The sequence below is a fragment of the Lissotriton vulgaris genome, chromosome 1_1 (assembly GCF_964263255.1).
Source record: "Lissotriton vulgaris chromosome 1_1, aLisVul1.2, whole genome shotgun sequence".
NCBI classification, from domain to species: domain Eukaryota; kingdom Metazoa; phylum Chordata; class Amphibia; order Caudata; family Salamandridae; genus Lissotriton; species Lissotriton vulgaris.
The window spans coordinates 2,065,310,568-2,066,286,803 of NC_141685.1; the positions used below are offsets into that span (position 1 = coordinate 2,065,310,568).

Genomic DNA, 976,236 nt, shown 5'->3' on the forward strand with positions numbered 1-976,236 from the left:
GGACTCGACATGGTTGATTGGAGGAGGCACTGGTAGTCGGTAGAGAGAGAGGGTCTCCAGCTACCAGGGCGGGATGGAGCTCGAGCGGCAGAATAGGTTGCTTGACAGTCATAGAGGGATGGGTCAGGATTGGCTTTAGTAGAAGGTCAGTCAAATGTATTGTAGGCAAGGGGGGGCGTTGTTCATAGTGACAATTGCATCAACCCTAGTTTGCCCACTGTGACCTGTTCCAGGTGAGTTTTCTGTGCTTTAATACACGTTGCTTCCTGATTAGGGTTAGTTAAGCATACTTTTTGAATGCACTGCTGCACAAGCATCGTCTTGTGGTTTACTTTTTAAATGCACAGCTGCATTAGCATCATTTTGTGGCACATCACTCCATTCAAAGATGGCCGAAGTTGTTTTTGTCCCCTTCTTTCTTTCTGTTTTTTGTTGAGTCCACTTTTAGTGTCAGTTCCTGCAGGGTCTTTTCACTTTTTTTATTTTCTGTGTTTGTTTAGTTAGTTTCATTTGCATAGTCCGAGGCCTCATCATTGTAGACAGGTGTTTCTTGACGAGCTGGTGAGATTTGAGTTTCAAGAGGCACAAGTTCCATGGCTTTGTTGCATAGTCCTTTTTTATGCACTGCAGGTTTATCAAATGTGATTAGTCTCTCAGTTTGACCCTCTTGGATTGTAGCAAATGTAGGTATTCTGCTATTTCTTGGCAGTCCACTGGGCCTACTACTTATTATTGGCCACATGATTGTGGTTTTACCAGGTCGATGGATACAACTCGGTTCTCCTTTTTACCAGCAAGTGGTGGTAGTACAACTGATCTTGTTCCGTTGATAGCTAAGACAGGTACTGCTTTTCTGTAAGAAGGCCCAAATTCCGTCTTTACTGCGATCTTTTCGCTGACCAGATCCCCAATCTTTGGAATCCAGACAGGTCTTTCTGGGACAGGTGGTTTTTCTTCAGTGGCTGTCGGCTGTAGTTTCAACTTTATGTTACTCAGGTTTTTTCTTGTTTCATTTAAATCCTGTAAAACAGCCAAACGATCTTTGATATCAAATGATTTTTCTTCTACCACTGAAGTGTGACTATCAAAATCCTGAATAAGCATTCTAGTTCCGAACAATAGTTCGTATGGAGTGAGACCTTTTAGAGAGTTTCTTGGCAGATTGTTAAGACTATGTTTGACACTTGTTAAATGTTTGACCCACCCATCACCCGAACCTAATACACTCGCCTTTATAGATTGCTTTATGTCCCGTTTTTTTCTTTCCACAACCGCATTTCCCTCAGGATGGAAGGGAGAAGAGTACCGCAATGCGATGCCCATGCTGTTTATGGCCTCTTTGTAAGCTTGAGAGCTAAACGCAGGACCCTGATCAGAATGTAGCATGCCAATTGCGTATGTGCCGATAAAGACTTGCAAATCTTTTATAACAGTTCTGGTGTCAGCCAAGTGCTGGGGTCTACATTTTTAAGTGAATTGAGTCTTAATTATTATGGGGACGCATTTCTCCGACTGGATTTCTGCGCTATAGATAGCCTGATGCTATCAAATAGTGGTATCTGGGCTACAGGCTGGTCCGGTTCACAACTGCGATCTCTGTTGCAGTCCTTGCAATTTTTTGCAAAATAGTAGATATCTACGGTCATTCCCGGCCATCATTACTCCGATTGTAGTTCCATCAGAGATTTCAGGATCTCTTGGTTCCTCAGACCCAACCCCATATATGCTTCTTGTAGTAAGAAGATTCTCCGGTTCGTGTTTTTAATTACCCTATCCCCCACTCCAGGGATTCGAGCAAACGGAACGGAGTTTGCATCAATTATGTATGTATTACTGAGTGGATAGTTGAGAGGTAATGCTGCATAATCGTCTTTTAATGAGGCTTTTACCGCCAGCATGGTTTCCCAATCTATGTGTTTTTCTGAACGCTTTTCAGTGGCTACAGAAGCCGGTTGAATCGCTTCCGCTGCCGCTGTGTTAGCCAATTAATTCCCTGCAACGTGAACGCCATCAAGTCGACGACTCAATGCGTGTATCACGTGAGTCCTTCATAGTTCTTTCTGTAAAAGAGCCACCTGTTCCCAAAGCCTTTTATGCTTTATTGTACCACCTGTGTCATCTTTGTAACCGTTTTTGATCCATGTCTGCAAGTCACTGTTGTAGGATTTGACGCAGAAATACGAATCGCACACTATTAATGTGGGGAATTCGCGATCGGCATTTTCAAGCGCCATCTTTAAAGTTCCTATTTCAGCTCGCTGAGCTGAACATTTCCTGAGTGATTCAGTTTTGGTGATCATTGGTTTGAATTTACCATCGCGCCGGCGACCTTTAACAATCGCGCATGCTGCATCATAGGATTTATTTTCGACATCATAGTGTTGTGCGAATCTGTCCATATAGATTACGCAGGTATATTGTTCTAGAGGCAGAATTTCAGCTGGCAGAGGATATTCTCGTTCATATACTAGATCATCTAGTTTTTTTTCAGTTTAGGGTCAAAATAGTATTTCACGTCTTCTGTAGCAAAGGAATTTTCCCATTCTATCCATTTTGGATCTAAGGCCACTTTAATCAGATTGCGTGGACTTGTTTATGCCTCAAGGGCTGATTCTGCTGAAAAAACAGATATGCTCCTGCCTTGGGCTAGGGCTCTTTCTTTTTTCTGCAGAGCTGAATTTCATTTCAGCTTGAGTGTACAAATGAGATTTGTAAGCTATAGGTACTGTTTCTCCCTCATTAGAGGTCAGGTATATGAATCCGCATCTTCCTGGTATGACTCGGATTACAAGATTGCGTGTATTTTCATGTGGTTGCAATTTTGTTTTAGTTAACATGTCTGTTTGCAATGATCTCAAAATCTTTGTGTGTTTCTGAGTCCAATTTGTTTGTTTGAAATCTGATCTTATTAATTCATAGAGAGGTTTAACCCTCTCGGCATAATTTAGAATGTATGTTCTTCCGAAATTCAGGAAACCTAGTATTGATTGTAAATTCTTCAGCGTTTTTGGTGCTTGGAGTACAGCACATTTCTCTAAGAAATTGTCTGCCAGGCTTTTGCCTTCACTTGATAATTCATATCCTAAAAATAGGACAGTTAGATGGGCAATTCGTGACTTTTTAAAGTTGAATTTGTGACCCTCTGAAGCGAACCCAAGTATTACGGTGTTCCCCCTTTTTAAGTGAGTCTCCAGGTCATCCTCTGTGAGATAGATGTCATCGACATATGATAATGCTTCATCATCATATATTTGTAGTAACTCTGTTACCCCTGCTGAGAATAATCGTGGGCTATTCTTGAATCCCTGTAGGAGTCGACAGAAGTGTTTTTGTGACCCCATTATTGAGAAAGCGGTCAAATACCTGCTTTCAGGTGCAATGTTTTGACAAAAGAATCCATTAGAGATGTCAAATGTCGTTTTATATTTTTTGCGCACAATGTTATTCATTAGTGCTGCACTATGTGAGGTTTGTATTGCAAATGTTTTACAACAGGAGTTAAGGTGTCTGTAGTCCAAAACTAGATGATATGAATCATCTGGCTTGGATACAGGAAACAAAGGATTGTTCATTTGAGAGGTGCATGTTTTGATCACCCCTTGATATTCAAGTTGATCTAAGATCTCCCTGACCTGTTTTTTAGCTTCTTGCTTAACTGGATACTACCTTTGTGTAGTGGGCTGATTTTTTACCTTGATCTTGTGGTTAGGTTAGTCCTCATCCCATCCTACATGATTTTTATATAAAGCAGGAGCTTGGGCTAATGCCCATTTTCTTGCCAATGTGTATTTTTTATGAATCGGGATGTGATTCGAGAAGGCAGGCATAATCATTTCTTCGCCATGAGGGCACTCCCTGACAAACTCTGGTGGCCAGTCTTTCTCAGCTAACAGAATCTCATAGCCTTTTGAAAGTTTTTCCCAAAAGAGACCTTTTATTTTCCTAGTTTTATCTCCCTTTATACGTAATGTTATTTCATAGAGTTTATGGGGCACACTAACCTGTGTGTCTGCAGTTTCCACCTGAATGTACTCATCGTGTCCACTGTCTCCAGAAGATTCATCAGGGTCTTGCGAGCTATGGTCACTTCTGCTGCGCTGTCTAACATTGTCTGGGCCCACTCTCCGTTTTTCAGCTGTGTCCTCAGAATTCTCGGCATGTTTAATCTTAATACTTGCTACCTTCTTTCTGGGAAATTGTAATTTTTTACTTTGATGAGCAGGTTCCTTCTCTTTGGATTTGACGTGCTCTTCTCTATGTTCTGACCGTCCTCTTCTTTCCGATTTCTGTGAGGAAGATCATGAAAGATTGAGTGAGAAGGATTGAGAGGGATGTGTATCAACATTTTGATATCTGTCAGGTTTTCTTATTTTATTCCTATCTCTAAGGTTGTATCTTTTTTCAGAGGGCTCCCTTTGGGGAGACTTGTCTTCTCGGCCTGGAGATCTCTCTCTATGCTGAGGAGACCTTCCTCTGGACTGGAAATGCTTTTCCCTGGGAGTGATTGCCTATTACCATCTCAGCTTTTTTCTGGAGTTTTTAAATTATTTTTAATAAATGTTTTTTCAGGATTATCAGTTAGTTGGGGTTTTACCGGTTTCCCACCCAAGCTATCTCTTCCTAGTTCTTCCTAGGATTTTTCTATGATTCTTGCAAGTTCAAATGGTTGTTCTGCTATATATGTCTCCTTCAATTTCTGGAGGTTCTTTATATCATCCCTTGCCAATTAAACGAATTCTCTAAATGCCTTTGTTAATTCTTTTCGTTTAACTAGGAGTTCTTCGATTGGCAATATTTCGTAGTCTGGGTGTGTTGCATAGTTGCATAGGACCAGTCCTGTTGCTTCTGGTCTACCTGGTGGACCGAGCCTGGTGATGTGATTATTATGTTTTAGGGCGCCATTAAACCAGAGCAGGTGCTCTTGGTAATTTAGTGGGATTTCAACGTCCTCGAAAGGAGTGTATTCATCCGGAGGTTCCTCAATTTTGTACTAGTGGAAGTCTTTTGTCGCAGCGTGTGCTGCTGGAAAATGTATCCATGAATAGAATACCTCTGTCTGCCGATATTTATGTGCCTCTACCACAAATATGACTGTACCACCTCGTGGTGTCAGTCCGTTTTCTATAAGTTTAAGAGTTATAGTTCTTCTTACGTTGACCGGAATGATTATAACACTCTGGTCATTTTCTTGGAGACTTGTGTCTTCCTCTAACAGTCGAGCTGCTATTCTTGCTCGCTCCCTCTCTTCGTCACTTTCTGCCATTTAACTGACTGAAAGTTTTCTGTTGCAGATCGAGTTTCAAGGAAACAAAGATTAGGTGCAAAATATTTTGGAACACTGTATCCTTCAACGTTGATCATACCAAAAACTAATACATAGGATTCTCATCCTACTAAGTTCCGGCGGATATTAACCTTTCACCCACTCGAGACGTCTATTGGAGTTTTTATGGGGAAAGGGTTCTCTGTGAGAAAGCACGACTGAGTTACTCTATTGTCTTGCGTTAGATTATTGCCTTACCAAACGTTGGGCGCCATGTAGTGTAGTTCCTATTTTCCCAATAGGCTCTGCGCATTGGAATAACATAAACAGCAGTGTAGACGTAGGACCGAGGTCATCTAGGTCTCTACTGACTATGTTAAACTTAATTTAGGTTTGGGCCAGCTAGCTCAGAGGTCACTGGAAACTTTCTTGAATGAATAGGGAGGGACAAGCTCCCCTGGCTCAGACAAGAAGGGATTCAGTTTCCGACAACTGCATAAACATGACAACTTTGCTCCCTCAGAATAAGAGTATATCTCTAGAGTCGTGTGAAAACAATAGACAGCTATTTCACTCAGTCAGCAGTGCATACTTAGTTTCACCAGAGTGCAGAGAAATAGAGAGACGGGCGTTTTCAATAAAAATGTGTTATTTATTGAGCAGTCTTCTTTCTCATGCAAGAGAAATGAATTACCACAATTGCAATACTTAAAGTTAAGTAAAGTGCATACAGTAAAAGTAGTATTATGAAATAATACTGTAAAAGCATTGATAGGTTTTCTTAGCCATATGATACTTTAAAATGGATAGAATATATACACACATAAATACATTGACTAATGTACTCAACTGGTGCTTCTAACTAAGCCTACCCCGGTGTACCTGACCTAAGCCTAATACGTGGGAAGGGATAAGTAAGTAGCAGTTTAAGTTAAGTTGGTTGAGATTATTTTGCCAAGAATCTGCATCAAGAATTCTCTTAAGGGTTTAGTCAGCTCCGTACCTTGATAATAGAATGTGGGAGGTCTAGTATCTCTTTCCTCAGGACTCGATATCCCAGCAACCTGCAAGGGTAGGCTGGAAACACCGGAGCTGGATTTTCTCGGCTGGAGAAAAAGACAGCGTCTCTCTCAGTGCGTCAATCGGGAGGGGCGGCTTCCGTGGGCTCTCGCATCAGCTGGGCTCTCGGGCAAGTAGATGGCCGCTCTGCTCCAAACCACCGTGTGTTTGCTTAAGGCATCTGTTGGTATATTTATACCTGAAAGGTGCCGGGTTTGTTGTAAGGTTGGACATAAGATGTCACTAAGAACTAACAGTTCTTTATGTACTTCAGGAGTTCTTGTTCAAATCAAAACAAAAGCAGGGGGGATTTCCCGGGCTGCTGGAGGCTTGGTTTGTTTAAAGAACGCGTTGTGCTTTCTAAGAGTCGATGGGATTAGACGTGCTGTGCTTGGACTGCATGGGCTATTACTGAATATGGATCTGATTCTTATGCCTTTATCAGGATAATATTGATTATAACCTCACAAGGGCATAAATCGAGAATATCGAATTAGGGTCCTAGATATAAACACAACAGCAGCATGATCAAACCCGCTGTACAAACGAGCAACTGATCGTCAACCTGAGTGAACATATACTTACGGATAAAAAAACATTGGTCCTAGCGAAAGTACTGTGGTTCATGCCTACCTACAAAGGCGATGTTTTTGAAATTAGACAAGAATTGACTGTTTTTTCCGCAAAATATGCCTGCACCCTTTCTTTGAAGACAAACCTATGTGCGAATCCAGGGAAGAGATGAAGAAAACGGGCCTGAGGCAATGTTCTACCTTCAATCCCACTGCTCATCTTATCCCTGCACAGATTGTAACATTTGAGAAGCTGTTCTGCATTATGTGAACAATTTGTTTGAACAAAACACCAGACAGTACCAGAATTTACCCAACTCTGAGCGGGTAGCACTCCAGCAATTATCTCAAGATGACTCGATCGTCATAAAACCTGCATACAAGGGAGGTGCCATAGTGATTATGGACACTACCACGTATAGAGCTGAATGTCTGCATCAACTTGAAGACAGAAGATTATATAGACCGCTAAAGATGGACCATATCAAACGACTTTCCGTAGAGGTCAAGAAGATGTAGATGAGCCTAAAGAAGAAGGCTGGATCACTGACCATGAAGCATCTTATCCCATTACAACATATTTCTATGTATTGCCTAAAATATATAAGGAACAGAGACCACCACCAGGGGGGCATTTTATCTTAGGCTTAGGATCTATTGTTGAGCCCTTGTCAACTTTCGTTGACTATTTTCTACGCCCGTTGGCACTCAAAATGGCCACCTTTTTACAGGACATGAAAGATCTGTAACCTTTATTGACAGAAACTACGTTCAACTTGGAAAAAGATTATTTAGTCTCGCTTGACGTAGTCTTTGTATACATGTGTACATGTAATTTGAAGATGACCTGTACTTGCAAACGTCAGGTACATCCATGGTCAGCTTTTTTGCCCCCAGCGTGCCTAACCTTTATATGCACCATTTTGAGCAGACCGTGGTTTTACAGGAACACAATCCCTTTGAGAAAGACATTAGTGTTTGGAAACGTTATATTGATGACGTTTTTGTAATATGGAAAGGGACTCCTGACATCATTGAGTCTTTCCATCATTGGCTAAATACCAGAAAATATTTTCTTAGATTCACATTTGAATTCTCCAAGAATAGTTTACCATTTCTTGACATTCAGAACTTTCCTGAAGGGGATGGCCTTGGTAAAGAGCTTTTTAAAAAGCTGATGGCTCGCAACTCATTGTTATCATACCAGAGTTACCATCCTAAAGCTCTCTGTGAGAATCTGCCTCTCTGGGCAATTTCTCAGGATTAGGAGGAATTGCTCCTCTATGGAAAAATACAAAGAGCATGCAAGCACTCTGACCAACAATCTGAAAGAGAAGAAATATCCGCTCAATACCATATTTAAATCCAGGAAAAGAGTGGCCAACAACAGAGAGGCTCTAATTGAAATTTCACCTCCAAAAGAAGCAAACTCAAGGTTGACATTGCGTGAACATGTTTTGTGGTTACTCTAATCGGATCAAAATAAGCATTCTGAGTCATTGGAAAATATTGACCATTGGGAAGGAGACATTGCCCCACCCCTTGTTTGCCTTTAAGAGGAGCACCAATATCAAAGACGAACTGGTACATACTCAGCCAAGCCACAAGAAGACCTCTGGACAGGAATCTTTGTGGGGCTTTCCAACTGTCAAAGGTCATTTTCCATGTGGGATGTGTGCCGCTTGTCCACAAACCAAACAAACAACAGAAATAGACATAGGCACGGACAGGCTTTGGATCTTAACTGTCCAAGTCGTTTAAGTTTAATTGTAAACAGATGACGCACGGCAGCCATGAGACTTCGTGATACGAGTTAACAGCGTTCACGATTACCTAAACCCTTTCTTTGTTTCCTTCACAACAAGGTAGGTTGCCATGGTTACCGCGCACCGGCAGTGACGGGCAGCTACCTTGACGACTAAACCCTGCGCTTGGGCTTCGGCAGGAAGCTCTTTTCCGAGTGAATGCGCTGGTGTATTAAGACCCAGTTTACAAATTAGCTACCGTACGATGGCAGGAAACTCTCTCCGAAGTTATAGCGCTGGCGAACAGACACCCAGCTTGTTAACAGCTACTTTATGAGCAGCCGCACCGATGGTAGGATTAAACCGTAGCGTGCAGATTTGACCGGTAAGACAACTTTGAGCAGTCTCGGGGGCCATAAATTACCACCTCTGACTAGAGCGTTTTTAAAAACTAATAGCACACTTGGCGTTCTATACATGAGGGACCATGCAATGAAATGATTCTGGTTCCTTTAATATTAATGTAAACTGAAAGCTCCCCATTGAATGTGACTCATTTTAGAGGGCACATTTGGATTATAATGTGCAGTATATATCATTTAAATGACAGATCAGTCTAAATATTGATACAATTCCATTCCTCTTTTTACAGACTAGAGGATTTTAATTCACCACGAATCCAGGTGACATCTGTGTACTTGACACAGAGGGTGAGTACCTTTGACTGCCCTAGACTATAATTAAACTCTTACCAAAAACACCCCCTTGACACCACTCTCATCTTGACTTATTTGCAAATTGTCGTGCATTTTTCGTCTTGAGAAAGACCCGCCGCGACCAACAAGTTGGCGCTCAACAGGGTCGAAATGTCGATATTTTCCTACTGGCCCCATAACTCCAGAACTCCATCGAATTAAAAGAAATTTAGAAGGGTTCAGGAAGTTTATGTTAGTGGTTTGGCCTTTGCGAGACAAGAATTTTTAGTTTTATGTATATATGTACAGATTGTTTTTGAATGTATTAACCTTGTATATATCATCTTCGTCACATGACCACTATTCACTGTTTTCACTGTGTTTGCACTGTATTGTAGATATTGACAGTCACGTGTATACAAACGCATTTTCTTGCAAAAGTGTGACTTGTCTGAATATAAAAGAGAATATTGAGTCACACACAAGCTTTCTTGTCATTGATTGTAAGAAGCTATTTGTTTTCTTTTCAGAGGAGGTCTGAATCGTGTGTTTTTTGGTTTTGGTTTGTAAATCATAGAAGAAGAAATATTCTTAGAAAAGTAATTGTTGTTCGTACCCAACAGAACCAATTCATTTTGAACTTGGATCTTAACGAAGCACACAAACTGTAACAGTGAGAAACTAATCTACTTGATCTGTTGCCCATGTGGCCTATACTACGTGGGGATGACCACTCGTAAGATCAAGACAAGGATATTTGAACACCAAAGATCCATTCGGTGTAAAAAAAGATCAACCAAAATGACCTATCACTTTTTGGACATGAATCATTCTGCTGATGAATTGTACTGCTACAAAAAACAAGGGAACCCTCTAGGTAGGCAAGGACCTGGGGTATCAACTTTTACAAAAAACAACAGCCCTTGACAAAAAAATTGGGACTTGTAATAATTATAGGCCACGATGTGCGCTATAACAGCAAAAAAGTCCAGCCGGACTTGCAAATTTATTCAATAATTCAATAGTCAGTTTGAAGAACAATAAAACAGTGGGACACAGTCCTGTATCCGCAACGCTTACATAAACTTGGAGACAATACAAACACATGGGATATATCAGGCAAGTAACCAAAAATGGAGCAAGAAAGGAAACTCTACAATGTGCTTGCTTCACATACTACCATTGTTTGCCTAAATGAAAGCCTGCAAAAACGTAAACAAGGGGAACATTCAACAAAGAATTAGACTTCATAACTTCTCACAGGTATGATGTAGTAACACCTTAAGAGCATGGTATGAGTTCTAACTCTAGAAACAATTCAAGTGATACACAGAAGTCTAATTCTTTGTTATATGTTCCCCTTGTTTACGTTTTTGCAGGCTTTCATTCAGGCAAACAATGGTAGTCCTGATGATGATCCACCATTCTTGAATGGATCGAAACGCTGTCGACATGATATGTGGGCTTAACACTAGTTCACTATTATGTGCATAATCTGTTTTGTTCCCCACATATGTGAAGCAAGCACATTGTAGAGTTTCCTTTCTTGCTCCATTTTTGGTTACTTGCCTGATATATCCCATGTGTTTGTATTGTCTCCAAGTTTATGTAAGCGTTGCGGATACAGGACTGTGTCCCACTGTTTTATTGTTCTTCAAACTGACTATTGAATTATTGAATACATTTGCAAGTCCGGCTGGACTTTTTTGCTGTTATAGCGCACATCGTGGCCTATAATTATTACAAGTCCCAATTTTTGTGTCAAGGGCCGATGAATTGTACTGGACAGTCTTGGAGCAACCATGGATTCCGGCGCATATCACAGACATATCTAAGTTTTTGTTTAGATGTGAACAACGTTGGGTATATATAACCAAAAGTGATACCACAGGACTCAAGGGCGAGATTCCATGGTTGTCTCTATAGAAACCTACAGCATATACTTCTGTTCCATACTCAGTACACCACCAAGCGCTGGTCATTTCTTAAGCCCACATACACAATCAAGTGTAGGTCATTTTTAGTGCCCACATACTTAGCGGTTTTCATGTTACGCCAAGGCACCTCTGAGTAACATTCTATTACATATCACAATTTATGCTATGTGATAATCTGGATACACCATCTAACGCCCCACATATCCAACTGTAATATACTGGGGTTCAGTTGTCAGCAGGGTGCTAATTAAATGCACATCGTACTGCCAATGAATTCTAAGATGTGCATATTAGCAGAATTGATGCCATGCATATACCCTACCTGGAATACCTATGATCAGTTATCTTCAGTGTGCTTATAGTATGCACAATATGCTGTATATGTATCCTAAGGGGACCTTGTAACACCTCAATTTGCAATTACAAATAATCAAAGCACTATAACATATGTGGTTCTGTGAAACAGAGATTTTTTATGATTTGCAATTAATACACCTTTTTGGCTGCTACTATTGTGATTCATTATATTTAGGCGTGTAATATTTTTGAAAATGCGCAAGTGTTTGTGGCTTGTGTGACACACACGCAATACGTAAATCAAATTTGCAATGGTAATGGTATAGCGTACCATCTGCACACATGCGCACTAAGTTCGCTACGCATGCGCCTTGTCAACATTGACTACAGAACCCTGGCATTGCTATAAGACAGCTATGGGTCCTGACATCGAGACACGGGGGAGAGACCCGCTAGAGGACTACTATTTAAATGGTTGTCCTGCCTTCCGGTCAGTACCTCTGGTTGCAGCTTGTGTACCACAAAGGGGTACTGACGGAGAGGTAAGTGTGGTGTACGGTTTTTGGGGCTCTGCCTTCTTGTCTGTACCTATAGAATGAGTGGATTAGTCATTTTAATTGCATGGGGACTTTCTGTTAACAATAGGAATCCATTGAATCGAAACTAGCCATTGCAGAGATATCAGCGCCGCAGTACACTGGCGGTCCATTTATATCTTTTGGATACCTTTTAATCACGGATGTACACTGGTGGTCCGTTCAAATAATCACGGCTGTTTTTGGAACTGCCACATGTTAAACTATACTGCCACTTTTAAACGTAATCCTCTGCCTTTGATGCATTTATCTCTGTACCGCCATCTCTGCAAGCATCCATTAGCGGCAATAGTTCTGTCCGCGGTCCCTGCCCAATATCGTGATGAGAATGGAATGCCCTTTGGTTAGATAATGCTCTTATGGGATAAATGACCAATACTGGCATGATCCTTGATACAAGATCGTAGTGATAGATGCAGTTACAGCATCGCCTAAACCTGGGTTCGGGCAGACAGTGGTCTTTTGGGATTTCCAGGATCTTGGTCCATTGGTATTCTTGGTATTGTAAAACAGCCATGTGCAACGTTTTAAAGTGATATGTATGCTGAGTTCCATTATTTCCCTACACTGTCTCATCCAGAGCGGTTTGCTTTCCTCACACACATTCACTTATAGATCAGTGCCACATTTGTAATTGCAATGTGTGACACTAGATCTTGTTTCTTGTAGAGCGGGCCCCCTTCCCTGAGCTTTTGGCAGGTAGAGGTGTCACTACTTATCCAAAACCTTTGGGTAAGTGTATTTTCTCTTAAAGTGTGTGAGAAACTGCTAATGAGGATATGGCTAATCCTTATAGAGTAATATGTTCCACATTATAATCGAAGGATTGTTGTTTGACTTGTCACACTTTTGTCAAACCCTTATAGATAGCTCCAGTAATACCCATCAGCAACATATAGGATTACTGGTTCTGTATCGTTTTTTTTCTTTCACACATTTTGCAATAACAGCAGCATTTTTTGATTCATCTTAGTCCTGAAAAAGATAGTTATTGATCGCTAAGGCTGAAACATGTCGACCATTTATGTTATATAGTAGTTTTAAATCAATACTACTCACTGCACTGCTTTTTAATCCTACCAGTGCGAGCAAGTGAATAAAGAGTTTTTTTGCCCTCACTAGGTAGTTTTAATCTCATCACAGCAAATTCACCCAATCACGCTCTATTGCGCTGCGCTCTCACCACACCTGTCATTCACATATGGGATTTTAGCATCCTAGAGAGGTCTATACCATCTAAAAACATCCCAGAGCTCCTACCTCACAGTGAGGGAGTGGTAGCCCTCAGTGGGACCAGGTCTCCCACTGGGAGGAGAAACCCATATGATGAAGCAATTTCACCTATGGTGGTTGAGGGTTTCGATCCTGAAAGGGATTTTCCCCCTGTTTATACGGGAGATTTCTTCGGACTCTAATCCTTCATTTTATTGAGGCATATTTGCGTGCTAGCATAGACCCGAGAATTGTTTGTGTTACAATTGTATTTCAGTAGGGAATACTCTCCTCGCTGGTCTTTAAATCATCTTCTTTGGACCCTCTCCTCCTTTTTTGGTGTGTCAGTACACGTATTGGAATATCACTGGAAAATATCTAGCCACCTCCTATTTCATTGTTTGGACAATAAAGCACACATAGCAAGAGGGGTATGCCCATTCTCAAAACACCAGAAAGTCAGATGCCACACGACGTTAGGAACGCACAGCCAACCAGTACACACAGAGTCCACACAGTGATCACAAACCCCTTATGTCGAACATCTGAGCACATTATTAGTGGCCCTAATTGTGTCCACGCAAGATCGAGGCCCACCTGTATTTGTAATCAGGGGCCTTTTTTATGACTCCAAAGACAAGGGCTGCATTCTTAACCTAAAAAGGATCAAATGAGACATTTTATGATACCCAAAAAAATATATAATAACTTTCTCAGACCAATTTTACTTTCAGATAGTCCTCAGACCCGCTTCAGTAACTGTACTCCAGCCCAAAGCATTTAATTAAACCAACTGTTACTGTTTTGCCAAACGCCTCTTGTCTTTTTTTTTTCAAGGAAAATTCATATTCAAGCATCATGTGTATGTCACTTTACTACTAGCTAAGAGTCCCAAAGTGATTTCAGAAAATGACGTATAATAGATAATAACATGACAGTACAGAGTCCATGTTTATGAATTATTTTGACATACAACTTGTTGGTCCGCACTGTATACTTAACACAAGTTTCCCTTGCAAAACAATTTAAAGTTAATTACATTTTTGTTGTATTGTAGGGTGTGGAACGGATACCTACAGCACCAAGTCGTATGACCGACAAAAAAGGATTCCAAAGTATCTACGAAGCTCTCGTAAACAGAAAAGAATTTCAGGACATATTTAAGCTACATTCAAAGGACGGTGAACATTTGTCACCATCAGAACTGCTTCAATTTCTCCAAAAGGAACAATTTGAGGATAATGCTCACATTGAAACTGCTCATGCCCTCATAAAAAAATATCAGACAGTCAAAAAAGGTATGGTCACAGCACAAGGAATTTAAAGTATACTAAATATTTTATTTATTTGGCCAGGGGTGCTAGCAGAAGAAGGAAGGTAGATATTTGGGGCCGTATTTACAATGAAAGAACGCAGAGCATCGCTGCAAGTAATTTGGCTGCACCGTGCTACGGTACTTTTGAATCAAAGGGATACGTCATATTTACAACACTATGACATATCCCTGAGCTCTCTCCTGTGCTGGCACACAATTAGCTGCCATACCCCCACGCAGGCACCCTTGCACCATGGTGCAAGGGTGCCTGCATTGTGGGATGCTTGTTTTTGTGCAGGAAGGGATTCCTTCCTGCACAAAAACAATCACAAGATGTGTTTTCCTCTTTCTATGTGTGCTGCGGAATGCAGCACGCATAGAAGGAGGAAACAATGAGGAGAAATAAAATTATTTCTCCTCGTTGCGCCTCCTTATGCCTGCCCATATTTTTGACGCATTCCCAGGTTTACGAAACATTGCAAATCTGGGAATACATCCGAATCCATGGGTGTTGATGTGGGTGTTCCCACAAAACACCCATGGATTCTGAATGCCCCTTTCACACTATTGTTGCGTGAAAAGGGGCTGTATTTATAATGACATGACATGACAAGCCACGCAGTGTGGCTTTACGTGTCCTTGTAAATATGGAGCACCATACTGTGCCGCTGGTGTGTCACAAACAGTGTCAATATGCCCCTTCATTTAGAATGTACTCAATTTTTTCATTGACGTAATAGATACATTTGGACGCTAAGAAGTGGAACTGCAGGAGAGTGTGGGAAAGGAAATTGATTACTTTTCTTGACCATATATGCTTTTTGCTCGTGTCAGAGAGCATATATGAAGCAGTTAATCACAATGAACTCTTAACATGACAAGTAATAAAGAGACCATGGTGTATTGATGAAGTATAGTGTGGTGTTGTGTGATGTCTTGTGCTATGGGTTATGTGTTGCTGATGGTAGTCATTTGTGTAGTGTGCTGTGGTGCTTAGTGGTGAAATGTAATTTGCTGCAATGTTCAATGGTGCTCTGGTATAGCAAGTCGCTGCATGACATTATACTGTGTTGGAAATGTAATGCAATCTACAATAGTTGAGAGTGGAATAGTGTGCATTTGGGTTGTGGAATATATTATGGTATAATTAGAGATACTAATTTGTGATTTGTTTCAACGGGGTGCAATGTTATGTGAGATGGAGTGTTGTAGATTGTGGTATTGTGCAAGATGTACAGTTCTATTGAACAGTGTGATGTGGTGCTTTACAATGTAATAGTGTTGTGGTGTTGTATAGTGTAATTGGGGTGATGTGTTGCATTGGGTTTGTAAGTGGTTTTGAAAGTAGTGGCATCTTGTAGTAAGGCATGATAGCTTTTAGTATGAGGTGCATCTAGACTGGAAGAATGTAGTTTGGGGCACTATGTCCTTTTTGTTACAGTATCAAGTGGTGTGCTATATAGCATGTTGTCTGCTGCAGTGGTATATGTTGTGGCAAAATGTGGTGTACTGTGATGTGTTATTTTGATATTGTGATGATGTAACATAGTATCGGGTGATGTGATGGGGGACATGAAGGTGTGATACTGCATGGTATTGTGTGATAATGTATGATTCCACATTGTGTTATATTATCATGTCTGTAATGTTGTGGAGTCAGGCACTGTAATATAGGCCGCTTTTGATATTACTTCAAATGGTGTACTATGATCTGGTAGGACGTGTTAAGATGTGGTATGTTGCCATGTCCAATGAAGTCATATGATCCAGATTATGTGATGTGTTTTCGGATTTTGTAGTGTTCTATTTTGTGTTGTTACATGGTGAAGTTCGAAATGGAGTGCTGCGTGGTACAGTGGGGAGTGTTCTACAGGTGTGGCATTTTATGTGTTATCATAATAATAGTCCTTTGTCTTATGCGGTGGTATTGCCTAGTGTGCATTTGGTGTTAAGCGGAGGATTGTAGAATAGCCTTATGGTCTTAGATATGTTTTTGTTCAGAATGAGAATGATGTGGTTTAGGCTTGAGGTTATATGATGAGTTGTGTGAGGCACATTAGTGTAGTGTTGTGTTGCACATCTAGCTAAAGTGAGGTGATATAAATTGTGCAATACAGTGATGTGTGGGATTATAAACCTAACAAGGTCCAGCCGAGACAAATACACTCCATCCTTTCCAACCCAAACAGAGATCCTCCTCGCAATACTAGAGGCAGCAACTCCGACAACCTCACCCGTATGAACATCTCCCAGACTTCTTCGCCCCTTATCCACTACGACTTAAAAGTGTACTACTTAATTGTAGATCAGCCAGGGATCACGCCTCCTATATCTTTGACCTCATCCAACACAATGAGTTAGACTTTATCATACTTACTAAAACTTGGTGAAATCCAGCTTCCAGCCCTATTTTAGACCTCCCAGTACCTCCCAATAATTTTTCTTGAAAACATAGTTTATTGGATTTTGTACACAAAACATAATTAAGAAATACAAGACTTACAGTGCTCTCATCTCGTAAAGACGCTTTCCAGAATACCACAGTTCTTAGAATCAACATGCCATATAAACAGGATTTCAATTATTTCCTCCCAACATACTTCTATCTAACCCCTGACTCTCATCCCCTCTCCCCCAACCCGTCACTGACGACCGCTTCCAAAGTGTGCCTCCTATTTAGCTGTGCCCAGGGAAATGCGTGAGTCCTCACAATTGATGCCCTGGGATGGCCTAGGGTTGTACCTCTGCTGGTACCAAATCTGCATCTTCAACCTGCGCCTCATAGTCCTGTAAATCCTGTAATAGCATTTCCAACGCTGTTGCTGCTTCTAGCATTTTATCATTCTGTAGCCTGCGCGCCTGCAGATATTTTAGTGTGCTTCGCTACTGGCCCATTTGGTCAGTTCGTTCTGCCACCTACAACTGTTAGGGCTCCCAGTCGCTTTCCAGTGTTGTGTAATCTCGTGCTTTGCTAATATGAGTCCCATGTCAATGAATTTGCTAGTGTTCTTGTTCTTAGGAGTATGAGGGAACCAATGTAGAATACTGGTAGCCATATCAAACTCAATCTGCCTCTCTGTTACCATATTTAGTGTGTCCCCCACCATTTTCCAGTAGTGGTTCACTGTGGGGCATGACCAGAGCATATGCATCAGTTCTACCGCTGCTCTCCTACATCTGGGGCATGCCGCATCCTCCACTTTAAAAACTTTCCGCACCCTCCCTGGAGTTAAGTATGCATGGTGTAGGATATAAAAGTGCACCAGCTGCAGCCTAGCGTTCTTTGTGCTCTTCCAGGCCTCCTCACCAACTGTCCCGTTCTGCAAGTCTTCCTCCCACTTCCCCTTCAAAGTAGCTAATGGCTGTATCGTCTCAGTGAGCATTCTAGAATACAAGCACCTAACCGCCTTGAAGGTGCAAATGTATATAGTACTTTCGTCCATCGCAGGTACCCATCACCCAGACCGAAACGTCCTAGCACTTTGTACAGATACTCCCATTCCAAGCTGTCAAAGGCCTTTTCAATATCCACCGACAATATCATCGGCTGCCGCGCCATCGGGCAGTCTTCCCCCAGTAGGCATACCAACTGCCTGACGTTCGCAGTTGTATTTCGAGTCGGTTTGAAACCTGCCTGGTCTTCGTGCACTAGTGTGGTCATATGCTGTAGCAATGGGGTCGCTAGAATGCTACTCAAGATTTTATAATCAGTAGTTAACATCGATAAGGGTCTGTAAGAGGCTGTGTCCTTGCCTTCCCTCCCTGGTTTCAGCAGCGGTATTACTAACACTTCCCGCATCGAATGCGGCAATCGCCCTACTGTTTTCGCCTCCTTGTAAACTTCGTGAAGTCTGGGTGCAAGTAGGTCAACATATTTCGCGTAAAACTCTATGGGTAGGCCGTCCAGCCCCGGAGTTTTGTTGCGGGCCATGTTTTTGATGGCGCTCCGTATCTCTCCTATATCTATATCCTTCCCCAGCTCCTCTGCCTGCTCCTGTTCTAACTCTGACAGTTGGAGGTCACTGAGAAATACATCCACGGCCGGGTCCCCAATCTCTAATCTACGCTTGTAAAGATCTCCGTAGCAGTGCTCTAAGCACTGCAATATCTCGTTTTGAGTGTACACCTCCTGTCCTCTCGCCGTTTTCATAGCTACAATAGGGGAGTTCCTTTTCATGGGGTCTGCCAGCCAAGCCAGCAGTGTCCCTGCCTTATCACCCTCCGCGTGGGCCCTCATTGTGTATGCTTTGTAGTCAAAGCTACCTAAGCTTTACACTTCTGCTGCTACTGCTTCCTTAGCTGCTCCAACTTGCTCTTGTAGCTCTGGACGGCCCGGTCATAAAAGCTCTAACTCCCGAAGCGCTCCATCAGCTCTGTTCAAGTCCCCCAGCAGCTTCTTCCGCACTCCCGCATACTTCCCTATGCAGAGCACCCAGACAACTACCTTGAAGGCATCCCACTCTAGCGCCCTTGTCGTAGCCGTCCCGGAGTTCTCTATAAAATACCGAGCAATCCCTTCCTCTAATGCGGCCTGAAAGAGTGGGTCCTCTAGTGTCTCAGGGCGTAATCTCCAGGTGCGAACACATGTAATTCCCGGCACCCACTGCATTGTGATCAATAAAGGATTACGATCCGATATTGTTCTGGTGAGGTATTCGGAGTGGGCGACAGTCGATAGCACTCCTGGAGAGCACAGGATTGCGTCCAGGCACACGTGAAGTTCATGCATGCCCGAAAAATAAGAGTAATCTCGGTCCAGTGGGTGCTGCGCACGCCAGGCATCAAACAGGCCCCACCACGTCTGCCAGTCCAGTCTCAATTTCATTAGTCTGTATACCGGGGAATCAGCCAAGGGTGGGTGCGATCTATCTAGTAAGGTGTCCATTACAGAGTTAAAGTCGCAACCCATCACCAGCGGACCTGCTAAGTAGTGTGCCAGTGCCATAAAGCTCAATTGATCAGTGTTGGGTGCATATAGGCTACAAAAAGCATCCTCTCTACCCCGCAACCTGCCCTCAATAGCCACAAACCTGCCCTCTGGGTCTATCATCTGCTTAAGTAGCTGGAAAGGGACACCAGCCCTGATCCATATCAGTGTCCCCCTAGCATAAGCCGAGTACGTGGTATTATAGACGGCCTCTCCATCTGCGCTGCAGCGCAATCCCCTTCGACTTCGTTAAGTGTGTTTCCTGTAGCAATGCAATGTGTACTTCCCTTCTAAGTAAGCGTGGACTTTGTGTCTTCTTATCATGGTATGGAGACCCCGCACATTCCAGGTAATGCATCTCATGTTGGTAAAATCATCCATAGTCCCACAGTGTCCCTCGCAGCTCTCCTAGCAACATTCCACCTCTCTTCGGTACATTAGTGCCAGTCCCTCCCGTTCCCTTGTTCAAACATCCCTGAACCCCCCCCCCCAGAACAGGACCTAGCTTCAGAACTCTAGTTCCCCTCCAAACAAATACAACATTCAAACATATCTCTAAGCCCAACAGTGGTAACCGCAGGCATGCCTTAAGGGCAATGAGGGGGAGCCCACAGCCAACCAGTGGTCCTATACTGCAATGAGTCTTGCCTATCCATGAGCCCTAGCAATTAGAGGAAGGAACTCCCCCACGTCCACACCCGCCTCCCCCCCACCAAGCATCGCACAACCAACCTCCCTTGTTAAGTCCTCTGTGGAAGCCCTTTCAATTGTAGGTGCGAATCTTGGTAGCTGCGCGCCTCCGTCTATTCTGCATCCAGCATACCATCTGCGGTCGCAGGTGTTCAGGTGTTACCGTCGGTAGCTGCACTCCGTCCTCCTCTGAGTGATCCGAGTTAGTTCCAGCGTTGTCTCTCTCCAATCCCGTACCTTCTACAGAAGGGTCCCCCAATGCAGCCGATAGTGTGGACACTGCCGCCAGAGCACCTTTTCGCTCCGCCGCTGTTTGAGATGGGGATGGTCTCCTTAATCCCTGCTGACGATTCCAGAGCCGTCTCGACTTCCGCCGTGGCAAGCCCTCAGTGACAATCTGCAGTTCTCGTTTGCCACCGTCTCATCCAGCCTTGTACGTTTCCATCCAGTTACAGGCGTCATCCGGGGTGTCGAAACACCAGGTCTTGCCATCAACTACAACCCTCAGCCTGGCCGGAAATAGAAGTGAATACTGCAGCCCCTCATTGCACAGTTCCCTTTTAACTGCCAAGAAGGGAGTTCTGCGGCGCTGGGTTTCATACGTGTAGTCAGGAAAAATGTTAACTTTACAATTGTCAACCTGAAAGGGACCACTCACTCTTGCCTTCTGGAGGATCAAGTCCCGGTCTCGGATATGCAGCAATCGCGCCACCACTGGTCTTGGTGGACGGTCTTGCTGAGGTGGTCGAGCCGGTACCCTGTGTGCTCGCTCCTGCCTGTAGAAAGCCAACAGGCCCTCTGGCACTACTACTGTCTTAAGCCAAGTTTCCAAATACAACACCATGTCTGATCCCTCAATTTTCTCCGGCAGGCCTACTAACCGTATGTTTTTCTGTCTATTCCGGCCTTTGGCTTCTTCCGCTCTCCTTTCGATCAAGGACGTCATCCAGGGTAGTTCTAAGGGTCTGTTGTGCCGGTGCAATTGTTTGGAGCATGCCTTCCACATCTGCGACCCTGTCGGAAAGTTTCCTGTGATCAGCTCGGAGCAACCCCAGACCCGTGGCCACTTGCGCTAAATCCTGCTGGAGCGCCGTGCGTGAGTCTGATATAGCTGATAGGATCTTATCTAGATGTTGCTGCAGGTTGGGCTCTCGCACTGCCTTGTCCTCCCTCTGGTCCTTTCGTTCAGGCATATACCCTTCCTCCGGTTGATGCGTCCCACTATTGGGTCCTTTCAAATTACCCATCTCTAGGTGGTCTTGTGGTGACTTGGGTCAACCTCGTCCCTGTGTCTACCCCAGTCGCTCCCTCCGCGGGTTTCCTTTCCAGTGCTCCTTCGTCCGTGATACGTCTTCAATCAGTCATCGGAGCCCACTCATCTCTATTTAGTTCGGCCCAGACACAATTCCGCTCTTCGGCCAGCTGCGTCGCAACTGGTCCACAGCAGTCGTCGCAATTCACTCCTGCGGCTATGACCAGTTAGCCCGACTTCATGTGAGTGTTTCCGGGGGGTCCTAAAGGTCGTGTATCATAGGGCAGAGTGCCCATCAACACATAGTACCATAAGAGGCGAGGCGTCACTCTTACCCCAGAGGCCGAAAAGGCGTTGGCATCGATACCTCCAACAGGCGGTGCCCGCTACCACAGTTGTCGCAGGCGACGCCAGCAGGATCCACCCCGTGGTCAGGGTGGTTGAGGTGTCCTTCCCCTCTGTGCCGCTTCTTAGGCCTTCTCCGCAGCTCTATCAGGAGGTGGTGTTCTTAAGGCAGCTGGGTGCCTAACTATACCAACCGGCTCTCTCAGCGTGGCGGGTACCAACCCCTCGAGGTCACGGGTGCTCACAGGCCTTTTGATCACCCTGCTTTGGGGTCTGTCGCGGTGCGATGACTCTTCCGCGCTCCCCACTCCTCTATGTCTTATGGGGTGTAATCAGTGATCCTTCAAGTCTGCTGCTGATAGTCAATCCACAGAGGGGCAAGAGGAACGATCGGACAGCCCCCTGTCCAACCCGTACATGATCTGCACAATGGGGGAGATCTCGGCTAGGTGCTGCTCCTCCGTATGTATTGCCTGCAGGAGTTCGCTTTGTCTGCCCTAACTGCCGCCTCAGCATCGTTGCGCAGTACGGCCAGGCAGTCCGGGCTCAGGTGTTAAGCATCGCCCGATGCTTCCGCTGTGTCCCGCTTGCAATCATAAGCCACCGAGAGCCGCGCAGCCGCGTACAGCCTTCTGCCACTCCTCCAGGGTAGCGCCGATCTCCTTTGCTGCGTTCAACACTCCTGTCTCCCCCCGCCTCTTGCCGCTACTCCGACTGCGTCATTGTCCTTTGTGTTCATCGGCCGCCATGCCCTGTGTGCACCCGCTGCCCGGACCTTTCCGATGCTGCCGTCTTTCTGCTTGTCGCCACTTAAAGCAACGGGGTGATCTCCAATAGCAACCGAGTCGTGCCTCAGGTTGTTTTAGAGCCACTGCTCGCGGTTCAGGGATCCTCAAGTCCGCGATGCGGCCACCATCTTCCTTTATATGTCGCACCCCCCCGGCTCACCGTCGCCTGACGGATTAGCGGGTTCCCAGCCTTTCACGATTCCCAATTTTCGGAACCAGGGGGGGATCACCCCTTCCCTCACCTCGGTAGCAAGTGGGGAGTTCCGAGCCTCAATAATCAGGATAAGTGTTGGCTCGGAGTCAGCCCTGCTTTTAAGCATCCACCATCGTTGGCTGCTAGCCACGCCCCTGAGTACATCCCACTCATGACATAATTAGGCTAGACAGAGTTCTGAAGTTGGGCGGTGGCCTTGCCTGTATCCACAGGAACACACTCTCAATTTCTCTCTTGGAGTCCTCCGCGCCTTCCTCCAGTGAATACCTGTGTCTCAGCATCTCTAGTATGAACCTACTGGTTTGCAAACTTCATACCTTTTACCACCCTCCGGGTGACTATCTCGCCTTCATTGAAGCATCTAATGGAAATCATCACTAGCAATGTCGACTCGGTGGCGATGAGCGGTGGCCCAAATCTTCTTTGGAGATTTCAACCTTCACTGGTCTAACCCCAATGACTTTGTTGTATTTTGCTTGAAATCATTCTTAATTGATCAAGATCTGACTCAGCACTGCGACCAACCAACTCACACTAAAGGAGAAACTCTATACCTCATCATCTCTAAAGAGCAGACCATCACCCTAGATTCCATTTCCGCTTGTGACTGGTCCGACCACCATAGCATCCTCTTTTACATTAACAGGGAGGTATGGATGACGAAGGCTCAACCTTTGAAATCACAGATACGGAAAAGAGACCTCAGATCAATAAACTCTGACGATCTAGCAACCCAATGCAAATCTGCCCTCTCCGCCCAAGCTGATTTGGTTGAGGTGCAAGGATTGGATGTAACGAGCCAGTGGGATTCCAGCCACTCGCCCGACTCGCGCTGTGATACGCGCCTGCCGTGCATCTTTTAAAACATTTTAAAACATTTTACTTACTTTGTGTATGTTTAACCCTCTTTTGTTATGCAGGGCTTACCTTGACTGCGCGCTGAGCAGTCCCTTTCGCGCTCTTGTTGCTCGCCGCCTCATGACCACAGGCGCCCACGCAGGAGATCAATTCCTGCCGGGACGCGCTGGTGGCCGCCATCTTGGGTGAGGAGGGTGTGTGGGTGAGCGGTGCAGCGCTCGGACCAGCACCGCCCCAGCCCTATAAAAACTATTGTATTGGGACACGCAATTGATTGGATGTAACGAGCCAGTGGGATTCCAGCCACTCGCCCGACTCGCGCTGTGACACGCGCCTGCCGCGCATCTTTTAAAACATTTTAAAACATTTTACTTACTTTGTGCATGTTTAACCCTCTTTTGTTATGCAGGGCTTACCTTGACTGCGCGCTGAGCAGTCCCTTTCGCGCTCTTGTTGCTCGCCGCCTCATGACCACGGGCGCCCACGCAGGAGATCAATTCCTGCTGGGACGCGCTGGTGGCCGCCATCTTGGGTGAGGAGGGTGTGTGGGTGAGCGGTGCAGCGCTCGGACCAGCACCGCCCCAGCCCTATAAAATGGCGCCCCCTTACAGGGAGCACAGCGGACGGGCGCAGCGGGCACGCCGTCAGCGCGCCGAAGTCGCGCCTAAGTCCAGCCCGTCTGCGCCCGTCCGCGGCCGGACGGGCCCAGGGGCTAGGAACGCTGCCACTGTCATTTCTTACACCTCTTCTGCCCTCTTGCTCCTTCAATCCGCTGCTAGCCCCCTACCGCAGGACACCTGGACGCGGATCACTTCACTGGAAATCTCTGGCAACCTCCCCCCCTACTTGGCCTTGGATATTCCTCTCACCTCACTTACCACTCCTGAGTCACAGATCCGTTTACTCTATCTAAACACTCGTTCTTTAGTCAGACACCAAACTGACATTTTTCATCTGCTTATGACTGAGAGCCCAGACGTCCTTTTACTTTCTGAGACCTGGCTAACCGACAACTCCCTCCCGGACATCTTGGCAGCGTTACCCCCAGATTATTATATGCTAAATACCAACCGCCCAGGGGGCCGCTCCGGGGGGGGGGTCGCAGCGGTAATCCGTAAGAACCTCAAGGTCATCGCTTCCACTTCTATGATCCTTCCTGAAGTGGATAATCTGGTTCTCAGCCTTGGGACTGAGGTAGGTGCAGTTACCCTTATGGTACTCTATCGCCCCCCTCAGCCTATGCCTTCTTTTCCCGCATCCTTCACTGAACAGATTGCTAATCTCGCCATTTCCTCCCCCCGTATAGCCATTGTTGGGGACTTTAATTACTGGTTCCAGCATAAGGACGCTGGTCCTCACGCCACTGAATTGTTCGAAGCTCTTTTGAGCCTGAACTTTAGTCAACTAGTCAAGTCTCCCACCCACAGTGGCGGTCACATTCTCGACCACTTTTGGGTTCATGGGGTCAAGTCCTCCTGCCCACTTACCACACCTTGTGTCTGGTCTGATCACCTCTTAATTGACATTACCATCTCGGTGGCCGGTCAGATCAGGATCCCCCGCGGGAGGGTGGCACCGCTCGCAAGTGGAAGGCTGTTGACTCCTCTAAATTAATACCCCATCTGTCTCACACACGCCCCCTTATCCCTAACAATACTGGCATCAATGAGCTAGATGGCCACATTTCTGACTGGCTCACGTCAGCCAGCGACATCTTTGCCCCCTTAATCAAATTCCCCCGGTCCCAGCACAGTAACTTTCACAAATGGTATACCTCCCAACTTAAAGCTTTACAGCTGGAACTCTGCCAATTAGAACGCAAGTGGAGAAGAGACTACTGCTTGTCAAGCAGAGATACTTATGTAGCAGCCCGCAACAAGTACAAATCAGCCATCTCTGCAGCCAAAAAAGCCTATGCCTCAAAGAAAATTCTTTTAGCTCCTTGTAAGTCGAAGGAAATCTTCAAAGTCCTCGACGAATTCACCTCTGACCCCAGGACACTCCCGGTCCAGGTCCCCACACAGGAATCCTGTAATGCACTTGGCACTTTCTTTATTCAAAAAATTGTTATGATTAAGGATACCATTCCGGTCACCCTTCCTGGCGCTGACTCTGTCACTCCTCCTCACAACACTCTTTCTTTCACTCAATTTCCTCTTTTAGACCCCACATCCCTAAGCACTCTAGCCGTCCGCATTAAGTCTGGTTCTCCTGACGATCGCTGTCCGCCTTCCATACTCAGGGACATCTGCCACTCTTTACCTGACTGTATCCTTCCTTTGCTGAACTCCTCTCTCTCTTCCAGGACGGTACCCAGATCCTTCAAGGAGGCCGTCCTGGTGCCTCTGTTGAAGAAGCCGGGAGCAGATCCTGCCGTCCCGGCGAACTATCGTCCTATTTCTCTCCTGCCTTTTTTCTCTAAAATTTTGGAAGCCCATGTCACCGCCTGTCTCTCAAGGTTCATCGAGAGCTCCAACTTCCTTGAGGCTAACCAGGCCGGCTTCCGTCCCGGCCACTCTACGGAGACTGTGATCCTGGCCATCCTGGATGCCTTGAGAGACGGAGCTGACAAGGGTACCCCCCAGGCCTTGGTATTATTAGATCTGTCGGCCGCCTTCGACACGGTGGATCACAACATCCTTCTCCGCCGTGTCGAGCAGGCCGGCATCCAGGGCCTGGCACTGGCATGGGTCAAATCCTTTCTTACCGGGAGATCCCAGACCCTCAGCCTAGGCACTTTCAGGGCTCCTAGGGAGGGGTCCCCCAGGGCTCCTCTCTATCCCCTCTTCTTTTCAATCTCTATCTTCGCCCCCTTCTTCTTTCTCTGAGGCAGTGGGACGTCACCGTTTTTAATTACGCGGACGACCTGCAACTCATCTTTCCTCTAAACTCTCCCTCTGCTATCTCTAACTTCCAGGCAGTCATGTCCCATATCCTTCAGTGGATGTGTCAGAACCAACTAAAACTGAACCCAGGAAAGACGGAGCTCCTCCTTCCTGGTAGGAGCTCTGCCCACTGGGGTTCGCATTTGTGCAGGATCAGGAATGTGGCTTACCTTCTCACCCCAGATGCCCTGCTGCAAGTCATCATGGCCCTCGTCCTCTCCCGCTTGGATTTCTCAAATTCCATCTACTACGGTTTGCCTAAATCTTCCATCCATAGGCTGCAAATCATTCAAAACCAGGCGGCGAGACTGGCCCTCGGGATAACGAAATGGCAGTCTGCCAAACCCCTCCTTATCAAGTTGCACTGGCTCCCTGTCAGGCTGAGGGAAGCCTTTAAGCTTGGCTGTCTTATTTTCAAATCTCTTTCCGGTTCTTGTCCTGCTTTCTTGAAATCTCTCATCCGGCCCTACTGTCCCCCTCGCAATCTCAGATCATCACACCTACACCTCCTGGCTGTCCCCCCCATCAAACTTTGTAGATCTGGTGGTCGGAGATTTGCATACCTTGGCCCCAAACTCTGGAACTCTTTCCCTTCCCCAGTCAAGACTTCCAATACTCTCATCCAATTCCGTAAATCATTAAAAACCTGGCTTTTCCCTCAATCTAGCTAAAATCCCTCTGTTCCCTCAGCATCCAATCAGCGCCAGGAAACCCACGGTGTCAGCGCGCTTTACAAGCACCCCCTTAACATAACATAACATAACATAATTACTCACCGACACCTACAATTCAACAATTTCCAGCATAATGGATGACATTGCTCCACTCCAACACTAAAATGTCTCAACTAAGATATCCCAACCATGGTATATTGACAACTTAACACTGAACGACGCATCCTCAGGTCAGTTGAACGGTCCTGATGATCCAATCCTTCCTCGGACCAAGTAAAACTCCTTGGAGATGTCAGGAGCATCTACAAAAAAACAAATCAAGAGTGCCAAGACTGAATACTTCAGACACCAACTGGATCAAGTGGCAAACTGTCGCAAGAAACTGTTCGAATTGGTCAAATAGCAATCAGTTGTTTGTCCAAACCACTCTGAACTTGATGTCTGCCCACCCTCATGTGACGATCTTGCCGCTTTCTTCTTGGATAAATCAAGACTCATCTCTTCTGACCTCGCCTCTAAGAAAACTCTAATGCCTTCTTCAGGTGCTGCCTCCCACCTTGGCCCCTGTGATAAGGACAAATCGACCACCAAGAACAATGCGTTGTGGGGTACCTTTACCACTCACATAGAGAACAATCAACTTTTAGACCAAAATCAATCTGGTTTCAGGAAGGGACACAGCACCGAATCGGCTCTCACCCACGTTATTTATGACATTTTAAAAATGCTTGACAAAAACTACTACTGCCTTTTGATTGTCATTGACATTTCCTCTGCTTTCGACAAGGTTAATCATGACAACCTCCTATCCATCCTGCTAAATAGAATGGGTTTTGCTGAACAGGTGTTCCAATGGTTCATCACAGATCACAAAGATTTAAGGCACTCCCTCTCCCAGCCCTCCCCTGTACACATGTGGGTCCCTCAAGGGTCCGCCCTATCTCCCATCCTCTTCAACCTTTTCCTGGAACCTCTTGCTAACTGATTAAACTCCATGAACATTCTCTTCCACATGTATGCGAAAGACAACTCTATTTGAAAATCGCATCCTTGGATAACATCATCTCCCTCAACACTACTTTAACGTCTACTCAAAACTGATTAATGGAGAACCATCTCCTGCTTAACACTTGCAAAACAGAATTCCTGCTCATCTCCCCTCCAAACCACATCTCCAAGATAGACCTATGGCTGATTCTCCTCACTGGTTTCAATTGCATTCCTCTCATCATAGACTGAGCCAAATCCCTCGGAGTCACCATGGACAAGCACCTGAATATGAAAAATAATATCAGCAATGTATGTAAGGGAGCAAAGAATTTGCTGACGTCACTCTGAAATATCAAACTTTTCCTTCCACTAAATGATTTCACGCAGGTGGTCTAAGCGCTTGTCTTGCCGAGGCTTGACTATGGCAGCGAACCCTCTGTGGCCTTCCAAAATATGCCCTGGCTCCACTAAGGTCAACTCTGAACGCGGCGGCTAGACCGGTCACAGGCACCAAATGTTATGATCATATACATCTCCAGTCCTAAAATCTCTCAATTGACTACCCTACGAAGCTCGAATTCAGTTAAAGATTGTTGTTCTGGCTCACAAAGCCCTTCACTTCAATACTCCAGGTACCTTGCACAAAACTTGAACTATCCTGTGGTTTTAGAGCCTCAAGAAGTGCCACTACCTTCCTCCTGAAAGCACTCATCCTGAACAAAAAAAAGAACTTGTCACCAAGCCTTCTCCGGTGCCGCACCAATGATGTGAAACTCTCTTCCACAGGAAAATAGCAGAATCTCTTCAACTAAGGCTTTCAAGTTGGCAGCTAAATGATTCCTTATGAACAAATTCTTACCCTAAGAGGGATGCGCTCACTTGCTCAGATGTTGATACTGTATTTATGTAATTCCTCCCATTCATATTGTGAAGTGTTCTGTTATCCTTCGGGATCTTGTTCACGCTATATAAAATTTTATAAATAAATAGTGTAGCATGGGGTATGTGGGCTCAAGTGGTATGGCGTTGGGTTGTCTAAAGCATATCACAATGGCTGTAGAGTGTGAAGGGCATGATGGGCAGGCTTTGTTTGAAAGGATCAGACCAGATGTTTCACAGAGTTGAAAGCACCAATATCTAGCCTGGTCCCGGATCTCTGGCTGTAGTACAGATGTTCAACATAGGTGAGGGCAGAAGTACTACACTCTGTTTTGAGGTGTGCACACTTTTACTTGGACCTGAAGTGGTCCTATTCTTCAGTTCATCATTGTTCAATAAAAATCCATGAAAAAACGTTTTTTCTGAGGCATCTTCCAATGCAATATCTTATTTAATGTTTTTTCTCATTAAACTCATATTTTCAAATATTTGCAGATTTCATTATTTACAGCATTTCACATCAACCCAATGCATTTCGGGTACAAACGGACCCTTCCTCGGGGGTCTCTATGGAAAAACAAAAAAACAATTTTGAGCCCAAAGCTGTGTTCTCAAATGTATTTAAACTAAATAATTGCATGGTGCCACACGCTACACAATTTTAACTCAACATTTTAAAGATTTCTGTAGCATACAAATATATGCAAAACAAACATGGTTACCCATCAGTGATTTTAAGACTCTCGGTTGTGGATTAGTGCATATTGCGTACAATCGGTAAGAAAATATTTATAGTCTTGCGCTAGCAGTAAATGATAACGATCCCAGCCTGCCTCGATCATTCTCGCAAACGAAATACATTTCAATAGTCTAAAGAAACTGTCTATCAAACATTTTCAGGTTTTTCATGCATTTTCAGGTCGGAACGACTCACGTTCCGTGTCAGTTACTTACAGAAATGCTCGCTCGCGTACCGCTTCTCTTTTCCACCAATGCCGGTCTAGCTGAGATAGCAAGACTGATTCTTAGCTCTTATTTACATGCTCATTGGCTGGTTATGCGGTCACATGACCGCAATGGTTCAAAATATATGAAAATAATGCGAGCAGAGTAGTAATATTCCCGTATCACGCAAATGAAAAAACATTAAACCATTATAAAAATAGCTTGAAATACCTTAAAGAAAATGGTATATATAAACATTGTGTGACAAGTAACTATTATCACGGTAATGACGTGTCGGCCATATTGGAATGGGATGTAACCAAGGTACACAATACATATTACCATGATGGTTAACATGTTGATCATTTAGTAATCAGATGTAGCCACGGATCAACACTGTCAACTGAGGTCAATACAGGACAAGCAAAATGACTTCCTGTTGATTTATAAAAAACATGCTAATTCCAGTCTGTCATTGAGCCCATACGGTTGGAGGCTCCCCATCTTTTTTATCCAAAAATATTCTGCTCTTAGTCTCATTTTATGTGTGTCCATGTCTGGGCGTGTTTCAATCACCTCAAGTATGGTAAAGCGTAACTGAGAGATGTTATGTCCTGTTTCTGCCCAGTGTGCTGCCACTGTGGATTTCAAATTTTTTAGCCGAATGTTGCTCTTATGTTCTGTTATTCTTATCTTAATTTTTCGTTCTGTTTGCCCAACGTATAGTTTACCACAAGGGCATTTAATGCCATAAATCACACCTTTAGTGTTGCAAGTGCTTGAATGTTTTAATGGAATTATTTGCCCAGTTCTAGGATGTGTGAAGGAAGACCCTGTTATTACATTGTTACAATGTGTACAGTTCTCACACTTTCGCATTCCTTTGTGGATTGTCTTGCTTTGATTAATTTCTTTCTTCTTCAGCAATTCTTTTAAATTTTTAGATCTGTTGTAGGCAAATGTTATGCGTTCTGCGAACAAAGGTTGAAGATCAGGTTCTTGAATAATGATAGGCCAATGTTTTCTCATGATATTAGTGATTTGCAGTGACTGCATACAATGTTTTAGAACACACACTGTAAGTTTTTGGTTCGATTTGTCCTTTTTTGTCAGTAAAGACTCTCTCGTCATGGCCATGACTTTGGTTTTTGACTCTTGTAGTAATTTATTTGGATATCCTCGTTTTCAAATTTTTTGATCTGTCTGTCGATAGTGTCTGAAACCTCATTGGAATCCGATGTGATCCTTTTATAGCGGATAAACTGGGATATTGGTAAATGACTCTTGAGAGCATGATGATGAAAGCTCGAATAGTGTAATCCGCTGTTGCGGTCAGTTTCTTTCATATGTACATTCGTGCATATTTGACCCTGTTTTATGGAAACTTTTACATCCAAAAAAGATAGTTGATGCTGATCAATCTCATGTGTAAACTTAATTCTTTCATGTTTCAAATTCAATGTCTCAATGTTTGCTTCCAGTTCTTCCTTTTTGCCTCTCCACATGATGAAAATATCATCTATATAGCGTTTATAGACCAGTAGTCCTGTTTTACAATCTGGGTTGTCAAGTATATGATCGCTCTCAAATTTGGACATAAAAATGTTCGCGTACGACGGTGCTCCAGCAAAGCCCATGCTGGTCCCACTGCATTGTGCATAGTACTCTTGTTCCCATTCCAAGTAGCTGTGAAAAAGCGCAAAATGTAAGATTTCCATCAAAAAAAAAATTCTGGTCCCTCAATATCATTCTGTAGCAGACACCACTCCATTGCTTCTAATCCTTCGTTGTGAGGGATCGAGGTGTACAATGCAGTTACTTCAATTGAACTGAGCCATATCTCTTCATTTTTTGGAATCTCAACATTCTGTAAAATGTTTAGGAATGCGGTAGTATCTTTTATGTGGGTGCACCAATTCTGGACTAATGGTTGTAGAAACCATTCCAAATATTGTCCGAGTGGTTCAGAGAGAGAACCGCAGGCTGATACAATGGGCCTAAATGGTGGTCGTGTTGGATGCTTGTGCATCTTGGGCAACAAGTAGATCTGTGGCCTCCTTGGATATTTTATATTAAGGAATTGATGAGTTTTATTGGTAATCCATTTCATCTCCAGAGCTTTATCTAGTATCTCCTTGAGTGTGGCTGCAAAAATTTCTGTGGGGTCTTGTTCAAGTTTGTGGTAGATATTTGTATCCTGCAGATGCTGGTTGACACTTTCCTTATAAAAAGTCGAATTCATTACCACTAGGGCTCCCCCTTTATCTGCTTTCTGAATAGTTATTTCAGTCATTTCTTTCAAAGATTTAAGTGTGTTCCATTCTTTCTTTGAAAAATTGCTTTCGGTGCCGCTCTTGTAGTTGATATTCTTGATTTCTGTAGTGATCACTAGTTCATAAGCATCACTTGTTTTATGTGATGTAGGGGCACAAAATGTGCTCTTAACTCTGAATTCTTTGCTTGTACTGTCCACTTTTTCTGTAGGTGGAAGAGTATTAAAGAAGTTTTTTAGCCTCAATGTGCGTAGAAATTTAAATATGGCTATTTCAGTCTCTTCAGGATTAGATTTGTATACAGGGACAAATGTGATGCCTTTGTTTAATAAGTTCATCCGGGCTTTAGACAGAGATATATCTGAGATGTTAATTACAAGTTTGTTTTCCTTTTCTTGGATCTCAGTTCCCGTTCCGCTTCTGACTCCTTTGCTTTTTCTCTTTCCCCTCCTGGTTTTGGAGGTTCGGCAATTACGGATGTTGTTGGAACATTGTTGGCCGCAGGGCTTATCTCTAAAAAAGCTTTGTCTGCTTGGGCTTTCTGTCCTGCTTGTGCATTTTTAACTATTGTTACAGATGTGTAACAATAGTCCAGTGAGACTAATTAATGTTTAGCTTCAGTCTTACTTTCCAAGCAATGAGGGTAAAGAGTAATAAATTGATAAAAAAGAGTTTCAGACAACTTATTTGCATACAAATAAATATGTTGTCCAAGGACAATGGATAATTTATAGCAGATAAACATACAAAAAAGTACAGACGACAGAGTGTTCAGGTGAAAACAAGAGTTGTATGCAATACCATACACTACAAAACAAGGCATTAAAGATTCCTGGATTCCTCTGGTTTTGGAAAAGTTAGGATACTATGGGGCATATGTATGAACAAGCCCTTTTGCGATACCTTAATAGCGATTTTTAGCAAATTGCTATTAAGGAATCGCAAAAGGCTATGTATGTAGGAATCGCAATAATAATTGTGATTCCTTAATATTCTTTAATTGCGAATCGCAAATCGCGATTCGCTATTAAGGAATTCCTTCCCATTCATTCCTATGGGCTAGGAGGCCCATAGGAATGAATGTGAAGACATTCTCAATTTGCGATTTGCAATTAGAGAATCGCAAATTGAGAATGCAATTTCAAAGGTGCCAGGGTGTCAAAAGGACACCCTGTTGCACCCCTGAAATATGTATGTGTACACATGTGGCGCACATACATGCCCATGGCAGTTTGAAAAATGCAAATACGTGCATTTTTCAAATAAATTGCAAATTACCACCAACTTGTTGGTGGTAATTTGCGATTTCTTAAGGCCAATTTGCACTTTTTCTGTGCTTCATACATTTCATTTAAGGAATCAAAGGCACTCACAAAATAGAGAATCACAAATTTTGCGATTCTCTAATTTGCAATGCCATTTTGGGATGATAAATCCCAAAAGGCCTTTTCCCGTTTGCAAACGGGGCGATTCTGAGAATCGGCCCGCTTGCGAACGGGAAAAGGGCCTAATACATATACCCCTATGTGCTTATCTGGAATCTCTTTGCATATTTAAAAAACACTATAAAATGAAAAACCTAGGTAATTGATGTTGACATTTCTAACAGAAAGCTATTTATTGGGTGCCATCAGGACAAGTGCCATCTGACTAATGTTCCACCAGTGGTATAGAGCAAAAAACAAATAAATTCCATCACTCGATGGTCATGGATCAAGAGGCGACATACATGCAATGCCCTCTATTATGGAACACATCAGTTACATCATGACAACAGCAATCTGAAGCTTTGGTAGAAAAATCTTTCAAGAAAACTGGGCTGCTAAACTGACCCATGTCATGGCACAGAACTAGTGAGGACAGAAGGGGGAGCCTTGATAAGCTTGAGGTGCACAGAGGGACTAGCTAACCAGATTAGCTGCCTGGTTTCTATGAGCTGGTTACTGAAATGGATTGTCCATTCTGAGATATCTTGTACAAAGTTTATGGCCCTGAGCAGACATAGGTTGTAGGGAGACATGGATCAGAGAGCTGATGAGATGGACTGTGTTACTATCATTCCATATATGATGTCTATTTTGATATGTCAAAAGCAGTCATATTATGTAGCTATTTGGAACCCGCAGTGCTGGACTAAATTAAAATCGCCATTGGCCAGTGGCATGTGTCAGACCTCTTTTGTTTTTTCATGACTGTTCAGGTGGTTTAATTCTGTGGACTGATACAGTATTGGTGATGGACATGACCCAGAGCAGTTTTGTTTTATGCCAGTGTGAGTGTCAAGTAGTATAAGGAAATTATTATTCAGTTTGTATGTACTAAAATTGACTGCCCAACCTCTGAGTATTATGGAATAAATGTTTTTAAGAGGCAGTCGGGTTACATTTTGTATTGTACTGTACCTGCATTATTATAGGATTTCCTGCCCCTGAGGTTTAAGAGCACTTTAACCCAGGCAGCACCCTGCTCCGTAACCCAGCGTTAGTATTTTGTTCAGTACTTTTAGTTGTTGGGATTAGTAATGCACTCTTAAAAAACATGCCATGTATGTATTTCACTTTCCCTACAGTAGACAAAATTAAGAGGATTTATGTGTGATTCTTACTGGGAGAGGGGTAATTTATGCATTGGTTTGAGATATGGCTAGATGTGCTACACAAGATTAGTTATTGATATTTTGCAAGGTTTCTACTTTTAAAGAAGTTGTGGGTGATTTGCAAGGATACAATAAGGAGGATTTAAGCAAACATGTAAGTGACTTAGAGTAGGGTTGTGCTCAGGGATTCTCTTTTCTTCCTTCACTCTTCTCACTCCAGGTTAGAGGTGACAGACAAAAGGCTTGATTTTATGTCTATCACTACTTGCTGTGACATACTTTTTCCAACTCTGTCAATCAATCAATCAATCAATCATATCATTTGTAAAGCGCACTACATACCCGTGAGGGTCTCAAGGCACTGCGCGAGGGGAATGCTGCTACTACTCGAAAAGCAAGGTCTTGTGGAGTTTTCTGAAGGTCAGCAGGTCTTGGGTCTGCCGAAGGTGGATGGGGAGGGTGTTCCAGGTCTTGGCGGTGAGGTGGGAGAATGATCTGCCGTCGGAGGTTGCTCTTCAGATGCAGGAAACTGTGGCGAGGGTGAGGTCGGCGGAGCGGAGCTGGCGGGTGGGGTTATAGAAGCGGAGTCGCCTGTTGAGATACGCTGGTCCAGTGTTGTGGAGTGCCTTGTATACTTGGGTGAGGAGCTTGGAGGTTATCCACTTGTAGACAGGGAGCCAGTGCAGGTCTCTCAGGTGGGGTGTGATGTGGCTGTGGCAAGGGATGTCGAGGATCAGGCACGCATAGGCATTCTGGATGCGTTGGAGCCATTTCAGGAGTTTGGCCGAGGCGCCTGCGTAGGGGGCGTTCCGTAGTCCAACCGGCTGCTGATGAGGGCCTGGGTGACCGTTCTTCTCATTTTGGTGGGGATCTACTTGTAGATCTTGCGGAGCATGCGGAGGGTGTTGAAGCAGGATGACGAGACAGCGTTGACCTGCTTAGTCATGGAGAGGGTGGAGTCCAGGATAACCCCTAGGCTGCGTGCATGGTTAGTGGGTGTTGGAGCTGTTCCCAGTGCGGTCAGCCACCAGGAGTCGTCCCAGGCCGAAGGGGTGGATCGGGATCCGAGGATGAGGACCTCCGTCTTGTCCGAGTTCAGCTTCAGTCAGCAGTTCCTCATCCATTCGGCGACAGCTTTCATTCCTTCGAGGAGGTTGGTTTTGGAGGTATGGAGGTCCTTGGTGAGGGAGAGGATAAGCTGGGTGTCATCGGTGTAGGAGATAATGTTGAGGTTGTGCAGTCAGGCGACTTGGACGAGCGGTGCCATGTTGACGTTAAACAGCGTTGGGCTGCGGGATGAGCCCTGGGGTATGCCGCAGATGATCTTTGTGGCTTTGCAGTAGAAGAGGGAGGAGGATGCTCTGTGTTCTGCCGGAAATGAAGGAGGTGGTCCAGTCCAGGGCCTTCTCTTGGATCCCGGCATCTTGGAGTCGTGTTCGTAGTGTACGCTGGCAGAACGTGTCGAAGGCGGTTGACAGGTCCAGGAGGATGAGGGCTGCGGGTTCTCCATTGTCTAGCAGGGTCCTGATGTCATAGGTGGCGGCGATGAGGGCAGTGTCGGTGCTGTGGTTGCTGCAGAACCCAGAATAGGATGGGTCCAGGATGCTCTTCTCCTCGAGGTAGCAGGACAGTTGTTTGTTGACGGTCTTCCCGATGACCTTCGCCGGGAACAGGAGTAGGGAGATGGGTCGGACGTTCTTGAGGTCCTTGGGGGTCCACCTTTGGTTTCTTCAGTAAGGTGTTGATCTCTGCTTGCTTCCAGCTCTCCGGGAAGGTTGCTGTCTCAAGGGAGATGTTGATGGCTTTCCGGAGATGAGGTACGATGGTGGAGCTGGCTTTGTTGAAGATGTGGTGTGGGAATGGGTCTGATGGAGATCTGGAGTGGATGGTGTTCATGAGTGTTGTCGTCGGTGATGTTGGTCCAGGAGAGCAGGCGGTTGGTGCGGATGGTGGTCGTGAGGGAGGAGGTCTCAGTGGTTGTCGGGTTGGTTGTGGCATTAAAGCTGTTGTGGATGTCTGCGATCTTGCGGTGGAAGAAGGTGGCCAGCTAGTTGCACAGGTCTTGCGATGGTGGGATGTCGATGGTGTTGGAGCTGGGGTTGGAGAGTTCCTTCACAATGCTGAAGAGCACTTTGCTGTTGTGTGTGTTGTTATCTAGGCGGTCTTTAAAGGAGGCCCTTTTTGGTGGATCTGATGAGGTGGTGGTGTATGAGGGAGGCGTTCTTGTGGGCTGAGTAGCTGTCCATTTTTCTTTAATGGAGCCAGTTCTTCTCCAGCTTTCGGCAGGTTTGTTTGGAGGTCTGGAGGTCTTCGATGAACCAGCTGGCTTTCTTGTTGGTGTGACTGTTGTAGGGTTTCTTGAATGGTGTGAGGGCATTGGGGCAGTCATCGATCCAATGTCTGAAGTTGCAGGTGGCAGGGTCGGGGTCAGTGGGGTCGGCGGGTGGGCACTGGACCAGGGTGGTGGTTAGCTGTTCTTCGGTGCCTTTGCTCTAGCAGCGGCGAGGCATCTGTTGGCTGTGGTGGTGCGTGGTGGGTTTCTGGAAGGTGAAGTGGATGCAACAATAGTCGGTCCATTGGAGTTCGGTGGAGTGGTTGAAGGAGATGTGAGGGCTTGCGGAGAAGATAGGGTCAAGCGTGTAACTGGCAGAGTGGGTGGGTGTTGTGACGAGTTGTCTGAGTCCAAGGTTGGTGAGGTTGGCAATCAGGGTGGTGGAGTTGGTGTCGTTGTTGTTCTCTAGGTGGATGTTCAGGTCCCTGAGGAGGATGTAGTTCGTGGAGGTGAGAGAGTGTGTGCTGATGAAATCAGCGATGGAGTCACTGAACGGTGGTCAGAGTCTGGGGGAGGTCTGTAGATGAGGGTTCCTCTGAGGGTGGTGTTGGGGTCGGTGTGGATCTGGAAGTGCAGGTGTTCCGCAGTACTGAGGCTGTGGTCGGTGTTGGTCGAGATTCTAAGAGTGTTCCTGTGGACGTTGGCAGTTCCTCCTCCTACTCCGATGGTGCAGTCCCTTCGGGTGATCTTGTAGCCTTCCAGGATGGCTATGGTGATGTTGGGTGCCGTGGAGATGTTAAGCCAGGTCTCCATCAGGAAGGCGACGTCTGGGGAGGTTTAGTCAAGTAGGCCCAAGAGTTCAATGGCATGTTTGCGGGCAGAACGGGTGTTGAGAAGAATGAATCTGAGGTGGTTGTGTTCTTTCCAGGTCGGTGGGTTGGTGAGCCGGATGCTGGTGAAGCTGCAGTTCTGGCAGGAGAAGAGTCCTTGGGTGCGCTTCGGGCGGCCAGGAATCAGGTGTGTTATCATCCGGTGTTGAGTGCGAGGAGGGTGCTAGCATCATAGTGGTGTCGGGCGTCGTGCTGTCCGTGAGAGCCAGGCTTTCTGGCCCTATGCGCGGACAGGTGCAGACGGGCTTGCCATCGGCGCGCCTGCGGCACGGCCGCCAAATATGGGAGGTAGGAGCAACTGGGAGGCAGGAGCGGGGTGGCGAATGGTCGAGCTGGGGAGGTGGGGCCACAGGGGAGTAGCGGCGGGAACGGGGTACAGAAGGCAAAAGAGGAGTGAAACAAAAGGCAAAAGGTTACATAAATAGAGAAAGGCAGGACAAAAAGAAAAATGCAGTTTAACACAACTACAGAATACAGTTAGCAGAAGCAACAAGAACGGGTGCAGGCAAAATGGAGGGGTAATCAGAGGGGGAGCGGCAAACTCGAAAGTTTTTTTTTTTAATTAGTCCCTGTTCAACAAGGGGACAGGGACTCTTTAACAAAGCACTGCCTGTATGGCAAGCACATTCGGCAGAGCAGGCAGTGTGGTCCCTAGGACCACTGTTTGCTCCCCCGGATATCCACCCCCCAGTCGCCCCACACAATTCCCAGAAGTCCCTTAAACACAATTCCCATAGTATGTATGTATGTATGTATAGGCATTTATATAGCGCACTACTTACCCGGAGGGTCCCAAGGCGCTTCGACCGCTGCGAAACCCTTCCTGGCTTCCCTGAGAGATGGTCCCTTAATGGGTATCTCCAGGGTGAGACCAGGCATCCCCGGCGGTCTGGTGGGGCCGTTAGTGAAGATGAGGCAAGCTAATGCCCAGAGTTGCCGAGTGTGATCGCTGATCAGAGTGGGCACCGAGGCGAGAGAATTATCGAGTCCGCTGACCCTGGTCCAGAAACCTGCCGTGCCAGGAATCGAACCCTGGTCCCGGGCCGTCCTCTGCTCTCGGGTCTGCCGCCTCTAACCAGTGAGCCACACTACTTCATAGGAGAAGCTGTACTGTGGGAAAAGGTTTAAGTGAGTGCTATTCAAATTCACCAAGTATATCCAGAAAATCTGGCCCTCCTCGAACTACCTTAGGCACTGTGCCATAGATTATGGCTTGCTACAAATTGTGGTAGTGCAAACTAACCTTTACAATCTTTTGAATTTGCACATGAATTAGAAAGTGTTTTCTAAAGTGTGTTATAAAAAATAATGAAATATTTATATGAAATCATTCGCTCAAAAACGGAAAATGCTTCCTACTCAGATAATAAAAAATATTTGAATTCATATTTGATCAATACAATTGAATAGAGAGTAATTTTCCAAAAATGTTTTACACATAGTGAGTGCTGGCCTTCTGGAAAAAATGTGCACATCTGAAGTTACTGGCCTTTATTTGTTTCATGAAAAAGTAACAACCTTTTCGTAGTACCAAACATGTAAAAAGCTATGTGAAGCAATCTACTTTTATATCTGAAATCTGACAAGAATAAATGTTATCGCTTTTCAGGTTCGAAAGAGGGCCATCTGAGTTTGGAAGGCTTTGCAAGATTGATGACTTCTCCAGAAATGCAAATTTTTAAGCAAATAGAAACCGAGGTCAATGAGAATATGAACTTGCCATTGAACAATTATTTCATTTCATCCTCACATAACACCTATTTAACAGGTGACCAGCTCATTGGCAAGAGTCAACTTAACACCTACGCAAGGTATGAGTCTGTATTTTCGTATTTTAAAGGAATTATGCTTAACCTATGTGGAAGAGTTTCTTGCCTGTAATGCTAGTTCTTCGTAATTTTTCAGAATTTTCTAAACAGAATAAAACCCCTACACAATCGTGAAATCTTTTTCAGTGTATTTTTATATTTTGACATTGAATTTAAAGGATGAAAACAGCCCAATTATATTTTTGGCAAAAACACCAATCTGTAAACATTATTGAAAACTGAATATTTGTCAATAGTGAATATTGACCCTGCTCCTTTCAGAATGCTTGGTTAAAGGTCAGAGAACCAGATTCAGACAAAAGATAAGAAAATAAACCAATTACTTAATTCCTTTTACCTAATAATTCTACTTCAAATGACTCTAATTTGGAAGAGATTTACCAAATGACCCAGGATGTAGAAAAGATGCACTGGACCGTTTCACCATTATCCCATGAATAGGCAAACGAGGAACCAGACCTATGTTGAAATGGCAGCTTACTGACACGCCTTCTTGCTAGTCTTGGGTTCATTTGTAGAAAGCACAATCCTAGGACCCTCATATGCATGTGACAATGCAGAATCCCTGTGGGAGCTCTAGGTGCCCTCACAAACAGGGAGACCGTGAAAAAAAAACTTCTCGGGACAAGATTCACAAAGGTTTGGAGTTGGGTTAGCGTTACTTTTAAACGCTAAACTGATGCAAAACTTTTGGGGGGAATAACAAACCAACACAAATTGAATGTGTGTTGGTTTGTACGGAAAAGTGACACAAAGCAGCGCGAAACACTGCTTTGCACAATTTTGGGCGTTACATGGGCATTTGCATGCGACCACCCATGCTTTTGACGCTAAACCCTATCTACTAACATTAGTAGACAGGTTTTAGTGCCCAAAAATGTACCCCCCTGAAAAGCAGGTGCTAAAAGGATAAATGTTTTGATTTCTCCTTGCTTTTCCAAATGTCCCTGTGTGCTACATGTTATAGCACACAAACAAAGTAGGAAAATGTTTTAAACTTGTCTAGCCACAGTATTTAGTACAGGAAGGGTACCCTTCCTATACAAAACCTTTGGAAGACCCAGGCATGCACCCTATCACTATGGCGTGTGCCTGGCGCACAGCAGCAGAAATCAGCGCCGGCGCTAGGGAGAGGGGTGGAGAGAGCCATTTCTGTAGATCTCCTGAACCCTCCCCTGTCACACAATGCAGTGCAGCGCAGCCTATTTGTGTGCTATGCTGTGTTGCATGACAACTGTCTTGATTGTGCGGTGGATAAACAAACTACCAAAATGGCTGCCAGTCTAGAATGCGCATGCGCGAGGACAGGTCAGGGACTTAAAGCTCGGCCTTCCTCAACACGCAGCGCTACGCGTTCTGTTGTTTCCGGTAGCTCTCGGTCATCGTACCTGATTTTCTTACGGGTCATCGCGCTCCTTGTGTTGGACTCGGCGGGGACACGGCATTCCCACTCTTGAGTTCTTTTCTCCTGGCATACCCTGTTGTTGGGTGTTTCAATTTGGACCCGGCATGGAAAGTGGCTTTCCTTCACTTGGGTTCTCTTCGCTTAGCATACTTGTGGACTTTGTTCCAGTTTCCCCGCGTTCCAGTTTCCGGCAATTAGAGAAATAGAAAAGAAGACAAAGACGAGGCAGCATATCAGTTTATGCATTAACAGCGCTCTTGCACTGACATATTATTTTATGAATAAGTGGTTGCGTAACTTACCATCCATCTATCCCTTTGGCACCTCCTTAGCGTTTTTATGGAGATAATACTAAGTTTGCTGCCTTTATTAGTCAGTGCCAGCTTCATTTCATGTGTGAGGCCTCCTGTTTTCCTACAGGTCAGGCTAAGGTGGCGTTTGTTATTTCTTATCTAGGGGGGTCTGCAGCCAACTGGACCATTCCTCTGATAGAAAGAAATTATCCATTGTTACAAGAGTATAGTGCCTTCAAGAGACAACTCAGAAAACTGTTTGATAGACATACCTTCACACACATGTAATTCATGTAAGTAGAGTACTAGAACGATTGTGAGACAATCATTTGTATTGTAAGCTAGAGAAATGTCCCTTCCATACCCAGCGAGGAGGCTTTCTGGGGTTCATAATCTCACCACAGGGACTTTGTATGGATCGACAGAAGGTAGATGCCATCCATTGTTGGCAAGCACCTCAAAATGTCAAAGAGATACAGAATTTTCTTTGCTATGCCAATTTTTACGTACACTTTATAAGTGTTTTTTCTGATTTAACTTCCCCAATAACTATACTGTTGAAAAAATGAATAAAATTTCAATGGACTTCCGAGGCAGAGGCAGACTTTTGCAAACTAAAAGAAGCCTTTACACAAGCACCCATATTAAGGCATCCAGATCCTTCACGTCCCTTAGTGGTTGAGGCTGATGCTTCACAGGTGGCAGTTGGAGTGGTACTTTCTCAGAGGGATCGTAGCACAGGACTTCTTCATCCAGTGGCTTATTATTCACGTAAATTGGCTCCACCTGAAATAAACTACTCTATAGGAGACAAGGAGTTATTGGTAAAAAGAGTTTTTGAGGAATGGAGGCAGTATTTATTGGGGGCCAATCATACAATAACAGTCCTAACAGGCCACCGTATTTTACAATTCTTAAAATCCGCAAGGGCTCTATCCATGCGACAACTACGTTGGACTCAGCTTTGTAGTGATTTTGATTTTGTTATACAGTTCCAAGCGGGAAAAAAAGAACGGGTAAGCATATCCCTAGTCCCGCTTAGGTTACGAACCCATCGAACCACACCGTGAACCCCCCTATAATAGCCAGGGAGCGAATAATTGATGTTATGTGTTCTGAGAAGGCTTCCTGAATTCAGTTAAGGAAGCACAAAAATCCACAGACATGGAAGAAATAACGGGTGCACAGGAAGTCACTGTAGAACAAGAACTGTCCTATGTTCATGGAGGGTTGGTACTTCCTGCTCAAGAGCTAAGCTTACAGGGCTTCGAATGGTGTCACACTCACCCCCTTGCAGGGCATCCAAGATACAAGAAAACACTTGACTTATTACAGAGGCACTTTTGGTGACCTACTATGGGAATGGACACAAAACGCTATATTCAGACATGTTATGTGGGTGCCCAGGGGAAGGCCTCTAACCAGAACCCTGCAGGGTTGTTACAGCCTTTACCTACACCAGCTAGTCCTTGGCACACAGTTTCCTTGGACTTTATAGTAGACTTACCGAGAACTGCAAGAATGAACACTACCCTCCTTGTTGTAGTAGATTTATTGACCAAGATGGCCTATTTCATCCCAATGACAAGCATCCCTACATCTCGAGTAATAGCCTCTGTATTTGTGCAGCAAGTGGTATTCTTACATGGCCTCCCCTCTGTGTTGGTATCGTATAGTGGAGAGGGATAGGAAACTTATTGCAGAGAGACAAATGGTCGTCCTCCAGTCACCACCCTCAGATAGATGGTCAAACTGAGAGAGTAAACCAATGTTTTGAGCAATACATCAGGTGCCAGGTTTTACACACTCTTGCAGATTGGGATGAGATGGTATGGATAGCTGAGTTTTCTTATAATAACAGTTGCCACTCTTCCACTGCTCACTCCCCTTTCTATTGCATTTACGGATTTCATCCCTGAACTATGCTATCGCCATTTTCCTCCTCTTGCTCTACTGCTGCCACAGACTTTGGAAAGGAATTAGAAGAGGTACGCAAGACTATGCGGTTGAACCTGGAAAGGGTCATGGCTGCGTATAAAAGGGGGCGCGGGGCAGATGTTCACAGATGCACAAAGCCTGGATACAAACAGGGTGACGAGGTCTGGTTATCCTCTAAAAATTTGACTTTGAGAGGATCTTGCAAATTTAAACCCAAACGCATAGGCCCTTACAAGATATGTAAGGTGGTGAACCCTGTCGATATGAAGCTGGACCTTCCCGCCTCAATGAAAATTCATCTGGTATTTCATGTCTCTCTCTTGAAACCAGTGGAACCGGGCATGCATCTCCCTAACGTCCTTAGGCCTGTAAATGTGGATGATAAACAAGAATATGAAGTCGAGAAGATCATAGATTCACCCAGGGTGAGAGGCAAACTCAAGGCTCTGATAACACTGGAAGGGTTACCGGGTTGAGGAAAGTACTTGGGAGCCGGCCAGTCATGTACATGCCCCTCGGTTGTTGCATATATTCCACAGAAGAAATCCTGATAAACCCAAGCCAGTAGGGGGCTATGTGGGGGGGTTTACTGTCACGATTGCGCGGTGGATAAACAAAGTACCAAAATGGCCACCAGTATAGAACGCGCATGCGCGTGGACAGGTCAGGCGAGTTAAAGCTCGGCCTTCCTCAACCCGCAGCGCTTCGTGTTCTAGTGTTTCCGGAAGCTCTCGGTCATCGTACCTGATTTTCTTCTGGGTCGTCCTATTCCTCGCGTTGGACTCGGCGGGGACACGGCATTCCTGGCATACCCTGTCGTCGTGTGTTTCGAGTTGGACCTGGCGTGGATGCGGCTTTCCTCCTCTCAGGTTCTCTTCGCTTGGCATACATACTTGTCGACTTTGTTCCAGTTTGTTGCATTCCAGTTTCCAGCAATTAAAGAAATAGAAAAGAAAACAAAGACAAAGCAGAATATCAGTTCATGCAGTAAAAGCGCTCTTGTGCTGACTTATTATTTTATGACTAAGTGGTTGTGTAACTTACCGGATCCTGTGTTTTCTGCGCTGTGATAATCCGCCCCTCCAATGGCATCTAAAAAGAATATGAAGAAAAGTTATGTTACCTGAGCAAAAGGATTATTTACTTTCAGATATTTAGGTTCTTTACAGATAGCTAACTGGGGCTTGTCCAAGAGCCAACACAGGGTGAAGAGGTAGGCACACATATAGACTCTTGCATATAGTGTTCTCTCATTCTCAAAGGGTCCTTTCATTACATTACTTCATTATCTTTTTTAGTGCCAGACACAAGCCCTAATCACAGTTACATTACTATCCAGTCACAGAAGAAGGGAGATCATAAGGTAGGATGTAAAGAAATAACAAGAAATACAGACAACCTAATATAGTTTCTGTTCTTTTATTTATGCATTGACTCTTTTCCAGCCCACAGCCTCTCTTGACTTGTCAAGGCGAAGCCTGTGGTTGTTTGAGTTACGACGTGGAGTTTCATCCCGTTTTCCTTGTTTTGTTTTTCTTCTTCCCCGGGTTACCATTGTTACCTTGATAGTGTCAGGTGCAATAGGTGACTAAATTGGAGAAGTAGTGGATCCTACTACAATTACATGACGTTTGTGCGGAAAAATTGGTAAGATTCTTTGTGAATCTGGGCCTTGGAGTTACGCTGATATTTTTGCAAGGTGGGGAGATAATTTCCTAGAGAAGAGTCATTATTCATTTGGTAACATCCAAGTCTTCTATAAGCCTACATTAAAAAAAACTAGGAAAGTGAAACATTTGCACATTTAGCTCAACTTTCACAATGTATGAAGCTAAAAAAAAACCTAACCTAACTGTGGATTAAGCGCATTGTACTAAGCCCTTCCATGTAATCTATTGAGCTACATACCACAGTTTACCAATCATGGCTGCATTGTGCCTCAGTATTCACTTATGTCCCCTCGGCTCCTCCATAGGCACACCTACTGCACTCCTTTATTAAAAGCATCAGACAGAATCTCCAGTACATTCTTGCGATTGTGTTTCCTTATAGCTGCCGTTTCCAAACAATCCGTCACATAATCTACCTACATGCGCTTAGTTTTCAGCAAATTACAAACAAGTGAAACCCAAGGAGTTGTCTAATTGTCTTTCCAAAAAAGGGTAAAGTCAGAAAGGGAGTATAATTGTGAGTGAAGTGCCACTAATATCCCAGTCAAACATATCCCAGTGACGGTCTGAAAATTAACTATATTCTAACTGGGGAGAGGAGTTGGCCTAACGGCTAGGGCGGTCGTCCTCGAATCTAGAGAACTGGATTCTGTGGTGAGGGTGTGTGGGTAGGCCTACGCGACCAGCATGGCCAGGTGCGCAGGGGTCGAAGCGCGGAGCATCAGCCAGTAAACCACACACTCGTCTCATTCGGAAGTGACGTGCCCGAGCGCGCGTCCTTCTTTTATTGGACCCCGCAGGCCACGCCTGGCCTGCGGATGCGTGGATGCGTACGTACGTCTGCTAGAGTGCTAACCGCACTACATCTCTATCCAACTTTCACCAATTTCAAAATGTTCAATAAACTGTTCATGAAATGAAACATACAATGATGACAGGTACTTGCGTGCTCCTCGGCTGCAGAGTTCAGGAGCTCAGGTAGCAGACATAGTCATTGAGTTTCTGGTTGGGGCGGGGGTTGGGCCTCAGACTGTAACGAGGCGTGCGGCCTGAGCCTCGATCCCTGTGGTGGGCCTGGCTCCGGACGGGGGTGGAGGGTATTGGCACTTCAGGTTCTGGTGTGAGGCCCCCGCCGTCTGCTGCAGAGCCACTCACCACTTCGGGTGCTGCCGCTCCGGGCGTTTCGGGGGTGTCCTCCTGTGTTTCAGCACTTGCACTGCCGGCTGGAGTGATTATCTTGAACCATGATGAGTTCCTTGATACTTCTTCTCCCTCCTTGTTGGCGGTCACCATGGTGCCCTTCGTGTTGGTGACCGTCCACGGTCCTGGTTCATAGAAAGTCCGAAACTTTCCCCCGGGTCGTCGATTCTTGATGATGACCCTGTCCCCTCGATGTAGCTGCCTTGGGTTAGCCCTGCGGCGGCTGCTCGCCCGCATGTTGTTCCTGCGTCGGCGTCTTTGTGCGAGTTCCTGCATCTCATCCGGTTCCTTATCTTCCCGCCTTGGCCCCGGCGGCACAGGGAGGAGGTCCCTACGTTGGCCTTGAAACATCAGCGACCACGGGCTTCTCAGCGTGGTGCAGTGGGGCGTTCCACGGTACTCCCTCAGGAATTCGTGCAGTCTCTGCTCGGGGTCGGACTCTTCGACCACTGCGATCCTGAACATTTTGTTAAGTGTACGCATAAACCGCTCTACCTCCCCATTGGCTTGTGGCCACTGGGGAGTGATGCGCCGGTGGGTGATGCCTCGCGTCGCCATGAAGGTGGCAAACTCCGCCCCCTGGAAGGGAGGGCCGTTGTCGCTTTTAAGTTCACCGGGCAGGCCGAATAGGGAGAACATCTTCTCAAGTGCTGGCCCCACATGGACAAAAGCCGTGGATGGCACTTTCTCTACAAGGGGGTATTTGGAATAAGAGTCTATGACCACTAGAGTGTGTCCCTCACCGGGGAAGCTTCCAAAATCCACACTGACCTTTTCCCATGGAGCGGTGCAGGCATCCTCCGTGATGACGGGGACTGGTCGCTCCGGATCGCTGGTTAACTGGCAGGGCATGCAGTTCTTGACATATTCGTCCACGGTGCTTTCTAGTGCGGGGAACCACACCTTCTCGCGCATGCGCGCCTTCATCTTGGTGACCCCTTGGTGGCCTCCGTGTGCCAGTTGGGTGGCCCGATGTCTGAGTTGCCTTGGTATTACGAGGCGCGTCCCCCTAAGTAGTGTGCCTTCCTCTGTGGCACTGAGTTCATGGCGGATCTGCCAATACTTGGTGAGGGTTTCCTTGTCTGCCGCCGACCAGCTCGGGGGAGGCCGGAGATAATCCGTCCAGGACCCCTCTTGCACCGCCTGGAGTGACCGCATGTAGGGGAGGTCTTCTGTGGCTGCCTCCTTGATTTCATCTAGAGTCATACACTGGGGGCATGATGTGAGAGCCACCCACTGAACATAGCCATCACACTCCTCATCAGTGGCTGCCAGTTCTCGTGGCAGTGGGTGCCGTGACAAGTAGTCGGCTGGATTTTTGGCTCCGGGCCTGTAGATGACCTCCATGTCGTAGGTCTGGAGCTGTATCACCCATCTCTCGATTCGTGGCGGTGGATGGGGAGCAGTGCCTTTGAAGAGTGGCACCAAAGGTTGATGATCTGTGACCATGACGAATGCTTGTCCGTGTAGGTAAAGGTGGAAGTGTCCACAGGCCCACTTGATAGCTAGCGCTTCGCGCTCAATCTGGGCATATCGGGCCTCGGTGGGTGTTAGGGCTTTGCTTGCGAATGCTAGGGCGGTCCATTTTCCTGGTTCATGTTCTTGTGTCAGGACTGCCCCAAGCCCCACGGGGCTGGCATCCACGATTACCTCAGTCCGCTTGGTCGGGTCGAAGTATGAGAGGGTGGCGTTCTCTAGAAGCGCTTCTTTTATGCTCCGGAAGGCTTCTTGTTCTTTGGGGCCCCAGGTCCAGGCGGCATCTGCCTTCGTCAACGCTCGGAGAGGCTCACTGCGGGTGGCCAGTCCTGGGATAAAACGGCCGCAATATGTGGCCATTCCGAGGAAGCTCCTCACTTCTGTGGGCGACTGGGGTGCTGGGGCGTCCTTGATGGACTTTGACTTTCGCGGGTCAATCTGGACTCCCTCCTGGTTGAACACGTAGCCAAAGAACTCGATCGAGGGCTGGAAGAATTGGCATTTCTCCTTGTGGAGTGTCGCTCCATGTGTGCTGAGTCTCTTCAACACATCCCGCAAGTGTTTGTAATGTTCGGAGGCCGTGGCTGAGTGTCGTCGCTCACATTGATGACTCCTGGCAGTCCTGAGAGCAGCTCCCTGATGGTGTTTTGAAACACCTCGGCGGCCGAGGATATTCCGAAGTTGAGTCGCTTGTACCTCCGGAGGCCCAGGTGGGTGCTGAATGTGGTTATGAAACGGCACTCTTCAGCGAGTGGCAGTTGATGGTATCCTGCATTAAGGTCGATTTTGGAAAACCACTTCGAGCCATTCACGTCGGCTATGATGTCATCCATCGTCGGGGTCAGGTGTCTTTCCCGCTTGATTGCCGCGTTCGGTAGTCTCATATCTATGCATAGCCGGACCTCGCCCGGCTGCTTGGGTTTTTCGACGATGACCATGGGCGACACCCACGGGGTGGGCCCGGTTACCTTTTCGATGACCCCCAATTTCTCGAGTTTCACCAGTTCTTTCTCCACCAATGGCCGCAGGTGGAATGGGATTCTCCGATGGCGGAGAGCGGTGGGGGTGACGGTCTTGTCGATGTGCAACTTGATCGGTGCACATTTGATGCACCCAAGGCCTTTGAACAGCTCGGGGAAGCGTTCCAGAAGTTCTTCTACCTGGTGGTTCCGTATGTGGTTGGCAAAAGCAATGAGCTTTAGGTCCTCCGCCGTGTGGCTACTTATTAGGGTGTCGGCCTCTCGATCAATGATGTGGATCGTTGCGGTTACTTCCACGTCGTCAGCCCGTATTGGTGTGATAATTTTCCCTTTTAGGGGAAGTGGGGTGTCGGCGCCATACGCAAATATCTTGGTCTTGGAGTTTAAGACTTCCGGGCGAGGGCGCAGCGTATTGAATTCTTGTAGTCCCATGACATTGACGGTGGCCCCTGTATCAATGACGGCCTTCACTTCGCTCTCACCCACGTGGATCACACATGTTGGCTGCGGCCTTCGTCTGATTTTTAGTTCCCTGGCGAAAGAGACCACATACGCCTCCTCCTCGTCCTCGGAGTCTGATTCAGCCTGCGACGTTGGTAGGAATTTGTCTGTCCTCCCCGGGGGTGATTCTGCTATAGATAGTTGGCGGACCGCTTTGGCGGTTGTCCATGATTTCTGTGAGTTTGGAGGTTTGTTCCTCCGGCGGCAAACCGCTGCGAAATGATTTGGGATTCCGCAGTTCCCGCAGACTTGGCCTTGGGCAGGACAGTCTCTGGCCGCATGGGGTTCGTGTCCACAGTATCCGCACCGGCCCTGTGGTGCATCCCGCCGGGCTCCTTTTCTTCCTGGGCCACGTGGTCGTGCCCGTACTGCGTCAGCCCGCTCACTCTTGGTCGTTTCCGGTTTGGCGGGAACTTTATGCAGCGCTTGTTCCATGGCCGTGGCCCTGGCATCTGACAGTTCATGGGCTCTGACCAAGACAAGGATGTCCTCGAGCGAGATCCCGGGCTTTCTTAGGATGTGGCCCCTTAGCGTTTTGTCCCGACACCCTTGTATTAGTTGGCGCCTGATGGCCTTGGGTTGGTCTTCGTCCGTGGAACTGGCCAGTTCCCGGACCCGAGTGTGGAATTGATCCATCGATTCACCTTCTCGTTGGCGGGCTTGTCCCAGTTTAAAGACTTCGAAGTCTACGTTCAGTTGTGGGTCAAAGTGGTTGTTCAGTGCGGTGACCGCAGCAGCATACGTGGTTACTCCTGCCGAATTGGGTAGGTGTTTGAAGAGTCGGAACACCTCGTCCCCCGCGTAGTGAAGGAGCAGCGATCGTTTCACCGCGTCGTCCATTTCTCTGGTGACCACGAAGTAATTTTCGAGTCTCTCTAGCCACACCTTCCACCGGGGTGATGCTGTGGATGGGTCACTCGCTTCGCTGAACGGCGGCAGCACTCCAGCAGCAGCATGCTGGAACGGGATGTTGATGACTGGTGCCGCTGCCTCGTCCACCATGGCGGTTGTGCTCGAATGTTAGTGGGTCGACAAAACCTGTGGTGTTGCCTCGGCGTGAGTCAGGCAATCTCGGGTCACTGGGGCGGACCCGCCAGAATGAGGGCACGTTGGTCTCCTCGCGGTAGGCACCGCGGGTTGGTGTCGATGGTACCACCCGATGAAGGGAGCGAGGGTTGGTATCCCGCTCTCGTCGCCAATGTGGTGAGGGTGTGTGGGTAGGCCTACGCGACCAGCATGGCCACGTGCGCAGGGGTGGAAGCGTGGAGCATCAGCCAGTAAACCACACACTCGTCTCATTCGGAAGTGACGTGCCCGAGCGCGCGTCCTTCTTTTATTGGACCCCGCAGGCCACGCCTGGCCTGCGGATGCGTGGATGCGTACGTGCGTCTGCTAGAGTGCTAACCGCACTACAGATTCGAGTCTCGGCAACAACACTGACCATCCTGTGATTCTGGGCAAATCACTTTATCTCCCCGTACCTAACAAAAAAACGAAAGAATGTGTCCTCATGTAACACAACTGGTGCTACGTAAAGCGCGCTGATACCCAATTCGGGTCAAGTCTGCGCTATAAAAAAACTCCTTCAAATAAAAAATAAAGTGGGACAGTGTCAGACAATTGAAATAGTGCACTAGAATGGGCTGTTTAACTAAAGAGAAGGTCAGTTCCAGATGTTAATTCCTGATTTAATTCCCACATACTGCATCCTGTGCAACCATAAGCCTAAATAGTTGATCTTATAAGACTTACAGTTTGAACAGTAAGTGACAAGCCCCTCACTGTGACTGAACACTACACCACCTGTTATCCAGCGACTATTAGTATAAAGGTTTGCTTGCCTGATAAGCATCAAAAATATATTTAGACCACTTGTTGGATTAATCAGAAACTATTTTTAAAATACAAAATCTACCCTACTCTAGATTTCCTTTTATATTTTGAGTTGAGTTGATTAGTAATATACAACTGACAGCTCAACTATGTATAAAGAGCCAATGCTTTCATTAGCTGGTTGTCACAGAAAGTTGTTGTGGTCACCGTTAACCAACGTAAAACATGTGGCACCTTTCTGAAACAAATAGGATCGCAGGAGGGCAGAGTGAGCCTTCCCTGACCTTATGACCTTTGTGGGAGGTCGCACAGAGAACTTACCTGGACTTCAGGCATCCTCATGGAGGTCTCAGGATCCATCACTTCTCAAAATAAGACCTATGTTGGCCACGCCTGAGTCCAACACCCATTGTGCACTTCTAAACAACGCGCCCAGGATGAGTCAGGCACGTGCAGGGTTTTGGATAGAAGTGCAGGGCCTAGCGATGACTAGGCCAAGCAGCCAATCAGCTATGTACAGGCGTACATGGCTGAAGACTGTGTGCAGATGAGGTTGAGTACATGGGACAGTTGGATGGATGCAAAGTCTAAAACTAGTCTCTTCAACCACCCCAGCCCTGCACAGCTGAAGTCCATGCTCAGTGGAGTAATACATTGGCTGAGTTTCAGCCTGCAAGGGGTTAGGTTCAATATACACAGAGTGGATCAGGCCCACACAGGTGTTGGTGCACATCTTGGCTGAAGGCAAGGCCCTGTACCCAATCTCACTGCACAAAGCTGAATCTCTTACACAGTTGGTGTTGGGCACAATATTAATGTATGCAGTGGGTCATCTAAAAAGCCCAAAATTCCCTGTAAAAACAGCTCAGTTTCCTACAAGTATTTGTATGGCACGAACAAATCACCCATAAGGGTTTGAAGGCGCTGGGAGCCATTGGGGCGATCAAGTGAGCTATTGCCCAGAGTCACATGATGCTGAGCTGCCGCCTGCGATCGAATGGTGAGCCTTGTGCTCTGGAGCCAGCCGCTCTGGCCACTGCACCACATCTCTGTCTATCAAACGCATATTCTTCATTTTTGAAACATGCATTTTATTTTCAACACAGGTCTTCAGGGAAAACAGTCACAGTTGTAAAGCACCGGACTTTCTTTCTAGTGAATTCATTTTTATTGTACAAACACCATTTTCATCAAGTGCTCATGTGCTACTGCCGCACATGGATAGATCCAGTCTTGCATGTCCACACATAACCATTCCAAACCACAATTGTTCAAAATATGCATGGAATCACCACCATTAAGAAAGTACCAGCATTATACAACTGGTCCACATGTATATCCGTGCCCTCACACATACACATGTACATGCAAACATATCAGGACTCACATGCACAAAACACAGTTAGTTACATGCAAACAGCATGCACACAAACTGAAAGCAGCAACATTGAAAACTTTTTGAAAACTTACCTCATGATCACTGGCTGCACTTATCTTGATCAGACTGCCCAGCCTCCTCCTCCTGTGTAGCAGACCCTATTTCACACTAGCAGAGTCATCAGTCACCACAAATCTTGTGTCGCATAGTTAATGGCAGTAGTTCAAGTCAAGCACTGTAAAACTTTCAGGCAGTGTGGCATGAGACTCTGGTATAGAGCACTGGGTGGGAGAGGTGTGGGCAGCATATCTATGCTCCCACGTTTCTAAAAGGGTTCTGTACGTCAGCACTCTAAACAAAATATTCTTGCCCCACAGACACATGCAATATGAAGTTTCCCCCCCTGCTATTACTTGGAGTATTGTGGCAGGAAAAACACAGCACACCTTCAAACCCATAAAAGTGACGGGGTACCGGACGGGCACCAGCAACCCATTCCGACCGGCATTAGGGCGAAGAGATACATTCATGTTTATGAATGCATGACAATGCTAATTTGAAAAACAGAAGCGTCCTCGATGCTTATGAAGAAGTGTCAATGAACGTATTTCAGGTATTCAGAGTTTGCGCATAGCACACACAAGGTCCTTGGCGCAGGGATTTGCAATAGTCGTTAGACATCACATCCTGCATAGCAACTATAAAGGAACAAACAAAAGGATATATTAGTATACACATGCAATGGAACGTCTCTGGTTTCCCAAGGTCTCTATCAAGGCATAATAAATATAGCCATCTAGAAAACAAAATGTATTGTCCATGTGTATTAGAAAACTGTGCACTTGGTAGGGCGTATCACGGAACAGCCCGAAAGAGACAGTTGAGGTAAGGAACTAAATTGTGAGGCAAGAATTAGGGCAAATACTAGCGATTAAAGACTTGGTGCTTCACTTCCTTTCGAAGGAGGAAAATCATTCAGTAGGTTTGCAGTGAAGAGTTGAATTTCACAGTAACCAGTAATTAATTGAGTAATTAATTAGAGGATTACTGGTTCAGGGTATGTTTCTTATTACTATATCAGGGCTTTTGATCACAATGTAGGAGTTTATATATTAAAAACACTAGTTTGTGGATGGAATCACCCTCAATAGAAAGCCATCACAATGGCATTGATTTAGAGATAATGTGGTTGCCATAGAAATGTCTGGATAGACCCATCGATCAAACCACTTATTTGAGGTACTGTTCTTGGCTATAAGGTTTCATCCCACCAATAATTCTGAGCTTAGAGTTGGCATTTTTAGCCATGTGATCTCTGTGTTTCTGGATGTTGATCTGAAAATAAAACTAAGAGCGTTAACGCATATAATATTGGTTGGTTTACACTATAAAATGTTTGTGGGATCCCGCCAGTTTCAAGCTGTGATAGATAAGTGGTAAGGTGAGATCAGTAGAAACTCAGTTTTGTTGCAACTGCATTTAAGGCGATAGGATGTCACTCAACTCTGGATATTGTCTCGAATGTTAGCAAGGTGGGAGATATTTTCTGGGGAAAGTACCTTAAAGGACATTTGTGTGTTACTTGTTTATCACTGGTGGCATTAAAAATAAAATGTCTTCCAGAGGTTCAACATATGTTTTAGAAAGCTAAGGTGCTCAGAAATGGATTTTGAGAACCTCCCTGTAAGAAAGGAAACGGGTTAAAAAAGGTGGAACCTACTTTCATCTGCTATGAATAATTAGGGAGTCAGGATTCAAACCAGTTCGGAATTTTGGGCCCGATTTTGAAGTAAACTGTCTGTCAGAGTGCCAGAGAATATTACCTCTGGCATCTTATCAGACTTCAGCCCATCAGACACAAAGCTGATCACTGGTCCAGAGGTTATCGATGTACGTTGAAAGGAGCCACGGACTCAGCGGTTACATACAATGTAGTTTGATGGACAATCACCCATAAAACATTTCAAAACTTTTGTTTCAGGAGAACAGTTAACTAATCACCCCCACACCATGGGAGTTATCTTCTTCGGCCGGGTGGGGGAGTCATTCTACTGCCGGGATTTTCCTGGTAATGGACCTTAAGTAGGGGGTGTGGTGTGGTGGTGCAGTGTCCTACTTCTGATGGCCCCTGGTCTTGTTGGGGCATTGGAGGATGATTTTCATCAACAGAGCCAACAGGGCTCTGATGATGGAAAACATAATGCCCGCCTGTCTGTTAGAGAGCAGGGAAGGCTGAGGGTTTGGTAGACAGGGTACTTCATTATGTTTACGAAGGAGTTACCTGTCCTCCAAGCTCTAAATTGGGTCCTTTAGCTTCAATTCACATTCGATTTCTAAAAGTTTTTTATTAGGATGTTGTGGTTATGGTGTCGAATAACTCCAATAGATAGAGTAGAATCAGCCAGTATCTTTCAGCAACTCAGCATTTGAAGCATGCGTAAGCCATCACCAATTCTAAAATCAGCTCGCAATCTAGATTGAATATCGCCCATATCATTGCCAATTTCTAAGCCTTGTCCACTGGACATCATGATCAAAACATCTCTTTTTCATTCTAAATATGTAAATTCTGTAAAAGGGCTAGTCAGCAATCAGAAATTAGTTTTAAGCTCAATAGGCCATATTGGCTGAGTTTCCATCTCTGCCAGCCTCCGCTTCCCTAGCGCTTATGGGCAATTTAAAATCTGGGTCTCCGCTTGACCCCTGCCCTGCTAAGCTCCTGGGTAAATTGGCGGAGGTGGTTAATCCACTGGCGCACCCTCTTCTCAACCTTTCGTTGAGTCTGGGAGTGGTGCCGCCAGTGTGGAAGCAGGCAATGGTCATCCCGTTACTTAAAAAGCCGGGACTTGACCCGAAAGCTCCAGCCAATTATAGGCCAATCTCGCTGCGGCCGGCCCTTGCAAAAATCCTGGAGAAGCACGTTCAGTCGGTGCTCTCCAATTTTCTGGAGTCCCATGAGATCTTACATGACTCCCAGTCGGGCTTCCGTTCAAATCGTAGCACCGAGACCGCGCTCCTTGAGGTTTCTGAAACCATTAAAGGGGTGTTGGATACCGGCTGCAAAGTCATGCTGGAGTTGTTGGATTTGTCGGCGGCTTTTGACACCGTCCCCCATGAGGGCCTGCTCGCAAGACTCTTTGAGATTGGTCTGCGGGGGACGGTGCTCAGATGGTTTTCATCTTTTTTAGCCGGCCGCCGGCAAACGATCTGGACATCATCTGACACCGCTGTAATGCCGCCTTTGGGAGTCGGGGTCCCTCAGGGCTCTATACTGAGCCCGACCCTTTTTAACATCTTTATGACCCCTTTGGCGGCGGTGGCGGAGTCATTTGGTGCCCGGATCGTGTCGTATGCCGACGACACCCAGCTCCTCTTCTCTTGCGAGAGAGGGGCTGACTTTGACGGGGAGAGTATCCAGAATTGCCTTGGGGCTGTGTTCTCATGGTTCCAACTGAACAGCCTCAAGTGCAATTCCGACAAATCTGAGGTACTCTTCTTCGGGTGCGATACGGAGCCTAGCTGGCAGGCTTGGTGGCCCATCGACATGTTCCCTCCGTCCGGCTCTTCTCCCATGGCTAAAAACTTGGGGGTTAAGATGGACAAGGGGCTGACGATGAAAGCCCAGATCCTGGGGGTGACCGGCACCTGCTTCGGCCTTTTAAAAATGTTGCGGAGGTTTCTGCCTCTCTTGTCCGAGGAGCACAGGAGGCTGACTGTGCAGGCTCTGATAGGCTCCAGGTTGGATTATGCCAACATTCTTTACCTGGGCCTGCCAGAGTACCTGCTGCAGAGGCTTCAAGTTGCACAGAACGCGGCGGCCAGGGCCATCTTTGGCCTAAGTAGACGCACCAGCGTCTCTGGGTTGTTGGTGACGCTACACTGGCTACCCATCCGCAAACGGATCGCCTTTAAGGCTCTGACTTTGGCCTACAAAGCGCTCCATGCTGTGGGAGCAAAACATCTCCAAAAGAGACTGACCTTTTACCACCCGGCTCGCTCGCTGAGGTCGGAATCTCTACTTTTGGCGGCTGTTCCGCGTGTGAAGAGGGCTCGCCTTGGGGGCCGCTCTTTCAGTCTGTTGGCCCCACAGATGTGGAATTCATTACCGCTCCCATTGCGGGGGGCGACTACTCTCCTTGATTTTAGAAGAGGTCTCAAAACCTGGCTGTTTTCCCAATAGGTTTGCTAGTAGTTCCTCTTTTTTGTTCTGTTTGCCTTTTAACCTCTTTTAACTGTGTTGTGTTATTCTGAAATCTGTTCTCCTTACCTAAAGCGCCGGGACACTCTTTTTGAGTAACCGTTACGCTATACAAAAGAATAAATAACATAACATAACATAACATAGTCATTCACAAATCCTGACCCATCATCAGGGTTCTGTGAGTGCAGGTCAGGGATCGCTCTCATCCTCCTGTCCCTCGGCAGTATCCATGAGCAAGCCCATGTCTGCCCTGTCAAAATAAGGTTTCAATCTGTTGACATGAAGCACCCTATGTGGGCTTCTGGGAGTTCCTAGGTCCACCAGATAGGTAACCTCTCCCTTCTGTTCAACAATAGTGTGGGGTTCACTTCACTTGTCCTGGAGAGTTGTTGGGACCACAGGCTCCAACACCCACACTTTCTGTCCTGGCTGGTAAACAGTCAGAGTTGGACCCGGCCCTTTGGGCAGGTTCACCCGAGACTTATTTGCTTTTTCCTAGCCTGTTTCTGGAACCTGGTGGTGGTGATTTTAGGCCTCTGCACACTTTTTCACTGTGGTACAGTGTAAAGTGCTTGAGCTCTCTGTGTATGTGTGGTGAGTGACCTGCCCTCCCATAGGAATGAATGGGGAATATGTATGCCCATGGCAGTTCCTGATGTGTGGGGAGTGCAGGGGCGAGTTTGGTATGAGAAAACTTGTGAGACTGAATGCTGCAAAATGGTATATGCGGCATGATTGTGTCTAGTCTAGAAGTGCCACTTTTAGAAGTTGGCATATTTGTGTAATTTTTGTCTGGCGTGTGATTGGCTGGTGAGCCTGGGTCAGGAGTGCCTGGGCCTGCTTGTGGATTGACTGTCTGGTTTGAGGATTTCAGGGGCTGGAGAGCCCAGGAGGTTGTCTGAGTCAGCCCATGGATGAAAGGCAGCATCTGCTGCCAGGGAAGTGGGAGGAGATGGCACCTGATAGTGAAGGGCTGTGCCTGCCTGACCACAATGCTGGCTCCACCCCCCCGCTGGGCGACTGTCACCTCTGTCCCTGATACTGACAGGACTTCCCTATAACCAGTTCTAGCTGGTTCTCACACTGCCTGCACAAAGACTTCAAAGACTTTTCCCTGTATAAGAAGGGGCTGTGTCCCCTTCCAAAATGTTCTTGTTTCTGACTTGAATCTACCAGGGGCGGGTGCTGCCCAGCCCCTGGATGCCTGGAGGACTTTCCTGGTCCTGGACTGCTGAAGGACTTTGCTTTACTCTAGGGCCCCTCTGCTTTGCCTGGGGAGCTTGAAGGACTTTTTCTTTGTGGATGGCGCCCTGGGAGTGCTTTCCTTTTTATTGCAGGACTCCTGGGTACATCCAGCGCTGGGAGCGCTGTATTCGCCCATAGCGCTTGAGAGCGCTTTTATGCCCGTTTATTTACTCAATTTACGGGTGTCACCCTGTTTTTATTGAATTATCTGAGGCCGGTGCCCACCCGGCATTGCCCCGTGTTTGATTCACCGCCGCCGGCCGGGAGATCGTGTGAGGAGGTGCTGAGCCCGCCTCCCTGCCCAGGGCCACGCTGCCATTGGCGGCCCTGCGAGACAGGAAGCCAGGCAGATCCTTTGGTGACGTGAGCGGGGCCTGTTTGAGGCAACTTCCACTTCCCCCTGCCCGGGTAAATCTTTCGTTTTCGTTGCCGGTCTCCCATGCTATGGAGGGAGACCGGAGATGTGCCTGAGGATAGAGGAGGCCGCGGCACGAGGGAAGAAGGCTGGTGGTGCTGACGGGGCACCCGTGTGCTGAGGGAGCCCCGGGAACAAAGGAGAGCGTGACCAGCGAAGACCCGGTCCCGAGATGGGGGACCGGGTGAACAGAGGAGCATGGCCGGCTGCTAGGGCTCCCATGTGCTGAGGGAGCCCCAGGGAGAGAGAGGAGATCAGCCGCCAGACCCGGTGAGTGTGTGGCAGCCGAGGAGAAGCGAGGGGCGCTGGGACGCATTGTCGGTGTCCGCCCCCCCAGGTAGCGCGATCTCGCGCTTGTTGTTGAGAAGGCGTGAGGGCTTCAACGGCGGCCCCGGTTGGCAGTGGGTCGCCCCAATGGGTTTTGAGAGCCACGTGGGGCACAGTGTTGGTGGTGCAAGAAGGGCAGCCCCGGTTGGCAGCGGGTCGCCCCAGCATTGTTCAGAGCACCGAGAGGCTCCGTAGGGGCGCAGGTCGGTGCCTGAGTAGGCACAGCGTCCAGGGGCATTTGTGTATTTCGAGTCCCCCAGAGAGGGACTCCAACCATGGGGCATGTTTTGTTTGAGCCTGCGTGGCTCTACTCTGGACATTCGTTTTAAAAGTCCAACGGAGGACTTGGGGGCATGTGTATTTCTAGAGCCAGATGGCTCCAACACCCCACAATTGTTTTAGAGCCTGAGTGGCTCCAACGTGCGCAGTGTCTGGTTGCAGAGCCTGTGTGGCTCCAGCAGTGGCGCAGTTTGCGCCTAGGGGTCAGTGAGGGCCCTGGCGCAGTTTTGAAGTTCCCCAGCTGCCCAGCAATTAGTGGGCAGCTGCACCGTTTAGGTTTTGTGATTGTTCCCAGGTGCCCAGCAAGTAGTGGGCACCTGCTACATTTAGGTCTTGCGCCAGTGGCGCACCCCTGACGGGCGCTGCATGGCAGCGCGCCCTGACATTCTGGACACAGGGCTCTTTTAGTCCCTTTATTAGATGGGGGCTGGTATGTGATTTCTATGTTTTTAATAGTAATTACTAATGTGAGTTTTGCGCAATGTGGTTACCTGCTATGTCTAGGGTGGTAATTGCCTACTGTGTGTTTTTGCGCTTTTGGATTGTTCTGGCACCTCTGAATGTTTTTAGGCATCATGTGTCTTCCTTTTCCCTGCGCTGCACCTCTGAATGTTTTAGGCATCATCGGAGTTCATTGTTAACTTCAGTTTTCTACATCTAAAAAATCTTTTTCTTGTCATGTCTTACTTATTTTAATCATTTTAATCTTTCAGTTTACTTATAACCAGTTTCCAACATGTTATATTTTAAATATCAAGTTCTTTGAGCAATGGAAACTTGAAGCTACTAACTTGACAAGAGGTAATTGGTGGTCGCTGACTAGTAGCATCTTAAATCTACTATTCTTCTTCTGTCATGATGAACTTTACTGGAGTTTTTTAACTGAGTTTTGTGTCCATACATTGGCTTTTATCATGTATTTTTTGTATTATTGTTTGTATTGTTCCTTTTTTAAGCTCTTACAGACTGAAATAAAGTTTGTTGGAATGGAATGGTAATTCCTATAATGGACAAACTGGCATTGGGATTGAATTCCTTAGGATATGAGGGCTATTTTTTAGCAGCCTCTATCTTGAAGATGAAAGATGGACAGCTTGATTAGCAGTACATGTTCATCCAGCACAGATTTCCTTGATAGGAACAGATTCATCCATATCATTTTGTATAAGTGTGGCCATCATATGTTTCAAATTCTGTGTAGGGTAAACATGTAGAATTACCTAAGAATTGCACGAGATTATGTTTGAATTACGCAAGAAGAGTAAAAGCGCTATTTCTTGGTGCAAAAATGACCGTTCATGTCCCAAATGGATGCGAGGATGTATTTTACACTAGGAAATAACGTTAAATGCAACAGAACATGAATAGGAAGCACGATCAGGCTCTTGCAATCGATAAATGTGCTCTTGGGGTAGGGTTTTCCCCTAACCTAATACCAGCATTTAGCGCTTTTTTCTTAACAAAAACTTCACCCTTGCATCCAAAATGGACGCAAGAATGCATTTTGCACTAAGAAACAACACTAAATGCAATAGTAATCGCATAATTATTGGTTGTTCTGCACCAAAGAGAAATGCAGAATTAGCTGAATTAGTTCAATTACTCCAGTGTAATCAAATTTTGCCCCGGCCTAGACAACAAAAGTGTGTTGAAGCGTTTTTTGTAAGTGCAGTAAACATGATTAAAGATTGATGAAATTTTATATTGTACCTGGACAGTGCTTTTATTTATTTGTTTATTTATTTATTTGGAATTTTGTATAGGGCGTATTTACCCTCAGGCATCCCAGCGCTTGTCCATGCAGAAACAATAACCACAGAGCCAGATCAGTCACATCACATAGGAAATAGATGTGTTTTCAGAAGCTTCCGAAAACGAAGAGTGCAAGTCTCTAAGCGCATCCTCCACGGAAGCGCGTTCCAGAGAGTGGCTGTGTGAACCTAAAATCTTCTACCACCAGTACGGGTCTTATTAACCCTAGGAACCTGAAGCAGATGTTTCTGGTTGGAGCGCAAAGCTCTGTTAGCTTTATAGGCCACCACTAAATTCCTTAGGATGGAAGGTCCCTTCCCCTGGAGGATTCTATGTTATATATGTTTATTAAAAATAAGAATTTCAATTTTCTTAATGTACTTATCAGGGAGTAGAAATGTGTATGATTACAGTTAATTTGAAAAGGTTACCTAGGGCAATACAAATATTATTTTATTTAATAATCTTGCCATTCCATCCAAAATAAATTAATTCTTAATCATCAAAAGTACTGTAAATATGAGGGGGGAATTAAAAAACAAAAAAGGAAATCTTAAGCTAGCAGTGTGCAAAATTCTAATTATTTTTTACCAGATTATGAAGATGAGAAAATTCTCTCCTCCATGTAGGGGAGACTTGTCAACATGTTACTTTTTGAAGCAGATTTTCCAGTGGGAGAATTCTTCGTCAAAATGTAACTCTCACTGATACTCATCTTTTAAAAAATGCATTCTAGTGTCCCTGACCAATCAAAAAACGTTTCTGTATCTTGCATTAGAATGTATCCTGGAAATATTCACAGCAACTGCCACTTTTGATGGGCGATTGTGCTCTTTTTGACTCTATTCAAAGGCATGTGGCTCTTTATTCGTTCATTCATTAAGAAAACTTAATTTCGGTTCGATTAAACCATAAAAGTACATGTAAGTTTCACAATTTACAGTTTCAAAATATTGCAATATGAGCAGAAATATACACTCATCTCATTGTCATGGAATTCATCATTTTTAAAATTCCTCGTCATGGGAAAAAAATTATAAAAATAGGTACTGTTTAAAAATGGAAATTAAATATAAGATTTAAAACAGTAAAATTCCCCTTAGTCTACATATCTCATAAAGATGGCGCAACCCAACACCACTAGAAGTAACAAAGGTCAACAGCTTGAGCTTAACTTAATAATACTGGAGCTCTAAACTTTAGGGAGCAGCTTCCTACGAATATTCCACATTGAAAACAAAAACTTGGCTACAGCAGTCACAATAACTGGGTCAGTATCTGACCTTAAGATCCTATAAAAGACAAGATAATTCCTAATGCCCATATTGTTACACAATTGGATAATCCAATTCTTCCTGATTACCTTATACGCCACACAGAAGAGAATAACATGAGTAGCAGTTTCCTCTTCCTTTAGGCATCCAGGGCAAGGGCGAGTAGGACCTCTTGCCCACTTATTTGTGATTGCATTGAGCGGTAGAGTTCCATACCTAAATTGGAGGTACAATTTCTTGGCCAATGTAGGTTGGATAAGATCTATCACCTCTTCAAACCTAAATGATGACTTAATATCCAAAAAAGGCATACGATAGGCTTGAAGTCTTTAGAGACCGGAACAATTTCATTAAATTATGCCCCTTTATCATATAATGACCAAGGTTTTCTTAGGGATAGCTTGGCAAGATTCCTCTGGATTGGACCATAGGCTATCCATACCCACCAGGCTAAAGGAGTGTCTTATATAGGATAGCCAAGGAATTCTACATGCCCCTAGAGTTGCCATAACCACCTTTAGTTCATCCCGATAGTTAGTCAGCTCGGGAGTGCTCCATAGCCTCGGCCAATAAACTGAAATATAGTCAATAACTGATGCGTGACCTAGACCTCTATAAGTTGTGTGACCTGGGTTGTCACCCTGAAACCTCCCATTACATGCCCTTAAAGGGAACAGGTGAGTAAGGGAAATCATTTGTAGTACCAGTGGGGACCAGCCCTTAACTGGGTACATATTTGGGGCTGGAACAGACCAGGTTTCGTCTTCTTCGGTAGTGATGGATGGCAAGCCATTAAGTGGCTCATAATGGCAATTAACATCTCTACCGATCATGAATAAAACGTCACCCGGGAGAGAATTCAGAAGGGTTGTCAGAGAATCCAGGGTTTGGGAGGTACCAGCATACCGAGTTGACCGAGAATAGATGTTGATAAGAGCTAATTTTTGAAAATTATTATGGGTCAACATGATACATGTTATATCGGGGGAATTAGTAACAACTCTTTTTGCCGGGAATCCTAGGTGTATTCCTACCCAGATACACAGCCCCCGATGGTCTACCTTTTGGGCCCTTAGTTGCTGGCTCATGGATGGTTAGATACCCCGTTCTATGGATAGGAGTAACAGCCCAGGTCTCCTGGAATGAACAAATCCCATGGAGATCAACAAAGGCGTCCCACTCTGGTGAATCTAACTTTGCTGGCAATCCAGCAATATTCCAGGATAACACTTTAAGTCCTCCTATTGCCCCCACCGGCCCAATCCCCTTGGTTGCCTGGATGCCCTGTCTCTCTGATCTACCCTTTATATTATTTAGCGTACATGTAGGAGGTGGTAGTTCAGGGTTTGCTCCAGTAGTAGTGGATACTAGGGTTTTATCCACCGAAATCACTTGGCCATCATAATCAGCATCTGTGTCGCTCGCACCCTTCTCGCCATCCTCCTTAGTCATTGGGAAGTTTTTAGATCCAACAATCCCGCCTCTATTTCTAATCCTCACTGTCTCCTGAATAGGGTGTACAGGTTTCGATGGAAACGGTGATGGTCAGTCTACCTGATCTAGTACACTAAACCTATTACTTACGGGGAACCCCAGCTTGTACTCATTATCCCACATCCTCCCAAATTCTCCTGCTTTATTCCTATTTCCAAGCTGAATTTGCCAATCGCTAAAATTATCAGGGCGGGGAGGAATGGGGTAAAGAGTTGGGCGAGGGTAGAAGTAACTTAACCCCAATGTTAGGATTGTCGTATCTGAGCTCCTGAAAGAACCCCTACAAACATAGTCAACTGCCCTACGGTCATTAAAATTAATCACAATGCAATCCCCATCCACATCTTTAGGTCTGCATCTCACCCAACTGACTCTTCTAGCAAACAGAATCTGGCTTCGTACATTTCTTGGCGTAGGCCTATTTAAGTTCAACCAATGGATTACTTTGTTTTTTAGTTCCATATAAGTTTCACTTCTGTTTGTACCCAGTTTGAGGACCCCTGCTAGTACAATAACATAGGGTGCACTTTCAGGCGGTAGATCTATCCGTGGCAAATCTGAATTAGAATTGCCTTCCTTTGGTTGGCTTAGGGGGATTTTAGCTGGAGTTTTCAATTTTGAAACTCCTGCATATCGTGATTCATTAACACTGTTGTTGCTGTTTTTGTGAGATCCTTCCAGTCTCGATGATTGTATTGGACTTGCCACAGGGTATGAGGGACAGTTTGTTGGATGCGTAAGGCTAGTAGTGACTACTGCAGTTGTTACTTGGGGTTATACCGTTTTAGTCATTGCATTTTTCATGCTGACCATATTCTTTTTTGCCAGCTCCTCTATATTTGCAAGCCTTTGTTCGATCAGGAACAGTCTTACTTCTAGGGGTTGAATAGTAGAGACTATTAGGATACTCAGTTTTTCCAGGAGCATTTCTTCATTGAGGGGAATTATGGGTCTAGTTCTAGCAACTACAGAGGGATCGCTTGGAGGGTGTTGGTCATTTCCTATTAGCTCTAGAGTGGAAGACCTTCGAGAAATGTTGGGTTTACACTGCTTCGGTCTTCTACCCCGTAGTGGGGCCCCCGTCCGCCTTCTTTTTGGGATGGCTCCTTCTTTATGAGCATTAGACTCAGAAATGGTACTTGAATCTTCCCCAACAGTTATTGCCTTCTCAGGTGCCACACTATTCGTTAAACAATCATTCCCCCCTTCCATGTTTGTCAGGTTCCCAATCAACGTTTTTACCGCTCCTGGTTGCCCTGCCTTATCCCAAATTTGTGGAACAGGATCCAGAGAATGGGCTTGAGCTAAAGGACCCAGCGAAGCTCTCTTAGAGACAACCGGATCCAGAGAGAGACGGCGTTCTGTGATAGCTATTTCTTTTTCCGAAACTGAAGATGCCCGCAAGATAAATTGGTCCAAAGTCCCGGCTACATGCCCACCCGATGTTGGTTTCATTCCTCAAACGACTCGCCATTACCCTCAATGGTACAATAATAGTTCTTCAAATACTTACACCTCCGAGAGTAGGCATTAGAGGGTAGGCCCGGTCCGGTCTCCTCCGGGCTACAACGGGCTTAAACGGGCCCGCCCTTGGCCTGTGCTTCGCCCGGTGCGCACCCACACGCCTCCCGCGCGGCGGGGGCTGTGGGGTGAATTTATGCGTCACCACGTCAGACGGCGCAGGTGAGTGAGGGCGGGTGCTGTGGCTGTCCACTCCACATCCCAGCAAGGAAAACACAACTCTGTTGCCTGACGCTGCGGCGAGGTGGTTTTGTGCGTCAGCAGGCACAGGTGAGTGAGGGCGGGTGCTGTGGCTGCCTCCTGGGACTATGAGTCCCTTACATGGCTCCACTCCACTTTCCAGCAAGGAAAACACAACTCTGTTGCCTGACGCTGCGGCTCCCGTGAAGCAGGAGCGGCGAGGTAGTTTTGTGCATCAGAAGGCACAGGTGAGTGAGGGCGGGAGCTGCGGCTTCCTCCTGGGACTACGAGTCCCTTACTCGTGATCCACTCCACTTCCCAGCAAGGAAAACACAACTCTGTTGCCTGATGCTGCGGCTCCTGTGAAGTGGGAGTGGCGAGGTGGTTTTGTGCATCAGCAGGTGCAGGTGAGTGAGGGCGGATGCTGCGGCTGCCTCCTGGGACTGCGAGTCCCTTACTCGTGCTCCACTCCACTTCCAAGCAAGGAAAACACAACTCTGCTGCCTGGCGCTGCAACTCCCGCAAAGCGGGAGCGGCGAGGTGGCTTTGTGTGTCAGCAGGCGCAGGTGAGTGAAGAGGTGCTGCAGCTGCCTCCTGGGACTACGAGTCCCTCACTCATGCTCCACTCCACTTCCCAGAAAGGAAAACACAACTCTGTTGCCTGACGCTGCGGCTCCTGAGAAGCGGGAGCGGCGAGGTGTTTTTGTGCGTCAGCAGTCGCAGGTGAGTGAGGGCGGGTGCTGCGGCTGCCTCCTGAGATTACGAGTCCCTTTCTCGTGCTCCACTCCACTTCCCAGAAAGGAAAACACAACTCTGTTGCCTGACGCTGCAGCTCCCACGAAGCGGGAGCGGCGAGGTGGCTTTGTGCATCAGCAGGCGCAGGTGAGTGAGGGCGGGTGCTGCAGCTGCCTCCTGGGACTACGAGTCCCTTACTCGTGCTCCACTCCACTTCCCAGCAAGGAAAACACAACTCTGTTGCTTGACGCTGAGGCTCTTTATTCACTACTTAATTTAACCCAATTTATGCTATTTGAACATCTTGCAATGTCAGATGTTAATGCCTACATATTGTTGCGGGGATCCTGCACATACACAGAACTATGCACTGCCTCAGTTAATAGGTGGTGTACCAACCTACCACATCCATACCCAAAAACCCTTACCGACTAGCTATAGTCTCTCATTCATTCTCCGTCTACAGCGAAGCTACCAATGGTTAAACAACCATGAACACTTAACTCTATCTTGGTAATCGCGGAAGCCAGACACTCTTTAGCTTAGCCACTCATACTTGTCCACAATGAGAGTAATCAGAGACGCCGTATAGTTTGAAATGTTTATTTCAACAAACGCGCTCTATGGTGCAGTACACAAGCCAATACTAGCAGCAGCATTCATAAACACAATATTGTCAGCATTGTTACAATTCCATAGAATACATACGTGGATGTCATGTTATAAAAAAACAATGGAAAAGGACGGAACGACCTAACCACCCTCTCCATGACAAGAGATAGTTTATTATAAAACAGAAGACCTCTAGGCTTTGTCAGCAGACACCCATACCTCAAAGTCTAGATGCAATGTTCACATCACAGGACAAACCGGTGTCTTCTCTCTGGAAAGGTGTCTCTCTGTGTGTGCAAAAACAGGTTGTGGTTGCAATATTAAAGTACACAATTTCCAGAGGTGCAGCTGTGTGTAGCCTGTTATGTCTAGGTGTGAGGGACAGATCAGAACAGAATAACAAGGGGCATTGTTGTTTAACCTTGAACATCGTGTGCAGACTAAACCTGAGAGCACAGTAAAGAACCTGCAAGGCACACAGTTTTCATGTATAAAGGGGCACAAATAAAGTCTTGCGAAAAAGATGCTTGCAGTGTCGGGCGCAAATGCAGCCTCATGGCAGCGAAGCTCAGGCTAATTTAGCAATTGTCGACAATGGACCTATAAGCCTTACAAAATATGCTCCTCTGTAATTTTAGTCCATACCCCAACACATAATGTTCTAGTAAAACCATATCTAATTTTTTATCTTCCACATATCATCCTCTTTAAAAGCTTCAGAAAAGAACCCTAACCTACTTGATTTTGTTTGTGATTTGCTCTCTGGTCCTAAATCTTATTAAATCTGATTTGCCCCCAGCCAACCTTTAAAGCAAATAATCACTCAATGTTCTTGCTCAGTTCTTCGAATATGATTAGCTTTTTCCATAATGAGGGAGATGAGGAAGAAAGACCGAGACCGAGAATAGATATCGCGACACTGAAAAAGACAACGAGGTGCCATCAGTGTAAGAGACACTCTTACAATGTAGAGTTCCAAACGTATATGGACCCACTGTGTACCATATACGTTTGGAACTCTCAATGTATAATTATGTAATGGTACCCACAAGTAATTCTCTGTTCAAAATTGGAATTTCACAGAGACTGTTGGTTTTGCCTTGCAAGCCCTTTGTGTATGTTGTTGTCTATGTATGTTCGTGGTTGGGTACAGGCTTGTGCCCCACCTACGTGATTTGTTGAAGGTGTTTATATGTTTGACATTTTTCTTGACTGAAATATAAACTTTGAAAACCTCTGCCCGGCTGGGTATGTTTTCACCAATATAGTACTGATTGAGTCTATATTCATTGGCACTTATTTATTTTCTTGCCAGGGACTATTGTTGTGTTTATATGATAAGCTCCCCGAGGTCCCTCGCTGATACTAATTGGGGTCCCCTTGTTGTTTAAAATAGGGAAAGAGATTAATAACACAACAAGGAAAATACCAATAACAATCACTACTCAAGGTATGCCTGTGTGAAAAGCAGGGTTTTGTAGGCCCATCGGAAAGTAAGGAGGTCCCTACTCTGTCTAAGAGTCAGAGGCAAAGAATTCCACAAGGAGGCTGCCAAGAAGTGGAAACAACTGCCTCCCTGTCGCTTTCTCCTAAACCGGGGTACCTCCAGTAAATCTTTATGGCCTGATCGCAAACTATGCGAGGGGGTGTATCTCCCTATCAGCTGCCTTATAAACAGTGGGCCCTTGCCTTGTAAGGCCTTGAAAATAATGCACCCTGCTTTAAAAGCCGCTCTCTGGGCCACAGGTAGCCAGTGTAGTTTCTCAAGTCCTTTCTGTGTTTGAGATTCAGAAAGGGGGAATTGATAGCAGATATTTTTGCATCAAATGTCACAAGGCAGCATCAAAGATTTTACAGTTGGAGTCAGGATACATAAACTGAGGCAAAGGATGCTTAGTTGCAGGAGGGGCTGGTAATATGATCATACACTTTCCCTCCTTTTTCAATGATCCCAAGAGTTTTGCTACAGATGAAGAGAACACAAAAACGTCTTATGTTGAGTACTCTAAAGTGGCCAGTTAAAACATGGTTGTCGCTGGCATCCGCAATGAGTGTTAAAGTTCAGAGTTAATCTTTCTAGTGTTTCCAGCTTGCTTTGGAACGTGCAAGTGGAGTTTCATGAGATGGTTCAGGCAGGTCAATTACAGTTGGTGGAATGGACACAAGTAATATGGAATTAGTATACTGAATGGAAATGTTATCCTGTAGGAACTACTGTAGCACAAGCAGCACATTTTCTAGTGGAAATTCTTAGCAAGGATCAGTGTTATCAAACAATGAATTCCTACAGCCAGATATTCAAAATATGTGAACAGTAGGGATCAGTTTCCTCAGACATTAATTGTTTTTACATTCTTTCTTATTTCTATTCATGTTGGAAAACCTAATAACCTCACTGGGTTTTACCATTTGATGGTTTGGCTCTACAACCCAAAAATTACCATTGAAAATATAGAAAGCGGTATGTTAGAAATGGGGGTCTCTAGTTGGCAGAGGTAAGTACTTTTATCCGAGTCCCTATAGTTAGGGTAAGGGAGATACAATCCTAAAATAACCCCTGCCCACCCCCCTTGGTAGCTTGCCACGATCAGACAAGCTTATCTCAGAGGCAGTGTGTAAAGCATTTGTGAACATATACAGTACTACAGTGAAAACACTCCAAATGGACACCACACCAGTTTAGAAAAATAGGTAATCTTTATCTAAACCGAAACAAGACCAAACAACAAAAATCCACAATACAGTAATAAAATTATGACTTTTAGATGGTAAAAATAGTTCAGTTCAACCAAATTGCAGATGCAACACTTTTCTCAGAAAGTACCTGGGATGGGTCATGCAAACGAACCGGCTGCTGGGAAGGTAATGCATCGGTTCCTTACACTCAGGGGAGGTGATGCATTGGTTCCTTGCTTCGGGGGAGGTGCTTCATTGGTACCTTACTGCAGTGCAGGGGAGGTGATGCGTCGGTTCCTTACTGGAGAGGAGGTGATGCGTCTGTTTCTTACTGCTTGGGGAGGTGATGCATCAGTTTCTTACTGTGTCCCCCAATGATGAGACAGCCTTGGCCCTGCTATGTAATGATCCGGTGACAATGCGTGAACTCGTGCAGCCATACAGCAGACATTGCGTCAAACTCGTTGCGATGATCTTGGACTTTGGGGATCGGTTCACTCAAAGCGGCATGCTGTGAAATCTATAACCGCAGCAGGTGCTGCGATGGTTATCTTGGTGATGCGTCGGAAACAGGCGCGGATGGCAGTATATACAGGGTCACAGGGTGATTTTGTGCATGGTTTTTGGCATGTCATTCATTAGTTTTGTCGCACTTTTCACTTGGCAATGTATGATGGGATTCAGCACTGTACATTTGAATCTTTCGTATTTTAACTTTTGTGTGGGTTGACAAGTATGTTTGCAAAGAATGATACTGCACTTTGTAACATTGAGCGAGAGTCGTACGACTTGTAACATACATTGTCTTTTGTGTTCCGGCAGGGGGCCATTGAGCATTTGCTTTTACTGATGATATTTATTCCCCTGAAGAAGGAATCAAGTAACCTTAAATGCATTGGGGCTGATTTTTTTAAGAACATCTCAAATTTTACATAATTGTTCAATTTGAAACGAATCTACAATGATGTATTGATTTTTTTGCAATATCGAATTGTAAATGTACTTAAATGTGAACTTCACGTCTGTTTTGAGTTGTATATTTAAATGTTGAACTTTGGCTAAGCGAGCAATTTTTGTGTTGAACCCCTAGGGGTAATTACATAGTGCGCTTCAATGGTGTACAGAGTTTTCTTCGCACCGAGTTTAGGTCTAACAGGGAGCCGTAAGGGTTAGCTCAATGAAGAATAGTCAGAAAAAAGACATTAGTGTCCATGCTCTCGCCTTTACTTGAGTGTGGAAAATGAGTGGAAGCGATAGTGAGGGTGAACGCAAGTTTGCCAGAGGGGAACGTGGTTAGCAGAGTGGTGGATGCGCTGACTGATGGTCATTGGAGGCGCTGGTCCTTCTTTATCAGAAACAAAATACTACATTTTAACTTAACTCTGTTGTCTTGTGTGAGTATCAAGCAGTGATAAAGAATTGACGAACCAATGAGTGCCGGGCCTGTGGCTGCTTTACTGCTGCTGTGCTCCTGCATCTAGACAGGTGGTTAAGAAAATGGATGTCAAGAAAAGTTATTGGAGGGGGCCTGAGAACAGAGGCCATAAGGATGGAAAAGGTGGCCAGGACAATTCAAGGATTTGTTGGAGGTGTGGCATGAAAGGTCATGTGGTCTGTCTGTGACAAGACTTACCCAGCAGTGGTACAAATATGCAGAAGGTGCAGGCAAAGAGGTCATTATGCATACACGGTTAGAGGAGCTTCCAAACACAATGTTGAGCATCCAAATCAAGATTCAATAAAAGCTGAGGATTTGAGTGAAAATGAAGTGCATATTGTGCAGTTGTGTGATGTACAGGGTGAACAAGAAGGTCCACTTCGTGTGGTAGGAATTAATGGCACACATTTAACGATGATGGCAGATTCAGATGCTAGATAAAGGCTGGTGGTAAAAGTAAGGGATGTTAACTATTTCTAGGATACCATCCTAGCTTATGGGAACACTTGCATTTTAAATGGGACACTTTGAGAGAGGCATTTGAAATACTGAAAGAAAATGGCCTTACTATCAAAGCCAGCAAATGTCACATTGGTATTGCTTGGTTGGTTATTTAGGTCACCACATTAACTGTTGTGGCATAAAACTGGATGCCAGTTAAATGAAGGCGTAACAAAATGCACCGAGCCCCAAGGACAAGGAACTCATTCAGTCTTTCCTGGGAATGGCTGAATATCATATCAAGTATATTGCTAAATTTTCTGATATAATTAGCATCACGAAGAAGCTTTTGAAAAACAATGTTAAGTATGAGTAGTGTGTGAAAACGAATTCAAAATGTTGAAGTGTGTAATTGTTAGTAGTTGTATTGTCTTCTGCATTCTGTTGTGAATTTCTTTTACTCGTCATTTCTGTACGTATTTCTGATTTGGGGATGTGCTATTATTGCATTGATAATGGTACAATATTGCTATGCCAATATGGTTTAGTGTAGTTTGTTTAATGTAAAGGGGTAAAGATACGCAGTATCCACGCTCTTGCCTCTACTCGAGTATGGAACATGAGAGGAGGCGAGAGCGTGAGAGAGCACTCGGGATCTGGAGGTAAATGCTGTGAGCGGAGCACCAGTTGGGCTGACCGGTGGTGATTGGAGGCACTGGCCTCCTTAATGAAAAATAAAAAAACAATGGGGCGTATTGTCAAGCCTATTATCGCTGCTTTAGGGTCTGTTTTTGACCGAAAAACCGCAATAATGGCATTGCAGTATTAGCAAGAACACGCTAGCGCATGTTTCCTTGTCTTAGCACCGGTTTTCCTTACGCCTTGCATCGCATCTCTAATGAGATGCAAAGTAGGTGTACCCTAGCAAAACAACATAAAAAAATTTGCTATCTGTCCCTCGTGGTATTTACAAACCCGCCCAGGACACATATAGCGATATTAAAAACTGCGCTAACCACGGTTATCGCCGGTATTTTACGTCTGTGAAAATCCTGACTTGACTATCTTTTACATGGGAGGTGGCTTGTACGGCTACATCCACATCTCCCTGTCAACAAGGATTCCCCTACCAATGCAGGTTTATCGCTGGATTCACAGAGATAAATCTGCATTTCGCCTCTATTGCTGGATTTTTGGTCACCCTGGAGATAAGCGTTGTAAATAACGCGCTATCACGGAGATTAAATCTGGCGATAGCCGGCGTTAAACAAAATCGAGCTAATCGCGCTCTGCAATATTAATTGCTGATCGTTGATGATATGCCCCAATATTTTCTGTTGTCTTGTGTGAGGGCACTGCAAATGCCTGGGTGATATTCCTTACTGCGGGCAGGCCATAAAGACTGTATCCAGGGTGTTCAATCAGGTAAACTTCACCCACTAAACCGATCTTTTTTCTGGAAACTGTGCTTTTCCTTATCACTGATGAAGTAGCTAATCTCGGTGCTTGATTGCAGTCAATCTCGGACATTTGAATATCATTATCTGGCATAATAATATTCTGGAATTAGGGTTTAAATGTTGCATGCGATTGGGTGTTTTTCAGCAAAATTTCTTTAGAAGACATGCTGTAGTAAAACAGTACCTTTGCATGTTGTTTTTCTGGAAAACCTTTCCTCTTGAAAACAATGCATGTAGATAGAACTGTTAGTCACGTGGCAATAGAATGATGATATATGGAAGGCTTCCCAAGTATTCTCTCTGATGAGCTAACAATTGGACTCAGGGACAGATGGCAAGGAAGGCTTATTCTGTGACCACATGTTTCAGGCAGGGTAAAATGCCTCTAACTAACATTTTGACCATACGACCTATCAGGATCATCTTTGACTTACCTGTGTCCCCTTCTGTTTGCTATTTGTCCACTATAAACGTTTCACTCATCCCTAATTTTAACTTTAAATTTTAGTTTTCACAGAATGAATAGCCTGATAGACTACACATTCAAAAGTTGTTTTCTCCCACTGCAAACGTCCCCTTTAATCTTGGATATGTATCAAATAATATAACACACTTTGAAACTCTAGAATGGCTTAAAGAATGGTTTTGAAATGTAAGAGAAAAAGGAGAATTCATATTTAGGGCTCAAGTGGGTGGACGTTGCATTCTTCCCCGGAAACTAAATATTTGGCCACATCAACGTCATACTATTTCAGTCATAATTTACTAATATATCAAATTGAGCATATTTTGGGGACTTGACCCAAACAATAGGCGTTAATTCTACTTTCCAATGTAGTTTTTTATTTGTCCATATTTGATTTGTTTTTAATGTTTTTGACGAAACGATTGATGATAGTTTCCTAGAGAAGCAATATGGAAATGGTCTCAGTAGAAGGCCATGTTTTTCAAAGGACTACCTAGAGGAGCAGTAACCTTCACAATAGAAACAAAATAAACAAAGGGCAGTGGGGGAGGGGATTACAGGTTCCAGAGATAGATCTTTGACTAGGAACTAACATTCCGGAAACAGGCCAGCCGCTAACACATAGACGAGTTTAGTTAGAATTTCTTAGCTGTTGAAATAAGGTATACACATATAAGCTCCTAAATGATCATTATAAAAAATGTAGACTGCCATGATGTTAATGCACACATATTGCCACTACTGGTAAGCAGTATACAAAGTCTGTGGCATGGCACTGCCACAGTCTGTTGTGCCCTCATGGAAAAGATGTGAAGGAAAAGATAGGCACACGTCCTATTTTCATGTCTATACCTACATTATACTGCACTTGTGGATATTGCTGCATGCTACATTTTTAATAGGGCTAGGAGAATTTGCAGTCAGGATTGTTTAATAGTTTCATTATAATATTTATTAAATGTTGGTTATCAAAATTCTCTCTCCTTGCATTAATATCTACGTTTCACTCCAGTATTATTGTGTCGAAAACATGAATTGTCACTGTTTTTTAAAGAACAAAGAAAACTCATATACATGTACTAAATAAGGTTTACTTTATTTCTTCCAATGAAAGTGTGCTGCTTGCAGGCTGTCGCTGTGTCGAGATTGATACCTGGGATGGGCCTGGCAATGACCCAGTTGTTACTCATGGTGGCACTTTGACAAGCAAGATCTCATTTAAGGATGTCCTGCACATGGTAAAAACATGTGCATTTGTGGTATGTATTGTAGCATTATTACGGCAAATGCTTCATCTTGATCTTGTTGATGCTTTTCTCAATGTTTCCCAATAAGAAGTCAAAGGATTCAAGATGCAAGTTGAATTGTACTATTTATTTGCATTATTTCAGTATTTTTATGAGCTTAAGATAAATAATATAGCAAAATGTGATTGAGTTAAAGAACCAAATAAATTACATTACCAATACCTATTTCACCTTTTTTAATTTATATTATGTCCCACTGACCTTTGTTGGACGTACCCCTGTTCCGATCTTTTCAGTGTGGAGACTATGGACCAGAAGTACAGAGAATGGAGTCAAATAACAAATCAAATATATCTTTATTCGGCCCTTGAAAAGGTACCATAAAAGCACATAAGATCAGTTAAAAGTACAGTTAAAAATACATAAAAAATAAACAATTCATTTCATCCTAACATTCCAATTCATTTTGTCCAGAGTCTCTATATAAAGGTATTATATTCCGCTCATCTCTCTTAAATTCCTTAGCCTCACTGCCATCTTAATAAAGCTCAAAATACAGGTCAGAGTATATGCATCATTAGCCTTCTGTAAAAGTATTAGTGGTACCTTGGCATGTTTAAACTTTAGTTGTTTCAGTAATCCCACCAGGAACTTTCGCCTTGGTAGTGAATAAAATGAGCATAACAAAACAAAATGAAGGGTATCCTGCGGAGACCTATTGTCGCAGCCGCAGGTACACTTCTGCTCAACCGTTAAGGTAAAACCAGGGGGATCGGACAACAGGTGGTGCAACAGGTTAAATCTAAATTGTGTCATATAAAATCTATCCTGTGCATTATGGATCAGTGAAAGATAAGGTTCCCTTCCACTCTCTGTTTTCAATAATCCATAAGCCGCGACTGTGGGTTTACACTCTTCAGTGGCCGCCCTACTTGCAGTTGTCCATTCCCCAAACATTTTTTTAACAATCATTTGAATCTGGGCAGTAAGTGCTTCAGGCTCAGTAAAAAACTTCTTACAACCAATGGGCTCTAGAGTGCACTTTACATACTGAAGCCAGGGGATAGAACTCCCTTTGTCTCGTTTTAAACAGTCTAAGATAATTTGTCTACTGGGACCTGCCTCGGGTTGGACCAGATTTTCACCCAGGCCAAAAGTGGCCTGATCTTAATCTGATCTTCAATATAAGGTTCTCCCAGTTCCTCATGTAAAATATAGGCAGATGTTATATGTGAAACTTTCAATATCCTTCTGAAGAATTTGTTTTCCTCTACCTGGACCTGGTGTATTTTCAAAAAACCCCAGACTTCCGCCCCATAAGCTGCCTTAGCGCAGCATATTGATCTGTACAAATTCAGCACCTGCTCGGGAGACCATCTTCCCAGCCTTCTCCCATAACCCATTATAGTCCCGGATGAGGCCACCAGTTTTGCAGAGTGTTTGTCCACTAAAGATCTGAACTTTAAGAGCCCGTCAAATAGTACACCTAGATAGGAAAAAGACTGGACCAGACTAATTTTTTAGGTTCCTATCTTATACGAAAATTTCTTATCTGGTCTGGCCCCCGTGAGCATGACATATGATTTGTCGGGATTTGCTGACAAATCGAGAGTGGACATTAAACTCACAAATCCATCAATAAGCCTTTGTAACCCCTGCTGTGTCCGGGCTAACAACACTGCGTCGTCCGCGTAAAGCAGGACGGGGACTGGGTGGGTACCTACTTGAGGGGAATCCACTCCAAGTTTACATAATTCCCTGTCTAAATTACTAATATAAAGTGGAAACAAAAAAGGAGCTAAAATACAGCCCTGCCACACTCCACTAGTACATGGGAATGATGAAGTCTTGCATCCTTCTTGGTTAAAACGGACAGACGCAGTTATGTTCCAGTACAGGGCCTTAAGGATATTAACTAAATCCTGGTTCACCTCTAGGCCTATCATCAAGGCCCATAACTTCTCCCTATTCACGTGATCAAATGCCGCGGAGAGATCCATGAAACCCAGGTAGACTGCCCCATTGCTGGCTATGGTCTACTTAGCGACCAACAGATAGAGGTTCAGGCATTGGTCCGTGGTTGACCTTCCCTCCCTAAACCCATATTGCGTGTCCGTTATTACCTGGTGGGTGTCTGCCCATTCAGTCAGGCTATTTAAACCACTCGACCCAGGACCTTCGCTGTAACATCAATCAAGGATATCGTGCGGTAACAATCAGGGTCATCCCGATTTCCTTTTTTAAATATTGGAACAATGGTGGCCGAGGACCAAGAGCGCGGCAGACTTGCCTCCATTGCCGCTTTCAGGACCCTCGTGAGTATAGGTGCCCACAGCTCCACTTTACTAAGGTATAGGTCGGGCGAATGCCATCCGGGCCAGGCGCCTTGTTTTTGGTTAACCCCAGGGTTGCCCTTTCCACTTCGGCCAGGGTAATCTCTGGCAATACAGTCAATTTTATACTCTGATCTTCATCGTTGTTCATTTCACCCGTGTGGTTATATAGATTTTTAAAGTGGGAGTGCCACTGCTCCAGTAAAATGGTATTTAAAATTTGTGGGGCATATGAGTCCTGGAAACAAGGTTTATTTATAATTTTCTAGAACTCTGTCAGGTCTCTTCTTTCCGCCGCCTTCATTAGGTCCGCCCAGGCTTGCATTTGTAAGCTCGTTTTACGGGCTTTTAATGCCTTCTTATATGTAAGCCTACATTGGGCTACGTAAATATTATTTCTTGGCAGTGATTTTAAACTAGATTTAAGGTCCTTGTGTGCCTTTGAGCATTCTTTGTCGAACCATCTAGGTGTGGAGGTCGATGATATCCTGGTCTTATTGGTCTTTAAAAGTCCATCAATGAGGTGCGCCATCTTTTCAAATGCCTCTACTACAGCAGCCCCCTCAATATTGGGGTTAAGACAAACGTTTAGTGCGTCTGCCCCTTTGATTATTAAACTTTTGTAAAAACTATCCCCATCTATTTTTGGCCATCTCAGTCATCTCCCTTGGTCTGATATTGTCTCCACCATTCCTACCCCACATGATGCATTTTTGATAATTGTGCCTTTTAGCTCTATCACCAGGGGGTTGTGGTAGCTAAATATGCTAATTTCTATTTCCGCCCAACTAACCCAGGCCTTGATAGATGAGACCATAATATAGTCAATATACGACCAACATCCTCTCCCCTTGAAGGTGGGATTGAGCTCCCCGCCGCTGCCCATTTCTACCAGGTCCATTTTGTGGACCAAATTGTGGCCTTTCAGCACCTTATCTAGCTCCAACCCTTCCGAAGAATGCAAGAAGTGTGGCCCTTTCTCCACAGTGCACCGTGACCAATCCTTGTTAAATGGTCTTAGATTTGCACACAGGTGAAAAAAAAAATCCCCTACCAGGACTACAGATGGAGCTACTGCCGACTTTGTCATTGGCCCCATCGTTAACTGGGCGTTTAGGCGGGAGTCCAGTTATTTTATCGTATTTCCCTTACCATTTGCTCCTACCGCGCTGTACCAATTGACCAAGGTGATGTTTAACCCTTTTGAGCGGAAACCCACCGCCTGCAAGTTCTGTGCTGCCCAGTTGAAGTTGGACCAGGCCCCTTGTATACGAAGGTCTACATATATGATCGGCCCTCCCATAGCTCTTCCTGAGGCTGACCTTTGGGCGGGGACTGAGAAACACCTAAACCCTTCATGGGAGAAATGGTTACAATCAATCATCCAGGTCTCCTGAAGACGTATAACATGAAACCCAGTAATGTATTGCCTCCATTCCTGTTCCTCCTATTTGGCGGCAAGTCCTGATTCTGAGAATCTGGCCCTTTGCGAGTGCGATTTTTGCATTTGGGATTCATCATCCCAAATGTAAAAATCGGTAATAGCGATTTTGCCATTTTGCGAGGAATTACATTTAAGGAATCTCTATTTGAGAATCCTTAAATGCAATTCATCATCCATTTTAAAATTGCGAATTCGCAATTTCGGCCTGCTATTTACCGCGAGGTCAAACCACGTGGTAAATAGCGAAAACTTAGAAAAATGCTTTAAAAAGCATTTTTCTAAGTTGCATGTTGCACACACACATGTCCTTTGGACATGTGTGTGCGCAACACCTGTTCAAATTTGCATTTAAGGGGTGCTACAGGGTGTCTTTTGGACACCCCTGGCACCCTTTAAATCGCTATCTTATTTGCGATTAGCTAATTGCTAATCGCAAATAAGGAATACTCCCCATTCATTCCTATGGGTCTTTTGGCCCATAGGAATGAATGGGGAGTTATTCCTTATTTGCGATTAGCAATTTGCTAATCGCAAATAAGGAATATGTAGGAATCGCATTTTAATTTGCGATTCCTACATGAATCCCATTTTGCTAGTCTGTAATAGCGATTCCTTATGAATCGCTATTAAAGACTCGCAAAACTGGTCTTTGATGAATCAGGCTGTATGTGTGTTAATTGGGTACCTAAATCAGTGATGTCTGGCCCGTTAGCTCGATCTCCTCTACAGTACATGGTTGGGAGCTCTCCACCCTATTTACCCCCTTGTCTTACCCTCCCTGTAGTAGATCACATTGAGGTGTTTTAATCAGGGGTGGCTTAATCTGTTCGTGGTTCTTATCCCTCGCTTGTATATGTCTAGGGTTTATATCTATCCCTAGTCAGTCCACTCCTTCTAGGGTCGACAGAGGGTCAAATCTATTCTGGAGGTCAATCCCACCCTGATTCCTCATGGATACATAGTGAGATCTGTGGCTATACCCAACTAAGTTCCACTCCCTGCCCTTCGAGCCAGCCATGGCACTCCCCTGGCTATAGATCCCCATAGGATAAAAGAAACTAAGGGGCATAGACCTGATGTTGCTAGCCTCCGTAATTGGGCTCCAACTTAATATCTGGTCCACCACCTGCGTGTTTCTAAAGTTCACCACCACACAATCCCCGGTGTCATCCTTGGGCCTGGTTCCCACTAGTTCACCCCCCGAACCATGAATATTTCCCCCTGTTCTGTGCCTACAGATGGCCTACACTTTTTTAGCCAGAACATGGTTTTGTTTTTAAGTTTGCCATGAGACTCCACCTGTTCTGGTCTCAACTCTGGAACTCCTGTAAGGATAATTACATAGGGTGCTGCGTCAGGAGGTAGATTGAGGGTTACTGACGTTACTGACGTATTGGAGTGCCCCTTACAAGCGGTATTCTCTGGTAGGCTCTGGTTTACGGGGGAAGGGCTTGTCTTTGAACCATTACTCGATGTGTGCCTTTTGGCACCTCCTGGGGGACTTCCCTACTGGTGGCGGGCAAGCTGGTGGGAGCCTGTATCAAGCCTACTGGTTGTGTATTCAGGGGTGTCAAGGAATGTGTGATGGTGTTACTAGTCATTTCGGGGCCCCTTTATAGGTGATATTTCTGACCTATTACTAGTGTCCGCCCCCATTGGCTTATTACCTGAGGGGGCAGGATTTCTGCCACCGGATGGCCCTTTTGTTTTAACCAAGGTTATTACTTTATCCAGCCTTCTAAGGATAAATTTGGTCTGGTTGGCGATAAGTTGTTCTAAATGATTCTGTAGATTGGATATTATTTGGGCTACCCACACTGGGGGCACTTTTGTGTTTAAGTTGGCCCCCCCAGGAGACCTTATTTCTATGGTGGAGCTATCTAACGAGGCCTTATTCGGGGTGACTCTCTTACACCTGGACTTTTTTCCTGTTAGTTTTCCTATTAGTTTTCCTGACCTCACCCCTTTGTGGGGTTTCCTCCCTCAAAGTTGTCTGCTGTACCACTAAGGTTCCATCTTGAGCGCAAGGGATGTCAAATATCCCGAGGTCAGGGGAAGCCAGTAGGGATGTTTGGACTTCAGAATCCTGCTCCAGGGTTAGGAAGGCAGGTTGGGGGGTTAATGAGAGACTTCTCTCTGTTCGCTCGATCTCAGATGCTACTTTCCCTAGTGCTTGTCGTAGCATTCTATCAATGGCAGTTGGTTTATCCATGATGCGGAGAAAGCTACCGGTGTTTAAGCGTCTCCGGGCGCGCTCTGGCAGAAGTGGGCGGTGGTGTTCCCGTGGCAGGCTGGGAGCTGTAGTCTCCTCTGTCGGTGGGCGACCGATGGAACCAGCATGGCGGCGGAGGAAACTGACAGCGTTAGGGCCCCAGCGATGTCTGAAACTGGAGAGCTGAGGTGAGGCTTGTGTCTGCCCCTTGCAGGTTTCAGAGATGCCCCCGCTCCTCTGTGGGAGCTACCGGTGTTTAAGCGCCTCCACGCGCGCTCTGGTGGAAGTGGGCTGTGGTGTTCCCGTGGCAGGCTGGGAGCTGTAGTCTCCCCCCTCGGCGGCCGAGCAATGAAACCAGCACGGCGGCGGGGGAAACTGACAGCGTTAGGGCCCCAGCGATGTCTGGAACTGGAGAGCTGAGGTGAGGCTTGTGTCTGCCCCTTGCAGGTTTCAGGGATGCCCCCCAATGATGATGCCCAGTCAATGAGTCATTGCAAATTGTACAACGGCTTTTATTGAATCCATTCTGTTTTTGCAAACTGACCTACATACTATTAGGTTGGTTTGCAAAAACCTGATCAATAGTGGATCAAAATTTGACCTACCAATGATCATTAATGAGGTAGGTTTCAAATTGTGACCCAATATGAATCACTGCCATCACAGGGATGGCGGACTGATAAGCTCAGCAGACTCCCATGTCTGGGATTGTTTTTAAATTACTGGCTTTTAAAAAAAAATCCTGCCCATTTTCGTTAGAGGAAAATGGTTTCAAAAAAATGTAAAGTTTGACTAACATTTTGAAGGGTCCGCTATAAACCTCCTTGGGGTCCCCTTACTGCTTGTGAATGCCTTAACATCATCTTTCAGTAGTCAATAAAACATTAATACATCCCCCTGTGATTTGGTATTTGAAAGGAATGCCCTACACACGCCCCTTCAAAATACCAAATCAGTATGTGATCAGAAATCCAAATTGTGATTCAGGAACATGCTACCCAATTGCAATTTGGGTTTCTTACATACCAAAATGCCTTTATGGAGTCACAAATTGCTCAATTCTGTCAAATCATGCTGTTGCGAATGCAAAAAGGCTTAGAGCATCTGTCCCAAAATCACTACTTTGTGTATGCTTTGTACAGGAAGAAATTATTGGGAGAATTGATTTAATATAAAGATATTTTGCACTATAATATTTCTAATTTTATACATACCTACTTATCAACACACTTACCCCCTACCCACTGATACCCTGCTGCGCCCCTCCATGCTCTTAATTCTAGCCCGTGCTTGCCCCACTACTGCCACACTGCACCACACAACATGGAAAGTTCTTATGCACTCTCCCACACCCTACACTCACTGCTGCCACACCAACAGCACCCAGTATTTCACTCCCTCACAATCACTGTACCTGTGAAGTTTTCAGATTGCTTATGTGTGACATTTACATGGTTTTAGTGTACTTATGAGTGACATTATACTGCCAAATGAAAATGTGTGACACTTCACGTGACAATTTCTCACAAATTAAATCAAGTATTGAAGTCATAGTAAAGTGGTTAATCATTTAGCTACCAGTCCTCTTCAAACAATACAAAAGCCTCACAGTCACTCTAACAGTCTGTAAATGCTTTTACAGGAAACTAAAAATGCTGTAGTTCTGTGATGAAAAGGAATCACCCACCCACTGATGGACTGATCTGTTCTAGCTTCAGTAAGAGATTTGTCGAACCTGAGACAGCCTTTCCATGCTGCTATCTTTGGTTTACCGCATCTTTGGTTGCCAGGTGCTAATAGTATTGTGTTTTTGCAGTTGTAACTCAGGACTGGCCTCTGATCATTTAGGGATGCAGTGCTGCAGCAGCAGTCATTGCTCTCAACTCTGTATTGCTTTTTCTGCAGTTCTCTAATAGCACTCACTGCAAGTTTTCAGAGGCAAGTCTGCTGGTGCTTTTTAACTCAACAGATAGGTGAGCAGATGATGAGTTTATTATTTCCTCATTCTTGGCTGATCTTTTAGCTTGGCAGGCCCTCAGCACTGCAAGCTGTGAGGTAAACGACATCCTGCCAATCCTAACTTCTCCATAATAGAATGCTGAGAGGGGTCATGCAGGAACAGGTGCCTGAGAGACTGGTCTGTAGCACTGCAAGTGTGGTATGTAAAAAAGAAAACTGCTGCCTGCCTATGTTTGCACCAGTTACTGGGGGGTAGTGCATTTGGAAGTAAAATACAAGGTAAGAAGGAAGGTAAGACGCTGCCAAGAATTATCCACTAGGTGCTGCAGCAGAGACTCGGGTATCTATGATACAGACTGACCATGCTGCAGTTAGTTTCAACATACCCATCACAGACGTAGTGAAGTAGTGTGGCTCACTGGTTAGAGGCGGCAGACCCGAGAGCAGAGGACGGCCCGGACCAGGGTTCGATTCCCGGCGCGGCAGGTTTCTGGACCAGGGTCAGCGGACTCGATAATTCTCTCGCCTCGGTGCCCACTCTGATCAGCGATCACACTCGGCAACTCTGGGCATTAGCTTGCCTCATCTTCATTAACGGCCCCACCAGACCGCCGGGGATGCCTGGTCTCACCCTGGAGATACCCATTAAGGGACCATCTCTCAGGGAAGCCAGGAAGGGTTTCGCAGTGGTCGAAGAGCCTTGGGACCCTACGGGTAAGTAGTGCGCTATATAAATGCCAATACATTACATTACATTACACCTACCACATCGGAACTGCCCACTTCTGCTGGCAAAGCTTGTAAGAAGTGTGGGGGGGGGAGGGTTCTATCCTCTCTGAAGCACTGGTCTGGACACACTAGCGGCTTGCTGAAAGCCATCAGAAACCTCAACAGATGGATCACTGCATGTGCCAGCATCCTTGCTCTCCCAAACGCAACCCAGTCGCAAGAACCGAACTGGAGGACAGCTGGTACATAGAGGAACTCAGGCTGACAAAACGCCACTGCATTCACCTGAATCTCAAATGAGAAACAAGTAAAGACACAGCAGATAAAGATATCTTCAAATCAGCCCTAAGACACTATCACCAGCAGACACAGAACACCATAGGCCTCATTTATGGGGACTTGGCGTAGGGCAGTCTAACAACTCACCTTACTGCACTGCCCTACATCAAAGTGAAAGGGCAAGAATGTACCATATTTATAAATAGGGTGCAATCCTGTCTGATCCCCCAGTGCAGTTTTGGCAGCCTTGAACCAACGCAGGCACACTGGTATCGTGATGCAAGGGGCCCTCTGTTGGCAGCAGGATTGTTTTTGTGCAGGAATTGGCCCCTTCCCGCACTAAAACAAACTTGGATGGCTTTCTCCTCTTTCCATGTGTGCTACAGTATTCAGCATACATGGAAAGAGGAAAAACTAGGAGAAATAACGTTACTTATTCTTGATGCACCTCTCCTGAGGACACATAAGGTTTTGGTCCATCCCCAAGTTTACATGGTTATGTAAATTGGGGGAAACATCTTAATCCATGCATTTTGTATAGGAACACCCACTGCAATGCCCATGTATAACCTCCCTAATGCAGAGCAAGGTAAAACAGAGATTTGCACTCTCTTGCCTTATTCCATATCTATGAGGCCATTCAAAGCCACACAAAGTGGCTTTGTGCAGCCTCATAAATATGATTTTGTGAGCATCACAAAAGTGATCATAAATATGCATCCAAGTGCACATTTCTTGCAGATCGCACAAATGCTAGCACTAACAGCAGGAAGTAAATCTTTCTCATCAAAGATTTCCCCATTCCTCCCGATGCCTCCAACAACCTCACCCACTCCTCACAAGACCTTTGCAACAAGCTCTCGGAACTCTTTCTTAACAAAATCACATCCATATACAGCAACTTGGACCCTCAATCAGACTCCATCACCATTGCAACTCACCTTCCTATCATGACAGATAAACAAACCCAGACCTTGTAGCCTGCAATCCCCACAGTCAAAAGCACTGCTACCATGAACACCCTCCACTCATGGACTCCATCTGACCCTTGCCCCCACCTCTCCTTCACCAAAGGGTTCCTACTAAACAGTGTAACACCCATCCACAACACCTTCCCAGACATCTGGAAACATGCCACAGATGTGCTCATTCACAACAAACAATCCTCTGACCCAGCAACACTTTCCAACAACATATCCGTCTTTCTCCTGCCATACCGGTCAAAGGTCTTAAAGAAACGAATCAACTCATGCCTCACCGACCACCTCAGCAACCACAAGCTCCCTGACACCAAGCAGTCCAGATTCAGGCCCAACCACAGCTCATGCACAGCACTCATCGTCATCACAGACAGTATTCGCATGATCCTTGACAGAGGAACAATGGCAGCCCTCATTCACCTGGACCTCTGAAACATTTGGCATAAACTCACACTCCATCCTCATAAGGTGCCTCTCATGATTGGCATCAAAGGACCCACACTCCACTGGATCAGCTCCTTCTTAATGGATGGAACACAAACTGTCAGCCTGGCACCTCACTCCTCGAAAGCCTACAAACTCCTCTGAGGAGTGCCTCAAGATTCATCACTCAACACCAACATCCTCTCCTACTCAGAGAACTCATAACTCAAACTCTCCTTCTCAGACAAGATCCCTAACTCAAGAAAAAAGTTCACTGTCTGCATGAGCAACATTGTTAACTAGATGAAAACCAACTGTAAAAAAAAGGGGAGGCCCTGAGAGTAATGTAAAGAACCAACAACAACTCAAATCGTTTAGTTCACATACATGTTAATAAAAAAGAAATTACTTAAAATTAGGGAGTTAAGGAAAACCACATAAAGGTTGTATCATGAACATATTTTTTATTATTGAGGTATAAAATATTGTTGTAAAGTGTAATAAAAATATAAATAAGAAACACTTTAGAGCCAATGGATTCTTCATAAAACCAAATAAATTTACAACACAGATCTACTGATTTTACCTCATCTTTACACCTGAAAAAGCAGAGTACAGATGATACATACAACATTGTAATTATCATAGGAACAATAAAGATTGATTTTAGAATGAGTAGACAATACAATTCTTATTTCGTTCTTTTGAATGGATTTCTCTTAAATAAAACTTTGTGTGGCTTTTGTTCAATTGTCTACATTTGTTTTGTGACAACACCTTCTTCAGGAAGCCATGTGCTAATGAGACTCAAATGTATCTGCGGATATATGACACAAAAAAATGATTAAAGTCCACTCCAATAGCAACAGAATAAAATACCATAGATTTGTTTAGGAAATACAATGCTTTGTAACCAGGAACCATGGACCAGCACCATGGGTAGGGACACTTGTGTAGAAAGCTAAATGTCGAAAAAACTTTTTGACCACATTAAGTGTCGTACACCAGTCAGAACCCATAAAGAGAGATGAAGAAAACCATAATGTTCTTTACAATAGTCACCAACAGCTTGTCTGGACACTAGAGATATCTTTAACACAGTTGAAGTTCTACACTTCAGTTCCCTTAGAGAGACACTAATTACACTGGATATCGTACTGGACAGTAAAATTCATGAAAATTATGTGGTTCATTGCATATAGGGTCCCAGAACCTTCATTCTTGAATATCTACTCATGATTTTAGAGGAAAAAACCTTCGAATTCAAGGGGCAACAATGCCAACAAGTCAAATGAGTCAGCATGGAGGAGATTTGTGCCCTCACAAAGGCGAATATCTATATGGCAAAATTTGAGCATAGATTCATCCACAAAGAGGTTGCCACAAATTTGTCACAAGAGGCTACCCTAGAAGGTTAGTCCATGATGCATGTAATAGGGCTCAATATTATTACGTGGACTATCTGCTATAGAATTAACATAATCCCATTGAATCGAATCTAGTGTGCATCACACACATTCAGTTTTAAATGACAAAGTATGTCAGATTATTTGTGCAAACTGGTACATTCTGAATGTTGAGAGTGAACAAAATATAAAAATTCAATAGCCAATGTTTGCACATTGGCCGAATAAAAACTTTAAAGATCATATATTCAGATAGCCCCTTCAGAAGAAGAGTAGGAAGACTACTGATGGGAGCCTTTCCGTAGTAGTGAACCACATATGCATCGAGTGCAAGACCTGTTTTCGCAATTTAGAATGCAACTTTTGTCTTCAATAAACATACAGTGAATCTGAAAATGTGTGAATGCCTTAATTATAGGATTCCCTTGGGAATAGGCAATTGGATTCAACTCCAACTGATCTATGTATTACACTGTCAAGTCCCCTATACTCTTTTGGAAATGTAACTCCTTTCAGTCCATTATGTGTCAGGAAAGATATTTTGAAAGAGATAGTGGCTCAATTACCCATTCTCTGTAATATGCTTGATTCTGTTCTCTCTCTCTAGGCGCTTGTTTGACAAAAGCCTGGTTTTAATTTATGTTTTTGCCCCCTTCTAGCCTGGCCCCTTCAAAATGCACTCATTGCTTTTTCAAATTTTGATGCACTTTTATACTCTATAGTCAGGGTCAGTTGCTCCATAACCATCTTTTTGAGCCTACTAAGTTTTTTATAATAATTGATTTCTTGTTCAATCCAAGACGACACAAGCCTGTTGAACTGACCATTATAGGGCTCTAGTATTGCACTTCCTTCAAATAGAGCTCGGCTTTCGCATGTCCTTTTGTGGCAAAATCTGTGCTGTCTATCCATTCCGGTATCCCAGTATGAAAATCTGACAGGCAAGGTGAGTCTCTTAGTCAAGGGCCCCCCAAGACCATGTGATCAGTGAGTACACACCACTCTCTCTCAATCCCCACATTTGCAGGCAGTTTGTTACCACTTTCTGATTATGATGTGGTTCTTGTGTGTTCTTTGCCTGTTCATCAGTGACTGTGTCTACTGATTTATCAAACTAAATCGGTGACCCACGGATTGCAGCAGACTCTATCTTAAAGCTTCCTCTTGCGAGTCTACTGCATGCTTTCTAGCAATCTCTGTTGGCACACCGCAACATCTAATAATTCTGCGTCATTTTTATTTACAGCTGTGTTTGAAGTACTGCTTAGATACCCTGATTTCATCAGGCATGTTTGATAGGACTTCTCAATTATAATGTGGGACCTCTGTGTTAGTGTCTACTGATTTAGTAAACTAAATCGGTGACCCGCAGACTGCAGCGGAAACTATCTTAATGCTATATCTGGTGATTCTCCCTCGTGCTTTTTACAACTCTTTATTTTGTCAGCACACTGCACCATTTACTAATTCCATGCCATTTTACTAACAGCCGCCCTAGAAGTTCTAATTTGCTCCATTCACGCACTGGGTGGCATTTGGAATCCATCTTAGTATCCACCTTAAAGCGTAGTTACTGCGACCAACTTAATTAGACTAGCACTTGTTCCTATCTTCTCGACTGATAGTTGATGTTTTGTTACCCTCTGTTGCTTTAATCTTCCAGCTTCTTGTGCGAAATACATCCCTTTTCTCCAGACTAGTCTCAGCGCCTTCCATATAAAAAATGTGTATAAATGCCCGTTGGTGGGATTTGACATAAATTCATTCTGTGTCAACCAGGGTAGTTTGTTTCATTCCATCCTTAATTTGTGTTATTTTGGCACTTTTATAAACCATCCTGCTTAATGGAAAGGGGAGACCACTCGGTCACCCCGAACGTATGGCTGGGTGCCCCGATCCCCCGGGAAACATTTGCGGGCGGGGCGCGTGTCCCGGCCGGTATGCCCATAGTGGCGTGGTTGGAGCACGCCCCCGCCCCCTAAAAGGGTTGTCCTAACACTCGCCCGGAAGCCCGTGCAATTCTGGGCGGGATGGGGATGCTGCCCCGCCTTCCCGCTGCAAGATAAAAGGCGCGGGAATCCAGGCAGGCGTCCTCTTGTTCCTGCGCTCTGAAGGCTGCACCACTCGTCGCTCGTGAGCCCTCAAGGGAACAAGCTGCAGTTTTTGACCAGCCCCCGTGGCAGAAGTTTGGGAGTAAACAAAATTCGAATTTGTGATTGATTGCAATAAATAAAGCGTCTTGTTGGAATCGTTTCTCTCATCTTCAATGGATGCCAAGAATGTGCATGCAACGGAATACTTCCCTATAGGCCTTTTTTCCTTTGTAGAAATGTAATGAACTATATGCAATAAAAGCGTTCTCTGTTATAGGACCTTTTTTCCTTTGTAGCAATGTTATAGTTTATTGGATATATCTAGCTGTAATTTGAGATTAAGCATAGGTTTTTTCCCCCTAGTAAGTAACTAACTGTTGTATTTATTTAGTCTTCGGTCGGGCGGTAAGGTCATGATCGGTGAGCAGTGATTTCAAGGTCCCTAGTGAGGGCGCCCCCCATTATGTATGGGAGTGCCCGGGGGGAGGCGGCCATTGGCCCCTCCCACGGGGGGGCGGCACCCATTACGGATGGGTCGCCCAGGGGGAGACAGCCATAGGCCCCTCCCAGGGGGAGACGGCTATATGCCCCTCCCACGAATTTCCTGGGGGCCGGATATCCGCTCTGGCGGAAGAGAGTGCGGGGAAAGGGAGGGAGTCCACGCTGTCCTTCTTACGGATACCCCGCATGGGAACTCGGACGACCTTAAGATGGCGTAGAGTGAAAGGGGGCCCCCATGACAAGGGAAGTTACAGTTGGCTACGAGGGTAAAGCCCTCTGCGCATGCGCCACTCACACGTGAGGGCGGGAATTTGGTGATAGGGATCTGACACCGGTTAAGACCTTGCCGTTGGCCCCTAACGATAGGATGTACAAAATTCGTATACAATGCATTATGTCATGACGTTAGACTCGGTTAGGAAAATCTTTGTATTAGAGATTTGTTAAGGTTAGCCTGGATACCTGTCTTCATCAAGTGTAATGAAAGTTGAATTTTGTACATGATACATGAAACGTTTTAATTTTAAGTTTTACATTTTGTTTCATATTTTAATACATACTGCAGGGGGGGTCGTGAGGCCCCCCTGCCTTACAAAAGTTCAAACTGTGTCTGTCTCCTACCCATTGGGATTGGTGGTGGAAGAGGTGGTGGGCATCCCTGACCATATCATCTGGGCACATTATGGCTTCCTTCGCCTCTCTTTATTAATTCAGTCTAATTTTACAACAGTTAATCTGGTGAAAGTTTTTTTCCAAAATTTTGTTTCTACTCAATGTCTATCCCCTTTGTGCTGGGCCATGGTTCTTGGTTACAAACTGCTGTATTTCCTAAATAATCATTGGTATTTTATTCCGTTGTAATTGTAGATGGCTTTATTCATTTTTTGTGGGATATTTGTGCAGGTACTTTTAAGTGTCATTGCTTCCTAATGAAGGCATTTTGTTGAAACGCGTGTAGATAATTGAACAAAAGCCACATAAAGATGTATTTAAAAGAAATACAGATTGTATTGTCGGCTAATTATAAAATCAAGCTTCATGGTTCTTATGACAATTCCATTGTTGTATATACCATATGTACTCTGCTTTTTCAGGTGGGGGTGTTTTTTGAATGAGAAGCAGTAGATGTGTGTTGTAAAGGTCTTTGGTTTCATTAAGAATACATTGGCTCCAAAGTGTATCTTATTTATATTTTCCGTACACTTTATAATAATGTATAACTAAATAATAAGAAATATGTATCTTTCTTTGAGCCACTTCTTCTTAATTACTTTTTAATTGAAATGTATGTGAACTTAACGATTTGAGTTGAGTTAGCTTCTTGTACATTTAAAACCAACTGCCTCAAGCTCAACACTGAGAAGGCAGAAGTAATGATCTATAGCAAGAACATCTCACCATGGAACTCCAACGGGTGGCCTGACAATCTCAGACCCACACTCAGAACGCATGCCAGGAACCTTGGAATAATAATCAACAATATGACAACACAGGTCAACATCATCAATGCATTCTGGTTTCACATTCAGATGATGCTGAGGAAAATCTTCAAATGCTCCTAAGCATCACTAGAAAAAATGTCACTCACACCCTAGTCTCCAGCATATTGGATTATAGAAACACCTTCTTTGTCTACCCGCACACATCCCAATTATACACAGAAACAGCTCAGGAGGGCAGGGGTTCTATAACATCACTCTTAAAGCATGGAATGAACTCCCACTCCACATCTGAGCCGCCTCCTCTATGCTTAAATTAAAAGCGACTGAGGGCCTGGCTTTCCAATTACCCAACGTTCATAGGCAGGGCTAGGCATGCATGCTCAGCACCAGGATATCCTTGTGAGTGATAGTGCACTTTATAAATACAGTTAACGTATTTGACATACTTCTAGAAACAGCTGGTTGAATTGAATTCACATGTCCTTACTGATTCTCCAGAAGCACGATGGTTGAAAGCTCTGGTAGTGACCTGCCACATACCCAGTTTTTCCAGAGACACTAGAGAGGCATGGAAAGTTGAATGTGGGTCCTTCAATGTGCTCTAACATTTCAACAACAATCCTCCAATTTTCAATGGGTACAGTCATGGCCAGGGAGGAGGAAGGAAGGCAAAGAAGGTGGCAACGGACAATGCCAGGTGCCAAGCATTGCTGTTCTTTGGAGTGACAGCACAGCATGGCTGGAAGCAAAATATTGATTTTGTGGGGAGTATGATGCCAGGCATTAATTATTGGGGTCTGCGGGATGTCAAGGTGACAAGTACATTTTATTAGGCGAGAACCAGAAAGACGTACAGAGGAATATTTCCATTTGGCTGTCCCATGATTCATCTTGAATGACCAGCTAATACACCAGAGAGCAGGGATTTATGTATTTTTCCTCTGCCTCACCTAAGATTGAAGGGGGGTAAACTATTGTCTTGTCCCAGGGAGGGTATGTGTGCTACTCTGATATTTTTTCACAGTTGTCTTGCCTAAGTTCTGTGGTGTCCTTTATCAATGCAGACTTCCAAGGGGCTGCTCTGACAGGTAACCTTGTGTATTTCCTCGGGCAGCATGCAAGACCAAGGAACAGCAGAAGTTCCTATCCATACTTTTCACAAGAGTAATTCTTAATAATATTTGTTTTGGGAAACTGAGACATGAAGTCAGTTTTACCCTATGTCTATAATGAATCATGTAGACCAACAATATGATGTCAAAGCAAGAGATACTACTTCAAAGATAATTATGTCTGAGATGCTTAGATGCATACGGTTTTATTAGGATAACCATGACATTTATAAATGAGGGCCCAAACCTCCAAGATAATGGTCCACCCACCAAATTTAGATATGGGGGACCTTAGGATTAATCATGATGGAGACTTCTCTGTGTGTTCTTCAAATTCCACCAACCTAATTTAGATGGTTGGAATTGTAGGTCCGTTTTTACTTCCCGTAACTGCCGGGAAAATCCTGGCAGTAAGGGGCAATAAAAAACTGCTAAATTGTCCCTGCGCCATGTGACTCTCCTGGCAAGGAAAGTATTTTCTTTTTTATTTTCAATAAGATAATTACACTTCAGAATTTTCATTTTGGAAATAAACAAGTAAACAGTTTAGTACAAGGCTCTGTTGTGTTGAGAGAGCCCTGCAACAAACAATAAACAGTGTTAACAGGAACTGCTTGATGGCAATTTATGCCAATGCTTTAGAAATAACAGCTGGCTCTGACATTGGCGGGTCGGTGAGCCTAATGAACGTTAAGTTCTACACCAGGCCAACAGAGATTACTCTATTCCCCAACAATGAATATGGACCCAAGTTCCATTTACATTTATTGTATGTATATTTATCTGAGGTTGAAAGCCTGAACTTCTAGCAATAATCCATCCATTTGGGCTATGTTTGCAACACATGCCGTAGGTCCTAATTGCCATTAGGACAATCGTATGAGGCTGGGTAAACTATTCCCTCAATATTGTAGTTTGTACATTATCTCTCCAGAAAAAATTGTGAAATGTGGCTATCAATGTGGATATCAATGTGGATGTGCTATCACTATAGCCTGCTGATGAGGATGATATTGTTCATTTAATTCTCCCATATGCATTACATGCCTGAGCCTCATCCAGGTATTGATGCTGGCTGGCAGTAGAGTGAGCTGTGTAGAAAGGAGTAAAAGAACACGTTTTGGAGAAAAGTCCTTGGTGGGTGAAAAGCTGAAAAATGATATATGATAATGCAGAAATAGGAAATATTTACATACTGATACTTATCAATCAATCAATCAATCAGTCAGGGGTGTATAAAGCGCACTACTCAACCAAGGCGCTGGGTGGGGGGAGGGGGTTGCAGCTACTCTTCAGTTTAAGAGCCAAGTCTTGAGGTTCCTCCTGAAGATGAGTGCGTGGGTGATGGTCCTTCTGCATTCAGGGGGTATCCATTTGAAGGTCTTGCGGAGGATGCAAAGGCAGTTGAATCTGATGGAGGCGACAGAGTTGATCTGGCCGGTCATGGAGAGGGAGGAGTCCACGATGATGCCCAGGTTTTGTGCGTGGTCTGTAGGTGTGGATGGGCTGCCGAGGGTGGAGGGCCACCTGGTAATGTCCCAGGTGTAGGTGGAGGGTCCGTCTTCTCAGAGTTGAGCTTCAGGCAGCTATCTTTCATCCATGCTGTGACTTCCTTCATTCCTTCCTGGAAGCAGCATCTGGTGTCTACGGGGTTCTTTGTGAGGGAGAGGATGAGCTGGGTGTCGTCGGTGTAAGATACTATGCTGAGCCCATGCTGTCTGACTATGACAGTGAGGAGGGCCACGTAGATGTTGAAGAGCGTGGGGCTGAGTGATAATTCTTGGGGTATTCCGCAGTGGATCTATGTGGATTTGGAGAAGAAGGGAGGAAGTCTGATCCTCTGGGTTCTGCTGGGGAGAAAGGATTGGATCCAGTTTAGGGTGGTTTCTCGTATCCTAGTTTCGTGAAACCTGGCTATGAGAGTGTCGTGAGAGACGGTGTAGAGGGCTGTGGACAGGTCTAGTAGGATGAGGGCTGCAGTGCATCACTGGTCTAGTAGCATGCGGATGTCCTCCATGGCGGCGAGGGTGGCCACCTCGCTGCAGTGTTTGCTGCAGAATCCAGTTGGGGAGGAGTCTAGGATGAAGTTCTCTTTGATGAAGGCGGTCAGCTGGGCGTTTATGAGTCTCTCAATGACTTTGGTAGCAAAGGGACTGGGAGAAATGGACCGGTAGTTTTTCAGGTCCGTCATGTCGGCCCCGGGTTTCTTGAGGAGGTGTTTGACCTCAGCCTGCTTCCAGTCATCTGGGAAGATGCCAGATTTGAAGGAGGTGTTGTCGGTATGTCCTAGTTGGGAGCAATGGCGGCAGCGGCCCTGTGGTAGATGTGAGGTGGGCTGGAGTCTTTGGGGGCTCCTGAGTGGGTGTTCATCATGGTCACGGTGATGTGTTCAACAGTGGCGGGGTTCCAGGTCGTAACAGTTGGTTTGTTGTCTTCAGTGCGGAGGGGGTGGTGTCAGGCGTCTGTTTGCTGAAATTGTCGTAGAGGGCCTTGATTTTCAGATGGAATAGGACCTGAGCTTGTTGCAGAGTTCATGAGATGGTGTGATGTCTGTGGCTTCACTGGGCGGTTTGGTGAATTGCTGTACGACTTTGAAAAGTCGTTTGGCGTTGGTAGTGTTGGCTTGGATTCTGTCCTTGATGGAAGTCCGCTTGGTGTCTCTGTGCGCTGTGGTATTCCTTCAAGGTGATCCTGTGGTTGTTCATATCTTCTGTAGTTTGACTGTTTTGCCAGGTTTTCTTGAGGCGTCTGCACGGGTCGCCTTGCTTCTCGCAGTTCGGTGGTGAACCAGGCGGCCTTCGGGGGGCTATGGTTAGCGGGGTGACAGGGGGGGTGAGAGCTTGTCAGTGCAGCTGGAGGTCCAGCGGTGAAGTTCTGTTGCTGTGGAGTTGGCGTCGGTCGTGGCGCAGGGGGGGTCTAGGAGGAGGTTGGTATTAAGGTGTTTCTCTGTCTCTGTGATCTTGCTCCAGTTCCTTCGTGGCGGGCACTGAGACGGCTTGGGTGCAGTGGTGATGTTGAAGGTGAAGTGTACGCAGTAGTGGTCCGTCCAGCAGGGCTGCGTGATGTGGCTGAAGCGGATGTTTGCTCCTCCTGTGAAGATGGGGTTGAGGGTGTGTCCTGCTCTGCGAATGGGGGTGTTGACAGGTTGTCAAGGAGGATGGTAGAGTCGGGTTGCTGCGGTTGTCGAGGTAGAAGTTCAAGTCTCCAAGTAGGATGTAGTCCGTCAATTTGATGGCATGGTGTGAGACGAGGTCGGCTATGGAAGTTGTGGACTCAGTGCGAGGTCCCGGGGGTGTGTAGGCAAGGGTGCCGTATAGTGTGGTCCTGGGGCTGGTATGTATCTGGAAGTGGAGGTGTTCTGTGTTGGAGTGGGGGTCGCTCTTGTTGGAGGTGGAGAGTCAGAGGGATTGATGTGTTTTATCAATATTGTGACCTTATGCCCCTATACGGCTATAATCAATAAATATCCCTATAATGGCTTAATATTCAGAGCCATATTTTCAGTACATCGCCGCTGCAGTCCATGACACAGCAGAAGCTACTTCCTTAGATTCCTAGAGAGCACACCGAGTTCTTTGGACACACCGAACCCCCAGCAACCTGGGAAAGCCCCGCTTGCTTTGTTTTGATTAGTAATAGAACTCCTGCGAGCGCTCTAAGAACGACCAGTTCTTAGTGACATCTTCATTGACATCTTATGTCCAAAACGTACGTCAAACTCGGCACCTTTCAGGTATAAATATACCATTGTTGCCTTAAGCAAACACACAGTGGTGGTGAATACTGGAGCAGAACAGCTGTCCCCTTGCAGAAAGCCCAGCAGACGCGAGAAGCCCACGGACGCTGCCCCTCCTCTTTGACGCGTTGAGAAAGACGCTGTCTTTTCTCCTGCCGAGAAAATCCAGCTTCGGCGTTTCCAGCCTACCCTTGCGGATGACTGGGATATCGGGTCCTGAGAGGGAGATACCAGACCTCCTACATTCTATTCCAAAGGTACGGAGCTGACTAAACCATTAGAGAGGGTTCTTGAATCAAACTCTCGGCAAAACCAACTTAACTTAAACTGCTACTTACTTACTCCCTCCCACGTATTAGGCTTAGGTACACCGGGGTAGGCGTAGTTAAAAGCACCAGTTGAGGTCGTTAGCCAATGTATATATGAATGTATATATTGTATATATTTTACTCATTTTAACCATCTTATGGCTAAGAAACCATATCAATGCTTTTACAGTATTATTTCATAATACTCCTTTTACTGTACGGACTTTACTTTATATTAAGTATTGCAATTGTGCCAATCCATTTCTCTTGCATGAGAAGGAAGACTGTTCAATAAATCATACCCTTTATTGTAAACGCCCGTCTCTCTCTTCTCTGCACTCTGGTGAAACTAAGAATGCACGACTGACTGAGTGAAATAATTTTCTATTGTTTTCACACGACTCTAGAGATTGACTCTTATTCTGGGGAGCAAAGTTGTCATGTTTATGCGGTTGTCGGAAGCTGAATCCCTTCTTGTCTGAGCTACGGAAGCTGATCACTTCCTATTCAGTCAAGAAAGTTTCCAGTGACCTGTGAGCTAGCTGGCGCAAACCTAAATTAAGTCTAACATAGTCAGTAGAGACCTAAAAGGCCTCAGTCCTACGTCTACACTGCTGTTTATGTTATTCCAATGCGCAGGGCCTATGGGGAAAATAGGAACTACACTACAGGATATCTTGTGTGCGATGGCGAGGCCTCCTACTGGGCGGTGGGGGCGGTCCTTCCTCTGGAACATGTATCAGTCGGGGATGCAGTGGTGATGTCAGGGATCGGAGGAGGCATTGGTCCCAGATCTCCATGGCGTGTCTATGTAGGGAGCGTATGTTGAGGATGACGAATGTCAGGGCCTTGGTGGTGAGTGCTTCCAGAGCACATCTGGCGGTCAATGGGGCACTGTTGATGGTGAAAGATTGTTGGCAGTGTCTGCAGGAGAACTGTCCGTGGGTAGTGTAGGAGAGTAGGATCAGCTTACAATAGTTACCCCCACTTTTTGCTGATGTTACACTGTTTTTTGGCTTTAGTCTTGCTGGGGCCCTGCTAACCAGAACCCCAGCCTAGCTGCTTCCTCTCTAAATTGGTTGCATGTACATTAGGTGTACTCCAGATTGGTTACTGAGTTACCCTTATGGGTCCCTAGTATATGGTACACCAGGTACTCAGGGCATAGATCCCTCAGATGCCTACCACGGGCTGAAGCATGTATTATGCCACCCCTGGGAAGCCTTCAAAAATGGCACCACAGGTTTGCTACGGGTGACCTATATCTACCTTTAATCACTGAGACATATAAGTCTATCAGTCACTCCTATGGCAGGCCTTATCAATCCTGAAGTCAGAGTGCTTGGTGTTGTGTGAGAAGGTGCCCATGCATTAGCTGGACCCCTCTGCAGCTTTCATAGCCTATTCGCTCAGGCTGTTCTGTGGTGCAGCCAGACAATATACTATTATAACCTCGCGGTAAATGCTAACTTTGGAATGGCTGCATGGAAACATGTCGTCTTTGGTGTCAAACACTTTGGAATCTTACCCCCCACCAGTCCTGGCAGCGGGGGTAGAATTCCACCCTTCTAGAGGGAGAGACATGTACACACTGGTCTGCCCCGTAAAAGTTTAAAAGAGCCCTGGCATCACAAAATGGATGCTGCAGCCACAGACACGAGTCTGGTCTCCTGCTGCTGACCGAAACTCCATCAGGGGAGGCCTGGACAATAGGTTTCTTGTCACAGGGAGGTGTAACCACCTCCCAGACAGACTTTTGGGTATTGGGTATGGGTGGGTGCACTCTGAGAGTGCTTTGAAGTAGGCACTGGGGGCACATTTGGTGTCCCTGTGCATAGTCCAGTTCAAACCAGTTGCAGGGGCTTCCCTGGCAACAGGACTTTAGATTGCACCTGTACGAATCTCTGAAACTGAATCCTGAAATTTTGACGCTCTACTAACGATTAGAGGACAGAAGAATCTCCTTTGGGGTCAAGGAGTGACTCCCAAGATCTACGTGGCTCATCTACTGTGAGCTGCGATTGGACCAAGGGGGGCCTGAGCTGCTGTTATATATTGGAGGGATGAGAGCTGTGGACATATCCCTTTCCACCCACTTGGGAGAGACATTTTTGCTACATAAGGACTCAAGCATCCACTGTGATTCGCGCCTGTGGTCCGAAAGGTACTTCAAAGACCATAATCCCTTGCCAGCGCCCATGAGGGCGGACTTCTATGCTCCAATAAAAATCAGGTGCACAACTTTACCTTGTTTCCTGTCCTTCGGTAGTGCAGCCAGTGATCAAGCCAAAGGAATGGGGTGTGACAGGTTTTCATTCCACCACCGGCAGCATTTATGCGGTAACCTCCTTGGGTGTGGCCTCTCCACATTGGGCAACCTTCGTTTGAAATATATATATATATATATATATATACTAGCAGCTTTGCCCGGGGCAGAAGGGGAATGGGGCAGCATTTTAAGCCTCTGTGCACCCCCCCGACATTGCCCAGTCCGCATCCCTCCCGCCTCCCGCCCCGACATTGTCCATACCGCCTCCCGCCTCCTACCTTGAGCCTTGTGCCTTGCGCCTCCCGCCCGCCGACCCCCGCCCCGACATTGGGCATAGCACCTACAGCCTCCCGCCTCCCGCCTCGCACCTTGCGCCTTGAGCCTCCCGCCCGCCTCCCGCCTCCCGCTCCCCACCCCGGCTTTGTAACCCCTCCCCCCCCAGGTCCCGACTTACCTCATCCGCCGCTCCTCCCTACGCTGGAGTGTTTACCTCTCCACTGCTTGACTGCTTGTCAGCTACCTCATCCGCAGCTCCTCCCCGCGCTGCCACAGCTCCTCCGCTTCTCGCCGCTCCGCAGCTCCTCCCGGCGCTCATGTTCTCCCCTCTTCCTGTTGCTGGTGAACTCCGCTCCTCCCCTCACGCAGACGCTCCTCCCGGCGCTCATGTCCTCACTCTTCCTGTTGCTCGTGAACAGCGCTACTCCCCTCACGCATACGTCGCGGCCGGCGCTACTTGCAAGGGAATACTTTATTTTTATTTCGAAATATTTTAAACAACGTTTATTTTTTATTTTTATGTAGCCTATGTCCTTCTGCTTGCCCTGAGGTTTTCTAAGATGTCTTGGGTGTTCAGATTGGTGGTGTAGTTTTCGAGTTTACCTGGCTCAAAGGTGCAAGTTCTCTCTTTATAATAGTAGTATAGATATAATTATAAAAAGATATTTTTCACAGCTGTTTGTTGGGATCGATATTAATGTTTTCATTAGTTAAGTATAGGAAAGTGATATTTTTGTGAAACATTTTTATTTTCCAATATTTTTGTGAATCTATAATATTAGCATCAATATTATGTCAAGGATCCCTCATTGGCACCTGTTCTCTTGATGGTTGAGATCTAGACCCTAAAAAATACAGGTAATATATTTGCATATTCAAATAGATGTGGTAAGAATGGACTTTTGGCATTTCAGTTCTGGGGCATTATGAAAGCATTCTTTGGCTGCAGTGTTGTCTGAGGAAGCTATTTGCAAAGATTGACATGATCCACCATTCAACATTGATTCAACACTGGCCATCCACTATGATATAGCAACCAAACTAGCAGCTCATTTGACTTGTGAGACCACTAGCTGGTCATGGACCTGCAGACCCTGATCTTTGTTTTTGGTTTTGCCTAAAAATGTGGCTGGGGCCTTATTTCCGGGATAAGGTCAACATGTAAGCCACAGTGCATGCCAATATTGTGCAATATTCAAAAGGCAACATAGTCTTGCACGCTACTTTATGGAAAATACTGAAACAGTCCAAGTATACGATCAAGACATCAGAAGGGTGGCTTGCATATAGTACAAGTGTTCAAATACATATATGAGGTTCATTGCACCTCTGTTGAGGCTGTGTGGTTGGATGTCAAAACGGGTTGATGAGATGGTGAGAAAGAGCACACTTAGCATCATACAACAAAGTATAGTAACCTTGAGATTGTACCACACCTTCTATTGATGCATGCATTACATTTTTGCCTGATGACGGTATATTGTAATTCTGTGACATTATCAGTGACTATGTTTGTGATGTCATTATCTACCTATTGATGGAGTGCCAACATGAGTTAAATTTATTTAGTAACTACTCATCACTCAAATACCAGGAAACCAATGTGTGTTCAAGAGGTGACTTTTATATCAGCTATTTTGCATGCACTCTGTATAGACAGCATACACATTAGTGCAGCATCCCCTTGCGTTACAGAGACTTTGCATGATGATAAAGGCCAGTGGGATAACATTCCCTTACCATCCATTGCCTTTCTACTTGTGACTGTTGAATGGTGTTAACCTGATACATTCGGCTAGTGATGCTCAGTTAATAGCTGGGCAAGCAGCATGATTGGCTTGTCAATGAGATGCCTACAGTAACCCAACTGACCCTCAGGAAAGATCCAGTAGCCAGGACATGAAGTGCAGACAGTATTTACAAGTTCATGGACGGCCTTAGAATGGGTTGTAGGTGAAGTGAGAGCCTGCTCCCAGTCTGCACCATGTCAAATATCATATCTGTAGAGAAACAGTATTTAGTAATGCCTGCTTCCCTGGCAATCCAAATAAGTTTTGCCTCTTGCTATAAATCCTTTCACTCTTCCTGAAATAATTGTTCCTCAAAATGAGAACAAAGGCAGCAGAGATATTCACCAATGTGGTGAAAAATGTTTTTGGTCTGTGACTTGCTCTCTTGTCTTACCACATCCATCCAGAGGAAACCCTGCTTTTCGTCTGAAAGGGCTTTCATGCCGGCTCAATTCTGTTCATAAATGCCTGTAAATACAGGAGTCTCACAAGTGCCTTACATGCAGAGTGAATAACTCTTATAGAGGGTCTCTAACCAGCACCAGGAAATCTGTTACCAGACACGATGAGCACAGAAGAATTATCAGCATCTTACTGGTCCAGATTTGATTAACTGAAATGGAAATATATGGTTTTAGAACATTAATGGATGTGACAATATAAAACAATGCATGTCCAGTGGTGAATGGGTTTTTTGAACACTTCACATTCTTACCTCATGCTGTGAGAAAAAGCACATCAATACTTTATGATGAGAGATTGCCATCTGGAAAGTACAAACAAAAAGAGTTTATATCATCAAGTGTATACAAACATAGGACTCTAAAGTGGTGTAGTTTCTCTGCGTTTACTCTGATCAGAATTATGATATTAAGGTGTACCTTGGACAACGACCTAACAAAGACACCCATTGCATTGAATTTCACACAATGATTGTGCATTAAGAGAATTGGTATTTCATACATGTATATATAATGTGGTGCAATTATTTAATACATTTCTCAATGAATAGACCATTTTCATCCATGGTCCTGATGATTAATCCCAATTTTAAAGCAATGCCCTAAATAAATACTTAGGGCCCCATTAGGATTGCCCCCGCCAGGCCGGCTGTAATCACTGCTGGCCGGCGGGGCAATCCGTCCGCCATCCGTGTACAAAAGACCCACCGCCATATTATTATGGCTCGAGGGTCTGCGGTGGACGGAAAGACCGTCCGCCACTTTCCCGCCTGTTCGACATGTCGACCGGGCGGAAAAGGGTTCTATATGGTGGCGGTGTTTTATAGACAACGCCAGCCATATTAGAATGTATCATTACAGAAGCCTTTCCGCTGCGTCATTTCCTTCCCTGCACTTCCATGCACAACTTGTCAGGCACTGCACGGTGCCTGCCATGTTGTGCATGGAAGTGCACAACATGCCTCCCAGGCATTGTGGCGGGCAGTGCTGAGTGCACCGCCCGCCACAATGTCAGCGATGCAGGAAGCACTGCCGCCACTGTGGCGGGCGCATCCTAATGGCGGGTGGTTCCATGTTACAACAGGATGGCAGGCCCCCATCATCCTAATGTGCCCCTTAGTTGGTTGATCTCAAACAGTGATTGATTCTGCTATTATATTTATCTTAATAATATATGTATATCATTTATCCCTATAGAGAGCCCCTTCATAAAAAGTCCTTATAAGCCAGGTTCACACGGGATAATTTGTGTATTCCCAGACTACCCTTACTTTACTTTACCATGTGGGCAGGCTGTGTATGATTTGGTTGTGTAGAATGTGAATGAACCCTTGTTACAATATGTGCCCTTTAATAATCGTAAATATATTTAATTATGTTTGTTTTTTTAAGGAATACTTTCAATTGGAATATATTTTTATTTTCCATTAAACATATTTTCCTTTACTGTTCTTGTTTTTCCTGAGTGGTAGTAATGTTATTTTGTCCTCTGCTGGTGCCTTACAGTACCACTAATTGGCCTTTTGAGGTGTGGAACATGCTCCACTTGTTGGCATGAGTAGATTTAGGTTTCTTTTGCACTAGTGCTATGGAGTAGATGCAGATGTAATTTTAATGAATCAAGTGCTTTACTCTTTTGTGGATGTGTTTTAGTATATGTATGTGCATCCCTTACACCTTTCCTTGAATTTCCATTTATTCCATCTATTTTTGAGTAGATTTTCCGATCACGTCCTCTTGACCCTCAAACATGTCCTTCCAACATCGGTCAGGAATTTGTACCGAACAACCTCTTGCCATCGGTTCCAGACATGCAAGTAAGATGCGATGAAACCTGTTTGCTCTCAATCCTATACTTAACAATGGGAGCATGAACTCTGAATGGAATGTATGCTCGCATTGTTAAGTGCAGAGGTGCAGTTCATCCTTCCAACCTGTGGCAGGCACCCTATGATGCCTGTCACTGGGTGCAGGGATCAACAGGGAGTCACAGTAGGTGCCCCCTAGGCCACCATTTGCTGGCTTCACACCAAAGGGGGCCCTGCGGGCACCCCCAAAGGCAGTTTCCCACTGACGTACTGTGTCAGAAAGGCTGGTACAGACAGGCAGTGAAAAACTGCCATCGTACTCCCTCGGCCGGAAAGAGCCAGCAGGGGGAATATGAAGGGTTTCCAGGTGGCAGACGGGCTCTCCGAACCCGTCGAAAGCCATCCAGAAAACCAAATTGGATTCCTTTCTGACCGAGCCCGTCAGAATGGCTTGGTCGGAAAGGAATCCATTAGGGCAGGTCCGATGCGGTTAGGATTGCTCCGACCATGGGTCAGAGTCATTCCTAACCGCATCAGAGTTGGGCCCTTAGTCTAAAACAGAGACCACCTCATGTGAAATTGTATGCATTAATCACAGAGATTTCCACATGCAAAAGATAAGGCAGGCAAAGGCAGCGATCTCTGGCCAGAATTTTATGAACAGAATTTGTGAGTATGCAAAGTGTTCGTAAGTGCTTAAGTGCACTGCTGGAGTACAGTTGTACCTAAACAAACACACTTTTGTGACTTGGTCCTAGGAATATATACACAAAATCTGTTTGTACAGAAAAAGCAAATGTCTCAACGACAATAGTGAAATCAATTATCTGAATATGTATAGTGAATATAAGGTATTTTAGGTTAAGTGATGTCATGACTCCATGGTTTTCTTTGAATGTAGTGTCATTGACTTTACAGAAATCTCAATACCCCGTCATACTTTCTTTGGACAATCACTGCAGCAATATTCAGAAAGATGTGATGGCAAATGATCTCAAAGAGATTATTGGTGACCTTCTACTTACTGCCCCTCTTCATGAAGATGAAGAATCATTACCATCCCCTGAGGTAAGTATTGATTGTAGTCTGACCCATCACTTCTGAAACCTGTTATAGTGCTTGCAAAAGGGATAATACAAATACATGTTTTATTTATTGCTACACCTTATTGTAAGTCTTTTAAGAATTAATACCTTTAACACTATCATATGATGTCTAATAAATGTCAATGACTTTGAACTTTAGGCCCTGTTAAACAATTTGTACCAACCTATTCTAAGCATTTGTTTGTTCACTAATTTGTTGTCATATTTTGTAAGGGTGATGCAGCAAGTGTGGAAAGATCGAAGGCCCTGATAAGATGCTTTTCTAGCAACCCCTTTTGTATCGCTTTGTTCGCCCTAAATTGGCAGGGTATGCTCAGACGTGAGTCCCTTGCTCACTTGCCCACTGGATTCAAGATAGCCTGGCTGATGAGGATTATGAATCCGAAACCGGTCCCAGTATGCTTGTTTACGGTCCAGGGAAAACATGGCTTGGTAGTTCGGGCTGGACTGTTCCCATGAGGCACAGGGACAGACTGATTTGCATATGGCCATGTCTGAACTGGGGTGGCTGAGTGAGCTAAATAACGGTGATGGATTAAACCCAGATCAGTTGACTGGGGGTGAGTGTTTGATTTGCTCAAACGCTCCGTCCATCATCCCCTTTTGTATCGCTTTCTAGCAATACAGCACAAATGCACCCCTTGGGACTCATTGAAACCACACACTTAAAAAAAAGATACAGGTAGTCTCTTTGGTTGGTATTTCACACATTGTTTTAATGGCATATCTCATTGAGAAGTTTTGAGAATTCAATCTAAAAAGTGGATTTTACTGAGCATGTATCCATTTAGATATGCAAATTAATTCCACCGATAATAAAAATGAAATTGTTGATTATATCTCAAAAGCAGTTCTGGCACGTTTGGAGAGCATGTGTGTGATCTGTGATATCCCTCATTAAGGTAATCCAAAATATTAGAATCGATTTCAATCTTAATATTTTTGGAAGAAGTTGGAACTTCTATCCAAAATAGTATTTTCAATCTTTCTGTTCTACTGTCTGATGTGAAAGTATGTATGGAAATGCCAGATTATTCTGCAGGAACATATCCTTTGAGCAATTTATAATCAACTAGTCACCAGAAAAAAGTTCCTGAATTCATGCAGAAATCAATAAACCAACATTGGTATCCACTCAATGAGCCCATTCAGAAAATGTCTCTAGGGATTAAGGAATTATCCCGAGAAAAATCCACAGGTTTTAATGATATGCCAGTATCAGTAATATTATGTGTCATGACTACATTTCATGAAATATTGGTATTTAATAACTCACAATGAGGGCCTATGTTTTACACAATGTTATGATGTTGGCACCATTGTCACACAGAACACGTACAACAAGCAATGGCAATAGCCCTGGATTAAAAGTGGCAATGTGGGAGGATATTTACTTATATTTGACAATGGTGCACAGTAACCAATTGCGTTGCTTGCACCATGCACACACCACCCTTACACCATAGTGCAAAGGTGTGAGGTGTCTGGCATAGGAACTGGTACTGGAAGAGTACACTTCATTAAAAAATATTATTCTTTTGGCATAGTTTAATATCTTTTCAAGGGTCCCTTCTGGATACTCCTGAACTATAGATCAGTATGAGAAGATTTCTTTGTGTCATGGTATTTTTCAGAGTTTACAGCGCAAAACACCTTTCTTTTGCATGTGTCACATATATAGAAGCAGTTCTTAATGACATTTTGACAGAATTCACAATACAAAATCACTTCATACATTTTTCGTCTGAGAATTCAAAATGTAGATTCTTGTCCTACTGTATTTAACGTATAGTGCAGTATGCACAACCCTCTATATAGCATTACATGTGAGGTCTGTATTAACAATGTATTTATTTGCTATGAGAAATTAAACTTCTTCAAAAGAGGGTTAACACAACTGCTATCCGTGAAAGACAAACATGAGCAAGAGGGCAAGGCCAAAGTCTGTATGTCTACCTCATCATTGGACACAAATGGAGCAACAACTACTCATGCCTACACTTAACCAGCAGGGTTGTGAGCCAGAGCACTCCCAGGCCTACTAAGAGAGGTGGTGTGGGCTAGAAACCCAGAACTCCAGGAAACACAAAATACCACATAATAGCTCAATGTCTAACCAGTGCTTTTACTTTAAAAATATAAAATAGGCTTTTATCCACACACAACTAAATATGCAGCACACACCTACAAATGTATACAATAAAAACTAGACCCTGTATCCCCTCCTAAATTTGGAATCTATGTAAGAAGGACTGTCAGTGTTAAACAAAGTAAGTACCTTGCATACACTATATATCTTGGAGTTCAGTTTGAAACATACTCCCTCCATATCGCATTTTTTTACTGTGTCTGCAATGTGAACAATGTTCCTATTTAATTTGCAAGACAGTTCCGATGTAATACCCCTTTCTATTACATTTGTCATTGAGTCCACAATATGAACCCCTTCCCAAAACATACAAAAAGTGCATTGCTGTTGTGTTTGACAAAGGGGTGTTGTGTTTGACAAAGGTCTCTTCATTAACAATATCTCTATTATTTATGAGCAATGGAACTTCTTCCAATATAATGCCTATAGAGAAGATCAACATATAGATGGATTCAAAGTCACTCTCAATGCGAATTTTATTGCTATTTTTGGGAGAACATGGGCTCAGAGAGAAGTAGACCTAAAATGAATTGTTATCTCTGCACAATTCATTCCCACAATGCAAATGCAGAATAAGCAGATCTATTGAATAACTGTCCGCCTTGGTAAATGTTAGAATCAAAGTGTACCTTTTTAAAACAGCTTCATTTGGTAATTGATGAATTATCCCTTTCTAACACCTGGAGAAATAATGAAAAGGGAGCAGGCAAGACTCATCCCAATGCCCATGGATCCTCTTAGATTAATTCTTACACTTGATTCCAATAGCTTCCTCTCTTCTTTGCCATAACTTCATCATGCATTTACAGGTTGTCCTAATATTGAAAAATAAGAAGGTAAATAAAAATAACTGTTTAAATTGTCTTGCATAAGGAATTCAACCTACATCAGGCATGACAAACATATAAACTCGTCCAAGTACCAGTAGTAGATGAATTCTTAATAGTGTGGATATTTTAGAATAAGCCACACTCAGAGCTCATTGTGTAGATGACGTGGCAGCCCTGTTTTACTCTTCGGCATAAGTGGTGGTAAGGACCACCACCTTGCACCTAGAACTGAGAGGAGCAGCTACATACTTCACATACTAATGATCCAGCGAGATTACTAAATTGAGTTACTCATAAACTACCATACTTATCTGGGCCCATAAAACATTCATACATAAGCTGATAATCACTGCTGCAATCAAGATTTTATATTTTCCTTTGTGATGAATTTACTTTTACGCCAATTCTTACCAACCCTATCCCCTTTGATACTAATTTCCTCAGGTCAATAGATCAGGTTGTTAGCAGAATAGGTAGAAATGATATTTAACCTTTATTCTTCAAATGACCACAGACTCCAGAGAGTTTTAAAAGTTTTATCTAAACAATTATTTTGTGAGTCAGATACTAGTACATGTCATACACCAATTTCTTTAAGGAAATATTCAAGAGTAAGACAAAAATGACTTAGGTAAATCTCATGACGATTGTACCTGAAAAGGGTGGAATCAGAGAACAGTACAAGAACATACTACATGGACTTATATTTACCTAGAATGGTGTGAGGATTACCCCCTGGCCAATGGAGCTGGACATGGAATGGAGTAGTCAGGAGCCGACATTTCAGGACAGGTTCAGGACAGGATAAGTGACCACTTCTAAGTGCAACATCAGTGTCGCACCCCTCTCTGGTACTCCTCTCTTCGATTCTTCCCCCTTCTGGATGGACATATTCTTCTTCTTTAGCAATATCTCTGACTCTTCTCTTTCTCCATCTCTTCACTCTAAATTCTTCTATCAGAGGGCTCGAACAGCGTCTCTGACCTACATCCGCCGTCATCTGCATCGGTGATGGGTCTGTGGCATCTAACTGACTAAACTGACCTTAGTACTCTATTCTAAGTGTATGTACCACCCCCAATGTTTCAATATTTGTGAAAACCCCTACTTCTGATTGGACAAGGAGATGGGGAGAGGCCATCACACCATACTAATAAAATACTTTTTTTTTAATACATTGTTAAATAATCCCACCCCTTAATTTTACTTTCCCAAGCTTTATTCCCATCCACATTTTACATTAGGAACTAATACAATGTGTATGATTTTTGACTTCTACTCCTTACCTTCTTCGAGAGGTGAGGTTCCCACTTCAGTTCTAGACCAACCTTGGCTCAGTTTCTAATAACACATCATGGATCCAGACGGGTTTGGGTGCGCTTGCACACAAATTAGGTGGGATAGGGATTTCAGTCACCCTTCAGGCCCAATTACGAACTAATAATAAAGTTAGAGAAAAACATGTTAGAATACGGGAATAACTGAATGCACTGTATACTACTTATTCCTATTCTAATCCCTTTCATTTATTTAACTTGTGCATCAGCAGTTTTAAAAAACGTGCTGGATTTCGTCTAATCATAGCATGTGCATTAACATGTGAGTTTCAAGCAGCCATTGTAAAAGCTATTGCGCAGCTGCAAAGTTTTCCAACCAAAGCAAAAGATGCCACACTACATAGATGCAGTAGATGCATGCACAGAAAGTTCCCGCATTTTCTGCAGCCATTTTTAGACACTCGAGTTACTTATTAGTAAAACACATAGGCAAGCTTCCCTTAGATTCAATGTAAAATGTGTAATGCAATTATAGTATTTATGAACAGGTTGATTACAATATTACACATTATTTGAGAGGATTGCATCTAAGCAAGTCTCTTTTATGAAACCTTGCTCCATCACCATCAAATGAGCAACAGGTAAAATTGATTTGTGGAGATTTCACATGTAAAATACCAACACACCCTTGACACTGGTACTTGTCCTGAAGTGATTGTAGTTTTTTTTTCTTTTTTTTCACAGGGACTACCCCTGTTCTTCTCCCCACCCTGCCCACAGGCAAAATGGCCTGGCCTGGCTGATACCCATTTTGCTGATGGCAAAGTGGCCATCAGCAAAATAAAGGTGGTATAAAGTCCGCATAGCATGAATTTGATGTGGAATACAATACACCTCAAACCTATGCCAATAAAACAGGAGGTCAGATTGTATTGATACCCCTGACTTTGAGAACTCAACAGATACCCTCCAATTCAAACCCTTACTCTAATCAATAGACATCTTATCTTGTAGGACTTAAAAATGAAGTGTTTGAATGCAAGAGTTGCAATTTGTGCTTTTCAGAGATTGAAAATGCCATGAATATCCAACATTATAATATTAATTTTTTACTGATCGATAATGTACCTATAGAAAAATACTGTTAACAGCTTAATAGTGCTGATTTTACTAACCCGTAAAGTGTGAAAACTTGATCAGTTTAGGAGGGATTTCCTCCTGTAACAGTAGCTAATTAGAGAACTCTACATCAAAGGCAGCAAAAACCATTTTAGATATAAAATCAAGCATGGTTCAACAGGTAACAATTTAACAATTTAACAATTTAACTTGCTTTTCAGAATTTCAATTTTTGACATAAGTCTCCTAATGAATCCGCCTTTTACCGCTTTTCTCAGTCATCACTACTGGGGGACTCCATCTGCCAGGAGACTGTGGGAGATTGCTGTAAATGCATTTGAAGTCTGCCCATCATTGGCAGGAGGAGGCTGGGCCACCCCCATTTTGTCATCCTAATTTGTGCCTCTTTGAGTGATTTATTTGCTGTTTCCATTTGACCTGGGTAAGAGAAAAATCACAAGCAGTTCTGCCTCGGGAGCTATCGTTACCACCATTGACTCCTTTCTGGAGTGAGCAGATGGGGTGATCTTCAAGGAAATCACCTTAACAGAAAGAAGACTCTGTCTGGAAGGAGAAGGATTGTCTGTCTGTACACAGCGTGATGGATTGCAGCGCTTTCATGTTTCTTCTATCACATATATTGTTTGCTCACTTGAATATTTGAAGAGATCGGATAATGCTTTTTTAGACCCTAATGATACTTCTTTGCTTAACAAACCCCCTGTTAAAAAGAAAAAGAAGGTGACACTGTTAGGGGAAGAGGGTTAACAAGGTCCGAAGTTGGTAATCCAAAAGGTGACACTGGTGATGCTTGAATTGACCAGAACCATTCTGAGAAATATGTATTAAATTTTAGACTATCTTAAAAGTGCAAATTAAGCCTCTCCTAGACCCCCTATTTAGGGGGTCTAGGGGAATCTAGTTTGGCTAATTTGATCCAATTTAAGGAAATTAGTACTACAGTTTTGGCATTCTCAGTACCTTCAGTTGTCCCTCATTATATCTGTAATGTTCATGACAATGTATCCACTAATGCATCCAACTCAAGCAATGACTAATGGTAATTCTACTTTCCCAGTTCCATCTGGTCAGCTTTTACCCGCTCCCATCTGCTTTCCAGTTCCTCCACCCCTCAGCCAAATATGTGCAGGCAATCTGATTTGATTATTCCAAATGAGTGTGTTACCTGTGCATAGAAGGAAACATCTGGCAAGCATTTTGTTTAAAATTAGGTCATATTGAACTTACTTCCTACAGTTTGTCCTTATGTTTGAATATTGGCCAATGTTCCCAGACTCAAATTGGTTTAGAAAGAGTCAATGGATCAGCTGTTTCCCAGTCTTACATTCGTTAAACAAGCATTTCTAAATCAGTCCCTCATTATCAGTCCCTATAATTATGGCCAGGAGGGTTGACTGGATTGGACCTTCTCCCTAAGTATTATGCAGAAACAGAATAGTTGTGAATTTCAGAGACCCTAAAATTGTATGCAGTCATTTAGCCCAGTCCAATTTCTCCATCTTTGGGCATTCACAAATGTTTCTTCTTCCATTAGGTTATTTTTACAAACCGTCTATTTTTGGGACACCTTCTGCCTCTGGACCAACCTATACTCCTATTTCTTGACTGAACCTGTTCCATAATTATTTTGAGTTTGCAGTCTCTGAGGAAATGTGGGGATGTGTTTGACTCACAGACATACCAGGGGAAAGGGGCCAGTGCTACGTGTGTATAGTGGGGATGGTCAGCACACTTGTGATATAGAGATCAGTACAGGGATTTCTTGCTTTACAGCCAGTGGAGATGTTCTATATAATTCCACCTCACTTAACCTCATTACAGTCAGAAAGGAGACGACCCCAGCTGTGCTGAGAATTGCCCCATTAATAATTATAGTGATTTAACAGGTTTTAGTCTTTTCTTGTGGAATTTAGCAACAATTTACACAATAAACTGGCCCTGAAAGTTGTCCCTTTGTACCGTGTTATTATGCAGGAAATGTGGGCTACTACCCAATGGATCATAATGGTTATTCATATTCATGTTACTCTATTCCTGAAATTCCTTCCCCATCTTCAGAACTTTCAATGTGGATTGAATTAGGAGTAACAGTAAAAGCAGATTTTAGTGATTCTGTGGCTCTGGTATTAGAGTTGGTTGGCTCTCATTGTTTTAAGTCAAGACGAAGGTCCTCATCCTCACATTCACCTCCTCAGCCTGGGACGACTCCTGTTGGCTGGGAACAGCTCCAAAACCCACCAACCACGCACGCAACCTAGGGGTCATCCTCAACTCCACCCTCTCCATGACTAAGCAGGTCAATGCCCTTTCAAATCCTGCTTCAACACCCTCTGCATGCTCCGTAATATCTACAAGTGGATCCCCACTGAAACGAGAAGAACTGGCACCCAATCCCTTGTCAGCAGCAGGCTGGACTACGGAAACGCCCTCTATGCTGGAGCCTCAGCCAAACTCCTGAAAGGGCTTCAACGCATCCAGAACGCCTCTGCACACCTGATCCTCGACATCCCTTGCCGCAGCCACATCACACCCCACCTGAGAGACCTGCACTGGCTCCCCGTCAACAAGAGGATAACCTTCAAGCTCCTCACCCATTCACACAGGGCACCACACAACAACCGACCAGCGTACCTCAACAGATGACTCAGCTTCTACACCCCCACCCGCCAGCTCCGCTCTGCCAACCTCGCTCTCGCCACAGTCCCCCACATCTGAAGAGCAACCTCTGGTGGCAGATCATTGTCCCACCTCAACGCCAAGACCTGGAACGGATCTATGACAGAATTTCGACAGACAGAATTTCGACCTACACAAATATCGGCGTAATTATATCGATAGCAAAAATATCGACGCCCTATGTACAACATGGTAAGTACCAAAATATCGAAAAAATAATATCGATGTTAAAAATATCGTTGTTAAATATATCGATTTTTTTAATTTAAAATAACATAAAAAATACTGTAAATAATACTTATTATTACTTAAACATATTTAAATATATGTAATAATGGTAAAAAAATTAATAATACATATTTAATTTAAAAAATAATAATTAAAAATAATATATAATATATACTTACTTAACAATAATTACTATTCCCACTCCAGTGGGTGCAACAGTAGGGAAAACTGACCCTGAACCCTAAAAATACCCCTTTACCCAAAAACCTAAAACTGACCCTGAACCCTAAAAATACCCCTTTACCCAAAAACCTAAAACTGACCCTGAACCCTAAAAATACCCCTTTACCCAAAAACTGAAAACTGACCCTGAACCCAAAAAATACCCCTTTACCCAAAAACTGAAAACTGACCCTGAACCCTAAAAATACCCCTTTACCCAAAATCTAAAAACTGACCCTGAACCCTAAAAATACCCCTTTACCCAAAAACTAAAAACTGACCCTGAACCCTAAAAATACCCCTTTACCCAAAAACTGAAAACTGACCCTGAACCCCAAAAATACCCTTTTACCCAAAAACTGAAAACTGACCCTGAACCCTAAAAATACCCCTTTACCCAAAAACTGAAAACTGACCCTTAACCCTAAAAATACCCCTTTACCCAAAAACTGAAAACTGACCCTGAACCCTAAAAATACCCCTTTACCCAAAAACCAAAACTGACCCAGAACACTAAAAATACCCCTTTACCCAAAAACCCAACCTGACCCTGAACACTAAAAATACTCCTTTACCCAAAATTAATTAATATTACAATTAAATTACTTCCCACCCTATTCCCCTATAAACCCACAACCCGCTCCGGTAGTAAAACATATAATTTAGTTTAAAATAAACATAAATTATCAATTAATTATTCTATTAATCAATTAAAATAATTCATTGCCAATTAATATTTAATAGCAAAATAAATTAATCATTAAAAAATAATTATTTAATTACAAATAAATTACTTCCCACCCTATTCCCCTATAAACCTACAACCCGCTCCAGTAGTAAAACATATAATTTAATTTAAAAAATACATAAATTATCAATTAATTAATCAATTAATCAATTAAAATAATTCATTGCCAATTAATATTGAATTGAAAAATAAATTAATAATTGAAAAATAATTATTTAATTACAAATACATTACTTCCCACCCTATTCCCCTACAAACCCACAACCGCTCCAGTAGTAAAACATATAATTTACTTAAAAATATACATAAATTATCAATTAATTAATCAATTAATCAATTAAAATAATTCATTGCCAATTAATATTTAATTGCAAAAAAAATTAATCATTAAAAAATAATTATTTAATTACAAATAAATTACTTCCCACCCTATTCCACTAAAAACCCACAACCCGCTCTGGTAGTAAAACATATTATTTACTTTTATATATTTTTTATTTATAAAAGCATATTAAACACATATTATAACAAATAATTTAAATACTTAACTAAAATTTCTAACACATTAGTAAATCGAAATTACTTACATCGATATATATGCTATCGATATAAGTAATTTCGATATTACTTACCTTAGGGTCGATATTCTGGCCATCGATATTCTGGACATCGATTTTCTGTCCCATCGATATTAGCAACTCGATATTACTGTAAGTCGAAATTAAAAAATCGATATTTTGACTGTTTACCACCTGGAACACCCTCCCATCCACCTACGTGCCGACCAAGACCGGCTGACGTTCAGGGTCAGACTGATTTGCATATAGCCATGTCTGAACTGGGGTGGCAGAGTGGGCTAAAGAACGGTGATGGATTAAACCCAGATCCTTTGACTGGGTGTGAGTGTTTAATTGATTCAGATGCTCCTTCCATCACCGCCCCCTTTTGTACCACTACATGACCACAGCGCTAGGGGTGGGTGGAGTTTGGTGAGTTGCATAAAAACTCTGTAGAAGTCCGTGGAGTGTCGCTTTGCCCTATTCATATCTGGAATGACAGTCCTCGAAGAGGATATGCTTTACCTGTGCCACTACAGTACTAGAGCAGCAGCCGGTACTACAAAGTACCTTCAAGATAGAACAGACTGGATATAACCAGTTTGCTGGTAAAATCACTGTGTCAATGGCGGAAATGCAATACACCAATTCACAATTACCTATCTGTCCTTCAGATGCCAGTACATACCGCTCTACCTTAGCTGTGGCCTCTGTACGTAAGAGTGGTGAGGCCGCGTGGGGGGATTTTGACAGATGACGAGAAGGGAAAAGTAATTATTCATTTAACTCTCCCTCATCATCGTCCATCGAAATCCCGCCCCGACCCGTCCCCACTGCTCTTACCTGCATGGGCCATGGCTGCTCTAGCAGTACTGGAAATGGAAAATAATCACATACCGAGTTAGATTTATTAATAATGGATTTATGCCCAGATCTCTGTACTGGAGAAACTATTTGACATTGTTTAACATTGTGTTCATCACTTGGCATTTGTGTCCCCGTGTGGGATGGGTATGCCCAGAAGTAGGTCCAGTGCTCTCCATGCCACTGGAGTCAAGCTGGCCTGGCTGATGAGGGTTGAATCGCCAAAACTGGCCCCAAATGGCTTGCTTCTGGTCCAGGGAGGACCTGGCCTGGTAGTTCGTGCTGGACTGCTCTTATGGGAGCAGGGTCAAGACTGATTTGCATATGGCTGGGTTTGACCTGGAAAGGCATGGGGAGCCAAACAACTATGGATTTAAGCCCAGATGATTGTACTGGGGTGAATGTTTGGCATTGTTCAACATTCTGTGCATCATTAGTTCTATTTACAGTTGTCACCCCGAGTGGGACAGGTATGCCCAGACGTGGGTTTCGTGTTCAACATGCCACAGTAGTCACGCTAGATTGGTGGATCAGGGGTGAAACCCCAAAACCGGTCACTGGATGCTTGTTTCCAGTCCGGGGAGAACCTGGCCTGGCTGTTCGGGCTGGACTGTTCCCATGGGGAGCAGGGTCACAACTGTTTTGCATATGGCTGGGTTTGACCTGGAATGGCATGGGGAGCAAAAAAACTATGGATTTTTGCCCAGATCTCTGCACTGGGGTGAATTTTTGACATTGTTCAACATTCTGTTCATCAATAATTCTTTTTTCATTTGTTACCCTGAGTCGGACATGAATGCCTAGACTTGGGTCTTGTGCTCTCTAAGCCACTCTAGTCAAGCTAGCCTGGCTGATGAAGGGTGAAATTCCAAAACAGGTCACAGGATGCGTGTTTCAGTCCAGGGAGGACCTGGCCTGCAGTTTGGGCTGGACTGTTCCCATCAGGAATAGGGCAGGACTGATTTGCATTTGGCTGGTTTTAAACTTGAATGGCATGGGGAACAACACAACTACGGATTTAGGCCTAGATCTCTGCACTGGGGTGAATGTTTGATATCATTCAATATTTCGTCCATCAATAATTCTTTTTGCCTTTGTCACCCTGAGTGGGACGGGTATATCCAGGCATGAGTCTCATGCTATCCATGCCATTGGAGTCATGCTAGCTTGGCTGATGAGGGGTGAAACCCCGAAACCTGTTACAGGATGTGTGTTTCCAGTCCAAGGAGGACCTGGCCTGGCAGTTCAGGCTGGACTATTCCCTGGGGAGCACAGCAAGACTGATTTGCATATGGCTGGATTTAATCTGGAATGGCATAGGGAGAAAAAAAACAATAGATTTAGTGCTAGATCTCTGTACTGGAGTGAATATTTTACATTATTTAACATTCTACCCATCAATTGTTCTTTTTACATATGTCACCCCGAGTGGGACGGGTATGCCCAGGTGTGAGTTCATGCTCGTCTTCCGCCGGATTGAAGCTAGCCTGGCTGATGAGGGGTGAAACCCCAAAACCGGACCCAGGATGCTTCCTTCTGGTACAGGGAAGACACTTTGAAAACGTTCTTTAAAGTAAGAGGTTTAGTAATACAGTAATAAAAGTAGCAGATTTATAGTGCAAACTCATTTTAAAGTTCATTTAAATGCATTTTGCGGGGTCGGGAAGGCACCACGACGTAAGCGCTAACGAGTTGTGCATCCCATGTGACACAGAGATAAATTAAATTGATTGGGTAAACACCTTTGCATGAAAAATAGAGAAAGCCTCACCCATTCTCTTTATCATTTTGGGATTGTGTATGTGCTTTTAACACCTCCCTTTTAATTTCTCAATTCTATTTTTTGGTGTTTCCTTATTTACAAAGATAGCATCTGCCACACTACCAGCTAGAGAGAATGACAGGAGCAATCACTATCCAAAAAGCAGAGGGTCATGTGGGAATTCTTTTGCATCTCTGCTCGAAAAAATAGGTGAATGCCCAAAAGGTAACTTGCATGCTGTGCAACAAAGTGCTCCTCCATGGGCCTCCATGGTGCAAGGTATAGCTCCTCTCAGCTGGTGCAGCCCAATGTGGCTGGGGTAGTCAAGTGTGAGGTTCTAGCTTCTGGGTGTTGCTGGATGCCACGCTGCAGTCTGGGTCACCTCGCAATGCCAGGGGACTCGTCGTGGTACTTGTGCAGCTGGGTGTGTCTGGGCTTTTGGGTGAATGAGTGGCTGTGTGAGTGGCTGCCTAGGGTATGGGCAAGTGAGTGAGTGGCTATATAGATATATAAATGGATGTATGCGTTACCGTATGGATAAGTTAGGATCAGTTGTCAGAGCTCAGCAAAGTGACAATCAATTGCATGAAAGTTTTCTAGCACCACCTTCTCTCCTATTGAAAAGAACTGGTGAGAAAGGATATCAAGTGCTCTTTATACACAAAGAGCGTTATCGCAAGTATGTCGAAGAAATATTTCTGAGGTAATAGATGTATTTCGATACATCTAAACATGCATCACTCCAAAACCTGTTGTAAAAGAAAATGAATAGAAATATAGGTTAGTATTTTATTTACTAAATTCGAGAAACATAATAGGACACATTGCTCATGCTGTAACAGTATATCACAATATAGTAAAGCATTGTTTTTTCCCTTTTTACTGTTCTCAGCTTTCAGGCTTTTACACCATAAACAATGTACTATATGAAGCTTCATCCTTGAACAGTGGGGGAAAAACAGTCATATTAATATATTGTAGGAAAAAAACATGACTGACAGTATGTCACTGTAAATAAGTGACACTATACATTGTGTCCTTCCAGTTTTAGTATTTAATTAGTGAGTGTAGTATCCACGTGCTATATTAGCTTCTTTATGGAAGAAAAATGGACTGTTGAATTTTGGAGAAATATTTCAAGACATCACCCCTGATAGGCCGAATGATGTCCATAACATTGACAATGCATGTAAAAGAAACACTGTACAGTACCTTTCCCCCAAAACACTCCTTAGAACTTGGTTGAAAAAAACAAGAGGTAGTTTAAATTTGGTAGTATGAAAGGCAGTTGTGGTTTAAATATAAAGCTGCTGTCATTGCATTCAGTCTATCCAGTTTCACTCTTTAAATAAACAATGTGTTGTCCAGATATTATTTTGACTCCTTCATGAAAAACAATAGCTATAGTTCTAAGAAAGTACTAAGAAAGAAAATTAACCTCTAAATCCTTTATTACTTATACATTCGACACTTCCTTCAACTAGACTGTTATACTCCGCTCTATCAAGGAAGGAAAATTGTTATGAACAAATCCCTTTATTGCAGTACTAACACCAACATTTTTATTAACGACTAAACCAGGAGAGAAAAGATGTTTATCAAAGCAAAACATTTTATTGCAGTACTAACTTTGCCATAAGGGGCTGGTGGGTGGGTTCAAAATTGCTCCTTGTTCCGTCGAGGGCTCACGTGCAACGAGGGGTGCAGCTTCCTAGCACAGGAACAAGAGGATGCTTCTTCGGATTGCTGCTCCTTTTATTCCTCTTCGGGAAGGCGTGTACCCTCCTCCGGTACGCCTACGGGGCGTGGTCAACAGTGTAGGTGTCTAGGACAACCCCTCTTGGGCGGGAAAAGGCGCGCCCTGGCTACGCCGCTTCGGGCATACCAGCCGTGACACGCCCCCCCGCACAAAATGGTTTCCCGGGAGGATCCGGGCCCCCGACCATACGTTCAGGGGGACCGAGTGGTCGCCCCTTTCCATATGGCCGGGATGCCTGTCACCCCCTCCCAACACAATCCCCAAGGATGGGAAGACGGACGCAGTTCTGAACTTTTGGAAGGCGGGAGGGAGTTACCCTCCCGGCCGTATTTATTAAAATATGAAACAAAATTAAAACATTAAAATAATAGTTTCATATCATGTACAATTTTCATTTATTACATTATGATGAAGACACGTTGATTGGCTAACCTTAACAAATCTCTAGTACAAAGGTTTTCCTAGCCGAGTCTAACATCCTGCCAATGCATACTTTTCTAAATTAAAATTGTACATCCTAGCATTACGGGCCAACGGCAGGGTCGCAACCGGTGTCAGATCCCAACTACCAGAACTCCCCCCTCACGGTCTGAGGGCGGGCGCACAGAGGACTGTACCTCTGTGCCAACTCCAATTTCCCTTGTCTTCGCGGGGGCCCTCTATTTAACTCGACGCCATCTTAATGGTCGTCCGAGGACTCGTGTGAGGTGTCTAGAAGGTAGCGTGGACCCCCCTCCCACTCCACACTGCTTCTCATATCAGCCGTCGCGGATATCCTGGCCCCGGGAAATTCGTAGGAGGGGCATCGAGCCACCTCCTCCCCTGGAAGGGGCCTATGAACACCTTCCCTTAGGCGACCCCATACTTAGTGGGTGCCGCCTCCCCGTTTGAGGGGCCAATGGCCGCCTCCCCCCGGGCGCTCCCATCCATAATGGGTGGCGCCCCCCCTCTAGGGATCTTGAAATTACTGCTCACCGATCATGACCTTACCGCCACAGGCCGGATAGTTGACCGGCTATCCGGCCCCCCCACAAACTCCTACTAAAGGTATTGTTTTTTCAAACCCCTTAACCACGCTATGAAATCTCCTATGAGTAAGACATTCCCCTCCCGGGATAAATGGACCCCATCCTCGATATACATGTGATTCCCCCGAATACATCCATGCGGAATACAGTGCAACTGTGCCGAGCGAAACAACCTACTAAGTTTGTTATTGACCTTTTTTACTGAATTGTTCAGCGCTGACACAGAGAGGCCCCCCCGCCACACCTTCCTGGGAATCATGTGTGACCATGCTATCGTGCACCCCGGGATCCTTCTCGCCAGCCAGCTAACAGTAGATAGAACCCCCTCGAGTAGTACTCGCCGACCAAGTGTCACTAAGTCATTGCCTCCCAGGTGTACTATGATTACGGACGGCGGTGACCTTGTCCGCCCTAACAGTCCCTCAATAAAACATTGAAACTGGTCAATACAGAGCCCGCCCCTTCCGTGGAAGGTCACCCTGTACCCGTATTCCCCAGCCGCGTGAATCACGTCACCTGCTTTGAATACGTCCCCGGCCCGCCTCACGTATGAGTGGCCCACGACCCACACCACTTTTTCCTCAGCCGGTGATCTCTGACCGCTGGTCCCCAGGTGCCGAGTCGACGGCACAGTCCGCCCCGCATCGCATGCTCGCGAAACTGTAAACCAAACAGAAGACAAGAGGCGTGAGTGCATGACAGTGGCTTCATAACATGTGCAACCGCACATACCTCTTATAGCAGTTCGAGGACCATCGCCCCAGTTGTTTTACCTTCTCAACACTCTGACCCCTGGCTGTAGCTTCTGTAGCAGCCCCTATCCTAAAGGAATGGGTCCCGAAATCGCCCGGGTCTAAGCCCGCCGCTGCGATTGCCATCGTTAGCACCCGCTGGAACTGAAACCTTGTCAGTGGGGTGGCGTCGATGTGTCTCAGCAAGCTTCCCCCCCATGCATCCGCCCTTCGCGCCAAATATTCCTCAACGCACTTTACCGGGCACATGGGGGACCCTCGCATGCGCTGGACAACAATACTGTCTCCCATAGCACCCTGATCGGTCTTGGACCTGGCTATCGTGATCACCATTGTATCACCCTTGATCAGAATGTGATCCTGACACAACCCTCCCTCTACATCTTTCTTATTTCTTGCTACCAGCTCGCTCACCCGCATGGCCCCATGGAACGCTAATGCGAAAGCGGCCTCGAACAGTACTGCTTCAAACTGAGAGGAACATGTCGTGGGGAGTATCGACATCAGCAGGGACAACCTTTCTAACCCAATCGGGCGCCTTTCGTCTACTTTCCGACCCTCAAGGCGTTGCCAACCCCGAAGGGCCTTCTTTACCAAAAAGGAAGATGTGGGGTCCTTGATGCCATGAGCTTGCGCCATGAATGAAATGGTGGCTCGGTGCCTATTGGCTGTTGCCGCTGATCGGCCTGCCCTGTGTAGTGCTACCAGAAAATTCAAGACACACTCCTCCTGACCCCACTTGACCTCCCCTGCCGGACCCAAAAATGCACAATAGGAACGAAACAGTCCTTCGTATGCCTTCCATGTCCTGGGGGCTAAGCTTGCTGCCACGAGGTCTTGTAATCCGGGGCACCAAGTAGCCAGAGTGCTTCGGGAAATGGTGCCGCCGCTAGGTCCGCGGAAGGTAGATAACCCCTGAAAGCCTGCATGTGTGAACGAGAGAGTGCATCAGCCACCTGGTTCAGTACACCTGGCACATGCTTCGCCCTGAATTGTACGTTCAATCTCATGCAAAGGAGTACAATTTCCTTCAGTAATCTCAGTATCCACTTGCAGCGTGCTGCCTGACTATTTATACATTCAACAACAGTCATATTGTCGGACCAGAACACCACAGAGCGATCTCTAAACTCATCTGGCCATGCCATCAGAGCCACAAGAATAGGGAACAACTCGAGAAACCCAATGTTACCTGTGAGACCGCTGGTGTGCCACCACGTCGGCCATGTTTGCGCCGACCATCGACTACCAAAGATGGCGCCAAATCCCACGCTAACTGCCGAGTCGGTCCACAAACCCAGCTCGTCCGAGGACGCTGGTGGTTTGTTCCACACCACTCGACCGTTGAAATCCGCCAGAAATGCCAACCATATGCGCATGTCCTGGCGAACTTCTGCAGACAGTCTCGTGCGATGGTGTCCTTCCTTGAGACCGACCATGGCTTGTGCAATAGAGCGGGAAAAGGGGCGGGCCATTGGTATCACTCGGAGGGCAAAGTTAAGCTGGCCCACTGCTTGTTGTAGCTGATGGAGCGTGACTTTTTCTTTGCTGATGCACAATTCCAAGGAAGCCCTGAACTTCGCTACCTTCCCCACCGGCAAACGGAAATATCCTTCCACAGAATCGAGCTCAATGCCTAGAAACTCGAGTGAAGTCGATGGTCCAACCGTCTTACCTGGTGCCAATGGCACCCCGAATCGCTCTATGAGAGTGCAAAAATCTCGTAACGCCTGCGCACACTGAGTGTCGCCGGCTGCCCCCAAGAACAAGAAATCGTCTAGGTAATGCATAACCTGGGTATGGCCAGTGGCCTTGGTGAACGCCCATTGCAGAAAAGAACTGAACTTCTCAAAATAAGCACAAGAAATGGAGCAACCCATTGGCATACATCTATCCATGTAGTAACGTCCTTGAAAAACAAAGCCTAACAGACGCTGATCCTGTGGGTGTACGGGGAGCAACCGGAACGCTGACTCGATATCTGACTTTGCCATCAGCGCTCCGGGCCCCAGGCGATTCAACATGGTGATGGCATCGTCGAAGGATGCGTACCGCACCGAACAAACTCCTGGGTCAATTGCATCATTCACTGAAAGACCCCTCGGAGCTGACAAGTTATGGATCAGCCTAAATTCCCCCGGGTCTTTCTTGGGGACTACTCCCAATGGGGAACAGATAAAATTAGGTACTGGCGGGTGCCTGAATGGGCCAGCAACTCGTCCCAGGGCAAACTCCTTTGCAATCTTCTTTTCTACCACCACAGGATTATGCAGAGCCGACAGTTGGTTCCTACACAGTGACTTCCCACGAAAATCCCCCGCCGGGATGTGGAAACCATACAAGAAGCCGTTCCTCAACACCCCAGCGGAGACATGATCAGGGTATTCATTTAGCCAGGGGATCATTGCCGTGATATCAATGGGGGAAGGTGGCGGTACGCCATGGTCCCCATCAGACCTGCTTGGCCCCCCCTCTACCACCTGTATCACCATTCTTGGCTCTGCACGAACTCTCGGGGTGCGAAGAATTTCCGCAACCTGCACACTCATGCCTGAACTTACATGTCCCCTGAGGTCTCGTGCACTTGCCCCTGTTAAAATTCCAACAGACCCCTTTCCTACCCCCATTCCCTCCATTCCTTGGTTGGTGGTCACCATTGGGGCTCGCTCGAAAGGGCGCCGCTGGCTGACGGCGGGAAGGCCCGGACCCATTCCCGCCAAGCGACGACGACTTCGTCGCACCCGGCAGGAGCTGTTTCTGCCAAGATATCGAGTCGAGACAATCCCACGTCAGAGATGAATCGAACTCCTTGGCTTTACGAAACTTCATATCATAACCTATCCATTCATCACCTTCATGTGTCTCATAAAAATCCATTATTCGTGCCTGGTAGGAGGACAATTCAGTCAAAACCTCGGGCTTACGCTCTCCAATAATTGCAGTAAACATCGCAAAGGCCCTGGCCCAATTAGAGATTGTCTCATCAACCCTGAAACCCGCCATCTTTGCTCGCCATACACTCGGGTGCCACAAGTCTTTTTGTGTCTTAACATATTCCATCTCGCGGTGGTCGGTCAACAGGGAAAACATATTAACGTACTTATCAGCCCAGATCATCTCTTTTGTGGCCAGCGGTATATGCTGGACCACCTTTTCCCGTCTTGAGGGCAAAGACCCCTCCCTTGCCATTGGCAATGCATGCTTACCCGGCTCCATTGCTGTTCCCGCCGTTTTTTCCACACCAACTGCCGGTCCTCCTGGGGTCACCTGTGGGGGGACACAAGGGAGATTCGCCTTCGCGGCATCTCGCGACTGCCGCAACTGCTCTATTAGTAACTTGGCCTCCCCGGCCGTGTCTGTCGGTGCCGTAGCACCCCCTGATTTTTTACCAAGCCATGCCGCCAACTGGGCGGCCAACTCGGGAGGCATGTCTTCCTCGCTGGCGGGCGTAACAACAACCGGAATCGGTTGACCTGCGTCTGGGACCAGTACCGGGGCCTCGACTGGAGTGACCGGGCTTGCCGGGGGTACCTCGGGAATCGGGACTTCACCCCCTGCTGCCCTATTTCTGACCCTTCTACCTCGCCCTGCAGGGACAACGCCCGGCAATGCAGGGCCTATAACTTTCTTCGGTCTACCCGAATTATTCATCGCTGCCATCTGCTTCTTCATACTTGCCATGTCCTTTATCAGCATTCGAAGCATCTGGTCAGTCCCAGACTTCTTTCCGACCTCCTTGCCAGGCATCGTTCAACGGATATCGGATCCTTGTTTGCTCAACACGGTCCTGGACCCTAAGGCCGAAGTTCTGAAAGAGAAACGCAAAAGATTACAAGTTCTCAAAATTGCTCCTTGTTCCGTCGAGGGCTCACGTGCAACGAGGGGTGCAGCTTCCTAGCACAGGAACAAGAGGATGCTTCTTCGGATTGCTGCTCCTTTTATTTCTAATCGGGAGGGCGTGTACCCTCCTCCGGTACGCCTACGGGGTGTGGTCAATGGTGTAGGTGTCTAGGACAACCCCTCTTGGGCGGGAAAAGGCGCGCCCCGGCTACGCCGCTTCGGGCATACCAGCCGTGACACGCCCCCTGCACAAAATGGTTTCCCGGGAGGATCCGGGCCCCCGACCATACGTTCGGGGGGACCGAGTGGTCACCCCTTTCCATTCTGTGAATCGGGCCCTTAGTGTGTAGAGTAAATACTAGTACACTTTGACTTCACTTCATGCACAACACCAATCACTCAGAGTCGGTGTCCAATGCATGCCATTCATTGCCTGTTCCTTCTCATCTTAAGTGAAGGGGCCGTCCTTCTTGCCATCATCATCAAGGTGTTGTTGTCCTATTCAGTGTGCAGTGTACAGATTGGGCCCGATTCACAGAATGAACTTAAGACTCAATCCAAAACTTACTACTATTTTGGTATTAACAGAATGCCCTTACTACTTTTGGCATTCACAGAATGCACTTACTACTTTTGGTATTCACAGAAGTTAGGATTGTGTCTTAAGTCTGTCTTAGGTCTGTCTTAAGTCTGTCTTAAGTTTGTCTTATGACAAACTTAAGACAAAATCCTAACTTCTGCGAATACCAAAAGTAGTAAGTTCATTCTGTGAATGCCAAAAGTAGTAAGTGCATTCTGTGAATACCAAAATAGTAGTAAGTTTAGGATTGAGTCTTAAGTTCAGTCTGTGAATCGGGCCCATTGAGTCCCCTTCCTATTTTCAAAAGCAATGTATCGGGCTGCAGTAGAAGTACACATTTCTTATTAAAAATAGTTACAAGAAGAGAAAAACTGCCTTGAGTTACTTTTAGTGTGTAGATTATTATATATAGTACACAATGGAATAACTTCATTCACAACAAACAACAACAAAATTAATCAACGTCCAATGCATGGCATCATTCATTAACTGTTCTTTCTCATCTTCAGTTAATGAGCAGTCTCTCTCGTATCATAAAGGAAGATAGCTATAGTAGTCATCATCATGTTCCACTTCCTTTGGAGGGACTAGGAAGAATTTTTTTTTCTTCTTCTATTTTGCATCATCCAATCATCATCTGTCTTGAAGGCAATGGATTTAGTGAGATTCAGTAGGATGGAGGAGCAGGATTTGGAGAAGTGTACTGTGAAATGCAGACAGCTGAAATTCGTATATTGCAATAAAAAGAGTAGAAGACGGTGGTGATGAACTTGTTGTGATACAAAGTTTCTAACCAGAAAGACAGACACACAAAGAAAGGAAAATAAGGGAGGAAGACAGTAAGAAGTGTAAGCCTAATTGTCAGGGAAGTATAGCTCATCCTCAAACTCTGGCGGTTCAACCAGAAGTAGGTAATCATCATCTAACACACTACTTCTGTCACCTGAGCCGCTGTCCTCCCTTGATTCATGTATTGTGTAATTCGGTGGTATAAAGTGCTGATTCATTTTGATCATGGTTTACCTCTCCACATTTTTGGGCAAGAGACTGGTCCGTCTTACTGTTACAATGGAACCAACAGCACTGAAAACAGATTCAGAAGAGACACTTGCGACAGGGCAAGCCAGATAGTTTATCGCCAGCCTGCTGAGCAGTGGCTATTGGGCCCTTTTCCCATACTAATTCCGCAATTTATTTTGATCAATGTACATCTCTGTTGGGTCGTCCTGATAGGCTTGGACCACCCACTCAATGTTCAGGGGTGCTAAACTTTTTTCAGGCTCTTTTCTCTTTGCATCAGCACTGGACTTACCAATGCCTAAATGTAAATACCAATCGTTCAACGATTTTACTGGGCCAAATGATCCAGTTCTTGCTGTTGTTGATAGTGCTGGTAAGTGTTCTGAGCCAAACGCACTGCCCTCAGATTCCAAAGTTGAACTTGACACTGGATGCCCTGCTTCAGTACTTGTTGTGGGTTGATCTAGCTAGCTTTTAATTAGCAGCTGTTCATTTTCCAACTTACTCGCTGACTCAGCTATCCAAGTTTTGTAGTGGGCAACATCCATTTCTGAAAAAGGAATTAATGTCTTCTGTGCCCATTTTGCCCGTGGATCGAGAATTGTGGCACAAATGTAATGTTCTGTGACATAATATTATTTTGCACCCTTGTTTGTATTGTCAGCTAAGCGACGGGCTAAGCTCTGCACCGACTCATATGCTTTTTTTTTCTCTACACCTTTGTACGCTTCAGACACCTACTTCAGCTGATGCTCTAGAATTTGCAATAATGGGATAGCTAGGCCCATAGACAATCCTCCTTGCTGACTTGACGTGTGAAGACCTCGAAAGGAAGAAGCATCTCAGTCAGGCATGTAACTAGGCACCATTGGTCCATCTGAAGGGTCCTGCCTTTCACAGTAGCATCCCCTCTTCGCATGACATATTCATTGATTGGCCTGTACTACTCCAACAGACGGTCAAGCATGTACTAAGTTGAGTTCCAACGTGTTTTCCACCTGAAACTGACTGGCATTCTATAGTCACTTTGAATGATCCTCAGCTGCTTCAGAGCTTTAGAGAATGGCTGCAATGAGTGCATATTCTTTGGCAGATGGTTAATAAGTTGCTGAGTATGGCTTCTGTTTTCAGAAAGTCTTGAACTATAATTTTAATGCAGTGCACCAAACACAGAACCCTTAAGGACATTACTGACCTTATCTGTGGAAACAAAACCAACGTTAAGCCCTCTTGGGCGCAGGCATTCAAAAACCTTGCTGTGAAACTCTTCCAATACATTTACAGCAGTATGAGATTTCTCCATGGCGAACATGGCTATATTTGCATGTTTCTGAGTAGCTTTAAAATCTCAGCTGTGTCAACAGCACCTACTTCAGATAGCTTATCTCTAACCCCCACAAGAGAGACCCAGTGTGCAGTGATGCACATGTAATCAGTGGCTTGGCAACTGGTCCACATGTCTGTTGTCAGGGGTATATTGTAAAGATCACTCTGCTGCAAAGCTTATCCAACCAATTCCAGCACTTCATGATGTAGTGCTGGAACATCAAATCTTGCAAAATGTGACCGGCTGAGAACCTACCATTTAGGGCAGATGGCTGACACAAATTCAAGGAAACCCACCCCTTCCACAAATGAAAAAGGGAGAAGGTCCAGCGCTTACATTTTAGCCAGCTTCGCATTGTACAACCGTGCTGTTGGGTGGTTGCATTGGTACTGCCCCTCCAACCTAAGCATGCTCTCAATGGTAGGCTGGATTACTATCCTTTGTGATGCTGTTGTTTTCTTTAACCCAGTTAAGTTCAACAATGCACTTTGTTTCATTGCAGTACTCGGTCACCTTGGGGTCTCAGCCAGACTCTGAGTATGGCTCTTACTGCGGTGCCACTGAGATGTTGCTGAGGATGTGGGTAGTACCACTACACTACTGGGGACAGGGCTAGAAATGTCTCCCTCTTGTTCACCTTCCACCGTGATAATATCGTCCCCTGATTCTTCATGCCCAACAACAATGGGTGGAGTTTTACTTTGTTCTAAGTGAAGTAGGTTAGCCTCCCATATGATAGTGTGGTGTATTTGCCTAACAGCATGTCGACAAATTGAGCATATAGGAATGTTCTCCTCTTTGCTGCTAACCGAAAAGAAGTCCGAAACTGGGGAGGAGAACTTTCTGGCACTGCTGGATGTGCCACTTTCAATACCAGATGAACTGAAGGGTGTGCTTTGAATGTGACTCTGTGCAGCTACACTGTTACTTCTACCACTACCTACTGAGATGGTGGTTGAGCTGGAGGTAGGTCCCTGCCAGTCCTTCAAAAATGCAAATATGGAAGCTGGAGGTCATGGTGGTGTTACCTGTGTTGGTGGTATCTGTGCTCCATCCCTCGCAACCATTTTGGATAGGGTAATAATGTTGGTCTTCATTCCCTTTGGGCTGGGAGTGATGTTCGTGATGATTGGCTCGTCATCATCATCATCCCCCTCTTGTACATCTATCTCCATTACTCTAAGGCTTTCTGGAACCTTCCTTTTCACTAGCCTTGTCTTGTGGCGCGCATCACTCTCAGACTGAGCTGGTGGCTTCCAAGTTGCATCTCGATCATTCGAAGCCGGGCTTGAAGATGAAGATGATGGACTAACCCTCCTTTTCCTTGCTTGGGGTCTGGATTGATATTCTAAAACAGTGGTTTGCTCCACTTTGTCTGCAGGAGCGCAATTTCCTGAAATGCCCCTACATCAGGAGGAACAACTACTATTGTGGGCTGTTGTTGTGGCTGTTCCTACGGCTGCTGCTGTTCTTGCGGCTGCTGCTATTCTTGTGTCTGCACCTGCTACTGCTCATTTATCTGCTGAGTTTTCGCCTGTGTTGATTGTGTGCTACTTTGCGGTAATGACATTTCAGCATCGCTGCTTGTTAGTAGACTGGCTACCTCTGCGACACTCATGGCTTGGGCCTAGGTTGGTGGAGCTGGCCCACTGGTGTGGAGGTGCTGCTCCCAGCTTGGTTCCAGGACAACGCTGCTGCAGGCATCATTTTTTTGGCCCCAAAAAAGACATTGGTAGGCACACCAGTCATGGTTACTGCCACTTCCTTTTTCTGTTCCTTCTTCTTCTCACCTGCAACTTTCTCCGTACTCTAGGACCTAGTACTTTTCTTTGGGGCCATCTTCTTCAGATGTCAGGCAGGATGCAGGTGAACAAGTTGCAGAGATTTCTGTGGTCACCCGTGGACATGATGTAGTGCGCAGCAGGACTTTAGCCTGGTAGTACAACTGGTGATGATGACCACACTGCGGTACAAAAGTGGGTGGTGATGGATGGAGCATCTGAACCAATCAAACACTCACACCCAGTCAACAGATCTGGGTTTAATCCATCACCATTCTTTAGCCCACTCTGCCACCCCAGTTCAGACATGGCCATATGCAAATCATTCTGACCCTGTGCCTCATGGGAACAGTCCAGCCTGAACTGCCATGCCATGACTTCCCTGGACCGGAAACAAGCTTCTGAGGACCGGTTTCTGGCATTCCAGCCGTCTTCAGCCCAGCTTGCTTAAATCCAGTGGCAAAGTGAGCAAGGGACTCACGTCTGAGCATACCCTGCCACCCTATGGTGAACAAAGCGGTACAAAAGGGGGTGGTGATGGACGGAGCATCTGAACCAATCAAACACTCACACCCAGTCAACAGATCTGGGTTTAATCCATCACCATTCTTTAGCCCACTCTGCCACCCCAGTTCAGACATGGCCATATGCAAATCAGTCTGACCCTGTGCCTCATGGGAACAGTCCAGCCCGAACTGCCAAGCCATGCCTTCCCTGGACCGGCAAAAAGCTTCCGAAGACCGGTTTCTGGCATTCCAGCCGTCTTCAGCCCGGCTTGCTTGAATCCAGTGGCAAAGTGAGCAAGGGACTCACGTCTGAGCATACCCTGCCAACTTAAGGCGAACAAAGCGGTACAAAAGGGGGTGGTGATGGACGGAGCATCTGAAAATCCACAGTGCAAAACAAGGTCTGCAGGGTGCACACCAACATACCAGGCACACACAATGTCAATGGTATTTATAAAGCGCAAACAATCATCCCAAATGGGATATCCCGGCGCTGTCCTGACAGTAGTGAGTGGTTGACAGATAACAGAGTCAAGATTGTATTTAGTCAGATTTGGGGAAAAGAAATGTTTTTAATTGCTTCCGAAAGGAAAATTAACTGTCTGTTAGTTTGAGTTCCTGCGGCAGCTTATTCCAGTTATTTGGCGCCATGTGGGAGAACGCCCGTCCACTCATCCTAGCTGTTTTCACACGAGTGTTACTTGCTCTAGCAGCCGTACGGGAACGCAGGTTCCTCATAGGAGCATAGAATCTGATTTTATTTTTTAGGATACGAGGGCCCGTATTGTGCAATGCTCTATGCGTTATGCACATTAGCTTGAAGATGGCTCTCTGTCTCATTAGTTGCCAGTGAAGCTCACGCAGACAGCTTTTGGCTGGGTCGTACTTTCTTTTATTGCAAATTGCCTTCGCTGCAGCGTTCTGTACGACTTGTAGTTTCGCGAACAGATAGTCCACCATTCCCACGAACAGGGAATTTCCATAATCCAGCCTACTCATTAATAAGGACTGGACCAGTATTTTCCTACACTCAATGGGGATCCATGGGAAAACTCACCAGAGCATCTTGGGTAGAGCAAAGCCTTTGCCACAGATTGTAGATACATGGGTTTTCATGCTCAAGGTATTGTCTAGAATCACACCTAAGTTCTTGGCCGTTGATGCTGGGCTGGGAGCGGTGCCCAGAGTGGTGGGCCACCAGCTGCTGTCCCATAGATGTGTATGTCTACCAAACAGCAATATCTCAGATTTGTCTGCATTTAGTTTGAGACAATGGTTGTGCATCCAATTGGCTAGTTCAGTCAGACAGTTCAGTAGCCTATCCTTAGGGTCATCTTCTTCATCTAATGAAATCATTAGTTGAGTGTTGTCAGCGTAAGAGCAGATCCCGACACCCCACTTTCTTCTTTTTTCGGCTAGTGATCAGACAAACACGTTAAATAGGGTTGGACTCAATGAGGCCCCTTGTCGGACCTCATACTTGATGTTCCGGGGAGGGGAAACAAAATCACCCATCCGTACTGACTGTGTTCTATCTTGCATGAAAGACTGCAGCCACCCTAATGCCTTTTTCCGGATACCCTTGGCTGCAAGGATTTCCAGGAGTCGGTGGTGTGGGACAGTATCAAATGCCGCCGAGAGGTCTAATAAAATCAAGGCGACTGTCTTTCCCTGATCTACCTTAGTTCTGATATTGTCCGACACTGCCAAGAGTTTTGTCTCAGTGCAGTTATTGGCAAGGAACCCTGTTTGAGAACTATCTAATAAGTCGTTGGTCTCTAAGAAATTGGAAAGCTGCTTGTTGACCAATTTCTCCATCACCTTTGACAAATAAGGAAGTTGGGAAATAGGCCGATAATTTGCCGCGTTGTGAATATCAGACCCTGCTTTTTTTAGCAAGGGAGTGACTATGGCGCTTTTCCAAGACTTCGGGAATTCAGCAGAATTCAATGAATAATTAAAAACTTTGGTTATAGCTGGGCAAATTATTGGTGTTAAGTGTGAGAAGATATGATGCGGGCATGGGTCCAGTGGGGAGCCTGATTTTACTTCCAACATAGCGTTACCCACTTCCTCCTCTGAGAAAAGGCCGAATCTAGGGCAGCTAGCCAGAACTGGGGATGTTACACAGGGTTGTAGTTGCTTCGATTCGGTGTTGGAAAAGGAGGCATAGATTGTATCAATCTTATCGCAGAAGTATTCATTAATTTTGTTACAGCCTTCTTGCGAGGGAGTAAGATCCAGTGAGAGATTAGCCGGGCTGCATAGCTCTTTGACTATTTTAAATAGTTCTTTCGATTCATTTTTGCTTTCTGTTATCCTCCTTGAGAAATAATCTTTCTTAGCTTTCCTAATAGCTTTATTATAAAGCGCAAGTTCCCTTTTGTATATGGCTCTCGTTTCTGGGGTTTTATTGAGTCTCCATTTGTGTTCACAAGATGTACATTTCCTTTTTAAAGATTTTAATTCAGGTCCATACCACTTCTCTGAGACTGTGCCTCTCTGTTTGTGTTTAGAAAGTGGAGCTGAGCAGTGTTCCAGCGCACTCCTGATATTATTCTGGAGCTCTTCTATTTCATCATTAATATTGGTGTTTCCTATGGATACATGTGTAAAATAATGCTGGAATTTTTATACAGAAACATTTTTCCAGCTCCTAGTTGATGCTGCTGCTGGGGGCAGGGATTTAGAATGTTTGGTAGGTACTTTAATAGTGAACGCAATAATAGAATGGTCAGTCCATATCATTGGTTTAATCGCATTAATGTCAATGGCTCCTATATTGGAAAAAATGAGATCTAAAATATGTCCTGCCCTATGCGTTGGCGGATTGATTCTTTGTGTCAGCTGAAGAATTTCCATGTCCTCCACTAGCTGTTTAGTTAATGGGTTTTGCTGCTATCAAAATGTACGTTAAAATCCCCTATCACTAAAACATTCTTGTTCTTAAGACAGACCGGCAAAATTTGGGTAAAGAGTTGGGCACTGAAGTCTAATGTGCTGGCAGGGGGGTTATAAACTATCAATCCCCCAAATAGAATGTTGGTGTTTATAGATACTGAGAATGCCATTGCTTCATGGCTGTTGGACTGTGTGATCGCTTCTTGTCTACAGATGAGGGATTCCCTAAATAGCAGGGCTACCCCTCCGCCTCTTTTCTTCACTCTATTCAGATTAAGTATTTTATATTCCGCTGAAAGGGCTGTCGCGATGTCTGGGGTGCTATGGGTATCGAGCCAGGTCTCAGTTACAAAAACCAAATCTGGTTTGGATTCGGTCAATAGGTCCCACAGCTCCGTCGCATGCTTGGGTAGGGATTTGGCATTGAGGTAAATGCATTTAAGGGCCAGAATTGGGGTGTCTGTTAAGCAGACTTCTGTCCCTATGTCACTTCCCCATCAGCAGTTCCGACAACAGAAAGGGCCCATGGTATCATGTGGTCCCAATCGAGCACAATGTGTGGTCTTTCTTACCCCTAAGTTGTTAAGACTCCTAAGCTCACTGCTGGAGTACGAGGTAGTGCGGCTATTATCTTCTGTGGGTAATTGGACATCGGGTGTGGCCCCTGGTTCCGGGCCTGTCGCAGACGGGCGCAGGCGAGCTTGCCTTTGGCGCGCCTTTGGCGCGCCGCCGGCCTCCCCGCTGCACCCGTCCGCTGCGCCTCCTGTATGAGGGTGCCATTTTATCTTGCTAAGGGCGGGGGGGGGTTGGAGCTGGTATGCTAGTACACAACAAGAAAGGCATTTCTTTAACACACACCCAAAAACAGAAATACCCCCCAAAAGAAGATTTTCCAACTCAATCCAATGCCATCTATGCCCTAAATGATGTTTGAAATACATTCAACATCCACCAAAGGAACAGTTGCTTCATCATGCACCCAACCATGACTAGCTCTGGGCCTACTGGCTACCCACGACAATTAAAAAAGAATGATACGTACCAACATTGTAATTGCAGCAACTGCAACACCCCCAATCAAACAGACACAACACCAACTTACTTATCAAATTCAAATGTCCTCAAATCCAATGATAATCATGCAGCAGACACAAAGAGTGATCCTTCCAGCTCAAAATCCAAAGGCAGAATGAACAGAAGATGGACAAAGCACTGGGAGGGGACTGCTGGACAGGAACAGGAAGTTGGAGACTCTGAGGCACTTCCTCGCTCTCCCCCCAAAATACTTTTTTGTAAAATGGACTCCTTGCATGAAAAAGGACAGCCAAATGTCAATCTGAGTTGTTTTTTTCATCCATATCATCATTTACAGAAGGTTTTATGCTGCTAGAGATAATATTCTTATCCAGATGAAAAATGTTGCGTGTTCGAGATCGCAAGCTTCACCACCCGGATGTCGATGGCGCGTCCAAAATGACGTGTTCGCAATCTCACACTCTCTGTCGTGGTGGAGATTGACGAGTTTGCTCTCCCTCACGTTGGAGAATGACGATCTCAGACTCTCATGGTTTCTGATGGTGAGGCAAATGATGTGATCGCGATCGTGAACACTCGGGAGATAGCGCGACCGCCTCCCAACATCTTGTGGAGCAGGCGAACGGATCAGAAAACTCATCGGCGAATGCAAGGATCTCGGTAAGGCGATCACGCGTGCGAGAACGCATTTTCAAAGCGCAAACTTGAAAAAAATGACCACTGCGCTGCAAATCGCATTAATTCTGTCATTTTCGTGCTCTCCGCGGAACGCGAAAAGGTCAAAATATTGCAATTTCAGCAAGCGGAATGGAATTTGACTCCCACCCCTATTCTGAATGAGTGTCTCAGTCGTTATGTGGATGTGTCATTGGATATGTAGATAAGTATAGTGGTATATGTCTAATTCCCTTAGATGCTCTATGGGCATCTAAATGTGTATGTAAGGCGCTTCTTGGATTGCTTACTGGCTGTCTCAGTGAGGATTGAAGTATTTAACTGTGTGTGCAACTTTCTCTATTACTACTGGATACATAAGAGCTGCATGTGTGTGTGAGTGAATGTTTAAGTGTCTCTGTCTGACAGGATGTATTAGTGGCTCTATGCTTTTGTACATCAGTATGTGAGTTCCAGTATGGGTGGGTGACTGGATGTATAACTGGGCATATGGGTCTGTAAGTGCACATGAAACTTAATGGAACTTCAAAGAACATGTCTTATCTTTTAAGCTCATAGCTCCCTGCCCTATGGACCCCCTACTGTCTACCCTAGGGGTGACTTATACGTAGAAGATGATGAGTATAATGCTTAGCAATGTCTTTTGAATGTCAACTCCACCTAGCAAGAAAAAATGTATGCACATGACCTACAGTAGTAGCCTCCAGCCATGTTTAAGAGCTACTCGTGTGCATGGCTGACTTGTTAGTGTCATTTCTGCAGTACATCTCTGAATGTGTGCCTCAGTCCTTATTTAGGCATGTCATTGTATATGTAGGTATGTTGGTATATGGCTGGTTCTTTTGGTTTTTCACTGGGTCTGTCAATGTGTTTGCTAAGGGCTGCATGGATTGCTTCTGGCTTTGTTAGTGAGTTTTCTGATATGGAACGGTGTATGCAAGTGCCTCCTTTAATGCTAGTTACATAGGAGCTGTAGCTGTTTGTGAGTGAATGTTTAACTGCCTCTGTCACTGTCTGACTTTGTGAATTAGTGGCTCTATTCTTTTATACAAAGATATGTAAGGTTTTGTATGAGTGGGAGACCTGGTGTATACCTGGACATGTAGGTTCTAAGTGTGGATGTAATGCCATGAGATATTAAAGAATATGTCTTATCTTTAAAGGTCAAATCTCCCTCCCTATCTCCTACTTACACTCTAATATAAAGGTGACTTATATGTGGTAGAAGAATAGTTTAAGGATCAGCAACGTGTTTTGAATGTCAAGTCAGCCTAGTAGGAAAACTGCTTATTCAGGCTCTACAGTAGCAGGCTGGAGACATGTTTAAAGTACTACTAGTGTGGATGGATGACTTGTTAGTCTCAGACTTTCAGTACATATCTGAATGGATGTCTCAATCTCTATGCAGGTGTGTCATTGGACATATAAGTAGGTATATTGATATATGTCTTAGGTGGCTTAGCTACTCTATGGATCTCTCAATGTATATGTAAGGAGCTGCATGAATTGGTCTCTGGCTGTGTTACTTACTATTTGGGGTATGTAACAATGTGTGAAACTGCTGCCATCACTTCTGGATACATAACAACTCTGTGTGTGAGAGTGATTTTTTAAGTGCCTCTGACTCTGTGTAACTAGGTACATTAGTGGGTCTATCCTTTTATTCATGGGTATGTGAGTTCCAGTATGTGTATGAGACTGGATCTATAACTAGGTCTATAAAATGCTAATAACATAATGTTATTACCATTTTATTTTGACCTTCTGCTGCGGCAGCGTGCAAGAGGTGGCAGGGTTTAGCTCCAGAGCTGGAGAGGATGGGTACAACTCTTCTAAGGGGCCCATTATGATGTCGGGCGAATTGCCCCGCCAGGCTGGCAGTAGCAAACCGCCGGCCTGGCGGGGGCAATCCGCCCGACATCATCACCAGAATTCCCCCGCCATATTAGGATGGCGGGGGGACCGCGGCAGACAGAAAGACTGTCTGCCGCTTTTCCGCTCTGGTCTCCTTGTGGCCGGGGTGGAAAAGGAATAATATGGTGGCGGTGTCTAATAGACACCGCCATACATATTATGATGGGCCAAAGGTGATGCCTTTCCGTGGTGGCGATGCCGCCACGGAAAGGCATGCGGTCTTCACTCTGGGGGACCCCTGCGGGACCCCAGAGTGAAGGTGAGTAGGGAGGTGCATACAAGAAGCAGCAGGCACTGCGCGGTGCCTGCCGCTTCTTGTATGCAAATGCATACATTCATTTTTTACATTGTGGCGGGCAGTGCAGAGAGCACCGCCTGCCACAATGTTAAAACTGAGGGATGCACCCGCCACTGTGGTGAGCGCATCCTAATTCCACCATCGGGAACCCCGCCCTTATGGCGGGCGGTCCCTAGTCCCGATAGGATGGCAGGCGGACTAAGTCCGCTCGTCATCCTAATGACCCCCTAAGTGCGCAATGACTGTTTGATCCTCCCTCTCAGGCAACTCAAAACAGTCATGCACACTTTCCCTGTTCTCCATGCCGGCTGCATTACAGCCTGCATGGAGTATATGCCTAGCACTCCATCTCCTGGCTTAGTGCCGTGTTACAGCACTCAGACAAATCACAATGCTGCATTGCAGCGTTGTGATTGGTTGCAGGGAGCTTGGGAACCATGGTGCTTCCTGTTTTTCACAAGAAGCCAGGAAGAGGATGGGACAGGACATAGGAGAGGCAGTGGTGGACAGCGAGCTGGCCAGCTGGAAGGTACGTGATTTCTTTATTTTTAGCCGGTTTTGCTCTGCCTCTTCACCCCCACCGCCCCACTGCTGCTTCTAGGTAGCAGCCGCAACTGCATGTATCTCAACCAAACTTGATACAACATGTGTTATTTTTTAGGCTGATAACTCCCTGCCCTATGGCCTACCTATAGGCTAAATGAAGAGGGACTTATATGTAGTAGAAGAGGCTTAGCAACATGTTTTGAATGTCAACTCTGCCTAGCAGAAAAGCTGCATATTCACAAGCTCTACAGTAACAAGTCCGTTCAACATATCATCTGCTTTTTCCAGTGGGGAAGAGATGTGGAAAACTACGATCTTCTAAACTTTTTTCCCCTACACCCATGGGAGTTCCCTTCGCTTTCTTCTTTTGGAATAGTTTAAGTATTTACTATCACTTCTTTTGAATGTAGATGCATACTATAATGTTCAGAAATTTCTTCACTCCTCGACTTGTCCACTTTTTCAATCTAGACAGTTGAAATTTTTCTTTCATCTTCCAAAGATATTTTTTCTTCTTCCACATATATGTATTTATTTATTCAGTGGTTTGTATAGCGCAAACTAGACCCTGTAGGGTATCAGAGCTCTTCACGGTACAGGACATGATAACTTTTTCAGTGCAATATTTTGTGTAGCAATTGACATATTAAAGTACAATTCAAAACTGTCATAGCCACTTCTCTTGATAAATACTATAACGCATTCACGGTAAGTAACACTATAGGAACCATGTTGTCAGGGTAAACAATATTCTGAATAGTGATTGACATATTACGATACAATTCAAAGTTGTCACAGCCCCTTTTTATGATAAATATTTTAGCTTATTTTCAGAGTGTGAGACTCGAGGAACCCTATCATATCATCAGTGGAAACAAGAACCTGTTATGAACAAATTAAATTAGTTCTGCACAGACAACGATAGTGACTGTAATCCGTTTTCCGCGGCGAACATTCCGCCGTAGTGCGGGCGTTCTAAAGGGTGGGCGGGCTGCATCGGCCAACAGTCGTGCGCAGCAACAGGGGGGAGTGCTTGCGTCAGCCATTGGCCTACGTGAGCATGGAACGGGTTAAGCTAGCAGATTTAGGCGAGTCTTATGTGGTAGTTCTGTTACGGTTATGGTAGGTATTTGTTCATTAGAAAAATCTTGGTTTCTTTCTTGAATCTTACGCGGTTTGGTAACCTTCTGATGTCTAGAGGTAGCGAATTCCATATTCTTGTTGCAGCACCCAAGAATACTCTGTTGTAAGTTTTTTTATTTTGCCGAAAATTGGTGGCTTCAGCACTACTCTGGCGCTCCTGGGTTGTCTTCTCCCCCAACAATCTCCAGATTCTGAGCTAGATATCTTGGTGACTGGAATTGTAGAGCTGTGTGTGATATACACGCCAGTTTGAGCTGAATTCTGGCTTCATAACGTAGCCAATTTAGCGCTTTCAAGTGAGGAGAGATATGGTTGAATTTTTTTCACACTGTTATGAGCCTTGTTGCTGCATTGAGGCATGCTTTTAGAGGTGCTGTTGCAATTTTGGGGAGCCCAGAAAGTGTTGTGCATCCGTATTCGATCCTCAAGATTACTAATGCCTGAACTGCCATTTTGAGGTCTGCCGCTTCGATGAACTGTTTCAGTTTCTTAATATAGCTCAGGTGAAATCTAGAGTTTTTAGCCAACGTGTTGGTGTGTAATTGCATTTTCAGGCTTTGGTCTAGAGTGATTTCTAGAGATTTTCGTTGAATCTACGATGATCGGGGTGCAGTTCAGTGCGGTGATTAAACTGGTCCATTCTTTTATAATGGGCAGGCTTTTTGCGGGGGCAATTAGGAGGAATTCTGTTTTTTTGCATTTAATAAAAGCTGATTGCTTTTTAACCATTGCATCGTTGCCTTTAAAGCCTTGTTCATCATTCTGATCTCCTCCAAAAAGGAAATCTTAATGTACATCTGAGTGTCGTCAGCCTACATGTGGAAAAGGATGTTGGCACGGTGAAGTATATCCATTGGTGGTTACACATATAAGTTGAAAAGTCAAGGGGAGAGGGTTGATTCTTCTGGGACCCCTATCTGAATTGGGGAGGATGTTGACAGGTTATTATTCACCAGAAATCTTTGTGATCTGTTCTTCAAGTAGGGCTTGAACCATTCAAGAACATACCTAGAAAGACCCATCCTGTTCTCCAAACGTTCTAGTAACATTTTGTGGTTAACTGTGTTAAACACAGATGAGAAATCAAGAAGGATTAAAAGACATGCTTTGTTCTCGTCCAAGGCGAGAAGTGGGCCGTCAACTATGTGAAGAATTGACGTTTCCATACTATGATTTGGTATAAATCCTTATTAAAAAAAATAAAAAATACTTACATTACAAAAACCATCAGCAATAAAAAAAAAGGAAGGATTATAAATATATATAGCAGCATAGATGATGGTGATATTCGGTTTAAACTATGTTACAAAGTACAGTTAAAAAATGTTAAAAAGAAGGGAGTGTCCGTCCCCCATTGGGTGCTCGTGTCTTTCTTCGGAGAGGGTTTCTTTTGTCTGTCCTGGTCCTCATTCCCATTCAAAGGTAGGTATTACAGTACCTATTCCTTTTTGGAAGGCTGGCTAATTTTTGCCCTGAGTGTCTTATAGCTTTTGGTGATAGTATGTCAATCTTTTGATTCAATTTGGGGCTCTGAGCAGTCTTGGTGTTTTGGCACTCATAGTATTGAGGGTGTGCTGTCCATGTCTGTTTGTTCTTTTCTTATATTGGTTCTGATTTCTGCAGCTCCCAGGTATTTTACCAGTCGGCAAGCCGTTTGAACTTTGTCGCCTCTAAAGCAAGCCAAAGTTGCTTGTCTGCACATCCTGATTCCTTTTTTTATGAATAGGGGTCTCAGTAGATTCCTGCGGTCTTGCTGCAGCTCTTTACAGATGGTAATGAGATGTACAGTGTTTTCCTCATGAGTTCCACACAGACGGCAATTTGCTGGTTTTGGGGGCCGCAGCCAAATGGCCATATGGTCCGCTGAGGGTAATACTCCTAATCTTAATTTTAGGAATGATTCTTTTGTGTCTTTGGTGAAGCTGGTCAAAAGGTATGCCTATGGTGTAAGTTTATTGTAAGTTTGTACTGTCAGCCAGCCATGTGCTCGCTCTGTTAGTGAGGCGTTTTCTTGTAGGAGGGATTCTTTCCTAACAATATTGTTTACAGCATTTTTAAAACCTGCCAGGCTCCCTTGTAGATCCCATAGTTGACTTGCCCCCAGTTGTTTTATTGAATCCTCCAGAAAGAGTCTTGCTGGGCAGTTGTCTTTGCTTTGTAGATGTGTCCATAGGAGTGCGTTAAGGGTCTTTGCTTCCCCTCTGCTTATTTTTTACCAGGTCTTAAGGTATGCTACCTTGCGAGCGAAGCTCTTCCTTAACCTGCCCAAATTTGAGTTGGATCTGCGCCGGAGATGACAGCTGTAAATCTAAGGAACTTGAAAAACAAGATCATCGGCCCAAGCTTCACGCCTCTCCTAAAACTGATCCAAGCCAAACTTATACCATCCATCACATGGAGAGGCAGGGATACCGGAACATTAGAAGGAGTAGTCACAAGAGCAATGCGAATGATGTTTGGCCTCTTGTTTTTCAAGTTCCTTAGAGATACAGCTGTCATTAAGCCTCTCTTTTTTATCTCCTCACATTGCGGTTTGAAGCTCCCCCTGTGGTCAATGGTCACTCCCAAGTAACAATATTTATTTGTGACTTCCAATTTATTTTTATCCAAGTTCCAACTGAATGTTGGTTTCTTCTTGCGATAGTTGAGGCGCATGACTTTTCTTTAACTGTAATTAATGCTGAGTTTGTTTGTTTTGGAGTATTGCCCGGTGATATCGAGGAGCCGCTGTAGGCCGAACAGAGTCCGGCTGATTAGCACCAAATCGTCAGCATAAAATAGGTTAGACAGTTGAGTGCCCCCTAGTTTTGGCGCGTGTGAATTGTTTTCGTTTAGTGTGGTAGATAGTTCGGCCATAAAAAGATTAAATAAAGTTGGCGCTAACACACATCCTTGCTTTACTCCTGTGCTAGTTGGAATTTTCTTGGTTAAAAAGTCTCCGGTACCTAGTTTATCTGGACCCACGTATCGCTGTGCAGGAGGATTAGTTGGTTCAATAGTGTTGCTGGAATTTTCATTCTCTTCAGTTTTTGACACAGCAGATTTCTGTTTACACGGTCAAAGGCGGAGCTGTAGTCAATAAAACACAGGTATAAGGGTTGTTTTTCTTCTAGAGCTGAGTCGATCAGGAGTGACAAGGCTAGGATGTTTGTGGTCGTCCCCATGTTTTTCCTGAAGCCTGTTTGAGTAAGTGGGATTGCTGATGTTTCTTCCGCCCACGATGTCAATTCCTGAAGTAAGAGGCCCGCGTAGTATTTTGCTTCATTGTCTAATAAGGCAATTAATCGATAGCTTCTTGGATCTTCTCTGTCACCTTTTTTGTATATCGGTGAGATTATTGCCCCCCTCCATGACCGTGGAATTGTCGCAGTCTGCCATATTTTTTCAAACATTGGTTTTAGAGTAGTTGCCCAGTATTCTGGTTCCTGCTTGAATATTATTGGGGGTATGCCATTAGGGCCAGGAGCTCCCTCTGTTCTCCCTTTGGAGATCCTGTTAATTATTTGTGAGATCGTAATTGATAGTACTTCGTTGGTTGTTGAGGATTATTTATGTGGAGACAAGTGTTCTTTGCTGCTGGTATTGGCGTTGCCAGTTTCTTTCCATGTTTTGTTGGTGTCGCTGATGTGTGCTAATATGGGTTGTCCAGGCATCTTCTGTCACATGGGATTCAATCACCTGGCTTTGCTCATTGATCAGGCCATTGATTTTTTGCCAGAACTGTACGCTGTTGTTTGCCTTGGCATCGTATAGGAGTTTTCCCCAAAAGGCATCTTCTGCGTAATTTTTTAGGTGCCATATTAATTTCCTTTGGTCGCCTTTTAACTGCTTCAGCGCCTGGTAGGCGGAAGGGTCTATTTTTGCTCTTCTCAGAGTGTGGTTAATTTGCGTCTTCAGTTTTTTTAGCCTGGTATCATTTCGGAAATTATGATGGCTCTTGTTTGTCACGTTGCTGGTCTTTCTTACTTGCTTTATGTGCACTTTTCTTTCAGCTGTGTCTCTCATTTTTTTTGTGAATACCTCCCAACATATTATCTGGTTTGATGATGCGGACTGCGCTTCAGCAAGAGCGTGTTTCACTTGTTCTAAGAGATTTTGTGGATTGGTGACTTTGCATTTTACCCGTCTTCCGTTTGTTGTGAAGTCCGTACCTAGGTTGTTGGCGCCTGGCAGGCTTGGTATTGTCGGTATGTTTATCATTGTTTCCTGAGGCAGGTGGTCGCTGTGATCCATTGGGCAGATGTGAAAATCTCTTACTCTGTAATACAGGCTGCGGGAGAAGAATGTAAAGTCGATTGTAGAACTTGCCTGTGTACTGTGGAATGTTGCAGACTGTGGTCGGTCCCCTGAGAATCTGCCATTGAGTGCCCTGAGGCCCAGCTCTTCTAGTTTGGCCAGCAGGCTCCTTGATGTTTTTGTGCTCTGCCTCCCGAGGTACAGTATTGATGGTTATACTCCCAGGCAAACGGGTCCTCATCGTCTTTGGTTTCAGGGTCCGAGGTGCTAAGCATATTTAGGTTAAAGTCCCCTGTGATTATTAGGTTATTCGTGTTCTCGATTTTCACTAGTTTTACGAGTTCTTCCTTCAAATGTTGTGCCCCCTTCTTTTTCTCCCTGGGGTGCAAGTAGAGGTTTATTAAAATGATATCCTCTTTTGTATCTTGCGCGAGGAATGACAAACGTAATGTTTGCATTGCATTTGGGGCGGCTATGTTGTAATCTAATGGGGCTGCCTTCGCTATCACTGAGACCGCGCTGTATATGGCAAGACCACCTTTCTTGTGGCTGAACAGTGAGCTCTGAGTGGGCGGTTGAATGTTCAGATTGTATCCTGACAGCGCTGGAGGAGAGTCGGACCAGGTTTCTTGCAGAGAGATGATAGCACATTTTTTCAGGTAGGAATTTAAGTCCGTGTCTGAGAGCTTATCGCTTAGGTCGTTGATATTCCATGAACATAAGCTTAAGGTACTGATGGTATTCCTTGATGATTTTGTGTTGTTTTGTCATTGATTTGTCTCTTTCACGTTTATAGTCCTTGCGAGCCATCTCCAGGTAGGTGAGGGCCGGCTGTCATTGGCCAATGCTCTAACTTCGGACTGGTCTAAATGCACTTGGTTCTCTGGCGTTTTGCTTCGGGCTCATCTTAGGACAGTTATTTTGATAGATAGCTCTTTTGTTTCCTTTTGTTGACTGTCGTTTAGTAAAGGGTCTGGATATCTTGATTGAGAGGAAAGTTGTAATTTTATTCCCCAAGAGTCAAACTTTACTTTTTCTTTTAGTATTCTCTTTGGGAGTTCTCCTGTGACCCATACTGTTTTTGTTGATTCTACTCTGATGATATAGTTTTGAGGCTATCTATGGTTTTCAGTAGCCGCAGTATATTTCCCCTGTTTAGGATTTCCATTGGGCCTCTTGATTGGTACTCAGGGTGGAATATTACTGTGGTGGTGCCGCCTTGACCTCTATCGTGTTGCTGAGTGTTTTCAGTGCAGTTGATTGGGGTTTCACCTTGATTGGAAGGTTCCTTGGATCCTGCTGCGTTTTATCATTCATTTTGTTGGTTTCCTGCAGTTCTTGTGTTGGAGTGTTTTCCCTCGTTGTTGCAATCTGCTTGGGAATTGCTTGAGGTTGTTTTTCGTCTCTTATCCTCGGGGGATTTTTGATGTGGTTTTGAATACTCTATTGGATTCTGTCTAGATTTTCTCTATCAGGTGAATCTGTGGCTGTTCTACGCTCCCAAACGCCACCTCCGATCAGCCAGTCATGCCCTCGCCGCCGTCCCCCGCATCCGAAGAACGACAACAGGAGGAAGGTCCTTCTCCTACCTGGCCGCCAAGACCTGGAACTCCCTCCCGACCGACCTGCGCCTGACCCAAGACCACCTCTCCTTCAGGAAGAAGCTCAAGACCTGGCTGTTCGAGCAGTAGCAGCACCCCCTCCCCTCCCCCCCCAAGCGCCTTGAGACCCTCCGGGTAAGTAGTGCGCTCTATGAATGTCATGGATTGATTGATTGATTGTAGATTGTGCCTCTTTTCGATCTTATCTTTGCCAGTCTTCTTGGCTACTTGTGGCGGGCTCAAGGTATCTTTCATGCTTTTGGTCGAGGTGCTGTTGATCGAAGGTTCTCTGCAGTTTTGTCCCTGGTCCTTTCGGTTCCGTGGTGGTGTGCTCGCGAACTGGTGCATCACTCTTCTCTGTCTGCCTGGCTTGTGGTAAGTTTGGTGCTGGTGGATCACTGTTCCGGCCCTTGCACCATGCTATGACCCCTGCCAGTTTTCTTTGGTTTCTTCCCTTCCTTTTCTGTTTTCTTCCCACTTTTCCTTGTTGAGGAGGGGTTAGTGCTCCGTATTTTTGGTTAGTTTTATCGGGATGCGCCTTACTCTCTGTGGCGGGAATTTGAGCTTCTTCAAGTTGTTGTTTGTTTGTGAGCGCTATATTCTTATTGTTTAATTGTTCCCTGAGCGGGAATGGGTCTAAGGATGTCTTTGAATTCTGCCGTCCTTATGTCATAGAGGAGATTGTCCAGTGCTGTTGGTAGCGTTACCAGTTTGTCCACTATGGTAATACAAGAGCAGTTTGATGCTATTAATTAAGTCTCAGCTTGCGCCCTTTTTATCATGCCGTTCAGCTCTTCTAGCTTGCAGTCAATATTGGAGACAAATATTGCCAGGGAGTTGAGGACAGAGAGCTGCAAGTCCATTTTGTTAGATTGGTATTGAATGGCATTTACTGATAGTTGCATTGTCTGCAGGAGGGATGCCCAAATATCTACCTTGGGTTTAGATCTTTCTTTTCCTGGATTTTCGCAGATGCTCTCTCCTGGCAGTTCTCGCTCCGATTCCACTGGGTAGGATGCAACCAGTTCTTCCCACTCTTCCAGAGTGAGGTACGAGGTTTCAAGATCGTTTAGCCTGGGTATTGTAAATCCTATGCTGGGTAGTGTGTCATAAGCGGCTGAATGGCTCTGGACATTTGTACCGGTAAGTATTGGGGCGAGACTTTGATCGGCTCCGTCCTTTTGTGGGTCAGTTTTATCGCATTTCTCATGTGCTTGGTCGTTGATTTGAGGTGAGTGCTGGCCAAGTCCCGTTGTGTCCTGTTTTGTTGTGTTGGTTGATTGCCCAGCCTCATCGAGATCCGCCTATGCGGGAGGTTCATTCATGTCCCTGGAGGCAACCATTATTTGTCTATCCACTGTCATTTTCCTTATGTATTTGCAGGGTGTTGTTTCCTTTTGTGTTGTTCGATATATATTCGGTGAAAGTTTACTCACGGTCGACCTGGGGGTCTGGTCCTGGAGCCCCCATTTTGTTACCAGATCTGGTCCACCGTGACCCTCAGTGGTTCCAGGTGGATCTTGGGATCTCTTCTGGGGTGCTCGGTATTCGTGGCTATCCTCTTCTTTGCCGTTGTATGTTTCATTTTGTCTTGTTGGGCTTATGGGGGTTGTATGATGCCTCCCCGTAATCGCTTTTGATGAGTGGTTAGCGGTTGGATTCAACCTTAGGTCCGCCATTGTTATTTAGTTTGAGTGACCTTGCGCGATGCCATTTGCTGTTGTTCCTGCGTTTGAGTTGGCACCCCCTTGTCTTTGTCCGTCAACCAGTGCTGATTGCACCCCCGGGGGTCCTATGCTCGCTTCGTCGTTGATTGCAGGTGGGGCCTTGTGCTCTAAGATAGGGTCCCTCTTTTGGGAATTAGCTTGGTTCCTTTCCTCCATCCCCGCTCGTTCTGATTCCTGCTCTGCTGGGGTTATTCCGTGTGCTTTGGTTAGGTTGAGTGGTGTTGGTAGGTCAGTTGTGTTGGCATTATTTAGATAGAGGACTGTGCTAGGGCCTTTGATGAATGTGAATATTGTGTAGATTTTTGGTTGAAAACAATTTTTGTTGCTGGTGGAACTGTATGGGTGTTCATAAGCTTTAGAATCTCCAGGACTGGTAAGCAAAGGGGAAACCAAGGGGGATCCTTCCTCTCCTTCGTTCTTTCCCCCGTCACTTCCACTTCCATCGCCTTCATAGCTCACGTCTGTTAAGTCCTTCTTGAGCTTCTTCTTTGTTTTCCTTAACCTTTTTGGGGGGTTTGTGGGTGGCATGTTGTCCCTTTGGTTCCCAGACCTCATTTCTGGTGTTTCTGGTGTTTCCCTTTGTCCTTTATCGTGTCCTTTCCCTTTCTGTCCTGGGGTTTCCTTGTATCTTTCTTATTCCTCTTTGCCGCTTTGTGTCTCCCTTTTCTCCCTTTTCCTCTGCCACTATGGATTAGTGTGGAGTTAGTAGCGGCAGGTTGGTGTTGATGTTGATGTTGATGAGATTTTATTAGATTCGGCAAGAGTAGGTGGGGGTTGGTGGGGAGGGAGGTCAGCTGCCCGCAGGCTGATTCTGCCTCCTCTCCAAGGTTCCGCCCGGCTTCTGACTCGAGCTCTAAGCCTCTTGCACCTCTGATCCTCGAGCCCCTGTAGCTTCTCTGGCTCTGACTCTATTTTTGTAATGTTTTTTTTGGGCTTCGGTGCCGATGCTGAAGCGCAAGGGTAGGTAGGGTAGGTAGGTTTGAGGGACTTGAATTAGGTGGAAGCTTAAGGAGGAAACTTGAGGTGGGCAGGTTTTCAGGTTGGGTTTCCTTTGACCCTTTGGTGCCCCCTTTATTGTCCTTGCCTTTGGTGCATGCAGTGTCAGTGGCAGTGGTAATGCTGCTCTCTTAAGCTCCCATTCCAAAGACGTGGCCTTGGATGTCAAGTAGTTTGCAAATTCTTCACAGCTAATCTGAGATTTTGTTGATTCCAGTACTCATTAGGAAGTTTTGTTTGACTGCTGTTTAGCCAAATCAAAGAGTTTCCGAGGTCTGTTTATCACGTTCTCCAAATAATTTCTAAAGAATTCTCTTTGGACTTCAGAATATTTTTATTGTATGCATTTCTGTTTTTTCTTAGCCGTTTTAGTTGTAGGAATGATCGTAGTTGTCTCTATTTCCATTCTGCAAGTCTCAATTTACATCTTTCTTACTTTAGTGTTCCACTGAACCAGGGACTTTTATCTATGTATGACATTTGTTTTAATTTTTTATGGTGCTACATTGTCCATTATCCCTGATATCTTTGCATTTTAGTGCTCTGTGAGTTTGCTTGCGTTTGTCAAATTTCTGGGAGGGTGTTAGATCCCTCGTGCACAACTAGGCAAGCTTCTCATTGTCCACGTTCTTTGTGGTCTTACCCAATTTGGGTTTGATTGGTTGAGTAGGTTTCTTCTTTAACCCTTTCGCTGCGGCGGCTATTTCGCCGCAGCGCTAACGGGGCGGGCCGCATGCTGGTGACAGAACCGCTCCGTCACCAGCCACGGTTGAGCTGTGCTGGTGACAGAGCGGTTCCGTCATGACCCGCCCCGCTCAATAGAACGGCCGCACAGGCGCGAAATCTGCGCCGCCCTGGCGCGGCGGCCGGGCCATGACGGACCCGCTCCGTCATCAGCACAGCCAAACCGTAGCTGATGACGGAGCGGTTCCGTCATCAGCAGGGGAGGGGTTAATACTCTAGAAATTTGGAAGGTAATTATGTGATGGTCTGACCAGTCAAAAGGCATTATTGAGGTTAAGATCGCAGCTTTATCTTTGGATATGATCCAATCTAGCATGGAGTTTTTCACATGTGTTAGAAGCCTGCAGGCTTGTACTAGGTGTTGATCTGCTATGAAGTCTTTGATGATGTTTACCTGCTTGTCATTAAGATTGTTCCAGTGTAAGTTGAAGTCTCCTAGGAATATATCATTGGAGTGTGTGGAGGTGTTGTTGTGATACTCTCCATTGCCTGGTAGGTGTTAGAATGCATGGATCTTGCATTGCTGTTTCTCTGTATTAACTACGGAGAGTGCAAGGTATTCACATGAGCTGAGTGGGTCGACGGGCAGTGGAGTAACCAAGAACTCTGAGCGGTGAATGACTACAATACCCCCGCCTATTCTTTTTAGTCTGTCTTGCCTCACAATAAAATAGTTGGCAATAGGTCCAAACATGGCGAGGAAGATTCATTGAGCCATGTTTCGGTTAGGATTGTAACGTCGATCTCCTGACTCAGCGATGTCTGATGCGTGTTTCACTGCTGAGCGGCAGTTGATTAGTAGTCCAGTGATCTGTTAATGGAATCCTGGGTGGTGTCTTAATTCAAGTTGGTTAGCGTTATACACTTCAGGTTATTCATATTTAATTTTCTGTCGCTGGGCCTGACTTCTCTGAAGAAGTTGATTTGGGACTGAGCTGATTGCATTTTCAATGATCTTTTTACATGGGTTAGATGTTGTCCGAACCGGCTTGTAGGATTGCAGCAATTCTTGTGTTTCCACGTCCGTTAGGTACCTAGAGAGTTTGCTAGGTGGATGAATTCTGTTTGATAGAGGCACTGGTGTAGTTTTTGTGTTGTTATGTAGTGAGAGTACTGCCTCATGAATGTACTTGAATTGGAGATTGCGTTTTCTGTGAGGTGTGCAATGTTCTTCAGATCCAGTAAAGCTTTGGAAATGGTTGGTAGAAGGTTACTGGAGTTTAGATTCTGAGTATCTGGGTTCCTTACGGGCACAGGGGGGCTAAAGGATGAGCTCAGGAGACTCGACAATTGAATGTTTAGTAATTCATCATCTACGGAGACCTTTATCTTAGGTACTGCATTGATTTTACTTCTAGTTTTTCTTCTAACCCAAGGGGAGATACGTGGGCTTTTTAATAGATTAGTAGGTGGGCTCTTACTGTCTGGCAAGGTCAATGTTCGTGGAGCGCTGAGTGGTGGATGGGTGGTTGCTGTAGAATAATCCTCTTGTTTGGTGGCATAGCAGGCTTTTTCAACTTCCTTCCAACTATTTCTTGGAGACTGTGGTGATTAGCTCCTAGCATAGAAGCTGACGTGTTCGTTCATGTGGGAATTTGACTTTCGTTGTGGGCTGGTGTTAAAGAATTAGTTGTGATTGTAGGTGAGAAGACAGTTATTTCTGCAGAGCCTCAGTTTGACTCTGTTGCATTTGTTGGGGAAGGATTTGACTTCTGTGTACCAATTGTCTTCTCTTGCTTCGCTCTCGGTGTTACTTTTTTGTATTCAATAGCTTTGTTATGGTTAAGCACCATTTTTCCGGCTTTCTTGTGAAGAATATAAGGTCATTTACCAAGATGCCCTTTTCTTATGTTGAAGTATGGGTCTGAGATCAGTGTATCTGTGTTTTTTTTTCATTAAGCTGTGCGTGAACACCTCCGCTGCATTCCTGGAGATGTTAGGGAGGGGTAAAATATTTTGTAAGAATTTTTTTCCTGCTGCTTTTGGGTTCCCTGCCATTTTTTTCTTGTTCTTAATCTGTTTCTTTCTCTTGCCTATATTTCTCTCTTATTGCACTTCCTTCTTAGAATTCTTATTCTGTTTCTTCAACTATCCCTTTTATTGAACTGGTCAAATACCTCATGCGTTGACTCTGTAGGATCGAGTGGTCAGACCAGCTTGCCAGTTCAAATATGGCTGTTTATTTGCTTACTGAGGGAATTTAACTATGGTAGTCCTAGTTTTGTTCTATGCACCGATGTAGTAGATCCTCTTTCCTTTTCTATGTATTATCAGCCATTTTGGATGAAATGTAGCTCTATCGACTAGCCAGTCTGCAAGGGGCCAAGGATTGTCCACTTTCCCTTTCTCTGAATCTTTTAGACCTTCGTTTCCAGTTCTTTAGAAATTAAGTTCTTTAAAATGTCAAAATTATTTTTCTCTTTAATTAAATCTTATCCTTATAAACCTCTATTCCTCAGTGACCCGGGAGTGTTGGGGTGGGTCGGACCCGCTCTCCTGCTCCATGTATCACCACCTGCTAAACATCTTCCATCCGTGGCTCGCTCGGCTTCCCATCTTCTTCCGCTTCTTATCACTTGCAAGGAGAGGAGCCCAGAACTTCACCACAGCTGCGGGAGTCCAGCGAGCTACTCGGAGCCTCCCTCTTTGCTCTTGCCGTGCCGCTCAGCTTCCTCTCAGAGCCTTCCTCAATGCTCCAGTCATGCCGCTCAGCTTCCTCTGACTCTGTGTCTCACATTGACATGCGGAGCAATTCACTGTAGTTGCTGGGAACTTAAGGGACTGGTTGCCGAACCGGAGCCACTCTCTGCCCTCTTCGTGTCTGATGATCAATCTCCTTCCCACCGTTGTGTGTTAATCAGCTACCATTCGCCCCCTGTGCTCGCCGTGATCTTCAACTGCTCAGGCCGGAAAGCAGTTCTCGTCCGATTTGTTTCCCTCTAATTTTCTTCCTTTCGCATGGCTACTTGGGGACTACTGCATTAAATTGCTATCCATAGCCCTAGAGCTCCTGGATAGACCCCGCACCAGTCGGCCATTTTTTTTCTCCTTCATTTTTATACTAAATATTGTTCTGTACAAGGTATAATGTAGCCATTTGAAGTTTGGTGACCTCTACTAACTCTGGCCATATTTTCCGACTCTTTGTGGGTACACTATTAACTAGAATAACTACAGGTTCCCTTTCCCCTCTCTCTACACTAATAGTTTTAATATTTTTCTTCACATCTGAAAGTAAATATACAATTCTTCCTTTTAAACTTCTTGTAAATCTGTTGGAGGCAGCTTAACTGTTTTAGGGTCCATACAAACTATAGCCTGCAATGGGTGCACAGATTGAATAAGAATGGACTCATACGTATTTAAATCTACCAGTTCCAGAGGAATAGCTACCAACTCTAAGTTATTATGCACACCTCTAGCTGGCATTTTGTTCTCTTCTAATTTGTTGTAACAATTTTTACAAATATGTTGATCACTACCTAACTCAAAACGACCTTCCACCAACAATCATTCGTGATTCTGATTGTTATTCACTGTTATGTTCTCCGTTTATAGGCTTCACAGGAATTGTGTATCCTTCGACTGATTTGGTAACAGTTGTGCCTTTTTTATAGTCCATTAAATTTGGCTTTTGGAAAAGATCCCCAGTTTTCTATAAGTATTGTGATTTGAAGTTTGGGAATATAAACTAGGGCAGGTCTTAAAATATCCCTTGGACCCTATTTTCTCAGTGATGTTATGATATCCAATACTGAACCATGCAAAAGAGCTGTGTTTATTTCACTTAAAGAAAATGCAGGACTTTTTACATAGAAAAATCTTCTTACTAACTTTTCCTTCCTGCATTTCCGAATGATGTACTGCTAAGATTCTTGAATTATGAAAAGCACTTCTACACACTTTTCTAGATAGACAAGCCTGAGAATGTCCCTGCAAGTTAGTAGATTTTCTCACTTTACAAGGATCTAGGGTCATATGTTTCAAGCAAATTCGCATTCGCAAAGGCCGAAATTCACAGAATTTCAGCCTTTGCAAATGCAAATTTGCTAAATGGTATGTATTAATCAAAATGTGGTGCACAACAAGGAATCGTAAAATTTGCGATTTCTTATTTTGCAATTGCATTTAAGGAATCGCACATTTTGCGATTCCATAAATGCAATGTATGAAGCAAAAATAATTTGCAAAATGTCCTTAAGGAATCGTAAATTACCACCAACTTCTAGTTGGTGGTAAGTTGCAAATTCCTTGAAAAATGCACTTTTTTGCATTTTTCAAAGTGCCATGTGACGCACATACATGCCCTTAGGGCATGTATGTGTGACACATGTGCACCCATGCATATTTCAGGGGTGCAACAGGGTGTCCTTTGGACACTCCTGCACCCTTTAAATTATTCTCAATTTGCGATTCGCAAAATGCAAATCGCAAATTGAGAATAACTTCCCATTCATTCCTATGGGCCTTCCTGCCCATAGAAATGAATGGGAAAGTATTCCTTAATTGCAATTCGCAATTTGCTAATCGCAATTAAGGAATTTTAAGAAATCGCAAAAAAAATGTGATTTTGTACATACATACCTATTACTCAAATAGCGATTTCTTAAAAATCGCTATTTGGGAATCGCAAATCAGGTTGATGATACATATGGCCCTTAGTCCTTGCAATATCTTACTCTTCTGTTTAACACTTTTATTACCATAATCTTGTAAGTCATTTCGTAAAATATCATTAGATTCCTGTTGTATACTACAAATACTACTACAATCCCACTTATGCAAGGGCGTCTGTGTACGTCTCCCTTGAACTTCTTCAGATATTACTTGTTCCACATTTCTTGGAACCATCTTTTCTTTTTCAATTGGACAACCGTTTTTAACCTCACAACAATGACCAGTGGTATCAACTGCAAGAACTAATGTATTTTATTGAAAATAACTTTCTTAATAAAAAAACACTCATTACTAGAAGTGTGCTTCCATTCACCCAAATATTTATTGCAAAAGTTAGTTCTATTAACCAGTCTTTTTCTGTTACTTTTCTTCTTCATAAAGTGCATCGTTTTATTCAATGTTTTCATTCTCTTCAATACTAATATAAACAATCTTCTTTTCAATTCAAAAGCCATTTTGACTACACTTTCAATCTGTTCTTTTTTATTGAAAAATGCTGATCTTCGTTTATATTTTTTGCAATCTTTCAATAAATGTCGTAGTACTCTAATTTTATACACTCTCTGTCTTTATATTCTTTCATCCTTCTTTCAACATAGATTGTTTTCCCATAACCTGATTTTCCATAAATGTGCCTTTTTTTCGTTTCCTTCTGATTGTACAACATTTCTTTCTCTTTTCCAAATTTTGAATATTCATTACATTCTTTAAAAGTCTTTTAGCAAATTCTTTAGTTCTCTTACCAGAAGACTTTTTATTCAACGTCATATGTTGTACTTCATCTTATTTCTTCTTTTCTTTCCCCTTCAAATAGAACTGTTTTTCTTTTGTCTTCTCTTTTGCGTTTTTTTTTGTCATACTGAATCTTAATAATTTTGGAGAATATCTGAAAAAAATAAAAGCTTAAAAACTTTCAAAAAATTATTTTATAATATTAAAATAATTATATACAAATATTCCCATCTATAATTAAAAAAATACATTCCATTACCATTACCAATATTCTTTATTTTGGTTGTTAACCATAACAGAATAAAGACAAATATATACAAACAGATTAAAACAGTTAAAAAAAAGTCAAAAGAGATAAAACAGCTCATCTGGGAAGTTACTTTTAGATTGGAAAGATGATGAGAGAGTCAGTCACAACCCAGTCCTTGGTTTTATACTTTGAAAAAGTTCCTCCTGGCTCACCACATAGAATGTTAAAAATGTGAGACCTCATAAACTATATGGGAATCAGTATTATACAGACCCTCCAGGATTTCGCGATTTCGCGGTTTGCCGTGAAATTGGCACTTTTGTGAAAATGCCGGGATTTTTGCAAAACTGCCAGCAAAATCGGCACTTTTGTAAAAATGCTGGGATTTTTACAAAAGTGTCCGCAAAATCTAGACATCCAGACCCTTTTCAAGGGGGCGGGCCGGCAGCGGAGGGGTGGGGGCCCGGGGGGGGTGGAAAGAGCCATCTGGTCAATCTCAGGCCTCTGGAGGCAGTGGCAGCCTCCGCTCCCTCCGTGGGAAGCCTGGGGAGGGGCCGCTCTGTGGGACCCTCCAGGGGTGCTCTCTGCTCATCCCATGATCGAGGGGAGAGAGGGCCGCGTTGTAACTTGGGGGCTCCAAGGAGAGCATCCGACCTGTGCGGGGGGGAAATGGTTGTGACGCACATGTTGCAGGCTGGGTAGCCACTTGGATTTCCACCCCGCCATTTTGGGCGTAAGAGCCCGCAAGGGGAGACAGCTGTGCCAAAACTGCACATAGCGTTTCCTGCCTAATGCTGGGTGGAGTTCGTCAAGGCATGCCTCCAATTTGCATGTGTCTTTTACGTCCAGGAAAATGTGATGTATTGAGCTGTGGGCGGGTTCTGCATGGAGTTTTGCTGTTATTCCGCCGCAATAACTAGAACTTAGAAGTTTGCGTGATGTTCTGAGACAAGCCATGTCAGGGTTGTCCCATAGATATTTTGTTCTATTGCATAAAGGCCTTCCCATTAAATGGAAGCAATGGCAGCTGTCCTGAGCCGGGGAGTCTCAGGATTTCCATTAGCTCTGATCTGTACTCCGCCAATTCCGGTGTTAACCAGAGGCACCTCCAAAAGAGTAGTGGCCTGCAATCAATTTCTTCGGCAATGGATCTCACCCCTAGGTCCATACGCAGTGGAACCAAAGGGGAACTTGTCGGTAACCAAGTAATTGTGTGAGGAATTTGTTATCAGTAATAACCATAAGCCTATGGTTAAAGTGCCTCCATAATTCAGCTCCGTATAGGGCAGCACTCCTAGCCTGGGTTTTATAATTCTCCATATCTGGACTCACTAGTTTGTGAAATGACTTTCTGAAGAACTTAGCCAAGCCGCCTGTAGTTTGCGTCAGTTTGAGATTGGACTTGCTGATTTGTACCCAAGGTCATGTTTTCGGTAAGAGTGAGACTCAAATAATCAAGTGCAGAGACCTGCTCCAGAGGAGTACCATTCATGCAATGTTGGAAATGGCCTCTTTTGCTGGGTTATCCCCAAACTTTTTGCTTCTTCCTCCCTTGTTTTTCTGACCTGTAGTTGTTAGCTATAAGACTCTTGGCACTTTACCACTGCGGATCAGTGCTAAAGTGCATAGGCTCTCCCTGTAAATTGTTAATGTGATTGGTTATCCATGATTGGCATATTTGTTTTACCAGTAGGTCCCTACTAAAGTGCACTGAGTGTGCCAGGGCTGGTAATTCAAATGCTACTAGTATATTGTAATTTGGCAGCGATCAGGTTAGCATTTGCGGGTGCCATCCTGCATTTAGAGACTATCTTGTCCGTTTTGTAGAATCCATTTTGTATTTCTGACAGCCATTTTATTTGCCATGTGCTACCAAGTGCTCTGTCCTTCCTTCCTGTTAACTGCTCTTGAAATCTGCCTAGAGACGAGATATATTTAGCCTTTTCTGCTCCGCACATGCTCAGTTAAGCTTGCAGCTGTCCTTGTAGCTGCCCCCAGTTTGTAACTGTCAGGATGTGTTCACCAGAATTAACAAATGTTAGCTCCTCCCACTTGTTGACTGTGCATTTTCTGTATGACCTTATATGTACCTAAAACCAGCATTTTGTACCTGAACCGCCTTCATTTGAGCCCCTGTGTGGGTATAAAAGGAACAAGCTCCTTCCATTCAGTGTGCTACGTCATACATTACCGAAGGGTGTTGTTTGAATGTAGTTCCACCTCATGGGGTTTAATAAACTCTGTATTTTCTATTCCAGTTTCTGTGCCAACTTCTTCCTATTGGTCTGAGGACTCTGTACAGAGAAGAGCGAATCTCTTGCACTGGTAGGCCTTGCTGAGGCTCACCACCACAAGTGGGCTGGCAGCACTGATTGTGCCACCCACAGGAGTGGCCCTAAAATGGTGTCTCAGGCATGCCACCACAGTGCCTGTGGGCAGTTGCTAACTGCCATATTGTCCTGGACAGTGTACACACTTGCCAAGTCTGACCATCCCCTTTTCTTACATATTAAACACCAATATGGTAGGCCCAAGGTACCCCCCTGGGCAGTATACAGTGTATGTAATGTAATGCGTTTTTATATAGCGCTGCTATCGCCCTACGGGCATCCTGGCCCTCAGACAAAGATGGAAGAGCTATAACTGCGGCTCAAGGTTGATAACAGATAGGCTAGCTCCTAGGAAACAGTAAGGTCTTCAAGCCATTTCTGAAGTCCAGCAGGCAGTCGACTACCCTAAGATTCTGTGGCAGCCTGTTTCATAGTTTTCCAGCTGCCACACTACAGGCCTTGCCACCCATTCTGGACCGTTTAAATCTGGGTCCCAAAATTAGGCCGGTGTTTGCGGACCGTAGATGTCTAGGGGACTCATACCAATTAAACTTATTCTGCAGAGGTAGTGGTCCATGTCCATGAACCGCCCTAAAAACGATGCATAGTGACTTAAAGCTAATTTGTTCTTTTATTGGTAACCAATGGAGATCCCTCAGTGCCAAAGTTTTGGAGGAGCTCCATGGCCTATTCAAAGCCACCTTAGCTGCTGCCGACTGCACCCTTTGCAGCCCTTGAAGTGCCCCCAAAGACAAGGAATTGCAGTAATCCAACCTGCTTAACACTATACTGATCCCTACCATGGCTCGAGAGTCATCTGGTAGTAACGGGAGGGTCTTTCGCAGCATACGGATTAGCGCAAAGCCGACTTGAATGGTTTTATTAGCCTGCGACACCATTTGAAGATTGGCGTCCATTTCCACTCAGAAGTTTCGTACGGTATTAGCCGGGCTTAGAGGTTCTTCCTCTGAAGTGAGCCTGAACTCAGTTGTAGGGTACTTTGTAATTTTTTCAGCTGAGCAGTACATCAAGTCCGTTTTCCCCCCATTCAGTTGAAGTGAGATAGCCCAAAGCCAGCCGGCCGTTTTCCTCATACACTCCTGGAAATCCTTTAGCGATGTCTCCTGCTTGCCCTCTAGAGAAAAAAATCATTTGAGTATCATCCGCGTAATTTATAATGCTGATACCAAAAGACTTAATGATGAACAGCAAGGTTTTCAAATACATGTTAAATAAAATGGGACTAACTAATGATCCCTGTGGGACTCCATGATGGACGGGGGAAACTTCTGATGTAAACTGTCCTGGAGTCACCGTCTGTTGGTGATCCAGGAGGCAGGATTGCAACCATTCAAAAGCTCTTCCTCTCACTCCGTTGTTCCACAGTCTTTGCAGCAACACGTTATGACTAACAGTATCGAAAGCTGCAAACATGTCTAAAAGGACGAGAATCGACGCTTCCCCTCTGTCGGCGCGCAGTCGAAGATTTTCCATCACTGTGGTCAATGATGTTTCAGTACCATGCGCTGGTCAAAAACCAAACTGGAACGTGTCCAACAGCTGGTTATCCTCAAGATGTTTTGATAGGGTTCTGATAACTGTCTTTTCCAGAATCTTTATTGGAAAGGGGAGGAGAGAAATTGGCCTAAAACTGGCTGGTAGTGTGGAGTCCAGCGATGTTTTTTTTTAGCAGTGGAAAAACCGTTGCTTGCTTCAATACAGCTGGAACCACACCTTCTTCCAGAGACTGATTGCAAATTTTATGCAGCTGTGGAAACAGAATTTTACCAAATTGTTTCCAAATTCTGTGGGGAACAGGGTCTAACGGGAAGCCTGAGGTAATGCTATGAGCCATGCTTGCAAAAGAATCCTACTTAAATAATTGAAACGAAGTTAGCAAAGAGTTGTCGCTTAGCTCAATTCTTGGCTTACCCCATTCAGTATCTATGGGCTGGAGACAAAGTTCCCAACAATATTATTAATCTTCTCCTGAAAATAACATGCAATATCATCACAAAGCTGTTGTGAGGCGGTTATCTTATTACATTGACTAGGGGGCAGAGTGATATCCTTAAAAATCTTTAAAAGAGTTTTTGTGCTATTCGTAGAGTCCAGGATTGTAGTAGCATAGAAGTTGGCTTTTGCTTTACCAATGGCTGTTTTATAATTAATTTGGACTAACTTAAAGTGTTTTTTGTCTGAATCTTCATACTGTCTTCTTCAATTCCTTTCTGCCCTTCTGCAAGGAGACAGAGTTCCTTTAGGTCCGCATTAAACCAGGGGGCTGAGAGCTTTTCCTTATTTTTTATTTTATCCTTTGGTAGTAGGCGGTCTAGATTCCTAACCATGGTGCTACAGTACTTTTGATAGCTCTCCTCCACCGACTCAGTGGAGGTCGAATGATCATGCTCTTCGACCAGGGCTTGCGCCATATTATTGTCCAATCTGGCCCACTTCCTATCTAGTCTATATGTGTTCGCAGCCCTTTCTCCTTCCTGTTGAGCACCTACACTAGTAGTAAAAAGGACCAGATAATGATCAGTCCATATTTGGGGTAAGATGTCTTGTATTGATGTTCCAGCCTCATTGGCAAATACTAAGTCTAATATATACCCCCCTTGATGAGTGCTCTGATGTACCAACTGTTGCATATTCAAATTCGCACAGGCCTGTTGTAAGTCTCTCCGGTGTTTCCCCAAAATCACATTCTCCCAGAGACTAAGGTCCCCCAGTATAATTAATCTAGCATGAGTCAGGGCAAGATTCGTAATAGTCTCATAAAAATTCTGATAGTGTGTAGCTACTCCTGAGAATACATTTCCCTTAGTTTCCTGTATAGCGAATCTCAAAAGTTTGATTCCTCTAATTTCATCTAGAGCTAATTTCACCTCCACCTCTGCCCGTCACTCTAGGGTTATGCAATGATTTATAACGAGGTGGACACGCCAGGCCTAGTTCAAATGAGGAATTATCATTGGTCCAAGTTTCTGTTAAAAACATCATGTCGAGATCTAAATCTTCTACCACACAAGATATCTCAGAGTAGTGTTAATAAGTGACCTGCAGTTAATTAGGCCACAGCTTAAATGCTTGACTGTTAACATATTCGGCGGCTTAATCTCTCAGTTGTCTATGGCCAGCAGCTCTTCCCGAGAGTAGGGGATCCGCTGTTGGTGCGATGTAGTCCCCCAAGTACAGGAATTTTGGGCAGCGTAATCGGCCGTAGGCGCGGTTGGGTCGCAGACGGGCGCAGACGGGCTTGCCTCTGGCGCACGTACGCTGCGCGCTTGCATTGGCTGTTTTAAATAGGCCGTCTAGTGCAGCTCGTCAGCAACTAAACTGTCAACCAAGTTGGCTGCCATATGTGACAGGTAGGACATGTTCTATTGTGGGTAGCATGTCCTGATAGTGAAATACTGCCAATTTTTTCACTATTGAAAGGCTATCGTGCCCATAGGATAGAATGGGGAATGCTGTGTAACATATTTCCCTGCATATCGTCCCATAGCAGCAATATGGAATCTGGTATCCCTGAACTCAGAATTTAATAACACATCTTTTAGTGAAGATGCTTTTTAAATTCTAAGTTTGGAAAGAGCACTTTTAGATAGTGGCTACTTTCTTGTTCAGCCTTTCTGTGTGCCTCTGCCTGCTTGTGGATTGACCGTCCGGTTTTTGAGTGATAGGGGCTGGGGGTGGCTCCAGGAGACTGGGTGAGTCAGCAGTTGGCTGAATAGACCCATCTGCATGTAGAGTGGTCGGGAGTAGTAGCACCTGGGTCTGAAAAGGGCTGTGCCTGCCTGCCACAATACTGGCTCCACCTCCTTTGGTGCATCAGATGGCCCTGTCCTACACTCACAAAAGGAAGATGTGCCCTGGCAGAATGCACCCAGAACTGGTTTGGACTGGGTCCAGGACTCCTCACACAGGAAGAACAAAGACTTTTGGGATATAAAAGTAGAGCTGTAGACCCCTGTAAAATTAGATTAGGAAAACATTGTGCCCAAGAAGAACAGTCAGGAAGGCTGAGGAAAAGTGCAGCCATTGCTGAGTGTCTGGGAGCTGGCCTACAGTTGCTGTGATTGCTGAGAAAGGGGATCAAGGGACTGTCTGATGTGTGCTGTGTCCCCATTGCTTAAAGAGGAGCTGTTCTGTGTGCTTTGCCCCTCTGAAGAATACCTTTCTCCAAGGGCCTTGGAAGAGCTGGCCTCCTGTTGCAAGCAACTCAGGGACATAAAAGTGTCCAACGACCTCTACAAAACTCGCCCTACATTCTACATTGTGCTCTGCTGTCTATGCTTTCTCGGGGGCTGACTGTGTGTCCCAAGGACATCCTTTGTGCTGGCCAACTTGCTGGCACACGTGGCTGCTCTCTACCCGTGCTGAGAGCGCAACGTGCCTCACCGTCGCCAGCCCGAGATCAAGATAGGCGCTGAGGGCCGGTATATCTTCACCATCAGCCCCCGATTGCCAGAGTTGTTGTTGGGTGCTTACATTTATCGCCGCACCTCAAGCTGTGGGCGGGTCAGCGAAAGAGCAAGAACCGTGAAAATATCCTGCCAATATTCACCACCACTGGTCAGGAGTCTGTGCCGCGCCACTGCCAAAACACGTGTGGATTGGTCCCAGCATCGAGGGTTGCTTTGGTAACTAGGATGCTCGTCCCGGCCCAGCGGCATCCAGTGAAGTGCAGTGCGAAGCGTCCCCTAACAACAGGGGTTTCCTCACGCTCTACAATCAAGGGCGGATCTGAACCGGAAGCCAGCGAGCACCACCAAGGAGAGGTTGCCCCCGCCAGAGATCTGCCCTGTCTGCAGAGTTCCTCTTCACATTCCACAGGTAACCGGCTCCGATCTGGGACTAAAGCCGATGCTAGGAAAAAATTGTGTCTTCTGAAGCGCTGTTGCCGGCCGTGCATTTAGAAAGGGGCATTTAAGAGATGGGCACACTTTGGAGTCAAATTGCAGTGAGGGCCATTTAAAAGGACAGCATCCTTTTTGGTGATCTGAATACAGCGATCTTTTGGTGAGTGGCGCGCACGTGTGCATTTGCGGGGAGGGTGATTTCCTGCATTAGGACTGAGCAGATAAGTGTAGAACATTCTGTGCTATGGCTGGGGCATTTATCGCTGAGGGCACTAGTTTTAGAGTGACTTTTACATGCTAGCATCCAAATTGAGCCTATAAATGCCTCCATTGTTGCTAGACTAGTGAACCTTTTACAATAGAACATTGTTAAACTGATTCATTTAACTAGATGAACCATTACTGGAAGAAAGTCTATTTTTTTGTATGTTGGATTTATGATATTTTGGTCTGCCTACATCTGTATAAAGTAATTTCTATTTTTATGAATAATTTATGTAGTGTCCTTTTGTAGGGTTTTATTAAATTACTGTGAGTGTTAGTACAAATACTTTACACATTGCCCTGGGGATAGGCCTGTCTGCTTGTGCCAAGCCACCAAAGGGGTGAGCCGGGGTTATCAACAGGGTCTATCCCCCTGACCCTGACTAGAAGCAAGGGTCCCTATTTGGGCAAAGGTACTTACCTCTGCCAACTAGAGACCCCCTTTTCTAACATGCGCGGGTTGGGACGTGTAGATTTACTAGGGTTAAAGACCATACATTTTATTTTTGGGGAATTGATCTCTAATCCCCATGTCCAACAAAACCCATCTAAGATTCTTTGGATTCCCATTGGAGACTTAGGGCCCATTAGGACGGCGGGCAATCTGCCCGCCATCCTTGCTGCAAAGACCCCCCGCCATATTACCATGGCTGGTTGGTCCGCGGCGGACGGAAAGACCATCCGCCACTTTTCCGCCTGGTCGACAAGTTGAGCAGATGGAAAAGGGATCAATATGGTGGCGGTGTCTGTTAGACACTGCCAGCCATATTAGGATGTCGGCGGGAACATGCCTTTCCATGGCGGTATTGCCGCCTCAGAAAGGCAAGTGGGGATTTCTTGAGGGGGCCCATGCGGGCCCCCAGGTACTCTGGGGGGTGCGGGTGCACATGGGGGGTACCTATGGTACCCCTCTGCATTTCAATGTACAACGTGGCAGGCACCGCGCGGTGCCTGTCACGTTGTGCATTGAAAAGCACAACATGCATTTTTGGCATTGGGGCGGGCGATGCTTTCAGCACTGCCTGCCGCAATGTTAAAAATGCAGGATGCGCCCGCCAGGGTGGTAGGCGCATCCTAATGGGATGTGGGGGACCGCCGCACCCTTAGCGGTCGGTCCCATTTCCCACTAGGATCTGCCCGCCATAATAATGTGCCCCTTAGAGAGGAGAAGGGTATTGTCTGCAAACATCATGGCAGGAATTTGCTTTTGCATGATTTTAGGAGCGTATGTATCCTTACAAACTCTCAGAGCATCTATCAGACCATTGATGTAAATGCAGAACAGGATAGGGGCAAGCACAAATCCCTGTCTAACTCCCCTGTTTACAGGGATGGGCTGCATCAGTTCCCCATTCTTCCCATATCTAATGTGGGCATAATGTTTGTTGTATAGCCTTCGCAATATGCCTAGAAGATAAGGGGGATGTCCCAGCTCACTCAGAACCTTCCATAAAGTGTCTCTGGGTACCAGGTTGAATTCACTCTTCAGATCAACAAAGACCAAGTACAAGCTACCCCGTTCCAGATGGACTATTTTCCAATAGAGAAGCTGGAGCCTGAAAATCTGGTCTATTGTTGATGTTCTCTCTCTGAAACCAGCCTACATAGGGGTCAGGATATTTTGTTCCTCCAGCCAGGATTGCAGATGATCTCGAAGAATCCTGGCAAAAGCTTTCTGTGAAACATGGATCAAACTGATTGGTCTGTAATTTGCCGGTGATAATGGAGATCCCTTCTTGTATACCGGGATCATCTTGGCACCTAACCAGGTTTCTGGAAAAGCCATTCCCTGCAGGATGGCATTGAAGATCACCCAAAAATAAGGTCTTCAGATCTTAGGTTCAGCCCGATACAGATCCCCGGGAATCTTATCCAGGACGGCAGCCTTGCCAGGTACTATTTTATTTAAGTCTTAACAGACTTCTGTCAGTGCTATCTCAGGAATGACTATTTCAGACGCCAAGGGAATCAGAGTTACTAGGGTGTGGCTTTTCTCTGGGTCAACTTGTGAGGCACAGAGGGCTAAGAAATGCTCTCCCCAACAATTAACTGTGATATTTGGCTCAAGGGTTGCTTGGCCATTGTTACTGCCGGTAGTTACAATGCTCCAGAATGATTTCATATCTTTGGATTCCAGAGCCAATTTCAAGCTGTCCCATTGTCCTATTTCCCATATAGATTTAGCAGATGCCATAGTGGATTTATATTGATACCTGGCTGCTTTTACTGTAGTATTGCACTTTGTTTTTATGGCCTCAATCAGTGCCATTTTGGCCGCCCAGCATTCCTCGTTAAACCAAGATTGCCTTGTGTCCTCCCACGGCCCCTGGTTCACGTTGTCCAAAACGTCTCCTCCAGCTTAGTGGTTGTGGATATATTGATCGTTGCAACCTTCTCAAGAGAGGCGGCGAGGTCTCTGATAGGGCCTCAATGTTTGGAAAAATGGCATCAAATAGGAGTGCCAGTTTTCCGTGCGATTTTTTACACCCAGGCTCACCTAACTTTCTGCCTATTGTTTGTTAGGGTCAGCAGCAGATAATTCTGCAGGTTGTTCACCATTGGATGGGAGATTAAGTGCAAGTATTAAGGCCTTGTGGTCGCTATCATGCCACAGGCAGACAGTAAAATCTTTAGCCAGAGCCCTAAGACTTGTTTCTAAAAAGATATAATCCACAATAGAGTAGTGTCCAACTCTGGTAAACAATGTCTTGACAGGTAATAGTATGTAGGCAATTAACTATGCATGCATACAGCATTACTTTCAAGGAAAGAAGGAGAATACTCATTAATTTGAAAAAAGATAGTTATTCATCTTGTATTGTCACAAAAGTTCATGGTCGGAATTATACAGTTAGTGCATAAAATGAATTATTGACAACCATATAATACTTGGTGCGTAAAAAGTGTCTGTGGTGAAGGTGGCGACGCAAGCGAAGAAAGTGAACAGCATAAACGGCGCACTGTGAATAATAGTGCAAGTAATTTACAGTGAGTGGCTCAAAAACTTGTGACAACGTGACATCACAGTTTACAAAGGTTTTTTCAATTTTGATGTTGGGCCACAAAGAAGGAGTATGCCTTTTAATGAGCTGTTAAGTCGACGGCGTTTAGATCCGTGTTAGTGTGGATCGTCATCAGGACTTGGTTGTCAGGGTTTTTGGCGTGCTGAGTTATAATCCGAGATGCTTAGGAAATTATGCTGGATGGGTCACGATTGGCCTGAAGTGAGTTACAATCTTCGTTGAATCAAGTTGGAGGGGGTCTGAATGGTGTGGGCGGCCGTGAAGATCAGCCTGTTAATGGACACAGTTCCTTGGTTAATCGGCTTGTCCAGCCGGAATGAATCCAGGGGATTTTAATACCTGCCACATTCCAGAATACAATCTTGAGATCTTTCGCTGCACTACAAGTGACTATGGGGTCACTGATCCCCTGATCTTGATTCTTTGAATGAACTGCAGTGTCTAGTGTAGCTTCGGAGTCTATGGTCGCTACTTGGAGCTCATTCAAGTCGTCAGAACCTGGCCTGGTGTCTATCCCCCTGTCTATATTGCCAGATTTATTCCTGTTTTCACGAGGGTGGTTCGTGGCATATGGATGTATGGCAGTAACAGATTGTGTATCCTTAGTAGTGATGGAAAGTTTAAGACCGGCAGTGGCGGTTGGGTCTTTGGGGAGCTCAAGTGGGCAATTAACCCAGTGTGAACATTTGCAGTGGCCATATTGGAGTCATTTTCTAGGCGGGTAGGTGGCTTCTTACTAGGGTCCAAGGCCTTTTCCACTATGTGGTCCCTCACATAAGATGACCGAGATGGCCAGTCAGCCAAATTTCAATCAACCTCTTCTAAGTCCCCAACTCTGTTTGCCAGGGGCAATTTGAAGATATGGGGTTGCATTTGAGGGGGAGCCTGGCCTATCGTTATCCGTGTCTGACGCCAGGAGTCTTGTCTCTATCTAGGATTATCCCTATTATCATAGATGGATGTTGGGGCATAGAAGTGGGTGAGCGGGGAGAGTCTAATAGCAGAACCTATAGATGGAAAACCATGGCTCAAATGTAATACATTTTGGAGAGTATCCGGGATTGCCTTGGGGCTGTTTTCCAATGGTTCCAACTGAACAGCCTCAAGTGCAATTCCGATAAGTCCGAGGTACTTTTCTTTGGGTGCGACACAGAGCCAGACTGGCAGGCCTGGTGGCCGATTAATATGTTCCCTCCGTCTTGTTCTTCCCAGGTTGCCAAGAATCTGGGGGTCAAGATGGATAATGGGCTAACATTGAAATCCCAGATCCTCGGGGTGTCGGGCACTTGCTTCGGCATCCTTAAGATGCTGCGGAGGTTTCTTCCCCTGCTGTCCGAGGAGCACAGGAAACTGACAGTGCAGGCTCTGATTGGGTCCAGGTTGGATTATTCCAACAGTCTTTACCTGGGCCTTCCAGAGTACTTGCTGCAGCGGCTTCAAGTGGTGCAGAACGCCGCTGCGAGAGCAATCTATGGTTTAAATAGACGGTCCAGTGCATCGGGCCTGTTGAAAACCTTGCATTGGCTTCCTATCCGGAGACGGATCGCCTTCAAGGCTCTGACTCTGGCCTACAAAGCTCTCCATGCGGGGGGAGCAAAGTACCTTCAAAAGAGACTGGTCTTTTATCAACCGACCAGGTCTTTGAGGTCGGAATCCCTGTACTTGGCAGTTGTTCCGCGCGTAAAGAGAGCGCGCCTTGGAGGCCGCTCTTTTGGATTGCTGGCGCCACAGTTGTGGAACTCCCTGCCGCTTGCTCTGCGGGGAGCTACTAGCCTGCTGGCTTTTAGAAAAGGCCTTAAAACCTGGTTGTTTACTCAGTAGTCTGTTTTTTTTGTATGTACTTGTTTGGCACTCTGTTTTTTCTTTTATCGGTGTTATGTTATTATGTTGCAGCCTTCCTTTTCCAGTAAAGCGCCGGGACACTCTTTTTGAGTAGCCGTGCGCTATACAAAATAATAAATAACATAACATAACATAACAATACTGGGGTTCATAAAGTTCACTATAACACAGTCACCCCTCATCACATCTTTAGGTCTGTTTCCCGCCCAACCCAATCTGCGTAACAAGAGTATTTCACCAGAATTTGCATAATTAAATTGGCAATGTCTAGCAAACAGGTGTAAACTTTTCTTTAACTCAAGATAGGTTTCCTTCTGGCCGCCTTTAAGAGATGGAACTCCAGTGACAATGATGACATATGGGCTTGAGGCTGGTGGGAGGTTTATTGTTGGCAGGCCCATCCCTGCCCTGCCTCTCAGTCTCATCATCCCCCTTTATCAGAAGTAGCCCCAGAGGTACCCTCTTTTACAGGTGCACTTACCCTAGCTTTGTGACCCCCTCTCACACTGTGTGCTTTGTACCTCCGGGATGGCATTTGGAGCCCCGCATGGTGAGCTGGACTTCACTGTGCTCTCATTTATTCCAGGTTCTGTGCTATCTACAGTCACCTTGTTAATCTCGCTTGCCATTGTAGAGGGCTTAGGTGTTGTCCCAGCAGTACAGGTGCATGTGATAGAGATTTGGTCCAGGTGGGCAGATACCTGGGCAAGTTCCTCTCTTACAATGACTTGAATTTGACCTCATAATGATTCCAGCATGGGAGCTACCCAAACAGGTGTTATCAAATCCGTGTGCTAATGTGGCTCCTCGGGTGCAGTCAGGTCTGACCCTTCTCCAGAGTAAACCAGAGATCCATCATTGTTTTTCTTCCGCTTGATCCCAGCCTTAGTTGTCTTAGTGGGCTGCTTTGAATTAGTGGGCTTAACTGTGCCCTTGGTGGCTCCCCTCTTTTTAGTGACCACTTTGGGAATAGAGCCAGTGTCCAACCCTAGTGTCGAAGTCAGTTTAGTGGTTTTGGATGATCGATCTAGGACATTTTACATGATAGGGGAGACCGTGATAGTGGTGATCTGGGGGAGGTCTGGGGTCAGTGACAGTCTGCATTCAGTGAGTTCGATCTCAGTGGCCGCAATGCCTATTGCCCTTTGGAGCATTCTGTCAATGGATGTCTGCTGTAGAGAGGGGGTTACGAGCCACGGAGGTGCATGACATATAGCAGTTGCTGTCTTCTTCCCCATTTGCAGCTGACTTTGTTGTGTACACTGAGGGGAACCCTAGAACCCCAGATCACTCTAAATGCAGGTCGAATGGACAGATAAGTGCCCCACCAAACTTATGTGCCAGGGTAGTGCAGGAGGAGAATCAGACAGGCATGGGTGAAAAGCAGATGCGGCTAAAAGCAAAGAGACTGGAATCACTTAGGATTTGGTCCTGGGGGTGCCCTCACTATGGCCGAAGGGAGCCCATCCTTGATTTTTTCTGTGCCTTGGCAAGATGTGGCCACGTTGGAACAGACGATCCAAGGAGCTTTGAAGTGAAAGTCAAATAAAACAAAACCAAGAGAGGGGGCCCAGGCCAGCCTCGTCCGGCCACGGACAGGCGCTGAAGGTGCCTGCCGTACCTCTCAATGCGTCTCCCGGTGTAGAATCTAAGCATCAGGGACGGTGTTAGCGCAGGGGTGCCTGGGGTTGGTAGTTTCACTGTTCAGCTGTTCCCCTCACGGCGTTAAGATCAAGTATGCCTATTGCTGCTTGGTGGCTGTTTCCCTCACGGCGTCAGAATCATAATATGTTCAATTTAAAAGGTGCAGACATATGCATATATCATTTTCAAAATATAGTGAGACTTACAGCTGACACATGTCATAGGTTCTTGATTTATATTTGCCTAGGCCCAACACCATGAGCTAGGATGGTGAAACAGCAACACTAAAGTGAGGTTTAAAACATGTTAGGAGTTGGATTAGTAATCACACAACTTTGTATGAGTCTGTACAAAAGTTCACTTGAAGTATGCACATAAATATAGGTGTATGTTTGGAATGTAAGTACTTTTCTAAACCTCTCTTGCTTCTTTCATGCACACCTCTTGCTTCTTTATTCAATCCTCATGCCTCTTTCACACCACTCTTCCCTCTTTCTGCACCCCTCTTCCCTCTTTCTGCACCTCTCTGGTTTCTTTCTGTATCCCTCTTGCCTCATCTTCCACCCCACTTCCCCCTTAATATTTCTCTGTTGCTTCTTTCTGTACTTCTTTAATTTCTTTCTATACCTCTCTTGCTTCTGTCTGCATCCCTCTTGCCTCTTTCTCCACCCCTTCTCCTCCTTTCTGCATCTATGTTTATACTTTGTGTACTTCTCTTGCCTCAATCTCCACCTCTGTCCCTTCTTTCTCTAACCCCTATGTCTCTCTCTTCATCCCTCTTACCTCTTTCTTCCCCCTCTTGCTTCTTTCTGCACCACTGTTGCTTCTTTCTAAAGTGAAGTTCTTTCTAAACCACTCATGCTTTTTTTGGACCCATGTTGTTTTTTTCTGCACCCCTCCAATCACTTAGCTAGTATCCATGCTCTTATGCAATTAGTCAGGCACTACCCTACCACTCCTCCAAACACCCAGCCACGACCCTAATACTCCTCCAATCACTTAGATAAGAAGTGAAGCTTTTTTAGTTTTAATATGTGCAGAAAGAAGGAACAGAGGTGCAGAAAGAGGCAAGAGGGGTGCAGACAGAGGGAAGAGGGTGTGAAGGAGGCACAAGGGGCACTTCTCATTTCAAGTAGAGATCTAAAAGCATGTGTTGTATTTCATGCTAACCTTTCACAGAAAAATATAAAGCAGCAACCTATCACATATGTATGCTGTAAGTGTCACTATCTTCCTGAAAGCATCCATGCATATGTTTTTACGCCACATAAATGTAGGTGTGTATGAACGTATGTCTCTACTTACTCATATACTTTGATATGCGTTTCCGTCTGAGGAAGCTACATGTGTAAAACACAAGTGAACATCTATTTCTATTCTTCTTTTATATATCGTACAATACCAAAAAGTATAGATATATGTATGCACAGACTGAGGAAGAAGATAAGACTAACAGCAGAGACACATCAAAGATTTCTGCTTTCCCCCTAGCTATGCTCAATACCTAACTAGTAGTGGACTAGTGAAGCAGTATCAGTAGAAAAGTTATGTTTAAGATAAGTTTGGTGACTACGTACTGATTATGGTACTTTGTATGAATCTGTGGGAACGTTCACTTGAAGTATGCTGCAAATGTGTAACCCTTTATAGTCTTGTAACTAAAGGATATCTCTACTTACATATCGATTTTGATACATATCATACATGTGAAGTTGATAGAGATAAAACACAGGTATACATCCATGTATATATTATTTTTATATGTGAATTTGCTAGGAAAAGGTACAGACATATTTATACAACATTTCGCAAAAATAGTGAAACCTACAACTGAGACATGTAATAAATCTGTCTGAGTGATTACATAGCTCCATTCGTAGTACTTTGGTGATTGTATGAGTTCAAGGGTAGTCCCTGGGTAATTGGATGAAAGGATGGATACTGACTGGCTAATTGTAGGAGTGCACACATAGAGGTAGTGTGCATGAATAAGTGTATAAATACTTTCTGAAGGCATAGATGACTCATTGAGTAGTGGCTAGGGGAATAGATGAGTGCAACAGTAGGGCCTGGGTGATTCTACAACTACAAGGGTTATGTGTGGGTTAGTATATGAGTGTATAGGTAGAGGCTGCATGGTTATACAACTGTAAAGGTAGTACATAAATAATGTATGGGTGATTTTATAAGTGTTTGGGTACTGAGTGGATAATTGCATGCATAAAAGAATGGCGCCTCAGTGATTAGAGAATTGCAAGGGTAGTGCCTAAGTCATTATATAAGTGTATGGGTAATGGCTTGATGATTAAATAAGTGTTTGGGTAATGACGAGGTGATTGCATGAGTGCAGAGGTAATGTGTGAGTCATTAGAGGAGTGCATGAGTAATGTCTGAGTGATTGCATGATTGCAGGGCTAATTCCTTGGTGATGATATAACTTCCACAGGCAGTACCTAGGTAATTGCATTACTGCAAGGGTAGTGCCTGGGTGAATGTAAGAGAACAAGGGAAGTGCCTGGATGATTGGAGGAGTGCTAGGGCTGACTTGTTCCCTAAGAACATGGGTATTAACTTAGTGATTGGAGGAGTGCAAAGATCCCCACAGGGTGATTGGACGAGTGCAAGGGTATTTCCTCAACGATTGAAACAGTGTATAGCCAATGTATTAGTGATTGCATGAGTCCAGGGGTAACGTCTAGGGGATTAAAGGAGTACATAATGTCATGCCTGAGCGATTGCAGGACTACAGGGATAACATCTGGGAGATTGCAGGAGTCCATAGGAAGTGACTGGGTGATTTCATAAGTGCATGGGTACTGTCTGTGTGATTGCAGGAGTAATGAGGTAGTGCCTGAGTGATTTGAGGAGTGTAAAGGTAGGACCTGGGTGCATGAGTACTGGCTGAGTGATTACATAAGTACAAGGGCAGTGCCTGCATGTTTGAAAGAGTGCAAGGGTAATGCCTGGGTGATTGAAGCAGTGTATACCTAATGCCTTGGTGATTGCATGAGTATAGGGGTAACGTCTGGGGGATTAAGGGAATACATAGGTAATGCCTGGATATAGGAAGTGACTGGATGATTTTATAAGTGCATGGGTACTGCCTGGGTGATTTTATGAGTGTATGAATACTGGCTGAGTGACTACATAAGCACAAGGGTAGTGCCTGCATGATTGAAAGAGTGCAAGGGTAGTGCCTGGGTGATTGAAGCAGTGTATGTTTCCTTGATATATAATGCTACTAACAAAAGGTACAGACATATGCATGCATGCTTTTAACAAGATGGTGAGATTACGCCAGAGACATATGAAAGATGGCTGCTATATATTTGAATAGTCCCAACATCCTAAGTAGTCATAGAATGATGAAGGAGCAGCACAAAAGTGATGTTTAAGGCATATTAAGAGAAAAATTAGTTATATAACTACTTTGCATGAGTCCGTGGAAAGCTACACTTCAAGTATACGACATAATTTTCATTTTCTGCTTCAAATGTGAGGAGCAATTTGTCAAGTTTTAAATTCTGCATGGTGTTCTAACTAAGATATATCTCTACTTGCACATGTATTCTGATACATATTATGAAAAAACTCAAATATATATCTATTTCTATATTACATTATAATATGATATTGCTATCAAAGTGTACAGAAATATATATAAATGGTTTCCGCAATATGTTAAGACTTACAGCTAAGATATATAATGAGTGTGTCTCAGTGAATCCTTGAGTTCATGGGTAGTACCTGGGTGATTGTATGAGTGCAAGGGAAATCCGTGTATACAAATCAGAAATAAAAACTACTCAAGCCTCCTACTATGAGGGACAGATCTTATGGACTGGTAACTCCCACAGAGAAATCTTCCACATTGCTACAAAGCTAATGAAAGCCCCCATCCTGGCGGCCCTACCGGACACCTCAAGTCTCTGCTGCACTGAACTGGTCCTGAAAATTCTTAGTCACCTCCCCTAAGAAGACAGGAACATTCCAATCATGCACAAGAATGATGCTGGCAGTCAAAAAAAACAGTAACTGATGACCTTCCCTATGGTAACTCAAGATTTTTTTTTTGCCATATTGTCATCTGTAAAAAGTGGATCCCCATTAGACCCCACACCTCCAAATATCCTGTCTCCGCTCGGATCAACCATTGGCGCCATGGCCACATGTCAGATCAATGCTTCATTTGATTTGGGCATGGTAGTCTCTGAGTGGAAAAGGGCAATGGTGCGCATACTGTTAAAAAAGTCCAACCTGGATCCAACTGATCTAGGTAACTATCGCCTCATCTCGGTCCTGCCTGGAATCAGCAAGATAGCGGAGAAACATGCAAATTGCACTCTATGTTCTCCACCCCTCCCAAACCAGCTTCCACCCCGATCAAGGGACGGAAACCGCTATACTATCAGTGGTGGAAGAAATGAGAAAAATACTGGTCGCAGGAGGAGCAGCAGCAATAATCCTGCTCGACCTGGGCGCAGTTTTTGACATGGTTAACCACTGTGTCTTGATTCCCCGCCTCAAGAGAGTAGGAGTGGCAGGAACAGCCTTATTATGGCTGCAGTCCTTCCTAGAGGGGAGATCTTTTCAGGTATTCGAGGGCAATACCAATTCACGGCCCATGCCCTTAAAGCGCAGAGTCCCACAGGGCTCCTCACTGAGTCCCACCCTTTTTAATGCCTACATGGCCCCATTGGCAGAAGTGGTGTCCACATGGTGTCATACGCTGACGACACACAGTTGGCTGTATCACTGAGACATCCTAGCCAACAGGCCAAGGGTCTCCTATCCTGCCTGGTAGAAGTCGCACATTGGATGAGTCTTTCCCACTTCAAACTCAACGGTGAGAAGACAGAGCTCATGATCCTTGGCAACTCATTAAGTTCCTTTCCAAAAACTTTGTGACCTTCCTTCATTGGCCCGGTGCCAACCCCCAAAACAGAACCTCGCCTTAAAAGCACATGCTGTGGCCTACTGAGAATTATTTGTAAAATCCTCCCTCTCCTACCCCTGCCAGCAAAAAGACTAGTGACCCAGGCCCTGATTTTGACCAGATTGTATTATGGAAATGCTCTTTATTTAGGTGCCCCAAAGGAGGTGAATTTAAAATTGCAGGCCATACAGAATTGTGCGGTGAGGCTGCTCACTGACACCCCCAACCGCTGCTCAGCAATATCTGCACTACACTCTCTCCACTGGCTTCCCGTACAGGAAAGAATAAACTTCAAGGCTCTCTGCATAGCCCACAAGGCGCTGAATGAAAGCGGACCTGTAATTAAAAATTCTATGATTCGCCCCTACAGGGCAAACAGGAAACTTCAAACAAATGAACTCCATCTTGCTGCAGTCCCCAGGATCAAGAAGGCCAGAAGTGGCGGAAGACTTTTCTGGATCACTGAAACAATATCGACGGACCGAATATCGAGTACAAAAATTATCAACGTCATTATATTGAATACAAAAATATCGACTCCCAATACTTAAACATAAAAATACACAAATATCGACTAAAAAATATTGCAAATAAAAAACATCGAAAACATATCGCAAACAAAATATATCGACTTTCGACACACATAAAGACAAAATCAAAAATATCGAAAACCAAAATATAGACGACTAAAATATCGCTAAATCAAATTATCGACTTCACTATACATAATAAATAAACGAATATATCTAAGAAAAAACACAGTAAATTGTAACATAAATTAGTATACTTATATAAAATATACCATACTACAAACAAACAATAAATAAACAACAACATTTATAACATTTAAAACATTTTTACAATACAATAGGTTCACATAACATAATCATAAAAAACATTATACAGCTCACATTACAAAACAATATTAAATAAAAAGAATGAAAAATAAATGCATCACAATATAAAACCATTACCGAGCATGTACAAAACGAATCACATAACTATCAAAAAATTCAAAATATCTCTAACAACCAATAAAAAACACCAAACAATTCTATTGTCCAATCAAATCAACCAACACATAATTCAAACACTATATAGAGAAAGAAAACGCACAATTAAATACCACTTGGTGCTACAAAACGTGAAGAAGGGGAAACTCTGCAAAATTTTCACCAGAACAGAATGCTGCTACCATCAAACAAAGGATAAAGAAAACAAAAGTAAGTACCTAACATTAACTACTAGGCTTAGCACTACAAGCTACAAATAATAAATTAAACCAAAAACTAATCATTTTCTTTCAATGTTACCATTTTTTGCAGAAATACCACATTTAAAGAAAATAAAAAGCCAACATTTACAAACCTATCAACTCTAAACACAAAGTAAGTATACAAACTAAACTACCAGACACAACTTATAAAACAAAACTTAGAAAGAAAACTTACAAATGAAAAGGAATCCAAGAATTGTAAACAAAACATATACAATAAATGATTTTTCTTTTACCAACAGAGCTATCAACAAAAGAAACAAAGAAGAAAACCATCAAACAACAAAGCACAGCCCTCCAAACAACAGAAAAACTGGTAAATATACAGTGAAACTCTGATAAATGTAATGATAAACGTTAAACAAATCTAAATTTCTCTATGTAACATTTATTTACTGGAGAAAGAAACGAGAACAATGACAGAAGAGGCTAAATGTGGAACTTCACAGAAAGGCAAAATGCTTCTTTGTTATATGGGCTATACATATGCCCTAGAAAAACAACATCAATTGAAAGTGTTTTGGAAATGCAGCAAATATTACAGTAATAAATGTTATGGTCGTGCTATAACTCATGAAACAACTGTAACTAACACAACTGAACATAACCCCACCCTCCCAACGTGACAGAAATAGAAATTAGACAAATGCTTGACTCACTAAAAGAAGCAAGCACTAACACAGACCGCCCATCTACAACTATTCTTAAAGACCATCTAAGAACTCTCCCCCAACATGCAGCTAGCCAACTCCCTTCTATAGATTCTCTAAAAAGGGCAATAGCTAGGCAAAAAAGAACAACTACAGCTACACCACCTGCCCCAAAAACATTTGAGGAAGTCCAAATTCCCCCGGAACTAACAATAACCCATAATAACGAACCTTTCATCATATATGGTAGTGCATCTAAAGAAAAAAGAATTATGTTTGCTACAGCAAACAATATGCTGAAATTACACCAATGTTAGAGGCGGCAGACCCGAGAGCAGAGGACGGCCCGGGACCAGGGTTCGATTCCCGGCGCGGCAGGTTTCTGGACCAGGGTCAGCGGACTCGATAATTCTCTCGCCTCGGTGCCCACTCTGATCAGCGATCACACTCGGCAACTCTGGGCATTAGCTTGCCTCATCTTCACTAACGGCCCCACCAGACCGCCGGGGATGCCTGGTCTCACCCTGTAGATACCCATTAAGGGACCATCTCTCAGGGAAGCCAGGAAGGGTTTCGCAGCGGTCGAAGCGCCTTGGGACCCTCCGGGTAAGTAGTGCGCTATATAAATGCCTATACATTTACATGGATGATGGACGGCACATTCTCACTGTGCCCAAAACCATTCTACCAATTATACACCATCCATGGACACTGTCAAAACTGCAATATCCCCTTCATATATGCCCTACTACCCAACAAACAGCAAACAACCTATACTGAGGTACTAAATAAAATAAAAGACCTAACAAATAATTACTTTCCCCAAAAAATTATAATTGACTTTGAGAAAGCAATGATAAATACAATTCTAAAGATCTACCCTCAGACAGCAACCCAAGGTTGCTACTACCACTTTAACAAATGTATATGGAAACATATACAAAAATCTGCCCTAAGCACCCAATACTGCACTAACAGTACTTTTGCCTACCAGGTAAATAAATTAATTGCACTGGCCTACGTTCCAGTTACAGACGTAGCAGAACATTACAACCTACTAATAGACAGCCCCTATTATAAAAAAAATGAAACAAAACTAAACCCTCTCTTAGATTATTTCAAAGATGCATGGGTAGGGAGACTACACAAATCAGGACACAGAAGGCAACCTGAATTCCAAATCCCCTGGTGGAACGTCTACCTAAGTACACTAAATAAACACGCTAAAAGCAACAATGCTGTCGAAGGATGGCACAATGCTTTCCAAGCAGGTACAGGCAGACGTTCCCTAACCCTACATAAACTCCTTCAAGCATTACAAAAGGAGCAAAGCTACCAAGGACTCCGAATGGAGAAATCTATAACACAAATAGGCCCTAAACTAACTAAAGAAAAATAAAATGTACAACACCTTACAAAGCCAAGTAACCCTATACCCAACTACCAGATTTAAAAATGATTTAAATTGTGTGCACCTCACTTCTGGGCTGAGTTAAAGCTCGGGGGTCACTCAGCTTCGTTACTCCCGCCCCGGTCCGCCGCGTCCATTCTGGGCGTTTGTTGCGGAGGGCGAGGAGGAGCCCTGCACTTCCGGGTTCTGTGGGGTCAGGTCAGCGCTCTAGCTGCGCTGTACACGATCCAGATAAAAGCTTCACCATTCTGTAACTGCTCAGGATATTGGGCCTACCCAAATATAAAGCATCAAACATGACTCTGTTATAAATCTCACCATATTCCTGAAAGCATGTATGCATGTGTCTGTACCTTTTACTAGTACTACAATAGATAATAGAAGCATACATATAGAGATATATGTCTCTTTTATAAATGTTGCATCTTCAGATGCATAACATGTATGAGACTACATATGCAACTAGACAATACATCAATCAAACAACCATGCAGACCTTAAAACTTGACATACTACACTTAACATTTCAAACAGACACCTAAATGTATGTGAAATACTTTAAGTTAAGTTTTACATAGATTCTTCTAGTCCTACTCAGATGTACAGCCTACCAAAATACAAAGCAACAACTCTTCACACATCCCTGTTGTAAGTCTCCCCATATTTCAAAAAGCATAGATACAAGAATCTGTACCTTTCCCTAGTGCCATCATATATAAAAGAACCATACAAATAGATATATACCAGTATTTTCTACAGTTAGCATCTTTAAATACATAAGACATATGAAATTACATCAGCAAGTACAGACATACTTCAGTCTCAAGATGATGCATACCTTAAAACTTAAGAAACTGCACTTTTCATTTCAAGTGGAAACCTAAAATCATATGGTATATTTCAAGCATACCTTTCCATAGATGATTGATGGACTGATAATGCCTTAGTGACTGCATTAGCACAGAGGTAATGTCTGGGTGATTGAATAAGTGGATGGGTACTGCCTGAGTGATTGAAGAAGAACATGGATAATACTTGAGTAATTGTATGAATACAGAGGTAGTGCCTGGGTGATTGAAAAAGTGCACAGGTAGTACCCGAGTGAGTGCATGACTGCATGAGTAATGTTTGGGTGATTAGAGGAGTGCATGTGTAGTGCCTGGATTTCTGCATAAGTGAATAGATAGTGTCTGGGTAATTGCATGCATGCAGAGGTAGTGATTGGGTGATTCCAGGAGTGCATAGGTAGTGATAGGAGAATTCAATGAGTGCATAGATAGTGCTGGGTAATTTTATAACTGTATGGATACTGTATGGGTGATCGGGGGAGTGCATGAGTAATGCCTGGGTGATTGCATTGGTGCAGGTGTAGTTTCTGGGTGATTAGAGGAGTATATAGGTAGAGCCTGGATGATTTTATAAGTGCATGAGTACTGCCTGAGTGACTGAAGGAGTGCATGGCTAATGCTTGGGTGATTGCATGAATGCAGGGATAGTACCTGGGTGATTGGAGGACTGCATAGGTAGTGCCTGGGTAATTTTGTACGTGCATGGTTATTGACTGGGTGATTGAAGAAGTGCACAGGTACTGCCTAATGCTTAGAGGAGTACGACAGTACTGCCTGGGTTATTGCATGACTGCATAGTTAGTGCCGGGGTGACTGCATGAGTGCAGGGGTAGTGCCTGAGTGATTGGAGGAGTGCATAGGTAGTGGCTGGGAGATTTTATAACTTCATGGATAGTGCCTGCGTTATTGATGAACAGCATACGTACAGCATGAGTGATTGCACTAGTGCAAGGGTAGTGCCTGTCTGATTGAAGGGCTCAATACATAGTGCCTCAGTGCATGGATGAGTGCATCACTAGTGACTATGTGATTTCAGACTTACGGGTGAGAAATGATGGATTGCTGCTTTATATTTCACTACGCCCAACATCTTGAGTAGTAGCAGAATACTGAAATTGCAAATTGCAACACAAAAGTGAGGTTTATGAAATGGTGTACACTTTTGTACCGCAGCTTCACCATTCAGTAACTACTCAAGTGTTGGGACTACCGAAATATTATATATCAAACCTACACATGAGTCTGTTATAAATCTCAACATATTCCTGAAAGCATGTATGCATGCATATGTGTGTACCTTTTGAAATCATCATCATATATAAAAGAAATAAACAAGTAGACTACATATTTCGGCAGTGTATTTCAAGTGTACCTTTTCCCAGACTCATAGAAAGTAGCCTAATCAGTAATCCCTCAGCCAAGATGTTTTAAAACTCAGCATGTTGTGCAGCTTCACCATCCTACGAATATTGGGCCTAGCCAAACATAAAGCAGCAACCTATCACATGGAAAGGGGCGACCACTCGGTCCCCCCGAACGTATGGTCGGGGGCCCGGATCCTCCCGGGAAACCATTTTGTGCGGGGGGCGTGTCACGGCTGGTATGCCCGAAGCGGCGTAGCCGGGGCGCGCCTTTTCCCGCCCAAGAGGGGTTGTCCTAGACACCTACACCGTTGGCCATGCCCCGTAGGCGTACCAGAGGAGGGTACACGCCCTCCCGAAGAGGAATAAAAGGAGCAACAATCCGAAGAAGCATCCTCTTGTTCCTGTGCTAGGAAGCTGCACCCCTCGTTGCACGTGAGCCCTCGACGGAACAAAGAGCAATTTTTGAGAACTTGTAATTTTTGTGTTTCTCTTCCAGTGACTTCGAGCCTTCGGATCCAGGACCGTGTTGAGTGACAAGGGTCGAACATCCGACAACAATGCCTGGCAGGAAGGCCGGAACGAAGCCAGGGACTGACCAGATGCTTCGCATGCTGATGAAAGATATGGCGAGTATGAAGAAGCAGATGGCAGCAATGAACAATACGGGCAGACCGAAGAAGGTCATAGGACCGGCGTTGCCCGGAGTCGTCCCCGCTGGGAGAGGTAAAAGGATCAGGGATAGGGCAGCAGGGGGGAGGTCCCGATTCCCGAGTTACCCCCGGCAAGCCCGGTCATTCTAGTTGAGGCCCCGGTACCGATACCGGATGCGGGCCAACCGATTCCGGTCGTTGTTACGCCCGCCAGCGAGGAGGATATGCCTCCAGAGTTAGCCGCCCAGTTAGCTGCATGGCTCGGCAGGAACACAGGGGGTGCTACGGCACCTGAAGGACTGGGTTCTTTTGGACCCAGCGGTGCCAGGGCACAACACCTGAAACCTTCGTGGGTAACCTGCTCCGGCGTACAAGTCACAGAGACACGGGACACTTCCTCTGACGTCAAAGATTCAAGGTTTATTTGCTGCAGGGAAAACAGAAGTCACAGGAAGTACATCGAGTGTAGTTCGGGGAGACTGCTTCAAATTGGTTCTGTGGATCGCTCCTTTTATACAGTTTTTACCCATAGGATAACATGGTACACAAAGGTTTACAACCCGGTTCCCATCATCATCCCCCAGAGGGGTCGCTTTGGTTGTTTTCAAACACATGAGGTCCGGATCATAAGTGCGGAAACATTTGGCGGTTCCCAACTGTAAAAACCCATCTTCCCACCATTAGCAAATTCCAATCAGCAGTAAAGTAGATCGGGAATAGGAACAAAGACAGGTGCAGAGGAAGACGGAGACAGTGGGGAGATCGGAAAGGGTGTAAAAGGGGAGGTGTCGGAAAGCACGAGATACAGGCATCAAAGGGACGTGCCTAATGAGATGCACGGCTAAGACAATAAGCTCGTGCGGCAAGATGAGCCTCGAGCGGCGCCACCTGCCTTACAGTAGCATCCCCCTCGTCATAAAGACACTCACAAAGAACATGTGTCTTCCGCCAATATCTAGGGAGTCCCAGGGTCGCGAAGCGGACAGCGTCCGTTCGCTGACTACTTGAGGGCAAGAGACAAAATGGATGCCGTATCTAAGATGGAACCCGTGGGTACAGATGAAAAACCCACATAACAAACGAACGGTTTAAGTTAGCACAGCGAAACTGCGCACACTTACTAAACTCATCATTTGCGGTTCATAGATACCAGACTCGACCACATTCGTGCGAGTCAAAAACACCGCTTACAATTGTCACGGAACCTCAGACGCTCCTTTTGCCCTCATGTAGGCAAGCACTAGTCGGAATCATATTCGATATTCATCAGACCATCGAGATGTTGTTGTAGCATAGCTCTGTCCAATCGAGTCCCCTTGGTAACAGATGGGTGTCTCATACACGTTGTAGCACAGAGGCCACATAAGGCAGGACCACACTGTACACAAAGGCAACACGTGAACAGGAACACTACCATAACTCCGATGATCATCAGAATCTTCCAACCCCAAGTCGACATCAGGCCCCAAAACCATCCAAGTAGCGTCCAATCCCCTACATCCACGTGTATGGATTCAGAGATCTTATGCAACTTCGAGATGGCTTGATAGACAGTAGGAGCATTATCTGGGATGAAAATGCAGCAGCTCGAATGGATCACCTTACATACCCCACCGCGATCTGCTAAGACGACATCTAAAACCATACGGTTTTGTAGCGTCATAAGTCTCTCCGCCTGAAGTTCCGTGGTGATATTACCAAGGGCACTGGCAGTAACATTAGCTGTCGATTCCACCACTCGAGTCAACTGTCTCAGGTTCCTACTATTAACCATAGGTCCCCAAAACGGGAGGAAACCCTTGAAAAAGTCTCCTGCCTCTTGACCGGCAGTATCTTCTTCGCTAATTATGCCTCGTACAACTCTAGTCTTATGATAATCGGCATCTACAGTGAACGTCGGAGGCAACAAATTTGCAATGAAACATGTACCCGTAAAGTCTGCGGGCAACCATGTGTATGCACGATCATTACAGATAAAGTAAGTACCCTTGGCAGCCAGAAACACAGGGGACGGGGTCATTGGCACAACGTAGGTTTCAGTGCAAGCACTGTCTCCAAATCGGGCTTGCGGACTTTGGCCACGACCCATGAGACACAAATTACCAGTGTGGGGTACGACCCATATTGGAGGCGAGCTTTTAAGCTGCTTTTCACTAGTGAACATACTGTATTCCCCTCTACTTAGGACCCTATAAGCTCGTACCTCTTCTTCAGGGATAAGAAAAGGATCATGGATCTCATCTTCCATATCCTCTATTGCCATTGATAGCAGCTTCAGATACGAGGTAGGACCAGAGTTGGGGGAACGCGGTTCTCGATTGGGGTGGAAACCCAGTGCGCTTCGAAACATAGTTTGGAATGCTCGAGCTGACCCTTGGGAACTATATGGTAACACCAAATACGGAATTCCCTTACCAGTAGTATGTGGCATCAACCCACACACCCAACAGTTAGTAGTGTTAACCACTAACTGATGCTGATGGAGGAGCTGAATAAAGGAATTGTTGCGGAATTCTACACGTCTAGCCTGCTCGTGTTCCGGTAACATGTGAAAGGAATGAGGAGAAGCAGTAGTGGTAAGATTAGGGTGCGGAGTAGGAGTAGGGGTAGCAGGTAAGAAGTATGACATAGTGTAATACACCCCACCCGTCAAAAATGCAGAAGCAGTCAAAAATAACATAAACAATTGAAATATAAAACATTTGGTACGACTGAGTTGCTGCAGCTTGAATCTGTATGCCTGAGCTCCTTCCAAATCATTTAGCTTCGAAAATGCCATTCCCTACGACCGTCCGCAACGTTTCTTGACGCACTTCGTTCTGTGCAGCAATAGTCAATCCCCAGGAGTTCCTAGGAACCGACGGCCTTTAACCTAGCGTCAAGACCTACTGTCCAGAAGGAAGTACGCGCGCGGCCCTACGGCCCTCAATACACAATATGTATATATATTAGCACAATATTTCTCAGCTGTGGAAGGAAAAAGATACAAGGAAAAAAACTCGACATATGTACAAAAATTTCAATGATATGAATGTTCAAAATTGATCATGGGAAACGAGGATATTGCAGTTGTCAATTACAGCAAAGCAAAAAAATTTATTTGTCCTTAGTGTGAGATCGCAAAGAATATCGATGTTTCCCAGGACGTGTCTGCTCGTCGAACAAAGGATCTGTTGGAGAGACAGCGTCCTGCTGATCAGTTCGTTGTTCTGGTCTTGAGTTTTTCTCCGACAAATGTTCAACAGTGGCTTTCTGCTGCGCTGAGTGTTCTCCAACAAGCTGTGCGTCGCTAAAAGGTACAAACGCCGGCAATGTTTCTGTTTCTGCTGATGCAATGCCTGTCCTTACCCACGGGTCTGCCGGCAAAGGAATAGGGACTCGTTTACAATGGGTAGCATGTACCCAATTCTTCCGCCCCTCAAGACGAACGGCAGTCCTCGTGGCCAGGAGCACCTGGTAAGGTCCAACAAAACGGGGGTCCAGATTCTTCTTGCGTGAGAAGTTACGGGTAACTACCCAATCACCGGGCTGGAGCTGGTGGCCTGGACCCTCCGTCTGCGTCGGCAGGGCGTCGTAAACCTGTTGGTGAATTAACCTCAGTTTAGCAGTCAAGTCATGTAAGTAGTCAATCAACATCGGATACTCAAGATCAGAGAATATTCCTGGCCTAGGAACCCCCCACACATTCGCAGGACGGCCGAACACTATCTCATAGGGACTAAGCCCTATTCGGGAGTGTACAGTCGCCCTAGTTGACAGTAATGCTAGAGGCAAAGCGTCAGGCCACGAAAGTCCAGTCGTAGCCTGAATCTTCGCTAGCTTTAGCTTAAGGGTACCATTGTAACCCTCAACCAATCCAGCTGACTGGGGATGATTGGCGCTATGGAATTTCTGATTAATTCCAAGGCCCTTACACACGCTCTTCATCACACTTCCAACGAACTCACTTCCGTTATCTGACCACACGACTCTAGGCATTCCATACCGAGGAAAGTATTCCTTCAGTAGGATTTTCGCAGTAGACAAAGCAGTATTATCTTTGAGGGGATAGGCCTCGATCCATCGGGAGAATGCGCACACCACAACCAAAACATATTTCAGGTTATTGCATCGCTCCATATGGATGAAGTCCAATTGGATCGCCTCAAAGGGATACGAAGGAGGAGCAAAACTGCCAGGGGGAGTTGGGGTTCCTTTGCCAGGATTGTACATTAGACACACCATACAATTCTTCACCAGACGTTCAGCACATTTCGTAATGCCATCATTCTTCCACACAGGCGACAACAACTTACAGATACCTTTCGCGCTAATATGTGCTAACCCATGTGCCATTGTCACAACGGCCAGCACATACGCATCAGGCAACATCCATCTTTTCTGATCTGACAAATCAATCCAACAACCATTCGCATCCAACTTTCCCGTACTTTCTTTCCACTTCATCTTTTCAGTCTCAGTGGCCTCATTCTGAATTGCTTTCACACTCTCAAAAGTATCTACACACATACTTGATTCTGTAGGCCACCTAACCGAACTCGTCACATACATTCGAGTACTAAGATTCCGGGCAGTCTCCTTAGCAATCTCATCTGCAAACGCATTACCACGACCAACATCATCCGTCACTTTACGATGCGCACTACACTTAACAATCGCAACTTGTGCAGGCAACGTCAACGCATCCAAAAGGTCGTTCACAAGCTGGCCATGCTGTATTTTCGTGCCATGCGACGTCAAGAAACCACGCTCTCGCCACAATCGTCCAAAACTATGCGCTACACCGAAAGCATACTGGCTATCGGTGTACACATTCACACGTTTCCCTTTTGCTAACACGCATGCTCTAGTAAGAGCAATCAGCTCTGCAGCTTGGGCAGAATTCTGATTCAATCTTGCAGTTTCAACAACAGTATTCAATGTTACCACAGCATAAGCAGTAGTCACATCGCCATTCGGCAACTTAAAACATGACCCATCCACATACAAAGTGCCGTCCGGATTTTCCAATGGGGTGTTTTTAAGGTCCACTCGACCCTTTGTTTCCTCTTCCGTCCGCAAGTAACAGTCATGTTCTGTTACTTCATCTGACTCTGCACTAATTGGTAACAAAGTTGCCGGATTTAGGACATTACAACGTTTTATCTGAATGTGGCTTGCCAGAAGCGTCAATTCGTACCCAGATAACCTCGCACTCGTCAAGTGCTGAGTTTTCGTACGATTCAACAGAGTATCGACTGCATGCGGAACCATCACCGTAAGCATATTATCCATGACCAATCCTGCTGATTGTCGGATAGAGACCGCAGCTGCCGCAGTTGCTCTCAAACAACTCGGTAATGCTCTAGCTACTGGGTCTAAGGTCGAGGAAAAATATGCACATGGACGTTGCTTACCACCAAAAGGTTGCGTTAAGACACTCAAAGCACAACCTTCCCTCTCGTGAACATATAATGTGAACGGTTTACTGTAATCAGGGGTACCTAACACAGGGGCCGAACACAATGAATCACGTAATTCAGAAAAACTTTTCTGACATTCTTCCGTCCATGGTAAAGGAGTTGAAACATCCTTGCACGTAAGAGCCACCAATGGTTTCGCTAGCAATGAAAAATTAGGAATCCATTGCCTGCAGTACGATGTGATACCTAGAAAGGCACGCACATCTCTTTGGGTTTGTGGCACAGCCATTCGCGCAATCGCTGCAATTCTCTCTGGGGTCAATCTCCTTCCCTCCTTTGACAATAAGTGACCTAGATAGGTTACTTCTTGACAACAATATTGGAGTTTAGAAGGTGACACCTTATGATTTAACTCACAGAGATGTTGCAGCAACGACACCGTAGCAATTTTGCAAATGTCCTGAGTATCAGCAGCCACCAATAAGTCATCGACGTATTGGATTAAGGCCGCACCAACCGGCAACCGAAACGCATCCAGTTGACCCTTCAAGGCTTGACTGTAAATAGACGGACTTTCACAGTAGCCCTGAGGAGCGCGTTTGAACCGGAAGCTACGCCCACCGAGAGAGAAACCGAAAAGGTCCCTGCTCTCTTCGGCAATCGGGATGCTGAAAAACGCATTTTTCAAATCAATCACCGAAAACCATGATGCAGTAGCTGGAATCAGAGTCAGTAGCGCCGTAATGTCAGGCACAACAGGAAATTGAGGAACCACAATTTTATTTACCTCCCGTAAATCGATAACAAAACGATAAACAGGCGGTTTTGTAGGATCAGTACGTTTAAGAATGGGTAGTACAGGGCTGTTGCACACGTTTCCCCGAGTCTCCTCAATAACATCTTTCTCGATCAAATCATAAATGATCGCTAACAGTGCTCGTTCACCATCAAGGGAGATACGATATTGGGGAATACGTGGCAGCCGCACATTAGCTTTCAACTGAACAACATAAGGGGAGATATCAAGTAGGCCCACATCATTTGGACCCGTCGCCCACAAAGACACAGGAAGAGAATTCAATTCCGGTGGGAGCTTGTCGAGAGACAAGTACATGGGAGAGACAACCCTCTCTCCTAACGTAAGCTTTACACCCGCAGGAGAACAATACAATGTTGCATACAAACGTTTAAGCAAATCCAGACCTAAAAGATTTTCGCCACAACCAGTGGTCAAAATCAACGGAGCTTCGAGCTCACGTGGCCCAATTTTAAGGGGCAAAGGGCGCGAAACTGGATTGCTAACGGGGGCGCCAGAGAATCCAACGGAAACATTTGTTAAGCCAGACAAAGGTGCGCCAGGGAGTTTCGAATGCATGATAGAACTTTTCGCTGCACCAGTGTCCAACAGAAAAGGCTCAACGACGCCCGATGTAGCAACTGCGACGTAAGGCCCTCTCTGATCAACCGGAACTGATACCACTCCCTCCATTTGTCTTTGGCTGTCCTAGTAATTACTGTCGTCAGTTCCCTGATCGACGTAATAATCATCTACATTGTACTGCGCAGATCGTCCTTGCGATGATCCACGTTGATCGAAACAATTATTAGAACTAGATGAATTGTCAGAGCGATCATTTTGAGCACCACGACCTCTACCGCGTGATGCCTGCTGTGCACCACCACGGCCTCCTTTGGATGAGTTACCACCATTACGTTCGTTTAAAGCAGGACAATTGAATTTGATGTGTCCCTCTTGTCTACAGTAAGCACATTGATTATACCCTAACGATGATCTTTGGAAAGAGGAATCATTACGCGACTGCGATCGATTTGATTGCGACTGCGATCGATTCTGCTGGGACGCATTCTGATTAGAACGCGGCGGATACGCTTGTTGCAACAACACTTTAGTTTTCAGCTCTTTTGTCTTTTTGTCAGCACGGTCATTCTCTTCTTTCTCTCTATTTTCGTAATATTGTGCCGTAGCCAATATCTGAGCTGAAGTAGAAACAGCCCATGCACTTTCCGAATTCTTTAATTTATAGCTCAAATCGGGCAACAAGTTCGACACAAATTTATCCACGAACAACCTCTGTCCACCCTCAGTACCCACGTCCTGTCCGCTATGATCAATGAATGCTTCTTCAAACCTCGTAAAGAAGTCGGAAACACTCTCATCTTTCTTTTGTTTACAAGCTGACAACTTGTCCCAATTTACCCTCGTGGCTGGCATAAGCGTTTTCATTAACGTAATAATTCTTTGAGGAAGAGCTTCAATCAATTGGTCGGGTTTAGTAGCAGCCGCTTGTCCAGCGTCTGCCGCTGTAATGGCATTCCAATCACCACCTAATTCATTTGCATGATCTTGGTGACGAATCTTAGCCCATACCACTTGCGGTACGACGTTGCCAAACAACATGTCGATATCGGCAAGATTCATTACCGTAGCATCTACGAGCTGCGATAATTCCTTATAATACCCAGCAGGATTTTTGCGAGGATCGGGCAAAGATTGTTTCACCTGAAGCACTTCCGATCATTTCCATGGGAGGTGTATCCATATTCTCCGGAAATGTGCCGCCACTGGAGCATTAGCATTAGTATTATCAGCGGGTACCCAAACCGGCGGAACTTCACGCATAGGATATTGGCCAGACTCGGCTTGCTGGCGTTCAAGATCCTCAACAAACAGTGCGTGAGGAATAGGAGCGAGACGAAAGGATAACAACTGCTCAATAGCACGTCGGACATTAGTATCGACTATCAGTCCAGTTGCGAACTGAAGCCGAAGATTAGACAGGGCGGTCAGCACCTCTTCAGGCGCAACGGCCGCTATCTGATCATGTAGGAGTTTACACATTTCGTCAAACACATATCTCTGAGTCGGTATGTTGAATTGACTAAATGTTTCAAGAACAACTCGGGGTGGATTTCTCTGCGGATTGTCCATCCAACCCATCGCCATATTATATAGCGCAGCACGTTCCCTGTTACCAGGAAGCTGGCTACGTCTCTGAGGACCATCAGAACCAGCAGACCCAAAAACAGGTCCAAGCGACTGGAAAAAACTTGGTGCAATAGGAGAATTACGACTACGAGTAGAGGGAGAGAGATAAGACACAGGACTAACAAGAGAAGGAGTGGAAACAGTAGCAACAACGGGTGTTAACAACACAGGAGCAGTAGCGGGAGCAGGAGTATGTGGAAGCGGAGGAGCAGTAGGAATAGAAACAGACAAAGGAGCAGAAACAGTCGGAGGAACGGGTGCAAGTTGAGGAACTGGTAGAGGAACAATAGGTGGAAGAACAGGTACGGCAGGGACCACAGGAGCTGCGGTACCCTGAACGTACGGAGGTGGCGACTTCATAAGATAGGACATTAAAGGATCCTCAACTGCCTCTTCCTTCTTATCCGACTCCGTAGGTAAAGCAGGATAACATTTATCTATGGTCATACGCTGTAATCTCTCAAACACTTCCTTATCCTTATCCTCCTTATCACGCTGAAACTGCTCAGCTTTCTTTACAATGGTAGCAACATTATCTCGCTCACTACGTTTATTTTGTCTGATTTCTTTCTGTCGGGCTTCTTTGCGCCACAACCGAAAGGCATCAAACATGGCCGGCCTTGATTTACGTTCGAACAACTTTATCTCTAGGTTATCTAAGATCGACGCCTCGAAGCTACCGTGAGGTGGCCAACGAAGATCGCCGTCTTTCTTTGTATATTTAATCCAATAATCATTAAAAGCAATCGGGCCTAGCCCATGTTTGCTATATAAGTCATAAGTAGGAGTTCCAACTGGAGGTATCGGACACGAGTCCTCCAGCAGGGAATCCGCACCACAAGGTCTGAAACAACTAAACAAAGTACTGCGACCAGGCATCTTGCACACTAGCCGAGTTTCACAAACTTCAAGGGTTACGGGATTTACCAAGTCCCAGCAAAGAACAAAACCCTCGGTTTTTGGCGGCTGCAGTCGTCAAACAAATACAACAACAAAGTACGCTAGCAAAGTGTCACCGACAAAAACACTAACACAGCGTGCACAACAAAGACACTCGCTAAAGTGTCAACAACCAAGGACTATGGGAGCGACCCACAAATACTTAACTCAAAGATCGATGGCGTCACCAGGAAGGCCCGTCTATCGTCTCGCTATACCAAGGTCTACGCCAGGCGCCAAAACAGGTCTACAGTCAGGGCAGCAGTCCGTCACAGCCGTCAGGAGGCGGGAATCTTCGCGGGAAAAGTCTTCGGGCCACTTATTTCGACAACAGGATCGATGAAGCGGGGTGCACCTTCCCTCGGAGATTTCACACGAAGTTCCTCACGATCGTCGGGCTTGGACCGGTACCACTGATGCAGCCCCACGTTGGGCGCCAACTGAAGGACTGGGTTCTTTTGGACCCAGCGGTGCCAGGGCACAACACCTGAAACCTTCGTGGGTAACCTGCTCCGGCGTACAAGTCACAGAGACACGGGACACTTCCTCTGACGTCAAAGATTCAAGGTTTATTTGCTGCAGGGAAAACAGAAGTCACAGGAAGTACATCGAGTGTAGTTCGGGGAGACTGCTTCAAATTGGTTCTGTGGATCGCTCCTTTTATACAGTTTTTACCCATAGGATAACATGGTACACAAAGGTTTACAACCCGGTTCCCATCATCATCCCCCAGAGGGGTCGCTTTGGTTGTTTTCAAACACATGAGGTCCGGATCATAAGTGCGGAAACATTTGGCGGTTCCCAACTGTAAAAACCCATCTTCCCACCATTAGCAAATTCCAATCAGCAGTAAAGTAGATCGGGAATAGGAACAAAGACAGGTGCAGAGGAAGACGGAGACAGTGGGGAGATCGGAAAGGGTGTAAAAGGGGAGGTGTCGGAAAGCACGAGATACAGGCATCAAAGGGACGTGCCTAATGAGATGCACGGCTAAGACAATAAGCTCGTGCGGCAAGATGAGCCTCGAGCGGCGCCACCTGCCTTACAGTAGCATCCCCCTCGTCATAAAGACACTCACAAAGAACATGTGTCTTCCGCCAATATCTAGGGAGTCCCAGGGTCGCGAAGCGGACAGCGTCCGTTCGCTGACTACTTGAGGGCAAGAGACAAAATGGATGCCGTATCTAAGATGGAACCCGTGGGTACAGATGAAAAACCCACATAACAAACGAACGGTTTAAGTTAGCACAGCGAAACTGCGCACACTTACTAAACTCGTCATTTGCGGTTCATAGATACCAGACTCGACCACATTCGTGCGAGTCAAAAACACCGCTTACAATTGTCACGGAACCTCAGACCGGGAGACATGGCCGAAGAGCCCAAACAACTAATGCAGCAGTTGCAGCAGTCACGAGATGCCGCGAAGGCGAATCTCCCTCTTGTTCCCCCAACAGGTGACCTCGGAAGGACCAGCAGCCGGCGTCGACAAAGCAGCGGGACCTGCAATGAAGCTGGGTAAGCAGGCATTGCCAATGGCAAGGGAGGGGTCTTTGCCCTCAAGAAGGGAAAAGGTGGTCCAACATATACCGCTGGCCACAAAAGAGATGATTTGGGCTGATAAATATGTGAATATGTTTTCTCTCCTGACCGACCATCACGAGATGGAGTATGTTAAGACTCAGAAGGATTTGTGGCATCCGAGTGTGTGGCGAGCAAAAATGGCGGGATTCAGGGTTGACGAAACGATCTCAAATTGGGCCAAGGCCTTTGCAATGTTTACGGCAATTATTGGGGAACGTCAGCCCGAGGTTTTGACTGAATTGGCCTGTTATCAGGCACGTATAATGGATTTTTATGAATCTTATGAGGGAGATGAATGGATGGGCTATGATATGAAGTTTCGCAAGGCCAAGGAGCACGATTCATCTCTGACGTGGGATTGTCTCGACTCCATCTCTTGGCAGAAGCAGCTCCTGCCGGGCGCGTTGAAGTCGTCCTCGCTTGGCGGGAATGGGTCGGGCCGTCCCGCCACCGGCCGGCGGCGCCCTTTTGAGCGGGCCCCGCAGGTGACCACCAGCCTAAGAGTGGTGGGAACGGGGGTAGAAAAGGGGTCTGTTGGAATTTTAACCGGGGCAAGTGCACTAGGCCACAAGGGACGTGTAAGTTCAGACATGAGTGTGCAAGTTGCGGAAATTCTTCTCACCCCGAGAGTGCGTGCAGAGCCAAGAATGGTGATACGGGGGGTAGAGGAGGGGCCAAACAGGTCTGAGGTGGACCAAGGAGTTCCGCTACCAACCCCTGTAGATATCATGGCAATGATCCCCAGGCTAAATGAATACCCTGATCATGTCTCCGCTGGGGTGTTGAGGAAAGGCTTCTCGTACGGTTTGCGCATCCCGGCGGGGGATTTTCGGGGGGAATCATTGTGTAGAAACCAACTGTCGGCACAGCATAATCCAGCAGTGGTGGAAAGAAAGATTGCAAAAGAGGTTGCCCTTGGTCGAGTCACTGGGCCATATAGGCACCCGCCAGTCACTAATTTCATCTGTTCTCCGTTGGTAGTAGTCCCCAAGAGGGACCCGGGTGAGTTTAGGTTGATCCACAACTTGTCAGCTCCTAGGGGTCTTTCGGTGAACAATGCGATTGACCCGGGAGTTTGTTCGGTGCGGTACGCATCCTTCGATGATGCCGTCGCCATGTTGAATCGCCTGGGGCCCGGAGCGCTGATGGCGAAGTCAGATATCGAGTCAGCGTTCCGGTTGCTCCCGGTACACCCACAGGATCAGCGTCTGTTAGGCTTTGTTTTTCAAGGACGTTACTACATGGATAGATGTATGCCAATGGGTTGCTCAATTTCTTGTGCTTATTTTGAAATGTTCAGTTCTTTTCTGCAATGGGCGTTTACCAGGGCCACGGGCCATACTCAGGTTATGCATTACCTAGACAATTTCTTTTTCTCGGGGGCAGCCGGCGACACTCAGTGTGCGCAGGCGTTACGAGAATTTTTGCACTCTCATGGAGCAATTCGGGGTGCCATTGGCACCAGGTAAGACGGTTGGACCATCGACTTCACTCGAGTTTCTAGGCATTGAGCTCGATTCTGTGGAGGGATGTTTCCGTTTGCCGGTGGGGAAGGTAGCGAAGTTCAGGGCTTCCTTGGAATTGTGCATCAGCAAAGAAAAAGTCACGCTTCATCAGCTACAACAAGCGTTGGGCCAGCTTAACTTTGCCCTCCGAGTGATACCAATGGCCCGCCCCTTTTCCCGCTCTATTGCGCAAACCATGGTCGGTCTCAAGGAAGGACACCATCGCACGAGACTGTCTGCAGAAGTTCGCCAGGACATGCGCATATGGTTGGCATTCCTGGCGGATTTCAACGGTCGAGTGGTGTGGAGCAAACCACCAGCGTCCTCGGACGAGCTGGGTTTGTGGACCGACTCGGCGGGGAGCGTGGGTTTTGGCGCCATCTTTGGTAATCGCTGGTCGGCGCAAACATGGCCGAATTGGTGGCACACCAGCGGTCTCACAGGTAACATCGGGTTTCTCGAGTTGTTCCCCATTTTGGTGGCTCTGATGGCATGGCCGGATGAGTTCAGAGATCGCTCTGTGGTATTTTGGTCCGACAATATGACTGTTGTTGAATGTATAAATAGTCAGGCAGCGCGCTGCAAGTGGATATTGAGATTACTGAAGGAAATTGTACTAATTTGCATTAGACTGAACGTACAATTCAGGGCGAAGCATGTGCCAGGGGTACTGAACCAGGCGGCTGATGCACTCTCTCGTTCACACATGCAGGCTTTCAGGGGTTATCTACCTTCCGCGGACCTAGCGGCGGCCCCATTTCCCGAAGCACTCTGGTTACTCAGTGCCCCGGATTACAAGACCTCGTGGCAGCAAGCCTAACCCCCAGGACATGGAAGGCATACGAAGGAGCGTTTCGTTCCTATTGTGCATTTTTGGGTCCGGCAGGGGGGGGTCAATTGGGGTCAGGAGGAGTATGTCCTGAAGTTTCTTGTAGCACTACACAGTGCAGGCCGATCAGCGGCAACGGCCAATGGGCACCGGGCCGCCATTTCATTCATGGGGCAGGCGCATGGCATCGAGGACCCCACATCGTCCTTTTTGGTAAAGAAGGCCCTTCGTGGTTGGCAACGCCTTGAGGGTCGTAGAGTAGATGAAAGGCGCCCGATTGGGTTAGAGAGGTTGTCCCTGCTGATGTCGATACTCCCCACGACATGTTCCTCCCAGTTCGAGGCAGTGCTGTTCCGGGCTGCTTTCGCATTAGCGTTCTATGGGGCTATGCGGGTGAGCGAGCTGGTAGCAAGAAATAAGAAAGATGTAGAGGGAGGCCTGTGTCGGGATCACATTCTGATCAAGGGTGATTCAATGGTGATCACAATAGCCAGGTCCAAGACCGACCAGGGTGCTATGGGAGACAGTATTATCGTCCAGCGCATGCGAGGGTCCCCCATGTGCCCGGTGAAGAGCGTTGAGGAATATTTGGCGCGAAGGGCGGATGCATGGGGGGGAAGCTTGCTGAGACACATCAACGCCACCCCACTGACGAGGTTCCAGTTTCAGCGGGTGCTAACGATGGCAATCGCAGCAGCGGCTTGGACCCGGGCGATTTCGGGACCCATTCCTTTAGAATAGGGGCTGCTACAGAGGCTACAGCCAGGGGTCAGAGTGTTGAGAAGGTGAAACAACTGGGACAATGGTCCTCGAACTGTTATAAAAGGTATGTGTGGTTGCACATGTTGTGAAGCCAATGTCATGCACTCACGCTTCTTGTTTTCTGTTTGGTTTACAGTTTCGCGAGCATACGATGCAGGGCGGACTGTGCAGTCTACCCGGCACCTGGGGACCAGCGGTCAGAGATCACCGGCTGAGGAAAGAGTGGTGTGGGTCGTGGGCCACTCATACGTGAGGCGGGCCTGGGACGTATTCAAAGCAGGTGACGTGATTCACGCAGCTGGGGAATACGGGTACAGGGTGACCTTCCACGGAAGGGGCGGGCTCTGTATTGACCGGTTTCAATGTTTTATTGAGGAACTGTTAGGGCGGACAAGGTCACCGCCGTCTGTAATCATAGTTCATCTGGGAGGCAATGACTTAGTGACACTCAGTCGGCGAGTACTACTCGAGCGAGTCCTATCTACTGTTAGCTGGCTGGCGAGAAGGATCCCTGGGTGCACGATAGCATGGTCCCACTTGATTCCCAGGAAGGTGTGGCGGGGGGGCCCCTCTGTGTCAGCACTGAACCATTCAGTGAAGAAGGTCAATAACAAACTTGGTAGGTTGTTTCGCTCGGCGCAGTTGCACTGTATTCCGCATGGATGTATTCGGGGGGGATCACATGTATCTCAAGGATGGGGTCCATTTGTCCCAGGAGGGGAATGTCTTACTCATAGGAGACTTCGTAGCTTGGTTAATGGGTTTGTAAAAGCATGACCTTTAGTAGGAGTCTTTGGGGGGGCCGGATAGCCGGTCAACTATCCGGCCTGTGGCGGTAAGGTCATGATCGGTGAGCAGTAATTTCAAGATCCCTAGAGGGGGGGCACCACCCATTATGGATGGGAGCGCCCGGGGGGAGGCGGCCATTGGCCCCTCAAACGGGGAGGCGGCACCCACTAAGTATGGGGTCACCTAAGGGAAGGTGGTCATAGGCCCCTTCCAGGGGAGGAGGTGGCTCGATGCCCCTCCTATGAATTTCCCGGGGCCAGGATATCCGCGACGGCGGATATGAGAAGCAGTGTGGGGTGGGAGGGGAGGTCCACGCTACCTTCTAGACACCTCACACGAGTCCTCGGACGGCCATTAAGATGGCGTCGAGTTAAATAGAGGGCCCCCGCGAAGACAAGGGAAATTGGAGTTGGCACAGAGGTACAGTCCTCTGTGCGCCCGCCCCTCACACCGTGATGGGGGAGTTCTGGTAGTTGGGATCTGACACCGGTTGCGACCTTGCCGTTGGCCCGTAATGCTAGGATGTACAATTTTAATTTAGAAAAGTATGCATTGGCAGGATGTTAGACTCGGCTAGGAAAACCTTTGTACTAGAGATTTGTTAAGGTTAGCCAATCAACGTGTCTTCATCATAATGTAATAAATGAAAATTGTACATGATATGAAACTGTTATTTTAATGTTTTAATTTTGTTTCATATTTTAATAAATACGGCCGGGAGGGTAACTCCCTCCCGCCTTCCAAACATTCAGAACTGCGTCCGTCTTCCCATCCTTGGGGATTGTGTTGGGAGGGGGTGACAGGCATCCCGGCCATATGGAAAGGGGCGACCACTCGGTCCCCCCGAACGTATGGTCGGGGGCCCGGATCCTCCCGGGAAACCATTTTGTGCAGGGGGGCGATTCACGGCTGGTATGCCCGAAGCGGCGTAGCCGGGGCACGCCTTTTCCCGCCCAAGAGGGGTTGTCCTGGACACCTACACCGTTGGCCACGCCCGTAGGCGTACCGGAGGAGGGTACACGCCCTCCCGAAGAGGAATAAAAGGAGCAACAATCCGAAGAAGCATCCTCTTGTTCCTGTGCTAGGAAGCTGCACCCCTCGTTGCATGTGAGCCCTCAACGGAACAAAGAGCAATTCTTGAGACCCACCCACCAGCCCCTTATGGCAAAGTTAGTACTGCAATAAAATGTTGTGCTTTATAAGCATCTCTTTTCTCCTGGTTTAGTCGTTAATAAAAATGTCGATGTTGGTACTGCAATAAGTGATTTGTTCGTAACAATTTTTTCTTCCTTGGTAGAACGGAGTATAACAGTCTAGTTGAAGGAAGTGTCGAATGTATGAGTAATAAAGGATTGCAGTTAGAGGTTAATTTTTCTTTCTTAGTAGGTAAACAAACGTCGTATTTATTTTGGTCGGGCGGTAAGGTCATGATCGGTGAGCAGTAATTTCAAGATCCCTAGAGGGGGGGCGCCACCCATTGTGGATGGGAGCGCCCGGGGGGAGGCAGCCATTGGCCCCTCAAACGGGGAGGCGGCACCCACTAAGTATGGAGTCGCCTAAGGGAAGGTGGTCATAGGCCCCTTCCAGGGGAGGAGGTGGCTCGATGCCCCTCCTATGAATTTCCCGGGGCCAGGATATCCGCGACGGCGGATATGAGAAGCAGTGTGGGGTGGGAGGGGGGTCCACGCTACCTTCTAGACACCTCACACGAGTCCTCGGACGACCATTAAGATAGCGTCGAGTTAAATAGAGGGCCCCCGCGAAGACAAGGGAAATTGGAGTTGGCACAGAGGTACAGTCCTCTGTGCGCCCGCCCCTCACACCGTGAGGGGGGAGTTCTGGTAGTTGGGATCTGACACCGGTTGCGACCTTGCCGTTGGCCCGTAATGCTAGGATGTACAATTTTAATTTAGAAAAGTATGCATTGGCAGGATGTTAGACTCGGCTAGGAAAACCTTTGTACTAGAGATTTGTTAAGGTTAGCCAATCAACGTGTCTTCATCATAATGTAATAAATGAAGATTGTACATGATATGAAACTGTTATTTTAATGTTTTAATTTTGTTTCATATTTTAATAAATACGGCCGGGAGGGTAACTCCCTCCCGCCTTCCAAAAGTTCAGAACTGCGTCCGTCTTCCCATCCTTGGGGATTGTGTTGGGAGGGGGTGACAGGCATCCCGGCCATATGTCTCTACCATAACTCTAACCATATTCCTAAAAGCATGCATGCATGTGTCATGCAAAAGCATAACACATATCAGAATACATTTGCAAGTAGAAACAAAACCACACTCTCAAGACCATAAAGGCCTTAAAACTTGACAGAGTACACCGAACATTTCATAGACACACCTAGATTTATGCAGCATATTTCAAGTGAACTTTTACACAGACTCTTAGAAAGTACCATAATAAATAACTCCTCTCCCAAAATATCATAAAACATCACTTTTCTACTACTGCTGCTTCAATATTCTACTACTAATCAGGTATTGAGCAAAGCTAACAGCAAAGCAACCCTTTGCTTATCTTTGTTGAAAGTCTCCCCATATATCTAACACAATGTAAGCATATATATATACCTTTTCCTAGTATCATCATATTTAAAGGAAACATACAAATAGATTTATAAATCTAGCATCTGCTGATGCTTAAGACATTTGAAAATACATCTGCAAGTACAGACATACCACATTCACAAAACTATGCAGATCTTAACACTTAAAAAGCTGCACTTCTCATCTCAAATACACGCCTAAAATATTGTAATATATTTCAACCATACCTTTGAACAGACTCATACAAAATACCCTAATCACTAATTAATCTGCCAACATGTTTTAAACCACAGTTTTAGGCTGCAGCTTTACCATTTCGCAACTACTTATGCTATTGGACCTACACAAATATCAACCAAAAACCCTTCACAAGTATCACCATATTCCTAAAAGAATGCATGCATACGTCTGTACCTTTTGCTAGCAGCATCATATATAAAAGTGTTATTCAGATAGATGTACCCCTTGTGTTTTATGCATCTATCATCTTCAGCCGCATAACATTTACCATAATACATGTTCAGGTAGAGACATGCCTCAGTCACAATACCATCCACAGCTTAAAACTTCACAGACTACACTTCAAATTTCAAACAGACACTGAAAAGGAAACATTTAATTTGAAATGTAGCTTTCTATACACTCATACAAATTACCATCATCATCATCAACTCAACTTTATTCTGCAGTAAAATGTTGGTAAAGCATATTATAATAAAAACTTAAATCACACATTTCATAAAAATTGATTAATACATTAAAGGATGTTGTATAAAGATGAGTTAAAACATTAAAAACTTGCACATAAATTGTTAAAAGAGATGAATGCTGTGGGGCGTTAAACAATTTACAAATTCTAACCAGGATATCAATGGCCAACATGGTCTGTTTTAATGCTAGAAGTTTAATTCTGATTGACGATATCTGTTCTAAAAACGTTGGTGTTTGGATCGCATACAATACAGAGGGGTCTGTGCACAGTATGCGCAGTACTACGCTCAACTAGAGTGTGCCCATGTTCCTTCAGATCCGTGCCAGCCAAGCTTTACGTGGAGCGGCATATGCGAGGCAGATGACTGGCACGTGTGCATACGTTTCTTCCTCATTAGTGCAAGTCAGACACTTGTCATTAGCTGCGTTGGACCATCAGCTGCGGTGGGCTGTAGAGGTCTTAACAGGTAGACATCCTGCTCTAAGCTAGAAATACAGTTTACAATCCAATGGCTTAGTAAATATGTCCCAATAGTTCTCAACATAAGGCATTTGGTTTTATTTGCAAGAACTTTCCTGACAATGTGGCAGCATCACTTACTCTGTTGGTTTTCAGCATGATCCGTTCCCAATATCTTTGTTTAATCACGTTTTCAGATGGAAATCCTGTTCTTCTAGGATCAGTCCACAATGATACACATGCCCATACAAATTTTCTCTAATAAATAATATCTCTACAAAACACAAACATATCTCAAACCACACTTTGTGCTGCTGCTTTACCATTCTACAACTACTTATAATGTTACACCTAGCCACATACAAAGCAGGAACCCTTTGCATGTCTCTGCTAAAAGTCTCACCATATTCCTAAAACATTGCATGCATATGTCTGAACCACAACACTATCCACACCTCTAAAATTCACAGAATAAACTTCCAATTTCAAACAAACTCCAACACCAACAATTATGTGGCATATTTCAACTGTACTTCTCTAGCGACTGATAAAAAGTAGCCTTAACACTAATACCTAATGTCAACCTTTTTTAAACCACACGTTTCTGCTGCATCTTCACCATTCTACTACTTACAGTCTTGAGCCTACCACATAAAAAGCAACAACACATCTTTGCTATACATCTTACACCTTCAAATGTATAAGACATATGAAAAAATACATATACAAGTAGAGACATGCTTCAGGCACAAGTCCATGTACACCTTAAAACTTGACAGACTGTATAATTAGTTCAACTAAACATAACTTGTACGCCCGCAATGCACTGCTGATGACATCACATATTATCAATTAATCAATGGAGGAAGGATCACTTGTCCTGCATAACATTGGGTATATGTAAATGGTTCTGTCAACTCCCAATAAAAAACCCTCATGCACGTGTTGGTTGGTGGTAACGTTTAGCGGTATATCTTTGTTCTCCGCTTTCCCTCACACGTGTCTGCATAATCATAGGGCTTAGTGGTTATGCCACCTACACCAGGAGGTGATACCCTTTGTTAACACAGTAGTGACCAGAAAAGGTGCTCGTGATTCAGTGGGGTGTGTTAAAAGTCTCTAGGTTCCAGACACGAATCCTTTATTCATTCTGGTTTCAAAGAGGCGATAAAATCAATATAGGTGATTTAGAGTTATTATGACTCTTTTACCCTAGAATAGTGAAGTAGGTCGACATGTTTCAGCCCTCAGTCGCCAGTAGGTTGGTCGGGCTTTCTTCAGGACCAGGGGGTGGTGTGCAAAATGGTGAATATTACTCCTAAGTACTACTTAGTGTAAACATTTGGCGGAACTTAAAATCTAGTTCCTAAGGCCTATAGTACCTGTGAAAGATAGAAAATTTAAAATTTAGAACTTAACAAAGGGAAGGGGTTCTTTAAGTGTTGGGACAGGTATAGAGGATACCAAGAACCGAATAAAAAATGCTCAAAAAATGTAGCGACTCATTGAGTGATTATACTCTAGATCTAACTCCCTGTATCATGGACAAGGTCAACTCTCTCATTTGTGGCAAACATTGTATTTATCGATTTCGATAGGTATAAAGGTATTTTTAGGCTTTGAGTCGCGCTGTTATGTCGATAAGTGACACTTAAAAGAAGGCGTTTTGCATGAACCTTCAGATGTAATTACAGCACTCGCGTTTAGTAGTTCATTTGTTCTCAATATACAACACTCATGCATATGAAGGCGTATTTCATGTACCTTCAGAGGCGTTTCCCATGCACACACTCACGTTTGCGACTGTTTTGTTCTTATCTGGGTTAAGAAGGCATATTTCATGTACCTTCTGAGGGTGGTGTTCAAGACACACTCACAAATCATTACATCCATACTTGGGTTTCTTCAAACAGACCATATACGAGAAAATGAAGGCGTATTTCATGTACCTTCAGGGGCTCGCCTACTGTGTACGGCTAGATTAGATTAAACTAGGATCTGTTCATGCACATTCGACATACCTTATTTCCGGTTTTATTCGAACCTCATTGGGATCCGCGTGGGTCAGCGCTGCCTACTATATTAACAGGTTTGTTTCAGTTAGATAATCACAGTATAATACATTACGTGTTTGTCGCAGTTGGGTCTCCTGCTACCTGCGGTCACTCCATAACGCCACTGGTTCTGACTCTGCCACTGCGGTCCCGGAAACATTACTACTTCCGGGTTCTGGTGTTTAAATCGGAAAGGCTAGGTAGACAGATCGTCGTCTATTCATAGTCTTTTTTCTGTTTTTAGCTCAATTTTTATGGCTCTTTTTTTGTATGGGTAACTGTTGGAGAATATCATAAAGGAGGTTATTTATAGATATTTCCCCATGGAATATTATAGTTGAGTCCCTCTCGATCTGTACCTAGTCTGTGGACCCATCTTTGTTCCTTTTTTGAAAAGGATACTTTCTGCGTTGTCGTCTTTCAGAGTCAAGGATTCCAGAACAACCCATTCCAGGTCGTTGACAGTGTGTCCTGCCTCCAAATAGTGTATGGACATTTTGGTCGTGATCTTTTTACATTTTATATTGCTTTGGTGTTCACATAGGCGTTGTTTCACCTTTCTACATGTCATGCCAATATAAAGTTTTTTGCACGGACACGTGATCATGTATATCACATGACTTGTGGTGCAATTGGTGTGGTTTCATAATTTCCATTTGAAATCTGGCAAAAGCTGTATTTCCTTTGTGACTTTCGTTAAGGGACAGACCGAACAAGAGCCACATGGATAGTGTCCAGCCACTGGGCGGGTGTCCCATTGTGACATTGTGACTGTTAAAGGTTTTTTCAGAGGAGGTCTCGTATTTACCAGTATATCCTTTAAGTTTCTCGTTCTTTTGTTGGCAAACCTTGGTTTGGGACAATCTATGTTTGCTGACGTCAGGATCCTCCAGTTTTTGTTGACACTTTTCTTCAGTTTATTGCTTGCTGGGCCGTAGGTCATTCCACAAGTTAAGATATCTGGTTCTGGTTCTCGAGTTGTTGGTTCAAGGAGCCATTCTATATTGTGATTGCGTGCTTTTTTTTGCATTTCTCAACGATCTTTTTAGGGTAGTCCCTATCTCCAAGTTTTCATCCAAGGTCATTTGCTTGCTGTTTATATTCGACAATGTTACTGCAATTCCTGCCTAACCTCAGGAATTGACTGTAAGGCAGATTTTCCCTTAGTGGTCTGGGATGGTAACTTTGGTAAGAGAGGAAACTGTTTTTGGAAGTAGGTTTGTGAAAAGTCTTGGTCTGCAGCATAAGGCCTTCTGCATAAATTGTGATGTCCAAAAAATCCAACTGTTTTTTATTGGCTGTGTATGTGAACTTGAGCCACTCGTCACATGTGTTGATCCAATTATGGAAGTCTATTAGACTTTGCAGGTTGCCTTCCCAGATCAGAATGACGTCGTCAATATAACAGTGCCAAAATAGTATCTGATTGTGAAAAGGATTATTGTGGTTGTTGATGTACTTTATTTCGAAGTTGCTCACGTAGATGCCTGCTACACTAGGAGCAAACGTACTCCCCATGGAAGTACCATGGCATTGTTGGTAGATTGTTTTGTTGTACATGAAAAAATTCTCTGTGAGAGCCATCTTGCAGCACTCTAAAACAAAGTGCCTGGGTGTTTTGTAGTCCCAATTTAGATACAAGAGAATGAAATCTTTTAGGAGGTTGAGTAGGTCTCTAGTGTCTTTTAGAGACAAAGGTTCTAGTACCGAACCGATTCCAGAAACAATGGGCCTTCCTGGAGGGGGCACATGTTCTTTAAGTGTTTTTGGTAAGGAATAGAAGTAGGGGATCTGAGGGTTTGTAATTTCAAGGAACTCTGCCTCCTTTTTGGAGATCCAATCATTCATTTCTGCTTCATTCACCATTAGTTTGATGGTCCTTGGCAGTCTCGATGTGGGATCAATGTTGATCTCTTTATAAAATTTCTGATCAGATAATAGATCCAAACACTGACGATTGTAGCCGTCTTTTGAGAGGAGTACTATCCCTCCCCTTTGTCAGCTTGTTTAATGAGGATGTTCCCATCTTTTTTTAGTTCGTTTAATGCCTGTTGTTCGGCTCTTGAAAGATTTTGGAAAGGTTTGTTCACGGTATCTTTCAGGTCATCTATATCCTTCATTACTGCCTGTTCGAAGGCTAGTACTTCGATGGGTACCTGAGAGTTGAGAGGACAGAAGGTAGATTTCTTGCGTAGGGCAGTGTCACCATCCGGTGTTTGGGAAGGTTGGTTACTGAAAAAGGATTTTAACTTTAGTTTCCGACAGAATTCTACGGCTTCAACATTTCATTTTGAAGATATCCAGGTTAGGTATTGGGACATATCCAAGCCCTTTGTTGAGGACATTTTCTTGATCTTTTGTTAAGACCTTGTCTGAGAGCTTTACTACGAGGCTGTTGTGCTCGTTCCTGCTTTCCCTCTGTTCACACTCCTTGTTTGTACCTGTCGAGCTTGATCCTGCCAAGTTACACCTTTTTGTCTTGGTCCACGATTATTCTGGCCTCTCCCTATAAAAGGACGTCCTTGATGAAAATGTGGTTGTTGCATCTGTTGGTTCATAGAAGGGGGACCTTGAAAGTATGGATCTACCCAGCCTTAAAATTGAGGGTTGAAAGGTAGAAAAGGGATCATTGGTGGGTGGATTGGGTATTGTGGTGTACGCCAGTAGTTCCAGCCTTGTCGATTGCCTCTCCTTGTTACGGTTTCTTCCTCTTGGGTTGGTAGTCAGATCATCACCACTCCAGTCTGAACCATCCGTAGAGGATCCACTATTCGATCCATAATTCGATGAGTTGTCATTTGGGTCGTAGTCCTTACTCCTGTATGGATGGATCTTTTCCAGAGAGAATTTTTTCAGTTCTTTTCCTAGTTTCTGTAGTTTCTGTTGAGTCAGGTACTCTTGGGTCTGATTCATTTCTTTATTTATTTCTTCCAGCCATTCCTTATACACTGTTATGTGCACCATGTTATTTAATTTCGTCTCTATGATTTGGAATTTTGATTGTCAATTCATCTGTGATTTTTGTGGCTGTCTTAATAATTATTACCAGGTAATCCCTGGTACACTTCCAGGATATTGCTGGCCAGTCCTTGCGGAAGGCCGGGTTTTTCAGAAAAATCTGCGGAGTGTTTGTTACCCAAAGGCCTTTGGGTGCGGCATTCACCCTTAAGTACTCTGTCATAATTATCCCATGAACCGCCGTTCTCACTTGTTCTTTTTTAAGTTCCGAGAGTTCATCCCATTCATTGTTGTTTGCCAGTGTTTGAGAGAGGTCCCTATCCAGTAACAGTGGAGGTCGAGCGAGTATCTCAACTATTCTGTTGAGTAACTCAATCCAAGGTTGTCTACCATTTTACTTACACCTCTTTGTTAGGGAGGCAAGATTGGTTGCAACCGATTTCTCCCACAGCTGTGCGCTGCTCAGTGTTTCAAATCAATTCGGGGGAGGAAGGGAATTTTGTGATCCGTCCAGTTCCCTGGAATCTAATATCAATTAATCAATGGAGGAAGGATCACTTGTCCTGCATAACATTGGGTATATGTAAATGGTTCTCTCAACTCCCAATAAAAAACCCTCATGCACGTGTTGGTTGGTGGTAACGTTTAGCGGTATATCTTTGTTCTCCGCTTTCCCTCACACGTGTCTGCATAATCATAGGGCTTAGTGGTTATGCCACCTACACCAGGAGGTGATACCCTTTGTTAACACAGTAGTGACCAGAAAGGGTGCTCGTGATTCAGTGGGGTGTGTTAAAAGTCTCTAGGTTCCAGACACAAATCCTTTATTCATTCTGGTTTCAAAGAGGCGATAAAATCAATATAGGTGATTTAGAGTTATTATGACTCTTTTACCCTAGAATAATGATGTAGGTCGACATGTTTCAGCCCTCAGTCGCCAGTAGGTCAGTCGGGCTTTCTTCAGGACCAGGGGGTGGTGTGCAAAATGGTGAATATTACTCACATATTATATCACACATGACATGGTCAGTGACATCAATCATGATGTCATGAGTGATGTCACTGACCATGTCATGAGTGATGTAATATGTGACATCATCAGCAGTGCATTGCGGGTGCGCAAGTTATAGTTAGCTGAACTAACTATAACGGGGGAATTGCAATGGTTTTGTACGAGTGAAATGTCCAACTAACTATAACGCTCCTGAAACCTATTGTTTTTTCAGTGAATGTATATATATATATATATATATATATATATATATATATATATATATATATATATATATATATATATATAAAACCAAGGTTCCACCTCTAAGAAGAATGACACAGGCTGCCTTTGGATGCTTCAAGTGGATTTATTTAGGGCACAGAATCGGCAGCTCCCTACCGACGCGTTTCGCCACTAAGGCTTGGTCACGGTTAGCGTGTACAGCTTCAAAGTGCTATTTACATGGTGAAAAATCAAGTGCATAGAGGTAGGACTACAGTACATCTATTCAGCCAGTTTGGTCGCCATCTTTGACTGGTGTAATGCCACAACAATTGACCAATTGTTATCTAATACATTTTTACACAAAACGAGGCAAAATAATATACATCTGGCCATCCAAAGTTCATAGTCAATTACTATTAAAGTAAATTTCCAAGGATTTCCGCCGGTTGGCGAAATATTTATCCATTTGGGTGCCGTTTTTGAAGCAACCACTTCAAATGTTTACAAAATTATAAATGCCTCCATTTAACAAAATAAATCTTGCCCCAGTGGGCTAATCGAATGTTCCATGATTATACTGTAGTTGTGTAGGTGATGCCCCAGTGGGCTAAACAATTGTGACAATTCCATTTTGGCTATGAAATCAGTTCTTGCTTGTAGTCAAATTCCCCTGAATAAAAGAAAATTGGTGATTTAAAACCATTGTATCAAAGTATTTACAAAATTAAAAGTAAGCGCAAAGAAATGTCAAGACATATGTTCAATGATTTAGAGGTGGACTGCTAGTTCCTCACTGCTGTTCATCCCTACAGGATGTAATGTCTCAAAATCGATGATATATTTTGATTCCAAGATTCTTAATTGTTGCAGCCTGTCACCACCTCTTACATTTTCCTTAACTGCATCTAGTACTGTGTATTTCAACAGATTATCATTTCGGTTGTGGTGTGTGTTGAAATGGCGGGCAACAGGGTACTGTTCATTAATGTTCCTTATGGCTCGCTTGTGTTCTAATATCCTAATCTTTGCTTTGTGTTTTGTACTACCAATGTAGAATTTTCCACAAGGACAGATTAGGCAGTACACACAGTATTCGGTATTGCAGTCAAAAGGACCCTTGATGTTAAAAACTCTGGTACTGTTAGGCACTGTGATTTTGTTGCAATTGTTGCTACCTTTACAGGCTTTACACTTCATACAACATTCAAAGCCAACAGGGTTTTTATTATATACTGTTTTCTTGTGTGTGACCATGTTTTTACTTAACTCATCTTTTAAGGACTTTCCTTTTCTATAAGTAATCTGTGGATGTTCTTTCAGGTAATTACTTAGAAATTTGTCTGATGTTAAGATTGGCCAGTTTTTTGACAGTATATTTCTTACCTTGTAGGCTTGCCCTGAATATGTCGTAATGAACCTGACTTGTTCCTCATCCTCATTTGAAGATCTTTGTTTGGGGACTAACAAATCTGTTCTGGCTACTCCATCTACCCTCGTAACCGCTTGGCGGATAGTTTTTTCGGAATAGCCCCTTTCTTTGAAACGGTCAATCATGACCCTTTTCTCTGTCTCAAAGTCACAGTTGTTGCTGTTGTTCCTTTTAGCCCTTAACAACTCCCCGTAGGGGATACTCTGAATGAGAGTGTATGGATGTGCACTTGAGGCAAACAGTAGGCTATTCCCTGCAGTCTCTTTCCTATGAAGACTGGTGACAAGCTTGTTGTTTCTGACCTCGACCTGTGTGTCCAGGAAGATGACTTTCTCTTTGCTAATCTGTGATGTCAATTTAATATTAACATCGTTGTTATTTAGGTTGGCAATGTATTCTTTAGCACTTGCTTCATCTCCTTTCCAAATGCAAAAGATGTCATCTATGAAACGGGTCCATAGTACCACCCTTTCACCCTGGTCACTGTGGCTGCTGGACACTTGCTCCTCCCACCAGCCCATGAATAAATTCGCGTAGCTGGGGGCAAAGCAAGTGCCCATCGCCGTCCCCTGTCTCTGCCTGTACAGCTGGTCATCAAAATAGAAAAAGTTATTCAGAAAGCAGTAGAGTGTCATTTCCGCTAACATCTCTGTATGTGCAGCATTGTTAATTGATCTTGCTCTTAGAAAGTGCCTAATTGCTTGGATGCCTGTTTCATGCTTGATAGAAGTGTATAAGCTTGTCACATCCATCGTAATTAACAGATAGTCTGGCTCCCAGGACAAATCATGAATTAGATTTAAGAAGTGCATGGTGTCCCTAAGGTAGGCTGGCAAGGACATAACAAAGGCTCGCCGTAACCAGAGACGAGGAATAGCCGGGAGCGGTGTTGGAATATATATATATATATATATATATATATATATATATATATGTATATATATATATATATATATATATATATATATATGTATTCCAACACACTCGTTCACCCTTTTGCAAAAGGACGATGTCCAGGCCAACAGCTCGGTTCACACAACTGGTGTTTTATTCACAGCCCACTCAACGTGTTTCGAGAGCAACTTCCCTTGCTCACGAGTAAATCTGTCTGTTTACAATCCAGTTTTAAAAGCATGTCATGCGATCGTGGTTGCAACAAACATAATCAACAGTCTACCAATGCATCGCTCATTTGGAGCTGTGAAGACCGATTCATTTCGTCTGGTTAGCAATTCGTGGCTTAAATCAATACAGGTTTTCTAAATGTGATATTGGTATGCCACCATATTACTTCAAAAAAGTGCATTAAATCATATTAATATGAAACAATACAGTTAATGTAAACTAACATTCACGTGAGGAAAAAGCGGGACTGGTAGCCTCGAACTCTTGTCCCCACAACAAAACATGTAGCATTTCTCCAAGTTTAAGTGCTTGCGCCACCAAGGCAATTCACCTGTTGGTGCGTCCCGGTGGGTTAAGCGGAAAGTGACTTCCGAAGTTGGGCCGTATTGCGCCTCATATTGGTATACTTATGACAGTTACATGATCGTAGTCCTTCTGACCATTCCTTAAAGGTAGTGCATTAAATCTCATGCCCAAAATAATTGTTCAGGAACTGTACCAATAAATTAAATTAAATTAAATTAAATATGAGGTTATCGATATGCAGTCTTGGTGCTTGATTCGTTCTGCCTGAACAGTTTGGCCCAAGTGGGCTCAAGCCAGTAGGTATGTTTTCAATCGCATTGCCTCATGCACCTTAGTTCATACGTATGACCGCTTGCCCGTCTTCTCGTTATTTCAAAGAATCTACCTTGAATCATTGTTTGATGGACACACCGTTAATTTCATTAAATAATCAGACACTTGATTCGACTTGCCACAAACTTTCTTTCTTGACTGTGCTGTGTCTCACATTCTCCCAAAATTAATGACATCGGTACCTGTAGTGAAAAAATAAATTTAACAGTAATTATCTATCATACAACTGTGAAAATTACACATTCATACCATTAAAAACAGAAAATTCTGAAGCAGCTATATTTAGTAGGCAAATGTTCTCTACAGTCTGTTTACCCCAGATGCACTCCTAGTGCCTCATCACAATTGTGTCCTTGTGGTTGCATGGTGTGATATTTAATGATGAACCTAGACTCCAGGCATCTAAGCTCTTGTAATCTGTTACCACCTCTCTCTCTCAGGGGTACCTGGTCTAGTACCACGAATGAGAGGAGGCTGTTGTTGCCTTGGTGGTGTGTGGCAAAGTGCCTTGCCACTTGGTACTGTTTATCGTGATTTTTTATGGCCCTTAGATGTTATAAAACTCTATCCTTGGCCGGTTTGATGGTGCTACCCACATAAAATTTGTTACAGGGGCAACTCAGAGCATAAACTGCGTATTCTGGGTGACATGAGACATGTTTCAGGATTTTAAAGGGCTCACAGGATGCTGACAACTTGATTTATTTTGTGTTGTGGCTGAATTTACACGCTTTACAGCGGCCACATACAAAGAATCCCTGAACAGGGTTATCTCTTCTTTTGTTGGCTACCAGTGTTTGGCACACCCTGTCCCTAAGGGACCTCGGTCTCCTGTAAGTAATTTGTGGGTACTCCTGGATACCTTGTTTGATATCTTTGTCCGTTCTAAGGGCGCTCCAGTATTTGTTAATTGCTCCCCTGACCTCTTTAGATTGGGAGTTATAGTCCGTTATGAACCTCAACCCTTCCAGGTTTTCACCCCTGACCTCTTTTTCTACTGGTATTTCTGTTGTCTCTTTGTCTTTCACTTTTTGTACAGCAGTCGCAATGCATTTTTTACTATACCCTTTGGCTCTGAATCTTTCACACATATTCACACTTTCTTTTTCATAATCCTCGGGTTTAGTACAATTTCTTTTTGCCCTGAGAAGCTCACCAAAAGGGATGGAGTTTATTAGAATTCGGGGGTGACAGCTTTGTGCGTGGAGAAGGCTGTTTCCAGCTGTCTCTTTCCTGTACAAAACTGTCATGAGGCTATTGTTTTCTATTGTGACTCTAAGATCTAAGAAGTCTACTATTGTATTGCTTATGTGGCTGGTAAAGTAGAGGTTGAAATCATTTACGTTAAGGATTTTAACAAAATCTTCAGCTTCCCTCTCAGTGCCATCCCATATGATGAAGATATCATCAATGTACCGGAGCCATGTCCGAACTCCGGTACGATATTGGTCCAACTGTCTGACTACTTGCTCCTCCCACCAGCCGAGGTATAATCCTGCAAAACTGGGGGTGAAGCAAGTGCCCATCGAAGTACCAAGCAGCTGGTGATAGAGGGTGCCATTAAATAGAAAATAATTTTGGGTGAGACATGTGTGAATCATATCTAACACCATTTCGGTATGGAATAGATACAACACTGATCTACTGTTAAGGAAATGTCTGCAAGCTTCAATTGCGTGTATCAAGAGGGAGAGAGAGGACCAGATAGCTAGTCCAGATCCCCGGTTTATATGTAGATTAATCAAAAAGAGACTAGCTATGGGTTGGGATGGTATGATGTTTACATTATAAAGATCATGGTGACTCAGGTAAGTTTTGTCGGTCAGGGGTGGCACCCGTTGGGTGTCTTTAGAAAGCCCTCACCCACCAACCTAGTTGGTGGCATGCTTCATCATCGGGCCCACCCAGTAGGTGTCACTGGGTGGGCCCGATGATGAAGCATGCCACCAACTTACCTGAGTCACCATGATCTTTATAATGTAAACATCATACCATCCCAACCCATAGCTAGTCTCTTTTTGATTAATCTGCAAGCTTCAATTCCCATCTCATGTGGGATGTTAGTATACAGGCTGTTTACGTCAAGGGTCATCAGTAGAAAACCTGTATTCAACGTGACATTGGTGATCTTGTCTAAGAAATCTTCTGAATCTCTCAGGTATGACGGAAGGCCCTGCACTAGTGGTTGCAGAGAGTAATCCACGTATCTGGACATGTTCTCTAGGTAGCTATTCCTGGAAGACACAATCGGCCTTCCTGGGGGATTTGTGGGGTTTTTGTGCAGTTTAGGCAGTAGGTAAAGTGCTGGTAGTTTAGGAAATTTGCACTTTAAAAAATTGAACTCATCTGTCTCAATGAAACCCTGGTGTTTCCATGCATTCAGCTTCTCATGGTATACTTGGTTCTTAGTATCGTAAGTTTTTCTGTTACTCTTTTCGTATTTTTCAACATCATTAAGTTGGTTCATACCTTCATCTATATATTGGTGGCGCAAGCGATTAAACCTGGAGAAATGCTACATGTTTTGTTGTGGGGACCAGAGTTCGAGGCTACCAGTCCCGCTTTTTCCTCACGTGAATGTTAGTTAACATTAACTGTATTGTTTCATATTGATATGATTTAATGCACTTTTTTGAAGTAATATGGTGGCATACCAATATCACATTTAGAAAACCCGTATTGATTTAAGCCACAAATTGCTAACCAGACGAAATGAATCTGTCTTCACAGCTCCAAATGAGTGATGCATTGGTAGTTTGTTGATTATGTTTGTTGTAACCACGATCACATGACATGCTTTTAAAACTGGATTGTAAACAGACACATTTACTCTTGAGCAAGGGAAGTTGTTCCCGAAACGCGTTGAGTGGGCTGTGAATAAAACACCAGTTGTGTGAACCGAGCTGTTGGCCTGGACATCGTTCTTTTGCATAAGGGTGAACAAGTGTGTTGGAATATTTGGGAGTGGCGATCCCGTCCTGGCCCACCGCTGCAAGTGGCCATCAACGCTTCATTGCCGACCTTTTCGTTGGATATATATATATATATATATATATATATATATATATATATTCACTGAAAAAACCATAGGTTTCACACCAGTTATAGTGTAGTGTAGTTCCTAGTTTCCCACTAGGCCCTGCGCATTGGAATAACATAAACAGTAGTATCGACGTGGAACTGCGGATATTCCAGGCCTCCACTGACTATGCTAAACTTAATTGGGTGTGTTACCAACTAGCTCAGAGGTCACTGGAAACTTTCTTCTCTGCATGGGAAGTGATCAGCTTCCCTGGCACAGATAAGAAGGGATTCAGTTTTCCAACAACCGTGCAACATGACAACTTTGCTCCTCAGATCAAGAGTCAATCTCTAGGGTCGTGTGAAACAATAGACATGTATTTCACTCAGTCAGTTTAGTGCAGTTTACTTTCACGAGATGTAGAGAATAGAGAGACGGGCGTTTGTCAATAAAGGGTTAACATTTATTGAACAGTCTTTCTTCTCGTACAAGAGAAATGTATTGCCACAATTGCAAGACTTGTTATGATAAAAAGTACGTACAGTAAGATAAGGATTGCGAAATAGAACTGTAAAAGCATTGATATGGTTTCTTAGCCATACAATGGTTTAAAAGTAATAAAACATATATACAGTCATATATACATTAGGCTAAAATACTCAACTGGTGCTTCTAACTAAGCCTACCCCAGTGTGCCTGACCTAAGCCTAACACGTGGAAGGGGAGTAAGTAAGTAGCTTTAAGTTAAGTTGGTTTTGCCAAGGTTTGCTTCAAGAATTCTCATCTAAGGGTTTAGTCAACACCATACCTCTGAATAGAATGATGGAAGTCTGGTATTTCCTTCAGGGGGCACTAAATATCCCAGTGACCCGCGAGGGCAGACCGGAAACGCTGGAGCTGGATTTCTCTGCAGGAGAAAGGCAGCGGCTCTTCTTCAGCGCGTCGGGAGGAGGAGGCGGGGGACAGCGTCCGCGGCAGCTGGAATCTGCTAGGCTCTTCGCAGAGGGGCGGCTGTTCGGCTCCTAAGCGTACTGCACCATCGGTCGCGCTTTAGCAGCGATAATGGTATCAGTAGCTTCACCACCAAGGGACAACAGCAGCAGTGTACTGCCTGCAGCAGCAATGGGATGCACAACAGGGTGCACGGCAGCTTACGACAGCACGACAGCTCTCAGCTCACATTGCTTAAGGCAACGTTGGTAATATTTATACCTGACAGGTGCCGGGTTTGACGCAAGTTTGCTGGACATAAGACGTCAATTAAAGATGTCACTAGGAAGTGATAGTTATCAGTTGCTCATTAGAGTTCCATTACTAATCAAAACACAGCAAGCGGGGATTTCCAGGTTTGCTGAGTTTTTATCTTGTTGAAGAACTCGGAGTGTTAATCTAGGAATATCAGATAGTGACTTCTGCTCTGTCATTGCACTAATTGGTTGCAAAGGAAGTGGCAGAGAACTATGCTGGAATGTGGCTCTGTTCGTGTGAGGCCAGAGATGACTTTTCTGAAAATCGCACTTGAACGGTTATGCCAATATAGGGAATAAATGGATTTATAGCCGAATAGGGGCATAAGGTCGCAGTATCGATCAGGAACCTAGATAAACACGCAACATCCACTCCACGTTTTCATGTCCATCAAATTACTAAAACTAGAGCAATTAGATGCATGTGTAACATTGCCCACCCCAAAATACATAAATGCATTCGAAATAGGCGTATATTGTAATACGTGAAATTTAGGTACTGTACGTTTTTGAAGCATAGAAATCATTCAAAAATTATTGCATATGAAATCAATGAACGATTATGCAAAAGGAATTACACATGAAGTATCTCTGACAGAAGAAGGGCGAGATAAATCATCACATAAAAATGCATTGTAATAACATGTGCTAGAGGCTGATGTAATGTTGTTATGTCTCTAGATGTATTTAGAAATAGAAGTTTGAAGCTTCTGTTCTCTAAGAATAGTTTTTACCTTAAGCAAAGAATTGTTCGTGCCAAAAAAAAGTGAATATTAAAAATGTCCAATTCAAAAGAATTATTGCTTGACCGGGGAAATAGAGTTCCAACGCTTTTAGCAGTTTTTGTTGATCAAAACTGAAGGCCGAATTCAGAGTTCATGGGAACGCTGTGTGTCGGAAAGCTTCTCCAAAGTTATTGTTTCTGTACGGGTGAGAACATCGTATCAGACAGGCTCTCAAAGAATTGGTCTACAAAATCAGGTGACACTTCAACCAAATTATATAGCGCTGTAACTTGGCAGGTGTGAGAATGATTGCTGTCATCATAGTCGGGAGCAGCAATGCTCACAGAAGGTCGTACCTGGGTGATGTTGCTTTTGTCACTCACTCCACTGATACCACCTAGTCGTAGTACAGGTGTCTCAACGAATGCCGTCATCAGGATTGGTAGCCGCTGGGGACAACACAATGCGTGAGCCGTTATTGGACTGAGCAAAGTATCGACGTCCATTGGTACTGCTGATGGAAGTGAAAGACAGATGTCCAACACGCATTCATCGCCGCAAAGCATACATCTTAGTACCGGTAAGATACAGTTCTGCCATATAGGTCTGAATGAAAGGAACCAGGTCATGTTTAGATCTCTCAGCCTGGCCAATCCAAGGACGTTAGTTATCCTGTCCCGGTAGCGCATTGCTAGGATTGTCTCTTCCATTCCCATGGGAGCTATGTCTGAGCCGAGGCTTGCCATAACAAAGCAGGAGGGTCAAAAATAAAATCCCTGCGACGAGTCCCAAAAATAATGGTATGCCACCAAAAACAGAGTGTACAAAATTAGGAACGATTCCCAAAATTGCCTGAAAAGGTGTTAGCAGTCCCGTAAAGACTGTCTTAAATATGCCTGGGATGCTTGTTGCACTAGACATGTTAAGGAGTTGGCTCAACATTTCTATGAAATGCACGGGGCAATTTGTTGATAAAAGGTCATGAACTTCAGTAGCTGTCCTTGCAACTAGAAGATCATACGTCTCTTTTGATGACGTTATAGGCACTGTTGTCTGTAAAAGTACAGATTTCATTTTGCTTAATGTATCAATTCGTATAGAATAGAGATTCAGACGAGGCCAGATGGGAGTCACTGTGTCTGCAGGCCCACTCGGGAACAATGCTTGCATACAGCATTTGACCATGGATGTTACTCTTACTAGATAACTTTTCCCTGGCACAAGGCCACAACATCTGTGATCCGTTCTAAGAATGTAACTCCCGTTTGCGAGTTGCATAAAGAAGGGCTCTATCTGAGTTGCAGGTGTGACTAGCTGGTGGCATGAAAGGTTGTTAGAATTTCCATCACATGCTCCTTGTAAATTAATACCCTGACACAAAAGTATACCGCTTAGTGAATGTTTACAATTTTCACCACTAAGAAATACATTTTTGTCGCTGTCACTATAGCAAGAATGTGTGTATGGTAATTTCCATTCAGATTTTACATATCCTTTACCCAATTGTTCATACTGGCCAGCAGGTATGTACTCAAGGCACTTTTTAAATCGGAAAGTTGTTATCGGAATTGTGATAATTCCGTGTATTATCCATTCAATGACAGGACTCTCTGACATTGTCAATGGTAATCTCTCAAGTTTTTTGATGCTCAGGATTGTATAGTCTGCTCCTTTCTGTGCCAAACTGATCTGTTTATCAGTAAGGTTAAAAATGGAAAATAATGACGTTGTGTTGATTAAACGCCAAGGCACATGGCCTGAACGAAGATTTTGCAGCGTAATTGCGACTGGCCATGTTGTAACATTAGCAAGTCTCTATCTATCACATCAAAGGCAGAGGATACAATATCGTCCAACGAATATATTCTGGAAGACAGAGTCATTAACCCATTGTCCACTACAGAAAGTGATTTTTCCAAATTAATACGATCAATTTCTCGTATTTTTTCAGCTGTTTCAATTTGTGTGACTTTCCAAGCCTCGTTGTACGCAGCATAGATACTGGTCGCTATGAAACGCTTTTGGCGCTGTTTGCGTGGTCCAAGAATGAAATCGCGCAAATCAGCACCATCTTTTAGTAAAGACAAGTGTTGCTTAATTTCAGCCAGTGTGGATGATGTTAGCCATTCAAGGCAGAGTTTCCCTACACTGTATGTTGTTGTTATCCCTGGATGTTGTCTCTGGGAGTATCTCGGGTCTAGTCTGGTCATTTTTAACCCCTGTGTTTTATTCAGGAATCTATCTTGACAGCTGTTTGTGTCAGTAGGCCAGATTAACCACTTTTTCCAATCAGGATGTGTTCTGTTAAAATGTAAAATTTGTGACACGTCTAACTCAATATCTGTAGTTCTATTCTCAGGTATTGGCTTTGGTATACAAGGTGTTTTAAGGTCTTTGATCTTAGCCAGGCCAAGACAGGATGTTTGGTGTATTGTGTCATTTAAAAATAACATTTGTTCTGGTATCATGCAGGTTCTGAATAGTGCTTCAAGGCCTTGTACCTGCCAATCTTTTGTACCCCAAATTGTTTTTGTTTCAATATTATTTTTCCAATAATCAAAACCAAATGTCATCATTTTGTCATAAAATGCTTCTGAATATATCAATTTAGAATTTGTCAGCATTGTTTTCATTCCTGTTTTATCTAACAGTTTGTAATAAAACGTTTCTGCATCACTGGTGTTAAACCCTGAGAAGTATTTGAATTTCTCAAAAAATGCTTTAGAACTGCTTTTAGGTGGTGTAGCACAATGTTCCCATTGATTATACATAAAAACATTTCTAGGCTGTGCAGATTTATGCAGGTAATGATCCCCATAATGGGTGTAACAGAATAACTGCTCATAACTAGATGAACCTTGTAAATAATCATGATCTGTGAATCTAGCTGACATTACTAAATCAGACATCATGTCATTAATACTGTTAAAGTCCCAATCATCAGAGAATGTACTGTGTTTTACAAAGTCACTTAAGGAAACCTTTAGTTGATGAGGATACTTCAGGATTTCGACCGGACAATATATCTCATAGTCTGTTTTCTCCCATACTACCCCACCAGGTATTGGAATTGCTGTGACATTTACTGTTGACAGTTCTCTTTTCTTTACGTGGGATGATCTGTGTGGTTTCAGGACTAGGTTGATGTTCTGACTTGCTGTGTCCATTCAATTGTGATAAACTTCCCTAAAATTAAAACTAAAATTAGGCATAGTAGGAGTATGAATACCCCTGAGATAATCCAATGCTCAATCAACGGTGAATCCAGATATAATTCTTTGATTTGTTGAAGGAGTCCTGTATTATTTTCTTTCGAATACTTTTTTGTTTCTGGCATCACTTCGGGGTCGTTTTGATCTTCAGAGAAGTTGTCAAAGTTGATGAAATAACCAGAGGCAGTTCTGTCAATTGTCGGGATTGTTCTTTCAATCTGTCTCTCGGTAGCACTTTCTGATGCCACATCATTGTAGACTGGTGTTGTTTCTTGATGAACTGTTTCAATCTGTGTTCCAAGAGGCACGAATTCCATGGCATTATTGCATAGTCCTTCATTGTGCACTGCAGGCTGATCGAATGTGATTAGTCTTTCAGTTTGAACCTCTTGGATTGTTGCAAGTATGGGTATTCTGTTGTTTCTTGGGAGTCCACTGGGCCTACTGTTGATTATAGGCCACATGCTTGTGGTTTTACCAGGTCGATGGACACAACTCTGTTCTCCTTTTTACCAGCAAGGGGCGGTAGTACAACTGATCTTGTTCCGGTGACTGCCAAGACAGGTACTGCTTTTCTGTAAGAAGGCCCAAATTCCTTCTTAACCGCGATCTTTTCTCTGACTAGATCCCCAATCTTTGGAATCCAGACAGGCCTTGCTGGGGCTGTTGCTGGTGGTGCCTCGTCAGTGGTAGTTGGCTGTTGCTTTAACTTTATGTTGCTTAAGGATTTTCTTGTTTCATTCAGTTCCTGTAAAACAGCCAACGATCCTTTACATCAAAGTGCGTTGTTTCTTCTTGTACCACTGACATCTGACTATCGAGGTCCTGAATACGCATTCTAATTCCGAACAATAGTTCGTATGGGCTGAAACCTTTTAGAGAATTTCTTGGCATGTTGTTAAGACTAGTTTGGACACTTATTAAATGTTTGACCCACCCAGCGCCTGAACCTAATACCTTCGCTGTTATAGATTGCTTTATGTCACGGTTTTTTCTTTCTACCACACTGTTCCCTTCGGGGTGCGATGGACAAGAATACCGCAACCCAATTCCCATGCTGGCCATGGCGTCCTTATAAGCTCGAGAGCTAAAGGCAGGACCCTGGTCAGAATGGAACGTGGTAATTGCGTATGTGCTGATATGGACTCGCAAATCTTTTATAACAGTTCTAGGCGTCAGCCGAGTGCTGGAGGCCTCATTTTTTAAGTGTGTTTAGCCTTAACTGTGTACAATGGGACGCGCTTCTCTTCTTTGATTGCGCAGATAGACCGCCTTATGCTGTCTAGCAAGGATCCTGAAACTACACTGGCCTGTTCATTACTGCGATCTCTGTTGCAGTTTTCACAATTTTGTGCAAAACATTGAATGTCTATACTCATTCCTGGACACCAGTACTCTGATTGTAATTCTTTCAGAGAAACCTTGATTGTTTGGTGTCTCAGACCCAACCCCATGTGTGCTTCCAGTAAGAGGAAGTCCCTCCTGCTCCTGTTTGGAATTACTCTGTCCCCCACTCCAGGGATTCGAGCAAAAGGAACGGAGTTTGCATCGATTATGTATGCATAATTGAGTGGATAGTTTACGGGTAGCGCTGCACAGTCACCTTTTACGGTCGTTTTTACTGCCAGCATGGTTTCCCCGTCTATGTATTTATCTGTACGTTTTTTTGTGGCTACGGAAGCCGGTTCAGTTGCTTCCGTTGTGGCTGTATTAGCCAATGAATTCCCTGCAACGTGAACGCCATCACGTTGAAGACTCTGTGCGTGAATGAGTCTTTTGTAGTTCTTTGTGTAAAAGAGCTACCTGTTTCCATAGCGATTTATGCTTTATTGTGGCACCTGTGTCATCTTTGTAGTCGTTTTCGATCCAACTCTGCAGTTTATTGTTGTAAGAGTTGACGCAAAAATGAGAATCGCACACGATAAGTGTCGGGAATTCACGTTCTGCATTTTCGAGCGCCATCTTTAAAGATCTGATTTCAGTTCTCTGAACCGAACAGTTTCTTACAGATTCAGTTTTTGTTACTTTCGGTCTGAATTTACCGCACAGCCAACGACCTTTAATAATCGCAAAGCTATCTGTAAAGATTATACAGGCGTATTGTGGGAGAGGCAGAATTTCGATTGGCAGAGGATATTCTTCTTCATATTCTAAATCATTCAGTTCTTCAAATTGCGGGGCGCAATAGTATTTCACATCTTCCGCTCCTAGAGAATCTATGCACTGTATCCATTTCGGATCTAGTGACACTGTAGGCAGGTTTACTGGGCTGAATAGCGCCTCGAAGGCGGATTCCGCTGTAAGGATATTAATCCGTTTGCCGTGTGCTAGTTCTCTTTCATTTGCTAATGCGATTTGCACTGCTTTCACAGTTCTTTCTGTGTGACTGAATGTTTCTTCTGCTTGTGTGTACAAGTGAGATTTAATTGAAATTGGCACCTTTTCTCCCTCATTAGAGGTCAGGTACGTGAATCCGCATCTTCCTGGGATGACTCGGATTACAAGATCACGTGTGTTGTCACGTGTATCTAATTTTGTTTTTGCTAACATGTCTGTTTGCAGTGTCCAATTGATTTGTTTAAAATCAGGTTTAATTAGTTCGTAGAGTGGTTTAACCCTCTCTGCGTAATTTAGAATGTATGTTCTTCCGAAATTCAGAAAACCTAGTATGGATTGTAAATTCTTCAGCGTTTTTGGAGCTTGGAGTACAGCGCACTTCTCTAAGAAGTTGTCCGCTAGGCTTTTCCCTTCACTTGATAATTCGTACCCTAAGAACAGTACTGTCAGATGGGCAATTCGAGACTTTTTAAAGTTGAATTTGTAACCCTCTGCTGCGAACCCAAGTATAATGGTGTTCACTCTTTTCAAGTGAGTATCCAAGTCGTCGTCTGTGAGATAAATATCATCTACGTAAGATAATGCTTCATCATCATAGATTTGTAGTAACTCTGTTACCCTAGTTGAGAATAGTCCTGGGCTGTTCTTGAACCCCTGTGGGAGTCGAGAGAATTTTTTCTGTGACCCAAATGCAGAGAAAGCGGTCAAATATCTGCTTTCTGGTGCAATGTTTTGACAAAAGAAACCATTAGATATGTCTAATGTCGTTTTATATTTTTTCCTAACTATGTTATTCATTAGGGCTGCACTATGCGAGTTTTGTACTGCAAAAGTTTTGCAACATGTATTAAGATGTCTGTAGTCCAAAACTAGACGATATGAATTGTCTGGCTTGGAGACAGGAAACAAAGGATTGTTCATTTGAGAGGTGCATGTTTCAATCACCCCCTGGTACTCAAGTTGATCTAAGATCTCCCTGACTTGTTTTTTAGCTTCTTGCTTTATGGGATACTGCCGTTGGGCAGTTGGTTCACTTTTTAATTGGATTTTGTGAGGAGGTGAGTCCTCATCCCATCCTACATGATTTTTATATAATGCAGGTGCCTGGGCCACTGCCCATTTCCTTGCATATGTATATTTTTTGTGAATCGGAATGTGATTCGAGAAGGCAGGCATAATCACTTCTTCCCCACGAGGGCACTCCCTGACAAACTCCGGGGGCCAATCTTTTTCAGCTAACAGAATATCATAGCCTTTTGAGAGCTTATCCCAAAATAGACCTCTTATTTTCCTAGTCTTATCACCCTCTATACGCAATGTTATTTTGTATATTTTATGGGGCTCGCTAAGTCTGGTGTCGGCAGTTTCAACCTGAATGTATTCATTCGTGTCCACTGTCTCCAGATGACTCATCAAGATCTTGCGCGCTATACTGATTTCTGCTGCACTGTCCAACATTGTCAATGCCCACTCCCCGTTTTTCAACTGTGTCCTCAGTATTCTCGGCATGGTTGATTACTCTAATACTGGCTACCTTCTTTTTCTGAAATTGAGATTTCTTATTTTGAGCAGGTTCCTTGTCTTTGGACTTGGTGTGCTCTCCTGGGTCCGACCGTCCTCTTCTTTCCGAATTCTGTGGAAAAGATCGAGAGGGACGTGTATCAATACTTTGATATCTATCAGGTTTTTTCAGATTATCCCTATTTCTAAGGTTATATCTTTTCTCAGAGGGCTCCCTCTGGGGAGACTGGCGTTCTCGAGTCGGAGTTCTTTCCCTCCGTCGAGGAGGCCTTCCTCTGGACTGAAAAACTTTTTCCTTGGGAGTGGATTGTTTATTTCCATCCCAGCTCTTTTTAGGAGTGTTTGAATTATTTTTAATAAATAATTTTTCTGGATTTTCGAGCAGTTGGGGCTTTACCGGTTTCCCACCCAAGCTGTCTCTACCTAATTCTTCATAGCATTTCTCTATGATTTTTGCAAGCTCAACAGGATCTTCTATAACTGTTTCCTTCAACTTCTGGCGAATCGCCACAGATGCTGCTTCTCCCTTTATATTGGCTAATAATATAGCCGAGACCTGCTTGAAGTCTTTCAGTAATTTCATACCTAGATTTAAAGCGGGCTTTGGACCGAATTCATTTCGAATTTGTTTTAGCACTCCTGGTAGTACCGCCATAGACGGAACACCGTGTGTTTTTGTGTAAATGGAAGCAAAGACTGTACCCCAAGTGTCGCAGTCCTCCACGTGTGGTGCGATTCCCATAGGAAGGCAGATTGCCAAGATTCTGTGTTTCTCTATAGGGGTAGTATCAGGAAATACTGCCTCTATTTGAGTGATTTTCTGTGCTAACCAGAAAGGAATTTGTTCCCGTTTTACGGGTGTTTTACCAAGACATGACTGTATGTTCTGTGGTGTAATTTTATTAGTGTTCCCCTGATGAGGGGTCAGCTGTGGTATATTAACAGCTGGCTGGACTGTCGCAGTCCGCATTACATATTGGACTAATTGCCTATGTATTTTTTATAAGTGTTTTTAGCTGTACTAACAGCTCTTCTTTAGACATTTTTGCAATGTCCGGATGTGGTGTGTAGCTGGCTAGAACCGGCCACGTTGCTCCTGGTCTACCTAGTGGACCGAGCCTGGTAATGTGATCATTGTGTTTTAGGGCGCCATTAAACCAGAGCAGGTGCTCTTGAAATTTAAGTGGAATTTCAATCTCCTCGAAAGGAGCGTACTCTTCCGGGGGTTTCTCTATTTTGTAATAGTGAAACCCTTTTGTTATAGCGTTTACCGCTGGAAAGTTTATCCATGAATAGAATACCTCTGTCTGCCGATATTCGTGAGCCTCTATCACGAATATTACTGTACCACCTTGAGGTGTCAGTCCGTTTTCTATAAGTTTTAATGTTATAGATCTTCTTAAATGTGCCGGGATGATTACTGCACCCGGTACCATATCGTCGGAATCCTGCTGAGTTGCATTTACTGCGGCCCCAGTGGTTCCGTTATTTTCTCCTGGCATTATTAAAATGCAAGGTTTGCAGAGTAGGTCTCCAAGGAGACAAAGATTAGGTGCACAATATTTTGGAACACTGTATCCTTCAACGTTGAATAAACCAGAGCTTTACATAGGAATCTCTTCCTACTGAGTTCGGGCGGATTTTAACCTTTCACCAACTCCAGACGTCTATTGGAGTATTTACGGGAGAAAGGGGTCTGTGTGAAATATGCACGACTGAGTTACTCTACCGTCGTGCGTTAGTTTATCGCCTTACCAAACGTTTGGGCGCCATGTAGTGTAGTTCCTAGTTTCCCACTAGGCCCTGCGCATTGGAATAACATAAACAGTAGTATCGACGTGGAACTGCGGATATTCCAGGCCTCCACTGACTATGCTAAACTTAATTGGGTGTGTTACCAACTAGCTCAGAGGTCACTGGAAACTTTCTTCTCTGCATGGGAAGTGATCAGCTTCGCTGGCACAGATAAGAAGGGATTCAGTTTTCCAACAACCGTGCAACATGACAACTTTGCTCCTCAGATCAAGAGCCAATCTCTAGGGTCGTGTGAAACAATAGACATGTATTTCACTCAGTCAGTTTAGTGCAGTTTACTTTCACGAGATGTAGAGAATAGAGAGACGGGCGTTTGTCAATAAAGGGTTAACATTTATTGAACAGTCTTTCTTCTCGTACAAGAGAAATGTATTGCCACAATTGCAAGACTTGTTATGATAAAAAGTACGTACAGTAAGATAAGGATTGCGAAATAGAACTGTAAAAGCATTGATATGGTTTCTTAGCCATACAATGGTTTAAAAGTAATAAAACATATATACAGTCATATATACATTAGGCTAAAATACTCAACTGGTGCTTCTAACTAAGCCTACCCCAGTGTGCCTGACCTAAGCCTAACACGTGGAAGGGGAGTAAGTAAGTAGCTTTAAGTTAAGTTGGTTTTGCCAAGGTTTGACTCAAGAATTCTCATCTAAGGGTTTAGTCAACACCATACCTCTGAATAGAATGATGGAAGTCTGGTATTTCCTTCAGGGGGCACTAAATATCCCAGTCACCCGCGAGGGCAGACCGGAAACGCTGGAGCTGGATTTCTCTGCAGGAGAAAGGCAGCGGCTCTTCTTCAGCGCGTCGGGAGGAGGAGGCGGGGGACAGCGTCCGCGGCAGCTGGAATCTGCTAGGCTCTTCGCAGAGGGACGGCTGTTCGGCTCCTAAGCGTACTGCACCATCGGTCGCGCTTTAGCAGCGATAATGGTATCAGTAGCTTCACCACCAAGGGACAACAGCAGCAGCGTACTGCCTGCAGCAGCAATGGGATGCATAACAGGGTGCACGGCAGCTTACGACAGCACAACAGCTCTCAGCTCACATTGCTTAAGGCAACGTTGGTAATATTTATACCTGACAGGTGCCGGGTTTGACGCAAGTTTGCTGGACATAAGACGTCAATTAAAGATGTCACTAGGAAGTGATAGTTATCAGTTGCTCATTAGAGTTCCATTACTAATCAAAACACAGCAAGCGGGGATTTCCAGGTTTGCTGAGTATATCTTGTTGAAGAACTCGGATTGTTAATCTAGGAATATCAGATAGTGACTTCTGCTCTGTCATTGCACTAATTGGTTGCAAAGGAAGTGGCAGAGAACTATGCTGGAATGTGGCTCTGTTCGTGTGAGGCCAGAGATGACTTTTCTGAAAATCGCACTTGAACGGTTATGCCAATATAGGGAATAAATGGATTTATAGCCGAATAGGGGCATAAGGTCGCAGTATCGATCAGGAACCTAGATAAACACGCAACAATAGTTATCTAAAAATTTTACTGACATAAAACCATTGAAATTCTACGTTACCGTTAGTTGGACTCACTATAACTTGCACGTGTAATGCACTGCTGATGACGTCACATGTTACATCACTCATGACATGGTCAGTGACATCACTCATGACTTCACTGATGACACCATCCAGTGAATGTGTGTCTTTCTGAAAAATAAATATGTTTTCTATATGTATATGAAAAAGGTCGATGGAAGAATAAATGTTTAAATAAGTATCTAAATGGATGTTTTAAAAAAAATATGGATTGGTTAACTGGCTTATTAAGTGTATGTTAGTGAATACATATATTAGCGAGTAATGTTTAAATATTTAAATATATGTATCAGTGTTTCACTTTGTGTATAAGTGGCTGCATAGGTTGGTGAGTACCTACATGTGTGTGTATATGGGTTATTAGATGTTTATTTTAGTATCAGTATGAATGTCTGTATGATTTGGTGGGGGTATTACACATAGATGCATCAATGACTGATTCACTGTTTGTATGTGTTTTGAAGACAGCATATGTGTAGGATTGTAAGGGTGGATGAGTGTCTATGTGTGTGTTAGTGAGTAAATGACTGTCTCACTAGTGTCTTTATCAGTAACGACATATGTTTTAATCTAGTATATGTGAGTATTGATGTTTATAAGTGAGTTTATGTCAGAGTGAGAGATTGTAAGAGTTCCTGTTTAAATAAGTATGTGTTTCTATAAGTGTTTGTTTAAGAGAGTAACTATGTGTAAGTTTCCTTAGAAGTAAGGTGGTAGTGTGTGTATAGTTGTATATGCAAATAAATGGATGTTCAATAGTTTATTTGCATGTGTGAGTATGTGTGTGAGTAACTTTTGGATGACTGTCGATGTGTTACAGGATGTATAGGTGTATCACTACATATGATGAGTGAGTATATGTATGAGTGACTACATAGAACTGTTGGTGAATTAGTGGATGTGTATATAAATGGTGGAATTTCTGAATTGGTTGTTGTAACTGGTATTGGTTTTTTTGAAAATTTTTAGTTTCTATTTTTGAATATATGTTTCAAGGGTTACAGTGAAAGGAGGTCTGTCACTCTGTCACAATATGGTGTCATCAGTGATGTCATGAGTGATGTAATATGTGACGTCATCAGTAGTACATTACACGCTCAAGTTATAGTGAGTCCAACTAACTATAACGTGGAATTTCAATGGTTTTCTGTCAGTAAAATTTTCAGCTAACTATAACTGTTATGAAACCTATGGTTTTAGTTTGTAGTCCAGTCTGCTGCTGACAAGGGCCTGGGTGACCCTCCTTCTCGTCTTAGTGGGATCCACTAATAGATCCTGCGAAGCATGTGGAGGGTGTTGAAGCAGGAGGAAGAGACGGCGTTGACCTGTTTCATCATGGAGAGTGTGGAGTCGAGGATGACCCCTAGGTTGCGTACGTGGACGGTGGGCGTTGGAGCTGTTCGTAGTGTGGTCGGCCACCAGGAGTCGTCCCAGGCCAAGGAGATGGATCCGAGATAAGGACCTCCATCTTGTCCGAGTCCAGCTTCAGTCAGCTGTTTCTCATCCAGTCGGCGACGGCCTTCATTCCCTTGTGGAGGTTGGTTTTTGCGGTGAGGGGTTCTTTGTTGAGGGAGAGGAACAGCTGGGTGTCATCGGCATAAGAGATGATGCTTAGGTCATGCAGTTGGGCTACATGAGCGAGCAGTGCCATGTAGATGTTGAACAGATTTGGGCTGAGCCCTGCAGTACGCCGCAGATGGTCTTGATGGCTTTGGAGCAGAAGGGGTGGGTGCCGACTCTCTGAGTTCTGCTGGAGAGGAAGGAGGTGGTCCAGTCCAGGGCCTTCTCTTGAATCCTGGCGTCATGGAGGCGTGTTTGTACTGTGTACTGGCAGACCATGTCGAAGGCGGCTGACAGGTCCAGGAGGATGAGGGCCGCGGTTTCTCCATTGTCTAGCAGGGTCCTGATGTCGTTGGTGGCTGTGGTCGCCGCAGAATCTGGACTGGGATGGGTCCAGGATGCTGTTCTCCTTGAAGAATCTGGTCAGTTCTTTGTTGACAGCCTTCTCTGTGACCTTCGCCGGGAAGAGGAGCAGGGAGATGGGTCGGAAGTTCTTGAGGTCCTTGAGGTCCGCCTTGGGTTTTTTGAGAAAGGCGTTGATCTCTACTTGCTTCCAGCTCTCCGGGAAGGTTGGTGTCTCAAAGGAGATGTTGATGGCTTTCTGGAGATGGGGTGCGATGGTGGTGCTGGCTTTGTTCAAGATGTTCTGTGGGCATGGGTCTGACGGGGATCCGGAGTGGACCGAGTTCATGATCTTGATGGTGTCATCGTCATTGATGTTGGTCCAGGAGTTCAGGCAGTTGGTGCTGGTGGTGGAGGTCTAGGTGGTTGACGGGGCTGTTGTGGTGTTGAAGCTGTCATGGATGTCTGCGATCTTGCGGTGGAAGAAGGTGGCCAGCGAGTCGCACAGGTTTTGCGAAGGTAGGATGTCATTGGTGTTGGAGAGTTTCCTTCACAATGTTAAAGAGTTCTTTGCTGTTGTGTGCGTTATTGTCTAGGCGGTCTTTGAAGGAGGCTCTTTTGGCATATTTGATGAGGTGGTGGTGTCTGCTGGTGGCGTTCTTGTGGGCTGCATAGCATTCCGGTGTTCGTTCAAAGATCCAGTTCCTCTCTAGCTTTCAGCAGGTTTGCTTGGAGGCCTGGAGGTCTTCGGAGAACCAGCTCGCTTTCTTTCTGGTGTGGCTGTTGGGGGGTTTCTTCAGCGGGGCAAGGGTGTTGGCGCAGTCGTCGATCCACTGTCTGAGGTTGTGGGCTGCGGCGTCAGGGTCAGTCGGGTCTGCGGATGGGCTTCTGGCGAGGGTGGTGGTGGTAGTTAGCTGGTCTTCAGTAACTTTGCTCCAGCAGAGGCGAGGCATCTGCTGGGTGCGGTGTTGTGTGGTGGGTTTCTGAAAGGTGAAGTGGATGCAACTGTGGTCGGTCCAGTGGAGTTAGGTGGTGTGGTTGAAGAAGACGTGGGAGCTTGCTGAGAAGATGAGGTCAAGGGTGTGGCCGGCAGAGTAGGTGGGTGTTGTGATGAGTTGTCTGAGTCCGAGGTTGGGGCATTGGGGTCGTTGTTGTTCTGGAGGTGGAAGTTTAAGTCCCCGAGGATGATGTAGTCCGTGGGGGTGAGGGCATGTGTGCTGACGAAGTCAGCGATGGAGTCGCTGAACCGTGGTGGGGTCCGGGGAGTCTGTAGATGAGGGTTCCTCTAAGGTTGATGTTGGGGGCGGTATGTATCTGAAAGTGCAGGTGTTCAGCAGTGCTGAGCATGTCATTGGTGTTGGTCGAGATTTCAAGAGTGTTCCTGTGGATGATGGCAAATCCTCCTCCTACTCCGTTGGTGCGGTCCTTGCGGGTGATCTTGTAGCTTTCAGGGATGGTTAAGGCGACGCCTGGGGTATTGGTGTCGAGTAGGTCCCAGAGTTCAACGGCGTGTTTGCAGGCGGAGTGGGTGTAGAGAAGGATGCATCAGAGGTGGTTGGGTTCTTTGGTAGGAGGGTTGGCAGACGGGATGCTTGTGAAGTTGCAGTGCCGGCAGGAGAAGGGTCCTTGGGTGCGCTTCAGGGCGGCCAGGCTGCAGGTGTGTGATCGTCCGGCGTTAAGTGCATGGAGGGTGCTGACATCGTAGCGGTGACGGGCGTTTTGGTGGTAGCGGGGACCGAGGGCTCTGATGCTGGGAGCGGTCCAGGCGCGTACAGGTGCAGATGGGCTTGCCTTAGGCGCACCTTTGGCACGCAAGCGGCGCAGCCTCCATATGAGGGGAGGTGGGGGAGGAGTAGCTGGGAGGCGGGAGCGGGATGGCGAATGGCAAATGGGAGTGCGGAGGGGGGGCGGGCCACAGGGAAGCAGCGGCAGGAAAGCGGGTAAGGGATGGTGGGGGGAGCGAGGGAGAGACCAGGCACAGAAGAAGGCAAAAGTTTAGGCACACAGGGAGAGAATCAAAGTTAGCCACACAGGGAGAGAAGCAACGGTAGTCACACGAGAGAGTCTGGTGAAAGAACAAACTACAGTACAGGCAGCAATCACAGTCTGGCAGAGCCATTACTGGTATGAGTGGTGCTATATAACAAATTCAATGTATCTGAGAGAGAGTGGGGATGGATACTTGATCACTATTAAAGGGTGGCAGTGAGTGAATCCGTGGTAGAGGTGGTCATTGGGGGCCTCAACTAACATTGTCGCAGTGGGCGCCGTTAGCTCTAAAGCCGGCCCTGCAAGTGCCTGGTATTGAAAAGCCTACTCAACTTGGATTTCCATTGGTACCCACCCTCTGTGTCGAGGTTCTTTTCAGACTCCGGTTGTCAGTCCCCACTCCCCCGTCTCCCACCCAGTGGATATGGAGGCATTAGCAGCACTCGGAGCCTCATAAACACAAAGCGAGTGCTGTGAACCCGTCGCATGCCCCTCACCTGATCCTTACATGCTGCTTGTGAATTAGGGAGGGTTCTGGATTAGGGGCTGAGTTGGGCAACTCGATAAAATATTATGAGAACTTGTCATGTATGAACTGTTAACCAGAAGCGTTTAGTACAGAGGGTCTTTGATCATGTTCACAGTGTCTAATGCAGCGTTAAACTCCCTCCGAACAGCCAAGGGCGTGACTCGCTTGTCCATTGAAAGAGGTCTATTTCAAAAGCTGTGCTAACTAAAATTGTTTCATATTGCAATTGTTATATCTCTTTTTGTGTTTTTGGAGCGTATGAGTGCATTTAACACTAACCACTTCATTACAAATTGCCTAACATACAACAAAGTCATTGCTCATGAATGTGTACACTCTTCAGCTGCATTCTAATCCTTAATACTTGTGTAGAAAGGTGTGGTATTAAGACTGACACTTAAAGGCAGTTTGATTCCTTTAAGAGTTATCCGGTACTGTCTTTTGTCTTTTACCACAGGTGAGCGTTGACTTTCTCTCCCACCCCCCTCCTTTCCGTTTGCAGCTTAACCCTCAGACAGTTTCTAGCTCTTTTCCTTTGCTAACCTTCTTGGGAATCATAACCCAGCCTGGTCACTGGAAGGCAAATTAGGGCTGCAATCTTGAATCAGGGGTCTACTGTTCCATTTTATACGAACTGAAACGGCTGCCAAAACAGGGCAATATATACTAGATATCTCCCTGTTTTTCAAGGTGCAGGGTAGACCTTCTTATGGAAGGGGAGAGCTCTACTTCGGTCTCAAAGAGCATACTAGTAGCTGAACTAAGTCGCCATGTGACACTTTCAAAAAGACACCCGTGCATTTCAAAACGTCGATTAAAAAATATATCCATACATATATACCGCAGGGTGATGGCACTGCTTGATCTGTGGCATGCAGGAAACTGATGCAAGTATACATGTAATCCTAATTTAGGCTTCTGCAGAAATACTGTGAAGTTTCTTACACATGGTTAAGGAGCAAAACGGTGGTCTCGTTTTTAAAAGCAAACACACACCATACGGATATTTCAATACATTTACTGAATTATATTGTGCCGAAAAAAACGCAGCGTTAACGTGAACACACCATTCCAGTACACACCACATACATACATCCACTCCACTTCAAAACACATAAGTAAAAAGCATTTTCATTTACAAATCCAGTATCTCTAACTCTCGCAAATGCAAGACCAATTGCATAGCAAATGCTTGCGTTTCTATCTCACTTTGTATTTTGCCGGCATAACGAGCACCGGTGGTCAGATATGAGTGAGGTGGTGCCCACAAGCCACCCCCGGTACAAATTAAATACTACATACAGCTTTATAGGTGTGTTTAAAATTCACTTCACTAAAACGTGCATCCTAACCCAAAAATATATTATCACAGTCCGTAATGTACTTGTCCATTGATAACATCTTACACAAATGAGAAGAGATCCAATTGCATTCTTAAAATGGTTGGAGAAGGCATAGCTCAGAAGCGAAGAGCAGTGTTTATTGCTCCTTGTTTTCAAGCCCTGCTTCTGTAGGTCGTGCCCTACCTGGAGAATGCCAGTTTATGTGTATGCGTTTTAGAATGCTCAATATATTAAAACAGGTTTGCAGCTCTGCACTGTCCCACCACGCACGTTTATGATGGGGCCCTGGTTCAGAAAAATCTTTATGTTATCCCTATGAGAGGTGGGAAAAAAACCATGCATAAATACTGTGTGGGTTCGTGACTCGTATAAAGTTTGCTATAAGCCGCAAGGAATGCCTTTCAGATCCAAAGGATATTTTGTTTTAAGAGAAATATTGTCGATTTAAAAATCCATGCTGTGAGCATATCTTATTCCTCCAGAATGTTTGGAAAAGGCTCAAGGGACACACGTGTTTAAAATAAAGCACGACAATAGGTAGATAATAGTAGGTTTGACAAACAAACTCTTAATACTATGAAAATGAGGATCTGAGCAGTGAACAGACACCAATCTTGGAGAAATATTGAATTGATTTATGTTGTGTGGGTGTGAGTGGTGCAGCCTTTAGAAGCAGATACAATCCAGAGGCAGGGGGATTAGTCAATAACATCGCGCTTTATGAAGTTAGGAAGGTGACCAGCAACTTACTCAACCTGGATTCTACTTATTCGTGCATGACTGGTAGTTTTGCAACTGGTGCAATTAACGTTGTGTATCCATTAGGTGTATTAAATGGGACGGTTTCAAGACAAACAATAAAAGATTTCACATGCAAACATAAGTATACACACTACCATTAACTCAGCATTATTTGGCGGTGATGATTTCTGGAGGAGTGCAATCTTGGGGAATATATCAGATGAAATATGCCATGCAGTGGTTTCAGGTAAATGCAGTGGCAATGAAAAGAACCGCCAAAGCAACCGGAATATAGAAAGATAAACTATGAGCAGGGGTTATGGATCTACACTTTAGTTTTCCTAGTGTCCATGTTGTGATTCCACAGATATGGAATGTTCTTTTTGTTGATAATACATATACAAAGATTGAGGAGCAGCAAGCACAAGTACATACGGGGAAATAGCGTTTACAATGCATCATTTACCACACCAAGCCTTTACCATGCAAGGCTTACCACGTAAATGCCTTCACAATGCATGTGGTAATGGTGCTTTTAGGGTTTAGGTATTGAGTTGTAAGGGTATTTTTAAGTTTTTGCGGTGAGAGTAAGGGTTGTGGATGGTAAAGGTGTTTTCAGAATTATGGGGTAGGTAGTAGTTCAAGGTGGTATTGTTGTATAGCGTTTTAGGACCCTAGTGTAATTTTCCTGATTCATGCCTTTATATAGGTATAATTCACATTCCCCTTATATAGGCATAGGAATCATACCCATATTTAGACATAGCCCATGCAGTCCTCATACAGGCATGGCTAATTCCACTAGTTCCAAAAAGCCACAACGATTTCTTGAAAAACTCTGCTTCAGCAGTCAGGGACATCCCTTTCTTGAATATTGATTTGTCCTAGAAATCATGGCGTTTTCAAAGAACTACCATTCTTTGGTGACGTTATTATGCCCGACCTTACGTCAATCCAGGCACCTTCAAGGCTTAAATATGCCTACACTTGCCCTAGCAAACACACAGTGGTTTGGAGCAGTTCAACTATCTACTTGCCCGACGCATCTCGCTACAGCAAGTGCCGAAGGCAGCCGACCCTCCAGCTGACGCACTGACAGAGAGGCTGCCTTTCTCTCGCTGAGAATCCAGCTTCAGTGTTTCTCAGCTCCCCTTGCGGGGTGTTGGGAAAATGAGTCCGGAGACAGGAATACCAGACCTCCTTCATTCTAAACCAAGGTACGGAGCTGATTAGACCCTAAGAGAAATCTTGGATAGATTCTTGTCAAATAAACTAAACCTATGCTACACCTCCCTTACTTCTTTCCTCGTACTAGACTTAGGTTAGGTACATCGGGGTAGGCGTATTTTAGAAGCAACAGTTGAGTACTTTTAGTCTTTGTTATTTAGGTATGTATTTTATGGCTTAGAAACCATACCATGCTTTTACAGTATTATTTCATAATACTCTTCTTGTTGTACGCATTATACTTTACAGCCAGTATTACGATTGTAGCAGTTAATTTCTTTTGCATGAGAAAGAAGACTGTTCAATAAATACTTTTATTGAAAACGCCCGTCTCTCTATTTCTCTGCACCTCTGGTGAAACGAAGCATGCACAATTGACTGAGTGAAATATCTATCTATTGTTTCCACGACTCTGAAGATCAGTTTTATTCTTGGGGAAACAATGTTGTCATGTTTATGCGGTTGTCAGAAACTAATCCCTTCTTGTGTATTCAAGAACGTTTCTAGTGACCTCTGAGCTAGCTGGCACTCACAATTAAGTCTGATATATTCGATAGAGACCTAGTCGACATAGGTCCTACGTCAAATCTATAGGATATATTATTCCAATGCGCAGAGCCTATTGGGAATATAGGAACTACACTACATTATGGAAAGGGGCGACCAATCGGTCCCCCCGAACGTATGGTGGAGTACCACGATCCCCCCGGGAAGCCATCTTGGGCGGGAGGCGGGTCTCGGCTGGTATGCCCAAAGCGGCGTAGCCGGGGCGCGCCTTTTTCCCGCCCTAGAGTGGGCTGGCCTAGACACCAACGCGGCCGGCCACGCCCTCGGAGGCAGGCGGGGGCGGGTTCACGCCCACCCTGAAGACGGATAAAAGGAAGCGGAAGCCAAGAAAGCATCCTCTTGTTCCTGTGCTCTGAAGCTGCACCTCCCCGCTGCACGTGAGCTCGAGACGGAACGAAGAGCAATTTTGAGCGTTGTAATCTCTCTTTTTGTTTTATAGATATCCCGTCTGAGAATGCCCAAGAAAGTCGGAAAGCGGGTCGGTACCGAGGAGATGCTCCGCATACTCATGAAGGAGATAGCCGATCTGAAGAGAAAGGTGGAGGCTAAGGACGGGGAGGGAGGACCGAAACGGCCTTTACAGGGAACAATCCCCGGTGGAAAGAGCAAGAGGCCCAGAAGGGGAGCACTTGGGGGGGAGACCCCGGTTCCCGAAGCGCCACGAGAGGAGTCAACCCCGGCGCCAAAGGAGGGGAATCCAATCCCTGTGGTAGTCACCCCTGCGAACAGGGAGGATATGCCCCCCGAGTTAGCGGCGCAATTGGCAGCGTGGTTGGGAAACGATAGCGAGGGCGCCACGGCTGATGACGCCCGGGCAGTGATGAGGCAACTGCGGGAATCTAGGGAGGCTGTGAGGACTCCATCTCCTGTCCCCCCGCAGGTCCCAGCGGTGGGGAGTACAGTGGGCCCAAGTTCTGCGACAAGCGGGGGGTCTACTTCAGGTAAGCAGCCATTGCCGATTGCGGGGGGGGACTCTGCACCTTCTCGAAAGGAGAAGATTGCCCAGCACGTTCCACTAGAAGTCAAGGAATTGATTTGGGCGGATAAATATGTTAACATGTTTTCATTGCTTACCGACCATTACGAGATCGAGCATGTAAGGAGTCAAAAGGAGCTCATGCATCCGAGTGTTTGGCGCGCAAAAATGGCCGCCTTTAAGGTGGACGAGACCATTGGTACTTGGGGCAGAGCATGGGGAATTTTTACTTCCATCATGGGGGAGCGCAGACCTGAGTTGTTGACCGAGTTACCCATTTATCAGTCACGTATTATGGAGTATTCTGTGGCATATGGGGGCAATCAGTGGTTCTGCTATGATAATCTGTTTAGAAAAGCTAAAGAACACAACCCGTTGTTGTCTTGGGATTGTTACGACTCTGTGTCTTGGCAAAAAATGGAGAGTACAGGGATGTTGAAGGTACCATTAGTGGGGAGTAACGGGGGGGAATCCTCCCGCCAAAACTCTGGGACGCCCTTTCGGACGGGTACAGGTAACGAGTTCCACACGAAGCCGAATGGCAACACAGGTAAAAGGGGGATCTGTTGGAATTTTAACAGGGGCAAATGTACCAGGCCCCAGGGGTCATGCAAATTTAGACATGAGTGTGGGGGGTGCGGGCAGCCATCCCATCCTGAGTCCATGTGCAGAGCCAAAACGGGTGATAACGGTGGTAAGGGAGGCGCCAAACAGGTCTAATATAGTCCGAGGGGCGCCTTTACCGACTCCGATTGATACCATGGCGATGATTCCTTGGCTCAGCGAATACCCAGATCATGCCTCCGCTGGGGTGTTACGGAACGGGTTTTCATATGGTTTCCGCATCCCAGTGGGGGATTTTCAGGGGGTACCGGACTGTAAGAATCAATTGTCGGTCTTACAGCACACGGCAGTGGTGCAGGTAAAGATTGGGAAAGAGGTGGCTCGAGGTCGTGTCGCCGGTCCATTCGATTTGCCACCAGTTCCTAATTTCGTGTGTTCTCCTCTAGGGGTGGTTCCCAAGAAGGACCCGGGTGAGTTTCGGCTGATACACAATTTGTCAGCCCCACATGGTCTTTCCGTGAATGATGCGATAGACCCGGAAGTATGTTCGGTGCGGTACGCATCTTTCGATGAGGCCGTAGCCATGTTGAATCGCCTGGGGCCCGGGACGCTGATGGCCAAATCGGACATCGAGTCAGCATTCCGGTTGCTCCCGGTACACCCAGACGATCAGCGTCTCCTTGGTTTTCAGTTTCAGGGTCACTTTTACATGGATAAATGTATGCCAATGGGATGCTCGATTTCATGTGCTTATTTCGAGAAATTCAGTTGTTTTCTGCAGTGGGTTTTCACAAGAAAGACAGGTTTTCAACATGTTATGCACTACCTCGATGACTTTTTGTTCTTGGGGGCAGCCGGGGATTCTGAGTGTGGACAGGCCTTATATGAATTTTGTGTCCTAATGAATCAATTCGGTGTGCCATTGGCGCCAGGTAAGACGGTGGGTCCCTCGACCTTGATTGAGTTTCTGGGGATCGAGCTCGACTCGGTGGAGGGTTGTTTTCGTTTACCTAAAGAAAAAGTGTTAAAATTCAGGTTATCCCTTGAGACATGTATTCGTGCAACGAAAGTGAACTTGCATCAATTGCAACAGGTGGTTGGTCAGTTGAATTTTGCCCTAAGAGTAATGCCGATGGCACGCCCCTTTTCCCGCTCGATTGCACAGTCCATGGTCGGCTTGAGGGAAGGACATCACCGTACGAGACTCTCGGCAGAGGTTCGCCAGGACATGCGCATTTGGATTGCATTCCTGGCGGATTTCAATGGTCGAATTGTCTGGAATAAACCGGCAGTGTCTTCCGAGGAGCTGGGGCTGTGGACAGACTTGGCGGGGAGCGTGGGTTTTGGCGCCATATTGGGTACACAATGGTCGGCTCAAAGATGGCCGTCATGGTGGCATGAGTGCGGGTTGACGAGTAACATCGCTTTTCTCGAACTATTCCCTATTCTGGTAGCCTTGAAAACATGGCCAGAAAGGTTTAGGGATCACTCTGTGGTGTTCTGGTCGGATAACATGACCGTGGTTGAGTGTATCAATAGTCAGGCAGCACGTTGCAAATTGATTCTGAGGCTGCTCAAAGAAATTGTGTTGCTGTGCATGCAACTGAATGTACTGTTTAGGGCGCGACACGTGCCGGGGGTAATGAACCAAGCGGCTGATGCGCTCTCTCGTTTCCGTATGCAGGCCTTCTGGGGTTTTCTGCCCACAGCGGACCCGGTGGCGGCACCCTTTCCCGAAGCTCTCTGGTCTCTCGGTGCCCCGAACTACAAGACCTCGTGGGAGAGAGTTTAGCACCCCGGACGAGGAAGGCATATGAAGGGGCGTTCTGTTCCTATTGGGCCTTTTTGGGTATTGCCGGGAGGGAGTTTTGGGGTCTGGAAGAATGTGTAGTAAGATTCCTGCTCTCTTTACGTCACGCAGGCAAGTCAGTAGCTACGGCCCAGAGGCATCGGGCCGCCATTTCCTTCATGGCAAGGGCTCATGGGATCCAGGACCCGACAGCGTCTTTCGTTGTGCAAAAAGCGCTACGCGGGTGGCAACGCCTTGAGGGTCGCAGAGTAGACGATAGGCACCCGATAGGTCTGGATAGGTTGGCCCTGTTATTATCCGTGCTACCGGTAACATGTTCGTCCCAGTACGAAGCGGTGTTGTTCCGAGCCGCATTTGCATTAGCATTCCATGGGGCTATGTGGGTAAGCGAATTAGTGGCAAGGAACAAGCAGGATACGATGGGGGGACTGTGCCGGGAACACATTCAGGTCAGGGAGGAGACAGTGACGGTCTCGTTTGTCAGGTCCAAATCCGATCAGGATGCGATCGGGGACTGCGTAATCATCCAGAGGATCCCCGGGTCTGCCATGTGCCCTGTGGGGTGCGTAGAGGAATATTTAGCACAGAGGGTGGCAGCATGGGGGGGGACCTTGTTAAGACATGCTGACGCCACCCCACTGACGAGGTTTCAGTTTCAGCGGGTGCTTGCGATGTCGATTTCTGCCGCGGGCTTGAACCCCGGCGACTTTGGGACCCATTCCTTTCGGATAGGGGCTGCCACAGAAGCGACAGCCAGGGGTCTGAACGTTGAACAAGTAAAACGTGTGGGGCGTTGGTCCTCGAACTGTTATAAGAGGTATGTGCGGTTGCACATGTTGTGAAGCTGTTATGATGTACTCACGCTTCTTGTTTTTGTTTGGTTTTCAGTTGCGCAAGCCTACGAGGCGGGGCGGACTGTCCAGTCGACCCGACACCAGGGGGCCAGCGGTCAGTCATTGCCGGCTGTGAAAAAGGAGGTGTGGGTCGTGGGCCACTCATACGTGAGGCGTGCCGCGGACGTATTCAAAGCAGGTGACATGATTCACGTGGCTGGGGAATACGGGTACAGTGTGTCCTTCTACGGAAGGGGTGGGCTCTGTATTGACCAGTTTCGCTAATTTTTCGAGGGTTTGTTAGGGCGGACAAGGTCACCGCCGTCTGTAGTCATAGTACATCTTGGGGGCAATGATTTGGTGACCACTGGTAGACGACTTCTTCTTGAGGCGATGCTTTCCACGGTAAGTTGGTTGGCGAGAAGAGTTCCAGGGTGCACAATTGCATGGTCCCATATGATCCCACGGAAAGTGTGGCGGGGGGCTATTTATGTTTCTGCGCTGAATCATTCAGTAAGGAAAATTAATAATAAAATGAGTAGATTGTTTTGTTCAAGTACACTGCATTCTGTTTCGCATGGTTGTATTAAAGGGGACAGTATGTATCTGGGGGACGGGGTTCATTTGTCCCGGGTGGGGAACGAATTACTCATAGGAGACTTCATAGCATGGTTAAGGAGTTTACAGCATGACCTTTAGGTAGGAGTGTTGTGGGAGGTCCGGATAGCCGGTCAACTATCCGGCCTGTGGCGGTAAGGTCATGATCGGTGAGCAGTAATTGGAAGATCCCTATGAGGGGGCGTCACCCATTACGGATGGGAGCGCGCGGGGGAGGTGGCCAATTGGCCCCTCAATGGGGAGGCGGTCCTGTCTAAGGAGAGGCCGCGGGAAGGAAAGGAAAGGTGGTCAAGGCCCCTTCCTGGATAGGAGGGGCTACGGCCCCTCCTGGGGAATTTCCCGGGGCCAGGACATCTGCGACGGCAGATGGGTAAGTTGTGTGGGGTGCGGGAGGGGGTTTACGCTACCTTTTAGACACCTCACACGAGCCCTCGAACGACCGTTAAATGGCGTCGAGTTTATTGGGGCCCCCGTCAAGTACAAAGGGAAATTGGTAGATGCACTTGAGGTACGTCCCGGTGCGGTCGCCCCTCTCACAAGTGAGGGGGGTATTTCTGGTTTAGGGATCTGACACCGGTTACGACCTTGCCGTTGGCCCTTAACGTTAGGATGTACAATTTCAAGTCAAATGTTTTGTAGGATGTTAGATCGGCTAGGAGAACCTTTTTATTAGAGATCTGTTAAGGTTAGCCAACATCGTAATGTGGAAATGAAATTGTACATTATATGAAACTGTTATTTTAATATTTTCTTTTGTTTCATATTTTAATAAATACGGCCGGGAAGGGTGACTCCCTTCCCGCCTTCCAAAAGTTCAAGAACTGTTTCCGGTTTCCCAATTCTTGGGGATTGTGTTGAGAGGGGGTGGCGGGTATCTCGGCCATATGTGTGTTTTAGGGTTTAAGAGCAGGTAAGGGCATTGGGAGGGAAGGGTGTTTTTAGGGTTTAGGGTGGGTAAGGGTATTGGATGGTAAGGTGTTTTTAGGGTTTAGGGGCGGGTAAGGAAAATTGGAGGTAAGGGTCTTTTTATGGTTTAGGGGTGGATAAGGGTATCAGGTGGTAAGGGTGTTTTTAAGGCTTAAAGGTGGGTAGGAATTAGGTGGTAAAGGTGTTCTTAGAGTGTAGGGGTGGGTAATGGTATTGGGTTATTGGAGGCGCACTATTACTGTTTAAGAAGTTCCTATTTAGGTAGGTGATTGTTAGACTTGGCTGTCTCTAGTTGGCAGAGGTATACACTTCCGACAAATAGGGACTCACCTCCTATAGTCAGGGCAAGGGGATCATACACTTAGATAACCCCTGCTCACCCCCTTGGTAGCTTGGCAAAACAGACAGGCTTATCTCAGAGGCAGTGCGTTAAGCATTTATGACCACATACAGTAATAAAGTGAACATACTACAAATGGACACTAGACAGTAGTATTATAAAAATAAGGATGTTTATATAAGGCTTAGCACAACACCAAATAACAACAAAAATATACCAAAATCTTATAAATACTCTTGGAAGGAAAAATAATAGTTCAAGTGTAGTTTCTTCTTAGCACAAAGTCTTAAGTAACAAAAGCAACTCTTCTTCTTTAAATCACAGTTCTTGGCAACAATGTAACCCCCACAGGAGTCACACGACGTCGAGGCAAAGTTAATCCAAAGGTTCGTCGTCGACCGCGAGGAGCGCTACGTCGAGCCCGGAGTTGAAACAGACCCCCACAACACAGTACCTTGGAAAAGCGAAGCACACGATGATCAGCGGCGTCGAGATGTCCGGCGTCGCTTCTTCGGCGTCGATCGGGCCTCGGAGTCGCGGCGATCTGCAGCGGCGTTGACAGATGTCAGGCAGGAGCAGCGCTCAGGAGGTGAAGCAGGATACGGCGTCGATGTCGATGATGATGTTGCAAGAGTGAGCAGCTCTCACGGCGTCGAGAGGGCTCGGGGTCGATGCGATCCGCGGCGGCGCCGACACGGGGTCACGTGGAGCTGGAGCCGAACTTGCTACTCACTGGCGTCGCTACTAGCATCCATCGGGCCCGGCGGCCGGCGTCGAGGAAGCGGGACACTGGAGCCGTTACTCACGATGTCGAGCTGGATTCGGTAGCGTCCGTCGGCGTCGAGATTGCTGGATTCTTCAGAGGTGCTGGACTTTCAGGTTCCAGCAACAAGCACTTTTAGCAAATAAATGAAGTCTTTTGACCCTGTGACTTCAACAGGAGGCTGGCACTCTTCCAACCCTTGGAGATTTCCTTTAGCAAAGATTGGGAGTAAACACACAGTTCCTCTCTCCTGGTTCCTTGACAAAAGTAAAGAAGTGACTGCAGGATTCCTACCAGCAAACAGCACACTGGCAGAAGGGGTAGGCACATCCTTGGAACAGCAGGATTCTTGTCCTTGGTTCAGGTTTCCTTGTCAGAAGTGATCTAAATTCTTAGTTCAGGGGGCCTTCTCTTATACCCCTTTTTGGCTTTGATCCCTTTGTCCATGCAGGGGAATTCCCCTCATCCTGGGTTTGTTGTGGGTGTAGCCAGGCAGAGGCACCTGGCCTATTCACTGTGCAGGGCAGGGTCCTCAGACGCCCAGCAGGAGGTGGAGCCAGCATTGTCACTGGCAGGAGCAGAGCCATCAGTCGCCTGGCAGGAGGTCGAGCCAGCATTGTGTCAGGCAGGGCAGGCTATCAGGAGCTACTCTTCCCCTACTCTCAATGTAAATGCCTCACTCACCCCACACTGACTCATTCAGACCTCTGGGGCCACCCAGCTCTTGTCACACACACACCAAACTAGCAGAAACCGGTAATAGTTAGACAAGAAAATAGCCACTTTCTAAAAGTGCTATTTTCAAACCCAGAGTCCAAAAACCATCCACACAAACGGATGCGTTATTAAACACTGAGTTCAGAGATACCAAACTCGACATTGTACCATGCTTTCCGAGCCAGCTAGGATTATAGCGTTTAATAACCTTGGCAGCCCATTCTAACTTATGGAGAGCAGGTAACCTTACAAAAGTGAAAAACGAATATGGCTGTAATTCACTATTAGGACAGGCCAACCTGGTCAGGCTTGTCCTACCTTATGCTTACAATGCACCCTGCCCTCAGGCCTACCATAGGGGTGACTAACATGAAGTTAAGGGAAGGTTTAGGGACTGGCAAGTAGGTGTACTTGCGCAGTCTGCGTGACAGTACCAGACTGCACGTAGGTCTAGCAATGGCAGACCTTTAGACATACTTTTACTAGGCCGCTCTTGTGGGTGGCACAACATGTGCTGCAAGCCCATGAGCAGCATTTGTATTTACGAGCCCTAACACTCCTGGTGCACTAGACTAGGAACTGACAGTAAACCAAATAAGCCAAACATGGAATTCAATCAATACAGTAATTTCACATAGGGAGCACTTGCACTGTGGAACTGATCAGCAGTGGCATAGTGCCCAAAGCAATATACCAGCAAAAACATCGTAAACAGAGGAGGCGAACAGAATAAAATGGAGGAGAGACTCAGGCCAATGATGTCAGGCCTAACAGTGATATTCTAAGTGTTTTAATTGTATATGCACAGACAAATTCAGAGAGGAGAAGCCAACTCCTTGCTGGACGAAAATCATTGAACACCCGAACCTACAAGACTGGGTCAAAGAAAATAAACCAGAGACAGTAGGAAATGTTACCATTGACAATCTGAATTATGACAAATGGATGAGAACCATAGGTGAGAAATTAACGTCAGGAAGAAACAATAAAAAATCCACATCCAAACAGGGAAAAACATCTGCTCCCTGGTTCACAGAAGAACTAAAAGACACACAACGCACAGTTCGTAGACTCGAACGCAAATGGCGCAAAAAATATGACGGGGAAGATCAGGTCAACTTTAAAACTGCTAGGCAGAACTACCACGCACTTATAAAAAAAACTAAAACTACCTATTTTACCAACAAAATAGAAACTTCACAGAATGACCAAAAAGAAATTTTTCGTATAGTCACAAGTTTCAGAAACCCAAAAATACTATCTCACGAGATACCACCATCACAAAGTTTCTGTAATGACATTGCAGATTACTTTGAACAAAAAATTGTAAATATCACCAAAAATTTCCCTGCAATTATGGATAACAAAGAACATAATCCGCAAGAAAGTAATCATGGGATAATAGCTACATGGAATACTTTTGACCCGATTGAGAAAGCAGACACTTTGAAAGTTCTATCAAAAATCAAATCTGGATCGCCACTTGACCCCTGCCCTCCCTCACTAATCCAGGCTATTAAAGAGGACGTAAGCCCCATGATAAATGACATCATCAATGCCTCACTTCAATTTGGAGAAGTCCCCAATGCGTGGAAAACAGCCATTGTAAAGCCATTACAAAAAAAGACCTTACATGACCCTTCTGTCCTAACTAATCTACGACCGATCTCCCAACTCCCTGCATTGTGCAAATGCACTGAAACCCTGGTCAACAGACAGCTAACAACGTTCCTGGAAACAAATAACATTCTACATCCAAACCAGGCTGGTTTCAGAGCTAAACATTCTACTGAATCAGCTCTGTTATTTACAACTGAAACCATAAAAACTGCACTAGACCAGGGGGGCAGGGCTGTTCTCGTCCTCCTTGACCTGTCGGCAGCATTCGACACGGTGTCCCATACCATACTATTACATCGCCTAGTAGAGGCAGGTATAGGGGGCACCGTGTTGAACTGGTTTACACATTTTTGTTAAACAGAAAACAAATCGTCAAGTTAGGACAAATCTACTCAAAGGAGAAGGAGATTGGCTCAGGGGTACCGCAGGGCTCCAGTCTGAGCCCTACCTTATTTAATTTGTATATGGCTCCTCTGATCAGTCTTATCACATCCTTCAATGTGAATACGGTGGCATACGCCGACGACACCCAATTGGTCCTGATTCTGGACAAAGACATAGCTAAAGCAGAACGAGACCTAAAAGAGTGTCTGACGGCAACCTTTAAATGGATGCACGAAAACCATCTGAAATGCAACTCTGCAAAGACAGAGATCATACCTTTTGGGAAAAATAACTTATTTTCCCCACTCACCTGTTGGCCACCCGATGCGGAAGCTCCCCCAGATACCATCAATGCCACTCGAAATCTGGGCATAAAATTTGACAATTTACTTTCTTTCAAGCAACAATCCAAAGAAATAGCAGCTGCCTGCTTTAACATCATGAAAGGGCTACGCAAATTTTTTGACTATCTACCATTGCCCGCCCGCCGAACAGTAGCAGTTGCCTTAATAACATCTAAAATTGACTACTGCAATAGTCTGTATGCTGGAGTAACAAAATCTACCTTATATAAACTACAGACTATCCAGAATGCGGCAGCGAGATTGGTCCTGAGGTTGCCCAGAAGATCATCAGCATCAGCTGCCCTGAACAAGCTGCATTGGCTTCCTATTCAGAAGCGGATCTTATTTAAAATCATTGTGATCACATTTAGGTGTTTTCATAAACGGGGCCCAAAATACCTAAATGACAGATTCCACAGGTATCACCCCTTGAGAGAACTTAGATCAGCCACAGCCAATTTGATTACTGTCCCCAAGTTTAAACTCACCACCAAGGGAGGAAAATCATTGGCAGTTCTTGGGGCCAAGGCCTGGAACACACTCCCCACAGACCTTCGTCTAATATCTTCAGAACAGACTTTCAAGAAATCTTTAAAAACTTGGATATACGGACTCCCAGAATCCAAATGCAAAACTTTGGTCTGATTATACTCAAACGTTCCAAACACAGCTGAAACATCATACTGCTGGTCAGCAATGAAGATAAAAGCGCCAGGATGCTCCCTGGAGTGACAGAGCGCTATATAAAAACCACAAAACATCAAACATCAAACGTTTGGATGCCTCAGTAGTTCAAAAGACATATTACGTGGCTGGTTCAGCATTAGGCTATAATTTCATAGGTTGGACTGTGCAATTAGATGATGTACCAGCCAAGTCGTCTAGGTTCAAGGATGAATTACTTTTAAATACTATAATGGATTTAGATCTGTGCATTTCAAAAACGCTTTAGTATTGTCCATGCATGCGTTTAATTGGAAGGGCTATTTATACTCTTGGGATCGAGGGTGACTTAAGAAAATAGAGAGTGTTGTATCCCAAACAGCCTCGTGTATGTGCCTTCTTCCATGGAAGCAGGATTGTTTATTCATGTGTGTATATATATACGGGATGAGATTATTGAATACTTCTGGTGGCACAGGATACGCTTAATTATTCTTATATCAACAATAATGTCCGCTGACACGCTAAAAGACCGAGAGGCTGCAGCCTCTAAATTGTTCGACAATGAACCCCCTACGAGTAATCGGTTACAACAACCATGGGCTAATGTCGTTAAAGCTAATGAAGATTTGAAAAGCAAAATGAAAGCGCTGGACAATTTGATGCACGGAGAGCAAGGAAAATGGTGGGAACATAAATCACTCCAACACTACTTGGATGCGGGGAGAATTCCGAGAGGTTTGCACATATTAACTGCTACAAGTTATGAGCAGCCAAATCCACAAATGATGAAAGAATGGGCCAAATGCAATCTAGACTCATCTAGAAGATTAGTTGACATTTTTGTTAAGTATGCTGAAATCGATAGGTTTGAATTACAATGCCGGAATGGAAACAGGAAATGACAGTCCGTTTGCGAAAAGAGGAGGCTAAAATCAAAGAACGAAAAGCATTCAAATTCCACCGGGATCGAGTGGATTACGAGTGCAGTCATATCTTCACCTTTTCACTCAAATATGAGGCAGTGAAGTCTTCAAAATATGCTGCTTCCATTACGCAAGCACCGGGGAACTTCTGCCAATAGACAACTTGTGGCTGACTCTTCCTATTCAGATTTCAGCTCAGCAGTCAAGAGCAAAACAGAGGGGGATGTAAGTAAAGCATTGCCCGGTAAGTCTCGGGTTACACCCTCGCCTGTTGAAGAATTGAGGGGCATATTACCATATTACCAACAACTAGCGATAATTATCGCTATGTTGGCTTAGCGGCAATATTTTTATCGCCGAGCTGCGGGGATTTTTATTGCTTAGGAACCTTGCTATTATCAAGGTTTATCTCCTAAGCGATAAAAATTGGCCGAAATGCATGAATATCGCTGAAAAGTCAGTGATATTCATGCATTACCAAGCTAATGCTCTTAGCCATGTTATCCACCTACCATTAGATAACATGGCTAAGAACTGCTCAGGGGCAGGTGTTAGCTTTTGGAGATAATCGCGCTTAGCGCGAATATCTCCAAAAGTTAGTAATAGGAGATAGCGATGTTAGCGACTGTTTCCAGTCGCTAACATCTTGGCACGCCAACTTTGCATGTCATTAGTGATAAATTTCACTGACATGCAAAGCGGGGCCCAAGATGGTCGCTATCTCCTACTAGCTGTCGCTAACTGGTGTTAGCGACATCTAGGTAATAGGGAGATAATTTTATCTCCGCTTTCTTGGCTTTTAAAGCCAAAAAAGCGGAGATAAACCCCCTTGTTAAAAAGCCCCTGAATTTTTTAGCAGAGCAGAGGAACGCAGAGCCACCCTCCGACCGAGACTCCAGTTAAAACCTGCAGGCGAGGAGAAACTGCAGGCTGCGGCAGAGGCGCAAAGCCAGAAAACGAGCAAACAGTGCGTGGCAACAACAAAAAACGCAGGAGCGGCCGGTGGAATCGCCAATAAACATTCAGGAAGAAAATGAAAACACAGTGATCAATCTCTCTGACGCTGTCCTCAGCAAAGGGGAAATACAAATTGTAGCTCTTGCTTTGTCCTTTTGCAACAAATCCAATTTTGACTACTTTACAAATTTGTGGGAAAATTAAAACTCCAGAAATTTCATGCTATGAAAGAATCCAAAAATGAAACCAACAGCATTATTTTTAACTCTCAAGGAAAAGATGAACATATGCAAACTATGACATCAACAGAGCAATCTTTCCTTACAGTTCTGACTGAACTACATTAGGAAAATGTTTATGTGGAGCTTTGTCTCCTATGTGAACTATGAATATCTTGACCAACAAAGACATTACAAGTAGAAATACCCCCTTTAAAAAGAAATCAAAGTTCACTCCTATACTAATAAGGGATGGTATTGACATCTTCAGTGAGAACGTGACTAGTGAAATTAAATTGTTAAACCTCAAAATTACTAACTCAAAGAAGAAAATGACCAACAAAAACAGACAATACTATCAATTGATTAACAAGTTACAAAACAACAGCAATGTAATGGTGAGAAACTCCGATAAAGGGGGCGATGTTGTTCTATGGGCAAAGAAAGACTACATATCTGAAGCATTATCGCAGCTCAATGATAGAACTTGCTATCGGCTTAGCAATTCAGCTGCCTTTAGGGAAACTGCCAACGTGTTTTATGCTAAACTGGTAGCTTGGAAGAGCGCAGGGTTGATATCTATGGACAAATATCAATTTATCAGGAATGACCATCCTGTTGTCCCCAACATCTACCTCAACCCGAAAGTGCACAAAAATGTCTCCAAGCCCCCTGGCAGGCCGATCATATCTGCAAGAGCGAGCTTATTAGAAAATGTTTCTAAACACGTAGATTACTTTCTTCAAGAGTGGGTCCAAGAACTGCCGTCCTACATAAGAGACACCAGTGATTGTGTATCTAAAATGAAAAGTTTTGAATGGGACCAAAGGTTTTATTTTTTAACTTGGATGTGTCCTTCTTGTACACGTGAATAAACCATAAAGATGGTCTTCGTGCAGTGGAAGTTTATTTTAAAAAGAACAAAATTACTTTACCCCAACATGATGTTATGCTCTTAAATATGATTAGCTTTTGTTTGAATATCAATATGTTTGTGTTTGATCAAACATTTAATCAGCAAATGAGGGGCATTGCGATGGGAGCCAGCTTCTCCCCCAGCTATGCCTGTTTATTTATGGGCTGGTGGGAGGAGCTGGTTCTCAGGGGCAATCACAAACAACTATTTGATGACCATGTGAAACTGTATTAAAATCTGTTAATAAGAAGATAGACCTAATATTAGCTAATACCGCAGGTTTGCCAGAAGGTTTTTTTCATTAACGGGTTTGATCTTGGTCTGTTTCCAGAGTGATGGTAGTCAAGGAGTTATTAAACGGCACATTGACCATATAGTCAACACTCTTTGGAGGACATAGATCCACTGGGTATCTGGCCTTAAAGTCTATAATCACCTTTTTAGTTTCCAATAAGCTGACTTCCTTAAAAGTGGATAACGTTGTGATGTTTTTTGACATAATTTTTGATGGAAGACACCACTCCTTATATTCTTGATTTTTCAAGTCAAAACCAGATTGCATATTCCTAACTTTACCATCAAAGACGTGTGACAAATTAATACAAGGCTCTAATGAAGGTTAAACCTCTGTTTTATAAGCCTTTGGCTGAAAAAAGATATTTGCATCTCAAAAGAGTTATTAATCTCCAGGATGAAGAAGTTCTTGTATGATTTAAGAGCAACTGTTTATGTACTTTTCATTCTACCCTTTAATTTCATTTCCATTTCTGTATATTTCTCCATCTTTTCTTTTCAAGACATTACTGTGTACAAAATCAGGTAGCTGTATTTCTTTTTCTATGAGTCGTCCGATGTACAGGAGAGGCTAATTTACTCATGGAATTATCCAACCATGAGAAAATGTCCTGTGCATCAACACCCACGTTACTCGTTAAGATAGGTAGAGTGTTTTGTAGATTTTGACATAAATACAGGTAATTTTTTTTGATTCTGCTTCTATATATGTTTGTATGCCGTGTCCAGTGTAAATGTTTTCATCCCAACTAAAATGTATTAAACAATGGTCTGTCCAGGACAATTCAACTAATTCTTCTATTCTTAGAGTATGTTGATTGGTGGAAATCAGATCCAATATGTTTCCTGCTGAATGTGTAGGTGCTTAGAATAACTGATTTAAATTTATAAGCCAAAAACGTATCCAAGAGGGAATGTCCAGCTACACGTCAGTAATCAAATGAATAATATCATAGTCATGTTCGACCATAGATTGTATATTCAAAAGACACTCTTGAAATTCAAACGTGTTTGCTTTTACGCAATCAAACACCCAGTGACTCCCTTTGAGGACCTACTCTTCTCTTCTCAATCAAAATAAGTCTATGACAATCGCCAGAGCAAAAATGCCCTAGAATGGATCGTACATTTAACTGCTACCAGCACCTTATTATCTGTTCCAACTCCTTAAGGTTCTCGGAGGAATAGGTTATCACATGCTTTTTATTTTTTTAATATGGTTTAGTTTAATAGCCTTGTTTCAAAACACGTCCCCTCTGCTTGGGTGGAGATATTTTGCACATACAGAGGAATACAGTGGCGGAAGCTGAATTTTGAAGATTTTCTGGAAGAAAATGGAAAACATTGCACAATCTCAACCTTTTCACAAGGTCTTTAGGTAATACAGCCTGGTGCAGTCTAGTTGAGCTAACTGAACCATACCTATGTTAAGCATTTTTATTAACTTATCTTTATTGAAACTTCTGCACAATCCAGCATTACAAATAACAAATAATAGGCAAGATCTTTTCTGACAGTTACAAGGGAGGTATATATATACTTCAGACATGACTCTGTTTATTTCAGACCAGAATTGTTTAATGCCGAGATAATATGAAAGGAAGTGCCCATCTCCCCACATCCCCTGATGCACAGGCCTGTATAGCATCTACCCAGCTTATATTGGAGCGTCCTAGGCGCATACGCTCTATGCAGCACTCAGATCTTGATTAACCTGGACCTCATGCGTATTGCCACCTCCCAGGGACACTGGATCGCCTCTTGCCAGTCATCATCCTCCAGGAGTCCCAAATCAGTGTTCCATGCCTCTCTCAGTGGACCTAAGGGATCCGGAAGATTGTTCATTATTTTTTTTCCGGTATGTAAGGGAGATTGCCTTATCCGTCATAGGATCTACCAGTAGCCAGTCTTCCATGGGGGAATATTCAGGCAGAATATCACCCTTGGACACATGACAATGCACGGCATGCTTTAATTGTAGGTAGTGGAATCATTCCCCTTCTGCCATATGATACTCAGTCTGGATGTCACTAAAGGTTAAAAAAACATTTTTTGCAGAGTTTTGTATAGCGCGAACTAGACCCAAACCGAGTCGGGTATCAGAGCTCTTTACATAGCACCAGTTACGTTACATGAGGACACACATTCATTTTAGGCACAGGGAGATTAAGTGATTTGCCCAGAATAACAGGAGGTTTTGGCATCGTTACAGAGGCTTTCTATGCCGATAAGACTCCCACTTCGCTCAGGGCGGGGTTCGCTGTGTCAGTCGTTATTCCCAACCCAACACCTTTGTGACAGAGTGCCATGTCCGCACCACGGTCTGCGTATGTATCAGTAGCGACTTCATACTTTTTTTTTATGCAGGAGTGAGGCATATCTTCCAATCCCCATTGCACGTCGGTCCGCCCTGTAGGTGGGTTCAGAGTGAAGTGCAAACAACCAACCATTAATATTGAATAGTTGGGCCACTTTATAGTAATTCCAAATATCCGGGATGGCCAGGCCTCCCTCGTATATCCCCGTTGCAACTTACGCAATGCAATGCGCAGTGTACCTCCTTCCCACAGTAGGTGGCGATGCTCCCCTTCTATGGTTGAAAGAATTTCTATGGAATCCTGTAGGGGCGGTTTATCGCATGCTTTTTTGATGCCAAATGGACAGCATGCCTGGCCATAGGATGGATGTGGACAGGAACAGATGGACCATCTAATGAAGCAAACATCATGCATAATGCTGTTTGAAAATGTGATAATAATACACATCACCAGCATTAAGGGAATGGTTTCAATTACCATCTGCAAGAAAGGGCTTGAAGAAATAGCAACAAATAAAGGAACATAACATGTATTGATTATTTCTGTCATGAAACAATTGTTCATGTGAAAGATGCTTACTACTGACATTGAAACTTTTTATCAGCCAAAAAGGAATGGATAATGCAAAAACCAATATCACACAACATAAATTAAACTGGAAAAAACGGTGATGCGGAAACAGTAAAGAGACGAGGAAACATCATAAGTTTTTTGAAGTGTTTAAAGTACTGCAAACATGTCAAATTTGTTCATTTACAAGCCCATTGTGCCACCTGTGGGTCTCTCTTTTTTTTGATGTACCAGCTTTGCAAAGGGCTTGTCCATAATTACCCTGCATGACTTTTCATGGCCTTGTAAATATAGGCCCCTTTCACGCATTACTTTGCGAGGAAAGCATATTCAATGGGTGTTGCTATCGGTGCTCCCTCGCAATATTCATGGAACCTGACACATTCCTAGATTTACAAAGTGTGGTAAACCTAAGAATGCGTCAGAATCCTATGCCTCTCCTGGGGAGGTGTAGGAGTGCCGCAGTTACGAGAAATACTTTTATTTCCCCTCATTTTTTCCTCTTTCTATGTGTGCTGCATTCTGCAGCATGCGTCGAAAAAGGAAAATACCATCTATTATTGTTTTTGTGCAGGAAGGTATTCCTTCCTGCACAAAAACAATCATATGTTTAAAGGGAGAAACCACCAGCTGTCAGCCCCCTTCTTGACATTTCTAAATGTTACCTAAGCCCTCCAGGAGGCTGCGGAGCCGACAGTACAGTCGGTCCTTCAACGACTTACGGGAAAGTAGTGGGGGAGCTTTTATAGTGCCTCCTAGTAACCTAGAAATCGGCTTGCCATTTAGATCTTAGGCTATGGGTTTTAGATGGGCACTCACCGCATTTGATAAAGTAGTTCGGGGGTTGCTAACCGGCAACATAAAGCACCTTAGTTAACATGCAGTTTTTGCAGAGGTTTAGCGGGCTGCCCAGATAGCGGTGCACATTTGAGCATTAGCTCAACAAGAAACATTTTAAAATACTTACCACGTAGAGTATTCGTTGTCCTGCCTCTGCAGTGGTGCCCCTTTGAGCATTAGCTGCAGCTAATATAGCCATCCCCAGGGGATGATCCCCTGATGAATGGTGAATAAAACTGTTCTTGACGCTACAAGAATACCCGGTGTTACAAAAGCATTTGAAAATGTACACTAGTAGTCCGGCCATTCTTCCAACTTTGCATGAGTGCCTCAGCCGGGCATGCACAGCACTTAATAATGCTGCACGACGAGGCACTCTACCTTGCACATTAAAGAGCACTTTCATTTTGAGGCAATTCAATAAGGACCCCCAGGAAGGTTACCTGCTGGTTCACCTGTGTGCCAGTGGTCACCCAGTCTCCGCTTCAGCTAGTAAATCAATTCTTAGTTTTAATGGAGGACCCATATGTTCTGTGCACCCAGCCGTGTAAATCCTGCATTCCAAGCAAAACGCTAACTGGGGAGCATACGAGCCCCCTCCCACCCCATTCTAAATTACTATTAACAAAACTATATCTCCTGACGGCGGAGCCTTAGGGGGGTCCTAATTTCGTAACCCAAATATCCGCTAGGGACAGTCTGTCTACATTTCAGTCGCACATATGTTACTGATTCTTTTTTCAAGTGATAATGTATGTTTGCAGGTACAGAATCAGAATTACGAGGGTACATTGCTAACTTTTACAGTGGTCCCGGCTCGCACTGCTTGTGCAGGGACGCGGCGGTTGGCGCCCCAGCCCGGTCAGGAGGCACGCTGCTTTCCCGGGCGTGGACTCTCCACGCTTTGGGCAGGGCCCGGTCAGTAATGGAGGGAGAGCGGTGGCCACATTGACCCAATGTGCATCGCACTGCCATAGGGAATGAGAGCGTCTCTGCGAGGGGAAGACACGGAGGCTGCACCCGGTTGGGCATCGCACTGCCATAGGGAATGAGAGTGTCTCTGCGAGGGGAAGATATGGTTGCTGCACCCCTGGATGTGTGTCTGTGCAGAGGAAGTAGGAGCCAGTCAGCCCTCCTCCAAAACAACCAGATTATCCTCTTTGTTGCTTCTCTTTACCCCCAACGCGCTGTACCAGTTTCTCTTTCAACAAGCATTTGAAAAAAAAGCAAGGCACATTAAAAAAAGAGATCCTCCAAAAAAAAAGGACCCCAAAAAAAGGAGGGACTTCGAACACGATTAGCCAATAGCAAGTAATACATTTTGAAAGGCACACTCAATAACAAATAGAAAAACGGAGGCATTGACTCACATAGTAAAGCATCTACTGCATGTCTCAACGAGACAGCGCATGCGCTGCCTAGGCGAGACCTAAAAAACAGCATTTATAATTATATGCTTTCAGGGGTAGCTTTGTGTTAAGTTGAATGTGAGCAGGAAGGCATTTTCCTGTTCCAGAAACCAAAACCAGTGCTCACCACCTAATAAATGTGTCTTCGTTTGGCAGAGCCTTGGCTTCCAACTTAAGTATCTGATGTTTTTTTTTAACATTAAAGGCTAGAGGTTCAAACATTAACACCTAAAGTGCTGGGAGGGGAGGGTGTGGGTATTTTTTTGTTGTGGGTTTGTTTTATGTTTTGTTTTTTATGAGGTAAAAAACTGCGTACATCATTATATGCTTATTGTATGTCTCAGTTCCTGGGGCTATGTGTATTATTGCTGCAAGCTACTTAATAAAAATATTTTTTTTAAAAAAGGGTGCCGTGCTGAAACAAAGCACAGTGCCCATGTACATAAAACCTATGTGCATGGTGACCCTTGAGTGGGCCCCGTGGTAAAAAATAAGTAGTCCCTAAGCAAAACCCATCAACACCTACAGTGTAATGAAACTGCAGTTGATCGGAGCTGCTGGGCTAAAACCGGAAATGACGTTTCACCAGCACCAACCAAAAATGAGCCAGGATATAGGGTGTAATCCCGCCAGCTGTTTGGCATTGGTGCACTACCAATGCCAAACAGCTGGCGGGATTACACTGTGTATTGTCAATACTTCAAGTCTTGCAGACAGTGCATGTGCTGCCTAGGCTCGACCTAAAAAATCAGGTAATTGGTTTTAGACTTCAAAGCACTTAAGAGTGCCAAGATTAGATTTAAAACCACTTTTCACACAACTACAGTGGCACCAACTATAAAACTATGTCAGAAAGCCAACTTGATTTGATTTATGTCTTCATGCTGTGCAAGAATATACACATTAATGTTTTGGAATGTAATTCTAAGTTTCTATTCTATCACTAACCCAATATTTCGTTTAAAAACTAGAACGCATGTTTGTATAAGCCTGTGCTGATTCATACTCTCTGCTTCCAGCAACTGAAGGGCATGATCGTAATAAAAGATCGAATATACTACAAAGACGGTGGCGGTGTAGACAGTGGTTCATCTCCCAGTGAAGATAGTGAGGACGAGGATAACTGTGATGAAGACGCGGACAGCATAAGTGACAAGCAGTGCGCTGTAAAGAAAAGAAAACTTGTAAAGCAGAAACCAAAGAAATTTACGAAGATGATGACTTTAGTAACTAAAAAGTCGAAGGTAAGAAAAAATATTTTATTAGAGATGACAAATTCACTAGACTCATTGTGAGAAAGTGCTAATAGTATCAGGAGAAAATTGATTTCCGGGATGTATTGACACAGAATTCAGTGTCAAGGCAGGCATTGAAGAACACTATTCTAAATCTAAAGCAGCACAATATTAGGGCAGGAATACACCAAACAACCAGAACATGGCTATTGTCACAGCAATTAGGTTTCTTATGCTTTTTATGCATGAAATGTGAAGGACAGATTTGCATTTTGCATAATGATGCACAATGTAATGTAATTTTATTGAAATTGCATGTAATGATTTGAAAACAAATTGCACAATTTTAACACATGCCAGTCCAAACATCTACAAGGGCTTTGTTGTTCACATTCTATTTGCCCATTACACGCCCTACATTCTCCCAAACAGATCAAGTTTAGTAAAGATAAAATCAGCACATCATTCTCATTAGATGACCGTCTTAAGATGTAAGGAATATGGCCAGACCCGCCAATGTTTTTGTTCTGAGCTTTAGTGACATTTACACCTGGAAAACGTTATGGCTTATGCATGCCCAGTCAATGCCTCATCACCAATTGTGATAGAGGCACACAACTAGGGCATCAATCCAGTCATTGCAGCAGTGTCAAAATGAAGGCAGTTGGTTGGAGGCCCGGGTAACCACAGCACAGGTTGCAGTCGGATTATGACGCTCTTGACTGATCTCTTGCCCCTCAAACTACAGCTGTGGCTAAACAAAGCCCCAGACTCAATGAAGTGGAACATTGACTGGGGAATGTTGGAGAGGATAAGAGGTTCTAAGGGCCGAGTCTGATTCAGTAGGAGCCTCCATTCTTTCTGCCCCCTGGCTATCAATATTGGTGTGATTGTGTTTTCCAGAGCTGATGCTGGCAATCCAACATGTGGAACATACTTGTAGTCAGAGGTAGTAGCAGTTAGGGGCACCACCATCCAGAGTGATACTGAGTGAGGTAGTTGGAAGTGGCACAAACACAGAGTACTATTGCTTAAGTATGGTCACCGCAGGGTTGAATAGGTTAAAAAGCGTGCAAGAAGGGGTTCTTGGTTGACTTCCAAAAAGTGACCTGCACCCCACAGACATCGGATGGCATGGAAAGCCATATAGTACTACTCAGTTTGGTTTACTTTTGCAATCTCTGCACTCTGCTGTGGTCATGCACTAGAAAATATGCAATGTGATTGATGCACTCAGGTAGCCATATTTGAGCTCTGCTTGTGCTGCTGTCCGTCGCCTATTTCTTAGCAACAGGGGAAGAAAAACTTGTCGCTTAGAGGTTCAAAAACGTGTAGCAAAATGTGATGGCTGATAGAACAAAAAACAAAAGGGGAGGTTTCCTGGCGTGCAGCACTGGTTTTAGAATACCCCAAAAATGTCTGCAGAAGACTAATCTGAGGATGCATGGTTTGTGAGAGCAGAAACGACCCTGCAGTCAACATGTTATTTGCTGATGTGGCAGTGAATATGATGAACATTCAAATGAAGGTTAAGACAGTACAGCAGAAACTAAAGGTCTCATCAGCACGATGCAAAAGGAGAAATTGTTACCTTCCAGGACTATCCAAGGGGAAGCATTTTGAAGTTGAAAGCTAAGATTGAGCTACTCGAGAATTTGAGGGAACACAGCTTCTTGTGCTTGCTGTTTCCTCATTGGTCGGAGCTCAGTCTCTAGTGAAGGAAATTAACTAATTCTTATGGTACCAGAATCTGAACTAGTACAAACATTCTTTCTAGTTGTACTGAGATAGTGTCCCGGTAGACCGATTACTTGAAAATTTTAATATTGTATGCAGAAATCTGAAGGTAAATTGTAGTGTGGGCAGAAAATGTCACATTTATTTCTCGGATTTGGGCCGTGATACAATAACTAAAAAATGTGTTTACGTTTTAGTTTTCAGACTTATATAGCACAGCTTATCACCCGTGAGGGTATCCAGGCGCTGCCCATGGGCACATGGAGATTCAGTGATTTGACCAGAATCACAGGATGTTGCGCCGACAGCAAGACTTGATCCCGGATCCCCAGCTTCTGATTCAGCTGTTCTGGTCCCTGTGCCACATGCTCTTCCCTAAAAAAAATTTAACTGCTGTGAAGCGAGAGCTGCTGGTCAGAGGCTGGTTGCTTTGTTGGTATCTCCTGTAGGCTAGGAGTGCTACATTAGAAAATCTTGCAGAATCATGCTCTATTTGTATTGTACAATGATTAATTACACATTAAAAACCCAGAAATAAATCTTGATAATACCCCCTGCCCTTTAATCTATCACTATGGAGTACCAATATTTGCAGAACTTATAAGAAATGAGGGTCAGATGTACGAAACTTAATGATTCAGAGTTTGCAACTGCAAAAGCATTTCTTGCTATGTACAAAACCAATTTTATAAGTTGTTTAAGTTTAAAAGCGATTCCTAAATTGGATCTGAAACTGGATACCGGATCAGTATTTGGAACGGGCTTGTTTTGGCTGTTTCTTCCAGATACCAAATCCATGTCAGATGTAGCTATCTACCATAACTCCAGTTGCAAGCTATTGAAAAATATCTGACACCATACTTGGTGTGGTAATTCATTTGCATGAAGGAACGCGTCCCCTCTGGCCTATTTCACCTTGGTGAATTGTGGAATATTTCTTGGGATGTAAGCTAAATGTCAGAGAAATGTTTCAAAAGGGATTTGTTGGAAATGGCCCTTTTTGCAGGGTTATCCCCAAACTTTTTGCTTCTTCCACCCTTATTTTTCCTGACCTGTGGTTGTTGGCAATGGGACTCTGGGCACTTTACCACTGCTGATCAGTGCTAAAGTGCATATTCTCTCTGTGTAAATTGTTATTGTAATTGGTTATCCATGATTGGCATATTTGTATTACCAAGAAGTCCTTAGTAAAGTGCACTGAGTGTGCCAGGGCTGGTGATAACAAATGCTACTAGTGGGCCTGCAGCACTGATTGTGCCACCCACATGAGTAGCCCTAAAATGGTGTCTCAGGCCTGCCACCGCAGTGCCTGTGTGCAGTCTGAAAACTGCCATGTCCTCCTGGTCAGTGTCCCCACTGGCCAGGCCCAACCCTTTTCTTTCTGTACACATTGGTCAACCCCTTGGCAGGGTACTGTGTATGTGAAAGGTAGAGCGTGTACTAGTGCAGGTGACATGCTCTGGTATTGAATAACAGCCATTTTCGTTTTTCACTGTTGTAAGGCTACCTTGCCCATAGGCTGTCATGGGGAATGCTGGCTACAGTAGCTACCAGCATATCTTCCCATAGGAGCAAGGTAGGACATAAAGGTCTGGTATCCCTGAACTCAGAATTTCATAACACATCTTTTAGGAAAGGTTGTTTTTAAATCCTGTGTTTGAGAACAGCACTTTTAGAAAGTTGCTGTTCTCTTGTCTGAAGTTTCTGTGTGCCTTGGCCTGTTTGTGAATTGACTGTCTGGTTTGAGAGTGACAGGGCTGGTGAGCCCCCAGGAGGCTGGCTGAATCAGCCCTAGGCTGAATGACTGCATCTGCATCTTGAGTGGTGGGAGAGGATAGCACCAGAACCTGAATAGGACTGTGCGTGCCCCCCACAGTGCTGGCTCCACCCCCTGTGGTGCGTCTGATGGCTCTGCCCTGCACTGTGAAAGGAGAGAAGGAATCATGTCAACAAAGTGCTCAAGGGCTGTGCTCTCCCTCCACAATGCTGGCTCCACCTCCTACTGGGCGACTGACGACCCTGCCCCTCTCTCTGAAAGGAAAGCAGAAGCAAGGAAAACAAAGTGCTCAAGGAACACCCAGAACTGATTCAGACCGGGTCAGAGCCCTCCTGCACAAAGGGAACAAATACTTTTAGGGGTATAAGTACAGGACCCCTGACTACAGAAAATTAGATCATCCTGGAATCACGAAGGAACCTCTGCCAAGGAGAAAGCTGAAACTGGAAGAAGGAAGACTGTCCTGCTGTTGCTCTGCTGCACTGACCTGCTGTTGCTTTGCTGCCAAGGAGAGGGGAAGAAATTTGCTTTGTGCTGTATCCCCTGTCTTGAAGGAATCTCCAAGGGCCTGAGAAGACCTGGCTCCCTGTTTTTGAAGTCCCAGGAACAAAAGGACTTCACCCCCAGCTTCCCTGAACTCTGCTGAGAGAGTTCTGTCCTTAGAGTGCTTGGGCCAGTTGTGGTGCCCCTGGAAGTTGTATCTGTGTTGGGAAGCTGGAAACCAAGCATTTAAAGACTTTCTCCAAGTGTTGTCGCATCGCTCGCTTGCGGAGCGCATTTTCGACAGTGCGAGGACATTCCCTCCACTATGAAGGTCGAGATCGTCGCAGTGCCTGTTGCCGCTGCCAGAGCCATTGCATCCTTCATTTGCGGGACGTACCAGACCGATGCGGGAAGATTACCATCGCTCTGAGTGCCGTCGCAGAAGCCATTGCATCGAGGAACTGCAAGAGGAAGATCACCGCTGGTCCACGCATCGTCGCCCCCGGAGATCGTCGCAGCCCCAAAGATCATCGCATCTTGCCTTTGCGAGAGAAAACTTCCTACGGAACCTACCCACCGGACAAGTCATACAAGTCATCACCTTCCTCCCCATAGAGACCGGATTCATCGCAACACGCCCACTGCTGCAGTGGGGCTGTCGCCAACGCCTCCCCATGGTCTCAGGAGCAACGCATCGCTTGTTTTCCACCACACCAGCCTCTGCTTTGGAACTTTGTCGCATTTAAAAGGTACTGTTGGCAAAAAGTGACGCAACTGTGAACTTTTCACGCAACTCTGGATTATTTTTATCGCAACTTTCTGAACTCTTTCTCAACCATATTCTTGAACCGTGTATGTTGGATTTTTATTGTTTTGGTCTTGTGTAGTTTAGATTAAATACCTTTATTTTTCTAAACTGTTGTGGAGTCAGTTTGTGGTGTTTTCACTGTGTTACTGTGAGTGTTGGTACAAATACTTTACATATTGCCTTTGATAAGCCTGACTGCTTGTACCAAGCTACCAAGGGGGTGAGCAGAGGTTATCTAAAGAGTGTTTACTCCTTACCCTGACTAGAAGAAAGGGTCCCTATTTGGACAGTGGTACCTACCTCTGCCAACTAGAGACCCCCAGTTCTAGCAGGATTTAGGGTGTTTTCAGAATAGGTTCTTTCTTTAAATGCAATTACAAACATTGTGGTGTGCTCTCCCTTGCAGGACACCATCTCTGTAACTGCATCCAATTTAAGTGAGTTGCAATTTGCAACCTATCTAATGAATGTTAATTAGGTAGGTTGGATTTTGACCCACTCTGATTCAGAATTTTGCACACCTACTTCGAAATCGATTAGTCGGTTCACAAATTCCAATAATGATCGCAAAAATACAAGTTGCAAACAGTGACTAGTATAATACTAGTTACTAGTATAATGATACATCTGGCCCTAACTCCCAAACATATTCCGAAATGTAATAAAGAATAAGAAGATAGACATTACTATGTGCGGTACTTTCTAATAATGTTCTTCCGACACACTGTTTCTTGTATTTTAGGTTCCCTATGTTGATGCTCTAATTAACCAATTAAGAGGGTCAAGCCACAGGGTAGGACTATCGGAGTCTTCTTAAGACCTTGTGAGTCTTTATAAGACTTGGTCCTTGGCTAACAAACTTGCTCCAGACAAGGATTCCAAATTAAAACTTCATGAGTTTATTCAAAAATATGATGCATTACAAAAAGCTAAAAGTAATAAATTAGTTTATTAGGAATTAGCAGCAAAAAAATTATCAAAGTGTAATTTTGCAGGAGGACTAACATCAAGTCTCTCTGTGAAGAAAATCTAATTAAAGAATAAGTATAAATTAAATGGACAGGCTGGCATAGAGTATGCTCCCAAAGAAGGCCCAGAAAGAACTAAGGGCCTTATTACGAGTGCACAGGACCTCCATACTCACAGTGGCAGTCCTACCACTGCCATACTGTAGGCCCGGCCGCAGTATTATGGTTGTGGTGGTTGGATTGCTACATGAATGCTGCATTCACCAGGAAGCCAGGATCCTGCAGTGGTCATGCAGCAGTCAGGAGCTACAATATGCAATGTTGCCAAAGGAAAACCAATCAATATTGTGGTAACAAGCTACTTCCAGGGACACCTACTTCATAATGCAGTTCATTGGGTAGGCAGTGCACATCTAATTAAGAGAACACAATTACATTTTTTGTAACACAGCAAATGGATTGTTCAACTAGTAAATTATTAAATCCAAATGGAAAAGCACTGTTCCATACCTTGTACTTAAGTTGTTGGTGCCAAATGGTAAATCCCCCTGAATGAGAGTATGAATTCAATAGTTGATTTGCGTTACTCCCTGGATGGGAGGACATCTCCAATTGAACTCCTTTATATTTCAATGATGTAATCACTATTTTAAATTGTGTTACAAATCAATTTAATTCATTGTTGCTTTTTATGTCTTGTCGAAAGGATTACACCATAGTGTTGCAAGGAAAAGAAGAAACAAAAAAGTAAGGCCAGTTACACACAAGTATTTCAAATTCTGTAAGTAAAGGTTACGGACTGACAACATTTAATTTAAGATTCAAACATCTTACATACTCAAGCCAATATTTTACTCAACTCTAACACCTCTGTTATTCATCTTAACATCACAGCTATCACTACTCAAGAGAGGAGTACCAGATTACTGAGATGGGCCTCAGGGGAATTACACAGCGAGCATTGCAGGCAAGACGTCAGTAGAACTATTTAGTGACCCTTGCATGTCCTCTTTTTAGGTTTCCACAACATCAGAGGACATCTACGATCACACAGCCAAGAATCTCTTGTTACCCATCCCTCCTTTTGATCTCAGTGGCACTCTGTGAGAGCCCTACATAGCAGAATGCAGAGTTTAGGAAAGGAAAGCAAAGATCCATGACCCTTCCACAAGAAATTGCTGGTGCAAAATGAAAGGTGAGTGCTAGTGCCTATAATGGCTGCTGCACCACATCCCGATTTCAGGCACGTGGCAAAGTCAACATGGCCCCGGGAGTGAAGCAGTCTGGCATGGAGGACGTGCTCCTGTTTTCATCTGTACATCAATAAAATCCGAAGTATCAGATAGAAAAAACTAGCTCTAATGATGAGTCACTGTCTGCATTGGACCTTACTCATACAGAAAAAAAGGAAAGAAAGAAGAGAAAAAAGGGGAGGATACCCTTTTTCTTGAGTCCCCTCACTCACCGGAGTTGCCTCACGGTGACATGCTTCATCTAAGGGGCCATCCCAACCCACTGCGGGTTGAGGCGTGCTACGACTTGCAAAATACGTAGGAGCACTATCAGTGAGGACTATGTGTGGTGCAGTGTGACAGAAGAGGATGAGTGGAGTGGTGTGAGGTAAAAATATCTTGCTAGTGGGCGAAGTCAACTTTATTTGTGCCCCATGTGGATATATTAAAAGTGGGGTGGTTCTCTAGATGCCCTGGCTGTATAATGTAACCAAGACCCTAGTAAAAAGCCAACTAGTTTCGAGATGTACCCCTCAGCGCTTTTTCAGGACATCACAGGGTCCAGCCCTGTGAGTTCCACTCCAAAAAGTGAATGTATAATATGCCTAACAGGGAGCAATTGAAATATAACTGTATATACATACGACGCTTCTGTAATTCAGAGGTGTATCTGTTGGGAAGAAAAAACAGTGTTAGGGTGTAGACCATGGCTGTTAGCCAGATATCCTCGTTTCTGATGCTATACAAGACTAATAAAAGTGCCTAAGAAAGAAACTGATGGGGACTTCCAGTATCGCAACTGGGTCATAATGAGGTCCCTAGGCATAAATCGCCCCATGCAACTCGTAACCTTTGTGTGTCCTAGAAGGAAAAATGAGTGTGTATTAACGATTAAAAACATAAGCAATATTTATACAGACCCGTAAGGAAATTATAGTGCCAAAAGGAATGTACACACGAATGTCACAACACGATACGTAGGACATACATATAACTAGAACCCACATACGTATTTATGGGCTCTAATAAGCCTCTGGGTCCTGTAAGGGATCAAAGGAAGTCCGTTGCATCCATCTGTAATGTTAAAAGGTGGATTAACATGTCAGCACGGATCTTACCATTTTACTTCCGGGGGCGGCGTGCATATCAAACACGGGCATCCCTCATTACCGTGAGGCCTGTAAAAACTAAGATCTTACTGATTATGGGCTGTTCCTGGCTTGTTCACCTACTCGGCGTCCCTCACGACAAGCGGATTTACCGGCTCGGTCCCTAAAGCCAGTATATAAAGGTTGCCACCCAGTTTGCTGATGGAGAGCTGGCCGGCTGTAGACATCAAAAAGGGTCAAGCCGCTCTGGGCAGCGTGGCGGCCATTTTGGAATGGTAGATAGTTCTCGAGTGAGAACCTTAACGGTAGGTTGGTCTACAAATAACACACAAAAAACACGGTGGGACTTACACAAATTTAATAAAGGTGACTGCAGTGGCAGATATCTTGTTACAGTATCTCAAAAAACATGAGCCCATGTTTTAACAGTTGTGGGGGTAGGAAGCATTTGTTAAGAGGAATCTATATATACATATGGATCAGTAGGAACCATCTGTTTTCGGGGTATGTTACAGGGTTCATTATAGGAGAAGCTCTCCTCTCAGGGGTTGATTAAGTATGGTTGTTATTGCAGGTTGTTTATAGCTGATGCCTGAAGATGAGGTTACACAGATTCATTGCAGGTCATGAAGGTTTTGCTAGAAGGCCCCAAGAAATAGCATCATTCAATCCATTGGTGTCTGTCTTGAGTTTGTACACCCAGCGTTGTTTTTTTTCCAGAATGTGTTTTTCTAGGTTGTCCTGCCCCCATAGGTGTTCCAGGATCACCCATTTCAAATCGTTAGGGGTGTGTAGTTTTTCGATGAAGTGTGATGTCATCTTAGTGGTGTTCTTTTTACACTGGATAATCCTTCTATGCTCCACTATCCTTTTGCTGGCTTTTCTTGTAGTCATACCAATGTAATGGAGATCACATATGCGTGTGATCATATAAACTACACACTTTGTGTTACAATTCGTGAAGTTTCTGATTTCTCACGTCATTTTGTTGTTGAAAGTGATCTTCTTGGTTGCATTTGTCAAAAATCAGACACTGCAATCATTGCAGGGGTAATGTCCTGTCGGTAATGTTGTTATTGTTCCCTGTTTGTTATTCCTGTTTTCCATTTTCGGTCTTGTGTGGACCAGGTAGTCTCTCAAATTCTTGCCTTTTTGATGACTGAACATGGGTGTTGGAATGTTGAGGTTACCACAGTTCAGGATGCGCCAATGTGTTTTAATGATTTTAGTCACTCTGTCAGATGCAATGTTGTATGTAGTAATACAGATAGGTCTTTTTTCGCCTGAGGTATCCTTACTAGTTTTTAGTTCAAGTAATGCCTCTCGGTTGTTGTTGGCAGCTCTCTTTTTAGCTTTATTGACCAAATTCACGGGGTACTGTCTATCGAAGAGTTTCTTAGTGAGATCTTTGGCTTGTTGGTGGAATGTTTCCTTTGTGCTGCAATTACATCTCAGTCTTAAAAACTGTCCAAAAGGGACGTTTTCTTTGAGTTGTCTTGGGTGAAAACTATCGAAGATTAGGAGGCAGTTTCTCGCAGTTGGTTTGAAATGGGTAGTTGTACTCAAAAAACCTTCTGTTGCCATAATGTTTAGGTGTAAGAACACAAGATTTGACCTACTCAAAATATGTGTGAAAATCAGGAAAGGATCCAGTTGGTTGAGCCATGTCATGAAATCCAAAGCCTCTGCCTCAGTGCCTTCCTAAATCAGTAGGACATCGTCGTTGTACCTTTTCCATAGACTTAGATGTTGTTTGTAAGGGTTAGTGTTATTCAAGATTTTTTGTTTCTCTAATTGGTGCACGTACAATCCCGCTACGCTCGGCTCGAAAGTACTTCCCATGCTGGTCCCGTAGGATTGGCGAAATAACGTGTCTTCAAAACGGAAGAAGTTCTCCATGAAGGCGAGGTGGCAACACTCAAGTATGACATGTCATGGTGTCTGGTACCTCCAGGTTTGTTCGAATACAACTCCTCCAAGATCTGTAAGGTCTCAGCGTGAGGGAGGCTCGTATATAGGCTTTCTACGTCTAATCCTATCAGGATTTTAGTTGTGGGGTCAAAAGGTAAGTCCTGTACTAGTGAGAGAACGGATTTGGTATCTTGTAAATAGGTGTCAGTGGTTTGGATCAGGGGTCTTAGGAAAGCGTCTGCAAACTTTGACAGAGGTTCCAGAACTGAACCTATACTGGATACAATAGGCCTTCCTGGTGGATTCGTTATTGATTTCTGAATTTTGGGTATAGTGTAGAAATACGGGATGAAAGGGGTTTTGCTCTCCAGAAAAACAGCTTCTTTTGTGGTCAGCCAATTGTTTGCTGTTGATTCTTCAATGAAGTATGCAGACGGTTGGTTGGATCTTCTGTGATCTTCACATAGTTCCTTTGATCAGTCAATAGGTTCAGGCATACTTCCCTGTAAGTGTTGGTGTTTTGTAACACTAAGGCGCCACCCTTGTCTGCCAGTTTGATTGTAATCTCTTTCCTTGCTGACAGGGTCCTCAAAGCTTCACTTTCAATTTTGCTGAGATTGTGGAAGACTTTGATAGTTTTGGGATCTATTTCACCGGTCTTTTATTACTGCTTTTTCAAAAGCTAGTAGCTCCACCGGGAGATTCGTATTTGGAGGCGTGAAGGTAGATTGTTTATGTAATCCAGTATCATTAGTGGGTAGGGCGTTTGCTGGTTTGTCTTTGAAAAAGACTTGCAATTTGATTTTCCTTACAAACTCGTTTAGTTCACGAGCTAAAAGGAATTCTTCCATGTTAGGAGTCGGGACAAAACCCAATCCCTTCTCCAAGACTTTCCTTTGGATGTCTGTGATTGGGAAGTCTGAGAGGTTTACCACTAGGCTGGTGGCTTGCTGGTTGTTCGTTGGGTCTACTGGGCCCAAGCTCCTGGTGTGCCTCATTGGTGTTTCTAGTGGTTGTGCCCACTGGACTTGGTGTCCTCTTCTTGTTTTTCCCTTCTGAGGTCCTCTGCCTCTCCCTAAAAAAGGTAGGTTTTGTTGTTCCTGTCCTTGTGCTGGGTCCCAAAAGTTGTTGGGTTGTTGTTGGTATTGTTGTTGGTAGCCGGGTGGGCCATAGAAGAAAGGAGGAGGGGATGGGGGTTGTGCTCCATAAGGTGTTGGTCCATAATATCGATGCCAGTTAGGATTATATCAATCAATCATGGACATTTGTATAGTGCGCTACTCACCCGGTAGGGTCTCAAGGCGCTGGGGGGGAGTGGTCCGCTACTGCTCGAAGAGCCAGGTCTTGAGGAGATTCCTGAAGGAGAGGTGATCCTGGGTCAGGCGGAGGTGGATGGGGAGGGAGTTCCATGTCTTGGCTGCCAGGTAGGAGAAGGAGCTTCCCCCGGCGGTGGCTTTTTTGAATGCGTGGTACGGCGTCGAGGGCGAGGCTGGTCGATTGTAGCTGGCGGGTGGGCATGTATAAGGTCAGGCGGTTGTTGAGGAGCTTGGGGCCCAGGTCGTGGAGGGCCTTGTGTGCGTGGGTGAGGAGCCTGAACGTGATCCTCTTGCTGACGGGGAGCCAGTGCAAGTCTCTCAAGTGGCCGGAGATGTGGCTGTGTCAGGGGACGTCCAAGACGAGTCGTGCGGAGGCATTCTGGATGCGCTGGAGTCTTTTCTGAAGTTTGGCTGTGGTTCTGGCGTAGAGGGTGTTTCCGTAGTCCAGTCGGCTGGTGACGAGTGCCTGGGTGACCATTTTCCTAGTTTCTGTGGGGATCCATTGGAAGATCTTACGGAGTAGGCGCAGGGCGTTGAAGCATGATGATGAGACGGCGTTGATTTGTCTGGTCATTGAGAGGGAGGAGTCCAGGATGAAGCCCAGGTTCCGTGCGTGGTCTGTTGGCTTGGGAGTGGTGCCCAGGGCAGGGGGCCACCAGGAGTCGTCCCAGGCGGAGGGCGATGATCCTAGGATGAGGAATTCCGTCTTGTCTGAGTTCAGTTTCAGGTGGCTGTTCTTCATCCACTCGGCGACGACTTTCATCCCTTTGTGCATGCTGGTTCTGGCGGTGGCGGGGTTCATTGGTGAGGGAGAAGTTCAGCTGGGTGTCGTCGGTGTAGGAGATGATGTTGAGGTTGTGTTTGCGAGCGATGGCTGCGAGAGGGCTCAAGTAGACGTTGAAGAGGGTTGGGCTGAGTGATGATCCTTGTGGTATGCCGCAGATGACTTCGGTGGCTTCAGATCTGAACGGGGGGAGGCGGATTCTCTGGGTTCTTCCGGCGAGGAACGAGATGATCCACTCCAGTGCCTTCTCTTGGACTCCGATGTTGCTGAGGCGCTGCAGTAGGGTTCGGTGGCAGGCAGTGTCGAACGCTGCAGAGAGGTCCAGAAGGATGGGGCCGCTGTTTCCCCGTTGTCGAGCAGGGATCTGATGTCGTCAGTGGCTCCGATGAGGGCGGTCTCGGTGCTGTGGTTGGCTCGGAACTTGGACTTCCAAGGGGTCGAGAGATCCGTTTGTTTCGATGACTTTGGTAGGAAATGGGAGGAGCGAGATGGGGCGGTAGTTCTTGAGATCGGTGGGGTCTGCTGTTGGTTTCTTCAGGAGGGCGCTGAGCTCAGCGTGTTTCCAGATCCCTGGGAAGGTGGTGGTGTTGAAGGAGGTGTTGATGATGTCCCGAAGTTGGGGTGCGATGGTGGAGTCGGCCTTGTTGAAGACGTGGTGGGGGCAGGGGTCGGTTGGTAATCCGGAGTGGATGGTGTTCATCTTGCGGCTGGTGTCTTTGGTGCTGACTGGGGTCCATGCGCAGAGGGTGGTGGTGGGGGGCGCTGGTTCGGTGGTAGGGTGCATGGTGGGTGCACCAAAGCTGTTGTGTATATCGGCGATCTTGCGGTGGAAAATGAGGTGAGTGAGTCGCAGAGGTCTTGCGAGGGGGTGATGTTGTTGTTTCCGGTGCTGGGGTTGGAGAACTCTTTGACGATGCTGAAGAGTTCCTTGCTGTTGTGGGCGTTGTTGTTCAGTCGTTCTGTGAATGCTGTCTTTTTGGTGGTGCGGATCAGCTGGTGGTGTTTGCGGGTGGCGTGCTTGAGGGCAGTCATGTTGTCTGTGGTCTGGTCGTGGCGCCAGGCTTTCTCGAGGGGGTGGCAGTTCTTCTTGGAGTTCTTGAGTTCGTCGGTGAACCAGGAGGGTTTCTTGCTGCCGGGTCTGCTGGGAGGGTTCTTCAGTGGTGCAAGATCATTAGCGCAGTTGGCGAGCCACTGTGTGAGGTTGCTGGGTGCTTTGTTGGGGTCCATTGTGCTGGCGGGAGGGGTCAGGCGGAGGGAGGTGGTGAGCTGCTCAGTGGTGATCTTGCTCCAGCTCCTGCGAGGAATCTGTTGCAGGTGGTGGTGGGTCGTTGTTCTTCTGAAGCTAAAGTTGATGCAGCTGTGGTCACTCCAGTGGAGTCCGGTGGAGTGGCTGAAGGAGATGTACTTGCTGGAGGTGAAGACGGGGTCAAGCGTGTGGCCGGCGTAGTGGGTGGGATTATACCCACCTTTATTCCTGAAACGTCCCCCTCTGGGACGTCTATTTCTATTGCGAGTGTAATTGTCACCGTTGCTAGAGGTATCTGAGCCAGTGTCCGAATTTTCTGAGTCTGTATTGTATCCCAGATTTCTGTTCGAAGGTATGTAGTCTGCTTTGGTATAAGGGTAGACTTTCCCATGTGCGAAGTTTTTAAGGTCTTTTTTGAATTTGGTAGATTTGGTATCCTTGAGACTTATCTCGTAGTCTGTCATCTGTTTGTTGAGCTCATCAGAGCGTTTCTTAAGATCCGTAGTATTTTGGAAACTTTTTAGCTGTACTTCAATTCTAAGTGCCTCCACTCTCATTTCTTCACACAGTCTGCCTGCTGTTTTGATGATTAGCACTTTCAACAACAAAATGACGTGGGAAATCAGAAACTTCACAAATTGTAACACTACGGGTGTAGTTTATATGATCATGTGCATTTGTGATCTCCATTACATTCGTATGACTACGAAAAAAGCCAGCAAAAGGATAGTGGAACATAGAAGCAACATCCGGTGTAAAAAGAAAACCACAAAGATGACATCACACTTCATAGAAAAACTACATACCCATAACAATATGAAATGGGTGATCCTGGAACACCTATGGGGGCAGGACAACCTAGAAAAACGCCTTCTGGAAAAAGAACAACGCTGGGTGTACAAACTCAAGACAGACACCAATGGATTGAATGATGCTATTCATTGGGTCCTTCTAGCAAAACCTTCATGACCTGCAATGAATCTGTGTAACCACATCTTCAGGCACCGGCTATAAACAACATGCAATCACAACCATACTTAATCAACCCCTGAGAGGAGAGCTTCTCCTATAATGAACCCTGCAACATACCCCTAAAAACAGATGGTTCCTACTTATCCATATGTATATATAGATTCATCTTAAAGAATGCTTCCTACCCCCACAACTGTTAAAACATGGGCTCATGTTTTTTGAGATACTGTAACAAAATATCTCCCACTTCGGTCACCTTTATTAAATTTGTGTAAGTCCCACCGTGTTTTTGTGTGTGTTATTTGTAGTCCAACCTACCGTTCAGGTTCTCACTCGAGAACTATCTACCATTCCAAAATGGCCACCACGCTGTCCAGAGCGGGTTGGCCCTTTTTTCTTGTCTACAGCCACCCAGCTTTCCATCAGCAAACTGGGCAGCAACCTTTATATACTGGCTTTTGGGACCGAGCCGGTAAATCCGCCGGTCGTGAGGGACGCCGAGTAGGTGAACAACCCAGGAACAGCCCGTAATCAGTAAGATCTTAGTTTTTACAGGCCTCCCGGTATCAAGGAGCGCCCGTGTTTGACATGCACGCCGCCCCGCGTGTAAAGCGGTAAGGGCCGCGCTGACATGTTAATCCACCTTTTAACATTACAGATGGATGCAACTGACTTTCTTTGATCCCTTACAGGACCCAGAGGCTTATTAGAGCCCAAACAATATGTATATGGATTCTAGTTATATGTATGTCTTTGCGTATCGTGTTGTGACATTCGTGTGTACATTCCTTTTGGCACTATAATTTCCTTACGGCTCTGTATAAATATTGCTTGTGTTTTTAATCATTAATACGCACTCAATTTTCCTTCTAGGACACACAAAGGTTACGAGTTGCATGGGGCTATTTATGTAAATACGGTGCTTACAATTACATTATACCTAGGGACCTCATTATGACCCTCATGCGATACTGGAAGGACCCATCAGTTTCTTTCTTAGGCACTTTTATTCGTCTTGTATAGGATCAGAAACGAGGATATCTGGCTAACAGCCAGGATCTACACCCTAACACTTTTTTTCTTCCCAACAGATACACCTCTGAATTACAGAAGCGTTGTATGTATATACAGTTATATTTCAATTGCTCATTGTTAGGCATATTATACATTCACTTTTTGGAGTGGAACTCACAGGACTGGACCCTATGATGTCCTGAAGAAGAGCTGAGGGGTACAGCTCGAAACTAGTTTGCTTTCTACTAGGGTCTTGGTTACATTATACAGCCAGGGCACCTAGAGAACCACCCCACTTTTAATATATCCACTAGGGGCACAAATAAAGTTATCTTCGCCCACTAGCTAGATATTTTTAACTCACGCCACTCCACTCATCCTCTTCTGTCACACTGCACCACACATAGTCCTCACTGATAATGCTGCTACGTATTTCGCAAGTCGTAGCATGCCTCAACCCGCAGCGGGTTGGGATGGCCCCTATGATGAAGCATGTCACCGTGAGGCAACTCCAGTGAGTGAGGGGACTTAAGAAAAAGGGTATCCTCCCCTTTTTTCTCTTCCTTCTTTCCTTTTTTTCTGTATGAGTAACGTCCAATGCAGACAGTGACTCATCGTCAGAGCTATCTGATACTTCGGATTTTATTGATGTACACTTTCGCTGTGGAGGGCGAACCTAGCTAAATTTCCTCTACCTCCCCCCTCTTTGTTTGAATTACCGGTTCTCATCTGCCCTCCGCCTCAGTCCCTCTATTGCCCCCGACTGCAAGTATAAAGAGTGCACTCTGGAGTATGGCTTTGTTTGCAATTGTGGTTACAAAAAGAAAAAAAAAAGAAACAAAACAAAATACTTACCTGGATTTTCAGGTTTTTTTCCTTGCTCATCATGATCTATTGGCTAAAGTCGTCATTCTATGTTTGTGACTTGCTCTATGTATACAAGTGGGGTATGCAGTTCCTAAAAGAACCGGAAAAGGAAACAGAAAAGGCAGTAGGTCAGGAGGGGTCTCAGCAAGCAGATCGGGGATCTGATTGTTCAGAAGCAAGAGTCCTCACACACCCGGATGGGTGTCATAATTCATGATTGACAGCTTGTCTTTGGGCTGAAACTGCTATGCTCAACAGGCTCCTTAAGGGAGCTCTTTGCTGGAGCTCTTTTAAAATAAGATGCTGTGATGAAGTGCAAGTGGAGGAGCTCTGTGTGTAAATTGATGTAAGTGTGGTTTAAAAATAACTAAGAGAGACACTGAATGTTTTATTAGTGGGACCTCTTTTTATAAATAAAAACAAAGGGTGGATGTAAAGTTATCTTGTACAGCTCATAGGAAAGTGAGAATGTCGGTCTACATGTTTCATGCGATGTAAAGTCCCTGAGGGCATGGGAACTTCATCAGGACCACGTAACCTAATTACTAATGAACTGGGTTACAGTAGTGGCATTTAGCAACAATAACCAATCTCGAAAGTCACTCTCAAAGTGTAAGGTTTACCTTATGATATTTAAACTCCAACCTGCAATAACAAAGAGACATATAGAGAGTGAGAAATAAAAGCAAGGAGGGTTTTCAGGAAGTCATAATCCATTGTCACATAGCAATGCATTGGGCAAATGGAGAAACATCCATGCTCTGGGCAGAATCATGCCAGTTAGCATGAAAATACATATAACAGCAAAAAAAAGCAATAAGTCAATAAGCATGAGCTGTTAACCGACACTATTTGAGTAAGCAAGTGCCCGACGTAGGTGATGGCGGAGAAAATGTTAGCTGCAGTGTGAAACTAGTAGAGGGAAGTAACAGTCAGCACTGAAATAGTGGAAAAAGGTACATAAAGTAAGAACTATTTAAAATACTCAAAGCATCCATCATGCTAGTAATGCTTCGACCAACCCCTCTTTGTCACCCTGGAGGTAATGAGGGAGCAGAGTAGGTAGTATATATGCTGGAATGAATGATAATTATTAATCGCAGCTTGGATGAAGAGGCACAGGTGTTGAGCTAAAATGTAAATCTAATACAAGATGTTCCAAGTATGCTGCCATCTTGGGAACAACACAAGTGAAATTTCAAAATGATACTTATTAGTAATCTGCATGGAGGTCCCCAGAGAGAACTAATCTGGCACTCTGTGTGCTCTCAGTCTCCCTTCAGGCCAGTCTGTGCAGGACGCTTTGTTGGGCCCTGTCAAGAAGTGAGTGGGTCAAGAGTTCTAAGGAGAATTCCTGCCGCAGTGGGGGTCAGATTGTAATGGTCTCTGTGTAGAAGAATAGAAAAATGTTGTTGATAAATCAAGCTGAGTTCCATAAAATAGAAGAAATGATTATATATTCAAAATAAACACCAATAGAACACAATTGTCACAGGTGCGTCCTGTATAGAAATTAGCACAGGTATGTGGGGATAGAAACAAAAAATGAGGGGGACGCAAACAAGGGTAGGGCCTCAGCATATCTATATTAGGAGTATCTGGGTAAAAATTCCAGCAATAATTAAGGGAGGATAGAGCTTATGTACTCTAGTCAGGGATGGGTAATATGGGCACACAGTTGGAAAATAGTTTTCAAGAGCAAAAAAAACCAGGGCTCAATGTTTAAGAGCTTACGATGAGATGGAATATATAAATAAAGGAAGGATCATGTTGGCGAGCCATATATGAATCAATAAAGTATGTAAAGTACAGATGAATATGCATAGGACAACAGAGGCTGCATTGTCGTGACTGCTTTCATGGGGTTACATGATAGCGGGTGTCTCGATTTACCAATTCACACCAGTGAATATCATTGTTAAGGCCTGTCCTGTGCGTGGTTAAATGGTTTATCCAATTTTGTTCCCTCCGAAAGAGCCTTTGTTTGTTCACGTTATGATATGATTCAAGGATGGTCCAGCGTACATCGTCCGGTGTGTGGTTATGGGAGAGAAAATGGGTGCCCATTTTGGTGGTAGTATTTGTGCTTTGGTTACTGTGAGAAAGTGGCTCTATCTATACTGGACCAAAGTAAGGTACAGTGTATACAGAGATCACAAACCCCAGAGGTATAACAGAGGTTAAAGTCAGGGCTGACCTTACACTCAAAAATGGTAGCTTGGTTGAGCAGTAAGGCAGTACCAGAGGACAGTGTAAAGCATGTGTTGTGCACACTCAGTCAGCAAAAGGTTTCACACACTCAAGGACTGAACGCCAGGCCAATTGTTTTTATATCAAAAGATATAGTTGTTTTATTTTTAGAACCAACAGGTATCAAAATATACTTTTGAGTGATCTCAGGTAAGTACTTTGCAGGAAGGTAATAACTTTGTAAACACAATAGGTACAGGGGTTGCAGTAGGCAACACAATTTTAAACACAATTCAACATTGATCTCAATGGGTTTTTCAACAGAAATGCAGTTAATTACCTTGTAGATTACTTTTTTAATTCCAGGACTGGATCCTAGATTCAGTCTTGGGGTGGGAGCTGAAAAAAGTTTAGTAAAAACGTTTTTGTTATTGCAATGATTTTTCAGGAATATAAAGGTATTTTAAAAGTTCAAACTTTTCAGAGAAAATCTAGCAATGTTATCCAATGGGAGAAATTTCAGGTTACAGGTAGAGTACGTTCTCGTTACTTTTGTAATCCAGTACTGGGCTCCTAGATCCAGCACTGGGATGTCTACTTAAGACAGGTCAGTAATTATGTTTCAGTAGTTGGTATGATTTTCAAGGATTATTTCAACTTTTCAAAAGTAGACAGAAGAAATTTCACAGAAAAGCAGACAATAGATTCTTATGGAGAAAAATCAAGGTACTAGCAAACCTGTCTAGGATTACTTTTGCAGTTCAGTACTGGGCTACCAGGTACAGTACTGACCACTGACCACAAGAGAGTACGTCGGAATTCGGTATTCGGCTGATTTGATAGGAATATTTGAGAGTTTCAAAACTTCACACTTAGAAGATTTTTCGAGTCAAACAAAGTCAATGTTATCCTATGGCAGGAAAGTGAGTTATCTGTTTCCAGGTAAGTACTCGACCAGTGAAGTTAAGGTTCTGGGCATAGAGTCAAGGGCCCCCCAGGGTCAGGTAGGTACAGTTGATACACCCTCAGCGGCACAGGGGCAGTCGGGTGTAGAGGTAGTTAGGCCCAATGTTATCCAGTGAAAGGCAGAGGGCCTTCGGGTGGTGGCTGCTGGCTAGCAGGCCACGCAGCTGTGGGACCTGGGCTCCTTGTCACTTGCTCAAGGCAAATGGGGAAGTAGGATAGGACACAGGGTGCAGGGCCAGAGGCACTCGGGCAGCTGGGTGCTTTTGAGGCGTCGGGTGCTCAATGTCATTCAATGGGAAAGGTAAAAAGGGACTCGGGGACAGTGATTCTTCAGATGCAACTACCACTTTAAGAGGTACGTAGGGATCTTGGAGAAGAGGTAGGTACCCCAAAAGAAGGCACAGGGGAACGCAGGACACTGGGTGCAGGGGTGTCTTTGGGCGTCTGGAAATCTTACCCTCGGCTGGTTGCGGTTGGAGGGGTCCCTGTTTCTGAGGCTGCCTGCGTCATCTGGTTTGTCGAGGAGGGTCTTTGGGCACTGGACTTCGGGTCCCAGTCACCGGGGGGAGGAACGTCCTCGTGGTCTTGGATCACTCGGGCATGGGCCAGGCTCGACAGATGCAGAGTGGGTTGGTCTGGAGCTTCCTGGCTGGCACCAGGGGTATTGTTGTCGAAGCAGAGTATCGGCTTATGGGAGTCCCATTCTTCAAGAGGGTCAAGACAGTCAGGTCCTCTGGGTGTCCCAAGGTTGCTGTCCGCAGGAGTTGCCGGGATTAAGCAGGAGCAGGTTCCAGGATCAACAGGCCTGTAGGGCTGGGGCCAAGTCAGTGGGTGTCGTCCTGTGGTTAGCAGCTGCACGGCGGGTCTTCTTCTTCTTGATCTTCTTTTTTCTTTTCTTATTGGGATCTGAGGAAGGAAGGTTCAGGGAGCCCCTAAATACTGAATTTAGGGGCATTACAGGTAGGGCAAGGGCAGGAACCAAAAGGTCCCTGTCCTGGGGTGGGTATACCCCCTAGTCTGCTCCTCTCCAGTGGGAGGGGGGCAGGAGCCTAGCTGTGAGTGGGCAGGGCTCCCCATCCTCAAGATGGCCGGAGCCCGGGGTCGTCCTTCACCTCGCCTCTCCCACCTGAGGGGTGGGGTTGGCACAGGCTGGCACCCCCCCCTTCCTGACGTAGGGTTTCCCGCCGGTCTTCCCGCCAGAGTGGGGGTCAGAACCGGTGGGAGCCAGTTGCTGGGTACAGCCAATGTTCTGTAGAAGCTCACAGAGGCGGTAGGACTTTGAAGCTTCCCCTCTGCCCATCCTGGGGGAGGAGACCTAGCACCTCGCCCAGGATGTGCATTGTTGCAGGCCCAGAAGATCGGGGGCTCTCCACTCAGGGGTCCAGCAACATGTCTGCTGTGTGGCAGCCTAGGCAGACTCTCAGTCCAGACGTGGTTTATAGGTTAGGTTTTAGCGGGCATCTCAAAGATGTGCATTTTACATTATTTATTTATTTATTTATGACACTTCTAGAGCGCACTGTTACCCGGAGGTGTCCTGGAGCTGGCTGATCGCTAGTGGGGAAGAGCGGGGGCATTAGCGAGAGAAAAGCCACGTCTTGAGAGCCTTCCTAAACTTAAGCAGATCGGTATTCTGTCTTAGATTGGCCGGCAGCGCGTTCCAGGCCTTGGCGGCGCCTAGGGATAGACTTCTGCCTCCCCAGCGAACTTTCCTAAATCTAGGGATGACAACCAGCCTCTGCTCTGCTGAACATAAGGCTCGGGTTGGTATATACCACTGGAAGAGAGGAATCAGGTAGTGGGGGCCAATATCGTGCAGTGCCTTAAAGATAATGCTGAGTGATTTAAACAGGATTCTTTTCCGCACTGGCAGCCAGTGAAGTTTGACTAGGTCATGAGAGACTGAGGCGAACCTGGACGTGCCTGTGATCAGGCGAGCTGCTGCATTCTGCAGGATCTGGAGTTTGTGTAGGAGACCCTGCTGAGCATTTAGAAGGAGCGTGTTGCAATAGTCTAACCTAGACATCACCAGTCCAGAGACTACTCTCTTTTTATGTTCTGCCGGAAGGAATGACAAAACCTTCCTAATAGTTCTGAGCACAAAGTGCGTAGCAGAGGATAATGCATTGATTTGAGGCCTGAAGGAAAGGGTTTCGTCCAACAGGATTCCCAAATGTTTTACCTTGGTTACTGGGGTAGGTGGAGGCCCCATTTCTTCTGGCCACCAGCAGGGTGACCAAAAGTTGTCTTTGGTCCCAAACAGTAACACCTCTGTTTTTGCGGAGTTGAGCTTAAGGCAGTTTCCTGCCATCCAATTGCTCACTTCCCGCATGCAGCATCTGAACCGATCTGCAGTGGTGTCTAGGGCTCCCTGGCGCAGCGACACCACAATCTGGGTGTCGTCAGTATAGGAAGTAAGATTGAATCCAAAGGATCTGATAACTGGCGCCAGGGTGGAGACTTAAACATTAAACAAAGTCGGACTCAGGGAAGACCCCTGGGGGACTCCGCAGGGGAGCACAAATGGCTCAGATTCGAAACCCCCCAAGGCCACAGTCTGAGTCCTCCCGGCCAAAAAGGCTTTCAGAATATCGAGTGCCTTTCTCTGAATCCTGCTGGCCCTCAACCGGTCCACCAATAGTTTATGGTGGACCGTATCGAAGGCCGCTGATAAAATCTCACACTGGCATCAGTGCAGGTTTAATGTGCTGAGAAGTTTGATGCCAAACTTCTCAGTCTTCAGTGAGGCCATCATGGTGCTGTGGAGCTCGTAATGTCAATGTCCCAGCACCATATACTCTTAATGGCAGCCCTGCACTTACAGTGCCCAGGAATGGCCCTGGGTACTGTAGGGGCACAGGACTCATGCACCTGTGCCCACACCACTGGCATAGGGCACCCACCTAGAGGGGTGACTGAGGTATGCCAGGGCAGTGGGTCTTGTAGGCATGGCACACAGGGATCTGTGCCATGTCGTCTCTCTGTTTAGTTCTGTACTTAGACACTCAGCCTGCAAAGGCAGTGTGTGGGTGTCAGGGTACAGGGCCCCTAAAGGTGGCACAATAAGTGATGCAGCCCTTAGGGTCTTCTCTGGTCACCGTGCCCTGGGTACCTAGGGTACCATTTTCTAGGGGCTGACAGGTGGCCAGAGATGCCAATTGGGTTTTAGTTTCAACACAGTTTTAGGGAAGGAACACAGGCCCTGGGTACCTGATGAGCAGGAGTCCAGGGCACACTTAGTCAAAGCACATCAGCAGTTCAGCAAAAAGTGGGGGCATACCAATGCAAGAAATATGGCACTTTCTCACAGTTACCACTCCAATATCCTGTAATCTTCACCATGGCATGTCTGGTGGTCATGCCGATATATCTTATGGTGCAAGGGCATGTGATCATGTATACACAGTCCCTGGTATAACACTTTGTGTGGTTTTTCTGTGTCCATGTGTGCGTCAGGTCTAGGACAATATCCTTTGTGGGATCCGTCAGATCCGAAACCCCACAGGAGCCACATGGACACTGGCCTGTGACAGGGTAAATCCCAGAAGGAACTTGTTCAGATATACGTATATTTAATGTTCTGGTATGGACAATCATGTCTTTCAGTTTGTCTGTTTGTTTGAACTGTGGAGTGGTAAACTTGAGTCAGCCTGACTGTAGGATAGACCAGTGCTGATGTATGATTTTATATATCTGGTTTGAATTAGGCATAAAAGTAGTAACACAGGTGATAGTGTTGACCTGTGTTCTGCTACGGGGTTCTAATATTGCTGCGCGTTTGTTGTACCTGGGCTTTTTACAGAAGCAGAATCTTTTACTTCTTTTTCTGCTCATTCCATTTGTTCATATGCTGGTTCATCTTTGTTTGGTATCCTGGTCCTGACCATTCTAATCTCATTAAAAACACGTTGCCACTCTTTTTTATTGGTAGCAGTAGAAACACCATCTGGTTATTTTTAATTGGTAGCAGTAGAAACACCATATGGTTACGGTGGTATCTTGTTCTCCCTTTAACCTCAATAACATAGACAGTTCGATAAGTCTATTGTCGTAATTCAGGACACTTTATCCTGTAATGTAACGTATGTTCACTCCGTATTGGGGGGAAACAGGTACACTACATGCTGTCGCTCTTTTAGAGGGACGACAGCATAACCAGCATATGAACAAATGGAATGAGCAGAAAAAGAAATAAAGATTCTGCTTCAAGGTTAAACATCCTGAAAGAACCACAGATAGGAGCATCAACATATCCTATATACATCAGTCCATACTGAAAATATTAGCAACAACTGACAATACCAATCTTTGTTTAATAATTACATGAAGAAAAGTGACCCTATATTGTTTCATGTCCTGAAGAAGGTGGTTTTTGTTTATTTAATCAAATCTCCCACTGAAATGCATCGACGCCTAAGTCCAACTAAAGAATCCAAAATAACGAGGGACACTAGATAAGAAAAAAAAATTCTTACGTAATGATCCCATAAAGATCACTAAACGTTTTTGGATCAAATTGAATTTTTTAACAGATTATTGCTACTGTGTATTTTTTAGGGTCTGTGTTTTGTATTAGGTGTTTTCTTTCACATGATGGTGCAATTGAGGTGATTTTTATTGAGCAAAACAATTCTTTTTATACTTGTGAAAATATTGTTTTAATGGAATTGGAGAAAATATCCCTTTTCTATAAATTAATGTAAACACTACATTTCAGTTGTGGGTATATAATTGTATTTTAGACAAAACTTATTATATAGAACTCAACTTGCTAGCTAGTCCTTTTGGACAAGTGTGATTTTGTAAACCCCTTTTTCTCCAATCCCTATATTGCAAAGTAACACCCGCCATGAATGTGAACATAAAGATACTACTCATAAATGCCCTTTGTGAATTCCCAAAGTCATAAACTTAGAAGTTTGGTCAAAGTTTAGATCAAATGTCTAAGTTTACCTTTGTGAGTCGGGTCAATGCTGTATAAACCTGTGTGGTGAAGAAGAGAATTATCCCAAACACTTAAAGGTGTGTTTTACCATTTGATTGGTACTAGACAGGTGGGATATTACTGAGGTTGTTCACTGATTCCAGATGTTTACAAATCAAGATTTGCTTGGGATTGAATAGTGCATGATTATTAAACAAAAATATCTAGGAAAGCTAGGGGTGAATGAAACAAGTTATCGGCCTGATTCCGTTGCGGCTTGGAAATCATTCCGACTGAATCAGTTTGTGAATGGTTTCCTACTGTCTCGGATCGGAAGAGTCCGACCGACCAATTACGATGCATCCCTGTGCTTCCACATGCGATTCAGTCGGACTCCCATTGACTTCAATGGGAGCCTATGTTGCGACCGAATGCAGAGGCTCTCCATGATGGCTGGTAAGGGGGAACCCATGGGTAACCCCACGGGCCTATTTGGGAAGGCTCGGGTTGCAGACGGGGGCCTGCTAGAGCCATCAAAGTCTGATTCCGACAGCCGATTCGAGTTGGCCGGTACGATTTGCAAAGTCTGCCCGAATCCGGCATCGTAATCGGATGTTCGGAAACATTTCATTAAGAGATGTGCGAGTCTGCTCCGTACGGCTCAGTCATTCCAAATGCCATTGTGTTCAGATTAGGCTATTACTAACGCCTTACATGCAACTTGCAACCTTTCCTATACGGTTGGAAAGACATGTTCCAAACCGCATTGGAATCGGCCAAATCAACGTGGAGGAAAGCATAGCAGTGTTCAGTACTTGAGGGAGATAAAGATGCATCTCTGATAGATTGAACTAACATTTTGTTTATTTGCTATACTGCGAGGAATTGTGATTAGGTTGATGAAGGGGGGATCATAATTTGTAGCACATACCTGATCTTGGCAACACATAAGCAGTGATATGTGCACAGTTAAGATATTGTAATTGTTATCTCTCTGCATGTTTCCCTTCCTAATTTTATTTCATTTTAATTTGAAATATGTTGTTTTTTAGTACTATTTTGTGTCTCTGAAAATTGAGTCATTCAAATTTGTTTAATTTGCTTTTATTTATTTTTTATTTTGTTGCCGCTGCTTTGATTGACCTGGACTCACCTTTGTACGTGGACAACACATATGGCACAAGGTGCAGCTAGTCATCAATTAAAATGCTGTTGATAACCATCTGATAGATATATTTATGAGAGTGTACTGTCAAAATTTTCAAATCTGAAGACCCTTTGTACATAATCAAAAATTAAATTAAATTATTTGAAATATATTCGTTTGGAATGTCAGCTTTAGGGTGGTATTCCTCCAAACCTTTAACCTTCACCCCTCCTATTTTTCTGGTTTTGTTTTTGTTTGGATTAGGACTCTGTGCTCTTTGTCACTGCTAACCTGTGCTAAGGTGCTTGTGCTCACTCCCTAAAACTTAATAAAATTGGCTACACCTGATTGGCACACTTAATTTATTTATAAGTTATTTTGCAAAATTGTATACCATAAACTAAAGACTGGTAAATTCAATGCTACTAGTGGGCCTGCAGCACTTATTGTGCAACCCACTTAAGTAGCCGTAAACATTTCCCATTTCCGCCATTGTAACCTGTTGGCATTTTTAACCTGCCAATTTGGCTTGGTGAAATAGCCCTCTTGCCATGCCTTAAACTCCAGTTTTAGTAAATATAAGCCAACCCTAAAGTAGGCCCTAGACTGCCCATAGTGCAGGGTACATTGTAATTAAAATATTGACTTTATGTTTTACATGTTCTAGTAACGAAAAACTCACAAATTTGATTTTCACTACTGTGATGTCTACCTCTCCCATAGGATAATATTGTGTTACCTTTTTACCAGGACCACTGGACTGTGCAATTCTGTTGCTGTTGCGTTTTTGAGTAATTAAGGATTTGCCACATTAACCGCATAATTCATCATCTGCTGCATAATCTGCAGGTTTTAAAAAAATGTCCACACATATCGTCATCCCAATTTCTAGCTACAGTATGCCAACTGAACCCCTAACATTCCAGGGTACGAGATGGTATCTGCAACCTCAAAACATTACCAGTTTCATTCCCCAAGGAAATCGTGGCAACAGATATAACCTTTTGTAGTTATCAGGCATGCCGAAGGGATACAAATTGGCTTTTTAAACATTCATTGAAACAAATGCATTCTTGTGTAAAACACGTGAGCTGCAATTATTAGTAAAAATGAAACAAAACATTGCAACCAGCAATACAAGAATAGTGAAAAATATAAACAGTTCAACCATTATACCATTGTAGAGTAATTATATAATTACATGTATGCTTATACTCCTTTCTAATACTACCTACACCAGTGAGAGAATAGTGGGAGAACCCTATGCCACATCGCATTGGGACAACCCAAACCCCCATACCCATGTATGATATATCAGAAAAATGATTCTGCAACGGGGAAACCCCTTTGCTAAAGGTCGACTGTTTAACTTCTTTGGGTCTGGACTATTGAACTGGAACTAATAGGGTGCAATGTTTGCCAGACAGTGTTGCCATTTGTAAAAGTGACAAAATAATGTAGTAATACTATGGAAAAATATGCTGCATGAATTTGCCTTATCTTCCTACATAATTTTGTCAAACTTACCGTAATTGGACCCTCCCTTGCTGCATACTTCCAGTGGCCATGCTTATTACATTTAATAAGTGATAACTTCTCTTTTGATTGGTAGCAGGAAGGAAAGCCATGTTTGGTTTATCAGGAATTTGTGATTTATAATCCTCTTTCATTGTAAAGTCAGATTTTAACTCACAATTCCGAAAATGCATCTAGTAGAAAGTTTGCATTTTCTAGTCCCAATCATTTGGTACTTGTGTGCTGCAGACAGACTGTGACCAGGGCAGAGAGGCTGGAAATTCCAGACTTCTGTGAGGACACACAACACTGTGAGGAGAAGCCTCCAGATGTTTCTACCACTTTAAAGAATTCACCAGCTATAAAAACAACACTCCATGACCTACTCTTTATATCACTGTCTAGACCTGCAGAGTGACACTCAGGGGACTGCCTGCTGCTGTGGCCTTCAGAAGGACTGCTTTGCTGCACCAAGGAGGATGGCTATGCTGCTTAAAGCCTGCTCTGAGCTCACTGATGTCTGTCTTGCTGCATGTGCCCTGTTCTGCCCCTTAAAACCAGGACTTCTGAAGGGACTCCAAGAGTTAGTTGACTAACCTTCTGATTAGAACCTCAGCAATAGAAAAGGCACCAACCTAGCACGGACCCTTGAAAATGATGATAAAGGTGACCAGAGAGCCCAAATCTAAAAGAGAAAAAGTGATATCACAAAATATGCAATAACATAATATTTGCATCATCCCACCCAGTACTACTCCTGAATAGTGGATCTGTCCATGCTAACTAAAGAAAATTTCAGGTAACACCAAATGTCATGCCACAATCGAAACCACAATAAAATGATAAATAATGTTTATTTGCAGCAAATATCCACTTACGCCTATCATACACATGCCTTCAACATTCAGATAATGACTTTTTATTCATGTTTCACCCGTATGGCTTACATTACACAATCGTTGATAAAATACACATGAGTGAGTAAGATAAGCAGGAGCTCCTACTACACGCCAGAGAACAATCTCTATAACAAAAGTCAATACTTCTAATTAAAAGGAAAATAAAATAATTACACAACATAAAGGTTTATCATTAAAACATCACCACTGGCGATATTATCACACATTTAATTTTTTGTAGCAGTCACAATAATTTTATATTTGTTAGGAATTGGGTTGTTGGTTGACTGGTGAGTGTGCCATGGCCAAGCAGCAACCACAATCCTAGCCAGAAAGAGGCACAAGTCAACCGTAAATTAACCAGTGTTCAACCCTCTAGTGACTTGGCATAGAGCAGTCTGGCTTAACTTAAAGGCAATGTGTAACACTTTAAACAGTAAAATAGTGAACACACCAAAACAAAAGACTCTACACCAAGTTAGAAAAATAGAGCACATTTTAATGAATAAAACAATCCCAAAGAAACACAAATCCAATCAGTAGAACTGGAGTTATGATTTTTTAAAGAATAAACTTCAAAATAGTGCCTCAAGGCCTAAAGTGCCAGCCGGGAAAATGTGGTTGCCCTGAACCAAGTCAAGCTCAAAAGTTCAAGCTGACTGCGCTGGAGCGTGGGTTGGATGCAGACCAGATAAGTACAGCTGAAGGTTTAACTTCTCAAATATTGTGCCAAGAGTCCCATTCGCATTGGAGAGGGCCGCAGGGAGCAAGGAGAGTGCCTTTCACAGTTTTCAGCATGGTGCGAAGAGCAGTCCAGGCATCATAGATGGAAAAGCTGGAGCTCTTCGTTGGCGGTTATTGTAGTGATTTATGCTTGCTGTTTGAAGCCACAGGCTGACAGTATCTTGCACTGATTTTCGGTGCAAGGTGTGTATTTCCAGTATGAAGGTGCCTGTTCATAGTCTTGAAGAGACCAAAAGCTTGATTTCAAGAGCTTGTGAGCCACACCATGGGTCCAGGACCTGCGAGCCACCACTTGGGGGTCAGGAACTCGCTGAAGATGGGTCCAGGAGCTTTTCGGCAGCCTTTTATGTCTCTGAGGTTCAGGTCAAGAGGCTAGCAGTTTAGCCCTTTGAGGCACTCTGAGTTCCTTGGTTCAAGATGGAGTTGCAGGTCCAGTTCTTATTCCCCAGGCAAGAGGACAGTAGGCAACAGATCAGCACAACAGGACAGCAGTTCCTTTAGAGCTTCAGTCCAGTAGGCAGAGTGGCAGTCCTTGTAAAAGCGCAGCAGTCCTTCTTCCTGCCAGAGTATCTACAGGTCCAGAAGTGTGCTTAAGAGTTGGTGTCTGAGGTCCTACTTTTATACCCTGGTGCCCTGGTTCTGGAAGGTGGGAGGAGCTACTAGATAGTGTCTTTGAAGTGCATGGAATTCCCTGCCTTTGATGCTCTGGCTCCAAGCTGGGGAAGTGATAATGCAAAGTTGTTAGGTTCCTTATGTGATGGCAGAGTACAAGTTATTCAGTTCTAAGTTGGGTCGTGCCCAGCACCCCTATTCATCTAGCAGATGGCTCATCCAAGCACACCAAATCCCTCTACTGTGTGACTGTCTACAGGAATACACAAAGTCTAACTGTCAGATACACCCAGTCATATGACCCAAGAAAGGCTACAGGCACAAAACGGCTAAGGGCATTAAAATGGCAACTTCTCAAAAGTACCATTTTCAGAATTAAATTGAAATATCTGATTTTACCATTTAAAAGGCCTTAGTCAGATCATTTGGTTTTAACCTGCCTCATATGTAGATGGATGCCATGTCCACAACTAACAATCCTACTGACCAAAATGTTAACAATTGCATGGTAGCAGTAGAACAATGGGTGAGCCATAATTGTCTAAAACATAATTCTGGGAAAACTGAGGTCATTATATTCAGGAATGGTGGCCTCAAGAAATGGGCATCCTTCCCACTCCAGTGAACACAGTTAGGAACCTAGGTGTAATTTTAGACACTAAACTGACTTTTGGACCACAAGTAAAGGCTGTTACTTCTGCTTATTTTTATCCAGATTATGCTAAATAAGATCTTTTCTTTGATCCTGGCTGATGGTCAGAGAACTTTTATCCCGGCTCTAGTACTTGCAAAAAAAGACTATAGTATACTGTAACATGCAGGAACAACTTATCAACAAACTCAAATTGTTACAAAATGTGGCAGCTAGAGCATTAACTAGAATACCCAAACACAAATCTGCTGCCCCCACCATTACACAGCTTCATTGGCTTTCCATCAGGTAGAGTATCTGATTCAAGACCCTCTGCATGGCCCACACGGCTCTCCACTGTACTGGCCCTGAGTTTCTGCAAACATTCTTCAGGTAGTCCCTTCCAGGGAGGAACCTCGGGTGCAGTGGCACCGGGCAGCTGTTGGTCCAGAGGTTCAAACATACAAACTGGGGAGGCAGAAGCTTTGTTAACACCACTGCAAAGGCATGGAATAACCTTACACACAGGATCTGATCAATCCTAGTCTACTCAAATTCAGAAAAGCATTAAAAACCTGGCAAGTTTCTCTCAGGGATTCTGCTTCTACTCTTCCACAGTGCTGGAGCCTAGACACATTTGGGTAAATGGCTTGTGCTTTATAAACATCAATAACATAATATAACATATCATTACAATTCCATAGACACCAAACATGAACTGGTGATCTCTTCCAATTTGGAACTTACACTCATAAGATATAATAGGCAACTCTAATGTTTCCTAAGGGAGAAATTGCCCTTGCAGTAGTGAGAAATGAATTTAAGAGTTTTTCCCTACCATGACACGTAAAACTTAAAACTACATGCCCTGTTTTTTTATGTACATTGCACCCTGCCCTCTGAGCTGTCCAGCACCTACCCAAGGGGTGGCTTATGTGTATCAAAAAGGAAGTGCTGAGCCCAACACAAGGTTTACTTTGCCAGGTCGAAATTGCAGTTTAAACTGCACACATGAGCTCTCTACAATGGCAAAACTGAGACATGCTTAAAGGGCTACCTAAGTGGGTGTCACAATCAGTGCTGCAGACCCATTAGTAGCCTTTAATTTACAGGCCCTGGGCACAGGTAGTGCCACTTTACTAGGGACTTGCAAGTAAATGAAGAAAGCACTGGGAGGAGCCTGCTGGACAGGAACAGGAAGTTGGAGACTGTGGGGCACTTCCTTCCTCCCACCCCCCGCACCCCCCACCCTAAATGGACTCCTTTACAAAAAAAGTGCAGGCAAATGTCAACCTGAGGAGTTATTCTGATAAAAATCATCATTTTCAGAAGGTTTATGCTGCTTGCTGGTGGATTTCTTGTGCAGAATTGCAAATTCTGTATTACGCGAGTGCGAGATTGTTGCTGCCCGCCGCATCTACGTGTTGACAATTGCGAACTCTCGCGATGCGTGCCTTGCAAGGTGGCAAGCCACGATTACATAATCGCGGTTGCCAAAATCCCGCGGGATCCCGCAGCAAGATCCAAAATGGCGCAGCACTCGCAAAATATCGAGAAAAACTATTCGGTAAACGCTGAATGACAGTAAGTGAACGCCGCGCGCCGCAATATTGTATCACCAAGCAAAAAAATCCGCTGCATGCGAATTTGCGGATTTTCGGCAAATTCGCGAGAGTTTGCGGATTGCGAATTTACCGAAAATCCGCGAAATCCGCGAGCGGAACGGATTTTACGCCCATGCTTAGTATTTTGTTAAAACAGTACAGGAAGTGGATGAGCTCCTAGAGAACCTAAAAAGGTAATTAATTACCCTAGCTATCTGTACACAAGTTGGCTTCCCTTAATAATTAGATTAGGTCCCCCCTAGATACTTCCTAGGTCTTTCTTGGTACGCAACTGGAAGTGTAATTAAGGTTATAGATACAGCCTTAACCACATCGCTGCTAGCTGATTTCCCCTCCCGTGCTGGAGATCCTAGATCCCCATTCTTCATGACGAGCTCAGCTCGTCATAAGCACAGCTCCAGTGTGCCTCATGACGAGCTGAGCTCGTCATGAGCAGGGAAAGGGTTAAAGAAGGCAGAAATAATTTTGGAACAGTGTAGAGCTTGCCAGCAGGCAGAATCTTTACTAGTCCATGTCAATGGGGGCAGAGTTCTCCAGGGAGGGGTGGACAGGAGTCAGAATGGGGGGGTGAGGGCACAGGTATTGTAGTTGTTTATTGTCTTTTATTGTGAGTTTTGTACCTCCTTTCTATATTTGCAACAGGGATGTGTGATTTGTGCGTCGTTGGCTACTTAACTGCATTTTCTTTTACAAACTGTAGTGTTTTAAAAATAAACTTCATATTTGGTTGGAAAAGTTGGCCATAAAGTGTAGCACAGGAATGAACACTAGGGGCCCCATTGGGATGGCGAGCGGATCAACCCCGCCGGGCCGGCGGAGACGATCTGCCCGTCATCCTTGCAGAAAAGACCCCCCGCCATATTACAATGGCTGGGTTGTCCGCAGCAGACATAAAGACCGTCAACTGCTTTTCCACCCGGTCGTCAAGTCGAACGGGCGTAAACAGGTAAAATATGGTGGCACAACCTGCCTCTGTGTTAGAAACAAGGACTCCCTGATATGAATCAAGATCCTGGGACAGGGTAAACAATGTATGCAAAGTAACGCTCCCAGGCACACAAACAAGGTACTGGCACAATATAGTTGGAAAACAAACTATAGATAATAATAAACAACTAGTTCAAATTAAGAAAATACATTTTAATTCAATACGATAAAGAGAAATGATAAAATTCATCAGTTCATTGATAAGACTTGATAAAATAACATTGTACTATTACATATGTTTTCACAGTTAAATAAGAATCTATTAAAAAGTGGATGGTTTCCTGTCGACGCGTTTCGACACAAAGACTGTGTCTTCATCAGGACTTTACCATCATGATGCTGTGAAAGAGATTGTAAAAATATTTTACTATTTGGTCTCTTAATATTTAAACAGTTCAGAAAAACTAGTTTACGTTTGCCAATACTTTCTTTTGCCAGTTGATTATCCAAAGAACATGATGTACCGCTTCGTGTTTAATTACATACATTAACATGTAAATGTAAATGTAAATGTATTTGAGCTTATATAGCGCACAGCTACCCACAAAGGGTTTCCCGGCGCTTGCTTAGGGAACCCGTCCTGGTATTCCCCTGTGAGATAACCCCGACAGGGTATCCAACAGGTGAAAGCCAGGCATCCCGCCGCGAGGGGCCGTTGTGGAGATTAAGCAAGCTATTGCCCAGAGTCGCAGAGTGTGAACCCGTGAGTTGAGAAGGCACCGGAGCGAGAATTATCGAGTCCGTGGAATTTTTTGCGCCAAAGACCCGCCAAGGCGGGGAATTGAACCCTGGTCCAGGGCCGATCTCAGCTTCCGGGTCTGCCGCCTCTAACCCCTGAGCCACACTTCTCCACATCTAAACCTATGTACTCTTATTTTTCTTGGACTGATATGAATAGATCACAAATGTCTTTATCTTACAGTTGCAAATAATACAATAACAGTTGTATGATTCTTCTTTTGTCGATACAGAATGAGGTTAACATTTCCTGCGTATTCATATTACTAATTACACCATTTGGCACAAAGGTCATCATATACCTGTCTTTTATCAGTACATGAATCTTGGCATTTAATATCTCAATTTCAATTTGCGATAAAGAATCATAAGTTCTAAATATTTTATTAAAGATAGAGAAATTTTAAGAGAGCAGGAAAACCTACAGAAAAACGATTAGAAACGAGTAAAAGAAAGTAAAAAAGTGATTCAGAGTTGCTATTTTATGCTCTATGAGATTTTATCACTAATAACTAAATAAAGATTCCTATACCTTTAAAGTTTCAGCATTTATACAAGTTCATAATTCAGTACCTGTTTAGTTTAGTTCAAATAGATTTTAATGTTCAGTTTCCCTGCCGATTTTATGCTGCCTTCAATCTAGATGGTTTGACGTCTAAAATTAAGGATATACCATATTAAAGAGATCTATTTTCGAAAGGTTAATTTAACCTTATTATTTAGCTGTTTCATGCTCTTACCTTTCAAATTCTATATAGCGAGTTGATATAACCTGACATATAGTTGAATATTCCAATTTCAAGTGGTCGGCTATCTGCAATTGAAACATTTATTGTTTTACTTAAATTTTTTCATTATTATCCCCAAATCCGATAGGTTTCAGCTCTGCATTTTGCCTTAAGTTACATGCTGATGTTTAGTATATCAGTTCTCACCTTATCTGGATAGCTATGATCCGTCTCTAGATATCAAATTTGTTTTAAAACCGTGGATTGGTTGAAATCCACTGGAAGGCGACTTCCTATAGATAAGAAAACACCTTTTTATAACTAGTTCTTCCTATTTTCTTTTATTAGTTATTAGTTATATGCCAGGCACCCGAACTACGATCGTATCTTACCCTTAAATGTGAATATTGATATTCTACGAGTTTGGGCTTCGTGGCACTCGACACTGAGGTATCTTGATATTCAGTTTTCGGATCACTTTTATCTATAGAGATTGAACGATAAACAATTTGAACTAAAGTACAAGGGAGGCATTGGCTAAATGTTTTTTTAGCATAGCTCGCTCTTACCTAAAGCGCATGGTTGTGTGCCGTACCAGTCCAGGCACGGACTTGTAATTTAACTTAAACGTATTCAGCGACAGCGTGGGGATATATTGATCGCTTGCAAACTGTTTTCAAGCCGTGCACACAATGCATCTCTTTCAAAAGAAAAACCCCATATATTAGTGTCAGAATACCCTCGTTTAACTAGGTTCGGTGTGGAAACCTGCCTCTGTGGCATTGGGGCGGGCAGTGCTCTCTGCACCGCCTGCCTTAATGTTGCAGATGCTCCATGCGCCCGCCAGTGTAGCGGGTGCATGCTAATCAGGAGTGCGGGACCCCCGCAACTCAGCGGGGTGTCTTGAAGTTGAACATGATTGAGGGCATGGATGGCATGGGATTGCGGGGATTTTTGTGTGTTTTTCGATTTTTGAGCTGTTGTTGGGGCCTTTTGCCCAGGGCTAGTGAGTGGTGCATGGGCCTAGTCTTTCTGTGGGGTGTCTTGAATTTAAACATCATTGAGGGCATGGATGGCATGGGATTGTGGTGAGTTTTGTGTGTTTTTCGATTTTTGGGCTGTTGTTGGGGCCTTTTGCCCAGGGCTAGTGAGTGGTGCATGGGCCTAGTCTTTCTGTGGGGTGTCTTGAATTTAAACATCATGGAGGGCATGGATGGCATGGGATTGTGCTGATGTTTCTGTGTTTTTCGATTTTTTGGGGTGTTCATGGGGACTGGCCATGTGGGTGGGGGCCATTTTGAGTGCTGGTACAGGCAGGCCCTGGCCATGTGCTGGGAGGCAAGGGGCCATTTTGAATGCAGGCAGTGTTCTCAGGCCTGCACCCATTTTGCCTAGCTTTCATCCATTATGCCCAGGGGTAGTGAGTGGTGCATGGGCCTAGTCTTTCTGTGGGGTGTCTTGAATTTAAACATCATGGAGGGCATGGATGGCATGGGATTGTGCTGATTTTTGTGTGTTTTTCGATTTTTTGGGGTGTTCATGGGTACGGGCCATGTGGGTGGGGGCCATTTTGAGTGCTGGTACAGGCAGGCCCTGGCCATGTGCTATGAGGCAAGGGCCATTTTGAACGCAGGCAGTGTTCTCAGGCCTGCACCCATTTTGCCTAGCTTTCATCCATTATGCCCAGGGGTAGTGAGTGGTGCATGGGCTTAGTCTTTCTGTGGGGTGTCTTGAATTTAAACATCATTGAGGGCTTGGATGGCATGGGATTGTGCTGATTTTTATGTGGTGTTCGAGTTTTTGGGGTGTATAACTGAACTGATGTTCCTCTGTCTTCCATTGCTTTTAGGTGCGCAAGACTCAAGAGACCCACCAGTGCCAGGAAGAAGTCCTGCAGCGGTGTGTGTGTGCAGCATAACGTCACGCGACGTCACGTCTGGCCACAGACAACTCTGCAACTCGTGCAACTGCGGCCTGCTGTTCTGACCTCTGAAGAAGATGGCCCCAAAAAAAGTTCCCTGTAGCTCCTCTAGCAAGAAAGTTGCCAGTAAGGAGCAGAAGAAGCAAGTTACCAAGGCGACTGGTGTGCCGCCCGCCACATTTTTTGGGAATAAAAAAAAAGTACGCCTACAGCAGCAGCGGGAGCTGCTGGGGACCAAGCTGGGAGCAGCACCCCCGCTCCATTGGGCTCAGTGCCACCACCACCACACCAACTTAAGTCCAAGCCCTTGAGTACTGCAGAGGCAGCCAGTCTACTTGTTCAATCACCATCGACCAGTGATGTTGGCTCATCGCAAGAAAGTAGCAGCCATGTCCCTCAATCAACACAGGTTGTTGTAACTCATCTGACGAGTGTTGAACAACCACAGCCGCAACAACAACCACATGTGCAAGTACAAGCCCAAGTACATGTGGAAGGAGAGGCAGCACAAGGAGATGCACAAGCAGAGGTGCATTGAGGGGCACAAGTGCCAACAATAGTTGTTCCTCCCAAAGTAGGGGCACATCAGGAAATCGACATTCAAGCCGAGGTATCATTTGAGGAAGCCACTCCTCCTGATGATCCTTCATTGTCTTCCACATCCCTAGCAAGGAAAAGATCAAGGGTGGTGTCTACATCTTCTTCAAGCCCACCTCCTTCTGATGATACGGATCAAACTTGGGAACCACCACTGCCGTCTGAGACTGAGGCACACCATGATCTGACAAAGTTAGCTAAGCGTAAAAGAAAGGTCCCCAAAACTCTCATAGTTATGGAGTGTGATGACGCTCAACAAGAAGTGGCGTATACTCCTGCTGATGAAGACTCTCAAGACGACGACGCAGTGAAGGACTGGGTTTTCTTAAGACCCAGCGGTGCCAGGGATAACACCTTAAACCTTCGTGGGTAACCTGTTCCGGTGTACAAATGACAGAGACACGGGACACTTCCTTCGGCGTCAAAGATTCGAGGTTTATTACTGCAGGGAACACAGAAGTCACAGGAAGTACAACATGTGTAGGTTTGAGGAGTCTGATTCGACTTGCCTCTGTGGATCGCTCTTTTTATACAGTTTTCATGAATAGGATATCATAGTACACAAAGGTTTACAACTCGGTTCCCATCGTAAAGACCATAAAGGGTTGCTTTCATGTATTCAAAGCCCGGAACATAAGTACAGAAACGTTTGGTAGTTCCCAACTGTAAAAGCCCATCTTCCCACCATTAGTACATTCCAATCAGCAGTAAACAGATCGAGGAAGGGACAGAAACAGGTGCGGAGGAAGACAGAAACAGTGGGGAGATCGGAAAGGGTGTAAAAGGGGTGGTATCAAGATACACGAGCTGCAGGCATCAAAGTGGACGTACCTAATGAATACACAACTAAGACAATAGACCGGCACGGCAAGATGAGCCTCGAGCGGGGCCATCTGCCTTACAGTGCCATCCCCCTCATCATAAAGACACTTTCAAAGGAAACTTGTCTTCCGCAAGAGTTTGGGAATCCCAGGGTCGCGAAGCGGACAGCGTCCGTTCGCTGGCTACTTGAGGGCAAGAGACAAAATGGATGCCGCATCTAAGATGGAACCCGTGGGCTCGGATGTAGAAACCCACGAAACAAACGAACGGTTTAGGCTAGCACAGCGAAAACGCGTATACCCACTAAACTCGTCATTTGCGGTTCATAGATACCAGACTCGACCATATTCGTGCGAGTCGAAAACACCACTTACGATCGTCACGGAACCTCAGAAGCTCCTTTTGCCCTCATGTAGGCAAGCACTAGTCGGAATCATATTCGATATTCATCAGACCATCTAGATGTTGCTGTAACATAATTCTATCCATCAGAGTTCCTTTGGTAACAGGCGGCTGTCTTATACACGTCGTAGCACAGAGGCCACATAAGGCAGGACCACACTGCACACAAAGACAACACGTGAACAGGAATGCTACAACAGCCCCGATGATCATCAGAATTTTCCAACCCCAAGTCGACATTAGGCCCCAAAACCACCCAAGCAGCGTCCAATCCCCTACGTCCACGTGTATGGACTCAGAGATCTTATGCAACTTTGAGATGGCTTGATAGACAGTCGGAGCGTTATCTGGAGTGAAAATACAGCAGCTCGAATGGATCACCTTACATACTCCACCTCGATCTGCTAAGACAACGTCTAAAACCATACGGTTTTGTAACGTCATAAGCCTATCCGCCTGAAGCTCTGCTGTAATATTACCAAGGGCACTGGCAGTGATATTAGCTGTCGATTCCACCACTCGGGTCAACTGTCTCAGGTTCCTACTATTAACCATAGGTCCCCAAAACGGAAAGAAACCTTTGAAAAAGTCTCCTGCCTCTTGACCGGCAGTGTCCTCTTCGCTAATCACGCCCCTCACAATTCGAGTCTTGTGGTAATCGGAGGCGACTGTAAAAGTCGGCGGCAACAAGTTTGCAATATAACATGTGCCCGCAAAGTCAAGGGGCAACCATGTATATGCACGATCATGACAGACAAAGTACGTACCCTTGGCTGTCAGAAACACAGGGGAAGAAAGCATTGGTAAGACATACGTCTCGGAGCAAGCACTCTCTCCAAGATGAGCTCTCGGGCTTCGGCCATGACCTTTTAGACAGAAATTACCAAGGTGGGGTACGATCCATATTGGAGACGAGCTTTTAAGCTGTCTTTCACCCACGAGCGCACTATACTCAGCCTCACTCAGATCCCTATAGGCTCGCACCTCTTCCTCCGGGATGAGCGACGGCTCATAGATATCCCTATCTAAATCAGCAATCGCTATGGCCAGAGGCTTGTGATACGGACCGGGACCAAAGTGCGGAGGACGTGGCTCTCGATTGGGGTAGGAATCTAGTGCACTTCGAAACATTGTTTGGAATGCTCGAGCTAAACCCTGGGAACCATAAGGAAGAGCCAAGTACGGAATTCCCTTATCGGTGGTATGTGGCATTAACCCACACACCCAACAATTGGTAGTGTTAACCACCAACTGATGTTGATGAAGGAGCTGAATGAAGGAATTATTCATAAATTCCGCACGTCTGACCTGCTCGTGTTGGGGTAGAATATGGAAGGAATGAGGAGAAACAGTGGGGGTAGGTTTAGGTTCAGGAGAAGGGGTAGGTGAGGCAGAAGGCAAGAACGTCAATATCAGGTAATACACCCCACCCGCCAATAGCGAGGAAACAGTTAAGAACAAAAGGAACACTTGAAACATGAATCATTTTGTACGAGTAATTTGCTGCAACCTGAATCTTTGGACCTGAGCTTTTTCCAAATCCACCAGCTTAGAGAAAGGCATCCTCTAAAACCGTCCGCAACGTTTTTGACGCACTTCGATCTGTGTAGCAGTAGTCAATCCCCAGGAGTTCCCAGGAACCGATGGCCTTCGACCTAGTGTCAAGACCTACTAACCAGAAGGAAGTACCCGCGCAGCCCTACGGTCCACCCGGATGTAAGGTATTTTTATTTACAAATATATACAAAATCTCCTAGCTGTGGAAGCAAAACACATATATGGAAACAAACTCACAATATCACAAAAACCACAATTATACGAGTGTGTTCAGACTGAATGGTGTCAGTGGGGTAACGTGGATGTCAAGGGAGAAAGCAAAAGCTTTTTTATTAGTCTTTGATATTGGATCGCAGAAAATAGCAGCTTCTCCCAGGACGTGTCTGTTCATCAAACAACTGATCCGATGGTGGGACAGAGTTCTGCTGATCAGTCAATTGTTCAGATCTTGAGTCTTTCGATGGCAAGTGTTCAACAATGTCGTTCTGCTGCACTGAGGGTTCTCCAACAGGCTGAGCGTCGCTAAAGGGGACGAAGGTCTGCACGGTTTCTGTTTCGGACGAAGCAATGCCCTTCCTCACCCACGAGTCTGCCGGTAAAGGTATAGGTACCTTTTTAGTATGGGTGGCGTGCACCCAATTTTTCCGTCCTTCCAAACGAACAGCAGTCCTCGTGGTAAGGAGCACTTGATAGGGTCCAGTGAAGCGGGGTTCAAGGTTGCGCTTCCGTCCGAAGTTCCGCGTTACCACCCAGTCTCCAGGCTGGAGCTGGTGGCCTGGACCCTCCGTCTGCGTCGGCAGTGCTTCAAAGACCTGTTGGTGAATTAACCTCAGTTTAGCAGTCAGATCATGCAGATAGTCGATCAACATTGGGTACTCAAGATCAGAGAACACACTCGGTCTAGGGACCCCCCAAACATTTGCAGGGCGGCCGAACACAATCTCGTAGGGACTAAGCCCTACTGGGGAGTGTACAGTCGCCCTAGTGGACAGAAGAGCTAGAGGCAAAGCGTCAGGCCACAAGAGACCAGTCGTAGCTTGAATCTTCGCCAACTTCAATTTAAGGGTGCCATTATACCCTTCAACCAAACCTGCTGACTGGGGATGATTGGCGCTGTGGAATTTCTGTGTAATTCCAAGGCCCTTACACACACTCTTCATCACACTCCCCACAAACTCACTTCCGTTATCAGACCATACAATTCGTGGCATTCCATACTGAGGAAAATATTCCTTCAGTAGGATTTTCGCAGTGGACAGAGCAGTGTTATCTTTAAGAGGGTAGGCTTCGATCCATCGGGAGAACGCGCAAACCACAACTAAAACGTATTTCAGGTTATTGCATCGCTCCATATGGATGAAGTCTAGCTGAATCACTTCAAAGGGACATGAAGGGGGAGCAAAATGGCCAGGAGGTGTAGGGGTTCCCTTTCCAGGATTGTACATCATACATATCATACAATTTTTAACCAATCTCTCAGCACACTTTGTAATACCATCATTCTTCCATACAGGGGACAACAACTTACAGATACCTTTCGCACTAATATGTGCCAAGCCGTGTGCCATCGTCACAACAGCTAGCACATACGTATCCGGCAACATCCACCTCTTATTTTCCGACAAATCAATCCAACAGCCATTCGCATCCAACTTTCCCGTACTCTCTTTCCACTTCGTCTTTTCAGACTCAGTGGCCTAGTTCTGAATTGCTTTCACACTCTCGATGGTGTCCTCACAAATACCAGTCTCTGTAGGCCACCTAACCGAACTCGCCACATACATTCTAGTACTGAGATTCCGGGCAGTCTCCTTAGCGATTTCATCTGCAAACACGTTACCACGACCAACATCATCCGTCACCTTACGGTGTGCACTACATTTAATAATCGCCACCTGCTTGGGCAATGTAAGTGCATCCAAAAGATCATTCACGAGCTGTCCATGCTGGATCTTCGTACCATGCGATGTCATAAAACCTCTCTCTCTCCACAAACGTCCAAAGCTATGTGCCACGCCAAATGCGTATTGGCTGTCAGTAAACACATTCACCCGTTTCCCTTTCGACAACACACACGCTCTAGTCAAGGCAATCAGCTCTGCCGCCTGAGCAGAATTCTGATTCAATCTTGCAGTTTCCACAACAGTATTCAATGTCACCACAGCATACGCAGTCGTTACATCGCCATTCGGCAACTTAAAACACGACCCATCCACATACAAGGTCCCATCGGGATCTTCCAATGGAGTATTTTTCAGGTCAACACAACCTTTTGTTTCCTCCTCTGTTCGTAAGTAGCAGTCATGAGGTGCTACTTCATCTGACTCCATACTGATTGGCAACAGAGTCGCCGGGTTCAAGACGTTGCAACGTTTTATTTGAATGTGACTTGCCAAAAGCGTCAACTCATAACCAGACAACCTTGCACTCGTCAAGTGCTGAGTTTTCGTACGATTCAAGAGAGTGTCAACTGCATGCGGAACCATCACCGTAAGCATATTATCCATGACCAATCCTGCAGATTGTCGGATGGACACCGCAGCTGCCGCTGTTGCTCTCAAACAACACGGCAATGCTCTAGCTACTGGGTCCAAGGTCGAGGAAAAATATGCACATGGACGTTGCTTACCGCCGAATTGTTGCGTCAAAACACTCAACGCACAACCTTCCCTTCTCGTGAACGTATAATGTAAACGGCTTACTGTAGTCAGGAGTCCCTAACAGAGGAGCCGAACACAACGCATCACGCAGTTCAGAAAAACTTTTCTGACATTCTTCCGTCCATGGTAAAGGAGTTGGAACATCCTTGCACGTAAGAGCTACCAATGGTTTCGCTAGCAATGAAAAATTTGGAATCCACTGCCTGCAGTATGACGTGATACCTAAAAAGGCACGCACATCTCTCTGAGTTGTTGGCACAGTCATTCGAGCAATCGCCGCAATTCTCTCTGGGGTCAACCTTCTTCCCTCCTTTGACAATAAGTGACCTAAATAGGTTACTTCTTGACAACAATATTGCAGTTTAGAAGGTGACACCTTGTGATGTAAGTCACAGAGATGCTGCAACAACGATACCGTGGCAAGTTTGCAAATGTCCTGAGTATCTGCAGCCACCAATAAGTCATCGACATATTGGATGAAGGCCGCACCGGCCGGCAACACAAACGCATCAAGTTGGCCCTTCAAGGCTTGACTCTATATCGATGGACTCTCACAGTAGCCCTGAGGGGCGCGTTTAAACCTAAAGCTGCGGCCACCAAGAGAGAAACCGAAAAGGTCTCTACTTTCCTCAGCAATCGGAATGCTGAAGAAAGCATTCTTCAGATCGATCACCGAGAACCAAGATGCAGAGGCTGGAATCAGAGTCAGTAGCGCCGTAATGTCAGGCACCACAGGGAACTGAGGAATCACAATCTTATTCACCTCCCGTAAATCGATAACAAAACGATAAACAGGGGGTTTGGATGGATCAGTGCGCTTCAAAATGGGTAGTACAGGGCTATTGCACACGTTTCCCCGGGTCTCCTCGATAACATCTTTCTCAATCAAATCATAGATGATAGCTAACAGCGCTCGTTCACCATCAAGGGAGATACGATACTGGGGAATACGTGGCAATCACACATTAGTTTCAAGTGAACAACATAAGGGGAGATGTCAAGCAGGCCCACGTCATTGGGACCTGTTGCCCACAAAGATGCAGGAAGAGAACTCAATTCCGGTGGTAGCTTATCGATGGATAAGTACATAGGGGAGACAACTCTCTCACCCAACGTAAGCTTTACTCCCGCAGGAGAACAATACAAAGTCGCATACAGACGTTTTAGCAAATCCAGGCCCAAAAGATTTTCACCACAACCAGTAGTAAAAATCAACGGAGCTTTTAGTTCGCGAGGCCCAATTGTAAGAGGCAAAAGGCACGAAACCAGATTGCTAACAAGGGCGTCAGAGAATCCAACGGAAACATTTGTTAAGCCAGACAAAGGTGCGCCAGGGAGTTTCGAATGTATAATGGAACTTTTCGCTGCACCAGTGTCCAACAGAAAAGGCTCAACGATGCCCGAGGTGGCAACTGCGACGTAAGGCCCTCTCTGATGAACCGGAATTGATACTACTCCCTCTCCTTGTCTATGGCTGTCCTAGTAATTACCGTCGTCAGCATCCTGATCGACGTAATAATCGTCCACATTGTACTGAGCAGATCGCCCTTGCGACGATCCGCGCTGATCGAAACAATTATTAGAGTCAGAAGTATTAGTGGAACGATCGTTTTGAGCACCGCGACCTCTACCACGTGATGTCTGTTGAGGACCACCACGACTTCCTCTGGACGAATTACCATTATTACGATCACTCAAAACTGGACAATCGAATTTCAAATGACCCTCTCCTCTACAATAGGCACACTGATTGTACCCTAACGAAGATCTCTGCGAAGAGGAATCATTTCGTGATTGTGACCTATTCGACTGAGACTGCGATCGATTCCGTTGTTGCGAATCATTCTGATTCGAACGTGGAGGATACGCTTGCTGCAACAACACTTTAGTTTTGAGTTCTTTCGTCTTCTTGTCGGCACGATCATTCTCCTCTTTCTCTCTATTCTCGTAGTATTGGGCCGTGGCCAATATTTGAGCAGAAGTGGAAACAGCCCATGCACTTTCTGAATTTCGCAATTTGTTGCTTGAGTCAGGCAACAAATTTGAGACAAACTTATCCACAAACAATCGCTGACCTCCCTCAGTACCCATATCCTGACCACTATGATCAATGAAAGCCTCCTCAAATCTCGTAAAGAAATCAGAGACACTCTCATCCTTCTTTTGTTTGCAAGCGGACAGTTTGTCCCAATTCACCTTCATAGCTGGCATAAGTGTTTTCATCAGAGCGATAATTCTCTGGGGCAAAGCCGTAATTAACTGATCAGGCTTGGCTCCACCAACTTGTAATGCATCAGCAGCCCTTAATGCATTCCAATCACCGCCTAGTTCCCCCGCATGATCTTCCTGATGAATCTTTGCCCATACCGGTTGCGGTACGACATTGCCAAACAGCATATCGATATCGGCAAGATTCATTATCGTAGCATCCACAAGCTGCGATAATTCTTTATAATACCCTGCAGGATTTTTGCGAGGGTCAGGCAAAGATTGCTTTACCTGCAAAACTTCCGACCGTTTCCATGGAAGATGTATCCACACACTCTGAAAGTGTGGCAAGATCGGTGGAGCTTGAGTAGCATCACCTGGCATCCACACTGGTGGAACTTCGCGCATGGGGTACTGACCAGGCGCTGCAAGCGGTCCCTCGATGTCCTCTAAGAACAATGCCTGAGGCATTACAGAAGGACGAAAAGACAGCAATTGCTCGACAGCACGTCGAACGTTGGTGCCCACCAACATTCCGCTCGAAAACTGAAGCTGAAGATCAGTCAAAGCAGTCATGACATCGTCAGATGCATCACCCGATATTTGGTCACGTAGAACCTTACACATTTCTTCAAAAACGTATCTTTGTGTCGGTATGTTGAATTGACAAAACGTATCCAACACCGCACGTGGAGGATTTCTAAGGGGGTATTTCATCCAACCCATCGCCATATTATACAGTGCGGCACGTTCCCGACTACCGGGAAGCTGACTTCGTCTTTGAGGACCGTCCGAACCAGCGGACTCAAGAATGGGTCCAAGAGAATTGAAGAAGTTAGCAGCAACAGAAGAGGTACGACGTCGGGCAGATGGAGAAGAATAACACAATGGGGTAACAAGAGAAGTACCAGGAACAGAAGAAACAGCAGGAGTAACCAGAACAGCAGGAGCAGCGGAAGCAGGAGTATGAGGAAGTACAAGCGGAGGAGCAGTAGGGACAGAAGCAGGCAGAGGAGCAGGAACAGGTTGAGGAACAGGGACAGGTTGTGGAACAGGAGCAGGTGGAGGAACAGGGGCAGGAGGAAACACAGGAGCTACAGTACCCTGTGCATATGGAGGTGGTGACTTCAAGAGATAGGACAACAAGGGGTCCTCTACTGATTCCTCCTTCTTATCCGTACCCGTCGGTAAAGCGGGGTAACACTTATCTACAGACATACGCTGCAATCTATCGAAAACTTCCTTTTCCTTTTCCTCCTTATCTCGCTGGAACTGCTCTGCTTTTCTTACCGTGGTAACAACTCCTTCCCTCTGATTACGTTTAATTTGTCTGATTTCTCTCTGTTTGGCTTCTTTACGCCACAACCGAAAGGAATCAAACATGGCCGGCCTTGATTTTCTTTTAAACAATTTAGCTTCAAGATTGTCTAGAATCGGGGTCTCAAAACTACCATGAGGTGGCCAACTAAGGACACCGTCCTTTTTAGTATAGCGAATCCAATACTCATTGAATGTAATTGGACCTAAACCATGCTTACTGTACAGCTCATAAGTTGGAGTTCCAACCGGAGGTATCGGACACGAGTCCTCCAGTCGGGAATCCGCACCACAACTTCTAAAACAACTGAACAAAGTACTACGGCCAGGCATCTTGCACACTAACCGAGTTTCACAAACGTCAAGGGTTATACGATTAACAATGTCCCTGCAAAGAGCAAAAACCCTTGGTTTTTGGCGACTGCAGACGTCAAATATCACAACAAAGAACCAAGTACTAAGAACCACAAATGCAATGAAACCATGCAACAACTAAGCACCCACAACTAACGACTCTGGTAGCGACCCACAAATACTTAACTCAAAGATCGATGGCGTCACCAGGAAGGCCCGTCAATCGTCTCGCTGTACCAAGGTCTACGCCAGGCGCCAAAACAGGTCTACAGTCAGGGCAGCAGTCCGTCGCAGCCGTCAGGAGGCGGGGATCTTCGCGGGAAAAGTCGTCGGGCCAATTGTTTCGACAACAGGATCGATGAAGCGGGGTGCACCTTCCCTCGGAGATTTCACACGAAGTTCCTCACGATTGTCGGGCTTGGACCGGTACCACTAATGCAGCCCCACGCTGGGCGTCAACTGAAGGACTGGGTTTTCTTAAGACCCAGCGGTGCCAGGGATAACACCTAAAACCTTCGTGGGTAACCTGTTCCGGCGTACAAATGACAGAGACACGGGACACTTCCTTCGGTGTCAAAGATTCGAGGTTTATTACTGCAGGGAACACAGAAGTCACAGGAAGTACAACATGTGTAGGTTCGAGGAGTCTGATTCGACTTGCCTCTGTGGATCGCTCTTTTTATACAGTTTTCATGCATAGGATATCATAGTACACAAAGGTTTACAACTCGGTTCCCATCGTAAAGACCATAAGGGGTTGCTTTCATGTATTCAAAGCCCGGAACATAACACAGAAACGTTTGGTAGTTCCCAACTGTAAAAGCCCATCTTCCCACCATTAGTACATTCCAATCAGCAGTAAACAGATCGAGGAAGGGACAGAAACAGGTGCGGAGGAAGACAGAAACAGTGGGGAGATCGGAAAGGGTGTAAAAGGGGTGGTATCAGGAAACACGAGCTGCAGGCATCAAAGGGGACGTGCCTAATGAATACACAACTAAGACAATAGACCGGCACGGCAAGATGAGCCTCGAGCGGGGCCATCTGCCTTACAGTGCCATCCCCCTCATCATAAAGACACTTTCAAAGGAAACGTGTCTTCCGCAAGAGTTTGGGAATCCCAGGGTCGCGAAGCGGACAGCGTCCGTTCGCTGGCTACTTGAGGGCAAGAGACAAAATGGATGCTGCATCTAAGATGGAACCCGTGGGCTCAGATGTAGAAACCCACGAAACAAACGAACGGTTTAGGCTAGCACAGCGAAAACGCGTACACCCACTAAACTCGTCATTTGCGGTTCATAGATACCAGACTCTACCATATTCGTGCGAGTCGAAAACACCACTTACGATCGTCACGGAACCTCAACAGTCATCATAGGCTTCACTCCAGCCTCAGCGGGCATGGAGCAAACAGACATTTTGACCCTAGCCCGAAAAGCTGCTGAGAGTGATGATGTTGTCGACCAGGAGGCAATGGGAACACCATCATTGGAGTTAACTAGTACACCACCACCTACCGCTTCCATATTTCTTCCTCGCCAGAAGGGACCTCCATCCACCTCGACCTTAATTATTGGTGGTGCAAGTGCACAACGTAGTAAAGTTTGGCAATACACATCCTCCACTTCATCTGGCATTAGCAGCATGACCACCACCAGTATCGCCTCCTCCGGCCCCCACAGACATTTCAAGTCCACAGTTTGGGACTTCTTTAGTGTTTGCCCAAAAAAGGAAAACATAGCCATTTGTAGCATTTGTAAGTTTGCAGTTAGTCGTGGTAAGTTTGGAACCAACTATGGTACCGGAGGCCAGAGAGGTCATCTTAAGAGACAGCACACTGTCCAATGGTTTGCGCACCTAAAGGAGATCAAGGAAGCCCGAATTGCAAGTCAACAAAACGTTGATGTTTCATCTGATGATGACGAGGAGGAAGAAGCGTCAAACACTTCACTTACACCCAGTACCCCTGTCAGCACACCCCCTGTGAGCCACACTAAGAGTGTGGGAGAGAGTGAGACACCAATGTGAAAAAGTTCATCAGTGAGCGTAACTGGGTTGAAGAAGTCATCATCATCATCCCGTAAAATGGTTCAGGCCAACATTAGAACCATGTTGTTTTCAGAAGCGCCATATGAACGCAACCACCCACTGACACGTCTGTATAACACTAAGCTGGCTAAAATGCTAGCTCAGAACCTTATCCCTTTTTCTTTTGTAGAAGGGGTTGGTTTTCTAGAATTAGTGGCAGCGCTCAGCCCCAAATGGAAGGTTCCTAGCCAGTTCTATTTTGCCAGAGTTGCGGTTCCAGCACTACATGAAGATGTGCTGGAGGTGATTGGGGCAGCTTTGCAGAAGAGTGCTGTTCACACTATACATCTGACAACAGACATGTAGACCAGTGGCGCATGCACTGATTACATGTGCATCACTGCACACTGGGTCTCTTTTTCAGGGGTTAAAGCAAAGCTAAACGCAGGTGTTGACCCGGACCAAGTTTTAAAAGCTGCTCGGAAACATGCAACACTAGACATGTTTGGCGTGGAGAAACATCATACAGCAGAAAACATTTTGAATGAGTTTAGCACAAAGGTCTTTCACTGGCTGTCCCCAAACAACCGCAAGATTGGTTATGTTTCCACGGATAATGGTGCCAATGTAGTTAGGGCCATGGATCTGGGTAACTATTTCAGAGTGCCGTGTTTGGCGCACTGTATAAACCTGGTTGTTAATTTTTGTTTGAGTGAAGACAGTCCAGTGTGCGAGTTAGTGGCCACCTGCCGAAGAATGTGGAACCATTTTAGCCATTCTTTTAAGGCCGGAAGCATCTGAGGGGCTTGCTACATGAACGGCGAATGCCAGTGAAAGCACTCATCCAGGAGGTGCCAACACGTTGGAACTCAACCTTCTACATGCTTGAGCGTCAGTATGAGCAGTTTACGGTACTCAATCAGTATTTCTTAACACTGGGTACAGCTCAGAAGGACCTGAGGCTAGATGCGGCGCAATGGCAGCTAGTTAAAAGCCTGACAGACATGCTTCGTCCTTTTGAGGTCTTCACGCGTGCAGTCAGCAGGGAGGACTGTAATTTGGGAAAAGCTATCCCATTGTTGCGCATGCTGGAGCACCAACTGAAGGCGGTGTCTTCTATTTTTCAAAAAGATGAAGAAAAGCAAGAAGCTTTTGTTTTGGCGGAGAAATTATTAGAGCGCCTACTTGGCGATGCACGTCTTCAAATGATCCACTCAGAACAGCATTACATTTGTGCTACTATTCTGGATCCACGCTACAAAAAGGCGCTGGCAGGCAGAGCATTCTTTCCTTTTGGTGATGAAGATGTTACAAAGTACAAACATTGGCTAGCCTTGTCAGCCATGAGGTTTGAAAGGGAACGGCAGAAAATTGAAGGAAAAGGCAGTACATCAGCATCAGCAGGCCATCCCCAGTCAAAAGAATCCACTTCTGCACCTGTGGCTGTGGCAGAAGTGACCTCTCAGCCGTTAAAGACACAGGCAACGGGATCATCTGCACCAGACACAACAGTAACATTGGGTGAAGAAGAGGATTGGCTAACTCTGCTTGGGTTTGGTTCTCAAAAGGTCCCAGCAAAAAGTAAGCAAAGTGGAGGAACCGTGGAGAACCTTCAGTCGATGAGGGAATTTCTTCTCTGTTAGGTGACACTGACCTACTCCTGCCTGAATTCGCAGAGTATGAGGACAAACTCTTATTCCCTGACACCGAGCCCTGAAAATGAGCCAATGAATCAATAACTTCCTTTTTCGTCCTTATTCACTTTTATTCCTGTGTGTCTGTCTTTCTTTGTTTTGCACAGTTAATATAATTAAAACTTTATTCACCTAATCACAAAAACAAGCCCATAAGCTGAACTGTCTTCACTTATTTGCTTATTGATTTGAAGGTGCCGCAGTCTGCATTCCTCAGGTACACAAGTTCACAAGAACATACTCCTCTATCCTCCTCCTCCAGACTCCTATTTCCCTCAAAGCAGAGGGCTGGATTACGCCCAATGAAGAAAGGCTCTGCACTTGTGGGGGTGTTCTACTTCTTTGCGGGTGAGTTGGCGGGTCTTGGGGCATTGCTGGGAAGGTCTAATACCGGATAAAACTGGTTTTGACCAAATCAGACTTGAAAACGTTTTTGACTTTTTGCTCACTATCATGTTTTCAGGGGCCTGTTTGGGGGGCTTCCTGGTGTTTGTGGGTGGGTTTAAGGGGTCTGGGAGCACTGCTGGGTATGGATACTTTTGATTTCAAGAGGTTTGAAGCAAATCCATGGTGGCAGAGGGGAGTTAGGGCCTAGCTGTAGAGCGTGCACGGGGTGATTTTGGAAATTGCCATGAAAATGACTATGTCCCCATTTTTGTACTTTTGCTTTTTGGCTGTTTGGGGGTCTTCTACTTGTTTTCACCTGGGTTTGCGGCTCTGGGGCCATTGCTGGGAAGCTATAATACCGGATAAAAGTGGTTTGGGCCAAATCGGAGGCGAAATTCTTTTTGCATTTTTGCTGACTTGCTTGTCTTTGAGGTGCTCTTTGAGGGGTTCCGGGTGTTTGTGGGTGGGTTTTGGGGTCTGGGAGCACTGCTGGCACAGTCTAATTTTGATTGCATTTGCTTTTCAGGAAATCCATGCTGGAAAACGGGAGTTATGACCTAGCTGCACAGCGCGTTTGGACACAGGGCCGAAAAATATTGTAAGTATGAGATTTTCCATTTTGGCTTTTTGGCTGTTTGGGGGTGTTGTGCTTTTTTGCGGGTGGCTTGGCGGGTCTTGGGGAATTGCTGGGAAGGTCTAATACCGGATAAAACTGGTTTGGAGAAAATCCATGCGGAAAAGCCTTTTGGCACTTTTTGTAACTTAGGGTTTGTTAGGGTTAGCCCTAGCAGCAGGATTGCATGTGTTTCGGGGTGTTCTAGATTTTTGCAACTGAGTTCTGGGGTCTTAGAGCACTTGTGGGAATGTGTAATTTTGGTTACAAGTGATTTGAAGAAAATCCATGGTGGGAAAGGGGGGATTTGGCATAGTTAAAGAAAGCGTTTGCCACTATTCTTAACTTAGGGCTCGTTAGGGTTAGCAGTATTTGTATTGCATGTGTTTGGGTGGGGGGGCTGTTTGTGGGGGGGTTTGGAGTCTTGGAGCAATGCTGGGTATAGATACTTTTGCTTGCTTGCAAGTGGTTTGAATACAATCCACAGTGGGTAAGGGGGGATTTGGGCCTACTTTTACTTTTAAAGTACGTTTTGTCACCAGTTTTCTACTAGGCCTCGCTTTTTGAGATCTGATTGGGGGTCTTCTACATTTTTGCGACTGGCTTTAGTAAGGGTCTGGGGGGGAGCACTGCTGGGAAGGTTTAATTCTGTTCTAAAACACAGTTTAGAGTACACCTAGCTTGAGGGGAAAGATCCCCTAAATTAATTTGCCCATACTTATTTATCCTTCAAAAGGAGACTCAGACAGAGTACGCACTTTCAAAAATATTGTACAGTCTATTAGAAAACTCAAAGTGTGACTTTTTGCACTACACAGCGTACATACCTTATATTTATTTGTCAGTGGTGTTCTAATATCACTTCCTGTTTTTCCATCAATAATTACAGGCCAGGTTTCAGTCTGTGTAATGGGAAAAAACGGATGAAGTCAGGCTTCACATTAGCGAGCCGCAATTCAGCATCCGCCAGGCAGGCAGTGGACAGGGTGTCTTCTGGTCACCAACATTGATGGACGGAGCGTCAGCTGGAATGGAGGAGTGCCGCTAATTAGAGGAATGGGTTGATGCGTGCAACTTACTTACCAAATTCAACAGGACAACTACAACAACATACAGATACAGTATCCGTTCTTCTCTAATAATCTTTTAAGTAATGTTATTGCTGTGAACTTCTATGAGTGTGACTCTGCATTTCTTGGATCTCTCTCTGCTTCTAAATTGATCCCTACAGCCATTCTATAGGTTTTACTTTGGCTATTTTTTAAACCTAATTTAATGTAAGAAGTGTTTCTCTGAGTACAGAGATAGGCAAGTGAAAACGCTGCAGCCCTGTACTGTCGCATTCTATCATTCACGGTTGTCTACTTACTTTTTAGTAACCATGCATGCAGTAGTGCATGCACTTCCTTTATGTCACTTAAAAGATTTATGGTTAGCTTTGTACCCAAAGATTTCTTTATCTTCAATTATTGTTTGTCCATGCTGTGCTTTTTTTTTCTTCTCTCAAAAAAACTTTCCCAAAATCCCCCATTCCCATCCATTTTACAAACCCTAACCCTCTTCCCCCAGGCTGTGTGGTTTTGATTGATGTGTGACTAAATGACAGCAATAATTCCACACACTTGCTGGGGAGGATAAGGTCATAGCAACAGGCTGGTGAAGGAATCCGAGGATATATTCTATTCTTACTCAGCTTCACACTCAGTCACTATTGGCAAATGAAAGCAGATTTTCATGTGTGCCATCAACTTGATAGGTCATCAAGAACATCCTCCTCCTAGAAGTGGCAAATTATTACGCTGCTGTGTCCTTCACCTTCAGTACTATTTCTTGTAGTAGTAGCCAATGTCAAAGAAATTCAACGCAAGTACTAGTTATACTTTCAATACTTTACCATTTGTTAGGCTACATTGTGGCACTGTTCTAGTGTACTGTCACCTGCTATATTCTCTATCGTACGGTTCTAATGCTACGGTAAGGACAAACAAGGTTTAATTTTCTTTTTTTTCAGATGCTGCAACTGCAGCTGTGTAACACCACTAGTACCAACGCAATGATGACATTTCATCCGCCCAGGATTGCCAACCTTAATCGCCATTTGCCGTGCAGCCAGCCCTGTGCCTAGCCCTATTTCCAAACACAAATTACAGGTAAGATAAGCGTTTGGGGGGAGGAAGTATAATGGCGTATTAGGAGAGACGAGAGACTGACGCTAGTACTAGTAAAGTCCTAGGACTATTGAATTCACTTACTCTGTGAGAGGCACTTAGTTTTGAAAACATTTGGGCAATTAATTACACAACTTGAATCAAGATGCCACTTAAGTGTCACCAAAATAAAGTTACTGTTAAACCCCCACCCACCAGCCTCAAAAGCAGTAAAAAAACACGTATGCTAAGATAAAGTTTAAAGTATATTTATATCCCTGACAAAAATAATCTCCCACAAGACCCAACCCACCCCCACTCCCTAACCCCAACGAATGTCCGTGAAAAGTCCAAAAAAGTGAAAAAACCCAACTCCCGATTCCCACGCCCCAGAAGTCTTTAAAAAAGGGGCAAGGGACAGTCTCCTCCTACTGCTGGCTGCTGCTGTTGAATTTCCGGGCCAGGTCGGAATGCTCCTTGCGGAGGGTCTTGTGTTGAGCAGCTCCTGCTCGAGGTAGGAAACCCTCAGGGAAAGGCGGTGCATGCGTTTCTTGCAACTGCTGTGGTGGGCAGCTGATTTCTTTGCTCGGCGGTGGCGGGTGGCTGCGGTACCCCGGCTCCGTACCGCTGGAGACCTGCGCCGTCTGGGTGACCCAGGGAGCGCGGAGGAGGATGTAGCTGTCCCGGTAGATGTTGTGGTAGACTGCGTGTCCCCCTCCTCCTGGGCCACCAGCCGGCGATATTCAGCGACAGTGGCCTCCAGCCTCCGTTGCCGGGCCCGTCTAGCCAGCTCCTTCCGGGTTGGTTTGGAAGGAGCATCTATATAAAGAAAGAAAGACATAGTCTGTAACCAATGCTCTTTAAGATTAACAAAAAATGATTCAGCAGAAAATTGTGTCACAGTAGAACTAGCAACTTGCAAGTGCAGTACATAACTATTGTGGCCAGTATCTATCTAGCCTCCCACTTCTTCACCCTTGCTCTAACATTAGTGGGAGTTTAAGGAATCAATTCTACGAGCACTATGGACTCACTCCATTAGAGTCGAATATGACAGTACACCAGTCTTATTCATATTCTTCTCTCTTGTTTAGCAAAATTGGTACGTTAACTTCTGCAAGCCGGCATAATGCCAGCGCAGTCAACTTGCACCCGAGGAAAGCAGACGCCCGCCATGATGAGTAAGACAGACTTGCGTTACTGTACCAGTCCAGTACATGCAGGTGGTGATGCTCTTACTTTTCTATTACGGGTGGCACTGAGAATACTCTTTTACAAGGGCTACTGCTTAATTAATTTAACTTTCACCCTACAGTGCCAATGAATGCTAGAAAAGGAAAATGAAGAAGATAAATAATCTGATTATCATTCACTGCACATGGTATGTATTTACTTACATATGGGATGACTTTAGGTGCTTTGCTTTTTATTGAGTGAACAGTGATACATCCACACATGAATGACCGAGTTCTACTAAACTTCTTAACAGAGGTAGTGAGTGGCCATCGTAATAGCCGGATATATGCTGTGCTTGCAATACAAACTACTGCTACTATTCATGGTAGTTTTCGGACAAAATTACAACTTCTTTTCCTTGCCTTTCCTACACTGGGACGGACGTGCGGGTGCGGTGTTACATGCTCTTCAAAGTAACACTTAGTTCATCCAGTGACCGTCTACTCTCTCTAGATACACATATGCTATCTAAGAGTCAGATAGTACCATGATCCAGGCATCCATCCATTCAAACTATGGGGCAGATTAGGATTGCGGATTTCCCGCATCCTCCGGGCCAGCGGAATCCACCGCCGGCCCGGAGGATGCGGGAAATCCGCAGCAGACTGAAAAAGACCCCCCGCCAGATTAGGATGGCTGGGGGATCGTTTTTCAGTCCGCTGCTTTTCCGCCGTGGTCGCCTCCCGTCCGAGGCGGAAAAGCACTAACATGACTGGCGGTGTCTATCAGACACCGCCAGCCATATTAGGATGTCTGGAGGAACATGCCTTTACACGGCGGCATTTCCGACGTGCAAAGGCATACAGATTGTTGTTTGGGGGCCCGTTGCGGTCCCCCAGAGGTGAAGGGGGTGAAGGGGGGTGCACATGGGGGGTACCTGTGGTTCCCCCTTGCATTTGCCTGCACAAAGCAGCAGGCACTGCGCGGTGCATGCCGCTTTGTGCATGCAAATGCACAACTTAAATTTTTATCATTGCAGCGGGTGCTGCTTCAAGCAGCACCCGCCGCAATAATAAAAATACAAGATGTGACCGCCAGGGTGGTGGTCACATCCTAATTACCACGGAGGGACCGCCGCTGCCCCTGTAGAAGGGGTTGGTTTTCTAGAATTAGTGGCAGCGCTCAGCCCCAAATGGAAGGTTCCTAGCCGGTTCTATTTTGCCAGAGTTGCGGTTCCAGCACTACATGAAGATGTGCTGGAGGTGATTGGGGCAGCTTTGCAGAAGAGTGCTGTTCACACTATACATCTGACAACAGACATGTAGACCAGTGGCGCATGCACTGATTACATGTGCATCACTGCACACTGGGTCTCTTTTTCAGGGGTTAAAGCAAAGCTAAACGCAGGTGTTGACCCGGACCAAGTTTTTAAAGCTGCTCGGAAACATGCAACACTAGACATGTTTGGCGTGGAGAAACATCATACAGCAGAAAACATTTTGAATGAGTTTAGCACAAAGGTCTTTCACTGGCTGTCCCCAAACAACCGCAAGATTGGTTATGTTTCCACGGATAATGGTGCCAATGTAGTTAGGGCCATGGATCTGGGTAACTATTTCAGAGTGCCGTGTTTGGCGCACTGTATAAACCTGGTTGTTAATTTTTGTTTGAGTGAAGACAGTCCAGTGCGCGAGTTAGTGGCCACCTGCCGAAGAATGTGGAACCATTTTAGCCATTCTTTTAAGGCCGGAAGCATCTGGGGGCCTGCTACATGAACGGCGAATGCCAGTTAAAGCACTCATCCAGGAGGTGCCAACACGTTGGAACTCAACCTTCTACATGCTTGAGCAACAGTATGAGCAGTTTACGGTACTCAATCAGTATTTCTTAACACTGGGTACAGCTCAGAAGGACCTGAGGCTAGATGCGGCGCAATGGCAGCTAGTTAAAAGCCTGACAGACATGCTTCGTCCTTTTGAGGTCTTCACGTGTGCAGTCAGCAGGGAGGACTGTAATTTGGGAAAAGCTATCCCATTGTTGCGCATGCTGGGGCACCAACTGAAGGCGGTGTCTTCTATTTTTCAAAAAGATGAAGAAAAGCAAGAAGCTTTTGTTTTGGCGGAGAAATTATTAGAGCGCCTACTTGGCGATGCACGTCTTCAAATGATCCACTCAGAACAGCATTACATTTGTGCTACTATTCTGGATCCACGCTACAAAAAGGCGCTGGCAGGCAGAGCATTCTTTCCTTTTGGTGATGAAGATGTTACAAAGTACAAACATTGGCTAGCCTTGTCAGCCATGAGGTTTGAAAGGGAACGGCAGAAAATTGAAGGAAAAGGCAGTACATCAGCATCAGCAGGCCATCCCCAGTCAAAAGAATCCACTTCTGCACCTGTGGCTGTGGCAGAAGTGACCTCTCAGCCGGTAAAGACACAGGCAGCGGGATCAACTGCACCAGACACAACAGTAACATTGGGTGAAGAAGAGGATTGGCTAACTCTGCTTGGGTTTGGTTCTCAAAAGGTCCCAGCAAAAAGTAAGCAAAGTGGAGGAACCATGGAGAACCTTCAGTCGATGAGGGCATTTCTTCTCTGTTAGGTGACACTGACCTACTCCTGCCTGAATTCGCAGAGTATGAGGACAAACTCTTATTCCCTGACACCGAGCCCTGAAAATGAGCCAATGAATCAATAACTTTCTTTTTCGTCCTTATTCACTTTTATTCCTGTGTGTCTGTCTTTCTTTGTTTTGCACAGTTAATATAATTAAAACTTTATTCACCTAATCACAAAAACAAGCCCATAAGCTGAACTGTCTTCACTTATTTCCTTATTGATTTGAAGGTGCCGCATTCTGCATTCCTCAGGTACACAAGTTCACAAGAACATACTCCTCTATCCTCCTACTCCAGACTCCTATTTCCCTCAAAGCAGAGGGCTGGATTACGCCCAATGAAGAAAGGCTCTGCACTTGTGGGGGTGTTCTACTTCTTTGCGGGTGAGTTGGCGGGTCTTGGGGCATTGCTGGGAAGGTCTAATACCGGATAAAACTGGTTTTGACCAAATCAGACTTGAAAACGTTTTTGACTTTTTGCTCACTATCATGTTTTCAGGGGCCTGTTTGGGGGGCTTCCTGGTGTTTGTGGGTGGGTTTAAGGGGTCTGGGAGCACTGCTGGGTATGGATACTTTTGATTGCAAGAGGTTTGAAGCAAATCCATGGTGGCAGAGGGGAGTTAGGGCCTAGCTGCAGAGCGCGCACGGAGTGATTTTGGAAATTGCCATGAAAATGACTATGTCCCCATTTTTGTACTTTTGATTTTTGGCTGTTTGGGGGTCTTCTACTTGTTTTCACCTGGGTTGGCGGCTCTGGGGCCATTGCTGGGAAGCTATAATACCGGATAAAAGTGGTTTGGACCAAATCGGAGGCGAAATTCTTTTTGCATTTTTGCTGACTTGCTTGTCTTTGAGGTGCTCTTTGGGGAGTTCCGGGTGTTTGTGGGTGGGTTTTGGGGTCTGGGAGCACTGCTGGCACAGTCTAATTTTGATTGCATTTGCTTTTCAGGAAATCCATGCTGGAAAACAGGAGTTATGACCTAGCTGCACAGCGCGTTTGGACACAGGGCCGAAAAATATTGTAAGTATGAGATTTTCCATTTTGGCTTTTTGGCTGTTTGGGGGTGTTGTGCTTTTTTGCGGGTGGCTTGGCGGGTCTTGGGGAATTGCTGGGAAGGTCTAATACCGGATAAAACTGGTTTGGAGAAAATCCATGCGGAAAAGCCTTTTGGCACTTTTTGTAACTTAGGGTTTGTTAGGGTTAGCCCTAGCAGCAGGATTGCATGTGTTTCGGGGTGTTCTAGATTTTTGCAACTGAGTTCTGGGGTCTTAGAGCACTTGTGGGAATGTGTAATTTTGGTTACAAGTGATTTGAAGAAAATCCATGGTGGGAAAGGGGGGATTTGGCATAGTTAAAGAAAGCGTTTGCCACTATTCTTAACTTAGGGCTTGTTAGGGTTAGCAGTATTTGTATTGCATGTGTTTGGGTGGGGGGCTGTTTGTGGGGGGGTTTGCGAGTCTTGGAGCGATACTGGGTATAGATACTTTTGCTTGCTTGCAAGTGGTTTGAATACAATCCACGGTGGGTAAGGGGGGATTTGGGCCTACTTTTACTTTTAAAGTACGTTTTGTCACCAGTTTTCTACTAGGCCTCGCTTTTTGAGATCTGATTGGGGGTCTTCTACATTTTTGCGACTGGCTTTAGTAAGGGTCTGGGGGGGAGCACTACTGGGAAGGTCTAATTCTGTTCTAAAACACAGTTTAGAGTACACCTAGCTTGAGGGGAAAGATCCCCTAAATTAATTTGCCCATACTTATTTATCCTTCAAAAGGAGACTCAGACAGAGTACGCACTTTCAAAAATATTGTACAGTCTATTAGAAAACTCAAAGTGTGACTTTTGCACTACACAGCGTACATACCTTATATTTATTTGTCAGTGGTGTTCTAATATCACTTCCTGTTTTTCCATCAATAATTACAGGCCAGGTTTCAGTCTGTGTAATGGGAAAAAAAGGATGAAGTCAGGCTTCACATTAGCGAGCCGCAATTCAGCATCCGCCAGGCAGGCAGTGGACAGGGTGTCTTCTGGTCACCAACATTGATGGACGGAGCGTCAGCTGGAATGGAGGAGTGACGCTAATTAGAGGAATGGGTTGATGCGTGCAACTTACTTACCAAATTCAACAGGACAACTACAACAACATACAGATACAGTATCCGTTCTTCTCTAATTATCTTTTAAGTAATGTTATTGCTGTGAACTTCTATGAGTGTGACTCTGCATTTCTTGGATCTCTCTCTGCTTCTAAATTGATCCTTACAGCCATTCTATAGGTTTTACTTCGGCTATTTTTTAAACCTAATTTAATGTAAGAAGTGTTTCTCTGAGTACAGAGATAGGCAAGTGAAAACGCTGCAGCCCTGTACTGTCGCATTCTATCATTCACGGTTGTCTACTTACTTTTTAGTAACCATGCATGCAGTAGTGCATGCACTTCCTTTATGTCACTTAAAAGATTTATGGTTAGCTTTGTACCCAAAGATTTCTTTATCTTCAATTATTGTTTGTCCATGCTGTGCTTTTTTTTTCTTCTCTCAAAAAAACTTTCCCAAAATCCCCCATTCCCATCCATTTTACAAACCCTAACCCTCTTCCCCCAGGCTGTGTGGTTTTGATTGATGTGTGACTAAATGACAGCAATAATTCCACACACTTGCTGGGGAGGATAAGGTCATAGCAACAGGCTGGTGAAGGAATCCGAGGATATATTCTATTCTTACTCAGCTTCACACTCAGTCACTATTGGCAAATGAAAGCAGATTTTCATGTGTGCCATCAACTTGATAGGTCATCAAGAACATCCTCCTCCTAGAAGTGGCAAATTATTACGCTGCTGTGTCCTTCACCTTCAGTACTATTTCTTGTAGTAGTAGCCAATGTCAAAGAAATTCAACGCAAGTACTAGTTATACTTTCAATACTTTACCATTTGTTAGGCTACATTGTGGCACTGTTCTAGTGTACTGTCACCTGCTATATTCTCTATCGTACGGTTCTAATGCTACGGTAAGGACAAACAAGGTTTAATTTTCTTTTTTTTCAGATGCTGCAACTGCAGCTGTGTAACACCACTAGTACCAACGCAATGATGACATTTCATCCGCCCAGGATTGCCAACCTTAATCGCCATTTGCCGTGCAGCCAGCCCTGTGCCTAGCCCTATTTCCAAACACAAATTACAGGTAAGATAAGCGTTTGGGGGGAGGAAGTATAATGGCGTATTAGGAGAGACGAGAGACTGACGCTAGTACTAGTAAAGTCCTAGGACTATTGAATTCACTTACTCTGTGAGAGGCACTTAGTTTTGAAAACATTTGGGCAATTAATTACACAACTTGAATCAAGATGCCACTTAAGTGTCACCAAAATAAAGTTACTGTTAAACCCCCACCCACCAGCCTCAAAAGCAGTAAAAAAACACGTATGCTAAGATAAAGTTTAAAGTATATTTATATCCCTGACAAAAATAATCTCCCACAAGACCCAACCCACCCCCACTCCCTAACCCCAACGAATGTCCGTGAAAAGTCCAAAAAAGTGAAAAAACCCAACTCCCGATTCCCACGCCCCAGAAGTCTTTAAAAAAGGGGCAAGGGACAGTCTCCTCCTACTGCTGGCTGCTGCTGTTGAATTTCCGGGCCAGGTCGGAATGCTCCTTGCGGAGGGTCTTGTGTTGAGCAGCTCCTGCTCGAGGTAGGAAACCCTCAGGGAAAGGCGGTGCATGCGTTTCTTGCAACTGCTGTGGTGGGCAGCTGATTTCTTTGCTCGGCGGTGGCGGGTGGCTGCGGTACCCCGGCTCCGTACCGCTGGAGACCTGCGCCGTCTGGGTGACCCAGGGAGCGCGGAGGAGGATGTAGCTGTCCCGGTAGATGTTGTGGTAGACTGCGTGTCCCCCTCCTCCTGGGCCACCAGCCGGCGATATTCAGCGACAGTGGCCTCCAGCCTCCGTTGCCGGGCCCGTCTAGCCAGCTCCTTCTGGGTTGGTTTGGAAGGAGCATCTATATAAAGAAAGAAAGACATAGTCTGTAACCAATGCTCTTTAAGATTAACAAAAAATGATTCAGCAGAAAGTTGTGTCACAGTAGAACTAGCAACTTGCAAGTGCAGTACATAACTATTGTGGCCAGTATCTATCTAGCCTCCCACTTCTTCACCCTTGCTCTAACATTAGTGGGAGTTTAAGGAATCAATTCTACGAGCACTATGGACTCACTCCATTAGAGTCGAATATGACAGTACACCAGTCTTATTCATATTCTTCTCTCTTGTTTAGCAAAATTGGTACGTTAACTTCTGCAAGCCGGCATAATGCCAGCGCAGTCAACATGCACCCGAGGAAAGCAGACGCCCGCCATGATGAGTAAGACAGACTTGCGTTACTGTACCAGTCCAGTACATGCAGGTGGTGATGCTCTTACTTTTCTATTACGGGTGGCACTGAGAATACTCTTTTACAAGGGCTACTGCTTAATTAATTTAACTTTCACCCTACAGTGCCAATGAATACTAGAAAAGGAAAATGAAGAAGATAAATAATCTGATTATCATTCACTGCACATGGTATGTATTTACTTACATATGGGATGACTTTAGGTGCTTTGCTTTTTATTGAGTGAACAGTGATACATCCACACATGAATGACCGAGTTCTACTAAACTTCTTAACAGAGGTAGTGAGTGGCCATCGTAATAGCCGGATATATGCTGTGCTTGCAATACAAACTACTGCTACTATTCATGGTAGTTTTCGGACAAAATTACAACTTCTTTTCCTTGCCTTTCCTACACTGGGACGGACGTGCGGGTGCGGTGTTACATGCTCTTCAAGTAACACTTAGTTTATCCAGTGACCGTCTACTCTCTCTAGATACACATATGCTATCTAAGAGTCAGATAGTACCATTAACCAGGCATCCATCCATTCAAACTATGGGGCAGATTAGGATTGCGGATTTCCCGCATCCTCCGGGCCAGCGGAATCCACCGCCGGCCCGGAGGATGCGGGAAATCCGCTGCAGACTGAAAAAGACCCCCCGCCAGATTAGGATGGCTGGGGGATCGTTTTTCAGTCCGCTGCTTTTCCGCCGTGGTCGCCTCCCGTCCGCGGCGGAAAAGCACTAACATGACTGGCGGTGTCTATCAGACACCGCCAGCCATATTAGGATGTCTGGAGGAACATGCCTTTACACTGCGGCATTTCCGACGTGCAAAGGCATACAGATTGTTGTTTGGGGGCCCGTTGCGGTCCCCCAGAGGTGAAGGGGGTGAAGGGGGGTGCACATGGGGGGTACCTGTGGTACCCCCCTGCATTTGCCTGCACAAAGCAGCAGGCACTGCGCGGTGCCTGCCGCTTTGTGCATGCAAATGCACAACTTAAATTTTTATCATTGCAGCGGGTGCTGCTTCAAGCAGCACCCGCCGCAATAATAAAAATAAAAGATGTGACCGCCAGGGTGGTTGTCACATCCTAATTACCACGGAGGGACCACCGCTGCCCCTGCGGACGGTCCCTCCTACTCTATGGTGGCGGACGGACTCAGGTCCGTCCGCCATCATAAAAGGCCCCTAAATGTCAATCATTCTTCTTCATGTCTCTCATCTGGACAAACCTTACGTTTTCTCACGAGGAGCAGCACACTATGCAGTCTGCAATCTCAATAAGTAAGGAATATAAGAGCTTACCACTGCTCGCCACTACCATGACAACCTGCACAGCAGTTTGGCCTGGCACTTGCTCCGCCTCCTCCCCAGAGCTTCCCTCCACCTCCGCGCTGGGCCCAGCACCAGATGTTCCACCTGCAAAGTACATTTAAGAATGTTAGATGTCATAGACATACACCACTCACTAGTATTTTGTCTAGGAATGAAGAAATGTGAATACAGAAACCAATCTAATAAATTGTGACTGTCTACTCTAAAGTAAAAATGTCCCTTTTTCCAGGGAAGGGTTTTGTCTTGCAGCATTATTTGGCACAACTGATGAATGCTTGCTTTTTAACACGCACCATTTTCCTCATAACAGACAGAAGCTTCACTTCTAAGAACAAATCATTAGGACGAAGGGACCAATGATTCAGCACCAAAAAGAAAAATGAAAGTTCAAACCAGGTGAGGGCTCGACTCGCCCACAATAAATGTGTGAAATAAAAAATGAGTATAAGCACTTTTCCATTTTTAATCAACCGTTTAGGTTTTATGACAAGCTTGATTTTAATAAATATTTTAACTTTTAATAAAGCTTTAAAACTTAAATAGACTCTGTGGTTTTTGGTCATGAGTGAATGAGCAAAAGGTTTTGCAATTTGCAAGCATGAGTCCGTGCCTCTGACACTTCTGGACTCTGACTCCGTACTCTTGTCCTGCGTTGGATAATCATCATTGGGGATCAATCATCGATGAATTCGGGAGCTAAATGACTCTGCCACACTATCTAGTCAGTAAGGATATTAGGGGTTCTTCAAAGTCTGATATCACTGAGGTATGTGGAAAGTCTACCTGCGCCTATTATAATTGATAAACAATGCACTATTTAGTGTCCATAGTTCTGTTTGTGCAGATTTGTCCCTGCAACAGTAGTAGAATGGATTGTCCTCCTATCCAAACCAAAAGTAAAGTAGTATCTTATTCTTTCTTGGTGGTCATTCACCTTTTTATGGTTGGCAATTGTCAAAGCATAAACATTTAGAAGACTTGAAAAGACATTACGGACAATCCCAGAGGACTGCACTCAGTGCATAGAGCTATTGCTGACTAGAATGGGAGTCCAATGGAATTGCCAAATGTGCAATCTTACTTAGCTACACAGACAGACTAATAAGAATAATCTAGTAATACCACAGGGAGTCATAGTCGAGGCAGGATAAGAATTTAGATACAGTCTACAAAAAGATCAAAGACGATTTAGAAAAAATCAAAAGAGGAACACTAGGAAAACATAGGTACTCTATATTAAAATTAAAACTTACCGGGGCCAGCAAAGGAGCCCTCGCCTCACCGATCCTGGCCTTGTTCAGCAGCAGCCTCCTCCAATACCCTCTTGCCCCTTTGGGGAGCTGATGTACAACATGAAAGAAAGAAAGACCAGAAAACATGGATGATATTTGTCAACCAAATCAAACATTTCAAAAGAACAATAACAAAATAATTTGGCGAAATAGCAAATGGACAAGTATTCCACAGGATATATTGACCTATCTCATGTGGTCTACTACGATATTAGTATTGCTTGATTTGAGGACCGTCGACTTGAAAAGTTATGTAACTCAATAAACAAACTACTAAAAAGGTTCGCCTAGGACTGGCAGGCAGCATTCCGCAGCACGCGAAGTGACAGACAAAGTCCATCGTGATTGCAGATCAGCGACAACACTAAAAAGTTTCCTACTAAATTAACCAGTCATTAAAATACTCAAACTATCAATCCACCACCACTATTTCTTCTTATTGCCAGGTGTACAAAGGAAGGACTGGACTTGAGTCTGTAGGGGCTGATTTAGAAGCCCCTTGCGGCTCTTTTGCTCCATTGTTGCGTGACTTTTGTGACGCAGCGGCAGAACAAAAGAGGCGCCATATTAACAATGTGACGCATATGGGAGTTGCATCACGTTGTAAAGCCCTGCGCCATCAGGGGGCGTTCCGGCACAAGGGAGGGCGTTCCAGCGCAGGAATGCATCCTGAAAGTGGCTGAGGGAAATCTACAAGATTTCAATCAGTCACTTTGAGGACAATGATGCGTGACTCAAACCCTGCGCCTGCTTGAAGCAGACGTACGGCTTGATGCAGCATTGGGGAGATAGGGCACCCCAGAGCATTGCTGGAGCTGCGCCATCGTTGCTACGCAACTCCAGCAATGCGCCGCCTTTACGGCACAGAAGCGTAACGCTTCGGTGACGTTTTGGACCCATGGTGCGCCGCATTGTAAATACGGCGCACCATGGGTGGTGGTGGCGTGGCGCACAATTACTGGCGCATCCCTGCTACTTTGCAGGGATGCACCGGTAATTAATAATCTGGCCCTTAGTGTCTAGCATTACGCAGTTCTTTAAACTACACTCATAATTTCACAGGCCAATGAAAAGAACACAAAATCAAAAACAAATAAGCATAGTAGCAGCGCTACTGAGAAGGAGAGCAGTGCACCTGAAATGCACAGAAGATTTTGAAATATAATTTACCTACAATGTAATCAGCAGCATTATTGCTCTTGGTAAAAAACAAAAATTTGCAAGATAATAACACACAGAGAAGGAGAAAACAGAGTAGTAAAGAAATAGCTACTACTATTCACCAAGCCCGGGGAGCTCAAGGCCGATCAGGTCGAGCAGATCGCGTTCCTGGTCCAGGAGATCCGTCCAACGGTGGGTGGCCTGGTTGTAGGTGCGCTGGACCCGAGAGTGTTGGTACATGGCCCGACACACCTTCTCCCACCGCTTCCGGCGCTCCTGGATCCCGTACCGGCTAGCGATCCTGCCACCTGCCATGATGGTCCTGGGGAGGCGGCGCTGAACATAAAAAACTAGTGCGGCCACCTCCTCCGCGCTGAAGATCTCCCGAGCTATGACTGTCTCCCCCCTCAAACGCCCGCACGGGAGCCGGGCATGGTGTGCGGGACCCTTTCCCTTCTATGGATACTTCCCGGCTCCCTTTACCATGGTCTGGGCAGAAAGGAAGCTAAATAATAAAAAAGAAATAGAATAGGGAAGAAGAAAAGAAAAGAGTTTAAAAAAGTAGTTTAAAATTAACCAAAAGTAGCAGAAAACACAAAAATATAAAGCTAGAAAAATAGAGGGATAGATAATAAGTAAAATAGATTAAAAAAAACTTCATGCAAGCAAAGGATGGCAGCGATTCAGAGAGGATACAGAAAGCATGCCCAGAACCATAGCAATGAATGAGTAACAAGATGGCCGCGCACGTTCACGACCGCGTGGGTAAGTTTGCGCGAGATTTTCCGCGCGATCACATGCGAACTTGTACTAGCGAGCCGCACACTTTGTGAGATTACACATCGCGCCCTGAAACGGAAATACGTCATGCAAACAAGATGCCCGCGCCCGTGAACGACCGCGAGGGTAACTTCACGCCGTTCCGCTACAAGCGGCTCGCTAAAACGCACAAAACCTTGCGAACTAACATGCCGCAAAAAACAAATCGCATATTCTCACAAATTCACGGCTTCCGAATTCGATCTCGCGCAAATTCGTGCCCCACGAGTCTCACGAAATTGCAGAAAAACGAGTTTTGCAAAACTGAAAGCACTCAGCAGGTGCAAAAGTTCAAACTCATCATTAGTAACCATTCCCTGTAGTGCTTCCTGAGGGGCCCCTCCAGAGTTCAGTTGCCTACTTGCAACTTTTCTATGACCCTGCTCTGACCCTCAAAGCAGGCTCATAGAATAGCTACAAGTATGCCACAAAGGTCCTGGGAAAAAAAATTGCACTGCAACAGAAAGCAAATTACAGATAAGGAAGCAGGTGCAAGACTGGAAGTTTAAATTCAGTGACACATTAATAAATCAACCCCAAATTAATTCATGTCAGTTGAAGCAGGGAAGGTGTGCTTGCTTTTCCCACTCATAATCTACAGTGATGAACCAGAGGGTGGCAGTGATGTACCAGAGGGTGGCATGGGTGAACCAGAGGGTGGCAGTGGTGAAACAAAGGCTGCTGTGAACCTGTGATGATGAATCAGACGTAGAAACAACATAGTTGCAACCGTTGCGCGCTGACAAGTAAGTTCGCAATTGCGAACTGGTACAAAACCCTCGCGAACTGGCAGAAACCCTTGCGAACACAAAACAAAATACGCAAATTTGCGAGAGTTCGCGGATTTTGCGAATTTGCGAATACGCAAATTCGTGAACGCCAGATTCGCAAAATTCGCCCATGCTTACAAAATACATTTTATTGTTAAACATGATTTTTACCTGCACAGGAAATTTTAATTGGGCTGTTGCCCCCAGCTTCCTAAACTCCTCCATTCTTTTCCTAGCTCCCATTGTCTGTCTAAGGTGGTGCGTGACAGATCTGATCGGATCTCATATGAAAAGGTAGAATCACTAAGTCTTAATGATTTCAGTTTGAGGGCTGCTGTTAATATTTTCTCTTTGACGGAAAAAGTTTAAAATCTTCCTGGGCTTTGTACGATTTGGATGCTTTGTAAAGGGATCCTGGTGAATTCTTTGGATGTCTCTCCTTAATTCTTCTTCCGAAGCATCAATTTGAATTATATCTTTAATGAGGGAGATGATAAAGGATTTAAGATCTTTAAGAGCCGCAGGTTATTACGCCTGGAATTATTTTCCAGTAGTTCCACTCTTTCCGGAAGTGCAGCCTCCTCTTTTTTAAGCAAAGAGATATCCGTTCTGACTTCTCCCAGGCCATCCTTCAGGACTTTGACCGCATTTTCTAGGACCTGCAGGGAAGAAAGAGATTTCTTTTTCTAATTGGGCTATAGAAGAGGCTATTGACGGCGAGTTTAAGCTAGCAAAGGAGTTATGGGGGGCAGTCAACCCAGGGATTGATTGGGAGGAATTGTGAAAAATCTCTTATAATACTCTCTTCTTAGTCGTGAAGCCAGCTTGGCTGAGGAGGAACCACTATTTTACGACACATAGAGTTTATTTCTCCCCAAATTCTCTAAAGGCCCACCTGCAAGGTGCAAAAAATGCAATCTGGAAAATGCACCGGATGTGCATATGTTTTGCGCTTGTCCATCGCTCTTGGAATTCTGGAGAGAAATAGGAGATTCTCTATCCTCTATTTTGGGTCGCTCAATAGAGATATCCCTTAATCACATCATTTTTTGTATAGTGAGCGATATCATTGGTACTGTTAGATGTTTTCTATTCTTTGTTGGCCAGACGGGAAATATATAAGAGATGGGTAGAGACAAAACCCCCAACCAAATCGGACTGGCTATCTTCTCCATACAAAACCTCTATAAGCCTATAGGAAAGCCATCACATTGAACAAGTTATAAGGGAGACAGAAGAAGTTATTTTTCTCTGAACTCGCAACATCAGGAAAATGGAAAATATCGAAGACAGATAAGAAACAGAAATTGACATTATAAAATTGATTTTTGTGTGTATTGTATGATGACTCCTAATACAGTACTTTTGGCAAAGCTGGTCTTGAGTTTAATGCATTATGGGCTGAACTCACAGATTTCTTTGACATAGAGTAGGGAACAGCTGATGAAGTGAGGAAAAATGACAGAACGAAAATCACTGTGTAAAGGTGATGAGAGTACCAATAAACTCACTTAAAGGAAGCCAAGTATCTAAGCACTTCCCATCAGAAGTCACCACAGGAGTTTGTGGTTTGCAGAATACAGCTGCTCTGTAAGATATATGTTATAAGCTACTTTTCATAGAAAAATATCTGTACATTTCAAAACATAGAAATATATCATTAGCAAGTACCATAATACAATTATACAACCTTTTCAGCCTAAACTTATTTTAAATCACGTATTAGTCAAGACAACATGTACAGGAACATTTTTCTATGACATAATTAATACATGTCGAAACATGATGCAAATGTTATCACATTATGGTTAGCAGAAAAAGTGTCAATATTCTTTTAGAAAAAAGTAGACTTTGACGCGATCATGAAAGTCCACTCTGTCTTTTGTATTGCTGTGCCTAATTCAAATTCATTATACAACACCTTGCCTCATTTAAATATCCAATTTCGAAATGATTAATATTTGTAGCGGGCAAGTACACATACACAATGTAGTGAGGTATATACAAAAATCAACATGATTGTGGCCTTACCCTCCTAACATCAACCTGATTCTAATGATGGCTCGGATAAACTGATGGGGAATACTGCAACAAAATATGTTTCTCAGGCCGAGAATTACATAAGGTAAATGTATTTAATGACATATCATCATCACCAACAGCTTACTTTGCCACTGGATTCAAGCTAGTCTGGCTGATGAGGGCTTTTAGCCCAAAACCGGTCCCAGGGTGCTTGTTTCCGGTCCAGAGAAGACACAGCTTCGCAGTTCGGGCTGGAGTGTACCCATGAGGCACAGGGTCATACCTAGAGGCATATGAGTGTTTGCAACTTTTGGAAAATTCTACTGTTTGTTCTGCGATGATGAGTTTGATTAAAGTAGCACTGGGTATTAGGAGACAATATGGTATGTAGTAATTGAATCTGGGAGGGAAATGAAATGATTTTGTAAATGCCATTTGTAAAGCACACAGCTACCACCAACAGAGGTGTCCCGGCGCTGTCCGTATACTGCTTAGGAACACTTCCTGGTTTTTCCCTGTGAAATGTCCACTCCTGGGCGCCCCCAAGGTGAAGCCAGGCATCCCAGCGCTGTTTGGGCCGTTGTGGAGATTAAGCAAGCTATTGCCCAGAGTTGCAGAGTGGGACCCATGATTAGAATAGGCACAGAGGCGAGAATTATTAGGTCCGAGGAAATTGAGCCCAATACCCGCTGAGGCGGGTATTGACCCCTGGTCCCGGACCAGACCTCTGCATCAGGGTCTGCCGCTCTAACCATTTGAGCCACACTTCTCCATTTTAGTCTACCGAAATTGTAACGTTTTTTAGCATAATTAGTGTTTTAAATTTGCAGGCAACACTTTTTTTTTCTTGGCTTCAAAGATAAATATGGTCTTCTCCCCAAAATGCACTTAGCACTTTATGTATAATGATAACCTAGCTTGTAATTGAACCTTATATGTATTTTTTTTATTTCTCACTGTGATAAATTATTTACATGTTTGTAAAGAAAGGGGTTACCCCTGACCGTAGTTCCTAAATCAGGGTGTATCAACAGTTTGGGATCAAAAACTATTCAGGAACACAGAAATATATTATCGGACCTGATGAGCTTACACAAAATTATGACATACATGTACCATATATTTACAAAAATATATATTTTTTATAGTTTTTTGTGATATTTTATAAATTAGTCATATTGAATTTCATGTAAAATATATAGCAATAACTCCAGTGTCAATTATTGCAAAAAAATTAACAAGAATAGTTATTCAAACGTTATCTTGCCAAGTAATGCAATGCTTTGTTTTCTATTCTAAAGTTCATCAAACATTCACTGAATCAATTACTATGTGCAAAGTGCTACTCAAAATCAGAACAACATGATGATTTAGGGTATGGCTTTTCTATACAATAATTAATATGCGCTTTTCGTCCAAAGCCTTCATCAGGATGCCATGTAGATATATAATTTGAAACCTAAAAAGGATACATGCAGAAAAAAACACATATCAGTAATACAAAGTTGTCCTGTTTACATGATTACATTTACAATTGAAAATTTGACAACATAATTTTTTGTTTAAAGGGCCAAACTATGAACACTAGTCACTCAAAAAAAGAAAATAATACCAAAGAAAAATTCAAGATAATATCTTCGAATGAAAGGAAAAAGGAACAAAAAGGGGGAGAGCGTACTTTCAGACTCAGAGTAGAATAACATGTCAGTTTAATGACAGAACCTGTTTACCATCAGCAATGTGTAAAATCCACTGAGATACATTTGGATGTAAAATGATCGGAAGGGGTGGGAGAAGCGGGTGAGGGGGGAGAAGTGGGGGAAGGGTGGAAGGGGAAGAGTTTTTTTCGCTCTCGGGAGGGGGTCGCCCTCTAGTTTTGTAGTTGTGTGTGTTAATGTCTTTCTCAATATTTATTTATAACGGTGAGTACCTTAGTGTTTCATGTTGAATTGTTTGGCTTCCTCATTGTGTCTACAGGAGACGGTTATGTTCTGTAAGTAGTGAGAAAGATAAATTAACATTGTTATATTTCTAGTCTATATACCAGAGATTATTTGTATATGTGAGTGAACAAATCCAACCATTTGACGTTTGTGTACAAAAATCGCGTATTTAAAAACTGGAGAGGAATCCATACCGTCTGCTGATTTTATATGTCACCACAATCTCTATCTAGATGGAATAAAAATCTATTTAATTTAATTAAAAAATCTACGGGAAAATTTATTAACCTCCCTAAACTGTTAATTATGGGCTATGCATGGATCACGATACAGTACAGGCTAAGGTGAAAAAAAGGGGTTAAAGGAAATTGACGAAAGCCTTCGTTTGCTTTATTATACAGAACCGGTATTTGGCGAAAGCCTGCTTCTACTTTATTATCTGGAACCTGGACTGTACAACATAAGACTATTCTGTCACTTCTTCCAATAAAGTAATAATCCTGTTTATTATCTTTCATTCTTAAACAGTTAACCGTAGACATTCATTGCTGTCCTACCAGGATGAGTTGTACAATTTATTTATTAGAAAACATATAGGAAGTTCCCTGTACCTGAATAATAAAGGTCTGAGCCTCACTGGACAACTAACTTGTGGGCGGAACTTGTTTGGAATTTATGCTGAAAATAAATTGAAAAAGGATTCAAAATATACTTAACGTTTTTTGCGGATAATACTACAAAAGCGGAACACAATGTCTACTAAAGTTTAACTGAAATACCTGTTTGTGCACTTTTCCCCACAACGCTGCGTTTTAGTAGAGGGATTACTTGTGTCTTCAATTCCGGTTAATGGATGCCGATCACCATTCAGTGAAGGTGTCTGCAGTCCTATATACATGCCGAGAATTGAAAAGGAGAGTAGTAGATTAACTGTACATTCTCTCTCATCTTAGTCTAGTAATCTAGATTGCATGTAGCAGGATATTCTTACCGGGTATATTTGTAGGATATCTGTACCATAGTTGTCCGATGAATTTAGTTTAGCGTTCTCTAGGGTCTTGGAAGACAGGCATCTCACGGATTCAGCACCATGGATTACAATTTCGTCCTTTGCGTTTGGCTATTCACATGATTCTTAAATAAGCCAATCATAATAGAAAGGCGCCTTTAGCTACCCGGAACTAACGCGAAATACCCGGAAATGAAACTGACAATGATGAAATTTACAACTTGAATGGCGGCCATCTTATAATATGCTCCATGTACTAAATGAGATATAAATAAAGTCCTAAATTGTGATAAGTAGGACCAAGAAATATAAACGATAGTGGCCAAAACATAACCACATGTATGTCAAACATTGGTAGCACCATATGTTTTAAAAATATATGCAAGAATTTTACTTTCCTGAAGGAACGACTTGAGAGTCAGAATAGCCAAAAGTCGAGAATTTCCATTTGGTCCAATTTTATATGTAGCTATCATTGGTAAACTAAATTTTATAATTTCCTTCCTGAGCTCTTGAACTCAAAACCTGATTATACAGTTATGTTAGGTTTTACCTTGACGCTGGTCCGTGGCGTGCTAAATAATCTTGAGAGTATTTATCTAAAGATGTATTCTACAGAGAAGATTATTTCAGCCTGTAGTCATGGTTCTAGAGTTCTCCAGACTAGACAATATCATCCAAATGATAGATGTGAAAAAAATCCTACATATGTTGTATGGGTATTCATACATTTCTGCAGAGCCCTTCTGATAATGCATGTAAAGAAATATTTGTTAGTTTAGTTACAGTTATATTTCAATACCTGGTCCCATGGAATTTCGTTATTCATACCATCCTGGTATGTGTTCAAAACAGAAATCCAGTAGACCTCCCTATACTTGCGGATATTAGTACTTAAAGGGCCAACATTAGTTTCGAATTTTTTCTAAAATGAGCCATCTTATCTCATTTGCACTGTGTTGTGCTTCCAAATAATGATGTACAAGTGGGGCTTGGCTTTTCTTTGTGTGGATCGTTGACCTATGTTCCGTTAGGCTCGTCGACATAGTACAGGTGGTTTCTCCCACATAGCCTTTGTTACATGGGCATAAAAGTAGATAAATTATGTTAAATTTGTTACAGTCCTAGATTGCACCTGGACTTTGTTGAACATATAATCAGAAGTTTCTGTAGCAAACTGACATGCCACACATGTCAGACACTTGAAATTACCTCTGAGAGGAGGTAAACCTGTGATAGATGTTTGAATGGTTGTTCTAGGTTTGGCTGGCATCTGAGAACGAACTATGAGATCTTGTATATTCTTGTTTTTCCTATATGCATACAATGGCTTAGGAATTTCATGACCTTTTGGCTTTGTGGCATTGAAAATATGCCAATTTGAGTTTATAATATGCCAAATTTTTTCCTTCATTGTTGAGTGTCTCGTGACAAATACCAGCCTAGGATCAGTTTGTTTGGACTTTGGTGTCAACAGATGTTGTCTGTCAAAAAACCGCACACGTTTATGTGAACCGCGTATTAGTCGTTTTGGGTAACCACGAGCTAGAAATGTAGCTTTCATTTCTTCAGCTTGAGTGTCAAAATCTTGGACATTGGTGCAGTTCCTGCGTAACAGCAGGAACTGTCCAAATGGAATGCTCATCTTTTGTTTCAGGGAAAGATAGCTGTCAAAATGTAAGACAGTGTTTCGAGCTGTTGGCTTTACGTAAAGATCCACCTCTAGGTGATCCTCTTTGTTCTGGATCCATATATCTAATATTTCCACTTTGCGCTTACTCATATTAGATGTGAAATGGATGTTGTCATCGCATAAGTTAACCCATGATACGAATTATGTAATATTCTCACTGTCATCTAGCCAGATGAAAAACATTTCATCTATGTATCTAGACCATAGATGAATGGATTCACTGAAAGGAGTGATTTTGTTGTAGATATATCGCTCTTCATAGAGAGCCATGAAAATATTAACCACCGTGGGGGCACAGGAAGCCCCCGTGCTAACCCCCTTTGATTGTTTATATAGTGCCCCGTTGAATTCAAAAGTGTTTTCCGTCAGCACTATTCGTCGGCATTCAAGGACAAAAAGTTTAGGACAGTCAATGTTGAGACTATCTATAAACCAAGTGACTGCTTCTATGGCTCCTTCCTGAGGGATGTTTGAATATAGAGTTTGCATATCCATTGTGACCATCGTGTGTCTGTTAGAATTGAAGGGGAGATTTTCTACCTTATTTATAATGTATCACGTGTCCCTTACATATGATTGAATTTGAGGAACATAAGGTCTCAAAAGAGTGTCTACGTATTTGGATAGTGGCTCTGTTACAGACCCAATAGTCATACCTATGGGTCTGTATGGAGGATTGACCCTATCTTTGAGTAAGAGCAGGCTTTTGTCAATTTCCTTTGACCCCTTTTTTTCACCTTAGCCTGTACTGTATCGTACTCCATGCATAGCCCATAATTAACAGCTTAGGGAGGTTAATCATTTTTTCCAGTAGATACTGTAATTAAATTAAACACATTTTTGTCCCATCTAGATAGAGATTGTGGTGACAGATAAAATCAGCAGACAGTCGGGATTCCTCGTCTGTTTTTAAATACGCGATTTTTGTACACAAACGTCTTATTTATTCCAGTCTACCCAGAGGTAATGGTTGGATTTGTTCACTCACATTTACAAATAATCTTTGGTATATAGACTTGGAATATAACAATGTTAATTTATCTTTCACACTACTTACAGAACATAACTGTCTCCTGTAGACACAATGAGGAAGTCAAACAATTCATCATGAGACACTAAGGTACTCACAGTTATAAATAAATATCGAGAAAGACATTAACACACACAACTTCAAAACTAGAGGGTGACCCCCCTCCCGAGAGAGAAAAAAACTCTTTCCCTTCCCCCCAAACCCCCCCTTCTTACCCCCTCCCACTTCCCCCCCTTCTCCCACCCCTTCCGATCATTTTACATCCAAATGTATCTCGGTGGATTTTACACATTGGTGATGGTAAATAGGTTCTTTCATTAAACTGACATGTTATTCCCCTCTGAGTCTGAAAGTACGCTCTTCCCCTTTTTGTTCCTTTTTCCTTTTATTCCAAGATACTATCTTGAATTTTTCTTTGGTATTATTATTTTTTTTGAGTGACTAGTGTTCATGGCCATGACCTTTAAACAAAAAAGTATGTTGTCTAATTTCAATTGTAAATGTAATCATGTAAACAGGACCAATTTGTATTACTGATATGTGTTTTTTTCTGCATGTACCCTTTTTAGGTTTCAAATTGTATGTGTACATGGCATCGTGATAAAGGCTTCGGCCGAAACGTGCATAGGAATTATTGTATAGAAAAGCCATGCCCTAAATCATCATGTTGTTCTGATTTTGAGTTGCAATTTGCACATAGTAATTGATTCAGTGAATGTTTGATGAACTTTAGAATAGAAAACAAAGCATTGCATTAATGGCAAGATAAAGTTTGAATAACTATTCTTGTTAATCTTTTCGCAATATTTGACACTGGAGTTATTGCTATATATTTTATATGAAATTCAATATGACTAATTTATAAAATATCACAAAAAATAATAAAAAAGATATATTTTTGTAAATAAATGGTACATGCATGTCATAATTTTGTGTATGCTCTTCAGGTCCGATAAGATATTTCCGTGTTCCTAAATTGTTTTTGATCTCAAACTATAAATTATTTATATCCCATTGTGATGATTTATGATAAATGTTTTAATGTTTTTATATTTAATGTATTTTAGAATGCTTTTATGGTTGTATACTAACTGATTAAAGCTTGTTTTGCATTTGATTTACACGTAGCTTTGTCTGAACTGGGGTCGTGAAGTGAGCCAAAGACGATGATGCATTCAACTCAGATCTGTGATTGGGGGTGAGTGTCTGAAAAGTTTCAGCGCTCCGTCCATGATCTCCTTGTGTTTGCCCTGTTAGTTAAATGCCATTGATGGACTGTAGAACCGATTGAGCCGGTTACTATATTAGCAGTTCAAACATGGAAACATGCCTACCCTGTTTAGCCTGACTGCCGCAGTGCAAGTCCTGTAGTTCGTCATGTCAAAATACCCTTTTTGTCGCCCTTATGTATGCTTTTATCCCACAAGGTAGGGTGCAGGGAATTTAAAACTTGGACAGGTAAAAAATAATTTTACCTAGTCTCCACAGTCACGAACCAAAAATCGAATTTCAATGTGACAGGCCTAGCTGACCTATGCAGAAAACGAAAATTTAGATCACAATCCTAATATTAATAAGTCAAAAAAGATACCTGCTAGAATTTTTTTTATTAAAACACTATGTTTAATAACTGTTAAAAGTCTAATTCAATGGTGATCAGATGTTTAATAAATAATAAAGAATAGTAACCTCTAGAAATTACCCTTTAGCTGCCTGAGCTTTCAGAAGTCTCTGCCAGCTCCAGGCCGAAGCTCACAATGGGTTCAGCTAAATTGGTGTGGATGACTCCTCTGAGCTGTGTAGAGCTTTCAGGATGGGGCTGTGGGTAGTCTTTTTGACACCACAGTGTTAAATCCTACCTAGCAGGCCTGTTGTGAGCCACATGTAACACTCTGATGCACTTAAAAATGAGAGAAAAGGATGCCAGGACAATTCTTGTGGATTTCCTGTCTGGATGCTGTCCTATCAGACTTCTGTGTCATAGACTGTTCTTGGTACAAGGTTTCATTCAAACTGTATTTTAATGTTAGATGTGGGAAGACACTTGTAATCACTATAATGCACTTTCCCACACACACATAACTGTTAGAGTCCAGGTTTAGGAAACTTTTGCCATCCAGAAAATGCCCTGGCACATGCCATTCTAGGCCTATTTGCAATAAGACAAACAGGAACTGCTGAAAAGGTGGGTAGGTTTGCCCCAGGAACATTAACCCCATTGGTTACAGAGTGCCCACGAGTCTCCCCCCACACCAGCTAGTTCAAGTTATAAATGTGGCACCCAAAGCACAAGAACAGAACATTTTCTGGAAGAACAGAAGAGGCATGGATCTGCTATGTGTAACCTGAAAGGATTCCTGAAGGGCTAGGTGCGTGCCCCTTCGTACCCAGTATGAAGACATGGACTCAAAGGGTCAGTTGGCTGACTCCTGTGTGCCTACAGGAACATAACTGTTAGAACTGGGGGTCTCTAGTTGGCAGAGGTAGGTACCACTGTCCAAATAGGGACCCTTGCTTCTAGTCAGGACAAGGAGATAACCCTCTCAGATAACCCCTGCTCGCCCTCAAGGTAGCTTGGCCTGAGCAGTCTAGGCTAACTAGAGGCAATGCGTTAAGTATTTGTACCAACACTCACAGTAACACAGTGAAAACACCACAAACTGATTCCACAACAGTTTAGGAAAATAAAGATATTTATTCTAAACTACACAAGACCAAAACGGCAAAAATCCAACATACAGTTCAAGGATATGGTTTCAAAAAGAGTTCTTCAGGTTGTAATCAAAGTTCTTTAAGTTGCGTTAAAATAATCCACAGATGCGTGAAAAGTTCACAGTTGCGTCACGTTTACTCACAGTACCTTTTAGATGCAACAAAGTTCCACAAGCAGGAAGCTGGTGCGGTGGAAACAAGCGATGCGTTACTCCTGAGACCCTGGGGAGGCGATGCGACAGCCCCGCTGCAGCAGCGGGCGTGTTGCGACGAATCCGGTCTGTATGGGGAGGAAGGCAGCTTGCGTAGATTCCGGTGCGTAGGTTCCGTAGGAAGTCTGTTCTCGCAAAGGTACGATGCGATGATCTCGTAGGGGCTGCGACGATCTCCGGGGCGACGATGCGCGGTCCAGCGGTGATCCTCTCTCTCGCAGCTCCTCGATGCGATGGTTCTGCGACGATGTTCGCAGCGACGTGATGCGGTCCGCAAGCAAGCGGTGCGGTGATCTCACCCAGCGACGACAGGCTCTGCGACGACACTCGCAGCGATGTTCGATTCTCCCGCACCGGTCTGGTGCGTCCCGCAAACGAAGGATGCGATGGCTCTCGCAGCGGCGTCAGGCGCTGCGCCGATCTCTACCTTCGTAGCGGCGGGAAACTTCTCGCACTGTCGGGGATGCGCTCCGCAAGCGAGCGATGCGACACTTTTCGGATTCAAAAGTCTCTCAAGCTTAGTTTCAAGCTTCCCAGCTCAGGTTCAACTTCCAGAGGCCCCACAACTGGATCAAGCACTCGAGGAAGGACAGAACTCTCTCAGCAGAGTTCAGGGAGACTGGGGGTGAAGTCCTTTTGTTCCTGGGACTTCAAAAACAGGGAGCCAGCTCTTCTCAGGCCCTTGGAGATTCCTTCAAGACAGGGGACACAGCTCACAGCAAAGTCCTTCCCCTCTCCTTGGCAGCAAAGCAACAGCAGGTCAGTCCAGCAGAGCAACAGCAGGACAGTCTTCCTTCTTCAGAGTCAGCTTTCTCCTTGGCAGAGGTTCCTTCTTGATTTCCAGGATGATCTAATTTTCTGTTGTCAGGGGTCCTGTACTTATACCCCTAAAGTCTTTGTTCTCTCTGTGCATGTGGGCCCTGAGCCCGGTCTGAACCAGTTCTGGGTGGATCCTGAGCACTTTGTTTTGCTGGCTGCATCTTTCCTTTCAGAGTGAGGGGTAGGGTCCTCAGCCGCCCAGCAGGAGGTGGAGCCAGCATTGTGGCAGGCAGGCACAGCCCTATTCAGCCCAGGTGCTAACTCCTCCCACCACTCAGGTTGCAATTGCTTCATTCAGCCTAGTGCTGACTCATCCAGCCTCTGGGGGAATTCCCCAGCCCCTGTCACTCACAAACCAGACAGTCAATACACAAACAGGCCCAGGCACACAGAAGGGTCAGACAAGAGAACAGCAACTTTCTAAAAGTGCTGTTCTCAAACACAGGATTTAAAAACCACCTTTCCTAAAAGATGTATTATTAAATTCTGAGTTCAGGGATACTAGATACTTATGTCCTATCTTGTTCCTATGGGAAGAAATGCTGTTACCCACTGTAGCCAGCATCCCCCATGTTAACCTATGGAGCAAGATAGCCTTACAATAGTGAAAAACGAAAATGGCTGTAATTCACTACCAGAGCATGTCACCCGCACTAGTACATGCTCTACCTTTCACATACACTGCACCCTGCCCAGGGGGGTACCTTGGGCCTTCCATAGGGGTGACTGATGTGCACGAAAAGGGAAGGGTTAGGCCTGGTCAGCGGGGACGCGGACCAGGAGGACATGGCAGTTCTAAACTGCCCGTAGGCGCTGCAGTGGCAGGCCCGAGTCACCATTTTAGAGCTACTCCTGTGGGTGGCACAATCAGTGCTGCAGGCCCACTAGTAGCATTTGTCATCACCGGCCCTGGCACACCCCGTGCACTTTACTAGGGACTTCATGGTGATACAAATATGCCAAACATGTATATCCAATCAGAATAACAATTTACATAGAGAGCATATGCACTTTAGCACTGATCAGCAGTGGTAAAGTGCGCAGAGTCCTATTGCCAACAGCCACGGGTCAGGAAAAATAAGGGAGGAAGAAGCAAAAGGTTTGGGGATGACCCTGCAAAAAGGGCCAGTTCCAACACAACCCCCTTCCAGCCTAAAGCCAGGGTAGACCAAACGATACCTCGATGGGATTCCCTGCTTAAGGCGATAGAACACGGAACCTGGCCCAAAAAGCAGGGCAGTCCTGTTCTACGCCGTCCTAAACCCAGTTGTATCACTCTATCCATACTCTCGGGGTCCACCATGCCAATCCATGTGGAACCTTTCACCTCACCTGTGGACACCACCTGTGCAGTACCTAACCTTAATTTCCTCACAGGTGTGTCCCAACAGACCAACAGCAAGCCACAGTGACCACCAACAGTGATCAGGGATGAGACCCAGGCCTCCTGCCTCTCATGGCTCTCAAACCCCTGTGGCATCAGAGGGTGGGGGGCAGTAGCCCCAGGTGCTTGGCACCCTTTGTCCACTCTCTCTCTTGTCAGTTCAGGTCTGACACTCTGGCACTGACCCACCAGTCCTGGACCTGTATCCGTCCACCAGGACAACCAAGAACACAACTTTCCTACCAGTTCAGGACCTCCCTCCAGCAACTGGTCTCCCAACCTAGGGTTTAACCCCTCAAGTTGCACCGGGGTCAGAGGCGAGTGCTCCCTTCCTCTGCACCCCCTTCCAGAGCGCTGCACCCTCCCTACTGGAGGGGTACCCCTGGGAACCATATGGGTCAGGACACTGGTTACAGATGTCCTCCCTTCCAGGTCAGGCAGATCCTGAACCTGATCTCCCAACCCAGGGACCAAAACCTGCGGTTGTGCATTCGCCTGGCACGCCAGGACTTCTGGGGACTCACATAGTACCCCCTTGAGGGTGACACACAATTCATGTGTCCTGTGACAGTCTGCCTGGCGCAGATCTCCCAACCCCTGTCCACCTGACAGTGCGGGAAGATCCCCCAGGACAGAAGTGGTGTCACCATGGTCACTCCTGGGAGACTCAGCCCTTCTGACTGGTCCCTGACCCACTGGTTCTCCCACTGGGGACTCCTTCTCCCTCTCACCCCTCAGTCTGGACTTCTGCACCCTCCCAAATGGAGCGGCACTGCCAAACACCAGAACTGATGGAGGCCTGGTTACAGGCACTCCCCGTTCAACAGACACTGGGAGATCCTCCTCAAATGGCCTACAAGTACAGTCTAAGTCCCCATCCTGGTGTTCCCTTAAGGAACCCTCCAGGCCCTGAGACTGGGTTTCGGGCAACGTGAGACACACCGTCCCACACTCATTCCTTCTCCACTGAGACCGGACATGAGCCCCTACCCCCCTCCCACTACACTGGGACCTAACCGGGCTACACTGAACCTCTTCCACCTCACAGGTCTGGAAGATATCTAAGCCACTCCTTTTGGGATCACTCCCCAACGCCTCTTCAGACTCTCTGGAATTCACCAAGAGGTCTGCCTCCAACGCAAGCTCTCTGAGGTCAGAGAACTCACACTCCACCGGGTGTTGGCATAGCTCTGGAAAACAGGGACTTAAAATATGCTCTCCATCACATGAATCACACAGCCCCCCACAATTGTTAACCAAGCTACCCTTTGCCTCACCCTCCAGTGCCTCACACAAGTACCCCACACCACTCTCCTGAGACTGGCAAGACAGTATCTGACTGTCTCTGTCACACAACCCACACTCTTCTGGCTGGTCTTCACTCACACACACCAAGGTTTCTACCACGGGGGAACCCCTCTCCCTGTACCTCTCATCTAGAGTCAGTAGAGTGTCCCTCCCACCACTAGGAATATGGTCCCCTGTGCCAGTCCCCCAATCTACTTCAGGGCCACTGCACTCCACTGGAACTACATCATAAACCTGGACCCTCTGGTGTATGTCGACCCCCTCCCTCAAGTCAGGCACCACATCTCTGGGTGCTTGTACCTTTCTCTCAGCACTGGAAACTATAATCTTGCTGCCACCATCTGAGCTGGACTCCACCTCCAACTCAGCAAAGCTCACTTCTTGAGCTACCCATGTTTCTTCTTCAGCTGAGACCCTCATAGCCTCACGCATCTTGAGCTCCAACTCAAGCTTCCTCATTCTTAAGTCATGGGCCAAGGACAATTTCAATTCCTCCAGGGCACGGGCATGTTTGCTCTCCTCCGCCGCCCTTTCCATTTGCTTCATCTTCATTTCAAGCCTCAACATTTCTAATTTATGATCTCTAGCCCTTTGGTTATCCTCCAACTCCTCTGGGGAAAAACTTTCAGCTGAATGGTTGCTGCTAGCCCTTGAGGCCGCTCTGGACACAGGCAGATCCTGTGGCCTGAAGCCATCCCTCTGTGCATCCTCATCCACTTCTGCATCATCTGTCTCCCCAGCCTCTTTGGTCTCCCACCAGGCCCTTAAGGCCTCTTGGAGCTCCTCCTTCTTGGAGCGGCGCTTCATGGGGCATCCAAAGTTCCTGCAGAACTGCCTGAGTTGACCTACTTTGTAATCACTTAACATTTCAATATCAAACTCCAGTTCTGCAACATCACTTGCTGGTTTACCATTGTGAGACATGATGCTTGGATTCTTTCAGGGTTACGATCAAAAATAGAACCAAAAAAGCTTAACCGTAGTATGCGGTGGCGTAGTGGTCTGCACTCACTAGTGATGTACACCAATTACTGTGGGTCAAGTACAAATACAAGTTCAAATCCCACCGCCTGACGACCAATGTTAGAACTGGGGGTCTCTAGTTGGCAGAGGTAGGTACCACTGTCCAAATAGGGACCCTTGCTTCTAGTCAGGACAAGGAGATAACCCTCTCAGATAACCCCTGCTCGCCCTCAAGGTAGCTTGGCCTGAGAAGTCTAGGCTAACTAGAGGCAATGCGTTAAGTATTTGTACCAACACTCACAGTAACACAGTGAAAACACCACAAACTGATTCCACAACAGTTTAGGAAAATAAAGATATTTATTCTAAACTACACAAGACCAAAACGGCAAAAATCCAACATACAGTTCAAGGATATGGTTTCAAAAAGAGTTCTTCAGGTTGTAATCAAAGTTCTTTAAGTTGCGTTAAAATAATCCACAGATGCGTGAAAAGTTCACAGTTGCGTCACGTTTACTCACAGTACCTTTTAGATGCAACAAAGTTCCACAAGCAGGAAGCTGGTGCGGTGGAAACAAGCGATGCGTTACTCCTGAGACCCTGGGGAGGCGATGCGACAGCCCCGCTGCAGCAGCGGGCGTGTTGCGACGAATCCGGTCTGTATGGGGAGGAAGGCAGCTTGCGTAGATTCCGGTGCGTAGGTTCCGTAGGAAGTCTGTTCTCGCAAAGGTACGATGCGATGATCTCGTAGGGGCTGCGACGATCTCCGGGGCGACGATGCGCGGTCCAGCGGTGATCCTCTCTCTCGCAGCTCCTCGATGCGATGGTTCTGCGACGATGTTCGCAGCGACGTGATGCGGTCCGCAAGCAAGCGGTGCGGTGATCTCACCCAGCGACGACAGGCTCTGCGACGACACTCGCAGCGATGTTCGATTCTCCCGCACCGGTCTGGTGCGTCCCGCAAACGAAGGATGCGACGGCTCTCGCAGCGGCGTCAGGCGCTGCGCCGATCTCTACCTTCGTAGCGGCGGGAAACTTCTCGCACTGTCGGGGATGCGCTCCGCAAGCGAGCGATGCGACACTTTTCGGATTCAAAAGTCTCTCAAGCTTAGTTTCAAGCTTCCCAGCTCAGGTTCAACTTCCAGAGGCCCCACAACTGGATCAAGCACTCGAGGAAGGACAGAACTCTCTCAGCAGAGTTCAGGGAGACTGGGGGTGAAGTCCTTTTGTTCCTGGGACTTCAAAAACAGGGAGCCAGCTCTTCTCAGGCCCTTGGAGATTCCTTCAAGACAGGGGACACAGCTCACAGCAAAGTCCTTCCCCTCTCCTTGGCAGCAAAGCAACAGCAGGTCAGTCCAGCAGAGCAACAGCAGGACAGTCTTCCTTCTTCAGAGTCAGCTTTCTCCTTGGCAGAGGTTCCTTCTTGATTTCCAGGATGATCTAATTTTCTGTTGTCAGGGGTCCTGTACTTATACCTCTAAAGTCTTTGTTCTCTCTGTGCATGTGGGCCCTGAGCCCGGTCTGAACCAGTTCTGGGTGGATCCTGAGCACTTTGTTTTGCTGGCTGCATCTTTCCTTTCAGAGTGAGGGGTAGGGTCCTCAGCCGCCCAGCAGGAGGTGGAGCCAGCATTGTGGCAGGCAGGCACAGCCCTATTCAGCCCAGGTGCTAACTCCTCCCACCACTCAGGTTGCAATTGCTTCATTCAGCCTAGTGCTGACTCATCCAGCCTCTGGGGGAATTCCCCAGCCCCTGTCACTCACAAACCAGACAGTCAATACACAAACAGGCCCAGGCACACAGAAGGGTCAGACAAGAGAACAGCAACTTTCTAAAAGTGCTGTTCTCAAACACAGGATTTAAAAACCACCTTTCCTAAAAGATGTATTATTAAATTCTGAGTTCAGGGATACTAGATACTTATGTCCTATCTTGTTCCTATGGGAAGAAATGCTGTTACCCACTGTAGCCAGCATCCCCCATGTTAACCTATGGAGCAAGATAGCCTTACAATAGTGAAAAACGAAAATGGCTGTAATTCACTACCAGAGCATGTCACCCGCACTAGTACATGCTCTACCTTTCACATACACTGCACCCTGCCCAGGGGGGTACCTTGGGCCTTCCATAGGGGTGACTGATGTGCACGAAAAGGGAAGGGTTAGGCCTGGTCAGCGGGGACGCGGACCAGGAGGACATGGCAGTTCTAAACTGCCCGTAGGCGCTGCAGTGGCAGGCCCGAGTCACCATTTTAGAGCTACTCCTGTGGGTGGCACAATCAGTGCTGCAGGCCCACTAGTAGCATTTGTCATCACCGGCCCTGGCACACCCCGTGCACTTTACTAGGGACTTCATGGTGATACAAATATGCCAAACATGTATATCCAATCAGAATAACAATTTACATAGAGAGCATATGCACTTTAGCACTGATCAGCAGTGGTAAAGTGCGCAGAGTCCTATTGCCAACAGCCACGGGTCAGGAAAAATAAGGGAGGAAGAAGCAAAAGGTTTGGGGATGACCCTGCAAAAAGGGCCAGTTCCAACAATAACAATCTTCAAGAGTCCTTTTTCCTAAAGGTGTCAGCTGACTAGTGCCAGCTGGACTTGGACTGGACTTTGCTGTTGGCCTCTGCTGAGTATCATTAGACGGTATGCCCTTCCCTGAGATAGTGGTGGGCTTAGAAGTATACTCCTTTGGTTTTGTCGGACTTAAAAGACATTTCAACATTTCTCTTCAGAAAAGTGACATAGCCCCTTTCTGAGTTGGCATGTATATTCCTTTTCTTACTTTTTGACTTCCCGACTTTCACAGAAGGCAAATCTACTTGCTCTATCTGACTACGGCTCAATTGCAGTCAGCCTCAAATCCCTTCTAGGTCCAGCTCTATCGCTCTGCTAGGTATCATTGGTGCGTTGTGCTTCTCACTATTTTTACTTATGATAATGTTAGTGATTCGAATTTCTGATTTCCCTTGTTAGATTTGTGTTGCTTTATTGTGCTTTTGTTATTTACATGTATTCTATTTTTCAAATGTTGTGATGTTAATTGCCTGTAGTCATGACTTTATTACTGTTTTGATACTACATAAATACTCCACACAGTGTCCAAAATATAGTCTGTCTGCTCTGTGCCACAACTACTAGGGGGTTGAGCTCAGGGTAATTTGGTGACATTAATGGTTAAACCTGACAAGATTGGTTAACTTAGGAGCAGAATGTTGCAACTGTAATTTTTGCATTATTTCATTACTTATTAAAGTTATGTATTTTCCAATGCTTGTTTCCTGTGTTTATTCTCCATTATGTTATATAGGATTAAAGTAATAAAGTGTTCTTGTGCATACAAAGTAACAATTATATTCAGACAACCCCATCTTTATTTCAACTATGATAAGGGTCTTATACTATGCCTACATGCAACCTGCACACCAGCTCCTGATAACAAGCCCTTTTGCTTCACAAGTCTACTAGGAGACTCCAGAAGCCTTCAACAGCCATCTCACCACCAAAGGTGGTGCACTCTTTGCCCTAACTAGAGGCTAACATGTTCAATTTATCTTTTTCTGTGACTGAATGGTTTAGGGAAAAGGCCAGACTCTACGTTAGTAAACTGAGTCAATGATAGCTAAAGGGGAAACTTTGAGCTCTAGGGTGCAGGCAGCGGCAAAGCTCAGCCACAGCAGTTATCAAGACTGGGCCCTAACTCTGCCATTGCCTACCAGATGAATTCAAAAGGTTTGTGAGGAGAGTGCCCCCATGACACCATACAAGACCAAACACCTGTGATTATTTAGCACTGAATACTGAAGGTGCTATGTCAACTCCTATAGCCATGACCAATTTCCTAAATGTTCTTTCGAGATTTGTACAACTTTAAAAATGGAAAATGCATATAATCTTTGTAAGCATCTGATAATCTGTGCCATTATCTCTTTATTCTTCCTTCCTAAGTACTGTGTGCAATTGCCCTTCAGGCCCAGCTTCATGGTTAACAAAAACCACAACATAATTAAATATTGAATGGTCAGTTACCATGCCTACTATTTAGTTCTTATTTCTAAGGACAAATATTGTGGGGCTTATTTACAAAACACCCGCAATGCTGAAGCATCACTTTTTTGACTCACCAGTGGTGCATGCCTCTCAGTCATATCTATGAGGCGAAGCAAAGCCACGCTGCAAAGCGCTGCATTGCCTTACTCTGCATCAAGGAAGAGTTCCATGGGAATTGAGGTGGGTGTGCACATGCAACATGCATGGATTTTTGATGCTGCCCCAGATCAATAACATCACATAAACCTGGGGCAGCACCAAAACCTTACGGCTCCCCAGTGTAGGGGTAACAGAGAGAAATGTTTTCATTTCTCCTCATTGTTCCTCTTTCCATTTGTGCTGCAGAATGCAGCACACTTAGAACGTGGAAAACGTCTCCATTGAGTTTTTTTGTGCAGAAATGTGACCCTTTCTGAGTTTCTGCACAGAAACAATCCTGCCAACAGTGCATGGCGCAACGGTGCTCGAGTTGGTGCTAGGCACCAAATTATGCCCTAGATGAAAGGACAGGTATTCATTGTACCTCGTTAATACGGTACATTCTTTGCCCTTTCAAATTGGCGTTGGGCAGTGCAACAAAAAGACTTGCGGTGCTGGCCTATGACAATATTTTGTAAACATGCTCCTGGATCAGGGGGGTAACACAGGCCCCTGCAGCCCCCACAATGCGGGGGGGGGGGGGGGGGGGGCTCACCCTCCAGAGGGCCCCGTCAGCACGGCACTTCTACTGGGGACCTCTGGATTGAGTCCAGAGGGGGCCCCTTCACTTACCCTCAGGGGGCCCCCTCAAGGTTCGTTATGCCACTGTTCAGTACAGAATAAATGAGAGATCCTATGCTAACATAAATCTTAAACAGGAACACAAATAGATAAGGAAGGCTGTGGCGTATAACGGGTAATATTAATTCAGCTCGTTATTGTGCTACTTCAAAATTATTATGCCATTGTTTATGTCAGTCAAACGTAACTGCACCGGGGTAAACATTAGGAAGCAATTCTAAGACTAGAGATTATTGAAAAGAATAATGAAACTGATAAGTGTAGTATTCTTCAGTTAGTTAGATAGATTTGTTATGTTAATTTTCATCCATTTTGTAATGCTTACGTTTGCATTTCGTTTGTTTTATATTTACAGGTGGTGCTGTCAAACGAAATTATGAAGCTCTCAGAATATGTCATTTACTTTAAAGGTGGAAAATTCCGAAGCTTAGAGCAATCTGAAGCAACACAGCAGTTCGATCAATGCACTTCTGTTTCAGAGGTCATAGCTAAAAAACTCGCAGATAATTCAGGTATTATTGTTTTTTAACATAATAAGTCAAATATACATTGTCCAAATGTTTAATAATGAGATTGAATGACAGATACAATTATACGTATTCTATCAAACCTGTAACAATAAAAAAGAGATAACATTTTCTCAAGAAAGAAGTTTCTGTGACGAAAGAAGCTTCTAGTATCTTTCAGATATATGCATTTTGGGAAGGGGAGTAGTTCAAATGACAACAGCTTGTGTTGTTTGTGAAAAGGCAGGACGTTGCTGCAGTTCGAATTGTGCCAAGGTATTTATAATACACCGAGAAGCTAATTATGGGCCAGGTCACTAGATCGAAGTAGGAAGTCCCAGACGTTCTGCCAATAAGACTAGAAAAGAGCACAAGATCACAGAATGTATATATATATCATGTCGCCTCTTGGACTGTGGGATCGCCAGCATCAGCAGGAGTCATGCCAGCGCACAGCAGCCTGCCTGTGGTCCAGCGTCAACCATACATTATTTTAAGCCTCCCACAAGCTAATGAAATAGTCCTAATGTCGATATAAACAAAAAAAAGTGTCTTCTACCTAAGTTTTCTTTGTTTTTATTTGGAAATGTGTATCCTAGACCTAGAGAATAAGTAGCCGTATATGAATAATACTGAGCTGAAGCAAGAATCCATACCGGGTATTCTAAGGTACCAAAGTGGTCTTAGGTAGCTCAACCGAGCTCAAGGCTGAACTATGCAATGGTTCTTGTGAAATGCATCAAACAGCTACAATGAACAAGCATTGGCAAATGCAAAAGGTTTCACCTATGAGAGATCTACTGGCTTTGTCAATATTTTCTTCTCATGTTAAACAGCAGCAGAAGGAAGGCTAGGGTGATTTAAAAAGAATGTACAGCAGGCGGTTAGGGGCATATGTTAAACAGAATGGAGAGCGGGAATAGGGCAGGTGGGTGATGAAGCAGAATGTACAGCGGGAGGAGGTTAGGTGGGTGCGAGACCGACCGGACAGCGGAAGGAGTGTGGGAAAACAGAACAGACCGGGGGAGTAGGGTGAATGAGGGAGAGATACTGCAGACACATGCATTCTAGAAGAGTGCATGTGCAAATATTATTAAATAAGAGTACCTGTAGGAGCCTGCTGCGAGTGGAACACACTGGTCGAAGACAGGAGGCTGAACTTGATCCATACTTCATGGCAGCGACACAGACAAACGCCCCAGGAGAAAGCTGAGGCTCGGACCAATAAGAAGCAAGAAAATGAGAGTGACCCCAGCGCCAACCAATGGAAAGTAGTGGGAGGGCTCTAAACCCATTTTAATGTTTTTTTTGTTTACAAGAGATTTCACAAGCGTTGTGCAGGCGAAACCTAAAAATCCTTAAGGGATAAATGACCCACAAGAGAACATAATTGAAAACAGATATTAAAAATCTTGGCAATCAAGGGGGATTAGGAGTCAAGGAATGCTCAAGGATTGTCACGCGCACATTAATTTTTTATTTTAACTATTTAACCCCTTCCGTGCGGCCGCGATTTTCCCCGTGTGCGGCCACCGGCAGAACACGGGCGGGCCATGACGAACCCCAGCCGTCATCAGCACACGAGCACCGTAGTGCATGACGGCTGGGGTTCGTCACCAGCATGGAAGGGGTTAAATAGTGCACCAGGATTGTGAAATATTACGGTGAACTACATTAAACTTACTATCGGTAAGAGGTATGTTGCAAAAAGAGTTTACATTGCTGCCTAGGTTTTACAGTAGGGGTAGTATATTGCCCTAGACATTAATTGATTTGCCACTATATATAAAAGGGGTGGCATTCTTGCAGGGACATCTGGTTTTACAACTGACACTGCTCTCAAGGCTCGCAGGTAGCCAATCCTTGATTTTTTCTAAAAAAGAACAAATTAAGTACAGGCACCAGACTAAATACAGGGGTCACTTGTCTCTATAGGTGCATCAAGCAGGAGACACGGAGCCCCCGGATGGCCTTGCGCCTGAAATGGGAGACTGACCTGGGGGAGGACATACCAGAGAAGCCATGGGAGGTGCTGGTTGAACACGCTTGGAAGTGCACCAGAAAAGCGCTTTCAGCTGATCCAGTTCTTCGCCCTTCCTAGAGCGTACCTCACCCCAGCCAAGATTACTGAATACTTTGGGACCCTGTCTGCTTGCCCGAGGTGTGGCCTGGAGGCTGCAGGGTTCCTGCATATGTTCTGGGACTGCCCTACATTAGGGGGCTAATGGCAGGCAGTGACCTCCAGCCTAACAGAAGTGACGGAACGGGAAGTAGCGAGGACCCCGGGGTGCTGTCTATTACATTGGTTCCCCCACATTTCCAGAAATAAGGTTACCAGTAAGTTCATAGATCTGGGGTTGGTACTGGCTAAAAGAGAAATCACAAAAATTGGAAAGCGAAGAATGCACCCTCAGTGACCAGATGGCTGAGCGAGTTCATAAGGTGGGCGGACTGCGAAGGGACCCTACGCCTGGCAATGGCAAATCGCAGAGGGAGCGACAAAACTTTAGATGGGGCGAGGGCCTGGGTGGCACTTGTAGACATACTGAAGCAACCGGGAGGTGATGATGAAGCACCCCCCGCCAGTGCAGACCAGGGGACTGGGGAGTGGGAAAACAGACTTAGCTTGGCCCAGTCCCAGGGACCCATACAGACCTAGAGAAGCATGAGGGAGATGGGTAACTCAGCAATGGCAGTTTTTTTCCCATTGGGGCCAGCAAGTCAAGCATCATGTAGCACTGCCCAAAATTCTTACACACAGACAGGGTCATTCAAGCGACAGGCCTGGGTAGGCGGTTTGAAAGGGGGTGGGGAGTTTTTGTTATCTTGAAGGGTTTTGATAGGGGGTAACTGGGAGAGTAAATCACTATGAGACCGCAAATCAAGTTACTGCAGACCTGTGCTGTAAGATGTTCGTATAGCAGCCCACCTGTGTCGATCTGTTCCCCATCATATGGAGCAAACGTTTAACCACTTTGCGGGTGTAATGCTGGGGTTATGCTAGTATCATTTCATGGGGTTTGACCACTAAAGGTTTGTTTGAATAGTCGTGATTGCATTGCTAACCCACAATTGCTATAACAAAACCCAATAAAGTGTGTTAAAAAAATAATAATAATACTAATAGGGCTATTCCCATTATTTGCATCAGTATTCATCCTACAATGCTTCTTCCAAAATTAGAAAACCAACTACCTACATTGGAGAGACCATCAGTTAGTCTTTTCCATGCACTGTCAACCTCCAGTGGTTTCAATTAATCTTCCAAGTTCGTAATGTTTCTGTCATATCTCCCAATCTCAATACTTTTGTCAGGTATGTAGGTGCAACAATGTTGTGCCTTGAATATTTTATAGACTTCGCCCTCTTTTGCCAATAATATGTCAAGAGTAAGTCGATTTTGCAAAACCATAGATCTTACCGCAACTAGTTCGGTATTGATCAATAAAATTCCTCCAGCAATGTCAGTCGATAAGCGATCAACCACTGTAGATAATTTACAAATTATTTTTGTATTCAGAGTTACTCTCACTGAAGGTATCAATGCACTGAATATATCTCCTACAATTTCTGAAAACCTAGCTCTTTCTGTTGTGTTAGTCCGTTATTTTCTTCATTGCTTCCAGTGATTCTTTTTACATGATATTCCTTTGTGAATACTATTCCGAAATATCAACTCCCATACCAATGATCAGGCAGCTTAAAATAATCTTTGTTCCCACAAATATAGACTCTGGGAAATACTGGACCAGTTCCCCCTTTTAGTCTCCAACCCCCAACTATTAGGAAATTGTGTTCACATTTACTGGAACCAATGAATACATTGTTATACTCTGTTTTTAACCTATGGAGACAGATTTTCCCTTTCTTTTCAAGGTCCAGGGACATAGCAGCATGAGTCTTGCCAGTTGCAATAAAATCCTCCCTTTCAGCCCATTTGGATATTTGAGGTTTCGGTTCAGTAGCCCGCACTATGGAAATCCTGCATCCTTTTTTCTACTAAACTCAAAAATATATTTTCTTCTTCATGTAACTTGCATGTTAAATTATCTTTATGTGCTTCAGCTATATCTATAGTTTTCATTGTTAAAAAATATTCACCCATAAACTTTGAATCTTTACTGCTAAGGACAGGGTTCATGTTTCTACACCGGGCTACTTCAGAAAAAATCAAGTCTAGGTTAGAATAATAATATTGAAATTTTCCAGTTTTATAAAATATACTAGCTAAAATACTACATGAAATACCATATGTCAGTGGTAAATGATATGTCACTCCTTCTGCTACTAATGTCGGTAATTTCATACACACATAGCAATCACTAACTTCCATTGTTTCTACATAGTGCACTAACAAGTTTGAGAAAACATTTAAATCTGTCTCATTTCTATTTATACTACTGTGTAAATCTGTCTCATCTGGTGCTTCTAATTCTACTCTGCCTTGCTTAAGGTTGGCTACCTTTCCATGTGCACTAGTGTTATTCTGTTTACTTTCAGTCATTAGATAAGGTATGGCATTTGTCAGTCCTAACCATGCTATGAGCACTATCAATATACTACATATGCATACTCTACAACATGTCTTTATACACCTTCTTTTCAGTTTTCCAGCAGCTTTATTATCAGCCATTTCTGAGTAAGGAGACTTATTCCCCTCTTTGTAACTTGCATGGATTACAAATTATAAATTTTAATCATTTCAAGTTGGTCTCACTTCTTCGTCAATTCGATCAGTACTTAATTCTTCTTCACTGTCTCCACTTATCTCTAGATTCTCAAAGTCCTCTATAATCACATATGTCGATTCAGGACTCTTGAATTTATTTTTCAGTCTTTTCAAACGTGGACTTCTCCTTTTAGGTTTTTCAGTAGATGGTCCAGTTTGACTTGTTACTTCATCTACTTGGTCTAAGTCTTTTAGCTTGCACTGTGCTTTCAGTTTCTTCAGATACTCTTTTTTGTTTTCATTGATTTGTGGCACAATCTGTTTACTTTCGTCTTCAGAATTCTTTTCTATCTGACCGTTTCCAGGGCTTATTACCTTTGCCGTTTCTGCCTGGATGTGTTCTTCTACTCTATTCTTACCCTGTTCAGGAGTTTGTTTGCTTTGACTTTGTTCTCCTTCTTCCTGAACTTGTTTTTCTTGTCCTAACTGGTCCTGCTCAGGTCTTTTTAATTCTTGATTGTCTTCTGCCTGGGCGTTTTCTCTAGTGCCTATCCGTCCCTCCTCAGACTCGTGAGTGTTGATTCTTTTTTCGTCTGTCTGAGTATATTGCTCTTTACTTATCTGGTCCTCCTCAGATTTGATGTTAACTTTGATTTCTGTAATCTGAGTGCATTTTTCCATTTCTGTCTCGTCCTCATTATCACTCTGTCTGTCTAAATATGTTTGGCTTCTTGTTCTCAAAAACAATATATATGATCCTCAGTCTCTAGTACCAGGTGCTACTCTAGATAGATTCTGGAGTCTAAAAATGTATGCAAAAATGCTCTCAAAACAGAGTGTAACAAAATGTAACTGAAGGAAGATCAAGAATAGTAAAATTAATGAAAAATAGTGAAAAGGAAGGACCCATTAGGATTTATTGGAATCCCATCATTCACCAAAGTGACCATTGTCATCATTTGGAATTCCAAACAAACTCTCCTCCGTCCTCACCATACACAGAGGAATACTGAGTGAGTTGTATCCTCTGTTGGGTCTTCTTCTGAGGAAAAGAGACAGCATCAAATAAAGTTGAGAGGTTTGTATTGGGCCCATAGGATTCCAAATAGAAGTGTGCAGTGCAAAAAAAGAAAGTAAAATTAATTGAAAGTGAAATTAAAATAGGTGATGCAAGAGAAAGAAATTGTTTTCTTTTTCTTTTTTATCTTTTTTTTAACCTCTATTTCATTCCTAAGTAACAACAGTGCAGAAAATTATGCAGTTCATAAACTTCACTGCATTTATGTGGTCGACATGTTTCAGCCAGCGGGACAACTGTCCCCGGCTTTCTTCAGGACCTCAACGTAGATTTATTTGCTACTACAATACTGTTAGCATGTAAATCAATTTCCAAATTGCAATATATATATGAAATGGGAATAGTGGACCCTTGTTGTCTTATTCTGATCCTCCGTATCTACAAGATGTATAGGACAACTGAAAAATAGCAAAATTATAACATCAGTCATGGTGCATCTAAACATATTAGTCACAATCTTACGTCAGACATTGCAGCTTAATGTGTAGCAAATTCATTCAATAGTCATGAACGCTCAAATTCTCACTCGTGTGATACGAGGTTTAGACCTCACACACCCGGCACCAGCTCTTGTCAATGAGGCCCGCTCTAGAGAACATGCATCAAGCATCCAACAAAAGAGGGGATACAAGATAATGTTTAGAACATGGTTAATGTTGCCATGTCTTGGAAAACAAGTAGGAGAGTAAGGAATTGCGTCCGTAGTCGTCGGACGGGGAATACTCCTGATTCCCTGGGTCAAGGTATGAAAGAACAAAATGAAGGAGTACTACCCGATGAGGGTAAATGAAGGCTTGTGTTTAAACAGTAGGAAATATTATTCCTTTGTTAGGAAACCCCTCACTCACCACCTGGTGGTGACTTGCTTCATCATCGGGGCCCACCCAAGTGGCCTAGCGTCACTTGGGTGTGCTTCAACACCTGCAACTGCAGTGGAGCTGGTAGTGAGATGTGGGGTGCAAACAAAAATGTGTAAGTGTTAAAAATTGTCCTGGTAGTCTTTTATTTAGGATTTAATAAAAAAGTAACTGGACAAAGGTTAAAAATCAAAGTTGAGATAGTAGTAGGGAAGTTACGGCCTACTTATCTCTGTTTTATGTGATGGTCGACATGTTTCTACCATGAGGGGAAAATCCCCGGTATTCCTCAGGACCAAAACAAGGAAGTGGGTGGTATGTGCCCCCTAAAAGACACACCCAGCCCTAAATCCTTGGGCATCAGAAGAAAAAATAAACTTCTGGAACGCACACCTAAAGTGTAGGGTGCTGCAAAACAATGCTGGTGCTCGGATCGAGCTGCATCAGGCAGGGGCAGGGCGCTATGCCGAACACAACATATTAGTTTGTACGGGCGGGATCAGGCGGGTCACCTACTTCGCCGTGCTCGCTGCTTCAGACTACCAGGACAATTTTTAACACTTACACATTTTTGTTTGCACCCCACATCTCACTACCAGCTCCACTGCAGTTGCAGGTGTTGAAGCACACCCAAGTGACGCTAGGCCACTTGGGTGGGCCCCGATGATGAAGCAAGTCACCACCAGGTGGTGAGTGAGGGGTTTCCTAACAAAGGAATAATATTTCCTTCTGTTTAAACACAAGCCTTCATTTACCCTCATCGGGTAGTACTCCTTCATTTTGTTCTTTCATAATGTTGCCATGTGTCATCTATTTCATGAAACACTACTTCATTGAGTGCATGGTTCAAAAATTATATAAATGAATATATTCATCTATTAAAAACAGTATCGTGTTATGGCATGTTCGTCAGAATAGCAAATACTGAAGGCAGTCGGATATATTTTTCTATCATATTGTGATCTGTCAATGTCAGAGAGACAGGAAATCATAGCTTATATGTTTACTTTCTAGGTGTCCAGATAGAACAATTTTCTTAGATATGTTTTGTCACGATTTGATACTAAAAAGTATTTGAAAGTTCTAACGTGCTAAATCAAATTGGAAAGTGGCGGGAGCATCCGCCTGGGAGCAATCTTGATTGTATATATCAAGTCCGCTTTAAAGCACTTAGTTTCTTCGTCTAATCTACAAGAGCATGTAGTGGTTTGAAATGTCATCATCCATTCTATACTACAATGTAAAGGTATCTATGTGTTGTAAAGGCTATGGCAGACTGACTCTAAAGAGGCAGTGGCGGTCGTACCAGCCCCATGGTATTGGTTAATTGTACCTATCCAAGCTCTCTGTATAATATTTCGTATACACTATTTAGCTTACGAGAGGAAATAGTGGTCTAAACTCTTGTTGTTTACTCAAAGCCATGATATCAGCAGGCCTGAGCTGAGGCCTCTTTCAAAATTTTAATATTTCAATATATACGCCAAAAGGTCTTTGTACATTATTGTTATCCATGACTTGAGCCTGGTCATAAAGGTTTATGGAAAAACGGACTCAAACGGTGCATATTGCTACGCTCTCACCGGCCGAGTAGAATAAATTAGACCCCTCTGTTTAGGCATGATGTTGGCAAATCGAGAGTAATCTATTTGTAAATTACCCCGGTTATATGTTCTTACAACGAACTCCGTTGTAACGCATGCCTTTACCACACATGCATTACAACGGAATGGTATTTCCACGCTTATCCTTCTCCACGTATTTTTCTGTGGTGACATCATACGTCGAAAAGAGTACGCGGAAGTTTCTTTCCGGTTCCTCTTATACGACGCCGATTGCCTGCACATCTCGACTTCAGGTTAGGTTTTTTCGGGGGGGGAGCCCCCCCAACCTCCCCTTTTTTAATTGTACCTTTTACCACACATATCTTTACTACGTACCTCGTAGTAAATGTATGCGTGGTAAAGGCTTTCTTTGTAACAACGCATGTGTTGTAATGCATGCGTGGTTAAGGTTTTCGTGGAAATGGCCGCGTTGTTGTGGCCGTTTCCCCTTTTGGTTAGTTCTGCTTGTAAACTGAAGTTGGCGTGCGTATGGCACCAGATAATCGTGTCATTTAGAACTACCAATTTACGTCAGTCTTGATGGAAGTTGTAGTTCTTATATCAACTATCCCGCTTCATTAGTAAATCCTATCGATATTTGTACTTCTCAATTACAATAAATGAGACAGTACTAGATCTATGTATAATCGTTAGGATTCATATTCCTTTTATGTTGTATTTTGTTGCTTTAACTTTCTTAATTTGTTATTTACTTGCTGGGCAGACTATTCTTATACTTAGGGATACTGAGAATATAATAGATGTCATTATCATCTCATATGCATTATTTAATGAGCAAACTCGCAAATTGCAGGTACGCTAATATGTAGTTGGGACCACAATTGCCGTAGTTGTTTAGGAACTACCATATGACTTCACTTAACCAGGAAATGGTAGTTCTTGTGCCTGGCAATGTGAATGCATATCCTGGTTGTGTCTAATGCTATTGTGTGTAATGTCTGCCAGATATCTTAAAGCATGTCGATCTCCTATTTCAAACTTTTTCTTATGAAGAGACTTGCTGAATATCTAAAAAGCAGAAAACCTAATGCCTCATACTGGCACACGAATTCTGAGGTATCAATGGTAAGGCCACTTCTGTAAACTCTTTGCCATGTAGCATCCCAGCAGGAAAAATATGGTCATTAAATCATTAGAAAATGAAAAAAAGTATAATAACGAAAATAGCCCTATAGACTAAATTTGCAAGAGCGTTCTAAGGGGAATAGATGTCAATTTATTTGTTGATGTAGACACAGTATAACCTTTTCATGTCCTCTCAATAATAAATAACATTACCCCTTGTCTCTGGCTCTCCTAGTGTTGGCAAGTAGATGATATCTATGATCACCATCGTCTCTGAAGCGAAACCCAAGGTATAGTGTAATTTAGGCCCAGTGTATCACTTAACAACTTGTATATCCATTTTTGTTCTCAAAAAAAGAGAAAGCTGGACACATCACTGATGTGTGGAGGGATATAAGGTTTTTCAAGTACCGTCCACACAAAATCTTCGGCATTGTGAGCTTGATCTAGGAAGTGTCTTGTTAGTTTTGTCGTCCTTTTTCTACACTGGAAAGTACTTTTATGCTCCAACATTCGAGACCTCACCTTTCGTGTCGTCATTCCCACATAATGAAATTTGCATAGACATGTAATAAGATATATTAAAATGTCGCTATAGCAATTGGTGACATTTTTGGGGATCCATGGTCTTGTAGTTTCAATGTCTACGGTTTTTGATTGTCTCGTCTATGGTCAAATAGCACACGATCCACAAGGAAAATGGCCCTGTACTGCGCGCAAATCCCACAATGTGCCATGGGCACATTGTGTAGGGCCAGCTGGTTGAGTGTGGACCAATTTGACTCACAGGTTAGTGCCTCTTTTCAATGAGAACAATGGCAGTGGTATCTTGTCAGTACAGCTGTTTAAGATGCGCCAGTGTTTCCTGACACTCCTTTATATCCCATTGGTCAAGGAGCTAAAGGTATTAACAAATGTGAGACGGCCTAGAGGTGTTTTTTCTACTGGGGATTCTAATAGGACCTCCCGATTATTGTTGGCAGCACTTTTGTGTGCTTGTCTGATCCATTTCTTCGGGTATTTCTTCTCTTTCAGTTGTTCAGTAAGATTTCTGGCATGTTCAGTAAATGTATCCATCGTGGAACAATTTCTAAGTATTCGAAGAAACTGGCCATATGGTAAATTTCCCAAAGGGATTTAGGGTGTTGACTATCGAAACGTAGTAGCGAGTTCCTTGCCATCGGCTTGCGAAACAATTCACTTTGTAGACCGGTTGGTGTAGTGAAGATGGATAGGTGTAAAAACGCTATCCTACTTTTGTCCACTTCTACTGTAAATTTCAGGAAATCATTCCTTGTATTCAACCAGTCTTTGATACTTGGGATGGAATCCAGATTACCTCACAATATCACCAGCACGTCATCGATATATCGATTCCATAAGCGAATCGATTCAAAACAAGGATTCATTCTGGTTAAGACGTGCTGCTGTCAAAAGTATGGACATATAGATTCACCAGGCTTGGCACAAAAATGCTGGCGCTAGATGAGCCAGTGACATTATAAAATGGACCAGTGTTATGGAGTCCATAGCTGTGTCAGTCAGAATCGCAGATATAGTCTCTAATGTTTCATCCTAGGGAATTGACGTGTATAAGGATTCGACATCGAAGGAGACTAAGTAGTCTTTCTCCAGGTCAAACTCAACTTCAGGTAGAAAACGTAAACACGTCTTTAGTGTCTTGTAAATATGTTGGCATTGTCTTTACTATCGGTCGTAGGAAGTAATCCACAAAGGTGGATAAGGGCTCTAATAACGAGTCAATGCCAGATATTATGATCCTGCCTGGTGGTGGTCGTTGTAGTTTATGTATTTTTAGTAGGCAGTAAAAATAAGGCATGACCGGATGATTAATCTGTAGAAAAACTGGCTTCTTGTGAAGTAATCCAACCTGAGTTTATGCCTTCATCAACAAGGTCACAAATTATCTTTTTAATCCTTTCTGTTGGGTCCTCTTTCAGAGGTTGATATAACTTTCTGTCTGAAAGCTGTCTCAGGCATTCGTCTCTGTATGTGAAAGTATCTAGGATCACAATCGCAACACCTTTGTCCGCAGGCTTGATTGTGATATTTTGGTCCTCTGTCAAAGCACATAGCGCCAGCTGCTCTTTCTTTGGTAGATTGTTGAACGGGTCTCTCTTGTTTTTGCATAAGATGGCTACTTCTTCTTGGACAGCCTTCTCGAAAGTCAAGACTTTCGGAGGAACAGTAGCAGCAGGAGGATTAAAAATCGAGAGCTTCCTGAGACATGTGTTCTTTTCTTCAGTTGGACATGCTGAAGAGTCTGTCATGGAAAACATAGAAAATATGGTTTTTGCGGAAAAATTGAGCAAGTTCACAATGGGCCAAAAAAGAATCTCCGGGATTTGTGGCCACAAAACCTAGACCTCTATTGAGGACTAAGGATTCATTTTCTGTCAATTCCTTTTTGCTTAAGTTGACAATTAAACTGGGTCCACACTGGTCCCCGGTTGGACACTCTTTTTCGTTTCGTTTTGGTTGATTCCAATGTACTTGGTGTTGGGCCTTGCGCCGTTTTCCTCTTGGTCTTCCCGGACCAAACCCTAAAAAAGACTGGTTGGGGAACTTTTGTTGATGTGGTTGAACATGAGGCATCGGAAGTTGGAAATGGGCAGGAGGGAAACCCTAAGGAATGGGTAGCCACCACTGCTGGAATTGTGGTGTTGGTTGGCCTTCTTGCCAGGTGGACCTATTGTACCTGCCTCACCCTCTAAAGCATTGCCTATTCTCAGGAGTGGTTTCTGTGTCACTTGAGCTGTCTTTGAACTATACCCTGAATATGTGGAACCATATCTTTGCCCTTTCCTACTGAACTCAGGAGGGGAGTAGTTGTCGCTAGTGTATGGATATATAATGTCGTGTTTGAAACAAGCTAAATCTTTTTTAAATTTGTCAATTTTAGTAAGCAGTACGTTATCTTTAAATTTTTTGTTCATTTTATTTGTTTCATCCTGATTCTTTATGAATAGTGTAGCTGTTATAATTTTTTTGATCTGATATCTGAGAAAAAGGTTTTGTCCTGGAGAAAAAGGCGTGGGCATTTGTTACAATTAGTCCTGAAGGAGCACAATTGCCCCTCAAATATTCTGCCATGATAGCTCCATGGATAAGTGTACGAGAATGTGATTTTTTCAAAAATGGTACTTTGCTCCAGTCGTCTTCAGTTGAACCCACCGTACTTATCAAACTGTCAAGAATACTGGGAGTTGTGTCAAGAATAGATTGATAGACTGCATCATCATATGCCAAACCACTGAACTCTGCCATATGTGATACGGAAAAAGAAAACAATATGCAAATTCAGCTACTGTGGATCTCTGAAACTATCTATTCTAGTATAGTTCAAAGATCTTAAACAACAACAAGCTACAAAAGGTGTAAAAGAACAAAAACAACATATGGGTTCTGAGGGAATTAATTTTCAAAGCACAGATCAAATCCCCTTATTCTATTCATCAAAAACAATATATATGACCCGCAGTCTCTAGTGCCAGCTGCTACTCTAGAAAAAATTCTGGAGTCAAAAAGTTTTCTCACAGGTATTTCAGAGATGTCCACTATTGGGATCCAGTCATCCTGACTAGTGCTAGGTTGTTCTTGGTCAGCTACGTCAGAATCTATTACTTGTGATTCCTCAGCTGTACAACCATCTTCCCTTTCAATCACTTCAGCTTGTTGTGATTCAGTTTCATCAGGTGCTGGTATCCGCTTTGTGTGGCTTGCATGTATCCAGTTAGGCAATCCTGCACATTTCACAGCTGTCGTAATCAATATAACCTGATGTGGCTTTCCCATCTTGGTGCTAGGCAAGATTCTCAAGTGTGCTCTTTCACTACTACCCAATCACCAGGATTCAGGTCATGGGCACGGTTCGGCTGCCTGGCAACAGCGTCTTCCCCAACCTGGTGAGAGATAGAACGCACTTGGTCAGCCAACTCTGTGCAATATTGTAGTACCAAATCATCAGATATATTCAACAGCTTGTGTCCCATCAGGACAAGAGGTAAAGCATCAGGCCACTCCAATGGGGTGAATGCGCACACTTTTCCAAGTCTTGACTTGATTGTGCCATTTAATTATTCTACCACTCCAGAAGCCTCTGGGCGGTATGCACAGTGCAGCTTTTGCTCGATTTGAAATTCTTCGCAAATTAATCAAATTATTTCATTATTAAAATGAGACCCTTGGTCTGATTCAATCGTTACTGGAAACCCGATTCTAGGAATGAGCTCTTTCAAAAGGAGCTTGGCCAAACTCTCATTTCTTCTGGTTGGAAATGCCTCCACCCACTAGGAAAATAAACAAACAATGACAAGTACATATTTCAACCCATGACAAACAGGTAACTGAATGAAATCAATCTGGAGTCTTATGAATGGACCTTCAGCTTTCCCAATTTTCCCAGGGCAAACTACAGTTTTTCTGTCTGGGTTCATTTGTTGACAAATTAAGCATCTCTGGCAAAGACTCTCTGCTATATTCCTGAACCTTGCGTTAAACCAATCTTGTCTGAAAAGTCAAATCATTGCATCTCTGTCTGTGTGTGTGTCTCTGCGATACATTCTAGCCATGGGTGCAATCATACAGTCTGGTAACACAGGTCTTCCATCTAAATAGATTATTACACCATTATCATGTCTTCTCTGACAACCTATTTTCTCCCATTCCTCTTTCTCTATTGGTTTTGCTTCATTTTGTAAATCCCTTACTTCCTCCCATGTTCTTATGCCCCCAAGTAGTATAAGTTGGCAGCTGATTCCACATCCATCGATTATCTTGTTTACTGCTGTTTTGTATTTAGCACAATGGTGGGCAACGTGGTTAGCGTAACAATTACCAGCTGTCACATTATTGGTTCCAGATTGGTGAGCAGCACACTTGACCACCGCCACTTCTTTTGGCAATTGAATTGTTTCAATTAATTCTTTTACAAAATTTCCATTTTTAAGAGGGGTTCCTGAAGAAGTCATGAAATTCCTTCGCATCCAAAGTCGGCCAAAGTCATGCACAACCCCGTAACCATACTGACTGTCAGTGTAAATGGTCACTCTCCAGTTTTTCACAATTTTGCAAGCTTTGATTAAAGCCACCAATTCGGCTATTTGTGCAGACTTGACTCCTGGTAAATAAGATGCTTCGACTATTCCAGCCAATGTACACACAGCACTCAAACCTCCTTCCTCATGACGCATGCACAAGCCATCTACAAACAGCTCATGTTCTGGATTCTTTAAAGGTTCTTCTTGTATATCTGGGTGTGGTTTAGTACTGTATTCAGTGAGGTCGAGACAGTCATGTTCGACTTCATCTTTTACTTCTTCAAAGTGTGAATCAGGTAACAGAGTTGCAGGGTTTAAAACAGTACATCTGACTATCATCACATTTTCTGCACCTAGTATAACTCGCTCATACTTAGTCAACCAACTAGGAGTAAGATATTGTGTGCGAGTAAACGTCAGCAAAATCACGAGTGCATGTGGGACATATACTGTTACAGGGTGTCCCATTACAATACATTCACTTTGTTCCAAACTCATGCAAATTGCAGCTACAGATTTTAAGCACCCTGGTAATGCAGATGCCACTGAGTCCAAAGTGGCAGAGAAATATGCCACAGGATGTCGCATCAGGTCATGTGTCTGCTTTAGGACTGGGAGAGCACAATTGTCTCTAGCATCACAGAATAATGCGAATTCTTTAGAATAATCTAGCATACCTAATGCAGGTGCTTTGCACAGACAGTAATTTTACAAAAGCTGTCATGCTTTCATCATCCCATTCGACTGGATCTCTTGCTCTTTTCTTTGTTAATTGTATCAATGGTTTTGCTTGTAGTGTAGTTCCTATTTTCCTAATAGGCCCTGCGCATTGGAATAACATAAACAGTAGTATCAACGTAGAAGTGCGGATCTTCCAGGTCTCCACTGACTATGCTAAACTTAATTGGGTGTGTTACCAACTAGCTCAGAGGTCACTGGAAACTTTCTTGACTGAATAGGAAGTGATCAGCTTCCCTGGTACAGACAAGAAGGGATTCAGTTTTCCAACAACCGTGCAAACATGACAACTTTGCTCCTCAGATACGAGTCAATCTCTAGGGTCGTGTGAAACAATAGACAGTTATTTTACTCAGTCAGTTCTGTGCAGATTACTTTCACCAATATGTAGAGAATAGAGAGACGGGCGTTTTCAATAAAAGGTATTATTTATTGAACAGTCTTTCTTCTCATACAAGAGAAATGTATTGCCACAATTGCAAGACTTGTTATTATAAAAAGTGCGTACAGTAGAATGAGTATCACGAAATAATACTGTAAAAGCATTGATATGGTTTCTTAGCCATACAATGGTTAAAATGAATAAAATATATACATTCATATATACATTAGGCTAACGTACTCAACTGGTGCTTCTAACTACGCCTACCCCAGTGTACCTGACCTAAGCCTAACACTTGGATGGGAGTAAGTAGCAAGTTAAGTTGGTTTTGCCAAGGTTTGCTTCAAGAATTCTCTCTAAGGGTTTAGTCAACACCATACCTCTGGAATAGAATGTTGGAGGTCTTGTATCTCCTTCCAGGACTCGATATCCCAGTCACTCGCAAGAGTAGGCTGGAAACGCCGGAGCTGGATTTTCTCGGCAGGAGAAAAGACAGCGTCTCTCTCTCAGCGCGTCGAGGAGGAGGAGGAGGGGCAGCGTCTGTGGGCAGCTTGCATTTGCTGGGCTCTGCCGGGGACAGCTGGTCTGCTCCTGTGTTCACCACACCATCGTTCGCTCGTTAGCAGCGGTAGCGACAGCGATAGCATCAGCAGCTAGCATTTGCTTAAGGCAACATTGGTAATATTTATACCTGAAAGGTGCCTTGTTTGACGTAAGTTTTTGGACATAAGACGTCAATAAAGATGTCACTAGGAAGTGATCGTCTATCAGTGCTCATTAGAGTTCTATTACTAATCAAAACATAGCAAGGGGGATTTCCCTGGTTGCTGAGTTTTATCTTGTTGAAGAACTCGGAGTGTTAATCTAGGAATCTAAGATAGTGGCTTCTGCTGTGTCATTTGCACTAATGAGCTGCAGAGGAAGCTGCAGAGGAATGTGGCTCTGATCGTGTGAGGCCAGAGACGAGTTTCTGAAATATCACACTTGAACGTTTATGCCATTATAGGGAAATAAATGGATTATAGCCGTATAGGGGCATAAGGTCATAGGGTTGATCGGGGTCCTAGATTAGAATACGACATGCTAACACTTCAAATCCCACAATTCACTGTCTGAAATATACTACAACTCCATAAACATCCTGATTTCTTTCTGAGTCTGAGGTAATTTAATAGTTTTGATTATTTTTATTCTTTTTTGGAGTCACTCATCTGACCCCTCTTTCTATTTGGTGTCCCAAATATTTGACTGATGTGGTACAAAACTGTAATTTCTCAGGTGACACTTTATGTCCACCTTCAGCCAAGTGATTCAATAATGCAATAGAATCAATAACATAATCATTACGAGTTTTAGATACGACTAATAAGTTATCAATATACTGCACCAAGACAGACTGTCTGGGCAACACCAAAGATTCTAGACATTTTTTCAAAATCTGATTAAAGATTGATGGACTCTCTGTGTACCCTTGTGGAACATGATTCCAAACGTAAACATGCTCGTCAAATTTGAACAAAAAAACAAACTGACTGTCTGAATGCTATGAAATGGAGAAAAAGGCATGGCACAAATCGTTTACAGTGAAGCATCCTGCACTCTATGGTATCTGATATAAGATCACTGCAGGATTCGGTACTATTGGACAACATGGTACAACAATTTTATTTATTTTTCGTAGACCACCCTTTATGCGCCATTTTGGTTTCTTTATGCCAATTATAGGTGAATTACAAGGGCTGCTCATTATTTCTTTTAATATACCTTACTCAACCAAACGTTCAATTTCTGCTGCAACACCTGCTTTTATTTCTGGGCTTATTTTGTATTGTCGTGTACTTGGGTAAACTGCACCTTCTTTTACTTCTCTTCCGGTAAAATCCCATACATCACGATTTACAGTATTTTAGATCTCTTCTGGTAATTCATCGGGGGTCATCTTTTTAACGGTGTCATTTACTGCAGTTCCCTGTCTGGCTAACATGATCTTATATACTCCATCTTCACCAGAAGTTTGAATTGCAACCCCATCCGGTGTGCAGAATATCGTGCAATTCACTGTGCACAACAAATCCCTTCCTAGCTACTTTACAGGACTCGAGTCACAGACTACGAACGTATGCATTTCTTTAAAATTGCCAATACATACCTCCATTTGTTCGGTAATCGGGGTCCTAATCTGTTTATTAGAAACGCCCACTACTTGGATCGCTTCTCCCGAGAGGGGTAGGTTTGGGATATCTGCTGTTCTCACAGTAGAAAGGGTAGCACCAGTGTCTAGTAAGAATGTGACGACATTTACTTCAACGTTACCTTCAATGCAAGGGCCTGACTGTTCTACCGGCATTGATGCGCCAAGTACGCATTCCTCTTACCCCTTCTCATAAATTGTCCTCATCAAAAAATGTGTCCTGTAAAAGAAATTGTGGAGTTACCGAGTTTTTCTTACCACTTCCCTTCCGAAATCCGGTGACCACACTTGGGTTGACTCACAAAATATGGCAGAGGGGCAAAATGGCAATTGATTCTGTATTGCCTGTTGCAGCTGTCACATTGACACCTCATTCTGCGCCTACGGATTTACATTTTTAGTTTGGACATTATTATTCTGTATAAGTTCATAAAAAAATTTCCAATGACCTAATTTTCCACACCCGCGACAGGGAAACTTTTTCTTAGCCTCTTCTTTGCTCATTTTCCTTCTGGGTTTGCCCCCACTACCTTCACCTTGTCCTTCTCCTTTTCCTTGATTATTTGCCTGATTACTTAATTCTTGTTGTTCTGCTAATTTTACTTGGGCCCACATTACATTTTCTTCCAATTTCTTTTGCCTATTATCAATTTAATCCCCACAGTATTTTGTAAGCATGGGCGAAATTTGCGAATTCGCGAATTTACCCCGAAATTGCAGAAAAATCCACGAATTTGCGGTGATTTGCCATGGAGTACTTTCTACTGGCTAATCTAGTAAGTGCTCCCTCTTTGGCTAAATGTATAGTGCTTTTACTACATTGCAGATGCGTAAAGGGCCAGAAGATGTGTCTCCAGTGACCATGTGTGCCTGTAACACAGGCACAGGCACACATGGTCACTGGAGACACATCTTCTGACCCTTTACGCAGCTGCAGTGTAGTAAAATGGTTTTGCGTCAAGCAGGCGCAAGGCTTGACGCAGCATTGGGGAGATAGGGCCCCCCAGAGCATTGCTGGAGCTGCGTCGCGCTTGCGACGCAGCTCCAGCAATGCGCTGCTTTTACGCATGACGCATCTGTGCCGTTTTTGCCACATGGTGCGCCGCATTGTAAATGCGGCGCACCATGGGTGGCGGAGCTGTGGCGCACAATAACTGGCGCATCCCTGGGGATGCGCCACTTATTGTAAATATGCCCCTATACATTTAGCCAATGAGGGAGCACTTACTGATTAGACAGTAGAAAGTACTCCAGTTGAGTAGAGGTATTGCACAAAAAGGTGGCATCTTCGTGGACAAACATGCAGGGCTGTATTCATTCTGCCCACTGTTAGACTCGTTTTTTGTGCCCTTCTGCCCTCTGTTAGACTCGTTTTTCCCTTGTTTTTCTGCCCTTCTGCCCTCTGTTAGACTCGTTTTTCCCTTGTTTTTCTGCCCTTCTGCCCCCTGTTAGACTCGTTTTTTGTGCCCTTCTGCCCTCTGTTAGACTCATTTTTCCCTTGTTTTTCTGCCCTTCTGCCCTCTGTTAGACTAGTTTTTTGTGCCCTTCTGCCCTCTGTTATTCCCTTGTTTTTGTGCCCTTCTGCCCTCTGTTAGACTCGGTTTTGTGACTCTCTGCCCCTTGTTAGACTCGTTTTTTGTACCCTTCTGCCCTCTGTTAGACTTGTTTTCCCTTGTTTTTCTGCCCTTCTGCCCTCTGTTAGACTCGTTTTTCCCTTGTTTTTGTGCCCTTCTGTCCTCTGTTAGACTGGTTTTTTGTGCCCTTCTGCCCTCTGTTAGACTCGTTTTTCCCTTGTTTTTCTGCCCTTATGCCCTTTGTTAGACTGCTTTTTGTACCTTTCTGCCCTCTGCATGTTATGTTGTTATGTTATGTTATAATGGGTTTTCTATAGCGCACGGCTACTCCAAAGGAGTGTCCCGGCGCTTTGTGCTCCAGACCCAGAAAGGAAACTGAAGAAAACATAACAAGGATAAAAAGAAAGGCAGATGCAGAGCCAGAGGATAAAACTAAAAGGCTCTAGACAGTGAAAAGCCAGGTCTTTAAACCCTTCCTAAAAGCAAACAAGTTAGATGTGGACCGAAGAGACAGCGGTAGAGAATTCCACAACTGAGGGGCCAGCATTCTGAAAGACCGTCCTCCCACACGGGCTTTCTTTATACGGGGGACTACTGCGAGCGCCAGTGACTCCGATCTTAAAGATCGTGTCGGCTGGTAGAAGGCTAGCCTCTTTTGAAGGTATTTGGCACCCGTAGCATGTAAAGCTTTATGAGCTAGTGTCATGGCTTTGAAGATTATCCTCTTCTGTATGGGGAGCCAGTGTAAGGTTTGCAGCAAGTTCGAGGCACTGGCTCGACGATGCAGGCCAAAAATGGCTTGTGCCGCTGCATTCTGGGTCACCTGCATACGCTGTAAGAGGTATTCCGGAAGACCCAGATACAGGATATTAGCATAATCCAGTCTAGATCCAATGAGGGTCTGAACAGTTATTCTCCAATGTTCCTCCGAGAGCAGTGGAAAGAACTTTCGGAGCATCCTGAGGATACCAAAACATGTTCCTGTAAGGGTCGACACATGTGATTTGAGCGTAAGCCCATTGTCAATTTTAATTCCCAAGTTCTTAGCCATCTCAGAGGAATGAGCTGGAGGGAACATGTCGGCTGGCCACCAACCATGCCAGTCCGGTTCCGATGGGCATCCAAAGAAAAGTATCTCGGATTTATCCGAGTTACACTTGAGGCTGTTCAGTTGGAACCAGTTAAAAACAGCCCCAAGGCACTCACGGATACTTTTCCCATCGAAATCTTCGCTCTTACGGCAGGTGAAAAGAAGCTGGGTGTCGTCAGCATATGAGACGATCTGGGCCCCGTAGGACTCCACCAATGACGCCAGAGGGGTCATAAAGATGTTAAATAGAGTGGGGCTCAATACTGAGCCCTGAGGAACTCCGACTCCCAATGGTGACATTTCGGAAGATCCAGGGGAGGCCCAGACCGTCTGTCGGCGGTTGGCTAGGAAAGAACGAAACCAGTTGAGCACCGTCCGCCTTAGACCGATGTCATATAGTCTTGTGAGGAGATCCTCATGGGGGACGGTGTCAAAAGCTGCCGACAGATCTAACATGACTAACATCACCCTGCCTCCGGCATCCAGCGACTCCTTAACAATCTCTGAAACCTCCAGGAGCGCTGTCTCAGTGCTTAGGTTAGGTCGAAAACCCGATTGAGACGCGTGAAGAAGTTCATTGGACTCCAGGAAGTTGGAGAGCACGCTATGAACATGTTTCTACAAGATTTTAGTGAGTGCTGGAAGGAGCGAGATAGGCCTGTAGTTGGCTGGTACTTCAGGGGCAAGGCTAGGCTTTTTAGGAGAGGAATAACCATGGCCTGTTTCCAGGAATGTGGTAAGGCTCCCTGACTCAAGGAGAGATTCAGAATAGGGTTGGCTATGGGGTTGACAACGTCTGCCATTTTAGCTAAAAATTTCGCCGGGCAAGGATCACATGGTGAGCCAGACTTAAGATTCCTCATGAATGCTAGGGATGAGGATAACGTAAGAGGCGGGAAATTCACCAGGACAGAGTCAGAGGTGGGCCAATGGGCTAACTCCTCTGGCAAAATTGGGAGATCGCCCATTGGTCTCGGGGGGAAGGAATCCTGTATCTGTCTAATTTTGGTGGTAAAAAAGTTAGCAATAGTGTCAGCCCAGGTCTCCGCCAGAGCTTCCTGTGCTGAGTTCGATCGCAGGGTAGTAAATTCCCTTACGACTGAAAAAATCTCCTTACAGGAATTCGCTGCTTCCTCGATTCTTTTGGCGAAGTAGCATTTCTTTTCCTGTAGGACTAATCTATGATAAGATTTAATCAAAGATTTGTAAGTCAATTTTGCCTCGGCATCGTATTGGGCTCTCCATGTCCGTTCAGCTGCTTTACATTGTCTGCGGGAGTGGGCCAACTCCACCGTAAACCAGGGGGCCGACACCCGTTTGATGCCGGATCGGGGGGGCAGTGAAGGGGCCAGCTCATTCAATCTAGCTAAGAGCCAGGTCTGCAAGGTTTCAAGGTCATTGTCCAGATCACCAGTGTAGGACACAGGATGGTTCACCCGGGCCTGGGCTAACAGATCTGGGGTCACCCGGTGATAAGCCCTGAAATTGTTTCCCTGCTGTCTCATAGCAGTAGTTGCTAGTTTCTCAGTGCCAAATATTAGGAAGTGGGCAAGTCGATGATCAGACCATAATACCGGCAGGAGTGCAGTGACCTCAATTGGTGAAGTGGAAAAGACCTGGTCTAAAGTGTGACCTTTATCGTGGGTTGGGCCAGAGAGATAGGGGAGCAGGCCCAAGGCAGACGTAACATCACGCAACTTAATAGCATCCTGATCATGGTGATCTTCCATGTGGAAGTTAAAATCTCCTGCCAGTAAACATCGCTCAGATGTCAGAACTAATACAGACATGACTTGTTGGAGTTCCTCAAAAAAGGAGCCCGCCGGTCCCGGAGGTCTATATACTAAAAGCCCCTTGACAGCTTGTTGAGGTGGCAGGGAAAGGGTGAAGGCAAGGGATTCGGCGCCCGTGATGGTCTCCGTGTGAATAACTGAACACGAGAAAGTTTTTTTCACCACGAGGGCCACTCCTCCCCCTCTGCCCTTAACTCTATCTTGTCTGAAGATGTTATACTCAGGAGGGATGGCAGCAACAATGTCAGGGTGAGAGGACTCATTAAGCCATGTCTCAGTGAGCATAAGACAGGTAGGTTTATCCGTGGAAAGGAGATCAAAAATCTCCTGTGCGTGTCTATGCATAGACCTGGTGTTAAGGAGTAAACAAGGATGTTTAATGCGACACTCCTTCGTGTGAGATGTGAGGGGAGGAGCGCTAGTAACATGCCAATTACAGCCTGGGCATTTGTGCTTACCCTTATATCGACCAGGGAAGACTGAGTGGCAGGACGCCGCAACTGAGCGCAAAGAGTGGAGCTCTTAGGAAGAGTAGAAAAACATAGTAGTACAGGAGAGAAAAAAAATTGAGACTAAGAGATCCTGCCACGCCGTACGCCTCCGGGACGCTGATGGGCGCAGACGGGCAGGACTCTGGCGCGACTCCGGCGCAGGTCCGGTGCGTCTGCAGTACGCGTCCGCTGCATCACCACATCATCACTCAGCACTACCCCAGCATCACTGAGCACCACCACATTATCACTCAGCACCACCACATTATCACTCAGCACCACCACAGCACCACTCAGCACCACCACTGCATCACTCAACACCACCACAGCAACACTCAGCACCACCACAGCACCACTCAGCACCACCACAGCACCACTCAGTGCCACCACAGCATCACTCAGCACCACCACAGCATCACTCAGCACCACCACAGCACCAATTAGCACCACCACAGCACCACTCACCGCCACCCAGCACCACTCAGCACCACGCCAGCATCACTCAGCACCATCCCAGTATCACTCAGCGCCACCACAGCACCACTCAGCATCACCACAGCACCACTCAGCACCACCACAGCACCACTCAGCGCCACCCCAGCATCAATCTGCACAACCATTCAACAACAACTGATTCAAATATGTTCTCTCAATGTTTCAAGCTTTATTACAAATGTCACAAAAATATGTTAATATTTCACTTCTGTTCTTGGATTTTCGTCACAATAAAATACACTGAACATGATCTTCACAAAAGTTATTTACAAAAGTTTAAGCTATTGCCATTTGTCTCTAGTTTCTCAGAGGAATTTATGATAAAATGTTACACTTTGGCCTGTCTCATTCAAAAGCCTCAGTCTCCCATTCTTCTAACACATCGTACTGAGTTAATATAGGTCTTGGTTCTAATTCATTCATGCAAGTTTGTAAATTGTGCAATATTCTACCATTGAAGGTTCCCTACTCTGCAAATGCTGGTATTCCATCATCTTTTGTGAATTCTATCTAATTTTCTAGCCATACACAAATGTGCTAGCCTCTTTCTGTCATCATAAATGATGCAGGTGTATTCAGAGGAGGAATAATAATCCCTTCTCTAGTTTTAATGGGTTTATCCTTTTTGAAATAATTCTTGATTTTCTGCATAAATTACATCTTTCTTTTCTCTCCGTACATGGTTCTTGGTTCTCCTCTAATATACTGCTCGTGGGCAAAACCTATAAATCTTCTATCTGGTCAGGACCCTATTATTGTTTGATAAGGATTCGACATATGATCTCCACTATATGGGAATACTGAAAACCCTATTTGGCAAATAATCAATTGTTTATTTCACTTTTAAATGTTTTTCCAATACCAGCACATCTCTTATTCTAATGACCAATCAACATTTGATTTACTGAAACACTTAACCAATGCTTGCGCTGTTTTTCTGTGACGTGAGTTTTTGCTCTCTGCACTCACCACTTCTTTACAATTTTACCTCGGCTGTTTCCACCAATCCCAGCGTGGCCCTCAGTGACATCAGTACAGCACCCGTGACTGACCCCCTCCTTTGCAAGGTAATTTGAAAACTCAATTTCTTATAATTTTACTTACGCATTTCATTAATTAACAACATATAAACATTCGCTACTGTGCCTGATTGACTAAGTTCAATAGAAAAGAAAATGTATTTTACTGAAATTAAAACCCTTCCATTTACCCTTCACACCATGAGTAATACCTCTTCCGTTTACTCTTTGCTCAAGCTTCAACGAACCTGTTTCTCCTTTAGTATTACCCTTTCTAGGTGATATAACACCAAAGTTTCACCAGTGCACTCTTTTGCTATCAGTCACCCTCACTTTTATACGAAAATAATCCCTAACCAGTGCTTCAAGTTTTACCTAACTTTTCACACTTTCTTCATCAAGGCAAGTAACCTCACTGCAGTTTGGCTTCCACTTACCACCCGCTATTCAATATCCCTGGGGATTTCTAGACAACAAATACAATACAAATGGGTTTGGTTAGTTACATAAAATCAATAGTATATACAAATTACTACTATCTACCTATCTTAACTAAAGCTTAACCATCCTCTGCTACCAGGAAATACTGATGGCACGAGATTACCAGTTCAGAATATTTCTAAACAATCATACTCACCTGGGCCCATGAACATACACACTTAAAACTGGCAACCTATTATCCTACCTATCAGGAGTTTTATAATTTATACCTGAACACCACAACATACCAAGTCCTTGTCACTTTACTCATTTAATCACTTAGGTAAATGGATCTGGCAGTTAGAATAATAGGTAGCATAATGATTCACTTTTATCATAAAATAACCACAGACTCTGGACAGTTTAAACACTTTATCTATGCAATAATTTGTGAGTCAAGTACCAATACAGACCTGTTAAAGACTTTTCAAGTAGAAAAATAATTATCAACGATTGAATTATTAAAGACTTTGTGCAATTACTTTTAGACAATGGTACCTGGGAAGGTTGAGAAAGGGAAAATGGTACTAGGACATACCACACAGTTTTATATTTACCTAGAATGGTGCGAGGACCAACTCCAGCCAAGGGCTGGAAAAAGGTTCCCAACTAGACAGGAGTCAACTGGACAGGTGCAGGACAGGACAGGTAACCTCCGCTAAGTGCAGAACCTGTGTCACACTCCTTACTGATGCTACCCTCGAACCCCTCTGGGTAGATCGATTCTTCTCCTTCAACAATTTCCCAAATCTACTGTCAGCGTGCTCGAGCAGCACTCTGGTATCGATTCACCTTCAGCATACGTTGGGTCAATGACAGGTCTGTGACAAGTCGGACAATGTAACTGACTAAGCTTACCTTAGTTATACCATTTTCCAGGGTATATACCACCCCCCCAATGTTGCAAATTCATGTATTCCCTTTATTCGAGTGGATTGAAAGACGGAGAGAAGTCATCACACCATACCAGTATGAAGTCATTTTACTTTAGTTAATTGAGGTAGGTTCCCACACATAATTTATTTTCCCATGCTTTTTATTCCACCCCACATTATTTAATTTCATTTCATATACAATGTATAACTTTTTATTCAGTTTCTTCCTCTCTCCGGGTCAAAAGGTGAGTTTCTCATGCACATCGCGGGTAAGATGGGACTTGGCAGACATTCAATGCCAGGACTTCAAGGTTTTCAGAGTTCGAGAGCGCATGCCCCGCAAATCCAAGATGGAGAATATAGACACCCTTCAAGCCCAAATACGAGCTAATAATAAAGTCAAAGAGAAACATGTTAAAATACAGAAATAAATGAATGCACTGTATATCACTTATTTCTACTCTAACCCCATTACTTTATTTTTAACTATTGCATTCGTAGTTAAGCAAATCAAATCATCAAATCAATCAATCAATCAATCAGAACATTTATAGAGCACGCTACTCACCCGTAAGGGTCTCAAGGCACTGAAGGGAGGGGGGTGCTGCTACTGCTCGCATAGCCAGGTCTTGAGCTGTTTCCTGAAGGTGAGATGGTCTTCAGTCAGTCGTAGGTGGGCGGGGAGGGAGTTCTACGTCTTGGCCGCCAGGTAGGAGAACGATCTTCCTCTGGTGGTGGTTCTGCGAATCTGTGGGACGGTGGCGAGGCTAGCGGAGCAGATCTGGCGGGTTGGCATGTAGAACGTGAGGCGGTTGTTGAGGTATTCGGGGCCCATGTCGTGGAGCACTTTGTGTGCGTGGGTGAGGAGCCTGAACGTGATCCTTTTGCTGACAGGGAGCCAGTGCAGGTCTCTCAAGTGGGCAGATATGTGGCTGTGGCGAGGGATGTCGAGGATGAGTCATGCGGATGCGTTCTGTATGCGCTGGAGTCTTTTCTGAAGTTTGGCTGTGGTTCCTGCATATAGGGCGTTCCCGTAGTCCAGTCAGCTGGTGACGACGGCCTGGGTGACCGTTTTTCTAATTCCGGTCGGGATCCACCGGAAGATCTTTCGTAGCATGTGCAGGATGTTGAAGCATGTGGATGAGATGGCGGTGACTTGCTTGGTCATCGTGAGAGAGGAGTCCAGGATGAATCCCAGGTTGCGTGCGTGGTCTGTGGGTGTGGGTGTGGGTGCGGTGCCCAGTGCTGTGGGCCACCAGGAGTGGTCCCAGGCGGATGGGGATGGTCCGAGGATGAGGACCTCCGTCTTGTCTGAGTTCAGTTTCAGACGGCTGAGCTTCATCCATTCTGCGACGTCTTTCATTCCTTCCTGGAGGTTGATCTTGGTGCTGGCTGGGTCTTTGGTGAGGGAGAGTATCAGCTGGGTGTCGTCGGCGTAGGAGATGAGGTTGAGGATGTGTTTGCATGCGATTGTGGTGAGGGGGCTCATGTATTTATTGAAGAGGGTTGGGATGAGCGAAGAGCCTTGGGGTATGCTGCAGATGATCTTGGTGGCTGCGGAAGGGGGGGAGGCGAACTCTCTGAGTTCTGTCCGCGAGGAACAAGGTGATCCAGTCCAGGGCTTTACCTTGGGTCCCAGCGTTATGGAGGCGGCTTATTAGGGTGCAATGGCAGACGGTATCAAAGGCAGCAGAGAGGTCTAGGAGGATGAGAGTGGTTGTTTCCCCGTTGTCAAGCAGGGTCCTGATGTCGTCGGTGGCTGCGATGAGGGCGGTCTTGGTGATGTGGTTGGCTCAAAATCCAGACTGGGATGGGTCAAGGAAGCCATTTGCCTCGAGGAATGCGATCAGCTGTTTATTGACGTCTTCTTGATGACTTTTGCGGGGAAGAGAAGAAGAGAGATGGGGCAGAAGTTCTTGAGGTCTTTGGGGTCCGCTGTGGGTTTCTTCAGTAGTGCGTTGATCTCTGAGAGCTTCCAGTTCTCTGGGAAGGTGGCAGACAGGAAGGATTTATTTATGACGTTCCGGAGGTGGGGTGCGATGGTGTCGGCTTTGTTGAAGCTGTGGTGAGGGCATGGGTCGGAGGGAGAGCCGGAGTGGATGGTGTTCATAATGTGGGTGGTGTCTTCAGTGCTGATGGGAGTCTAAGCGCTGAGGGTGGTGGTAGGGGGCGTTGGTTCGGTGGCTGGAGGTGGAGTCTGGGCGCCAAAGCTGTCGTGTATATCGGCTATTTTGCGGTGAAAGAACGTGGCGAGGGGTGTTGCAGAGGTCTTGTGATGGTGTGCTTTCGTTGCTGCTGGTGCTGGGGTTGGAGAGCTCTTTTACGATGCTGAAGAGTTCCTTGCTGTTGTGTATGTTTTTGTCCAGCCACTCTTTGAATGATGTCCTTTTGGTGGTGTGGATCAGCTGGTGGTATTTGTGAGTGGCGTTCTTGAGGGCTGTCAGGTTTTCTGTCATCTGTTCGCAGCGCCAGGTTTTCTCGAGGGTTCGGCAGGATTTCTTTGATTCTCTGAGGTCATCGGTGAACCATGTAGTTTTCCTGTTGCCAGGGCATTGGCGCAGTTGGTGATCTACTGTGTGAGGTTGCGGGCTCCGTCGTTGGTGTCAACAGTGTCGATTGGTGCGTTCTGCCTCAGTGATGTGGCTAGCTGGTCTGTGGTGACTTTGCTCCAGCATCTGTGGGGGATCTGTTGTGGGCGGTGGTGGGAAGTGATCTTCTTAAAGGTGAAATGGATGCAGCTGTGGTCGGTCCAGTGTGGTCCGGTGGAGTGGCTGAAGGTAACGTGGCCGCTGGCAGAGAAGATGGGGTAGAGCGTGTGGCCGGTGTAGTGGGTGGGGGTTTTCACCAGTTGCTTGAGTCCGAGGTTGGCAAGGTTGTCGAGCAGGGTGGTGCTGTTGTTGTCATTGTTGTTCGCCAGGTGGAAGTTCAGGTCCCCTATGAGGATGTAGTCTGATGAGGCGAGGGCATGCGGGCTGATGAAGTCAGCGATGGCTTCACTGAATTGTGTGTGTTGGCCCAGAGGTCTGTAGATGAGGGTTCCTCTGAGGGTGGTCTTTGGGTCGGTGTGGATCTGGAAATGTAGGTGTTCGGTGGCAGGTAGGATGTTTTCGGAGTTGGTCGTGACGCTGATGGTGTTCCTGTAGATGATGGCGATTCCTCCTCCGGTTTGGTTGATACAGTCCTTCAGGGTGATCTTGTAGCCGTCCGGGATGGCTTTGGCGATGTCGGGGGCTGACGAGCCGTTTATCCAGGTTTCCGTGAGGAAGGCGACGTCTGGCGCAGTGGTATCGAGGAGGTTCCAGAGTTCAATGGCGTGCTTGTGGACGGAGCGGGTGTTGAGTAGGATGTACTTGAGGTGGTTGTTGTTGTTGCCTGGTCCGGAGGGTGTGGTGCAGGTTCGGAGGCAGGTGAATTTGCAGGCTTGGCAGGTGAAGGGTCCGTGGGTGCGCTTCGGGGTGGCTCGGTAGCAGGCGGATGGTCGGCCGGTGATGAGTGCGTGGAGGGTGGCGGTGTCTTATCTCAGTCGGGTTTTTTGGTTTCGGTGGGGGCCAAGGATTCTGCCGCTGGGCGTGGTCTAGACGTGGACGGGCACAGACAGGCTTACCTTTGGCACTACATCGGCACGCCAGCGGCGCGGCCGCTGTGCTGCCTCCATATGAGGGTCTGTCGGTGGGAGGAGCAGCTGGGAGGCAGGAGCGGGATGGTGAACAGGGCATCAGGGGGGCGGGGCCGCAAGGGACGCAGCAGCGGGAAAGCGCAAGGGAGTGGAGCGGGTGGGAGGGTGACACAGAAGGCAAGAGGGGGCTGGAGTGGAGAGGGCACAAGAGGGCACAAGGGGCGAGACAAACAAATAAGCGGCAACAAGAGGGCACAAGGGGAAAAATAAACAAGTAAGCAGCACCAGGAGGCAAAAATAAACAAACACAGGCAAATCAGGCAGACCAGACCGCGGAGCTGAAGACGCGGTCAGGGCACAGACACAGCGGGTAGCGGGACAGCAGCACAGGAGGACCGTGTGGTGACTGAGGTGGGCGACCAACCTGGAGACAGGTAATATTTCGCGCAACATATCACCTGCTTTGCAGAGGCTCAAAAGTATGGTTCGACAGGTGCTGGTTAGGAGTCAAATAACCAGGTTTTTAATTCCTTTAGAAAACTATGATGATCTGAGATAACGTGCAAATGTAAGGGTAATTTATTCCATAGGACAGTTGCAAGAAAAGAGAAAGATCTCCATCCCATTCTCGTGGCTCGGATTTTGATAGCTGTTAAAAGAAATTTACTGCTAGATCATAGAGTCCTGCGAGGGAGATACCAGGTGAGTTTCTTTTTCCAGTATCCGGGGCCCTTGCCGTGTAGATTCTTGTGAGTTTGGCAGAGAATTTTAAAATGGGACCATTTTCTGACAGGAAGCCAGTGAAGGAGTCTCAAACAGGGGGCTGAAGGGGCTCTTGGAGGCAGATTCAATACCAGTCTAGCGGCAGTATCCTGCAGAACCTGAAGTTGTCTAAGAAGGTCTTCATTTATTGAAGACAGCAAAGCATTGCAGTAATCTATACCGTTAATGATTAGGCCTTGGAGTAGTGGCTTCCTGGCTTTACCAATGGAAGCCATTTGAAAACTTTGACCTGGTCTTTCATAGACAATTGATTGTCTATTTGAATACCCAAATTTCAAACTGATTGTTTTAGCAAGACACTCAAGGTTTAATTCAGCAAAAGCATATGCATTAGCATGTGAAATTTAAAGCAGGTATCTTAGGGGCTACTGCGCAGCTGCTAAGAATTCCCACCAAAACCCAAAAGATGTCACACTACGTAGATGTAGTAGACGCATGCGCAGAAGAGTTCCCATGTTTTCGGCAGCCATTTTAGGACACTCAAGTTATTTGTTAGTAAAACACATAGATAAGCTTCCCCAAGATACAGAAACGTTGTGTGGTGCAATTAAGAGTACTTACAAAACATGTTGGTCAATAGGTTATATATTATTTCGAGAGGATTGAATCCAAGCAAGTTTCATTACATATGAAACCTTGCTCCATCAAGTGGCCCACCATGGATCGAAAGATGGGCTGTGCAAATTCAACACTACGACATTGAGATTGAGTATTGTCTGGGAGCGAGCAATCTGGCGGACGATTTGTCATGGCATCTGATGGCCATCTGCCCAGAGGCCCACAGGGAGGTAGATGAGGGTGCAGAGTCTTTTGTCAAGCAACTTGTTAACACAGCATGTCACAGGGTGCTGTCGGTGGAAGAAATCGTGGTGGCTACATGAGAAGATGCATGCCTTCTGGGCGTTAAAGAAATCTTCATAACCACCAGTGGAAGATGTTCCTGGAAAGATCCGGGAGACTGACGAAAGAGAAGTGGGAAGCGTGGCTTGGGATGTGGAGGTGCAGAGAAGAACTGAGCAAAAGTGGTGAAGGAGTGATCTGAAGAGGGACCTGAATGGTAATACCTGCTATATTGCGGAAGAGGACAGTGGACTTAGCTCAACAAGGACACCAAGGCATGTATAAAACGAAAGCGCACATCAGGGCGAAGGTGTGGTTCCCAGGAATCGACCACATGGTGGAGGAAAAAGTAAGAGGATGCCTGATAACAGGAGCGGACCCTCCGTTTCTGCCAGTGATCAGTGAACTGCCCAGCACCACTCCATGGACCACGCTCAGTATGGATTTTGGAAGTTTTCCAGATGGGAGCCACAAAGCGGTCATGGTCGACAGCTACTCAAAATTTCCAGTGGTGTAAGTTGTGGGCTTGATGTCTTTTGAAAGCCTGAAACCCATTCTGGAAAAGACGTTCACCTTAATGGGCATGCCAGAAGAGATATGCACTGATAATGGAACCCCCTTTCAGGGGCAGGAATTTCGGAAGTAATGTAATGTAATGTAATGTTGGCTTCTTATATAGCGCACTAATCACCCCAAAGGGAACCCGTCCTGGTTTTTCCCTGTGAGATAGCCCATACTGGGCACCCCCAAGGTGAAAGCCAGGCATCCCGCTGCGGGGGGCCGTAATGGAGATTGAGCAAGCTATTGCCCAGAGTTGCAGAGTGTAAGCCCTAGATTTGAGTAGGCACCTGAGCGAGAATTATCGAGTCAGTCGACATTTTTGAGCTCAAGACCATGCCGCGTCGGGAATTGAACCATGGTCCCGGTCTGACCTCTGCTTCAGGGTCTGCCTCCTCTAACCAGTGAGCCACACTTCTCCACGCACAATACAACATTCATCATCAAAAGATAACACCTCAATGGCCTCAAGTCAATGGGGACGTCGAAAGATGTATGAAAACTATTAATAAAGCATTAGGGATTGGGGTAGATCAGAGAGAAGGTCTATAGGATGCCTCCACATGTTCCTGAGAGCCTAATAGCATGACAGGGTGTGCCCCCAGTGATCTTGTGATGCAGAGGGCTGTTTGGGACGTGGTACCTTTGAGTAAGGAGTAGATACCCTGAGTCTTAGATAGTGCTAGAGCCCAGACCCGATGGCGGAGTAACAATGGCAAGGCTAGCCAACGACGGGGAGCTCGCAGTCTGACCCTCAGAAGAGGAGATTACGTGGTGGTAAAAGACCGACATCTAGGAGGCAAGTTCTGGACACCTTTCGAGAAGGAGTCGTGGGAGGTTGTCCGAGTGCAATGGTCACATCTAGAAGAAGGGAGAGACAGATTTCGAGGAATGTGTCATGGTTCAAAAAGTGATAAGTCCCAATAACATAACATAACGTGCATTTTTAAAGCGCACATTCACCCCAGCAACAGGGCATCTTGGCGCTGAAATAACAGATGTATTTTGTTACCCTACTCAATGGTACTCATGTTACCGACCTCAAATGGGTAGACCCCTCTCTGGCCCTAATGCAGCCATACAGCCACGAGGCCCAAGCCACGCCCCGAATATCACAACTTCCATCAATAGAGTATGCACAGTTTGGCAGAGCTGCAGTCAGCCGTTGGAGTCTGTGATTGTCCATAGTCGGGTCCTGTGGAATAAGGATACCTACAGCCAACTTGACCGAGGAGCTAATGTCCAAGTCACTAGATCAGAGTAGGAAGTCCCAGACACCCTTCCAATATGACTGGAAAGGAGCACAAGATCACTGAATGTAGATCATGTCGACTCTTGGACTGTGGCATCGCCAGCACTCTTCAGCAGGAGTCATGCCAGCGCACAGCAGCCTGCTGGGGTCCAATGTCAGCTATGGATTATTTTAAGTCTTCCACAATCTGATGAGATGGTCCTACTGCCAGTATAAATCAAAACAATGTAATTTGGGGTGGTACTGGAAGTATATTCCTCTACATACTAGACTGAGTCCATCACATTGACGGAGGCGCCGGTGTCAATGAGGGCTTGTACAACAGAGCCTTCGCTGGAGATTGAGCACATGGGAGGTGGTCTTCGCCAAGTCCGTGTCTTGCTGACATACAACACCACGAATACTTCTTCGTTCTCGTCTTCATACATAGGGCGTCGTTCCTGGGGCTGGTCATCCGGTACTGGCGGTGGGTCGTCAAGGGAGATTTGGCGAACACGCTGGGACATGCTTTTGGGCCTCGACGATGTTGGGCGGCCACCGCGGCACACTTTGGCATAATGATTCAGCCTTCCGCAGCGGGAGCACGTTTTCCCTTTCGTCCCTCAGACGGCTGTTGTAGGGTGATCCTCGCCACAGTATCCACACGGTCCGCCTAGTGGTGGTCTGGGCACTTGGTGAGGCGTCGTGGGGCATCTCTGGATTGCAGCCACCTTCTCCTCCTTAATGAGTTGGTGCCTGGGTGCCTGTGATGCGGCAACCGGTGTGTGCTGGGCGGCTTCCATCTCTTCTGCCCTGGCATGCGACAGTTGGTGGGAGCGGCTAGAACCAGGATCTCGTCCAGCGAGATTCCAGGTTTATGGAGAATTAGCTTCTGCAGGAGCTTTGAATGGCAGCCTAGGATGATCTGATCAAGGATTTCGTCTCGCTGGTCTGTGAAGGGGCATGTGCTAGCCAGCCGGGGTAGCCGAGCATAGAACATATCGACGGATTCGGTATTGGTCTGTCACGCCCTCCTGAACTTGAATTTCTCAAAATCGTGGTTGAGCTGCGGGTCAAAGTGTCTATTGAGCGCGGCGACTGCCGCCTTGTAGTTGTCTTCATTCCCGGTGTTGGTGAGTGTCTCGAACTGGTCATCAATCTCCGCACCCCCGTAGTAGATGAGGAGTGACCACTTTACTGCCCCATCGGTTTTCCTGGTCCCTTTGAAGTAGTGTTTGAGCCGTCCAACCCAGGCCTTTCATATTGGTACAGCAGTGACGGGGTTCGAGGCCTCACTGAAGGGGGATAGCCGTGCAACTGCAGTGGAGGTATGCACCGGTGGCCCCGGATTGGCACCAATGATTGGATTGTGCCCTCCATCTTGCTAGGTGGCAGCACCTGTCACCGGTGGATTGCTCATTGCGGCCGGGCGATGGTGCGTAAGTGTGAGGGCGCAGCTTGCGTGCTGGCGGACAGCTCTGGGGTGTGTGCTCCAGCACGTGTTCCTGTGTCGCTGCCCGTGCAGTGGCTCTGTGTGCATGCAAGTAGGGGCGCGATTAGCTCTCTGGCGCAGCTTCATGTGAGAGGAGAGGCTTGCGCCGGCTGGGCCTGTGTACCTCTGACCAGACAGTCAGTGAATTGTCCTCCCTCCTTGCCAGATGAGCCCCAGTGGTGTGATCTTGCAGGTGCTACCTGCTGCCCCAAAACAGTGCACACTCTTCCCTCTTTATTTTTTTAATATTTGTTTTTAGCTGCCTATGCTTGTTTCTTTGCATGTACTGCTCCACGTGCAGTGGCTCGCGAGGCCCCACACGAGGATCCAGGGGTGTGTGGGTGAGGTCGGCAGTAGGCGCTGCGGCAGGCGCAGGCAGTGGAGGGGGCATCCCAATCACAGGGCCTCGCTGCACAGGGGCGGGCGTGAAGGCTCAGAATCAACCAGAGGTGTGTCAGAAGTACAAAGGGGGAGGCGCGGGAGCAGCCACACCCCCAGGCAGATCTTCGCAGGGTCACGCAGCGCGTCCCAACCGCAGTGAGGCAAACAAAGCACTTGGGCAGCGGCACTCACCCGGGATGCAACCGGTCTCCCCTAGCGCTGCCAGCTGAACGCGCTCCCGTTGGGCAGGGAGACGCGTGGGCGAGCGTCGGCCGGAGCGCCGACACAGCTGGCAGAGCGGCGATGCAGGCCACGTATAACCAGGGCTTCCGTCGGTGGCAGACGTCGACCAGAGAGAAGCGAAGCGGGTGAGCACCGCACACCTCCTCCAGGACACCACTCAGCAGTCGGGCCAGAGGGAGCAGGATGACGCAGGTGGGCACAGCACGCTCCTTGCAGGCACTCAACAGGTAGGCGGGCACGCGTGGGGTGCGACCGGCCTTGTCTCCAATGTAGCTCGACAGGGCCTAGGTCAGGTTAGGCCGAAGCAGCATTTAATTAATGCACACAAAACAACTGCTTTACACTCGTGGCCGGATGACCCCAAGCAGTCTCCGGCCCTTGTATTTATACCCTCGGGACAAGCCCACCCGAAGTGTGTAGGAATGCGTGTAAAGCGCAACATTGTAGTGGAGGGCCCGGATGGCTCTCTCCAGGCGGGTAAAAGCACGCATTTATGGCGCTGCACCTGCCATGCCAAACCCTAATGAAGCTTGAAATTCGATTTCAGTGAGTAATAGCAAAGAACGTTTTAATAAAATCAATGTTTACACATAGTGCTACATGTGCTCCTCTGCTCAGCTCAGCTCAGCTCCTATGCTCAGAACTGCAACTTAGGTGCAAATAGCTATTTCCTATTTAGGCTCACTCCCATTGTCAATGGGGTCATAATTGAGCTCTTTCATTACAATGACGTTGCTCTTTGTGGGGGGTGCTTAGGACAACAACTAGTGATGTACAGCTGGCCTTGCTGATCTGCATCCAAGAGTGTAGAATTCTGCAGTGCTGTGTAGTTCAGTGCAGCTAAAGACATATGCTTGTTTCACGATGCTGAGTGTAACTTTTCTTTGGAGAAAATACAGACATAGGGCGTTGCCTCAAAAGGAAGCTATACTTAAGAAGCACCTTTTCATTTCCTACCTTTTAAAGGACCATGATTAGCAATGGAATAATAGACACATCACTCTGCTATTGTGAAGAATTGGGTCAATTGACATAACTTTAGCAATGAGAAGTTCAATAATAACACAGATAGGACAGGACGTATAAGTGTTTAGTAAACCCAAAGAAGGTCTTTGGAATACAGAATTATCTTTACCAGCAAATGTCCAGGAAATAGTATTAAGAACATTTAACCACAGGTTGCAGGGACATTATAGTTAGGTTCAACTTTTACCTACACAAAACCATAGAAATTTAGCCGTTATAGTTATACTTTTGTTAAGAAACTATAACTCATGGCCTAATGTTACTTAACGGCAGGGGTTATTGTTTTTTAGTAAATTAATATATAATTACCGTTCATTACCGTATTTTAACACAAGCCCTGCCACGCATGACCTTTGCATACACCCTACCCCACACTGCGCAAGACCTTTGGCTGTGCAACGTGGGGGGTTGGTGAGTGAGTGAGTGGGTGCATTTTTTCCATTGTCTTTCGGAGACATCACAATGTTACAATGAGGGAGGCGCTGAGCTCTGCGGTGGATCTGCAGATCTGTCAATCAGCCCCAAAAAACTTTTTGGGCAATTTCTTGCCCATGAGGGGTCCCTCAGAACCCTCCATCTGTCCTTTGGGGTCAGGGTATCCTGACCCCTTACATGTTTTCACACTTTATTTTTCCCTCTCCCAGGCCAAGCAACAAAGAGAATGGCGGCCGCAACTTTCCTGTCAGGTTGCGGCCAACAATCAAGGTTTTTCTTTTCTGTGAACCAAGTCCTGTGCACACGTATAATAGTTCTTAATGATAGTTCATCAAATCATGTGAACATTCAAGTCATTAAAGTTCCAAACGATCTGTTCTTTGTCTTTTATTCCATGCAAAATCAAAAGCAACCAGCCAACACGTGTTTCGTCACAATGGAAAATATCTTGCAACCTCTTCAGGGCTGTACTTCGTGTGTGTAGATTTTTACAGATCACTCCACAGGTGATAATTCCGACCCGGCTGGTCAAAAGAAATAAAGGCTTAGTAGCTCTGCAATTGAATTCAAATGGTGTATAGCAAGGAAGCACCTATGTAAGGACCATCCTGTAGTGCGTGTAGATTGTTATAAATCACTCCGCCAGTTATAATTCCGACCCGGCTGGTCCAATGATTGAAAGCTCAGTGGCTCCATGTTTACATAAAGTGGATAGCATCAAGGAAACACCTCAATAAAGGTGATCCTGCGTGGACCGTGCCGACTGTCGGGAAGAGTACATCTATGTGTTTATGTATATGTATAAATATATATGTGTATATATATATATATATACATCCAACCTATATATATTTTATAGTTAGGACCAAAGTTTTTTGTAGGAAATTGAGTTTTTGTTTTGCCAATAACTTTGGCGCCACTTTGCAAATCCTCACCAAATCTTTTTTAAAAGTCACCTTTTTGGTTCAGCAAATGGTTGTGTCCAAACTGGGGTGGCACAAAACAATGATGGATTAAACCCTTTGTGATTGGGGGTGAATGTTTGCATTGTTCAACATTCTGTCAATCATTTGTTCCTTTTGATTTTGTCACTCTAAATGGGAAGAGTGTGCCCAGACGTGGGTCCTGCAATCACAGCGCCACTGGATTCAAGCTAGCCTGGCTGATCTGGGGTGATGGCTCGAAACTGGTCCCAGAATACTTGTTTCTGGTCCAGGGAAGACCTGGCTTGGCAGGTCGGGCTGGACTGTTCCCATGAGGAGCAGTGTCAAGACTGATTTGCATATGGCTCGGTTCAAACTTGGGTGATGCAAAAGAATGATGGATTAAACCCAAATTTTTGTGACTGGGGGTGAATGTCTGCATTGTTCAGCATTCCATCCATCATTTGTTTCTTTTGCTTTTGTCCCCTCAAATGGAAAGGGTATGCCCAGATATGGGTCCTGTGCTCACTGCGCCACTGGATTTAGGCAGTATACAACGGTTACAACAAAGTTTTTACAACGCACTACCATTACAACGCAGGCATTACCACGCATACCATTACAACACATTGCACTGGGGGGCGCTCTAGGATAGGGAATAAGTTTAATTTTCTATCCAACACCTTCCCTAGTGTCCACGGGGACTGGTGTTGGAATAGAAAATTATACTTACCACTATCCAGCACCTCTAAGCGCTATGCGTTGTAACGGTATTCGTTGTAAATACCGCGTTGTAAAGGTATGCGTGGTAAAAGTATGCGTTTTAACGTCATAAATCCGATTTAGGCTAGCCTTGCTGTTGAAGGGTGATGCCACAAAACCTGTCACAGGATGCTTGCTTCTGGTCAAGCGAGGACCTGGCATGGCAGTTTGGTTTGGACTGTTCCCATGATGAGCATGATCAAGACTGATTCACATATTGCTGGGTCCAAACTGGGATGGAATGGTGAGCAAAAGGACAGTGGATTGAAGCCAGGTCTTTTTTACTGGGGGTGATTGTTTGCATTATTTAGGATTCCAACCGTCATTTGTTCCTTTTGCGTTTGTCTAAACGTTTGGACACAGCTTCTAGAGCATACTTAAAAAATGTATATCTTTCCCTATAACCCATGCTTTATTAATTAAATTTTACCTTATAAATTGTTGCATAGCAGAAACAACATACACATAATTTTAAATCATTATAAGATGCAACATAGTTGCTGAATGTGGGGATTGCTTGTTTTTGGAAAACGGATAACTACGTATCTCTGTGATGGATATACGTTTATTACTTTTGTAGCTCGCCCTTCTGTGCAAAAATATTTCTGCTAAATCCATTGTCACATTTCTATTTTTCACCACTTACTGTTTTGTCTTATTTCAAAGATGAGCTTCTTTCGGAAGTACAACAGCAAGCTACACAAACAATAACTTCCAATATATAGCTCTGTGGATTCACCTGTGAATTTCATTCCTCCCCTCCCACCCCACAAACTGCTAGTAGGTACAATCTGGAAACACTGACTAACATAAATTGCAGAAACTGCATTGAAAAATGAATCACTGACAGAATTTCGATGTCTAAAAAATCGACCTACTATAACATCGAGTCTCTATTATCGATAGCACTAATATCGACACCGTATACTTAACATGTAAACTACAATAATATCGAGCAAACTATATCGATGCACAAAAATATCGTATACAGAAATATCGTTAGCATTATTTTCGAATACAATTATATCGACACTCAATACTACATATAACACACTACAATAATATCGATTACTAAAATTTCGATAGCACTAATTTCGTACATATCAAAATATCGATAGCTAAATAATACTCCTTTTTTTAGATATAACACCAATAAATCTATTATCTACGTAATACACACATTTCAAATGACTTCACTAATGTAATTTCAAATTATTAAGTAACATTTAGTGTACAAAAAATGTTTTCCGCCAACTAACGAAATTTTTATATAAACTTGTTGTAAACATACTTATTTAATACTTAGTACTCATTTTACATAATCTTTATTTATTTAATAAGTATTTTTTAAATAAATATATCATTTCAATTCTTCAACATAAACTATTTAAGAAGATATATCTTAAATATTTAACTTAAAAAAAATTCAAACTAACCAATAGTAACTCGTCTTTACATATCTGACCAATCAGATAGCAAACTTAATTACACATAGACTATATAAACCAATCACAAACAGCCATACAAGTTGCAGGAAATATTCTTCGTGACCACATACTGCCAATTTTGGGAGCACCATCTCTATTCTTCTCTGCAAGAAAATTCGTCCAGAAACTGCAAGTAAGTAATCATATAGCTCTGTTACTAAATTCTAATGTTATTTTGCTATTACTTATAGACCAACTTTTGTAAACTAATTTGTTATTTCTTTATGTACTTTACCTTTAAACAGACTCTACAAACAAATAAAGTTATACTTCAACTTCAAGATACAGGACACTTTACATTTAAAAAAGGTATCTACATATGTTTAACATTTACTTAACGTTATTTGCCAATTATTGGCCTAATTTAAAACTCTATACTTTGTTTCTTAGCCTGTAAATCTTAATACATAGTGTGAAGCCAGAATGTTTTGATGAAAAAACGTTACAATGCTGTGTAAAAAATTTTTTCTTCCTGTTCTTAAATATGTTTTTCTGTGCTTTTACTCATAATACATATGTCATCCTCGGTTCTTTTTAGCAAATAAGTAACAATGCTTAATCACAAATGTGCATTCTTTATATAACATATAAACGCATTAGTAATTTTCATCAACTTTCTCTCTAAACAGAACTCAAAAGTACAGAAATCAGAAAATTCACATCAAAGAACAAACATTCTGATACTACTATAATTCTCTTGGTAAGTTCATAAATAAAACATAACTAGTCTTTATAAACTCTATATAATGTACTAGAAATAAAAGTGACTCTTTTTATGCATCTGTTACTATAATCTTCCTGTTCTTAAATATGTTTTTTTGTGCTTTAACTCATAATACATGTATCATCCCCGGTTCTTTTTAGCAAATAAGTAACAATGCTTTAGAACAAATGATTATTATTTATATAACATATAAACGCATTAGTAATTGTCATCAACTTTCTCTCTAAACAGAACTCAAAGATACAGAAAAGAGATAATTCACATCAAAGAACAAACATTCTGCTACTACTATAATTATCTTGGTAAGTTGATAAATAAAACATAAGTAGTCTTCATAAACTCTATAGAATGTGCTACAAATAAAAATGACTCTTTTTATCAATCTGTTAGTATAATCTTGGAAATTTCTCTGTTTAAATCCAAAGAAACTAAACTATTTTTAGAGACGTTATAAAGTAAAACAAATGTTACCAAAAAACAAATAGTAACTTTTCCTATAACATACTTAATTATTTCTGTACAGACCGTGCCAATAGAAGAACAACATCAAAGTGAACAAGCATCTACTTTCGATAAATAGAACATTACTGCTGGTAAGTAAATTACTAGAAGAATACTAGCTTTCTTTAAAATCTTTTATACATTTCTAATTATATTAATATTTGTATATTAACTTTTCTAGATACCAGAACTCAAGAATGACTGATGATGCAAAATTTATTACATCTCAGAAAGGCAAATTTTTGTTATGCTATATGGGCTACATTTATACTCAGGAGAAACAAAAAGACCTTAAAGTGAATTGGAAGTGTACAAAATATTACTCCAATAAATGCTATGGCCGTGCTACAACAAGGGAAACTAGTGTTATAAATACCACTGAACATAATCACCCACCAAACATCTCAGAAATAAAAGTGAGATCCACTCTTGAGAATATCAAGGAATTAAGTACCAGATCAGAACTACCTACCAACGTAATTCTTAAAGAATTACTACCTAAAGTTCCCAAAGAAGCAAGAAGTCAGCTACCATCTATTGCTTCCATTAAAAGAACAATAGCAAGAACAAAAAAAGCAAGTAGACCCAATATACCAACTCCTAAAACTTTTGAAGAAGTCATAATTCCACCAGAGCTTGTAATTACTCATAATGACGAGCCATTTATTTTTTATGATAATCATAGCAAGGATAAAAGAATTATAATGTTTGCAACTAATAACAATATAAAAAAATTAACTGAAAGTACTACTTGGATGATGGATGGAACTTTTTCTATATGCCTCAAACCTTTCTACCAGTTATACACAATTCATGGGCAATATCATAATACCTGTATCCCCTTCATATATTGCTTATTACCAAACAAACAAGCCACAACTTACTCTGAAATCTTACAAAAAATAAAGGAACAAACTTCTGATTACTTCCCAATGAAAATCATCATAGACTTCGAGCAAGCTATGATTAATTCAATTTTGAAAACTTACCCACACACATCCATTCAAGGATGTTATTTTCATTTCAATCAATGTCTCTGGAGACATTTACAAAAATCTGCCCTTAGTGTTGAATATGCAACAAATATAACTTTTGCATGCCAAATCAAACATCTCATTGCTCTGGCATATGTACCAGTAACTGATGTTGCCGAACATTACAATTTGTTACTTGAAAGTCCTTTCTACACCCAAAATGAGCAAAGACTCGCCCCACTTTTAGATTACTTTGAGGACAACTGGGTAGGAAGACTACACAGGTCAGGCCACAGACGCCAGCCAAAATTTGCAATTCCCTGGTGGAATGTCTATCTACCAACACTCAACCAAGAGGCAAAAACGAACAATGCTGTTGAAGGTTGGCACAATGCCTTCCTCTCTTCTACTGGACGTACAACACCCACATTACACAAGCTAGTCACAGCTATACAAAAAGAGCAAAGCTTTCAGGAACTACGTATGCAGCAATCTGTCATACAACTGAAACCAAAACTCTCTAGACAAACTGCTCAAATGTATTTATATCTTCAACAGCAAGTCCAACTATATCCTACAACAAGAGGACTGGAATATTTAAAAATGATAGCCAAAACATTGAACTAATTGCAATAACTAAATTAATTAATAGAGATTAAACAATATCCTTAATGTAATAAAACACATATTTTAATATAATATAAAAATATTTATTTAGTCTAATTTATATTTTAACACTATTCTAAAAAGACTAAATAAATATATTATTATATCACAATATTTGTTTTTAAAAACTGCTTCCATCCAAATAAAATAACATAAATTTATAACTTACCTTTAAATAAAACATCAAAAAGATAATCCTTTACCGACAATACAATGTGTAAATATCAAAAACTTAATCCAACAAATCATTATTTATGTTTGTTTAACTCTGCTAAAACTCTCCATCATCCAAATTAAACGACTATTTAAATGCCATTTAAAATAACGACTGTTATCTTAAAGTGTGAAAAATATTTCACAGAACTGAAAATATAAAGGAAGAATGTAAATCATCTCCGTTCTAACAACTGAAACACACTTCCTTTCCCAAAAAAAAAAAATTCGGAAACGGAAATAGCTGTTTCAAAATACAAGAAAAAAAAACAGCTAAACAATCACACCGACATAACACTAACGAGTATCCCATAATATATAAACATAAAAATCCTATTCATTTTTATTTTAATAAAATTATACCACATACTCATTAACTCCAATTTTTTTAAATGGCTCAAAAAGTCGTGAACAAAAATACGTATTAATTCCACTCCATTATATGTAAATAGTCATACTTTAATTACCAACCCCAAATTAACAAAATATAACCTTTATTTGTAATTTACATTACTTTAAAAATATAAAAGTAGAATCGTACCTACTCAAAAGTGAACCTGCTTCCAAACGCAACTTTCTCTTTACCAAAATAACTCAAAAAGACAAAGAGTGGTTACAAAATAAACGAGCCAAATTATATGTAACTGTGAAAAGTACTACTATAAAAGTCCATTATTGTTATATATATAGCTTGAAATTATGTGTACTCTTAAAAAAATTGTATAGTATATTGTAAATATAAAATCTTTTTGGCTGTATATGAATTATATATTACATAATTTTAATATTTATTACATTAAGTATGAAAATATATAAATATTTAATGTAATATTTATTAAAATTATTATATAACTAAATATGTAATATTGTATTTGTTTATCAGATTTAATTGTTTACAATATGACTAATATGTGAAAATTGTTATTATTAAAACGTATTTATTAATAATAATAATCATACATAAGAATATTGTAATGTTAAAAGAATCATTTATGATGATGTACATCTCATTAGTATATTAATCTTTTATAAAACATTTGAAAGTGTTCATATGTTAATATCATCATCAGTATATCACAATATGTATAAAAAAATTGTGACTTATGTTTTTCATTACACATGTCTGATGTTTTATTAAGAAACAATAATTGTATTATGTATGTATAATATCATACATTGCATTATGTGAACTAACAATTTTTTCTCTACAAATTAAATTTACTTGTCAAGAAAATTACTCAAAAATGTGATTCTTCAAAGAACATTATCCTCCTTTTTTGTTTATATGTATACCAAACATAGCTTGATAAAATGTATATGTGATCGTATATTTCAAGTGTTGAATAAAAAAATATACAAAAAAGAAAACTGGTGTCATTATTTTGTATTACCTATGACAAAATCATTATTATGTATTTTAGCAAATGTATTATAACTGTAATGTTCTATCTATTTCTATATACCACATATAAATAACATACTATACACCGAAGTTATAACAATTATTAATCATACACCCATATACATATAATATCAATATTTGAAAGGCACATAATTAAATGTTGTAATATTCCGACTCCAATAACCATTTACTTTAGGTAATTGCTTCTCAAAAACCGTGATTGATTTACTATTAGAACAGCATTCACCATTTAATTAGAGTAAGTGCAGGACACAGAACATATTAAATTTACTCTTCCAACTCCAAATAACAATTAATTTAAGTAACTGCAGGACATAAAATAATAATAAATTATTATAGTAAATCAAAAGTTAAAAAATGAATAATGTAATATAATTAAATTTAATTTAATGTAATAAATTTAATTTAAATAGAATCTTAATTTATGTTTTCCCTGAACACCTATAACTAAAAACTGACCCTGAAACCTAAAAATACCCCTTGACCCACAAACTAAAAACTAACCCTGAAACCTAAAAATACCCCTTCACCCACAAACTAAAAACTGACCCAGAAACCTAAAAATACCCCTTTACCCACAAACTGAAAACTGACTCTGAAACCTCACAAAACCCCTTTACCCACAAACTAAAAACTGACCCTGAAACCTTACAAAACACCTTTACCCACAAACTAAAAACTGACCCAGAAACCTTACAAAACTCCTTCACCCACAAACTAAAAACTGACCCTGAAACCTTACAAAACACCTTTACCCACAAACTAAAAACTGACCCAGAAACCTTACAAAACTCCTTCACCCACAAACTAAAAACTGACCCTGAAACCTAAAAATACCCCTTTACCAACAAACTGAAAACTGACCCAGAAACATAAAAATACCCCTTTACCCACAAACCAAAAACTGACCCTGAAACCTAAAAATACCCCTTTACCCACAAACTAAAAACTGAGCCTTAAACCGTACAAAACTCCTTCACCCACAAACTAAAAACTGACCCTGAACACTTAAAATACCCCTTCGCACATACACAAAAAAGCCCCTAAAAGCACAAAAAGTACCTTTGAAAAAACTACCCACCCTGATCCACTATAAACTCGACATCCCACTCCAAAAAATATGATACATTTATTTTTAAAATATCTACTAACTTATATATTTTTATACTTTTTACTACATACACAAAATACCTCAATTTAGAACACAAACATAATACTGTTCATAATTTCGTATTTAAAGCAAATGTTTATAAAATTTCTAAGAGAAAGAAATTTTAAATAAAATACGAAATTTTTCATTCTATGATTAGATTATACTTTGTTTATACACTACCCACCCTTATCCCCTTGAAACTATACATCCCACTCATAAAATAATTAGACAAATATTTTAAGAAAATATCTACAATTATTATAATTTCTAATCTATTTTAGTATATACACAACAGCAAACTAAAAAAATAAGTACTATATTCGATAACAATCGATAGCATTTCGCATGATTCAAAATATTTTTAATTTTAGAAATTTCGCAAATTTATCTGAAATTGCGAAATGTAATTTTATATAATTACCCTATATATGTTTAAAAAACTACCCACCCTTATCCCCTATAAACTCTACATCCCGCTCCTAAATTTATAGTACAAATATTATATAAATATAATGTAATATTTTATTTTTTTTTAAACTTTTTTGTACATACACAAAAATTAATCATAATGTTTAATATACTCCCTTAATTTCGATAAAATGTTGACTACGACAAATATTGTTAAAAATTTGCGAAATTTTGAAATTTAAAGGAAATTCGAAATTTTAAAGTGTACAATTTCGATATACTTTTTTAAAACACTACTCACCCTTATCCCCTATAAACTCTACATCCCGCTCCTAACATTAAAATACAATTATTTAGTAAAAAATTAAAAATTTAGATATATTTACACAATTAATTAATATATATCCAAAAGCAAAGTACAAATAATTTAACAATACTCAATACGTTTATATAGAAAATTTAAATAATTTGAATTAAATTTCGCAAATTTAAAAATTTTTTCAAATGCGAAATTTATTATTCCATATTTACAATATACTTTTTTAATACACTACCCACCCTTATCCCCTATAAACTCTACATCCCGCTCCTACACTTCTAACTAATAATTATAAAATTATATGTAAAAATTACATTATATATAAACAACATTTAACTATATCATTACTTAACATACTTTAAAACATCACTTTTACATATCGATATTTTTGACATTCGATATTTTCGGCATCGATATTGCTGATTTCGACATTAATGTCTTCGATATTTTTGACACACACATAAATCGATATTTTCTACTACGATATTTTGGTTTCCGATATTTCTTACCATCGATATTTTGGACTCGATAATATAGTACATCCACATTAACAACTCGATATTTTGACTGTCTACCTTGAAAAATATGTGTGAAGAGGCCAATCTTAGGACAGTAAGCCATAACTCAAAGCTTCCACCCAGGTGCAAACATCAATTTGCCAACTCAATAAAAGTCGACCAACAGGTATCAGGCAAACAATATGAAGCAGTGGCGAGTTAAAGCAGTTGTTGTGTGCTGTGTTAACTATAACTGGATAATTTCAGTAGTTTTTAATGTTTGAGCCAGAATGCCAACTCAGTTTTTAATTCTGTGTTTTAGTCAAATAACATTATATACATACATGTATCCCCATAAGTCTCTTTATAATTCTACACACAAATCCAGTCCAACAGATAGAAAGATGCGGCACACCAAATCAATGCTAGTAATTTATTTGGGATGGGCAAGAAGATTTAGCTCTTGAATTAAATGACATCTTATCACAAAACAATGTTAATTTTAATGTTAGCTTCACCCACAAGCTCAGTGATACATATTGTGAATTTGTGAATGTGGCTGTTACCATCAGCAATAATACTGTGTAACTCTCGCTTTAGAAAAGAGACTGCGGGCAACAGCATGTTACATGCATTCAGCCATCAGCCTGTTTCACTCATCAATAGTATACCGTATGGTGAGTTCCTGAGAGCTCGTAGGAACTGCAGCACAGAGGAAGGCTTTCTTAAGGAACAAAACAACATGACACAAAGGTTCAGGGAAAGGGGATATTCCAATAAAGTCATATCCCACGCAAAAAACAAATGACGAGATACCAAACAGGAGGACGTTCAATTTAAAAATGTCTCTAACCCCAAGAAGAAACAATCTGATGTGATACCTAGATTGAGTACCACTTATAATAAGAGATCTAACAAATTTAAAGAGTATTCTAAGGCAATACTGGGGTCTCATTAAAGCCGATCCTCTGATTGTGAAAAGCGTAGGCAACTCTCCCTTGGTTACTTATAGAAGGAAAAGTCAACCAGAGACAAGATAGTCCCTTGCTTTCAGGCGGTCCCCACTTCAAACACCTGTTTGGGATCACGAGAGCGCTACTTTATATGTAATTCTTGTGCAGCATGCAAAATCAGCCATAGCTGTAGGGATTATACAACCTATGATGTCAGAATGAGATAAATCTGAAATTTTATTGCCAACACCACAGAATTTGTTTTGTATATATATATTCTGGAGTGCCTCTGCGTCCTCAAATATATGAGGAGTACAAAGTTACCTTTAAATACATGACGCATTCTTGAACATCAACGTGCCATAGCCATTTCGGATTTTGATTATCAGGTGGCAAGACATTTTCACTGTACACACAATCGCAACAATAAGTTAATGAGGTTCTTTGGCATAGATTGAGTTACAAAGCACATCAGGGGAGACAAGAGGGAGAAGCAATTGCATGTTCTTGAGTCACAATACATAACTGATCGAAATACCATGACACTATTTGGCGTGAATCGGGAGGAAGAACTGACAGCACATATTGGCGACAGTCCACTTATCCTCAGAAGATATTAATTTGTTTTCCATATACTGCTACACATGTTTTTGTCACTTCAAAAATATATATAATTTTTTTTCTCTCTCATAAGACGCTTAACTAGATCACATACATGATCAAAGTTCCTATTAGGGAGCAGGTACAAATGGAAGCTTGTAGTATATAAGATAGTCATTGAATCATTTCCGGCACTTGCCCACTTTGAGATGGTTTATGATCATTAATTATATATTGATAAAGGATCAAGTAGCTATAATGTCCAAAATATGATGAAAATGTGCAATAACCTGTTGAACAATCATCATGTTTATGTATAATCTCATAAGAAATCTGGATCATTGATGCAACTGCCGCTTTTTTGGTTCATTATCATGTAGTTGTATTTCACTTGTTATGCACTCTAGATTTGGGTGAAGAATTGGGAAAAGCGTTGATTTTAATGTGGATACCCGATGAATTACAGTAAATAATAGATATACTAATTCATTACCAGATGATTAAGAAACTGAATGGGGATATGAATGAATTGCAATGTACAATAAAGAGTTAATCTGTCTAATATGTCGACTGACAAAATATATTAAAAAATATTTTACTGTTACAATGATAAACCAATCAGTATTATTATTTGCACATTGTTTACCCTATATCTCCACAATTTTCATGTGTTTAATTATTTATTGTTTAAATTAATTCTTCTTCTAAGGATTGCTTTTATGTCTATGATAATGTGATTGTATTGGTAAGGCACGTTGGGTAGTGAATGTAACTTGTCAGAGGCCGTTTCAGCCAAAACGCGTTGTTTGGTTGCACAGTATATCCAGGAGCAGCCCGTACAGGTAAGCACCTTACATTACATCTATATCTGGATATATTTATATATATAGAAATATATGTGGATACCTATATAGAGAAACATAGACATCAAGGCAAGTTTTGTGCAGCTCCATCAAGTGGGGGACTACATAGGGGATGGGGTCCTAAAAATAGGAGGAGTACAGTGAATTCTCCTATTTTACCTCTCATAGGAATATCTCCTCCTCAATATAGAAAAAAAAGGTTGAACTGAATGATAGCAAACATGGTATGTGAATACAACTTTGCTTTGTGTAAATCCAGACAGTGATTTTACAAGAAATTCACAATTGTGTTATCTCTGGGAATGAAAAGGTTACATTTTAGAGGTATGTGTTTCATTAATTTATTGATCGTCTGTAAATTCATAATTACACTGAGAATTAGTGAATCTAATTCAAAAATTGAAGGCACTCTTTGGATGAGGGAACTTTTCCCTCCCATCTTGCATTTCAGGTTTAGCTCAGGAGTCTCCAAAAAGTAGTTTATGAGCTACCTGCAAGCAGCTCTCTTGTGTGCAGCCAGACTACTAAATTAGAAGCTTTGTCTTGACTAAATATTTTAGTGTTGTGTGAGTTTGTAATAACAGAACACTTGGGACTCCTGATAGTCTTCATAGAACTGTGACATAAGCATTAGAGCATAGTGAATTGAGTGCAGGTTTAGAATGTTAATTTTGCAGTTACACACAAAAGAATATACCATGTGTGGCGTAGTCATTTGTAAGTACCTGAAAGGGGGAGGATGTTACAACTGGCAACAAGATAGGGGATAAGAAATCAGATGAGTGAAAGTGCTCTCCCAGAGAATTTGCTAAGGTCCAGCAAATGGTTTGTGCATGCCATGTGTGCTTCCGTCAAAGTGCTGAATCAGAGTTGTGGAGTCAAAGCGCAGCTCCCTTTCCATGCAAAGCATTTGATGATAATTACGTTTTCACTAAAATATCTACACATCGGTAGCTGAGAACTTGCTGGGAAGGCTGCACAAGGAGATACTGCACTATTATACAAAACTCAAAGCCATACAATCATAAGGAGTGATAACGTAGAAAGTTAGATCGCCCGCAGTCTCTTTTCAAATGTAGCGTAACGGCACTTTTAAATCAAGGCAAGGACACCATCATACGCCGTTACGCTACATTTGAAAAGAGACTGTGGGCGGTCTAACTTTCTACGGGAGTGTTATTTCCTATCCCGAGAATACTTGAATTCAAGAGCCAGGATTGCTACGTTACCATAAACGCGTTGTACACCGGCTGTATTTTTAGAATTATAAACGCTTCATCACCGTTGGTCATTCCTGCTATGAAACCAAAGAAAACGTAATTTATGACCAAAGGAATACACAATAGATGATTCCACTCAGTGCTGCTTACACGAGAAGGAGTATTGGATTAAGCATTGGAATATGCAGGAGGGCCTTTGTTGCCTCAAGCGAGATTTACCATAAATTGTGGGAAATTGTATTTTAATCCCGAGGAAGGTGCTGGCTTTTAATGAAGTGCCAAAACCGAAACGCGTCGATGCTATTCTAGAATTGTGACACACAAAGTCATTGGACCAAATAACTTCTCCATCTAAGATACTTGTACAATTTGGAGTTTGAATTAATTATGTCTGACTATTGTGCCCTCTTCCATTAGAATAATTTTCTATGTTTTGATTCCCACTGTGCCATAATTTTTATTGTTATTATTTTTATGCTGTTGGGGGATATACACAACTATTTTATTGTGATTTCTTTTTCATGTATGTTGTAATAAATTGTACACGTTTTTAATTTTAACCATTTGCATCATCTTTGCTCTTGCTGGGCTGTATGGACTGAATCAATTATGTTTGCATTGTTGAGTTTGTAAGTGTGGTATTTTGATGTGTATTCTTACCCAAAGGGGATACTTTATGTGACTTACAGTCTTTTGGAACCCTACCCCTTTGGTTTTTGGGGTCCCTCTCTTCCATTAGAGATACAATGCACAAATAGCCAGTGCAGTTTAGTGCATGTATTGGCATATTCATATTGTAAAGCACTTACCTCAAAAAGGAAAACATAATCACTCACATCTAATTGTGAGTAGGTGGCATATTGCCCATATTAAACAAAGGCGACATGTATGTGTGGTTACTTAAATGGTATGCGTCTGCAGGGGGGTAGGATATGCTCTTATGGTTACCCCCACTTTTTAATGATGTTTCACTGTTTTTTTACTTTATTCTGGCTGGGGCCCTGCTATCCTGGACGCAGCCTAGCGGTTTCCTCTCTTAATTGATTCCAAATACTGTAGGTACACTACAGTTTGGTTACTGGGGTAGCCTTATGAGTCCCTAGTATATGGTACCTTAGGTACCTAGGGCATAGGTACCCCAGAGGCCTACCAGGGGCTGCAGCATGTATTATGCCACCCCTGGGAAGCCTTCGGAAATTACACCACAGGACTGCTACTGCAGCCTGGATAAGGTGGTGCATGCACCCCTTACTGAGATATAGGTTACCTATATCTACCTTAAATCACTGCACTTCGAAACCTTTCAGTCACCACTATGGCAGGCCTTATCAATCCTGAAGGCAGGGTGCTTTGTTTCTTGTGAGAGGGCGTCCATGCATGAGCAGGAGCCCCTCTGCAGCCTTCCGAACCTATTCTCTGGGGCTGTTCTGTGCTGCAGCCAGACCATATATTCTTAAGTGCATTATAACCTCCCGGTAAATGCTAACTTTGGAATGGCTGCATGGACACATGTCGTGTTTGGTGACAAACACTTTGGAATCCTACCACCCTGCCAGTCCTGGCGGCGGGGGTAGAATTCCACCCTTCTAGAAGAAGAGACATGTACACACCGGTATACCCGGTACCAAGTTTAAAGAGCCCTGGCATCACAAAATGGATGCTGCAGCCACTGACACGAGTCTGGCCTCCTGCTGGTGGATGAAACTCCAGCAGGGGAGGCCTGGACAATAGGTTTCCTGTCACAGGGAGGTGTTACTACCTCCCAGACAGGCTTTAGTGTATTTCGGCTGGGTGGGTGCAATCTGATATGGCTTTGAAGTCTGCTCTAGGGGCACATATTGTGTCCCTGTGCATAGCCCAGTTCAAACCGGTTACAGGGGCTACCAGCTCCTGCTTTGGCGTGAAACTGGACAAAGAAAATGGGTTTGGCCACCCCTCTTTCCAAACCCTCCCATAGGTAGGTCCCCAGAGTGTGTCCTACCCATTCTTTGGGTATAAGAAAGGAACCCCTGGCTACAGACTTTAGATTACACCTGAGTGAAACTCTGCTACAGAAATCCTGGAACTTCGATGATCTACATGACTAGATGACTGAAGAATCTCCCTTGGAGTAAAAGAGTTACTCCCCTGCTTGGCAAGCACCAAGGAAGCATTTGCCAGTCTGCATCTCCGAAGCTCCTGCCGGACAAAGTATTTGCAGTCCAGGAGGTAGATTTCCAGACTTCTCAGAGGCCAGCCCAAGTCCCCAGCAAAGCTGAGACCCGCAGCCCTCATGAGTAATGTGGAACTGGAACTCCTCGTCACCATGCACATTTGCAAGTACATCAATTTCTCGACGTCTCTTGAGGCTGTGCTTTGGGTTACTTTTAGCGCCCAAGCCCTGTGCACCTTTTTCACTGAAGATTGCTGGCCTAAACTCCATGGGTGTTCCGTGAGCCAGCGCTTTGTGTTTTCACTTGAGGTACCTAGGCAATCCCTGGTCCATTGACTGGTGGGTCCCTGAAAAGGCAACGTTAACTTTTATTGGATTTCCCTGGTAGCTCCAGACGTGCCCTGACTCTCCAACACTTGGTGAGTCCCTCGGACCTTGCTGGCCCGCACCAAAGCATTTCTTCAATTTCTGCAAGGGTTGCTGTTGCCAAGGCTTGTTGGGTCCAAGCAGGTAATCGACACCGCAGCACTCGACATCCTTTGTGGGACAGATCAAATCCAGCTCCTGGCCATCATTGACACCTCCTGGTCTTCGTGGCTGCAGAGTCAAGCTTCAACTCTTCAGCCTGAAATCACCAGACATCGGTGGGCATTCGTCTATCACGCCCCTGGTCACTGGCTACTGTCCCTTCTGCTTTCAGGTTCTTCTCATCTTTGATCCAGGCATGAATTACTCCGGACACTTTCCACTTCGACGGCAGCAGCACTTTGCAGCAGATCACCATTGAAATCAACGATTCCCGACACCAAAAGACACCTATGCACTGGCTTCCCTGGGTGAGGTAACTTGAGTCCTCTGGCGCTCCCATGGGTGTTGGCTCTAGAATCCCTTAAGTCAAAAGGGGGTTGATCAAAGTCCTCTCCAGAGTGTCCTTAATCTTCAATTTTCCAACCGCGCCTTTCTCCATAGAAGCTAACAGTGATTCGCGCCTGTCAATCAATCAATCAATCAGTAACACTTATAAAGCGCGCTACATACCCGTAGGGTCTCAAGGCGCTGGGGGGTTCCGCTACTGCTCGAACAGCCAGGTCTTCAGCTTCTTCCTGAAGGAGAGGTGGTCTTGGGTCAGGCGCAGGTCGGTCGGGAGGGAGTTCCAGGTCTTGGCGGCCAGGTAGGAGAAGGACCTTCCTCCTGTAGTCGCTCTTTGGATGCGGGGGACGGCGGCGAGGGCGTGGTTGGCTGATCGGAGGTGGCGTTTGGGAGCGTAGAAGTTGACTCGGCTGTTGAGGTAGCTCGGGCCTTGGTGGTGTAGGGCTTTGTGTGCGTGGGTGAGGAGGCGGAAGGTGATTCTTTTGTTGACGGGGAGCCAGTGAAGGTCTCTCAGATGTCCGGAGATGTGGCTGGTTCGTGGGATGTCGAGGATGAGTCTGGCTGAGGCGTTCTGGATCCGCTGGAGTCTCTTCTGGAGCTTGGCGGTGGTACCGGCGTAGAGGGCGTTGCCGTAGTCCAGTCGGCTGGTGACGAGGGCCTGGGTGACGGTCTTCCTGGTCTCGGTGGGGATCCACCAGAAGATCTTCCGTAGCATGCGTAGGATGTTGAAGCACGCCGAGGAGACGTTGTTGACTTGCCTGGTCATGGAGAGGGAGGAGTCCAGGATGAAGCCCAGGTTGCATGCATGGTCTGTCGGTTTGGGTGCGGTGCCCAGGGCGGGAGGCCACCAGGAGTCGTCCCAGGCGGAGGGTGAGGAGCCCAGGATGAGGACCTCCGTCTTGTCCGAGTTCAGTTTCAGGCGGCTGGTCGTCATCCACTCGGCTACCTCTTTCATCCCTTCGTGCAGGTTGGCTCTGGCGGCGGCGGGGTCGTTGGTCAGGGAGAGGATCAGCTGGGTGTCGTCGGCGTAGGAGATTATGCTGAGGTTGTGTTTGCGTACGATGGCCGCGAGGGGGCTCATGTAGACGTTGAAGAGGGTGGGGCTCAGAGATGATCCTTGGGGGACGCCGCAGATGACTTCGGAGGCCTCTGACTTGTACGGTGGTAGGCGGACTCTCTGTGTTCTTCCGTCGAGGAAGGAGATGATCCATTCCAGCGCCTTGTCCTGGATTCCGATGTTGCTGAGGCGCCGTACTAGGGTGCGGTGGCAGACCGTGTCGAATGCCGCGGAGAGGTCTAGGAGGATGAGGATATTTACAAAAAGGGGTGGTGAGGGACAGAGTCTCTGAATTAAACAGAAAGCTCTCACCCAGTCAAAAGATCAGGGCTAGATCCAACACCGTTTTTTAGCTCACTGCACCATCCCAGTTTCAGAACCTGACTGTATGCAAATTAGTCTGTTCCTGTCCCAGTGCATGATGGGAACAGGACAAACCAAACTACAGAAGCCAATTCTTACACTGGGAAGGAAACAAGCTCCCGGGGACCGGTTTCTGGCATTACAGCCGTCTTCGGCCCGGTTTGCTTGAATCCTGATGGTGCAATGAGCAAGGGTCTCACATCTGAGAATACCCTTCCACGCTTAGGGTGGACAAAAATATTTACAAAAAGGGGTGGTGAGGGACAGAGTCTCTGAATTAAACAGAAAGCTCTCACCCAGTCAAAAGATCAGGGCTAGATCCAACACCGTTTTTTAGCTCACTGCACCATCCCAGTTTCAGAACCTGACTGTATGCAAATTAGTCTGTTCCTGTCCCAGTGCATGATGGGAACAGGACAAACCAAACTACAGAAGCCAATTCTTACACTGGGAAGGAAACAAGCTCCCGGGGACCGGTTTCTGGCATTACAGCCGTCTTCGGCCCGGTTTGCTTGAATCCTGATGGTGCAATGAGCAAGGGTCTCACATCTGAGAATACCCTTCCACGCTTAGGGTGGACAAAAATATTTACAAAAAGGGGTGGTGAGGGACAGAGTCTCTGAATTAAACAGAAAGCTCTCACCCAGTCAAAAGATCAGGGCTAGATCCAACACCGTTTTTTAGCTCACTGCACCATCCCAGTTTCAGAACCTGACTGTATGCAAATTAGTCTGTTCCTGTCCCAGTGCATGATGGGAACAGGACAAACCAAACTACAGAAGCCAATTCTTACACTGGGAAGGAAACAAGCTCCCGGGGACCGGTTTCTGGCATTACAGCCGTCTTCGGCCCGGTTTGCTTGAATCCTGATGGTGCAATGAGCAAGGGTCTCACATCTGAGAATACCCTTCCACGCTTAGGGTGGACAAAAATATTTACAAAAAGGGGTGGTGAGGGACAGAGTCTCTGAATTAAACAGAAAGCTCTCACCCAGTCAAAAGATCAGGGCTAGATCCAACACCGTTTTTTAGCTCACTGCACCATCCCAGTTTCAGAACCTGACTGTATGCAAATTAGTCTGTTCCTGTCCCAGTGCATGATGGGAACAGGACAAACCAAACTACAGAAGCCAATTCTTACACTGGGAAGGAAACAAGCTCCCGGGGACCGGTTTCTGGCATTACAGCCGTCTTCGGCCCGGTTTGCTTGAATCCTGATGGTGCAATGAGCAAGGGTCTCACATCTGAGAATACCCTTCCACGCTTAGGGTGGACAAAAATATTTACAAAAAGGGGTGGTGAGGGACAGAGTCTCTGAATTAAACAGAAAGCTCTCACCCAGTCAAAAGATCAGGGCTAGATCCAACACCGTTTTTTAGCTCACTGCACCATCCCAGTTTCAGAACCTGACTGTATGCAAATTAGTCTGTTCCTGTCCCACTCTGTTCATCACCACCCCCTTTTGTGTAAATCGATTTTGGCCACTATAGGTGTGGCAGGGTATACTCAGACATGAGTCCCTTTCTCACTGCTCCATCAGGATTCAAGCAAGCCGGGCCGAAGAGGCTGAAATGCCAGAAACCGGTCCCCGGTAGCTTGTTTCCTTTCTGGTAAAGAATTGGCTTGGTAGTTTAGTCTGCCCTGTTCCCATGATGCACTGGGCCAGGGACAGACTGATTTGCATATAGCCAGGTTCTGAGCTGGGATGGGGCAGTGAGATAAATAACGGTGATGGATCAAGCCCTGATCTTTGGACTGGGTAAGAGTGGTCTGCTCAATTCAGACACTCTGTTCATCACCACCCCCTTTTGTGTAAATCGATTTTGGCCACTATAGGTGTGGCAGGGTATACTCAGACATGAGTCCCTTTCTCACTGCTCCATCAGGATTCAAGCAAGCCGGGCCGAAGAGGCTGAAATGCCAGAAACCGGTCCCCGGTAGCTTGTTTCCTTTCTGGTAAAGAATTGGCTTGGTAGTTTAGTCTGCCCTGTTCCCATGATGCACTGGGCCAGGGACAGACTGATTTGCATATAGCCAGGTTCTGAGCTGGGATGGGGCAGTGAGATAAATAACGGTGATGGATCAAGCCCTGATCTTTGGACTGGGTAAGAGTGGTCTGCTCAATTCAGACACTCTGTTCATCACCACCCCCTTTTGTGTAAATCGATTTTGGCCACTATAGGTGTGGCAGGGTATACTCAGACATGAGTCCCTTTCTCACTGCTCCATCAGGATTCAAGCAAGCCGGGCCGAAGAGGCTGAAATGCCAGAAACCGGTCCCCGGTAGCTTGTTTCCTTTCTGGTAAAGAATTGGCTTGGTAGTTTAGTCTGCCCTGTTCCCATGATGCACTGGGCCAGGGACAGACTGATTTGCATATAGCCAGGTTCTGAGCTGGGATGGGGCAGTGAGATAAATAACGGTGATGGATCAAGCCCTGATCTTTGGACTGGGTAAGAGTGGTCTGCTCAATTCAGACACTCTGTTCATCACCACCCCCTTTTGTGTAAATCGATTTTGACCACTATAGGTGTGGCAGGGTATACTCAGACATGAGTCCCTTTCTCACTGCTCCATCAGGATTCAAGCAAGCCGGGCCGAAGAGGCTGAAATGCCAGAAACCGGTCCCCGGTAGCTTGTTTCCTTTCTGGTAAAGAATTGGCTTGGTAGTTTAGTCTGCCCTGTTCCCATGATGCACTGGGCCAGGGACAGACTGATTTGCATATAGCCAGGTTCTGAGCTGGGATGGGGCAGTGAGATAAATAACGGTGATGGATCAAGCCCTGATCTTTGGACTGGGTAAGAGTGGTCTGCTCAATTCAGACACTCTGTTCATCACCACCCCCTTTTGTGTAAATCGATTTTGGCCACTATAGGTGTGGCAGGGTATACTCAGACATGAGTCCCTTTCTCACTGCTCCATCAGGATTCAAGCAAGCCGGGCCGAAGAGGCTGAAATGCCAGAAACCGGTCCCCGGTAGCTTGTTTCCTTTCTGGTAAAGAATTGGCTTGGTAGTTTAGTCTGCCCTGTTCCCATGATGCACTGGGCCAGGGACAGACTGATTTGCATATAGCCAGGTTCTGAGCTGGGATGGGGCAGTGAGATAAATAACGGTGATGGATCAAGCCCTGATCTTTGGACTGGGTAAGAGTGGTCTGCTCAATTCAGACACTCTGTTCATCACCACCCCCTTTTGTGTAAATCGATTTTGGCCACTATAGGTGTGGCAGGGTATACTCAGACATGAGTCCCTTTCTCACTGCTCCATCAGGATTCAAGCAAGCCGGGCCGAAGAGGCTGAAATGCCAGAAACCGGTCCCCGGTAGCTTGTTTCCTTTCTGGTAAAGAATTGGCTTGGTAGTTTAGTCTGCCCTGTTCCCATGATGCACTGGGCCAGGGACAGACTGATTTGCATATAGCCAGGTTCTGAGCTGGGATGGGGCAGTGAGATAAATAACGGTGATGGATCAAGCCCTGATCTTTGGACTGGGTAAGAGTGGTCTGCTCAATTCAGACACTCTGTTCATCACCACCCCCTTTTGTGTAAATCGATTTTGGCCACTATAGGTGTGGCAGGGTATACTCAGACATGAGTCCCTTTCTCACTGCTCCATCAGGATTCAAGCAAGCCGGGCCGAAGAGGCTGAAATGCCAGAAACCGGTCCCCGGTAGCTTGTTTCCTTTCTGGTAAAGAATTGGCTTGGTAGTTTAGTCTGCCCTGTTCCCATGATGCACTGGGCCAGGGACAGACTGATTTGCATATAGCCAGGTTCTGAGCTGGGATGGGGCAGTGAGATAAATAACGGTGATGGATCAAGCCCTGATCTTTGGACTGGGTAAGAGTGGTCTGCTCAATTCAGACACTCTGTTCATCACCACCCCCTTTTGTGTAAATCGATTTTGGCCACTATAGGTGTGGCAGGGTATACTCAGACATGAGTCCCTTTCTCACTGCTCCATCAGGATTCAAGCAAGCCGGGCCGAAGAGGCTGAAATGCCAGAAACCGGTCCCCGGTAGCTTGTTTCCTTTCTGGTAAAGAATTGGCTTGGTAGTTTAGTCTGCCCTGTTCCCATGATGCACTGGGCCAGGGACAGACTGATTTGCATATAGCCAGGTTCTGAGCTGGGATGGGGCAGTGAGATAAATAACGGTGATGGATCAAGCCCTGATCTTTGGACTGGGTAAGAGTGGTCTGCTCAATTCAGACACTCTGTTCATCACCACCCCCTTTTGTGTAAATCGATTTTGGCCACTATAGGTGTGGCAGGGTATACTCAGACATGAGTCCCTTTCTCACTGCTCCATCAGGATTCAAGCAAGCCGGGCCGAAGAGGCTGAAATGCCAGAAACCGGTCCCCGGTAGCTTGTTTCCTTTCTGGTAAAGAATTGGCTTGGTAGTTTAGTCTGCCCTGTTCCCATGATGCACTGGGCCAGGGACAGACTGATTTGCATATAGCCAGGTTCTGAGCTGGGATGGGGCAGTGAGATAAATAACGGTGATGGATCAAGCCCTGATCTTTGGACTGGGTAAGAGTGGTCTGCTCAATTCAGACACTCTGTTCATCACCACCCCCTTTTGTGTAAATAGGAGGATGAGGGCCGCTGTTTCTCCATTGTCCATCAGGGCTCGGATGTCATCGGTGGCGGTGATGAGGGCGGTCTCGGTGCTGTGGTTGGCTCGGAAGCCGGACTGTGAGGGGTCGAGGGATCCGTTCGTCTCGAGGAAGGCGGCCATCTGCTTGTTGACGGTCTTCTCGATGACTTTGGCTGGAAACGGGAGGAGCGAGATGGGGCGGTAATTCTTGAGGTCGGTGGGGTCCGCTGTTGGTTTCTTGAGTAGAGCGCTGAGTTCGGCGTGTTTCCAGCTCTCAGGGAAGATGGTGGTGTCGAAGGATGTGTTGATGATGTCTCGCAGGTGGGGTGCAATGACAGCGTCGGCCTTGTTGAAGACGTGGTGAGGGCAGGGGTCGGTCGGTGATCCGGAGTGGATGGAGTTCATCGTGCGGATGGTGTCTTCGGTGCTGATCGGGGTCCAGGCGTGGAGGGTGGTGGTGGGGGGTGGTTGTTCGGTCATGGTGTGCGTTGGTTGGTTGTTGAAGCTGTTGTGTATGTCCGCGATCTTGTTGTGGAAGTATGAAGCGAGAGAGTTGCAGAGGTCTTGCGATGGGGTGATGTCGTTGTTTCCTGCGCTGGGGTTGGAAAGCTCTTTCACGATGTTGAAGAGTTCCTTGCAGTTGTGTGCGTTGTTGTCCAACCGGTCCTTGAATGCTGTTTTCTTGGCGGCGCGGATCAGCTGGTGGTGTTTCCGGGTGGCAAGTTTGAAGGAGGTCCTGTTGTCCGGTGTCGGTTCCCTTCTCCAGACTTTCTCGAGGGCTCGGCAGTTCTTCTTGGAGCTCTTGAGTTCGTCGGTGAACCATGGGGCCTTCTTGCTGCCGGGTCTGCTAGGCGGGGTCCTCAGTGGGGCGAGTTCGTCCGCGCAGTTGCTGATCCACTTCGTGAGGTTGTCGGCGGCCTGGCTGGGGTTCGCTGAGCTGGCAGGAGGGTGCTGGCTCAGGGAAGTGGCGAGCTGGTCTGCTGTGATCTTGTTCCAGCTTCTGCGGGCGGCCTGTTGCTGGTGTTGGTGGGTCGTCGTTCTCTTGAAGGTGAAGTGGACGCAGCTGTGGTCCGTCCATTGAAGCTCTGTGGCGTGGCTGAAGTCGATGTCTGTGCTGGAAGAGAAGACTGCGTCGAGTGTGTGTCCGGCGAGGTGGGTGGGGGTGGACACCAGTTGCTTGAGTCCCAGGTTGGCGAGGTTGTCGAGCAGGGTGCTGGTGTTGCGGTCGTTGTTGGCCTGTGTTCTCACACTGCACGCTTCCCCCCTATGTCACTACCTTGGGTGGTTCCTTGTGGGTCCAGCGATTCTACAGGCTCTTGGTTCTTATACCACTTTCTTAATATATTGTTTGGTACGCCCCTAGGGCTCAACATATATTGTGCTAATTTACTGTGTGATATTAAGTGTAACGGATGTGCTTTCACCTCTAGCCTCACAAAGAGACTAGTAGGGTGTGTTTAGAATAAATACATATATTATATATATATACCTGGTGTGGTTCTCCTTTCATTTGGTCATTCAAGAGATTATAGATTGGTAAAACAAACAGCTTTACATTCCTTCAAGACTTAGCCTGAAGGCTGCTCTCCATAGCTATTACTAGGATAGCTTTCAATAAAGGTTGTCTTTAACCTATCACCTCTAAGGGGTTTGGTGCAGGGTGCCCAATATAACTAGTGAACAGCCTATGCCAGGCCAACTTCTCACAGCGCCGCACAGATCTCAATGTGGCGGGGAGGTCCCCAAAAGTTTCAGCCGCGGCCCATGCAGGAAAGAGTAGTGAGGCAATGGGGACGGGTGGGGTGAAGGGGGGTTTAGACGGACAATGACGAGGGAAATTATTTCTTTATTTCATTTCCCTCGTCATCATCCATCAAAAGCCCCACCGCTCTTACCTGCAGAAGCTGCAGCTGAATAGTTTCCACATTTATGCAACCACAGGTTGAAGAAATGTTCAATTTTCCAATGCCTCATTATGTTATGCTTAAGATATGTTTTGATGGAGAACAACCTGTTAACAATCACTGGCAAACGCAACAGCTCTTGCTCATAACAATGCTTGAGGCTTCGAACCAGACAGTTACTCACTCCTAATCATGTGAGGGAAAGAAACAGTTTGTGTGCAAAACATGTAAGACAGCTGTTAGTGGTATGAGACTGTTACGCTGGGAGCTAAATAAGAGCTATTTGATATTAGTATCAACGTGACAGCTACTCTGTAAGGAGTGAGTTTTCTTCAAGCAATGACTGTGAGGGTTGTAGAGTGATGTCAATACTCTTTTCTCATAGTCTGCAAATGGTGTGAGAATGTTACCAGTGGTACGAAACAGCTTGTGTGTGGAGTGTGAGAGTACTTACAGTGGTGAAACTGTTCTTTGAGGAGTTTGAGCGATATTGGTAATGACTGAGTCTTTACCTATTGGTGAATTCTCTGTCCTTCCCAACAGTTAGTCTGTGTGTAAACTCAGTATGTAGTGCTGAGATTAATGTGAGATTTTTCGTGTGTCAAGTATGAGAGAACTGTTCACAGTGTGCTACTGCGACGGTGCAAGAGAAATTTTCTTTCTTGTACATTGGTCCATTCTTCACAAAGGTTACACAGGAAACAAATTGGTGTTGATAGAACAGAGCATGCAGTGCTGCACATCGCTTTGTAAATGCCCACATTTCGGAGCAGGAAAGAGGGTTTTTGTTTTGGAAAAATAATTTGGGTGATTGACAATTTCCCCCATTTGCTTGTATTTAAGTGTGTACAATTTAGCGAAGTAAAGGTAAAATAAGAACATTTTTAGCTTTAAAATCGTGTCTCTTGCTGTAATTAGGTGAGTAGACAAACCCTACTGAGAAATTCAATTGCTAAGTATGATAGAAGTCCTGTATTTAATGTTCACCCGTACACTACTTACAAGAATCATCCATAAATTCAGTTCATTCTCCCTGTGCAAGCATCCAATGTGGATCTAGAGATACCAAGCCCTGCTGCAGCCTGCTTGCAAAGTCAGGAACAGGGGAAGCAATCAACAGCAGGGGAGGAGTTGCACGGCACCAGCACCGTGCAAAAATAAAGGTGTATGTTGGAGCACGGCGCTCACCTCGGCTTGTTACATTTAAAGTGAAAGCGGTGCTGTGTATAAATAAAGAAACGCGCTTAAAGTCACAGCAGCGCAGTTCATATATAATAAATAATACCGCATCGGAGATGCTGCTTTTGACTGAGCAACTAAAATCCACGTTGTCTATCACAAAAACGAGCGGCCAACACATTTAATAATAAAAATGAAGTGGCTAATGAAGAGATGAAAAACAAATTGAATATGATGTCGAAAACATGAAGCGTTGCATCTGTGAAGCAGGTGCCCTGCTGATACACGAGCAGAGGCAAAGCAAAAAAATAAAAGATAATGCTAGGAAGGTACATAAAAGAAAAGTACGACCACAGTAACAGGGGCAGTAATCTGTGAGGGTTCAAAACACCAAAGGGCGGGACTAAACATATCAACCAAACAAAAACAGGCATTTAAGAAGGGCATTACTAGGAGAGTATAGAATAGATATGCCTCAAGCGAACAAAGCAATTGAAAGAGAACGATATCCAGGTTTGCACATTAACTAGGGGATCACACAGATGAATGGTGTTAATGCTTTCTCACACCTGGAACTGAATAAAGGATATCATCAGTTTGAACTTGAGGAGAATTGCAGGTACATTACGACCTTTTCTACACATCTTGGTATGTTCCGATACAAGAGACTACATTTTGTTGTGTCATCAGCTGCAGAGCTATTCTAAGATGTATTTTGACGTATTGTACAGCCTGTCATGAATGCTTTTTATTTACTGATGATATATTGATTTTCTGAGCTACACAGATGGAGCATGAAAAGTTCTCATACAAATGTGTCAGTTGCTCACTGATGCCAGTTTAACTTCGTATGCTGAGAAATCTGAGTTCCATAAGATAATGCTAAAATTATTTGGCCATATCTTTTCTGATGGGGAATCGATACATGCTCCAGCTAAAGTGTGAGCGCTTTCAACTGCCAGTCCCCCACAAGACGTTTTCATGTTACATTCATCCCTAGGAATGTCCAGCTATTGCTGTAGATGATTACAAAACTGTCACTGTCAATGAGCTATTAAGAGACTTGATTACAAAGAATGTTTCTTTTCTCTGGTCATATGAATGTAAGCAAAGATTCCAGAAAATCAAGCAAGCCATTGAGAACGCTATTGAAATTTCAGATTTTGATCTAAAGCATCATAATGAGGTTGTTGTTGATGTGAGCCCGGTAAGGTTGGCTGTCATCCAAAATGCTTGAAGACATCCCAACTTGTCCCCAACTGAACATGCCTAAGAAAGAAAGCTCAGCAGTGGTGTGGGCTTGTGAACATTTCCACGTTTTCTTGTATGGGAAGCCCTTCATGTCTGTTGCATTGTTGATATTCAGCACCATGCTGACTACTTCTCATGAGTGACTCTAAAAGCCCTGGAACCCATTCTAAGACAGCATAAGCTTTGTAAATTTCCTAGTGAAATCAAGAACCACAGCTGCCATTTCTTTGGAACACATTGTCACTGTCATAAGTCAAAATACTGACATGCTGACACTGAAAGACATTATTACACACCCTTGACCTCTTGCCAGTGACAGGTAATATCAAAGGTTTAAGAATGTTAAAGATGAACTGTCGGTTACTCAGGAAAGAATTATTCTAAGAGGTTCAAGAATTGTTACTCTATAGAGTCTGCGACAACCGATAAAGGAAGTGGCTCATGAATGACATCATAGAATTATTGCCATCAAACAAGCTCTCGGAGACCGAGTCTGGTTTTCACAACTCAAGGAGAGAGTTGAAATATAATTAAACGGGTGTCATCTATGCAACTGCCTGTCATTGAAAACCACTGTAGACCCTCAAAACAGGTCAGAGTTACAAATGCATGCATGGGAAAGAATTGCAGTAGACTTCTTCAATTCTTTTGACTGCAGACATCACCTGATGGTGATTGTTGATGAATATTTCTGTTTTTCATTGATCGAAGGCCTCTCATCTGACATGCAAGAATGTGTCATTGAGAGATTAGACAGCATCTTCTGGACCTGGGGTGTTCCTGCGATCTTTACGTCTGTCAATAGCCCATGTTTCATGTGAAGCATCAGAAGAGCACCCCTCTTTGGTCAAAGGCCAATGACCTTGTTGAACATTTAATGAGTACTCTAAAGAAAGCTGTCCAGTGTGCTGTACTAGAAAAGCTTGACCATACAGCTATCTTAAATCCCACTCTTCAAGCTTACCACTCGACCCCTCACTCTATCACAGGTGAAAGCCCTACATCCTTGATGTTCGGGAGCCATGATAGTTGCGTTACCTGAATGGACCAACAAAAGAACAAATATTAAGGAAGAAACATGCATCAAACACTTGGATCATAAGAGGAAAATAAAAACCTATGCAGACAAGTGTCAATAAGCAAAAGATGCACCTTCACTACAGGAAATAAATCTCTTGTTAGTCAGCATTGAAAATGAGTCTGATGCTCTTTCCATTGCTGAACCATTTTATGTTGTGACCAGAAAAGTACACAAGGTGACAGCCCAGTGTCCTGGGAAGACCATTACGTGAGACTACTTGCATTTCTGACATGTGGCTCATCGCTCATCAGGCACTGATATCATTGTAGAGACTGGGTCTTTCTCCATCACTAACACCAGGCATGGATATTTCAACTTCCTGTTCCCAGTTTCTTAAAACATGGTCCAGACATGTGAGCCAAGCACCACAAAACTCATTGAAGAGCTCTAATTATATATATTACAGTTCAAAGACTTTATTGCCGTTGGATATAACCATAAAAGCACATACATTTAGAAAGCACAGTTTCCAATCATTGCAATTTTCTTAAAATCAATTACTTTAGCTTTGGTGCCAAAACAATTTCATCATAAATAAAATTAATCGCGGTAGGAAGAAAAAATATAAAAGAAATAAAAAATTTTAATTAAATATACAGTTTTTAAAACAGTAAAATACCATCTAATCTACACATTGGACATCACTCCCTCAGAAAAGGCTACAACTCCAAGGCTTGAACATATTACAAATAGTACTCTAAATTTACTTGATCAGGTTCCTACGAATTAACCACATAGAAAACAGGAACTTTGCTACAGCAGCCACAGTTACTGGGTCAGTATCTGTTTTTAGGACCCTGAAAAAAACAAGATAGTTCCTGATGCCCATAATATTGCAGAGTTGGATAATCCACTTCTTCCGGATATTCTCATATACCGGGCAGAAGAGGATGGCATGTTGTTGTATCTGTACCTTTAATTACTTTGCTATTCTTCCATGACATACTTAGTGTTCTGTATTCTATTATTGATGTGTGCTGTTGTGTCATTATGTTCTGTTAACTGGACACAACAGCATCGCTTTCTGTTGTCTCTTCTTGTGGGTTTTATTATCCTGATTTTATCCTTAAATAAACCCTTTTAATTCAACTCCAACTTACAATGTTGTCTTGATTACAACATAAATATGGCGACGATGGATTGGGATCCGAAAAATATTTTTTGAACTATCTTTATAATGGCAGTTGAGTTTGAAAATAACCCACCGAGAAGCAAGATATTACTTTAGGAAGAAGAAAAAAAAGAACAACTTCTATCAACATCGAAAAAATACTTTTGGTAAGATTACTTTACCTAATTCGTATGGATCTGATGTAAGAAGGAAGTTGACTACCGAATTTGAAATTGATCCCGTGTTCCAGAGCATCGCGTGACTGCAGCTTGAGACAGAAGCGCGTGAGTGATTTAAGCGTGTAAATGTGATTGCGCAGAGCTGTATGCGCAAGGCTTGCGGACCGTGTCTTCACACAGGGTACGTGTCATCACGCAAGGTCAAAAGACGTGACCCTACGCAGCGGCCATTTTGAAGAAAAAGAAAACATCAAAAGAAACAGCAGTTTTAAACAGAACGAGGAGAGAATTCAAGAAAATAGAAAGATCGTTTATGGTATTTCTACTTTATTTATGAATCGGAATGAAAGGAGAATACATTTAAAACTTTTGTAAAATTAAAGCAAACACTTAAAAGGTTTTAATAAATTAAATAAAGCATTTTCGAATAAGCCAAAAACGATTATATATATATATATAAAGGGAATAATTTGACAATGGCTTATCAAATTCAACCTTACCAAATAAATCCTTTTCTACAGAGTGCAGGTAAACCGCCAGTTAGGTGGGAACAATGGCATAAATCTTTTGAAAGCTATCTTATTGCCATAGATGGAAAAGATTATTCTAAGGAAAGGAAAAAGGCTGTTTTATGTGGACTTTTAGGAGATGCAGGAAGGGAAATTTTTGACAACATACCTGAAAGTGAACCACCACCTGGACAGTTCATTCCATGGGATGATTACACAGAAGCAGTAAAAAGGTTGGAAAAAAGGTTTCATGAACAGCCTAACATTATGGTAGAGAGGCATAGTTTGAATAAAAGAAAACAGTTGGCAGAGGAAAGTATTGAAGACTATGTATCGAATTTACGCATCTTAGCATCCAAGTGTGACTTTGGAGACATGCTTGATATTTATTTAAAAAACCAATTGGTGTTTCATTGCTTTTCAAAAAAAGTACAATAACGTCTTCTAGCATGCAGGAATCCAACTTTAAGTGAGGTTATTGACATTGCAGTCGGAATTGAAAGGTCTTCAGTGTCAACGAAGGTTATATCCGGATCGAATAATTCAGAAGCAATATGTTCAGTAACCAATAAGGCTAGGGTACAAGACTATAGAAGAGAAAAAGGGACCATTTCTGTAAAGAAGAATCTGATATGTTATCGTTGTGGCTCAAAGACTCACATCGTAAATAATCCAAATTGTCCTGCACAGGGAAAACAAAATTCAAAGTGTAAAAAAATTGGACATCTTGAAAGTGCATGCAAAACTATTTTTAAGAATAGGAATTTTTCGCAAACCAGTGTAAATGCATTAGATGACATGGAGGATGAAATTAGTAATCTTGTCATAAATGTAAATTTAATTGATTCAGATATTACTTTCAAAGCACCTCTAGGTGAAGCAGTTATTGAAGGTGTTAAATTGGAAGTAATGGCAGATTCGGGATCGCCAATAACCATTTTAGATTAAATAACTTATGCTAATAATTCTTTTCCTAGCAAGATTTGGTTGTGGATGTTAATCCAAAAGCTATTGGTGGACATTATATTAACATGTTAGGATATTTTACAGGTTTGGTAGAGCTTCTAGGAAGGAAAATAACAACTAAAGTTTATGTTGTAAAGAAAGGGAGAGATATAATTGGTTGGCGTGATTTAGGAAAAATGGGCATCATGTTAAAACCTGGTAGTGATACACCCATAATTCTTGGTGACATTCCTATTGCTTCAGTGGATGTTTGCAATGAGTCTAAGAATTCAAATGATTTGGATTCTATTCTTAAAAAATATAAGGAAATATTTGAAGACAGAATTGATTGTGTGAAAGGTGTTGAGCATGAAATTAAATTGAAGAAAGATGCATCACCTGTGATACATAAGGTCAGAAATGTACCTTTAAGTGTTAAAGAAGAGTTGAAAGAACATTTGGATAGCTTGTGTAAGGATGGAGTAATTAAACCTACAAATTCATCAGAGTGGGTTTCGGCAGTAGTTTTGGCTAAAAGGAAAAATGGTAAGTTGCGCATGTGTGCTGATTTGCGCTCTCTGAATAAAAACATCTTGGTGGATTGCCATCCTTTGTCATTGATTAAGGAGATGCTGATGGCCATAGGCGATTCTACACATTTCTCGCTTATTGACTTAAAGTCAGCCTATCATCAGGTTATTTTGTCAGATAGGTCACAGGATCTTACTACGTTTGTAACTCCCTTTGGTGCCTTCAAATATACGAGACTCCCATTTGGATTAGCTTCTGCAGCTAGTGTATTTCAGAAGCTAATGGACTCGTTATTTGGAGACATCAAAGGGGTGCAGGCCTTTCAAGATGATATTCTCATTTTTGGGAAAGGAGTAGATGAGCATAATAAAATTTTGGAAAAAGTGTTAAGCATCTTGAGTAAGAGAGGGATGACTGTACCTAAAGAAAAGTGCAATTTTTTTGGTTCAAGAATTGGAATATTTAGGGCACTCAATTACAAAAGAAGGTATAAAACCTAAACAGAACCTTATTGATTCGATTATGCTTGCACCGGCTCCTGTTGATAAGGACTCACTAAGATCTTTTTTAGGACTTAGTGAGTACTATGCACGTTTCGTGCATGGTTATGCAGTTGTGGTTGAACCACTCAGATGTTTAACCAGAAAGAATGAGAAATATGAATGGTCTTTGATTCATGAAGAAGCATTTAAAAAAGTAAAAGTAATGATCAAGAATGCTACAGCTTTAAAACCTTTTTCTTGTGGAGTCAAGTGTATTGTCACTGTAGATGCCAGTTGTGTAGGTCTGGGCGGTGTTTTAACATTTGGGATGTTTTACAGAAAATGATTGGTTGGATGGTTACAAGAATGATGTAAATCTGTTAAAGGTCAAAGAATACATCAGAAATGGATGGCCTGCATTAAGAAATCTTAGTAAGGATTTGGTACCTTTTCAACAAGTTTCATCTGAGTTAAGTCTGGAGAATGAATTTATCACTAGATGTGGACTTTTTGTACCACCAAAATTTTTGATTGAAGGTCTTGTAAATAGAGCGCATTCTGGACATCCTGGTATGTCTGGTACTAAGAAAATGTTACGAAAATGTTATTGGTGGCCTAGCATGGATTCATTTGTTGATCAATTTGTTAACCAATGTCCTGAATGCCTTTTATCTGACAAGCATTGGAAGAGTAAAAGAACTGTAACTTCTACTAATTTATTGCCAGATCAAGCATGGGAAAAATTGGCAATAGATTTTTCAGGACCATATAATATCTTTGGAGAAGATATGAAATATGTAATTGCTTTGACTGACTATTATTCGAAATGGGTTTCGTATGATTTTGTAAAATTTCCAAGTACAGAAGTTGTAATTGATTTTTTAGAGAAGATTTTTTCTGTTGAAGAGTTTCCAAAGAAATTAGGGTCCGATAATGGTACACATTTTGTATCAAAAAGAATGGTTGATTTTTTAAGTAAGCATGATATTAAACATGTTAAAAGTCCTTTGTATTTTCCAGCTGCAAATGGACTGGTTGAGAGAGCTAACACATTTTTCAAGGAGCTTTGTCATCAGGCATGGATGTTAAGAAACATATAAAACAAAAGGTTTGGAGTTATTTGAACACTCCACATTCAATAACTGGTTTTACACCTTTTTTCTTATTGAAGGGTAGAGATGCAAATGATATAATCAAACCAGTTTTTGAAAAAGGTTCGTCTACTTTAAAAAAAATAGATGGGCATACTTCTATGAGATCTATTGATGATTGTGTAAGAGATAATTTTGAAAAAAAGTACAAGTTAGGTAATAGGATTTCCCCTCAAGGTAACTGTAAATTTGAAACCGGAGATTGGGTGATTATCAGAAAACCAAAAAAGTTGTTAAAGGTGAATCTAAGTATTCTTTGCCTCAACAGGTCGTTAGAGCTTCTAATTCATCTGTAATGATTAAAAACAAGGGCTGGTGGAACAAAAGTGCAATTATTAAGATTGAACCTTTTCAAAAAGACATTATTTGAAAAAGGTTGATGGAAAAGGTTATTTGGACAATTCTTTTTTTTTGTGTTATAAAGACTTATTGAATCAAGAACAACCACTACAAGATTCAGATGTTGTAGAACAACCACTACAGAATTCACATGTTGATGAGACACGTTTTCAGTCTTGTAACAGTTTGGAAAGGGGTGAGAACAGTAATTCAGTTTTAAATGAAAATTTGAATTCTTCTGATGGTTTTGCGGAAGGTTTGTTAGAAGAAACGAATGTTTCCTCTAAATCTAGATCTGATTTGAATCAGACTTATGGAAAGAGAAATATTGTTATTCCTACAAAGTTTAAAGATTATTATTTATATTAATGTATATACTTTTATTTGCTTTTCTTCTTTTGTTTATGGAAGGGAGATGTTGTATCTGTACCTTTAATTACTTTGCTATTCTTCCATGACATACTTAGTGTTCTGTATTCTATTATTGATGTGTGCTGTCGTGTCATGATTTTCTGTTAACTGGACACGACAGCATCGCTTTCTATTGTCTCTTCTTGTGGGTTTTATTATCCTGATTTTATCCTTAAATAAACCCTTTTAATTCAACTCCAACTTACAATTTTGTCTTGATTACAACACATGTACAGGAGTTTCCTCCTCCTTTTGGCATCCTGGGCAAAGACGAACAGGACCTCCCGTCCACCTATCAGTGGATGCATACAAAGGCAAGGTTCCATATCTAAATTGTAGGTGGAGCTTCTTCCCTAATGTAGGTTGTATGACATCAATTTCCTGTTCAAAGCCATAATATGACTTAAAGTCCAAGAAACCATACGTTAGAATTGAAGTATTCACTGAGCGAAATACTTTCATTAAATTGTGATCTTTTATCATATGTGCCAATGTTTTCTTAGGAATGGCTGGATAAAAAAACCTCGGGATTAGTCCAGAGGTTCTACAGGCCAATCAAAGTAAAAGCCTGCCTTACAAATGATAGCCAAGGAATCCTACCTGCCCCTAGGGATGCCATTACCACCCTCAATTTCTCCTTACAGCTCGCCAGCTCAGGAGTACTCCACAGCCTCCTCCAGTAGAGCAATGGGTCCGGATATTTAAGTCCAGCCTTAGCGGCACTAACGGTGTATTTCTTGGCAAGGTCATAATTTGCCTAATAAAGTTGTTTTCAGTGATTGCTAGATTGTTTGATGATGTATGGCCCCATAGTTCTGCCCCATATAGGGACGACGACCTGGCTTGGACTTTATATTTTTCAAGCGGTCGGCTTACTATTTTTAAAACACATTTTTTTTTAACTTTTAAAATCCCCCCTACTTCCTGAGTTAGTTTTAAGTTGGCCTTTGCCTTATGGGAACCCCACCCCATTTTATCATTCAGAGATAAGCCTAAATAATCAAAAGTGGGTACCCTTTCAAGGGGTCTGCCCTCTATCGTCGGATGGGGGCAATTAGTAGTACTGGCATTAAAGACCATGTACTTAGTCTTATTGATGTTAACAAACAGGTTTTTTTTATTACAAAAATTGATTAACTGGTTCAACATCCGCTGCATACCCATTGATGACTTCGAGAGCAGCAGGGTGTCATCCGTGAACATAAGTGCTGGAAATCTTTGAGAGGCCAGTTTTGGGGAGTCTATATCCTTAATAGCAAGGAGATCTTCTATCAGCCCATTAGGAAAAAGGGAAAAGAGGTTCAAGGCGAGCACACAGCCCTGCCTTACCCCCTTCTCTACCGGGAACGGGCCCGTTAGTTGGCCATACTTGCCGAATCGTACTCTAGCGTATGTCCCTTCGTGGAGTTGTTTGAATTGGTAGCATCGATATGGTGGAACCCCCATTGCTAGTAATAGGTTCCATACTGGTTACGGTCCACCATGTCAAATGCTGACTTCAGGTCCACGAAGGTTAGATATAGGCTACCCCCTTCAAGAACATGCTTCCAGCAGAGTACCTGGAATCTAAATAGTTGATCAATAGTTGAAATTCTGGCCCTGAAACCCACTTATAGCGGGGTCAAAATATTATTGTCATTAATCCAGTCCTGTAAACGTTGTAAAAGGAGCCTAGAATACATTTTCTGTGTCACATCGATAAGGCTGATGGGCCTATAATTAGCTGGTTCAAGCAGCGAACCCTTTTTGTAGATGGGGATGATCTCCGCCCCATCCACGTACATGGAACAGGTAAGCCCTGAAGAGTAGCATTATATAATAATAAAAGATAGGGTACCCACACGTTCTGTTCATCTCTATAGAGGTCAACTGGTATCCTGTCCAAGCCTGTGCTTTGTTCGGTTGCAGCTTGGTTACAACCAATTGGTATACACCACGTAGGGCCAGGGGCCAAGAGACTTACTGGGACTTCACTTCTCTCAATTAGGGGGTTGGAATAAAGTTCTTTGAAATATAGAGACCATGCTTCCTCGGGAATGTTTAAGTCAATGGTAGTCTTACCCTCTGGTTTCCCTGTATGAACTAAATTCCAGAAGGTCCTTAAATCTTTCGCAACGAGTGCAGACCGAATGGCCTGCCATCGTTCTACTTCCCACTCTGATTTTGCATTAAAAATATTTTTTTTGTAGGCCTGTCTTGCTTCAGTGACATAGAGCCTGTTACCTTGTTTAAGGGCCGAAAGCAGTGTACACTTCGCATCCCTGCAGCCCTTGTTAAACCAGGGGTTTCTGTCTCCCAAGAGTTTGGGATTGGTGGGCCTTGGTGGGCCTTGACTTATAAAAAGAATCTGCAAGAGTTGCGACTAATTCCTTATGGATTCCACCAAGGTCTACTCCCCCACTATTCTCTAAAGGATTTTCTACGATGCTATTAACCTTTTCAAGCAATGGGATTATGCTATTGTACATTTTTGCCATATTTTTGCTGGACTGTTTAATAGTAGCCCAGCGAATACGCCTCCCTCCTTCTAAAATCCATCCCAATACTCAGATGATTGTGATCGCTTTCTGTGTGCTGGGTGACACTAAAGTCGAGAACTTTGTGCCACAATTCCATACTGACTAAAAAATAGTCTATTACAGATGCGTGGCCCATTCCTCTATAGGTTGGTTTCCCTGGGTTATCCCCCTGAAAGCGCCCATTACAAGCTCTTACAGAAAACAAATTAGCGTTTGTACATACCTCCACTGTCGCAAACAGGTTGATTTCCCTTTTGCGTCTGCAAAAAATGGTCGTACATCTAGGCCTTAGTTATTTAAGGAAGTCATTCAATCTCAAATTACATTTATCGTGGTATTTCAGAACCTAAGCAGCTTGGTATTTATTTTAATTAGATGCGGAAAAAAACTTCACTGATTGGGAGCCTAAGTCAGAAACGAAGTCTACATTCCACCATTTCTTTTTTTAAAGAGGTTTTTAAAGCTAATCTAAGAGATTTGAAAGGTGTTTCTTTTTATTGCATTTTAATAACGTATCAACTATGCAATTATACAGTATAATTAACAAAGTATATCTGGTATGTACAGAGCACCAGTTCACCCCCTCATTCCTGCACCACATGGCACATCACTGCATTCCTCCCACAGGGTATCTACAGAGGTCTGTACAGTAACAATGGGATGATTGAGTCATATATTTAAGGCATTCTGACATTGTTCTTTGCCTCTAGTTTCCCAAAATATACATCCCACATTAGCCTTTCTTCAGCCTAATCATTTTTAGTGTATCAGCTTCTGCTTAGGGGTGGGTGGAACTCACAGACTTACATGAAAACTGTGTGAGATTCCACGAATGAGCAGAATTAGTCATGTTGCACTTCTCGTGCTGATTTCTAGTGCTGCAACATCCTTTCGTGCTGAAAAATCAGCCCCAAATACAACTCACGTTGAATCATAGGGCACTGCTTCTCGAGCTAATTTTTCTACTTGAGTGGCAGCTTTCTGACCACAAATGGTCGGCTCACCCACGATGGGGAAATTTCACAAGGTGCCCTTCTAGAGACCAAAAATATTGCTTGGAGATCACAAATCTCACTCACTCACCAATTTATTTATTTATTTTTTCATTCATTCACTCACCAATTTACCACTGGCAAGACATAACTACGTCACATGGCACCTGGTGGAATTTGGCCACAACTCTGCTTTCCATGTGGAACGCAGATTGCTAAAATTGTGTCAACTTCACTGGCTGAATGGAATTTATCACCCACCCCCTATTTTGCCTTTGCCCACTTTAGCAAGTCCCCAGTCCACGTCCGGAGTGCATTCCTTTTCCAAGCTATTGCTATATGCCTCTTGAACATTACTCAGTTTATTGTTTTTAGTTCATGTAATGAGCCCCAGCAGGCAAGGATCAGGCATACACAGTATCTGGCAGTCCACTATTTTAGATTTGGTTGTAATTACTGATGCCCATGTGGGTTGCAGCACTGGCAGTTCCACAGCATAAGGTAGAACTCCACATTTGTCTGTTGGCAGTGATGATATACTTTGGGCACCCCACGAATATACATTGCATGTGGTGCAAGGTGAGTTATATTGATGGACATAGTTGAATTGTGTTGTAAAGAAAGAGGCCCCAGCTAATGGGTACAGTTCCTTAAGGCAGAGATAATGAATCAAGTGTAAGAACTTAAGGCAACAACAATATCAACATCAATGGATGTTCAACTATTCACAAAACAGAATATATGAAAAGCACAGAGAGAACCAACAATCACTATTTGTCTGTATATAGTGAAAAATATTTTTATTATTATTTAAATATAACAAATTCATTTCAATATAAAAAATCACCTCATTCATACTAACTCATACAGATCGCATTCACACAATAGTCAGCAAAATGTAATAAAAACATTTTTATACAGCTTGTCATTTAGATGTTGTTCACAAAGAAGATAACTATTAATCATCAAAGAACAATGTGGCACAATGATCACAACTTGTTGATATCTACGCGCGTTTCGGCACAGGACCGTGCCTTCGTCAGGAAAAATGGGGGGAGGGGCACAATAGATCAGAGGTGATTTCCTTATATCTCTGATAGCTTTTGAGGCTATCGCGCCTGCACTGTTTAATGCCGGATACACAGGAGGATTTACATTTAGAGCCTCCAATAGATTATATTGTGATATAACTCTTCAGAAACCAGAGCGATGTAGTGATAGCATCCAACTCTGGTAAGGTTATCCGTTATGATCTGATTTCAATGTGTTTGGCTAATTAGTGGGATATATTTATGTGATAAGATCAAACAGCCGTATCAGGGATTCCCTCTCACACGGCGATATCGGAACTGTGCTCAGCAGAATCGCAAATTCTGGGATACCTGGCTGACATATGCTGCAATCTTGCCCCTTTGCTTGGGTGAAAACTCTTTACCCAATGTCACCCTCCAATTTGGTTTTGTTGCTGGGGTTTGAGTTATATGAATGTTAGAGCTATAGGGAGTACAGTGTTGTCACTGCTCTTCTGTCCATGTGCAAGGAGACCCTCTAAAAGCAAGAGGAGGGTGGTTCAGCCTGTCAAATGCCCCAGTGCATGTGAATAATATGTGTGAGTGCATTGTAGGTAAGTAACAGGCCCTGTGTTATCACGTAAATATCAACCATGGCCTGGAATGTGTTGAGTTTCCCATCAACAAACAGGTCGCCCACCTGGGTCATTCCCGCCTCCCTCCATATTTGAACACCGTGCCATCTCATTATTTCTGTGGGCCTAAGGCAATGCCCACAGGCCCAGTTGAGGGGTATATGGAAATGGGCCTCTAATAGCATGCATTACCGATGCCATCAGGACCTCGCTGTTTTCATCAATTCAGTGCCTGCCAACCTCTCTCCAGTGGGGTGTAGGAGGTAGGTCAGGATAGACGTGTCACCCAAAAGTCATGCTACTTCTTGTGTTTAGTCATTTGGGCCTTCCTCCAGCCTTTCATTTGCCATTGTGGGTGTGCTGCCACATAGTACACCTCATGGTTGGGGATCTCTAGGCCACCCTCAGTCATTGGAAGCTGTACCTCATGTAGCACCACTCATTTCCTGTTGCGTCTCTCTGTAAGATCAGAGAGGAGACCATGCAGCATCCGGAAAAAAGAGCAGTAAGGCAGTAAAAAAGTATAATAGTCTAGGTAGTATTAGCATTTTGACTATCGCTACTCAGCCTACCGACAAAAGCGGGAGGGAAATACAAAATAGCATTGAGCTACAGATCAATCATAGGACTTGGCCAGTATGTTATGGTATATCTGTACACCAAAATATTTGAAAGTGTCTCAGCTTGAGAGAGTTTCTGTCCATTGAGGGACTGGTATAAATCGTAGATGGAATAGGCAGGACTTGGCCATGTTAATTTGAAGGCCCAATAACTTACTAAAGGTTTCAGCATCTCCTCAAGTTGTGTCACTGACTCATGCGTGTTACGTTATAAAATCAGGGCATTGTCTATATATAGTGAGATTATGTGCCAGCGTCCGGTTGGGTGTATCTCCCACTCAACTGCCTTTGCATGAAGCAAGCACACCAGTTGTTCCATGGCTAGCACAAATAACAATGGGGACAGCATACAGCCCTAGAGGATGCCCATGTCTATTATGAGGTGATCTGGTATGGTCCTACCCATCTTAACTGTGTTTGACGGTTGATTACAGAGCGTCCAGATCCATCCCAGAAAGGTCAGGCCCATGTCCATTTTCTCAAGTACCATTGGGAGGTAAGGCCAACCAAGTGTATTGAATGCCATTTCTATATCAACTGACAGGTAATCCAAATTGGCAATTGTATTCAGGGCCGGACCGGGAACAGAAACCGGCACTGGCAAACTGCTTGGCCGCCACCCCCTGTGGTGAGGGGGCGTGGAGCCGAGCAGTTTGCGAGGGCTAGTTTCGGGCGATTTTGTTACAGGCAGTCCATAATGCCGACCCCCAATAACAAAAACAGCCCCCCAGGGCTAGCGGCCTACCGGGGAAATGCCTGTTGCCCGCTATGGCCAGGCCAGGCCCTGATTGTTTTGTCTACTTTAAGGTTATGTTTAAGAATGTGTTCCTATCAGGGATAAATCCAGTTCAGTCCAAATGGACTAAGGCCCCACCAATGGTAGTAGTCTGTTCGCAAAAACTTTCCATAGTATTTTTATAAACTAGATTTAGTAGGGATAGGGGTCCACATGATTTCACATCTGTGGGGTCTCAGGCAGGTTATGGAAGTACCGCAATTAGTGCTTTCCTCAGGGACTGTGGGAATATTTCCTTCCCAAGCACTTCAGTGTACAGCTGAAGCGGTTTTCAGGAATAAGTGGGTGCTATAAGATGACTAAAGATCAATTGAGAGCCCATCGGTTCCTACTGTTTTTTTTGTGCCATCTGTGCTACGTTAGTTCTTATTTCCTCTATCTCAATTGTTTCTTCCAATTCACTGCTTTGCAGAGGGTCAATGCTGGGTACCGGTATGTCTTGAACGTATGCTGGTAGTTGGTCAATTCAGGGTCCTCTGTGTATATCCTGGTGTAATAGTCTTGGAAGGCTGTGTTTATGTCTGCTTGTGATGTGACATCCTCACCATCAGGTCACGATGGCAGTGCTATATCAGGTCCTCCTTCAGCAGCCATTCCAGCAATTCCCCTGCCATATCTCCCCCTCCATGGTATCAAGTTGTGTAGTCCCTGTAGACCAACATTCCCAGTCTGGTTAAAATTTCTGTGTGTTTACGACGTAAGGCACTCAGCCCCGTAACCCTGTGCAGAGTTGTGAGTATTTCTGTTTCAAACTGTCGCATTCCAGTTTCAGTTTGTATAATATCTGTCCCTAAGGTTTGTTTCACATCCCCATGTGGTAGTGATGCAGTGTCCCCTTAACACTACAATGAAGGCCTCCCACTCCGTTACCTAGATTGGGCATAACCCTTGATTTCTGGAAAATAGTCAGAGATATGAGTTCCGATTTTATCACGGAAGGGCATATCCTGGAGTACTTCAGGTCAAAGTCTTCGGGTGGGAAACTTGTCCCAGCTTTTAACCCACTGTACTGTCATTTTAAGAGGATTGTGGTTCAATATAGTGCAGGTTAGGCATTCCATGTCATCTATTGTCTTGTGTAGCATGATAGTGCAGTCAGTGCACCTGAGAATAGAAAGAATATTTTCTGCAAGTTGGATTCCTTCCCCTCCATATATCCCACATCTACTTATTATCTGACCATTGCTGGAAGTAGTGTGACGTTCTGGTGCAGGAGTTCCACGTAGTGGCAATGTCTATCAGTCTGTGTTTATGTGTAGAACATGAATAAAGTCACCCCTCCTTGTGTACGGCGACAGTGGGTCATGTAGTAATACCGGGGTTATTCGCTCTGGAAAGCCGGAGTGATCCAAGTAAGGTGCGTATAGTGACACTATGTTCAGAGGGTCTCTATCAAGCTGTCTCTCAAGGATAAAATAACAGCTCTCAGGTCTACCTTGCTTGAGACTACCTGTAGTGGGACCCCCGGTGTTATCAATATTAGTGTACCCCTTGCATATGCTAAGTAGACTGTGTCATATTTCTGGCCCTGCCACCATTTACGTAGATTCATGAGTTCTATGAGTTCTACGCAGGTCGAGTGTGTCTCTTGAAGGTATGCAATTTGTATGCTACAATGTCTGAGATAGGCGTGGATCGTATGGCATTTGCGATGCATGGCCATGCCCTGAATGTTCCAAGTCTGAATGTTGTAGTTGAATATCAGTGCTATTGTGGCATCTGGCATTGTGTCTCTGCTGTGGGTCTAAGTATACTCCCTTGACGTCAGCCCATGGGAACCCCCTGGTGCCTCATTAGGTCAATTTGCAGCCCCTCTGTTCAATCGATACAGCTAGACAATAAGGGGTACCCTGTCTACCTGTGGCAAATAGTTGGAATGGAGTCTGTAGTGAATAAGGCTAGGCAGAGTTCATGTAGTGGCGCTTAGCAGAATCCGCAAAGTTGCAAAAAATCTCTGCCACACTACGCGGAGTCCCGCGATCGAGCGGAGCTGCTTGTCCCGCCTGTTCGCATGACATTTTCCGCCATACGTCAATATGGATTTCGTGTTCGGGTAGAAATATTGTGTCAACTACACCAGGCGGTCGCACATGGGCGCGGCCATCTTGTTTCTTACTCTGTTGATGGTGCTGGATACTACTTTTTCATCCTTCCATAATCTCTGTAATCCTTTTTCCCATCTTTTTTAATTATTGTCTAACCCTTTGTCTTTCTAAGTGTGTATTTGTGTTTTTTTCTACCTCACTGTGTGTTTTTGGTGAGTTTTGTACTTTATTTTTTAGCTTTCCTACTTTCTTATTACCCCCAGTCCTTTCTTTTTTCGTATTCTTTTTTTCCCACTTACCCCCCCCAGCCCCATGGCAGATAAGGGTGCACCAAAGTGCGGCATGCTTCCTTGCGCAAGGCGGCGCCAGGAAGGGGTGTTGCCCCTTGCCTTTTTTTTTTGAAGGTGGAGGTGGCAGTGCTGGTTTTCGATATCCACTACCACCTCCCCTCCACCCCGGCAGCAGGCAGCAGGCCTGGGTCCGGGTACAGGATGCGGGAGGGCCAGCAGTGCTGGGCGAGGGTGCACCGGGCAGTTCACTGCTGCTCTGGGGTCCGGTGCACCCATTAGCGGTGGGCGCGCCGCTGGTCCGACATCCTGGACCAAGAGCAGGACCTGCTTGGAGTTGAGGTTGCGGGGCTAGGTGAGCAAATATTAAAATTATACATTTTTAATATTACTTCTGTGTTCTATGCTATAGCTAATATTTCATTCCCAAATATTAGCAAGCATGCTTCCTACTTGCAGGGAAGTTTTCAAATATTATGTAACAATCTGGATTCTGCACAGGGTTTTGGGGTAGCAGGTAAGTGGCGCTCGGGCAGGTAGCTTTAACAGGAAATGACTGAATAGTATAGAAAACAAGCTTGTGGTGCTGCCAGGACAGGGGGATACCCGAAACCCCTGAATGAGCGAGGAGCTAAAAGCCCATCTCTCAGCAAAATGAACAAAACCTGGGCACACGTATTACATTCAGCAGTTGATACAATATTATAAATATGATATTGTCGACACCGGTGGTTTTCTTATTGGTGTTTATGTGAAGATGTTCATGAGAAAAACAACGCCAGCCACCACGTGTTTTGTCAACAGGTCAATGCCTGTGACTCTTCAGGGCTTAAGAAGCGTGGAGGCGGTATCAAGTGTCCGCTGATACTTCCAACCCGGAGTGCGGGTATTTGGCAGCTGTGAAAAGTTCTTCGGATTCACTCTTTCGACGAGACGAGCACCGGCTGGGGTCTGCACTTTCAGGCTCCGCATTTGTCACAGACGTACCCGCCCGTTTGACTACCCTTTTACCCAACGATCTTTTCACAGCTGCCAAATACCCGCACTCCGGGTAAGACAGTCACACACACAAATAAATAATAAAATAAATAATGTTCCTTAGCTATATCTGCTTTTGGTGTGTCGAAGAAAGAAAGAAAGTAACCGGAAATTGAAAGAGCCTAGTTCTCAGGGAAGTAGAGCTCATCCTCAGATTCTGATGGTTCACCCAGAAGTAGGTCACAAAAAACACTACTTCCATGACCTGAGTCACCATTATCATCTTCCTGCTGTGCTACTACAGCTATGGTGTAATCCAGTAGTACAAAGTGCTGATTCATTTTGATAATGGTTAACCTTTCCACATTTTGGGTGATAAACTGGTACTTCTCACTGTCAGAACGGCACCAGCAGCACTGAAAACAGGCTCAGAAGAGGCACTTGCATCAGAGCAAGCCAGATATCTTATTGCCAGCCTGCTGAGCACTGGCCATTGGTGCCTTTTCCCATACCAATACAGCAATGGGTTTTGATCAAACCAGACCTCTGATGGGTCATCCAGATAGGCCTGGACCATCCACTCAATGCTTATGGGTGCTCCGCTTCGCTCTGCCTTTTCTGCCTTTGCCTCAGGACTGGACTTAAGCCCTTGCTGTAGAAACAATTTCTGTGCCAATTTATGGGCTGATGCTCCTGTTCTTGTTATTGTTGATATTGTTCTTGGTGTTGTTGGCAGTTTTGGCTGCTGGGAGCCAACCGCACTGCCCTCAGATTCTGAAGTTGAACTTGAAGCCGGCTGCCCTGGAGTAGCGGGCCTCTAATCCCTGGTGTTCTTATTCTAGCTGACTGGCTTTCACAGCTATCCAAGTTTTGTAGTTGGAAGCATCCCAGTCTGAGAAAGGAATGAAAGTGTGCAATAATGGTTTGTACCATGGAACCACAATTATGGCAAAAATGTAATGGGTGTACGACACAATACCTCATTGCACCCTTGTATTTTCAGATAAGTGAAGTGTTAAGCTCTCCACCAACTCATATGCTTCTATTTTTTGCCTCCACTTCTGCGTACATTGCAGACACCTCCTTCAGCTGTTCCCGTAGCATGTGCAACAATGGGATAGCTTGGCTCATAGTACAGTCCTCCTTGCAGACTTCAGGCGTGAAGACCTCAAAAGGAAATAGCATCTCTGTCAGGCATTTAACTAGGCCCCATAGGTCTACCTCAATGATCATGCCTTTCCCAGTAGCATCCCCATCTTTGCATGACATGTTCATTGATTAGTCTGCACTGCTCAAATAGACATTCTAGCATGTAATAAGTTGAGTTCCAATGTGTTGGCACCTCCTGGATAAGTGCTTTACCTGCATTCTATTTTCACATTGAATGATCCTCAGTCATTCAAAGACTTTGATGTCAAAGTGTTTGCAGCTGTATGAGATTTCTCCATGGTGAACAAAGCTACAGTTGCATGTTTCTGAACGGCATTAAAAATCTCAGCAGTGTCAACAACACCTTCTTCAGATATCTTTTCTCTAACCCCCACAAAAGAGATCCTGTGTGAAGTGATGCACATGTAATCAGTGGTTTGGCAACTGGTCCACATGTCTGTTGCCATGTGAATAGTGTGAAGAGCACTCTGCTGCAAAGCTTGTCCAAGCAATTCCAACACATCGTGATGTAGTGCTGGAACAGCAACTCTGGCAAAATAGGACCAGCTGCAGCCTTCCATTTCGGGCAGATGGCTGCCACAAATTTGAGAGGAAGTCCAGCGCTAATATTTTAACCAGTTTCACGTTTGGGTGGTTGCGTTCGTACTGCCCCTCCAACCTACACATGCTGAGAATGGTAGCCTGGATTTGTTTCTTCTCTGGTGCCATTGATGAAGGTGATTTTTCGACGCCAGATGTTAGACTCAATTCACATTTTTTCGTTGCGGTACTCTATTGCCTGGGAACCCTTGATATCTGAGCCTGACTCTTCTGCCAATGCGATGTTACTGATAGTGATGTGAGCGGTACCACTGCACTGCTGGGGAAAGGGCTGCTTTGTGTAACAAAGAAAATGTATCCATCTTGTTCACCTTCCACCTTGATCGGATCTTCTTCTTCATCCCCTCCACCAATAACACATGCAGTTTTTTGGCTGCTTAGGTGCGGATCCCACTGGATCAAGTGGTGTTTTCTCAGATAGGTTGTTTGGCCTCCGGTATAATAGTTTGTACCAAACTTACCCTGACTAACACCTTGTCCACATATAGATCATATAGCAATATTCACCTCCTTGCTGCTAACTGAAAAGAAGTCACAAACTGGGGAGGTCAACTTTCTGGTGCTGCTGGAGCCACTTGCAATGTCGGGTGAACTGGTAGGTAGGCATGCAGTTTGACTCTCTGCATTTCCTACTTCTACTGAGGTGGTTGTGTTGGATGTAGGTCGCTGCCGGCGAAATGTAGAAGCTGGAGGTGGTGTTGGTGGTATGGTCTGTGTTGGTGGTATCCGTGAACGTCCCTTACAGCAATTTGGGATGAGGTAATGGGTCTCCACTGGGGTGGGACTAATGTCCATGATGACTGGCTCGTCATCATGCTCCTCTTCTACATCTACCTCTATATCTCCAAGGCATTCGGGAACCTTCTTTTTTCCTAGCCGTGTCTTGTGGCGTGTCTCACTCTCAGACTGAGAAGGCTTCCAAGTGGCGTATAAATCATCAGAAGAGGAGCTTGCAGAAGAAGTTGATGGACTAACTCTTCTTTTTCTTGCTGGGGATCTGGAAGACAATGGATCTTCTGAAAGAGTGGCTTGCTCTTCTTCCTCTGCAGGAAGCTCGATCTCCTGAACTGCCCCTAATTCGGGAGGTCAACTACTATTGGGGGTGGTTGCGGCTGTTGTCGCCCACTTATCTGAGATTCCTGCATTGATGGGGTACCACTTTGCAATAAGTACATTTCAACATCCCTGCTTGTCGGCATTGGACTCGTGATTAGAATGGCTGCCTCTGTGGCAGACATCGACTTGGGTCTAGGTTGGTGGGGTGGGGTCACTGATGCGAGGGTGCTTCTCCCAGCTTGCTCCCTGGACGCCGCTAGTGCAGGCGCAAATTTTGGTTTCCCAAAAAAAGTCTAGGACGACATACCGGTCTTGGTAAGTGGCAGTGCCTTCTTCTCACTGCCAAACATTCTTGGTACTGCAACTGGTACCTTTCTTTGGGGCCATCTGCAAGAGGTCAGCAGCATGCAGTGGTGCAAGTTGAAGATATGCCTGTGGTCACACATCATGTGACATCATGGGCAGCAGGACTTCTGTCTAGCAGTACAATGGGTGATGTTGTCTCCACCTCTTTTTGTGCACCTAAAAGCAAAGAAGCAAGAAGAACATCAGTGAAACATTGCATTCCTTGTTGTGGTTCAATTACTACAAGTAAAAACAAACAAATATAATATATAAATTACTATGCGGTCACACTTGTTAGTGTTATTAATTTTATTAAATTCATTAACTCAGTTATTAAAAAAAATAACAACACAGTGTAGCCATTTGTGAGACTTCGGCAACAACAGCTTTCAAGGTGTACTGTACAGCCAGTCAGTCAGCCATTCTGCACGAGGAGCAGGAGCAGCGCGGAGCAGAGGCACCGCTCACTAATCTCAACCTCAGTCTCAGTCTCAAGCTCCCCGTAGAAGCCGACAGCCAGGAGCGGGGGAGAGGTGAGTCGCGGTCGCGCTGCGGGTTGGAAAAGAACTCTGCATCCTCAAACCCCAGTAGCCGCCGCTGACAGCCAGGAGCGGGTGAACCGCGGCCGTGGCCGCACCACGGCAGGAGAAAAGCCAGGAGCGAGCCTGGTGTGAGTAGCTGCGGAGCCACGATCAGCGGGCGGTCCCGCAAGCATTTTTCCCATTTTTCCCCACTTTGGTGCACGGTGCACTGCTTGGGGAGAGTCTGAAGAGCAGGTGAGCGGGGTCTGCTGGCATCTCCCCCCCCACCTTGTTCACAGAAGGAGCTGCGAGTGGAGTCGCAAGCGGAGTGAGACTGCCGCCTCTCCGCCTTACCGACGTGGGAGGGTTGGGGCAGCCTAATCAGGAAGGAGCCGGGAAGAAGGGGTTACCTGCCAACCTTCAAGGCTGTGGCAAATGCTGAAGCTGAGGCTGAGGCTGGACCAACAGAGAGCAGCAAGAGCAAGAGCAGCAAGAGGCACCTCGAGGCATCACGAGAGGCACTCACAGGCAGCTCGCACCGGTGGTTATGCCCAGGGGGTAGACAGAAGTAGAAACATAACCATAAATACTACAGCGCTACAGGTTGAATGAAAAAGCGTTACCTGAACTGTGCTTCGTGAGAAACGCCAAACGCTGCTCTGAGGAAAATATCACCAGCATCCTTGCCCGCCCGCCTCCCGCTCCCTGACCTCGCTCCTGCAGCAGCAGAAACACCGAGTGGAGCGCCGGGCTGGGGCAAGGAGACTACAGCTCCCAGCAGCCCTAGCGGCATCGGCCGCGTCAGTTTCGCGCCAGGAGGCGCAGAAATACGGAGTCACCCCGGTCGAGGGGGTGTTGAATGAAAAAGCGTTACCTGAACTGTGCTCCGTGAGAAACGCCAAACGCTGCTCTGAGGAAAATATCACCAGCATCCTTGCCCGCCCGCCTCCCGCTCCCTGACCTCGCTCCTGCAGCAGCAGAAACACCGAGTGGAGCGCCGGGCTGGGGCAAGCAGACTACAGCTCCCAGCAGCCCTAGCGGCATCGGCCGCGTCAGTTTCGCGCCAGGAGGCGCAGAAATACGGAGTCACCCCCGTCTCGCGGGACGCTGGGCGAAGCCCGGGCAAAGGGCGGGCCCTCTGTGGCCGAGGTAGGCCGGGCTGGGCCCCGTTATTTTTATTTTAAATTCCATACGTCACTCTATTTGGTCCGGATGAAGTGATCACATCAGTTGTGAGGGCTATTGCCTGTTCACCATCTATAGTACATGAACGCTGGCTGTAATTATTTTATTTCACAATTTAACATTGTGCATATTTAACTTTTAACTACTCTCATATTGGAATATTTTATTTTCACAAACGACGTAGCGTGGGAAGCCTGCTGTAAAAGATGACCAAAAAACTTCGCTCTGGGAGAATGGTGGGAGGAAGAACCTGTGCCAAAACAAAATCAAATCCCTAGCGAAATAAATCGGTGAATAACCAGCTGCTAAAGGGTCAATGCCAGCTCTTTGAATTATGGGAAAAACCGGTGGATAAACTCTTAATGGCTGGTGGAAATGATACTACAGCCCAAAACAACCAAGATAACTATACTCAAGCTGTAGATATCAACGTTCTTCCTGTAATCTCTGAGCCATCACAGATGATACTCACAGACACTCCCTGTATTGCGCACTCTGAGGAGGGTGGGGTTGTTGATTCTCTTGCACTCTCTCTTAACGACAATCCAGTTAATAACTCTGCCCCTCTTTTGGAGTCACCCCTGAACAGCATGGATGGTCAGGCTTCACTACCACTTTCTATTGACCTCGAACTCTGTGGCCGCTATGTGAAACCTGACAGCCCGGATGCTCCGAAAATTAATAAACCCTTAGGAGGGGCGACCCCATCTGGGCTCCAACTCTATAGTAGCACCCCCTCTGTAAATAAACAAGGTATGTCTGATTTATTAAGTACTTCTAGGAGTCCGATTCTCAATCTCTCGGGCAGTTGTCCTACAGTCGGGGCTGGAGACAAACCTCTATCGGAATCCCTGATAGCCTTGGAACACCTGTTAGCCTCTATATTGTTCCTACTGGGGAAATTTGTAGGCAGCTCGGACTGCATCTTGGACTCTGTCACACAAATCTTGGAAAATCTAGTTCAAAAAGCACCGGAAAAGAAGAACACCCCAATCTTGTCGCATGTTACTAACCTGAACAAGGGGGAAACTGAGGTGTGTACAGAAAACTCCAAGATAAAGGTCCCTGAACCAGTACTAGCTGTAGCACACGATAATATTGCTAAGGGCTCACCTATAACTGCTGCAACCAATTGTATTATGAATGTGGATCTAGAGATAGAGGAAGAAATTATGCCTAGCCTTGACTGCCAAGTACCACAAGAACTTTTTCCTATCTTCTGTGCGGAAAATAAAAAAACAATTGCCGAGGTTAACCAAGAAGTAAGGGAAAAAAATGGAAAACACAAAAAATACAAAGGAAATAAAAGGAAACCGGTGCGAAAGCATAAGAAGAAAAGACAGAGGCGGATTATTTTTCAAGACTCTTTACATCTAAGTGATGGGGAAAATAAAGCCACTGAACCTATTCCATCAACTGCAAGGGTGGCTTTGGAAGTCAGTCTTAGCTCCCATACTTCAGAGACCCTTGGAAACTCTCTACCCACGATTAGGGAGGACCTAACACAAAAAGTTGGTGTGGATTCAAAACCCTCCCTTGAATCGGATTTAAGGAATGTTAATCCAGTTAAATCCGGGTTACTTAACCCACTGGCCTCTCCTTTTACTATCACAGTTGGGGTAGAAGAATCTCCACTTCCCACTCTTGAGCGAAAAGAGGCTATATCTTATGTGGACACTAATGTGTTGGCTTTTTTTCCGCTATTTGATAATGATTTACCATTAAATAGAACATGGCTACTCAAACGCTTTAGTGAAATGGATAAGTTACATCTTATTCAATCAAGTGATATTGAGTTAGTCTCTTTGTTAGGGGGAAATAGTGTTTCGAGTATAAGGGTTAAATTTTACTCAAAAATAATTGTAAATCTGGTTCTGCAACAGGCAGAGAGTTTCCAATGCACAGGCATTGATGTCTTACCAATATTGAACTTCGGATATAAAGACGCGTCTCATAGGATGACCCAAAAAGATGATAAACAAACTGGGGTTGTTTCATCCTTCAAAGACTTAAAGATTTGGGTAGCAAAAGGGAAACGTTTAGTGTCCCAGATAAAACCACTCCCACTAATTCAGAATTCCTCTTTGATAGAGGACTCTAATCGGTGGAATTGGCTGCATAATGCTCTATCATCCAAATCCACAGATAATCCCAAATTATTTCAGCATCTTTAATAACCAACTGAAAATCATTTCATGGAACGCAGCCAGGATACACAGTAGTCCAGAGAAATTCGAGTTACTATTCACGTTGGGTGCAAACGTGATTTGTATTCAAGAAACTTGGTGCACCAATAAAATTGATGTTAGAAATGACTACTTTGTGCTGGAAGTTCCGGCTGTTGCTTCCAAGAAAGGCCATGCTAAAGGGGGAATCGCGTGCCTGCTATCAAATAAAGTGAACTGGAAATTTACTCAGTATACTGACCCAAGTAACCTCTTTCAAGCCATAACCATAGCAAATCTTCCCACTCTTCCTAAGATGTCATCTGTTGTTATTATTAATGCTTATATTCCTCCAGAAGAGTGTTTTAACTCTGTATTGAAGCAGGTTTTTCAATATATTGGCCTCATTAAAAACAGATCACCTTCTCCACAAGTCATATTAGTGGGCGATTTAAATTGTAAAATATCTAACTCCAGTATGAACCTTTTTAGAAACAAAGCCAAAGAAGAGGCGCACTTTATCCCTCAATCCGTCTTCCCAGATAAAATTGCAACTAGCAAAAGAGGGAAGATTCTTCTCGAGGAATTATCGACAGTCGAGGGGCTTATTTTAAATGGGAGATTCCCCTCTGACGTACCTGCGAAATTCACGCATAATTCTTATTGTAAGCCCTCCATAATTGATTATGCGATCTCGGATTATGATATATTCCCGCGCATCCTGGACCTTATTATAGTTCCCACGACATTGAGCGATCACAATATAATCCTCCTGGCTATTTCCTTAAAACCACCTAGTACGGCATCATGGTCTATTAATAGTAAAGATACAGCTTTTCATGCTTCCTCTGGTAGATGCTTTTGGAACCCATCTGCAATTACTGGGGTGCATACTATTTTATGTAAAACTATAGCAGATCTGAATGCTTGGTATGGTCTAGAAATCGCCAGTTTTGAAAACTTCATGCGGAACATTATCCTGGATGTTAAAAAAGCTAGTTGTCCCCCGAAGCGGGTATACATGCCCAGTGCTTTGAGCACAATAAATAAAGAAATAAATAAATTAGTACGAGCCCAATTTTTAAGTAGATCTGGGGAACGGGAAAAAGAAGTATCAAGGTTAAAAAGAAAGAGAGTTAGATTAAAGGCGAAAATAAAAAAGGAGAAGGAAGACTTAGTATGGATTAACCTAAGGGAAGCAGTAGTGCATGGCAAGATCCGTGAATTTTGGTCCATAATCGGGAAGGGATGTGGCAATAGATTAACCCCTTGTTCAATTCCTATTGCCGAAGATGTTTGGTCTTCCTACATTTGGGAGCTTTATGGGGGGAATGGCACTATAGTGGATACTAGCTTTCCTGATTTAATCTCTGAAGGAGAAATTAAGTATCCTACAGAGGAAATAATAGCAGCGGCCATAAAGAATATGCGCTCGTCCGGTGCAATGGGCCCGGACGAACTCCCCATGACAGTCCTGAAGCAGGAGCCTCTCCTTTGGAGTAAAATTCTTCATCCTCTATTCAAATCCTGTTTTGATTCGAAAAAGGTACCAGCATCTTGGAGGGGTAGTATCTTGGTCCCCATCTTTAAGAAGGGTGCAAGAGATATCCCTAGTAACTATCGCCGGATTGCTCTCCTCGACTCAGTCGGCAAGATTTTTGCGAAATGTCTCTTAAATCTACTTTCCGACTGGGTTGACGAGAGCAATATTTTACCTCTCGAACAAACGGGATTCCGTAGGGAACATGGCACTCTAGATAATTTAACCACCCTGCATGTGATATCGGACAAGTATACGAAAGTGAGAGGGGGATTTGTTTATGCAGCCTTCATTGATTTCTCCACGGCGTTCGATAGAGTGGATCGTAGAACGCTGTGGAGAAAATTATCTTCTCTTGGAGTACCCCCGTACTTGTTAGACCTTGTCCATACATTACATACGGAAACATGGTGTAGGGTGCTGCAGGGGGGTGAAAGGGGTCTCTCTGACCGTATTCCTTCCCTAAACGGCCTAAAACAGGGCTGTCTTCTGGCGCCCCTTTTGTTCTCCCTATATACGCAGGATTTACCTGCCGCTGTGTCTGTCTGCGAGGGTATTGCTCCAGTGATAGGGGGGGCCTCTATTTCTTGCTTGATGTACGCTGACGACATTCTCATTCTAGATTTAACACCTAAAGGTCTGGCAAATAGGTTGCAAGCTCTCCATGCCTTTGCAGTTTCCCACTCTATGAAGATTAACATATCCAAAAGTAAAATCATGTGCATAGGGGGGAAAAAGAAGTGCCGCTCGGAAAATTTCGGGTGGCACATCGGCGGCCAAAAACTGGAGGTCGTTAAAACTTACACCTTTTTGGGAAAAATCTTCGCGGCTAACCTGAGCGAGAGGCCTCACATTGAACACTGCTCCCGAAAGGCCCTAGCACATGGTAAAGGCTTACATTCGCTTTACTCAGCAACCGGCAAAAGACACTTTGCCTGTATGCTTGAAGTATATAGGGCTAAGATCCCCGCTACCCTTCTTTATGGTATTGAACTCATTGAACTAAAGCTCTGGGATTTCTGCAATAAAATTGAAGGGAAACTTTTAAGATCCCTGTCTTCCCTAAACACTAATTGCTCTTTAGCTGCGTGCAGACTCGAATTTGGGCTAAGGGGCAGTTGGGTGCAGGGTCTATGTGCCCTGGTACGATGGGTGGCCTCTCTTGCCAGAGCAGAACCGGGGACAATGAGAGCCCTACTGAAAAGTGAATTATTAGGCAACTTTAAAGGGTTTTCACAACTTGTAAAGAACTTCAGAAGAGCTGTGACTCTTCTGAGGTTAGATGAAAGTACTTTGTTCCTGCACTCTCAATTACAACTAAAAATCCTGTTAAAACAGGCATCGTGGGAACTATGCTTTCTAACTGATAAGAACGTAATACAAGGAAAAGGGGGTTGTGATCTTCTCCTTAACTCATATGTTGCCAAAAAAGCCCAAACCTATGTTTTATGGAACTTACCCCATGGCATTAGAAGATTCTGGTTCCTTCTTCGTTATGACCTATTGCCATTAAATGTACTTCTCTCCAAATGGCATGGTTCATCTAACATGTGCAATTTTTGTAATGCAAGTATACAGGACCGTATGCACGTTCTGCTGATCTGCCCTGCACTTCGCACTTTGCGCCTTAAATGGCTAAAACCAATCTGCCTCCGCTTAGGTATATCTAATGTGAATATCTTTGTACAATCTTTATATTGGCCTCCAAATGAAATGTTCTGCTTCTATATTTTTAAATTTTTTAAAGGATTTTTAGATATTTATTAATATGTTATCTAGTTACTTTGTGCCAGCTTTTATTTGTGCTTTCATTAATGAATGATTAATAGACTTGAATGACATATGTACATGGAATATTTTGATTGAATCTGTAGTTGTTTTGAATCTGTTGTACGTCTTTTATGTGGCCCTCGATGAGAGCCAAAACATAATAAACTTTGAACTTTGAACTCTTTGTGTACTGTACAGTACACTCAGGAAGGATAGGAAAAAAGAACAACAACAAAAATTCAAATGTAATGGACCCAGTTTGTCATTGTACATCACGTGGGAGGCAGCATTCAGGAAGCTGCAGCTGACAATGGATGGAAGCAATAAGCCAAGAGGAGCAAAGGCAAGTCACGAAGGTCTATGGCAAAAGCAGTAAAGCACACTAACTGCCACTACAAAATGGCCACAGCCACATGGTCACCCATAAGTCACAACAACAACAAGGCCTAGAAAACAATTAACTCAAGCAGGCCTATCTATGGAGTTAGACACAGACTTTAAAAATAAATTACAACTGGCCACATGGGGAGGCTCAGCCAATGCAAATGCTGGCCCACTATTACAAACACACTCACACACTGGCCAGACAAAGGAGGCATGCTAAACAACACAGCTGTAATGCAACAATACCAAAACAAACATCCACAGGGCTAAAAAAGGTTTGCAATTTACACAACATCCACACACATCCAACAAAGGCATTTATTTAACACACATGAAAAACGTGAAATACGAAAATAAAAACATTTTGCAATTCAATCCAAGCCCAAAAGATGTTTAAATCCAAGAGACAACACAGAAACAGTTGTGTCATGCACTGATGAGTACCTCTGGGCCTTTTGGTTAGAAAACCCACTGGCAGGCTAGGCCACTTAATGAATCAATTCAAATGAATAATATTTCAAATTTATTAGAAAATATAGTGAACTTTGCCACTTTTTTTGCTGGATAAAAGAAGAAGAACATGCAAAACAACAACTATGCATGGCCACCACAACAAAGGCTTGCAGGCCTAATGAAGAAGCACACTGGCTGCCCCTTCACAAAATGGCCGTAAGCCACATTGCTGGGCCACAACAACTAGAAAGGGAAGGCAGAGAATGCAGCCCTATGGCAAAAGCACACTGGCTGCCTTCACAAATTGGCTGACAGCCACATGGCAAGGCTATATGGGAAGGCTATAACAAGAAGAAGCAATAAGCCACGAGGAACAAAGGAATGACATGCAGGCCTATGGCAAAAGCACACTAACTACCACCACAAAATGGCCACCAGCTACATGGTCAATCACAACAACAACAAGCAGGAGGCTTGGAAAACAATGAACTCAAGCAGGCCTGGACAAAGACTTTACAAAATAAATTACCCCTAAACACATCTGGAGGCTCAGCCAAGGCAAATGCTGGCCCACTATTACAAACATACTCACACACTGGCCAGACAAAGGAGGCATGCTAAACAACACAGCTTTAATGCAACAAAGCCAGAACAAAATTCTACAGGGGTAAAAAAGGTTTGCAAGTTACACAACACCCACACATACCCAACAAAGGCATTAATTTAATACAAATGAAAAAAAGTGAAATGTTCCCATTAAACACATTTTACATTTCGATCCAATGCCATCCATGCCCTAAATGATGTTTAACTTCTACAGACACCAAAGAAACAGTGTTTTCATGCACCCATGAGTAGCTCTGGGCCTACTGGCTGAAATGCATATTGGCAAACTACTGGGCTAGTGAATTAAATATTGCAAATTGCTTTCAAAAGTTGGAGAAAATATAGTGAACTGTGCACATGTTTCATGTTTCCTTTATAAAAGAAGAAAAAGCCTTACAAAGAAACAACTAATCCCCTACTGAAACTAGAGGCCACCCATCACAGTAAAAGTAAGGGCCCTCCAAGAGTTAAATAAGGAAAAGGCCAACTTGAATAGCTCAAACGCACTTGAAACAACATTGCGTACAAACATGGACAACATCCTTATGAAAGGCTGAAAAGGAATATGACAGAACGTTTTTTTTTTACTCATGTATGACCGTAGAGGTTTAGGAATTTAAAATGAGCAAAAGGAGGCAAAGTGTTATTACATCTAAAAACTGTGACATACCTGTGCATATGACCGCGGCGAGTCAGCAATAGATGTCTTGGACAATGGGTAGAATTATTTACCATAACATTTACAATGGTCTTGAAAGAAGAAAACAGAGGGGTGCCTTATTAGTGACTGCAATGATGGATGGCCCAAGGATGACTGCGGAGGGGGCTAGGAGCTGTAACATACCTGTGCTCGCAGTCAGAGTCAAACAGCAGACTGAAGCAGGTTACCAGGGAGTGCTGCTGGTTATGTCAGAAACTAACGCATGCACGCAACCTGGACAGCTGCTGGATGCTAGTGGCCAAGCTCAAAGACGGCATCTGTCATCCTCAAAGGATGACGATACTGTCCTAAATGGCAATCTACCTGGAGTAAGAGAAATGTCCTTTCCACTCAGAAACACTCCACAATTCTCAGATGTGCCCTCTGTATGGACAAAATCATTTAAAGCAGACAACTGTGCAAAAAAGTAGAAAACAGAGTGTGTCACTGGTTGGGTAATAAATAACTATATTTCATAATGAATGGAAAATATCCAAAAGGGTTAGTTGGGAATTGAGATGAAATCTACATTCTGACTTCTGGTGTTGCAAGTAAACAAGGAGTAAGTTGGGTGTGAAAGAGTGCTCATACAGGTCAAAGCAAAAGAGGTCTCAAATAACTGCAGGAGATTCGCGAAAGGAAATGCACAATGAACGAACTACATTATATCAAGTAAATAGCCCATGGCAAGGTAGTGTTGGATGAAAGAGAATAACTTGACAAACGTGGAGTGCCATTAAGAGCATATTACACACAACTAGAGATGCAGAAATACATATGCACATTGTTGTTGCAGACAAATCATTCATTATTCAAACAAGCCAATTGTGTATTAGCGTCGTCTAGTTCATTTAGACCATGGTGGACAGTGTTCATGGAATGCATCCATTTACATTCATGGACATTGAAGACTGAGCTTATGTCCCCACCGCTAATGCCCAGTGTGATCTGCTACATAACAACTCATTTCATGCCTTCTGGTGAGTGGCCTAATGTCTGAAAATGTTCCACAAGAAGCGCCCCATCATCCCACACCTCACCCTACTACAATGTTGCAGGATGCAGACCTTCACTTTCTGGCGTGTCTGCCTTATGTACATCTGATGGTATAGTCAAATTGTAGCGTAAATGACGTCAGTGGTGTTACAGTTAGTGTGTGTTTTTAAATCAACGGTATGCTGTTTGTATTGAGTTGTTTCGTCTCAATCGTGAGACTAAACGCTTTGCAGCCGCCACACACAAACGGGTCCACAATTTGCCACTAAGTTTGAATGGAGAGCTGTGGCAGAGTTTCCAAGAGTGAACAAACTACATGATCTTGGTGGGCGGAATTTGCGTAGTCGTGCTGCGCAAAGCTCCGCAAAACGGTAAAAACTGTAAAAAAATCTGCGTGAACATGCAAAAGTTCCTCGAACATGTGGAATTGCTTGTTCCGCCTGTATGCTATGCTTTTTTCCTGTTTGCGAACGCTGTATGCATGCTCGGGGAGAAATATCTCATGAACTGGCATTTTGAAAGCGCGAACAAGCCAACAATTCTGCAAAGCCGCAGATCGAAAAATATTTGGCATTTCCGCGTTCTCCCCGGAACATGGAATTACCCAAATTCCGCAAATTCCGCAAGCGGAACGGGATTTACTGCCCAGCCTAGCTTTTACCATGTTTGAACCAATGCATGGGAGGGTCTGTCAAATCTAGATCATCCGAGATAAGTCTCCAGTGGTTGTTAACAATCCGTTTGAAGTCATTGCTGCGAGTGCAGTATGTGGTGACACATATTAGTCTATTCGTAGGATCACTGGTGCGTGGCTTAGGTGTTAGGAGAATCTGTCTTGGGTTGAACCGCGCCCTCTTACGGGCCCATTTTACCAGTCTCCTTGGGTAACCCCGTTCAATAAAGCGACTAAGATGGCTCTCAAATGTTGTAATGTAGTCATCTTTATGTGAACTATTTCAATGGATCCTAAGAAATTGGCCAAAAGGCAGATTATCTCGCAGACCCCTGGGATAATGGCTGCTGTGTCTTACTAGTGTGTTCCTCTCTGTTGGTTTCCCCAAGAGAGTGGTGTATAATGAGTTATTGATGGTAATATCCAGAAAGTCTATGGTCTTGGGGTCCTAGTGTAATGTGAATTTGATGTCACTGGATCTTTGATTGAGCCACAGGAAGAATGTCTGCAACTCTGTAGGACTCCCATTCCAGATGAGCAACACATCATCTATATAATGTTTCGATAGGTTGATATGGTCCAAAGAGGGGTTGGTATCATTATAGATGAATGCATCCTCAAAATTGTCCATGCACAGGATCGCTAAGTCCTGGGCAAAGCTCACACCCATGGTGACTCCCTTAGTTAGGTAGTATTCACCCTGGAAGTAGAAAAAGTGAAGAAGAAGAAGGTGACGGTGGCAGTGTCCCCGACCCGCTGCCGAGGAAGATTGGCTATCCTGCGCTCCATGCGATTTGAGACTTTTTAATAATTACACTGTGATATTCTGTGTTTTTAAACTGACATTGCCTGTGCTTGCTGAGATTCACATCGCACCGCACTGTTAGGATTGGAATTAATATCGCCACATAGCCGCTTCACATAGCCGCTTCCCTACCTGATCACGAGGAGGGTGAGCAGTAGCTGTATTTGTTTTATTAGACTTTTGATTTGCCAAGGCTCTACTTCCTTCCTGCCCGCCTTGTTCCGACAGGGTGACTAGCACCATTGAGCGGAGGGCGGACGGGTGTGAGCAGGCATTTCTGGTAGCACTAGGAGCAGTTAGCGCTCTAGTGCTTCAACTTCTGGGGCTATTTAGGCGGAGCACCAACAGAGAGACGCTGCGGGAAGGTGACGGTGGCAGTGTCCCCGACCCGCTGCCGAGGAAGATTGGCTATCCTGCGCTCCATGCGATTTGAGACTTTTTAATAATTACACTGTGATATTCTGTGTTTTTAAACTGACATTGCCTGTGCTTGCTGAGATTCACATTGCACCGCACTATTAGGATTGGAATTAATATCGCCACATAGCCGCTTCACATAGCCGCTTCCCTACCTGATCACGAGGAGGGTGAGCAGTAGCTGTATTTGTTTTATTAGACTTTTGATTTGCCAAGGCTCTACTTCCTTCCTGCCCACCTTGTTCCGACAGGGTGACTAGCACCGTTGAGCGGAGGGCGGACAGGTGTGAGCAGGCACTTCCGGTAGCACTAGGAGCGGTTAGCGCTCTAGTGCTTCAACTTCTGGGGCTATTTAGCCCTCGCCCCTCCCCGAGCGCGCAGCGATCGCACGCAGCCAAAGACACGCCGAAGACCAGCCAAAGAGCTGCCCGTCTGCGCCCGTCCGCGACAGGACGGGTCATAGGGCCAATGGGCTCTATTCCTTCGGACCCTGCTATCACAGGTATCAGCAAAATTAAATACTCCGCTCAATCTCTACTAGATTTAAAATCCTCTGGAGAATGCTGCACTAAAATACCCTGGCAATGTCTTGAGGGTTGTTTCTCATGTATGAAGTGTCTGTTCCAATCATACTTAGTCAGGGCGATTACGAAGGAAAATACACCTAAAATTGCACCTCCAGAGGGACTGAAGAGCTTTCTTTTAAATGTTCGCTCTTTTCCAAAGCATCAACATCATGTATGGGATCTAGTTCACACCATACAGCCAGATATTTGCTTCCTAACCGAGACTTGGATGAAACCTCACACGGTTACAGCTATAACATTAGGGGTTCCATCAGGTTACAAGTTTCTACATTTTGATCTAGCCAATAGAACAGGCGGTGGCTTAGCCATCATATATAAAGATGCACTTAAAATCACAATTCTAGAACAAAGCTACAGTTCACAACTTGAAATAATGGTTTTTAAAATTGCCTCGGCAGGCCACATCTCTTGGAAAGGTGCTTTAGTTTACCGTCCACCAGGATCCAATCCGGAATTTGCTCTCTCCCTTTTGGAGCTACTATTCCCCCATTTTAAATCCAAGGAGGACTTCATCCTCCTAGGAGATTTTAATGTGCACATGGACAACCTGGTACACCCCGAAACAATCTCATTAATCGCGGATATTTCCACTTTGGGACTAAAAGCAAGGAATAGCGGTGCTACCCATATAGGTGGCCACACTCTAGATTCACTTTTTACTAACTGCACTAAAGTAAGATGCTCACCTGCTAAAGAAATTCAATGGTCAGATCACTTTCTGATAGAGTTCATTTTAACAGGCCCGACAAAATTATTAAATAAAGCGCCATTCCCGCCAATTTGGCGTCGACAGTGGCATAAAGTATCGGTGGAGAAGCTGCTGGAAAGCTGGAAACAACCAACTTTCACAGATGAATATTCAGCGGATACTGCAGTAGCTAGATTCAATGATTCACTTAAGCAAGCCATCAACACTCTGGCCCCACTAAAGCTACATAAGCAATATCCCTCCTCCAAGCAAGAAACCTGGTATACACAGGAACTCAGAATAGAGAAGCAGAAATGCAGACGAGCGGAAAAAGTATGGAGGAAATTGAGAACTGAGGAGAACAAGAAAATATATCAAGAGGCCCAGTCAACCTACTATAAAAATATAAAACAAGCCAGGAAAAACAGTCTCACCCAACAACTAGCAGAGGCGGGTAATTGCCCAAGGGAGCTGTTTAAAATACTACAGAGCTTTGTGAAACCCACAGCCTGTGAGAGCCCCGATGAATTCTCTCAGACCCTCTGTGATGAGATCTCGGTGTTCTTTGAAAATAAAATCAATCTCATCTATGATAAAATAATGGCCTCTAGTAGCGCTGGGAATAAGAATTTTCTCCCACATAACTCATCCAAACAAAACAAAAATCAATTATTATCCTTCCCGCCAATCTGCGACATAGATCTTCCCCCTCTTATCAGCCACATAAAATCTGGGTCCCCCAATGACTTCCTTCCTGCCAAAATGGTCGCCCCTCTGATCACCCTCTTAGGACCTTCATTCAGTCTGTGATGAACATCTCACTGACAGAAGGACAGGTCCCAATGGAATGGAAGAAAGCGGTGGTGAACCCAATAAGGAAAAAAGCGGCATCCCCATGGACAGATCTTTCGAATCTCCGGCCCATCTCCCTCCTGCCGTATATCAGTAAGATGACCGAGAAGCACGTGAACACTCATTTATCCAAACATATCGAAGCAATGGAGGGCCTGCACTACTCACAATCTGGGTTCAGGCCCAACCACAGCACCGAATCAGCCCTCCTAACAGTGACCAATAACATCAGGATGACGCTGGACGGAGGGGGGTCCATGATTCTGGTGCTGTTGGATCTATCCGCTGCTTTCGATACGGTGTCACACGAGGTGCTTCTCAGTCGTCTGAGGGATGTGGGACTAGGGGGTGTGGCTCTGTCCTGGATGGAGAGCTTTCTTTCAGGCCGCTCTAAAGAAGTCAGGTTGGGCTCCCACAAATCCATCTCTAGGGAGCTCACCAAGGGAGTGCCACAGGGATTCATGCCTAAGCCCCACATTATTTAATGTGTACGTGGCCCCCTTGGCTGACTTAGTGAGATCCTTTGGGTTCACCCCGGTGTCGTTTGCCGACGACACCCAACTTCTGTTCCCTTTTAAGACCTTCACGCCTGCACTAAAAAAATTGTTTGCAGATGGAATGAGGGCAGTGTCAGAGTGGATGGCTAAGAACTGCCTACAATGTAATGTAGGAAAAACAGAAGTAATGTTGTTCGGGGAGGCAGCGACACTATGGTCCCCCGAGTGGTGGCCCTTGGAACTGGGACCTGTCCCCAGTCCAAAACAGACCGTTAAAAACTTGGGGGTGCTATTAGATCAAGCACTAACATTGAAAGATCATGTAAACCAAGTGGCTGGCACCTGTTTTCATGCCATTGGACTGCTGAGAAGGGTTTTTCCATACTTACCTGACAGTCATAGGAAGACACTGGTCCAGGCGTTAGTCATCAGCAGATTGGACTATTGCAATGGTCTTCTCTTATCAGCTAATGAAGAACAGCTCAACAAATTGCAAATAGTCCAAAATACCGCGGCGAGGCTTGTCCTTAACGTTCCACCTAGGACTCCCTCCCGCCATCTGCTGACTAAACTCCACTGGCTCCCAGTGCGGCAACGCATTAAGTTCAAAATCTTATGCACTATTCCAAATGTCTGTCAGGTACCGGTCCCAAGTATCTGACAAAAGCTTTCTTACCTTATGTTCCTGGATGCTCCTTACGTTCCAGCAATCTGCAGTTAATACAGGTACCCAGAATTAAAAAATCCAGGCAGGGAGGCCGCGCCCTGGCCCACACTGGACCTGTCCTCTGGAACTCACTGCCTCATATACTGTGACAAATCACTAACCACCTAACCTTCCGAAAGTCCCTCAAAACTCATTTATTCATAAACATCTAAACCACATAATCAAAGTCTAACTATCCCACTGACCATGGATCAGCACGAGTTATATTCTTCCACTGGCAAAAGCGCGGAGATACCCCTTCGGGGGTCGAATCAGGCGCTATATAAGAATATAAAATAAAATAAAATAAAAAATCATAGCTATCGCCTGACGTTTGATGATAAATGACTATAGCTGAGACACTTCTGTTCACAGGAGTTGGAGGTGAGAGTGCACTTCTTATAGTGTGGGATGCATCGAAGTGAGGGACGATTCTGTCTCATCTACTAGTTTCACAACGTTTTTATGATGTGCCCTGAGGGAATTCACCTCATTGTTGACTGCATCTATATTCAATTCTAATGAAGCCCTTGTATCCAGAATGTTTTGCGAGGGTGGATTCCAGGTTACTCAGTTGGCCATCTGCTGCTGAGGTCGAAGTCGTGAGATGTTCCGTGATATTATTGTTGGTGGTATTGGGCAGTTTTTTCTGTGTGGGTTTGACCATTCTTGCTTGTGGGGGCTTAGCACAGGAAGGAACTGCAATTTGACATACAGTACCTGTGCAGTCCTCACAAATTAGTTCAGCTAATGCAATAACAAGTCTCGGGGGTAATGCCGATCCTCGTGGTTATGCAACAGCATGAACACGGTTGAAGTCACTTGCATTTATAAGACACGAGTAGCCAACTATCCACTATGATTGATGCTCCTGCTGGGAAGAAAGGGCGGATGGCCAGCAATTGCTCCTGTTTACTGCGTTTGCACATCCAGCATGGAGCATATTCTACCATGCAACCCTCTTGTCCCCGGGTAAGATACAGCCTTTTTGAGGGGCCCGGTTCCGGTCCGTGACCAGAGCATAGTCAACATATTGTATTGGCAGCCAGAGAGTCACCATATGTCTCGATCTGTCACAACTCGGAGTTCCTGGGTATACGGGGCACCAATTGTAGGAACCGGATCTTTAATATTCTGAAGTGGTGTATTGAACAGGCCATTCATCCGTGACTGCTCAATGTATGCAGTATTGAGAGTCACCCACACCTCCTGCACCCTTAAATTGCCACATTCCTTATGCCTTTTAGAGGTTGGGGAAGACCAGAAGATTCACAACTGCAACACACTGCGGTCTTTGGGCACATGTAGCGGCCTCTTATCACCTTTTTTGTGGGAAGACCGTGGTCCCCACTAGGCTCCATGAGTCAAGTCTGTTTTGGCATTGGCCATGCCCAGTTCAGCCATGCTGTCCACTGCAGCTGCATAGTTTCAAGGTGTGGTCACCATTCCAGTGCAGGGTCTGCGGTTTATTCTGCTCTATTTGCTCCCACTACATCTGTTGATCTAATTAAAGTATGGAAGGACAAGGGTGCCCAAGGATCATGCAGTATATCTTAGCAGGCCTTGCAGAGAACTCAGAGAATCACACCCACTTCAGTCACCATCTTGGCCACTCCCTCCTAAGAGGTTTATCATTGGATCTTATCAGAAAAAATGTCAGACTGGAGAAATGTACATCTATGAATCTAACATCGAGATATGAAATTACACCTTGTTGCACGAGTACCAGAGCAGGTCACAAGGCTGTGATACATTATTTAGTTTCAGGAATCCCTTTCTTCCCACATTGCAATATCTGGAACTGAAAGTCTGTATTTTCTAGATATAAAATGTTACAATATTTGGCCAATATGAGCTAGAGGATGATGAGCACTTTAGGGATAGAAGGAATATACAGTACGATTTTCCTTATGGGTTGTAGCTGACAAATACAGGAATAAACCTCAATTTTTACATTTGTGATGTTTCTTTCTTTAAATTAAGTAAAAAGTGTATAGTTCCTTGGGAGCTGAGATATCATGGGAAACAAGGGGACATTTTGCAATTTGAAGTGCCAAGACACGATAGCCCATTGACATAGGAATGAGTTTTGGTTCCTTCCTAAGTTAATTTTTTTCTTCCTGCAACTCAATGAGGACTACTTCTGACTTTACTGGAAGACAATTAGGCTAATTGCATGTGGCTCAGTCATTCATAAACATACTAAATCATCCAGACCATACATCTAGATGGACCAGAGCCCCATGGCTGCAGCACCTGAGGTTACATGCATTCCAATGCTTTACCTCCTTCTTGCCATAAAAATTGCTGCCTTATTGGGCTACAGGATAGTTCTGTAAATCCAATGTGACATATCATGCCTTGCTTCACACTCTTCTGTGGAGAAAGACCTCAAACTATAAGTTCAATCACCACACGATGGAAAGCAGAAGAAACCAGACTAAACTAGCTCTTCTTCTGCTCCTACCACAGCATTGGATCTTTCCTTGTAACCTTCAACTGGGAGACTAGCAAGATGATTTCATGCTCCACTTTTTCTTCTCTGTGAAGTAACAGCTATGAGATGCATACTGTGCAGCATCTCTGCATAATCCTGCATCATTTACTTTATCATGGAGAGATGCATATATTCAGAATCAGGAGCTGTGCCTGACTGTCACTAAAATGTCTTTAATCCAGAAATGGTATTCGATGCTCCTGCCAAACATTCTATAGTGGTTCATTTTGATAGGCTCTTTCTGGCATGGACAGCTGACTATTGAAGAGGCAGATGAGTGATTGGAAATCCAGTAATGTCACTCTCTGTTCAGATTGGTGATGGGTAATGAAGTCCGGTTATTCAGCTTTTTCTTTAAAAGGTTGTTTTGGCAGGAACCCAGAGATCAACACACACAAAGAGTTTTAAGACCAGCAAGGGAGTACTCCCCTCTCTTACAACTAGAGAACTCAAAAATGGCCCCTAGGTCTAAGTAGCAAAAAGAAGAGAAGAGTGCAGGAGTGTCCTTTTTACAGGACAGTTTCCCTCACCCACCTGTGGGTGGCATACTTCATCATCTGGTATCCTCCTTGCCCTGTGAACCAATTCGCAGTGTTTGCTACAACCCCCTCACTGAGAGAGAGGAGCTCAGGGATGTATTATTTGTGAGAAAGTAGAAGTATCGTAAAACATGTAGGTGAGCAGGGTGTGGTGAGAAGAAAAGGAGGAAAGAGTGTATGTGAGTTAAAGAAATTCTGTAGTATGCCCAAAAAATCTGTATTGGAGAGTCCAGGTCAGGATTAAAAAATAAGGGTATGACAGGAGGTTATTCAACCTGTAAATGAACCATAGGGGGGTCGACATGTTTTAGCATTTTACCCTCCATAGAGATGTAGCGGCTTTCTTCAGGACCGACATGAAAATGACAATTAAAAGGTAAAGTTTCCATCCATACTAGACTCAGTAAACGGCAGATCCTTTTCCTACCTCGCCGCCAAGACCTGGGACATTCTCCCTATCGGTCTATGACAGACCCAGGACCTGCTGGCCTTCAGAAGGCTTCTCAACACCTGGCTTTTCGATCAGTAGCAGCCTCCCCCCCCCACCCCCCCCCCCAGCGCCTTGAGACCCTCACAGGTATGTAGCGCGCTTTACAAATGGAATTGATTGATTGAAAGTGTATACAACCAGTAGCTGGAGTGGTTCACTACTCAAGCATGATTTCCACTGGTCAGCGGTTTGTTCACACAGCCACTTATCTTCACGCACTCATAGAACAAGAGAAAAAACTTCAGCATAAAGTGTTCATAACTGAGTCATTACTGAACCCATCAGTAGACCATGTGGTTAATCAGTCCATGTATTGAGTGACTGTGACTATAGCTTACCCGTTTTTCAGGTAAACCAATGACACATTAAATCGCGATGCAGAAACTTGAGGCGTCATCCAATCAGGGCCGCCAGGGTGGGGCCAGTTTTTGATTCCTTCCTAAGTTAATTTTTTTCTTCCTATGACTCAATGATGACTACTTTTTTTTTTTCGAAGGGATGGCAATATCGACCCCCCTGTAACAAAATCAGCCGCAGCAAACAGCTCAGCTGCACCCCCCTCCTCGCCTCACCCTGGGGGGGGGGTGGGGTGGGGTTGGGTCTTGAGCAGTTTTTCCAGGGCCGGTTTTGGTTTTCAGTCCTGCCCTGCATCCAGTTCCTATTCGGAAACATAAGTGGAGATAAATGTGTGACTGTATTGCACACTTGTGAAGTGGTGTGGCTCACTGGTTAGAGGCGGCAGACCCGGAAGCAGAAGTCGGCCCGAGACCAGGGTTCAATTCCCAATGCGGCAGGGTCGTGGACCAGGGTCAGCGCACTCGACAATTCTCGCCTCGGTGCCTACTCTAACCAGGGGTCCCACTCGGCAACTCTGGGCATTAGCTTGCCTAATCTCCACAACGGCCCCATCAACGTCGGGGATGCCTAGCTCCACCTTGGGGATTTCCAGCAGGTACCACCCCACAGGGAAAGCCAGGACGGGTTCCCCAGCGGTATACAGCGCCAGGACGCCGACTGGCAACAGTGCGCTTTACAAGTATACATTACATTACATTACTTTACATTACAAAAGGCACAATGTAGACAGTTGACTTAAAACAAAGGACCATACTCTGTATGTGAACCTGAACAAGAACATGTTATTTCTGGACAGAAAAAACGGCCGTCAAATAAATAAAAAAAAAAGACGGTGTGTAAATTAAGAAAACTTGAGTGTTTTTTTGTTTGTAAATGTTGTTAAACTGCTGCAAACAGGTTTGTTACAACCCCAAAGGGAAGGCTGAGTCATTTTCCTAAATGTAAATCAAAGCAGGCCAAAAAACCATGTAGGTTACAACAGGCAAAAAAACCTGCAACCAGATATGAAAAAAGCAACAGAGAGAAACCCCCTGTCTTATAAAGTTGATGACATAAAACATACTTGAGTGGTAATATCAGGAAATATCATGGAGCCGGGAGACACGCTTGATTAGGAATGGTCGATGCGAGTGGTTCCCTCACGCAATATTTGCCGATCTAAGCTACTGCGGAGGGAACTTGAGACCGTGTTTTGAATTAAGGTAAGACGAGTTCAAAAAGTAAGACTAGTTTAAAAGGCCCATCAAACACAAATACACATAAGAGAGAAAATACCTGTGTGAACAGATGCCCCAGGTGTGGATCCGTGCCTCGTGAGGGTGACTGCTACTGAAAGCGTCCAAGCTTTACTCTACCTGTTTGCGAGCAGGCGCTGCCCACCCGCTGTTGATGTAGGCGAAGAGCCAACAGGGGAGACAGACTGTCTACCTCGGCAAGAAATGCCTACTCCATCGTGGTTGTGCTCAGCCAAGAATATCTGAGCGATGTAGTTTTACCTCTCTGTGCGTCTCTGTCAGGAGTCATACATTCACCTGAAAACTTGCCTGGACTGAAATGTGGTGAGTTAAAATGCTGAAGGCAAATGTTAGCCTAACTTCATAACTGGTGCGGAACGTAGATCCTATGGCTGCTCAATGAGGGTACACAGGGCATTTATTGTATGGGTGTAAAAAAGATTTTTTGAGCGAAGAAAATTATTTTGTTTACACTATACAGGTTCTACACTAAACAGTGCTCAATTTGTGCTGGTGCTTTCCGGTGCTCAGCGCCGGCACTTAAGTGCCAGCACTGGGGCTTATGACTCTCTGCCACATGGTAGTGGTGTCTGCCAATTTAGGTACGAGCACAACAACTTCTGTTTATTATTTCAATTTCAATTTCCAATTATTAGCATTTGCCTCCAAAGCCATTCTTATAGCTTTGGGGGCCTGTAATGATATTAGTTGTCACACTTGTAAGAGTGTTATGATTAGTAGTGTGTTGGTGCTGTCATTGGCAGTGCTGCCAGGGGCAACAGATGGTGCAAGCTCTTGTGTCCTCCTGTCGAGGGCCCCGGCACTAAGCTGTTTACAAATTAAGCACTGTGTTACAACCAAAAGAGTGACAACCAATCCATTTTTTATATGCATGCTGTATTAAGGCTCAGAGAAGTCCAGAAGCAATGCTCTTAAGTCGTGATGTCTCGATGTCTTAATGTGAAACAAAAACCCAAATATTTGTTGTCATAAACTGGACTGTCAGGCATTCAGTATGATATTGTCCTCATATTAGACTCTCGTTCAGAATGAGTGATGTTCACTAGTTAAGGACGAGATAAACTAAACCAGGGAATCTCATCATTAAGACCTAAGCTATCACTGCATAATCTGAATACCCAATGCTGATCCTTTCTAAACAGATATTGTAATATGTATGTAATCGGTTGGGAAATGATCTGTTTACCTAAAACTGTCCATTTGAGTTCATTGGCATCATGCCCCATTTATTGGAAGTGTGTTTGGTGATCTTTTTTTGCAACTGATTGTGCTCTTGTGTTCCAATAAGCGAGTTTTTTTATACAGATTTGTTTGGTTTTTCGTTGGAAGGGCGGGCCATGGCCGTACATCGACCAGTAGGAGAAAATGACATACTATCACGATAATTCCAGCGTTTAGAACAATTTTAAGCACCTGCCAAACATGCAGGAGATAGAACTCAAACAAAACGCAGACATTACAAGACCTCAACACCTGAATAAATGATACATCATCCTAGGAGACCATTATCAACTACTGCGGAATAATCTGTACAATATGTGAGTTCTAACCGTTCTAGTTGTCATACCCATGTACCTCACAGCACAGGGGCAAGTAATCAGATAGATAAAGAATTCAGGATGACAATTAGTATGATGCTTATGCTGCCATGGTCGATCTGTGTCTATATCAATGTGTGTTGTATGTGAAGTTTGGGCACAGACACTTCATGTGCCACATGGAAAATGTCCTTTTACAGGCGTGAGATCCCACGAGTGTTTGTTTGTGTGGTAGGTAGTATTTGAGATCTCATGTGTACCTACTTGTCTCTCAAATTAGCACTTTGTATCGAATTTTCCAGTTCTTGGTAATGGATTTCTGGACCAAACTTGACGTGCTGCTAAAGGTGCTGATGCATATCAACCTGTCAGACCATTTTTTCTATGGCTGAGCTTCTAGTAGAGCTTCCTGCCTCTTTTTGCAGGCTTCTTGATCAGAGTCCGTGGATATTGAGGGTCCATCCATTGACATTCTAGAGTTGCTGCATGGCTTTTGTATTTTTCCAAATCTGTAGAGTTGCGTCTAAGCCATAAAAATTGGCCAAATGGCAGGTTATTCCTCATGGATTTAGGGTGATAACTTGAATAAGACAGCAAAGAGTCACTTCCTGTGCAGATTGATGATGTGAAATCCAGTGATGCCACTGTTTGTGCGGAAGGGTGATGGGAAATGCAATGATGTCACTTCCTGTGAAGATGAATGATAGGAAATTCAGTATGTCACTTTCTGTGCAGAATGATGATGGGAAAATACTTTCTAGGCCTCAAAGTCTGGCGCTACTGCGCTCCAAGCTCAGGCAGATCCCAAAAGTCACATAGGCCCAAATATACTATACTACAATGTGCAAATGGTGTTACATAGCTTGCTACCATTTGATGGCAATTCTATAAACAGATCAAATATGATCTTATAAAAACGGACCACTGAAAAGTAGTGAAGAAGTATTGGAACATTTCTGCTGTTTGACTATCTTTGGAAGTATTCAGGAAATATATCACTCGGATATAAGCAATAAAGTCCCAAAATCACCACCCAGGAGAATCCGTAGATTGGTGATCTTTGAATATTGTGTAATACTTCAAGGCAAATCCAAATGAGCAAAATGTATTTACACGAAGGAGACAATCTGTTTCTTGGGTGTATAATGAGTCTTTTTTTATATTGATTTATCGAAATAAAGTATTTTGACTGACTGACTGACTGACTGACTGACTGAGTCAGATGTCGTCGTGATTTAAGACTATCAATAAGTGGAAAATCTCCCTGGAAATTCCCTTACCTAGGAGCTTATGTCTCTTACAGTACTTTAAATTACATACGTCAGGTGGCCAATACTATGGGGCAGATTTACCAAGTTTGGACACAATGTAGAACAGCAATCAAAGTTGCTGCACTTCTTTGCATCAAAGGGTGAAAGAAAAACAAGAGCAATATCTACCAAGAAATTGTGCTGTTTTTCCCCTCCCCCCTCCAGAGCTGGCTCGCTCTAGGCTGCCATGTGCCAATGTACATGCAACGTAGTGCATGCTCTATGAAGTATAGGTTCTGTACTAAGAGGGAGAATTTCTAGTACAAATACTAAGCTTTAATATGCTTCCAACTTTGTATTGGTGCTGAATAGTGCAATACATTAAAATTAGAATAAAATGTATAGTTTTAAACCTTGCTCTACTGTTACGCCAATCTCAAGAAGGCATACCTTTTTGGGGTGAATATCTGTCTACAAATGTTCATAAGTAGGGATTTGCCCCAAAACTGATTGGTGGTTGCAGAGGAACGCCCATACATCATCAATGGCACGCCCCCATGATGCAAAGTAACTTATAGTGCTACTTTGGATTAATTTAGGCAGCTTTCCAAGGCACATCGTTTTTTTTATGGAAAGTAAACTGGGTTTGTATCACCTTTGTATTTGCAAACCTGGGGCAAAGTGTTAGTAAATCTGGGCTTTTGTGTTAGGAGGAAGTTCATAGCAGGCATTACATTCAGAAGTGATGAGGCACAATTTAAGTCTAGGGCTTCACCAACATGTAGCCCCTACACAAACCAGGCCCGATCTGGTTCTGTGACAATCTACAGACAACAGAATTCTCGAATTTACCCTTGCCCAGACCCCAACAGGACTATACCCTTCCGCTGTGATGCTGTGATTATAGTTAAATCCATAATAATCACCGTTTCTGGCATTTTAAATTAACTCAACTGCACAGATCATTTGGGGTATGCTGCACCTGACCTGAGGATTCCTTCCTTTTAAAGAAAGGCTTCAACCGGCTGAATGCTACAACACCACTTATGAGTCCCACGCAACTTGTGGTGAACACAGATCTCCACTGAGGGATATCTTCCTTAAACCATAAATTTTGAAGTAACACAAAACAGTCTGAAATGCAGAATTAGAGGAAGCTGAAATAGAGGTACAAATACGGTTGCCCCTCACTCTTCTGAACACAAATACCTAGTCATACCTTAACCCCTCCCCTGCTGATGACGGAACCGCTCCATTATTAGCTGCGTTGGCGCTGTGCTGATGACAGAGCAGTTCCGTCATGGCCCGCCCGACGGGAATTCCGTGCCTGCGCTGAGCGTTCTATTGAGCGGGCGGGGCCATGACGGAACCGCTCCGTCATAAGCACAGCGCAACCGACGCTGGTGACGGAGCGGTTCCGTCACCAGCATGCGCCCGCCGCATTTCCGCCCCGCCCCCTTAGCACTGCGGCAGAATAGCCACCGCAGTGAAGGGGTTAAAGAAGGATAACAAGGTTGCCATCATGCATATACATTGATTCCTGTCATCCGTATGACACATCTCGGCGCTCTCCTTCATAACAGCGCCTTGAGACCCTTATGGGTGAGTAGCGCGCTATACAAATTTCGTTGAATTGAATTGAATAATAGAATATGTTTGTAAACAATATTTAAGGCATTATAAGCTGATATTTCTTACAAGAATATTCTAGGACTTTTAGGTTTGTAGGTCAGTTTTCAAAATCAAGGCTTCCAGAGCAAGAATGCATGGATCATGAAAGAGATGTGCTGGGATGTTGGTTTTGTGGGCGGGTGGTGCATTTGATAAGCAATGTAGGTGATTGGAGGGCGGGAGATGCAGTCACAGGCAGGCGGATGCTACGTAGGCACCTGCTTCACTGCATCTGCGAGAGCTTCCTCCTTCCTGGGGTGGAATCACAAAGGAGTATGGGAACCCTTATCCTGTGACACAAAGAGTAGACTGTGCAATGTCGCCACAACTTGTTTGTAATAAGCTATTACAAGCGAGAAGTGACATCGTGTTCTTATTAAGGACAGGTTCTGACGGAAATACAATAAGAAAATAGCAGCTTACAGAGAAATAATTTTGGTCCACTTTTCATGTCCTCATTGTTGAACACTATAGTAAACTATGAAGTACATTCCTATAATTAATTGCCTCTATCGCTTGTCTGTATCACTGATAAAAATGTGTTTAATTTTGCTTACAAATGTGAGTAACATACAACACAGTTATTTCGTTCTTTTTTTACTAAAACGAAAGTATTAAAATATTCCTTTTTACCACGACTGTTAGTAATGTGACTCAATAGTCATTTTGTTGCCTTTTTTCAGGTCCCGAATTCGTTTCACATACACTCAAATTTATGGCCAGAATCTACCCCAAGTGTACCCGAGTAGGCTCTTCAAATTACAATCCTCAAACATTCTGGAATGTAGGTTGCCAAATGGGTAAGTATTTACACCTTTTTTGTAATCTGACAATGGCTTTTTGATTCTTGTTTGCAGTTGTGTCCCTCGAAGTGTTTTGTTTATACTTACCGGGGTCTAATTTTTGAAATTGAACCACTTTTATGAATCATTGAAATATACAAAAGAATGCACAGCGCAGGCTCCCTTGATGCCTTTTCAGCCACACATGAATGAAGAATCATGAAGCAAGAAAGCAACATTTTATAGACAGAAGGTATATTTACTGACGACGCACACGTTATTGCAAGAAGTGTATCCTTATATTCGGATCCCTAAATACACAGGGGCTTATTTATGACAAACTTGCGCCGCAGGAGCGTCAATTTGACACTCCGGTGGTACAAGCGTCACAATCCTATCTATGTGACGACACAAAGCCCCCCTAGGTGGCTTTGCACGGCCTCATAGATATGGAGTAAGACAAAGCAGCACAAGTCCTTGCCTTGCCGAACTCTGTGTCAAGGAGGCGTTGCATGGGCTTTGCAGTGGGTTTCCCCATGCAGCACCTATGGATTTTGGGGCTGTGCCAGATTTACTTAATCACGTAAACCCGAGGCAGTGCCAAAACCTCATGCCTCACCAGAGCAGGCGAAATGAGGAGAACTATTTGTATTCCTCCTCTCTTTTTTATCTTTCCATATAGAAAGAGAAAAACGCCTCTCTGGATTGTTTTAGTGCCGTAAGGTTCTCCTTTATTTACAAAAAAAATCCTGCCTGCAACAGAGGATCCCTACGTCGGCGCTAGGCAGCGAATTATGCACCAGTGCAGGGGGAAAGTACAGGAATGCATCGTATTTCTTAAACACGGTGCAATCCTGTCCTTTCACATTGGCGTAGGGCAGCACAACGTGAAGACTTGCGGTGCTGCCCAAAGCCAATTCCTCACAAATAAGGCCCACAATGCGCACCGTGATTATTATGATACAGGTATGCAATTACAAGAAACAATCACCTTCCACTTACTGCTAGCGCTCATTGAGTGCACGGTACGAAATTTCACATATTTGTTATATAAAAGATTCTGACAAGACGAGGATACACTTTTGAAATGAATCAATTCATCTTACAATAACTGGAAAAAAAGTTCTCGTGGGATTGTATATGCACCCATTCAGTTAGACATGGATGTCTTGTTTGATGCAACGAAAAAAATCCTGGAACATTTAATTTGACGAGTGAGAGAGATACCTTCTCAATTTTATAAAACATTTAGATGATTACGTTTAGACCAATTTTCCCTGATTTGGAAATTACAGTAATAAAAAGAAACACAAAAAACTTAGAAACCTACAGACAAATGTAACAACAGTTTAACTGGATGTATGACGTTACAACGCAGGATTTTACAACGCCTGCCTTTACAACGCGGTTTTTACATCGCATACCATTATAACGCATAATGCTTTTAGGCGCTGGATAGTGAATTATTTAATTTACTATTCCAACTCCAGTCCCCGTGGATAGTAGGGAAGGTGCTGGATAGTAAATTAAATATATTCCCTATCCTAGAGCGCCCCCCAGCGCAATGCGTTGTAATGGTTTGCGTTGTAATGGTTGCGTTGTAATGGTAGTGCCTTGTAAAAGTTGCGTTGTAAAGGATGTTTCCCGTTTGACTGTTTGAAGTGCTTCTGTTTTTTTTTAAAATGAAGGAAAACTAAACCAGTTTTTCATGGCTGGGCTTCGATCTAGAATGAGATAGCACACAATAGCAGCATGTTTATTATTTTTTTAGCCGTAGTAATCATGAATAAGAAGCCATGCTTCACTGCGAGGTTTCTAATATAAAACATTGACATTGTGTACTTAAATTAGAAGTAGTTTGTGGATGATACTCCGCAGGGTAATTTCTCTTTTTCTGGAGGTTGTCATAACTACAGCAAAGAACATATGAGTATCTATCCCCAGTATAGTATAAAATCAGTGGTGTATTCAATGTAAAAATCGTTTTAGTAACTAATTAGTAATATAAATGGATATTGGTCATCGAAATCAAAGCACGTGTGATTTGTGTATTGTGACAACTTGTCAGGGTCTAACACTGGAAGTGACATCACTCATGACCTGGAAATAACAACATCTTATGACCCTCACTTGCCAGGTCCACCCCAGCAGAGACCTTACGCTTGAATGCTGACCCAGCAGTTAAATCATACAGGAACCCTGACCTGAATGTCATATCCCAGACGAGACTCCACCTATGAACCCACTCTCAACTCCTACTGTGGAAGTCCTGTGGCAGAAAATAATGAAGGAGGAAGAGACATTGGTGCAGTCTAACCCCAGAAGTTGCTAAAAGAAAGAGAACTTGCTGTTGGTGGTGGCATGAATCCTATTCATAGCTATCACAACAGGCTAACAACCTCTGTAAATGACGAAAGAGGGCTCACAACTGATGTATTAGCATGTCTGACTCGGGGTTTGAAGAGCAACACTGCCAAATACACTTATTGATCTGTCGCATCTGATATCCCCTATTAGATCTATCCAGGGCATTGATGCCATTTGTAACGAAATATTGACTGAAAGTGATATTGTAGCAATAGAAGCTACAGAAAGAGGTGTAAGAATTCCCGACTCACCCGTGTATTATGATGCTGACATTTTGGAGGAGCGGATTCCTGATGTTGCTGTACCTCTGGAATTTCATCTGAGGAAGGTTATGGGTCTACAGATCTAAGCACATAAAAGGGAGAAGCCATGTTTGAGCAAAGAGTTCCGTTTGTACTTTTATTTCAAACTGACTGGCTGTTTTTGAATCGCGGCAAGCATCAGGTAAACTTTAAGGTACTGATAACTCAGAAAAGTAGCCAACACTATACTTTCGTTCCGCTTACGATGCTGCCTAAGAGTTTATTTTGTGGATATGGTCAATTTCAAAATAAGATCCGTGGCTTAGCTCCTATTGGCACCCTGGTGGACTGCAGATAAAGGCTTTGTAGCCACTGTTACAGATGCTTGTGTACAGAGATCTTTCAGAGCTAAAGTAAACTTTGGATAAAATAGCCCCTTCTAATTAAAGTGAACATGCTCAGAACACCAAACCAAAAGATGTCTTAACAAAAGGATCCGAACAGACATTTAGATCACGGTGGAGAAGATATTACAGAAAGTTTTCATAATGATGAGTTTCAAAACATCCCATTGGTTTGAGAGTGTTCATTGAGGTGAATTGTTTTCAACATTTAAGGTTCAAAGAAACAAGCCTTAGTCAAATGAATGGGCTAGCATGAGAACCTTTACAGTTAGATCGATGTTATCTCTGTAATATTAAGGAGTTTATAATTCCTGAAAAAATATGAAAACGTTTACATTTTAAATCATCTTTCCTTCCATCTCATAGACAAGTTGCTCTGGAATCTTATTTCTAATTTTATCATGTAATTAGCTAAACTAATGGTCCCAAAAGAGATCAGCGGGAGGCCACCCTCACAGCACTCAGCACCATCACACCTGACATTACTAGAGCTGAGGTTAAGGTTTCAACTCAACAAAGTCAGGTGGCTGCGCTACTCTGAGAAGTGTGTTCTCACAGGTATTCCCCTAACATCTCCATAGTGTGTGAGGCCATCAACAAACTGCTCTGTAGCACTGGAATGGATTCAGATACTCAGTTATATTTAGAAACAGTGAGGTAGAAGCTCTTATTTCAAAGCCCATACCCAGAAAGTTGGTGGGTGTACACCTAAAAGCTGAATGGAAGCTGTGGAACTGTTTAACATGTAAACATTTCTCTTCCCTTAGATCTAACATGGTTAGATGTTGATAAAAACATCCACATACTCTACGTTTAACTACATATATAGGGGAATTTTAGAACTGCAGGAGGATTGTGCATTGCTAAAATGTGTGCAGGTCAAGAGGACACTAACGCAATTGTTCATATTCAATGCATTAGGCCTGATTATGTCCTGATATCAAAGAGCCTTTTAGACACCCTGTGTCAGGAAGTGAGCTTGATGTGCCATTTACCACCAAGTCTACTTAAGTCTGAGTAAAGCAGTACCTTAAGGCCCATTGTCGCTGACAAGCTTTAAAAGAGTTAAGGCTGGTGGTCATTTAAGGGCTTTGGCCCTCACTGCATTTCTTTTGCCTCTTTATGTACCCCTCTTGCTTCTTTCAGCACCCCTGTTGTCTCTTTCTGCACTCATTTTCCCTCTTTCTGTACCTTTCTTACTTCTTTCTACACCTCACTTTTTCTGCATCTCTATTGCTTCTTGCTGCACCCTTCTACCCTGTTTTGCATCCTTGTTCCTTCTTTCTGCACCTCTTTTGCCCATTTCTGCAACTTTCTTGCCTCTTTCTGCAGTTCTCTTGCCTCCTTCTGCACCCCAGTTGCTTCTTTCTACACTTCTTTTGCCTATTTCTGAAACTCTCTTGCTGCTTGCTGCACCCCTGTTGTCTCTTTCTGTACTCATCAGTCTCTTCTCACACTGACTTGCTCAGTCTTGGAGGAGGAGTTTCGCGCCAAATGCCAAACGCTGCTGGTGACCGGCATTCTTGGGAGCCGCTGTCAGGTTTGTTATCAGAGCCACTGGTGTTGAGTCGGAGCCACGGTTGGGGGTGCTCGAAGCTGCCGTGAAACTGCTGAAAGGGTGCCGTGGGGGGGTCGGATCACTCGACCCATTCTGATCCCCTTGGGAGCTGCCGGGAGCCACCAGGAGCTGGGAGCCCGTGGGTGGCGCATCTATGAGAGCGGTGAAAGCCCTGCAAGTGTCTGAGCTCCCAGGCTCCTGATCACATGAGCGCAGTGAGAGCCCTGCATGCGCCTGATCTCTCAGGGCTGGGCTGAGTTGAGCATAAGTGCATAAGAGACAGAGAAAAACAAAGCAAGGCAAGCTACAAAGTGAGGCTTGCAAAAGACCCTTGCAAAAGACCTTTTCTGTGTAGCAAGCGCTGGACAACAGGCACCTGGCTCCAGGCACTTATTAACACTGGGCTGAACCTTTGTGCCACCTCACCTTTATACCTCACTTTCATTTTCTGATTTTTCCCTTACTGGATACTGCCAACTGCTGGCTGCTGGTTTCTGGCTGCTGAGGGTCAACTGCCCATAGGTGCCCAGGGGTGACAACTGACAGCTGGCCCTGTCCGAGGATCAAGGCGGGCAGCCATCCTGCGAATCCTGCGACTCCTATGCGGCTGCTGCCATTTGGAGGTAATCCGCTGCCCCTTTGCAAGGATTCAGGCGGGGGGAAGGAATCACCAAGGAGCCCTAAAGACTCCCCAGCTAGGTACGCCCCAAAGATTTCCTCAGCCACGCATATCAAGACCGTCTACTGCCGCTACTTGTTGTATACCGGACGTCTCTGGTCGCAGATCGGCCAAGCAGTATGAGATCAGGGCGGGTCCGTGGATGCCCTATGAGCATAGGAGGCACAAAAAAACGCAAACGAACGCCAAAAGCGTTTGAGGAAATCAGAGGGGAACCACCAACCAAAACCCGGCAGACAACACAGAGCGAATGCTCATTAATCGATATAACAATTGACAAACCTGACTCTAACAGCCCAAGAAGCAAGCAGACAACAAAAGCAGAAAAGAACAGCAAACTAAAAAGCAGCCGCGCGATGTTTCAACAAAAAATCTATACAAAGTTTTTCTTCTTAAAAAATGCGGGGGCTCACTTTACTTTCAAATATAAACAAATCTTCAGGTCTACAGCAACCTATCGAACCATCTCACCTCTCCCAGCCAGCACAGTACATTGGTACATTGACAGACAACAATAGTAAGGGAAGCCCTACAGCTAGCGGCTCACCACATGTGACATAAACCCCTCAGCGCGATAAAAGTTGCCTGTTTCTGTACCTTTCCTGCCTGTTTCTGCACCTCTCTTACCTCTTTCTGTACCTCTGTTGCTTCTTTCTGCACTTCTCATGCCTCTTTCTGTACCCTTCGCAAATCTTTCAACATCTGTGATGCTTCTTTCTGCACTTCTCTTCCTTCTTTCTGCACCCCGCCTGCCTCTTACTGTGCCTCTCTTGCCTCTTTGTGCACCTCTCATACCTCTTTCTACACCCCTCTTGCCTCTTTTTGCGCCTCTGTTGTTTCTTTCTGCATTGCTCTTGCTTATTTCTGCACCTCTTTTGCAAATGTCTGCATCCCTCTGGCCTCTTTCTGCACCCCTCTTCCTTAATTCTCTATCTTTCTTGCTTCCTTCTGCACTTCTCTTGCGTCTGCAAAAGTCTGTTTCCCTCTTACCTCTTTCTGCACCCCTGTTCCCTCTTTCTGCACCCTTCTTGCCTGTCTCTGCACCTCGCTTGCCTATTTTGACACTTCTATTGCTTCTTTCTGTACTTCTCTTGTTTCTTTCTGCACCCCTTTTGCCTCTTTATGTACCTCTACTGCTTCTTTCAGCACCCCTGTTGTCTCTTTCTGCACTCATGTTCCCTCTTTCTGCACCTCTCTTACTTCTTTCTGCACCTCTATTGCTTCTTTCTGTACCCGTCTTCCCTGTTTTACATCCTTGTTCCTTCTTTCTGCACCTCTTTTACCCGTTTCTGCAACTTTCTTGCCTCTTAATGCAGTTCTCTTGCCTCCTTCTGCACCTCAGTTGCTTCTTTCTATACTTCTTTTGCCTCTTTCTGCACCTCTCTTGCTTCTTTCTGCACCCCTATTGTCTCTTTCTGTACTCATCTATCCTCTTGCTGCAACCCTCTTGGTTTTTTCTGCACTTCTCTTGCTTCTTTCTATCCCGCTCTTGCTTCTTTCTTCACCCTTCTTCCCTTTTTTGCATCGCTCTTGTTTCTTTCAGCAGTTCTCTTGACATTTTCTGCACCTCTCTCGGCTCTTTCTTCACTTTTCTAGCTTTCTTCTACACCTCAGTTTCGTCTTTCCGCAATTATCTTGCCTCTTTCTGCACTTCTCCTGCTTGTTTCTGCATCTCTCTTGCATCTTTCTGCACATTAGTTGCCTCTTTCTGCACCTCACTTGCTTCTTTCTTTACCCCTCTTGCCTTTTTCTGTACCCCTCTTCCCTCTTTCTGCACATCTCTTGCCTCTTTCTGCACCCCTCTTCCCTCTTGCTGCACCTTTCTTGCCTGTTTCTGCACCTCTGTTGCTTTCTCTGCACTTCTCTTTCCTCTTTCTGTACCCTCTGTGCCTCTTTGAGCACCTCTTTTGCTTCTTCCTGCAATTTTCTTCCTTCTTTCTGCACCCCTCCTGCCTCTTTCTGTTCCTCTCCTGCCTCTTTGTGCTTTTCTCCTAATTATCCATCTTTCTTTCTTCTTTCTGCACTTTCCTGCTTCTTTCCGCACTGCTCCTGTTTCTTTCTGCACCTCTCTTACCTCTTTCTGCACCCCTCTTCCCTCTTTCTGTACCTTTCTTGCATGTTTTTGCACCTCTCTTACCTCTTTCTGCACCCCTCTTGCCTCTTTCAGCACCTCTGTTGGTTCTTTCTGCACTGCTCTTGCTTCTTTCTGCACCTCTGTTGCAAATGTCTGCATCCCTCTTGCCTCTTTCTTCACCCCTCTTTCCTCTTTCTGCACCACTCTTACCTCTGTCTGCACACCTGTTTCCTCATTCTGCACCAGTTTTGCCTGTTTCTGAAAATCTTGCTTCTTTCTGTACCTCTTTTGCTTCTTTCTACACTTCTCTCTCCTCTTTCTGCATCTCTCTTGTACATTATTGCACCCCTCTTCCCCCTTTATGCACCTCCCTTGCATCTGTCTCCACCCTTGTTCCTTCTTTCTGTACCTCTTTTGCCTGTTTCTGCAATACTCGTGTCTCTTTCTGCAGTCCTATGTTCTCCTTCTGCTCCTCTGTTGCCTCTTCCTTCACCCTCTTGCCTATTTCTACATCCCTCTGACCTCTTTCTGTATCCCTGTTGCTTCATTCTACACTTGCTTCTTTCTGTATCTCTCCTGCTTCTTTCTGCACCCCTCTTGCCCCTTTCTGTACCCTTCTTCCCTCTTTGTGCATCTCTCGTGCCTCATTATGCACCTCTCTTGCCTCTTTCAGCACCCCTCTTGCTTCTCTCTGCACACTTCTTCCCTTTTCCTGCACCTGTCTTGCCTCTATTGGCATTTTTCTTGCTTTTTTTCTGTAGTTCTGTAGTACCCTCTTCCATCTTCATGTACCTCTTTTTCTTCTTTCTGCACTTCTCTTGCCTCTTTATGCACCCTTCTTGCTGCACCTCTCTAGGTTCTTTCTCTACTGCTCTTGCTTCTTTCTGCACCTCTCTTGCAAAGTTACGCACCGCTCTTGCTTCTTTTGGCAACCGTCTTTCTGCAATTCTCTTGCCTTTGTCTGCACCCCTGTTCCCTCTTTCTTCACTTCTTTTGTCTGAATCTGCAACTCTCTTGCCTCTTTGTGTAGTTATCTTGCCTCCTTCTGCACCTCTGTTGCCACTTTCTGCACCCCTCTTGCCTCTTTCTGCACCCCTGATGCTTCATTATGCATGTATCTTGCTTCTTTCTACACCCCTCTTGCCTCTGCGCCCCTATTCCCTATTTGTGCATCTCTCTTGCCTCTTTCTGCACTTCTCTTTCCTGTGTCTGCACCCCTCTTGCCTCTTTCTGCACCTCAGTTGGTTCCTTGTGCACTTTTCTTGCTTTTCTTTGCATCTCTCTTGCTCCTTTCTGCACCCCTACTGCCTATTTCTGTACATCAGTTGCTTCTTTCTGCCCTTCTCTTCCTTCTACCTTTGTGTACACAAAGTTACAGAGTATGCTGTTTGAAACAAAGGTATTCAAGTATTTGTATGTTTATTTTTATGTAACGTGTCAATAGGTGAAAGCAGAGACACATGCATGCATACCTTCACAAACTTGGTCAGACTTATAACAGTGATATGCTAGGACTGCTGTTTTATATTTGGTAGGCCTAACATTCTGAGCAGTCAATGAATATTAAACCTTCAAGAGAGAAGTAAGGTTTAAGACATCTTGGGAGATGGATTAGTGATTAGGCACTTTCTATGAGTCTGTTGTAAGGTACTGTCAAAGGATACCTTTCTGCACTTCTGTTAGTTCTTTCTGCACATCTCTTGCTTCTTTCTGCACCTTTCTTCCTCTTTATGGACTTCTTTTGCCTCTATGTGCATTTCGATTGCTTCTTTATGCACCTTTCTTCCTCTTTCTGCACATGTCCTACCTATGTAGGCATAGCTAGAAATTAACATTTAAAAAACCTTAGCAATTCACTAAAAAAACAGAGGTTTCAAGGACATTATAGTTAGGGATTAGCATTTAACAAACCTTAGAAATTCACTAAAAAAACACAGGTTTCAGGGACGTTTTAGTTAGAAATTTTCAATTAAAAAACCTTTGAAACTCAATGAAAAAACATAGGTTTCAGGAACGTTATTGTTATAAATTAGCATTTTTAAAAAGCACGGCATCTTCAGGCATTTAGCTGGTCTGATGGCCATAGAATTACATGCAAAGCTGCCAGTATTGAGGCTCATAGAAAATATACCCGCATGGTTGGGTGACCTGGATCTGTAATCTGGATTGTAATAATCTGCTTCCCAAAGCACTAATCTTTTCTTGATCTCAGTGACTCCCTCAGCCTGTCACATTTGTGGAAAGTGAAGAGTGACTTCTAGGCTTAATTAATGCAGCGGCCATTTTAGGCTGTTGGGAACAGCATATGAATTATTAAGGCAATTGAGCTTTGATACGTTGGAATAAAAAGCCGTAGGTGGTTAGCGGAGGGTTCGGCAGTTGAGTCTCTCAGACTTTGTGATCGAGGAAAGGAGGGTTTTTCCTCCAACCATAGTTTTTAGTTAAGCTACAGGGTAATGATGGCAGCGCCAGCTTGCGTGGGAGAGATGGAGACTATTTTACTTGAAGATAAAATCAGAAATATGCTTAAAAGGTTTACAGTGGATTTGAATGTGAGATTGGAAGAAAGGTTAGAGGATTTGCTACATGCTAGAGGTACATCTAGTCAGGATGAAAGATTTTTGTCAGCAGGTGAGGACCAGAAGCAAAGAGGGGAGGTAAAGTGAGTAGGAGGCATAAGCACCTGGATGTTGATCAGGTTGCATCAAAGAAATGGAAATCTGCTGTGGAAGACGTAAAGTTTTGTGGTTGCTCAATACAAGGTGATGTTGAGCACACACATTGGGGACCAGAGGAAGGGTCCAGAAAATACATACAAGAAGGCAAAAAGAGAACCCAGACATTCTACTGTCCTTTGTGATGAAACGTCTGGCAGTGCAGAGGTAGAATTAAGTTGATTTAGATGAGGATGAGGTTGACACTGATCAGCAAACAGGACAGGTAGAAAGGGCAAAAAGTGATGAAGCTGGGTCACTTGTAGATTTGCTGGGAAACAGTATATTTGACCCACTGCTGATAAAAGATCCACTTTCCCAGGAGTGGACTCCAGCTCTGCATGTGGCAGAATAAGTGGAGACATGGCTGCGTAAATAGATCCCTAAGGGTGTACCTATGAGACTACTGGTGGTGTATCCTATGCCTAAAATAGCAATGACTCAAGATTTGGATGCTAATATTTTCGCTCTTAGTTTTTAAATGGGATTGAGACCCAAGATAGAGTTTGGACAAGGAATTTGCAATCTGTCAAGATAGGCTTTTAGACCTCACAGACCAGCTACCTAAAGTTGTTTGATATAGTGGAAGATGCGTATGTCGCAAAAAGTCCCTTCATGAAGAGAGTGTGTGCCATTTCTGCTGAGAGGACGAAGCGTATCCTATGTAAGATGGGCACAAAGTTAGTGGAGCTGTCAAACAGTGAGGCAGGCCCGAAGCAAATAGTTTGCTTTTCGTGGTAGCATTTATCAAAGAAATGTCCAAGTATTTTTTAGCCTTAAGTTTCTTGCAGAAGTCTCAGCGAGATATTAATAAGAACTTTGACCATCAAGTTCATGGAGGGGCTGGGCAAATGAGAGGTCATTTTTTCTGGCTGAGGACAGGGCATCAGTAGATCTTCATTTTCACAAAGCTCTAGTCCCTTTCAGTAGCAAACCTCCTACTAGCCAGTGAACTTTTATATCCAGAGGCAAAGAGCGAGAGTTAGAGGTGGTCGCTGAGACAATCAAACCCATCAATCAATTAAAACTTTATTCGGCCACATGATGGCCATAATTTTACATTTTACATTTTGAAAAAGACATTGATGTTGTAAGTTAAAATAGAGAAAGTTATAAAAACACATGATTATGAACCCGTCATATTATTTCGTTTACGGATCGCCCTTGACAGAATACAAGCAACCCCATACCAAACTAAGGGGGAAGGAAGCATTTTTAGGTAGGTTAGTGCTGGCCTAAATTGTGCAAAATAGCAATCTTTAAAAAGTGGTAGAATATATTTAACTCTCAGTTCAGCAAAAACACCACAGAAAAACATAAAGTGCAATATATCCGGTTCGGAGGAGTAGCCACATGTGCATGGTCGCAAAGAGCCTAACTTTGAGAAGCCTTTAGGTACAGTTAGGAGCCAATGGAAACTACTAAATCTAAACCTACATAAAATGAAGCGGTGATGCAAGTTATTTACAAAGGACCAAAATGGTTGACTTAAAATACCAGGACTTCAAATCATAACATATCTACATGAAGGTTTCATAAGTTCTTTTGATTCTCTATCTAATTGCCTCCTAGACAGAAATTGAGGGGCATATTATCAAGGGGGTTTATCTCCGCTTTTTTGGCTTTAAAAGCCAAGAAAGCAGAGATAAAATTATCACCCTATTACCTAGCTGTCGCTAACACCAGTTAGCGACAGCTAGTAGGAGATAGCGACCATCTTGGGCCCCACTTTGCATGTCAGTGATATTTATCACTAATGACATGCAAAGTGGGCGTGCCAAGATGTTAGCGACTGGAAACAGTCGCTAACATCGCTATCTCCTATTACCAACTTATGGAGATATTCGCGCTAAGCGCGAATATCTCCAAAAGCTAACACCTGCCCTGAGCAGTTCTTAGCCATGGTATCCAATGGGAGGTGGATAACATGGCTAAGAGCATTAGCTCGGTAATCCATGAATATCGCTGGATTTTCAGCGATATTCATGCATTGCGGCCGATTTGTATCGCATTTGCGATAAACCTTGGTAATACCAAGGTTTATCTGCGATAAAAATCGCCGCAGTGCAGCGGTAATTTTTTGTCTCTAACAAAGCAATAGCGATAATTATCGCTATTGCTTGGTAATATGCCCCTCAGTTTTTACATTTTTCACCGTTTCTGGTTGTAGCTTCCTGACATTCTTGAGCAGCTCCAGTTGCCCAAGAATTGAAAGCTGCTGTGAAATATAGTTTAACCCTGGGATTTCTATGGCTCCATCCAAACTCATACAATCATCTACGATGGTCTGATTTAGATTTGGTTAATCTTTCGAACACATATTTAGCAACCATGTAAGGGGTGCTGCAGCAATTTTGTCTGTCAGTTAGCCCTGTCTTAGTTCCTCATGAATGATAAAAGGTGGAATGCTAGGGGTAGCAGCTAAGAGTTTTCGTAAATAATTATTTTCTACCCCCTGGAGTTCGCTGCAATCCTTAAAACCCCACACCACACTACCATACACTGTCATTGCAACAGATTTTTCATTATATATTTTTTAGCAGTGGTTGTATTGGTTTCCTGCCTAATCTTCTAGCAAAATCCAGTGAGGCTCCAGTCGCTCTTGCCAAAGTATTTTTCTTTAGAGCCTGCTGTGCTACCCAGGAGCCCCTGTTGTCAAATAATACGCCCAAGTATGCATAAGTGAGCACATTGGTTAGCACTCCACCTTTACAGGGAAGAGATTAATCCCCCCTTTTAGAATAGCCCATTGAGATGATGTGTGAATATAGAATGAATAGAATGAGAACCTTCTCTAGAAATGGCTAGGCAAGAGTTAGACAAGAAGGGGGGCGTGGCTTGATGCCGACGATGGTGGCTGCCTAAGCAGAAGTCTGCGCAACTGAGCCTCCAATCATCCTGAAAGACCGGAGCTCGAGATCCCCACCTCCCACAAAACGGTAGATAAAGGGGCGACCCTCCCCTGGGACCAAAAACCGGAGGAGGCAGACGACCCGGAGACCGACTGGGGCTCAATTGTGGGCTGACCGGTGTGCCGCGAGGGGCGAGCCCAAAATGGCGCCCGCGGCAAATAGCTGAGATCCCGAGGAGCTGTAATTGTGAAAACGGCTGCAGGCTCCTGCGGTGGAGGCCAGTGGAGATACTCGGAGATCCCCCCCGAACCAAAGGCAAAGGTGGGCGTGATCGGAAACCACACCGGACAACAGTGCTGGAATAGCTGAGGCCAGCGGAACGACATGCTGAGATCCCTGCTGTTACCCCGGGAGGCAGAGACGGCCTTGATGGGGACTGCCGTGGAGCGGATGGGCGCTGTGGGCGGCTGGACGGTTGGAATAGCGGTAACCCCAGGATAGTGTGGTGTTCAGTCCCGGAAGCGCAGACGAGTGGCATCGTTGGCATCAGAGCAGGGAGATCCATGCTAGCGAGCCAGCAGATCAGAGTGGGACAAGAAGACGCCATAGCTGGAGCTGTGAGTACCCGCCCGGCAGCAAACTAAGCCCCCATCGCTAGTAGAGAGGAAAGCCGCATTGGGGTGCTAGGCGACGGATGAGAGCGACCGCAAGGCCACTGGAGGGGCAGCTCTGGCGCAATTCACACTAGACCTACCGAACAACCCAGGGGGCAATTAAGGTTTCACCGCATGATAAGAACTGAGTTCTGAGGCCAGCGGGGGCGCTTATCCTGGAGATTGAGCACGGTGGTAGCCCCCCTGAGGACAGGCATCGCGAGATGGCAGCAGACGCGACCGCCAGCAGAAATACTTCTGGAGACCCTAGATGGGGCTGACGAGCAGAGGTTAGTGGATTTACTAGTAACAACTGATACTGGCGTCGCTGCACTTGCGATGGGCTCGGACTCCATTTGGGGCTGTGGGGTGCCCACTCGTGCCATACCACGCCTGAGGCCGAACCCTCCTGAAGCACGGAACAAGCGGAGCAGGGGCTCGAAACCTGTAGGAGCTGTACCATACAACACGCCCCAGCGCTCACTTACAAAGCGCTATCCACTAGGGAGGAACACGTGCCGATTGCTCTTGACGTGCCTGACCATGGGGAAACCAAAGGGAGCAGGAGCCGTAATCAGCCATCCATAGACGGCGAGCTAACTGAACGGGAAGAGCAGATATAACCTGGGCAGGTGCGGGACCCCCACCTGCAGCAACAGCTGGACAAAATCCTGACGGCCATAGATGATTCCCGCATGGCGCTTCAACAGGACATATCGCAAGTGGCCATAGGACTGGGCTTGTTAAAGGCTGATCATGGTAAACTAGTCGATAGAGTCAAACCATTGAACCCCTACAAAAGGACCTCAAAGATACTAGGCTAATGTAGTGGAGCGCGTGGATGCCTTGGAACGAAGAGCAGAGGATGCCGAGGGACGCAATCGACGGAACAACATCCGCGTAGTAGGATTGCCAGGGAAAATAGAAGGATTGGACATGGTACAGTACCTTGAGGATTGGATTAAAACAGTGGTGGCGCCAGAAGGCCTGTCCACCTTCTACACTTCAGAGAGAGCCCACAGGGTGCCGACTCGACCGCCCCAGCAGGGGCGGCCTCCACGACTGGTGGTGGCCCGGCTGTTGCATTTTTTAGGCCGGGACTTAATACTACAGAAAGTGCGAGTGGATGGCCCCTACCAGGTGAAGAATAGCAGAGTAAACATATTTCCAGACTACACCTATGAAACCCAGCGGCGGCGAACTTCTTTCCTGGCCGTCAAGAGGGAAATATGCAATGAGGGACTTCAATATTCTCTCCTTTTTCCGGCCAAGCTGAGGGTCATTGTTGATGGCAAAACATGTTTCTTTTATACCCCGGACGATACCTGTGCTTGGCTGGAACTGTATGAGGTGGGGAAGGATGACGACGGGCGAAGAGCCCAGATCATCTCAGAAGGGTTGCCTCCACGAAAGTCGCGATGGCTCCGCAACAGACAGCGGGGACTAAGAAAGCCATCTTTGCCACAGGCGCAAGCGGAACGACGAGACGTGCTAGCAGTGGTGTCGACATTGTTGGGTACGCAGGAGTCTCCATTGCTAGATGGCACAGAATCGGAGAAGGACAATAATCAATCTGACTCCGAACACTCTGAAGCGGACAGTGAGCGCTTACCGAAGGTCACTCCAGAGACAGCTGAGGGAATGCTGGACGAAGGGTGAACAGGCCTGGGGATCCGGCGGGATTGCAGACTTGGAGCCAACATGGACTTCCAGGTGTGCGTTCTCGGGGGGGGGGGTTGATTCTGCACTGTTGAGAGGGAGGGGGCGTCCAAGGGGTCTCCTTATCGGGGGCTCAGTTGGACAGTGAGATCTGGAGGAGTAGGGTGGCTACCCATTGGTATACGGTCCCCCCTCATCGCCCTTAAGGCATGCCCGCAGTGTCTGCTGTTGGGCTTCACAGTGTTTTTTGGTAGTTGTAATGGTTCGGATGGGAGCTAGACGGGTGTTGCTAGGTACTGTTCTTGGAGGGGTGGGAGGCTTAGGATGTTTGGGGGGAGTTGGGCAGGGGTAATCACTGATGCAAGCACAGAGTCACGAATTATACAGCACAGGACACTAATGGAGAATGGGTGATACAACTAATTTGTGATATATAACCTGGAATGTGAGGGGACTTCATACTATGACATGACACCATAAAATTCATGCCTATCTAGTTCACAGGGTAGTACACATTGCACTACTCCAAGAAATACACTTAACTAAGGCTGAAGGTATAGCGCTACAGCGTAGGTGGAGGGGCCAAGTGTATAACACCAGATATTCAGAGTTTGCGAGAGGGGCACTGATCTGGGTTAGAGCAGGGGTCCCTTTTCAGATGACTAGACAGACGATAGACCCTGAGGGCAGGTTTGTAGCCATTGAAGGTAAACTTAGAGGTAGGGACATTGCCTTCTGTAGCGTTTATGCACCCAACCTTGAGTAATTGGGCTTCCTGGCGGGAGTATCTGGGTCTTTGGCGCATTATCTGGCGAGTCCTCTGGTGATGGGGAGACTTCAATTCCATCACGGACATATTACTAGATATATCGCATCCCCCCCTGGGCGATTCCCCGATACATAGGTTGACCAAAGGTAGGCTAGATTGGCAGACAAGATGGGGGCTAGTGAACGCTTGGCATGTGCAGCATCCGCTGGACCGTGACTACTCATATTTTTCTGGAATGCATGAGTTGCATGTCAGATTGAACACAGTGCTCTGCTCCTCTGCAGTAATGCCAGCTATTGTGCAGTCCGAATACCTGACCAGAACAGTCTCTGATCATAACCCTTTGCTATTTACCATGCAATGGATGACTGGAATCTCATGCATCCCCACTTGTAGACTGCGCCCAGAAACAATGCACGACCCGCTCTTCCATGAGGCGCTGAAGGAAGTGATTACCCATTATTTTGCGGAGAATGCTGGTTCGACTGCCACGAGGGCAATGGAATGGGATGCCTTTAAGGTGGTTGTAAGGGGTATTTGAAAGGGGAAACATGCGGGAGTACGCAAGGTGCTCTTAAGAGACCTGAACAAAGCAGAAGATAAATTACATAAGGTAGAATTATCAAGACCTGGCCACCCTGAATTACAAGAGGAGATTAGTGCAGCAAAGGAAGCAGTAGAAGCAGATATGGAACGTTTACGTATCTTTGACCATAAGGTTTATACGAGGAGGGCCCATGCGGAGGGAGACAAGGCAGGGACTTTGTTGGCCTGGTTGGCCAATCCCACAAAAAAAAGCTCCCCCATCCTAGGCATTAGAAACGGACGATGGGAAGGTAGTTAACACCCAAAATGAGATTCTGCAGTGCTTTACGCGCTATTATGAGGAACTTTATAAAACCACACTAATGGCCCGTGACCCTGCCATCGATGTCTACCTAGAGATACTACAACTACCCGGGCTAGACCAGGAACAGGTGAAAGATGTGGGTAAAGACATAGAACTGGGAGAAATTCAAGGCGCTATTAAGAACATGGAACGCAAAAAAACCCCGGGATTAGATGGGTTACCCATAGAATTCTAGGAGAAATATGTTGATTTATTGGCACAGAGACTCCAGGAGGTCTATAAGGAAGCGAAAGAGTTAGGACAGCTTCCTCAATCCATGCGGGAAGCACTAGTTTTCCCACTGTTGAAACCAGGTTGGGAGAGTAGGGATACGGCCTCTTATCGACCATTGTCGATGTTAACCACCGACTGCAAAATATTGAGCAGCGTCTTAGCGACCCAACTGTTACAATATATGACCACGTTAATCCATGAAGACCAGGCGGTTTTCATAACAACGCGAAATACGACCACGAACATCAGGCGTTTAGTGCGCTTACTGGAGGAAGAACACCCAGATGCACAACAACCAATGATACTGTCAGTAGATATCGAGAAAGCGTTTGATAGCTTAGAGTGGGGATACTTATACAAAGTAATGGGACGCTTTGGATTGGGAGAGGACTTTCTGCAAAGGACCAAGATGTTGTACACTTCGGCGGTGGCCTGAGTGAGGGTAGGTACGCTGATATCATCACAATACCCGGACGCCTGAGGTACGAGACAAGGGTGCTCGCTGCCCCTGTTACTGTTCGCCTTGGCAGTGGAACCCCTCGCGGTTACGATTCGAACGGGGAACCACTATGGGGGACTGGGGAGCTGTTTTCATAACAACGCGAAATACGACCACGAACATCAGGCGTTTAGTGCGCCTACTGGAGGAAGAACACCTAGATGCACAACAACCAATGATACTGTCAGTAGATATCGAGAAAGCGTTTGATAGCTTAGAGTGGGGATACTTATACAAAGTAATGGGACGCTTTGGATTGGGAGAGGACTTTCTGCAAAGGACCAAGGTGTTGTACACGTCGGCGGTGGCCAGAGTGAGGGTAGGTATGCCGATATCATCACAATACCCGGAAGCCTGAGGTACGAGACAAGGGTGCTCGCTGCCCCCGTTACTGTTTGCCTTGGCAGTGGAACTCCTCGCGGTTACGATTCGAACGGGGAACCGCTATGGGGGACTGGGGAGCGGAGAGGGTCAACAGTACATATCCCTATATGCGAATGATGTACTGCTCTTCCTTGAAGATGCTGACGGAGCAATGGCAGGGGCTGGAAACTTACTCTCAGACTTTGGAGACGTCCTAGGCCTGAGAGTAAACTGGTCAAAGACATGCCTGTTTCCGGCTAGGCAGGGGGAGACCCGGCCCGTTGCCGTCAGAGCGGTGAGGTGGGAGCCCACCTGTTTCAAATACCTGGGAGTACACATTTATCACACTGCCACAGACATGCTGGAAGGGAATGTGGGTCGTGGCGTGAGGGCTTTAAAAAGTAGCATGGCTTTTTGGGCCACCCTCCCGTTGTCGGTGACGGGCCGAATAGCCCCATTAAAAATGATAGCGCTTCCTCGTTTCTTATATTATTTTAGAACTTTGCCAGTGTGGATAACGAGCTCCACGTTTAAATTGCTGAGATCGATGATAGTGTCTTTCCTCTGGGGTGTGGGTAGATGTAGAGTTGCTCTGGCAACGCTTATACGACCTAAGGCTGAAGGAGGAATGGCAGTCCCAGACTTTGAGGTATATTAGTTAGCAGCCCAACTGCAGTTCTTTACGCAAGCAATAGCAAGAGAATTTAGAGGGCCGGAACATAAGAGAGGTAGGGGATTACCGCACCACATCCTATCGTTTATAGCTTTGAAGCAGAAGTTAGACCTTAGGGATCTCCTAACGGAGGAGAAAACACTCAGACTTTGTGGAAATCGCTCCCAACGCAGGGCGGGAGTGTTATACCCGTATGCACCCGAAATCCCGCTTGGAATGGTGACGGCGTTACCACACGGCGGGGACTGGTCGCAATTGCAGGCCTGGGAAGATGCGGGACTCCAAATGTTGGGGGACCTATATGAAGATGGGACCATGTTACCCTACCAGACATTACAAGAGAGCGTTGACCTACCGAGAGGAGGGTTTTTGTTACACGCAGCGTTAACAAGAGCGATACAGGCACACTGGTGGGAAGGACTGATGGAGCCTACGACGAAGATGGCCTGCCAGTATGCCATGATGGCAGCTGGGACCTTTAAATCGGTCACGTGTCGGCACTCCAAAGTCCTCAATGAAGTGTTAGCGCCCCTGGAGACAATAAAAGGAAAGTGGGAGGTAGACATAGGGAAAGATATCCCTGATGCTCCTTGGACGCAGATAGTGAGAAGAGCCTGGAAGAGCACGAGGAACGCGAGGTTCCAGCTGGTGCACTTCTACATACTCCACAGAGCGTACTTGACGCCAGGGAAAATCTGGAAGTATTTTAAGGCGGCAGAGGCGGCATGCCCCAGATGTACGCGATCTGAAGTGGAATTAGAACATATGTTGTGGTCCTGCCCAGCGATGGGACTCTATTGGGAGGAGGTGGGAGACACCCTAAATGCAATAACAGAGAGACAACTGGTGTTTGATATGGCCACTAGTGTTATGCTCTGGTTCCCCCACACGTCCAAGAATAAGATAACAAGCAAATTTGTGGACATGGGGCTTATACTGGCAAAACGAGAAATCACGAAGCATTGGAAGACAACAGTGGGACCTAGCAGCAAAAGATGGAGGGGCGAGTTCATAAAGTGGGCAAACAGTGAGAGCGCGGGTAAGATACCAACTAGCGTGTAGGCGAAACAATGATAGAGCGTTAGAGGCATGCGACGGAATGGGACACATTAGTGCAGGCACTGAGAGAATACGAGCCAGGAGACGACTGAACGGAGTAGATCACTGGATGGGGTACTTAATGTACCTGTCCTGGAGACATTACAGGTACATCAAGTGGACTATGACATTGTAACTCCTGAGCTGGCCTGATAAAGAGAATTGACATGGTTGTGTGCGTCGGTGATGGGGGTTAGGGAGGGGGAAGGGAGAATAACGTTACCGTAGAAGGGAGTTGAGGGGGTATAATTAAAAGGGCTTTGTTTATTTTGGTACACTGATTGCATAGAGGTTATACAACAGCATAACATGTAATGACCGGCAGAGGGGGGGTTTCCTACCAATTCTATGATGTTGATATGGAAATTGAAATGTCGATGTTTATATGTGTTTTGAGCAGAAAACCAATAAACTACGTCTTAAAAAAAAAGAGAAAGACAATACTACTCCCAGATTGTTAATATACAAAGTAAATAAGACCGGGACAAGGATGCAACCCTGCCGTACTCCTCTTTGGACCTTCCAGGCGTTAGATAGGGAGCCATCTTCGTTATATCTCACTGAGGCAGTTAGATTAAGATGGGGCCAATGCAGGAAGCTTACTAGGTTCATGTCCATCCCAGTATCTATTAATAATTGCCATAACTTACACTGTTTACCCTGTCAAAGGCAAACAATCAAGCGCATTGAGCAGGTAAGTCAAGTCCTTTCTGTTATCCAGTTAAGATTGGGTGGCAGACTTGCTCAATTCTACCACAATTGGTTGCAGATTACTGGAGATCCATGAGTTCTGGAAAGTGTTTGGAAATCACAAAGATTTGGTGGGAAAGCCATTTCAGTACTGCCCACCATATATAATACGTCTCAATTCAGATTATGGAGGTAAAAAGTAATCTGGAGGGCAATATATGTTTAGTGGAAAAGAAACACAAGCGTATGCAGTCTGTAAGGAACCTGCGAAGTCTGAACGATTGGGTGAATTGCCACCATTTTAAAATGGAAGGGATGCACATGCTAAGAGATGTGTTACAGAAAGGAGATTGAATGACTCAATTAAACTTGAAAGATGCATATCTGACAGTGCCAATTTGAGAACTGCATCAAAGATATTTGCAGTATAGATGGACAGGAAAGAGGTGGACATTTGTATTTCTTCATTTTGGGTTTTCTTGTGCCCCTTGGTGTTTTACAAAGGTGCTTCGACCAGTTGGAGCGTGTTTAAGGGAACTAGGAGTGCGTCATAAATGTATTTAGACAATATTCTGGTAATGGTCCATATCAGGTTAAAGGTAGAGGAGCACATGACGATGGCTGTGTTGTTATTGGAGAATCTAGGTTTTGTGATAAACAGAAAGAATTTGTGTCTGATCACAAATCACAGGGCCTCATTTATGATGTTTTTGCCGTAGGGTAGTGCCACAGGACTTCCTGCCTTGCTACCCTACGGCAAAAGAAAAGAGCAGGAATATGCCATCTCTATCAGATATGGCGCATTCCTGTCCTCTTCCCCTGCAACAGCGCACAATGGGCTACAGTGCGCCAACACAGGCACATTTGTCCCATGGTGCAAGGCTCCCTGCATTGCGGGGATGATTACTTTTGTGCAGGAAGACAACATTCCTGCACAAAAACAATCACAAGATTCTCTCTGTGTGCAGAATGCAGGACACAGAGAAAAAGGAAAAACAAGGAGTAATATAGATATTTCACAGTGTTGTGCCTGCCTTACTCCGACGCGTAAGGTTTTGGCGATGCCGCAGATGTACGATTTTTCATGCATCGAGGGCAGTGCCAAAAAGCCATGGATGTTGTTGGGAACGCCCCCAGAAACAACAATATGTATGAAGCAGCATTAAGCCAAAAAAAAGTGGCTTAGTGCTGCCTCGTAAATATGGAACAGGCTCCTGTGCCATGGAACATCACAAAAAGTGACGTTCCGGGTACATTTGTAGAGTTCCTGGTAGATGCAGTCAAAGGTCTTTTGAGGTTGCCCATGGAGAAGTTGAACAGAATAAAAAAAGGAGATTTGTAGGTGTTAAAATTAGAGAGGATATCTTTAAGGATATTGGTGAGAGTGGCAAGTTTGTCTTCAACAATGCAAGCTATTTTTCCAGGCCAATTGAATAACAAGGCACTTCAGCTGTTGAAGGTCCGGTATTTAAGAAATGTTTGAAGTATTCACAGCATATAGTGCTTCCAGAGGAATCAAAAGGGGAGCTTGTGTGGTGGTTAAAGAGTATGGAGGCTTGGAAAGGAAGAGCCATTTTTGGAGAGGATCCCGAGTTGGTTATCTAATTGGATGCAAGATGGCAGGTTGGGGAGCTTGTTGTGGTGCAATTTAAACGTGAGGCTTATGGATGGAACACAAGAGCAAGCTACATTTAAACTGTTTAGAACTCCAGGCAGGGTCTTTTGCTATAAAGAGTTTAACGAAAGACATGGCACAGTGTTTAGTGCTCCTGAGGATAGACTATGTATCAGTGGTGAGATATTTGAACAAGTTGAGGGGTCGAAAGATTTAGCGGATATCGCAAAGATCTTATGGGATTACTGCTTTAGCCGGAATGTACTTGTGCAGGTAGAGCGTATTTCAGGTTGAAGAATGTCAAGACAGATTAGTAGTCGAGGAATTAGAAGGACTCCATTCACTGGATATATGCAGGGCAGTTTTATGAGATTAATAAAGATCTAGGGTTCTTTTCAGGTGGATCTGTTTGCGATGAGGTTTAATGTCCAATTGAAGAAAGTCTTCAGCTGGCGTGCAGATCTGGAGTCAGTGGGTATAGATGCATTCAGGCTGAATGTGAAGGGTCTCAGGCATTATGCATTTACAGTGTTCTCCATGATTACTTGTGTGACTTTAATAGTACCCAAATGGAAGGAGACAGGTTTTGGTGATGCCTCTTTGGAGTATCAGGTTTGTACCCGACTCTCTAAGAGATGTGCAACAATAAGGAACAACTGGCTGAGGTTTGGATCCACTGAGATTTTCTCATACTGAAATTCAAGAGGAATCTTGTTTGGACTTTGATTTCATAAATTGAAGTTTAATATTATGCTTGCAGTGCTCTAAAAAAGAAGGAAGATGACTGGGGATTTCAGTTTTTTGTTCTTATTTTTATGTGGTCACTTTTACAAAACTAATATTATTAGTAGCTCCGGATAACTTTCATCGATCTTAAGTAGCTCTAGGTATAGAAAAGGTTGGAGACCCCTGATATAGATAGACATATCTTTATTTCAAAGGGAATCGGGCTGTGTTTTATACTGATCATAACAGCACCAAAATTGAAAATAATCCTATACTACATTCCTCCCAGTATACTCCGGAAACATCACGTACATTTTTGGGGGTCGGCACTCAGTTTTAATGCAAAAGCGTTTCTCTGACAAAGTATCTGCCGTAACACACAATAGGTGGGAGAATCATTTAAACAGAGTGCTCCAGAACTGGTTCGGAATGGGCTCAGACCCCTCCTGCACAAAGGGAACAAATACTTTTTGGGGTTTAAATACAGGACCTCAGACTACAGAAAATTAGATCATCCTGGAATCAAGAAGGAACCTCTGTCAAGGAGAATGCTGGAAGACTGAAGAAGGAAGGCTGTCCTGCTGTTGCTTTGCTGGACTGACCTGCAATTGCTTTGCTGCCAAGGAGAGGGGTAGGACTTAGCTTTGTGCTGTGTCCCCTTGCTTTTAGGATTCTCCAAGGGCCTGAAGAAGAGCTGGCTCCCTGTTAAGAATTCCCAGGAACAAAAGGACTTCACCCTCAGTTTCCCTGAACTCTGCTGAGAGAGTTATGTCCCTCCTAGAGTGTTTGGGCCAGTTTTGGTGCATCTGGAAGTTGTACCTGTTGTGGAAAGTTGGAAACCAAGATTTTAAAAGAACTTTCTACAAAGTTTAACGCATCGCTCGCTTGCGGAGCGCATCCCCGTCAGTGCGAGGAAATTCCCGCCGCTACGAAGGCCGAGATCATTCCTGCTCCTGTTGCTGCTGCCTGAGTCATTGCATCCTTCGTTTATAGGACGCACCAGTTTGGTGCGGGAAGATTACCATCGCTGCGAGTATCGTCGCAGAGCCTGTCATCACTGGGTGAGATCGTCACATCGCTTGCTTGAGGACCACATCACGTCACTGCAAGAGTCGTTGCAGAGCCATCGCAACGGGGGGCCGCGAGAGGAGAAGATCGATGCTGAGCCATGCATCATCGCCGCACAGGAGATCTTCGCCACCCCGAAGATCGTCACACAGTAGCTTTTGCGAGCCACTTCCACTGAAACCTGTGCACCGGAATCAACGCAAGGTATCACATCCCTCCCCATACAGACCGGAGTCATCGCAACACGCCCGCTACGTCCAGCGGGATTGTCGCATCACCTGCCCAGGGTCTCAGGAGTGACACATCGCTTGCTTTTCAACGCTACAGCTTTCACTTTGGACTTTTGTCCCATCTAAAGGAATTGTTGGCTAAAACGTGACGCAACTGTGCATTATTTTAATGCAACCTTAAGAACTCATTTGAAACCATATTCTTGAACTGTATATGTTGGTTGTTTGTTGTTTTGGTCTTGTGTAGTTTAGATTAAATACCTTTATTTGTCTAAACTTTTGTGAGGTCAGTTTGTGATGTTTTTACTGTGTTACTGTGAGTGATGGTACAAATACTTAGCACATTGCATTTGATAAGCCTGACTGCTTGTGCCAAGCTACCAAGGGGGTGAGCAGGGGTTATCTAAAGAGTGTATCTGCCTTACCCTTACTAGAAGCAAGGGTCCCTATTTGACAGTGGTAATTACCTCTGCCAGCTAGAGACCCCCCACTTTTAACAACCGTCATTTGTAGCTAACTGGTATTGCTTAATTTTGAACTCTGCACACTGGGAAACTACTGTCCACTCCCCAGTGTTTATGCTCCAACCTCCTAGAACATGTTAACAAGGGCTAGTCCAAATTGGGATAATTACTTTATTTTATTTATTTTATTTATTTCATTTATAAGGCGCACAGCTACCCAACAAAGGGTTTCCCGGCGCAACAGATCCTGATATGATAAGCTATGGCATGCTAGATATTAAATAGCCAGGTTTTTATGGCCTTCCTGAATTTTACGTAGTTCAGCTCTGTTCTCAATGTCGGTGGCATTGAGTTCCAGAGAGATGGTCCAAGAACTGAGAAGGACTTGCCACCCATGCGCGCCAGTTTGAATTTTGGAATTACAAAATGATTGGCCGTGGAGGACCGCAGAATCCTGGTGGGGCGATAGGGACGCACCAGGTTCTGCAGGTATTTAGGGGCAGTGTTAGTGGAAATTCTATGCATAAAACATAACGTTTTGAATTTGACTCTGTTCTCAACCTTTAACCAATGAAGTTTCCTGATATATTTGGTGGTAGGTGTAGAGAATGGAATTTTACATAACAGTCGTGCTGCTGCATTCTGTACAGTCTGTAGTCTGCGGACAGTGGCCTTATTTGCCCCCAGGTACAAGACATTACCGTAGTCGAGCCTTGATGTCACTAAAGCATTGACTACGGTTTTAAAAAAAAAATTCAGTAGCATCCAGCATATCTTTTTTAGCCACTTTAAGATGGCAAAACAAGTGGCAGCGGTTTTTATCGCTTGTTGGTGAAGGTTGAGCGAGTCATCAATAATGACTCCCAGATTGCGAGCATTTGTGACCGGTATGGGGGGAGTACCCATTTCAGAGGGCCAGTGCTGGGGGCCCCATAACTCTTTGTTTTTTCCCAACAGGATTAACTCAGTTTTTCCGCCGTTTAATTAAAAAGAAATGTTATTCATCCAATTCGAGATGTTTCTGAGTCCAAGTTGCAGAGCGGAGGGAGTGCTTGCATCTGCTGATGAGAGAGAAAAGAGCAACTGAGAATCATCAGCGTATGAGAACATCAAAAGTCCTATTTCCTCCACTAATTTAGCTAAGGGGCTCATGTCAATATGAAAGAGTAACGGGCTCAGAATTGAGCCCTGAGGTACTCCATGTTTGAATGACTTGATGTCTGAACTGGCGGTTTGTGAAAAGATTTGGAATGTTCGATCTTTTAGTAGTGATTTAATCCAATCGAGAGCCCTACTTTCCTCTAAGGAACTAGTACATTATGCAGGAAAATACAAAAATGGCTAGGAAATTTATCTTTCACCCGTGGACTGTAACACGTTGTATCATCCACCAGGCTCACAAAGAAAACATGTCATTGCACCTACCTATGAATCCTGTCTATTTTAGCTTTTAAACCTGCAGGTGAACCAGTCAAAGTAACCCTACTCTTAACTATTAACTAGTTCACCCCTAAGTAGACTTTGTAGTCCCGGGAGGGAGCCTAGTATTTAAAATTGGCACATGAAAGAATTTAGTATTGGCATGTACCTATAGTGACTAGCCCCCAGAGTATGTCTTTTGTACAGGGCTTTATCTGTTCCTATGAGAAAAACTAATGCTGAGACAAAAACATTATTCTGCTATGTTACTATTTAGGAAAATGTAGTTGTTTAAAGTTAGAGTTCGTCTCCTGGAATTTCTAGAGGCTATTTAGTATTTACCTGCCAGTAGCTGGACCCTTAGGGCCATATGTAGGTAATTCCGATTTACCGACACTTAAATACCGACTCATACCGAATCGGTATTTAAGAGTCGGTAAATTGGAAGGAGGCAGATGTAGGTACAAAATTACCGATTCTGTAAGAGTCGGTATTTACCGATTCTTTAAATACCGAATCTGTATTTCCCATTGATTCATATGGGCCTTGAAGCCCATAGGAATCAATGTGAAATACAGAATCGGTATTTACAGAATCGGTAAATACCGAATCCTGGCAGGGGGAACGGGGTGTCACTTTGACACCCTGTAGCCCCCCAAATGCAGGCTTGTGTGCCATGTGGCACACATACATGCCCTAAGGGCATGTCTGTGTGTCACATGGCATAGGTGTACATGCACAGATGTGCATGTACACTGGAATTTGGTATTTTACCACCCAATAGGATTGGGTGGTAAAATAAGGAATCCTAAGGGCCTGTGGCACTGCAAACTGTGCCACCTACACATGGATTTACAGAATCTGTATATTTACCGATTTGGTAAAATACCGAAGTGGTAAATTTACCGAATCGGTAAATATACTGATTCTGTAAATTCTGACCCACCTACATCTCAAAATCCAAATACCGGTCGGTAACGGCCGAAATCGTCCGTTTCCGACCGGTATTTGGCTACCTACATCTGGCCCTTAGTGAGGTGTGAAAATAGATTCCAGAGCAGAAACAATTACTTTGACGTGTTGTGAGGAAGACCTTGATGTGAGGTATGTGACTTCTCTCAGCTCAAGGATGGCAGCTGGGGAGGGATCAAGAATTTTATTAACTTGAAAGGGACCAGGGTGAGGCCTTCCTATTCATAGTTGGTTGTGAAGGGAGACCTGGGAAGGTAAGATTTTGTTCTCATGGCAATCTTAAGCTAGCCTGGCACCGGCCAGTGGCAGCAAAAGCTCGTCCCATGACTAGTTTGATATAGTTGAGGTGTGTTGCAGGGATTCTGCACATACACGGAACTATGCGCAGGAAACTAAGACCTTGGTGTGTACTGGAATACCAGAAAACCCACCTCAGTATCCAGAACCCCAATCCGACTAGCAATAGTGTCTCATTCGTACTACAGCTAATCTACCAATGATTAAACATCCTAGAACATGTCAATCTCCGTCCCTCTCAGGAATCGCGGGAAGAAGAACACTCTTTTGTTTAAAACACTCATACTTGTCCACAACATGAGTAAACAGAGACACAGTATAGTTTAAAATGTTTATTTTAACTAACGTGCTCTACGATGCAGTAAACTAGCCAACACAAGCAGTGAAATGCATAAGAACAATATAATCAGCATGGTTACAATTCCATAAAGCACGGACGGAGTAATCATCTTAAAATGATAGTGGAAACAGGGCTTAAGGACCTTACCACCCTCCCCGTGCTACAAGCTAGTTTATTATAATTACAGAAGACCTCTAGGCTTTGTCAGGGGACCCCATACCTCTTAGTAGATGCAAGAAATTACATCTCAGGACAAGCACAGCTCTTCTTCATTGGTATGAATCTCTTCAAGTGCCTTTTCATGCATGCAATGCCATATTAAAAGCACTTGACTTTCAGCAGTGCAGCTGTGTTCTATGTTGTGTCTATGGGCGCGGGACTGACCAAAGTGAATCAAAGCATACATTGTTTTTCGACCTTGAGCACGCTGTGCACATTGTACATCTAAAAGGGTGAAGGGCAGACAGTTCTCATCTGAGAATGCACCAGCAGCCTATTCAGAAGAATAAAGCTATGTAATAATGTGCGCAAAAACTGCAAGATGGCTGCAAAGCATATACCAATTAATGCTAACTTAGCAATGTCTGCAGTTCATTCTATGACCTCACTAAAGGTAGAAACAATTGCTCATTTCCCTAAACACACCCCTTGCTTGCACACCAATATTGTTCAATGCAGAAGTGTCCAGCCATATTGGATTTGCCTCAGAATAGATATTGTGGTATTATTTTCAGTAAGGCAAGCAGGATGTGTTGCATTAGTGGATAGGGTTAACCAGTAACTTTTGTTCTCATTGGTTAGGGAGTGTCAAGCAGTCCCCACCACCCACTACCCAGTAAATCTTACAAATGTGGCACCTGACTCACAGGTCATCTGGACCTGGGGAAGAGACTGAAGAGGTTGGGCCTTCTTCGACTTTTACCCAGGACCAAAAAGAGGACTCCGTTGGCTGACCTCCTGATTAACTATATGTACACAAGACGCTTTAAGAGGCCTTCAGCGACCAGCTGTGAAGTAGCCACTGCATCAGTCCTGGTCCTCACTGGTGGTCTCTGCCTGAGTGGTGCCTGACTCTAAATGCTGTCCCAGCAGTCAAAGGAGCCTTAGAAGAGCCTAAGAGATACTACAGTTTGCAAACTGCAGTTGCAAAACACTTGCAGTTTACCAACTACTTCAAGTAGGTGGTAAGCCACTCGCAAATAGGAAGGGGTCCCCAGGGTACTCATTCCCCTTTGTGAATGGAAGCAAAAATATTCTTAAAAAATTAAATAGAAATGTTTCATATTTCTTTTTTAAATGCATCCCATTTTCCTTTAAGGAAAACAGGCTGCATTTAAAAAAAACCTGCTTGAAGCAGTCAGACATGATGGCATTCCCAATGGGGTCACAAATTGCACCTGCCTCATGAATAATAAGGAGGAAGCAATTTGCGACCCCATTAGGAATCGCAAAGTGTCTGAGACACTGTTGTGAATTAAATTGTGCGAGTCGCAAAACAACGCAATTTGCGACTCGCAAATTGTAAGGGTCATACATTTGGCCTTTAATCTCATGTAGGTTGTTGATGAGCACTCACATTTTCCTCTAGTGGAATACTTATCATCAAACACAGAAGTCAGAGCCATTGAGAGACTAAACTACATTTTCACAACATGAGGTGTCCCCTCCACTCTCAAATCTGGCAAAAGCCCACCATTCAATAGCAGATAGCTCAAAGACTTTCTTAATTGTGTGAATATTAGACATTAGAAAAGTACACCTCTCTGGCCATAGGCAAAATGCATTGTTGAAAGATTTGTAAGTATTTTGAAAAAGGTGGATCAACATGCTGCACTGGAAGGCATCGCCTTAAGTCTGCCTTACATTCAACCCTTCGTACCACCATTCCACAACAGGAGAAAGTCCTGCCACCATGCTTTTTGGGAGATCTCTTGGAACGAACATACCACAATGGACTAGTAGACCCTGTCGAGATTAGTGTCACTGACAGCTATTGCAAACACAAACTGAAGGCTTATGCTGATAAGCGCCAATGCACTCAAGACATGGTTTTCGAGAAAAGAGATAGAGTTCTTGCTAAGCAAAAGCAGACATGCACGACAGACACTCTAATGCTGAACTACTAAGAGCTGTGGCACCCAAAGGACCTATGGTGACTGCCCATTGACCTGGATAATCCATAACCAAAGACACATCACACTTGCCTTGACCTCGATGTTTATCAGCGCCAGAACCTGTGAGTGAGGCAAGTGCCGAAATTAGGCATCCAACTCTTTTCCAGATATGTCAGATGAAGGATCCCCTTCTCTGTCTCGTACAACTTGATCTTAATGGGTGATGTGAGCACCTTAACGACTCAATATGTGTATATTTTTGTTTGTACTTTTTAATTAACAAAGGGGGAGATGTTGTGTCTTGTGTGTATGTGCATGAAGACTCTAGTGGTCCTTGGCAGACTCCTTACAATTATTACATAATCTGATGGATGTGGCTGGGTGTTGTTAATAAAGTTTGTGATGCAGTGCGTTCAGTTAAAGGTTGCATACTGAAGAATGAAGATGTAAAAACTACAGCTCCATGTATGTAGTGGTCTGGGGTGGGGAGGATGCTACAGACACGTTATTGTTTATTGGTGTTTTTTGCCTTAAATCTTTTTTAAGTTATATATCTGGTTCCCCTTACTGGATTTTACTTTGCCTTATTAAATTGTCCTGTATTCCTAGAATTTGATTGTGTGATTTGTATTGTGTTGCGTATTTGACTATTTAATTGTTTTGGCACTGATAAATACTTTATGCACTTTTTCATAATGTAAGCCTTTCTGCTCTGTACCACACCTACCAGGAGTGAGCCCAGGTTTATTTGTTAAACTTGTATTTAGTGTCAGATATGATTTTGAAACTATTATTTGGCCACAACTCTCATCATCCATCAAATAAACATTTTCTTACATCAAGCAACATGCATTCTACATGTATGTACACAGAATCTGAAACAACTTTTCCCTATCCATGATACTACATTATAATTGACTAACAGTTCAATTATCCTCTTAGAACCCAGCTGATCAGTTATTCACTTTATCTTTGTCCCTGACCACATGCATTTGCGTAAGTTACGACTTTGGCATAGCTCTACAAGTTGTGCTGTCCCACCCACGGGAGACATAGGCAAATGTGGATGAAAGCACCAGAAATAAATGTGATAGACAGGGTATTGTAGCCCCGCAGAACACTATGTAAGGGAGAAGATATGGTGCCGCGGACAGAGTTGCTGACTCGGGAGCTGGAGAACCGGGTTCGTGTCTCAACAATCTGTGATTCTTGGCAAATCACTTAATCTCCCTGTGCCCATGTACAGCCCTTGGATACCCTCACAGGTGATGAGCTGTGCTATATAGATCTACAAATGTATTTTAATTTAATTTAATGTCATACAATAAGTAATTGACATAGAGGTATTTCTTTTGAGTTACTAATAATCCCATGAAGGGAATAGGGGCACAGTGGTAACAGTAATAAACCTATTCCGTTATTCACACTATCACACACACAATGCAATAAGAAGAATGAATATTTTTAATTAAAGCATTTATTACTAGAGGAACAATCTGTTTCTGAGTACATCAAAAACAACTACACAGAATATTATAAAAACAGCAAGAAGGAAATAAAAAATTGGTAGTATAAATAAAAGCAAAAAAAAAGTTTCATGAAATGCATAGTACATTTGGGGCCATTTGTATGAAAAACACATTTTGCGATTCTCAAATTGCATTTTTTAGGGAATAACAATTAGAGAATCACAAAATGCTATGTATGTAGGATTTGCTAAATATGTTGTGAATCCTTCATATTCCTTATTTGTGAATCGCAATTTGAGATTTGCAAATAAGGAACACCTTCCATTTCATCCCTATGGACTAGAAGGCCCATAGGAATGAATGGGAAGACATTCTCAATTTGCGATTCCCAATTAGAGAATCGCAAATAGAGAATGCAAATTCAATATTGCAAGGGTGTCAATAGGAAACCCTGTTGCACCACTGAAATAAGCATGTGTGCCCATGTGGCACACATACCTGCCCTAAGGGTAGGTATGTGCACCACATGGCACTTCGAAAAATTCTAAAAACTGCATTTTTCAAAGAAATTGCAAATTACCACCAACCTGAACTTGGTGGTTATTTGCGATTCCTTCAGATAAAATCACACAACTTAGGTGAATCCTACATTGCATTTAAGGAATCGAAATTTGGGATTCCTTAAATGCATTTGCAAAAGAGGGAATCGCACATGTTGTGATTCCTTATTTTGCAAGTGGGTTTTGTGTGCTACATTGCACACTGCTTAAATTTCGATTGCAAACGCTGAAATTCTGCGAATTTCAGCGTTTGCAATCTCTAGTTGGCTTCCTACATATGGCCCATCGACTTTTGCGGTTTAGATAAAAAATAAATATTATTGTTCGTTGGTCGACTAACATGTTGAGTTCATTCCTCACCAGAAGACATGTCAACATTGTTGGGTGCACATGCAGAATATGTGTGATCTTTGCAGAATCTATACAGAGCATGTTTGTTGTTAACAGTCTGTGCATTTGATGGGCCAGCAACTCCGTAATTCCGGTTCCCCTATAGAAGGCACAAAAGATAGCAGTGAGTCAAGCCACACTTCAAGGACTGCGTCAAAAAATGCCACTGGTGATATTGTTCAGTCATAAGTAGGATACCGCAGAAAAGACATGCGCATTTTTCCGCATTATTTCAGCTGCTCATTTATAGGTTGAAGAAGAGTCATTTATATGTCTAGAGGAGCTAATGGGTGGTTGTACCAGATGTACGCCAGAATGATCTCCATTGGACAGCTTATGCACCAGAACACAAGTTTTACTTGTTTACTTGTGTAGCGTCCATTTTGTGAAATGTAATCATCCAGTGCTCGCTAGGTTAAGATAGCCAAGCATGTCTCAGGTACCATGCTAGAATCTCTCTGCTGCTATGTCGTGCTGAATATATGTACTCCATGTTGTTGATTTAATTGTTGGAACAGAAGAAAGATTAATATACCACAGCCATTTAGCAATATGGTGATAAGAAATCCTCCAGAAAGGCTGGAGAACAGAGAATGAAAATATGACAGGATCCATTCAAATACTGCTTTAAATTCAGTGATCAGACCAGATAAAATGTTGTTAAAAAGATGCACAACACCAGTTGGTACAGAAGAATTTAATATCGTTTGTATGATATCTGCAACATTTGTCCGGTATTATGTGCGTAACGGCCTCTGAATTTCTGAAGCAGTTCTGGCTGTTTGCAGATTATAAACGTCAACTCCTGAAGTCAAAGGGACTTCTTTTTGCAGGAGAACAGCTATTTTTTTAAATATCCAAAACGCATAGATTTTATGCTTATATTAGATCAATGGATGTTTCTAAAGAGAGAATACATGTTTCTTCGACAACACTGTCATGTTTCAGAAACTGTCAATAGGTATGGCTGGGTGAGATCCAACCAATAGCAGGCAACATTTCTTAGAAGTAAATGCGAATAGTTATCAGTAGCTCATGATGTGTGGGAATGGATGAAAAAAGGAAAAGACATAAAACATAACTTAACCCTGACTTCAAAGTGCTACACAATCCATTTAATGATATGGTGTCACAAAGAAGGAGCGTCCAAGAGGATTTCTGTAATTTGCTGTGCTAATGTACACAGGGTCATCTTCATTTTCAGTTAAGCAGATGTGGGGGAAAAGAACAATTCTGAATTGTGCATCCTTTCAGGGGAAACAGCCTTTACAACGTGGGTTTTACCACGCGCTGCTTTTACATCGCATGCGTTACAACGCATGCGATGTTACAACGCGTGGTAAAACCACACATACCATCACATCACATGCGCTTTTACAACGCATGGGATGTAATGGTATAATGACGGCGGCAGCTATCCACGAGGGAACCTAGGCTGTTTCCTCACATCGACGTCATGCAAGCAGGAAGGAGGAAGCAGGATCCGACAGCGATGCTGGAGAGGAGAGAGGTAAGGGGGTTTGGGCATGGGTTGGGAGTTACTTTCTTTGGGTTTAGGGTAGTGTAACAGTAGTGTGGTATTGTTTGTGTAGTGATTTAGGTTTTAGGGTAGTGTAGTGTTGTAGTGTTTGTTTAGTGTAGTGTATTAGGGTTTAGGGTAGTGTAGTAGTGTTTATGTGGTGTAGTGATTTAGGTTTTAGGGTAGTGTAGTAGTCTATATGTAGTGTAGTGATTTAGTTTTAGGGTGTTTGTGTAGTGATTTAGGTTTTAGTGTAGTAGAGTTTATGTTGTAGTGATTTAGCTTTTAGGGTAGTGTTTCAGTGTTTTAGGGTAGTGTAGGGGTGGGAGTAGTGTGAGTAGTGTTGTAGTGTAGTAGTGTTTTAGGGTTTAGGGTAGTGTAGGGGTGGGAGTAGTGTGGGTAGTGTCGTAGTGTTTTAGAGTTTTGGGTAGTGTAGGGTGGGAGTAGTGTGGGTAGTGTGGTAGTGTTTTGGGTAGGGTAGGGGTGGGAGTAGTGTGGGTAGTGTAGTAGTGTTTTAGGGTTTAGGGTAGTGTAGGGGTGGAAGTAGTGTGGGTAGTGTAGTAGTGTTTAGGGTTTAGCGTAGTGTAGGGGTAGGAGTAGTGTGTGTAGTGTGGTAATGTTTTTGGGTTAGGGGTAGTGTAAGGGGGAGAGTAGTGTGTTGTGTGGTTGTAGGGGTAGGGGTAGGGATGTCACTTACCTTGCAAACTTTTACTGCGAGTATGGCTTTATCGCGCATGCCTTTGCGTTGTAATGCATACGTGGTAAAGTCATACTCGTGGTAAAAGTATGCGATGTAATGGCATGCAAAGTCATTGACACCGTGTAGTAATACCCTTCTTTGTAATGGCATGCGTGGTATTACTATGCGATGTATTGACTTTCATCCCCTTCGGACCGGCCAATAGATTTACACTTTCAACATGCATGAAAAATAAATGTTGCAATGGGCAAGGCTATAATTCCACGTGTTGACCTCATAATGCTAGTTCAATTTAAGAGTGAAGCACATTTTTCCAAGTGTTCATGTAAAGGAGTGATTTGAAAATGGGTGCAGCCACCAACATTTCTAGAGGAAATACAGGAAGCAATAAAAGTATCCGCTAAGTTAAACAATAGGCAGGCAAATCAAAATACAAGCTCGGGTAATTAGGAAGTCCAGAGGAGGTAGCACTTATAAGCATTGAGGGGGCAACCCCCCTCACAAAGTAAGGTGCAGGACTTTTTGTTTTGTCACCAGCAAGAGACCAACCTAGCAACCAATAGTGAAGCTGTGGAAAATGTCATCAAGTCAGTTTCTCCCCAGCCAAAGAAGCAGGAACGAAAACTCTCCAGGAAAGATAGGAACAGAAAACAGATTGAGAGACCAGGGGCCATATGTATCAAAATGTCATTTTGCGATTATCAAATAGCGATTTTTTGTGAATCGCTATTTGAGAATCGCAAAATTCTATGTATGTAGGATTTGCAATAAATTTTGCGAATCCTACATATTCCTTAATTGCGATTCTCAAATTGGGATTCGCAATTAAGGAATACCACCTCATTCATTCCTATGGGCCTAGAGGCTCATAGGAATGAATGGGTAGGCATTCTCACTTTGTGATTAGCAATTTGCGAATCGCAAATTGAGGATGCAATTTCAAGGGTGCAGGGGTGTCCAAAGGACACCCTGTTGCACCCCTGAAATAAGCATGGGTGCACATGCAGGGGCACATACATACTTCACATAGCACTTTGAAAATTTCAAAAAAGTGCATTTTTCAAAGAAATCGCAAATTACCACCAACTTGAAGTTGGTGGTAATTTGCGATTCCTTAAGGCAAAATTGCACTTTTTTGGTGCTTATTACATTGCATTTAAGGAATCTCAAAATTTGCGATTCCTTAAATTCTATCGCAAATAAAGGAATCGCTAATGTTGCGATTCCTTATTTTGCATGCAGATTTGCTACATTCATACCATATAGCAAAAATGCATTTGCAGATGCCGAAATTCTGCGAATTTCAGCGTGCAAATGCATTTGTGCTTGATACATATGGCCCCAAATCTTCCAACCCTGATGGCAGACCCTGAACAAGTCATCAAGACTCACTTGTGCGAAGTACAGAACCATCAGTTCTTTCAGTTGAATGGGGGTAGACAAAGACATCTGTGCCACTTGGAGACTTCAGGGGCAAAGGTCAGCAAAATCAGTCCTGCACATTAATTCAGTGGCAGAGTGAGGACAGAACCCACATCAGGGAGACTACAGCAAGTCAAAAAGATGATTGACGGATTGCTGTACATTGTCAAACATTCACCCCCAGCCACAGAGCTGGGTTAAATTCATTGATGCGTTGCCCACCATGCCACCCCAGTTTGGACAAAGCCTTGTGCAATTCAGTCTTGACTCTGCTCCCTTTGGTAACAGTCCAGCCCAAACTGCCAGGTCAGGTCCCCCCTGGACCGGAAAAGAAGCAAGAAGGAACCGGTCTCAGGGTATCACCTCTCATGAGCCAGACTGGCTTGATTCCAGAGGCATAGCACTCACCGGACCCATGTGTGGGCATACTCCTCCCACTCATGGCGACTATAGCAACACAAAATGATGATGGAAGGAATGCTAAACAATGTCAAACATTCACCCCCAGTCAGAGATCTGGGTTAAATCCATCAGTTTTTCTGCTTACCATGCCATGGATGTTTGGACACATCCGTATGCAAATCAGGCCTGACCCTGCTCACTATGGGAGCAGACAAGCCCGAACTGGCAGGTCAGGTCCTCCCTGGACCAGAAACAAAGCATCCTGGGACCGGTTTTTGGGTATCACCCCACATCAGCCATGCTAGCTTGATTCCAGTGGCATAGTGAGCACAGGACCAACTTTTGGCAAACCCTTCCCACATATGGGACTACAGCCACACAAAAAGATGATTAATTGAATGCTGATCATTGTCAAACATTCACCCCCAGTCACGGAGCTGGGTTACATCCATTGTTTTTTTGCTCACCATGCAACCAGAGTTTGGACCAGACATATGCAAATCAGTCTTGACACTGCACTCCATGGGCCAAAGTCCAGCAAGAACTGCCACGTGAAGTCTTCCCTAGACTGGAAAACAAGCATCCTGGGATTGGTTTTAGGGTATCACCCCTAATCAGCCAGGCTAACTTGATTGAAGTAGCAGAGCAAGCATGGGACCCATGTCAAACTTTCACCCCCAGTCACACACCTGGGCTTAAGCTATCATTTATTTGCTCACCATGCCCCCCCTGTATGGGTCCAGCCATGAGCAAATCAGTTTTGACCCTGCTCCCCATAGGAACAGTCCAGCTCGAACTGCCAGGTAAGCCCTCCATGGACCGAAAAACAGGCAACCTGGGTCAATTTTAGGGAATCATCCCTCATTAGCCAGGCTAGTTTGATTTCAGTGGCATAGAGAGCACGGCATCCAAGTCTGGGTATACCCTTCCCACTTCGGGAGACTATAGCAACACAAAAAGATGATGACTGAACGCTGAACATTGTCAAAAGTTCATCCCCGGTCACATATCTGGACTAAATCCATAATGATTTTGCTCCTCATGCCACCCCAGTTTTGAACACAGCCATATTCCAATCAGTCTTGCCCCTGCTCTCTATGGAAACATTTCAGTCCATACTGCCAGGTCAGGTCTTCCCTGGAACTGAAAACAACGATCCTGGGACCACTTATGGTGGCCAAATTCTTTTCCTTTTCAAAAACACTCCACTGGAATTAGGACATATTAACCAAACTAACCTTGCAGTATAAGCAGTGACCCCAGACGCAGAAAGTGGGTCAGCACATGGTACTCAAAATTCAGAGACCATGGGAATCATGTCACTGTGTCATCATTGCAGAACCTATGTTGAGCAAAAAGCCTACCCTAGTCACTCTGCTATTACCCACGAAAGAAAAAGAAAGGAATGTGCCAGAGAAAATACTAAAAAAAGCATGGACATTGATTTCTCAGTTCAGAGTGGCCACAAGCCTACTATGGATCCTGGAATTTAAATCAGAGGGAAACCAGAATTCATTAAATAGAGCAAACATTTTGATAATAATCAAGTGTCTTCTGGGACTGACTCAGGTGGAGTCGCAGGATATTTCTTCCACCAAACTCCTGCACACTGGAGGAAAACAAGCTTTGGACCCTACCCTGGTCACATTCAACACTCCATGTCTTCAAGCAAAAATAATATTAAAAAACAACTGTTGAAAAGCTGTGACATAAAGCTTGTAACCTTTCAGGAAGATCATTACCCCTCTTTATTATCTCAAAAAGATCAGCCAACAAAGAGAAAAGCACAACATCTTCAATACTGAAAAGTGCAGTGGGTAGATTGACCCCATGTCGTTATACTAGGCTGCCCCAGTTTTGAACACAGCCATATTCCAATCAGTCTTGCCCCTGCACTCTATGGAAACATTTCAGTCCATACTGCCAGGTCAGGTCTTCCCTGGAACTTAAAACAACGATCCTGGGACCACTTATGGTGGCCAAATTCTTTTCCTTTTCAAAAACACTCCACTGGAATTAGGACATATTAACCAAACTAACCTTGCAGTATAAGCAGCGACCCCAGACGCAGAAAGTGGGTCAGCACATGGTACTCAAAATTCAGAGACCATGGGAATCATGTCACTGTGTCATCATTGCAGAACCTATGTTGAGCAAAAAGCCTACCCTAGTCACTCTGCTATTACCCACGAAAGAAAAAGAAAGGAATGTGCCAGAGAAAATACTAAAAAAAGCATGGACATTGATTTCTCAGTTCAAATGGCGACCGTGCGACGCAGGTGAGTGTGACCCACTTGTGGGACACCCCCGCGCTGCACGGCCACCAGCTGCTGCGTGTGCCCCTTTGCCCGGCCGCTTCTGCCTCGCTGCCGCTGACCACGCCCCCTCCGGCGTGGTCCGTGATCGCCTACCGGCTCTCCTGAACTGCTGCTGGTTTGTGTTTTTTGCCCTGTTTTTGCCCCCATTTGTGCCTGTTTTTTATTGGGATTGTTGTGCCTGTGTTGTGCGTTTCCTTCCTGTTTGTCCGCCTACCTCGCCGCCCTCCGCTCTCCCTTCCCGCCACCGCCGCTTTCCCCGCCCCTTTTTCTCTTCTGTACCCTCCCCGCTCCCGCCTCCCAGCTACTCCGCCCACCCGCGCACTTGGCCTTAAATGGCGACCGTGCGAACGCGCAGCGGTCACGCGCAGCGGTCACGCGCAGCGGGCGCGCCGATTGTGCGCCGAAGGCGCGCCAAAGGTAAGCCCGTCTGCGCCCGTCCGCGACCGGATCGCGACCAGCGCCAGGACCCCTGGCCCACGAAGACCCCGACCTACCCGACTGTCGTACTCCGCCGCCTCCCTCATCGCACTCAACACCGGCCAACTCCCAGAATGCCACCAAGCCACTCCACGACGCACCCACGGACCTTTCAGCTGCCACGCCTGCAAATTCACCTGCATCCGGACCTGCCTCGCACCAGCACCCGCCAAGTCGAACACCAGCAGCACCCACCTCAAGTGCATCCTGCTCAACACCCGCTCCGTCCACAGACACGCCATCGAACTCTGGAACCTTCTAGACGCCACAGCCCCTGACGTTGCCTTCCTCACGGAGACCTGGATGAACGCCTCTTCAGCTCCCGACATAGCCATCGCTATCCCAGAGGGCTACAAGATCCTCCGGAGGGACCGCAACGCCAACCAGATGGGAGGAGGCATCGCCATCATCCACAGGAACACCATCCGTCTCACGACCAGCACCGACAACACCCTGACCAGCGCCGAACACCTGCATTTCCAGATCCACACCAACCCGAACACCACCCTCAGAGGCACCCTGATCTACCGACCCCCGGGACCACGCACACAATTCAGCGAGGACATCGCCGACTTCGTCAACCCGCATGCCCTCCCCTCCGCTGACTACATCCTCCTGGGGGACCTCAACTTCCATCTGGAGAACAACAACGACCACAACACCAGCACCCTGCTCAACAACCTCGCCAATCTCGGACTCAAGCAACTGGTGTCCACCCCCACCCACCTCGCCAGACACACACTCGACGCAGTCTTCTCTTACAGCACAGACATCGACTTCAGCCACGCCACAGAGCTTCAATGGACGGACCACAGCTGCATCCACTTCACCTTCAAGAGAACGACGACCCACCACCACCAGCAACAGGCCGCCCGCAGAAGCTGGAACAAGATCACAGCAGACCAGCTCGCCACCTCCCTGAGCCAGCACCCTCCTGCCAGCTCAGCGAACCCCAGCCAGGCCGCCGACAACCTCACGAAGTGGATCAGCATCTGCGCGGACGAGCTCGCCCCGCTGAGGTCCCTGCCCAGCAGACCCGGCAGCAAGAAAGCCCCGTGGTTCACCGACGAACTCAAGAGCTCCAAGAAGAACTGCCGAGCCCTCGAGAAAGTCTGGAGAAGGGAACCTACACCGGGCAACAGGACCTCCTTCAAGCTTGCCACCCGGAAGCACCACCAGCTGATCCGCGCCGCCAAGAAAACAGCATTCAAGGACCGGTTGGACAACAACGCACACAACTGCAAGGAACTCTTCAACATCGTGAAAGAGCTTTCCAACCCCAGCGCAGGAAACAATGACATCACCTAATCGCAAGACCTCTGCAACTCCCTCGCTTCATACTTCCACAACAAGATCGCGGACATACACAACAGCTTCAACAACTAACCAACGCACACCATGACCGAACAACCACCCCCCACCACCACCCTCCACGCCTGGACCCCGATCAGCACCGAAGACACCATCCGCACGATGAACTCCATCCACTCCGGATCACCGACCGACCCCTGCCCTCACCACGTCTTCAACAAGGCCGACGCTGTCATCGCACCCCACCTGCGAGACATCATCAACACATCCTTTGACACCGCCACCTTCCCTGAGAGCTGGAAGCACGCCGAACTCAGCGCTCTCCTCAAGAAACCAACAGCGGACCCCACCGAATTCAAGAACTACCGCCCCATCTCGCTCCTCCCGTTTCCAGCCAAAGTCATCGAGAAGACCGTCAACAAGCAGATGGCCGCCTTCCTCGAGACGAATGGCTCCCTCGACCCCTCACAGTCCGGCTTCCGAGCCAATCACAGCACCGAGACCGCCCTCATCGCCGCCACCGATGACATCCGAGCCCTGATGGACAACGGAGAAACAGCGGCCCTCATCCTCCTAGACCTCTCCGCGGCATTCGACACTGTCTGCCACCGCACCCTAGTACAGCGCCTCAGCAACATCGGAATCCAGGACAAGGCGCTGGAATGGATCATCTCCTTCCTCGATGGAAGAACACAGAGAGTCCGCCTACCACCGTACAAGTCAGAGGCCTCCGAAGTCATCTGCGGCATCCCTCAAGGATCATCTCTGAGCCCCACCCTCTTCAACGTCTACATGAGCCCCCTCGCGGCCATCGCACGCAAACACAACCTCAGCATAATCTCCTACGCCGACGACACCCAGCTGATCCTCTCCCTGACCAACGACCCCGCCTCCGCCAGAGCCAACCTGCACGAAGGGATGAAAGAGGTAGCCGAGTGGATGACGACCAGCCGCCTGAAACTGAACTCTGACAAGACGGAGGTCCTCATCCTGGGCTCTTCACCCTCCGCCTGGGACGACTCCTGGTGGCCTCCCGCCCTGGGCACCGCACCCAAACCAACGGGCCACGCACGCAACCTGGGCTTCATCCTGGACTCCTCCCTCTCCATGACCAGGCAAGTCAACAACGTCTCCTCGGCGTGCTTCAACATCCTATGCATGCTACGGAAGATCTTCTGGTGGATCCCCACCGAGACCAGGAAGACCGTCACCCAGGCCCTCGTCACCAGCCGACTGGACTACGGCAACGCCCTCTACGCCGGTACCACCGCCAAGCTCCAGAAGAGACTCCAGCGGATCCAGAACGCCTCAGCCAGACTCATTCTCGACATCCCACGAACCAGCCACATCTCCGGACATCTGAGAGACCATCACTGGCTCCCCGTCAACAAAAGAGTCACCTTCCGCCTCCTCACCCACGCACACAAAGCCCTACACGACCAAGGCCCGAGCTACCTCAACAGCCGGATCAACTTCTACGTTCCCAAACGCCACCTCCGATCAGCCAACCACGCCCTCGCCGCCGTCCCCCGCATCCGAAGAGCGACTACAGGAGGAAGGTCCTTCTCCTACCTGGCCGCCAAGACCTGGAACTCCCTCCCGACCGACCTGCGCCTGACCCAAGACCACCTCTCCTTCAGGAAGAAGCTGAAGACCTGGCTGTTCGAGCAGTAGCGGCACCCCCCTCCCCACCCCCCCCAGCGCCTTGAGACCCTACGGGTATGTACCGCGCTCTATAAGTGTCATTGATTGATTGATTGATTGAGAGTGGCCACAAGCCTACTATGGATCCTGGAATTTAAATCAGAGGGAAACCAGAATTCATTAAATAGAGCAAACATTTTGATAATAATCAAGTGTCTTCTGGGACTGACTCAGGTGGAGTCGCAGGATATTTCTTCCACCAAACTCCTGCACACTGGAGGAAAACAAGCTTTGGACCCTACCCTGGTCACATTCAACACTCCATGTCTTCAAGCAAAAATAATATTAAAAAACAACTGTTGAAAAGCTGTGACATAAAGCTTGTAACCTTTCAGGAAGATCATTACCCCTCTTTATTATCTCAAAAAGATCAGCCAACAAAGAGAAAAGCACAACATCTTCAATACTGAAAAGTGCAGTGGGTAGATTGACCCCATGTCGTTATACTAGGCTGCTGATTCAAGCAACAAGTGATCAAATGGCTGAAGTACAAAGGAGAATAATGACCATGCAGTGTGAGACTGAAAATTGGAATGGGCCCCCATCAGCCCTGATAACCGAGCAACCGAAGGGTTGAAAATTGAAGGACCTCAAGATATGCACAGTAGCCCAAGGAGATCCACCTGTATGCTCCTGGAATCTGGGAAGGTTATCTGCAAAATTATAGTACACCTCTCTGATGAAATACTAAGTAACGTTTATGTGATAGCTGTTCAAGAGATATGGGCATTATCCAGTATTTTACAATGAATGAATGAATGAATACAGTCTCTTATAAACGCGCAACTTAACCCCAAGGGGCATCAAGGCACCCAAAAGATGGTATAGTGTGTGGTGTGAGCCGATGCCAGATTACAGATAAGCCTCAGCAAAGAGCCTAGGGGCATATTATCAAGCCTGTGCGCTAAAATTATCGCCGGTTTATCGGCCGAAAACGGCCGATAAAGCGGCGATAATGGGCTTGATAATATGCTCTATGGAATTCCAATCGAAGCACATGTTAGATGTGAAGACATCTAACATGGGCTTCGATTGGAATTCCACAGAGCATATTATCAAGCCCATTATCGCCGCTTTATCGGCCGTTTTCGGCCGATAAAGCGGCGATAATTTTAGCGCACAGGCTTGATAATATGCCCCCATGTTTTTAAAGATTTCTGGAAGAGCATAGCAGATGGTTGTCCTTTTAGTTCCGGAGGAAGAGTGTTCCACAGTTTCGGGGCAAGAAAGGAGAAGGCTCTCCCTCCCCACCTGGCTCCATAGACCCAGGGGATATATAAAAGATTTTTGTTGGAGGAGCGAAGGACTCTGCTAGGAGAATAGGGAACTAGCAGAGATCTTATGCCTTCAGAGCTTGCTCCATACAGGGCCCAATGAGCAAGGCAAAGGATCTTAAAAGAGATCCTAGCCTGAATGGGAAGCCTGTGCAGGCTCTTCCTGGCTAACGTGGCAGAGGAAAGCCCAAATCAAATCTGGCCGCCGCGTTCTGTACAATCTGCAGGCGCTGGATGAGCTTTTTGTTTTTGCCTGCGTATAACGCGTTTCAATAATCAAGTCTTGAAAAGATAAGGGCCACCATGATCTGCTTTCGAGCTTCTAGAGATAGATAATGTGCTATCCTGTCCTATTGACCTGACGGTCCAAAGAAAGTGTAGTGCCTATCATCACCCCCAAATTCCGGGCGGATTGAGAGGGCAAGGGGCACACTCCAAGGGATGGAGGCCACCAGTCGTTAGACCAAATATCCTGATCTCCTCCGAAGATCAGGACCTCGGTTTTCTCTCCATTCAACTTTAGTGAATTCAAGATCATCCACTGTGAAACTGCCTCCATGCAGTTCCTAAAGTTGAGAGCGGAGGACCTCACCGAGTGGGAGAAGGAAACCATGATTTGGGTGTCGTCAGCATATGACAACACCTCCAACCCGAAAGATCTTACTAACCTGGCAAGTGGGGCCACATATATGTTAAAGAGTGTGGGGCTCGGAGCCGACCCCTGAGGGACCCCACATTGCACAGGTTTAGCAGGGGACAGAAACTCTCCCAGCTTGACCCTCTGTTCTCTCTGATTGAGAAAGGAGGTCAGCAGGCCCAGCGCTGGGCCCTCGACCCCCATCTCCCTAAGATGTGTTACCAGGATTGAGGGAGACCGGGTATCGAAGGCAGCTGTCAGGTGGAGGAGGACCACAAGGGAGGTCTGGCCCCTGTAGACCTTCAAGCGGATGTTATTAGTGACTACCGTAAGGGCAGACTCAGTACTATGGGCCCAACGGAAACCATGTTGAGATGGGTCCAACAGGCTAAAGGCATCTAAGTAGGCAGACAGGTGTTGGTTAAGGTGAGCCTCCAGCATTTTTGCTGGAGCAGGCAGCAATGAAATAGGACAGAAGTTCTTCAGTGTCTCAGGGTCCAAGGTGGGCTTTTTCAACAGAGGTTTAACCACCACCATTTTCCAGGAGGGAGGAAAAGTGCCTTCCGTGATTGCACAATTCATCACCTTTAAGAGGGGAGGCAGCAGGGCCTCCCTGCAGTCTTTGAGGATCTTAAGGGGACATGGGCCCAAAGGGGATCTGGATTTAATTTTGTCCAGAAGCAGATCCAGCTGCTGAGCGGTGAGAAGGGGAAAGTTGAGAAGACTACTATGAGGTTGATCCTTCGCCTGGCGTTCTACGGGGGGCAGAATATGTAGGGAAAGGGGAACCAGTTTGCATTTAAGAGATTCAAGAGAGGTGTGGATTCAAGTTGAGGGAGGCCATCAAATTCGAGAAATGGGCCTTCTTTTCCTCTATTATCCTCGCTTATACCCTTTAAGGAGGCATCTATGTTTTTCCTTCTCCTTAGGATCTAGAAAGGTTCGCCAAAGCCTCTCCTGCTTTCTGCATCTCTGCCTTAGAAGCCTAAGCGATTCTGAGAACCAGAGGGCTGAGGGTCTCTTTCTGGCCGAATAGTGCTGTTTAGCAGGGGCCAGCGTGTCTACTGCACTTGCAATAGAAATAGAAAAATCGCGAGCAGCTGCATTAGCATCCCTCAGGGGGGCTAGCCTAGCTCTATTCAGAAGAGGAGCAAAAGTCTCATTGTTAATCAACTTAACATTTCTTTTCAGTTCCCATTTCCTGGGATCAGAAAGTGGAACAGGAGTATGATAGGATTTTAATTCCAGGGTGACGGCCATATAGTCTTATCATGCGAGGGGAATGGGCGAACCTATCGTAAGTCTAGGGTCATTTGAGAAAACCCCATCCAGTGTGTGGCCCGCTAGGTGGGTGGGGCTATCAACCAATTGCAGCAGGCCACATGAGCCTAGGGAGTCCACCAGAGAAGAGGTGTCACTGGAACCCAGACTTTCCAGATGGAAATTTAGGTCACCCAAAATGGTCAGGTGCGGTCTGTCGATGTACGGCTCTAACATTTTCAACAGATCATGGCTAAAACTCGACCTAGGGCCAGGGGACCTATAGAGCAAGAGACCCAAAAAAGAGGCTGTGGGCGAGGAGTTAAGAGTGAAGTGAATGGCCTGGAAAGGGTCTTGAGGCGTGGAGAGGGGTTTAATACGGCATATGGAGGAGCTCTTAAACACTATGCCCAGTCCTCCTCCCCTACGACCAGCTCTATCCATCGGGCTAAGGCATATCCCTCTGGGATGGCATTGACCAGCTCAGGGCCAGCAGAGTCTAATAGGGTTTATGGACTAATGCAGTACCGTGTGGTAAACTGATCGGGCCGGACATTGCCATTGCCGTCCCCAACAGCTACAAAATCACCCAAAAAGCCCACCGGACCGCCCAGGGGGAGGCATCACCATCATCCACAAGAACACCCTTCAACTGACCAAGCACTCGTATGACCCAATGATGACCATGGAACAACTCTACTTCCAGATCCAGACTAACCCCAATACCACCCTCCGTCGCACCCTCGTCTATAAGTCGCCCCGGGTCCAATCGCCCTTCACCGACACCACCGTCTCAGGGCAGCAGTGCGCTTTACAAGACCACATACATTACATTACATTACATTACCTCATCACACCCTAGGCTCTTGCGTCCACTGACTACATCCTACTCTGAGACCTCAACTTCCACATGGACAATCCCAGTGACCAGAACAACACCTCCTTACTGGAGAACCTCCCCTACATCAGACTCAAGTGCCAAGTCACGCTGGACACACTCTCAACCTCATCTTCCCTGCTAGCAGAAACCTCAGCTACAGCCACACCACCGAACTCTCTTGGACCGACCTCCACTACGTGAATCTCGCCTTTATTACTCTCACCGTACACCACTGTCCTCCTCGCTCCCCAGGGCACAGCTGGATCAAGGCCACGAAGAACTTCTCATCAACTCCCTCGTGACAGGTACTCAACTAACTTCAACAAACTCCAACACCGAAGCACCCAGCCTCCACCAATGAATTTCCAACTGCGCTGACACTATGGTACCCTTCAAAAGAAGACCAAGTAAACAACGCTCCAAGAAAGCCAGCTGGTTCACTCCTGCTCTCCACAAGTCCAGACGCACCTGCATATGACTCAAGAAGAGAGTGAGGAACAACAAAACTGAAAATAAGGCTATTCCACATAGCAGTGAGCGTTACCAAATTTATAGTAAAGCACTCATGTAGTTTAAAAATCAATAAGAAATGTTCAAAAATCTGAAACAATCCATCAAAATGGGCATAGCTTCAATTAGTTCATTGATATATGAGAGCCGTAAAGATGATTCTTCAACAGATTGTATTTCTTTTGCCAAAATGTATTTTGAACAACTAAAAAGTATTCTTTACCAAAATGGAAATAAAAATAGATCCTTTCCTTTGGATATTTGTTTTTGGGATAATGCACATATTTGCAGGGTTCTTTTTCCTTTTTTTGTTCAAGATTGGGCACAAATTCTGAACATAATATGTAATGTTTTGTTTATGAAGGGTGTGGGTGCCTAAATAATGTATATTATTTTTTATGTATTTTATGTGTTTTTAAAACTTGAATTAGTATACATCTATTTCACAGGCCTGATGAAGTCCTATCTCAAGATGAAAAGCATTGGCTTGGCTAGATGTTTTGTATTTGAGGAATAAAATCTGTTGGCGCAAGTGTTCTGGCAGAGATGAAATGTCCATCCAGTAATAATAGAACAATGACTATCATTGATAGCAACATGATGAGAAGATAAGTTGCCAAAGCCATGTAGGCATAGGACCACGCAGGAATCTGGTACTTGTCATGAAACCACTGACAACACAAAGCAGTCTCTGGCAGGGAGTGACTGTAGAAGGGGTTGACAAATATCCTGGGACATATTTTCATTGTCATTGGTCTCTTAAGGCTCTCAAAAGGTAACCAGTTCATATGACGTAGCATCATGTGGAATTTCATAGTTGGCATAGAATTGAAAGGGAAAGTAGTCACTGTCATATTGGCAACCTCAGTTGTGTTTGCTGCACTCAATGATCTAGATAGAGTGTTAAGCTCAAATATCCCCAGCTTGGAACTCAAGCTAGGAATGTTAGTAGTTTGTCCATGGAGTAGGGTTTTCAGGCTGAAAGGCAGTACTCTGAATCCTTCCTGGTGTCTGCGGTGGTCGGCTGTAGAGAACTGCTCACAAAGTGGTCTTTAAGGTGTTCGATATAAATACATTTCTTTTTGATCCAAGCTAACAAGGCAGGATAACAGTCCTGTTGCCTTTTACCCCACGAACAGTGACGGGTGTTCTGTAGGATGGCTCAAAAGCTTGCTTTTCAGGATGTTCTCCCAAACTAGGTCACCAACTTTGAAATTCATCCATCAGCAGCAGTGATAGCCTTCTCATCACAGGTGGCGGCATCAGTGTGGTTTTGTAGTGAAGACAGGGCCCTGCCTGCACACATTATTATGTTAGCGTAGGCTTATTAGAAGTTTAAACACCATTTTGCCACTTTACAGCTTTAGCACACAACACTACATGTAACTGCTGTTGTAAGTTAGACTGCTTGGTTTCTGCACATGAGAACGGTCTGTTTTTCACATCCGTAGACCTACATCGCGACCTTAGTCTGTACGCTGCATGCCAAAACTTTCAAGGTCACCATAACAATGTATGCTGTTATTCAGGTTGATCGGCCCCTGCTCTAGACACAACACACACACATCTGCAACCAACTGAAATTCTAGTGCCTTTAATATTGCACTGCATGCATGATTTGAGCACTTGGAGAGAAACATTTTCCAGACACAGAGAGCTTTGCTGACCCTGAGATGTGATTAACCTCTGCTGATCTTGGAGGTATGGGGTTCCCCATTTAAGTCTATTATTATAAAACCTAGGGTCCGATGTAGGTAAATCTCAATTACTGACTCTAGAATATCGAATTTTACTGATTCGCTATTCTAGTTTCGGTAAAGGAGATGTAGGAAAAAATTCGGTAATTTTTACCGAATCGGTATTATTCGGTAATTACCGAATCGGTATTTACTGATTCGGTAATTGCCATTGATTCCCATGGGCCTTGAGACCCATAGGAATCAATGTCAATTACCGAATCGGTAAATACCGATTCAGTAAAATTACCGAATTGTCAAGGGGGACAGGGTGTCACTTTGACACCCTGTTGCACCCCTGATTCTGGCTTGTGTGCCATGTGACACACATACATGCCCTTATGGCATGTATGTGTGCCACATGGCCCAGGTGTACATGCAGAGATGTGCATGTATACAGGAATTCGTTATTTACCATAAAATAGTATTTCATGGTAAATAACAAATTCTTAAGGGCCTGTGGCACTGTTTTCAGTGCCACCTACATCTAGATTTACCAATTCAGTAAATTTACTTATTCGGTATTTTACCGAATCAGTAAATTTATTGAATCGGTAAATTTTAGGCCCCCTACATGTCAAAAACCAAATACCGGTCGGTAACGGCCAAAATCGGCCTTTACTGACTGTATTTGATGTCCTACATCAGGCGCCTAGTTCCTAGCAGGGGAGGGTGGTTCACAAGGTGCTATATGACCTGTTTCCACTATCATTGCAACATGATTTCTCCCTTTGCGATTTTTATGGAATTGTAACAATGCTGATCGTAATATTTCTAATCATATACCAGCTTATGTCAACCAAAATACTGCATCTTAGAGCATGTAGTTAAAAATCAGCATTTTCAACTATTCAGTGTCTCTGATTACTCATGTTGTGTAACCTTGATTCCCACCATTCCTGAAATTACCATAAGTCTCATGTTTTGGGTAGTCTAATCATTGGTAGCTTCGCTGTAGGACGGAGAGCTAATGAGACATTGATGCTAGTCGGATAGAGGTTCTGGGTACTGAGGTGAGTTTTTTGGTACACCACAATTCACTGAGGTCCTGGTTTCCTGCACATTGTTCTGTGCATGAGCAGAATTCCTGCAACATGGCGCACCTAACATTTGGTCGTATGAGCTATCTTGGCTGATATCCAGAAATCGGTCTTATGATGCTTGATTCCGGTCCAGGGAAGACATTGCTTGGCAGTTCTGGCTGGACTGTTCCGATGAGACACTGGGTCAAGGCTGATTTGCATATGGCCATGTCTGGACTGGAGTGGTTTGGTGAGCAAAAAACAATGTATTTAGGCGCAGATCTCTGTGCTGGGGTGAATGTATGACATTGTTCTGCATTCTGTCCATCAACTGTAGTTTTTGCATTTTTCACCCCGAGTGGGACGGGTATGCTCAGATGTGAGTCCCGTGCTCTCCACACCACTGGAGTCAAGCTAACCTGGCTGATGAAGGCTGATAGCCAGAAACCGGTCCTAGGATACTTGATTCGAGTCAAGGGAAGACATGGCTTGGCAGTTTGGGCTGGACTGTTCCCACGAGGCACAGTGTCAAGGCTGATTTCCATATGGCCATGTCTGAACTGGGGTGGTTTGGTGAGCAAAATAACAATGGATTTAGGCCCAGATCTCTGTACTGGGGTGAATGTATGACATTGTTCTGCATTCTGTCCATCAACTGTTGTTTTGCATTTGTCACGCAGAGTGGGATGGGTATGTTCAGACGTGAATCCCGTACTCTCCACGCCACTGGAGTAAAGCTATCCTGGCTGATGACGGTTGATAGCCAGAAACGATGACAGTTGATAGCCAGAAACCGGTCCTAGGATGCTTGATTCCAGTCCAGGGAAGACATGGCTTGGCAGTTCGGGCTGGACTGTTCCCAGGAGGCACAGGGTCAAGGCTGATTTGCATATGGCAATGTCTGAACTGGGGTGGTTTGGTGAGCAAATAAACAATGGATTTAGTCCCAGATCTCTGTACTGGGGTGAATGTATGTCATTGTTCTGCATTCTGTCCATCACCTGTTTTTTTTGGATTTGCCACCCTGAGTGGGATGGGTATGCTCAGACGCGAGTCCCGTGCCCTCCACGCCACTGGAGTCAAGCTATCCTGGCTGATGACGACTGATAGCCAGAACCTGGTGCTAGGATGCTTGATTCCGGTCCAGGTAAGACATGGCTTGGCAGTTCAGGCTGGACTGTTCCCATGAGGCACAGGGTCAAGGCTGATTTGCATATGGCCATGTCTGAACTTGGGTGGTTTGGTGAGCAAAAAAACAAAGGATTTAGGCCCAGATCTCAGTACTGGGGTGAATGTATGACAATGTTCTGCATTCGTTCCATCAACCGTTGTTTTTGCATTGGTATTATATTAGAGACACTCACTGGTGCGGTGTGTTTGCAGCGCCTGCCGAGTAGCCTTTGAAGCAGCTTCTGAATGCGGTGCCGTTGAATTTTGTGCCGTGCTGTGCTGTGCTGAAGTAGCAGGTAGAGAGACATATTCTGTGGCGATGTGAGGTGAGCTCGGCGGCTTCATAAGGCGGCTGGCTCTCCTGCTACTCTGTCCATGATATATCCTCAGTGACAGTTTGGAAAATGATCGGTTAAAAGCGTTGGAACTCGGATCTGAATACCATCACTGTAGGCACCGACACAAAAAGACACAAAAAGTTTGCTGCTTCCTTGCTTTCTTTTGCCATTTCATGCAACCCGCCGCTTTTGTTATTACTATTACCCTGTTGGTAGTCCCCCCCCGCCGTCGCCTTGTACATCTCGCAACGGCCGCAGTGTGGGTAAGACTTCATGTCCCAGCATCCTTAGCGGAAGGGGTCTGGCATTGTGTATCTGCAGACTGCAGCAGCAAGTGGTCAGTGTGATCTGGAAATCTTTGACTATTGACTTTGACTTACATTAGCGAGGCCTTGGTGTTTGGGGGTCCTCACCTCGCTCTACCCAGGAACACTTTGCCAGCATCTTCCCCTCGCCACCGCCGCACTTGGGACCTGTGCGCGGCCGCCGAGCAGGGGAAAAGACTATGTTTCCCTGCATTCCCGGCACCAGGAAGCCAGACGGGAGCAGGCCCACTGCACGCCTGGTGGCGCTAAAAGCGCGAGAGACTACCGGCGGAGCGGGGCACTTACATCAGCGAGGCCTTGGTGTTTGGGGGTCCTCACCTCGCTCTACCCAGGAACACTTTGCCAGCATCTTCCCCTCGCCGCCGCCGCACTTGGGACCTGTGCGCGGCCGCCGAGCAGGGGAAAAGACTATGTTTCCCAGCATTCCCGGCACCAGGAAGCCGGACGGGGGCACGCCCACTGCGTGCCTGGTGGCGCTAAAAGCGCGAGAGTCTACCGGCGGAGCAGGGCACTTACATCAGCGAGGCCTTAGTGTTTGGGGGTCCTCACCTCGCTCTACCCAGGAACACTTTGCCAGCATCTTCCCCTCGCCGCCGCCGCACTTGGGACCTGTGCGCGGCCGCCGAGCAGGGGAAAAGACTACGTTTCCCAGCATTCCCGGCACCAGGAAGCCGGACGGGAGCACGCCCACTGCACGCCTGGTGGCGCTAAAAGCGCGAGAGACTACCGGCGGAGCGGGGAACTTACATCAGCGAGGCCTTGGTGTTTGGGGGTCCTCACCTCGCTCTACCCAGGAACACTTTGCCAGCATCTTCCCCTCGCCGCCGCCGCACTTGGGACCTGTGCGCGGCCGCCGAGCAGGGGAAAAGACTACGTTTCCCAGCATTCCCGGCACCAGGAAGCCGGACGGGAGCACGCGCTCTGCACGCCTGGTGGCGCTAAAAGCGCGAGAGACTACCCGCTCGCGGGACGCGCGCGGGCGTCGCTGGGCTGAGACCGGGCAGAGGGTGGGCCGTCTGTGGCCGTCCAGGGACGACCAGATGCGGGACGGGCCACCCCCCGTGGCTTTGCTGAAAGGTACTGTAACAGACTGGATATGGAATTGTAATAATTGCATTCTGGGAAAACGGACAGAACATTGCATTTGTTCTAATTACCCTGCTTCGAACTGTGCATCGCAAGAGGGCTTAAATTATTAATATAGCTATTTGTAAAACTATGGTGACTAAACCCAAAACTCGCTCGGCGAAGAGTAAAGCTGGAACACCTCTTAAAACAAAAAATCCCGACCTAGGGCCTGGTTAAGCACCCATCCTTAAAGCCACTCCAACGGTCATTGACCTAATGCTACGAAAGGTCGCAGGGGATATTGAGCGCGCGGAGAGACGTGCATCAATGACTTTAACTTCCCTGCCAATGACACCAACTCAAACTGAGGATGTAATCCAAGGTGATAGATCACCTGAAAGGACCCGTGAAAACTCTCTAGACACTATCCCATGTGCACAACTAGTTGCGGAGGACCAAGCACCTATAAATATAAATACAAGCATAACACCTAAACCACCCTCCAAAAAATGCCAACACAAAATCAGACAAACAAGGGCTAAGAAAAAGAACAACAAATGCAACAAGTCGAAAGATATAGAGGAGGAAGTCCTAATAATAGAATCTAAAGCCGCCCCACTTCCTCCGAGGTGGCTTGACCCTATAATTCTAGAGCTACAAAAGCATCTGGAGACATTTATAACTAGTTTAATCAAACCACTAGTAAGTAAGATAGACAAAATAGCTAGCGAATTGCAAAGACAGGGCAAGGCAAGGGAAGCCCCAATAACAACACAAAATGGTAAAGGGACTTCAACAAATAACATTCCAGCCCAACGACCAGCACTATCCAATAACTGTGTTAGTCATGATCAATGCACCATTGCTCAGGTGCATGTTGCGACTGATGGGGCAATAGCAGAATGGGGTGGGAGTGTTAATACACATGGAAACTCGGACAGAAATAACATTCAAAGACAGGGCATGGGAGGGCCAAGGCAGAAAGACAACATCGGCACCTCATATCAGGCAAAAACTCAACACCATTTTACTGAGCAAAATACTAGAGCACAAGGCCCACTCCCATGTGTAAACCTACCCCCGAAAGCAAGCCCTTTAGTCGTTATTTTCACAGGGGTCTCAGGGCTAGGACGAGGGTAGAGAGAAACTTTCACAGAATTAAAACAAAAGATTTCAACCTGGTTAAATATTCATAGACCCTTAAAGGGAGGAAGAGGGGGGGAGATTTTAAACTTAAGGAGAGCATAGTGGGTGGGAACCAGAAAGAAAGAAATAGAGGGGAATTGTGTCATCGCCAACTTCAGGGACCCGAATCTTGTGGAGTATATACTAACCAATGACAACAGAAACACCACTAGCACTATAAGGACCATGCCTTTAGCATATTTTTACCCGAAGAAATTGATGACACGCCAATCAAACTTTCACTTCATGGGGAGAAATAGATTCATAGAGGGATACGATCCTAGGCCCATGGAGTACGGCATGCAAAATATAGCATACCAGGGAGGTCCCCAATGGACAGATAGATACAGCCCCTTACAATACATGGATGAAAATGAATGACTGAGGGAAGTAGAGAAGGTTAAGGGAGAAAAGATTGTAACACTGGTAAGAGGGGAGGGGGTGGAGGAAAATGAAGCCACCCTAAATATGGCAGAAACCCCAAACACTGAAGCAATAGAAATAGGGAGGGCTGGCAACGAAACAATAATTGATCCAAATCATGTCATAGGGATTGCGAATAGTGGTGAATCACAGACACAAAAAGTGAATATTCTGACATGGAATGTAGCGGCTTTAGCAGGTAAATTTGATAACCCTGAATGGAGGAATGAGATCCAGGGATTTCATATCCTGGCATTTCAGGAGACATGGGCAGTCAGTGCGGCTCCATACCAAATAGAGGGATCTAAGTGCTTTTTTGTGCCCGCACAAAAAGACAGGCCGGGTAGAGCAAGAGGAGGGTTGGCGCTCTATGTCGATCTAACATTAGAAGGTAAATGGACTGTACCATCTTGGACATCACTTAACTTGCAATCCGCTATATTCCAGAGTAGAGAGTTGAGGGTGCAGTTTTTCAATTTTTATAATCCGGGACCCATAGATGGAAAAAATGGCGCTCTCAGTGAATTCGACGAAAAACTTACACATTAGGCTGAGCTAAAGAAGGGGGGGGGGTTCCAATGACAATAGTACTGGGCGACTTTAATTGTCACCTCTGCCCAGTTCTGCTTCAGGACCATCCATATTGGGACGCTTGCCCCTTTAATGAGGAGCCTCATTGGGAACATAATCAGGAGGGCACACAGTTAAATGCAATGATAGAAGCCCATTCATTAGCACATACGATGGACCTAATAACCCCAGAGGTAGAGGGGACATACGTACCAACTTTCAAAGGCAGAGGGAGTTCTACCATAATAGACTACAAACTAATATCCTCCTTTGCCAAAAATAGAATTGTGATGGCTAAAACTAAATTGGGCCCCTTTAGTGACCATAACCCTCTCGTTCTGGAAATAAGACACACCTGTGGGGCGGGCAAACCCAAAGGGGGAGGGGGAATTAGCCCCCAAACAACAGATCAGGAAAGGCGACTTAAGTGGGCAAGGGTAGACTCTCAAGAGTTTTATAAATCTCTTGTCCAAAATGGAAGAAAAGAGATAGGAGACTGTCTGGACCCCCTAAAAGAAGGTCCAGAATTAACGGAATCCTTCATAACCCTTACAAGCATAGTGGATCAAATGCTGAAAGTCAAAGGCCTGAGGAAAGAGCAGAAGAACCCACGCTGGTTCGATGAGAGCTGCTCCAGAGCATTAAGGGATCTAAAAGCCTGTCTTAAAGTTAAACCTAGGAATAAGACAGACGTGGCCACTTGTAGATTAAAATACAGAACCAAAGTAAAAGAGCGGAAGAAGCTGCTTCAAGCAGAAGTGTGGGCAGACCTTAGAGAGGCGGGAGAAAACAGGGATTTTGCAGAATTCTGGAAAATTGTAAATCGGCCCTGTTTTAATGAGAATTCTGCCCCGGTGATTAGTAATAACATCCTCCCAGAGGAATGGGTCAACCACTTCCAAGGGTTATACAACAAATCACACCTAGCAATTCAGGAGGGCGAATGGCAGGGTACGCGGAGTGATAAAATAACCTTCTCGCTAGGGGAGATAACAAATGCAATTAGTGGATTGACCCCAAACAAAGCCCCTGGTCCGGATGGTACCCCTCCGGATCTATATAGAAGTAATATAGATCTATGGGCACCAATTTTAACAAGGGGGCTAAATGCAGCCATCAGATCTGGCCTACCACGCTCCTGGTCCACAGCACTGATTGTACCCATATTTAAAAAAGGGTCCAGGGATGACCCTAAGTGCTATAGGCCGATCTCGCTCATAGATGTTTCTGCTAAAATTATGGGGTGAGTGATTCAGAACAGGCTTATGGAGTGGACGGCGGAACATCATATATTGGCAGAAATACAATACGGGTTTACGGAGGGTAGATCGACAAGTGACCAGTGTCTAAATTTGTATCTCTTGACAGCTAAGTACACGAAAGCAGGCAGGGGCACGATCTATATGGCATTGATGGACCTAGCCGCAGCCTTTGACAATGTCAATAGGTCTAAACTATGGACCATGATGCATAACCTAGGGATAGAAGAGGGGCTGATCAATATCCTGAAAGAGCTGCACTGGAACACCCTTGGCCAAGGTTTGTTTCAGTCCAGAGGGGGGGCAAACTGATCAATGTTTATGTTCAGGGGGAGTAAGACAAGGGTGCATATTAGCCCCTTTTCTTTTCTCCCTTTACATTAATGCCCTAGAGAGTGCCCTCATCGCCCTAGAAGTTGATTCCCCCAAAGTAGGACCGCGTCATGTCCCAGTACTATTGTACGCGGATGACGCGGTCCTGCTGGCCAGGACCCCAAGGGCTTTGCAACTCCTGGTGGACAGATTTGTTAAGTTCATGGGGGACTTGGACTTGTCTGTCAACCTAACAAAATCCTTTGTCATGGTGGCCGGTAAAAAACCTACTAACAAGAGCGTGTTCAAAATTGGGTCACAGACTCTGGGCAAAGTAAAGCCCTTCCCCTACTTAGGGCTGCTAATGGACGGGGACATGCTATTTAATCACCTGCTCGAGGCCCATTGCACCAATTTGTGTCCTCAAATGGGGCTATTTTGAGCTTTGCCCGTAGATTGGGACGCTGGTGCCCAGAAAAGATAATGGCATTATATGCCTCAATCAGTACAGCTAAGGCCTTGTATGGTGCTGAGATATGGGGCTTTAGGGACTGTAAGCAACTTCAACAGCATGAAGATAAATTCTTTCGGAGAATCTTAAAAGTCCCGCAAGCCATCCCTGCTGAAATTGCCCATGATGAATTGGGGATGCCATATATCTCTTATATTGTTAAACTAAGGCCAATTATGGCATGGATGAGAACTTGGACTAACCCGGAGGCAGCTCTGACCAGGGAAATAATTACAGACTGCTTACAAAGAGACAAGGCCCTACAAATCCCCTGGTTGAAATATGTGAAAGACTCTTTAACAAGTATTGACCAGGGCCAGCTTTTTAATGATCCCTTCTTGATTGTAAATAGTTGTAAAATGAAGGTAAAAAAATTGCTTTTAGAAAAATATGTCGCTGACAGAAGAAGTTGTGGCCTGGCAAAGAAATCACTAGCAACCTATGACCTTGTAAGAAATGGAGGGGGAATGGAATCATATCTGTTTCTTATGTATAGCCAAAATGATCGGTTTTTAATGTGCCGATTTAGGCTCAATTGGTTACCAAATATTTTAGCTTACCCTGCTGGTTTTACCGTATCAATTGAGCAGAAGGGTGCCTGCGGCTGCGACAATAGGTCTCCGCAGGACACCCTTCACTTTGTACTTTTATGTTCATTTTATAGTAACCCTAGACGATTGTTTTTGGTAGACATTTTAAAGAAACAGAAATTCCGCCAAGCAAGAACTGCATTGTTGTTTTTACAGAAAGCCACTGATCCCCACACCCTATGTGCCATTTTAAGCTTTTTAAAAGTAGCAGTAAGATTGAGGAATACAAGAAATGAATTAGTGTTGTAAAATTATACGTGCCCCGTGAATCATATCCTCTCTTCTCTATTGTTGTTTTTAACATGAAAAGTTCAGGAATGAAATGTAATGGAATCTAATGAAATTTTATGTAATGTGCTTTTATGAGGAATTTTTATTCTTCGAAATAAAGATTTACTGAACTGAACTGGCACTCAAAGAGTGCTTGTAACAGTCCACAACACCCTCACTCTTGTTTCCGGTTCACAGCAGTGACAGATTAACCTACCTATATAGATAAGACATAGGCTCATTCAAGCTTGTAATTTAAAAAAAGGTTTGTATGTTGAATTTCTACCCGTTTGTGCTACAATTCATTTAGATTGTTTTTTCTACACGGTGTCCTTATGGGTGACGTTGACATTGCTCAGCATATTCGCGTAACACTCTGGAATCACTTACATTAGTATGGGGTAACCGCTGAAGGTATGTTTATGTTATGTACGGATACAGCATACCCATTTGAGCTTGTCTACTCTTGGGTTACATTTTGTGCTGCAAATGCAGATGATGGTACATTCCATAAGGACGCTCCCACGGTGGTGCCTGTGGCCTATGCACCATATAGGACACAGGAGATTTCGCTTTCTGCTTGGCAGCATCATGTTTGGTAAAATGGCGCCCTTGCCTACACCGTATCTGCAGTTCGGTTAGGGCCCATGTCTATTTCTGGGGCTACTTGGACAGTTTTGGCCGGGTTCACGCCACATCTGGGCTATCAAATAGTCACTATAGCTGAATTAAGATTGCTCTATGCCTCCATTGTTGGGGTACATAGAGCTTTAGTGCAATACATTTCCCGCAACATCCAGGTGGGGGCACCAGGAGCTGCGGCGCAACCAGTTGGAGGGGCCGGGATAAATATGTGTCCCGTCATGGTTAATTTGGTTGTGGGCTAGACCCCCCCCCCCCTACATAAGGACAAAATTCCTTTTTGGCTTGCTGTTAAATTTGACCAACTGGAAGCAGTATTTCCTAATACGACTTATGTTGAAAATACAGGATTACGACAAAAATTTGCAGAAAGACGTAGTGCCTGAGGGGACGGATTGTGAGACCTGGGATAAAGTATTTGCAGCAGTCTATGCAAAGTACTTCGGTACACCGTCTCTGACTGTCCGGCCCTCCGTGATCAAGCATGTTCAGAATTAACATGGCCTGGAGGTGGCTGACGAGTTGGGAATGAGACTTGTCAGAGTGTTTGATGTAGTTTCCGATCTCATCCTTGCTAACATCAAGGGAGATGCGGTAAACGTTCAGGTGTCTAATGCTCTGCGCAATGAATAAACCCCGGCAGTTGCCTAAAATTATTGCGAGGCTTATAAGACCATGGGCCACAATAGTTTGGGTGTTAAGCCAATTCTAGACTGCTGCAAATACTTTACCCCAGATCTCACAATCAAGATTGATTCCGGTCCAGGAAAGACATGGCTTGGCAGTTCGGGCTGGGCTGTTCCTATGATGCACAGGGTCAAGGCTGATTTGCATATGGCCATGTCTGAACTGGGGTGATTTGTAAGTTTGGGTGTAAAATCCATTCTGTTTGCGGAATTTGCAGATTTTTGGCAATTTCGCCGTCTGCGAATCCCGCAAATTTGCCCAAAAATTCGTAAATTCGCAAGCTGGCGGACTTTTTTGCTTGGTTGCGCTTGAAAAATACAATATTGCGCTTGCGGCGTTTACTTACTTTGATTCAGTGTTCGCTGAGTTGTTTTTCTCCTGGTTTGCGTGTGCTGCGCCATTTTGGATCTTGCTGCGTGATCGCGCAAGAGTTTTTCGACCGTGATTACATCATCGCGGTCCGCTATCTTGCACAGCGAGAGTTTGACAACGCGAGTACGTCATAAGGGCCAACGATCACGCATCGCGGGAATAAACAATTGTGAACACGTAGATGTGGCGCGCAGCTGACCTCCAGCGGGAGATGTAAACAGCTCGCTTTCTCGCACTTGCAAAAATTGCAATTCTGCACAATTGAGTCACTGCAGGCAGCATAAACCTTCTGAAAATGTTGATTCTGATAAGAATAACTCCTCAGATTGACATTTGGGTGCACTTTTTGGTGCAAGGAGTCCATTTTTTTGGGGGGGGGAGTGCCCCAGAGTCTCCAACTTCCTGTTCCTGTCCAGCAGGCTCCTCCCAGTGCTTTGTCCATGTCCTGGTCACTTTTGATTTGGATCTAGGGCTGGAAGGATTACTTATTGTGGCTGCTGCTGGATATTTCTATTTGAGGACTTTTTGGACTTTGGAGTTTGGATCACTTTTGGATTTGAGATTTTACAAGTAAGTTGGTGTTGTTTGTTTGGGGCATTGCAGTTGCTGCAACTACAATTTAAAAAAATTTTCACAACTTTAAAAAATAAATATTGTGGGTAGCCACAGTATCCAGTAGGCCCAGGGTTAGTCATGGGTGCATGATACAACAGTTTCTGTGAGTTTTTTTTAACTTAAATCTTATTTATGTCATGGAGTTTTAGCTCACTGTTATATGTGGATTTTTTTTTTAAATTTTGCAGTGCCTCTAAAACCTCTCTACCCAGTAGGCCCAGGGGTAGTGAGTGGTGCATGTACCAAGTTTTTCTGTGGGGTCTCTTGAATTTAAACATCATTGAGGGCATGGATGGCATTGGATTGTGGCGATTTTTGTGTTGTTTTTGACTTTTTGGGTGCTGTTGGGGCCTGACCATGTGGGTGGGGGCCATTTTGAGGCCTGGTCCAGGTAGGGACTGGCCATGTGGTGGGGGTCAAGGGCCCATTTTGAAGCCAGGCACTGTGCTCAGGCCTGCACCCAGTTTGCCTTGCTTTCATTCATTATGCCCAGGAGTACTCAGTGGTCCATGGACCTAGTCTTTCTGTGGGGTGTCTTGAATTTAAACATCATTGAGGGCATGGATGGCATTGGATTGTGGTGATTTTTGTGTGTTTTTCGACATTTTGTGTGCTGTTGGGGCCTGACCATGTGGGTGGGAGCCATTTTGAGGCCTGGTCCAGGCAGGGCCTAGCCATGTGGTGGGGGTCAAGGGGCCATTTTGAAGCCAGGCAGTGTGCTCAGGCCTGCACCCAGTTTGCCTTGCTTACAAGCATTATGGCCAGGGGTACTCAGTGGTCCATGGGCCTAGTCTTTTTGTGGGGTCTCTTGAATTTAAACATCATTGAGGGCATGGATGGCATTGGATTGTGGTAATGTTTGTGTGTTTTTCGACATTTTAGGTGCTGTTGGGGCCTGACCATGTGAGTGGGGGCCATTTTGAGGCCTGGTCCAGGTAGGGACTGACCATGTGGTGGGGGTCAAGGGGCCATTTTGAAGCCAGGCACTGTGCTCAGGCCTGCACCCAGTTTGCCTTGCTTTCATTCATTATGCCCAGGAGTACTCAGTGGTCCATGGACCTAGTCTTTCTGTGGGGTGTCTTGAATTTAAACATCATTGAGGGCATGGATGGCATTGGATTGTGGTGATTTGTGTGCGTTTTTCGACATTTTGTGTGCTGTTGGGGCCTGACCATGTGGGTGGGGGCCTTTTTGAGGCCTGGTCCAGGCAGGGCCTGGCCATGTGGTGGGGGTCAAGGGGCCATTTTGCAGCCAGGCAGTGTGCTCAGGCCTGCTCAGAGTTTGCTTTGCTTTCAACCATTATGCCCAGGAGTGCTCAGTGGTCCATGTACCTAGTCTTTATGTGGGGTGTCTTGAATTTAAACATCATTGAGGGCATGGATGGTATTGGATTGTGGTGATTGTTGTGTTTTTTTTTTTACATTTTGGGTGCTGTTGGGGCCTGACCATGTGGGTGGGGGCCATTTTGAGGTGTCGTCCAGGCAGTGCCTGGCCATGTGGTTGGGGTCAAGGTGCCAGTTTGAATCCAGGCAGTGTGCTCAGGCCTGCACCCGGTTTTCCTTGCTTACAAGCATTATGCCTAGGGGTAGTCAGTGGTCCATGGACCTAGTCTTTCGGTGGGGTGTCTTGAATTCAAACATCATTGATGGCATGGATGGCATCGGATTGTGGTGATTTTTTTGTGTTTAACTGATGTTCCCCTAGCTTCCTTTGCTTTTAGGTGCACAAGAGAACCACCAGTGCCAGGAAGAAGTCCTGCATGGGTGTGTGCAGCACAACTTCACGTGACGTCACGTGTGGCCACAGGCAACTCAGCAACTCGTGCAACTGCGGCCTGCTGTTCATCTTCTGACATCTGAAGAAGATGGGCCCAAAGAAAGGTGGCTGTAGCGCCTCTATGAAAAAAGTTGCCACTGCCAGTAAGAAGGAGCAGAAGAAGCAAGTGGCAACACCTACCAAGTAGACTAGTGTACCCACATACACCATTTTTTGGGGAAAAAAATGCGCCTGCGGCAGCGGTGGAGTCTGCCGCGGACCAAGCTGGGAGCAGCACCTCCGCTTCATTGGGCTCAGTGACACCACATTGAGTTAGGTCCAAGCACATGAGTGTTGCAGAGGCAGCCACTTTAATTGTTCAATCACCATCGACCAGTGATGTTGGCTCATCGCAAGAAAGTAGCATCCAATTAACGCCGGGTGTAACTCAGCTGCGAGTGTTCAACAACCACAGACGCAACGACAACCACAGGTGCAACTAGTACAAGCGGGCAAGGAGAGGCGCAAATACATGCGGAAGGAGAGGCGCAAGTACATGTGCAAGGAGGGGTGCAAGGAGGGGCGCAAGTAGAGGCGCAAGGATAGGCGCATGGAGAGGCACATGGACAGGTGCATCGAGAGGCGGAACTAGAGGCGCATGGAGCGGCACAACTGCCCACAATGCTTGTTCCTCCAGAAGTAGGAGCACATCAGGAAATCGAGATTGAAGCAGAGGTATCATCCGAGAAGCCACTCCTCCTGATGCTGATCCATTGTCTTCCAGATCCTCTGCAAGAAAAAGGTCAAGGAGGGCTACTACAAGTTCTTCTTCAAGCCCCCTTCCTTCTGATGATCTTGATGTTGATTGGAACCCACCAATGCAGTCTGAGAGTGAGGCACGCCAGGAGCCGACAAAGGTAGCTAAGCCTAAAAGAAAGGTTCCCACAAGGCTTTGACTTATGGGTGATGATGACGAACAAGAAGTGTTGTATTCTGCAGCAAGACATTTTGACCCTATCCCGAAATGTTGCTGAGCTGGATGTGGGCGGCGTGGCACTGGTACCACCACCAATGCAGTAACCTACTACACCAACATGACCTAAAGCTTCCATATTTTCTCGTCAGAAGGTCCGGCAGGGACCTCCATCCAGCTCGACCTCCATTACCTCAAGTAGTGGTGCTGTAAGTGCACAACTGAGTCAAATTCAGCCACGTTCATCCTCCACTTCATCTGGCATTTAAAGTAGCACCTCCACCACCAGCAGACATTTCCAGTCCCCAGTTTGGGACTTTTTTAGTGTTAGCAAAAAGGCGGAAAACATGGTTGTTTGTTTGATTTGTAAAGCTGTAGTCAGTCGGGGTAAGCTTGGTACCAACTATGATATCAGAGGCCAGAGAGGTCATCTCCAAAAACACCACACTATCATTTGTGAGGCGCACATGAGCAAGATCCGAGAAACCACACGTACGACACATCCAAATGTATCCATTCATATTGCATCTGATGATGACGTGGGGCTGATCGTGCAGGGGGAAGTGAAGAAGCGGCAGACATTTTTTCTGGTACACCAAGTACCCCCTGGCAGCAGCACTGCAGTGGTAGCGCCCACACCCTCTACCCCAGCAACATCTATGAGACACACTAAGAGTCTGGGAGGGACACCAATGCGAAAAAGTACATCAATGAGCCTAACTGTTTTGAAAAAGTCTGCATCATCAAGTAAAACGGTTTAGCCCAACAATAGAAGCATGTTTTGGTCTGATTATCCATTTGAACGCAGCCTCCCAACGGCACGTCTGTATAACGCAAGCTGGCTAAAATGCTAGTTCTGGACGTTCTCCCTTTTTCTTTCGTGGAAGGGGTGGGATTTCTAGAATTTGTGGCTACAGTCTGCCCTAAATGGAAAGTTCCTAGCCGGTCCTATTTTGCCAGAGTTGCTGTTCCAGCACTATATCAAGATGTGCTGGAGGTGATTGGCACAGCTATTCAGAAGAGTGCTGTTCACACTATCCACCTGACAACAGACATATGGACCAGTTGCCAAGCTCTTGATTACATGTGCATCACTGCACACTGGGTCTCTTTTGCAGGGGTTAAAGACAAGTTAAAAGCAGGTGTTAACACGGTCACAGTTTTTCAAGCTACTCGGAAACATGTGACAGTAGCCATATTTGCCATGGAGAAATCTCATACTGCATCTAACCTTTTGGAGGAGTTTGACAGGAAGGTCTATTAGGGCTGCATCAAAGAAATTGCATGATTGGTTATGTTTCCACGGATAATGGCAGTAATATATTTAAGGCCATGCATTAAGGTGGCTATTTCAGAGTGCTGTGTTTGGCGCACAGTATTGACATTGTTTTGCAAGATTTCTTAAAAAAAGAAATCACAGTCAGCAAGTTACTGACCACCTGCCAAAGAATCTGCACACATTTCAGCCATTCTTTTAAGGCCCGGAAGAAGCTGAGGAGCATGCAACATGAACGTCGACTGCCAGTCAAAGGACTCATCCAGGAGGTGGCACTACGTTGGAACTCAACCTTCTACATGCTTGAGCGTCTGTCTGAGCAGTGAGGGGTAATCAATGAGTATGTCTATGAACTGGGTTCTACTATGAAAGACATGAGGCTAGAGTTGGAGGAATGGAAGGTAGTTGCAAGCCTGACAGACATGCTTCGCCCTTTTGAAGTCTTCACACATGAAGTCAGCAAGGAGACTGTTCTTTGGCAAAGCTATCCCATTGTTGCGCATGCTAGAGCACCAACTGAAGGCGGTGTCTTCAACATTCCGAGATGGTGCTTAAAAGCAAGACGCATATCAGTTGGCGGAGAGGTTATTAAGCCGCTTAGTTGCCAATGAAAGGCTTAAAAACATACATACAGAACAGCATTACATTTGTGCCACTATTCTGGATCCACGGTACAAAAAGGCCGTGGCCAGCAAAGCATTCATTCCTTTTGATGAAGCAGATGTTTCAAAGTACAAACATTGGCTAGCTCTGTCAGCCACTCGGTTAGAAAAAGAGAGGCAGAAAATTGAAGGAGCCGGCAGAAGTACTACTGAATCAGCAGGCCATCCGGCTTCAAGTTCCACTTCTGAATCTGTGGCGGAAGGGAGTCATTTTCCCTCACTGGCGTTAACGACACCAGCAACCGTATCATCATCCTCACCTGCACCAGGCTCAGTCATAATATTGTCGGAAGCGGATTGGCTGACTCATCAAGGGTTTGCTCGTTCCAGTGATGCAAAGGCCACAGATGGTACGCAAAGTGGAGCAACCCTGGAGAACCTTGAGTCGATGGTGCAGGCCTATCTGGATGACCCAACAGAGGTCTTTGTTAATCGGAACCCATTGCTGTATTGGTATAGGAAAAGGCCTCTATGGCCACTGATCATCAACCTGGCTCTAAATTATTTGTCTTGCCCACTCGCAAGTGTGTCTTCTGAACGTGTTTTCGGTGCTGCTGGTGCCATTGTAACTTCAAAAAGGACCCGCCTCTCGCCCAAAAATGGAGAGAGATTAACACTGATCAAGATGAATCAGCACTTCATACCACCAGATTACAAAATACGTGAATGCACGCAGGAAGAAGAGGACACCGACTTAGATGACGGAAGTTCTTCTCTGTTAGCTGACCTACTCCCGTCTCAATTCATAGAGTTTGAGGACGAGCTCTAATTCCCTGACACCAAGGCCTGAAAATGACTTCCTTTTTTTTCATCCTTATTCACTTTTCTTCCTGTATGTCTTTCTTTGTTTTGCAACTTTTACCACAACAAAACTCTCACAACAAGTTCATCAGCAGCACTGTCTTCATCTTATTTTCCTTATTGATTTGAAGGTGCCCCAGTCTGCATTCCTGAGGTTCACAAGTTCACAACTCAATCATGCTCCTTCTCCAGACTCCACCTAGCCATTTCCCTCAAGGCAGATGGATTACCAAGAATGAAGAAATTTGTCCCCTCAAGTGGGACTGAAATTACTGACTGACTACATGCTTGCTGATTGCTGACAGAGTTACTTCTGAAATTGACAGGAGAGGATGCCCTGTGGGCCCTCACTTTCTGAAGAAGATGCAGACAAAAAGTAAAACAGGTAATAAATAATTGAGAAGATGGCATGCAGTAGACAGCAATGGCTGTCTGGCTGAGATGAAACCAATTGCTGTTTGGTTTTTGTGCATGAAATTAATCATATGTCTTGTCTTCGTTATTATTAATCTTGTCAACTACTCTGTTTTTTTTTACCTTGTTTAATTAAATTGTACTTCAAATTCAGGGGCCACTATGTTGCATTTTACAATATGCAAAATGTCCTTGGAGTGGACTCACTTGCCAATATACCATGATGATTGATTAAATAATATATCTTTTTTCTTTACAGTCACTCACTGGGATGGATGGATCATCAGCGTCAGTTTACGGAAGAACTATGGCCAATTCATGAGTGGCAAACAGGTAAACCAGTCTACAACAACTACTACAGCAGAACTACATGTCTGTCTATTCGTGGTATGTAGTGGTCGAGGGCGAGGCAGTGTACTGTAGTTGTTATGCCAGGCAGAGTCCACCCCAGACAGCAGTTCATGATAAAATTTGGGCTATGTGGCTTGCTGGATACAATTAGATATGCTTTGTCTGTTTGACAAAGAGCCTAGGTATGCTACATTAGGTTGCTTCACTCAGTGTGCCTGCTTTGAACGTCTGCATGGCACTGCCTCAAGCTTGGGCCAAACATCCGTTATGTTTGCGAAATTTGCTGTTTTCCGGTTTTTCGCGAATCTCGCGTAATTTCCGAAAAATCGCAAATTCTTGAGCGGAACGGATTTTTGGCCCATGCTTGCGGCAGGGCCATGCAGACGGTCAAGGCAAGCATCCTGATGTAGCATACCTAGGCTCTTTGACACAGACAGACAAAGCATATCTAGGGTTTAGGGTTCAGTGCGATTTACTAGGGTTTTTAGGTTTAAGTAGGTAGGGTTTCCGCTGAGTCTAGGGCTCAGGGCCCAATGCAGGCTCGTTCATAATGATGTCGGCAAGGTTTTAGTGGGGTTTGGCGTTCTTTGGTCCAGAATTGGCTGAATTTTGGCCTTTTTTGTTGTTTTGCAGGCGCCTGTGTTTGGGTGAAAACTAAGTGAAAACTAGTCGTAGACCTTCTTCCTCTTCTTCTTCTTCTTCTTCAAAGAGCGCAGTGGTTCGATTTTGTTCTGCCTTGCTGAGATTCTTGGGAATCGTTGGAACAAGTGTCCAGGTAAGTTTCAAGAGGATCAAAGTAGTGGAAGTGCTGAAAACAGCAATTTTTTGTGAACAGCACAATTTGCAATGTTTTGAATATACCAGTATTGCATGTTTTTGGGAGGTTGTTTGGGGGAGTTCTAGATTTATGGGGGTGGGTCGGGGGGTCTTGGAGCACTGCTGGTAAGGTCTAATTTTGATTGCAAGTGCTTTAAAGAAAATCCATGGTGGAAAAGCGGGGGTTTGGGCCTGGTTGCAGACAGCATTTTGGCACAATTTAAACTGAGGCCAAGCAGTATTGTGTGTTTTTGGGGGGCTGTTTGGGGGGTTGTAGGTTTTTTTGGGGGGCTGGGGGTTTGGGAGCACTGCTGGGATAGTCGAATGTTGATTACAAATGGTTTGAAGAAAATCCAGGGTGGGAAAGAGGAGTTAGGGCCTAGCTGCAGAGTGCGTTTGGAGTGATTTTGACTGGTAGGCCGCAAATTTTCTAAGTGTCACATTCTCCATTTTTGCTTTTAGCCTGTTTGGGGGTGTTCTACTTTTTTGCGGGTGGGTTGAGGGATTTGGGGGCATTGCTGGGAAGGTCTAATATCGGATGCAAGTGTTTTGGATAAAATCCATGGTGAAAAAGTTTTTCAGTTTTTGCTCACTTGCTTGTTTTTGGGGGGCTGTTTGGGGGGTTATATGTTTTGGGGGGTATGGGGGTCTGGGAGCACTGCTGGGATAGTCTAATTTTGATTGCAAGTGGTTTGAAGAAAATCCATGGTGGAAAAGGGGGGTTTGGGCATAGTTGCAGAGTGGGTTTTGGCACAATTTGAAGTTAGGGTTCAACCTGGTAGCAGTATCGCATGTTTTTAGGGGGCTACTTGGGGGTGTTCTAGATTTATGCGAATGTGTTCAGGAGTCTGGGAGCACTACTGGTAATGTCTAATTTTGAATGCAAGTGTTTTGAAGAAAATCCTTGGTGGAAAAGGGGGATTTGGGCCTAGTTGCAGAGTGCGTTTTGGCACGATTTGGAGATAGGGTTTGCACTTTCGCATTTTTTCTGGGGGCTACTTGGGGGTGTTCTACATTGCGCGACTGGGTTCAGTGGTCTGGGAGCACTCCTGGGAATGTGTAATTGTGATTGCAAGCGGTTTGAAGAAAACCCGAGGTGAAATATTTTTTTTTCTTCCAAAATTGCATTTCTGCTGAGGGCTACTTGGGGGGGTTCTAGATTTTTGCAACTGGGTTTAGGGGTCTGGGAGAACTCCTGGGAATGTCTAATAATCATTGCAAGTGCTTTGAAGAAAATCCATGGTGGAAAATGGGTCTTTTGGGCCTAATTTCAAAGTGCGCTTTCTGCTAGGCCTCATCCCCGTCGCAGTATTGCATGTTTTTGGGGGGCTACTTGGGGGGTGTTCTACATTTTGACGACTGGGTTCAGGGGTCTGGGAGCACCCCTGGGAATGTCTAATTTTGTTTGAAATTTTTTTAAAGAAAATCCATGGTGGATCCGCAGAATTCAACGATGGGTACTATTACTATCCTTGTAAAGGAGAACCAGGTTACGCACTTTTGAAATGATGATCGTATATAATAATAATGTCAGCTCTAAAAACTGAAAGTGTTATTTTTGCACTACACAGCGTACCTTAGATTTTTTTTAATGGTTCACTTCCTGTTTTTTTCCATCAAAAATGACAGGACGGCTTTTACCATGTGCCATGGACCAAACGATGAACTCCGACTTACCAAGCAATCCGCAATTACTCACCAAGCAGCCAGTGGACAGTGTGTCTGGTCACCAATATTGATCGACGGAGCGTAAGATGGAATGGAGGAGTATATCGCAAATAAGAGGAATGGCTGGATGCATGCAACTTCACCAATTTAACAGGACAAGTACAACATAAAGTTACAGTATTCTCTCTGAACTTTTCCTTATCTTTTAAATGTTATTGTTGTAAACTTGAACTTCTACGAATGTGACTAGGTGCATTTCTTTGTTCTCTGCTTCAAAGTCATCTCTCCAGCTTTTTCATACGTTTCTTTGCTATTTTTATAACTAACTTAATGTACTAATAATAAGTGTTTATTCTCTATGAGGGCAGAAAGGAAAGTGAAATTGCGTAATTAATGCAGCCCTGTACTAGTGTCAATGTCAAATTGTTTCCTCATACTTACTAATAAGATGTAGTAAGCACAACTTTTCAGTAACCTAACCATCCGTTTAGCATACAACTTCATGCATGCAGTAGTCCACTTCCTTTATGTCCCTTAAAAGATTTATGGATATCTTTTAATCCAAATATTTGTATCTCTTCATTTGTTGTTTGTCCATGCAGTGTTTTTGTTTTCTTCTCTCCACAAAACATTTCCCAAAAACCCCATTCCCATCCAATCTTCAAAAACCCTAACCCACTTTCCCCGGGCTGTGTGGTTTTTCATCTAGGTATGACTAAATGACAACAAGATATTCCACACACTTGCAGGGGAGGATAAGGTCTAAGCAACAGAAAAATGTTGGAAAATGGAATTTCATGTGCGACATCGTGGATTGAGCATCAGACATCATGCAAGTGTTTTGAAGAAAATCCATGGTGGAAAAGGGGTCTATTGGGCCTAATTTCAAAGTTCGCTTTCTGCTTGATTTTTAATTAGGCCTCATCCCCGTCGCAGTATTGCATGTTTTTGGGGGGCTACTTGGGGGTGTTCTACATTTTGACGACTGGGTTCAGGGATCTGGGAGCACTCCTGGGAATGTCTAATTTTGTTTGCAATTTTTTTTAAAGAAAATACATGGTGGATCTGCAGAATTCAACCATAGTTACTATTACTATCCTTGTGAAGGAGAACCAGGTTACGCACTTTTGAAGTGATGATTGTATATAATAATAATAATGTCAACTCTGAAAACTGAAAGTGTTATTTTTGTACTACACAACGTACCTTAGATTTTTTTTAACTGGTTCAATTCCTGTTTTTTTCCATCAAAAATGACACGACAGCTTTTAACATGTGCCATGGAACAAACGATGATAAGGTCTAAGCAACAGAAAAATGTTGAAAAATGGAATTTCATGTGCGACATCGTGGATTGAGCATCAAACATCATGCTGGTACACATGACGAATCAAATGGTTAATTCATATGTTTAAGTATCCTTTGCCTTCATAATATTTCTTATAGTAGCCATAGACCACAAAACTAGTACTTATATTTAGAATAGGCTACAATTTATGGCACTGTTCTGTAGCGTACTATCTATCGTACTGTTTCTAATGCTACGCTCAGGCCACTCAATGTTTCATTGCCTTTTTTTCATATGCTGCTACTGCCAGTGTGTACCACTACTACTACCAGCACAACAATAATATTTCATCCGGCGAGGATTCAAGTCAACAACCAACCTTAATCACCATTTGCCATGCAGGCAGCCCTGTGGCTACCCCTATTCTCAAACACGAATCACAGGTAAGATAAGCATTTTGGAGAGGTAGAATAATGGGCTAGGACTGGGAGGAGAGCAGAGACTGCTAGTACTACTAGTAAAGTACTAGTAGGGCTACTGAATTCACTAACTCGGTTACTGGCACTTTGGTACATTTCAGGACTAGATGTTTCATTCATGCTGGCAAGTTGGAAGAAACCAAACATCCAGTAACCACCGCCCACCCCCACTCAAAATAATATGAACACGTATACTATGTTTTGGTATGAAAAATAAATATTAAGAAATATATTGATGTAGTCAAAAAATAAAATAAATTAACCCAACTCACCCCCCTGCCTAAACCCAACCAATGTCCTAAAGTTTAAAAGTCCATTTTCCCAAACACCCAATTCCCACCCCCCCCAATAGTCTTTAAAAAAGGGTCAAGGGACAGTCACTTCCTCCGGTGGCGTTGTGTGGACAGCTGTTCCTGCATGTCCCGCAGCTCTTTGCGGAGGTCCCGGAGCTGGCACTGATATTTTTCGACCAACTGCTCCAGGTAGTCCATTCTTTTACGGAGGCGGCGCTGACGTACCATCCAGGCTCTGGTGGGGGGACAGCAGGTCGGGCTGGACTGTTCCCATGAGGCACAGGTTCAAGGCTGATTTGCATATGGCCATGTCTTAACTGGGGTGGTTTGGTGAGCAAAAAAACGATGGATATAGGCCCAGATCTCTGTACTGGGGTGAATGTATGTCATTGTTCTGAATTCTGTCCATCACCTGTTGTTTTTGCATTTGCCACCCTGATGGGATGGGTATGCTCAGACGCGAGTCCTGTGCTCTCCACGCCACTGGAGTCAAGCTATCCTGGCTGATGACGCCTTATAGCCAGAAACTGGTCCTAGGATGCTTGATTCCGGTCCAGGTAAGACATGGCTTGGCATTTCGGGCTGGACTGTTCCCTTGAGGCACTGGGTCAAGGCTGATTTGCATATGGCCATATCTGAACTGGGGTGGTTTGGTGAGCAAAAACACGATGGATTTAGGCCCAGATCTCTGTACTAGGGTAAATGTATGACATTGTTCTGTATTTTGTCCATCAACTGTTGTTTTTGCATAGGTCTTATATTAGAGACACTCGAGTAGTGGTTGTAACAGTCCACAACACCCTCAGTCTTGTTTCCGGTTGACAGCAGTGACGTATTAACCTACCTATATAGATAAGACATAGGTTCATTCAAGCTTGTAATTTAAAAAAAAGGTTCATATCTTGAATTGCTACCCTTTTGTGCTACAATTCATTTATTCTACATGGTGTCCTCATGGTTGACATTCACATTGCTCAGCATATTCGCGTACCACTCCGGAATCACTTAAATCAGTATGGGGTAAAGGTAGCTGCTGCTGCGAGAGCGCTTGCGCGTTTTTGCAGTAAAACTGCTGTTTTAAAAACGTTATATATTCTTTTTGTCTGTTTTGGTCATTTTGACCCTTTTTTAAATTGCCCCTTACCTGCACCATAAATTGTGCCCCTTCACCGCCGTTTTGGCGGGTCTGGTCCTGGGGTGGGTGCCTGGTTCGTTTTTGGCAGACATCTTGGAGTGGGGTGAGTGGAGTGAGGCTTTTCCAGCTGACAGCGCTTGAATGCACATGTGACGCCTGGGAACACCTATTTAGGGCGAGTCCCTCCTGCTTTCAGCCCCTGACAAGGTAGCTGCTGCTGCGAGAGCGCTTGCGCGTTTTTGCAGTAAAACTGCTGTTTTAAAAACGTTATAAATTCTTTTTGTTTGTTTTGGTCATTTTGACCCTTTTTTAAATTGCCCCTTACCTGCACCATAAATTGTGCCCCTTCACCGCCGTTTTGGCGGGTCTGGTCCTGGGGTGGGTGCCTGGTTCGTTTTTGGCAGACATCTTGGAGTGGGGTGAGTGGAATGAGGCTTTTCCAGCTGACAGCGCTTGAATGCACATGTGACGCCTGGGAACACCTATTTGAGGCTCCTCCCCTAGCGCAGCGGGATCGCGCAGCGGGCGTGTCCTCACGTGGCCGGAGTCGTGCCAGAGTCCTGCCCATCTGCGCCCGTCCGCGCTCGGTTGCGCTGGCTTCGCGGCGATATTCACATCAGGTGCATCTCTAACCATGCTTATGTATACCAGGGATAGTCTCCTGGCATTTAACACCTGTCTGCCTCCCTGCGCCGAAGTCCGCGTTGACCCTTTGTGTGGCCCCCATCGCTGTGCTTGTGGCGGCTGGCTACTCGAAGCCCCTTCCTGTTTGGGGTCTTGTATAGTGCAGCCTGCCATAAGCAGTAAGGTCTGTTTGCGACATCTCACCATCTGGAATTTAAACGTCAGATCGGCGGTCAAGCATTATCAGGATATTGCTGATCTTGTGGACAATGACCCCCCTGACATCTTTTGTCTGACAGAGACATGGCTGCAAGACACCGATTCTACGGTATTGAATCTGGCATTCCCGGTTGAGTATTCCATCTACACGCTCAACCGCTCTTCGAGAGGGGGTGGCGTCGCTCTTGCTGTTAAATCGTGCTATTCTTGCGCCTGGAGTGTGCAGAACATCACGGGCTGCGAAAGCGCCCTGTTCAAGGTTGCGGTTACTCCGCACTTTACCTTGTCAGGATTGCTGATTTACCGTCCACCTGGTAGCTCAGTGGCATTCCGAGAGGCTCTCCCTGAGGCGGTTAGTTCACTAGCAGTAGGGTCTGCCAATTTTTCTATCATTGGTGACTTGAATCGCCATTTTGACACTTTGTGTCTTTCTTTTGTGGGAGGGATGGTGGCGGACCTTGAGGCCCTTCAATTGTTCCAGCTGGTCTCGGACCCCACTCATAGTGGTGGCCACACTCTGGACCCCTTTTTTTCTAACTTAGAAGGGGTTACAGTGCCCCCCCTCCCCCTGACCTGGTCAGACCACTCACTCGTGACCATTCACTGTCCTCTTGATGAAGCCCCACTTAAGGTGCCACTGCGAGCCATGCCCAGACGGCGCTGGAGCAAATTAAAGGCGGAAGATCTCCACCGCCTTCTCACTGACGACCCACTGGGTGCAGTGGAGAACGTGGAGTCTGGTTATGACCATTTCTGCTGATGGGTAACCAGGGCCCTCGACTCCCTTATCCCGATGGTTTCCAGTAAGTGTGGCTCCCGCGCCCCCAGTCCCTGGTATGATGGCAATCTGAGGGCTCTGAAAAGTGTCTGCAGACGTGCAGAGAGAGACTGGAGGAAGAGGTATGACAGCAGCAAAAAAAACCTGTATATGGCTGCGGTCAAGTCTTATCACCGCGCGATTTGTAGAACCCGGGCTGAATACTACGCTCTGGAGTTTCGCAATAGTGGGAATCCTGTTAAAACCATCTTTAAGGCCCTTAAAGACCTTGTGGCAAGGAAGCCGGCCGGTAACTCCATCAGCTCCAATACTCATTGTGAAGCGCTGGCGGCTTTCTTCCTGGAGAAGGTCCAGACCATGTATAGGGCCTTCCCCTCCTCCACTGCACAAACCAGTATGGGGCCTCCCATCCGGTTGGATCAGGTGGTGCTAGACTCTCTCCCCTCTCTCTCTTTGGAGTCTTACGCGGCCTTGGCTCTCCGAGTTAAGTCGGGGTCGCCGGACGACCCGCTCAAGCCACCTATGTTCAGAGACCAGGTTTTTGCTCGCCCGGTTTGCGACTTAATCAACACGTTGCTATCATCAGGCCAGGTGCCTTTGAAATGGAAGCATGCGGTAGTAATGCCCATTTTGAAAAAAACATCTCTCGACCCTACAAAATCGGAGAACTACCGCCCAATTTCGCTTCTCCCCTGGCCAGCCAAACTCGCGGAGGCGCATGTCAACACCGCCCTCACTGGTCATCTGTCGCGTGCCAACATTCTGGACGACACCCAGAATGGTTTTCGGGCTGGCCACAGTACGGAGACAGGACTGTTATCTATGGTCGAGCACCTTCGGGTAGTTCTGGATGCAGGTCAAACGGCGGCGCTTGTTTTGTTAGACCTAAGCGCCGCCTTTGACACGGTCTCCCATGACATTCTCCTGCAACGTCTTGAGGAGATAGGGGTGATCGGCACTGCACACCAGTGGTTCCGTTCGTTTCTCAGGGATCGTTCCTTCTGTGTGGCGTCCCCGCCCTACCAGTCCAAATGTCATCCTCTGTCTCTTGGGGTCCCACAGGGTTCCTCACTGAGCCCCACGTTGTTTAACATCTACGTGAGGCCGCTGGCTGAGGTTGTGAAGCTCTGTGGTATGACCATGGTGTCGTACGCAGATGACACCCAGCTAGCGGTCACGATCAGCGGGGACTCTGGGGTGGATGCCCCAAGATTCAGAGAAGGACTCAGGGCGGTGGCTGGTTGGATGACGTCCAACTGTCTCCAACTAAACGCCAAAAAAACGGAGGTGATGATCTTTGGGAAGCGGACGGACCTATGGGGAGATACTTGGTGGCCCTCTGAGCTGGGGCCGACCCCCACTCCGGTTGCGGAGATCAAAAACCTTGGTGTTTGGCTGGACCCTTCCCTCAACTTCGTTGGCCACACCAAAAGGACGGCGGCTTGCTGCTTTGGCATCCTGCGCAATCTGCGCCCTGCCCTTAAATACTTCGATGCCGCAACTCGTCAATTGGTGGTGCAAGCAACGGTTTTGGCGCGGTTGGACTATGCCAGGTCCCTTTTTATAGGATTAAACCAGGCTGAGTTAACCCGACTTCAAAGAGTGCAGAACGCTGCGGCCAGAGCGATCGTAGATCTTCCTAGGTTTTGCTCGGCCGGTCCATCTTTGCGAGCCTTGCATTGGTTACCCATTAGGCAGCGGATCCACTTTAATGTTTTGTGCCTTTCCTTCAAAATTCTGAAGGGCCTATCACCTCCCTTACTGCACCAACTCTTGCGCCCTTACATCCCGGGCCGCACTTTGCGCTCGCTAGACCAAGAATTAGCGGTAGCCCCTCGGTTCAAACTCAGTCGGGTGGGGGGTCGCTCTTTTAAGGTGCGGGCAGCCGCACTCTGGAACGCTCTCCCTTTGAAACTCCGGACCTTTGGTGACCTGATCTCCTTCCGCAAGGCTGCTAAAACTCATTTATTTTCTGAGCTTTGTTAAATCCTTCACTCCCCAATTTCTTGATAATTATTTCTGTTCCCCAGTTGTGTTGTGTTCGCCACCTTGTCGGTGCGCCGGGACGCTCCTTCGCTGGAGCAGCCGTGCGCAATACAAATAGCACTAACATAACATAACATAACATAACGTAACCGCTGAAGGTATGGTGGTGTTCTTTGTGGTTAATGCAGATACAGCATACCCATTTCAGCTTGTCTACTTTTTCGTGCTGCGAATACAGATGATGGCACACTCCATAAGTATGCTCCCAAGGTGGTGCCTGCGGCCTATGCACCATATAGGACACAGAAGATTTTGCTTTATGCTTGGCAGCATCATGTTTGGTAAAATAAAATGGCACCCTTGCCCACACCATATCTGCAGTTTGGTTAGGGCCCTTGTCTATTCCTGGGGCCACTTGGCCAGTTTTGTCAGGGTTTCCTCCACATCCGGGTTATCAAATAGTCACTATAGCTGAGTTAAGATTGCTCTATGCCTCCATTGTTAGGGTACATAGAGATTTAGTGCACTACATTTCCCGCAACATCCAAGTGGGGGCACCAGGAGCTGCGGCTTAACCAGTTGGACCCGCTGGGATAAAAATGTGCCCCGTGTTGGTGAATTCGATTATGGGCCCCCCCCCCCCCCAGATAAGGATGAAATGCCTTTTTGGCTTGCCGAGCAATTTGGACAACTGGAAGCAGTATTTCCTAATGCAATTCCTGTTGAAAAACACTAGATTCTGGCCATAGGTTTGCAGACAGACTAGGGGCTAGATGTAGGTAATTGACATTTACTGATTCGAAAATACTGAATTTTGCGGATTCAGTATTTTCGAATCCGTAAATGCTATGTAGAAATTTTTTTGGTAAAAAATACCAAATCGTTAAGATTCGGTATTTACTGATTCGGTAATTACCAATTCGGTATTTGCCATTCATTCCTGTGGGCCTAGAGGCCCATAAGAATGAACCGGTAATAGCCTTCCTACATCTGGCCCTAAGTGCCTGAGGAGACGGATTGTGAGACGTGGGGTAAAGTATTTGCGGCAGTCTATGCAAAGTGCTTCTGTACACCGTCTATGACTGTCCGCCCCTCCATGATCAACATGGCCCGGAGGCGGCTATCGATTTGGGAATGAGACTTGTCGGAGTTTTTGATGTAGTTTCCAATCTCATCCTTGCTAACATCAAGGGAAATGCAGTAAACTTTCAGGTGTCTAATGCTTTCCACAATGTCCCCAAAGCCTATAAAACCCGGAAGTTGCCGAAAATTATTGCAGAGGCTTATAAGACTATTGCCCGCAATAGTTTAGGTGTTAAGCCTTTTGCAAAAAAATCAGCTCAACCTCAAACTCAGACGGCTAAGTCTAATAAGGACGAGCATCCAGTTTTTCCTTAACAGAACTGGAAAAATAAAAATCAGGGGAAGCAGCAGAAGAAACAAGGGTTGCGTACTGCATCACCAATACCTGTGTCTACTGAGCACACATATGATTTGCACAACCACACGAGTATTAAGTTAGTGGAGAAGTGTGGCTCAGGGGTTAGAGGCGGCAGACCCGGAAGCTGAGATCGGCCCCGGACCAGGGTTCAATTCCCCGCCCCGACGGGGGTTGGGCTCAATAATTCCACGGACTCGATAATTCTCGCTCCGGTGCCTACTCGACTCACGGGTTCACACTCTGCGACTCTGGGCAATAGCTTGCTTAATCTCCACAACGGCCCCTCGCGGCGGGATGCCTGGCTTTCATCTTGTGGATACCCTGCCGGGGTATCTCACAGGGAAATACCAGGACCGGTTCCCTAAGCAAGCGCATAGATGCCTGCGATGTGGGCGATTTGCGCCATATAAATACATGTACATTTACATTTACATTTACCTGATAGATTTCAGGTTCCCGATCAATGTTCTCCTTGTTCTTTGCACAAAACATCGGTCTCAGAAACCGGTGGAGGAGAGCGGGGCAGAGGCCGGAGTACCCCATAAGGACGTGTGCGGCCCCACCAGACAGAATGTAAAGGCAAGCAGGACGACTTTCAAAGTGAACCCCTCAGTTTCAGAAAAATACATTTGCTGCTTTAACCACAAGATATGCCACAGATAGTGAGAAAACATCTTTGGAACCTGACATGGGAGCTAACGGTGCTAGACAGCGCAGCGGAGGTTACAGTAGTGCGGCAAGCACTGCGTCCGTACCTGAAGGCGAGGGCAACTGAAATGTTCAGCACTGCAGAGACTGCTGACGTCAGAGTGGGTCCCCTGGCAGACTATATGACATAGTCCTTTTAATTGAAGGTGACATACAACGTAAATAAAAGGGATTTTTTGGAAAAATCTAACCTCGACATATGCCATTTTGTTAGATAGGGCAGACTGGCCCCCACCTTTCATTTTGGCTGCTCCAAGAGGGGAGGAGTTAATCCTCCCTAGTTTCGCACACACTGTGCCGAAAGGAGCAGACGCAGTATTTTGCAGAAGAGTGAGCTCAGGTGCTTGCACCGGCGATGTACTGTACCCAATGTGAATGAGACAAACTTTCGCCCCGACATGAGATTCCATTGCGGTCTATGCCACAGCCAAAATCCCAATATCCCATGCGGTGTGAAGTGACAGCTCCCATTGCGGAAATCCTTGATCAATTGGAATATCAAGGTGTGATTGAAACATGTGTGTTTCCCATGAATAATCCTCTTTTCACTGTACCCAAACCTGATGGATCGTAGCCCCTAGTATTGGATTACCAGCATTTAAACTCTCATTGTCAGACCTGTGCAGTGCAGAATATTCACAGTTCGGCCCTGGTGGATAGTCTTGTGAGAAAAAGGTTTAATGCCACGCTTGACATATCCAATGGCTTTTTTAGTCATAACCTGTCCTCTATTAGTGGTCAATGGACAGCTTTTACTTCTGGCGGCAAACAGAAACAGTTCAAAAGATTAGCTATGGGCTATAAAAACAGTCCAGGCATCCTTGCCCCGCATGTAGTCTCTCAGTTGGAGAGCATCGACCCTGATGCAGACTTGTATGTTGATGATATTTATCTCACAGACAATGAATTATGGCCACATCTGTGTTGCTTTGACCGCATCATTGTTATGTTTGTGAACTTTGGTTACAAATGTAACTTTGCAAAATCACACATTGCAGAGTACACAGTGTTTTTTCTGGGCTATAAGCTCAACAACGAAGGTTGAGGTTTAGCACCTCGCTTCCTCAAGAAGTGCACGCAGTTGCGCGCTCCAACAACTCTGAAAAAACTGCAATCTTTGCTGGGTTTTTTGAATTTCGGGTGTACTTATATTCCCGATTATGTCCAGCGTATCAAGTCGCTATGTGCCTTGATACATCTTACTTTTACTAAATGTTGCAGGCTGCCAGAACAGTCAGCGATACTGCAATCTTTGCAGTCTGATCTTCTTGAATCTAAATACCTACTGACTAGTGACAACCACACAAACCTGGTAATAAGAATGGTGCCAGGTGCAGTGGGTTTCACGTACTTGACGTTTAATGAAGGAGCCACAGTCTCTATTGCTTACAAGTCACACTTGTACACTTCAGCTGTCACGCTTATCTTTGATTTCTCATTGCAAACTCAGGAGTACTTACAGTATGAATTTGTTCATCCTGCTCCTTTGTCCTTGCGCCCGCTTGAGGATTACCATTGTGTCATTTACACTGACGGTTCGGTGCAACCAGCGATGGAATCTAAGCATGATTATTCTGCGCAATAGTGGTGGGTACCATGGTGAATGGTGAGTTCAAATCCGATGTCGAGTACCCGCAGTCATTTGGAGACTGTACCCCCTAGTTGGCAGAGCTAAGTGCTCTGGAGCTTGCACTAGAGTTTGCGGATCCTCATGTAAGTGACTCTTAATACTGTGTTCAGTCTGTCAGTGATAATGTATTATTTTGGACTCTTAATGAATATCGTGATTCCAAGGGTAGCACAAACAAACACAAAATGCTTTGGGTTTGAGTCGCAGAACTTAAAGAGCGTCTGCCTCTCGTGAATTAAATTCATGCTCTTGGTCACCAGCGCATAGGAGCACACGCCGTTGGTAACAGTCTTGCAGACGAAGCAGCAAAGACAGCAGTGGCATTATGTAGTAGCAGCAGTTACACATTCCAAAAGTAAGATTGATGATGACATCTTGGCATCCATTGCTGCAACAGAGAAGGGAGGTAAGACCAGAGGTTTCCCTTCTAAATGCTCTTATCATCTAAGTCCTGATAAAGTTTGCTATGTGAGAATAAATGACGTTGGTGACAGGTTGATTCCGAAAGTGGACCCCAGGCTCTCCTTGATAACAGCTACTCACGAGGGCATGGCCTTGGCACATGCCGTGTTTCAGCGACTGTCTCTGTCTTACAGCAGCATTACTGGTGGCGCGGTTTGTACAAACAGACTCGTGAATATGTCCTTACTTGTGACATTTGCCAGCAGATTAAACCTTCGACTGCTGTGCGTCCTCCACAAACACAGCTGTACATATCCAATAAACCACTTGGGTGTGTTTATTTAGATCACTGCGGTTCTTTCTCCTCAGATACTGTGTATAAGTACAGCTTAGTTGCAGTGGATTCATGCACACGCTTTATATGGCTCTGGCCACAACGCAGCACTGATGCTCCAACTGTCATCAGGGATTTGCGTGTCTTTGTGGGAATTTTTGCATGTGGCACCCTCCATTCGGACCAGGGTCCAGCGTTCCCCTCTAAGGCCTACAAGGAAGCCATGAGGTCTTAGGGGGCAAATTTTCGTCTCCATACAGGCCTGAGGGCAATTCAGTTGTGGAGCGGGTGAACCATGACTTAAAGCAATCCTTGACAGCAAAGGGTATTAGGTTCAGGCAGAAACTGGCTGGCCCATCTGTATAGCATTCAACATGCACTTAATAATCTCCATAGAATGTCTCTGGGTGGGCAGACCCCATATGAAATGCTCTTTGGCATAAAAATCTTTGTCCCAGACCTTGCAGGTCTAGACATGGCGGTGTCGACTTCACCCTTTGACGTAAATGATCATTCTGCTGTATTACAGAACCTACAGGAGACTTGAGACAGTCTTGCAAGGGACCATTTGCCCTGCACAACTGATGCTACGCTCAGGGCCGTACTGACTACCGGGTAGTATGGAATGCTGCCGAGCTGGGGGCTGATTTCACTGTGGTGGGGGCTGATTTTGTTCAAGGAGACCTACGTGTGCTTCAATATAATTAAAGCAACACGAATTTCGTTTAGCACACACAGGTCTCCATGAACAAAATCAGCCCCGAGCTCAGCAGCATTCCAAACTGCCCTGGCTATGCTTCAGTTTCTGGTAGTTGGCTGGCTACCCAGGTCGGTGACCTGGTCTGTGAGAAGGTGAAGAACAAGGAGTTCAGCCACTCATATCGTGCACCAGTTCCTGTGCTTGGAGTGCAGTGTACAAGAACAGTCATTTTACCTCCACTTCCTAGTCGCAAGAATAACAGGGACATCTTCATTGACAATGTAAAGTTACAGCGAGTGGCCAATTCTTCTTAGTATGACTCCAGCAGTCTCTTGTCCAGCAATGCTGCTAAATTTTGTTTTGGCCTCTGCAAACACTATTAGGCCTGACATTGGCATCGAAATGCATACAGTTAATAATCCATTATTGAATCCACCGGATGGGGATCCAAATGAAGATATTGAGTATACTTATCTCCAGGTGTGTCGTTGCCTGGTGTGCAGACAAGTGCTGTTGATCAGTCAGGTCTTTCATTTGACACTAACTCTACAACATCGAGTTCCCCATCGAAAATTTCTATTTTTGCTGTTTGGTTTAAAAGACATTTTTTTATACCCCCTTGGACTTACATTTGGCTGGGACTTTTTAATTTTTTTTTATTCATGTTAATTGGATTTGTAGTTGTATTTTTTCATCTAGTGAATGGACATTATGTTAAAGAAAGATTTACAATCAGGTTCATTGATGGAACTTTGGCACCCGACTCCTCGTCCCACATAATGAAGAGGGACCAGACTTTTGTCAACATCACAGCATGGCCTGTTCTGGATGGGATTGTATGAGATGCTGTTACATTTTAAATACATGGCCTTTTGAGGTTATAAATGTCCCCAATGTAATTCGTGTTTCTTTGGAGGATGTGGTAAAACAAAACATACACTCTGACGATTGGGATGTCAAGCCGTAGAGGCTCTTCTCCCCGATTTGAAATATTATGCCTCTTTTGATGCTGAAGATTTGTACTTAGACTCGGCTAATTATGCAGACTTATTCTGCTACGAACACTATGACAATGATTTCCTGCAAACACATTTAGAAATATGGTTGAGTATACACAATGGGAACATTGCCCAGCACCCATTGAAGGCTGCTTGAAAACTCTTTCGAAGTAATTTACATATTTTACTGATTTTAATAAATTCAATTCTGACGCCTTTCATTTTATGATAACTCTTCCAAAGTTGGGCTCACCCACACTAAGGGGCATATTATCAACAAAGTGGTGAAGAGAGGCGTTAGCCATCTTGGCTTAACGCCTCTCTTCGCCACTTCGGAAATGCTACGCTGCCCCATATTACCAAGGATATGGTGCAGCCTAGCGTTTCCCCCTGCGATGGTAGTAGGTTTTACAACTTATCGCCCGCGCAGGCACTCTTGCACCAGAGTGCAAGGGTGTCTGCGAGCAGGGAGGTTTGTTTATGTTCAGGAAGGAGTTCCTTCCTGCACTTAAACAAACCTTAAATGCCATTTTGTAACTTATGCAGCACACATGTAAGTTACAAATTGGCATTTTTAAAAAGAGGTTTGTTTATGTGCAGGAAGGGACACCTTCCTTTACATGAAGAAACCTTGGTGTTTTGTTTTTTCCATGTGCGCTGCAGAAGGCAGCACACATGAAAAATGCAAAACGAGGAGAAATGAAGCATGTCTCCTCATTTCACCACCTTAACGCCAGGGTTTTTTTGCTCTTAAAATTGGCGCTGCCACCTATTATCGCCAAGCTTGATAATAGGTGACAGCATCAAAGTGACTGGGTGTTGCGGTGGAACGCCCCCGCAACACCCACTGCACGCCCCCTTTCACAATGAGTTCATCGTGAAAGGGGCCCTATTACCAAAGCAGCGTTAAGTCAATTAACCTGGCTTTAAGCCACGTTAATTGACTTAACGCTGCCTTGATAATAGGGCGATGCAAATATCGCCGCATTATCGGCAGAAAAGTGCCGATAACGCGGCGATAAGGGGCTTAATATTATGTCCCTAAATTTCTATATTTGAGACCCTTATTGATCAATTAGCTATAGGGGGCTATGAACTGTGGAAAGATACTATTGATCTTAAATCTGTTTGGGGTTCTAAAAGATGGCAAGTGCAAGTCACTGAAGCTTTGCATCGTGCATGTCTCATTCCAAACCACATGTTGTTTTTGAATTTCACAAACTACTTGCTTTGGATTGGCTAAATGTAAAAAAATTAAATGCCCCTTCCATTCCTGATTTGGGGGAATACTATACATGGTACAATCGCACCAATAGGTCCCTTGATGAATTGCAGTCCCTATTTACAAATTCCTCCTTTAATATTTCCAGCATGGATACAAAAGGTTGGTTATTATGGCAGAAAAGTTCAGATTCATGCCAACATTGCTTTCTGGGTCTGGCCCCAGGGTATATGCAGGTTAGAGTGGACCCCTGTTTTGAAAACGCCCATTCTATTACTACCAATTCAGTAGGCAAATTATGTCAGAACTGGCTTAAACATTCCACTTTAGCGTCAGTTAAAACGTCATTTGTCTAAATTGACTAACAATGTTGATTTAAATGACTTTGTTAAAGGCCCTGTAGGAGGCAGGTCAAAAATATGGATATATGCTATTTACAATGAAGTATGGAAATTGTCTCAAATTGAAGCTGCATCTAGATTAAGAGCAATTGATCAAGCTAATTTAGAAAAAGTGATTGCAGTCATTGATAATAGCATTAATACTCTTTCTTCCAGAATTTACACTTTAGATAATACTGTTTCATCTGTTGTGGCTATTGTACAGGATGTAGTGTCTGTTTTGGACCACGGTCAAAATGCAGATTGTTTGGACTCTACAATCTTTAAAATCTGGGAAAGTGCCTTGGGACTACATGAATACATCTTCTCTATTTTTACTGTGTAATTTAACTGAAAAACAACAGTTCATGCCCATGAAGGATGCTGCATATTCACTTTTGCATATTGAAAAATTGGAACCTTTACCATTTTCTGTTGCTGAATCTAATTCAGCTGTATGGCTCATTCATGGGTTAATAACAATGCCCTTCCCCTTCTTTAAATTCAGTTCATGTATGAAACACTATGCCATAGGCAGATATGAACCATTGGGAAGTGTCTATCTCCATGAAATTTGGTCTCTGCCATTCTCATATAAGTGCCTGAGAAAGGGTAAAGAAGTTTATTTAAAGGTTGAGGAATGCACTTCCACACCTGATCACTCACTGGTTTGCCAGAACATACAATTGCACGGCTCATGTAACAAACAAGCTCCGAATTTAGCCTGCATTTTAATAGGACATACAATGCCAGCGACAACACCAACTTTCACGCTGCTAGCTAACGGTAGCTATTTACTTTTAAATAATGAAGATTGCTGCGGTATGCTGTCAGGGATTCCATACATTGTGACCGTTTCCCAACAGTAGTTTGCTATAAAAAATGTGCTTTTCCCGCCTCTGCACGGGAGAATTGATGTGTCCATCTGGCCTTCGCTTCCGACCTTGAAAGCAGAGTTCAAAAGATGAGCAGAATCAGGGCTTTGTTGTCCCAGAAAGAAGTCGCCCATACTTCTTCCCATGAAACATTTGTCCTTCACGTGGCTAACACCCACACCGAGGTGCATGCGCTTTTAAATAGTGATCCCCCACTTCATTTCGGCACTTTGATTCGCACAATGTTCAATGCCTCGTCAACAACGGGCTTGCCGCATTTTTTCAAAGTAGTAAGTTCTGGCCTTGTGACTTAATTCCAAACTATATTTGGTGTGATACCGGCATTTTTTCATTCTATTTTTTCCAGCATCTTCGGCGGGTTACCATTAATTTTCGCCTTGGCTGCTGGTGTGCTACTGTTGATTTGCTTGCTCAGAAATGGCTGCACAATCTGCGTCACAAGACAGCCTGTCCTGGCTGCTCAAGCTTCACAACCGGATGCTTGAATACTACGGGACGCTACCCCTGGCCACCTTGAGTGTAGCATATGGATTGTCCTTCCGGATCTCCTACTTTACATGTGTGCAACCTGTTTTCCATTGCCTGGATTGCTGTTTTGAATGGCTCTGGATTTGTGTCTCTGCAATACGGTGTCTCCTGACCCGGATTATGATCGACTGATGAGTCCCTTAGTGGCTCATGAGTTGGACTATTCTGGTATCGGGATTATGGCCTGTGGGGCGGCGCATGGAGTCCTACGGAATTGGTATATATGTGCAGCTGCACATGACCTCCTGGCATGCAGTTATCTCAAAGAACACACAAGTTGTCCTCTGATGGTGCTAGAGGCCCCCCTTGTCGAAGATCATGTATGTTCCTTCACTTTATTAAATTGGATGGCTGAATTATTTTCTGATGATAACAATGACTTCCTTTTGGAGGCTGTTGCGACATACTGTGGCTATACGCTAATGGATTAAAATGGGCATTTGTCCATCTTCAACGCGTACTGTACTCTGTACTTTTTTTCTATCTCCATGATGGGCAGTATACCGCCCCTTCTTAGTTTTTTACTTTACTTCGAACTTCTCACTCCCAATTATCTGGTTTGGCAACTTTTTAACTTGGTTCTGTCTCACTCGAACTTGATCTCTGCGTTCCTAAAAGTGCTTCCCTTCTTGTACGTGGTCCGATCAGGGGAATGTGTAGTGAAGACAGGTCCCTGCCTGAACACATTGTTATGCTAAAGGCTTATTAGAAGTTTAAACGCCACTTTGCAGCTTTTGCACGCAACACTACATGTAACTGTTGTTGTAAGTTAGACTGCTTGGCTTCCGTGCATGAGAACGGTCTGGTTTTCACATCCCTAGACTTACATTGTGACCTTAGTCTGTACACTGCGTGCTGAAGCCTTCAAGGTCACCATAACAATGTATGCTGTTATTTAGGTTGATTGGACCCCGCTCTAGACACAACACACACACAGCTGCAACCAACTGAAATTCTAGTGCCTTTAATATTGCACTGCTTGAATGATTTGAGCACTTGGAGAGAAACCTTTTCCAGACACAGAGAGCTTTGCTGATCCTGAGATGTGATTCACCTCTGCTGATCTTGGAGGTATGGGGTTCCCCTTTTAAGCCTAAGAGACCTTCTATTGTTACAAAACCTAGTTCCTAGCGGGGGAGGGTGGTTCACAAGCCGCTATATGACCTCTTTCCACTATCATTGTAACATGATTAATCCCCATGTTTTTTATGAAATTGTAACAATGTTGATTGTATTATTTCTAATCATATGCCTGCTTATGTTAGCCAAAATATGGCATCTTAGAGCACGTATTTAAAAATAAACAGTTTAAACGTTTCCATGTCTCTGATTACTCACGTTGTGGACTGGTATGAGAATAAAAATGAAAGAGTGTTCTTGATTCCCACCATTCCTGAGAGTATCCTAAGTTGCTTGGTCTCTGTTGTCTAATCATTAGTAGCTTTGCTGTAGGTCGGAGGTCTAATGAGACACTGATGCTAGTCGAATAGGGGTTCTGGGTACTGAGGTGAGTTTTTTGGTACACCACAATTCACTGAGGTCCTGGTTTCCTGCGAATAGATCTGTGCATGATTAGAATCCCTGCAACAGCTTGTGTAAGATACCTTATCTGTGATTTTTTGGATAGGCTACAAGTGAAATTTATCTTCATCTGCCACATCCCAGGATTATCCAAGCCAGGCAAATACACAGGAACTCTGAAGAGAACCTTACATAGAGAGCAGCCTCTCAATACTCATCTAAGCAAGTTAAGTAATGCTCTCCGAACCCCATAAAGGTTTTGGTACCATCTAGGATCTGAGTTTAGCAGCCTAGCAGTCAAAGGTTAATTAATCTTACCATCGTCCTCTCTACAATGCCTTTCGATTAAACTTTGAATGGATTGTTCAATTGCAGACAAACCCCCAGAGTAGACGTTGAATTACTGTAAGCCTTAGAGGCAAATGCAGGACCGTTATCTGGATCAAATGAATGAGCTGCTCCAATTTACACTAGGCACTGCAAATCATTTGCTACTGCTAAAGTGCTTGCATTTCTCTATTCAGCAGAATGCAGTGGGTCAGACTCCCCTCACTACGGTAGTGCGCATCAAAAAGACAAGAACGGGAGGTCGCTCCTTCTTCTTCCTTGCGGCCAAGGCATGGACCACCCTCGTTCTCCACCTCTGACAGACGCCACCACTCTCTAAGTTCATGAAGGACCTCAAGACCTGGCTCTTTGACAGATCATTGTAAACCTCCAGGAACTGCGTGCCTTCCTCCAGCCACCCAGTGCCTTGATACCCTCTTGGGTGAATAGTTGCACTCTATAAACTCATGATTGGTTAATTTATTGTTTGAGACAACATCAAATGGTATTGTGAGATGTACAAGCTGCAAGTTACTGCAAGGAAAGGGAACCCCCTGTAGAAGGATTATTCAAGTCAGGGAGAAAGAGGGGAATTAAAAATAAATACAATAAAAAATAAAGCTCCCCTTTATTACAAACACCTTATCAAAGCAACACAGTTGTAGGAGTACAACCTTGTTATTTATTTTTTATTGTATCTTTCACTTATTATTCATGCTTTCCTTTTTCATAACATTTATACATTTATATCAGCATAGCCTGATTATTTTTCTTAAGTGGAAGTACAGTTATTTATTTTTTAACAGATTTTTCTTTGTTTTATAAACATTAATATTTTTTAAAACAAAACATGTATAGTTCAGTTCAATATTCTTGACCCCTAAAGGAAACTAAATATACAACAATATACCATTAACAATGTTACTCATTCATTCAAATCAAACAAACAACCCAAGCACATATACACATCTGGGTGTGAGGGAGAAACAAAGATATTTCAAGTCTCCAAGACCTGGTTGGAAGACCGTATACAACAAGGTTGAGACAAATAAACTTGACACTCGTTTCATTGGAGTGGAACATGATGTAAACCACCTTCTTCAGGACCTTTCCCAAATAGTATGGACTCTCACACAAGCAAGAATAAAGGGGTACCTAGAGGGCGTAAACAATTTTTTTTTTTTTTTTTTAATTACCCATACATAATAAAGATATACTATTGATTGGACGAATTATTAATGAAAGGAGAAGGAAAAGGTGAGTCAGATGCCCAGTAATGCTTCATAGATTACCAGATTCAAAAGCGTGAAATTATAAAGTGGGCAAGACTTTTTGATGAGGAAGAGTCTGACCTTAGAGATTGTATAAATCTGATCCATGGATCTTCTCTTACTTACTGAAAGAGGTTCCATGTAGAGAAAAAGAAAAAGAATAGGGTCTACCTTATCACCACAGTGTACCATGCGAATAGTGAGAAAAGAGTGATCACAGAGCTGGTAAAGATGTACAAATAAAAATTATCATGCTGTGCATATTAAGAGGACATGAATGAAGTTCCTTATATGTGTGTATATATTCCCACAGTACTCATTTACATCTCCACCCTTCAAAAAATATAACTATCTAATTTACCGCCACACCCACAATGGCAACCCATTCTTCCAGTTCTAGCAGCTACACTTTATCTTTGTAATCCGTTAATTTTTTTTTGAGTTGAAATTGTTTATTAGCATTTACTAAATATAATAAAGTAAGTGACCTTGACAAACACAGGCTGAGAAAACCTCTTTTTAGAGAACAAGTCGAATCACCAGATAACTTTTTCCAAAACAATATGTTTATGTGGAAACAGTACATGTTTATTTTAAAGCATGACAGAGAGGTAAGAAGGGGAAAGGGGTGTGTATACAGCATGGGAGGAAGCATGGATGGAGAAGGGAAACATGTTAAAAAAGTTAGTAAATTGGGAGAGCAAGAAGAGGTTTATAAAAAATGGTATAGAATAAGTGGGTGTAAGGGCCTTGTAAAAAGTAAAATGAGAGTAAAACAGAGAAGGGAATAAAGGGTTTGAAACAATGGAGTAAAGTGGGAGTGGAAGTAAGGGGTTTGGAAAAGGACTAAAGTGGGAAAAAGGCGTTTGAAAAATCAGAGTAAAGCATAAGGGGCTAAGGAGTTTGATAAATCAAGTAAAGCAGGAGGGGTAGTAGGGCTTTGTAAAATAAAAAGTAAGTAAAGCAGGGGGGGATTAAATGGGAGTAAGGCATGAAAGTAAGTGAAGTGCTAGGAAAAAAGGGAGTAAAACCAGAGAGGAAGCACATAGTTTGAAAAGGGGATTGGTAGAAGGGGTATGCAAAACAAGCAAGTAAAGTGGGAGAGCAAGTAAGCAATTTGAAAAAAGGAGTACAGCGGGAAGGGGAGTAAGAAATGTGTAAAAATAAAAGGTAGTAAAACTCGAGAGGGAGTAAGTGGTTTCTATAAATAGTAAAGCGTGAATATGAAGTTTGTTAAAAAGAAAATAAAGTGGGAAGAGGAGTAAGAGGTATGTGAAAATTGAGTTCAGTTAATAAGGGAGTAAAGGACTTGTACAAAATCATTAAAGAAAAATAGGATGTAAGGGGGTTGTCAAAAAAGAACTAGTTTAAAGTGGGAGTGTTATCAAGGACACGGAAGGCATTGAAGAGGGTCTTGAAGGAAAAAAAAAACAGCAGAAGCAGACAGTAGATGTCAACTACTGTTTGCGCTTTCAGAAACAGTTTGTGGTGGCGCTCCTTTCAAGTGTCTTTTCCAGGCTACTCTTCAGTCACAGCTTTTGTGTAGGTGTTCATCACTGTCTGGTAATAGTACTCCACCAGTAGATGTTCTGCAATGGATTGATCTGTTTTAGATGAGTGCTTGTAAATTGTCTTTCCTGTTGATTGCTAACTGCATTTTAAATCTGCGGGCAACGCCTATCAGCTATTATGATCTTTTGTACAGTGGTGCTATAAACAGCATTTATTAGCAAAAGGTTGATTTCTTGCCTACTAAATAGAGAAATTAAGTTCCCACCTATATAAACACAAAAAATAAAAATGATATAGGAAAGGGGGAATAAAAACACACCATTGTAGACTAGAGATGTCTCCCAGGGGACAACACAATGGACAGAATGTAAGAAATGAATTGAGTTGGCAACTGAGAGCAGTTTATGCCAACTTTGACCATTCTCCAGGAATAGTCAGCGTAGGGGGGAGAGAGCTCAAAAGGAGCTTTCTTTAAGCAGTTGAATATTTAACCCTTTCGCTGTGGCGGCTATTCCGCCGCAGCGCTAACGGGCGGGGCAGCCGCGCAGCGGCCGCATGCTGGTGGCAGAACCGCTCCGTCACCAGCCGCGGTTGAGCAGTGCTGGTGACGGAGCGGTTCCGTCATGACCCGCCTCGCTCAATAAAATGGCCGCGCAGGCACGAAATCAGCGCCGCGCAGGCGCGGCGGCCGGGCCATGACGGAACTGCTCCGTCATCAGCACAGCCCAACCGTAGCTGATGACGGAGCGGTTCCGTCATCAGCAGGGAAGCGGTTAATTGAACAGTTTTTATCATCATCATCTATTGATGTTTTTCACTGTGTCCTCACTCGTCTGTCCCTCACAGTCTTGCTCTTTATCCCCCTGCAAACTCTTTCCACAATATTTTGCTACAACTTAAATGCTGCATGTGCCGTTTTTTTTCTTCCAGTTTGTCTGAACTTTCAGACCGATGGCCTCGCAATGGATCTCCAAAGAGGAAAATTCAAGAGTAACGGCAACTGCGGCTACCTCCTAAAGCCAGAGGCACTGAGGGATCCTGACGCTAAATTTAACCCAAATGCTCCACCTCAGGACTTCGATCCAATTATCCTTTCGATAATGGTATGTAACATTCTCGGAAGGAAGCATGCTGCAGATAGCTTTTTTGATTTTCAAACAATGGCACTGTCGTTTTCAGTGGGACTGATTTTGGGTGGAATACTCCAGCATAATTTTTTTCAAGAAGATGGGGTAAATGGCTAATGTAATAAGCAATATATAGCAAGGAATAATTATTCACTACCTCAGCAGCCTCACCAAAAAGGTAGGGGGCACCCACTATCAATATGGCTTATAAAACGGTATGTTCTTAGCCATGACAAATTGACAAGATTTGCCTGTCATGCTAATGCTGGAGCTTCTCTCTTTGTGATATCGTAGCCCAAGCATCTTTCCATTTATTATATCTATCATATATATTTATATGATTGTGATTATATAATGCATTTCTATTTGTTTTGATCTTTTGATCGTGTACTAGTCTGTCGAACAAACCAATAACATGATTTGGCTGATTTCTTTTGCCATTTCTAGTTTTTCCCATATGTGTATAAATGCGCTATTCTAATGTTCAAGTGCAATACAGGATATGGATTCAGAATTAAAATTACTTTCCCTTCCTAGTGATGGCTTGCATGACTGCACCTTTGACATGACAGACTGACGTGTCAAGGAATTCCACCAGCAGAGACTAGTGCCATAATGGTCCCTACGTTATTTGGGATATTTAGAAAGTTAATAAATCTTTCACAACACACAAGAGAGTGATCAAAACATGTGCGTGGTCAGTCACCAAATTTAACATACTCAAATGTTTTATACATAGCCAAATTTATATTGGTTTCACTTGCTATATCTACCTGGCTTCCGAGAAAGTGAAAGTTTAAATTGTTATTGTTGGATAAGAAGGGATAGAAAGTGGAATTATTGATCATAATGATGCATTGACTACTATTTGCAAAAACCCTGAGAGGTCTTACTCTGAAGTAGTGAATTTAGCAGTGTCCGAATTGGACATATATGAATCCTGACGAAGCTTAGTCAGATGCATGCGTCTGTCTGTGCCAGTGTCTCTCTAGGATGGGCAGGAATGATGCACAATTGCCACTTCTGAGCATGGCTGATGTACAGATTACAGATTCCAACCCTGGGCCCTGATTTAGATGCAAATTCAACATAGGGCCTAATAACAATTAGTGTCATAAAGCCTCCAAACGTAGGTCGGTGGCCTTCCAAGTCTCATCGCGGTTTCAATTTTGACAGCCACATTATTATGCAGGTGGTCGAAAGTAAAACCAGCCAGTCATTCTGGGTGGATTCGACTTGCTCATTGAGCCCACTGACCAATTCAATTCAATTCAAGCAAGCTTTATCCGACAATTGTCATAAAAGCACAATACATACATTTAGTCATTAAAAATTCGTACGACTTGCCTAAATGAAAATCTATAACATTATTCAGTAAGAAACTACATAATTTAAAATTTAAAACTGCAGATGCCATAATTACATGATAAATATTATACAAAAACAGAGTAAGAAGCCATATTTTTCCAAATCAACTACTGATCATTTTGCTCCTTAGAGTCCAAGACCACCCTAGAAACTTTCCCACTGATATATAAACAAGAGGAATGGTACTCGCGCAGATAATTCTAACTGCTACCATACCACTCCTGGTGCCTGATAGCTTACACATGGGTCACAACCATACCCTGCGCTGGGCAGAGTATGCAGGGCACCCAAATAATATGTGAGTAACTGATTCCATGGGTGCCGGACAACAGGGACAAATGGCCTTTCCGCTTTGGGACCACCTCGATGTAAATGCTCTAGTTGGCAAGCTTCCAATTCTAAGCTGAAAATAGAGCTTTCTATCAAGTGGCTTAGTTATGTCATCCCAATATGCTTCTAGGCCAATCACATCTTTGAAATCTAAAAAAGTCCCTGTGAGCGAAAGTGGGGCACTTGTCCTCAAAGTCTTAGGTGCTACCATCTCCCAATATTTGTCCTTTAGAACCCTCCTAGATGGAGAGCTAGCATTAATAGGATCCTCCCATAGCGCTTGCATTCCTAGTTCTCCAAGAATGCCCCTAATACCAGATAACCATTTGATTTTACGAAAGGAGTTACAATTAATAATATCCATAAGGCCTGCAGCATATGTTTTTAATTCAGGAGTTGTCCACAGGCGCCTTTAGTATAATACCGGGGGCAAATTAGCAATAAAATTAATTGGTCTCATTCCTAAATCATAGAAGAGGGGACACATGGGAGTACTCTGGGGTAAATTAATAAGATTGCCTAGGAATTTGTTCTCAGATACAGACATTTTTTTTAAATTCTCAAATCCCCAGATCTCAACGTCATAGAGGGCTGAGCTAACCAACTTTGCGTCATAGACTCGGAGGACTGGAGCAATTGGCTTGGTAAGGGATTTTGCATGCTCAGAGCACAGGGCTCCAGCCAGTTAGCGATGTTTAAGCATTGCCAGCTCAGTCTGCTGATTCCAATGCAAATCGTGTTGAATATTTACACCCAGATAACTAAATGCCCTCACTTGTTCAAGCTTGTTAAAAAGCTTTCCCTTAAAAGTTTTATGCAGATTAAAAGTCATGAATTTAGATTTTAGCACATTTACTTCAAGGCCTCGTGTGGTACAGAATTCTTTAAAGATGACTAGTGCTTTCTGCAATCCACTTGGGGTCTTTGAAATAATTAGGGCGTCAACTGCAAACATTAAAATAGGTACTTTCAACCCAGCTAAAATTGGGGCGTCAATATTGGCTGTGATCATTAGTTTGGCTACGTCATTAATATACAGAGAAAACAATGTGGGAGCTAGGACGCAGCCCTGGTGTACCCCTCTCTCTACTGGAAACTGGCTAGTAATGTTTCCAGGGGAACCCCACCTAATCTGTGCATAATTGTGCTCGTGGAGTCTCATGATTAATTTTAGAAGGGCACAAGGCATTCCCAAGTCGTATAACAGCAACCACAATGTGGGGCGTGGAACAAGAACAAAGGCTGCCCTTAAATCAATAAAGGCAGCATATAAGCTACCCTTTTCTAGTTGCACTGTCTTCCAGTGAAGCATTGCAAAGTGTAATACTTGGTCAACAATGCTAGTGCAAGCCCTAAATCCTGCCTGGAGGTGCGATAGGATGTTCTGCTCTCGCTCCCAATCCTGTATTTTATTCAGGATCACTCTACCTAAAATCTTTTGCATTGAGTCTATCAGACTGATCGGGCGGTAGTTACCAGAGAGTGACTTATCCCACTTTTTGTAAACTGGTATTATTTCCGCGCCGTTCCATGAGTCCGGGATAGGCCCTCCTTTAGCCACTGCATTTGCTAATAGCAGTATATACCTGCCCCAAGAATTGTTGTCATGCAAAAAAGTGTCTGCTGGGACACCGTCTGTACCCAATACCCTGCCAGCAACCACGGATTCCAGTGCAAGATTTACGTCCCCGATGTTAAATGCCTCTTCCAAGAAGGGTTTGTAGGTAGGTTAGTCCCTTATACCTGGTTCCTGACTTTTTGCGTATTGGGGTTTAAAGTAAGCCACCCATTCATCCTGAGCAACCCAGTTTTGTGGTTTTTCTGGTTGCCCACCACACCCCCACTTGATTATACCCCAGAAACACTTAGAATTTTCAAGGGCACTAGCTTCCTTGCGCTCTTGCCACCTTTTTTCATCCCAGGCACGTTTTGATTTATACATTGCATTTTTATAGTCTGTCCTTGCACGACGTAAAGCACTAGTAGGCCCTAGCGTTATAGCCTGCCCCAAAGCATAACGTGCTTGTCTGCATTTTTTGTTATACCAGCATAGCGAATTATTGGGCGGTACCTTGTTTGTCTTGTATGGTCTAACGAACAGGCCTTTTAGCTGCTGAAAAAACGATTCATGAGTCCTGGTTAAAAGACTCTAGATCTGGGCCACTACTAGGGATAATCCCCATCTCATTAATTGCATGCGCTAACTTGCTGGAAATAAAATCTATATTCTCCTGGTTATCTACCATTTGCGCCCACTTCAAGTGGCGCATGTCATTTGTGAGACCTATGCTTGAGGGGGGACAGTTCGTTGAATCCACTTGCAGGTTTGGTCAGCATCCAGTAGGATACAAACATACACAGGGGTTATGATCGCTCACCAAGTGGTCTACAATAATCATATCCTCTAGATGATTCCACAACCCAAGGCTCACAAGGATATAATCTATTCTACTTTGGCACAAACCACTTCTATAGGTGCTTGCCCCTATCCTATCCTGTGCAGTCCTACCATTAGCTGCCCTAAGACTTTTGTTTAAACAGATTGAATTAATGTAGATTACCACCTCAGTCCATCTATTTATTGGCGCAAGTTCTAGTTTTGGAACGCCCCCTTGTATGTCTTCTTCCTCTGAAAGATTCCAATCACTACTTGACAACGGCTCAAATGTCGCATTAAAATCACCAGCAACGATTATATGTGATAGTGTGGAATACCTCTCTAGGAGTTCTTCTAGGGCAGGTATGGTCTCAGATTTCTTGCCCCCCGTGCTCCTAGTGTATACATTATAAATATCCACATGTTTAATCTGCCTTTGTTTGAGGCTTACAATATGAATGCCCCTATGGTTAGATGGTAGTATCTTCACACTAATTTCTAGGTCCTGTTTAATCCAAATAGTCAATCCCGCTGAGGGACGCCCTTCTGCGCCCTTCTCTGTGGGTATATTAAAATTTAAATACCCTGCAAAAAATTGAGGTTCGAGAAGCCATGTTTCCTGGAATATGCAAATGTTATATAAATTAATAAAAGTAGCCCATTCCGGGATTAATACTTTTGAGTTCAATCCTGCAATGTTCCAAGAAAGGATTGAACCTGGCCTGTCTAAAGTGTCAAAGAAGTTAGGGATCTCATTCACGTTTGAACCTCTTATACAGTTTGTTAACCTGGGGAATGGAAAACCTTCCAGTAACCGTGGGATTACTAAGGTGCTGGTGGTGGTTGAATCGGGGTCTACGTGCTGACTGTGGCTTTCGGCTATCTTTCCCCTGGGATGGTTCAAATTGGTCACTTGGCCCCACTAGTCAGTCATTACGCTCAAGGCCCGAACAGCCCTTACCTTTCTCTGTTGCCCATTTTGTCGATCTATCGGGCCAATGTTGGCAGGGGGGATCTAAGTTCTATAGTAGAGTAATCTGGGGAACAACTTCTAAACTCCAGTAAAACTAGGTTTTCAGACATAGCCGCCTGCTTAAGTGTCAATTCGAGACAATCAGTTGTGTCCCCTCGATGTGTAAGCCTGTGTGCCTAATAATATCTTCTCTGATCACTGAGCGACAGCCCCTGGTGTGCCTAATCTAGTGAATAGCCTTGTTTATTAAGGAATCTGTAGATTCCGTGTCCTTTCCTGGGCCCAGTTTCGGGACATTCACCATGTAAACTTTGGGTACACTAGGCAATTTAGCAACACTCTGATAATCTCTCCTTTTTATCGTGGCAAGCTTGCTATTAGCTTGCTTAGGTGTAATAAGATTAATGCTAGTCCTGTCACTTACTTGGTGCCCGCCACTCCTTTCTCTAGGCAATATTTTCCCTGGACCGGCAACTTTTTGGTTTGTATCTTTTAAGGTATAAGCATTCTGTGACCTCTTTCTACCTTTGACCACTTCACTATACGGGGCAGCAGCTTTGGGCAGGTCAATATCCCTACACATATCAGGCGCAGTACGTTGCACTGTCGCATTTTCCTGGACTTTCGGTTTACCACTCAATTGATTATTTACTAAGCAGGTTGGACAGTGGCCTCTGTCCGGTAATCTACTGCTCACAATAGAGGTGAGATTATCGATCTTAATTCTCATGCACTCAACCACTTTACATAGTAATTGAACCATTGAGGTCAGGTCAGTTCTACCATCCTCAGTGCATACAGGAAAATCAGGCAAACCACCCAATAATAGCTCTTTGCCACCCCGGGGAGCATCAGATTCACATACACTAAGTGGAGGTAATTTGTGGTCTTTCACAGGAATACGACTCTCTGCGTTAGCTAAAGCAAAGAATCTATTTTTACATACATTGATGGGGTCAATCAAGAGGGGACTCACTCACTCCCTCGACGTTTTGTTGGTCTGACCCTTTGTTACGTTTGTCGCCTTTTTTCCTCCCTACAAACATGTCGAGAACCACTAGGCCTTGCTTATTGCCCACCCTTGATGCTATTACTGGACTTTTACACCCCTTTTCTACCGTCGAACTTGCAAGGGGATTAGCTGTAAGTAAGACTCCACATTCCTCAATTAGCTCATCAATGCGATTCATAACGCAGTTTGTCCCCGCATGTGTGGCCAACTTTCTTGTCTTCCTTGATTTTTTCCACTTAGCCAGCACACTTATGCCCTCGCCCCCTCTCTCCGTGCATTTCCTTTTCCCCATGGTGTGGACCACCCCTTTTATTTATATTTTTTTAGGCACCTGAACTTTTGGAGCGTAACAGTATTGGTATTGCTTAAGTTACTTTCAGTTCAGGAGATCAACAAGAGATCAACAGTAGATCAACAGCACCTTGGAGTCGTGGAAAGGAAAGGGGGTGGCCCGGCCCGGCCTCTTCAAGCCACTGACGGGCAAGGATGGGCCCGCCTTTGGCCCGGGCTTCGCCCGCACACGTCCCGTGCTGCGGGGCACCGGCTTCGTTTTTCAACCGCCCTGGCACTGCCTGGGCGCCTGGGCTGGGACTGGGGATGATGGAAGACGTAGTTTTAGCCCCGAGTAGATGCTTCGCCGGCCGTTCCCTTTGCGGCGCTTGAAGACCTGGGGTTTTGGTTCTCTCGCGGCAGATTGGCAGGGGAGGCTTGCCCCTTGCTATGACCAACATGCAATTGCAGGAGTCAATGACAGCACATACCCGTTTTGCTTTTCATCCGCCCTGGTGCTGCCTGATGACAGCAATGGCAGGTGCCTGGGCTTGGACTGGGGCTGCTGGGAGATGTAGTTTAAGCCCCGAGTAGATGCTTCGCTGGTCGTTCCCCTCACAGCGCTTGAAGACCTGGGGTTCTGGTTCTCTTGCAGCAGGTTGGCAGGTGAGGCTTGTCTCTTGCTGTGACCAACATGTAATTGCAGGAGTCAATGACAGCGCGTCCCATTCATAGGCTTCGTCGTAATCCATATGGACAGGGTTTCCGCTATGGGGATTACAATGTTGGTTTCCGACAGGCTTTGCATGATGGGCTTTCCGACATGGAAAGATTGTTGGAAAGCAAAATAGAGTGCCCCTAGCAGGGCCACTTTCATCCTGCGGCCTCCCTGCACCGAGTGGCAGGCATCCTGAGGTAACTATCATGCGGTGCAGGGATGAACAGATTTTCCTATTTGTCTATAGGCATGTTTACGGCCACAGCACAAGCTCTCATTGACAAATGGGAGTATGCGGTTGCATTGCAATCGCGGTATCGGGACCGCCAAACACAAGCCAGTCCGAGACTGCAATAGTCCGCTCGACATCAGAATAAGGCCCATAGTGTTAGCTATTAAAGTGATCTCCTCCAAGACTGATAAAAGCAACTTGTCTGACTGAATAAGACACGAGTCAGACAATTGAAACTAATTTGTTGCAGTACGCTGCTTGTGTGAAAACAGGATAGTGAAAAGATGTGTTCTAGCAAGGGCTCATGCGTGAATGCCATTTTGCAATTTGCAAGTGGCAGTGGTGCTGAAAATAAATTCAGAGTAGGGATTCTACAAATAATTTAACATCACAGAAGTCACAGTAATTGTGAAAAATCCATGTGCCACACAAAGAACACTTGTAGCAAATGTATTCAGCATGAGAGTGGCGAGGACGTAGAATGTAGCTGGTGGTACATTGTGAAGTACACTATTCAAATAGATTAGTAAAGCAAGGTGTGGTAGCGAACTGCCATTTACAGACAACACGTTTTTCATAAAAATGTTCACTAAATTTGAACTGGTATAGAATTTTACAGATAAAGCCATACAGTGCACAAACTATAGAAATCGCTGTCTCCAAGTGTATTGATTTGTTTTGAACACATTAAGGGCCATATGTAGGTAATTTGTGTTTTGCGATTCTCAAATTGCGATTGTTTGGGAATCGCAATTAGGGATTCGCAAAACAAAATGTATGTAGGATTAGTACATTTTTATGCAAATCCCAATTATTCCTTATTAGCGAGTCGCAAATTGAGATTCGCAAATAAGGCATACCTTCTCATTCATTCCTATGGGCTAGAAGGCCCATAGGAATGAATTGGAAGACAGTCTCAATTTAAGATTCTCAATTAGAGAATCTCAAATTGAGAATGTAATTTCAGGGTTGCAAGGGTGTCAATAGGACACCCTGTTGCACCCATGAAATTAACATATGTGCACATGTGACCCACATGGCACTTTGTAAAATGCCAAAAAGTGCATTTATCAAAGAAATCGCAATTTACCAACAACCTGGAGTTGGTGGTATTTTGTGATTCCTTAAGCCACACTTCGCACAACTTGGGTGCTTCCTAAATTGCATTTAAGGAATCGCAATTTGCAATTACTTAAATGCAATCGCAAAATAATGAATCGCAAATTTTGCGATTACATATTTTGCGTGTGGCTTTTTGTGTGCTACATAGCACACTGCACAATGCGATCGTAAATTCTGAAATTCTGCAAATTTCAGCATTTGCAAGCGCAATTAGGCTTCCTACATATGGCCCAAAATTCTTTGTTAGTAGACCCACCATTTCTAACCAAATCAAGAAATGCACCATGATTTTAAAAAGGCTAAAGGGGTCAAAAGTAAATGTATTGTTTTAGGGTTAAGGCAGCACAACATCACTAATATCACCTTTTGCCATCATGTTTCACTCTGTCAAAGTAACCAGTGAGAATACAACATTTGTAATTGAAAATATTTATATTTTAGAAGCAATATTCTTCGTACTTCATTCCTGATCCAGCATTGTGGCGTTGGCCTTCAGCAAATGATAGTTATCCATGTATCTAACATGAAAAGTATGTTAGCGCTATACTATTTGCTACAAATTAGTTTCAATTGTCTGACTCGTGTATTATTCAGTCAGACAAGTTGGTTTTATCAGTCTTGGAGGAGAACACTTTAATAGTTAACACTATGGGCCTAATTCCGATGTCGGGCAGACTATTGCGGTCTCGGACTGACCTGTGTTTGGCTGTCCCGATACCGCGATTACAATGCAACCGCATATTCCCATTTGCCAATGGGAGCTTGTGCTGTGGCCGTAAACACGCCTATAGACAAATAGGAAATTATGTTCATCCCTGTACCGCATGGCAGGTACCTCAGGATGTCTGCCACTCGGTGCAGGGAGGCCGCAGGATGAAAGTGGCCCTGCTAGGGGCACCATATTTTGCTTTCCAACAATCTTTCCATGTCGGAAAGCCCAACATGCAAAGCCTGTCGGAAACCGACAGTGTAATCCCTATGGCGGAAACGCTGTCCATAGGGATTACGACCAGGCCTCCGACTGGTCAGTGGGCTCAATGAGCAAGTCTGAATCCACCAATATGACTGGCTGGTTTCACTTTCGACCAACTGCATAATAATGCAGCAGTCAAAACTGAAACCACATTGAGACTTGGAAGGCCACCGACCGACGTTTGGAGGCTTTATGACTCTAATTGTAATTAGGCCCTATGTTGAATTTGCATCTAAATTAGGGCCCAGGGTTGGAATCTGTAATCTGTAATCTGTACATCAGCCATGCTCAGAAGCGGCAATTGTGTATCATGCCTGCTCATCTTAGCGAGACACCGGCACAGAAAAACGCATGCATCTGACTAAGCTTCATCAGGATTCATATATGTCCAATTCGGACACTGCTAAATTCACTACTTCAAAGTAAGACCTCTGAGGGTTTTTGCAAATAGTAGTCAATGCATCATTATGATCAATAATTCCACTTTCTATCCCTTCTTATCCAACAATAACATTTTAAACTTCCACTTTCATGGAAGCCAGTGAGATATAGCAAGTGAACCCAATATAAATTTGCCTATGTATAAAACATTTGAATATGTTAAATTTGGTGACTGACCACGCACATTTTTTGATTACTATCTTGCGTGTTGTGAAAGAGTTAGTAATTTTCTAAATTTCCCAAATAACGTAGGGACCATATTGGCATTTGTTAAAACAGCTGAAATCCCTTCTGCTGGGTCTTACTTGTCTCTGCTGGTGGAATCCCTTGACACGTCAGTCTGTCATGTCAAAGGTGCAGTCATGCAAGCCATCATTAGGAAGGGAAAGTCATTTTTATTCTGAGCCCATACCCTGTATTGTTCTTGAACATTAGAATAGCGCATTTATACACATATGGGAAAAACTAGAAATGCCAAAAGAAATCAGCCAAATCATGTTATTGGTTTGCTCGACAAACTAGTACAAGATCAAAAGATCAAAACCAAGAGAAATGCATTAGAGAATCACAATCAGACATTGAAAAACATAACATATAACATAATATTGATGTACTAAAAAGTAAGTGAAACTCCCCCTTAGTTTAATAATAACAGAAGTACAAAAGAGTAAATAGAATTATGTTTGTACGCTGATTTATGACGAGATTTATTGAAAAAAGTCACAGGGTAATGTAAAACTCCTCACAGCAGCAATTTCCTGGGAAGGTCGACATTGAATTATTATTCAGTATGCCTTATATAAATATATGGTACACAAAAGTGTGCAACCCAATATACCCTTGAGGGTTTGGGCAATAGATATGTTATGGTAATTGAACCTTCAAGGGTTTTAATTGTCACGAAAATTCTGAATATAGAAGTAATGTGCGACATGGCATAAATCAAAATGATTGTATCTCTTAGTAGAATAACCTGTTTGAAGTCATTATTCGCCTGACTTCATAGATGTATAGAAAAGGAATTGGGCAGATAAGATATCTAAGAAAATTGTGAAAATCTCCTGTCGTATTATTCTGGCGTTTGTAGTTACAACGTTGAGTCTATCGCAGTCAGCTCTCAACAACTGAAATTAGTTTGCTGCAGCCCGTCACTTCCAAGTCAGTTCAGGAGCATCTTATCTACCCAATTCCTTTTTTATACATCCATGAATTCAGGCGAATAAGGACTTCAAACAGGTTATTCTACTAAGAAATACAATCATTTTGATTTATGCCGTGTCGCACATTACCACTATATTCAGGATTTTCGTGATTGAGGGTCTCCCAAGATATGATTTTTTATGTCCTGAGGATGGTCTCGGAAACGCAAGAATAGAGACGAAACGTCGACGATTGCTTTTTCTACCGGATAATAAATTAGATTGTAAATAGGCAGAAAAGCTTCTGCAATTGTTGTATAGAGAATTTTTGTAGATCAATTTATTTGTATGTTCTCTTACAACGTTGTATATCTATCATGTACCCTTGTAACAAATATTAAATCCAAATACTCTTTCATATACACCCTTTCTTTTGCTCTCTTTTGTCTCAAAAAGATCACTGTTCAGTGACAAACAGAAATTAACTTAAAAAGACATTTGTCACAGTTGTTGTGCATTAACGGCATCAAATATATCAGGTCGTACAATTGAAGATATTTAAAATAATATTTGAAACAGTAAGACAATTAAAACCCTTGAAGGTTCAATTACCTTAACTTATATAAATATATAACAACTGCAAATTATACTGTCCCCATGGGTACAAGAAAGGAAGGTGAAGGCTTCTTTGATCTTTCCTATACTTTACAAGGTGATGCTGTACCCAGTGTCATGTCTGGACCCTATATAGCGGTCAAAATAAGAAACAGCACTCCATTGTGTTTTTTTGTTGAAGTAAACCATCACAACTAAAAGCAGTTTCCTGTTAGCAATCCTACACCTAGCAGTCGCCAGTGCAAGGGGCAGTCTACATCTTAAACATTAAAAGGATGAGGAGAATATACATCCAAATAAAGGTCTATTTCCCAGTCAGTCTTTGCTGCCAAATAGTTATCTCCCACACTGCTAAAAAAATAACCACTAGACAATAAATCTTTACTTTGTCTTTCTCAGCAAGCAGAACTTAGGGTTGCATGTTATACCCTGATGATATTACAGGAGTACCCTAAATGTAGCTTGGATCAATTTTCTACAGGTTATACTCAGTAAACAAAGATTTGATATTTGAGCAAGAGTCTCTTTTAGGGATTGTTTCTTTGCCAGTGCCAGAGGATTGGACTGTTGCCTAACCCAAAGAAGACGCAATGTGAGACCCAACACAACATATATTTCTGAGTTAGTTTCACTTTCAGCAAGTCACTTGAGTTTATTGCCCCATCAATACTATTTGAGTTCCCTTTCAATTGCACCAAATCTTTGCCCCACACGAAACTGTGGGGCCATATTTAATCGAATAAATAGCTAGTATATTTGAAAATAATAGTGAATGAAGCTGTGATCAAATTTTAAAACAATATGTACAGTTCTTGACAATTGATGATTACTCTGTTTGATCTGAGGGTCTCAAAAAACTTAAAACCGATAAGCTGATCCATAAATAAAAGAACAAATTAAACTTTGCCAAAGTTACACTTACAAAAATATCTGTATCCTTCATCACTATCATTTTGGTATTGCTGAACTAGTGACAATGAGCTTCTCTCTACAGCCAAAGCCCTTAAAAAGACACGAAATGCATTTGAGACATGTAACTCATTTTTAGGAAGTCAATCAGATATGCATCATCTAGAAAAAAAATGTCCTCCTGTGTAGGTCTTGCAATAATTCATAAAAGATGGCGCTCTGAGGGTGCTGTCCAGGCAACACTCAAGGCCTGATTTAGATTTTGGCGGACGGGTTACTCCATCACAATGGTGGAAGATATCCCGTCTGCTAAAATATAGATCCCATTTTATCAAGTGGGATTTATATTTCGCCAGACGGGATATCTGTCACTGCTATGACAAAGTAACCTGTCTGCCAAGATCTAAATCAGGCCCTCAGTCTTGATCGGTCACAAATATACTCTTTTGGAGGGCAACTATCACTTGCACCACATGATCACTGATTCCAGTGCACCATGTACATTTCTAAATAAGCAACCTATTGCTTGAGTTGAAAGTAGACATGGAATTTACAAAGCCAAGACCAGGTAACAGCTGGTGGTTGAGATACCTGAATTATTCTAAGTTACTGGTAAATTACTTAGGCAGCATCCCAGTTTACTGTTTACTTGCCCACAATGCCACTTCAGTTTGGAACCAGCCATATGCAAATCATCCTTGATCCCGTTCCAATGTCTTTCTAAACACCACCACCCTGCTTGACAACCTCGCCATCCTCGGACTCAAGCAGCTGGTGACCACCCCCACCCACCTCGCCGGACACACACTCGACGCTGTCTTCTCATCCAGCAAGGACATTGTCTTCAGCCACGCCACCAGACTCCACTGGACGGACCACAGCTGCGTCCACTTCACCTTCAGAAGATCCACGATCCACCACCACCAGCAACAGGTTCCTCGAAGAAACTGGAACAAGATCACAGCAGACCAGCTCGCCGCTTCCCTGAGCCAGCACCCTCCCGCCGGCTCAGCGAACCCCAGCCAGGCCGCCAACAACCTCACGAAGTGGATCAGCAACTGCGCAGATGACCTCGCCCCACTGAGGACCCCGCCTAGCAGACCCGGCAGCAAGAAGGCCCCATGGTTCACCGACGAACTCAAGAGCTCCAAGAAGAACTGCCGAGCCCTTGAGAAAGCCTGGAGAAGGGAGCCAACACCGGACAACATGACCACCCTCAAGCTCGCCACCCGGAAGCACCATCAACTGATCCGCGCCACCAAGAAAACAGCATTCAAGGACCAGCTGGACAACAACGCACACAACTGTAAGGAACTCTTCAACATCGTGAATGAGCTCTCCAACCCCAACGCCGGAATCAACGACATCACCCCGTCGCAAGACCTCTGCAACTCCCTCGCCTCGTACTTCCACAACAAGATCGCTGACATACACAACAGCTTCAGCCCACAAACAACGCCCCCAACGACCGCACCAACGCCCCCTACCACCACCCTCAGCGCCTGGACCCAGATCAGCACAGAAGACACCATCTGCACGATGAACTCTATCCACTCCGGATCTCCGACCGACCCCTGCCCTCACCACATCTTCAACAAGGCCGACGCTGTCATCGCACCCCACCTGCGGGACATCATCAACACCTCCTTCGACACCGCCACCTTCCCTGAGAGCTGGAAGCACGCCGAACTCAGCGCTCTACTAAAGAAACCAACAGCGGACCCCACCGAACTCAAGAATTACCACCCCATCTCGCTCCTCCCGTTTCCAGCCAAAGTCATCGAGAAGACCGTCAACAAGCAGCTGGTCGCCTTCCTCGAGACAAATGGATCCCTCGACCCCTCACAGTCTGGCTTCCGAGCCAACCACAGCACCGAGACCGCCCTCATCGCTGCCACCAATGACATCCGAGCCCTGCTGGACAACGGTGAAACAGCGGCCCTCATCCTCCTAGACCTCTCCACGGCGTTCGACACTGTTTGCCACCGCACCCTAGTGCAGCGCCTCAGCAACATCGGAATCCAGGAAAAGGCCCTGGAGTGGATCATCTCCTTCCTCGCTGGAAGGACACAGAGAGTACGCCTACCACCGTTCAGATCTGCAGCCACGGAAGTCATCTGCGGCGTTCCTCAGGGCTCCTCACTCAGCCCCACCCTTTTCAACGTCTACATGAGCCCCCTTGCGGCCATCGCACGCCAACACAACCTCAACATCATCTCCTACGCCGACGACACCCAGCTGATCCTCTCCCTGACCAACGGCCCCGCCGCCGCCAGAACCAACCTCCACGAAGGGATGAAAGACGTAGCCGAGTGGATGACGACCAGCCGCCTGAAGCTGAACTCAGACAAGACGGAAGTCCTCATCCTGGGCTCCTCGCCCTCCGCCTGGGACGACTCCTGGTGGCCCCCCGCCCTGGGCACCGCACCCAAACCGACAGACCACGCACGCAACCTGGGCTTCATCCTGGACTCCTCCCTCTCCATGACCAGACAAGTCAACGCCGTCTCCGCCTCCTGTTTCAACATCCTGCGCATGCTACGGAAGATCTTCCGGTGGATCCCCACCGAGACCAGGAAGACGGTCACCCAGGCCCTCATCATCAGCCGACTGGACTACGGCAACGCCCTCTATGCCGGAACCAGCGCCAAGCTCCGGAAGAGACTCCAGCGGATCCAGAACGCCTCAGCCAGACTCATCCTCGACATCCCCCGACGCAGCCACATCTCCGGACATCTGAGAGACCTGCACTCGCTCCCCGTCAACAAGAGAATCACCTTCCGTCTCCTCACCCACGCACACAAAGCCCTACACGGCCAAGGCCCGAGCTACCTCAACAACCGCCTCAACTTTTACGCTCCCAAACGCCACCTCCGATCGACCAACCACGCCCTCGCCGCCGTCCCCCGCATCCGAAGAGCGACAACATGAGGAAGGTCCTTCTCCTACCTGGCCGCCAAGACCTGGAACACCCTCCCGACGACCTTCGCCTGACCCAAGACAACCTCTCCTTCAGGAAGAAGCTCAAGACCTGGCTGTTCGAGCAGTAGCGGCACCCCCCCAAGCGCCTTGAGACCCTCCGGGTGAGTAGGGCGCTCTATAAATGCCTTGATTGATTGATTGATTGATTAAACCAAAACATAAGCAAACCAAAACTGATTTTGCCCTTGCTGGGGCTCTTTGGTCAGGTGCAGCTTGGTTCCAAGCTTGACAGGAGCCTATAATGAGATGGGGGTGGGGTAGGGGGGATTCATTTTGGCGGAGTCAAGATTTGGATATGGGTCGACACAAACTGAGGTGGCATTGTGGGCAAAAAAAACAGTGGGTTAAAATACTACCCTGAGTGATTGCCAGTGGTTAAACAAGGTGCAAGCATTCTTCCTACCAACTTGTGTGTGTTTGGTATACTCCTTTTTGCCTCATTTAACCAACATAAAAAAAACATTAGAAATGCATATTGTGCTAGATACACATAAGGGACGATAATCCGCAAGAACTGGCAAAGTCAGTAGGCTTGGCATTAACAAGCAGTTTTTTATTACAAGTACATGCACAAAAAAGGAAGGCAACAAAAGGAACCATGCTTCCACCTAAAAGTAGGAGCCATGTGCTATCCATAATCAAATTAAAATTGAAAATAATACTTTTAATGTATGCTTTAATAGAACATTACCGGTAATTCCTTGTAGAAATGTATATATAGTACAGGTATTGTTTGCCCATAACAAAAAAAATATGTATTTTTCAAGTTTGAGTTTATTGAGAATCAGGAGAAAAGATCAGCAATATATCAGAGCTTAGCAAATCACAGTAAATATTGGAAATATAAAAATATACAACTGTTATAACAATCATGCTGTATGTATAAATGGAATAAAATGAAAAATAGAGAAAAAAGAAGGGGAGGAGAGGAAAAAGAAGGAAAGCAGAGGGGAAGGGACACGGGACGAAACAACATATTATGAACCTTCAATAATTTTTGACAAAACAACAGGATATAAAGTTAACCACTGTAGGCACAATAACACCTAGGGAATAAAAATGGTCATGTAAATTAATATAAACATATAGGCATGAACAACAATATCTTAGAAGTTTATGAGAAAGACAACAAGGTGTATTTACGGCAGTTTCTTGACATCATCTGAAGCATTTACAACATTAGAAGCCGACCAAGATAAATGTGTACTATGCGGAAGCCACAAAAGATCTCTTTTGATTGCTAAAGAAATAGGGGTGACATAATTGGTATCAAGTCTATGATGAAAACATACAGCATTCCACCAAGCTCTAAAAGTAACTTTATCTGCGTGTTTCCAATTTGAATTCATTATTTTAAAGCTACAGCTAATAACAAGCCTAATAGCTTGAAATTTGATGTTGTTTGTGGCCACTGAGGTGACAAGGAACCTAAGAAAATATTGGGTACAGAAAAGGGAATGTTAACTTTAACAAGAGTGGAACATCTTATAGGAAGTATGGGATTAGTTGGTAACGTAAGGAGATATTGATTAAGAGAAGGAAGTTGAAGATTATAATGTGTATGAAAAGAAGTAGATAATAAAAATTTTGTTTGAAGACCAGAGAAGGATACGGGATGGTTATCATGCAAAAGTTGGGAAATCCAAAGCAAGCCCTTGGATCTCCAGGATTTCCAGTAAATGGTACGATGTTTGACACATAATGGTTTATTATACCAAATAGGTTGATGAAAAAAAGAAGAAGATGAAGGATAAGAGGATGGTATAAGACGAGTTAAAAACGTACGAGTGTAAGAAATAATGGGAGAACGTATCAAAGGAGATATTGTTGGTGAAAGCAAGAGAAGTAAAAGGGGAGGTTAGAAATTCCTCTATAGAAATCCAAACTGGGGGATAAGTGGGGCGATCTGGGGAAAGCCAGCGGGAAGCTTGTTTTAGAGAAAAAGTAAAATGATTAGATTTAAAGTCTGGAAATTGAAGGACACCACTAGATTTGTCCCTTTTTAAGGAGGACAAGGCTATTCGAAGAGATTATTTTTTCCAAAGAAATTTAGTTAAAAGTGAATCAATTTCCTTAAAATAATATCCGGGAATGTGCACAGGAATCATAGAGATAATATATAAAATCAAAGGGGTAAGCATCTTCTTAATCTAATCCAATCGACCCCACCAAGAGAGAAAAAGAGGATGCCAACATGCAATAGTATCATTTAAGGTCTTGATAAAGTTACATTTTAAAGTCTCTGGAATGAATGAGGAAAACCTTAGGCCAAGATATTTGAGCTTAGAAGGTTGCCAGGAAAAACCAGTGAGGGTAAAATAATATTTAAGACCTAGGATATTTAGAGGTAATCAATCAATCAAAGCATTTATATAGTGCACTACTCACCCGGAGGGTCTCAAGGCACTAGGGGAGGGGGGCCTTCACATTTATCCGGGTTAAGGTGGTATACCAATAATTGAGAAAAATGTCAACCTGATGGAGGAAGGGAGGGAGAGAAGTAGTCAAATTGGAACATTATAAAAGTATATAGTCAGCGTAAACAGACATTTTGACCTGATGTGAACCAAGCTTAAATCCAGAGATCTGAGCATCTTCTCTAATCTTAGTTAGAAAGGGTTCTAATGCTATTACAAATAATAAAGGTAATAAAGGACACCCTTGTCGCACCCCTCTAAGAAGAGAAAAATAATCAGAGACTTCACCATTAACGAAGATAGAAGCTCTGGGACCCGAATATAGTAATGAAATTAAGGAAATCATTTTGGGGGGGAAACCTATCCACTTTAAATAATTAAACATAACATCCCATTCAATCCTGTTGGATGCCTTTTCAGCAACTAAAGCTATAGCAGCAATAGGATAGTCTAAAGAGGAAGCCTTGCTAAGGATGTTAAACAAGAGTCTAGAGTTATCAGAAGATAAACAACCTTTTACAAAACTGGATTATTCAGTTCCGATATGTTCAGGTAGGATAGGATCAATGCGTAGTGCTAAAGTTTTAGCAAATATTGGATGATAATTTTTACAAAGGGAAGGGTATTTATTATCATTTTGAATTAAACATATCATGGCTTCTTGAAAAGTACCATGAGACAAACCATTTGTGATAAAAGAATTAAACATAAGTAAAAGATTTGGAAGAAGAAGCTTAGCAAAATGTTCATAAAACTCAACAATAAACCCATCAGGTCCAGGGGCCTTTCCTCGCCATAGTACTGACACTGCATGGATGATTTCTGCTAAGGTAATATCAAATTCCAATGACTCAAAATCAGTATGCTGGGAGGGAGGAGAATTATTAGATTGAAAATAAGAGGATAAGTCTGCTTGAGCTGGTTGAGTCTCTGGAGTACATGATTTATTATAAAAGGAAACACATTTGTTTAAAATATCATTGTCTTTAAATAAAAGGGATCCAGTAGCACTCTGTAAAGAATCTATTTAAGTCCTTTCTTTATTTTAGATAATTACCCAATATTTTTCCCATTGTATTTTGGCCACCATAATAGTGAGCACTGCTTTTTAAAAGGTATTAAGAAGTGGCTTCTATAGATAGCATGTTAAAAGAGAGCTTGGCATCAATAAGATTATTTAAAGAAGATTGAGTGTTGGAGTGATAATAAGTATACTGTAATTTTTTGATGTTATCAAGTAATTGAGCAGTTTGTACCTCAAAAGATTTTTTCTTTTGTGAGACAAAATTAATGATAAAACCTCTAGCAGCCACCTTAAAGGAGTCTCAAATCATTACAGGCTAAGAATCTGGAGTAGAGTTAATGATAGCAAATTCAGAGCAAAAGAATTGAATTGGCTAGAGAAGTTAGGATCCACAAGTAATGAATTGTTAAAATGCCATCTACCAGAATGTGGGGTAAAAGGTATCAATTCAAAATCAACAAAAAACAGGGCATGGTCCGATATTAAAATTGATCCTATCTCAGAGTGGAGGATGTGTTGAGCTAAGGATTTACTTAAAAAGAGGTAATCAATACGGGACTGTGTGTGATGTAGAGGTGAGTAATAGCTGTATATTCCCGGAGATCCAGGTTACAATTCTCCAGATATCCACTTGAGAGCTACGGCGTATGCTGGAGGTAAATTGTAAGTGCATTTTGTGTTTACAAATTTAACTGGCGGGTGTCGATCCAATAAGGGATCGTAAATTTGATTGCAGTCACAACCAAAAATAATATAAACATTGTGAAACAAAATTAATTTATCAGCAATCTGAGTCCAAAAAACCTTGTTAATGGAAACAGGGTCATATATATTAAAAAGAACTAAGGGTATTCTATCGATAAGAAGTTTGACAATAACCCAATGACCCTCAGAATCAAATTCTTGGTGAACAACAGAAACATGAAATCTTTTATGACAGAGAATCAAAACACAATTTTTCTTACCAAGGGCTGGAGAAGAAAAAACATTTCCTACCCAGCATTTCTTAAGTTTGGAAGCTTCAGCCTCAGATAGATAGGATTCTTGGAGTAATACAATTTTAGTGAAGTAGGTTAGCACCTGCTGTCTTTGAATAGGGTTACCTAATCCCTTAATATTCCATGTAGTAACACGAAATGTAACCAACATATGTTATCATGAACATTTATTAAGCATACAGTAAAAAAAACAGTTTTTAAATTAAGATTAAGAGATAAGGAAGGAGTATAACAAAAAAAGTATTGTTTGATGAGAAAAGAAAGAAAAACGGAAGCAAGAGGAAGAATAGTAGGAAAAAAAGAGAGATAGAGTAATGATGTATATATCATGAGAGGAAGGAAGAACATAACAGAAAACAAAGAGACAGTACAAGTCAAGATAGAGAACAAAAAGACAGTGCATGCCAAAGAAATGATGACTGAAGGACATACCTACAACACAAAAGGAAGTGAGGGATGGTAACACCAGTAGATGACGATGACATCACAGGTACTCCACCGGACCCCAGAAGAACCAAAGGTGAGACATCAACATATGGGAGAGGTTATAAGGAAGGCAGAAGAGGAGAAAAAACAACACCTGTAAAGAAGGGAAGAAAAACGTTATACATAAGGAAACACACTCAAAGAAATAGAAAAGAGAGAAAGTAGATAAAAAATACCATAACGCAATAACGATTACAGAAATACAAGCATAACTATAATGAAGAAATGACATACATAGGAAACATTCAGACGTAGCGAAATAACAAATCATGTAGATTTTGAAGTATCCATGGCCACAGCTCCATGTTGACGAATACATTCTTGCAATATGGCTGGATCATCAAATGTAGTAGTTTTTTCCTTATAAGTGACCTTGAAAAGGCAGGTATGGTGTAGTCCAAATCTGTCGTTTATAGAACGCAGTTGAGGGCCAAGGTCAAGAAATTTCTTTCGACGGTCAGATGTAACTTTATTCACATCTTGAGAGAAAAAGAATAGTTGACCCTGCCGAAAAAAAATGCTTTTTGGACTTGACTATAGACAGGACTTGTAGAGGGTCTGTAAATTACAAGAAAAACATGACGCCGCACAAGGTGTTGCAGAAATATTAGGACCCAGTCTGTGAGCCCTTTGAATGTTAAAAGAAGGAGTAGAAGATAAGTCCAAGAGCTGAGGCAAGAATGTTTGAAAGATGGCAGTTGGATTGTAACCCTCAATGTTTTCGGGGCGATCATAAATTCGGATACTGTTTCTGTGATTATGGTTTTCCAAATCTTCTGATTGTTTCCTAAGCAGAGAGACTTCAGATTCTAGAATTGAAATGTGTGAACATGAAACCTGAAGAGAATCCATTCTTTGTTTCACAAACATCTTACATGACTCCAACGAAGACCATTTATCATCTAGATGTTGCAAAGTTTTATTAGTTTCCTCCATGTAGGACTTCAAAGCATGAATTTCCTCAAGGATTACAACCATGTGGGCTGAATATGAATTCATTTGGTGGAAATCACAGGTAGTTTGCTTGAAAGATGTGATTTTGGAATGGTGCCTGATGAGTGGTCAGGTTTCTAGAGCAAAATGTCCTCTATGCCGTTGAGAGCAGAATAAGAATCCGAGTGTGCAGTAAGATAGGAGGGCGTGGTGAGCTTAAGATTTCTCGGTCTCCCCATAGAAGAGACAAAATAAATTTAATAAGCAATGTTTAAAACTTTGAGCTCTGAAAAACAATACAGCAAAAACAAGTGGACAGTGAGGAAAAGAGAGTTCCAGATCGAGACTGAGGTTGCAAGGTCCACCTTTTTAATGCCTAAACTCTTTAGTGTGTAATAAGGGAGTCAAACCAGATGAACAAAGATAGCTTGTGAGATGTGGTGTCTTCAGTAGTAAATACTCAATGGAAATTGAATATAATCAAAGTCCCTCCAAAACACTGACAGCACAACAGTGTGATGAATACGCAAGAACATCAAAATTCAATAAAAATCTCACAAATAAAGTCAAATTCTGACTAGATGTCACAAGGTGAGGTGAAGGAATCACAAAATGGCAGCCGTTAGCAGACAAAAACACACAATTTCTCCTGAGGTACCCAGAATAGATCAAGGAAGGTAGTGAATAAATAAAATGTACTTGTCCAACATGAGAAAATAGTCACTATTAGTTTCCAAACAGTAGATGCTGGGCATTTCCAAAGCGAAGCAATCCACTAGATGTAGGAGACCTAAAACTGCAGCAATTATGAGGAAAAACGGCTCGCATCTCCGCAGATGCTGAAAACAGGAGGAAACCTGCAGAAAATGAGTCCAAATGCTTCCCATAGTGAGAGTGATCCAAAAGCCTCCATCTTCAAATCAGAAGAGAGGCGCTCTGTCCTTAAATGGAGTTGCGCAGGAAAGATCGGCAGGGAGTCCCGGAGTCAAGTCAAGTCACCATCTTCATTGGCATCGAAGCCACGCCCACGCCCTCAACAAGAAAATAATAACATTAGTGATGTAAAGAAGTTAATTGCTGCAATACTAAAATATATTTTGAATACACAAAAACAAAACAAAAAAAGGAGGATAAACAATGGAATGAAATCATTGTTTGTAAAGTAAAGTACTGACCATCAGCACTGGCACTCTATTGCACTTATTTTTAGGTGGACATGCATGTCACAGGGTAAAATGCCATCACCTATGGTTTGAAAGCACCAATGAATGAAGAGGGATGATCTACTGATCTATGAATGAAAATGGTAAACTCAGAGCCCATGAACTCTGTATTTTGCTTCTATTAATTAAGCAATGTTGACACAGGTTTAACCCCTTCGGTGCTCATGACGGAGCGGTTCCGTCATGAGCGCCGCGCTGAAGGGGCTAAAGCTGTCTGTAGGGCAGACCTAAAAATAAATATTCTACAAATGGTGCTTAGAAGGCCTCCTCCAACTATTTCATTTATGTCATATCAAGCAATTCTTTTGTGGGGTAAAAACAGGTGACCAAATTTCAAACAGAGCAAACACAACAGGGTGATGGGCAGAGTGCTGAAACTTTTCAACCACTCACCCCCAGTCAAGAGATCTGGGTTGAATCCATTGTTCTTTTGGATACTATGCCACCCCTTTTTGGACCCAGCCATATGCAAATCACTCTTGACCATCCTCCTGATGAGAAGAGTTCAGCCATTACTGCCAGGCCTGGCCTTCCCTGGACCGGAAAAAAGCATCCTGGGATCGGTTTCTGGGTATCACCCTTAATCAGCCTGGCTAGCTTGAGTACAGTGGCATAGCAAGCAAGGAACCCACGTCTGGGTATATCCATGCCAAATATAGTGAACATAGCAAAAATAACAAGATGATGGGAGTAGTGTTGAAACTTTTCCACCACTCACCCCCATTCAAGATGTCTAGGGTATATCCAATGTTATTTTGCTCACTATGTCCCCCAAGTTTGGACCCAACCATATGCAAATCAGTCTTGAGCCTGCTCCTCACGAGAACAGTCCAGCACGAACTGTCAGGCCAAGTCCCTGGACCAGAAAAAATCATCCTGGGACCAGTTTTCATGTATCACCCCTTGTCAGTCAGGCTAGCTGCAATTCGGACGCACAGCAAGCAAGGGACCTGCATCTGAGCATACCCTTGGCCACTTAGGGAGAACATAGCAATCACAGCAAGCGATGTGAGAAAAAGAATGATGAATTTAACCCAGATCTCTTGACTGGGGGTGAAAGTTTGACTTATTCAACATTCCATCCCTCATTTGTTGATACTGCAAGTTTTGTCCTAAGAGGCATGAGTGTGCCCAGGCGTTGGTTTCTTGGATGGCGTGCCAATGGATTCAAGCTAGCCTGGCTGATGAGGGGCTATTCCCCAAAACCGGTACCAGGATGCTTGTTTCAGGTCCGGAAAGAACCAAGCTTGGCAGTGTGGCTGGACTGTTTCCACGAGGAGCAGTATAAAGACTGATTTTCATATGAGTCCAAATTGGGGTGGCAGGGTGAGCAAAGGAATGATGGATTTAACGCAGATCTCTTGACTGGGGGTGAATGTTTTATCTATTCAACATTCCGTCCATCATTTGTGTCGCAGCAGTGTATTTCTCACATATCATGGTTTGGAACTGCAAAACATTATCAGTGTAGGAGCACGGACCAAGCTGGAGACCATGTTAACTAGACAGTGAACAAGAACTAAAAAACATACCTGGAGTGAGTATAGAAATCCTAGAAGTGTGTATGTGTCTTCAGTGGTTGTGGATATTATTTTGTTCTCCTTACAGTGTAACCAGCCGTTGGCCAAAGTATTGATAGAAACAAGAACATATTAAATACTCTGACAAATGCAATCTGTTATAAACATGACTTTTCTTACCTTTTTTCTTGCAGATAATTTGCGGCAATCAATTAATACTTTCAGATGAGGCTCTCATAGGTGAAAAACTTAACCCCTTTGTGACTGTAGAAGTCCACGGTATACATTTAGATGAAGCAAAACATCAAACCACAGTTGTAAAAAATAACGGTGAGATGCAAAGTCTAACTTCTTAAACCATAGTTAGTGTGAGTGTGATATTTTTCTTGACAACTCTACTCAATGTCATCTTAGAACACGCTTTCAGTCTTAGTCCTTCACGTGACAACCAAACACATTGCTGGCGGTGTGCTTGTTAGTTTACTTCCATTGTTTTAATCAGACTAATGCACCTGAAGGCAGTGATTTGTAGCTGAAAAGGACAGGAAACAGTATTCTTGATAACTTCGAGTGAGACTGTCCTAGCTGAGAACATAATGGTTGTTTCAAATTATGTGGCAGGAATACATGCTCTCATCACTGGCTATTACCTCTTGTGAAGGATTACAGTAATGTTATAGAGGTATTGCTAAAAGGTGTAGCTACAAATGTTTTAGTTTTAAGGCTATATTTGTGGTTGCTAATTTGACAGTGTGCCTCTACCACTAAGGCTTTCAGCTAATCTCTGAAGAGGATGAATATCTTCATTGAAAGCCCTGTTGGTCTGAGAATTTACCAAGGTACCTATAGGGCTATATGTCTTCCCATCAGAAGACTAACCCAATGCAAATGGTCCTGACACATTTTTTTCGTTTAACCTTTCCCGATTATCTTTCTTTAAGAATTATTTTCACCAGATTGTCCAAACCTACCTGGTGAAAAGTAATTCTTGAAAAACATATTTGTTTCTTGATGTTAGTTCTGTGTGTGTGTAAGGGAGTTCCACTCACCAACCACCAATCCATTATTTTTCTTTTTTTAGAGGAGGGTTCTCTTTTTCCTCTGATCTCCGACAAACTTTTTACCCTCCACTTTGCCTATAATGTGTAGGTTTCTTTTCCATTAACTGTACCCTGATTTGTTTTTGAACCCTAAACACCTCCCCAACTCCTTCCATGCTACCTCCATCCTCTATACTCACCCGTTTTTACTCCTTTCCCTTTTCTCTGTGTTCTCTTCCTGCGATGTCTGCAAGTCTTTTGTAAATGAATTTTCAACTTTCCTATAAAAACATAATGTTTTTATGGAATATACATCTGATCATTTTTAGATTGCTCCAAAACGAGATTTCATCAGCCTGATTTCATCAGGATGCCAGTCTTCCTTTTGGAAAGTTTTCAAATGGACAGAATGTTGCAACTATGTAGTAGATTTACTTTCATAGGTGCATATATGTATAAACATCAGTAACTGAACGAAAGTGGAAATAATGCGGGGTACAGGAAGTAACAAAACCAGATATCCAGCATGAAGCGACAAATCACAAATGTATGCATCTTATGAGTTAGATTTGGTATTAAATTAACCTTTGAGCTCAAATGTAACCCTAATGTACACCGAACAATTTCACCTGAACAATATATTCAATGTGATGACATTGCTAGTGTAGCAAAACAGAATTGCTTTGACTCAGGTTAGTGTGTATTGCTATACCTGTCTTTGTCTTGACTGTCCAGTTAATTAGCTGGCAAATTGCAGGGAGGTCAGGATTGAGTGATAAGGATTTGTCCATGTAATGACCTTTCCTAATGAAACTTGTAGGTGGCACCCATACAACAACTAGTGGAACTTGAGGTACAGTGTTGCAGTTAGAGAGTAGGAAAAAGAAGGGAGTTTTCAGACTGGGAGAGCTTGTAATACATCACACACCAGCCCACACTTTCATGTCATTGAAGGACATTCCTTTGCAACATTCTGATTTTAATAAATAGGGACTTAGTAGAAGATATTTTTCCATGAAAGCAAACCCAGTTTTCCGTTCAGGCCAGACTATAGGTTGTGCTATTCACCTTCAACAATTAGCCTAGAAAAGATCAGTGCTGGAGATGTGTTCCATGTTGATGGACATCTCATAAAAGAAACTGACCTGGTAGAAAGTGCAGAGAACTTGGGCTTTAATGAGTTAGTCAATAGCAATGCTCAGACAGCTGCCGCCGTCTTGGCCTGGAACTCCTCACAAAGATCTTACATTTCCCAAATCCATATGTGAGGAGGTCTCCTGATTCTTGTTTATCCTTAGCATCCTAGTACTTGTAATCCTCTTTGTCCTATTATACATTTAGAAAGTAAAGAATATCAGGAATAGGTGAGCTACGTACGTATGGAATATATCCCATTACTGTAATTGTTCACTTCCAAATCTGTTACTCCATCATAAAACTCTGCAGGTAACTTTCTTTTTACCCACCTTACATTTGGCTTACTATACTTGCAAGCCATGCCCAGAGGGAGCACCATTCCTAAAGCAACATCATCTGTACCATTATAAACATTCGAAAAAGTACTATTAAACAGAAAATAAACTCCTGGTTGTGCATAAAGTGGACCTTGTTAATCTACAGGAGCATATCAGGTGTTCATTCCAAAAGTACTCAGATCCTTCTTCTTCAGTGGAGACATTGTATTTTTGAACAATATTATTTCAGAACAATTGACATACAAAAATGCATTAGTACTATTAATTATCGGACAACATGAGGGGTAATAACCAGCTTTTCGGGTAACCATCAAATCTTGGTAATGCCAGCCCACTAAGGTGATATTCTGCTCTCTCAAGGACAAGTTATCACAATAAGTGTTACTATCACACTCAGGATACCCCTTTCCTCTTGGCTTTCTGTAATACAAACAAGGGCCAGGATACCCCATACCAAACTCACCCCTTGCCTCTACCTCTACAAAGTGGGTGGTGTGAGTATATATGTAATTGACAAGTGACAATGGGTAAGCAGTCCATAAACCTTTAACAGATTTGGTGGGATAACAAGCTGTACCTTCTGGTTCAGAATGCGTACCCAATGCCGGATCATTTGGACAGTGGACTTGCTGCAGATTATTCGTTTCACTACGGACCACCATATACTATTGGTCTCTATTTACTGCTCTAACAAGAAGAGACACACTACTGATACATGATACTTAGGTATCAGATATAACCTTTGGAGATTTTTGTTGGGATACAAATAAGAGTTGAATAACTAACCAGCTGGGTCAGAATTATTACCAGCTAGAGAGGCATGTGAACACTTTATACAGAGAATCGGACAGCCCTGAAGAAGTCGAGGGGTAATCCCCAACAATGAAACACATGTTGCCTGGCTGGACGTTCCTTTTTTTGAATAAAAGAAAAAGAAAGGACCATAAGAGACAATACTCATTGCTTGTTCTTTGCTTTAAACCTATGATAAACTCTCATTGAACACTAAAGCGTGTGCATAGGATAAGCTATTATTAACAAGCTGTACCTTCTCCAAAAAATCCTTTATGTGGGTCTAAAAATACATGAATTGGGGCTGTCCTTCTTGTGCGGATTTTAGAAACAACCTTATGTTTAGTACATGACGGTGCATACTCATCACATTCCAAAACCCATGACACCCCACCCAATACCAAGAGCAGTAAAATCACAAATATAGCACATAAGATCTTTTTCTTGGTAAACCTAAATATATATGTGTGAACAGGGAGAATCACCGGCTGCTCTTCATCAGCAACCATTCTGTCAAAGGGATGCATAGCAATAGCTGAAGCAAGGGGGCAAAATTACAGCAATATATCAGTTCACAGTGTCCATCAGAGCCTCCCTGGTACAGGCTCCTATTGTCCATAAAAACGTTGGCGCTCTGTCCTAAGCTCGGGTTCCCACGACAACCAAGATAATGTACCCCCAAAGGAATACTTTCAATCTATCCTGTCCAATGTTGAAACAGTGCACAAATATCACATCACCCTTAACTAACTCCATTGGTACTATAGCAAAGTACACCCTAACTTACACAGTCCATCCCTAACTAATCTGACTTTTCCTTTCGTACACTGTCCCCCAGCCGGAGGCACACATTGTACCTAGTGACTCCAGACACAGAGGGATCCATTAAAAGGGGCTTCTGGATAACCTGTATTTCAGGAGGAACTGCTGCATTCAGCACTTTACCATTTTCCTCATCCGTTTTGATCCAGGCCAGCTTGGCGTAACTGAAGCGCACAAATTGAGGCAACGTCTCAAACTCGGAGTCCCCTACTACATCTTTCATCCACTGGTCATAGGGAAGAGACAGAGGGACCCTGTTCTTATAGCCGGCGACCTTGACTGCTGTGCATGTTGATAGGAGGACCTGCTCCGGTCCCTCCCACTGCGGCTCCAAACTCTTCTGCTGGAAGTTCGTCAGCAACACAAAATCACCAGGCTGAATATCGTGCCCGGGCCCCTCTGGAAAAGCTGGCAGGTCTTCCCTGACCTATTGGTGAATAGAACATAAACTTTCAGTTAACTGGCAAAGATAGTCTATCAACTGTGGGTACTTATATCTGAAAACCGCAGAGGGTGGGTGACGCCCCAGACATTTGCCGGGCATCCAAACACGACCTCGTATAGTGACAATCCTGTCCTAGAATGTGCTGCTGTTCTTGTTTATAAAAGAGCTAATGATAAAGCATCTGCCCACTGTAACCCTGTGGTTTCCTGAATTTTGCCAATTTGAGTTTGAGAGTACCATTTTACTTCTCAACTAAACCTGCTAACTGTGGATGATTGGGCGCATGGAACCGCTCTTGGACAGCTCAGGAGCGCTCTTGTGACAAGGTCAAGAACAGCAGGGAAATAAGCACACAGCCACTGCTTATCTCCAAATTTTTGTGTTAAAACAGAAATCACACAACCAGCCATCGCTTGGATGAACAACACAAATGGTTTGCTATAGTCAGGGGTGCCCAGGACTGGAGCTGAACAAAGTGCAGTTTTCAATTGTTCAAAGGACTGCTGACATTTAGGCTTCCAAGGAAGGGCTCATAAGCATCTTTAGTGGTTAGTGCAACCAAAGGTTTAATTAGTAAGGAGTAGTATCCACTGTCAACAGTAGGAAGTGACACCTATTAAAGCATGACCATCTTTCTGAGTCTGTGGTACTGCTGTGCTCAGGGGTCAATCTCCTACCCTCCTTCGATAGTAGGTGACCTAAGTAGGTGACCTCCTGTCGACAATACTGAAATTTAGAAAGAGAATCTATATGTCTATGCAGAGCTAAATGTAGCAATAACTTAACTGTACTGTCTTTGAAATCTTGTTCGGTATCGGAAGCAACAAGGAGGTCATTGACGTAATATACCAATACATTACATGTGGGAAGCGACAAGGATTCCTATTGACCTTCCAGTGCCTTGCTATAAATGCTCTCTGGATACCCCTGAGGATTTTGACGGAACCTAAAGCTACTACCAGCTAGGGTAAACACAAACAGATATCTGCTATCTGAATGAATAGGAATACTGAAGAACGCATTTTTCAAATTAATGATGGAAAATAATTTAGCGGAAGAAGGAATCATTGTCAAAAGAGAAGTAATGTCAGAGACCAGTGGAAGCTGGGGAACCACTATTTTATTAACTTTGCATAAATCAATCACAAAATGATAAACATCTTCATGTTCATCAAGGGAACCTGAGGGTTGTCGTTTACGAATTGGAAGAATAGGACTATTACACATGTTAGCAGTCGTCTCCTCAACCACTCTCTTCTTAATCAATTTCTGTATAATTTGCACTAAGGCTCACTCTCCTGCCTGTGGTATTTTATTCTGAGGGATACAAGGCAAAACAGCACCATCCTTAACCTGTATCAAAACTGGTGGTACCTGCAGCAGTCCCACTTCTGTGTCGTCTGTCGCCCGCAGAGTGCGTGCCACATCAGCAAATTCAACAGGAAGAGGCACATCCTTGGACAAACACTGTTAAGCGTGTACTACATCTGGACCCATTGTCATATAGACACCCGCTGGAGAACAATAAATCTTGGCATGCAAATTTTTCAACAAATCCGAGCCCATCAAATTTTCACCAGAATTAGATGTCAGCAAGAATGGTGAATCTACTGTGAAAGGACCATTAGTCAATGCAAGGGTCTTGAAATGGGGCTTACAACCGGTACACCAGAAAAACCTACCAAAACGTTATTATGGCCAGACAGAGCCGCCCCAGGGACCATATTCCGTGAAAAAAAAACTTTTTGTCGCACCTGTATCCACCAAAAATTCCTTATTTGAACCTTGCAGTTTAACTGTTACATATGGACCACGCTGGTCTACAAGTATAGGAACTGGTTCCCCACTCTGTCCCTGGATTTATAGCTACAAAACATCCCTGTCACTTCTTCCATATCATAATCATCATGATAGTACTGTCCATCCCGAGGGTCATTAAATAATTATCAGAACGACCCTGTGAGACTGCAGCATTCTGTGCCTTATCAGCCCCATCAGCTCCACGACCCCATCCACAGGAACCTCGTCCTCTAGGGACCGCTACCTTCGGCAAAAGCACAGGACACTCCCTACAACAATATCCCTCCTCCTTACAGTACGCATGCTAATTCGGGCCTAGGGGCGTCATAGTTGGATGCCTACTAGTGCGTGGAAGCTGTCGGGCAGAACCACCACGTCCTCTGCCATTCCCTCTAAAAACCTGCTGTAACAACACCTTTGTCTTCAAAGCCTTATGCATTTTCTCTGTCCTCTTTTTTTCCTTGTTATCCCTAGGCTCATAATACTGTGCCATATTAAAAATAACAGAGGGGGAAGAGGCGGACAAAGTACTTTCAGAGGCCTGCAACCGAGTCCCAATTTCAGGAAGCAAATTAGAAACAAATCTATTAATAAACAACTGAACACCTCCCTCAATAGACAGATCCTGACCACTGTAATCCAAAAACGTACCTTCAAACCGAGTGAAAAAATAGACACACTCTCATCTTTCTTTTGTTGACAAGCCGACAGTTTATCCCAGTCTACTTTGTTTGGCAGAATAAGGGAATGCAGACACGTAATAATACGGACTGGCAACGCCAAAAGGTCCGCTTGGGGCTTGTTACCTAGTTTTCTTTCCTTGGCCCATGCCTTAATTTGATTCCATGTACCTCCCAGTTCCACAATATGATCATGCATGTGCACATGCCTCCAAATGTCAACCAGAACCATTAATCTCCAAAAAATGTCAATATCAGCAAGAGTAATTACAGTAGAAGAGGCAGCCTCAGTCAATTCTTTATAATATGCAGTAGGATTTTTCCTAGGTTCAGGCAAATTAGTCTTAAGAGACATAACTTCACTTCTTATCCACAGGTATAAATCCATTGCTCCTGAAAACGGGCCACCACTGCCACTCGAGTAACATTACCACATTGGTCGTCTCGGGTGATATGTGGAATGAAACTCTCTCATTGGAAACTGAGACGCCGACCTGGGACCTTTCTCATGTATGAACTATTACTGTTGTGACATTAGCAAAAACTCATTTTGGCCCCAATTCACTAATATATACTCTATCTCTTATGTCATATAGAATTTAAGTGATCCTGCTTCAAAACACTGTTGCCAAAGACCAATTAAAGTTACGCACAAGTGTTTAAGGGCATGCTGCTGTATAAAGGGCTCAAAATCTCTCAGAGTCGCCCAAACATCCTCTACACTATAAATAGGATTAAGGGCCCACTGTGAAGCCTGATTGACTATTACCTGTTTCTCATCATCTCCCACATCAGATCGCACGAACGGTCCCATACGCTCCTTAAATTTCGGCCAATCCCTATCCCCGAATCCATATACCGGTGTGCCGCTACCTACTAATGTTGGTGGTTGAAAAACCATATTGGGAGAAGCAACAGAAGTAACAGGCAGTATCGTCGCTGATTGTTGTGTCGCAGGGGAAAGAGCTGACGATAGGGACGCCTGGACAATAGGTGTGGCAGGGGTACTAACAGTCACAGTTGCCACAGATGTCAAAGAAACAAAAGAAAGAGGATCAGGAGCAGTCAAAGCCCTAGCTGTTGAAGTAACAGCAGTAAATACAGGGACAGAAACAGTGGAAGTAACTCTAACAGGCGGCTGTGAGGATACCAGATCAGTGGGATATATGCTTTGTGGGGCGTATGGAGACGGGGGTCAAGTGTCAAACAATTCTTCACAAAAGCGTCATCTCCTTCCTGAACCACCTACAATTTTTCAATGTGTAAGCAAAACCTCATGTGTTCACATGCAACACACTTTTTCTGTTTTTCCCTGTCATATGCTACAGCATTCTGAGTCAATGTCTGCATTTTTCCTTTCCGGGTCTCTTTTTCTGCCTTCAATCGCTTCTGTCTAGTTGCTTTCTGCCATGGTCTGAGGGAATCAAACATAGACTGCCCACTTCATCTCTTAAACAACTTTTCTTGTAAATACTCAATCTTTTGTTCATTGAAAGTGCCCATCAATATCCATTGCAACTCTACATTGTCCCTCGTATATTTGTGCCATAAAGCAATAAACACAATATCGCCAAGACCATGCTTCACATACATACACAAATTTGGAGATCCTTCTGGAGGCGCCGACTGAGCTTCTTCCAATCGAGCAACAGTAGAACAACAACGACAGCACATGGAAACAACTTACTGAATCTAGGCATTTTAAAGAGAAAACGTTCACTATTTATGCCTAGCAAAACAATTGCAAATTCTCTTATCCAAAAGATGGTCCTGAGACCGTACCAAATACAAACCAAAATGATCCCATATCCACAAAGAACCAAAACAAACTCACCTGATATATGCAGGTCAAACAAATTGATTCTCCACTGCCGACTCTTCAGACCAAACAGTCTGATCCAAGGGTTTCGCTATTCAGGACTCTAGTTGGGATGACCACTGGGCGAGGGACTGTCCAGCGGAACAGAAGGGACAGCTGCGAGTAACAGAAAATCTGCGTGCAGGGATTCCCTGATCCGTCCGTGCAACCTGACAATGGCCTCGACCTCCCCCGGTCCACGGAAGGCGATGGGTCACTCACCTGATGGGGTTCCTGTTCGGGTGCCAATTGAAGGAAGTGGCCCGATTAGGGTCACTCGGGTCACTCTCGACCACCTCTTGGCCTTCCATACCAAACAACGAGTCAGTCAGACAGTAGAGAATACAAACCAATTACAGATTATTCAAAGTACACTCAGAGTGTAGCCCTGTCTGCCCAGTCGCTAGGAGTGCGGCAGAGGGACTGACATCAGCAAGCATAACGATACATTATGTACACTTCGAAACCAATGAAAGCATGCCCACCATGGAATTTTCCTAGAAGATGCAGCTGGACAGGAAATTACAAAGGGGTAAGTTTCAATTCTGAGGCCCGACACACAATATCTCCTATTCAAGGTCACTCTGCCTGTACTCACCACTAGACAAGTGGGAGAAAGCCTACGTCTAAAGGAAAGGTATGCACTAATGAGAACAGTGTATTCAATAGTGTAGCAAAACTCCGCTCTGAAGAAACATAACCTAGAGAAGGCCGTCTCTCGGAAATGACAAAGGATTAGTTTCAATCATGATACAAAACGGTGCCCTTACACAAAATGGTGCAGCGAATGCTAACTTACGTAAAACAATGCAAAAGCATATTTTTCAATTCTAACAGCTCTGGTGCTACCCTGGAACATGAATAGAACAGCAGGGGGCTTATTACTACCTGTATGCCTGATCCCCCAGACCTCCAGAGGAAGCATGGCTCAGTTAGAAATAGGATTCTTGGTTGGCTGAGGCATGAACTCAGGCTTGGCAGAGTCCTCACTCTAGTCAGGGTAAGCTGGCACACACAAAAAAATAGCCTTTGCTCACCCTCTGGTAAGTTGGCACAGAGCAGTCAGGCTTATCTGAAGAGGCAATGTGTAAAGAATTTGTGCAACACACACAACCACAGTAACACAATGAACACACCATAAAAATACTTCACACATGTTTATAAAAATAGGCCATTATATTGTCAACAAACAATAGATCAAAATGGCAAAAATCCAATAGAGACATTTCAATTTACAACTTTAAAAGGCATAAAAGTAAACACAATGATGTAAATACATTCACTGCTACTAAGTCCCATATGGTAATCCTAGAAAAAGGCAAATGGGCTTTCTTAACGTTGAAGTGCCCAACTCCAAAAGTCTGTGGTGAATATGTTTTTGGCAGGTCCCTCAGGAACGGTATATTTGAATTAGAATGAGTCACCCACAATGTTGGCTGGAGGGACCTCAGGGGTCTCGTTGATCACAGTATCTTCCTCTGATGCATCGGGCCATGTCGATGTCCAGCACTGGTTCTGATCATGTGGGAGGACGGAGCTGATGCAAATTAGTTTCCTCTTGTCAAAGCAACTCGGCGAGGCCGCACTAAAAGGGCTTCATCTTTGCTGTTCGTTCCAGTAAAAGAATTGGCTTGGTAGTTTGGTCTGCCTTGTTCCCATGATGCACTGGGCCAGGGACATACTAATTTGCATGTAGCCAGGTTCTGAGCTGGGATGGTGCAGTGAGCTAAAAAACGGTGATGGATCAAGCCCTGATCTCTTGACTGGGTAGGAGTGTTCTGCTTAATTCAGATACTCTGTCCATCACCACTTCGTTTTCTGAATCGTTTTGTCCACCATAAGCGTGGAAGGGTATGCTCAGACATGAGTCTCTTGCTCACTGCACAATAAGGATTCAAGCAAGCCGGGCCGAATATGGCTGTAATGCCAGAAACCGGTCCCCGGAAGCTTGTTTCCTTTCCAGTAAAAGAATTGGCTTGGTAGTTTGGTCTGCCCTGTTCCCATGATGCACTGGGCCAGGGACAGACTAATTTGCATGTAGCCAGGTTCTGAGCTGGGATGGTGCAGTGAGCTAAAAAACGGTGATGGATCAAGCCATGATCTGTTGACTGGGTAGGAGTGTTCTGCTTAATTCAGATACTCTGTCCATCACCACCCCCTTTTCTGAATCGTTTTGTCCACCATAAGCATGGAAGGGTATGCTCAGACATGAGTCCCTTGCTCACTGCACCATCAGGATTCAAGCAAGCCGGGCCGAAGACGGCTGTAATGCCAGAAACCAGTCCCCGGAAGCTTGTTTCCTTTCCAGTAAAAGAATTGGCTTGGTAGTTTGGTCTGCCCTGTTCCCATGATGCACTGGGCCAGGGACAGACTAATTTGCATGTAGCCAGGTTCTGAGCTGGGATGGTGCAGTGAGCTAAAAAACGGTGATGGATCAAGCCTTGATCTGTTGACTGGGTAGGAGTGTTCTGCTTAATTCAGATACTCTGTCCATCACCACCCCCTTTTCTGAATCGTTTTGTCCACCATAAGCGTGGAAGGGTATGCTCAGACATGAGTCCCTTGCTCACTGCACCATCAGGATTCAAGCAAGCCGGGCCGAAGACGGCTGTAATGCCAGAAACCGATCCCCGAAAGCTTGTTTCCTTTCCAGTAAAAGAATTGGCTTGGTAGTTTGGTCTGCCCTGTTCCAATGATGCACTGGGCCAGGGACAGACTAATTTGCATGTAGCCAGGTTCTGAGCTGGGATGGTGCAGTGAGCTAAAAAACGGTGATGGATCAAGCCCTGATCTGTTGACTGGGTAGGAGTGTTCTGCTTAATTCAGATACTCTGTGCATCACCACCCCCTTTTCTGAATCGTTTTGTCCACCATAAGCGTGGAAGGGTATGCTTAGACATGAGTCCCTTGCTCACTGCACCATCAGGATTCAAGCAAGCCGGGCCGAAGACGGCTGTAATGCCAGAAACCGGTCCCCGGAAGCTTGTTTCCTTTCCAGTAAAAGAATTGGCTTGGTAGTTTGGTCTGCCCTGTTCCCATGATGCACTGGGCCAGGGACAGACTAATTTGCATGTAGCCAGGTTCTGAGCTGGGATGGTGCAGTGAGCTAAAAAACGGTGATGGATCAAGCCCTGATCTGTTGACTGGTTAGGAGAGTTCTGCTTAATTCAGATACTCTGTCCATCACCACCCCCTTTTCTGAATCCTTTTGTCCTCCATAAGCGTGGAAGGGTATGCTCAGACATGAGTCCCTTGCTCACTGCACCATCAGGATTCAAGCAAGCCGGCCGAAGATGGCTGTAATGCCAGAAACCGGTCCCCGGAAGCTTGTTTCCTCTCCAGTAAAAGAATTGGCTTGGTAGTTTGGTCTGCCCTGTTGCCATGATGCACTGGGCCAGGGACAGACTAATTTGCATGTAGCCAGGTTCTGAGCTGGGATGGTGCAGTGAGCTAAAAAAAACGGTGATGGATCAAGCCCTGATCTGTTGACTGGGTAGGAGTGTTCTGCTTAATTCAGATACTCTGTCCATCACCACCCCCTTTTCTGAATCCTCTGTGCTTAAGCACCTGTTGCTTAAACGGGTCGCTGGTCCCAACAAAACATAGTGCTCAATCTTGCAAAAAGAACAGATGGAGGATGGAATGCTGAATTAATCAAACATTCACCCCCAGTTACAGATCTGGATTAAATCCATTGTTTTTTTGCACGCCATGCCATTCCAGTTTAGACCCATCCATATGCAAATCAGTCGACCAGTACTGTGTGGGTAACAATCATGCTGCAGCCCACTATTAGCTCTTAACGTTCAGGCCCTGGTGGGTACATGGTATACCACCTTACAAGGGACTAACAAGTAATATAAATATGTCAATCAAGTTTACACAAACTGCACACATGATTAGGGAAGAAGCACATGCACTTTAGCACTGATTAGCAGTGGTAAAGTGTTCATAGTTCTAAGGCCAACAAAAAGAGTTCATTAAAAAGAGGAGGAGGAAGGCAAAACGTTTGGGTGACTGAAGAACATTAAAAGATGTCCCTAACAATAAGCAAAAATGGGTAGCAGCTCCAAAATATTAAAAATTCACCCACAGATCAGTTCAAATGCTTTTTATTTATTTATCATCATTAAATGTTGTATCATTTTCTTTTTTTTAAAAAGGGAGTCAGACAAAAAAAATAGAGAAATTCATCTATGAAAGTACAAAAAATATATAATGATCATAAATATATAAAAAAAACATTTGAGCTGATCTGTGGGTGAATTTTCAATATTTTGGAGCTACTGCCCTTTTTTTTGCTTATTGTTGGGGACATCTTTTGATGTTCTTCAGTCTGTTTTTTCCCCTGGTTGGATGTTACCCTAGAAATAGTTTTCGCAGGGTCCCTCTTTTGTTTATCTAGTTGTTCCCGGCACTTTGCCCTGAGGGTTCTTTGGTCCTTGGTCTCTCGAGCAAGACATTTGTGTGTGTTGTGTTTTAAGTTAGTTGGTTTTTGTTCTATTATTTGTCTGTCATCTTTATTGCTGGCTTTATTCATTGCTTTGTTTTTTCCTTTATTCTAGTCTTGATTATTTTGTATCTTGATATGGAAACTATTAAGACTTTTGGTTTTACTGATGAGGACTTCACTCGTCTCTTGGGACAAACCGGCTCCTCTGTCCGTCCATTCTCTCTGAATAAAGGCTCTAATGATGAATGGCTGAATCTTCTCTACCTCAAAAAAAAGGCTAGGAGATTGGAATCAAATGTAGAATTCATGATTCAATATCTCAAAGAGGGAGTTATTACGAATGGCCTACGCATTAGGAATATTGCAGGCCTATTTGTGGAGATTCGCCTATTTCTTGAGAGATGGTCCCTTATCGCAAACAGATCCTCAAGGGACCTCATGCTGCTCATCATTGAGACAGCAAGATAGTTGGTTTCAAGTCTTCTTAAGGAAATTGCTGAAATTGAAGAGACACTCTTGAGGTTCTTTTCTCTGTGTGTGTTTTGTATGGTATATTGTGAATTGTAGATTTTGTCTTTTGTAATGTCTGATGTTTCTCATTTTGTATAATTGAATGTGTTTTATATTCATTGTATGTGTTTGCTGTATTTGTCTCCTGGTTGCTTGATATATAGTGTGTACCCTTAATTTTGTATATTGTTAATTGTGCATTGTTTTTCGTGTTTTATGAATATTTAAGTAAAGTTTATATGTATATGTTTTTATGCAATATATTTCTTGTACCTTCATGGATGAATTTCTCTATTTATTTGTCAGACTCCCTTTTAAAAAAAAAGAAAATGATAAGTCATGTAATGATGATAAATAAATAAAAAGCATTTGAGCTGATCTGTGGGTGAATTTTCAATATTTTGGAGCTACTGCCCTTTTTTTGCTTATTGTTGTGGACATCTTTTGATGTTCTTCAGTCTGTTTTTCCCCTGGTTGGATGTTCCACTAGAAATAGTTTTCTCAGTGTCTCTCTTTTGCAAAACGTTTGGGTGACCCTTCAGAGAGGGCCATTTTCCAACTGGCCCCAAGGTGTTTTCAACCCTGTGACCTTGAAACTGCTACAGAAACTCGGTGGGAGTAAATGCTGATATCTCTGCCCTTATTGGGCCAGTTTTATATGGAAAATTGAAGTTGGAATACTCCAACTCCAGGTGTGTGATTAATTGAGGCTTCATGCTCTTTAAATTGTTCAGCATTCCATAAGCTAGTTCTTCACTTGCTGTCCTGTCCAATGAAAGAGAGCTCAGAGACTAACCTTGTTCCCTCCTTTAGCTCTTCAGTCTGATTTTGAGGCTTCTTCTTCAGCTCCCACACCTAGATTGCTTCATTTAGCACAAGAAGCTATGCAGCACCTATGGCCTCCTCTTCTGTCTCATCCATTGGTAATCTCCTTGGCCCTAGCACCATTGCATCATGGTCACTTGCAAACCACTTGTTTGCCTAGCCGCAGTCAAAGGATCCATCTCTAGGGGTATCTTCCACAAGACCAGGCCACATAAGGTCAAGGGGAAATATAAGTGAACAGTTTCCCCCCACTCTAGGGAATGGACCATCAACAGAGTTATGTTCTGTCTTGTTTGCAGGTTCTAGTTTTCCAAATGAATTTTTTTGTATAGCGGTCCAAAAGTAGAGTGACTTTTTGAAAGGTTGGTGTAAGAAATTGGAGTTAAGCTGAAAGGGTAACTACCAACCTCAAGTAATAATCACAATCCTGGTCAGGGTGAACCAGTAAAGTAATTAAATATGCCTAAGCTCAAAACCTGCTACCTATGTCATAGACTCTGTTGTGGCTATAGCACAGAGTACACAGGCTTAATGTAGATGTGTAATGTATTAATACAGTACTAAAACAGTAATACAGTCGAAATGCAGAACAGTAAAAACCCCAAAATAAAACAGAATATTAACATAATATTTAAAAAACAAAACAGCACTAAAATGACAAACATCCAATAATGTGAACTGGAGATATGAATTTTTAAATTTTTAAGTAGAAATTGTCCCAAAAAGCACAGGCTGAAAATGATAATCAATGGCTGCCAGTCGAAGAGGACCTAGGCTCAGTCTGATGCTGACTGAGATTCAGGGCAGATTAGATACACCAAGGTTTGTTATGGGCAAAATATGTTTACTTTTGACTTAGTCCTTTAAGTCCTAATTCACCACAGAAGTACACTTCTAAAGGCCTTCATGGCCTCAGGGAAGGCACTTAGGGGCATATTAGCAAGGTCCTGCGATAATTATCGCTCATCGCTTTTAGCGCGAGGATAATTATTGGAGGCTAATGCTGGATTCTATCATGGAGATACCATGCTATCAGCAACGCTGATCTCCCAAGCGATAGGAATCCATGCGTTAGCTGGAAAACAGTGTGATTATCCCTGGAAATCCAGCGATAATCACACTGCTACCAATGAAACCTTGCTGATAGGTCAGGGTGATCTTAGCCATGTAATCCAACTCCCATTGGATTACATGGCTAAGTCAGGTCACAAGCAGGAGTTAGGAAAGTAGCGTTAACTGTGGTTAGCGCTACTTTTCTTAATGCTCTGCTTGTTAGCATGCAGCTTGATAATTGGAGAAATGTCGGTTAGCGGCATTTCGCCAGTTATTTTGGCACAGAACGCCCACTGTGCATCTCATTAGAAATGCAAAGCTGAATGTTGTTGAAAGGGGCGCTAAATCAGAAAAACAAGCGATAGCAGATTTTCGGCTGAAAACGGCTGCAAAAGTGGAGATAATTTCATATTGCCGCCTTGGTACTATGCCCCTTAGTGACTCACCGGGTGTCAGGCATAAGCCATCAGCAGCGTCCAGTCCAAGTCCAGCTGTCACTGTTCAGCCTGGCAGCTGCAGGAAGGGCCTCTTAAAGCTTGGTTTATCCTTGTAGCTTGAGCTATAGGTCAGTCTTAAGACCGTTGTCCGTTTACTTAAAATGGGTATAAAAGGAAGAGCAGATCCAGTCGTTTAGGGTTCTTCTTAGATCTTGGACAACAGGCTCAGACCTATTCTGATCTACCACATTTCTAGTAGTGCTCTGAATTTGGCGCCTGGAGATGCCACATTTATGCCTGGCATGAGCTAGTGAGTGAGAATGACAAATGGTTACACTTAACCAATGGGGTAAAGGTTCCAAGATCGAACCATATCTAATTTGGCATTTGCAAGATGGCAAGACTCTTCGGTCAAACTAAACTTGGACTCTGAGGGCTGGGTAGTGTGTCAGCTGTACTCTGACAATCCTATTGTCCTCCCACATATAACACTAAAATCCAGTTTGAAGCAGGACCTATCCCCACAACAAACTAAAAGACAGAAGTCTAGTACAACAGAAGCTGAAATTACCAGGAACCAGACTGTGGATATACAAGACTTTTTGGGGAATCCTGTTATCACCCTTTGAAGTGTGCCCCAATTGTTACATATCAATCTCAGCGGACATGACAAGCAGGTTTTGACACTGTAATGTCAAAAAGAGGCCTGCCTGGGGGAAAAAGGAAGGTGCAGGCCTTGGTGTTAGCTATATGTAATTGTGACACGGTAGGCATGTTTGAAGTTATTCAAGTCCCTTGGCCCATCCCCCAGGCCACCCTCTCAAGGGCACAACAACACCTTCCCCAACCAAGGCCTCTGTGTCTGGGAGCAAGTTAACATCTCATCAATTGTGCCATACAATGTGAATTACTGGCTGGCAGAAGTGGGCGAGCAAAACCCTGATTAACCACAGTAAGTTCAGGCAGGAAAAAGTGACTTTCTAAAAGTTACTTTTCCTTAATATTTATTGAACATCTGACTTTACCAATGAATTGGGTTTTTAATAACTAATAAAAATAGTGATTTAATTATCATACCAGTCAGGCCCTTACCAGATTTAGCAGTACAAATTTCTTATTGTGCACTCTAGTTTTCTACGTAGGAAAACTAAGCCTGTCATCGTGATAATAGCTTTTTGGACTTTGTCAATTGTTAGACCTGACAGCCTTAAGGTGGTCTTCCACAAACCTTTTGCCTTCTTGCCTTACATTTTTGTTGACTCTTTTTGTTGTCCTAAAGACCCGGAGCCGCACTTTACCACTGGCAACCAAACATTGTTTGATTGGCTTATCTGTAATTAGCACATTTAATTTACCTGTAAGTCCCCAGTACAGTGCACTTCATGTGCCCAGTGCCTGTACAATAAATGCTACTAGTGGGGCTGCAGCACTGCTTGCGCCACCTACTCAAGTTGCCTTTAAACATGTCTCAGGCCATTGCAGAGCCTGTGTGTGCAGTTAAAACTTCAATTTCAACTTGTCATTTAAAACCACTTTCCAAGCCTTAAACTCCCCCTTTTTAACATATAATATACACATAAGGTAAACTCACATAGCCTAGAGGGCTAGGTTCTATGTAACTAAAATGTAACTAAAAGGAAGGACATGTACTTTTACGTTTTACCTGTCCTGTTTAATGGTAAAGCCTGATTTGTCATTAACTAGTCTGAAAATGCGACATTTAGAAAGTTAGGTATTTTTCTGCTCTTAACCAATTGGCATTTTCTGCCTATCTCTGATTACTGGTTGGACGACAGTTCACTGTGTGTATTCCCTCAAAGCAGCCACACACAAAGTAAGGCAGGTGTGACGTCATGCATCTTCGTGAGGGGGGGGGGGGGAGCTGGGCACAGCCTCTGATGAACACTTGAATTGGCTAGGCATTGTCTGAACACCAAGGGTTACACACACCCCTGTAGTGATTCTGGAGTCAAGTCATGAAGAAAGGACCTGTCTGCACTCCTAGGACCCTTCTTTGAAGTCACTCTCCACTTCAAAGGAACATCTGGATACAAATACTGGACCTCTGATCCCACTAACTCAGTACACACTTCTGAACCTTAAACCAACTTGTCGAGAAGAAGAACTGATGGATTGCTGTTCTGAAATACTGCTGCCTTGCTATGCTTTCTGGTGCCTGCTGTTCTCTTTGACTGGACCTTCATCCCTTCACCCAGAGTGATATCAAGGGCTAGCTGATTAGCCTACTTTTCTTCAAAGAGCCAGGGACATCAAAGTCTTTAACCCAGCTTGTGTGCCTGGTTCATTGAAAGTGAACCCAGGTGCTTGCTTCAGCAGAATCAACGCATTATCTGCTATGAGAGCAGAATGTGCACATTGTCACTGTTGCGGGAACAGAAACGACGCATCGCACTTGTAGTCACCGCCTCACCCCCACAACAGCGAGAAACAATTGACGCATCCCCTAGACTGCATGGAAAAAAATGGCACATCGGTGTTGGAACCAAAGCAGCTCTGAACCAACGCATGGCCATCATTTCCTTGACTGTGGGATCGAAACCGATGCATTGCTCGGCTGTACCCTGCATCTCATTGTTTGTGACCAGGATGTAGGCATTTTTGCTCTGACGGGCCTGCATGGGTCCTGTATCTGGCCCACGCTACATGGTAGTAGTCCTGAAATGCTATTTTTGCATTTCATTTTTAATAATTTATATCTTGACATCTACTTACTGAATTGTTCTAATTTTGCTTGTCGCACCTAGACCTTATTCTCTGCTGCATGATTCCGGGTAAGCAGAGGACTAGGGTCGGTGTGATGACCAGATTACACTCAGAAACCTTTAGCACGACTGAGTGCTACATCTCTGCCACATCCTAGGGAGTAATTTTATCTCCAGTTGGAGTTTGGAGAGCCAACATCAAAAGTAGGTACCACTCAAAGGGCACCACTTTTGACACATTTGTGGGGCAGGAAGATTTCCTCAATATTCCTGTCCTGACGAAGCACCATGGACCCTCCTGACCACTAACGGCATGAAACATGTCCACTGACTAGAGTTGTACCTTAAAGAGGAAACTCACATCAGACTACCGGGGTACTTTATGACTCCATTGGTAGCATTTACCTATAAAGGTATTTAATCTGACAGGGTGGTCCAGTTATTAACAATAGTTGGTGGCCTTCCTGACCAGTTTTAACCAAAATCAACACACATGAGATAGCACCCCACCTAGACCCTACCGTGCATTCATCATACAGAATACTAATTAAAGATCTTCACTAAAGTGCAGCGCCAACCCAACGAGGAGCAATAGCCCTAAGATGAAGCATGACATCTCTTTGGGATGTGTGAGGGCAAGATGAAACAGTCCTGTTGACTTCCACCGTGCATTCGGAGAAGTGTGGCTCAGGGGTTAGAGGCGGCAGACCCGGAAGCTGAGATCGGTCCTGGACCAGGGTTCAATTCCCCGCCTCGGCGGGTCTTGGGCTAAAAATTCCACGGACTCGATAATTCTCGCTCCGGTGCCTTCTCGACTCACGGGTTCACACTCTGCGACTCTGGGCAATAGCTTGCTTAATCTCCACAACGGCCCCTCGCGGCGGGATGCCTGACTTTCACCTTGTGGATACCCGCTGGGGCTATCACACAGGGGAATATCAGGACGGGTTCCCTAAGCAAGCGCCGGGACACCCACTGCGGGTAGCTGTGCGCTATATAAGCTCAACTACATTTACATACATATGCCCGAGTCCTGCACAACCTTTTAATATCTCCTCTTTCTCTTTAGGAACAGTAACCTTAATTTGTGTTTGGGTCCCATTTTTTAAGTAGGAGAAGTTTCTAGATATTTTCCTTTGAATTGAAAGGAATTTCCTAGCTCCTATACCCTGAATCGGTTGTGGTCAGCTCCTCCCCATCCTTCCAGTGATGTCCCATCCATAACGAGGAAAAGGCTGCAGGCAAACAATAGGTAGGGCAGCAAAATGGCAACTTTCTAAAAGAGGATTTTTTTAATTGCGATTTAAAATCCAAATTTATCATTAAATAGTATTTTAAATCACAATTTATTAGCCACCTGAGATGAATTTTCTACCTACTCACAATCAAAAGTTAACACTTATTAACCCCTTCGCCGCGGGGCTAATTACCCCGCGGCGCTGGGGCTGGGGACCACCTCAACAGTTTTGGATTCTCATGTCTTGTTTGTGTGAGCCATCTGCGGAGCCTGTGGTTAGTCTGAACCCAGAAGTGAGGTCCAAATAAGTATGCTCTCAAAGTGGTCCCAAGTACACCACAAGAGCTGCTTTACCTGGCCCTTACTCGCATTGACAGTCAGGCCTGCCTTTTGCAGGGCACGAAGCACTTCCTGCAGGTGATAGAGGTGGCCCTCCCAGCTACTACTGAAGACAGCTATGTCATCCAGATAAGCTGCACTGAAGGCTCCCATTCCAGCTAGGATCTCGGTCACCAGCCTTTGGAAGGTGGTAGGGGCATTCATCAATACAAAGGGCATCACCTTCAATTGGAAGTGGCCCTCAGGGGTAGAGAATGCTGATCTTTTTTAGTCCCCCCAGTTAGGGTAACCCACCAGTACACAGAAGTCAAGACAAATGTACTCAAAAACTCGGCAGCCCCTAACTGATTTATGAGCTCAGCAGAGCTAGGACTGGGATGAGCATCCGTCTTGGTGACTGAGTTGAGCCCCTGTAGTCCACCAAGAATGTGAGTCCTGGAGCAGTGCCAGGTGGGGCAGCTTTGGGTACCAGTCCCACCGGGCTGGACATGGGGCTGCTGGAGTGCTCAATCACCCCCTAACTCCAGCATATTGGAGACCTCTGCCTTGATGCTGGGCCTCATTTGTCTCACAGCCTGTATCTTTTGTTTTTGACAGACAGGCTGTCCCCAGTATCAATATCATAGGCACACAGCTATGTAAGCCTAGGAGTGAGGATAAACAGTAAAGCAAACTCTCCCAACAAAAGCTGATAATCCCTCTGCTGTTATAGGGTCAGGGTAGGAGAGTGATTAACACCTTCCATGGACGTATCTCTCTCTCTGGTGATGGCAAGAGATCAATGAGAGGTTCCTCCTTTCCATCATTTGTCACCAACAGCATTGGGATCTCAGACCTCTCATAGTGTGGTTTGGGGTGATTGATGTGTAGTGGCCTTAAGGGTTTTATGGGGTCCTTGATGTCTCCCAGGTAGGTAACCTCCTGCTGCCTCTCAACTACCCTATGGGACCCATTCCAACTGTCTTGGTGGGCTCTGGGCCCCACTGGCTCCATCATCCACACTCTCTGGACAGGCTGAAACTTGACCAGAGTGGCTGCCTGGTCATGCCACTGTTTTGTTACCTCTTATTGTTCCTCCAGTTTTTCAGAACTCTTCTTATAGAACTTTGTCTTCTGGGTTCTAAGGGTTATCATGTGGCTGACAACATCCTGTGGGCTTCTTGGGAGCTTGCTCCCACCCTTGCTTGGCCATACTGAGAGATTCCTTCATAGGGTTACCATACACAAGTTGAAATGGGCCAACCCCAAATCTCTTTTGTGGTACCTCCATGTAGGCATAACCCAGGCATGGCAAGTGAATGTCAAACATCCTCCTCATGGATTCAGGCAGGCCCATATTCATGCCTGTATGAGTCTTGTTTAACCTTTCAACAATCCTATTGGTTTGTGGATGGTAGGAGTTGAAGAACTTGTAGGTTACCACTCCTTGTAATAACTAGCAATCAGGTTATACCACCCTTTGTAATCACTTACTTCACTGCCCTTCATTCAATCATCCAGTGCCTTGCAAAAACGCTCCACACAAATGACCCAGGTCTCTTGGTGTAGATTTTGACTGTCCCTAAACATATTCCTATATCTCTCTGGTGTGTACCCAGGCTTTCTAGTCATGGCCTCTTTCATAAAGGGATATTTCATCCTACCCTTTTTCCATCGGGCTAACACGTCATCCTTTCCTGCATTGGGAAAATACCTCCAGAGACTGGCCCTCCAATATTCTTCAGTGATCCAGTTCATCTCCAGGGCCACCTAATATGCCTCAGACCAGTTGTCTATGTCATCTCCCAAAACAACATTAGGCACCAGATTCTTTGGGATGGGGACCCTCCTTTCTCCCATGGGCAAGTACGTAATGCTACCATTTTTGTTGCTGGTCTCTGGGGTCTGCCTGACTGCAAACGTTTCTTCTCAGCCAAAGTCCTTTCTGCCACAGTGTACTCTCTGGCCAAAAATCTATCGACCTCAGCGCTCATCTCTCCTTCTTCCAATTTCATTCATCTTGGCCAACTGCAGATTGATCCTCCTCCCTGCCTTCCTGTCCTTCCTCTGGCTGCAGACCCTAGGCAAACACATATACCCTGCCCCATCCTGGGCATCCTGGATTTTCTCTGGGGGTGAGATGTGCTCCTATTGTTCCTCAGGACCCTGGTCTGGTTCCTTCACCTACTCCTCATCCTCTGAGTGTGCTTCCCATTCCTCACCCTCCTCCTGTGGGGTGGCCAGCCACCTCTGGACTTCCTCAAAGGTAATGAGGGATACCTGCAGATCTAGGGCCACATTTATGACAAAGTGGCACACTGCAGCACAATAAGTCACATTGTTGCACTGCAATGCATCACTGTTAAAGAACAGGAAAGGGCAAGATTTAAGGCATACAGCACATTGCTGTCCTTAACCCTGCACTGGCACACAATGGGCTGCCTAGCGCCAATGGTGCAAGATTGCCTGCATTGCATGCAGGATTGTTTTTGTGCTGGAAGGGGCAAAGAAACAGTTTTTGGAGACATATTACTCTATCTATGTGTGCATTCTGCAGCACATGTAAAAAGAGAAAGTAACAAGGAGAAATAAAGATATTTCACCTCTCCAGTGGAGGCTTATGTTTTTGGCACATTCCCAGGTTTGCCAGGTTTGGTAAATCTTGAAATGGGTAAACGACCATGAGAGGTTGTTTACCCATTTCTAGCGCCAACGGTGCAGGGGTGCCTGCATTGCATGCAGGATTGTTGTTGTGCTGGAAGGGGCACAGAAACAATTTTTGGAAACATATTACTCTATCTATGTGTGCATTTTACAGCACATGTAAAAAGAGAAAGTAACAAGGAGAAACACAGATATTTCACCTCATTTCGCCTCTCCTGTGGAGGCTTATCTTTTTGGCACATTCCCAGGGTTGCCAGGTTTGGTAAATCTTGAAATGGGTAAACGACCATGAGAGGTGCGCAGGAATACCAATACAATGCCTATTGAAATGCCTCCTTTGCACAAAGTAATGTAATGCAACACAGCTATTTGCATTGTGTTACATCATTCCAGATTTATGAAGCCATTCAAAAAAATGCAAAGTGGTTGTGCATGGCTTCGAAATATGACTTGAGGTTTGTGTTAATTTTGCACCACGTTGCATGGTGCTAAAGTGATGCAAACCAGGTCATAAATATGACCCCCAGTTTGGTAGCCTTCCTGCATGCCTGCAGTCCTATTCTCAGAGTTTCAACAGCTTAGCTCTGCTGAGGGTGTCAAATTTTATCAGATCCATCTCAATGGTGAAAAAGGAAAGTAGGACAATTACATTTAGGAAAAGAAGAAACAAGCCAAGAGAAAACTAAGATGAATTTAAAAAGAGGTCAACTCTGGTGTCAAATTATTAAATGGGATCTTTGAGTTACACAAGTCACTGTATGGTACTACACATATACAAGTAATGGATCCCACCATTGGGAACAAATATTAGAAATTGGGTTGTTGGCTGACTGAGGTGTTAACCCAAGTCAGGCTACTCACCAGGTTTAACAATACCTGTCAATACCTGTCGGGGTGAACCACAAAAAGTCACTAAAGCAACCTTTGCTTAACTCTCTGGTAGCTTGGCACAAAAGCTGAGAAGCAGTCAAGCTTAACTTAGAGGAAATGTGTAAGGTATTTATGTTGCACACAAACAGTAATAAAGTGAACACACAACACAAGAAAAATCACACACCAATTTAGAAAAGAGTGAAATAAATTATTTTGCACCAAAATGACAAAAATCCAATCAGTAGTAATCAGAGCTATGTCATTTTAAAGATTTTGAGAAAGTGAACCACATTAAAGGTACAGAGTGCCACACGTAGTTATCTAGTTCCGTGAGACTGAGTGAAAGTTACAAGTTCAGGCCAACCGTGAAGGAGCACAGACTGGATATAGAAATCAGGTTAGTCCCGCTGAAAGAGTTACCTTAAAAGCAAAAAGTGTTCAGTTCACATTGGAAAGATCAGGGAGAGCATCGCAGGTGGTTGTCGATATAGAGGGAGGAGCAGGCTGGGTGTCCCGGATGGTCCTCAGTGTAGTTCAAAGATACTGTCAACATTGTTGACAGTAATTTCTGGAGGTTCGTGTTGCTGGTCACTGCTAGCTGTCGATGCTGCAGCACGAAGTGCTGATCTCGCACTGCTGGGCATTGTTGGTAGTTGCTGTGGCACGAAGAGTTGGCTTTGCATTGGCAGGTGGCACTGGCAGCAAGATCTTGGCACAAATGAGCCTGCTTGTGTTTGCGATGCGCCTTTAACTGAAGAATTTGTACTCTTTTTTTAGAGAAGTTTAACTGATGCCAGCCAAAGGGTTCAGAACCCAAGGGTCATCTCTTGGGGGTCAGGAACATACTGTAGTAGAGGCTAGCAGAGCTCAGACAGGTACAATATCGGGGCCGAGCAGCAGATCAGCTGAGCAGTTGCAGGGAGTCACTGGAGCATGGTATGTCCCTTCAGCTCAAAATAGAAGATCAGTCTGCTAGCTCTTGTGAAGGACTGGGTTTTACTAAGACCCAGCGGTGCCAGGGGACAACACCTGAAACCTTCATGGGTAACCTGTTCCGGCGTACAAATGACAGAGACACGGGACACTTCCTTCGGCGTCAAAGATTTCGAGGTTTATTTACTGCAGGGAACACAGAAGTCACAGGAAGTACAACACGTGTAGGTTCGAGGAGACTGCTTCAAATTGCTACTGTAGGTCGCTCCTTTTATACACATTTTGCTCATAGGTTAACATGGTACACAAAGGTTTACAACTTGGTTCTGATCATTATCTCCAAGAGGGGTTGCTTTAATGCATTCAAGGCCCGGAACATAAGTACGGAAACATTCGGTGGCTCCCAACTGTAAAACCCATCTTCCCACCATTAGTACATTCCAATTGGCAGTAAACAGATCGAAGAAGGAACAGAAACAGGTGCAGAGGAAGGCAGAAACAGTGGGGAGATCGGAAAGGGTGTAAAAGGGGTGGTATCGGGAAACACGAGATGCAGGCATCAAAGGGACGTGCCTAATGAGATGCACAGCTAAGACAATAGACCGGCACGGCAAGATGTGCCTCGAGCGGGGCCATCTGCCTTACAGTATCATCCCCCTCACCATAAAGACACTTTCAAAGGAAACGTGTCTTCCGCAGAAGTCTTGGGAATCCCAGGGTCGCGAAGCGGACAGCGTCCGTTCGCTGGCTACTTGAGGGCAAGAAACAAAATGGATGCCATATCTAAGATGGAACCCGTGGGTACAGATAGAGAAACCCACGAAACAAACGAACGGTTTAGGCTAGCACAGCGAAACTGCGTACACCCTCTAAACTCGTCATTTGCGGTTCATAGATACCAGACTCGACCATATTCTTGCGAGTCAAAAACACCACTTACGATCGTTACGGAACCTCAGACGCTCCTTTTGCCCTCATGTAGGCAAGCACTAGTCGGAATCATATTCGATATTCATCAGACCATCCAGATGCTGCTGCAACATAGCTCTGTCCATCTGAGCTCCTTTGGTAACAGGTGACTGTCTCATACACGTTGTAGCACAGAGGCCACATAAGGCAGGACCACACTGCACACAAAGGCAACACGAGAACAGAAATGCTGCAACAACTCCGATGATCATCAGAATTTTCCAACCCCAAGTCGACATTAGGCCCCAAAACCACCCAAGCAGCGTCCAATCCCCTACGTCCACGTGTATGGACTCAGAGATCTTATGCAACTTTGAAATGGCTTGATAGACAGTCGGAGCGTTATCTGGAATGAAAATACAGCAGCTCGAATGGATCACCTTACAGACTCCACCTCGATCTGCTAAAACAACGTCTAAAACCATACGGTTTTGTAGCGTCATAAGCCTGTCCGCCTGAAGTTCTGCGGTGATATTACCAAGGGCACTGGCAGTGATATTAGCTGTCGATTCCACTACTCGAGTCAACTGTCTCAGGTTCCTACTATTGACCATAGGCCCCCAAAACGGAAAGAAACCCTTGAAAAAGTCTCCTGCCTCTTGACCGGCAGTGTCCTCTTCGCTAATCACGCCTCTCACAACTCTAGTCTTGTGATAGTCTGCATCAACGGTGAACGTCGGAGGCAACAAATTTGCAATATAACATGTGCCCGCAAAGTCGGAGGGCAACCATGTATACGCACGATCATGACAGACAAAGTACGTACCCTTGGCAGTCAGAAACACAGGGGAAGAGATCATCGGCAAGACATAGGTCTCGGAGCAAGCACTCTCTCCAAGATGAGCTCTCGGACTTCGGCCACGACCTTTTAGACAAAAATTACCAAGGTGGGGTACGATCCCTCACTCAGGACCCTATAGGCTCGCACCTCTTCCTCTGGGATGAGCGACGGCTCATAGATATCCCTATCTAAATCGGCAATCGCTATGGCCAAAGGCTTGTGGTACGGACCAGGACCAAAGTGCGGAGGACGTGGCTCTCGATTGGGGTAGGAATCTAATGCACTTCGAAACATTGTTTGCAATGCTCGAGCTGAACCCTGGGAACTATAAGGAAGGACCAGATATGGAATTCCCCTATCCGTGGTATGTGGCATTAACCCACACACCCAACAATTAGTAGTGTTAACCACTAACTGATGCTGATGATGGAGCTGAATGAAGGAATTATTTCTGAATTCCGCACGTCTAGCCTGTTCGTGTTGGGGTAAGATATGGAAGGAATGAGGGGACACAGTGGAGGTAGTTTGAGGTTCAGAAGTAGGAGTAGGTATGGCAGAAGGTAGGAAGTATTGTATCATATAATACACCCCACCCGCCAATAACGAGGAAACAATCAGAAACAGAAGGAACACTTGAATCATAAAGCATTTTGTACGAGTAATCTGTTGCAGTTTGAATCTTTGCGCCTGAGCTTTTTCCAAGTCCACCAGCTTTGAAAACGACATCCTCTAAAACCGTCCGCAACGTTTCTTGACGCACTTCGTTCTGTGTAGCAGTAGTCAATCCCCAGGAGTTCCCAGGAACCGACGGTCTTGGACCTAGTGTCTAGACCTACTAACCAGAAGGAAGTACACGCGCGGCCCTACGGCTCACCTGGATGCAAGGTATTTTAATTCACAAATATGTACAAAGTCTCTCAGCTGTGGAAGTAAAACACATATATGAAAAAACTCAATATTTACACAAATCACAGTTATACGTGTGTTCAGACTGATCGTGGCAAAAGGGATAATGTAGATGTCGAGGGACAGAAACGAAAATTTATTTGTCCTTGGTATTAGATCGCAAAGAGTAGCGGCTTTTCCCAGGACGTGTCTGTTCGTCAAACAATGGATCCGATGAGGAAACAGAGTTCTGTTGATCAGTCAATTGTTCAGATCTTGAATCTTGCGATGGCAAATGTTCAACAATGTCTTTCTGCTGCACTGAGGATTCTCCGACAGGCTGAGCGTCGCTAAAGGGTACAAAGGTCTGCAATGCTTCAGCTTCAGACGAGGCGATGCCCTTCCTCACCCACGAGTCCGCTGGTAAAGGTATTGGAACCTTTTTAGTATGGGTGGCATGCACCCAGTGTTTTCGGCCTTCCAAACGGACAGCAGTCCTCGTGGCGAGAGGACCTGGTAGGGTCCAGTAAAACGAGGTTCGAGGTTGCGTTTTCGTCCAAAGTTCCTCGTCACCACCCAGTCTCCGGGCTGGAGCTGGTGGCCTGGACCCTCCGTCTGCGTCGGCAGTGCTTCAAAGACCTGTTGGTGAATTAACCTCAGTTTAGCAGTCAGATCATGAAGATAATCGATCAACATTGGGTATTCAAGATCAGAAAACACCCTCGGTCTAGGGACCCCCCAAATATTCGCAGGACGGCCGAACACTATTTCGTAGGGACTAAGCCCTACTCTGGAGTGTACAGTCGCCCTTGTTGACAACAGAGTTAGAGGCAAAGCATCAGGCCACGAGAGACCAGTTGTAGCCTGAATCTTCGCTAGTTTTAGTTTAAGGGTGCCATTATACCCTTCGACTAAACCTGCTGACTGGGGATGATTGGCGCTATGGAATTTTTGAGTAATTCCAAGGCCCTTACACACATTCTTCATCACACTCCCCACAAACTCACTTCCGTTATCAGACCATACGATTCATGGCATTCCATACCGAGGAAAGTATTCCTTCAGTAGGATTTTCGCAGTGGACAGGGCAGTATTGTCCTTAAGAGGGTAGGCTTCAATCCATCGGGAGAATGCGCAAACCACCACTAAAACGTACTTCAGGTTATTGCATCGCTCCATATGGATGAAGTCTAGCTGAATGACCTCAAAGGGACATGAAGGGGGAGCAAAATGGCCAGGAGGTGTGGGGGTTCCCTTTCAAGGATTATACAACTTACATGTCATGCAATTCTTCACCAATCTCTCAGCACACTTTGTAATACCATCATTCTTCCACACAGGAGACAACAACTTGCAGATACCTTTCGCACTAATATGCGCTAACCCGTGTGCCATTGTCACAACAGCTAGCACATACGCATCTGGCAACATCCATCTCTTATGTTCCGACAAATCAATCCAACAACCATTCGCATCCAACTTTCCCGTACTCTCTTTCCACTTCGTCTTTTCAGTCTCGGTGGCCTCATTCTGTATCGCTTTCACACTCTCGATGGTATCCTCACACATACCAGTCTCTGTAGGCCACCTTACCAAACTCGTCACCTACATTCTAGTGCTAAGGTTCCGGGCAGTCTCCTTAGCAGTCTCATCCGCAAACGCATTACCTCGATCAATATCATCCGTCACCTTACGATGCGCACTACATTTAACAATCGCTACCTGCTTAGGCAATGTAAGTGCATCCAAAAGATCATTCACAAGCTGTCCATGCTGTATCTTAGTGCCATGAGAGGTCATAAAACCTCTCTCTCTCCACAATCGTCCAAAGCTATGAGCGACGCCAAAAGCATATTGGCTGTCGGTAAACACATTCACACGTTTTCCTTTCGACAACACACACGCTCTAGTCAAAGCGATCAGTTCTGCAGCTTGGGCAGAATTCTGATTCAATCTCGCGGTTTCCACAACAGTATTCAAAGTTACCACAGCATACGCAGTCGTCACATCACCATTCGGCAATTTAAAACATGAACCATCCACATACAAAGTCCCATCGGGATCTTCCAAAGGAGTGTTTTTAAGGTCCACACGACCTTTCGTTTCCTCCTCAGTCCACAAATAGCAGTCGTGAGGTGCTATTTCATCTGATTCCATACTAATTGGCAATAAAGTCGCCGGGTTGAGGACATTACAACGTTTTATCTGAATATGACTTGCCAGTAGCGTCAATTCGTACCCAGACAACCTCGCACTCGTCAAGTGTTGGGTTTTAGTACGATTCAAAAGAGTGTCTACTGCGTGCGGAACCATCACCGTAAGCATATTATCCATGACCAATCCTGCAGATTGTCGGATGGACACCGCAGCTGCCGCTGTTGCTCTCAAACAACTCGGCAATGCTCTAGCTACCGGGTCCAAGGTTGAGGAAAAATATGCACATGGACGTTGCTTACCACCAAAAGGTTGCGTCAAAACACTCAACGCACAACCTTACCTCTCGTGAACGTATAATGTAAACGGCTTGCTGTAGTCAGGGGTACCTAACACAGGAGCCGAACACAACGAGTCACGCAGTTCAGAAAAACTTTTCTGACATTCTTCCATCCATGGTAAAGGAGTTGGAACATCCTTGCACGTAAGGGCTACCAATGGTTTTGCTAGCAATGAAAAATTAGGAATCCATTGCCTGCAGTATGACGTGATACCTAAAAAGGCACGCACATCTCTCTGAGTCGTTGGCACAGTCATTCGCGCAATCGCTGCAATTCTTTCTGGGGTCAACCTTCTTCCCTCCTTTGACAATAAGTGACCTAGATAGGTTACTTCTTGACAACAATATTGAAGTTTGGAAGGTGACACCTTGTGGTGTAAGTCACAGAGATGTTGCAACAACGACACTGTAGCAATTTTGCAAATGTCCTGAGTGTCTGCGGCCACCAATAGGTCGTCGACATATTGGATCAAGGCTGCACCAGCCGGCAACACAAATGCATCAAGTTGGCCCGTCAAGGCTTGACTGTATATAGATGGACTCTCACAGTAGCCCTGAGGAGCACGTTTAAACCGGAAGCTGCAGCCTCCAAGTGAGAAACCGAAAAGGTCTCTACTCTCTTCAGCAATCGGAATGCTGAAGAACGCATTCTTCAGATCGATCACTGAAAACTAAGATGCAGAAGCTGGAATCAGAGACAGTAAAGCCGTAATGTCAGGCACCACAGGAAACTGAGGAATCACAATTTTATTTACCTCCCGTAAATCGATAACAAAACGATAAACAGGCGGTTTTGAAGGATCAGTACGTTTCAAAATAGGCAGTACAGGACTGTTGCACACGTTTCCCCGAGTCTCCTCAATGACATCTTTCTCGATCAGATCATAGATGATCGCTAACAATGCTCGTTCTCCATCAAGTGAGATTCGATACTGGGGAATACGTGGCAGTCGCACGTTAGATTTCAAGTGAACAACATAAGGGGAGATGTCAAGCAGGCCCACGTCATTGGGACCTGTTGCCCACAAAGATGCAGGAAGCGAGCTCAATTCCGGAGGAAGCTTATCGAGAGACAAGTACATTGGAGAGACAACTCTCTCACCCAAAGTAAGCTTTACTCCCGCAGGAGAACAATACAAAGTCGCATACAGACGTTTTAGCAAATCCAGGCCCAAAAGATTTTCACCACAACCAGTAGTCAAAATCAACAGGGCTTTCAACTCGCGAGGTCCAATGGTAAGAGGCAAAGGGCGCGAAACTGGATTGCTAACGGGGGCGCCAGAGAATCCAACGGAAACATTTGTTAAGCCAGACAAAGGTGCGCCAGGGAGTTTCGGATGCATGATAGAACTTTTCGCTGCACCAGTGTCCAACAGAAAAGGCTCAACAACGCCCGAGGTGGCAACTGCGACGTAAGGCCCTCTCTGATCAACCGGAACTGATACTACTCCCTCTCCTTGTCTATGGCTGTCCTAGTAATTACCATTGTCAGTTCCCTGATCGACGTAATAATCATCTACATTGTACTGCGCAGATCTTCCTTGTGATGATCCACGTTGATCAAAACAATTGTTCGAATCTGACGAATTATCTGAACGATCATTTTGAGCACCACAACCCCTACCACGTGATGCCTGTTGAGGACCACTACAGCCTCCTCTTGATGCACCGCCACTATTTCGATCACGTAAGACTGGACAATCGAATTTCAAATGACCCTCATGTCTACAATAAGCACACTGATTGTACCCCAACGAAGATCTCTGCAAAGAGGAGTCATTTCGAGAGTGTGATCTATTAGGCTGACACTGCGATCGATTACGTTGTTGCGAATCATTCTGATTCGAACGCGGAGGATATGCCTGCTGCAACAACACTTTAGTTTTGAGTTCTTTCGTTTTTTTGTCGGCGCGATCATTTTCTTCCTTCTCCCTATTCTCATAATATTGTGCCGTAGCCAATATTTGGTGAAAAAGAAGGGAACCCACACTTCAAAACATTTTGCACCGTTCGGTTTTGGGTGAAAAGATAAACAAAGCTTAATATGTTTATCCAGGCGATTATTTGCGCCGTTTTTATTCTTCAATTTTGTTGAAAAAAGCTTTGCGTGTACAGAGAAATCACACTGCCATTTACGTAATAACCAACAGAGTTGAGATAGCTAATCTTTAGCAACACAAAACATAAATTTACAGACATAAACAATATGAAAGCATATAACTAGTGAGAAAAAAGTTATTTGTTTACAACAAAGTGAAAATGTATCAAAAAAGGGGAGGGAAAGATGTCAGAATATTTTTTCAATAACATCAATAAACGCAATTAAGCAAACATATTTCCAACCAAAAGCAATTATTGCCCAAGGAGCAGCCTTTGAATCAATCTGCATGAAAACAAAATAACCTCTCGGAAACAATGTTTTTAAGGCTATAGATTCCTAAGTATTTTGTTCGTATTTCCAAACTTAGGACGTAATCCTGTTCGCCTACGCGTTTCGAGTTTGCAGGGTTTCTTCACAAACTCTCTTCAGGGCCAAGTGAATTCTTTCCCCTGTTCCTTAACCTATTAGTGAAAACACAAGCAATTGTGGACACTCATTATAAGTTGCTCGCCTGAGCCCACTCATACCTTCTCATATGTACAACTTTAAAAAGAAACGTACCTCAGGGGACTTGAGGTAAGTTCGGTTCATCCAGAGTATTAAAATTGGATTTTTCGAGTCTGTGCGTTTTCTAAAAGACACAAGGTGTTGTGTCAGAGGCTGCTCTGTTTGAAACTATTAACCAGCTCATTATAACGGTAGAAATAGCCAATCCTTTCCTACCTGGATACGTGACTCGGAGGAAATCAAGTGGACGCTTCAATTTTGTGTTTGGAGTTGGGCGTGAGTCCACTTCCAAATCTTCTTTGTTCAGGGAGGGTCCTGGGACGGGCCGGTTCCCTTTTACTATTCCGTGACTGTATCTGCAGATAAAAGAGGAGGAACGAGCGTCAAACGTTTAGAAACGCACTCGTTCGCTAGTCTATGGGTTGCGCGGCTTGTCTGGTGACAGCACGTACCTGCTGGTGTGTCAGCGTGTTCCACTTCCTCATTCCATCAGTTAGAGTGAACGGCATACAGTTCCAACAGTCTCTCTGAGAGGCTCACTGTTATATGGCCAATCACAGAAGGGCTATTTTGAAAGCCACCCCTGGTGCATTGTGGGACCTGAAGTCAAATTTAATATGAATCAATTTCAAAGTCTGGAAATTTCACTTATTGAATTAAGGCCCGTGTTGATGGTATCAAAGCGGAGTATCAGGTACGCCTCTTTGCGCAAAAGTGCCTGCTCTATATTAGGCGATCTATGTTGTGGATCTAATCCAGACAGGACCGTCCATTTGAAATCTGTTTCTTTGTGGCTGGCAGCTAGAAAATGCTGCACCATTGGGGCATTCTGCACTTTTTTCTTTAGTCTTGAGCGGTGTTGTGTTATCCTGACATTAACCTGTTGGCATGTTTTACCTATGTACAATTTATTGCACGCACACAAAATCCCGTAGATTACATTTTTACTCTTACAGTTTGTATGCAAACTGTGTCTCCATTTGATGCCATTGTGGCAAAATTCGTCTCCTTCTACAACATTATTGCAGGCCACACAAGTACCACATTTACGGTGGCCTGTAATAGGTTTGAGATTCCATTTGGATATGAGATCACTCTTTGGTTTTTGTAAATAGCTGTCAGCTCTAATGATCTGTTGGCCAACGCTTGGATTTTTCCTCATTGCAAAAATCGGTTTTTGTAAAGGGAATTCCATTCCCTCCAACAAGTGCCAATTGCGCAAAATGATTTGGCGAAACTTATTAGTGTGAGCCCCATAGGTAGTCACACAGACCAGTTTCTCCAATTCCTTCTTCTTCTTTATTTTAAGCAAGTCTTCTCTGGGAGTGAAGCGTGATCTTTTTTATTTGAGCAGAAGTAGAAACAGCCCACGCACTCTCAGAATTTCTCAATTTGTTGCTCAAGTCAGGCAACAAATTAGAGACAAATTTGTCCACAAACAACCTCTGACCACCCTCAGTACCCATATCCTGACCACTATGATCGATGAATGCCTCCTCAAATCTTGTAAAGAAATCAGAGACACTCTCGTCCTTCTTCTGTTTGCAAGCGGACAACTTATCCCAATTTACCTTCATAGCTGGCATAAGTGTTTTCATTAGAGTTATAATTCTCTGAGGGAGAGCTGTAATAAGCTGTTCAGTTTTAGCCCCACCAATTTGTCGTGTATCTGCCGCAGTAAGAGCAGCCCAATCACCACCTAATTCGTTTGCATGATCTTCCTGACGAATCTTTGCCCATACCAGTTGCGGCACAACATTACCGAACAGCATATCGATATCAGCAAGATTCATTATCGTAGCATCTACGAGCTGCGATAATTCTTTATAATACCCTGCAGGATTTTTGCGAGGGTCAGGTAAAGATTGCTTTACCTGTAAAACTTCTGATCGTTTCCATGGGAGATGTATCCATACTCTCTGAAAGTGTGGCAGGATCGGTGGGATTTGGGCAGCATCACCCGGCATCCACACCGGTGGTACTTCACGCATGGGATACTGACCAGGTGCATCTAGCTGTCTCTCAACGTCTTCTACAAACAATGCTTGAGGCATCATAGAGGGACGAAGAGCTAATAATTGCTCAACAGCACGTCGAACATTAGAACCTACTATCATTCCGCTCGAAAACTGGAGCTGTAAATTAGTCAAAGCAGTTAATACATCGTCAGATGCATCAGCCGATATTTGGTCACGTAAAGTCTTGCACATTTCTTCAAAAACATATCTTTGTGTCGGTATATTGAATTGACCAAACGTATCCACTACCGAACGTGGAGGATTCCTAAAGGGGTGTAGCATCCATGCCATCGCCATATTATACAGCGCAGCACGTTCCCTATTACCGGGAAGCTGACTACGTCTTTGTGGACCGTCCGAACCAGCGGACTCAGGAATAGATCCAAGGGAATTAACAAAGTTAGCAGCAACTAAAGGGGTACGACGTCGGGTAGATGGAGAAGTATAAGATAGGGTATTAACAAGAGAAGAATCGGGAACAGAAGAAACAACAGGAGTAAGTAGAACAGGGGCAGCAGTGGGAGCAGGAGTATGAGGAAGTACAAGCGGAGGAGCAGTAGGAACAGAAGTAGGCAAGGGAGCAGGAACAGTCGGAAGAACAGGTACAGGTTGAGGAACAGGTTGAGGAACAGGTACAGGAGCAGGTACAGGAGGAACCACAGGAGCTGTGGTACCCTGTGCGTACGGAGGTGGTGATTTCAAAAGATAGGACAGTAAAGGATCCTCAACTGATTCCTGTTTCTTATCCGACTCTGTTGGCAAAGCGGGATAACATTTATCTATAGACATGCGCTGAAGTCTATCGAAAACTTCCTTTTCCTTTTCCTCCTTATCTCGCTGAAATTGCTCCGCTTTTCTTACCATGGTAGCAACTCCATCTCTCTGATTACGTTTGAGCGATCTAATTTCTCTTTGTTTAGCTTCTTTACGCCATAATCGAAAAGCATCAAACATGGCCGGCCTCGATTTTTTCTTAAACAATTTAGCCTCAAGGTTGTCTAAAATCGGGGTCTCAAAACTACCATGAGGTGGCCAACTAAGGACACCGTCCTTCTTGGTATAGCGAATCCAACATTCATTAAAGGTAATCGGACCTAACCCATGCCTGCTGTAGAGCTCATAAGTGGGAGTTCCAACCGGAGGTATCGGACACGAGTCCTCCAGTCGGGAATCCGTACCACAACGTTTAAAACAACTGAACAAAGTACTGCGACCAGGCATCTTGCACGCTAGCCGAGTTTCACAAACTTCAAGGGTTACGGGATTTACCAAGTCCGTGCAAAGAACAAATACCCTCGGTTTTTGGCGGCTGCAGTCGTCAAATATTACAACAAAGAACCAAGTACTAAGAACCACAAATGCAATGGAACCATGCAACAACTAAGCAACCACAACTAAGGACTCTGGGAGCGACCCACAAATACTTAACTCAAAGATCGATGGCGTCACCAGGAAGGCCCGTCAATCGTCTCGCTGTACCAAGGTCTACGCCAGGCGCCAAAACAGGTCTACAGTCAGGGCAGCAGTCCGTCGCAGCCGTCAGGAGGCGGGAATCTTCGCGGGAAAAGTCGTCGGGCCACTTGTTTCGACAACAGGATCGATGAAGCGGGGTGCACCTTCCCTCGGAGATTTCACACGAAGTGCCTCACGATCGTCGGGCTTGGACCGGTACCACTGATGCAGCCCCACGTTGGACGCCAACTGAAGGACTGGGTTTTACTAAGACCCAGCGGTGCCAGGGGACAACACCTGAAACCTTCGTGGGTAACCTGTTCCGGCGTACAAATGACAGAGACACGGGACACTTCCTTCGGCGTCAAAGATTTCGAGGTTTATTTACTGCAGGGAACACAGAAGTCACAGGAAGTACAACACGTGTAGGTTCGAGGAGACTGCTTCAAATTGCTACTGTAGGTCGCTCCTCCTTCCCACCATTGGTACATTCCAATTGGCAGTAAACAGATCGAAGAAGGAACAGAAACAGGTGCAGAGGAAGGCAGAAACAGTGGGGAGATCGGAAAGGGTGTAAAAGGGGTGGTATCGGGAAACACGAGATGCAGGCATCAAAGGGACGTGCCTAATGAGATGCACGGCTAAGACAATAGACCGGCACGGCAAGATGTGCCTCGAGCGGGGCCATCTGCCTTACAGTATCATCCCCCTCACCATAAAGACACTTTCAAAGGAAACGTGTCTTCCGCAGAAGTCTTGGGAATCCCTGGGTCGCGAAGCGGGCAGCGTCCGTTCGCTGGCTACTTGAGGGCAAGAAACAAAATGGATGCCATATCAAAGATGGAACCCGTGGGTACAGATAGAGAAACCCACGAAACAAACGAACGGTTTTGGCTAGCACAGCGAAACTGTGTACACCCACTAAACTCGTCATTTGCGGTTCATAGATACCAGACTCGACCATATTCGTGCGAGTCAAAAACACCACTTACGATCGTTACGGAACCTCACTTGGAGTCACTTCAGCCCAGGATGAAGGGTGCAGGCCCAGTCTTCCTTCTCACCAAGCAGGGCATCAGACCACAGAGCAGCAGTGTGGCAGGTCAGCAAAGTAGCTGTCCTTCTGACACCAAAGCAGTACAGCAGTCCTTCTTCAGCAGCATCCACAGTAAGCCTGGGTGGAGTTTGCAGAGTTCCGCTGCACGGAACTCTGCAAAGTGACAAAAAAACTCAGCTGCACTACATGTAGTTTGGCAAGCAGTGAGTGTGTTACGACATGCTGTTAGTGTTGATTTTTAGCGCCAGTTTTTTGTCCTGTGCTGTTAAATCAGCATGAACTGCACCATGCATGGCGCAAGAGGGCACTGTTCTTTCTGCCACTCGAGTGCGCTCTGCAGAGAGGAGTTTTTCAGAACTCAGTCTGCTCCATGGAGCACTGCCTGCAGAAAACTCAGGTAACGGAGTTCACCACCCAGGCCTAATCCATAGGTCCATCCAGGAGTGTACTTAGCAGTGGATCTGAGGATCCCCTTTTTATATATGGTGCCTTCTTTAAAGTAAGAGACATTTCTGGAGAATTCCCTTGGAAGCGCTTGAAGTTTCATGACTCCCATGCTCTGGCTTCAAGCTGCCTGAATGAACAATGCAGAGGTGACAAGTCCTTTGTGTGAAGGCAGAGCATAGCATATTCTGTTGCAAATGTGCTGTGCACAGTTCCAGTCCCATCCTGCAAGTTGATGATCCATCCATGCTCACCTAACCCCTATATTGTGTGGCTGTCTGGGAGGAATTAACAAAGTCCACATGTCAACTAAACCCAGGATAGGCTGCAAACATCAAATAATTTAGGGTAGGAAAATGGCAACTTTCAAAAAGTGGCATTTTCAAAATTGTAACTTAAAATCTGGCTTTATCATTAGAGAGGATTTTAATTACAATTTCTCATCCACCAAACATGAAATGCCAACCTATTTCCAATCCCAGGTTAGCACTTACTAAATGTACAAAGGCAACCAAATGTTATCCTTTCAGAGAAGAAGGCCTCACTGTAGTGAAAAATAAATATTGGAGTTTTTGACTAGCAGGACATGTAAATGAAGTTGAAGTTGAAGTTGAAGAAATTTATTAAGCGCACTAACACCTAACGGTTTCTTGGCGCTGTGACTTGAAAACAGAGGGGGGAAGTGCCGGGAGATTATTGCGAAGGGAAAGCTAGGGAAACAAGATGAGTTTTTAAAGCTTTGCGGAAATCCATGTAAACGGAAAGGGACCGGATGGTGAAAGGGAGAGCGTTCCAGAAGGGGGGGGGGGGGGGTGCGGAAGGAAAAGCGCTGGCCTCCCTGTTTTTTTCTCCTAAAGCGAGGTACCTCCAGAAGAACCTGAGTAGAAGAGCAGAGGCTTCTCTGGGGGAGGTAGGCACAAATTTTTGAGTTGACAAACCCAGGAGCAGTGCCGGCTAGAGCCATGAAAGTTAGGCAGCCCAACTTAAATAAGGAACGCTGGGAGATGGGTAGCCAATGGAGGGATTTGAGTAAAGGGGTGATGTGTATGGCACTTAGGGAGCCTGTAGATAAGGCAAGCTGCCTGGTTTTGGATGAGTTGAAGGCGCCGGAGCTCGTACGCCGGAATCCCTACATAGAGGCCGTTGCCATAGTCCAGGCGGGAAATGATCATGGCTGAGATGATGAGCTTAAGGGCCTCAATGGAGAAAAAGCGAGAGATTTTGCGGATAATGCGGAGGGAGTAAAACTTAAAAGAATATATCCAACCTTTGAATTATAATACACCCTTAGGGGCTACCTAGGGTATACCTTGGCATGACTTATATGCAATAAAAGGGGAGCTCAAGGCCAAGTTGCATTGAAAGTTTAATACTCCATTCAGGCTGAAATAACACATCCTGGTAAATGTTTTATGGGGCTACTCAAGTAGGTGGCACACTAAGTACGGCAGGCCCACTAGTAGGATTTATTTACGGGCCCTGGGTATATGGTACACTGCTCTACAAGGGACTTAACTAAATAAGATATGCCAATCAGGTGTCAGCCAAATTTGCCACATTTAGGGGAAAGTGCACAAGCACTTTAGTGCTGGTTAGCACTGGCAGTGTGTACAGAGTCTTAAGACCAACAAAAACGAATTTGAGCAAAAAGCGGAGGGCAAAGGCAAAATGTTTGGGACACTCCCACCCCCAGGCCAACAGGTCTAGCAAGCTTTAATTTTCCCAAAGCTGGATTTATAAGGCACTTAAAATGTCTTGCTTGTAAAAGAAAGCGATGAGTGGAAAAATTCATTCTGAACCAGGTTTGGCCACTTTGAAGATTGTGTATTGGCATTTGGGTTATTCAAAGTTCCAAGTGTTTTTCAGCACTTTATAAAATCAGCTTTTTCTGCTTGTAAGAATCAATGTGCGTTGTTTGGTTTATATATTATTGTGTTTGACAAGACTCTTGAACATCATGACTGTGTGATGCTTGTGTTGCCACAAGATTTTTGTATTAACTTCAGAAATCTTGCAGTGGCCTTAAAGAAGCTCAAAGTGTTCTTGAATTTTCAAGCCTCTATTGCTGATTCCTACATATTCCTTAATTGCGAATTGCAAATACCGATTCGTAATTAAGGAATACCTTCCCATTCATTCCTATGGGCTGAGAGGCCCATAGGAAGGAATGGAAAGACATTCTCAATTTGCGATTCCCAATGAGAGAATCGCAAATTGCGAATGCAATTTTAAGGGCGCCAGGGTGTCAAAAGGACACCCTGTTGCACCCCTGAAATGGGCATGGGTGCAGATGTGGCGCACATACATGCCCTAAGGGCATGTATGAGAGTCACATTGCTCTTTGAAAAATGCATAAAAGTGCACTTTTCAAAGAAATCGCAAATTACCACCAACTTGAAGCTGGTGGTAATTTGCAATTCCTTAAGTCCAAATTGCACTTTTTCTGTGCTTCTTACATTGCATTTAATGAATGACAATTTGTGATTCCTTAAGTGCAATCTCACAATAGGGAATCGCTAAATTTGTGATTCCTTATTTTGCGAGGGGTGTTTTGTGTCATTCATATGACAGTGCTGTTTTGCGATCGCAAACACCGAATTCTGCGAATTTCGGCATTTGGGATCGCAAAATTACCTTCATACATATGGCCCTTTATCCTTATATAGCTCATACGTAGGAGATTCATTTGTAACTTGTGGCTGCAATTGTGCAGCATTTTTTGAATAATGTGAAGCCATCTAAAGAACAAATGTGTTCCGAGAGATTTGTAGGAATGTACGCTCGCCCCCTTAGGTCATCAAAACAGATCATATGTCAGTCAGCATAGTTGTTTTGTCCCAACTAAAGAGTTACAACTGGATGGTATAAAAATGTCTATTGATTCAGTGATCCCTGGTAATTGAAGAGTTAAAACTACCTTCTAATTTGTCTTCTGTCTTTTTAGCTGCCTACATAATTTCCTGATGTTGAGAAATATGTTCTAGCTTTTCCAATTTGGCCTTATAATAAATATTTACATCCTACGTTATTTTGCAACCATTATCTATGGCTCCTAAACCCTTGCACACAATTTCCATATATTTAATAACAGATCTCATTCTTCAGATGGATTCTGTGTGATAACGGTCACAGTGGATACCCCGTCATAGATGGCTTATTATTTTAATGCCTAAATTACCTACTGTAAAGGAAGTGGTGCAGTGTTTTTATGTTACATTTTTCAACTTGCTGGGCTACTTCATACAATCATTTCAACTAGATATACTCCATATCATTTATATTTTTTGAGAACTTTGCATATGGCTTTGAAGTTTATCAATCCAATTTGTTGGATTCTGACCCTCAATTAAACAGAGCGAACTAATAAAAACTTGTAGAAATATTTGTGTTGCTACTGTCAAGATAATTGGACCTCTTATTACCAATCTCAGATTTTTCTATTACAATGCGACTCCTAAAGCATTTATTGTTTCACTCTTTTCCTCTATGCAGGGATTGATCCATGAGCTTTTCCTTTCACTCATCAAATTGAATTCCCGAATTTGCAATTCGGTTTTTGGAAGGAGCATGTTGAGGGCGTCCCTTCCTAATACTGAATTGGAATGGTACGTACGAATGTTTTGTTACCAAAATGTGGTCGCAAAACATTCACAATTTCCCACCAATTGGAAGTTAGTGGTAACCCATTTGCTAATGGAAAGCAGAAAGGCTGGAAAAATATTTTTTTAAAGCAGCCAGTGGGCCAAGCAACCCTACACGTTAAAAATTACGCTTCAAAGTTAAATTCTTTTCTTTTTAAATGCATCATGTTTTCTTTTAAAGAAAGCAGGCTTTGTTTCTAAAAACAAAAAAGATTGTGTTATTTAAAAGCAATCACATACATGGTGGTCTGCTGAACCGAGCAGGCCACCATCCCTGCGTTGGCAGCAAAACCCAGTAGGTCACAAATTGCGACCTACCTCATTAATATTTATGAGGTAGGTCTATTTGTGTCCCTCTATGAATCACTAAGGAAACTCAAAAGAGCTTTATACATTAGGAATAGCGATTTTCTAATTGCGATATGCAAAAAATAGCAATTTGTTAAATCCCATTCCTATTTTCATACATCTAGCCTTACATGCCCATTACCTTCTGTCTCAGGGAAAGTAATTGAGAGTGAGTAGTAAATAAGCAAATTTCATTTTATACTGTCCCCTTGACAATTGATGTTTGATAAATGCCGTACTTGACAAGAAATAAATCAGTTCAATCATCCAAATCATAATTAAAAAAAATACCCTAGTTTAGTGCATAACTCAAGTGAGATTAAGTTATGGTTTAAACCTTTATGATTTTCCAAGTTTACTGTCATCATATCATTTATGCTTAATACAAGAGCATATTCAGCACTGAATCCTACTTTAGAAGCAGTTTCCCAAGAAAATTAGGGAGATCTATCAAGGTGTGTGGCTGTAGTGTACACATATTGTGTATGAGTGTATGTGTATTGATAGATTTGAGAAAAGAAAGTGAAGAGCACAAATGTGTTTTCTTAAATTAGCTATGATCAAAACAAATATTATTAATAAAGGAGCTGATCTCTAACTTGAATATTATTTAGAGCAGGGTTCTCCAAAGTCGGTCCTGGAGGGTCAGACCATGCCACGCTTTTAAGATAACTACATTAATCTAAATGGGAATATGCTAAAAATCTAGCATGGATCTGGCCCTCCAGGACCGACTTTGGAGAACCCTAATTTAGAGTGTGTTTTCCAAGAGCCCTCAGGCAGCTTAAGTTACTATTAGAAATTTACCGGGGGTTGTAGTTGTATAAATTTGGAATGGGAGACATCCTTTACTACGAATGAGCTACAATGCATTCCATTACAATGCAGTTGTTTCAATGCTAATCATTACTTCTCAAGTCGTTTCAACAACTTGCTGTAGGGGGAGCGCTGGTGTTGGATTTACAATCCAACACCTTCCCTGCTGTTGAACAAACTGAAGTAGGAATAGTAAATAATACTATTCCTAAGTCCAGCGCGCCCCCTACAGCAAGTCGTTGTAACAGCTTGCGATGTATTGGTTTGTGTTGAATAAAGCGGTCGTTGTAACAATGGCGCTGTAATGGAATGCGTGAAAAGCGCATTCGTAGTAAAGAGACATATTCATTTGGCATATTTAATGTCAGGCAATGTCATTTCTGTATCACAGCTTGCATGGTTATTGATAATGTGTATCCATCCAATTCTATATTTAAGTAGGTGGCATCTTTAAGGGCTACTGGAAATACAAACCAGTATTTTTGTAGATAGTATTACCCACTTCAAGAAATATGCAACTTCAGACACATAGGAAAAGGAAGAGCTGTTATCCCTTTCTGTACACTTAGATATTTTTTGATTTTGCTTCCAGAACATGAGACACAGTGGCAGAACATACCATTTTTAGAAATACATCTTCTGTCTTAAAAAATAAGGTTTAGTACATGGAATATTTTGTTTTCTTCATGTATCATATTGTTCTCTTTCTTGTAATTTAGCTTTCAACCCGGAGTGGAATCAACCTTTAAACTTTACCATCCATGCTCCAGAACTGGCATTGATCCGTTTCTGCGTAGAAAGTCAGAAAACATTAAGCAGCACTGACTTTATTGGCCAACATACATTAGCTTTAACATGCATGAATAAAGGTAATAATCTTTATGTTATGTGTTTTTATGTTATGTTATGTTATGCTATGCTATGCTATGCTATGCCATGTTATGTTATGTTAATTTGTAAAGCACACTGTCACCCACAAGGGAATCCTGGCACTGAGCAGGTGTGTGTGCCTAGCCATGCCAATGGTAGGTTGGTTAATTGAAAAGCCAGGTGTTCAGCTTCTTGTGGAATTAAAGAAGAGAGGAGGTGGGCTCTGATTTGGCATGGAAGGACATACCACAATTTAGGAGTGAAGTAAGAGATTGTCTGTCCTTCTGATCTGGTTCTGTGAATGCATGGGATGTGTGCAAGTAGGACTCCTATAGAGCAGAGGTGTCTGGGTGGTTGGTGCATGGAGATGGGACTACTCAGCTAGGTGGTCTACGTCGTGCAGTGCCTTGAGTGCGTGTGAGGAGTCTAAATTGAGTATGTTTGTGCATCAGGAGCCTGTGGAGCTCCCTGAGGTGTGGTGTGAAATGAGTTGTGTGTGGGAGGTTTTGGATGAGTCTGGCTGCTGAGTTCTGATTTTTTTGTAGTCGTGTTTTTGTAGTCTTCTAGTGAGTTAGCTTGGTGATCCCTGACTACAGGGTGTTCCCAGAGTCCAACTTGCTGTTGACTACGACATAAGTGACAGTTTTTTAGTGTTGCTTGAGAGTCCTTTGAAGATCTTCCTCAACATTTTAAGGGGGAGGAAGCAGGATTCAGTGACAGCATTGACTTGTGCGATCATGTTCAGTTTGCTGTTTATGATTATTCTGAAGTTTCTTGCAGGGGTTCTGGGTGTGGGTCAAGTTTGGCTGGCCACTAGTTGGAGTCCATGGTGAGGTGTTCTCGCCGAAGATCACTACTTCTGCCTTACCCGTGCTCAGTCTGAGGCAGTTGGTTTTCATCCAGTTAGGCACTTTGGTCATGCAGACAGTGAACTTTTTCCTTGTGTTGGAGGTCTTGTCCTAGAGGGAGTGTACAAGTTGTGTGTTGTCATGAGCATGATTGACATTGGCCAGAGGGATTGTGTATGAGTTGAAGGAGGTGGGGCTGAACAGTGACATTTGAGGCACTCTGTAGATGGGTTTGCGGACCTCCAGGGAGTATGGAACCAGGCTGAAAGCTTGAGGTCTGTACATTGAGAAGGAGCCAATCCAGCAGAGAGAGGGCCTTGGATACCAATCTTATGCTGGAGCCTTATGAGGATGACGTGTGAGACTGTCAAATGCTACTGAGATGTCCAGTAAAATTAGGGCAGTCATTTCTCCTCTGTCTTGAATCATGCAGATGTAATCTGCGGCAGCAATTAGTGCTGCTTATGTAAAATGGTTGGGCCTGATTTGGAACTGCATGGTGTTGAGGAGCTAATGGTTTCTGAGGAGGTGGCAGTTGACATTTTTTCTTTAAGACTTTTGTGGAGTATGGTAGGAGGAAGTTAAGGTTGTAGTTGGAAAGCGTGGCTGGGGTATGATGGTGGCATGTATCCAGCTGTCTAGGAATGTGACTGAGTCAATGGAGGGATTGAGTATGATTGTTAGTGCCCTTCTGATCATTAGGAGTTCTTTAGTGAAGGCGTGGTAGGGGCAAGGGTCAGGTGGAGCCCCCAAATGGATGGTCTAACTGGCAACAGTGATTTTGACAAAGGTGACAGCAGACCAGGAGGTGATGGGAAATTGATTTGCGATGGTGACAGGGTCTGACTGGGGGTTGAAGTTGTTGTATTTGGAGTCAATTGTGCTGGAGAAGAATTTGAGAGCTTGTTGCAAAGGTCTTGTGAGGGGGTGATGTTGCTGAAGGCTGCAGGAGGTGCAGTGAAATCTTTGATTATGGCAAATTGTGTTGGCATTGATGCAGTTTGCATGAGCTGTGCACTTGGTGTTTCTTAACTACAGGTGGTATTTTTGAAGACGTTTTATCTGTGATGACTTGACTTGTTCTAAATTTGTGCTCCTGTTGCTTCCAGTGGCTTTTGTCAGCCTGAAATCCTCTGTGAACCAGCTGTCCTCTTGCTATTGTGGTTGAGGGGAGGCAGTGTTTCTGTGCATGAAGTGATCCAGCTGTTTAATTTCTTGATGGCTTTCAGCAAATTTCTGCTGTGCTTATGCTAGTGCTTCGAGAGAGCGGAAGCTCACTCCTTTTCAGAGATGCTTCGCCAGGTAAGGCGGGCTGTTCCTTTGGTTAAAGGTTTGTGGTAGTGTGGGATGAGTATGTTGAAACTGACAAGGGCATAGTCATAGCCCAATAGGTGTACGGCGGTGTAGATGGGTTTGGTAACATACTGGGTGAGGCCAATATTTCTTACGTTTTCAAGAAGTACGGTAGTGTGTAGGTATTTGAGGTCTTCTAGGTGAAAATTAAGGCCACCTCCAGGTGTGATGACATGATGTCATTGGGAAAATTGGTGCTGCAACCTGGTGGTCTGTATGTGAGGGTTCCACCCAGTTAGAAGTTGGCTGTGATGCATATTTCAAACTTAAGGTGTTCCATGGAGCTGGTGGGGGTATCTGTGTAGGTGGTGCAGCTGTTGGTATCTTTGAAGATGATGGCGACTCAGCATTTGGGCTTGTACCAATGGTCTTACCTGATGATCTTGTAGCTGCGGAGATAGCTATAGAAATTTCCAGTGCTGAGGTTCGGTTGAGCCAGGTTTCTGTGAGAGAGAACTGTTGCGGAGCATGGTCGTGTAGTAGGTCCAATTTCTCTATGGATTGTTTGGTGAGTAAAAGGTGTTGAGGAGCATACATGTAAGTGTGGCATGCAGTTGGTATGTGTGGTAGCTGGTTTCTGTGAGTGATCGGGCATGCTGGGTGATGTAAGTGCAGGAATCGTTGGGGTGGGGTCTGGAGAGAGTGCATGAGAACTTGTAGGAGGTGCATGTGAATGCTCCTTCGGTGTGGTGCAGTATGGCAGCAGTACATGGAGGGTCAGGGTTAGGAGCACAGTGGAGTGCAGCAGAGTAGTGGTGTGTAGAGAAGAACCAGGGTTCCTAGCACAGGGTATGGTCTAGGCACAGACAGGCACTATTTTGGCATGCCCAATACACGTTGGTGCTGTAGCTGTCATTAAATATAGCAAAAGCAGAGGCAGGAAACCTATGTTGGCACTTTCTGTGCAAATAGATGATGGGCCACTGAGGTGGCTTGTTGGGTGAAAAGGTATGCATTTGAATGTGACCCTGAGTGATTGCCAATAGCTGGGATTAATTCAAGCATTTCCATCCATCACTTATTTTGTATGCCCTAAGTGTGACAGGTATACTCAGACATAGTTCCTGTGCTCACTGTGCCACTGGAAACCTAGCTATACCTTGCTCATTAACCCTAACTAGGGTGAAACTGGTCCTTGGTTCCTTGCTTTCCAGTTCAGGGTGGACCAGCCCTGGCATTTCAGGCTGACTGTTTCCATTGGAGCAGGGTCAAGATTGATGTGCATGTGGCTGGGTCCAAACTCCGGTGGCGAGAAAGGCAAAAAAATATGGATTACGATGTGGCTTGAACTACTGCCAGTGGCTAAGATTATTTCAAGCATCCCATCCACCACTTTGTTTTTTGATGCTCCTGGGAAATGCAGTGATGTCACTTCCTACGTTGCTGGATGATGGGAAATTCTGTGATGTCACTTCCTGTGCAGATAGATGATAGGAAATACAGTCATGTTACTTTATGAGCAGATGGGCACTGGGAAATCTCCAATCACAAAAAACTGTAAATATTACATTGCATAACAGTAATGCCAGGGCTGTTAGCCCCTGCTAAACTCTGGTGATTTTATGCCAATTAGGTACAGGAAAACCTGAATAAATACTAGTTGCTCAAGAAACACCTAAATTTAAGGCACATTTTTCATAATACCACATTCATTAGACAATGCTTAATTTGCAAAAAAATAAGTGCTGGCGCCCAGAATTTTGCTCAGAAGCCTGCAGCCTGCTCTAATGGATGTCTGGGTGATTATTATGAATCCTGCATGATTTTGATTTCACCTTATGCCTCTTTAATCCACCACCAATCCCTCACTTCACCTTTAGCTCACCTCTTGCAAGTTCATTTTCATCCGTGTGTTCTCCTTTAGTCATCAATCTTTTTGGCTTTCTCTTCTTTCCTGCATCTGCCTTTTATTTATTCTTGCTCTGAGCCAAAGTCTGATGAGGAAAAATACATTCTTGTCCCTACAAGAAGAGCCATTGGGGCCCAACTGCAACCTCCGCTCTAATTTAGCACTAGCAACTGAGTGTGGTTATGCCCAACCGAGTGTGGTTATGCAAGTTTGCAGAATCCTGAGTGCCACTTGATACAGATGTTGCTGTTCAAAAATAGACGTTTAACAAAAGATGATTGATCTTACTATTCTCCATGCCATTTTAAACAGAAATGAATGAATCCACAATGAATGAATCCACATCCTTGATACTGCCTCCTTTATCGCACAGATGGGTCATGTTGCACTATTGTCCACAATATATAGTGCAATTCTTACTTTGGTGACTCATTGAAGCATGCGCCTAGACACCCCTACAGGTGATTGTTCGCGCTTTACAAATGTGGATTATTATTATTATTGTTTTATGTTTCTGGCCCTAATGATCACTTCAAGCTGCCATAAATCTACACACAAACTTTATGCTAGCATATTGCCTGTCAACTAGTGTTGCTTTACTAATACAATATTCTAAAAGCTGAGCTTTTAATAAAATTAGCCATATCAAGAACCTGTCACGTGGCAGATGGGCCACACACAGAAATATACCTTAATGCATAATTAGCCATCATTAATCATTTCCTCCATTAGGCCATTCTGTGAAAAGACCTGCAATATTTCTCTTCTAAACAGCCATTCACAAAAACCAACAGACAGGGCTTTGAGTTGGTAACACATGAAAATAGCAGTTGTTTATGCCTATGTTACTTTTGTTCAGACATTAAAGGCAGACCAGTCGACAAAATACTTTGTATTTGGCCGGTATAGTAACAAAGAGAATTTGCTCAGAGCTTTAAAAAAGGAAGAAATTACATACTCATTGTAGGACTTGTCCCTTTTTGGCTAAAGTCCCTCAATTTTTGGCTTTCCCCCAGTCCTTTTTCTGACAAAGTGTTGCCAACTTAGATGTTTTGGACACTTTGCCACTGCTAAACAGTGTCAAAGTAAAAGTGTTCCCTGTATGAAGTAATGATAATTGGTTGTCCATGATTGGTATGTTTGCCTCACTAAGTGAAGTCCTTGGTAAAGTGCACCATGTGTGCCAGGGCTGGTAATGCAACTGCTACTAGTGGACCTACAGCACTATTTGTTCCACCTACCCAAGTAGCCTTAAAAAGGGAACTCAGGCCTGCCATTGCAAAGCCAGCATGCAGTTTGTTACACTGCTATGTTGTTCTGTCAAGTGATTCACTTGCCAGACCTTACCCTTCCCTTTATGTGCACATCTGACACCCCTATAGTAGGTCTAGGGTACACCCTGCGCACAGTGTGCAGTGCATGTGAAAGGTAGCACATGTACTAAGGTGTGTGCCATGTCCTGACAGTGAAATAATCTCCATTTTAGTTTTTCACTGGTGAAAGGCCATCTTGCCCAAAGGATAGAATGGGAAGGCTCTGTAATATGTTTTCCAGCCTATCTTACCAAAGGCTTAAGATGGAAAGGTGAAGTTTAGTATGCCTGAAGTCACAATGTAATAACACATTTTTCTGTAAGTGTTTTTTGCATTGTGTGTTCAGAAGCCAATCTTTTAGAAGTGGCTGAGTTTTGCGCTCTAACATTTCTGTGTTTCTCTGCCTGGCTGTGGATTGTCTGTCTGGATTTGAAAGCGATAGGATCTGGGGAATGTCTTGACCCAGGGGAGGAGGTGAGACAGCAACAGGCTGACCTCCATCTGGAGTGTAGGGGGAGGAGAAGCCCTTAGAGGTGAAAAGGCCTGGGTTGCTGCTATAAAACAATTGACTCATCTCCCACTGAGTGATTGAGAATCCAGACCCACACTAATCAAAGGAAGAGAGGTGTCACTGCAGGGAGGCACCCACTACTAGTTTGAACAGGGGTCAGTGCTCCCTGAAGCTCAAAGACTTCCAAGCCATTGAGGAGTATAACTATGAGAGCTGTAGCCTCTGAACTTTGGCAAATGGCTTGATCGAGTGTGAACAAGACTGGAACTACTTCGTGGTCAAGAGGACCTTTTCCAAGGAAGAAACGACTGAAGGATAGGACTGACCCTTGTTGGGTGGTCTAGGGCTGCCCTGCAGTTTGCTGTTTTAATCAAGGAAAGGCTAAAGGGACTTTGCTGTGTGCTGTGGTCCCCTGCTTAAAGGAGTTTGCTGTGTATTGTCTCCTGAAGTAACTATCCCCAAGGGCCTGAGGTGAGCTGGCTCCCTGTTTGGAACACAGGAACATAAAAGTTTCCAGGAGAGTCTCAGCGGCTCTGTGGGAGCGTGCTGAGACCCTCGTAAGAACTGCCTGTATACGTAGGCGCCTGGTGTCCAGTGAGTCTCAGTGATGCTGTGGGCATGTGCTTTGTGCAGCTCTGAGACCTTCAGGGGGGCACCTGGAATCCAAGCAAGGATCAGCGACACTGTGTGCGTGGGCTTTGTGCAACCTGAACCAAGTTGTGAGGATTGTCCATTGATGGTGTGCACCAGAAGGCAAGTGAGTCTCATCAATGTTGTGAGCGTGTGAGTTGTGCACTGTGAGGGTTTTGTGAGGAATTACCTTGTTATCGTGTGCACTGTAATCCACGTGAGTCTCATCGCTGCTGTGTGCGGGTGCGTTGTGCACCGGGAGACTTTCGCGAGGATTTGCATGTGATTGTGTGCACCGGAGTAAAGGGAGTCTCAGCGAGGCTGCGTGTGTGATCTACGTGCAGCCTGAGACCTGTGAGTGGAGTGCCCAGTGATCGTGCACCCGGAGTGAAGGAAGACTCAGCAACGCTGTGTGTGTGCTTTGTGGCAGCCTGAGATCTTCGTAAGTAAAGCGGCCTGTACCAGCAGTCCAGGAGGAGTTGAGTTTCCAGCCCGACCCGCCGTTGCCATTTCACAAAAGTGCTCGGAGGCCCAGTCGCTGGACGAGGAGAGGAGAGTGAGTTTGTGCCCCCCCAGGTAACATGTGTCGACTCCTGGGGCAGGGTACGGGCTTAGTGGGAGACGCTCTTGGCTACTCTCTTGTGTTGGCAATGCAAGCCTCTGCCTCGGCTCTTGTCGCGGCCCGTATTGACAAATGGGAGTGGCGGTACAGGGGCCGGAGTACGAAACAGCACTTTTCGGATTTCATTTTACTGTGTTGGGGGCAACTGTGAGAGGCTGACTGAAGGTCAGAGGAGGAGGCAGAGAGACGGCTAAAGGCCCGGTGATCGGGCCTGAGTGTACTACAAAGTATTCCATTTCTGAGAAAGAAGTATCTGACTGACATATTACACATTACAACTTTTCTGTATAATGAACTACTCGATTGTCATATGACGCATCGCCTTGTTTCTGAAGAACAAACTACTCTGTTGGTTGGATTACGCATTGCAATGTTTTATCTTGCAAAGTGTCTGTTCCCTCGTTATGCATTGCATTCATTTCATTGCAGGGTGTCTGATGTAGGAGATTAGGATCTGCTTACTATGGTTACCTCCACTTTTTGCTGATGTTTCACTGTTTTTCGACTTTAGTCTGGCTGGGGCCCTGCGAACCAGGACCCCAGCCTAGCTGCTTCCTCTCTAAATTGATGGCATGTACATTAGGTACACTTCAGATTGGTTACTGGGTTACCCTTGTGAGTCCCTAGTGTATGGTACCTTAGGTACCAAGGGCATAGGTATCCCAGAGGCCTACCAGCGGCTGAAGCATGTAATATGTCCCCCCTGGGAAGCCTTCCAAATTGGCATCACAGGCCTGCTAGTACATCATGGATAAGGTGGTGCTTGCACCCCTTACTAAGATATTGGCTACCTATATCTACCTTAAATAACAGACACATATAAACCTATAAGTCAATCCTATGGCAGGCCTTAACAATCCTGAAGTCAGAGTGCCTGGTTTTGTGTGAGAGGGTACCCAAACTGGAGCTGAGCCCCTCTGCAGCTTTCAGAAACACTTCTCTGTATCTGTTCTGTGATACAGCCATACCATATACAAGTTCATTATAACCTTGCGGTAAATGCTAACTTTGGAATGGCTGAATCAAAACATGCCGTGTTTGGTGTCAAACAATTTGGAATCCTACCCTCTGCCAGCTCTGGCTGCTGGGGAAGAATTCCACCCTTCTAGAGGGAGAAGACATGTACACCTTTACTTAACCAGTAATAGTTTAAAAGAGCCCCATCATCACAAAATGGATGCTGCTGCCACAGACACGAGTCTGACCTCCTGCAGCTGGACGAAATTCCGGCAGGGGAGGCCAGGACAATAGGTTTCCTGTCTCAGGGAGGAGTAACCACCTCCCCAGACAGAATTTAGTGTATTGGGGCAGGGTGTGCATTCAGTGAATGCTTTTCACACACTGCCTGGGGCACTCTGGTGTCCCAGTGCATACCCCAGTTCAAACCGGTTGCAGAGGTACTTAGCCCCTGATCTGGTGTGAAACTGGACAAAGAGAAAGGGGTGTAATCACCCCCTCCCTGGATCCACCCACAGGTGGGTCCCTAGAGTAAGTCCAACCCCTAAACTTAGTATAAGTATGGGAACCCAGTCCTTAGGACTTTAGATTACCTTGGACTAAACTCGGCAACATATATCCTGGATCTTTGACATTCTATTTCGATTAGAAGATGGAAGAATCTCCCTTGGGGTCAAGCAGTGACTCCCCTGTTCAAACAGGCACCGAAGAAGCATCTTGCCGGTCTGCATTTCCAAGGCTCCCGCCAAATCCCGACGGATTTGTGACACAGGACATGGACTTCCAGATATCTCCTGCACCCATCACGAGAGACGTGGGACCGGAACTCCTGGACACCGTGTACATTTGCAAGTGCATCTATGTCCCGAGCTTTCCCGAAGTTGTGCATTGGGCTACACGCAGTCCAAGCCCTGAGCACCATCTGCACTAAAGATTGTGGGCCTACACTCCACGAGTGTTCCGTGGGCCCGCTTCTAGCATTTCTGCTCAAGGCCCCTTTGCGATCCCTGGTCCATCGACTGGTGGGTCCCCACGAAAGTAACTCTTTTGTTTCTTGGCTTTCCTGGTTGCTCCATATGTGCCCTGAATCCCAGCCAAAGGGTGAGTCCTTCAGACCTTGCTGGTATGCTCAGAAGCCAATCTTTGCATTCTACGTGGGTTGCTGTTGCCAAGACTTGTTGGGTTTAATCAATATGATACTGACACTGCAGCACTCGACATCTAACATGAGACAGCTCGAATCCAGCTCCTGGTTGTTGTCGACGCCTCCTGGTCCTCGTGGCTTAAGAGTCAAACTTCACCTTCTGCACCTGAAATCACCAGACATCGGTGGGCATCTTTTTCTTGCCTCCCTGGTCACTGGCAAGTGACCCAGACTCTTTACCCTCTGCTTTCAGGTTCTTCAGATCTCCGATCCACCCTTGGATTCATCCGGACACTTTTCACTGGGTCGCCTGCAGCACTTCTTTGTAGTTCGCAATAGGAAACAACGACGAAACCCGACACAAAAAGACACCTATGCACCCAGCTTCCCAGGGTGAGGTACACAAGTACTTTGGTGCTCCCGCAGGGTCTTGACTCTCAAACTGTCTAGTTCTCAAGGGGGTTGCTCCTAGTCCACTCCGAAGTATCCCTAATCTTTAAAATCCTAATCGCAACTTTCTCCATAGAAGTCAATATTAATTTGCGGCTGTGTTTAGACACTGCACACGTCCCCCGTAGGTCTCCTGCATCCCTATCTTGGGTGAGTCCTGGTTACCCCAGTGGTTCTACAGGTCCTAGGCCTTGCCTCTATGTCCCTCATGGTTCTAATACCACTTTCTTAGTATATGGTTTGTGAGGCCCCTAGGACTAAACGTATACTGTGCTAATTTACTGTGTGCAAAATAAGTCTAACTGATGTACTTTTGCCTCTAGCCTCATAAAGAGATTAGATGAGTGTGTTTAGAATAAATACATATATTTTATATATGTACCTCCTTTCATTTGGTCATTCACAAGATTATTGACTGGTAAAACAAGCTTCTTTACATTCCTTTAAGAATTAGCCTGAAGACTGCTCTCCACAGCTACCACTAGGATAGCTTTCTCTAAGGTTGTCTTTAACCTACCATCAACAAGGGGTCGTTTGGACTGGTGCAAGGTGCCCACTAAAATAGTGGACAGCATATCCCAGCCCAACTTCTCACATCTGATTGCTGCATTACCCATTACAGTTTTTTTATATTGTAGAAGTATCTGATTCTAGCATTACGAACTGTATGACATGTGATTAGGAGAACAGGAGAATGTTCAGAAGTGCTCATTGACATCCCCAGAACTTACAAAGGCTGGCTGGCATAACAACCGTCAATACCAAAAGATCCCTGTACCCTGGACGTGGGTTAACATTCGTCTAATGGGGCATCCTAATATTGTTAGCTGGAAAATATACTATTTGATTCCAGACCACACACCTACTCTACATAAAGTTGGGTGTGTTCTTCAAGTGCCTACCCGTCCAAATCAAACCATTATTTGTAACCACAAAGGGAGAATCCGGGCTGCTTTCAAATCGACACATCCACCTATGACTGCTCACCTGAGACAGTACATATACCAACACTTAGAAATAGACAAACATAAAAAATGTGTGGTGAAAATGAAGGCGCCTCACGGGCGAACACCCTCGGGGCACTTGGCAGATGTTACCAGTTTCCTACCCCTTTCTCATCATTAGTCGCCATTCCTTTTCAAAATAAAAACAAGTGTCCAAAACGAAACCATGCGTGTTTGTGCAAAAAGACGGGTGCAAGACAAAAACACTCAAGGAATCACTCCTTGATATGACAACAAAAGTGATTAAAATCAGCAGTCACACCAATGTTACAATTTTATTACTGGATATGATGTGTACTGGTGAATTAAGAAGGCTGGTAGCGGAGCCAAGCTCGACATCGAGATGGCCGCACGGTAGCTCGGCTCCGCCGGCCTCCCTGCCTAAACTCGACTATCCTGTAACTCATCCTGCCCAAAAATGATAACAATTTATATGCAAAGTTCCGCAGTCACTTACCATCCATCCTGGTGGATCCGGCGCTCAGTGGGTCCGCAGCGGCGTCCTCCCGGAAAGTGCGGCCTCTTCGGGGTGGAGACCGGGGCCTCGCCCTTAGCGAGTTGCCGGCGAGACGGTGTCGGCGGCGGCCTCGGGTGGAGGATTGGGGCCGGCCAGAAGATGCCGATGTGCGAAGAGCCCGGAGGCAAATGAATGCGCCTGGGACTATCGTCCGGTGCTCCAGAGGTGGTGTGCGGCAAGTTGTGTGTAGGGGAGGCCGTGTTGGTGGCTCCCCCCTTTGTTGCAGTCCGGCCATGCCGGACTCCATCGCTCGGTGGCGGAGAGTGATTCCAGCGGAGCGGTGTCGCCGGCGGGTCTCCCTCTTTTGGTGGTCATCATTTCAGCACCGTGGGTGCTGTTTGTGCACTTGAGGGGGATCCCGCGGGGCCCTACAGGTGAGCCCACCCCTGGAGTTGGTTTCGAAGAGACGGCGCAATAGTCGCAAAATGGAGGTTGATGCCATGTCCTGTGTAACGCCCCGGGATCCCGATTCCTTGCCTTTTTGGTCCGCTTGGGCCTGCACTGGTTAGCGCGAACCCACGATTGGCGACGTCCTGCAAGCGTTGAAGATTTGGAAATTGACCATGGCCCAGGGTTCTTGTGTACAGGACGATGTGATGGCCGCCATTGCTCCCGGGTCGTCCCTTGGGGACGTGGATGGGCCCGAGGTGGTCGTTGATTGTTCCCCGCTTTCTGGTTGGGGTAGCGATGATCCGATACGTAAGCGGGTAGAACCGCTGGTGATAATTGACACTGGTATTCACGACTGCCGTGAACAGCTCCTGCATTGCCATCGGCAGAGGAGGTCTCATGGGTTGCTTCCATTGATCGTCCAGCGACTTTTCCACGGCCTTTTCTCATCGCCATGTTTTATGCCCACTGCATCGACGTACATCGTGGCGTTAGCTAAGAAAGGACTAGGATGAGCCCGGTTCTTACTTTGGAGGACTACTATTCGGTGCACGGAGATATGGACTGCCCCAAATTGTGATACTTTGTCGATTCCTTTATATTTATGGATAACTGAAAACTTGCCAGTTTCGTTTTGGGCCACACTCATGGTTTATGTGGGCGGGGGGCGGGGGCCGCACCTTCTGCTACATGGTTCCTCTCCCCAGGCTTTCCTTTTTTCTCTTTCTCTTTCCTTTTCTCTATATCATCTCATTCTATATTTCGGGTTCATAATTAGGGCGACAGGCACGCTGCTGGGGGGGGTAGGCCGTAGCCTTCTGCAGGGGGGCAGGGCGGGGCGGGTGGATTAGGGTCTATTAGATAGGTATTTGTTTCTATGGCTCTTTCGTGTCCTTTTCTTGGGTCTCCACGACTGTGCGTATTCCCGCGGGGTGAGTTACTGGGGGGAGGATTAGGTATTATATGTAATATGGTACCCATGGCTCTGTTTATCCTGAATTAGTTGCCCCGCCCCTAAGCACGTTCGCTATTTGCATTATTGATCGCCATTACCACCGTGGGGCGGGTACAGTAACGTGGAGTCCCCCTATTCCCTCTTTTTAGTACTTTTGTTTTCTTATTTTCCGGGTTGGGTTGTATAATGATTGCAACTTATCTGTCTCCCTGATGGTTTTTACTATTACGGAAACGCTGTTCAGTTTGTCTCTGGGTACATGAGGTTGCGAGTGGACACTACCAATGAGGAACTGTAAGTGAACCTATGGTTTGCATGCTCTGGACCTTTCTGATTACTGAACTGTGGATTTACTACTATGATATAGTTGGTTTTGTTCCCCGCCACGTACACCAGGTCGCTATCTATACAACTGATCCTTTATTCTTTCAATATATAAAAATTAACCTCCTTTGATCCTATGTCGAGTGGTTCCATTTAGTTAGTATCATGGACTTGCAACGTTGGGTAATATCGTCTAACCACTCCGTGCCTTTAATTGATAGTGGTGCTTTCCAGTTTTGTTCCGTGGCCGGCCCCCGGGTTGTAGGTAGGGGTGGGCGGCCAGCTACGCTCCGTTTGCGGAGTGTGCGTAGTGCCGCCTACTCCGCATTTTGCGGAGCCGGCGGAGCCAGGCGGCACTACGCACACTCCGCAAACGGAGCGTAGCTGGCCGCCACCCGCCTCCCTCCCGCCCTCCCTAAATACTTTAAAGTAAAGGAATAAATTAATTTAAAACGCACTTACCTTGCCGGCCGCTGCCCGCCGCGTCCCCGGGGCTCGCTATCTTCCGTCTTCGTCTTCTTTCGTAATGCGCATGCGCGAGCGGCCGCGCATGCGCATTTTCTCGTGAGAAATGCGCATGCGCGGCCGCCCGCGCATGCGCATTACGAAAGAAGACGAAGACGGAAGATAGCGAGCCCCGGGGACGCGGCGGGAAGCGGCCGGCAAGGTAAGTGCGTTTTAAATTAATTTATTCCTTTAATTTAAAGTATTTAGGGAGGGCGGGAGGGAGGCGGGAGGCGGGTGGCGGGGCTGGCGGCCGGGTGGTGTTTGCGGAGTGGGGCTACGCGGAGTGCGGAGGTGGGCGTAGTTTCTCGCCCACTTCGCGTAGCTCCGCGAAGCCCCACTCCGCCAACTCCGCCCAGGGTTAGTTGTAGGCCCGTATTTGTATGCACCCATTTACTCAAATAAAGGTTTTCAAAAATAAAAAAAATAAAAAAAGAAGGCTGGTAGCTAAACATCGCATACCAATACCCATAGCCAACATGTTTCACTGCCCTACACACTTATTGGCAGATTCATCAGGGCTCACCACTTGGTCACTGCACCAGTGTTGGACATCCTCATAGTGGAAACCTTATCCAGCCATGTCCTCTCATACCGGCTGGCAGGGGAAAGACTCTCATCTTACTGTCGATTGTCGCATCAATCATACGTATAGTAAACCGGGGCCATAAATCATCCCAGCATAACAACCAGCCAGGAGAAATATTACACAACCTCATATGTTGGTTTTATGTCATGTGGTCTTATCATATATCTTTTTACATAAAGTTTATGCTCATTTTATAAAACTCATGTGGTGTCATCATTGGATTATTGTGAGCGTCGTTGCAAATACTTTATACATTTGCTTTGAAGATAAGCCTGTTTGCTCGTGCTAAGCTACCAAGGGAGTGAGCGGGGCGATCCAAGAAGGTGACCTTCCTTTCCCTGATTTTGGAACGTGGGTACCTACTTGGGCTAAGGTAACTACCTCATCCAACCAGGGATCTCTGGTCCAGCATTTGGTGGTCAGCAGTGTGGGTTTTGAATGTAGAGCTATGGAAATCTCTTTTCTTTCTCATGATAAGTACCTACACGTTGGATAAGACCTTGTATGAACTTTTCACCAACAAAGAAAGAAAAGTTCATACAAGGTCTTAGCCAACATGTAGGTACTTATCATGAGAAAGAAAAGAGATTTCCATAGCTCTAACAGGGGTGGAAAGTTCACACTCAGTGAGTGTGAACTTTCCACCCCTGTTAGAGCTATGGAAATCTCTTTTCTTTCTCATGATAAGTACCTACACGTTGGCTAAGACCTTGTATGAACTTTTCTTTCTTTGTTGGTGAAGGGAACTATATATTCTTTTTCTCTTCTTTTGGTAACATATAGTAGTAGCATTTTATTTATGGGCAATGTTTATTTGGTTGCAGCCCTGAAGAAGTCTATGTGTAATATAAATACACGACGAAACACGTGTTGGCTGATGTACCATCTATGCACAGAGACTGATGTACAGAATTTACATTATTTTGGAATAAATCTTTGAAGACCTACAGTGACTACAACGTCTGGAGAATGGACTTGATTTTGTCATGATACTAAGTGGATTGCCATCTATTTAATTTTCTTTGTGCAACTATAATTTAGTTGAGACCATTTTCAGTTACTCATTTGTGTGCTCAGGGGGTGATACATAGCCCAGGAGCTACACTGTGTATTCTGCAATGTGTGATTTTACAAAGTTGAATTTATAGCCAAAGTCAGCAAAACAGAAAATTATGCGGTCAACAGGGCACAGATGCGGCCATAATTCGGCGTCTGTGAGATAAATGTCATCCATATATGAACATGCATCTGCCTCGAGCCTCTTAAGCAGGTAAACGATTCGGGAGGCAAAAATGCCTGGACTGTTCTTGTAGCCCATGGCCAATCGAAAGAATTGGTGCTGCTTCCCACCACAGGTAAAACTTGTCCACTGACTACTAAGGGGGGACAAGTTAGGGGCAAAAAAGCCATTGGAAATGTCAAGCGTGGTTTTGGACCTTTTAAGCACAAGACTATCCACAGGAGCAGAACTGTGAGTATTCTGCACCGTACACGTACGACAATGAAAGTTTAAGTGGCGGTAATCTAATACCAAACAGTACGAGTCATCTGGCTTGGTCACAGTAAAAAGTGGGTTATTCATCGGAGACACAGACATTTCAATTACACCTTGATATTCCAATTGTTCAAGGATTTTGGCTACAAAGGTTTTCGCTTCACGCCGTATGGGGTACTGGGTTTGTGGTTGTGGCATGGACCGCAAAGGGATCTAATGTTGAGGGGAAAATTTGTCCCATCCACAGTGTATAGTACAACACCGTCGCAAGTTCTTTGGCTCAATCTTCTGCAAACTGCAGCGCCTCCTCCTTCGGCACAGTGTGCGTGAAAGCAGATAGGATCACATCCTTCCCTTGTGGAGCGGCCAAAACAAAAGGTGGGGGCCAGTCGACCTCCGCCAACCAAATATAATAAGTAGTCATTCGATTTAAAAAAAAATAACCTTTTATGGTACGTTCTATGTCTCCTTCAATTACAAGGACTATTTCATAAAGTCTTTCAGGGGAGCCACTCTAGTGTCAGCTGGTTCCACTACAATGAAGGAGTCAGTCACTGTCACCCTCAGTATTGGACACAGCGACTCTCGAACAATGGTAATATACACCACTCTGTCCAGCAGTGTCAGTGCCCATGTCAGATTCCGAAGCTGCGTTCTCACTATCTATGGCATATCTCGCTGTTACAGCAGCAACTTTCTTTTTCTGAAACTGGGGTCTTTGACGCGGTGACTCGTCCTGCTTGCCTTTTCCTTCAGCCTTACAAGGCTGCTCACGGCTCTGTTGGGCACCTTGACCTTTGCCTCCTCCACTGGTGGTTGTTACCGATGTTGCCTGTAAAGAGCGAGGAGAATGTTGTTCAGGAACCTCAAACCTATTAGGTGACTTAATAGTACTGCGGTCGCACAAATCATAATTACGCTCAACAGGGGCAGGTGTAGGTGAAGCGGGACTGGAACCCTGTTTCTGCTGCTGCTGCTTTCCGCGTTTTTATGTTCTTACTCCAATTTTGTTTCTGAACTTTTGTGCGGTCATCTTTATCAAATGACCCTTGCTGAGTTTGCTGTTGCTTTTCTTTTTTCGTGAAAGGCTTAACACCTAAACTATTGCAGCCCCCGGTCTTATAAGGCTCTGACGGGGTTTGTCGGCGTCGGGAACTTCGTGCAGAGTATTAGAGACATGGAAACTTACTGCATCCCCCTTGACATTTGCAAGGACGAGATTGCGTGCCATATCAAACGCTCCCATGAGTCGCATTCCCAACTCCACTGCTGCCTCTGGCATGTGCTCATCCTTAACACGCTTGATCACAGTGGGCAAAACAGTCATTGATGGGGTGCAAAGCAACTAGTGTAGACTGCCCCAAAAATCACCCCCCAAGTTGTACACTCAGTTACGTCAGGCACTAAGTCTTTCTGCAAATTCACGGTGAGATTCCTGTGTTTTTCAGAAGGACTAGTATTTGGGAACACTGTTTCCAGTTGGTCAAATTTCTCTGCAAGCCGAAAAGGCATCTCTTCCTTATCCTGGGGAAGCTTGCCCAGGACTGCATTAACCATGACAGGACTAAGTTTGCGTCCGCCACCGCCAACTGGATGCACCGCACCCCCCGGGCCCCACCCGGGAGGTTGCGAGTAATGAAGTGAACCAGACCCCTAATAACTGCTGCCGAAGATGCATATAGGGGTTCCAGTTGCTGAGCTGTTAACTGCCCTGCCAAAGGATGCGGGCGTAGGCAGCCACAACAGGCCAAGTAGCGCCTGGAATGGATAACAGCCCTTGTCTGACCGCTGTAATAATGTGTGGGAGGGCGCCATTAAACCAAACGGCATGCTGCCAAGCAGAAATTGGAATTCCTACTGTCCGCTATGGAGCATACACTTCAGGAGCATCTGCGGGGGTGTAAGTGTAAAAACACCAGAATTAGCATCCCCCGCAGGAAATGTGACCCACGAGTAATACAACTCAAACGGGTACGCCGAGTCAGCAGAAACTACAAAAACCACCACCTGTCCCTCTAGTGAAACGAGGTATTCCTGCAAAAGATTTCGCACAGCCACATGACAGTGTGCTGGGATATCAACCGCAGACAAATGGAAATGGTAATAGAGAACCTTTGAGAAGTATCAAGCTTGAAATAAGCTATGTAAATATAGGTAGGTTTTTTATCCGTCACCACCGTCAACCGGAAACGAGAGTGAGGGTGTCATAGACTGATATAAGCACTACTCAAGTGTCTCACAATAAGACCACACTCGTTGGTTGTCCATGATTGGTATGTTTGGCTTACTAAGTGAAGTCCCTAAGAAAGTGCACTATGTGTGCCAGGGCTGGTAACGCAACTGCTACTAGTGGGCCTGCAGCACCATTTGTGCCACCCACACAAGTAGCCTTAAAAAGGGAACTCAAGCCTGCCATTGCAGGGCCTGCACACAGTTTGTTAAACTGCCATGTTGTTCTGTCAAGTGTATTCACTTGCCAAACCTTACCCTTCCCTTTCTGTGTACATCCTACATCCCTATGGTAGGTTTAGGGTACTCCCTGGACAGGGTGCAGTGCATGTGAAAGGTAGGACATGTACTAAGATGTGTGCCATGTCCTGACAGTGAAATAATCTCCATTTTCGTTGCTTCACTGTTGAAAGGCCATCTTGCTCATAGATTAGAATGGGAAGGCTGTGTAATATGTTTTCCAGCCTGTCTTCCCAAAGGCTAAAGATGGAAAGGTGCTTAGTATGCCTGAACTCAAAATGTAATAACACATTTTTTTATGTACGTGGTTTTTGCATTGTGTGTTCAGAAGCCATTCTTTTAGCAGTGGCTGCGTTTTGTGCTCTAACATTTCTGTGTGTCTATGCCTGGCTGTGGATTGACTGTCTGGATTTGAAAGCAATAGGATCTGGGGAATGTCTTGACCCAGGGGTAGAGGTGAGACAGCAACAGGCTGAGCTGCATCTAGAGTGTAGGGGGAGGAGAAGTCGGTAGAGTTAACGAGGCCTGGGTTGCTGCTATAAAATAATTGGCTCATCTCCCACTAAGTGATTGAGAATCCAGACCCCCTCTAATCAAAGGAAGAGAGGTGTCACTGACAGGAAAGCACCCAGAACTGGTTGGAACAGGGGTCAGTGCCCCCTGAAGCACAAAGACTTCCAAGCCATTGAGTGGTATAACTATGAGAGCTGAAGCCCCTGAACTTTGGAGAATGGCTTGATCAAGTGTGAACAAGACTAGAGCTACTTCGTGGTCAAGAGGACCTTTTCCAAGGAAGAAACTACTGAAGGATAAGACTGACCTTTGCTGGGTGATCTGGGGCTGGCCTGCGGTTTGCTGTTACAACCAAGGAAAGGCTTGAAGGACTTTGCTGTTTGCTGCCTCCTGAAGTAATGAGCCCCAAGGCATGGGCGTCAGTGGGGGGTGGGGGGGCAAGGAGGAGCGGTTGCCCCCCAGGAGCGACCCGCCTTGCACCCCCTGCGGAAGCCCATGAAAACCGTGACTTCAAGACGGGGGCTCTCACTCTCTTTCCTCTCCTTTCTTTTATTTGCTTCCCTGTAAAATGGATCCAAAAAAGAAAGACGCTTTTGCTGTAAATGTCGCATTTTTCTGACATTTTAATTCCAAAGTGCAGCCGTGACGGCAACGGCATAGCCCAGCACCCGGCTACCACCTTTGCCCCAGTCCGCCGTGAGGGGAACGGCCAGCGAAACACCACATTTCATAGGTGCCCCAGTGGCAGAGGCGCACCTGGGACGTCATACGGAGCGCCGGAGGCGCCAACAAAGAGCGGAGCGCCGAGCTCTCTGTGGGGGCGTTCGCTTGCAGGCAGACTCATCGCCGTGATGGCAACGGCATAGCCCAGCACCAGGCTACCACCTTTGCTCCAGTCTGCCGTGAGGGGAACGGCCAGCAAAACACCACATTTCCCAGGTGCCCCAGTGGCAGAGGGGCTCCTGGGATGTCATACGCAGTGCCCGGAGGCGCCAACAAAGAGCGGAATGCCTCCCGTCGTGCGGGACGTGCCGGGCTGAGCCCGGGCAGAGGGCGGGCCGTCTGTGGCTGTCCGGGGCAGGAGGAGGCAGGGCAGGGCCACGCCACATACATCACCATCGCCCCTCCACTACCTAAAGTTCTATTTCTCTACGATTAATTATAATGGGGACGAGGAAATCTATGGAGGGTGTTATAGATGTGACAAGCACCCGGGTAAAAAGGAGAAAATCTAAGAAAGCCACAAAAGTACCCAAACATGCGGGAGAAAACTGTGTCATGTCACGCATCGAAGAAGTTATTGAAGATTTTAGCCTCATTCTCACATCCAAGCCACCGTTAGAGAATATTTTGACAGATATGGATGGGGATGATGTAATTGACTCAACGCAGAAGAAAGGCAAACGGGTGTGACTGTTGTTCCTGGGATGTTTTTGAAGAAAAGGTCTAATCACAATATTGATGAGCATGTAGGGGATGCCCCAAACGATGGGCTAACCATAATAGATACTGAGGTAGAAAATGTATCCCTTTGCCCGCTTAATCCACTTGTATTGTGCTCAAACAGGTATCTACCTCTTACAGATATTGACTGTTCTGATAAGGAGAATGGGGTTCCTTCAACTCAGCAAATACCATCAGACGCTTACCAAGGACAGGGATTGGAAGCTAACCAGTAAACACCCATTTCTGGAACTGGGAATGAAATTTCTGAACTCTGTAGCCTAGTGAACCATCTATGTAGCTTTATACATTGCATGCAAGATAAAGTTGACATTTTAACTTCTAAAATCCACAAGGTAATCACTAAGGCGAGCACTTGCCCCACTTGTAATCCTGTTATAAAGCAGTTTAGCACTGGTACTGTGGAGAAGCAAAAGGCATTAGCTCAGTGCCCAGTATTGCAGCAACCTAGGGGTAGTACCCAGACCAAAGCACACATTTTGCTCAGCAAACAAGGTAAAGTTACAGAGGTGTTAGCAAAGCCCCTGCCTGTGAAAATATCTAAATCTAAATCTCCTGACAGAGCTAAAATAATGGGCATGCAAAGCTCATTGATAAGCCTATCAATACTCCCAATACCACTAGGTACACCCCAAAAATGTATCCCGGCAGATGTCCTTCCCTGCCTCGACCTATACCTCCTGATTTATCCAAAGTATATATAGTGAACGTCCCAAAAATAAGCATAGGCAAGAACCTGGAAACTAAATATTCACTGACAAACAAGGCTATCCATTGGATTAGGCATACCAGAGGATGCCGATCAGTGATAAGGGAAGACATCCTTAGGGCCTCTAGGCTTTCGCACCCAGGACACGGTGCTGACTGCATAGAACTCACATTTAAAAATGTAAACATTGCACAAAATCTAATAATGCTGGAGTTCAGGTCCTGCTCCCCCAATCATTCAACCATTCAAATTAGATCTTCACCCCCCCAACAGTGGCTAAAAAAATGGGAACTCAATCACAGGGGGTAGGAGTGGGTGGGTCATCCCTGGAATCAAACGATTGACTAACCCCAGATGATATTAACGACAAATACTGTGACGATGCATCATTATCCATCCTAGCTGCACCACAGGGAACCCACACAGGAACACCTTGTGCTTTACTAGAAATAGGAGTGCATATTGGGGAGGATAGCCCATCAAACCCGAACCTTGATGTATCTGTACTCTAGGACACCCACACGAGAAAACCTCGTGTTTTATTAGACACAGGGGTGTATAACGGGGGGGATAGTCCATCAAGCCTGAACCCTGATGCAAGCTTATTGACAGATTTTGATACATTTGGCTCGATTATGTCATGGAATATCGCAGGGCTGAGTACTAAGGTGCAAAGCCCAGAATAAGCCTTGTTTGTCAGTCAGTTCACTATCTGTATATTCCAAGAAACGTGGCTCCTTGACCCACAGTATCTCCCAGGGTTTTTAAATTTTAGTGTCGCCGCTGTAAAAGGCGACAAGGGACGACCCTCGGGGGGACTAACTATTTGGGTCAAACAAGATTCTGGGATCATCGTAAAGGAGCTCACCTCCAATCATAAGGATATACATATTCTCTCCCTTGTATTTAACTGAGCCAAACCGTTGCACATTTATAATGTGTATGCCAGGAGCACAGGGGGGCGGAAGTCTGACACCCTTGCTGCCCTCGAAGGCCTCATTGAAAAATTTTCCCAAAACTCACGGCTGATTATTGCTGGAGATTTTAATGTAAACTTTGAACCGTTATCTGGTGGCGATTCTTATTTTGTAGACGATCAAGATAGCCAGTGGCGGGTCCCTAAATTAGAACTGGACCCAGTGAAAAGATGGACCAACCTGGTGATCCAAATGAACTCAATGTGTCTGAACCAAGGACTAAGGGCAGCCAATGGTAGGACCCCGAAAGACTGGATGGGTGCTGTCACATTCAAGAGCGGCAACCGAGAAAGTAGAATCGACTATATACTAGTCCACCTTGAGGTATGGCACCACTTGGTGGATATGATGGTTGTTGACCGCCTTGAGAGTGACCACAACCCCCTATGCATGATCTTTTCCTACTGGGAAGTCCCAGGGACAACAGAGGACCCAAGTAACGGAAGCTCTCAACCCGTTGTATTGGCTAATGACATGCGCCACCTGAAGTGGGCCAAATTTGCCCAAAATCAGTCAAACGTTGACTTTATTTTAAAGAATCTACAGAAAGCCACTATGGAACTGAGCGCCTGTTCCAATGCCGAACCTTTTACCCCAGAGAGAGAAAGCGCAAGCAAGGTCCATGAAACCCTTTTTTTTGCAAATAAAAGGTTTATTTGTTAAACCAAATAACGCAAACAAAAACATGACCGATAAATCTCCGAGATGGTATAATAAAGAATGCAGAAAGGCACGGCTGGAATTAGGTCAAGCCATTAAAAATGAACCCAGTGCTAGGGTTCGCACTGCCAGGAGTGCGTACAAAACTGTCATCCAAAAATCTAAGCGCGTCTGGGATGTAAAAAGATAGGAGGAGCTTAAGGAGGCAAGTTCTCGCAAAAATTGTAAGCAATTCTGGGACCTATTCAAATGGGGCTGTAAAGGACGCCCCGAAAAACCTCAAAATTGGGTAGCCCAGGATGATTGGGTAACTCATTTTAGGCCCCAATACGCTAAAGGGCCGGAACTACCCGTAGAACAGAGAAAAGGGATAGTATGTACCCCCTGTACGGAAGATGCGTTTACTATCATGGACATCCAACACGCATTAGATTCTATCACACCCGGAAGGGCGCCAGGTATAGATGGTGTCCCAGCTGACATCTTCCTAAACAATAGAGAACTCTGGGGGAAGTACATACTACTACTGGCAAATATGTTAGCCAGCGGTCCCCAATACCCGAAATCCTGAAATGGGGCGGAAATAATCCCCGTCTTCAAAAAAGGGCGATAAATCGCTCCCAGGCAATTATCGATCAGTCTAATTGTTACCATCCAGAAGATCTTCGGTAGACTGGTATTAAATAAGGTCCAAGAATGGGAGCGGGAGATGAACATCCTGTCCCACCTCCAAGCAGGATTTAGAGCTTGCATAAGTACAGTCGATCAAGTCTTACATTTCGCAATGCTCTATTGGAAGTTCATTCAACTTGGGGGAGGTAGCTTGTATGCTGCCTTCATTGACTTGAGGGCAGCCTTCGATCTTGTACCACGGTCCAACCTTTGGTTTGTCTTGAATGACATGGGCATGCCCCCCACTCTTCTTTCCTTGATTATAAAATTACATGAGCATAATTACGCCCAGATAAGTTGGGGCTCCCCAGGGCATGTTACTAATCATTTCCCGGTAGAGAGAGGAGTGCGCCAAGGCTGCGTGTTAGTGCCTACCCTCTTCTCCCTCTACATTAACAACATCGCAAAGATCCTGTTAGAGGCAAATGTTGATGCTCCAATTTTAGCAGGCGCCAAAATAACAATATCAATGTTTGCCGACGACTGTCTTATTATTTCTAAGACCCCAAGTGGTCTGCAAAAAGCACTTGGGATCTTTGAAACATACTGCACTGACCATGGCCTGGAAATTAACGTCTCAAAATCCAAATTTATGTCTTTTAACCAACACAAGTTATTCAGAGGAAAAGTGCTGATGAATAACTTACCCCTGGAGCAAGTAAAATCGTTTTCATATCTAGATGTTACCATCCAGCATGACCTACGATGGAACGTACAGGTTGACCTGGCCACTCTTAAGCATAGGCAAATCGCAGGGGCATTGACCCGCGAACATGCAAAGTCCCTGACAAAACCGATGGCACCTGCAGTTACGGTCTATAATGCAAAGGCCGTGAGTGTAGCACTTTATGGGGTTGAGATGTGGGGACACAGGAACCTAAGTAAGCTACCGGCCTCTGAAAACAGGTTCCTACGAAACCTTGTCATGCTCCCACACAGTACCCCAATGAGCCCAGTCTTACAGGACCTAGGCATGAAACCAATTGAGATTATTGCAAATCTCCGTCCTGTATTGTACTGGAGACGAATATGGGTAATGCCGGAGTTGAAAATATTCGCCATAGGACTCCTGGACATTATTAAAAGTGATGTCTTTCACCGGATAAAATGGGTCTCTGGAATTAGAGCAGTTCTCAGAGAGCTGGGTCTGGCGGAGACATGGGAAGACCCAACCAATGCTGTGTTTCTCTCGAAAAAGGTCATCAAGGGCTTGTACTGGGAGATGATATCTTCGAAACTCTTTAGGACCATTCCCCCACTCTCACTAACAGGGGTGTTTATGGAGTTCAAGTATGAAACTCGTTTCGAGACATTCTGGGACGACATAACGAAGCCACTGGACAGAAAACTTTACTTTCAATTGAGAATTGGTAGTATACCTGTCAGATCTTTCACATCCAAATGGTCTAATGGTGGAAGTAGTTCTTGTCCATCTTGCCTAGATTCCAAAGAAACAGTTAGCCACTTACTCTTTGTGTGTCCGGCCTACTCTGCCCCGCGAGTCTGGCTGCGACCCATTGCTAAGTTATTAGGCACTCGGAGTGGAATTGTGGCTACTAGAATCATCTATACAAACCCAAGCCCTGTAATATACATAGCTGTGGCGAAATATTTAGGATGGGCCTGGATTATTAGAAACAAACATTTAAAGGGGTAGGTCTTTGAAAATGCACTTTATACCTGAATACTTGATGTATCTTAACCTGATTATTTTTAATTATTACTATAATGAATTCCTTGTTTTAAACTTCTGTATAAATTTTAACTCTATTCTTATATAACAAATTTATATATGTAATGCTTTTATGACTATGTCGAATAAAGCTTGTTTGACTGACTGAAAAATAGATAAATAACTAAATAAAGTAAGACAGAGTGGTAGCAAACTGGCCAAACTGATTTTATTCACACTGAAACACATTAGCGACACTTTTACAGAGTTTGCCAGTGAAGCGCTATTTTTGTTTTCTTGTCTTTGTTTTCCCTGGACTTGGAACTAGTGTGCCAATCCTGGAGGTACTGCAATGGGTGGATTGGAAAACAAAATGTGTGCTGCGGCTCTGCCTCCAGGGATGTGGTCTTTTTACCATACTGCTTACGTTTTGTAAGGATATAAGCAATGGCCATTGAAATGGGTCCATTCAGAGCCCTGTAGTCGTGTCCTTAACTTTTCAGGCAAAAGCACTCACTGATTTCTGAATAGTGAGTGTAAAAGCATTAAGGTAACCATGTTGTTCCTGCTTACATTTCCCATGGTTTGCTAAATTTTGCATTCCTATAAGTGTTTTCTTTTTCCAGGAAGTTTTCCACAACAATAAAAATGTCATAATGACTCTGGTGATTAATGTTCTTCCTAGAGAGAGATCCGAATTTTATGTAGTGGAAGTTTTGGCTCATGGAAAGGTAGCTCAGAGGGTTAATGTTCCGGCTGCAAAGAACATGCGCCATGCAGATCACAAAGTGCACATAATGTAAATAGGTCAGTTGGCTCCTGCGTTTGTTAGAGAGATCCTTTTGTTTCTTGCAGTTTATAAGTTAAAATCCTAACTTAGAACAGTGAGCTATTAGCTGCCATCTAAGAGCAGCATACAAACTGCAAGGTACAAATTAGAGTGTTATGTCCCCCCCCCCCCTCCGGTCCCCCAGTCTTTGATTATCCTAATGTCCCAAAAAGTGTACTTTTGGACAGAAATCAATTCTGATTATTAAGGAAAACCCCCAACCATGGTATTACTTTTTAAATTCCGGGTTGTGTTTTTCCAGACTAAGCACTATAAAACTATACGGGCTACTAGTATGGTTGTCATGTGACTCCTACACCTTGTAGTCCTTAGTCTTATGTAACATTTTCTATACAGTGATTTACACACATAATGATTGTCTCTGTGTAATGTGTGTGATGTAAAGTGCTCTGACACCCTACATCGGTATGAGTGGCGCTGTAAATCAAATTCACTACATCTGTGCGATAGTGGTTATGGAGACTTGGGGGCACAGTTAAAGGATGGTAGTGAGGGTATCCATGGCAGAGGTGGTCATTGGGGGGCACAAACAAACATTAATGCACAGGACACCACCAGTGCTATGGCTGACCCTGCCCTTGAGGCCAATCTGCCTCACCCAAATGTACTTCCATTGGCCTTGTTTCAGCAGCAGTTGCTGCATCTCACCAGGGATTGGCAATGCAGGATTTGCACGCCCACCAAACTAAGTTCGCAAACTTCACAGTCTCCCTGCTTCATTCACAAGCACTTTTAACATGTGATGCCTGCTGTTGGGCCACTAGAAGTAATTATGCAGCAAAGGGTGACAACATTATGCCTTAGTGTTGACTAAATTATGCATTGACCTCATCGCGGCTGCCTACTGCCATCGACCGTCACATGCACTACCTCGGTAGTGCTGCGCACGTCCGTTGGCCGTCGCGGCCCCGCCGCTCAATAGAACGTTCCGCACTGGCGCGGAACATTTGGCGCAATTAATACGTTTAAAAAAATAGGCTGCAACGTAATGCAGTATATTTTCAGATATTTTATTATTTTGACGTGTGTGCACATGCTAACGGTCTCTGGAAAGGTTTTGCCTTACTAGTACCAGTGTAACATACAAACGCAGCAGTGAGAAAGGTGACCAGTCAGCCTTTTCAATAGGCCATCCACTCCACAGCAACACAAGTCACATTTTATATTAACTTTTGATATGTTTGAGCTACAAACAATTTATTTGTTTAAATGGTCAGTTCATGCAGCAGATCTTGCATTATGAGGGAAATATAGCAGAGCCGAAAACATTTGCAAACTAGGATATTTTGCCATTCATGTTTGAACTGCTGTTGTTGAAAAAGGGTGAAGTGCTGATGACAGAAACTCCATGGCTCGGAGACAAATGGCTTGTGTTTCCACATTTTATCATATTTGGTACATTCTGTGATTAGAAGCATATCCCACTTTGTGAATGTATTTTAATGTCAATATCTCATTATAACCTTACATAATCATGTGTATCCATTGGTTGATTAAACTGGGCAGTGAAATGCCAAACAAATACTAAAAATTAGGATGTCTGCGCATTCTAGCCACACCTCTGGCTCCACCCACAGATCCAATCCTTGGGTTATTCCCGCCCTCTTATTCTCCGCTCACGGTTCCCCTACATTTTTTCCCCCACTTCGACCACTCCACTGTGTAAGACTCAGCATCACTGGACCTGGGATGTGGCGTAGCTGCACTCGCTGCATGTGCCTCACATTTACGGTGCCGGGCTTCTGCATAACGGGATTGGCCATTATTGTATCACTAAACGTGCGCACAATGTCAGTTTTACATTGAGTATACGTAGAGGGACTCTAAGTTTCTTTTCAAAAATATAACTAACATTTGGACCTATACATTTTATTTTGTATAAATTAATTGAATGTGTGTAAAATTTAGCAATTCCCGGTGAATTCTAGTAAAGGGAGCACCCATTGGCGAATCACTAGTGCGTTTGATTGATTGCTTTGAACCTGTCTTCAGGTAGGTCGCCGCCCAGTCGCCACACAGTCCTCCTGTGACGCTGCTCCTGTGCCCCTGCTGTCGCCTTGCCCCTGCCGCTGCCTGGTGCCGCTGCCTGGTGCGGAGTGAGCCTCCCTGGTCTTGCCACCTGTTTCCTGTCTTGGTTTGTGTCCTTGCATTGATCTGTGTCCTTGCATTGATTTGTGTCCTTTGCCTTATTTTGTGTCCTTTTCCTTGATTGTGTCCTTTGATTCTCGCCTTTCGTTCCCCCTTCTGTGCCCCGCAGTGCCCCCGGGCCCTCTCCCCGCCATCCCCCCGGCTTCCCTCGCTACCACTCCCGGCCGCTGCGCACCTGCGGCCCGCCCACCTCGCTGCTCCCATTCGCCGCCCCGCTCCTGCCTCCCAGCTGCTCCGCCCTCCCTCTTCCCTCATATGGAGGCCGCGCAGCGGTGAAGTGAGCGACCTTTGACCATGTCTTCAGGTAGGTCACCCCCCAGCCGTCACATGGTCCTCCTGTGATGCTGCTCCTGTGCCCCCGCTGTCGCCTTGCCCCTGCCGCTGCCTGGTGCGGCGTGAGCCTCCCTGGTCTCGCCACATGTTTCCTGCCTTGGTTTGTGTCCTTGCATTGATCTGTGTCCTTGCATTGATTTGTGTCCTTTGCCTTATTTTGTGTCCTTTTCCTTGATTGTGTCCTTTGATTCTCGCCTTCCTTGCCCCCTTCAGTGCCCCGCATTGCCCCAGGGCCCTCTCCCCGCCCTCCCCCCGGCTTCACTTGCTACTACTCCCCACCGCTGCGTCCCTGCGGCCCCACTCCCCCACTGCTCCGATTTGCCGCCCCGCTCCTGCCTCCCAGCTACTCCAACCTCCCTCTTCCCCTCATGTGGAGGCCGCGCAGCAGGCGTGCAGCGAACGCGTGCAGCGGACGCGCCACTGGCACGCCAAAGGCAAGCCTGTCTGCGCCCGTCCGTGCCTTGACCGCGCCCAGCGCCAGAACCCCTGGACCTCGCGCCCCCGCAACGCCAGACTGTACTACGACTCAGCACCCTCCAACCACTCAACACAGGACAAGACCAACCCTGCTACCGGGCCACCCCAAAGCGCACCCAAGGGCCCTTTGCCTGCCGGAACTGCAGATTCACCAGCATCCAGCCTACCAAACCACCAACCAGAGAACCCAACCACCTCCACTGCATTCTCCTCAACACCCGCTCCGCTCGCAAGCACGCCATCGAACTCTTGGACCTGGCTGAATGCCACCTCAGCACCAGACATCGCCATAGCCATCCCACAGGGCTACAAGAGCTCCCGCAGAGACTGCACCAACGGAGTGGGAGGGGCAATCGCCATCATCCACAAGGACACCCTCAGATCTCGACCAACACCGACGACACCCTCACCACCGCCGAGCACATGCACTTCCAGATCCACAATAACCCCAAACACCACGATGTGAGGAACACTCGTCTACAGACCACCCGGACCACGACCTCAGTTCATCGACACCATCGCCAACCTCGTCAGCACCCACGCCCTCGCCTCCACGCACTACATCCTCCTCGGGGACCTGAACTTCCACCTCGAGAATAACAACGACGCAAACTCCACCGCCCTAATCGACAACCTCGCCAATCTCCGGACTCAACCAGCTTGTGACGACACACTCCCACGCCGTTGGACACACGCTGGACCCCATCTTCTCCACAAGACCTCACGTCTCCTTCAACCACACCACCGAACACCACTGGACTGCCCACAGATGCGTCCATTTGACATTCAGGAAACCCACCACACACCACCGCACCCAACAGTTGCCACGCCGCCGCTGGGGCAAGGTCACCAAGGACCAACTGACTACCACCCTCGCCCTGAGACCACCCGATGACCCCACCGACAATCAGTGGATCAACGACTGCGCCAACACCCTCGCCCCTCTCAAGATCTCCACAACCAACCACAATAAAAAAAGAAAGCTGCTTGGTTCACCGAAGACCTCCGGATCTCCAAGAGAACCTCTCAGAAGCTGGAGAAGAAATGGATCCATGACCAAACACCAGACAGCCACACAGCCCACAAGAGCGCCACCCGCACGTTTCTGTTAGCCTGCGAGGTGTTGTTGTCTCTAATTTATAACGCTCATTCACTCTAATACAATGCGGGCTATCGGAGCTCCGCCAGCCCGCCTGCTCTCCTCTCCCCTCCTCTCTCTTCCTCGGAGGTCCAAATCGGCTGCAGTCCACAGCCCAGCGCCGTCTATGCCGATCTCCGCCGCTCCTCGCCCGTTGCTGCCCCCTGCTCTCCCCTCCTCCACCCCGGAGATCCAAGTCCGCTGCAGTCCGCAGCTCAGTGCCGTCTATGCTAATCTCCGCAGCTCACCTCATCAGCTCTCCTCGTCACCTTGTCTCGCTCACTGCTCGGCACGGCTCTCCTCCCCCCTCCTCTCTGGAGTTCAGCGCCTTCAGCCAAACGCCTTCAGCTGCAACGCCTCACCTCGCTGCTCGACTTGATTCCCGTAACCGCTTCCGTTTCCACCTTCAACCTTCTGACGCGAGAGTCACCACTCACGCCACGCAGATTACTACAACGACCGTCCCCGCTGTCTCTCGGCTACCTCTGGGCATGTCTGTGGGAACCGTGAGAGATGAGCGCGCCGCTCTAGCTAGCGGCCGCCATGTTTCCCCCGCCTTCACCTCGCAGGCTAACAGAAACGAGCAGCCGTTTTTTTTTTTTTTTGTGTAGAGCTGCAAAGGCTGAATTAGCGCTACATATTAGAGTCACCAACACCTCGTTGCAGGCCAACAGGCTGAACAGTGAATATCAGCAAACACTGTCTGCAATCTAGTTAAAGGGAGGAATACAGTCAATGTGTCTGGATCAGGTCTCCCTCCCTGTACTCCATCGCTGGAGCAACGCAGCTGTGGAGCTTCGAAGAAGCAGAAGAGTTGCTGTGTTCAGCGCTTCATCAAAAAAGCTGGCAACAATTGGATTTTGCAAAGGCAAGGGGGGTCAACAGAGGGAGCAGGCAAGTTGGTTAAACCCTTTTGGGGGGGAAGCTGAGCCTGTTGAAATCCAGAAGTCCATAGCTACAAGGGGTTGTCACTCCCCACAAAAATTGGACCCTTCACCCGGTCTTTTTAGATCTAAGGCACAATCTCTGTACCTAACTACTGAGAGAACCCTGGGGAAGCGGAAGGCTAAGGGGAAAGGAAAGGGCTGCAATAAGGGCAAAGAATTAACTGTCCCTATAGACTCCAATGATACTGGGCAAATACTGGATGCAGAGGGAGCCCTAGGAGAGCAGCCCTCCATAGAGCCTGAGTCTGAGCTTGAGCATCCTCCTGATTTAAGGTCATCAAAAAGGGGAAAAGAACGCCAGCTGCGGTATACTGCTCCGAAGGAGCTGCCACACAAGGCTAGCTTGAATAAGGGGCGACCTATAACAAAAGCTAGTAAAACCTCCCGAATTACACCTTCGTTGAAGACATATTTTAAGGTTCTCCCTCAGGTCTTAAATATAAATCAAGAGTCCAAAAAACCACACTCTACCTTATTCGCTCCTCCATCAGCAAGTGACACTCCCACACCCCAGTTGAAAGAGAAAGAAGGTGAAGCAGTAGAGTTTGCTGCGCAAACTTGCGGCACAGGGATGGGAGACCCAGCAGAGGGTGATATTAATGCAGTCTCTATGCCTGAACAGCAAGTAATGATCTCAGGAACAGCGAGTGAGAATAAAGGGCTGGAACAAGACAGTGGAGGAAGTGAAAACCCCAGCAGTGACGATACTATTCAAGCCATACTTCTCAGTATGAGAGAAGAGATCAGAAATGGGTTTGAAGAGTCAAAGAGATCATTTGAAGAGTCCAGACACACCCAATCAGAGATCCGCACAATGTGTGAAAATCTAGAATCTAAAGTAGATGGTCTTACACTTAGAACCGGGGGTCTAGAGAACTGCGTTGATGAGCTAAAGGCTAAATTGGAGGCCGCAGAAGGGAAGATCCAGTCTCTACGACGAGAAGGGAATTCAGTCAAAGAGAGGGTAGAGTCTCTAGAAAAATTTTTCCAGAAGGAACAACCTAAGACTTCTGAAAATACCGGAGGGAAAGGAAGGAGGAGATCTAAAAAAGTTTGTCGCAGCTCTACTAAAAGAGTCACTGAGTTTGGACGAATCTTTGACCGAGATTGAGTTAGATATTCAGAGGGTACATCGGGACCCTTTCCGCATCAAACAGGGCAGAGACAAGCCTAGGAAGATCCTAGTAAACTTCTTAACATATTCTATGAAAGAGAAGATCTTGACCGCAGCATTGAAAGTCAAGTCTGTGAAAGCATCTGATTTTTCTTTCGAAGTGAGATCGGATCTCTCCAGAACAACGTTGGATAGACAGTGGGAATTGGGTCAACGGATGGAGAAGTTCAGAAGCCTGGGAGCCACAGTGCAATTGAGATTTCCTGCCTTTCTAAGGATAATGTACAATAATAAAACGTACAATGCTAAGTCACCCCTGGAGGCAGACGAGCTACTTGCTGAGATTAGTGAACACGCAACCCACCAGGACAGGGGATGACATTCTCGTGAGCTTCTGTAATCAGAGTTTAAATTAAAAGGGGGAAGGAAAAAAAAAGAAAAAAAAATGGGAATAGAAAGGTTAAATAGGGGTTAAAGAAAAAGAAAAAGGAAAAAAAAAAAAAAAAAAAAAAAAAAATAATAATACCTATAGGGGAAAAAAAAAAAAAAAAAAATAAATAAATAAATAAATAAAAAGACAAAAGAGTCAAAAAAAAAAATGTGTATATATATATATATAAATGAATAAAAGAATAAACAAATAAAAAGGAATAAATAATGAATAACTAACACTTAAGTATTTAGCACATGGGTGAGGGGTCACAATCTACCCACTAATGTATAATGGGGGATCCACTATAAAGTAGCATCAATCGGAAATTTCACTATGGACCCGCAACACAACATATATTCACGTTAAAATTTCTGATTCTATAGGTTGTTATCCATGATTCCCACATTACTACCCCAATTTACCCTAATCTATTGTTTTCCATATTAAAGTGTTATGAATAATAATAATACGTCATGGAAGCATTACTAGATAAAAGATATATGATTCCACCTACTAACCACCATTACTTATACCGTAATTACAGCGACCAGGAAAGAAAATGTAAAAGGTAGACATCTGGGTATGGAGTGGGAACATGTCAGAGATGACAAGCTGGCAAACCAGCATGCCAGAGTAAGTCGGGGGGGGGTTTCCAGGGGTGGGAGGGAGGGGGGAGGGAAGGCAAAGAATAAAAGTCCTCATAAAAAAAAGTTTACAATAACGCATAAAACAGATCCAATTGTGTCTCAAAGATATTATTTGACCAAAACTTGTAGGGATATAGCTCAGGATAAAATATCTGTTAAGATAACTAAGAGAACCAAGGACAGGGACATAGTGACAATTAGCTTCAAAATTAATGTCAGACATTAAATTTTTATCTTGGAACGTAAATGGCCTGCGCGTTAGGGCTAGAAGAGATAGAATTTTACAATATTTACGAGATTCACCCGCGCAGATAATTGCGATCCAAGAAACACATCTGAATAAACAGGAAATAACCGATATATTTAAGAAGCTCAAATGGGTCGATAAATTTATAACTACGGACCACAACGCTAGTATTCGCGGTAACGCCATTATTTTTAAAAAAACAGCGAAAGCCCAGATTATGAGCTGGAAAACAGATGCTAGCGGTAGATGGCTGATAGCTAATGCTCAACTAAATTCAAGGCCTGTTACTATCATTAGTTATTATGGGCCTAACCAGGATGATCCTTCCTATTTAAATATATTACAAAACCAACTGATCTCTTGCCCTGACCCTATAATATGGGTGGGAGACTTTAATCTCGTTTTAGATCCAAAATTAGATAAATCGGCAACTTCTAGGGCCATAGTACATAGTAATATGAGGGAGACATTGCTTAGATCTATGTCAAATCTTGGGCTGATAGATCTATGGAGACAAAGAGCTGGGAGCGCTATGGGCGTCTCATATCACAACTACAAATATAGACACAAATCGCGTATTGACTATGCCCTATTCAGTCTTTCAATTAAGGATCTGGTTAAAAACATAACATATCTGCCTTTACATATGTCAGATCATTCTGCTATTTTTTTTTCGCTAAAATCAGAGCAGAAAGCTGCTCATCGAACCTGGTCTTTTGATAGAACAATTCTATTGGATGATGAGGAAAAAGAATATTTGAGGCAGGAAACGGTTTTCTTTTTAGAGCAAAACCTAGGTTCTGCCTCTCTAGTCAACGTATGGGAGGCTTGGAAGGCCTTTATTAGGGGGTGTATTACAAGTAGGGCTTCTTTCAGGAGAAAGAAATATGAAGAGGCGATTAGTCAAATAGAGCAGGAATTGTCACAATTAGAATTATCAGACCAGATTTCATTTGATAACCAGGAGAAGAAAATAGAATTAAAAGCCAAGTTGGATACAATATTGCAGGAAAGGATAAATAAAAGATGGCAGGCAAGCAAAATTGCCCATTTTGAATATGGCGAATCGGCCGGCAAGGTGTTGGCCTGGAAAATCAAAGCTGATCAGTCCAGGAATCACATTAAGGAAGTGAGGGTTGCTGGGGAAGCAGAGAGTCGATCTACAGACATAGCTATTGGCGAAGCTTTTAAGGAGTTCTTTCAAAATATCTACACAGAGGAGCTCAATGTCAACCTGATTGAAAGGAAAGAATGGTTGAGTAATATAACTCTCCCAGAATTGGAAAATCACCAAAGGGAAAAAATAGATAAAGCCATAACTGAGTTAGAAGTTTCTAATACCATTAAGCTTCTGGCCCAGGGCAAGGCTGCGGGCCCAGATGGCCTCCCAGGAGAATTATATAGGGTACTCAATTCCACCCTTACCCCTGTCCTTACGAATCTTTTTAACAACATAATGATTAAGGGAGAGACACCACCAAGCTCCTGGGGAGAAGCCAATATAGCTTTAATATTGAAAGCTGGTAAAGACCCAGCTGAGTGTGGATCATACCGTCCAATCTCGCTTCTCAATAACGATTACAAAATCTTTACTTCAATTTTGGCCGTGAGATTGGGAAGCGAGATAGGCACAATTATTCACCCTGATCAAAAGGGATTTATTAGAGGCCGGCAACTGGCCGACTTAACTTATGACTTGGTGGGAGCGGTGGATATTGCCTCAACCTTTGGTCTACCCCTGGCTATCATGACTCTAGATGCTACTAAAGCATTTGATAGGGTAAACTGGGAATATTTAAACTTAATTATGGAAAGATACCATCTGGGCCCTAAGTTTTGCAGAGCTATAAGTTTATTATATAACAATCCCAGAGCTTCCCTATTAATTAATGGTACACGGACCACTCCTTTCAAAATTAGTAGAGGAACAAGGCAGGGTTGTCCCTTATCCCCACTTCTTTTTAATTTGTATGTAGAACCCTTTGCTCAGTCTATTAGGGAGGATACTAACATTCCACATTTTAATTTTTCGGGCTGGGAAAAAAAGATTGGTTTGTATGCCGATGATATAATCATATACACATCTGATCCTGCGTTGGCATATCCAATTATTATAAAGAAAGCGGAGGAATTCGGTAGATTTTCAGGATATGAAATTAACGCAGGGAAAACCGAAATTATGGTCTGGAACATTCAGAATCTTCAGCTCCCGATAAAATCTTCATTGAGGTATCTGGGAATTACAATCACTAAAGAGTTACAACATTTGGCCCAAAACAATCTAGCTCGTATCTCTCGAGAATCTCAAACCTTGATGAAAGCTTGGTCCTTTCTCCCGCTTACTATCTATGGGAGAACCAGCCTGATAAAAATGAATATCCTTCCGAAATTTACTTTTATTTTTAATTCTATCCCGTTATCTTTTGATACTAAACAGCTTGTAAAATGTCAGCAAAACATAAATTCTTTTGTCTGGGGGTATAAATCCAGCAGAATATCCTGGAAAAAACTAAGAAGGAGAAGAGAAAAAGGGGGGCTCGCATTGCCAGACCTAGAATACTACTCTTGGGCATTTCATCTGACCCATTCTAGGATGCTGCTTAAGATCCCTTGGGAAAATGCAAATGGGCATATGTATAAGGCTATGCTAGTAGGTTCGGACCTTCCTGTGAACGGTTTCCTTTTCAAGTTCGGGCACCAGAAGTTCTTCAAAAAAATTAGATTAAAAACATTAGTAGGCATTGTAAAAGAATGGTCTCGAATAAAATCTAAAGTTGGGATAGGTTACTTATCTAAACATGCCCCGATTTGGGATTTACCGGGATTAACATCACAAGATGCCACCACAGTTAAAAGGGTATTGTTAGACGCTAATATCACACTGTGGGGCGATATACTGGTGGAAAGATCAATCATAAGCTGGGATATTTTTAAGCATAAGGTAGCATCAACACTCTCTTGGTTAGTATTTTGGCAACTAAGTAGCTGGCTTCGGGCTCAAACTAAGAAGAAAGCAATGATGGGCGAGGAGAGTTTGCTAGAAAACACCCTAGTTGATAGACCTCCTGGGAAAAAGGAAGTAGCACTTTTTTATTGGCATATTATAGAGGATGAAGAGAGGGATCTCAACTTACCGGAAAAGCTCTGGGGCGCGGAGGGGGAAGCAGATATGGAGGACACATGGGAGGAATCTTTTCTCCTTCTTTATAAAATTATCAAGCCCGCATGGTTGCGGCGTAACCATCTTTATACACTTCATAGAGCATATTATTCTCCTAAACGCCTGTCAAAGTTTCAACCAGGGAAGTGCTGTCCCAAATGCTCTCTTCCAGCTGCCTCAGACCTCCACATGTTTTGGGACTGCCCGAACATCGCTACTTTCTGGAACGAAGTCAGAGCAACACTTGAATCTATTCTGGGTTTATCCATCCGGTGCTCATGGCTGCTGATCATTTTTGGAACCAACGATAACATCAAGGGACTAGAAAGAGAATTTCTGTTTTATGCCATTTTATTAGCAAGAAGGGAGATCTGCAAAAACTGGATAAGCATAAACCCCCCAACACACGCAGAGTGGCTGTCTTCATTATATGTAATATCAAAACAGGACTTATCCAGAACATGTAGCCCCCGATCGGTGAGATTTTGGGATTATTTGGTCAATTGGAAAAGGGACAGTTAGTCAACCCGGGGTTTTTTTTTTTTTTTTTTTTTTTTTTTTTTCCCCCGGGTCCGATGATTAGGCCCAAAATCTCCTTGTCCAAAGGGAGGCACAGTATAGATTTTGGACAACTGGTCAAATAGACCTGAAGGGAGAGGGTACGTCCAAGCTCTGCGGGTGACACCGAGACGGTCTCTCTGTACACTGGGAGTTCACTGATGGGCTTCGTGGTGTTGAGTAGCGAGCCGCCCCGATGGATATATGGTCAGGAGCACAATTGGACCGAGCCAAGGGCTAATGAGGACAAAAAAAAAAAAAAAAAAAAAAAAAAAAAAAAAAAAAAAAAAAAAAAAGAGCGCCACCCGCAGACACCATCATCTCATCAGGACTGCCTTCAAGGACCGCCTAGACAACAATGCACACAACACCAAAGAGCTCTTCAGCATCGTGAAAGAACTCTCCAACCCCAGCTCCAACACCAACAACATCCCACCATCACAGGACCTGTGCGACTCCCTGGCCACCTTCTTTCACCGCTAGATAACCGACATCCACAACAGCTTCAACTCCGACAACCCGCACCCACCACCGAGTCCACCACCCCTGCGACCACCACCCGCACCAGTCGATCATATCCCTCACCGAAGGCCCCCACACCGCCAAAGCCAACCTCCACAGAGGAATGAAGGCCGTAGCCGACTGGATGAAGGACAGTAGACTGAAGCTGAATTTAGACAAGACGGAGGTCCTCATCCTCGGACCCACCCCATCAGCCTGGGATGACTCCTGGTGGCCCACATTGCTAGCAGAGCCCCGGAACCCACAGACCACACACGCAACCTGGGGGTCATCCTCGACTCCACCCTCTCCATGACCAGGCAAGTCAACGCCGTCTCCGCGTCCTGCTTAAACACCCTCCAAATGCTCTGCAGGATCTTCAAATGGATCCCTCCCGACACGAGAAAAACCGTCACCCAGGCCCTCATCACCAGCAGACTCGACTACGGGAACGCCCTCTACTCAGGAACGACAACCAAGCTCTTGTGACGACTACAATGAATCCAGAACGCCTCGGCACGACTGATCCTCAACGTCCCCTGACGCAGCCACATCACACCCCAGCTGAGAGGCCTGTACTGGCTCCCCGTCAACAAGAGGATCACCTTCAAGATCTTCATCCACGCACACAAGGCACTACACAACACCGGACCTTCATACCTCAACAACCGACTCAGCTTCCACACCCCCACCCGAAGCCTCCGCTCAGCTAACCTCGCTCTCGCCACAGTTCCCCGTATCTAGAAGAAGACCACTGCCACTGGAAGATCCTTCTCCTACCTCGCCGCCAAGACCTGGAACACTCTCCTACCAGCCTACGACAGACTCAGGACCTGCTGGCCTTTAGAAGACTCCTCAAGACCTGGCTCTTCGATCAATGGTTCCCCCCCCCTCCCCAGCGCTTTGAGACCCTCAAGGGTATGTAGCGCGCTTTAGAAATGCAGTGATTTAAATTTATTACTAACTTTGTTGTTGTGCTTTAAGTTTGGATAAAAGTTATCATGAATTCTAGCACCAAGATGCCAATATTGGTGAGTATGTGTGCTACAAATAATCCCTAACATACACTGTGCATACAGTATATTTAATCTGGTGCTTTAATCATAGGCTGTTTTAAAGTATTCTGCTAAAAATCGAATTGTGCTGAAGACAGCCTTGATTGGTTTTAGATCGAGGACCCAGAAGTCTGCACACCTAGCAGACAGAGATAAAGCACCTTGTCAGAAAGTTTAGGATTTTCCCTACAGGTGGTGTTTGTTGGCCTGTGGCAGGGTCAGTCACATGTCCTGGATTCCTGGCATTTAATTGAGTCTATCTCAGTTCTTCACCCCAGTGTTTCTTGTGCCCCACCTGGCACACATCATGCCGGAGGATGGTGATGACGTTAACATTTTGCCCCCCCCCCCCCCCCTGGAAAAATGTCTGCGGACGCCCATGCCCCAAGGGCCTGTGGTGAGCTGGCTCCCAGTTTGGAAACACAGGAACATACAAGTTTCCAGGAGAGTCTCAGCAGTGCTGTAGGAGTGTGCCTGTTGCAGGCTGAGACCCTTGTAGGAACTGCCTGTGATCGTAGTCGTCTGGTGTCCAAATGAGTCTCAGTGACGCTGTGGGCATGTGCTTTGTGTAGCAAAGAGACCTTCAGGAGGATCAGCCTGTGATCGGGGGCACCTGGAATCCAAGCAAGGATCAGCAACACTGTGTTCGTGGGCATTGTGGAACCTGAACCCTGTTGTGAGGATTGTCCAGTGATCATCAATGATGTGAGCGTGTGCGTTGTGCAGAGTGAGGATTTGCCTTGTTATCGGGTGCACCGGAATCCATGTGAGTCTCATCGCCGCTGTGTGCAGGTGTGTTGTGCTCCGGCAGACATTCACCAGGATTCGCTGTGTTATCATGTGCACTGGAGTAAAGGGAGTCTCAGCAATGCTGCACGTTTGATCTGCATGCAGCCTGAGACCTGTGTGTGGAGTGCCCAGTGATTGTGCACCTGGAGTGAAGGAAGACTCAGCGACCCTGTGTGCGTGTGCTTTGTGGCAGCATGAGATCTTCGTAAGTGAAGCGGCCCAGACCGCCAGTCCTGGATGAGCGGAGTTGCAGCCCCGAGCCGACGTTGCCATTTCACAAAGCTGCTTGGAGACCCCGCCACTGGACGAGGAGAGAAGAGTGGGTTCACACCCCCCAATTAACATGTGTTGGCTCCTGGGGCGGGGCATGGGCTCGGAAGGAGACGCTCTCGGCTCCTCTCTCATGTTGGCAGCATGAGCCTCTGCTTCGGCTCCGATCGCAGGCCGTATTGCCAAGAGGAAGGGGCAGTACAGGGGCCAGAGTGCGAAGCTGCACTTTTGAATTACATCGTACGGTTTTGGGGGCAACTGTGAGAGGCTGACTGAAGGTCAGAGGAGGAGGCAGAGAGACCGCCTAACGCCCGGTGATCGGGGCCTAAGTGTACTATGTAGTATTTCATTTCTGAGAACGAAGTACCTGACGGACGTATTACACACTGCAACATGTCTGTATAACTAACTACTCAATTGTAGTATGATACATTGCCTTGTTTTTGAAGAACGAACTAACTGATTAGTGTATTGCGCATTGCATTATTCCTGCATAACAAATTATCTGATTAGTACATACACATTGACTTCTTATTGCAGAACGACAAATCTGGTGGTTGGATTAAGCGTTTTATCTTGCAAAGTGTCTGTTCGTTGCATTACGCATTGCATTCTTTTCATTGCAGAGTGTATGAATGCTAAGTTACGCATTACTATATTTTTACATTGCAAAAGTATCTGATTCTAGCATTACGGACTGTATGACGTGATAAGGACTACAGGAGAACGTTTAAAAGTGCTCATTGACATCGCCAGAACTTACAAGGGCTGGCTGGCCTAACAAATGGCCAAGAAAAATATTACACAACTCATATGTTGGTTTTATATTGTGTGGTCTTATTGTATATCTTTTTACATAAAGTTTATACTTGTTTTATAAAACTTGTGTGGAGTCTATTTGTGGTGTCATAATTGGATTATTGTGAGTGTGGTTATGAATACTTTACACATTTGCCTTGAAGATAAGCCTGGCTGCTCATGCCAAGCTACCGAGTGGATGAGCGAGGCTATCTAAGAAGGTGACCTTCCTTTCCCTAATGTTGGAACACAGGTCCCTACTTGGCCTAAGGTACCTACATCAGCCAACCAGGAATCTCGGGTCTGACACTCATCACAACAGTTATTGCAGAGAGGGCACCAGGCGACAAACAATACCCTTCATCGGCAGAAAAGATGAGAAAACACCAGAGCTTAAAAAAAAGCAGGAATCTTGAAATACCATGCGTTGAGAAATGTTTAATCCTCTGAAGGTCCCTGCATGCACATTTTTGGGAAGAGTGTTAACACAAGGCTCGACTGAAAGCTGAGCTGTCAAGCCAGATGAGGTAACCTCTGATTATTTTTCCCAATTGTGAACATTTAAAAAGTGTAACGCTGGACATGCTTCTGAAATTGCTGTACAAACTTATTTTTTGGATGTCAGATGGAAACAGAACTGATTCAGGGAAAATGGAATTCATTTTGCAGTTCCCCATATTTCTGCAATTTCTTTCCGCCTATACATTTGTCAAAATTATATTACGCTTTAATTCCCATGAACAGCCCATTGAGAAACAGAGCTAAATTTGGAAGATATGCCTGGAGCGCTGATACTTTTACTGCACGGCAATATTTCTATACTTAGTATTCAGTGCAAATAAATTGAAAACATGCATTTGTAGGGTGCTGCATAACAATGTCATAGTTATGCAATTGTTAATTTAGTTTAATTGAATCATGCGCGCAAATATGAAGACATGCTGCATGTGCGGGAGCATCTTCAACATTTAGCTCTTGCCAAGGGTTGTGACAGCAAGCAAGATATATTGTCAGAATCTTCTTTCCCCTAGACAGTCATGGAAAGTTCGGGAATATTTTCTGGTAGGGTCCGCGCACCGTGCAAATGAATTAAATATACATCATGGATAAGGACAAGAGCCTGGGCGAACACGTTTGGACAACTAAGCTTGCTCCGAAGAGCTAACCTTGTCCCCAAGACAAGAGGAAAAGGCAGTGGGATATGCATTAGCGACAAATGGATACTGAATATCTGATTCAAACAATCATAAAGCCATGTCACTGGAGTTTCAAGCCAACAAGAATGATCATGTCAAAGTGGACATATTGGATCAATGAGTGATTGCCAATTTATTATCTATACAAATCTTGACATAAGCAAGGCTTCATGTGAAAAATAGAGCAAATTGGTGCATGAACCCAAATTGTCATCTTTTTGCTGTGCTTCCTGTGTGAGCCAGTCTCCAGAAGTACTTGAAGCCTGATAAGAGACTTAGGGGCATATTTACTGAAATTGTGGCTCTGGGAGTGCTGCCCTGCGTCACAGAGAAATGACAGGAATGTGCCAAATTTATTCAATACGGTGCATTCTGGTCCTTTCCTCACCAACGCAGGCACCCTTGCACCATGGTGCAAGTGGGCCTGCATTACAGGCAGGTTTGTTTTTGTGCAGGAAGGGGCACATTCCTGGGCAAACACAATCCATAGAGCTGTTTTCCTATTATGTGCACTTCAGAATGTGGCACTCATAGAAAGAGATAAATGTGTGGAGTAATGAGGATATTTCTCTTCGACACGCCTCACCTGGGAGGCAAAGATTCTGACGCATTCCCAGGCTTACAAGTCCTTGTGAATCTGGGGATGCGTCAAAAACCAAGGGAGTTGCGTTGGAACACCCACTGTAACGCCCATCGTATGCCTCCCTTGCGCAGTGTAAAGCAACGTAGCTCACTATTCTATATTTGTGAAGCGATTCAAAGCCACGCAAAGTGGCTTTACTTGGCTTCATGAATATGACTGAAAGGTTTGCATCATGCATGTATAGCATTGCATGGTGCAAGCATGCTGCAACACCCTCACAAATATGCCCCTTAATCTCGGAATGGGCAATTTTGAAATCAACAACCAATATCGGTGGTCCCCATTATTTGACCTAATGTAGCTTGAAAGCCAAGCAAGATTGCTGGAGGGCAAATACACAATCTCCAATAGGAGGCTGGCATGCCCAGTGACTACTGTGGAGAGAGGGTCTGCCACTACAGACCTCCTATGAGAAGTTGGCCTGGTATGTGATGCTCACTAATTCTAGTGATCACCTTGTACCATGCCAAGCAACCCTTATGATGATTAGTTGTAAGTCAACCTTATAGACCAGCTATCCTAGTAGCGTGGACAAAGCAGTCTTAGGCTAAACTCTGTAAAGGCATGTGAAGCGAGCTGTTTTACCATACACAATCCCCTTGAATAGCAAATGAAAGGACACCACACAGATATATATGAAAAAAAAAAAAAAATATATATATATATATATATATATATATATATATATATATATATATATATATTTACTACAAAATCCCCGATACTCTTTATGAGCACAGAAGCAAATGCGTTAAAACAAAACACAGTTTAAATACACAAAAGTTGCACAATATGGATGAGCCCTAGGGGCCACCTAAACCATATACTAAAATAGTGGTATAAGAATCACCTAGCTGAAAGGAAGTAGGCCTAGGGCCTTGGGAATCGCTGGAGCTGTTCGGGACTAACAGTGAAGAAGTCGGGAAAAGCCCGCGGGACTCGGGTGCAGTGCGGAAAGTGCACGCATGTACCAATGTAAAGTCAATGGTGCGTAAAAGTTACAAAGTTAGTTATTAAGGAACCTTCCGGCTGACCTAGATGGACAAAACTTTAGAACTAGGCACTAGAGGTGTGTACCAGTGTAGGAACACTGGCGTTGCTGAGTTACCTCACCCACAGGAAGCGGGTGCACAGGTGCAAAGTAGTGTCGGGTTTCGTCACGCAGGTCGATGGTGCTTGGAGCTGAAGATGCTGCAGGCGTCGAGACGAGAAGAGTTCCGGTGGATCCAAGGGTGGATCGGAAGAGGTGAAGACCTGGAAGCAGAGGGGACAATGTTCAAAGTCACTAGCCAGTGACTACCGTGGAACCAGGATGGAACCAGGCGATGTCGGGTGCAAACAGGCGATGAGGTGAAGATTGTCTCTGCAGCCACGTGAACACGAAGTGGTTGAGGACGTCCAGGCGTTGGTCACAAGCTGTCCCACAAAGGCTCTACCTGTTGGCGGCGTCGGCTTCTTGATCGGAGCAAACAGGCCTTGGCTAATGCAAGCCACGCAGGAATCGATGCAAGCTTCTCACTCGGACCAGCAAGGTCAGATCGGGTGCTCCTTTTTACAGGAGCGAGGGCAAGTCTGGAGCAACCAGACCCGCAGTGTAAATTGTTGGTTTCATTGCCAAGATGGCCGCTGACCACGTGGCAAGTGGCCGGGATGGCGCGTCGAGTGGAACAATGCAAAAGGGCCCCAAGCAGGTCGTGGAGATGCTCGGGGGGCTGATCTTCAGTGCAAGGGCTGCTCGGTTGTGGGGCTTCTCAATCCCTAAAGCACAGCGTCGAGGGTACCTCGGGTGCTGCGCAGTCAGCTTCTCGGGGGTCTTTCAAGATGGCCGGTCCCAGGTCTCTCAGTGCCTCCGCGGGTCCCTTCTTTGCAGGGACTGTGGATCGGGCTGTGAGAAGTATGGAAGTCTGGGTCTCGCCAGGCTTTGGCCTCGGGCTCCGGCAGGAGGCGGCGGCAAAGCAGACGTCGAGTTGCTAGATGGTGCCGGTATTCACAGGTTGGCCACTCCTAGGCCACAAGGGAGTTGCTCTTCAGTCTTCTGTGCAGCAGAATGTCGAAGTCCAGTCGTCTTCTTATTTTCAAGTTGATTCAGGATGATCTGAGGTGCCATTGCACTGCTCCCACTCTTATTCCCAATCTGACGGGTGGATCACCTGCTAGGTCCCTCCTCTGGATGGGACCAGGAAGGGGGGCGGTTACACCCCCTTTCCTTTGTCCAGCTCCGCGTCAGGACTGGGACTGGAATGCCCCAGCACCGGTTTGGACTGGCTTATGCACGAGGACACCTTGTGTGCCCCGGGCATGTCTGATTCTATTCAGCCCTGTCCTACCCAATACACAAAATCCTGTCTGGGGTGGTGCTCACACTTCCCAAGCAGGAAACCCTTTGTCCAAGCCTCCCTCGCTGGAAGGACTCCCAGCAGCAGGAGGTCAGACTTGTGTCTATGGTGGCAGCATCCATTTTGTGATGCTGAGGCTCGAGTTTAACTTTAACCGGGGTTCAGGTTATGTACATGTCGTGTCCCTCTAGAAGGGTGGAATGCTATCCCCGTTGACCGAACTGTCGAGGGGATAGTATTCCAATTCGTATAACACTTAACTCGACATGTTTTGATAAAGCCAAACCAAAGTTAGCATATAACCGCGGGAATTATAATGCGCTTAAGAGTATATGGTATGACAGTATCCCGGAACAGCTAAGGGAGTTGTTCCCGACAGCTGCAGACAGGCTCAGCTCATGCTAGAGCACCATCTCACATGTAACCATGCACTCTGCCTCCAGGATTGCAGAGGCCTTCCATAGGAGTGGCTTATAGGTTAATATGTGTCCAGTTGAGGCCAGATATAGGGATACTATATCTAAGTAAGAGGTGATTACACCAACTTACCCCAGCTGAGTGATCAGCCAGTTGTGTCAAATATGGAGGCCAGGCCAGGGGTGGCACAATACATGCTGCAGCCCCTGGTAGGCCCTGAGTACCTATGGTACACTGTTAGAGGGGCCTATAAGGTGAACCAGTTCCAATTCGCAATGCACCTAGAGTGCATTGGCATCAATTTAGAGAGAGAACAGCAGGCTGTGGGTCTCATTAGCAGGCCCACAGCCACATTAAGTCAGAAACAAGAGAAGTAAAAAGCAAAAATTTGGGGTGACCATAGGATAGCAGACCCTACTCTCCTACACAACCCCCCCAAACGCAGGGACATTAGACTAACCTTGACCAGGTGTGTCTTCATGTTCTAAGTGGAAGTACCTGGAGAGACCATCTGCGTTGCCATGGTCAGTCTCTGGGCGGTGCTCCACTGTAAAGTCCATCCCCTGTAAGAAAATGGACCACCTGAGTAGTTTGGGTTTTCACCCTTCATTTGATTAAGCCATAAGAGGGGCATATGGTCGGTCTGAATCTTGAAGTGAGTGCCAAACAAGTATGGTCTCAACTTCTTCAGGGCCCACACCACAGCAAAGACCTCCCTCTCAATGGCTGACCAACGTTTCTCTCTGGGGGTCAGCCTTCTGCTAATAAAAGCAATGGGCTGGTCTTGACCATCTACATTAAGTTGTGAAAGCACAGCTCCCACTCCCAACTCAGAAGCATCTGTTTGGACAATGAACTCTCTTGAGTAGTCAGGAATGGTGCAGAGCACATGGCCTTCTTCAGGTCATCAAATACCTTTTGACAGTTTACTGTACACTGAACCTTTTTGGGCATCTTATTTGATGTTAGATCATTAAGAGGGGTCACAATGGACCCATAGTTCTTAACAAACTTCCTATAGTACCCAGTCAGGCCCAAGAAAGCTCTGACCTGAGTCTGGGTAGTTGGAGGGGACCAGTCCTTGATGGTCTGGATCTTACTCTCCAGTGGCTGAAATTGGCCTCCACCTACAAGGTGGCCCAAGTACACAACCTTACTCTGCCCTATCTGGCACTTGGTGGCCTTGATAGTGAGGCCTGCCTTTTGCAGAGCCTCAAGCACTTCCTTCAAGTGGACCAGGTTACCCTCCCAGGTGGAGCTGAAGACAGCAATATCATCCAGAAATGCTGGGCAAAAGTCATCCAACCCAGTAAGGACTTGATTCACCAACCTTTGGAAGGTGGCAGGTGCATTTTTCAAACCAAAGGGCATCACCACAAATTGATAATGCCCACCTGGGGTAGAAAATGCAGTTTTGGCTTTAGACTTCTCTGCTAACCTGATTTGCCAGTAGTCAGCTGTCAAGTCAAATGTGCTCAAATATTTGGCAGAAGCCAACTTGTCAATGAGCTCATCTGCCCTTGGAATAGGGTGTGCATCTGTCCTGGTGACAGCATTGAGTCCTCTGTAATCCACACAGAACCTCATCTCTCTCTTGCCATCTTTGGTGTGAGGTTTGGGGACCAAAACCACTGGGCTAGCCCAGGAGCTCTCTGAAGGCTCAACACCTAATTCCAGCATCTTTTGCACCTCAGTCTTTATACAGGCCCTGGCGTGGTCAGGTTGCCTGTAAATCTTGCTTTTTACAGGAAGACTGTCACCAGTGTCCACCACATGGGTACATCAGTTAGTCTGACTGGGTGTCAATGAGAACATATGTCTATATGACTGCAAAACTTGTCTGCAGTCATGTTGCTGATGTTCAGTGAGGCTGCCGTCTAAGGCCACACCATCAACTGAGCCATTTTCAGGGTTCGGAGTTAGCAGGTCTGGGAGCGGGTCACTCTCTTCCTCATGTCCCTCATCTGTAGCCATGAGCAAGCCCATGTCTTCCCTGTCAACATATTTGAATTTTGAATTTAAAAACATTTCTATAGCGCACTTTTACCATGCGGTTTCTTGGCGCTGTTGGATTGTGAGGAAGCAGGCAGGAGCGGAGGGGGATTTAAGCATTGTAGGCTCGGGAAAAAAGAAAAGTTTTGAGACCCTTCCGGAACTCGATATAGGAAGGTGACATGCGGAGTTCCGAGGGAAGGGAGTTCCAGAACGCAGGAGCAAGCACTGCGAATTTCGTACCGCCAGTCTTTTTCTTGCTGAAGCGGGGGATGGTTAACAGAGCCTGATGAGTGGACCTAAGCTCTCGTCCAGGTGTGTAGGGGGTGATGGCAGATATATGCCTTCAGTCTGTTGACAAGGAGCACCCTGTGGGGGCTCCTGGGAGTTCCTAGGTCCACCAAGTAGGTAACCTCTCCCTTTTTCTCAACAATTGTATGGGGTCCAGACCATTTGTCTTGGAGTGCTGCTGGGGCCACTGGCTCCAACACCCATACTTTCAGTCCAGGCTGATACTCAGTCAAGACAGCCTTTTGGTCATGCCAAGCTTTCTGCAATTCTTGGCTAGCCTCAAGGTTTTTGGATGCCTTCTCCATATACTCAGCCATCCTGGAGCGGAGACCAAGTACATAGTCCACTATGTCTTGGTTATGCTTTTTGAGAGGAAACTCCCATCCTTCCCTCACCAGACATAGGGGTCCTCTTACAGGGTGCCCAAACAACAATTCAAAGGGGCTAAAGCCAACCCCCTTTTGTGGGACCTCTCTGTAAGCAAACAGAAGGCAGGGTAGAAGGATGTCCAATCTCTGCCTGAGCTTTTCTGGTAATCCTTTGATCATACCCTTTAGGGTCTTGTTAAATCTTTCAACAAGCCCATTACATTGTGGATGATAAGGAGTGGTGAACTTGTAGTTGACACCACATTCCTTCCACATAGCTGTCAAGTATCCTGACATTAAGTTGGCCCCTCTGTCAGATACTACCTCCTTAGGAAACCCCACTCTGGAGAAAACTCCAAGTAAGGCCCTGGCCACAACAGTAGCTGTTGTGGTCCTAAGTGGAATTGCCTCTGGGTACCGGGTGGCATGGTCCACCACCACCAGTATGAATCTGTGCCCAGATGCTGTAGGGGGATCCATTGGACCTACAATATCAATCCCCACTCTTTCAAAGGGAACCCCCACCACAGGTAGTGGCATCGGGGGGCCTTTGTGGTGCCACCTGCCTTACCACTGGCTTGGCAGGTTACACAGGAGCGACAAAACTCCTTGGTGTCTTCAGACATGTGAGGCCAGTGAAAGTGAGGGACAAGCCTGTCCCAAGTCTTATTTTGGCCTAGGTGTCCTGCTAAGGGAATATCATGGGCCAAGGCAAGAAGGAAGCCCCTAAATTGCAGAGGTATAACCAACCTCCTGGTTGTACCAGGCTTGGAGTCTCTTCCCTCTGAATAAAGGAGCCCATCATCCCAATACGCTCTATGGGTACCTTGAGCATTCCCAGCAGCCTCAGCAGCAGCCTGCTGTCTGAGGGGTTCAAGAGAAGGACAGGTTAACTGAGCCTGCCCCAAGTCTGCCCTAGAAGGTCCCCCTGCCCCCACAAACTTAACCTGATCAGGTTCAAATTCTTCAGGGACAGTTCCTTCAGGGGTCTCCAGATCATCTTCCTGTGAAGGCTGATCCTCACTTGTAGGCAGTTGGGAAGGCACAGCCTTTACCCTCCTGTTCTTCTTCTTGGAAGGTGCTTGGTCCATTGTTCCAGGATCCAAGACCAGAGGTTCAGAGAGGCACTTTTTGGCCTGTGACCTGGTCACAGCAAGGACATGTGATGATATCCCTAACATATCTGCATGAGTCCTGTACTCAACTTCTGACCATAGAGAGTTCTCCAGATCATTGCCCAACAAACATTCAACTGGGAGATCAGCACTAACCACAAGTCTTTTTAGGCCTGTTACCCCTCCCCAGGAAAAGGTAACAACTGCCACACTATGTGTAGTAGTGACATTGCTGGCATTGGTCACCAGGTAATTATCACCTGGGAGGTATTGTCCAGGGTCCACAAAGCTAGGTGTCACCATAGTGACACTGGCACATGTGTCCCTGTATGCTTGAGCCACTTTTTCATTAATCAAAGGCGTCTGCCTGTACTTGCCCATATTACTGGGACTGACAGTAGGGGTCCAATCTAGTTCCCCATCACAAATCAGAACAGCCTGTGTAGGGGTTCTGACTAAGCCAGAATCTCCTTTGGTTACCAAGGCGAATCCCACTACCCCCTTGGTTTGTGGGCCAGCACTGCCAACTGTACTAGTGGGTGCAGGTGCCTTAGGGGCTGCAGTGTTGGGGGCTCCACCTTTTTTACACTCACATGTCCAGTGAGGGTTGTTTTTACATGTACTACACCGGGGGTTTTCTTTGACCTTGTTTCTTCTTCTTCTTGGAAGTTTGGGACCAACCCTCAGTATTAGTTTGGGGCCCTGTTGAAGACTTCTGGTCTTTAGATTTCTGCTCCCCACCATTCTGGTCTGTTTTCTTTTGGTCACCACCCTGGTTCTGGTGCTTTTGCTTAACTCTGGTTCTAACCCATTTGTCTGCCCGCTTTCCCAATTCTTGGGGAGAGGTCAGATCTGAGTCAACCAAATGTTGATGCAATTGCTGGCTCTGACAATTATTTAAAATGTGTTCTCCCATAAGCAAATTGTACAATCCTTCATAGTCTGTAACCTTAATTCCCAGCAACCATCCCTCCAGAGCCTTAGTGGCACATTCAACAAATTCAGACCAGTCCTGAGTCTGTGTCTTCTGGGTGTCTCTGAACATTAACCTGTACTGTTCAGTGGTTAAGCCTAACCCATCAATCAGAGCACTCTTCAGGACCAGTTAGTTTCTAGAATCCCCATCACTAACTGTGAGGAGTCTGTCTCGGCCTCTACCTTCAAAGGAGAGACATAATATTGCTGCCCCCTGCTCCTGAGGGATCTGCTGTACTTTGCAGGCTCTCTCAAGTGCAGTCATCCATTTGTGGATATCATCCCCAGCTTTGTAGGGGGGCACAATCTTACTCAGGTTTCTGTTATCAAAAGACCTGTCTTTATCCTTTGGGATAATGCTGCCACCAGTGGGTACTGACCCACTCTCTCTAGACTGCCTTGCTCTAGCAAGTTTCTCTTGGGCCAGGGCAACCTCTAATTCTTGCTTCTTTATCCTAAGTTCAGCCTCTCTCATTTTGGCCTCATGTTCCCTTCTCTGAGGGCTAGTCATCCCCCTTATGAGTGACCATGAGAACCTCTAGAAGCCTGGGAGGTATTGGATTCACCTGAGTGATTCCTCCTCCTCCTATGCTCCTGGTTAAGTCCACTTGGGTGTCTGGGTAAGGTCATCCTTACTTCAGTCTCAAATACACTTAAGTTAGCCTGGGTAAGCCAGCTGGCTGGCCCCTGACTATTTCTGCCATCATCAGAATCACTGCTCCCCCCTTCTGTCTCCTCTTCTTCTTCCTCCTCATCAGGCTGAATATCTCCAGTGACTTGGTCATCCTCATCTACCTGGACTATGGGGACAGGGGTATCAGTATTGTCATCTTCAGTGGGAGAGCCTCCTTCAGCATTCCCTGTGGGGTCTGCTTTAGGGGTCTTTAGAACTTCAGACTGGTTTAAAAGCTCTCTAAGGTGGTCTGTAGTAGGGGTTGGCCCGCTCTTGAGACCTCTTGAGGCACAAAGCTGCCTCAATTCCTTAAAATTAAGCATAGCAAATGTGGATGGTGCCTTTGGAGGGTCACTCTAAACAGAGACATTCCCAGTGGAACCCTCTGCTCCAGACATTGCTCTAGTGTGGGTGGATATGTTGCAATCTACCTACACTGGTGTTTACCTACTAAACCTATCTAGTAGTTGTAGTCAGGGTGTGCTACTCCCTATCCTCTACAACAACTAAGTTCAGTAGAACTTAAGTATACTAGTCTTGTTTTATATGTACCTAGCAAGTACCTGTATGATCTTTCAAATGATACTCTCAAAGATTGTAATGGTAAAACAACAGCAAGCTCAAATCCCAAACGCTGCTCACCAATGTGAGAAGTTGGCCTGGTATGTGATGCTCACTAATTCTAGTGATCACCTTGTACCATGCCAAGCAACCCTTATGATGATTGGTTGTAAGTCAACCTTATAGACCAGCTATCCTAGTAGTGTGGACAAAGCAGTCTTAGGCTAAACTCTGTAAAGGCATGTGTGGCGAGCTGTTTTACCATACTTAATCCCCTTGAATAGCAAATGAAAGGACACCACACAGATATATATGAACATATATATATATATATATATATATATATATATATATATATATATATATATATATATATATATATATATATATATATATATATATATATATATATATATATATATATATATATATATATATATATATGTATATATATATATATATATTACCTACTGGCGGTCGCCAGTAGGTATATATAGTTAGGATATTTTCCCTATGGGATTTCTGAAAATTCTATGTCTAATAACTTTGGCGTTTGTGGACGGAATCGGCTGAAATTTTCAGGAAAATGGCATATTTCGTTTCTGAGCAGCCCCTGAAAATTTGGGGGGGGTTCGGCAAGGGGGGGCCGAGAAAAAAGGGGGGTCCCAAAACGCGTTTTCCCATGTTAATTTCCATAGGGCGGTTGGCCTCACTTTTAGCCCGAACGGCTGAATGAATTTCCACGAAACTTGGCAAAATTGTAGGGACTGTTAGCCCGATGTGCCTTTGCTAGGTCTCAATATATGTGCTTCAGTGGATTTTGAGAAATTAACGTTTAAAACAAGATATATATCTGTAACAGCGCTCCGGGCTGCGCTCCGGTTCGCGTACTTCTCGCGTATCGGAACTTTGCGAAGCGAAGCTGATTGGCTCTCCGGTGTCTGTCAACATTCTAAACAGTCCGGAGCGGCCGCCATCTTGTCTCTCGGTAGGATCGAGAGACAGGAGGAGGCCAAAACAAAGGGGGAAATGAAGGAAAGGGGGCAAGGTAGACCCCTTCTGACCCCCTAGGATTGATGAGGGGGATATTATAGAGCCACGCGGGGCCCCAAAAAAATCCGATTTTTTCGCCGTAGAGACGCGTCTTGGTATGCGAACCGGGAAGCTAACCGGCAGTGTAACGGGAGTTTGAGGAGTAGCTGATTGGCTGTCAACATTGTAAACAGTCCGGAGCGGCCGCCATCTTGTCTCTCGGTAGGATCGAGAGACAAGAGGAGACCAAAACAAAGGGGGAAATGAAGGAAAGAGGGCGAGGTAGACCCCTTCTGACCCCATAGGATTGATGAGGGGGATATTATAAAGCCACGCGGGCCCAAAAAAAAAAAAAAAAAAATCCGATTTTTTTCGCCGTAGAGACGCGTCTTGGTACGCGAACCGGGCAGCTAACCGGGCAGCTAACCGGCAGTGTAACGGGAGTCTGAGGAGTAGCTGATTGGCTGTCAACATTGTAAACAGTCCGGAGCGGCCGCCATCTTGTCTCTCGGTAGGATCGAGAGACAAGAGGTGGAAAAAAAAAAGGTGTAAATGAATGAAAGGGGTAAGGCAGACCCCTCCTGAACCCCTAGGATTGATGAGGGGGCTATTAAAGTTCCCTGCGGGGCATAAGAAAAAAAATTTGCGATTTTTCGCGGTAAAGGTGTTTCCTGGTACGTTAACCGGGCAGCTAACCGGCAGCGTAACGGGAGTCCGACATATTGTGTTTTTTGAACGTTTGTGATATGTGCACGTGTGGATTTTGTCTAATTAAGGTTAAAAAAATATATATATATCTTTAAGCGTGTTCTGGCGCGCTTACGTTTTGGGTTTGGTTTGCGCTGCAGAGACGATACGTCACGGTTATGCGATGCATCATGAGGCGTCTCACGGGCTACGTGATACGTCACTTAATAAAGAATATATTTTACAGCTATAGATATTAGCTTTTAAAAAACCAATGAAATTCACAGAAAAAACCATAGGTTATAGACCATATATAGTTAGGAATTTGCATTTACAAAACCTTGAAAATTCACTGAAAAAACCATAGGTTATAGACCATATATAGTTAGGGATTAGCATTTAAAAAACCTTATTTTATTTGCACAAAACCATTGAAATTCCATATATAGTTAGTTGCACTAACTATATATCGCGGACCCGCAATCCACTGCTAATGATGTCACATATTACATCATTCATGACATGGTCAGTGACATCACTGATGACATCACTGATGACATCTCAAATGACATCACTGATGACATCACTGATGACATCTCAAATGACATCACTGATGACATCACTGACATCTCATTTGACATTACTGATTACATCACTGATGATATCATTTATGTGATAATACATCTTCAGACTCTAATATAACCTTAGATACACTCAGTGTAAACAGGCACTCACAGACTGTCACACATCCATGGAGTTACTCACACACCTAGTCAGTCATGCAAAGAATCAATCACATCTCCATTTCCTCAACTATACAGTTATACACACCTTACTTATTCAAACATATAGTAACACATATTTACTCTCTTATACAATCCTTGATACAAGTTCACAATGATTCATACAGCCACTCACATATTCACTGGCTCTTATGTTCAGTTATTTATATATGTCAACTCTCACATGGAGTGTGTTTTACATATGTACTTACTTTGACATGTAGCACTGAGATATCCATTCACTCACCAATATACTCATGCACACAGTCAACTGTCCATACAGCTGTTTCTACATGCACTTTTGAACCCATACACCTAGGGAATCAACTGCTCACACATCTATGCACAGAGTTATACACCTCCCAGCCACCCACACACATACTCAGTCTCCCATACAAATACTTGGGCAACCATTCAATAACCCATATAGTTACTGATATAGCTACTGATTTAAACATGCAGCAGTTTACAGAACAACATAAATAATGATTGCCAAATTAAGACACTTTAATCACTAACCCATACACTCAGTGAGACACATTTAATCATTCTCTCATACAGTCAGTCATGCACCTACTAAATCCTTCATCCAGACACTTATACATCCACTCATTCTTCAATATGTAAGACATATTTTAACTTTACAGAAACATACAGTCACTGGGTGTTGTCATCAATGATGTCATCAGTGATGTCATCAGTGATGTCATTTGAGATGTCATCAGTGATGTCATCAGTGATGTCACTGACCATGTCATGAATGATGTAATATGTGACATCATTAGCAGTGGATTGCGGGTCCGCGATATATAGTTAGTGCAACTAACTATATATGGAATTTCAATGGTTGTGTGCAAATAAAATAAGGTTTTTTAAATGCTAATCCCTAACTATATATGGTCTATAACCTATGGTTTTTTCAGTGAATTTTCAAGGTTTTGTAAATGCAAATTCCTAACTATATATGGTCTATAACCTATGGTTTTTTCTGTGAATATATATATATATATATATATATATATATATATATATATATATATATATATATATATATATTTATATTTATTTACCGCAAAATCCCATATACTCTTTATGAGCACAGAAGCAAATGCGTTAAAACAAAACACAGTTTAAATACACAAAAGTTGGACAATATGGATGAGCCCTAAGGGCCACTTAAACCATATACTAAAATAGTGGTATAAGAACCACCTAGCTGAAAGGAAGTAGGCCTAGGGCCTTGGGAATCGCTGGAGCTGTTCAGGACTAACAGTGAAGAAGTCGGGAAAGGCCCGCGGGACTCGGGTGCAGTGCGGAAAGTGCACGCATGTACCAATGTAAAGTCAATGGTGCGTAAAAGTTACAAAGTTTATTAAGGAACCTTCCGGCTGACCTAGAAGGACAAAACTTTAGAACTAGACACTAGAGGTGTGTACCAGTGTAGGAACACCGGCGTTGCTGAGTTACCTCACCCACAGGAAGCGGAAGCACAGGTGCGAAGTAGTGTCGGGTTTCGTCACGCAGGTCGCTGGTGCTTGGAGCTGAAGATGCTGCAGGCGTCGAGATGAGAAGAGTTCCGGTGGATCCAAGGGTGGATCTGAAGTGGTGAAGACCTGAAAGCAGAGGGGACAATGTTCAAAGTCACTAGCCAGTGACTACCGTGGAACCAGGATGGAACCGGGCGATGTCGGGTGCAAACAGGCGATGAGGTGAAGATTGTCTCTGCAACTACATGGACACGTAGAAGTCGAGGACATCCAGGCATTGGTCAAGAGCTGTCCCACAAAGGCTCTAGCTGTTGGCGGCGTCGGCTTCTTGTTCGGAGCAAACAGGCCTTGGCTAATGCAAGCCACGCAGGTATCGATGCAAGCTTCTCACTCGGACTAGCAAGGTCAGAGCGGGTGCTCCTTTTTACAGGTGCGAGGGCAAGTCTGGAGCAACCAGACCCGCAGTGTAAATTGTAGGTTTCGTTGCCAAGATGGCCGCTGGCCACGTGGCAAGTGGCCGAGATGGCGCGTCGAGTGGCACGATGCAAAAGGGCCCCACGCAGGTCGTGGAGATGCTGGTGGGCTGATCTTCGGTGCAAGGGCTGCTCGGTTGTGGGGCTTCTCAATCCCCAAAGCACAGCATCGAGGGTACCTTGGGTGCTGCGCAGTCAGCTTCTCGGGGGTCTTTCGAGATGTCCGGTCCCACGTCTCTCGGTGCCTAAACTGGTCCCTTCTTTGCAGGGACTGTGGATCGGGCTGTGAGAAGTCTGGGAGTCTGGGTCTCGTCAGACTTTGGGCTTGGGCTGGAGGCGGCGGCAAAGCAGCCACTCCTAGGCCACAAGGGAGATGCTCTTCAGTCTTCTGTGCAGCAGAATGTCGAAGTCCAGTCATCTTCTTATTTTCAAGTTGATTCAGGATGATCTGAGGTGCCATGGCACTGCTCCCACTCTTAATCCCAATCTGAGGGGTGGATCACCTGCTTGGTCCCTCCTCTGGGTGGGACCAGGAAGTGGGGCGGTTACACCCCCTTTCCTTTGTCCAGCTCCGCGTCAGGACTGGGGCTGGAAGGCCCCAGCACCGGTTTGGACTGGCTTATGCACGAGGACACCTTGTGTGCCCCGGGCATGTCTGATTCTATGCAGCTCCGTCCTACCCAATACAGAAAATTCTGTCTGGGGTGGTGCTCGCACCTCCCAAGGCAGGAAACCCTTTGTTTAAGCCTCCCTCGCTGGAAGGACTCCCAGCAGCAGGAGGTCAGACTTGTGTCTGTGGTGGCAGCATCCATTTTGTGATGCTGAGGCTCGAGTTTAACTTTAACCGGGGTTCAGGTTATGTACATGTTGTGTCCCTCTAGAAGGGTGGAATGCTATACCCGTCGACAGAACTGTCGAGGGGATAGTATTCCAATTCGTATATCACCTTACTCGACATGTTTTGATAAAGCCAAACCAAAGTTAGCATATAACCGCGAAGATTATAATGCGCTTAAGAGTATATGGTATGGCAGTATCCCGGAACAGCTAAGGGAGTTGTTCCCGACAGCTGCAGACAGGCTCAGCTCATGCTAGAGCACCGTCTCACATGTAACCACGCACTCTGCCTCCAGGATTGCAGAGGCCTTCCATAGGAGTGGCTTATAGGTTAACATGTGTCCAGTTAAGGCCAGATATAGGGATACTATATCTAAGTAAGAGGTGATTACACCAACTTACCCCAGCTGAGTGATCAGCGAGTTGTGTCAAATATGGAGGCCGGGCCAGGGGTGGCACAATACATGCTGCAGCCCCTGGTAGGCCTTGGCTACACCTATGCCCTGAGTACCTATGGTACACTGTTACGGGGCCTATAAGGTGAACCAGTTCCAATTCCTAATGCACCTAGAGTGCATTGGCATCAATTTAGAGAGAGAACAGCAGGCTGCGGGTCTGATTAGCAGGCCCACAGCCACATTAAGTCAGAAACCAGTGAAGCAAAAAGCAAAAATTTGGGGTGACCATAGGATAGCAGACCCTACTCTCCTACACCCCCCCCCCCCAAACGCAGAGACAATAGACTAACCTTGACCAGTTGTGTCTTCATGTTCTAAGTGGAAGTACCTGGAGAGACCATCTGCGTTGCCATGGTCAGTCCCTGGGCGGTGCTCCACTGTAAAGTCCATCCCCTGTAGGGAAATGGACCACCTGAGTAGTTTGGGGTTTTCACCCTTCATCTGATTAAGCCATAAGAGGGGCATATGGTCAGTCTGAATCTTGAAGTGAGTGCCAAACAAGTATGGTCTCAACTTCTTCAGGGCCCACACCACAGCAAAGGCCTCCCTCTCAATGGCTGACCTACGTTTCTCTCTGGGGGTCAGCCTTCTGCTATTAAAAGCAATGGGCTGGTCTTGACCATCTACATTAAGTTGTGAAAGCACAGCTCCCACTCCCAACTCAGAAGCATCTGTTTGGACAATGAACTCTCTTGAGTAGTCAGGACTCTTCAGGATAGGTGCAGAGCACATGGCCTTCTTCAGGTCATCAAATGCCTTTTGACAGTTTACTGTCCACTGAACCTTTTTGGGCATCTTCTTTAATGTCAGATCATTAAGAGGGGTCACAATAAACCCATAGTTCTTAACAAACTTTCTGTAGTACCCAGTCAGGCCCACGAAAGCTCTGACCTGAGTCTGGGTAGTTGGAGGGGACCAGTCCTTGATGGTCTGGATCTTACTCTCCAGTGGCTGAACTTGGCCTCCACCTACAAGGTGGCCCAAGTACACAACCTTACTCTGCCCTATCTGGCACTTGGTAACCTTGATAGTGAGGCCTGCCTTTTGCAGAGCCTCAAGCACTTTCTTCAGGTGGACCAGGTTATCCTCCCAGGTGGAGCTGAAGACAGCAATATTATCCAGATATGCTGGGCAAAAGTTATCCAACCCAGTAAGGACTTGATTCACCAACCTTTGGAAGGTGGCAGGTGCATTTTTCAAACCAAAGGGCATCACCACAAATTGATAATGCCCACCTGGGGTAGAAAATGCAGTTTTGGCTTTAGACTCCTCAGCTAACCTGATTTGCCAGTAGCCAGCTGTCAAGTCAAATGTGCTCAAATATTTAGCAGAAGCCAACTTGTCCATGAGCTCATCTGCCCTTGGAATAGGGTGTGCATCTGTCCTGGTGACAGCATTGAGTCCTCTGTAATCCACACAGAACCTCATCTCTCTCTTGCGATCCTTGGTGTGAGGTTTGGAGACCAGAACCACTGGGCTAGCCCAGGGGCTCTCTGAAGGCCCAATAACACCTAATTCCAGCATCTTTTGCACCTCAGTCTTTATACAGTCCCTGACGTGGTCGGGTTGCCTGTAAATCTTGATTTTTACAGGAAGACTGTCACCAGTGTCCACCACATGGGTACACCAGGTAGTCTGACTAGGTGTCAATGAGAACATATGTCTATATGACTGCAAAATGTGTCTACAGTCATATTGCTGATGTTCATCGAGGCTGCCATCTAAGGCCACACCATCAACGGAGCCATCTTCAGGGTTCGGAGTTAGCAGGTCTGGGAGAGGGTCACTCTCTTCCTCCTGTCCCTCATCTGTAGCCATGAGCAAGCCCATGTCTGCCCTGTCAACATATGCCTTCAGTATGTTGACATGGAGCACCCTGTGGGGGCTCCTGGGAGTTCCTAGGTCCACCAAGTAGGTAACCTCTCCCTTTTTCTCAACAATTGTATGGGGTCCAGACCATTTGTCTTGGAGTGCTGCTGGGGCCACTGGCTCCAACACCCATACCTTCTGTCCAGGCTGATACTCAGTCAAGACAGCCTTTTGGTCATGCCAAGCTTTCTGTAATTCTTGGCTAGCCTCAAGGTTTTTGGATGCCTTCTCCATATACTCAGCCATCCTGGAGCGGAGACCAAGTACATAGTCCACTATGTCTTGGTTAGGCTTTTCGACAGGTAACTCCCATCCTTCCCTCACCAGACATAGGGGTCCTCTTACAGGGTGCCCAAACAACAATTCAACGGGGCTAAAGCCAACCCCCTTTTGTGGGACCTCTCTGTAAGCAAACAGAAGGCAGGGTAGAAGGATGTCCCATCTCCGCATGAGCTTTTCTGGTAATCCTTTGATCATACCCTTTAGGGTCTTGTTAAATCTTTCAACAAGCCCATTACATTGTGGATGATAAGGAGTGGTGAACTTGTAGTTGACCCACATTCCTTCCACATAGCTGTCAAGTATCTTGACATGAAGTTGGCACCTCTGTCAGATACTACCTCCTTAGGAAACCCCACTCTGGAGAAAACTCCAAGTAAGGCCCTGGCCACAACAGGAGCTGTTGTGGTCCTAAGTGGAATTGCCTCTGGGTACCTGGTGGCATGGTCCACCACCACCAGTATGAATCTGTGCCCAGATGCTGCAGGGGGATCCATTGGACCTATAATATGAATCCCCACTCTTTCAAAGGGAACCCCCACCACAGGTAGTGGTATCAGGGGGGCCTTTGTGGTGCCACCTGCCTTACCACTGGCTTGGCAGATTACACAGGAGCGACAAAACTCCTTGGTGTCTTCAGACATGTGAGGCCAGTGAAAGTGAGGGACAAGCCTGTCCCAAGTCTTATTTTGGCCTAGGTGTCCTGCTAAGGGAATATCATGGGCCAAGGCAAGAAGGAAGCCCCTAAATTGCAGAGGTATAACCAACCTCCTGGTTGTACCAGGCTTGGAGTCTCTTCCCTCTGAATAAAGGAGCCCATCATCCCAATACGCTCTATGGGTACCTTGAGCATTCCCAGCAGCCTCAGCAGCAGCCTGCTGTCTGAGGGGTTCAAGAGAAGGACAGGTTAACTGAGCCTGGCCCAAGTCTGCCCTAGAAGGTCCTCCTGCCCCCACAAACTCAACCTGATCAGGTTCAAGTTCTTCAGGGACAGTTCCTTCAGGGGTCTCCAGATTAAGGGTGAGCGCAAAATCCGTTACGCTCGCGGATTTCGCAGATTTTTGGTAAATCCGCAATCCGCGAACTTCTAGCGAATTTACCGGAAATCCGCGAAATCCGCGAGCGGCGGATTTGGGGGGCAAAAGTTCAAGCCTGATGAACTTGTAACTATTTTAGGATGGCGCCGGCAAGCTGCCAGCGCCATCCTAAAATAGTTACTAAATTAGCTTCATCAGGAAGCACAAATAGATAAAATAAAGCAGGTGCTCGAGCACCTGCTTTATTTTATCTAGTAGTGCTTCCTGTTACAGGATGATGGGCACTGGCAGGCAGCTCACTCAAGAGACCCATGCGCTCTTTGTTGTGATGGCAAAGTTAATCAGCCCCCCCCCAAAATGTGAGTTTTTTCGAGGCTGGGCAGGTGTGCGTTCTTCCTATATCTATCGTTGAAAATTTGCTTTGATGCTTGATGGAGGCCTTTGCATTATTGACTTTCACAAGCTCAATCCCTGTGCAGTTCCTGTGACCACGAGCTTCTCTGATCCATGCCTGTCCTTTTATGCACACAAGAGACATGTGAATTTGCATATAAGCCCTGTCCGTTTGGCCCCTCCCCACACACTAGTGGTGTGCACCGTCTTCGCGCCCTTTACCCACTTGATGGACAGCTCACTCGAGGGACCCCGGCGCTCTTTGGTGTGATGCCAAAGTTAATCAGCCCCCCCAAAATGTGTGTTTTGTCGAGGCTGGGTAGGTGTGCGTTCTCCCCATATCTATCGTCGATTAATTAGCTTTGATGCTTGTAGAGGCCTTTGCATAATTGACTTTCACAAGCTCAATCCCTGTGCAGTTCCTGTGACCACGAGCTTCTCTGATCCGTGCCTGTCCTTTTATGCACACAAGAGGCATGTGAACTCGCATATAAGCCCCGTCCGTTTAGCCCCTCCCCACACTCTAGTGGTGTGCACCGTCTTCGGGCCCTTTACCCACTTGATGGACAGCTCACTCGAGGGACCCCGGCGCTCTTTGGTGTGATACCAAAGTTAATCAGCCCCCCATCTAAAATGTGTGTTTTGTCGAGGCTGGGTAGGTGTGCGTTCTCCCCATATCTATCGTCGAAAATTAGCTTTGATGCTTGATGGAGGCCTTTGCATAATTGACTTTCACGAGCTCAATCCCTGTGCAGTTCCTGTGACCACGAGCTTCTCTGATCTGTGCCTGTCCTTTTATGCACACAAGAGGCATGTGAACTCGCATATAAGCCTCGCCCGTTTGGCCCTGCCCCTCACACTAGTGATGTGCACCGTTTTCCCACCCGGCCTTTACCCACACAATCCGCAAAATCCGCGAATCCGCAAATTAGCGGATTTTGCAGATCGCAAATTCACGAATTCGCAAATTCGCAAATTGCGAATTCGCAAAATTCACCCATGCTTACTCCAGATCATCTTCCTGTGAAGGCTGATCCTCACTTGTAGGCAGTTGGGAAGGCACGGCCTTTAACCTCCTGTTCTTCTTCTTGGAAGGTGCTTGGTCGATTGTTCCAGGTTCCAAGACCTGAGGTTTAGAGAGGCACTTTTTGGCCGGTGACCTGGTCACAGCAAGGACATGTGATGATATCCCTAACATCTCTGCATGAGTCCTGTACTCAACTTCTGACCATAGAGAGTTCTCCAGGTCATTGCCCAACAAACATTCAAATGGGAGATCAGCACTAACCAAAACTCTTTTTAGGTCAGTTACCCCTCCCCAGGAAAAGTTAACAACTGCCACACTATGAGTAGTAGTGACATTGCTGGCATTGGTCACCAGGTAATTATCACCTGGCAGGTATTGTCCAGGGTCCACAAAGCTAGGTGTCACCATAGTGACACTGGCACATGTGTTCCTGTGTGCTGGAGCCACTTTTTCATTAATCAAAGTTGTCTGCGTGTACTTGCCCAGATTACTGGGGCTGACAGTAGGGGTCCAATCTAGTTCCCCATCACAAATCAGAACAGCCTGTGTAGGGGTTCTGACTAAGCCAGAATCTCCCTCAGTTCCCAAGGTGATACCCACTACCCCCTTGGTTTGTGGACCAACACTGCCAACTGTACTAGTGGGTGCAGGTGCCTTAGGGGCTGCAGTGTTAGGGGCTCCACCCTTTTTACACTCACTTGTCCAGCGAGAGGTGTTTTTACATGTACTACACCAGGGTTTTCTTTGACCTTCTTTCTTCTTCTTCTTCTTGGAAGTTTGGGACCCACCCTCAGTATTAGTTTGGGGCCCTGTTGAAGACTTCTGGTCTTTAGCTTTCTGCTCCCCACCCTTCTGGTCTGTTTTCTTTTGGTCACCACCCTGGTTCTGGTTCTTTTTCTTATCTCTGGTTCTAACCCATTTGTCTGCCCTCTTTCCCAAATATTGGGGATAGGGCAGATCTGAGTCAACCAAATGTTGATGCAACTGCTGGTTCTGACAATTATTTAAAATGTGTTCTCTCATAAGCAAATTGTACAATCCTTCATAGTCTGTAACCTTACTTCCCAGCAACCATCCCTCCAGAGCCTTAGTGGCACATTCAACAAATTCAGACCAGTCCTGGGTCTGTGTCTTCTGGGTGTCTCTGAACATTAACCTGTACTGTTCAGTGGTTAAGCCTAACCCATCAATCAGAGCACTCTTCAGGACCAGGTAGTTTCTAGATTCCCCATCACTAACTGTGAGGAGTCTGTCTCGGCCTCTACCTTCAAAAGAGAGCCACAAGATTGCTGCCCACTGCTCCTGAGGGATCTGCTGTACTTTGCAGGCTCTCTCAAGTGCAGTCATCCATTTTTGTATATCATCCCCAGCTTTATAGGGGGGCACAATCTTACTCAGGTTTCAGTTATCAAAAGACCTGTCTTTATCCTTTGGTATAATGCTGCCACCAGTGGGTATTGACCGACTCTCTCTAGACTGCCTTGCTCTAGCAAGTTTCTCTTGGGCCCGGGCCACCTCTAATTCTTGCTTCTGGATCCTAAGTTCAGCCTCTCTCATTTTGGCCTCATGTTCCCTTCTCTGAGGGCTAGTCATCCCCCTTCTGGAGTGACCATGAGAACCTCTAGAAACCTGGGTGGTATTGGATTCACCTGAGTGATTCCTCCTCCTCCTATGCTCCTGGTTAAGTCCACTTGGGTGTCTTGGTAAGGTCATCCTTACTTCAGTCCCAAATACACTTAATTAGCCTGGGTAAGCCGGCTGGCTGGCACCTGACTATTTCTGCCATCATCAGAATCACTGCTCCCCCTTCTGTCTCCTCTTCTTCTTCCTCCTCATCAGGCTGAATATCTCCAGTGACTTGGTCATCCTCATCTACCTGGACTATGGGGACAGGGGTATCAGTATTGTCATCTTCAGTGGGAGAGCCTCCTTCAGCATTCCCTGTGGGGTCTGCTTTAGGGGTCTTTAGAGCTTCAGACTGGTCTAACAGCTCTCTAAGGTGGTCTGTAGTAAGGGTTGGCCCTGTCTTGAGACCTCTTGAGGCACAAAGCTGCCTCAATTCCTTAAAATTAAGCCAAGCAAATTTGGATGGTGCCTTTGGAGGGTCACTCTCAACAGAGACATTCCCAGTGGAACCCTCTGCTCCAGACATTGCTCTAGTGTGGGTAGATATGTTGCAATCTACCTACACTGGTGTTTACCTACTAAACCTATCTAGTAGTTGTAGTCAGGGTGTGCTACTCCCTATCCTCTACAACAACTAAGTTCAGTAGAACTTAAGTATACTAGTCTTGTTTTATATATACCTAGCAGGTACCTATAGGATCTTTCAAATGAAACTCTCAAAGATTGTAATGGTAAAACAACAGCAAGCTCAAATCCCAACTGCTGCTCACCAATTTGAGAAGTTGGCCTGGTATGTGATGCTCACTAATTCTAGTGATCACCTTGTACCATGCCAAGCAACCCTTATGATGATTGGTTGTAAGTCAACCTTATAGACTAGCTATCCTAGTAGCGTGGCCAAAGCAGTCTTAGGCTAAACTCTGTAAAGGCATGTGTGGCGAGCTGTTTTACCATACACAATCCCCTTGAATAGCAAATGAAAGGCACCACACAGATATATATGAAAATGTATATATATATTTATTTACTACAAAATCCCCTATACTCTTTATGAGCACAGAAGCAAATGCGTTAAAACAAACACAGTTTAAATACACAAAAGTTGCACAATATGGATGAGCCCTAGGGGCCACCTAAACCATAAACTAAAATAGTGGTACAAGAACCACCTAGCTGAAAGGAAGTAGGCCTAGGGCCTTGGGAATCGCTGGAGCTGTTCGGGCGGAAAGTGCACGCATGTACCAATGTAAAGTCAATGGTGCGTAAAAGTTACAAAGTTAGTTATTAAGGAACCTTCCGGCTGACCTAGAAGGACAAAACTTTAGAACTAGGCACTAGAGGTGTGTACCAGTGTAGGAACACCGGCGTTGCTGAGTTACCTCACCCACAGGAAGAGAGTGCACAGGTGCGAAGTAGTGTCGGGTTTCGTCACACAGGTCAATGGTGCTTGGAGCTGAAGATGCTGCAGGCGTCGAGACGAGAAGAGTTCCGGTGGATCCAAGGGTGGATCTGAAGTGGTGAAGACCTGAAAGCAGAGGGGACAATGTTCAAAGTCACTAGCCAGTGACTACCGTGGAACCAGGATGGAACCAGGCGATGTTGGGTGCAAACAGGCAATGAGGTGAAGATTGTCTCTGCAGCCACCTGGACACGAAGAGGTCGAGGATGGTCACGAGCTGTCCCACAAAGGTTCTAGCTGTTGGCGGCATCAGCTTCTTGATCGGAGCAAACAGGCCTTGGCTAATGCAAGCCACGCAGGAATTGATGCAAGCTTCTCACTCGGACCAACAAGATCAGAGCGGGTGCTCCTTTTTACAGGAGCGAGGGCAATTCTAGAGCAACCAGACCCGCAGTGTAAATTGTAGGCTTCGTCGCCAAGATGGCCGCTGACCACGTGGCAAGTGGCCGGGATGGCGCGTCAAATGGCACGATGCAAATGGGCTGATCTTCGGTGCAAGGGCTGCTAGGTTGTGGTGCTTCTCAGTACTCAAAGCACAGCATCAAGGGTACCTCGGGTGCTACGCAGTCAGCTTCTCGTGGGTCTTTCAAGATGTCCGGTCCCACATCTCTCGGTAGCTCCACGGGTCCCTTCTTTGCAGGGACTGTGGATCAGTCTGTGAGAAGTCTGGAAGTCTGGGTCTCGTCAGGCTTTGGGCTCGGGCTCTGCAGGAGGCGGCGGCAAAGCAGACGTCGAGTTGCTGGATGGTGCCTGTGTTCACAGGGTGGCCACTCCTAGGCCACAAGGGAGATGCTCTTCAGTCTTCTGTGCAGCAGAATGTCGAAGTCCAGTCGTCTTCTTATTTTCAAGTTGATTCAGGATGATCTGAGGTGCCATGGCACTGCTCCCACTCTTATTCCCAATCTGAGGGGTGGATCACGTGCTAGGTTCCTCCTCTGGGTGGGACCAGGAAGGGGGGCGGTTACACCCCCTTTCCTTTGTCCAGCTCCGCATCAGGACTGGGGCTGGAAGGCCCCAGCACCGGTTTGGACTGGCTTATGCACGAGGACACCTTGTGTGCCCTGGGCATGTCTGGTTCTATTCAGCTCTATCCTACCCAATACACAAAATTCTGTCTGGGGTGGTGCTCGTACCTCCCAAGGCAGGAAACCCTTTGTCCAAGCCTCCCTCGCTGGAAGGACTCCCAGCAGCAGGAGGTCAGACTTGTGTCTGTGGTGGCAGCATCCATTTTGTGATGCTGAGGCTCGAGTTTAACTTTAACCGGGGTTCAGTTTATGTACATGTCGTGTCCCTCTAGAAGGGTGGACTGCTATCCCCGTCGACAGAACTGTCGAGGGGATAGTATTCCAATTCGTATAACTCCTTACTCGACATGTTTTGATAAAGCCAAACCAAAGTTAGCATATAACTGCGAGGATTATAATGCGCTTAAGAGTATATGGTATAGCAGTATCCCGGAACAGCTAAGGGAGTTGTTCCCGACAGCTGCAGACAGGCTCAGCTCATGCTAGAGCACCGTCTCACATGTAACCACGCACTCTGCCTCCAGGATTGCAGAGGCCTTCATAGGAGTGGCTTATAGGTTAACATGTGTCCAGTTAAGGCCAGATATAGGGATACTATATCTAAGTAAGAGGTGATTACACCAACTTACCCCAGCTAAGTGATCAGCCAGTTGTGTCAAATATGGAGGCCAGGCCAGGGGTGGCACAATACATGCTGCAGCCCCTGGTAGGCCTTGGCTACACCTATGCCCTGGGTACCTATGTTACACTGTTACAGGGGCCTATAAGGTGAACCAGTTCCAATTCGTAATGCACCTAGAGTGCATTGGCATCAATTTAGAGAGAGAACAGCAGTCTTTGGGTCTGATTAGCAGGCCCACAGCCACATTAAGTCAGAAACCAGTGAAGCAAAAAGCAAAAATGTTGGGTGACCATAGGATAGCAGACCCTACTCTCCTACACCTCCATCCTAACGAGTTGCAATGTAGGGCTCAGATGAGAGACATTGCCCCAGTCAGATTTGTAAAGGGACCCACAGTATGCAGCAGACTATGCACGTGCACTCAGAAGAGAAGTAGAAATGACATCTTGCAATCTTGAACTACTAGATTATAAAGAGTTAACGCTGTCAAAGAAACTCTACTCAGATGAATCTAGGCCCTGGTGATTCATATCTGTGATATAAGACAGTGCACATGGCACAGACCTACCTAAAGTTCTTTCAGACCTAAGTGCAGACCTAGACTCTAAAATATCGACCTGTGCTGATGTGGAATTCGTCAGCACGAGGTTGCTAGACAAGTAGACCAAGAGCAAGCACCTACAGTGAATGCAGTCCTCCATGTAAGAGGCCTGGAACACATTGTTAGAACAAACTGCATTGGGCTCCACTGCAGAGATTTGGGAAATCACTCTAGGAGAGATAACGTTCAAGTCAGAGGTCTGGAGGAGGGAGGACATCAGTGAATCTTGAGACATACTTGGTGGGTCACTTCTCTGTGTTACTGAGATAACACCATCCAGAGATCTGCTCAGATGGAACCCACTGAGTGGGTCAACAACAACTTGGAGAGGCAGAGCAGCCTAGCAACATCAAGAAACAATGAGATAGTCTTCTTTCAGAACTTTGATTGTACACTATTCTTAAATATTGCTCCTATCACCCTTACATTGTAGCACCAGTTCTGAACATTTCAAGATATGTTGAGAAATAATCATATGCAATTCCAATGCACATACCTGTATGGCTTCTCCTTCAAATTCAGTTACAAACTGTAGTACTTCATGGACAAAAGGAAAGTGGGATGTTTTCTGGGAATTCCATTCATAGTAGAAAGTGAAGCACCTTCATGGCTCCTCAGTGGAGTGGAAGGAGATCCGCTAGGGGCCTGCAGAATTAATGGACTAAAGCTAGAGCACAGTACCAGAGAGAGGGGAGACGTCATACTATATGGAGCAGAGGCAGTAGTAAAAGTGATGATACGGCACATGGACAAAGCAACGTCCTAATTCCTACCTCCAAGCCCAAGTAAGCAGAATGGAGTTCACAAGGGAGAAGCAGTGCCTGACGGTAGGGAATTGCTCCCCCATCTTTGGCAAGGACTGATGGCTCCTGGAAATGATCCATGGCAGCCACATAAGCAGAGGCAGCAGGTTTATACATATTCTCACCTGCTTCTCCTTGGGCCCAGTATACAACTCCACCTGAGCATCACTGTGCTCTGTTAATACCTTTTCTGCTAAGCTGGCAGGGGGATGGCCCCAGAGGTCTCAGGTTATGAGTCCAGTCCAACATGACACAGTGTTCCAAATATGTTTGGCCTACTATGATCAATATATTAATTAGAGCCATGGCGTTTGGTTGCAGGAGGGCATAAGGGAGACAGAACTGTCAATAAATTAACAGGCTGCAATCCACACCAATCAATAGGCCCACAATGTGGAGGACTCTCATAATCAAAACTGATGGCGAGTTGCTATATCAGAGGCATAACTTTAATACTATTTGAGCATATGTACACATCAGTCATAATAAATAACATGTGCAACTTTCTTTGAGAAAATAGATGCGATATAGTAGCCCTACAAGATATACACTTGAGGAAACAGGACAAACTCCATCTTCAGCACAGGCAGTATGCTATTGCATATTATTTCTCAATGATGACAAACACAATGGGGTAGCCCTCTATTTCCAAAAAGCTCTGGTCTTCACTCCCATGGTCAGCAAAAAAGATATGAAGGTGAGATATATTATGGTGTTGGGACTTAAAAGGGTCAGAAAATCTACACTAGGCACATTATTATTGTTCCAAATTTAGGGGACGTTAGCTGACTGTTATCCTGCCGCAATCAACTGACTGGATTCATAAGTGGTGACTTAATTGTAATTGGGGAGGGAAGGGCTTTAACCTAGTATGCAGAGAGAGCACTATTCAGAGATCTGATCAGGTAGGCTCAGATAGTAAGTGCTGGAGGATAGATCAGATATCCATACTTTTCAAAGCCCACAAAAACATGATACAGACACTAAACCTAAATAGCCCCTGGAGAGGAGAGAACTTTCACCAAGAGGATTAGATATGTGCCTCTCATATCCACAGCACATTCTAGAAAATCAACTATACACAAGTGAAAAATACCCTGGTGTCACTAGTACATTATAATAAACTACAACCCACTGTATTTATGGACCATGCACCTATTGAATATTCTGTTTTCTGAAGCTGCCAGATTACTCACCAAGAGAGCTAGATAAAAACACCATGCATGATTCAGAGACCCAGTGCTACAGGCTAACTATCAATCCCACATCAAGCAGTTCTTTTGATTGAATGTTGGTCATGCATTCAACTGGGATGCCTTTAACGCGGTGTTGAAGGGAAAATGCACTGAGGCAATGGCAATCTTAAAGAAATTAAGATGGAGGGAACATGATCTCTTAGAAGGGGAAATAAAATAGATGAAAGAGATGATAAGGCTCCTAAGGCACCTCCTATGTAAAATGAAATCCCCGCATAGCATGTGCAGTGCTGTTGCCACTATCAGGAAGTACTAACTCTCATTCTCATTAGAGCAACCTTGTTTGATCAGGGCAACACCTTGCAAGATATTTGAGATAAAAACTAGAGAAGGGAATTTATCATGTTTGATCCTTGACAAGAGGGCCAAGCAATTAACTTCATTATCATACATAACATTTGTGGTCCCAGTGGTTGTAGCAGGAGTTTCTACCTAGTCCCACAGTTAGCTCATTTGTTTAATGAGTTTATGACAGAAAGGAAAATGACCAAGACAAAGGATGAAATCAATATCTCCTAAGTCCAAAACCAGCAAAAGATTCCGATCTGTGTACTTTTATAGGCTGATTGCCGTGCCTAACTCTGACACCATGCTCTTTATGAAGATCTTTGACACTTCTCCCCACCTTGCTGCACCTTAATCAAGCAGAATTCACCAAGGATTGTGAACCCATGATAATATTCAAAGCATAGTCAAAAATGTCCAAAAATATACTGGATCTACTAAATGTTGTAAGAGCCCTCCACCCGGATTCCTCACTAAAATCCTCCATAAATCTCTTTTTTAGGGCATCAGTAGGTGGTGTCCTGACCGGGGGGATACTGTGTGAGTCCCCAGAAGTTCTGGAATGCCAGGCAAGTCCTCAGCCGCGGGGTTCAGCCCCAAGGTTGGGAGAGCGGGTTCAGGTTCTGCCTGAACTGGAGAGAGGGACATCTGTAACCAGACCGGTTTGGCTTCCAGGGGTACCACTTCAGTTGGGAAGGTACTGAACTCTGGAAGGGGGTGCAGAGGGAGTGAGTCCTCGCCTCTGACTCCGGTGCAACCTGAGGGTTTAGACCCTAGGTTATGAGACCAGTTGCTGGAGAGAGGTCCTGAACTGATGGGAGAGTTGTGTTCTGAGGGTGCCTCTCAAAGGAGGAGAGTGCAGAACCCTAGAAGGAGAGGTAGGGGGTAAGAGAGCCCATGACTTCTGGTCAGCCTGAGGGTGCAGACCCCAGGCTGGAGGATCAGTGGCAGTTTGGAGTTGCCCTGATGAGGGGTAGAGTGGAGAATGGTCACTATTTGCAAGGGGTTTCTGATCCTCACTCTGTGAGATGGCAAGGATCAGTTACATCTGGATGGCCTAGGGCCTAGTACTGGCTGTGTACAACTAGAGAGTACCAGTGGGGTAACTTAGTTGGTCCTGGGAGCTTTTACAGAGGGAACCACATGGGTTCAGAGCGGCGTAGAACTGGAGGGTGTCCCTGCAGTTGCGGGCCCACGTCTGTGTTCTATTGCCCAAGGCAGGGAAGCCCATCAAGGTGGTGATTGGTCTACCCTGCGTTTTGGCTGGAAGAGGGTTGTGTTCGACTTTGCCCTTTTTGCAGGGTCTTCCCTAAACTTTTTTGCCTTTCTCCTAGCCTTTTTTCTGACATGGTGTTGGTGGGTTTAGGTCTCTGGGCACTTGAGCACTGCTGTCCAGTGTAAAGTGTGTGTACTCTCTGGGATAAATGTGGTAAGATTGGTCTACATCTGTTTAGCCTATTTAATTTACCTGTTAGTCTCATGTAAAGTGATATCTCAGATACCCAGGGCTGGTAAATTAAATGCTACTGGTAGACATGCAGATCTGATTGCGCCCCCCACCAAAGTAGCCTTTCAAAACTGTCTCAGGGCTCTGCCATTGTAGGGTCTGTGTGAGCAATGTACTGCAGCTATGATGCTGCACCTAAAGTGTGTGCCATGTCCGCGATCCCCCTTTTACTACATGTCAGTCACCCCTAAGGTGGGCCCTAACTAGCCCTATGGGCAGGATGCATTGTAGGTCAAAGATAGGACATGTACCTTAAGTGTGTGACATGTCCTGGTAGTGACAGACAACCATTTTGGTTTCTCACTCCTGTGGGGCTGCCCTCCCATAGAAATGCATTGGGGATTCCCTGATAATTAATTCAGTGGTAATCCCTGATATAAGAGGCGCAGCGTGGTCAATTTTGGTATGTTTGAAATAGTAATAATAAATGCTACGCAATGGTGTGCACAGATTTATTATAACTATTTTAGAAATGCCACTTTTAGAAGTTGGCATTTCTGTGTGCTATGTGTCTACCTGCATGATGTGAATTGCATGTCTGGCTTTTGAGTGACAGGGGCTGGAAGGTGTGTGTGGATCCAAGAGGGGCAGGGTGAGTCAGCGCTAAGCTGAAGGGGACATCTGCAGTAGGAGTGGTGGGTGAAGAAGTCCCTGGTCCCCGAATAGGACTGCGCTTGCCCTAGTGAATGCTGGCTCTGCCCCCCTGTGGTGTATCTGCTGACGAGCCCCCACCTAACAATAGAGAAGAGAAGCCCTGTCAACAGAGTGCTCCAAATCCCCCCTGAACCTGTTGTATCTGGCTACCCCAAAAGCCCTGTCCTGCAGACAAAGAGCTTCTGTGTATAAATACTGGGGCTCCTGTGACCCCATGAAATGTGCTGTTCCTGTACATTTGGGGGCTTTCTGCTATGCCCCAGGGAGTTTTTCAGGACTTGAGCACCTCGTGAGTACTTTATTTTTTCTCCCAGTAGAAAGGAGAGTACTGGGGCTCTGCAGCTCTGTGCTGCACATCATGGAGATGCAATGCACGATGTAGGGATTCCCCCAGAGTGGCTGCAAGGAGCGGGAGCCCACCCAGCGTGGGTGCGTATTTACTTAGCAGAAGCCTACCCCGAATTTATGCCATGTTTTTCTTAAAGAGAAGTGGGTGCCCACCCCGCACTTGTGCGTTTATTTTAAGGTTTTAATTATTGTGGAAATCCAAACCCGCGCTTGCAGAGCGAAAAGGCACTGTCAGAAGAAGAGGAATACCGCACCTTGAGTACAACACGGAAGCCAGGCAACCTTCGTGCCTGACTGAGGGTGGGGCCATCAACGTGTGCAGGAGCCTCACAGGTGCCATTTCTGCCTTCCCCCATCCAGGAGAAGGTGAACTGGAAGCCAGAAGACTTGTGCCGCGAGGGAGGCGGGTACCCCTGTGTTGGTGGGAGCCCTGCACGTCTGGCCGGAGATGTCATGAGAGACCAACCCAGAAGAGAAGCAGCATCCCTGAGAGCAGAGAAGAGCCTGCATGGTCCCGGTGAGAGGGGCCGTTCGGCAGGCAGCGTTTCTTAGAGAGCCCAGTGGGGCTCACACAGGCATTGTTGGTGCCGCTTGGGGCACATTGTCGGTGCCTGTTTCTGTCACAGCTGCCCGCCTGACAGTGAGCAGCTGCAAAGTGGGGGTAATCTTGAAGGTAGATTCCCAGTGGGGGTCTCAAGGCACAGTGCCATTTCCAGCTGCCCTGCGAGAACATTGCCGTAGTCTGTTCTGCTGGTTATTTGTGCGCGGGTGACAGTCTTTCTGCAGCCGAGAGGATCCATTTGAAGGTCTAACGGAGGATGCCGAGGCAATTGAAACAGGTGGACGCGTTGATCTGGCGGTTCATGGAGAGGGTGGTGTCAAGGATTATGCCGAGGTTACAGGCGTGGTCTGTCTTGGTGGGTGGGCTCCCTAGGGTGGGGGGTCACCACGAGCTGTCCCATGCTGAGGTGCAGAGTACAAAGATGAGTACCTCGGTCTTCTCAGAGTTGAGCTTTAGGCAGCTATCCAGGCTGCTATGTTTCTCATTCCTTCCTGGAACCAGAGTCTAGTGTCTTCTGGGTACTTGATGAGGGAGAGAATGAGCTGGGTGTCGTCGGTGTAGGATTCGATGCTGAGCCCCTGCTGTCTGACAATGGCAGCGATTGGGGCTATGTAGATGTTGAAGAGCATCGGGCTAAATGAGGATACTTGGGGTACTGCGCAGATGATGTCAGTGGGGTCGGAGAGGAAGGAGGGAGTCTGACCCTCTGGGTTCTGCTGGTGAGGAAGGATTGAATTTAGTCGAGGGCGGATCCCCGTATTCCTGAGTTGAGGAGTCTGGCGGCTAGCGTGCAATGTGAGACGGTGTCGAAGGCTGCGAAGAGGTCTAGGAGAATGAGCTCTGCGGTGTGTCCCCGGTCTAGCAGCATGCAGATGTCGTCAGTGGCGGCAAGGAGGGCAGTCTCGGTGCTGTGTTTGCTGCGGAAGCCAGACTGGTATGCGTCTAGGATGGAGTTCTCTTCGACAAAGGCGGTCAGCTGGGCGTTCATGAGTCTTTCGGTGACTTTGGCTGCAAAGGGGAGGAGAGAGATGGGCCGGTAGTTCTTCAGGTCAGTTGTGTCGGCTGTAGATTTCTTGAGGAGGGGTTTCACCCCTGCACGCTTCCAGTCATCTGGGCAGATGCTGGATCTGAGGGAGGAGTTGATTGTCCGTCCTAATTCGGGTGCGATGACAGCAGCCCTGTGGAAGATGTGAGGAGGGCATAGGTCGGTTGGAGCTCCTGAGTGCGTCTTCTTCATGGTTTAGGTGATGAGCTTGATGGACGCGGGGGCCCAGGTGGTGATGGTAGGCTTCTCGGCGGTGGTGGGAGGTGTGGTGCTGTCTTCTGCTGGCTCGCTGAAGTTGTCATAGAGGGCCTTGATATTCAGGTGGAAATAGGAGCAGAGTTTGTCGCAGCGTTCCTTGGTGGGTCTGATGTCCGTGGCTTTGCAGATGGGTTTTGCAAACTGCTGAATGATGTTGAAATTGGATGCTTTGGCCTTGACTTTGTCTCTGATGAAAGTTCTTTTGGTGTCACTTATACGCTGGTGGTAGTCCTTCAGGGTGCTCTTGTGGTTTTTCCGTGCCTCCGTGGTCTTCTGGTTCCTCCTGGTTTTCTCCTAGAATCTGCAGGAGCATCTATCTTCAGGGAGTTTGGTGGTGAACCAGGTGGCCTTCAGCGGTTGTTGTCTGGCAGTGCGGCAGAGAGGTGCCAGCATGTCGGTGCAGCAGGAGACCCAGCGGTGGAATAACCTGGCTGCAGATTTGGTGTTGGTCATGGCGTTGGGGGGGTCTTGGAGGAGGGCGGAATTAAGGTGTTCTTCGTTGACCTTACCCCGGTTCCTTCCCGGCGGGCGCAGGACGGTCTTGGGTGCGGTGGTGGTGTTGAATGTGAAATGGATGCAGTGGTGGTCCGTACAGAGAGGCTGGGTGGTGTGGCTGAAATGGATGTTTGATCCTCCTGCGAAGATGGGTTTGAGGGTGTGACCCGCTCTGTGGGTGGGAGAGCGGACGAGCTGTTGCAGTCCTAGGTTGGCGAGGTTCTCGAGGAGAGTGGTGGAATAGGGTCCTGGCTGTTCTCGAGGTGAAAGTTCAGGTCACCAAGCAGAATGTAGTCCATGGAGGTGATGGCGCGGGGTGTGGCGAGCTCATTGATGGTGTTTGCGGGCAGGGCGCGGGGTCCAGGCGGTATGTAGATGAGGGTGCCACGTAGCGTGGTCCTGGGGCTGGTCTGGATCTGGAAATAGAGGTGTTCTGTGTTGTAGTGAGGGTCGCTTGTGCTGGATGTGGAGAGTTGGAGGAGGGTCCTGTGTACGTTGGTGAGGTCTCCTCCTGGGCCTTGTAAGCGGTATTGTATTTTAATATATGTAATGCGAGGTACTTCAATGCTGGAAGAAAATGCAATTCTTAGAACAGTCCCCTCCATTTTCTCTGGACTGATGCTGCTGGTTTAACTGCCCACTGGTACACTGCTAACTAGACCTCAGTCCCTGTGCTCTGATCCCTAAAATATGTGGAAGCCAGCTATACTACTCATTGGCATATTTAGCTTACCTATAAACCTCTAGTATATGATACAAAAGTTTACCCAGGGCCTGTAAGTTAAATGTCAGTAGTAGACTGCAGAAGACATTGTGCCACCAGAATAGTGACAATGCAAAGCATATTTCCAGGCCTTCCTCTGCAACCTGAGTGTGCAGTTTTAAAATTGCCAATTTGACCTGGCAAAAGAAACCTCTTGCCAGTCCACAACCTTCATATTTAATACTTGCAAGACAATTCTAAATTAGTCCCAAAATGCCCATAGGGCAGGATGCATGGTTTTAGAAATTGGAACATGTATAGTGTATGTTTTATATGTCCTGGCAATGAAAACCTCCAAGGTAATTTTTCACTGTGACAAGGCTTGCTCTCTGTTAGAAGGTGGTTCTGGCACTCTGAGCGCCAAGATTTTTAGCTTTTTAAGCACGTAATTGTTGAGCTTTTACTGTGGGAGAGCTTCATAAGTTGGGACTCACCCACAGTGAACTCATGATGACAGAGACTGCATGTGGATGTTACTGGTGTCCTCCTAGCTTGACTAGGCCGCTGCACTGCAGCTGGAGTAAGGGTCACCCGGCTGGTTCCATGCAGACACATGTGTACATGCGTGTGCACATGTGTAGGGGTCGTGCAGGGGAGATTCCTGGCATGGGCAGCCAAGGAACAGGTGCAGATAGACTGATGTGGCAGGGCTTATGCAGAATTGGGTGGTGACATGGAATAGGCTTTATACAGTGGGAAGAAACATGCCAGTGAAAGTCAGTGTGTTTTACTGTTTTTCACTTCATTATTCTCCTATGGGGATGTTGGGCCCCTGGGCTAGTTTCAACTTCCTAAGGCCTACAAATTCCAGACATGCACTAAGGTCCACTGTAACTGGTGTGAGAACGAGTATTTTACAGAGTGCAGAGTACAAAGTCATATTTGTAGTGCGTTAGGGTCATCCAGAAATGTCATATTTCTCTGAGTCAGTTCATAACCAGGGACTCGCTGGGGGCTGACCCTAGTAGGCTGGATTAATGACCTTCCAGCCAAGGGAAAAGGCCTCCTCTCCAAGAAGAGAAGATGGGTGGAGCTACAGGCCAATCCATCAGCAGCTGTCCCCTGGTGCCAGGCACCAGGCTGCACGAGGGAGAATGCAGTACGGGGGGGAAGGGGCTCTCAGAGACCATGTGGCATGAAACTCCCGGACGACACCATTTTGAACAAACCCAGAGGCCTGTACAGGAAGGAGGGAGCAGGGACAGAGAAGTGATGTGTTGCTGTGTGATAGGGCAAACAGAGACTTCCTGCCAGCCCCCTCCTCAATTCTTAAAAATAACTTGTCCAGGAAGAGGAGTTCTCTCTGGGGTGTGGACTGCTGAGGACAACTGGTGCTGGAGCCTGGTACAATGGGCAACTGGAAGGAAGAACCTCCAGACTAGCCCAGGACTCTGCCTTGCACCAAAAGAGGAGTCCAGGACCAGTGAGCAGATACATGGGCCTCTGCGCAAGAAGGAGAGAGGCCCAGGTGGAGATCCACTTGAAATGCTGGTGCAGGGAGCCAGTGAAGACCTCTCCCTGCCAAGTGTACCCACTTGGAGACTAGGACAACAATGGAGAGTGCTCCCAGTGGCTGGGGGCACCACCAGGAGCAAGAAGAGGCCAAAATGGACACGATTGGTTGCCTGGGGGCCCAGATACGCCCCCTAGAAGGTAGGCAACCATTGACCTCGATAAGGACCGACGACAAAGCACGTGGGGCTCCACCGCCGGTCCATGATGTACCCCCGGGGTGGGTCAGGTCCAGGGGGCTGCCCCCAGAAGAAGTGAAGTACACAGTGAAGGTTCCCCCGTGAGCTGCCAGGAGCCCACCCTGTACTCTGCTGAAAATGAGACCGGGGAGCGATGTCACGTTTCCCGTGAAGATTGGGGAAGAGGCCCGGGATGCCAACTCCGGTTCCTGTATGAGGAGGAGGAGGCAGGGAGCACCATTGCGCCCCCGCAAAAAAGACTCTGGGATCCCAACTCAGGCCCTGCCGAGGTCAGTGAAGCAGAGGGGCCAGGAGCGCACCCTGGCCCTGGCAGAGAACCTAAGTCTCCCCGTGAAAAATGGCCCAGGGGCCCAGAACCCCATCCCTGGGCCCGGAAGAGATGTGGAGGACGGGGGAGGCTGACGCAGTCCCCCGTGGCAAAGGAAGGCAGGGGAAATGCCGTCACACTCCCCCAAGGTCCTAAAGGAGCAGCACATCCTCCGTGTCTGCCCTCAGCCGCAGGCAGACCAGAACTCCGGTTCTGGCTCCCGTGGCAGCACACAAGAGTGCTGGCCAGGCAGGGAGCCAACATGGAAGGCCTGCTAGGGTCTTGAGTGGGACCGGGACCCAGCACACAAGAGGAGGAGCTAGGGGCCTGGGTGGGACCGGACCCCCGACAAACGACCTGAGCAGCCAGTGGTGGCTTCCCCGAGTGCGACCGGCCCCCCAATGAGGGCTGGAGGTAGTGAAGTGCCAGGAAGAAGGGCAGCGTAGCTCTCCCCAGAGCAGCGGGGAGTCAATGCTCTAATAAAAAAGGGCACCTATAATGCCTTGCCGGCCTGGACCTGCCTGCAAGGGAAAAGTTTGTTTCCTCGGTTGGTGGTGGCCCCAAGAGGATGGGGTCACCACTAAAAGTGTGCAAGGTTGCTGAGGGAGCTGCAGGAGAATGCAGCCTCCTCCAGCACAAAGAAAAGAAGTCCCTCCCTAATTCTCAACTCTCTGGTGACTTGTAAGAAACAAGCCCTCAAGGGCTCAGGCAGCATTTTAACACCTCCTGGACTGGAACATTTTTTCTACAGCTGGGGGTGTATTGAGAAGTGCACCAAGGGATAAAGGGCTGAGTTGGGGGAGGTGAAGAGGTGTAATGGGATGAGAAATGCATTTACTAACGTTATCTCTGGTAGAGGAACTGAAAGGCACATGTGTAATGTGAAGTACCTGTGTAAGGTGATGTCATAAGCCAAATGGGGTCATGTTGTTGAACATTCCTGCTAGGGGTGTCTGGCTGTATTTGCTTAATCCTGTGATTTCTTCTGTGATGCCTATTAAAGGTTGTAATTGCAATACATTATAAATGTTACCAAAAGTACCTAATTCTAAAGGGATGCCTAAACTTGTATTCTTGCTGCTGCTTTAGGTGAAGAAAAACCCAGACTGTAAGTCCTTAAGGTTTAAACGTGTATACTTCATGGTCAGTAGGAGATGCTCAGTCAGGGTTATGTGTCATCAGGGCAGGTGTGCCTATTTTGAAGGCTTTTTGAGGTAATGGGGTGGGTTGCCACTGGGATAAGGCCAGTAAGCAGGGCCCTCACTCCAGGTTATGTTTAACTAACTGAATTAGGGGGGCAAGATGATGTGCATACATGGGAGTGGTGGTACTAGACCCCGCTTCCCCCTGCGGGAGGGGTGAAGATGTTATACAATGTCACAAAGTAATTCCAAGAGCTTATGTATATATGTAAATCGGTGCATAGTATTGAATAGTGCTTGTGTTTAATAAATGTACTCTTACTTTTATAAAGCAAAATACAGACTGTACAATCAATTATTGAGTGTTATTTCTGCACAACTGGAATGGTGATTACTAGCCCACACCTCTTCCCATGAGTAAGCCTTAGATTGCTCTGCAATTCTACCCTATGAGAGTCAGGCACTACACTAGGGTGTTTGGTTCTCAGTGAAGGACAAATGTGACATGTTATTTGTGAAGGCCTCACAGATAATGCACTCTCCAATCAGAAAGTACAGCATTAAATTAGAACACCTTATAATGCTTAACTTCAGTATTGTAGTAATGAGAAGGTTTATTCAAGAACTCGCTCATTTTGATTGTAATTTCAAATCCTACAGTTGTTATGTTAGATTTTATATTACTTGTTGGACCCGGCCCTTTTGGCAGATTCACCCAGAAACTTTTTACTTTTGCCTAGCCTGTTTCTGTAACCTGGTGTTGGTGATTTTAGGTCTCTGCACACTTTTTCACTGTGGTCCAGTGTAAAGTGCGTGCGCGCTCTGTGTATGTGTGGTGAGTAGCCTGCCCGCCCATGGAAATGCGTGGGGAATATGTGTGACCATGGTAGTTCCTGATGTGTGGGGAGTGAAGGGTCGTGTTTGTTATGTGCGAACTCGTGAGATTGAATGCTGTGCAATGATGTATGCGGCATGATTGTGTCTAGTGTGGAAGTACCACTTCTAGAAGTTGGCCTGTTTGTGTAATTTGTGTCTGGCGTGTGATTGGCTGGAGCTGGCTTGTGAGCCTGGCTCCAGGAGTCAGGATGGGTCTGCCCCGGTGGTTAATGGAGAGATTAGCATGCTGATGTGAGGGAGGGGTACACCTGGGACCTGAATAGGGCTGGGAGTTTCCTCCACAATGCTGGCTCCACCCCCGTGGTGCGTCTGATGTCCCTAGCCTGGCCAGTGAAAGGGAGTCACCCATAACCAGTTGTAGCTGGTTCTTACATTGCCTACACCCTGCTAGACAAAGGGATTTTTTGTGTATAAAAAGAGGCTGTGACCTCTTGTAAAATGTTCTTGTCTTGCTACTTGAATCTGCGAGGGGCGTGCTGCTGCTGGGGCCCAGGGGAAGGCTTGCCACCCTTTGACCTGCCCTGCTCCTGGATGCCTGATGGATTCCCTGAAACCTTTGGGGGCTTTGTGTCCTTCTTTAGGGACTTTTATGCACTGTCCCTTGCCTTGGAACCCTGTCTGCTGCGATTTTTGAAATGAGGGGCTGGTGAGTGCTGGATCTTCCCTAGAGGCGCTTTATTATCATCCTTGCAGCGCTGGGCTGCTTCGTGTGCCTGGCGGGTGCCACCCCGCTTATTCCATTACCCTGGGGTGCAGGTGCCCACCCTGCGTCTTGCCACATATTTTTCGGCGCGGGGATGCCGCCTCGCGGTTTATTTTCATTTAAGGAGGGAGCCTTCCCCTCTGTGATACCGCCGAGAAATGTCGCTGCGGCCACCCCGGAAGCCAGGCCAGCTTGCCTGTGATGGGGACAGGGCCGTGGCAGGACAGGAAGCGTGGAAGGAGGAAGTGGTGCGAGAACGGGGGAGCGGGAGCCTACCCCACCTCCCCCAGCATGGCAGAAGAAGAAGAGAGAGTCTTTTTCAAACAGGGCTCCCATGCGCCGTTGGGAGCCCTGTGTATGCCCGCAAGAATGGTGAGAAGAGGCGGAGGGGGCGTGGGCACATTGCCAGTGCCCGCCCCCGCCGCAAGTCAAGGCCTGGGTGAAGGAGCAGCTGTCCGCGGGGCTCCCAGGTGTCAGGGAGAGCCCCGCCTATGCCCACGAGAGAAGCGCTGCTGCCGGGCGAAGAGGAGAGGAGCCCTGCATCCCCGGTGAGTGAGGGCTGAGGGGGGCATCGGCGGTCCTAGAGCCAGGAAGCTCCCGCAAAGTGCTTGTGCAGGGTACATCCCCGTAAGGGGCTGGGGCCATATTTGGTTACTGAGTCCCCCGGGAGGGGCTCAAACAAGTGGGCAGTTTGGTTACTAAAAAGGGCCCTAGTGGCCCAGGAGCAGTGACAGGCCCCCCAGTTATTTACAGAGCCTGCGGGGCTCCAGTGTTTGGGGGCATAGTTATTTCAGATGCCAGAATGCTCCAATTGGCACAGCTGATCTTAGAGCCTAGAGGGCTCCAACGTTGGGTACTCTGGTGATTGTCAGAGCGTACGTGGCTCCAGCCTGCGCATATTTTCTTCAGCGTGGCTCCAACCCCTGCGGTGCAGTTTGTCTAGGGCCAGTGAGAGCCCATGCCGCAGTTTTCCTCACAGCTGCCCAGCAAGTAGTGGGCAGCTGCACCGGTTAGGCGCAATTTGAGAGAAAGAGTCCCTGGGAGGGACAGAGATGGCACAGTGGTGCCAGGCCTGCTACAACTGCGCAGCACTTAGTGCCAACTATGTTATGATGGTAATTGCCTAATGTGTTTTATGGGCTAGAGTGATGTGGTGCTAGGAAATTTAATGCATTTAGTATGTTTTAAGCACCCTGTGTTGATACCTCTAGAGATGGTTTTACCTGTGGAGGTGTATGTTAGTGAGATTATGTCTCACTCTCTGAGTTATGCCCCTAAATGTGAGTTATGCTTAGGCGGAGGGTCTAATGTGTTTAGACTAGTGAGGAGATTGCCTACTGTATATTTACTGGTTAGGCCTAAATGTGATTATGCGTAATGTGCTTTGCCTTTATGCTTGAGTTATACTTCTAAAGGTGCTCATGCTTAGAAGTTTGCTTTGCCTAGTATGTTATACTAGAGAGGTTATGTGTCCTGCGTGATCTAGGCCTATGGTTATTAGTATTGCGTAGTGTGTACCTACCTGCTACCAGTGGTTACTGGTTGTGATCTATAATTGTTATTTGGTATGACAGTTATTCTAAGTGCTAGTTCTACTAATTGCTGATTCTGACAGTGGCCCACGTCGCCCTGTACTGGTGTAAATAATCCCTTGTGAATATTGCCCGTGCCAGTTGGCACAATGTATATTGTGTGATTACTATCTGATGTGTTTTGACAATACAAAAGTTATTTTTATATAACCTTGTGTGGAGTTCCTTTTGTGGTGTGCCTAGGATGTTGTTGCTGTTGTGTGCGTGCGCAAATTCTTTACACATTGCCTCCGGGATAAGCCTGTCTGCTCGTGCCAAGCCACCAAGGGGGTGAGCAGGGGTTATCTTGGCCTGTGACTCCCTTGCCCTGACTAGAATGGTGGTTTCTGCCTGGCTTTAGCGCAAGCCTTAGCCAACCAGAAATCCCAGTTCTAACATTACTAATTTGAAAATTACACTTTCATAAAGTTTTAGTTTTCTTATGTAAGCCAAATGTGCCTTTCTGCCTGTGTTCAAAGTCACCTTCGTTTTGATAGCCCCCTGTAGGTAGATGTGGATCACTCCCAGAGAGTGGACATAGCGCTGAGTGTGGAGAGATGTTTTCCCTTCCTGAGCAGGATGACCTAGAGTCTGTGCCCAGACCCTTCCTGAGCTTCAAAGGATGCCTAGCCTATCACTGGTGGGTGCAGTGCTCACAAGGCCTACCTCGCTTTTGTCATCGAAGCCAGTTTGTCTAGAAACCCAGTGGGAGGGGAAGCCACCCCAGAACTGGATTGGAGTGACATCAAGGGAAGGCTCGCTCATTATCACAGCTATCCCTCCCGATGGAAACAAGGGGCTCTGCAAAAGGAAAGAAAGATTCTGTCATGTTGTTTTGAAGCACAGAGGGCACCATGGGATAGTTTACAGTATCAAATAAATAACGCTAGATGTAACGCACCTTACGTCCCTAAATTACACTCAAAAGGGTTGAAGAACCCTGTCAAAAAATGTAAACCAAATGTACTCTGAAAAAATTGTAAGCCAAATGGACTCTGAAAAAAATCAATTATTGTGCTTTCAAACTTCAATGATTTATTGTTTATTCAATGCACAATGTTTTATCTCCACATGTGCTTTCCAACATTTCTCATCTTAGATGATCGATTTCTTTTTGCATTCAATTGAAACATTGTCATATTTGAAGTTCCCAATGCATTTCGGGATTAACCCTTCATCAGGGGACTCATTACTTTGAAAAGGATAAATAACGTAATATCAGAAGCTGAACTCTTCCTGTTCCATGTCTAAATGCAAGTTAAACAAATAAAAAGATAAAAAATGGAAAATTGTACATTTATTAACTGTACCGGGAAAAGATAGACAGTGATAGCCGTCACCAAAGATTGTGACAAAGATCTGTTGAATGATGTTTAAAAAACGTGCTAGCTGAATACTGGCGTGAGCCGAACTTGAACGGCTGCAAACACAGAAACCGACCGTGTAATCGGGTCAAAATGCGTTAAATTACTCATCTCAAAGGAGGATCAATACAAGGTTATTACGTACGCTGTTGAGTACATGAGCTGAAACAAAAAGGGTTCTACGGCGTTCGTGTGGTTCCAGAAGTGAAGTGATCGTGCAGTTAAAGACTTAAATAGTGAACCTACAGGCAGGAGAGTACACACAAACATACCTAATCAATGCTATTGGGTAAAATAACGTATTTTAAATCGGCATCAGCCAAGTACTAACCGGCTCTGCCTGCTCAGCGTGGGTATACAAATTATCCATGCTGGAATGACAAAAACATCATGCGGCCAAAGTTATAATGAGTAACTTACTTCAAAAAAAGCAGAGAGTAACTGTGCCCTTTTACTAGGGTTACCTCAGAAGTCCATGTAATTCATTCCAGTGAAAAACTTGAATGCCTTCATCCAGGTTCAAAGTTCCGTTTAACCGGGATTTATGGGAAAGGTAATGAAAAGTGAAAAAAAACTGTGAAATGAAATGAATGAAATGAAATGAAAGCAAATGTATAACGCGCGTACTCAGCCAAATGGGCATCAAGGCGCCTAACCAAAATGTTTGCATGACCAGAGAGCTAATTACTAGTAGACTTTCCTGAAACACCATGTTTTGAGGGCCTTTTTGAAGAGGGGCAGTGAGGATAAGGACTTAAGCTCCAAGGGGAGTGCATTCCAAAGACGAGGGGCAACTGTAGAGAAAGCTCTTCCTCCCCATCTAGTCTTCTTAGTCCGAGGGATCACCAAGAGATTCAGTTGTGATGAACGTAAACATCTGCTGGGGACATAGCCAGAGAGAAGTGATCCCAACCCATCAGATGTTCCAGCTCTCAGAGCCCTATGCACTAGACAAATAATTTTAAAGGAAATACGGTGCTCTATCGGAAGCCAGAGGAGGCTCTTTTTGGCTAGTGTCGCAGAGGAAGAGCAGGGAATGTCTAGTACAAATCTTGCTGCCGCATTCTGTACTGTTTGGAGGCGTTGGATCAGTCCCTTATTGATCTCTGCATACAGTGTGTTGCAATAGTCCAATCTTGAACCGACCAACGCAACCACTGTCTGTTTCCTAGCTTGCGGGGAAAGATAATGCACTATTCGTCGGAGAATTTTAATAACTCCCCAACAGGTGGCCACCGTTATATTGACCTGAAGGGTCATTGCCAGCGAGGTATCAAAAATGACCCCAAGGTTTCTAGCTGAATGAGAGGGGACCGGGCAGGTTCCCAAGGATGGAGGCCACCATTGATTTGACCACACATCCTGGTCCCTTCCAAAGATCAGCACCTCGGTCTTATCGCCATTCAGCCTCAAGGAGCTGAGTATCATCCAGTCAGAGACTGATTGCATACAACTCCTGAAGCTGAACGCGGAGGTGCTAACCGATTGGGCCAGCGACACCATGATCTGAGTGTCGTCTGCGTACAACACCACCTCCATTCCCTGCGCTTTTACTAATCTCGCTAGAGGGGCCACATAAATGTTGAATAGGGTCGGGCTTAAAGTTGACCCCTGTGGTACCCCACATTGCAGAGATTTAGCAGGGGAGAGGTATTCTCCCAGTTTGACCCTCTGTTCTCTAAGGTATAGAAAAGAGGACAGAAGGCTCAAAGCTGGCCCCTCCACTCCTATCTCCCTCAAACAAGATGTTAAGATCGAGGGAGATAAGGTGTCGAATGCTGCAGTCAGATCAAGTAAGACCAGCAGCGTTGTCTGTCCCTGGTCTACTTTCATTCTGATGGTGTTTGTCACCATAGTGAGTGCAGACTCCGTGCTATGGAGTTTCCTGAACCCATGCTGGGTCTGATCTAAAAACCCAGAGGAGTCCAGGAAGGCAGACAAGTGCGAGTTCAGGTGGGCCTCAAGCATTTTGGCGGGGGCAGGAATTATGGAGATGGGTCTGAAATTCTTTAAGATTGCGGGGTCAAGGGAGGGCTTTTTAAGTAGCGGCTTGACGATCGCTTTCTTCCAGACTGAAGGAAAAAACCCCTGCAACAGGGCACTATTCATTACCTCCAACAGAGGAGGGAGTAATGTGTCCCTACACTCCTTCATCACTTTGAGAGGACAGGGGTCCAAAGGAGAGGAAGATTTGGTCCTATTCAACAGTGAGTTAAGGTTATCAAGAGTGATCGGTGGGAAGTTAGAGAGGGTCTTGGCAGGATCTTTAGACCAGGCTTCTAAGTTTGTGAGAGCCTTGATAGTGTGGTTCCCAAGTGATTTTTTCTGCATTTCCAGATTAACGGAGATCTCATTGATTTTAGCATAGAAAAAGGTTGAGATCTTGTCACAGAGCTCCTGCGATCCTATCACTGGATCGGGAACTTGTAGTGAGCAGAGGGAATCCACTACCTTAAACAGCTCCTTCACTGAGGAGAGGGAAGTTGTAAGGTCAGGGAAGAATTCTTGCTTTGTCTTGATGACCGTGGCCTTACATTCACTAACAGTCGTTTATGAGTCTCTCTGTCCATAGTGTCCCATGTTTTCCTCCATTTTCTCTCCTGCCTCCTGCAACCCTGTCTCATCAGTCTAAGTGGCTCAGTAAACCAGGGGGCGGAGGGCCTGCGCCTCGCTGAATATCGGCGTATAGCTGGAGCTAGAACATCTATTGCTCCAACGATGGAATTGGCAAGCTTTTGTGCTGCCTTCTCTGGGTCTGATGGCAGAGAGACAGAACTAATGAGAGGGGCCAGGGAATCATTAGTGATATTTTTATAGTTCCTTTTACCCTCTCCCTGAGCCTGTCCCTTCTTGGATGGGTCTGAGTGAGAAAGGGTCAGTTCTATAGGTACTGCCAGGTGGTCTGTCCAGACCAGAGGTTCAGGAGTACCCGTCTTAACCCTGGGATCGTTGGAGAAAACCCCATCCAGCGTGTGGCCTGCCCGGTGAGTTGGACCCTTTACCAGTTGAGAAAAGCCACAAGCTTCTAGGGGATCGACCAAGGAAGAGGTGTCTTTAGAGGTGAGGTCATCTAAGTGAAAGTTTAAGTCCCCTAAAATAGTAAAGTGGGGCTTGCCAACATATGGCTCCAGGATTCTGAACAGGTCACTGCTAAAATATGATCTAGGGCCTGGGGGCCAATAAATAAGAAGGCCTACAAAGGATGCTGATGGAGATGAGGAGATAAAGAAATGCAGTACCTGGAAGGGGTCAGATGGTTCAGAAAGAGCATTAATACGACAGGTAAGATGCGACTGGTAGAGAATCGCCAATCCTCCACCCCTTCGCTTAGCTCTGTCAAATCTGTGCAATGCATAGCCCTCCGGGATTGCCATTAGAAGATCGTGTCCTGAGGTCTCCGTGGCCCATGTTTCCGTAATAAAAACCCATACAGGCCTTCTAGACATCACAAAGTCATGGAAGGCTACATTGTTTTTAATTATAGAGCGAGCATTAATAAGGTATCCTTTCTCCGAGTGAGTGCATTTAGAGGAGGAGCACATAGTTTGAGGTGGATCGGTAAGCAGGGGGGAAGTATCTGGGCCCCGAGTACAGCCGTTGTGTGAGGCAATGAGCAGTAGTTCCTCAGGGGTGTAACTATGATGGCATAGGAGATCACTTGGTTTCAAGACTAACATTTCCTCCGAAGTATAAGAATGTAATACCTGAGGAGGTGGCTCGGGGTACCCGAAGCGCAGCCCATCCTGCAACCCGTCCTCAGCGCGGACGGGCGCAGACGAGCTGAACTCTGGCCTAACTCCGGCGTTTACCCGGTGTTCCCACTACGCATGACCGCTGCGCGTCAGCATGGCCTTCTTTAAATAGACGACCAGCGCCCTTGTGACCCCTAGACCGTCCAACTACCTCCTAGCAACTTCGGGCGTGCCTCTACTACTCCAATATGGCCGCCGAAGTGCTTCAATGCCAGTAAGAAGTGTGCTTGTGACGCGGGACCTGCCCAACAGCGGTGCTTTAGTAGTTTTTATGGTGCAAGAATGTGGCCAAAGATATTAAGAACAGGGTAAAATGAAAATAACTGAATGGTTGGTGGCACCTAGGATAGATGCCAGCTCTCAGCGCACAACCTCAGTTGAAACAAATACGTTTCTTCAATGAATAGTTCCAAATTATATCCAAAAAATTAAACCAAGTTCATCGCTGTATTCTCCATGTTTAATTTCACATGTATTATTCTTTCAGGATCAATGAAATTTTCATATCATAGATGTATCCAATATCAAAGAGTATGGGTGCACATCATTTCCCAATGCATTTCGGATACTAGATCCTTCATCAGGGGAATCCTAAAACATAATGAAGTAAACTAAGTATGATCCACGAAGGCAGATATATATTTACATGAGTTGACCACTGTGATAAATGTCCATATTAAATAAAGTGCTCGAAATATAAAATAACGTAGATGCACCCAAGTAAAACGTGCTAGTTCATGATGAAGTGAAAGAACGACATCGTGAAAAGAAAACAGAATCTAAATGGTGCTGGGTGAATCGAGCGTTCGAGAAAAGGGACTGCTTGCATGCTTGTCGGTGTATCGTGTGAACATACATCAGGTCCGTTATCTTCCCAAATATAAAGCATCAATCATACAGTGAAAATCATGCATGTTAAACGCGATTAGGAGCGCACTTACGGTAGATTAAAGGCAGGAGCACGCGTCCTGCTGCTTGCGCCCTTCGCCGTTAGTTTGAAAACAAGGTGTTCCGTGAAAGCGGAAGTATAACGATAGTAGCGGAAAAATAGAGAAAGGACTATGAGTATAGCGGCCATATTTGAATGGTAAAAAGAAAGCGTATAAAGGGGTGAATAATGTGAACCGGGTGAAAACAAGAATGGCCTGTGATTAAAGTAACACAGAATATGGATAAAAATGTAGATAAAAATATAACATCTCAAGTAAATGCACAAAATAAATCACATGTGATCACAGATAAATACACGGTGAGTGACACGTCAGTTAAAGTGGTTGCACTATAGGTAACATTGAAACTCCATCCGATCATTGAGACCAGATGGTTTCATGGTTTGAAGAAATTTAATCCAGTGGTTTTCTCGTTGCAGTAAAAAGTTGTTGTTGTCTCTGTCGTCTCGCTTGTTAACCACTTCTACAGCAGCGAACCTGAGCTGACTGATGTTGTGTCTACTTTCTTTGAAATGTAATGCCAGGTTCGATTTGATGTTTGCTGTTCTTATGTTGCTCTTATGTTCATTTATTCTCACTTTAAGTTTGCGTGTGGTTTTGCCTGTGTACATCAGTCCACAAGGGCATTTGATGACATATATAACATTTTCAGTGTCGCATGTGGCATTCAGTTTTAGTTTCACATCTGTGCCCTTCATCAACAGGGTAAAATGAAAATAAAACACAAATGAAATCCAAAACAGGAAATTTTAAAAAAGCCTTGTGAATCAAGCGATGCAGAAGTATCAAATGCAGCGTACTCTAGGTCAGCGTATCCAAGCTGCAACCTGATTTGCCCTCCTTAAATAGACGACTAGCGCCCTTGTGATGCCTAGACCATCCAACTACCTCCTAGCACCTTCAGGCGTGCCTCTACTACTCCAATATGGCCGCCGAAGTGCTTCAATGCCAGTAAGAAGTGTGCTTGTGACGCGGGACCCGCCCAACAGCGGTGCTTTAGTAGTTTTTATGGTGCAAGAATGTGGCCAAAGATATTAAGAACAGGATAAAACGAAAATAAAACACAAATGAAATCCAAAACAGGAAATTTAAAAAAAGCCTTGTGAATCAAGCGATGCAGAAGTATCAAATGCAGCGTACTCTAGGTCAACAATGCGCCTAAATCCAGCGGCGCCATCTTAGAATGGGTGGAAAAAGGCGTGCAAGAGCCCAAACTAGCCAGTGTGCAGAGAAATGTGGGTATCGTGAGCCCCTCAATTTACCCGAAGGAAAAGTGAAGTGAGAGAATGAAGATGTCCTATGTGTACATAATGCAAAATATGTTCAACCGATATTCAAAATCGAGTTTGCACATAATTTGCAAATAACAAAAGTTCACCTAGGAAAAAGATGAATGCATTGCAAAACAATGGGTCTACAGTGAAATGTTGTAAGTACATGAATATTTTCAAGAAAATAATGTGTATGCGCGATTTGTTAATAATAACCAATCACAGTAAATGTAGATGATGTCTAACAAAATGATGGGTATGTAACCTGATGCTGTAACTTCACCAGTATTTACAAAAAACAACTGCATGTGCATAAGGTGTTAAGAATGACAGGTACAAATAAATAATACATAGTGAGCCAATAGATCTGCAATCTATGCATGAATATTTACAAAAAACAACTATATTCGAATCTGTCGTTAAGACCATCCGGATGACAAGAGTTAATTTTTTTAATCCAGATTAATTCCTGGTGCAAAAAACATTTCTTGTTGTCAACTCATTCTAGTATGGTCACCAATTCCAATACCAAAAATTGGCTGATAATATGCTTGTGGTTTGTGAAATGCACTGCAACGAGTGACCTTTCAGATTGAATTTGGATATTACTTTTGTGCTCGGTTAAAGAAACTTTTATCTTCCTTTCGGTTTTGCCGATGAATGTCAAGCCACAAGGGCATTTCAGTAGGTAACTTACATTTTACGAATCACATGTCGTGCTGATTCGCAGTTTAATCGGTGTACCCTTCGTGGGATGATTGATGGTTGTTCCCTTTATGATATTATTGCAGTGTCCGCAGTTCAAGCAAGGGATGGCACCTTTATGCACACCTTCAGTATCATGTTTTGGTTGCGATAAAAGTTCTTCGAGATTTTTAGTGCATTGGTGAGCAAATAAAGGATTAGTGTTAAATATTACATTAAAGTCGGGTTCATTTGCAATTATTGGCCAGTATTTCAACATGATCTTCTGTATTTGTTTTCTTCTGGATGAAAACTTAGATACAAAGACTGGTCTTTCACTTGTCTCTTCTTTCCTGTGTGTTTTCAGTAGTCTCTCTCTGTGAGTGAGGTCAACTCTGTTGATAGCACATTCCAAGATGTTAGTAGGATACTTCCCGTCCTTAAATCGGTTAAATAAACTTTTTTTATTAACTTCATACTGGTCATAACTTGATGTAATTCTATTGGCTCTCAGAAACTGCGAGTATGGCTTGTGATTTTTTAAGGCTACAGGATGACTGCTATTGTAATACATGGTATTATTCCTGTCAGTGCTTTTCAGGTACATGTTGGATACCAATCTGTTTCCCTGTTTAATAACCAATACATCCAAAAATGTCAGTTGATGCTGGTCAATGCTGTTAGTGAACTTGATGTAGTCTTTAATGTTATTGATATGTTCAAAAATTGACAAGTACGTTTCGCAACCATTCCAAATTAAAAATATATTGTCTATATACCTCCAGTACGTCATCAGGTAAGTATTCCATGGATTGTTCAATAAAATGTGATCAGTTTCAAAGCGATGCATGTAAAGATTCGTAACAAGGTGCTGCGCAATTGCCCATGGAATATTCGGACAGTTGTTGATAGTAGTCATTGTTAAATCGAAAATACCTATGGAACAATGTGAAATGTAAAAGCACTAACAAAAAACAAAAAATATCTTCATTGATGTAATTCATTAAGAATGATTCAACTGCTTCAATGCCTTGTTGGTAAGGAATGGATGTTAACAATGAGCATATGTCAATGGTACATAATGTGATAGGTGTGTCTTCATCAAACTGTATGTCACCGATTTCATTCAATAAATCTGTTGTATCACGTAAATATGTAGACATGTTCTGAACTAGAGGTTGTATATAACTGTCAAGATATTTTCCTGTGGGTTCCCGAATTGTATTTTTGGTGGAAACTATTGGTGTAAATGGTGGTTTGTTTAGGTTTTTATGTACTTTAGGTAACATGTATATTGTTGAGCTTCACGGATGGTCAATCAATAAATATTTTTGTCATTTTCTGTGATAACACCAGATTCACAAGCTTTACAAACAATGGAGCGTAGAATCTTTTTAAACTCATCCGTAGAATTGTAATGTAATGATGATACTTGTAAAGCGCACTGTTACCCCATCTCGGGGTGTCCTGGCGATGAAGACCGCTGGGGAACCCGTCCTGGCTTTCCCTGTGAGATGGTCCCTTCTGGGTATCTCCAAGGTGAAACCAGGCATCCCCGGCGTCTGTGGGGGGCCGTTGTAGAGATGAGGCAAGCTTAATGCCCAGAGTTGCCGAGTGTGATCCCTGGTTAGAGTAGGCACCGAGGCGAGAATTATCGAGGCCGTTGACGCTGGTCCACAACCCTGCCGCGTCGGGAATTGAACCCTGGTCCCGGGCCGTTCTCTGCTTCCGGGTCCGCCGCCTCTAACCAGTGAGCCACACTATTCCACGGAACTGTTCGGTAATTTCAAATAAATTGAGGCTTTGTTCACATGTTCATTCACACTTTGTTGATAAAAAGATGCATCAAGTAATACTGAGGCGCAGCCTTTGTCAGCTTTACAACAAATGACAGGGTTGTTGGTGATGCTATCTATGGCTTGTCTTTCTTTCGTTTACAGGTTCTTGGATTCAGTTTTTTGTGTGTATCCCTCAACTCTTTAAGTATAATAGTTTCAAAATAATCAAGGATCTTATGACTCAACGTCGGTTTCTCATGAACTTGAATACAGCAATTTCCAATTCTAATTCATTGGAGTGGTTAACAGGTACAAAAGATGTACCCTTTTGTAAGGGGCTCGTCTGAAAATCACTCAACGTAGTTTTTGAGATGTTGATGATTAGTGTTGACTCCGAGTTGAATTGGTAGGTCTTTCTTTTTTGTTCCCTTTTTCCTTCCTGGTTAGATGCTTATGCTTTGGACTGTCTCTAAAAAATGAACCCCGGAGGAGGTGCTAGTTGATGGAGCAGTGTCTGCATTATGTGCCGGAATGTCTCTCGCATTAAGGTCTTTACTGAAACCTGGTCTGTCTATTGATTCGTTGGATGTGGAACTTTCACCATCGGTGGACTTGTTGAAAAAAGAAACGCTTTTGACGCTGCTGGGTGTAGATGTCTGCCCAACTGTAAACTTCGCCAAGCTTGTAATCTATTGTATCTCTCTTATATTTTCTTATTTTTCTTTCATTAATTTCTTTTGCGTAGTTATCCAATTGTATATTGATGTCATTTAGGACAGGTTCTAATTTATCCACAGGAAGTCTAATGTTTAAATCTCTTTTAATTTGATTAATTTCCTTTTCGAGGTCTTCAATGACTTATGACGTTTGTCAATTCATCAACTATCAATAAAATCAAGCAGAGTGAGCATTTGTTACGTCGCTTATTTTTATAGTTTACAGTATCTCACACAGACATGCTGCAAAAAGTGGGTTGAGTCACCCTTGGGGACTATTACCTTGTTGGGTAGGGAGTGCCCAGGAGTTTCCCCACCTACATATGTGGCACCCCACTAACCTCCACAGAACACTGCTGGACCTGTGGAACATAGAAAAAGGACTACACCTGCTTTTATGACTAGTGAGGAGAACCCTACTCTGACTTGAGCCCAGGACAATAAAAAGTGGAATCCAAGGGAAAGCTGGTACTTAGAAATATTTTTCCACTTTTTGCCCTAAGAACCAGCAAAAGACCAGGACCGCCGTTGAATCGCTGGTGTGATCCTACTTGCTGGTAACTAATGCTGAAGGAGATGTGACTTCCAGAAATATTTCTAAGTCCAAACATAGGGACTTCACCAAGAGTGACGCCGATCTGAAGCAGATCATCTTTGAAACCTTCCTGGGCCCAGAAGCCAGATTTCGCTGGTTCTGAGCTGACAACCACCTTTTCTCCAAAAGAAGTTCTACTTCCACCTAGCTGGGCCTCCTTTCGGACCCATGCTCCATTGTGATTGGCCTCAAATCTTACCCTCCTCCTGGGCTAGAATGACAAGTTGCCCGCTGTTAGTGCTTTGGAGAGGGATTTTTATTGTGTTTTATTTCCAACTTTTTAACTGTTTTGATACTTTAGAATGCTTTGCACATTTTCTTATGCTATGCCTGCATACTCTGTGCCATATTACCAGGAGTTCAGAAAATAGTTTAAATTTTTGAAATCTTTACTGGAACTATCCTGTTCATAATTTTGAAAAAAAATAGTGCATGGCTTCAGAGAATGATAATAACACAATCTTAATGCTGGTTGGGTTACTGCAGAATAACTTGATATTTCAAATCAGTGTAACTCTAAATTTCAAAATGAGATTTGGAAATATGAGTCTAACTTTCAATGGTATGGACAAATACGTTGTTTGAAAGCTATAAGCTTTTTAATATTCTGGAAGATTTAAACAAAACGCTTGCACCTCCTATGTGTAATAAATACTACCTTTAATAATGGGTCAATCAGTTTCAGCAAATTCCAAATTTACAGACTATTTGTTATTTTTTTTGGTCCATGAACATTGCTAGTTGTCTAGGGTTATTAGGATTGATGTCTGTTACAGTGAACAGTGTCAAAGAATCATAGCATCTGTGTAGCAGTGGCAGGAATGCTGTGTACAGGTCACAGAACCATGCAGCACTGTTAAGAGACATGTACAATAATCAAAAGTAAAAAACACATCCAAAAACAGGAGTACATAAAATTGTAGACTTAAACAATTGAAAAAACACTAATGCTCTAGTTAAAGAAATATAACCCCCCCACAGAACCAATTGTTGCTGCACACTGCTATAGCAGCACAGGCAAATCCCTCTGCCTATTTTCACCACCTTTAAACCCTTTTCCTGGTCTTGCATCCAAGTTTCCTTGGGGTGCCATATTGCTCTCCCTTAGTCCTAACCCTCTGGTTTAAAAGTCTGCATTCTAGATGTTTGGGGCTTAATAATGTGGCGCTCTCACTCTGCCTATTTAATCGATGTTGAGGGGCGGAGACACAGCCGTATCTCCATTTTGTTAAAATATGGTAGGAGCTTTTAACTATGTTTATGTGGGCGAGGGAGGGGAGGAGGAGATGGGCACTATGGGCTCGGTAATAGTAACTTCTGTTGTTCTTTTTCGGGGACACAGTCTGGCGATGTGGCCCCACTCCCCACACTCAAAACACTGCGGTCCCCTTGTGGCGGGTATCTCGTATCTAGTCGGTCGGTTCTTCATGGTTTCAGGGACCGGCTTACTCTTCTTCTCCTGTCTCGCTGTCCCTGTAAAAGCTTTGATTCCCTTGTCGGTATCCCAAGGAAAGGTTCTTGGCATTGCACGATTGTAATTGGAGGCCATCTCTATGGCTTGTTCGGCTGTTATACCTGAATGCTGCTTCAGCCATCGCTGGGTATCGTAGGGGAGGGCCTCCATGAATTGTTCCAGATAGATACTGGACATTATTTCATCTTTACTTCGACTTTCCGGCCTCAACCATTTGTCGGCGGCCATTTTCAATCTCAGATACAGTGTCTTAGGATGTTCTCTGGCATTCCCTTTTTCCTTCCTGAACCTGAGTCTATAGGCTTCGTCATCTAGCCCCAAGTGGTCTAGTATCACCGCCTTAATCGTCGGATAGGGGGTCATTCCCGCCTGGTTGACTACTTGGTATGCCGCTTGGGCTTCTCCTGACAAGAGGGGGGCTAGAAAGAAGGGCCACTTCTCCTCCGCCACCCGAATGCCCGTGCCGCCCTTTCAAAGTTGGTGAGGAAGGCATCGGGGTCTTCACCGGGAACGTATTGTTGCAACTGTACACCAGAGGGATATGGGCCATAACTTCTTCTTTCCATTGGCATTGGCACACCGGGGCTCTGCACTACTTTTTGTAGGCCCTCAATCTGGGTGGCGATAGTTTTCTTGAACATATCCCGGTCAGCATCGGCGGTCGATATCTGCTGGCTGATGGCCCACTCCAACTTCTGCTGCCCCTTTACCAGGTGCTGTATCACTAGCTCCATTGCTGTGTCCTGCAGGGGAGCGGTAGTTCCCACTTCTGACACCACTGTGGGCGAGGGAGGGGAGGAGGAGATGGGCGCGATGGGCTCGGTAATAGTAACAGGCTTGAGACCAGTGTATTTCCTCAAACTGGGCTTTATTTTTAAGGTTCGCCGGGTTCGAAAGGTGAGTCTCTCTCTTGCAAACTCCAGGTTGTCCGTGATGGCGGGGTCGTATGTTCGACGTGGCTTCTGGCAGACGTTTTCCCCTCTTGGTCGGGTACGCCACCTCCGGATCGTGAGAGAAAAGAGACCAACAGAGGGAAGCCGTTAGGTTGCAGGCTGGTACCGGGTTACCCTAATAGGGACCGAGTGATTGTGAGGGAGCACCAGTGTTTTAAACAAGACAAAACGCGTTCGTGCTCAGGGAGGAGGAAGGGCGTGAGGAACGTTATAAGGAGGGACGAAGAGTATGGTCAAATACACGGGAAAGGTACAAACAGGGGTTTTTACACTATGTACAAGGGGCGCTCTTTTTCCCCACCCAGGCTGCCCAAGGCCGCCGTACCTGAGAAAGCCACACTCCTCCTTCGGGAGTGTGGCACGGCGGTTCACTGGGTCGTTGGCCTCCTGGCTTTCCTCTGCTCTCGTTTCTTCCGTCCTCTCCATCCTCTCCACGCTTTTCCTTCGGTTCGGCTCCTCCGCTTCCTTCTCCAACCTCCGGGGTAATGTCTCACTCTGCAAACAGGATTTCCTGCCCTTTCTCCAATGTTATGTTATGTTATGTTAAAAAGTTTTATACCGGGCACGTTCACCGAAACGGTTTCTTGGCGCTCATAACAGATGCGAAGGGCAAGGGCAGAAATTTACTCAAATGCTAACTTAAAGAGGAACGTCTTCAGTGTCCTACGAAAACACTCATAGGAGGGGCAGTGACGGAAGGAGGAAGGAAGGGAGTTCCAAAATGTAGGGGCTAGAAAAGTGAAGCGGAGGCCGCCATGTTTCTTGAGATGGATTTGAGCGGTGAGCAGGAGGTTATCAGCGGAAGAGCGTAGGTTTCTCGTGGGTATATACCGCTTCAAGCTGGAGGAAATAAAAGCAGGCGCGAGATTGGAGAGGGCTTTGAATATTGCGCAGCCAAGTTTGAAAGTGCAACGTTTGGCCACCGGGAGCCAGTGCAGGCTCCGTAATAGCGGCGAGACGTGCTCATGCTTAGGCTGATGATATACTAAGCAAGCAGTCTCGTTTTGTATCAGCTGTAGCCTATGGAGCTGGTAGGCGGGTATCCCTGCGTATAAGATGTTAGCAAAGTCGATTCTGGACATAACTAGAGCCAAGATGACGAGGATAAGTGCATCTCTGGTGAGAAATCTACAGATTTTGCGTATCCTACGTAGGTGGAAGAAGCAGGATGATGTTACAGCACTAATCTGAGGCTTCATAGATAGATCACCAGAGATGACTACACCGAGGCTTTTCACAGAGTTGACAGGGCGGGGGGGATCCCAAGTGAGTGGGGCCAGAAGCTGTCATTCCATGGGTTGGCAGATCCACCCACCAGCACAAGCTCAGTCTTTGTAGGATTTAATTTGAGCTGGCTATGAGCCATCCAGTCTGAGATGTCTAACATAGTGGTTTGAAAACCAATGCGGGAGGAAGAAGAGGTGTCGATAGGGAAGATCAGCTGCAAATCATCTGCATAGTTGAAAATCGTTGCAGGGGATTTGCGAAGAGAAACCATAAGGGGCTGCATATACAGATTAAAAAGAAAAGGGGATAGAGCGGAGCCCTGAGGGACTCCGCAAGAGAGAGAAGAGAAAGGAGCAGAGAAAGTGGAGAGATGTACGGCTTGAGAGAGCTTGTCTAGGAAAGATCTGACCCAGTCGAGGGCAACGCCCTGAATGCTGGCGTTAGTGACACGGTCGATCAATATAGAATGATCGACCGTGTCAAAAGCCGCCGACAGATCCAACAGGACGAGGGCTTGAGAGATGTTGTTGTCAGCACCTGTTCTTAGAGTGTCCATGACAGCCACAATGACCGCCTCAGTAGAGTGAAGGGGCGGAAACCGGCCTGTTGGGGATCTAAAAAGGACGAGCTCTCGATGAAGGCGCTCAGACAGCGCGTGACATGGGTCTCCAAGATCTTTCCTAGATAGGGGAGAAGGGAAATGGGCCTGTAATTACTTAGGACCGTGGGGTCGGCATTAGCTTTCTTTAAGATTGGTATCACCACTGCCTGTTTAAAGGAGTCGGGAACTACTCCAGTGGCCAACGAGGTGTTAAGGAGTGCCAAGGCAGGGTCAGGGCAGGCCAGGAAGATTTCTTTGAGGATCTGGGGAGGGCAGCAGTCATTGGGGGAGCCGGAACTAACTTTATGCAGTAATCTCTGAAACTCAGTAATAGAAATAGGGGGGAAGGCATCCAGATGCTGAGGATTATTAGGTGGTAAAGGAAATGGAAGAGGGGATGGGGCAGAGGAATGTTGTTTTTGATAGTGATGATTTTATCCAGAAAGTAAGTATTTAATGAGTCACATAGAGCCTGAGTAGGCAAGGGGGGAAGGGTGACCCGGTCTGGAAGGGAGAGCTCGTTCACTATGGAGAATATGTCTTTTGCCTTGGAGGCAGACTCCATTATTTTGTGAGAAAAATAGGTTGACTTGGCCAAGAGGATAGAGGATTTGTAAGTTTTTAGGCGGTTCACAAATTCAGACTTAAGATGAGGATCATAGTTGCGAAGCCATCGACGCTCGGCCTGGCGGAGAGCAAGTTTGTCAAGTTTTAATTTAAGAAAAGGTAAAAAAGGAATTGCACACAACAGAGCAACCGAAAATTACTGAGTCATACAAAACAATTAAACTGTAACGGGGTCGGGCGGGAAGTCTCGAGGACTGGTGGACCCATGACCCTAACTCACCTCCTTCCCCGCAGACTGACTCATCGAGGGCAGAGTGGGAAAGCGGTGACGATGAAACTGACCCCCGCCCCTTTAACTGGGCGTATGACTACTGTGATGAGACTCCGCCCCCAGCTGGACCTTCCGACGTCAGCTGGGGGCGGAGTCTCATCACAGTAGTCATACGCCCACTTTTGCGTGAAACACAGTTGCGTCACGTTTAGCCAACAGTACCTTTAAACACGACAAAGTACAGAAACTGGTGCGGTGGAAAACAAGTGATGCGTCACTCCTGAGACCCTGGGGAGGCGATGCGAAAGCCCTGCTGGATGTAGCTGGCGTGATGCGGTGTCTCAGGTCTGTATGGGGAGGGATGCAATACCTTGTATGGATTCCGGTGCGGAAGTTCCGTAGTGAAAAAGGTTGCAAAGGCACAATGCGATGATATTTGGAGTTGCGACGATCTCCGGGACTACGATGCGCGGACCAGCGGTGATCTTCATCTCGCAGCTCCTCGATGCGATGGCTTCTGCGATGACACTTGCAGCGACGTGATGCGGTCCACAAGCAAGTGGTGTGACTGTCTCACCCGGCGACGAAAGGCTCTGCGACAACACTCGCAGCAATGGTATTCTTCCCGCACCGGTCTGGTGCGTCCTGCAAATGAAGGATGCAACAGCTCTTGCAGCGGCAACAGGCGCTGCGATGATCTCGACCTTAGTAGCGGCGGGAATATTGTCGCACTGTCGGGGATGCGCTCCGCTAGCGAGCAATGCGACAAAACTTGCAGAAAGTCTTTAAACGCTTGCTTTCTAGCTTCCCAACACAGATACAACTTCCAGAGGAACCACAATTGGCCCAGGCACTCAAGGAAGGACAGAACTCTCTCAGCAGAGTTCAGGGAAGCTGGGGGCGAAGTCCTTTTGTTCCTGGGACTCCTTACCAGGGAGCCAGCTCTTCTCAGGCCCTTGGAGATTCCTTCAAGCAAGGGGACACAGCACCAAAAGCAAAGTACTTCCCCTCTCCTTGGCAGCAAAGCAACAGCAGGTCAGTCCAGGTGAGCAACAGCAGGACAGTCTTTCTCCTTGGCAGAATTTTCTGTAGTCGGGGGTCCTGTACTTATACTCCTAAAAGTCTTTGATCCCTTTGCGCAGGAGGGATCTGAGCCCGGTCTGAACCAGTTCTGGGTGTTCCTGGAGCACTTTGTTTTCCTGGCCTCTCCTTTCCTTTCAGAGAGAGGGGCAGGGACGTCAGCCGCCCAGCAGGAGGTGGAGCCAGCACAGTTGAAGGCAGGCACTGCCCTATTCAGGTCCAGGTGCTATCCCTTCCCACCACTCTAGATGCAGATGGAGCTATTCAGCCCAGGGATGGCCCTCTCAGACTCTGGGAGCCACCCAGCCCCTGTCACTCACAAAGCAGACAGTCAATTCACAAACAGGCCAAGGCACACAGAAAGGTCAGACAAGAGAACAGCAACGTTCTAAAAGTGCTGTTCTCAAACACAGGATTTAAAAACAACCTATCCTAAAAGATGTGTTATTAAATTCTAAGTTCAGGGATACCATACTTTTATTTCCTATCTTGCTCCTATGGGAAGATATGCTGGTAGCCACTGTAGCCAGCACCCCACATGTTAGCCTATGGGGCAACATAGCCTTACAATAGTGAAAAACGAAAATGGCTGTAATTCACTACCAGAGCATGTCACCTGCACAAGTACATGCTCTACCTTTCACATACACTACACCCTGCCCAAGGGGGTACCTTTGGCCTTCCATAGGGGGTGACCAATGTGTACAGAAAGGGAAGGGTTAGGCCTGGCCAGTGGGGACACTGACCAGGAGGACATGGCAGTTCACAGACTGCACAGAGGCACTGTGGTGGCAGGCCTGAGACACCATTTTAGGGCTACTCATGGGGGTGGCACAATCAGTGCTGCAGACCCACTAGTAGAATTTGTTATCATCAGCCCTGGCACACTCAGTCCACTTTACTAGGGACTTCTTGGTGACAAAAATATGCCAATCATGAATAACCAATCATCATAACAATTTACTCAGGGAGCACTTGCACTTTGACGCTGAACAGCCGTGGCAAAGTGCCCAAAGCATCTAAACCGGCAAAAACGAAATCCAGCACAGCTTCAAAAATACAGGAGGCAGTGGCAAAAAGATAGGGGGAAACCACCCCAAAGATGCCAGGTCGAACATGCCTGCTTATGCTTGCAAAAATACTGCATCTTAGAGCTTGTTGTTAAAATAAACAGTTCGAACTTTACTGTGTCTCTTTCTTTACCCATGTTGTGGACTGGTATGAGAATATACCATGTTCTTGATTCCCACCATTCCTGAGAGTAACCTAAGTCGCATGTTCTTGGTTGTCTAATCATTGGTTCCTTTGCTATAGGATGAAGAGCTAATGTGACACTGATGCTAGTCGAATAGCGGGTTCTAGGCACTGAGGTGAGTTTTTAGGTCCACCACAATTCACTGATGTCCTGGGTCTCTGTGTACAGTTTTGTGTCTGAGCAGAATTCTTCAACAATTTTTTATATAAATATATTTAGTGAACACTTTAAATTAAATCCAATGGACAACATTTCAGATTTGCTTGACCTTCAATTCCAATTTTTTTTGTGGGTTACTACTTTCTTTGGTTTCACCGTAGCGGGCTACATGAGTGGGCTTGTGTATGTACGTAACTGCCTACTCGTGAATATTTAATCAGAGCTCCAGGTGAAGAATCTACCCTGTTGGGCTCCACCCCACTGATAATACAGCTAGTTAATTACATCATGGGGATCCTAGTATCCTGGTATCTTAGGTCCACATATTGCCCCAGTGGGCTTGTATCCCCCTGGCCCTTAGCTCACAGTTTTTTGTAGAAAGTGGGAATCCATTCCTGTATCTGCTCTCTAAACAATCTTCAATGCTTGTGAGACATGTTCACCACACTCTTGGCACCCTGTAAAAACACACATAAACTCTCTAGTAACATTATGACAACGTTTACTGTGATTGCCAAAGAAAGGTTCTAAACAGGTAATCTAAAAGGTCTAAAGCCAATTAAAAGGAGGACCCAATGTAGAGTTGCTAAGAATATCCATTGTCTGGTGGTTACGATAAAGTCTCACCAGGTCAGCACGTGACATCTCTGCGCAGGCTACTTCAGGATTGCTCCAAAACTCTAAATTACCCAGCCTCTTGCTCTCATTTTTTATGTAAGTGAACCACTAGAGTTTTTCTGTCCCAGGCAGGCCTATAAGTTCTTTAACTTCAGATCAAAAGTGATTCAGTTCTGGGGTGACCCACAGTCGACGCCAGTATGTTAGTGGGCATAGGCCGATTTCTTCATCTAATGGTCTAATTCCTAGATCCATTTTCAAGGGAACAAGAGGAGTACTAACTGGAAGAGCCACTAGGGATCTTAAAAAACAGTTTTCTGCCTTGAGAATGTGTTCTGATGAAGAGTGCCCCCACAGTTCTGCCCCATAGATTATAGGGGGAGATGACATTGCTGTTTTGTGAATCTTTATCTCCACAGCGCGGGGACACGCCGGGATGGCGTCACCAGGAGCTTTATAAACTACTTTATTTTTATTTTTATTTTTCATAGCTCCTCTTGTTTGGGCTGCCACTACCTGTTCATTTCCTATTTTCGGGGAATCAATGTCTTTGACCCCCCTAAGATGGACAATTAGGGCATATATAAAAAGACAGAAAAGGGTGGGGGCCAGGACGTACCCCTGCCTGACTCCTCTTTTGACCGAAAACCTAGGTGATTAAACACCACTCTTACCACTCCTGACTTGTGCAAAGTTATTTAAATGCAATCTTTTAACGATATCAAGAAGGTAAATAGTGATCCCCATATCCTCCAGTACCACCCATAAAAGTTCCCGAGGTACCAGTGCGAACGCTGTCTTAAGGTCAACAAAAATCAAATAGAGGCTGCCACCCTCTACATTGACCGTTTTGCAATACAGAAGTTGCAATCTAAGCAGTTGGTCTACGGTAGATGTTTTATCCCTAAATGCGGCTTGGTATGGGCTCAATATCTCACGCTCCTCCATCCATGCCTGAAGTCGGTCGAGGATAATCAGTGCAAAAGGTTTTTGGCTAACGTCGATCAAACATAGTACTGTATACCTGCTGAGTGACATTTACAAGCACACTTAAAGCCAGCCTGTGTGGCTTTATGTGTGCGTGTAAATATCGCCCCTTTTCAAGCAACACTTTACGTATTAGGACTCCGGAGTATGACATCTGTGTTGCTGTGGTTGTTCCCATGCAACACCCATGTCCACTGATGTAATACCAGATTTACGAGCAATTGTAAACCTGGAAACGCATCAGAATGTTATGCTACCCCAGGGGTGGTGTAGCGAGGCGTAAGAAGAAGAAATGTTTTTATCATCTTTCAATACGTGCTGGATTCTACAGCACACATTGGAAGAGGAAATCACCTCAAGGATTGTTTTAGCATTTGGGTGTCCGTTGCGGGTCTCCCTTGTGTTCGGGGGAGGTGGTGGTGCACTGGGGGGGGGTACCATTTCCGGGTGGTGCCTGCCACATAGTGCAGGGAAACGCACGACATACATTTTTAACATTGCTGTCGGTGCTGCAGCCAGCGGTACCAACCTCAATAGTAAAGATGCAAGAAGCGACCACAACGGTGGGGTCCGCATCGTGATTCTATGTGCGGGACTGCCGCCATGCAGGCGGGCGATCCCAAGCACCACCACAATGGCGCCATCGTAATCACCCCTCTAAGGGCCTGATTTAGAGATTCACTGACCTGGCACTCCACCACAAACAGACATACTGCATATGAAATATAGATATACTTATCTTCCAGCAGGGGAAGTAACAGTAGGGTAAGAGTTAGAGAGATAAGGGTATATTATAGGATGGAAGAGTTCTGCTTCCGATTGGGCGACCATGTTAATAGATTTGGGACGTTCTTTATAGTGCTGCAGCAGGATATTGAATAAAAGTAATATGAACAATGCTAGCCTCCTCTCTTGACATAAAATCTCCTTTATCTACTGAAAGCACAGGTTGTAATTTTTGAAAACTTTTTTGTTGTTGATGCATACTAGACAGTAGGTTTCATTTCAAATTGTTTTCCTATTCTGTGTGCCATAGTATTTAGATTGTTAAGAAGTCATTATTTATTTAAGAAAGAGAAAAAATTGAAAAAACGATTTATGGAGTCTGTAGCTAGCGATGTTTACTAAAATATTTTCCCTCAATGAACTAAAAATGTGGATTTGTATTTAACATACCTTATTTTCCTTTACTATGAACACCTGCCTTTTATACCCATACGCAATATGTATCGTAGAAGTACACTTGATCTATTATTAATCTTTTATCTCCTTCCTTGAAATTGGAAGACACCTTTGTCGTGTAATTCTATATTTTAACATTTTCCAGATATTTAACAGCTTAAACATAGCAACTACAAAAACAGTTATTGGCATGTAAGCTCTTAAAGTTTGACAGAATTATTTGTCTCAAAAGGAGAACGCCGGTGTGGAAGGAAATAAAGCCCATTTGTCATATTTTGCTGAAAGTGAAATGCTTCTTGCTACTGACTGCAACACAAACTTGTGACTCTAATGAAATACGCCTTCTCCTCCTCTCACCAGGTTATCGCACAGTCCCATTGTTTAAGAAGAATGGCGACCCCCTTCGAAACTCTACGCTGTTTGTGCACGTCCAGTATGGGTTCGCCTCTTGCTCGTGAGCATCATGTTCATAGTCATTGAACTCCACTCCTAATACTCCTAATAAATAAGCAAGGCCAGTGTTCGTTTGTTTGTGTCCTTTTCTTTCTCTCAATTGTTTATGCATTGCTTGGAATTTCTTTGAGCTGAAGGCATAGATTGTCTCAGAAATGGGACAAGATCAACGTGAGAGTGTGTAGTTTTTGATTTGTTGTCAAGGATGTTCCCAATGCTCTCACACTTGTAAGTACTTAGGAAGAGAGTAGTGAAAGAATGTAGTCACAGTCAGCGTTCGAACACGGCTCTTTACATTTCTCAGCCAAAAGCTATGCACTCAACTACGATTTCCATAGGGTTCAGACACAGTGAAAGCAGTTAACACAAAACGCTTATTCTCCGCATCCGCCAATGCACTGTTTAAGGATGTCACAGGCCTCAATTACAGATGAAGTGTCCATGAACCTGAAACAAGCCTTGGCACATTCATTCTAATGAACATACCTGAAGGTCAGCTGAATGTTCCTACAGATATCTTTCAAGCTAGGAGAGCTTGAAGGGGAAACATCGTTTTAATACACCGCTTTGTCCTGCGATATATTGGTGTTTACTTAGCGTATACCATACTTCTTTAAAGGCCTGAAGTGCAGTGATCTTTATAACAAATGGTTTGGCAGTGTTAGCAGCAGGTACCCTCCAAGAGGTCTATTGATGTGGTTTTAAATTCCTAAAGACAAGGCTACGTACCGATTTATTTAGATCACAAGCTTACGTGAAGGTATATTCGTTGCAGACGTCACTGCGCTGCATATATTTCGGGTGATTGCCTTTATGTTTTACACATTTAAACAATCAGATTTGCATCTGCTGTGATATTAAGTTCATATAGTTAACATTTAGGACATGTATTAAACAACCTATTTTACATTGGCCCATTTAGGCTTTAGGTGATAGGATTTTTAACTAGTACAGTATTTCTTTAAAGTTGTGTTTATTTACAACCAAAGCCTCTATCACATTTACTGCAAAGCTGCTGCATTTCGGTTGGGTTGTAGGATCCCACCTAATACATCAGTCAAATTCTGCTTTTTGACTTAACAGTTGTCTAGGCACATCTGCCCTGGGCCTTACGGAAAGAATACTGCAGAAATAATGTTAGCTAGCAGACATTGGTGGTGGAATGTAAATGTTTCAGTTTTTTTAGTGCTCTTCTTAAGTATGTAATTCCCCATTCCAGTTTCAGAACGCACACTGCATACTACTCTGTGTACATGCACATGTTTCTGTTTCTGCCTGCATCACATATTTTTTATGGGTTCAGTGTGCATAGGTGTACATTGACTGCATTCAGACTCAGCGCATATTTGTTTATATAAACATGGATGCTGGGAGTAATATATTAGGTTATCAGAGGTTTGATCTTGTCTTTCGTTTTACAATGTTTGATTTTCCATGAAACGTATGGCAATACATATGCATGTGTCACTGCACAGTGCAGAAAATTGGGATCTTAGCTTGAATTTGCTAATCAGTTGCACAAGCCATTATCCATGCAAAGTTCAAAGAAGCGGTGGATGCCAAGCTTGATACCTGAGAAAAGGCAAACAAGCAACAAGGAGTACACCAGACAGCCAGGGAAACCATTAAAACAGTGCAAGAAAAATATGAAATAATAAAGAAAAGGAAAAATATAATATTTGCTGCGGTCCCTTCCATTTTTCGGATCTGATTCTGCTAGGTTTAGAATGCTAAACCCATGCTTCCCTCCTAATATATGAGCTGTGCGCTGATACTTCCTGTTTGGCCAGAATACGTTCCCTATATGTCTGTGTTAGATGGTGCCTAAAACGACCCAATAGCACAGAAGATTAGCTGGGCTATAGTGTATATTTACACCATCTACATACAGTCGTTTATATCAGCCATTACCATAACGAGCATTACTTTGTTCTTGCTGCTCTGTGTTTAAGGCACTACAGTAACATATGGGGATAACATAGCCTTTCTTATGTAGGAAACCTTTTTGTTTAATATGCAAGTCATGAAATGTACCTGGTAAGCTCACACGACAGAATGCCTGAAAGATATTTCACTGTGTAGATTTAGCTACATTTTGAATAGAACAGGCCAATGTGAGATTTCGATATTTAATTCTACATCTCCATCTAGAAAAATGCCACCAAGGTCATTTAAAGGTATTTCCCACACAATTTTCGAAAATCAATGTCATTATAAAATCTGATTTTTGATTACAAAAAATTTAAAAACTAATGTGATAAAATGTACTTTAGCCTACTAGCCATAACTGGCATAGGTACAATTCGGCCACTCAGCACACCTCCAGAACTGGAATATTCTTTCTTTCTTTCTTTCTTTCTTTCTTTCTTTCTTTCTTTCTTTCTTTCTTTCTTTCTTTCTTTCTTTCTTTCTTTCTTTCTTTCTTCCTTTCTTTCTTTCTTTCTTTCTTCGGTTTTGAGGAAATATAAATTTTATGGTCAAGATGTGTTCCCTAGCGCGTACCCCACCGTCTCCATGTACGAGTTAAAGTGCATGTAACTTCCCTCCTGTACCAGCTATGAAGACGCAAATACATTTGCGTCCAACGTTAACATGTCCTCTTTCAGACCCACCATGAATGGGTTGAATGGTCCGTTCCTAAGTATGCTATGCCAACGTCTTTTTGTAGTATACTTCTACGTTTTTCAGCTCTGGCTGAGTAGGCCCTGAATTTCTGCCACCGAGCCTCTTTTCTGGCTTCTGACTCCAAGGGCCTCTGCCCAGGCTGCTTCTGTACCCGTGAACTCTGACTTACTTCTAGCGCGGCCCCTCGCGCTCAGCTCAGCCTGCTGCCTGCCAAGATTGACTATAACCTTCGAGTTATCTGGTCCGCTCCCCGAAAATACATTCCTGCCTGCTAGTTTCAGTAAACATTCCCCTCAGCTGCAGAGCCAAAGGGCCGGCCTGTCTCTGTGCAAGTAATTCAAGTAATTCATAGCCCTTGTTGCCATGCTCCCATGGAAGGCCCATGTCCCACGCTTCTCATACAGACACTCAGGCGCTTATACACGCACTCACAGCAAGTATAGAATAGCTTCTGCCCTAGAGACCTTTCCGCCCGGATAGCTTAGTTCCTAAACACCAGATACCAGATATGATAGAAGCACAAGTTGATCTGACATGCCAGACTTCTGTCTCTTTCCGTCAGTGTAAATGTCAAGTCCCCTGCACCCTCCAGCTTCACGTCAATCACACGTCATGCAGCTGCGCGCGCATCCAAGCTTCCGATTTCTGCTGACATTGCAACATTTCTGTTAGTGCCACCCCTTTTGTGACACCTACCTGTGACGTTTCTAGCACACACCTCTAGTTCACGCCTCTTGATTACGCACTTGTACCACGTGTATACTGTTATCTTGTCTTCTCTCAGCTGTTACGCCTCCTGCACTGTTGCTTATGGCATGAATTAAGTATATAAGCTATGTACTGTTAATAAAATGTAGCGCTCTATCCCTTCTGACACCCCTGTGGTGGTCAGAACATGATATCCTGGCCATGACCATTCCTTTTTAAGGAATAAAACCCCTAAGAACTCTAACACCACGGACTCTGTCTTTTTCTTCCGATCTGAGTTATTATTGATTAAGTACTTACCTGCATAGAAATTAAGAGAGTAAATTAATTATTTACGTCATTTTGGCACCCGAATAGGGACCCCTCCCCCACCTCACGCGCCGGTTGGCGCATTGCAAGCTCTGTCCCCTGCCATCAGTTAGATGGACCATACGCGTACCGGCAGGATTTCCTGCATCTCCCTCTGACCCACGGAGGTGACGAAGACTGCGATCAGTGCCCAGACGAGGCGGTGAGGAGTGCGGAGGATCCCGACCAGAGCCTAGCCGAAAGAAACAAGGTCCGAGGTGTCAAGAGGCCCACCAGGTTTCCGAAGTTTTCCGAAGTTTTCCGAAGTTTCCCGAAGTTTTCCGAAGTTTCGAGTCGAGTCCAGTCGAGTTTTCCGAGGCCTTCTGTTACCGTGCTTCCCGGTGAGTACCATTGCTGGGACGTATCTAGACGGGTTTGGAAACACAAGTCCGGTCTGCACTGTTTTTAGGCAGTGTATCTGTACTGTTTAGCAGTATATCTAGTATTCTGAATTTCTGAATTTCTGCACTGTTACAGCAGTGTATCTGTACTGTTTAGCAGTACATCCGGTATAGGGGGTAGTCATCTATGTCTCAAATGTCTTTTCATGTGATTAATGTTGTGGTATGAATGTGACCGTTTTATGTGCATTATTGTGTGTTTTCTTGTATAACTAGTTATATTCAGAATTAAGTATCAAGGATCGAGCATTCAGTATTAAGTAAGAAAAATGCCGTTTTTCAACAAGTTAAAGCAGATAGGAACTAGGAAAGGGATACTAGAGGAAGAAATTCCTATCCCCCCTAGGGACACTCCAGGTAACTTTATGTATAACAAGCATGGCCTAGATGCCATATTGTATCTAGAATTATGGGCCGATTATACGAAACATCTTGACGAGAGACACAGATGGCCAGTTAATGGAACATGGGATGCCGAGTGCATCATGAAGGTAGAAGAGGCATTATGGAAAAAGAAAGCCAGACAATCTCAGAAAGACGCCATAGAATTCTGGCGTAAGGAATCACATAAACGTACTGAAAAAGCACTCCGTAGAGAAGACAGACTTAAAGAATCAGATAAAGCTCAAGAAAACGAATTAGTTACTGAAGGAATCCGAGTAAAAACAGAACAAATAGATCGCATCCGAAATAGCCAAGTAAACGGCATGTATCTTATGGCCGAGGGTACACCTGACGCCATTTCAGAAATACCGAAAAATCTGCCGCCACCACTGGTTCCAACTAAAGTAACTCATAGGACCACTAAAGATATATTCCTGAATTCCTATCTAGAAGATGTAGCTCCCGCTTACACCAATCTGCCTGTTCGCGCCCTGCCTACTGACAGGGACGAGGGTGGCACCCCGCCCCCAAATCATGCTCCGCCAGTACCACGACAGACCTCCCCCGTTCCGCCAGCCCCGCCACTTCCTGCACTCAAAACAGATCTACCGAAACCACGTTTACCTGATCTAACAAAAAGACAAATTCAAGTACAAAAACAGACTCCACAAGGAGATAATACACAAGCCTCCGCTTCAGGGGGTGCGACCGCGGGTCCTTGGACCCCGCCATTAACTCACAGATTAAATCTCAGGGATATACAGAGTCCTCTCACGTTCAGATCACCCCGCTTTGATGCATTTAAAGAAAATATTTCAGTTTGCAGATACGATCCAGTACCCGGAAAAGACGACCTAATGATATTGGCATCACTACGGTTAAGATCGGCTACTGATATCTTGCTATGCTATGTAGGAATGAAGGACCGTCTAGATAGAATATACGAGTTTGTTCAGACAGGGAAAGACCCTGACAGCATCAAGGATGCCATGGAGAAACAGAAAGTTGACATTCAAGCACAGATATTACGATTTTTCATAAACTGTCTAATAAGAGAACGAGACAGGCCTGAGACAGATCAGGATGAAATAGAGGCACTCCACAAGTGGGGTCAAAATATATCGGAAGGAAAACATGATAGACAGAATTGCATAGCTAGCATGTACAAGAAAATAAGAAAGACAGTAATAGAGATACACGAAAAAGAGAAAGACAAAGCTCCCTCCGAGGAGGAAGAAGAATCTGAAGAACCAGAAAAAGCTGCAGATACTATAGCATATGTAGGTAAGGGAAATTACCTTAGGAAGGGCATCCGTCCAGAAAGCAAGAGAGTTTTCTTCTCTGCCTTAACAAATCCGAATTCTGCTGAGCATCAGTTCCAGGAAACTGATAAAAGGCTTCGAGATCGAGTTGGGTACCACGTACTCAATTCTATGGATGAACAAGAACTAGCCCGATCAGCTGTATCATGGGCCGAGAATGCAGACATATATAATGATGACACGGTAGCGCAGACATTTCTGAACCTCTCCCCCGACGAACAGAAATTAGCAGGTGTATACATGATTCAGCACCTCCTCATCAAATATAGAAAACATTATTCTGATCCAGGTCCCTTACACGAAACACTAGAAGCACTACTCATGGATAGATGGAGAGGTTTAAGCACCAAATTAATTCAAATAATTCTAGAACAACGACACAGATATAATACCTTTGTAAGCTCCGAATATGTTCCCGCCCCGCCTCCAGAAAGGAAAATGTATCACATGCAACGCCTGAGTAGCGTTGAAAGTCAGAACCCCTTACGAGAAGTGCACCCTGTTATGGGTGAGGATCGTGTCTTGAAACGCGTATATGTACACACGCCATTGACCAAGCTAGAACTGTTAGAAATGAAGAAACTAGTCCCGTGCCATGATAAAGACCCTGCAGGTTTTTACAGAGAGCTTAAAGACATGTTACTGATGGGGGATTACACGTATGATGATATCATGAAAATGTTGAAAGTATTATTGCCCACGGGCATCTTCGAGAAACTGAAGGAAAAGGAATGGGAGGTGGGGGACACAAAGATTGCATGGGCAGAAATAGAGGACGAAGAAAGAAAACGGGTCCCAGGGGTAGGCCTTGGGGACAAAACTAAAGCATTACCAGGTTTGATAGTACAGGTCCTGCCAAGATTATTGACGACTAGAAAGGAAGATTGGGACGCGATCTCGTCCTGTAAACAGAAACATGATGAAGATACTAGTGATTTCTATTCAAGATTCGAGAAATGTTTTATTATTAACAGTGGCCTCAAACCAAGCAGCGAGTCATATCCGCATCTTTTTGTATCAAAGTTAGTCGAGAATTCCCTACCGTTAGTTAAAAACCGTGTATATAAGGTCGAGAGTACATGGCAAGCAAACACGCCATCCCAGATGTTACAAATGCTCCAGTATCATCAGAACAGAATTAGAGAAGAGCAAGATCAGGAACAGAAGCGCATGAAAGACACTAAGATGAAAATGTTAGTAGCTCAGACGATCCCAGCTGATGGTCAGAGAAAAGGTGGGACCCAGACAAGTCACCCTACAGCTCCCGTTAAAGGGACATGTAACTACTGCAAGCAGCCAGGTCACTACGTACATGAATGCCCGGTCCTGAAACATAATATAGCGACAGGTAAAACTAAAGAAAGACCGCATCCGCCTAGACAAGACCATAACCAGCATCAGTCTTCACAGAATACACAGAATACACAGCCTATGCATGCTTCTTCAACTCCAGCACAGACAGTAGCGGTACCACAGCCACAGCCCATTGCCGCGTCTCAGCAAGTTTCACAGCAGATGTATCAGTATGCCCAGTCCGCATATCCAGATTATCCCCGATATACATGAAACAGCCTAGAGAGGGAAGGTGGCTTGCCTCTTATTGAGATTCCTGTAGACCAAGAAGGTCCTTATGTACATAGTCAAGTATTAGGAAAAGACAGAAAGTTTTTAATTGACACAGGGGCAAGTCGCACCACAATCAGCCATGACGAAGTCCCAGGGGCACCCCTCTCAGGCTCACAGAATGTTTCCCATGGTTTTTCAGGACAGCCTATTGTAAATGAGGTATCAGAACCAGTTCCCCTGGCTGTGGGTCCGTTATCACGTGTTACAGACTTGTTACTTACAAAATCATGTCCAGAAAATCTGTTAGGAATTAAAACATTGAAAGCTCTAGGAGCTATAATATGCTGTTCCCCGGAGGGAGTTAGACTCTTTCTACGGGATTTCAAGGGTCATTATGTTTTGCGAGAATTCGATGTCAGATTGAAAAATGTACCAGATTACTTGTGGGCAAAAGGCCCAACTGATGTAGGTTGTATGCACATTACACCATACCGCGTTACACTTAAGGCAGGAGTTGTGTTACCCCGAATCAGACAATACAAGTTACCACCCGATGCTGTAGTGGCTTTACTGAAAATAATTGAAGAGCTCATTGCCCAAGGAGTGGTCGTAGAGACCGACTCCAATATCTGTAATTCACCCATCATTCCGATTCTTAAACGTACTGATCCCAATGCACCGCCAGTATATCGGCTGGTGATTGATCTTCGAGAATTAAACAAATGCATTATTCCACAGTTCCCTGTGGTCCCCGATATCTCATCCCTATTGACTGCCATTGATTCAGAAGCAACGTTCTTTACTGTAATTGACCTCAAGAACGCCTTCTTCAGCGTGCCTATTGATCCAGAGAGCCAATATCTCTTCGGATTCTGTTTAAATGGACGAAGTTTCAAATTTTCACGCGCACCTCAAGGATTCACAGAAAGCCCCAGCATCTACAGTCAAGCACTGAAAAGACAACTAGATTGTATTCAAATGCCAGTTAATACCGCTTTACTGCAATACGTCGATGATCTACTGATCACCGCACGAAGTGAGCCCGAATGTGAACAAGCATCACTGACAGTTTTACATTTCCTGGCCGACAAGGGACACAAGGTGTCTCCTTCGAAGCTACAATTCTGTGTTCAGCAAGTTGTGTACTTGGGTCACTTGCTGTCCAAAGTGGGGAGACAGCTCACTCCCGATCGCATTCAGTTAATTGTAAATATGCCGCAACCCCAGACACAAAAGGAAGTGCGGGCCTTCATAGACCTCACCTCATACTGCAGACAATGGATTCCCCAGTATGCATTTCTAGCCAAACCACTCATTCAGTTAACAACGCAGGAGGCAGCAACTTCGACTGCCCTTCCTTGGACTCAAGAACATACACAGGCTTTTGAAGAATTAAAGAAAGCTTTATGCCAAGCACCAGTTTTAGCGACACCATGTTACAGCAAACCGTTTACACTTTTTGTTACAGAACGTGATGGTACAGCGTTGTCTGTCCTCACCCAAGATCAAGCAGGTTCACATAAGCCTTGCGCTTATTTCTCAAGTACATTGGATTCAGTAGCCCAGGCACTCCCTGCATGCTTAAAGTCAGTAGCAGCAACAGCACTAGCAATCAGACAAAGTGATTCAATTGTTTTAGGTCATCAGTTAACAGTACAAGTTCCACACTCTGTAGAGGTTCTGTTAAACAGAACCCAGACTCAGCACTTGACTATAGCACGACTGACAGGTTATGAATTAACGCTATTCCAGCCACACATAGAAATCAGACGCTGCAGTATCCTGAACCCCGCAACACTGTTACCTACAATTATGACAGATTCAGCCCCGCATGATTGTATAGAAATCATTAATGCAGTAACAAAGCCACGACGAGACTTAACAGATGTCCCACTGACAAATCCAGACCTGACACTTTATGTGGACGGTTCATGCATGAGAACAAGTACAGGAGAATTAGTGGCCGCATATGCAGTGACCACTGAAACTGAAGTTAAAGAAACACATCGTATTGACACACTGTCTGCTCAAGCAGCAGAGCTCATCGCTCTGACCCGAGCTTGTATTCTAGCCAAGAACAGAAATGTTAACATATACACAGATTCACGTTATGCATTCGGAGTTGTACACGACTTCGGAGTCCTCTGGCAAGAACGAGGTTTCCTGACCTCTCATGGGGCCAAGATACAACATGGTCCCCTCATTCAAGCACTGTTAGAAGCAATACATTTGCCCTCGGGCATATCAGTCATGAAGTGTAAAGCACATACTAAGGTCACAGATTCCGTTTCCCAGGGTAACGACCTGGCAGACCAGACAGCAAAACATACAGCACTGACTCACACCCAGATTACTGATGTGACAAAGACAATAGTACCGACAAAGTGTATGGCAGTCAAGGATCCCGCTCTAGATGTAATTGACATTCAGGCACATGCTACCCCAGATGAAATAAAGAAATGGATTGAACTAGGAGGGATCCAGACAGATCAAGGTTGGATGACGAAGGGAAAATCTATATGGTTTCTCCCTGACTCTATGGTTCAAGTCATGATTAATACAGCACATAGCCCGGCACATCTAGGAGAGAAAGCGATGTTAGACAGTTTACAAAATCTCTGGAGCAATAAACACTTACGAGCAGCAGCAAAACAGAAAGTGTGTACTTGCATGATCTGTTGTCAGTTCAATCCAGGTAAAAGCGTCCCTGTAGAGCAAGGTGGATTTCATCCTCCCGATCACCCTTTTGAAGTCCTCCAGATGGATTATATCCAGATGGACCGTTGTCGAGGTTTCAAATATGTCCTTGTAGTTGTTTGTGCTTTGTCCCGTTGGACCGAAGCATACCCAGTTCCAGACTATACTGCTCCGACCACTGCCAGGCAGTTGGTTCGTGAATTCTTCCCACGATACGGTTTGCCCCGTGTCGTGTATTCAGATAACGGACAACCCTTCTCGTCCGAGTTAATGAAGCAGGTTTCTTTACTGTTAGGTTACCAGTGGAAATTCCATTGTGTCCGACATCCTGAAGCAGCAGGCCTTGTAGAAAGGCATAACCAGACACTAAAAATCCGCCTTGCAAAGATATGTCAGGAGAAAGGGGTCGACTGGATAGTCGCCCTGCCCGTGGCACTATTCTACATGAGGATGGTCGCCCACTCGAGATCAGGGCTATCCCCGTACGAAGTGGTTTTTGGCAGACCACCGAATATGTGGGGGACGCCCATTCCGAAAAAAATCACTGATGTTGATTGTAATATGTTGACAGATTACCTTGCCTCCTTGATGTCTGCACTCCAATCATGTCGTTCACAGGTTGCCGCAGCCTTCCCTGACAACACTGATGTAAAGCCGCACGAGGTCCGTCCTGGGGACCTAGTATTGGTCCGAAATTTCGACAGGAAGAGTCCGCTGGAGCCCCGCTGGAAATCTCCGAAGACCGTCCTTCTCACCACGAGGACCGCCGTGAAGATTGAGGGGAGGAAGGGGTGGGTCCACACGAGTCATGTGAAAAAATTTAGTGGACTGAAACCTGATCGAGACTCGTCCACCCCCACCAAAGACTGTGTTGAGGAAAAAGACTTTACAGTATCTGAACGAGAAAAAACTCCCCAAGAGGAATACCGTATGAAACTCCGATCTAGCAAGTCAGACAGTTTAATTGTTTAAGTCCTCCCCTAGGTGAATCGGTTAAATAGTTTCTGACATGTATCCCCTAGATCGAGATAGAGAGAGAGAGAGACAAGTTAAAAAAGGTGCATATTGTAAATCACTCCGTAGTCACTGTATAGTGACCCTTTTAATCATGTTTATTCTAAGTATTTTAGTTATTGTTGCCAGCTTTCTGCTACCTATCTACTGGCCTATTTTCAAGCGTGAACAGTCTGTTTACAATGTCTCTGCTGAACACACTTTTAGTGAATTACCTGCACACGAACTCTCTTACAGACTTGCGCTGCGTAACAATACATTCATTAGTATGTTACATCACTCCCATCAGACGAACAATGCTACAGACTGCTGGATATGTGGCCGACTCCCTCCCTACCAGAACTACAAGGGAGCTCTGCCCCTCTTTCCGTACCCGTTCACTCACAATGGCTCCTGTGGGGCATGGTTTAAAATAATCAATTCCTTAGATCCTGATATTGCTGTTTTCGATGGAGGCTGGGTTTGGGGAAACTTGAACTTAGTCCTGCTCGATGTCTGTTACCCTGATAAGGAGGGACTCCCTACTCGAATAGGAACTGATCTAGAAAATGAAGTATATGGATTAGGTAACTACACAATTAGTCTTATGATCCTTACTGTTGAATCCGAAGCTGCACCAGTTCTGCCCCATATGCTAGTATTACCAGTCACTGGTGAATTATGTGTCCGAAAGAAAGGTTCAGTACACTTAGGTCATAGTAAATGCACTACTGTGGTCGAATTCAGTGACCATGGTAAATCGTCCTTTAAAGCTATCAGCCACTCCTATTTTGTTTGTGGTCATACCGCATACATACGTTTGCCTCCAGATTGGGATGGTACCTGTTATATTGCATTCCTTCTACCACCTGTTTTTCTAGCTCCCCCTGATTACCATAGAAATACAAATCTAGTAAAGAATAGACCCAAAAGAGATATCCCGCTTGTTGACTACACAGAAACGGCATGGGAACAGTACACTGATTTTAATAAGGGATTCTTTTTCTTTTTAGGACCTGTCCAAAACAGTAAATTAATACGTAGATTAACTAGAACACTTGAAGCTGTAGTACATGAAACTGCCTCCGCCTTAGGTAACTTAACAGAGGAGCAATCTGCTATACGGGTTGTTGTCCTTCAAAATCGTCTTGTTATTGACGTCATCTTGGCAGATAGAGGTGGAGCCTGTAAGGTCATCGGGTCAAGTTGCTGCGTTTTCATCCCACAAAATGCGCCATCTGTCTATCAAGCTATTACCCGTCTGCATAAAATTGCAAATCAGATACATCAGAATCCAGGCACCTGGACTTGGTCCGGTTGGTTCTGGACCACGTTAACTGCTTGGGGATGGAAGATCCTATCCTTCCTAGGTTTCGGCCTTGTCATAGTATTCAGCTGCTGCCTGTGCCTACAGTGTGGGCCGGCGATATGTGGACTGTGTGCCACATCATGCATTGAACATTCCAGTTTCCTCTCAAACCGTCAAAGAAAGAAAGATGAGCAAATGATGTTGCAAGAACAAACTGATCAATTTATGATGATTAATATCTCATGAAGGGTCCGTAGGGAACAAGGAGGGAATGAGGAAATATAAATTTTATGGTCAAGATGTGTTCCCTAGCGCGTACCCCACCGTCTCCATGTACGAGTTAAAGTGCATGTAACTTCCCTCCTGTACCAGCTATGAAGACGCAAATACATTTGCGTCCAACGTTAACATGTCCTCTTTCAGACCCACCATGAATGGGTTGAATGGTCCGTTCCTAAGTATGCTATGCCAACGTCTTTTTGTAGTATACTTCTACGTTTTTCAGCTCTGGCTGAGTAGGCCCTGAATTTCTGCCACCGAGCCTCTTTTCTGGCTTCTGACTCCAAGGGCCTCTGCCCAGGCTGCTTCTGTACCCGTGAACTCTGACTTACTTCTAGCGCGGCCCCTCGCGCTCAGCTCAGCCTGCTGCCTGCCAAGATTGACTATAACCTTCGAGTTATCTGGTCCGCTCCCCGAAAATACATTCCTGCCTGCTAGTTTCAGTAAACATTCCCCTCAGCTGCAGAGCCAAAGGGCCGGCCTGTCTCTGTGCAAGTAATTCAAGTAATTCATAGCCCTTGTTGCCATGCTCCCATGGAAGGCCCATGTCCCACGCTTCTCATACAGACACTCAGGCGCTTATACACGCACTCACAGCAAGTATAGAATAGCTTCTGCCCTAGAGACCTTTCCGCCCGGATAGCTTAGTTCCTAAACACCAGATACCAGATATGATAGAAGCACAAGTTGATCTGACATGCCAGACTTCTGTCTCTTTCCGTCAGTGTAAATGTCAAGTCCCCTGCACCCTCCAGCTTCACGTCAATCACACGTCATGCAGCTGCGCGCGCATCCAAGCTTCCGATTTCTGCTGACATTGCAACATTTCTGTTAGTGCCACCCCTTTTGTGACACCTACCTGTGACGTTTCTAGCACACACCTCTAGTTCACGCCTCTTGATTACGCACTTGTACCACGTGTATACTGTTATCTTGTCTTCTCTCAGCTGTTACCCCTCCTGCACTGTTGCTTATGGCATGAATTAAGTATATAAGCTATGTACTGTTAATAAAATGTAGCGCTCTATCCCTTCTGACACCCCTGTGGTGGTCAGAACATGATATCCTGGCCATGACCATTCCTTTTTAAGGAATAAAACCCCTAAGAACTCTAACACCACGGACTCTGTCTTTTTCTTCCGATCTGAGTTATTATTGATTAAGTACTTACCTGCATAGAAATTAAGAGAGTAAATTAATTATTTACGTCAGTTTACACACAGTAAAAATATCACAGTTAATATATATATTAACAATATATTTAAAATAAACAGCACAATTAATATAACAGAAATAAATCAAAAACAAGGTACCCACGTCCAATGGCTGAACACAAAAGTTTGAAGATGGCACCACAGGCTATCCGACCCTAAAAGCAATAACCTAATGTATGGTCTGCCATGTTAGTGGTAATGACAACCTAGTGCTACCCTCACATATAACTGGGTCCACATCCACAGCTAATACATGACAGTTAATTGTGAGATATCATGTATCAAAAACATGATAGACAAGGTCAACTAGATATAGTCATAGCATAAAAATCAGGCGAACTTTTCCTAATACACACAGCAGCAGACCAGCAGAGCCAGAAGCTACAGTTGATGGACATATCTTCTGATTAGGAACATATTAGGGGAACAGGAGGAAAAAAGGACAAAGGAAAACATTTCATTTCATTTCATTTCGACAAGAAAATGTCATAAAAGTATACACAATACAATTCATCATAAAACATTACAATGATTAAAAAGTACAAAGGTACAGGAACCATACAATTTATTTTCAATAAAAGCATTTATCTAAAATCAAAGGCCAATCAGCCGAAGTCACCTCGGGTCACCTCACCCCCTGTATCACCTCAACAGTTGAATGATTAGATTTCATATCAAGTTACCAAATATTTTCTTCTAGTATTCCACATGGTGGCCAAGAATTTCGTGATCGCAAAAACAATTTTTGGCGATAAATCTGTTTTTAATATTCGGTAAGAGTGAAAACACTGCCTAATGTCCAGGTTTTTGCAGATGGGGATAATCCACTTCTTCCTAGAAGCCTTATAGGAAGGACAGAAAAAAATCGTGTGTAACTCTGTCTCTGTTTCAGCCCCACACGCAGGGCAATTCCTGGGGGCCAAAGTGAGGTCAGAGCTCTTAATGGTAGAGAGTCATATCTCCATTGGAGGTATAGCTTCCTGTGACCATTAGGGCTGATGATATCAAAAGCAGTCTCCAATTTATAATAATCTTTTAGAACCAGGAATGATCTCGTTATTGTTCCAATTTGGGCATTTGATAGACAGGCCAACAAATTTTGATCGTAATACAGACTAACTAACTCCCTTCGGGATATGCCCCTACATGCTTCTTCTGGATTAGACCATAATGGGGAGCAACCTAGCCTGTCAAATTTCTGCCTGATATATTTCAGCCAGGAAAGATTCCAGACTTTAGGGGCTTTCAACAGTTCTACAAGCTCACGCCTATAACTGGCGAGTTCAGGGGTAACCCAAAGACGCCTCCAAAAAGTAAAAGGCTTGAGTCCTAGTTCTTCCTTAATTGATCTAAGTCCCATGTCCATCCTAAGGGGGAGTAGGGTCGTACTGGGAGGCAAGGATACCAACTGCCTAAGAAACTTAGGGGTCGATTAGGATTGCGGACGTAAACGTGTTCCGTCCGCCGAGGAAGGTGGCAAGATACTCCGGACCTGTCCGCGGAAAAACTGCAATAGCGGTTAGGATAATATATGAATGAAACACCGATCGTGGCGGACGGAGCACACCAAACCCCGTCCGCGGAGGTCGGAGTACACCTGAGACCGCGGCAGGCGGACGGAACCGAAAGAACACCGACCGCCTCGTGCGCACATGACCGCGAGAACATCCACTTCTCCAGTGATACCTGTGTAGTGTCCGTGTCCGCAATTAGGATAACTCCGCAAGTACCCCGGTAGCCACCGCGATCTACGTCCGCTGCGGTACCAATGCAACGAGAAACCGTGCTCCACAGCGGAAGGCCAAACACGAACAACATCCCTACCGTCAAACCAATGCCATACATTGCGACGGAAGTTAATACCAAACACAGGAAAATGAACGCCCACCCACCTGAAACATCAAAAACAATCACAAGACACAATGACCCACCCCCAAGTACCACATAATGCACACCTGGCAACACACCCACCTAGCACCTGACTGCCAATAACCATTCAGACAGGGCCAAGACACAGACTAAAAATAACTCCTACCCACTCCAGAAATCCTCTGCATCACAGCATAGCTGCTAGCAGGAGACACCACAGAACTTACAGCAAACACAGATATCTTACACATAAACCACACCCAAACACACCCACTACACAAAGACCCAACACACCATTCCTACACACCACACACCTGCAAGTCCCAATTCACTCAAACCCACACCACGAGCACCACACACCATGGCACCAAAAAAGAACCCCAAATTCACTGACACCGAGTTAAAGGTTATGGTAGATGAAATAATACGTGTAGAACCCCACTTATTCGGGGCCCTAGTGCAGCAGACCAGCATAGCCAGGAAAAGCAACAAGTGGGACCGGATAGTTACCAGGGTGAATGCGTCTGGGACCGTCCCGAGGATGAAGCAGGAGATTCAGAGGCGGTGGCATGACCTCAAGACCTGAGTCAAATCCATCCGAGCAAAGAACTATCTCCGGGCAAATCACACAGGTGGTGAAACCCCCTCGGAGCCCTTATCGTACACCAGGTGGGAGGACAAGGTGCTGAGCATCCTGCACCCTGAGACCCTTGATGGACTTGAGGATTGCGAAGAGGCTGGTAAGTACAAACCAAGCACCACGAGCACAACAACATGGTGTGCCTCACACAACTCAGAAGACACATCTCCCAGACCCCAACCCATATATGCAGTCCACATACTCACCAACGTCTAAACCACTCCAACAGGCCCCAATGTCCATAGGGATGGTGGTGGTGGTGGGTGGGGTGTGTGAGAGGTCACTAGTCCAACTCCCAACAGGCCCCCATGTGCATAGGGATGGCGGTGGTGGTGGGTGGGGTGTGTGAGGGGACGGCACTACAACTCCCAACAGGCCCCCATGTGCATAGGGATGGCGGTGGTGGTGGGTAGGGTGTGTGAGGGGACAGCACTACAACTCCCAACAGGCCCACATGTGCATAGGGATGGCGGTGGTGGTGGGTGTAGTGTGTGAGAGGTCACTAGTCCAACTCCCAACAGGCCCCCATGTGCATAGGGATGGCAGTGGTGGTGGTTGGGGTGTGTGAGAGGACAGCACTACAACTCCCAACAGGCCCCCATGTGCATAGAGATGGCGATGGTGGTGGGTGGGGTGTGTGAGAGGTCACTAGTCCAACTCTCACCAGGCCCCCATGTGCATAGGGATGGCGGTGGTGGTGGGTGGGGTGTGTGAGAGGTCACTAGTCCAACTCCCACCAGGCCCCCATGTCCATAGGGATGGCGGTGGTGGTGGGTGGGGTATGTGAGAGGTCACTAGTCCAACTCCCAACAGGCCCCCATGTGCATAGTGATGGCGGAGGTGGTGGGTGGGGTGTGTGAGAGGTCACTAGTCCAACTCCCACCAGGTCCCCGTGTCCATAGGGATGGCGGTGGTGGTGGGTGGGGTGTGTGAGAGGACAGCACTACAACTCCCAACAGGCCCCCATGTGCATAGGGATGGCGGTGGTGGTGGTGGGTGGGGTGTGTGAGGGGATGGCACTACAACTCCCAACAGGCCCCCATGTCCATAGGGATGGCGGTGGTGGTGGGTGGGGTGTGTGAGAGGCCACTAGTCCAACTCCCAACAGGCCCCCATGTGCATAGGGATGGCGGTGGTGGTGGGTGGGGTGTGTGAGGGGACGGCACTACAACTCCCAACAGGCCCCCATGTGCATAGGGATGGCGGTGGTGGTGGGTGGGGTGTGTGAGAGGTCACTAGTCCAACTCTCACCAGTCCCACATGTGCATAGGGATGGCGGTGGTGGTGGGTGTGGTGTGTGAGAGGTCACTAGTCCAACTCCCACCAGGCCCCCATGTGCATAGGGATGGCGGTGGTGGTGGGTGGGGTGTGTGAGGGGACGGCACTACAACTCCCAACAGGCCCCCATGTGCATAGGGATGGCAGTGGTGGTGGGTGGGGTGTGTGAGAGGACAGCACTACAACTCCCAACAGGCCCCCATGTCCATAGGGATGGCGGTGGTGGTGGGTGGGGTGTGTGAGGGGATGGCACTACAACTCCCAACAGGCCCCCATGTCCATAGGGATGGCGGTGGGGGTGGGTGGAGTGTGTGAGAGGTCACTAGTCCAACTCTCACCAGGCCCCCATGTGCATAGGGATGGTGGTGGTGGGGTGTGTGAGGGGACGGCACTACAACTCCCAACAGGCCCCCATGTCCATAGGGATGGTGGTGGTGGTGGGTGGGGTGTGTGAGAGGTCACTAGTCCAACTCTCACCAGGCTCCCATGTGCATAGGGATGGCGGTGGTGGTGGGTGGGGTGTGTGAGAGGTCACTAGTCCAACTCCCAACAGGCCCCCATGTGCATAGGTATGGCGGTGGTGGTGGGTGGGGTGTGTGAGAGGTCACTAGTCCAACTCCCAACAGGCCCCCATGTGCATAAGGATGGTGGTGGTGGTGGATGGGGTGTGTGAGGGGACGTCACTACAACTCCCAACAGGCTCCCATGTGCATAGGGATGGCGGTGGTGGTGGGTGGGGTGTGTGAGGGGACGGCACTACAACTCCCAACAGGCCCCCATGTGCATAGGGATGGCGGTGGTGGTGGGTGGGGTGTGTGAGAGGTCACTAGTCCAACTCCCAACAGGCCCCCATGTGCATAGGGATGGCGGTGGTGGTGGGTGGGGTGTGTGAGAGGACAGCACTACAACTCCCAACAGGCCCCCATGTGCATAGGGATGGCGGTGGTGGTGGGTGGGGTGTGTGAGAGGTCACTAGTCCAACTCTCACCAGGCCCACATGTGCATAGGGATGGCGGTGGTGGTGGGTGGGGTGTGTGAGAGGTCACTAGTCCAACTCCCACCAGGTCCCCATGTCCATAGGGATGGCGGTAGTGGTGGGTGGGGTGTGTGAGCGGACGGCACTACAACTCCCAACAGGCCCCCATGTGCATAGGGATGGCGGTGGTAGTGGGTGGGGTGTGTGAGAGGTCACTAGTCCAACTCCCAACAGGCCCCCATGTGCATAGGGATGGCGGTGGTGGTGGGTGGGGTATGTGAGAGGTCACTAGTCCAACTCTCACCAGGCCCCCATGTGCATAGGGATGGCGGTGGTGGTGGGTGGGGTGTGTGAGGGGACGGCACTACAACTCCCAACGGGCCCCCATGTGCATAGGGATGGCGGTGGTAGTGGGTGGGGTGTGTGAGAGGTCACTAGTCCAACTCCCAACAGGCCCCCATGTGCATAGGGATGGCGGTGGTGGTGGGTGGGATGTGTGAGAGGACAGCACTACAACTCCCAACAGGCCCCCATGTACATAGGGATGGCGGTGGTGGTGGGTGGAGTGTGTGAGGGGACGGCACTACAACTCCCAACAGGCCCCCATGTCCATAGGGATGGAGGTGGTGGTGGGTGGGGTGTGTGAGGGGACGGCACTAGAACTCCCACCAGGCCCCCATGTCCATAGGGACGGCGGTGGTGGTGGGTGGGGTGAGTGCCAGTGCCGACTGAATAGTCAACAAAATGAAAATACCACGTAATGCCCACATGACTCATCTTCACATTTTTGTTTTGCAGGTGATCGTAATCTGACAGCTGGAACCACCACCCGGCCTCCAGATTCGCCTCACTCAGGAGTCTCAGGGGACGATTGCCCAGCCAGCTCCCGTGCTGAGGATGGTGCGGGCACAAGCAGGCAGCCAGGGCCATCTGGCTCCCAGGTCACACCAGCACCGACTACTACGGCCTCTGCCATTCCCACAACACCGGCCACTGTGACCTGCACAGCCACCACCAGCACCACCACCACCACCACCTCCACCACCACCAGTACCACCACTCCTGACCCTGGCCAACCCACCGCACGACGCCGGGCCTGCACCATCCCAGCCACGCAGGGAGAGTGTGAGGCAAAGCAGAGAGATGCAAGGCCACATCCAGCAGGCAGGAGCACAGCACAAAGACGTCCTGAGGAACCACACCCACCCAATGCCGTGCAACAGTCACTGGAAGCACTAGCCAGGGTCCAGGAAACCTATGAACGTGGCCAGGCACAGGCAGACCGTGCCCACCAGGACTCTGTTGAGAACACTGCAATGTTGGGGGCCATTGAGAGGTAGTTGACATGGCGTGCCGGCCATGTCAACTACCGCCGTGCCCTGGCAACGGCGGTGGTGGACGGGGCCTGGCACGGCGGTGGTTGACATGGCCGGTACGGCGGTCCTGGGCCAGGCCTGGCACGGCGGTGGTGGACGGGGCCTGGCACAGCGGTGGTTGACATGGCAGGCACGGCGGTCCAGGGCCGGGCCTGCCACGGAGGTGGTTGACATGGCTGGCACGGCGGTCCTGGGCCGGGCTGGGCCGGCCGGTGTAGGCTGGATGATGCAATGTCACTGTAAGGGGTGTCATGACCTGCCATGTCCATTGACATCAGCTAATAGATGTGTTGGCCTGCACCTCCCCCGCCGAATACGTGCCCCGCCATGTTGGCGCCAGTGATTGAACATTGTTGCAAATAAAGCATCCGTTCCGGAAGCTTCCACATGCGGGTGCCGGTGTGTGACCGTGACGGTCTGTGCACGTGCAGCCAATGGGAAGTGTGAACAAGGCCCGCGTATGCCCAATCGAATGTAGCGTATGCTGTGCACCGCAACACCAGGGCCAGTCATTGGCCCATTTCCAAACACGCATCCAGGGCTGACCAATGGCTGGCGCCGTATGCCACTGACATGGCCACAGGCCCCTATATACGTGTGATGTGCAAAAGCACACTTTCTACAATGACCACCGACTGCTGCCTGTGACCATCACCTCCACCTGCTGCTGCGGAGCTGACCACCAACTGCTGCCTGTGACCATCACCTCCACCTGCTGCTGCGGAGCTGACCACCGACTGCTGCCTGTGACCATCACCTCCACCTGCTGCTGCGGAGCTGACCACCAACTGCCGCTCTAGTGCCATACTCCGTGACCTTGCCATGTCTAGAACCAAAGAGATCCGGTCACGTCCCTTCACCGCCGCGGAGCTGGATGTCCTCGTGGACGGTGTGCTCCGCAACTTCGGACGCCTGTACGGCGCACCCGGACAGGTGGTAAGTGCAGTGGGGGACATGTTGGTGTGCATGAGGTGGTCCATGACACCTGGGCTCTGGAATCTTGGCGGTGTGATGTGGGACCAACACATGAGTCGAAATGTGCATGGCTGCAGAGAGAAACGTGTTGCCCCTATCTGTGTGACTGGCCAACTGTCCACTGACTTGCACCCTTTTGTCTCCCATCATGGTAGGTCAAGCTGCACCTACGCAAGGACGTGTGGAGGAACATTGCACGTGATGTACGAGCAGTGGGGGTGTCCAATAGACGACATACACACTGCCACAAACGCTGGGACGACATTTCCAGGCTGAGCAAGAATGTATCGGAAGTGACACTAGGGATGATTCCAAGAACGGCACGTCTGGCCCGACGCTCAATGACCCCTCTCATGCACCGTATCATTGCTGTGACGCATCCTGACCTGTCCGAGCGGTTGCGTGTGGATGAACAGCAACGTGGCAGTAAGCATACTGTCAGTGTATGTTGCTTGTGAGTGCAATGCATGTATTGTTGCCCAGACACATTAGTGACTTCCGTGTATCGTGTGTCTCGTTGCAATGGCATGTTGGTGACATTGGCGCAGTGAAATGTCACTTCCAGGTCCGGCATGTTGACACGCCAATCGCTAAGCAGTTGAGTGTTGATGCACCTGCTGTAGTGCTCCGTCACCCCATGGCAAGACTGGTGTGCAGATGTACGTACTCATGCCCTGTGCGCATGCTGTACATGTTGCACGGCCAACACCACTTATTTCCTGTGAGGATGACTGGTAGGGGTGGCCCGTGTGCAGGTTGGGGGATTGATGTACATTGTCATCAATGGCATTAGGGATTCCGTAGCAGTAATGTAAATGTATGTATGTAAATGTATAGGCATTTATATAGCGCACTACTTACCCATAGGGTCCCAAGGCGCTTCGACCGCTGCGAAACCCTTCCTGGCTTCCCTGAGAGATGGTCCCTTAATGGGTATCTCCAGGGTGAGACCAGGCATCCCCGGCGGTCTGGTGGGGCCGTTAGTGAAGATGAGGCAAGCTAATGCCCAGAGTTGCCGAGTGTGAACGCTGATCAGAGTGGGCACCGAGGCGAGAGAATTATCAAGTCCGCTGACCCTGGTCCAGAAACCTGCCGCGCCGGGAATCGAACCCTGGTCCCGGGCCGTCCTCTGCTCTCGGGTCTGCCACCTCTAGCCAGTGAGCCACACTACTTCACTGTACGTGAGTGTGCCCATGACTTACACTCATTTCCTGTGCATTTCAGCATTGGCAGAGGGCAATCAGCCACAGACGGAGGAGATGATTGAAGGCAATGCATCCGGATCAGACGTTGCGCACATGCAGACTGACACAGAAGAGGCCAGCGCCGGAGAGGGGGACAGGACCGTCCCGGAGGACTCGCATGTGGAGACAACATCGTCATCATCTTCCGACAGTGTTGGTGAGTCAGCACTGTTGTCACAGACTGGGAGTGGGCAATCAACACCTTCGGTCGTGACACAGCACACAGGGCCCACCCTGGCGCCAACTGCACCATGTACTGTTCGTGCACGCAGGAGTAGGGGGAGCAGAGTGGCGTTCGGTGTCGGCACCGCTGCCCCAGCCTCAGTGCGCCAAAATGCTCTTTGTGCAGAGGCTGTTGATCTGCTGCAACAGCTGTGTGTGGGGCAGACCAATATGATAAATGCTTTCCAAGACCACGATAGGAAGTTGGGGCAGGTGGTGGCTTTCATGGAAGGGATGCATGGCGATCTGGCTGGTCTACACAGGACAGTGCAGTCATTGGCTAACAGTGTGTCTTCTGCCATTGTACAGTCGCATGGACTGGGTGCTACTTCTGTTCCACCATCTACAACACTGGATGTCTCAGGGGGGATTGAATATTCTGACCAGGACTCTAATACAGGTTATTGCACTAGAAGCAGCGCCAGCCAGCACGTCAAGGCACGGAGGGCTCAGACACCATCCTCTAGGTCAGCAAAATCTGTTCACAAAGACAACGTCAGATACACTGGAGTACACACACGTGATCCAAAAGAGGGGTTGGGTGTAATGGCTACACATGCTGCACAGGCATCCCACACAAAAGGTACTCCCAAGGCAAGCCTCACTCCCAGTTCAATGGACACTACCTTGGACAAGGACAGTCAGAAGACGAAGGCACCTCATGAGAGCAGGGACACTCCCAGGGACAGGGACACTAGGAAGGAAGGAGCCACTCCCAAGGACAGGGAGACTAGGAAGGAAGGAGGCACTCCCAAGGGCACGGAGACTAGGAAGGAAGGAGGCACTCCCAAGGGCACGGAGACTAGGAAGGAAGGAGACACTCCCAAGGCCAGGGAGACTAGGAAGGAAGGAGGCACTCCCAAGGGCAGGGATGTGAAACGTGAGCCCATATTACCATCGAAGCCGGGCTGTTGGCGCAAACCGCCTCTTAGTTCCCATTCTGAATAGTTACCAAATAAAGAGACGGGCGCTGGGAGCAGGAATCACAAGAACGGAGTTTTATTTCTCATGAGGAGAGCCTGTCATTTCGGACACGAAACACGGTGTCTTTCGGGAGGTGCTCTAACAAGTGAGCTGAGACTCCGTCTTTTATACTCTACAAAACACTTGGCACTACAATCACAACATTGTGATACAAGGAAAAGACATCCCCATAATCCTCGTGTCAATCCTACCCCACATGTGTTCACAATAGGGGCCCTTGACCTGCTGATAAGAGGGGAGGGCAATCACGCAGCTGAGTGTTCCGTCAACTGTTTAGGATGTGTGCGCCTGATCATAGCCCAGGGGGTGGGGTGGCCAGGAACAATAGTGGGTCCTTTGAAGAGGAGTGACTTCATACAATAAAGGGCAGTAAATGGTATCTCCTGGCTTAGGCGAAGGCCTCGGACATGTGTGGTCAGTCGGACTCGGGGAAGGGGTCATCAAAGGAGTGGTATTCATGCCGCGTGGACAATCGAGTGCGGAGGGAAGGCTTGTCAACAGAGGGGCATTCATGGAAGGAAAGGAGGTGTTGGTCAGGCGCGGCCGTGACTCCCAAGGACAGGGTCTTGCAGAAGGAGAAGGTTTATGACTTGCCCGTGTGAGGGAGAAGGGGAAGGGGGAGCCAGGGTGTGCACAGGGACAGAGTCGCACAGAGAGAGGTCTTATGACCCGTACATGAGAGAGCGGGGGCAGTCAGGTGCAGCTGGGGAGGGCTATGTCAGCTGAGGCGAAGGATGCCTCTTCAAGAGGAAATGGGGGGTTTGCGTGGGTCAAGCAGAATGGTTGCCTTTCAGGGCAGGGTCGCGCAGAGGGAGAGGGTTTCATGGTTTATGCATGTGAGAGAGAAGGGGGGTTTCAAATACGCGCAGAAGGGAAGCCGGTGATTCTAATCTTAGGCGGGCAAAAGGCCAGGGTGCCTAAAATGGCTGTCATGTACACATGGGTACAGGCCTTTGCTGGCAGAGTGATGCAGTCAATGCTTTACGGTATTCATGGTGCGTGTAGGGAGAGGAGTGGGAAAAGGGAAATGAACGTTGCTTATGTACATCAATATTTCTAATTTTCTACAGTGAGACTGGGAAGGAAGGAGCCACTACCAAGGGCAGGGAGACTAGGAAGGAAGGACCCACTCCCAAGGGCAGGGAGAATAGGAAGGAAGGACCCACTCCCAAGGGCAGGGAGACTAGGAAGGAAGGACCCACTCCCATGGGCACGGAGACTAGGAAGGAAGGACCCACTCCCAAGGGCACGGAGACTAGGAAGGAAGGAGCCACTACCAAGGGCAGGGAGACTAGGACGGAAGGATCTTCTACCAAGGGCAGGGACAAGGACAGTCACAAGACAAACGCACCTAAGAAGAGCCAGACACTCCCAGGGGCAGGGACACACACAGGGAGAAGGTGTGTTCTGGGGATAGGTACCCCACAGACGACAAGTCTGCTGCCTGGAACAGGGCACCATCCAGGGAACAGGGAAGGTCCACAGACAACATTCCTCCTATGGAAATGGAAAATCCAAGGGCCAAGGCATCTCCCATGGACAGTGGCGCTGTCAAGGACAGGCATACATAACCCCTTGATGCACTGAGGCTGCTGTTGTTGAGGGAACGGAATACAGATGTCTCTGCAGTGGAGTCACCCCTTACCTCCACTCCCATCAGGGCCCGTCAGGAGCGGATGCAGGTGGACCCTGTAGTAGCATCCCCCATGACACATGTTGCAGAGGCCAGAAGGCAGCCACACAGCAAACAACAAGCAGGCTCCAGCACGTCCCCAGAGAGCATTCCCCCACCAGCAGATGCACCTCCCATGGTGGGTGATATTTCTTTTCAGTCCGGCCCACTTGCCAGTCCTGTCCTGTCCAGGGTGCAGTCACATGTCCCCAAGAAACGTAGACACACAGCATTGACACATGCCCACCCCGATGTCGGCCAATTGCAACTATCCCCCGCTCCCAGAGCCACCCTACCTCCTGGCCCATAAAGCCCTGTGGCTCATCATTTCAGTGGTCCCAGTGGCGCAGCTGCAGTTGACTCGCATGTGTCAGATAGTGGCACTCTGTCTGTTGTTTGTTGTCATGCATCATGTAGTGGCACTGTATCAGTTGTGCCCTCTCCTGTTTCTGGTGCCAGCAGTGTGTCTGGGTCTATGGCCCATGTGTCAGTCACTCGAGCTGTGGCTGTGTCTCACACTTCTGTATCAGGTGCTGGCAGTGTATCTGGGTCTGTGGCGCATGTGTCAGTCACTCGAGCTGTGGCTGTGTCTCACACTCCTGTATCAGGTGCTGGCAGTGTATCTGGGTCTGTGGCGCATGTGTCAGTCACTCGAGCTGTGGCTGTGTCTCACGCTCCTGTATCAGGGGCTGACAGTGTATCTGGGTCTGTGGCGCATGTGTCAGTCACTCGAGCTGTGGCTGTGTCTCACACTCCTGTTTGTGGTGCTGGCAGTGTATCTGGGTCTGTGGCCCATGTGTCAGTCACTCCGGCTGTGGCTGTTTCTCACACTCCTGCATCAGGTGCTGGCAGTGTGTCTGGGTCTGTGGCTCATGTGTCAGTCACTACATCTGTGGCTGTGTGTCACACTCCGGTTTCTGGTGCTGGCAGTCTGTCCGATGCGGGTACTTCACGCAATCCACCAGATAGTGTGATGTAAGGTGCTGTTGACTTCACTCACATGTCAATGGACATGGTGTGTACATTGTCCGTTGTAAACAGTCTTCCACTGCTGTGGTCCTTGGGACGGGTTAATTGTGATTCATACTTGTGGTGCCTCAGATACTGCATTGTGCCCTCTCTTGTGCTGCCTCTGATGTACCTGCCCTGGTGTCCACAATGCCCTGTTGCTTTTCTGATACTGCTGTATGCCCTCTCATGTGCCGCCTCTGATGTACCTGCTCTGGTGTCCACAATGCCCTGTTGCTGTTCTGATACTGCTGTATGCCCTCTCATGTGCTGCCTCTGATGTACCTGCTATGGTGTCCACAATGCCCTGTTGCTGTTCTGATACTGCGTTCTGCCCTCTCATGTGCTGCCTCTGATGTACCTGATCTGGTGTCCACAATGCCCTGTTGCTGTTCTGATACTGCTGTATGCCCTTTCATGTGCTGCTTCTGATGGACCTGTGCCTTGCCATGGACTGTTGGTGCACTTAGCCCCCTCATGTGCTGCCTCTGATGTACCTGCTCTGGTGTCCACAATGCCCTGTTGCTGTTCTGATACTGCTATATGCCCTCTCATGTGCTGCCTCTGATGGACCTGTGCCTTGCCATGGACTGTTGGTGCACTTAGCCCCTCTCATGTGCTGCCTCTGATGGACCTGCTCTGGTGTCCACAATGCCCTGTTGCTGTTCTGATACTGCTGTATGCCCTCTCATTTGCTGCCCCTGATGGACCTGCTTTGGTGTCCACAATGCCCTGTTGCTGTTCTGATACTGCATTCTGCCCTCTCATGTGCTGCCTCTGATGTACCTGCTCTGGTGTCCACAATGCCCTGTTGCTGTTCTGATACTGCTGTATGCCCTCTCATGTGCTGCATCTGATGGACCTGCTCTGGTGTCCACAATGCCCTGTTGCTGTTCTGATACTGCTGTATGCCCTCTCATGTGCTGCCTCTGATGTACCTGCTCTGGTGTCCACAATGCCCTGTTGCTGTTCTGATACTGCTGTATGCCCTCTCACGTGCTGCCTCTGATGTACCTGCTCTGGTGTCCACAATGCCCTGTTGCTGTTCTGATACTGCATTCTGCCCTCTCATGTGCTGCCTCTGATGTACCTGCTCTGGTGTCCACAATGCCCTGTTGCTGTTCTGATACTGCTGTATGCCCTCTCATGTGCTGCCTCTGATGGACCTGTGCCTTGCCATGGACTGTTGGTGCACTTAGCCCCTCTCATGTACTGCCTCTGATGGACCTGCTCTGGTGTCCACAATGCCCTGTTGCTGTTCTGATACTGCTGTATGCCCTCTCATGTGCTGCCTCTGATGTACCTGCTCTGGTGTCCACAATGCTCTGTTGCAGTTCTGATACTGCATTCTGCCCTCTCATGTGCTGCCTCTGATGTACCTGCTCTGGTGTCCACAATGCCCTGTTGCTGTTCTGATACTGCTGTATGCCCTCTCATGTGCTGCCTCTGATGGACCTGCTCTGGTGTCCACAATGCCCTGTTGCTGTTCTGATACTGCTGTATGCCCTCTCATGTGCTGCCTCTGATGGACCTGTGCCTTGTCATGGACTGTTGGTGCACTTAGCCCCTCTCATGTGCTGCCTCTGATGGACCTGTGCCTTGCCATGGACAGTTGGTGCACTTAGCCCCTCTCATGTGCTGCCTCTGATGGACCTGTGCCTTGCCATGGACTGTTGGTGCACTTAGCCCCCCTCATGTGCTTCCTCTGATGGACCTGCTCTGGTGTCCACAATGCCCTGTTGCTGTTCTGATACTGCTGTATGCCCTCTCATGTGCTGCCTCTGATGGACCTGCTCTGGTGTCCACAATGCCCTGTTGCTGTTCTGATACTGCTGTATGCCCTCTCATGTGCTGCCTCTGATGTACCTGCTCTGGTGTCCACAATGCCCTGTTGCTGTTCTGATACTGCATTCTGCCCTCTCATGTGCTGCCTCTGATGTACCTGCTCTGGTGTCCACAATGCCCTGTTGCTGTTCTGATACTGCTGTATGCCCTCTCATGTGCTGCCTCTGATGTACCTGCTCTGGTGTCCACAATGCCCTGTTGCTGTTCTGATACTGCTGTATGCCCTCTCATGTGCTGCCTCTGATGTACCTGCTCTGGTGTCCACAATGCCCTGTTGCTGTTCTGATACTGCATTCTGCCCTCTCATGTGCTGCCTCTGATGTACCTGCTCTGGTGTCCACAATGCCCTGTTGCTGTTCTGATACTGCTGTATGCCCTCTCATGTGCTGCCTCTGATGGACCTGTGCCTTGCCATGGACTGTTGGTGCACTTAGCCCCTCTCATGTGCTGCCTCTGATGGACCTGTGCCTTGCCATGGACAGTTGGTGCACTTAGCCCCTCTCATGTGCTGCCTCTGATGGACCTGTGCCTTGCCATGGACTGTTGGTGCACTTAGCCCCTCTCATGTGCTGCCTCTGATGGACCTGCTCTGGTGTCCACAATGCCCTGTTGCTGTTCTGATACTGCTGTATGCCCTCTCATGTGCTGCCTCTGATGGACCTGCTCTGGTGTCCACAATGCCCTGTTGCTGTTCTGATACTGCTGTATGCCCTCTCATGTGCTGCCTCTGATGTACCTGCTCTGGTGTCCACAATGCCCTGTTGCTGTTCTGATACTGCTGTATGCCCTCTCATGTGCTGCCTCTGATGTACCTGCTCTGGTGTCCACAATGCCCTGTTGCTGTTCTGATACTGCATTCTACCCTCTCATGTGCTGCCTCTGATGTACCTGCTCTGGTGTCCACAATGCCCTGTTGCTGTTCTGATACTGCTGTATGCCCTCTCATGTGCTGCCTCTGATGGACCTGTGCCTTGCCATGGACTGTTGGTGCACTTAGCCCCTCTCATGTGCTGCCTCTGATGGACCTGTGCCTTGCCATGGACAGTTGGTGCACTTAGCCCCTCTCATGTGCTGCCTCTGATGGACCTGTGCCTTGCCATGGACTGTTGGTGCACTTAGCCCCTCTCATGTGCTGCCTCTGATGGACCTGCTCTGGTGTCCACAATGCCCTGTTGCTGTTCTGATACTGCTGTATGCCCTCTTATGTGCTGCCTCTGATGGACCTGTGCCTTGCCATGGACTGTTGGTGCACTTAGCTCCTCTTATGTGCTGCCTCTGATGGACCTGCGCCTTGCCATGGACTGTTGGTGCACTTAGCCCCTCTCATGTGCTGCCTCTGATGGACCTGTGCCTTGCCATGGACTGTTGGTGCACTTAGCCCCTCTCATGTGCTGCCTCGGATGGACCTGTGCCTTGCCATGGACTGTTGGTGCACTTAGCCCCTCTCATGTGCTGCCTCTGATGGACCTGTGCCTTGCCATGGACTGTTGGTGCACTTAGCCCCTCTCATGTGCTGCCTCGGATGGACCTGTGCCTTGCCATGGACTGTTGGTGCACTTAGCCCCTCTCATGTGCTGCCTCTGATGGACCTGTGCCTTGCCATGGACTGTTGGTGCACTTAGCCCCTTTCATGTGCTGCCTCTGATGGACCTGTGCCTTGCCATGGACTGTTGGTGCACTTAGCCCCTCTCATGTACTGCCTCTGATGTACCTGCTCTGGTGTCCACTATGCCCTGTTGCTGTTCTGATACTGCATTCTGCCCTCTCATGTGCTGCCTCTGATGGACCTGCTCTGGTGTCCACTATAACCCATGCTCAAGCCTAGACTGTGATGTTACCCCGATTATGTGTAAAAAACTTGTCAATCATGTGTCGTGGGTTGTCGGAGTCATTCTTGCGTGTGTGATGCTGGTGTGTATTTGTATTTACTTCAAGGCAGTGGGTTCAGATACATGTCACTCCCCCCTCCCTACGTCACGACCCTTGCAGGTGCTCCCCTCCACACGAATCAGTGGTTTCAGATACATGTCATTCCCCCCTCCCTACGTCACGGCCCTTGCAGGTACTCCTCTCCAGACAGTGAATGGTTTGTTGCCTACCTGCGTCACCCTCGATGGTGTGCCAAGCCTAGGACGTGGTGGATCGCGAAGAGTATCGAGTAAGCGTGTAGTGCTCGGTCCATGTCGTCGAGCGGCTCGTGGTGGGTATGGTCGCTGTGGGGCATCCGCAGTGTTCAGGCAGGTTGTTTTTCCGCAGCGCTTTTATGTGTATGTTCCGCCATCTTGATTTGGAGGACGGTCCTAGACGTCAGTCGTGACGGCGGAGTCTCTGGATTGGTTACGTCCGCCGCGTGGTTGGGTGTAGTTGGGCAGCGGACCGTGATCTACCGCCGCGGACGGATTTTGGCCCATATTTCCTATCCTGATCTGGCGGACGGAGTGTCCGCCATGGGCGGACGCAGAATAGCCATGTTCCGCATGCTCCGGGGCTGCGGAGGCACTTCCGTCCGCCATCCTAATGAGCCCCTTAATTTCCACAGTGGTGATTGCTGGGTGGCAACTGTGACCCCACAATTCCCCTTCATAGGTCACTGCTCCCCGTGCCTGCATTTTATAAATTTTGAGTGGGGGAGAAATAGGTTTTGAAATAGTTTGTTTTAGGAGTTTAAGGATCTGTCCTGCTTTTTGCGAGAGTTTTAATTGAGTTTTAGTCTGATGTTGTGCCCAAGTCATATTCTCATTAAGAGTTAATCCCAAATATTCGAAAGTTTGCACTCTCTCTAAACGAACACCATCTATAGCAGGATTAGGGCGGGATGTTTTCGGTGGATTAAAAATTACGAATTTCGTTTTGGAAGTGTTTATTTCTAATCCCCGATCGTAACAAAATGAGACAAAAGCATCCAAGACTCGCTGTATACCCATTGGGGTCCTAGCCAACAACAGGGTATTGTCAGCGAACATAATCGCAGAGATCCCTGTGCCTGCGAGCCTTGGAGCGTATCTATTTGGGACCTTATTCAGGTGGGTGATCACTTCGTTGACATAGAGGCAAAACAGGATTGGCGCCAAAACCCAACCCTGCCTTACCCCCCTGCCAACGGAGAAGCTAGATGACAAATTGCCTTGTTTTCCACACCTGACCCTTGCGAAATTCTGTGAATGGAGACGTATTAAAATATCTAAAAGGGGAGATGGAATACCTAAATCCCTCAATACACTCCAGTTTCCCCCGTGGAACCAGGTCAAAGGCCGCACGGAGGTCAACGAAAACAGTGTAAAGCGAACCGCCCTGGACTTTTACCGTTTTCCAGAAGAGCATATTTAACCTGAAAATCTGGTCGGTGGTGGATACATTCCTTCTAAAACCTGCTTGATAATCACTTAAAATTTCGGAGTCTTCAACCCAGTCTAAAATACAATCCAGAATCAGCCTAATAAAAAGTTACAGTTGATGGACATATCATCTGATTAGGAACATATTAGGGGAACAGGAGGTAAAAAGGACAAAGGAAAACAAAGGTCATAGTGCATTGGACAGGCCGACCATCACAAGGATAGTTTCTCCTTTCGTTATTCCATTGACCTCTCAATGGATAGACCACCATCAAGTAGATAGAATTGAGACGGAACCTAGTTAAAATATACCTATGGTAGGTAAACAAAATGTCACCTGATACGGCTGCATAAGCACACTGATGGAATCGATAAATATGTGACCACCAAACTCTTCAAGAGATCGTGTCGATCCCTCGCCACCCTGTGTACCCGGCCTTTAGTTCTACTTACGAGCAGTCAAAGGTAAAACACCCTGCAGTAGAAATATCATTAATACTCATTCAGAAAGAATACACCTCCCAAGTATGACACAGGCAGGGTATCTCAAGCAGATGTTCAAGGGGGATGCAATAGACTACGAAATCCCTATTGAGTGCTTTTTAGGCTTCGTCCAGATTGAATGCCTTTATAATATCCTCAATAAAAGGCAGCCGTAACTTGCTATTCCAGCTGAAGCTGATGGAGGGATCAAAATCATACGCCTCAAAATACCATTCTCCATGTTTGCACTTTGTGCACCCTTGAATTCCACCAAATGCATTCCCAATATGTAGAAGCTGACAAATTTCGTTCTATATAGAGTTCACATTGCTTTGACGGGTGTGAGCCAAGCATGGGACAAATCTAGAGACTGCCACAAAATTACCAAGCAAGTATTATATATCATGTGATCAAGCCTCTGGCTAGAGGCGAAACGCGTCATGCGGAACTGCTTGGGTGTTATTTTATGAAATTGATGGAATAAAACACTGATTTTGCACAAAAGTTGGGTCTGACTTGTTCGTTCTGAGAGTCCAGTTGAAGCAGCAGGACTGGGATGCGGCAGCGTCTAGCGAAGTGAGTAGAATATATATATCCACTCAGTCTGCATTGAAGACTGAGTGGATGTATAAGTGTCTAGATGGAGGATTTAATAGCACTGTGATTGACTGTCTAAGTGACTAATTTAAAGTGTCTCACTAAATATATGGGATAGTGATTAAACGGTGTGAATATCTACATCACTCTATCTCTTGTGTAAACTACTACATAATTTTTGTGAAAGTCTATATTAGTATTAATTAGTTAAGTGAGTATTTGTATGGGATAGTGAATGTGTGTGTGGTGGGTTCGGTGGGAGGTGTGTGACTGTCCAAAGATGTGTAAATAGTTGATTTAGTAGGTACATGAGGTTAAGACTGCACGTGGTAACAGTTCTTTGGGTGAGTGAATCTCTTTATGGGTGTGGTGATGAGTAAATATATTTCTCAGTGATACAAGTCCAACAAAGTAGAAATATAAAAGGCAGTGTATGTGACAGTTGTTCTATATAAATATGTATACATAAGACTCAGTGATTGTATGAGTGACTGTATCGAAAACTGTATACTTGTAATTGTGGTTTTATAACACACTAAGTATGAGTTACTATCTATATAAATAAAGAAAGTGTTGCTTGTATAAGTGGGTACCTTAGTAAATGTAAGTATGATCAATTGTTTGCATAAGTGAGTAGGATGACTGCATAAGTGAATAGGATGTGTGCTGGTGAGTAATGTCGATGTAGGAGTATAAGTGTATTTAATAGTGTTCTATTGATCTTTGTTAGCATGTATGAGTGAATCTATAGGTAAGTGTTTAGATCTGTGTGTAGATGTAGAAATTACTGAGTGTGTTTTTAAAAACTTGTATTGGTGTGTCAATGGTTTTCAATATGGTACTCCATATTTTATAATGAGTGTTGAAAGTTTATACTGGTGTATGATGAATTTTATCAGATTGTCATGTGGGTGAGGTCATCAGTTATGTCATCAGTGATGTCATTTGAGATGTCATCAGTGAGTACACTGACCATGTCATGAATGATGTAATATGTGACATCATCAGCAGTGGATTGCGGGCGCGCAAGTTATAGTTAATACAACTAACTATAACGGAGGAATTTCAATGGTTTTGTACGAGTGAAATGTCCAGCTAACTATAACACCCCAAAACCTATGTTTTTTTCTGTGAATTCCTAAGGTTTTTTAAATGCTAATTCCTAACTATAACATGTCTTAAGCCTATGTTTTTTCAGTGAATTTCGAAGGTTTTTTAAATGCTAATTCCTAACTACAACATGTCTGAAACCTGTTTTTTTCAGTGAATTTCAAAGGTTTTGTAAATGACAATTTTTAAATGTATTAATTGTTATATTTATTTTTTTGATACTCATTTACTACATTTTTTTAAACTATTTATTTTTAGATATTTTATTTTGTAAATGACATTATATTTACATTATATATTACATAACAAAATATACTTTCTCAGAATGATTTACTTTAGTTTAAATACTTTACAAATAGGCAATAGACTTTTAAGAACAGTAGTTACAGTTGTTGCAATGGGCAACGTAATTTCAAGAACAATGCAACATTGAGCTGAAAAGGAATTTCTAGTTAAATACAATTAGTTACTTTATGGATCACTGTTCTAACCACAGGACTGGATCCTAGATTCAGTCCTGGGACATCTCATGTAAACAGTTGAGTGAAAGCGTTTTGGTTACAGTAGTGATTTTTAATTAATATTATTGTATTTTAAAAGTTTACACTTAGAAACTTTTTCACATAGAATCACCAATGTTATCCTATGGGAGGAAATTCACTTAGCAAGTAAGTAGTGTTATCGTGACTTTTTCTTACTCAGTGGTGGATCCTGGATCCAGCACTGGTACATCTCCTGTAAACAGTTGAAAGAATGCGTTTGAGTCATACAGGCGAATTTTAAGGAATATTTGTAGTTTGTGAAAATAGAAACCAGACAATGGATTCCTATGGAAAGAAATACAAGTTACTTGTTAGGATGGTTGAAATTACTTTTCAGGGTCAGTGCTGGGCTACAAGATGCAGCACTGGGTTCTCTCCTGATAACAGGTGAGTAAATCGGAATTCGTTGTTCGGATGATTTTAGGTGAATATTTTAAAGTTCCAAAACTCCATACTTCGAAGAATTTCCAATTGAAACCAGTCAATGTTAGCCTATAGAAGGAAATTGAAGTTACTGGTAAGTATGGTTAGAATTACTTTTCAGGATCAGTACTGGGCTCAAAGATGCAGCACTGAGGTCTCTCCTGATCACAGATGAGTAAATCAGATTTCGTTGTTCAGCTGATTTTAGGTGAATATTTTAAAGTTACAAAACTCCACACTTAGATGAATTTCCAAGTGAAACCAGTCAATGTTACCCTATGGAAGTAAATTCACTTAGCAGGTAAGTAGATTTATCGTGACTTTTTCTTACTCAGTGGTGGATCCTGGATACAGCACTGGTGCATCTCTTGTAAACAGTTGAAAGAATGCGTTTGAGTCATACAGGCGAATTTTAAGAAATATTTGTAGTTTGTGAAAATAGACAGAAACTTTTCTGGTAAAAACCAGACAATGGATTTCTATTGAAAGAAATACAAGTTACTTGTAAGTATGGTTAGAATTACTTTTCAGGGTCAGTGCTGGGCTCAAAGATGCAATACAAAAGGGGATGATGGACGGAGCATTTGAGCAAATCAAACACTCACCCCCAGTCAACTGATCTGGGTTTAATCCATCACCATTCTTTATCTCACTCAGCCACCCCAGTTCAGACATGGCTATATGCAAATCAGTCTGACCCTGTGCCTCATGGGAACAGTCCAGCCCGAACTGCCAAGCCATGTCTTCCTTGGACCGGAAACAAGCACCCTGGGACCGGTTTCGGATTCATAATCCTCATCAGCCAGGCTATCTTGAATCCAGTGGCCAAGTGAGCAAGGGACTCATGTCGGAGCATATCCTGCCAACTTAGGGCGAACAAAGCGATACAAAAGGGGATGATGGACGGAGCATTTGAGCAAATCAAACACTCACCCTTTGTCAACCGATCTGGGTTTAGTCCATCACCATTCTTTAGCTCACTCAGCCACCCCAGTTCAGACATGGCTATATGTAAATCAGTCTGACCCTGTGCCTCATGGGAACAGTCCAGCCCGAACTGCCAAGCCTCAAGGCTCAAAGATGCAGCATTGAGGTCTCTCCTGATAACAGGTGAGTAAATCAGATTTCGTTGTTCAGCTGATTTTAGGTGAATATTTTAAAGTTCCAAAACAGCACACTTAGAAGAATTTCCAAGTGAAACCAGTCAAAGTTACCCTATGGAAGGAAATTCACTTAGCAGGTAAGTAGTGTTATCGTTAATTTTTCTTACTCAGTGGTGGATCCTGGATCCAGCACTGGCGCATCTCCTGTAAACAGTTGAAAGAATGTGTTTAAGTCATACAGGCGATTTGTTAGTAATATTTGTAGTTTGTGAAAATAGACACCTAGAAACTTTTCTGCTGAAAAACACACAATGGATTCCTATGGAAGGAAATACAAGTTACTGGTAAGTATGCATAGAATTACTTTTCAGGGTCAGTGCTGGGCTAAAAGATGCAGCACTGGGTTCTCTCCTGATAGCAGGTGAGTAAATCGGAATTTGTTGTTCATATGATTTTAGGGGAAAATGTAAAAGTTCAGAAACTCAACACTTAGGAGAATTTCCAAGTGAAACCAGTCAATGTTAGGAAGGAAATTCAACTTACTGGTAAGTGTGGTTAGAATTACTTTTCAGGATCAGTACTGGGCTCAAAAATGCAGCACTGAGGTCTCTTCTGATAACAGGTGAGTAAATCGGAATTCGTAGTACATCCAGTAAGCGCCGCAGAGCTGCTTAGCAGTGAGATGTAAAAAGGGGCACGGCCGGCACCACCTCTCTGCAACGCAGTGCAGTGGCGCTTCCTGGAAGCACCTGGTGTGCTACTTGGCCCCCATGGTCCCTCAGGTTTGAAGTGGAATTTTTTACCCAACTTAAAACACGCCACAGGGCGTGTTTTCACACATCACGTTAGGCCCCGTCCCCTCCCTTCACCACTGTGTAAACATGCCCTGTCACCGTTCTAAGTTGACAGATTAAGTCCCCTTCAATCCTAAGGGTCCCACTGGTCAGACTAGCCCACTAGGTACCTCCAGTAAGCGCCACAGAGCTGCGTTGCAGAGAGGTATAAAAAGGGGCATGGTCTCTGAACACCTTTCTGCAACGCAGCTCCCTGGCGCATACTGGAGATACCTGTTGGGCTATTTGGCCCACAGGGCGCATTTGTACAGTGGTGAAGGAAGGGGGCGTGGCCTAAGGTGATATGTCTGGAAACACACCGTGTGGCGCGTTTCAAGTTAGATAATTAATTCCTCCTCATTCCTGTGGGTTCCTGGGGGCCAACTAGCCCACCAGGTACCTCCAGTGTGTGCCAGGGTTGCAAAGAGGTGTTCAGAGGCCACGCCCCTTTTTACAACACTCTGCAACGCAGCTCCGTGGTGCTTCTTGGAGGTACTTGGTGGGCTAGTTGGCCCCCAGAGACCCTCAGTTTTGACAAGGAATTAATTCCCCAACTTAAACCGTGCCACAGGGCGTGTTTGCACACATGTGCACTCAGGCCCCGCCCCTCCCTTCACCACTGTGCAAACGCACCCAGTGGCATGTTTTTGAGTTGGGGGTTCAACTCCCCTTGAATACTGAGGGTCCCTGGGGTGCAACTAGCCCACCAGCTACCTCCAGTAAGCGCCACATAGCTGCGTTGCAGAGAGGTGTAAAAAGGGGTTTGGCCTCAGAACACCTCTCTGCAACGCAGCTCCCTGGTGCATACTGGACATACCTGGTTGGCTAGTTGGCCCCCAGGGACCCCCAGTATTCAAGGGGAATTTCTTCCCCCTCTACAAACGTGCCAGGGGGTGCGTTTGCAGAGTGGTGCAATGAGGTGGCGTGGCCTCCGGCCCTGATCCTGTGTTTTTCAATGTATTTTATTTTTTGACGGGGGCTGTGTAGCCCCCCTTCTTTTTCTAATTTTTTTGGCCCTGGGGTCCCCATCCCCCAGGGCCACTAATAGCTTCAGAGATCCCATCCCCCAGGGCTGGCCCACTCTGTTTGGGACCGTGGGGGGGTCATTTGAGATGTCATCAGTGATGTCATGAGTGATGTAACTGACCATGTCATGAGTGATGTAATATGTGATGTCATCAGCAGTGCATTGCGGGTGCACAAGTTATAGTTAGCTGAACTAACTATAACGGGGGCATTTCAAAGGTTTTGTATGAGTGAAATGTCCAGCTAACTATAACATGGGTGAAACCTATGTTTTTTTCAGTGAATTTCTAAGGTTTTTTAAATGCTTATTCCTAACTATAACGTGCCTCAAATCTATGTTTTGTTTCAGTGAATTTCAAAGGTTTTGTAAATGATAATTTTTAAATGTACTAATTATTAGATTTCTTTCTTTTTAAAGTAATTTCCAAATTTTTATTATAAATACTTAAATGTATTTTATTTTTAAAGTTACATTTCAAATTTTTCATGTAAAATAATAACAAAAGTAAATTAAAAAAGAATACACTGTTAGTGAAACTGCCTGGGTGAATTTGTAAGTGTTTGTATGGAGCAGATTTACAACACCTGTGGAGCAAAAGATGTGACATGGTATGTGGTATTTAGAATGTCTCGTATCTGGGAGGTGCGTCACATTGTAAATCCCTGTACCAGAAGGAGACATTCCTACATGGGGGGGTCCTTCTGGCGCAGGAACACCCCCTAAAAGTGGCTGACTGAAATTTACAAGATTTCACTTTGTCACTTTTAGGCACATGCTGTGTCAAAACCCTGCACTACCTTGAAGCTGGTGTAAGGATTGACACAGCAGTCTGAGCATGGGCCCCCAGAGCATTGCTGCAGATGCGTTGCACTTGCAACATAACTCAAACAATGCACCACCTTTACAGCACAGATACATCACTTATATGTGCCATTTTTGTCCCATGGTACATCACATTATAAATACGGCGCATCCATGATTGTGGTGTCACTGAGCACAATGACTGACATATTCCTGGGGATATGCTAGTTATTGTATATGTGCCCATTAGTGTTTTAATGTAGTGAATGGATTACTACATACCGATGAATGAGTCACTACAAAACCAAAACAACAGTGACAGAGTGTTTGGTGGAACTGTAAGGATACAATCTGGTAAATTGAACGTATAAAAGACAAATTTGCGAGTACATAGAAGACTGCATACATAGTCTATAAGGGTTTGAAGCAGTCTATGCCCCAACACCTATTTTAATGCATGAGTACTTAGGTAGTGAGTGGATGATTACAGTTCTGCAAGGAAAGAGCCAGATTGAATTTATAACAGCCTCAGTTTTACCACAGTATACAGATAAGCACATACTGCTGAACGGCTCACTACAATATTGAAACAGTAGTTCAAGAATGTTTGCTGGAAGTGTAAGGATACACATTGAGGAATTGAACGTATAAAGCATAAGTTTGCTGGTGCATAGAACAGTGCATGCACAGTCTATAGGGGTTTGAAACACTCTATGGACTAAGGCCTGTTTTAATCTAGGAGTATCTAGATAGTGACTGGATCATTACAGTTCTGCAAAGAAAGTTCCTCACTAAATTTATTACGGCTTCAGTTTTACCACGGTACAACGGAAAAGAACATACTGATGACTGGCTCACTAAAATACTAAAACAACAGTGTCAGAGTGTTTGGAGGAAGTCTAAGAAAACAGACTGGGAAATTGAAGGCATAAAAAACAAGTTTGCAGGTGCAAACAAGACTGCATGTATACTCCATACGGATTTTAAGCAATCCATACCCTCAGACCCACTTTGCATATTTTAAATCAATACAAACATTTAAAGAATATATAACTGAATCTATAAGTGCTTAACTTTTAGTACAATAAATACATTAGTAGATAGTGTTCAAACCTTTATTATTTTTAAACAATAAATGTATTCTTGTAACATCTCATAATTTACCACACATTCCAAAACAAGTTCATCTGGTATTTCATACACATCAATTCCCTCGTTTCTGAATTAATTTGTTCTAAAATTTCAACATCATTTAATGCTTCCAGAAAATCTCCATCAAAGCTTTCGTCTTCGAAATCACACCTCATGTCTGCAGCACTAATTTCCCCTTCTTCACTCTCATTGCCTGTGACAGATATGATTAGTTCTTCAATTATACTCAAGGTAATATTCAAAATCTCCTCAGTATGAGGCTGTTCTCTTTCCATAATTTTTCCTTTATGTTCTTGCTCCTTGTCTAAAAATATAAACAGTTCATTTTATCACTTTTCATAATATATAATACAAAACTACAGTTTTCACCTATTTTGGCCTACAAAAAAAACTATATAAATACTATTATCTAATAACATTCCATTAGTTGAGTACTAGGGCCCTATGTAGGTAATTAGTATTTACCGATTGGTAAATACCGAACTTTACCGATTCGGTATTTACAAATCAGTAAATGCTTTGTAGGTATATTTACCTTATTAATTACCGAATCGGTAACAATCGGTAATTACCGAATCTGTATTTACCGATTCGGTAATTGCTATTGATTCCTATGGGCCTTGAGGCCCATAGGAGCCAATGGCAATTACCGAATTGGTAAATTCTGAGGTTCTTCGGTTTCTGACTTCGTCCCGTATTTAGCCACCATTTTGTGTCCCGTCGCGATTTTATGTTGCCCTCACTCAGGCAGCATGGTGAACGGAGTGTTTTTGCTTTTCTCAGCTGCTACGCGTCCCTTCTGTTAAAGAGTAACTCCTTGTCCTTGTTTACGAAACCGATGTCAGGGTCTGGCCGAGTTCGTTAATCCATGTCTGGGTTGATTGATCCCTGTCTCGACTGACTATTTGGCTTCTCCTATTCTTTCCTTATATTATCTTATCCGACTGGCCTTCGCTATTCTCTCCTTGTGTTCTCTTGTTACACATGTTGTTATAGCTAACAACATACAAAAATGCAACTTAGTATTTTAGACGAACGTACTCCTACATAATCTATTAATTTACATGTTTACATTTTTTTTTCTCAATAGCAATAACTTTTTTCTAATCGCTGAAATGTCCAGAATATATTCACAATACAAACAGTTCGTAAAAATGTGACAATCAACGCGTCTATAAAAGCGCAATATTATCTAACTCCAAATTAATATTGTAACAATTACCAATCGTAACATCTTTCTTCTAATATCTTTTAGATGTCCAGCTTCATGATGGATTATGTAAAACGGACGACGGCAATAGCACAAGGTGAGCAAAGAAGCTTGTTTCTGAAACAACGACAACTTGTCTGTCAAAGGAAAGAATCTGTAGTATGCACCAAGCGCAAAAAAAACATTGGGCTAACGGGGCTTCAGCTAGGATGACATAGCTTCCTGGGCCCACACATAGTCGCACCCAAGTACGTCACAGGTCTTTCAAGCACATTTTGATTGTTAATGAGACTTTGATATCACCCCCCCGGTTACAGCCCCTGCTGCTCCACTCTTGCTTGAACTTAAGCCCCCACCCCAAATTTTTTCTAGCCCCCACACCCCCGATATTTTGGACTGCGGTTGCGCCTCTGGCTTCATGTACCCTCCTCTGCCGTGTGTGTCTCTCGCACGTTTTAATGTCCTTTTTTCCCTTTTGCTTTCTCACTCTCTTACATTGTTTCTCTTTCTTTTTTAAAGTTTTGGACTTTGCTATCTCCTCTCTGCTCCATACAACCTTATTTAAATTGAAATGATTAACTCTCTTGATTACAGTGAAGGCTTCTTCCACACGTAGACCACCATCTTTCGATCACTCTCTGTGACATCATTTATCTTTCTCTTTTAAACTTATAGGAAATGCTGTCTGTTTGGCGTGTAGAAGCAAAGGTGTCGTCAAGTTGTGAAATCCACTGGCCGCAGTGTTTATACAACGGTAAGCACAGAGGCCTAAATATACAATGCCTTCACTACAATGCATTAGAAATAAGGCGGCCAATTTACAATCCCGTTCTGCCACTTTTGTGTCACTAACGCAATAGGCACTTCCATATGGACACCACTTGAAGGCGGCACTATAACGGAACTGAAATGTACTAGCACACTGCACACGTAAAACTGTAGTGTTACCTTCATTTGTGAAAGGAAACCTTAGGCAGTGGGCAGCAGCTTCACTGTGTAAAATGTATATTTACCTCCAAGCAGTGAAAACAGATAGGTTACAACCGTTTGACAAACAGATCTACAAGCTTATTACGCCACTTAACTATCACTTTTAAAATGGGAAAAGTGACACAAGCAGCTTCTAAATCTACGTCTGACTTTTCAAGAAAAAATCTCAACTCCAAACTCTGCTAGACAGTTTTAATGTTCTTTTCTCTCTCTCTCTCCCACTCTCTGTGACATAATTTCTCTTTCTCTTTTAAACTTATAGACAACGCTGTCTGCTTTCACTTGTAGAAGAAAAGTTGACTTCAAGTTGTGAATTCCGCTGGCAGCAGTGGTTTCGGCCGCAGTGTTTATACAACGGTAAGCACAAAGACCTAAATATACAATGCCTTCATTACAATGCATTAAAAAGAAGTCGGCCTATTTACAATCCAGTTCTGCCACTTTTGTGTCACTAAAGCAATAGGCACTTCCATTTAGGCACCACTTGCACGTGGCACTATAACGGAACTGAAATGTACTAGGCACACTGCACACGTAAAAGTGTAGTGTTACCTTCATTTGTGAAAGGAGACAGTCGGTAGTGTGCAGCAGCTTCACTGTGTAAAATGTATAAATACCTCCGAGCAGTGACAACAGATAGGTTACAACAGTCTGACAAACTGATCTACAAGCTTAATATGCCCGTTTTCTATCACTTTTAACATGGGAAAAGTGACACAAGCAGCTTCTAAATCTACGTCTGACTTTTCAAGAAAACATCTCAACTCCACACTCTGCGAGACACTTTTAATGTTGTTTTCTCTCTCTCTCTCTCTCACTCTCTGTGACATAATTTCTCTTTGTCTTTTAAACTTATAGACACTGCTGTCTCCTTTGACTTGTAGAACAACACCTAAACTGAAGTTGTGAATTCCACTGGCCGCAGCGTTTGGCCGTAGTGTCTATACAACAGTAAGCACAAAGGCCTAGATATACGATGCCTTCATTGCAATGCATTAGAAATAAGTTGTCATATTTACAATCCCCTTCTGCTACTTTTGTTTTACTAACACAGTGGGCACTTCCATATACACACCACTTGAACGCGGCACTATATCGCAACTGAAATGTACCAGGCACACTGCACACTTAAAATCGTAGAGTTACCTTGACTTGTAACATTCAGCTCATTAAGTCAAATCTACATAATTCTAAACTCTAATTTTCATTTTTGTTTCGCAGATTACCAATCGTACATCTTTTGGAGTCAACTTCACAATTTGTTTATAGTATTGTTTTTTTTAAAGTTATTTTTCTAGTTGTTTATGATATAGTTATCATTAAGTTTCGTTCACTGTTATTGTTTTAATAAAAGTTAATAAAAAAAACTACATACTACTTTTTCTTTGCGGAGAGGGGTGACGACCTACAATAAAAATAATATTTATAATGTTGAAGTACTATATTAAGTTCTTCAAGACTAGGATTGAAAAGTACTGACTTATAATTTCTCTGGATACACTACAACATGGTAAAGAAATCAAACTAATACGAAACAATGTGTACCACATTTATAAACCTCTTCCGACATTTCCCTATGCAATGCCTACCCCCCGTACAAAATTAAGTGTGTGCGCCTCAATGAGGCCACTCAAACCACGGAAACAATAACCGAACAAAGACTTCTATATTGAATGAGAGGTGCTACGTGGCCCTCCGCCTGGTGCTCTGGAGTTCACTACACCCAGACCCAGTTTCTGCAGTGTCCTGGGGGGAAAAACAGCCATTACAATGCCTGATCGTCACCACAAAGCCATTAGCATGCATATGGCTTTACAACATATGCTTTAACAACTAGTATGCATTTACCACGCATGATAAACGCATAATCATAATAATGTCTTTGTGTTGATGAACACGCGGTGTAATTGCTGTGCCTTACCTCCTTCAAATTAGTTTCTAGGTATACGTATGACCAAGTCTGATAAGATCAGAGACCAAGGACAAACACTGTGGTGTCTGTGGCAGGAAATCTCATTGATCACAGATAAAATAAGCGGAGGGTAAAATGAAAGTAACAGGTATAATAAAAATAACAAAGGAAAACTACTAAAATGGCGGTGGACGGAGCATGTAATCAACGTTTGACGTTTGACGCCTCAACACTACATTTCAAATAAATATAGATAGAATATGTTTATCAATATATTACGAAAGTATAGCAGCAGATGACACACATGGCCCGGGAAAGAAAGCAGAACATTTTATACCTGAAATGAGGAGAGGTTTGCTTGGCGAACTTGAAGAAAAAGAAAAAAATGTGGGCTTGAAAACAAGGCTCCGCTTGTGTAGAGAGTACAACTGGTGCACAAAAAAAACCGGAAAGTTTTACATACTATCATTGAAATATAGCTCTTCTTTTGACCAGTAAAGTTAGTTCTTAAAAATAACTTTTTTGTTTTTTAACCCAATGCCCCCACGATCGCAGATGGCTTCCCGCGTCCTTCCTGAGCCCGCATTGCTTTATCAGAGACATCACCTTATATGCTGCTCTCTCTTTTGAAAAACAATCTGCTATATTGAAAGACAGAACAGATTAACTTGCTCTCTTTTTCAAATAGGAAAGCGGTTTACTGTGGTAAAGTGAAAGCGGCGACGGTACCGCCCTACAATACCAAACAGCAGTGTCCCGGAAGTACGCACCCCGAGACACTGCAAGAACCGACCCTGGGAAATGGTGGACCCCAGGGACACCAAGGGTTCCAGGAGGGGGGCATCATAACCTCCAGTAATTTTACATATTACTGCCCCAGGATCGTGGCAGTCCATGCGACGTGTATAGGGAGAGAGAGAGGGAGAGCTGAAAACACACTTTAAAAAAAATATTTTTTTAAAAAAGCCTTGTCGGGGTGACGGTCCCCAAAACTGAGGGGAAGAGGATCGTACCCCCCACCCCGCATACTTCAAAATAAAACCACAGAGGGGTGGTGTTCCCCGGTGCTCGGGGAACCTTACAAGCCTGCCACTATGAAAAAAATTGCCCCTGAAATTTGCCCCCCCAGACCTAATGAATAAAACGGACTTCTATTTTTTATTTCCCTTTTCCACTGCGTACGTATACCATACGCGTACCCCTCATTTTTTTATTTAAAAAAAATGAAAATTGAGCCTAAAGATCCATGTACGACCCCCTGAGCAAGCCTAGAGGGTCAGAATGTTTCTACCCTGCCTCCTTTCCTTATTTATCAACGTTGTTTTACTGTTTTCTTGTGAGTCGGTTCTAGCAACGAACAAGATGGCTGCCAACACTTCCTGGTTAGGAGTGTTCATGCACCGTTGAAAGCCAATCAGCATGCAGCTCGTGCTCTTAATTGTAGGAATTTCCGTACGCGTGCTGTACTCCGTCTCTAGATATCGCTATGATTTTACTTGAAATTTACTAAGGAACTACTGAACGATTTACACCATTTAACAAAAAGCACAATCTGCGAACCAACTCTATCTCTCTGACAAATTTGGTGCAATTCCGCTCAGCCGTTCGGGCTGTAGCCCCGGCTAAAAGTCCCTATGGAAAATTGCATGGGGAAAAAACGTTTTGGGCCCCCCCTTTTTTCTCGGCCCCCACTTGATGAATCACCCCCAAACTTTCAGGGAAGGAGCAGAACTGAGCAGGCCATTTTCTCGGAGAAATTTGCAAAGATTCATCCACTGACGCCAAAGTTATTCCAAATAGAATGTTGTGGATTTCCAATGGAAAGTAGGTCCTAACTATAACTACCGCTAGTAGGATATATATATATATATATATATATATATATATATATATATATATATATATATATATATATATATATATATATATATATATATATATATATTCAGTGAAAAAACCATAGGTTTCACACCAGTTATAGTTAGCTGAACATTTTACTCATACAAAACCATTGAAGTTCCCATGTTATAATATAGCCGAGATACCCGCCACCCCCTCTCAACACAATCCCCAAAAGGAGTGAAACCGGAAACAGTTCTTGAAGTTTTTGGAAGTGGGATGGAGTGACCATCCCGGCCGTATTTATTAAAACAAAATTAAAACATTAAACGTTTCATGTTATGTACAATTTCATTACCATATTGCGATGTTTGGCTAACCTTAACAGATTCTCTAATACAGAGGTTCTCCTAGCCGAACTAGCAACCTACAAAACATTTCTTGACATATTGAAATTGTACAACCTAACGTTTAAGGGCCAACGGCAAGGTCATAACCGGTGTCAAGATCCCTAACCGGACTTACCCCTCCCACTTGGGATGGGCGACAGCACGGAGGCGTACCTCAAGTGCAACTACTACCAATTTCCCTTGACTTGACGGGGGCACCTAAAACTCGACGCCAGTTAAAGGTCGTTCGAATACTCGTGTGAGGTATCTAGAAGGTATCGTGGCCCTTATCCCAACCCCACACAACTTACCGCATCTGCCGTCGCAGATGTCACTGGCCCCGGGAAATTCCCCAGGAGGGGGCTGTAACCCCTCCTACAAAGGAAGGGGCCTTGACCGCCTTTCCTTTACTTCCGGCGACCCATCCTTAGAAGGGACCGCCTCCCCATTGAGGGGCCAATGGCCACCTCTCCCGAGCGCTCCCATCCGTGTTGGGTGACGCCCACTCATAGGGATCTACTAATTAGTGCTCACCGATCATGACCTTACCGCCTACCAAAATAAATACGACAGTGCAAATTAACCTAAGAATACATTGGCCACTATGACTGAAAGAGCATACATCAACATTCGACACTAACTGAATATCTTTAATGGCAAACATACTCAAAACGAACATTCTTTATTAACTCAAAATCAACATGGCACTACAACCTGGAAACGAAAACAAAACAAAATTAATCAACTTTATTATACACAACTGGCTGTCTTCAGGGGCTGGTGGGTGGGTCAAAATTGGCTCTTCGTTCTGTCCCGAGCTCACGTGCAGCGAGGAGGTGCAGCTTCAGAGCACAAGAACAAGAGGATGTCTTCTGGTCTTGCGTCCCTTTTTATCCGTCTTCAGGGCGGGCGTATACCCGCCCCTGCCTGCCCCTGAGGGCGTGGCTGGCTGCGTCGGTGTCTAGGCCAGCCCACTCTAGGGCGGGAACGAGGGCGCCCCAGCTACGCCGCTTCGGGCATACCAGCTGAGACGCGCCTCCCGCCCAAAATGGCTTCCCGGGGGGATCGAGGCACTCGGCCATAAGTTCGGGGGGACCGATTCGGTCGCCCCTTTCCATATAGCCGAGATACCCGCCACCCCCTCTCAACACAATCCCCAAAAGGAGTGAAACCGGAAACAGTTCTTGAAGTTTTTGGAAGTGGGATGGAGTGACCATCCCGGCCGTATTTATTAAAACAAAATTAAAACATTAAACGTTTCATGTTATGTACAATTTCATTACCATATTGCGATGTTTGGCTAACCTTAACAGATTCTCTAATACAGAGGTTCTCCTAGCCGAACTAGCAACCTACAAAACATTTCTTGACATATTGAAATTGTACAACCTAACGTTTAAGGGCCAACGGCAAGGTCATAACCGGTGTCAAGATCCCTAACCGGACTTACCCCTCCCACTTGGGATGGGCGACAGCACGGAGGCGTACCTCAAGTGCAACTACTACCAATTTCCCTTGACTTGACGGGGGCACCTAAAACTCGACGCCAGTTAAAGGTCGTTCGAATACTCGTGTGAGGTATCTAGAAGGTATCGTGGCCCTTATCCCAACCCCACACAACTTACCGCATCTGCCGTCGCAGATGTCACTGGCCCCGGGAAAATTCCCCAGGAGGGGGCTGTAACCCCTCCTACAAAGGAAGGGGCCTTGACCGCCTTTCCTTTACTTCCGGCGACCCATCCTTAGAAGGGACCGCCTCCCCATTGAGGGGCCAATGGCCACCTCTCCCGAGCGCTCCCATCCGTGTTGGGTGACGCCCACTCATAGGGATCTACTAATTAGTGCTCACCGATCATGACCTTACCGCCACAGGCCCGGATAGTTGACCGGCTATCCGGGCCCCCCACCAAAACTCCTAGCTAAAGGTCATGTTCCAACGTTTTTAACCATGCTAAGAAGTCTCCTATGAGTAACTCATTTCCCACCCGAGACAAATGCACACCATCCCCCATATACATACTGTCATCATTAATACAACCGTGCGAGATAGAATGCAATGTCCTGGAACGGAACAACCTACTCATTTTGTTATTAAGTTTCCTAACAGAATGGTTCAAAGCAGGGATCGAAATAGCCCCCCGCCACACTTTTCGTGGGATCATATGAGACCACGCCATTATGCACCCCGGAACTTTCCTCACCAACCAACTTACGGTGGAAAGCATTGCCTCCAGGAGAAGTCGTCTACCGGTGGTGACCAAATCATTGCCCCCTAAATGTACTATGACTATAGACGGCGGTGACCTCATCCGCCCTAACAAACCCTCAAAGTAAGCTTGAAACTGGTCAATACAGAGACCGCCCCTTCCGTAGAAGGACATCCTGTACCCGTATTCCCCAGCTACGTGAATCATGTCACCTGCTTTGAATACGTCTGCGGCACGCCTCACGTATGAGTGGCCCACGACCCACACCTCCTTTCTCACAGCCGGTGATGTCTGACCGCTGGCCCGGTGTTGGGTCGACTGCATAGTCCGCCCCGCCTCGAAGGTTTGCGTAACTGAAAACCAAACAAAAGACAAGAAGCGTGAGTACATTGTTACAGCTTCACAACATGTGCAACCGCACATACCTCTTATAACAATTGGAGGACCAACGCCCCACTCGTTTTACTTGTTCCACATTAAGACCCCTGGCTGCAGCTTCAGTGGCAGCCCCTATCCGAAAGGAATGGGTCCCAAACTCACCCGGGTCCAAGCCTGCTGCGGTAATTGACATCGCGAGCACCCGCTGAAACTGAAACTTTGTCAGTGGGGTGGCGTCCGCGTGTCTCAACATTGTCCCCCCCCATGATGCCACCCTTTGTGCTAGGTAATCCTCTAAACACCTCACCGGACACATGGAGGACCCTGTAATCCTGCGAATGACTATGCAGTCTCCCACCCCACTTTGATCGGTTTTTGACTTGACAAAGGATACCGTCATAGTCTCACCCCTGATCTGAACGTGTTCCCGGCACAAACCCCCCGCCACATCCCGCTTGCTCCTTGCCACCAGCTCACCTATCCTCATAGCCCCGTGAAATGCAAGCGTAAAAGCGGCTCGGAACAAACAGGCCTCGAACTGAGACGAGCATATGTCGGGGAGTGTGGCCAGCAACTGGGACAACCTATCCAGACCTATCGGGCGCCTCTCGTCTACTCTGCGACCCTCAAGGCGTTGCCACCCACGCAGCGCTTTCTGTACAGCAAAAGACGCTGTCGGGTCCTGGATATTATGAGCCCTGGCAACAAAGGAGATGGCAGCACGATGCCTCTGGGCTGTAGCCACCGACTTCCCAGCCTTACGCAAGGACATCAGAAAATATACTACCCAATCCTCATGCCCCCAAAGTCCCCCTCTCTCAGTCCCCAAAAAGGCCAAATAAGCCCGAAACGCCCCTTCGTATGCCTTCCTCGTCCTTGGTGCTAGACTCTCTCCCACGAGGTAACGAAGTTCGGGGCACCGAGAGACCAGAGAGCTTCGGGAAAGGGTGCTGGCTCGGGGTCCGCTGAGGGAAGGAAACCCGAGAAAGCCTGCATTTGAAAACGAGACAGTGCATCAGCAGCCTGATTCATCACCCCCGGGACATGTTTTGCTCTGAATACCACGTTCAGTTGCATACACAGCAAGACAATTTCTTTAAGCAGCCTCAAAATCATTTTACAACGTGCTGCCTGACTATTAATGCATTCTACAACGGTCATATTGTCAGACCAAAATATGACAGAATGATTTTTAAATCCATCGGGCCAGGATCTGAGGGCCACCAAAATAGGAAACAGCTCAAGGAAAGCAATATTACTCGTCAGCCCCTCATCGTGCCACCATGTTGGCCACTTTTGTGCCGACCATTTTGTGCCGAAGATGGCGCCGAAACCCATGCTTCCCGCTGAATCCGTCCATAGACCAAGCTCTTCAGAGGACAAGGCCGGTTTGTTCCAGACGACTCGACCATTGAAATCCGCCAAAAATGCTAACCAAATACGCATGTCTTGGCGGACCTCGGCCGATAACCTCGTGCGATGGTGACCCTCCTTTAGGCCGACCATCGCCTGTGCAATCGAACGGGAGAAGGGGCGGGCCATCGGGATCACCCTTAAGGCAAAATTCAACTTCCCCACCAATTGCTGCAATTGATGCAGCGTAACTTTAGATGCAGTGATACACATTTGCAGGGCTGTCTTGAATTTCGATACTTTGGAAGCTGGTAAACGAAAACAACCCTCACTAGAGTCCAACTCGATCCCGAGGAACTCGAGGCAAGTCGTGGGACCCACAGTTTTACCTGGTGCCAACGGCACGCCAAATTGATTCATTAAAACACAAAATTCAGTCAAGGCCCGGGCACATTCATCATCCCCAGCGGCCCCAAGGAACAGAAAGTCGTCGAGGTAATGCATCACATTCCGGAAACCTGTTTTCTTCGTGTAAACCCATTGCAGAAAACTACTGAATTTCTCGAAATAAGCACAAGATATCGAGCACCCCATTGGCATACACCTGTCCATGTAATACAAACCTTGAAACATGAATCCCAACAAACGTTGGTCATCCGGGTATACCGGGAGCAAACGGAACGCTGACTCGATATCTGATTTCGCCATCAGCGTCCCGGGCCCCAGGCGATTCAAAATGGCTACGGCCTCATCGAATGATGCGTACCGCACCGAACACATTTCTGGATTAATTGCATCGTTTACAGAAAGGCCATGAGGGGCTGATAAATTGTGAATCAATCGAAACTCACCCGGGTCCTTCTTGGGGACCACCCCTAAAGGAGAACAAACAAAGTTCGGTACCGGGGGGACAGGAAACGGGCCGGCAACCCGACCTCGGGTAACCTCTTTCCGGATCTTATCCTGTACTACAGTAGTATGCTGCAAGACGGAAAGTTGATTTTTGCACGTCCCGACACCCTGAAAGTTACCCACCGGGATGCGGAAACCATATGAAAAACCGTTTCGTAGCACCCCAGCAGAAGTACGATCTGGGTATTCGCTGAGCCAGGGAATCATCGCCACGGTATCAATCGGGGTTGGTAAAGGCGCCCCTCGGACTATATTAGACCTGTTTAGCGCCTCCTCTGCCCCCATTGTCACCCGATTTGGCTCTGCACGAGGACTCAGGATGGGGTGCCCCACAACCACTACATTCGTGTTTGAACTTACAAGATCCCGGGGGCCTAGTACATTTGCTTCTGTTGAAATTGAAACAGAACCCCCTCTTCCCTGTATTGCCGGCGGGTCTCGGGTAATCGTCTGTACCCGTACCCGACCGAAAGGGTGTCCCCCCATTTTGGCGGGAGGACTCACTAACAGCACTCCCCACCAATGGCACTTTCAACATTCCCGACTCTTTCATCTTGTTCCATGTTAAAGAATCGTAACAGTCCCAGGTTAAACTTTTGTTATGCTCCATCGCTTTCCTGAAAAGGTTATCATAACAGAACCATTGGTTACCTTGGTGTGATGTCGAGTACCCCATAATTCGTGACTGATATACTGGAAATTCAGGGAGCAAATCCGGCCTACGTTCCCCCAAAATTGCCGTGAAAATTCCCCAAGCATTCCCCCAGTTACCAATATTTTCATTCACTTTAAAGGCGGCCATTTTTGCGCGCCAAACACTCGGATGCATCAGATCCTTTTGACCCTTAACAGTTTCGACCTCATAGTGATCAACGAGCAGGGAGAAAATGTTAACGTATTCCCCCGCCCAAATCTTTTCCTTTATTGGCAAAGGAACATGTTGCCCCAATCTTTCTCTACGAGAGGGTGTTGACTCATCCCTTGCAATCGGCAATGGCCGCTTACCTGCACCGGACGCTGCTTCCGTCCCTCGTGGCTTGTCTATCGCCGCATCCGGCGCGGGCACCTTGGCTGCATCACGTTTCTCGCGCAACTGCTTTATGAGTGCTTGCGCTTCGGTAGCCATGGCGCCCCCATTACTGTCCCCCAACCATGCTGCTAACTGTGCCGCCAATTCGGGAGGCATATCTTCGGCAGACGTCGGGGTGACTATCACGGGAATCGGATTCCCCTCAACCGGTACCGGGGCCGGTACCGGGGCTGGCGCCTCGAGCGGAGAACAGGGAACCGGGACGTCTCCCCCGACCGGCCCCCTTCTCGGCCTCTTTGGCTTCCCTCCGGCCGGTGGACGCCCCGATCCCTCCTCGCCGTCTCGCTCCGCCAACCGCTTCTTAATTTCGGACATGTCCTTCATGAGTGCCCGAACCAACTGGTCAGTCGACATTCCCTTTGCTCCTTTCTTGGGCATCCTTTCGACGAAGTATCTAAAAGACAAAGAGAGAGATTAAAACGCTCAAAATTGGCTCTTCATTCTGTCCCGAGCTCACGTGCAGCGAGGAGGTGCAGCTTCAGAGCACAAGAACAAGAGGATGTCTTCTGGTCTTGCGTCCCTTTTTATCCGTCTTCAGGGCGGGCGTATACCCGCCCCTGCCTGCCCCTGAGGGCGTGGCTGGCTGCGTCGGTGTCTAGGCCAGCCCACTCTAGGGCGGGAACGAGCGCGCCCCAGCTACGCCGCTTCGGGCATACCAGCTGAGACGCGCCTCCCGCCCAAAATGGCTTCCCGGGGGGATCGAGGCACTCGGCCATAAGTTCGGGGGGACCGATTCGGTCGCCCCTTTCCATTAGTTGGACTCCCTATAACTCGCGCGCCCGCAATCCACTGATGATGATGTCACATATTACATCATTCATGACATGGTCAGTGACACCACTGATGACATCACTGATGACATCTCAAATGACATCACTGATGACATCACTGATGACATCATCCATGTGATAATACGATGCACCTCATCACACTCTAATCTAACCTTTGATACACCCAGTGTTAAATACAAACTACCATTCCTGAAATTATTGACACACCAATACCATTAACTACATACGCACTTACTGATTTCTAGGTCTACACACATCCACTCATTCACCCATACAATCATTCATACATAGGTCACTCATCAATAAATATACATACTTACTCTCTTTTACAATCACTGATACAAGTACACATTGAAACCATACAGTCAAATACGCAATCAAAGGCTCTCATGTATAGTCATTTATATGTGGCAACTCTCACATGCACTGTGTTTTACATATGTACCTACTTGGACATGGAGCACTGAGATAGCCATTCACTCACCAACACATCGATGCAGACAGTCAACCCCCCATACAGCTCTTTCCACATGCACTCTTGAACCCATATACCTAGTGAGTCAACTGCTCACATATACAAGTAGAAGTGTACAGTATTTGGGTGTTCTATGTGACCAGAAGGGAAATTACCATCTACAAAAACTTGACATACAAAGAAAAGCCAGCTCGCTAACTGCAGCTTTCAAAATAGCACAGATATCTCATGGAAATCTCTTTTTTTTTTAAGTTCAAAATGATTTTATTTAAGTATTTTGTAGACAAAAGAAATAAACAAATACAATACAAAAAGAATAAAGCTTACATGTGTAAATGATGAAATGTTGAGCATGAAATGCAATAAGCCAAAAATGAAGAGGAAGGGAAAAAGGGGGGAGGGCGGGGGAGTAAACATATCATAGAATCATAAAATCATACAATATAGAGTCACAATTAAATTGAATACAAAAAAGATGGTAAATAAGGAAAAATTAATCATCAAAATACATAAGAGAATACTTAATCATATCATTGTGTACCATACGAATCAATATGTGACATACAAATCAATATCTCTTGGAAATCTAACCTATCGGCTTCTTTTGAAAATTATAGGGGCTAAATTGCTCCCAACCATAACATACGGTAGTGAGGCATTAATGGGGATGGATGCGGAAACAATAAACAAGGTACTTTCCAAAACATATAAATCTCCAGCAAAAATTAGATTGAACTCGGTCTAAATAATTAATGTTTGCACGAAAAGGGCAATTTATCAAAACGTCGTATAGGATAAAAAACGACCATGACAATCATATATCTCAGCTTCTTTGGCAAGAAATAAATAAGAATGTGAATTCACTTGCATGGAAGTATCTAAATGACGCAATAGAAGAGTTTGGACTTAGCCCAACTTGGAATAATATGATAAGCAATGGATTGTTTAAAAAAATAGTAAATCGAACAACAAATCACCTATCACTTGTAAGTGACAAAGATACGCTGGCAAAAAGAAAGCATTCGTGGTCAGTAATAAATGGATATCAGAAAAAGAAGATACAAGAATACTTGGAGATACCCTGGTCTGAAAAAAGTAAACAATGTCTCATAAGAGCAAGATTTAGAATTCTACGGGGCCTTAGTCACCTCCTTCCGTGGAAAAAAACTAACAGTAACACATTGTGTAGACTTTGTAAAAGTGGTGAAGAGAATATTGTCCACCTCCTATGTATCTGGTTTCACACCAGTTATAGTTAGCTGGAAATTTTAATGACATAAAACCATTGAAATTCCCACGTTATAGTTAGTTGGACTCACTATAACTTGCGCGCCTGCAATGCACTGCTGATGACGTCACATATTACATCACTCATGACATGGTCAGTGACATCACTCATGACATCATTGATGACACCATCCAGTGAAAATGTGTCTTTCTGAAAAATAAATATGTTTTATATATGTATATGTAAAAGTCAATGGAAGAATAAATGTTTAAATAAGTGTCTAAATGGATGTTTTTTTTTTAAAAATTGATTGGTTAACTGGCTTATTAAGTGTATCGTAGTGAATACATATATTAGTGAGAAATGTTTAAATATTTAAATATATGTATTAGTGTTTCACTTTGTGTATAAGTGGCTGCATGGGTTTGTGAGTAGCTACCTGTGTGTATATATGGGTTATTAGATGTTGTTTTTAGTATCAGTATGAGTGTCTGTATGGTTTGGTGGGGGTATGACTTCGCACATAGATGCATCAATGACTGACTCTCTGTTTGTATGTGTTTTGAACACAACATATGTGCAGGACTGTGTGGGTGGATGAGTGTGTATATGTGTGTGTTATTAAGTGAATGACTGTCTCACTAGTGTCTTTATCAGTAACTACATATGTTTTAATCTAGTATATGTGAATATTGATGTATATAAGTGAGTATATGTGAGAGTAAGAGATTGTAAGAGTTCCTGTTTAAATAAGTATGTGTTTCTATAAGTGATTGTTTAAGAGAGTAAGTATGTGTAAGTTTCCTTAGAAGTACGGTGGTAGTGTGTGTATAGCTGTATATGCAAATAAATGGATGTTCAAAAGTTTATTTGCATGTGTGAGTATGTGTATGAGTAACTTTTGGATGACTGTCGGTGTGTAACAGGATGTATAGGTGTTTCACTACATATGATGAGTGAATATATGTATGAGTGACTATATAGAACTGTTGATGAATGAGTGGATGTGTATATAGATGGTGGTATTACTGAATTGGTTGTTGTAACTGGTATGGGTATCTCCATTTTTTTGAAAATGGTATTTTCTATTTTTGAATATGTGTTTCAAGATGTGCAACACATCTTGCGCAGGTTGGATAATCTAAACCTTTCGTTATTTGGTAGGAGGAACGTCTAAAGATGCTTATATTGCCGAAATGTATGTATATTTTTAGGACTATCCCGCTGGTATTTGCTCAGTCCAGTCTTGCCCGAGCAGAAAGGTACTGCAACAGGTTCCTGTGGAGCTACCATTCTCCCTGCAGGGCTGCTAAATGGATGCATCTACCACTGGACAGGGGCGGGTGGTCAGTCCCTAATTTTATATAACTGGGCAGCTCTTTTGCAACACTTAGCTCTACCACTTTTTGGGGCCAGGGCAATACTCTCACCAGCTTGTACCCCCTCGATCTTTGAGATAGGTTTGGGGGATGAAGTCAAGGTGGTTCTCTTATCGGTGCTGGAACCCAGTTACTATAAGAAAACAAAGTTCAAAGTTATCATAGCTATGTATTCAGTAGGGAGGAAAGTACGCCGGAAATGGCAAATTCCTAATCTTATTTATTTTACACCTTTGGCTGCTGCTAGACTTTTGCCCTCCATCTTCCGAGATTTTGTTACAATTAGATGGAGATCGCATCCGATTTTCACTTTGGGGGATTTAACTTCTGAGGGTGTGATGGCCTCTTTCCTATTTTTAAAAGATAAGTTTGGATTGGGTACACATGAATTCTTTAAGTACTTACAACTACGCAGCTATATTGACAAATTCTTGTGCGACACCCCAACCGCATTGGTTAAAAAGGATCTATGATGTTACAACGCGTTATTTTACAACGCATGCTGTAACATCGCAACTTTTACAACGCAGGTTCCATTACATCGGATGCCATTACAACGCAGGACATTACATAGCAGATGGTATTACAACGCATACCATTACATCGTAAGTATAGGTAAGTATATCTATTTTTAAAAAATGTAATTAAGTTAATTTAATTAATTTAATTTAACTAATATAATGAAATAAATTTAAAAATTGTAATTAATTTAATTTATTTTATTTAGTCTAATTAAATTTAAAAATGGAATTAATGTAATTTAATTATTTTAATATCATTTAATTAATTTAATTTAATTAATTTTATAATTGTAATTTTTTTAATTTAATTTATTTAATTTAATTAATATAATTGAATAAAACTTAAAATTGTAATTAATATAATTTAATAAATTAAATTAAATTCAATTAATTTAATTAATTTAATTTAATTAAAGTCGTACTTTAAAAATAATAAACCCTAAAAATACCCCTGTACCCCAAAACCCAAACCCAGCCCTAAAACCTAAAAATACCCCTGTACCCCAAAACCCAAACCCAACCCTAAAACCTAAAAATACCCCTGTACCCCAAAACCCAAACCCAACCCTAAAACCTAAAAATACCCCAGTACCCCAAAACCCAAACCCAGCCCTAAAACCTAAAAATACCCCTGTACCCCAAAACCCAAACCCAACCCTGAAACCTAAAAATACCCCTGTACCCCAAAACCCAAACCCAGCCCTAAAACCTAAAAATACCCAAACACCGCAAAACATATACCTCAGTACCCCAAAACATATACTCCTATACTCATACTTATTTGAAAAATTACTTAAATTAATAAATTTAATTTATAATATTAAAAAACATAAATAAATATATTTATTTATAATTAATATTAATTAATTATATAATATTAAATAAAATAAAATAAATTATATACTTACCAATACTTACGATGTAATGGTATGCGTTGTAATAGCATCTGCTATGTAATGCCCTGCGTTGTAATGGCATCCGATGTAATGGAACCAGCGTTGTAAAAGCTGCGTTGTAACAGCATTCCGATGTAAAAGTTGCGATGTAACAGTAACATACCGTTAAAAATACCCTTATGGAACTTATTTTGAGAAAAGCTCGAATCGGGGCTCTTTATCAGAACCTGTTATCTGGTCTCCCAGATGATCTCTCTTCCCAGAATGCCAAATTGGACAATAAGTTGGGTAAGACTGGTATAGATGTCTCATTAATACTTTATTTGTCGAACTCTGTATTAACTTCAGGGAGTTTACGTTCCCAAAGATACATGGCCCTTTTTGATCTTTATTTTACCCCCCCTAAGATTTCTGAATGGGGAGGGGTTAGTGGCCATGGTTGTCCACGATGCGGTCAAGCAGCAGCCAACGATGTTCACATGTTTTTCTCGTGTCCCAAATTGGGTCCTTTTCTGCAGGATGTTCAGCAATTCATTATTGTGGCTCTTAAGATATCAATGGATTTTTCTTCTGAGTTGATAATAATGGGGTGTGAGTGTGATTCTCCGCTCATCAGATCTGATCAGCTTTTCTTTGTATTACTATGTCAATAATCCGACTTAGGATAACTTCTGAATGGATTAGTCCTATCCCTCCTACTTTTATCAACTGGAGATCAAGGATGTTAGCACTTCATAATTTGGAATCTGCTGTGTTTCAAAGAGGGGGTAGGAGGAGGCGTGAGAGGGGATCTAAAATATGGGCACCATTTGTATGTTGGTTGAATAATTAAATATTTGACGGGGGAATTTCTCCCTTTTTTCTTTATGTCAACCTGGGTACAGTACTTACATGAGCTGGCTTACTCTTTATGCTTTTTCCCCCTTTTTCTTAGTAATTGACCTGCTAAAAATAAAAAAATAAAACCTCCTTGGACTAAAATGGACTTGCAGGCTTGGTGATCATGTAATTTAACCTCTGTTTAAATTTAATCGATTGAGCTAAAATTACTGCGAAGATTCTTTTGATGTTTTACTTTTAATTGGTGTATAGATTTTGTTATCAAGCTGACTAATAAAAAAAAAAAGGATATGTGTTTCAAGGGTTACATTACACTGAAAGGAGGTCTGTCACTCTGTCACAAGGATGGTGTCATCAGTGATGTCATGAGGGATGTCACTGACCATGTCATGAGTGATGTAATATGTGACGTCATCAGCAGAGCATTGCAGGCACGCAAGTTATAGTGAGTCCAACTAACTATAACGTGGGAATTTCAATGGTTTTATGTCAGTACAATTTCCAGCTAACTATAACTGGTGTGAAACCTATAGTTTTTTCAGTGAATTTAATAGTTTTTTTAAATGCTAATTCCTAACTATAACTGGTGTGAAACCTGTGGTTTTTTCAGTGAATTTCAAAGGTTTTTTAAATGCTAATTCTTAACTGTAACTGGTGTGAAACCTATGGCTTTTTAAGTGAATTTCATAGGTTTTTTAATAGCAGATTTCTATAGCTATGAAATATAATATTTTTTTTAATGAATCCTATATTGTATATTTATGTATTACTATTTTTTATATGTATATTCTTAATTTTCTATTTTAATTTTTTTGCCTTGGAGCGCTCCCGGTGCGCGTCCCGGTGAGCGCACCGGTAAGCGCAGTCTTGCGGGGCGCCCCAGGGCGCATACCGGTGAGCGTCTCATTAGCGCTATTGCCGCGAACGAAAACATCATCGTGACGTATCACGTAGCCGCGTCTGCATGATACGCATAGCATAAGCGCACCCAGAAGAATCCATGCGCATACGAACGCGCTACATAAGCGCCGCCGGGCTCGCCCCGGGGCGCGTAGCGTAAGTGCATCGGGTCATGTGACCTGAAAATAACACTTTTCATTGGTTCAGAACAGTTTTGGTTTCCAAACGATGAAAGCCCGGCTCATGTGACCTGAAAATAACACTTTTCATTGGTTCAGAACAGTTTTATTTTCCAAATGATGAAAGCCCCCACCTTTTTTCCTCATTCTCACTTTATTCTTTGAGTGAGGAAGACCTGCTTCTATTGATAGAGAAATGGCACAAGTAGCAGCAGCAGCTGGAGCATCTGCACCACCACCACCACCACCACCACAAGGACCACCACAACATCACATTGGTGGTGAAGAAGAAGAGGAGGAGGAGGAGGAGGAGGAGGAGAGAAGGCAGTTCCTGCCTGAAGACAATCCCCCATATAAACCTAAGGAGCACTTTATATGGGAGTTTTTAAAATCCCAAGGGGTTTCAAAAAAGTTAATGCTGCAAAGGTGACCTGTCTCATCTGTGGCGCTGAACTTTCCAGGGGGAACCCTGCAAAAAAATATTCATTTGGGAATCACACAATGCTACAACCCACTCCATCGGGTCCTGAAACTATAGAGATGGTCCCATGCATCCAACACCAGTTTGGAGAATACAAGATTACTTGTATATTTTGTGGGACTACCATTTCTTATGGGGAGCAGAGCATCAAAATTATAAACCGTGCTGGAGACAACCACCGGTGCGTAAAGAAGCCTTAATTTTTTCCTGGTTTTTTTTGCTCCAGTTGAGCTGTTTACAATTCCCTGTTTTTGTTTGTCCCCATAAAAAATACAAAAAAAATATAAAACTGTTCATAAAAGCCCAAAAAAGTATAAAATGTTCCAAAAAACAAAAAAAATATAAAACAAAAAGAAGAAAAAAAACTGTTCTTTTTAGAACTACCTCCAATTTATAAAAAAATGCTAAATTTTTTTAAAACTCTGTCATTCTTTTTTCCCCATGGTACGCTCCCCGGTCCGCTCCCCGGTGCGCGTACCGGGCGCTCCCCCCGCGCAAATCGAAAACCCCCCCCTTTTTTTTTTGCCCCGCTGGGCCCTTTTATGGCCCCTCATCAAACCTAGAGGGTCAGGGGGGGTCTATCCTGCCCCCTTTTGGTCATTTCTCTCTTTGTTTTTGCCACCTCTTGTGTCTCGATCTTACCGAGACACAAGACGGCGGCCGCTCTGGACTGTTTGGAATGTTTACAGACACCCGAGAGCCAATCAGCTTTCCGCGCGCGAACTCACGTAGCACGCTGGTTCGCGCCCCTGTGCGCGTACCGGGCGCGCTTATAGATATATATATTTTGTGGAACCTAAATTACTCAAAATCCACTGGAGCACATATCTTGAGACATAGCAAAGGCACATTGGGCTACCAGTCCCTATAATTTTGCCAAGTTTCGTGGAAATCCATTCAGCCGTTCGGGCTAAAAGTGAGGTTGACCGCCCTATGGAAATTAACATGGGGAAAACATGTTTTGGGACCCCCCTTTTTTCTCGGCCCCTGCTTGACGAATCCCTTTCAAACTTTCAGGCAAGGACCGGAGGGCCGCTAGGCAAATTTGAGGAAATTTTCAGGCAGATTCCTTAACCGGCGCCAAAGTTATTCCCAATAGAATGTTGCGCTTTCCCTATGAAAAATAATCCTAACTATAACTACCTACTGGCGACTGCCAGTAGGTAATATATATATATATATATATATATATTCACTGAAAAAACCATAGGTTTCACACCAGTTATAGTTAGCTGGAAATTTTACTGACATAAAACCATTGAAATTCCCACGTTATAGTTAGCTGGACTCACTATAACTTGCGCGCCTGCAATACACTGCTGATGACGTCACATATTACATCACTCATGACATGGTCAGTGACATCAACTCAATTTCAATGGTTTTATGTCAGTAAAATTTCCAGCTAACTATTACTGGTGTGAAACCTATGGTTTTTTCAGTGAATTTAATAGGTTTTTTAAATGCTAATTCCTAACTATAACTGGTGTGAAACCTATGGTTTTTTCAGTGAATTTCATAGGTTTTTTAAATGCTAATTCCTTTCTATATCGAGTTTCTAACCTATGTTTTTTTTTGAATTTGCTGTTTTGTGCAAGTATTAAATGTTAAGTTTTTTTTTTTTTAATCATTTTATCCTGGGGCGCTTTGGGTGCGCGCTCCGGTAAGCTCTCTGGAAAGCGCACCCAGAGCGCTACTTTCGTTTGTGAAAAAAATATGAAAAGTAAATAATAACGCAGACATTTTGTACCATACAAATAAAAGCAGTTTTTTTTATAAGGAAATGAAAATGATTTTGCATTTCCGTGAAACTATCAAGACATCACTTTGGCGTGCCGCGTAAGCGCCCCCGGAAGCGCCTACGTTCGCGCCGCGTATGCGCCCCGGAAGCGCGTACTTTCGTGCTGCGTACGCGCCTACGTTCGCGCCGCGTGTGCGCCCCAGGAAGCGCCTACGTTCGCGCCGCGTATGCGCACCCGGAAGTGCTCCGGTGCGCGCAGCGTCAGCGCGTCAAGTCATGTGACCTTAAAATAACACTTTTCATTGGTTGCTAACAGTTTTTTTTACAAAGAATGAAATCCCCACCCATTTCCTTCACTTACCTATGGGGAGCAAAGTGTCCTGCTCATGGTTCGAGCATTGGAGAACCATCACTGCCGTTCCCAGCCCTAATTTTTTTTGTTTTTTTTGCTCCTGTTGAGCAGTTTCCATTCCCTGTTTTTGTTTCTGTTCTTAAAAAAAAAGAAGAAAAAAAAAAGTTTTTTCAGAACTACCTCCAATTCTCATCAAAGAGCTATATTCTTAAAAAAATGAAAAAGAGTAAGTGAAATGGAGTGCATTGATAATGGAAAGGAAAATGAGTAAGAAAGAACAGAAAGGTACGAGAGAAGGAAGGAAGTGAAGTAGGGGGACTGAAAGAAGGCGAGTGTTGGGAAGGAAAGTAAGGAGAAGAAGAGTGAATATGGGGAATGTGGATATTCGAAGAAAATGTTGAAAAGGAACGGGGATGTGGAAGGGTAAGAAAAGATGCATTGCTGGAGTTGAAGACTGAAGGCCTCATTTATTAAGACATGCGTCACTTTAACGCCACCAGAGCGTCACTTTTTGTGACGCATCAGTCCAGTAAAAAATGCACCTTATTTAGTCATATTTACAAAGTGGCGCATCTAGGTAGATGCGTCACTTTGTAATCCCCTGCGCCACATTATTCCTACGTCAGGTGTAATGTATGCAAAAGGGACGTATTGAAGCAAGAAAGGGTCTAGAGGTGACGCTGTGAAATCTATGAGATATCACTGCGTCACTTTTATGACGCTGTTGCGTCCAAATATTAGGCCTGTTTCACAGCAGACGTGCAGGCCCTTTCACATGGGGCTTGTCCCCATGTGAAAGGATGCATTGCTGGAGTTGCATCATTTTTGAGGCACACTCCAGCAATACATCACTTTTGCGCTTACAGATACGTCTGAAATACTGACGTATCTGTAAGAACTTCCAACATAATACGTCATAAATTTAATATGACTCATGAGTAGAAGACTAAAGGCCTCATTTATGAGGCCATGCGTCACTTTAACGCCAACGGTGCGTCACTTTTTGTGATGCACCAGTGCTGTAAATAATGCACCTTATTCAGTCATATTCACAAAGTGACGCATCTAAGTAGATGTGTCACTTTGTTAGCCCCTGCGCCACATTATACCTACGTCAGGTGTAATGTATTCAAGAGGGACGTATTGACGCAAGAAAGGGTCGTAGAAGTGACGCAGTGAAATCTATGACATATCACTGCTTCATTTTTATGACGCTGTTGCGTCCAAATCTTACGCCTGTTTCACAGCAGGCGTGCAGGCCCTTTCACATGGGGCCAAGCCCCATGTGAAAAGATACATTGCTGGAGTTGCTTCATTTATGAGACACACTCCAGCAATGCATCACTTTTGCGCTTACAGATACGTCTGAAATACTGACGTATCTGTAAGAACTTCCAACATAATACCTCCTAAATTTAATGACGCATGAGTAGAAGACTAAAGGCCTCATTTATGAGGCCATGCGTCACTTTAACGCCAACGGTGCATCACTTTTTGTGACGCACCAGTGCTGTAAATAATGCACCTTATTCAGTCATATTTACAAAGAGACGCATCTAGGTAGATGTGTCACTTTGTTAGCCCCTGCGCCACATTATACCTACGTCAGGTGTAATGTATGCAAAAGGGACGTATTGATGCAAGAAAGGGTCGTGGAGGTGACACAGTGAATAAACTGGGGGCTTCATTTATGAAAAGTGACGCATCGCTGCGTGAAAACAGCGATGCGTCACTTTTCAGTGTGCACTCCTTACGACATTCCTGATGCATCATATTTAATGTATGACGAATCATGTCGCAAGGAGTTACAGATACATCAGTATTTTTGACGTATATGTAAGCGTAAAAGTGACGCATTGCTGGAGTGAGTCACAAAAGTGACGCAACTCCAGTAATGCGTCCGTTTACACGGGGAAAGGCCCATGTGAAAGGGCTTGCGTCAGTCTTACGCCTGCTGTGAGGCAGGCGCAAGATTTTGACGCAACAGCGTCCTAAAAATGACACAGTTAAATCTCATAGATTTCACTGCGTCACTATTACGAGGCTTTTTGCGGGGGAACGCCCCCTCTGCATACATTATACCTGACGCAGGTATAATGTGGCGCAGGGGTTTAAAAAGTGACTCATCTACCTAGATGCGTCACTTTTTAAATATGGCGCAACAAAGCGCATTTTTTACACCGCTGGTGCGTCACAAAAAGTGACGCACTGGCGGCGCAAAACTGTTACAAGGCCTTCATAAATAAGACCCTGGATTTTCCCAATGCTTCGCTCCCCGGTGCGCTCCCTAGTGCGCGTACCGGGCGCTCCCCCCGCGCAAATCGAATTTTTTTTGTTAAGTGCCCCGCGGGACCCTATTTTAGCCCCCACATCAAACCTAGGGGATCGGGGGGGTCTACCCTGCCCCCTTATAGTCATTTCCCCCTTTTTTTTATGCCACCTCTTGTGTCTCGATCCTACTGAGACACAAGATGGCGGCCACTACGGACTGTTTCGAATGTTTACAGACACCTGTGAACCAATCACCTTTCCGCGCGCAAGTCGCGTAGCATGCCCGGTGCGCTCCCCAGTGCGCGTACCGGGGCGCGCCTATAGATATATATATTTTTTTGAACCTAAATTACTCAAAATCCACTGGAGCACATATCTTGAGACATAGCAAAGGCACATCGGGCTACCAGTCCCTACAATTTTGCCAAGTTTGGTGGAAATCCATTCAGCCGTTCGGGCTAAAAGTGAGGTCGACCGCCCGATGGAAATTAACATGAGGAAAACGCGTTTTGGGACGCCTCTTTTATCTCGGCCCCCGCTTGACGCATCCCCCCCAAACTTTCAGAAAAAGTACCGGAGCTCAACGAGGCCATTTTGAGGAAATGTTCAGGCAGGTTCGTCAACCGGCGCCAAAGTTATTCCAAATAGAATTTTGAGATTTAACATTGAAAAAAATCCTAACTATAACTACCTACTGGCGACCGCCAGTAGGTTTTATATATATATATATATATATATATATATATATATATATATATATATATATATATATATATATATATATATATATATATATATCGACACACAAAGGGATCCTAAAGCCAGTTGAGAGCGCTCTGCAGTGTGTGCTCTGCCCAGGGGCCGGATCCTGACCCTGGAGATTCTTGACATACAAAAGAGGCGGCACAACCAGGATACTTTCAAGTCTGTTTATTAGACTTCACCCCACCAACGCGTTTCAGCCACAACTGGCCTTGCTCACGGTCGGTTAGTCCCTCCACAGTGTTACTTTTTATACTCCCATAGGTCACCGATTATGAGGCATTATGGGATTTGTGGTTCAACGTGATAAATCAAAAATTTAAAAACAAAAGAAAGACTTAGTGTGCTATTTCAATTGTTACACTGTGGTGACAGGTAGTTTACTGTGGCTAATTAGAACAGTTATCGGGTTTAGTACCCTTAATTTGTGCTTTACAGTTTCTGGAGAGTATCAGTTGTAGTACCCATTTTCATTTTCCAAGCACATTAGTCCAGATGAACATGCAGATCCTCTCTGAAATTCATCCCTCTTGGATGCTTCGTTCTGAGTCTGATGATCATTTTTGATTCCATCTGGCGGAGTTTGCGGACTGTGTCTCCGCCTCTTTCTGATTTCTCCAGCATTTTCACTCCATAGAACTGCATTTGTCTCCAGTCTCCATTTTGACAGACTCATGTGTTTGGCCGTGGCATATTGCATGTTTGAGTTCTTCACCGTTCGGATATGCTCTAACATCCGTTTTTTAAGCATACAGGTTGTGCATCCCACATATTTCATGCCGCATTTGCACTCCACAATGTATATCACATTTCTCGAGGAGCATGTGATCTGTTGTTCAATTCTCATTGTTTTTCCATCTGGTTCTTGAATTGCTTTCATGCTTTTTCCGATTTTACATGCTTTACATGAACTGCACGGTTTAAAACCTTTTCGTTGATTCTGTAACCAGTTTGGTTTTTGTTTCTCTTGGAAATGGCTTTTGACCAGTAAGTCCTTTAGGGATGTATTCTTTTTGTAGGTTATTAGCGGTGCTTCCCCGAGGGTACTACCAATGTCAGGATCTCCTAGCAAAAGGTGCCAGTATTTTTTCATAATACCTGCAATATTTCCACTCTCTTTGCTGAATGTCGTTATGAATCTTGGAGACTTGCTGATTTCTGTTCTTTTGTTCTGCTCTATTTGTGTTTGAGTTCTGGTTTTCAAATCAATTTTTCTTTTACAGTTGTTTAGCACCCTTTCTTTATATCCTCTTGATCTGAACCTGCATTTACTTTCCTCTATTACTCTTTCTGCTTCCTCTGGTAATGAGCAATTTCTCTTTAACCGTGTGAATTCACCATACGGTATGCTGTCAAGAAGGGATTTTGGATGAAAACTGGTTCCATGTAACACACTATTTGTTGCTGTTTTCTTCCGAAATAGTGTGGATTCAAGTTTATCATTGGCCACGTATATCTTGGTGTCCAAGTTACAGGTAAATTGTAAACCCAAGTCATTTTCATTTAGTTTATTGAAGTAGCTTTGGAACTGACTGTCTGTCCCATGCCAAATAACAAATAGGTCGTCTATATACCGAACCCATAATATTATTCGGTCAAGATCTTGCTGATTATTTTGATTCCATGCTACATTTTTCTCCCACCATCCCATGGTGATATTGGCATAATTTGGAGATAGAGAAATGCCCATGGCAGTACCACATATTTGTTTATAGAGTTGCTTTTCAAAGAGAAATACGTTATTTTTCAAGCATAAATTGATCATTGTGATTAACATTTTAGAATGTTCTAAGTACACGATATTACGTTGTTTTAGGTAGTACTCACATGCTTGCATCCCGAGGTGTAGAGCGACACCACATCTATAGTCACTAGTAGATATTCTGGGCTCCAATTCACATTCATCAGAGTTCTCAGAAAGTCGCCAGTATCCTTGATGTATGAGGGTAGGCTTTGGGCAATTGGGGCTAGGAACTTGTCTACATAATTTGACATGTTCTCATACAGTGAGCCACACGATGAGACAATGGGTCTCCCTGGAGGATTTTTCAGAGTCTTGTGAATTTTCGGAAGAAAATATATGCAAGGCGTTATTGGGTGTTCGACAGTTAAATATTTCTTTTCTTCTTCATCGATTAGACCATTTGCATACCAGGTTTCCAAGAGTTCTTGTACTTCCTTCTTCATATTCACAAAGGGGTTAGTTTCCAGTATCTGATAGTTATTTTCTTGGTTCAGTTGTCTCATGGCTTCACGTTTGTAATCCGTAGTTCTCATTAGCACAATATTGCCCCCCTTGTCAGCCGGCTTTATTGTGACTTGATCATTCTCCATTAGTTTTTTGATGGCATCACGTTCATTTTTCGAGAGATTTTCCAGTTTGCTATTCCTCACTTTCGATAGGTTGTCCAATTCCTTCGTGATGGCTTCAGAAAACAAATCAATCTTGTTTCCTGGTGATAGTATTGGATAGTATCTCGATTTCCTTTTTAGTCCAGTTATTGGCCTCTCATCTGTCGGAATATTTAATTCTTCCAACATTTCTTTGTCTGAGAGCGACATGCCATCTGTATCGAAAAGTGACTCAAAGCAGTTTCTTAAGTCCGGTATTTCGGCAATGGTGTTGAACTGGACCGTATCCAATGGTTCTTCTTGCAAGAGTGTTGGTTCATTCTGTTTTCCAGCGTGTATTTTGGCTAGTTTGAGCTTTCTAACATATTTGTAGAAATCAATCCGGGAGCACCCGCCCTTGGAGTTCAGCGGTTTGAGGTGGGACTTTGGAGCGTGAATTCAATGTAACCGCTCGAACCGCCGCTATTTGGACTATTCTGCTGACCAGCCAGGTCGTGGGCTATACAAGCCCAGGGACGCCAATCAATATGAGAGACGCCTGCAGCATTATCCTTCCAGCGGCTGGCGACGGAGGGGGAACCTTGTGTAAGAAGAACACACCACCCTAATGTGGGGTCAACAGGGACTGCATACCGAAGCGGCATTTCGAGCGTGTTACGCTACATTTGTGCATTCTATCGGCCTATTGGGCTTGATCAATAGTTGCCATACAGGTCAAAATGCAAGATCTACTAGACCAGAATGCCAATGTAAGTACTGTAACACGCCACAGCCGGGAACATCCAGGAAGGGTTGCAGTCCTTCCATTGGCTTCGAACTAACCAATGAGAACTGGGGTTTTGAAATATAAGCCAATGGCACACAAGGTATCAAAGACTAAGCAGTTCATACACTGACGAAGGCACCATGCCGAAATGCATCTGGAGGACTGCTTTTAATAAATTGCTTTTACCCCGAGAGTGCTTCAATTCCTTTTGGAACAGAGCGTACATTTATTGCGAGACCTCACCCTCGCATATGGCAGCACCCTCCCTTGGAGTACAGCGGTTTGAGGTGGGACTTTGGAGCATGAATTCAATATAACCGCTCGAACCGCCGCTGTTTGGACTATTCTGCTGACCAGCCAGGTCGTGGGCTATACAAGCCCAGGGACGCCAATCAATATGAGAGACGCCTGCAGCATTATCCTTCCAGTGGCTGGCGACGGAGGGGGAACCTTGTGTAAGAAGAACACACCGCCCCTAATGTGGGGCCAACAGGGACTGCATACCGAAGCGGCATTTCGAGCGTGTTACACTACATTTGTGCATTCTATCGGCCTATTGGGCTTGATCAATAGTTGCCATACAGGTCAAAATGCAAGATCTACTAGACCAGAATGCCAATGTAAGTACGGTAACACGCCACAGCCGGGAACATCCGAGAAGGGTTGCAGTCCTTCCATTGGCTTCGAACCAACCAATGAGAACTGGGGTTTTTAAATATAAGCCAATGGGACACAAGGTATCAAAGACTAAGCAGTTCATACACTGATGAAGGCACCATGCCGAAATGCATCTGGAGGACTGCTTTTAATAAATTGCTTTTACCCAGAGAGTGCTTCAATTCCTTTTGGAACAGAGCGTACATTTATTACGAGACCTCACCCTCGCATATGGCAGCACCCGCCCTTGGAGTTCAGCGGTTTGAGGTGGGACTTTGGAGCGTGAATATATATATATATATATATATATATATATATATATATATATATATATATATATATATATATATATATATATATATATATATATATATATATATATATATATATATATATATATATATATATATTTATTTATATATATATATATATATATAACAATCCAACCCGTCACCAAAGTTCTTCGTGCACTGAAGGGTACGCAGACTGCAAAATCAGCACTCCAAGGCGAAATCGATGCTTTAACTGCTGGTATTTATTTTACAACATGTGGATAAAAAGATGCCATCAGACGCGTTTCGGGCACTGATATATATATGTTTGTGTGTGTATGTATGCCATTTTTTAAACAGATATCTGGCCAAGAAAAACAAACACAAACGAGGGACACCCGCACACATCTCTATGCGGGAAGCACCATTTTTAAGTGTAGTATTGACAAAGTCACAAATTCTCAGACAACACAACATTTCTCAATTTCATTCTATAGTCACAGACAATTGAGAAATGTTGTGTTGTCTGAGAATTTGTGACTTTGTCAATACTACACTTACAAATGGCGCTTCCCGCATAGAGATGTGTGCGGTTGTCCCTTGTTTGTGTTTGTTTTTCTTGGCCAGATATCTGTTTAAAAAATGGCGCCGCGCAGAGCGTTAATGTTTGACACCGAGGAAAGGAGCTTTCCCGAAACGCGTCTGTCGAGATAATAAATACTCATCTGTGCTGAAATCCCGGGAGTGCTGCCTTTCCTTTCACTGAAATTGAGGAGTGGTTGAGCCTGTATACATTTCGCGGTACACCACCGCGTTGCAGCACCCGCTTTGAAGAGTGACTCGCTGTTGGTGTGGTCTGGAGCAGATATATATATATATATATATATATATATATATATAGATATATATCTTCACTGAAAAAACCATAGGTTTCACCCACGTTATAGTTAGAAATTAGCATATAAAAACCCTTAGAAATTCACTGAAAAACCATTGAAATTCACCCGTTATAGTTAGTTCAGCTAACTATAAATCATGCACCCACAATGCACTGCTGATGACGTCACATATTACATCACTCATGATATGGTCAGTGACATCACTCATGACATCAATGATGACATCTCAAATGATATCACTGATGACATCATCCAGTGAATGTGTGTCTTTCTGAAAAAATAATTATTTTTATATATTTATACCTAAACGACGATGAAAGAACAAATGGTTAAATAAGTGTCTAAATGGATGTTTTTTTTCAAATTGATTGTATAACTGACTTATTAAGTGTATCTTACTGAATGCATGTAGTAGCGAGTAATGTTTAAATATTTAAATATCTGTATCAGTGTCTCACTTTGTGTATAAATGTCTGCATGGTTTGGTGAGTAGCTACATGTGTGTATATGGCTTATTAGTTGGTTTTTTGAGTATGTAATGTAAATGTATAGGCATTTATATAGCGCACTACTTACCCGTAGGGTCCCAAGGCGCTTCGACCGCTGCGAAACCCTTCCTGGCTTCCCTGAGAGATGGTCCCTTAATGGGTATCTCCAGGGTGAGACCAGGCATCCCCAGCGGTCTGGTGGGGCCGTTAGTGAAGATGAGGCAAGCTAATGCCCAGAGTTGCCGAGTGTGATCGCTGATCAGAGTGGGCACCGAGGCGAGAGAATTATCGAGTCCGCTGACCCTGGTCCAGAAACCTGCCGCGCCGGGAATCGAACCCTGGTCCCGGGCCGTCCTCTGCTCTCGGGTCTGCCGCCTCTAACCAGTGAGCCACACTACTTCACAACGAATGAGATGAGTGTCTGTATGGTTTGGTGGGGGGTATTACTTAGCGCACAGATGCATGAATGAGTGACTCAATGTTTGTATGTGTTTTGAAGACAGCATGTGTGCAGGACTGTATGGGTGGATGAGTGTGTGTATGGGTGTGTTAGTGAGTGAATGACTGTCTCAATCATATCTTTATGAGAAAGTACATATGTTTTAACCTAGTATATGTGAGTATTGATGTATACAAGTGAGTATATGTGAGAGTGAGAGATTGGAAGAGTTCCTGTATAAATAAGTATGTGTTTCTAAAAGTGATTGTTTAAGAGAGTAAGTTTGTGTACGCTTCTGTAGAAGTAAGAGTAGTGGTGTGTGTATAGCTGTATATGCAAGTAAATGAATGTTTATTTTCGTATGCGAGTATGTGTGTGAGTAACTCTATGGGTGAGTGTCGGTGTGTAACAGGATGTATAGGTGTATGAGTACATATGATGAGTGAGTACATGTATGAGTGACTATATAGAACTGTTGGTGAATGAGTGGATGTGTTTGTAGATTTTGAAATTACTGAATAGGTTGTAACTGGTATTGGTATCTCCATTGTTTTGACATTTTTAGTTTCTATTTTTCAATGTGTGTATCAAAGGTTATATTACGCTTAGAGGAAGTCTGCCACTTTTTCACAGGGATGATGTCATCAGTGATGTCATTTGAGATGACATCAGTGATGTCACTGACCATGTCATAAGTGATGTAATATGTGTTGCCCATTGCAACAACTGTAACTACTGTACTTAAAGTCTATTGCCTATTTGCAAAGTATTTAAAATAAAGTAATTCATTCTGAGAAAGTTTATTTTGTAATGCAATGTAAAAATGTAATTACAATGTAATTTAAAAAATGAAATATCTAAAAATAAATAGTTTAAAAATGTAGTAAATCAGTTAAAAACAAAATATAACAATTAATACATCTAAAATGGCATAACTGATAACATCACTGATGGCATCATCCATGTGACAATCAGATTCACCTCATCATACACTAGAATAACCTTTCATCACTCACTGTAAAATACAGAGTGCCATATTTAAATCCATTACCACACCAATACAAGTTTCTAAAAGCCCACTCAGTGATTCCTAGATCTATACACACATCTAATCACTTACCTTCAGATTCACTCATATATGCACTCAATGAGCAATAGAACACTATCAAATACTTATACTCCTATATCGACATTACACACCAGCACACATCCTATTCACTTATGAAGTCATCCTATTCACTTATGCAAACAATGGATCCTACTTACATTTACTTCGCTATACACTTATACAAACACCACTTTATCTATTCATATAGATAGTAACTTATACTTAGTGTGTTATAAAATCACTATTACAAGTATACAGTTATCCATACAGTCACGGATACAATCACTGAGTCTTATGTATACTTATTTATAAACAACAACTGACACATACACTGCCTTTTATTTTTCTACTTTGTTGGACATGTACCATTGAGAGACATATTTGCTCATCACCACACCCAAGATATTCATTCACCCAAACAACTGTTATAACATGTAGTCTTAACATCATATACCTACTAAATCAACTATTCACGCATCTTTGGGCAGTCACTCTCCCATACAAATACTCAGTTAACAAATCAATAACTAATATATACTTTCAAATAGCTAGTAACCAACTGGAGAAGTAGGTTACACAATAACTGACAAAGTGATACAGATGTTCACACAGTTTAGTCACTATCCAATATATTTAGTGAGACACTTTAAATTAGTCAAGTAAACAATCAATCACACTGCTACTAAATCCTCCATCCAGATATTTATATTTACAAGTCCACTCATTCTTCAATGCAAATTGCTATATATATCTTTATATATATATATATGTGTATATATATATATATATATATATATATATATATATATATAATACATATTTAAATAACGAAGCAAACCATATTCACTGGATGATGTCATAAGTGATGTCTTCAGTGATGTCATTTGAGATGTCATCAGTGATGTCACTGACCATGTCATGAATGATGTAATATGTGACATTATCAGCAGTGGATTGCGGGCGCGCGAGATATAGTTAGTGAAACTAACGATATCAGAGGAATTTTAATAGTTTTTTTAGTGAATTTCTAAGGTTTTTTTAAATGCTAATTCCTAACTATATCAGGCCTGAAACCTATGTTTTTTTCCGTGAATGTGTATATATATATATATATATATATATATATATATATATATATATATATATATATATATTCACTGAAAAAACCATAGGTTTCACACCAGTTATAGTTAGGAATTAGCATTTAAAAAACCTATTAAATTCACTGAAAAAACCATAGGTTTCACACCAGTTATAGTTAGCTGGAAATTTTACTGATATAAAACCATTGAAATTCCCACGTTATAGTTAGTCGGACTCACTATAACTTGCGCGTGCAATGCACTGCTGATGACGTCACATATTACATCACTCATGACATGGTCAGTGACATCACTCATGACATCACTGATGACACCATCCAGTGAATATGTGTCTTTCTGAAAAATAAATATTAGTGAGTTATGTTTAAATATTTAAATACATATATTAGTGTTTCACTTTGTGTATAAGTGGCTACATGTGTTGATAAGTAGCTACATGCGTATGTATATGGGTTATTTGATATTTTTATTAGTATTAGTATGAGTGTCTATATGGTTAGGTGGAGGTATTACTTAGCACATAGATGCATGAGTGACTGACTCTTTGTTTGTATGTGTTTTGAAGACAGCATATGTACAGGACTGTATGGGTGGATGAGTGTCTATATGTGTTTGTTAGTGAGTGAATGACTGTCTCACTAGTGTCTTTATCAGTAACTACATATGTTTTAATCTAGTATATATGAATATTGATGTATATAACTGAGTATATGTGAGAGTAAGAGATTGTAAGATTTCCTGTTTAAATAAGTATGTGTTTCTATAAGTGATTGTTTAAGAGAATAAATATGTGTAATTTTCAATAGAAGTAAGGTGGAAGTGTGTGTATAACTCTATTTTCAAATAAATGGTTGTTCAATAGTTTATTTGCACGTGTGAATATGTGTGTGAGTAACTTTTGGATGAATGTCGGTGTGTAACAGAATGTATAGGTGTATCTCTTCATATGATGAGTGAGTATATGTATGAGTGACTATATAGAACTGTTGGTGAATGAGTGGATGAGTATATAGATAGTGGAAGTACAGAATTGCTTGTTGTAACTGATATAGGTATGTCCATTTTTTAAAAATTTCAGTTTCTATTTTTGAATATGTGTCTCAAGGGTTACTTTACACTGAGAGGAGGTCTGTCACTATGTCACAAGGATGGTGTCATCAGTGATGTCATGAGTGATGTCACTGACCATGTCATGAGTGATGTAATATGTGACGTCATCAGCAGTGAGTCCGACTAACTATAACGTGGGAATTTCAATGGTTTTATATCAGTAAAATTTCCAGCTAACTATAACTGGTGTGAAACCTATGGTTTTTTCAGTGAATTTAATAGGTTTTTTAAATGCTAATTCCTAACTATAACTGGTGTGAAACCTATGGTTTTTTCAGTGAATTTCAAAGGTTTTTTAAATGCTAATTCCTAACTATAACTGGTGTGAAACCTATGGTTTTTTCTGTGAATTTCAAAGGTTTTTTAAATGCTAATTCCTAACTATAACTGGTGTTAAACCTATGGTTTTTTCAGTGCATTTCATAGGTTTTTTAAATGCTAATTCCTTTGTATATCGAGTTTCTAACCTTTTTTTTTTTTACAATTTGCTGTTTTTTTTAAGTATTCATTTTTTTTATAATTTTTTTTTTTTGCGCTCTGGGTGCGCGCACGGGGAAGCTTTCAGCTAAGCTCTCCTGTAAGCTTCTCCGTGCGCTCATCTGAAAGCGCACCCAGAGCGCAACTGTCGTTCGTGAAAAAAAAATATGAATGAAAAGTTAATAATAATGCAAAACATTTCGTACCATACAAATAAAATTTGTTTTTTTTAATATGGAAAATGATTATGCATTTCTATTAAAGATTGATGACGTCACTTCGGCGCGCAACGTACGTGCCCTCGGAAGCGCATACGTGCGCGGCGCCTAAACGCACGCAAAAGCGCCTACGATCGCGCCACGTGTGCGCCCCGGAAGCGCCTACGATCGCGCTGCGTAAACGCACCCGGAAGTGCACCCGAGCGCGCATCGTAAGCGCGTCAGGTCATGTGACCCTAAAATAACACTTTTCATTGGTTGCTAACAGTTTTTTGTTACAATGAATGAAATCCCCACCCATTTCCTTCACTTCTTCTTTCACTTTTGTGACTGAAAGACCTGCATTTTTTGCTGCTCCATATTCCTGGATTCATCATGGCTGCCAGATCATCCAGCAGTGAAGATGACTTCATTGATGAAGAGCCACCTACCCCAAAGGTGAAGGGACATTTCATTTGGAAATTCTTTAAATTCCCAGCAGACCAGAAGAAGGTGAATGCACCAAAAGTAGAGTGCAGGATCTGCAAAAAGGTCCTGTCACGGGGTAACCCCCAAAAAAAGTACTCTTTTGGGAACTTTACGATGATCCGACATGTGGAGACCAGGCACCCCCAGAATTTTGCCCGGGAAAGTGTCAGGGCTCTGGCACAGGAGGTTCCTAGAGATGGGGCCTCTACATCTACAGGAGGAGCAACTTCTTCCGGAAGAGATCAATCTCAGGGGCAGGTAGCAAACATCCAACCTGCATTCAACCATGGGGTCGTCAGATGCAGATACTGCAATCAACTCCTCACCTATGGGGAGCAAAGTGTCCTGCTCATGGTTCGGGCATTAGAGAACCATCACTGCCCTTCCCACCCCTAATTTTTTTCTTTTCTTTTTGCTCCTGTTGAGCAGTTTCTATTCCCTGTTTTTGTTCCTCTTCAGTTAAAAGAAGAAAACCAAAAGTTCTTTTCAGAACTACCTCCAATTCTCATCAAAGAGCTATAATCTTAAAAAATGAAGAGTAAGTGAAATATAGTGCATTGATAATTGAAAGGAGAATGAGTAAGAAAGAACAGAAAGGTATGAGAGGTGAAAGGAAGTGAAGTAGGAGGACTGAAAGAAGGTGAGTGTTAGAAAAGAAATTTATGACACAGTGAATAAACTGGAGGCCTCATTTCTGAAAAGTGACGCATCGCTACGTGAAAATAGCGATGCGTCACTTATCTGGACGCACTCCTTATGACATTCCACATATGTCATATTTAATATATGACTAATCAATTCGCAAGGAGTTACAGATATGTCAGTATTTCTGACATATCTCTAAACACAAAAGTAACGCATTGCAGGAGTGCGTCACAAAAGTGACGCAACTCCAGTAATGTGTCCTTTCACATGGAAAAAGCACCATGTGAAAGGTTTGCTGTGAAGCAGGCGCAAGATTTTGGCGCAACTGCATCCTAAAAGTGACGCACTGCGTCATTATTACCAAGCTTTTTGCAAGGAACACCCCCTCTGCATGCATTATACCTGACACTATTTTTTAAAAAGTGACGCATGTAGGTACATGGGTCACTTTTTAAAACTCTGCGCCATATTGTATCTGCATCAGGTATAATGTATGCAGAGGGGGCAATCCCTCGCAAAAAGCTTGGTAATAACAACGTACTGAAATCTATGAGATTTCCCTGCGTCACTTTTAGGATGCTATTGCGTCAAAATTTTGCGCCGGCCTCGCATCACTTTTATGTTTACACATATGTCAGAAATACTGACGTATCTGTAACTCCTTGCAATATGATTCGTCATACATTAAATATGACACATCTGGAATGTCATAAGGACTGTGTACAGAAAAGTGACGCATCACACCAGCAGTGTAATAAAATGTGCCTCGTTGCACTATATTTAAAGGATGCAACAGCATCCTAAAAGTGACGCAGTGAAATCTCAAACATTTCACTGCGTCGCTATTACAAAGCTTTTTGTGGGGGAACACCCCCTCTGCATGCATTATACCTCACGCAGATATAATGTGGCGCTTGATTTTAAAAAGTGACCCATCTACCTAGATACCTCACTTTTTAAATATAACGCAACGCAACACATTTTTTTACACTACTGGTGCAATGCGTCACTTTTCTGTGCGCACTCCTTATGACATTCCAAGTAACGCATTGCTGGAGTGCGTCACAAAAGTGACGCAACTCCAGTAATGTGTCCTTTCAAATGGGGAAAGCAGCATATGAAAGGTCTTGCCTCAGTCTAACACCTGCTGTAAAGCAGACACAAGATTTTGACGCAACAGCATCCTAAAACTGACGCAGTGAAATCTCAAAGATTTCACTGCGTCGCTATTACAAAGCTTTTTGCGAGAGAACACCCCCTCTGCATACATTATACCTGACGCTATTTTTAAAAAGTGACGCATCTAGGTACATGGGTCACTTTTTAAAACTCTGCGCCATATTGTATCTGCAACATGATTCGTCATACATTAAATATGACACATCTGGAACGTCATAAGGAGTGCGCACAGAAAAGTGACGCATAACACCAGCAGTGTAATAAAATGTACCTCGTTGCACTATATTTAAAAAGTGACGCATCTAGATAGATGCGTCACTTTTTAAATATTGCATAACAATGCGCATTTTTTTACACCGCTGGTGCGTCACAAAAATTGACGCACAGGAAGCGCAAAACTAACAGCGCAAGGCCTTCATAAATATAGTCCTGGATTTAGGGGGTCACAGGGGGTCTACTCTTCCCCCTTATGATCCAATCAGCTTCCTGCGCGCAAGTCGCGTGTCGCGCCTGGAGCGCACTCCCGTGCGCGCACTGGAGCGCGGCTATCCCCGCGCAAAACGAAAAAAAAATTTTAATGCCCTGCAGGACCCTATTTTAGTCCCTACATCAAACCTAGGGGGTCAGAGGGGGTCTACTCTTCCCCCTTATGGTCATTTGCCCCTTTTTTTTTCAAACTCCTTGTGTCTCGATTTTACCGAGACACAAGATGGCGGCCGCTCCGCACTGTTTAGAATGTTTACAGACAACTGAGATCCAATCAGCTTCCTGCGCGCAAGTCGCGTGTCGCGCCTGGAGCGCACTCCCGTGCGCGCACGGGAGCGCGGCTATAGATATATATATTTTTTTGAACCTAAATTACTCAAAATCCACTGGAGCACATATCTTGAGACATAGCAAAGGCACATCGGGCTACCAGTCCCTACAATTTTGCCAAGTTTGGTGGAAATCCATTCAGCCGTTCGGGCTAAAAGTGAAATCGACCGCCCTATGGAAATTAACATGGGGAAAACGCGTTTTGGGACCCCCCTTTTATCTCGGCCCCCGCTTGACGAATCCCCCCCAAACTTTCAGGGAAGGACCGGACCGCCATGAGACCATTTTCCTGAAAATTTCAGGCAGATTCGTCAACCGGCGCCAAAGTTATTCAAAATAGAATGTTGAGATTTAACATTGAAAATTATCCTAACTATAACTACCTACTGGCGACCGCCAGTAGGTAATATATATATATATATATATATATATATATATATATATATATATTTATTAAGCATGGGCGAATTCGCGGTTCGCAAATTTACGTATTCACAAATTCGCAATCTGCAAAATCCAAGAACTCTTGCGAATTTGCAGGCTTTTTCTTTTTTTGTGTTCGCAAGGGTTTCTGTCAGTTCGCAAGGGTTTTGTACCAGTTCGCAAACGGAAACTTACTTGTCGGGATGCAACGGTCGCGACTATGTGGTTTCTATGTCAGGTTCATCACAGCACCCTCTGTTTTATCACTGCCACCCTCTGGTTCACCCATGCCACCCTCTGGTACATCACTGCCACCCTCTGGTTCATCACTGTAGATTATGAGGGAAAAAGCACACCTGCCCTGCTTCAACTGACATGAATTAATTTGGGGTTGATTAATGTGTCACTGAGTCTGGCACCTGCTTCCTTATCTGTAATTGCTTTCTGTTGCAGTGCAATTTTTTTCACAGTACCTTTTTGGCCTATTTGTAGCTATTCTATGAGCCTGCTGTGAGGTTCAGAGCAGGGTCATAGAATAGTTGCAAGTAGGCAACTAAACTCTGGAGGGGGCCCTCAGGAAGCACTACAGGGAATGGTTACTAATGATGAGGTTGAACTTTTGCACCTGCTGAGTGCTTTCAGTTTTGCAAAAATCATTTTTCTGCAATTTCGCGGGATTCGCAGGGCGCGAATTTGCGCGAGATCGAATTCGGAAGCCGCAAATTCGTGCGAATATGCGTTTTGTTTTTTTGCGGCGTGTTAGTTCGCAAGGTTTTGTGCATTTTAGCGAGCCGCTTGTAGCGCAACGGTGCAAAGTTACCCTCACGGTCGTTCACGGGCGCGGCCATCTTGTTTGCGTGATGTATTTCCGTTTCCGGGTGCTATGTGTAATCTCGCAAAGTGTGCGGCTCGCTAGTACAAGTTCGCATATGATCGCGAGGGAAATCTCGCGCAAACTTACCCACGCGGTCATGAACGGGCGCGGCCATCTTGTTTCTCATTCATTGCTATGGTTCTGGGCATGCTTTCTGTATCCTCTGTCAATCTCTGCCATCCTTTGCTTGTTTGAAATTTATTTTGATCTATTTTACTTATTATTTATCCCTCTATTTTTCTAGCGCTATATTTTTGTGTTTTCTGCTACTTTTGGTTAATTTAAAATTACTTTTTTAAACTCTTTTTTTTTCTTCTTCCCTATTCTATTTCTTATTTATTATTAACCTTCCTTTCTGCCCAGACCATGGGAAAGGGAGCCGGGAAGCAGCCTGAGAAGGGGAAGGGTCCCGCACCCCATGCCCGGCTCCCGTGCGGGCATTTGAGGGAGGAGACAGTCACAGCCCGGGAGATCTTTACTGCGGAGGAGGTGGCTGCACTCGTCTTTTATGTCCAGCGCCGCCTCCCCAGGACCATCATGGCAGGCGGCAAGATCGCTAGCGGCTACGGGATCCGGGAGCGCCGGAAGCGGTGGGAGAAGATGTGCCAGGCCATGTACCAACACTCTCGGGTCCGCCGCTCCTGAATTCATCGATGATTGATCCCCAATGATGATTATCCAACGCAGGACAAGAGTACGGATTCAGAGTCCAGAAGTGTCAGAGGCACTGACTCATGCTTGCAAATTGCAAAACCTTTTTCTCATTCACTCTTGACCAAAAACCACAGAGTTTATTTAAGTTTTAAATCTTTATTAAAATTAAAAATATTTATTAAAATCAAGCTTGTCATGAAACATAGACGGTTGATTAAAAATGGAAAAGTGCTTATAGTGATTTATTTCACACATTTATTGTGGGCGAGCCAAGCACTCACCTGGTTTGAACTTTAATTTTTCTTTTTGGTGCTGAATCGTTGGACCCTCCTTCCTAGTGATGATGATTTGTTCTTAGAAGTGAAGCTTCGGTCTGTTATGAGAAAAATGGTGCGTGTTAAAAAGCAAGCATTCATCAGTTGTGCCAAAAAGTGCAGCAAGACAACACCCTTCCCTGGAAAAAGGGACATTTTTACTTTAGAGTAGACAGTCACAAATTATTATATTGGTTTCTGTATTCACATTTCTTCATTCCTAGACAAAATACTAGTGAGTGGTGTATGTCTATGACATCTAACATTCTTAAATGTACTTTGTAGGTGGAACATCTGGTGCTGGGCCCAGCGCGGAGGTGGAGGAGGTAAGTTCTGGGGAGGAGGCGGTGCAAGTGCCGGACCAAACTGCTGTGCGGGTTGCCACGGTAGTGGCGGGCAGCGGTAAGCTCTTATATTCCTTACTTATTGAGATTGCAGACTGCATAGTGTGCTCCCCGTGAGAAAACGTACGGTTTGTCCAGATGAGAGACATGAAGAAGAATGATTGACATATAGTTTGAATGGATGGATGCCTGGTTCATGGTACTATCTGACTCTTTGATAGCATATGTGTATCTAGAGAGAGTAGACGGTCACTGGATGAACTAAGTGTTACTTTGAAGAGCATGTAACACTGCACCCGCACGATCGTCCCTGTGTAGGAAAGGCAAGGAAAAGAAGTTGTAATTTTGTCCGAATACTACCATGAATAGTAGCAGTTGTTTGTATTGCAAGCACAGCATATATTTCCGGCTATCACGATGGCCACTCACTACCTCTGTTAATAAGTTTAGTAGAACTCGGTCATTCATGTGTGGATGTATCACTGTTTACTCAATAAAAAGCAAAGCACCTAAAGTCATCCCATATGTAAGCAAATACATACCATGTGCAGTGATAGATAATCAGATTATTTATCTTCTTCATTTTCCTTTTCTAGTATTCATTGGCACTGTAGGGTGAAAGTTACATTATTTAAGCAGAAGCCCTTGTAACAGAGTATTCTCAGTGCCACCCGTAATAGAAACGTAAGAGCATCACCACCTGCATGTACTGGACTGGTAAGCCTGTCTCACTCATGATGGCGGGCGTCTGTTTTTCTCGGGTGCAAGTTGACTGTGCTGGCATTATGCCGGCTTGCAGAAGTTAACGTACCAATTTTGCTAAACAAGAGAGAAGAAGAAGAATAAGACTGGTGTACTGTCATAGTCGACTCTAATGGAGTGAGTCCATAGTTCTCGTAGAATTGATTCCTTAAACTCCCACTAATGTTAGAGCAAGGATGAAGAAGTGGGAGGTTAGATAGATACTGGCCACAATAGTTATGTACGGCGTTTGCAAGTTGCTAGTTCTACTGTGACACAACTTTCTGCTGAATCATTTTGTGCTAATCTTAAAGAGCATTGGTTACTGACTATGTCTTTCTCTCTTCATATAGATGATCCTTCCAAACCAACACGGAAGGAGCTGGCTAAAAGGGCCCGGCAACGGAGGCTGGAGGCCACTGTCGCCGAATATCGTCGGCTGGTGGCCCAGGAGGAGGAGGACAGGCAGAGTACGTCAACAACATTCACGGCGACACCTGCATCCTCCTCCGCGCTCCCTGGGTCAGCCAGTCAGCGCAGCAGGTTTACAGAGCCGGGGTACCGCAGCCACCCGCCAAGCAGCAAAGAAGTCAGCTGCCCCCCACAGCAGTTGCAAAAAAAGGATGCACCGCCTTTCCCTCAGGGTGTCCTACCTCGAGCAGGAGCTCCTCAACACCAAAACCCTGCTCGAGACCCTCCGCAAGGAGCATGCCGACCTGGCCCGAAAAGTCAACAGCAGCCAGCAGTAGGAGGAGACTGTTCCTTGGCCCTTTTTTAAAGACTTCTGGGGGGTGGGAATTGGGAGTTGGGTTTTCTACTTTTTTTGACTTTGTTTTCACGGACATTCGTTGGGGTTCGGGAGGGGGGGGTGGGTTGGGTTGGGTCTTGCGTGAGATTATTTATGTTAGGGATATATAAATATACTTCAAACTTTATCTTAGCATACGTGTTTTTTACTGCTTTTGAGGCTGGTGGGTGGGGGTTTAACAGTAAGTTTGTTTTCCTGAAACTTAAGTAGCATCTTGATTCAAGTTGTGTAGGTACTAGTAAGTAATTGCCTAAATGTTTTCAAAATTAAGTGCCTGTCACAGAGTAAGTGAATTCAATAGTCCTAGGACCGTCAGTCACCCGTCTCTCCTAATACTCCATTATACTACCTCCCCCCAAACCCTTATCTTACGTGTAATTTGTGTTTGGAACTAGGGCTAGGCACAGGGCTGGCTGCACGGGAAATGGCGATTAAGGTTGGCAATCCTGGGCGGATGAAATGTCATCATTCCGGTGGTACTTGTGGTGTTACACAGTGGCAGTTGCAGCATCTGAAAACAAAGAAAATGAAACCTTGTTTGTCCTTACCATAGCATTAGAAAGGTACGATAGAGAATATTGCAGCAGACAGTACACTAGAACAGTGCCACAATGTAGCCTAACAAATGGTAAAGTATTGAAAGTATAACTAGTAATTGCGTTGAATTTCTTTTACATTGGCTACTACTACAAGAAATAGTACTGAAGGTGAAGGACACAGCAGCGTAATAATTTGCCACGTCTAGGAAGGATGTTCTTGATGACCAATCAAGTTGATGGCGCACATGAAAATCTGCTTCCATTTGCTAATAGTGACTCAGTGTCAAGCTGAGTAAGAATATATCCTTGGATTCCTTCACCAGCCTGTTGCTATGACCTTATCCTCACAAAGGAAGTGTGTGGAATTATTGCTGTCATTTAGTCACACATCAATCAAAACCACACTGCCCGGGGGAAGAGGTTTAGGGTTTGGAAAATGGATGGGAATGGGGGTTTTTGGGAAAGTTTTGTTGAGAGAAGAAAAAAAAAAGCACAGCATGGACAAACAATAATTGAAGATAAACAAATCTTTGGGTACAAAGCTAACCATAAATCTTTTAAGTGACATAAAGGAAGTGCATGCACTACTGCATGCATGGTTACTGAAAAGTAAGTAGTACGCAGGTAGTACTTTCGACAACCGTGAATGAAAGAATGCGACAGCACAGGGCTGCAGTAATAATTATGCGTTTTCACTTGCCTATCTCTGCACTCAGAGAAACACTTCTTACATTAAATTAGGTTTAAAAAATAGCAGAAGTAAAACCTATAGAATGGCTGGAGGGAAGAATTTAGAAGCAGAGATCAAAGAAATGCAGAGTCACACTCATAGAAGTTCACAGCAATACCATTACTTAAAAGATTATTAGAAAAGAACGGATACTGTATCTGTATGTTGTTGTAGTTGTCCTGTTGAATTTGGTAAGTTGCATGCATCAAACTATTCCTCTTATTAGCGGGACTCCTCCATTCCATCTGACGCTCCGTCCATCAATTTTGGTGACCAGAAGATACCCTGTCCACTGCCTGCCTGGCGGATGCTGAATTGCGGCTCGCTAATGTGAAGCCTGACTTCATCCTTTTTTTCCCATTGCACAGGCTGAAACCCGGCCTGTAGTTATTGATGGAAAAACAGGAAGTGATATTAGAACACCACTGACAAATAAATATAAGGTATGTACGCTGTGTAGTGCAAAAAGTCACACTTTGAGTTTCCTAATAGACAGTACAATATTTTTGAAAGTGCGTACTCTGTCTGAGTCTCCTTTTGAAGGATAAATAAGTATGGGCGAATTAATTTAGTGGATCTTTCCCCTCAATCTAGGTGTACTGTAAACTGTGTTTTAGAACAAAATTAGACCTTCCCAGCAGTGCTCACAGACCCTTACTAAACCCAGTCGCAAAAATGTAGAAGACCCCCAATCAGATCCCCAAAAACTAGGCCTAGCAGAAAATGGTGTCAAAACGTACTTTGAAAGTAAAGTAGGCCCAAATCCCCCCTTACCCACAATGGATTGTATTCAAACCACTTGCAAGCAAGCAAAAGTATCCATACCCAGCATCGCTCCAAGACTCGCAAACCCCCCCCCACAAACAGCTCCCCGCCCAAACACATGCAATACAATACTGCTAACCCTAACGAGCCCGAAGTTAAGAATAGTGGCAAACGCGCTTTAACTAGGCCAAATCCCCGCTTTCCCACCATGGATTTTCTTCAAACCACTTGCAACCAAAATTACACATTCCCACGAGTGCTATAAGACCCCAGAACTCAGTTGCAAAAATCTAGAACACCCCAAAACACATGCAATCCTGCTGCTAGCGCTAACCCTAACGAGCCCTAAGTTAATGTGCCAAAACGCTTTTCAGCATGGATTGTCTCCAAACCACTTTTATCCGGTATTAGACATTCCCAGCAATGGCCCCAGACCCCTGCAGCCACCCGCAAAAAAGCAGAACACCCCCAAACAGCCAAAAAGCAAAACTACAAAAATGGGGACTTTGAAATTTTCAGCCAAATTTCCACAATCACTCCTCGCGCGCTCTGCAGCTAGGCCCTAACTCCCCTTTGCCACCATGGATTTTCTTCAAACCACTTGCATTCAAAAGTATTCATACCCAGCATTGATCCAAGACCCCAAAACCCACCCACAAACACCAGGAAGCCCCCCAAACAGGCCCCCAAAACACTAAAGTGAGCGAAATGTCAGAAAATGCAAAAACTTTTTCCTCACGGATTTTCTCCAAAACACTTTTTTCCGGTATTAGACCTTCCCAGCAATGGCCTCAGAGCCGTCAACCCAGGCGAAAACAAGTAGAAGACCCCCAAACAGCCAAAAAGCAAAACTACAAAAATGGAGACTTTGTAATTTTCAGGCAAATTTCGAAAATCACTCCGCGCACGCTCTGCAGCTAGGCCCCAACTCCCCTTTGCCACCATGGATTTGCTTCAAACCTCCTGCAATCAAAAGTATCCATACCCAGCAGTGCTCTCAGACCCCAAAACCCACCCACAAACACCCGGAACCCCCCCAAACAGCACCTCAAAGACAAGCAAGTAGGCAAAAACGCAAAAAAAATGTCACCTCCGATTTGGTCCAAACCACTTTTATCCGGTATTAGACATTCCCAGCAATGGTCCCAGACCCCTGCAGCCACCAGCTAAAAAGCAGAATGCCCCCAAACTGGCAAAAAGCAAAAATGGGCCTACTACCTGGAATTCTGTCCAAACACGCTGTGCAGCTATGCACTAACTCCGCTTTTCCACCATGGATTTCCTGAAAAACAAATGCAATCAACATAAGACTGTGCTGGCAGTGCTCTCAGACCCCAAAACCCACCCACAAAAACCTAAAAGCCCGCCAAAAAGCATCCCAAAGACAGGCAAGTGATCAAAAGTGCAACATTTAATTCTGCTCCAATTTTCTCCAAACCACTTTTATCCAGTATTAGACCTTCCCAGCAATGGCCCCAGAGCCATCAACCCAGGCGGAAACAAGTAGAAGACCCCCAAACAGCCAAAAAGCCAAACTACAAAAATGGAGACAATTTTCCACAATCACTCCGCGCGCGCTCTGCAGCTAGGCCCTAACTCCCCTTTGCCACTATGGATTTTCTTCAAACCACTTGCATTCAAACGAATCCATACCCAGCGTTGCTCCAAGACCCAAAAAACCCACCCACAAACACCAGGAAGCCCCTCAAACAGGACCCCAAAAACGCAAAAGTGAGCAAAATGTCAAAAATGCGAAAACTTTTTCCTCAAGGATTTTCTCCAAAACACTTTTTTACGGTATTAGACCTTCCCAGCAATGGCCCCAGAGCCGTCAACCCAGGCGAAAACAAGTAGAAGACCCCCAAACAGCCAAAAAGCAAAACTACAAAAATGGGGACTTTTTCAGGCAAATTTCCAAAATCACTCCGTGCTCGCTCTGCAGCTAGGCCCTAGCTCTCCTTTGCCACCATGGATTCGCTTCAAACCTCTTGCAATCAAAAGTATCCATACCCAGCAGTGCTCCCTGGCCCCAAAACCCACCCACAAACACCCGGAACCCCCCCAAACAGCACCTCAAAGACAAGCAAGTCAGCAAAAATGCAAAAAGATGTTCACCTCCGATTTGGTCCAAACCACTTTTATCCGGTATTAGACATTCCCAGCAATGGCCCCAGACCCCTGCAGCCACCCGCAAAAAAGCAGAACACCACCCAAACTGGCAAAAAGCAAAAATGGGCCTACTACCTGGAATTCTGTCCAAACGCGCTGTGCAGCTAGGCCCTAACTCTGCTTTTCCACCATGGATTTCCTGATAAACAAATGCAATCAACATTAGACTGTGCCAGCAGTGCTCCAAGACCCCAGAACTAAGCATGGGCGAATTTTGCGGATCTCGCGTTCGCGAATTTTGCAGATTTGCGAACTCGCAATCAGCAAAATCTGCGAATTCTCGCGAATTTGCGGATTTCTTTTTTTTGTGTTCGCGCGGGTTTCTGCCAGTTCGCGAGGGTTTTTGTACAATTTCGCAAACGCGAACTTACCTGTCGGGTCGCAAGTTTTGCGAACTTGTTGTTTCTACGTGTCCAGCCTGTTTGGGACACTCTTCTTCATCACTGCCACCCTCTGTCACCACTGCCACTCTCTGACTACTCATGCCACCCTCTGGCCCACCCATGCCACCCTCTGTTTCATCACAGCACCCTCTGGTTGTCCAGTGTACATTATTGTGGCAAAGCAAAGCACACCTTCCCTGCCTCAAGTGACCTGAATTAATTTGGGGCTGATTAATGTGTCACAGAATATTTTTTTAGCTGGCACCTGCTTCCTTAGTGCTTCCTGATTAGTGATCTTTTGCACTTGCTAAGTGCTTTCATTGTTGCAAAATTAGTTACAACACCTGCCCTGCCCCAACTGACAATAATGAATTAGGGGCTGATTAATGTGTCACTGGATTTGAACTTCCAGCCTGGCTCCTGCTTGTCTCCCTTAGCTGTAATTCAGGACCTTTGTGGCATATGTGTAACTATTCTGAGGGTCAGAGCAGGGTCACATAATAGTTGCAAGTAGGCAACTGAACTCTGGAGGGGCCCCTCAGGAAGCACTACAGGAAATGGCTACTAATGATGAGCTTGAACTTTTGAACCTGGTAAGTAGTTTCAGTTTTGCTAAGATCGTATTTCTGCAATTTAGCGCTTATTCGCGGGGCGCGAAGTTGAACTGGGAAGCCGCGAACTCACGCGAACAGTGCGAGCAAGCCATAAAATCCGCTGCTCGCGGATTTGCGGATTTTGCGGAAAATTTGCGAATCTCGCGGATTGCGAATTTACCGAAAATCCGCGAGCGGAACGGATTTTCCGCCCATACTTACCCAGAACTCACCCACAACAACCTAAAAGCCCGCCAAACAGCACCCCAAAGACAGGCAAGTGATCACAAGCGCAGAATTTGTTTCTGCTCCGATTTTCTCCAAACCACTTTTATCTGGTATTAGACCTTCCCAGCAATGGCCCCAGACCCATCAACTCACCCGCAAAGAAGTCGAACACCCCCACAAGTGCAGAGTCTTTCTTCATTGGGCATAATCCAGCCATCTGCTTTGAAGGAAATAGGAGTCTGGAGGAGGAGGATAGAGGAGCATGTTCTTGTGAACTTGTGAACCTGAGGAATGCAGACTGCGGCACCTTCAAATCAATAAGCAAATAAGTGAAGAGAGTTCTGCTGATGGGCTTGTTTTTGTGATTAGGTGATTAAAGTTTTTTTTATATAGATTTTGCAAAACAAATAAAGGCAGACACACAAGAATAAAAGTGAATAAGGACGAAAAAAAAAGTTATTGATTCATTGACTCATTTTCAGGGCTCGGTGTCAGGGAAGAAGAGCTCGTCCTCATACTTTGGGAATTCAGACAGGAGTAGGTCACCTAACAGAGAAGAACTTCCCTCATCTAAGTTGGTGTCCTCCTCGTCCTCGTCTTTTTCCTGCGTGTATTCTCGTGTTTTGTAATCTGGTGGTATGAGGTGCTGATTCATCTTGATCATTGTTAACCTCTCCGCATTTTTGGGCGAGAGGCAGGTCCTTTTGCAAGTTACAATGCCACCAGCATCACTGAAAACATGTTCAGAAGACACACTTGCGAGTGGGCAAGACAAGTAATTTATAGCCAGGTTGGTGGTGATCTCTGGCCACAATTCTCTTTTCCCATGCCAATACGCCAATGGGTCATGATGAACATAGACCTCTGTTGAGTCATTCAGATAGTCCTGCACCATCGACTCAAGGTTCTCCACAGTTCCTCCACTTTGCTTACTTTTTGCTGGGACCTTTTGAGAAGCAAACCCAAGCCGAGTTAGCCAATCCTCTTCTTCACACAATGTTACTGTTGTGTCTGGTGCAGATGATCCGGTTGCTGGTGTCTTTAACGGCTGAGAGGGAAAATCACTCACTTCTGCCACAGCCACAGATGCAGAAGTGGATTCTTTTGACTCCGGATGGCCTGCTGATGCTGATGTACTGCCTTTTCCTTCAATTTTCTGCCGTTCTCTTTCAAACCTCATGGCTGACACAGCTAGCCAATGTTTGTACTTTGTAACTTCTGCATCATCAAAAGGAAAGAATACTCTGCCTGCTAGTGCCTTTTTGTACCGTGGATCCAGAATAGTAGCACAAATGTAATGCTGTTCTGTGTGGATGTTTTGAAGACGTTCATCGCAAAGTAGGCGCTCTAATAATTTCTCCGCCAAATCAAAAGCTTCTGGCTTTTTTTCATCTTTTTGAAACGTAGAAGACACCGCCTTCAGTTGGTGCTCTAGCATGTGCACAATGGGATAGCTTTTCCCAAATTACAGTCCTCCATGCTGACTGCACGCGTGAAGACCTCAAAAGGACGAAGCATGTCTGTCAGGCTTTGAACTAGCTTCCATTGCTCCGCATGTATCCTCAGGTCCTTCATAGCTGCACACTGTGTAAAGAAATACTGATCGACTACCACACACTGCTCATACAGACGCTCAAGCATGTAGAAGGTTGAGTTCCAACGTGTTACCACCTCCTGTATAAGTGCTTTCACTGGCAGTTTACGTTCATGTTGCAGGCCCCTCAGATGCTTCCGGGCCTTAAAAGAATGGTTGAAATGTGTGCACATTCTTCGGCAGGTGGTCAGTAACTCGCACACTGGACTTTCTTCACTCAAGAATTTTTTAACAACCAGTTTTATACAGTGCGCCAAACACGGCACTCTGAAATAGTTACCCATATCCATGGCCTTAAATACATTGGCGCCATTATCCGTGGAAATATAACCAATCTTGCGTTTTCTTGGGGACAGCCATTAAAAGTCCTTTGTGTTAAACTCCTGCCAAAACTTTTCTCCTGTATGACTTTACTCCATGCCAAACATGGCTAGTGTTGCATATTTCCAAGCAGCTTTAAAAACGTTGTTCGGGTCAGCACCTGCGTTTAGCTTTGCTCAAACCCCTGAAAAAGAGACCCAGTGTGCAGTGACGCAGATGTAATCAACGGCTTGGCAACTGGTCCACATGTCTGTTGTCAGATGTATAGTGTGAACAGCACTCTTCTGCAAAGCTGCCCCAATCACCTCCAGCACATCTTCATGTAGTGCTGGGACCGCAACTCTGTCAAGATAGAACCGGCTAGGAACCTTCCATTTAGGGCAGAGCATTGCCACTAATTCAAGAAAGCCAACCCCTTCCAAAAAAGAAAAAGGGAGAAGGTCTAGAGCTAGCATTTTAGCCAGCTTAGTGTTATACAGACGCGTCATTGGGTGGTTGCGTCGAAAATTGCGCATCTTAAAACAACATGCTTCTAATGGTGGGCTGGACCATTTTACGGTATGATGATGATGATGACTTCTTCGACCCAGTTACGCTCGGTGATGATGATTTTTTTCTCATTGGTGTCTCACTCTCTCCCACACTCTTATTGTGGCTCATATATCTTGCAGGGGGTGTGCTGCAGACAGGGGTACTGGGTGTAAATGAAGAAATGTTTGAAGCTTCTTCCTCCTCGTCATCATCAGATGAAACATCAACGGATACAGTTTGTTGACTTGCAATTCGGGCGTCCTTGATCTCCTTTAGGTGCGCATGCCATTTGACAGTGTGCTGTCTCTCAAGATGACCTCTCTGGCCTCCGGTACCATAGTAGTTGGTACCAAGCTTACCACGACTCACTCCAAGCTTACAAATGGTACAAATGGCTATGTTTTCCCTTGTTGTGCTAACACTAAAGAAGTCCCAAACTGAGGGGGGCAGAGGAGGCGATACTGGTAATGCTAATGCCAGATGAAGTGGAGGATGTGTGTTGCTGAACTTTACCACGTTGTGCACTTGCAGCACCACTAATTGAGGAAATGGAGGTCGAGGTGGATGGAGGTACCTTCTGGCGAGAAAATATGGAAGTGGTAGGTGGTGGTGTACTAGTTAACTGCATTGGTGGTGGTCCCAATGCCTCGTTGACAACATCACGCTCAGCAGCTTTTCAGGCTAGGGTAAAAATGTCTGTTTGCTGCATGCCCGCTGGGGCTGCAGTGACGTTTATGATGACTGCGTCGTCGTCGTGAGAGTCTTCATCAGCAGGAGTTTACGCCACTTCTTGTTCAGCGTCATCATCACACTCAATAAGTACGAGAGTTTCGGGGGCCTTCCTTTTACGCTTAGCTACCTTTGTCAGATCATGGTGTGCCTCACTCTCAGACGGCCGTGGTGGTTCCCAATTGTCATCCATATCATCAGAAGGAAGGGGGCTTGAAGAAGATGTAGACACCATCCTTGATCTTTTCCTTGCTAGGGATCTGGAAGACAATGAATGGTCAGGAGGAGTGGCTTCCTCAAATGATACCTCGGCTTGAATGAGATTTTCCTGATTCCCTACTTCGGGAGGAACAACTATTGTGGGCACTTGTGCTGCTCCATGCACCTCTGCTTGCGCATCTCCTTGCGCTGCCTCTCCTTCGACATGTACTTGGGCTTGTACTTGCACATGTGGTTGTTGTTGCAGCTCTGGTTGTTGAACACTTGTCAGATGAGTTACAACAACCTGTGTTGATTGAGGGATGCTGCTACTTTCATGCAATGAGACAACATCATTGGTCGATGGTGATTGAAAAACTATACTGGCTGCCGCTAAAGCACTCAAGGGCTTGGACTTAAGTTGGCGTGGTGGTGTTGGCACTGAGCCCAATGGAGCGGGGGTGCTGCTCCCAGCTTGGTCCCCAGCAGACCCCGCTGCTGCTGCAGGCGTACATTTTTTTCCCCCAGAAATGTGGCGGTCGGCACACCAGTCTCCTTGGTAAGTGGCGCCACTTGCTTCTTCTGCTCCTTACTGGCAACTTTCTTGCTAGAGGAGCTACAGGGATTTTATTTTGGGGCCATCTTCTTCAGATGTCAGAACAGCAGGCCGCAGTTGCACAAGTTGCAGAGTTGTCTGTGGCCACATGTGACGTTGTGCTGCACACACCGCAGCAGGACTTGTTCCTCGCACTGATGATGAGGAACGATGAGGCTGATGATTCGTCTTTCTGCATCTAAAAGCAAACAAAGCCAGAGGAACATCAGTTAAATAAATGTTGCATATGTAGCACTTCAATTAATAGTTTGCAAATAAGCATTTTTATTATACCTGAGGTTCCGTGACGATTTGAACCCGTGTTTTCAATATTGTCGGAAATACATAATATTGGTATCAGCGAACCGCAAATGATCCATTTAGCATATCCTGGTGTTTTCGCTATGCTACGAGCAAGAGCACTCCTTTTATAAACACATTTCTGATCTACCCACGGCATCCATCTTAGAACATGGCAGCCATTTTGTGTTTCTTGCCCTCACATACGCAATAACCTCTGATCACTGCAATTCGATTAAGGACACGTAGCCTTAGCCGGAGATTCACCTCTCTCATGACACGTGCACCTTAAACCAGATCATGCTGTAGCTGCATGACTCGACAAAGGCTGCCTCCTCTGCCCGAGGCCAGTCCTGCTAAACTGGTCTTCGTGTCCATTGTCCTGATCACGATTAGGCGGCCGAAGCCGGTAGCCTTGCCCATTTACAACCCACAAGCATCTCTTATCCCGCTTATCTATCTTCCACACCTGGCTCCGTTCCTTTCTTTCTGAAACGTTATTAGGGGGAGGTAACGAAATTTACGATGAGGCGGTCCGGCTCTTGAATACAATATTGACAAGGGATTGTGATGAACTAGTGGGAACCCCTCTTCGTAGTTGTTTCGTATCAGATTTTATCAACGATTCCTGTGTACGCCAAATATTTATTGTTTATGACACAAAGGTTTTGGGAATGTACTAACATGTGAAGAATTCGCCTGAAGGCCAAAATTTAGTATATAAGGAGCAACCCTCTTTGTACAAATCGAACAGGCTCCTAGATACTGCCCATGTGTAGTTTCTGTGACTTCTGTGTCCCTGCAGTAATAAACCTTTGGTCTTTGACGCCACCATCGAGAAGCCCGTGTTTCTGTTCATTTGTGCACCAAGGCAGGTGGAACTCCGGGGTCTTTGGGTGTTGTTCCCTGACACCTCTGGACGGAACCAAAAAGTCCAGAACTCCATACCCACCCCGCAAAATGGAAAGACCAATAAAATGCACCACTGACAGAGTACCCCTGGGCATAATGGATGAAAGCATGGCAGACTGAGTGCAGGCCTATGCCACAAAAGAGAACACTGCCTGGCATCAAAATGGCCCTTTAGACCCCCACCACATGGCCAGGCCCTGCCTGTACCAGTCCTCAAAATGGCCCCCACCCACTAGGACAGGCCCCATCACCACCCCAAAAAGTCGAAAAACACACAAAAATCACCACAATCCCATGCCATCCATGCCCTCCATGATGTTTATATTAAAGAGACCCCACAGAAAGACTCAGTCCATGCACCACTGAGTACCCCTGGGCAAAAGGCCCCAACAGCAGCCCAAAAATCGAAAAACACACAAAAATCACCACAATCCAATGCCATCCATGCCCTCAATCATGTTCAAATTTAAGACACCCCACAGAAAGACTAGGCCCATGCACCACTGAGTACCCCTGGGCATAATGGATGAAAGCATGGCAGACTTGGTGCAGGCCTATGGCACAACAAAGCACACTGCCTGGCTTCAAAATCTCCCCTAGACCCCCACCACATGGCCAGGCCCTGCCTGTACCAGTCCTCAAAATGGCCCCCACGCACATGGACAGGCCCCATCACCACCCCAAAAAGTCGAAAAACACACAAAAATCACCACAATCCCATGCCATCTATGCCCTCCATGATGTTTACATTAAAGAGACCCCACAGAAAGACTCAGTCCATGCACCACTGAGTACCCTTGGGCAAAAGGCCCCAACAACAGCCCAAAAATCGAAAAACACACAAAAATCACCACAATCCAATGCCATCCATGCCCTCCATGATGTTTACATTAAAGAGACCCCACAGAAAGACTCAGTCCATGCACCACTGAGTACCCCTGGGCAAAAGGCCCCAACAACAGCCAAAAATCGAAAAACACACAAAAATCACCACAATCCAATGCCATCCATGCCCTCCATGATGTTTACATTAAAGAGACCCCACAGAAAGACTCAGTCCATGCACCACTGAGTACCCCTGGGCAAAAGGCCCCAACAACAGCCCAAAAATCGAAAATTCCAAAATTGTAGTTGCAGCAACTGTAATGCCCCAAACAAACTTACTTGTGAAATTTCTAACCCAAAAGTGATCCAAAGAAAGTCAAAAAGGCCTCAAATCCAAATATCCAGCAGCATCCAAAAAAAGTAATCCTTCCAGGTCAAGATTCAAATCAAAGTGACCAGCACATGAAGACAGCACTGGGAGGAGCCTGATGGACAGGAACAGGAAATTGGAGACTGTGGGGCACTTCCTTCCTCCCACCCCCACCCCCAAAAAGGACTCCTTGCAAAAAAAAGTGCAGGCAAATGTCGACCTGAGGAGTTATTCTGATAAAAATCATCATTTTCAGAAGGTTTATGCTGTTTGCTGGTGGGTTTCTTGTGCAGAATTGCAAATTTTGCAATTTCGTGAGTGCGAGATTGTTGCTGCCCGCCGCATTTGCGTGTTCGCAATTGCGAACTCTCGCGATGCGTGCTGTGCAAGGTGGCAAGCCGCGATGACGTAATCGCGGTCGCCAAACTCCCACGGGATCCCGCAGCAAGATCCAAAATGGTGCAGCACATGCAAAATATGGAGAAAAACAGCTCTGCAAACGCTGAATGACGGTAAGTGAACGCCGCACGCCTCCATATTGTATCACCAAGCAAAAAAATCCGCTGCATGCGAATTTGCAAATTTTTGGCAAATTAGCAAGAGTTTGTGGATTGCGAATTTGCAGAATATTTGCAAATTCGCAAGCGGAACGGATTTTAAGCCCATGCTTAATATATATTACTTACTGGCGGTCGCCAGTAGGTAGTTATAGATAGGACCTAGTTACCGTAGGAAAATCACAACATTCTATTCCCAATAACTTTGGTGACCATTAACGAGTCTTCGCAAAATTTTCATAACTAGTTCTTTGTTGATATCAGCTCCTATGTTAAAAGTTCGGGGGGCGATTTGTCAATGGGGAGCAGAGAGAAAAGGGGTGTCCCAAAACATGTTTTCTCCATGTTGATTTCCATGGGAAAATTTGTCAGGGAGAAGGGTCTTGGTTTAGGGAAAACATGCTTGTGTTTATTTGGTATAAATCCATTCAGTAGTTTGAGAAATATTGAAATTTACAGATATCGATAATTGGGAATTCTGCCATTTGATTGGCTGAGGCGCTACGAGCACAAGCTTGCTGCTGATTCTGTGCGAGCGGTTGCAACTAGGAAGTGTTGTCCATCATTTTGTGATTCTGTTGAAGCGAGTAAGGGAAAAAAAGGGAAAGAATTGTGGGTAAGAGGAGGGTAGGAGCACTGTAACCTCTGTGGGGTGTTTAGGGTGTGCTATAGAGGGGGTGTGAAGCAAAGTATTCATCCCTAGCGGTATAAAAGTGATGGGCTGCCGAAATTAAGTGAGGTATTGCGTAGAGTCTGATGCTGGTAAGTTGAGATGGTACAGGACTCGGGGATTAAAACGTGAGGGCAAACTGTGTGTCTTATGCTGTGAAGTCATGTGCCCTGGCCGCTGCACTACTGCTTTGGAAGTAGTGTAAGCATGTGTTTATAACTACTAGGTTGAAATACTGACCCTTACTGGTGTGAAAGTCCTGGGGTACGGAAAATATGTGATGTATTGTCTAGAGTCTCATGGAACTAGGAAAGGTTGGCCGCCATTTTGTGATTCAGTTGAAGCGATTAAGGGGAAAAAAGAGCAAAAAAAGTAGGAACGAGGAGGGTATGAGCGCTGTAACCTCTGTGGGGTGTTTAGGGTGTGCTATACAGGGGGTTCAAAACAAACTACTCATACCTACCGGTCGGAAAGTGCTGAGTTATGACAATTAAGTGAGGTATTGCCTAGAGTCTGATGCTGCTAAGGTGAGCTGGTGCGGGACTCGGGATTGAAGCGTGAGCCCAAATTGTGTGTCTTATGATGTGAAGTCAAGTGCCGCGGCACTACAGCTGTGGAAGTAGTGTCAGCATGTGTTTCTACCTACTAGGACGAACTACTGACCCGTACTGGTCTGAAAGTCCAAGGGTTTGTGATGTATTGTCTAGAATTTTATGCTGCTAAGGTGAGGTGCTGCCGGACTCAGGGATGAAAGAGTGATCCCAAACTGTATGTCATATGCTGTGAAGTCATGTACTCTGGCCGCTGTGCTACATCTGTCCAAGTAATGTCAGCATATAAATATACCTACTCGGAGGAACTTTTGTTTTGAACATTTTAACTTGAGTATGGTGCTTGGGGGTGCGAAGGTAAACTTGTGTGTATGAAATGAATTTGGTATTTGGAAAGTGGAAAGCACTGACTCCTATGGGTCTGATGGCGCTGGGGGCGTAAGCTGAGGAGCGGCTGGAGTTGGGAATAAAGCTAATGAACTACTGACCCCTATTGTGAACTTTTAACCTGCACATGCCGTTAAATGTTGGATAGAATATCGTCAAGTTACAAAACAAATTGATGAACTTTTAGCCTGCAGGTTTCATAGAATGTTCCAGAAAGTGTGGTGATAAAATAGGTTGAACTTGTGACCTGTATGTGGCGGAATATTAAGTAGCATTTCGTATGGAAAATTCTAAATTAACCAATGGAGATGAGTTTTGGAATGTCGTTGAAGGAATTAAGTATTCTGATTTGTTCTTTACATGTATTTATGTGTGGAGCGGCAGAGAATTTGTGCCATTCCTGGTTCCATTCTTGATGAAATCAGTGCTTTATATATACTATGTGACAAAGAAAGAATTGTATGCGTGTGTGACATTTGAAATCTGCATACCAACTACAAAGGTGAGGTAGAAATGAATAAAGGTGCGTTATGTGTTCTGTGGTAGTGATGTTTTTAAGTTTGAAAGTATTTTTTATTTAAAAGTAATACAGTGTTAGTAAAGTGTGGTGTTTGATATTGGTTATGAAAAATACATAAAATTTGACCTGTTGTTAAATAAGTACTATATATATTATTAGGAATTTTTCAGAAAGAAGAAGTGTAGTTTGTCTTCTGTATAGGACTGTATGGCTTTGAAAATGAGGTACAGCATTAATTTGGATTTGGGTTTGTAATGTATTTGGTGAGATAAATAAAATGTTGCACGTTTGCAATTATACTTTTTGTGAAAATTGTGTGGAAGGAGATGTATGTGTTATTATGTTAAAAGTGATAAAATGAAACCCAGAAATTTTATGTGGGCAGGTTGTGGTCTCATTTCTGACACTGAGAGGTAAATTTAAATGTAAGTCCGTTAGGTCCTGGTCCCCAGTCCTCTTTTGCTGACCATGCCCAAATTCATCACATGACACACCGGTAGTATAAAAAGGAGTCCTACCCTTATGTCAATGCTTGTTATTGCTACCTGGTGGTTCCTGCATCCTGGCTCCTGTGTTTCCAGTTGATCGCTGTTGTCTTTTCACGGGCTCGTGTAAAGACTTGGAGAATTCCCTGTTGATTTCAAGTTTTTCCCTTATCCTTGCTTCATCCCTTGTCCTAGTACCTTGTTTGTAGTATTCCCCTTTTTTGCCTGCCCCTTTCCTTAGCGAGGTTTTCTTCTAGTTAGTTAGTGTCCTTAAGTTTAGCTCCTCTTCCCCTTTTTCCTTTTTTCTGATTTTGGACCGTTGGGTGCGACTACGTTAACATTCAGGGGCCCCTGTTTGTTTGTTGCCCGTTTTCGCTGCTCTCCCGATTTGGAGACGCGGTGAATCACACGGTCGCGAGAGCGCTGCCCGTCCGCTTCATTATGCGGAAGTGACGTTTTCGTCCATTCTGCGAAACAAACCCGGCTGGGTTTGTTTACTTTCTAGTATACCGAGCGGAGGAGAAAACGCGTTCTCGCCGATTCCCAGCCTCATTCCAAAGTACCCGATAGGCAGGGGTTTTTACAGGCCTGTACAAGTGGTCTGTTTTTTACCCTGCATATCCCTCAATCGACCTAACCATACACCCTTATTGACACGTTCAGTCCTTCCAGTAAGCCGCCTAAGAGATGTTATCTTAGGTTTAAAGTGACTGACAAACTCCTTGAAGCTAAGCCTGCTCAATCTTCCGGTAAGTGTATGTGACATGATATGCTTGGATAATGGTATTTTGTAGCAGAAGAAGGACTGGGGATTGAATAATTACTGTAGGGTGTACTTTGTGTCCCCCTTTTTGCAGGTGCAGAAGAAGGAGGCGGGTGTTCCTTTTTAAGACACGTTCTAAGGGTGGAAGGTTTGGTTACCTTTTGATTTCCACCCTCTTTTCTGGGTCAGCAGCTTACTCATGTGTATCATTCAGTGAGTGGCTGGTGAGTCGGGGAAGGGGACTGGACTATTCCTCGTTCCTGCAGTGTGTGGGTTGGGCAGGAGTCCAACAGAATAACAAGCCCACGTACTAATACACTGCCCGAACTTGGATGGACGTAGAAGGAGGAGGGGCCATGGCGGGCGCGGAAGCACCCTCCATGATTGATATAATGGGGGCCCTTGCTGCATTACAGGCGCAAGTACAGGAATTGAGACAGGAGAACGTAGGGTTGAGACAAGAGCTGGTAGCGGTAAGGGCTCAGGCACAGGCACAACCTAGAGCACAAAATCCCGTTATACATCCGGCTACCTTCCAGTACGGGGGGCAGGGCAGAGTAATCCTGGAGGAGGTACACCTGTGGCAATTACCGTAAATTCCCCTGTTCCTGTTCCTCTGGCCCCGCCTGAACGGTTTTATGGAGACAGCGGTAAATACGGGATGTTCATGAACCAGTGTCAGTTACACTTCATATGTAGGCCTGGTGCGTTTCCCGATGATGCTGCAAAGGTGGCCTTTACTCTTTCATATCTGTCTGGTACTGCTGCCCAGTGGGCTATCCCATTAGTGGAAGGGAACGACCAGGTATTGAGGGATTACAATGCTTTCAAGGAGTTGATGAGGGGGTTGTTTGCCAAACATGCTTTCATGCAAGCTAGTGACTCGGAATTACTAAAACTGCGACAGGGGCGACAGGATCTTCTGACATATATAGCGTCTTTTAATAGATTGATTGCAGAGACACATTGGCCAGCTGAAAAGCGGACTTCCTTATTTTATCAGGGTCTTAATGATGATCTGAAGGACGTGGTGTCACAAGTAGTGGATCCCCCGGAAGAGTGCGCCGCTTTTATAGACTTAGTGGTTACATTGAACCATAGGTTGTCAGAGCGACGCGGTGATCGTGGTCGTTTTCAGGTGTCCCGAGGGAACTTCATAAAGACCGAAGTGAAACAGCAACCCGGTGAAGCCAAACCTGAACCCATGGAAATAGGAGGGGTCAGGGGGCCCCTTACACCTGAAGAAAGAAAGAGACGTAGAGATCAGAACTTATGTCTCTATTGCGGACAGGGAGGTCATTTTGCAAGAGAGTGTCCCGTTAAACCATCTGGAGCAGGTTATGGCAAAAAGGTGGCATATGTACAGGTGGAAAGACCACTCCTATCTGAGCCTAGCAGAGGTCAATATGAGGTGTTAGGGGCAGTGGACTTGGCACCCAGACATTTTGTGATTTCGGCACAGCGTCTATTGGCAGATTATCAAAGGGTGCCTGTTTCGGTGTTATTGGATTCGGGGGCCACCGGCAATTTTATTGACATCTCCCTAGCAGAGAAGCTCGGCGTGCCTTGTCAGTATAAGAAACAGCCAGAGCCGGTCCGAGCGATAGACGGAACTGAGTTGTCATCAGGGTGTATCACTAGACAAACCATGCCGCTCCGCTTGTTATGTGATAATGGTCACTCAGAGTGCGTGGTATTCGACTTGATAGACGCGCCTTCCTTTGGATTGGTGCTAGGGGTGCCTTGGCTCCAAGAACACAATCCTAGGATTGATTGGGTACTTCGGCGTGTCACTCTTGATTCACATTATTGCTTGAAGCATTGCTATAGCGAGGCCAGTGGGAAGGTCCCTCCATTGTATTGTGCAGCCATGGAAGAGAACGGAGTTCCAAGACAATATGTGGAATACGCCGATGTGTTTGATAAGGGTTGTGCTCAGAGTCTGCCGCCACATCGGTCGTTTGACTGTAGGATAGACCTAGTGGAAGGGGTTCCCTTGCCTTGTAGTAGAGTTTATGCTCTGTCTGAACCCGAGGAAAAACATCTCAAAGAATATCTGGATGAGATGTTGAAACTAGGTTTTATCCGTCCCTCTTCTTCACCTGTCTCTTCGGCGATCTTTTTTATTCCGAAGAAGGAAGGCACTCTTAGGGCGTGTGTGGACTACCGGACATTGAATAAGGCCACTATTAAGAACAGGTACCCTCTTCCACTCATCCCCGTGTTGCTGGATCAGCTCCGCAAGGCCACAGTGTTCACTAAATTGGACTTGCGTGGAGCATACCATCTGATCAGGGTGCGGCCAGGTGATGAGTGGAAGACGGCTTTTAAAACTAAACATGGGTTGTATGAATACTGTGTGATGCCGTTCGGCTTGTGTAAGGCGCTGGCGGCATTCCAGTATTTCATAAATGAGGTCTTGAGCGAACAACTGGATAAGACAGTGATAGTTTACTTGGATGACATCCTTATCTTCTCAGAGACCGGAGTAGACCATCACACTCACGTGCGACAAGTGTTGCAGAAGCTGCGGGAACATCGGCTATATGCCAAACTGGAAAAATGTCAGTTTGATGCGAAGGAGGTAGAGTTTTTGGGATTCCTCATATCCGCTGAAGGGATACGAATGGACCCTAAAAAGATACAGGCTATTTTATCTTGGCCAGTGCCCACTACGGTGAAGCACATACAGGTACTTTTGGGGTTCGCCAATTTCTACCGGCGTTTTATCGCTCACTTTTCGGATATTGTTGCACCAATGACCCGTCTGTTAAGAAAGGGGGTGTTCTTTGAGTGGTCCCCGGAGGCACAGGGCGCTTTTCGGTTACTGTTGGAGACCTTTACGACCGCGCCAGTACTGGCTCATCCTGATCCGGCGTTTCCCTTCTTTGTAGAAACGGATGTTTCCGCGTGTGCAGTCGGTGGGGTTTTGTCCCAGAAGGAGGGGGGCACAGGAGATATGCACCCTATCGCTTATTTCTCGAAAACCTTGTTGCCGGCCGAACGTAATTATACAGTAGCGGAGCGTGAACTTTTGGCGGTGAAATTGTCTTTTGAGGAATGGCGTCACTACCTGTGGGGGGCCCGTCATACCATCACCATCTATACAGATCACAAGAATCTAGAGTTTTTCAGATCAGCCCGGGCCTTGACACCAAGACAAATGCGATGGGTCTTGTTTTTTAATGAATATGATTTCATAATCACCTACAGACCTGCCGCTCAGCAGATTAAATCAGACGCCTTGTCCCGGATTCATGTCGACCCGGAGGAAGTGAAAGCAGGGAAGGAAAATAGACCTATGCTTGATGGTAGAAAGATTGTGGGAGTAGCTTCGGTGGAAGAATTTGCTTCCAGGATAAAAGAACTGTTGCGCAATATGGATTTGGCCCCGTGGTTGCAATTGTCTCAGGTGGTGGCTAGAGAGGGGTTGTTATATCAGGGGGATAGGTTGTTCATTCCCCCCGAGTTGAGACCAAAGGTGGTAGAATGGTGTCATTCGTCCTCTTTAGTTGCGCACCCAGGAATTGGGAAGACAAAGGAGTTATGCCTGAGGTGGTTTTGGTGGGATACGGTGGCTCAGGATATCCAGAAGTATGTGACAGCCTGCCCTGTTTGTGCCATCAATAAGCCCTCACATAGTAAGCCCTCGGGCCTTCTGCAGCCGTTGGCAGTACCCCCTTCCCCGTGGCATACTATTAGCATGGATTTTGTTACGGACCTTCCCTTGGTTTCCGGCTTCACTGCTATCTTTGTGGTCGTAGACTTGTTTACCAAAATGGCTCACTTTATACCACTCCGAAACATTCCCACAGCGAAGGAGATGGCATGGGAGTTCATGGTTTCGATAGTGCGGTTGCATGGGTTGCCCACAGCGGTCATCTCGGACAGGGGAGCGCAATTTGTGTCTCATTTCTGGAAGGAGCTCTGTCTGGTGCTTAAAATGGATATACGGTTGTCATCTGCGTACCATCCCCAGTCAGATGGGCAGACAGAACGCACCAACCAGACAATGGAACAGTTTTTGAGATGCTTGACTACGTCCCTCTCGTGTGATTGGGTGAGGGCATTGCCTATTGCGGAATTCGCTTATATTAACAGCATACACTCGGCCTTGGGCATGACACCATTCTATTGCTCTATGGGATACCATCCTAGAGCCCTGGCCGTCCAACCCACTGGGCACATGCCAGCCATTGATGACATATGTAAACGTTTGGGAAACATCTGGGAGGCGGCTAGGGGCAGCTTACAGGATGCTAAGGAGGCAATGAAGGTACAGGCTGATCGCCATAGAGTTCCGGCCCCTGGTTATAAGGTGGGCGATCAAGTATGGTTGGCTTCACGTAATCTGAAACTACCGGGATCACGTAAACTACAACCCCGGTATGTAGGCCCCTTCCCTGTGAGTCAGGTAGTCAACCCTGTGGCGATAAAGCTGTTACTACCCTCGGACTATAAGATCCATCCTGTGTTTCACACCTCATTGCTGAAGCCCTTTGTTCCCTCAGACCAGGTTCTGCCCCCTCCTGCCCCCTTACTGGTGGATGGCGAAGAGGAGTTTGAGGTACAGGCCATTCTTGATTCAAGGCGGAGAAGGGGTAGGTTGTATTACCTGGTGGATTGGAAGGGGTATGCCCCGGAGGATAGGACGTGGGAGCCAGCGGGAGGTGTACATGCGCCTCGGCTGGTGAGGTTATTCCATAGACTGCATCCCCGGAAGCCAAGACCTGTGGGGAGGATTATCGGGGGGGGGGGTACTGTTAGGTCCTGGTCCCCAGTCCTCTTTTGCTGACCATGCCCAAATTCATTACATGACACACCGGTAGTATAAAAAGGAGTCCTACCCTTATGTCAATGCTTGTTATTGCTACCTGGTGGTTCCTGCATCGTGGGTCCTGTGTTTCCAGTTGATCGCTGTTGTCTTTTCACGGGCTCATGTAAAGACTTGGAGAATTCCCTGTTGATTTCAAGTTTTTCCCTTATCCTTGCTTCATCCCTTTTCCTAGTACCTTGTTTGTAGTATTCCCCTTTTTTGCCTGCCCCTTTCCTTAGCGAGGTTTTCTTCTAGTTAGTTAGTGTCCTTAAGTTTAGCTCCTCTTCCCCTTTTTTCTTTTTTCTGATTTTGGACCGTTGGGTGCGACTACGTTAACATTCAGGGGCCCCTGTTTGTTTGTTGCCCGTTTTCGCTGCTCTCCCGATTTGGAGACGCGGTGAATCACACGGTCGCGAGAGCGCTGCCCGTCCGCTTCATTATGCGGAAGTGACGTTTTCGTCCATTCCGCGAAACAAATCCGGCTGGGTTTGTTTACTTTCTAGTATACCGAGCGGAGGAGAAAACGCGTTCTCGCCGATTCCCAGCCTCATTCCAAAGTACCCGATAGGCAGGGGTTTTTACAGGCCTGTACAAGTGGTCTGTTTTTTACCCTGCATATCCCTCAATCGACCTAACCATACACCCTTATTGACACGTTCAGTCCTTCCAGTAAGCCGCCTTAGAGATGTTATCTTAGGTTTTAAGTGACTGACAAACTCCTTGAAGCTAAGCCTGCTCAATCTTCCGGTAAGTGTATGTGACATGATATGCTTGGATAATGGTATTTTGTAGCAGAAGAAGGACTGGGGATTGAATAATTACTGTAGGGTGTACTTTGTGTCCCCCTTTTTGCAGGTGCAGAAGAAGGAGGCGGGTGTTCCTTTTTAAGACACGTTCTAAGGGTGGAAGGTTTGGTTACCTTTTGATTTCCACCCTCTTTTCTGGGTCAGCAGCTTACTCATGTGTATCATTCAGTGAGTGGCTGGTGAGTCGGGGAAGGGGACTGGACTATTCCTCGTTCCTGCAGTGTGTGGGTTGGGCAGGAGTCCAACAAAGTCGAGGTAGATTGTTGTACTGTGAGGCTGTATACAGTGTTTGGAGATTACATGGAGAGGAGATATAGATAAGAAAAGTGAAACGTTGCTTTATATATACGCAAAGTTTAAAACATGTGTTATTAGGTTGAGATATAATATGAACATGGTTTCTGGTTTGCATTTGGGTATAGTTAATAGTTTTTGTTGTTTCTTACTAGTGATTAATAAAAAGGTAGATATACTAAAATATACGGTAGTACATGTATTAATTATTGTCTGTTCTTATGGAATAGAAGTGGTTGGGGAGTGCTTCTTTATGAGAGATCTTGTATTCATGTGTAAGAGATAAGAAAGAAATTAAAATGAGCGGTATATTTTCTGTATGACTTTGTTGACTTTAGAGAACGACATGTGATGTTAAGTGAAAACTATTTGTTAGGCTGTGTCCCTGTGCTGGATATACGTAGGTGTTGAAGTGGTCCGGGTTTTGCCGATGCTCAGCTTCACTATCCGATTTGAGACACTTGTCAATTTATTCATTCCATTTAATGTATTTAATATAGATAAAGTAATAGGACGCTATATCAAAAGTTTGGGAATTAGAACTTTGTTTACTCTCCCCATCCCCTGCTATACACTCTACAGAGTGTTTAAACGATTTTAGTAACATATAGATGTCTAGCTAGTAAAGGTGGTGTAGTTTGACTAGGCTCATTTATATACCGTGCTATGGGATGGTTTATGTTTTACCCTCCAATTTGGATGTTTGAATACTTTTTGCTGATAGGTGTTTCGGCAGACACTTGTTTAAATTACCGTTGTGTATGGGTATAGTGGCGGTACAGGGAATGGTGGGGGTTTCTGTTTGATTTCGTACAGTTAACTCAAGGCAGGGGTGGGTGTGTGGGAGGTGAGCCTGTTGGTGATTCAAACACAGAATTTAGTAACGTGCAGATGTCGAGCTACTAAAGGTGATGTAGTACCACTGGGAGCACCTATAAAGCGCCCTATGGCATGGGGTAGGTTCTACTCGTACATTTGATAGTTTTAATACGTTTTGCTGATGAGCACTTTGGGAGACATCTGTTGAAATTAAGCCTCTGTAGGGTTATAGTGGTGCGTCTACGTTTGCTGGGGCTCTTTCTTTTATTGTGTGAAGTAAAGTAGTGGTACTGTGACTATTTATAAACCGTCCTATGGTATTCTGTATGTTTGAGTTGCAAAATTGCTGGTTTTATTAGCTTTTGCTGATGAACGTTCTGGCAGACACCTGTTGACATTAAGTCTATGTATGGCTATAGTGGTAGTCACTGGAGTGCTGGAGCTCCTTTTTCGATTCCGTAAGGTTAAGCAAGGTAATGGGTGGGGGTGGAAGAGGTGGGTATGTTCCTGATTATAATACGGACATTTGTAACGTGGAAATGTGTAGTTAGTAAAGGTAATGTAGTTTCACTGGGTCCATTTTTAAACTCTGCTATGGGATGGTTTATGTTTTACCAGCCAATTTGCAATAGTTTTTGCTGATAAGTGTTCCGGCAGACACCTGTTAAAAGAACCCTGTCTATGGGTATAGTGACGCTACTAGGAATGGTGGGGGTTTATGTTTGATTTCATATGGTTAACCGAGGATGGGGGTGGGGGTGGGGGTGGGGGAGGTGGGTATTTTGGTGATTAAACCACAGAATTTAGTAATGTGCAGATGTCGAGCTACTAAAGGTGATGTAGTACCACTGGGAGTACTTATAAAGCACCTTTGGCAGGATATATGTTTTACCCGCAAATGTACATGTATTAATACGTTTTGCTGATGAGCGTTTAGGACGACATCTGTTGAAGTTAAGCATCTGTATGGATATAGCGGTGCTTGCACATTTTTGGGGTTTTTCTTTCATTGCTTAAAGTTAAGCAAGGGTGGGTGTGGAGGTGGTGTAGTGGTACTATTTATAAACTGTTTTATAGTATGGTGTATCTTTTTGTTGCGAAATTACAGGTTTTAATAGCTTTTGCTAATGAGCGTTCCGGCAGACACCTATTGATATTAAGTCTATGTATGGCTATAGTGGCGCTAATGGGAGTGCTGGGGCTCGTTGTTTGATTTCGTAAGGTTAAGCAAAGGTGGGGGTGGGGGAGGTTGGTAAGTTGCTGACTATAACACGGATATTTGTAACATGGAGATGTGTAGCTAGTAAAGGTAATGTAGTTCCACTGGGCCCATTTATAAACTGTGCTATAGGATGGTTTATGTTTTTCCCTCCAATTTGCATGAATACTTTTGAATACTTTTTTTTGATAAGTGTTCCAGCACACACCTGTTAAAATTAAGCCTGTGTATGGGTTTAAAGGTGCTACTAAGAATGCTGGGGGTTTCTGTTTAATTTTGTACAGTTAAGGAAGGGCAGGGGTGGGGAAGGTGGGTATGTTGGTCAATAAAACACAAAATTTAGTAAGGTGCAGTTGTCGAGCTACTAAAGGTGATATAGTACCATTGGGAGCACTTATAAAGCGCCCTATGTCATGGTATATGTTTTACCCGCAAATGTATTATTATTATTATTATTAGGGTTTTGTATAGCGCGTAGTAACCTGTAAGCATCCCAGCGCTAAGATCAGGACAGTCAAGAGGGTGAAGTAAGGGAGATCAGGGGAACAGGTGAGTTTTCAGAAGTTTTCTGAACCGGAGGTAATCTGGTTCCATCCTTAGAGTACGGGGGAGGGCATTCCCAGGCGGGCTGCGTTCACAGAAAAACGCCGTCCGCCAGTGCGTGCCCTCTTCACTCTGAAAGTAGTGATAAGGCGTTCGTGGTCAGAGCGAAGGGATCTTGTGGCTTTGTAGGGCCTGATGAATTTTTTGAGGATGGGGGGCCTTTATCCTGCAGGCGTTTATGGGACAGGCAGAGGGCCTTAAATTTGACTCGCTCTCTCACTGGGAGCCAGTGAAGATACTTCAGAGCTGGTTTGGCCGAGGATCTGGCCGGAGTGTTGGTAAGAATCCAGGCCGCGGCGTTCTGGATCCTTTGCAGTTTGTTGAGGGTTGCTTCGGGGGCACCCAGATAGATGGCATTGCTATAGTCCAGCCTTGAAAGGATGAGGCCTTGGATGAGCAATTTCTGGGAGACAGGAGGGAGCAGGGGCAGAATTTTCCTGATAGATTTAAGGAGCCCGAAGCAAGTCCCAGCGATTTTTTTGGCTTGGGCCTTGAAGGACAGGTATTTTTCTAGTCAGATTCCCAGGCTCTTGATCTCGGTCTTGGAGACTGGAGGTTCACCCAAACAGGGGGGCCAGATGTTAGGGGGAAAGGAAAGCCCCTTTTGGCCAAGGAGTAGGATATCTGTCTTTGATCCGTTGAGTTTCAACAATGAACTATTCATCCATCCCTGAATTTCTGAGAGGCAGCTATGGAGGTTAGATGGTTCCTGGATGGGATGAGATAGAGACACCACTAATTGAGTGTCATCCACGTAGCTGATGATTTTCACTCCGAACGGGATGACCACCTCCTCCAATGGGGACATGTAGACATTAAATAATGTCAGGCTTAATGACGAGCCCTGGGGCACTCCACATTGGAGGGGGGTTGCGGGGGAGCGGGTGTCATTCTCCCAGACCTGGAAGGAGCGATGGTCTAAGAATGATGCGAACCAGGCCAGGGCAGTGCCAATCACACCAATGTTTTTGAGTCGCTATATTAAGACCCGGTGGTTAACAGTGTCGAAGGCCGCACTGAGGTCCAGGAGGATCGCTGCCACTGATCCTCCTGCGTCCAAAATGACTCTGGCCTCCTCCACTGCCGCAAGCAGGGCGATGTCCGTGCCCTGACCTGGGCGGAATCCGGTTTGCGAGCTTCTGAGCAAGTTGTTAGACTCTAGAAACTGCGAGAGCTTTTTGTTGACTAGCTTTTCAGTAATTTTACTGATTCCGGGGAGGAGGGAGATTGGCCTATAGTTGGCCGTATCCAGAGGGTCAAGTGAAGGTTTTTTAAGGAGCGCCTTGACAACGGCCGCTATTCCAGCTGGGGGGGACTTTCCCTGGAGCAGTGATGAATTGATGAGGTCAGTTAGAGGAGGGGCGATCGTAGGGGCCACTTTTTTTAGAATGCGTAAGGGCACCGGGTCGCTAGGGGAGCCGCTCTTGATTGTCGCTAGCGTAGTTAGAACCTCTTCAATAGTTAACGGGCCGAGAGAGTTTAGGTGGGTGGTAGTTGAGCTCCAATTAGTGCAGCCCTCATCAATGAGACTGAGGTAGACAGGAGGTAGGGAGGCGAGAATTTTCTGGATTTTCTCATCAAAGAATTTGGCCAAATTGAGGCATTTCTCTTCCGAGGTGTTGGAGTCTGGAAGTTTCTCTGGTCGCGGATCTGGAACTTTGAGTAATTCTTTTAAAATGATAAAGGTTTCCCTGGCAGAGCAGGATGAGTTTTTTATCCTTTCATCAAAGAATGTGCTTTTGGTATTGCGTAGGGCAAGTTTGTAGTTTTTTAAGGAGGTGCGGAAGGCGACTTTTTTAACTATGGATTTATCCTTTCTCCATGAGCGCTCTGTTCTTTTGCACTCCTTACGTAAGAGGTTAAGATCAGGAGTGTACCAGGGTGCCGGGTTCACTCTTTTGACTCGTTTTAAGGTGGTAGTTCTAGGGAGAAGATCGTTCAGTGAGTGGGTGAGCCAGGAGTTAAACTGACTATCTGCAGTGACTGGGTCGGAGGCCGGAGGGGGGGGAGTGACCCTGAGTGTGGCGGCCCATTCTTCTGGTGAAAGTTTGTGCCAGCGTCGCTCGGTGACCCGGGTTTTAGACGGAAGGGTAGGTGGGACAAAGAGATGCCAATGAATGGGTATCAGGAAATGGTCCGTCCAGGGTAGGGGAAAGGGAGTGTGGGTTTTGAGATCAGAGATGTTGGTGAAAATGGGATCCAGAAGGTGTCCTTTGTCATGGGTGGACTCTAAATTCACTAGTCGGATGCCAAAGGGCATGAGGTCAAGGAGAAGTTCGGAGGCAGTTATGTCCTTGGGGTCTAATAGATGGAGGTTCAAGTCCCCCAGGATTAGAAAGGTGGGAGTAGTAGATGCCATCTGGGTGACTGTGTCAGCAAGAGCGCCCGGGAATTTGGCTGGGGCTCCCGGCGGGCGGTATATCAGTAGACCAGAGAGGGAGGTTGCAGGAGATATCTGTAAGGCAAAGTGGCAACTTTCGCAGTCGTCTATATTACCATCGTTGGTTCTGCAGGAGAATTGCTCTCTGTAGATTATTGCCAGGCCACCTCCTCTGCCGAGGGGTCCATTCTGAGAGTGGATTTGGTAGCCAGGTGGTAGAGCATTGACAATGTCAGAATCAGAGCAGGGGGTGAGCCACGTTTCCGTGAGGAACAGAATGTCGATGGCATGATCATGTACCAGGAGGTTGATTTCGTGGGAGTGTTTAGGAAGGGACCTACAATTAAGAAGGCCGAGCTGTAGGCCGTGGCATTCTGCGACGGTAGGCGCCAGATTGCAGAGGTCACAGGTAATAAAAGGTTTTTCTCCTGAATAGGTATAGTTACACTTAGAGTTTTTCGAGGGGTTAAGTGCAAGGAGCCTGTCTCTGGTGTAGGTAAGTCGACCAGCAGGAGAATTGGGCATAGTGACTGGGCCTGGGGCCGGCTGGGCCCGGACGGGCCCAGACGGGCTTGCCTTAGGCGTGCCTTCGGCGTGCAGATGGCGTGCCCGCTGCGCCTGTCCGCTGCGCGAACGTGGAAAGCACATTACTTATAAGCGGTGTTGGGGGCGTGGCCTAGTGTGAGTGAGCGTGGCCTGAGATCAGGCTGGGTAATGGCGCCAGAAGCAAATTACGCTCGCCCGCGGCAGCGTTTAACTCGGCTGCGCGGGGGTCAGAGGGTGAGAAGAGATGCTCAGGAGAGCACTGGTAAGGTAGGCAAACAAGTTTTTTTTTAAAGTATCAAGTAGCACAAATTATTAAAAACAGCTTCCAGTACAAAACAAAACAAACTCCCGGCTGTGCCTCAGGAGTGTCGTGATCTACAGGCAGGCTCTTAATCAGTCCGTTTATGTAGTCCAGGGGGGCGTAGCCTAGTGCGAGTGGGCGTGGCCTGAGATCAGGCTGGTTAATGGCGCCAGAAGCAAATTACGCTCGCCCGCAGCAGCGTTTAACTCGGCTGCGTGAGAGTCAGAGGGTGAGAAGAGATGCTATGGGGAGCACTGGTAAGGTAGGCAAACAAGGTTTTTTTAAAAAGTATCAAGTAGCACAAATTATTAAAAACAGCTTCCAGTACAAAACAAAACAAACTCCCGGCTGTGCCTCAGGAGTGTCGCGATCTACAGGCGGGCTCTTAATCAGTCAGTTTATGTAGTCGAGGGGGGCGTGGCCTAGTGCGAGTGGGCGTGGCCTGAGATCAGGCTGGGTAATGGCGCCAGAAGCACATTACGCTCGCCTGCGGCAGCGTTTAACTCGGCTGCGCGGGGGTCAGAGGGTGAGAAGAGATGCTCAGGAGAGCACTGGTAAGGTAGGCAAACATGTTTTTTTTTAAAGTATCAAGTAGCAAAAATTATTAAAAACAGCTTCCAGTACAAAACAAAACAAACTCCCGGCTGTGCCTCAGGAGCTCCGCGATCTGATATTTGCATTTGCATGCTCTAATATGCTTTGCTCATGAGCGTTCCGGCAGACTGTTGTTAAAATTAACTTTGTGTATTGCTATAGTGTGTCTACTAGTTTTGATGTGGCTCTTTCTTGGATTTTGTAAGGTTAGGAAAGGATGGGGAAGAGGGTGGTGCAGTGGCAATGTGCCCATTTATGAATCGCTTTATGGTATGGTATATGGATCACTGACAAAATATCAACCTACAAAATATCGACCTACAGGAATATCGATGCAAAAATATTGAAGGCTAGAATATCGACCTCCTATCTACAACATGGTAAGGAAAAAAATTTAGAAAATATAATATAGATGTAAAAAATATTGATGTTAAAAATATTGGCTTTTTTCTGTAAAAATATAAATCTAAAATAAAGTAAATAAGACAAATAAATAAAATCAACATAGTTAAAAATATCTAATGTTTAAAATTAATAAATACATATATAATATTAATACGTTAAATATATACAGAAAATATATAATATATATGTACTTAACAATAAGTTGTAATAATTATTTTACTAATTTATAAATTAATAAAAAATATTATAAATTACAAATACATTTACAAACATAAAACAAAAACATAAATAAAAAGTAAAAAATACAATTAAATATATTTTTAATATTTTTAAAATTAATTATATAAAACGTTGGATAGCGTAAGGGTAAAAATTACTATTCCAACTCCAAAAAGTACAACAGTAGGAAAAGCCTTGGATAGCATAGAGGTAAAAATTACTATTCCAACTCCAGAGAGTGCAACAGTAGGAAAACCGTTGGATAGCGTAGGGGTAAAAATTACTATTCCAACTCCAAACAGTGCAACAGTAGGGAAAGCGTTGGATAGCGTAGGGGTAAAACTTGCTATTCCAACTCCAGAGAGTGCAACAGTTGGGAAAGCGTTGGATAGCATAGGGGTGAAAATTACTATTCCCACTCCAGAGAATGCAGCAGTAAGGAGAAGCGTTGGATAGCGTAGAGGTAAAATTACTATTCCCACTCCAGAGAGTGCAACAGTAAGGAAAGTGTTGGATAGCGTAGGGGTGAAAATTACTATTCCCACTCCAGAGAGTGCAACAGTAGGGAAAGTGTTAATTAGCGTAGAGATAAAAATTACTATTCCCACTCCAGAGAGTGCAACAGTAGGGAAAGCGTTGGATAGCGTAGGGGTAAAAATTACTATTCCAACTCCAAACAGTGCAACAGTAGGGAAAGCGTTGGATAGCGTAGGGGTAAAAATTACTATTCCAACTCCAGAGAGTGCAACAGTAGGGAAAGCGTTGGATAGTGTAGGGGTAAAAATTACTATTCCCACTCCAGAGAATGCAACAGTAAGGAAAGCGTTGGATAGCATAGAGGTAAAAATTACTATTCCCACTCCAGAGAGTGCAACAGTAAGGAAAGCGTAGGATAGCGTAGGGGTAAAAATTACTATTCCCACTCCAGAGAGTGCAAAAGTAAGGAAAGCGTTGGATAGCGTAGGGGTAAAAATTACTATTCCCACTCCAGAGAGTGCAACAGTAGGGAAAGCGTTGGATAGCATAGGAATAAAAATTACTATTCCCACTCCAGAGAGTGCAACAGTAGGGAAAGCGTTGGATAGCGTAGGAGTAAAAATTACTATTCCCACTCCAGAGAGTCAAACAGTAGGGAAAGCGTTGGATAGCGTAGGGGTCAAAATTACTATTCCCACTCCAGAGAGTGCAACAGTAGGGAACACATTGGATAGCGTAGGAGTAAAAATTACTATTCCCACTCCAGAGAGTGAACAGTAGGGAAAGCGTTGGATAGCGTAGGAGTAAAACTTACTATTCCCACTCCAGAAAATGCAACAGTAGGGAAAGCGTTGGATAGCGTAGGGGTAAAAATTACTATTCCCACTCCAGAGGATGCAACAGTAGGGAAAGTGTTGGATAGCGTTGGGGTAAAAATTACTAATCCCACTCCAGAGAGTGCCACTGTAGGGAAAGCATTGGATATCGTAGGGGTAAAAATTAATATTCCCACTCCAGAGAGTGCAACAGTAGGGAAAGCATTGGGTAGTGTAGAAATTATATATAACAAACTTATAAATAATTGTTCTATATAAAATGATTAAAATATTTATTTAATTTGCTAATCCCCATTGATAATTACTAAAACATAATTACAATCAAATAATTATTTAAAAATAAATGAACAATAAATACCAATAAATATTAATTAATAAATATAAATAACGAAATAATATTGAACACTAAAATATGTTTCTAAACAAAAAAACATAATAATCATGAAAAATTGATTAACAATTAAAATATGTTAAACAGTACATTTATTTATGAATAAAAAATATTTTTTATTAAAAATTATTTACCAATTAATAAAGTAAATTTCCAAATAATAAAAATTAATTATCAATAAAAATTATTATTTACAAATTACAAAAAATGAATTACTTGAATTACCAATTAAACATTGTAATTACCCATGACAAACCTTAATTACCAATTAAAAAAATTAATTGCTAAGTAAAACATGTAATTACTAATTGCAAACCTTAATAACCAATTAAAAAAATTAATTACCAATACAAAAATGTAATTACAAATTACAAACCTTAATTACCAATTAATAAAATTAATTACCAGTTAAAATAATTAATTACTAATTAATTAATTAATAATAAAATATGTATCAATACCAATTAAAAAAAAATAATTACTTAATTACAATTAAATTACTTCCCACCCTATTCCCCTATAAACCCACAACCCGCTCCAGTATTAAAACATAAAATTAAATTATAAAAATTTCATTTTTAATACATAATAAGTAGTACACATATAATTTAAAACAAATAAACTACTTAACAAAAACACATACATAATAAAACACATAACAAAGAAATATTAGTAACATCGAAATTAGTGACATCGATATAATTGATATCGATATTACTAACTTCGATATTACTTACATCGATATAAAAAAAAATCGATATTACTTACCGTAGGGTCGATATTCTGTCCAACGATATTCTTGACCTCGATATTCTTGACCTTTGATATTTACAACTCGATATTATTATAGGTCGATATTAATGTAATGTAATGTGTCTTGTAAAGCGCACTGCTGGCCTGAGGCGTCGTGGCGCTGTAGACCGCTGGGGAACCCGTCCTGGCTATCCCTGTGAGATGGTCCCTACTGGGTATCTCCAAGGTGAAACTAGGCATCCCCGGCGAATGTGGGGGGCCGTTGTAGAGATGAAGCAAGCTAATGCCCAGAGTTGCCGAGTGTGATCCTTGGTTAGAGTAGACACCGAGGCGAGAATTATCCAGTCCGCTGACCCTGGTCCACGACCCTGCCGCGTCGGGAATTGAACCCTGGTCCAGGGCCGTTCTCTGCTTCCGGGTCTGCCGCCTCTAACCAGTGAGCCACACCACTCCATTATGATATTAGGGAATCGATATTTTGACTTTGCACCATGGTATATGTATTTCTGGCAAATTCCCATGTTTAATATGTTTTGGTGATGAGTGTTCCAGCAGACAGCTACACAAATTACACAACATTTCTGTGGATAACAAATCTTTGTGCTGATATACACTCTTGCACTGTGGTAGAAGGCTGCCAGAGTTGATGGCAAATTATGAAACCTAGTGCCATTGTATATTTCAATGGAAGCTTACACGGTTTCTTTGTTACTATGGTGTAGTCAGGGTTGTAAGTGGGAGAAAAAAAGTGGGGATACTCTAAAAGATGGGGACAAAGCTCTTAAAGGGGTGTGGGCAATGCAAGTTGGGTTGTGGGCCAAATCAAGATAAGTATCATTGTGTGCAAATCCTATCCAATTATCCTACGTTTGGAAAAAACATTCTTTAAAGGATTTCCCTTCCTTCTACAATGTGGGTAACAAAGCATGATGTCTCCAGTTCTCAGTAGTGAGCAAGAACGTGTACATCGATGTGCATGCTCTCACTGCAGTGCAATAAAAAAAAAATTGACTATCTTTGAGAGGGCCAACAATAGAACCCGATAGAGACCCATTTGGAGGCTCCCTGAAAATAAGTGCCGGTCCTCAGACCCAGCCCAATTAAAGCCCGGCATCCTTCCATCCTAAGTAAGCGGGGCGTAAAATCCAATTTGTTCACGAAGTTGCGGATTTTTGGCAATTTCGCGGTCTGCGGCTCGCGCTTGAAAAATACAATATCGCACACGCGGCGTTGACTTACCGTGATTCTGAGTCCGCCGAGTTGTTTTTCTCCTGGTTTGCGTGTGCTGCGCCATTTTCGATCTTGCTGCGTGATCGCGCAAGAGTTTTTCGAACGCATTTACGTCATCGCGGCTCGCCATCTTGCACAACAAGAGTTTGACAACGCGAGTACGTCATAAGGGCCCGCGATCACGCATTGTGTGAGTAAACAATGCCGAACACGTAGATGCGGCGCACAGCTGACTTCCGGCGGGAGATTTGAACAGCTCGCGTTCCCGAAATTGCAAAAACTGCAATTCTGCACAAGAAATCCACCGCAGGACGCATAAACCTTCTGAAAATGAAGATTTTGATTAGAATACCTCCTCAGATTGATATTTGGCTGCACTTTTTGGTGCAAGAGTCCATTTTTGGGGGGGGGTGGGAGGAAGGAAGTGCCCTAGAGTCTCCAACTTCCTGTTCCTGTCCAGCAGGCTCCTCCCAGTGCTTTGTCCTTGTCCTGGTCACTTTTGATTTGGATCTGGAGCTGGAAGGATTACTTTTTGTGGCTGCTGCTGGATATTTGTATTTGAGGACTTTTTGGACTTTGGAGTCTGGATTACTTTTGGACTTGAGATTTTACAAGGAAGTTGGTGTTGTTGTTTGGGGCATTGCAGTTGAGGCAACTACAGTTTTAAAGCTTTTTTCACAACTTAAAAAAATATATATTGTGGACAGCCACAGTATCCAGTAGGCCCAGGTTTAGTCATGGGTGCATGATACAACTGTTTTTGTGATTTTTTTTACTTATTTCTCATTTATGTCATGGAATTTTAGCTCACTGTTATATGTTGATTTATTTTTTCATTTTGGGGTGCCTGTAAAGCCTCACTAGCCAGTAGGCCCAGGTGTAGTGAGTGATGCATGGACCTAGTCTTTCTGTGGGGTGTCTTGAATTTAAACATCATTGAGGGCATGGATGGCATTGGATTGTGGTGATTTTTGTGAGTTTTTCGACTTTTTGGGGTGTTTTTTGGGGCCTGGCCATGTGGGTGGGGGCCATTTTGTGGCCTGGTACAGGCAGGGCCTGGCCAAGTGGTTGGGGTCAAGGGGACCTTTTGAAGCCAGGCAGTGTGCTCAGGCCTGCACCCAGTTTGCCTTGCGTTCAACCATTATGCCCAGGGGTACTCAGTGGTGCATGGACCTAGTCTTTCTGTGGGGTGTCTTGAATTTAAACATCATTGAGGGCATGGATGGCATTGGATTGTGGTGATTGTTGTGTGTTTTTGATTGTTTGAGGTGTTGTTGGGGCCTGGCAATGTGGGTGGGGGCCATTTTGAGGCCTGGTACAGGCAGGGCATGATCATGTGGTGGGGGTCAAGGGGCCATTTTGAAGCCAGGCAGTGTGTTCAGGCCTGCACCCAGTGTGCCTTGCTTTCAACCATTATGCCCAGGTGTAGTGAGTGGTGCATGGACCTAGTGTTTCTGTGGGGTGTCTTGAATTTAAACATCATTGAGGGCATGGATGGCATAGGATTGTGGGGATTTTTGTGTGTTTTTTGACTTTTTGTGGTGATTTTGGTGCCTGGCCATGTGGGTGGGGGCCATTTTGGGGCCTGGTACAGGCAGGGCCTGGCCATGTGGTGGGGGTCAATTTGCCTGTGGGGTGTCTTGAATTTAACATCATTGAGGGCATGGATGGCATTATGGTGATTTTTGTGTGTTTTTTTTTTTACTTTTGGGGTGTTTAACTGATGTTCCTCTGGCTTCCATTGCTTTTAGGTGCACAAGAGAACCACCAGTGCCAGGAAGAAGTCCTGCAGCGGTGTGTGCAGCACAATGGCACGTGACGTCATGTGTGACCACAGACAAGACAACTCTGCAACTCGTGCAACTGCGGCCTGCTGTTCTGACAACTGAAGAAGATGGCCCCAAAGAAAGGTGGACATAGCGCCTCAGCGAAATAAATTGCTAGTGCCACTGCCAGTAAGAAGGAGCAGAAGAAGCAAGTGGCACCACCTACCAAGGACACTGGTGTGCCCACCGACACCTTTTTGGGGGAAAAAAACCTACGCCTGCAACAGCAGCGGTGTCCACCGGGGACCAAGCTGGAAGCAGCACCTCCGCTTCATTGGGCTCAGTGCCACCACGCCAAGTTAAGTCCATGACCATGAGTGCTGCTGAGGCAGCCACTTTACTTTCTCAATCACCATCGACCAGTGATGTTGGCTGATCACAAGAAAGTACCATCCAATCAACGCCGGGTGTAACTCAGCTGACGAGTGTTCAACAACCACAGCCTCAAAGACAACCAAAGGTGCAACTAGTACAAGTGCAAGTACATGGGCAAGGAGAGGCGCAAGGAGAGGCGCAGGTAGAGACACAAGGAAAGGTGCAAACGGAGGTTCATGGAGCGGCACAACTGCCTACAGCGCTTGTTCCTCCAGAAGTAGGAGCACATTATGAAATTGATATTAAAAAGGAGGTGTCATCCGAGGAAGCCACTCCTCCTGATGATGATCCATTGTCTTCCAGATCCCCAGCAAGAAAAAGGTCAAGGAGGGCTACTACTACTACACGTTCTTCTTCAAGCCCTCTTCATTCTGATGACCTTGATCTTGTTTGGAACCCACAAATGCAGTCTGAGAGTGATGCACGCCATGAGCCGACAACAGTAGCTAAGCCTAAAAGGAAGGCTCCTGCAAGGCTTCGACTTATGGGTGATGCCGACGAACAAGAAGTGGTGTCTTCTGCTGCTGATGAACAGTCTGACGATGACCCAGTCATCTCAGTCATCACCCCAGCCCCAGTGGGCATGCATCAGACAGACATTTTCAACCTATCCCGAATGGCTGCTGAGCAGGATGTGGGCGGCATGGCACTGGTACCACCACCAACGCAGTTAACTACAACACCAACACGACCTACAGCTTCCATATTTTTTTGTCAGAAGGGCCAGCAGGGACCTCCATCCAGCTCAACCTCAAGTGGTGGTACTGTAAGTGAACAACAGAAACGAATTTAGCCACACCCATCCTCCACTTCACCTGTGATCGAAACTCAAAGTAGCACCTCCACCACCAGCAGACATCTCCAGTTTGGGGCTTCTTAACTGTTAGCCAAAGTACGGAAAACATGGTTGTTTGTTCAATTTGTAAAACATTAGTTAGTCGGGGTAAGCTTGGTACCAACAATGGTACCGGTGGCCAGAGGGGTCATCTCAAATAACACCATATTATCCAGTGGGAGCCGCACCTAAGTAAGATCGAGGAAGCCAAAAGAAAAACAAATCCAAATGTAACCATTGATATTGCATCTGATGATAACCAGAGGCTGATCGTGCAGGGGGAAGTAAAGAAGCGACAGACATTTTTTCTGGGACACCCAGTACCCCTGGCAGCAGCACTGCAGTGGTATCGCCCACACCCTCTACCCCCTGCAACATGTATGAGGCACACTAAGAGTCTGGGAGAGACACCAATGCGAAAAACTACATCACTGGGCCTAACTGGTTTGAAGAAGTCATCATCATCATCACGTAAAATGGTCCAGCCCACCATTAGCGGAATGTTGTGGTCGGAGGCGCCATTTGAACGCAACCTCCCAACGGTATGTCTGTATAACGCAAAGCTGGCTAAAATGCTAGCGCTGGACCTTCTCCCTTTTTCTTTCGTGGAAGGGTGGGTTTTTAAGAATTTGTGGCAACAGTCTGCCCTAAATGGAAGGTTCCTAGCCGGTCCTATTTTGCCAGAGTTGCGGTTCCAGCACTACATGAAGATGTACTGGATGTGATTGGGGCAGATTTGCAGAAGAGTGCTGTTCACACTATACAGCTGACAACAAACACATGGACCAGTTGCCAAGCCCTTGGTTACATGTGCATCACTGCACACTGGGTCTCTTTTGCAGGGGTCAGAGTAAAGATAGCCGCAGGTGTTGACCAGGACACAATTTTTCAAGCTACTCGAAAACATGCAACATTAGCCATGTTTGCCATGGAGAAATCGCATACTGCATTAAACATTTTGGATGAGTTTAAAACTAAGGTCCTTCAATGGCTGTTTCCAAGAAAGCACATGATTGGTTATGTTTCCACGGATAATGGCAATAATGTAGTTAAGGCCATGCAAAAGGGTGGCTATTTCAGAGTGCCGTGTTTGGCCCTCTGTATAAACCTGGTTGTGCAAGATTTCTTGAAAAAAGAAAATACAGTCAGCAAGTTACTGACCACCTGCCGAAGAATCTGCACACATTTCAGCCATTCTTTTAAGGCCCGGAAGGAGCTGAGGCGCATGCAAAAGGAACGTAGACTGCCAGTCAAAGGACTTATCCAGGAGGTGGTAACACGTTGGAACTCAACCTTCTACATGTTTGAGCGTCTGTCTGAGCAGTGGGTGGTAATCAATCAGTATGTCTTTGGACTGGGTCTACTATGAAAGACAAGTGGCTAGAGTTGGAGGAATGGAAGATAGTTAAAAGCCTTACAGACATGCTTCGTCCTTTTGAGGTCTTCACGCATGAAGTCGGCAGGGAGGACTGTACTTTGGGCAAAGCTATCCCATTGTTGCGCATGCTGGAGCACCAACTGAAGGCGGTGTCTTCAACGTTCAAAGATGATACTCACAAGCAAAACGCATATCAGTTGGCAGAGATCTTATTAAGCAGCCTAGTTGGCAATCAAAGGCTTAAAAACATACATACAGAATAACATTACATTTGTGCCATATTCTGGATCCACGGTACAAAAAGGCAGTGGCCAGCAAAGCATTCATTCCTTTTGGTGAAGCAGATGTTACAAAGTACAAACATTGGCTAGCTGTGTCAGCCACTCGGTTCGAAAAAGAGTGGCAGAAAATTGAAGGAAGCGGCAGTAGTAGTACCGAATCAGCAGGCCATCCGGCGTCAAGGTCATTTTTTGAATCTGTGGCTGAAGTGAGTCACATTCCCTCTCAGCCGTTAACGACACCAGCAACCGTATCATCATCCTCACCTGCACCAGGCCCAGCCATAATATTGTCGGAAGCGGATTGGCTAACTCAGCAAGGGTTTGCTTGTTTCAGAGATGCAAAGGCCACAGAACAAAGTACGCAAAGTGGAGGAACCCTGGAGAACATTGATTCGATGGTGCAGGCCTATCTGGATAACCCAACAGAGGTCTACGTTAATCAGAACCCATTGGTGTATTGGTATGGGATAAAGGCATCTATGGCAACAGATCACCTACCTGGCCATAAATTACTTGTCTTGCCCACTCGCAAGCGTGTCTTCTGAACGTGTTTCAGTGCTGCTGGTGGCATTGTAACCTCAAAAAGCAGCCTCCTCCCGCCTAAAAATGTGGAGAGGTTAACAATGATCAAGATGAATCAGCACTTCAGACCACCAGATTACAAAATACGTGAATGCACGGCGGAAGAAGAGGACACCGACTTAGATTACGGAAGTTCTTCTCTGTTACCTGACCTACTCCCGTCTCAATTCGCAGAGTTTGAGGACGAGCTCTACTTCCCCGACACCGAGCCCTGAAAATGACTTAATTTCTTTTTCATCCTTATTCACTTTTATTCCTGCGTGTGTTTTTGTTTTGCAACTTTTACCATGACAAAACTTTAATCACCTAATCACAACAAGCCCATCAGCAGAACTGTCTTCACTTATTTCCATATTGATTTGAAGGTGCCGCAGTCTGCATTCCTCCGGTTCACAAGTTCACAAGAACTCAGTCATGCTCCTCTATCCTCCTCCTCCAGACTCCTATCTATTTCCCTCAAAGCAGATGGCTGGATTACGCACAATGAAGAACTTTGTCTTCGTAGACGAGTCCCCTCAAGTGGGACTGGAATGAATGAGTCCACATTAATGATGGCTGACACAGTTACATCTGAAATTGACAGGAGAGGCTGCCCTATGGGACCTCAATTCCGGAAGAAGATGTGGACAAAAAGTGGAACAGGTAATGACCGAATAATGAGAAGATGGCATGCAGTGGACATCAATGGCTGTCTGGCTCTGATGGAAGCAGGCAATTGCAGTTTTGTTTCTTGTGCATGAAATGAATCTCTTCTGTTATTATGTAATCTTTTACACACTTAAAGTAACTAAAGTCTACTATGTTTACCTTGTTTAATTGAAATTGTACTTCAACTGTAGGACCCACTACGTTGCATTTTACAATATGTTAAATGTCCTTCGACTCACTGTTTGTCAATATACCAAGTTAAATAATATATATCTTTTCTTTACAGTCACTCGCTGGGATGGATGGCTCATCATCGTCGGTTTACGGAAGAAGTATGTCTAATTCGTGAATGTAAAACAGGTAAACCAGTCAACAACAACTACTACAGCAGAACTACATGTTTGTCTAGTCGTGGTGGAGTGGTCGAGCCAGTGTAGTGTTGTTATGCCATGCAGACGGTCCGAGTAGCTGAGCGCTTAATAAAACTTGTTATAACATAACATAACATAACAGTTCATGTAAAATTGGGGCTATGTTGCTTGCTGGAGTTGCTGCATACAATTAGATATGCTGCAAGGGTGAAAAAAACAGAAAGCAATCACAGCCTCCTAGAGGTGGAAGGGCAGGCTCTGAGAGGTAGCAGTATAGCATGTTTTTGGGGGTCTGTTTGGGGTCTTCTAGATTTTTGTGCCTGGGTCGAGGGGTCTGGGAGCACTTGTGGGAAGGTCTAATTTTGGTTGCAAGTGGTTTGAAGAAAATCCATGGTGGGAAAGGGGAGTTAGGGCCTAGCTGCAGAGCCCGCATGGATTGATTTCGGAACTGGGCCTACATTTTTCTAAGTGTCACTTTTTCCACTTTTGCTTTTTGCCTGTTTGGGGGTGGGTTGACGGGTCTGGGGGCATTGCTGGGAAGGTCTAATATCGGACGCAAGTGGTATGAAGAAAATCCATGGTGAAAAAGTTTTTCCATTTTTGCTCACTTGCCTGTTTTTGGGGGGCTGGTTAGGAGGCTTCTAGGTTATTGAGGGTGGGTTTTGGGGTCTGGGAGCACTGCTGGCACAGTCTAAATTTGATTGCATTTGTTTTTCAGAAAATCCATGGTGGAAAAGGGGAGTTAGTACCTAGCTGCAGAGCACATTTGGACTGAATTGAAGGTAGGCCCGAAATGTTCTAAGTGTGAGTTATTGCATTTTTGGTTTTTGCCTGTGTGGGGGTGTTCTGCTTTTTTGCGGGTGGGTTCAGGGGTCTGGGGGCAATGCGGGGAAGGTCTAATATCGGAATCAAGTGGTTTGGAGAAAATCCATGGTGAAAAAGTTTTTCCCATTTCTGACTTTTCGCTCACTTTCGTGTTTTCGGGGGGCTGTTTGGGGTGGTTCCTGGTGTTTGAGAAGGGTTGGGGGTCTTGGAGCAATGCTGGGCATGCCTAATGTTGGTTGCAAGTGGTTTGAAGAAAATCCCTGGTGGGAAAGGTGAGTTAGGGACTAGCTGCAGAGCGCGCATGGAGTGATCTGGGAACTAGGCCTACATTTTTCTGTGACACTTTTTCCAGTTTAGCTTTTTGCCTGTTTGGGAGTGTTCTGCTTTTTTGTAGGTGGGCTCAGGGGTCTGGGTGCAATGCGGGGAAGGTCTAATATCGGAATCAAGTGGTTTGGACAAAATCCATGGTGAAAACGTTTTTCACTTTTTAGACTTTTTGCTCACTTTTGTGTTTTTGGGGGGCTGTTTGGGGGGTTCCTAGTGTTTGGGGGGGTCTTGGGGGACTTGGAGCAATGCTGGGCATGCCTAATTTTGGTTGCAAGTGGTTTGGAGAAAATCCATGTTTGGAAAGGGGGGTGTAGTAGGGTCCAAGGAGGGAATGAGGTAATAGAAATTTTCAGGTAGCTAATGTGTCCCCCACTCGCACCCTATCCATGCACCCATGTTCCTTATATGTTGTGTAACTTCTGTTCCATACATGCTAGAGAGACGCAAATGCATTTGCGTCCATCCTTAACATGTCAGCTATCCAGTCATGCAAAGAAATCCCATTAATTAGGCTTCTAGGCACTTGGTGCCAACGTCTTTACATGGTACACTTCTGAATCTCGCACACGTTTTTTCCATGTTTTCTGACCCAGTCGAGCTAGGCCCTTAAACGAGGCCCCGAGCCTCATCTCTCCTGTCTCCGAAAGCTGTATGCATCCCTGACCCCTGTCTTACTTCCTGCCAGCGAAGCGGTGCCCGGCTCGGCCTGCTTGCCTGCCAAAATCATGTTTTGCCTACAGTTATCTGCTCAGCCTCCTCGAAAACACATTCCAGTCTAGTGAAATAGGTAAACATATTCCCGGCTACAGAGCAAAGGGCCCGGCCTTCCTGTCCTCCTTGCAAGTGATTTACTGAACCCGTTACCATGGTAGGCCCTTGGCTCCGCACGTTGCACCAAGACACGTATGCATGCACTAGCATTCAGTATTGAACGGCCTCTGCCCGAGAGACCTTTTACTTCAGACACTACATCCTCCAAACATAAGATACCAGATATGCTATAGGTACAGGTTGCCCTGACATTCCAGACACCAGTCTCCTCCACTAGTGCTAAAGTCAAAGCCCCCAGTTCCACGTCATGCTTAGTTGCGCGCGCATTCAGGTCATAGGTTTCTGCTGATCCTGCAAACTTTCTCTATGCATCCACCCACATGTGACGTTTCTCTGACATGTACAGTACACGCCCATGTGTACGCCTTTTTACACGCCTCCTGTTACGCACATGTGTTCTTATCTCTCTTTTCACCTGTTACGCCTACTGTATTGGTTTCAATTGTACCATTTTACTATATATAATGTGTAATGCTAATTAAACATTGAATGTCCCTTCCTGAACCTTAGTGGTGATGGAACATGATATCCAACCCTCGAGGGTTTCCTATTAAAGCCCGTATGACTCAGATTCCACGGACTCTGCCTCTCATTTGAATGAGCTGTCCTTTATTGATAATTATATGGAAAAATGATCCGGTAAAATTAATTTACCACATAATTTGGCGCCCGAACAGGTACCCCCCCCCTTCCCCACTCGCCGGTGAAGTCACGCAGGCTTTGACCCCTTCTACAGCCGCGACGGAAACCGTGCACGTTTGCGGGTTTTCCTGCTATCTTCCCTCGGGCCCACGGGGGAGACGGAGACTGCGGTCCGACGTCCAGACGATGCGGTGAGGAATGCGGAGGATCCCGACCAGAGCCCTAGTCGAGAGAGCAAGGTCCGAGGTGTCCGGAGGCCCACCTGTTCCGAAGCGCATGCGTGGTAGCGTGATGCGTGGCAGTCAGAGGTCGTAGCAGTCCAGTCCAGTTTCCGAGGCCTTCAGTTTCTTGCTTCCCGGTGAGTACCGTTGTTGGGAACGCATCTAGACGGGTTCATTAATTTGTGCCCGGTCAAGACAGGTCTGGGTACACAGACCTGGTCCTGACGTGTTCACTTAGGTGAATACGGTCCGACGTGTCTCTTTATGGGACCGGTATTATCTGTACTGTTTTAGCAGTGCATCTAGTTATACAGTATTATCTCGAGATTTTCAGAATATGTGTTTTCTATGTACCAGGTTTCAGTCTGAAATGTTTTAATGTGTTTTTAATGTCGTGGGGTGAATGATTGTTTGCTGTTTATTACTGTGTTTATTGTGTTCACGTCCGAATCACTCCAATCATGCCACTGTTCTCGAAATTACGTCAGATAGGTACTAGGAAAGGGATACTCGAAGAAGCAGTTCCCGTCCCGCCTAGGGACACTCCAGGATATTTTATGTACCACAAGCATGGCTTAGATGCCGTGCTGTATTTAGATTTGTGGGTGGATTACACCAAGGATCTGGAAGAGAAGTATAGATGGCCTGTCTCAGGGACATGGGATGCTGAATGCATCATGAGAGTAGAAGAAGCATTGTGGAAAAAGAAAGCCAGACAATCTCAGAAAGATGCCATAGAATTGTGGCGTAAAGAATCGCGTAGAAGAACAGAGAAAGAAATCAGAAAAGCAGAGAAAAGTAGAGAAGAATCCGAAAAAGCTAGAGAAAAAGAGTTACTAGAAGAAGGAGAACAAGTCAGATTAGAATAATTAGACCGTCAAATAAATGCACTCATTACAGGCATGTATCCAGTTCTTGCCGAGGGCCTGCCCAAGGCGACCCCGGAAGTACCCCGTAACTTGCCACCACCATTGGTTCCGACTAAACTCCGTCACAAACAGACCGCAGCAGACATTTTCCTTTCTTTCTATTTAGATGGCGTAGCTCCAGCATATACCAATGTACCCGTACCACCCGTTAATAATGTACAGCAGCCTGCTCCGTCTGTTCAAGCCACGACCCCTCCACATCTCCCAGACTCGCTTCCCGCACCTGTTGTCACTTCCCCTACTGCTGTTGCTACTGCTACAGGCCCCCCTACTACTGTTCCCCCTACTATTGGTCCTCTAAATCTTTTTGCGACAGCTGCAACCCAGAGTCCACCCCATTACATATGCCTCTTATACCCGCCATGACCTCAACAGCTACAACCCAGTCAGTTCATGCCCATGCTTCCGCCTCACGAGGTGCCGTAGGAGGCCACCTTCGCACCCCGCCACAAGTGAAACGAATGACAATCAGAGAATTAGCATTGCAACGTACACCGAAAGCGGTTGCATACGAAAACCTTAGACATTATATGACAGATTGTAGATATGATCCAGTACCTGGCAAGGAAGGAGACATGATGTTAGCCTCGTTACGTCTACGACGTGTTACAGATTATTTGATGTTATTACCAGAAATGACAAACCATCTAGACAATATATATCATTTTATTAGAACAGGGGAAAGACCAGAATGTATTCGCGAGGCCAAGGCATATCAGAAAGCGGAGACACAAGGTTTAATATTACGATTCTTGATTAATTGTTTGATAAGGGAACGAGATCGGCCAGGTGCTGTCAAAGAAGAGATGAATGTATTGATAAAATGGAGTCAGAATATTGCAGATTGTAAACATGATAAACAGAATTGTATAGATGCTATGTCCAGAAAGATCCGTAAAGAAATAGTAACAATGCATGACAGACAGAAGGCTGAAAGGGAAGCCGAGTCAGACAAGAATGAATCCTCAGAGGAGGAAGAAATAGATAATACAGTAGAGAATCAAGGCACAATAGCGTACGTAGGTAGAGTGAAACTTCCTAAACAGTATTCTTTTGACAGACCCATTCGTCTAGAAAACAAGAAACGTTTCCTTTCCCCGATACCAGAACAAGGTTCCCTTGAACATGTATTCCAAGACACCGATAAAATACTGAAAGAAAGAATAGGTTATCATGAACTTAGTACCATGCGTGATCAGGAACTAGCCCGGTCAGCAGTCCAATGGGCTGGGAATGACAGTATATATAAAGACGATTCAGTAGCACAAATGTTTTTGAGCCTTTCTCCAGACGAACAGCGACTAGCTGGTATATACATGATCCAACATCTCATTACACTATATGAAAATCAGCACTCCGATCCAGGTACATTGTATAATATATTGCAAGACTTACTCCTGAGAAGATGGAAAGGCCTAGGTACCGATTTAATTAATACCATTCTAGAACAACGTCACAAATACAGAACTTTCCTGACTCCACATTTTGTTTCTGTTCCACCCCCAGTAAGACAGCCATATCACCTAGACAGACAGAATCCCTTACGAGAAGTACATCCCGTCCAGACTACAGGGGGTGCGCTTCAACGCGTATTCGTATACACTCCTTTGACTAAAATGGAATTATTGGAAATGAAGAAAATAGTACCTTGTCACGATAAAGACCATGCAGGATTCCACCGTGAATTAAAAGACATGTTACTGATGGGAGATTACACGTATTCCGACATTCTTAAAATGTTAAAAGTATTATTGCCAGCAGGGATTTACGAAAAACTGAAGGAGAAAGAATGGGAGGTGGGAGATAAAAAGATTATCTGGACTGAATTAGAAGACGAGGAAAAGACACGTACCCCAGGTTTAGGTCTTGGGGACAAAACTAAAGCATTACCAGGATTATTAGTACAAGTTTTGCCTAGATTATTGACAGTTAAAAAGGAAGACTGGGATGCAATCTCAGCCTGCAAACAGAAACAAGACGAAGACACTAGTGATTTTTATTCTAGATTCGAGAAATGTTTCATTATTAATAGTGGCCTGAAAACAAGTAGCGAATCATATCCACATCTTTTTGTGACCAAATTAGTCGAGAATTCCTTACCACAGGTTAAAAATAGAGTATTGAAAGTCGAAAGCACATGGCAAGCAAATACGCCTTCCCAAATGTTACAAATGTTACAGTACCACCAGAACAGAATTAGAGAGGAACACGATCATGAACAGAGACGTATGAAAGATACGAAAATGAAAGTACTAGTTGCCCAGTCCGTCCCAGTAGATGGTCAGAAAAGGGGTAACACGCAGAACACACAAACTAGTCATCCTGCAGCTCCTGTTAAAGGGAATTGCAATTATTGTAAACAGCCAGGTCACTTCATAAACGAATGTGCCGTTCTAAGACATAATATTCTTACAGGTAAAACGAAAGAAAGACCACGTCCGCCTAGACCAGAGCACGTTCCACAGAATCAGAATATTCCGCAAAATACGCAACCTCCACAGAATGCACAGCAACAGACAGTAGATGTACCCCAACCCCAACCCATTGCCGCAACACAACATGTCACACAGCAAATGTACCAGTATGCACAGTCCGATTACCCCGATTATCAGCAGTACACATGAAACAGCCTAGAGAGGGAGGTTGGCTTGCCCCTTATCGAGGTTCCTGTAGATCAAGAGGGTCCCTATGTACATAGTCAGGTATTAGGGAAAGACAGAAAATTTTTGATTGACACAGGGGCGAGCAGAACTACCATTAGTCATGACGAGGTTCCAGGGGCACCCCTCTCAGGCTCACAGAATGTTTCCCTTGGATTTTCAGGAAAGCCTATTGTTAACGAAGTATCAAAGCCGGTTCCCCTTGCAGTTGGTCCATTGTCCCGTACTACAGATTTATTACTTACGAAATCTTGTCCCGAAAACTTGCTTGGTATTAAAACGCTGAAAGCTCTAGGAGCAGTTATATGCTGTTCTCCGGAAGGAGTGAGATTATTTCTACGTGACTTTAAGGGTCATTATGTGTTGAGAGATTTTGATGCAAGATTGAAAAATGTTCCACAGCATTTATGGGCGCAAGGTCCAACTGATGTAGGTTGTATGCACATTACTCCCTATCGTGTCACACTCAAGCAAGGTGTTGTACTGCCCCGAATCCGACAATACAAATTGCCCCCCGAGGCTGTAGCAGCCTTACTGAAAATTATTGACGAACTCATTGCCCAAGGAGTAGTTGTAGAAACTGACTCCAATGTATGTAATTCTCCTATCATTCCGATTCTTAAACGAACTGACCCAAATGCTCCTCCAGTCTACCGACAGGTGATCGATCTTCGAGAACTCAATAAATGCATAGTACCACAGTACCCAGTGGTCCCAGACATTTCATCCCTATTGACTGCCATTGATTCCGAAGCTGCGTTCTTTACTGTAATCGATCTGAAGAACGCCTTCTTTAGTGTCCCCATTCATCCCGAAAGCCAATACCTTTTCGGTTTCTGTTTAAATGGCCGAAGCTTCAAATTTGCACGTGCACCTCAAGGGTTCACGGAAAGTCCTAGTATTTACAGCCAAGCACTGAAAAGACAACTAGACAGTATTCATATGCCTACTGACACTGCTCTACTGCAATATGTTGATGATCTACTGATCACAGCACGGACCAAACGTGATTGCGAGCGCGCGTCACGGACAGTCTTGTACTTTCTGGCCGAAAAGGGGCATAAAGTGTCCCCTTCGAAGCTCCAATTCTGTGCCCAGCAGGTGGTATACCTTGGACACTTACTGTCCAAGAGGGGTAGGCAGTTGACACCAGATCATATCCAGTTAATTGCACATCTGCCACAACCCAAGACACAAAAGGAAGTACGGGCCTTTATTGGCCTCACTTCGTACTGCAGACAATGGATTCCTCAGTATGCATTTCTAGCCAAGCCACTCATACAGTTGACAACACAGGAGGCAGCGACTTCGACTGTCCTTCCTTGGACTCAGGAACATACACAAGCTTTTAATGACTTGAAGAAAGCTTTATGTCAAGCACCAGTTTTAGCGACACCATGTTACAGCAAACCTTTTACACTTTTTGTCACAGAACGCGATGGCACAGCATTATCGGTTCTCACACAAGATCAAGCAGGACACCATAAGCCTTGTGCTTATTTTTCTAGTACATTGGATCCCATAGCCCAGGCTCTGCCTGCATGCTTGAAATCAGTTGCAGCAACAGCTCTAGCTATCAGACAAAGCGATTCAATAGTGTTAGGACATCCTTTGACAGTACAGGTTCCACATTCCGTGGAAGTTCTTCTGAACCGAACCCAGACTCAACACTTGACCATAGCACGACTGACAGGTTATGAACTGACACTTTTCCAGCCACACATAGAAATCAGACGCTGCAACATACTCAACCCTGCCACATTGTTACCCTCGAGTACAATTGATCCAACACCCATGACTGTGTAGAAGTCATTAATACAGTAACAAAGCCCCGACAAGACTTGACAGACATTGCATTGACCGACCCAGACCTGACACTTTACGTGGATGGTTCATGTATGAGAACAAGCACAGGACAGTTAGTAGCCGCCTATGCGGTGACCACTGAAACTGAAGTCATAGAAACACACCGTATTGACACACTATCTGCTCAAGCTGCAGAGCTCATTGCTCTGACCCAAGCCTGTATACTAATGTATATGTATCAAGGACCCCCTGAATTACCGAATCTTACAATTCCTAGGCCAGGGAAATATGCATAAATGAAAAATAACAACCTAGGACATTTAGCGATACAGATCACATGTAAATTAGACACGATATAAAAGTAAACTACAGCTGGCTAAAAAAACAGGCTTTTATTAAACAATTAGCACAAGTAAAAATCATTCATATAGCATCAAATAACAATTGTAAAATCACATTGAGTACCTAACAATTATATCTAATGTATTCATAATATAAAAATTAAAGAGTAAGTGGCATGAAAATTCGGTCTCTACGCGCGTTTCGGCGGCCAGCGCCTTCTTCTTGGAGCAGCCACACAATATCTACAAAGTCAAAATACATAGAATATAAATTATATCAATTCTGACTCTCAGATTAAAAAGCATGTTTCTAAACATTTCACATTACATAAAAGATTAGGTTATTTTTAAAAAAAGTTATTTTAGCAGCTGTAGAAGGAGAAAGTGCAACCTAATAGTGCACATAAGTCTTGTCATTTCCTTAGAACGAAAAGCCATTGGTGGGCAATTGGTGGGCAATTTACAGGATGGAGAAGGGGGGTGAAAGAAAGGATGGGCAGACGTAAACACTGATTCAGAATTGATATAATTTATATTCTATGTATTTTGACTTTGTAGATATTGTGTGGCTGCTCCAAGAAGAAGGCGCTGGCCGCCGAAACGCGCGTAGAGACCGAATTTTCATGCCACTTACTCTTTAATTTTTATATTATGAATACATTAGATATAATTGTTAGGTACTCAATGTGATTTTACAATTGTTATTTGATGCTATATGAATGATTTTTACTTGTGCTAATTGTTTAATAAAAGCCTGTTTTTTTAGCCAGCTGTAGTTTACTTTTATATCGTGTCTAATTTACATGTGATCTGTATCACTAAATGTCCTAGGTTGTTATTTTTCATTTATCCAAGCCTGTATACTAGCCAGGAATAAGAAAGTAAACATATACACAGATTCACAGTATGCATTCGGAGTCGTTCACGACTTCGGAGTTCTTTGGGAAGAGAGAGGTTTTTTAACTTCTCACGGTACCAAGATCCGACATGGTCCCCTCATTCAAGCTCTGTTAGAAGCAATACACTTGCCTACAGCCATAGCCATCATGAAGTGCAAAGCACATACTAAAGTCACCGACAATATTTCCCAGGGTAACGACCTGGCAGATCGAACAGCCAAACTTACAGCTCAGACAGACATACCGACTGATATGACAAAGACTGAAGTACCTACACAGACACATTGCCTGACAGTTAAGGATCCCACACTAGAAGTACTCGACATACAGACACATGCAACCCCAGACTAAATCAAGAAATGGACTGAACAAGGAGGGATCCAGACAGATCAGGGATGGATGACGAAGGGAAGAGCCACATGGTTCCTCCCCGACTCTATGGTTCAAATCATCATTAATACAGCACATAGTCCAGCACACTTAGGAGAGAAAGCCATGTTAGACAGTTTACAGAATCTCTGGTTCAACAAACATTTACGAGCAGCAGCAAAACAGAAAGTGCGTACTTGCATGATCTGTTGTCAGTTCAATCCAGGCAAAGGTGTTCCCGTGGAACAAGGTGGATTTCATCCTCCTGACCATCCTTTTGAAGTCCTCCAGATGGATTATATCCAGATGGACAGATGCCGAGGATTCAAGTATGTCCTCGTAGTCGTATGTGCTCTTTCCCGATGGACAGAAGCATATCCAGTCCCCGATTACACTGCTGCAACCACTGCCAAACAGCTGGTACGTGAGTTTTTCCCGCGATATGGTTTGCCCCGTGTCGTGTATTCTGATAATGGACAGCCATTCTCGTCCGAGCTTATGAAACGGGTATCACTCCTGTTAGGTTACCAGTGGAAGTTCCACTGCGTCCGACATCCCGAAGCCGCAGGTCTCGTAGAGAGACATAATCAAACCCTGAAAACACGCCTAGCAAAAATATGTGCAGAAAAAGGTGTAGATTGGATAGTTGCCCTGCCAGTTGCACTCTTTTACATGCGAATGGTAGCCCATTCTAGAACAGGATTGTCTCCATACGAAATTACTTTTGGTCGTCCCCCGAACATGTGGGGTACGCCTATGCCAAGACGCATAACTGATGTTGATAGTACAATGCTGACAGATTACTTGGCTTCCTTGATGTCTGCACTACAATATTGTCGTTCACAGGTTGCGGCTGCCTTTCCGGACAACACCCAAGTAAAACCGCATGAAGTCATCCCTGGTGATCTTGTCTACGTGAGGAACTTTGATAGGAAAAGTCAGCTGGAACCCAGATGGAAGCAGCCTAAATTGGTGTTGATGACAACGAGAACTGCAGTCAAGCTGGAAGGACGCAAGGGGTGGCTGCACTCAAGCCACGTTAAAAAATTTCACGGACTGTGTCCAGAAATCCCGATTAAGGACTGCCCACTTCTAGAGACTGACTCTAAACTCCCCCTGCTTGAGAAAACTCCCCAAGAGGAGTATCGTTCCAAGTTGAGGTCTAGTAAGTCAGACAGCGTTTAATTGTTTAAGTCCCCCTCGGGTGAAGCGGTTAGACAGATTTCTGACATGAATAAGATAGACCCAAGTAGTCAGAGAGATAGGCGTAGCGAAAAGAGAAAACAGTACTGTAAAGTTTTGCACAGCAGATGCATTATCGCATTAATTTCTATGTTTCTTCTGAGTCTTACGATTATATGCCTTAGTTTAATGCTACACATTTTCTTTCCTCTTGATTCACATGTACATGTTTCCTCTAATGACTCTATAGAGCACACTTTTAGTGACCTGCCTCCACATGAATTATCCTATTGTTTAGCAATGCGCAACAATACATTTATCCGTATGATACACCATTCTCACCAGACCAGCAATGCCACCAATTGCTGGATATGTGGCCGACTCCCTCCCTATCAGAAATACAAGTGAGCTCTGCCCCTCTTTCCTTATCCGTTCACACATAATGGTTCGTATGGTGCATGGTTTACTTTAATGTCTTCCCTAGATAGTAAGTCCAAGGTTTCCCAAGGCAATTGGATATGGGGAAACCTGAATACCGTCATGAATAGAATATGTTTCCCAGACAAGGAAGGTCTTCCCCAAAGGACAGGGACCGATCTAGAAAATGAAGTGTATGGATTAGGTAATTTCTCACTTAACCTTATGATCCTGAATGTGCAGTCTGAGACTAATTCGGACTTGCCGTTTATTACAGTTTTGCCAGTGAAAGGTGAATTGTGCGTCAGAAAGAATGGTTCAGTACATTTAGGACACAGTGATTGTAATACTGTGGTCGAATTCAGTGATAAAGGAAAGTCTACTTTCAAAGCTTCCCGCCATTCTTATTTCATATGTGGTCAGACAGCCTATGTTCGTCTGCCATTGGATTGGGATGGGACATGCTATATTGCGTTCCTATTGCCACCCGTTTTCCTAGCCCCGCCTGATTATCATAGAAATCCACATCTTGTACATGTAAGACATAGAAGGGAGATCAAGACCCCGATTGTCGACCAGACCGAAACAACATGGGAGCAATATACAGATTTCAATAAAGGATTCTTTTTTTTGTAGGTCCTGTCCAGAATAGTAAATTGATACGCAAATTAACTAGAACTTTAGAAGCAGTAGTGAACGAGACTACTTCTGCCTTAGGTAACCTGACCGAGGAACAGTCTGCTATGAGACTTGTTGTTCTTCAAAATCGCCTTGTCCTTGACGTCATCCTGGCAGATAGGGGCGGGGCTTGTAGAGTCATCGGATCCAGTTGTTGCGTGTTTATTCCTAATAACGCGCCATCCGTGTATAAGGCCATAACTCGGCTTCATGAGATTGCTCACCTGATACACCAGAATCCAGGCTCCTGGACTTGGTCCGGTTGGCTCTGGAGTGTAATATCCGCCTGGGGATGGAAATTGTTATCATTCCTTGGAATAATATTGGTCATAGTATTCAGTTGTTGTCTCTGTCTGCAATGTGGGCCAGCGATTTGCGGCTTGTGCGCCACAGCTTGTATTCCCCGTCCAAGTACACGCTCCCGTTCCCGAATAAAGAAAGACGAACAAATGATGCTTTACGAACAGATAGATGGTCTCATGAATATAGATATATCCTGAAGGGTGTAGTAGGGTCCAAGGAGGGAATGAGGTAATAGAAATTTTCAGGTAGCTAATGTGTCCCCCACTCGCACCCTATCCATGCACCCATGTTCCTTATATGTTGTGTAACTTCTGTTCCATACATGCTAGAGAGACGCAAATGCATTTGCGTCCATCCTTAACATGTCAGCTATCCAGTCATGCAAAGAAATCCCATTAATTAGGCTTCTAGGCACTTGGTGCCAACGTCTTTACATGGTACACTTCTGAATCTTGCACACGTTTTCTCCATGTTTTCTGACCCAGTCGAGCTAGGCCCTTAAACGAGGCCCCGAGCCTCATCTCTCCTGTCTCCGAAAGCTGTATGCATCCCTGACCCCTGCCTTACTTCCTGCCAGCGAAGCGGTGCCCGGCTCGGCCTGCTTGCCTGCCAAAATCATGTTTTGCCTACAGTTATCTGCTCAGCCTCCTCGAAAACACATTCCAGTCTAGTGAAATAGGTAAACATATTCCCGGCTACAGAGCAAAGGGCCCGGCCTTCCTGTCCTCCTTGCAAGTGATTTACTGAACCCGTTACCATGGTAGGCCCTTGGCTCCGCACGTTGCACCAAGACACGTATGCACGCACTAGCATTCAGTATTGAACGGCCTCTGCCCGAGAGACCTTTTACTTCAGACACTACATCCTCCAAACATAAGATACCAGATATGCTATAGGTACAGGTTGCCCTGCCATTCCAGACACCAGTCTCCTCCACTAGTGCTAAAGTCAAAGCCCCCAGTTCCACGTCATGCTTAGTTGCGCGCGCATTCAGGTCATAGGTTTCTGCTGATCCTGCAAACTTTCTCTATGCATCCACCCACATGTGACGTTTCTCTGACATGTACAGTACACGCCCATGTGTACGCCTTTTTACACGCCTCCTGTTACGCACATGTGTTCTTATCTCTCTTTTCACCTGTTACGCCTACTGTATTGGTTTCAATTGTACCATTTTACTATATATAATGTGTAATGCTAATAAAACATTGAATGTCCCTTCCTGAACCTTAGTGGTGATGGAACATGATATCCAACCCTCGAGGGTTTCCTATTAAAGCCCGTATGACTCAGATTCCACGGACTCTGCCTCTCATTTGAATGAGCTGTCCTTTATTGATAATTATATGGAAAAATGATCCGGTAAAATTAATTTACCACAGGAGTTAGGGCCTAGCTGCAGAGCGCACATGGAGTGATCTGGAAACTAGGCCTACATTTTTCCAAGTGTGAGTTTTTGCATTTTTGAATTTTTTCCTGTTTGGGGGTATTCTGTTTTTTGCGGGTGGGGTCAGGGGTCTGGGGGCAATGCGGGAAAGGTCTAATATTGGAATCAAGTGGTTTGGAGAAAATCCATGGTGAAAAAGTTTTTCACTTTTCTGACTTTTTGCTCACTTTTGTGTTTTCGGGGGGCTGTTTGGGCGGGTTCCTGGTGTTTGGGTGGGGGTTGGGGGGTCTTGGAGCAATGCTGGGCATGCCTAATTTTCGTTGCAAGTGGTTTGAAGAAAATCCATGCTGGGAAAGGGGAGTTAGGGCCTAGCTGCAGAGCGTGCATGGAGTGATCTGGGAACTAGGCCTAAAATGTTCTAAGTGTGAGTTTTTGCATTTTTGCTATTTGCCTGTTTGGGGTGTTCTTCTTTTTTGCGGGTGGGTTCAGGGGTCTGGGGCCAATGCGGGGAAGGTCTAATATCAGAATCAAGTGGTTTGGAGAAAATCAATGGTGAAAATGTTTTTCACTTTTCAGACTTTTTGCTCACTTTTGTGTTTTCGGGGGCTGTTTGTGGGGTTTCTGGTGTTTGGGGGGGGATTGGGGGGTCTTGGAGCAATGCTGGGCATGCCTAATTTTGGTTGCAAGTGGTTTGAAGAAAATCCCTGGTGGGAAAGGGGAGTTAGGGCCTAGCTGCAGAGCGCGCATGGAGTGATCTGGGAACTACGCCTAAAATGTTCTAAGTGTGAGTTTTTGCATTTTTGCTTTTTGCCTGTCTGGGGGTGTTCTGCTCTTTTGCAGGTGGGTTCAGGGGTCTGGGGGCAATGCGGGGAAGGTCTAATATCGGAATCAAGTGGTTTGCAGAAAATCCATGGTGAAAAAGTTTTTCACTTTTCAGACTTTTCGCTCACTTTTGTGTTTTGGGGGGGCTGTTTGGGGGGGTTCCTGGTGTTTGGGGGGGTTGGGGGGTCTTGGAGCAATGCTGGGCATGCCTAAGTTTGGTTACAAGTGGTTTGAAGAAAATCCATTGTGTAAAAGGGGGGATTTGTCCTAGTTACAGAAAGCGTTTGGCACTATTTTTAACTTAGGGCTCGTTAGGGTTAGCAGTATTGCATGTGTTTGGGGGTGTTCTACATTTTTGCAACTGGGTTCTGGGGTCTTGAAGCACTCGTTGGAATGTCTAATTTTGGTTGCAAGTGGTTTGAAGAAAATCCATGGTGGGAAAAGGGGGATTTGTCCTAGTTGCAGAAACCATTTGGCACTATTTTTAACTTAGGGCTTGTTAGGGTTAGCAGTATTGCATGTGTTTGGGGGTGTTCTAGATTTTTGCGACTGGGTTCTGGGGTCTTGGAGCACTCGTGGGAATGTCTAATTTCGGTTGCAAGTTGTTTGAAGAAAATCCATGGTGGGAAAGGGGGGTTTTAGGCATACTTTCTGAGTGCGTTTTGGCACGATTTGAAATTAGGCCTCTGCGAGGTAGGCATGTAGCAGTATTCTTCACGTTTTTGGGAGGGTAATGTGGGGTGTTCTAGATTTTGGGGAGTGATACTGTCACCTCTGAAACTGAAAGTGTTATTTTTGCACTACTCAGCGTACCTTATATTGTTTTTAATCCGTGGTGTTTTTTATCACTTACTGTTGTGTTTTTCCATCAACAATTACAGGCAGGATTTTACCCTGTGCCATCGAATGATGTACTCAGGCTTACCATTAGCGATCTGCAATTCCGCATCAGGCAGGCAGTGGACAGTGTGTCTGGTCACCAAGATTGATCGACGGAGCATCTGATGGAATGAAGGAGTACTGCGAATAAGAGGAATGGCTGGATGCATCAACTTCACACAAATTCAACAGGACAACTACAACATACAGTTACAGTATCCTCTTAAATTCTCCTTATCTTTTAAATGATATTGTTGTGAACTTGAACTTACTTCTACGAGTGTGACTCTGTGCGTTTGTTTGATCTCTGCTTCAAATTCATCCCTCCAGCTATTTAATACGGCTTTGCTGTTTTTAAAACTAATTTAATGTTCTAATAATACGTCTTTATTCTCTCTGAGGGCAGAGAGGCAAGTGAAATTGCATAATTACTGCAGCCCTGTACTGTCAACTTGTTTCTTCGTAGTTACTAGTAAGTTGCAGTAAGTAGTAGTCCTGGATGACCCTGTCCTCACTAAAACTGAATGGGGACAAAACGGAGCTCATGCTGTTAGGCCCGGCCGATCCGACCCTCTTCAAGTCATTATGGCCCACCTGTCTAGGCTCCCCCCCGGTTCCTAAAGATAACATCAAAAGCCTGGGGGTATGGCTGGACAGGAATCTGACTCTTAACACTCAGGCCACAAAGCTCTCCGCCACTTGCTTTGGACTTCTCCGGACTCTGAAGAAGGTCCTCCCCCTGCTCCCAATGGAGGCAAAACAAACAGCTATCCAGGGCATAATACAATCACGCCTGGACTCAAATAACGTCCTTTATCTGGGAGCCCCAGAGTACACATTGAACAAACTACAACTGGTACAGAACTGTGCGGCCCGTACCCTACTGCAAATTCCACGCAGAACTCCAGTCAGAGAGGCACTGACCAGCCTTCACTGGCTGCCAGTACGTAAAAGAGTCACCTTCAAAGCAATGTGTATCGCCCACCAGGCCTTTTGGGACTCGGGCCCTAAAATCATGCGTAGTCTAGTGAGCCAATACCATCCAGGCAGAGACCTGCGCTCTAGTCAGGCTTTTATGGCAACAGTCCCCAGAATTAAAAGGTCTAGAGCACCTTCAACGCCTCAAAAATCTGGAACTCCCTTCCCCTTCACCTGAGATCCAATCCTAACCTTACCTCCTTCCGCAAGCAACTTAAAACACATCTGTTCAAATCCCCGTAATTATTCAGCCCTCTTCCCCTCATCCCAGTCTCTACCAGCCTCACTACACCCTCTTCTGGTTCCTTAGCGCTTGGACGCCCCAGGGCAGCAACCGCGCTGTATATAAATGCATTTTCATTCATTTTTTTTTTCATTCATTCAGTAACCTAACCATCCATTTAGCAAACAACTTCATGCATGCATAAGTGTACTTCCTTTATGTCCCTAAGATTTTTCAATATCTTCAAATCCAAAGATTTGTTTTTCTTCATTTGTTGTTTGTCCATGCTGTGTTTTTTTCCTCTCTACCAAACTTTCCCAAAAACCCCATTCCCATCCAATTTGCAAACCCTAACCCTCTTCCCCCGGGCTGTGTGGTATTTCATTGAGGTGTGACTGACAACAACAATAAATTCCACACACTTGCTGGGGAGGATAAGGTCAAAGCAACCAAAATCATTCCAATCAGAAGTTCATGGGCGTCATTGTGGATTGATGATCATCAAGAACATCCTCAGCGCCTTGAGACCATATGGGTGAGTAGTGCGCTATACAAATGCTTTGATTGATTGATTGATATCCTCCTCCTACATGATGTGAAGAATCAAATGCTTAATGCTTACGTTACATTGATGTGTCCTTTGCCTTAATTTCTTATAGCAGTCAAACTCCACGCAACTACTACTTATATATACATTAATTTAGCACTGCTTAGGCTACAATTTATGGCACTGTTCTCTACCGTACTATCTATTGTACTGTTTCTAATGCTACACTCAGGCCACTCAATGTTTCATTTCCTTTTTTTTCATATGCTGCTACTGCCAGTGTGTACCACTCCTGCTACCAGCACAACGATGATATTGCATCCGTCGAGGATTCAAGTCAAAAACGAGCCTTAATCAACATTTACAATGCAGGCAGCCCTGTGGCTACCCCTATTCTCAAACACGAATCACAGGTAAGATAAGCATTTTGGAGAGGTAGAATAATGGGCTGGGACTGGGAGGAGAGCAGAGACTGACAGTACTACTAGTAAAGTATTGAAGTAGGGCTACTGAATTCACTAACTCGGTTACTTGCATTTTGGTACGTTTTAAGACTGGATGTTTCATTCATGCTGGTAAGTCTGAAGAAATCAAACGTCCAGTAACCACCGCCAAACCCCACACAAAATAAAATATACGCGTATACTGTGTTTTGGTATGAAAGATATAATTACTAAGAAATATATATTATTGATGTTGTTGCCACAAAAATAAAATAAATTACCCCAACTCACTAACCAAACCAATGTCCAAAAGTCCAAAAGTCCCTTTTCCCAAACACCCAATTCCCACCCCCCTAACAGTCTTTAAAAAAGAGGCAAGGGAAGGTCACTTCCTCCGGTAGCGTAGTATAGACAGCTGGTGCTGCACGTCCCGCAGCTCTTTGCGGAGGTCCCGGAGCTGGCGCTGATGTTTTTTGCCCAACCTCTCCAGGTATTCCACTCTTTTACGGAGCCAGTGCTGACGTACCATCCAGGATCTGGGGGGGGGCAGCTGATTTTGTTGCTGCTGTGCGGCGGCGGTGGGAGGCTGTCGGGCCATGGCTCCGTTTGGCTGGAGGCTTCTGGCTGGTGGATCCGGGGGCACTGGAGGAGGATGTAGTGGTTGCTGTCTCCTTCTGCTCTCAAGCCCAGAGCCACCGATACTTGGCACAAATAGCCTCCAGCTTACGGGCCCTGGCCCGGACAGCCATCTCCTTGTGGGTGAGCTTTTTTGGAGTAGCATCTATGAAGAAAAAAAGAAAAATACTGAAGCCAATAGTCTTTAACATAACAAAATAATTCAACGGAAAGTTGACTCTCAGTAACACCAGCAAGTAGCAAACACAGTATAACATTTTGGCATGTATCTTTCCGCCGTCTTTGTAAGCCTGTGACATTACTGGGAGTTTCAGGAATTCCACTAGCAGCACTATGGGTGGACTCACTACTACATACATAGTTTGAGAGTACTAAAAAAAGTCCTTTTTTATTTTTTTCTCTTGTTTTGCAAAATAAATTACTAGTACATGAACTTGTGGTAGCCGGCATAATGGCAGCTCACTCAGCTTGCACCCAAGAAATACAGACACAAGCCAGGATGACGCAGACTCGCAATACTTTAAGCAGTACATGCAGGTGGGGATAGGAAGGTCTTACTTTTCTATAGGGTTGGCACTGCCACTGGCCATACTTCATCCACTCAGCGTCTGCTCTACTACATCATACACCTCAGCTATCGATGAGGAAAAAGAAGATAACATCCAGGCTTCCAAAGTAGGTCTATGATTCTTCTTAATGTCTCAAATGTACCAACATTTCTTTTTGTCAACAACCAACTAACAACCTTTTCATTATATTTTGGAATCCACTGTCTTCTTATCTTGACTTGCATTAAAAAAACATTCTTTACAGTCATAAATATTAAGACTCGCTCGTCCTTCGTTTCACCCTTCTTTCACTTTTCGTTCTTCACATCCCTAAACTACATCTGATATGACTTGGCTTCACAATAAAAATTTGCCAGCTGAGTTGAAGTGAAATAGAAGGGGCCAATGCTTACCCAAGAAGTACCGCCGCTAATGCTATTACAAGTCAAAGTTGACTGTCTTCCTCATGATAGCCCAAAAAATAGTTCTAAATGAGTTACTGTTTTTAACAGTACAGTGTACTTATACTAGTGTACTGTGTACTACTGCACAGTACATCATGCACTCCTCTGCAAGCCTACTCAATAATAACTTACCACCGTCCACCACCGCTGAGTCTTCCCCCCAGCTCCTCCTGTTGAGCCGCCGCATCCAGCCCTAGAGTGGACCCCTCTGCACTGCTGGCCCCGGCACTGGTGGTCATCTGTGCCGCATCAGATGTTGTGACGTCTAGGAAAAACATGTCATATTTTCAGATGCCCTACACAACCCCCTATTTTGTCTCGTAATGGAAAAAAATGTTACAAAACACATTTTTTATTACTGGGATTGAAAAAAATTAACGGTTTTGCTGAGGGTGTTAACCTTTTATATGCTTATTCCAATAAATGCTACACTTCTTATGACAACTGATGAATGCTTGCTTAAAGTGCACCATTTTTCGAATTACAGAAAGAAGATACCATTGCCCTTCTGCCAACAGGACGATTCACCAACTACTAGTAAGTCATCACCAGCAGTACTTTAAGTACTTTAAAGAAGGTGGGGGCTCCCACACAGTTATTCTAATAATTTCATGTGTCTGTTAACTATTATTAAGTTTGAGTAATACTAATTTAATTCATGGGAATGTTGTTTAAACTTTAAGGTCATCTTCATCCATCACCTGTGCTCGCTCCGAATACTACGCTATTAAAAATAAAGAAATAATGTTTTCATTTCTTAATTGAAAATAAAACTTTAAAACTAACAAACACTGTGTGGTTTTTGTTCATGAGTAAGTGAGCAAAAGGGTTTGAACTACTGCACTTGGCAGTCATGTTTCAGTGACTCAGATATGACGGGACTCGGCTGTAGTCTTCTTCAGTTCTTTTGGGTCGTAAAATCATTGGTCAGACACACTAGATAGTCGGTCAGGGGATTGGGGGTTCAACTTCTGTTCGGACTGAGGTATGTCGAAAGTCAAACTGCACCTATCATCAACAATGTCCTATTTCTCTTGTCCATACTTCTTTATGTGCAGAATAGTCCCTGAAACACTAGCGGTATGGGATGTGCTCCTCTCAAATCAAAAAGGCAACTGCTACCTTTTACTTGGTATAAACAATGACATTTTGTTGTTGGAAATTGTCACAGCAATTACATTAAGAAGACTGGAATAGACAGCAAGGGCAACACAGAGGACTGCACTCAGTGCCTAGAGCTAATGCTTGCTCAGAGTTTCGTTTAACACCGTTTGCCGACTGGGCAAGCTTAGCTACCTACACAGACCGACTCATAATCGTAAATAGTAGTAGCACAGAGAGTGATGGTAGAGGCAGGATAAGAATGTAGAAAGTAGTTTAGATTAGAAGAAGATCAAAGACTATTTTGTAAAACATAGAATTAGGAAACAGTTGGTAATGAATAGGAGCTGTAAAAGTTATGGAATTATAAGTATTAATATAACCATAGAACAACTTACTGGGGCCAGCAGAAGAGCCTGCAAGGGACCGATTATGTCCCCCTTCTTCCACTGGAGTATCAGTCGCCTTGACCCTGGGAGGTGCTGATGATCATGAAATAAAGAAACACAACATGGATGATTTAAAATCATCCCGGGGAAACAAATTAACAACAATTGCATCTGATCTGGTCAACTAGGAGGATAGTAGTACAGTATTGCAGGATTCGCAGACCGTCTAATAGACAAGTTATGTAATTCACTAACTACACCAACAACAAAAAGGTTCTACTACGACTGCCATCACTCAGCAGCACGAGACGTCGCGTGACAGACATAGTCCGTCATCATGATTGCAGACCACTAACAAATGTCCTATAACAAGTAATAAATAATATACTCAACGTATCAATCCACCACTATCTCTTCAAAGTGGCAGCAGCAAGAGTACAAAGAAGGACTAGACTTGAGTCTACTGTCTTTAGCATTACGCAGTAATGCTCTCAAATGAGCAAAAAGTTGCAAACAAGTAAGCATAGTAGCAACGCCAATAACCAGGCGAGCACCTGCAATGACAGAAGCTATTTAAACATTAATTTACCTGCAATATAATCGAATCAGCAGCATTTGTACTCTTCAGGAAAAAAATAGATTAGCAATATACCAGAGCAGAAGCAAACAAAGTAGTTATTAAATAGCTACTCACCAAGGCCAGGGATCTCAAATCCTATCAGGTGGAGCATGTCCTGCTCCCGGTCGAGGATGTCAGACAACAGTTCGTCGCTTGCTGGTAGGTGAGCTGGACCCCAGACTCCCTATGCATGGCCCAGCACACCTTCTCCCACAGCTGGCGATGCTCCTGGAGGCCATAACCGGAAGCAATCCTCCCACATGCTGCCACGGTCTAAGGGAGGTGTCGCTGAACATAAAACATCAAGGCGGACACCTCCACCGCAGAGAAGATCTCCCTGGCCTGGACTTGCTCCCCCCTCAAACGCCCGCAAGGGAGCCGGCTACGGGGTGCTGGGCTTTTCCACTTGCCCTTGTCAGCTCCCTTTGCCATGGTCCTGGGCACAAGAAGTAAAGAATAGGTGTGAAAATGAAATAAAATAGGAGAGAGAGCTAAACAAATAAAGTAGATAATAAAGTAACAAAAAGTTGAAAAAAACACAAAATATAGATGTAGGAAAATAGAGAGATAGATAATAAGCAAAAAAATGCAAAAAAAGTTCAGAAATACAAAGGATTGCAAAGATTAGAGATCGATTGAAAGGATAGCCTGCCCAAAACCATAGCAATGAATGAAAAACAAGATGGCCGCGCCCATAGAGGACCGCCTGGGTAAGTTCGCGCGATATTTCCCCCGCAGGCATGCAAAAACGCCCACGAACCCGCAAGCGTGCCAGACGCACAACGCGAGCATGCAGAAAGCCCCCGGAACCGGAAATATGCAACGATAACAAGATGGCCGTGCCCATATAAGACCGCATGGGTACGTTCATGGTCGATGTGCTGCAAGCGGCCCGCGCATACGCAAAAAACCCCTTGAAATCTGCAAATTCGCACGAATTTTGCGGACCGCAAATTCGATTTCGCGCGAATTCGCGGACCGCGAATAAGCAAATTTCGCCCATACTTACAACTGCGCCATTCAACCATCTTTTAATTGATGCATACATTCTTACTTATTTACATACATACATCTGTTTCTGCACTTATCTTAAGGTTCTATGAGCCCACTCGCCTATAGTAAGCACTGTGCCATTCATGGTTCGGTCGGACTCCTATAGAATTCAATGGGAGCCGGTCGTACGACGTATACATGAGCTCCCATTGACTGAATGGGTACGTCTCGCACAGGGCGCCCCCTACAGTGGGTATGCGTGGGTGCTATTCGCACCGTACATGCCTGTGTTGGGGAGACTCTTGGGTCTCCCCTTGTGTCTGAGTCGTAAAAAACTAAAGGGTTAATTCAACTCCTGCACTATATTGTGTTGTATTGTGTTAATTTGATTTTATTTTTTGTATTTGACATATTATGATACATATTCCACAAAGCAGCAGATTGCTTACAGAAAAGAGTAAAACTTCAGATGCAGCAATTAGAACAGAATCAGTGTGCTTTGAGTCTGACTAAAAAAATATTGCAAAAAATATATAATGCAATGTGTTGGGTGGTTGAGAACATCATGGTATTGTCTTGTAAAGCAGCATTTGTATAGTGCTTTTGTACCATTTTAAAGGTAATAAAGTGATATTGCGCAAATACAAGACAGAAAAATGTACAGTTAGGTTCCTACATGGTATACAGCTTTTACAGTACACCCATTTACAATTAGAAGTACAGCTAAATATAGTTAGAATTTTCAGCAATTGAGCAATTTTTATTCACATTGCGAAACCAGGATTAGAACTAAAGTAGGCGGGCTTGCAGATCAAAATTATGACTTGTGAATATGATAATAAATTGTTTAATTTTGAGGTACAGTGCAGGAACATGTAGGGAATAAACTCCCATCTGCTCTACTTTCTAAAAACAGAAAATTAAATGTGTCTATCATCCAGCAAATAAGGAAAAGGCTTTTAGGGATTCAGGATTTTATTCCAGATCTAGCTACTATACATTCAAACCAGCTCATAGAAAATCCGACTCATGTAGTGGGACACTTGCTTGACCCAGCGTTCTCTAATCTTACCAACCTTAACATTTCTACGCCCATTCCAGTGTCCTGGTCATACCCCTATCTAGTACTTATGATCATTGCCACCCCCAGAGTTGATAAGATCATCAGTGCTAACCCCACCATGAAGAGGCTGTGGTATAAATTGAACCCCTCTACTTTTTCTAGTTATATTAAGAAGAGTGCTCCCCAACTAGACTCTAATATTGATCTTGCTTTGTCTATTACACATTACTAGAAGACAGCTCTGGATCATTTTAATCCCCCTAGATCATGCAGAACTAGGACACAGCCAATGAACCATTAATAATTGAAAAAAGTGCTGTAAAAAACTTGAGCACAATTGGTGGAAAACCTACAATGCCAAAGCAAAAAATCTATACAAATATGTGATAAAAAGTGTACACAAAATGATGAATAATTGTTTTTTGCTGATAAAATCAAAAACAGTTTAATCTGTTTAAGGAACTTTACTCTATAGTCATTTAAACGATCAAGAAAGAATTTACTTCCGGGCAGGCGTAAGCCTCCAACAACCTTTGTAACAAACTGGCAGATCATTTTGTTAATAAGGTGAATGGCATCTAGTCCCATTTTGAAATGCAAAAGAGATATGCTCTTCAGTTAGAACACCCAATTTAGCACAAGGGATAACCCTTGGCCACCTGCCTCTACTGGAGACAGATTCTATCTCCGCCATAATGCGCCAGGTTAAATCAGAATCTCCGGATGATCCACTCAAGCCAGAATCCATTTTAGAATGTTAGAAGAGTATCACACCGCTTTTCCTCTAAGGACTGCAGTGGTTCCAATGTCTTGGAAACATGCGAAAGTCATTCCTCTTTTAAAACCGTACCACCCAAGCAGAAAACTACGCCCCATCTCCCTACTACATTTCCTATTGAAGGTTATGGAGAAGCATGCGAATAGCATTCTGACAAACTTCCTAGAACAAAACCAAAAATTTGATTTCTCTCAGAAAGGGTTTTGTCTCCTATGCAGTTCTGTTACGCTACCTCATTGATTTGAGTATGTGGAATAAAGCTTTGACCTGGTATACCTACTTTTAAAAGGATCGGTCTTTCCAAGTAATCACCCTGCCATTTACATCGTCCCATAGAGTGCTAGCACACATGTCGCCAATGACGCAGTGCTTAGCCCCCTTCTTTTTAATATCTACATCGGACTTTTGGCTGATGTAGTACAATCCTTTGGAATTTCATTGATGTCCTAAATAATACTCAGATAGTCATTTCCTTGTCCTCAGAGTCAGCAGCGAAAATTTAAAGGACTATCTCACAGTTGTTGCAAGCTGGGTGCATGGAAATTGTTTAAAGCTTAGTGCCATCAGGACTGAGATCCTTCTGTTGGGCAGACACATCCACCTATGAGGAGACCATTGGTGGCCAGAAGTGCTATGACCCCCCTTAAACCTAAGTCAGTATTTAAAAACTTCAGCTTTTGGATGAATGACTCGCTTTCCTGTAAAACCCAGGTGAAAACACTAGCAGGCCGGTCCCTTAGCATCTTGAGAAGCCTTAAAACCATCCTGGGTTTATTTACTCTACAAGTTCGGCAACTGATTGTACAATCTCTTGTCAATTCTTGCCTTGACTATTGCAACAACTGGGTGCCAAAAGATCAGTCTTGAATCAACTACAGGTTGTTCAAAATATTGCTGCCAGGCTTCTTTTCTCCCTCACCAAATTGTGTTTGGCCTCTTAGCTCCTAATCAAGCTCCACTGGCTCCCTATTGAGAAGCGCACAAAGTTTATAGTGCAGTGACAAAGCAGAGGCAAGATGGCATCCGCGATAGATGCGTGAGCAAGCTGCTCCTGCCGGACCCGGTGGGACATGGAGATGCTGCTCGAGTGAGGAGCAAGTTGGAGAGAGCTGATTAAGAGTCTCATTTGGGAAAGTCTTACCGGGCTTTTTTTTGGAGAGTCTGAAAGTCTGGTTGTCGCAAATGCTGTGGCTGCGGTTATCAGCGGAAGCAGGGGTCGGAGCGCGGAGTCTGCTACAGAGCCAGTGGGCGTTCCGTTGGAGGCAGCTCACCTGGCTCACCTGGCGAGGATGCTGGCGTTGCGGGGCAGAGAACGTTGGAAGGAGTGCAGGAAGGAGTACTGGGTCCGAAAGGTCAAAGAGGACGCCGGCAGGGGAACGCTGCCATGGATACACAGGACAGATCCGAGGCTCCTAGTGTAACGAAAGCCGTCTCTCGTTCTAACAGCCGAACCAAGGATGCAGAGAAAGCGACAGGGACAGCCGCATGTCGAGGTAAAGATGTTAGTGAGCCAAATACCGCAAATATTGTAAAGAAAATACTGGAACTATTTCTTGCCGTTAAGATCAAAGAAATGCTTAAACAGGTGTCGTGTGGCACAGATAAGCCGATGGGGGAGACTTCTGGCGTTTTGGTTGCAGCTTTGACTTTGGCTGTGAATATAGAGGCAGTACATGGGCAAAGTAGAGGTCTTATACTGGAGGAGACACAGGGGAGTGCGGCGAGTGTCTTGGAAGATGTACTGTTGGCTGAGGTAGATGAGACTAATATTGATGTAATTAATGCTGAAATTTTGCGAGAGAATGTACAAGAAATAGTGTCAGATTCTGCCTCACCCCCAAATCCAAATCCAACCCCAACCCCTGTGGCTAACATGGAGAGCTCCCGGAGAGGGGATACTTTAAATCACCTAGGGGGGTTCCTCATGCTACTGAATCTGATTCTGCAGACTTTTTTTCCTTATCTGAGCAGGCTATATCCTCTTCAGAGGATCTGGTGCAGCAGTACGCAACTTATATGAGCATGGAGGATGGAAGTATTCATGGCAGCTTTGATCTGGAGGATCAGGGTTCTGACCCCCGCACTGTCCGAAGACTTCAGTTAAACCAAAGTGGAGAATTGGAAGCGGGAGATATAAAAGAGGAAGTAAATAATATAGTGGCCCCTTCTGGGGCAGAGAAGGAGCCGGAAGAAATATTATTGAGACTGATGTACCAGACCATGATGCAGCATAGGGACGAAACTCGGGAAGACAGCTTGAGAGTCCAGAACTCTTGTAGAAAATTACAGAACTCGGTTAGGCGTCTGGTAAAGTCACATTCGGAGTATGCTGTAAGAGCTAATGAGGCAGAGGCACGTATAACTACCTTAGAGGATGAACTTTTACAACAGAAGAAAGTGATGGAATCACAATTGGCCACTAAAGAAGACATTAAATGGAAACTGACTGATTTAGAAAACCGAACCTGTGGAAATAATTTAAGGTTTTTGCAGATTCCTGAGGGGGTCGGATCCTCGAGGGTTCATAATTGAGCTGTTAAAAAAGGCATTGCCAGAAAAAACAAGATGGGATTGGGACAGGGAGGTGGAGCGGGCACACCGGTTACCTTTCACTGTTAGAGCTAATCAACGAGATCAGAAGCCGAGAGCTCTTCTAGTAGCATTCAACAGTTTTCTTGCTCGTGAGGAAATCTTTTTGAAAGCTCGACCAGATAAAAAGAGAAGTGGGCTTGATTGTGAATTTTTTGTTCGCCCTGATCTATGTAAGCAGTCAGTTGAGTTACGGTGGCAGTTCCGACAGTTATTATCTGAATTTTGTATTTTTAGGGAGCGTACTCACTATTTTATGACTGCTGCCTCTGCAAAAGAGTTTTTGGGTACAATGTAATGCAACAGTCTAGATGCATATAATCTGTAAGATATACTATTAGGCGAGTAAGGTTTTTTCTTTTCTCTAATTTGCCTCTCTCTTGAGTATGGGTTGTAAGATGATATTATGCCCCGCGGGTGAAGGCAGGGGGTTGGGGGCAAGCTCGCATCAACAGGACCATAAGTCCTAAAGCCTCTATTAAGGGTAGGGTGGATGTGGGGGGGTGGGACTGGGGGGGCAGGGGTAGGGGGTGTAGTGGGTAGTGGGGAGCACAAGGGGGGTATAGTAAAAAGGGAGAAAACTGTTCACAGCAAATAACACGAAAATTATTATACAGCAGAAACTATCAGCTTGAAATGAGCGTTTTAAGAGTATTTTTTTTAATTTGAAAAGACAACAGCCTTGAAGAAGTGTTTGTATTTTGAGGTTATGATGGCAACTAAAGGGTTAAGAATTTGCTCTTTGAATGTGTCTGGCCGCAACAATGTTATAAAGAGACAAAAAGTTGCAGCTGAATTGAGATATATTTCTCCGGATGTACTTTGTGTACAGGAAACACATATTCCATGGTCAAAAAGGGAGGTGCTTAAAGAACTGGGATATTTATTAGTGGTAGCGACAGGGCAATCTAGCATCATTAGAAGGGTGGCCATTCTTGTTAAATTAAACTACGTTAAAACTGGGCGGAAATTAATGGATAAAAAAAGGACAGTGGGCGATAGCAAAATGTAGTTTTGAAGGAAAGAATCTGACGCTCTGCACAGTGTATGGAGCCAATGTTGATGACCCGGGAGCTTTAAATGAAGTAAATCTGGTAATGGCCACTTGGCCACAACCAGTGGTTCTATGCGGAGATATCAATATAAACTTGACAAACAGAGCATTGCAGGACGGGCCTGCCAAATATAACCAAAAGTTTATAAGGCTTCGTATAAATTAGTGAGGGATCAAGGACTAGTGGATGTGTGGGGTAATCTGAGGACACAGGATAATGGGTATACATTTTATTCATACCCCCACAAGAAGCTGGTTAGACTGGATTATTTCTTTTGCCCCAGTGTCATTTCTGGGTGGTGCTGCAGTTAGTGTCTATCCTAGGATTATATCCAACCACGCTCCTATTGTACTGGAGATACAAGGAGGCTTAAATAGATCTAAATGTTTAAATTTTGCGTATGATCAGAAGTTGGAGTTAAATAATAAGTTTATGGCCCATATGGAAAAGTGTATTCAGTTTTTCTTACAGAATAACAAAGGAACGGCTACGGTAGGTATAATCTGGGACACCTTTAAAGCAGGCTTTCAAGGCGAATGTATGAGCTTCACGGTCTGGCAGCAAACGAAATTTAAACAAGAGCTAGCTATGCTTTATTGGGCATTTAACTCAGACTGAAATTTTATTAACTAACGGTGTAGCTAGTGGTCTGAACGACTTAGCAGATTTAGAGAATAAGGTGGCAAAAGACAGAGCGAAGGTGTTGGGCTTTTGGAGCACGGAGAATGCAAGAAAGTTTTTAACATCTAGAATGGAAAAACATGAGTATTGGGAAGCAATTGGGAAGAGGCAGGCTGTTCAGTTACGGATGAAGGAGTCGGCTAGAAACATTCAGGTGATGAAAGATGCCACGGGTGTGTCGTATTCTGATCCCCAGCATATTCCTAAGATTTTTCAGCAGTTTTACTCTGAATTACATGCCCAGCAAAGGGGGATAGATGATGGATCGGACTGGTTAGAAATGTTGAAAGAGGGCCTAAAAAAACTAGATCCTATATTAGCACAGGAATTGTAAGCCCCGATAACTGAGGAGGAGCTGGAAATAGCCGTAAATAGTCTCGCTTTTGGTAGAGCTGCAGGCCCTGATAGAATACCTAGTGAGTTTTACAGACAGTTTTACAATATTATCAAGAATGAGTTGCTAGTTGTTATGCAGAAGGCTCAGGTGGGCATCCCTCCTAGATCATGGTCAGATGCCACGATAGCGGTGTTTTGCAAGAAGGGTAAGCAGCCGGACCAAGTAGGATCTTACCGCCCAATATCGCTACTAAATGCTGATAATAAAATGTATTCCAAAATCCTGGCCAACCGATTATCTGTATGTACGGTTTCTTTAGTATCGCAACAACAGCATGGTTTTATACCAAAAAGAGGAACGGTAGAGCATGTAAATAAGGTCATCACGCTATTTGATATTGCAGCCGTGAATAAAAATGAGTTAGCGCTTATTTTACTCGATGCGGAAAAAGCGTTCGATCGGGTTCAGTGGGACTATATGTGGAGACTGATGGATAAAATGGGATTTGGACAAACAATTATTGTTGCTTTACAGTCTCTTTATTTAACCCCTATGGCCAAGATTTCTGCTATGGGTTTACTCTCGGATTCTTTGAATACTACACGGGGTACCCGTCAAGGATGCCCGTGTTCTCCTCTTTTGTTCGCGTTATACATTAATCCTTTTATTGAGCAACTCACTCGAAGTACCCTGATTCCACCCTATTGAGTGATTGAGCATATTTTTTCTATTTTCGCGTATGCGGGCGATATTGCTGTCGCAACAATTAATCCAGGTACCACTATTAAAGAAATTGAGCGGTTGGCGAAGGACTTTGGTAGAGTAGCGGGAAACAAATTAAATGAGTCGACGTCTCAGATTTTGTGCTCAGATTCATTAGCATGGCAGGATGAAAGAGTGGTGAAAGAGGTTACGTACCTAGGTATTCAGCTAAAGGCAAATATGACTGAATTAGTGGATGGTAATTGGAACACATTGATGGCTAAAATTAAGAACGCTTTGGATAGGTGGGAACGACTATATCTTACTATTATTGGACGGTCAAACATTATAAAGATGAATGTGCTACCAAAGGTTCTATATCTGTTTAGGTCAATACCTCTAGAAATTACCAAAGATAGGATACAGGCTTTGCAGTGGATGTGCGGTAGATTTATTTGGAGTCCAGGGAAACCTAGACGTGCAATGAAATATATGATTCTACCACTCATTAGGGGAGGGATAGGGGTGCCTGATTTCTTTTTATATTATGTAACTTGTTTTTTATTGAAGATGAGGGTACTGATTACGGGGGAGTCAGTGGTGAATGTTGCTTTTGCCCCCTCTATTTTTGAAATGCAGTTAGGTCCAATCGCGAAACAATCATTATTTATTGAGCCAGACGGGAGTTACTATAAACGGACTCGTTTTAAGGTAGTAGCTGGTGCATTTAATGTTTGGAAATGGTTTGTTAATACAATAGCTATAAGGGAAAATATCTTACTATATGCCTTTTAATGCCTACAGGCTTCTTCCTGGGATATTCTCTGACAATATGGCAACAAAGTGGCAGAGGAATTTTTTTTTTTAATTTCTGCAAATACAAGATGACTTACTTCGACGAAAGGTAGTGTTTCAGGAAAATACCGCAGTGGAAGCAATTAGGAGATTGGTAAAAATAGGAACGTTATATGAATTATTGCTCACTGGGAGAAGCGATGATCTAGAAAAAGTTAGGTTGAAATGGGTGAGCGCATTAGAGGACCCAGAAATAGTTGTAGAAGATTTGCTTTTGTTATCCAAGGAAGCGTTAATGTCTGCAAATTTAAAAGCCCAATTTTTTAAGACTTTGTTTGACTTATATTACACTCCGATCCGAATGGCAAAATGGGGAGGTGGGAACGAAGGCAAATGCTTTCGCTGTAGGGCTGATGATGCAGACAGCACACATATTTTTTTCAGTTGTGTGAAACTTCAATGTTTTATAACAGGAATTGAAATGTTTCTCTCTCTCTTGTCATAAAAATGCCTGTAGAAATAACACCAGCTATGATGTTGCTGGGGAAAATACCGAAGGATAGGTCAGTGGAGCCATTATATCAATATAGGCATTTTATTTTCTTTGCTATGACCGCTCCACGGCTATGTATAGCTACTGAGTGGCTTCAGGAAAAACCACCTGACTTTCATCAATGACTCGCTAGAATGTATGGTTTATTCAATTTGGAATTGGGTCTTTTTTCTAATGGGGGGTTCAGGAAGAAAAAACTGGGTATAAAAATGTGGTACGCGTTTCGTGATTATTTTGAGGATTGACAACGGACGACGAAATGTATAGGAAAATTGATGGAATTTTGATAGATAGGGGTCTATGTACTACGGGCAGGATGAGATGTTCGATTACTACTGAACTGTTTTTGCTATAATGAATTTGAAAATGTACATGAACTTTGATTTTTAATCTGTGCATGTTATTTGCTGTGAATGCATAAATGAAAAAAATAAAAAAGTTTATAGTGCTATGCATCTCCTTGAAGAGCCTTTATAAACAAGGAGTGTCAAATCTTGCTGTTTTGATGCAATCTTAGTTCCCTACTAGATCCTTGGCTTGACCTCTGTACCCTGCTACTGAAAAGCCAGAATGGACGTATGCCCTTTTCGTGTCCTAACCCCAACCCTATGGGACTCTTTGGCATCTTCGCTAAGAAAAATTCAAAAACACATTCGTTTTTTAGAGGCACTAAAGACATTGTTGTTCTCCTCCTTAGCCTAGCCTGTCTTCCTCCTCTGCCATTGTCTTACCTGTGATTAGCACCAGGATGCCCCATTCTAGGGGCATCCATGTACTTTAGAATTATTTAAAAAAAAAAAAAACATTTGTAATAATTTGAAGGCAATTCTGTGAGAAATGTGCATGTGTGGGAGAGTGTACATCCACAGTTTTCTCAAAGAATTACCAAGATGGCGAGGAAGAGGAGGAGGGCAGCTCAGGGACGTCGCCTGTCAGGTAAGTTTTAAGTAATGTAAATTAATTGTTAATCTAGGGGGGTGGAAGCGGGTGGCGTAGCGTAGCGTAGCTGATTTCTACGGGGTTCGTTCGCAACTCAGTGGACCTCAGCATAGCCCTGCTATGCCCACTACTCCGGGGGTTAATCAGAAGGTGCTATTGGATCTGTATGCTAAGCCTTGTGAGGCCATGCTTGCCAACAAATTTAGGTGTGAGACACCAGAATACCCATCTAGACCATGCCGATTTGTATCTTCTGGTGGTAATATCAGCCCAAGCCGTGGTGAGGAGTGTGGCAGCCTCCATTGATATTCCTAGGACTTTCTATCATTCCCAGTAATCCTCCATGCCATTAGACGTAGGGAACCTGCCAGTTTCAAGGGGTGAGAATTGCCCTGGGGATCTTTCAGGAGATCCAGATCTAGGAGATCATCACTGGATACCAGGCTTGCAACCTACAGACTGGAGTGATCACGACCAGATCCGCCACTTGTCTGTGCACTTGGGCCGACAGTCGCGTTATCATCGCAAATGGGGGGAATGAATAGGTTTGCTCCATGCTCCAGTCTTGGAGGAAGGCGCCGGTCGGCATTGCCAAGGGGTCTGTTCTCCAGCTGCAGAACTTCTCCATCTGAAAGTCTAGGAGGGAGGCAAAAAGATTCATTGAGAATGGGCCCCAATGTTCCTGAAGCCGATTAAAGACCACCGAATTCAGTTTCCACAGGCCATCTCTCCAGTGACAGGAGTGCCAATCCGCTATCTGGTTTTCTTGGCCTTGGAGGTGTTCCAACATCAGGAATATGTAATTGGATAGGCAATATTCCAACAGAGTCCGGGCTAGGTCCAACAGGGCCTTTGAGTGAGTGCCCCCGAGGTGATTGACATAACGGACTGCCGCTACATTTTCCATCTTCAATAGGACTGTGCATTGAACTTTGTCCTTCATCCAGCACTTGTGTGCGAATGAGCCTGCCATCAGTTCCAGGTAGTTGATGTGAAGGGATTGTTCGTCGGAAGACCATTTTTCTCCAGAAGAGTATTCGGCGCAGCGAGCGCCGAACCCCGAGCTGCTTGTGTCGTATTCAATCACCAGGTCCGGTTGGGAACCAAAAATTGCCCTGCCATTCCATGCCTCAAATGGGAGATCCACCACCTGATCTCTTCCATCATCTCCATTGAGAGTTGGACCAGTTGGGAATAAAGGAGGCCTTTCTGTTGAGGCATTATTTTTGATCTCTGTAGAGCCGGGTAATGGAGGGGTCCCGGAAATATCGCTTGGATGGAAGATGAGAGCAGTCCCACTATGTGGGCCAGTTGCCGTAAAGTGATCTGAGGTCTGGTCAGAGTTCTCCTTAGTTCATGTGTGACCCTGGACAACTTTTGAGGAGGGAGACTGAGGGGGTCGCCTCTACAGAGTGGACTAAGAATCCCAGAAATTGGATGGATTGTGTCGGCTAAGAGTGGACTTGTGCATGTTCATCACGAAGCCCAGAGATTCCAATAGGTCTAAGGCCATTTGCAATTGGAGGGACAGAAGTCAAGGGCATTGATTCATAAGGAGAATATTGTCGAGATTGACGATCAGATGCAAGCCTCTTGCCAGCAGAAAATCTGCTACGGGTCTCATTAGTTTGGTGAAACACCAAGGGGTGGGTGATAGTTCGAAAGGAAGGGAGGTGCATTTTAACACCTGGGATTTCCACTGGAATTACAGAAAACATCTTTAAGGTGGAAATATTGGTACAGCCAGGTAGGCATCGTTCAATTCTAAATGGACCATTCAGTCAGATCCCTGCCGAAGATCCCTGAGAAGGTGAATGCCCTCCATTTTGAAGTGACGGTATTGGAGCCACCCATTGAATTCATTTAGATTGATCACTGGACGTTGGCCTCCGTCCTTCTTCTCTAGGAGGAAGATATTGCTGAGGCACACATTGGGATGTCTGGACGTGGCAACAATAGCTCCATTCTTCAAGAGATTTGCTATCACTAAGTCGATCAGGGCTTGTTGGTTCTTTGGGAAGGCCAAAGGTGTCTGGGGTCACAGGTTTGGGTGGGTGTCCTGTAGAACTCTATGTGAAACCTGTGTACCGTTCGAAGAACTCAGGCGTCTGAGAACAGGGATTCCCAATTCTGCAAGAAAAATGCCTATTGACCCCCAAGCCTGAGGCACTCTATCCCATGAGTTGTTGTAGTTTTTGTGACCCCTGCGGCTGCCTCTGCAACCTCTGTGACGGGTGTGGGTTTTGGTTTGGTATAAGTTTCCGAATTTACCGGAGTCTTGATATTGGCCCCGTCAGGATTCTCCACCTCTGGATGCTTGCTGTGGGTAGCGGCCGGAGTGTGGTAAATTTAAATTACCTATACTTAATTTATGCGGTAAAGTTCAATAAGAATAACTCAGAAAAAATAAGAGGCAAAATCCGTGATATTTGAGGTTTTCAAAAGGGGTTTTATTCCTTAAAAAGGAATGGGTATTTGGTTCGAACCAAAGGTGGCATACCATTCCGTCACCACGTAGGTTCGGGAAGGGACTGACAGACCATACTTTATTGACAGTTAATAGTATATATAGTCAATGCATTACAGTAAAGGCAGATGCAGAAGGCGTAACAGCTGAGAGGAGAGATAAGGATACACATACGTAATGAAAAGGCGTTACAATAGGCGTGCATGAAGGCGTGTACTAGAAACGTCATTAAGGAGATGTCACAAGTGGGTGGATCCATAAGAGAATCCTGCAGTGTCAGCAGAAATACATGGCAGAGATGCGCGCGCAGGCAGCATGACGTGTGATTGACGTGTAACTGGAGGGTGAAGGGGACTTGACATTTAGCCCTACATGAGGAGACAGAAGTCTGGGATGTCAGATCAACCTAATCCCAAATCGTATTTAATATCTCGTGTTTAAGGAACTGTATTATCTGGAAGGAAAGGTCTCTCGGACAGAGGCTATTCTATACTAACTGTGAGTGCGTGTATAAGCGTCTTCGTGTCTGCATGAGATGCGAGGGGGCATGGGCCTACCATGGTAACAGGAGCTATGAATTACTTGCACGGAGACAGTGAGGTCGGGCCCTTTGCTCTGCAGCTGGAAGGATGTTTACTTGAACTACTAGACAGGAATGTATTTTTCGAGGAGCGGAGCAGATAACTTGAAGGCTGAATACAGTCTTGGCAGGCAACAGGCTGAACCAAGCACCGTTAGCCGCGCAGGGAGTAAGGCAGAGGTCATGGGTACAGATACAGGCCCGGGCTGAGGCATTCAGAGTCAGAAGGCAGGAAAAGGCTCGATGGCAGAATTCAGGGCCTACTTCGCCAGAGCTGAAAAACGTGTAAAGTACACCACATAAAGACGTTGGCAAGGCATACTTAGGAACGGAATATTCGACCCATTCATGGTGGATCTGAAAGAGGACATGTTAACGTTGGACGCAAATGTATTTGCGTCTTCATAACTGGAAGTGGAGGGAACATACATGTACTTGTAGCGCATACACGGAGTCGTTGGGGTCTAAGATAGGGGACACAATTGATCATAAAAATTCATATTTCCTCATTCCCTCCTTGTCCCCTACGGACCCTTCATGATATATCGATCCTCATGAATCGATCAATCTGTTTACGTAACATCATTTGCTCTTCTTTCTTCTTATGGCGTTTTGAATGGGAACTTGAATGTGGAATACATGATGTGGCACACAGGCCGCAAATCGCTGGCCCACATTGCAGACATAGGCAGCAACTGAATACTATGAGAAGGGCAATGCCTAGGAAGGATAGGACCTTCCATCCCCAGGCGGTCAACGTTGTCCAGAACCAACCGGACCAAGTCCAGGTGCCTGGATTCTGATGTATCAAACTTGCAATCTTATGAAGACGGGTTATAGCTTTATATACTGTTGGCGCGTTTTCTGGAATGAAAACACAGCAGCTCGACCCGATGACCTTATAGGCTCCGCCCCTATCTGCTAGAATGACGTCAATGACAAGACAATTTTGAAGAACAACAACCCGCATAGCGGACTGCTCCTCTGTTAGGTTGCCTAGGGCGGAAGTAGTTTCATTCACTACTGCTTCGAGGGTTCTAGTTAATTTGCGTATCAGTTTACTATTAAAGACAGCACCTAAGTAGGGAAAGAAACCTTTATTGAAGTCTGTGTATTGCTCCCATGCCGTTTCCGTGTAATCGACAATCGGGAGGTCTCTTCGGAGTCTATTGTTTACTAGATTGGTATTTCTATGATAATCAGGAGGGGCTAGGAAAACAGGTGGCAGAAGGAATGCAATATAACAGGTACCATCCCAATCTAGAGGTAAGCGTATGTATGCGGTATGACCACAAATGAAGTAGGAATGACGAGTAGCTCTGAATGTAGACTGGCCTTGATCACTGAATTCGACCACAGTAGTACATTTACTATGACCTAAGTGTACTGAACCATTCTTTCTGACACATAATTCACCTGTGACTGGTAATACTGACATAGCAGGCAAGACTGGTGCAGCTTCGGATTCGACATTCAAAATCATGAGGTTAATTGTAAAGTTACCTAATCCATATACTTCATTTTCGAGATCGGTTCCTGTCCTTGTGGGAAGTCCCTCCTTGTTAGGGTAGCAGGCTTTAAGTAAAACTAAGTTCAGGTTTCCCCAAACCCAATTTCCTTCATAAACTATAGTATCAGAATCTAAAGAATTAATCAGTCTAAACCATGCACCACATGAACCATTGTGTGTGAACGGGTACGGAAAGAGGGGCAGAACTCCCTTGTATTTCTGGTAGGGAGGGAGTCGGCCACATATCCAACAATTTGTAGCGTTGTTGGTCAGATGGGAGTGATGTAACATACTAATGAATGTGTTGTTGCGCAGCGCAAGTCTGTAAGACAATTCATGCGGAGGTAATTCGCTAAAAGAATGTTCAGCAGTAACGTTGAAAGCAGAATGTGCACGCTTGAAAATAGGGTAATATATATGCAATAATATACTGGCAGCAATAAGCAGCAGACTCAGAAAAAACATAATCAATAATGTCACTATACAGTGACTACGAAGTGATTTACGATATGCACGTTTCTTGAGTTGTCTCTGTCTATCTCTCTCTCTATCTCGGTCTAGGGGATACATGTCAGAAACTAATTTAACCGATTCACCTAGGGGAGGACTTAAACAATTAAACTGTCTGACTTGCTAGACCGTAGTTTCAGTCTATATTCTTCGGAGGCGGTTTTCTCAACCAGGGGGAGTTTTGAGTCAGTCTGTGGAGGAGGGCAGGGCTTAGAGTCCAAGTCCGAAGGGAGTCCGTGAAACTTCTTAACGTGGCTCGAGTGCAGCCACCCTTTTCTGCCCTCAACCTTCACAGCGGTCCTCGTCGTCAGAAGAACCAATTTCGGGGTTTGCCAGCGGGGTTCCAGCGGACTTCTCCGATCAAAATTGCGAACAAAAACAAAATCCCCGGGAACCACTTCATGGGGCTTCACCTCGGTGTTGTCGGGAAAGGCTGCAGCTACCTGTGAACGACAAGATTGTAGTGCAGACATCAAGGAGGCAAGGTAATCTGTCAGCATAATACAGTCAACATCTGTGATTTTACGAGGTATAGGCGTCCCCCACATATTTGGTGGCCTACCAAAGACCACCTCATACGGGGATAGCCCGGTTCGAGAATGCGCTACCATCCTCATATAGAAAAGGGCAACTGGCAAGGCTACTATCCAGTCAACACCTTTCTCTCTGCAGATTTTTGAAAGTCGGATTTTCAGGGTCTGATTATGGCGCTCCACGAGACCTGCTGCCTCGGGATGCCGGACACAGTGGGATTTCCACTGGTAGCCTAACAGGAGTGTAATGTGTTTCACAAGCTCGGATGAGAATGGCTGACCGTTATCTGAGTACACGATACGGGGCAAACCATACCGTGGGAAGAATTCACGAACCAGCTGCTTGGCAGTGGTCGGAGCAGTGTAATCTGGGACTGGATATGCTTCTGTCCATCGGGAAAGTGCACATACGACTACGAGGACATATTTGAAACCTCGACAACGTTCCATCTGGATATAATCCATCTGGAGGACTTCAAAAGGGTGATCGGGAGGCTGAAATCCACCTTGCTCTACGGGAATGCTTTTACCTGGGTTGAACTGACAACAAATCATGCAAGTACGCACTTTTTGTTTGGCTGCTGCTCGTAAGTTTTTATTGAACCATATGTGTTGAATACTGTCTAGCATGGCTTTTTCTCCTAGGTGTGCTGGGCTATGTATTGTGTTAATGATGACTTGAACCATAGAATCGGGGAGAAACCATGTAGATTTTCCCTTCGTCATCCATCCCTGATCTGTTTGGATCCCTCCTAGTTCAGTCCATTTCTTGATTTCATCTGGTGTAGCATGTGTCTGTATGTCGATTACATCATGTGCGGGATCCCTGACTGTCATGCAGTGTGTCGATGTCGGAACTATTGTCTTTGTCAAGTTAGTTACATGAGTTCGACTCTGGGCAGTTTGCTTAGCTGTTCGATCTGCCAGGTTGTTACCCTGGGAAATGATATCGGTGACTTTTGTATGTGCTTTACACTTCATGATAGATATTGCAGTAGGCAGATGTATTGCATCTAACAGGGCTTGAATGAGGGGGCCGTGTTGAATGTTGGCACCGTGAGAAGTTAAGTAACCTCTCTCTCGCCAGAGGACTCCAAAGTCGTGAACAACTCCGAATGCATAACGTGAATCAGTGTATATGTTAACTTTCTTATTTTTGGCTTGAATACAGGCTTGTGTCAGAGCGATGAGCTCTGCTGCTTGAGCTGACAGGGTGTCGATACAATTGGTTTCAATAACTTCGGTGTCTGTCGTGACTGCGTAGGCGGCCACTAATTCACCTGTACCTGTTCTCATACATGAACCATCCACATAAAGTGTCAGGTCTGGATCTGGTAATGGAACGTCTGTCAAGTCTTGTCTGGGTTTCGTCGTAATAGTAATGACTTCAATACAATCATACAATTATGTGACAATGGGTCTACGCCACTTAATGGTAAAAGTGTGGCAGGATTTAACGTACTACAGCGTCTGATTTCTATGTGTGGCTGAAACAATGTCAATTCATAACCTGTCAGTCTTGCTATAGTCAAGTGTTGGGTCTGTGTACGGTTTAAAAGAACTTCCACGGAATGTGGAACTTGTACTGTCAATTGATGTCCTAGTACTATGGAATCGCTTTGTCTGATTGCTAAAGCTGTCGCTGCAACTGATTTCAAGCACGCAGGCAGAGCCTGGGCTACTGGATCCAATGTGCTAGAGAAGTAAGCACACGGTTTGTGCGAACCTGCTTGTTCCTGAGTGAGCACTGACAAAGCAGTGCCTTCACGTTCTGTGACAAAAAGTGTAAAAGGCTTACTGTAACATGGTGTTGCTAAAACTGGTGCTTGACATAAGGCTTTCTTTAAGTCTTCAAAAGCTTGTGTATGTTCTTGAGTCCAAGGGAGAACAGTCGATGTCGCTGCCTCCTGAGTTGTCAACTGAATAAGTGGTTTTGCTAGGAATGCGTATTGGGGAATCCATTGTCTACAGTACGAAGTGAGGCCTATAAAGGCCCGCACCTCCTTTTGTGTCTTGGGTGGTGTCATGTTTACGATTAACTGGATGCGATCAGGTGTGAGCTGTCTCCCCACTTTGGACAGCAAGTGACCAAGGTACACAACTTGCTGAACACAGAATTGCAGCTTCGAAGGGGATACCTTGTGCCCCTTGTCGGCCAGAAAATTTAAAACCGTCAGTGATGCTTTTTCACATTCTGGTTCGCTTCGGGCGGTGATCAGCAGATCATCGACATACTGAAGTAGTGCGGTGTTAACAGGCATGTGGATACTGTCAAGTTGTCTTTTCAGTGCTTGACTATAGATGCTGGGGCTTTCTGTGAATCCCTGAGGTGCGCGTGCAAATTTGAAACTTCGTCCATTTAAACTGAATCCGAACAAGTATTGGCTTTCCGGATCGATTGGGACGCTAAAGAAGGCGTTCTTGAGGTCAATTACAGTAAAGAACGCTGCTTCTGAATCAATAGCTGTCAATAATGAAGAGATATCTGGAACCACAGGATACTGTGGTATAATGCATTTATTCAATTCGCGCAGATCAATAACTAATCGATAAACAGGTGGTGCATTTGGATCAGTACGTTTAAGGACTGGAATGATAGGAGAATTACATACATTGGAGTCGGTTTCCACAACCACTCCTTGTGCAATGAGCTGGTCAATGATTTTCAGCAAAGCCACTACAGCATCTGGGGGTAACTTGTATTGTCTAATTCGTGGTAATACTACTCCTGCTTTGAGTGTGACTCGATATGGTGTAATGTGCATACAACCTACATCAGTGGGGCCCTGTGCCCACAAATGTGCAGGAACATTCTGTAACCGGTGATCCATGTCTCTCAATACATAGTGACCTTTAAAATCTCGCAAGAATAATCGTACTCCTTCCGGGGAACAGCATATAATAGCTCCTAGAGCTTTCAGTGTTTTTATACCTAACAAGTTTTCTGGGCATGATTTTGTAAGCAATAAATCTGTAGTCCGTGTCAAAGGACCGACTGCAAGAGGAAGAGGTTGTGATACTTCGTTAATAATAGGTTTTCCTGAAAAACCAAGGGAAACATTCTGTGAGCCTGAGAGGGGTGCCCCTGGAACCTCATCATGACTAATCGTTGTACGGCTTGCCCCTGTATCAATTAGAAACTTTCTGTCTTTCCCTAATACTTGACTGTGTACATAAGGACCCTCTTGATCTACAGGAACCTCAATAAGAGGCAAGCCAACCTCCCTCTCTAGGCTGTTTCATGTGTATCGCTGATAATCTGGGTAGTCATTTTGTGCATACTGGTACATCTGTTGTGTCGTGTTTTGCGTTGCGGCAATAGGCTGTGGCTGTGGTACTGCTACGGTCTGTTGTGAAGCTGGCATAGGCGGTATATGCTGTATATTCTGGGGTACTTGTTGTTGGGCTTGATCTTGTCTAGGCGGACGTGGTCTCTCCTTGGTCTTACCCGTGGAGATATTGTGTTTCAGAACTGCACAATCGTTTACATAATGACCTGGCTGTTTACAATAGTTACACACCCCTTTTACAGGAGCCGTCGAATTACTGGGCTGGGTCGTACCCTTTTTATGACCGTCAGCTGGAACTGACTGAGCAACTAACATTTTCATTTTCGTGTCTTTCATACGTCTTTGTTCGTGTTCTTGTTCTTCTCTAATTCTATTCTGGTGGTACTGTAACATTTGCAACATTTGTGAAGGGGTATTAGCTTGCCAAGTACTCTCGACTTTCAATACTCTGTTCTTAACCTGGGGCAGTGAATTCTCGACTAATTTCGTTACAAAAAGATGTGGATATGACTCACTACTTGCTTTCAGGCCGCTATTAATACCAAAACATTTTTCAAATCGGGAATAAAAATCACTAGTGTCTTCATCGGGTTTCTGTTTGCAGGCTGAGATTGCACCCCAGTCTTCCTTTTTCGTACTTAATAATCATGGCAATACTTGTACTAATAATCCTGGTAACGCTTTAACTTTGTCTCCAAGCCCTAGGCCTGGAACTCGAGTATTTTCTTCGTTTTCTAAAGCAGTCCAATCAATCTTTGCATTTCCCACTTCCCATTCTTTTTCTTTGAGTTTCTCGTAAATACCAGCAGGCAGTAGTACTTTCAATATTTTCATAAGGTCTGGATAAGTGTAATCACCCATGAGTAACATGTCTTTTATTTCACGATGAAAACCTGCCGGATCCTTGTCATGGCTAGGTACTAATTTTTTCATATCCAATAATTCTATTTTAGTTATGGGCGTGTACACAAACACGCGTCTAAGCGTATTATCAGCATTCTGGACTGGGTGCACTTCTCGTAACGGATTCTGTCTGTCTATGTAATACATTTTTCTTTCCATGGAATGTGTTGAATCAGGCTGTGGACATAGGAAGGCACTATATCTGTGCCGTTGTTCTAGAATTACTTTAATTAGATCGGTACCTAGACCTCTCCATTTATTCATGAGTAGTTCTGCTAATATATCAGGCAGGGGACCTGGATCGGAATGTTGGCTTCTATACAGTATGAGTAAGTGTTGTATCATGTATGTACCAGCTAAACGCTGTTCGCTTGGTGTCATATTCAAGAATGTGTGCGCTAACGCATCATCACTATATTTCTCGGGATTGTCAGCCCATTGTACTGCTGACCTAGCTAATTCTTGTTCGTCCATAGAATCGAGTACATGGTACCCCATTCGTTCTCGAAGTCTGTTGTCAGTGGCTTGGAATAAGTGTTCAGGAGTTCTCGGATTACACATGGCTTCCTGAAAAATTCTTTTACTTTCTGGACGTACTGGACGCATTGAATTATTATAGGGTCTTCCTTTACCTACATAAGCTATCACTTCTCTAACTGGTAACTGCGATTGTCCTGCTGCTTCTTCTGGTGCGTCCTCCTCCCCTGAGGATTCAAGTTTGTCTGAATCTATTTCTGGTGGTGGCTGTCTTCTTTCATGCATCTTTATTACTGCATTTCTGATCCTTCGGTACATATTTTCTATACAAGCCTGTTTATCATGATTCCCATCTGCTATATTCTGACCCCATCTATGAAGTGCTTTTATGTCGTCCGGGTTTGCACCCAGCCTATCCACTTCTCTTATTAGACAGTTTTTAAGAAACCGTAATATCTTGCCTTGAGTATCAACTTTTTGGTAGGCCAATGCCTCGCTAATACTTTCAGGGCCTACCCCTGTTTGAACAAAATGATATATTCTATCTAGATGATCTACCATTCCAGGTAGTGTCAATAAAAAGTTTGTGACTCGTCGCAATCGTACTGATGCGAGCATCATTCTGTCGTCATTATTTTTACCAGGTACTGGATCATATCTACAATCTGCAAGTCGTTCTTTATATATGTCAAAATCGGCTGCTTGAGGTGTACGTTGTTGTGCTAGATCCCTATAAGTCCACCGATGTGTTGGTGGCGGGGTCTGGAAACCTGTCTGGAAACCTGGGGTTTGGAAACCTGTCGCCCCTCCGGACGCGCCTCCTGAGGCGCCGGATCCGAAGGGATTGTTTGGGTGTAAAGCAGGAGGAATAGGTGCAGGAAGAGATGGAAGAACGGCTGGAAGGGTTGGAACGGGAGGAGCAGGAGGAACGGGAGGAGGAGTAGCTTGTCGCGGAGGTGGGGGCTGACTATCTCGGGGTCGAGCGCCGCCAGGAGGAGGTGTACGTGGCGGTGCGGTATTAACATATTCGGGGGCTACATCGTCTAGATAGGAAGAAAGGAAAATGTCCTTTGCTGTTTTCTGATGCATTTTAGTCGGGAGCAATGGAGGTGGCAGATCTTTTGGTACTTCCGGGGTGGCCTTAGGTAAACCCTCGGTCAGGAGAGGATACATACCATTCATAAGGGTGTTTCGTTGTCTATCTACTTGTTCTATTTTTACTCGGATACCTTCCTCAACTAATACATTTTCTCTGGCCTTTTCTGAATCCTCTCTACTTTTCTCTTCTTTTCTGTGTGCTTTTTCTGTACGCCTATGCGATTCTTTACGCCATATTTCAATGGCATCTTTCTGTGACTGTCTGGCTTTCTTTTTCCATAATGCTTCTTCTACTCTCATGATGCAATCTGCATCCCATGTCCCAGCAGCGGGCCATCTCTGATTCTCTGCTAGATCCTTGGTGTAGTCCACCCATAAATCGAGATATAAAACGGCATCTAGGCCATGTTTGTGGTACATAAAGTACCCTGGAGTGTCCCTAGGTGGAATGGGAACAGCTTCCTCGAGTATCCCTTTTCTAGTTTTTATCTGTCTTAATTTGGAGAATAACGGCATCGTTAAAAGTCAGGCTACTTGGTCCTTACTTAGATATGAACACAATTAACACAATAATCACAATAATGAAGATCGAACAATCACTCATACCACGACATTTTGAAACCACATTAAAACATTTTAAAACGAACAACAATGATTGGAATAAAACTAGCTACCTACATGATACTGGATGTACTGCTAAACAGTACAGATACACTGCTAAACAGTGCAGACCAGGTCTGTGTACCCAAACCCGTCTTGACCGGCACAAATTAATGCGCACGTCTAGATGCGTCCCCAGCAATGGTACTCACCGGGAAGCACGGAACGGAAGGCCTCAGAAACTCTGGACTGGACTGGACCGGACTCGACTCGTGACGCAGAAACTTCGGAACTTCGGAACCTGGTGGGCCTCTGTATACCTCGGATCTTGCTCTCTCAGCTAGGCTCTGGTCGGGATCCTCCGCACTCCTCACCGCCTCGTCTGGGTGTTGATCGCAGCCTCAGTCACCTCCGTTGGCCTGAGGGAGATACAGGAAATCCTGCGGGTACGCGTAGTTGTCCGTCCGGCTGTGGCAGGGGGCTAGGCCTGCAACGCACCTCCGGCGCGTGAGATGGGGGAGGGGTCCCTATTCGGGCGCCAATTATGTGGTAAATTTAAATTACCTATACTTAATTTATGCGGTAAAGTTCAATAAGAATAACTCAGAAAAAATAAGAGGCAAAATCCGTCATATTTGAGGTTTTCAAAAGGGGTTTTATTCCTTAAAAAGGAATGGGTATTTGGTTCGAACCAAAGGTGGCATACCATTCCGTCACCACGTAGGTTCGGGAAGGGACTGACAGACCATACTTTATTGACAGTTAATAGTATATATAGTCAATGCATTACAGTAAAGGCAGATGCAGAAGGCGTAACAGCTGAGAGGAGAGATAAGGATACACATACGTAATGAAAAGGCGTTACAATAGGCGTGCATGAAGGCGTGTACTAGAAACGTCATTAAGGAGATGTCACAAGTGGGTGGATCCATAAGAGAATCCTGCAGTGTCAGCAGAAATACATGGCAGAGATGCGCGCGCAGGCAGCATGACGTGTGATTGACGTGTAACTGGAGGGTGAAGGGGACTTGACATTTAGCCCTACATGAGGAGACAGAAGTCTGGGATGTCAGATCAACCTAATCCCAAATCGTATTTAATATCTCGTGTTTAAGGAACTGTATTATCTGGAAGGAAAGGTCTCTCGGACAGAGGCTATTCTATACTAACTGTGAGTGCGTGTATAAGCGTCTTCGTGTCTGCATGAGATGCGAGGGGGCATGGGCCTACCATGGTAACAGGAGCTATGAATTACTTGCACGGAGACAGTGAGGTCGGGCCCTTTGCTCTGCAGCTGGAAGGATGTTTACTTGAACTACTAGACAGGAATGTATTTTTCGAGGAGCGGAGCAGATAACTTGAAGGCTGAATACAGTCTTGGCAGGCAACAGGCTGAACCAAGCACCGTTAGCCGCGCAGGGAGTAAGGCAGAGGTCATGGGTACAGATACAGGCCCGGGCTGAGGCATTCAGAGTCAGAAGGCAGGAAAAGGCTCGATGGCAGAATTCAGGGCCTACTTCGCCAGAGCTGAAAAACGTGTAAAGTACACCACATAAAGACGTTGGCAAGGCATACTTAGGAACGGACTATTCGACCCATTCATGGTGGATCTGAAAGAGGACATGTTAACGTTGGACGCAAATGTATTTGCGTCTTCATAACTGGAAGTGGAGGGAACATACATGTACTTGTAGCGCGTACACGGAGTCGTTGGGGTCTAAGATAGGGGACACAATTGATCATAAAAATTCATATTTCCTCAGGAGGAGCACCCCCTTCCTCTGCCGGTATTGGCAAAACACTGGGTTAAATATTCTTTTAATAGAGGTTTGGACTTTATCAAGGGAATTGAATGTATTAACAAATGTTCCCATTTCCAGAATAAACGGTTCTCCGAAAAGGTTGCCCAGGCCATTTTCACATCTATCTCTAGGGTTAGGGCCCCCTTCCCCTCAAAAGACGGGCACAGGCATTCTTCCTTAAACAGTTCAGCACCTTCTTATCTAGGGGCTTCCTAAGTCTGCTAGCCATGTAGGATGAGACTTTGGGGTCAGGGAACCATTCCGCAGAGCGCAAATGCAGTAGATCATTCAGATCTAATTGGTCCACTGCTGTGACCTGATTTGGGTCGGTTGGTTCTGTGCCTTGAAGGAGGGACCTCGGGCGCCAGGGTCTAGATTGATCCCCATCCCCATCAGATGTGTTCGGGGAATCATCCCAGTCCTTTGAATTACCTTGGGGGGTGTGGTTATGGGGGTTCCCCCTTAGTCTGAAGGTTCTTGGACAGGTTGGGCATCCATAAACGCATTCCTCAGATGCTCAAGCACGCCAAGATCTACACCTGAACCCTCTGTGTGCTTACATTTGTCAATGTTGGGTTTGGTAGGGTTCCCTGGAGGTACCAATGCTCTGGACACCGCCAATTCTTTCCTCTGATTGAGAGGTAGCTGGCATTGGGCTTGCAATGCCATAATTGTTTTCTCTAGGTGAGGCACCCCCAGTGAAACTGCCTTGATAATGGAGGCATCCATTACCTCACAGAAATGGTTGTGGATTGGGAGGTAAGTAACCTACTCTTCTCCCATATACTCATCTCCCTCAAAGCTCTCCATTAGCCCAGTATGAGGTAGTGGGGCAACTGACTAGGTTTAACCCGAATTGTGTTTTTGTGTTCGGGTTTAATGATAATCCCCTTTGATGGTGTAAAGGGTGCAGATGTGGGACTTCCTCACTTTATTTTTAGGGAAACAATACTCTGCCTGAGACTGTCCCACAAGTGTGTGTAAATGTAAATGTAAATGTATTGCGATTTATATAGCGCACGTATCGCCCGAAGGCATCAAGGCGCTTGCCTTGGGAACCCGTCCTGGTATTCCCCTGTGAGATAACCCCAGCAGGGTATCCACAAGGTGAAAGCCAGGCATCCCGCCGCGAGGGGCCGTAGTGGAGATTAAGCAAGCTATTGCCCGGAGTCGCAGAGTGTGAACCTGTGAGTCAAGTAGGCACCGGAACGAGAATTATCGAGTCCGTGGAATTTTTTTGAGCCCAAGACCCGCCGAGGCGGGGAATTGAACCCTGGTCCAGGACCGATCTCAGCTTCCGGGTCTGCCGCCTCTAACCCCTGAGCCACACTTCTCGTAATCGGGTACCTTACCCGATTACGGGTGTCTGAATCAAGGCAAGCGCTCACTGTCAATTGTCAGGAATGCTATTTTAAGTCCGGCTGGTGCTCGCTTTATGAGCGGCAGGGAACAACACTAATTAGGGTTTTCCCCAAAGGCCAATGACCCTTTCCAGCTTCTCCAGTGTCCGTTACCTCCTCCGGCCGTGCTTGACTAATCACAGTGAAATAGGCGCATGCCGGAGAGCAGGCGGTTGAGAAGCGCTGAGCCCTTTGTCAGGACTGCGCGGCCCACTAGTGGTCAGATGACCACACCATGCACCAGCGCCCAGTCAAAGAACGACTGCGTAGGAGCAACGAAGGCTCCCACAGTCCCTGGAAAAAAAAACATTAGTAATTTTCACACAAAAAATACAGCCTAGTACATGGTAGAAAGGCGCGATTAACTGGCACATGTGAATTTATCAGTTAAACCCATAAACAATTAACAAAACCTCGCATAATCAAAGAGACAGAGAGGAACTTATCTGAGTGCTGCTGAAGCAGTGAAGAAAGAGGAGGAAGGAACGTCTGTGGCGACCGTTATGCACGCAGGGACGTCCTGATTGGATAGACTATTTTCTCTTTGGTTTCCCATTGTGGCATGGGAAATGTAGTTTGTTTCAATGCTTTACTGTTTGGAAAAAAGGCTGCTGTGAATAAAAGCGAAGAAAGGAAAAGCCTAATCCTTACCTCTGGGTCCTGTCATAGAATTCACTCTGTTCTTTGCCATTAACTTTAACCATGGGCATAGACATTCTGCTGAAAAAATCTGCAGCACCATTGTTAACTCCAAGAATGCACTGCACATGAAAATTCAAAATCTTCTAATCACATTGCTAATCTTGTCATTCTTGCTGAACCGGTAGCTAATCGTATTTCCCTAGATTTGCATATGTAAAATCAACCTGAATTGTAGGACTATATATTCTTCTGTTGTTTGTATATGTAATGTACCAGATTCATTGGTTTGATCTGATGTAACTTTGCTGCTAAGTATCTGTCTTGTTTTCTATGTTGTGTACATTTACTATTGTAAATCACCCTGTCTCAAATGCTCAGTATAGACTTGTTATGTTTTTGATGTGAACATTGACTGTGGTAATGAGCTCTGATACCTTCGGGTCTAGATAGCGCTATATAAAACTCTCAAATAAATCAATACATTGTGCTAATTCACACATAATTGCACCATCGTGCAATGATATGTTTGATGTTAAGAAGGTTTTGCATTGTAAAGGGACCATTCAGTTACACTGTGCTTTGACATAGTTAACCCCTTGCATGCGGCCGCGATTCTGCGCCTGTGCGGTAAAATCACAAGTGGGCGGGTTTATGAAGGCCCCCAGCCGTCATCAGCACACGAGGGGCGTAGTGCATGATGGAAGGGGGCCGTCATCAGCATGCATTGGTTAAGCACTTTTATACATTTGTATATATGTACTGTGCAATACAGAATAAATGCAAATTTAGAAAAGTTTCCAGAAACAAGAAAAATGTCTCTAATGTAACACCTGCCTCAAGGAGGTGTATATTTTTGGCACAAATCTCTGTTTACCAGTGTTACTACATAAGGATTTTCATCACAAACCCTTGGGAAGTTGCATGGAATTCCTATGTACCACCCTTTGCATGACCCATTGGCGCCAAGTATTGCGAAGTAGTGCAAAGTGCTTCTTTGTGTTACTTTGAAGCAACTTTCCAGTGCAAAATATTTTTTTGTCTGTAAAGTACATTCCAAAATCAACATTTTGCAAATGGTGAAAAGTGTCAATATATTTGTCCCTTTGTGTTTATACTTACCATCTCTCCGTTGTTGATCTTAAAATTGAGGAAACATTTGCAGCTTTCCAAGTTAAAGAACCGTTCATTCTATGTTGGCATTGTGTAGGCTTTCTATAGCGTTTGTGGATTTGTGCTGTATAGGTTTACCTTTAGTTTTTCCAATAGTTTGTGCCTATTTATGATAGGAAAGCACTCAAGTGAAACTTATGATCTATACATCATGTGCGGGTCTCCAGTTTGAGAAAACGAGGGGCCCAGACTTTTACCTTCACTATTCATGACTTTAGGTCATATTGTGCACATTATGGAGGGTATTTGAGACCAGCTCCAGGATTGTTTGATGGTGTTCCCCGGAGCAGGATGGAAGTCCTTCCTTTTCTCTGGTTGAGGACACCGATATGGGGAGCAATAAATATGCTGAGTTAGGCAATGTTGCGGCTCACCAAATTTTAAAAATTGTAGCCACCACTGCTGTCACAGTTCTCCTGCTAAGTATCATCCAATTAGGTTTATAGATAACATTCAGAAAATATTTTGTAAAAAGGTTTTAGACAAACTTACCGACTGGATTGAGGCGGGTGCAATTCTTAGCCATTTTCAAGCACGGTTCTGCCCCACGACCAGTACAGGCGACCAAGTCTTTAGATTCCTTACGATCAAGTGGAAAGGAACTGCCATACAGAAAGGCAGTTTTTATTTGGCTTTTGTCATCTTGAGGGCAGCCTTTGATATCGTGCAGAGAGAATTATTATGGAAAGTTCTAGGGGATATGGGAGTCCCTCCTGTGTTGGTGGAAATGGCTGTCCAATTAAATTCAAAGAACTATACCCAAATTTGTGAAGGCCAAATGGGGAGGTGTCCAAACTGATAGCTGTTAGCGGAACAGTTAAACAGAGCTGTGTGATGGTCCCCACCTTTTTTCTTCTATTTATATTTGATGTGTTAGCAACTTAAATGATTGTAAAAATGATCCCCCAAGCATAAAAACACCTGCCCTTTTATATGCAGAGGATGAGCAATTGGTTTAAAAAACCACATAAGGGCAACAGACGTTATCAAAAAGGTTTGCTAAGTACTGTTCAGGCTTACAGATGAATTCTTCGAAAGCCAAGTATATGGCAATAAACCCAAGTAAGAAGCTCATGGACAAAATGACAATGAGTGGGGAAAACTTGGAGAAAATAACCTAAGTTGGTTACTTGGGGGTCAGACTCTCCGAGTCACAGCATTGGCAGTCATAGATTACTAAGAGCATTTTTATATTGAAATATAGGACTGCTGCGATCATATGATTGACTGCCAGAACAAAAGTACAAACTGCTTCTTCTGCAAAAGAAATCTATAGAGCTCAAGCAGTGTCTGCTGCCTTCTATGGGCCACAACTCTGGTGTCATTAAAAGGAGACAGATTAGGAGCTGTAGAAAATAATTGTATCAGATCCCTGTTGGGTCTTGCTAAAAGTATGCCCTTAATACTGCTGTGGGTGGATCTGGCACTTAAGCCAATAGAGGGTCTTAACACAATCCTCTGTTGGCTTTGCATTTGCTCCACGAAATAATTAGAACCATATAAGGTGTCCTCAAGACATATTTTTAATAGACCGTAGGGACCAAAATTATGCAAAATTGGCACAGCGCTGTGTCATTGGGAAAGGGCAGGAATGAGCCATATTTAAGGCAATAAGGTGCATTCCCCTCCTTTCCTTTGCACTGGCACACATTGGACTGCCTAGCCCCAAAGCATGCACCCTTGCACCATAGTGTATGAGCTCCTGTGTTGCATGCAGGCTTGTTTTTTATGCAGGAAGGGACACCTTCCTGCACACAAATAATCCTGAGAGATTTTTTCCTCTTTCTGTTTGTGCTGCACAATGCAGCACAAATGGAATGACTGAAAATCTATGTGAAATAAAGATATTTCTCCTCATTACAACTCTCCTGGGGAGGCGTATCTTTTTGGCCCTTCGCCAAGAGCATCCTCACTTTCTGCAGATCATCCTCGATTTTTTTAAATTTTACTCCGGAAGAAGGAAGCACAAATCATTGCATTTTGGAAGAATGTTCGACCCATTGCACAAGGAATGGGATGATTGATCAATTGCTGTTTGACAAGTTCAAAATGATTTTTCTGACAATCCAACTGGGACCTGAGAAAATTAGCTTTCCAACTTCTAATACGCTTATTGTAGGTGTTCCGCACCAATCATAGATTTTTTAGGTGATCAATGGACTTATGTTTTCTCTGTAGCTAAATATTCAAAATCCGTCTGGTAATATTCTATTTTGCACTCTATGGATGTTTGAAGGTCTGTGATGCTGTTTTTTAACCTCTCTACTGCGCCCGCGATTTTGCGGAAGTGAGGCACTTCCGCAAGATGGGCGGGGCCGCGTCGGCCATTGGACGACGGCATCACCAGCGAGGTAGCATTGAAGTCGGCCAATGGCTGACGGCAGCATGGAAGGGGTTAAAGGATTTTTATCATTTGTATTGTTGATACGTTTAGATATAGATAGGTAGTAGTAGTAGTACTTTATTCGATAAAAAATTTCATCATAAAAGTATACAATTTATACAGTACATTAAAAAGATAAGAAACAGGAGCCCACCAATCCTATCTATACATACAGCATCACATACTACCCAGTTTCTAAGATCTATAAAATATACACTAAAAACAGATACATAGATCCGTAAAAAGGATCCTACCATGGGGCCATCTGGTGGTTAGGTTAAATAAGGGGTAGGTTTGGCCCTCCTTGTACGTGTCTGCCATGCACTACCCAAGTAATTAGCTACCCCACACACCATAGCAGTAAAAGACGTGTCGGTGCAAAGGACCCGTAAGGCCATTTTATAACACCTAAGGCCCATCCCCTTGCATAGTGGTTTAAACTATATCTTCCTGGTGACCCTATATGCCGGGCAGGCAAAGAGAAAATGTGCCACAGACTCATTAGGGGCTGCACATCCAGGACAGGCTTTTGATAGATCACCTAAGATATTCCACCCAGAGGTGAAATCATTCACCGGTAAAGTCCCGAGCCTGAGTTTTAGGTAAAGTGATCTATCCAGAGGTTTCTCTATGCAGTCTAAGAAAGGTTCAAGTTTTCTTATCCATTTGAACTCAAGGAAAGAGGGCCCCCTACACCTCTACGTGTGGCCATCTCCTGGACCCAGTCCCAATAGAGCTTCTTGATCACTAGCTTGGGAGGCGGTGTTTGGCTCATCCATGATTCACTTAAGCCCAATTGCACCACCAACTGTCTCAGGTTGCACAGCCACTTGATCTTGTTGCCCGTGTTGAGCATAATAAGTTCATCTAGGACTGCTGCATAATTGTGGAGCTCCTGGGTCCTTCTCAGTCGCACCCAAAAAAGTAGTGGGTGCAAACGCACTATATCTTTAAGGGGGCACCTACCCAAATCTAACCGTAGTGGGATTAGCGGGGTGGAAACTGGGAGGGCCACCAAGTCTCTCATAAACTTGTTTTCAGATGAAACTAACTCCGTTATGTTCTCGAACCCCCACAGCTCGGATCCATATAGGGCAGCCGGTAGTACTTGGTCTTCATAGATTACAAGAGTCGGTGCCACAGGTTTACTCGTCGACTCCCGCTGTTCCCTTAAAACCACCCCTGAAACTCTTTTGTGGTTTAATAGCATTTTGGCCAAGTGATCTTTCCATTTCATCTGGCTGTTTACCCTAACACCCAAAAAATCGAAGGAATCAACCAACTCTAAGGGGACACCATTGAGCGAAACATTATTCCTGAATCTCTTGGAAGGTGAAATGGCCACCACAGCTCCCTTCTGTACGCAATGACGCAAAACATTTCCCAATCCGGGCCACTTTTGAAAGGCGCTCTGGCTACCTAGCTCCAGTGGCATTTGGCTTCTCCCTAGCAATGATGCTGCACTCAGGATGGCCACCAGTCTGCGGTGAGCATCTGGACTCTCCGTGATTTCTCTTTCCAGGTTCCCATCGAACCTCTCTGCTGCAGGGACCTGTGTTTCCCACAGGAATTCGTGAAGGCTTAGTCAGAGAAACAGAAATTGAAGGAAAACCTGGGTTGAATTAAATACTTTAAACAGTCGCCGAGATGGAAAACAAGAAGTGCATGTCATATTGTTCATACCAAGACTCCTTCGAGACTCCCACCCTGTACAGTCTCATTAGAAGTGTTGGTTAACTCTCGATATGAGTAGGACCAGTCTGGAAGGGTGCAGTCAGCTGGCCGTGGAGTGCGACTACTGTCACGTTTGAGGTGTACTTACTCTACTGCGAGATTCCAGGACTGTCTGTTTCATTCAGACTTTTGACGTTCTCCTGAAAAGTGTCTTTCCTACCTTCAAGTGGAGGTTCCATATGCTTGACGGCGTTCGCTCTATGTCCTTTCTGCAAATTTTGACCTTGAACACGAAGTCACACCTGTGAAACAGTTCGTTTTTGTTTACAAGCGTTTAGAGAGCAATGAAGCTTACCTCTGGGAACATTTTCATTAGTCAAGGCATGCACACCTGTGTCGATGCCCCCCCCCCCAAAAAAAACTGCTAACAATTTTAGTGGGTGATAAGAAATATTGTTGCGATGTACTTTTTTAAAATTGTATATGCATGCCTGCCTTTGGGAAAACGTAGAAGGAAATGTGGGGAAAGACACTTATGAAAACGGTTACAATTTTTTGCTAAAACCGTGACGTTTTCGGTTCCTTGGGAAGGATGGCCTGTTTGTATATTCATGAAAAGAGTTGAATTAATTTTGATGACCTAACCAACCCTAGTTTATACTCAGCAAACGAGCTTAGTTAGGGCCTAAAGTGATGCTGAAGTGACCCTTTTTTTGTAGTACTCTTACTCTACCTTGAGGCTTGTTGAAAGATCTGTTGTAATGTGGTGCGGTGATGTCATGAAGGACAGTATTTCCTGTGTGCACTGCATTATTCTGAATTCCACACTTTTATGGTTTAAAGGAACCGAAATAAAGATTTTGAAATCAAATGAAATGGCCATAAGTTTTGTTTTAGAGGTATTGATGGTAAGGCATCTGTCAGTGCAAAACACACTAAAACGGTCCAAGAGCTTTTGGAGACCTGTGGGGGATTTAGAGATCAAGATGGTGTCATCCACGAAGAGTAGGGTGGGTGTTTTTTCCCCCGCCAGGGATGGCGCATCTGCTGCTTCCTTTCAGATGGTCCACCACTCCATTCACAAAGAGGGAGAACAAGGTCGGTGCCATAACACATCCCTGGCGGACTCCACTCCTCACGGGCACCCTCTCTGTCAGTTGTCCCTGGGTGCCCCATCTGATCCTCGCATAGTTCCCCTCATGGAGCTTCACAATGAATCCCAAAAGTGGCCCTGGAAAGCCCATCTTCTCCAAGATATCCCACAGCCTTGCACGAGGGACCAGGTCTACCCTTGTTGATGGTCACAGCCTTCCAATAGATTGCAAAGAAGCGGAAGACCTGGTCCATCGTGCCCACCTTTTGGCGAAACCCTGCCTGAAAATGAGAAAGAACATGCTCCTCTTCCATCCAGACACCCACCCTGGAGATGATGACCCTGCCAACCACCTTCTGGATCACGTCAATCAGACTGATCGGTCTGTAATTGGCAGGGTCATCTCTGGCACCCTTTTTATACACAGTTATCACCTCTGCTCCCTTCCATGAGTCTGGCACAGGATGACCCTAGGCGATCAGATTCTTTATTAAGGCAATGAGTCTGGCCCAGGCAGCAGGTTCGTTCAAAAGGAGGTCCCCTGGTATCACATCCTGGCCGGCTGCCTTCCCAGGGGTCAGGTGTCTAATGGCCAATATCACCTCAGAGGGCAAAAATGGTTCCTCAAACACCAGTGGGCATTGGGTCCCAGTATCGGGGTCTAAGGGAGGTGAGCCTATCACTTCTATCCCACCATACAGTGTAGAGAAGTGGGAGTACCATTGTTGTTCTGTTATGTGGTTAGCAATGGGTGGTGTACTTTGCTGCCTAGCCTTGTTGATCGGTTCCCAGAACAGTGTGGCATTCTTCTTATTGGCAGCAGATTTAAGGTCCTGCCAATGTTGTTCCTCCCCCTCTCTGGCCCAACCCACATAAATCCGGTGCAGCACTCCTCACACAGTTCTGTAGCTTTCCTTCCAGGCAGGTTTCCTTTTAGATCCAGCAAGGACCATTTCAAGAAGTCTTTGATTTACTTGAGACTTCTAACAAGAGGCTAGCACACACAAGCCCTTGAAGATTTCTTCACAAGCAGTATACTACAGGAGAGCAAAAAGAGTCAGTCATTTTCCTCCAAAACAGATAGAAGCAGCAACCGCAGGCAAACCCACCCCTCACACAGAAAAGGGAGTGCTCTTCACACAGTGCTTCCGTTCTTCTTGGCATGATTCCCTTGTTTCTTGATGTAATCTAACGTGCTGGGCTTTAGGTACAATACTGCTACCCCATGTTGTCCTTGTTCTCTTTGCTGTGCCTCTGAACCCAGTCAAAACCAGTTCTGTCCTCCCGGGTGCAGCATGACCACAGGGGCTGAGACAGCATTGTGAAAAAGGAGTCAAAGCATATTCAGCCGCAAGCGAAACTCCTCCCACCACTCTAAATGCAGACCAGGTCTATTCAGCCCTGTGATGGGCCACCCAGGAAGGAAGGGCACACCTCCCCCCCATGACTCTCTAGAGTGAAAGCACATCCCCAGCTCCTGTCACGCAAACACCAGGAGATAAATACACAAACAGCCAGAGGCACACTGAATGGTAAAGCAAGAAAATGCCCACTTTTTAAAAACCACCTTTACCAAAAAGTGTGTTAATAAATTCTGAGTTCAGAGAGCCTAAACTCAATTTTTGATCTCGTCCCTATGGAAAGCTACAAATGTAGAAATGTTACAGTGCAACTGAAATGAAAAGCCTATGGGACAGATAGCCTTTCAATAGTGTAAAACAAAATACACAGTATTTCAGTATCAGGACATGTCACACACACAGGTACATGTCCTACCTTTCACATACACTGTACCCTGTCCATGGGGGCACGTTAGGCCTACCTTATGGGTGTCTTACATGTAAGGAAAGGGAAGGTTTGGGCCCACTCCAGGACAACATGGCAGTTTACAACTTCGAATGCAGACACTACAGTGGTAGGTCTGAGACACATTTAAAGGGCAACTCATGTGTGTGGCACAACCAGTGCTGTAAGCCCACTATCAGTATTTGATGTATAGGCCCTAGCAGACAACCAGCACTTTACTAGAGACTTACCAGTAAATCAAATATGCCAATCACGTTCAACCATTTACTGTCACAATTTATACAGAGAGCAAATACACTTTAGCACTGATCAGCAGTGGAACAGTGCCCAGAATCATATACCCAACGAAAATAGGATCAGAAAAATAGGAGGCATAAAGTTTGGGGCTAAACCTGTCAAAAGGGCTGAAATGAAAAATGTAACACCATATAACCAGACAGGGTTTCAATCAAAAGCCAGTACTTTAGACAACCTGGTAGCTCTTAATATGATTGTGGATGCATGTGTTCTAAAGAAACAACTAGTATACACATGTTTTGTGGATTTCTCGAAAGCTTTTGACTATGGAAAAAGTTGGGCAATTGGGATATTCCCATAAACTTACTGTACAAAATTCAGCTTCTGTATACCAATAAGTGGACTCAGGTTAAACTTGGTCAAATAGCAATAAAGAGAGGCCTGAAGCAAGGCTACGTCTTGGTGCCAATGCTTTTCAATCTGTTTCTGGTGGATCGTAGTGCTCACTTAGAAACATCTGACTCCTACCCACCAATACTGGCAACCAAGAAAGTGGCCTCACTACAATACACTGACGATCTCGTCCTTATGAATCTAACCTAAAGGACCTACAAAGCGTAGTCAACCAATTAAACAACTACTGTATTGAGAATTAAATGAATATTAATCTTACGAAAACAAAGGTAGTGATTTTTGGCTGGAAAATAAATAGCAAAGGCAGCTCGTCATGGGGTGGGGGACCAATTCTCCGAGGCACATCATTCAAATACCTCAGCATTTGGCTACAAGACCGGCTTTCACATTCTTTACACCAGAGCACATTGAAACCAAGAATTGCCCCCATAATCTCTGTATTTCAGCAAATACACACAAATTGAAAAGTCAGACCTTTCAGCCATTACTAGCTGCAATATAAGCCAAGTTTATTCCAACTCTTTGTTATGGCACTGAAGCTTTTCCTGTTCTCTGAACCTCCCATGTTCGCTTATAAGAGATCACACAATCTCAAAGAAATCCTCAATAAACCTCAAATTGAATCATCGGTTGTCTTTAAAGGGATGATGACGTGTATGAATTGTTCAAATTGCAACAATGTAATCACTGGCAGATTGATCCACCATCCCAGGTCAGGAAAACCTATTCCCTTGAAGTTTCATGCCACGTGTAACAGCCATCACGTAGTGTATTTCATTAAATGTCCTTGTGACTTGCATTATGTAGGAAAAACTGAATGAGCCTTGCATACTTGTATCACAGAACATAAGAGTCGCATTAGGACCCATACGACCAATGCACCCATTGCTCAACACTGGCATACTCTGAAACACAACATTGGTCAACTGAGATGTGGGGTGCTTGAACTTGTTGAACATCGCCCAGATCGAGATATGGGGAAATTTCTCTCTCAACGCGAAATGCACTGGATTTGGTTCATGCAATCTTTGGCTCCATCTGGGCTCACTGATAAATTTGAATCAACCTGTTTTTATGATACAATGCACTTTGATGCATTCTGATCTTTCATTATTCATGTTGTTGTGATTATGCCATGCGTCGTTTTTTATGCCTTTCTTTGTATTATTGTACTTGTTAGTACACATTCATGACTGTGCTGATACATCGTATTTTTGCAGACATTTGTATTATCTTTACACCTATCATTCACTGTGTTCTTTGTGCTGGACATATCCTTTCGTGTGGTGTACGCTTGCAAACTCATTGTCAACAACGTTTTCTTTATTGTTCTCTTCACCCTGTTCGTTCTACTCCTCTTCCCTTTTTTTTTTTTTTCGTTTTTGTATTTCACCTCAAGATGGCCTTTTCACTTGATAGTCCGCTCTTTATGTTTAGTCTTCTGCTGCCATTTTGCTGGTGTCATGACGAGCTCAGCTCGTCATGAGCACAGCTCCAGGCTACCTCATGACGAGCTGAGCTCGTCATGAGCATGGTAGGGGTTAAACGCCAGTTTGTGGCGTCGGCACCTTGTGCTTCTGATTATCGAGACCTTTGCCTTGCATGACGCTGTTCAGTTAGTTCCACTTTCTGGTGAGTAGTCACTGCTTGTACATCTTTTCATTGAGTCAGCGTTTATGTGCTATTCATATGCTAAGGACTGTCACTTTGTTTTTAGGTTGTCTACAATCCTTTAAGTACTTGACCTGACACCGGTTTTTACTAACTTTGGCAGGTGAGTTTTTTAAGTAATGCCTTGCTCCACAGTTCGCTAATTCTTTGTTGCATCCCACATGCACCCCATATTGCTTGATATCTCCCACAGTTCCATATTATTGCGGACGAGCGTCTGCGCGCTCCGACTGTGGTGAAGTTGGTCTTGAATAGATTTTGTTTCCTTCGAGTATTTCCACTCGATTTGGTAAGGACTGATTTTTGTTTTTTCCTTTTCCTTTTTGTGGTTAAAGCTTCACACTTGGTTCGCCTGGCATGCGCACTCTTTTGTTCGATTCGTTTGCTTTTCGGTTTTTTGGTGGTTTGGAATTCTGAGACTGTGCACTTTTCAAATCACCCCTTTCCTGCTGACTTGCCCTTAGGCTGTTGACATTGTTTACACAACCTAATGCTTGCTCTGCCGTCCTTGTAAGCTTCATGACTTTTCGCTGTATCAAATATAGACCTAGTAATGGTTTGCATTGCTTTTTCATAGATTTCTCGGATGAAGGACGTTTTCTGTTGCCCGAAATGCATTGGGATTTTTAAGTTGTATCTATGATGCTGGTATGAAACACTACTGCTTGGATTTTGTGAATCATCGCAACAATTTCCATGAACTACTAATAAACAAGCATCCAATCAACGTTTGAAGACTTCAGAATACATGTTATTTTGTTAATGTGGTTTACTGATTAATGTGTAACTGAATCTCCAATATACATGCTGTCTACAATTTGTCAATAATTGTTTAAGATATTGTACACTCATTTGAGTGACTAGAACAGTGCACTGGGTTCCCCAGAGAGTTATCTGGTGACTTTCCCTCTTCATGTTCAAAGGTTTGCAGGGCCTTTCACCTGGTGTACGTGAATAGTTCATTTTGCGAATCTTTGTAGCGTAATTGTATAATTGATAAAGTTAGTTAATTGAGTGCATCACGGCTGCTTATCTTTACTGTTTTCCTGTTAAGTTTGGCATTTTTCTTAAATCAGCACAAAACAAGGTTTTCAGACTTTATTTTAGTTTCCTCAGAGTGCACCTCCCTCTCAGATTTGATTAGAATTTGGCAAATAAATCAACAACTAGCTCAAAAAAGCGCCAAGATAAAATATATGTCATTGATAATATCCTCTGATGAAAACAAATTGCGAGCCCTGATATGGAAAGAAATTCAAAATAACACACATCAAAATCCCAACAACTGGACCCGAGTTCTTAACACACCATTAAATGATTTGAAAGTCAAAGAGTTATGGGACATGGGGGTCCATTAGGATGGCGTACGGATGCCTGACCACTGTGCTGCAGGCGGCGGAAAATGCACCTCACCGTCCGCCAGCAGCGGGCCTTCCGTCTGCCATATTAGGAAGGGGAACTGGGCCCATTTACCGTCTGCCGTGGAAAAACGTGAACAGCCGCGGGAACACACCAGACACTATGTCAGACGGAGCCAATCCAGCCTCACCGCCATGCGGAATGACGTCCCGACCACCGCAATATTACGTAGTCGCAAACAAACCAGAACACTGCAGCGGAAAAAACACCACCATCTCATAGATGGCGGAAGCAGCACAACCGAGAGGGAAAGCAGTGCCTCGAGACCAAACGCAGGGACACGACCGCCATGGACCCAGCCCTACACGCCTTACCGGCCCTGTTCGTACTTCACTTCCAGTAAGTCGTACACCGTCGTGGACATACCACGCCACAGCATACATGAACACTGTTACCTGTTCACACCAGCAGCGTCGGATTAGCAATGAGGGCACTAGGGCACTGAGGGGCCGGTGTCCAGTCACAGCTGAGGGCTGCTTCTGTGGGCAGCCGTGGTGGACCGATTTGGGCGGTCCCCGCATTTGTAAACGACTGCCAGCGCCCCAGTGGTGCCTGAGAGGCCTTTCTGTAAGTAAATGTGCGTTCATTGCCACCCTCCCATCAGTGGCAGAGGTGTCACTCCCTTACTCTTGCTGGGACGGACCAGTAATATATGAATATTGAGCGGTTCAGGGGGCAAGATCAAAACTCGCCTCACTTGTTGTCAGATGTGTCACCGGTGTGAACTAATCCGTGGTAGACAGGGCATGTTGTAAACACAAGAAATCCACAATTCAAGTACACAACAAGCACGGATACTGACAAAGTACACAACATGAGTAACTGACTTTATTGAACATCACAAAGATAGCACTCTGATGTACCCAGGAGCCAGCCCAGTGGCAGGTACACATTGCAGAGCATTTCCATGAGACGTTGCACTACTGAGGGGCAAGAAGCAGCACAGTTCCAGGCAGGGCAATGAGAGAGTGCAGAGCATGTTCATGAGAAGCTGCACAACCAAGGGGCAAGAAGCAGCACAGTTCCAGGTTGAGCAATGAGAGAGTGCAGAGCATATCCACGAGAAGCTGCACAGCCAAGGGGCAAGAAGCAGCACAGTTACCACTGAGCCAGTGGACAGAACAGAGCAGGTACATCTGAGGCAGCACAACTCAGTGGCACATTGCATCACATTACTAACAGGGGCAGTGGCCAGAACAGAGCAGGTACACTTGAGGCAGCACATGAGAGGGGCAAAGTGCATCATATCTCAAAAAGGCCCAGTGGCCAGAACAGAGCAGGTACATCTGAGGCAGCACAAGTCAGTGGCACATTGCCTCATAACTCAAACAGGGCCAGTGGCCAGAACAGAGCAGGTACATCTGAGGCAGCCCATGAGAGGGGCAAAGTGCATCATAACTCAAACAGGGCCAGTGGCCAGAACAGAGCAGGCAGCACAAGTCAGTGGCACATTGCATCACATTACTAACAGGGCCAGTGTTCGCAACAGAGCAGGTACATCTGAGGGAGCACATGAAAGGGGCAAAGTGCATCGTAACTCAAACAGGGCCAGTGGCCAGAACAGAGCAGGTACATCTGAAACAGCACATGAGAGGGCACAATGCAGCAGCAGAACAGTAACAGGGCAGTGTTCACAACAGAGCAGGTACACCCGAGGCAGCACATGAGAGGGGCAAAGTGCATCATAACTCAAACAGGGCCAGTGGCTAGAACAGAGCAGGTACATCGGAGGCAGCACAAGTCAGTGGCACATTGCCTCATAACTCAAACAGGGCCAGTGGCCAGAACAGAGCAGATACATCTGAGGCAGCACAAGTCAGTGGCACATTGCATCATATTACTAACAGGGCCAGTGTTCGCAACAGAGCAGGTACATCTGAGGCAGCACATGAAAGGGGCAAAGTGCATCATAACTCAAACTGGGCCAGTGGCCAGAACAGAGCAGGTACATCTAAGGCAGCACATGAGAGGGCACAATGCAGCAGCAGAACAGCAACAGGGCAGTGTTCACAACAGAGCAGGTACATATGAGGTAGCACATGAGAGGGGCAAAGTGCATCATAACTCAAACAGGGCCAGTGGCCAGAACAGAGCAGGTACATCTGAGGCAGCACAAGGATGTGTGTCATACGGACAGTCCCATGGACAAGAATATTGCAAGGGTGGTTACAATGAACAGTCCAGACATCAAGTACAACGAGATTTGAGTGATGGGAATTGCACCTCACAGCACAGAATCAGGTGGACTGTGGGACCTCATAGCTTTGGACACAGTGGCAGGACCTGATACAGGAGTGTGAGAAACAGCCACAGCTCCAGTGACTGACACATGAGCGATAGACCCAGACATACTGGCAGGACCTGATACAGGAGTGTGAGAAACAGCCACAGTTTTAGTGACAGACACATGAGCGATAGACCCAGACACACTGGCAGGACCTAATACAGGACTGTGAGAAACAGCCACAGCTCTAGGGACTGACACATGAGCGATAGCCCTGACACACTGGCAGGACCTGAAACAGGAGTGTGAGAAACAGCCACAGCTCTAGTGACTGACACATGAGCGATAGACCCTGACACACTAGCAGGACCTGTCACTGGACACTGACCAACAAATACCATGCCAGCATCTGAGAAATGAGATAGATTGGAGGACACACACAGTGGCAGTACCTGAAACAGGAGAAGGCACAACTGACACAGTGCTACTACATGAGGCATGACAGAGAACAACAGACACGATGCAACTATCTGACACATGAGAGTGAACTGCAGCTGACCCACTGGGACCACTGAAATGATGAGCCACACGGCTGGATGGGCCAGGAGGCAGGGTGGATCTGGGAGCTGGGGACAGCTGTACTTGTGCAACATTGGGGTGGTCAGGTGTCACCGGTGTGTGTTTCAGTTTCTTTGGGATTTGGAAGGGCAACCTGGACATGACTGGACTGGTAAGTGGTGTGGGTTCATCTGAAACATCACCCATCAAAGGTGGATCATGTGCATGTGGGGGTCTGCTCTCTGGGGACGTGCTGGAACCTGCTTGACGCTTGCTCTGGCCCTGCCTTCTGCCCTCTGCATCATGTGTAATGGGGGATGCAACAACAGTATACTCCCTCCTCTGCTTCACCGGGGTGTGGATGCGAGTAGAAGTATGGGGGGCCTCCACCTCTGACACATTTGCTTTACGTTCCTTCATTAACACCATCTTCAGGGAATGCAAGGGTGATGGATGTCTGTCCTTGGTGGATGTCCTGTCCATGGGAGACACCTTGGCCCTGGTAGGTGCCTGCTTCCTTGGTGGTGCCTTGGCTGCGGGAGAAGCCTTGGCCTTAGGAGGTGTCCTGTCTTTGGAATGTGCCTTATCCGTGGGCGGTGCTCTGTCCCTGGGAGGTGCCGTGTTCATTGAAGGTGCCATGTCCCTTGTAGGGGCCCGGTCCTTGGGAGGTGCCCTGTCCTTGGGAGGTGCCCTGTCCTTGGGAGGTGCCCTGTCCTTGGGAGGTGCCCTGTCCTTGGGCGGTGCCCTGTCCTGTGTAGGGGCCTGGTCCTAGGGAGGTGCCTGCTCCTTAGGAGGAGCCCTGTCCGTGGGTAGTGTCCTGTCCTTGGTCTGTGCCTTGTCCATGAGATGTGCCTTGCCCTTCTGAGTACCTTTTGAGGGGGATGCCTGTGTGTCCCGTGAATCTGTGCCCCCCATCACCCCTTGAGGGTCCTGTGTGTCATCTCCAGGGTAGCTGATGTTGTGTTCTGTGAAATATTTCCCTTTCCCAGGGGATGGTGAATGTGGGCTCCGTTGCCTGCCTTGCTGCCTGTTCATGCTTCTAGTGCAATACCCTGAAAATGTTGCATGTACAGAAGTGTGACTCTCCCCTTAGACAGTAAGTGGTGTGGATGGGGGAACTGAAGTAGAACCTTGTCCATGCAACTGCTGAATGGCTGCAGACACTGTGTTGGATAAGGACTGTACTGTCCTGTGGAGACCAGCAACATCACCATGCATCCCCTCCATGAATGCTACCACCTGCCCCAACTTACTATTGTGGTCCAGGAAGGCATTTATTATGTTTGTTTGCCCTACACACAGCTGTCGCAGCAGATCAACCGCCTCAGCACTAAGGGCAGTTTGTGTCACTGGGGCAGGGGCAGCGATGCCTGCACCAAAGGCCCCTCTGCTCCCCCTACTCTTGCAATCACAAGCAGTACTTTTTGCAATTGGTGGCAGTGTGGGCCCAGTGTGCTGTGTACCAATTAAAGGTGTAGATTGTCCACTCCCTGTGTCTACCAACAGTGCTGACTCACCACCGCGGTCTGAAGATGAGGACAATAGTGTCTCCACATGCGAGTCCTCAGGGATAGTTCCGTCCCTCTCTCCGGGGATGCTCTCTTCCATCTCAGTCTGTGTTTTTGTGGTCTCTGATCCAAATGCATTGCCACCACTTCCCTCCATTGTTTGTCTGTCAGTGCCTTCGTCCAAAGCTGAAAGAGAGAGATCAGAGGTAAACCTAAGTGCCACACTCACTAACTGCAAATTACAAAATCCAACCTTCCTTGACTGCTGGACAACATGTCGCACCCATCCTGCACATGAACCACCCCTCCCAGACATCCTCATGTCAAAGAATTAGTGGGCCCTGTGACACATGTACATGAAACAAACAGGGCAAGTGCATGCAGACCACCGCACATGTGATGCCATGGGACCACAGACATGAATGGCATGTCCTGGGCCCCTGCACTACAAGGCAACTGGTATGTCCAGTTGGCTGACATGGATGCTGACTCTCACTCAGCTAATGCCGCCAACATGCAATAGCAGCACACCATATACACCATGGATGTCACTACTGTGTCTGACCAGCAATACATGCACGGACTCCCAAGTCACAAACCCATTTAGTGTGCTCACCACTAGTTTGCTGCTGCTCCCCTCTCAACCGTGCGGACAGGCGAGGATGTGTCACAGCTATGATGCGTAGCATTAGAGGGGTCATGGTACGTCGTGCAATCTGGCCTGATCGGTCAATCAACCCCAGTGTCATCTCCGCCACACTCTTTCTGAGCCTGGAGATGTTGTCCCACCGCTTGTGGCAGTGTGTGTGTCGCCTGTTGCACACCCCCACAGCCTGTACATCACGTGCTATGGCCCTCCACGCGGCCTTGCGATGGTGCAGCTTGACCTACCATAATGGGAGAGAAGAGGGGGTAAGTCAGTGAACAGTTGGCCATTCGCACAGATAGAAGGTACAGGTATCTGTCAGCAGCCATGCACAGTACAACATATGTGACTGACAGGACAATATGGCATTACTCCATCTTGGAAAGCAGGTGAGGCACAAACACACAAGATAGCTGTGATCAGTCGTGACCCAGCACAGCCACAAGACTACACATGTCATGTTTGTGACCCCTCAAAGATAACACTGAGCAGCATAGAGGTCAATCAGTCAGTGACAGAACCAGGAACACATCAAGCGTGCCTGGCCTGATGGGGCATACCCACACTGCCTCCCACAGAACACCTCCCAGATTGCAGACACCAGGATGATAAATTCAGGCCTCAGCCAGACCTGTAAATGCGAAAGGGTTCGCCCTTCTGTATGCAAAGTCCTCAGACTATATACGAAGTTGGCACGGAAACTGGAAATACAAAGACAAAGTTTAATAAACCTTTAAAGGTGGTACTACAGCCCATACAACACTCTACAGTATTGTACAAGGTAGCACAAAGAACACGAACACGCGGTCCCCTTTTATACACAAAGAAGGGGCTCATAAGTGGGCGGTTACAGCTCAAAAGTATGATTTACAGCCATATAAGGACATTTCTTGAACATGATCAATACATGGGTGGGGTTAACGGTTCCTGAAGCCCCTTGAATGCACATTCCAATTCCCTCTAAGCAGAAACAGATGTTACACGTACTAGGCATGCGCTAAATAGGCTGGAACTATTTATAGCTTGTTGCTGGGCAAACTCCAGGGATGACGGTCAGTGAATAGGACTTGCCTCGTGGCGAGCACATGGCACAATGTAGTTTACAAGATGGCGGCCAGAAAACAAAATGGAGTCTGGCCATACACACAAGTATGAGCGGGAAAACTATAAAGCATGTCTTCAGCGAATGCTTAACATTATCGCTGTTTTATTCACAACAGACGACCCTTTCAGCATTTGCTGAAGACATTCGGTTTCCTTGGGTAATCTAAATACTCATCGTTTATATCGATGCTCATCATGTCCGCTATCTCTCTTGTTAATAGTTTTCTTATGGGCAACATCCGCAACAGTTTGTTTATTGGGCACGCAAAATGAAACACACAACAAACATATCATAGGGCTACATTGAATGCATACACAACAGGTGAACAATATGGCAACAATTATGCATAGTCCAGTAAGAACCTTCCAACCCCATGTGGAAGTTAAGGTCCAGAACCACCCGGAGAACGTCCAAGACCCATTTTCTGGATGTATGTCCGCTGCAATTTTGTGTAACTTATTAATAGCTTTGTACACAGAAGGAGTATGGTCAGGAATAAAAACACAACAGCTACTCCTGATAATTCTACAAGCCCCACCTCTATCTGCTAACATGACATCAAGAACCATTCGGTTCTGTAATGCAACAACTCTAGTAATCTGTAGCTCTTCAGCAAGGTTCCCCAGAGCTGCTGCAGTTTGATTTGTAACAGCTTCCACTACTCTTATTAATCGCCGTATCTTTCTGGTATTTAGAGCTGGTCCCACAAAGAAAAACAATCCTAAATTAAAATCTATATACTGTTGCAGACTAGTGTCTGTCTGATCAACATCATCTATGGATAAGGTCCGCTTAAATCTATTCACAGTTACATTATTCAACAATTTCAAGTCTTTGTGATATGATGCAGGTGCCAGAAATACAGGTGGCAATAGGAATGATACATAACATACTCCAGACCATCCGGCTGGTAATCGATAATAGCCCTTATTTCCACATACAAAATAAGTGTTATGCGAAGCAAGGAAAGTACTGTTGTTCAAACCATCAATATTCAGAATGACAATGCAATCGCTAACACCTACAGGGATATGGCCTACACTTTGTACACATAAATCGGCTTGTGCTTGTGCCACAGAGATCACAAATTTTTCTTGTCCAACAGTGTCTCTAGTATTCGTGAAGATATAAGGGGTCGATGCATTGTCTGGTCGATATTCTTCCCACTCCCATATAGTTCCATTGGCTTGTGGATAGCCGTCTTTATCTTGATGGCATTCTTTGTTCAGTTTGAAAATCAACCGTCCTACAGTAGGTTTCCTTGTAGCAAAAAGCAAAGTGTACCATGCTCTACAAGAGCCATTATGCGAAAAGGGAAGTGGTATGAACGGGGTTCCCCCTTTCTTTTGATGCACTGGCATCATCCCACATATCCCACAATCTGTGGCATTTGTAGCAACGTGGGTATGATGCAACATCTGTATGAAAGTGTTATTCAAATAAGACTGTCGATGTTTCAACTCTTGGTAAGGGAGTGTATAGAAAAAGTGCTCATCAGGAACGGGAGTAGAAACAACATACAGTTCACGGGCAGGAGCTTTCTCCTCAACAAACCACATGACTGTTGCAATGACTGCTATAACAAGAATAAACCCTATAGAACCAAAAGCCTTCCTTTTGTCCATCTTGAACAACGTACACAGTATCTTCCTGTAACTAAAGTGTTGTCAGAACTCTTACCCCTGAGGTAGCCGTTGTTTTCTTCACCATCGGGCCAAGACGGGGGTCACTACTCTAATGCATGGTTGATCCCCCCTTGCCTCATTGGCTCTCCGTTTCACAAACCTAGGGACCGTTCTGACAACTTCTCATACAATTGCAGATGTTTTCCTTGGTCGTAGATTGTATCTCCTCGATGCAGGCCGGAAAATATGACCTTCTCCTGTGGACCGGTCAGGGAGTGCCTCTCGAACCTGTTGATGAATGGAAACCAAGTTATCAGTTAATTGTGCCAAATAGTCATTCATTAAAACACAAGGTACATCATACACTGAACTCGGTTTGGGCACCCCCCATATGTTCATAGGGCGCCCGAAGACGATCTCATAAGGCGTTAAGCCCGTCCGCGAATGTGGTACTGATCTGATAGACAACAAAGCCAAAGGCAGAGCATCTGACCAAGTCAAAGAAGTAGAAGCCTGTATCTTTGCGATTTTCAATTTCAGAGTGCCGTTATATTTTTCCACCAATCCTGCTGATTGCGGGTGGAATACGGCGTGGAACTTTTGTGCAATGCCTAATCCCTTCAGGACATACTTAATAACGTCCGCAACAAAATGGGGCCCGTTATCACTCCATAACAGTCTACAAACACCGAAACGAGGGAAAAATTCCTTCAAAAGCACCTTAGCAGTAGTCATTTCAGTATTGTCCTTAGTAGGGTATGCTTCAATCCATTTACTGAATGCACAAACCACAACCAAAACATATTTCAGATTATTACAGCGTTCCAGCTGAATATAATCCATTTGCAATACTTCAAAAGGTGCAGTGGGTGTTGCAAATCCTCCTGCTGGAGTTCATGTCCCTTTTCCCGGATTGTACTTGAGGCAAATCATGCACATCTGTAACACTCTCTTAGCTACGCTAGCAATCTCTGGATGCTCCCATACTTGTGTGAGCAATTTCACAATTGCCGAAGCTCCAACATGTGCTAGCCCATGTGCCATCTGAACCCTAGGTTGTACGAAGGCTGTGGGTAGCTTCCATCTGTCCATCTGCTTATTCCTCCAACAACCCTCATCGTCCAGTTCTCCATCTTTGGACCATTGCTCTCGTTCCTTCTCAGTAGCAATCTTTTGTATTTCTAGTACCCTCTCCCCAGCATCATGCCACCGTTCAGCTTGTGACTTCACAACATACATAGAAGTGGAGCCAGGCTGCATCGCAGTTTCTCGTGCCACTCGATCTACAAAAGCGTTTCCTTGTCCCACTTTATCTGTCACTTTCTTGTGCGCACTACATTTCACTATAGCTATTCTCTTAGGAAGCGTCAGTGCGGTCAAAAGCTGGTGTACTAATTCTCCATACATAATCTGAGTTCCATGTGATGTCAAAAAGCCCCTTTCCTTCCAGAGCAGGCCGAAATCATGCGCTACTCCGAAAGCATAGCGGCTGTCTGTGTAAACATTCACACATAATCCTGTACTGAGCTCGCAGGCTCGTATCAACACTATCAGTTCTGCCGCCTGAGCTGATTTCTGTGGTATGCGTGCTGTCTCCACCACCGTGTGTAATGTAGTAATTGCATATGCTGCAGAAGTTGTTCCATCTGGTAATTTTAAACAGGACCCATCCACCCACAGCTCTCCATCCACATCTGTAAAGGGCGTATCCTGCAAATCAATACGACCCTTTGTCTGTTCCTCGGTCACAAAGACACAGTCATGCGTCTCTTGCGCCTCAGGCTGAGTCGTTGGGAAGGGCAACAATGTGGCTGGATTCAATGTTGCACATCTCTTCAAAGTTATGTGAGGAGCCAACAGTGTCAGCTCGTATCCTGTCAGACGAGCACTAGTTAAATGCTGCGTCTTTGTCTGATTCAAAAGGGCATTAACAGCATGGGGGACCAACACCAACAACTTATGAGATAAGACTATCCCTTCACTCTGGCGTATTGACACAGTGTCGCCGCAACTGAGCGAAAACACCCAGGCAACGCTCGAGCAACAGGATCAAGTACTGCTGAGAAGTATGCACAAGGGCGCTGCTTATCGCCGTGCATCTGTACTAATACTGATAACGCGCATCCATCTCTCCCATGTACATACAATGTAAAATGCTTTGTATAATCAGGGGTGCCTAACACTGGTGCTGAACAAAGGGCCTGACATAATTGGTGAAAAGCATTCTCACATTCATCTGTCCATGGAAGGGGAACTGGGGTATCCTTTGTCAACAGACTTAACAGTGGTTTAACTATGTGTGAAAATCCTAATATCCATTGTCTACAAAAGGAGGTGAGACCCAAAAAGGCTCGGACTTCTTTCTGCGTGGAGGGTGCTGGTGTATCTAAAATAGCTTGAAAACGATCTGGCATGAGTGCACGCCCCTCCTTAGACAAAAGGTGACCTAAGTATGTTACCTTTGGTCTACAATATTGCAGTTTTTTCTTCGATACCTTGTGATTGTGAGATGCCAAAAATGTAAGTAAGGACAAAGTGCATTTATCACATTGCTCAGGGGTGTCAGCGGCCAACAAGTTGTCATCGACATATTGTGTAAGCGCCACACCGTCAGGTAAAACAAAAGAATCTAGTTGTCGTTTCAATGCCCGACTATAAATAATGGGACTCTCAGTATAGCCTTGAGGAACTCTACAGAATCTGTACGATCTATTATTCAAAGTGAATCCGAAAAGGTATCGGCTGTCAGGATGAAAAGGGATCGAAAAGAAAGCGTTCTTCAAGTCTATAACAGAGAACGTTGTTGCAGTTGGTGGGACCAAGGTAAGAAGTGTCATGATATCAGAAACCACTGGGTATTGAGGTATCACAATCTTATTAACCTCCCTCAAATCGATAATGAATCGATAAATCCTGGTGTCAGTGTCTTTCTTCAAAATCGGTAGGATAGGACTGTTACACACATTGTATGGGACCTCTTCAACCACCCCTGCTTAATAAAATCCTGCACTATTTGTATGAGCGCCTCCTCACCCTCCTGTGAAATCCGATACTGAGGCAAACTTGGCAGCACAGCTCCCTCCCTTTCACTAATATGCACTGGAGGAATAACCATCTGTCCCACGTCGGTATCGGACGTGGCCCACAAATATTTAGGCAAAGAGGCCAATGCAGCTTCCAGATGAGCATATAAACCCTCTCCATTGATGGGTAATTGTCATTTAAAATACCACGTACTCCCTCGGGAGAGCACCGTATCGTGGCCCGAAAATATTTAAGCATATCCAGGCCAACGATATTATCTGGGGTATTTGGGGAGAGTAGGAATGGGCATGGTGCAGTAAACTGGTCTACATAGAATGCGAGAGGTTGTGACAGTGGGCTAACAGAAGGAGTTCCATCGAACCCTATTGATGTAATCGATGAGCCAGACAGGGGAGCCCTCGGAACCAATTTTTTTGGACAAAGCGCTACGAGTAGCTCCTGTATCCAGTACTGATAGGTTCCTGTAACCAGGAACCTATCAGTACAGCCCAAAACGTGTGCTGTAACATAAGGACCCCTCTGATCTACTGGCACTTCAACTGGTTCCTTACCCCATCCTACGCAATCCTATGCATAATGGGAATCATGCTGTTCGGGAGGTGCATATTCAGACATTTGGTACTGGTTTCGTCGATCAAAAACATTGGACCCTTCTCGGGATCGCACATTGGAGTCAAACCTAGCTCGGTCATTCGAATTATATCGAGGGCCTGAAAAATTTCCTCTACCCCTCACAGACCCTTGCCCACGCTCCTGACGCTGTGCACGTAACACCGGGCACTCGTTCGCCCAATGGCCTTTCTGTCTACAATACACACATTGATCCCGGGCCACATCAGTACGAATCGAAGGAAGGTTAGAAAAATTTCTGCCACCCCGCTCGTTACCTCTACGAGGTGGCCCATATACCTGCGCTAACATAACCTACGTTTTTAAATCTTTAGATTTCTTTTCCTCGCTCCCTTTCGCTTCTAATTCTTGACGCTCGTAATACTGAGCCATTGTCAGGAGGGATGCTGGTGTTGAGGTTGTCCAAGAACTTTCACTCGCTTTTAATCGAGCTGCTATACTTGGTAATAAATTTGAGACATATTTATCAACAAAGAGGTGTCGGCCCGTATCGTCCGTAAGCGACTGACCGCTAAAATCATGGAATGTTTCCTCAAACCGCGTGGAGAAATCCGATACGGATTCATCTACTTTCTGTTTACAGGATGCTAACATAGTCCAATCAATTTTTTTAGGGGAATAAGCGTTTTCAATTTAGCTAGTATGGCAGCGGGGAGTTCTAGAATCGATTGGGGCGGCTTCTGTGCTGGTTTCCTCTCCCTGTCCTCATCCTCAAGGTCCGCCCACCGAGCTTTAAAGGCCATAAGATCGTCAAACTTTCGTATCGACCTCCACATATCTGGTGGTAATATAAGCCCGAAAAACAAATCAATATCAGTCAAAGTCATAGTACAGGAATTCCAAGCCCCCCTCGACTTCCTCATAAAAGGCTGCGGGATTCTTTCGGGGATCAGGTAATGCTGCTTTCAACGCCATTACATCTGCTCTATTCCAAGGAGTATTGAAGTAGTGTGGCTCACTGGTTAGAGGCGGCAGACCCGAGAGCAGAGGACGGCCCGGGACCAGGGTTCGATTCCCGGCGCGGCAGGTTTCTGGACCAGGGTCAGCGGACTCGATAATTCTCTCGCCTCGGTGCCCACTCTGATCAGCGATCACACTCGGCAACTCTGGGCATTAGCTTGCCTCATCTTCACTAATGGCCCCACCAGACCGCCGGGGATGCCTGGTCTCACCCTGGAGATACCCATTACGGGACCATCTCTCAGGGAAACCAGGAAGGGTTTCGCAGCGGTCGAAGCGCCTTGGGACCCTACGGGTAAGTAGTGCGCTATATAAATGCCAATACATACATTTACATTTAAACCCAATTATAAATGAAATACCCTTGAGCATCAGGTGATCCTCTATCCGTACTAGTACCCGCTCCCTTAGGGGGAACGTACAAAGGCGCCGCCTCCCGCATCGGTTTAGCATGCACTGCATGGATCTTATCTGAATAAAAGATGGATGACTGCTTCCCAGCCGCCAGTCGGAGTCAAGGTCTCGCCGCCAGCCTTCCGTTTCCGTGCTTCATCCCGAAGCCGAAGCATTTCATCCCGTAACACAAATAGCCGTCGAATTGCATTGGGCACCTGGGGAGAAAGAAAAAGAGCTTTACGCAGTTCCTTTGCGTCAGCTATCACATCCGCTGGTTCAAGAACCTCAGAATATTTTCGAAAGGCGGACACCACTTCCTCAGAAAGAAAACTAGTAAAATACAATCTTTCCCTATCTTCCCATGTCTCAAGCTCTGTCAATAAATCAGTTAAGGGCATAGTATCTTTGGTGACTCAATAAGCAATCTTACGAAGATCAGTCATACGATCAGCCGATAACATAGACTGCGTATCCCTCTTCTGATCGGACGGCCTAGAATCTGTATCTCCTCCATTCGGAGCGGACGGACCAGTGTACGGCGGTGGTGAACGATCTAGTAACGAAAAATCATCATCCGATTTATTAAGGACAGGATAGAGAGGCTGACGAACAGGGTACTGGCCAGATATTTGCAACCGCCGTTCTTTTTCCTGCATTTCTTCTAATTCCTTTGCTTCTCGTTTCTTCAGCTCTTGCGCTTTCTCACGCTCACTCTTTCGCTGCTCTTTCTCGATCAGTGCTTGCTCACGCTTCTCACGCTCTCGCACCTCTTTCACCCACATTCGTATACACTCAAAAATATCTTGTCGCACTCTCCGTTTACACATACACTGTTCCACATACTCAATCTTCCTCAAATCAAACGATCCATACATAGGCCATCGTAACTCAGGATCCTTCTTGGTATGTTTCCTCCACACCGTGCTGTACATTATAGGGGAAAGACCAAATTTTACATACATATCCCTATTCGGCGTCCCCTCTGGGGGAGCCGGCTGCGATTCTTCAAGCACCAACCGGTCATTTCCAAAACAGCAGCACCACTTACGAAGTGCGCTAAAAACAGGCATGTCTTTAAAAATAATGCAAAATATGCAATATTACAATTAAATGGCACTTAAACGTTGCACCGCTCAAATTCATAGATCAGAGGAAAAATCCCCACATTGCCTGCCTATATGGTTTGCAAAAAATATATCACTATCATAGGCTCAATCAATATGACTAGTCATCATCCACAATCACAACAAAGTAGTCGGGGCAAGCGTATCCTAAAACTGCCTTGCCAGTCAAGACTATCAAAGGCTCGGAGCAAGTATCGTACAACGGTTCTTACCAGTCAAGAGCGTCCAGATTCCAACTGCCAAGTTCTGAATCCGCCCAAACGGCCACTACGCGGCAAGCCGACAAAAAAGGTCTCAGTCGATGACCGGCGCCACACAGATGGTCAGATCGGAAGGGAAGGAAGAATACCTCGGGATGCCAGGACTAAAGGCGCCGCTGGCAGTGATCACGTCCCCGGCAAGGTTCCAATCCTTCGTCACGACCAGTCCTTCGAGCATCCGAGTCGCCGATGAGCCCCACGTGACGGGCGTCAATTGATGAATTCAGGCCTCAGCCAGACCTGTAAATGCGAAAGGGTTCGCCCTTCTGTATGCAAAGTCCTCAGACTATATAAGAAGTTGGCACGGAAACTGGAAATACAAAGACAAAGTTTAATAAACCTTTAAAGGTGGCACTACAGCCCACACAACACTCTACAGTATTGTACAAGGTAGCACAAAGAACAAGAACATGCGGTCCCCTTTCATACACAAAGAAGGGGCTCATAAGTGGGCGGTTACAGCTCAAAAGTATGATTTAAAGCCATATAAGGACATTTCTTGAACATGATCAATACATGGGTGGGGTTAACGGTTCCTGAAGCCCCTTGAATGCACATTCCAATCCCCTCTAAGCAGAAACAGATGTTACACGTACTGGGCATGCGCTAAATAGACTGGAACTATTTATAGCTTGTTGCTGGGCAAACTCCAGGGGTGATGGTCAGTGAAGTAGGACGTGCCTCGTGGCGAGCACATGGCACAATGTAGCCTACAAGATGGCGGCCAGAAAACAAAATGGAGTCTGGCCGTACACACAAGTATGAGCGGGAAAACTATAAAGCATGTCTTCAGCGAATGCTTAACATTATCGCTGTTTTATTTACAACAAGGAGTCAGGAACCATCTCATGCACACCAACATGTCCCGCACTGCACTTACCACCTGTCCTGGGGCACCGTAGAGCCGTTCGTAGTGGCTGAGCACACCGTCCACAAGGACCTCCAGCTCCTCTGCACTGAAGGGACGGGACCCGATCTGTCCAACTCCTGGCATGGCAAGGTCCAGGACACTGGCACAACAGCAGCAGTTGGTGGAGTGGGCAGCAGCAGCAGGTAGAGATGATGGGTGCAGGCAGCAGTAACTGGAAGCAGTGGATGTGTGGTGCTCAGACTCACACATTTATAGGGCCCTGAGCTGATATCAGTGGCACACGTCTGCAGCAATTGGTGTTCCCGGGCTGCCTCATTCAAAAAGAGCCAATGACTGGCCCCGCTATGGCGGTGCACGGCTTCCGAATTTCTGAAATCCGCTTACGCGTCCCGCGGTTCCTCTTTCCATTGGCTGCATGTGCAAGAACCATCACAGTCACACACCGCCAACCGCATGTGCGTGCTACAATGATGGTGCATCATTTGAAAATCATCACTCGCTGGCATCGCAATGGCGGAGCACGCATTCCGCGGGAGTTGGGTAGGCTAACAGATAAATTTGAATGTGCAAGTGGCAATGGCAGTTGGTATCCCCCATTCAGTCACATAGCAGCACCCACCACTTGGACGTGGCGGTGGGTGCCGCTATGTGTCTTGATGTTACAGTGGCATGGATGGCCATGGGCGTTTACCCACCGCCCGACCCGGCGGTGGGTAACCGCCCATGGCAATCCATGCCACGGTAACATCAAGACACATAGCGGCACCCACCGCCATTCCCGGGCGGTGACTCACCACCCATGCCCATTCAGTCCAGGGGCCCGCCATGCAAATAGCGGTACCCACCGCTGTTTCCCGGCGGTGAGTCACCACCGTTCCACAGTGGTGGGTACCGCTATCGGCATGGTGGGCCCCTGGACTGCATGGGCAGTGAGTCACCACCGGGGAATGGCGGTGGGTACTGCTATCTGCATGGCGGTCCCCTGGACTGAATGGGCATGGGCGGTGAGTCACCGCCGGGGAACGGCAGTGGGTACCGCTATCTGCATGGAGGGACATACCAACTGCCATTTCACAATGTCAATTTAAATGTTGCGGAAAGCCTGTCCCGCCCCCCGCGGTATGCGTGAACCTCCATCACGGTGCCGGAAACTGGATGCATTTGAAAGATGTACCCTAGCGGCAGCGCACACATGACTGTGCCGGTGTGCCCACGCCATGGCACCCTATTCAACAGCCAATGGGAAATGCATTCATGGAGGCTGAATGCGAGTTTTGTATATGCGGCAGGCGTGCACTGCCAGTGCGAGGCCTATTACTGCATGGTCAGGCACACATTCTGTGTTGGCAAGGGGACATGGGTGGCTGAGCAGGTACATGGCACCTGCCAACACATCATGCTGTGGCAAGGGCGCAGTCCAAGGGTGTCCATTGGCCATCATGATCACCCAATTGGGCAGTGCAATCATTGAAAGTTACCCACCCAGACCAGTGCTGTGTGCACATGCTAGGCCAGTGCACATCTGTGACATTGTAGTGATGTGGTGGCTCACAAGTGTCATGGGTTGTTGGTTAACATTTACACAGCTCAGTGTTACCATGGACCTGCAGATTGTGTTACATGTGAGTCTGTGCATGGTCGGTGCAACGACATGTGATGATGTGATAGATGCACTATGAATTTGTTGCTGTGTGATGTATGCTTGATGGATTGTCCTCTCATGTGTCCTTGTCCAGCCTATGCAAGTGTAGTCAGAGGTGCATGACCTCATGGACTGTGTCTTTATGTATCGGCATGGTGCAGCACAAAGATTGGGGCCTATGGGGATGCAGATCAACACATGAGGTGTATGTTGCACAATCAAGGATGTCTGTGCTACATGTGGAAACGTGCCTTTGTGCATACACATGGCTGTGACGTTATTGTGGGGAGGTCAATGTGTGGCAAGTCTACAGGTGTGCCATTGTTGTGTGACAGGGCCAACCCACATGTAGTCTGTGGTAACATCACTGGTGATGTCAGTCATTGTTATTGTTGTGTCTGTCATGATCACTAATGTGGTACAGCTGTGTTGTGTTTACAATTGACATGTGCTACCATCCTAGGAGGGCTCTGAATGTGCACCGTCCATACACTGTGCTGGAGGACATTGTGGACGACGAGGTGATACACAGATTCCGCTTGGACCATCCCACATTGCAGATCCTGGTTGCCCAACTGGAGCTCCACCTGCAGCCATGCAGGAAATATCCCGGGGCAACGGCCAAGGTGATGGCGGCACTTCACATCTTCGCAACTGGCACTTTCCAGCTCACAATTGGTACAGCAGGGGGGATGTCCCAACCCATGTTTAGTGTGGTACTGCGTGATGTCCTGGCACCCATGGTGCTGTTTAAGGATGAATATATCCATTTTCCAGGGGCAGCGGAATTGCCAGCTGTGAAGGTTGATTTCTACGCTCTAAGTCGGATTCCACATGTGGTGGGTGCATATTGGACACATATTGGTCTGGTTCAACCACAGGCATGTGAACACATTTATCGTAATAGGACGCATTTACACTCCATCATCGTCCAAGTGGTGTGCCAGGCCAATCAGATCCTCTCGCATGTGTGTGCGTGATTTCCAGGCTCTGCACATGACTCCCACATCCTGCGGAGCAGGATTGTGCCCCGACTGATGGCGAATATGCATCCGGAATGTGGCTGGCTTGTTGGTGACTCTGCGTATCCGAACCGCCCATGGTTGTAGAGCCCAGTACGGAATCCCACTACCCCAGGCGAACAGCGATATAATGTGGCACATGGCAAGACAAATCGGGTGGTGGAGCGCACATTCGGGCTGCTGAAGTCAAGGTTCCGCTGCCTGGAGAAGACCGGAGGGGCCCTGCCTTACTCACCCGCCTGTGTCCAGTGATGATGATAGTGGAGAGGAGGAAGGTGTGGACCAGAGATGTCAGCTCATTGAGCGCTACTTCGCTTGAAGGTGGGTGTCAACGTACGGTGTTGACATGCTATGCAGGAGGGGTGGTTGGTGATGATGTCTGGATGTGTGTTGTGACTGCTACCTGTAGTTGGCTCCATGCTGGTTGCAAATGTGTGTGGTACATAGTAGTCAAGCACGGCTCACAAATGGGTATGTTGTGGCTAGTGCAAATTGTGGAGTGGATAGATAGCACAGCAGTGAAATGCAGTGTGGTGTGAAGGCTGTGATGCAGTCTCCTGACATGTGTATGTTGTTCTCTTGCTCTCCCTAGGTCGCTTCATTTTCACCATGAGTACAGACGGTCATTTCTCCTTGGACATGATAACGTTTACATCATTGTACACCCTGTGTTTATAACATGGAGTACACACAGACATGAGTATTTCAAGGGTGTTGATTTACAATAGTGGCAGTGTTGGTTGAGTGCATATTTACAAGATGGGGGTGGAGAACCCAGTACAACAGATATATGCGATGGCCTGGCGGTGTGGGGGAGGATAGAGTCAGCAGAGTGAATCACTGGCTCAGGGTATGGTGAAGTCAGCGCTGGCTCCTCGTCTGGCGGCTGGCTGGTGCTTTGCCACTGGTTTCACCTGGCTGTTTCCTTGGACGTCCCCTCTGTATTTTGGCCGGAGGGGGTACTTCTGTGGGGGCAGCTTGCTCAGGGGACACATCCCTCTCTGTGGCCTCAGGGGATGTTTGTGGAATGACAATCCTGCAGGCCACTGGGGGGAGGGGGAGGTGGTATATGGCCTGCTGGCTGCTCCCTCCGAGACGCTGCTTGCTGCCCCATGATGTCCACCAGTTGTGCCAGCTTGTTGTCGATGGACCTCAACAGCTGCCGGTGCTCCAGTCGGTCTTGGCGTGCCTGTGCACGCTCATATATGTCCACAACCCTGTTGATGGCATTCAGTGCCTCGATACCATAATTTGGTGGGTGTTGCTGGTAAGCATAGGCGAATTTTGCGAATCTGGCGTTCGCAAATTTTGCGAATTTGCGAACTCGCAATCCGCAAAATCCGCGAATTCTCGCGAATTTGCGGATTTATTTTTTTTGTGTTCGCAAGTGTTTCCGCCAGTTCGCGAGGATTTGGCAATTGCGAACTTACTTGTCGGCTCGCAACGGTCGCGACTATGTTGTTTCTATGTCTGGTTCATCATCACAGCCTCCCAGCACCCTCTGTTTCACCACTGCCACCCTCTCTTTGACCCATGCCACCCTCTGTTACATCAATGCCACCCTCTGGTTCATCATCACTGTAGAAGATGGGGGGGAAAAGCAAGCCCACCTGCCCTGCTTGAACTGACATGAATTCATTTGGGGTTAGTTTATTAACAACACCTGCCCTGCCCCAACTGACAATAATGAATTAGGGGCTAATTAATGTGTCACTGAATTTGAAGTTCCAGCCTGGCACCTGCTTGTCTGCTCCCTTAGCTGTAAATCAGGACCTTTGTGGCATACAGTTAAGGTCAGAGCAGGGTCACACAATAGTTGCAAGCAGGCAACCGAATTCTGGAGGGCCCCCTCAGGAAGCACTACAGGGAATCGTTACAAATCATGAGGTTGACCTTTTGCACCTGCTCATTGCTTTTGCTTTTGCAAAAATCGTTTTTCGGTTTTTTCGCGCTATTCGCGGGGCGCAGCGTCGTGCGAAACCGACCGCGGAAGCCGCCAATTCGTGCGAATGAGCTTTATATTTTTTGCGGCTTGTTGTTTCGCGAGTTTTTTTGCAGTATTCGCGAGCCGCTTGCAGCGCAACACGCGAATTTACCCCAAGGTCGACTACGGGCGCGGCCATTTTGTTTGTGTGACGTATTTCCGTTTCCGCCCGCTATGTACAATCTCGCGCAGTAAGCGCATTGCGAGTACAAGTTCGCACGAGATCGCGAGGAAAATCTCGCGCGAACTTACTTTCGCGTTCGTGAACGGGCGCCGGCCATCTTGTTTTTCATTCATTTCCTGTGTCTGGGCATGGTGTTTAATCCTCTTGCTATCTTTGCCATCCTTTGCTTGTTTTCAGTTTTTTTTTAAACGATTTTGCTTCTTATCTATCCCTCTCTTTTCCTAGCTGTATATTTTTGTCTTTTCTGCTATTTTTCTTTACTTTTAAACGACTTTTTTAAACTCTTTTCTTTTCTTCTTCCCTATCCTATTCCTTCTTAATTTTCTACTTCCTACCTTACCTGCCCAAACCATGGTGAAGCCAGGCGCCGTGAAGCTGCCCAGGCACTTGAGGGCGGCAGCGGCGGCGGGGAGGAGTAGTCCTGGACCCCGTGCCAGGACACCATGTGGTCGATTGAGGGGGGAGCAGGTGATGCGACGGGAGATCTTCAGCCCGGAGGAAGTGGGCGCGCTGGTCTACTTCGTCCAGCGCCGCCTGCCCAGGACCATCGCGGGAGGCGGCAGGATCGCGGCCGGCGGCTACAACATCCGGGAGCGCCGGAAGCGGTGGGAGAAGGTGTGCTGGGCCATATCCCACCTCTACGGGGTCCAGCGCACCTACAGCCAGGTCACCCATCACTGGACGGACCTCCTGGACCGGGAGCGCGACCTGCTGGACCAGCTCGGCTTGGAGATCCCCGGGCTTGGTGAGTAGTAGTAGCCATTTCATCACTCACTACTATGATGTTTTCTCCTGCTCTGTGTTGTTGTATTGCAAATATTTGTTTTTTATATGGAGCAAGCCAATAATGCCGCTGATGACGATTACATTGTAGTTAAATTATATATCAAAATCTTCTGTGCATTTCAGGTGCACTGCTCTCTTTCTCAGTGGCGTTGCTACTATGCTTATTTGTTTTCTATTTTGTGGTCTTATTGGCCTGAGTAACTATTATGTATGAGTGTACTTTACAGAACTGCGTAATGCTAGACACTAGGGGGCAGATTACATTTACAAGCCCCTTGCGCCACGTTTACGTTGCCTTGCGTGACGCAACAGCGGCGTAAACGTGGCGCATCCCTGCGAGTCATTTACAGCATGACGCATCTAGGGAGATGCGTCACGTTATAAAGCCATGGGCCTGCACCACAATGGGTGCCTTCCTAGTACGCAGGGTGGGCGGTCCGGCGGCTGTGCGCCTCGCAAAATTGCCTGCGTGAAATCTACAAGATTTAACGCAGGCACTTCTGCGACGCTGCTACGTCAATTCAATTCCTTATGCCTGCTTGAAGCAGGCGTAAGGACTGACACAGCATGTTAAGTATTGGGTGGCCCTGAGCATTATTGGAGTTGCATTGCGTTGGCGACGTGACTCCAGCGATGCGCCGCTCTTACGTGACGAGATGCGTCACGCAAGTGCCTACCCTTGCGCCAGGGCGCGCCGCATTGTAAATGAGGCGCATCTGCCGTGTCGCAAGGGTAGTTTTGCGTGACGCATTTGATCTGGCGCATCTCTGGAGATGCGCCAGAACGCGTAAGTAAGTATGCCCCTAAGGGGCAGAATTGCAATTACCGTCGCATCCCTGCAAAGTAGCAGGGATGCGCCATTAATTGTGCGTCCCGCTACCACCACCAAACATGGTGCGCCGTATTTGCAATGCGGCGCACCATGGGCCCAAAACGTCACCGAAGCTTTACTGCTGGAGTTGCGTCGCAACGATGGCGCAGCTCCAGCAATGCTCTGGGGTACCCTATCTCCCCAATGCTGGGTCAAGCCGTACGTCTGCTTCAAGCAGGTGCAGGGTTTGTGTGACGCATCATTGTCCTAAAGGTGACTGATTGAAATTTTGTAGATTTCCCTCAGCCACTTTTAGGATGTGTTCCAGCGCAGGAATGCCCTCCCTTGCGCCGGAACGCCCCCTGATGGTGCAGGGCTTTATAACGGGATGAATCTCCCAAATGCGTCACGTTGTTATAATATTATACCCCGCACCATGGCGCCCTTTTTTGTTTAGCTGCTGCGTCACAAAAGTCACGCAAGAACGGAGCAAAAGAGCCGCAAGGGGCTTAAATCTGCCCCTTCCTTTGTACCCCTGACAATAAGAAAAATAGTGGCGGTGGATTGATAGTTTGACTATTTAAATGACTGGTAATGTAGCAGGCAACTGTTAGTGTTGTCACTGATCTGACTGAAATCACAATGGAGTTTGTCTGTCACTTTGCGTCTTGCCTGCGGACTGCTGCCTGCCAGTCCTAGGTGAACCTTTCAGTACTTTGTTTAGTGAGTTACGTGACTTTCGAAGTCACAGGTCCGCAAATAAATGAAAACTAACCCTAATCAATATAATTTCACGGAAATATTTTGTTATTGTTCTTTTGAAATGTTTGATTTGGTTGACATTGACAAGCAACAATCATCCATGTTTTCTGTTCTTTCTTTCATGTTGTATGTCAGCTCCCCCCAGGGGCGAGGGGAGGACACAGGAGCAGCAGGCGGCGGATGCTGTTGAACAGGGCCAGGATCGGGCAGGCGAGGGCTCCTTTGCTGGCCCCAGTAAGTTTTCATTTTAGACTAGTACCTATTTTTCCTAGCGTTCCTCATTTGATTTTTTCAAAATCGTCTTTGATCTTCTTGTAGACTCGATCTAAATTCCTATCCTGCCTCTACTATGACTCCCTGTGGTATTACTAGATTATTCTTATTAGTCTGTCTGTGTAGCTAACTAAGATTGCACGGTTGGCAAAACTCCCATTCTAGTCAGCAATAGCTCTATCAACTTAGTGCAGTCCTCTGGGATTGTCCATAATGTCTTTTGAAGTGTTCTATCTGCTTTGAAAATTCCCAACTATAAAATGTGAATGACCACCAAGAAAGAATAAGATACTACCTTTTGGTTTGGATAGGAGAACAATCCATACCACTACAGTGGCGCGGACAATTCTTCTGCAGAAACAGAACTATGAACAATAAATAGTGCATTGCTTATCAATTATAATAGTCGCTGTTAGAGTTTCCACATACCTCTGTGATAACAGACTTTGAACCCCCAATGTCCTTACTGACTGACTACATAGTGTGGCACAGTCATTTACCTCCCGAATTCATCGATCATTGATCCCCAATGATGATTATTATCCAACGTAGCTGAAGAGTACGGAGTCAGAGTCAAGAAGTGTCAGAGGCACGGACTCATGCTTGCAAAAATTGCAAAACCTTTCGCTCAGTCACTCTAGTCACTCTGGACCAAAAAACACAGAGTCTCTCTAAGTTTAAAAGCTTTATTAAAAGTAAACACATTTATTAAAATGAAGTCATAATAAAAAAACGAAACGTTTAACTGAGAATGTAAAAGTGGTTAGTGCTGACGATTAATTGAAGACATTTCTTGTGGTCGAGCCGAGCTCTCACCTTGTTTCAACTTGATCTTGTTGTTAGAAGTCCATCTTCTGTCTGTGTGGAAAAAAATGGTGCGTGTTAAAAAGCCAGCCTTCATCAGTTGTGCCAAAAAGTGCTGCATTACATTGTTTTCACATGTCTTCATTCCTAGACCAAATACTAGTGAGTGGTTTATTCTAACATTCTTAAATGTACTTTGTAGGTGGAACATCTGGTGGCGGGGCCAATGCGGAGGTGGTGGTGCTCGACACGGAGGCGGAGGGCAATTCCTCAGGGGAGGATGCGTCGGTTCCAGTGCCAGCTGTGAGAGTTCAGACGGTGGTGGTGGCGGGCAGAGGTAAGCTCTTATATATTCCTTACTTATTGAGATTGAAGACGTGGCTGGGAAGGAAAGAATATGAGATGCATCGCTGGGTGAATGATGAAGCAATGATTGGTGGGAGGACAACAGCCTGGATGGGTGACACAGAAACTGTATGTGTCCATATACCTGGATCATGCTACTATCTGACTCTTAGATAGCATATGTGTATCTAGAGCAGGGGTACTCATAGTACGGCCCGCGGGCCGGTGGCGGCCCGGCAAGCCTTCCTTGGCGGTGTGCAGACCTTGCAGACAATCACTGCTCCCCCGGCCCCCACAGAGCAGAGTGGAGATGCAGGGCCACAAAGAGGTGAAATAGAACAAAGCCTCTGCTCTGTGGGGCCGGGCAAGCAGTGATTGTCAGGGTGGAGATGCAGGGGCGCTACAACAATCAAAGCCTCAATAATATGTTAATGGTCTTTTAAAGACCTGTTAAGTACTTTGGTGTGGCTGTCTGTGTGTGCGCGTTGAGGAAGCTGTCTCAGCCCGGGCTGAAGGCTGACACAGACAGACACACACACAGTGAGATGACAGAGGGGGAGGGAGAGGGAGGGCAGGAGGGAGAGAGAGATGGAGAGGGAGGGCAGGAGGGAGAGCATGAGTGAGAGAGATGTATGTAAATGCTGGGTCTGGTGGCTCAGTGGATGAAGGCATCTGCTGCAGGGACCTGTGTGCAACCTCATGGTCACAAGTTTTCGTTTTGCTTTAGCCCCGCCCCCTCTGACTCCGCCCCCACCAGTGCAGCCCTCGGCCACAAACTACACTGTAAATTTAGCCCCTGAGAGAAAGTTTGTGAGTACCCATGATCTAGAGAGAGTAGACGGTCAGTGGATGAACTAAGTGTAACTTTGAAGAGCATGTAACACTGCACCCGCACGTCCGTTCCAGTGTAGGAAAGGCAAGGAAAAGAAGTTTTAAGTTTGTCCAAATACTACCATCAATAGTAGCAGTAGTTTGTATTGCAAGCACAGCATAGATCCGGTTATTACGGTGGCCACTCCCTACCTCTCTTAATAAGTCATTCATGTGTGGATGTATCACTGGTCACTCAATAAAAAGCAAAGCACCTAAAGTCATCCCATATATAAGCAAAAACATCCCATGTGAAGTGATAGATAATCAGATTATTTATCTTCTTCAATTTTTCATTTCTAGTACTCATTTGCACTGTAGGGTGAAAGTTAAATTAATTAAGCAGTAGCCCTTGAGTTGTAACATAGTATTCTCAGTGCCACCCGTAATAGAAAAGTAAGAGCTTCACCACCTGCATGTACTGGACGGGTACAGTAACGCAACGCAAGTCTAGGTCACTCATCATGGCGTGTGTTTCTTTTTCTCGGGTGCAAGTTTACTGCGCTGGCATTATGCCGGCTTGCAGAAGATAACGTACCAATTTTCCTAAACAAGAGACAAGAAGAAGAATAAGACTGGTGTACTTTCATAGTCGACTCCAATGGAAGTCCATAGTGCTCGTAGAATTTGTTCCTTAAACTCCCACTAATGTTAGAGCAAGGATGAAGAAGTGTGAGGTTAGATAGATACTGGCCTCAATAGTTATGTAATGCGCTTGCAAGTTGCTAGTTGTACTGCAACACAAATTTCTGCTGAATGATTGAGTTAATCTTAAAGAGCATTGGTTACAGACTATGTCTTTCTTTCTTCATATAGATGCTCCTTCCAAACGAACAAGGAGGAAGGAGCTGGCTAGAGCGGCCCGGCAACGGAGGATCGATGCCACTGTGGCCGAATATCGGCGGCTGTTGGCCCTGGAGGACGAAGAAAGTGTGCAGTCGACCACAACAACAACGTCGTCTGCATCGGCCTCCGTGCCCCCACGGGCTGCCACCCAGCACAGTGGTCCACCCAGACTGAGCCGGGCTGCCAAAGCCAAACGCCACCGCCGAGTAGCAAGGACAACAGCTTCCTCTCACAGCCGTTGCACCTGCAAGGCAGTGAAGGCACGCCTGCGCCGCAGTACCCTGATGGTGTCCCGCCTCCAGCAGGAGCTCCACCACTTTTCAAACGTGTTGGAGGGGCTCCGCGTAGAGCACTGCTTGCTCCGCCAGGAGCATGATGCCCTGGCCCAAAAAGTAGACAGCATCCACCTATAGTGTCCCTTGCCCCTTTTTTAGAGACTTTTGGGGGGTGGGAATTGGGAGTTGGGTTTTTGGGGACTTTTGAAGGACAATCGTTGGGGTTAGGGAGGGTCTTGCGGGAGATTATTTTGTTAGGGATATAAATATACTTTTTCAAACTTTATCTGAGCATACCCGTTTTTTACTGCTTGCCTGGTGGGTGGGGGTTTAACAGTGACTTTGTTTTCCTGAAAGTTTAGTTCCATTTTCTTCCTTTAAGTGTAAATGCCCAAATGTTTTCAACACTAAGTGCCTCTCACAGAGTAAGTGAAGTGAATTCAAGAGTCCTAGGACTTTAGTAGTACTACCGTCAGTCTCTCGTCTCTCCTACTAATACTCCATTATACCCCCAAGCCACCAAACGCTTATCTTACCTGTAATTTGTGTTTGAAAGTAGGGCTAGACCCAGGGCTGGCTCCACGGGAAACAGCGAATAAGGTTGGCAATCTTGGTCGGATAAAATTTCCTCATAGCGGTGGTACTAGTGGTGTGACACAGTGGCAGTTGCATGCCTATGAAAAAAAAGAAAATTAAATCTGGTTTGTCCTCCTGAGCAATTCAACGGTACAATAGAGAATATAGCCGGTGACAGAAGTACACTAGAACAGTGCCACATTGTAGCCTAACAAATGGTAAAGTATAACTACTAATTCGGTTGAAGTTCTTTGACATTAGCCATGGGTCTTTGTCAAGCAGAGTAAGAATATATCCTCGGATTTCTTCACCAGCCTGTTGCTATCACCTTATCCTCCCCAGCAAGTGTGTGGATTTATTGCTGTAATTTAGTCACACATCAATCAAAACCACACAGCCCGGGGGAAGAGGGTTAGGGTTTGTAAAATGGATGGGTACGGGGGTTTTTGGGAAAGGTTTTGGGAGACAAGAAAAAATAGCACAGCATGGACAAACAATTGTGAACATAAACAAATCTTTGGGTACAAACCTATCCATCAATCTTTGAAAGTGCATGCACTACTGCATGCATGTCAGTGAAAAGTAAGTAGTACTTTCGACAACTGTGGAAGAAAGAATGCGACAGTACAGGGCGTGGGTGGAAATATTGATAACTATATTCAACATAAGGTCTCTGTAGCCAGATACCTGAGAGCCTTGCTGGTCACTATAAATCCATTCACAACACTCAATGGGGTTGGTTTGGAAGGTATAGTAGATAGAAAAGGACAAATTGCTTTTTTTCTAGGTGTCCCCTCACTCACCAGGGTTGCCCCTTGGTGACATGCTTCATCATTGGGGCCATCCCAGTCCTCTACGGGCTGGGGCGTGCTGCGACTTGCGAATTACGTAGGAGCACTTACAAATGACTATGTGTGGTGCAGATGTGATAGTGGAGTGGACTAAGTGATGTGTTAAGGGATCAATTTAGAAGCAGAGAGAGATCCAAGAAATGCAGTCACAGTCAGAGAAAAGGCAAGGGATACTGTATCTGTATGTTGTTGTAGTTGTCCTGTTGAAAGTGGTAAGTAAGCTGCCTGCAGAAAAAACATCCTCTTATTAGCGGCACTCCTCCATTGCAGCCGACGCTTCGTCCATCGATGTTGGTCACCAGAAGACACCCTGTAAAAAAAGCACAGCATGGACAACCAATTGAACATAAACAAATCTTTGGGTACAAACCTATCCATCAATCTTTGAAAGTGCATGCACTACTGCATGCATGTCAGTGAAAAGTAAGTAGTACTTTCGACAACTGTGGAAGAAAGAATGCGACAGTACAGGGCGTGTGTGGAAATATTGATAACTATATTCAAAATAAGGTCTCTGTAGCCAGATACCTGAGAGCCTTGCTGGTCACTATAAATCTATTCACAACACTCAATGGGGTTGGTCTGGAAGGTATAGTAGATAGAAAAGGAGAAATTGCTTTTTTTCTAGGTGTCCCCTCACTCACCAGGGTTGCCCCTTGGTGACATGCTTCATCATTGGGGCCATCCCAGTCCTCTACGGGCTGGGGCGTGCTGCGACTTGCGAATTACGTAGGAGCACTTACAAATGACTATGTGTGGTGCAGATGTGATAGTGGAGTGGACTAAGTGATGTGTTAAGGAAGGGATCAATTTAGAAGCAGAGAGAGATCCAAGAAATGCAGTCACAGTCATGGAAAAACACTAAGGATACTGTATCTGTATGTTGTTGTAGTTTTCCTGTTGAATTTGGTAAGTAAGTTGCATTCAGAAAAAAATTCCTCTCATTAGCGGCACTCCTCCATTGCAGCTGATGCTTCGTCCATCAATGTTGGTGACCAGAAGACACCCTGTCCACTGCCTGCCTGATGCTGAATTGTGGCTTGCTAATGTGAAGCCTGACTCCATCCTTTTTCCCCATTGCAGAGACTGAAACCCGGCCTGTAATTATTCAACAAAAAACAGGAAGTGATATAATATTACAACACCACTGATAAATAAATATAAGGTATGTAGGCTGTAGAGTGCAAAAAGTCACACTTTGATTTTCCTAGTAGACAGTACAATATTTTTGAAAGTGCGTACTCTGTCTGAGTCACCTTTTGAAGGATAAATAAGTAGGGGCAAATTAATGTAGCGGTCGCGGATTTTTCCCCTCAAGCTAGGTGTACTGTAAACTGTGTTTTAGAACAAAATTAGATCTTCCCAGCAGTGCTCCCACCGTCCCAGACCCTTACTAAAGCCAGTCGCAAAAATGTAGAAGCCCCCCAATCAAATCTCAAAAAACGAGGCCTAGCAGAAAACTGGTGACAAAACGTACTTTGAAAGTAAAAGTAGGCCCAAGTATCCCCTTACCCACCGTGGATTGCATTCAAACCACTTGCAAGCAACCAAGCAAAAGTATCCATAGCCAGCATAGCTCCAAGACTCGAAAACCCCCCACCCAAACACATGCAATAGAAATACTGCTAACCCTAACGAACCCTAAGTTAAGAATAGTGGCAAAGGCTTTCTTTAACTATGCCAAATCCCCCCTTTCCCACCATGGATTTTCTTCAAATGACTTGCAACCAAAATTACACATTCTCACGAGTGCTCTAAGACCCCAGAACTCAGTTGCAAAAATCTAGAACACCCCGAAACACATGCAATCCTGCTGCTAGGGCTAACCCTAACGAACCCTAAGTTACAAAAAGTGCCAAAAGGCTTTTCCTCGAGGATTTTGTCCCAACCACTTCTACCCGGTATTAGACCTTCCCAGGAATGCCCCAAGACCCGCCAACCCACCCGCCAAGAAGCATAACACCCCCAAACAGGCCAAAAGCAAAATCTCATACTTGCAATATTTTTCGGCCTTCGGTCCAAACGCGCTGCATAGCTAGGCCATAAGTCGGGGTTGCCACCACGGATTTCCTGAAAAGCAAATGCAATCAAGATTAGAGTGTCCCAGCAGTGCTCCCAGACCCCGAAACCCACCCACAAACACCAGGAAGCCCCCCAAACAGGCCCCCGAAAACTCTACATTGAGCAAAATGTCTGAAATAGCCCAAAAAAATCGCCATGGATTTTGTCCCAACCACTTCTACCCGGTATTAGACCTTCCCAGGAATGCCCCAAGACCCGCCAACCCACCCGCCAAAAAGCATAACACCCCCAAACAGGCCAAAAGCAAAATCTCATACTTGCAATATTTCTCGGCCTTTGGTCCAAACGCGCTGCGTAGCTAGGCCATAAGTCGGGGTTGCCACCATGGATTTCCTGAAAAGCAAATGCAATCAAGATTAGAGTGTCCCAGCAGTGCTCCCAGACCCCGAAACTCACCCACAAACAGACGGAACACCCCCTAAGAGCACCTCAAAGGCAAGCAAGTCAGCAAAAACACTAAAAAATTTGCGCCTCGGATTTGGTCCAAACCACTTTTATCCGGTATTAGAACAATGGTCCCAGAGCCGTCAACTCACCTGCAAAGAGGTAGAACAACACCCCCACAAGTGCTGAGTCTTTCTTCATTGGGCGTAAACCAGCCCTCTGGTTTGATGGAAATAGGAGTCTGGAGGAGGAGGAGCATGTTCTTCTGAACTTGTGAACCTGAGGAATGCAGACTGCGGCAACTTCAAATCAATTAGCAAACCAGTGAAGACAGTTCTGCTGATGGGCTTGTTTTTGTGATTATCTGATTAAAGTTTGAAATATATTAACTGTGCACAACAAAGAAAGACAGACACACAGGAATAAAAGTGAATAAGGACGAAAAAGAAAGTTATTGATTCGTTGTCTCATTTTCAGGGCTCGGTATCACGGTCCAGGAATGAGAATAAGGCTTCGTCATCATACTCTGCGAATTCAGGCAGGGTGAGCTCAGTGTCACCTGACAGAGTAGAAATTCCCTCATCTATGTTGCTGGCCACCTCGTCTTCATCCGGCGCGCTTTCTCGTACTCTGAAATCTGGTGGTATGAGGTGCTGATTCATCTTGATCATTGTTACCCTCTCCACATTTTTGGGCGAGAGGCGGCTCCGTTTGGGAGTTACAATGCCACCAGCAGCACTGAAAACCCGTTCAGAAGACACGCTTGCGAGTGGGCAAGACAAGTAGTTTAAAGCCAGGTTGGTGAGCTGTGGCCACAATTCTTTTTTCCCATGCCAATACGCCAATGGGTCAGAATTAACATAGACCTCTGTTGAGTCATTCAGATAGTCCTTCACCATCGACTCAAGGTCCTCATCCAAGGTTCCTCCACTTTGCTTAGCTCTTGCTGTGCCTCTGACCTTTTGAGAACCAAACCCACGCAGAGCTAGCCAATCCTCTTTAGCCTCCAATGTTTCTGTTGTGTCTGGTGCAGATGATCCGGTTGCCGGTGTCTTTAACGGCTGAGAGGTCACTTGTGCCACAGCCACAGGTGCAGAAGTGGAGTGTTTTGACTGGGGATGGCCTGCTGATGTACTGCCATTTCCTTCAATTTCCAGCCGTTCTCTTTCAAACCTCTTGGCTGACAAGGCTAGCCAATGTTTGTACTTTGGAACATGTTCATCATCAAAAGGAAAGAATGCTTGGCCTGCCAGCGCCTTTTTGTAGCGTGGATCCAGAATAGTAGCACAAATGTAATGCTCTTCTGAGTGGATCTTTTTAAGACGTTCATCACCTTGTAGGAGCTCAAATAATTTCTCAGCCAGAAGAAAAGAGTCTTGGTTTTTTACATCTTTTTCAAACACAGAACACACCTCCTTCAGTTGGTCCTCCAGCATGTACAACAATGGGATAGCTTTTCCCAAATTACAGTCCTCCTTGCTGACTGCACGCGTGAAGAACTCAAAAGGACGAAGCATGCGTGTCAGGCTTTGAACTATGTTCCATTGCGCCGCACCCATCCTCAGGTCCTCTGTACCCTCTGTAAGGAAATATTGATCGAGTACCGTACACTGCTCATACAGACGCTCAAGCATGTAGAAGGTTGAGTTCCAACGTGTTACCACCTCCTGGATGAGTGCTTTCACTGGCATTTTACGTTGATATAGCAGGCTCCTCAGCTGCTTCCGGGCCTTAAAAGAATGGCTGAAATGGTTGCACATTTTTCGGCAGGTGTCCAATACTCTGTACGCTGCACTGCCTTTATTACCCAAGAATTTTTGGACAACCAGGTTTATACAGTGCGCCAAACACGGCACTCTGAAATAGTTACCGTCCCTCATGGCCTTAACTATATTGGCGCCATTGTCCGTGGAAACATAACCAACCTGGCGTTTTAGTGGGGACAGCCAGTTAAGGACCTTTGTGTTAAAGACATCCAAAATGTTTTCTGCTGTGTGATGTTTCTCCAAACCAAACATGGCTAGTGTTGCATGTTTCCGAGCAGCTTTAAAAACAATGTCCGTGTCAACACCTGTGTTTAGCTTTGCTTTAGCCCCTGAAAAAGAGACCCAGTGTGCAGTGATGCACATGTAATCAGCGCCTGCGCCACTGGTCCACATGTCTGTTGTCATATGTATAGTGTGAACAGCACTCTTCTGCAAAGCTGCCCCAATCACCTTCAGAACATCTTCATGTAGTGCTGGAACCGCAACTCGGGCAAAATAGAACCGGCTAGAAACCTTCCATTTAGGGCAGAGCGCTGCCACTAATTCTAGAAAACCAACCCCTTCTACAAAAGAAAAAGGGAGAAGGTCCAGAGCTAGCATTTTAGCCAGCTTAGTGTTATACAGACGCGTCAGTGGGTGGTTGCGTTCATATTGCGCTTCTGTAAACAACATCTTTTTAATGTTGCCCTGGACCAAAGATTTACGGGATGATGAGGATATCTTTGACCCAGTTACGCTCGCTGATGAACTTTTTCGCAATGGTGTATCACTCTCTCCCACACTCTTAGTGTGGCTCACATGGGGTGTGCTGCTGACAGGGGTACTGGGTGTAAGTGAAGGGTTTGACACGTCTTCTTCCTCCTCGTCATCATCAGATGAAACAGCATTACGTGCAATTCGGGCTTCCTTGATCGCCTGTAGGTGCGCAAACCATTTGACAGCGTGCTTTCTTTCAAGATGACCTCTCTGGCCTCCGGTACCATAGTTGGAACCCAACTTACCACGACTAACTCGAAGCTTACACATGCTACAAATGGCTACGGTTTCATTTTTTGGGCAAACACTAAAGAAGTCCCAAACTGCAGACTTGAAATGTCTTTGGGGGCCGGAGGAAGTGGCGATACTGGTGGTGGTGATCCTGCTGCTAATGCCAGATGAAGTGGAGGATGTGGATTGCCGAACTTCAGTACGTTTTGCACTTTCACCACCACGAATTGAGGTCGAGGTGGATGTAGGTCCCTTCTTGCGAGGAAGAAATATGGAAGCGGTAGGTGTTGTACTAGTTAACTCCAAATCTAATGATTGTTGTGTTTCCATTTCCATTGCCTCCTCGTCGACATCATCATCACGCTCAGCAGCTTCTCGGGATAGGGTCAAAATGTCTCTTTGCTGCATGCCCGCTGGGGCTGCAGTGACCTTTGTGATGACTGGCTCGTCGTCATCGTGAGAGGCTTCATCACCAGCAGTATCTGTCACTTCTTGTTGAGCCTCATCACAATCCATAGCTATGAGTTTTTCGACGACCTTCCTTTTACGCTTAGGTACCTTTGTCAGATCATGGTGTGCCTCACTCTCAGACCGCAGTGGTGGTTCCCAAGCTTTATCCGTATCATCAGAAGGAGGTGGGCTTGAAGAAGATGTAGACACCCCCCTTGATCTTTTCCTTGCTAGGGATGTGGAAGACAATGAATGATCATCAGGAGGAGTGGCTTCCAATGATACCTCGGCTTCATTGTCGATTTCCTGATGTGCCCCTACTTCGGGAGGAACAACTATTGTGGGCACTTGTGACCCTCCATGCACCTCTGATTGCGCATCTCCTTTTGCTGCCTCTCCTTCCATATGTACTTGGGCGTGTACTTGCACATGGTGTTGTTGTTGTGGCTGTGGTTGTTCAACACTTGTCAGATGAGTTACAACAACCTGTGTTGATTCAGGGACATTGCTGCTACTTTCTTGCGATGAGCCAACATCACTGGTCGATGGTGATTGGAGAAGTACACTGACTGCCTCTGAAGCACTCAAGGGCTTTGACTTAAGTTGGCGTGGTGGTGGAGGCACTGAACCCAATGGAGCAGGGGTGCTGCTCCCAGCTTGGTCCCCAGCAGATCCTGCTGCTGCTGCAGGCGTACTTTTTTTTTGCTCCCAAAAAACGTGGCGGTTGGCACACCAGCCTCCTTGGTAACTTGCTTCTTCTGCTCCTTACTAGCAACTTTCTTGCTAGAGGAGCTACGGAGAACTTTTTTTGGGGCCATCTTCTTCAGAGCAGGTCAGACAGCAGGCCGCAGTTGCACGAATTGTAGAGTTGTCTGAGGCCAGACGTGACGTCGCGTGACGTTATGCTGCACACACACACCGCTGCAGGACTTCTTCCTGGCACTGGTGGTTCTCTTGAGTCTTGTGCACCTAAAAACAATGGAAGACAGAGGAACATCAGTTCAGTTATACACCACAAAAAAATCGGAAAAAAAACAGAAAAATCAGCACAATCCCATTCCATCCATGCCCTCCATGATGTTTAAGTTCAAGACACCCCACAGAAAGACTAGGCCCATGCTAGACTCAAATACCCCTGGTGAAAAGGCCACAAGTACAGCCCCAAAAAACGAAAATCACTGAAAAATCAGAACAATCCCAATCCATCCATGCCCTCCATGATGTTTAAATTCAAGACAACCTACAGAAAGACTAGGCCCATGCTAGACTCAAATACCCCTGGTGAAAAGGCCACAAATACAGCCCCAAAAAACGAAAATCACTGAAAAATCAGCAGAATCCCAATCCATCCATTCCCTCCATGATGTTTAAATTCAAGACAACCCACAGAAAGACTAGGCCCATGCAAGACTCACTACCCCTGGGCATAAAGGTTGAAAAGTAGGCAAAATGGTTGCAGGCCTAACAACAATGCCTGCATTCAAAATGGCCACTTGCCTCCCAGCACATGGCCAGTGCCTGTAGCAGCACTCAAAATGGCCCCCAGCCACATGGCCAGTCCCTCCCCATGAACAACCCCAAAAATCGAAAAACACAGCAAAATCAGCACAATCCCATTCCATCCATGCCCTCCATGATGTTTAAGTTCAAGACAGCCCACAGAAAGACTAGGCCCATGCTAGACTCAAATACCCCTGGTGAAAAGGCCACAAGTACAGCCCCAAAAAACGAAAATCACTGAAAAATCAGCACAATCCCAATCCATCCATGCCCTCCATGATGTTTAAATTCAAGACAACCCACAGAAAGACTAGGCCCATGCAAGACTCACAACCCCTGGGCATAAAGGTTGAAAAGTAGGCAAAATGGTTGCAGGCTTAACAACAAAGCCTGCTTTCAAAATGGCCACTTGCCTCCCAGCACATGGCCAGTGCCTGTAGCAGCACTCAAAATGGACACCAGCCACATGGCCTTGTCCCTCCCCATGAACACCCCCAAAAATCGAAAAACACTGCAAAATCAACACAATCCCATTCCATCCATGCCCTCCATGATGTTTAAGTTCAAGACAGCCCACAGAAAGACTAGGCCCATGCTAGACTCAAATACCCCTGGTGAAAAGGCCACAAGTACAGCCCCAAAAAACGAAAATCACTGAAAAATCAGCACAATCCCATTCCATCCATGCCCTCCTTGATGTTTAAGTTCAAGACAGCCCACAGAAAGACTAGGCCCATGCTAGACTCAAATACCCCTGGTGAAAAGGCCACAAGTACAGCCCCAAAAAACGAAAATCACTGAAAAATCAGCACAATCCCAATCCATCCATGCCCTCCATGATGTTTAAATTCAAGACAACCCACAGAAAGAATAGGCCCATGCAAGACTCACTACCCCTGGGCATAAAGGTTGAAAAGTAGGCAAAATGGTTGCAGGCCTAACAACAAAGCCTGCATTCAAAATGGCCACTTGCCTCCCAGCACATGGCCAGTGCCTGTAGCAGCACTCAAAATGGCCACCAGCCACATGGCCTGTCCCTCCCCATGAACACCCCCAAAAATCGAAAAACACTGCAAAATCAGGACAATCCCATTCCATCCATGCCCTCCATGATGTTTAAGTTCAAGACAGCCCACAGAAAGACTAGGCCCATGCTAGACTCAAATACCCCTGGTGAAAAGGCCACAAGTACAGCCCCAAAAAACGAAAATCACTGAAAAAGCAGCACAATCCCATTCCATCCATGCCTTCCATGATGTTTAAGTTCAAGACAGCCCACAGAAAGACTAGGCCCATGCTAGACTCAAATACCCCTGGTGAAAAGGCCACAAGTACAGCCCCAAAAAACGAAAATCACTGAAAAATCAGCACAATCCCAATCCATCCATGCCCTCCATGATGTTTAAATTCAAGACAACCCACAGAAAGACTAGGCCCATGCAAGACTCACTATCCCTGGGCATAAAGGTTGATAAGTAGGCAAAATGGTTGCAGGCCTAACAACAAAGCCTGCATTCAAAATGGCCACTTGCCTCCCAGCACATGGCCAGTGCCTGTAGCAGCACTCAAAATGGCGCCCAGCCACATGGCCTGTCCCTCCCCATGAACACCCCCAAAAATCGAAAAACACTGCAAAATCAGCACAATCCCATTCCATCCATGCCCTCCATGATGTTTAAGTTCAAGACAACCCACAGAAAGACTAGGCCCATGCTAGACTCAAATACCCCTGGTGAAAAGGCCACAAGTACAGCCCCAAAAAACGAAAATCACTGAAAAATCAGCACAATCCCATTCCATCCATGCCATCCATGATGTTTAAGTTCAAGACAGCCCACAGAAAGACTAGGCCCATGCTAGACTCAAATACCCCTGGTGAAAAGGCCACAAGTACAGCCCCAAAAAACGAAAATCACTGAAAAATCAGCACAATCCCATTCCATCCATGCCCTCCTTGATGTTTAAGTTCAAGACAGCCCACAGAAAGACTAGGCCCATGCTAGACTCAAATACCCCTGGTGAAAAGGCCACAAGTACAGCCCCAAAAAACGAAAATCACTGAAAAATCAGCACACTCCCAATCCATCCATGCCCTCCATGATGTTTAAATTCAAGACAACCCACAGAAAGACTAGGCCCATGCAAGACTCACTACCCCTGGGCATAAAGGTTGAAAAATAGGCAAAATGGTTGCAGGCCTAACAACAAAGCCTGCATTCAAAATGGCCACTTGCCTCCCAGCACATGGCCAGTGCCTGTAGCAGCACTCAAAATGGCCACCAGCCACATGGCCTGTCCCTCCCCATGAACACCCCCAAAAATCGAAAAACACTGCAAAATCAGGACAATCCCATTCCATCCATGCCCTCCATGATGTTTAAGTTCAAGACAGCCCACAGAAAGACTAGGCCCATGCTAGACTCAAATACCCCTGGTGAAAAGGCCACAAGTACAGCCCCAAAAAACGAAAATCACTGAAAAAGCAGCACAATCCCATTCCATCCATGCCTTCCATGATGTTTAAGTTCAAGACAGCCCACAGAAAGACTAGGCCCATGCTAGACTCAAATACCCCTGGTGAAAAGGCCACAAGTACAGCCCCAAAAAACGAAAATCACTGAAAAATCAGCACAATCCCAATCCATCCATGCCCTCCATGATGTTTAAATTCAAGACAACCCACAGAAAGACTAGGCCCATGCAAGACTCACTATCCCTGGGCATAAAGGTTGATAAGTAGGCAAAATGGTTGCAGGCCTAACAACAAAGCCTGCATTCAAAATGGCCACTTGCCTCCCAGCACATGGCCAGTGCCTGTAGCAGCACTCAAAATGGCCACCAGCCACATGGCCTGTCCCTCCCCATGAACACCCCCAAAAATCGAAAAACACTGCAAAATCAGCACAATCCCATTCCATCCATGCCCTCCATGATGTTTAAGTTCAAGACAGCCCACAGAAAGACTAGGCCCATGCTAGACTCAAATACCCCTGGTGAAAAGGCCACAAGTACAGCCCCAAAAAACGAAAATCACTGAAAAATCAGCACAATCCCAATCCATCCATGCCCTCCATGATGTTTAAATTCAAGACAACCCACAGAAAGACTAGGCCCATGCAAGACTCACAACCCCTGGGCATAAAGGTTGAAAAGTAGGCAAAATGGTTGCAGGCTTAACAACAAAGCCTGCTTTCAAAATGGCCACTTGCCTCCCAGCACATGGCCAGTGCCTGTAGTAGCACTCAAAATGGACACCAGCCACATGGCCTGTCCCTTCCCATGAACACCCCCAAAAATCGAAAAACACTGCAAAATCAACACAATCCCATTCCATCCATGCCCTCCATGATGTTTAAGTTCAAGACAGCCCACAGAAAGACTAGGCCCATGCTAGACTCAAATACCCCTGGTGAAAAGGCCACAAGTACAGCCCCAAAAAACGAAAATCACTGAAAAATCAGCACAATCCCATTCCATCCATGCCCTCCTTGATGTTTAAGTTCAAGACAGCCCACAGAAAGACTAGGCCCATGCTAGACTCAAATACCCCTGGTGAAAAGGCCACAAGTACAGCCCCAAAAAACGAAAATCACTGAAAAATCAGCACAATCCCAATCCATCCATGCCCTCCATGATGTTTAAATTCAAGACAACCCACAGAAAGACTAGGCCCATGCAACACTCACTACCCCTGGGCATAAAGGTTGAAAAGTAGGCAAAATGGTTGCAGGCCTAACAACAAAGCCTGCATTCAAAATGGCCACTTGCCTCCCAGCACATGGCCAGTGCCTGTAGCAGCACTCAAAATGGCCACCAGCCACATGGCCTGTCCCTCCCCATGAACACCCCCAAAAATCGAAAAACACTGCAAAATCAGGACAATCCCATTCCATCCATGCCCTCCATGATGTTTAAGTTCAAGACAGCCCACAGAAAGACTAGGCCCATGCTAGACTCAAATACCCCTGGTGAAAAGGCCACAAGTACAGCCCCAAAAAACGAAAATCACTGAAAAAGCAGCACAATCCCATTCCATCCATGCCTTCCATGATGTTTAAGTTCAAGACAGCCCACAGAAAGACTAGGCCCATGCTAGACTCAAATACCCCTGGTGAAAAGGCCACAAGTACAGCCCCAAAAAACGAAAATCACTGAAAAATCAGCACAATCCCAATCCATCCATGCCCTCCATGATGTTTAAATTCAAGACAACCCACAGAAAGACTAGGCCCATGCAAGACTCACTATCCCTGGGCATAAAGGTTGATAAGTAGGCAAAATGGTTGCAGGCCTAACAACAAAGCCTGCATTCAAAATGGCCACTTGCCTCCCAGCACATGGCCAGTGCCTGTAGCAGCACTCAAAATGGCCACCAGCCACATGGCCTGTCCCTCCCCATGAACACCCCCAAAAATCGAAAAACACTGCAAAATCAGCACAATCCCATTCCATCCATGCCCTCCATGATGTTTAAGTTCAAGACAGCCCACAGAAAGACTAGGCCCATGCTAGACTCAAATACCCCTGGTGAAAAGGCCACAAGTACAGCCCCAAAAAACGAAAATCACTGAAAAATCAGCACAATCCCATTCCATCCATGCCATCCATGATGTTTAAGTTCAAGACAGCCCACAGAAAGACTAGGCCCATGCTAGACTCAAATACCCCTGGTGAAAAGGCCACAAGTACAGCCCCAAAAAACGAAAATCACTGAAAAATCAGCACAATCCCATTCCATCCATGCCCTCCTTGATGTTTAAGTTCAAGACAGCCCACAGAAAGACTAGGCCCATGCTAGACTCAAATACCCCTGGTGAAAAGGCCACAAGTACAGCCCCAAAAAACGAAAATCACTGAAAAATCAGCACAATCCCAATCCATCCATGCCCTCCATGATGTTTAAATTCAAGACAACCCACAGAAAGACTAGGCCCATGCAAGACTCACTACCCCTGGGCATAAAGGTTGAAAAGTAGGCAAAATGGTTGCAGGCCTAACAACAAAGCCTGCATTCAAAATGGCCACTTGCCTCCCAGCACATGGCCAGTGCCTGTAGCAGCACTCAAAATGGCCACCAGCCACATGGCCTGTCCCTCCCCATGAACACCCCCAAAAATCGAAAAACACTGCAAAATCAGGACAATCCCATTCCATCCATGCCCTCCATGATGTTTAAGTTCAAGACAGCCCACAGAAAGACTAGGCCCATGCTAGACTCAAATACCCCTGGTGAAAAGGCCACAAGTACAGCCCCAAAAAACGAAAATCACTGAAAAAGCAGCACAATCCCATTCCATCCATGCCTTCCATGATGTTTAAGTTCAAGACAGCCCACAGAAAGACTAGGCCCATGCTAGACTCAAATACCCCTGGTGAAAAGGCCACAAGTACAGCCCCAAAAAACGAAAATCACTGAAAAATCAGCACAATCCCAATCCATCCATGCCCTCCATGATGTTTAAATTCAAGACAACCCACAGAAAGACTAGGCCCATGCAAGACTCACTATCCCTGGGCATAAAGGTTGATAAGTAGGCAAAATGGTTGCAGGCCTAACAACAAAGCCTGCATTCAAAATGGCCACTTGCCTCCCAGCACATGGCCAGTGCCTGTAGCAGCACTCAAAATGGCCACCAGCCACATGGCCTGTCCCTCCCCATGAACACCCCCAAAAATCGAAAAACACTGCAAAATCAGCACAATCCCATTCCATCCATGCCCTCCATGATGTTTAAGTTCAAGACAGCCCACAGAAAGACTAGGCCCATGCTAGACTCAAATACCCCTGGTGAAAAGGCCACAAGTACAGCCCCAAAAAACGAAAATCACTGAAAAATCAGCACAATCCCATTCCATCCATGCCATCCATGATGTTTAAGTTCAAGACAGCCCACAGAAAGACTAGGCCCATGCTAGACTCAAATACCCCTGGTGAAAAGGCCACAAGTACAGCCCCAAAAAACGAAAATCACTGAAAAATCAGCACAATCCCAATCCATCCATGCCCTCCATGATGTTTAAATCCAAGACAACCCACAGAAAGACTAGGCCCATGCAAGACTTACTACCCCTGGGCAATGTTCCCTCTAATTTTTTTCCTCTGTGTGCGGCACTGGAGGGTCTCTGTGCGCTGCAACCATGGCTATGTGCGCCAGGAACCAAACCGCGCGTGTCTGCGGCACCAAATGGCACTCAAAACGTTTACTTTAAAAAGTGAAAAGATGATGCATTTTCACACATACAGAGCCACAATAAGGGTCTTAAGAGCAGTTTGCAAATTTATTGTATTGCCTGTATTTTCATTGTGCCTCTGACTGCTGTTGTCTGTCTTCCCCGCTGCCTGTACGTGGTCCATGCCCCGTTTTCTTCCCTCTGTTCCCCTCGCTATCCCCATGCTCTCTTTGCACGGTCTTTCCTTCTGTACTCCTCGCTGCCCAGTTTTCCCTTCTGTTTCCCTCGCTGCACCCGGGCCTCTCTGCCCGCTCTGCCTTCTGTTCTTAGCTGCCCCTATATTTCTGTATTATGCCTCTATGCCATTAGTTTTTTGTGCCCGTCTGCCCTCTGTGCCACTCGATTTTGTGCCCTTCTGCCCTCTGTTCCACTCGTTTTTCTGTGCCTTTCTGCCCTTTGTCCCACTCGTTTTTGTGCTTTTATGCTCTGTCCCACTCGTTTTTTGTGCCTTTATGCCCTCTGTCCCAGTCTTTCTGCCCTCTGTCCCAATCGTTTTTTGTGCCTTTATGCTCTCTGTCCCACTCGTTTTTTGTGCCTTTCTGCCCTCTGTCCCAGTCTTTCTGCCCTCTGTCCCAATCGTTTTTTGTGCATTTATGTCCTCTGTCCCACTCGTTTTTTGTGACTTTCTGCCCTCTGTCCCACTCGTTATTTTGTGCCTTTATGTACTCTGTCTGTGTCCCACTCGTTTTTGTGTGCCTTTCTGTCCTCTGTCAGTGTCCCACTCGTTTTTTGTGCCTTTCTGTCCTCTGTCTGTGTCCCACTCTTTTTTTTGTGCCTTTCTGTCCTCTGCAGCCCTGCCAAGTATCACGCATCATGCGTTAGATTAACGCATTCCAGTGTGGTGATCTACATCACCGCACTGAAATGCATTGTCACGCATATCTGATGTATCAACTGTCATTAGTGTGCTGGAAGTAAATAGGTGTGTGGCAGCTACCAGCACCCTACCTGTGACTGCCTCCGCTCTTCCCTCAGGCTTGGGGCACTCCCGTCGACTAACGCTGTGCTACAATGTATCTTAAATTTTGTGGTGCAGCGCCGCTCTTAGCGAGACAGCCTGACGTCACGGGCACCCCTGGTAGTGCCCAATAGCAACTACCGAGACAGCCTGCAGGGCCCAGACTGTTTTATAATTTGTCCATGGTGCCGCGGGGAATTTGTGAGTAAGGCAGGCGTGGCGTCTCACACAGCGCTGCTATTGTGGGTATTTTAATAGGGCCCATGCAGTGTCAAATTAATTATTGCCGAGCGGCGGGATGAGGGATAATTACGTGCAGTGTAGGTCGCCGGAGTGACAGTCGCAGGACTCGCAGCAACAGGCAAAGCCTGGACAGCGGGCGGCATTGCAAGCTACCCAAAACGATTGACGCAGGGGTGGTTTGGGCATGAACCTGGAGCCGGTTTCAGGAGAGTGACAGTCGCCACAGTCACGCACCTAACCGATTTGTATTGATGTTCTTGCTTTTCTGCATTCAGCAAAATGGGCTTGGTAAGTGTTCCGTGTTTGCAACCCACCGGTGAACCCCCGCGGCGGCTGCTAGAGTGGTTCAGCAGCCCAGGGCACACCAGTCCACAATCGGATGCTACACGGCCCGTACAAATAGCTGCTTGCCTCAAACCAATTAAGTGACTGCTGGGGTGTACTCTCACCCTACTTGAGCTATTTACTTTAAATTAATAGCGCTAGCAAGCGGTGACATTAAAGAGTCACACACGGGGATCTGAAACCTTGGCAGCTATGCCTCTGCCTGTGTCCCACTCGTGCCTTTATGCCCTCTTGCCTCCTGTTCCGCTCGTTCCCCAGCGCCTGTGGCCTTTTGTTTAAATAATGCTGATAATCAGAGCCCCTTCACGGGCTCCGATTAACAGCAATACTTAAACAAAATGCCACAGTCTGCCCCGCGGTTTACTAACAAAAGCGTAGATTCTTTCCAAACACAGCGCGAGCACACGCTGTGTTTGGAAAGTGTCTACGCTTTTGTTAGTAAAGCGCGGGGCAGACTGTGGCATTTTGTGTAAGTATTGCTGTTAATCGGAGCCCGTGAAGGGGCTCCGATTAACAGCAATATTTAAACAAAAGGCCACAGTCTGCCCCGCTCCCACACAGCCGCAAGCTCTATAATCAACATCAGCCCCCCGCCTCCTTACCTGCATTCCTCACGCCAGCTCCACCGCAACCACTGAAAAAGTGCTCATGTTTGCGCCGCTCGCGTTTTAAAAGCAGCGAGCGGCGCAACCCTCTAGCGACGGCCTGTGTGCGCGCTCCACGCTAGGTGGTGCGCGCTGACTTGGGGGGAGCTGCGCGCGCGGCCTAGAGGGAACGGTGCCCCTGGGCATAAAGGTTGAAAAGTAGGCAAAATGGTTGCAGGCCTAACAACAAAGCCTGCATTCAAAATGGCCACTTGCCTCCCAGCACATGGCCAGTGCCTGTAGCAGCACTCAAAATGGCCACCAGCCACATGGCCTGTCCCTCCCCATGAACTGCCCCAAAAATCGAAAAACACTGCAAAATCAGCACAATCCCATTCCATCCATGCCCTCCATGATGTTTAAGTTCAAGACAGCCCACAGAAAGACTAGGCCCATGCAAGACTCACTACCCCTGGGCATAAAGGTTGAAAAGTAGGCAAAATGGTTGCAGGCCTAACAACAAAGCCTGCATTCAAAATGGCCACTTGCCTCCCAGCACATGGCCAGTGCCTGTAGCAGCACTCAAAATGGCCACCAGCCACATGGCCTGCTCCTCCCCATGAACACCCCCAAAAATCGAAAAACACTGCAAAATCAGCACAATCCCATTCCATCCATGCCCTCCATGATGTTTAAGTTCAAGACAGCCCACAGAAAGACTAGGCCCATGCTAGACTCAAATACCCCTGGTGAAAAGGCCACAAGTACAGCCCCAAAAAACGAAAATCACTGAAAAATCAGCACAATCCCAATCCATCCATGATGTTTAAGTTCAAGACAACCCACAGAAAGACTCAGTCCACCCACCACTGAGTACCCCTGGGCAAAAGGCCCCAAAACAGCCCAAAAATCGAAAATTCCAAAATTTTAGTTGCAGCAACTGTAATGCCCCAAACAAACTTACTTGTAAAATTTCTAATCCAACAGTGATCCAAAGAAAGTCAAAAAGGCCTCAAATCCAAATATCCAGCAGCATCCACAAAAAGTAATCCTTCCAGCTCCAGATCCAAATGAAAAGTGACCAGGAGATGGACAAAGCACTAGGAGAAGCCTGCTGGACAGGAACAGGAAGTTGAAGACTGTGGGGCACTTCCTTCCTCCCCCCCCCTCCCCCCTCCCCAAAATGGACTCCTCGCTAAAAAAGTGCAGGCAAATGTCAACCTAAGGGGTTATTCAGATAAAAATCATCATTTCAAGAAGGTTTATGCTGCTTGCTGGTGGATTTCTTGTGCAGAATTGCAAATTTTATATTTTCGCTTGTGCGAGATTGTTGTTGCTCGCCGCATCTCAAATCTCGCAATTGCGAAGTACCGCGAGACGTGATCTCGCCGTACTCGCGTTGACAAACTCTCGCTGTGCAAGTTGGCAAGCCGCGATGACGTAATCGCGCTCGCCAAATTCTGGCGGAATCATACAGCAAGATCCAAAATGGCGCAGCACTCGCAAAATATCGAGAAAAACAACTCGGCAAACGATGATAAACGCCGCGCGCCGCAAAAATTGTATCACCAACGACGTGAGCCGCAAAAAAAATCCGCTGCGTGCGAATTTGCGGATTTTGCGGGAAATTCGCAAATCTCGCGGATTGCGAATTTCCCAAAAATCCGCAAAATCCGCGAGCGTAACGGATTTTCCGCCCATGCTTAGTTGCTGGCCACCTGCCCTTGCCTGCCCTCCTGTCCGGAACCTGTTGCCTCACCTGGGTCCTAGCCCGGATACTCTCGCTGCTCTCCTGGGATGTGGAGGGAGTTTCATTGTCCAATGGGTTGGGAAGGGTGACACAGGGAAGACTTGTTACAGTGGTGGTGGTAGTGGCAGTACAGGTCCCAACGGCACGAGCCACTGTTGGTGTTGTGGTCAAGGTGGTGGTGACAACAATATCCAGGGACCGTGAAGGCACTGGCGACACTGGTGTACTGGCTTTCTCCACAGCATCACAGGCGTCAAGGTCATCTGCTCCAGAGAGTCCATGGTCTGAGAGGGGTGCCTGGTGTTGCCGATTGCTGACATTTCCTGCCAGTTCACCTGTTATTCAAAGGATAGAGAGTCATTGATGTGTACTGCACAGGTTGGTTGTTGTGACAATTGGGATGTCATGTAATGCAGCACAAGATTGTCAAACTCATCACATTGTTGTTATACACAGTACTGCCCATCATAACGGGTTAGGGTGGCATACGCCACTTGGCTAGGTGTCATACTGTGCTGGCCCCTCACCCAGGTACAGCCCTCCCTGTGAAGATGGTTAACTACCTGTTACTTTGGTGAGAGGGGTTGCATTGCTAGCACATGGTGGAGGGACTCCATCTTGCTGGGCTGTGGGTGAAGGGGGCCTGTTGGTAGTTGTAGTGCTGGCCCCTCACCCAGGTACAGCCCTTCCTGTGAAGATGGCTACCTACCTGTTACTTTGGTGAGACGGGGTTGCATTGCAGGCACATGGTGGAGGGACTCCATCTTGCTGGGCTGTGGGTGAAGGGGGACTGTTGGTAGTTGTAGTGCTGGCCCCTCACCCAGGTACAGCCCTCCCTGTGAAGATGGCTACCTCCCTGTTACTTTGGTGAGAGGGGTTGCATTGCTAGCACATGGTGGAGGGACTCCATCTTGCTGGGCTGTGGGTGAAGGGGGCCTGTTGGGAGTTGTAGTGCTGGCCCCTCACCCAGGTACAGCCCTCCCTGCGAAGATGGATACCTACCTGTTACTTTGGTGAGAGGGGTTGCATTGCAAGCACATGGTGGAGGGACTCCATCTTGCTGGGCTGTGGGTGAAGGGGGCCTGTTGGGAGTTGTAGTGCTGGCTGCTTAGCCACATGTGACCCAGAAAATGGTGGTTGCTCCGTGTGTGGGTAGTCATGGTGGATGCATTTTGGCCCTGGCATTCACACATTTGGATGTCTGTGTGCTCAACATGCATGGTGTGGTGCCTAGGCGGAGTATCTTAGCAGTTGTGCAAAGCAGTACCTGTCATTGTGATTGTGGTCATTAGGTTGTACTTACCAGCCTCCATTCCCTCAGCTATTCTTTCCAGGCTCTCCGGGTGCAGTATTCCAAGCACCTTGTCCTCCCATTCAGTGTATGTTATTGGCTGGATGGGACTGCCGGCGCCAGTACACTCGGCCCGCTCGCGGTTCTTGGCTCTGATTGACTTCACCTTTGCCTTGAGGTCGTGCCACCACCTCTGGATTTCTCTTTTGTTGCGTGACGCGTCCCTGATGCGTTCACTCTTGTGACTATCCTTTCCCACATTCTGGTTTTGTTGGCCAGTGTGGTCTGTTGACTTCACCTTTGCCTTGAGGTCGTGCCACCACCTCTGGATTTCTCTTTTGTTGCGTGACGCTGTCCCTGATGCGTTCACTCTTGTGACTATCCTTTCCCACATTCTGGTTTTGTTGGCCAGTGTGGTCTGTTGTACAATGGTTCCCAACAGGTCGGGTTCTACAGGTATTATCTCATCCACAATTACTTTCAGCTCACTCTCTGTGATTTTAGGCTGTTTCTTGTGGGCCATGGTGTGTGCTGTGCAGGATGTTGGGGGTATAGGTGTGTGGTTTGTTGGGATGCTGTTGTGGTAGATGGTGAGGTGTGTGTGTTGATGTGCAGGTTGTTGTGTGGCTATTGGTGTATGTGGTGCTGTGCTCTGCTGCGTGCCTCTTCCTCTCAGTTCTGCTGTGATGCAAAGGAGTGTGGGGATGGCAGGGGCTCCTTTTATTTTCTTCTTTGTGGCTGTGTCCCAATGGTATCTTGTAGTCAGGTATGTTGTGGGTGTGGACCCTTGCCAGTCAAGTGTTCCACCATGGGGGTGTGTTTTTGATGTGGGTTATTGGGGGAGGGGTGTGTTCATGGTAGGTTTGGGTCCTGATTTGTTGGATTGCATGGTACCTGCAGCCGCCATTTTTTTTGCGGTCAGACCGCCGTGGGGGATTAGCTTTGGCCCTTCCGCTGTTACTTACATTTGTCGATGTTATTTTCCACGACAGTCGCGGAGGGGGAATCTTTACGTCGCCCTGGCCGTGTTATCCTAATCGTGCGGCTGGTCACTCCGTCCGCAGTCGGCGGTCTTTGGTGACAGCCGTCCTCCGCAGTTGGGTTTTGCTGGAGGGGAATCCTAATTGAACCGCCAGTTTCCCCACGGTGCGGTCAGACTGTAAATTCCCACGGGACTGGCAGTCAGGACGCTTTCCGTCCGCTATCCTAATCGGCCCCCAAGTGTTGTTGGTTTTAGGACTCTAGGCACTTTAGCACTGGTTAGCAATGCAGAGTGTGTGTGCTCTCTGCCCTCCATAGGCTAACATTGGGAACTCCCCCCTTATGGGATAACTCCTAAATAAAACAAAATACGAATGGCATGTGGGTATGTGTGGAATGGAAATAATAAAGGCTCTGCAATGATTTATTTTTACTATTTTAGGAATGCCTCTTTTAGAAGTTGGCCTTTCTGTGTGCTGTGTGCCTGCCTGCATGTCTGTTTCTAGAAGTGACTGGGGCTGGTGAGGAGTGGGTGGCTCCAGGGAGGGCAGGGGGAGGCAGGGTCAGACTGAATGGGAAATCTGAAATTGGAGTAGTGGGAGGAGAAATCCCCTGTCCCTGAAATGGTCTGTGCCTGCCCTGTTCAATGCTAGCTCCACCCCTACTAAACCCTCCCAGTGCCAGTTGGGACTGGAACTTCCAGGACCCTTCCAGAAGCTTCTGACCCCTTCTAGACGCAGGGCAAAAAGGTGTATAAATACAAGGGCTGTGATCCCATGTGAGGGTGTGCTTGTGCCGACTTGGAGGGGACACTCTGCCAGAAGGAACTGCCGTGGGACCCTGTTTGCTGGCCCCTGTGCCCAACTTTGCCCCTCTGCCTTTCTACTGGACCAGGAAGAGACTTTTGCTGGATTAAAGACTGCTGCACCAGGAGTATTGCCACCTTGCTGAGTTAAGACTGTTCCTAGTAACTGCTAACCAGTTTTGGCTGAGCTGTCCTACTGCCTGCAGATCCTTGTCCAACCTCAGCCCTTGGACTCTGCTCTAGGAGAAGAGGAGCACTATCTTTTATCCCTGGAGCTTTGGTGCTTTCTAGTGCCTCTTGAGCGCTACAGCTTTATTCTTTAGGACTCTAGGACTTAATGGACCCTAGCGCTTCGTGGGCACTATCTTTCAAATCTCCATGAGAGGAGGAGCGTGGGTCCTGCAGCCGACATCTGGTGAGGGAATCCCGGCGTGTGGAATTCCCCCTGCATCCTGCCAAGGAGAGCAGGTGCCCACCCCACGTTTTGCCTACTTTTGAAACCGAGTGGGGGTCCACCCCACAGTTTGTCCAAGGAGAGCGGCTGCCCACCCAGCTTTATGCGTTTTTAAATACAGCGGGAGCCTACCCCGTATTCTTGCAGCCTGTCGTGGGTGCCCACCCCGTATTTATTCTATTTTGATCGTGGGTGCCCACCACGCATGTGGATGCTATTTTCTTTTAAAAACTAGCAGGAGCCCACCCAGCATTGATGAGATTTAAAACGAAGGAACAGGAGCCCACCCCGCCCTTCGTAGCGAGAGAGAGGAGCACGGAAAAAGAGAAAAGAGATGACAGGCACCCACTTCTGACTGTGGGCAGGGCCTGCCGGGTTCCATTTCCGCCTCCCCCTGTCTTGGGTGAAGCCATCCGGAGCCTCGCGGATTCCCCGTCCAAGTCCCTGGTCCCAGGAGGGGACCAGGTTGAAGTCGGGAAGAAGGTCAGACAAGTTGCAAAGAAAGGTGAGCCGGCTGCAGCAAGAGGCCCAAGACTGCCGGTGAGTGGGTGCTGAGTCCCAGGCATTGGAGGTGCCTCAGAGGGTCTTCGCATGGTGCTAGTGTTTGCTGATCTTCACAGCGGCACCGCAGTTTCGGTCCACTGCAATGTGATGGGCATTTTTTCAATTTCAGAGCTCCAGAGTGGGGCTTCTACGATGGTAGTGCTGCCAGACCTTCACCAGCTACACAGCTGCACCGCAGAAGCGGGCAGCTGCAACAATTGGGTACTTTTTAATTTAGTAGCCCCGGAGTGGGGTTCACATCTACGGATTGCGGTGCATGTGTTTAGTTGTCTCCCAGCTGCCCGCCGGACATTGGGCAGCTGTACCATTTGGGCAAGTTTTTCCTTCAGAGTCCCAGAGTAGGGTCTCCCATTTATCACGGCTGAACCGCAGGAGCGGGCAGCTCCAACATTGGGCCTTTATAACTTTTGAGTCCCAGAAGGGGGGCTCCCACTTGTCAGTGCTCATTTTTGGACACTGCTGCACCGCAGAAGCGGGCAGCTGCAACGTTGGGCAAACCTTTCTTTTAGAGACCCGGAGTAGGGGGCTCCCCAGGCACAGTGGCGCCAAAGGCTAATCTGCAACGTGGGCCCATTTTTTTGGAGTGCTCTGAGGGTGCAAAGCCCTATGGTAATGTTTACTCTCATTTTCAGGGATTATGGGTGCACTACTGCCTTAAGGTCATGCCTAATGTATTTTTATATCTAATGTATTCATGCTCATGATAAACCTAAGGGGATGCCTAATGTGATGATGCCTAACGTCATGCCATGAGGTTTTGGGGAAATGCTCACTGCTAATGAGGCTTATGCCTAATGCTTTACAGTAATGATGATGCCCTTATGCTCGCATGTTATGATGTTTTAGCTTCATAACTGATCTAAATTTGATTTATGCCTATTGGGGGTATGCCTAATGCTAAAATGTTCGATGTCTAATGTGGTATAATGCTGGGGTCCTTCTTCTACAAGTAGCTACTGGCTGTGATTACTGGTTGGTTGCAGTTACTGTTTGCAACAAGTAAACAGTAGAGGATCCTTGAAATCTCAATCAGGAGGCAGAGAGCAGGGAAATAAGCACAGGCAAAATACAAAATCTTCCTCCTATCACTATAGCAATATTGGTGATTTATTCAAAATATATATATAGTTGTCCCACAGATTAAAAAACATTAAACATATCATTTATATTTATTTTATTTTTATCCAAAATATAGCAAAGTGAAAAACACAATGTTAAAAATGATTATTTACTATTTGCAAACATTTGTCAGCAATAAAGTCATACAAATGTACAAAGAGTAAGCATGGGCCCATTTGGTTATAGAACAAGACTAGTTAGGAACCAAAACAAACAATACACATAACCAAATCTCACAAGCCAGAAATAAATCAAACACATGAACAATACACAATACAGTGGCACAATAAGATATTAACGCAAAAAAGACAATACACGGGGCCAAAACGCCGACCCATGTTTTGGAACACTGAAGCACATTCAAAGTTCCTTCTTCAGGGTGTAAACTTTTTAACTCTTTCAATATTGTAGGACTATCTGTATGCAGTGAAGCCACCACCGAATATGTGGTATGGGGGCTCACAAAGTACAAGAGATACATTTTCAGGGAGCAACAGCTTGAAAGAAAAATAAATCTTCCTGCTCTTGTTAACACTGAAGATCTATGACACGTGGTCAAATAACCCTCATAAGCAAATTTAGGCCAAAGAAATCTGATGGGGGGTCCAGAGGTGGTCTGCTGATAAACACCTCTAATCTTGCGGTGCTAGAAAGCCTCCAGCAGTCAGACACATGGACGTGAATAATAGAGACACGATATGAGGAACTCCCAGTCCAGTATCTTGTTGATAAACGTTGCCCTCCAGACAATTTGTCTCTACAGAATGAATTTGAAATCAGTTACGTTAGAACGTACCCTTCCCTAGCCGATCAAGCCAACTTGTGATGGTTCTGGCAGCGACACAATTGGCTCTGCCTTGTACATAGACCCCTGTAAATTGCGACCTGGTCCCTGTTGGCACAGTGTATAAATATCTGTGATTGTATTCTAAGGTGTTTTTATAATACAGAGTCTATTTTTATATCACCTTGTGTGGAGTGTCTTTTGTAGTGTGCTTAGTGAGTCGCCGCTGTGTTTGTGTGTTGCGCAAACGCTTTAGTTAGTGTCTCTGGGAAAAGCCTGACTGCTCGTGCCAAGCTACCAAGGGGGTGAACAGAGGTTATACTCAGGGTGTAACTCCCTCGCCCTGACTAGAACAGGGGGGTTTCTGCGTGGCTCTGACACACGCCCTAGCCTACTGGGAATCCCCATTTCTAACAAAGACGAAGAAGAGTTTAGAAAAAGGAGGCACGCGTGGACAATGATTGCCACTTACAGGTAGCCTAACCCTCAGAAATACCTTACAACAATATTTAGATCATTCGACAAAAGCAAGTTACTTTAATAATATTTTGCCCTATGCCAAACACAAAATATATCCCCAAACAGCAACCAAAACCTCTGATATAAATGCAGACTCTGCCAATTACAAGAAAGTATGACTCCCATCCTATTAACCTGCCCAATTTATTTTAAAGGAAACACTATTTTATTGAAATTTCTTTTTAATTTGTATGGCATCAGATCATGTCGGCACGCTTTCCTATTTTGTATGAAAGGAGAATCTCCAGAAATAATAGCAGCCTTTATAAAATTCTATCTCAAAGCGTAGTGGCTATTGATCACAAAAGGTCTGATGAACACAATGTAAGAAGAGCACCACAATGATTTTAGCCAGAGTGCTAAATGACCTTAAAAACTTTGATGAATACTATTTAATGCTCGTACCCTTTGAGATCTTGTGTGTGATAAAATTGTTATCCTAAAGCAGAGCGGCTATTGATGCAAAGGGGTGACAAACTTAACACAAGGCCGACACAGTAGACATTTTTTTTCAAAGTGAAGCGGTAAACAATTGCAAAGCCTCGCAGGTGCATCATGTAAACTCAGTATTTCTACAAATTTGTGAGGTATTTTTTTCTTCATTGTAACCTTTAACAGTCATAGATAAATTCAACTTAAATTAAAACCTGCACAATCCGGCAGAGGTATGATGTGTTGCACCTTAGATAGGGAGCCACAGGTTGGGCTGTGTTTCATTTAATTCATTTTAAACATCCGCATTGTTTTACGTACAATAATAGGTTTTAACAAATTGACAACAAGATTAGAAGAGGATCAGATATGCAAAATCGTCTTAAGACACTAGTCTTAATATCCTGTATGAATTTTAGAGTTGCTCGTAATAAAATTGTAGAAAACCGATTTATAAAAACTTGTGCACTTTTTAATGTTTTTTTGTATAATAAATTATAGTTTTTATTAACTGAAATAAAATTACCTTTGACCTGTCAGAAGGGCCAGGCCTAGCAGGACCTAAGAGAGATTTGCACCTCAGTCAATGACTTGCTTCCCTTCACATGCAGAATGATGGCACTTTTATAAGGTGCAAGCCTAAAAACCTGATTTTAGACTTTCACACCATGGTGGAAAGTTCATGATCACTATCCAAAAGAGGGGCGAAATGCTAATCGATAGAACTGAGAAAATTGTGTGCTGTCTAAACAAACATTGTACGTGAACCAGCACATCAGCTGTTTTCACCAGTCAAGGACAGCTACACATTTGATGCAAGTATGGATGGCTCGGTGGCCAACCTTGGCGTTGATTTTATAGTTGCCAGCTTAGTTAACCTTTTGACCCCCCTCACAATAGTCCTCATGTACCGACCCCCACAGAAATGCCTTCTTTTGTGCCTGCTTTACAGGAACTTTTGGATACGCTTGTGGTCAACAACTCATCTGTGCTCCTTTTGGGAGACTTTAACTACTGGCCGGATGACCCCAGGGAAGACCAGTTCTCCAAGGACTTCTCAGCTACTCTTCAGTGCCTTAACTTCCTCCCCCACGTTCACTCCCCTACTCACGTCCAGAGTCACATATTAGACCAAGTATGGTCAGCTAGCTGTACCATCCTTTCCCCCACTGTCCTCCCTTGCACCTGGTCTGATCACTTTTTGATTTCTTTCTCCATTGAGCTTGAAGCACCAGAGAAACTCCTCTTGCCCAAGAACATCTCGGCTCGCAATTGGAATCGGGTTGATCTCAATTCTCTCGGTGCCTCTCTCGCTTCCTCCCCCCCGATCTTCTTAACCTTTCCCTTGATCTTCAAGTAGGCGCCGTGAATCATTGGCTGTCCTCTTCTTGTGACCTGGTTGCCCCCCTCAGGAAAGTCAAGGCTTGTCGCCCCCATGACGCCCAAAAGTGGTTTACAGACGAATTGAAAACTCTTAAACTGGACCTTAGGCATTCTGAACGCCATTGAAGGCGCAACTACTGCCCTCTCCTGCGAGCTAAATATAAGTCTCTTCTAGCTAACTATAAGAGGGCTATCCTCATCTAAAACCTCCTATTTCTCGTAGAAAATCACCTCATCAGCCAACAAACCCAAGGAGATCTTCTCCATAATTCGCAACCTAGTTGCTTCTGATAGAGCCAACCCTAACCTTATCCCTTCCCAAGCTCTTTGTTCATCCCTGAATAATTTTTTTCTAGAGAAGATTGCAAAGATCAAATCTAACATCCCTTCAGTATCTTTGCCACCCCCTTCCCCTGCTCTCCCCCCTCTATCCTCCTTCCTTGACCAGTTCCCCCCTATCTCTCCGGATTCCTTCCTTGAGCTTCTCCAGAAAGTGAAGTAAGGCTCCCCGGCTAACTGTGTTCCAGCTCGCATTCGGAGAGAGCTCTTCACTCACTGCCCGATCCCCCCATTTCCCTTCTTAATGCTTCTATCTCCTCTGGCCTAGTCCCGAAATCCTTTAAATCGGCCATAGTCTTCCCCATCCTAAAAAAGCCCGGCTTAGACCCCACCCTCCCGTCCAACTTCAGACCCATTTCCCTTCTTCCATACCTTGGGAAGATCTTAGAGAGCTATATTGCATCATGTCTCCCCACTTTCATTGAGGACAACCATCTTTTGGCCTCACAGCAAGCGGGATTCCGCCCGGCCCACTCCACTGAGTCAGAGGTCCTGTCCATTCTAGACGAACTAAAGAGCAAGGCTGACTCAAATCTACCCCAAGCCTTGGTGCTCCTTGATCTGTTCGCTGCGTTTGACACGGTTGACCACTCCATTCTTCTCGACCGTGTCCACGCAGCGGGCGTTCGGGGCACTGCTCTCTCTTGGCTCGCCTCATTCTTACAGAACGGACTCAGATGGTCCATCTTTCCGGTTTCACTGCCCCCACCCGCTTGGTTCCATGTGGGGTCCCCCAAGGTTCCTCCCTGTCCCCCCTTCTCTTTAATCTCTACATTCACTCCCTCATTCTCTCTCTTCTTGACATGGGGGTCTCCGTGTATAACTATGCGGATGACCTCCAGGTAGTATTTTATCTTTCCTCTCCTTTAGATTCCCTACCTAAATACCATTCTACCCTAGCTTTTAAATCTGAGTGGATGAACTACAACCAACTCAAGCTCAATCTGGACAAGACGGAGTTGGTCCTGACTGGCGCTACCACCTTCCCTTGGTCTGCTGCCTTTTGGCCCTCCACCTTTGGCCCCGCCGATACCAGCGGCTTCTGCTTAGACCCTGGGCATTAAAGTCAGTCGGGACCTCTCCATGCATGCCCAGATTAGTTCAGTTGTCTCCTCCTGTTTCCTTTCCCTCCGGATTATTCGGAAAGTGTCACGTTTCTTTTCCTCCGATGCTCTTAAACCTATTATTTTGGCAATGATTCTTTCTCGTCTCAACTACGGGAATAGCCTCTACGTGGGCATTCCGGCCTACGAGCTACGCCGCCTTCAGGCTATTCAGAATCAGGCCGTCCGTCTTATCCTTCACCTTCCCAAGTCCCTCCACATCACTCCTGTTTTGAAATCCCTTCACTGGCTCCCCATCTGCCAGAGATCCCTTTTCACTGCCCCGGCTTTCATTAATTCCCTCATCAGTACATACACCCCAAACCGTGCCCTCCGTTCCTCTAATCAAGCCCTTCTCAGTTTTCCGCGTTTCTGCAGATCCAAGACTGGTGGCACTAAATTCTCTGTACTAGCCCCTCGCTTTTGGAATAGTCTCCCACTGTCCATCAGATCTATTCCAGTCTACCTACAATTCCGCAAGGCCCTTAAGACCTTCCTGTTCTCCCAAGCGTACTCCTGCTGATTTTCCCTCAGTAGAATTCCACTCATCTTAGCCTTCTACTTCAGCGCCAGGAAGCCGCTAGGTTACAGTTCGCTCTATCAAGAACTTTTAACTTCAACTTCAACTGAATGGTCAGAAATCAGGTTTATGTAAACATCCTGTTTTTCACTAATGTCTTCGCCGGGGACCATTTTCCATCAATGTTTGTAAGTGATAATTGCATTCATTCAGTTTAATAAAATTGCTCACAACAATCCGCAAGTAAATGACTGAGCAATTTATTAGGATAGTGTTAGAATGTTTTCAATAGCTTGTCCGGTGTAGCATAAATGTGATAAAAGCTGTGAGTAGTAGGTAAGTCGGTTCTAGGAGGGAAACATTCTTTACGACGCAACTTTTACCACGCAGTACCTTTACAACGCAGTTTTTTCAACGCAAGTCATTACAATGACTTGCGCTGGGGGGAGCTCTGGGATAGGTAATAGTTTAATTTACTATCCAACACCTTCCCTACTATCCACGGGGACTGGAGTTGGAATAGTAAATTAAACTGTTTACTATGCATCACCCCCCAACGCAAGTCATTGTAACGGCTTGGTTGAAAAACCTGCGTTGTAAAGGCATGCGTGGTAAAAGCATGCGTTGTAACAACGTACATCCGTTCTAGGAATATGGTACAGCTCCAGATGTAGGTAGTAGTAAAACGCTATTTGAGTTACAGAAGAACGAATTGTCATGCCCAGTGATATTTTCCTGAGTGGATGCACACGTGTACAAGTATTTTTTTACATGAGATGAGAGTGAGGTTTGTGATATGGAGTGTACAAAGAAAAAAATAGTTGCAAGGCAACTGAAAAAAAGTAGTGTGTAATATGCATACAGGTGTTGTGAATTAATTTGTTAATTTTCAATGACTGGGTACCCATCAAGGTACAAGCTTACATCAAGAGAATGTAATCCAGGTTAAACAATCTGTTACATGTGGAAATGTAAGGTGTTGTTGGGTGAGAGATTTTGGTGATCAGTTTTGATACATTTTTCATTTCAATCTCTTATTCGCATATAAATGTATATCCATAACAGTACAAACGGGCATCAACGTATACGTTTACAGTATTCAGATAAAAATGTATTTTCATAAAAGTACGAAGAGGCAACAACATGTACAGTCAAATGTTGTCCTGCAGCAGGGGGTATGTTAAAAAAAGTAAAAAATTCCAAGTTAAAACTGATCCTCCAGTAATACAATGTGCATGGAAAAAAGCATAATAAGCACAATAAGAAGAATGATTTCTTCAGAGTATTAATATACCACTAGGTTTAAAATTAATGAATAAAAGGCAAAGTGAAGTGAGCAGAATTTAGGGGGCGCATAGACTTACGAATACGCACAGCTGCTTTCAGGAAAGAGCCAACCCGAAAAATCAACTCATCATCTTCTAAAGCAATAACCGTCCTATACGCTGCCTTATAATCAGTCACAAATAGTTTCTTAAAGAAAGGTATCAAAAACCTTTTAGTAAGTATCAAGTAAAAATTGCAGAAAAATAGAAAATGCAGCATAAATTGATTATGTTGGTTATTGCAGGGACAAGAAAGGTGATCAAGATTAAAGTTGTAACACAACGGGAAACAAAGCATACATTTTGCAGTATTAATCCTTAAACAGAAAAGTAGATCCCTTTCCCAACGGCCGATGGGTTTTAAAAGATAGCCACACGGGCTACGGGAAATATTCTCAATACACATGTATCTGGCAACAGACGATTTCCAAGATTCTTAATCAAGTCTAACATTCCTGTAAGATGCGTATAGAGCCATGTCAAGGGATTTTTTACTGGTGATACCAGGGTCTAAGGGGTTTAGAAATAATTGCTTGAAGTTCACACTGGTTAAACTTTTATAAACAGCGGCCAACCAAGGTATTTCCATCCCCCTGTTACATTTTAGACAATCGGATATAATCTCCCTAGTCAATTGGGCCGCAGGATTTTTCAAGACTCGAAGCTAGAATAATGCGGGATGGGGTTTGATATAGTCTTCAATATAGGGCAAATTAAGTTCACAATGGCAAGCATACTGTGAGGAGGAGATAGGGGCACCCAGGATTATACAACAGAATCGATTCTTTCTTCCTGGATGCTGCCACTGTTAGTAAATCCCCATGCTTCTGAGCTATAAGTAGCAGTTGGTACACATTGAAGTTTGAAAATCTTAACAGTAGCAGATACAACCTCAGTATTCCTGGGCTTAGGCAGGCTAAGTATAATATTAGTAGAGTTAGAAAACTTTTTCCTGCAGTGAGCCAAATGATCAGACCACGGTCCGTTTGATGCAAAAACCAAACCAATCCTAAATAAGGGAAAGTGTGAATGCACTGTAAACTATTTGAATCTAAAACAATTGATGAGTTAAAATATTTCTTTAATCCACACGCCATTAAAAAGGATTTTTAAAATAAGTGCATAAGTCCAAGCAGGCCATAAAGTCAACAAAAACCTGCATCAAAGTGTGGAGAGCTTTTGGAGTACAGGCCATTAGCACTGCGTCATCCCCATATAACAGGGAAGGGATTTTGTTGCCATTTATGTAGGGGACATCGTGGGTGATTGCTACTAACGATTTGTTCAAGTCACTGATATAGAGGATAAATAGGAGAGGGGCCAAGACACATCCCCTGCCGGACCCCTCTCTCAACTTGAATGTCTTTAGATACCTTACGCACCCTGGCGTGAAGGTCTTTATGCTGGTAGGCTAAAAAGTGTATGAGGGTCTCGTCCAGACCATCATTTAAAAGAATGTTCCAGAGCCATGACCTATTGACAAAGTCGAAGGCCAAGGTAAGATCCATAACATTTTTAGCTATGCTACTTTTGCCAATGATCAAGTTGAGGTTAAGGCACTGCTTAACAGTGTCGATATTACTTCTGAACCCCAACTGATAAGGATGTGGTCAATGGGCAGACCATCGGGCCCTGGGGCTTTGCAGCTTAAGCTCTGATCAATAGCCTCCTCCACTTCTGAAATGTTAATCAAAACCCCGGTGGTGACTGCACACTCATTAATTGCAGCAGATGGGGCTGGAGCTGAATAAATCTTTGTAAAATGCGCTTCCCATGCCTCACTGGAAATATTACAGCTAATTGTGGTCAAAGGATTTCACAGGGATTCCATATATTTGACTGCTAACCAAAAATCCTTCCCATTTTTGAGAGTGACTGCCCGAGCGAGATTGTCCCAACCCTCTCTTAAATGTCCTCTTTTCTAGCAGAAATATCTAATTTGTAGCATTGTCTGAGGGATTTGATGAGGGAGCTGTCTCTAGGTTTATCAACAAGCGCCCTACGAAGAGCTCTATTAGCTGCGGAGCAGTCAGCATTGAACCAGCCTGGACCCGGCTGTGCATTCTTTTGAGGCCTAGACAACAAGGTTTTCACGCCCAAGCATAACGGCGTGAAAGCGTCAACTACCTTAAAATATTGTTCCTTATAGGTTAAGCGAATATCAGTTAATTCAGGATATGTTATTACCAACTTGCCAAGTAGGGCATTATTGTCTATACCACGCCAGACTAATCTGAGGTTATAAGTAGAAGGGGACAAGTCCCTTGCGCCACATTCTTTATCATAGTTAGTCTGCATCATTCAGAATCTACCTTGGGGACTGTTGGGGTCTCCAGATCACAATTTGGGAGCACAATTTGAGAAAGCACTGGCTCTAATAAAGCTGGCGAAGACAGTGGGGGTGACAGTCAATCCTGGCTATCTAAACCGGATAAGGGCAAAAATCTTCTGTGTATAGTGAGAGGAGGGGCACTAAATGGTGCGTAAGGCAGTGCTGTCCCCAGGGAAGGCTTAAAGAAATATCCCAGAGGAAGAGCCCATATATTGGTGGTTGTATTAGAATGGTTCTCCTGTGCCATTAAACATGGTTTAACCACAGATGGGTTGCAGAAGCTGATTACTATGCAGTCCCCTCTGATGCACTTTAAGGACTGCCCCACCCACCCAACTCTGCATACCACATTGATACTGTCAATAAGTGTCACCCTGAACCCTCTATGTTTTGATAAAAAATCTACGCACTTATAGCGTAATTGGCCCCATGATTCAACTTAGTTTGGCTTCAGCGGGGGAGGCCTGTCAAGACCATTGCATAGAAGACAAGCTGCCGGTGGCAAATTTAGCACTTCTCTACTACCAGTGGAACTTGACAAAGGTATAGTGTAAGTGTCACCCTCACGTGAACTACTACATACTGCATGTGTATTAATCTGCGCCACAGTGGCTATACCGGTAGGGGTAGTAGATCGATGCACCTTTTCTGCATTGCCATTATTAGGAGTCTTATTTACTGCAACTGAACCCTCTGGCACAAAACACTTTTGGATTTTCTTGCAAACGTCACATGAATTGACCAGTGGAATAGAATTAGGCACACAAGGCAAAATATTCACATTATTCACATTATTCAAAGGTGCAAGTAAATATGTCCTCTCAATCGTGGTTGGCACTTTGGAGCTGTCCTGAGTGGGAGGATTCGCGAGAATTGTCTCAAGACGGGGAAGAAGCAGTTGTTCCCTCAAGGAGGCAAAGTGGTTATTGAGTACATCTTTTACACGCTCGAATACAGTGTCCACAATATGGACAATAACAATTTCACTATGACTGTGGTTCTCTAAAAAGTGCAGGTCGGTTTCAGTCTGAGTACTTATAGAGCGACAGGGTTCATCAGTTGAAGTGTGCACCTGGGTTACAACAATCTGAGGGTTCGGGGCAGCACGTATCCATGAGCACAAGCCAGGGCGTGATGCACTAGGACAGATTGGTTGCTTCCTTATGACACAGTAGGTTTAACGGGCTTTGTTTTCCGTTTGGCGCCGATGGTTGCCTCGGAGAGCGTTGGAGTACCCAAGGTGACTACCGCCGATGGGAAACAATCAGATATAGCGCCATCAAGAGAACCCATACATTTAGTACTAATACCATTAGTTATACTGGCGCTCAAAATAGTGCACACCTTGTTAAGAGTGAGGGAGGAAGCCCCTTGTTGTGTGCCAGGGCCATCCCACATGTAGTCTGTGGTAACATCACTGGTGATGTCAGTCATTGTTATTGCTGTGTCTGTCATGATCACAAATGTGGTACAGCTGTGTTGTGTTTACAATTGACATGTGCTATCATCCTAGGAGGGCTCCGAATGTGCACCATCCATACACTGTGCTGGAGGACATTGTGGACGACGAGGTGATACACAGATTCCGCTTGGACCGTCCCACATTGCAGATCTTGGTTGCCCAACTGGAGCCCCACCTGCAGCCACGCAGGGAATATCCCGGGGCAATCATACCAACGGCCAAAGTGATGGCGGCACTTCACATCTTCGCTACTGGCACTTTCCAGCACACAATTGGTACAGCAAGGGGGATGTCCCAACCCATGTTTAGTGTTGTACTGCGAGATGTCCCGGCAGCCCTCGATGCTGTTTAAGGATGAATATATCCATTTTCCAGAGGCAGCGGAATTGCAAGCTGTGAAGGCTGATTTCTACGCTCCGGGTCGGATTCCAAATGTGGTGGGTGCCATTGATGGCACACATATTGGTCTGGTTCAACCACAGGCACGTGAACACATTTATCGTAATAGGAAGCATTACTACTCCATCAACGTCCAAGTGGTGTGCCAGGCCAATCAGATCATCTCGCATGTGTGTGCCAGATTTCCAGGCTCTGCACATGACTCCCACATCCTTCTGAGCAGCATTGTGCCCTGACTGATGGCGAATATGCATCCGGAACGTGGCTGACTTGTTGATGAGTTGTAAGTGTCAAACACTGTGTTTTATGTGTGCCCTGCTGACCCCCACCACAGTGGTAATGTTGGATGTGCCTGTCTACCTCTCCCATAGGTGACTCTGCATATCCGAACCACCCATGGTTGTTGAGCCCAGTACGGAATCCCACTACCCCAGGCGAACAGCGGTATAATGTGGCACATGGCAAGACACTTGGTGGTGGAGCGCACATTCGGGCTGCTGAAGTCAAGGTTCCGCTGCCTGCACAAGACCGGAGGGGCCCTGCCTTACTCACCCACAAAGGTCTGCAAAATCGTGGTTGCCTGCTGTATGCTCCACAACCTGGCCCTGCGCAAGGGATCCCCCTGATCCTGGACCCTGCAGACCAACAAGTGGCTCTGCATGCTATCCCGCCTGTGTCCAGTGATGATGATAGTAGAGAGGAGGAAGGTGTGGACCAGAGATGTCAGCTCATTGAGCGCTACTTCCCTTGAAGGTGGGTGTCAAAGTACGGTGTTGACATGGGATGCGGGAGGGGTGGTTGGTGATGATGTCTGGATGTGTGTTGTGACTGCTGCCTGTGGTTGGCTCTGTGCTGGTTGCAAATGTGTGTGGGACATTGTAGTCATGCACGGCTCACGAATGGGTATGTTGTGAAAGGTGCAAATTGTGGAGTGGATAGATAGCACAGCCATGAAATGCGATGTGGTGTGAAGGCTGTGATGCAGTCTCCTGACATGTGTATGTTGTTCTCTTGTTCTCCCTAGGTCGCTTCATTTTCACCATGAGTACAGACGGGCATTGCTCCCTGGACATGGAAACGTTTACATCATTGTAAATTGTGATTACAACTATGATTACAACATGGAGTGCACACAGACATGAGTGTTTCAAAGGTGTTTATTCACAATGGTGGCAGTGTTGGTTAAGTGCAGATTTACAAGATAGGGGTGAAGATCAGCAAGTTGAAAGTCATGGAGGATGAGACCATTGTGTAGAACCCACATTGTTGTGGGAACCCAGTACAACAGATATATGCGATGGCCTGGCGGTGTGGGGGAGGATAGTCAGCAGAGTGAATCACAGGCTCAGGGTATGGTGAAGTCAGCGCTGACTCCTCGTCTGGCGGCAGGATGGTTCTTTGCCTCTGATTTCACCTGTCTGTTTCCTCGGACGTCCCCTCTGTATTTTTGCCGGAGGGTGGACTGCTGTGGGGGCAGCTTGCTCGGGGGACACATCCCTCTCTGTGGCCTATGGGGATGTTTGTGGAATGACAATCCTGCAGGCCACTGGGGGGAGGGGGAGGTGGTATATGGCCTGCAGGCTGCTCCCTCTGAGATGCTGCTTGCTGCCCCATGATGTCCACCAGTTGTGCCAGCCTGTTGTCGATGGACCTCAACAGCTGCCGGTGCTCTAGTGTGTCTTGGTGTGCCTGTGCCCGTGCACGCTCATATACGTCCACAACCCTGTTGATGGCATCCAGGGCCTCAGCACCACAATTGGGTGGGTGTTGCTTGTCACCTGCCCTTGCACCTACCCTCCTGTCTGGAACCTGTTGCCTCACCTAGGCTCTAGCCCTGATACTCCTCCTGCTCTCCTGGGATGTTGAGGGCATTTCATTGTCCAATGGGTCAGGTAGGGTGGCACAGGGAAGACTTTTCGCAGTAGTAGTGGTAGTGGCAGTACAGGTCCCGACGCCAGGGGCCACTGTTGGTGTTGTGGTCAAGGTGGTGGTGACAGCAATGTCCTGGGACCGTGAAGGCACTGGCGACACTGGTGTACTGTCTTCATCCACAGCATCTGAGGCATCAAGGTCATCTGCTCCAGAGAGTCCATGGTCTGAGAGGGGTGCCTGGTGTTGTCGATTGCTGACATTTCCTGCCAGTTCTTGATCACCTGTTGTACAGAGGATAGAGAGTCATTGATATGTACTGCACAGGTTGGTTGTTGTGTCAATTGGGATGTCATGTCATGCAGCAAAAGATTGACGAACTCATCATATTGTTGTGGTACACAGTACTGGGCATCATGACGGGTTAGGGTGGCATACGTCACTTGGCTAGGAGTCATACTGTGCTGGCCCCTCACCCAGGTACAGCCCTCCCTGTGAAGATGGCTACCTACCTGTTACTTTGGTGAGAGGGGTTGCATTGCTAGCACATGGTGGAGGGACTCCATCTTGCTGGGCTGTGGGAGAAGGGGCCTGTTTGGAGTTGTAGTGCTGGCCCCTTACCCAGGTACAGCCCTCCCTGTGAAGATGGCTACCTACCTGTTACTTTGGTGAGAGGGGTTGCATTGCTAGCACATGGTGGAGGGACTCCATCTTGCTGGGCTGTGGGTGAAGGGGGCCTGTTCGGAGTTGTAGTGCTGGTTTCTTAGACACTTGTGACCCAGGAAATGGTGGTTGCTCCATGTGTGGGTTGTCATGGTGAATGCATTGTGGCCCTGGCATTCACACATTTGGATGTATGTGTGCTCAACATGCATGGTGTGGTGCCTAGACGGAGTATCTTAGCAGTTGTGCAAGGCAGTACTTGGCATTGTGATTGTGGTCATTAGGTTGTACTTACCAGCCTCCAATCCCTCCGCTATTCCTTCCTGGCTCTCCTGGTACAGTATTCCAAGCACCTTCTCCTCCCATTCAGTGTATGGTAATAGCTGGATGAGACTGCCGGTTCCAGTACGCTCGGCCCGCTCGCGGTCTTGGCTCTGATTGTGTTCACCTTTGCCTTGAGGTCGTTCCGCCACCTCTGGATGTCTCTTTTGTTGTGTGGCGCTGTCCCTGATGCGTTCACTCTGGTGACTATCCTTTCCCACATTTTGGTTTTGTTGGCCTGTGTGGTCTGTTGTACAAGGGTTCCAAACAGGTTGGGTTCTACACGTATTATCTCATCCACCATGACTTTCAGCTCACTCTCTGTGAATTTAGGCTGTTTCTTGTGGGCCATGGTGTGTGCTGTGCAGGGTGTTGGGGGTGCAGGTGTGTGGTTTGTTGGGATGGTGTTGTGGTGGATGGTGAGGTGTGTGTGTTGATGTGCAGGTTGTTGTGTGGCTATTGGTGTATGTGGTGCTGTGCTCTGCTGTGTGCCTTTTCCTCTCAGTTCTGCTGTGATGCAAAGGATTGTGGGGATGGGAGGGGCTTGTTTTATTTTTTTCTTTGTGGCTGTGTCCCAATGGTATCTTGCAGTCAGGTATGTTGTGGGTGTGGACCCTTGCCGTCAAGTGTTCCACCATCGGGGTGTGTTTTTGATGTGGGTTATTGGGAGAGGGTTGTGTTCATGGTATGTTTGGGTCCTGATTTGCTGGACTGCATGGTACCTTGCAGCTGCCATTTTTTTCATGGTCAGACCGCCGTGGGGGATTAGCTTTGGCCCTCCCGCTGTTACTTACATTTGTCGATGTTATTTTACGCGACGGTCGTGGAGGGGGAATCTTTACGTTGCGCTGGCAGTGTTATCCTAATCGTGCGGCCGGTCACTCCGCTGCAATGTCGGCCGTTGGGTCTGTTAACGCGGCCACTCCGTCCATGGCGGTTGTATTTTTCTATGCTTCCGTCCGCGGTCGGCGGTCTTTGGTGACTTCCGTCCGCCGAAGTCGGGTTTTGCTGGAGGGGAATCCTAATTGAACCGTGGGTTTCCCCACGGTACGGTCGGACGGTCAATTCCTGCGGGACTGGCGGTAAGGTTGCTTTCCGTCCGCCATCCTAATCAGCCCCCAAGTGTTGGTGGTTTTAGGACTCTAGGCACTTTAGCATTGGTTAGCAATGCAGAGTGCGTGTGCTCTTTGCACTCCGTAGGCTAACATTGGGAACTCCCCCCTTATGGGATAACTCCTAAATAAAACAAAATAAGAATGGCATGATTGGTATGTGTGGAATGGAAATGATAAAGGCTCTGCAATGGTGTGCGCTGATTTATTTTTACTATTTTAGGAATGCCTCTTTTAGAAGTTGGCCTTTCTGTGTGCTGTGTGCCTGCCTGCATGTCTGTTTCTAGAAGTGACCGGGGCTGGTGAGGAGTGGGAGGCTCCAGGGAGGGCAGGGGGAGGCAGGGTCAGGCTGAATGGGAAATCTGAAATTGGAGTAGTGGGAGGAGAAATCCCCTGTCCCTGAAATGGTCTGTGCCTGCCCTGTTCAATGCTAGCTCCACCTCTACTAACACCCCTCCCAGTGCCAGTTGGGACTGGAACTTCCAGGACCCTTCCAGAAGCTTCTGACCCCTTCCGCAGGGCAAAACGGTGTATAAATACAAGGGCTGTGATCCCTTGTGAGGGTGTGCTTGTGCTGACTTAGAGGGGACACTCTGCCAAGAGGAACTGCCATGGGACCCTATGTGCTAGCCCCTGTGCCCAACTTTTACCCTCTGCCTTTCTACTGGACCAGAAAGAGACTTTGGCTGGATTAAAGACTGCTGCACCAGGAGGATTTCCACCTTGCTGAGTTAAGACTGTTCCTAGTAACTGCTAACCCGTTTTGGCTTAGCTGCCCTACTGCCTGCAGATCCTTGCCCAGCCTGAGCCCTTGGACTCTGCTCTAGGAGAAGAGGAGCGCTATCTTTTATCCCTGGAGCTTTGGTGCTTTCTAGCACCTCTTAAGCGCTACAACTTTATTCTGTAGGACCCTAGCGCTTTGTGGGCACTATCTTAAAAATCCCCATGAGAGGAGGAGCGTGGGTCCTGCAGCCAACATCTGGTGAGGGAATCCCAGCGTGTGGGATTCCCCCTGCATCCTACCAAGGAGAGCAGGTGCCCAACCCGCGTTTTTCCTACTTTTTAAACCGAGTGGAAGTCCACCCCACAGCTTGTCCAAGGAGAGCGGCTGCCCACCCAGCTTTATGCATTTTTAAAAACAGCGGGAGCCTACCCCGTATTCTTGCAGCCTGTCGTGGTTGCCCACCCCGTATTTATTCTATTTTGATCGTGGGTGCCCACCACGCATGTCGACGCTATTTTCTTTTAAAAACTAGCGGGAGCCCACCCAGCATTGGTGAGATTTAAAACGAAGGAACAGGAGCCCACCCCGCCCTTTGTAGCCAGAGAGAGGAGCACGGAAGAAGCGAAAAGAGAGGACAGGCACCCGCTTCTCACTGTGGGCAGGGCCTCTTAAGTTAGTGCATCGAGGGTTCCATTTCCGCCTCCCCCTGCCTTGGGTGAAGCCATCCGGACCCTCGCGGATTCCCCATCGAAGTCCCAGGTCTCAGGAGGGGGCCAGGTTGAAGTTGGGAAGAAGGTCAGACAAGTTGAAAAGAAAGGTGAGCCGGCTGCAGCGAGAGGCCTTAGACTGCCGGTGAGTGGGGGCTGCATCCCAGGCATTGGGGGTGCCCCAGAGCCAGAAATAAATCAAACACATGAATAATACACAATAAAGTGGTACAATAAGACACTGCAAAAGATCTTAATGCAAAAAAGACAATACACTGGGCCAAAACGCCGACGTGCGTTTAGGAACACTGAAGCACATTCATAGTTCCTTCTTCAGGGCGTAAACTTTTTAATTCTTTCAATATTGTAGGGCTATCTGTATGCAGTGAAGCGACCACCGAATATGTGGTATGGGGGTTCACAAAGTACAAGAGATAAATTTTCAGGGAGCAACAGCTTGAAAGAAGAATAAATCTTCCTGCTCTTGTTATCACTGAATATCCATGAAACGTGGTTAAATAACCATCATAAGCAAATTTAGGCCAAAGAAATCTGATGGGGGGGTCCAGAGGTGGTCTGCTGATAAACACCTCTAATCTTGCTGTGCTAGAAAGCCTCCAGCAGTCAGATACATTGAAGTGAATAATAGAGACACAATATGAGGAACTCCCAGTCTGGTATCTTGTTGATAAATGTTGGCCTCTAGACAATTTGTCTCTACAGAATGAATTGGAAATCACAGTTACGTGAGAACGTACCCTTCCCTAGCCGATCAAGCCAATTTGTGATTGTGCTGGCAGCGACACAATTGGCTCTGTCTTGTACATAGACCCCTGCAAATTGCGACCTAGTGCCTGTTGGCACAGTGTATATATATCTGTGATTGCACTCTAAGGTGTTTTTAAAATACAAAGTCTATTTTTATATCACCTTGTGTGGAGTCTCTTTTGTAGTGTGCCTAGTGTGTCGCCACGGTGTTTGCGTGTTGCGCAAACGCTTTACAGAGTGCCTCTGGGATAAGCCTGACTGCTCATGCCAAGCTACCAAGGGGGTGAGCAGGGGTTATACTCAGGGTGTAACTCCCTTGCCTTCAATAGAATGGGGGGGTTTCTGCATGGCTCTGGCACACGCCCTAGCCTACTGGGAATCCCCATTTCTAACAAAGACGAAGAAGAGTTTAGAAAAAGGAGGCACGCCTGGACAATGATTGCCACTTACAGGTAGCCTAATCCTCAGAAATACCTTACAACAATATTTAGATCATTCTACAAAAGCAGGTCAAAATATATCCCCAAATAGCAACCAAAACTTCTGATTACAAAATGCAGACTCTGCCAATTACAAGAAAGTATGACGCCCATCCTATTCATATGCCTAATTTATTTTAAAGGAAAGAATATTTTTGTTGATTTTTTTTTTAATTTGTATGGCATCAGATCATGTCGGCATGCTTTCCTATTTTGTATGAAAGGAGAGTCTCCAGAAAAAATAGCAGCCTTTATAAAATTCTATCTCAAAGCGGAGCGGCTATTGATCACAAAAGGTCTGATGAACACAATGTAAGAACAGCACCACAATGATTCTATCCAGAGTGCTAAATGACCTTAAAAACTTTGATGAATACTATTTAATGCTCGTACCCTTTGAGTTCTTGTGTGTGATAAAATTGTTATCTTAAAGCAGAGCGGCCACTGATGCAAAGGGGTGACAAACTTAACACAAGGCCGACACTGTAGACACATTTGTGAGGTAGTTTTTTCTTCATTGTAACCTATAACCTATAACTTAAATTAAAACCTGCACAATCCGGCAGAGGTATGGTGTGTTGCACCTTAGATAGGGAGCAACAGGTTGGGCTGTGTATCATTTAATTCCCTTTAAACATCTGCATTGTTTTACGTACAAGAATAGGTTTTAACACGTTAGGCCATGGTCTTCGGCTCCGTTGTGAAAGATAATAGGTCTGCCGCCATATTTGTTGGGCCTTCCCTCATGGACGCGGCTCATCTTCGAATGTGTGCTCCTTCGCCCCCCTCGGCTGCTGCGAGGAGTGCTGCCGCTGTGCATCTGCAGGACTGTACGCCTGCGGCCCCGAATCTCCAGGTAGCTTCGATTGTGGCGGGTGCGGTCGTGGGCCCCACGTCGGGACCCGTTCATGCCCGAATGACTGGGGAGCAAGGTGGATGCTCGATTCGAACTGCTTTGGTGTGGCCCCGCTGTTACCTTGCGGGGGAGACCTCGCTTTCTTGGGCGGCGAGACTACACCCATACTGCTTGCTGCTCCTGATGTTACTATTGGAAAGTCTAGACTGCCGCAGCCATTGCTTGCTCTGCCGTTTGATACTGGGGTCCTCTGGCTTACACCCCTGGCCTGATTTGTTCCGATCCTGTGCCCATTTCACCTCAAACTACTTGCTACCCACTAAACTATTGCGCATGATGGCTATGGTCAGGAGAGGACAGGGGTGAGCCGGACTGGACCCGGCGGCCTACTGGTTAACGGATGGAGATGAGGACTGCCCGCAGCCGTGCCAATATGGCTGATTCCTTCGAATGTTTCTTATACTTGAGGTTGTGTCGATCTCGCTTGGATGTGGTTTCATGTGTGTGAAGGCGGGAGGTGAGGGCCGAATGACTCGATTGCAGATCTCCTCTCCCACTGGTTCTTTTTCCCCCTCTTCTCTGTTTTGTTTCTTTTCTCACTTTCTAATTTTCTATATTGTGGGTTTCTATTTAGGGCGACAAGCACGCTGCTGGGGGGATAGGCCGTAGCCTTCTGCAGGGGTGCAGGGTGGGGCGGGTGGGATGGGGTTTCTTTACTGTTCGTTTTTCTTTTAGTTCTATGGCTCTTTTGTATCCCTTTATCGGGACGCTGTGGCTGTACGTGTTTCCCATGGTATGATAGCTGGTGGGATGGGGGATGACTTGCTTGCTTCTACGGTATTGATTGCACATATATCATGACTTGCACGCCCTAACCCCGATAACCGATCTTTCAGTCTTGCGCGCTTTTATCGCTGTGGGGCACATGCAGTAGCGCGGCGTTCTTTCTCTCCCTCTTCTAATACTTTTTCCTCCCTCCTTCCCCCCCCCCTCTTTTTTTATTTACTTGGGCTAGTATAGAGGATGAATACAACTAAGCTGCTGCTCTGGTTCCTCTGTTATGTACTAGCCATATATAGGTGGTCGACGGGTGCGTGATGGGCCATGGTGGGACTGTTCTGAACCGGGGTGTCTATAAGTTGATTCCTGTTAACCGCGGCTGTTATCTGTTTTTATCGATGCCCCTTTGTTTTGCTGTTGGACATGTGGCCCACCAAGGGAACTTAGATGGCTAAAAGGTGCAACTGATCCTGCTATACTTCCTATTATATTATAAAATTAACCTTCCTTAGTCCTGTTTCCAGCGGTCATATTCAGCCCTCTTAATATTAGATTGCTTGCTTGTACAACTCAGAGTGACTGCCGGTAAATCTTATTATTGTCTCATGTGCTCCCATAATGTGTCGTGGCCGGCCTGACTGGTTGTAGGCCCGTGTATGTATGCTTCCATCTGCACAATAAAGGTTTTCAAAAAAAAAAAAAGAATAGGTTTTAACAAATTGACAAAAAGATTATAAGAGGATCAGATATACAAAATCGTCTTAAGACACTAGTCTTAATATCTTGCATGAATTTTAGAGTTGCTCGAAATAAAATTGTAGAAAACCGATTTATAAAAACGTGTGCACTTTGTAATGTTTTGTTGTATAATACATTATAGTTTTTATTAACTGAAATAAAATTACGTTTGACCTGTCAGAAGGGCCAGGCCTAGTAGGGCCCAAGAAAGATTTGCACCTCACTTAATAACTTGCTTCCCTTCACATGCAGAATGCTGGCACTTTTCCAAGGTGCAAGCCTAAAAACATGACTTTAGACTTTCACACCATGGTGGAAAGTTCAGGATCACTATCCAAAAGAGGGGCAAAATGCTAATCTATAGAACTGAAAAAATTGTGTGCTGTCTAGACAAACATTGTACGTGAACCAGCACATCAGCTGTTTTCATCAGTCAAGAACAGCTGCACATTTGATGCAAGTGTGGATGGCTCGGTGGCCAATGTGACTGAACTGAATGGTCAGAAATCAGGTTTATGTAAACATCCTGTTTTTCACTAATGTCTTCGCCGTGGACCATTTTCCATCAAAGTTTGTAAGTGATAATAGTATTCATTCAGTTTAATAAAATTGCTCAGTTTTTCGTGGAGAAAAGTACATCTTGTCATAAAATTGGTCACAACAATCCGCAAGTAAATGGCTGAGCAATTTATTCGGATAGTGTTAGAATGTTTTCAATAGCTTGTCCAATGTGGCGGTGGGAGACGGTGGCAGTGTCTCCATACCGCTAGCTTGCTGCCTGGTATTACGAACTTCTGAGAAAACGATATAGACATTCTAGAGCTGCATTTTAATATTTCTGTGATATTTTAAATCCACGGGCACTTTTAGCATTTTGCTCATTACAATTGTTTAATACTCATTTTAAAATCCTCTTAATTTTACGGGAGTGCTGGTCTCGATTCCACTTCCTGTCCGCCTCGTTCTGACTGGGTAATTCGTTACCGTTGTGCGGAGGGCGGACAGGTGAGGGCCAGGCACTTCCGGGAGCGGTTAGCGCTCTAGTTGTTTCCAGGGGGCTTTTTAGGCGGAGCCTTTCAAAGCGCAGCTGCGGTGGGAGACGGTGGCAGTGTCTCCATACCGCTAGCTTGCTGCCTGGTATTACGAACTTCTGAGAAAACGATATAGACATTCTAGAGCTGCATTTTAATATTTCCGTGATATTTTAAATCCACTTGCACTTTTAGCATTTTGCGCATTCCAATTGTTTAATACTCATTTTAAAATCCTCTTAATTTTACCGGAGTGCTGGTCTCGATTCCACTTCCTGTCCGCCTCGTTCCGACTGGGTAATTCGTTACCGTTGTGCGGAGGGCGGACAGGTGAGGGCCAGGCATTTCCGGGAGCGGTTAGCGCTCTAGTTGTTTCCAGGGGGCTATTTAGCCCTCGCCTCATCGGAAGCGCGCAGTGGTTGCGCGCAGCCTCATCTCAGCCGAAGACCAGCCAAGGAGCTGCCCGTCTGTGCCCGTCCGCGACAGGACGGGGCGAGGGGTCCCCATTATGCCGCCCACATGCGATCCCAAACACATCAGGTATGAGGCGTCGGCATTATTGAACTTAAGAAAACCTATCACTCCATGTTACACACGCGATAACTGGCCATGTCCAGAAGGACCCTTCTCATGTCTAAACTGCCATTTCTCCACTATCAATCCTTTTAAATCGAGTAAACCCTGTATGTCCTCTGATGACCTGCACTGCATTTTAATAAATGCCCGCTCGATGCCTAAGCATCAAATCGCAATCTGGGACTTGATAGACACCTTAACCCCAGATATTTGTTTCATTACTGAAACCTGGCTAAAGCCCCATACGACATCTGCTATTGCTCTGGGAGTGCCAGAGGGATACAAACTTCATAATTCAGACCGCCCTGAAAAAATAGGTGGCAGCATTGCTATAATTCATAAAGAGCACCTTAAAATGGATATTCTAGATAAGAAATGCTGCAAACAATTGGAAATTATGATCTACAGAATCACTTTCCCTAACAGAAAGACCAGTAAGGGAGCACTCATTTATCGCCCACCAGTAACATGTCCAAGTTTCTCTCTATCCCTCCTAGAAATACTTGGCCCACATATACCGGCTAAAGAGGATTTCCTACTTCTAGGAGATTTTAACATACATACTGATCAGCCTGAATTATCTGACACTAAGAGCCTGTCTGCTGATCTGGCGACCATAGGCCTTACACAAAAAAACGAGGGTCCCACACATGAAGGCGGACACTGCATTGACCTGATATATACAAATTTCGACAACATATCTTGCAATAAACCGACACAACTAGATTGGACTGACCACTTTCTATTAGAGTTTAACATACTCAAAATCAACAAAGGTTCCAGCAAGAAATCCCTACCCCCTAAAACACGCAGACAGTGGCATAAACTTACAATGGAGGCACTACAAAAGGTCTGGGAAAAACCCGACATCAAGGATACAGATGAAGTGGAACACAGTCTAAAAACATTTCAGGATTCACTCACTGTAGCCATTGACAAAATTTCCCCCCTGAAAGCATTTAGGCAATTTCCCGTGGCTAGACAGGAAAAATGGTACACAGAGGCTCTTAGAATGGAGAAGCAAGAATGTAGGAGGATAGAGAAGAGGTGGAGAAAAATCCACTCGTCGGAAAACAGGAAGGCCCACCGTGTAGCACAAACAAACTATTATAAACATGTTAAAACCGCTCGTAAAAATAGCATAGCCCAACAACTTACGGAAGCTGGCAATTCGCCTAAAGAGCTATATTGGATTCTTGAGACATTTGTCAAGCCTATGGCCTGTGTAAGCCCGGATGACTTCTCACAAAGTCTGTGTGAGGAAGTCTCCTTATATTTTGAAAACAAAATTGACTCCATCTACGGTAAGATCCTAGCGTCCCAAACAGAAAAAGGCACCCTGAATGCTCCTCTCCCCACTGAGAATACAAATTTCTCACTGACCGCCTTTCCCCCTATTAATAGCAGAGAGCTTCAAATGTTAATTACCCACGTAAAATCTGGGTCTCCGGAGGACCTTATTCCTGCCAAAACCTTAGTCCCCCTGAGTACTTTGTTGGGCCCTCACATTGAAGACGTAATCAACCAGTCCTTAAAGAAGGGACATGTGCCAACTGAGTGGAAGAGAGCGGTGGTGAACCCCATCCGTAAGAATGCTGCTCTCCCCTGGACGGAGCTTTCCAACCTCCGGCCCATCTCCCTCCTACCCTTTCTTAGTAAGCTTGCCGAGAAACACGTCAACGCGCACCTGTCTAATTACATCGAGGCAGCGGGCAGCCTAGACCACTCTCAATCTGGTTTTAGGCCAAACCATAGCACAGAATCAGCTCTCCTGTCAGTGACTGATAACATCAGGATGTCACTTGACGGGGGGGGAGCTCAGTGATTCTGGTGCTATTGGATTTGTCCGCTGCCTTCGACACGGTGTCGCATAAAATTCTTCTCGGCCGCTTGAGGGAGGTGGGAATAAGAGGGACCGCCATGGCTTGGCTAGAAAGCTTTCTTGCGGACCGTCAACAAGATGTCAAATTAGGCTCCCACAAATCCATCTGTAGGGAGCTCACCGAAGGAAGTGCCACAGGGCTCATGTTTAAGCCCCACGTTATTTAACGTGTACGTGGCCCCCTTGGCGGACATTATAAGATCTCACGGGTTCTCCCCAATCTCCTACGCTGATGACACCCAGTTGCTGTATCCCTTCCAAACCTTCACACCGACAGTTATACAATCTTTTCAAAATGGTATGAGAGCCGTGGCAGAAGGCCCAGAACTTCCTCCAATGCAACGGGACCAAAACTGAAGTCATGTTGTTTGGAGAGGCCACCCTGCTATGGCCCCCCGACTGGTGGCCACTTGAGCTGGGACCTGTCCCCGTACCAAAACAGATTGTCAAAAACCTAGACCAAGCATTGATATTAAAAGATCATGTCAATCAAGTTACTGGAACTTGTTTCCGAGTAATTGGGCTATTACGACGCATTTTCCCCTTCCTGCCTGACATCCACAGGAAGACGTTGGTACAAGCATTGGTCATCGGTCGGATAGACTACTGCAATGGACTCCTCATTTCTGCCAATCAAGAACAACTGGGCAGACTGCAGGTAGTACAAAACACCACAGCTAGACTCATCTTGAATGCTTTTCCCCGAACTCCTTCACGCCCACTCCTCTCTCACCTTCACTGGCTCCTGGTGAGACAACGTGTCAACTTTAAAGTATGCTGTATAATGCATAAGTGTATTTATGGGTCTGGCCCTAAATACCTAAGAGACATATTCGTCCCTTACTCACCGGGACGTGTCCTGCGTTCCAGCAGCACTATGTTGCTGCAGGTGCCCAGAGTGACGAGAGCAAGACAGGGAGGACGGGCCCTCTCACTTAAAGGCCCCATGTTATGGAACTCTCTGCCTCCACAGCTGAGACACACCCCTAATCTCCTCTCCTTTAGAAAGAAATTAAAAACATACCTCTTCATACAAGATCAATAATTTCTCCTGTTATCTGCGCAGTCTCATATCTCAGGCTGTTTCCTAATACCTTACCAGAAGCTACGCGCGGAGATACCCCTTCGGGGCTGATTCAGGCGCGATACAAATACATAAATAAATAAAGAAATAAATAAATGTAGCATAAATGTGATAAAAGCTGTGAGTAGTAGGTAAGTAGGTTCTAGGAATATGGTACAGCTCCAGATGTAGGTAGTGGTAAAACGCCATTTGAGTTACAGAAGAAGGAATTGTCATGCCCAGTGATATTTTCCTGCGTGGATGCACAAGTGTACATGTACTTTTTTTTACATGAGATGAGAGTGAGGTTTGTGATATGGAGTGTACAAAGAAAAAAATAGTTGCAAGGCAACTGAACAAAAGTAGTGTGTATTATGCATACAGGCGTTGTAAATCAATGTGTTAATTGTCAGTGACTGGGTACACATCAAGGTACAAGCTTACATCAAGAGAATGTAATCCAGGTTAAACAATCCGTTACATATGGAAATGTAAGGTTGAAGGACTGGGTTATTTAAGACCCAGCGGTGCCAGGGGACAACACCTGAAACCTTCGTGGGTAACCTGCTCCGGCGTACGAATGACAGAGACACGGGACACTTCCTTCGGCGTCAAAGATTCGAGGTTTATTTACTGCAGGGAACACAGAAGTCACAGGAAGTACAATGAGTGTAGGTTCGAGGAGACTGCTTCAACTTGCTACTGTGGATCGCTCCTTTTATACGTATTTCTCCCATAGGTTTACATGGTACACAAAGGTTTACGACTTGGTTCCCATAATTATCCCCGAGAGGGGTCACTTTGGTCACTTTGATACATTCAAGGTCCGGAACATAAGTGCGGAAACATTTGGCGGTTCCCAACTGTAAAAACCCATCTTCCCACCATTAGTACATTCCAATCGGCAGTAAAACAGATCGAAGAGGGAACAAGGACAGGTGCAGAGGAAGATGGAAACAGTGGGGAGATCGGAAAGGGTGTAAAAGGGGAGGTATCGGGAAACACGAGCTACAGGCATCAAAGGGACGTGCCTAATGAGATGCATGGCTGAGACAATAGACCGGCACGGCAAGATGAGCCTCGAGCGGGGCCATCTGCCTTACAGTATCATCCCCCTCATCATAAAGACACTTTCTAAGGACATGTGTCTTCCGCAGATGTCTTGGGAATCCCAGGGTCGCGAAGCTGACAACGTCCGTTCGCTGGCTACTTGAGGGCAAGAGACAAAATGGATGCCGTATCTAAGATGGAACCCGTGGGTACAAATAGAAAAACCCACGTAACAGACGAACGGTTTAGGTTAGCACAGCGAAACTGCGTACACCCACTAAACTCGTCATTTGCGGTTCATAGATACCAGACTCGACCATATTCGTACGAGTCGAAAACACCACTTACAATCGTCACGGAACCTCAGACGCTCCTTTTGCCCTCATGTAGGCAAGCACTAGTCGGAATCATACTCGATATTCATCAGACCATCTAGATGTTGCTGTAACATAGTCTGTCCAACCGAGCTCCTTTGGTAACAGGCGGCTGTCTTATACACGTCGTAGCACAGAGGCCACATAAGGCAGGACCACACTGCACACAAAGGCAACACGTGAACAGGAACGCCACAACAACTCCGATAATCATCAGAATCTTCCAACCCCAAGTCGACATCATGCCCCAAAACCACCCAAGTAGCGTCCAATCTCCTACATCCACGTATATGGATTCAGAGATCTTATGCAACTTTGAGATGGCTTGATAGACGGTCGGAGCGTTATCTGGAATGAAAATACAGCAGCTCGAATGGATCACCTTACATACCCCACCTCGATCTGCTAAGATCACGTCTAAAACCATACGGTTTTGTAACGTCATAAGCCTATCCGCCTGAAGTTCTGTGGTGATATTACCAAGGGCACTGGCAATAATATTAGCGGTCGATTCCACCACTCGAGTCAACTGTCTCAGGTTCCTACTATTAACCATAGGCCCCCAAAACGGGAGGAAACCCTTGAAAAAGTCTCCTGCCTCTTGACCGGCAGTGTCCTCTTCGCTAATTACGCCTCTCACAACTCTAGTCTTGTGATAGTCTGCGTCTACAGTGAACGTCGGAGGCAACAGATTTGCGATAAAACATGAGCCCACAAAGTCGGAGGGCAACCATGCATACGCACGATCATGGCAGACAAAGTATGTACCCTTGGCAGCCAGAAACACAGGGGATGAGACCATCGGCAGAATGTAATTCTCAGTGCAAGCACTCCCTCCAAGACGAGCTTTCGATCTTCGGCCACGACCCATTAGACAAAAATTACCAATGTGGGGTACGACCCATATCGGAGGCGAGCTTCTAAGCTGTTTTTCACTCGTGAGCGCACTATACTCGACCTTACTCAGGACCCTATAGGCTTGTACCTCTTCCTCTGGGATGAGCGACGGCTCATAGATATCTCTATCCAAATCTTCTATCGCTATAGACAAAGGCTTATGATACGAGCCAGGGCCAAAGTAGGGAGAACGTGGCTCTCGACTGGGGTAAGAATCTCTTGCGCTTCGAAACATTGTTTGGAATGCTCGAGCTGAACCCTGGGAACTATACGGTAAGACCAGATATGGAATTCCCTTATCCGTGGTATGTGGCATCAGCCCACACACCCAACAATTAGTAGTGTTAACCACTAACTGGTGCTGGTGAAGGAGCTGAATAAAGGAATTATTTCGGAATTCTGCACGTCTAGCCTGCTCGTGTTCGGGTAAGATATGGAAAGAATGAGGGGATGCAGTGGAGGTAAGTTTAGGGTCAGAAGTAGGAGTAGGTATGGCAGAAGGTAAGAAGTACGACATCATGTAATACACCCCACCCGCCAATAGTGTAGAAACAGTCAAAAGCAATACGAATACTTGTAACATAAAACATTTGGTACGAATAAGTTGTTGCAGTTTGAATCTTTGCGCCTGAGCTTCTTCCAAGTCCATCAGCTTTGAAAACGCCATCCCCTATGACCGTCCGCAACGTTTCTTGACGCACTTCGTTCTGTGTAGCAGTAGTCAATCCCTAGGAGTTCCCAGGAACCGACGGTCTTTACCTAGCGTCAAGACCTACTAACCAGAAGGAAGTACACGCGCGGCCCTACGGCCTTTATTCACAATGTATATACAAAAAGTCTCTCAGCTGTGGAAGCAAAAATACATATGGAACGAAACTCAATATATACAAAAATAATCACAATGATACGGGTGTTCAGACTGATCGTGGAAAACGGGAAAATGCAATTGTCAAGGGACAAAACGAAACCTTTTTATTTGTCCTTAGTGCTGGATCGCAAAAAGTATCGAGCTTTCCCAGGACGTGTCTGTTCATCAAACAAAGGATCCGTTGAGGGAACAGAGTTCTGCTGATCAGTCGAATGTTCTGGTCTTGAGTCTTTTGGTGGCAAATGTTCAACAATGTCTTTCTGCTGCACTGAGGATTCTCCGACAGGTTGTGCGTCGCTAAAAGGTACAAAAGCCGGCAATCCTTCGGATTCAGCTGAAGCAATGCCCTTCCTCACCCACGAGTCTGCCGGTAAAGGTATAGGAACCTTCTTTGTATGGGTGGCATGCACCCAATTTTTTCGACCCTCCAAACGGACGGCAGTTCTCGTGGCAAGGAGGACCTGGAAGGGTCCAGTGAAGCGGGGTTCCAAATTCTTCTTACGGGCAAAGTTGCGGGTAACCACCCAGTCCCCGGGCTGGAGCTGGTGGCCTGGACCCTCCGTCTGCGTCGGCAATGCTTCGTAAACCTGTTGGTGAATTAACCTCAGTTTAGCAGTCAGATCATGAAGATAGTCAATCAACATTGGATACTCAAGACTAGAGAACACACCCGGTCTAGGGACCCCCCAAACATTCGCAGGACGACCGAACACTATTTCATAGGGACTAAGCCCTACTCGGGAGTGTACGGTTGCCCTTGTTGACAGTAAAGCTAAGGGTAAAGCGTCAGGCCACGAAAGACCAGTCGTAGCCTGAATCTTCGCTAGCTTTAGTTTAAGGGTGCCATTATACCCTTCAACCAAACCAGCTGACTGGGGATGATTGGCGCTATGGAATTTTTGATTAATTCCAAGGCCCTTACACACACTCTTCATCACACTCCCCACAAACTCACTTCCGTTATCAGACCATACAATCCGAGGCATTCCATACCGAGGAAAATATTCCTTCAGTAGGATTTTCGCAGTCGACAGGGCAGTGTTGTCTTTGAGAGGGTAGGCTTCAATCCATCGGGAGAACGCGCAAACCACAACTAAAACGTATTTCAGGTTATTGCATCGCTCCATATGGATGAAGTCTAATTGAATCACCTCAAAAGGACATGAAGGGGGAGCAAAATGGCCAGGAGGTGTTGGGGTTCCCTTACCAGGATTGTACAACATACATACCATACAATTCTTAACCAACCGTTCAGCACTTTTCGTGATACCATCATTCTTCCACACAGGGGATAGCAACTTACAAATACCTTTCACGCTAATATGTGCTAACCCATGTGCCATTTTCACAACAGCTAGCACATACGCATCCGGCAACATCCATCTCTTATGTTCCGACAAATCAACCCAACAACCATTCGCATCCAACTTTCCCGTACTTTCTTTCCACTTCGTCTTTTCAGTCTCGGTGGCCTCATTTTGAATCGCTTTCACACTCTCGATAGTGTCCTCACACATACTAGTCTCTGTAGGCCACCTAACCGAACTCGTCACATACATTCGAGTGCTAAGGTTCCGGGCAGTCTCCTTAGCAGTCTCATCCGCAAATGCATTACCACGACCAATATCATCCGTCACCTTACGATGTGCACTACATTTAACAATCGCTACCTGCTTAGGCAACGTAAGTGCATCCAAAAGATCATTCACAAGCTGTCCATGCTGAATCTTCGTGCCATGCGACGTCATAAAACCTCTCTCTCTCCACAACCGTCCAAAGCTATGGGCGACGCCAAATGCATATTGGCTGTTGGTAAACACATTCACACGTTTCCCTTTTGCTAGCACACACGCTCTAGTGAGAGCAATCAGTTCTGCAGCCTGGGCAGAGTTCTGATTCAATCTCGCAGCTTCCACAACAGTATTCAAAGTTACAACAGCATACGCAGTAGTCACATCACCATTTGGCAATTTGAAACATGAACCATCCACATACAAAGTTCCATCTGGATCTTCCAAAGGAGTGTTTTTAAGGTCCACCCGACCTTTTGTTTCCTCCTCAGTCCTCAAATAACAGTCATGTTCCGCTATTTCATCTGACTCCGTGCTGATTGGTAACAAAGTCGCCGGGTTCAGAACATTGCAACGTTTTATCTGAATATGACTTGCCAACAGCGTCAGCTCGTACCCAGACAACCTCGCACTCGTCAAGTGCTGGGTTTTCGTACGATTCAAAAGAGTGTCAACTGCATGCGGAACCATCACCGTAAGCATATTATCCATGACCAATCCTGCTGATTGTCGGATGGACACCGCAGCTGCCGCTGTTGCTCTCAAGCAACTCGGCAATGCTCTAGCTACCGGGTCCAAGGTCGAGGAAAAATATGCACATGGATGTTGCTTACCACCAAAAGGTTGCGTTAAGACACTCAAGGCACAACCTTCCCTCTCGTGAACATATAATGTAAACGGCTTGCTGTAGTCAGGAGTACCTAACACAGGAGCCGAACACAATGAGTCACACAATTCAGAAAAACTCTTCTGACATTCTTCCGTCCATGGTAAAGGAGTTGAAACATCCTTGCACGTAAGAGCCACCAATGGTTTCGCTAGCAATGAAAAATTTGGAATCCATTGCCTGCAATATGACGTGATACCTAGAAAGGCACGCACATCTCTTTGGGTTGTTGGCACAGTCATTTGCGCAACTGCTGCAATTCTCTCTGGGGTCAACCGTCTTCCCTCCTTTGACAATAAGTGACCTAGATAGGTTACTTCTTGACAACAATATTGGAGTTTAGAAGGTGACACCTTGTGATGTAAGTCACAGAGATGTTGCAGCAACGACACCGTAGCAATTTTGTAAATGTCCTGAGTATCTGCAGCCACCAATAAGTCATCGACATATTGGATTAAGGCCGCACCAGCCGGCAACGTAAACGCATCCAGTTGACCCTTCAAGGCTTGACTGTAAATCGATGGACTCTCACAGTAGCCCTGAGGAGCACGTTTAAACCGGAAGCTACGGCCACCAAGAGAGAAACCGAAAAGGTCTCTGCTTTCTTCGGCAATCGGAATGCTAAAGAAAGCATTCTTCAGATCGATCACCGAAAACCAAGATGCAGAAGCTGGAATCAGAGTCAGTAGCGCCGTGATGTCAGGCACAACAGGGAACTGAGGAATCACAATTTTATTTACCTCCCGTAAATCGATAACAAAACGATAAACAGGCGGTTTCGAGGGATCTGTACGTTTCAGAATGGGCAGTACAGGGCTGTTGCACACGTTTCCCCGTGTTTCTTCAATAACATCTTTCTCGATCAGATCATAGATGATCGCTAACAGTGCTCGTTCACCATCAAGAGAGATTCGATACTGGGGAATACGTGGCAATCGTACATTAGATTTCAGCTGAACAACATAAGGGGAGATGTCAAGCAGGCCCACATCATTGGGACCTGTTGCCCACAAAGATGCAGGAAGAGAACTCAATTCCGGTGGAAGCTTATCGAGAGACAAGTACATAGGGGAGACAACCCTCTCACCTAACGTAAGCTTTACTCCCGCAGGAGAACAATACAAAGTTGCATACAAACGTTTTAGCAAATCCAGGCCCAAAAGATTTTCACCACAACCAGTAGTCAAAATCAACGGAGCTTGAAGCTCACAAGGCCCAATTGTAAGGGACAAAGGGCGCGAAACTGGATTGCTAACGGGGGCGCCAGAGAATCCAACGGAAACATTTGTTAAGCCAGACAAAGGTGCGCCAGGGAGTTTCGAACGCATTATGGAACTTTTCGCTGCACCAGTGTCCAACAGAAAAGGCTCAACGACGCCCGATGTAGCAACTGCGACGTAAGTCCCTCTCTGACCAACCGGAACTGATACCACTCCCTCTCCTTGTCTATGGCTGTCCTAGTAATTACTGTCGTCAGTTCCCTGATCGACGTAATAATCGTCTACATTGTACTGCGCGGATCGTCCTTGCGATGATCCACGTTGATCAAAACAGTTATTGGAATTTGATGAATTATCTGAACGATCAGTTTGAGCACCACGACCCCTACCACGTGATGTCTGCTGAGAACCACCACGACCTCCTCTGGATGTGTTACCACTATTACGATCGTTTAGAACAGGACAGTTAAATTTTAAATGACCCTCCTGTCTACAATAGGCACACTGATTGTACCCTAACGAAGATCTTTGGGAAGAGGAGTCATTTCGAGATTGCGACCTATTCGATTGCGACTGCGATCGATTCCGCTGCTGTGAATCATTCTGATTCGAACGCGGAGGATAAGCCTGTTGCAACAACACTTTAGTTTTAAGTTCTTTCGTCTTTTTATCAGCGCGGTCGTTCTCCTCTTTTTCTCTGTTCTCGTAATACTGTGCCGTAGCCAATATTTGAGCAGAGGTAGAAACAGCCCACGCACTCTCAGAATTTTTTAATTTATTGCTCAAGTCGGGCAATAAGTTAGAGACAAATTTATCCACAAACAACCGTTGACCACCCTCAGTGCCCATATCCTGACCACTATGGTCGATGAACGCCTCCTCAAATCTCGTAAAGAAGTCAGAGACACTCTCGTCCTTCTTCTGTTTACAGGCTGACAGTTTGTCCCAGTTCACCCTCATAGCTGGCATAAGTGTTTTCATTAGTGTAATTATTCTTTGAGGGAGATCAGCAATCAACTGCTCGGGTTTAGCACCACCAGTTTGCAACCCATCCGCCGCTATAAGGGCAGCCCAATCACCACCTAATTCGTTTGCATGATTTTCCTGACGAATCTTAGCCCATACCGGTTGCGGTACGACATTGCCAAACAGCATATCGATATCGGCAAGATTCATTATCGTAGCGTCTACGAGCTGCGACCATTCTTTATAGTACCCTGCAGGATTTTTGCGAGGGTCAGGCAAAGGTTGCTTCACCTGTAACACTTCCGATCGTTTCCATGGGAGATGAATCCATACTCTCTGGAAGTGTGCCACTACCGGAGGTTGAGCCCCAGGGATAGCTGGCATCCATACTGGAGGAACTTCCCGCATGGGGAACTGACCAGACGCATCTAACTGTCTCTCAACGTCCTCAACGAACAAGGCTTGAGGTATCGGAGAGGGACGGAGAGATAACAACCGCTCAACGACGCGTCGAACGTTGGTATCCACTATCATTCCGCTCGAGAACTGGAGCTGTAAATCAGACAAAGCGGTCAATACATCGTCAGATGCATCGGCCGATATCTGATCGCGCAGAACCTTGCACATTTCTTCGAACACGTATCTCTGTGTTGGTACATTAAATTGACAGAACATATCAAGTACAGCACGTGGAGGATTTCTAAGAGGGTGCGTCATCCAACCCATCGCCATGTTATATAGCGCAGCACGTTCCCTGTTACCGGGAAGCTGACTACGTCTTTGAGGACCGTCCAAACCAGCGGACTCAAGAACAGGTCCAAGAGAATTAAAGAAGTTAGCCGCAACAGGAGAGGTACGACATCGAGTAGATGGAGAAGTATAACATAAGGGATTAACAAGAGAAGGAGTAGAAACAGAAGAAGCAACAGGAGTAAGTAGAGCAGGAGCAGTAGTGGGAGCAGGAGTATGTGGAAGTACAAGCGGAGGAGCAGTAGGAACAGCAGTAGTCAAAGGAGCGGGAACAGTCGGAAGAACGGGTACAGGTTGAGGAACAGGTTGAGGAACAGGTTGAGGAACAGGCACAGGAGCAGGTACAGGGGGAACCACAGGAGCCGCGGTACCCTGTACATACGGAGGTGACGACTTCATAAGATAGGACATTAAAGGATCCTCTAGTAATTCTTCCTTTTTATCCGACTCCGTAGGCAAAGCGGGATAGCATTTATCTATGGACATACGCTGTAGCCTATCAAACACTTCCTTTTGCTTATCCTCCTTATCACGCTGAAACTGCTCTGCTTTCTTTACAATGGCAGCAACACCATCTCTCTGGTTACGTTTAGTCTGTCTGATCTCTTTCTGTCGGGCTTCTTTACGCCACAACCGAAAGGCATCAAACATGGCCGGCCTTGACTTTTTCTCAAACAATTTAGCCTCAAGATTATCTAAAATCGGGGTCTCAAAACTACCATGAGGTGGCCAACTAAGGACACCATCTTTTTTGGTGTAACAAATCCAATATTCATTAAAAGTAATCGGGCCTAGCCCATGCTTACTGTAGAGCTCATAAGTGGGAGTTCCAACCGGAGGTATCGGACAAGAGTCCTCCAGTCGGGAATCCGTACCACAACGTCTGAAACAACTAAACAAAGTACTGCGACCAGGCATCTTGCACACTAGCCGAGTTCCACAAACGTCAAGGGTTACGGGATTTACCAAGTCCCTGCAAAGAGCAAAAACCCTCGGTCTTTGGCAGCTGCAGTCGTCAAATATCACAACAAAGTACCAAGAACCACAAATGCAATGGAACCATGCAACAACTAAGCAACCACAACCAAGAACTCTGGGAGCGACCCACAAATACTTAACTCAAAGATCGATGGCGTCACCAGGAAGGCCCGTCAATCGTCTCGCTATACCAAGGTCTACGCCAGGCACCAAAACAGGTCTACAGTCAGGGCAGCAGTCCGTCGCAGCCGTCAGGAGGCGGGAATCTTCGCGGGAAAAGTCGTCAGGCCACTTATTTCGACAACAGGATCGATGAAGCGGAGTGCACCTTCCCTCGGAGATTTCACACGAAGTTCCTCACGATCGTCGGGCTTGGACCGGTACCACTGATGCAGCCTGCTCCGGCGTACGAATGACAGAGACACGGGACACTTCCTTCGGCGTCAAAGATTCGAGGTTTATTTACTGCAGGGAACACAGAAGTCACAGGAAGTACAATGAGTGTAGGTTCGAGGAGACTGCTTCAACTTGCTACTGTGGATCGCTCCTTTTATACATATTTCTCCCATAGGTTTACATGGTACACAAAGGTTTACGACTTGGTTCCCATAATTATCCCCGAGAGGGGTCACTTTGGTCACTTTGATACATTCAAGGTCCGGAACATAAGTGCGGAAACATTTGGCGGTTCCCAACTGTAAAAACCCATCTTCCCACCATTAGTACATTCCAATCGGCAGTAAAACAGATCGAAGAAGGAACAAGGACAGGTGCAGAGGAAGATGGAAACAGTGGGGAGATCGGAAAGGGTGTAAAAGGGGAGGTATCGGGAAACACATGCTACAGGCATCAAAGGGACGTGCCTAATGAGATGCACGGCTGAGACAATAGACCGGCACGGCAAGATGAGCCTCGAGCGGGGCCATCTGCCTTACAGTATCATCCCCCTCATTATAAAGACACTTTCTAAGGACATGTGTCTTCCGCAGATGTCTTGGGAATCCCAGGGTCGCGAAGCGGACAACGTCCGTTCGCTGGCTACTTGAGGGCAAGAGACAAAATGGATGCCGTATCTAAGATGGAACCCGTGGGTACAAATAGAAAAACCCACGTAACAGACGAACGGTTTAGGTTAGCACAGCGAAACTGCGTACACCCACTAAACTCGTCATTTGCGGTTCATAGATACCAGACTCGACCATATTCGTACGAGTCGAAAACACCACTTACAATCGTCACGGAACCTCAAGGTGCTGTAGAGAAGCGTGGCTCAATGGTTAGAGCGGCAGACCCTGATGCAGAGGTCTGGCCCGGGACCAGGGTTCAATTCCCGCCTCGGCGGCTCTTGGATTCAATCTCCCTGGACCTGATAATTCTCACCTTGGTGCCTAGTCTAATCATGGGTCCCACTCTGTAACTCTGGGCAACAGCTTGCCTAATCTCCACAACGGCCCCAGCAGCGCTTGGAGGCCTGGCTTCACCTTGTGGATGCCCAGGAGTGGACATTTCACAGAAAAGCCAGGAAGGCTTCCACAGCGGTATGAATACAGCGCTACGAGACCACATTTACATTTGTTGGGTGAGAGATTTTAGTGATCAGTTTTGAAAGATTTTTCATTTCATTCTCTTATTCGGATATAAATGCATATCCTTAATGGTACAAACAGGCATCAACGTATATGTTTACAGTATTCAGATAAAAATGTATATTCATAAAAGTACGAAGAGGCAACAACATGTACAGTCAAAATTTATCCTGCAGCAGGGGGTATGTTAAAATAAAGTAAAACATTCCAAGTTAAAACTGATCCTCCAGTAATACAATGTGCATGGAAAAAAGCATAATAAGCACAATAAGAAGAATGATTTCTTCAGAGTATGAATATACCACTAGGTTTAAAATTAATGAATAAAAGGCAAAGTGAAGTGAGCAGAATTTAGGGGGCGCATAGACTTACGAATACGCACAGCTGCTTTCAGGAAAGAGCCAACCCGAAAAATCAACTCATCATCTTCAAAAGCAATAACCGTCCCATAAGCTGCCTTATAATCAGTCACAAATAGTTTCTTAAAGAAAGGTATCAAAAACCTTTTAGTAAGTATCAAGTAAAAATTGCAGAAAAATAGAAAATACAGCATAAATTGATTATGTTATCTATTGCAGGTACAAGGAAGGTGATCAAGATTAAAATTATAACACAATGGAAAACAAAGCATACATTTTGCAGTATTAATCCTTAAACAGAAAAGTAGACCCCTTTCCCAACGGCCGATGGGTTTTAAAAGATAGCCACACGGGCTACGGGAAATATTCTCAATACACATGTATCTGGCAACAGACGATTTCCATGATTCTTAATCAAGTCTAACATTCCTGTAAGATGCGTATAGAGCCATGTCAAGGGATTTTTTACAGGTGATACCAGGGTCTAAGGGGTTTAGAAATAATTGCTCGAAGTTCACACTGGTTAAACTTTTATAAAAAGCGGCCAACCAAGGTATTTCCATCCCCCTATCACATTTTAGACAATCGGATATAATCTCCCTGGTCAATTGGGCCGCAGGATTTTTCCAGACTCGAAGCTAGAATAATGCGGGATGGGGTTTGATATAGTCTTCAATATAGGGCAAATTAAGTTCACAATGGCAAGCATACTGTGAGGAGGAGATAGGGGCACCCAGGATTATACAACAGAATCGATTCTTTCTTCCTGGATGCTGCCACTGTTAGTAAATCCCCATACTTCTGAGCTATAAGTAGCAGTTGGTACACATTGAAGTTTGAAAATCTTAACAGTAGCAGATACAACCTCAGTATTCCTGGGCTTAGGCAGGCTAAGTATAATATTAGTAGAGTTAGAAAACTTTTTCCTGCAGTGAGCCAAATGATCAGACCACGGTCCGTTTGATGCAAAAACCAAACCAATCCTAAATAAGGGAAAGTGTGAATGCACTGTAAACTATTTGAATCTAAAACAATTGATGAGTTAAAATATTTCTTCAATACACACGCCATTAAAAAGGATTTTTAAAATTAGTGCATAAGTCCAAGCAGGCCATAAAGTCAACAAAACCCTGCACCAAAGTGTGGAGAGCTTTTTGAGTGCAGGCCATTAGCACTGCGTCATCCCTATATAACAGGGCGGGGATTTTGTTGCCATTTATGTAGGGGACATCGTGGGTGATTGCTACTAACGATTTGTTCAAGTCACTGATATAGAGGATAAATAGGAGAGGGGCCAAGACACATCCCAAGCCTGACCCCTCTCTCAACTTGAATGTCTTTAGATACCTTACCGTCCCTGCTAATGCGCACCCTGGCGTGAAGGTCTTTATGCATGTAGGCTAAAAAGTGTATGAGGGTCTCGTCCAGACCATCATTTAAAAGAATGTTCCAGAGCCATGACCTATTGACAAAGTCAAAGGCCAAGGTAAGATCCATAACATTTTTAGCTATGCTACTTTTTGCCAATGATCAAGTTGAGGTTAAGGCACTGCTTAACAGTGTCGATATTACTTCTGAACCCCAACTGATAAGGATGTGGTCAATGGGCAGACCATCCGGCCCAGGGGCTTTGCAGCTTAAGCTCTGATCAATAGCCTCCTCCACTTCTGAAATGTTAATCAAAACCCCGGTGGTGACTGCACACTCATTAATTGCAGCAGATGGGGCTGGAGCTGAATAAATCTTTGTAAAATGCGCTTCCCATGCCTCACTGGAAATATTACAGCTAATTGTGGTCAAAGGATTTCCCAGGGATCTCATATCTTTGACTGCTAACCAAAAATCCTTCCCATTTTTGAGAGTGACTGCCCGAGCGAGATTGCCCCAACGCTCTCTTAACCCTTTCGCTGCTGATGACGAGCTCAGCTCGTCATCACCCACGGGTGTCGTGTGCTGATGACGAGCTGAGCTCGTCATAACTGCACCAAAAGTGCAATCTGCAGCACAGGGGAAAAATCCCCGCAGCAGCCATGTGGTTAAATGTCCTCTTTTCTAGCAGAAATATCTAATTTGTAGCATTGTCTGAGGGATTTGAGGAGGGAGCTGTCTCTAGGTTTATCAACAAGCGCCCTACGAAGAGCTCTATTAGCCGCGGAGCAGTCAGCATTGAACCAGCCTGGACCCGGCTGTGCATCCTTTTGAGGCCTAGACAACAAGGTTTTCACGCCCAAGCATTACGGCCTGAAAGCGTCAACTACCTTAAAATGTTGTTCCTTATAGGTTAAGCGAATATCAGTTAATTCAGGATATGTTCTTACCAACTTGCCTAGTAGGGCATTTTTGTCTATACAACGCCAGACTAATCTGAGGTTATAAGTAGAAGGGGACAAGTCCCTTGCGCCACACTCTTTATCATAGTTAGTCTGCATCATTCAGAATCTACCTTGGGGACAGTTTGGGTCTCCAGATCACAAGTTGGGAGCACAATTTGAGAAAGCACTGGCTCTAATAAAGCTGGCGAAGACAGTGGGGCTGACAGTCAATCCTGGCTATCTAAACCCGATAAGGGCAAAAATCTACTGTGTAGAGTGAGAGGAGGGGCACTAAAGAAATATCCCAGAGGAAGAGCCCATATATTGGTGGTTGTATTAGAATGGTCCTCCTGTGCAATTAATAATAGTTTAACCACAGACGGAATGCAGAAGTTGATAACTATGCAGTCCCCTCTGATGCACTTTAAAGACTGCCCCACCCACCCAACTCTGCGTACCATAATTATATTGTCAATAAGTGTCACCCTGAACCCTCTATGTTTTCATAACAAATCTACGCACTTATAGCATAATTGGCCCCATGATTCAACTTAGTTTGGCTTTAGCGGGGGAGGCCTGTCAAGACCACCGCATAGAAGACAAGCTGCCGGTGGCAAATTTAGCACTTCTCTACTACCAGTGGAACTTGACAAAGGTATAGTGTCAGTGTCACCCTCACGTGAAGTACTACATACTGCATGCGTTTTAATCTGCGCCACAGTGGCTATACCCGCAGGGGTAATAGATCAATGCACCTTTTCTGCATTGCCACTATTAGGAGTGTTATTTACTGCAACATGTCCTCTGGCACAAAACACTTTTTGATTTTCTTGCAAACGTCACATGAATTGACCAACGGAATAGAATTAGGCACACAAGGCAAAATAGTCACATTATTCACATTATTTAAAGGTGCAAGTAAATCTGTCCTCTCAATCGTGGTTGGCACTTTGAAGCTGTCCTGAGTGGGAGGATTCGCGAGAATTGTCTCAAGACGGGGAAGAAGCAGTTGCTCCCTCAAGGAGGCAAAGTTGTTATTGAGTACATCTTTTACACGCTCGAATACAGTGTCCACAATATGGACAATAACAATTTCACTATGACTGTGGTTCTCTAAAAAGTGCAGGTCGGTTTCAGTTGGAGTACTTATAGAGCGACAGGGTTCATCAGTTGAAGTGTGCAAACTGGGCTACAACAATCTGAGGGTTCAGGGGGAGCACGTATCCATGAGCACAAGCCAGAGCATGATGCACAAGGACGGATTGGTTGCTTCCTTTTGACACAGTAGCTTTGGCGGGCATTGTTTTCTGTTTGGCCCCGATGGTTGCCTCAGAGAGCGTCGGAGTACCCAAGGTGATTACCGCCAATGAGGAGCTGACAGATATTGCGCCATCAAGAGAAACCATACAATTAGTACTAATATCATTAGTTATACTGGCGCTCAAAATGGTGCCCACCTTGTTAAGAGTGAGGGAGGAATCCCTGATACCAAGAGAGAGATGCCTCTCAGTCAACTCAATATCATTAGAAACAATGTTGACAGCCCTTTCCAGCATACCGTCAATACTTGTGGTTGTGGGCTTTGGAGGTAACGGCCCCACTCGCTTTCCCATAATTATGTAGGTCTAGTGGAGCTCATGGAAGTAGGGCATAATATTCTCACCTCAATAGACTCAGAAGCAGTTCAGCCAGGGCTCAGATGACAGTGGGGTGGCGCAGCCCAGTCTCCTCTGGTCTTTGACGGTGCTGATTTTAAGGGCCTCTGGCACAGCGGGAATGACACGTCTGTGGAGCGCCTCCTGGCGCAAATGCCTATGGGCGTTGAAGTATCCACACGGGTAGATTACGGATAGAGTGCAGCAAAGGTCCTGTCGCGTCCCGCGCTGCGGGGGCCCTGAGCACCCAACAGCTACTTTGCCAATACTGGAGCAAAATAACCGAACACCAGCTGACCTCCACCCTCGCCATGAACCCTCCGACCGAGCTCAACAACCCTGACATCACAGCCCGCAACCTCAGACAGTGAATCGACGACTGTGCCAACACACTCGCTAGCAAGAGAGCCTCCTGGTTCACCAACGAGCTTCTGACCTCCAAGCACACATGCCGGAAACTGGAGAAGATCTGGCTCCAAGCCCGCACACCGGACACCCAGGCAGCCCACAAGGACGCCACCCGCAGACACCACCACCTCATCAGACAAGCCAAGAGATCCTCCTTCACAGACCGCCTAGACAACAACGCACACCACAGCAAAGAGCTCTTCCGCATCGTGAAAGAACTCTCCAACCCCAGCCCCAATGCCAACGACATCCCTCTCTCACAGGAACTGTGCGATTCCCTCGCCAACTTCTTCCATCGCAAGATCGCTGACATCCATGACAGCTTCAACACCACGACCGACCCGACCGCACCACACCCCACCCCTCCCGCGCGCACCATCAGCACCAACCAGCTGACTTCCTGGTCCAACGTCTCTGATGACAAGACGCGCAAGGTCATGAACTCCATCCACTCAGGATCACCGACAGACCCGTGCCCACACCACACATTTAACAAGGCAGGCGCAACCATCGCACCCCAACTACGGAGGGTCATCAACGTCTCCTTCGAAAATGCGACATTCCCGTAAAGCTGGAAGCATGCCAAAATCAACGCCCTCCTCAAGAAACCAAAGGCGGACCCCAAGAACCTCAAGAACTTTCGGCCCATCTCCCAGCTCCCATTCCCGGCGAAGGTCATCGAGAAAATCGTCAACCTGCAGCTCACCCGTCACTTGGAAGAAAACAACATCCAGGACCCGTCCCAATCCGGATTCAGACGAAACCACAGCACCGAGACAGCCCTCATCGCAGCCACAGACGACATCAGGTGCCAACTAGACAACAGGGAAACATCTGCCCTCATCCTCCTAGACCTATCGGCTGCCTTCGACATGGTCTGCCATCGCACACCAAAGACCCGTCTCCAGGATGCCGGAATCCAAGAGAAGGCCCTCGACTGGACCACATCCTTCCTCTCCGGCAGATCCCAGAGCGTCCGCCTCCCGCCCTTCCGATTCGAAGCCACCGACATCATCTGCCATGTCCCCCAGGGCTCCTCCCTCAGCCCAACGCTGTTCAACATCTACATGACCCTCCTCGCTCAAGTGGCCCTACACCACAACCTCACCATCATCTCCAACGCCTCATCCTCTCCCTCACCAAGGACCCGCCCTCCGCCAAATCCAACATCCACGACGGGATGAAGGCCATCGCCAACTGGATGAGGAGCAGCCATCTGAAACTGAACTCGGACAAGACGGAGTTCCTCAACCTCGGACCCACCCCCTCAGCCTGGGAGGCCTCCTGGTGGCCGACCACCTTGAGAACAGCACCAACGCCAACCGACCATGCACGCAACCTAGGATTCATCCTCGGCTCCACCCTCTCCATGTCCAAACAGGTCAACGCCGTATCCTCCTCCTGCTACAACACCCTCCGCACACTCTGCAGAATCTACAAATGGATCCCGACCGAGACAAGAAGAACGGTAACACAGGTCCTCGTAAGCAGCAGGCTGGACTATGGCAATGCACTCTATGCCAGAATCCCAGCCAAACACCTGCGTCTTCTCCAGCGCATGCAAAACGCCTCCGCCTGACTGATCGTCAATGTACCCCGCCGCTGCCACCTCACCCCCCACCTGCGAGACCTCCACTGGCTCCCCATCGAAAAGAGGATCACCTTCAAACTCCTCACCCACGCACACAAAGCACTCCACAATGCCGGACCAGCCTACCTGAACATCACCACACCCTCCCACCAGCTCCGCCAGCCTCGCCCTCGCCACCATCCCCCGCATCCAGCGTACTACCTCAGGCGGCACATCCTTCTCCCACCTCGCCGCCAAAACCTGGAACACCCTACCTACCCACCTACGTCAGACTGAAGACCTATTCACCTTCAGAAAACGCCTCAAGACCTGGCTTTTTGAGCAGTAACGGCACCAACCCCCCCAGCACCTTGAGACCCTCGCTGGTAAGTAGCGCGCTATACAAGTCCTCTGATTGATTGATTGATTGTGATACACATACTTGGTTCAAAGTATAATAATGTGCTTTCACATATTTTCTATTGTGATATTTTACTCCACACTGGCGTTTTGAGGAATTGTAGACATCTTTAATGCTTGGATGAAAACTTTGGTTGTTTTCTCTGTTCTTTTTAAGGGAAGGATATGTTGCATCCTATATCTGTCTTCAGTGATGTCACTTGATACCCATGGTATCAACGTAAGTATTTCTTTCTACATAGTTTAGTGACATTGACTTGTGTGTGTTGGCTGGCTGCTGCACAACTTCATGTCTACAACACGAATTTTAGTCAACTAGTGCTTGGTCAAATCTGTGCCATCCTTTCAGTGTCATCTTAAGGTTTGTTGGGCACCGACAAGACATATTTTGCGACGCCCCTTTTCGGAAAAACGTAGAAATGATTATCCATTTCAGCTAATTCAACCCTTCGTGATTTATATTTAAAAAATTTAGTAACGGAGGAATGCAAGAAAGTGAGTTCCAAGTTGCCCGAAGCCTTGTCATCCAAATAGTTCTAAAAGAAATCTTGAAAGAGCATTGATAAAGGGAATCGTTTTTGCGCTTGTAAACGC

General features: G+C 45.0%; 1 protein-coding gene across 1 annotated transcript; it reads left to right on the forward strand.

The window, feature by feature from the left end:
• Window positions 1-38,450: 38,450 nt before the first annotated feature.
• On the forward strand, window positions 38,451-704,211 carry PLCZ1 (phospholipase C zeta 1). Its single transcript, XM_086933607.1, has 11 exons — window positions 38,451-38,457; window positions 39,779-39,980; window positions 74,303-74,447; window positions 102,915-103,064; window positions 248,460-248,684; window positions 335,146-335,302; window positions 444,057-444,173; window positions 534,065-534,237; window positions 558,518-558,653; window positions 601,494-601,643; window positions 704,114-704,211. Exons 1-11 carry the CDS (start codon window positions 38,451-38,453, stop codon window positions 704,209-704,211), a joined length of 1,560 nt encoding a protein of 519 aa, XP_086789733.1.
• Window positions 704,212-976,236: the final 272,025 nt, after the last annotated feature.

Coding starts and splice junctions, on each gene's coding strand:
- PLCZ1 (XM_086933607.1), top strand. Junction 558,654..601,493: donor CACAGTTGTAAAAAATAACG/GTGAGATGCAAA, acceptor CTTGTAATTTAG/CTTTCAACCCGGAGTGGAAT. Junction 601,644..704,113: donor TTTAACATGCATGAATAAAG/GTAATAATCTTT, acceptor TCCTCTCACCAG/GTTATCGCACAGTCCCATTG.